General features: G+C 45.7%; 1 protein-coding gene across 3 annotated transcripts; it reads left to right on the forward strand.

Annotated features, from left to right (window-relative positions):
* Nucleotides 1-88697: 88697 nt before the first annotated feature.
* TBX4 (T-box transcription factor 4) lies at nt 88698-847344 on the forward strand. Of its 3 annotated transcripts, none has more exons than XM_078679815.1 (9): nt 88698-89006; nt 377886-378041; nt 506006-506100; nt 712565-712684; nt 756873-757020; nt 821384-821536; nt 837537-837625; nt 842264-842508; nt 845729-847344. In XM_078679815.1, the coding sequence occupies exons 2-9, from the start codon at nt 377889-377891 to the stop codon at nt 846352-846354; spliced, it is 1629 nt and encodes a 542-aa protein (XP_078535941.1). In that variant the 5' UTR covers nt 88698-89006; nt 377886-377888; the 3' UTR covers nt 846355-847344. The 3 variants fall into 3 exon arrangements, with proteins under 3 accessions (XP_078535941.1, XP_078535942.1, XP_078535940.1); XM_078679816.1 differs by lacking the exon at nt 88698-89006 and adding an exon at nt 262735-263886; XM_078679814.1 differs by lacking the exon at nt 88698-89006 and adding an exon at nt 343539-343787.
* Nucleotides 847345-1153433: the final 306089 nt, after the last annotated feature.

Below are 1153433 nucleotides of genomic sequence, written 5' to 3' on the forward strand. Positions count from 1 at the left end.
AGGTTGGCATTAGCCGTTCAGGAAAGGTTGTTTTTTTAAAACATTGTAGGACCGATGTTGTTAAAATTCAAATTAAAAAAAGAGTGGAACCTCTGTTTCTTCACTAGTCCTGTTTGGCTGGATGTTTAACGGAGTTGGTCACCCTGATGCTGACCAGACTGATACTGCCTGGGTTACTTTCCCCGGCCTAAAACCAACATACACACGTTGCTTGGGGGTAGCTGGAGTTTGCGCCTCCCCCTGATAGAAACCTGCCCTGCCACCTTCTGCCTGCCTCCTCTGTGGTGCAACAGGCTAACAAGTTCCTAGCAAAGAAACCATGCAAGAAAAGCAGAACCCCAAGAAAGTTACACGCTACTGCATGAATTTTCACCTGCTCCTTGAGCACCACTGGGCAGAGACTGCCGCTGCCAAGCGTGCCAGGACCCTGTCTCCCCCTAACTTTCCTGCTTCTCCATCAGTGTCTTGTCTCTATGCAGTTAGGGAATAGACAGATGAGCTTGGTGGCTGTGAGCCTGCCCTGATCTGGTCTGGGCTGGTAAGTTGCCACAACTGTCCAACCCTACCCTGTGCCCGAACAGTGAGTGCAGCAAAGATGTCATAAGAAATCCAAAGCTTAAAATTAACTGAATAATTTGCCTAATACTGGTGAGTTCTATGAGCATGCACAAAAGTGTAGAACAACCTCCATCAAAATTTCAATTTGATGACTTTTCAGAAAGAAATTAATCTAAAGACAACTGAGGAGTATGGTTGTTCTGAGTCCATTTTCGGACAACATCTCTGTGCCCCCCCCCCACTTTGTGTGCAGCAATGAACTACTTCCTCTGGTACCACTGAACCCACAATAACAAAACTGTTGTCGGAAGATTGACCTCTCATTAAAACATTCAGCCTCAATTTTTGATTACCTCAGGGAGGTGGATGGAAAAGTGCACTCTTCATCTGTGAATGAGAGGAGCAACTGTTTTAGTGATGCCTACAAATGGAGTGGCCGCTGAATGTACCTGACAGTCGACCCCAGGTGATAGGCCCCGAGGAGTGACGTAGCAATGAGCTCCTTGTCACAAGACAATCCCCAGCAGCAGCACTGCACAGTCGGAGTGACTGCTGGAGCACTGTTATTCACACTCCTGGGAGCTGACTGAAGCAGGCCTCTACTGTCAGATAGTGCCCCTTGTGAGCCAGCACACTGGCCCGTGCGACCTGTGCGCCTTCTATTATTTATTTATTTATTTATTTATTTGATGCTATTTATAAAGCGCATACAATTACCCTTAGGCGTCTCGGCGCTGAAATTGCATTTAGGTTTCACCCTGGAGCGGTAATACGGAATAAAATCACTGATTGAACAACCAAGTCTTCAGTTTTTTTCTGAACTGAAGAAGAGTGGGACTTCTTCTTATGTGAATGGGCAGAGTGTTCCAGAGTCTAGGGGCCGCAGTTGAGAAGCGGCGATCTCCCCAGGAAGCTGTACGACTGCGTTGTATCACCAGTTGACCTAGAGAGGTAGATCTAAGCATTCTTGGGGGATTATACGGGATCAATTGCTCTCTAAGAAATCTGGGTCCTAGTTTCTGGAGCGATTTAAAGACAATACACAGCGCTTTAAATTTGACCCGATTGTGAATGGACAACCAATGGTATTGTTTAAGCGTGTCTGAGATGGGAGCAAATCTAGGTTTTTTTGATAGCACCCGGGCGGCGGCATTCTGCACTGTCTGTAGTTTTTTAATGACTCTGTTCTGGGCATTGAGCAGCAAACCATTACAGTAGTCCAAAGAGGACAACACTAGTGAAGAAACCAGTGTTTTTGCTGCTGATTCTGGCAAGTAAGGAGTAATTTTTCTTACCATTCGCAACTTAAAATGAGCATTGGCAGCCACCTTATTCGCGTGGGCCATGAAGTTGAGCTGGTTGTCGAAAGTGACACCCAAGTTTCTAACTTTGGCCGTGGGGCATGGAGGAGTGCCCATGGCCGTTGGCCACCAGGTTGCCGACCAGGCTGGGGAGAGATTGCCGAAAATAACCACCTCTGTTTTATCAGAATTGAGTTTCAGGCAATTTCTTGCCATCCACTCACCAATGGCAATCATCCCGTCTTGAAATCTCTCTGCCATTTCCTGACCGTCTCCCTTTATGGCCAGAACCAACTGAGTGTCGTCTGCGTATGAGGTCAGGCCCATCCCGTATGCTTTGATGACACTAGCAAGGTCCGACACATATATATTAAATAGTGTCGGACTCAGGGATGAGCCTTGTGGGACCCCACACGGTAACGACAGCTTGGCCGACTGGAAGGAACCCATAGTGACCGCCTGAGTTCTGTTGGTCAGGAACGAAGCCAGCAGGTCTCTAGCAGTGGACTGAATGCCCATCCTCTCGACACGGTCGACCAAGATCTTGTGGTCGACCGTGTCGAAAGCAGCCGACAAATCAAGGAGGACTAATACAGCAGTACCTCCTTGGTCACGAATGATTCTTATGTCGTCAGCTGCTTTGATGAGGGCGGTTTCCGTGCCGTGGTATTTGCGGAAGCCGAACTGGGTATCATCCAGCAGATAGTTGTTCTCTATGTAAGCTGATAGCTGCTGGTTCATAGCCTTTTCTATGACCTTTGCTAGAAAAGGGAGACTAGCAATGGGACGGTAGTTCTTCAGTTCACTTTTGTCTAGCCCAGGTTTTTTAAGCAGAGGTTTAATAAGTGTATTTTTCAGTGAGTCAGGGTAGGTACCGGATGCTAGAATAATGTTACAGAGGGTGGTTATGATAGGGACGACTGTGTCTGGTACTGTGGCTAGTACAGAAGAGGGGCAAGGATCCAAGGCTGATCCTGCTTTTATCGTGTTAAAAATGCTCGTGACTTGATCAGTGGTGAGGGCATTGAAAGAGGTCATAGTAGTACTAGTTAAATTGGTCAAAGAAATAATCAAAGGGGTGGAAGCACTACTATGAACCTGATCCAGATTAAATGCTTGATAGATGTCATTGACTTTAGTGAAGAAAAAGTCTGACAAGGCATCACATAATGTTTGTGATGGGGGTGGGTTGAGGTCTGGAGCATTTCCCGCAAGGGTTTTTGCAACATTATAAAGCTGTTTGCTGGAGTTTTTAGCAGCTTCTATATGGTGAGTATAGTAATCCTTTTTCGCAGTTATAATCATTAATTTGTAGGTGGCCAGGGCTTTCTTATAAATGTCCTTGCTTTCAGTATCGTAAGTTCTTCGCCATTGTCGTTCCTTGTTCCTGGTGAGTTGTTTTTGGTCTTTTAGTTCTTTCGTGTACCACTGAGCTTTGGGCGTATTTCGGTTTTTGGAAATTGATTTAATGGGTGCCAGCTGAGTAGAGGCTTCACCCAGCCATTTTTGAAATTGAGTGGTAGCAATCGCTGGATCAGTGGATAGTTCGGGGGTTGAGGTATTAAGAAGCGACATTAGATTGTTACGGTCAATGTCCTTCCAAACTCTAAAAGTGCCTTTTGTTGCAGGGTTTACTGTTTTCTGCTGCGGGCCTTTGATAGTGAGTTTGCTAAGAATGACAGAATGATCTGTCCAGGTCATGGGGAGAACGGAGGTAATGGACAGTCCTTCCACATTTGTGAAGATGCCATCCAGCGTGTGGCCTGCCTGGTGGGTGGGGGTAGTGACCAGCTGTTTAAGTCCCATCAAGTCAAGGTCGGATATGAGGGTTGTAGTGTCCTTGTCACTATTAAGCTCTAGGTGAAAATTAAAATCACCTAGTATTGTGGTGGGTCCTTCTGTTGCTATCGATTCGGTAATATTGGTAAGATTTGCGAGAAACGCGGATCTGGTGCCTGGGGGTCTATATATCAAAGTTCCCTTAAAGTTATACGTTGGGGCCATTTTGATGTCAAAATGCATGGCTTCGCATGCTTTAATGGGAATAGGTGCGCAACGGGTTTGGTATTGGTCTCTGGCAATGATGGCTATTCCACCACCTTTTCCCTTGGGCCTGTCCTGCCGATAGGCACTATAGCCTGGAGGTACTGCCGTCACGTAGTCAGGCGCAGATGCTTCGTCAGACCAGGTTTCTGTTATATAAAGTATATCTAAGTCGAAGTCACTAATCAGATCGGCTATGTCCTGGCAGTGCTTGCTCAATGAACGCGCATTAACAAGAGCCATGGAAATGTGTGTATCTACCTCCATAGCTTGAGTTTTGCTATACAACGGAGAGGTAGCAAGCAAAGGCAGGGAGTTGCAGTGAGGACACCGTATGTGAGGTGCCGAGTGTGTGAGCAGGACATCAAATTTGGTACATAGTGGAGCGTAAGAAGGGCACAGCTCCCTAAGCTCGCTGCAAGAGTAGGAAATGCGAGACACAGGGGTCGTGGCCCTTGGCCCGGTCCCGGCGCGGACGGGCGCAGACGGGCCCGCCTTTGGCGCGCCTTCGGCGCGCCGCCGGCGCGCCCGCTGCGCCCGCCCGCTGCGCGGACGGGCGATAGTGTTGTTTTTGTACATGAGTTGGGCGGGGCGTGAGGAGGGTGGGAGGTGCGCCAAGCTCTCGGCCAGCCTTCCCAAGGCAAGATGGCGGCCAAGTTCGATTCTAAGCTTCCCTGCGCCTGACTACAGCGGCGCTAAGGGATGGCAGTTCGATACTGGGCGAGGTGAACTAGTCTCAGAGAGACAATCTCCTAAAAACGAGGCTATTTAAAATATTTACAAGCGTTAAAAACAATAAATTGTCTCTATCGTTTTTCCCATTCAGATATATATGTAAGGTGCAAGGGAGCACAGTGAGACCTCCGGCTTCCGCCTCAGAGGGAAACTAGTGACAATTACCTGCGTTAGTGCAAAAACGATGTTTAAATACACTGGGAGGGCGGGAGGGGCGCCGAGCTCTCGGCCAGCCTTCCCAAGGCAAGATGGCGGCCAAGTTCGATTCTAAGCTTCCCTGCGCCTGACTACAGCGGCGCTAAGGGATGGCAGTTCGATACTGGGCGAGGTGAACTAGTCTCAGAGAGACAATCTCCTAAAAACGAGGCTATTTAAAATATTTACAAGCGTTAAAAACAATAAATTGTCTCTATCGTTTTTCCCATTCAGATATATATGTAAGGTGCAAGGGAGCACAGTGAGACCTCCGGCTTCCGCCTCAGAGGGAAACTAGTGACAATTACCTGCGTTAGTGCAAAAACGATGTTTAAATACACTGGGAGGGCGGGAGGGGCGCCGAGCTCTCGGCCAGCCTTCCCAAGGCAAGATGGCGGCCAAGTTCGATTCTAAGCTTCCCTGCGCCTGACTACAGCGGCGCTAAGGGATGGCAGTTCGATACTGGGCGAGGTGAACTAGTCTCAGAGAGACAATCTCCTAAAAACGAGGCTATTTAAAATATTTACAAGCGTTAAAAACAATAAATTGTCTCTATCGTTTTTCCCATTCAGATATATATGTAAGGTGCAAGGGAGCACAGTGAGACCTCCGGCTTCCGCCTCAGAGGGAAACTAGTGACAATTGCGACTGCTGACTGACTGCACTCTGCTTCCTGGGCTTGTCCGGCGTCCAGCCACATGCCACAGTATGACCACCTCGCCCCCACCCCCAAGCTTCTAATGCTGCCCCTGAAGGCAGTGTGTTGTTTGAAGGTCTGGGTAGGTCAAGAGAGCCATAAGCGGTTGCAAGCGTAATGACAAGGAAACACGCGAGTCACATTTCTTTTCCTGTGCTAACTAGAACAGCACACAACCCTTCTTCTGTGATCTGCAATGTGAGCAGCCAGCAACAATACACGTGAGTCACATTTCTTTCCCTGTGCTAACTACAACAGCACATAACCCTTCTCCTGTGATCCGTAATGTGAGCAGCCAACAACAATATACTTGTGCCAGGTCACTTACACCAGCCGAGGTATCTGCAACCTGAGCTGGGCTGCTGCGACGTCTCCAGATCACATTGCCCGGCCGGCATGTTCAAAGGAGGCAGCACTCCGCGTGACTCCTGGCGGACACGGCGGGCTATCTGATCTCGCGTCCCGATGGCCTTCCTGCAGCGAAGCCGGGAGCAGCGCTACGCCAAGGAAAGGTGTGACCCAGTTAAACTGGGGGTACATGGATAGAGGGAGGTCTTGCATGACAGCGCCCGGGCCAGGAGCTGGAGCATAGGAAGACGGCACTTTTCGAAAGCTAAAGCACGGTGAAGCTGCATTTTAGTTGCTAGGACAACAAAATGGCGTGGGACTGTCCACAGTCCCACGGACACGCGCATGCTGTTTGCTATGGACAAATTGCGAGAGCAGCCGTGTTTGTCCATGCAAACGCGTGCATGGAGCAGAATCAATTCCAAAAGGTACTCACAATGGCGAGAGTAGAGCATGCACTGCTTTCACCAGGCGAGACCTGAAAATGTAATGGTATGTATGTAACTTTGTAAACACCAATTGCAGATACTACAAAGAAGGGGATTTGGATTTTTGTCATGGTTTTGGTATCTATGATAGGGAAACACTTCATGCCACACTTACCTGATGGACAGGTGCGAGAGAGTTTCACTGCTGCAGCCAGTATGTATTGCATTCCCCAGGATGGTGTTATATGCTGCACTGGTGTCATCCTGTCAGCAGCTGTGATGAGACATACATATCCATATTTCAGTACACCAGATAGTAGCTATGAGATAACATGTATGTGTCATTCTCAATGACCAATTACATGGCTAATGTGCAGCATGTTTACCTCATGGACTTCACATGTGGACCCCTGCTCACATGCAGCAGTGCCATCTGTTACCTCCTCATTGCACTGACATCAATGAGATGACACATCAACAGACAAACGTGTATGAGAAGGTTGCAGATATTTGAAGGAAGGGGCTGAATAATCAGGACACCTCTGCATTACATTGATTACACCTTTACCATTAAGACCATCATGCCTCATGAGTATTGTGTTGTCTGTTGACAAGTCGAATGGAATGTACATCACCAGGCTGACCAGTTTCACATTTGCACATCAGATCAAACATTGCATTGCAGGGTTCATATGTGAGATGTAAAATATTCAGGTACATTTTGGGGATCATTTGTGCTTACCTACTCATAAAGTCACAAAGCTCGTTTTGGACTGAGAAATCACAAATTTGTTATGTCCATCCTTTGAGTGTCCTCTGTGCCCATAATCCAGTTATAATATCATGGTAGTGCTTAGCTGACAACGGATGATGTCTTGTACAGCAGACATCCTAACCTCATATGTCAACCACTCACAAGAATAGGTGACTACAGTAGAAGAGGAGGCAAGCAAAATTGAACATTTGACTAGGATCCCACATTGTGGGTACATTGAGAAGCTTTGATGGTTGCCGCCTACACTGGATTTGTGATGTACTTTTCAGCCAAGAGATTTTAACATTTCACTTCCTCAAGATTCACCTTAGCAGCCCATACAGCCATCACAAAAGTACACAACTGGCATCAGTGCGACCCTCATCCACACCAATTTCAATAGGATTTGTCCATTATTATTTTGCAAGTGAGATTTCATATAATTGAATTACAACCCAATGGTGTCTAGTACACTTCATATGACACTATATACTATTTTATGTCCATTCTGCACTCACTTGGCAAACATTTTGTGTCATCCTTTCACTAGTCACCATGTGTGATCTGGTATATGGTCACATGCCATATGTAGGCATGTTGTGATACAGGACAACAGTGATGTAGAACACATACAACATACAGCGGAGAGTAATGGCACATTTCATGAGCATGAGAATTCAGGTACTTTATTCTTGGGTTTACTTACCATGGCCTCGCACCTGCCCAGTGTGTGGTCCCTGACCAGATGTCACAGCCAACCTTGTAGCAGAAGTCACTGGGGGTACTGGAATCTGGGACAACATCATTGGACCTACAATGATAAGTGTGTTTGCAACTTTACATTTCAGCTGCCATATGTGATGCACTTGATTTCAGGTACAAAGGATGAGCAAAAGAGGTGGGCACTACAGTTGCAGAAGTGTGTGGTAATAAATATCATGAGTGATTCCACATTCTACTTATAATGGCCCCATTGCTTAGAAACAACGTCTATCAAATTTACACCAGAACGATTCCTAAAATAAGCTCCATTATTGTGTTTTGTTTATGGCCAAAAAACATGCCATCCGATGTTAAAAAATATAACCAGCTGGGTTGACTGGACAATTTCATGTATTGAAAAAACATTATAATTTGGACACTGGAAACATTCTCAATACTCCTAACACTTGAACCTCATTTCTTGTTCATCATTACTATATTTACAATCTAGTGGCGACTCCTTTTTAACTTGCTCTGGCACTCAATTCCAGGATTGAGTTCACCATTCTGCAACTGTTGATAAAATACTTGTATGGTTCCCAAATCACAAAGGTATGATGAGCCTAGATATATTACTTTTTGTTAGCAGAGTTAGATATATACGGCAGCAGTACTGGGCCCATGTTTTCAATAGTGGGAATGAGAGTTGCTATTTCTAATACAAAGGATTCTGGGACTTGTGTTGCAACATACAGAGGGAAACACATGAACATCTGACTAACTATATATGTATATAAACATTGGACAACTTCCTTAATCATAATGGGGGTGCAACACAGTAATTTTATATACTTGTTCTTGTCATCACATTTACTTAGTACCACGTTGCGGATATCACTCACAGGAAGCCTATGGAGCATGTGGGGATGGATTGTAGGGAGGAAACCCTCTTCAAGTGTGGTGAGACAGATGCGGGTTCCGGATTGTGGGCCAGGGAGAATTCTGGCCAACTCAATCCTGGCGTACTTCTCCTTCACCCGCCTCTTTTCGACCTGCCACTTCTTCTTGATGTCACGGACTGTGAGCACATCCTCCCCAATGCTGTAACAGCAGTGGCAAAAAGCTGCCATAGAGCTAACTTCTCCGTGACATTGGTGCAGTAAGGGGCGGACCATGTAGTCATTTGTGGTGCCTCACAATGAACTTAATAATCATTGTGGTCTCCTCATCTGTGAAATTTTATTTCTTCCTCAGTTAGTACATTTTCCGTTAGTGATGCGCTGAGAAGGAAAACAGGAACTTTTTGTGGCCAAACCAGTTCCTTGAATGTGTGCTGCTTTTATGTGCTTTGTAGTGCAGGTCTTGCTGTTGGTGTTAATTGATTTCCTCTTATGCAGGTGAGGGAGGGTAAGCACTTGGGCAGGTGTTTAGCATTGAAGTAAATGATCATCTGGCCCAGAGGTGGAAATTCCGCCGCGGGTGAGGAAATTCTTGCCCAAGTACAGGATTTCCGCCCCGGGTGCGAAAATTCCACCTCGAATGTGGACGAAAGGATAGGAGTCGTAAGTGATTTCTGTGAATACCAAAAATTCTATGTGCCTTCTGTGAATACCAAAAGTCATAAATTTAGACTTTTGTCTCAGATTACTTTTGTGAATCGGACCCAATGTTATTTGTACTGTGCTGTGTGAGTTTTGTATTACAAAGGTGCGTGTATGCCTTTTTAAATATCTGTAGTCTAAGACTAAGCGATAAGAATGATTTGGATTGTTCATTGCAGAGATAAAAGGGTCAATTATACCTTGATATTCAAATTGTGTTCGAATTTCTCTAACTGGGCATTTAATTGGGTATTGCGGTTGCACTTGTGGGCTGAACCGTATAGGTATAACGTGATAAGGCACGTTTTTAGCCCAGCCTACATGACTGCAGTATAATTGCCGAGCCTTGTGCAAGAGCCCATTCTGCAGCATTCACTTGTTTGACTACCTCAGGAACAAGAAAAAAGAATGCTATTATATCTTCCCCTTGTGGGACTTTTCTAACAAACTCAGGCAGCCAATCCACTTCAGCCAAGAAAATGTCATAAGGATAAGTTACTTACCTGTAATCCTAATTCTCTTCCAGGGGTATACTCATCAAAGTCATAAGCAGTGAATGATCCCCGCCCACGTGCGGGATCCCGGAGCATATAGCAATATATATATATATTACCTACTGGCGGTAGCTCACGGAGTCAGCGCCTTTTCTTTTTATCTCGACGTTAAAGGTTTGGATGTTATACATAGGGGCGTGCCGGAACCCCTTACGCTGACCCTCCTCGCTTTGGTGCTCTCCGTTACCTGGCAAACCCAAATGGATGTTCTTCAAGATTGAGGAAAACGAAGAGCCCCCCGAGCCTGCAAACAAAACGACCGATGCTGATAGACTGCCACGGCGTGTGCGGCTTCGTCTTTTGTGTATGCCGGAGGGTATCCGAGGTACGAGGTAAGCCCGCGTGCGCGGTGATCGGTGCTGGGAGTGTGAACAAGGTGGCAGACGGGAGAGGTAGTCCGTAGTGCTGTTCAGCAAAAAGCGGCAGTGGGTTTCAAAAAAGGAAAAAATTATTCCCTAACTAAAACAAGCGATGGCTGAGGAGTGGGTGCGTGAACGCATGGAGGCGGCATTGGACATTTTTAGTGAAACAAATAGTGTTGATAGTGTGGAAAAGTAAATTTTGCCATGTTCTGTGTCCCTACGTGTCCCCCATCTTATGTTGTATGTGCATGATTAATATGCATATGTATTCCCCATGTTCGATTAAAGACGCAATTACAGTTGTGTCCATCCCTAGTATGCCAGTTTCCAGTTCTCGTGAAAACTACGAATATCAGGCCTATGTAAAGTTACGTTGCCACGTTTCTCAGTGTGCACGTTATTTCATTGAAAAGTCCCCGTTTCTAGGCCTCAAAAGGGCCCGGACACCAGATTCAGCTCCTGTCTCCTGAACCCTCGCTGAGGAGCGATACAGCCCCCACCTGTATCCTCGACCCTTCACTTACTTCCTGCCTCACAGTGCCCGGCTCAGCCTGGCTCTGCCTACGAGTCTGCCAAGAGTATGTTATGATTCTAGTTATCAGTCCAGCCCTCCTTCTCTGCATTCCTAAGCTACTGAATCGCATCAATAGTTTCCGTCATAGTCTAGCCTTTACGTCTCCATGCAAGAGAAATACTGTATTTATGGTCATTTAATATTCTTCATCACGCACTACATGTAGAATAATGCATGCACCAGTCTTAGAGTCTGTTAGCCTTTACCCTGATAACTTTTAGTTTCTATCAACATGTCCTCTAAACATCAGATACTAGATAGTGGTAGGTACATGTTGCCCTGACTCTCCAGACGTCAGTCTCTGCTCCTAGCACAGAGTTCATAGTCCCCAGCTTCTCCTAGTGATACGTCATTGTCAGTTTGCGCGCACCATTAGGTCAGAGGTCCCGGCTCCTTAGGTAGCCCCCTCCATGTTTCCGCCCCATTTATGACATATTCTGTTACGTTTACATCACATGTCTATGTATACGCCTCTTGTTACACCCACTTTCACCCTTATCTTTCGCGACTGCTATTGACCACACCCACTGCTCCGCCTACTGTATTCACTGTAATGCAACTGTTTTAGTATATATGCTTGTGTATTGTTATTAAAGTTAGCGCGCTCATCCCAGATCCTGCCCGGCAGCTGTCGGGGCCCCCCTGCCGGGCCCTGTCATCCTATTCCTGTGCAGGTTGTCCTGTTCCTGTCCTTTATGCTATATTAAACCTGCAAACTCCTACTACCTCGAATCTTGACTCTTATTTATTGAGCTATCTGTTATTGCTATGTCCAGTAAAACCTAGATCCGGTATTATTTATTTATATACCACATAATGGCGCCCGAACAGGGACTTGCCCTTTCCCCACGCGCCGGTGAAGCCACGCCGGCCCCCTGACCCTCTGCAGCCGTGACGGAACCATACCGGCCACGTGCAGATATTTCTGCTTCAAGTATCCCTCAGGCCCACGGAGGAGACGGAGGTGGCGGTCCAGCATCCAGACGAGGCGGTGGAGGAACGCGGCGAGTCCCGACCAGAGCCCAAGCCGAGAGTCCAAGGTCCGAGGTATCCGGAGGCCCACCCGTAACTGAAGTCCGAAGTTCGTCCGTCCGGCGTCGAAGCAGTCCAGTCCAGTCCGAGGCCTTCCGTTCTTGCTGCCCGGTGAGTACCGTTGCTGGGGTAGTATCTAGACAGGGTCAATCTAATTGTCTCTGGTCCGAGGGGTTTGGTGGTACACAGATCCCAAAACGAAGTGTCCACTTCGGTGGATGCGGGTCCTGACGTGTCTCTTTATGAGACCGGTAAGTTTCGTACTGTTTCAGCAGTGCATCTAGTTTCTGTTCTAGTCAGTTCTGTTCTCGAGAAAATCCATGTATTCTGTTTTCAGTATTCCAGGTAGTATTCTGTCCGAACTGTTATTTTAAATGTTCTTCATGTATTTTAATGTCGTGGTATGAATGTGGAGTAATTATCGTGTTCATTGTGTGTTGTATTGTGTCTAGATTACAGTTCAGTCATGCCGTTATTTTCCAGACTACGTCAGTTAAGAACTAGAAAAGGTCTGTTAGAAGAAGCAGTTCCTGTCCCACCTAGGGACAGTCCAGGTCATTTTATGTATCAGAAGCATGGCATAAGTGCCATATTGTATCTAGATTTATGGGTAGAATATACCAAACAGTTAGAAGAAAAGTATAGATGGCCCGTATCGGGTACATGGGATGCCGAGTGCATCATGCGAGTAGAAGAAGCATTATGGAAAAAGAAAGCCAGACAGTCACAGAAAGATGCCATCGAGTTATGGCGCAAAGAATCTCATAAAAGAACCGAAAAAGAAATCAGAAAGTCAGAATTAAGTAGAGAATCCTTAGAACGAGCCCACGAAAGGGAATTAATCGAGATAGGTGAACGAGTCAAAACCGAACAGTCAGACAGACAGAGGCATGCCCTCACTAAGGGTATGTATCCTCTTCTTGCCGAGGGCTTGCCAAAAGCGACCCCGGAGGCATCCAGTAATTTTCCGCCACCATTAGTTCCGACCAAGCTACGTCACAAACCGACTGCAGCTGATATTTTTATCTCGTCCTACTTGGACGACACGGTTCCAGAATATGCAAATCCTGTTCCGCCAGTCCCTGTAAATCAAGCAATTCCTGCTCCTCCAGACACCGGAGTACCTGCTACGGTACCCCCGGTCCAGCCTGCATTTCAATTTCCCACTCTGCCAGCACGAAGAGTATCAGTCGATGATTCCAGTCTAGGGGCCGCAGGAGGAGGTCCTCCTGGTACCCCGCCACCACACCAACGTTTAACGTTAGTCGAGTTACATGAATGTGAGTTACAGCGTACGCCCAAATATAAGTCCGTTGCAGATATCCGACGAGCTCTCACTGAATGCCGCTATGATCCAGTTGCAGGTGATGATAGTACAGTTATATATTCCATCCGTGTAAGACGGGTGACCGGGTATTTGGATACCCTACCGAATATGAAAGAAGATCTAGACAGAATATATCGTTTCATCCGTACAGGGGATGATCCACAGAGTATTAGCGAAGCCATGTCTCAAAGGAAAGCTGAAATCCAGCTCATGTTATTAAAGTTTCTGATTAATTGTTTAATAAGAGAACAAGATTATCCGACCAAAGATCCGGCCGAAATGAGAATCCTGACAAGGTGGAGTGATAATATAGCCGAGGGTAAGCACAGAACTATCAGTAGTATAGAGAGTATGTACAAGAGAATTCGTAAGGAAATAATAAAGTTACACGAACAACGTAAAGCAGCACAAGTAAGCGAGAAAGAGAATGACTCTTCTACTGAAGAGGTAGACGACGAGAATCCCGCCAGAATAGCGTATGTAGGAAAATCTAGATTTCCAGACCGCCACTTACGGCTAGAACACAAGTCAGTTTTTCATCACCCAGCACCAGAACAAGGTTCTCTGGAACAAGTATTTCAAGCTACCGATCACATTCTGAAATCACGAATCGGTTATAGTGAGTTAAGTACTATGCATGAACAAGAACTAGTCCGATCAGCAGTCCGATGGATTACTGATTCTACCACTTTTCCAGACGAAATAGTGGCACAAATGTTTCTGAAACTGCCCCCAGCCGAGCAGCGACTGGTGGGTATGTATATGATCCAGCACCTCATTACTCTGTATGAGGGTCAACATTCTGATCCAGGTCCGTTACATGATGTCCTGAACGAGTTACTCCAGTATAGATGGAAAGGTTTAGGTACCGATTTAATTAGTGTTATTCTAGAACAGCGCCACAAATATAGAACGTTTTTGAACCCGCATTTTGTCCATGTCTCACCCCCAGAAAGTAAACCGTTTTACATAGACAGACAGAATCCGTTACGAGAAGTACACCCAGTCAGGACAACAGATGGTGAAATGCAAAGAGTATTTGTTTACACTCCGATTACAAAGATGGAACTCTTAGAAATGAAGAAATTAATTCCCTGTCACGACAAAGATCCAGCAGGGTTCCACCGAGAATTAAAAGACATGCTCCGTATGGGAGAATACACGTATCCAGATATTATTAAAATGCTAAAAGTCCTGTTGCCCGCAGGCATATATGAAAAACTCAAGGAAAAAGAATGGGAGGTGGGAGAGAAAAAGATCGATTGGGCAGTTCTAGAAGCTGAAGATAAGATACGAGTACCAGGTACCGGTCTTGGAGAGAAATGTAAAGAATTACCAGAACTGTTAATACAAGTTTTGCCCAGATTATTAGCCACTAAAAAGGAAGACTGGGATGCAATCTCAGCCTGTAAACAGAAACAAGACGAAGACACTAGTGATTTTTATTCTAGATTTGAAAAATGTTTTATTATAAACAGTGGCTTGAAGACGAGTAGCGAGTCATACCCTCATCTTTTTGTTACTAAATTAGTCGAGAATTCAAGTCCACAAGTTAAGAATCGAGTTTTGAAAGTCGAAAGTACATGGCAAGCTAGTACCCCGTCCCAGATGTTACAGATGCTCCAGTACCACCAGAATAGAATCAGAGAAGAGCAAGAACACGAAAGAAAACGTATGAAAGACACGAAAATGAAAGTACTAGTTGCACAATCTGTTCCTCAAGACAGTCAGAAGAGGGGTCCGAATCAAGCCAGTCATCCTACAGTTCCCGTTAAAGGGACCTGCAATTACTGTAAACAGCCAGGTCATTTTATAAACGAGTGTGCAGTTCTGAAACATAATATAGCCACTGGTAAAACTAAAGAAAGACCACGTCCGCCTAGACAAGAACAAGTTTCACAGACTTCTCAGCCACAGAATGCACAACAGACAGTTCCAGCACCGCAGCCTATTGCTGCAACACAGCATGTTACACAACAGATGTACCAGTATGCACAGTCCGAGTATCCAGAGTATCAACAGTACTCATGAAACAGCCTAGAGAGGGAGGTAGGCTTGCCTCTCATCGAGATTCCTGTAGATCAAGAAGGTCCCTATGTTCATAGTCAAGTACTAGGGAAAGACAGAAAGTTTCTAATTGATACAGGGGCAAGTAGGACGACCATCAGTCACGCCGAAGTTCCAGGGGCTCCGCTCTCAGGCTCTAGAAATGTTTCCCTTGGATTTTCAGGAAAGCCTATTGTAAACGAGATATCAAAGCCAGTTACTCTAGAAGTAGGTCCATTGTCCCGCACTACTGATCTGTTACTTACAAAGTCATGTCCAGAAAATTTGTTAGGCATTAAGACACTGAAAGAATTAGGTGCAGTTATTTGCTGCTCCCCAGAGGGAATACGACTGTTTCTACGTGACTTCAAGGGTCACTATGTATTACGAGATTTTGATCCGAGATTGTCCAATGTTCCACAGCATTTATGGGCGCAAGGTCCAACTGATGTAGGTTATATGCAAATCACACCCCATCGTGTGACTCTCAAGCCAGGTGTAGTGTTACCACGAATCAGACAGTACAGATTGCCACCTGAGGCTGTAACAGCCTTATCCAAAATTATTGACGAGCTCATCGCTCAAGGAGTAGTTGTAGAAACTGACTCCAATGTATGTAATTCTCCGATCATTCCAGTCATGAAACGTACTGATCCAAATGCACCCCCAGTATATCGATTAGTGATTGACCTTCGAGAACTCAATAAATGTATTATTCCCCAGTATCCAGTTGTCCCAGATATCTCTTCCCTATTGACAGCCATTGATTCCGAAGCCTCATTTTTTACAGTCATAGACCTCAAGAACGCGTTTTTCAGTGTCCCCATTCATCCAGACAGCCAGTTTCTTTTCGGATTTTGTTTAAATGGAAGGAGCTATATGTTCACACGAGCTCCTCAAGGTTTCACAGAAAGTCCTAGTATTTACAGTCAAGCACTTAAGAAACAACTAGACAACATTCACATGCCAACTGACACTGCCCTGCTCCAATATGTTGATGATCTACTGATCACAGCCCGTTCTGAACGTGCTTGCGAGCGAGCATCACTTACAGTCTTGTATTTCCTTGCCGAGATGGGGCACAAGGTGTCCCCTTCGAAGCTTCAATTCTGTGTACAGCAAGTGATCTACTTAGGCCACTTACTGTCCAAGAGGGGTAGGCAGTTGACACCCGACCGTATCCAGTTAATAGCGAGTCTTCCTCAGCCCAAGACACAGAAGGAGGTACGTGCTTTTATCGGCCTTACTTCTTATTGCAGACAATGGATTCCTCAGTATGCATTTCTAGCTAAACCACTGATACAGTTAACGGCACAGGAGGCAGCCCTATCGACTGTCCTCCCTTGGACATCTGAACATACACTTAGTTTCAATGAGTTAAAGAAAGCTTTATGCCAAGCTCCAGTTCTAGCTACACCGAACTACAGTAAGCCTTTTACACTTTTCGTCACAGAACGGGAAGGTACAGCATTATCTGTTCTCACACAAGATCAAGCAGGACAATACAAGCCCTGTGCTTATTTTTCGAGCACATTAGATCCTGTAGCCCAGGCTCTGCCTGCGTGCCTCACGTCAGTTGCAGCCACAGCTCTAGCTATCAGACAAAGTGATTCCGTAGTATTAGGACATTCCTTGACAGTACAAGTTCCACACTCCGTGGAAGTTCTTTTAAACCGTACACACACTCAGCACTTGACAATTGCACGTTTAACAGGTTATGAACTGACACTGTTCCAGCCACACATAGAAATCAGACGCTGCAACGTTCTAAATCCTGCTACACTGTTACCGTCAGTTAATTCAAATCCTGCCACACACGACTGTGTGGAAGTAGTTAATATTATGACTAAGCCAAGACAAGATCTGACAGATATTCCATTACCAGATCCCGACCTGACACTTTATGTGGATGGTTCATGTATGAGAACAAGTACAGGAGAACTAGTAGCCGCGTATGCAGTGACTACTGACACTGAAGTTATAGAAACACACCGTATTGACACCCTGTCTGCTCAAGCAGCAGAGCTAGTTGCTCTGACACAAGCCTGCATACACGCTAAGAACCTGAAAGTTAATGTTTATACAGATTCACGCTACGCATTCGGAGTTGTACACGACTTCGGAGTGCTCTGGCAGGAGAGAGGTTTCATGACTTCTCACGGAACCAAGATTCAGCATGGTCTCCTTATTCAAGCTCTATTAGATGCCATACATTTACCGACATCTATTGCTATCAATGAAGTGCAAAGCACATACGAAAGTTACTGACATCATTTCTCAAGGTAATGATCTAGCAGATCGCACAGCCAAGCTTACAGCACAGACTCCAGACATTCCAGTTAATCCGACACAGACACATACTCCAGATCCGACTGCCTGTATGACAGTTAAGGACCCTACTCAAGATGTCATAGATATCCAGTTACATGCTACTCCCGATGAAATCAAGAAATGGTCCGAACAAGGAGGGGTCCAGACAGATCAGGGATGGGTAACAAAGGGTAGAGCCACATGGTTTCTCCCCGACTCTATGGTTCAAGTCATTATCAATACCGCACATAGTCCAGCACATTTAGGAGAAAAAGCTATGTTAGACAGTATCCAGAACATTTGGTTCAACAAGCATTTACGAGCTGCAGCCAAGCAGAAAGTCCGTACCTGTATGATATGTTGCCAGTTCAATCCAGGTAAAAGTGTCCCGGTGGAACAAGGTGGATTCCAGCCCCCTGACCACCCTTTTGAAGTCCTCCAAATGGATTATATTCAGATGGAGCGATGTCGAGGTTTCAAGTATGTCCTTGTAGTTGTATGCGCTTTGTCCAGGTGGACAGAGGCATATCCAGTTCCAGATTACACAGCCGCGACCACTGCCAAGCAGTTGGTTCGTGAATTCTTCCCCCGTTATGGACTCCCTAGAGTCGTATATTCTGATAACGGCCAGCCATTCTCTTCCGAGTTGATGAAACACGTTTCCCTGTTGTTAGGGTACCAGTGGAAGTTCCATTGTGTACGCCATCCTGAAGCAGCCGGTCTCGTAGAGAGACATAATCAGACCCTGAAAATCCGTATTGCCAAGATTTGTAAAGAGAAAGGTGTGGACTGGCTAGTAGCTCTGCCAGTCGCTTTATTTTATATGCGCATGGTCGCACATTCCAGATCAGGTCTGTCCCCGTATGAGGTCGTATTCGGCCGCCCCCCTAACATGTGGGGTACACCTAGACCCCGAAGTATTACCGATGTTTCAAGTAATATGCTGACAGATTACCTAGCTTCCTTGATGTCTGCCCTACACTCTTGTCGTTCACAGGTTGCCGCCGCATTTCCAGACAATACCGAGGTGGCACCGCATGAAATCGTTCCCGGATGCATGGTTCTTGTCCGGAATTTTGATCGTTCAAGTCCGCTGGAGCCTCGCTGGAAAGAACCCAAACAGGTCCTCCTGGCCACCCGTACTGCCGTCAAGCTGGAAGGCAGGAAGGGCTGGGTCCACCTGTCACATGTGAAGAAGTTTTATGGATTGAAGCCTGTTTCTAAGAACATTTCCGAGGATTTGAAAGACTGCCAAAGTACTATTCTTAAGGACTGTCCCGCAAAAGACAATGATACTAAACCCTCCCTGTTAGAGAAAACTCCGCAACAGGAGTATAAGCAAAAACTAAGGTCTAGTAAAATAAGTCAGCCAGTTTGATTGTCTAAGTCCTCCCCTAGGTGAAACGGTTAGACCGGTTTCTGACATGTATAAAATAGACCCCCATAGTGAGAGAGTTAGTCAAAACTCAATCCGATGTATCGTTTTTCTAAGTTTCATATTGTTTTTCAGCCTTATGACTACCTGCACAGGTTATGCATTTTATTTGTATTTTCCAGTTTCTCATGTAAATAAGTCTGCTAATGCTACGGTAGAGCACACGTTTAGTGATCTGCCTCCTCATGAACTCTCATATCGTCTTGCTATGCGTAATAATTCCTTTATCCATATGTTACATTATTCACACCAGACCAGCAATGCCACTAATTGTTGGGTGTGTGGTCGACTCCCCCCTTTCCAGACACCGAAGGGAGTTCTGCCACTCTTTCCTTATCCATTTTCACATAATGGTTCATGTGGAGCATGGTCCACGTTAACGTCATCCTCAACAGATATGTCTTTTCTTAACAGTACATGTTTTCCAGACAAGCAAGGTCTTCCCCACAGAACAGGGTTAGATCTAGAAAATGAAGTTTATAATTTGGGTAATTATTCTTCGAATTTCATGGTCCTGAATGTTCAGTCTGATACTACTCCAGACTTACCTGCTATGTCAGTACTACCAGTCAAAGGTGAATTATGTGTCCGAAAGAATGGTTCCGTACATGTAGGCCATAGTGATTGTACTACTATTGTCAAGTATAGTGACAGTAGGAAATCTATTTTCAAAGCTTCACGTCATTCTTATTTTGTTTGTGGTCAGACCGCATATGTTCGTCTGCCCCTCGATTGGGAGGGAACCTGTTACATTGCATTCCTACTGCCACCAGTTTTCCTAGCCCCACCTGACTACCATAGGAATTCCCACCTAGTACATACCAGACACAAGAGAGACCTCCCGATTGTCGATTATACTGAAACTGCTCTAGAACAATACATAGATATCAATAAAGGTGTCTTCCCTTATTTAGGTACTGTTGTAAATAGTAAACTGATACGTAGATTAACGAGAACCCTTGAAGCAGTAGTGATTGAGACTACTTCTGCTCTAGGTAACTTGACCGAAGAGCAATCCTTTATGAGAATTGTCGTGCTCCAGAATCGTCTCGTCCTTGACGTCATACTGGCCGATAGGGGCGGGGCATGTAGAGTCATCGGATCTAGTTGCTGCATTTTCATTCCTAATAACGCGCCGTCTGTTTATTCAGCTATAACCAGACTCCATAAAATTGCCCATATGTTACACCAAGATCCAGGCACCTGGACATGGTCCGGTTGGTTCTGGAATATGATTTCCGCCTGGGGATGGAAAGTATTGTCCTTTCTAGGTATTGCAGTAGCGATCATATTCAGTTGCTGCCTCTGTATACAATGTGGCCCTGCGATTTGTGGCATTTGTGCTACCTCTTGTATTCCTAGTCCCAAGTCCCGTTCTAAATCCCGTTCCAAGAAAATTCGAGACGAGCAAATGATACTGTATGAAATGATAGATGGTATCATGAATATTGATGTTTCCTGATGGAAACGTAGTGACAAGGAGGGAATGTGGAAAAGTAAATTTTGCCATGTTCTGTGTCCCTACGTGTCCCCCATCTTATGTTGTATGTGCATGATTAATATGCATATGTATTCCCCATGTTCGATTAAAGACGCAATTACAGTTGTGTCCATCCCTAGTATGCCAGTTTCCAGTTCTCGTGAAAACTACGAATATCAGGCCTATGTAAAGTTACGTTGCCACGTTTCTCAGTGTGCACGTTATTTCATTGAAAAGTCCCCGTTTCTAGGCCTCAAAAGGGCCCGGACACCAGATTCAGCTCCTGTCTCCTGAACCCTCGCTGAGGAGCGATACAGCCCCCACCTGTATCCTCGACCCTTCACTTACTTCCTGCCTCACAGTGCCCGGCTCAGCCTGGCTCTGCCTACGAGTCTGCCAAGAGTATGTTATGATTCTAGTTATCAGTCCAGCCCTCCTTCTCTGCATTCCTAAGCTACTGAATCGCATCAATAGTTTCCGTCATAGTCTAGCCTTTACGTCTCCATGCAAGAGAAATACTGTATTTATGGTCATTTAATATTCTTCATCACGCACTACATGTAGAATAATGCATGCACCAGTCTTAGAGTCTGTTAGCCTTTACCCTGATAACTTTTAGTTTCTATCAACATGTCCTCTAAACATCAGATACTAGATAGTGGTAGGTACATGTTGCCCTGACTCTCCAGACGTCAGTCTCTGCTCCTAGCACAGAGTTCATAGCCCCCAGCTTCTCCTAGTGATACGTCATTGTCAGTTTGCGCGCACCATTAGGCCAGAGGTCCCGGCTCCTTAGGTAGCCCCCTCCATGTTTCCGCCCCATTTATGACATATTCTGTTACGTTTACATCACATGTCTATGTATACGCCTCTTGTTACACCCACTTTCACCCTTATCTTTCGCGACTGCTATTGACCACACCCACTGCTCCGCCTACTGTATTCACTGTAATGCAACTGTTTTAGTATATATGCTTGTGTATTGTTATTAAAGTTAGCGCGCTCATCCCAGATCCTGCCCGGCAGCTGTCGGGGCCCCCCTGCCGGGCCCTGTCATCCTATTCCTGTGCAGGTTGTCCTGTTCCTGTCCTTTATGCTATATTAAACCTGCAAACTCCTACTACCTCGAATCTTGACTCTTATTTATTGAGCTATCTGTTATTGCTATGTCCAGTAAAACCTAGATCCGGTATTATTTATTTATATACCACCACGGGAGAGGTAGTCCGTAGTGCTGTTCAGCAAAAAGCGGCAGTGGGTTTCAAAAAAGGAAAAAATTATTCCCTAACTAAAACAAGAGATGGCTGAGGAGTGGGTGCGTGAACGCATGGAGGCGGCATTGGACATTTTTAGTGAAACAAATAGTGTTGATAGTCCCACCACATCGGGACATGGTGCAGATCAACCATCTGAGGGAACCACCATCAAAACTCTATTAAGAGACTTTGAACGATTCAGAAAACGGGAAATTTCAAAATGGTGGGAATGTACATCATTGGGTAAATACTTGGAGGTGGGTCGGGTACCTCGAGGACTGAGAGTATTGGTAGTACCGACCTATGAAAACCCAGATCCAGCGATGCTGCAGGAATGGGCAGATAACAACGCCCGGTATTCCAGGAATTCGCTACAAATATTGGTAAAATATGCTGCCACTGATCGAGAGAAAATTCTGGCGCAACTGGAAGTTGTCAGCAAAGAACTGGAGAGTCATGTGAACCAAGTAGAAATTAACAAAGCTATGGTGGATATTAAATCAAGAGTGGAAAAATACGAGCAAACCATCAAAGAACGTAAGGCAGTCAAATTTCAAAGAGACCGCAATGATTATCTAAAAGGAAGGATCTATACTTTCGCCCGAAAGTTCGATAATATCAGAAGGCAAAAATTACCCACCATCATGGGCGATTCACAAGAAGGATCTGTCCCCAGCGAATCAGAGGCGAGCTCTGGAGCAGAATCCGACCCAGGCACTGAAGGCACTCGTGGTCCGTTACAAAACGTGCCAACTCCCGTGGATGAATTTGCTTTTTTACGGGAAGATGGCCTGAGAAGTCTCAGGTCATGGCAACCACGCCCAGAGTACAACAAGAAAAACAGAAATCAAGGTGCAGACGGCGCAAGAACAGAAGATCGGGTAAACAGAAAACAACAAACAACAAAAAAACAGACATACAGGGCGAACAGGAGACAATAAATATATACAATGAATATAACAACACAGTGATAAACTTATCAGATATGGCGCTCTCAAATAAGGATGAAATAATTTTGACAAGAGGTTTGTCGTATTGTAAAAGAACTAATTTCGACTACATACAAACCCGCATAGACTTGCATCAGTTTATAAGGAAACTGAAACTGCGCAAACACTACATCAACACCAAAGACAAAAATATGAATCGGGATAAGGAGTTAACATCTGTTAATGAACAAACTAGTTGGACAGTGGCGGACATGGATTTTATCCAGGAGATGGCTGAATTGGATAAAGATGGAGGAAGCCAAGAGTATTTGTGGAACACAGAAATGGCAGCACAATATGCCGGTATCAACATCTCTGAATCCGCTAAAACATCCTCAGACCAAAATCAACCTTTTATCCATTAATGCCTAAAGACAATTTAGACATATTTTCAGATAAGGTGATCAAAGATTTGAAACAGTTGTCCCTAGAAAGCAGCAATGACTTTTTGAAATCAAGGAGAAATGAAAGAACCGAATACGAGAGTGTAATGAATAAAATCAAGGCGAGAAAGGACATTATGGTACGAATGTCAGATAAAGGTGGGAAAGAAGCCTCTCTGCATCTATCTGACAGGGAGTGTTATGTCAGAATCAGCGCCACCAACGTAACAAATATACAGGAAAGATACCATCAATGTTTGTACACTTGGAAATCTGCAGGACTAATCTCAAAGCAAGAATTTGATTTTTTAAGAAACAACTATCCGGTGACACCGCACCTGTACCTCATTCCCAAAATTCATAAAGATGAACTGTGCCCCCCGGGGAGGCCCATAATATCGGCAATCGGGGGGCTCTTTGAGAATACCAGCAAGTTCATCGACTTTTTCTTACAACCTTTCGTACGTAACTTGCCCTCGTACATAAAAGACAGTGGTGATTTTTTAACAAAAATCTACGATACTGACTGGCATTCGGACCATGTCCTGGTAACTTTTGATGTGCAAAGTTTGTACACAAGTATTCGACACCATGATGGGCTGCACGCAATAAAACATTATCTAGACACTAGGGACATAACACTACACCAGCACACAGCCATGTTATTACAGATGGTGGAATGGTGTCTCGAAAACAATACATTTATGTTCAATCAATCAATCAATCAAGCATTTATATAGCGCACTACTCACCCGGAGGGTCTCAAGGCGCTGGGGGGAGGGGGTCCGCTACTGCTCGAACAGCCAGGTCTTGAGCTGCTTCCTGAAGGCGAGGTGGTCTTGAATTTCTCTAACTGGGCATTTAATTGGGTATTGCGGTTGCACTTGTGGGCTGAACCTTATAGGTATAACGTGATAAGGCACGTTTTTAGCCCAGCCTACATGACTGCAGTATAATTGCCGAGCCTTGTGCAAGAGCCCATTCTGCAGCATTCACTTGTTTGACTACCTCAGGAACAAGAAAAAAGAATGCTATTATATCTTCCCCTTGTGGGACTTTTCTAACAAACTCAGGCAGCCAATCCACTTCAGCCAAGAAAATGTCATAAGGATAAGTTACTTACCTGTAATCCTAATTCTCTTCCAGGGGTATACTCATCAAAGTCATAAGCAGTGAATGATCCCCGCCCACGTGCGGGATCCCGGAGCATATAGCAATATATATATATTACCTACTGGCGGTAGCTCACGGAGTCAGTGCCTTTTCTTTTTATCTCAATGTTAAAGGTTTGGATGTTATACATAGGGGCGTGCCGGAACCCCTTACGCTGACCCTCCTCGCTTTGGTGCTCTCCGTTACCTGGCAAACCCAAATGGATGTTCTTCAAGATTGAGGAAAACGAAGAGCCCCCCGAGCCTACAAACAAAACGACCGACGCTGATAGACTGCCACGGCGTGTGCGGCTTCGTCTCTTGTGTATGCCGGAGGGTATCCGAGGTACGAGGTAAGCCCGCGTGTGCGGTGATCGGTGCTGGGAGTGTGAACAAGGTGGCAGACGGGAGAGGTAGTCCGTAGTGCTGTTCAGCAAAAAGCGGCAGTGGGTTTCAAAAAAGGAAAAAATTATTCCCTAACTAAAACAAGCGATGGCTGAGGAGTGGGTGCGTGAACGCATGGAGGCGGCATTGGACATTTTTAGTGAAACAAATAGTGTTGATAGTCCCACCACATCGGGACATGGTGCAGATCAACCATCTGAGGGAACCACCATCAAAACTCTATTAAGAGACTTTGAACGATTCAGAAAACGGGAAATTTCAAAATGGTGGGAATGTACATCATTGGGTAAATACTTGGAGGTGGGTCGGGTACCTCGAGGACTGAGAGTATTGGTAGTACCGACCTATGAAAACCCAGATCCAGCGATGCTGCAGGAACGGGCAGATAACAACGCCCGGTATTCCAGGAATTCGCTACAAATATTGGTAAAATATGCTGCCACTGATCGAGAGAAAATTCTGGCGCAAATTCTGGGTCGGAAGGGAGTTCCAAGTCTTGGCGGCCAGGTAGGAGAAGAACCTTCCTCCTGTGGTGGCTCTTCGGATGCGGGGGACGGCGGCGAGGGCGTGGCTGGTCGATCGAAGCTGGCATTTGGGAGCGTAGAAGTTGAGGCGGCTGTTGAGGTATCCTGGGCCTTGGTTGTGTAGGGCTTTGTGTGCGTGGGTGAGGAGCCGGAAGGTGATTCTCTTGTTGACCGGGAGCCAGTGCAGGTCTCTCAGGTGTCCGGAGATGTGGCTGCGGCGGGGGATGTCCAGGATGAGTCGTGCTGAGGTGTTCTGGATCCGCTGGAGTCTCTTCTGGAGTTTGGCGGTTGTTCCGGCGTAGAGGGAGTTGCCGTAGTCCAGACGGCTGGTGACGAGGGCCTGGGTGATCGTCTTCCTGGTCTCGGTGGGGATCCATCGGAAGATCTTACGTAGCATGCGCAGGATGTTGAAGCATGACGAGGAGACGGCGTTGACTTGTCTGGTCATGGAGAGGGAGGAGTCCAGGATGAAGCCTAGGTTGCGTGCGTGGTCTGTGGGTTTGGGTGCGCTGCCCAGGGCGGGGGGCCACCAGGAGTCGTCCCAGGCGGAGGGTGAAGATCCCAGGATGAGGACTTCCGTCTTGTCCGAGTTCAGTTTCAGGCGACTGTTCGTCATCCACTTGGCAACGTCTGTCATCCCTTCGTGTAGGTTGGCTCTGGCGGTGGCGGGGTCGTTGGTGAGGGAGAGGATCAGCTGGGTGTCGTCGGCGTAGGAGATGATGTTGAGGTTGTGCTGGCTTCTCTATCGTCAGATTCAGGGGACTGCCATGGGTACTTGCTTCGCCCCCAGCTATGCTAATTTGCATATGGGCTGGTGGGAGGAGCAAGTACTCATGGCAGAACACAGCACAGAAATGTCCAACAATGTGTTGAAATACAGTCGTTATATTGACGACATTTTTTTGCTGTGGAAGGGCAGTGAAGAAAGTGCAAGATTATTTGCTGAGAAACTAAATGAGAATTCTTTGAACTTAAAGTTCACATGCAACACCAGCAAATCTTCTATTGTTTTCTTGGACTTAAAACTATTTGTTTCTGAGAACAAGATTCAAACAAGAACTTACAGAAAACCCACTTCCGGCAATACCATCTTATATGCCGGAAGTTTCCACCCACACAGCCTGATTTCCAGTATCCCCTATGCTGAGTGTCTCAGAATGAAACGAAATTGTAGTACGCAAGAAGGTTTTGAATCATCCAAAGATCAGTTATTCAAGAGACTACGTACAAGAGGCTACTCGGATAAAGTGTTAAAAACAGCAGAAGATAAATGCTTAACGAAGAGTAGAGAGAGCCTGTTGTTTCAGAACAAATCAATCGTAACATCTATAGAAAAAAATGAGACACCTAGAATTATCACAGGATACAATGCCTACCATACCCGAGTACGTAAAATCTTGTACAGGCACTGGCCCATAGTGCGTAGTGATCCTGCATTAGGAACAATATGTACCAAGTTGCCGCAGATTACCTACAGAAGGGCAAAATCCATGAAACAGGAACTGGTATCTAACATTCCGAGCCAACCAAAAAACACTAATTGGCTCTCCAATAAGAAAGGATTTTTCAAGTGCACTAAGTGTAAAGCTTGTCAGTACGGTGTCAATGTTAACAAAGTACACCTTCCATTAAGGAAAATACCATTAGAGTTGAAAGGGGCCTACAATTGCAAGACAGATTACGCAATCTATGTCCTTCAGTGTACTTCTAAAAAGCGTTATGTTGGAAGCACTCTACATCCGGTCCATGTAAGAATTTTACAGCATTTAAGAGCAGTGACCAATGACGATCAAAGCTATCCGGTGGCTCGCCACATTAACGCTTTTCATAAAGGGAGAACAGAAGACCTGCAATACTTTGTGATCGATAGTATTAGCAAAAACATCAGAGGTGGCAATAGACTCCTAGCACTTAGGAGGCTGGAGTCGAGATATATTATTCTTCTCGACACCAAAACACCAAACGGGTTAAATTCTGACGAAGCTTTAAGTGTACACCTGTAACATCACATTTTATTGGAAAGTAGCCCGTTACCTGTAATCTCATGAGTAGATTAATATAGATTGGCTCCATGCTAACTCACGTATCCCACTCCTCTGAACCTTCACAGTGTGGATACTAGTGTAATACCAGAGTATCAGCACACTTCAATTAAAAAACATTAGGCACTCTTAATTTCAATAGTCGTTAGGAGCACATAGGGTAAGTAGAATAAGAAAATCACGTATAATGAATCCACACAATTTTGTACTGAATGGTCTTAAATTATCATGAATTATGGTGTATACATGAAAGCACATAATGAGCCAACAATGATTTTGCCCACTGGGGCTTAATTCTATTTCAATAATCTTATTGTCACTTTGAATTAATTGTCAGAATTATAGATGATTTACATGGTGGTAATTTGCAAGGCATATAACGTTTAAGTACTGAGACAAACTCAAAGTGTGGTTTGATTATTCTGTAACAATGCAATTAGTCACAGTTGGTGTTTATTTTTAGCACTTTTAAAATTATTATTTTGGCTGTTGGTCGCGTACATATATGCATCTATATTGGCACGTGCATCTGTTAATGAGTTCATCATCATTGTTTTGGGCATAGAGTATTTAGAAATATGAGATTTTGCGATGTATTGTATCTGAGAAAGTTGTATTAATTTACAATCATGTATAATAATCGCAAACTGCACTTGCAGTAGATTTCATTCATAAAGTAATGCCCAAGCACGACAAAATCTTACATTAGAATCATGTGTAAAAAGATTTCTTCCATGTTTATTAAACAGCCGATGTAAACAATGAACGTCATCAAACTGCTCCGACGATCGAGTTGTGCATATGTATATAAACTGTCGTTTTTATATGGGAAGTTGTTGTGACCAAGGCGGTTTGTCCGCCGAAACGCGTTAAGCCATCTGCACAGGGTAAATAAAATTCCCTTTTCGTGAAGCTCACGGAGTCAGCGCCTTTTCTTTTTATCTCGACGTTAAAGGTTTGGATGTTTTTTATATATATATATATATATATATATATATATATATATATATATATATATATATTACCTACTGGCGGTCGCCAGTAGGAAGTTATAGTTAGGATCGTTTTCCATAGGAAATCCACAACATTCTATTGGGAATAGCTTTGGCGCCGAATGAGGGATCTGCCTGTAATTTTCCTTAACTTTGCCTCGCTGCGCTCCGCTCCTTCCCTGAAAGTTTCGGGGGGGATCCGTCAAGCGGGGGCCGAGATAAAAGGGGGGTCCCAAAACGTGTTTTCCCCATGTTAATTTCCATAGGGCGGTTGGACTCACTTTTAGCCCGAACGGCTGAATGGATTTCCACCAAACTTGGCAAAATTGTAGGGACTGGTACCCCGATGTGCCTTTGCTATGTCTCAAGATATATGCTCCAGTGGTTTTTACAAAAATTAACTTTGAAAAAATATATATTGGGCTACATTGGGCTATATATATGTTAGAGCCCAAATGTAGCCCAATGTAGCCCAAAGATGGCCACCAGAGACACAAAAAAAACAAATGTAGCCCAAATATCAGCCAGATGTAGCCCAACTATAGCCCAATGACAGAATGTCCCAGAGTGTTCTAAAGAACAACTAGAGCGCGAACAGTCTTACTTATGACAAAAGTATGGCACACCTGAAGTCATCTTGATTGGAATAAAGTGTTAACACTTAAAACATTTAATTTGCAAAGGAACAAAATGAGGGGTTTCATTTTGCCATAGAAATTATGATTAGTGATGAAGAAAGAACAATTAGGGCACATTTTGAGTGACTTCTCAAATCCTCTTATATTTCATTAAAAAAAATTCTGATATGCAGTCTCCCAAGATGGCCACCAGAGACAAAAGAGCCCAAATGTAGCCCAAATATCAGCCAGATGTAGCCCAACTATAGCCCAATGACAGAATGTCCCAGATTGTTCTAAAGAACAACTAGAACGCTAGCAGTCTTACTTATGACAAAAGTATGGCACACCTGAAGTCATCTTGATTGGAATAAAGTGGTAACACTTAATACATTTAATTTGAAAAGGAACAAAATGAGGGGTTTCATTTTGCCATAGAAATGTTATATATATATATATATATATATATATATATATATATATATATATATATATATATATATATATATATATATTCACTGAAAACACCATAGGTTTCACACCAGTTATAGTTAGGAATTAGCATTTAAAAAACCTATTAAATTCACTGAAAAAAACATAGGTTTCACACCAGTTATAGTTAGGTGGAAATTTTACTCGCATAAAACCATTGAAATTCCCACGTTATAGTTAGTTGGACTCACTATAACTTGCGCGTGCAATGCACTGCTGATGACGTCACATATTACATCACTCATGACATGGTCAGTGACATCACTCATGACATCACTGATGACCTCTCAAATGACATCTCAGACCGCCATGTAGCTGCTTTGCAAATTTCTGCTATGGGAATGTTCCTGAGGATGGCCGTATTAGAGGCCTTTCCTCTGGTTAAATGTGCTTTAGGCCTTCCCTGAAGAGATTTATTAGCCAACTGATAGGCCAAAGAAATGCAGGGAACTATCCACCCTGAAATGGACCTCTTAGACGCTGCTAAACCAGTATTAATAAGACCGTAATTGACAAATAGTCGGTCCGTTTTTCTTATATCTTTAGTCTTGTCCAGATGAAACTTCAACACTCTCTCTAAGATCTACGGAGTGTAAGGCCCTTTCAGGGGGAGTAGACGGATTAGGGAAAAAGGTAGGTAAAGTGATTCCCTGATTGATGTGGAAACCTGGGACCACCTTTGGCAGAAAACTAGGATGAGTCCTAAGAACCACCCAATTTCAATGAAACACAGTGTAGGGTTCCTTACAGCACAATGCTTGCAACTCGCTGACTCTACGAGCAGACGTAATAGCCACCAAGAAAAACGCTTTCCAAGACAAGTGCTGCAGGGAGGACTTGTGTATTGGTTCAAAAGGTGCTCCCATCAGTTTGGTAAGTACCACATTGAGCTCCCACGAAAGAGAAGGGGCTCTTACTGGTGGGTACACCTTCAAGAAAATCTTTCACCACTGGCATCTTGAAAAAAGAACCCTGTGTAGGTGACTTCCTATATGCCGTAATTGCTGCTAAGTGTACCTTAACCACTTGGCTGCTAAGGGTGTTCATGGACCTCCATTGACTTTCCATTGAAATCAATGGAAACTCCATGACGAGTTACCCTTGTCATTAGCACTGAAGGGGTTAATAGATGAGTACTGCAGGCCCGACTTAGCCAGGTATAAAAGATACGGCAGAATAACCTGTTCTTGTCCTCTAACAGGTTAATGCCCATTATTCAAGCACCATATGTAGAAACGCTTCCACTTGAAAGCATAGGAAGCCCTAGTAGAAGGTCTCTTAGCTTCCTTAAGGATGTTCATACAGTCCGCTGGCAAGCTTAAGTGTCCATACTGCAAGACTTCAGGAGCCATGCTGTCAGCCTGAGCGAAGAAAGGTTGGGATGAAACACTCTCCCCTGGCTCTTGGACAGCAGGTCCAGACAGCAAGGCAACCCCGGTGTGGGACCTCGGAGAGTTGTAGAAGGTCCGGGTACCACCAGTGGCGCGGCCACTCCGGAGCAATCAGATTCATCCTGGAGTTGCTCCTGTAGAATTTGGTGATCACTGCCAGGATGAGAGGCAGCGGAGGAAAAGCATAGAGCAAGCTCTGAGGCCATCTTATCAATAGAGCATTCCCGCTTGAACATGGTTGGTGAAACCTGGATGCGTAGACGGGGCATTTGGCGTTTGTTGCGTCTGCGAACAAGTCTATGTCCAGAAACCCCCATCTTCGAAAGATGTCTTGAGCAACCTCGTTGTTTAGCACCCAGTTGTGCGCTTCTACGAACTCTCTGCTTAGGAAGTCTGCCTGGACGTTTAGAGTGCCCGGCACGTGGACTGCCGTGATGGTGAGGTGTCTTGCCAGTAACCACTTCCAAATTGCCTGTGCCTCCTGGGACAGAATTCTGGACCTGGTGCCTCCCTGCTTGTTCAGATAAAACATTGTTCTGTTGTTGTCTGTCAGAATCAAGAGGGAGTTGAATTGAAGAGACGGGAAGAATGACTTTAGGGCTAGCTGGACAGCCCTCAACTCCAGTTAGTTGATGTGATCCCCTCGCTGTGTCCAACCATAACCCTTGCACTTGAAGGTGATCCATATGAGCACCCCAACCCTGCAGGGAGGCGTCCGTAACAATGGTCTGAGTCGGAGTCTCTTGATGGAAGGGAACACCTTTCATTAGATGTGACATCTTTGTCCACCACCTGATGGAGTCCCTGGCAGACTGGGGAAGAGTAATCAGATCCTCCCAACTGCCTGACGCCTGCACCCACTGGTCTTCCAGAGCTTGTTGCAGGGGATGCATGTGCAATCAGGCATTGGGGACGATAAAGATGCATGAGGCCATGGACCCCAGGAGAGAGGACACTTGCCTGACCGTAGGGTGGAGAGACTGTAGGAGTTCTTGGAATTTCATCCTGATCGATGAAAAACTCTCCACCGAAGGACACACGCTTGCCTGCGATGATCCTAGGTAGTGAATGTTCTGAGTCGGGTTGAGAATTGATTTTTTCAGATTGACCCAGCTTGCTCAGAATTTGGAGACTGTAGGAGAGGTGCAACTGAAGTAGGGATGGAGTGGAACTCTTCAGAAGCCAGTCGTCCAGGTAGGGATAAATGAAAATTCTTTGCCTGCGAAGAAGGGCCGCCACTACTGCCATGCACGTTGAAAAAGTCTGTGGGGCTGACTTGAGTTCAAATGGCAGAACTCAAAACTGATAATGACGCCGAGCAACCTGAAAAAGGAGAAATTTCCGATGTTTCCTGGACACTGGAATGTGAAAACAGGTATCCTGCAGATCTATGGAGCACATCCAGTCTCCTTGATGTAAATGAGGGAAGATCTGGTACAGAGCAAGCATCCAAAACTTTTCTTTTCGGATATATTTGTTCAAGATGCTAAGGTCCAGAATTGGTCTGTACTCCACTGAAGGACTACTTTTTCGACCAAGAAATATCGAGAGTATATCCCCTGGCGCCTCTGATGAACCGGAACATACTCTAAGGCTTTCTTCCACAGAAGATCGTTTACTTCCTCATGTAAAAAGGGATGACACAAGCAGAGACCTCTACTTGGAGGAATTGAAGGTGGTGGGGTCTTGAATCGTAGCAGATATCCATTCTTGACAATATTTAACAACCATTTGTCGTCTCTCGTCTGTTATATGCTTCCACTCCTCCAGATAACCAGCGATACTTCCTCTTACCGGAGTGTACAACGTGTTTAGAGGAAGAACTCCCTCAATGCTTTGATTGCTGCTTTGAGGTAGAGGTCTGCTGTTTATTGTTCCCTCTTCCTCTACCTGGTCTCCGTTGTTGAAAATGAGACCTCTGCTGCTGTTGGTGACCCTGCGACGACCACTGAGATGTTTGACCCCTCTGCTGGAATGGGCGTTTATCATATGAGCGAAAAGGCCTACGAAATTCTTTCTTTTTCTCTAGCCCCACAGCTTTCACGGTGTCCAATTCAGCTTTCATCTTTGCCATTTCATCATCTGCACGCGGACCGAAGAGGGAAGACCCATTGAATGGTAGATTGGTGATCTTCGTTTGTACTTCAGGCTTAAGGCCAGTCAACTGTAGCTACGCAGAACGCCTTGAACAGATACCATGAGAGTATCCGTGGGCAGCCAGGTCAGCCGAATCAGTGGACGCGCTAATAATCTGATTCACCACAAGACCTCCCTCTTGCAGAATTTCCCGAAAATCTTGCTGATCTTCCTTGGGGAGTTTGTCCGCAAAACAGCCCAGAGAATCCCACATGGATCTGCCATATCTCCCTAGCAGAGAGGAGGCACTGGCGACCTTCATGAAAGATGCTGATGTGTTGCACATCTTTCTACCCATAGAGTCCATCAATTTGCAGTCTCTATCTGGAGGTGCCGAGGAGAAAGACATAGATGACTGAGTCTTCCTAGCCGCTGCCACAGTCTGGAATCTGGAGGAGGGTCAGAGCGAAGAAATAATGGATCTTGATCAGGAGCCTTGTATTTCTTCGCTATCCGAGAGGGCACAGAGCCCACTGTTTCTGGCGTCAAAAATGTCTGTGTAACATGTTCGATACTGCCAGAGACAAGAGGAAACAATGGCCTGACTGACAAACGGTCATGGAGGGTCTCGAAGATCGCCCAGGAGGAAACAGTAGGGACTGACATAAAGATGTTTGACTTATTCGCTCCCCTACAGAGCACCTCATTGAAGGTAGTAAGATCATCAATAGGTGAAACCCGTGATGGAGGTGTAGACGTGAATGTTGGAGAATAATCTCTCAGTGAGGATCTGGTAGAAGAAGAAGACCAGGTGGGAGACCTCCGTCGCCTTCTCTTCGGTGAAGAATGATAGGAGTGAGACCTGTCCCTTGAACGCATATGATCGGCAAAGGGAGAGCGTGATCTGTGCGGACTTCTTTTTTCTGGAAGACACCACCATTGGTGATCTTGATCTTAGTGGTGTTCTCTGTGGAGCCTCAGTATGTGATGGCGATCTTGACAGGCGTGAAGGAGAGTAGGTACGGGAATAGTTCGAACCCGGGCTACTGAGGGCTTTAGTCTTCCTATGCCCTGGGGCCCTTCGCCAACCACCGGAGAGCCCTCCGGGGAAACCTGGACAATATGTGGTCCTGGAGACGATGAAGATCTTGAGGGTGAACGAGATGCAGTGCCAGTCTCCTCCGAGGCAACAGGAGGCGGTTTGTCCCTCGACGCCGATGGCCTCGACGTCGGCGTATGCATCTTCTTTGACGTCGAACCGTGCTTCTCCCCTGACGTGGGGCGATGCCTGAAAGCAGTTAAGGACCTCGCTGTCCTCAACGGCGACCCCACCTTCTTCAAAGGGGACCTCGACCATCTATAACGTCGTGGTGATCTCGACGGCGAGTGTTCTTGCCTTCTCGACATCCACTGATCTCGAGATCTCTTCGTCGTCCGCAAACTTCTCGACGTCGACCTATGGTGAGGCGACAGAGAATGCCTCAACGTCGATGGGTGTCTAGACGTCGATGGATGCTTAGACGTCGATAGACCCACAGCCCGAGGTAGCACGCTTCAACGTCGAAGCCTTTCTCGACGACGGAGACTCACGCCGTCTCGACGTCTAAGACTTTGTAGGCCTTTTCTTCGATGGTGGTAACGAAGTCGATAGCGAACAGCCTGGAATCTGCCGTTTTCTAGATGTTGAAGAGGAGAATGATACTGGCGTCGATGTTCCTAATGAGAGGAGGGCTCTTGACTCACAGGGCCACTTTCCAACCGGGCTGTTCCTCTCTCGAGCACAGCTTGAAGGCGAATCCTCTATCACGTAGAGTCCTTGCAGAAAACTTCTTACAGTGATAACACAAGTCTATCTTGTGACTAGAAGGAAGACAGTCAATACACACAGAATGTGGATCTGAAATGGCCATCTTCTTTCCACAGGCTATACATTTGCAAAAAAGAGCCAGTATTTTGACAGAAAAAAATAAAGAATTTCTGTCAGAAAATGATGATAACCTTATGCCAGAAACAGGAGAACTGCAAAAAATCAAGAATAATAACAAATCCTGACAGAAAAGTCAGAAAACTGTTGAGCTCAAGCTCCAGGATCCTCACAGAAGGAGCCGGAAAAAAGAACTGACCTAACTGTCACCTGTGGGGCATGCTGGGAGCAGAGTGCTCCCTGAGGTTCTTAAAGGCTAAGTGCTTAGATTCTTGTAAGTCTTAAAGGCAAGGTGCCAGTTGTCTTTTCTGTACTAAGACAGTTATTCTTATGCAGCCTATGGGCAATACTGCCTGCAATTACCTGTTCTTCCTTGTTCTGGAAAATAAAGGATTCTTGTATGAAGTAAAACTGATCTTGTCTGTTTGCCCTATTTGTTTTGGTCTGTTTGATGGGGCTGCATAGTTACATATATGTAGGTATGCATACACATGTAGGTGTATGGGGTTTAAAGTTTTATATACTTTATGCTCTGAGCATACACCTGTATATGTATGTACATATATTTGTATACGGTCTAGGGCACTACTGCTGCACTTTATGCAAAACAAATAAAGAAAAAAAGATATCAATCTGCTACCTGAGACTGTTGTCCGTTCTTTCTCCGTAAGGGTGCGGCATCTGCGGTGTCCTTTGGAGCGGTGGATTATATATTTATGTATATATATGTATATGTATATTGCTATATGCTTCGGGATCCCGCACGTGGGCGGGGATAATTCACTCCCTATGACTATTGATGAGTATCCCCTGAAGCAAAGTGTTGGGAACATTTTTCCAAAATATTACTTTAATAGTACGCGGTATGTTACACTCAATTTGGATGTCCAAATCATACAGTCTGCTGGAAAGGCTAACCTGCTTCTCTGGTGTTTCAACTTGAATAAATTCATTAGTTGCTCTCGCAACCACAAACTCTTGAAGATTCTGGTGAAGTATTGTGACCTCTGCTGCACTGTCTAGTAGTGTCAATGCCTATGTCTTGTTCAGCAGTAGCGTTCTCAATATGTGTGCCATATTTAGTGTAAATACCTGCCACTTTCTTCTTTTTGAATTGGGGCTCCTATTGGGGAAGTTTCTCTTCCTTTTTTATGATGTTGTTAGCTATGAATTTTGAGTCTTTTCTCGATTTCACATTCTTGTCTGCACCCTGATCCATCTCTCTCCGAGCGTTTGTCGGATGAGTCCTGAAAGGAATAAGAAGGATGTGAATCAGCATACTGATTCACATAATTAAGTGAATCACTGTTATGCAGGTCATAAAGTTTTTCAGTGGACTTCGGCTGTTAAGATCTACCCTGTGTTTTTTTTGTCTTTATTTTTCTGTGTATCCTAGCATTTTTTTAGAAGACTCAGGTGCCTGTTTGGTGTTTTCTTTAGCAGAATTACCCTTAAACTGTGGCTTGTTTGGTCTGGCTCCCGAATTATCTCGACCTATGGATGTATAGGGTTCAGCTATATTTCTGGGTAATTTGCGCACTTAATCGACAATGGGAATTTGTGCGAGGCATTGGCGTACTTCCCAAACTGCTGCCTCCCCTTTTGTATTATTTGAAATAATTGAGGCGACTGTGGTATAATCGCCAATTAATTTCATTCTCACTCCAGGGCAGGAGCAGCCCTGTATACATTTTGAATGTGTTTTAATACTTCAAGCCAAACATCAATTGATGGCGCATAATGTGTTATGGTATATACGGCAGCAAAGACCATGCCCAAGGTGGCACAATCATCTATTAGGTGAACCATACCAAGTGGTAGGCACATAGTGAGAATTCTATGTTTGATTTGGGGTCCCATGTAGGGAAACACAGGGGCATAGTATCAAGAGGGGCGATAGGCACTTTTCGCCGGTTTAGCAGCCGTTTTCTGCCACCAAGCGGCTATAATTCTATCGCCCTATTATCAAGCTGTCGCTAACACCAGTTAGCGACAGCTTGAAGGCGATAGCGAGCGGTTTGGGGCCCGCTTTGCATGTCAGCGATATTTATCGCTAATGACATGCAAAGTGGGCATACCCAACCCGTTAGCGACTGAAAGCAGTTGATAACGTCGCTATCGCCTATTCACAAGGCTGGCCGTAGCAATGGAAATATTCCCGCTATCGCCAGAAACTAATGGCTGCTCTGACCAGTTCTTAGCCATGTTATCCAATGGGAGGTGGATAACATGGCTAAGAGCATTTCGACGCTAATGAGAGAATATCGCTATATTTTCAGCGATATTCTCGCATTACGCCGCTATCGCTGGATATTTTAGCGCTATGGAGAAAAACGTTGCGAATAGCATGTTTTCTCCGCTAAAATATCCAGCGATAGGCAGCGATAAAAAAAAAAGTCGCTAAGCGCATTTAGCGATAAATATCGCTAGTTGTTGGTAATATGCCCCACAGTGCCTTAAGCTGGTTTGTTTTTGAGCAATTAAGAATGGAATTTAGTCAAATCTGGCGGGAACTTTACTTTTAATTGCACTGATAGTTACTAGACTAATTGCAGGCATATATAACTGTGGCTGTGCAGCTTTAACAGCCCTCACTGGTGTTGCTGCTATTGTTTGCATAACAAACTGTGTTAAACATCTGTAAAATCTAACTAGACCTGTGTACAGAGCACATAGTTCTACAACATTTAATGTTGGATATGGAGTATAGCTGGATAGGACTGGACATGTTGCTCCCTCTTGCTAAAGGGACCCATTCTTTCATTGTTTAATGCATGTGGGAGGGTGCCTTGGAACCAATTCTGATGTTCCTGATATGTTAATGGTATTTGTAAATATTCATTAGCCCTATAGTGGGCTGCTAATTCAGTTGGAGTTTATGTGCGAAATGTTAGTGTATTGGCATCGGCTGCAGGAAAAGAGATCTATGAATAGAATACCTCTGATTTATACGCCTCGTGGGCCTCAACAACAAAGGTAACATCTCCCCCTGTAAGAAGAAGCCCTGGTTGTAATAATGCTATTACAGCATGTCTGCATTTAACAGGAATAATTGCTGCTTGCATCATATTTAATTAATGGAATTCAAAGAAAGGAAAATACTAAGGTGGGGTGATCCTTTTAAAGATTCAAGTTTGAACAACCTACAGACAAAAATTTGGGTTACTATTAAGCTGAGGAGAATTATTTCTTAACACCACGGAAGTCTCCGGATAAGGTGAAAAAGGAGCCTTGGGCACACTCAAGAAGTACCTGACTTAGAACATTGGTGGGGCCATATCATATGGTTCCTACAAATAAAGTAGGACTGTGTATCTGGACCAACCCTGGGCGGGTAACTCTGCTTCGCCTGCGGAGTTTGCAGAGATTTGCCCACTCCACGCTCCTTGACGAATGCGGATTAGGCAAAAACTCTGCCTCCATGGCGAAGCGGAGTTAGCTGCTCCCTCCCCCCTCCCAAATGCTGTAAAAGGATTTTAAAAAGGCACTTACCTGTGTTTTTGCCGCCTCCCCTACCTGGCCGCTCTCCTTCCTGTTCCTCCTCTTGCGTCCTTCATTGGAAAAAACACTACATTGGACGTGATGTGAGTGTGAGTTTCAATGGAGAAGGGGTCAGGAGCGCGAGGCGGCGAGGAGCAGGGAGGAGAATGCGGCCAGGCAGGTGAGGCGGCAGAAACACAGGCAAATGCCTTCTTTCTATAATTTTAAAGCATTTGGGAGGGAGGAGGGAGCTGAGCAACGCCTAGCTCCACTGAGTTTTTTCAAACTCCGTGGTGCAATGTGTAGAGGCACTACACCAGCTCCACCCACCCTTAATCTGGACAACATAACGGTCAGAATATAGGGACAGAGTCCACACATATCATCAGAGTATGCTGGTCTAATTCCTAGCCAGCTCACAGTGCCCTATCTGAACCCCTACCCTTCCAGCGTACCAAATGGTTTCAGCAACCTCAGAACATGACCACCCTAATTCCCCAAGAAAATTGTGGAAACAGATCTACCCTTTCTTTGTTTACTTTCACATGGCCAAGGTAAACTCAAGAAAGATATGAATTGGCTTTTCAAACATTTAGTAAAACAATTGTATTCTTGTATAGAAAGCGTGAGCTGTAATTATTAGGAGAATGGAACAAAGCATTGTAACCAGCATTACAAGAATGGTGAAAATATAAGCAGTTCAACCATTATAATATTACTGTGTGATTATGATTAGGTGTATACTCCTATTGAATACTACCTACACTATCAAGAGTTTAGTGGGAGTACCGTCTGCCACATCTCTTGGAACACCCCAAACCCCCATAGCCGTGTATGACGTGTCAGGAAGCTGATCTGGTGTAGAGCAGGCTATCATCCTTTGCAGAATGAAGGTTAGAGTCAGCAGGGCTGCATCTCCGTCACAGTGCACAACGTTCCACATAATCCCAGCAGAATGTTCCTCTGTCGAATTTGGCTCAGAGGCATTTTATGTAATAAAATCACTGTTCTAATTGCACTGTGTCAAAGGTGCAGAGCTAATGCGATGATTAGTTTGGAGTGTTATAGCTGTCTTCAACTGGACAACCAAATGCAAGGGCATCACATTCAATGTTCCTAGCCTTGGACAGAGTGTACCGGCAACAAGATAAAATGCTTACTAGGGTATGTCTGCATGCAGAATAAATTCTAAGTACAATGTTGAATAAATGCAAAGCATGTAAAAAGTCAACATTAGAAAAAGATAATAAGTTAAAACATATAGATAAAATTGAAACTATGCGCGGGCCCAGTTGAACCGTACACCACTCTTGGCATAGTCAAAAGTAGATATTTGACTCAGACGGATGTTGCATCAGGTGTTATATCTATGTCATTAGTCGAATGACTTGACATTTTCATAGTTCTTAGAAAGATAAGATCAGACGACAGACATTTTGATGACTCTGCATAAATTGGGAAAGATGCTAACTTCCATTGTTTAAAATTAAAACAATGGCAACTTCTATTATTAAAATGAAGTTGGGGCCTACATCGCCCAGGTAATCCTTCATAACATTAGTGATAGGTTGCCTTCAAGGACCAGGTGATGTGGTAGTCCCTCTGGATTCATCAGAATGTGAGTGTGGTGGGGTACAGATTGGAGATTCCCAAGAAAGTTCCAGAAGTGGAAACTAGACTTGTAATCTCCAAACTGGTTTGATGAGCACCAAGGGCCCGATTCACAGAATTAACTTAAGACAAAATCCTAAACTTACTACCATTTTGGTATTCACAGAAGGCACTTATTCATTTTGGTACTCACAGAAGGCACAGAGGGGCATATTACCAACGATTAGCGATATTTATCGCTAACGAGGCTTAGCAACTAATTTTTTAACGCTAAGCATCGACGGAAATTATCGCAGAGATAACTTGCTTTTAGCAAGGTTTATCTCAGAAGTGATAAAAATCCTCGCGCTAACTGCCAAATGAGAGATTATCGCTGGAAAACCAACGATAATCTCTCGAAGTTTGGCGTTAGCTTGATAATAGGGGCTCACAAACTTAGCCATGATATCCACCTTCCATAGGATATCATGGCTAAGTCAGGAAAATACCAGGTGTAAAAAAAGCAGCGCTAACCGCGGTTAGCGCTGCTTTTTTTATCACTAACCGGGTTAGCGAAATCCTTGACAATAGGAGAAATGTCGCTTAGCGACATTTTTCCTATTATTTTACTCTGGAACGCCCCCTTTGCATCTCAGGTGTTAGCACCCTGTTGCTGATAGGGAGATAATTTTATCTCCACTTTCTTGACTTTTAAAGCCAAAAAAGCGGAGATAAATCCCTTGATAATATGCCCCAGAGTCATTTCGGAATTCACAGAGGTTAGGACTCCTAACTTTAGGACTCCTAAATGCCTTCTGTGAATACCGAAAGTCTTAAAGTTAGGATTTTTCTCAGTTTAGGAGTAGTAAAGTTCGGACTCCTAACTTAAGGACTCCTAAACTGAGAAAAATCTAACTATAAGAATTTCGGTATTCACAGAAGGCATTTAGGAGTCCTAAAGTTAGGAGTCCTAACTTTAGGACTCCTAAACAGAGAAAAATCCTAACTTTAAGACTTTCGGTACTCACAGAAGGCATTTAGGAGTCTTAACTTTACTACTTCTAAAATTAGAAAAATCCTAACTTTAAGACTTTCGGTATTCACAGAAGGCATTTAGGAGTTCTAAAGTTAGGACTTCTAACTTCTGTGAATACCGAAATGAGTAAGTGCCTTCTGTGAATACCAAAATGAGTAAGTGCCTTTTGTGAATACCAAAATGGTAGTATGTTTAGGATTTTGTCTTAAGTTAGTTCTGTGAATCGGGCCCCATGTTTGCCTATTGACATCTAATGTGTGCTGAAACCCTTGTAATCATCGCGAAAGGGAGAAAGGCATTCCCTGTCTCTAGTCGCTAATTCTGAAGGAAGACATCCGTCGCCTCATCATCCAGTCTCCAACTGAATTATATGGGGGTCTGATTATCTAATCTGGATGAAAAGAGGTCCACTGAGAAGGGGGTTAGACATGTGAAAGTGTGTTGAAAACTTGCAGATCTAGTTTCCACATGCTGATGTTCCAGAGGTATCTCGAGTGATAGTCCACTGCTTCGCCAGCAAGTCTGGGGAGATAATCTGCCATTACCGAAACCTGATTGAAGAGGCAAAATTGCCAGGACTTTGCTATATCTGTTAATATCTTCAATTGTGTGCCACCCAGAAGGTTTATCTATGTCGCAGCTGGCACACTGTCCACCTTCAATAGCACACAACAGTGAGCCCTTTGCTAGGCCCAGTATTTGATGGCAAAGGAACTAGACAGAAGTTCCAGCCAAATGATTTCAAACTTTTTTGTTGTTGATGTTGTGGAGAATAAAGACTTTTTTGAGATATCCTATCATGGCTTCAGCATTATATTGGATCTATAAGAAGAACTTATGTGTTTGAACAATCTGGATTAATTTTGGATTAAGTGAACTTCCAGCAAAATCATTGGACTTCTTATGCACTCCCTTTTATATACTGTTTTTCACAGAAGTTCCATACAATTGATGTGCAGTTATTATTCTTCCTCCGACCAGTTTTCTCCGCTAGATAATCCAGGCCCCATCCTGAATGGCTGGCATCTCTCTCAATGACAATTAAACAGGTATGCCCAGATGTGGGTCAGTGCTCGCCATGCAACTGGATTCAGGCTATCCTGGCTAATGAGGATGATACCCTGAACCCAGTCCTAGGATGTTTGTTTCCGGTCCACGGAAGATATAGTCCGGCTTTTCGGGCTGGACTGTTCCCATGGGGAGAAGAGTCAGGACTGATTTCCATATGGCTGGGTCTAAACTGGAATGGAGTGGTGAGGACAAAAAGGATGGATTTAGGCCCAGAGCTCTGTCTGGGGGTGAGTGTTTGACATTGTTCAGCATTCCGTCCATCAATTGTTCTTCGTGCATTTGTCATCCCCAGTGGGACGGGAATTCCCAGACGTGGGACTCATGCTCGCCATGCCGCTGAATTCAGGCTATCCTTGCTGATGAGACGTGAGACCCCAAAATCGTCTAAGATGCATGTATACTGTCTAGGGAGGACCTGGCCTGGCAGTTCGGGCTGGACTGTTCCCATAGGGAGCAGGGTCAAGAATGATTTGCATATGGCTAGGTCCAAACTGAAATGGTGTGGTGTGATAAACAAATGATGGATTTAGGCCCAGATCTCTGACGGGGGTGAGTGTTTGACTTTGTTCAGCATTCCGTCCATCAATTGTTCTTTTTGCATTTGTCACCCCGAGTGGGATAGGTATGCCCAGATGTGTTTCCAGGCTGGCCATGCCACTAGATTCAGGCTATCCTGGCTGATGAGGGGTGATAACTCGAAACTGGTATTAGGATATTTGTTTCTGGTCCAAGGAGTACCTGACCTTCCAGATAGGCCTGGACTGTTCCAGTGCTTAATGTGTAAAATATTAAGAGCATGTGCTCACATTTTCTTAGGAGGCCACACCCATTTCCCTGGCTCCCCCCACTTCATGTATTGGCTTCTCACACACCCACAAGCCTAAACATATCAGAGCTCCCTCCTCAGTTCTGCAAGAAGCTGAAGACCTGACTCTTTACATAAGCACCTCAGGGACGAAGTAAAGAAATACAAAGCATGACAAAAAGGTTATATCAGGATCGGGTGCAACAGGTAACAGTACTGAGTATGCAAGTACATCCTGTTGCAGGTACACCAGATATCCTTGCACTCAATCCACTCCCTTAACCCCTTCGACGCTTATGACGGAACGGTTCCGTCATCAGCGTCGGTTGGGCTGTGCTGATGACGGAACCGTTCCGTCACGACCACGCCCGTTTTTCGAACCTTCAGCACAGCGCGAAAATTCGCGCCGCACTGAAGGTGTTAAAGGAGCAACAGAAAAACAGGTTTCCTTCAACCACATATCTTTAGCAGTGGCATGGAACATAGCCATCTATTACCAGTTTAATTGTAACACAATCCTGAGCAATCCTCTGTCCAGTGGTTGTGAACCTGTGGTCAGGGGACCCCTGAGGGTCTTGAAAGCCTATTTTAGGGGGTCCATGACTGCTTAGAAAAATAATTCATATTTTCAAATTTGTAAAGAGAATATTAATAAAGAAGCAAAATGTAAAATTGAAATGTGTAAAAGGTTCTGTAAATGTGAAGGAATTTGAAATTGGAAGGTAAAAATTAAGTTGGTATCCTCACATTCATTCATGGGAGCGGTCTGTACAAGTACATCAAACAGCAGATAATGTGGATGATGGGTGGCTTCAGTTGAATTTAGAAAGCTCCAACATTTCGATTAAATTAAAATTATTTTTATATATTTGTTTGTGAATTAAATAACATATTAAACCTTGTGTGCTTGTTTGATGAATGCCTGTGTCTGTACTTTTGTGTATTGTTTTGCAGTTCATCGAAATTGCTTACAACGGGGTGCCCAGTTTCCAGTAATGCCTGGATTCCAACCATGATTCAGTTGCAGTCCCCAGACTCTGATTAGGTGGAAGTCCACAGAAGTCGAAAGATTAAGTACCACTGCTTTAGTCTCTGAGCAACATTCAAGCAAATTGCAGGCAGAGTGTGAGAACCAGGGACTTCAGTTCATTTAATTCTGCACCCATAAATGAAAACTGTACTCTTTCTTCTGTTTGGAATTCTTTTAGTACAGGTACCCTAGCTGCTTTCTTCCCAAATGTAAGATGGCACACTTGGCAATTGGTTCAGATTGGCTAAATTACACAGTGGGAGACTGCAAACCATAGCAGCCCAGATTTCATTCACCCCCATTTCATTCCATGTGGTTTGTATTTTCTCTTAAGACTAACAAGTTTAAAACTTGGCTTGAACATTATACCTCACACAGTTGCAATAGGTGAATATATGACAGTGACCTTAGTTGAAACCGTTGCAGGAAATTGATTGGTTTATCTCACTGGGCAATGGCTCCTGGTGTATCCAAAATACAACTCTTTAAATTGTAAAAAAAAGGTCATCAAGGGCCTGTCATCAGCAATATGTCACAATTCAGAAACTGTATTAAAACGTCCACTGCATAACCATTAACCCTCTGTTTACAGCAACTTGCATTCTTACTTACATTGATTTTCTGATTTCAAGACAAACATAGTTTAACTTCTTTCCAACTCTCATTTAAAGACTATGGGGCATATTTACAATAACTGGCGCATCCCTGCAAATCAGCAGGGATGCGCCAGTTATTGTGCGCCACAGCTCCGCCGCCATGGATGCTCCGCATTTACAATGCGGCGCACCATGGTGCAAAAACAGCACAGATGCGTGACGCATCTGTGCCGTAAAAGTGACGCAATGCTGGAGTTGCGTCGCAAGCGCGACGCAGCTCCAGCAATGCTCTGGGGGCCCTATCTAGTTAATGCTGCATCAATCCTTACGCCTGCTTCAGGCAGGCGCAGGGTTTTCACGCCGCATGGGCCTGAAAGTGGCTGAGTGAAATCTTGTAGATTTCACTCAGCCACTTTTAGGAGGCGTTCCTGCGCCGGAACGCCCCCCACCTGCACAGGAACGCCTACATGTGGCGCAGGGCATTACAACGTGACGCATCTCCCAGATGTGTCACGTTGTAAGTACCCCCGCACCATGGAGCAGGAGTTGCGCCGACGCTGCGTCACAAAAGTGACGCAAAGGCAGTGTAAATGAGGCGCAAGGGGCTTGTAAATCTGCCCCTAAGGGCTTGTTTAGAGCTTTGCAAGCGGCCACCTAGTCTACGGAGGCAGGTCCTTCGCGTCCCTGGAGGAGGTCCACCACCATATTTATAGGTTTTGCTGACAGGCAGTAAGGGATCTCAGTGGAGCTATCACAGTGGCGACTGCGCAGAAAGGACTAGCACTTTACTTAGTAGGCCCCATGCCGAATGCACCAGCTCAGAATTTAGTTTTTCAAAAACAAACTGCAAAAGCTCAAGTTAGTTATTGAAAAAATGGAAATAATGGCCCTGTCATGCAGGGAGTTTTCTACCAGTGTAAGCGGGTCATTTATTTGGTTTCCCGTTCGGAACGAATAGGCTTGCCCTGGTTTTCTCAAACAGGAAAAATCTACAGCAGGACCTCCATCCCAAATAGGATGTACAGATTGATATAGATTGAGTGATGGCCCAGCTGCAGATGGGCTACCCGTCAAAGAATTCTTACATCAGAGCCAGAACAGACTCTGCCATTAGAAATATGGTGCTCCTCCAGGCTCTAAATAGAGGAGGGAAAGTGAAAGTTTAGTGGACAGGACAATAAAAACTCAAAATGAGACTAAAAGTTTTGTACATAGAGATCCTGCAACACCAGAGCTGAAATCACTAAGAAAAATCAGAAATGAATACAACAAAAAGATCCTAAAGTCTAAAAAAGAATATATTAGATCAGAATTGGATAACGCCAAAAACAGGCCACGGAAACTATTTGAGATATTAAAGCAACAATCGAACAAATCGGCAAAATCGGCCCAAGAAACCAATAAAACCCAGCTGAGCTGTGAAGAATTCTCTAATTTTTTCACCGACAAGGCCATCACTTTGGATACAGAGCTCAAGTTGGAAGCGGACAACCTGCACAACCAACCACACAGACTGTACAATACCACTCTGACAACTGATTTGAGGAAGCTAAAAACAAAGCGCATTGGGATACCTTCAAGATATATGATCAGAATACCATCGCCAAAACACTAGCGGACATCAAACCAAATAACCACTACAATGATCCACTCCCCACCAAATGTCTACAAAACATCAACCACATCATCATCCCAATATGGACAAAAATAATAAATGCCTCGCTATCACAAGGGGTCCTTCCAGATTGCTTAAAGGCAGGCCAAGTGGTACCGATCATCAACAAACCAACAGCGGACCCAGCAGATCCTAATAACTTTCGCCCAGTTACCAATATTCCATTACTGGCCAAACTAATCGAGAAATTTGTACAAAACCAACTAAGCCAACAAATCACAAACTTCAGGCTATTGGACAACTGCCAATCGGGATTCAGAACAGGACACAGCACGGAAACTGCGATTCTACATATCGTCGATGACGCATTACAGGCCCTAGATCTCAATAGAACATGTCTACTAGTCCTTCTCGACCTATCATCTGCATTCGACACGGTAAATCATGAAAAACTACTAGACAGACTACACAAGGGGAATGTCGGGAATTGTACTGAAATGGTTTGAATCCTTCCTTCAGAACAGATCTCAAAGATTCTTGGTCAACCAGTCATTATCCCAATCTTGTCCAAACTCGATCGGAGTCCCTCTAGGATCTACACTATCTCCTTCACTTTTTAACCTATACGTTGAACCTTTGACAGAAATCCTCCGAGACGCAAACATATCCTATCACATGTACGCGGACGACACGCAGATTTACATCAAAGTAGCATCTCTGGAGGACATCAAGTTAATCAATGAGGCTTTAAAAAAGACAATATACTGGTTAACCAGTAATCACCTGAAGCTGAATGCACAAAAAACTGAATTCCTATTAATCTCACCACCAAAGAACAACACAGAGGCGATAGAATGGACCAAATTGATCACAGCACTAAACTGCACCCCTACGCTAGTGGACTCAGCCAAATCATTAGGAGTCACATTGGATAAGAATCTAGACATGAAAGCACACATCAAATTAATGGTAAAAAATGCCCTCTTTCATCTGAACTACTTAAGGAAAGTGAAACCATTCATCTCGTTGGCAGATCTCAAACTGGCAATACAATCATTAGTTATCTCAAGGATTGAATACGGATGTACAACCTTAGCAGGTCTACCAAAAATTACCACGGCACCACTAAAAGCATACCTCAAAGGCTCATTACCGGATCGAGGAAATTCGACCATATTTCCCCACACCTAAAAGCGTTAAACTGGCTACCATATGAAGCCAGAATCCAATTTAAAATGGCATGTATCACCCACAAAGCACTCCACTACAAAACACCGAGATACCTGGCCCAGAAGATTGAGCTTTCGGGAGGATGCAGACCAGCCAGGAGTGCCAAGGAGCTGCTGCTGAGGCCACCCATCTTCAGGAAGAAGAAAACATACGACAGAGCGTTCTCTGGGGCAGCCCCAGAGTTTGGAACTCACTCCCTCCTAATATCAGGAAAATTACTAACATATCATCATTTAAAAAGGAAGGTAAGATCTTCCTAATGAGTAAGTTCCTTACATAGACAAGAACGGACTTCACCACCACCGCATCTGAAAGGTGCCAAAACGTATAATCGAATGGAAGCAAGAGAAAATCTCCAGTAAACGGGGAACAACTTAGAGGCGCTCACCCGCTTAGAACTAGAGGAAGATTGCACAGACAAAGCCAAGTCAGAACTGTTTGTACAGGAATACAGCATGCAATATATAGTAGGATATAGAATAACGTTTATGATAACTTGGGGAATAGACGCAGATAGAAAAAAATATAGAACTGTGTAGTACCGGAGTTAATACTAGCCTAATTTTAACAAACTATTGTACATAGTCAGAATATATCTCCTGTTTGACATATACCTAATCTACCTCATATCAGTGTGATACGCTTACTATATAGAGCTATAATTACCTACCTCATTCCCTATATGGTAACGCTATGTGAATTGTATCTCAAATCTACCTCATGTATATGTATCTGTGAAGCGCTCTGATATCCAAGGGTCACGTTCGCGCTATATAAAACTTTCTAAATAAAAATAAAAAAAAGGGAAGATAGTATTGCTACAGTTAAATACAAAATAATTCCAGCAAACCTATTCTTTGGTGGCATTCTGTAGCTTTCCCTGACTTACACATTTTTATCCTGGCAACCATTTTGCAGGGGTCTATACAGTTTGCTGAGCACCAGACCAATGGAGCGCAGTGAAACAAATGACACTGAGATGGGTCAGTGATCCTCATCGTATGTGGTTAGTGGAGCCACTAGAATTTTGCGTTTCTGCAGCTGTAGTGATTTCCACAAAATGATGGTTTTACTGCATCTGTCACATGATCCACCATCTACTCCATCATCTACCTATCAACAATATTGTGCTTCTAAATTTGACAGCTCAAGTGTTACTTAAAAAAAGCATCAAACTTGAAGCCATCTGGTGGCAGACCCTCGAACAATTTACATAGCGAACTGGTCCGCCCTTCAGTTTCCAACTATTATCCAAGTATTAAACTTGTACTAAAGAAGTGAATCCTTTTCCGAGATAATTGTTATGTGCTCAGCTGTCAAAATAGCAAAGTAATAGTACTGCAGAATGAGCCTTATTTTTTTTTTATTTCAAATAGATTTTATTGAAAGATTTTATACAAACAAACATACAGTACAGTATCTGTACAAAAAAACGAGGGTGGCAATGCTGTTCGGTCGACGCCGTTGGGTTACATTAGGCGTATTGTGAGAGCATGGCATGGTCTATGGCTGCTTGCCAGCGTGTATGTTTGACAATGCTGGCTCAGGCGAGCTTGAGAGTAACCCTCGGGTGGAGAGAAATAGCTGAAGTGGTAAGGAAGAGAGAAGAGTAGAGGAGGTGAGAGGACTGGTGCTGTGGTTGTGCCTGCTCAGTGCTTAGGCCTTTAACTTGTGTCTATGTGCGTGGATCACGGGGGCTTGGAAGGTATTTGCTCTTTCCTACTGCATAATTTAGCCAGCTCTGCCCCATAATTTGGGGCTCCGTTGTTGCATAATTCTTGTGGCCCCGAGTTTAGGCCACTACAATCAATGGTGCTAGGTCATTGAGCGAGCACGTTTTATTACATCTTCGTGATCTGTCAAGCGCAGCATGCAAAAACTGACTCTTTATGGAAAATACACCTTTTTAATCTCCCTTTTCACTGGTTAAAGAATTATTTGCAGATCGAAGTGGAAAATGTAGTAGTCGGTAAACACCGACTTAAATAGTTATATTTTAAACTAACTGGTTTGTTGTAATTTTATGTCATAATATTATACTACGTGAATATAAAATAATGCCAAATGTGAAGAAGTTTGGTATTCAGACTAGAAGAAAACAGCACGCCTGTGCACACCTTTGGTCTGCAAAGATTTGTGCCAACGAGAAAGACATTTGTTTAAGTTAAGTGTTCATGGCACCAGCCTGCCTCCTGCGTTTTGTCCCACTCCGAAAACAAATGAACGACCTCTGAGCACCCGACGTCATCCCTTTCCAATGCTCTCAAAATGAGTGTACAAACACCCAGAGCTGTACAAATGTCTGAGAAATGTTTTGGGAACATTTCGGGTAAAGGCGACCTCGCAGGTTTCTAGTTTGCTAGAAGGCTTACGAACTTCTAGCAAGAGATGCTTTACAAATAACCACTGTAGTAAGAAGTGAAATGTTTGCTGTTAAAAGTCGTTTGTCCTGTGTAGTTTAGTGTCACAAATGGTATGATCCATGGGAACGACAAAAGAACACATACAAGGATTTACTGACCTGTTCAAATACAGCATCCGGTGTGCTTTTAATGCTGCTCACACCATGATGCACACCAACCTGCAAATGGGCATTTCGTGCCCTGAAAAGCAAAGGGTGTGCTCGCAGGCAAGGATTTACCGTGCGATATCAGCTCTTCACCGGGGAGACAGTGTGAACTTAGCCGATATTGAGTGTAGTCCTGGACCTAAGCAATAAGTGCCAGTGCTAAGCACCGGAAACCATTGGCACAAATTAAGCACTGGACTGTTCTCATGGAGAGCAGGGTCAAGGCTGATTTGCATATGGCTGGGTCCAAACTGAAATGGTGTGGTGAGCAAAAAATGATGGCTTTAGGCCCAGATCTCTGACGGGGGGTGAGTGTTTGACACTGTTCAGCATTCCGTCCATCAGTTGTTCTTTTTGCATTTATCACCTTGAGTTGGACGGGTTTGCCCAGATGTGGGTCCCGTGCTCGCCATGCCACTGGATTAAGGATATCCTGGCTGATGAGGGGTGATACCCCAAACTGGTCCTTGGAAGCTTGTTTCCGGTCCAGGGAGGATCTGACCTGGAAGTTTGGGCTGGACTGTTCCAATGGGGAGCAGGGGCAAGACTGATTTGAATATGGCTGGGTCCAATTGTATGGCGAGCAAAAAAACAATGGATTTAGGCCCAGAACTCTGACCGACGGTGAGTGTTTGACATTGTTTAGCATTCTGTCTATCAATTGTTCTTTCTGCATTTATCTAGAAGTTTGACTTATCAGGAGCACCAATGCCTTTCTAGGGGTCCTTTATAAACATCGCTAAGAAGGTGGCCTATTAAGCATAGATCTCTAGGGTGAGTGAAACTTTATCCTCCAGGGGAGGGCGTGGGAATTCTGCTCGTTGTCTGTTGAGTACCTCCTGGCCAAGTTGTTTGCGGGGCTAAGCTGTCATGTAAGCAGTAATCTTATCAGTTGGAATCTACTCAATAGAGCGGGAATGATAAATATCATCTGGGTCCAGCATATCTGAGAGCATCTAGTGGATTCATTTTTTTTTTTTTTTTTATTGTTCAAACTGTTGTAGTGCAAGTCTCATTCGATACACCGCTTCTTCGCCTACAACCCAGAGGCCGGCAGCACATCAGTAACAGCGCATGATTGGTATTAAACAATGTAACACAGCCTCTATACCGACAACCCGGAGGTCCTGTGGCGGTCTGCACATCGCAATGCAACGTTTTGTGTACCTAGGGTTTGTTAATATTGAACATATCAGCACAGTATGACATTTTTTATTGACTTATATAAAACCATTTTAACCTTCTTTTAACCTTATAACTATCACTGCTTCACAACATTCTCACTCCTTTCGTGTGCTTTGTTCTTTGTCAGAGTATTCGGTCATGGTATCTCCCCGCTCCCTCTAGTTCACTCAGCACTCCCCAACATTTTCTGCATCTGTCTGCTGTCCACCCTGTACATAGGCAACCAGGTACATCCAGTAGTCACGGGGTCTAGAGCCTGCAGGTAGTTCCTCCTCATATGTATTCAGTGTGTCTTTGCAGTATGTGAGATCTGACAGCCAATCTTTTAGCTTGGGGCATCTCCTGCCTCCCCAATGTAGCGAGACCCTACGTTTAGCCATCAGTAATGCGATCACACAGTATTTACGCTTGGTCGCGGGTAATGTCGGAACCAGACCCAGTAAACACGTTTTCACTGAGCACTCTACAGTTGTGCCCAACATAACACTTAGTGCTTCCGTGACTTCCTTCCAGTAGTTCTCTACCCTAGGGCAGCTCCATGCGAGATGTATAAAATCAGCATTGTCTAAACTGCATCTTCTACATCTAGAGTCGTCCCGCAAACCATAGCGATGTAACCTGCTCGGTGTATAATAGACTTGATGTAGATATTTATAATGGATTAGTCTCAAGTTGCCATTTGGGGTCAGCATATCTGTAAGCATACATGCCCTAGACCACTCTTCAACTGAAAGTGGATCATGCATTACCTCATTCCATTTAAGTCTCATGGTGTCTGTGTCGTTTGCTATGTCGTCCTGCAACCTGGAATATAGCCGAGAGACCATATGAGATGCTGTGGGTGCCGTTATAAGATATTGCAATGTGGTCATTTGTTCAGGTTCCTCGGGATACATGTTGAACAGTGAACGCATTGCCCTCTGCAACCTGTAATATGTGAATGTGAATAGTGCTGTCTGATTACTAATATAGGTCAACGTCTCAAGTTTTTTGAATTGCCAGTCCTCATAGAGATCCCCCATTTTACCTATGCCCGCCTGTTGTAGCAGTGTCATGCCTACTGTGTCTTGTGTAACTGAAAGATCTGGGTGATGTGCTAGGGGCAGGTCCGGTGCATACAATGGGAGTTTGTTCGCTTTTCTACCCATCAGGTGCCATGCTGTGTTAGTAGTATCAATCGTGTTTATGTCCCTTGCATGTAGCGGTGGGCGTTTGTGTGGGAGTATTGCAGCTAACGGAATGGGGAGTGCGTCTCCTGTTTCTATCGCCACGTGTGGCATGAATGGTATCTCGTGGTACCAGAAGAACGCAAATTGCGCTTGTGCGCACAGGTAATAGAGATAAAAGTCTGGTACCTTGAAGCCGCCTTTAGCGTATGGTAATGTGAGTGTGCGAAGACGCAGTCTGGCCGTCTTCCCCGCCCAAATAAGATTCAGAACCAATCGATTGATATTACGGAATACTTCCGCTGGCGGTTTAATGGGGATGTTATTAAATAAGTAAAGGAACTTGGGCAGCAGTACCATTTTCACTATGGCAGCCCTGTCTGCAAGGGAAAGAGGTAGTTTGTTCCATCTGTTTATTTTCTCCTCCAATTCCAATATCACCCTCCCATAATTTGTACGAATGACCAATTCAGGATCGCGGTGGAACCAGATACCTAGGTATCTTGTGGGTTCCTCTCGCCATTCTAATGGGTAATCTAATTGGAATGGTACTGTGCTATCTGACAGCGCCAATATTTGGGATTTATTCCAATTGATTTGCAAGCCAGAGTGCTGGCCAAATTTAATATACTCTCTCATCAGAGGGTTGAGGTTTTGAGCGGGGTCTCTCACATACAGCACCATATCGTCCGCGTAGAGCGATATGTGCAGGGGCCTCGTGGGAAATTGAAGGGCCGAATAATGGTGGTGTTGTCTGATTTTACATGCCAGAGGCTCCAGCACTAGTGCGAATAGTAGAGGGGACAAGGGGCACCCCTGTCTAGTCCCTCTGCGTATCTCTATGGGGTTCGATATGTAACCATTGACTCTTATTCTCGCCGACAGCCCAACATAGAGCATCGTCATCCACTGGGTAAACATCACAGGGAAGCCCATGCACCTCAACACAGCGTGTAAGTAATCCCATTCGATTGTGTCAAAAGCTTTCGCGGCGTCCAGTAGGATCGCCGCGGCCTTAGTTTCCGGCGTCAAGTAATGTGAGAGGGCAAACAGCGTTCTTGTATTGTGCATTGTCGACCGCTCAGGTATGAAGCCCGCCTGGTCTGGTCGTATCAATAACGGCATCAGAGGTTTAAGACGAGTGGCCAGTAAGCTGGTAAGTATCTTAGCGTCTACATTAATGAGCGACAAAGGTCTATAGGAGTCGCATATATCTAGGTCCTTTCCTGGTTTGAGCAGTGCTATCAGCATTGCCTCCCGAAGGGTAGCCGGGAGGATTTGCTTCTCATGCGCCTCACCATACATTCTCACTAAATGCGGGGCCAATTGGTCCACAAATGCCTTGTAGAATTCCCCCGTGAAGCCATCCGGCCCTGGCGCCTTACCGTTGGGTAGAGCTTTAATTACCTCGGTTACTTCCTCAATTGTGACCGGTCTGGACAAATATGCTCTATGTCCATCCGAAAGCCATGGGAGTTCCACATCAGCCATGTATGTTAATACATCTTCAGGTGGCACGCAGAGGTTCGAGTCGTATAGACGGCCATACGTCTTGCGGAATTCCTCCAATATTCCCTGCATGTCGTATCTATTCGTACCCGTGTCGTCTCGGATCGTGTTAATGTGCTGTGGAGCTTGACCCATACATATTTTTTGCGCTAGTGCTCTACCGGGCCTTCCCCCCTCACCATATGCTCTAGCCACTCCTCGTTGTGATATGTATCTAAGTTCTGAGTTGGCGTACTCCTGGTGTTCAGTCAGCACCTGTTTGATAGTCCCTAGTATGGTGATGTCTTGAGTACGTTCATATTGGAGCTCAAGGTCTTTCAATTTAGACTCTCTAGTTTGTATCTGTTGTCTAATGTCTTTCAGTATCCCTGCTGTCGTGCTGATGCATCTCCCCCTAATCGTGGCTTTAAACGCTTCCCACAGTACCCCTTTATCATCGGTCGTTGGTGCATTTATGTCAAAATATTCTGCAATAGCTTCGTGTATGGTTGCAGTGAACACCGTATCCAGGAGTGCCTTTGCATTAAAGCGCCATGCGAAGGGCGGAGGGGTGTAATAAGGCAGTGTTAGAGATAGTAATACTGGGTTGTGGTCTGACAGTGTGCGTGGGAGGTGCAGGATATCAGACGTCCACAAGGACACATCCCCGGAGCCCAACCAATAATCAAGTCTCGACCAACTATTGTGCATCGTCGATACATGAGTAGCTGCTGTGCGTCCTGGGTTACGAGTTCTCCAATCTAGTGGATTCATTAACATCATCAGAGTATGGTGGTGAGGAAGACAGGTCATAACATGGAGACAGAGACTCTCATGCTGCAGGAGGGTAGAATCCCCTATGGGGAAGCTCCCCTGGTAAGCCCAATGCATTTCAAAGGGCACAAAGCTCTCTGATCTCTTACTGAGGCATCTTTTCATAGGTGGGTGGTTTAACATTGTTGGATGTTGTAATAAAGTGAATTATTAATTAGGGTGGGTGGAAGTTCACACACAAGTAATGACGTCAGACCTATAAGATCCAAGCAAATGTTTCAGTAATTTAAATCTGAGCTCAACCACTGGTAACTATGGCAAAGACCAGGCGGGCTTAACTTAGAGAAAAGGTGAAAAGCATTTAGAAGTACCATAACAGTTAAAAAGTCAAAAACACAATAAAAATCTTACTCCAATTTATAAAGATAGAGAAAATGTATATTAACAAATAACAATAACAAATTTTATTTTGTAAAAGATTTAAGAGAAAAAGTTCTAAGAAAAATTAAAGTGCAAATCAACTGACCATACCCTAGGCATGCTTTCAGCTGACCACACTAGCACATGGGTCAGATACACCAAGCTGTGTCAAAGATTTTGCCCTCTGACGTAGTCTCTGAAATTGAAGTCAAATTGCTTGCCCCCTAGTCCTCTAGGGGGCAAGCAACTACCCTGTTTGTGGCAAAGTTTCTTCAAAGTTAGAGAGACGTTAAGAGAGGTCTTGCTGAAACGGTTGGTTTGGGCAGGAAGACCTCTGAAAGGGAATATCTAAATTCTGTGCATAGGGAAATCTTCTTGTCGGCCGGATACTCTAGGCACCTTCGTCCTGTCAAGATGTCTACCTTCAGATTCAAGTCTACTTTTTGAGCTAGAATGCCTCCAGAGGGGCAATGCAGAAAACTATCGGCAGGAAGATTGCACCAAAGTCAGATAGTCTAGACACAAGTGTCTGCTGAAATGGATTTTCAGGCAAAAAGCTCAGAGCGGGACCATCCTGATTTTCTTCTCCAGGAAGCTCGTGTTGGGTGAATTGACTTGGGTAGTTGGTACTGGTCCTCCAGAGGTCTGGCAATTCACATTTTTTGCAAGCCCAAATTTTTCTGAGATATCAGATTAAGTCCTTCTGGACACCACCAGGCCTTCCATGACCTCAGGACAGCACTTGGGGGTCAGGACTCACTCCAGCAGAGGCCACCAGCAGGGTCCAGTCCTCTTCCAGTTGCAACTGGTCACTCCAGGGAAAAAAAGCCTCTGACGTCTTGTTCCAGCTGAATACCCACAAAGGAGGTCAGCCAAATCACCCCTGTAGTGCACTTACTTGTCCTTAGTAGAAGTGGTAACTGGCCCAGCCCTTCAGGTCTTCTCACAGGTCTTAAACTGCAGGAGCAGTCCTTTTTCCGTTCTTACACTGGTCAACAAAATGTTGTGATTGGATGGTAGTGAGTCCCATTTCTGATAGTTCAGTAGCCACTGTTTGGGGGTTGCTCCTGGACACTGCCTAACCAATGGGGAAAAAGTTGATGGGCACAACCTTACACAGTTCTGTAACACATCATGTGTTGTACTGAAAAATGGAGAAAAAATGCACTATTCTAGGGGGAACCCAAGATGGCCCAGGCTGTCTACCTTTGGAGCGAGCCTGAGTGCCAGTCAGAGGTGTGTTTAGGGAAATGAGCAGTCCCCTCCTAAGCTACACAAATCTTATGCTGGAACCTGCTCCCCCTATCCTACTGGGCTAAGGCCCAATTGTGTACCTTGGACCTAAAGAACAAAGGTTTCCTTTTCTTTAGGTCTTCACTAACTCTAAACTATCAAGGACAAGCTTTGCCTCTGTCCCGTTCAAATTAATGAAGTTTCCGGAACCTCCAAAGCTGTCCTTCCTCAGCTGATATGGATATGGGGAGACGCTGCGCTGGTGGAGTTTTTGGCAGAGAGCTGAGAGGCTGCAGGGCACAAGAACTACAACCCCCAGGAGGCCGCCGGGCGACGCGCACACCACCTGCCCCTCCCACCTGCAAGCGGGAACCTTTCAATACATCTTGCGTCTCCCGCTGGTGGAGTTTTTGGCAGAGAGCTGAGAGGCTGCGAGGTACAAGGACTACAACACCCAGGAGGCCGCCGGGGCGATGCGCACACCACCCGCCCCTCCCACCTACAAGCGGGAGTACTTCACTGAGTATCTCCTCATGCCTCTGATAGAGGGAGATTTATTACAGGGCAGAAGGGGTCAAGGGGCTGGGCGCAGCGGCTCAGAAGCCTGCGCTGGGAAGATCGTGAGAGAGAACTAGGGACAAAGGAGCACCTTTATTTGTACCCGGTTGTGCAGGAACCCTTGCTCTAAAAATAGAGAAAAAAAGATATGTGAGCCGTGGAAACTGAAGCTGAAAGGTTAACAGTTTTATTAAGAAGGTGCAACTTCTAGAAGCAGTAATATAAAGGCATATAAATCACATTAGTTCTGTGTCCAGTGCTCTGCATTCTCAGATAGCCTCATGGACATCAAAATAACAGTTTTCAAATAGTCAGAGTGAAGATTTAAACCTTAAGACACATTTATCAATTGTGGCAATAATGCATTCAAAAAGCAAGACACATTTCACCTGGGAATACTCACATCTGCCTATAAGTGAGAAATCCTGCAATTACAAGTTGTACATTTCAAATATTATAAGGAAAAAGCAATTTTAAAAGTGGACATGGCAAATATAACAGTTCACTTGGCAAAATATAAGAAAAACAATATAGCTAAAATATATATACTTTAAGACATGAACAAGAGCTCTTGGAGACAACCCCAACCTGATGACTACAACAGACCAGGAGTTGCCCAATGATGTTTCTGCGAACCTCCTTTTTATACTTTTTAAGATGGCGAGGGGTCTATGCTAAGTCATCTTGCGCCACTTTGTGCTTATTTATGGTGCCTACGTCATTTATGGTTTGTTCCGTACCCTTCCATCCATATGTTCAAAAAGCAGCCTCTTCTCGTAAACGTGGCACTTATTCTAGGCTAAAGGTCATTCCTTGTTGACTTGAGGCTTACCGTAAATTAGCTTTTAGCTTTAGTTTAACAGAAAAAGCGCCTTACAGTACATATTATGTGAGGATGTACCATCTGTGTATCCGGTTACCACGCCTCTCACAGCTGCATGGCACAGATGAGGGGCCCCAGTTCCTCTTTTCTCAAATACAGTTAGAGGATATGGCCTTCTGTCATGTCGAAAGAATTGGTTGGAAGTTGACCTTTAGCACACAAGCTGGGTGGAGGCTAAAGACAGGAGCGAGCAGCCTCGCAGACGAGTGGGGCTGGGTGAATTTATTGATCAGGCCTGCTTTCTGCTTTCTTAACAGAAAATGGCAGTACTATGGCGAATTTAACCAAGGCCTATAATGCTGAACAGTAGGGCCTACACAGGGGTTCATGCTAGCTAAGTGATAAGAACGTCCCAGGATATTTATATAGTAAAATCTTCCCCTCTCTCACCTCGCGGGACGCGCGCCGGGCGAAGCCCGGGCCAAGGGCGGGCCCGTCTGAGCCCGTCCGAGAACGATTGAGGACGGGACGGGGCCCTCCCCCTTTTATCTTCCTGCAGATCTACACAGCAAGGTTAGTGAACACAAATTTGAAATCTCTGTACAGCCTAGTAGTCCCCTAATTCCATCCACGTTTAACAATAACTGGAGACCCTGTGGCAACTACTTAAGGAAATGGCTGCAACCGGCATGGGGAAGGGGAGAAAGTCACTCACTGGAGGAAGGATTGCAGGGACTCTAGATCAATTTCTAATACGGGCAACATCTGTGTTACAACGAGAAATCGAACTGACTGAAAAAAGGTTACCCTTGGAGACGATTTTCGACAAGCGGTCATCGTTGGGTAGACTGGCCAAAGCAAAATCACCAGTACCCCAAACTACAGCCCAGGTACAACCACCTATAGTACAAACGACGATTGACATTACTACCGTTAGTCCCTCAGGGGAGGGTAACTCTTCACCAGATACAGCTAGTAGCTTGCATAGATCTATAGTAACCTTGGCCACAATAGCAACAGATCCAACTACACCCGCGCAAAGCACAGGAACCACCAGATCCGGATTGTCAATGCGGTCAGAATCTCGTATTATTTCAGGGGCTACCAAACAGGCCCCTGGCGTAGTAGTTAAAAGAAAGCGTGGAGGAACTGTACTAACGAATAGGAAAACAAAAATGCAGAAACGCGGCAACCCAGCGAGCGATTTAATTGTAGTTGATCCGGATGGACCACAGACAGTAGTAAATCCGCCTCTGACCACTCAAGTCATTGATGACATGGTTCCTTTTGAGTGCAGGGGAGACTTCTGGGCCAAACTGGAACATGTATTTACAGAGACCTGCCTCCCCATTTATGAAAGACTGAACTCTATTGAGCAAAGACTTTCTCACCTAGAATCGTTGAGTCCAGTAGTACAGGGAGGGGAGGGCATGCGGGTCGTGGACCGTACTAGCAAAGACCAGGGTTCTGCTGGCCCAAAACAGTTTACAAATGCGGTGGTAATAAATGTTCCGATTGACTTGCCAGCACAATCGGCTCCAATGGGTGTCCAACCTACTATGTTATCTGTTCCTGCTGAACCTAATGCACCAGTTATAGATAGAATCAGGGAGGGAGGGGGGAGTCTGGGGGCACGAAGTGTTGAACCACCAGCAGACAAAGTAATTATAACAAAGACCTTGGATGTATGTAGAACTCTGTTACCTCGTTTGGATCTCCCCCCAGAGTCTATACCCTACATGGTGGTCCTAGCTGGGATCCCCGCCCTGTGCCAGGGAAAAATAGAGGGCTATAGTGAATTTAAAAATAAATGTATTCACTGGTTAAATTATAATAAGCCCCTCCCCAACCAGGGATCAGGTGAAATTCTTTTTGCTAGACGCGTTGACTGGGTGGGGTTTCGGGCGAAAAATATACAGGGTGATTGCGTTGTGATTAATTTTAGGAATACTTGGACTGTCAAGCATATATGCAATATGGGGATAGGCAGCCCAGATATGCAAATAAAATCCCTCCCGTTACCTTATTTTTGCCCGGGAGCATCTAGTAACATACGTTTTGTACCTAATAGGGGAGGGCCGGCTGGGCGGACAAGGAAACCCAGGGTGGTATTCCTTCCCTGGGAAACATCAACTGGAATGGGTCCCAAAACTGTTTCTCGTCACTTGATATGTTTCACCATAACAACAGATTCAGTGTCCTGGATGCAGTAGACTTACTGCCGAAGCCCGGGAAGCCCCCATCGACTGCAGTGGACGATGCGAGCCTACTGGAGGCTAACGCTGGTTTTGCAGAGCTGAAGCGCAATATTCTCCAGTATGGATCATTGGGGAGTGAGGTCTTACCCATGGTTTCAATACTACCAAACGGGATGGGAGGGATGGGAGGGCCTGGAGAAAGAGTACGCAAGAGTCCGCTGCCGAGCGCCCCACGCTGAGTGTTCTCCCCCCCTCTGACGGGCAGGTCACTGGGGCGGGGACGGGCGTGGCTTCCATCTTGGGCTTCTCAGGGGTTGGCGGTGCAGCTCCTCTGTCCCTCCACCCCCTGCCACGCCCCTACTGCTTCCTGTGGCCTACTTTATGGCACTTCCATCCCGGCCACGCAGCGGACGAGCGCAGCGGGCGCGACGAAGGCGCGCCGAAGTTGCGCCTAAGTTAAGCCCGTCTGCGCCCGTCCGTGACAGGCCGGGACCTGGGGCCTTACACTCTGCCCCCCTGTTTGCATATTCATCTGTGCAACTCCTCTCCTGCTCGGTTGATGTGCCTCTTCCCCTGTCCCTCACGCAGCATCTTACTTCCTTGGGTATTTACGCCCCTCATCCTGGCCGCACCGCTTCTCTGCAGGCTATTCCTTCCTTGCACTCCCAGGATTCCATGCCTTCCATCACTACTCCTTCTTCCTCCCATATTGCCTCTGCCTGCCTCCTTAACACCCGTTCGGCAGGCAAGCATCAATTGCAATTATTCAACCTTCTCACCTCAGATTCTCCTGACATTCTGTTTTTAACAGAAACCTGGTTTTCAGAGGCTTCACTTCCTGATATCCTGGCCATCCTCCCCGATTCCTATTACGCCCTCCGGGCTGATCGCCCTGACGGCAGGATCGGAGGGGGTGTAGCCATGGTTGTTCGGAGTAGTCTTCAATTCCAGCTTCTCTCCCAACCTTCTATAGCTGGCGTGGACTTTTTGGTTGCCCGTTCCACTAATCTTCCCGTCCCTCTGACAGTCGTCCTTGTGTACCGCCCCCCCTGAGTATGCCCTTATTTGTGGCCTCCCTGCAGGAACTCCTTGCTACGCTTGTAGTTAATAACTCCTCGGTTCTCCTGCTGGGAGACTTCAACTACTGGCCTGGTGATCCCAGGGAGGATCTGGCGTCCAAGGACTTCACGGCCACTCTCTCGTGCCTTAATCTCCAGTCCCATGTCTCTGCTCCCACCCATAATCTTGGCCATATACTGGACCAAGTTTGGTCATCTCAGGACATAGTTTCTCTCCCTAGCATTCTCCCCTGCACATGGTCTGACCATTCTCTTATTTTTTTTACTATTAATCTTGGCTCCCCACACAAACCCCTTCGCCCTAAGAATATCTTTGCCCGCAGCTGGAACCGCGCGGATCTGCATTCCCTTTCTCTTTCCCTAGCATCCTCTCCCCCTGACCTTAATGACCTTCCTCTCGATATCCAGGCCGCTGCAGTCAGCAACTGGCTATCCTCTTCCTGCGACCAAGTTGCCCCTCTCAAGATAGTTAAGTCCATCCGCCCACATGAAGCCCACAAATGGTTTAATTCTGAACTCAAGGTTCTTAAATTGGAATTCAGACGCTCTGAGCGTCTTTGGCGCCGTAATTACTGCCCCGACCTCAGGGCTAAATACAAACGCCTGTTGAATGACTATAAGAAAGCCATCCTTGCGTCCAAGACCAAGTACTTCTCTGAGCAGGTCGCCTTGTCTGCGAACAAATCTAAAGAGATTTTTTCTCTGGTCAACAACCTGGCCACCTCTGATCGTGTATGCCCTAAGCTCACTCCTTCCCAGGCCCTCTGCTCCTCCTTAAACGACTTCTTTATTGAGAAGATCGTTAAAATAAAATCTAACATTCCTACCACACCCTTTCCCTCCCATTATCATGTTCCCCCTGTTCCCAATTCCTCCCTCGATTCCTTCCCGTCTATTTCCTTGGACTCTTTCCTTGCCTTGCTTATTAAAATCAAGTCTGGCTCTCCAGCCGATTGTTCTCCTGCTCGCGTGCTGAGAACTCTCTTTACCTCTTGCCCTACTACTCCTCTCTCCCTTCTTAACGCTTCTCTTTCAACTGGCTTGGTCCCCTCCTCATTTAAATCTGCGATCGTTTTTCCTATTCTCAAAAAACCTGGTCTGGATTCTTCTCTCCTTTCTAATTTCAGACCCATCTCTCTCTTACCCTATCTTGCCAAAATTCTTGAAAGTTATGTTACCTCTTGCCTTTCTTCTTACGTTGAGCAGAACCATTTCCTCGCTTCCCATCAAGCGGGCTTCCGCTCGGGCCACTCTACGGAGTCAGTGGTGCTTGCGGTTCTTGATGAGCTGAAAGCCAAGGCCGATACCAACTCCCCCCAAGCTCTGGTTCTCCTCGACCTGTCCGCTGCGTTCGACACGGTTGATCATACCATCTTACTTGACCGTGTCGGTGCAGCGGGCATTCGGGGCTCTGCTCTCTCCTGGATTACGTCCTTTCTTACAGGTCGTTCACAAGCTGTTCACCTCTCTGGTTTTTCCGCTTCTCCCCTCCCGGTGTCTTGTGGGGTTCCTCAAGGCTCCTCCCTCTCTCCTCTTCTTTTCAATCTTTATATTTGTCCCCTTATTGTTTCTCTTCTTGATCTGGGGGTCTCTGTGTATAATTACGCAGATGACCTCCAGCTCGTCTTTGATCTTTCCTCTTCTTCTCACTCCTTATCATTTTTTCGCTCCACTCTGGTTTTTATTTCTGGATGGATGAGCGCCAATCATCTCAAGCTCAATCCAGACAAGACTGAGCTTGTCTTGACTGGTGGCTCATCCAGTCCTTGGTCCTCTGCTTTCTGGCCCCCTATCTTTGGTCCCCCTCCTACCCCGGTTTCCTCTGTTAAAACGCTGGGCATCAAGGTCAGCCAGGATCTGTCAATGCACGGCCAGGTCAGCTCTGTAGTGTCCTCTTGCTTTCTCTCCCTCCGTCTGATTCGAAAAATTTCCCGTTTTTTTACCCTGGATTCCCTTAAAATCATCATTTCGGCCCTTATCACCTCCCGCCTTGATTATGGAAACAGCTTGTTCGTGGGCATCCCTGCCTACGAAACTCGCCGTCTCCAAGCAATCCAAAATCAGGCTGCCCGTCTTATTTTTCATCTTCCCAAAACTCACCACATCACTCCTGTCCTTAAATCACTTCACTGGCTACCTGTTTTGCAGAGATCCCTATTTAAACTAGGGTGCCTAGTCTTCCGGGCTGTTGATCGCTCTGCTCCGGCGTTCATCAATACCCTGATCTCCACTCACACCCCTGCCCGTACCCTCCGTTCTTCTACTTCTGCCCTCCTCACCGTTCCCCGCTTCCGCAAAACCCGCACTGGTGGTACCAGATTCTCTGTTCTTGCCCCCCGGTTCTGGAACTCCCTCCCTCTATCTATGCTCTCAATTCCTATTTTCTCACACTTCCGTAAAGCGCTCAAGACCTTCTTGTTTGCCCAGGCATACTCCTGTTAACCTCCTTGGCCCTGTTCTGTTCTGTCCAGTAGAGCTCTCAGCGCCAGGAAGCCGCTTGGCCACCGTGCGCTCAATAAATACCTTATTCATTCATTCATTCATCAGTGGGGCTAGTTGCGAGAATGGGGGGGGGGAACATGTACAAATGGTCGACCCATTACTAGGGTCCACTAATTGTGGCATTAACGAGAGGATCACGGTAGGGGAGGCAAACGGAAATATCAACGTACTCTCTTGGAATGTGGCAGGGATAAAAAACAAACTAATAAGCCCAGACTGGGGTTGAGACCCCTCCGGGTGAGTAGCGCGCTATACAAATGCTATGATTGATTGATTGATTGATTGGGGTTTGTTCATGGATAAACACGATATATGCCTTATGCAGGAGACATGGGCCCTGGACAATTACCAGCGAAGTGGCTTTGCTACTTTTAATATTGCAGCCACTACGAGGGGCAGGGGCAGACCATCGGGTGGGCTAAGCATCTGGGTGGCTACGCACCTGGGAGTAAAAGTAAAATAGATGACAACTAACTCACCCGATATACAATGTTTTATTGACCCTGCCAGGAAAAAAACATATATGCCCTAACCAATATCTATTCCAGGCCAACTCAGAGTGGGCAAGAGTCAAAGGTTATCGAACAACTGAGCGATTACGTATTGTCTCTTGACCCAGAGTACGTTGTAATACTAGGGGGCGACTTCAATTGTCAGTTTGAACCCCTTAGCAATATGGGATCAGATGATCCAGATGCTGGGAATCAGCACTGGAACATTCCGGAACCCTTGATTACCCCGGTGAAAGCATGGACCCCGCTGGTTTTACAAATAACCTCTCTTACCCTCTCCCTATCTCTGAGGTCCTGCAATGGGAGATTAAAATCGGACAGACCTGGTCTTGTGACATTTAATAGAGAAGGGCAAACATCGATCATAGATTATATTATGATCGAATCCAGATCCTGGAATAAGGTCCTGGATTTTCGGATTCAACAACGGAAAGACAGTGACCATAATGCCCTGGTAATGACACTAAAGCCAGGGAGCTGGGGATTGCTAAACTGTAAAATAGAGCCCAATCCTGTTGAACAACCTCTCCTCCTATATAACAATAGACGGAGAGTAAAATGGCCACCCATATTGGGTTCCCCAAATAAGCTTGCAATCTTATATAGCCAGGTTGTGTCCCACCTTAGCGAAATGGCTGGGGCGGGGTCACTCGGTTCTCTAGTTGGGCAGGATTCAAAGCCCGTCGAAATCCACAACCAGCTAGCACTTAAAATGCTTGAGGTGTTTTATCCGTAAGGGAGTATCATGGAAAAACCGGTACAGACCCACCCATGGTATAATGGTATTTGCCGTAAAAAGAAAAGTGATCTAATTGAAGCCATCAAGGCCAAGGATAAACTATGAATTAAGGTACTTCGGGTGGAATACAAGCAGGTGATTGAAAGGGAAAGAAAGTCTTGGGAGGCTGACAAGTGGGAAGATCTGAGAACAGCCCTACAGTATAAGGATTTGAAATCCTTTTGGGCGATTGTTAGTAATGGTGGGAGGGAAGATAAAACTGCAGTAACCCCCAACATAGCTTCGGCAGTATGGGAAGACCATTTCGGAAGTCTTTATGCATGCCCGAGCAATGACGATTCAGCCTCCATGTCCCTGTGCCTCCTCCACGAGTATCGACTGGAGGGGGTACAGGAGATTTCGACCACCGAAGTGGAATCTGTAATCGCCAAGCTACTACCTAACAAAGCGCCCAGGCTTGATAAACTCCCCAGAGACCTATTTCGATCAGAATCGAAAATATGGGCTCCCTATCTCTGTGTCCTGTTCAATTCAATCCTAATGGGGATGGACCCGCCAGAGTCCTCGCGTGGTGCAGAGATTGTCCCCATTTACAAAAAAGGCTGTCCCCTGCATCCTTCAAACTACAGGCCTATTAGCCTGATAGATATAGTTAAGAAGTTGCTGGGACGTATAATTCTGGAAAGAATCCAGACTTGGGAAGAAGAAAATCGGATCTTGAGCATCCTCCAAGCTGGTTTTAGAACGAGCATGTCAACCATTGACCAGATATTCCGACTTCAGGTCCTTTATTGGAAATCAGTGAGTGTGGAGGGTGGCAGCCTCTACCTCATATTTGTGGACCGGAGGTCGACATTTGATATGGTCCCTAGGGACAAATTGTGGAGAGTTCTGGAGGACCTTGATATCCCACCTTACCTCCTGGATGTGTTAAGAAGGCTCCACACAGGAAATTTAACCCAAGTGAGATGTGGGAAACATGGCGAATTGTCAGCTCGATTCCCGGTACAAAGGGGGATGCACCAGGGATGCGTGCTGGCTCCCACCCTTTTCTGTCTATATATCAATGGGCTCATTAACCATCTACTAGGAATAAAGGACATTGATGCCCCGAGAATAGCCTCAGGGAGGGTACCCGCATTAATGTTCGCGAACAACACTTTATTGTTGTCCCGAACATCAACGGGTTTTCAACGTACTTTTGATGGCTTTGCAGACTTCTGTGCGCTAAGTGGCCTGGAGATAAATTTAGCCAAAACAAAATTTATGATTTTCAATCCTCCAAGGCAGACGCGCCCAAACCCAGTTTTGAATGGCACACCCTTAGAGAGAGTAAAGACCTTTGAATATCTAGGTATAATTCTCGAGGAACATCTGGGGTGGGATGCCCAAGTAGCTAAGTCTGCTTTAAAACTGACGCAAACTGCGGGCGGATTATCAAAAATGCACAGAGTATTGGTCTACAAGCCTGCTGCTCCAGTCATGGAAATCTACAATGTACAAGCGAAAGCAGCTTCTTTGTATGGGGCAGAACTATGGGGGCACTACAGGCCCACAGGTCTAATTAGGGTTGAACACTTATTCATGAGGAATTTGCTGGGTTTGCCAGTTAGTACCCTGTTGGTACCTCTTAGGCTAGACTTAAGGTTACGCCCTGTGGAGGAGGAGGTGGCATTAAGGCCACTCAATTATTGGAAAAGACTAAGGTCTGTCCCAGAGTTGGCCTCCTATCGTAATGAGTTTAAGGAAGTGTGGGCTGTACTAAAATCTAAGAAAATCCCATGGCTAACACTGAGGTTCCGTGATTTCGAACCAGACTCCATTTTGTTTGAGTTGTTCGTGATGCCATTTTTGTGTTGCCCTCACGTAGGCCGTGGAGGTAACCGAACGAACAAAGTTGCATGGGCCTCATTGTTCATGTATGCAATAACAGGCCCTTTTCTGACTTGTGAGTGAATTGCAAAGACGCTGACCCCGTCACCTGAAACTGACCCTTTCACGAAGCCAATTTCTCTGGCTGATCGTTGTCTAAAATTGCCAATCAAGGTTCAGGATATCATTAACTTTTAGTTTCTTGCACATATCTTATCCTACTCAACATCTCAATTGTTTCTTTCCTTACGACTTTTTCATTACATGGGTAGTGCTTTTCAATTATGGGTTTGTCCGGCTTGTGGAAATTGAATTTGGGACAGTCCTAATATTTAACTTTTGGGTTGGGTTACTGTAAATTGGGTTTTTGTTAATGTGATACTCAGTTAGAAAATTTGTCCTATTGGTCAGAATTTTGCGCAGTGGGTGTACATTTGTAATGAGAATATGGTGTATAAAAAGAGATGTCTTGCTCTACGAAAATTGAGCAGTCTCCTAAGTTGTACACCGTGTTGTATTGCTTGGTTTACTGTTACTAGCTGCAGCTAATAAATTTGATTTTTGACGCCATCCAGAAGTATTCCGTGTCTCTGTATTCCAAGACAGGAGAATCCGAAGACTTCGGGTGTGTCCCTGGCACTGCTAGGTTCTAAGAAAACACGGTTATTCAGTTGGCGCCCAACGGTGGGGCGACTTCAGCGGTACGGGTCCAAGCCTGAGGAACGTGAGGAGCCCCGTGAGGAAATTCTGGAGGAAGGCCGCCACTTCATTGACCCCTGCATGTCGACGTGGACCGAAGGTCTTTTCTGCGAGGCTTTCCGCTTTCCAACGGCTACGAAGGACTGCTGCCCTGACTGTCGCCCTGTCTTGGACCCTTGATTGATCCTTTGAAAAGCGAGACGATAGACGGTCTTCTGGTGGCGTGACAGACATTTTGGTTAAGTATAAGTGGGTCGCTCCCACGACTTTGTTTTGGTTCTTGGTTTTGATTCGGTTGTTGCAATAGCCGAAGCCGAGGGGCTCGTATATATAGATATATAGTGTATCAATAGTTGATAACCCCTTGAAGTTTGAAGCTAGATTAGTGAGCTATAAGATGCCTGGTCTTAGCAAAATTAGGAAATGGTTTAGTTGTGGTTGCAACAGGGATTCCCGATTGGAGGATTCATGTCCAATACCTCCGGTTGGAACTCCAACTTATGAGCTCTATTCAAAACACAGAGTGGGTCCTATTACTTATAATGAAGTATGGGTTCGCTACACAAAGAAAGATGGTGTTTTACGATGGCCCCAACTTGGTAGTTTCGAATTAAATATTTTAGATAATCTGGAAGTTGCGCTATTTAAGAAGAAAGCCCGGCCGGCAATGTTTGACTCTTTCCGCCTTTGGCGTAAGGAAGCCAAACAGTGAGAAATTAAGCAAGCAAAAAGAGATAGGAAAGATAAGAATATGTCAGTACTACAAGCTGCTAGGCAGTTTAAGGAAGATGGAGAAGAGCGTGCAAGTGAAGTTTCAGATAGACAACGTTGTATGGCCATAGATAAATGTTATCCGGCCTTGCCGTCTTCGCCTCCAAAAGTAATTGAAGATCTTGAAAAAGATCCTTTGATCTCTCATCTACTGAGATTGCAACCACCTTATGTGCAGGGTGCTACTGCGCCTTCATTACCCCCGGTTGTTCCACCCTTTGTTGTTCAACCTCCTGCTGTTGTTCAGCCACCCGGTGCTCCACAGATGGTTTTGCCTCCTACTGCGCAACCCACTCTAGGGTCGCAAGCTTTGCTACCAGCTTTGCCTCAAACTCCTTTGCCTTCTACTTCTGCATCTTCGAGTCCTACTGTTCTTGCTTCTAACACCTCTTTTGCCTCAATATACTCATTCTCCTGTTCTTATGTCTGCTTCTTCTCCTTCTGCTCAAAAACGAATGACTGAGACTGTTGTTAATCTGTTGTCTCCATTGTTTGGGTCACTGAATATGACCCCTGTTTCGGAACGTAAGCAGAGTCGTAGTCAGCTTCCTAGTTCCGAGGAACAGACAGTGTTGGATTTGTTGGCTCGTAGATGGATTTTAAATGCTTCCAGGTATAATTTACCAGCAGTTATGGATGTTTTCTTTCAGTGGGATCCGCCAAAGCAAAGGTACGTTTTTGATGTAATGTGTACTTTTCTCCGTCAGGAATGGGAAGATAATGAGTTGGGTCCGATTCCGCAGGAAGTGCTTGATGTTCAGTCCGAATTTGCTAAAGGGACGATAGTGGAGTCTGATGTTGAGGAAGCCGTAGAGACGATACTTGCTTTCAGGTCTAGATTACCGCCTCAGACATTGTATGAACCTGATTCCTCTGTTAGGAGGAAAGTGAAGCAGTATCCTATGAGAGAGGTTCCTCCTGTATGGAGAGACGCAGTTCAGGCTGATGCCGCTCATAACATTAATGCTGTCCCGGCTCATTTTCAGCGAGTATGGGTACATGTTCCTTGGAAGAGAGCAGAGGTCTTGGCTCTTAAGCAGACCTTGCCTGATCCCCGTAAGAATCCTGCTGGTTATTACAAGGAGTTGTCCCAGACAGTTGATGCGTGTATTATGAATTTAGCTGACATAGATATGTTGATGGGTAATGTAGTTCCTCAACCTTTGTGGGCGAAGATTCGTCATGAGAATCATGCGCAAGAATTAGGAGATACCTGGGCTAATATTGTTGCTGCAGATGGTCGGCAAGTAGGAGGTGCCAAACCTGAGCCCTTAGTTGCAGAATTACCTGGTAGGATTATTTATTTGATGAAAACTATGATGCCTCCTTTGCGAGTGAATTGGGACAAGTTAGCATCATGCAAACAAAAGAAAGACGAGAGTGTGTCTGATTTCTTCACTAGGTTTGAAGAGACGTTTATCGATCATAGTGGTCAGGACATGAGCACTGAAGGTGGTCAAAGGTTGTTTGTGGACAAATTTGTCTTTAATTTACTTCCCGAACTTTCTAATAAGTTAAAGGACTCTGAGAGTTCATGGGCTGTTTCTTCGTCGGCCCAGATATTGGCTACTGCACGATATTATGAGAATAGGGATAAAGATGAGAAGGATAAAGTAGAGAAGAAAACTAAAGATCTAAAGACGAAAGTTCTTTTGCAGCAAGCTTATCCGCCTCGTCAGAATCAGCCTCGGTTTCAGCAACCTCCACAGTTTCAGAGAATGTTACAGAAGCCTGAGCCTTATGCTCCGCGATTCTTTCCTGATCCTAATCAGTGTGCTTATTGCAGAGAGGAAGGTCATTTCAAGAATAGTTGCCCGGTGTGGTTACAGCGTGCGAATGGCGTATCTGGTCAGAGAGGTCATGGTGGTTTTCCAGCAAGCTCCTAGGGGTAGGGGACGTGGTGTGTTACCCCAGAATGAGCGTTCCTCTTCCCTACAGAATTCTGCGAATTATTTTGACAGACAGAATGTTCCGAGTGGTCAGTCTGCACAGTACTATGTTGATGATTATTATGTCGAGAGTGAGAGTTCTGGTTATAATGATAGTTAGGACAGCCATGGGCAAAGAGAGGGAGTAGTGTCAGTTCCAGTAGACCAGAGTGGACCTTATGTTGAAGTGATTACATTAGGTGTGGCAGAACCTTTTCTTTTGGATACTGGTGCGACTAAGAGTTCTATTAAGCACTCTAAACTTCCTGGCGCACCTTTGTCTGGCTTGACCAACGTTTCAGTAGGATTTTCTGGCACCCCAGTTTGTAACCCGGCTTCTAATCCTTTGCCCCTTTCTATTGGTCCTTGTGAATTGGAAGCTCCTCTTATTTTGACGACTGGTTGTGGTGAGAATCTGTTGGGTTTGGGCTTGCTGAAAAGACTGCATGCGACATTACATTGTTCTCCTTCGAGAGTACATCTTACCTTGGGTAAGAAAGTGATTTCCCCGATGTATTTGTCTAAAGATTGTCTTCCACTGGAATTGCGTTCTCTTCCTGATACACTTTGGGCTACAGGTCCCAATGATGTTGGTCTTTTGCAGATTCCATCCTATGTTGTTACCCTTAAGTCAAATGCTAGGCTACCACGTATTCCGCAATATAAAATATCTAGTGATGGCGAGAGAGCTCTTTTGGCGATCATTTATGATTTGGTTGAGAAGGGTGTAATTGAAGAAACGAGAGGTAACGTGTGTAACAGTCCTGTTCTGCCTGTCCTTAAGCGTACTGATGCTTCTCAGCCACCTGTGTATCGGTTTGTGATCGACCTTCGAGAGGTCAACAAGATTGTGGTGACACAGTTTCCTGTTGTTCCTGATATCACTGCTTTGTTGACTCTGATTCCTGCTTCGGCAGCTTGGTTTTCTGTTATCGACTTGAAGAATGCTTTCTTTAGCATTCCGATTGCCGAGGAGAATAGAGATATTTTCGGCTTCTCTTTAGGAGGCTGCAGCTTCCGGTTTAAGCGAGCTCCCCAAGGGTATTGTGAAAGTCCCTCCATCTATAGTCAGGCATTGAAAACTCAGCTTGATGGTTTTGTATTGCCTTCTGGTGCTACTCTTTTTCAGTATGTTGATGATTTGCAGATTACTGCTGATGACGAAGAGATTTGTAAAGAAGCTACTCTTTCTTTGTTACGACATGTGTCTGACCTTCATCATAAAGTGTCACCTTCAAAGTTACAGTATTGCCGACAAGAAGTAACCTACTTAGGTCATTTCTTGTCGAAGGAGGGAAGAAGGTTGACCCCAGAACGAATTCAAGCGATTGCGCAAATGAGTGTGCCATCCACACAGAGAGAAGTGCGTGCTTTTTTAGGTATCACCTCGAATTGTAGGCAATGGATCCCCAATTTTTCTCTGCTAGCGAAACCTTTGTTGGCATTGACTCTTAAAGATACTCCGTACCCTCTCCCTTGGTTTTTCTGAATTACGTGATGCATTGTGTTCGGCTCCGGTATTGGGTACTCCGGAATACAGTAAGCCTTTCACGTTGTATGTTCACGAGAGAGAAGGTTGTGCATTGTCAGTATTGACGCAACAGTTTGGAGACAAGCAACGGCCATGTGCGTATTTTTCAGCGACGTTAGATCCGGTAGCTAAAGCGTTGCCGAGTTGTCTGAGAGCTACAGCGGCAGCGGCTGTTTCTATCCGACAGTCTGCTGGTTTGGTATTGGATAATACATTGATTGTGATGGTCCCACATGCAGTGGATACCTTATTGAATAGGACCAAGACACAGCACCTTACTAGTGCGCGTTTGTCAGGTTATGAGTTGACACTTTTGGCTAGCCATGTGCACATCAAAAGGTGCAATGTGTTGAATCAAGCTACGTTGTTACCGATTTCTGTAGAGACAGATGTTCAGGAACAGCATGATTGTGTTCTTCGGACAGTGGAAGAAACGAAGGCTAGAGTTGAGTTAAAAGATACTCCTCTTACGAATGTTGATGGTACCCTATGGGTAGATGGTTCGTGTTTCAAGCTTCCGAATGGTGAAACGACTGCGGCATATGCCGTCACAACTTTACATACAGTTGTTGAGACAGCACGCATAGCACAGAATTCTGCGCAAGCAGCAAAATTGATTGCATTGACTAGAGCGTGTGTGTTGTCAGAGGGAAAGCGAGTGAATGTGTATACTGCTAGCCAGTATGCATTTGGTGTTGCCCATAGTTTCGGACGTTTGTGGAGAGAGAGAGGATTTCTTACTTCCCATGGCACGAAAATTCGGCATGGGCAGTTAGTGAATGAACTTCTTGAATCACTTACTCTCCCAAAGCAAATTGCAATTGTGAAGTGTAGTGCGCATAAGAAAGTTGTGGATGATGTAGGTCGAGGAAATGCGTTTGCGTATGAAGTTGCGAAGGAAACGGCGAAAGACATGATGAGCCGTATGTATGTTGCAGGCCCTGCTAATTGGGTTATGGATGGTGGAATGTGTGAAGACACAATAGAAAGTGTGAAGATGATTCAGGCTGAAGCTACGGAGAAGAAAGTGAGTGTGTGGAGAGAAACTACGGGTATGTTGGATTCAACAGGTTGTTGGGAGTTGTCGGAGCACCAGCGATGGTTGCTGCCTGATGCGTATGTGCTCCCAGTGGTTACTATGGCTCATGGAATGGCTCACATTAGTTCGAAAGGGATATGCAAGTTGTTGGCTCCAGTATGGCAGAATGCTGGAATTCCTAAATGTGCTGAGAATTTGGTGAAGCATTGCATGATTTGCTTGATGCATAATCCTGGCAAGGGAACCCCAACTCCAGCTGGTCATTTTGCTCCCCCAACGTATCCGTTTGAAGTGATACAGCTAGATTACATTCACATGGAGAGATGCAACAATCTAAAGTATGTCCTTGTGGTTGTTTGTGCCTTTTCTAGATGGATAGAGGCTTACCCCCCTAAAGGATAATACTGCCTTGTCTACAGCCAAGGTTTTGCTCAAAGAGTATTTTCCTAGTTATGGTTTGCCGAGAATTGTATAGAGCGACAATGGGAGTGAATTTGTGGGCCAGATCATGAAGAAAGTGTGTGCTGGTGTGGTTATCAATCAGAAATTCCCTGCTGTGAATCACCCCCAGTCTGCTGGTCTTGTCGAGTGCTATAATGGCACCTTGAAGCTGAAGCTAGCTAAGATACAAGCGAGCACTGGTCTTACATGGCCAGATGCCTTGCCGTTGGCTCTTTTGTCAACAAGGACGACAGTGCATTCTCGTGTGGGACTTAGCCCATACGAAATAGTTTTTGGTCGTCCAGCGAAAGTTTGGGGTGTGCCTCGTCCTAAGAAATATAGTGAGATCGAGTACCCTATGTTGGTGGATTACTTACATGACTTGACTGCTAAATTGCGTGTTCTCCACCAACAGGTCTATGACAGTTTGCCGACAGTTACTGCAGATCCAGGCCATACGATTCAACCTGGAGAGTACATCTTGATCAAGAATTTTCAACGAACCAAAAACTTGGAGCCGAGATGGACTGGACCACATTTGGTCCTCTTGGCCACTAGAACTGCTGTTAGAGAAGCTGGTAAAAAAAACTGGGTGCATGCCACCCATTGCAAAAAAAGTTCCGTTGCCCCAACCGTATGATAAGTGGGTGAGGGATGGAATAGCCGATTCCGAATGTGAAAGGATTCCTAGATTTGTACCTTTTAGTGATGCACATTTGACATGGACTCAGTCAGAACGCGAGGATGATGACATTCTGCAAGCTGCTGTGCCTTTGCCCTTGAGACTTGGCACAAATCCGGAAACATTTTTTAAGGATCAAACTGTGCCTGGCAAAGAGCGCTACAATCTGAGATCTAAAAAAGATACATAAATGGACAAATAAAGATTGAATTTTTTTTATGTATTGAATTACACCTTGTCAGATCAAGAGACTTTTTTACTTTTTTCTTTTTCGAGTCACCATCCGAACTCAGCTTCAGGGTCGCGGTACAGCCTTAAGGGGTGAGCCGCGTATTGACATAAGGTCTGTGGTTCATGGTCGTTAGTACGATCTTGACGCACACTTAAGTGAAGAAGGTAATAGCCGTGAGCAGCATGTTAGAGGATGGAGTCTTTTGAGTCTGATGAGGGTATTAAGAGAATAGATTTTAAAGTGAAAATATGTACATTGGTTCGTAGCAAATGTTTTTTAATACTTTTGAATATTACGTTAGCTTGTGTGGGTTGGATTGTCTATGTTATACAACAGACGCTTGCATCTACCTCCCAACCTACTCTTTCTTTTTCTACTGTTTCCCCACATGAGTTTCATACGTTGCCTGAACATGAACAGACACGAAGATCAGAATTTGCGAACAATTCGTTTATACAGATGTTGCATCAGCATCAGTTAGTCGTAAATACCACGAACTGCTGGGTTTGTGGTCTTATGCCACATACGACAGATAAGGGAATGCCATATTTGGTTTTGCCTTTTTCGCCTAATGGGTCAGTATGGGCACTCCAAGCAATGTTTATTTATGCAAATGAAGCATCTCCTGTACGTTCCGTCAAAGATAATGCGAGTAATAATGCCTTGATACAGGGAATAGTAGATATGATCAGAGATATTGATGCGTATAATGCTATCCCTAAAGATGAGGTACGAGCATATGTTGGTTGGAACAAGACGAGATATAGTATTAGTCTGACAGAAAGGGAGAGACAGAAAAGGTCTCCTCCTATTTGGATTGTACCCCACCGAGGTCATTTTTGTCTGCAAGGTAATGGTCAGAATCCGAGAGCTCAGCTTGGCAAGAGTGTGTGTGCTCACACCTATGTCTATACATCCCAGAAATCTCAACCGTTCGTGCCAGCTAAAGGCACGTATTTTGTTTGTTACGACAGAGCATATACATGGTTGCCTCCTGATTTTTCAGGCACATGTTATTTGGCATTTTTGCTTCCCCCTACATACACAGCTGCTTTCAATTACCATAAGACAAGATATGGTAGAGGTGCTATCGATGCGAAAGATACTGTCGCACAAGAAGTTGGGGACTTCTTTAAGGGTTTTCTGCCCCTTTTGGGTCCTATGGCTAACAGTAGAAATATTCGTCAGCTTACGAGAGTGGTCGAGGCCACTATAAATGAGACTGCAGGTGCCCTTAGCAATATTACAGCTGAGCTTCAAGCGGATCGCCTTATGACATTACAGAACCGCTTTGTTTTAGATATTATACTTGCAGATAGAGGTGGGGTATGTAAATTGATCGGGTCTAGTTGCTGTGTTTTCATTCCAGATAACGCCCCGACAGTGTACCAAGCCATCTTGAGGTTACATAAGTCCGCTGAGTCTATACATGTAGACGAAGGGAATTGGTCATTGATAGAATGGTTTTCGGAACTGCTGTCCAAATGGGGATGGAAGATTCTGATGTTTCTTGGTATGGCTTTAGCAATCCTTTTCTCGTGTTGCTTATGCATCCAGTGTGGTCCCGTCATTTGTGGCCTTTGTGCTACGATCTGTGTGAGAAGACCAGTCCAGAGAGAAGTGAAGGATAATAAGATGATGTTACAGCAACACCTTGATGACCTGATGAGAATAGATATAGACCTGGATTCAGATTGACGTGAGTTTAGGTCATTGCCTACGTAATGGCAAAAGGAGGGTCTGAGGTTCTGTGATTTCGAACCAGACTCCATTTTGTTTGAGTTATTCGTGACGCCATTTTTGTGTTGCCCTCACGTAGGCCGTGGAGGTAACCGAACGAACAAAGTTGCATGGGCCTCATTGTTCATGTATGCATTAACAGGCCCTTTTCTGACTTGTGAGTGAATTGCAAAGACGCTGACCCCGTCACCTGAAACTGACCCTTTCACAAAACCAATTTCTCTGGCTGATCGTTGTCTAAAATTGCCAATCAATGTTCAGGATATCGTTAACTTTTAGTTTCTTGCACATATCTTATCCTACTCAACATCTGAATTGTTTCTTTCCTTACGACTTTGTCATTACATGGGTAGTGCTTTTCAATTATGGGTTTGTCCGGCTTGTGGAAATTGAATTTGGGACAATCCTAATAATTAACTTTTGGGTTGGGTTACTGTAAATTGGGTTTTTGTTAATGTGATACTCAGTTAGAAAATATGTCTTATTGGTCAGAATTTTGCTCAGTGGGTGTACATTTGTAATGAGAATATGGTGTACAAAAAGAGATGTCTTGCTCTACGGAAATTGAGCAGTCTCCTGAGTTGTACACCGTGTTGTATTGCTTGGTTTACTGTTACTAGCTGCAGCTAATAAATTTGATCTCTGACGCCATCCAGAAGTATTCCGTGTCTCTGTATTCCAAGGCAGGAGAATCCGAAGACTTCGGGTGTGTCCCTGGCACCGCTGGGTTCTAAGAAAACCCGGTTCTTCAACACACATTAAGGATCTTTGTGATATGATTGGATTACCAGAACTTTGGGAATCGCCTGATGTATCTTGTCTGGCCCTTTCTAGGAAAGACTTGGCACATCGGTATAGGTACCATAACCTAATGATCCTCCATGCCAGTTCATCTGTGGGAAGACTAACATCCCAGTTCCTCCAAATAAAAATGGAGTACAAGAAGGAGGAATTTCTTGACCTGATCTATCCAGCATCGGCAAGGAAGTTGTATATGCAACTTAGAACAGGAAGTCTGCCGCTCAGGTCATTTACTAGCAAATGGGATTTGAATAAAAATACTGAATGCCCTGCATGTAGACACCTCGTGGAAAGTGAAACTCATGTCTTTTTCTTCTGTCCCGCATACCGGTTGGTGCGTAATCACTGGGTAAAACCAACTTGCAGAAATTTGGGCAGTAGAGACTGTGCAAATGCCCTTAGAGTATTAAAGTTTGACACCCATCCTCCCATTGTTTTTGCCGTCTCCCGATTCTTAGATGGAATGTGGTTAAAACGTAGAACCTTCCTAATGAAATAAATTGTGATTCATAGATTTTATGTATTTAAAATGAACTCTTCCGATAACTATCACATTGGTTTTTTACAAGTGTTGGTTTTATATGTGTAAATAGGAGTTTATATATATATATATATATGTTTGTGAGTGATATTTTTGGTGTTATTTAACATTGTTTTGTAATGTATTGTCGAATGTATTTTAACATGTACTTTTATGGCCCATGGTGGTCGAAATAAAGTTATCGAAGAAGATATGGATCAACTGGCCTTCAACTGGCCTTCACCCAGCCCATCATACCACCAGCCCTCAGCCATTGTCTACACTGGCAGAGCAGCTGCTATAAGGATAATGCAAATTAGCCTCCTGGAGCTTCTGCCAGGAAAAATATGACTTTCTAAAAGTGACTTTTCCTAAATACCTTTTAAAAAAATCGAAATGTCCTATTAAATTGGATATTCAATAATGATTTCATTATTTTTCTAGCTTATCCCAAACCCAAGATGGCAGATTTGATATTTTAATCAGTACTTTCTCATAGGACAGCAAGGACCTTCAAAGTGAAAAAAAAGATTTTGGCAGCTTGTCACTGCAGGCACATGGTAATATTACATTTCTACATGTCACACTTTTAAGCTCCATGCACTTTACCTTGTAGGGTACAAGGCCTACATAGGGTGACTTATTAATATTTCAAGGGAATGTTTTCACTGTCAAAAGGCTTATTTTGACATGTCGGGTTACAGGTTTGAAATGCAGTAGTCAGGCTGCAATGATAGGCTTGAAGTCCTGTTTTCCTGTACCACACTGGTGATGGGGCAATAAATGCTGCTGTCCACGGGTGGCATTTAACTTTTCATGCCATGGGTATAGTTTCTACACTATATACTCTGGCCTTACAGGAGAGTTAAATATGCCTGTAAGGTGTTAGCCAATTTTTACATATTTTAAGGGTTAGAGCACATACAATGAGCACTGGTTGGCAGCAGCCCAGTATGCAGAATCTAAGAACCAGCAGTACAATTCAGCAACAAATGGTGGTGCCCACGCAAAAAGGAGCATTTTCAGTGTTTTCTATGTGACAAATGTTGGTTGAGATGATTGGGGTACAAGGACAAGCTCCAAACATGGTTCAGTGTACCTGCAGTGCTAGTGGAAACGCGTGGAGTTTTGGGAGACAGTGTGAGCAAAGTTGCATACCAACTTACCTCTTTCGAAGGATTAAAGATAGTAGTTTGTTTTTATAATGATAGAAGGGAATAAAAATGTAATGCTTAATGGAACTGAAGGTGATTATGATGATGCTCTGTAGTACTCGTTTCATTGATAAAAGTAATCGGACTAGATCTCTGCAGCGGGAGCTCAAACTACTTATCCATCTAGGTAGGTGATCAGTTTTCCCTTTTCAACACAATAGCTATCTCAGGCAGTGTGTGCGAGCAGGTTTCATAGCAGCCTCTCCCAACCTGCTATAAACAACAATATACATTTCACCAACTTGGCAATCAATCAATGTATGTATTTATATGCAAAATGTGTGTTTTTTTTCAATATTGACACATGTGTAATATTTAGAGTCCTACGTTTTGTCCGCCTTGTTGCTTTGGCCGTTTCAGATTGTGGCAGTTCCTTCTTCCTTCCTGCAGGGCAAGCAGATAACAGGCAGCTTGTTACACTTTTGGTGTCTGACCTCTTTGCATCTGTGTATGGACGCCATGTGCACAGCTGGTTAGTGTAACCGCCATGGGCAACACTTCCAGTGTGGAGGGCATGTTCAAATGAACATATTAAGACATCTCACTCCTTGCCGCTGCCCTAAACTCCATCCAATAATGGATGACGTCTCATCATCTAAAAATGAAATGCCTCTATAACCGAATTCCTTCTTATCGCACCTCAAACTCTCCACCTCCTAATTGATCATGGATGGATACTCAGAACATTCTTAACAGCAAACCTACCATAGTTGACAGTGTCAAACCCCCTAGGTGTCATCATAGACTAAAGACTTAACCTCCAAACCCAAATCAACAACATGACCAAGAATGCACACTTCCAACTGCACCTTCTCTGAGGGATCCGACGTTTAATTCCTGAACAAGACCTGAACACTCTTGTTCAATCTTTGGTACTCTACAGGCTGGACTACTGTAATTCTCTCCTTGCAGTCCTCCCCAAGACCCACCTATCTCCTTTAAACACTTCCAACTGCACCTTCTCTGAGGGATCCGACGTTTAATTCCTGAACAAGACCTGAACACTCTTGTTCAATCTTTGGTACTCTACAGGCTGGACTACTGTAATTCTCTCCTTGCAGTCCTCCCCAAGACCCACTTATCTCCTTTAAAATCCATCCTCCGTTCGGCTGCGTGTTTCATCTGTAGAGCCAAAAGAAAGAACCATATTACACCTATGCGGATAACTTTTCGCTGACTTCCTATTTACGCTAGGTCAATGTAGAAGACTGCTTGTATCACCCATAAAGCCATTCATACTTCCACCCGATCCTACCTAGCTACTAAACTGAAAATATCAGGTGGACCCAGACCATCACGGAATACTGAAAATCTACTGCTCGAACCTCCAACTTTTAAAAGGGAAAGACTTATGACACAATCTCTCTCAGGTAATGTGACTAGAATTTGGAACTTGCTATCTCCAAACCTTCACATCACCACCTCTTTCTTTATCTACGAAACGGACCTTCAAACATTTCTCTTCTAAAGTCATTTTGATCAATAACTGTTCCCGCCAAGCTACCCACCAGGCATACGCCCTCACATTCTATGGCGTGACCCTGACTGTTACTTGACACTCACAAGAGCTATTACGATTTTCCGTTTCATCTCTGTAAATATCATATATATTTGTGTAAACCCTAATCACTATAACTTTTCTTAATATGTAATCTTTTGCAAATATGTAATCCGTAAATATGTAACTCTCACCATGAGTAACCGTAGTGGATATACAGATTGTCACCTACTATCGTGCTACTCTGAATTTCTTGGGTACCGTTCTTCTTCGTCCAATTGTAAAGCGCCCTGACACCTATGGGTAAATTATGCTCTATATATAAACGCATAAATAAATAAATACGTCGCCAGCGCGTCAGCCCTGCACCTTGGCAGTAAATTATGTCCGCAGGATGTATGCATGCTGCTCCGATCAGAGTGTGGGCTACAGGTTTGAATCGAGGTGTGCAAATGTATAGTTCCTCAGGAGAAATTGAGGGCTGACAAAGTTTACCGAAAAGGAATTTATTTGCTGTCAGATCATAGGTTTTACAAGATTTCTTTCCTACAAAACGTTTTGGAGGATGTTTCGGTTTTTGTTTTTTTAATGCCAGATTTTCGAAATTGGCAAAGGTTTAAAAACGTTCCTAAATTGGCAGAAGCCAATTTCATGACCTTGCAAAAAGCGTCTTTGAATCCTGTCAGGGTCGAGATAGTACATTATTTGAAATCAAGGAAAGTATTTTCAATATCCAAGCCCTTAAAACTTACAAATTCTTAAGCAAAAGGGTTTTGGATTAAGTCCCATGGGGGCTACTACTTGATTATCATTTTTGTTATTTATTACCAGAAACATAAAGGTTTGGAACGGCGAGCTGGAGTGCTTCCTGATTATTGGTCTAAACGCATCGCCAGTTATTTCAGTTCGGAATAGTTGCAAGCTGACGGCCGTGCGGTGCTCCAACCCCAAGTGAGCGCGCAGGACGGTTCGGGATCCTCGGAAGAGTTGGCTGGCGTCCGCACGACTCGACTGAGCAGTCCCCGGATAAGAGAAATATCGCGTGGTCTCCCGTTTAGGAGAAACCCACTGGCGGGCTCTCACCCACCCAGTTCTCTGAGTGCTTCCCCTGTTCTCTCCCCTCCCTGCCCAGCTCCATCCCAAGATTGGAAGGGCCCTTTCGGGCCTATTTTAAATACCACGCGCTGTTGAGTACCGCGTACAAACCTAAATAACCTGACCAATGGTTCAGAAGAAAGGGTCGTCCAAACTTGAAACGAAACTGCATTTCCGCGGCACCCTCGTTCCATCTGAAAGAGGGACGTCACGTTTGGGGGTCTTCCCGGAGCCCCTATTCGCGCTCCTCGGTACTCACTTTGGCAGTGAAGCCGCTGCCCGCCCCTTTCTTGAGCCGACACCCCGATAAAACACATTTAGAATGAGCCAAGCGGGTAAGAATCAAAGCGCCGCTAAAATAAGCGCATTTCGATTTTGGAAGAATGTTCTGATCTCTTGTTTATATTCCGTGACTGCGCCCCTGATATCAGACGTGCGGCGTGAGCCCGGCCGGCGGGCTCGGAAGACGTATGAGCTTCGATGTGACCGACACACGGAGGATAAAACTCGTATTTTCGTATTGCTTGAGAACCTCTTGTATCGGAATGTGAAGGCAGCAGTTCAAAGCGGGCCCTGACAGTCGTTGCAGGCACTCCGCTCGCTGTTTACATCTCCTGCGCCGGGTCGGGCTTTAACTGCCGGACGCCCCCGTGTCCTAATGAGTCCAGGCTGCTAATATCCCTGGGAAAATCCCCGTGCCGGGCTCGCTTCCCCTCCCCAAACATGCTCACTCAAAAGTTTTTTACGTAATTAAAAAACGTGGCTTTGAAATATTTCGACGTATGGGTTCTTGGCAGACATCTGTGATAATATTTGGCGCGCGCCTCTTGCGCAAATCTTGTAAGATAACTCGGTGGGTTAGCGGCTCTATGGCAGAGGTCATAACATAACTTGTATCGCAAGAGCGTCTTCGTGAACATCTCCGGCTTTCATCAGTTGTCTCCGCCTTTCATCCTTCGGTGACCATTGTAAAATGAGTGCCACGCAGCAGTGCAAGTGTCACCTCCGCTGTCTCTAGAGTGCCGTGAAGCGCAAAACCGTGGCAGTGTGCATTGTATAAAAACTGCTTTTGTTAGGTAAATGTTTTGGAAACAACGGTGAAATCGGGCGAGGGTGCCTTGAACTGCCCTTATTCCTAGACGTTTATTGGAAATCAAAAAGTTATATTTGGATCCGTGTTGTTTGCTAGTGTGTCGTCTGTGCTGCTTTTGTTTTTATAACAGTGGCTTTGTTTTCATGTGTTATGTATATCTGTTCTTGCACTTGAGTGCATTTTTATCAACCTATATGTAACAGTTTCTGTGCGATTCACATTCATATGGGATTTGGAGGTATTTATTTTGTGTTCTAATTTTTGCGGTGTAGGTATAGTTCCTTTCGCATTTCTGCATGCCTGCCTGCATTTTTCTATTTCATTTTAACATTTTTACGTTTATTTTTAATTTGTGGACGTGTGTATAGTTTTGTCTGCCTCTTACGTGAATTTGCTTTGGTTTGTTTTTGCATTTCATTTGTATGAATGCGCTGTGTTTTGCGGACTGCTTTTATTTGCATTCACCTACATTTGTAAAAATGTGTCTCTGCTCTTGTGTATGGATACGTGAGTTTCTACGCTTATATTCTCTTTCTGCAATATGTGTCCGTATTTCTGTATTTTGCACTTTATTGGTGTTGAGATCTTTGGTTGTGCAGTGTGTTGGTGTGTGTGACTGTATTTAAATGCCTTTGTCTTTTCATTTACGTGTGAATGTGTTTATATTTGCTTTTGTGTTTGTATATGTCTGACTGCGCATATATTGTTGTGTTTGTGACTGTATGTGTGCGTGCCAGTATTAGTGTGTCTGAGTATTAACGTCCCTCCTTGTATTTGAGTCCGAGTATTTGCTTGAAGCGTTTCATTTTTGAGGGATGTGTGTGTGTTTCTGTATCTTTGGATTTGCTATTTTTGTCACTATATGTAGTTAGGCTTATTATATTGACATAGGCCTGATTTATGTGTCTCTTGTGTGTCCGTGTCTCCGTCTTTACTTTTGTTTATGGTTCCAACTCTATGTACGAGGATTATCATTTGTTTATTGAGTGTCTATGAAAGCTGCCACTGTTTATATTTGGTTACATGTGGTGTGTCGTGTCTATCTTTGCATGCGTCTATATGCGTCTTTGTTCATTTGTGTATTAACATGCGTTTAAGGGAGGGGTCTGCATGTAACTACTACATGTGTTTCTATGTGCTTTATACCCGTCTTCCCTTTGTATTTATGAAGAGTCTGTCAGTATTCAGTTTGTACGTGTCTTGATTTTTGTTTGGGGTATGTTTGCCTTATATTATTTGGGCTGGTCGGTGTTTTCGCCCTTGCCTAGCTATAGTACGTGGCCAGTCAGCGTGATTTATTTCGGTGCGTGCTCACGCTTCTATTCAAGGGTTGAGACTTGTTCAGCTCTTAAATTGAAACTGTAGAGAAGAAATCTGTAAATTAGGCTCTGGAAGGAGCTCTCATAATCAACCCTCCGGTTTTATCGTGTCTGCATAGACAGCAGTTTATTGTGCTCAGGTAGCGTTGCTGATTTATGGCCCCGTCACGATTTATTCCTCGAATAACTCACTTAGGACATGAAAGTTCAGAGTCCAGACAGGGCTGTCTAGCAGTGAGCTCAGGTAATCGCTACAACAGCCCCTAGTCTCTGAGACTGGAGACTACAGGCTCTGGCCACGGGTTCAGTGCACACCGCAGGGCTCGGCCCTGAGACTACAGGCTCTGGCCACGGGTTCAATGCACATCGCAGGACTCGGCCCTGAGACTACAGGCTCTGGCCCACGGGTTCGGCCCCTAAAGCCTGAGACTGCAGACTTTAAACATGGGTTCAATGCACATCGCAAGCTCGGCCCTGAGACTACATGCTCTGGCCACGGGTTCGGCCCCTAAAGCCTGAGACTGCAGACTTTAAACATGGGTTCAATGCACATCGCAAGCTCGGCCCTGAGGCCTGAGACTGCCGGCGTTGAACACAGGTCCAAGGCACATCTCAGAGCTCGGGCCAGGCTTTGGACACGGGTACAATGCGCGTGTCAGGACTCAGACCTTGAACCTGGAGGACACAAGCTTCGGACACGGGTTCAATGCACATCTCAGGGTTTGTTCCCTGACAGCATAGACTCCAAGCTTGAGCCCGTCAGGGTTCCTTCCCTAAGACTGAGACTTACAGGCACTGGACACAGGTTCATTCAATGCACATCTCAGGAGTAGACACACTGCCAAAGACTCTCAAGCTTTGGACACGGGTTCAATGCACATCTCAGGGTCCGTTCCCTGAGGCAGGAGACTCCAAGCTTTGGACACGGGTTCAATGCACATCCCATTGCTCGGTTCCTGAGGCCAGAGACTTCAACCTTTAGACACAGGTTTAATGCACATCTCAGGGTTCCTTCACCAAGGTGGAGGCTCCATGGGTTCAACTCACATCACACTACAAATAACCGAATAACATATCATCTACCACTCAAATTACTTTAATATTAATTCACCACTAATCCTTTATGGGTTCCGAAGTAGCGTTTTTTACTCGTAAAAAACAGCGCTTCAACGCCCTATTAGGGGTAACAAGCGCGATACAAATGCACACCTTTTTCCCTCTTCCATCCCTCCACTACCTTTCTGAATCCAAATAACTAACTAACCTATCCACCATTCAAATTACTTTCATATTTCACTATACTAATTCAACACTAATCCTTCTTGGGTTCCGGAGTAGTGTGCGACTGGCCGAAAAAGCACTTCGACGCCTCCCTCGTCAGGGGTAGTAAGCGCTATATAAATGCAATTCCAATACAATACCATCTCGGGACAGTTCTCAGGGCCCTTGCCTCGTTCGCCAAGGCCGGAGGTTCCACGGGTTCAGTTCACACCTCTGGACAGTTCTTAGGGCCCTTACCTCTGATCTTCGATATGGCCTTCAGAGGGGGCATCCAGCCTGCTGCTGCCGTCTTTCGGTTTCTTCACAGTGCGCATTTCGGGATGCAAGGGTGCTGGGAAGGAAGCTCGCGTTTTTAAATATTGTACATGCCAGATGACACACACTGCTAACGCCCCACGTCCGCCAGCCAAAGAGGTAGCGACCATTTGAAAGGAAATATCAACTCTAAAAGCTAAATGGGCCCGCTCTTATTTGCGGCGGTAACTGGGTTGCCCGCTAAAGGAGGGGTTGTCCAGGATTGCTGTGAAGCATTCGATTTCCTTATTTCGCAAGATTGAGAATAAAAAGGAATTATCAGCAACATGTTGGCGCAGGAGCAATAAGGCAAATTCGAATTTCATAGTGTACGGCAAATTCGAATTTTTATACAGGAGAGAGAACAGGAGTTGGACCCAGGAGGTCTGCAGCCCCTCCAGCCCCCCACCCCCACCATGCTCTCGGAAATTAAAAGGTATAATAATATCTTCCTCGCCGTTTAGCATTTAAAGCAATAGTGTGACCAATCTCACTAGACAAAAATGCCCCTGCGCCACTGTGTGCGAGCACGCAACATAGAAATATAGATGTCTAAACTGTGAACTATTCATTGTCTAAGTCTGTCTAATATCCGCCCGTCCAATATCAGAGCATCCGCCCAAGATATAAACCCATCCAATCCAATATCCCTCCCGCCCCGGACATATCCAAAGCAGCCATCCGTCCAGGAAGCATCACTCTGGCACACATCCATCCACGTTGGTCTTCACGTGCACCTGAGCGTGCAGTGGGGCAGCTGTTCCCCGCTGCGCCTCTCCCGACGTGCCAGCGCACCATCCGATGCAGCGTGTGATCGACCTTAGTATTTATGGAAGATATTGTGTGCGCGCGCTCACCCCGAGGTATGATTTCATGACGTCATGCGCGTCAACAATGCTTTTTCCCTCAGGTTCTGCTACTGCGAACCCGGAGTTTAGGTAAGGGAGTCTTACGCCACAATGAAAAGCGCCCCGATCATTTCTAGTGATCTGATTTCCTTTCTGTAGAAAGTAGAGATTTTTTCATTTTCATGAACCACTTTGTTAACCTTAAAGGCACCCTCAGATGATAGCACGTTTACAAGCAAAAAGAGCACGAATTATTTTTTGTTCCTTACAACTGCCGAACTATTTTTTTGTGTTACGGTACCTTCGACAACGATGAAGGAGGAGGCACAGCATGGCTGCTACCCCCGAGGGCTAGATCTAAAGCGCCCTGAAGAGAGGGGTTCAGCCGCTCCAAAGATTACACCCCCCCCTCACCCGCGGAAAGGTGTGCAACGAACGAGATAATGAGGATGACGTGGATGATGTATATCATGATTCGCATTATTAACCACATTATTAGTATTACAACTACTTTAATTTACTATTGATTTACCATTATAATTCTTAATCTCACTATACTGCTCCTATTAAGAGTTATAATCATAAAAACGCGATTAGATTTGTTTTCACTCGTGCAACAGGTGGGTCTACATACCCAGTGCCAGGTAATTGGGGTATATTTGATTAGGTGCGTCTTCCGAATCTATGTGGTTTAAATTAACTTACACACTAAAATAAAAAAATAAAAAACTTTAAATAGTTATAAAGACTATTTTATTTGAAGATTTTTCAGTCGCGACATCGTAAATTTAGCATAAAGCATCAAACAGTAAAATCCCTTCTTCCCCAGTAAGACGCCCTCACCGGTGACACACCCAGCGTTTTGAACTTTCTACCTTCGGACGGGCAGCCGAACACAATCCACCCTAACAACAACAAAAAAATGCCATCTCTCGAATGAATGACTTGATTTTTCCAGTCCGAAAGACTTCGGTCGTCTGTCTGAATTTGTGGAAGTGACAACACCTACGCGATTTCTCAGCGAAGCAGCCAATGTTTTCTGTTGTGCAGCTTTCTGATTCTGGGTTGATCCTGGACTGCAGGGGTGCTCTGTGAGGCGCCCTGATGAGCGCGTTGTGAAGAAGCGCTATACAAAATAGCCACATCAAATACATGCAGTTTACCAACTCTACAAAGTCACCTTTTCTAACTCTGCTAATGCGTTATATCCTTACCATGTTCTCCTTCGAGTGCATTGCTGGTGAATTCAAAATGCCCCAAAATGAAATCTGCTCCTGCACTCACATACATACACAGGCAAACACACGAACATTAACACACACACATATATACAAACATGTAGTCTTAACATGCACACACCCATACGTCAACGTGCACAAAAGGCGCACCCAATCCACACATCCACACACACTGAATTGCTCAGTACTGATCGCGTTTGCACAGTGCTGGTGCAGCGACGCCTCTGGTGGGGGCTGGAGACAACACAGTAAGCCACGTGGGTGAAGCAGTGGACCATTTGTAAAAAAAAAATATTTCGACTGCTCCTACTACTAACCAGACGGATACAAATACCGCTGCTACTCATATTAATAAAAGAAGGGCCCCAGCCAAAAAAAAAATTCTTTAGAAGTTGTCCACAGCTCCGCACAAAGCCGGACTGATGAATACCAATGCTTCTTGATGTTGATTCCACCTCGTGTCTCTTTGTTCCCCCCAAAACTTTCGGCCTCTTTATTTGACTCCTATCGGTTCTTCTTTGTCACTGTTTTCTCCCCTTGCCACTATTCCCCAGCCTGTCTCTTCCTTGTTCCTTCTCTTCCTGTCTCTCACTGGCTCTCGGTCAAAGTCTGTTGATAAAAATAAGTAATGTCCTATAAGGATGAGCGCGGTGCCCTCCACCCCCAACCACCAGTACAAATTAAGCAGTGTGCTGCAGTCCGACCTGATTTGAATATATGACCAGAACCCCGAAAATGCTCTCCTGGACCATAATCCACGTTATCGACTGCATATTGTTTAAAGAGGCAAGGACTTTCCAACATTAAAACATAAACTCTAGTAAACAATGCTGTCATTTGCTAAGCGATATCTGGGCTTTCGGTGGTTTCAACCCCGTAATTTACAGAGATGTAGCTGTTTCTGCGAATCATTAAGAATCATTTAGGGTTACCACATTTTAACCGTGCAATATGGGGTTGGAAGTTTGAAAATACTACTGCTTGTAAGTGCAAAGCACAAGTCGGCACATAAACTCACCGACAGATTCCACAAACGTCTGCCTACACGTTGCCTCCTCCTGGACTTCCAAGAGGGACTCAATCTTGAGAGATGAAGGCAGCAACGGCTGATATTGCCCCCCCTTGCTAGACCAAGAGACCCCGCAAACGACACACACACCCTCAAATTATCCCCCACCTCAACTTCATGAGTCTGGCGTAGCTCGCAGGCACATGCCCTCATCCCTAGACTCTTTAGTAGGGTCAGGTCCGAAGCCATGGCTGAGGAGGAGTCAATGCTCTCCACACAACGGGTTGAATCTGTATGAGCTACACAGTCTCTGATGCCCAGTCTGCACATCAACACTTCTGAGGAACAAAACAGCGTACCCCAAAATATATCTCACTTCCATCTCTCCCTTCGCAGGCACTTCAAACCGGAGGGGGGGGGGATCTCACGTAGCTAGGAACCAACATCTTTAGAATCGATGCACAACTCTGCAAAAAAGCACTCTTTGTTGGGACTACTCTATTGTTTTTTTTATGTTTATGGGGGGGGGGGGGGGGGCTTGAGATCCGACAAAAGGAAATATGCAAAACTGAAAACAATCTCAGCCGCCAACCTAAGTGCCACCTCGTGTAATATTTAAAATACTTTAGAAAGTTAAATTCTATTTTTCTTACCCTAAAGGTTAACACACATCCGTTTTGGGACACAAACAACTTAAATAACAAAGAAAATATTCAGCTCAAGTTTATTCCAAATACATGAAAAAAAAAATATATATATGTATATATATATATATTTATACACACACACACACACACACACTTACACACAATAGAAATAGTAAAAACACTCACTATATTGTAGATATATTTAAATAACAAAGAATATTTACTTAAATATATATATGGACTATATATGTATAATGAGAGTGTATGTATTTTTTCTATTTCTATTGCTCTGTGATGGAGATAAATATTGGACATAGCTTTAATAGCGCCCTTCGCCTATCAGATCTTCCCCTCTGATGTCTAGTGTGTTTTATGCGGGTTCCTCCCCTCCCATCGCCCCATTAATGCATGTCATCAGAAAGCTCATATCTATTTCTCGTGCAGTCTGAGGCCGGTTCTTGCCAGAGCTGGGACAGGTTTCTCCTCGGAGCTGCGGCTGCAGTCCCATTCATTCTACTTCGTGGTAGATATTTGTATCTATTCTTTATTTTGCTGGTGTAATATTGCATTCCAAGCTGTTCCTGCTCCCAGTGTGCGCATCACAGGGCCTGGAAGTCATGGTGCATTAAAGTCCCCTTCCAAGTTAAAGCTAATGACATTCTCGGCCCCTCACCAGGGATCAGGGGCCCTCCAGCATTGTCACGCTCTACTCGGGGCATGCCAGGGGAGCCAGGCCACTCTGCAAGCCTGAAGCGGGGAGCACCGGAGGAGGCCACTCTCTGCTCCAACCGGTAAGATGCGGAGCGAAGCTTTTTTCTGAAAGGCTGTCCTATTGCTGCACGTAGATCAAGTCTTTCCTTTCCATTCACTTCTGAAATGCGCGGATTTGCCTGCACGTTAACTGTGGTAAGAGTATGTGTCCTACAACCGGCTCGCGCGCCATCTCTACTGCTGTCAGAACGCAGTGTGTCTTTGTGAATGTTTAGGTGGGCATCATTTCACCCATTTACCCAAATCCACCCACCCATCCATCCACCCAAACCCATCCATCCGGCCATTCATCCATCCATTAGGCCACTCATCGCGGTTACCCACAATGTGCTGTGTCAGATTTAGTCAAAGAGTGCCGTAAACACGGTGCATTAGCATGTGTTTATGTATACATATAAAAACATGAACACTGCAAAGAGTATTTTCTAACAGCGGGATCTTTCTAAAGAACAATGTAAAACTAAAAAGGTAATGTCGAGATAGATTCGATTTGTGGCATAGATGCATGTGTGTGAGTGTGTGTGTGTATACATATATATGTATATATATATAGATAATACATCTATATAGATATACATCAACCCAATGAAACACACATTTTAATTCCGTGTCATTGATGAACAATACAAAATAAAATATCGTAACGTGTGATATGTAAATGTACTTTGCCTACTTCGGACTATTGTGTAATTATAGTTTTGATACACTTTTCACTGAAAGACCGTCTTCGTTTCGCTAATATATGTGTTTATTTGTGCAAACATACACACAGTTAAACTTATTTCTATAAGCAACCACAAAGGTAGGTGGATAAACATGCCGAGGTATGGTGTATCTGCACACTAAACATCCACAATTAATTGCCTTTCTAATGTCAGATAAACCTGCTCTGTAGAGGACAGTAACGCAGAATAAAAAATCCCAAATGCTGTGTTTGGAAATCAAACAGTTTCCAATTGGATAATTAGAACCGCTCTCCGAAAGTCGGGAGCGACCATATTATTGAGATTTTGCCGGTGAGTACATATTAAATACATGATGTTTGTCGGTTAGTTCATGGTTTGCAAAGAAATATTTTAAATGACTCCCATATAGCTGTATAATTGATCCGCAGCTAGGGATAGGGTGCAGAATCCTCGCTTCAGAACAAACTGTTACAGGGGATGTTCAGTGACATGTTTTACCAGAAGAACAACAACAACAATAAAAAAAACAATGCTACGGATACTAGTTCATGCTATTACAATAACTAAAATATTCCAGCAACTTCCAATGTCAACAACCTAATTATTAATATTATTATTGCCTTCTGGATGGATTTTTTTTGTCGTGTGGAACTCGCGGGTTTCTGCCCGCCAAAGGATTAAGAAATCTATCACAACTGAACAAATGGACACGAAACAGTTATTGGAAGTAGCTGACAAATGGTACTTGAAGATGTCACTTCGGGATGCATTTTTCCAAATATAAATGTGTGCATGTGTGTGTGAGTAAACATACAGACATCCAGTTTTATTATTACCTGTTTATGCATGTATGCTCCTATGATGCCGAGCGGTTCTGGTGGCACAGTAAATAAACCCAAGCTCACCACGAATTACTGGACCATAATACACTTATGGGAACTCATTCTAATAATTACACCTACCTCCTGATAACCTTACCCACCACCAGAAACTGGAGGTAATGCTCCAGTTAACACAAGGCTAACACAACAGCCAAAAATCGAATAACATTAATTAATAACCACTGGGTTAACCACTATCTTTGGGCTACGAAGTAGCGCAAAGCACTTCAGTGCCTCCTCAGGGGTGGTAAGCTCTGTATAAATCCAATTACAATACATACTCCACATTATTTAAGAGAAATAATACTCAGGCTAACCATTGGTCGAAGTCCATAACTCACTGGAATGATGTAATATCTGTAAATCACGGCACAATAATTCATTTAAATTTTGAACACCATTAAGTGTGTAGGTTATGAAACTACAGCATGTTTCATGGTGTTGCCCGAACATCCGTGCTTAGGATACGAGTCTTCCTTGAGTGTATATATGAACAACATACCCTACAATACGTTAGCGGTGGAAATCTGTTGCTGCAGTGTTCAACAGACCATCTGCACTCTTGTGAGCTGACTATCCTCAGTCTAAAAAGCACCAAAGCTTCGTCTTGAGTTTAGGCGGACCACTTTCAATGATGCTGAAACAGAATTGCACTTTCCATATATTCATGTTTTTGTCTAAGGCTCCTAATGTTTGACTAATATTTCACTCCGGCCTGACATGGACATCAGGAGTAGCTTTAATTGCACTATAAATGAAGGTTTAATCACCCCGAAGGACTGGAAATAAGGCAGGAAATGACCTATGAACCAACTTTTCTAAAATAATGGAGGGGATGTCGTCTAGTGGCGAAGTGGTCGCCCTTGCAACTTGGAAACCTGGATTCTTGGCAAAGAAATGTGTGATTCCAGACAACCACTTTATCACCCAGCGTTATGTACACATATAAGAAACAGTGTGGAGGGATTTGTAATATTGTCCACTTTTCATGCTCCCACCTGCTCTTCATCACATGCTGGTGCCTGAATTATTGTATGCCACTATATCGAAGTCAACAATATCGACCTACAATAATATTGTATAAAATTATCATTCTTAACTCTGCCTATACTTGCCTTTAGAACCAAATACAGGTGGAATATAGAATAGTAATTACGTATTTAGTTTGCAACGTAGTGATAAGGCGATGTGTTGGATAAGATATTGTTGCCATGCAATATACCGCTTGCCATATAAAGGCCCACAACCTCATGGATTTGTCACAACTGTGCCCCAAAAGTCCTACTGTTATATATACAAGATCCTATTGAATTCCTCCCCGTGAAATATGTAGCTTAAAACAACTGCATTTTGTTCCTTATATAAAAATATAGAGAAGTGAGACTTCAGCTTCTGTGTATCCTGTAAGTTTGTCATACAAATTATAAATATCATTAACAGAAGATATAAAGCATGCCTCTGTACCAATCTTTAGGCACTTGTGCTCACACACACTTTCAATTTATTTAAAGCTCCTATGTATGGGGAAGTACAAATGGAATACATTATTTGAAACCTCTATAAAGCCCTTTTCCTTAGAAAAGAAGTCCGGGAAATATGTTATCTGGGGTTTCTGTGCAGAGTCCAAGAATGACTCCGTTCCTATTTGTTTTAAAACGTTTCGCCTGTTACATTCTAAACAGGTTTTGTTAAAAAAATTACAAATAAGTAAAAACAATGCGTGTTTAAAATGTGTTGATTTTCTACAACAGCCTCTGTACCTTTCTAGTGGACTGCATTTGTATTGATTTTATTTCAGGAGTTATCTACTACTCTGGGCCACTTACAGTTTTTTTCCAAGCTAGTTTGTTGAAAGCAGCCTGGATGCAATATAATGCAATTACATATTTAAACTAATTGAAAACACACACACACATTGACATAACCGCAGTTTAATTGAGAAAAACCAATTCCGCTGCCCACAATGTACTGCTATGTAGACATGGTTGAGAGTCTCACGTCCATGTTTAAATTGAAAGGGTTTGATTACTCTGTGCCCAGTGTAAAGTAAATAACATTTCTGAAACACCACTGTCAGATTCACATTTAGTGAAGTTATTTAGGGCTTACTTTTATATCAGTGGTACTAACAAAAAAGTTTAAGAAAACATATAACAATATCCACTTGTGCGACATTTGACAGGCGTTCCCAAATTTATTACCTTATGCATGCCTTAACAGTTCTTGGCACTGACTGAATAAGTGGCTTTGTTTGATAATATAGAGACCACTCACACATAAAATATTTTCACATTGTTCAGACAACAATACAAAGTAACATTTTATGCCTTAACATTTCTTTGCACTGACTGAATAAGTGGCTTTGTTTGATAATATAGAGACCACTCACACATAAAATATTTTCACATTGTTCAGACAACAATACAAAGTAACATTATCAATTTGTAGCATTAACCTTTGGGCCTTCACCTAAAAATAAATTGTCGTTCATATCACATGATGAAAAGGAGCCTCTCGCCCATTTTTGCCAATGTATTTTACTATTCTACGGACTGTTGCTAATTCAAATATCACCACAGCATGATGTTGCCCGCATCCCTCCAGGGCCTGGGGTTGCCTTAAGACAGCACCCCAAAGAGCAGAGGTTTCATCCCAGACACCCAGATCCGGCAGGCTAAATATCGTGCAATCTACACGGATAAGTCCAAGGAACGGCTGGCTACCAGTCTCAGATCCTGCACCAATTCACCTTGTTAGTTTGTAACACAAGGATTCCCAATTTGAAGTAGGAAAACCACAGCAACAGAAGACGGCTTTGACTAGGACACATATACCAAAGGAGAAACATGCCAAGCTGAGGTTTTCTATGCTGTTAGCATTAATGCTGGATTAGTTAAGGGGATGTTATTTTGTTTCTGGCATAGTTTCCTAGGGTGACCACCTCATCCCATGGCATTCCAGGTCCTGTTTATGGTCCTGAAAGTTGCACCCACTAATCATTGTGATCAGGTGTGCCCCTCTAAAGGGTACAATGAAAGAAACCAAGACTGCAGCACCCAGAATGCAACAGGTTGACCCATAAAAGCCCAGGGCAGGAAACTATGGCCCTCACTTAGAGATTAACAGGTGGGCCGCCGTGCGCTGGGGAGCAAAGGTAATGCCTTTGCTGCCCTGGCTGGACTTGCGCCCACCATATTTAGAGATCTCAATGCTTTCAAAGAAACCAGTATTGCCGTGTTTAATGTGGCCACTCAACAAACTTTTTTTGGTTTACAAAAAACAAACTCTCAAAGCAGGAGTTTGCTTAAAAAAAATAAAATTAAAAAAAAACAACCCTGACACCTATGGGAGTTTCCTCCTAGGGAATGGGTGTATTTTTTCCTCTGGTGGTCCCAAATAGAAAAAAAGTACATCAGAAAGTTTAGCAGATGGATTGAGGCACTTACACCAACAGACTCTCGGCGCAAGGTTTCCACCGAGGGAGCCATGATGTTATGATGTTCAACCCGACTCTAAACAGAGCGGCAGAACATCACTTTGGTAGACAGGGTACTCTGCTACGTTTGTGCCAGAGTACCTGGTCTGCCAACCTCTAAATGAGAACCTATGTCCATGATGACATGGAGTGAAGTGGACATGGAATCTTATATCAATTATGGGAACCTTGACTGTGGAGGAAACCAATGCTCTTGTATCTAGTTGCTAACGAACACAATGCTTATAGATTCATGCAGAAAAACATGTGCCCTCCCACGAGAATATGATTTACATATTAGACTGACACCATCCCTAGCTCATTCCATCCTTTGTTTGTCTCGAATGAGACATACTGTGGGAGCCGAAGAGGTGGGAAAAACATACACCAAATTAAATCATTTCCTAGTTCTTAAGCAATGCGTAGTTTAGGTGATATTGATAAAAGATACCAGTTTACAGTACCTGACAAATCGAGGTGTTCAACAATAATTCTTGATCCCATCATCAACCTAGCCTGGCAGAATCGGATGCCCTAGGCTACTATGTCAGCATGGCATTATCATATCAATTAACATAGCATATGTGCTATACTATGCCAATGGGTTTTAAACGACTTTGAATAGTTTATGGTGACGGTGAAAGGTTTTAAAGAAGTGTTGACACAATTTATCTACTTTAAATGTTTTTATCTTTTTGTTGCAGTGGAAGAATGGTTTATTTTGTGCTTTTATGGTTTACGATTATTGGCCAAATATAGATATTTTGATTGACTGATTGATTGACTATGCCATGAAATGACAGGGCATATCGTAACATAACACAACACATAACTGAACACATATGCTGAAAGCGGTGGCTGGGTAGATGGACAAGTGCTTACTTTTTTAAAAGACTTTGGACCCAGTTGGCAACTGGCTAGAGAAATGAATGGATAGCTAGATTTTCGTCACTTTGAAGTATGTTAAATTATTATATGCTATTTAATGGAGGTCTTTGTTTGAGGAAGGGTGTCATGGAGGTAGGAAGCAACATACAACGTCTTGCTTACATTGGCAACACACCTGCGGGTCTAGAGTAACCTCAGATGGAACCGTGTGAAGAGCCATGCTTTCAGAGCCCGTGCAAAGAATAGTGGCCTTCTAGTAGATACATTTCCAACTGGAGGGCATTCCAGCTTTGCACCGCCTGTGCAGCTGACGTCCTTCTACCTAAGTGGGACAGTCAGAAAGTGACGGCCTTAGCTGTCTTTGTGTAACAGACTTTTCCCTATGCAAGATGTAGACGACGCAGTGCTCAAAAGTGAAACAATATTTACAAATACATATACATGAAGTCATCCTCGGAGCCTTGTCTACGAGTACAGCATGCAGGGCGGCTAATACTGCAGGGGATGCGCGTACGGCTCATGGATTGTTCGGGTGCCTCTTGCTAACGAAATACTGACATTCGTTTTATACAGAGTATTGAATATTAATAATATTACTACGGAATTGTTGTCAGAGGCACAATCAAAATCACATAGTGGCTGAAGGGTCAGATGACTTGGTCCGAATGAGAACCCTTTACGTGCACGGGGTCGAAACGTTGACAAACACACCCTTCCCGGTTCATCAATTAACTATAATGTCATTTACATGAGTTATATTAATGAAACATTCATTGTCGACCTTTTTACCACGAGATCAGCAAAAGAGGAAGCACCCCATGCACAGCAACATCATTACCAATCATCTACATTGAACACATGAAGGTTAATAGCCAAGTTTGTCACAACAATAGATAATGAACACGTTACCAATCATAGTCAACCACTCTCACTAGCTGCTCCTCAATTAATCAACATTATATATGCTGTCAATAGGAAAATTATGCTTATGAAAGGAATAACAGTTGGCATATTACAATCTTTCACTCCTTTCATACTTGAATGAATTATGATACAATTGTTAGACAGTAGGCTTTCATCACACAATTCTTTATGAATTTTATGTTGTTTTTGTGTTCTAAGTGTGATGACTTCTTGTCCCCTTGTGTCTTTCGCTGTTAAATACTACATATGCATTTAAATAAAGAAACATATAGTGACTATTAACCCCTTCGCTGCTAGGCCTTTTCCCCCTCCTGTGCTAAGGCTTTTTTGGTGTTTTGGGGTAGTGCGCGCTTAGGTCCTTGTAACTTTTTGACCACATAAGGGATCCGCGCCAAATGTGCGTCCTTTTCTTCCAACATCATGGGGATTCTAAAGGCGCCCAGGGTTTGTGGATTCCCTTGGAGGGGTCCCAGAAATTAACCAAAATATAGTGTTTTTTTTGTTTTTTTCAGAAAAATGGGAAAAACGGGCTGCAAATGAAAGCCTCTGGCTTTTTCCCTGAAAATGGTATCAAAAAAGGGTTTGTGGGGCTGAATTCTCCATTTTCTCAGCTTTTAGGGAATGACAGTGTTTTGTCAGAGAACCGAAATTTTTCACTCAGTTTTGGCATTTTTCTGGGACATAGCCTATTTCTGCTATTTTTAGAGCTTTCCACCTCCTTCCAGTTAATGGTAGAAATGAGTTTGAAAGCAATAATGGATCCTGGAAAGCTTTACATTTTCGAAAAATAGACACAATTCTGAATTCAGAAAGGGGTCATTTGTCTAAATCCATGAAGGTTTCGTTATAGAAACTAACAGTTAGATATTGGAATATTTGAAAATTTGTTGAAAACAACAGCCTTTTGTCTCAACGTTTTCACCTATAACTTTCTCTAATTTTGACAGCTCTTGGAAAGCAATATACCGTTACATCCGTTAGACCTTCCTGGTTATGGGGATATATGGGACTTGTAGTTTCACCAAGAACCCGACGAACCCAGATCCAAAAACTGAGCAGCAACTTGCAATGTTTTTTTTTCATTTACTGGGTATAGTGCACTTTGTCTTGGAAAATGTACACATGGAATAATCTGTATGAAAGACACCTATGTATGTATGAATTGGGTACAAATTATAGAGTTCAGAAACAGTATATAATTGCACATTTTCAAAGTTGGGAATACTCATACTAGCATGAGAATTATTGGTCATTTTTCATAAAGTTTTTTTTTCTACACAATATCTTTCATTCAAAGGGAGAAATGCAAGAAAGCTCAATTGGTAATAACAGTTGATTTACAAATCTGAATTACCCCAAGTGTCCCGATAAAAACGGTACCTCACTTGTGTGGGTCGGCCTTGTGCCTGCGACAGGAAACGGCGCAAAATGCAACGTGGTCACACCTAAATTTTGCAGTTACAAATTGACCCTTTTTTGGCAAAGTGCCTACCTGTAGTTTTTGCACCCTAGTTCTTCCGGCACCTAGGGAAACCTAGCAAACCTATACATTTTTGAAAAGTAGACACCCAGGGGAATTCAGGATGGGATGACTCGACTGCCTACCACCAGGTTTTGTTACCCAGAATCCCTTGCAAAGCTCAGATTTTGACAAAAAAAACACATTTTCCTCACATTTCTGTGGTGGAAAGTTCTGGAATCTGCGTGGATCAACAAATTTCCACCCACCCAGCGTGCCCCCAGGTCTCCCGAAAAAAATGGTACCTCACTTGTGTGGGTCGGCCTTGTGCCTACGACGGGAAACGGCACAAAATGCAACGTGGTCGCTCCTCAATTTCCCAGTGAAATCTTAAGCTCTTTGGACAAAGAGACTACCTTTTGTTTTTGAGCCGTAGCTCAACCAGCACCTAGGAAAACCTAGCAAACCTATACATTTATGAAAACTAGACACCCAGGGCAATTCAGGATGGGGTGACTCGTCTGCCTACCCCCAGGTTTTGTTACCCAGAATCCCTTGCAAACATAAATATTTGACCAAAAAAACACATTTTCCTCACATTTCTGTGGTGGAAAGTTCTGGAATCTGCGTGGATCAACAAATTTCCATCCACCCAGTGTGCCCCCAGGTCTCCCGAAAAGAATGGTACCCCACTTGCGTGGGTAGGCATAGTGGCTGCGACATGAAACAGCGCAAAACGCAGCATGGTCGCATCTCAATTTCCCAGTGAAATTTTGCACGATTTGGACAAAAAGACTACCTTTTGTTTTTGCGCCGTAGCTCTGCCAGCACCTAGGGAAACCTAGCAAACCTATACATTTCTGAAAACTAGACACCCAGGGCAATTCAGGATGGGGTGACTCGTCTGCCTACCCCCAGGTTTTGTTACCCAGAATCCCTTTCAAACATAAAAAATTGACAAAAAAAACACATTTTCCTCACATTTCTGTGGTGGAAAGTTCTGGAATCTGCGTGGATCAACAAATTTCCACCCACCCAGCGTGCCCCCAGGTCTCCCCAAAAAAATGGTACCTCACTTGCGTGGGTAGGCATAGTGGCTGCGACATGAAACAGCGCAAAACGCAGCATGGTCGCACCTCAATTTCCCAGTGAAATTTAGCACGATTCGGACAAAAAGACTACCTTTTCTTTTTGCGCCGTAGCTCTGCCAGCACCTAGGGAAACCTAGCAACCCTATACATTTTAGAAAACTAGACACCCAGGGCAATTCAGGATGGGGTGACTCGTCTGCCTACCCCCAGGTTTTGTTACCCAGAATCCCTTTCAAACATAAAAATTTGACCAAAAAAACACATTTTCCTCACATTTCTGTGGTGGAAAGTTCTGGAATCTGCGTGGATCAACAAATTTCCACCCACCCAGCGTGCCCCCAGGTCTCCCGAAAAAAATTGTACCTCACTTGCGTGGGTAGGCATAGTGGCTGCGACATGAAACAGCGCAAAACGCAGCATGGTCGCACCTCAATTTCCCAGTGAAATTTTGCACGATTCGGACAAAAAGACTACCTTTTGTTTTTGCGCCGTAGCTCTGCCAGCACCTAGGGAAACCTAGCAAACCTATACATTTCTGAAAACTAGACACCCAGGGCAATTCAGGATGGGGTGACTCGTCTGCCTACCCCCAGGTTTTGTTACCCAGAATCCCTTTCAAACAAAACAATTTGACCAAAAAAACACATTTTCCTCACATTTCTGTGGTGGAAAGTTCTGGAATCTGCGTGGATCAACAAATTTCCATCCACCCAGTGTGCCCCCAGGTCTCCCGAAAAAAATGGTACCCCACTTGCGTGGGTAGGCATAGTGGCTGCGACATGAAACAGCGCAAAACGCAGCATGGTCGCATCTCAATTTCCCAGTGAAATTTTGCACGATTTGGACAAAAAGACTACCTTTTGTTTTTGCGCCGTAGCTCTGCCAGCACCTAGGGAAACCTAGCAAACCTATACATTTCTGAAAACTAGACACCCAGGGCAATTCAGGATGGGGTGACTCGTCTGCCTACCCCCAGGTTTTGTTACCCAGAATCCCTTTCAAACAGAAAAATTTGACCAACAAAACACATTTTCCTCACATTTCTGTGGTGGAAAGTTCTGGAATCTGCGTGGATCAACAAATTTCCATCCATCCAGTGTGCCCCCAGGTCTCCCGAAAAAAATGGTACCTCACTTGCGTGGGTAGGCATAGTGGCTGCGACATGAAACAGCGCAAAACGCAGCATGGTCGCACCTCAATTTCCCAGTGAAATTTAGCACGATTCAGACAAAAAGACTACCTTTTGTTTTTGCGCCGTAGCTCTGCCAGCACCTAGGGAAACCTAGCAAACCTATACATTTCTGAAAACTAGACACCCAGGGCAATTCAGGATGGGGTGACTCGTCTGCCTACCCCCAGGTTTTGTTACCCAGAATCCCTTTCAAACAAAAAAATTTGACCAAAAAAACACATTTTCCTCACATTTCTGTGGTTGAAAGTTCTGGAATCTGCGTGGATCAACAAATTTCCATCCACCCAGCGTGCCCCCAGGTCTCCCGAAATAAATGGTACCTCACTTGCGTGGGTAGGCATAGTGGCTGCGACATGAAACAGCGCAAAACGCAGCATGGTCGCACCTCAATTTCCCAGTGAAATTTTGCACGATTCGGACAAAAAGACTACCTTTTGTTTTTGCGCCGTAGCTCTGCCAGCACCTAGGGAAACCTAGCAAACCTATACATTTCTGAAAACTAGACACCCAGGGCAATTCAGGATGGGGTGACTCGTCTGCCTACCCCCAGGTTTTGTTACCCAGAATCCCTTACAAACATAAACATTTGACCAAAAAAACACATTTTCCTCACATTTCTGTGGTGGAAAGTTCTGGAATCTGCGTGGATCAACAAATTTCCACCCACCCAGCGTGCCCCCAGGTTTCCCGAAAAAAATGGTACCTCACTTGCGTGGGTAGGCATAGTGGCTGCGACATGAAACCGCGCAAAACGCAGCATGGTCGCACCTCAATTTCCCAGTGAAATTTAGCACGATTCGGACAAAAAGACTACCTTTTGTTTTTACGCCGTAGCTCTGCCAGCACCTAGGGAAACCTAGCAAACCTATACATTTCTGAAAACTAGACACCCAGGGCAATTCAGGATGGGGTGACTCGTCTGCCTACCCCCAGGTTTTGTTACCCAGAATCCCTTACAAACATAAAAATTTGACCAAAAAAACACATTTTCCTCACATTTCTGTGGTGGAAAGTTCTGGAATCTGCGTGGATCAACAAATTTCCACCCACCCAGCGTGCCCCCAGGTCTCCTGAAAAAAATGGTACCTCACTTGCGTGGGTAGGCATAGTGGCTGCGACATGAAACCGCGCAAAACGCAGCATGGTCGCACCTCAATTTCCCAGTGAAATTTAGCACGATTCGGACAAAAAGACTACCTTTTGTTTTTACGCCGTAGCTCTGCCAGCACCTAGGGAAAACTAGCAAACCTATACATTTCTGAAAACTAGACACCCAGGGCAATTCAGGATGGGGTGACTCGTCTGCCTACCCCCAGGTTTTGTTACCCAGAATCCCTTACAAACATAAAAATTTGACCAAAAAAACACATTTTCCTCACATTTCTGTGGTGGAAAGTTCTGGAATCTGCGTGGATCAACACATTTCCACCCACCCAGCGTGCCCCCAGGTCTCCCGAAAAAAATGGTACCTCACTTGCGTGGGTAGGCATAGTGGCTGCGACATAAAACAGCGCAAAACGCAGCATGGTCGCACCTCAATTTCCCAGTGAAATTTAGCACGATTCGGACAAAAAGACTACCTTTTGTTTTTGCGCCGTAGCTCTGCCAGCACCTAGGGAAACCTAGCAAACCTATACATTTTTGAAAACTAGACACCCAGGGGAATTCAGGATGGGGTGACTCGTCTGCCTACCCCCAGGTTTTGTTACCCAGAATCCCTTGAAAACATAAAAATGTGACCAAAAAAACACATTTTCCTCACATTTCTGTGGTGGAAAGTTCTGGAATCTGCGTGGATCAACAAATTTCCACTCACCCAGCGTGCCCCCAGGTCTCCCGAAAAAAACGGTACCTCACTTGCGTGGGTAGACATAGTGGCTGCAACAGGAAACGGTTCAAATCGTACGGTGGTGAATTTACATTACCTTATTGCAAAACTACCTTGATTTTGGGGGTGGGGGGATCTGAATTTGTGGCCCGGGGCTCGGTGGTATTCTTTGCAAAGTAGCAAACCCAAACAGTTCTGAAAACTAGACACCCGGGGGAGTCCAGGGAGGTATGGCATGCATGGGTCCCCCAATGTTTTCCTACCCAGAACTCTCTGCAAGCCTTAAAATTAGGTAAAAATTGCACTTTTCCAAACTTTTTGGCGTGGGATCGCCGTGCCGGCAAAAAAGTCGTACCACCCTGCGTTCCCCTTGTTCTCCCGAATAAAAGGATACCTCACTTGTGTGGGTGCCCCAAAGCAGAACACCCCAAAAATGAATTTTGAAAAAGGTAGTTTTTACTCATATTTACGTTTTACAAATTAAGCACCCCAGCCTAAGTCACTTGCCTTTGGCCCACCCACACAAGTGAGGTATCATTTTACTCGGGAGAACAAGGGAAACGCTGGGTGGTAGGACATTTGTTCCGGCAGCGAGATCCCACCCAAAAAAGTATGGAAAAGTTGGTTTTTGGACCAAAATTTCAGGTTTGCAGGGGTTTCTGGGTAGGAAAACATTGGGGGACCCACGCATGCCATACCACCCTGGACTCCCCCGGGTGTCTAGTTCTCAGAACTGTTTGGGTTTGGTAGTTTCCAAAGATGCCTGCCAAGCCCCGGGCCAAAAACTCAGGTGACCCCCTCAAAAAATAAGATTATTTGGCTAAAGGTAATGTTTTCGTCTCCACAGTATGAATTGGGCCTTTTCCTAAAGCAGCCGCTATGCCTAACCACGCAAGTGAGGTACCATTTTTATCGGGAGACCTTGGGGAACGCTGGGTGGGAGGTAATTTGTGTGAGCCCAGTGATGCCACGCTTTCCCACACTAAAACGTGTGAAAAAAAATGATTTTTTCCAAGCAAAAAATGAGGTTTGCAAGGGATTCTGGGTAAAGGAACGTTGGAGGATCCACGCAAGCCATACCTCCTTGGAAGCCCCCGGGTGTCTACTTTTCAGAAATGTGTGGGTTTGGTAGGTTTCCCTAGATGGCTGTCTCGCACGGGGCCAAAAACCCGGGTAACCCCTCTTGCAAAAGCTGGTGGACATGAATTCTCCAGCTTTTGCAAGAGGGGTTACCTGGGTTTCTGGCCCCGTGCGAGACAGCCATCTAGGGAAACCTACCAAACCCACACATTTCTGAAAAGTAGACACCCGGGGGAGTCCAGGGAGGTATGGCATGCGTGGGTCCACCAATGTTTTCCTACCCAGAACTCCTTGCAAACCTTAATTAGGTAAAAATAGCACTTTTCCAAAAATGTTGCCGTGGGATCGCCGTGCCGGCAAAAATGTCCTACCACCCAGCGTTCCCCTTGTTCTCCCGAGTAAAAGGGTACCTCACCTTAACAGAGTTACTCAAAAGTCAAACATTCAAGCACGGCTATCTATTCCTCAAAGACACACACATACAGGTTGGATTTGGCACGAGGGCGAGTGATGGTTCAGTATATAAAATTTTATTAACAAGATATTTCAAAAAAATGAAATGCTCTGTCAATAAATAAATGCATAAAAACCGAACCAGTGACTCGCAACTCGTGAGCTGTAAAGCCACGACAAGGCACCAACCGTTTTACAGGCCATTCACGCACCTTTCATACCTGATACAAACAAGACCACTGACACCATCTGGAATAAAAGCAACACATTACAACAATCACAATAAGGGACAAGGTACACCCTAATGCAGAAAGAGAAAAAAAACAATTATTACTGCACACCCATCTAATCCGCAAGCACACACACATACTGGTTGGATTTGGCACGAGGGTGAGTGATGATTCAGTACATACAATTGTATACGCAAGTAATTTCACAAAAATGAAATACACTGTGTATAATTGCAAGTATGATAAACTGAACCACTGACTCACAGCTCGTGAGCTGTAAAGCCACGTCAAGGCACCAACCTCTTTACAGGCCATTCATACACCTTTCGTACGTGTGACACATTCAAAACATTCACACCGCCAGCCGCGGACCCATCACATTTCAACACTCACACCAGCAAACAGCGCCATTCAAGGGCCCATCACTTTCACACGCCCACATTTCTGACACTGGAACTACACAAATTGATGGACTGCGTGGAGTGTCACTCAACAAGCAGTGTGTGCAGTGACCAACAGAAAGTAACTACTCACACACCGCCAGCCGAGCGCCAGTCCACCCACACCACCAGCCAAGCACCAGACCATGCACACCGCCAGCCAAACACTCAGCGCACACCACCAGCCAAGCGCCTCTCCACGCACACCGCCAGCCAAGCACCACTCCGTGCACAGACAGCTAAACACCGCTCCACGCACACCCTCCAGCCATGTACCACTCCACAAACACCACCAGCCAAGCGCCACTCCACACACACTGCCAGCCAAGCACCATTCCACACACACCGCCAGCCAAGCACCACTCCACACACACCGCCAGCCAAGCACCACTCCACACACACCGCCAGCCAAGCACCACTCCACACACACCGCCAGCCAAGCACCACTCCGTGCACAGACAGCAAAGTAGCACTCCACGCACACCACCTGCCAAGCGCCACTCCACAAGCACCACCAGCCAAGCACCACTCACCGCCAGCCAAGCACCATCCAGCCAAGCGCCACTCCACACACACCGCCAGCCAAGCGCCACTCCACACACACCGCCAGCCAAGCAGCACTCCGTGCACAGACAGCAAAGTAGCACTCCACGCAGACCACCAGCCAAGCGCCACTCCACACACACCGCCAGCCAAGCAGCTCTCCGTGCACACAGCAAAGTAGCACTCCACGCACACCACCAGCCAAGCGCCACTCCACACACACCGCCAGCCAAGCAGCACTCCGTGCACAGACAGCAAAGTAGCACTCCACGCACACCACCAGCCAAGCGCCACTCCACACACACCACCAGCCAAGCAGCACTCTGTGCACAGACAGCAAAGTAGCACTCCACGCACACCACCAGCCAAGCGCCACTCCACACACACCGCCAGCCAAGCACCACTCCGTGCACAGACAGCCAAGTACCACTCTACACACACCACCAGCCAAGCGCCACTCCACACACACCGCCAGCCAAGCACCACTCCGTGCATAGATAGCCAAGTACCCCTCCACGCACACCGCCAGCCAAACACCACTCAGCGCACACCGACAGCCAAGCACCACTCCACACACACCGCCAGCCAAGCACCGCTCCACGCACACCATCCAGCCAAGTACCACTCCCCACACACACCACCAGCAAACATGCCCAAGGGGTCGCTTCCTAAAAACTTTGTGTTAGTGGCCATTTTCCGCCCCCCCTGGGGGCAAAACGGCAAAAAAAACAGGCCAATTTGCCCCCAGGGTGGACAGAAAAACAACAACACAATCATGTCCACCTGGAAGCGACCCTTACCCAAGGGGTCGCTTCCCAAAACAAACACATTGCCCCAACAAAAATCCCTGGTTCTAGTGGGTAATTTCTGCCCCCCCTGGGGGCAAAACGGCCGAAAAACGGGCCGATTTCCCCCCAGGGGGGGCAGAAAAACGAAAACATACTCAGACCCCGCCTGGAAGCGACCCTTGCCCAAGGGGTCGCTTCCTAAAAACTAAAATTACATCCCTGGTGTCTAGTGGGCATTTTCTGTCCCCCCCTGGTGGCAAAACGGCAAAAAAAAAACGGGCCGATTTGCCCCCAGGGGGGACAGAAAAACGTAAACAAAATCAATGGCCGCCATCTTGGCTATAATCAATATCCCTGGTGCTAGTGGGGAATTTCTGCCCCCCCTGGGGGCAAAACGGCCGAAAAAACGGGCCGATTTCCCCCCAGGGGGGGGCAGAAAAACGAAAACATATTGCCAGCCAGCCTGGAAGCGACCCTTGCCCAAGGGGTCACTTCCTAAAAACTAAAATGATATCCCTGGTGTCTAGTGGGGGCATTTCCGCCGCACAATCGCGACGCTGTGCGCGATCGTGAGGCAGAAATGCCCTGCAAAGAGACATCAGGGGAAAGGAAAATCTCTTTCCTCTCCCTTGATGCCTCTTCGCTGCCCCAAACCCCCGCCGAAGTCCAGAACACCTACCTTCTTCTCCGGCGCTCAGGAAGCAAATGGCTTCCTGAGCGCTGGGAATCCCTGATGATGTCAGCGCGCGCTGTGCGCGCTGACGTCATCAGGGATTACCATGGGGGGGGGGGGGCGGGGGCGGCAGCGGAAGCTCTTCCGCTGCCGCCCCCATTGCAAACACGAAGATCAGAGAGCCTCGGAGGGAGCGCCAGCGCTTCCCCCGAGGGTGGGGCTGATGACGAGCTGGCCTTGTCATCCGCGCAGGACAGGTAAGCGCGATGACGAGCCCAGCTCGTCATTAGCCCCGAAGGGGTTAACGCCACTTGCCATATCCTGGACGACCAGGTTATACTTTACTGCGATAGAACCTTGTTCAAAATGCTGTAATTGTTTTATTTTTATAGGTTCACAAATGTCACAATACATATCCCGCTATGGATCCTCTTAATCATTACCAGTGAAATTAAGTATGTCGTTTTTAGGTATCCAGCACGGCTAATCATGCTTTTTAGACATACACTGCAACACTACATGCCTTCTATTTCCTTAGGTAAAGTGTATTGCTTGTTTATGCAGATGGGTGGTCGGCATTTATCTGTTCTTGTTCAAATGCTGCTGAACAAACCATGGGGGCACTGAGATTTGCTTTTCAATCTTCACAGTCTGATCTCATTCTCTTATTTCTCCCCATTATACCCTACTACCTCGTTGCCACCTTGAGCCCAGCAGAGCTAGTACCCACTCAACCTTCTACATAAACTGAAACACATATATACGCTCAACTACGTAACTACCCAAATGAACTGACAAAAGGATAGTTCATATATCATAGCAAGAATATTCATGGACTGGCTTGATAGATAACTAAAGTGATGAAGCAGATGAGGTAGTCGAAGATATCCTTAAAATCCCACTCAGGAAGTACACGTTTTATTAACTGTGAGGCTTGTCTGAGATTTAGCAGTTTCTTGTCCAGAGAAACTAAACATAAGCTCTGTGACCAACGAGGTCTATTTGATCCTCTTTTTAAGACAAACATTGAAATAGCAAAATCCATAAATCAATACAAATGTGATTGCCTGTATGTATAAGTAAACCTACAGTGGATTTAATGTGTTGTGCACACATAATACATTTATTTTTTCTATGTTCTACAATAAAACAAACATGCATTTCTGCATTAGAGAAAACACTCAGTAAATCAATTTTCTGTGCGTAGTCCTCCTAGTTAAAATTACAAGCTTTTGCTATCTGACTATACACACTTGCAGTTACTATCACTGTGTGCGCGCACACACCCCATAGAGAATTTTTTTTTTTTATCGAGGCAAAATTGAAAGTTGATGTAGTTTCAAATACTTATTTATTGTCTGAACCTGGAGCATACTGCTCTATTGCCCCGCTTGGGTCAGTTAATCAGTTTCATCCCTTTTAAGGACTTCTTCAGAGGTGCGGACATTTGATATTCAGTTTGCATCTCTGTGCAGGCTCACGTTTTTGCAAATGCAATGACAGGAATGGAAATCGCTTTTGAAGAGGGCGAACTAGGTTAACGTTCTACACTGCAAATGAAAGACCATCTTCTCCCAGCCTTCATTGATCCAGTACACAATTTAGATTCCTGAAGATTTTCTTGTTGCTGTGGGGATCTCTTACTAGGACCTCAAATGGTGTTAACTCCACAGTGGGGATGTTATTGAGTCTGAAGTCTTAGGCACTTACAATCACCTCATGTCACTATCAGTACCAGAGGCAAGACTTGCTGGTTGAGCATCTTTTGATACCGGATGTGGTGCTTGGGTGGCTTTCGCTTGTACAGATTTGTTGAAAAACGTGGATATTAAGTTCCCTTATGTGAATATAATATAATCAGCTCAGGCTTAAGACTGGATGCTACCTGACTCCACCTCTTTGTTTGTGCGCTTGAGCTGGTGTACATGTCTGGAACAGCTGAACAGTGTTTCTGGTTGAACTTCAGAATATTGTAGTCAGAAATATTGTCTGACATAAATAAGGTGTCCTAAATATTGTTTTACAAAAATGCCATACAATTTGGTGTAGATTTACTATTACTAAGTCCAATGGGACAATAACTTTGTAAACAATATTTAGGAGAGGCTTTTTATGCAGACAATAGTCTGACCACGACATCCTGATATAACTGTGTTTGTCCTATACAGTAGAGTCTAGTGTATAGAAACCAGACCGAGTATGAGTGCTTGTGACAGAATGAAAACTATGAAGTAAAGTGACCAAAGAGGTTTGCGAGGCAACATATTCTGACTCTAATGCTCAAGGGATGGATTATTAGCATAAAAAATGGAAGTCCCACTAGGCAAAAGACACTTTTGCCAATCTGCGAGCCAATCTGCGTTATTCAGTTATCCCAATAAATAAGTAAAATAATGCATCACCCCATCTATGTAAGAGGGAGAAGTCGGGCAGGCGATATACGTGTACAATCATTAGGCTCCATTGTCAATTTCAAGAAAGAGTTCCAAGTAAAGCATCTGTTGTGGGGTTTTTGAAGTAAACACCTACTCATAGTAAAGTGAGCCAAGAATACCTTTTATGTAGCCCCTTGGGGCGACAAACCAAATAGTGATGTGCTTTGATCACAATGTGCTTTCAATCAAAATCCCTTAGATGTACACCCGCTGCCTCTTGGCTAGGTCTGTCCTGTACAAAAATCACAAAAATACATCTCAGGAACCATCTTCATGGATTACCTTGGCCACACATTTTCTGACCAAAATCCCCTCTTTATGGCCCTCAAGTGGGGTAGGAGACTTGCACTGATCTCCACGTGGAGACTCCACATTCCACACCTAAATGGCCTTGCCTTCCGAGACCCTCCAGCAGATATGATTAGGGAATACTATACTCTGAATCACCACACAACACCTGGAGTAGAAAGTGCATGGGAGGCCTCTAAAATGGTGGTGTGGGGACACTGCTTAGGTCAAGTGGAGGGAGTTACGAAAACACTTGAGAGGGAATTAACGACACTAGAAACGTCTGTGTCCACATTGGAAAATGAACTATCACGTAGTCCACAGGTGAAATTCCTGTCTGTTGATTGAAAGGAAGAAATGCTGACCTATCAGAAAGACGGCATTTTCTAACATATAGGGAGCTTCTTGGTTTGAACCATAGGGAGGGAGGTAGAGCAGGCAGGTTGTTGGCTCAGCCTGAGAAGGGCGAAAACAGATTGAAGCCTATTGCACATATTAGAGATATTAATAGAACTGTCATGTATACTCAACAAATACTTCAAAAGATTCACAATAGGTGGTACGATGTCCGATGACCGTTCCTGCACAAAGGTGTGAATTCTTTGAGACAGGAGGCGGACCCTCTACTGCACCCCCATCCACGACACTGGAGGCAATGGTGGGGACCACCCTGGGGCCAGAGCCTGGAGTTGGATTTACCACCCTGGACACATCTGCACCTGTACCCTCGCAAAGTAAGTGCTACACTTTAATTATGACAACATTTCTGGACATGAATTTGGTGTCCACATGCATGTAAAATAAATTTAGACAGATCTGGATGGGATCCTTCAATGTCCAAAATATTCAACATGATGCACTATGGGAATTGTATTCATAGACAGAAACAGTGTAGTCGCTGTCAGAGAATTGTAGATAATTTTATACAACTAATAAGAATGCGTTTCACATGTAACGTTTTTAATGGTATCTCCATTATGCAATTAGATGCACCTGGGGAAGACATTGAAGGCCCAACAGAGGAGGGTGAAGAACATGCACGGTTGAAGGAAGAACAGACAGTAGTAATTGATAGCCTGCCCGCTACATCTCATGGCCACTCCAGCAGTGTGTCCTTTTCCCCACCGCCAGTATCACCAGAAGGGGAGGATGCCATACAGCCACCGAATCCAACCATGCAGCCAACTATCAGGTCCCAATAGTAGCGCTTCACTCTGCATAACATTAGGCGTCGCCACATATGGCAGGCTTCTGGGTCTCAGACTACTGCCAAACAACAGGCAGTATATGGTGGGCTTAAGGCATCGATGCTACAGGTTCAGCGCCTGCAGCACAAATAGATGAGAATGGTTGTTAGAATCGGGGGTCTCTAGTTGGCACAGGTAGGTACTTGTGACAAATAGGGACCCTCTCCTCTACTCAGAGCAAGGGGGATTGCACTCCCAAAATAATCCCTGCTCACCCTCTAGGTGGCGTGGCGCCAGCAGTCAAGGCTTATTTCAGAGGCGGTGTAAGTTAAGCATTTATGACCACATACAGTAACCCAGTGACAACACTACAAATGGACATCACACAGGTTTTATATAAACAATAAGTTATACTTTATAGAGAGTTAGCACAAGACCAATAAACGACAAAAGGAATCCACAGTACTATTAGCTTTCAAGAGTTCTGGTTAAAAAGGCTTAAATCAAAGTTCTGTGCGAGTCGGTAGTCCGAGCGGACTACAGCGTCGTTGAAACTAACAGAGTCTAGCAAATCCAGCGGACCGCGTCGGTACGGGCCCACTTAATGGTCGACAGACTCAGTCACAGTACCTTTTACTTGGGGCAACCGGCACGGACGTGCGAGCCGGTTCGGGTTATCGTTGCGGTGCAGAAAGGAAGCGTTGCAGGACGCGTTGTCCCTCGATGTGGTGCAGGCAGCGGCCCGTTGACAGAGTAGGTGGATCCAAGGCTTGCGTTGCAGGGCGAGACGGTGCTTCGATGCGGTGCTTGCAGTTTGCGGTGCGGCGAACGAGCCGCAGTTCGGGAGCTGGCGTGGATCAGTCCGGACAGCGGTAGGAGTCGGGTGGTGCGTCGCAAAGCATGCGAGGCGGTGCCCGACTCCGGTGCGGGCACAGGACTCGAAATTAGCAGCAGTAACCGCGCCGGTCAGACCAGTTTGATTCGGTGTAGCGAGGCGTTGCACGTCACAGTGTCCTTCCAGTCGCGGGGCAGGCTACGGCTCGTTGACGGCGTCAGGACGGAGTCGGTGTGCGCAGAGCTTGCGTTGTTCGAGGTGGACGTAGCTTGATGAGGTGCCTACAGGACACCGGGCCGGTCGTGAGAGTCGGTCACAGCTCCCTGCCTCTGTAGCCACTTGTTTCCAGCAGCAATTCACAAAGGCTGGTGAAGTCCACTGGTCCTGGGACTTCAGTCAGGGGGCAAGCTCTCTTCCAAGCCCTTGGAGATCTTTGCACAAGTTGAAAAAAAGTCCACAAAGTTCTTTCTCCTCTCTTTGGCAGTCAGGCAACCACTGCAGGCCAATCCCCCAAGGAGCACTTCAGCTTGGGAATAGTCTCTCCTCAGTTTCTTCAGGTTCCTTCTTCTCAGCAGAGGTTTTGTCTTGTAAGTCCAGTAGTGATCTAATTTCATGGGATCAGGGTCCCAATACTTATACCCCAAAATCCTTTGTTCTCTGAGGGGAGAGGGGCCTGTGCCTAGTTCGAGCCAGTTCTGAAGCACTCTGTTTACCAGACTTCTCCTTCCCTTTCACAGCGCAGGGCAGGCACATCAGACGCCCCACAGGAGGTGGAGCCAGCATTGTGGAAGGCAAGTACCGTCCTGGAGCACTTTGTTGACAGTCTTCCTTCTCTTCTTTCAGTGTGCAGGGCAGAGACATCAGATGCACCACAGGGGGTGGAGCCAGCACTGTGGGGGGCGGGCACAGTCCTATTCAGGTCCTAGGTGCAACTCCTCCCTCCCATCTAGATGCAGATCTCCTTATTCACCACCGGGCTCCCTCAGCCTGTCTCTTGGAATCCCCCAGCCCTGTCACTCACAAAACCAGACGAAGGAATACACAACCTCGCAGAGGCAGGCTTAAATTGTTTGGCAAGCAAATACCTACTTTCTAAAAGTGGTATTTGCAAACCCAGAATATTTAAATAAACGTCACTAAAAGATGTATTTTATTACTCTGAGTCCAGGCATACTAAACTCGAATTTCTACCATGTTCTCTGTGTCTGCTAGGATTATAAACATGTAATAATCTAGCAGCCCATTCTGGCCTATTGAGAACAGGTAGCCTTGCAATAGTGAAAAACGAAAATGGCTGTTATTCACTATTAGGACATGCCACACACATCAGGGCTTGTCCTTCCTTATACTTACAACGCACCCTGCCCGTAGGCCTACCATAGGGGTGACTAATATGAAGTCAAGGGAAGGTTTAGGGACTGGCAAGTGGGTGCACTTGCCCAGTCAGCATGACAGTACCAGACTGCACGCAGGCTCTGCAATGGCAGACCTTAGACATGTTTTACAAGGCCGCTTCTGTGGGTGGCACAACCAGTGCTGCAAGCCCACTAGCAACATTTGGATTTACATGCCCTGGGTACACTCAGTGCACTGTACTAGGGTCTGACAAGTAAACCAAACATCCAATCATGGAACCACTAATCAATACATCAATTTACAGTAGGGAGCATTCGCACTGTGGCACTGGCACTGTGCACAAAGCATCTAACACCAGCAAAAACACACGAGGCAACAGACAAAATGGAAGGAAGACCCACGCCAATGGTACCAGGTCTAACACGTGTCCCCTCCAGCTGAAATGTGGGGAGAACTACCCTAACTCCTGGGAGCTCTCATCACTAAGGCGGAAAAATCTGGACAGACCATCAGCGTTGGCGTCTTCTGTACCAGGGCGGTGTTCCACTGTAAAGTCCATACCCTGTAGGGAAATGGACCACCTTAACAGCTTTGGATTCTCACCCCTCATCTGCATCAGCCATCTGAGGGGCCTGTGGTCTGTCTGAACCCGGAAGTGAGTGCCAAACAGGTATGGTCTCAGCTTCTTCAGTGCCCGGACCACAGCAAATGCCCCATGCTCAATAGCACTCCACCTCTGTTTCCGTGGAAGTAACCTCCTACTGATGAAGGCTACAGGTTGATCTAGGCCCTCTTCATTCATCTGTGACAAACGGTCCCAACACCATGCTCTGAAGCGTCTGTTTGAACTATGAACTCTTTGGAGAAGTTGGGTGCCAGGAGCACGGGCGCCGTGCACATGGCAGCTTTCAGGGCCTCAAAAGCTTCCTGACAGGTGTCAGTCCAAATCACTTTCTTGGCCTCCTTCTTGGAAGTCAGCTCTGTCAAGGGTGCAACCATGTTGCCATACCCCTTGACAAACCTCCTGTAGTACCCTGTGAGTCCTAAGAAGGCCCTCACCTCCGTCTGGGTTTTGGGAGGTTCCCAAGCCAGGATGGTTTCAATCTTAGGTTGTAGGGGCGCAACCTGGCCGCTCCCAACTTGGTGTCCCAAGTACACCACAGAACCCTGCCCGATCTGGCACTTACTCGCTTTGATCGTGAGGCCTGCCTTCCATAGTGCCAATAACACTTCCCAGACGTGGCGCAGATGTTCTTACCAAGTGACACTGAACACTGCGATGTCATCCAGGTAGGCGGCACTGAACTCATCCCGTCCAACCAACACCTGGTTGACCAACCTCTGAAAGGTGGCAGGGGCATTCTTCATCCCAAAGGGCATAACACGGAACTGGAAATGCCCATCTGGTATGGAGAATGCTGACCTCTCCTTTGCCCCATCAGTCAAGGTGATCTGCCAATACCCAGACGTCAAGTCAAACTTGCTGAGGTACCGTGCAGCCCCTAATCGATCAATGAGCTCATCAGCTCTGGGGATGGGGTGCGTGTCGGTCTTCATGACCGAATTGAGCCCTCGGTAGTCCACACAGAACTGGAGTTCGGGTGTGGCACCCGGCGCCGCAGCCTTCGGGAACAAGACCACTGGGCTGGCCCAAGGACCGCTGGAGGACTCAATCACCCCTAGTGCAAGCATCTATGAGGCCTCCTCTTTGATGCAAGCCATCACCCTGTCAGTTACCCTGTAAGACTTGTGCTTCACTGGTAAGCTGTCTCCTGTATCCACATCATGGACGCACTAATCTGTGATACTAGGAACTAGGGGAACAGATCAGAAAACTGTCCCAGCAACTGGCGGCAGTCATTCTGTTGCTCAGGGGTCAGGGTGAAGCGAGGTTAACAACATCCACTGACCCATCTTGCTCTGTGGCCCCCAGGAGGTCAAGAAGAGGCTCAGTCTCCTCTTCCATTCAGCATCTGTCGCCAAGAGCAGATCCACTTCAGACCTCTCTAAGTGGGGCTTAAGGCAGTTGACATGCAGGACCCTCAAGGGGTTCCTGGGAGACCGCAAGTCCACCAAGTAGGTAACTGGACTCTTGCGCTCCACAACCTCAAATGGTCTGGTCCACTTACCTTGGAACGCACAGGGCTCCACTGGGGCCATGACCCACACTTTCTGACCAGGTTGAAGCTCTACCAGAGTGGCATTCTGGTTGTACCACCACTTTATCTCCTTGTGGCTGGCTTCCAGATTCGCCTCAGCGAGTTGCCTGAAACGCCTAGTCTGGTTCCTGTAGGCATGCATGTAGCTATATACATCCTGGGGAGGTTTCCTGGGAAATGGCTCCCAGCCTTCCTTGACCAGACTCAGAGGTCCTCTGACCGGGTGCCCATAGAGAAGCTCAAAGGGACTGAACCCTAAAGATTTCTGTGGCACCTCCCGGTATGCAAACAACAGGCATGGTAAGAGGACGTCTCACTTACGCCTCATGGGTTCCTCAAGACCCATAATCATACCCTTCAGGGTTCGGTTGAACCTTTCAACCAACCCATTTCCTTGGGTGTGGTAAGGAGTGGTAAACTTGTAAGTTACCCCACACTCCTGCCACAGGGACTTTAGGGTCAGACACAACCTCGCAAGAGAATCCTACTCGTGAGAAAATTTCCATCAGTGCTCGTCCCACCACGGGGGCCGTCACTGTCCTCAGAGGTATGGCTTCCGGGTACAGGGTGGCATGGTCCACCAAGACCAGGATGTACCTGTTGCCCATGGCAGTCTTGGGGTCCAGTGGCCACACAATGTCAATCCCAAACCGCTCAAAGGAGGTACTGATCACAGGGAATGGCTGGAGAGGAGCCTTCTGCTTCCTCCCACTCTTTCCACTTGCCTGGCAAGTCTGACACGTCCTGCAATGAGTGTCTGAACTCTTGCGCATTTGGGGCCAATGAAAGGGGGTGACAAGCCTCTCAAAGGTCTTGTCCTTCCCCAAATGTCCTGCCAATGGCACATCATCAGCCAGCACCAGTAGGAAGGATCTGAAGCTCTGGGGTACCACCAGCACACAGGCTGACCCAGGCTCAGCAACCTTAGGCTCACTATACAGGAAACCATTCTCTCAGTAGATCCAATGTGACCCAGACTGATCACCTGCTGCCTGGCTGGTAGCCTGCTGCCACACGCCCTCAAGAGAAGGGCATTCTCTCTGCTCCCCACAGAATTCTTCCCTGGAGGGGCCTCCTTCTTGCTGTCAATGGGACAGCTCTGGCAGATCTCCCAGTTCAGCTACCTGTTCCCCGGTAGGCTCCAGGGCATCCCCCTCAGGGTCTACCTCCTCCTGGGCCGTGGGAACTTCGGGGGCCGGTTTCCTGCACCCCTGTCTCTTCTCTCTAAGGCAGGTTCCTGGGCCTCCCTCTCAGGCTCCAGGTCCTCTTGAGCAACCCTGGCTGCCATTGACTGGGTGGTCACGCACGCTCAGTCAGGCAGACCCACCATCCTCAGGTGAGTACTCTTCTCCACCTCCTCCCAAGGTGAGCTCTCCAAATCGTTCCCCATCTGTAGGAGAGTAGGGTCTGCAATCCTATGATCACCCAGATTTTTGCTTTTTGCTGCACTGGTTTACGACTTTCCCTGGCTGTGGGCCTGCTAATCAGACCCACAGCCTAGCTGTTCTCTCTATCCAAATTGTACTCAGGTACTGAATTGGCACTGGGCCCTCTCCAAGTCCCTGTACCCAGGGCTGAGGTGTACTCAGAAGTCTCCCAGGGGCTGAAGCATGTATTATGCCACCCCTGGGCTGACTAACTAAACTGACACAACTGGCTGCACGACAGCTGGGGCAAGGTGGTGTACTCACCCTTTGCTTTAGATATAGTATACCTATATCTAACCCTAAATGGACACACAGATCTCCTATCAGTCACTCCTATGGCAGGCCTTAACAATCCTGAAGGCAGAGTGCTTGGAATCGTGTGAGATGGTGCTCTGGCATGAGCTGAGCCTGTCTGCGGCTTTCGGGATCCATCCCTTAGCCGTTTCCATGATATCGCATACCATATACTCTTAAGTGCATTATAATCCTCGCGGTTATATGCCAACTCTGGTATCGCTTTATCAAAACATGTCGAGTAAGGTGTCATACGAATTGGAATACTAACCCCTCGCCAATTCTGGCGACGGGGTTAGCATTCCACCCTTCTAGAGGGACACGACATGTATGTAACCCCTAACCCCGGTTAAAGTCAGACAGAGCCTTACCATCCACAAAATGGATGCTGCCTCCGAGACACAAGTCTGCCCTCCTGCTGCTGGGAGTCCTCCCAGAGCAGGAGATAAGGACAAAGGGTTTCCTGCCAGGGGCGGTGCCAGCACCGTCCCAGACAGGATTTTGTGTATTGTAGGTAGGCAGGGCTTCAGAGGAAGGTGACTGCACGTGGCACCCCGGTGCTCACTGTGCATAGGCTGGCTTGAACCAGTTCCAGGGACACTCCAGACCCTGTGCTGGGGAAAAGCCCGCCAAGGAAGTGGGTGTAACCACCCCCCTCCTGGTCCCACCCCTAGGGCAGGACTTAGTCGCGTGCCAGCCCCCTTTTCCCAGATAAAGGTAGGAGCAGGCCCCCTTCCCAATTAGATCATCTTTGGAATCAAGACACGACTTTCTACGAAAGGACTTCAAGATTTCCTTCTTCAAGATTCTCCCTTGTGGCTAAGGAGTAGTCACCCTGCATCCGCAGGCACCATCAAGAACACTGCGGTCTGCTGCAAGTCCTTCCTCCGGAATCCGACTGCCCAGCTCGACGAGAACCGGCTTCCCTGGCACCTCTGACCTCTACCCACCTCTACAGCCCAGCTGAGAACCGTGGGTGTGACAAGACCTCGAGGGACCGGCCATCTGCAAGACTGCACGACTTCTGCACAGCAAGCCCGCCGAGTAATTTCCTGGTGAGTGCTTTGGGGTCCGAGAAGCCCCGACCCTGAGCAGCTCCAGCACCGAAGATCAGCCCCCCAGCATCTCCACGGTCGGCGTGGGGCCCTTCTGCTTTTTGCTGCTCACCGCGTTGTTTGGCTACTAGCCCGCTGGCTTGTGGCCTTCTGAACGACGCCCGACGACATCACTGCTGCTGGTCTGGTTGCTCCAGACTGGCCCTTGCTCCCTTCCCGAAGAGGAGCACCCAGGACCCTCCTGGTCCACCCAAGACGCCATTTTGAGTCCACCGCGTGGGCTTGAATTAGCCAAGGCTTGTTGCCCAATCCTGGGTAACTTCGACGCCGACAGCTTCATCCATCGTGGGACAGCTCGCCTCTCCATCCTGGTCGCCGACCACGCCTCCTGGTCCGTGAGATCTGCAGAGCCAGCGTCGCCCACTCACCTAGTCGAGGTGACTACCATCCGGTGCCCTCCTGGTGCCCACTGACTACTGGCTAGTAGTCACGAACTTGGTCCCCTCTGCTTTCAGGTGTCATCCATCTTCCAGATCCAGGCTTGGATCAACTCGAACTATCTTCACTGGTCGCCTGCCAGCATCTTTCTTCCAGGCTCCTGGTCCGGCAACGAGGATTCCCGACGTCTTTTGAGACCTATGCAGCTGCAGCCCCTGGGCTAGGTAACTTCGGCATTTCGGTGCCCCAGCATAGCCTCACTATCCAAGGGTCAGGATCCACTGTCGTTTTCTCCCTACCAGGTCGGGTTCGCCCGTGAACACTAACTTTATCGTTACTAGCTTCCATAGACTTTGTCCCGCATCCCGCGTGAGAGTGCACACTCTGCACCCGAGTCCCCTAGGTCTCCTAGAAGTAATCTAACGATTCTATAGTCAAGTCCTAGCGATTCCAAAGCCTATTAGTACTGTACTTACCTGCTAGTAATTTCGCATTCCACTTTTAAAGTATATGGTTTTTCGTGCCCCTCGGGCATTTGTGTATACCGTGCTAACTTAAGTATTTTCGTAAGAGTTTTGTTGTGTGCCTAGCACCCTGTCCTCATAAAGAGTACAGGGTTGTTGTGATTCTAATAAATACATTGTTTATTTTCATAACACTTGTGTGGTGTCCTTTCACTGGGTGTTCAAGGGGTAATGTGATGGTAAAACAGCTGGCTTAACACGCCCTCTAGAGTCTTAGCCTTAGACTGCTCGTATCTATGCTACTAGGATAGCTGGTCTATAAGGTTGACTTACAACCAATCATCAATAAGGGTTGTGTGGACTGATATATAGTGATCACTATAATAGTGAACACTGCACATCAGGCCAACTTCTCACATTGGTGGCAGCGGTGGGATTTGAGCTTGCTGTTGTTTTACCACACATATCCTAAGAATATCTTGTTAAAGATCACATAAGTACTAAAGGTACATATAACTTAGCTTAGAATACTCTGAGTTCTACTGAACCAGCTGTTGTAGCTCCTAGGGCCTAGCACACCCTAAACTACAACTCTAGCAAGGGATCAGTAGGCAAACACATAGTGTAGGTAAGTGCACCACTTACACCTCACTAGAAAAGCATGTCTACCCAGGGAGAATCTACTGAGACTCCCCTGGTCAGTGTTGACCCTCCACAGGTCACTTCAAGATATGCAGCTCTCAGTTTTCAGGAGATGAGACAAGTCTGTACCTCCAGGAAACTGAAGCAGGGGTCTAACCCCACCATTCCCTTTCTGATAGGTCTCTTAGAGACATATGATGCCAGAAAGATTTCTCAGTTACATGAGAATATGCCAGCCTTAGAGGGAACCTCTGGGGATCCAGACCTCCCCAACACTGCTACTGCAGTTGAGGAGGAGGATCAAGAGGAACTCTCTGGGGATGAGGTAGACAAAGGTCTTGAGGTAGTCAGAAGGCTAACCAGGGCCAACTTAGACTTACTTGGGCTAGGATCTGGGGGCCCCCCAGTACTAACCCGAAGTGGGCCTAACCTTGGAGTTAGGAGAGATAGATCTCTTTCTAGGGACTCCAATAGATCTCTGCACTCTAATGCCTCTTCCCAGAGGAGGAGAAACTCTCCACAGAGGAGAGTGACTTCCCCTCAGAGAATAGAGCATGAAGCTAGAATGAAACAGGCTGCTCGGAGGATTGAAAGGGAAGAACTTGCCCTGGCCAAAGAAAAGCTTGCTTTCGCTAGAGAGCAGCAGATGAGTGGGCTAGCTCCCACTGGTGGCAGCAATCTCCCAAGAGATAGAGAGAAGGGTTTAGATACTAAACACCTGACTAAGATAGTGCCCCCCTTTAAGCAAGGGGATGATATCCAGAAATGGATGGCTGCTTTGGAGAGGGCCTGCACTGTGCAGTGCATTCCCCGAAGTCAGTGGGCAGCTATACTGTGGCTCTCCTTTGATGGTAAAGATAGAGATAAGCTCCTCACTACAAGAGTGGAGGATGCTAATGATTACCAGGTCCTGAAAAATGCACTGATTGATGGGTTTGGTTTAACCACTGAGCAGTACAGGTTGCTGTTCAGAGACACCCAGAAAACTCAGTCTCAGGACTGGTCTGACTTTGTGGATAGTGCCACTAAGGCTTTAGAGGGCTGGTTGCTGGGTAGCAAGGTTACAGATTACACAGGATTGTATAATCTTATGATGAGAGAACAAATTGTAAACAATTGTCAGAACCAGTTGTTGCACCAGCACCTTGTTGATTCAGATCTGACCTCTCCCCAAGAATTGGGAAAGAAGGCAGACAAATGGGTCAGGACAAGGATCAAGCAGAACCAGAACCAGAACCAGGGTGGTCAGAAGAAAGCAGACCAGAAGGGTAATGCAAAGAGTGAACAAAATGACCAGAAGTCTTCACCAGGTCCCCAACAAACCAAAGAGGGTGGGGGTCAGGCATCCCAGAAGAAGAAGACTCAAGAAGGCCAGTCAAAAAGGTGGTGCCAGTACTGCAAAAGTAAATCTCACTGGTTTAGTGAGTGCACCAAAAGAGGAGGACAAACTCCTGCCACTACAGCCCCTAAGGCAACTGCACCCCCTAGTACAGTCAGTAGTGGTAGTGTACCTCCCAAGGCATTAGTTGGGTTAACCTTGGGTACTGAGGGGTCTGACAACTTAGTTGGCACACTCACTCAGGCTGTCCTTGTCTGTACAGGGGATATGGATATATCCCCTGAGATAAGTCCCAATACTTTGGGCAAATACAGGCAGACACCTTTGATTAATGGCAAAATGGCTCAGGCCTATAGGGACACTTGTGCCAGTGTCACCATGGTGACACCTAACTTTGTGGACCCTGGACAGATCATGCCAGGTACTGATTTCCTGGTGACCAATGCCAGCAATGTCACTACTAGTCATAGTGTGGCAATTGTGGCTTTCTCCTGGGGTGGAGTGAAGGGACAAAAGAAAGTTGTAGTCAGTTCAGACCTCCCAGTTGATTGTTTGTTGGGCAATGATTTGGAGTCATCACAATGGTCAGAAGTGGAGCAGAGGACTCACATGGAAATGTTAGGCTTGCCAGCACATGTGCTTGCTGTGACTAGGTCACAGGCCAGAAAATGCCCCACTGAACAGGTGCTGGATCCTGAAATTATGGACCAGACACCTTCCAAGAAGAAGAGCAGTAGGGTTAAGGCTTTGCCTTCCCCCTTGCCCCAGGTTGAGGATCAAGTCTCTGAGGAGGCTGATCTGAGAGAACTGAGGGAAACTGAGCCTAAAGAGCTTGAACTTGATCAAGTTGAGTTTCTGGGCTCAGGGGGACCCTCCAGAGCAGACCTGGGGAAGGCACAGTTAGACTGCCCTTCCCTTGAACCCCTCAGACAGCAGGCTGCTGCTGAGGCTGCAGGGAATGCCACAGGTGCCCACAGGGTATACTGGGAAGATGGACTCCTGTACTCTGAGTCAAGAGACCCCAAGCCTGGTGCAACCAGGAGGCTGGTCATCCCCTTGTCTCTGAGAGGTTTCCTTCTCACCTTGGCCCATGAGACTCTCCTTGCAGGTCATTTAGGTCAGACAAAGACTTGGGACAGGCTTGTCTCACACTTTCACTGGCCCCATATGAATGAGAATACCAAGGAGTTTTGTCGCTCCTGTGTCACTTGCCAAGCCAGTGGTAAGTCAGGTGGCACAACAAAGGCCCCCCTCATACCACTACCTGTGGTGGGGGTTCCCTTTGAAAGAGTGGGGATTGACATTGTTGGTCCAATGGAACCCCAGACAGCATCAGGGCACAAGTTTATACTGGTAGTATTGGATCATGCCACCAGGTATCCTGAAGCTATTCCACTTAGGACCACTACAGCACCTGTAGTGGCAAGGGCCCTAGTTGGAGTGTTCTCCAGAGTGGGCTTCCCTAAGGAGGTTGTTTCTGACAGAGGTACAAACTTCATGTCAGGATATCTGACTGCAATGTGGAAGGAGTGTGGTGTGAACTACAAGTTCACCACACCCTACCACCCACAATGCAATGGGCTTGTTGAGAGATTCAACAGGACCCTCAAAGGGATGATTCATGGGCTACCTGAAACTCTTAGGAGAAGATGGGATGTCCTGATCCCCTGCCTCTTGTTTGCTTACAGAGAGGTCCCACAGAAGGGGGTTGGCTACAGCCCTTTTGAGCTTCTGTATGGGCATCCTGTAAGAGGACCCCTGTGTTTGGTGAAGGAAGGATGGGAGAGACTTCTCAAAAAGCCTGCCACCAACATAGTGGACTATGTACTTGGTCTCCGCTCCAGGATGGCTGAGTATATGGAAAAGGCATCTAAAAACCTTGAGGCCAGCCAAGAACTTCAAAAAGCTTGGCATGACCAAAAGGCTGTTCTGACTGTGTACCAGCCAGGACAGAAGGTGTGGGTGCTGGAGCCAGTGGCCCCAGCAGCTCTGAAAGACAAATGGTCTGGGCCCCACACCATCATTGAGCAAAAGGGAGAGGTTACCTACTTGGTGGACCTTGGAACTCCCAGGAGCCCTCTCAGAGTGCTCCATGTTAACAGGCTCAAGGCATATGTTGACAGGAAGGACATGAGCTTGCTCATGGCCACAGATGAGGGACAGGAGGAAGAGAGTGACCCTCTCCCAGACCTGCTCACTCAGAATCCTGATGATGGATCAGTTGATGGTGTTGTCTTTTGTGGCAGCCTCACTGAACATCAGCAACAGGATTGCAGGCAAGTCCTGCAATCCTTCAGACATATGTTCTCTCTGACACCCAGCCAAACTGATTGGTGTACCCATGATGTTGACACTGGAGACAGTCTGCCTGTCAAGAGTAAAATCTACAGACAGCCTGATCATGTTAGAGACTGCATCAAAACTGAAGTGCAGAAAATGTTGGAGCTGGGAGTCATTGAGCCCTCAGATAGCCCTTGGGCTAGCCCAGTAGTTCTAGTGCCAAAGCCTCACACCCAGGGTGGTAAGAAAGAGATGAGGTTTTGCGTAGACTACAGAGGCCTCAATGCAGTCACTAAGACTGATGCCCACCCAATACCAAGAGCAGATGAACTTATAGATAAATTGGCTTCTGCCAACTTCTTAAGTACATTTGATTTGACAGCTGGGTATTGGCAAATCAGGTTAGCTGAGGAGGCCAAACCCAAGACAGCATTTTCTACCCCTGGAGGGCATTATCAGTTTGTGGGAATGCCCTTTGGACTGAAAAATGCACCTGCCACCTTCCAAAGGTTGGTGAATCAAGTCCTCACTGGGCTGGATGACTTCTGTGCAGCATATCTAGACGATATTGCTGTCTTTAGCTCCACCTGGGAGGATCACCTGGTCCACCTGAGGAAAGTGTTAGAGGCTCTGCAAAAGGCAGGCCTCACTATCAAGGCCACAAAGTGCCAGATAGGGCAGACACAGGTTGTATACCTGGGCCACCTTGTAGGTGGAGGCTAGGTTCAGCCACTGGAGAGTAAGATACAGGCCATCAAGGACTGGACTCCTCCAATCACCCAGACTCAGGTTCGAGCTTTCTTGGGCCTGACTGGGTACTATAGGAAGTTTGTCAGAAATTATGGGTCCATAGTGACCCCTCTTAATGACCTGACAAGCAAAAAGATGCCAAAGAAAGTTCAGTGGACAGCAAGCTGTCAGAAAGCATTCAATGACCTAAAGCAGGCCATGTGCACAGCGCCTATCCTAAAGAGTCCAGATTACTCCAAGCCATTCATTGTCCAAACAGATGCTTCTGAGTTGGGTGTGGGGGCTGTTCTGTCTCAACTGAATTTTGATGTTAATGATCAGCCTATTGCTTTCATTAGTAGGAGGTTGACACCCAGAGAGAAAAATTGGTCAGCTATTGAGAGGGAGGCCTTTGCTGTGGTCTGGGCCCTGAAGAAGCTGAGGGCCTACTTGTTTGGCACTCACTTCACCATTCAGACAGACCATAAGCCCCTCTTGTGGCTAAATCAGATGAAGGGTGAAAACCCCAAACTGCTTAGGTGGTCCATTTCCCTACAGGGGATGGATTTTACAGTGGAGCATAGACCTGGTACTGATCACAGCAATGCTGATGGGCTCTCCAGGTATTTCCACTTAGAGCAAGAAGACTCACCTGGTCAAGGTTAGTTTATTGTCCCAAAGTTTGGGGGGGGGTCATGTAGGAGAGTAGGTCTGCAATCCTATGATCACCCAGATTTTTGCTTTTTGCTGCACTGGTTTACGACTTTCCCTGGCTGTGGGCCTGCTAATCAGACCCACAGCCTAGCTGTTCTCTCTATCCAAATTGTACTCAGGTACTGAATTGGCACTGGGCCCTCTCCAAGTCCCTGTACCCAGGGCTGAGGTGTACTCAGAAGTCTCCCAGGGGCTGAAGCATGTATTATGCCACCCCTGGGCTGACTAACTAAACTGACACAACTGGCTGCACGACAGCTGGGGCAAGGTGGTGTACTCACCCTTTGCTTTAGATATAGTATACCTATATCTAACCCTAAATGGACACACAGATCTCCTATCAGTAACTCCTATGGCAGGCCTTAACAATCCTGAAGGCAGAGTGCTTGGAATCGTGTGAGATGGTGCTCTGGCATGAGCTGAGCCTGTCTGCGGCTTTCGGGATCCATCCCTTAGCCGTTTCCATGATATCGCATACCATATACTCTTAAGTGCATTATAATCCTCGCGGTTATATGCCAACTCTGGTATCGCTTTATCAAAACATGTCGAGTAAGATGTCATACGAATTGGAATACTAACCCCTCGCCAATTCTGGCGACGGGGTTAGCATTCCACCCTTCTAGAGGGACACGACATGTATGTAACCCCTAACCCCGGTTAAAGTCAGACAGAGCCTTAGCATCCACAAAATGGATGCTGCCACCGAGACACAAGTCTGCCCTCCTGCTGCTGGGAGTCCTCCCAGAGCAGGAGATAAGGACAAAGGGTTTCCTGCCAGGGGCGGTGCCAGCACCGTCCCAGGCAGGATTTTGTGTATTGTAGGTAGGCAGGGCTTCAGAGGAAGGTGACTGCACGTGGCACCCCGGTGCTCACTGTGCATAGGCTGGCTTGAACCAGTTCCAGGGACACTCCAGACCCTGTGCTGGGGAAAAGCCCACCAAGGAAGTGGGTGTAACCACCCCCCTCCTGGTCCCACCCCTAGGGCAGGACTTAGTCGCGTGCCAGCCCCCTTTTCCCAGATAAAGGTAGGAGCAGGCCCCCTTCCCAATTAGATCATCTTTGGAATCAAGACACGACTTTCTACGAAAGGACTTCAAGATTTCCTTCTTCAAGATTCTCCCTTGTGGCTAAGGAGTAGTCACCCTGCATCCGCAGGCACCATCAAGAACACTGCGGTCTGCTGCAAGTCCTTCCTCCGGAATCCGACTGCCCAGCTCGACGAGAACCGGCTTCCCTGGCACCTCTGACCTCTACCCACCTCTACAGCCCAGCTGAGAACCGTGGGTGTGACGAGACCTCGAAGGACCGGCCATCTGCAAGACTGCACGACTTCTGCACAGCAAGCCCGCCGACTAATTTCCTGGTGAGTGCTTTGGGGTCCGAGAAGCCCCGACCCTGAGCAGCTCCAGCACCAAAGATCAGCCCCCCAGCATCTCCACGATCGGCGTGGGGCACTTCTGCTTTTTGCTACTCACCGCGTTGTTTGGCTACTAGCCCGCTGGCTTGTGGCCTTCTGAACGACGCCCGACGACATCACTGCTGCTGGTCTGGTTGCTCCAGACTGGCCCTTGCTCCCTTCCCGAAGAGGAGCACCCAGGACCCTCCTGGTCCACCCAAGACGCCATTTTGAGTCCACCGCGTGGGCTTGAATTAGCCAAGGCTTGTTGCCCAATCCTGGGTAACTTCGACGCCGACAGCTTCATCCATCGTGGGACAGCTCGCCTCTCCATCCTGGTCGCCGACAACGCCTCCTGGTCCGTGAGATCTGCAGAGCCAGCGTCGCCCACTCACCTAGTCGAGGTGACTACCATCCGGTGCCCTCCTGGTGCCCACTGACTACTGGCTAGTAGTCACGAACTTGGTCCCCTCTGCTTTCAGGTGTCATCCATCTTCCAGATCCAGGCTTGGATCAACTCGAACTATCTTCACTGGTCGCCTGCCAGCATCTTTCTTCCAGGCTCCTGGTCCGGCAACGAGGATTCCCGACGTCTTTTGAGACCTATGCAGCTGCAGCCCCTGGGCTAGGTAACTTCGGCATTTCGGTGCCCCAGCATAGCCTCACTATCCAAGGGTCAGGATCCACTGTCGTTTTCTCCCTACCAGGTCGGGTTCGCCCGTGAACACTAACTTTAGCGTTACTAGCTTCCATAGACTTTGTCCCGCATCCCGCGTGAGAGTGCACACTCTGCACCCGAGTCCCCTAGGTCTCCTAGAAGTAATCTAACGATTCTATAGTCAAGTCCTAGCGATTCCAAAGCCTATTAGTACTGTACTTACCTGCTAGTAATTTTGCATTCCACTTTTAAAGTATATGGTTTTTCGTGCCCCTCGGGCATTTGTGTATACCGTGCTAACTTAAGTATTTTCGTAAGAGTTTTGTTGTGTGCCTAGCACCCTGTCCTCATAAAGAGTACAGGGTTGTTGTGATTCTAATAAATACATTGTTTATTTTCATAACACTTGTGTGGTGTCCTTTCACTGGGTGTTCAAGGGGTAATGTGATGGTAAAACAGCTGGCTTAACACGCCCTCTAGAGTCTTAGCCTTAGACTGCTCGTATCCATGCTACTAGGATAGCTGGTCTATAAGGTTGACTTACAACCAATCATCAATAAGGGTTGTGTGGACTGATATATAGTGATCACTATAATAGTGAACACTGCACATCAGGCCAACTTCTCACACCATCCAAACAGTCAACAGGCATGGCGGGCCTCACAGCTACCTGAAGAGTACCAGAGACCCCCCCCCTCCCCACTCAAAGGGAACCTGAGCCATTGGACAATGACTCTCGGTGTTGTTGGCGTTAACAACTCGGCAGAATGCATGTGGGACAACCTGTTCTTGAGACACCAGGTGACACCTGACAGCTGTCACACTGGCTCCTTTGTCCCTAAGAGCCTCCACCTTTTGGCCATTGATGGTCACCCACTGCCCATATTTCTTATTGTTGTTGGGCAGTTGGTTCTCTGGGACCACCTCACAGTCTCCTAAAGAGACAAGGGACATCTCTGCAGTACCCCACCCACCTTGGACTTCCACCTCCGCCCCAAAGGCTACACTAGCCATCTGCCGGGGCAGAGCACAAGTGGGTGCTGGTTTACCAAACAGGCAGCACCTGGTATCAGTCGCCTTATGACCCAGGTTCCCACATCTGTAACATTTCAGGGGTCCCTCTGAAACAGGATTACCTGTTGGGACCACTGGCTTTTTCTCAGGGGGAGGCTGGGAGCCTTTCCCTTGGTTCCCTTGGGAATTACTTTGGGGCCCTCTGCGGAACTCCCTCTGTTTACCCCTGTCCCCCCCACTCTTCTGCTGGGGACCCTGCCCAACTTTGGCTGAGTCTCACACGTGATCCTTGTGGACCCTGGTACTGACCCAGCGGTCCGCCTCCAAAGCAAGCTTCCTAGGGTTAGTCAGCTTGCTATCAATCAGGTGCTGGCGCAGCTCTGGAAAAAAATTATCAGACAAGTGCTCCCATGCAATCAAATCCAAGAGACCTTGAAAATCATTAACTTTGATGCCCTTTACCCAACCATCCAATGCTCTGCAACAGAAAGTGACATACTCTACCCAGGTACTATTTTCTATCTTTTTGCGTTTCCTGAACCTCTGCCTATAGAGTTCAGGGGTCAAACCATACCTAGTCATGAGTGCCTCTTTCATGTGGCTATAGGAATTATGGACTTCAGAAGGCAAGTCCAACAGTGTGTCCCGCCCTTCACTAAGGAACCTTCCCAACAACCCCTCTCCCCAATCTGTCTCAGGGACCCGGTGGGAAGACATGGCTACCCCATAGGCTCTAAACCACTGCCCAATATCATCATTCTTAAAAAACTCCTTTACCACATCTTTGGGGATGTACACTCTACCTTCCCCAGGTGCTGACGGCGTGCTTCTTCCAGAGGGAGAAATCTCTAGGCTTCTGGCTTTCAGATCCAACTCCCTCAAAACTTTGTCATGCTCCAATTGCAATCTCTTTTCCTCTAGAGCCATCTTCTTGCTTTCTAGCTCCAGTTGCCCATTCAATTTGAGCTTGGCCATTTCCATTTCATGCATCCTGTTTTCTTTTCTGTCTGCCAACTCTTCTGGGGACAGACCTCGGGCAGAAACACTGCTAGACACTGGGGAGGGCGCACACCTCCTCTCAGGACCCAGTGGCCCACCAAGCTGCTCCTCTGCATCCTCATAATTCACTAAATCACCAGGGGCATTCCTTGTTTCCACACAGGCCCTCAGCGCCTTGTGGTATTGCTCTTTTTTGGTGATTCCGGCCGTGGAAATGTAAAACTTCCTGCAGAAGCTCTTGAGCTGCTTGTTGGTGTAGCTTTCTATTTTCTCTTCTTCCCAATCACAGTAAACAGATGTGACTAAGGCGGTCTCCTCCATGATCACTGAATCAGGCATGATTTAAAAAAATGGAAATCTCTGGCAAAAACAAGTATTAGAGGTATGTGGCTGCGTTATGGTCTGCACTCACTAAGTAGTGTTCACCAATCACTGTACATGAGTCACAAATGCAAATTCGGAATCCTTTCCGCTTGACTTCCAGTGTTAGAATTGGGGGTCTCTAGTTGACACAGGTAGGTACTTGTGACAAATAGGGACCCTCTCCTCTAGTCAGAGTAAGGGGATTACACTCCCAAAATAACCCCTGCTCAACCTCTAGGTGGCGTGGTGTAAGCAGTCAAGGCTTATTTCAGAGGCGGTGTAAGTTAAGCATTTATGACCACATACAGTAACCCAGTGAGAACACTACCAATGGACACCACACAGGTTTATATAAAAAATAAGTTATACTTTATAGAGAGTTACTGCAAGACCAATAAACGACAAAAGGAATCCACAGTACTATTAGCTTTCAAGAATTCTTGTTAAAAAGGCTTAAATCAAGGTTCTGTGCGAGTCGGTAGCCCGGGCGGACTACAGCGTCGTTGAAACTAACAGAGTCTAGCAAATCCAGCGGACCGCGTCGGTACGGGCCCACTTAATGGTCGACAGACTCAGTCACAGTACCTTTTACTTGGGGCGGCCGACACGGACGTGCGAGCCGGTTCCAGTGATCGTCGCGGTGCAGAAAAGAAGCGTTACAGGACGCGTTGTCCCTAGATGCGGTGCAGGCAGCGGCCCGTTGAAAGAGCCGGTGGATCCAAGGCTTGCGTTGCAGGGCGAGACGGTGATTCGATGCGGTGCTTGCAGTTTGCGGTGCGGCCAACGAGCCGGAGTTCGGGGGCTGGAGTCGATCAGCCCGGACAGCGGTGTGAGTCGGGCGGTGCGTCGCAAAGCATGCGAGGTGGTGTCCAACTCCGGTGAGGTCACAGGACTCTAAATCAGCAGCAGTGACCGCGTCGGTCAGACCGGTTCGATTCGGTGTAGAGAGGAGTTACACGTCGCGGTGTCCTTCCAGTCGCGGTGCAGGCTACGGCTCGTTGACGGCGTCAGGATGGAGTCGTTGAGCGCAGAGCTTGCGTTGTTCGAGGCGGATGTTGCTTGATGCTGTGCCTACAGGACGCCGGGCCAGTCGCGAGAGTCGGTCACAGCTCCCTGCCTCTGTAGCCACTTTTTTCCAACAGCAATTCACAAAGGCTGGTGAAGTCCACTGGTCCTGGGACTTCGGTCAGGGGGCAAGCTCTCTTCCAAGCCCTTGGAGATCTTTGCATATGTTGAAAGAAAAGTCCACAAAGTTCTTTCTCCTCTCTTTGGCAGTCAGGCAACCACTGCAGGCCAATCCCCCAAGCAGCACTTCAGCTTGGGAGTAGTCTCTACTCAGTTTCTTGAGGTTCCTTCTCCTCAGCAGAGGTTTCGTCTTGTAAGTCCAGAAGTGATCTAATTTCATGGGACCAGGGTCCCAATACTTATACCCCAAAATCTTTTGTTCTCTGAGGGGAGAGGGGCCTGTGCCCAGTTCCAGCCAGTTCTGAAGCACTCTGTTTACCAGACTTCCCCTTCCCTTTCACAGTGAAGGGCAGGCACATCAGACGCCCCATAGGAGGTGGAGCCAGCAATGTGGAAGGCAAGTACAGTCCTGGAGCACTTTGTTGATAGTCTTCCTTCTCTTCCTTCAGTGAGCAGGGCAGAGACATCAGACGCACCACAGGGGGTGGAGCCAGCACTGTGGGGGGGGGCGGGCACAGTCCTATTCAGATCCCAGGTGCAACTCCTCCCTCCCATCTAGATGCAGATCTCCTTATTCACCACCGGGCTGCCTCAGCCTGCCTCTTGGAATCCCCCAGCTCTGTCACTCACAAAACCAGACGAAGGAATACACAACCTCGCAGAGGCAGGCTTAAATGGTTTGGCAAGCAAATACCTACTTTCTAAAAGTGGTATTTGCAAACCCAGAATATTTAAATAAACTTCACTAAAAGATGTATTTTATTACTCTGAGTCCAGGCATACTAAACTCGAATTTCTACCATGTTCTCTGTGTCTGCTAGGATTATAAACATGTAATAATCTTTCAGCCCATTCCGGCCTATTGAGAACAGGTAGCCTTGCAATAGTGAAAAACGAAAATGGCTGTAATTCACTATTAGGACATGCCACACACATCAGGGCTTGTCCTGCCTTATAATTACAATGCACCCTGCCCATGGGCCTACCATAGGGGTGACTAATATGAAGTCAAGGGAAGGTGTAGGGACTGACAAGTGGGTTCACTTGCCCAGTCAGCATGACAGTACCAGACTGCACGCAGGCTCTGCAATGGCAGACCTTAGACATGTTTTACAAGGCCGCTTCTGTGGTTGGCACAACCAGTGCTGCAAGCCCACTAGCAGCATTTGGATTTACACTCCCTGGGCACACTGTACTAGGGTCTGACAAGTAAACCAAATATCCAATCCTGGAACCACTAATCAATACATCAATTTACAGTAGGGAGCACTCGCACTGTGGCACTGGACAGCAGTGGCACAGTGCCCAAAGCATCTAACACCAGCAAAAACACATGAGGCAACAGAAAAAATGGAAGGCAGACCCACGCCAATGGTGTCAGGTCTAACAATGGTAAACCACAAATTGCGGGAAATGCAGAGGGCCATAAGAAAACGAGTTACTTACCTGTAACTACGGTTATCCAGTATTGGTATCTTTCATAGATTCACATGCCTGAATCATTCCCCGTCGTCGAGGCGGGAGTCCCACGGTAAATAATATATATAATAGCAGTGCCTAAAATTTCTTGTAGTAGGCTGGAAAAGCCCAAAGGCCTAACTAGGCCTTAAAACTTAGCAGCCTATCTACATCATTATGTAAAAAGACCTGAAATAGTAGCCTCAGCCAATCAGCTGTCCTCACCCTCTAGAACCTTCCCAGCCCAGGCAGTTCTCCTCAGATTTTCCCAGCACAAGTGAGAATTAGTATCCATAGAAAGAACTGCCCTACCGGGGAGGAGGGTGGGTGCATGTGAATCTATGAAAGATACCAATACTGGATAACCGTAGTTACAGGTAAGTAACTCGTTTTCTTATCCAGTATTAGGGTATCTTTCATAGATTCACATGCCTGAATCAGAATAGCAAGCAGTAACAACATGTCTGTCGATAGAGGAAGGTGGGAGACAAAGAAAAAACATATATCTATCCCCACTCAACCAGGAAGGTAATAGAGTACAAAACCTGTTTAACATAACATATGCAAAGACTATAAGCTATCCAACCTTAGTGAAGAAGATGCTGCAACACTGCATCACCAACAGCTGTGTCATCCTGAACCGCCGACTGCAGACAGTAATGTTCGGTAAAAGTGTGGACACTTTTCCAAGTAGCAGCTCGGCAAATGTTCTCCAGCGTCACTCCAGCGAAAAGGGCCGTAGATGTCGACACTGTTCTTGTGGAATGAGCTTTGACCTTCCTTGATAAAGGTCTGTTGGCCTTGTCATGACAGAAGGTAATTGTAGAAGACAACCACCTGGCAATAGTTGCTTTTGTGACAGCTTGACCGAAGGTGGTTCTTCCATAGGCAACAAAAAGTTGTGTAGATTTGCGGATGTCTTTTGTTTTCTGCAGATAAAATTTCAAACACCTTTTCACATCCAGAGAATGTAAAACCCTCTCTGCAGGAGTTTTTGGATCCGGGAAAAAGGTTCTGAGTTTGACCGGTTGATTAATGTGGAATTGAGTTGGCACTTTCGGAATGAATTTCGGATTGGTCCTAAGCGTAACATAGTCCTTAGAGAATTGCAGAAAAGGGTGAGTAATAGTGAATGCCTGTATTTCACTAACTCTGCGAGCAGAAGTAAGAGCCAACAGGATTGCAACTTTCCAAGTCAAAAACTTCAGTTCCGCTTTATGGATCGGTTCAAAAGGTCTTTTCAGAAGTTGGGAAAGAACAACATTAAGATCCCACTCCGGAGGAGGAGGACGAACTGGAGGGAAAGCCCGGAATAGTCCTTTAAGGAATTGTTTGATCAAAGAGGATGAACATAAGGATGGTTTGTTGGAATTCTTCCTGAATCTGGATATTGCTGCCAGATGCACTTTAATAGAAGAAAAGGCTAGACCTGACTTAGCCAATGACAGTAGGTATGGAAGAATGGCTTCAGGAGGAGCCTGAAGTGGATGAACCTCATTATCTCCACACCATGAACAGAACCTCTTCCACTTGAAACGATATGTTTTGATGGTACTTTGCGCACGTGCTTGCGACAATATCTCCCTGCAGTCCGAGGAGATGTTTAGGTCTTTGAACTCTAGGAAGTCAGGAGCCAAGCGTGCAAGTGCAGCGATTGAGGATCTGGATGATGGATTTGACCTCCCTCTCTTGTCAGCATCGACACTGTCGGTCTGAGCCGAAACGGAGGTTGTTGAGATAGTAGGAGAAGCTCCTGAAACCAAAATTGCCTTGGCCAACGTGGAGCAATGAGGATGAGAGTGCAGTGTTCCCTCTTCATCTTTTGCAGCACCCTGGGAATGAGCGGAATCGGAGGATAAGCGTACGCAAACATTCCGGTCCATCTCATCAGGAGGGCGTTTCCTCTTGACCCCCGTCCCGGGAATCTGCTGGCATAAAACAGGCACTTGCTGTTCTGCTGTGTGGCAAACAAATCCAGCGTCGGCTTCCCCCAAAGCCAAAACATTTTCTCTACTTGATGTTGTTCGAGTTCCCACTCGTGACAGCCCACAAACGTTCTGCTGAGACTGTCTGCTAGAGAGTTGCGAATCCCTTGTACATGCTCTGCCCTGAGGGATATGCCGTGACTTAGGGCCCATTCCTACATCTCCTGAGCTTGCAGCGACAGGGTAAGAGATTTCGTCCCTCCCTGTTTGTTTATGTAGAACATGCTGGTGGTATTGTCCGTACGCACCAGCACGGACGAATTCACAATCCTTGGTAGAAAAGCTTGTAGGGAAAGAAAAATGGCCCTTAGTTCCAAGATGTTGATGTGCATCTGTTGGTACTGATGAGACCATCTTCCCTGGATCCGAAGGTCCTGAAGGTGACCTCCCCAACCTTCCATGGACGCATCCGTAGTCAGGGTAAACTCCGGAATCTCTTGGAGAAAGGTGAGGCCCGGCGACAAGTTGTGTGCCTTTGACCACCAGAGAAGAGCCTGTTTCATTTTGACAGTGACTTTGATGCGGTCGTCGAATGATCCCTCGACCTGCTTCCACTGACGAAGTAACTCTTCCTGCAACGGTCTCATTCTGAGTCTTGCCATAGGAATGAGGTTGATCGCAGATGAACACATCCCCAGAAGGGAAGCATATATCCGAACTGAAAGTGACTTTTTTGCGGATATCTGTTTTGCTAGTTTTACGAGCTTGTTTTGTCGCTCCTGTGTCAGGTATGCCTTGCACTGGCATGTGTCCAAGACTGCACCCAGAAAAGTCAATTGTTGACGAGGTTGGAGCTGAGATTTCTTTGAATTGAGGGTCAGTCCTAAATTCGAGAAAAGTGAAAGCGTTCTGCTGACCGCTTCCATTGTCGATTTTCTGGTTGGACCTTTTAACAGCCAGTCGTCCAGGTATGGGAACACCTGCATTCCCAGGGACCTCAACATTGCAGCCACTGGAGCCAGGCATTTGGTGAATATTCTGGGGGCCGATTTTAGGCCGAACGGGAGCACTTTGAACTGGAAATGGACGCCGGCCACTTGAAACCTTAGGAATTTGCGGTGGTTCGGGTGAATAGGGATGTGGAAATATGCGTCTTGCATATCCAGAGAAGCCAGAAAGTCCCCTTCGTTGAGACAATTCAGAATGTCCTTCAACGTCACCATGCGGAAACTCTGTTTCTTTAGATATTTGTTGAGTTTGCGCAGATCCAATATCGGACGCCACTCTACCGAATTTTTCTCCACGAGGAAGAAGCGAGAATAAAACCCCATCCCTTTTTGAGAAGGAGGGACTCGTTCTATCGCATTCTTGCGTTGCATCTTTAAGGCTTCTTTGAAGAGTAAGCGCAGACGAGGGGGAGGGGGACCCCTGGGCAGCGTTGTTGGAGGCTTCTGCAAAAACTCCAAAGTGTGTCCCTTGCTGACCAAATCCAGGACCCACTGATCTGAAGTTATCTTCCGCCATTGGTGGTAAAAGGCGGAAATCTTGGCGCCCACGGGAAGGGAAAGGTGAGTGGCTGACATCCGGCAAAGCTCATTGGCGCTTGTTAGAATCTCGCCCTTGATTGCCTGAGCGTCGTTTCCCTCCTTGCCGAGAGAAAGAACCAGAGGCAGGCTGCCTGTAAGAAGATTGGTAATAGGGCTTGTTGTAGTTAGATTGATACTGTCGATTTTGTTGGTTGGAATAATTGCCTCTTGATGAGTAACCACAGCCCCTTGCTCCTCTAAAGGACCCCCTCTTGTATTGCAGGGTTCCAAGAGATTTAGCTGTATCGGTATCAGTTTTAATAGCCAATAAAGCGTCATCAATGTGCTTCCCAAACAATGACTCACCATCGAATGACATGTCCAAGATTTTGGTTTGGACCTCAGGTCTGAAAGTGGTTGCCTTGAGCCAACCTTGACATCTAAGCACAATTGCTCCAGCCAATTGTCTAAAGTTGGTATTAGAAATGTCCAGGGCGCAATCAATAATTTCTGATGCCGCCCTTTCGCCTTCTTGCACAATTCTGCGCACCTCCATCTGTTGATCCTCCGGGATCAATTCAAGATATTCTGTGAGCTCAGACCACATTTGTCTATCATAACGAGCCAGGATAGCTAATGAATTAGCAGCCTTAATGGATGCTGCTGCATTTGCCGAAAACTTCTTTCCAATTGCATCAAGCCTTCTTCCCTCTTTGTCAGGTGGCGTTGAAATGGGAGCAGAAGGATTTTTGGACTTCTGCTGCGCAGCCTGAGAAATGACCGAATCCGGTCGAGGATGACCGATTAAACAAGTAGGATTATCAGATGGTGCTCGATACTTTTTGCCTATCCTTGGCAAGACTGCCGGAATGGAAGCTGGAGTTTTCATTATGTTGAGACCTTCCTTCCATATATAATCAATAATAGGTATGGCCCTGACCACTCTCCGATATCCCTCTTTAAAGTCATGTAAAAAGCAGTCCGACTGCTCAACTGTGACTACTAACTCAAATCGATTAGCAGCTCTCTGCATAATATTGTGGAAACCCCCAATATCTTCAGGTGGAGAGTCTGAAGGACGGGGAGGAGGTGGAGAAGGCGTAGGGATGATATAATCCTCCCAAGGATCCACCGGAGTGTGATCCGGTAACTCTCCCTCTTCCCTGCTGTCTTCACCATCATTGGAAGAACTGTCTACAACTTGAGGAAGTGGAGCAGTATGTTGTTGTGGCGACAATGGAGCTCTTGGCGACGGAGGTCTTGGCACAGCAACTGGAACAGGTGACCCAGCGGGCGCACCTTCATTGGATGGAAATCTCTGGCGATAATCTGCCAACATAGCCTGCAAATCCTGTATTAAGGAAGTTGGTAAATGTGTCGTGTCCTCCGACCGAGGAGGTCTAGTATGAGGTGACTGATATGGTGTTGAATAAACGTCATGCATATATTGTTCTTGAACTTCCTCTTCATCATCCTCCTGATATTTAATATTTAATTGAGAAGGGTGACGGGCAATCCCAAAGGGACCATCATCCTCTTCCCCTTCATCCGACTCTTCTTGCATGTATGTCTCCAAAATGTGCGATGGCAAAAGTGGAGAAATATGGGAATAATCCTGCCTTTTATACGTTTTCATTTGAAAATGAGTGAATTGTATCTTTGCTGGAGGGGAACCATGCATTCGATGAGCAGAAGTCCCGGTAAACAGATTCTCCGTCGATGGTCCTGTCAATGTAAAAGATCTTGCCGTCGACGAGGCTGTCACTGGTATCGTCGTCGACGAGTCCTTCGTAGTTGGGACCGTCGATAATGTCTTCGTCGACGAGTCCTTCGTCGTCGGGACCGTCGATGGTGTCTTCGCCGACGAGGCCTTCGTCGTCGGGACCGTCGATGGTGTCTTCGTCGACGAGGCCTTCGTCGACGGGTCCGACGATGATGTCTTCGTGGACGACGAGGCCGTCGATGGTGGCTTCGACGACGAGTCCTTTGACGTCAATGGTTTCGTCGACGACGGCCTTGTGGTCGTCGACGGAGCAGTAGATTTAGTCGACGGGGCCTTCGTTGAGAAGGATTTCGACGACGGTAACTTGGATTTAGACAGCAATGGTGGTACAGACATCAAAGGTGACGTAATAGCTGAAGTGGTAACCATAGAAGTAGAAGAGGAGGTAGAAGTCCAAGTAGTAGTAGGTACAGACACCAGAGAGATAGTCTTAGCCTGGGTTGTACTCACAGTTGAAGAAGCCGGTGCACTCTTAGAGGGTTCTGAAGCTTTCTGAGAGGTTTTTAACTTTTTCTGTCTCTCAGGAGAAGCATTCTCTGTGGATCTAGCTCTCTTGCTAGAAGTAGAGGCTTTGTCCTCATCATCTGTGGATGAAGACTTCAACCACAAAAGAACCCTTGCCTCCCTATCCCTGATGGTTTTCTGAGGGAAGGTACGGCAAATTCGACAGTCCTTCACCACATGTGAAGGGTGCAGGCAATAAATACAGTCCGAGTACTTGTCATCCACATGGACTCTCTTCTTGAAGCAGGTCCCACAAGGTTTGAAAAGAGCCTTCTTTTCCGACATTTTAAGGTTTGAAGATCAAAAAACTAAGTAGGCACTCAGGGAGACTCCCTTACACACGAAGTGCGGTGAAAATCTGAGGAGAACTGCCTGGGCTGGGAAGGTTTTAGAGGGTGAGGACAGCTGATTGGCTGAGGCTAATATTTCAGGTCTTTTTACATAATGATGTAGATAGGCTGCTAAGTTTTGAGGCCTAGTTAGGCCTTTGGGCTTTTCCAGCCTACTACAAGAAATTTTAGGCACTGCTATTATATATATTATTTACCGTGGGACTCCCGCCTCGACGACGGGGAATGATTCAGGCATGTGAATCTATGAAAGATACCCTAATACTGGATAACATTGGGGTTCAGCAAAGTGGCCAATCATTTGGAAGACAGGCCCGCATGGGCACAGAAATGAGCCAACTTTCAGGTGACCTAGAGAAACTTTGCACTGAGATGTCAGGGGACAGGAGCACTCAAAGGCACAGCTAACGGAGCAGTGCAGTGTGCATGGATGCCATCGCCATGGACATTGGGAGACACGCACAGGCCACTACTACACTATCGAAGTGTACAGTGACGTTATAGGTGGATATGGGCCACTTCAGTGGGGATGTCTCAGGAGCCTTGGCCAGATAACTGCTGCTGTGTAGACAATTCAAACAGCACATATTACAAGTGGCGTGGGTGAAGAGGCTCCTGACAGTAAGTTGTTTAGTACCAGCAGCATCTCTGCCACATATGCACATGTGCTGTGACGCAGTACCAGTTGCACTGCTGCACCTCAACATGGTGGCACTTTATATATCACACATACTCCCCTGAAAATAAATGAGGTGTGCCAATGAGGGAGTGGATATATTTATTTTTCCATTTGTTATCCTCTTCCTTTTGTTGTCGGTGCTGTAACCAACCTACATGTTGACTACATGGTATCAGAATGATTGAGAATGACAGTTTGCCTGTCAACTGTTTGGTAACACCTGCCATTAAAGGTAGCTTTTCTTTGAGCACAGTGCCATTTTTTACAGTATTGTGGATTTGAGAATGTCTTACCTTGTGAAGTAATGTGTAGCAATGTGCTCCCAGCACCAGCATATTCTCCCCTCCCCTCCACTGATCTGTTCTCTTCTGTTGGAAGCTGAACAGGTGGACCAGGAACCTCCTCCTCTGATTCAGATTTGGACACTACAATGTGTAGGCTTCTCCTGCAGGCAATATTGTGTAGGCACACGTTGCTACAGTCTAAAAAAGGGTATCTGGTCTGTATTACAAGGCCCCCCACCCCCTCTTATGGAGGCAGCAAAAACAAGATTTGAGAAGGCCTAACTTTTGATCGATCACAGTACTGGTGCATCGAGATGCAGTGTTGTATCACCTTTCATTTTGGGTGGTGGGAGAAAGGTAGGGTGTGAGGATCCAGGCGTGTAGGGCATACGCACTGTCACCTTAAACACATATATAAATGTGAGTCACAATACATTTTGTGCAGGTTGGGCACTTACATATCATCATCTATATATTTGTCAGTACCTAATAAGTATCCGTCATCAAACTCACCACTTTCCTGTCAACTGTAGATACAGCTGTGCCTGAACATGTAGGAGTCATTGGTACTCCCTGGATATTGTGATACGATGTCAGTGATTATGTTGTGGGCAATGCAAACCACTTGTATAAAAAGGGAATGCATGTTTTTCCGGTTCCTAAAAAGGTATTCAAGATGGGTTGGGGAACATATCGGCCCGTGTGCCAGCTATATACACCCTATGAACTAGGGACATTTTGTTATCCGGTAAAATTGCAAGTTGGTAATGCAAATTTCCTCACCATTCGAAGCATGGCTTCGGGGAAAGAGCAGAACAAATGCGGAAGTGCTAGACACTCGAGGTGAGACAGAGTGTGCGCGAATGTCCGTATGATTTTGTTCTATCCTAAACTGATTTTAAAACCTGTTGCGAATGTTTTTTAAACTGCACTAGCTCGTGAGTAGGAGCTTTCTGGTGCACAACGTTAAGCAGGGAAGTAGCTGACTCACCTGTATTTGCATGCCCTCCCCGGTCCACCCCGGCTGTGTGCCGCTTGTGTGAAGGGCAGAGCAGAGCCTGGCACATCCGGTCGAGCAGGCAGAGACGCTTCCGCCTCAATTCCCCCCATATTAAGCAATGTGCCCGCAACCGCGCAGCAGACGCGCGCAGCGGGCGCGCCAAAGGCAAGCCCGTCTGCGCCCGGCTGGGACCAGGGGATTGGAACCCTGGTTCCGAGAGGATTTTAGGGAGGATTAAGTATTCAAAAGAAGCAATACTAGAACTAAATAAACCCATTGGTATTGCATGCAGACATATCCATGTAGAGAACATGCCACTAACATGCAGACACTGCAATATTACATTCACCTACAGAACACTCACTACTAGGGAATTAAAATTACAGTTAGCACTACTAAACTGCAGGTCTATGGCCAAACATAAACACGAGATACGGGACCTACTCTGTGAAAAATCCCTGGACGTCTTGTTTCTAACCGAAACATGGCTCAATGAGAACTCAACACCCGATGTGATAGACGCCATTCCTAATGGTTACTGCCTTGTTAGGCAAGACATGATAGGCCAAAGGGGGGGGGGGGTTGCTATAATCCTTAAAGAGGAGATAAAATGTGAGGTACAACAAACTGGCCTAGATAACTGTGAGTCATTTTTCTTCGCGCTGTCAATAGTAGATAACAAGACCTTAGCGGGATTCCTTATATATCACCCACCCGGCCAAATAACAAAGTTTATGACAAGTTTGGAGGACAGGATAGTATACCAGCATTGAGACATAACAATTTTCTGATACTGGGGGACCTAAGGATACACTTTGACGATAAAGAAAATCCAGAAATAAGTGCTATCTGTAAGGACCTCCTTTCACTGCATCTGGCGCAAAAAGTGGAATCTCAAACCCATCAGGGGGGCGACATCTTAGACCCGATCTTTAATAACTGCAAGGAGACAGAAGTAGGAGTACCATGGCCAGATCACTATTCGGTCCCATTCACTGTGCCAGTGCAGAGACTGAAGGAACAATGTCACAGAGAGGAAATAAGTAACCACCAGAAAGTGGAATAAATGTAACGCCACCTCATTTGCACGAGCTTTAAAGGAGCAGAAGCCTAGGTTGGACAATGATATTAACAGGGCCAACGAACAGATTGAGACATGGATTACAGATGCGCTAGATAAGGTAGCACCATGGAGCACGAGACTCCCTAAAAGACCAAGGGAAACAGCACCTTGGTATAATGACGAGCTAAGGAAGGCTAGGAAATCTTGTAAGAAATCAGTATGCATCTGGAGAAAGAACTAATGCAATAGACTTAAAGAAGACTATAAAAAAGAACTGAAAGTCTATCATCACTGATCAAAAAAATCAGATGTGAATTCTATACAGATAAAATAGAAAGAGCCAATAACTCACATAAGGAAATGTTTATTATTTTAAAATCTCTCAGAAATCAAGAAGAGAAGAAAGAGGATACCCCTGCCACAAAAGAGTCCTGCAATGAGATAGCAGAATTCTTTGCTAATAAAGTAACAAATATATATGATACATTTCCTACAGAGGCACGACTTGGCACCATTGCATCGGTAACCAAAACGGTGAGCAATGTAAGAACTACGCTGGATGGTTTTAGAATGCAGGAAAGGGAGGTTCTAAAAGCTACAGTAAAAGGAATAAAGTCCGGCTCTACTCGAGACCCGTCGCGACCGGATAAAATGATGGAGGGGATGGACATAATCCTACCTTATATCATTGATCTTATCTCCCACTCCTTCCAGACGGGTATAGTTCCAAAAAAATGGAAACAGGCCATTGTCAGACCCCTCAAGAAAAACCCATCACTAGAATATACCAAGCTAGACAATTTGCGCCCAATTTCACTGCTCCCATTTGTGGCTAAAGTCGCAGAAAAAAATCACTGACAAACAGCTTGTAGACCACATTAACACAAATGACCTTCTGCACCCCTCACAGTCAGGCTTTAGAATGGCACATTCAACAGAATCAGCGTTACTCATGGCGACAGAAACACTCAGGAAACATGTTGACGAGGGACAAACAGGCGCGCTGATCTTGTTGGATCTAAGCGCGGCATTTGACACTGTGTTGCACCCCTTGTTACTTCAAAGACTGGAGGCCTGTGGTATCAGGAACAACGCTCTGAAGTGGCTGACCTCGTTCCTGGATGAAGGTAGCTTCCAAGTCGCCCAAGGAACGCTCCGATCTGATAGCTACCCTCTGCCCCAAGGGGTCCCACAGGGATCAATTCTGAGTCCCACCCGCTCAATCTGTATGTGGGAGCACTAGCAGAATGTGTAGAGAAACATGAGGTGTCGATAGTGACCTACAAAGACACGCAGCTAATTGTAATGTTATCCCAGAACAAAGCTCAGGCAGCGACCCGCTTTGCCAAATGCTTAGAGGAGGTAGCCGACTGGATGTCGAACCACTGCCTCAAATTAAAGGGGAGTAAGACGGAGGTACTGGTGGTGGGTAAAGCACCCTCCATCTGGTCATCAGCTTGGTGGCCAGAAGTACTTGGCCAAGTCCCGCACCGAAAATCAAAGGTGAAAAATCTTGGAATCTGGTTCGACTCCAAACTGTCTTTCGACAATCAGATACAGAAGGTAGCCGGGAAGTGTTATGGCGCCATGAGAACCCTGAGAAAAATCATAGATCTACTACCATCTAAAGACAGGAAAACCATAGTGCACGCAGTAATTACCTCACAATTAGACTATGGTAATGTGCTGTATTTAGGCGCGTCCAAAAAAGGCCTTGCCAAACTGCAGAGCGTGCAAAATGCTGCGGCACGTCTGGTTCTCGGCCTTCCAAGGAGAGCTGACTCTAAGAAAGCCCTGTCCACCTTACACTGGTTGCCAGTGGAGAAGAGAACCATGTTCAAGGCACTGTGCTGCTGCCACCACATCCTCTCACATAAAAGCCAGAGATACCTGCAACCATTGCTGACTAAATATACCCCAGGACGATACCTGAGATCCAGGGACATGGCATTAGTAAGCATCTCAAGAATATTCAAGGCCCGTATGGGGGCTCGTTCTTTTAGGTACTTAGCAGCAAAAAGCTGGAACGCCCTGCCGATTACCTTAAGAAAAGAGCCTAATGAAGGCCAATTCCGCAAGCAGCTGAAGACTTGGCTGTTCGTAAAAGCCGAGGAAGGCACGAACTAAGGATCGGGATAAACCACACTTTCGCTCACCGAGATATGTCTCAGCGCGGGAACACACCGTTGGTGTAACCAGGCGCTCTACAAATTAAATAAATAAATAAATGAATTTGTGACATCCTTTCTGCAACAGCGACCACATCCTGGTAACTACCAGTGGCTAATACCTTAAACGAGCACAACAGCAAATCATGGGTGGGGTTGGAATTGCTGCACACAGTACTGCTTTCTAGGTGTGACTTTAAGAAGGCAAATAACTCCAAAATGACAGTGCTACATAGCCTGTATTTGTCATATATCGCTTTCTCTGTTTGGTAAAAATGGTTAGACTGAGTCGAAATATCCCCTCTTGTTTCCGACTCCGACTCCTCTGTTGAGCAGCCAGTCTGCGCATCCTCCTTGCTATCACGTACAGGGCAGCCAATTGTGGACAGCCGTGATGCATTCTGGGCAAGCTTTTATAGTTTGCAAGCAGTTGCGGCCCGGTTTAAATTGGTGGTAGATTGTATGTCCAAACCAGCCAAATAGCGAGTATTCACTATTTGCGACTCACTCACACATTCCTTTTGCAAGTCGCTATTGCAGTGTAGTATCCTGCATTTGTAATGTAACTTATTTTACACCTCCTGCTCAACCAGTGCCTGTGCTCTGTGCTCAATAGAATGTGGGAGTCATGATGTGCTTCGGAATGTTGGGACACAGAGAGGTGAAGTGACAGTTGGACATGGGCTTAGCAGCAGGCAGGCTGCTCCTGTTGGGGCGCTCCTTCACAACTTAACTACCTGTTGTCTAGAACTATACTACTTGTTACCTGCTTGAATAAATCATCTTTTAATTACAACCTTCCTGCGTGGACCTCCTCACTACATTTATTTGGCGACGAGTTGGTGACGTACCTACGTGTTACATGCGGATTTCAGGAACCTGGAGAAAAAAGGACCTGGAGATGGCACAATCTACAGAGACTTCTGTGGCTACAACCACAATGCAGGGAGAGGAGTTGGCTAAACGGCTAGGGCGCTCGACCTCGGACCTGGAGGAACTGGGTTTGAGTCTCTGTAACGACGCCAAAACATCCTGTGATTCTGGGCAAATCACTTAATCTCCCCGTGCCTAACAAAAAAATGAATGTGTGTCCTCATGTAACGTAACTGGTGCTATGTAAAGCGCTCTGATACCCGATTCGGTTCGGGTCTAGTTCGCGCTATATAAAACTCCGGAAAAAAAAAATGCACACAAGAGGAGCTATTCACAGGAAAGGAAAATCTATGTACAACAACGAATCACCAAGGAAGAAGTAAGTTCCTCACAGAAAACCAAAGAAGACCACAAGAAACCTAAGAAAATGATGCGCCTCTCAGCGCCACCGGTGTCCTCACCATCGGACAGCCCTAGTCGAGGCGTGCTGTGCTTGTACAAAATTACTCATTTGGAACTTTGATATACCCTTGCTTGTGTCACCAAGCCTACCAACATTCAGCTTTAAATTTCATCATGGGTCACATATGTGCTGTTCCAGCCTCAGTCTGTAAGAACAGGACAAACCGGAAAAAAAAACATGTGAATTTTCTTCACCTTCCTGTCAACATGAGCTGTGGTGCCTTTGAAATAATAGATATTTAAACTGAACAAACGCCAATACTGTTTCTTATGTTTTATGATCCAATCTATACTGCCATATTGCAAAACAAGACAATATGCGTACCAGCCTGCTAGTTCTGTCTGAATTAATCACATTTTAATTTCTTATTTCTCAAAAAAAGTGTTTTTCTTTTTTACAAATTATTTACATTTTTAAGATCACAACACATTAAGACATACATTTATATCAGTAACAATATACCCCATCAAAAATCACAATCACTCTCATTCTTCTTTCATCCTCTCTATCAATTTAGACAAAACTCTCACACATTCACACATTCAAAACCCAAAATATTTTTTCTATTTACAATACTATTCCACTTAGAACCTTTGAAAACAGAGCCATAGAACTGAATACTAACCACATTTCATTATTTTAAACATAATGCAAAAATCGATGTGAACATTCTTATGGCATTAAACGGTTCCAGCCTCAGTCTGTAAGAACAGGAGGACAAACCGGAAATAAAACCATGTCAATTTTCTTCACCTTCCTGTCAACATGAGCTGTGGTGCCTTTGAAATAATAGATTCAGAAAAGGGGGTGGTGATGAACAGAGTGTCTGAATTAAGCAGACCACTCTTACCCAGTCCAAAGATCAGGGCTTGATCCATCACCGTTATTTAGCTCACTGCCCCATCCCAGCTCAGAACCTGGCTATATGCAAATTAGTCTGTCCCTGGCCCAGTGCATCATGGGAACAGGGCAGACCAAACTACCAAGCCAATTCTTCACCAGAAAGGAGACAAGCTTCCGGGGACCGGTTTCTGCCATTCCAGGCGTCATCGGCCCGGCTTGCTTGAATCCTGATGGAGCAGTGAGCAAGGGACTCATGTCTGAGTATACCCTTCCACGCTTATGGTGGACAAAATGATTCAGAAAAGGGGGTGGTGATGAACAGAGTGTCTGAATTAAGGAGACCACTCTTACCCAGTCCAAAGATCAGGGCTTGATCCATCACCGTTATTTAGCTCACTGCCCCATCCCAGCTCAGAACCTGGCTATATGCAAAAAAACGGTAATGGATCAAGCCCTGATCTTTGGACTGGGTAAGAGTGGTCTGCTTAATTCAGGCACTCTGTTCATCACCACCCCCTTTTCTGAATCTTTGAAATAATAGAAGCAGTCATCAGCCTACAACTTACATCTTTAAAATTCGTTTTCCGTGGAAAAATGCAAATTTTTCATCGAGCCTGGCATTGTTTTCCATTCAATATGACACAGCTTGTGTCTAAGCTGTTTATACCACCTGTTTGCCTGACGGCGTGTGTATTACGTTTCTGTGAGGATCTGGCTTAATTTTACATTGCACATGTAATTGGATTTCGTGACCCTTTGTGCGCAATGAAATTCCAATCAGTCTCATCTTGAAAAATATAAGGGATTATTGGTACCCGGTCCTTTTCGTACCGCACTGACAAGCTGCACTGTTATATATGGTTCGTACGTTTGGACTGTAACTTTTATCTGCTGTGCTTTGTTCAGTCCGATTGCCAGTGGAGTCAGTTTACTCTCATTAGGCATTCTACTTTCTCCACTTTCATCGCGTCAGTGAGCCATTGGTGGAGGGTGGGGACAATTTTTCTGTGTGTTTTTACATAAACTGTGGTGAGTTTTACTTCTCCTCAATATTTGCTGCGCACTGCCGGTACATCGGCAGTTTCAACTGTCATTTTTAGGTTAAAAATTACCGCGCGCAGCTCACCTCATTTTCTTTGCCGCGCGGATCTCCTCAGGAATGCTGTGTGACATCACGCGCTGAAATCACAGCAGATCTGGCTGTGTGATACATACTGTTGGGCGCCCGAGTGCGCCGGGACCTACCCAGCACAACAGAACGTGCGTGACGCGAAATTCTGCTAAGCTTCAAACACAGAAGCGGTGGAATAATTTTCCCCAGTATTTTCATTCCACTTTTGAAAAACATTCTATATTAGCTTACACTCTCACGTGAAAAAAATGTACGTACATTTTTTTCGGCTGCAATGTCAGGACCAACTGCTGGCTCAATGATTACTCCTTTTGCACATTTTTCTATCTCGGTGCCTACAACAGGATCATACATCCATGCTGGACTTCTCCTATGTGCTTACGGTGCACGAGGATCACAACCGCTTTCCCAATGCACGTTGTATTCTAGCTGACAGTGCATTAAGTTTTTTCAAGTCACGGTCAGCTCTTGTCTATCACTTAACAGCTTGTCCCATCTCGAACTCTGGTGTGTAACAGGACTACAGTGACATGAACACCCATTACTATTACAGTTAGCAAATTAAATGTTATAGTGATTTGTATTTTAAGCCTATTTGTATGCTTTGCTGTGTTTTCACCTTATGCATTTTAATTCCTGCGTTTGGTACATTTCTGTCTTATTCACACTTACTGTATTTTACATTCTTGGACTCTGGGTACATTCTCTCAGTGGTTCATTGGTCATTTTACAAGTGTACGATCTACACTTTACGTTTCCCTTCATAGGGATGGCAAAGGGCACCTGTCCCTTCTGCTCACGTTACACTTGCCCACATGGGCTACATACGGTCGTATCCTTACACAGGGTACCGTTGCATGGGTCACAGTCCCATTTATATTTACACAGGTACCCTTACACAGGGCACCGCTTCATGGGTCATTGTCCCATTTACTTTTACACCTTTACCATCACACAGGGCGTCTTACGGGTTATAGACCTATCTCTACATGGCACTAGTGTTTTCCTCTACATGGGGGTTGACTTTACACGGGTTGCTATGTCATGGGCCTTGGTCCCATTCACAGTGCTCCTCACCCTTTTGCATTGGGGTAGAGGAAGGTCATGGGTATTAGTCCCATTGGCAGTTATTTACTTTCTATGTAATTTGCTATGATGTTACATTGCTGTTTTAAATACGCAAAGTTACACTCATACCTTATTTGAATTGTCTATCTGGAAAAGGGGAGGAGTATAATGATACTGTTTGTATCTCTTCGCTTTCTCTCTGTTTTCTCCGGTTCAGATTTCCTATTGATATTCACAACCTCTTCATCTTTGGAACGTGTACCATACACTTTCGCTGTTATTTTTCCTGAGTCTTTTGTCTTTCCTTTTCTGAATTGTTATTCTTGTTCTCTTATGCTCAGGAGGAGTTCCTTCTTTTTCTTCTTTTTGTGTTTGGGTATGTCTTTTGTTCTGTTTGCGTCATGCCTTTTACTTCCTTCCATGCTTGCCTCTCTGGCCAGTGGGTATGTTTGGGGGTAGTCTTTGGTGCGTTATGTCTTTCTGTTCATTGGTTGTTTACTTTGCATTATCTCTGCTTCCTTCTCCATTCTAACTCTTTGTTGGAGGGTATGTGTCTTTTCCTTTCATGTATATTCACCCTTCGCTTCTTTCACCTATCTCTTCGCTCTCTTCTGTTCGGTCATTTCTTTGCTTCCACATTGTATTCGTTGTTGGAGAGTTTGGGTCTTTCCCATTTGTGTATACTTGCTCTTTGCTTCCTTCTCGACATCTTCATCTGTCTCTTCACTCTGCCTTGCTTATTCTTTTCCTTGACGTTTGTTCTGTTCCTCTGTTGTTCTTCCTAGTTATTTCTTCTTTGGTTTTCTCTCGCTAAATTTTATTCCTATATTGGATTTGTGCTTCTGTTGGTAAGAAATGGGATATGTAGACTCCTTCATTTGTAATGTAATGTATTTTACACCTCCTGCTCAGCCAGTGCGTTTGCTCTGGGCTCAATAGAATGTGGAAGTCATGATGTGCTTCGGAATGTTGGGACACAGAGAGGTGAAGTGACAGTTGGACATGGGCTGAGCAGCAAACAGGCTGCTCCTGGTGAAGCTCTCCTTCACAACGTAACTACCTGTTGTCTAGAACTATAATACTTGTTACCTGCTTGAATAATAAATCATCTTTTAATAACAACCTTCCTGCGCAGACTTCCTCAATACATACAGATTATCTAAAACCGACATGCTATCTCTGTTCGCAAGAAATAGCTACGCTCAAATCGATTGGATCGCAATTTTTGGTTTTCAAATGGCTTTCGTACATGTTACAGCTGTTTTTCCATTCACAAACCAGTTTACAACCATTCTGTGAGTCGCTATTCTTTTGTTCATTTGTTCCTTTTTTGTTTAAGCACTTCATGAGAGTGCTTGTGTTTTCCAGCTAGCTTCCTCATGCGCTTTTCTTTTCCCCACTCCAAGTTTCTCTCTCATCCATGTGCTTCTCTCCCCTACCTGTATTTAATTTTTCTCTCTCGCTCATGTGCTTGGCCGCTAACACCTGCACTTCAAGTTGCTCCTTCACCAATATTCTCACCCTCACCCTAGCGCCATGAAACCGTTGGGTATGCGAGCGCTGTATAAATGTTTTTAAATTCAAAATAAAAAATTAAATTCATTTTGCTTCTCTCCTGGCCTCTGCATTGCTTCACCCCCATTTGCCATGTATCTTCACACCTTATACACCCTCAACCCACACATGCAACCTGCACATTAATTTATTTTTAAAAAAACGCTTTCATCCTTCATTTTACGAGTGCTTTCACAGCACTACTTCATGGGAAATACTCCTTGTCCAAGTTGCTCAGTTGGTCGAGTGCACACCTGTGCACAGTAGAGAAGTTCTGTTACGGGCAATTGCGTAGCTTATATGTTCTGCCTAAAAAGGCTACACTGTCCAGTACTTCAACTAGAAATTCCACCATAAAATCCACAAAACAGCAAAAGCCTGTACAGATTTCCATTGCTTTAACAGCAAACTCCCTCAGGAATGATAGAGAGAAGAACCTGGACAGACAAGCCCCATAGGCTGCCATTATGTGGCTCAAAACAGGATACTGTGCCTTTAAGAGAATCTTCCAGAACCTTCTCCCAGTATCCCAGAATGCATAGCAGGTCCACCTTACTTTCAGTTCTTTTTGAAGGCGTAACACGCCAGACCTGTAGCATTCCGTAAAGGAATATGTCTCTCTCCACCGGGGAGGAGGGAGGGCGCTTATGACTATAACAGAGATACCCCTACTACAGAACTGGAGTTACAGGACAGAAACTACTCCTTCTGTAGTAGGGGATCTCTGTGTATAGTCATAATCTAGTGAATAGAATGGCAAGCCCATTCCCACACCAAAGCGGCGGTGGAGAAAAGAGAATCAACACCACTATTGCGCGAACAGATTTCGCAGTGAAGCCTGTCCAACCTGAGCATCTGCCCTAGCATCAGTGTCCAGGCAGTAATGCTTAGCAAAGGTATGAACCGACTTCCAAGTGGCCGCCTTGCAGATTTCTGCAATCGGAACATTACGGAGCAATGCTGTCGTGGCAGCCTTGCCCCTGGTGGAATGAGCCTTAGGCTTACCTCCTAAGGTCTTATTAGCTTTTTGGTAACACAGCTGTATGCAGGACACAATCCACCTAGAGATAGACTGCTTAGAGGTCGCAAGACCCGTCCTGACAGATCCATAATTGATGAACAATTGGTCCGACCTACGAATATCACTGGTTTTATCCAGATAAAATTTCAGCACCCTCCTAACATCCAGGGAATGCAAAGACCTTTCCGCTGGAGATGAAGGATGCTGAAAGAACGTAGGTAAAGATATAGTCTGGTTGATATAAAAATCAGAAACAACCTTGGGAAGAAACTTAGGGTGAGTACGCATAACAACCTTAGTAGCATGAAATACAGTATAAGGTTCTTGGCAACACAACGCCTGAATTTCACTCACCCTGCGGGCCGATTTAATGGCCACGAGGAACGCCGCCTTCCAGGACAGGTGCTGCAACGAAGCCTTATGAATAGGTTCAAAAGGCTCCTTCATCAATCTGGACAGCACCACATTCAAGTCCCATGAAGGCGAAGGAAGCCTGACAGGAGGGAACACTTTCTTCAAGCCTTCCAAAAAATCTTTGATCACAGGGATCTGAAAGAAGGAAGTCTGTGAAGGACATTTCCTGTAGGCAGTCAAAGCAGCCAGATGAACCTTAATGGAATGGACATTAAGGCCAGACTGCGCCAGATGTAGCAGATATGGAAGGATGACATCTTCCTTGCATGTCGTAGGGACATAGTTCTTAGACTTGCACCAGATGCAAAACCTCTTCCACTTGTAAGCATAAGAAGTCCTAGTGGAAGGTCGCTTAGCCTCCTTCAGTATGTCCATACAATCCTCTGGGAGATTCAAATGGCCATATTGCACTATTTCAGGAGCCATGCCGCCAAACTCAAAGACGAGAGGTTGGGGTGCACCATCCGCCCCCGAACTTCGTGAGAAGGTCCGGCCTGCACGGCAGCTTCATGTGAGGAAGGATAGACCGGTGAAGCAGGTCCGTGAACCACCACTGTCTGGGCCATTCCGGGGCAATCAGAATCATCTTCGCCCTGGAGTGGGAGAGCTTGATGAGAACCGCTGGAATCAGGGGAATGGGTGAAAAAGCGTACAGAAAGCTGTTCGACCAGTTGATCCATAACGCGTTCCCCAGCGTCCCCGGCTGGTAGTACCTGGAGGCGAAGTCTCGGCATTTGCTGTTTTCGGCGGTGGCGAACAGATCTACGTCTGGAGTTCCCCACCTTGCGAAGACTTCTCCTAGTACTTCGTCGTTTATGACCCATTCGTGGTTTTCCTGAAGCAGTCTGCTCAGCTCGTCTGCCTGAACATTCTGCACACCTGGCAGATGAGTGGCCGTTATCAAGAGTCCTCGAGCCAGAAGCCAATGCCAGATCGCCTGCGCCTCCAGAGACAGAGTGCGTGATCTCGAGCCCCCCTGCTTGTTGAGGTAATACATCGTGGTCGTATTGTCCGTCTGTACAAGCAGAGAGTTGGTCCGGAAGGACGGTTGAAAGGCCTTCAGTGCCAAGTGAACAGCCCTGAGTTCCAGGAAATTGATGTGGTACGTGGACTCCGACGGGGACCACGTCCCTTGAATCTGCAGATCTCCGGAGTGCGCTCCCCATCCCAGGAGAGAAGCATCCGTCACGATAGTCTGAGTGGGAATGTCCTTGTGGAAGGGAACCCCTCTGAGGAGATTCTCCGCTGAACACCACCACTTCAGAGACTGAAGAGCATGCAGAGACAGTCGTATCTTGTCGTCCCAAGAGCCTCTCCTCTGGTCCCACTGATCTTCCAAGCACTCCTGCAGCGGTCTCATATGCAGCCGTGCATGTGGCGTCAGGAAGATGCAAGAGGCCATTGATCCCAGCAGAGAAGACACCGTCCTCACTGTCGTGGATGGAGCGGACAGGAGAGCCTGAGCCTTCCGAAGGAGTGATAAACGTCGCTCTTCCGAAGGAGACACGCTTGCCGACAGCGTATCGATGGAGGCTCCCAAGTACTGGATGCACTGGACCGGAGTCGGGACAGACTTGGACATGTTGATGTGCAACCCCAGCTTGTTCAAGAGAACGCACGTCTTCTGAAAGTGTGCTTGAGCTTCCGAGAAGGAGGAGGCCTTGAGCAACCAATCGTCCAGGTATGGGTAGACAAACACCTTGTTCTTCCGCAGGTGTGCCGCTACCACTGCCATGCACTTCGAGAACGTCCGGGGCGCAGACTTCAGCCCGAACGGAAGTACCGTGTACTGATAGTGATTGGTGCCGACTTGAAATCGCAGGAACTTCCTGTGTTTGTGTGCAATGGGCACATGGAAGTACGCATCCTGTAGGTCTATGGCGCAAAGCCAGTCTCCCCGTTGCAGCTGAGGATAAATCTGATGCAACGACAGCATGCAAAACTTTTCTCTGCGAATCCATTTGTTTGCCTGTCGCAAGTCCAGAATGGGCCTGAACTCGTTCTTGTCCTTCTTGCGGACCAGAAAAAAACGAGAGTACAGACCTCTTCCTCTTTGAGACAGAGGTACGTCTTCTATCGCCCTTTTCCTTAACAGGATATCGGCCTCCGCCTGGAGCTCGCGCAGTTGATACTGCGAGCTGACCGGAGGAATCGATGGAGGCGGGCTGGTGAACCGAAGACTGTATCCATTGCAAACAATATTCAGCACCCACTTGTCCTGAGTAATTTTTCTCCACTCTGCCAGAAAAAATTGAACGCTTCCCCCCACCGGAGCGGGTAACGGACGAAGGGGAAGTAACCGCTCAGGGTCGAGACCCAGCCGGGCCCTTGTTCGCGGTAGAGGACTGCAGTCCACCTCTACCCCTCTGATGTTTCTGGAAGGGTCTTCTGTATTGCTGCTGTTGTTGCTGCTGCTGTTGTTGCCCAGAAGACTGTCCCCTTCCTCTACCCTGCGACCCGAACCGTCGTTGGAACTGGCGGTAGGGTTTCTTTTCTTTGGGCTTCTCCAAGCCCACAGCCGTCAGGGTTTCAGCCTCGGCCTTCATCCTGGCAATTTCGTCATCTGCGTGTTTCCCGAAGAGGGTGTCGCCGGAAAACGGCAGATTTGCCACTCGTTGTTGCGCTTCAGGCTTGAGCGACGTCAGCCGGAGCCAAGCATGGCGTCTCTGATTGATACCGTGGCAGTATCCATGCGCAGCCAGCAGGGAGATATCCGCCGCGGCGCTGATGGCCTGGTTCGAAACCAGCATCCCTTCCTGGACGATCTCCATGAAGTCCTCTTTCCTGTCGCGCGGGACAAGGTCCGCAAACTGTTCCATGGAATCCCACAGTGCACGGTCGTATCGCCCCAACAACGCCGAGTCGCTGGAGGCCTTCATCGTCGTGGAAGACGTCCCACACGCCTTCCGTCCAGCTGAGTCAATCCAGCGACTCTCCTTATCCGGAGGCACAGTGGAGGACGGGGAGGTAGCATGTAGTTTCCGAGCCGCCGTCACAATCACCGAATCAGGCACTGGGTCCTTCCGTAAGAAGGCCGGGTCCGACTCTGGAGCCCTGTACTTCTTGACAAGCCTGGAGGGAGCAGCTTTCACCACCGCCGGCGTATGGAAGAGCTGTTCAGCAGGCTCGACCAGTCCTGGCACCAAAGGCAGTAGGGGGCGAGACAGGTGCTTCGTGTGCAAAGTCTCGAAGATCACAGAAGTTGTGGGCGTAGGGGCCGTCACCTTGATCCCCAACTTCGCAGCCCCTCTCAGGAGAACCTCCTGGAACGTGCCAATGTCATCTATCGGAGACACCCTCGTCTCTGGTGAATCCGGAAATGTAGGTGAATATGAACGGGTCCCAGAGGCCGAACGGGACCTGGACCTATGCCTCCTATGACGACGTCTGGATCTCGAGGAGGAACCGTGTCCACTCCTAGATCTGTCTCTCCTCCCAGAGCGTGACCTCAATCTCCTGGGCCTGGGACGCTCCGCCGGCTTCCCCGTGTCGGACGTCTTGGGCTTAGGAGGAACCTTCGACTTAGGAGTCTTCTTCGGAGGTGTCGGAAGTCTGGGCATCGACACCGATCTCGGTGGAACCGGAGGAGGAGCACCCGGCACCGGGGCCTGCGGTCCTGACGGAAGAGCAGGTAGAGGAGGCAATGGAGGAGGGGTCGAAGCCCTCGGAGGAGGACCTCTAGGCAAAGGAGGAGGAGGAGGAGGTGTAACAGTCTTCTTCGGGGTATACACCTCTGAGTACGCCGTTCCCGGCGAGCCACCATCCTGTCCTGACTGAGGGGAGCCCCCCACAGTCCTCGGCCTGTCCTTACGACCCCCTGACGTCGAAGACCGGTGTTCAGACGGCGACCGTGGTCCCTTCGACGTCGAGCGGCCCTTCGGCGTCGACCGTTTCACACGCCTCGGCGTCGACCGGCTTCTATGCCTCGACGTCGACCCCGACCAGATGGACGATCCTCTAAACCTAGACGACGGGCGCTGACGCCTCGACGGCGACCTCGACCGCTTCGACGACGACCTCTTCGATCGCCTCGACGTCGACCTCGATCGCCTCGACGTCGACTTCTTCAGCGCCGGAGACCTCTTCCGCCTCGACGGCGACCTCGCCTTCCTCGACGGCGGCCTCGACGACGAGGATCCCCTCGACGACGACGATGTCCTCGCCCTTGACGGCGAACGGCGGTGTCGCCTCGACGGCGAGCGCCGACGCCGGGCCCTCCGATGCCGTCCCCTCGACGCCGACGACGAAGAAATCGACACCGGGTTCGACGGCGGCCTGTGTAAGTCCCTCGACGTTTTCTCAGCCCAGAGCCCTGGGGAGACCGGGAACTGGCCGTGGACCTTCCTCTCGACGTCGTGGTCAGAGCAACCGACCCAGACGGAGACCTTGGACGTTTGCTGGACTTCCTGCCCCTGGGGAGCCCCCCAGAGGCCTCAGCATGGGCAGTAGAAGCCCCTCCAGACCCACCTTGAGCCTTCAGTCTTCTTTCTTCAAGTCCCTGAAGTCTGATCTTCCTCCTGTCCTTCAGGGTCCTGCGAGAGGAGCCTATACAGATCACACACTCCTCTGGGATGTGGGAAGAGGGAAGGCAGAGGATACACACCTCATGGGGGTCTGACTTGGCCTTCTTCCTGGAGCACTCCGGGCATTTGTCAAATAATGCAGGCATTATGGACAACAAAAGAGTGCAGAAAACTAAGAAGAAAGTCACCAAAGTACTTTAAAAGTACACAAAATCGAATTTAGTGAAAAAACACCAACCAAACCCTTGAAAAGGGAGAGCTCAATGCTCCAGGGTCCTGCTTGCAGGAGCCGGAAAAAAGAACTGAAAGTAAGTTGGACCTGCTATGCATTCTGGGATACTGGGAGAAGGTTCTGGAAGATTCTTTTAAAGGCACAGTATCCTGTTTTGAGCCATATAATGGCAGCCTATGGGGCTTGTCTGTCCAGGTTCTTCTCTCTATCATTCCTGAGGGAGTTTGCTGTTAAAGCAATGGAAATCTGTACAGGCTTTTGCTGTTTTGTGGATTTTATGGTGGAATTTATAGTTGAAGTACTGGACAGTGTAGCCTTTTTAGGCTGCATTATCTGTCTTTAAATTCTCTCTTAAGTGTCTATGCATTTCTGCATTTTTTGACACTGTAAGAGATTATTTTTGATTGCTCCGGGGTCCACGCACATGGGCGGGACTATTCACTAGATTATGACTATACACAGAGATCCCCTACTACAGAAGGCTCGCTACAAGAAGTAAGTGCCTGGAGTAATGTTTGTACTGACTCGTGCTTAGTAGTAAAAAAAATGTTAGTGCGTGATCACGCTCATTCATGCTGCCACCTTATATGTCTGCTCAACCATACAGTTTATAGAGCGTTCTTCACAGAGTAATTTTTTTAGAGTTGACAACTCGTTTTTTAAATAATTACACTACATCGCCCTGGCTGCCAGCTGTGACCTAGGTCACTGTGTGCCTCGGCCAGCCTGAGGCTTGCCCAATGCCCAGCTTGTCTGTGGAGCTGTAGTCCGCGAGTCAGCTGACTGTTGATGCCTAATTTAGTTTAATTAGGCACCTGCTGAGACAAGATCTGTGTTGCTGTGGCCGCACATCAGGCCGGGTCCAACGTGGGTCAGAGGGCCTGGAGTCCACACTGATGCTCTTCATCTGATTGATTGATTGGTGGCAGCAGGGTGGCCCAGGAGACAAACTCTGGGTTAAGTTAATCTTTGTTTAAATTGTTTTTCTGCCGGCCCGCCTGGCTTCACTTAGTAGTTGAGAAAAGAAGATCTGTGTTGTTCGGGCCTACAGTGGAGAAGTGTGGCTCAATGGTTAGAGCGGCAGACCCTGATGCAGAGGTCTAGCCCGGGACCAGGGTTCAATTCCCAGCCTCGGCGGGTCTTGGGCTCAAAATTCCACGGACCTGATAATTCTCGCCTCGGTGCCTATTCCAATCATGGAGTCCCACTCTGCAACTCTGGGCAATAGCTTGCTTAATCTCCACAACGGCCCCCACAACGCTAAGGATGCCTGGCCTTCACCTTGGGGGTGCTCAGGAGTGGACACCTCACAGGGAAAGCCAGGATGGGTTCCACAGCGGTATTCGTACAAGCACCTTGAGACCCTTGCGGGTGAGTAGTGCATCAATTTACATTTACATTTACATGACGAGTGGTGTGCACACTGTGCTAGGTCTCGGCATGTGATTTAATGTTAGTTGGAAACTTGCTATATTTTAAGCAGCCTACATGCAGCTGTTATCAGTCACGTGCTGTGGACTGGACACAGCTGACCACATTAATTATCTGAGACCACACCACGGCTGCCAGTGACGCCGTACCTACTACCACGAAGGTTGTTTTAAATTGAGCAGTCTGTCTTTGGTTTCAGTAATGCTGAAGTGTGACAGGGACTTAAGCAGACCCTAACGTAGTCAAACTGGTTAGGGATGACTGTTAAGTGGAAACTCATTATCAGACATGTTTTGTTTGCGTGCCTATAGTGCCACGTGTGCCCTTAACACCTGCAAGGTCTTCCTCATATTTCTTGGCAGTGGTGCTGAAGCAGCCAGTACATTTGTAGTGTTCTCATACCATCTTACTGATTGTTCAACTTTCACACACATTAAAAAATACTGTGTCTAATTCTTTCATTTATTTTCTGCTTAAGAAATTGTGAAATATCAGGTCCGCAAAGAAGTAAGTGCCTGAGACAAGTGACCGTATAATCTCCTAGAGTTGCACTTGCTATGCTATAAATTTAGCTTTTTAGGTTAGGGTGCAGTCATGAATGATCAGATCAATGCGATCATCTTCTGAGCAGCGACAGTGCTTGCCTTCAGTTACTGAGAACTGCATTCACGCAGTCTGTCTCCAGTTAGTGCCCTTCCATTTCTGGTGCTTTGCAGCAGTTTTAATATCTTCTTCGTGTGTCATGTTGCTCAAACGGGTGTAATTTCTGATATTTATATGTTTCCCTTGCCTTCATTGCTTGATTTTGTTCGCAAGAAAGTGTCACTCATAGTTGTTGAAATGTCACTCATAATTACACTGAAATAATTAAAATGTCACACATAGCAATCTGAAACCTTGGCAGCTATGTGATTCACCAGCCTGACTAGTAGCACTGGTGTTAATTTTCCCTGTGTATCCAGATATTTTCAGGAGACAGTTAAAATGTCAAGATAACACAAGTAAATAATGTTCCTGCTGGAGGGAGATCACCATTTTGTCTAGTGGCAGATCTTACTGGTCAAGTCAAATAACTTTATTCGGTTATTAGTAATAACAACCATAAAAGCATATTCCATTAGACATATATTAGTTCATACAATCAGAAAAGATTTTAAAAACAACATAGAACAGGAAAGTCACAAGCAGAATGTATTATAAAAATATAAAAAATACTATAAAAATGTAAAAAGTTATTAATAGCTAAGAATATATCTGTCGGTGGCACTATTACCCCTCCATGCTTTTCCTGAATTTAAGTGCTGATTTTAAAAAGCTGCATACAAATAAAGTGCAATCACAACTTAACAGCTGAAGGTAGTAAAGTGCGGGTCTGATTTGTGTAAAATTCCATTTTTTGAGGCAAGGTTTTAGGTATAGCCTCCGTGGTACAGTATAGTAGGGGCAGATAAAGAGAAGTGTGCCTGGTCTTGCGGAGACTTTTCGTCACAGCCGCAAGCCGGCAACACTTGGCCACGGTGGGTCCCCTTAGGCGCGGCCAGTAATAGGTGAAATAAGTCCAGGCGAAACCTTGTCAGCAGGAAACGGTCGTAACCTGACATGGGCCATGACAAGTACGGTTCCATGAGCAGAGATGTTTTTAATAGCAGATGTTTCCGTACACTTCCTTTCTTTAATTCGCTATCCTCACGGGCTAAATACCTAGATGTAATAAAGACCTTCTTCACATTAGTAACATCCAATTTCGTAATGGATTCTGGGGTTGAAAAGAGTTCGGGACGACCTAATTCAGTGAAACATTTACTTAAGTACTTTATCCAGGGAACTTTAAACCTATTTTCCCATGTTAATGCTTCCCTCAAAATTTGCTGGGTAAGAGGTAAATCACTGTTTAGCCAGCAATTTAGCCAGCAAAGTAAGGGGTTAACAGCTATCTTGTCACAAAGGTAAGGCATACCCAACTCTTCATGTACAGAAAAGTTTGCTGTTCCCCTTGGAAGCCTCAGTATCTGTTTTAGAAAGTTGTTTTCTACTACCTCCAGGGCTCCTAGTGAGGCATATCCCCATAACTCGCTGCCGTAGCATGCAATAGCAGCACTCTTGGCCTGGTAAAGTTGGAGCAGTGCAGCCACCGGGCTATTGCCCATTTTTCTTGCAAAGTCAAGTATCGCTGCGTTTGCCCGGGTTACCTCCCCCTTTTTCTTCTGTACCGCGGGTCCCCAGTTTAGTTGGTGATCGAACAGGACTCCGAGATAAGAGAATGTTTTTGTTACTGGGATTTTTTCCCCGTTAACATTTAGGTAATTTGGATTTTTATTACTACCTTGGCCAACCTTCATTACAAAAGATTTGGAGTTATTAATGCTCAGGTCTCGAGACTTCATAAAGGCAAGGAAAGATTTTAACAGTGTTTGAAGACCAATTGCAGTCCTGGATAACAGGACTGCGTCATCCGCATAAAGCAGAACTGGCAGTCCCTTCCGTCCGACATAAGGGTAATCTGCTCCTGTGTTTAAAAGGTGCTCTTCCAAGTCATTTATATATAAGTTGAAGAGGAACGGGGCTAAAATGCACCCTTGCCGGACACCCCGATGCACCCCAAAGTCTCTTGTCACTTTTAGATCTTGTGTGTACCGGACATTTGCTCTCGTATCAGAATGCATATCTGCTAGCAAGTTAATTAGGTTCTGCTCTACTCCCATTTTAGCCATGGCGTCCCAGAGCCTTCCACGGCTTACACAGTCGAAAGCCGACGATAGGTCCATGAACGCCATGTGAATTGTACCTTGGCGGGCCGTAGTATATTTCCCTATAATCAGGTACAGGTTCAAACACTGAGTGACCGTAGAGTGACCGGGCCTAAAACCATATTGGGTTGGAGATATTACTTTATTTTCATCTGCCCATGCAACTAGCCTGTTTAAGATTACTCCTCCCACTACTTTGACCACAGAGTTAATTAAAGATATTGGTCTATAGCAGAGCAGGCTATTTCGGTCTCCTTTCTTAAACACGGGTACGATGGTAGAGACCCCCCACAACTTTGGGCAGCCAGAGACCACTGCCGCATTGAGTACAGCAGTGAGGACAGGCGCCCATAGCGATATGCAAGATTTAAAAAGGTCCGGAGGGAGGCCATCCGGTCCCGGGGCCTTGTTGCCTGTTAGCCCTTGAATTCCTTTTTCAACATCATTAATTGAAAAGAACAGAACGTTCTCCTTAGGAGCAACAAAGCTATATTCTGCTTGAAACTCATTACTTTTAAAAATCGAACTAAAATGGTTAACCCACTCCTCCTCTGGGATATTTGTACCAAGAACAGAATTACTTGGGTGGTCAAAAAGGGGTTTATTTATAATTTCCCAGAACTTGGCACTATTTCCTAAGGTTTTGGGATCTAAGAGGGTCTCCCAAACACTTTTCTTTACCTCTTTCTTTCGTGTAGCAAGGGACATTTTGTAGCTGGCGCGCATGGCCTTAATGTGAACCGAGTCTCTGGGTTTTATTTTCAGGGCCATCTTGAGATCTCGGCTGGCCTTAGAGCAGGAGTTGTCAAACCATTTTGGATTACTGCCAGCATTCCCTTTAACTGGCACCATTAACAACGACCCTACTGTTAATGCAACACCCTCAAATGCAGCCAAGATTTGTTGCGATGAAGATAATAGTGACACACAAAGAGAGAGTTCAAAACTGCACAAGTTATTAATAGAGGTGTACAAATTTTCACAGTTCACCATTGTCCATTTTAGGCGACGCTTTCCATTTATACACTTTAAAGTCCCCCGAGCTTCACGTGGCTTTCGCTGTTCAAAAACTCCCCCACCCAATTTGATGCAGATAGGGTTGTGGTCACTATGAATGTTCATTTGGATGGAGAAGTCCAAGACAATATTGGCAAGATCAGCGGATAATAAAATGTGATCTATGTATGACCCATTTGTGTGGCCTTATACGTCGGGAAGGGGTGAAGGGTTTGTTCCGCCACCATGGTCATGGCTGTAATTAGATTATTTTCATTCATCAGGGTATTTAGTTGTGTTCCACGCCGCGAGTGTTCGAAGTGAAAGCCTTTCAGGCTATTACATCCCAGTTGGTCGATATCAGTCACTCCTGGGTTTCCACAAGGATGGGTATTAAAATCACCTGCGATCAGCATTTGACGTGGCAGATTTCCCGCATTGTCTCTCAGAAAGTCACACAAAGGCAATATATTACACTCTCCATTCTGATTTACTGCATTATAAAAGTTGATCAGAGTAAGGGTGTTTTTGCCCCTCTTTAGCTCTAGAACTTGGATATTTCTGTTTCCAGAATGACGCTTGACTTTGTGACAGGTAAGTGCCAGTGGCAGATCTTACTGATTATGAAGTAACGCAGAGGGTTCATGTTCCTGCAACTGCATTTTTATGTGGCTATCTCAGTGAGTTGCTGCATTTTGTTCACAGAGCTCCTTTGGTTACTTGCAGTTCATAAGTTAATATCCTAATAGTACAATTACATACGAACTCCAATCAAGGAGCTGCATTCGAACTACATTTTATATGTTACAACATTCAAATCAAATCAAATTGACTTTATTTCGGATATATTGCAATCCATAAAAGTACACAATAGATAAAACATAATAAAAACATCACAGTAGTCACAAAGTCAATCTTAAATTACATACACTCAAATATATCATAAAAACGAGTGCATTGACAGAATCAGAATAAAAAGTGCAAGTAATGTCCAATACAGAATATACAAAATAAAGTGCGATAGTGCCATATACTGCAGTTAATGCACATTTACTCATCCAGACACTTTCTTAGTCTCATAGTCATTTTTAAAAATTCTAACACCTGAAGAACACTATCAGGATGCAACAACTGTAAGTACACAAGGGCGGGTCTAATTTGGTTAAAATTTAATTTCTTTAAAAGGGTAACCAAAAACCGCTTACGGGGATATTCATAAAACGTACATAAAAATATAAAATGCAGCATATCCTGTGGAGACTTCCCGTCGCAGCCACAGGGAGCTGCTGGTTTCTTAAAAATGTCCGACTTAGGTCTAATTAAAAGCTGATGAAAGATGTTAAACCTGAAACGGGTCAGCAAAAATTTTTCATGGGTGGTGAAGGAGCATGTTAGATACAGTTCCATTGAATTACCGGTACTCAGCATAATATACGTTCTAACATTAGGTTTCAAGAGCTCAACTTCATCTCTTACAGCATTACGGTTCAGGTAAAAAGCACTCTTAATTGCAGCAACATCACCCTTAACTATGTCCCCCGGGTTATCAAACAAGTTTACTCGGCCAAGCTTCAAGAATTGAGACTTCAAATATTTGAGCCAGGGCACTCGCATTACGTGGTCAAGCGATAAAAGATCCTCCACTATCAAGTGGGTCAAAGGGATTGCATCACTTAACCATAATTTTACCCAGCACAGCAACGGTTTTAGTCCAACTATGTCGGATAAATGCAAACAGCCAAGTTCTTCATGAGCAGCTAAATTCGGTGTGCTCCCAGGGACACACAGCAGACGCTTTAAAAATTTATTTTCAACTATTTGAAGTTGTTCACAGTTTGTGTAGCCCCATATCTCACTTCCGTATACTGCAGTGGCTATGGATTTAGCGTTATATAATTTCATCATGGCCACATTCGGCTTTTTGCCCAGTTTAGAAGCAAGATTGAAGATAGAAGCATTTACCCTAGACATTTCCCCCTTTTTCTTGGCCAAGTGTGGGGCCCAACACATCTTCGTATCAAATAAGACCCCCAGGTAGGAAAACGACTGGGTGATGGGTATCGGGACATCATTCAATTTAAAATTGAACTTCTTCTTTGGTTGACGGCCAACATGCATTATGAAAGATTTTGTATTGTTGACTGTAAGGTCCCTATCAGACATAAATTTGTTAAAACCATTCAAAAGTGCCTGAAGACCTAGTTCTGTTCGTGAGATTAAGACCGCATCGTCGGCATATAAAAGCAAAGGAATACCCCTCGCACCCGCCCTTGGACAATCAGATTTTATCTCCTGTAATTCGGCCTCCAGGTCATTTATATAAAAATTAAAAAGATAAGGGGCCATAATGCACCCCTGGCGTACGCCTTTATTGATTGGAAAACAACCCGTGGTTTCCCCAGTCGAAGAATACCTCACGTTGGCTCTTGTTTCATTGTGCAGATCCGCAAGGAACTCCACAATACCCCCATCTATTCCCTTCTCCTTCATGGTCCTCCACAGCCTCCCCCTGTTGACACAGTCAAAGGCTGAGGAGAGATCCATGAAGGCAAGATGAATTACGCCCTTCTGAACGACCGTATATTTATTCAGAATAAGGAACAGATTGAGACACTGCGTTATGGTAGAACGCCCCTCACAAAAGCCATATTGAGAAATTGTCAGAATGTGGTTCTCATTCGACCAATTTATTAGGCGTTGAAGTATAACTCTCCCCATGATCTTCACCATTGAATCAATTAGGGATATGGGTCGATAGCAAAGTGGACTTCCCCTATCTCCCTTCTTGAATACAGGAACTATAGTTGATAGTCCCCAAGATTCTGGACAACCCACAGTGGCCGCAGCATTAAATACTGCGACCAGAATGGGCGCCCAGAAAGCTGGATCCGACCTATAAAGGTCAGGGGGTATTCCGTCAGGCCCTGGTGCTTTATTAACAGTGAGGCCCATAATGGCTGCCCGAACCTCACTTTCATAAAAAATAATAGTGCTAACCCTGTCGCAGGGGGCATCAGTCATAGAGCTAGCGTTTTCAGAGTAGTATAGACTTTTAAAATGGCCTTCCCATTCCTCTTTGGATATACAGCAAACAATTCCGTCCCCGGGTTCCTCGGACAAGAAAGGTTTCTTAACCAAAGCCCAGAATTTAGTGCTGTTATTCAAGGTAGAGGGGTCAAGCAATTCCTCCCACGCCTCTTTCTTCAATAGCTCCTTACGGGAGATAGTAATAGCCTTATATTCCTTTCTACAAAGTTTTACAACCTCCCGATCCCTCGGGGAAGCTGACAAAGCAAGCCTCAGCTTGCGAGCAGCTACAGTACAATCATGACTAAACCATCTCGGCCCTACTTTTGTATGGGTTTTATTAGGAACGGATAGGAGCGCTGACACCTTCTCCGCTATATTTTGATAAGCCTCTAGAACCGTTTTAGGTTCACCTCCCCCGTTAATACAAACGTCAATGTCCTCTGCACACCCTTCAGAGATGTTTTTATAGAGTGTATCCGCTGAGTCAATTGACCATTTTAACCGCCTCCTCCCATCTGTTGTGCCCAAACTTCCTTGAACAGTATTTTTGGGACCACTTTTCCCCCACGGACAGTTCAAACAGATTGTGACAGGATTATGGTCACTAAATTCACTGGGGAGGATGCAAAAAGAATCTACAAAGGTTTGCATAGTCCTCGAGACGAGAATATGGTCAATGAAGGTGCCCCTACCATGTCCCTTAAAAGTAGGGATATCAAAACAGTATGAAGGATCCTTTAAAGACATAGCCAAAGAGAGGTCAAGGTCATTCATTAAGTCATTACACATTTCCCCCTCTACAGTGTGTTCCATATGCAGACAATCTGCGCGCGCACAGATCATTTCTGGTAAGCATTTGTGCAATGGATCAACACATAGATGCAGATTAAAATCCCCCAGAATCATGAGATTATGGCCCACTTTCCCCATAAAATTAGAGACAAAGGAATTAAGAACATGGATGTGTTTCGGACCTGCACTATCAAGAGCAGCATTGTAAAAATTCACTAGTCCCACAAGAACATTACCACCAGATAGAATTAGTCCCATGACCCCTGCATGCTGAGCTTCCAATCTCCGTACTACACATGGTATCAGTATGGAGACAAAGACCACAAGACCCCCCTTGGGCCTTCCCCGCACAGAAGGCAGGGCCGGCACAAAGAAGGCCCTATACCCTTCTAAAAACAGATCACAGCCCAACTCCCAGGTCTCTTGGAGACAAATAATAGAAAACTGCTTGATGTAAATAACCCAGTTTACATCAGACATTTTGGCCGCAAGACCAGCAATATTCCAGGAGACAGCAAGGATTCCTGAGGATCTGCCCACCGGGTTCAAAGAATTTATAGTTTCACCTGAAGCCCTAATAATCTGAGCCGCAGGTGCCCCCAGTCAGTCACACTGCTCAAGACCGGATAACATTTCGAATCTATTCTGTATATTTACATTCGACCCATGATGATAATGGCCGTTACTTGAACTCCTATTATGAGTTCTAATGGGCCCACCAGACCCACAGGGATCAGTAACATTGTAAAAGAACTGAGACTCCTGCACAGGAGTATAAGGTTCTAGCCCCCGCCTGGTTAAGTTCTGTTGTGATGTAGGTTTACAGAGATGCGCATAAAAATAACCCAAGGGACGTACACAGATACTATTCGTGTTATATACCAAAGCAGAAGCTCTCAAAAGGATAGTTGCCACATGCTGGGGGTGTTTAAAATTTACGACTATACAGTCCCCTACCCCAGTCTTTTTAGATGGCCCTACCCAGTTTACACGTCTTACTGTCATAATTTGTTCCGAGTATGACACAGGGAACCCACAATTTTTGTTAAGCCAAGATACAGTCTTATTTTTCAAAGAGGATTGGGATTCATCAAAAGGAGATGCTGGATGTGTCCCACAAGGGGGCACATTAGTTAATACAGCCACAAACGGAGCACAATCTGGAGGTAAATTAAGATATCGATTATACCTCGGGGGTCTGGGCACTCTACTATTTGTCTGCTTTGTAGATGGTATCAAAGGGGCCACTGCCACAGGGATGTCTGGGCGAATAGGGGTTTCAGAGCCAGAAACCACTGCAACAGCAGCATTCCCCGTTGCCTTATTACGTATATCATTAATAACGGCAGGATCTCTGCCATTACTCCCAGATTGTACATTTCCACTAGATGTACCACCATTCTTTACTGATAAAAGACCACCCAGCCTTGTTACTTCCTTTGCTAGGTTATCTATTTTACTCGTTAATGGTTTGATAAGCTCCTCCATTTTAGTTGTTAAAGAAGCTTCCAGTTTTTTAATAAGTGAAGCAAAAAAATCAGAGGTTATGCTTACACCATTATCATTACCATCATTGTTAGTACCCGTAAAGACAAAAGGGGTAGGTATTACAGGGCTAAAAGTAGCCTTACCATCCTTTTTCTTTTTGGACTTATCTTGCTTCCCCGTTACCTTTTGAGACAGTGTTCTACAAGTTCTTATGGCCCTAGTTTCTGGTTGGGGCTCATGTAACACAATAGTATCAGGGCTAGTATCAGGACATGACAGCACCTGAGGGTCAGATCCAGCCTCCACGTTAACTAGGATGGATACTGGGGGGTCAATGGAAATGACATCAGTCGAGTTAATCACACATCCTTGTAATAGACTGATAGGGGAATTTTCCAATGGCATTTCCCCTTCCACAGTGCTTTTCCCCAATGATGCACGTCTATTGTTATTTATCTGACTTACTTTCCTAACCAGAAAATTATCAAGAGTAGCAGGGCCCGCCGGCACCTTACCTTCTTTGGGTTTTGACATTGTGAATATGAATGGAACTAATACTTGCAGACAGATACCCGTCAATCTAAGCACTCAATACTAAAACAAACTATAAAACACAAAATAAAAGTTAATCAAATATCTTACACGCTCCAGGCGCGAAAGTAATCCAGAGGAGAAATATAAGGGGCCAGGCCCAGTCCAGTCTCCTTCAGTCCCCTGAGGGCCACAGAGGGCCCGCCCTTTGCCCGGGCTTAGCCCGGCGCCCGCCCGCGCGCGTCCCGCGGGACGAGGAGGCGTGTTCTCCTTTATGCGCCGTCCGGCGCTTCCTGGATGTGAGGGCGGCGGCGAAGCCGCGATGGGGCTGCTGGGGGTTGTAGTTGTCGTTCAGGAACCCCCCGGCGGAGCCAAGCCCGGCCGGGAGCACCCACCTCGAGAAAGAAGAATGGCGGAGCCAAGCCCGGCCAACAGCGCTCAGCGGAGCCAAGCCCGGCCACACGCAGCTGCAGGTAATAGTTTACAGCACCCCCCGTTAGACTCCGAGGCGTGCTCTCCTTTATGCGCCGTCCGGCGCTTCCTGGATGTGAGGGCGGCGGCGAAGCCGCGATGGGGCTGCTGGGGGTTGTAGTTGTCGTTCAGGAACCCCCCGGCGGAGCCAAGCCCGGCCGGGAGCACCCACCTCGAGAAAGAAGAATGGCGGAGCCAAGCCCGGCCAACAGCGCTCAGCGGAGCCAAGCCCGGCCACACGCAGCTGCAGGTAATAGTTTACAGCACCCCCCGTTAGACTCCGAGGCGTGCTCTCCTTTATGCGCCGTCCGGCGCTTCCTGGATGTGAGGGCGGCGGCGAAGCCGCGATGGGGCTGCTGGGGGTTGTAGTTGTCGTTCAGGAACCCCCCGGCGGAGCCAAGCCCGGCCGGGAGCACCCACCTCGAGAAAGAAGAATGGCGGAGCCAAGCCCGGCCAACAGCGCTCAGCGGAGCCAAGCCCGGCCACACGCAGCTGCAGGTAATAGTTTACAGCACCCCCCGTTAGACTCCGAGGCGTGCTCTCCTTTATGCGCCGTCCGGCGCTTCCTGGATGTGAGGGCGGCGGCGAAGCCGCGATGGGGCTGCTGGGGGTTGTAGTTGTCGTTCAGGAACCCCCCGGCGGAGCCAAGCCCGGCCGGGAGCACCCACCTCGAGAAAGAAGAATGGCGGAGCCAAGCCCGGCCAACAGCGCTCAGCGGAGCCAAGCCCGGCCACACGCAGCTGCAGGTAATAGTTTACAGCACCCCCCGTTAGACTCCGAGGCGTGCTCTCCTTTATGCGCCGTCCGGCGCTTCCTGGATGTGAGGGCGGCGGCGAAGCCGCGATGGGGCTGCTGGGGGTTGTAGTTGTCGTTCAGGAACCCCCCGGCGGAGCCAAGCCCGGCCGGGAGCACCCACCTCGAGAAAGAAGAATGGCGGAGCCAAGCCCGGCCAACAGCGCTCAGCGGAGCCAAGCCCGGCCACACGCAGCTGCAGGTAATAGTTTACAGCACCCCCCGTTAGACTCCGAGGCGTGCTCTCCTTTATGCGCCGTCCGGCGCTTCCTGGATGTGAGGGCGGCGGCGAAGCCGCGATGGGGCTGCTGGGGGTTGTAGTTGTCGTTCAGGAACCCCCCGGCGGAGCCAAGCCCGGCCGGGAGCACCCACCTCGAGAAAGAAGAATGGCGGAGCCAAGCCCGGCCAACAGCGCTCAGCGGAGCCAAGCCCGGCCACACGCAGCTGCAGGTAATAGTTTACAGCACCCCCCGTTAGACTCCGAGGCGTGCTCTCCTTTATGCGCCGTCCGGCGCTTCCTGGATGTGAGGGCGGCGGCGAAGCCGCGATGGGGCTGCTGGGGGTTGTAGTTGTCGTTCAGGAACCCCCCGGCGGAGCCAAGCCCGGCCGGGAGCACCCACCTCGAGAAAGAAGAATGGCGGAGCCAAGCCCGGCCAACAGCGCTCAGCGGAGCCAAGCCCGGCCACACGCAGCTGCAGGTAATAGTTTACAGCACCCCCCGTTAGACTCCGAGGCGTGCTCTCCTTTATGCGCCGTCCGGCGCTTCCTGGATGTGAGGGCGGCGGCGAAGCCGCGATGGGGCTGCTGGGGGTTGTAGTTGTCGTTCAGGAACCCCCCGGCGGAGCCAAGCCCGGCCGGGAGCACCCACCTCGAGAAAGAAGAATGGCGGAGCCAAGCCCGGCCAACAGCGCTCAGCGGAGCCAAGCCCGGCCACACGCAGCTGCAGGTAATAGTTTACAGCACCCCCCCTCCAGTCTTTAATTATACTAATGTTTATTAAAGGGTTTTGTTTGGATAGAAATACATTCTTGGATGGGCACACACATAGCTAGGCGTCACAACCCAGGCTGGAAGGTACTGAATGTGGTGATGAGGAATAAGGGTAATATGGTTAAAAATACATGGTAATGGGATGGAATAATGGAGTATGTCTAACGTTATGACATAAAGCATGCTAAGAATATCTGAACACAAACGCAGTGTGCGATTTCTGTAAGTCACTAGGCCTTGTGTGAAATGAACTTCTATATATCAATAACAAGCTGGAGGTTTTTGACGCGATAGAGCCAAGCTACACGGTTGACTTCATCGGTGGCTCAGGAGCAAATACGTCCTTTTTCCGCAGCCCCTCCTCCCCCTCCCGCTATCTGCCATAGGCGGTAATCTGTGGGATAGCCCCGGGCGCCAGAAGCTCTAGCTACGCCCCTGTTTGTTGCCAAATGCCAGGAATCATTCATTTCTGTTTTGTGACATGAGGTTAAGTTTCTCGCTAAAGCGCAAACTTCGAGGGGCAGATGATCACATACAAACCATTAATCCTATTAGTGACAAGAGCAGAAGTCGGATGTATGTCATTACAACGCATGCTTTTACAACGCATGCCATTACGACGCAACTTTTACAACGCAAGTCGTTACAACGACTTGCGTTGGGGGTGCTGGATAGTGAATAGTTTAATTTGCTATTTCAACTCCAGTCCCCGTGGATAGTAGGGAAGGTGTTGGATAGTAATTAAACTATTCCCTATCCTAGAGCGCCCTCCAGCGCAATTCGTTGTAATGACTTGCATTGTAAAAGTTGCGTCGTAATGGTAGTGCGTTGTAAAAGTTGCGTTATAAAGGATGTTTCCCGCAGAAGTCAGGTGACTTTTTAAAGGAACGGACCTTTTCTATAAATGTCAACAAATGAACACAGAAAAGGCGGTAAATTGGAGAAGGTCAATGGTACCATAATTCATGGATCACAGGTGGGTTGGAATACATAGCTCATCAGGGCTCTTCTGAAATTCTTTCTGTCAAGCCTATGAGAAGATGGGATCCGTCTGACCCAGGAAATATGCAGAATTTTTCTTGGTATAACTTTCTGCCACCGGGACACAATTCAGTAGTGCATGGACATTGTCTGTATTCAGTTCAGTGCACCAACCTGCAGGGAGCGAGGGGGCCTCCTTATTTTCATTTTCAGCAGGACCCAAAAAAGGCCAGATTTAAAGGGTCATCAGCCCTTCTTTTGTTTAAGTATCACCCTGGCTGGAGGCCATCTGGAGCCTAACACCTATATGTCAATGCAACACAGGCACATAGCTTATCACTTAACGAGTACTTTGGAGAAACTATGACATTGAAGCAGGTTTTTGACATTGTTCGATCACCAATGTAAGAGATTCACAAGTTAGTTCTGCAAAGGTTATCATTCTAGTGGCCAAAATTCCTTTTGTACATTTATTCACAGTCTCACAGTTTGCGCAGGCACAGCCCTGCCTTACATGCTCAGTGACCTTGCCTTTTTGAGCCTTAGTTCTAGAGTCAGAAGACTGTGAATGGAGGTTACGTGCTTATCGGAACCACAAGAGCTGCACAGAGCATGCAGCTGGTTAATCAAATGTCATGGCCTCCTAAGCATGCAGATGTATTTCTTTGGTTAGTGAGGTCTATAAGGGCAATGAAAGCAGGCAGTCAGCTTTAACAATTGTAGCCCGTGGGTGGGTGCTCGACTTTGGCAGTTCGGCCTCCATTTGGGCACCATTTGGCCTTCCAGGCCATCGTAGGAAATGGCGAGCAACACAATGATTTGGCAAACAACTTCTTGTACAGCTCACAGCAGGAACTGCAGCATGGGATCAAGGGACCCTTCATGTCGGGTCAGTACTGGCTTCACTCTGTGTTCGTAGTCAGGTATGTCTGGGTGTTTAACATACCGTGAACACGCTGGACTTCTCCTCCTGGACAGTCTCTCTTCTTGCAGGGACAGACTCTCTCCTCCATCTCTGGGCAGGCAGGTAAGCAGATTTGTAGGTGCTAAGGCAGACCCTAAACTTCTCCAGAAAGCTGCAGACTTCAGGTAATGCCCCCTTACCTCTGAAAGACTGGCTGTCATGCACACATCAGCCCTAGTCACATAGCAGTTCTCGAGTACTCTGTGGAGTACTTCCTCCCTTGGCCAAGAAGAACCTCTGACTTGAACAAAGTAGGATGGTTTGGATCCAACCTTTACACACATTTTCCAGTCAATGAATGTGGATCCACTGTCTACAGTCTACAAACCAGTTTGCTTTGGTCCTCTTTCAAATGAAATGTAATTTTTAGGTCATTCCTTATACACTGCCTTTAGGCAAGGTGTTGGCTCTCATAGGAGGTAGCAATGATACTGGTCCCATGCAGGAGAATCCAAATCAAGGGTCCAATGGAGTGTCAGATCTCTGCTCTTGGTTGTCATCAGCCTTCCTTAAGCAGTAATCCAAGACAGACAAAATGGCAAGGCCTAACTAGAAACTTTAACTCTTTCAACAACAGAAACTGTAGTCCTACATAAATATCTTCCAAATTGTATTACTCAGGAAAAAAGAAATAGGCAGCCCTTTGCTAACAAATTCCTCATTGAATTTCAACTGCAGCCCTGTCTCCATCCTTCCTCGTTTCAGAGTATGGATCTCCATTTTCCAGACGCAGGACTACAAGTTCCACTGTTTGGGGAAGCTTATTCCATCCCACATCTCATGTCAAGCTGAACCAGGATCCATCTTAAAATCGATTAGCTGGTCCTAATACTCAGACTTTCACCACACACTGATTCTTACTACTATACTTGTACCATATACTTACTTCACAAACAAAAATGCAATTTGCACACAGAATATCAGCACAAGGATATGTGGCTCACATAACAGTGGAACTGCACATGAAAGGTGTCAGTAGAAAGTGCTCTATCCTGACACATAGAAAAAGGGCTGGTCATATTTTATATTCACAAATCTCAGTACATTGACAACGCAACTCTTCTGTGATTCACCCAGTGCATGGGCAGTAGTCTAATGAACACAATGAGGGCACACTTGACTTGGTGCTCTCCTTCTGGTCACAGAACAGGTTATGGACCTCGCAGTGCCTGGGACAGGCATAGGCCTCTCCATACACACTAGCTTAGCAGGACACCAGGTCAAACAAAAAGTCAGTATACCAGTTTCACACTTAATCAGGCACCAAGGGCAGAGATGCACATCCATTCACCACATTGGGACATACGTGTCCCAACACAGCACTTCTTGTATTAAAATTGGTACAATCTGTTTTAAATTGCTTTAAATAAAATATGACCTGTGTTCGCTACAGGGCTTTATGAATTAGCAAGGGATGTTGCTCTTATTGGGCATTTCAGATTAAAAAGAGGTGTCATCTTTATTATAGGCCCTTTACAATAAAAAGGGGTGATTTCTGTCTCATCTCTCTCAGGGTGTGAGATTATTTCCCAGTGCTATAGACCATGCACATTATGTTTTCCTTCATGAGAAGGAACTCACACACTAAACACACATCCAATAAACAGTGAGACAGCTTGGCAATTTTATGGGAATCCTAGAATTTTTATTCTTGCAATATTGGAATGTGCTTTACAGGTAAATGTTCCTCTGTGTAACTGAAGATTTTTCTTCACTTTAGTGACTGTAGGGCTGATTTTTAATTTGGTGAACCGAGGTTTGGCAGTCAGTGCAGCACAGTCATTTACTGTGTCACCTTCACTGCAACCCCACCCTCCAAATTTTGAAATGACCGTCAAGAGGTGGTCATTTTTTTTAAAAACATTGCCAGGAACCGCCGTCATGGTGGTTCTGGTCAAAGCATTTTGCAGTTTGACACACAGCTTTGTCAAACATGATGGACCCATATGGCAGAGTTCTTTTTCATTTAATTTTTTTTTTATCCAAAAGTGGATTTTCATATTGAAAATAAGAAAATGCTCTCAGCAACATGGAAATCCTTTTGCATGGCGAGGGCAGGTGTAGTTTTTACTGCTGCTTACCACCAAGGTTTTCCTGGCGCTGACAGGCATTGAAAACTGGCCTCTAATTCCCCTCATCTAAATTAGGTGGATGGAATTAGAGGTCAATCGCAGGTGCCCATTACTCCTTGGGACCTTCGCTGGGGTATAATCATAGAGGACACGTCGTAGTCTCTGCAGTGGTTAAACCAAAGATCCACCACCTTCTTTTAAAGAGGGCAGGCAGACCACAATCTTTGGCGGTATGGATACTCCGTTGTAACAGTGTATCATACTGCCTAGATATAAATCAGTCTATGTGTTACTGTGTGAATTGATAAACCATCTCCTAGTCTCTGGGGTCTGTGGCAGAAGAAGTTATTAGATGTAATATATAATTGTATGGTCCCCTGCATATGTTCATAACTCCCACAAAATATAGGGTAGCAATGTAAAAAGAAGGAAAACAGGGGGAAGGGCACAAAAGTGTTGTGGACGAAAACGCTCACTCACCCAAGGGTGACATGCTTCATCATTGGGTTCCTCCAACACTCGGGGACCGCAAGGTACTACAACTTCCCCGAGAGGGAAGGAGCGGGAGTGCAAAGCATGTTTATTTTCAATACCTCAAGAGGGCAATGAGGAGCAGAGTGCAGACAAAAAAATGTGAAAGAGCATTAAAACTATCTCCGTAGGCGTAACAACTTTATTCTTCCGTCCTAAGGGATAGTGTATAAAAGCATAGTGATGTAGGGTTATGGATATGTACCCTATCGCATGGTCAACATGTTTCTGCCTAGATGACAATTAAGTTCAGGGCATTTGTCAGGACCAGTATCTATCAGTCACTCTGTTGGCACATAGTGCAAAAATAATAAATACAAAACTACAATAAATGAATACCTAGGCCTCAACTCTTGACCATCATTCGAAGTATCAATCAGTATGATTTGTCAAAAGGCTCTGTAAGAAAATAATAATATGACATCATATCAGCTGCATTAATATGTCACCAATGTGCACAGTCACCCTTTACTCTATTAAAAAGCCTTGTCAGGCAGAAAGATCTTACCTAAGATCACTGTGTCTAATCCAACTCAACCGTCTACAGAGTCTCTCACCATATTGGTTCCTCTAATAGGGGTTACAAATTAAAATTCCGGAACTTGATATAGCAATATGGACAAGCAAACATGAAAACAAAGAGAAACAGACACACAGAGGTATTCTAAATAGCCATAAGTATCCTTTATCCAAAATGGGACACAATGTAATGGTAGTATGTGTACAGGAACTATGGGGCATGTCTCAATAAAGTGTTGTATATATCCTAAGAGATCATAACCATAGTAATTAATTATATGTGCATACAACAGGCATAGCGAGTGAGAAAGATACGTCCAGATAGACCCATAGTTTGTAGTAAACATAGTACTCGTTTAAAGGGGACTCGTTAGTCAGACAGAGTCATGTCATGCATGTTGGCCAAAATGTGGCTATATGGTAGTAAATAGCAAAGAGCATCGTCAGGCGGTATGCTCTACCGGCTATAAGTAATATTATATTTAAAATCATCACGAGTACACGCTCACCTTGGATACCACATCGGCGTTCAGTCTGGACTCTGGAGGGAGTGCCGAGCGGTGTATCATTTGTCATTAACATGCGGAAATTAATGAGAAAAGGCCGTGATGTCTTAGGTCTACGTCTAACACAATGACGATCACGTGTCTAGAAACCATGTTAACGGGGTAAGCACAATGGTGGAAACTACCATAATGCCGGTCATGTTCGGGAACCCAAGCTATCAGCATAATTTGGTACAGATAGTTCCACGTTGTTCAAATTTACTTAAAAACGAGGGCAGCGTTACTATCAAATACACATCCAGATATCAGTATTGTGTTTGGAAAAATGTGCGATGTACTAAAAATCCACCGAATTACAAAATATAACGAAGATAAGCTCAATGTGCTATGGTCTGTGCTAAAAACCGTAGTAAAATGCGTCTTACATTTTGTTTTTGAGAAAATGGTTTGAATAAACTGTATGCCAATACAATAGTAAATTCAGACTGCCTGGCACAAAGATATATAGTTGGATGATACAAAATTATGCGCAATGATCAAGTATATATGCAAGCTGGCTTCGATATAAGCATTGGTGTGTGCTCAAATTATTTGTTGAATGCATAACACCAGACTATGAATCTGGCTCTGGTATGTGGTGGTAGTGGGCATATAGACAGATGGTAAGAATGTGCTACATGAACACAAAATCTGGCATGCCAACATACACATCCATTAAATGGTGCACCAGGGTATATCATCAGTGAGACCTATGTGATGGCTGCCGTATCTGAGCACCCGCCGTTGTTCTCTGTGCAACAGAATAGTCTCTAAGGGACCCATATTCCTATGATAGTGAGGTTTGTCTAGAACCACCCACCTAAAGTCTTCCTCTGTATGTCCTGCATCAAGAAAATGGCAGGTGAGCATAGTATAAGATTTCTTGGGTTTGATCGAACTCTTATGTTCTAACATCCTAGTTTCAACTTTAAGGGTAGTCATGCCCACATATTTCAACTTACAGGGACATTGGATCATGTAAATGACTGCCTCTGAAGTGCAATTAGTATGGCTCGTCAAAATCCATGGTGTTTTAAGTCCCAAGTCAAGTTGTGATGTGCCTGTGGTAAGATGGCAAACCACTCATGTGCCACAAGGGAAATGCCTTTTGACAGGTAAACCCGTCCAGCTAGTTCGTGAGTGGTCTGTGGTGTGGGTCAGACTAGATCTAGAAAGCCCTAGGATGTTACCTAGATTTCTGCTGTGTTTCAAGGCATACCTTTTTTCCCTTATTCAAAATGTGCCAGTTGGAATTGATCGCTTTCTTTATCGTGGCACTTGGGTGACTATATGTGCTCACACACACAAAAAGATTGGAGGAAGCCTTGTCGTGGGTTTCTAGCAGTACCTCCCGGTTGTTGTTCCGGGCCCTCTTATTTGCACTCCGTACCAGATGGGAATGATACTGACGTGTCAAGAGGTTCTCACTAAGATTGTTAGCATGTTTGTTGTATGTGCTGAGTTCAGTACAGTTCTTCCTCAAAAGTAGAAATTTCCCCACCGGGAGATTATCCGGGAGGGCACGAGGATGAAATCTTCTATAGTTCAAAAGAGTGTTTCTGGACATGGGATTATGATACATCTCGGTATATATCTGTCTCTCTTTAGGATACAATCTGAGATCAAGAAAAGGTAGAGATTCATTACTAGAGTTACAAGTGAATTTCATACAACAGAATACATTACTCAGAAACAACCCCCAAATTACCCGCAGCATGGTGCAGATAAGCAGATACACCATAAGCTGGCTGTCACTCGTCCATTAATTTGGTGTCTAACTACCTAGAAGATGTGTAAGCAGGTTGGTAGAGTTATCTGGTTCCATTCTATCAGGACTTATCGCGCTTCCGAAGGACAATGAGCATGATGCATTCATTTTACCGAGGTGCAATCGCGTCCATAATACTAGCATCACCATTACTAGCGGACCTTTTTTCTGGAAGGAATACTGGTGCCACATCCTGATAGCAGTACAAAGCCACAGCAGTAGCAGAAAGTGCCCTATACAAACGTTTCTAACCTAAAGTAAAGTTAAGTAGAAGAAGCTATGTATGTTGACTTGGTGGATTTATACAGCCACGGAGAAGGTCACGTGTTCGAGTCATAGCAGTCCACTAAGCCTTTCATTCACCTGATCAATCGCATAAGTAGCGCTGAGTTAGTAATAATTTAGGTATTTTTGGTAACAATTTAGTGCTAAAAAACGTTCTTGGGCTCGACATATTTTATGTTACAACATAGATTCTATCTTTTAGAGGATGGAAGTGCTTTCTGTGCAAAAAAACAAAAATGAGAAAAATATTACTGTAGCTGTATACGAACGGCCTCTGATCAAACATATGCTGGTGTAGGTTTCGCTCAATTCTCTAGAACCTTATATGGGAATTTGTGACACACTACATACATATCACGAACCTGGGGTAGGGTGAGAGCATGAGTAGTCAGAGGACTGGGAAGAAGACCAGGGAAGCTGAGGGATGTGGCGGGAGAGAAGATTAGAATAAGGAGCGAGAGTACTACGGGCAACGACGACGGTAGGAGCCACTGACTAAACTAAAGTACTGAGTTTCCTGCAGAATTCTATACTTCTTGTGGTTCCGTTATCCTCCCAAAACCAGCGGGAGTGAGTTCTCTAATGGGGCTCATGCATTACTTCATTTAATAAATAAATAAATAAATACTAAGGACCAAAGATTTTCTCAGAGCCTTCTGCCGGCAGTTGCCTCTTTCTTCCACTACTCAACACTCCCTCTCTTTATCTCACTCCTGTAGGTACTTTTTGTATTTATATGTCCGACCCTCTTTTTCAATTGGTTCCATTTCTCTTGCACTGGGTCAAAATTTGATGAGGAAAAATATGTCCAATAACCAAAACTGAGTGACACAACCCACTGATACAAATTATACAGTGGGCTTTAAGGGGGCAATGCTTCGCCCACCAACCCGTTTCTCTTTACTGTAATTTTGTCTGAAGATTGAGGTTCTTTTTGACTTTGAAGTCAAACAGCACAGAGTGCTTTGAACTTTACTCCAAGATCATCAGGAAGCGAGTATAGATGTTTAGGAGTGGACTTGTAATCAGCCTTGCCTCAATTATGAAGGCTTGTAGCAAGCCTGCGTTGCCTCTATCTAATGTGGCATGGACAATGAAGTGGGCAGTGATGGCCAGCCTTAGCTCCTATTTATATACTGTGATGATTTATCAGATTTGCAGGTTAAGATACAGTTTGTGTTCAAAGAGTATACTGCGATTGTGTGCATTTGGAATACGATGACACCCAGGGTTGATTTCCATTTATAAGGGATGCAGATGACTGCACCGGTACCCAATACTATAATTTCAGTTTTACCTCTGCACACAGCGAGCCACTCATCTTGCATACAAACCTTTATACAGAGCCCAATGGAATTGGACAAGAAGTACAGGATGATGTGTGCCACCTCCGCTTTGCAACCCGTATACCATTACTTGGGGGCAACAATATATATGTAAAACTATACTTTAAAGTGTCTGATGACTTGGACCAGCTGTTGCATATAGATGTTGAAGAGGGGGGCAGGTCGGTATCCTGTAAGAATCCGAAACCCATCCGCAACAATCAGAGATGAATTAGCTGACTCTCACTTACTGTATTCTGTCCTGGACAAAGTATCCTATTGACACTAAAGAATGGCCAAATGCTCTGTTCCAGACTGTCAGACCTTCCGGCTGCCACCCCTTATTGATTTTGTCAAAGGCTGCTGACATGTCCAAAAGCATAAGGATCACTGAGACTCCACTCCATGTCTTCAGGAAGGTATTTTTAGATTCACATTAGGGTTGCTACAGTTCCTTGCTTTAGCTTGAATCGCGAGTGAGTACTATATAGGTTGATTGACCACAGTTAGTTCTGTATCTGTTTTGCATGGAATCCCTCAAAGATCTTCACCCAGATGTAGAGGTGGGAGATGAGTCTGACATCAGCTAAGAGAACTGGGGTCAATTTGAGTTTTTATTGTAGTTTAGCAACCACTATGTGTGACAATTGAAAACAAACAACAAGGGGACCCTACTCACTAAGGAACCAGGGTAATCGATTAATATCTGAAACAACGATTCCTGTGGAATGGTACAGTCACGTATAGATGCTATACTGCGCAATCGCAATGAAAGGGTTAGAGGGATGTCAGAAAGAAGGAACCACATACACCAATGGTTTCGTATAACACATTTGCATATTATATTATTCGAATAATACAATAAGATAAACAGATATCTTGTATATTTTGGAGTGTGGTTACAAAAACTCTTCCCTCCACAGTTCAAAGTACAGGAAACCACCCAGGTTGTTTTATCAAAAACACAAAATCCACTCATTTGTCATTTCGTCAAATGAAGGCCTAAAAGCCTCATACAGCTATTTTTGAAATCAGAAAGACTATAAATCAATAATAGCTCTAAATGGTGGGTAGCAAAATCTTTAAAACAATGCGGAAAGAAGAAAATGATCCTCAAGTGTCTTCCACATCAACATATTTCCTTCAGCAGCAGTTATATATCTGTAGAAATGGGCTAGCAATTGTTCAAGGCACATCATTAGAATTAACAAGAATGTTGATATACCAGGCTTGAACTATTATCAAGAAATTACACAAAGAGATTACTAACTTTAAACAAGAGATTGGAGATCTTTATAGTGAAGATCTTACAATGACGAACTTTGAGTTTTTAAACAAAATTTTAGACCACTTTCAGGAAGAGATGCAAATCAAAGAAAGATCTAAATTGGATATGCATGTAAGGGATTACCAATCTGTCAGGATTTACTCCTATGCCAAGAAATATGAGAAGTCCATCCTTGATAAAGATGACCTCTTATGGATAATTAAAAAGAATGCACATCAAGCACTTTCGTGAGTAGCATAGCTAGTGACAAGGAAACGTATACAAGCTCCATTACCTCTACCCACAAACATCCAATGTTAGAGGAAATCAGAAGCATAAGAACAATGGACAGAAGCGTAAAGCAATCCAAAGATATACAAAGAAATATAAAAAAGAACAGAAAGAAGTCAAGGATGAAAACACAAAGAAAAAAGATAAAGAATGAGATCCCAGAACAGAGAGGAACAGAAGAATAATGAAAGATTGAATACGATTAGTCCAAACAATATCTAATTTAAACAGAATTAGAATTGTTAAATAAGGGAATAAGCGTTGTCCCCTCTGAACACGTCAATAAAATTGATCTGCTATGTTTTATTTAAAATTCCAAAAATTCTTTGAAGTTGGTCAGCCATAATCTCTTGAGCCATGCATTGGTTTAATCAAGTTCAAACTGACAATAAAAGATCTACTAGACACACAAACTATCAAGTATAAAGAAGATAGTATAATTCTTTACAAAAATTAGACACTAATCTAGACAAAAATGTTGACCATACATTATAGTGGCTAGAAACTTAAATCCATGTTTTTTTAAATCAAAAATACATCAAGATATTATATTTCCAGGATTGCATCATCAAAGACCTTGAAAACGAAACCTTTGACACAAATGTTCTTAATTTGATTCAAGAACAAACTTTAGTTTTGCAATCTTTGACGAAGATCTAAACACAGTTAGAAGCTCAGGCAATAATGGAGAAGGTACTGTAATTCAAGACAGTAACAGAGAAGCTGTGAATCAACTTAGAGAGCCTTCCTATTACAAATTGCCCCCCCTATTTTGAACAGAATCACAGTAAGAATGCATTTAATAATCTCCTCCATAAATGGGAAGATATTGGCATCACTGATGATAACGAATACACATATCTCAACATTAGAAATGCTAAAATACTAGTGATTACTTTTCTTCTCAAAGGTCATAAAAATCTAGAATAACCACAAGGGAGGCCTCTAGTGTCGGGTAATGAACCACTGACAGAAAACATTTTCAATTTATTGGCAACCACATTATACCTCTGGTCAAAAGTATCCCACCACATATAAAATATCTGACTGATCTACTTAAATCAATTTGTGACATCACTTGGGAAAAAGAGATATTATTATGAGTTACCATGGACATCAAGTCTGTATACACTTGCATTATTCATGACATGGTTTTTAAATGCTTACCACATTTTTTGTACACAAGACCGTCCACTTTATTACTGCACGGTACCACGTTATTAAAAATGACTGCATTTATGCTTATGAACAATGTTGTTGAAGGGACACTTTACACCAACAAATGAGTTGAACTGCGGTGGGTTCTTGTTTTGCCCTATCATATGCCTCTCCATGGGCTTTTTGTGAGAGAGACTGATGTCTCAATCTACAAAGAATTGAACATCAGCTACTACTGTGGCTAAGATTCATAGATTAAGTTTCCTATCATATGTAAGGGTGAAACTAGCTGCCTGTAAGAAACTAGGTTATTAGATTTTTTTGTTTATTATTTTTTTATTGGCATTTCGCAAACTTCAAGCATTTGAATACAATCAGGAGAAAAATCTGACGCATAAAACAAAAAAAGAAAAGAAAAGGGAGACAAAGCATAACATGTCTGCTATTATCGTCCACAATCAAAGGCATTAGCTCCACCCATACAAGATTACCTCACCAATGGTGTATTTAGGGAGTTGTTCGATACCAGTTCACCATGTGCCTGTCTGTTCATAAGGTGAGTCATAATATGTCAATGTTGTTGTAGAAATGCAACCAATAACAAGAGAAAAAGAAAAAAGAAAAAATGTAAACAAGCAACGAATAACCAGTGCAGAGGAGTGGTGTAAGCTCTTGGGTATGCTAGTATCTAGTGGGGTCAGGAGCAATCCCAACCACAAAGAAAAGGCTGGGTTAGAGAGGGGGACCCCCTCAGCATCTAATCTCTACACCTTGGTGGTCTTGTCCCTGGCAGGATGTGGGCCAAACCCATCCAATCTCTTCCTCAAATCAGGCATTAGGCATTAGAGGCCCTTGATAAACTCGGCTCAATCGCCTGGGGCTTGCCATTCGTTCGCGACCAACGATCCGACTCTCCCTCATCACTGACCGACCCCGCCGGCCCCTCCCATTCTGCTAATACTTCCTGCCATTGTTGAGCCATCGGAAGTTTCCTCATCCCTTTGACCTCATCCCACCCCAAACTCTGACGTCCGCTCCCACCCACGAAATGACATCCCGATTCCAAACCAAGATCAGTGGGGCCCTCACAGATTTTCACTCCATCGCAATCCTACGTTTAGCCAATCCCAGGACAAGATCAATCAGGCGGTTCCCAACTTTGCATTTAGGCGGTCTGGGGAATAGGCCCAGCAGGCACGTCTGAAGTGTTAAGGCCAGTTATCTCCCGAGCACTTCCTTGATCTTAACCAACACCGCCTCCCAATAGGCAATTCCAAGTCATATGTACGAAGTCAGCATCTGGATGTGCACACCTGGGGCACAGTCTCACTTCCCCTCCATATGTCACATTGAGCCGATGCGGTGTCATAGAGGTCATGTGCATATAATTAAATTGGATATATTTCAGTCGGGTGTTTCAGGAGACTTTCCCAGAATATCTCAAAACTTTACGCCACTCTGGATCCGTAAGGACCCTACCTCCCATTGTGTTCCAACGTGTCCGTAATCTGTCCAGCGGGCCAGTTGAGGCCTCCACCAGGGCGACGTAAAGCCATTTCACTAGGTGTCCCGTCGTGCCAAGGGTGAGTATCGCATGTAGGTATCGCATGTCGTGTATGCAGCTCTTCCCTTTCAGGGGCCCAAAGCTGCGTAAAGGTGCGCGTCAATGCTTCATAGCGCAGGAACTGGCCCGGAGGGAGTCCACTATCTTCCATTAGGTCTGCAAAAGTAATCAGAGATTTGTTGAAATAACAATACCCTACCGTTTCCAGTCCAACATCCGACCATCTTGCCAGTTGGGAGTCCGTAAATACAGATTGAGGGTCCCCGTGTGGAAGTCCCACTAGGGGAATCAAGAGGGAGTACCGTACCAGGTGCTGCTGCCCACTACAGCATTGTTTCCATGCCTTGAAGGCCGTATGCTGCAAAAGAGAGCAGGAGGGGACAGATGTGGCCGGCAGTAAAAGCTTTGAAGTCACTAGTCCATAACTAGATGCAGGATCTGCTAAGCACGTTCCCTCCTCGTTCACCCCCTCCACCCACTGCGCCAACCATTGTAGCTGGGTGGTCAGGATATAAAATTCGAAATTAGGCACCCCGAAAACTCCCTCCGTGACAGGGCACTTTTTGGTCTGCAGGGACACTCACGGGTGTCCATCACCTCAGACCAAGAGACGCAGGAGAGCGTGCAGAGGTTTAAACCAGCTTCTCGGCATCAGAACCGGGAGGTTCACACAAAAAATAGAGCAGCCTAGGCAACATTACCATCTTGGACAGTGTAATCCAGGCCATAATGGGCAATTGCAAAGAATTCTAAAAATGAACGCAAGAGCGGAGGGAGCGCAACATCTTACCCAGATTCCCATCTTTTAGATCTTCCAGGTCATGGAAAATTTGTATGCCCAAGTATTTAAATGTATGCTGTGCCCAGAGGATATCAGGCGGTAGCTCCTCCGGCCTGGGTAAGGGCCCAGCTATGGGAAAAAGATAGGTCTTAGTTTTATTAACCCTAAGGCCGACAGCAAAATCACCCAGGATCCACAGGGCCACGGCGGCCCCCCTAAATGCCACCGCAAGATACATCAACAGGTCGTCCGCGTACAGAGCAGAGAGACGTGATGGCAGCGGCCGCCCAAAGTCAATCCCATCCCTCCCCCCATCGGAACCACTCTGCCAAGGGTTCCACGTCGAAGGCAAACAGGAGTGGCAAAAGAGGACAGCCCTGTCGAGAGCCACAAGAGATCCTGTAGGGTAAAGATATGGCTCGCCTCGTCTTGACCCTTGCAGTGGGTGAGGCATAGAGAAGCTGTACCCACCACACCCAGTCATCACCCAGGTTCACACAACACATCACCTCGATCAAGTACTCCCTGCTCACCATGTCAAACGCTTTCTCTAGATCTACGGATAAAACCGCCGCTTGCTGTAGGGCCTGGATGTCCACTTGACAGAGCACGAAGTAAAGCCTACAGAGATTGTAGGAGGTTCTATGAGTGGGGATAAACCCCTTTTGGTCAGGGTGAATCAGGGATTTAAGATGCGGGAGCAGCCTGCCCCCTAATACTTAACTCAGAATCTTGAAGCCTAAGTTCAACATGGAGAGTGGCTGACAGTCTTTTACTCCCGCATCGGGTTCTTTGGACATGGGGAGCGGGATCACTAACGCTGTCTGGGTGGATTCAGGCAACCCCCCCGCCCTCATAAGCTTCTGTATACAGCATAACCAAATGCGGCGCTAAGACATCAACAAACCACTGGTAAAATTCAGCCGGGAGGCCGTCACTACCGTGCGCCAATGCAGCTATAGCGGCCCTAACTTCTTGCACCATGACAGGCCCTCTCTGTTCCTCCTGATCGTGCTGCTCAAGCATGCGGAGTTGCAGAGGGGCCAGGAAGTCGCAAATATCGGGCAATGGGGCCGCAGCCGGAGCTTTATACAGACACTCATAGTATCGCAAAAAAGGGTCATTAATAACATCAGGGTCATGCACTATATCTCCCGTATCTAAGCGAAGCCACGTGACCAGAGCGCCCTCCATCTCAGGGCTGATTAAACGTGCTAACAGTCAGCCCGCCCTTCCTTCCTCCCATTGCACCTTGTCTAAGTAGTCCTGATAATTATAACACCGCAGCCTCCCCAGCGCTTCGTTATATTGTGCTCACACTCTGTGCAAAGATGGTAAGGCTGTGTCATCTATACCCTGCAAGTTATCCAGGCTAAGGAGAGTCCCCTAAAATTCCAACAATTCGCACTTAATCTCCCTTTGTGCCCCACAGGCCTGAGCCATACAATGACCTCGTACCACAACCTTAAACGCCTCCCACTCCACCTGCCGAGAGGAGGCCATGTTTGCATTAGTAGAGAAGTATTTGTCGATCAATGTTTCCAGTGAGGACCCGGAGGGGGCATCATCAAGTAGGAGCGGGTTCAGTTTCCAAGTTGGGATCGGGGGTGCTGACCCAACGATTAGTATAGCATAAGTAATGGGCTATGGTCTGACAGCGTACGCCCCAAATACTCTGTATGAAACACCGAACCACTGAATGAAGGGGAGCAGAGGAACATATCAAGCCTTGTGTGAACTTGGTGTACTGGGGAAAAGAAAGAGTACTCCCTATTGTTTGTGTGTTGTAATCTCCAGGTGTCCTCCAAACCGCAATGGGACATCCAAGCCCGGAAGCCCGATGCCGTATGATGTGGTTGGGTCCCCAGCAGGGGACGATGCGAACGATCTATGGAAATATCCGCCACACAATTAAAATTTCCCCCCAATATGAGGGAACCCGTCAGGTATTGGGCCAGCAAGGCGTAGAAGGACTCCAGGAATTCGATATAAACTAGGTTATTAGATGAGGGGATAAGTACCCACCTCAAGTAAAAGTCACAATATTTGTCAGTCTGAACTTCTAAAGCCACTACATAAACCTGAGCTTAAAGATCCTCTCCAGAAAGTCAGGTAAGGAAGTAGCCACTCCGGTTTAGAATGCTTTAAAGATTATTTAAACGGCAGAGAAACAAGACACGTATCGACCTCACACGGGGTATATATACATTCCCTATAGATGGCATTCAGGTTAAGCCCCACTAGTATTTATCAGAAAAATTATGTAAATAAAAAAGACAATGGGGCCGATTAGGATGGCGGACGGACTTGCGTCCGTCCGCCACCCCTGAGTAGGAGGGACCGTCCGCATGGGCAGCGGCGGTCCCTCCATGGCAATTAGGATGTGACCGCCAGGGTGGCGGTCACATCCTCTATTATTAACATTGCGGCGGGTGCAGCTTCAAGCTGCACCCGCCGCAATGTTAAAAATGCATGTGTTGCATTTACATGCACAAAGCGGCAGGCACCGCACGGTGCCTGCTGCTTTGTGTACGCAAATGCTGGGGGGTACCATAGGTACCCCCCATGTGCACCCCCCATTCACCCAGGGGGCCCGCAACGGGGCCCCAAAGTGAATGTCCGTATGCTTTTCCATGGTGGAAAAGCCGCCGTGGAAAAGCATATTTACACAAACATCATAATATGGCGGACGGTGTCTCATAGACACCGCCTGCCATGTTATAGCTTTTCCGCCGCGGTCGGAAGCCGACCGCGGCGGAAAAGCGGCGGACGGAATTCCAGACCCACCAGCCATCCTAATTTGGCGGTGGGTCTTTGGAGTCTCCGCCGCGGTTTTTCCGCATCCTCCAGGCCGGCGGACACTTCCGCCGGCCCGGAGGATGCGGAAAAACCGCCATCCTAATCGGCCCCAATGTTTTTTCAATAATTTCTGTTTGTGGGACAATGTCATTATTTGAATTGATGTAGGATATATTACCTAAATTTAATTAGATTGCAGTGAGAGGTTCTTGTTCTTGTACTAAGCCCTACTAGTACTCTGAGTCTCAGGGGACCCACTCCGTCTCTTTATTAACCCCTTGGATGCGTCGGACGGCCGGGGGCCGTCCGACGTTACGGTGGGCGTGTGCGGAGGACGGCCGGGGGCCGTCCGAACCACGCCCACCTTTTATTTCACCCGCACCGCGGCGGAATTTCCGCCGCGGTTAAAGGGTTAAGGGCAAAAATGTTCCACCGCGAAAGCGCTATATGGCAGTAAAGTTCCCCTGGGGACATCTGGCCCATAAATCAGTCTTACTTGCACCAGCAGGATAGGAGCAACTGGAGTCTTCGAGTGTGACCCATTCGCGGGTGCTGAAGCAGCCGTCTCCGGTATGCTCTTGAATGATAGTGACGTCAAATTTAAGATAGTTGAAGTAATTATTCGATGGCAGTCCAATTAGCATGCATTACTTCAAAAGACACTAATTGATATTATGGCTATTGATTGAGAAAAGTTGACAATGCAGCCGAAAAGCATTCCAAAAATGGGTGCTGCATGGAATAAAAGTACTGATGTATAATTATCAAGGACCCCCTGAATACATAGATAGTTTGATTCCTAGGTCAGGGATTAATAAACAAATGACATAAAACAACCTAGGCAATCATAATTAGAATAGTTTACAATAAAATGTTGAACGAAAGAGAAGCTACCAATCAAATGAATTTCTAATATTTATTCACATATATATATAAAAAACAACACATCAATTATAGACATATAAACATTATATGTGAATGAATCAATTAATCACAATACTTATAAATCAGAAGAATACAACACAACAATTTTTGAATTACAGCAGGTAAATTATTTTAAAAAAAACATATTAAAAGTGGCACAAGAAATTCTCGACGCGCGTTTCGGCGACCAGCGCCTTCTTCTGGAGGAGCCACGTGTTTTAGATAGAGATGAAATGTATCATGATATATTCAAGATCAGAGCGTAGATGGCTCAGTTTCTTTCTTCACCAAGATGTTCAAGATGGCAGATATAGCCAAAATATGAACAACATATCAGGTCTCAAAACTGATGTAAAAAAGAGGGGAGGAGAAGATGGCTTAGCGTTCTTGCAGTCTAAAATATTCAATACACACGATTCACTGATATGACTGAGAGGAAAGCCTAGTTTTCTCGCCGTCCGGATTTATAATTGCAAAATGATTAGCGGGCTCAATGGCCGTGTATACATCCACTATATCGGAGAATTCTCCTAATGTTGGGGAGATAGTTCTTTTTCGAGTTTCTGGTAATGATATTATAAAGAACTCCTACGGTCCGGCGGCGAGAAGTGGGGTCCCGGAAATTACATCAAGCGACCGATATCGCTTGATGTAATCGGCCATTGAGCCCGCTAATCATTTTGCAATTATAAATCCGGACGGCGAGAAAACTAGGCTTTCCTCTCAGTCATATCAGTGAATCGGTGTGTATTGAATCTTTTTTACATCAGTTTTGAGACCTGATATGTTGTTCATATTTTGGATATATCTGCCATCTTGAACATCTTGGTGAAGAAAGAAACTGAGCCATCTACGCTCTGATCTTGAATACATCATGATACATTTCATCTCTACCTAAAACACGTGGCTCCTCCAGAAGAAGGCGCTGGTCGCCGAAACGCGCGTCGAGAATTTCTTGTGCCACTTTTAATATTTTTTTTAAAAATAATTTACCTGCTGTAATTCAAAAATTGTTGTGTTGTATTCTTCTGATTTATAAGTATTGTGATTAATTGATTCATTCACATATAATTGTTATATGTCTATAATTGATGTGTTGTTTTTTATATATATATATATATATATGTGAATAAATATTAGAAATTCATTTGATTGGTAGCTTCTCTTTCGTTCAACATTTTATTGTAAACTATTCTAATTATGATTGCCTAGGTTGTTTTATGTCATTTGGAATAAAAGTAGTATCAACTTACCAGCCCGAGTGCAGACTTTTTTTTGATGGAGGAAAAGGCTGTTTTCATGTTAGAAAGATTGCCTGCGGTGCAATCTAGTCTTATAACCACCAGCGATTAGGCAGCACATTAGCAAACCTCAAAACCCAGGAAGAAATATACATATATATTATATATATACACAAAGTCCCCCTGATGTGTTTTATAGGTGGGTCCCCAAGACCTACTCCCTTTTCTATAGCGGTAATGGTGATTACCCATTCCCTATAGGCGCCATTCAGGTTAAGCCAAACTAGTACTCTGAGTCTCAGGGGACCCACTCTGACTCTTAAAGTCAAAAGTGTTCCAGCGCAGAAGCGCTATATGGTAGGAAAGTTCCACTGGGGACATCTGGCCCATGAATCAGTCTTACTTGCACCAGCAGTATAGGAGCAACTTGAGTCTTCGAGTGTGACCTCTTCGCGGGTGCTGGAGCTGCAGCAGCCGTCTCCGGTAAGTTCTTCACACGCAGCCTAGAAGGGGCAGCACTCAGTTATCCAGGAGTTCCTCGCATGCGGTATTGTGTAGGTGCAGCAGTCAGATATTCGTGAGTTCCTGACACGTGGTCCTGTGGAGGCAGCGTCCAGGGGTTTCTTGATGCTCTCCCGAAACTTGGTAAATCTCTTGGGATCCGGTGGGGGGAGGTGCTACCATGCTCCTGGTGCTGGCCCTCAGTTAGGGTGTGGGTCCACTCATGTCACTTCAGCGACCTCCTCCTCTTAAAGACGGTCTTAACCAGACTACGCTCCTTGCCTAGTCCCAGTGGCCACCTCTGGCATACAGGGTCACTACCTCCACTATGTCCACGGGCGATGCCCTAATCGCCAGAGCAGTAATCTTCATGGTGGCCCCACCTGCCATACAGGGTCACTGACTTAGATCAGCACATGGGCTATGGGCAGATTGGCATGGTAGCACAATTCACAGGGACCCTACTTGGCACTGGCAGTGGCCGACTTAACTTAGACACCAGCGATGACCCGTTGGTGCATTAACAGTCCCGCCTCACTTCATGGCGGCCCTCCTCTGGCATATTAGGGTCGCCGACTTCCCTGCATACGTTCAAAGACCAAATCGGTGCAACAGCCACCTCCTCACACCTCGCTACCAGAATCCAATTGAAAGGATACCCACTGGACATCACTGCTGCAATGCTCTTCTCTTCTTCACAGGTCACAATTAGTCTTAGCAAGCAGGCGGCACTGGTGTTTCAGGGACAGGTAGTCTTGAAGTCCCTTGAAATAGCAGATCAAAAACTGGAGACAAGCAATATTTCTTAAATCGACTGATTTTGATATCAATCTTTTTTATTAGCAATTTTGGTAGAGGGTAGAAGGAGCGTTACAATAACCGAGGTCAATCGGTTGGTCCCATTATGGGTAACCTTACATTATGTGTTCATTACCCAGCAGCAAATATCAGAGCAGAATTAGATTTTCCTCACTTACCGTATGTTGTCCTCGATAAAATATCTTAGCGACACTAGGGTCTGGCCGAACGCTTTGTTCCACACCGTCAGACATTTGTGGTGCCCCCTATAATTGATGAGGTCAAAGGCTGCTGATATGTCCAAAAGCATTAGTATCTCTGAGTGACCACTGTCCATTTCTTCTGAGAGGTATTTTCTGATTCCCAATTGGGCTGCTCCAGTTCCTTGCTTTATCTTAAATCCTGACTGATTACTCAATAAGAAAACAAGTTACTTACCTGTAACTTTAGTTCCCCAGTATTGTTAACTTTCATAGATTCCCATGCTTTGTATCATTCCCCGTCGTCGGAATGGGAGTCTCGGTAACAAAAATACCATAGCTGTAGGTACAAAAGACCAAGGAAAAGGCCTAGGCCTCATTCCCTTTTGTAGCATATCACCCTCTTTGTGTAAAAGAGACCAAACTCAATCAGAAGTGCCTCACCCCTTAGAACCTTCCTGAAGGAACCTCAGAGCCTCAGATTTTTGTAGCCGTTGTGTACTTAGACACCATTTCTGTAGTAGGCTGAGCTTTCCTCGGGAAGGTGGGCGGGCGCATGGGAATCTATGAAAGTTACCAATACTGGGGAACTAAAGTTACAGGTAAATAACTTGTTTTCTTACCCCAGTATTGGAACTTTCATAGATTCCCATGCTTTGTATCAGAGTAGCAAGCAGTTAGTAACAAAACCACATTTTGCATCATCACAATATAGCAATAGGCAACATGACATAAAGATAGAAAATGTGAAAGACGGAAGGTGGGAAAGAAAGGAAAGCTCACCAATCATTGGAAGAGGTTCCTCAGGACAGCCTGTCCTACTGCCAAATCATCTTGTTGTAGGGACTCCAAGCAGTAATGCCTGGTAAAGGTGTGGACGCTGCTCCAGCTAGCAGCTCTGCAAATGTCTTTGATCTGTACCCCTGCGAAGAGGGCTGTAGAAGAAGCCACAGATCTTGTGGAATGTGCTCGAACCCTCCCAGTCAGAGGTTTTCCTGCAGCAGTGTGACAATGCAGAATGGCACTCGTGATCCATCTTGAAATGCCCTGCTTGGAAAGAGGAAGGCCCTTGCTTGGACCTCCGTAGGCAACAAATAACAGAGGTTTTCCGAAAACTCTTAGTACGCTCCAAGTAGAATTTCAAACACCGTTGCACATCGAGCGAATGCAATGCCCTCTCTGCTGGTGTAGCCGGTTGAGGAAAGAACGCCTTCAGAATGATCGGCTCATTCAAGTGGAAGTCCGAGGGGACTTTAGGCATAAACTTCGGATTAGTCCTCATGATGACAGTGTTTCTCTTGAACTGAAGGAAAGGTTCTTGGATAGTCAAGGCCTGCAATTCTCCAACACGCCTAGCCGACGTGAGAGCGAGGAGGAGAGCCGATTTCCATGAAAGGTATTTCATGTCAGAACATTGGATTGGTTCAAACGGGCCCTTCATGAGTTGAGAAAGGACTAGATTCAGATGCCATGTCGGAGGCGGTGGTCTCACTGGTGGATAAACTCTGAACAATCCCTTCAGAAATTGCTTGACAATTCTGGAGGACCACAAGGAGGGTCCAGAGCCAGTCCTCCTGAACCTCGATATTGCCGCCAAATGGACCTTAATCGATGAATGGGCTAGTCCCGACTTGGCCAAGGACAGCAGATAAGGAAGGATCTGATGAGGCTTGGAAGCGAAAGGATCAATGCCTTCTTTTCTGCACCAGCAACAAAATCTTAAGACGGTAAGTCCTGTTCGTAGAAGGAGCTCTTGCCTGAGAAAGGACCTCCTTAATCTCACTTGAAATGGGGAGATTCATAAATTCTCGCTGCTCAGGAGCCATGCAGTCAGGTGTAGTGATTGCGGATCTGGGTGCCAAACTTGTCCCTCGGACATCGTGAGGAGATCTGGAAGAACCTCCAAAGGAAGAGGAGGGGCTATCGACAGCAGATGGAGTTCCGTGAACCAGAACTGCCTCGGCCAAGCAGGGGCTATAAGGATCATCCTGCATGGCTCCACCTTGATCTTCCTGATGAGCCGTGGAATCAGAGGTATGGGAGGAAAAGCGTAGACAAATGTCCTCGACCATGCTATCGAAAGCGCACTCCCCAGAGAACCTCGATGGAAAGCCTGCTTGCATAAGACTGGCATTTCTTGTTGGTCGGAGTGGCAAAAAGATCGATCTCTGGTCTGCCCCAATGGCTGAAGACCTCCTCCAAGACTCTCTGATTCAATTCCCATTCGTGGCTGACTGAGGATGACCTGCTCAGTGTGTCGGCGTTTTCGTTGAGGACGCCTGGCAAGTGTTCTGCCCTCAGCGAAATCCTCTGACGGATCGCCCATTCCCAGATCTGCTGGGCTTCTTGCGACAATGGAAGAGATCTGGTTCCCCCTTCCTTGTTCACATAGTGCATGGCCGTGGTGTTGTCCGTCCTGATAAGCACCTGTGAACCTTTCAGGCGAGGAAGAAAAGCTTGCAGAGCCAGTCATATCGCCCTGAGCTCTAACAGGTTGATGAGGAGGCGTTTCTCCTGGGGCGACCAATGACCGCTGACGTGCAGGTCTTACATCACTGCCCCCCAACCCTCCAATGACGCATCTGTTGTTATCACTTGCGGAGACGGGTCGCTTACGATGGATAGACCTTGGGACAAGTTGTCTTGATTCGTCCACCATAAGGCTGCTTCCTTCATGCTTGGAGTGACCGTCACTCTGTCCTCGAATGAACCGTGGACCTGCTGCCACTGGTTGTCTAGTTGCTCCTGCAGAGGATGCATTCTTAGTCTGCAATGGGGAATTAGTGGGATACACAATGAAATCACCCCCAGTAGAGACTTGTAGCGGCGAACTGAAAGACACTTTTTTGTTCGCAAGTCCTGAGCCAAGGTTTGTAATTTGTCTCTCCTTTCCTGAGTAGGGAAGGCTCTTGAGAGCTTAGAATCCAAGATGGCTCCCAGGAAGCAAGCCTTCCTGGACGGAACCAGGGAAGACTTCTCGTTGTTCACAGTGAGGCCCAGATTCTGAAACAAATTGGTACAAGCTTGAACAGCCTCCAGCGCTGCCTCCCTGGACGGAGCTTTCAGTAACCAGTCGTCCAGGTAGGGGAAGACCTGGAAATGGTTTATTCGCAGGAAAGCTGCAACTGGCGCCAGCACCTTTGTGAAAATTCTTGGGGCTGAACGGAGTCCAAAGGGTAAGACCCTGAACTGAAAATGGCTCTTGGCTACTGTGAATCGTAGAAACCTTCTGTGTGCTGGGTGAATCGGAACGTGGAAATACGCATCCTTGGGATCGAGCCTGGCCATGAAATCCCCCGGGCTGATGAGCTTCAAGATGTCCTGGAGAGAGACCATCTGGAAGGACAGGGAGATGAGATGGGTGTTTAGCTCCCTGAGGTCTAAAATGGGGCGCCACTTTTCTTGCGTCTTCTTCACCAGGAAGAACCTGGAATAAAATCCTTGTCCCCTTTGGTTTGCGGGGACCGGCTCTATCGCTCCCTTCCGGAGCATCTGTTGGACCTCAAGCCTCAGGAGACGCTGGTGTTTCGATGGAATGGCTGCCGGGGGCTTGGGTGGAGGGACTTGCGTGAATTCCAAGGTATGCCCTTTCCGAATTATGTTGAGCACCCAACGGTCCGATGTTATCCTGGACCAGTTGTGAAGGTATTTGGTGACCCTGCCTCCAATTGATTATCTCTTGAAGGAGGGTCCAGTAGGAAGAGCCAGGAGGCCGCTATTGGCGCTTGGACGAATTTCGTCCTCGTCCAGCCTGTTTCCCCTTATTGTAAGGCCTGGAGTAGTTGGTAGACTGGCCTTGCCGCCGCTAAGGCTGACGGTATTGCTGGGAACCTGAGCCCGTGGTGGAATAGCGTTGTTGTGGTTGATAGGACCCTCTGTAGTTACCACCTCTACCTCTGGATCCTTTAAAAGGAGACTTTCTGTATTGAAGGGTCCCCAAGGACCTGGCAGTCTCTGTGTCCTTTTTTATTTCTTGAAGAGTGTCGTCAATGAGTATGCCAAATAATGCTTCACCATCAAAGGGAAGATCCAGGACCTTGTTTTGAATTTCAGGCCTAAACCAAGTAGCTTTGAGCCATCCTTGGCGGCGGAGGACTGCCGCCCCAGCCAAAGAACGGAACGCCGTCGTCGCAATATCCATTGCACAGTCAATGATTTCTATCGACGTTGCTTCTCCCTCCTGCAAGATCTTCTTTGCCTCAGTCGTAGACTCCGGAGGCAGCTGGTCAAGGTATGGAGCGACATCACACCAAAGCTGGCAGTCGTATCTACCCATGATCGCTAGAGCATTTGCCGCTCGCACCAGCAAACTTGCCATTGACGAGAATCTCTTCCCCACATTATCCAACCTCCGCCCTTCCTTGTCCGGAGGAGTTGTTAAGGGAGCAGAGGGGTTACGGGATTTCCTCTGCGCAGCCTGCGAGATCACAGAGTCTGGTCTGGGATGACCCGTTAAGGCTGCCGGTCCATCATCTGGTGCCTTGTATTTTTTATCCAGACGCGGTAGCACCGGGACCACCGTCGCCGGGTATTTCATGGCTTTTAGGCCATCCTTCCACACATGATCCACAATAGGAATGGACCTAGTTGATTTCCTAAAAGGTTCCTTGAAATCATATAAAAAACAATCCGTGGTAACCTTAGGCATGGCTAATTTGAATCTCGCAGCGGCTCTTTCCATCAGCTGATGGAAGCCCCCAATGTCTGCAGGCGGGGAATCCACCGGATCTGGGACTGGCGATGCTGGATCCGGAATGATATACTAGTCATATTCAGTATTGGGAATAGAGTCATGATCCGACTGCTGATCCTCATCCTAGGAATCATCGTGGACCTCTTGTAACCCGGAGGAATCATGATGGATGGATATTTGAGGTCGAGGGGAAACTTGAGCTGGAATGGTAGGCGTCACCAATGAGGCTGACATCCCTGCAGGAGTTGCTGGCGTTGACGGCACCGGAATAGGCATACTCGCCTTAGATTTATAGTCCTGGAGCATCTTATGCAGATCTTAGAGAAAAGAAGATGGCACCGTAACCATTTCTTGCTCAGCATGATGTTGCGACTGGGCCGAATGATGATGGCCCCCATCCTCGCGTCCGTATTCGCCCTCAGAGTCAGTGTCCTTGCATTTGACTAGAAGTTGGGAGGGACTATCGGCATAGCTGTATGAGTCCTGATCCTCCTCCTCTGATTCCCCTTCTTGCAGAAGCATGGTTGGCAGTAGAGGAGACATACTCCTCGGAGAAGTCATCTCCGGCGTGATCCGTGTCACAGAAATGGTAATTCTCTTTTCAGAGGATAATATCGTCGACAGTTCCGTCGTCGACGGTTGTATACGCGTCGACGAGATCGGGGTCGTCGAAGTCGTCGACGAGGAAACGGTCAACACGCCAGCCGTTGTCATTGTCAAAGTCGTCGTCGACGCCCTCGTCGACGAGACAGTCGTCGACGACATCGTCGTCACCGCCATTGTCGACGCCGGCACCATCGTCGACGGTGTGACTGAAACTGTCGTCGTCGGCACCTTTGTCGTCGACACCTTCGTCGTCGACGACTTCGTCGTCGGCACCTTCGTCGTCGGCACCTTCGTCGTCGGCATCGTCTCCGTCGACGGTGAAGAAACCGCCGTCGACGGTACCTTCGTCGACGGCTCCCCTGTCGACGGGATCGTCGACGACATCAATGCAGATTTCGATTTTTTCGTCGACGGGACCTCCGTCGTCGACGCCTTCATCGTCGAGGACTTGGAACTCCTCTCAGAAGACTGGGATGAAGGTTTTTTGAAGGCTGTGACAGTCTTCTCACCTTTAGAAGGCGAATCCGGTCCTACCCTCTCCATTACACCTCGGTGAGGAGATTTGCTGGGACCTGGGCTCTCAGACTCACTGGGGGTCTTTTTTTTGGCCTTGGAAGATCTTTCCATAGAAGGTGAAGGAGAACCCCTGCCCCTCTTCACTGACCTTCTTGAAGAAGACATCGATGCTGCATCCTCACTGTCACTGGAGACAGTATCCTTCCTGGTTTTCAGCTTATGGAGCCATGTCAAGAGTCTTCCCTCACGGTCCCGAAGGGTCTTGGCCGAAAAGGTGCGACAGATTTTACAGTCCACAGCCTGGTGGCCAGGATAGGGGCAGTAAATGCAGTCTTTGTGCCTATCCTCCACAAAAAGCCTTTTCTTACCACAGGTGGAACAAGGTTTGAAAAGGGATTTTTTCTTCTCCATTTCTGACATCCTGGAAGGCAGCCAACAATCCTGAAGTGAAGTTGAAGATTTTGAAGTAGAAATCCTGAAGAAAGAGCTCAAAGGAGACTCCCTAAGCACAACGTGCGGTAGAAAATCTGAGGCTCTGAGGTTCCTTCAGGAAGGTTCTAAGGGGTGAGGCACTTCTGATTGGCTGAGGCCTGAGTTTGGTCTCTTTTACACAAAGAGGGTGATATGCTACACAAGGGAATGAGGCCTAGGCCTTTTCCTTGGTCTTTTGTACCTACAGCTATAATATTTTTGTTACTGAGACTCCCATTCCGACGACGGGGAATAATACAAAGCATGGGAATCTATGAAAGTTCCAATACTGGGGTAAGTTGATTGACCACAGTTAGGTCTGTACCTGCTTTGCATGTAATCTCTCAAAGATCTTCACCCAGGCGGTGGGAGATTGGTCTGACACTGACTAAGATAACTAGGGTTAATCTAAGTTTCTGTAGTAGTTTGGTAACCACTACGTGTGCCAAAGCTTCTGTACTTCGACACATGAAAAACATTTGTTCACGATTATTATTCTAAAAGCAACTGCCAAAATCTTTTGTCGATTGAATATGTGCAAAATACACAGAGCAGTCACTGTGGCCATGTCAAACGAGTACTCTTAATGCATCTAGGATGGTGGACATGCCCTGTGCGCAGTACATCCATGCATCATACACAGAGTGAATGGCCTGTTGCCATGCCATATATGTAATGCACACTTTTGCATACAGGCAGGGCACAATCCCTCTGCAAAGTACCGATGAACAAGTTACTTACCTTCGGTAACGATATATCTGTAAGAAACAGTAGTTAGTATTAGATTCCTTACCTTAGAATATCCCCAGGCGTCAGTCTGGATCCGGAAACTTTTGCGTAGCAGTACCCCTGCGCGTCGGTAGGCGTCGTCTGCAGGCGTCCCCTGCGGCTCTGCGTCCGTCGTTGGCGTCGTGCGCCGTGATGACGTCGCTGGAGTATATAGACGCCGCCTCCGCGCGCTGACGTCAGTTCTTTGCACACAGCTTTTCCGCGCCAGAACACGCAGAGCCATGTAAGAACCAACACTGGTGCCATGCGAAACTAGGGCCCTGAAGGGGATGACCTTAACCCTATGTATCAGTTCGCAGAACGGGGAGGATGGGTGGGGCGGTAAGGAATCTAATACTAACTACTGTTTCTTACAGATATATCGTTACCGAAGGTAAGTAACTTGTTCATCTGAAAGAAACAGGTTAGTATTAGATTCCTTACCTTAGAATAGATACCCCAGCAATACCAACCCCGGTGGTGGGTCTGCGAACCAATACAGCTTACACCAGAAAGTCCTGGAGGACAGAACGGCCAAAGAAGCCATCCCTCCGGACTTGACTGTCCAGGCAGTAGTGCCTTGCAAACGTGTGCAGCGAGGCCCACGTAGCCGCCTGACAAATGTCCTGCAAGGGGACTCCCCGGCCCAGGGCAGTAGTAGCCGCCGTGGCCCGAGTGGAATGGGCCCTCAGCCCAACAGGAGGCTCCTTCCGAGCCAAAGAGTAGCACGCTTTGATGCACAGGACGACCCACCGAGAGATGGTCCGTTTATGGACCGCCCGTCCCTTCTTCGCACCCACGTAGCCAACAAACAGTTGGTCATCCACCCGGAACTGGCGAGTGCGATCCATATAAAATGAAAGCGCACGTTTTGGGTCCAGACGATGGAGCCGCTCTTCATCCTTTGAAGGATGCGGAGGCGGGAAGAGGGAGGGTAAGGTGATGGACTGCACAATGTGAAAAGCAGAGACTACTTTGGGCAGGAAAGAAGGTCTAGTTCTCAGAACCACCTTGTCTGGATGAATGGACATGAAAGGAGGTTCGACAGAAAGAGCCTGGAGCTCACTCACTTTCCTGGCAGAGGTGATGGCAACCAGGAAGGCCGTCTTTAAAGTCAGGAGACGGAGAGGACAGGAATGAAGTGGCTCAAAGGGAGCACACATCAAGAAGGTCAGAACCAGGTTCAAGTCCCACTGAGGCATCACAAACGGAACAGGTGGATACATGTGCGTGATGCCTTTCAAGAATCTCGTTACAATAGGGGACTTGAACAAAGAAGGTTGATCAGGCAGCCTTAGAAAGGCCGTAAGGGCAGAAAGGTAGCCCTTGATAGTGCCCAGAGCAGAGCCCTGCTGGGCAAGAGAGAGAAGAAAGAGGAGAACCTCGGAGAGAGGGGCAGAAAGAGGGTCCACAGCCTTTGCTGTGCACCATGCCACAAATCTGTTCCACCGGCAGGCGTATACCGACTTTGTGGAGGGACGCCTGGCTGCCAGAATCACATCACAAACTTCAGGAGGCAAGTCAAATGGCCTCAACTGTCGCCGCTCAATCTCCACGCATGGAGGTGGAGACTGGACAGGTTCGGGTGGAGGACCGTCTTCCAGAAGGGGCAGGCGGATCGAGGGACCGACTGACATGCTGAGCAGCTCGGGATACCAGTACCTTCGAGCCCAGTCCGAAGCCACAAGGATAACTTGGGCCCGGTCGCGCCTGATCTTCTTCAGCACTCTGGGCAGAAGTGGTATAGGCGGAAAGGCGTACAATAGACCGCAACTCCACGCGCGCCGAAAGGCGTCGCCGTGCGAGTGCCGTCTTGGAAACTCCAACGCGCAGAACTGATGACATTGCGCGTTCTCTTGTGTGGCGAATAGATCTAACCAAGGCTCTCCCCATTGCAGAAAGAGGCCTTTCGCCACGTCCGAGTTCAGACGCCATTCGTGATGTCTCGCAGTGCCCTCCGAGATCAAGACATGGTCGGACAAGTTGCCCTGATGCTGGGCCCACTGAAACTTCAGGTCCCACTGCAGAACCCGCATCCGCCACCGGGCGTGATGCACCAGAAGGATGCAGGAAGCCATCAGCCCCAGCAGCCGCAGCGTCAACCTGACCGAAACCCGGGATAACGGCTGAAAGATGGGAATCAAAGCCTGTATATCCCGGACTCGCCGTTCCGGACGATAAACCCGAAACTGCGCCGAGTCGAGAACCGCTCCGATGAAAAGGAGCTTTTGAGAGGGACACAGGTGGGATTTCGGCACATTGATGGAAAACCCCAGCTCGTGCAGGAGGTCTGCCGTCATCTGAAGGTGGTGGACGACTGTCTGGGGCGAGCCCGCCTTCAACAACCAGTCGTCCAGGTAGGGGAAGACTGAAACCCCCAACCGGGGCAGATGGGCTGCGACCACCGCCATCACATTTGGGAACACCCGTGGGGCGCTGGTAAGGCCGAATGGGAGCACGATAAACTGAAAGTGCTCGTGGCCTACCGTGAACCGCAGGTAACGCCGGTGGGCCGGCAGGACGGGGATGTGAAAATACGCATCCTGCAAGTCCAACGCTACCATCCAGTCTAGCGGGTCTAGAGCAGCCAAGACCTGAGCCAAAGTCAACATCTTGAACTTCTCCTTCCGGAGGAAGCCGTTGACGTTCCGTAGATCCAAGATAGGACGTAGGCCCCCTTTGTCCTTCTTGGGTACCAGAAAGTAGAGGGAATAGCAACCACGCCCTACTTCTGGCCCAGGAACGCGCTCGACGGCCCCCTTGGCCAAGAGGGCCGTAACTTCCTCCTGCAGAAGTGTCAAGTGGTCCCCCGACACACGGTGGTTCTGCGGTGGCATGGCTGGAGGAGTGGTCTCGAAGGGGAGGGAGTAGCCCCTTCGGACGAGCTGCAGCACCCACCTGTCCGATGTGATTGCGCGCCAGCGGGAGTGGTGATGGCGAAGCCTGCCACCCACTGGCGTCACATGGGCCTGAAAGCACGGACTAGGAGGATTTGGAGGCCGATGCTGCGGGGGGAGGTGTGGTCTGACCTCGCCGTTGTCCCCGACCGCCTCCACGGCGGACTCCACGGCCGCCACCGCGTTGAGAAATGTGTTGCGGCGCGTGGCTGGCAGCACGTGTGGGACCGCCCCTTCCTTGGCCACGAAAGGAGCGAAACGAACCCGTTGGCTGGCGCTGGGTCGAGAGACCCAAGGACTTGGCCGTGACCCTGGAGTCCTTGAAGCGCTCCAGCGCGTGGTCCGCTTTGTCGCCAAACAGGCGACTGCCATCGAACGGCATGTCCATCAAGGCATTCTGGACATCTGCCGAAAAGTTGGCGGACCTCAGCCAGGCGTGGCAACAAATCGCCACCGTCGTGGACATCGCTCTGCCCAGCGAGTCGGTCGTATCAAGACCACACCTGATGGAGTATTTTGCTGCGTCTCGGCCTTCAATCATAGCCTTGCCGAGCTTTGCCCGTACCTCCTGCGGGCATTCTGGCAGCAGGTCCGCGACCGTATCCCACAGAGAGTGGGAGTAGCGGCCCAAGAGGCATGCGGTGTTGCAAGACCGCAGTCCCAAACTCAGGGACGAGAAGACCTTTTTTCCATACTGGTCGTACCTCTTGGATTCCCGGTCGGGCGGGGCCGACGGGAATGCGGTCTGGGAAGTCGAGGCCTGGATCACCAGACTCTCATGGGTGGGATGGGTGGACAGGAACTTGGGGTCATCCTTACACGGACGGTGGCGTCTGGCCACGTTCCTATCAACAGGCGAACCTGAAGCGGGCCTGGACCACGTGCCCAAAAGAACGTCAGACAAGGCTTCGTTGAACGGCAGCAGTGGCTTCTGTGGGCATGACTGCGGTTTGAAGACCTCAGTGAGGATGTTAGGCCTCACGGCCGCGACGGGGAGCTCAAGGTGTAAGGCCTTGGCAGCCCTCATCAGCACCACTGAATAAGCAGCCCCCTCCTCCGAAGCCACGGTAGGAGGCGAGACAAAGCCAGGGTTAGGAGAGTCGTCCAGACCACTGGCGTCACCCAAATCACCTGTCCAGTCCACATTGTACTGACACTCGCGTGACAGAGGGTCCTCAGACCCCTCCCAACCCTCTCCGTAATCTACATATTCAGAATCAACAATGTAGACCGGCTCCCCGGGGTCCACAGGCCCCATCGGCGTCGGACTCGGCGTCGGGCGACGCCGGTCCGACTCCGCGTCCAGAGTCGGAGAGGGTATGGGGGCGGCGCCGCCCGGAGCCGGCGCCGGAGCACCGGCGCCGTGCGGGGGCGGCGTCGGGGGCAACCCCGATGGAATCGGCGCCGGAGAGGCCGGTAGACCAGCCGGCGTCGACCCTGAGGGTCCCTGCGGCGTCGGGGTCGGAGCCATCGGCGGCACCGGGGCCGGAGCACCCAACGGCGTCGAGGCAGGAGCACCCGAACCGCTAGGGCCCCCGGACGGAAGCACAGGGCCCGAAGGCGCCGTAGGCCCCGTCGGAGGAGACAGTGCCCTCATGGCCATGAGGAACTCCTCTATCTCCCCGGGCGTCGCGCCTTGCCCAGGGACCGTAGGGTATGGAGCAGGCCGCGCCGGCGACTCACGCGGAGCCGCGGGGGTGGGGCCACCCGAACCCCCGGCCGCATCGCGCGAGCGTCGGGGGGAGTCGGGGGTACGATGACGACGCCCGACTTCTTGTGTTTCCTACCTGAGGAACCAGAGGAATGGTGACGACTTCCGGAGCGCTCGTGGCGGCTCCGCGACCGTTCCCTCGACCGCTCCCTCGACCTCCGGCCGGACCGGGACCGCTCTCGACGCGGGGCCGACACCCGCAGCTCGAGTAGCTTGCGGGACCGCTCCCGCATAGCTTTACTCATCAGGGCCCGGCAGTCGACACAGTCGTCCACGGCGTGGTCGGGGTCCAGGCACCGGAGGCAGAGTCTGTGATGATCCGTGACCGACATCGTGCGGTCACAGTCGTCACAGTTCTTAAAACCGGGCATCCTACCGGCACCGTAAGAAGAATCAAGGATTCACAAAAAACTTTGGTCAAAAGACCGGAGTACTGCACTTCTCGGATCTGCGCTAACTGGCGCGGAAAAAAGAAGAACTGACGTCAGCGCGTGGAGGCGGCGTCTATATACTCCAGCGACGTCATCACGGCGCACGACCCCAACAACGGACGCGGAGCCGCAGGGGACGCCTGCAGACGACGCCTACCGACGCGCAGGGGTACTGCTACGCAAAAGTTTCCGGATCCAGACTGACGCCTGGGGATATTCTAAGGTAAGGAATCTAATACTAACCTGTTTCTTTCAGATGTGCTTGTTACAGTGATACCCTTACTGTATAGTGCACATGCCCCTTCATTTTCAAAGAGGCATGTCTTGTTCCCATACACTGAGTAGCTAGAGCACACCATTGGTTTATGGGAATACCTACTGTGCAGTACACCTCTTCATAATTAATAGAGGCACAGCAGCATGTATAAAGCATAGGGCAATTATTATCAAAAATTCATGCAACAGCTTGCTGCGTTGCGTGAAAGGGAAGGAATGCGCCATATTTATCATTATACAGTGCATTCCTTTCTAAGCGTTGTCACACTTTTGGCTGCCCAGTGCCAACAGAGGTACCCTTGTGTCATGTTGCAAGGGTGCCTGAGTTGCAGGTAGAACTGTTTTTGTGCAGGAAGGGGCACCTGTGAGAAGTTGGCCTGATATGCAGTGCTCACTATTTTAGTGATCACTATGTATCAGTCCAAACAACCCTTATTGATGATTGGTTGTAAGTCAACCTTATAGACCAGCTATCCTAGTAGCATGGATACGAGCAGTCTAAGGCTAAGACTCTAGAGGGCGTGTTAAGCCAGCTGTTTTACCATCACATTACCCCTTGAACACCCAGTGAAAGGACACCACACAAGTTGTTATGAAAATAAACAGTGTATTTATTTATAACAAGACTACCCTGGCTCTTTATGAGACAGGGAGCTAAGCACACAACAAAACTCTTATAAAAATACTTAAGTTAGCACAGTATACACAAATGCCCGAGGGGCACGAAAAACCATATACTCTGAAAGTGGAATGCGAAATTACTAGCAGGTAAGTACAGTACTAATAGGCTTTGGAATCGCTAGGACTTGACTATAGAGTCGTTAGATTACTTCTAGGAGGCCCAGGGGACTCGGGTGCAGAGTGTGCACTCTCACGCGGGATGCGGGACAAAGTCTATGATAGCTAGTAAAGTTAAAGTTAGTGTTCACGGGCGAACCCGACCTGGTAGGGAGAAAACGACAGTGGATCCTGACCCTTGGATAGTGAGGCTATGCTGGGGCACCGAAATGACGAAGTTACCTAGCCCAGGGGCTGCAGCTGCATAGGTCTCAAAAGACGTCGGGAATCCTCGTAGACGAACCAGGAGCCTGGAAGAAAGATGCTGGCAGGCGACCAGTGAAGAGAGTTCGAAGTGATCCAAGCCTGGATCTCGAAGATGGATGATACCTGAAAGCAGAGGGGACCAAGTTCGTGACTACTAGCCAGTAGTCAGGTGGCACCAGGAGGGCACCGGATGGTAGTCACCTCGGCTAGGTGAGTGGGCGACGCTGTGCTCTGCAGATCTCACGGACCAGGAGGCGTTGTCGGCGACCAGGATGGAGGGGCGAGCTGTCCCACGATGGATGAAGCTGTCGGCGTCGAAGAACCCAGGATTGGGCAACAAAGCCTTGGCTAGTTCAAGCCCACGCGGTGGACTCAAAATGGCGTCTTGAATGGACCAGGAGGGTCCGGGGTGCTCCTCTTCTGGAAGGGAGCAAGAGCCAGTCTGGAGCAACCAGACCAGCAGCAGTGATGTCGTCGGGCGTCGTTCAGAAGGCCACAAGCCAGCGGGCTAGTAGCCAAACAACGTGGTGAGCAGCAAAAAGCAGAAGGGCCCCACGCCGATCGTGGAGATGCTGGGGGGCTGCTCTTCGGTGCTGGAGCTGCTCAGGGTTGGGGCTTCTCGGACCCCAAAGCACTCGCCAGGAGATTACTCGGCGGGCTTGCTGTGAAGAAGTCGTGCAGTCTTGGCAATAGTCGGTCCCTTGAGGTCTCGTCGCACTCACGGTTCTCAGCTTGGCTGTAGAGGTGAGTAGAGGTCGGAGGGGCCAGGGAAGCCGGGTCTTGTCGAGCTGGGCAGTCGGATTCCGGAGGAAGGACTTACAGCAGACCGCAGTGTTCTTAAGGTGGTGCCTGCGGATGCAGGGTGACTACTCCTTAGCCACAAGGGAGAATCTTGAAGAAGAAATCTTGATGTCCTTTCGTAGAAAGTCGTGTCTTGATTCCAAAGATGATCTAATTTGGAAGGGGGCCTGCTCCTACCTTTATCTGGGAAAAGGGGGCTGGCACGCGACTAAGTCCTGCCCTATGGGTGGGACCAGGAGGGGGGTGGTTACACCCCTCTACTTTGGCGGGCTTTCCCCAGGCCAGGGGCTGGAGTGCCCCTGGAACTGGTTTCAGCCGGCCTATGCACAGTTGTAGGAGAGTAGGGTCTGCAATCCTATGATCACCCAGATTTTTGCTTTTTGCTGCACTGGTTTACGACTTTCCCTGGCTGTGGGCCTGCTAATCAGACCCACAGCCTAGCTGTTCTCTCTATCCAAATTGTACTCAGGTACTGAATTGGCACTGGGCCCTCTCCAAGTCCCTGTACCCAGGGCTGAGGTGTACTCAGAAGTCTCCCAGGGGCTGAAGCATGTATTATTCCACCCCTGGGCTGACTAACTAAACTGACACAACTGGCTGCACGACAGCTGGGGCAAGGTGGTGTACTCACCCTTTGCTTTAGATATAGTATACCTATATCTAACCCTAAAATGGACACACAGATCTCCTATCAGTCACTCCTATGGCAGGCCTTAACAATCCTGAAGGCAGAGTGCTTGGAATCGTGTGAGATGGTGCTCTGGCATGAGCTGAGGCTGTCTGCGGCTTTCGGGATCCATCCCTTAGCCGTTTCCATGATATCGCATACCATATACTCTTAAGTGCATTATAATCCTCGCGGTTATATGCCAACTCTGGTATCGCTTTATCAAAACATGTCGAGTAAGGTGTCATACGAATTGGAATACTAACCCCTCGCCAATTCTGGCGACGGGGTTAGCATTCCACCCTTCTAGAGGGACACGACATGTATGTAACCTGTAACCCCGGTTAAAGTCAGACAGAGCCTTAGCATCCACAAAATGGATGCTGCCACCGAGACACAAGTCTGCCCTCCTGCTGCTGGGAGTCCTCCCAGAGCAGGAGGCAAGGACAAAGGGTTTCCTGCCAGGGGCGGTGCCAGCACCGTCCCAGACAGGGTTTTGTGTATTCCAGGTAGGCAGGGCTACAGAGGAAGGTGACTGCAAGTGGCACCCCGGTGCTCACTGTGCATAGGCTGGCTTGAACCAGTTCCAGGGACACTCCAGACCCTGTACTGGGGAAAAGCCCGCCAAGGAAGTGGGTGTAACCACCCCCCTCCTGGTCCCACCCCTAGGGCAGGACTTAGTCGCGTGCCAGCCCCCTTTTCCCAGATAAAGGTAGGGACTGGCCCCCTTCCAAATTAGATCATCTTTGAATCCTGAAACTACTTTCTACGAAAGGAACTCAAGACTTCTTCCTAAGATTTCTCCCTTGTGGCTAAGGAGTAGTCACCCTGCATCCGCAGGCACCATCAAGAACACTGCGGTCTGCTGCACGTCCTTCCTCCGGAATCCGACTGCCCAGCTCGACGAGAACCGGCTTCCCTGGCACCTCTGACCTCTACCCACCTCTACAGCCAAGCTGAGAACCGTGGGTGCGACGAGACCTCGAGGGACCGGCCATCTTCAAGACTGCACGACTTCTGCACAGCAAGCCCGCCGAGTAATTTCCTGGTGAGTGCTTTGGGGTCCGAGAAGCGCCGACCCTGAGCAGCTCCAGCACCGAAGTGCAGCCTCCCAGCATCTCCACGATCTGCGTGGGGCCCTTCTGCTTTTTGCTGCTCACCGCGTTGTTTGGCTACTAGCCCGCTGGCTTGTGGCCTTCTGAACGACGCCCGACGACATCACTGCTGCTGGTCTGGTTGCTCCAGACTGGCCCTTGCTCCCTTCCCGAAGAGGAGCACCCCGGACCCTCCTGGTCCACTCAAGACGCCATTTTGAGTCCACCGCGTGGGCTTGAATTAGCCAAGGCTTGTTGCCCAATCCTGGGTAACTTCGACGCCGACAGCTTCATCCATCGTGGGACAGCTCGCCTCTCCATCCTGGTCGCCGACAACGCCTCCTGGTCCGTGAGATCTGCAGAGCCAGCGTCGCCCACTCACCTAGTCGAGGTGACTGCCATCCGGTGCCCTCCTGGTGCCCACTGACTACTGGCTAGTAGTCACGAACTTGGTCCCCTCTGCTTTCAGGTGTCATCCATCTTCCAGATCCAGGCTTGGATCAACTCGAACTATCTTCACTGGTCGCCTGCCAGCATCTTTTCTTCCAGGCTCCTGGTCCGGCAACGAGGATTCCCGACGTCTTTTGAGACCTATGCAGCTGCAGCCCCTGGGCTAGGTAACTTCGGCATTTCGGTGCCCCAGCATAGCCTCACTATCCAAGGGTCAGGATCCACTGTCGTTTTCTCCCTACCAGGTCGGGTTCGCCCGTGAACACTAACTTTATCGTTACTAGCTTCCATAGACTTTGTCCCGCATCCCGCGTGAGAGTGCACACTCTGCACCCGAGTCCCCTAGGTCTCCTAGAAGTAATCTAACGATTCTATAGTCAAGTCCTAGCGATTCCAAAGCCTATTAGTACTGTACTTACCTGCTAGTAATTTCGCATTCCACTTTTAAAGTATATGGTTTTTCGTGCCCCTCGGGCATTTGTGTATACCGTGCTAACTTAAGTATTTTCGTAAGAGTTTTGTTGTGTGCCTAGCACCCTGTCCTCATAAAGAGTACAGGGTTGTTGTGATTCTAATAAATACATTGTTTATTTTCATAACACTTGTGTGGTGTCCTTTCACTGGGTGTTCAAGGGGTAATGTGATGGTAAAACAGCTGGCTTAACACGCCCTCTAGAGTCTTAGCCTTAGACTGCTCGTATCTATGCTACTAGGATAGCTGGTCTATAAGGTTGACTTACAACCAATCATCAATAAGGGTTGTGTGGACTGATATATAGTGATCACTATAATAGTGAACACTGCACATCAGGCCAACTTCTCACATTGGTGGCAGCGGTGGGATTTGAGCTTGCTGTTGTTTTACCACACATATCCTAAGAATATCTTGTGAAAGATCACATAAGTACTAAAGGTACATATAACTTAGCTTAGAATACTCTGAGTTCTACTGAACCAGCTGTTGTAGCTCCTAGGGCCTAGCACACCCTAAACTACAACTCTAGCAAGGGATCAGTAGGCAAACACATAGTGTAGGTAAGTGCACCACTTACACCTCACTAGAAAAGCATGTCTACCCAGGGAGAATCTACTGAGACTCCCCTGGTCAGTGTTGACCCTCCACAGGTCACTTCAAGATATGCAGCTCTCAGTTTTCAGGAGATGAGACAAGTCTGTACCTCCAGGAAACTGAAGCAGGGGTCTAACCCCACCATTCCCTTTCTGATAGGTCTCTTAGAGACATATGATGCCAGAAAGATTTCTCAGTTACATGAGAATATGCCAGCCTTAGAGGGAACCTCTGGGGATCCAGACCTCCCCAACACTGCTACTGCAGTTGAGGAGGAGGATCAAGAGGAACTCTCTGGGGATGAGGTAGACAAAGGTCTTGAGGTAGTCAGAAGGCTAACCAGGGCCAACTTAGACTTACTTGGGCTAGGATCTGGGGGCCCCCCAGTACTAACCCGAAGTGGGCCTAACCTTGGAGTTAGGAGAGATAGATCTCTTTCTAGGGACTCCAATAGATCTCTGCACTCTAATGCCTCTTCCCAGAGGAGGAGAAACTCTCCACAGAGGAGAGTGACTTCCCCTCAGAGAATAGAGCATGAAGCTAGAATGAAACAGGCTGCTCGGAGGATTGAAAGGGAAGAACTTGCCCTGGCCAAAGAAAAGCTTGCTTTCGCTAGAGAGCAGCAGATGAGTGGGCTAGCTCCCACTGGTGGCAGCAATCTCCCAAGAGATAGAGAGAAGGGTTTAGATACTAAACACCTGACTAAGATAGTGCCCCCCTTTAAGCAAGGGGATGATATCCAGAAATGGATGGCTGCTTTGGAGAGGGCCTGCACTGTGCAGTGCATTCCCCGAAGTCAGTGGGCAGCTATACTGTGGCTCTCCTTTGATGGTAAAGGTAGAGATAAGCTCCTCACTACAAGAGTGGAGGATGCTAATGATTACCAGGTCCTGAAAAATGCACTGATTGATGGGTTTGGTTTAACCACTGAGCAGTACAGGTTGCTGTTCAGAGACACCCAGAAAACTCAGTCTCAGGACTGGTCTGACTTTGTGGATAGTGCCACTAAGGCTTTAGAGGGCTGGTTGCTGGGTAGCAAGGTTACAGATTACACAGGATTGTATAATCTTATGATGAGAGAACAAATTGTAAACAATTGTCAGAACCAGTTGTTGCACCAGCACCTTGTTGATTCAGATCTGACCTCTCCCCAAGAATTGGGAAAGGCAGACAAATGGGTCAGGACAAGGATCAAGCAGAACCAGAACCAGAACCAGGGTGGTCAGAAGAAAGCAGACCAGAAGGGTAATGCAAAGAGTGAACAAAATGACCAGAAGTCTTCACCAGGTCCCCAACAAACCAAAGAGGGTGGGGGTCAGGCTTCCCAGAAGAAGAAGACTCAAGAAGGCCAGTCAAAAAGGTGGTGCCAGTACTGCAAAAGTAAATCTCACTGGTTTAGTGAGTGCACCAAAAGAGGAGGACAAACTCCTGCCACTACAGCCCCTAAGGCAACTGTACCCCCTAGTACAGTCAGTAGTGGTAGTGTACCTCCCAAGGCATTAGTTGGGTTAACCTTGGGAACTGAGGGGTCTGACAACTTAGTTGGCACACTCACTCAGGCTGTCCTTGTCTGTACAGGGGATATGGATATAACCCCTGAGATAAGTCCCAATACTTTGGGCAAATACAGGCAGACGCCTTTAATTAATGGCAAAATGGCTCAGGCCTATAGGGACACTTGTGCCAGTGTCACCATGGTGACACCTAACTTTGTGGACCCTGGACAGATCATGCCAGGTACTGATTTCCTGGTGACCAATGCCAGCAATGTCACTACTAGTCATAGTGTGGCAATTGTGGCTTTCTCCTGGGGTGGAGTGAAGGGACAAAAGAAAGTTGTAGTCAGTTCAGACCTCCCAGTTGATTGTTTGTTGGGCAATGATTTGGAGTCATCACAATGGTCAGAAGTGGAGCAGAGGACTCACATGGAAATGTTAGGCTTGCCAGCACATGTGCTTGCTGTGACTAGGTCACAGGCCAGAAAATGCCCCACTGAACAGGTGCTGGATCCTGAAATTATGGACCAGACACCTTCCAAGAAGAAGAGCAGTAAGGGTAAGGCTTTGCCTTCCCCCTTGCCCCAGGTTGAGGATCAAGTCTCTGAGGAGGCTGATCTGAGAGAACTGAGGAAACTGAGCCTAAAGAGCTTGAACTTGATCAAGTTGAGTTTCTGGGCTCAGGGGGACCCTTCGGAGCAGACCTGGGGAAGGCACAGTTAGACTGCCCTTCCCTTGAACCCCTCAGACAGCAGGCTGCTGCTGAGGCTGCAGGGAATGCCACAGGTGCCCACAGGGTATACTGGGAAGATGGACTCCTGTACTCTGAGTCAAGAGACCCCAAGCCTGGTGCAACCAGGAGGCTGGTCATCCCCTTGTCTCTGAGAGGTTTCCTTCTCACCTTGGCCCATGAGATTCCCCTTGCAGGTCATTTAGGTCAGACAAAGACGTGGGACAGGCTTGTCTCACACTTTCACTGGCCCCATATGAATGAGAATACCAAGGAGTTTTGTCGCTCCTGTGTCACTTGCCAAGCCAGTGGTAAGTCAGGTGGCACAACAAAGGCCCCCCTCATACCACTACCTGTGGTGGGGGTTCCCTTTGAAAGGGTGGGGATTGACATTGTTGGTCCAATGGAACGCCAGACAGCATCAGGGCACAAGTTTATACTGGTGGTAGTGGATCATGCCACCAGGTATCCTGAAGCTATTCCACTTAGGACCACTACAGCACCTGTAGTGGCAAGGGCCCTAGTTGGAGTGTTCTCCAGAGTGGGCTTCCCTAAGGAGGTTGTTTCTGACAGAGGTACAAACTTCATGTCAGGATATCTGACTGCAATGTGGAAGGAGTGTGGTGTGAACTACAAGTTCACCACACCCTACCACCCACAATGCAATGGGCTTGTTGAGAGATTCAACAGGACCCTCAAAGGGATGATTCATGGGCTACCTGAAACTCTTAGGAGAAGATGGGATGTCCTGATCCCCTGCCTCTTGTTTGCTTACAGAGAGGTCCCACAGAAGGGGATTGGCTACAGCCCTTTTGAGCTTCTGTATGGGCATCCTGTAAGAGGACCCCTGTGTTTGGCGAAGGAAGGATGGGAGAGACCTCTCAAAAAGCCTGCAACCAACATAGTGGACTATGTACTTGGTCTCCGCTCCAGGATGGCTGAGTATATGGAAAAGGCATCTAAAAACCTTGAGGCCAGCCAAGAACTTCAAAAAGCTTGGCATGACCAAAAGGCTGTTCTGACTGTGTACCAGCCAGGGCAGAAGGTGTGGGTGCTGGAACCAGTGGCCCCAGCAGCTCTGAAAGACAAATGGTCTGGGCCCCACACCATCATTGAGCAAAAGGGAGAGGTTACCTACCTGGTGGACCTTGGAACTCCCAGGAGCCCTCTCAGAGTGCTCCATGTTAACAGGCTCAAAGCATATGTTGACAGGAAGGACATGAGCTTGCTCATGGCCACAGATGAGGGACAGGAGGAAGAGAGTGACCCTCTCCCAGACTTGCTCACTCAGAATCCTGATGATGGATCAGTTGATGGTGTTGTCTTTTGTGGCAGCCTCACTGAACATCAGCAACAGGATTGCAGGCAAGTCCTGCAATCCTTCAGACATATGTTCTCTCTGACACCCAGCCAAACTGATTGGTGTACCCATGATGTTGACACTGGAGACAGTCTGCCTGTCAAGAGTAAAATCTACAGACAGCCTGATCATGTTAGAGACTGCATCAAAACTGAAGTGCAGAAAATGTTGGAGCTGGGAGTCATTGAGCCCTCAGATAGCCCTTGGGCTAGCCCAGTAGTTCTAGTGCCAAAGCCTCACACCCAGGGTGGTAAGAAAGAGATGAGGTTTTGCGTAGACTACAGAGGCCTCAATGCAGTCACTAAGACTGATGCCCACCCAATACCAAGAGCAGATGAACTTATAGATAAATTGGCTTCTGCCAACTTCTTAAGTACATTTGATTTGACAGCTGGGTATTGGCAAATCAGGTTAGCTAAGGAGGCCAAACCCAAGACAGCATTTTCTACCCCTGGAGGGCATTATCAGTTTGTGGTAATGCCCTTTGGACTGAAAAATGCACCTGCCACCTTCCAAAGGTTGGTGAATCAAGTCCTCACTGGGCTGGATGACTTCTGTGCAGCATATCTAGACGATATTGCTGTCTTTAGCTCCACCTGGGAGGATCACCTGGTCCACCTGAGGAAAGTGTTAGAGGCTCTGCAAAAGGCAGGCCTCACTATCAAGGCCACAAAGTGCCAGATAGGGCAGACACAGGTTGTATACCTGGGCCACCTGGTAGGTGGAGGCCAGGTTCAGCCACTGGAGAGTAAGATACAGGCCATCAAGGACTGGACTCCTCCAATCACCCAGACTCAGGTTCGAGCTTTCTTGGGCCTGACTGGGTACTATAGGAAGTTTGTCAGAAATTATGGGTCCATAGTGACCCCTCTTAATGACCTGACAAGCAAAAAGATGCCAAAGAAAGTTCAGTGGACAGCAAGCTGTCAGAAAGCATTCAATGACCTAAAGCAGGCCATGTGCACAGCACCTATCCTAAAGAGTCCAGATTACTCCAAGCCATTCATTGTCCAAACAGATGCTTCTGAGTTGGGTGTGGGGGCTGTTCTGTCTCAACTGAATTTTGATGGTAATGATCAGCCTATTGCTTTCATTAGTAGGAGGTTGACACCCAGAGAGAAGAATTGGTCAGCTATTGAGAGGGAGGCCTTTGCTGTGGTCTGGGCCCTGAAGAAGCTGAGGGCCTACTTGTTTGGCACTCACTTCACCATTCAGACAGACCATAAGCCCTTCTTGTGGCTAAATCAGATGAAGGGTGAAAACCCCAAACTGCTTAGGTGGTCCATTTCCCTACAGGGGATGGATTTTACAGTGGAGCATAGACCTGGTACTGATCACAGCAATGCTGATGGGCTCTCCAGGTATTTCCACTTAGAGCAAGAAGACTCACCTGGTCAAGGTTAGTTTATTGTCCCAAAGTTTTGGGGGGGGTCATGTAGGAGAGTAGGGTCTGCAATCCTATGATCACCCAGATTTTTGCTTTTTGCTGCACTGGTTTACGACTTTCCCTGGCTGTGGGCCTGCTAATCAGACCCACAGCCTAGCTGTTCTCTCTATCCAAATTGTACTCAGGTACTGAATTGGCACTGGGCCCTCTCCAAGTCCCTGTACCCAGGGCTGAGGTGTACTCAGAAGTCTCCCAGGGGCTGAAGCATGTATTATGCCACCCCTGGGCTGACTAACTAAACTGACACAACTGGCTGCACGACAGCTGGGGCAAGGTGGTGTACTCACCCTTTGCTTTAGATATAGTATACCTATATCTAACCCTAAAATGGACACACAGATCTCCTATCAGTCACTCCTATGGCAGGCCTTAACAATCCTGAAGGCAGAGTGCTTGGAATCGTGTGAGATGGTGCTCTGGCATGAGCTGAGCCTGTCTGCGGCTTTCGGGATCCATCCCTTAGCCGTTTCCATGATATCGCATACCATATACTCTTAATTGCATTATAATCCTCGCGGTTATATGCCAACTCTGGTATCGCTTTATCAAAACATGTCGAGTAAGGTGTCATACGAATTGGAATACTAACCCCTCGCCAATTCTGGCGACGGGGTTAGCATTCCACCCTTCTAGAGGGACACGACATGTATGTAACCTGTAACCCCGGTTAAAGTCAGACAGAGCCTTAGCATCCACAAAATGGATGCTGCCACCGAGACACAAGTCTGCCCTCCTGCTGCTGGGAGTCCTCCCAGAGCAGGAGGCAAGGACAAAGGGTTTCCTGCCAGGGGCGGTGCCAGCACCGTCCCAGACAGGGTTTTGTGTATTCCAGGTAGGCAGGGCTACAGAGGAAGGTGACTGCAAGTGGCACCCCGGTGCTCACTGTGCATAGGCTGGCTTGAACCAGTTCCAGGGACACTCCAGACCCTGTACTGGGGAAAAGCCCGCCAAGGAAGTGGGTGTAACCACCCCCCTCCTGGTCCCACCCCTAGGGCAGGACTTAGTCGCGTGCCAGCCCCCTTTTCCCAGATAAAGGTAGGGACTGGCCCCCTTCCAAATTAGATCATCTTTGAATCCTGAAACTACTTTCTAGGAAAGGAACTCAAGACTTCTTCCTAAGATTTCTCCCTTGTGGCTAAGGAGTAGTCACCCTGCATCCGCAGGCACCATCAAGAACACTGCGGTCTGCTGCACGTCCTTCCTCCGGAATCCGACTGCCCAGCTCGACGAGAACCGGCTTCCCTGGCACCTCTGACCTCTACCCACCTCTACAGCCAAGCTGAGAACCGTGGGTGCGACGAGACCTCGAGGGACCGGCCATCTTCAAGACTGCACGACTTCTGCACAGCAAGCCCGCCGAGTAATTTCCTGGTGAGTGCTTTGGGGTCCGAGAAGCCCCGACCCTGAGCAGCTCCAGCACCGAAGTGCAGCCTCCCAGCATCTCCACGATCTGCGTGGGGCCCTTCTGCTTTTTGCTGCTCACCGCGTTGTTTGGCTACTAGCCCGCTGGCTTGTGGCCTTCTGAACGACGCCCGACGACATCACTGCTGCTGGTCTGGTTGCTCCAGACTGGCCCTTGCTCCCTTCCCGAAGAGGAGCACCCCGGACCCTCCTGGTCCACTCAAGACGCCATTTTGAGTCCACCGCGTGGGCTTGAATTAGCCAAGGCTTGTTGCCCAATCCTGGGTAACTTCGACGCCGACAGCTTCATCCATCGTGGGACAGCTCGCCTCTCCATCCTGGTCGCCGACAACGCCTCCTGGTCCGTGAGATCTGCAGAGCCAGCGTCGCCCACTCACCTAGTCGAGGTGACTGCCATCCGGTGCCCTCCTGGTGCCCACTGACTACTGGCTAGTAGTCACGAACTTGGTCCCCTCTGCTTTCAGGTGTCATCCATCTTCCAGATCCAGGCTTGGATCAACTCGAACTATCTTCACTGGTCGCCTGCCAGCATCTTTTCTTCCAGGCTCCTGGTCCGGCAACGAGGATTCCCGACGTCTTTTGAGACCTATGCAGCTGCAGCCCCTGGGCTAGGTAACTTCGGCATTTCGGTGCCCCAGCATAGCCTCACTATCCAAGGGTCAGGATCCACTGTCGTTTTCTTCCTACCAGGTCGGGTTCGCCCGTAAACACTAACTTTAACTTTACTAGCTTCCATAGACTTTGTCCCGCATCCCGCGTGAGAGTGCACACTCTGCACCCGAGTCCCCTAGGTCTCCTAGAAGTAATCTAACGATTCTATAGTCAAGTCCTAGCGATTCCAAAGCCTATTAGTACTGTACTTACCTGCTAGTAATTTCGCATTCCACTTTTAAAGTATATGGTTTTTCGTGCCCCTAGGGCATTTGTGTAAATTGTGCGACTTAAAGTATTTTCGTAAGAGTTTTGTTGTGTGCTTAGCTCCCTGACTCATAAAGAGTTCAGGGTAGACTTGTTATAAATAAATATACGTTTATTTTCATAACAACTTGTGTGGTGTCCTTTCACTTGGTGTTCAAGGGGTAATGTGATGGTAAAACAGCTGGCTTAACACGCCCTCTAGAGTCTTAGCCTTAGACTGCTCGTATCCATGCTACTAGGATAGCTGGCCTATAAGGTTGACTTACAACCAATCATCAATAAGGGTTGTTTAGACTGATACATAGTGATCACTAGAATAGTGAGCACTGCATATCAGGCCAACTTCTCACAACAGTGAGCACCGGGGTGCCACTTGCAGTCACCTTCCTCTGTAGCCCTGCCTACCTGGAATACACAAAACCCTGTCTGGGACGGTGCTGGCACCGCCCCTGGCAGGAAACCCTTTGTCCTTGCCTCCTGCTCTGGGAGGACTCCCAGCAGCAGGAGGGCAGACTTGTGTCTCGGTGGCAGCATCCATTTTGTGGATGCTAAGGCTCTGTCTGACTTTAACCGGGGTTACAGGTTACATACATGTCGTGTCCCTCTAGAAGGGTGGAATGCTAACCCCGTCGCCAGAATTGGCGAGGGGTTAGTATTCCAATTCGTATGACACCTTACTCGACATGTTTTGATAAAGCGATACCAGAGTTGGCATATAACCGCGAGGATTATAATGCACTTAAGTGTATATGGTATGCGATATCATGGAAACGGCTAAGGGATAGATCCCGAAAGCCGCAGACAGGCTCAGCTCATGCCAGAGCACCATCTCACACGACTCCAAGCACTCTGCCTTCAGGATTGTTAAGGCCTGCCATAGGAGTGACTGATAGGAGATCTGTGTGTCCATTTTAGGGTTAGACATAGGCATACTATATCTAAAGCAAAGGGTGAGTACACCACCTTGCCCCAGCTGTCGTGCAGCCAGTTGTGTCAGTTTAGTTAGTCAGTCCAGGGGTGGCATAATACATGCTTCAGCCCCTGGGAGACTTCTGGGTGCACCTCAGCCCTGGGTACAGTGACTTGGAGAGGGCCCAGTGCCAATTCAGTACCTGAGTACAATGTGGATAGAGAGAACAGCTAGGCTGTGGGTCTGATTAGCAGGCCCACAGCCAGGGAAAGTCGTAAACCAGTGCAGCAAAAAGCAAAAATCTGGGTGATCATAGGATTGCAGACCCTACTCTCCTACATGACCCCCCCCCCAAACTTTGGGACAATAAACTAACCTTGACCAGGTGAGTCTTCTTGCTCTAAGTGGAAATACCTGGAGAGCCCATCAGCATTGCTGTGATCAGTACCAGGTCTATGCTCCACTGTAAAATCCATCCCCTGTAGGGAAATGGACCACCTAAGCAGTTTGGGGTTTTCGCCCTTCATCTGATTTAGCCACAAGAGGGGCTTATGGTCGGTCTGAATGGTGAAGTGAGTGCCAAACAAGTAGGCCCTCAGCTTCTTCAGGGCCCAAACCACAGCAAAGGCCTCCCTCTCAATAGCTGACCAATTTTTCTCTCTGGGGGTCAGCCTCCTACTAATGAAAGCAATAGGCTGATCATTACCATCAAAATTCAGCTGAGACAGAACAGCTCCCACACCCAACTCAGAAGCATCTGTTTGGACAATGAATGGCTTGGAGTAATCTGGACTCTTAAGGATAGGCAGGCCATGTGCACATGGCCTGCTTTAGGTCATTGAATGCTTTCTGACAGCTTGCTGTCCACTGAACTTTCTTTGGCATCTTTTTGCTTGTCAGGTCATTAAGAGGGGTCACTATGGACCCATCATTTCTGACAAACTTCCTATAGTACCCAGTCAGGCCCAAGAAAGCTCGAACCTGAGTCTGGGTGATTGGAGGAGCCCAGTCCTGGATGGCCTGTATTTTACTCTCCAATGGCTGAACCTGGCCTCCACCTACAAGGTGGCCCAGGTATACAACCTGTGTCTGCCCTATCTGGCACTTAGTGGCCTTGATAGTGAGGCCTGCCTTTTGCAGGGCCTCTAACACTTTCCTCAGGTGGACCAGGTGATCCTCCCAGGTGGAGCTAAAGACAGCAATATCGTCAAGATATGCTGCACAGAAGTCATCCAGCCCAGTGAGGACTGGATTCACCAACCTTTGGAAGGTGGCAGGTGCATTTTTCAACCCAAAGGGCATTACCACAAATTGATAATGCCCACCAGGGGTAGAAAATGCTGTCTTGGGTTTGGCCTCCTCAGCTAACCTGATTTGCCAATACCCAGCTGTCAAATCAAATGTACTTAAGAATTTGGCAGAAGCCAATTTATCTATAAGTTCATCTGCTCTTGGTATTGGGTGGGCATCAGTCTTAGTGACTGCATTGAGGCCTCTGTAGTCTACGCAAAACCTCATCTCTTTCTTACCACCCTGGGTGTGAGGCTTTGGCACTAGAACTACTGGGCTAGCCCAAGGGCTATCTGAGGGCTCAATGACTCCCAGCTCCAACATTTTCTGCACTTCAGTTTTGATGCAGTCTCTAACATGATCAGGCTGTCTGTAGATTTTACTCTTGACAGGCAGACTGTCCCCAGTGTCAACATCATGGGTACACCAATCAGTTTGGCTGGGTGTTAGAGAGAACATATGTCTGAAGGATTGCAGAACTTGCCTGCAATCCTGTTGCTGATGCTCAGTGAGGCTGCCACAAAAGACAACACCATCTACTGACCCATCATCAGGATTCTGAGTGAGCAGGTCTGGGAGAGGGTCACTCTCTTCCTCCTGTCCCTCATATGTGGCCATGAGCAAGCTCATGTCCTTCCTGTCAACATATGCCTTGAGCCTGTTTACATGGAGCACTCTGAGAGGGCTCCTGGGAGTTCCAAGGTCCACCAAGTAGGTAACCTCTCCCTTTTGCTCAATGATGGTGTGTGGCCCAGACCATTTGTCTTTCAGAGCTGCTGGGCCACTGGCTCCAGCACCCACACCTTCTGTCCTGGCTGGTACACAGTCAGAACAGCCTTTTGGTCATGCCAAGCTTTTTGGAGTTCTTGGCTGGCCTCAAGGTTTTTAGATGCCTTTTCCATATACTCAGCCATCCTGGAGCGGAGACCAAGTACATAGTCCACTATGTTGGTTGCAGGCTTTTTGAGAGGTCTCTCCCATCCTTCCTTCACCAAACACAGGGGTCCTCTTACAGGATGCCCATACAGAAGCTCAAAAGGGCTGTAGCCAACCCCCTTCTGTGGGACCTCTCTGTAAGCAAACAAGAGGCAGGGGATCAGGACATCCCATCTTCTCCTAAGAGTTTCAGGTAGCCCATGAATCATCCCTTTGAGGGTCCTGTTGAATCTCTCAACAAGCCCATTGCATTGTGGGTGGTAGGGTGTGGTGAACTTGTAGTTCACACCACACTCCTTCCACATTGCAGTCAGATATCCTGACATGAAGTTTGTACCTCTGTCAGAAACAACCTCCTTAGGGAAGCCCACTCTGGAGAACACTCCAACTAGGGCCCTTGCCACTACAGGTGCTGTAGTGGTCCTAAGTGGAATAGCTTCAGGATACCTGGTGGCATGATCCACCACCACCAGTATAAACTTGTGCCCTGATGCTGTCTGGGGTTCCATTGGACCAACAATGTCAATCCCCACTCTTTCAAAGGGGACCCCCACCACAGGTAGTGGTATGAGGGGGGCCTTTGTGGTGCCACCTGACTTACCACTGGCTTGGCAAGTGACACAGGAGCGACAAAACTCCTTGGTATTCTCATTCATGTGGGGCCAGTGAAAGTGTGAGACAAGTCTGTCCCACGTCTTTGTCTGACCTAAATGACCTGCAAGGGGAATCTCATGGGCCAAGGTGAGAAGGAAACCTCTCAGAGACAAGGGGATGACCAGCCTCCTGGTTGCACCAGGCTTTGGGTCTCTTGACTCAGAGTACAGGAGTCCATCTTCCCAGTATACCCTGTGGGCACCTGTGGCATTCCCTGCAGCCTCAGCAGCAGCCTGCTGTCTGAGGGGTTCAAGGGAAGGGCAGTCTAACTGTGCCTTCCCCAGGTCTGCTCTGGAGGGTCCCCCTGAGCCCAGAAACTCAACTTGATCAAGTTCAAGCTCTTTAGGCTCAGTTTCCCTCAGCTCTCTCAGATCAGCCTCCTCAGAGACTTGATCCTCAACCTGGGGCAAGGGGGAAGGCAAAGCCTTAACCCTACTGCTCTTCTTCTTGGAAGGTGTCTGGTCCATACTTTCAGGATCCAGCACCTGTTCAGTGGGGCATCTTCTGGCCTGTGACCTAGTCACAGCAAGCACATGTGCTGGCAAGCCTAACATCTCCATGTGAGTCCTCTGCTCCACTTCTGACCATAAGGATGACTCCAAATCATTGCCCAACAAACAATCAACTGAGAGGTCTGAACTGACTACAACTTTCTTTTGACCCTTCACTCCACCCCAGGAGAAAGCCACAATCGCCATACTATGACTGGTAGTGACGTTGCTGGCATTGGTCACCAGGAAATCTGTACCTGGCATGATCTGTCCAGGGTCCACAAAGTTAGGTGTCACCATGGTGACACTGGCACAAGTGTCCCTATAGGCCTGAGCCATCTTGCCATTAATCAAAGGTGTCTGCCTGTATTTGCCCAAAGTATTGGGACTTATATCAGGGGACATATCCATATCCCCTGTACAGACAAGGACAGCCTGAGTGAGTGTGCCAACTAAGTTGTCAGACCCCTCATTTCCCAAGGTTAGCCCAACTAATGCCTTGGGAGGTACACTACCACTACTGACTGTACTAGGGGGTGCAGTTGCCTTAGGGGCTGTAGTGGCAGGAGTTTGTCCTCCTCTTTTGGTGCACTCACTAAACCAGTGAGACTTACTTTTGCAGTACTGGCACCACCTCTTTGACTGGCCTTCTTGAGTCTTCTTCTTCTGGGAAGCCTGACCCCCACCCTCTTTGGTTTGTTGGGGACCTGGTGAAGACTTCTGGTCATTTTGTTCATTCTTAGTATTACCCTTCTGTCTGCTTTCTTCTGACCACCCTGGTTCTGGTTCTGGTTCTGGTTCTGCTTGATCCTTGTTCTGACCCATTTGTCTGCCTTCTTTCCCAATTCTTGGGGAGAGGTCAGATCTGAATCAACAAGGTGCTGGTGCAACAACTGGTTCTGACAATTATTTAAAATTTGTTCTCTCATCATCAGATTATACAATCCTGTGTAATCAGTAACCTTGCTACCCAGCAACCAGCCCTCCAAAGCCTTAGTGGCACAATCCACAAAGTCAGACCAGTCCTGAGACTGAGTTTTCTGGGTGTCTCTGAACAGCAACCTGTACTGCTCAGTGGTTAAACCAAACCCATCAACCAGTGCATTTTTCAGGACCTGGTAATCATTAGCATCCTCCACTCTTGTAGTGAGGAGCTTATCTCTACCTTTACCATCAAAGGAGAGCCACAGTATAGCTGCCCACTGACTTCGGGGAATGCACTGCACAGTGCAGGCTCTCTCCAAAGCAGCCATCCATTTCTGGATGTCATCCCCTTGCTTAAAGGGGGGCACTATCTTAGTCAGGTGTTTAGTATCTAAACCCTTCTCTCTATCTCTTGGGAGATTGCTGCCACCAGTGGGAGCTAACCCACTCATCTGCTGCTCTCTAGCCAAGGCAAGCTTCTCTTTGGCCAGGGCAATTTCTTCCCTTTCAATCCTCAGAGTAGCCTGTCTCATCCTAGCTTCATGCTCCATTCTCTGAGGGGAAGTCAATCTCCTCGGGGGAGAGTTCCTTCTCCTCTGAGAAGAGGCATTAGAGTGCAGAGATCTATTGGAGTCCCTAGAAAGAGATCTATCTCTCCTAACTCCAAGGTTAGGCCTACTTAGGGTCAGTACTGGGGGTCCCCCAGATCCTAGCCCAAGCAAGTCTAAGTTGGCCCTAGTTAGCCTTCTGACTACCTCAAGACCTTTGTCTACCTCGTCCCCAGAGAGTTCCTCTTGATCCTCCTCTTCAACTGCATTGGCAATGTTGGGGAGGTCTGGATCCCTCTAAGGCTGGCATATTCCCATCTAGCTGAGAAAGCTTTCTCGCATCATAAGTCTCTAAGAGACCTATTACAAAGGGAATGGTGGGGTTAGACCCCTGTTTCAGTTTCCTGGAGGTACACACTTGTCTCATCTCCTGAAAACTGAGAGCTGCATATCTTGATTTGACCTGTGGAGGGTCAACATCCACAAGGGGAGTCTCAGTAGATTCTCCTTGGGTAGACATGCTTTTTCTAGTGAGGTGTAAGTGGTGCACTTACCTACACTATATGTTTGCCTACTGATCCCTTGCTAGAGTTGTAGTTTAGGGTGTGCTAGGCCCTAGGAGCTACAACAGCTGGTTCAGTAGAACTCAGAGTATTCTAAGCTAAGTTATATGTACCTTTAGTACTTATGTGATCTTTCACAAGATATTCTTAGGATATGTGTGGTAAAACAACAGCAAGCTCAAATCCCAACCGCTGCTCACCAATGTGAGAAGTTGGCCTGATATGCAGTGCTCACTATTCTAGTGATCACTATGTATCAGTCCAAACAACCCTTATTGATGATTGGTTGTAAGTCAACCTTATAGACCAGCTATCCTAGTAGCATGGATACGAGCAGTCGAAGGCTAAGACTCTAGAGGGCGTGTTAAGCCAGCTGTTTTACCATCACATTACCCCTTGAACACCCAGTGAAAGGACACCACACAAGTTGTTATGAAAATAAACAGTGTATTTATTTATAACAAGACTACCCTGGCTCTTTATGAGACAGGGAGCTAAGCACACAACAAAACTCTTATAAAAATACTTAAGTTAGCACAGTATACACAAATGCCCGAGGGGCACGAAAAACCATATACTCTGAAAGTGGAATGCGAAATTACTAGCAGGTAAGTACAGTACTAATAGGCTTTGGAATCGCTAGGACTTGACTATAGAGTCGTTAGATTACTTCTAGGAGGCCCAGGGGACTCGGGTGCAGAGTGTGCACTCTCACGCGGGATGCGGGACAAAGTCTATGATAGCTAGTAAAGTTAAAGTTAGTGTTCACGGGCGAACCCGACCTGGTAGGGAGAAAACGACAGTGGATCCTGACCCTTGGATAGTGAGGCTATGCTGGGGCACCGAAATGCCGAAGTTACCTAGCCCAGGGGCTGCAGCTGCATAGGTCTCAAAAGACGTCGGGAATCCTCGTAGACGAACCAGGAGCCTGGAAGAAAGATGCTGGCAGGCGACCAGTGAAGAGAGTTCGAAGTGATCCAAGCCTGGATCTCGAAGATGGATGATACCTGAAAGCAGAGGGGACCAAGTTCGTGACTACTAGCCAGTAGTCAGGTGGCTAGGTGAGTGGGCGACGCTGTGCTCTGCAGATCTCACGGACCAGGAGGCGTGGTCGGCGACCAGGATGGAGGGCCGAGCTGTCCCACGATGGATGAAGCTGTCGGCGGCGAAGAACCCAGGATTGGGCAACAAAGCCTTGGCTAGTTCAAGCCCACGCGGTGGACTCAAAATGGCGTCTTGAGTGGACCAGGAGGATCCGGGGTGCTCCTCTTCTGGAAGGGAGCAAGAGCCAGTCTGGAGCAACCAGACCAGCAGCAGTGATGTCGTCGGGCGTCGTTCAGAAGGCCACAAGCCAGCGGGCTAGTAGCCAAACAACGCGGTGAGCAGCAAAAAGCAGAAGGGCCCCACGCCGATCGTGGAGATGCTGGGGGGCTGCTCTTCGGTGCTGGAGCTGCTCAGGGTTGGGGCTTCTCGGACCCCAAAGCACTCGCCAGGAGATTACTCGGCGGGCTTGCTGTGAAGAAGTCGTGCAGTCTTGGCAATAGTCGGTCCCTTGAGGTCTCGTCGCACTCACGGTTCTCAGCTTGGCTGTAGAGGTGAGTAGAGGTCGGAGGGGCCAGGGAAGCCGGGTCTTGTCGAGCTGGGCAGTCGGATTCCGGAGGAAGGACTTACAGCAGACCGCAGTGTTCTTAAGGTGGTGCCTGCGGATGCAGGGTGACTACTCCTTAGCCACAAGGGAGAATCTTGAAGAAGAAATCTTGATGTCCTTTCGTAGAAAGTCGTGTCTTGATTCCAAAGATGATCTAATTTGGAAGGGGGCCTGCTCCTACCTTTATCTGGGAAAAGGGGGCTGGCACGCGACTAAGTCCTGCCCTATGGGTGGGACCAGGAGGGGGGTGGTTACACCCCTCTCCTTTGGCGGGCTTTCCCCAAGCCAGGGGGTGGAGTGCCCCTGGAACTGGTTTCAGCCGGCCTATGCACAGTGAGCACCGGGGTGCCACTTGCAGTCACCTTCCTCTGTAGCCCTGCCTACCTGGAATACACAAAACCCTGTCTGGGACGGTGCTGGCACCGCCCCTGGCAGGAAACCCTTTGTCCTTGCCTCCTGCCCTGGGAGGACTCCCAGCAGCAGGAGGGCAGACTTGTGTCTCGGTGGCAGCATCCATTTTGTGGATGCTAAGGCTCTGTCTGACTTTAACCGGGGTTACAGGTTACATACATGTCGTGTCCCTCTAGAAGGGTGGAATGCTAACCCCGTCGCCAGAATTGGCGAGGGGTTAGTATTCCAATTCGTATGACACCTTACTCGACATGTTTTGATAAAGCGATACCAGAGTTGGCATATAACCGCGAGGATTATAATGCACTTAAGTGTATATGGTATGCGATATCATGGAAACGGCTAAGGGATAGATCCCGAAAGCCGCAGACAGGCTCAGCTCATGCCAGAGCACCATCTCACACGACTCCAAGCACTCTGCCTTCAGGATTGTTAAGGCCTGCCATAGGAGTGACTGATAGGAGATCTGTGTGTCCATTTTAGGGTTAGATGAACAAGTTACTTACCTTCGGTAACGATATATCTGTAAGAAACAGTAGTTAGTATTAGATTCCTTACCTTAGAATATCCCCAGGCGTCAGTCTGGATCCGGAAACTTTTGCGTAGCAGTACCCCTGCGCGTCGGTAGGCGTCGTCTGCAGGCGTCCCCTGCGGCTCCGCGTCGTCGGCGTCGTGCGCCGTGATGACGTCGCTGGAGTATATAGACGCCGCCTCCGCGCGCTGACGTCAGTTCTTTGCACACAGCTTTTCCGCGCCAGAACACGCAGAGCCATGTGAGAACCAACACTGGTGCCATTTGAAACTAGGGCCCTGAAAGGGATGTCCCTAACCCTAGGTATCAGTTCGCAGAACGGGGAGGATGGGCGGGGCGGTAAGGAATCTAATACTAACTACTGTTTCTTACAGATATATCGTTACCGAAGGTAAGTAACTTGTTCATCTGAAAGAAACAGGTTAGTATTAGATTCCTTACCTTAGAATAGATACCCCAGCAATACCAACCCCGGTGGTGGGTCTGCGAACCAATACAACCTACACCAGAAAGTCCTGGAGGACCGAACGGCCAAAGAAGCCATCCCTCCGGACTTGACTGTCCAGGCAGTAGTGCCTCGCAAAGGTGGGCAGCGAGGCCCACGTGGCCGCCTGGCAAATGTCCTGCAAAGGGACTCCCCGGCCCAGGGCAGTAGTAGCCGCCGTGGCCCGAGTGGAATGGGCCCTCAGCCCAACAGGAGGCTCCTTCCGAGCCAAAGAGTAGCATGCTTTGATGCACAGGACGACCCACCGAGAGATGGTCCGTTTCTGTACCGCCCTTCCCTTCTTCTCACCCACGTAGCCAACAAACAGTTGGTCATCCACCCGGAACTGGCGTGTGCGATCCATATAGAATGAAAGCGCACGTTTTGGGTCCAGACGATGGAGCCGCTCTTCATCCTTTGAAGGATGCGGAGGCGGGAAGAAGGAGGGCAAGGTGATGGACTGCCCAATGTGAAAAGCAGAGACTACCTTGGGCAGGAAAGAAGGTCTGGTCCGAAGAACCACCTTATCAGGATGAACAGACAAGAAAGGAGGTTGAACAGAAAGAGCCTGGAGCTCACTCACTCTCCTGGCAGAGGTGATGGCTACCAGGAAGGCCGTCTTTAAGGTGAGAAGACGGAGAGGACAGGAATGAAGGGGCTCAAAGGGAGCGCACATCAGGAAAGTCAAAACCAGGTTCAAGTCCCACTGAGGCATCACGAACGGAGCTGGAGGATACATGTGCGTGATGCCCTTTAAGAATCTTAACACAATAGGGGACTTGAACAAAGATGGCTGATCAGGTAGCCTCAAGAAGGCGGAAAGGGCAGAAAGATAGCCCTTGATAGTGCCCAGAGCAGAGCCCTGCTGGGCAAGGGAAAGGAGGAAGAGGAGAACCTCAGATAGAGGGGCAGAAAGGGGATCCACAGCCTTCGCTGTGCACCATGCCACAAATCTGTTCCACCGGCAGGCGTATACCGACTTTGTGGAGGGACGCCTGGCTGCCAGAATGACATCACAGACTTCAGGAGGCAAGTCAAATGGCCTCAACTGTCGCCGCTCAATCTCCACGCATGGAGGTGGAGACTGGACAGGTTCGGGTGGAGGACCGTCCCCCGCTGCTGCGACAGAAGGTCCTCCTGAAGGGGCAGGCGGATCGAGGGACCGACTGTCATGCTGAGTAGCTCGGGATACCAGTACCTTCGAGCCCAGTCCGGAGCCACAAGGATAACTTGGGCCCGGTCGCGCCTGATCTTCTTCAGCACTCTGGGCAGAAGTGGTATAGGCGGAAAGGCGTACAACAGACCGCAACTCCACTCGCGCCGAAAGGCGTCGCCGAGCGAGTGCCGTCTTGGAAACTCCAACGCGCAGAACTGATGACATTGCGCGTTCTCTTCTGTGGCGAATAGATCTAACCAAGGCTCTCCCCATTGCTGAAAGAGGCCTCTCGCCACATCCGAGTTCAGACGCCATTCGTGATCCACCGAGCACCGACGGCTGAGTTCGTCCGCCCTGGCGTTCAGAGAACCTGCCAGGTGTTGAACCGTCAGAGTCACGCCCTGACGTTCCAGCCATTGCCAGAGGCGCAGAGCCTCTTGGCAAAGGGTCCACGACCCCACACCGCCCTGTTTGTTGCAGTACCACATGGCGGTGGTGTTGTCCGTGAACACCTGCACTACACTCCCGTTGACAAAGGGGAGGAATGCCTTCAGTGCCAGGCGAATCGCCCGCAGCTCCAACATGTTGATATGGAGCCGGGACTCCGCCGGAGACCAGAGGCCTCTGATCTCCGCCTCTCCCAAGTGGCCACCCCAGCCTTGGAGGGACGCGTCCGTCACAACCACGTGCTCCGGCTGGGGAAGGGAGAGGGATCTGCCCCTGACCCAATCGCGGTCTGTAAGCCACCACTGCAACTGTCTCGCAGTGCCCTCCGAGATCAGGACATGGTCGGATAGGTTGCCCTGATGCTGGGCCCACTGAAACTTCAGGTCCCACTGCAGAGCCCGCATCCGCCATCTGGCGTGATGCACCAGAAGGATGCAGGAGGCCATCAGCCCCAGAAGCCGCAGCGTCAACCTGACCGAAACCCGGGATAACGGCTGAAAGATGGGAATCAGAGCCTGAATATCCCGGACCCGCCGTTCCGGGGGATAAACCCGAAACTGCGCCGAGTCGAGAACCGCTCCGATGAAAAGGAGCTTTTGAGAGGGACACAGGTGTGATTTCGGCACATTGATGGAAAACCCCAACTCGTGCAGGAGGTCTGCCGTCATCTGAAGGTGGTGGACGACTGTCTGGGGCGAGCCCGCCTTCAACAGCCAGTCGTCGAGGTAGGGGAAGACTGAAACCCCTAACCGGCGCAGATGAGCTGCGACCACCGCCATCACTTTCGTGAACACCCGTGGGGCGCTGGTAAGGCCGAATGGGAGCACGATAAACTGAAAATGCTCGTGGCCTACCGTGAACCGCAGGTAACGCCGGTGGGCCGGCAGGACGGGGATGTGAAAGTACGCATCCTGCAAGTCCAACGCTACCATCCAGTCTTGTGGGTCTAGAGCAGCCAAGACCTGAGCCAAAGTCAACATCTTGAACTTCTCCTTCCGGAGGAAGCCGTTGACGTTCCGTAGATCCAAGATAGGACGCAGGCCTCCCTTGTCCTTCTTGGGTACCAGAAAGTAGTGGGAGTAGCAACCACACCCTACTTCTGGCCCAGGAACGCGCTCGATGGCCCCCTTGGCCAAGAGGGCCGTAACTTCCTCCTGCAGAAGTGTCAAGTGGACCCCCGACACACGGTGGTTCTGCGGTGGCATGGCTGGAGGAGTGGACTCGAAGGGGAGGGCATAGCCCCTTCGGACAAGCTGCAGCACCCACCTGTCCGATGTTATCGCGCGCCAGCGGGAGTGGTGATGGCGAACCCTGCCACCCACTGGCGTCACGTGAGCCCGAAAGCTCGGACTAGGAAGGCTTGGATGCCGCAGCGGAGGGAGGCGTGGACTGACCACGACGCTGGCCTCTACCGCCACCACGGCGGAAACCACGGGCGCCACCGCGCTGGGGAGCGCTCTGCGCCGCGTGGCTGGCAGCACGTGTGGGACCTCCTCTCCCTTGGCCACGAAAGGGCCGAAACGAACCCGTCTGCTGGCGCTGGGTCTGGGTCGAGAGACCCAAGGACTTGGCCGTGACCCTGGAGTCCTTGAAGCGCTCCAGCGCGTGGTCCGCTTTGTCACCAAATAGGCGACTGCCATCAAATGGCACGTCCATAAGCGTATTTTGGACGTCTGGTGAGAAGTTGGCAGATCTCAGCCAGGCATGGCGACGAATCGCCACCGTAGTGGACATGGCCCGTCCCAGGGAGTCCGTGGTGTCCAGACCACAACGGATCGAGTACCGCGCCGCATCCCGGCCTTCAACAAAGGCCCGGGTGAGCTTGTCCCGCACTTCCTGGGGGCATTGCGGCAAACACTCCTCGACCGTATCCCACAGGGAGTGGGTGTAGCGGCCCAAGAGGCACGCGGTGTTACAAGACCGCAGTCCAGCACTCAAAGAGGAAAACACTTTCTTTCCGAATTGGTCGTACCTCTTTGATTCCCGGTCGGGCGGAGCCGACGGAAATGCGGACTGCGAAGTGGAGGCCTGGATCACCAGACTCTCCGGGGAGGGATGGGTGGACAGGAAGGCAGGGTCGTCCGCGCAGGGACGGTGACGCCTGGCAACGTTCCGGTCAACCGGCGCACCAGAGGCGGGCCTGGACCAGGTGCCCAGAAGGACATCCGTCAGGGCCTCATTAAACGGCAGCAGAGGCTCCTGGGGGCATGACTGCGGTTTAAAAACTTCCGTCAGGATATTCGGTTTGACCTTCGCGACGGGGAGCTCAAGGTGTAAGGCCTTGGCAGCCCTCATCAGGACCACCGAATAGGCAGCACCCGCCTCGGACGCCACAGGGGACGGAGAGACAAACCCAGGGTTGGGCGACTCGTCCAGGCCACTGGCATCACCCAGATCACCTACCCAGTCCACATCGTACTGGCAGGCACGGGATAGAGGGTCCTCAGACCCCTCCCAACCCTCACCATACTCCTCCTCGTCATACCCATATTCTGGGTCGACGATATAGACATCGGGGTCAACAGGCCCCATCGGCGTCGGGTCCGGCGTCGGCCGACGCCGGTCCGGCTCCGAGTCCGGAGTCGGGGAGGAAAGGGGGGTGGCGCCGCGCGGCGTCGGTGCCGGGGACCCGACGCCGGCCGGAGCCGACGGCGGAGTCGCTGCACCACGCGGGGGCGGTACCCTGGGCTGGCCCACAGGAACCGACGCCGGAGAGGCCGGGAGACCAGCCGGCGACGAACCAGAGGGAACCAGCGGCGCCGGGGCCGGAGCCACCGGCGGCGCCGGGGCAGGAGCACCCGAACCGCTCGGGCCCCCAGACGGGACCGACGGGCCCGCAGGCGCCGAAGGCCCCGCCGGAGAAGACCTCGCCCTCATAGCAATGAGGAAGGCCTCGATCTCCTCACGCGACGCGCCTTCCCCAGGGACCGACAGGTGTGGGGCAGACGGCGTCGGCGACCCATGCGGGACCGCGGGGGTGGGGTCACCCGAGCCCCCGGCCGCAGCACGCGGGCGTCGGGGGGAGTCGGGGGTGCGATGGCGACGCCCCGACTTCTTGTGCTTACCTGACGAGCCGGAGGAATGGTGGCGACTCCCGGAGCGCCCATGGCGGCTCCGCGACCGTTCCCTCGACCGCTCCCTCGACCTCCGACCGGACCGGGACCGCTCTCGACGCGGGGCCGACAACCGGAGCTCGAGAAGCTTGCGGGACCGCTCCCGCCTAGCTTTTCCAGTCAAGGCCCGACAGTCGACGCAGGACTCCACGTCGTGGTCCGCGCCCAGACACCGGAGGCAGAGTCGATGGTGGTCGGTGACCGACATCAGGCGGTCGCACTCGTCACAACTCTTGAAACCGGGCATCCTACCGGCACCGTAAAGATCAATCAGTAACAAAAAACTTGGTCAAAAGACCGGAGTACTGCTCTTCGGATCTGCGCTAACTGGCGCGGAAAAAAGAAGAACTGACGTCAGCGCGCGGAGGCGGCGTCTATATACTCCAGCGACGTCATCACGGCGCACGACGCCGACGACGCGGAGCCGCAGGGGACGCCTGCAGACGACGCCTACCGACGCGCAGGGGTACTGCTACGCAAAAGTTTCCGGATCCAGACTGACGCCTGGGGATATTCTAAGGTAAGGAATCTAATACTAACCTGTTTCTTTCAGATATAGGCATACTATATCTAAAGCAAAGGGTGAGTACACCACCTTGCCCCAGCTGTCGTGCAGCCAGTTGTGTCAGTTTAGTTAGTCAGTCCAGGGGTGGCATAATACATGCTTCAGCCCCTGGGAGACTTCTGGGTGCACCTCAGCCCTGGGTACAGGGACTTGGAGAGGGCCCAGTGCCAATTCAGTACCTGAGTACAATTTGGATAGAGAGAACAGCTAGGCTGTGGGTCTGATTAGCAGGCCCACAGCCAGGGAAAGTCGTAAACCAGTGCAGCAAAAAGCAGAAATCTGGGTGATCATAGGATTGCAGACCCTACTCTCCTACAGCACCTTCCAGCAAAAACAATCCTAAGAGGCATTCCCCACTTTCTAGGTGTGCTCCAAAAGGCAGCACACTTAGAAAGAGGAAACAACGACGAGAAAATAAGATATTTCTCCTCATTGTGCCTCAGGTGGGGCGGCGTACAATTCTGACACATTCTCAGTTCTACCAATTTTGGTAATTCCAGTGCATTATTAGTAAAAAAAAAAATTAAGTGCTAGGGCCCTTCTCGGAAGGCCACTGCATCATACACAGAGTGAATGGCCTGTTGCCATGCCATAAATGTAATGCACACTTTTGCATACAGGCAGGGCACAATCCCTCTGCAAAGTACTGATGTGCTTGTTACAGTGATACCCTTACTGTATAGTGCACATGCCCCTTCATTTTCATAGAGGCATGTCTTGTTCCCATACACGGAGTAGCTAGCGCACACCATTGGTTTATGGGAATACCTACTGTGCAGTACACCTCTTCATAATTAATAGAGGCACAGCAGCATGTATAAAGCATAGGGCAATTTTTTTCAAAAATTCATGCAACAGCTTGCTGCGTTGCGTGAAAGGGAAGGAATGCGCCATATTTATCGTTATACAGTGCATTCCTTTCTAAGCGTTGTCACACTTTTGGCTGCCCAGTGCCAACAGAGGTACCCTTGTGTCATGTTGCAAGGGTGCCTGAGTTGCAGGTAGAACTGTTTTTGTGCAGGAAGGGGCACCTTCCAGCAAAAACAATCCTCAGAGGCATTCCCCACTTTCTAGGTGTGCTCCAAAAGGCAGCACACTTAGAAAGAGGAAACAACGACGAGAAATTAAGATATTTCTCCTCATTGTGCCTCAGGTGGGGCGGCGTACAATTCTGACACATTCTCAGTTCTACCAATTTTGGTAAATCCAGTGCATTATTAGTAAAAAAAAAATTAAGGGCTAGGGCCCTTCTCGGAAGGCCACTGCATCATACACAGAGTGAATGGCCTGTTGCCATGCCATAAATGTAATGCACACTTTTGCATACAGGCAGGGCACAATCCCTCTGCAAAGTACTGATGTGCTTGTTACAGTGATACCCTTACTGTATAGTGCACATGCCCCTTCATTTTCATAGAGGCATGTCTTGTTCCCATACACGGAGTAGCTAGCGCACACCATTGGTTTATGGGAATACCTACTGTGCAGTACACCTCTTCATAATTAATAGAGGCACAGCAGCATGTATAAAGCATAGGGCAATTATTATCAAAATATCATGCAACAGCTTGCTGCGTTGCGTGAAAGGGAAGGAATGCGCCATATTTATCGTTATACAGTGCATTCCTTTCTAAGCGTTGTCACACTTTTGGCTGCCTAGTGCCAACCGAGGCACCCTTGTGTCATGTTGCAAGGGTACCTGAGTTGCAGGTAGAACTGTTTTTGTGCAGGAAGGGGAACCTTCCAGCAAAAACAATCCTCAGAGGCATTCCCCACTTTCTAGGTGTGCTCCAAAAGGCAGCACACTTAGAAAGAGGAAACAACGACGAGAAATTAAGATATTTCTCCTCATTGTGCCTCAGGTGGGGCGGCGTACAATTCTGACACATTCTCAGTTCTACCAATTTTGGTAAATCCAGTGCATTATTAGTAAAAAAAAATTAAGTGCTACGGCCCTTCTCAGAAGGCCACTGCAGCCTTCCCCACCCATTGCCCCTGCCAGTGCTGCCAATGACAGTACCAACATAACCCCTAACCGTCACACTCATACAAGTGTGACAATTCAGACTAAATCAAGCCACACAAAGCTATAATAACGGCTGATATTATTCATTTTTAATGCATAATTACTTAAACACAGCTGTAGTGCTCATTTCAAAATTAAAAAGCCAGCGCCAACATGTGGTGGACTGTCACTAGAACTGGTACTGACATTTAAGTGGCAGGGTCGAACACCTGAACTACTGGCTCAATTTAAGCACTGGATAAAACTGGTGATTTGTCAGAATCCATGGGTGGAAAGCGAGGGATCACCCACGTTCTACCCATGGAATACCTCCCTGCCACAGTGTAACGCAAGCCAACCATGTGTGCTGCCTTGCGTTACTGTGGGTTTATCATGGCACTCAGGGCCAATCAAGGTGGCCTAGCATGGCTTGATAAATCTGATTTAAAGTTTGTTTCGCCCTTACGTCCCCTTGCGTGGCACAAGGACAGCATAGAACCTTGATAAATATGCCTAATACTTTATACCAGCTTGCACACCACTTAAATAATGAGCAAATAAAGTCCTTACGAATCTTCCATATCATAAGTTGGGGCTTATACTCTGTGTCTTTTCTATGTATTCTTCAGGTGAACTTCCACTAAGTAAAACTTCAAATCAAAACGTACAGCTAACTTCCAGTCAAAAAGTCCAGCCGACAGGTGTTTCATCATATGGGTAAGCTGCCCCAATGACCACTTCAGGGATAGAAAATGTACACATAAATCACGTATTACTAAAAGTACCACAAAACTTAAATAGAAAACAAAATAATATTCAGCACCTGTCACGGGTGTTTTTAAGTAAGAGCTGCAACAGCTCGAAAGACAACCAAAAAAGTCTAAGCATTATGGTCCTATCCAAAATTACCAAATATCATTCAAATTACATGTATAGATGAATGTTTTGAATGTAAGTTAGCTGAAAGTTTTGCCTTGAAGTTTTACTGATTGGAATTCCGTGCATTTAAAGAAGATAAATAAAAGGCAAAATTTGAGGCACTGATTTATCACATGGGTGATTCTTGAGGATATAATTTATATGTCATTTAGAATGGTGTCAAAGCTCTTATTTACTTAGCTCTAGAACTTATATGTTCCAACTATGTTGGCTGATCCCCTCTCTAGCTTATTACCACTTTGCTATACTATGGCATTTCGGATCTTTTCATTTCTGTGAAACATGTGCACCAACACACCTGCTACCCAACTGGATTTCTAAGATATAGTTTGTTGACCTGCACAAAGCTATTTTAAAGTGCTTTTGTATATTTTGGAGTGTGGTCATAAGACCCTGTCTTCTCGGGTTCAATCAAAGTACAGTAATCGATTTCCTCAGTGGTTGCACACACTTCACCAAAAAGGAAATCAATTCCATTTAAACTTTCCTGAAATTCTACAGGGCTTACAGACTCCCGTTTTTCCAAAGGGGCGTTGCTGAAATTCTACAGGGCTTACAGACTCCCGTTTTTCCAAAGGATTTTCTCTGCCCCCTAAGATCCCACTCCTCGCGGCCCCCGCTCCGCGGGAGCCGCTCGACAAAGGACTCGAGGGGGCGCACCTGGACAGTGTAACTGCGGGACCAACTGACCCTGAGACCTTTGGCGGGACTGCGAGGACCAGCGTGCTGAGCGGCTGGTCATCTGCCGCAGCTGGTCCTCTTCCCGCCCCCGCCTCCTGCTATTTAGACCCTCCCTTGTTCACGCACGCGGGACGCGCGCGGGCGTCCGCCGGGCTAAGCCCGGGCAAAGGGCGGGCCGTCTAAGGCCGTCCGAGGTCGGTTGAGGTTGGGCTGGGCCATCCCCCTTAGTTTTTATTTTGTCTCTGTATTGTAATATAGATTTGTAAGGTTCTTATTTTGGTTCGTGCTCTGTTTCCCAAAGCATACTTTTTATCAGGTATCATGGCGGTACAGTTGGTTAAGGGGGGAAAGCTTGGATTGAAATCCATTACCGGAAGTCTTATGGGAACACTGGATAATTATATTACGCGGGTCTCAGTGGCTTTGGATCACCAGATAACTGACGTTGAGAAAAGATTATCAACTGAAATATTTTCCAAACGGTACTCTCTGGGGCCGATCCAGCATTGCACCACGCCTGAGAACCGTATTAGTCAACGGTTAAGCGATTTGGGTCTGCCTGAGTCAAGTATCGAACTAGACTCTCTTGCGAATATCCTTGAGGAAAAAAATTCACCAGACACACAGATAGCTAGTGCCGACCTGGTGGAAATTCCTACAAGTATGTCATCGCCCCAACACACCCCTGTCTGTTTTACAGACGAATCACTGCTCTCATTCAATAGAGTGACAGGGAAAAGGAAAAGAAGAGGGGCGGGTTAAAATATAAAAGAGCTAAGATCCCAAAGTTAATGAAAAAGGGTGCCAAGTCTGTGGGTGTGGGGATCCATATTGAGACTGACAATTCAGTGCAGTCCAATTCTATGGTAAAACCTCCATCTGCTACACAGGGTGATGGGCTTCTGGTAGGGCAGGTCGAACAGTTGGTTAGATCCCTAATACTCCCTATAATTGAGAGATTGAGATTGGTCACTGTTAGTCTGGATAAATTGGAAATAGTCGCTACGGACAACTCTAAAATGCTACACTCTTTAATTGGTGAAAATAGGAAGGGCCCGGATTACATTACTACTCCCACAAAGGTAGCCACTATGGGTGCTCAACTACCCACTACTTGTAAACCTCCACCGCAGAATGAAAAAAAAACTAGTGTCACAAAATGACGTAAGACTGACTGATCTAGGGGGCAAAAATACATGCTGTGAGATTAGAGAGGGCTATAAAGGGGCTTCGCAATTACTTCAGGAGGTCCGTGCTGAACCATTGAGATTAGCATCTGGGCACCTACTCCCTGCAAAATTGGACTTAGTCTCAGGTAACCAATCTATATTAGACTTACCCCCCCAAAGTGCTCCTTTAGTGGTGGTTATGGCTAATGTTCCTCCTCTTCGTGCTGGTCTAACAGAGGACTACTACCAACTAAAGTGCAAGGTTACACATTGGCTTTCAAAGAATCTGGAAGATGGCCACGAGGCAGGGTGCAATATATATTCATGGCCCGCAGAGTAGCATGGGTGGGTCCCTCAAGGAAGACTAGAGAGGGTGACTGTATAGTCATAAATTTTAATAACTCAAATTCAGTTGCTAGGATCCTTTGGGAGACAGAACAAAATTCACTAGTGAGGGGGCAGGGCATTGAAATGTTGCCCCTCGGGTTCTTCTATAGACCAGGTACCCAGGGAGCATCTACACTTAGGATCCCCTCATTGAGGAATCCCAACAATCAAATTCGACCTATGGGAGGACAGGGGAGGTGGCATACAAACTATGCGACATCACTGGACCCTGGTTTAGAGGAGACTTAAGGGACAGAGGTGAAGTTGAAGTTACAAATAGATTCAATGTTCTGTCAGGGCTCAACGATTGCGACTGACTTGGCCCTAACCAAGTTGGCTGTAATTTGGAGTATGATTCTAATTCTCCCCCTGACCACCCTCATAATCGGGTGTCTACGATAAAGGGTAATATTAGCCCACTAGTTGTCGTTGGCAATGCTACCGATCTAGATGCACCCCTGGTTGGCTCCCCTAGGGAAACAGCAAATAATGGCAGGGATAGTGTGGGAAGTCTGGTGTCTTGGAATGTAGCTGGCATGCGTCATGAACAGGAGTCACAAGATGGGGTAGATTTTGTTAATAGTTTTGATGTATGTATATTCCAAGAGACATGGATGTGTGAACCTTCCTTTCTCCAGGGGTATTTGAACTACTCTGTTCTAGCAACTAAAGGTCGAAAGGGTCGCCCCATGGGAGGCTTGACTATCTGGGTGCGGCAAAGTTTGCCTCTTTCTGTCAAGGGGGTAGAATAAGATAGCAAGGACATCCAACTTATAAAACTGGATATGGGCCTATTAGGGCGTCTTGATAAATATAATGTATATGCTAGGGGTAATAAGGGAGGTAAGTCAGAAGTTTTAGCGGCTTTGATTACCCTACTTGAAACCCATTCCCGGGATAATAATATCATAATTGCTGGTGATTTAAATCGCACGTTCGAGCCCCTGGATATTTGTGATGATCTTGCTGGGGCGAAAGAGGATAGGCATTGGGGAGTTCCCAAAATTGATTTAGACCCTGTCAAACGTTGGTCTGAGGACATTATTTGCCTTAATGCCATTTGTCTTGAAAGGGGCCTCAGGGCTCTAAATGGGAGAACAAAGAGTGACAGGGGGGGCTTGTACCTTTGACAATGGACGTAATAGGAGCAGGATAGATTACGTTCTGTGTAGCCTGAAACTATGGAAGCTAGTCTGTGACATTGAAGTCAAGCGGAGGCCCGAAAGTGACCACGATCCTCTGTGCGTAGTGCATAAATGGTGGACATCTTCAAAAGGGAACCCAACTGTAGAGTGGGATGGTGTCCCCTTGCCTGTCCCTACTCACGACATGCGTCGGCTAAAATAGTCATGTGTTTTAGCTAACCAACAGTCTATGGCTAGTATAAATATAGAGGTGGACAGGGCGATAAATGCCCTGGAGCAGGCTAATATAGTTACGCCAGGGTCAAATTACAGCTATTCATGATAATCTTTTTTCCGTTATTAAGTCCCACTTTCGGAAACCAGTCAGGAAAACCAACAGGGTACATACAAAGCCTATGAAGTGGTACAATGTGCAGTGTAGGAACGCCAGGCTAGCTCTGGGTACTGCCATTAAAAGCAGGGAACAGGTGGCCATCCGTAGTGCCAGAAAGAACTACAAAGATAGTATAGCCACAGCAAAGAAAATGTGGGATGAGCTGCATTGGTGTGAGCTAAGGGAAGCATGTAAGACCAAAGATTCCAGGCTTTTCTGGAGCATTGTTAAATGGGGTTGAGGTGGTGTACCTGACTGCCCTGATAATAATGTCCCGGAAGAGGATTGGGTCAATTATTTTAAGCCACAGTATGCCGAAACTTTGCCTGGCAGTGAGATGGTTGGGTTTACGGCTGTGTATCCCAAAGATAACTATTTTAGCTACAAAGAGGTATCGTTGGCTCTAAGTGCAGTGTCTAGGGGCAGAGCACCTGGCTTGGATGGGGTCCCGGCGGACCTTTTTATCCATGATAGGGAGCGCTGGGGTAAATATATTTTCCTTTTTGTTAATGCTGTTGCCCAGGGAGCACTGGTACCGTCATCTTGGAAGGGTGCAATTATTATTCCCGTATACAAGAAAGGAGATCGGGGGTTGCCGGGTAACTACAGACCCATAAGCTTGATTGCTACCATTCAAAAGGTGGTGGGGAGGATGGTGGTGAACAAGCTTATGGACTGGGTTGATGAGCATAATGCTCTATCCCCCTATCAAGCCGGGTTTCGGAAGTCCACTAACACGGTGGATCAGGTGTTCCGATTAACTTTACTACGGTGGCGAACTGTGGTGCTAGGTGAGGGCAGCCTGTATGCAGCTTTTGTTGATCTGCGGGCTGCCTTCCACCTGGTTCCCAGGACTAAGCTGTGGTCGGTACTGTGGAGCCTGGGACTTCCGGAGGAACTACTGACTATGGTTATGAGGTTGCACGAGGCGAATTTCGCCAAGATCCAGTGGGGTAGGCAGGGTGAGGTCACCGCCGATTTCCCGGTGGAGCGGGGTGTTCGACAAGGGTGTGCGATGGCCCCCTTGCTTTTTTTATTATTCATTAACGGCGTAGTAGCAAGAATGTTGTCCGTTAATGTAGATGCACCCTCGTTGGCGGGCATTAAGGTACCGATTTTAATGTTCGCAGATGATACCCTGTGTAGGAGAGTGGGGTCTGCAATCCTATGGTCACCCCAGATTTTTGCTTTTGCTTCACTGGTTTACGACTTTCCCTGGCTGTGGGCCTGCTAATCAGACCCACAGCCTCGCTGTTCTCTCTCTAAATTTACAACCATGTACTTTAGGTGCATTTACCAATTGGTACTGGGCCACCTTATCAGTCCCTGTACAGTGTACCTTAGGTATCCAGGGCATAGGTGTACCCAGGGCCTACCAGGGGCTGAAGCATGTATTATGCCACCCCTGGCTGGCCATCTAAAACTGACACAACTGGCTGCATGACAGCTGGGGCAAGGTGGTGTAATCACCCTTTGCTATAGATATAGTATACCTATATCTAACCCTAAAATGGACACATATATTCCTATCAGTCACTCCTATGGAAGGCCTTATCAATCCTGAAGGCAGAGTGCTTGGCATTATGTGAGATGATGCTCTGGCATGAGCTGAGACCGTCTGCAGCTTGCGGAACCAAGTCCTAATAGCTGTTCCATGATAACGCTATACCATATACTCCTAAGTGCATTATCATTCTTGCGGTTAAATGCTAACTCTGGTATAACATTATCAAAACATGTCGAGTAAGGTGTCATACGATTTGGAATACTACCCCCTCGCCAATTCTGGCGATGGGGGTAGCATTCCACCCTTCTAGAGGGACACAACATGTATGTAACTGTGAACCCCGGTTAAAGTTAACTCGAGCCTCAGCATCACAAAATGGATGCTGCCACCACAGACACAAGTCTGACCTCCTGCTGCTGGGAGTCCTTCCAGCGAGGGAGGCTTGGACAAAGGGTTTCCAGCCTTGGGAGGTGCTAGCACCACCCCAGACAGGATTTTGTGTATTGGGTAGGACAGGCCTGAAAGGAATGAGACATGCCTGGGGCACACAAGGTGTCCTGTGCATACACCGGTTCAAACCAGTTGCTGGGGCATCCCTGCCCCAGCTCTGGCGGGAAACCGGACAAAGAATAGGGGGTGTAGCCACCCCCCTTCCTGGTCCCACCCAGGGGAGGGACCTAGTCAGTAGTGCAGCCCCCTTTAGGAGAATAAAGGTAGGAGCTGGTCCCATTCCAAATTAGATTATCCTGAACAATTCTACAAGAAGAAACTCTGGACTTCGACGTTCTGCTCCACAGAAAACTGAAGAATCTCCCTTGTGGACAAGGAGTGTCCACCCTGCAACTGCAGGCACCATCAAGCGTCCAGCGGCTTCCCTTTGTCGTCTTCCCTCGAGGATCCAGACTTCAGAGCCCAACGAAACCCGATTCCCAGACCTCTCCGACCTCAACTCACATCTACAGCAAAGCTGAGACCCGTGGGTGCGACGAGACACGTGAGACCGGCCATCTTGAAAGAACCTGCACTTCGCTTCCAGCACGACTCCCGAGGTAAACTCGACCAAGTGCTTTGGGGATTGAGAAGCCCCAGCCCCGAGCAGCCCCTGCACCGAAGATCAGCCCTCCAGTTTCCACGAGATCTGCGTGGGGCCCTTCTGCTTGTTTGCTGCTCGACGCGTTGTCTGGTCACTTGCCGGCTGGCTAGTGGCCTCCTAGACGACGAACCTTTGAAACTTCACTGCTGGTCTGGTTGCTCCAGACTGGCCCTTGCTCCCTTCCAAAAGAGGGGCACCCCGGACTCTCCTAGTCCGCACCAGACGTCTTTTCCACTCACCGCGTGGGTTGCCTTTGCCAAGGACTGTTGACTCCAATTCCGGATCCGACACCGCCGACAGCGAGAGCCTGCGTGGGACAGCTCGTGCCTCCATCCTGGTCGTCGAAGACACCTCCTGGTCCACGTGGCTGCAGAGTCAAGCGTCTACTCTTCACCTGATCGCGACGACAGCACCTGGTTCCCTCCTGGTTCCACACCGGTCACTGGCTAGTGACTTTGAACACTGTCCCCTCTGCTTTCAGGTCCTCTTCTTCACCGATCCACCCTTGGATCGCGCCGGACATCTTCCTCCTGGTCGCCTGCAGCATCTTTTCTTCCAGGCTCCATAGACTTCAACGCGAGAACCCGACACACTTTGACACCTATGCACCCGCAGCCCGTGGGTGAGGTAACGAGAGCATTTTGGTGCTCAAGGGTAGTTTAACTGTCCTAGTGTCCAGTTCCACAGTCGTTTTAGTCCTAATTAGTCAGTATTGTCCGTACTCACCTTTAACTTGAACTGTACTGTCCATAGACGTTGTTACGCATCTCGCGTGTGAGTTCACATTCCGTGGGCCTCCAATTACTTACCTAGGGTTAGTGTAGCGTGGTCCCAACGATCCTACAGCCTCTGGACAGCTCCATTCCTTTTATCGACTTTCACATTCCACTTACTTAGTATATGGTTTGTCGTGCCCCTAGGGCACCATTGTAATTTCGTGCAACTTGTCGTATTTTTCTTAAGAGATTGTCATGTGCTTAGCCCTCTGACCTCATAAAGAGTTCAGAGGTGTTGTTATTAATAAATAGACTGTTTATTTTCATAACAACCTGTGTGGTGTCCTTTCATCTGATATTCAAGGGGTTATATTGTGGTAAAACAGCTGGCTTCACATGCCAAAAGAGTTTAGACTAAGACTGCTTTGTCCAGGCTACCATTAGGATAGCTGGTCTATAAGGTTGACTTACAACCAATCACCATAAGGGTTGTTTGGACTGATACAAGGTGATCACTAGAACTAGTGAGCATCATATATCAGGCCAACTTCTCACACCCTGATTTTATCAAAGACCCCGAGTGGCCTGCAACCTGCTCTTTGTATTTTTGATGAATTTTGTGGGGAGCATGGTTTGGAAGTCAATGTGGCTAAAACCAAGCTAATGATTTTTAACCCCCATCGTAGTTTTCGTTCTAAGGTGCTCATGAATCATCGGCCTTTAGAGGTAGTTCAAGCTTTTACCTATCTTGGTATCTATGTTACTAATGATTTAAGATGGTCGCAGCATATCGATCTTGCGGTATTAAGGCACAGACAAATAGCTGGAGCCCTTGGGGTAGAGCACAGAAAATCAAAGTCTAAACCAATTAAGCCAGCACTTCAGGTATACGAAGCAAAAGCCCTCCGCTCTGCATTATATGGGGCTGAGCTGTGGGGTTTTGGGAAGCTTCATTCAATGCAGAAGTCCGAAAATAAGTTTTTCAGGGCAATCACTGGTCTTCCCAAAAGTACCCCATTGCTTCCCCTTAGATATGATCTGGGTAGGAAGGCTGTAGGTGACTTGGCGAGGCTTCGCCCGATTTTATATTGGAGGCGGCTCTGGAATACTCCGGAGCTTAAACACTATGTCGAGGGGTTTCTAGCAACGATTAAAGCTGATGTGTTCCACAGGATAAAATGGCTAAAAGATCTTAGAACCATGTTATGTGTGCTTGGTCTCCAATCCCTTTGGGAAAACCCGCCAGGTGTCCTCTTTCCTAGTAAAAAAAAACAATAAAGGAGCTATATTGGGATTATGTGGCCAAGCGGGACTGGAGAAAAACTGATGCAGAGTCTATGACTGGTCGTTTTTTGGAAGCTAAAATCTCCCCTAGCCTAGAACTTTATTGGGACTCCATAATCAAGCCAGGGGGCAGGAAGCTTCTTTTTCAAATCAGGGCAGGTGCTCTCCCTATTAGGCCCCTAACAGGCAGGTGGAGAGGTTCATCTAACACTAACTGCCCCGTTTGTGGGCACTTCTTATTTTCTTGTAGGGCCTATGTCTTTCCAAGGTGAATCTGGCTAACACCGGTCTGTAAAAATTTAGGCACCTCTAGTAGCTCAGTAGCTCTGAGAATTATCTGCACTAGGACTTGTTTGCCATTAGCTATAGCAACAGCTAAATATCTGGGATGGGCATGGTCTATTAGGCAGAGAGCTATAGCCGTGAGACAACCTATATAGGGATTGTTTTATTGTATCCATTTGAGTAATTGTGTAAATTTTAACTATTTGAACATTTTTTTAATCATGTTTTTCTTAAAGCCTTGTAATTGATTGTTATTTGAATGAGGTACCTATTTAATGCTGTTTAAAATGTATGTATGTAATGTGCTTTTATGAGAATTACTCGAATAAAGCCTCTTTGACTTGAACTTTAAACTTTACTAAAAGTTATGTTTCCTGTGGCGTAATGTATCCACAATTCATATCTGAATCCTAATGGCAGCATTTTATTATGAATTCACATAAGTTAAATGTATAACTTGGACTTCTATGCAGCAGGTTGCCAGCTACTGCAGGTGCAACAGGGCATGGCCTGTGTGAAAACTATGTATGCAGTACACCTGTGCATTGTGAACACCGTCATGAGCCAAAAGGGAGTAGGCTTCTCACTTCCAGTTAGATTTCCCATTAAGCCTTGGCCAGCCTGTACGTCCAAAGACCTGGGAAAATAGACAATCCGTGGAGTAAATCACTGGGCAGATTAGTACTGAGACAGCTACAAAGGAACTTAAAATGTTGTAGTTGATATATATCTAAGCAAAGCCCTGACTTCTGTTCTGAGAAGCCGAGAAGCATGATGATAATATAGTTTAGAGCATAGTGCATGTAAAGCAATTTTGGTGATGACAAGTAAAACATTACTATCAGTATTAAAAAAGTAAATAAGAAGAAAATCTATGACATTTTACAGAAACCTGCATTATATTTTTGACGATCGCTAGAAGAGTAATTCAAACCCATATAGAATATTTATCCTCTAGCTGGCTAAAATGAGAGCACCCTTGGTGGAGCAGATAGTCCAAGTTCATGGGTAGGGCGTATCTCAGTCCATCATATTTTTCCCAAGAGTTGAATGACCTCCCTACCTAACAGCTAAAATCTGGGGTGTTTATATACTGCTGCACTAGATAAAGCATCTTTACATTTCCAAAATTTCCCACAAGACATCCATGAAGTAATTAAAAAAAGAGTGCGTGAAACTGATCATAAGATGTGCCTGTAGTAATGACAAAGTAGTGTGTGAATTTTAAACATTTTAACGCTGAATGAAACAAACGTTAACAAGATTAAGTGAATTGTATGAGGATATGACAAGTGCGAGGATACGATGTGACCTACTTCCTCGCGTTTCTAGTATTATTGGAAGAATGTGGAGTTAATACCTCTAGTATTCGTGAAAGAGTTGACGGCGCTTTACTACACACTTAAGAGAATCTTTGTCCTTCCAGAATGTTTAATACTTTTTGCCCTGACAAATCCTTTTTCAGTCCACTGGCCATTCCACCACGATGTTCTGGACAGACTGAGCCTCAGCCTGTGCTTCAAAAAATGGATACAGAGTAGCTACACCCAGCCGAACGCCTGAGTCAGAGTCAACAGACCATATCCAAAGCCTATACAATTAACAGAGGGACATGGCAGGGTTGTCCCCTGTCCCTGCTCCTTTTTGCCCTTTATATGGAGCCTCTAGTCGAGCAGAATCGAGCACATCCACAAATTGCCTGCCATCCGAACGGAACATCAGGAACATAAACTGGTCCTCTATGCGGACAATGTCATGGTGACAATATCACCGCTGTGCACCTCCATTCCTGCCCTCCTCGACTAACTGGAGGCTTTCAGACAGGTCTCTGGCTTGAAAGTCAATACACAAAAATCGCACATCACTACCTCCTCTAAAGATAGAGCTCAACTGGAACAGGCATATTCATTCTCTTGGGCCAACCAATGGGTGCAATACCTCGACCTTAAAATCTGTCCCTCTCTAACCAAGACAGCCGAGGGCAATTACACCGACCTACTCTGACTGTGGCCCGCTCTGAAATACATGCCTGGAAATCTCGAGGCCTTTTGTTAACAGAGAAAACGGAAGCTGTCAAGATGTCTCATGCAGACCCTGCCACTCCAACCACCACTAAATGAAAGCTTCATACGGAAGGGCAAAACATTGGGAATGGCGAGGAAGACAGCTTACCTCTCAATAGAAAATAAAGGAATAGGCATACCACACGTCTACAGCAACGAACTTGCTGCACAGCTATGATACATAGTAAAATGGACCAGACCCTTCACAGGAAAGCACTGTTGCTTTCTCGACCAGGCCATAGCTGAGATCCATATATGGAAATTACCCTGGCTCCCCAAAAAACAAATACGACTGGGAGCCTACAACTCCTCTGTAGTGACCACAACTGTGGAAGCTTAGGACAAGGAGATCACCAAAAAGGGCTCTCTTCACACCCTTCCCGACTCACGTCAATTTTGAACAACACTGACTTTCCACCGGTTCAGTTCGTCACAGGCTACCATGCATATCAGGATGTTACCTGCACACGCTTAGGTGACCTATTTGATCATACTGGCCTCCAGATCTTCGTGCAATTGGGGAGAGGATGTAGCCTAAAGGCTAGGGCGGTCGATCTTCGACCTGGAGAACTGGGTTTGAGTCTCGGCATTGACGCTCAACATCCTGTGATTATGGGCAAATCACGTAATCTCCCCGTCCTACAAAAAATGAATGTGTCCTTCTGTAACACAACTGCTGCTCATGTAAAGCGCTCCAATACCCGATACCTTTGGGTCACGTTTGCGCTATATAAAACTAAGGGGAAAAAAATCTATGGCCTCCCAGATCATGAACAATGGAGATCTGCAGCCACTAAACATTGGGTCACCAAGCTGCACACTTGTTCGCATGCCAATAGGCCAAAAACACCTTTCAAGAAATGGATATTCACCCACTCAGGGGACAAGCGCCTATTGTCCAACATCTACAGTTTTTTAACACAGCCCTCCTGCCAGCCAAACCCCCTGCACAACAGAGATGGAAAACGGAATTGAAATGCTTATATGAACTCAAAGAATGGCCTGACCTCCTCCGCAGAACACATACTGCCACCCATAGCGCTTCTGGAAAAGAAACCCTGCTAAACATATCCCACTATTGGTACTACATCCGTACTAGGGTGGCAACATGGAAACCAGACTCGTCCAACAAATGCTGGAGCAACTGTGGAGAGACTGGCAACCTAACACACCTCCTCTGGTGCTACCCAAAACCGAAATGATTTTGGGACGATATTTTGAATGATATATACGATATCTTTGACACCGACATCCCACTCTTCACCAGCTACATCCTATTGGGGCTGCCCAATGCACAGACCTGTCCATTGTGCACCCATAAAGGGAAAGCAATGACACAACCCCAGGGCTTTAAGTGGGGGGGGGGGGGGTCTGAGCCCCCCCAGTTTTTTGGGGGGGGGCCTCGAAAGGGGGCTCTAGGGGGCTCTATTTTCGGGCCTCAAAGGTCAAAGGTAGGGTGACCAGACGTCCTGGTTTTTGTTTGGTGTTACTAGTGTGGGTAACATGTCTTGATAGTGAAATACTGCCAATTTCGTTTTTCACTACTGAAAGGCTATCTTGCCCATAAGATAACATGGGGAATGCTGTGTGTGGGCCATGGCCATCAGACGCACCGCAGGAGGTGGAGCCAGCATTGTGGCAGGCAGACACAGCCCTATTGAGACCCAGGTGCTACTCCTCCCACAACTCTGTTAAAGTGTTTGGTATTTTATGGCTTATACCTGCATATCTTCCCATAACGGCAAGATAGACATATGGAATCTGGTATCCCTGAACTCAGAATTTAATAACACATCCTTTAGTGAAGATGGTTTTTAAATTCTAAGTTTGGAAATAGCACTTTTGGAAAGTGGCTTATTTTCCTGCTCAACCTTTCTGTGTGTCTCTGCCTGGTTGTGTATTGACAGTCTGGTTTGTGAGCGACAGGGGCTGGGGGCAGCTCCAGGAGGCTGGCTGAGTCAGCACAAGGCTAAAAAGACCCATCTGCATGTACTCTACATGCAGATGGGTGCACTCTGCCAGTGCACCTCTTCTTCCTTTGTGAGTGTTGGCCATGGCCATCAGACGCACCGCAGGAAGTGGAGCCAGCATTGTGGCAGGCACAGTCCCATAGAGACCTAGGTTCTACTCCTCCCACCACACTGTTAAAGTGTTTGGTATTTTATGGCTTATACTTAATAAATATAACTTTTTGCCTATTTTATTATCCTTTGCGGGGTGCGACTTCATGATTTTCTTAAGCACCCTATGCTAGTTATCTTGATTTAGACCACGCCCCTACTCGGATAGGTCACACCCCTTTAAGAAATTTGCCACGCCCCTTTTAGAGCACCACCAGTTTTTTTCCCACTTAAAGCCCTGCACAAGCCCTATGCACAGCTAAACAAGTGACTACGTCTAATTAGGGAATTGACAAAGCACCAATCTACTTAGACTAGCTACATAAGTTATGGGGTGTGGTGGGGGTGGAGAAACTAACAACATCCATAGAGAACAAGCTCCCACAGTTCAACAAAATGTGGGCACCCTGCATCCATCTCTTGGCAGAAGAGTTAAGAGAATTTAAATGCCCTATGTACCTACGAGTACTGAGGCTCACTAACGGAATGAGCACACAAGTAACACTAAAAGAGTGACTGATTCATTATCACCATTAGTTTGACTCCATAATTCATATTGAGCACTTACTCCACTGCCATATTCCTACAGTGGACTTTACCTCCCCCCGAACCCCCACTCCCAGTTCTAGCCCTTTCTCCCCGTATGTCCCCCTTCCCTCCTCCCTGCAACATCTCTAACCCACTGTTACTCTCCTCACTGGCCTCTAAGAAGTCCACAAGAGTACTTATTAAACGATAAACTCAATAAAATTATTTGAACTATAATGCACTTTGTTGGACCATTGTTTTGTGGGATCAAGGCTTGGAAGGGTCAACATAAGTCCGTTTTTCAACAGCAAATAATTCTGCTGTAGCAACTCAAAGCCTCGGTGTGGCTAGCTTCTGTCCTGTACCAAAGTACAAAAGCGGATTGCCAAGCACTGCAAATTACCCCGCACATTACATCACTCATGACATCATCAATAACATGACTGCAACATCTGAAATGGCAGCATCAATGACAAAACTGTGCATGCACACAAACTTCATGCATGAATGTTGGTTATAGGTAGCCCCCGTTTTATCTGTGGCCTTTTTTATGTCCCCTAAAATATCTTCTAGTGAAGCCACTGTATATACAAGCATTTGCGCACACACATATAACCAATTACATAAGGGTATCATACACACACATTTCTATATTTTGTAGCTCAAATTGCTGATTGTAACAAAAATGTACTATAAAACTTGCATTATTTATTCTTCAACCCCACATGTTGTGACATTGTCCTTTTGTAAAGTACTCTTGCATGCGTTTAGGACTTGTTCAGCTATACAAAACCAGTAATACATAAAAACGTTTTCGTACTACTACCATTTCCGCTTCGTTCCACCGCGGAAACAGAATTATCTTCATGTGAGAACCAATGGCCATACCGCGTAGTACAGATAAAAAATACTTTGCGTCGTTTACGTCGAAACAAAGATTAAATAGAGAATACCAATTCGGAAAAAGCAATCGAAGTACCTTTTCATTTGGGAAATATTCCAGACCCTACATTATTTTGACTTTTTTGTTTCAAGCGCCCCCGATATTGACTAGTTGTGAGTGTTACTTCCTCCTGGACAAACCCCCTTCGGCTTGTTTCACGTTTCTGCTCAGTGGTCCTGTACCTGGGCGTGCTAGTACTCTGGGGGTAATTTTCTTTACTTGCACAATAACCGTGTGTTTTTCCAAAAATGTTGCTGGTAAAAAGGGAACCTTAAAGGTATACTTTAAGAACTGAGTGTAAAGAGCGCGTCCTATTCTGGGGAGTTTTACATATTAAACGTGTTATTTTCACAATATTTAATCGTGTTATCTTTGTTTAAATTATCATTTCAAGCATCCCGGCAAATCACAAAGATCGAACACGCCATAGGACACGGTAGCCCATGAGCAACATACCTAGAAAACACGTCATAGTTGCTTATAAAGAGAGAAGTGAACCTGTATTTAAAAGTTAGGATGAAAAAATCTCCACTCCCAGACTCTAACCCTTACAGAGACAGAGAATGTAGCTCCGAGCCTATCGAACTTAGTCCAACATTACCGAAGCCACACAGTAAATATAGCTGGGAATTCTGCGAACCGTAGTAAACTAAACTCGTGTGCGGCCAAACCTGTACGTACTTGTATGTCTGAACCTCCCGAACTCTGTCGAACCTGGCGTCTGTAAATGTGAACCTCCCGAACTTTGTCGAACCCGTAGTCTGTTGTCTTACCTGCGGGAGAGAATGAAGCTCTCAGAGGTAGAATTATATCGAACCGGAAACATTCTCCATAAACAAATACATGGTTCGCGATTCAAAGGTGTGATTCTGTGTTGAATTCTTAGGAAACCACACCAACGAACTCGAAACGCAAACACTGGAAAAGATCCTTAATAATGGATTCTATTCCGGGAAACAGAGCCCGCCCAACAGAAGTCTAGGAGCCTTTCAAAGTTGTTGGAGGGTCGAATCTTCAAGATTTTAAATTAAACAATATCACCGTGAAAAAATACCCGGAATTATTTTTTAAAAGACGTTAGAATATCTCTTAAGTAAATGTTATTTTAGAATGCATCAGCAAAACACGGCGTCCAGTTATTTATTGGTTTTATTTATAAATATCTTAATTTTTTTAACATTACCTCTTTGTTACGTTTTTCCCCACTAATTAATTAATTAGGGTGAAAACGTACTCAGAGTAATGCAATTAATTACCAATACTTCCGCACCAAAATAGCCACGCCTGATTTTCAAATGATCCCAAAAAATGGAAATAGTGAAGGGTGTGGTAGCTGAGAAAGACCAAACTATTGAGAAGAGACGAAGAGAGATAAACTACAGGTGAAACAAGGAAGAAAAAGAGAGCGAAACATGGGAGGAACTGACGAAGGGCGGGGGCTAGTGGCGAGCCAAAGAAGCGAGAGACTGAAAGGTACAGGAAAGTGAACGAGAACGAAAGAGAGGAATGGGGTAGTGAGATAAATAAACAAGGAGAAGAAAACAGCGAAAGAAAGAGCGAACGAAAATGAGTGAGTTATAAACTAAAGAGCTGCCAGATTGTGTATCGTTTGGGCAAATATTGGTGTGTCAGTTTCAGTTCCAAACTTCTATGAATATAAAGTTCTACAAACGACACGTAGCAAGGAGAATTTTGGGATTCCCGCACCTTAGTACCTACCTCCTAGCGGTCCCCACACTTCCAATCCTCGCATTGACGAAATCATCCCAGAATCCTTGGGAAACATCAGTGGGAGAGTTATGCATTTGAGCTAAATGTTACACACACTGATTGAAATATATGTATAAACATGTTATTAACATACATAAGCACACAAACATATTTAAATATACGTGGGCGCGCACATACTTCATCCCATCCCATCCGGGTACCTGCTGCCCGTGGACTCCACTGCCCCGGACACAGACACATCGCTGGTATCTGCACACACATCTTACTATAGGCAGGCCTACTTGCCTCTAGACTACTTTTCCATGCTGGCAATCGTTGTCGGAGTTGTGGGAAAATAGAGTTTAATGTAATAATGTTGGCTTTAAAATTAAATAATCCGGCTTATTTGTATTCCGTTTATAACGATCAGAGCTCATTGGCTGCTTCTGCACTGTAAATCCCTGCTCTCCTGCTGCTGAAATGTTTGGGTGGGGTCCGGATATTTGGTTTGGTGTGCCCCTTTTTTATGTTGTGCAAAACACACCATTTCTCAAGCTTTGCTGCGAGTGTTCAGCCCCCGGTGCTTGGACGGCGCAGGGAGCGGGTGTCTGCAGCTACTTTTCATGGAGCACCGAGTGTTTTGTGTATGTTGTTTTTATTATGGGTGTTATGCACACAAAAACATATACCCACACGCGCGCACGCACTCAATAATTAGCTCACACAAACACAACTCCACTTTCCTCAACACACAACTTCTCACACACAAACATGAGCATAAAGTTAATATACCTACAAAGTCATACACACCTACAGATGCACAAACACGCACACCATCAAATCACACAAAGACAACATGACAGCCAAAGTCTCAACACACGCAGACTCTCTCTCTCTCTCTTATAACTGCACAAGGCACACACAATCTTGCACAGAGGTACGCACACATATACAAATAAATGCAAAAGCACAAAAACGTGCACACAATTACTTTCATATCGAACCTCTCAGCAAGCAAGCATTCAAACCACAAACAAATTGGCACATATACCGTCGCTGGCACACAGACATATTTTGAGCCCGGATATGGCAGTGCACATCACTCCCCAGGGCTGCTTGGTTCTGCAGCGAAACAATAAAATAAAAAAAGCGAAGAAGGATCTTGAATCGAACTCTGTAAACTGCGGGACAAGCCATAATCTGCTTTGAAATTAGAAGAAATGACGTTCATCAAATATGAAACGGCATCGCGTGTGTGTGTATTTAATCCTTATTTTCACTTTCATTTCGCGGGGGATTAACTCACGATTTTACTGTTCAGTGTAATAGTAAAAAAGCAGTTTTCATATTAATTACAAGAGTGTCAAGCCGTTATGTGTGCGGTACCTTTAGTCTAAGGAGTATGGCATGGTCATATAGATATGCTCTTAAATGGTCCTTCTCTTCTGCAAGCTCTAACTGTCCTCTATTACAAGATGTCAGCCCTGTTCCCTGGATAACTGGTCTTTCTCTTGTACATGCTCTAACTGTCCTCTTGCGAAAGGTCTCTGCATGTCCTAGCTGTTTTCTTGACAAGGTGGTTATTTATTTTCTCTGGATAACCGGGGACTTCAGTCATTCATGCTTAAACTGTTCTCTTGCACATGTTTCTTGTCTTTTTTCTCTGAATACCCAGGGCCTTCACGGATTCTAACTGTTGTCTTGCACAAGGTTTGGATATCTGTGCCTTCGTTGATCCATGCTCTAAGTCTTCTCTTGCACAAGGCGAATATCTGTTTTTTTCTCTAGGTAACAGGGCCCTTGCGAATATTTGCTCTAAACTGTTCTCTTGCACAAGGTGTTTGTCATTTTACCGAGGATAAACAGGCAGGTCGCCCCCACACCGCCACTCGTCGCCTGCAGACCCGCTGATTGCCGCTTCCTGATGCCCCTTCTGCCGCCGTCTTCCCACACCGCCCCCTACCTGGCCTTCCCGCCGCTGCCTCCCTGCGCCCCGCCCCCCAGCACTCCCATTGGCCTCCCTGCTCCCTGCTCCCGCCTCCCAGCTGCTCCTACCTCCCAGACATCCTGTAAATACAGGCCGAGCGACGGTGATCGGGAGCAATCTTTGACCCTGCTTGCAGGCAGGTAGCCCCCACACCGCCACTCATCGCCTGCAGACCCGCTGATTGCCGCTTCCTGGTGCCCCTTCTGCCGCCGTCTTCCCCCACCGCCCCCTACTTGGCCTTCCCACCGCTGCCTCCCTGCGTCCCCGACCCCCAGCACTCCCATTGGCCTCCCAGCTGCTCCTCCCTCCCAAGCCTCCTCTTATGCAGGCCGAGAAGCGGGCGCGCAGCGGGCGCGCCTAAGGCAAGCCCGTCTGCGCCTGGACCGCGCCCTGCGCAAGAACCCCTAGACCCTACGAACGCCACGACACCAGACTCCACTACAACGCTAGCAGCCTCCACGCACTCAACCCCGGCAGAAATCACGCCTGCTTCCAGGCCGCCCCGAAACAGACCCTTCTCCTGCCACACCTGCAGCTTCACCTGCGACAGAACCACCAAACCTCTAAGGACCAAACCCAACCACCTCCGCTGCATACTCCTCAACACCCGCTCCGCATGCAAACACGCCATCGAGCTCTGGGATCTGCTCGACACCTCCGCCCCAGACGTGGCCTTCCTGACCGAGACCTGGTGGAATGACTCCTCGGCGCCCGACATTGCCATAGCCAACCCGGACAGCTACAAGATCACCCGCAGGGATCGCGCCAAAGGAACCGGAGGAGCAATAGCGATCATCCACAAGTCCACCCTCAAGGTCGAAATCCACGCAGACGACACCCTCAACACCGCCGAACACCTGCACTTCCGGATGAACACCGACCCCACCACCACCCTCAGAGGAACACTCATCTACAGACCCCCCCAGACCCTGGGCTCAGTTCAGCGACTCCATCGCCGACCTCGCCAGCACCGACGCACTTGCCTCCACGGACTACATCCTCCTCGGGGACCTGAACTTCCACCTCGAGAACAACAACGATGCCAACTCCGCCACCCTGACCGACAACCTCGCCAACTTCGGCCTCAGACAACTTGTCACCACACCCACCCACACCGCCATCCACACGCTTGACCCTATCTTCTCCACAGGCTCCCACGTCGCCTTCGACCACACCACCGAACTCCACTGGACCGACCACCGCTGCATCCACTTCACCTTCAAGAAACCAACCACGCACCATTGCACCCAACAACTGCCGCACCGCTGCTGGAGCAAAGTCACCGAAGACCAGCTACTCACCTCCCTCGCCAAGAACCCACCCACCGACCCCACCAACTCTGACGCCGCAGCCCTCAACCTCAGACAGTGGATCGACAACTGCGCCAACACCCTCGCCCCACTCAAGAAACCCCCTAACAGCCACACCAGCAAGAGAGCTTGGATACAACAGCACCAGACGTCGCCTTCCTCACGGAAACCTGGATGAACGCCTCCTCGGCCCCCGACATCGCCATAGCCATCCCGGATGGCTACAAAATCACTCGGAAGGACCGCACCAACCAAACTGGAGGAGGCATCACCATCATCTACAAGAACACCATCAGCGTCACGACCAACACCAAAGACACACTCACCGCCGCCGAAAACCTACACTTCCAAATCCACACCGACTCCCAGACCACCCTCAGAGGAACGCTCATCTACAGACCCCCGGGCACACGGACACAATTCTGCGAAACCATCTCCGACTTCATCAGCCCGCGCGCCCTAACCTCACCAGAGTACATCCTCCTAGGGGACCTGAACTTCCACCTGGAGAAAAACAACGACAACAACACCACCACCCTGCTTGACAACCTCGACAACCTCGGACTCAAGCAACTGGTGGACACCCCCACCCACTACGCCGGCCACACGCTCGACCCCATTTTCTCGGCCAGCAGCCACGTTGCCTTCAGCCACTCCACCGGACTACACTGGACCGACCACAGCTGCATCCATTTCACCTTCAAGAAGACCACATCCCACCACCACACGATACAGATCCCCCGCAGATGCTGGAGCAAAATCACCACAGACCAGCTGACCACATCGCTGAGCCAGAACCCACCGGTCGACACCCCTGACACCAACAACGCAGCAGACAATCTCGCACAATGGATCACCAACTGCGCCGACGACCTCGCTCCACTGAAGAAACCCCCAGGCAAGACTAGCAACAGAAAATCCTCATGGTTCACAGACACCCTCAAAATCGCAAAGAAATCATGCCGAACCCTCGAAAAAGCCTGGCGCCACAAGCGGACATCAGAAAACATGACAGCCCTCAAGAGCACCACCCGCGAATACCACCAGATGATCCGCACCACCAAAAGGACATCGTTCAAAGAGCGGCTGGACAACAGCTCCCACAACAGCAAGGAACTCTTCAGCATCGTCAAAGAGCTCTCCAACCCCAGCGCCAGCAACAATGACATCACACCGTTGCAAGACCTCTGCAACTCTCTCGCCACATTCTTCCACCGCAAGATCACAGATATACAAGACAGCTACGGACACCAGACCCCGCCCCCAACCACCAAACCAACGACCCCCACCACCACCCTCAGCGCATGGACCCACATCAGCACTGAAGACACCACCCGCGTCATAACCACCATCCACTCCGGCTCCCCCTCCGACCCATGCCCTCATCACATCTTCAACAAAGCCAACACCACCATCGCACCCCACCTCCAGAACGTCATTAACAGCTCCTTCACGTCAGCCACCTTCCCTGGAAGCTGGAAACACGCAGAAATCAACGCTCTTCTGAAAAAACCAACAGCGGACCCCAAAGACCTCAAGAACTTCCGCCCCATCTCTCTGCTCCCCTTCCCGGCCAAAGTCATCGAGAAGACCGTCAACAAACAGCTGACTGCATTCCTCGAAGAAAACAGCTCGCTCGACCCATCCCAGTCCGGATTTCGAGCCAACCACAGCACCGAGACCGCCCTCATCGCAGCCACCGATGACATCAGGACCCTGATGGACAACGGAGAGACAGCCGCTCTCATCCTCCTGGACCTCTCGGCAGCCTTCGACACCATCTGCCACAGCACCCTAATAACCCGCCTCTACAACACTGGGATCCAAGGAAAGGCCCTGGACTGGATCACATCGTTCCTCTCCGACAGAACCCAGAGAGTCGGCCTCCATCCCTTCCGCTCCGAGGCCACCAAGATCATCTGCGGCGTACCCCAAGCTCCTCACTCAGCCCAACTCTCTTCAATATCTACATGAGCCCCCTCGCCACCATCGCCCGCAAACTCAACATCATCTCCTACGCCGACGACACCCAACTTATACTCTCACTCACCAAAGACCCTCTCACCGCCAAAGTCAACTTCCAGAACGGAATGAAAGAGGTCACAGAATGGATGAGGCACAGCCGTCTGAAGCTCAACTCGGACAAGATGGAGGTCCTCATCCTCGGACAATCCCCTTTCGCCTGGGACGACTCCTGGTGGCCCACGTCGCTGGGCACCGCACCGACACCCACTGACCACGCACGCAACCTGGGATTCATCCTTGACTCCTCTCTCACGATGACCAAGCAAGTCAACGAGTCTCGTCCTCGTGTTTCAACAACCTGCGCATGCTCCAAAAGATCTGACGGTGGATCCCCACCGAAACCAGAAAGACGGTCACCCAGGCCCTCGTCACCAGCCGACTGGACTACGGGAACGCGCTATACGCAGGAACCACAGCCAAACTTCAGAAACGCCTTCAGCGCATACAGAACGCCTCCGCACGACCCATCCTCGACATCCCCCGCCACAGCCACATATCCGACCACCTGAGAAACCTGCACTGGCTCCCCGTCAGCAAGAGGATCACATTCAGGCTGCTCACCCACGCACACAAAGTGCTCCACAACATGGGCCCTGAATACCTCAACAACCACATCTCGTTCCACACACCCTCCCGCCAGCTCCGTTCCTCCAGCCTCGCCCTCGCCACCGTCCCACGGATTCGCAGAACTACCACGGGAGGAAGATCGTTCTCCTACCTAGCAGCGAAGACATGGAACTCCCTCCCCGCACACCTACGACTGACCCAGGACCATCTCACCTTCAGGAAACACCTCAAGACCTGGTTATTCGAGCAGTAGCAGCACCCCCCCCTTTTTTTTCCTCCAGCGCCTTGAGACCCTCACGGGTGAGTAGTGCGCTCTACAAATGTACTGATTGATTGACTGATGATTCACCAACGAGTTCCAGGCCTCCAAACCCGAAGCCGAAAACTGGAGAAGACATGGCTCGACGAACGCACACCAGACAACCACGCAGCCCACAAGGACGCTACCCGCAGACATCACCACCTCATCAGATTAGCCAAGAGATCCTCCTTCAAAGACTGCTTGGATAACAACGCACGCGACAGCAAATAGCTCTTCAGCATCGTAAAAGAACTCTCCAACCCCTGCGCCAACGCCAACGACATCCCGCCCTCACAAGAACTGTGCAACTCACTGGCCATCTTCTTCCACCGCAAGATCGCTGATATCCACGACAGCTTCAACACCACGACCGCACGACCACGCCAGATTCCACCTCCCCTGTGAACACCACCAGCGCCAACCGCCTGACCTCCTGGTCCAACGTCAACATCGGAAGGTCATCAACATCTCCCTCGAAACAGCGACATTCCCAGAAAGCTGGAAGCACGCCGAAATCAACGCCCTCCTCAAGAAGCCCAAAGCAGACCCCAAGGAACTCAAGAACTTCCGGCTCATCTTCCTGCTCCCATTCCCGGCTAAAGTCTTCGAGAAAATCGTCAACATGCAACTGACCCGCCACCTGGAAGACAGCAACATCCTGGACCCGTCCCAGTCCGGATTCAGAAAAAACCACAGCACCGAGACAGCCCTCATCGCCGCCACAGACGACATCAGGCGCCAACTAGACAACGGCGAAACATCAGCCCTCATCCTCCTTGGATCTTTCGGCCGCCTTCGACACGGTCTGCCATCGCACTCTAAAGACACGCCTCCTAGAAGCCGGAATCCAAGAGAAGGCCCTTGACTGGACCACGTCCTTCCTCACGGCAGAACCCAGAGCGTCCGCCTCCCACCCTTCTGATCCGAAGCCACCAACATCATCGGCGGTGTCCCCCAGGGCTCATCCCTCAGCCCGACACTATTCAACGTCTACATGGCCCCCCTCGCACTAGTGGCCCGCCATCACAACCTCAACATCATCTCCTACGCCGACGACACCCAGCTCATCCTCTCCCTCACCAAGGACCCACACACCGCCAAAACCAACCTCCACGAGGGAATGAAGGCCGTCGCCGACTGGATGAGGAGCAGCCGTCTGAAGCTGAACTCAGACAAGACGGAGGTCCTCATCCTCGGATCCACCCCACAGCATGGGAAGACTCCTGGTGGCCGACCACACTGGGAACAGCACCAACACCCACCGACCATGCACGCAATCTAGGATTCATCCTCGACTCCTCCCTCTCATGTCTAAGCAGGTCAACGCCGTCTCCTCCTCCTGCTACAACACCCTCCGCATGCTGCGCAAGATCTACAAGTGGATACCAACCGAAAAAAGAAGAACGGTGACACAGGCCCTCGTCAGCAGCAGACTGGACTACGGAAACGCACTCTACGCAGGAATCCCAGCCAAACACCTACGATGACTGCAACATATCCAAAACGCCTCCGCCCGACTGATCGTCAACATCCCCCGCCGCAGCCACATCACCCCCGCCTGAGAAACCTACACTGGCTCCCCGTCGACAAGAGGATCACCTACAAGCTCCTCACCCACGCAAACAAAGCACTCCACAACACCGGACCAGCCTACCTGAACAGCAGACTCAGCTTCCACACCCCCAACCGCCAGCTCCGCTCTGCCAGCCTTGCCCATGCCGCTGTCCCCCGCATCCAACGAACGACCTCCGGTGGTAGATCCTTCTCCTACCTCGCTGCCAAGACCTGGAACACCCTCCCTACCCACATATGGCAGACCCAAGACCTACTCACCGTCAGAAGGCTCCTAAAGACCTGGCTCTTCGAGCTGTAGCAGCACTCCCCCCCCCCCTTCAGCGCCTTGGGACCCTCACGGGTAAGTAGCGCGCTCTACAAGTACTTGATTGATTGATTGATTGATTGATGCTCAGTCATGCATCTTCTGACTGTTCTACTGCATAGGGTCTCTGTCTGTTTTCTCTGGATCCTTGGGTCATTGCTGGTGCAAATGAAACACTCAGTAATCTCTCTGATGAAACAATAGTACTCCACTACGAATAGGAGAGGCAGTCACTGCTTTTTAGGACCAAGAATCAAAGTGAACGGTGTGGGTACTGTGGGTATTCGGTTCACATTATCAAAAGATCTACACGAGTCCCTGACTCGCAACTCTATATTAGACTTTTTTTTATCCTTTAGTGCTCATATTAAGTATAGGACAACATATTTTTCTATGCTATGCAAAGGCCAAATGCAGAAATAAAAACATAAAACCCAACAGCATGATTTATGTCTACTGTGTATTACAAGAATATAATTCCCTCTTGGGAGTGAGTCTGCTCTCAGGGGCCACAGAGCTGCGTGTGGGAGCTGGCCCCAGGAGAAGACTCCAGCCTTATTACCTGCCAAGTTTCTCAGGGCCACGCGTGACTAGTTATGCCAGTCTCACTTTTTCTTAGAATTTTGGGACAGGATTAACTAGTCACGCGTGGAACTGGAAAACGTGGTAGTTAAGAACTTTGTGTCACACAATAAGACAATACTTGCTCCATGTATTTGGAATCTATGAGTTTTGACAGGAGCCCTGCCGTCCCCAACACCTTCCGTCATGCGCAGCTAATTCCCAGCGCCCCTCCTTCACTCTGTGCACAAGTGTAAGTCTGAGAAAAGTTAATGTGACAGGACAGACTGAAAATGCATTTAGAACCACAAGCGTTTGTATCAGCGCATAACTCCTCACTAATTTAGCACCTAATAAAGCAATGAATATATGTTATTCACTGAACAAAACATAGGTTAATGGGGCGTTATAGTTAGTTGGACATTTTAGTCGTACAAAACCATAGAAATTCTCCCGTTATAGTTACTTCAGCTAACTATAACTTGCGCGCCCGCAATGCACTGCTGATGACGTCACATATTACATCACTGATGACATGGTCAGTGACATCACTCATGACATCACTGATGACATCTCAAATAACATCACTGATGACATCATCCAGTGAATGTGTGTTTTTCTGAAAATTAAATATGTTTTATATATGTATATCTTAAGTTCGATGGAAGAATAAATGGGTATATAAGTGTCTAAATTTATCTTTTTTTTGTAAAAGTGATTGCATAGCTGACTGATTAAGTGTATCTTAGTGAATACATGGGTTAGCGAGTAATGTTTAAATATGTAAATATCTGTATCAGTCTCTCACTTTGTGTATAAATTACTGCATGGGTTGGTGAGTAGCTACATGAGTGTCTATATGGGTTATTCGTTGTTTTTTTGAGTATCAGTATGAGTGTGTGAGTGTCTGTGTGGTTTGCTGGGGGGTATTACTAAGTGCATAGATGCATGAATGAGTAAGTTACTGTTTGTATGTGTTGAAGACAGTATGTGTGCAGGACTGTATGGGTGGATGAGTGTGGGAATGGGTGTGTTAGTGAGTGAATGACTGTCTCAATAGTATCTTTATGAGTAACTACATATGTTATAAACTAGTATTTGTAGTAGTAGTAGTCAGTATTTGTGTATATAAGTGAGTATATGTGAGAGTGAGAGATTGGAAGAGTTCCTGTATAAATAAGTATGTGTTTTTATAAGTGATGGTTTAAGAGAGTAAGTATGTGTAAGTTTCTGTAGAAGTAAGTGTGGTGATGTGTGTATAACTGTAAATACAAGTAAATGGATGTTTGAGACTTTGTATGTGTGAGTATGTGTGTGAGTAACTCTATGGATGAGTGGCGATGTGTAACAGGATGTATAGGTATATGAGTAGATATGACAAGTGTGTACATGTATGAGTGACTGTATAGGACTGTTAGTGAATGAGTGGATGTGTGTATAGATCCTGGAATTACTGAATAGGCGTGTTGTAACTGGTATTGGTATATCCATTGTTTTGAAAATGTTAGTTTGTATTTTTGAGTGTGTGTGTCAAAGGTTATATTAGGGTGAGAGGATGTTTGCCACTCTATCACAAAGATGATGTAATCAGTGATGTCATCAGTAATGTCATATGAGATGTCATCAGTGATGTCATGAGTGATGTCACTGACCATGTCATGAGTAATGTAATATGTGACATCATCAGCAGTGCATTGCGGGCGCACGAGTTATAGTTAGCTGAACTAACTATAACGGGGGAATTTCTATGGTTGTGTACGAGTGAAATGTCCAACTAACTATAACGCCCCTGAAACCTATGGTTTTTCCAGTGAATTTCCAAGGTTTTTTAAATGCTAATTTCTAACTATAACGTGCCTGAAACCTATGTTTTTTTAAGTGAATTTCAAAGGTTTTTTAAATGCTAATTTCTAACTATAACGTGACCGAAACCTATGGTTTTTTTCAGTGAATTTCAAATGTTTTTTAAATGCTAATTGCGAACTATAATGTGCCAGAAACCCATGGTTTTTTAAAGTAAATTTCTAAGGTTTTTTAAATGATAGTTTCTAACTATGCCTACAGAGGTAGGACATGTGAAGAATGAAGAAAAATTGCACAGAAAGAAGCAAAAGAAATGCAGAAAGAAGCAACAGAAGTCCACAAAGACGAAGAAAAGTGCAGGAAGAAGCAAGACGTGCAGAAAGAACTAACAGAGGAGCAGAAAAAGTCCTTGTTGCAAAATCATCCTGTGCCCAAAACTTTTTCAGAAGGGTACTGGTGGTAACTGACTGACTAACCAGGCCTAGAGCCAGTACTATGCTAAAAGACACTTAGAATACAGTCAAAACCTCTACATACACTAGGGAACACTATGCGTTGGGGTACCCCTGTGATTAGCATGACCTCCTCTGGAAGGCCCTGGTACATAATAGGGCGGGGGGATTAAAACAAACTCTTAAAACGCGCTACGGGTGCAGTTGCACAGTGGTGAAGGGAGGGGGGGCCTGAGGTGACATGTGTGCAAACACGCCCTGTGGAGTGTTGTAAGTTGGGGAATTAATTCCCCTTCAATCCTGAGGGTCCCTAGGGTCCAACTAGCCCACTAGGTACCTCCAGTAAGCGCCACAGAGCTGCGTTGCACAGAGGTCTAAAAAGAGGCATGGCTGGACCACCTCTCTGGCCTGTGGCGCTTACTGGAGGTACCTGGTGGCCTAGTTGGCCATATGCTTGTTTCCAGTCCAGGGAGGACCTGGCCTGGCAGTTCGGTCTGGACTGTTCCCATGAGGCACAGGGCCAAGACTGATTTGCAAATGTCTGGATCCAAACTGGGGTGGCATAGTGGGCAAAAGAATGATGGATTTAACCCAGATCTTTTGACTGGGGGAGATTGTTTGCATTATCAGCATTCTGTCCATCATTTGTTTGCTCTAGCACTGTGGCTTCAGAGGCAGGTAATGCTACTGGATACCTGGACATTGAGGCTTCAGACACAAGTGTTGCTATTAGACACCTAGACAATACAAGCTATTCGACAACTAGACAATGTAAGTTTAGAGTGAAGTGACAACGCCCAGCTAGGCTCTGTGATGTCAGAGTTAGGTGAAAATATTATAACCCAGAACCAATTGAAGAGTTTGGAAACCGTGATATTTTCACATCAGAGACAGGTGGGGGTATTAGAAAATTAGATGTTGCAACATGTGAGCTAAACCTCTCCTTTCTGAAAATAAGAGAATCTCCATAGCAAGAGCTTGATTAATGTTGTTCACTGCCTGTCGGTGCATTCCAGAAGGTCTTGATAAGACTGCAAAAGGGACATTTAATTCTGATACATAGGAGGTTGTTGGATTAAGCCTACCCTTAGTATGTTAGGTCAACGGTATGCAGACTAAATTGTCATTGCCATGGTCAGCCGAGCGAGATTCCGGACTCTCACAAACATTTGTTGACTTATTTACCAGCTAGGTTTGTTTCCCTGGAGACTCAGGTTGAGAACAAATGTACTGGACGTTTCTTTAGGATGCGAAGACAAATTTATCAAAAAGCTCTGGGAAAAAAACAGGTGCAAGCCTTGATCTTCAACTTGAGCTCAGGAGAGTCACTTATGCAAATGTTCAGTCCACCATTGAGGAAAGATGGTATTTAGGGAAAGGTTGCTGGTGCCTTAATAGATACGTCAGTGTTTAAGGCACTATATGAATGTTATTGCCTTGATTTTGTGTGGTATTGTCATAGCCGAAACAGAGGAAAATGTTGAAAAATCAACATTATGGCATCAGAATCTGGTGAGGAGACTGGGTCCCAGGACACTGTGCAATCAAGACAGGTGATGATCCTTGGCATCTAAACATGTGAAACATGTGCCATCAGTTAGGAAATGATACTGGATGCCCAGACATTGTGCAATCAGAAGGAGGTAATGATATTGGGCATCTACAAATATGGTATTTCTAAACCTAAAAAAGGCAGAGGAGTGCTGCACAGGATCAAAGATAAGCATAAAGTCAATGAGTGATAGGAGAATAGATAGGCGGCTGATTAATGCATTGTAATGTAGTACTGTAACGTCAGTCAGGTGATTATATTGGATATATCCGAAGTGAAAATATTATGAACAAAAGCATTCTAACATGAAAGCCAAGTGAAGGAATTAGAAACCTAGACCTACGCTTAGCTCTCGCGCTAAAGGACGACAGTGGATAGCAAGGCAAGGTCAACCTTTAAGAAACACAGACTTTGTGACATCAGATTTATGTGAAGATATTAGAAATCTGAACATATTGATCCCAGTGCCACGTGAACATATTAGAAACTTAAATACTGTAACGTCAGAGCCTGCTTTCTATGTTGCAAAGTTAGACACTGTGACCACAGAACAAGTTGAAGAAATTGAAATCCTCGGCATTGCAAACACCAAGACAGGCCGAGAGACTGTAATCCTAGATTGCAATGTCGAGAGTTGAATCCTAGAAATATTAGACCTACATACTGGAAAGCTAGGCACACCAATTTCAATGCCATATCAAGATGCTGGAAACGGAGACATTGAAATGTAAATATGGAACAATACAGCAGTAGCAGGGCTAATTACTAGATAACAGAGCCTAGCAAAATCTAAACTCATACAATTAACATAAATGTATTTGTCTATTTGTTTATTAGCTTTTAAGTTTCAAGTTTTATGATTCAAATATGTGCATTTACTTATAAATACATGTATCAGACAACTCTCTCTCTCCCATGCAATAAGGGTGTTGAAGATTCCTGGCCTGTGAGTCAGCAAATTTGTTGAAATTTCATAAAACAAACTGCGATTTTTCCGAAATCTGTGAAGCTTAAAAGAGCTTTAGAAAAGTGGGTGAAAATATTCTCTTAGAGCAGATTGTGCAGGAATTTAAACCCCCGAAGAACCTTCTTCTAGTGGTGTAATATTACTGTAGACAGCGGTTTGAACGAAAATTGTAGTATGGAAACTTTATTTTGCAGGATCTTCTTTCGCAGGTGAAGATGTGCACATCCAACAGCATAATAAACTTGCAATACCTTCACTGGTGAAATTTTCCGTCTGCACTTCAAAGCACCTGAACTGTAACTCCCAATTTATAATCTCTTTAAAGAATGTCCTTCTTTTTATTTTAACGTGAGTAAGATTAGCTGAGTGTGTAATGCACTATATTGGATTGCCCAGGTGGCATTTGTTATGTGTTGTGCATGTGCAATGCTTTCTCTTACGGAAAATATATGGCCTCTTTTGTACCGCTTTGTTCACCATAAATTGGCAGGGTATGCTCAGACATGAGTCTGGATTAAACCCAGATCTGTTGACTGGGTGTGAGTGTTTGATTGGTTCAGATGCTCCATCCATCACCACCCCCTTTTGTACCTCTTTTATTATAAGCTCTCTTTGTAGATATACATACTCATTGATTGGACCAAATGTCCGTTTGTTTGTCAGAATGCAGTTCTTTTTCTCCCACAGTACAGCAGATGGAGTAAATATCCTTTTGAATATACGTTTATTAGAACAAGTGTGCATCTGAGTGTCCGAATGTTCAGGTCTTACTGAATATACATACATCTGAGAGAAAGTATATTGGTTTAGCGCGTTTCCAAATGGAACGTACAGCTAATCAAGGCATGCTTCATGCCCACTTTCACGTTATGAGTAACGTACGTCACGATTAAAAGATGTTTAATGAACACAACTTCCATCGTTCTGCACGTGCCCAAATTATAAATAAATGTACAGCTGTTAAAGGGTTGTCCTAGAAAACATCAGGATCACTTTTCGGTTTCGTGCTATATCATATCTCGTGTATTCTATGGAAGACCCCATGTTAGGAAAGAGGTCACTTCATGGCCTCGACAAATGTACTACAAAGTGCTGTGTAACCAGGCACAGTCAGGTTTGTGTATAGAATAAATAACAGGTAACTGTGTAATATGTTGAAATATTGTCATTGAAGGGTTCTTTCTGGTGATATCTTAAACCACGAGGCCGAAGACCGAGTGGTTTGTAAATGTCACCAGAACCCCGATATTGAAATATATTACCATATTATACATGACACCCATTATGTATTTTATATAGTATGTATTTATTTTGGGACAGTTTGCACTTGCCATGTAATTAGCAAAAATGTGCAGGGTTCACCCAAAAGAGTTGCTTCTATCTCAAATGGGAAAAATACTGACAGAGAATGTGCCTTATATTTAGCCGTTTTTACCGCAAAATTTAGATATTCATACTGCACAAACTGATCCTCTATGCCCCATATCCCTAGCAGTCCTGAGTGTGTCAAAGCTCTGACGAGTGGCTTGGGGTCTGCCGTTATGATGACGATGATGAAATCTGTATTTCACAGACAATTGTGAACTATTTCACATATTTCACAGGTCAAGTACTATATGTTTTTTATACCAACGCGTTATATATGTGTGTGTGTGTGTGTGTGTATATATATATAACTATATTGCTGTTGAGACTATAAATATTGATGTGTATATATATATATATATATATATATATATATACACACACACACAATTGTATATTGCTGTTTACATATTATACATTTTATTGTAAACATTTCAAGAAAAAAGCACTGGTATTTCTCATATTTCACAACGGCATTTAATAGAGAAAATGTTTCACGGGTCGCTGTGAAATATGGTTCCATCATCACGACAACCCACAGACCACTTTGCAGACTTACTGCTAGGGACACTATGACTATGCGTCAGTAAAGGATTAAATAATGTGACAGGGTTATCTAAACTATATTGTCAAAAACAGCAAAACTATGCGACACACACTCTGAAAGTATTATTTAATCCACTTGTGCTAGACACAAAACTTTGTTGTTGAAATATGCAAATTATGTTAGGCGCAGGAATTCAACAATTACGTAGTAAACGTAAAAAAACCCCTCACAATTGCAGAACTCCACTGGCGTAGATCGTGGTCCATTACTTTATACAGACTCTAGTAATAAATAAAGGGTATGCAAATGAACATTCCCCCTTCTCCCTCGAAAATGTGTTTTCAACAAAGCCACATATATTTTCTTCCTAAAATTCCACATGCTAAACTAATTAATAGTTTCTCTTCTTCTTCCTACAGAAAACAAACGACTTTAATTCGGTAGTTCACTTTCTGCCTTCAATAAACATGTTTCCTACTTTAAAAAAACATATTTTTCAAACTGACTTCCCAAAATAAACATGCTTGTTAGAAAACACTTGTAAGATGCAATCTTCCTAAATTACCGTTTCAAGCAGTGCTTTAAATGGCCCGGTACTGTCCGGTACGGAGTGCGGCACTTTTTTATTTTGAGAGGGACAGTATCGGCACTTCTCAAGAAAAATTTCACACATTTATTTGGACAGTACCGGCACTTCTCAGAAACAAGCAGGTACACTGGCACAAAGTACATGCACTTATATTTTTTCATTTCAAGCACTGATTTCAGGGTTCTGGAGACATTTAAATGCCAGATGACTTTTGTCATTGTAGTTTAGGATGTCACTAAACTTTCCAATGGCAATAAGAAAAATAATTAGGTATATGTCATATTGCACAAAATAACTATCCATCCATCTATCTGTTCATCTAGGTTTCTAGGCAGATGTCTTTATGTGATCATTCTAAGTGTGTGTGTTATTAAGCATGCAAACATATGTGTGCGTGCTTTGTGTGTAACTGATGAGACATGCCATGCTCGTCACCCGGGTGCTTGATGAGCGTTGTGATGTAACACCAATAGGCGGACGGTATCGGTAGGCAGCGGCCGGGCTGTATTCATGGATTCAGCTCCTCTCTCCATGGGTGTCTGCACACTGTGGTTGGTGGGGGTTGCCTCTGGCCGCTAGGGGGATTTTTTTTTGGGGGGGGGGTGGAGGGGAGGGGGCAGTCTGGTGTCTGCTGCCCTGGTTCCTACAACTCTGCAGTCCTGGGCTCCCGGGACAGACTCTGGCTGGAACTGAACATTTCTGGGGCTGATTGACAGCAGCAACGTCAGCAGCGGAGGGGGAGCAAAGGGAGGGGGGCTGGCGGAGAAAGGCCAAAACCTCTATCTGGAGGCAACATTTTTTCTTGAAGATCAAGGAAAAAGTTTCGGTGGGTTCTCGCGGATGCCTGTCCGTCTGTCTCTATGACGAGCAAGCAGCCCCCGGGAGGGGATAGAGGCTCTTGGGACGGAAGCTGCCAGTGAACCCAGGACAGAGCCGCGGTCCTGAGACCGTAGCGGGAGCGGCGAGACTACAACCGGAGTCCTGAGAGACCTACGTCCCGTCTTCCCCGCGCGAGACAGCCCAGAGCCCTCGGGACATTGTGTGACTTTCTAGACGAATGTGGGGGCGCTCTGGATATCTGAGAGCTCCCTGGTCAACCGAGAGACTCATTGGTGTCCTTAAGAGAGCGTCTGGACATCTGAGACCTTCTGGGCGAATGAGGAACGTCCGGTGTATCTGAGAGAAGCTTTGGAAAACAGACTCCAGAAAACTTGACAGACCCCATGCTCCTGATCTCGGACCCCCAGAGCACAGCGTGGGCTCCCTATGGAATATTTCCAGTCCTGACTCTACACGTAGAATTAAGAGGCTAAAATGACTACCCCTGCGAGGTATCCGGGGCCTTAGGGCACCACTGAGAGACTCATGATTCCACGAGAGACTCTCTCTGACCCCAAAGTGATTCCCCTTGCTCTCTAAGAGTCCCCTTCTTCTTCCCGGTCAACTCAGGCATCCGTAGAGTTCAGCCACACCCTTGTTAGGGGCAGCCTTAAATCAAGGAAAGACATCCAGCTCTCAAGGTGAGGCACTCAAAATTCTAAGCGCGCCATTGAGAACATCAAGATGAGGCAGCCGAACTATTCCCCTTAACATCTCACAGGCACGCTAAACTGAAATACCAACAGACCAGACTCAAAGACGGACACATTGTCCCTGCCTCGTCAGAAAGAGACGCCCCGAAAGCAAACAGCAACACCTTGATCACAAGAGTCATCACAATATTGACATCCCAACCAACGCACGCAGAACTGACAGCTGGGAGTGCAAGAGGGACGCCGAAGTCACAAGAAGGAGCCTAACCCAGCAAGGAAAGCCAACGAACCAGCAGGAATATTTGCAGACAGCCGAGCGAGGAGAGACCCCCACCCAGCCAGGACGGGCACCACGCCCAGGCCTTGGGCGCAGAGCTGGGAGATGCTGCCCTGGATGTATCGGCTCTCCGCGCTGCCTTAGAGACCTCACTGCAGTCACTGTAAGTGTCCTGGTCACTTTGTGACAGTCTCAGGTATGCAGCCTGACGTGCTTCCGGGTCACTGCCTTGGGTCACGTTCAGAGTCGCAAACAAACCATAGGACGGATGGGGGAGGGGGCTTGTTTTAACAGTGTAAATATGTGGCCTGTTCCATCCAGGTGCTCCCACTGAGGGAACGTTATGCAGCATTTCTCCCTTACTCCACCCCGCCGTAGCCTGACAACCACTTGCATGTCTCTTCACATGCGTCTATTGACGCCAAGGGTCAAAGGAAACTCGGGGTGGTGACGTGACCCGGAAAGGTAAACCTCAGTGAATGCACATTCTTGCTATTATTGTATTGCAACTAATATTAGGCTAATTATCGTTTGATTATTTTTTATTAAGGCTTTAACAATGACTAAAGAAAGTTATACCATTATATAATTATTGGTGTTAGTAATTTTACTTTTATTTTATTACAGTATTTATTTGGGAGTTCATTGTATCGTTACGTGTTACTCCTATTATTATTATATTCACCATCGTATATTACCATTGATAGTTACACTATATAATTATTATTGCTCAAATATTTGTATGCTGTTATATTGATAGTACTCAGATTATTACTCCAGGTTTTCTTCTTACCGGTAATTACGACTTTCATTTGGAAGACATTTTGTGCACGCAGCTTACCTCTGGAAAACAGAATGAGTTTTACCCAGGGGGTTTAGTGTATGTGTGGGCTGGCTCGGTTGACTCCCCCCTGCACTACTGCAGCGGGCTGGGCTGCTGCTAGAATTATCGCTTGCTTTGACATGCTGCTATAATTTCCATTAGGAACTGGATGAATGTTGGGTTTTATGTTTCACCTTGAGACACAGCAGTCCAGACACCCCATTCAAGAAACCTACATACACATTTCAATTCAAATAATCTCGCATCCCTTCAACAGCGTAAAACAGTGTCCATGGACGTGTTAGCTTTTCATCCATCAGAGGTGGTTATAGGCGTTATATATAGATCAACCCTGTTTACTGCGCCACAAAGCATGCGGGTATGTGATGTGGGCTTTATAGCTGTACAATGTTACAAAAGTATATAGGGCTCTGTCTGTAGGCGCAATGCGCATTGTCCCTGAACATACCCCCTCCCACCTCCCCACACACACTTCGAGGTGCAATAATGTGCACACCTCCCCGACGCCTTTAGATCGGGTCCCCCTTCCAGTGGTGGTTCTCACTGCCAACATCCCAGGTGAGAGAGTCCCCAGGACAAGGTATGGGTGAAAGCACTAAGGGTCACGTGAGATTTCCCCATAGAAGGCAAGCACTGTATGTCTCCTCCGCCCCCAGGGTGAGTGCGGCCAGACTCAGCATCTCCAACCTGCTTTGAGAACGGCCAATCGCCTGACATCCACAGAGCTGGTCTTCTATTGGTGGGCGTGTTGGTGCAATTAGGTGTGTGCAGATGGATTGACTCGTAGAAAGGCGCAGGGGGCGGGCCCTGGTTATGTTGCGGGACAAGATACTGTACTCATTTGCATCACGTTTTCCCAGAACAGCTTACTACCCTTTCCATATTGCCGGGGTGCAAAAACTTGGCACTGCTTTCGTATATTCACGAACTGAATCACTTACCCATCCCCAAAACAGGACTCCAACTCCCTACTGTACTCCCACCCTGACGGAGGCGCTGGCATGTTTTGCTTTCTCATTCCATGAGGTGCAGGCTGATTCTCGTGACGTAATCCGGACCCTCCTCCCGGAGGGAAGCGCCAGATTCGGAAACCCCAGGAGGGAGCGATGCTGACAGTCACAACGAGGAGCTAGGGCGTGAGGGAGATTGCCACTCCTGGGGGCCACAGGCCTCTGCTAGAACTGCTTCTGTTCAGGACTCTACTCAGCATGTTCCCACCCACCCACGTGCCCGGCCACCAGAGCAAGAAGGCACTCAACCTACTGAGCTTCTCAGAGATTTAAGTCGTTTACTGCATTGCATCTTTGCCTATATGTCCGTCCGTATGTTATTTTACACGTGCGACGCCATTAATGGCTCGGGAAACCTGCTGTTCATATATAAAACATCTCGCGGTTCTAGAGACGTTTGCAAAAAGTTCTCTTAGGGTTTCATGCAAGTATGACGTAGTACTACTGGTTATATATACCGTATATGCCACCTATAGGATGCACGTGAAGAGGAGTCGCTAATTCCGACTCTGTACCGTTTATTATTTATCAAGGTTTATAAAGCGCGGCAAATCACACGCGAGGGTCTCAAGGCGCTAGAGATTTTTCACACCCGACTCTGGAATTCAATACTTTGTGGAATTAGCAACACTCACCCCCCTCACTCACCAAATAACGTGTTTAACGTTTTTTCACGTGCAAAAAGACGGTGAACATACTTTACTACTCTACGAGCAAAAGAGATAACGTTTCAGTGCGTCATACACCAGAACATTCATGGTGAATATTTGTAATACCTGCACTATTATCATCATTAGAATCAATAATAGTTGGTATCACAATTTGTCAGAAACAACGATTGTACTGTTATACGCAATTAAAAAAAGATACTCAGCGGGTGCATACTCAGAACATTTATATATGAAGGACAGACACAGGTTAGTTTCTAGATGGCAATTTTACTCCCCAAAATAGAATTGTTAGATACCCGAGTCTTTGATGTCACTGCTAAGGGGAAATTCGATGGCCATTAACGATTCGTTAATTTTGGAAAGACGGGAAGATTGGACAGTGGTTGGAGTTTTTCGGAATCGGTTGAATTTCATTTTTCTCATTATGATTTTACAGTAATATTTACAAAGGGTGCAGTGGGCATAGACGCAACATTACCACGTTTATTAAAATATATGTTTGAGGACAAAAAAGTAAAATACTTATAAAAACATAAATAATGTATTAATTTAGACCCGAATTCATGCTAGAGAGTGAGCAGTGTTTTTGTTCGCTTCTATCTTGGCTGCCATAAACAAACCTTAACAAAAAAATAAATGAGACCAGAGGAAATCCGATATTTCACTTAAGTATACTTTAAAGTAGTCAGAATGTTCTGTGAGGAATATTAATAGTAATTAATGCATACAATTCTACAAATTACATGTATCTATCTAGAAAGATACAAACACGTGAAGAAACCCACACGTGAAGAAACCCACACTATAAGAATGAAGGGGTAATGTTCTTCCCGTAGATGTAGAGTGCTGCTCCACTGGTCAAAATAAATCAGAGTAGGAAAATGCAGTATTTTTTTTTCTTTCCATATTAGCTTGCAAAAACGTGAAAATGCATGTATTCCACCGAGTGGACTAATATTATATGCTTTACAGAAAACCATGCGTGGTAAAAAATAAAAAAAACATGCTAGCACGAATATGGCGATGTAATAATAAAAAAATCTATGGTGTACAAACGTATTTTTTTATGCCATCTAGTTTTGCAAAGTTCCAGATTTTTTCGGTTGGCAAATTTTCTCTGAGATTGCCGTCGCCTGTACACAGTGTTTTATGCACATTTCAAAATAACTGTTAACCCCTAGCAAGATCATCCCGCAATAATCACACCCATCCAAAATTGAAAACGTATGCGGATTTTTTCCTTTGCAAGCTTAACTTTTGCAGTGCTTTTCTATGCACAGTGGCAGAGTATGCCGATTTTTCCTTGGAAGCTTTCTTTTGTGACCTAAATTGGTGCAAAAGTTACATTTGTTTACTCATAACACTTTGCAACTTCACAATACGGCAAAGATTTAAATAGAACTTCATAAAGGCCGCAAGAAAAAAAATAAGTTCAGCTTTGTGCATCCTTTTCCGATCGCCTACAACAAAATATACATTTTCTCATGATAATATACGGACCTCACTTTCGAGCGGGGTGGGCGTGACTTCTATATTGTCAGAGGAACTACTCACTTCTGCTGTGAGAAACAGATCTATTTCATTTGTTTCTTTTGTAATAGACTACTGTGTGATTTTGCAGCCTCTCTGTATCCCAATAATGGGCAGTATGTGAGACCATATACATGTCCTACTGTCGGGGGAGCATTGTCTGGGATTCAGAGTTTGTATCATGGTCGTCTGTGTTGGCTATGGGACAGTATATATGGCCCAGACTAAGGTGATGCGTCCCGTCACGCCACACATGGGAGGGCGGGGGTTTATTTTGCTGCTGGTTTTAGGGATGGGGCGGCACGTGACTCCTTGGGAACCATTTAAGGCCCTTAAATGTGGGAGGTTGGCCCGAAGGCGATCTCTAGAATGTTCTAGACTAGAGGAAGGGACCCTGCACGTCCACAGCGTGTCTCGGTGGTTCTTTTGTTTGAATTTGATTTGACTGACTGGCCTTTCATGGCTTCATATGAGATTGTGCCCAGTGTGTACTGAGACATCCGTTTCTTCAAGTAATAGGGCCCTGGGATGGACAGGATTTTAAAGCGGGCCCTTTCGTTTACGAGGAGGCAGTGGTGCTTTTAGGGGCATATAGCACAGGGGTAGTATGGCACGTCTTTCACATTCACACACAACCTGGCTGCCCAATTTCGTTTAATCTGGAGCGTTTTTTATTTTCTTTCTGCGGCGCCAATATGGACTAGCTTCACAGCAGTAATAAATTACGGGGCAGAAGATCTGGATTAGTGGTAATACCTTTCAGAGCATCATGAGGTGGTTGATGGTAGTTTCATGATGGTCAAAATTTGCTTCTTGAAGGACTACTCTGAGTGTAACTACATTTTATTTACTTAAGGGTGTGTGCTTTTTCCACCATTCCTGTATGAACCCATCTGCACGTCTCCATCACAACATACGCAACTCTCTAAAGTTCTTTTTGTCAAACCTCTTTCACCAGAAGGTCCTCCCCAGCCCTGCACCCCAGGCCAATGATAAGAGGAAGAAGGCCTTAAAATGATGTAGGACTCCGGTGTAAGGTATATTTTTGAGAAAAATATTGCCTTCAAAAGTATCATAACAAAAGCAAGCACCTTCCCTTACTCATTCACATAGCAGTAGTTCAAAGACCTCGTGCAGATAAAAGTGTGTTTTGCTAATGACACGACTTCCATATAAACTGTCAATGAGATGGGACGTATGAGTATAACAATATGTTAGTGAAATGTAAATTAAGAATAAAGAAAAAAGCTGCTATATATCTGAGTGAGAAGAGACCTGTGTTCTGATCCCAGATTCAGAACTGATTAAAACGGTGTGATTCTAGGCAAACCCCTTCTTGTGCCTTAGATCATACCTATGTGTTCTGCATTGTGAATACTGCTACATGTTTTCACTCCATATCACATTCTGTCTCCTTTAAGCCAGCATCATCTGTAGCCTTCACTCCACACATTTCTCTTGTGTTGAGGCCTCTCCCTTCATTACAATTATTGACTAAACTGCACTTCACTGTTCAATAGCCATATAAAAAAACCTGAAATAGACATCCATATGATACAATTGAAGTCTCCTAATATTTAAATCTAGATTTGAACACCTAAACTAGTTTTCCAGTTCTATGGGTCATTTTTAAGCTTCGTTTTTTTGACGCCTTTCTCGATTGGACCCCTTTAATGAATGCTGATGTCAGCAGGAAGCCCCAGCCTCGGATTCTGTGTGTCACTGTACATGCAGACAGCGCTCACTGTAAACTCAGGGCTGATGGGCAGCAGTCCTGGTGCGCTGTCAGTTCTTATCTTTATTGGCTCTGCCCTGTCTCTACCCAAGTTTAAAAGGCGCGCTCCTTTTATCTAAGTCAGCCAGTCTGCTGCCTGTTTACTTCAGGCAAAATTTTCAGGCACTGGCCGCATTAGAGAAATGGCCCGACAGGGGAACTGGACATCTGGATGTGCAACCGACTAGGAGTGGGAAGCATAACATTAATGTTCAAATACTGGGTCTTGTTATTTTTTTTTTATTTCCATTGGAGATCGGAGATTCTTTACCTCATTATGTTATTGAAATAATTCCACTCAGAAAAAAATATTTGGGATACATTTTCATATGATTTTTATTTGATTTATTATTTATCATTTAAATTTTGTCCCACTTCTTGCACATAGTATTACTTATGTTCCAAATAAATAGTTAAGTAACCCTCAGAAGATGGCTTTTCCAATTCTTCGCCGGGGTATTTCTGCACCAACGTGTGTTTGGCTCTAGGTCACGTTATCCATATGGTTTAGTAAGTCAAATCTTATCAGTGTATCATTTGTCACTACATGCCAGAATATTCACAACCGTCTGGTCGCAGTGGGTCTTATGTCACAAGTATACATTCATAACTTTCAGTCTGTCATATTTAAATGAAGGTCTGTCCAATTGAGTTAGTTGTTTTTCTACCCAAACAACACAGTCTGCAGTAGTACTATCCAAAAGTATGCCCAATATGCAGTGGACTTTAAAGGCAAACAGATATTATATTGCCCTTACATTTTTTTACAATACCGCCACTAATGAATGAAATAATGAATGAAATAAAATTTATAATGCGCAACTAAAACCCGAAGGCATCAAGGCGCCTAACAAAAACAAATCAAAGCAAAAAAGGCAGAACACAACTACAAATATGACTTCGCGAAAAGCCGGGTTTTCAGGGCCTTTCTAAATGACTGCATGGTGGGAAGGGACTTAAGTTCCACCGGAAGAATATTCCACCACTTAGGTGCCAGAGTGGAGAAGGCTCTGCCACCCCATTTGGCTCTACGGGTGCGGGGGCACTACATCATGGAAAGAGACTATATCTGCTCTTTCTTCTCAACTCCCTCGCTACATCACATGTATGCATTACTAAGCTCAGTCATCGTAAACTGTGATGACACTTCATAAGAAGGTTATTCAGACTACACCACTAGCCACCGGAGCCCATTCTACATGGTATTGGCTGTTTGTGTAATCCTCGAAATTATGGCTGTTAATTTTGAACCCACCGAAAACTAAAATCCAGCCAGGATTTAAGGATAGCTACAATAAATATGAATGAGGCTAATTGGTAGGTCTGGGGGAAATTTAATTAAGACGGGAAGGGAAATTCCTGAATCTTTACGTTATGTGCAATTCACAACATTTCTCGAAATTTAAGGTTACCCAGTTTTATGTAACTTTTCTAACCGAGCAAGCGCCTTGCAAAAAAAGTCTCACAAGATACCAGCAAGAGAGTGGTATATAAACAAAATGTTTTGTCAAAATACATTTTCTGCTCTAACTATTTTCCTGCCGGTATCTCATAAGATTTGCATGCTTGGGTAAAAAAAAACGAAGTGACGCGAGGTACCGGCAAACCACATTTACACATGTTTTCGCAACATGTTCGTGAATTTCAACAGAAAAAAAGTTAACCTATTTTGCACACCACCACCAATTTACACACTGATAATCTAATTTGAGATTATGTGAATATTGAGAAGCTATTCAGAAATTTTGAATTTCATTTTTAGTGGTTTGGCAAGCCCGCCACTGCACAGATGCAGTCAACAATTAATACCATAACATCATCCCAATGTAATTGCCACGTGGTGCTGGAAGTGACGAACAGTCCCACAGGCTTCCAGGCATGCTGCCACAAGGGGAGGGCACTACAAAAACACAACCCTTCACTACTTGTAGGACACCCCCGTGCCGCACGGCCACCAGCTGCTGCGTGTGCCCCCGCCTGCCGAATCAGCCTGCCTCACAGAGCCTTCCCGCCCTCGGATCCGCCCTCAGGCCACGCCCCCCGCCTGCTGCTCTCTCCGCGTTGTGCTCCTCTGCCTCTCCTCTGCCTGCCTGTTCCTGCTGTAGTGTTTTGTTTTACTGTGCCCTGATACTTTTTCCCCGTGCTGCCCCTTGTTTCCCCCCCAGCACCAGCCGACCCCTGCACCCGCTCCCCGCTGCCGTTTCCCGCCGCCGGGGAGTGTAGTCACGCCCCCTTCCTCCCCGCTCCCGCCTCCCAGCTGCCCCTCCCTCCCTGCACTTCGCCATAAATGGCGACCGTGTGCACGCGCAGCGGGCGCGCCGATTGTGCGCCGAAGGCGCGCCAAAGGTAAGCCCGTCTGCGCCCGTCCGCGCCTGGACCGCGCCCAGTGCCAGAACCCCTGGCCCCCGAAGATGCAAGCCCACTCGCCGGATGTACGACGCCGCCACCCTCAACGCACTCAACACCGGCCGAATCCCGGGATGCCACCAAGCCACCCCGAGACGAACCCACGGACCCTTCAGCTGCCACGCCTGCAAGTTCTCCTGCAACCGGACCTGCCCCGCACCAGCGCCCGCCAAGCTGAACACCAGCAGCAACCACCTCAAGTGCATCCTACTCAACACCCGCTCCGTCCACAGACACACCATCGAACTCTGGAACCTCCTCGACACCACGGCTCCTGACGTCGCCTTCCTCACGGAAACCTGGATGAACGACTCCTCAGCGCCCGACATCGCCATCGCCATCCCAGAGGGCTACAAGATCACCCGAAGAGACCGCGGCAACCAGACTGGAGGAGGCATCGCCATCATCCACAGGGACACCATCCGCATCACGACCAACACCGACGACACCCTGAAAACCGCCAAACACCTGCACTTCCAGATCCACACGGACCCCAAAACCACCCTCAGAGGCACCCTCATCTACCGACCCCCGGGACCACGCACACAATTCAGCGAAGACATCGCCGACTTCATCTGCCCGCACGCCCTCCCCTCCGCTGACTACATCCTCCTGGGGGACATCAACTTCCACCTGGAGAACAACAACGACCGCAACACCACCACCCTGCTTGACAACCTCGCCAACCTCGGACTCAAGCAACTGGTGACCACCCCCACCAACCTCGCCGGACACACACTCGACGCTGTCTTCTCATCCAGCAAGGACATCGTCTTCAGCCACGCCACCGGACTCCACTGGACGGACCACAGCTGCGTCCACTTCACCTTCAGAAGATCCACGACCCACCACCACCAGCAACAGGTTGCTCGAAGAAACTGGAACAAGATCACAGCAGACCGGCTCGCCGCCTCCCTGAGCCAGCACCCTCCCGCCAGCTCAGCGAACCCCAGCCAGGCCGCCGACAACCTCACGAAGTGGATCAGCAACTGCGCAGACGACCTCGCCCCACTGAGGACCCCGCCGAGCAGACCCGGCAGCAAGAAGGCCCCATGGTTCACCGACGAACTCAAGAGCTCCAAGAAAAACTGCCGAGCCCTCGAGAAAGCCTGGAGAAGGGAGCCTACACCGGACAACATGACCACCCTCAAGCTCGCCACCCGGAAGCACCATCAACTGATCCACGCCACCAAGAAAACAACATTCAAGGACCGGCTGGACAACAACGCACACAACTGCAAGGAACTCTTCAACATCGTGAAAGAGCTCTCCAACCCCAACGCCGGAAGCAACGACATCACCCCGTCGCAAGACCTCTGCAACTCCCTCGCCACCTTCTTCCACAACAAGATCGTTGACATACACAACAGCTTCAGCCCACAAACAACGCTCCCCACGACCGCTCCAACGCCCCCCACCACCACCCTCAGCGCCTGGACCCAGATCAACACAGAAGACACCATCTGCACGATGAACTCGATCCACTCCGGATCTCCGACCGACCCCTGCCCCCACCACGTCTTCAACAAGGCCGACGCTGTCATCGCACCCCACCTGCGGGACATCATCAACACCTCCTTCGACACCGCCACCTTCCCGGAGAGCTGGAAGCACGCCGAACTCAGCGCTCTACTAAAGAAACCAACAGCGGACCCCAACGAACTCAAGAATTACCGCCCCATCTCGCTCCTCCCGTTCCCAGCCAAAGTCATCGAGAAGACCGTCAACAAGCAGCTAGCCGCCTTCCTCGAGACGAATGGATCCCTCGACCCCTCACAGTCTGGCTCCGAGCCAACCACAGCACCGAGACCGCCCTCATCGCTGCCACCGACGACATCCGAGCCCTGCTGGACAACGGTGAAACAGCGGCCCTCATCCTCCTAGACCTCTCCGCGGTGTTCGACACTGTCTGCCACCGCACTCTAATACAGCGCCTCAACAACATCGGAATCCAGGAGAAGGCACTGGAGTGGATCATCTCCTTCCTCGCTGGAAGGACACAGAGAGTCCGCCTACCACCGTTCAGATCTGCAGCCACGGAAGTCATCTGCGGCGTTCCTCAGGGCTCCTCGCTCAGCCCCACCCTCTTCAACGTCTACATGAGCCCCCTTGCGGCCATCGCACGCCAGCACAACCTCAACATCGTCTCCTACGCCGACGACACCCAGCTGATCCTCTCCCTGACCAACGACCCCGCCGCCGCCAGAACCAACCTCCACGAAGGGATGAAAGACGTAGCCGAGTGGATGACGACCAGCCGCCTGAAACTGAACTCAGACAAGACGGAAGTCCTCATCCTGGGCTCCTCGCCCTCCGCCTGGGACGACTCCTGGTGGCCCCCCCGCCCTGGGCACCGCACCCAAACCGACAGACCACGCACGCAACCTGGGCTTCATCCTGGACTCCTCCCTCTCCATGACCAGACAAGTCAACGCCGTCTCCGCGTCCTGTTTCAACATTCAGAGACAAAGAAATGTTTTAAACTCAGAAAAACACAAATTCACCAGTTATAGTTATCTCAAGTAACCAGTCACGGCCCGTATAGGGCGTGCCACCTTTTGCCGATTTTACAACCCCCCACACACGTCACCGCCCGGTGGCACGCCCTATACGGGCTGTGGCTGCAAGTAACTGTAACTTGTGCCCAAAGGCAACTAAAATTTGCGCCATCGCTATGCATAGTGTTGTCATTAATGATGTAATTTCAGATATAGCATAATATATTCAATGGTGCGATAGAACATGTCACAAATGATGTAATATGTGGAGTAATTAGCAGCGCATGGCGAGGGTGGGAGTTATAGTTATTTTAGGGCACAAGCTATAGTTATTTGAGAAGACTATAAGTAGGTGAATTTTAGAGCCTGTGCCCAACACACCACAGGCAGCCAAAACCCTGCAGACAGGTAAACACCTGCAGGCAGCCCCAACCCTCCCTGATGCACTGCCCAGCCCCGTTTAAAAAAAAAACTTTTCACAATACCGTAGTGTTCCATGGGAGTCAGCGAAGCTCACTGCTCCTGTGGGAGTCCACGGAGCTCGCTGACTTCCACGGGATTGCTGACTCCTTCCCCCCACAAATATTCTGATTTGGGCCCACATGGGTGGGGGTCCCTCTGAGACCCTATCCTCTTAAACTTTATTTTTTCTCTTCATGTTGCGGCCAGCCAATCAGAGACTAACGTGAGTACCCTACTGCTCCCTGCCTGGCCACGAGTGAGGAGATGCTGAAGATGATGGGGCACTACCCCCCGCGTACTGAGGCACTGAGGGGCTAACATCAACACAGCGAGAGTGCCTTTTTGGCAGGGGTGGACAGAAGAAGGGATGCTTCCACCCCGAGGTCTAGTGCACTGAGGCACTTATATTATGCCTTCCAGCATTCGGCCAGTAAGACTGGACGCTCAGTGCTCCTGCCTGGGACATCAATACCCACACATCAAGCGAACACCCAAAAGATTTGCCCCGCTCTACTTTGGCTTGGGGACCCCGCCACCAGGGAAAGTTGTAGGGAGCCGCATCTACTGGAGTTCTCCCATTTCCACTAAGTAGAGGTTGATGCCTTAGTGAGTATTGCGACCACCAAATAATCCGACTGGCTCTTCTGGGACGGAGTGGAACTACGCCATGGGGACCCCATCGCACCAGAGGGACCCCTTAGAAAAGCCCTCCCTTCACGGCAAAAGTAGGGACTGCCTCAATGTTGGAACCCCCGTGCCTACAGAGCAGGAGTGGCTCTCAAAGTTTACCGGCCTGCCCAGAACTGAGGGCGTTGGTTTCTCTTGTTTGCCTGCTTGTACCAATCCACTGTGCTTCCTCCCTGGTTGCGGAACCCAGATTGCTGTTACCCCCCCTCCCTCTTATGGTTTGCTCAGTGTAAGACTGAGGGGTGAGGAAGGTCCAGGCGACACTGAGGTGGGTTATCATCATAGGTTGAAGGTTTCGCCCCACTCTCGGGCATGACAGCGAAACTATGGCGCACTAAGTGGAGCTTTATCGAGACAGTTGGAGAAGAGTGATTCATAAGACTGGCTTGGACTCCTCACGCATAGCGGAGACTCTGAAGAGACTACACATGCCGCCCCAGTGTCTGCCCCCCTCGGGGGAGCCTTAGGGTCAGGAAGGTCTTGTGGAATGGTGAAGGTTTCTGTGTAGGGTCTCACTAGCTGGAGCCTCTTGTCCATCAAGGTGAAATCTGCCACTTCGCTTTTGCTGGGAGTGTGAATCCACCTGCCTCATAAGTCGACAAGGCGGTATGGCTCCCCAGCCCGTGGAGCACCAAGGTGCGCCAGGCCGGAACAACTCAGATGCGGCATCCAGCGAGGAGCCCATGCTGCAGACCATCACAGATGCAAAGTTGCAGAAGTTAATTGCTGATTCAAAAAGGGAGTTCTGGGGCAGGGTGAGCTCGGGGTCAGGAAGGTCTTGTGGAATGGTGAAGGTTCCTGTGTAGGGTCTCACTAGCTGGAGCCTCTTGTCCCTCAATGTGAAGTCTGCCACTTCGCTTTTGATGGGAGTGTGAATCCAGCTTCCTGATAGGTCGACACAGCGGTATGGGTCCCCAGCCCGCGGAGCACCAAGGTGCGACAGGCCTAAACCGCTCAGATGCGGCATCCAGCGAGGAGCCCATGCCGCAGACCATAACAAATGCAAGTTGCAGAAGTTAATTGCTGATGCACGATGGGAGCTCTGGGGCAGGATTGATGTAGTTGCACTGGAGATGGGAGTGCTCAGACACGACGGAAACTCAGAACTCAGGTGGAAGATTTGGAGAACGCCATAGCGAGCTGGCACCCTAGCCTGAAAGACTTAGAAACTAAAGTGCACTCTCTCACTACTAAAGTCCAGGAACTTGAAGGCTAGGCAGAGGACACAGAAGGGCGGTCCTGCCGCAATAACCTTCACATTGTGGGCTTTCCAAAAAGGCGCAGGGGTCCGATCCCGTACAATTCTTCGAAGAATGGCTGTGGAAGACAATAGCACCAGGAAAATTGTCTACACATTTCCTGATAGAGCCAGCCCATCGAGTTCTGGCTCCAGCCCCCAATAGTTAAAGATTGATGAATTATTGAGACAAGGAAGCCATCCTTCAGGCGATCCGCTCTAGTGATCCAATTCTTTACGCGAATGCCCGAATAGCTCTTCCCTAATTAGAAAGCAGCTGTACAGCGTCAAAGGGCAACTTTCCTAGGAGCAAAAAGGAAGCTCAGGCAGTTTGGCTTTCTGTACTGTTTACTATTCCCCGCCAAGCTAAAAGATATGGCTAACAACACTAGCTACTTTTACACTGAGTACACGGATGCGTAGGACTGGATGGAACAATGCCGATATGAGGTGGCAAACTCGGCCTCGTAACAAGAGAGGACGCAGGAGGACGGACCCAGGAAGTGAAACCGGCACCAGAATAGAGGGCGCCTTTATAGTTGAGTGGAACTCCCACACCGGCACAGGCGAAGCAAGAACAGTCCCTGGCCCTAACCATGGCATCATCATTACAGTTAGGGGGACTTCATTCTGGGCAGGTCTTAAAAAACTTCCCTCAGACCCTTCTTCTCATCGTAGGTTATTTAATCATCCTGGTGAGCCAAGCAATGCTCCCTGACTCACAGCTTGGCAGAGGACAATCTCTCAGAGACGCACTCCCGAGACTCAGTGACCAGCATCGACTCCGTGGTTCTCCCAGACATCGCGCCACAGAAAGCTAACACAGATTTTAAAATACGGTCACTTAATGACGAGTATCACCCCCAGTGGCAAAATGTTCTACTCACCTGAAAGATGGAACTGACGGAGCTGCTCTTTACGGGACTTCCCTGCATCCAGAGACCGCATAAATATTCCTGACACACACATTTTGAACCGCAACAGAGAAGGGAAGTAGAACCCCGCCTGCCACATACTGGAGACTCTGAGCTTGATTCACTTATCCGTCCCATAAACGTTTATGATGTAGAAATTGATCTAGCACGTTCCCTCACCTTTTCTCTCTTTCTTCACTTTGGGTGGTTCTAACTACGTTTAGCAAGAGAGATTAATTGAGGCAGCCTCCCTGCATAATTCCCCCATGCACTGGAAACAAGGTTGGCGTATGCAAGAGAGTTTTTAGACTACCCTTGATGTGGGTTTTTTGGTTAGCTGTTTGGGCGATCTAACGGTTGGAGACTGCATAGGGTTGGGGACTATCGGGTTGGTTTATTTTGGATATCTACCACACAGATCACACAATGGCAGTGGACCTCTTACATTTCGGTGCCTTACCCACAACAAGCGACATGCAGGCGGGATACGTACAAGGATACGTACAAGGTCCCACTCTCCCACTGGTGTACCTATCCCTTTACGGCCCCCCCTCACTTCTGGCTATGGCTAAAATTGGAATATTGACTTGGAATGTGAGAGGGATGGGGACAACTTGGAAGCGACATGCAGTGAGGCAGTACATACGAAGGAGGGGTGCACAGATAGTGCTCCTCCAAGAACGAACTGCCACTTGAAAAGGCGGTTCGTCTACACCCCACAGAGCAAAGGCTCCTGACCGAGGTGCTGGAACACCACTCTCGCCTGATCAACAACTGTGTTGCCTGGACTTCAGGGCCAATCAGGCTAAGATGTACACTGGCGGTGACAAATAGGGCCGATTGCTGGCGTGGCTTTTTCTTGGCGCGACACCTGTGGTTCCTATCCCTATGATCAAGGAAACCCTGACTGGCACACGTCTCACTCAAACTGACATATGCTTGGCTTTCATAATGCATTACAGAGCATGTACGACCCCCCAAGCTGACCACCAGACACACATTGATGAGTTCCTACAAGGCCTGGAGCTACCCACGCTGGACCTTCTGGACTAGCTGGCCCTAAACACCCCCTCCTGCTACAGGAGATCCGCGGAGCTATTACTAGTGCTGCCACGCTGTAGACCCCAGGACTTGATGGATTTCCTGTTGAATTTTACAAGACCTTTGTGTTGCTCCTGGCCCCCAAACTGCTGGAATTATACCAGGCTGCACTCACAGAAGGTAGCCTTCCGTAGTCTCTCCGTGAATCCCTATTGGCGCCCTACCAAAGTCTGACCGAGACCCACTGGTGGTCACTTCTTATCGTCCTCTATATATGTTGGGAGCAGACTATAAAATCCTCAATAAGAACACAGCGACCAGATTAAAGTACCTGCCACGTCTGGTACACCCAGACCAGAACGGCTTCATTTCTGGGCAATCCACTACCCTATATGTTGGACAACTGCACAGAGTGATGGAGCTGGAAAAATATTTCGATAAAAAGGACTGGGGCTACCTATTCTCTGTCCTGGGCATGATGGGTATCACTGGCAGACTCCAACGACATACCTTGCTCCTTCATACAGCACCCACAGCCCATCTGAAACTTGGCCAGCTCATCTCACCATTCAGTGTGAGCAGGGGGATCCGCCAGGGATGCCCACTGACCCCACTTTTGTTCACTTTCGAAATGGAGCCATTGGCCCAGTGGCTCATCAACAAGAAGGAAGGTGGGAAGTCTCACTGTATGCCGATGATTTACTTATCTATTTTCGTGACATCCGGGAGGGGATCCACAAGATTGTGGAGACTCTTGAGGAATTTCGCAGGGCCTCAGGACTAGGGGTGAACAGGACCAAGTCAAGTGCCTTCCCACTCCACGTTGTCTGCCCCTGCAACAGTTAATGGTGGACACCCACCTGCTGGCATGGGAGCCTCGTAATGTTCGCTATATGGGGATCCGCATGTACCACACCACCCAGGATCTTATTAACGGGAACCTCACTAGAGCAATATCCTCCCTACGCTATCAGATGACATTCTAGAGCACCTTACCCCTTACAGTCAAAGGGCAGGTTTCACTATCTAAAATGGTAATGCTTCTCCGCCTCCTGTACTTCTTCCATAACCTACCAGTGCACATTCCACGTGCCACCTTGCGGACCCTACATATCATGCTGGGAACCTTTATATGGAACAAGGGAAGGAGACAAGTGGTGCTGAAGAAGCTGCAGTTGCCTGTGGACAGAGGGGGATTGGGGCACTCAACTTTAAGCATTATTATTTGTCAGCACTGCTGCAGTAGCCTGCGAGATGGCTGGCGGGGAGATTGATGGAGGAGCTGGACCTGCAATCGGCGGCTCGGACACAGGCAGTGGTAGGTAGCATGCTGCTTCCACGAGCTAGACTCCCCAGAGAGTCCAATGCCTATTGTGTATGGTCGATGCAATGCCATCGACCCCCCATACTCTCCAGGGGTTAGTATGCACAATATAGGACCATTCAGTGTATCAATCGGACTAGAGGATGTGGCGATCTGGGCAGCGGGAGGGGTGGGTAGACTGGGCGATCTACCCACCCCCTTTTTCATGAGGGTGCCTTCAACCCCATGACCAGTTACAAGAGGAATATGAGTTACTGGCGGGACACTTCCCTGTGTATGGTAGGCTGGTGGCCGAACTAGGAAGGCTTTGGGACATTGCAGATTTGGAACCAGACGAGAACCCGCTTGTGCACACTATTCATATTACGGGCAATGGGCGAAGGCTCATCACGTGGTTTGCATGGGCCCTAGCGTACACAACATCTAACCCACTGCGGAGAAGTGTGGCTCACTGGTTAGAGGAGGCAGACCTGGAAGCAGAGGTCAGCCCGGGACCAGGGTTCAAGACCCGGCTCGGCGGGGTCTTGAGTCCTAAAATGTCCATGGACTCGACAATTCTCGCTCCGGTGCCTACTCGATTCACGGGTTCACACTCTGCGACTCTGGGCAATAGCTTGCTTAATCTCCACAACGGCCCCTCGCGGCGGGATGCCTGGCTTTCACCTTGCGGATACCCTGCCGGGGTTATCTCACAGGGGAATACCAGGACGGGTTCCCTAAGCAAGCGCTTAGAAACCGCTTGGTGATTTGCGCTATATAAATTCCTGTACATTTACATTTACATTTACATTTGCAGGCGACGCGACGCTGCTTGGAATGAAACACTGGCTGAGATTTTACGTTCACAGAATGGGATAAAGTCCTGTGCTACCTGAGGAACGTGTCCCGAGATGCCAAGTTCTAATACATACAACACAACATCCTCCACCGAGCATACTTCACCCCCAAAAGCTTACATAGTATGGGTTTTCACCACGTTGCCCCCGGTGCCGTGCACCGAATGCCAACTTAGTGCACATGTTTTGGAACTGCCTTGTGGCTATGGCCCTCTGGCAAGGGGTTGCGGAGGCACTGTCTGAAGTGATGGGCTGCGAGGAACTCCTCTGTATGCAGGGGGCACTCCTTGGAACATTTGCACAGAAGAAAACACAAATGGTAAATAATAGATTCATAGACCTGGCCCTCCTCATAGCCCGGCTGTCATAGCGATGCGTTGGAAAGCGCACACTCTCCAGGACATACAGCATTGGTGAGCAGCCACCATTAAATGGCGCAAGGTTGAGGCGGTGGCACTGAGACGGGAGGAGGTCCGGGGATTGCTGGGGGTCCCTATAGCAGCCCTGTTGGAGGGGCAACTGCATGAGCTCTAGACGTACAAAGATTCCCTTACAAACGAACTGAGTAGCCTTCTAATCCTAAACAGATGACTCCCCTGAAAACGGGCCGTCCCATGCACAAGAAACGTGCATTCTCCCCCGATTGTGTTACTGTTTTTTATTGTTATGCCACAATGTACCAACTACTGCTTGCCAAAGATCTAGCTTCTGAATTTTGCCATATTTCCATTCAGCCGTTTCGGCTGTAGTCCCTTTAAAAAAAAGTCTATTGAAAATGCATGTTGTTTTTGTGATTTGGGATCCTCCCTTCTTCTTGGCCCTTGTTTGACGGCTCACCCCAAAACTTTCCCGCAAGGAGCAAGCGAAGGTGTGTTTTTTTTTTTTTTTTTTTAAAGTTTCTTGAATATTCGCCAAACGGTGCTAGGTATAACTAGTGGCAACAGCCACTAGGAAATATATTTAAAAAAATACACACACACACACACGTGTCTCTCTGTGAATGCATACACATTCTAAACAATGTGCAAAACCACTAAACATAGCCAACACACAATACACATCATAACTCACTCTACCCACGATGTTTGCTCTTGGTAGTCAGTCTCCCTTTTTCCTTTGCTATTATAAAATGGGTGTTTTGCTTTGTGTTTTCTGCATGGTGGGCACACTATAAAAATAAACAAGTTACCTTATACTGACTAGAGTGCTACCCCTTCTGTTTGTGAAGGATGTCTGCTTGGAAATAAACACCCACCCACGAAAATATCTAAATCTATCTCTGTCGAAAAATGCATTCTGACATGGTTAGTCATGTTTACACTTCGTGAGCTATTGTTTTTGTGTTATGTGTGTGTGAATGTATATTGCAAGCAACAATACTATATTTTACAATGTAAATATTTTTTAAATTACCAATAGTGTGCTAACGTATTCTATTTTCTGTGTGATCAGTTTGGTTTACTAAACTATTCTCGCCCTAACATGTCATGATAACTGTGTTTGTGGATAATGCATGGGTAGCGAAAGACATCCAAAATATCGTGTAATTTGTGAGAGTTTGCGTGGGAAATGAAGTCAAAGCTATTTAGATGTACAAGGCACAAAACAAGCAATGCAGCAGAGCAGGGTTTTATTTCTGGTGCCTGGTAATTATATTTTACACAGGAATGATGGCACTAAAAAGATTGTATGTATTACGAAAAGACAAGCATGCATACAACGACGCTGGTTATTGCACTGAGTTGAAGGAGGAGGGAAACTACGTATGGAACATACACAGTCGCCGACCTCGACGTCCCCCCTCCGCCAACCCACGTAGATGATGATTTACCACAATTTGCCAATGAATCTTGGGGCTGTTGGTCAACATACAGAGACTGGTTTCAAAAGAGATTTCTCTTACATGTCAATCAAGGGAATGTGTGGAATAGACACACACTACTAGGTGTGTTTAAAAGACACATTAAATTGGAATTTACAGATAAATGAGATTTTGTCACCACAGGGCGCTGGAAAAACAAATTAAACACCACATTTTAACGAGATTTTCAATAGGGTGTAAGCGAGGCATATATTTCAGAACAATGAACAGTGCGCTTTCATTTTAAAGTAAACAAGAATTCTAGATGATGAACCCTGCGTTGATCATTGAAAAGGTTGTGCTGCTACAGAGTTTGAAAATATTTCATCAAATTTGGTATGAATGTATCACGTCGCTGAATAGGTCGTTATTTTTGTTGGTTGTAAATCTGCTCAGTGAAAATCGTAGAAAAAAGATGTCACGCAGCCATCAATTAGTTTGTTTTAAAGTTCATGAACTGTGGTCTGTGAAAGGAGCATTTAAATAAAAAAACAACCTGACAAGCTAATAAGCTGTTTCTTCCTTTGGGCAGTTCACGGTTGGCAAAACACAGATATTTATTTATTTTATTTATTTATGTATAAAGTTTTATATAGCGCGAACTTGATCCCGAAGGATATCAGAGCGCTTTACAATTTGAGGCAAAGGTAATAAATCAGAACATTAGTCTAACATGGGGAATCTAATGGGCATTGAATAAACTAGTACAAACATACTGCGCCGAAATGCGTAGACTGTCCATATCTCTGCAGGAATGGTGAAATAAAATATTGAAAAAGGAATAATTGTCCAGACCTGACTTTTGATGGTCCCGTGGTTGCCTTGGTGCGAACAGCAAAAGCGTTGGCGATTTGAAGATACGTACACATAAACACACACACACATATATATATACGGTTTGTGAGGAGCCAAATTCTAATTGGCTAACAAAAATTGAAAGGATTTTCTCTGGTAACCATTACAGGATGCAGTGGTGGGTTATGACACAAGGCTAATGGAAAAAAATACTGACGACCAATCCCAGGTGATACCGCAGAGGGATGAGAAATATTCACTATAAGAAACAAATATTAAACGTCGACGGAGGATTTGTGAACCTCTATAATTTGTTAATAGACTGCAGGCTGATTCCACAACGATCGCAAACCAGTTTGAGACCACCACTACAAACTCAAATGCATAGCAACCTCAATTACCAGTAGATAGCAAGCTCCTCACAAAAACACTACCTGCTCGCAACTAATTGCAGATCAAAAACTAAACACAAAGAAACATCTTCATTACCCAAATGCACACTATGGTCAACGAGACTGGGTACAGTGAGAGCCTGAAGATGATGCCCTGTTCACAGAACGTGAGGTGCACCCAAAGGCAAGCACTCTTGGTACAGGGACATGAAGTGAAAGCAAGCACGAAGTCGGCAACCTACACCCCTAGCTCACTTTGGAGAAGTGTGGCTCAATGGTTAGAGCGGCAGACCCTGATGCAGAGGTCTGGCCCGGGACCAGGGTTCATTTCCTGCTTTGGCTGGTCTCGGCGGATCTTGGGCTCATAATTCCTCGGACCTGATTTCTCGCCTCGGTGCCTACTCTAAACATGGGTCCCACGCTGCAACTCTGGGCAATAGCTTGCTTAGTCTCCACAACGGCCCCCTACAGCGCTAGGGATGCCTGGTTGTACCCTGGGGATGCCCAGGAGTGGACATTTCACGGGGAAAAACCAGGAAGGGTTCCCTAGCGGTATGAGTACAGCGCCAGGACACTCAGGAGTATCAGTGCGCTTTACAAGTACGGCTACATTTACATTTATATTTGCATGGCTAAAGGCTGTGCACAGCAGGGTCTGGGGCAGAGGAGCTAGGTGCTGGGTGTAGCCAGTGGGCCTGCTATTAGGTGTTCAGAGGCCACACACTTTGATATCTGGGCTCAGTGATACTGAGCACAGGGCATGGCTGCAGGCCACGCCCTGTGCTCCGAGTCTTCTGCACATCTCTAAAGACCATGTGTAGCAGACTTTAGTGGCAGGTATATAGGGCACGACCACAGGCCATACTCTGAGCTAAAACCTTGTTGGTTATGGCGGAAGGCGTACACAAAAGGCTTTGGATACATTAGTACTCGATGCAGGGCATGAACGAAGGCCACACCCTCTGCTCAGTCAAAACTTTGTCAGAGACGCACTCCCGAGACTCAGTGACCAGCATCGACTCCGTGGTTCTCCCAGACATCACGCCATAGAAAGCTAACACAGATTTTAAAATACGGTCACTTAATGACGAGTATCACCCCCAGTGGCAAAATGTTCTACTCACCTGAAAGATGGAACTGACGGAGTTGTGGACCCTCTTTACGGGACTTCCCTGCATCCAGAGACCGCATAAATATTCCTGACACACACATTTTGAACCGCAACAGAGAAGGGAAGTAGAACCCCACCTGCCGCATACTGGAGACTCTGAGCTTGATTCACTTATCCGTCCCATAAACGTTTATGATGTAGAAATTGGTCTAGCACGTTCCCTCACATTTTCTCTCTTTCTTCGCTTTGGGTGGTTCTAACTACGTTTAGCAAGAGAGATTAATTGAGGCAGCCTCCCTGCATGATTCCCCCATGCACTGGAAACAAGGTTGGCGTATGCAAGAGAGTTTTTAGATTACCCTTGATGTGGGTTTTTTGGTTAGCTGTTTGGGCGATCTAACGGTTGGAGACTGCATAGGGTTGGGGGCTATCGGGTTGGTTTATTTTGGATATCTACCACACAGATCACACAATGGCAGTGGACCTCCTACATTTCGGTGCCTTACCCACAACAAGCGACATGCAGGCGGGATACGTACAAGGATACCTACAAGGTCCCACTCTCCCACTGGTGTACTTATCCATTTAAGGCCCCCCCTCACATCTGGCTATGGCTAAAATTGGAATATTGACTTGGAATGTGAGAGGGATGGGGACAACTTGGAAGCGACATGCAGTGAGGCAGTACATACGAAGGAGGGGTGCACAGATAGTGCTCCTCCAAGAAAGAACTGCCACTTGAAAAGGCGGTTCGTCTACACCCCACAGAGCAAAGCCTCCTGACCGAGGTGCTGGAACACCACTCTCGCCTGATCAACAACTGTGTTGCCTGGACTTCAGGGCCAATCAGGCTAAGATGTACACTGGCGGTGACAAATAGGGCCGATTGCTGGCGTGGCTTTTGCGAGGCGCGACACCTGTGGTTCCTATCCCTATGATCAAGGAAACCCTGACTGGCACACGTCTCACTCAAACTGACATATGCTTGGCTTTCATAATGCATTACAGAGCATGTACGACCCCCCAAGCTGACCACCAGACACACATTGATGAGTTCCTACAAGGCCTGGAGCTACCCACGCTGGACCTTCTGGACTAGCTGGCCCTAAACACCCCCTCCTGCTACAGGAGATCCGCTGAGCTATTACTAGTGCTGCCACGCTGTAGACCCCAGGACTTGACGGATTTCCTGTTGAATTTTACAAGACCTTTGTGTTGCTCCTGGCCCCCAAAGTACTGGAATTATACCAGGCTGCACTCACAGAAGGTAGCCTTCCGTAGTCTCTCCGTGAATCCCTATTGGCGCCCTACCAAAGTCTGACCGAGACCCACTGGTGGTCACTTCTTATCGTTCTCCATATATGTTGGGAGCAGACTATAAAATCCTCAATAAGAACACAGCGACCAGATTAAAGTACCTGCCATATCTGGTACACCCAGACCAGAACGGCTTCATTTCTGGACAATCCACTACCCTAAATGTTGGACAACTGCACAGAGTGATGGAGCTGGAAAAATATTTCGATAAAAAGGACTGGGGCTACCTATTCTCTGTCCTGGGCATGATGGGTATCACTGGCAGACTCCAACGACATACCTGGCTCCTTCATACAGCACCCACAGCCCATCTGAAACTTGGCCAGCTCATCTCACCATTTCAGTGTGAGCAGGGGGATCCGCCAGGGATGCCCACTGACCCCACTTTTGTTCACTTTCGAAATGGAGCCATTGGCCCAGTGGCTCATCAACAAGAAGGAAGGTGGGGAGTCTCACTGTATGCCGATGATTTACTTATCTATTTTCATGACATCCGGGAGGGGATCCACAAGATTGTGGAGACTCTTGAGGAATTTCGCAGGGCCTCAGGACTAGGGGTGAACAGGACCAAGTCAAGTGCCTTCCCACTCCACGTTGTCTGCCCCTGCAACAGTTAATGGTGGACACCCACCTGCTGGCATGGGAGCCTCGTATTGTTCGCTATATGGGGATCCGCATGTACCACACCACCCAGGATCTTATTAACGGGAACCTCACTAGAGCAATATCCTCCCTACGCTATCAGATGACATTCTAGAGCACCTTACCCCTTACAGTCAAAGGGCAGGTTTCACTATCTAAAATGGTAATGCTTCTCCGCCTCCTGTACTTCTTCCATAACCTACCAGTGCACATTCCACGGGCCACCTTGCGAACCCTACATATCATGCTGGGAACCTTTATATGGAACAAGGGAAGGAGACAAGTGGTGCTGAAGAAGCTGCAGTTGCCTGTGGACAGAGGGGGATTGGGGCACTCAACTTTAAGCATTATTATTTGTCAGCACTGCTGCAATAGCCTGCGAGATGGCTGGCGGGGAGATTGATGGAGAAGCTGGACCTGCAATCGGCGGCTCGGACACAGGCAGTGGTAGGTAGCATGCTGCTTCCACGAGCTAGACTCCCCAGAGAGTCCAATACCTATTGTGTATGGTCGATGCAATGCCATCGACCCCCCATACTCTCCAGGGGTTAGTATGCACAATATAGTACCATTCAGTGTATCAATCGGACTAGAGGATGTGGCGACCTGGGCAGTGGGTGGGGTGGGTAGACTGGGCGATCTACCCACCCCCTTTTTCATGAGGGTGCCATCAACCCCATGACCAGTTACAAGAGGAATATGAGTTACTGGCGGGACACTTCCCTGTGTATGGTAGGCTGGTGGCCGAACTAGGAAGGCTTTGGGACATTGCAGATTTGGAACCAGACGAGAACCCGCTTGTGCACACTATTCATATTACGGGCAATGGGCGAAGGCTCATCACGTGGTTTGCATGGGCCCTAGCGTACACCACATCTAACCCACTGCAGGCGACGCGACGCTGCTTGGAATGAAACACTGGCTGAGATTTTACGTTCACAGAATGGGATAAAGTCCTGTGCTACCTGAGGAACGTGTCCCGAGATGCCAAGTTCTAATACATACAACACAACATCCTCCACCGAGCATACTTCACCCCCAAAAGCTTACATAGTATGGGTTTTCACCACGTTGCCCCCGGTGCCGTGCACCGAATGCCAACTTAGTGCACATGTTTTGGAACTGCCTTGTGGCTCTGGCAAGGGGTTGCGGAGGCACTGTCTGAAGTGATGGGCTGCGAGGAACTCCTCTGTATGCAAGGGCACTCCTTGGAACATTTGCACAGAAGAAAACACAAATGGTAACTAATAGATTCATAGACCTGGCCCTCCTCATAGCCCGGCTGTCATAGCGATGCGTTGGAAAGCGCACACTCTCCAGGACATACAGCATTGGTGAGCAGCCACCATTAAATGGGGCAAGGTTGAGGCGGTGGCACTGAGACGGGAGGAGGTCCGGGGATTGCTGGGGGTCCCTATAGCAGCCCTGTTGGAGGGGCAATTGCATGAGCTCTAGACGTACAAAGATTCCCTTACAAACTAACTGAGTAGCCTTCTAATCCTAAACAGATGACTCCCCTGAAAACGGGCCGTCCCATGCACAAGAAACGTGCATTCTCCCCCGATTGTGTTACTGTTTTTTATTGTTATGCCACAATGTACCAACTACTGCTTGCCAAAGATCTAGCTTCTGAATTTTGCCATATTTCCATTCAGCCGTTTCGGCTGTAGTCCCTTTAAAAAAAAGTCTATTGAAAATGCATGTTGTTTTTGTGATTTGGGATCCTCCCTTGTTCTTGGCCCTTGTTTGACGGATCACCCCAAAACTTTCCGGCAAGGAGCAAGCGAAGGTGTGGGTTTTTTTTGGCTTTTTTTAAAGTTTCTTGAATATTCGCCAAACGGTTCTAGGTATAACTAGTGGCAACAGCCACTAGGAAATATATTTAAAAAAATACACACACACACACACACACGTGTCTCTCTGTGAATGCATACACATTCTAAACAATGTGCAAAACCACTAAACATAGGCAACACACAATACACATCATAACTCACTCTACCCACGATGTTTGCTCTTGGTAGTCAGTCTCCCTTTTTCCTTTGCTATTATAAAATGGGTGTATTGCTTTGTGTTTTCTGCATGGTGGGCACACTATAAAAATAAACAAGTTACCTTATACTGACCAGAGTGCTACGCTACCCCTTCTGTTTGTGAAGGATGTCTGCTTGGAAATAAACACCCACCCACGAAAATATCTAAATCTATCTCTGTCGAAAAATGCATTCTGACATGGTTAGTCATGTTTACACTTCGTGAGCTATTGTTTTTGTTTTATGTGTGTGTGAATGTATATTGCAAGCAACAATACTATATTTTACAATGTAAATATTTTTTAAATTACCAATAGTGTACTAACGTATTCTATTTTCTGTGTGATCAGTTTGGTTTACTAAACTATTCTCGCCCTAACATGTCATGATAACTGTGTTTGTGGATAATGCATGGGTAGCGAAAGACATCCAAAATATCGTGTAATTTGTGAGAGTTTGCGTGGGAAATGAAGTCAAAGCTATTTAGATGTACAAGGCACAAAACAAGCAATGCAGCAGAGCAGGGTTTTATTTCTGGTGCCTGGTAATTATATTTTACACAGGAATGATGGCACTAAAAAGATTGTATGTATTACGAAAAGACAAGCATGCATACAACGACGCTGGTTATTGCACTGAGTTGAAGGAGGAGGGAAACTACGTATGGAACATACACAGTCGCCGACCTCGACGTCCCCCCTCCGCCAACCCACGTAGATGATGATTTACCACAATTTGCCAATGAATCTTGGGGCTGTTGGTCAATATACAGAGACTGGTTTCAAAAGAGATTTCTCTTACATGTCAATCAAGGGAATGTGTGGAATAGACACACACTACTAGGTGTGTTTAAAAGACACATTAAATTGGAATTTACAGATAAATGAGATTTTGTCACCACAGGGCGCTGGAAAAACACATTAAACACCACATTTTAACGAGATTTTCAATAGGGTGTAAGCGAGGCATATATTTCAGAACAATGAACAGTGCGCTTTCATTTTAAAGTAAACAAGAATTCTAGATGATGAACCCTGCGTTGATCATTGAAAAGGTTGTGCTGCTACAGAGTTTGAAAATATTTCATCAAATTTGGTATGAATGTATCACGTCGCTGAATAGGTCGTTATTTTTGTTGGTTGTAAATCTGCTCAGTGTAAATCGTAGAAAAAAGATGTCACGCAGCCATCAATTAGCTTGTTTTAAAGTTCATGAACTGTGGTCTGTGAAAGGAGCATTTAAATAAAAAAACAACCTGACAAGCTAATAAGCTGTTTCTTCCTTTGGGCAGTTCACTGTTAGCAAAACACAGATATTTATTTATTTTATTTATTTATGTATAAAGTTTTATATAGCGCGAACTTGATCCCGAAGGATATCAGAGCGCTTTACAATTTGAGGCAAAGGTAATAAATCAGAACATTAGTCTAACATGGGGAATCTAATGGGCATTGAATAAACTAGTACAAACATACTGCGCCGAAATGCGTAGACTGTCCATATCTCTGCAGGAATGGTGAAATAAAATATTGAAAAAGGAATAATTGTCCAGACCTGACTTTTGATGGTCCCGTGGTTGCCTTGGTGCGAACAGCAAAAGCGTTGGCGATTTGAAGATACGTACACATAAACACACACACACATATATATATACGATTTGTGAGGAGCCAAATTCTAATTGGCTAACAAAAATTGAAAGGATTTTCTCTGGTAACCATTACAGGATGCAGTGGTGGGTTATGACACAAGGCTAATGGAAAAAAATACTGACGACCAATCCCAGGTGATACCGCAGAGGGATGAGAAATATTCACTATAAGAAACAAATATTAAACGTCGACAGAGGATTTGTGAACCTCTATAATTTGTTAATAGACTGCAGGCTGATTCCACAACGATCGCAAACCAGTTTGAGACCACCACTACAAACTCAAATGCATGGCAACCTCAATTACCAGTAGATAGCAAGCTCCTCACAAAAACACTACCTGCTCGCAACTAATTGCAGATCAAAAACTAAACACAGAGAAACATCTTCATTACCCAAATGCACACTATGGTCAACGAGACTGGGTACAGTGAGAGCCTGAAGATGATGCCCTGTTCACAGAACGTGAGGTGCACCCAAAGGCAAGCACTCTTGGTACAGGGACATGAAGTGAAAGCAAGCACGAAGTCGGCAACCTACACCCCTAGCTCACTTTGGAGAAGTGTGGCTCAATGGTTAGAGCGGCAGACCCTGATGCAGAGGTCTGGCCCGGGACCAGGGTTCATTTCCTGCTTTGGCTGGTCTCGGCGGATCTTGGGCTCATAATTCCTCGGACCTGATTTCTCGCCTCGGTGCCTACTCTAAACATGGGTCCCACGCTGCAACTCTGGGCAATAGCTTGCTTAGTCTCCACAACGGCCCCCTACAGCGCTAGGGATGCCTGGTTGTACCCTGGGGATGCCCAGGAGTGGACATTTCACGGGGAAAAACCAGGAAGGGTTCCCTAGCGGTATGAGTACAGCGCCAGGACACTCAGGAGTATCAGTGCGCTTTACAAGTACGGCTACATTTACATTTACATTTATATTTGCATGGCTAAAGGCTGTGCACAGCAGGGTCTGGGGCAGAGGAGCTAGGTGCTGGGTGTAGCCAGTGGGCCTGCTATTAGGTGTTCAGAGGCCACACACTTTGATATCTGGGCTCAGTGATACTGAGCACAGGGCATGGCTGCAGGCCACGCCCTGTGCTCCGAGTCTTCTGCACATCTCTAAAGACCATGTGTAGCAGACTTTAGTGGCAGGTATATAGGGCACGACCACAGGCCATACTCTGAGCTAAAACCTTGTTGGTTATGGCGGAAGGCGTACACAAAAGGCTTTGGATACATTAGTACTCGATGCAGGGCATGAACGAAGGCCACACCCTCTGCTCAGTCAAAACTTTGTCCATGAGAGAAAGTGTAGAAGAATAAAAGGAATCACTGAGAAACATTTTGCTGAAAGGATGTCATACTTATTTACTCATATCGAAAAAAATAACGTGTAAAAACATTATGCTTAAAGCATTCAGTTATAAGAGTGCAACAGTTCTCCCCAATTTCAAAGATTTTTTTAGGTTTTCATAACAGAACAAATTACAACATATTTAAAAAAGTATACAATACTGCACTCTTGGCTTAACGTAACATCTGGACAAAGCATAAAACTTAGCAAACTCACCACAAAAAATATTATGTCAAACAATATATAAACAAAAGGTGCAACTACAAAGCACAATGAAAATATAGTATTGTACACTTATAGGTGAATAACCAAAAAACATTAACCATAATAAACAAGAAAGAAAGAAAGATGGAAAGAAAGAGAAAACACAAGATGAATAAAGAAAGTACTAAAACAATAAGAAAGAACCCCAATAATAATAAAAGATCTATATTAAACAAATTAGAAACCGACAGCTTCATCTGGATATTGTATCAAAATACTTATCTGATACAACAACATGTAGTAAGAATAATAGATAATTTGTTCCAACCTGTATATTATGCATCTTTAAGAGAAAATTGTTAGCTAAATGACAGGATAACATGAAAGAACCATTTAAAAAATATTCCACTTAGATCTGGACGAGGGTTTGTTAACCGCACCCCGGAGGTGAATAATCCAGACCATCCCCCTTTTTATGAGGCTTTATGTGTATTTTTCCAATTATTTAATACCATTTTTATTGCTGATGTAAACACGAGGTCTAATAGGGCTTTATCCGCATCATTACATGTATCCATTATTAAAAAAACAATTGTTAAAGTGGCAAATTCTCTTTTTAACTTACAAATCAATAACTGAGAGAAAATCAAAAACTTTGTCCCAGAAGGACAATACCGCCTTACAATGTAATATAAGATGGGCTAGATCGCCATGTTCTTCTTTGTAATTCGAACAAATTCGGTCATCCCGCAGATGTTGCGAGTGTAGCCGTGCGGGCTTCCACAATGCTTTGTATAAAAGCCAGAGTTTAGTTTGAGACAAAACTGGGGATATTTTATTACGGGCTGTAGAGCTCCAAATATGGGGCCAAATAGATTCGGGTAGTGGGTTAGAAGAGTGTGTCTCCCAGAAAGCTACCAGGTTTTTATTGAGATTCAAGGTTTTGGGGCAAAGGATTTTGTAAACGTGTGATACTTGGTGGTCTAGTTTATTCGTCTGTGACACAAAAAGAGGTAGGCATGGGGTTGAGTGATGGAATTTGGCTTTCGATAGTGCGGCTCTAACTTTGAAAAAGTTGTAAAATTCGATGTTGTATAAGTTGTGTCTGGATTGAATCTCCGCAAACATAATCAGATATGAAGAGTGTTCTACCTGATAGGGGAAGAATATACCTTCATTAATCCAAGTATCAAAGTTTCAACTTTTCCCTTTATAAAGTGAGAGAAGTGTGGCTCACCGATTAGAGTGGCAGACCCTGAGGCAGAGATCTGGTCCGAGACCAGGGTTCAATTCCCGACGCGGCAGGGTCTTGGGCTCAATGCCCACGGACTCGATAATTCTCACCTAGGTGCCTACTCTAATCATGAGTCCCACTCTGCAACTCTGGGCAATAGCTTGCTTAATCTCCACAACAGCCCCGAAAGCGCTAGGATGCCTGGCCTCACCTTGGAGGTGCCCAGTAAGGGGGCATCTCACAGGGAAAGCCAGGAAGGGTTCCACAGCGGTATACAGCGCCAAGATACCTTTCAGGTGATAGTGCGCTTTACAAGTATACACACATTTACATTATACATTTACATAAAGAATATTATGATTATACCACAAAGACTCCAACTTGGATTCCTTTATGCTAGAATTGAGATTCTTGTCTAGCTTTAGTAGCGCCATTTTCGTATTTTTGAAAATAGATTTGGATCTAATAAGATACGTTTTATTAGAGGTGAGTAGGGCAATGGGAGTAAGATTATCAAGAATAGCTTTTTCAACTTCTAACCACACCGGAGTCTAATTGAGAAGGTGCAATATCCAATAAGAACCTTGCTTGGCCAAAAATGCTATTTGATATAATTTAAAATCAGCTAAGTTAACTCCACCTAATGTTTTTTATTCCTATTTGGGCCTTCTTGCCTTGCCGAAGGCGCTAGATATAAGGCCATGACCATATCAAAATATATGATTCCCCCAAATTAAACGGATACATACATTGTTCGAAAAATGACCATGAAAATGACCATGAGCTGATCTAAAATCCCAAATCTACTGGCTTTACCCAGTTAACATGGGTTAAGCAACCATAAATCCACCTCACAAATTGGCATCATCGATTGCATCACCAATGACATCAAATATCACAGAGACATTGGCATGATCTTTCAATAATGTTTTGACTGGTAGTGTACATATTCTTTCTATCTGTAACCTAGCATGGACATATAAATGTACAAAGGCTGAAACCAAGGGATGTGTCCAGTGGGCTATGGGGGATGGTGTGGATTTGGGGAAAATGGTAAGCAACATAGAGCAAGGCTTTGCCTAGAGCAGCGGTTCTTAACCACTTGAATGTTAATGACAAGGGTAACTCGTCATGGAGTTTCCATTGATTTCAATGGAAATTACATGAAGAAGAACAAATACCCTTAGCATCCAAGTGGTCTTTTGACTGCTGTGGACCCCCACTGAATCATTACTGGAATTCAGAGTCCCCAGTGAGTCATTATTAGAACCGGCAGCCTAAACAATTTCATTGATTTGAACCTCAAGACAAAGCATGAAAATAGAAATACATGTATACATCAAATGCCCAAATATTGGAATAATTAGTTTAGTTCACAATCAGTTTTGGAAAAGTTTTAACATTTTCAATTATGTTGCTTCTTTATTATTATTGACTATCATTTTTGTAATTTTAAAATATTAATTTGCATATTATTTAATTGTGTAAAACTGTTGCGGACTCCATGAAGAGGCCTCGCAGACCCCCAGGTCCCCGGATCACAGGTTAAGAGGCCTAGAACATGCTGATCATATCCAAATTCTCAGCACTGTCGGTTCCTGGTGTGTGGTCAATGAGCACAAGTCCTTGCTGAAGGCTCTATCTTGCTCCCAGGATGTAGGGGGTAAGGCCAAAGTCAACAGCAGATAGAGTCTTGCGATAGGGGTGCACGATGTTGCCAAAGATCAGGCCTTGCACCATCTGTCTCCTGGGAAGGACAGGTTCTGAGGAAAGTGAAGTTTAATGCTGGGGTTGGCCTTGCTGTCTGAACTTACTAGACTCAGTCAAGTATTGAACTCAATTAGCTCTAGGGTGCAATACTACTTAGTTACTTCAGTAATTAATGCTAACAATGAAAAAATGTGTGATAGTGCCACATATGTAACTGATTATGTTGTTTGTGCTCATCTGTAACTTCATGTGTGAGGTCATGAACATTAACTAGTACATGTATGTGGATTTTAGGTTTTTAATCGAGACCATGACATTCATCTAAAGGAAGTTTTTATGAGAAAATATATGTTTTTATTGCACACATTATTTTGTGATGTGAGGAAAGAAAGTAAAGAAACATACCTTTGATTCAACAGAGAATTGTTCCAATGAGAAAAATATCAAGATATTGTTGATAATGACTGTCGTTATGGCTGAGTTGACACTCCTAGGAAATATATTTTTGAATTTGCTGACAGTGGCGTCATTTGGCACAAATGAACAACATATAAATATGGTATCCATAACAGGTAACAATGTCATTTGGTCAATACTTTCATCCAGAGGTTACAACATATTGAATCATGAGTAGGGCTCCCGGTTTTCTGTTTAAACACATTTTTACATATAAATACAGACGGAAAATAATTTTTCCTTTGTCTGTATTTATATCTAAAAACGATAAAATACTAGAAAATTGCGGCGCTGCCATGCTCGAATCCAGAGCTATCTCGCCCCCCATCGTGTGTGGCAGCCCGGGATGAGACAGCTTCCCGGGCACACACACAGCCGCACCCGAGCACTTCACACGTCTTTAAAATACCACTTGCATGTTAATGAGGCTTTGCTGTTGTTTCACCCCTTCTAAGAGCCCCTGCAGCTCCACTCTGACTATTGCCTAAAGATTCAGCCCCCCCACCCCCTGAAATTTGACTCTAGTTGCGCCTCTGGGCTTAATATTTTATAACAAGGATTTGTGACCTGTTCTTCATACGAACTCCTTATCTACAGAAGGTCCCAGATAAAATCATTTTATTTAATAAAAAAAGGAAACTTGTCACTCTGACCGGGTTTTTACTCAGCTTTCTAGTCTTGGATTTAGAGTGTGACAGGCAACAGAAATCCCCAGCTTTTCAGGACAAGCGCAGACTGGTGACGACACACACAGACGCACACATACCCACACACACCTCTGCTACACACCTCTGCTGAAGATCTGATTAAGGGCAACAATGGTGCAAATAATAAATAATTACATAGCGCATGGATTCCACCCATATGCCCTATAGTGCTTCTCGAGAACCAACCGGATTTTCAGCTAACTCCTTCGACCTGGACATTGGAAGAATTAAAGGAAGTTAAAACCGCAAATGACAGTTTTTTGTGTGGTGCATGCTGCCAGATTCTTACGGATTCATAGCACTGCAAATGAGATAATGTGCCGAGCTTTGGAAGGGTTAAAAACCGAGACTGCACAGAGATTGAACGTGGGACCTGTATCTTGCACAATGGTTAATACAATGCACGCAAAACCCATTGGGTTCAAAGTGTTTCAGCTGCTCAGAAGCCAGTACTGTCTTGTTCTATTCTCTATATGAAGAGAACAATATTTGGGCTCTGGAACGCATAGAAAAAAATACAGCGATTCTTCACAACATTTAAATGTACACTCCCATATTTCAATGCACACTCCAGAATCTTTACATACACACCGCATGGCTAATTCCAGTCTTTAAAAAAAAAAAAGGGTTACTGTGCACACCATTGTACTCCTTATGCTTGTTGAACGTAGTTGCTATATCCTCTGCTTCGCGTGCTGCCCGAGTGCGTGTTCCGCCCTGATTCACGCATATGTAGAAACATTGGAACAATCGGAACGTGTTTACGAACCTTGCTCGGGCTCACAGCTTCGAATTAGTTGTTATTGCTGATTTCCATATTTTCAAATACTTAATAAATCAAAGTACTCCAACATCCTCTTGCCATTTCATTTATTTTTCAATTATTACATCGCACGTGAGAGATTGAATCTTGAATTGCTTCTTGTGCCTCAGATATGCTAATCCAAGCCTTTTTCTGGGCATGACATTTCAAAAGACAAAAGCCTTCTTCAATAGTGAATAATATGTTACCCAATGCATTGCGAGCTTATAGAAGCTCTTCTTCAGGGGTTTCACTATAAGTAAAAGAACATATATCGATAAATAACATCTCTCAAACCATAGATGCATACACGATATGCTATTCGTTAAAATATGATAACATCACATCATTTTAAACCATGTCATTAATTACACCTAGTTAAAAACAACGTTGCCCTCTGTAACCATAACTAAAAAGTTACCTAAACAATATCCTAAAGGCCCTTGTTTAAGTCAATCATTCTGCTGTATCAGCTCGGCAATGTTAATGTTAACGCAAGCGTAAAAATGAACCCGCCGGATGTTCCTGTAATACAAAGCCCCAAACTCCTGAGGTTATCCTTTTCTTAACATACCTTGGTCCACTTTAGTGTTAAGCTCTTGCTTTGTTCTAAACTGCAGCAACCTCACTTGCTGATTCTACTACGCTTTTAAACTACGATAAGTAACCCCTCCTCTCTCCTGGGACCAATCATACATCGCCAACCATTGGTATCCCTCTTCCTAACTATCAATTCCATGATGCATTGTTCTCTACTTAGTTCGGCCGTACGTACCAGCCCGAGCCCTCATTTTGTAACCGCACCCTCCGATTTTCTGCAACTAGCGACCCCGGACATTTAATTGATTACCCTGCCCTTCCTTAAGGTGTTATTCTACACGCTGTAGACGAGTTGTTCTAGATCTAAACAACCAAGGTGTCATACCACATAGTACATTCCATTTGCTTGGAACACATATACATTAAGTCATAGCACATCTTAACACCTTGGGAGCTTCGTAAATATACCTCCCCAGTGCTGCGCTGTCCATTATCCAGTGCTGAATGGACGTCCAACGGTCGCACGCAGCACTGGGGAGGTAGTGCCCGTGACGACCGTTGGCCGACGGCAGCACTTAAAGGGTTAAGTGAGTTCATGAATTTTGAAGTGAAGCCATTCATCAAAAATAAAGTTCCTTTATAAACGAAGAGAAGCATCTCACGTGCGTGCCGATCTTAATGCTTGACCGTGTTTTGCATTGCTCTTAAGGGTGCAACAAGTAATTTAGGGCAGAATCCAATTATGGTCATAAAAAAAAGGGGTTACTGTGCACATCATTGTACTCCTGCTTGTTGAACGTAGTTGCTATATCCTCTGCTTTGATTTATTTGATTTATTAAGTATTTGAAAATATGGAAATCAGCAATAACAACTAATTCGAAGCTGTGCGCCCGAGCAAGGTTCGTAAACATGTTCCAATAATTCCAGTCTTTGCCAACTGATAGCACAAGGCTGGTTGCAGAGGAGAATGCTAAAATGAGGAATAAAATAAATGAGAAGAAACATTGTTACCGTAAATAACTCCCCATGTTAACTGCCGCAAAGTCATGTTCATACCTTTGGCATCCCTGCATGAAGTACCTGTATCTTACTGTACATATGTACACATAGGGCCATCTCATACAATCTTGGCTAACGCTCCTGTTTTTTAAACCTGAAGAATTGCCTAACGTGTACACATTGATTGGAAAATAAAGGCATCCCATTACATTTAGGAGAACCATATTTCCAGTAAGTACGACGTTATTGCACAAAGACAGCTTCAGTTCGCCACATATTCTGAAACACATTTGGAATCTGTGTAGAGGTAGGAGTATTTGTTGCTGCCCCGGCCCTTCGGAGAATTCACCATCTCCAAGGCTCTGCCTCTCAAGTGACCTTTGCTCCAGCCCTCCGCCCTTTAGACTCGAAAGGTACGTGTATTTCCCCTGTGTAAAAAGTAAATATCTGAGACTCCAAAAGAACCAGGGCACACCACCACCCACTCATCGGGGCCCGACAGTTCGGTACTTACTCTCCAGTACTACCCTATTACAGTAACTAGTCCTCAAAATTTGCACTCCCACATCGGTGCAGTCCAGGCTCTCACCTGCCCCTTCTCCACTTAGGGGCGGCAACATCATGCTTTAGCCTCCCCCAACGCCCCTGACTCCTCCTGTCCCAGGCCCCATACAGTTGCCCAGCTCTGCCCACTTCTGCCTTTAGCCCACCCACCCCCAGACAGATGTGTTGTCTCTGCCTCGAGTGTCCATCACTACCACCCACTCCCACCTGGCGCCCTTGGTTGCTCACCCCCTTTCTGTGTTACCACTCCGCATGTTCATGACATAATGACTTGTAATTCCACAGCCTGCAGATCCCAGCAGCTCGAGCTCACGGCATGCGCCCTAGGTTCCACGCATCTCAACCAACCTCCACCCCAGGGCTTTAGATGGAAATACAGAAGCGCTGGCAATTGTTTGCTCCTGATAAGTGCTTGTATCTTAATGTGTCTTATAACAGAAATGAGAAGCACAGGTACTCTCCTTTTCAAAATACTCAGTACCGGACCATTTAAAAAGCACTGCTAAAACCACAACAAATCACTAGTTTAAGTGAGCGCATGTGTGCATTGTCAATTTAAATAAATGTGGAAAAATACTAGCTGTAGCTTCGTCTTTTGCTTGTGGCAAAAATAAATGTGGCTAAATACAGAAAAAATGCCCAAAAAATAAATATGTATAAATACAGACGGAAAAGGCAAAAAAATAAATACCATAAAACCGGGAGCCCTATAGACAGAGTGATTTGAAATGTCACCAGACCCAAGAAGGCAATATCAGACCATGTTAGACATATTACTCATTCCATAATTTTGATACTACATGCTTATTTTGGAGTAGTTAGCTTGAAAAGTCTGTTTCTTCAAAGAGTAGCTAACAATGAGCCCTAATGAAAAATTTCCTAGTAATCATGAAGGAAAGTTTCAATTCTATTAAGGACACAGAGGCGAGGATTATGCTATACCTTTCTTTATTACTTTTCCAGCAGCTTCAACTTTAAACAATAAAAAACTAACATTCCCATGATGCATGCTGTACAGGTCATCCACCAATAGGCAGTCCACATGGTCTAAAAGGGTGTATGCGTCCTGCATGACTTCCTCTTTCTTGACTGCGACCAAGTTATCCTTGAGGCTTGTCAGTCTGCTTTGGAACCGCCAGGCCCTGGAAGAAGATGGAAGGAAACTGAACTAATGACTCAATGTCAAGGAAAAACTAGGTAAGCATCTTTAAACCAACTACCATCAAGATACAATATGAACAATCATGGAAACAAATACATCTCGTCTATCGCCTTATAGCGTACAGAATTAGAAGAAAAGATATTAGCCAAACAAACCCCAGGAAGGTCACCTGCTTGGAAGGCTTCAGAAGTGACATTTTGGCGTTGAGCACGAACCCCAGGCTTTGGAGAAGATCTACTGTCTCCTGCAACAGCTGTAAAAGGCGGAGAGGGCATTGCTCTAATAGCAGAATATCGTCCAAGTAAACAATGAGACGAGAGCCCTTCGCTCTTAGTGTCCCCACCAGCGGCTTGAGAACCTTGGTGAAACACCATGGGGCCAAAGAAAGACCAACCTGCCACCCACCTTTAGATGGGGAAGAGTGGAAAGCCTCACCTGATGTGGCCAGGGATTGGCCACTGGATGCTCCTCTGCCACCGCGGCCTCTGTAGTCCCTTCTTGACTAGAAGAATTCCTGTCTGCCTGGCTCTTGGGCCTTCTTGCCGCCTCTATTACTGCCTTGGGTATTAAACCCGCTGGCCAAGCACTAGGGGTGGGCGGAATTTGCGTAGTCGCGATACGCAAAATTCCGTGAAACTGTAAAAAATCTCCGCGAGCTACACAGAATTCCGCGAGAATGCGAAATTGTTTGTTCCACCCATTAGCAATGCGTTTTTCCTGTTAGGGGACGCTGTTTGCGTGCTCGGGGGGAAATATCTCGCGAACTTGCCCATGCAGTCGCCAATTGGTGCGGTCATCTTGTTTCACTTGTCCCGGCCGCTCGCAATGCGTGTTTCCAGTTCGCAACCGCGGATGTCCAATGGCGCGTCTGCATGACGTGCTCGCGATCGTACACTCTCGCGGGATCGCGCAGCCAGCTATCAAAATCTCGTAGCGCATGTGAACGGATAGGAAAACTCGTCGGTGAATGCAGGGATCCCGGTTTAAGTCGCTACCGCGAGCGAGAACACGCATTTTGAAAGCGCGAACAAGGAAACAATTCAGCCACGCCTTGGATCACGGAATTTTAGGCAATTCCGCGAGCGGAGCGGATTTTACCGCCCAGACCTACCAAGCATCCTCTGCCACAGCCGGCTCGACAACATTTTTTGGGTGGAAAACTTTTTAATGGAGGCCTTGGCCTTATCCAAGGACGTGAATGTGGCAACAAACTTTTAGTCAATTCTTTGATAAATGGGTCCCCAAAGTGCCCGCCTTGCACTACTTTGCCCGCCTCCGAGGAAGCCAAATCTCCCAGCTTGGGATCGACTTTCAAGAGAAAAGAGCGCCTCCTCTTGGTAGACAGGGTGCAACTGGTGTTACAGAGGAAGACTCTTGCGTTTTGTGCCCAGTTAGAAACCCTTTCCAGGGAAAGAGGGGTACCAGCCAGTTTGGCCTCTTCTGCCAACTCTAGATTCTTAGTAATGGGCCGAGCTATATCCAATAGTTTATCCTGACAGGATTTCCATGACCTATCCCCTTTTTAGGGTCCCTTATATATTTCTGCAGGAAAGTGGCCATTTTTGTGTCAACCTCAGGAGTTAACGCCACCTTGCCTGGTAGGGCAGGGCGGGGGCATTCCGCTCAGAGGCAGGCTCACACCTCCTTCTCAAGGGGTTTGCAGAGTCGTCCTGCCACGAATGCTTTGAGTTGACTTTGGGAGAAGCTGCCCACTCTGCAGACCTGGGATGTACTAGATCTTCCAGGACTAACATGTCCGAGAGTTCTTCTACCTTTGGGTGTATTTAAGGAGGGCAACCCTATGGGGTGCCAGGGTCTGGAGGGACCTGCCTCGTCTGCGGATTCTCCCAAGGATTTCTCCCCATCGTCGTGTAGACTGGGGACCTCTGGGGTCTCCAGGATAGCCTCCTGTAACCCTTTATCTGTTCTAGCCAAGAAAGCCCTCTTCAAACACTCATAAGCCCCCACGCCCATGCCTGAGGCGACTGTTACGCTTCTAGGCGCACTGTGGCTGATTTGACTGGCAAGCGAAAGCAAACTGCACTATGTGGCACTGAAAAGGGCCCATGGCTGCTGCTACAGCTTGGTGGATGGACGCGTCGACCGCATCGTAAAATTCCATTGTCAAGGGGAAGAACCTGCAGTGACTCCTCCTCTGTATAATCCTCCTCCATGACAGTGAATGCGAGTAGTTAGCAGTTGGTGCCCCTGACAGGGAGACTGTTAAGTCTTGCACTCTGTGCGCTAGGAAGTCTTAAAGCAGCTTAAGGCCCGCAGATGGTGACTCACTCCTCCGTTAACCTAGGCACTATGCACTATCAAGGGGTTAAAGCAGCTCAAGGCTGGATTCTGGGTGACTGGAGTCACTAACTTTTGTGCTCCCACCTGAGCGAGTCGGAATAATGATCCGCTCAAGGGGCGACTCACCAGGTGTCTAAAATGCCTGGGCCCGTCCCCATACCGCCTCCTTCTCTCCAGGGCACTCGCGTCTGCAGGCGCGCCGAAATACAGACCCGCCAAGAGGGTGTCAATTGAGGCAGGAGCTGTTTAATACTGACCCGCGAGTCGCATGCGTAATGTGGCGTCGCGGGCACCGTGTCGAGCTCTCGCTGATCCTGCCTGACAGTGCGGCTTGGATCAACGAGACACGTATACGCACCGTCTAGGATTCCGACTAGGACACCACACTGCCTGTCAAGTGAGGGGCTGCGAGTGGAGCGAGCGAAAGCACTCCCACGGCCCGAATAGGCTGAAACAAAGTAGCAAAGCAATACCACAAAGCTCAAGAGTGCAGCGCAACACAAAAGAACGCATTCCAAGTTAAGTAAACCCTTAATTTCCCTGCATTAGACAAGTGCAAGAGAAAAGGTACCTATCTGCAGGAAAAGAAAGAGGAAGCCATGCAGGAAGCATACACCATTGTAACCCATGTGGACTGCCTACTGGTGGATTGTGGATGCCCTGTAAAGCATGCATCATGGGGATGTTAGTTTTTTATTGTTCAAAGTTGAAGCTACTGGAAAAGGAATAAAGAAAGTATAGCATAATCCTCGCCTCCAGTCCTGACATAGAATTGGAATTCACATGTTTAAGTTTACTTCTTATGAAGAAAGTGTTGATACAATGGATAATGGTCAGATTTCATGGATTTACGTGATTCTTTGGGTACAAAGTTCATCACATAATTATGGATTTAGCAAATTTGCCACATAATTGCCACATAACATGTGCAATTTGCAGAGATCACAAAAATGTTTTGTCTTAAACAAAAGGATGAAAATTATATTGCAAGTAAAAGTGTTGCGTAATTTGCCTTTTTTGCCTTATAATTTAGATAATCTTAAAGCATACTCCTAGTGCCCATTACATTGTTAAAACTCTGCAGAGTGTTTTGAGAGATGTCATTATAATAATAGAATGCTTTAAAGAGGGCAGCTTGCGTGCCCCCAACTGCTGCACAACTGAAATGAGGAAACTTCCTTCAAAGGGACTCATATTTATCCAAGTAATCCGTAGTGTACCATGGTAATCCCATACAGTGATCAATGTACTCCCAATCTTTTAAAGACACTCCAGAGACAGCCAGATGATGATTGAATGTTTATTACGCATTTTCATATATTATATTTCGCCTTAAGCTTGACCATAGATATGTGCTTTTAACATTCCTTCGAGCCAACACAGTAATAACCCAATGCATTTCGAACTCTTATAAATTCTTCCTCCGGGGTACTGTAATAAATTGAAAAAAGACTGTATAAACAATAGATCAAAAACACAAACCTATATTAACTGTGCATAATTCCATGAGCAAAAAATGGTAGCAAGGTAAATAGAATACAGCAGCATTTTTTATAAATGCAAGAACAGCTTGGGGAAAGGGGAGAGTTTTTGCACGATATTGTGTCTCTGTGTAGTTTTGATTATTTGAGAAAATAAGTGGGATGATTTAAATGTGTAGCACGGTGAGGGTTCAGGAAGTTTATAGGCATTAGTGGTTCGGATAAGTTTGCAGATGATTTCAATTATTTTAAGGATGGGTGGGGCATGGTCAATGCTTGATAAGAAAACAAGTTACTTACCTGTAACTTTAGTTCTCCAGTATTGGAAGCTTTCATAGATTCACATGCCTGAATCATTCCCCGTCGTAGAGACGGGAGTCTCCGGTATATAAAAAAGCAGTGCTTAGTAGTATAGCAAACTGAAAAGAGGCCTAGGCCCATTTCCCTTTTGCAACCCATAGCCTTTGTTATGTAAAAAAGGCCCCAACTTTTGCCTGAACCAATCAGAGCTCCTCACCCTCTAGAACACTCCTGAGAGAACCTTCTGCCCCTCAGATTTTTCACGCACTTGTGTATATAACACACTTTTTGTGCTAAATCCGAGGTGTGCCTCTCAGGGGAGGAGGGTTGGTGCATGTGAATCTATGAAAGCTTCCAATACTGGAGAACTAAAGTTACAGGTAAGTAACTTGTTGTCTTACTCCAGTATTGGAACTTTCATAGATTCACATGCCTGAATCAGAATAGCGAGCAGTGAAAAACAAAGCACATTTCTCTGATACATTTCATAATCATGCAATACGATTTGAAAGTGAAGCATAATCTCATATATGTATACACGTATATAAAATGTGACTTAGTAAACAAGAGAAATTACGGATGGAGGGATGTAAAAAAGGCTCACCGTTACTGGATGATATTCCTCAGTACCGCCTCTCCCACCGCCGCATCCGATTCTGCGGCTGCCTCCAAGCAGTAGTGCCTGGTGAAGGTGTGCGTAGATGCCCAGGTCGCTGCTCTGCAGACATCCTGGATTGGCACTCCTCTAAACAGTGTAGTGGATGTGGCCACCGCCCTCGTGGAATGGGCACAAACTTGTGCATTCAGAGGCTTTCCAGTAGATTGATGACAGTAGATAATCGCACTGGAAATCCATTTTGCAATTCCCCTCTTTGACAGCGGGAATCCTTTCCTGGGTGCGCTGAAAGCGACGAATAACTGAGAAGACTTGCGAAAAGCCTTAGTTTCTTTCAAGTAAAACTTCATACATCTTTGAACGTCCAGTGAGTGCAATACTCTTTCCGCTGCTGTTGACGGATGAGGAAAGAAACGTTTCAACACCAACGGTTCATTCAGATGCAAATCAGTTGGCACCTTTGGAATGAACTTCGGGTTCGTCCTGAGAATCATTCTATCCTCTTGAAACTGTAGGAAAGGCTCCTGAATAGTGAGCGCTTGTAGTTCACCTACTCTTCTCGCTGAAGTCAATGCAATGAGAAGAGCCACTTTCCAGGACAAGAACTTAAGGTCCGCCCTGTGTATCGGTTCAAACGGTGGTTTCCTCAATTGAGAGAGTACTATATTCAGATTCCATAGTGGTGGAGGAGGCTTTACTGGAGGAAAGACCCTGAATAACCCCTTCATAAATTGCTTGACGATCCTTGATGACCATAAGGACGAGCCTGACGATGACCTCCTGTAGCGGGATAACGCAGCCAAATGCACCTTGATGGAAGCGTGTGCTAATCCTGACTTTGCTAATAGCAGAATGTAAGGTATAATTTGATGAGGTGCAGCAGTAAGAGGGTGAACGTTATGCCTCTTACACCACAGACAAAACCTCTTCCATTTCATCCTGTAGGTTTTGTTGGTACTCTCCGCTCTGGCTTTGGACAGGATCTCCCTACATTCGTGTGAGATGTTCAGATGACTAAACTCACAGTGTTCAGGAGAAAGGCTGCTAATCGCAAGGATTTCGGGTCCGGATGGAGCACCTGACCCTTGGACATTGTCAGAAGCAATGGAATTGGATGCAACCGAATTGGACGGTCCTCCGAGAGCAGCAGTAGTTCCGTGAACCAGTATTGTCTGGGCCACCACGGGGCTACCAGGATCAGCCTGCACGGTTCTTTCTTGATCTTCACCAGTACGCGGGGAAGAAGAGGAATTGGAGGAAAAACGTAGGCAAAGACGCCGGAGCATGCCATGGAAAATTCATTCCCCCAAGATCCCTTCTGGGGAAGCCAGCTTGCGAAGTACTGGCATTTCCTGTTTTCCCTTGTAGCGAAGAGGTCCACTATCGGTGTTCCCCATCTTCGAAAGACGCTGTCTAGGATCCCCTGGTCCAGCTCCCATTCGTGGCAGGACGATTTGAGTCTGCTGAGAGTACCGCTTTGACGTTTTGATCCCCCGGGAGGTGTTCTGCTGCCAATGATATTCCTTGCTGAAGAGCCCATTTCCATATCTCCTGGGCTTCCTGAGATAGGGAGAGAGATCTTGTTCCCCCTTGCTTGTTCACACAGTGCATCGCCGTAGTGTTGTCTGTTCTTACCAACACCGGCGAACCTCTTATCCTTGGTAGAAAAGCTAGTAATGCCAAGCGGATCGCTCTGAGCTCCAGCAGATTTATGTGCAATTGCTGCTCGTGCACCTTCCAACAACCGCTGACTTGAAGGTCCTGAAGGAAAGCTCCCCATCCTTCTAAAGACGCATCCGTCGTCACCACTAGAGGAGCCGCCCTTGCCAGAAACGTCAGACCTTGAGACACATTTCTTTTTGTGTCCACCACTCTGCTGCCTGTACCATCACTGGTGTCACCCATATTGTACCGTCGAAGAATCCCTCCGCTTAACGCCATTAGAGATCGATCTGCTCCTGCCTTGGGCGCATCCTTAACCTGCAGCAAGGCACCAGGGGAATACAAGATGACATCATGCCCAGCAAGGATTTGTACCTGCGGACTGAAAGAGACTTTCTTTTTACAAAGTCTTGGAAGAGGGACACAATCCTCAGTTGCCTTTCTTCGGAGGGGAACGCCTTGTTGCATTCCGTGTCCAATATTGCCCCCAGAAATGTGATCACTTTTGCTGGGTGGAGGTTTGATTTTCCCTCGTGGAGAGTCAATCCTAGTTTGGCGAACAAGTCTATGCAGGCCTGTGTTGATGCTCTGGCCTGTACCTTTGATGGTGCTTTGACTAACCAGTCGTCGAGGTAAGGAAATATTTGATGTTTTTGCTTTCTCAACACAGCCGCTACTGGAGCCAGGCATTTCGTGAATACTCTTGGCGCTGACCTCAAGCTGAACGGCAGTACCCTGAATTGGTAATGTCTTCCGGCTACTAAGAACCGAAGGAACTGTCTGTGTGCAGGATGGATCGGCACGTGGAAATACGCGTCTTGTAGGTCCAATGTAGTCATATGATCTCCTGGGTTCAATAACGGAAGGATGTCCTGCAGAGACACCATCCTGAAAGATTGTTTCTTGAGATATGTGTTTAAGGATCTGAGATCCAGAATGGGGCGCCATTGGAGCTTGTTTTTCCTGACAAGAAAAAACCGGGAGTAAAACCCCTTGTTTTCCTGGGCTTTCGGTACCGGTTCTATTGCTCCCTTTCGGAGCATTGTCCGAATCTCCTGCCGGAGTTGATGCAGATGGTTGGCTCTCTGGTGCATCGGTGGCGTACATGGGGGCGTCTGAAGAAATTCTAGGGTATGACCGAATTGAACTATTTTGAGGACCCATTGGTCCGTTGTTATTTTCCGCCAATTGTGAAGATAGTGAGCAATCTTTCCACCCAGGGGAGCATCTGACATAGCCGGAAGATGGAGGTTGTCATTGCCGACGGGTGTTGTCCTTTCCCCGGCCACCCCGTCCTCTGGGAGTTGATTTTGTATATCCTCCTGATTGACGCTGACTGTACTGTTGACGGTAAGGCTGCGATGAGGCCGAATAAGAAGAATATCTCCCCTGTTGATATCCTCCTCTATACGAGGACTGCCCTCTACCCCTGGAGCCACGAAAAGGGGTTTTTCTGTATTGCAGTGTTCCCAGAGCCTTTGCCGTATCAGTATCCTTCTTGATACTCTGCAGAGTATCATCAATATGCTTCCCAAATAGATCTTCTCCATTGAAAGGGAGGTCTAAAATCTTGTTTTGCACCTCCGGCCTAAACACCGTTGCTCGCAGCCATCCTTGCCTGCGCAGGACCGCTGCTCCTCCCAAGGATCTAAAAGCTGTGGTCGCTATATCCATAGCGCAGTTTATGACTTCGGCCGAAGTCCTCTCCCCTTCCAGGAGAATCTTCTTCGCCTCCTGCTTCTCTGGTTCCGGCACCTGGTTAATGTATGGAGACAGGTCACACCACATCTGCCTGTCGTACCTTCCAAAGATAGCGAGGGCATTAGCTGCTTTCACTAGCAGAGCCGACATTAAGGAAAAACGTTTTCCTGCATTATCCAACCTTCTGCCCTCTCTGTCCGGAGGTGTTGTGATCGGAGCAGATGGGTTCCTGGATTTCTGTTGTGCCGCCTGAGTAATCACAGAATCCGGTTTGGGATGACCCAAAAGGCAAGCTGGAGCATCCATAGGTGCCTTATACTTTTTATCTAGTCTGGCCAGAACCGGCGTTACTGTAGCTGGCGTCTCCATGACCTTTAATCCTTCCTCCCAAATATGAGACACTATAGGCAGGGATCGCACAGATTTCCGATACGAGTCCTTGAAGTTGTATAAAAAACATTCCGCTTTCTCCTCTGTCATGGACAGTGCAAATCTCTTAGTGGCTCTTTCCATCAAATTATGAAAACCACCGATGTCCTCCGGTGGAGAATCTACTGGTCTTGGCGTAGGAGTTGAAGGTGAGGGGATGAGATAGTCATTCCATTCTGCCTTTGGTTCCGCAATCTCCCCATCCTCATGATTGTTATCCGAGGTATCGTGATGTGACGTCGGTGGTGGAGACCTAGCAGTAGACTCCGGCAAATTCTCTCTCCTACGAACCGGTGTCCCTGGTACCGACCGTGGACGCGGAATAACCTCTGGGACTTGTTGAGTGACTGGAGTCGCTGGGTATCTCCTCCTATAATCCTCCAACATGCCCTGGAGGTCCCTCAACAAAGAGGATGGCACATTTGTCATCTCCTCGCGTTGCTGGTGGCGATATCGTTGCTGTTCTTGGGGATGTTCCTGAAAACCCCCATATTCTACCTCAGAATCCACCTCCTGGTACTTGACCTGCAATTGCGAAGGGCTACTCGCAATTCCATACTCGTCATCTTCCTCCTCCGAATCTTCCTCTTCCAGCAGGTGAGATGGCAGCAATGGAGAGACCTTGCTCGGAGATGTAACCTCTGGTGTTATAGGCTTTTTCCAAGGTACCAATCTTTTCTCTGGGGTTTTTTCCCTCGTCGACGAGCCCGTCAACGAGATTCCCATCACCGTCGTCGACCAAGTCATCGTCGTCGACGCCACCGTCGATGTTGTAGTCACCGTCGATGCTCTCCTCATCGACGTCGTCGTCCTCGTCGACGCTGCCGTCGTCGACGCTGCCGTCGTCGATGCGCTCGTCAACGCACTATCGCCGTCGACGGTGAAATCGTCGACACTGTTTTCTCACCAGCTTTAACACCATCTTTCTTCGTCGACGACGGAGGTGTTTTTGTCGTCGTCGATGACACCTTTTTCGTCGACGGTCCCGTCGACGGTGCTGAAACACTACCTTTCTCCTCAGAAGGCGTAGAAGAAGTCCGTTTGATGGTAATCTTTATTTTCTGAGGTGATTTTGGTGGATCTGAGGCGGATTTCACTTGTTTCACCTCACAAGCAGAACCCTTCTTCCCCTTAGCTTTAACAGAAGGGGATTTTGAGGGATTGCGCCCTGAAGACCCTGGAGTGGTCTTTTTTGGGGCCTTCTCAGATCTTTCTCCTGAGGAATGTATCTGAGGAGATCTACTTCTCTTCTGAGATCTCTTAGACGCCACAGATTCCTCTTCACTCTCACTTGAGAGGATTTCTTTCCTGGCTTTAACCTTCTGGAGCCAGATCAGCAGCCTTCCCTGACGATCCCTCCAGGTTTTATTCGAAAAGGTACGACATACCTTACAATCTGCTGCCTTATGGTCTGGATAGAGGCAGTAGATGCAATCTTTGTGAGGGTCATATGTATAAAGCCTCTTCTTAGAGCAGGTGGAACACGCTTGGTAGATGAAATTAGATGAAAAACCTCAAATCTTCGTCAATATACTGTAAAAGTAAAGAGTTTGAGCAGAGCTCAAAGGAGACTCCCTAGCACGACGTGCGGTAGAAAAATCTGAGGGGCAGAAGGTTCTCTCAGGAGTGTTCTAGAGGGTGAGGAGCTCTGATTGGTTCAGGGAAAAGTTTGGGCCTTTTTTACATAACAAAGGCTATGGGTTGCAACAGGGAAATGGGCCTAGGCCTCTTTTCAGTTTGCTATACTACTAAGCACTGCTTTTTTATATACCGGAGACTCCAGTCTCGACGACGGGGAATGATTCAGGCATGTGAATCTATGAAAGTTCCAATACTGGAGTAAAAGACATTTTTTTGCTCATGGAATTATACACAGTTAATATAGGTTTGTGTTTTTGATCTATTGTTTATACAGTCTTTTTTCAATTTATTACAGTACCCCCTGAGGAAGAACTTATAAGAGTTCGAAATGCATTGGGTTATTACTGTGTTGGCTCGAAGGAATGTTAAAAGCACTTATCTATGGTCAAGCTTAAGGCGACATATGATATATGAAAATGCGTAATAAACATTCAATCATCATCTGGCTGTCTCTGGAGTGTCTTTAAAAGATTGGGAGTACATTGATCACTGTATGGGATTACCATGGAACACTATGGAGTACTTAGATAAATATGAGTCACTTTGGAGGAAAGTTTCCTCATTTCAGTTGTGCAGCAGTTGGGGGCACGCAAGTTGCCCACTTTAAAGCATCTTTGTGAAGCTGTGAAGGGACGGTCACGGCGCTGTTTTGCATGCATTCAAGGCAGTTAAAGCTAAAAATTAATCGATCTGAAAGAGAAGGTGTGCATTCACTATCATGCATTTTGACATTATAATAATAGAAGCCATATTTCACAGAAAACTGAAATATGTCCCAAATGTAATGGTTTCCTGTGAAATATGGGTTTTAATATCACTGCTTTTGTGAAATAAAAGAACTGAAATGCATTGTGTATGTGCGTGTGTGTTACGTATTACAGAGGTTGTTGTGGTGCCTAGGTTTCATAGATATTTAATATTAAAAAGTTTTTTTTTTTTAACTAACTGTGGTGCCATTCAAACGAATTTTGTCCACCCTAAGCGTGGAAGGGTATACTCAGACATGAGTCCCTTGCTCATTGCACCATCAGGATTCAAGCAAGCCGGGCCGAAGACGGCTGTAATGCCAGAAACCGGTCCCCGGAAGCTTGTTTCCTTCCCAGTGTAAGAATTGGCTTTTGTAGTTTGGTTTTCCCTGTTCCCATCATGCACTGGGACAGGAACAGACTAATTTGCATACAGCCAGGTTCTGAAACTGGGATGGTGCAATGAGCTAAAAAACGGTGTTGGATCTAGCCCTGATCTCTTGACTGGGTGAGAGTATTCTGCTTAATTCAGAGACTCTGTCCCTCACCACCCCTTGTTGTAAATAATTTTGTCCACCCTAAGCGTGGAAGGGTATACTCAGACATGAGTCCCTTGCTCATTGCACCATCAGGATTCAAGCAAGCCGGGCCGAAGACGGCTGTAATGCCAGAAACCGGTCCCCGGAAGCTTGTTTCCTTCCCAGTGTAAGAATTGGCTTTTGTAGTTTGGTTTTCCCTGTTCCCATCATGCACTGGGACAGGAACAGACTAATTTGCATACAGCCAGGTTCTGAAACTGGGATGGTGCAATGAGCTAAAAAACCGTGTTGGATCTAGCCCTGATCTCTTGACTGGGTGAGAGTATTCTGCTTAATTCAGAGACTCTGTCCCTCACCACCCCTTGTTGTAAATAATTTTGTCCACCCTAAGCGTGGAAGGGTATACTCAGACATGAGTCCCTTGCTCATTGCACCATCAGGATTCAAGCAAGCCGGGCCGAAGACGGCTGTAATGCCAGAAACCGGTCCCCGGAAGCTTGTTTCCTTCCCAATGTAAGAATTGGCTTTTGTAGTTTGGTTTTCCCTGTTCCCATCATGCACTGGGACAGGAACAGACTAATTTGCATACAGCCAGGTTCTGAAACTGGGATGGTGCAATGAGCTAAAAAACGGTGTTGGATCTAGCCCTGATCTCTTGACTGGGTGAGAGTATTCTGCTTAATTCAGAGACTCTGTCCCTCACCACCCCTTGTTGTAAATAATTTTGTCCACCCTAAGCGTGGAAGGGTATACTCAGACATGAGTCCCTTGCTCATTGCACCATCAGGATTCAAGCAAGCCGGGCCGAAGACGGCTGTAATGCCAGAAACCGGTCCCCGGAAGCTTGTTTCCTTCCCAGTGTAAGAATTGGCTTTTGTAGTTTGGTTTTCCCTGTTCCCATCATGCACTGGGACAGGAACAGACTAATTTGCATACAGCCAGGTTCTGAAACTGGGATGGTGCAATGAGCTAAAAAACGGTGTTGGATCTAGCCCTGATCTCTTGACTGGGTGAGAGTATTCTGCTTAATTCAGAGACTCTGTCCCTCACCACCCCTTGTTGTAAATAATTTTGTCCACCCTAAGCGTGGAAGGGTATACTCAGACATGAGTCCCTTGCTCATTGCACCATCAGGATTCAAGCAAGCCGGGCCGAAGACGGCTGTAATGCCAGAAACCGGTCCCCGGAAGCTTGTTTCCTTCCCAGTGTAAGAATTGGCTTTTGTAGTTTGGTTTTCCCTGTTCCCATCATGCACTGGGACAGGAACAGACTAATTTGCATACAGCCAGGTTCTGAAACTGGGATGGTGCAATGAGCTAAAAAACGGTGTTGGATCTAGCCCTGATCTCTTGACTGGGTGAGAGTATTCTGCTTAATTCAGAGACTCATTCCCTCACCACCCCTTGTTGTAAATAATTTTGTCCACCCTAAGCGTGGAAGGGTATACTCAGACATGAGTCCCTTGCTCATTGCACCATCAGGATTCAAGCAAGCCGGGCCAAAGACGGCTGTAATGCCAGAAACCGGTCCCCGGAAGCTTGTTTCCTTCCCAGTGTAAGAATTGGCTTTTGTAGTTTGGTTTTCCCTGTTCCCATCATGCACTGGGACAGGAACAGACTAATTTGCATACAGCCAGGTTCTGAAACTGGGATGGTGCAATGAGCTAAAAAACGGTGTTGGATCTAGCCCTGATCTCTTGACTGGGTGAGAGTATTCTGCTTAATTCAGAGACTCTGTCCCTCACCACCCCTTGTTGTAAATAATTTTGTCCACCCTAAGCGTGGAAGGGTATACTCAGACATGAGTCCCTTGCTCATTGCACCATCAGGATTCAAGCAAGCCGGGCCGAAGACGGCTGTAATGCCAGAAACCGGTCCCCGGAAGCTTGTTTCCTTCCCAGTGTAAGAATTGGCTTTTGTAGTTTGGTTTTCCCTGTTCCCATCATGCACTGGGACAGGAACAGACTAATTTGCATACAGCCAGGTTCTGAAACTGGGATGGTGCAATGAGCTAAAAAACGGTGTTGGATCTAGCCCTGATCTCTTGACTGGGTGAGAGTATTCTGCTTAATTCAGAGACTCTTTCCCTCACCACCCCTTGTTGTAAATAATTTTGTCCACCCTAAGCGTGGAAGGGTATACTCAGACATGAGTCCCTTGCTCATTGCACCATCAGGATTCAAGCAAGCCGGGCCGAAGACGGCTGTAATGCCAGAAACCGGTCCCCGGAAGCTTGTTTCCTTCCCAGTGTAAGAATTGGCTTTTGTAGTTTGGTTTTCCCTGTTCCCATCATGCACTGGGACAGGAACAGACTAATTTGCATACAGCCAGGTTCTGAAACTGGGATGGTGCAATGAGCTAAAAAACGGTGTTGGATCTAGCCCTGATCTCTTGACTGGGTGAGAGTATTCTGCTTAATTCAGAGACTCTGTCCCTCACCACCCCTTGTTGTAAATAATTTTGTCCACCCTAAGCGTGGAAGGGTATACTCAGACATGAGTCCCTTGCTCATTGCACCATCAGGATTCAAGCAAGCCGGGCCGAAGACGGCTGTAATGCCAGAAACCGGTCCCCGGAAGCTTGTTTCCTTCCCAGTGTAAGAATTGGCTTTTGTAGTTTGGTTTTCCCTGTTCCCATCATGCACTGGGACAGGAACAGACTAATTTGCATACAGCCAGGTTCTGAAACTGGGATGGTGCAATGAGCTAAAAAACGGTGTTGGATCTAGCCCTGATCTCTTGACTGGGTGAGAGTATTCTGCTTAATTCAGAGACTCTGTCCCTCACCACCCCTTGTTGTAAATAATTCAACAAAGCTGCACACACGTTGCTAAAAAAAGTATATCTACTTTGGATTCTTAATGGCAAGTTTTCTGCAGATCAAAAATAGTATGTGTCATTCTTGAAAGTTTTGCTAAGACTGCGGCCCAAGCCAGATACGAATATCAGGGATGCCGAATACCAAAGCTGCGTAGCCTTGAATCCATCTCACACCTCTTTAATGGAAAACCAGGCACTTCCTGCCTCTATATTTCACTCCTTCAGTTTCATTTTCATCCCTGCTTGATCCCTTATCGCTGTTTTACCGTATGTCTTGTCCTATTTATTTCCTCCCAGTGTGTTTTTCTCTCTCTTGATCTAAGCGGGAGTCTGATAAGGAAAAGTAAGTGCTGGTCCCCAAAAAATAAGTGCTGCTGGGTCCCACCAGCAACTACTGGTTCAAAGGAAGTACTGGTGGTCCCAAAAGTGATTTTTCCTATTTTAACTCCTACAGGATTCTTTCTGCCACTGTACAAAAAAGCAGCTGAATTTATTTACACAACACTTACCATGTACATCTAACTTTACTGAACAAAGTGCCTTTGCCCGAGTTGGTGCAAATCTGTTAAGTAGTTCTCAGCAAATTCTCAGGTAACTATTGTTTAAACGTGTTTTGACTGAGCATGAAAAGGTTACATTTTAGATTTATCTGGGTTAGTAATTTGCAGATCCTCACAAATTCATTTACAAAAAGGCACACCATTGGACTAAGGAGCTTTTTATCTGGCAGTCTATTGAGGATTCATGACTAAAGCAAACTGATTGGCTGTCACAGAAAACTTTCTGGTAATACCCAACACTGGGAAAAACAAAAACAAAAGAGGCCTGATTCAGAAAGGTAATCGGAGACAAAAGTCTAACTTTACAACTTTTGGTATTCACAGAGGTCATTTACGAGTTGTACCTTAGGTCCTCAGTAGGGCCAGAATCTCCGACTTCGGCCGTACTCTCCGCACCCAGGCCGTACTCTCCGGCTCAGACCGTACTCTACAGCTCGGGCCAGATGAAGTATAATCAATGGGCCAGAATGCAATTGTTACATAAAGGAACCTTAGGTACGTGTGATAAATGGTAGAGGAGGTAATCAAAATCTGTTTGGGAAGGAAAAGGATGTGGACTGACACTACATCATATCCCAGATAAGTTTGCTCCTTTGCATCATTGTACATGCAGTCCACGTTTTGCGCTCCCCTCGGTGTTGACTATAGTAACAACACTACAGTCAGTACTAAGGGGACCCTTTTACTTTTATTATTGTATGTGGGAGAATACTTTCTTTAGGACAAGAACCCTCACCCACCATGCTTCATCACATGTGCACTTAATGGTGCCTGGTGTGGGCTACAACTCTATACTCGGAAGATAAATATCCCTCCTGTGGCCAGATAGGGTGTTTTCTTGAATCAGTCAAAGATGATGTCTTGGATCCAGGGCAGGGCGCTGCGGTAGATGCAGATATAACCCTGAAGGAAGGAAGTAGTCACTGACTTTAAATAATTGGCTTCGGGTAAAGCGGATGTCCCCAGGCAAGCTACCCTTGGATTTTTATAAAATGTTTTTTCCAGAACTAGATAATGATTTATTAGAATTGTTTTTGGGAGTCCAGTCGGACCGAATTCCGCCAGATTCCTGGAGGGGTACCAATATTTCCGTTTTTTTTTTTTTTAAAGGGAAAGCATCCTGAGAACCTAGGGCCAGACATGCCGATATCTTTGATCAATACAAATACAAAATTGTATTCAAAGATCTTAGCCACTCGCATGGGGAGGATAGTGGCCAAAGCACTATCACCATGGCAACATGGGTTTATCTCTGGGAGTGGGACTACTGAACATGTAAGACGGGCTATTACAGTATTCGACATGGCAGCAACTGTAGGTGATGCTTTGGCCATGATACTCCTTGATGTCGAGAAGGCATCCAATAGAGTCTTGGTGGTATTTCTGGGGTGTACTTAAATGTAAGGGGTTCCCAATTTTAAGTTGTGCTACTGGGCAGCATTGCTGCAACATATGGCATATCTGTTTTCACCAAGGAATACCCTCAGGCACCTAGTTCTTCGACTCTGGGTCCCCTAAGTATTTATGAACTAGCCCTGGGTAGTAGAGCTAAGGGCTGCTTCTTAAGACATATTGAATCCAGCTCCAATAAAAAAAATTACATTCAAAATTATAGAAGCAGCATTTAAGATCTGGAACCGTGTTTAAAAAACAAATCGGAATTGGCAAGTACAATTGCTATACCCCACTTTGGCGATCCCCCATTTTTTCTATCAGTATTTGACGATGAGGCTTGGAAGCAGTGTAAAAAAGCAGGGATTACTCTTCTGGGGGACTTATTTAGTCATGACCAATTATGTTTGTTTTCTGACCTGCAGCAGAATTTTGGCTTAACTAGTAAATCCCTTTTCAAACCTTTGCAGATTAGAGACAGTCTAACTAATTTGAGAATCAACCATCTCTCAGTTAAAAGAGTCCCTCTGGTGGATCTAGTTTTTTACCAGGGCAGTTGGATCAGGCAGATCTATACATTGCTGAGTGATTTGGCGCCGGATGTTCTTGAATCCCAAGGTGCTAGATGGCGGAGGGGGGTGATTGGGGGAGGCGGAATCTAGGGGGTCAGGAATGTAGACATTGAGAAGGGGATGAAAATGCAATTAACAGCACTCCTTGAGACTCAGCATTTTAAATTATATTCAATTGCTAAACTGTTTAGCTGGGGCGCAGCTGGGGCTGTTGATAAATTCCTCTGGTGTGGGAAAGCATCTGCTGATATGATATATATGTTTTATGACTGCTCAAAGCTGCAGGTGTTAAAAAGGCTTTGAGGATCTGTGGATTAAGATCTTTATAAATACTGAGGTGTACATTAGCTCATCCTTGGACTATTTGGGATTGACTTCTTTTTCAGGGGAGTCGGGGCAACTGTATTTAATGTTTGTTTCCACTGCAGTAGCACAGCTTCTGATAGCTACGGCTGGAAAGAGAGGGACCTGCCTACGATACAGCAGTGGTTTTCTCGGCTGCTCAGTACACACAATTTACAGAGAACCTTGTATAACTGCAAGAGAAGGGGTGCTAGAAAGCAAAGGGCGTAGATCTGGTCCCCAATGACAGCATGGGTTGAAGACAGTTTTGGCTTGAGGGACGGGCTTGCCCCACTAAAGGTTAGTCCCACCGCTACTCGGTCAAACCGGGTCATAAAAGCAGTCAAGTGGAAGTTGTCTTTTTTCACAGATCTAGCAGCACAGGCCAATGGGAACTCCATTCTTTATCAGGGGGAAGATGTACTTCATGTTTAAGGTTACTTAAGTTATTATTTCAGGCTAACAAATTGTTTACAGCTCTCCCTAATTTGTCTAATGGGAGGACATGCGACTATGTTTAACGTGGATACTTACTTGATGTATACAACTTAAGTGCAATAGTAATTCATTTGTGATCTCATCTTATGATATATGAGTTAAGCTGGTTTGCAAAGACTACGAGGGCGGTGATTTAAATGCCGGTTATTCATCTGGAGTGTAGACCATTTTGTTAGAATGAATTGATCCACACTGCAGTCTATAGAGGCTAATTAGATAAGTGCATAACACTTTATTTTCATGTGATCTGAATGAATTCTTTGTTTTCTTTGATCTGTGTAATCATGATGTGCTCCTTTTTGACAATAAAAAAATGACAGAAAATGAATACTAATTAGGATATGGATGATGGCACAAAAGGGAAAATATATCCATGGGCCACAGGTATTGGTGCTCATGGCGAATATAAAAGATGTATTAAAATTGCAGGAAAAGCCCCAGCTAGAGAAAGAGTGTTTTTTGCACAATACACTACCCCTTGAGCAGATGCTCTACCTTTTCATGATGTGCTAGAAAACAATGTGCTTAAAAAAATGGAAAGATTGGATGCCACCAGCACTGAGTTATTTACTCCCGCTGACCCGGAGTCCGACTGTGCTGAGGAGGGGGCTGATGTGGGGAGCTTGGATCCAGTGTAAGGACCCTCTGTAGCCACACAGATATTCCTTGATATGTATGCTTGTACATAGCTGTGAACCCCATAGGTCCATACTACGTTATAATGACTGTGCCTTAGCTGGTCCCCGCATATATGACCTACTTCGTTCGACTCTGTACAAAATAAGAATACAAAATAAGAAAATTAGCGAATGTACTAATAGTTTCTTATCCTTAGAGCACAAATGCAATTTTCCTTTCCTCCTTCCATGCTTTGCTCCTACGCCGCCCAGCCTCCGGGATGTGGGCCGTATTTGGCTGTGTATTATCCTTGCAGCAGCGTGTTATCATCTTTTACATGTAAGCGGTCTCGATGACCATGTATTTTGTGCCTACTTTATACTGTCGCAATAAAAATATATAAAAAAAAAAAAATGGAAAGATTTAGATAAAGCATAATTTCCAAAGAGATATAATTTGGAAGAGTTTGATGAGTATTTTCCCCAAGTCCAATAAGTGAATACTGTACTCGCAAGAACAGCACTAATATCCCTCTTGTCATCAGACGAATAATCTTTGCAGTGCTTTAAAAAGAGAATACTCTGCACCATATTTTGCTTTGAGGTTTAACACTTATGCCGCTTATGCCTCTCATGGTACGAATACAAACTTCTATGCATTATTTGACTATTTAAAAGACAATAAGCATCCTAGGTAAATTCTGGGTATGATTGAACTTCTAGCCCAATGTCTTTCTAATTCCACCTTAGACTTGTAATGGGCTGCCTTAATGTCAGCTGGGACATCAATGAGCTGAGTCACAAAAACAAGGCAATCCCCAATAAATAGACTCGCATAGCGATGACCAGCAGACACATTTAAATGAAACACTGCGGTTGCGCTATGACAAAGAAAAATACCACCTAACAATAAATAAACCAACACTGCCACAACCATAGAGGAGCAATGGAAGGTACTTATCTGCTGGTGAGCAGGAAAAGAAAAAGGAGATATCCCAGCATTCCCCGGACCTTGAGGACATACGTGGATGCTGATTGGTTGACCTCTCGGACTGCCCTTTCCTTTTCTGAATCACGTCTGTCATGTTATGCGTAAAAGGATTATCAAACCTTTCACGGCCAGGGTAAGAAGAGTGGGAGATTTTGGAACACTGGCAGTCTATGTCCTAGGAGGAAAAGTTGAAGGCTAGGGTCATTGAAACTGATGGGCACTACGATCAAAAGAATGATATCTCCTACATCACCAGGCATGTGTGTGCAACTATAGCAGAAAGAAGAGTTAATAGCCTGCCTGTATTTTTCCAGCAAGCACACATAGTAGTTCCCTGTGGAAGTCAATCAATGGCTTCAGGCAATGGAAGGTTCAGCAGGGTTCGATGTGGGAATACTTCCAGATTCCATAACGAAGATACATCCCACCACCAGCCAGATCCTCAAAGCAGCAAGGAAGATAGCGGGCCAGACCCATAGCAGAATCCTGTATCTAGATGGAGGAAGCTGCATAACTGCAGACAGATGCCGTAATGATAAGAGGCTCTTGGGGCATTATCATGTGGTGATGGAGCATGCAAAGGAGGTAGTAATGGAGACTTCAACCCACCAGCAGGTTATGGCAGAAATAGTTTCAGCAGATACTCCAGGGATAGGCTCAGTCCTTGGAACAGCAGTAGAAGCACCATTGTTTCTAGAAAGTCTGGCTCGTTTGCTGAGAGAAGAGTAGGTCTAAGTCACCAGCCCTCTTGCATTCAACAGTTGTGCTCATGATAAGCAGTCTTGATAAGGTCCACGTCAGTGAGGCTGTAGAGAAGTCTTCCTGCAGTATATGAGGACATATACCCTGTCACCATGCTGGAGGAATTGGCAGGCCTCAGTAGGACACTCAGGTAAGATATAGTTCACCTGAGAATGGAAACTGTATAGACATTCTATAAACTTTCTGCAACATTGTAAAACAATATAATAATTTTAGTGCAGATCCAGTTCAGCAGAGCAGACGGGCAATTAAGGGGAGCATCATGGGTTGGCCCATGACTATTTCCTACAGGCTCCGATTTGTCTTCACTACTGCGGACTCAAAGAGTATGGCCCGATCACTGCTGAATCGGGTTGGTACCCTGATCCTAGGAATTAAGTTTCTGAGCAATCGCTTAGCTACAGTAATTCCATAGGTTCTGGCACAGGGGTTTGTTTCCACCCATTCTGAAAACATTCATACCACGACGAGGCGCAATTCACACATTTAGGTAGCTGAATAAAGACAATCTAGATATGAACAAAGGAGCCCCAAAGGGGAGCAGCAAGGGCTAAACGACTGCCATGTGGCACAGGAGTGGCAACAACTTTGGGCAACAGAAGAAAGGAAGGGCACATACTAATGGGTTGCAGCAGCAAGCATCATATTATTCCTACCAAGGTAAGCTGTTCAATGATACAAACCAGAAGACTGGAAGTAGAAATTTTAGTGCGACCATGCGACCACACACCCAATGCTGTGCCTCCACACCCGCTCTGGGTCTCTTTTACACTGCTGCCTAATCTAAGATTACTTTTCACTATCAGAGGCTTTCTTTTGCAATTGAGACACATCTTTTATCATTGGCACAGGAAATAGATCTGTTTTCACGACATATAGGGAAACATCGGCAGTTTTGGACAAAGCAGCATTCTTTTTTTGGTTATACTCAATTTTATTGGGTTTTAATAAGGTGTACACTTGGCCAACACATGAAGCTATAACATAATTTCCATGCAACTCATCTCTTACAGTATATATTACAACACAGACCACATCTCAAACCAAAGTCAATCCCATTTGCCCTTTAGCTGAACAGGCCCAATCACTTTCCACATATCTTCTTGTGCTTATTCGGGCAACCCCGGGCTTTGTACACCGGTTGCTCTTATGCTGCACACCAGTCCAGTCCTTTGCGCCATTGGGAGATCGTGGGCGGAAGGGAGTTTTTCCATTTAGCGGCAATGTCCCTCTTAGACACCATAATGGCAGTACCTAAGAAGGCCTTGTCTGCTCTTGTTCCTTCTGCGCACTCCATCACTCCCAAATGTAAGATTCGGGGCGTAAGGGGAATCTCCCACCCCAGTACATTAGTCAGCTCCTCATCCACTTGCTTCCAGTACCTCATTATGAACCTGCATGACCATGTCATATGGTAAAAGTATGTGGGCGTGTCTGTACATTGTGGGCAGTTGGAACTCTGAAGGTGCCCTGCTCCGTGAAGTCTGCTAAGAGTAAGATACGCACAGTGAGGATAATAAAACTGGATTAATCGCAGTCTCCCTGAGATGGTAATTGCTCGAGCAAAGCAGCATTCTTAGCAGCTGAACATGATAGGACACTGCACCTTGAAACATCATGAGGGTGCTGGTGAGCAGCGCACTCCACTGCCACCCTTCCCAGCAATTAGTTTTTTTTTAAATGAATTTTTTATTGACAAACAACAAAAACGTCTTGGATACACGAGATATACAGGGTACAAAGCATTACCAAATTGCATAGACCATAGAGTGAAGCGACAGTGTCTCTAACTGATAAGAAAGTTGAATCGTTCTTGAAATTACAGTCTTTGAGGGTAGCATTTAAACAGTGTGTATTCATCTGTGAAAGTGGGGGCTAGAGTTTATCTTGGCTCCTTCGAGGACTCTTCCCCCATCGAATCCAGTTTGTCTTCCATCCCTCCGATTTCCAACCCATAGTAATCTATTCAAGGAGTCCAGATCTTTTTGAACTTGCGTGGGTACCCCCTTGCTTTATACGTAACTCTCTCAGCTACCATGTATAGATCTATACATGCTTTCCAGTCCTTCAGCGTGGGGGTACGGGGAGGAGATTTGGGCTCCTTCAGTTGCAGGCTATGTCTCTCTTGGCCACCACTAATCCCAAGTTGGCTAATAAGAGTTTGCTACGTGGTAGTTCGATTTCCGTATGGATACCCAGGAGAACAAGCTTAGCTTCCAGCTCAAGTTGTGCTCCCAATATGTTGTTCAGTTCCCCAAATAGCTGGGCCCAGTATGTTTTTATTTTACTACTCTCACAAAGTGTATGTATAAATGTGCCTCACTCGGTCTGTCATGTTAGGCAGTCTGGAGTTTCTGCTCTTCCCATTATATGCAGTCCTGCTCTATCAAAATAGATCCTATGTAGGATTTTGTATTGTCTGAGGCGTAGCCTCTGCTTAATCGCTACCTCTTCTGGGTGCATTAGGGCTGCCTCCCAGTCAATGTCTTCCATCAGCCCTGTGGTGATCTCTCATTTGGTTCTAAGTGGTCCCGGTTTGTCAGGCATATTATTTAGTAGTGTTTTGTATGTCCATGAAATTGCCTTGTTCGGGATTTCTTCCTGCCATAGTCTGCCCTCTAGGTGGGAAAATTCACATATTTCCGTTATGTTTAACCCCTCTGCCTTCCAAGCGTGTTTCAATCTAAGATAGGCATAATTTTGAGTGTCCTTTATTTGGTATGTGGCTTGGAGTGTGTCAAAGGGTGCAAGGGTATCTCTCTCTAATATATTCCCCATCTCGATCATGTTTAAAGCCCCGGAGTTTCCTAATCTCGGGTAATCTCACTCCCTCCCACAAAGGCATTTCTCTAATGAGTCTAGTGTCCCATTTCATTTCTTTCTCTGCTCGCTTCCAGGCTTCTATCACCATTTGGGTGGCTGGTAAAACCCGGCTAACACCCTTGCCTCCAGATAGATAGTGTTAGTGTGTATGGTGTTGAAATTGGAGTTTCTCGAATGCATATGTAGGATGATCTCTTGCAATATGGCCCCATTCATTAATTACGACTAGGTGGGCTGCCCTATCATAAGCTCTTATATCTGGTAGAGCAAGACCCCCGTGGTACGGGTAGCGTTAAAGTGTTTGTAACGCCACTCTTGGGTGGGCCCCGTCCCATAGGAGTACTTCTAATTAGTTATATAAAGTTGTAAATATAGCCTCTAGTACCCTACTATAGGTGTTTCGTAGTATGTAAAGTAACTTAGGGAGCGTAATCAACTTGTACATGGCGGCCCTACCCATTATTGTCAGTGGGAGTCGTATCCATCTTGTGACATCCTCTTGAAATTCTGCTAGAACTTGCTTAATGTTGTGGGTCAGACTAGCAGCCTTGTCGGGGGTGATGTAAAGGCCTAGATAACTAAATGCTTCTTGGCCACCTGCAGACATCCCGGAATTTCTTGAGCATCGATGGAGCTTCCCACTGAGTATAAACTAGACTTGCCCCAGTTAATTCTGTAGCCTACATGGTGGCCATATTCCTCAAAAATGTTAAGGATCTTCGGGAGTGTCCTGGCTGGATCAGTGTCGTATAGCAGAATATCATCCACATAGAGCGAGATTCGCTCTTCATCTAATATTTGCCCATTATCCGTAAAGCCACTTATTTCGGGGTGGGATCTAATTAAGCACGGCAGAGGCTCTAGAACTAAGGCAAACAGTAGTGGGGATAAGGGACATCCCTGTCTGGTGTCTCTTTGGACGGGCCAGGTTGCCGAAGTCACCCCGTTCACTCGGACTCTAGCCGCCGCTTAGTGTAGAGGAGTTCCAGCCACTCCATAAAAGCTGGCCCAAATCCAAACCACACCAGGGTTTTTTTCATAAACGGCCAATGAACTGTATCGAATGCCTTTTCGGCGTCAAGGGAGAGGAGCACATGTTAATTATCTCTGTGTCTTACCATGTCTATCCAATTGGCCAGCTGGCAAAGACCAAGGTGTGTGGCTCATTTGGGCATAAAGCCAGAGTGGTCCCTGTTTGTGAGGGGGTGATAACTGCTAAAAGGCGCGTTGCCAGGATAGTTGCTAGGATCTTCGTCTCTATGTTAAGCAATGATATTGGCCGGTATGACCCAAAGTCCTCCGGAGGCTTCCCTGTTTTGTGGATTACCCCCACTGTGGCAGTTTGGAGGTCAGGTGGGAGTATTCCCTGTTCTTTCGTAGCTAAAAACATGTTTAACAGATGTGGGCCTAGTAGACTAGTGTTCTGTTTAAACAATTTAGCGGGTAGCCCATTTGGACCCGGGGTTTTCCCAGATTTCTGTCTTCCAATTGCCTCCGTCACTTCCTCAAGAGTCAGCTCTTTTTCTAGCATGTCCCGAGCCTCCTGTAAAGTGTGGGGACTTCTATTGCATTTGTGCGTCACTCGCTAGTGGCCTAGCTCTATATAATTCGGCAAAAGTGCCTGCTATGTCTTGGTGTGTCGTATGAGTCTTTCCTTGTTCCTGAATGGCTGCCACCCATCTCGCCTCTGTCTCTTTCCTGCTCAACCAGGCCAGGAGTTTCCCTGCTCTGTCCCCTGTCTTGTATAAACAATGTTGAGTGGCCAGAAGGTGGGTTTTAACTTCTTGGTTCACCAATGTCCTATATTCCCTTCTTGTTATCTCTATCTGGTGAAGGGTATGATAATCAGTCTTGGCCCACGCAACTTTCTAAATCTATCACTTTGTTTTCCAGAATCTCGATCTCTTGAGCCTCTTTTCTTTTTTTGCATGCAATAATGTTTTGCACACTATCCTGTATCACTGTCTTAAACGCCTCCCATAATGTGGTCGCTGATGTCACTGAACCCTCGTTCTCGTTAAAATATAGTTCTGAGTCTGTGCAGATTTCCATGGCCACGTCCCAGTCCTGTAGAGCCCAGGCACTCAGTCTCCAGTCTTTGCTGTGTCACCTGGTTTTCCCTCCCACTGTCAGCCACAATGATGAGTGGTCAGATATGCGCCTTGCCAGGTATTCCACCCTCTCTACCTTCTCTATCTCTCCAGCTGGGGCAAAAAGATAATCTAGCCTGGAAAATACATTGTGGGTTCCCAAGAAGTAGGAATATACGTGCAGTGCTAAAATACAAGTAATCACGGGCCACCGGAAAGATCCACCCACTCTCAAACGACAGCGATTACTAGTCCTCACCGCTATACCTAGAGAGGCTAAAGACAAAACCACCAGCAATCAAGGGGAAAATCACCAATTGCCTCCTAATCAACTGCAGATCGGCCTCACTTCATGCAACGGACTTAGCCGAAGCTATCCTCACACATGACATTGACGTTGCGTTCCTCACTGAGACCTGGCTAAACAAGACATCTCCTCCCTGCCTAGACATGCTGGTACCACCTGGTTTCTCCCTCATCTCCAAAGACAGGATAGAACAACGAGGAGGTGGGGTCGCTATCATCCACAAGGACAGCTGGAGCATCACAGAAACCTCCTCCTTCGAGTACGACTCATTTGAATGTCTATCCGCTGTCATCAAGACCAAAGACAACGACTCTCTACTGTGCCATCTACTCTATCACCCCCCTGGCAGAAACAACGAGTTTGGAGAACAACTATCCAACCTGATTGCACAAGACGCTCTCGGCGATTCCAAAAACCTAATTCTGGGTGACCTGAATCTCCGATGGAACGAAACTCATAACCCTCTAATCAGATCTCTAACCAGCCTCCTCGCTGACAACAACCTTACTCAACACTGCACTGAGGAGACACATTACAAAGGAGCCATACTGGACGCCATCATTGCACAAAAGAATTCAATCACGGTCAACCACATACTTCCCGTTGACTGGTCAGATCATCATATGATCTTATTTCACATCAATCACCCCATCATCCCGCTTAAACCTCCCCAAGACCCCACCAAATGGTCGAGAAACCTCTCCCAAGTACCCCAAGACATCCTAGAAGGTCAGCTAAGTTCACTTCTTCCAGACAACTCTCTGCACTTTTCGACCAATGATCTCATCGACCACTATAACTCCGAGCTAGTCTGCATTCTCGATAATCTAGCTCCTCTAAAGCTCAAAAGAAGCCGTGCTACCCCATCTAGAACCTGGTTCAATGCGGACCTCAACGCAGAAAGAAGATCGCTGAGAGCCAAAGAAAGAATGTGGAGAAACAACCCAACAGCCATCCTCCGCTTACAACTAAAAACAGCCCGCAGGAAGTATAACAACCATATCAAAAACAAGAAATCCAGCTTCTTCCGAGAGGCACTAGCCAATTCCAAAAACAGACCTAAGGAGCTCTACAACATAATCAGACATCAAACATCCAAGCCTCTGCCCACACCCCTGCAGGCGTCCAAAGAACTATGCGATAACTTCGCCAGCTTCTTCAATGATAAGGTCTTAAAAATCGAATTATCTCTAGACATCAACAACTTACACCGCCAGAAGAGCAACGCGGCTATCCCACAGGCCCTCCCATCCGGCCCATCTCCCCTCCATTGGCTAAGATTTCGCCCCGTGCAGGAAACTGAGATAATCTCGTTGATCTCGACCTCCAAACCATCAGCACACATCTCAGACCCCATTTCTCCCTCACTAATCAAAAAAATGAAGCTCACCTTAGCACCTATCTGGGGCAAAATCATAAACAGCTCCCTACAAAGCGGAGTGGTCCCCGACTGTCTAAAAATGTGACAAGTCACCCCTTTGCTGAAAAAACCCGGTCTTGACACTACTGACTTGAACAATTTCAGACCGATATCTAACCTCCCTCTGCTCGCTAAAACACTGGAACGCTGCGTACTCCTGCAATTGACGCACCATCTGGACAACATCAATCTCCTGGACCCCCTCCAATCCGGCTTCAGACAAGGCCGCAGCACAGAAACCGCGATGCTGAACATCATAGACGACATTCACGGTTCTCTTGACGCAGACAAGTGCTGTCTCCTCATACTCCTTGATCTATCCGCAGCTTTCGACACGGTGGACCATAAGCTCCTCATAAAGACTCTGCAAGTAAGAGCTGGCCTCGGTGAGGTAGTTCTCGAGTGGTTTTCCTCCTTTCTACATAACCACTCGCAAATAATAAAAATTAAGAACTTCACCTCCGAAACCCAGCAAGTCAACAAGGGTGTCCCCCAAGGATCAGTACTTTCTCCTCAGCTCTTCAACATCTATATGGAACCGCTCGCCAAACTACTCAGAAATGCCAACATCCACTTCCACCTCTACGCGGATGACACGCAGATCTACCTGGAAACCTCTTCTCTTAATGACATCCACAGACTAAATACTGTCCTAAATGATGTTCAAGATTGGCTGACAAAGAATCACCTGAAACTCAATCCCGACAAGACCGAAACTCTTCTCATCTCAAACAAAGAAGACAACCCTCAAATCATCGAGTGGCTGAAGTTGATCGATGCTCTTAAAGGTACCCTCACGCTAGCTGATTCCGTAAAATCTCTTGGTTTCACCCTAGACCCTAAACTAACCTTGACAAACCACATTAAGAACTCGGCAAAAAGTGCATTCTTTAACCTCAGACTTCTGAACAAAATCAAACCTTTCATTCCCAACAAGGACCTTAAAGTAGCCACGCAATCTCTAGTTCTATCTAGACTGGACTATGGGAACTCAATCCTAACAGGCATCCCCAAATCGCACCTGGCCCCACTAAAATCAACATTGCATGCGGCAGCGAGAATGATCACAGGATGCAAAAAAATCTGACCACATCTCCCTAGCACTCAAAGAACTCGAATGGCTCCCGGTGGAAATGCGTAGTTCCTTCAGAACGGCCTGCCTAACCCACAAGGCCCTCCATACCGGAAAACCAGAATACTTGGCAAACAAGCACAAAAAAGCTGGCCAAGCTAGAAATTTGAGAAGCTCTAACTCCCTGCTGGTCATCCTACCAAAAACCAGAAAGAAGAGAACTGCGGACTGCTCCTTCACTGGAAATGCCCCCAAAATATGGAACTCTATCCCCCCGCACATCAGAACCATACCGTCCTATGCGGAATTCAAGAGCCAACTCAAATCCTTGTTCCTTATCCGTTCCCTAGGTCGTGGGTAACTAGGATCGACAATCATCCCCAGAACTATGTGTTATCTCTGTATCCTATTACCAAGAAGTCCTACTGTACGAACGTTTCCTCCCCCCAAATTGTCTTTCGTTGATCGCATTTATTTGTTACGTGTTTTGTTGTTCACCTTTTCATTCCTTTTACTGTAAAGCGCTCTGCTACCTTCGGGTCTTGTTAGCGCTATAGAAAACTTCTAAATAAATAATAAATAAAATAAATATAGTCACTAGATGCAACAAATAACAAAAGTGTATGGTTCATTGATGGAAAATATATTTTCCATCAATGAACCAAAAACTTTTTGTTATTTGTTGCATCTAGTGACTATATGGTTTTTTTCTCTTTATACCTTTTGCTTGATTGTGATCAACAAGGGAGTCGGTGTTAGGATATCCAAATGATGACACTGGCCTATCTTGGCAATTGATGGAAATCCAACTGCCTGTTGATCGTTTATATTTGACTAAATGTGCAAATATTGCTGTCCTTTCTCGTTCTGACGCTTCTTTTTGACCAACAGATTTTTTCACGATAACTCTCTTTCTGATAGCTATGAGGTTGCGCGCTCACAAGATCTTTGTTGGTTCTGATTATTGTTTCCTTTCGAGGTTTCATCGTTTGAATCCAAGTTTTGTGTTCGTATAGGTAGCAAGGGTTTTCCCACATTGGCTCTTCATGCTGTCGCTGCGCGTCGCAGTATTTTTCCTCTAGGTCTCTCATGGCCCGATATCTCCCACTTGTCCGTTTACGAGGTGTCTGTTTGGGCCGGTCGACGTCGCAGCGAGGGCCGTTCTTTGATCCAGATCCATGCCTCCTCCGGGGTTTGGAAGAGCTGTGAGGAGCCCTGGAAAATTACTTTAAGCTTGGCCGGGAAGAGCAACATGAATTAGATCTCGAGCGTTCTTAGCTTTGCTATGACTGCATCAAAGCTTCGGCGCTGCTTTTGCACTTCTTGAGAATAGTCAGGGAATACCATTATCCACGTATTAGCGTTTCTGACTTCTCCTCTTTGCTTCAGTTCTCTGAGTATAAAATCGCGATCCTGAAAGTTTAAAAAGCGATTAATTAAGGGTATCGGAGGGGCCCCAGGCGGCAGATGGATGCTTGGCATTCAGTGTGCTTGCACTATGATAAAACAGGGTGAGAACTGTGCTTTTGGGCGGGAGCCTTTTAGCCATGACATTAGGAATTGTCCCAGGTCTGCTCCCTCTGTGCTTTCTGGAAGTCCAATGAAATAAACATTGTTTCTATGGGCCCTATTTTCTCCATCATCTACCCTCCAGGATACCTCTTTCATCAAGGCCAATAGCCCAACACTTCTCTGTGCATGGTGTGGGGAACGTCTTCCACCTCAGAGATAAGATTTTCGGCTTCTGTGACTCTCTGTGGCGCCGCGGCCAGGGCGACTGACGCTGGAATCTGGGGATCAGGGTTCGATACCCGGCTCCAGCGGCAGGTTAGCCCAGCACCATGCGACTCTGGGCAATAGCTTGCTTAATCTCCCCGACGGCCCCCAGCGCCTAGAGACCCTAACGGGTGATTGTGCGCTATACAAATGTGGATTATTATTATTATTATTATCTCCCTGAGACCTTTCGCAAGTCCTGAGGTAGTAGCGTTACCTCTGAGCGGATATTCCCCTCAAGGACCTCTCTAGCCGTATGTATTACTTGCAGTATGGCTGCATTGTCTGGCAGAGGTGTAGTTTCTCCTTCCGCCCCTGTTGTTGTAGCTTTTGCATAACGGTCCATTTTCCCCTGTTCCGTTGGTTTGGGGTCTTTATCTTTCGCCATCGTACTCAGTTTAGTGTGAGGTCTCTCTTGCTTGTCAATACTTCCAGCTGCTTATAAGCTTGTTTCTTACGAGTGGGATAATCAAGGTGTTTTCGGATCACTCTATAGTCTTCTTCTTTGCTCTTGGACTCAGGAAGTTTCATCGAGGCAGTACAGCAGTGGCTTGACTGAAGTTGTTTAGGTATCTCCGCCCTCTCCCTGCATGTAGTTGATTCTCTTGACAGTGCCCTGCAAGGATCTTGGATTCAGGGTCCCTAAGGCCACCTCTCTATCTCGTGCTGCACCCTCTAAGTTCTGTATCAGGTCACCTGGAGTATGAATAATGGGGGAATCTGCGACTCTCAACTGTCTGTTCCCCAGTTGCCGCCTCCCTCTCTCACCCGCTACCCTCCACCGGGATGGTACCGCTCTTCTGAGCACAGTGATGGCAGGGGGTGTTCGAGGTTAATGGCCACCTGCTTGTTCTTGGCAGCTAAATGTCTCGGGGTCACATGAGGTTCTCTGCTGCCGCATTATCAAGGATTTCCCCTCTATATCGTTTCTGCTTCTGCTGGCCTCGCCTCTTTCACCCCGCTGAAGGCCCGGGGATAGGTGCGATCAGGCCTGTCAGTGCATCTTGTATTCTGGCTTTCGATTTAATGCTGGTGGGGGGGGTCACTATACTACACCAGGAGTCCAACTCCGAGAGGGGCCCTGGGCTTGTGTTACCATGAGTCGTGTCTCTCCTCTGTGTCGGTGCGGTTTGGGTCTCTGTGTAGCGTTCAATTATTGCTCCCAATGGCGCACCCCTAGTGTGTTGCTGCAATCTAATTCCTGTTCGCTGATCGATTTTTGCATGACAGCAACCGATCTCCCTGGGCCCTCACCTCGAGGTATTCCTCACTGGGCCGGCTGTCCTCTTTCACTTCTCTGGTCTCTATTCCGGATTATGGCTGGGCTTCCGCCGCATTCCCGGGCAGGCCCGGTCCCCCCAGCAGAGCTCTCAATCCGCTGCACGTAGACGCGCCAGCCCAGGGTCCAGGTACTGGTCCCGCTTCACCGGGGTTCTCTCAGGGTCCTTTGCGATGTCACCAGGGAGGTCTCCTATCTCAGACAGGCACCTCTAATAGTGCCGGCGACGGGCTGAACCAGTGCCGGCACCGCAGGGCGCCAAACTCATGGTAGGCCAGAAGACGGCCGCCGACCGGGGCACTGGGCGTACCCCTGCAATCCTTTGTTGCACTGCAAAGCGCAGTCCGCGGTCACCTCTTCTGCCCACGGCACTGTCTACGGCTCCTCCGGCCCTCCAGTACCTTCAGTACTCACCGGGCTACAGAGGCGAGCGCAGGCCAAGTGGGCACTGCGCACTCCAGCAGGCAAGCGCTCGGGGGATGACTCTAGTTCAGGTACGTGTCCAGATTCCCACATCTCACACATTCCCATGTCTCAGATTTGGGGCCTCCAACACTCTAACAATCCAGATCTCTGCTGGGCAGCAAACGCAGGCCAGCACGTTGTATTTTCTACGCGGCACTCTGGTCTCTCTAGCCGCCGCCATCTTGGGCCATCCACTCCGATTTCACTTGGTCGAGTCCGGGAGCTTTCTTTCGTTCAGAATTCTCATTTAGCCTCTATTTTTTAGCGCTTGCACTTCGGGGGATAATCAACACCATTTATCGGCATTCCGTGGCTTAAAAGGACAGGATGATTACCAGGATTAAATCGGGCCGGCGGAGCTGTCACACAACACAGCTATCCGGCCATGCTGCGGCCACGCAACCCCTTTTCCAGCAATACAAACAATTCAGAACATACTGCCTATTTTTTATACGGGTAACTGCTGAAGTCAAGAAACCTCTTTGCATCCATATGAGCCCAAAGGCATGCGTTACTCCAAACGCAATCTGTGTACACATAAACAGTCTTTTCTTTGGCAAGAGTGTAAGCCCAAGTGAGAGCTATGAGCTCTGCAACTTGGACTTTTTTTCACTTTTGGTAAGTTACAGCGTTTCACAACTTGATATACAATGCAACTAGAGTACCTTCCTCATTTTTGAGACAAGAGCCACCCCCAAAATAAATTAAATTACATTCATTGATGGGCCCGTCAGTTAAATCAATATGTGGATTAGTAACGGCGGTAGTGATCATAACAGTGATGTGGGTCTCCATGTTCACTGGTAGGCATCAGAGAAGCAGGATTCAAAGCTGGACAGTGGAGCAAATTAATATTAGAGGAAGACAAAAACAATATTTAATATCAGGACAACCATGCCATAGAGTGATACTGGGTTTTTATGGTAAGGAGAACCACAACCATTGAATGAGCGACTGCAACAGTTAGAGCTGAGTGCTAGCACAATATTTTAGATGCTTCAACAAGAATTGCGCCCACAGATTATAAGCAAGGTGGAAATCCAGCCGCGACTGGATACAAAATTGAGGAGTAATAAGTTATGGGCGTTTTCTGATCTCCATGGCATTTTACCAGCACCACAGGTGCAAATCCGTTTTGTTCATTACAATACAGGGTTAGCATAATCAGAGAGCCCCAAGGCAGGCATGGACATCACTGCTTGCTTTTTAAAAATATTTTTTTTACAAATTCATTTTCAAATTCAGTAGACCACTGCAAGGGTTCAGAGGTGTTCTTTTCTGAGAAATTCTTGTAAAGCCTAGGCCATTTCAGCATAACCCAACATGCATTGTCTACAATACTCTGCCATCCTAACGAGGTATGTGGCTGAGAAATAGTTACAGGATAGGGCAGGGCAACTTACCCATGGCTTCAACTCTTTCAAAGAACAGGTGGCGCTTGCCAGAGTATAACTTGTGGCCAAGGTATCGAACTTGGGGAACTCAAAACTACAATTTTTACTTTGAAGCCTTAAATCCCTTCTTGAACTATTTGGTGAGGAGACAGACTGAGTCCTTATTGCACGGATCTGGAGTGATGGATTTGAACAGTAAATCATCATCATATTAGAGTAGACCCGCCCCTTCCTCCGGGGGAAACCAACATGTCCAAATCCTTCTTTAGCGCTTGGAAAAAGGCAGGGATGCAGGAGACAATGGTAGCAGGGGTAGAGACCACAGAGAAGTTTGGGATCACCACATTATTCATAGCCCTAAAGTCTTGGACGTACCTGTACATGTTAGATTTCTCCACATTGCATATCAGAAGAATTGGTCTGTTACACCTATTAACAATAGGGACTAGAACCTTTTCCTTGATCACATCAGCTTTTACAGGGCAGATGTTTTCCTATGCCTCTGAAGGTACGCATGTTATTAACTCTGTGGATCCCATAAATCTATCTAGTTCTATTTGGAGTACGTGTACCCCTGAATAAAAGGAGAATGCATGGCTCTCTGGGTGTACCACTCTCCACTGATCCTCTAGTTCCCATCTAATAGTCCTTATGCTCAAACCATGCACCAGCTGTCTACCTGGATCTATGGGGAGGGATGGTAACAAACGATACAGACCACACATTAAATTATAGTTTACCCCCATAGTTGAATATTCCCAATGGTCCAGATGAGGTGCATAAATAGGGTGTAGAGGAACTGTACCTGTCTGGTATTGGGTACATACACACAATCAACTAGTAATGGCACCCTGTCCAATTCCCCTTTGATTATTGTGAATCTACCCTCCAGGTTGACTGCCATCAGTGTGATTGTGATAGAGACCCCAGGTGTTAGCTAGATTAGAGTACCACTTGAGAAAGCTGTAAACACAGTGCCTTGTGATGCTCCTATCCAACTCTGCTCTAACCTCTGTAATTCGGGGCCTGTCATATGTGTTTCCTGTAGGCAGGCTATGTATGTTTTTCTCTGCCTGACGAACAAATACACCCTATTGTGCACCTCCAAGGAAATAGTAATAGAAAAAACAATTTCCGACACCCCTACAAGAGACTTTTCTAACTTCACAAATAAATTGGGTGCCCAAAGAGCAGGACTAACCAGTGTTGTCATCTGGCTCAGAAAGACCGAGGGTGTTTAAGGGCAAAGAAATGTAATATCTCACGAGGTGCGCCTGGTTGTCTCACATAAAACGCCCACCATCGGCCAATGGAACACAATCCAACTAACCCCTGCTTCTCATCATGAAAGGAGCAGAGGATGGCACTCAAAAGTCATGTAAGACAGATCATAAAAAACAAACAACAAAGTAGCCCTCGGTTGGTGTCTTCATCAACCACCCCAGGGCAAGTGAAAGAACATCTGCAGTATGCCTTCACCCAACACTCTGCTAGTGGTGTTTGGGAAAAAGGCCCTCTGAAAAAATATATAGTGCACATGTTCACTCAACAGAAAAATTGGTAAACAATGTCTACAAGAAGCCATTCTTACAATTAATTGTCCCTCGTCAAGGAAAAATATGATTCAATCAACCGATCATAAATAAACCAAAAATAAACACATCAACTTAACTGTGGTGCATATATATATATGTACGTCTTTGCAAAGTTTCAAGGGGGGTGATCTTGTGGTCCAGTGCAGTGATGCTAACACTCCACTGTGTCTAGGATAACAGCTGTGACTCAGGCTGTCAGTCAGTAAAATCCAATTGAACGGCCTCAAATATGTCTCTTTGGGTGCGAGAGACAAGCAGGGATTTCCCTTGATGTTGATCATCAGTTGGTCCATCGGAAACAAAATAGGTCATCTGTAAATCTGGGGGGGACCTACATCGGTGTCCCCGGTCCTCCAAATGTTATCGCCTCTGCATCGCTTGATTTCGATTGGGCTTCTGGTTCTCTTCAAGTGTGGATATCGGAGGCCAGCATCGGTCTATTCGCCACCTCCTGCTACCTCGTGGGGATCCCCAGGGCAGCTGCCCCCATGTTGTCTACATCGTCTCTTCCATGTGGTGTCGGTCTTGGCTTTCCGGATAAGGGCTACATCATGGCTTTGCGCTCTTCCGCTATGTCCAGGCTTCATATAGGGTGGAGAAGAAAAATTATTTATTGTGTGCTGTTACTCGAAGGTTCGTTGGGTAGATAGGCCATATTGTATCACTAAACTTTTCAGCAGCAGTTTGGCCTCGAGAAAACCCTGCCTCCTCCAATGTATCAGGGTCATGTTATTGTGGAAGTTGCGGATTTCATGTTTCTCTAAGTCCCAGCTGCCGTGAGACCGGGCCCTTTGTAGGCTATCATCACTGTCCAGATAGCCACCGTAAGCCATGGCAAAGGGCACCCTAAGGGAGCAGGGCCGGACTAGGAACCAAAACCGGCCCTGGCAAACAGCTCGACCAGCACCTGGTGGGGCAAGGAGCTCTTTGCCAGGGCAGGTTTCGGCCACTTTTGTTACAGGGGGCTATTATTGCAAAAACGGCCCTCAGTAACAAAAATGGCCCCCCAGGGGTCCAAAACTGACCCCCCCACCCTGGCGGCACACCGGGGAAACGCCTGGTGCCCTCTAGGAACAGTCCGGCCCTAGAAGGGGGCAGCCGCCTTGATAGAACTGCGTGCAGTCCTGCCAAGCGTCACGCAAAAGGTGTGACGCTCACGCATTTCAGTGCGGTGATCCGCATCACCACACTGAAATGCATTGTCACGTATTTTGTCACCTGCCAGTGGCAACTGCTCTTTTCAGCTCCAGAGAGAGCCTGCATTGCTTGGCTGAGCTCCTAAATACTTAAACCATCTGCTCCTCTCAGCTCTGCTGGCTGAGTCAGAGCGGCGCTACAATGTATCAACAATGCGGCGATATTCGCAGTGGCGCAGCGTGGCGCTCAGCGCCGCGAACACAGTCCACACTACTGGCAAATAGAGGGGAAGGGGGGGAGCTTCACCTTGTTTAACATTTTGGTGGCTGTAGCAGCACACGGGAGCTGTCCAGTAATATATTGAAAAGGTCAAGGCTGAGCCTGTTTATAACGATGTTATATACAATATATCCCGAGCATAACTGAATTGTGTACAAAACAGCTAATGAATGAAATAACGTATTCCAAAATAGGTGTCTCCTTCTTCTTTAATGTTCTTTTGCAGCATCTCTTTGGATTGCTAGCCAACACGTGTTTCGTCTATTTACAGCAGTTTATGCAATTAGACTTAATCAGGGAAGTCTGTTTATTTACGTAACTGGTGTCACCACTAGCTTGCTGTTCAAAACGACGTTGTCTATAAGCTTAAAAACGTAGAAAAACGGTCGAGTCAACGAAGAAATAGGACCCTTATTAGTATTAATGAACAGGACACTCATCACGCCTAGTCCAATTTCCACATCCGTATTATTTCTGGTGTTGGGAGTCACGATGGCAGCACGAGTACGGCGTCTACGTTTTTAAGCTTATAGACAACGTCGTTTTGAACAGCAAGCTAGTGGTGACACCAGTTACGTAAATAAACAAACTGCCCTGATGAAGTCTAATTGCATAAACTGCTGTAAATAGACGAAACACGTGTTGGCTAGCAATCCAAAGAGATGCTGGAAAAGAACATTAAAGAAGAAGACTGACACCTATTTTGGAATACGTTATTTCATTCATTAGCTGTTTTGTACACAATTCAGTTATGCTCGGGATATATTGTATATAACATTGTGAATGTGGTTTACTACATTATTTATGACGTTAGATAGACGTCATTGTCATCCCTTGTAGCAGCTCCAACAACTCATTCCAGTACTTTTGACAATTGAGCGCAAATTAAAAACCTTCTATCTATTGCTTTTTGTTGTGTTTATAACGATGTAGCCCCCCCACCAGTCTTTTATTATCCTAATTTTGCTAAAAGGGGTTAGTTTAGGTAGAAATGCAGTTTATTAGCAAAGCTAACCGCAAACACTGTGTTACGTTTTAAATACTAAGGGGTCGATTAGGATTGCGGTGAATCCGCATCCTCGTGGCCGGTGGAAGCCACCGTGCGGATTCACCGCTGCGGTGATTGAAAATACCCCCCGCCAGATTAGGATGGCAGGGGGGTCATCTGCGGACGGGAAGACCGTCCATCGCCTTTCCGCCGCGGTCGCCTTCCGACCGTGGCGGAAAAGCTCTAATATGGTGGCGGTGTCTATCAGACACCGCCAGCCATATTAGGATGCATGCGGAAACATGCTTTTCCACGGCGGGTTTTTCGCCGTGGAAAAGCATGTGGTCTTTTGTGTTTGGGGGCCCGTTGCGGGCCCCCAGGGGTGATGGGGGTGGGGGGTGCGCATTGGGGGTACCTATGGTACCCCCCTGCCTTTGCATGCAAAAAGCGGCAGGCACCGCGCGGTGCCTGCCGGTTTGTGCATGCAAAGGGAAAACATGCATATTTAACATTGCGGAGGGTGCTGCTTGAAGCAGCACCCGCAGCAATGTTAACTATACGGGATGTGACCGCCAGGGTGGCGGTGACATCCTAATTCCGAGGGAGGGAACGCCGCTGGCCCTGTGTTCCGTCCCTCCACCTCGGGGGTGGCGGACGGACGCAGGTCCGTCCGCCATCCTAATAGGCCCCTAAGTTTGTCCTTCTGCAGACCAGACACAGTTGAAATATACTGCTAGTATGGATGACGTGTCATACTCATTCCTACACCTTGTAATCCTGATTGTTAAATATACCATTTCTTAGAATGAATTACCCACGAATTAGTCATTGTCTCTGTATAATGTGTAAATGATGTAAAGTACTCTGACACTGTCCGCTAGTATAGCAGCCCTATAAAACAAATGAAATGCTCATGAGAGAGGGGCTATGTAGGCGAATTAATGGAGGGTGTTAGTAAGGGAATCTGTAAAAAAGGAGGTCCTGGGGATGTTGCATCGAGCATCACCTGCGCTAATGTCCGCTTTGAAGAGTGAGTCAGTGATGTATGTCACTGTGCTGTTTGACATTGATAGTTTTGTCCAGTTGTGAAGGTGTTCTATTAGGTCTTGACAGCATGTACAAATGAACTTCAATAGTTCATTGCTTACCTTACAATGGAAGTGACAATTTCTTACATCCAATAACTATTTTTTTTGTATTTAACTGTGTGTGTCTTTGCAGATGTACAAAGAGCGTTGATAAGTGTTTATTGTTTGTCGTTGCTCAAATGGGTGTAATTTCTGATATTTAATTGTTCCCATTGACTTCATTGCTTGATTTTGCTTGCAACAAAGTGTCACTCATAGTCCTAGAATGTCACTCATAATTACACTGAACAAATTTTAATGTCACACATAAGATCTTCGGCTAAGCCGGCGCTGAGATCTCTTCACTGGCTGCCGATCCGCGAAAGAATTACATTTAAATCCCTGTGTATAACCCACAAGTTGCTTCAGGGGAGGGGACACCCTAACCTTAGGAATCTTATTCGCCCCGACAAGTCCTCTCGATCTCTCCGTTCGGATCTTGGAAACCTGGCCATTGTCCCCAGAGTGAGGAAAGCGCGCTCTGGGGAACGTCGTTTCTCGGTCAGTGCGGCTACACTTTGGAATACCATTCCCGCAATGATTCGAACGGAGTCTAGTCATCTGAAGTTTCGAAAACTCCTTAAAACTTTTCTTTTTCCTAATGAGTCCTAATCAACGGTACCCTCTTCAGTTGTTTCTTCTTGGTTCTGCAGCGCTGGGACGCTCTCGGGCAGCCATGCGCTTTATAAATCAAATTTCAATTCATTTCATTTCATAAGCAATCTGAAACATTGGCAGCTATGTGCGTAGGCTCTTTCACCCTTGAGGAATTTAGACTGAGTGTTTGGAAGTACCGTCTTGAGCAGCCAGCCCACTAGGAACAACTCCATGGAAGGCGATTCTATTTGCTCAAGAACGCCCACCACTATTATATTGTTGCGGCGAGACCACCCTTCCGTCCTTTCTGCCCTTTCTTCTAAGATCTGCATCTCCTGGTGCATGCCATGTACTTGTAGTTGTAGAGCTATGACGATCGGCCTCATTGTGCCGGTACACTCCCAGGAGCCTCTATGCACTCTATAAATTTGTCTTCTTCATTGTGGCAAAAGTACATTTGGTTCCACCATCTGTCTAAGAGCTTCCTATGATCTGCTCGGAGTAGACTGACATCTATTTCAATAGCCTAGATTTTCTGTTCGAGTGCTGTGCGAGTTCCTTATCGCCTGAAATGAACTGGATAATTCTTTATTTGTTTCAGTTAATTAAAACCGTTACAAAAAGATAAAAAGGGTACTAAAAACAGAAGACAATAATTAAAAGAAATTAGATTTCCACTTGTAAAATCTAGTACACCATCTTAGCCAGTGCAACCGATTGCCTAAGGATCAATTTTCAGCTGCCAGTATCTCTAAAGAACGAAGTGCATACACAAATAATACAATTCCATCAAATGATAAGCTAATAAGTGTTCTTTTAGACTTGGCTTGTTATTAAGAATCTGACCCTCGTTTCAAAGCATTAACTGGCAGCCACAGCTGTTCAGTGAAATGACCGTTAAGAGCTTAAATGTCAAGTGCTGCACCTTAAACAAAATAGCTGTGATTATATCTAAGAATACGGGTCATTCTAACACAAAAAGTGCAACCGTTAAATAGTTGGTAATTTCTTTGTCAATTAATTTGTTGGTGCTGTCGCAGTCCATTCTCTTCCGAGTCTTAAGCTGGGGGCTTCTACTTACAAAGTTTTATCATTCAAGTGTTTAGCTGCCTGACACATAAATTTCAGATAGCGGAATGACAAGCAGCAACTGCATCTTTACAAATTCTCAGTTTAGTCTCCAATCTGCCTATAATGTCGGGTCCAGTCTGTGCACTTGATCTGGATGACGCTGAGAGTGCAACCATACTATGGTCGTCCAGGGGGACCACCTTCTAACCCCCGATGCATGCAGTCTTTAGGGTGCATTTGTTCAAGGTGTGAGTCTTTGTAGAGCCACTCGGTGCCCTTTTAGTGTGTGTGGTCTGAATATTGCAGCCGCTTCTGCCTATCCATCCCCCCTCCACAAGTTAGGTCCGTATCTGACATCATTGGCCCTTGCAAAGGGGCTCCTGTGGCAGCAAATCTCAGCCCGGGTGGGATTGCTGCCAGTGCAGGCAGCCCTTATGTTCAAGTATGATATTGACTGTCAGTAATGGGCTCTGGGATGAAACAGGATATTACCGGTGAATCAGGAGAGCATCTCTCAGACATCCGCCATCTTACCCAGCTAGGCCATAACCTCCAAGGGTAGGCATCTTAATCGGGTTATCTCTCTCCACATTGTCGGCCCCATGGATGACAATTTGAAGTTTTGTAGAAGCTTGTGGAGATGTTTCCAAAGTTATTTCCCTAGTTTTTAAGTAATTGAAGACCCAAACACCAGCACCAGAGACGCCTTCAAAAACGCCACCCGCATACACCACCAACTGATCCGAACTGCCAAGAAAGTTGCATTCAAAGACCGACTAGACAACAACGCCCACAACAGCAAGGAACTATTCAACATCGTCAAAGAATTTTCCAACCCCACTGCCAACTCCAACGACATCACTCCCTCTCAAACCCTTTGCGACTCCCTAGCTTCGTTCATCCACGACAAAATCGCAGACATCCACAACAGCTTCGACAACCAACCCGGACACCAACCCACCCAACCTTCCACCGTACCTTCACCCCCCTTGAACATCCTTAATGACTGGAACCCAATCTCCACTGAGGACACCATCCGCCTGATGAACTCCATCCACTCAGGATCCCCCACAGACCCATGTCCTCACCACATCTTCAACAAAGCAGACTCCATCATAGCACCCTATCTCCAAGACGTCATCAATTGCTCCTTCAAATCCGCCACCTTCCCGGAAAGCAGGAAACACGCCGAACTCAGCGCCCTCCTGAAAAAACCCACAGCTGATCCCACCGAACTCAAAAACTACCGCCCCATTTCGCTCCTACCATTCCCGGCCAAAGTCATCGAGAAAGCAGTCAACAACCAGCTTGCCGCCTTCCTCGAAATCAACAAATCCCTCGACTCATCACAGTCCGGCTTCCGAGCCAAACACAGCACTGAGACCGCCCTCATCGCAGCAACAGATGACATTCGAACACTACTAGACAATGGAGACACAGTCGCCCTCATCCTCCTTGACCTCTCCGCAGCCTTCGACACAGTCTGCCACAGCACCCTTTTACAACGCCTCAACAACATCGGAATCCAAGGAAAAGCACTGGACTGGATCACCTCGTTCCTCGCCGGAAGAACTCAGAAAGTCCGCCTCCCACCGTTCAAGTCGGAGGCCACCGAAGTCACCTGCGGCGTGCCACAAGGCTCTTCACTCAGCCCCACCCTCTTCAACGTATACATGAGCCCCCTCGCGGCCATCGCACGCCAGCACAACCTCAACATCATCTCCTACGCTGATGACACTCAGCTGATCCTCTCCCTCACCAAAGACCCAAACACCGCTAAAACCAACCTACATGAAGGAATGAAAGAAGTAGCCGAGTGGATGAAGCACAGCCGTCTTAAACTGAACTCAGACAAAACAGAAGTCCTCATCCTAGGTACTTCCCGTTCTGCATGGGACGATTCTTGGTGGCCAGCTGCCCTAGGAAAAGCACCCATTCCAACGGACCACGCACGGAACCTGGGCGTCATCATGGACTCCTCTCTCTCGATGACCAGACAAGTCAACGCAGTTTCTTCATCTTGCTTCAACATCCTCCGCATGCTCAAAAAAACATTTCGCTGGATCCCCACCGAAACTAGAAAAACGGTCACCCACGCACTAGTTACAAGCCGCCTGGACTACGGAAACACCCTATACGCCGGTACCACCGCTAAACTTCAGAGAAAACTCCAACGCATCCAAAACGCATCAGCCTGACTCATACTAGACATCCCGCGTAAAGACCACATTTCCGGTCACCTAAAAGACCTCTACTGGCTCCCTATCAATAAGAGGATAACGTTCCGCCTCCTCACTCATGCACACAAAGCACTCTACAAACTTGGACCAGAATGCCTCAACACGCGATTATCCTTCTACTCCCCCCCCCCCGCCAGCTACGTTCCTCCAACCAAGCCCTCGCTGCGGTTCCACGCATCAACAAATCCACCATGGGGGGAAGATCATTCTCCTACCGAGCGGCTAAAACATGGAACTCACCTCCGCCTCACTCAAAACCACCCAGCCTTCAGAAAGCAGCTCAAAACCTGGATTTTCGACAAATAATTCCCCACCCTTCCTCAAGCGCCTTGAGACCCTCTGGGTATGTAGTGCGCTATATAAATTATTTGACTTGACTTGACTTGACTTCATATTTCATATTAAAAAGACCGGTAGTTCATACACCAATCTATCATACTAATGGGTTTACATAAGAAACTATTTGAAAATTTGGATGCAGCAGACCGGTCACGGTTATGGGCAAAAGAGACTTTTTTGTAGCCATAACATCGGCTAAAAGATTAGAAATAATTGAACATAATTCAGAAAGTTATATTCTGGGATCTTTGGACATTAAAAAGCATTACTGATTTACTCACAAAGGACTAAAGTGTTTTGTTCTTCTAATGCTTTGTTTCTGGCACACAGTGCTGAGAATAAGCGTAAAAAGGTTACAGTACCTACCCTCAGTAGATGGATCAAACAGGCTATCCCACAGAAATACATTTTAGCAGGGAGTGTAGTCCCATTGAATTTCCAATGTTGATTGACTATGTCGGTCTCCACCTCCTGGGCCGAATCATCTGGAGTCTCCCTACAAAAGATATGTAGAGCAGCAACTTGGTCCTTACTTACAATGTGACACTTCAGTGTCACATTGTAGGTTAGAAATAGAATTAAATAAGGATAACTAAATTACATTTTCCTACAGTTGCGTTGAAATGTGCAATGAAGTAATTGTATGCAGGTAAAGAAAAGAAACAAATGGATAGATATAGCTGTGGAAAATGTCATAAGTGCTTTGAAAGCTATTGTTGGTCCTCAATCATTATGACAGGTACGAGGAGCACTGAGGAGGTAATGTACTCATTACTCTGAGTCAAGCAATCCTCCCTTGCCTCCCGTGTAAGGCCCAGCTAAATATTTACTAGTTAAAGTAGGATGTGTTAGCTAGAACAGGGGACTTGGTAGTATGTACTCAGATAGTATGTATGTGTAAAGTATGAACTTTGGTTGATTTTACTAATTCTTATATCATCAGGGACATTTAAATACTGGCCAGGCCGGTAGGTTACTGGCCAGGCCGGTAGGTTACCGGCCAGGTGGCAACTTTACCTCAGGCATGCATGCGTTCTCTTCAAAAGAAATGTGCGGGCCACCGTCGGCTCAGACACGCGCACTTACCTTTCGCGTCAGGCGTTAGGCTGCCTCGAGGCCGCAGCTGCCCCACAGAGAAGGCGAGCACACCGGCGCCCCGAAAGGTTAAGACTCGTTCAGTATGCTTGCTTGGAAGCTTCTCGCCTGCGGCCCGTGCGTCACGGAAGTTGCTGGATATAGATATTTCAGTACGTCGCAGCCGTTACCCAGCCGAAAACTACGTGAGGCAAAAACGAACAGAATAGATAGGCCTATGAGACCGGGAATGTGCTCGAGCTGCAAGGTGGGGCTTGACGTCAACGCATTTTCTATTGTGGATTGGGCTTGTCAAAATGTGTTCTACTGTGAGGCATGTTTTTATATCAATTATGAACAGAAGAGGACGAAGAGATAGCGGACAATACTTTTTGTGCAAGGTTTTGGCATTCCTACGCATGAACGTAGGGAAAATTGTGAATACGTAGTCTTGAATTAAGCTTAATATTAATGGGGTCAAAACAGCTTAAAATTGAAAAAAGAGGGATGAAAAGGCTCAGGAGAAGCCTCGTAAAAAGAGTGAAAAAGCATACGATTGATAACTTTTTAAGATGTTTGTTTGAATGCCAGTTTGGACACAGGGAAAACGTGTTTTCAGTTGGATTCTAATACCCCCAGGAAAACTCCAAATACGATTCTGGCTGTGGACCTTTCGAACGTTTTCCGAGCGGCAGTTATTTTATTCTCTCGTTTCCGGCAGGCCTGCCAAGCGTCACGCAACAGGTGTGACACTCACGCATTTCAGTGCGGTGATCCGCATCACCGCACTGAAATGCATTGTCACACATTTTGCCACCTGCTGCCAGGCGAGCCACCAGCGGCGCCTGTCACTGTGCCCGGGATCTCTCCTCTGCTCCAAGAGAGGTGCGCCTGCTTCCGTCGTGTTCCTAAACAGTTAACCAGAGGCAGACTTGCCCAGCTCTCAGTGCGCTACAAAAGTATCGACTGCACTCTGCCAGGGAGCTGCCTGTTGCCCTGGAAACAGAATGCGACAAATTATGGCACCGCTGTGGCGCCAGCGCGGCTCATGACGAAGCAGGGGGCGGGCTGGATAGTTTCCTTGCAGCGCGGCAATTTAAATGATGGCGCTGCCACCCGCAGCTTTCCTCTGCAGGCACTTTGCACCTGACCGGGTCCGTCCCCGCCATACCAGCTCACAGCTTGTTCACTTTGACTTTAAAAACAGGTGACCCAGACCCGGCGGGATTGCAGCGCTGAGCGGCCGCCAGGACAATTACTAGCCGCCCGACCCCCGTTTAACTCACGAGGAGTCAGGAGAGCCGTAGCCCCGATCACTGTGAGGAGGCCGCAGGCAGGGCAGAAAATGTTCTAAATAGCGGCCGCCTCGCCTGGACCCAGCCGGTCTGCAGTGCCCCAGCCAGCCCTTGCAGGCCAGAGAGAGTCCCCGCTGTGCCTAGGGGCACCACCCGCCTGCAACACCACAGTCCTATTCCTCCAGGGCAGGCACACTCACTCGAATCATCTGCGGAAGGGCCCAAGGTACGTACCAGCCTGTGCAGGCCAAGGGCAATTAAAGCACACTTTTAATTAGAAAAAGATTAGTGCTTTGCTAACTAAGGGCGAGTGAGCGGGAGTGGAGAAACGAAAGGGAGTGTAACAAGCGGTTCTTAGACTTACAGAAATAGGCGCACCGAGGGCCGACATTAGAGCCTTTTATAATAATAATCGTTAATTGGCGGGCTGTGAAGCCCTTCTCATTTGACATTTGCACGGTGCCAGGGAGTCAGTGTGTGTCTTTTTTTTTTAAGAAACTACAGCCAGCGGCTGGGCTGTGACCCCTAGGCTGCGAGTAAGCCTCTCGTGCCCTTCCATTTCTGGTGCTTTGCTGTAGTTCTAAGATCTTCTTAGTGTTTGTGGTTGCTCAAATGGGTGTAATGTTTAATATTTATGTATTTCCTTGGTCTTCGTTGCTTAATTTTGCTTGTGACAAAGTGTCACTCATAGTGGTTGAAATGTCACTCATAATGACACTGAAATTTTGAAAATGTCACACACATCGATTTGAAACCTTGGCAGCTATGTTTCCGTTTGAACATTTTTTAGCATATTCTTGAGAGGCGATTAGGACATTTAAAAGGGCTGAACAAAACTTCTATGCTCTCCTAAACTACCAGCCAATATATGCAGCTATTATAGTGAACTTGCAGAGAAAGAGGCGTTCAGGAGTCATGGGCAGCTTGCAGAACGTCCCACGAGGATGAGCGTAAATGCATACATGCCAACATTTTAGAGGAGGGAAGTGGGAGATTAAAAAATAAAATCGTCCGGAGAATGAATTTTCCCCACTAATAAAAATTGAAGCAGAGGCAATGTCCCTGAATCAGGTCTATTGGCATGTACAGGCCTGCCAAGTATCACGCATCAGTCGTGACACTAACGCATTTCAGTGTGGTGCTCCGCATCACCGAACTGAAATGCATTGTCACGCAATATAGGCATAGCGCTTCAGCTGTCAAGCCATTAGCGCTGCCTACTGCTAAAGCAAAGGTGGAGTGGTGGCAGCGTGCTCCCTTGCGTGCGCTCTCCATTCACAAGCTTGGGGACTCAGCTGACTGCTACAGTGTATCAATACAGAAGGAGATTTCCGGCGGTGGCGCCACTCTGACTATCACATCGAGGTAGCAGTTGCAGCAAATCATGGTAGCACTCCCCTACTCATACCACCGCGTGGCTCCCGGCTGCAGTAAAGTTAAAATGACAATGATGGCCCCACTGCGAATAGCTGAGGGAGTTACATTGCAGCTGGCAGGCCGGTCCGCCCACACGGTCGGTAAACTCAAATTGCCGTGGCTTGTGGTTCGCAGCCTGAGGGCGGCTTCACAAGTAAGTGAGACCGTGCTTGCTGCAGCCAACCGAGTGAGTTAATATGAATTCTAGGAAATGATTTGTTTTTTAGCAGCAGCGCGATCTGCTGCCTCACTGGCGATCGTGTTGCAGTAAGCTGTAACTCAGAGTTCTGCCCAGGAATAGCCGCAGGCTCCAGGCAGCTGGCGGGCTGTGTGTGACCAAGTGTTTGCCTGAGCTGCGGCCCGTGCCCTAAGTGCCCGGGGGTAGGTGCTGCTGTCTGCGCCTGTTACAAGTGAAGCTGTACTTGGATTTCAGAAGAGTCCACATGAGGTCCAGCTCATAGGCGAGGCCAAAAGCGTAAAGGAAACTTAATCAAACTCTGTGAAAAAAGGAGTTTAGGAGGCGGACCAATAAAGCCTTCGCCGGTCGCCACATCACATGAGATTCCAAAGAGGGGATGTTTTCTAGCAGAATAAGTAATGGAGTTGTGAATAGCGTGCACTGTTTCAGTAAAATTGTATGGTTGTTGCTGCTTTTTTGTCTTGCCGTCATGTCAGGGAACCAAGCCCCGCTGCTCCCTATCATCTCAAGTTTCATCATTAATTATCCCAGGACCACAACCTGTTGCTAACGCCAGAGACTGAAGACGAAGCAATGTAATTAAACTCACCTGGCTGTATTTTCGGTTTCCTCCTCTGATTGTTCTGTAAAATGAAGAGAGGCCAATCCATGTATCCAGAGGATGAAGAGGGAAGGCACTGTTTTGTTTGGCCTCCTTTCATTTTACAGAACAATAAGAGCAGGAAACCGAAAATCCAGCCAGGTCAGTTACAGACCCCGATCCAGCCCTACTGGCTGTGTTGATACATTACTGAGACCCGCAAAGGTAGAACTCGACTGAAGCACTGGGTAGGTCTGCTGGTAACACTCCTCTGTTAACTGTTGGGTATCGAGGGTCAATTCAGCTCTGTTGATATTACGTTTCGGACTGCTACCATGTGATGTTGGTGCCCTGAACGGATGTCTTATTGGTATCTGTATCTTAAGTTTACATTTCAGGGATCTAGAGCAGTTCGAAGATGTTTTAGTTCTTTTATTTTGCTCACAAGAAAGTGTCACTCATAGTTGTTGAATGTCACTCATAATTATACTGAAATTATGGAAATGTCACACATAAGCAACTTGAAACCTTGGCAGCTACGGAGACAGACATTCAGCATTTCATATTTGGCATTGCGCAAATAGAAACAGAGATGTAAACTCTGTTTTTGTTTGTGGTATGTAAAACTGCCAAAAAATAAACATGGAGGCCTGTTACATGCTCTAATTTTCCTCTCCAAGAATTAAGAGCAAAGCCAGAGCGATAAGAGAGCGTGCGTGACAGGCATCAACATTTTTCTTTTTTTGTCAGATTTACAAAACTCCGAATCGGGTATCTACATGCCGAAATCAGCATGCAGGAGATTAGCCTTGAAATTAAGAGTGGGCGGAGCTCGCCGAGTTGAGCTATGCGTAATTACGCATAGTTGTTGAAAAGCTCTGCAGCATTAGGCGGAGTTCCGTGAGAGAGCATAGTATTATGTTAGATGGAGTCTCAACATCAGTTCAATAAATCAATATCTTCTCTGATTACAGAGGAGCAAAGGGCACATATGCGCTGGAATGAGGAGGAGGTCTTATGGTTTTAAGCAAGAGCTGCAGTACTCACTATTACTGGAAGTCATGACGGTGGTCGGGTCTCCTCTCTTGTTGCTTGAGCACAGAGGGACGAAGCAAGGTTGCACTTTCAAACTGAGACGGGCAAATGGCCGGGGAGCGTGGAGCACCTAAATGATGACTTCTTCTGACCAGTGACAACGCCACCTTCCCACCAACCAACAGCAGCGGAAAGCCGGACACCAGACAAGGGCCAGGGGAGAAACTGAGAAAGGACACGTTTGGTTGGCAGAACATACCCAGAGCCTACCCCGATCTGCACAAGTCAACCAATGAAGTGCAGTGCCTTCTCTGCTGCCATATTAGGATCAGGCACTACTATATCAGGATTATTTTTTTTAATTGATAAGGGCGCCGTAAAACTCTGCTAGGCGACAGATATTGACAGAGTTTTTGTCAAACTTCGCACTCGAAGCCGAGCACAGAGTTGCAAAAACTTCACCCGCGAAGCAGAGTTTACCACACACCCTTACTTGAAATCAGTAGTCTACCTCCTGAATTGGCATGCGTGTATATGAAGGTGTGGCACATTTTGTTTGATTTGTTTATTGGCGATGCACCTGGAAACCATTTGCTGACAACAGGGAGAGCCAGCGGTAATGTCACAGTAATTTCTCAACGCAAAACATCATTTACTTGTAGTTTACCGCTTTAAAGGTGATGGACCTTTGCCACAGTGTATTACTTCCAGGAGACTTTACATAAACATGAAAAATCAAAATGTAATTAATATTTAAGGCAATAAAGAGAATTGTGAGTATTTTAAAGGGTTTTATTTTCTAGTCAAAAGTTAAGTTTCTCTGACCCTTTATTCATTAGTCAAATATCAATCAGGTTACAGAATTGGAAAACAGAAAAAATAGAATTAATTCAGAACATATTATTGGTTGCATACAAAGCACTTCTTAAAGGAGGGAATGAGGCATCAAATGTCAGTTAAAATTCTTTAAAGAGTTCAGGAAAATATAATTCAAGAGTGAGTTTTGCAAGGCTAATCAATAATTAATAATTGGCAAAAATGTCCCATAAAGAGAAATAAATGCATAAGACAAATGCATCCTTTCAAAACTAGTTAATTAGTCAAAGCATAAAATTAGAGTTTTAGCATCTAAATCTAAACCTGTTCCATCAGCTGCTTTCTCTGCCCTGGTCTGTTCAATCTGTCTCTCTGTGTCTTCACAAAGAGAGGCTGCTCTTTGATAAGGCCCCTCCTTCACAAGGCCACAGAGGAATGTGATCTGCCATGCCAAAAGTATGACGTGCAAGGCTAGCCTATGCCTCTCTGCCCCCGTTCTCCCTCTGAGTCTCATCGGACGCAATGTCCTCCCAGGCTGCACTCATGACGTTCACGTCCATAACCCATATGATGTCTGGTCAGATCTGCTCCTCTCCCCTTCTCTCCTTTAAGACCAATGTATTTAGGCTGACACGCCCACTATGGGGGTCATTTTTTATACTCTAAATCTTGGCTGACTTCTAATAATGTTGCAGTTTCAGTAGAAACTCACACTGTGATTGGTTAACATAGATGACATGAGGGTCTCACCATCCTGTTCTCATTGCAAATCCAACCCATACCAGTTCTGACAATAGGGGCTTAATGCTAAGAACAATATACATAACATGTATCAGTAAGAACATTTCTTGCAACAAAATGTAACACTCACTTTCCTGTCTCTCTTTCACATAGCACACAGGGATGACACCTTCCCACAAATACTGGTACATTGGCACGATGACAGGAGCATACAGTTGATTGTTGCCTTGACCCATGTGTTTTCACTTGAGGCACTTGGCAATTCATGCAGCTGGAAGAATCTTCTGCGCACACGTCTCTCATTCAGCACACTGCTAAACATTCTCTGCCATTCTCTGACATGGCTTGGTAGTTCGGACTGGACTGTTCCCATGAGGCACAGTGTCAGAGCTGATTTGCATATAGCCAGTGTCTAACCCAGGGTGGTGTGGAGTACAAAAAAACGATGGATTTAGGCCCAGATCCTTGTACTGGGGTGAATGTATGACATTGTTCTACATTCTGTCCATCAACTGTGTTTTTTGCAATTTTCACCCCGAGTGGGCTGGGTATGCTCAGACGTGAGTCCCAGGCTCTCCACACCACTGGAGTCAAGCTATCCAGGCTGAATGAAGGCTGATAGCCAGAAACCGGTCCTTGGATGCTTGATTCCGGTCTGGGAAAGACATGGCTTGGTAGTTCGGACTGGACTGTTCCCATGAGGCACAGGGTCAGAGCTGATTTGCATATAGCCAGTGTCTAACCCAGGGTGGTGTGGAGTGCAAAAAAACGATGGATTTAGGCCCAGATCCTTGTACTGGGGTGAATGTATGACATTGTTCTACATTCTGTCCATCAACTGTGTTATTTGCAATGCTGTATTCCTAGGCAGCCATTTTATTGTGGGACCAAAAACAAAACAAAAACAAAAGAATATGAATTTATTAAATGAAACCTATTATGTTTACCTCCCCCATACTAGTCCCCTGTATTAGTTATTACCTAGCAAAAGCTATTAGTTTAAAGCAGCTTTTCTATAAATTGTGCACAACGTGCAAAAATGTGCAATGTACAACATAGCCTAAACATGCACCAGTGCAAATTTTCAAAGCGCCAATAGTTAATACATACTCATAGCAACATGCTCTAATGTTTTGGATAGCTCTTCATGCAAAATGCGTTTGCCCCACATGTAGTGTTGGTGCATGGTTGAATAATTAATACACATTATAAGAAGATGTGCTATGAAATGAATATGCATTGTCTAAATATGCAACATAGCCAAAGTCTCTTGAGACGGGAACAGGGAGTGTAGATTACAAGGAAAAGGAGCTGGGAGGAGAGAACACATTCCATGCTTATCTTCAAAGCTAAACAGGAAACTGCAATCACGGGTTTCTCTACACTGCAAAAATACATGTTAATTCAGCACAAGCATTTCAGACTGGAGGTGGTGCCACCGTCTCAGGGACGAACCAACATGAATCTTCCTCATAGGAAGGGCCGTCACGTAGTCCTGGCAGTGGTTCGTAATGAGAGTTAAAATCACCTCCCACCAGGCAGGCGAGTTCACATGGAATGCCATCCAAGAGCCGAGCTAATTCGTCTATGGTGCCAGACTCTTTGTGCATTGGTACCGGCCTTGAATAAATGTTAATGACTAACAACTTCATGGAGTCTGGCCACTCAAGTAGAACAGCCAATATGTCATCTGAGGCGGTCTCTATACAGGTAGCTTGGCACCCTAGGTCCGTTGCTACCCAGGTCGTGAGTCCCCCTGACGGCCTACCCCTTCCCCCCCATTTAGCGGCTTTGGAAAAAGAGGCGAAGCCCGGAAATAATATTTCCTCGCGCGCCCAAGTCTCTTGAAAAAGGAGTATATTTTTGGAGCTGATGTAGGAACCCCACTCTATACAGTCTATTTTATTAGCTAGGCCTGCCACATTCCAAGAGATCATTGTTATGTGTGACCGTTCGCTGGTGGCTAGGCCTATAGAAACAGGGTTATTGGGGATGAGCTCTATGGGCGCCGATTGGCTTGTGGGCGAGTAATTCATATCCGAGGGCATAATGCCAAGAGGATCCCGTGGTTGATTTATGTCAAGAGAATGTTAGAGGAGATGGGCTACCCGGAACTTTGGACGGATCCTTCAAACACCTGTCTAAAGACTCCAAAAAAGGCACTTGTGAGAGCATACCGAGAACTGATGCTCACAAAAGCTATCGACGCCACTCGTGAGGGATCCCTGACACATTTGTTCCTAAAAGTGAAAGACTCCTACTGTCTCGAAAGTACTCTAGACGCTATGTCTCCAGTATTAACGAGGAAATTATTTTTACAATGGAGATACGGAAGCCTCCCTTTAGCTTCATTTACAGCGTCCTGGTCATGCCGCTCCACCATAGAAACATGCCCAGTGTGTGCTCATCCGAAGGAGGATGACGTTCACGTTGTCTTCTTCTGCAAGGGCTATGAGAGGAGCAGGAAATACTGGCTAGTCCCACTACTTAGGAACTTGGGTTTTAGATCTTTTCAACCTGCTTACAGAGTTTTAAAGACAGACCTCTCCCCCACTGTAGTCTTTGCCCTCTCGAAATTCTTAACATCCATGTGGTTCACTCGAAGCCGTTGGGTCAAAAGACTTGTATAAAAAGACTCCTTGATAGTTATATACCGTTTTCGCAGCACCCCTTGTTTTAAAATGTTTTATATTGGATCACATTCTGTTTAATTGGTTTTTAATTGTGTATAAATGTTATGTATCTTTTATGATCTGTGATCGAAATAAAGATTTTTGGAAATGGAAAGCATTTTGACCAGGCCTCATTTCATGTCCTTCACTTTGCATGCACCAAAAGTGCCGATTTTAAAAAGCATTTGACTAGGTCTCATTTCATGTTTCATGTGCTATGTGTTTTCACCTGAACCAAAATCTGCATGCCATTTTAAATGCAGTCTGCCTGAAACATAAAACAGAGCAATGCTTAATCTTGATGAAATATAGCTCTATCAAGGGGAAGGGGTGATGTGAGAGGGTCTAGAAAAAGGGATGAACACAACATTTGGAGGCAACAGGATTAATCAAATAACTATTTAATTCTTGTCAACTAGTGCATTTTCAGGGTTAATTCTTGGAACTCTGAGAATTGATGGAAAAAGTAGTGTTTTAAGCCATTTAAAAAAAATTTAGGTGATCCACAACAATGCATTTTGTAGGCTGTTTTGGCAAATATCAGCAAATCATATTTAGATGTACATTGGGTCATCAAAATTATGTACAATAAAAGAGTTTTAAACTTAGCTTTGACATTTCACCAGACACTGATGATACCATAAAAACTACTAATAATGGTGAAAAACATCTGCATCAAAGATGTGATGAGTTACAGTAGCCATTCCGATGTCGGTCCTGGGCAGCCTGCCTTCCCACTCCCAAATGGTCACTTCCAGTCCCATTGAAATTAACAGTCACCAAGAGAGAGTTACAGACAGGTGCCTCAATATCCCCCAGAAAGAGAGCATATCACCCCCTGCATCATACCTGGAAAACACAAAGGAAGTTATTCATAGTCTAAAAAATAATTCGCAGGTGAATCTTACTCAGACCCTTCCCTTGCTAGGGAGGTCAATGCTAATTGGTTTGCGCCACAGAGCACAGCCTATGTACCGCCTGACTCTAAAGTATACACATTGAATTTCCAGGATCTCCGGTCCCAGTGTAATTTGCAGAACTGGGCCAATCAATTTTGGATTTTAGGTTGAGCAGTACCATGGGGCTTGTGTAGAGGACACAAAATATTTTAGGTTACCTTATTTTCCATTGGTATTCACATCTGGGTTTTCATTTTAGACACTGGGTCAGTCTTAGTACACAGGATTTCAAAATTTGAAGTTACCTCTTTGTGCGACATCTAGACAAAAAGTTGCATCAGTCTAAGTGGGGACAACCTAAATGCTCGTATTAGCTATTTTGTATGTGTCTCACAATGAATAAATAGTAATCCTCCTGATGAAATCGTCATTGAGGTGGCCTATGTGGAGCCAACAACAAATAAAAAAAGAAAAGTTTTTCTTTCTGCTGTTTTTTCTCCCTCATTCTCTTGTGGTCAATACCCAACTTTTTTCTGGAATACACGGATGATGAGAAGTTTAGAAAATATTCAGAAGGTGACAAGGGAACCTGCATGTTGATGGTAACATGAGGTGCATCCATAATCTTTTAATTCTATGAAAGAGTAATGTAGTTGTTCTTTTGACACCTTTGGGGTGTAGCACATCGAAAAAAATGTTTTTACTTTGTCTTTAGTTCAAATAGTGGATACTGACGATTTTTTTCCATACCTTCTTTGTACTTTGTATTTTTAGTTTGTATGACCCTTACATTTCCCACTTGTATACCCAGATAGGGGCTCCCACCTCCAAGTAACATTTTTGCACACATTTTCATGATCAAACCATTCAACTAATGGGGCTTGCCAGAATAATGTTCTACTATGTTATTAGCAGAGCATCTACTCCATGTAAACGTCCGCCATTATTTTTATTGCTTTTTTTAATAAATAAAAACAAAAACAGATTTACTTCCCATTTGACAGCAGTATGTCAAATTAGCGTATTTGGTCCGAACACAACATAGCAACATGTCGCGGTCAACACATGAGTAGGTGTGAGGATCGTAGCACTGCATTCCTCCGGGAACTCCCAGGACTGCCCCCCATCATGATAAGCTCTCAGAAGGTATAGAGATGCTGTTCAATGGACACCAGATGTGGTGAAGGCCCCTGCTTCGAACATGCTTTCAGTATTTTTATTGACAATTATATATGCATCAATGAGCCTTTCAGTTACGGCTCATGGTCTACAGCATCACCAGCCTGGTGTCTCCTATAGTCCGGTGGTTCTAGGAGAGAGAGGTAGGTAACAAGTGGGCCCCATATATCTTTGGGTCGCAACATTGTGGGCATCATTTTCCAATAGTTATTTAGCTGTTCTTGGCAATACACAGCGTCTCCTAACCAGAATTTGGTCAAAAGAGCAGGTCATCTTCCCCAATGCATAGCGATTTGTCTCAGCTAGAATGACGAGTAGGGCCGTTAGCCATCGGATACCTTTCGGGACATCTTTGATGTAACCTAGTATTGTCACTAGCCCGGTTCTACTTAGCCGGAAGTCTGTGATCGTTTCTTTAGTGTCTAAACCTGAGGATTAGAACGGCTCCAGGTGCAGAAAGTCCATATCCAGTTTCCCACTGCATGCACAGCAAGCATCATCTATTAGACCCATTTTACATAGCATAGTGGGGGTGCGATACGTTCTATGTAGATATTTAAGCTGTATCAGCCGTAAGCGATAGTTCGGTGATAGCATTCTGGTCATAGTAAAGCAATATTGTTCCCCCGTAAACTCCATGTTTAGGCCTTACTGCCAGGAATCTTGAGTTGTGCTTTATCTTGCATTGTGCTGTATAACCAGGTAATAAGTTGCAGTGGGGAGGACATCCTCAACAGGTTTTCAATGGTGTGTAACTCCGGCGGGGTCATTAGAGAAGGTTTGAAATGTCTCTCAGCACGGAGACTGTGGATCAGAAATGCATGTAGTGGACTGTTATTTGGGTCTGCTTTAATGTCTTGGATAGTTATAAGGTGCCCCCAGGGAATAGCTGCCCTATCATCGTCAGTTGCAGCCTTTGTAATTGGGTGCATATCCCACACTGCAGCATCATTGGCAAGGCTGGGTTCTATATGGTAGAAATCGAACTACCATAGATAACCTCTAGGGTCTCTCCCTGTCTTAGGTGGTGCCATGCCCAGATTGTACAGTTCACCATGTCCATCTCAGACTGAGGTCGCCTTATAGGTAAGCACACCATGGTCATCAGCGGGCAGGGCGCAATTTTGTACGACCCAACAGCGATGCGTGGCTGAAGTGGTGAGGGGTGGTGCCAGAAATATGCAAACAGTGCTCCCATGTGACTCTGGGTTGTTTGCCTGCCCATGACAGGTTGCGTAAAGAAATATATGGTAATCGGAAGGGGTACATTTAAGATCTAAGAATTGGGAAAGGAATATATAATTTTGGCAATTGCAATCCTACCTGCCATAGACAAAGGCAGTTTATTCCAAAGCGGTACTCTCGCTTCTAGCCATGTTAGTGTTTCCCCATAGTTTTCTCACCATATGTCGACCAAAGTCTCTACTAATCCTTATACCCATTTGACAGCTGAAAGTGTCCGGCCTATTGGATGCTCTGTGTGTAACCTGTGTTCGGGGGAATATAATTGACTTGGACCAGTTTATAGTAATCCCAGAGAGGCCCCAGAGCGAATGAATTCCTGAAGTATAAGGGAGAGATTTGTTTCGGGCCTTGTATATAAAGTGTTATGTCATCTGTGTACATAGAGAATATTAAGCATCCAGAAGTGAAGCTGAGTTCGCAGTTTGAGTAATGTTGGCACAATTGGGCCGCTAGGGGCTCCATGGCTAACTTAAATAATAGAGTGGACAGTAGACAGCTCTGCCTGGTACCTTTCGAAATTGGTAATTGGGGCGATTACCTCATTATTTATAAGGGGGCGCGCCGAAGGATCTGTAGGGAGGGCAAGAGTCTGCCAAGTCTGAAGGCCTCCTCATATACTGTAATTTAGGTGGGGGGGCTAGCAAATTCGCAAATTCTTTGTAACAGGCCATCTATCTGGGACGCTTTATAAACCGGCATGGTACGGATCACCTGTTCACTATCCTGAAATGTGAGAAAGACATCAATATATTGCCTATGCGCATTGTCTAGCCATAGGACCTGTATGGAGTCTAAATAGGCATTGCTATGTTCCACAGTCAGGTTAGCTGTGGATTGGTATAGGATACTATAAAAGCGAATAACTGTCTGTGCAATATCATCTGTGTTATGATGCGTCTCTCCCTATTCGCTTCAATCTTAGTTATGTGTACACTATTTTTAGACTTCTGGATGAGCCTAGCCAAGGTTTTACTGGCACTGTCTCCCTTCCCATAGCGTCTGGCTCTAGATTCCTTACTCAGATAGTGAATTTGCCTGCCTACCATCTTGTTGTATTCAATGAGGTTCTTTTTTATGTCTGCTAACATTGCTCCGATGCCAGTAGTACAATGGTGTAGTTCTAGCGCACAGATATCTGACTCCAAGTTAGTGAATTGTATGCACAGGAACTATAAGACTCCTAGCTGCGTGGATATGTAGGCACCCTGAATAACAACTTTTAAGGCCTCCCACAGGGTACTACTGGAGGTCACTGTTTGGGAGATCCAAGTAAAATATTCTGCAATTGAAGTGCAGATATCTTCTTTAAATTGTAGGTCTTAGAGTGTCCCTGGTGGGAGCCCGTTCAAGAACGGCCTTGTCTGCCCCCATCTGCAGTCAGTTCTATCTGCACCAGGGCATGATCAGGGATCGTTCTCAGCAAGTGTTCCACCCACCTGACACTCAGACAGGGATCCCTAGAAATTAATCAGTAGTCTGTTCTGAACTACATATTGTGTGTGTAGCTAGTCCATATGTCTTTAGCGGCATAATTATAGCTGAGTCTCCACACATCAACCAAATCATTTTCTATGATGATGTTGTGTAGCTGGAACGCTGTGGTCATCTAGTGGTGCCGGAACTTTCTAGTAGCATGTCCAATATCACATTGAAGTCTCCTCCCTACACTTTGGCACAATGGCCTGACCCAGTGCCTCAGTTCCATAAAGAATTAAGTGTCATCCATATTGATCCTATACACAGAGAGAATAATCATATATTTACCAAGGCAAAGTTCCACATAAATTGCCATATTTAACTTGTCTGTCGCATATTACCTTGCTAGTGCACCATAGGGTACATTTACGTATCACTATTGCTACCCCCGAGCTTATGCTGAATGAAATGCAACATGCGCTTACGCAATCTACCCTGACCTTATCCTATGCTGTGTATTAGACGTCAGGTGGAGGTCATGTAGGAGATCCACCTCTACACGATGTTGGTTTATGTAAGCAAAGACTTGCCTGGCTATGCAAGCTTCATTTATCCTCTTTATATTCCAGGATGGAAATTTCACTGTGTGCTTTTAGGTGTTGGGTAGTCACACCTCCTGAGCTCTATTTGAAAGGACTCCTGAAGGCCCAAGTTGGCATTGCGTATCTTGTTTGTCACCAATCTCTCTTGACCATGGCAGAAAGTGTAGCTGCAGTGTGCTATTGCATAAAATGGCTCTCATTCCCATCCCCCACCTACGCTAAAAAACTAAATGTTGTTGAAAACATAAACTCCCTCCCTCCCATGTCAACAACCCATTGAAGCAAACTGACAAACAAGATCCAACAAGGTATAAGTGTACTGGGATGCATCCCTCGGTAGTCAGATGGGTGGGGAAACTCCGCTCCCCTGTAGGGGAGGGTGGCTGGACCCATCCTTGTGTAGTTATGATGAGCATGTCACAGTTCAGTGTGTTGGGCCCTGAGGGCCTCTCTCCTTAATTCCACAGTCTCAGAGCAGGTCTAGGCCGCAGCACCCATCAAATGAGAGCTTTGCACTCAGCAGAAGAGTGCAGCATTCCATGGCAATCTCAGTTCATTGAGTGATAGTATGCAGCTTGGCAGTTAGTCATTGTTGCTGAGGGAGCCTCCCATCTCGCCATCAGGGGCAGGCTCCCCCCTCCGTGAAAGTGCTAGCAAATTTACAGCAGAACTTGTGAGCAAGCTTCGGATCAGTGAAAATCGTGGGTAGCCATTCACATCCACACACAGCTTAGTAGGGTAGACCAGGGAATATGACACTCTCACTTTTATAAGGAGACGTTTGATTGACAGGAAGTCCCACCTGCCTGCCTGCACCGACAGAGTGAATTTGGGTTATATAGATAGGCGATTCCCCTCGTAGTGAAGTTCTTGTTTTTCCCTATCAAAGCGCATGGTTATGTCTCGATCTCCATCCCAGAGAGCGATGTGCACGCTCACAGAGAACAGCGGTGTGAGGGAAACCTAACGGAGCGAAACATGATCTCATGAAAGGTTACCATTTTATGCATAGCTGTAGACTAGGGAGATCCAGTACCTGGATATTCTTTCTCCTGGAGCACACTTCCAGGTCTTTGTTGTTAGCCTTTATCATCGCAAGAACTTTTTCTACTCTTGAGTAATTGCTCATTATGGGTTGCAACTGTATCCTCTATATCGGACACTCAGCACTCCACCTGGACGAGGCAGTCCTCGTGTTTGTCTGTTCGCCCTTTCATATTTTCTAGGCTAGCCATGAGGGTGTTAAATTTCGTGCCAATCTTATCGAGGCTCTGTTGCATTACGGCGAGTAGTTGTCTAATGTCATGTTCAGGCTGTGGATCCAGGGTCAACACACAGCACGCGAAGGGCAGCTTCATTTATTTCTATTCATACTTGCCCATTGTATCAAAGAAGGCGGGCAGGCAGAACTCGCAGTTTCATCAGTCCAGATCATCCAAGCAAAGGCAGTGTCAGCACTGCCTCAACAGGGCCCGGGTCCTGCCTTCCCTAGGAAACCAGGCCCCCTCGTCTACCACCTCAACAGTGGTACTACAGCAACAGGCAATCCGTTCAGGCAGTGCTGAAGCTGAACAATAATTCTCCTTCAGGGCAGGTCAGCGCTATATCTCAAGGGACAAAAGGTTCTAATGTGCTGCCACTCAGTGGCTCTCGGGGTCCTGCTAGGGCTGAGAACCACCACCCTCAATCCCAAGCATGTCCATATCAGACCTCTAATCATCTTGCCTGTCTCTAACGAGCATTGGGCCGTGCAGACTGCAGTGTGGGCTTCTTTCCTTTCTTCTCCCCTGTAGTGCACTACACCCAGCCGCCTGTGCCCTCAGCTGGCTACTCTAGCTGTTGGCTCTTATCGTTCATCTCAGGCACTCTGTAGTACTCTGGATATTTTACACTCTGAATGTATTCCATGTTTTACTGTGATGTCATGCTGTGATGGGCTGTAGAATGACATTGAAGCAGGATTCCACTAAAACCAGTAACCCTGCCTCGATGGCGGCTACAGCGCTTCCCGCTAGTACGTAACTTCTGGGGATGCTCCTTTCCCCCTCTGTAAAGGCGACTCTGCGGGTCAGGCGTGGAGGGCGCTGCAGCTGAATCTCCTCTACGCTCCTCAGATCGCGGCCAGCTGGTCGTGGAGCGGCTTTAGTTTCTCACTGCTCTGCTTCGCGGCATTTTCCGAGCGCTGTGCTCCACCCGCTTCTAGAGTTGGACCTGGTGGCATTAGGGAAAACGGAGGCAACAGTCGTGTCTGGCAGCTCTCTTTAGCCCGGTAAACACCGCCAAAAAGCAGCATATCCCGGCTGTGTGTGCAGGATGGCATCTTGGCAGGTTCTATGCTGCTGATCTGGAGCTGCTGCAGAAGCATAAGTGTGGAGGAAATAGAAGAGAATGGTGCGACTTCCAAGAGCAGTGGACATTTAAAAAGCTGGGAAACGCCGGGAGAACGTTGGTGAGCGGGAAGTCTGCTAAAGGTGGCTAATAAAGCAGAGTCAGGAGGAGAGCGTCAGGAGTCTTGATTATATTGGTTGGCAAAAGACTTTGCTAGAGACTTGCACTGATTGTATTTAGCCTTCCTAAAGTTGGGGATGCAAAATAAACGTAGACTAAAGTGTGCTAAAGTGAGCTAAAGTTTTCGTTTAAAAACGCTGGAAAGGAAAAAAACAAAACCCACGGAATACCCTGGAAGAGCTGGGAGGTTGTTGAAGGAGATAAATCAAACAGAGGCAGGAGGAGAGTGGCAGGAGTGGGGTGGAGTGTCGATTGAAGTCAACAGTGAGGGTCTTGGCTAGAGACTTGCATAGATTTGCATTTGGTGATTAAAAGTTGGCGTAGAAAGCTCAAGATATACCATGAAGAAACAGTTGAAACTTGCTGCTGCAGCTGCTAAAGCGGATGCTACAATTGCCGCAAAAAATAAAACATGTTTAGCTAAAGCCAAGTTAAACCAGACTTTAATCAAAGCAGGAAGAAAAATGCATCATGGCGAGCCCTCCTTCAGCTCTCAAAGCTCTGAAACCGATGATCCCTCATTAAAAGAGATAAGTTTGGTGGAGGCTCCAGAATCAACTTTAAGGGATAAAAATGTGGCTACTTCGCCAGGGGGTCTTGAGGCTTGGAAAAATCAAGAGCAGAAAATGCTAGAGATTTCCCTCTCTTTGCTAAAATGACATTACTTTCCATTACGTTGACAGGTAAACCCAGCCGAGATCCTCTTGAGACAAATACTTGCGTGACAACAGGAGACACAACAACGCATGCAGTATCGTTAGAGCCAGTACCATCTCCTGGGCCACTGTCCTCTTCGTCTCCAGGGGCGTCTTCCCCAGGCACACTGGGCGCACAGGTACAAGTAGAAGAATTGTTGACAGCTTCGTATGACTCGGCCCCACTTTAATCTACTGCTTTGACCGTGGCATTGGCTATCACGACCCCACTTCCTCAGTCTCCGCCCTCTCTCCCCCTTACCAGCGTAAACGAATCTCTAATTCAACCTAATGGTACCATCCTGGCCCAGGATCAGCTAGATAAGCAAGACCAGCAATCTCCACAAAGTCAACAAATGCTTTCAGCTCTATCAAAGACTAAATCTTCTCTGGAAAGCGTTACTATTTTATCAGATCCCGTGACTACTGCAGAAAATAATGAGCTACAGCAAGTAACTAAATAATGTGATGTTGTATTCTAGGATGAGAAGGCTGTTTCATACCAGTTGGATATAAGTCTATGTTAAATATGATTCTTGAAGAAATCCGGGACATGAAGAAAGTACAACAGATTGAAATAGTAGCTATACAGCAGCGATTGGGGAAGGTAGAGGAAGCAGTTGCTAGTCTCCCTATTCATGTCCAGGAGGCTGAATCCAGGATTTCCTCCCTTGAGGATCAAATGAATGGTATTCTTCAGCAAGTCGATTCAGTCTCCTGGGAAAAATCATTATGGAAAACAAGATTGAAGATCTGGAGAGTTTTTCACGTCGCTCTAATCTTTGGATAGTTGGCATCCCGGAGCGGCTTGAAGGGGCTGATACACTCCAGTGGGTTGAATCTTTTATGAAGAAGGCAGTGATTCCTGAGTTTTCCGGTGACTTAACATTAACCAGGGCTCATTGGGTTCCTGCTCATCTTCCTCCCAGCGTGAAGTTCCCTTGCACGATACTTGTTAACTTTGCAGATTATCGGATAAAGGAAAAAGTTTTGTCTAAAGCAATCCAGATGAGATAGTTTGAACCTGAAAATGGAGCTAAATGTAGAATTTTTTCCGACATGTCTGCGGCGGCGGCAAGAAGGCGCAAAGAGTTTGTTAAGTTATTGTATCTGTTCAAAGCCCAAGGGGCACAAGCCTCTATTGCGCAACAATCCAAACTTAAATTCCTTGTGCAGGGGAAGTTTCACTTGTTCATTCGTATTGAAGAAGCGCAGGAGTTGCTCAAGGCAATTTCAGTTGGAAAATAATTGGTTCTTTTTAGTCTTTTGTCTTGTTTTTCTATAATGCTATTTTATGTCTAACTTAGAAGATACGCATGTAGAGTTAGCTGTCTCTTCTAAATTCCTTTTGAATATTTGTTTCTAGGACTTTGTAGAGTTTTGATCTTTAGGATTTAGTTTTGTTTCGGTGGGGGGTTAGGTCACTTTTGGTGCAATATCAGGGCACCAGCATTCGTTTTTTGATACAAGCTCTAGATTATTTTACCATCAATAAGACACCTGCCTGCATCGTGATGGTAGATGAGGAAAAAGCTTTTGATTTAGTTAATTGGGACACATTATTTTATGTACTTTTTAGGTTTGGAATTCCGTCTCCAGTAATAGAAATGCTGAAAAATATTTACCTTGGGGCGCAGGCCCAGATAATAATTAAAGGGGCCCAAACAGGGTTAATAGACATAAATCGTGGGACTAGGCAAGGTTGCCCCTCGTCACCCCTTTTATTTGCTTTTTGTATTGAGCCTCTCGCAATTAGAATAAGAGCTAATAGGAATATTAGAGCTCCGATTGATGGAATAGGGAAATTGAAACTTTTTGCTGACGACGCTATTCTGTATCTATTTCTAGAAAAATTGAATCTGCAGTCAACAATGGTAGAATTTAGTTAATTCAAACAAACAGGGGGCTGTAAAATTCATTCTTGCAAAACTGAAATTTTAAGTTTATATACCGGGCCTGAATTCCTGCCAGAAGATTTAAAACAACAGGCATTAAAAACCGATCCCATACAGAATTGGTGAATTTACGTTCCAGGTCATTATGGGGATTTAGTCAAGAATAACTACGAAGCCACCAGCATAAAGATTCAGAAACTGCTGGATAAATGGACCAATCTTCCTCTAACTTTAATAGGACGTGTGGCACTGATTAAGATGTCTATTTTACCTCTTTTGATATTCCTTTTTACTAATATTCCGATTAAGGTTAATGCTAGTTTTTTCAACGGGATCGATTCAATGATTAGGTCATTTGTTTGGAATAAAAGGACTGCTATAGTTTTGTTGCCAATTCTGCAATTAGACACTCAGGCGGCGTAGCACTTCTTAATATTCATTTATATTATGATTCATCGTTTTTTGATTATGTAGCATGTTTACTGTCTAAACTGCAGCAGGTCGATAGTTTTTTTGTTAACAAAATGATTCAAGAAGCCAATTTTTTAAAGACATCCAAACTCCCAAAGAGAACAAGATATAAAACATTTGTGGATTTTTCATATAGACTTCATACTATTTTTAAACAAAAAGATTTCCCATTTTTTTTTCATTAAAATTAATCGAGTGTAGAGATTTAGGCTTACATATTCATTCCACTCAGTTGAAAAAAAGGAATGATTCTGGCTTGGGGACAGTTAGTCAATTTGGTAATTAGGGCAGGATGATTATTTGGGAAGAAGTGCAGGCCAGAAGCCTTGGTCACAAAAAACCTTCCTTTTTTGAATGTATTCAAATTATTAATTTTTTGAACAAAATACAATCTCATATTTAACATTTCCCCTGGAAAAATAGCTTCTGCATTGTATATATCGAAATTGTCTGAAGTGGGCAATTGGTACTGTTTAATGAGTTCTCAAGACAAAGCCCCATTGGTTCTAAAAATGCTGGAGAAAGTTGCAACTCAAACTCAATGTGTTTTTTCTTATCAAGAATGGCAAAAGATATAAATTACAGGAAACAAGGTTTTGAGAGCTGCTTATTATAAAAGAATGGCATTTCTTGCCCACTGGATGGCATATTACACCCCAGAAGCATTAAATAAAATGTGTTCAGCGGTGGCAAATAGTTGTTTTCGCTGTGGTACTTTAGCGGAAGGGGGATGGCGGCATACTTTTTTTTCTTGCCCCAAGCTGATAATGTTTTGGGAAAAAATATTTGCATATTTTAGTAGGGCGATTAAAAGAACGTACAAACCCACAGAGGAAGCGGTTTTGTTTGGGATAGCTACTACGGAGGTTATACTTTCGAAAACTGAGGGTCTTTTTCTTGCTATTGTTATGATGGTTGCTCGTTCATTAATTTTACAAAACTGGAGATCATCGAAAATACCTTTATTTGAGAAATGGTTTATGAAGATGAAACGTACGAAGCAGTTCGAAGAAGCCTATGCCAAACGGGTGGGGGCAATTAAGAATTTTTTGCGGGTTTGGAAGTATTTTGTTGATTGTTAATTTGCTGATGGTTTTTTGCTGATGTTTTCGGTAATTAATTTTTAATGAACAAAAAGTTTGTATTTTGGACCAAGTTTTCAATATTTGTTAAGTGCAAATATTGGATGCATCTTGTGGCTTTGCTCAATTAAATTTTTGTGAAAAAAAATCAGTTACCCTGTGGCTAGCGAAGGGAGAATCACGCTCCATCTTGTGTGCTCATAAATAAAGGTGTGCTTTGCCTTTCCAACCATGTGGAGGTGTCACTTCAACATTTTGGCGATGATCGCCAGCCATTCTATGTGACACTGAGACAAGACTGAGGCATGAGTTGTTTTGGTGTTTTTCTGCCTACCGCAGCCGTTCCATGCACGTTCATTGCCTTACCATTTGCGGGAGGTTTACTGTGGTGTTTGGGGCGTACCTATCCTGAAGCCAAGCACCGACAGTAGGGGAGTGAGCTGCTCACACGGCTCCGCATTGCAGTGGAGGAGAGTCACACCCATGTGACTCGTTGGAGGAAAGGCCCTCGTTGTTCAAGCGACCCTCGCTTACTGAAGAGGAGGAGTGCTAGGCCTCTTATGGCACGTCAGAGAACAGGTTCGCTTTCTCAAGCGGCCTCTTGTATTTTGAAAGACAAGGGCCTTGTGGAGTTCAGAGGAAAGCACTTTGTTTTTCACATCTGTCTTTGGTGTGGCGATTTCATTTTCAGGAAAAGTTTTTGAATTCAATTTTGTGCCAGCCCCTCTTGGTGTGAATTATGGCAGCTTCTTCAATTGTAATTTCACCCCCATTTCTGGCACAACCTGGTCAACCATCCATTCAGTGGGAGGAGTGGATTGAGATTTTTGACAATTACATTGGAGAACTAGATGGGCTGGAATTTACTCAGGAGAGGAAGAAAGCATTGTTGTTGAAAAGGAGGCTTATCATATTTTTAGATACTTACCCCAGATGCCGGGTAGTGACAATCTGCCAGTTGAGGATGTTTTCAAGGAGGCCAAGTTGTGGTTGGAGAAAAGGTTTGCCAAGGAGGAGAACATTGTAATGTCTCTGTGTAAGTTTTATACCAGACCTCAAAAAGCTGGTGAATCATTGGATGAATTTGTCTCACACCTAACGTGAATTGACAATAAAGTGTAAGTTTGGCTAAATGACAGATGAGTTGATCAGGGAACAACTGATTGTCCAGTGCCATAGCATAAAAAACACACAAGAGCGGCAGTGGGCTGCAAAACAAACATTTTGTAGGATGCCATCTCCTTTGCCAAGGTAGTGATAGAATCCAAGCTTATGAAGGAGATGGGTAAAAAAGAAGTTGCAGAAGGGGATTAGCAATTGTGTAAAAGGAAGAGACAACTAAAGGTAATATCAGCAAGTACAATTTCAGAGCATAGAAGGGGGCTAGAGCTAAGGCATGTTACAGGTGTGGGAGTGCTTACCATACTAGTGATTCCAAGTGGTGTTTTGCTTCAAATAAAGAGTGCAGAGATGTGGGCATAAGGGTCACTATGCCCGTGTGTGCAAAGACTCAACCAAATCCTGTATGGTGGTTGCAGATGAGTTCAGCTGGGCAGACGATAATGAAGATCACATGTTGATGGTCCTTCCTGGAAGTGGAGAAAGTGACAGAATGGTTCGACCAACAGCTTTTCTTTGGAATTCTTAGCACACAAGTGGAACTGATGGGAGACTCCGATACATTATACACGATCATGCCGTAATTTATGTGGAAGAAACAGTGGCCACTAGTTCCCCTCTGGCCTATAGACATTAATCCTAGGGTTTACCATGGAGAAGGAATAGACATGTTAGGTTATTTTTCCTCTCCTATTGAGCTAAAATAGAGACTGGTTGTGGGAAAAATCTACGTGGCTGACGATTGACCACCAATATTGGGATGGAGATGTCAATTTGATCTACACATTGTTATTGATGCCCATGCACCTGGTCAGGTGTTGTGTGTGTCTGATGTTACCAATGAAGTGGTTTTGGGTGAGATGGAAGACATGTTTAGTGAGAAGCTGGGGTAAATGAAAGGGTACACCCATAAAATTGTGTTGGAGAAGGGTACTATCCCTGTTAAGCTCAAATTGAGGAGTGTGCCAGTAGGTGTGAATGATGAGGTAAAGAGAATGTTAGAGGACATGTTCAGAGAAGGGGTTATGGAGCTAGTTGAGGCTTCTGAATGGTTCTCTCTAGTCGTAATTGCCAAGAAGAGTGATGGCAAGCTTAGGTTCTGTGTAGACCTTCGCATCCTAAACCAGCATGTAGTTACAGACACATTTGCACTCCCCAATATTAACAAACTTTTTCTATTGCTAAAGGGTAGTAAGTACTTTTCTAAACTTGATTTGACAAGTGCTTACTACCAAATCAAGTTACATTTGGATTCTAGGAACCTTACAGCTTTTATCACCATGGAAGGTACTTTTTGTTTTACGAGGATGCCCTTTGGATTGTCCTCAGCTGCAAGTGTTTTTCAGTGGTTCATGTCCGAGTTTTTCAGGTGATTGGATAACATACAATTTTTTCAGGATGATATTCTAGTTTTTGGTGAGTGGGTTTATCCAAGAACATAACAACACCTTGAGAGATGTCTTGGGTAGGCTGAGGGAGGCGGGCCTTACCTAGAGGAAGGATAAATGTAGGTTGCTAGTGCAGAAAATAGAATACCTTGGATATACTATTTCGGGGCAGGGTGTCAGTCCCAAGATTTACTTGTTGGGGGATATCAGGGCTGAACCTATTTCCCATTTCAACGATCAGTTACGATCATTCATGGGCTTGATCGAGTATTATGCCAAATTGGTAAATAATTTTGTCGGCAAAACTGAAGATCTCAGAATGTTGTTGTGGAATGGGTGCACATTTGTTTAGAGCAATGATAATCAGAAACCATTTGATTTGATAATGAAGGACATTTGTGGGGCAGATATTCTTGCACCATTTGACACTCAACTTAAAACATTTTTGACAGAAGATGCCAATGTGCGTTGGTTGGGGCAATTTTGTCCCAGGTACATGAGGGCTCTGAAAAAACCATAGCTTTAGCCTTGCGCTCGTTGACCGGATGTGAGAGCAACTATTCTGTCATAGAGCGTAAAGCTTTGGCAGCAGCCCGATCCATCGAGCATTGTAGACCTTTTTGTGGGGTCTGAATTTTTGTATTCGTACAAACCGTAAACCCTTGGTCAAAGTTATGAGTCCTGGTAGAGTTGATAAGGGCTCGGCTAGGCTGGCTAGACTGGCGTATCGTTACCGGGTTGCACACATTCCAGGGTGGAAGAATGCGCAGTCTGCCTGCCTGTCACGTTTGACTTTGAAAGGTTCAGGGGAAAATAGTCATGGTGTTTCTGCTTGGGATCAGGACAGAGCTGTAGCTTCATTGGGCAATGTGAAAGAGTGCATTGGTAGTTCATTCTCGGCAAATGAGTGGTGCAAGTTCATGGATCAGGATTTCGTCCTTAGGAGTGTTGAGCATATGGTGGTGCAGGGTGAGCGGAGGGAGAGCACAGTGGCTCCTTCAGTGAGGCCTTTTGTGAAGATTCTTGATGAGTTGAGTGTGAGTGACACAAAAGGTCTTATGAGGAATGACATATTTGTGCCACCAGAAGGTTTGAGGCGCAAGATCATTAAGTTGGCACATGAGGGTCACCTTGGCCAAACTATGACAAAGAAACAGGTGAGAGAGAATTTGTGATGGCCATGTATGGCTTAGCAGATCATGTCGTGGGTAGTGGATTGTGAAGTGTGTAGGGAGAGCGAAAATAGGCCTAAGACTGGTGTTCATGCAGCTCAAGGGCACATTGAGGACCCTGGTGCACCTTGGAGTATGGTATGCTTGGGTTTTTATTGGGCCTATTCAGATGCTGCAGGAGGGATTGCGGAATGCCATGGTTTTGATGGATGTACATTCCAAATGTCTGATTGTCAGATTTATGCATGATGTGACCACTAGAAGGACGGTGAATATGTTGAAGGGTATTTTCCAAGAGGAAGGGTTGCCTTGTGTCTTTGTTACTGACAATTGTACGCAACTTGTTTAGCACAAAATGAAATCTTTTCTGAATAAGTGTGCATTACCCACCATCGCACAGCACTTTATAACCCACAAGGGAGTGGATCACCCGCGCGGTCCACCACTCGCTGGAAAAGTTGACTTTTCCAGCGAGTGGTGGACCACGCGGGTGATCTACTCCTTAGCAATTCCACAAAGGCATATTAACCGTGCCGGAAGATATTGAATTCGATTTTGGACAATTTATTTGGATGTGAAAAAGAAGCAGCAGGACCAGTTGGGTCAAAATTGGTATTAGAATTTTTCATGGTGCAACGTTAGTCCTGATGATGGTCTCGATGAATTACGGGGTGTGAGACCGAAACGTCGACGAGTTGGCACTTTTTTGTGAACTACATCATCAAGCATTGTATTATAAGGATGTATATAGCGGTTAAATGTATATATGGTGAAAATTGTATATACTGTCCATATAATCAGAAAAAGCGTCAGTTATTACTGCTCATATGAAAGAAACTGAGGTAGCAGCTTATTTTTGAGTTGCCGCACATGAATTGTCATACGGATGTTTACCTATGCTGAACAAATAGAATGTGTTTTGTATATATCTTATGCCATTATATAAAATACACTGGTCGAGTTATTGATAATCTCTTTTCCCTTTTGAATCATGTTCATTGTTATGACATGTATATAAACTGTTAAATATTGTGAAACAAGTCCTGCAGGAACATTAATTTTGTTGTTATTGATCATACCCAGTTCCGTGGGAATACTGGGTTGCCCTATTTTTGTTATTGGAAGGAAGCTAGGCACTTAATTGATCCCTGCGTGGCTTACGAGTTCTTGTCACGAGGAAAATGGTGGAGAAGGTGTCAGGTTCGGTGGTAAAAGTGTGTGTGTTGGGGACTGGGTCAAAATAAGGCATGGTAGGCTATGCAAAGGGTTATCTAAGTTCTGAGGACTATTCAAAGTAAAAAAAAAGTGTTTGACAGTTATGTGCTTCTGGCCAATGTTAACAAATGGAACAATCGCAAAGTAGCGTTGTATCAGAAAGGGGGTGTTGTGGACAATAATGTGACCAGGCATGATTTGTTGGGCCGCGTATCTGTTTGAATGGGTTCATGTTGATGAGTGATGAGGAGTTGGCCAGCAATTAGGATGGTGCTAGGGATGAGCGGTGAAGTGTGGCGCTGGTGACGCTCATGTTCCCTGTTCTGATGACCTTTCATCTCACGAAGGGGCCAGAGGAGTTCGCTCTTCTAGGCTTTGCAGACCTCACCTCTAATTGGAGGATTATATGCAACTTGGTGAAGGCGCCTCACTCACTGGGGGCTCACTAATTGTATTGTTTTTGAGCATTGTACTTTTCTCTTGCTTTTCCCTTAATTAGAGTGCCAATATGCTATTTATTGTTATAAGGGGCATGTCCTTAATATTCTTTGCTTTATGCTTCCCTGTTTTTTCCTTTCTCCCTTTCTTTTTCTTCTTTTAGTTTTGTTTTTGTTCTCTGCTGTTGGGTAGAAGGGAGGGGGGGTGCAGTACTTGGAATGTTTTACACTCTGAATGTATTCAACACACCCCTTGAAGTCTGATTGTTCAGGCGCCTGCAACTGTCCACCACAAGCCACTTTCTAGAGGCTCTACTGGTCATATTTTCACGCCGGCATGGCAGAGGGGGGCAATATTTGTGCTGCAAGGCCCCAGACACCTCTAACCACAAGGCGATCCGCAGGCCGCGCTTTGTAATATTGATTCCCGGGCCACCGCGCGCAGCAGGCAGGGCGGGCAGTCGTTAAGCGGCTCCCGACCACAGAGCGTGATCCTCCCTCAGTGCATGAGGCTAACCCTCCTGCAGGCGAGGTTGCCGCACGGTAGCTGAGTAGGCCTCACACTCGTGACAGGGGCGTAACATAGGCCCCCGCAGCCCCTGCGTTGCGGGGGGCCCCTGGGCTGCAGGGGGCCCCTCAGCACAGTACTCAGGACTGAGAGCTCTGAATTAAATCCAGAGAGGGGGCCCCTCCGTGTACCTTGCAGGGGCCCCCCTCAACTTTCGTTATGCCCCTGACTTGTGATTCCCGAACCACTCGTTGTCGGATCAAGTTACAGGCCTATGGCCTCAGCATTTCTCTTCCGGAGTCTCCGACTGTACTTCTAAAAGAAGAATTGATGTTGTATGTGGGGATAAATGACAGATAGGGGCCTCAGCTGATACAGCCTCATATATGTGCAGAAATCATGTGGCTCGGCTCGCTCGCACCCCTCAAACATCTGTCATAAGCGTTATACTTTCAGCCTGCTTGATGTTTCTATACTTTTTCACCTGTTGTCTGAATCCTAGTTTGGGAGCATCAGCAATTCATAATGAACTAACACCAAAGGAATGCCAATTTTAGACTACTAAGATTTCACAATTACAACCGCCAAATTTAAAGGTGTGCTGTGCCGGTGTCATGACTTTGCTGAGATCTGATCTTTGTTTAAGAGTGGAGTAGAGAAGTCATTTATTTTCTCAGTCTCTATTATTTTCCCATTTTTGAATGATATATAATCAAAGAGCTTGTTGGCAACTTTTTGCCAGTTTCATGCAATCTGTTGGTTACTCTGCCTATTCTTAACTCTGCAGCCACTCACTTCCTGCAGAACCTGAACATGTATTCTTAGCACTATTACCCACCTTTTTTTGTACCAGAAAATCTTCAGTAAATTTACTTATATTCAGTACTTAATTTGTAAAACAATAAGGGCCAGAGCACTCGGCATGAGTCCACTGCCCATTGCCACTGTCAGCGCTGCCAACTGCAGTAACAACACAACTACTAACCATCACACTCCTATGGTTGTACCAATTCTGCCTATTCCAGGCCCCCAAAGCTATAAGAATGGCTTTGGCAGCATACTGAATTAATAAACAACTGCTGTTTTGCTCTCTCTAAATTAGACAAACATTGCCACCATGTTTCGTAAGTGCCAGTGTTGACAATTTAGTGCTGGTGCGGAATACCTGGAAACCACTGGCTCAAATTAAGCACTGACTATGTCTTTTCAACCATTTCTGGACAGAAGTTCATAAATGCATTCTGCCATTCTACATCCTTTGCATTTCAAGTTTTGTATTGTGAAGTATAGTTGTAGGGATCAACTTTAGCAGAGGAATGTCTAAACATGTTCTAAGGGTTGCTGATGTGTGTTCTCTGTAGTTTGCAGAGGTTTGTGGTTTATGCAAATCATCCAAGATCAACGGAGCACAGTATGGGGACAAATAAAGGATTGACAAGCTAGGACACGAATAAGGAGGCAAATTCAGTGGAATTTATTTTCCTCATTGACTTCCATTGAAATGGATTCAATTTTAGGGAAGTAACCTAAAATAAAGCTATCTCTTTCTTTAAAAAACACGGAAGTCTCCCAACTAAATCGGTGTGCTGTTGGCGGCTGTGTTTTTAGATCTCGTGGCGATTACAGCGCGAAAACGATGTCTCGCCAGAGACCTATAGTCACCGGCTCTGCTTCCCAGGAGACAGGAGATGGGCACGCGCAGGCTCAGGAATCGGATCAGCGCAGGCTGCGCGCAGACAGCATGCCTGAAACACACGCGCGCACACCCATCTCCTGTCTCCACTGCAAGCCTGCTGCTTACTTTCACTTTCCCTCCCCCCTCCGCCGCCGGCTCCACTGCCCATCACCGCGCACAGGAGTGCTCCTTTCACACACACAGACACTCTCGCACACATCCCCTCTCCCCCCATACCAGTCATCGGGCTCTTTTTACACACGCACGCATACATACACACGCATACACACACACGCGCACACACACAGACACACACACAGAGACACAGACACACTCGCACACACACGCGCGCACACATCCCCCCCTCACACCCCACTCACCAGGTTCTTTTCGCGTGTCCCTCTCTCCCTCGGCAGCCAGCGGGTCATTCTCGGCAGCAGGCGGGGCTCTCCACGAGCACGGGAGCCCTGCTAGTTGACACGCAAATCTTCCGGCTGGCATCACTGGCACAGGAGCGCGGGGTAGGCTCCAGTCAGCTTCCTGTATTTTTGCGGCCCCGCCCCCGTCTCAACACAGGTTGCCTGGCTTCCTGTACAAGCCGGGTGCCTATTGGTTACATTTCCGTGACCTGTCTAGAAAAAAAAGCCGGGGGACCGTTCAAATGAAAAGCAGAGCGTTCGTGTACATGAATACATACTGTTAAATAAACTGTCAAGTTATTGCCATATTATTCATATTCTCCGGAATTATTGCTGCCTTGGAGTTTTCATGCATGCTTTTAGTTTAGCATTGGCACTGCTCACGCATCCGTGTTTGCAATTTGCTTCGGGTGCACGTGCTACGTTAATAGACTACCAACTACAGCGCAGAAAAATACATTTTCGGGTTAATGCACGCTGACCAGACATCTTTGAACGCAGAAATAATAGTCACACTCATGGAAATAAACTTAGCCAGTGTCCCTTAGGTCGATCACTGGAATGAGGCCAATGTGTGGAATCGAGCACCGTGAGACCTGGTTAATATGTAATCTGAGGTAAAGTGCCTTTTGTGGTAGCATAAAAGGCTTGCAGTAAACCGAGTTTTACGTATGGTTATCAGCTGATGATACATGCCCCAAAGTATGTTGCACATGGTTTAGGCTTGAAGGACGGCGTCTGACAGTATTGATGTATGCTATTAGAAATAGCTTGTGCGAGGAAATTAAGAGTATTGGCTTGTTTACTCTTTCAGATTACAGCTACAGAGCTCTGATCTACTAAATAAACTGAGAATGTGCCTTGTCATGTGCCGAATAATACGAACGTGTACATTTTCACATTTTCTGACTGTCGGTCCTTTATTTACTATTCTTTCTGTTTGACAGGTGTACATAATATATCCGCACAGTTTGCCTTTTTGCTAGCGCTATTGATTTTAGTGATCTGTTGATCTTATGTGGGAGATGTTTGTCTTCTTGATATTTGTTCCATCGGATTTTATTCATAAAGATGCTGTTTGCCTCTGCTACTCAGTGAACCACTGGCCCCGTTTCTTTTGTAAGCAACATTTATGTTTTAATTGAAATAAATAGGAATATGTGAGCGTTGATGTGTTGGCAAAACGATTGAAACATGAAAACATGAGCCCGTCTCTAATGCATAATAAACAAAATCAACCCGTACTAATAAACAATCAGTATTGTGGGGGAAATTTAAAGGAGAGACTAACTGTGCTTTCTGGAGCTGAATATAGCCAGTGCCTACGACCAAAATATGCACAATTTTAAACATCAAGGTACAGTCGGTATCGGCTGAACAGAAAGCAATTGTAATAATGTAAATTGTGATTTTATTGTGTGAGGGCAGGAGGAAGGATTGTACCTGAAGTGTGCACCCATTTGGCTTTCCTGGCTACCCATGGATATTTTGTATGTAGGAACGGACGGCATGCTTATAAGGACTTAAGTTACTGATTGTTGATTCAGTACTTGACATAACCTTTAGCTGGACACTCTGAATGAAGAATGCGAACGTATGGCAGAACCCCTCTTTCGGGACCTTAATTCAGTGTAACACTTGATAAAGTTGTGACTATTATGATGAGGCTAAACTGGAACATCCGAAAGGCTAAAGTGAATCAACTCTAATAAAGAAGAATTGTTTTACAAGTTACTGGGCATAGAACAAGTAGCCAAATTGGAAAGATTTATAATTGTATCTTGACAAAGATATTTCAAAAATAGAAGTTGCTAGTATCACTCTACATGAAAATAGCTTTTTAAATCATCAATAGAACTTTAGAGTAATCTGCATAATTGGTGGGAATCGGACTGAGACAGGAGGGAATGAAAGATGTGTTTATTTGTTTTTACCAATGTGACTTGATGAAGTGTTTTTTCTGCATAAAGATTTGAGCAATATTAGAAGGATTACAAGGTTATTTTGCAAGGAAGTTATTGGCCCTTCTCGAAGAGCACTGGGAAATTAGCGACAAATGGTGCAATTTAAAGAATTGCAGGGCAATGGCGTAGGTATACACTTGTTTATTCATAACTTCCATTTTACATGGAGGCTTGGGGCATTTAGTAGCAAATTGCATATCTCAAACACATTATGTACTAAATCTCTGTGAAGAAACTGAGATCCCCCCGATGGGCCTACACCTTTTGGACAGGCCTTAGAATATGTTTTGACATAGAACCAATGCCCTCACTCTATCTATCGCCCTCACTCTATCTATCGCCTTCACTCTATCTATCGCCCTCACTCTATCGCCCTCACTCTATCGCCCTCACTCTACCTATCGCCCTCACTCTACCTATCTATCGCCCTCACTCTATCTATCTATCGCCCTCACTCTATCTATCTATCGCCCTCACTCTATCGCCCTCACTCTCTATCTATCTATCTATCTGCCTCACTCTATCTGTCTATCGCCCTCACCCTATCTATCCATCGCCCTCACTCTATCCATCGCCCTCACCCTATCTATCCATCGCCCTCACTCTATCCATCGCCCTCACCCTATCTATCCATCGCCCTCACCCTATCTATCCATCGCCCTCACTCCATCGCCCTCACTCCATCGCCCTCACTCTATCGCCCTCACTCTATCGCCCTCACTCTATCGCCCTCACTCTATCTATCGCCCTCACTCTATCTATCGCCCTCACTCTATCTATCGCCCTCACTCTATCTATCGCCCTCACTCTATCTATCGCCCTCACTCTAACTATCTATCTATCTATCTATCGCCCTCACTCTATCTATCGCCCTCACTCTATCTATCGCCCTCACTCTATCGCCCTCACTCTATCTATCGCCCTCACTCTATCTATCGCCCTCACTCTATCTATCGCCCTCACTCTATCCATCGCCCTCACTCTATCCATCGCCCTCACTCTATCCATCGCCCTCACTCTATCCATCGCCCTCACTCTATCCATCGCCCTCACTCTATCCATCGCCCTCACTCTATCCATCTATCTATCTATCTATCTATCGCCCTCACTCTATCTATCGCCCTCACTCTATCTATCGCCCTCACTCTATCGCCCTCACTCTATCGCCCTCACTCTATCTATCGCCCTCACCCTATCTATCCATCGCCCTCACTCTATCCATCGCCCTCACCCTATCTATCCATCGCCCTCACTCTATCCATCGCCCTCACTCTATCCATCGCCCTCACTCTATCCATCGCCCTCACTCTATCCATCGCCCTCACTCTATCCATCGCCCTCACTCTATCCATCTATCTATCTATCTATCTATCGCCCTCACTCTATCTATCGCCCTCACTCTATCTATCGCCCTCACTCTATCGCCCTCACTCTATCTATCGCCCTCACCCTATCTATCCATCGCCCTCACTCTATCCATCGCCCTCACCCTATCTATCCATCGCCCTCACTCTATCCATCGCCCTCACCCTATCTATCCATCGCCCTCACTCTATCCATCGCCCTCACCCTATCTATCCATCGCCCTCACCCTATCTATCCATCGCCCTCACTCCATCGCCCTCACTCCATCGCCCTCACTCTATCGCCCTCACTCTATCGCCCTCACTCTATCGCCCTCACTCTATCTATCGCCCTCACTCTATCTATCGCCCTCACTCTATCTATCGCCCTCACTCTATCTATCGCCCTCACTCTATCTATCGCCCTCACTCTATCTATCGCCCTCACTCTAACTATCTATCTATCTATCTATCGCCCTCACTCTATCTATCGCCCTCACTCTATCTATCGCCCTCACTCTATCTATCGCCCTCACTCTATCTATCGCCCTCACTCTATCTATCGCCCTCACTCTATCCATCGCCCTCACTCTATCTATCGCCCTCACTCTATCCATCGCCCTCACTCTATCCATCGCCCTCACTCTATCCATCGCCCTCACTCTATCCATCGCCCTCACTCTATCCATCGCCCTCACTCTATCCATCTATCTATCTATCTATCGCCCTCACTCTATCTATCGCCCTCACTCTATCTATCGCCCTCACTCTATCCATCGCCCTCACTCTATCCATCGCCCTCACTCTATCCATCGCCCTCACTCTATCCATCGCCCTCACTCTATCCATCGCCCTCACTCTATCCATCGCCCTCACTCTATCCATCGCCCTCACTCTATCCATCTATCTATCTATCTATCTATCGCCCTCACTCTATCTATCGCCCTCACTCTATCTATCGCCCTCACTCTATCTATCGCCCTCACTCTATCTATCGCCCTCACTCTATCTATCGCCCTCACTCTATCTATCGCCCTCACTCTATCCATCGCCCTCACTCTATCCATCGCCCTCACTCTATCCATCTATCTATCTATCTATCTATCGCCCTCACTCTATCTATCGCCCTCACTCTATCTATCGCCCTCACTCTATCTATCGCCCTCACTCTATCTATCGCCCTCACTCTATCCATCGCCCTCACTCTATCCATCGCCCTCACTCTATCCATCGCCCTCACTCTATCCATCGCCCTCACTCTATCCATCGCCCTCACTCTATCCATCGCCCTCACTCTATCGCCCTCACTCTATCTATCGCCCTCACTCTATCTATCTATCGCCCTCACTCTATCTATCGCCCTCACTCTATCTATCGCCCTCACTCTATCTATCGCCCTCACTCTATCTATCGCCCTCACTCTATCTATCTATCTATCTCCCTCACTTTATCTATCTATCGCCCTCACTCTGTCTATCTATCTATCGCCCTCACTCTGTCTAACTATCACCCTCACTCTATCTATCGCCGTCACTCTATCTATCTATCGCCGTCACTCTATTTATCTATCTATCGCCCTCACTCTATCTTTCGCCCTCTATCTATCTATCGCACCACCACAGCATCACTCAGGGGCACTACAGCATCACTCAGGGGCACCACAACATCACTATGTGCTACCACAGCATCACTGAACGCCACAGCATCACTCGTTGCCACCACAACATCTCTCCGCGCCACCACAGCATCAATCAGGCAACCATTCAACAACAACTGGTTCAAATATGTTCTCTCAATGTTTCAAGCTTTAATACAAATGTTACAAAAAGTCGTTAATATTTCACTTCTGTTCTTGGATTTTCGTCACAATAAAATACACTGAACATAATCTTCACAAAAGGTATTTACAAAAGTTTAAGCTATTGCCATTATAAATTACAATAACTTTTATTTAAGTATTAATTAATTAAAAAAATTAAAAGCCATTGTTATTTGTAATATCAACACATCTAAGTCACGTAAATACAAAACATGTGCATTACAAATGCTATAAGTGTCACATTTGCAAAAGTTAAAAGTATTGGCATTGTAAATGACAAAGCTATTAATTTCGCTAGTTTCAAAACCAACACAAATATAAAATGTGTCATTTACAAGACCAATAGCTCAAACTTTTCTAATGCGAGACCTATTGCATTGCAAATGCTTGTTTGTTATTACTGTAGAAGTCAGCATGAAGTTTCAGTTGTTATTTTAGTTTCCATGCATCAGGTTGACAGAATATAGATATCCAATGACAACACTAAACTTTAAAACCATGAAACGTTTTGTACACGTACACACGGACTGGGGCCTAACAAGGTGCGCTTCTTTGTTGCAGGAAATGCTACAGGACAAAGGCCTGTCTGAGAGCGACGAAGGGTTTCCAGCAGCCCAGGCGGCCGGCCATGTGGAGACGGCAGGAGGCTCTCCGGCCCTGGCAGTCGCTGCCCTGAACACCTCCCTGAGCAGCCCCCAGGGCCCGGACCCCGAGCAGGTAACACCAGGCCTCTTTCAAGACATTTCTCTGCTCGAGGCCTTGTAGTGCCCGCTGCTGTTCGTCATCTCCCGTCTCCCATACACCGGATATGACATCTGCAAAGTGCCCATCAATCAGAGTTGATGCTCGCAGTGACACACTTACTCACAGTGCTTTTTGGCCTGTCTGTATTTACAGCCACGATGTTTGTTTTTTTGTGAGCATGTAGTGGTGAGAAACATCTTAGTGAAACTTATAGTTGTCCAATTATAGATGTTTTCTTATGTATCGAGTCGTATGCGGTGTTCTGGAATGTAATGAAGTGCTAGCCTTGGTCGCAGTTTCCCTAGAAGCTGTCATTATGTCCGACCTTGCACACTGGTTTTAGTTCGCATTAAAAAAAATGTAAGCAGTAGCAATGCTTCTGCTTAATTTTTGTGTGTAATTCATATATTGTCAGTTGTCCCAAAAACTATGTGCCACAACTAGATTCAGGAAAAATCAATTCGAATGTCCACCAGATATGACAGTCTTTCACTGTCAAATGTTAAAACACCTACAGGTTAAAACACCTACAAGCGTATGTCCTGTCTGTGTCTCTCTCTGTCTGTGTCTCTCTCTGTCTGTGTCTCTCTCTCTCTCTCTCTCTCTCCCCCCCCCCCCCCGACTGGCAGCTCCTTTTAATATTAGCAATGCCTATAGGACTGGTTTTGACCAGTTGGTGCCCTTTTTTTCCCGGAAGCCTACATCACAGAAAAACTCAGTAGATAGGTCTACAGATATAGAATATTTTTTTTCCATGTTTATCTTAGCAAAATCTGATTATTAATGTCACAATGAAAGTTTATTATCGCCTTTGAATTGGTCGCACTTTCGAAAATCAATGACGACAATCAAACCTTGTTCTAGATAGTCGTTAAAACTAATATTTACAAAACGTCGACACGCCTAAAGAATATATTCATCATAACATTTTTTGGAACGCTAGCTATAATTTCGAAAAGTATAACATAAAACCTGTTTTGGAAGCAAAGGCATGGAAGCAAGTCTGCAATTGAATGTTTAAACAATTTGTGTTGCAGTTTATAAAAGCAAGATAATGGAAACATTGCTGCGTAAAGCAAAAATAAGCTAGTAGGTTTATCATATTATATATTGTATCATAATATTTCTAAAACATGAAGTGCTGCAGTTGCCTGTATGTGTCCCTTTATCACAAATTTAAAGGAGTATAATGCCACGTTACAAACGGTAACTCACAATCCCATGTTTTCTGTAGTTGAGCCCTAGAATTAAGTGGTAGCGATTTAGCTTTGTAAGGACAAAAGACCTTTCAATGCTTCATATATATATGTGGTATTAATATAGTGTGGACCTAACTGAAAACCAGTGAAGTGCTGTACATAGTCAAATGAAAAGACACTGTCAATGTGTGACTGGAGGGCTATCTTCTTTTTAAGAGTAAAAGTGCACTGTTATTGCAGTAGATGTAGTGTTCTTTAAAAAGTCCTGTTTCTAGCTCTTTCCTAAATTAGATAGAGGTTGGGAATGCCCAAAAGGATACTGGGATGTTCCAGATCTTGGTTGCAGAGATTGAGAATACCTATTGACTTATTTTTACTCTTTTGTACTTAATTGTCCCCAGTCTAATAATGTCATGGCTGCGGGTATGCCATGTGCCACCAGAAATGGTGAACATGTCAGCCAGCTAGGCTGGGATACCAGTCATGGAGGCTGGAGGTGGTTTTGAAGATAGTGCAGGGCAGCAAGAGAAGCCAATGGAATTCCTTCAGGATGTTGGCTGTGGTTCTCCAGGCCCATTATAAGATGTTCTACGACATAGAGGATTCTCTTATGTGGGTTAGTGTGGATCCAAGAAAGCAGTGGAGCAGGGCATTGTGACTATCTATGTTTAAGGCAAGGACTTGAACATCAGTTCTCAAGTCGCTCTCTAGGAGAAATGGCTTCACTTTCATAAGGAGAGAGAACTGGGGGCGTGGCTTAGACTCATGGCGGACTAGTACTGTCTGCCTGAGCTCCCGCCGGAGTTTCAGTATCCAACAGTATCCTGTATCCCCAGACTCTGTAATCCCCTGGACAGGTAGCGGAGCAGCATTGCACACCGAAGAGCCTGGTAGCGGTCCCGGAGTTGCGATCCTGAGCTTGGCGTGGGCCGTGAAAGTTGCGGAGCTGCTGAAGTGCGCTGGGCGGCATCTTGGGGCAGCAACAGGGTGAATTGGCTGCCCAAAGGTAAATTCTACGGGCGCGGCAGACCCCAGTCGTGGGGGCAGACAGGGGCCGGCCTGGGATATGAACATCATTGAGAGCTTAGTTGCGAAACCCGGAGCCCAGTGAGCGCGTCAACGAGAGCGGCTCCCAGGTACAACAGGACAGTGGAGCTTAGGGCAGCCGAGATGCAGAGGCCCGATCCCCTCCTTGTCTCGGAAGAAAGAAAAAATGCGAGACCAATTGCATTTGCACCTATACACACACACAGAGCCACACACACCCATACACACACAGAGCCACACGAACCCACACACACACACAGAGCCACACACACACACAGAGCCACACACACACACAGAGCCACACACAGAGCTACACACACACAGAGCTACACACACACAGAGCTACACACACACAGAGCTACACACACACAGAGCTACACACACACACAGCAGCGGCAGGGATGAGTAAATTATGCGGCAGGCAAAGCCAAATTATGTGGCGTAATGCAGCACACTTTATGCTAGTATTATGCCATTATTGTGTCATTTTTACACTTGCTAACACTACCTGGGCATTGGTTGCACCTCATTTTTTCAAGTTTAACCATGGAATATAGCAATAAGCAACGCAAGGTGACCAGTCAAGCTCTGTGTTTTGAATAAAAATCCACGTCAGAAGCAGTTATCATAATACAATTTAAAAAAATTACTCAACGTGCTGGCACTCAAATATTTTTAAAGCAGCAGTGACCTCCGATTGTAACTCCTGCACTTTTTCCCCATAAATGAAAATGATTCAATACTTTCGCTGGTCCTCTCAACAAAGAAGGTATTGTCTCGTTTATACTTTCCTACAGAGCTCTTACAGTTGCTATATTTACCAAAGTTTCAGAAATAAACTGAGATTATACTGTAGGGCGAATTACAATGTCAAACATGTCACAAAAAAGGCATTGCTTCAATCACAGCATGACAAACAGTGATAAGGCATGCTATGATTTTTGTATCAAAGTAAGGTGCGCAATGTCACCTCGAAAAACTAGAAACAAATACACTGTTAGAAAACAGATCAAGTAGGACGTGCCTGCTCGTCGTTCCGTCTTCCGGCCAGGGCCTTTGGCTTAAGCTTTGTGAATCGGTGCCGCATCAACTGCCTGAAGTGCTGGAGCAGCTGTGGAAATCGAGAGGAACAACCCGGTGACCTCGCAGCACGAATCAGTGGTCCGAACGATGAGCTGAGCTGAGCCAGGAGCTGCGGCAGGGGTACGTGGCCTCACAACATCGAGTGCCGGAGCGAGACTGGAGCCGACCCGCAAAGTGAGCTCAAGAGCCTCAGAAGAGCAGAGAGAGGCGTGGCAGTGGAGAGGGCAGCCCAGGGACGCCGGCGAAAAAGAGCAGCCGCTCCCAGCGGTAAGGGCTAAAGTGCGCGTGCTAGGAGAAGAGTTGTTCCCATCGGATCAGCGGCCGGGCTGAGTCCATTAGGGTGAAGACAGCAGAGAAGCACTTCGAAACTCGTGCAGCCTTTGCACCCTAGAGTTCTCCATGAACAGTGCAAATCGGGCGTGCCTCAACGTGAGGAGCGCCCTATCTGACTGTGAGGCATGGAAAGCATTGTGGCCAGTTTGCAATTGGTGTGCTCGGCCCTCGGAAATCGAGCGGGCGGCGATCCCTGTTGGCACTGTGTGGTGCCGGTACCGGAGCAAGCCGGGCCCTGAGGGACAGACACTCAGCGAGCCCCAAGAACAGCACAAGGGGGAAAGGGCCACCATGTTTCTCCGAGGTCAAGCAGAAATGCCTCGGAGAAACGCCCCGTCATTTTCCAACCGGGGGGCGTGTTTTTCTTTCTCTCATCTTCCCATTGGCTGGAATGTAAAATTCCAGCCAATGGGAAGAGGAGAGAAAGGACATGAAAAAACACGCCCCTCAATCCGAAACGGACGGGGCTTAAAGCAACGGACAAAGCTCTTCTCCAATGGCTGGCCGCCGTTTAGGAAGCCAGCCAATGGAGAAGAGCTGGCTTGTTTAAGCCCCTTCTGGAAGACATAAAATCTCGCCAGCGAGACTGCGCAAGCGCAGCCTACGCATGCCGAGACCTAAAAAGCAGTGCAAGGCTGGGGTGACACAAGACACCGCACCCCCTTCCGTTGTAATGAAACCAGGCCCGACTAGTGTGAGGCACGGCTGCTGTGGCTGAAAGGGGGGCCGATACTGAGTCAAGGCAAACGGGGGCGGATGAAAATCATCACGGTACCCCCGAATTCGCCTCTTATATATAGACAGGGTTTTGATGGGCCTTATGGTGCAAAGCTGAAGGGCAGAAAGAGCCTGCGGCTTCATCAGTGAGAAGAGGCTGGAGACATAGTGCGAAAGCACTCGAGTGTGCACAGTAGAGCATAAACTCAGGCCACGACGAAAGGAGGGCCTACAGCATTTTTCCCGTTACAAGGACACAAGGACAAAAGGACATGATATGGTGTTGATGGGCCCGGGTCCCACAAACTGGACGTGCCCCCCCCCCCTGGTAGGCCTTATAAGTTAAAGTTGAAAGCACACGCAAGCACATTAAAAAAGCCGGGGCCCAGGTAAAAAGTCGCAGAGTGGGGCACAATGGCCAACAAGAAACTTTGCCTAAATGCCCACAGACATATAAAGAAAGAAGAGAGCAGCAACGGAAAAAAGGGGGTTTGACGCGCTTTATGGAGCCTGGAACATTACTATTGATGGCAGTTGGCTCTGGGGGGGTCGGCGGTGAAGGCCAACAGCTGCTCATTGTCTGACAGAGCAGGCACTTGTAAAACATGTGTGGGGACTCAAGGGGTCGAGATCATCGGCAGGACATACTGCTCACACTGCACACTTCACAGGAGCATACTGGTCCTGAAACCTCACAGAGATGGTGAAGGAAAAGTCAAGTAAGATGCAGACCAATAAGATATCCAACTACGCACAGCCATGCCTGTCGTACGTGGCTGGGGCGGCCCCGTACCCAGTAGAGCAAGTAGATGCAACGGGTCACCCTTCAGATAAATCCCCATCTCCGACAGATATTATGGCGGCGATTCAATCATCCAGAGAAGACGTAGTACCCAGAATCAATGCCGTGGCCATAGAGGTGAACCTGTTGCGGTGCGATCTACAAAATGTTTCGGCCAGTGTGTCCGCTACGGAACAAAATGTTGAGACTATGCAGCAAGAAGTACGATCGCTCAATGACTTGGTGGAGCACTTACAGCGACGAGTGGCACAGCTAGATGACGCAGAAAGAAGATCATGCAGGAATAATCTGCACTTTATCGGATTTCCTGAAAAGGCAGAGGGACCAGCCTCCCCTTGGAGGAATGGATCATTAAAGAAGTCGTCCCTAAAAGGCTATCAAAGCTTTTTTAACGTTGAGCCAGCTCAAAGGGCATTGGGGCTGGCCCCCCGTCCAGGTGACCCCCCACCCCGCCAGGCGACTATAAAGACCTGGACATGATACTTCAGGCCACAAGAGCGAAAGGAGATCTGTCCTTCCAAGGCCATCAAATTGCCATTTTCCCAGACTATACTCAATGGGGGCAAGAACAAAAACGAACATTCTTAGTGGTGAAACGCAGACTGAGGGAGGCTGGCCTGCGATACAGCCTGTTATATCTAACCAAATTGTGGGTGGAGCACAAAGGGAAATCAAACTTTTTTTATGTCAGCAGAGGCGGTGATGACATGGATAGATGAGACAGGCCTGGCGGACACGGGGTTGGGACCCCAAAGAAGTGCTGATGAATCATGGCGCAGAGAAGGCCGAGCAAATGATACAGGCCGAAGGGTCCGAAGTCACAAGGCGAACATGCGGTCAGCCCTGGAAGAATCCGAGTGCAAACTGATAGAACTCTGCTGCAAGAGGGATCCCAAGACTCGGTGTTGGGGGTCACAAGATATGGTTCCAGACACCCTCCTGTCAGGCATGGATGCATCCTGAACAGAGACACTGAACTCTAATGTCGATGTTGCAGATAAGTGATTGCAGTGTGGATAATGTAATAGTTTTGTATTATGGGGAGTATGAGGATAGCAGTTGTGGGGCACCAGTGGGGGGGAGGGTCCGATTCACGTTCCTATAGTGACCAGATTGTGGTCAGGGAGCTAAAGGCAGTGTCTCGCACCCGACCAGCTGTCTAGTTGCTGGTAGGTTAGCAGGAAAGGACTCTAAGTTGTAATGTAAATGCAAAAGTTATTTGGAGTGGTATAGGGTGGCCACGGTGAGCTTGGACTTGTCGTGTTAGGGCAGAATGGAGTGTAGCTGGGTTGCCCGTGGGAAGGGGAATGTTTGTTCAGTTTTCACAGTTGGGGTATATTGGATGTCCTTGGGAACGCTGAGTCTCCTGGGTGAGTGGGAGGAATGGTAATTTAAACACACAAGTGGTCTGGGAGGGAGAAGGTTGCGTTGCTGGGTGGTGGGGATGAGATAGAACGCTAGTCAAAATGGCAGGTTTAACATTAAAAGCGCTCATATGGAATGTCTGGGGGATGGCAGCTTACGAGAAGCGTAGAAGAGTTTATGCATATTTGAAGAGATATAAAGAGTTGATCGCATTTCTACAAGAAACTCGTGTGGGGTAACACAATTCCGTGTATTTATTTATTTAAAACATTTATAGAGCGTGGCTGTCGCCTTGCAGGCATCCTGGCGCTGAACAGAGAGTAGCTCCACAGGGGGAAATATAGAGAGGTAAGAACGAGGACGAAACAGTGGTTTAGACGAGGGGGCGATCAAGAGAACAAGTTACGGGAAAAGCCATGTCTTGATGCGTTTTCTGAAGGGAAGGAGTTGCGGTGTTTGACGGATGTCCAGGGGCAAACTGTTCCATAGTTTTGCCGCTGCAACTCCAAAGGATCTACCCCCAGTCCTAACCTTGTTAAATTTAGGGACTGGCACAAGGTAGGCTGAGGCAGAACGTAGGTCTCTTGTAGGAATGTACCAGGTGAACATGGCTTGCAAGGATATGGGTCCGACTCCGTGCAGAGCCTTGAACACAAGGCAAAGTGCCTTAAAAGCCACTCGTTGCTTCAGGGGGAGCCAGTGCAGTTCGGCTAGGGCTGCAGTGGCCGATCTCCTTGTCCAGCCAAGAGCTAGTTTGGCGGCAGCCGTCTGAACCCTTTGGAGTCGATCTAGCAAAACAGCTGGGGACTCAAGTAACAAAGCGTTATAGTAGTCCAGGCGACTGAGAATAGTGCACCTGACTACCAACGCTCGGGCTTGAACCGGAAGGAGTGGCATAATCTTGCGAAGTGAACGGAGTAGGCCCGAGCAGGTGGACACTGTTCTCGCAACCTGAGTCTCCATACTGAGCTTGTTGTTTATCATAACCCCCAGGTTGCGGACAGTAGTCACCGGCTGTGGTTTTTCTGAAGCCTCTGAGGGCCAGAAATCAGTTGGGGGCGGACGGGGAATCTTACTTTCAGCACAAAACAGCACCTCAGTTTTGGCGGAATTAAATTGCAGGGAGTTGTTGTGAAGCCACCTAACGGTATCTCTCAAACAATCATGAAATGATTCTAGAGGGATTGATTCTGCCCCATCCGAAGAAAAGATGAGCTGTGTGTCATCAGCATAGTTTATAGTTTTTAGCCCATGGGTTTTTATTAATGTGACCAGAGGTTTTAGGTAAACATTAAAGAGTATGGGGCTGATGGACGAGCCTTGGGGCACCCCATGAAGCACAGAGGAGAAGGCAGATTGAAAAGGGGGGAGAGACACAGCCTGCTTCCTATCTCTAAGATAGGACTGGAACCAAAGTAGGGCAGTACCATCAACTCCGGATTCCATCAGTCTTTTTAACAGAATCACATGGTTGACCGTGTCGAATGCGGCAGACAGGTCCAGCAAGATCAGAACTGCTGCTTGGCCCCTGTCTGCACGCATACGAAGATCTTCCATGGCCGTAAGGACAGCTGTTTCAGTCCCATGCGCTGGGCGAAACCCAAATTGAATGTCGTCCAGCATGTGATTCTGCTCCAGATGAGTGGAGAGACAGGAGCTCACCCAGCGTTCGGCAATCTTTGCCGGGAATGGCAGAAGGGAGATAGGCCGGTAGTTTGATAAGCATTCGGGATTCAGGGAGGGTTTCTTCAGCAGCGGAGTGATGAGAGCCTGCTTCCAAGGCGATGGAACAAATCCACAACGCAAGGATTGATTACAGATCTTCCGAAGAATACCAAAGAGTTCTGATCCAAACAATTTCCATATTTTGGGAGGCAGGGGGTCGAGAGGTGAGCCTGAAGTGATCCCATGCGCCAGTCTCACAAAGTCCATTTCTGGAATAGGGGGGAAGTCCTGCAAATGTACTAGGTTTCCTAGGTTTGTTGACTCGGCCTCAGGGAGGAGAGTCTTGGGGGCATTGAGACTGTCCATTGAGGGGGAGGTGTTGAGGTTATGGATAATGGTCTCAATTTTATCACGGAAGAACCGTGCAAGGTTATTACAGAGTGCTTGTGTTGGGGGAGTAGTTTTTTTAGCGCAGTCAGGGTGGATGAGATTATTAAGGATCTGAAAAATACTCTTGGAACTGTTAGCAGCATTAGTTATAGTAGAGCAGAAGTAACTAGATTTACTTTTAACAATTTGGGATTTGTATTCCTGAAGTTTCGTTTTCCAGAGTGATTTCTTTATATCAGAATAGCCTTGCCTCCATTTCCTCTCAGCCTTTTTACAGGCGACTTTGAGAGTTTTCAGGGAATCGTCGAACCAGGGGGCAGAAGGTCTGCCCTTGGGCTTGCATCTTTTTAAAGGAGCAATGGAGTCCGTCATAGAGGAAATGATTGTGCAGAAGGCCCCATAGTTGCCCTCTACTGAGTTGGCAGAGGAAAAACTGTCTTGCACCTGGAATACTTCATCAGTGGTGCTCAGCTTTTCCAACGCTTTCCAATCTCTGTACAGAAATTCAGAGAAGGTACTGTGTGCCGGCAGTCTAGTCCCTTTAGCGGTAATAAAAAATTTAAGGAGGGCGTGGTCTGTCCAGGTCATGGGCAGGATTTCATTCAGATGTACTAATGAGGGGGTGGAAAAAATAAGGTCGAGTATATGACCTGCTTTGTGAGTGGGATCTTTGACCAGTTGATAGAGTCCCACGCTTTCGCAAGAGAGCAGGAGGTTGTGCAGTCCAGTATCAAGACTACCGTTTGGCCAGAGATTGAAGTCCCCTAAGATGATTAACTTACTATGGGAGATCGCCATGTTTGTGAAGGTGGTGAGTAGCAGTTGCTGTTGTTGAGAGCTGAAAAACCCCGGAGGGCGATAGCAAACGATGGTTGTGAATGTGGCTCCATTGAGACAGTCAATGGAGAGGCCAAAGAGCTCGGTCTCGGCGACCGGATCTAAGTCTAGGATGTTGATCAGCCATGATGCTCTATGAATAATGCCAACTCCGCCGCCTCGGCCTTTGGGTCTAGGAAGATGCAGGATTTTATAGTCCTGCGGACAGGCCCAATCTAATTCAACATCACAATCAGCATGAGTCCATGTCTCCGTAAGAAAGAGGACATCTAAATGATGATTGTCAACAAGTAGCTGTATTTCATTCGCATGTTTAGGCAGGGATCTGACATTAAGGAGACCGCCAAGGAACAAGCCCCCAATGGTGAAATCCTGCAACGGAAAGGCATTGTCAGAGAAGGAAAGGTGGCCTACGTGTGCAGACTCTCTCAGACTGAGCAATGTCTCACGGGTATACCGCGGGGAGTGGGCCCTAGGAGTTATGAGTGGTTGATGAAAGTGGGTCGCGTTTATCGCGTCCGGATCGCGGACGAGCGCAGACGAGCTTGCCTTAAGCGCGCCTTCGGCGCGCCATCGTCGCGCCCGCTGCGCTCGTCCGCTGCGCTTCCGGGAAGGACTCATAATTTATAGAGGAGGTCCTGGGCGAAAGGGAAGGGCGTGGCCGACCGAGGGGGGCGTGTCTCGTGGCTTCCCACACCAGGTTATGGCGCCAAGAAAACGAGCGTTTTTGGCTGTAGCAGCGCTCAGACAGCTGCTTGTCAGCGGTTTTGATAAATGCCAAGAGGTCAGTGCAAGTAAAAACACAGTAATTACAAGTTTAAAAGTCTTTAAAAACACGAAGCAAAGCTCCCGGCTTTCCGCCTCAGGAGTATTCTCAGTTTCAGATAGTTCGCGCTAGTAATCAGCACGTCCTATTTGTACCTGTGGGGGGCGTGGCCGACCGAGGGGGGCGTGGCCGACCGAGGGGGGCGTGTCTCGTGGCTTCCCACACCAGGTTATGGCGCCAAGAAAACGAGCGTTTTTGGCTGTAGCAGCGCTCAGACAGCTGCTTGTTAGCGGTTTTGATAAATGCCAAGAGGTCAGCATGACGCAGAGGGAGGTATGAGACGCAGAGGGAGGGGTCAGATATTTGCCACTTCATTTTGCGGATTTGCAAGAGGGGCCTTAATATGGGTCGCACCTGGGGCCCTATTCAAGTCTCTCAACCAGGTAGTAGACCTCGAGGGTCGATATGTTATAGTGCAGGGCACAATGGAGGGGAAAGAATTGTGTATCATTAAAGTATATGCTCCGAATTCGGACTGTGCACATTTCTTCCCGTCTGTTATGAGAGCAGCTGCGTTGTATGTTGGGGAGGCAACAATAAAGATGGAAGATTTAAACGGTGTTATTGATAGGAATTTAGACCGAGAACCCCCTCGACTACATACTGAACCACATATGACGGTACCACTGACAGACATGTTAAATGAAATGCATCTTCTAGATATATGGCGGGATCGTAACCCTACACAAAAAACATTTTCCTGCCATACACCAGCCACCAACACATTCAGCAGACTGGGCTATTGTTTCGCCTCACCAACATTAGCAAGAGAAGTGAAGGGGATACGTATCGAGCAAGGTATATTTCAGATCACTCACCAATTTTGATCAGCTTTGAGGGCCAGAAACCCAGAGCGGCCATACCTATGTGGTGCCTACGGATGGAGGCATTACAGGACCCTTCATTTGAGAAAGCAGTTTCAGTGGCTTTAACGAAATACTTTGAGGAAATTTGGGAGACAGCCACGAATAGAGTATACGAATGGGAAGTCATGAACCTGGTACTCCGGGGGGTATGCATATACACGAAATATGGGGTAAGACAACAAATACTGACTGACATGAAAAAATATGAGGGCATCTTGACGAGCTTGAAAAGAGACTACATGCTGACCCACAAACACTTGCAAATGGCACGGGGTGAAGGCTGAACTATAGGAGACATGGAAACGCTTAGAGAAGTATGACCATACAGTATAACGACAGAGGTTGCACCGTGTGGGGGATAGATCAATGTTAAATGTCGTATACTTGTAAAGCGCACAGCTGCCCCAGCAAAGGGGCGTCCTGGCGCGGTATACCGCTGGGGAACCCGTCCTGGCTTTCCCTGTGGGATGGTCCCTACTGGGAATCCCCAAGGTGGAGCCAGGCATCCCCGCCGTTGATGGGGCCGTTGTGGAGATTAGGCAAGCTAATGCCCAGAGTTGCCGAGTGGGACCCCAGGTTAGAGTAGGCACCGAAGCGAGAATTGTCGAGTCCGCTGACCCTGGTCCACGACCCTGCCGCGTCGGGAATTGAACCCTGGTCCCGGGCCGACTTCTGCTCCCAGGTCTGCCGCCTCTAACCAGTGAGCCACACCACTCCAGATCAGGTGCCCTATTAGCTAGATTACTGAGACGTGAACGGGCCACGGAATCAATATTGCAACTGCAGGATGCTGAGGGGAAAATGAATTACACGCAAATAAAAATCACTGAACTTTTGGCCAGTAACCTGGCTAAAGTTTATGCGCAGGGAACAGAACTGATGGACACCGCAATTGCGGAGTTCCTGGCCTTGGTGGAATTGTCCCACTTAGAGCAGAATGCGGAGGAGATACTAGAGGGTCCGAACATGCGAGCAGAAGTGCTGGGGGCCATAAAACGCTTAAAGGCTGGAAAATCACCCAGGAATGACGGGTTCCCGGCAGAATTTTACCAACAATACGCACCGATAGAAAAACTGGTGGAAGTATATAACGAAGCGTTACACATGCAAACATTTCCAGAATCTATCCGTGAAGCCCTGGTAATAATGATCCCAAAGCAAGACGGGGACCCTACACAACCGAATTCATACAGGCTGATTTCCCTTTTAAACATAGACGTGAAGGTGCTCAGCGGAATACTGGCGGGTAGACTGCTCCGTACATGGCACATCTGATTCCCCGGACCAGTCGGGATTCATCCCACGCCGCAATGCTATGTTTAATTTAAGATGTTTGGATCATGTATGGCATGATTTGAGTTTGAGACGGGAAGAACATGTCCTGGTTCTCCTGGTTATCGAACAAGTGTTCGACTCTGTGGCCTGGCCATTTCTATGGGCCACACTGGAAAAAATTACTGTGGGACCAGAGTTTATCTAATGGGTGCAGCTACTCTATGCTTCGCCCAGGGCCAGGGTTAAAGTGGGCGGATGAATTTTGGAGGCATTCCAGCTGGAAAGGGGTGCTAGGCTGGGTTGCCCCCTGTTGCCTCCGATTTTCGCCTTGGCAATGGAGCCATTGGCTTCTGTGCTGCGAACCCGTCTGAAAGCATGGGGAATACAAGTGGGTAGCACCAACCATATAGTCTCAATGTACGCCGATGACACCCTCATGTACTGTAGACAACCACAGGAGGCAATACCAACCCTGTTAGGGGCGTTAGAGGAGTTTGGGGCAGTGTTGGGTCTCCGAGTGAACCTCAAAAAATCAAAGGTGCTCCCTATGGGATGTCTAGCAGACTGCCCAGTGGAAACACTACTGGAAGTGGGGCTGCCATGGACGAAGGACCCTCCTTAGTATTTGGGTATGCTCCTGGCCCAACCGGAGGAAAGATTCTTAGAGCTGAACGTAGACAGGATGATGGAGGGAGTACAAAATTCGGTGAGTTTCTGGAAGGATCTGCCTTTATCTTTGATGGGCAAGGTTGCAATTACAAAAATGGTTATAGTGTCGCACTGGTTGTACGTTTTACAAAATTAATTTCATAAAATTCCGCAATACATTTTTAAACAAATCAAGACCCTGCTGACACAACTACGGTGGGGCAATAAACGCAAGCGTATTAGCCATACAACACTACAGAGACCATGGCAGATGGGGGGGGGGGGTGTGAAGGTTCAGTGTATTGAATATTACTTTATGGCCTCACAATTACAGCATGCAATACACTGGTTGGATGACCAAGACAACTCAGAAAAGAGGCTCCTGGAAGGATCCTATAAGGGAGGGTCGCTGCCCCAGCTATTAATGCGCGGGAGAGGTAACCCCGGCTCATCTCCGTACTTTATCAGGCATGTGGTGGAGACATGGGAAATCACGGTGAGAAGAGTGGTGAAGCGCGCACCATGTGCACCTGATGCACCTTTGTGGGCGGTTCCGAGATTTGCTAAGATCATAGAGTCAATGTCGGTGCACAAGTGGAAGTCAGGTGGATGCATGCTGATGGGCGACCTATACCACAATAGCCAGTTCCTCAGGCAGGCGGGAAAACGCGGAAGCTACCTACGAGTTGGGAATGGGGCAATTCCTAAAATATGCTAAAATTTCGATTTGATTCGTAATCTTTATTTCGAAACAAGGTTTCATAAAAGATGCATTTAAAAGGGTATCAGTTAATTCCACATTGTTACAACTTCCATGGATAGATAACCACAAATCTTCATAAGCACGGATAGGGGCTTCGATCATTACTAAAACCATATAAATATATCAATAATTTAAAAAGGCATATAAATGAACATTTAAAATGAACAATAGGGTTTCCTATACATCAAATTTCACAGGGTACAACCCATTTACTCTAGATATTTTTCCATTTCATAACCTTACTTTTTCAATTAGTGCCGTTTGTACCCCTATAAGTAATACATTACATGCTAAAATTTCACTAGTGGCCAGAGAGATTTGGCCATCGTTCCCGGAGGAACCCTCGGTAACTAGATCCTTACAGGTAATGTTGAGCATGACACAAGGGCCCCACATGCTAATACACATTTACGGGGCAATCAGTGAGGATTTGACATGAAATCCACTTGCGGTCCAACAGAAATGGGAGTAAGCGTTGGGAGGACAAATCAAGGAGAAAGAATGAGAGAAGATACACGAAGGGGTAAAACTGGGCTGCTCCAATGCACATTTCAAACTTATACAATATAATCACATTCACCAAGCCTACCTCACACTGAAGGTCCTATGCAAAATATACCAAGAGCGATCAGGCGAATGCCATAGATGTAGACAAACAGAGGTGGATTTTGTACATGCAGTTTGGGCGTGCCCACAAGTGACTAAATTCTAGGAAGAAGTGCTGCAAAGAATAAAAATGGCATCAGGGTGGGAAATCCATAGAGAGATACGGACAGTGGTACTGGGTCTGCTTCCTAAACCTAAAAATAAGAAGCTAAGCAGGAAATTTGTTCTGCTGGGTTTAATTATTGCGAAAAGACACATTGCGATTGAATAGCAAAGACCAACGCCCTCAGAGGTAGACAGATGGTCAAAAGATATGTATGAATGGGCCACTGCTGAGCGTGTAAGAATGAAACCTCCACAAAGGAATGAAGGCCGTCGCCGACTGGATGAAGAACAGCCGACTGAAGCTGAACTCGGACCAGACGGAGGTCCTCATCCTCGGTTCCACCTTCTCGGCCTGGGACGATTCCTGGTGGCCGACTGCTCTAGGAACAGATCCGACACCCACCGAACACCCACGCAACCTAGGGATCATCCTCGACTCAACCCTCTCCATAACGAAGCAAGTCAACGCCGTCTCCTCCTCCTGCTTCAACACCCTCCGCATGCTCCGCAGAATCACCAAGTTGAACCCCACCGAAATGAGAAGGACGGTCACTCAGACCCTCGTCAGCAGCAGACTGGACTACAGAAACGCCCTCTACGCAGGAGCCTCGGCCTAACTCCTGGAGCAACTCCAACGTATTCAGAACGCCTCCTCACGCCTGATCCTCGACATCCTTCACCGCAACCACATCACACCCCACCTGAGAGACCTGCACTGACTCCCTGTCGACAAGAGGATAACTTTCAAGCTCCTCACCCACGCACACAAGGCACTCCACAACACCGGACCAGCGTACCTCAACAGCCGACTCAGCTTCTACACCCCCACCCGCCAGTTCCGCCGACCACGCCCTCGCCGCTGTCCCCCGCATCCGAAGAGTGACCCCGGGCGGCAGATCATTCTCCCACCTTGCCGCCAATACATGGAACACCCTCCCCATCCTCCTACGGCAGACCCAAGACCTACTGACCTTCAGAAGACTCCTCAAGACCTGGCTCTTCGAACAGTAGCGACCCCCCCCCCCCTCCTTAGCGCCTTGAGACCCTCACAGGTATGTAGCCCGCTTTACAAATGCTATGATTGAAACTGGTTTGAAAAGATGAAAGACTGGCGGACGACCTTCTAGCATGGTCATTGATGATAAACAACCTTCAGACCAAGCCAAACAGGAACTCACAGACCAAGACAATTAACTTACAGCCTTCATTTAACACACAAAAATAGGAATTATATCTATGACAACATTTTATGCAACAAGAATCCAAGGGACGTCCGCATGTGGGGGGGCGGGGTGTTGAGGGAGTTACGTTGAACTAAAAGGCATGTTCGAGAGGGTCTCATGGTCAACCTCTTCCCCAGGATTTTCCTTGAGGACAACCAGTTCAAAGGGGACTGGTGCCAGGTTTCCTGGGAGTGCACAAAAGATCTGCTATTCTTGATTGTAAAAACAGCTAAAAGACTGGCTGATGCTCTGCTGGATAAGATCACAGCGATAGAGACGACAATGAAGGCAGCTGTCAATAAAAATTCTAAAACGGCCTTCTCCTCTAAACTCGCAGAAATTAACCAGGAGATTGCCGAATCAAGAGTATCTCCTCAAACAGAAACTGACTAAACTTGAAAAAGACGTAGCAAGGTTTGACAAGGAGAAAGTCTATCCTTACCTTAAGGAAGGATACACTAATAAGAAAACCGGGTACTCCTCCGATGAGAACTCTGGCGCTGACAGTCGCAGGGGGTCATCAAGCAGTGACTCCAGTGCAAGCACTACTTCCAACAACAACCGTTACCAACGTCGCCCAAATTGGAACCAAGGTTACCATCAAGGACCCATGTTCCAGGGACCCCCCCCAAATGCTGCCCCCTTGGCAATACCCCTTCTACCCGCAGGGACCCCCTCAATTCTATCCCCAGAACCCCCCTTTTCACGACAGAGGTTGGGGCAGAGGAAAAGGGCGCAAGCGAAGCGGCACAAGAGGGGTATATTGGCAAGATCAGCCATCGACATCCGCCCCGATGGAAACCAGGAGTGCCGCGAGGGGGAGAAGAGCCTAATAGTCAACCTCTCTAATAGAGTACTGACCTCCATTGAAATGGCTATCCTTGAAAAGGGTTTAGGCTTTGTTCCTACTCCCACCCCGGACAACTTCACAGAAATGTGCGAAATTAAACAGCTTTTTCGTAAAGTACGCCTCAGGGCTTACTTCCAAGATCAGCCAGCTACGGAAAAGACTGATACAGGGCTACGCAATCCCTCCACTTTCACCCCTACGGATGGGATGGTCCCTCCAGAGGTATTGACATTTGAGAGGGCTGTACTAAAGTCCTTGGAGACTAAACCAAATACTAGTAGTTTCAACAACCTGAGCAGAGCTGAAAGACAGGCAGTCTTATCCCTGGGTAATGACACCTCCATCGTCATTAAACAAGCCGATAAAGGGGGAGCAACTGTCATACAAGACGCCACCGATTATGATATAGAGTGTAAGCGCCAACTAGCCAACACCACCCACTATAGACCCCTCCCAGCAGATCCAACCAACAGGCTTATCGCAGACATTTCCAGCCTTATCATTGAAGGCGAGGTCAACAGCTGGATTTCGAAACATGAGGCAGAGTTCCTTTTAACGACGGACCCAGTGGTCCCCTATTTCTATACTCTGCCCAAAATCCATAAAGGTACCAGCCCAGTCCCAGGGAGACCCATCGTCTCAGGAATCGGCTCATTATTGGAGCCATTGTCCAAGTTCTGCGACGTATTCCTCCAACCCATTGTAAAGAAAATACTTTCCTTCCTGCAGGACACGAGAGATGTCCTACGCCTCATAGAGTCCATCGAAGGTAGAGAAGAAGTGGACCTCCTCCTCACGCTTGATGTGGAAGCCTTATACACTAACATTCCCCAAGCAGCCACACTCGAAGCCGTAGAGTCTGCTCTTATGCAGGAGGAATGGTCCTCACCAACCCCAATATCATTTGTCATGGCCTGTGCGAGTATTGCCCTAACGGAAAACTTTTTCCAATACGGATCACAGATGTACCATCAAATCAGGGGTACCTCTATGGGTTCTACTTTTGCTCCTAGCATTGCCTGTATTTACATGGCGGCCTTTGAGAACCAGTTTATCTATCCCGACTCCAACCCCTTCAGACAACATCTAACACTATGGCGTCGTTACATCGACGATATTCTGATATTATGGAAGGGTGACCGCGATAGCTGCACCCAGTTCTGCACCTGGATCAATCAACAGAACCCCTATTTGAAATTTACAGGCTCCATGTCAGAGACAGCCCTGCCCTTTCTTGACCTCACGATACGGCTGGGACCAGCCGGCCTGAGTACCACTCTGTTCCGTAAGGAGACGGACAGAAACAGCCTTCTTCTGTTCAACAGTCACCACCCCAGAGCACTACGTGAAAATCTTCCCTTTGGCCAATTCTTGAGGGTCCGTAGAAATTGCTCCTTTAGGGATGACTACAGGCAAGAAGCCAACACCCTACAACACAAACTACATGACAGAGGGTACCCTACCAAACTGATACGTGACTCTAGCAAGAGAGCCCTTAACAACCATAGGGAGGCCCTCCTTGAAGTACATCAAAAGGAACGTGATGACCTAATAACGTGCGTCACAAGTTTCACCAGAAACTCTAACTTCATTAAGAAAACTGTGAACAAGCACTGGAACATCCTCAATTCAGGGGGCACTGAGTTACCCAAGCCTAGGTTCGCTTTTAAACGCACGGCTAACCTAAAAGACTCCCTGATACATACACGCCCTAAAAAACAACCCGGTGCTGGACAACGGACACTGTGGGACCTCCCTCCTGTAGTTGGACACTACCCGTGTGTGGGCTGTGCGGTCTGTCCCCAGTCTAAACAATGCAAAGAAATCAAGCTTACTGATTCCTTTACGTGGAAACTTAACAGACACAAATTGCCACAGCTCTAAATGTATTTACCTCCTTATTTGTCCTTGTGACAAATTTTATGTAGGGATGACCATGAGACAGGTGAAGCTCAGAATAACGGAGCACAAAAGCAACATACGATGCTCCAAGACCCACACGAGAATGTATGCACACTACCAACTACACAAGCACTCTGCTGACAGCATTCAATGGTTAGTGCTTGAGTCCCAACCAGCCATGACCAAACAAGCACTGTTCAGGCTTGAACAGAGATGGGTTCACCGTCTCCAGCTTGATATAATAGGGCTTAATGATGCTATTCCCTGGGCTAACGTCTCAAGATAATATCCCCAAGCCAGCCCCCCTACCTAGATAATATGACATACACAGGCATAAGCCTTCCCAATAAAGAGGGCTCTTGGCTTGTCATAGGGCTTCACGATGACATTCCCTGGGCATCACATAAGTCATAGGGTTCCACGATGATATTCCCGGGGCTAACACCTCAAGCTAACACTCTCTGGCCAGCGCTTTAGGTTACCTAACCACCCATTCCAGCCCCATCTCCTTAGGTTGATATAAGCTTTTCCAGCGACAGAGGATCATTGACATTTCAATTCCATTGACCCATCAGGAATATGATGTCCTTAACTCGGGGCCCCACGAACAACTGATCGACTCTTGCGATCTCCCAGAAGAGCCATACAATTCGGCTAAACAGAGGGGCCTCCCATGACACTGACGAGGGCTCCCAATCGCACGATGGCACTCCGCCCTTCTCAATCTTAAATTGTAAATTTTTCTGCCTCACATGATTTCCCCCGTTACTTGGTTAGCTGCCATCTCAAACAGACCTCGCTCATAACAGTAGCGCTTCCTCCAAGATGGCCGCCACACCATGCCATCGGAATTCAGATGCAGGTCCAAGTAACCGCATTGGCTCTACGCATGCGCATGACGCGCGACAGGCGCGCCACTACCGAAGCTGCCCCGTCGTATCTGGAAAACTTCCTACATATAGGCGGTCACCGGAGGGATCCCTCACCAGCTTCTCCGCACCCTGACCAGGTGCCGTGAGCGTGAGGGGTAGGTGTCCCGCCAATCCAGCGCCTGAACAAAGGTAAGCTCTTCCTCTAATCCCCGAGGCCCGTGCTTTTGCCTAAAGCCCAGTTCCGCTGATGGCGCCGGGAACTGCTCCAAGCTACCTAACTAGATTCGCTGTGAGTCTTCATAGTTCCAACACCACCTCACTCTGTCCCTTGAGCTAGTGGGCACTGGTAGTAATGTATATGACGCCCTACCCTACCATTGCGACATTCATGCTTTCCCGCAGCACGGCTAAGAATCCAACGGAGTACGGGCTATGTCCCGGGGTGTTTCCTCCGTGTTCGTTGGTTCTTCTTCCTCCCCCCTGCCTCCGGGTTAACTCTATCCTTCCACATTCACAATTTGAGGACTGAGTTTGGCGCTGGGTACCTCAATATCACAGCGCTATTGTCAGCGAAGCGCTAGACATGAGTCAAACTTATACTTACTCATCTCCACGTTAACTCGGTACGCTGGGATCGGCGCGATGAATATCAACATCATGGCGCCGGTTTCAGCAATACGCTGGACTCTGTAGTATGCAGTGTTATCTTGGATGCCAACTTTAGACAATACTCCCCACCCTGGGGCCGATAAAGTGGTCATCCTTATTCCATGTTTTTGACTTTACCTCCGAATTTGAATTTAACGAAATCAAGTGGTTTCACCATTGAGGTCATATATCCAACCAGCCTCCACCACCATACACTTCCTCAACCCTTCCCTGATGGATTATACACCAATTTATACCTCCCTTACATACCCCACAGGTTCATCTAACCTAACAGCGCTGGCCTCACGGGAGTATGCTGCGAGGCCCTTATCACTTCCCTTAGGGTAAGAACCTGCTTATTATTTTCCTAGGAATGGGTGTCCTCTTGAAAGTTTTGGCATCACACCTCAGCTTAGTGTTTGAATAGCACTCTGAGAACCTCCAATGTGAGATACTAATCGCGCCATTATTAGACCGATTATGAAGGGAATTTCCACCCATTGTGCGGTACGATTGATTTCCCTTCACTCACCCCTCACAGTGTGGAGTGTATTCACTGAAGTCACGTTATATCTTCTGAGCAATAAGTCACTTAAGTGAGATTTGACTTGACTTGTTCTTTTTTAACCTATTTTTTCCCTTACCTCTAGGTCACCTAAATAGAGCAGGACCCCCTGGCCCTCTATACCCCCGACCCAGAGAGATTGTATCTGCCTTTTTCAAAGTGAATGAGCATCTAATTCTTATGTTTTTTTGTGTGTAGTACTCTGTTGAGGTCCTGACGAATCGCCGGTTGGCGAGAAACATGTTGACCACACCAGGGGGTTGAGCTAGTTTTCTGTATACCCACGGTCTCTAGCTCCCCTCTCACCCCTTTTAATCTGGGAATCAGCCACGATAATAAAAGTCAGTGTGGACTGATTACCCTTTTTAACTCTCACTCACTTTCGCACCGAATACACTTTCTTCCATCCTCACTCACACCCACCATCGGCAAGGAACAAAAGAACCCCGCCAAAAGAGTGCCTTTGGGTACTCCGTCAGACATTGCAGCGCCGGTCTGTCGAGGGGCAGTGAGTCGATGATGACACTGGACACCCTTCAGTCAGGGTGTGTTTCACACCTAATACTCTGGGTGTGTGAGGCTCTCTAAGTTCCGACAAGGGAACCCCCCTCAGTCCCTTTACCTGTGACATCAACTCCTTTCTCCACTCTGTAACACTTTCCCCGGGGAACTTTGTATTCTGCTGTATGCTCATGTTCAAGAATCTGGCCACAAAATGTGGTATTCATTTGTGCAACAATACAGGAAGCTTTGTATGCGATAATGTTGATGAGCATGGTTAAGCAGTTACATAATGGTTGAAACAAACATAATGCCTCTAGGTATAATACTGCTGATATACTCTTGTACTGCAGTCTTTTGTGAAATGGCAATAAAAAATAAAAATAAAAGAAAAAGTAGAGAGAACTGGAAGTAGGGCATCTTGGTTTCTTGGCACTTTGGCCCATATGTTCGAAATTTTCATTTTACAATTCCTAAATAGCAAATTACTATTTGGAATTCGCAAAACGCAAGGTATGTAATTTGCGATTTCCTAATAGCGATTTCTACGAATTCGCAATCACTATTAGGAAATGGCAAATTAGGAAATCGCTAAATTGCGATTTCTTAATGGGAAATTGCACAAAATACACATTTGGTCCTAAAATGGCCACAGACTACTCTGAATGGCCAACAACATGTCACATGTATATATGTATGTATATATTATTTATAAAGTGCGTCTATCACAAGGTAGCATCATGGCGCTATGCGGGACAATCCATAAAGCTCAGAAAGGTGCTGTAGCGATCAGATAAGTGAGACACAGGGAGTCTGAGGCTGCAAAAATCCTGGATTTCCTGAAGTTTAGTTCTGAATGAATGAGACAGATATGGCTGGCAAGTAGATTCCAGGCTTTGGCCCAGAGAACAGCTACTGATCCCCCCCCCTTTTGATTTGCATCTAAAAGGTGGAGTTTGAAGAAGATGAGCTGATGAGAATCTGAGGAGGCGTGTTATCACATAAGGTGTGAACCTAGCCATTAAGTATTTATGTCTTGATGCTCTATAGGCTCTAAAAGTTATTACCAAGATCTTAAATACCACTCTTTTATGAATGGGTAACCAGTGTAGCGATTTTAAGACTGCTGAGGAGCGGAGTGTTAGTTTCAGCACTAAGCGTGCTGAAACAAACAGCACTAAGCGTGTTGTGCATGTTGAACTTTCTGAAGTTTTTTTAAAGATTGACTTGTTTGCATCTGCATACAGGCTATTACAGTAATCCAGTCTAGAAGTAATTAGAGTCACTGCCACTGTCCTTCTAGCCGTACACCGGAGCAAGTCAAAGAACCTTTTTAGGGATTGTATCAGCAGGAAGTACATCCTGGTCAGTGCTAAAGCTTGTGGATGAAAGGAAAATGAAGTATCAAATTTCATTCCTAGATTCTTTACTACATATACCGTGTTATGAGGGTAAGGAGTATCCTTAGGCCACCATAGGCTAGGCGTGAAAATGTTAGACTTTCCTAGTAGCATGATCTCAGTTTTTTGAGTATTACATCTTTGGTGATTACATTGCCTCCAGCGAAAGACTTCTGTGAGACATAGTTGGAAATTCTCTTCTGCATTGGTAGAGTTTTGTTCTAACTCTAGAATTAACTGAGTATCATCAGCATAAGAGATGGTTTCAATATTAAAATAAGATACCAGTTTTATAAGGGGAGCCATGTATACATTAAACAGCACTGGGCTTAAGGCGGAGCCCTGCGGGACACCAGAATGCAATGGTTTCTCAACTGACTGGTAGTGACGAAGAGCGACTGCTTGCCTCAGGTTGGTAAGAAATTACTTCTGCCAGGCCAGAGCCAGGTGGGAAATGCTGTAGGTCTTAAGACTGTGCACCAGCATGTCATGGGAGACAGTATCAAATGCGACTGATAGATCTATTAGGATCGGCACTGCATTTATTCCCTCGTCCAAGGCAAATTTGAGGGTCTCCATAGTATGTAATAGTGCTCATTCCGTAGAATGTTTGGGCCTGAAACCCAACTGGCTCGGATGCAGAATATTAGCCTCTTCTAAAAAAGAAGTCAGTTGATTATTTACTAATTTCTCAGTAATTTTGCTGAGGTAGGATAGTAGGGAAATGGGTCTGAGGTTAGAAAGGATAGTCGGATGGGCTAGTTGTTTTTTCTGAGGGGGGTTGACTGCTGCGTTTTCTAGTCCAAGGATACTTTCGCTGATGAAAGTGAAGAATCAATTATCTTGTTAATGACAGGGTTGACGATGTCTATAATAGTGTGTAATACCTCCGGGGGGCAGGGGTCGAAAGGGGATCCTGACTTGCATGAGAGAATGGCTTGCCGTGATTGTTCCTTGCTAATGGTATAAAACTATTGAAGAATCTGTGGGGGAAAGGGGTTTTGACTTAAAATCATTTTGTAGATATTGCATTTTCTGTTAAAAAAGGTTACTTTAATTTGTTGATGGTAGGCTTTGAGAGCAATTCTGAATTGAATGAGCTGCTCTAGTTTGTAACCTCTTCGCCATATATGCTCTAGCTGTCTACAATACAGATGTAATTCTGTCAGCTTTTGTGTAAACCTAGGGTCTGAGACTTTGGTAGTAAATTTCTTTTTCGAAGGGACTGGAGGAGCAAAGGTATTACTGAGAGTAGACATCCAGGAATTGGAGTACTGGGTGTCTAATGTTGGATTCCCTTATAGGATGTGCCTGCAAGCTAACGCATCAGTGCCGAGGTCCGGATTGACTAGCATTTTATTCCATTGATGCACAGTTTTAGGGGTGTCCGAGGTGGGACCCAAAGGGTATTAGTGCACTCATGTCTAATCCCAAAGGGAATACACTTGTGGTCTGGCCATGATAAGGAAACTGGAGAGTTAAACTTTAGAGTGATAAGATTCAAGAAAATCCCACCAAGGGTATGTCCAGCACAATGTGTGGAGGAAGATACCAGCTAAGCCAGGCCCAGGGTTTCTAAGGTGTCTAAGAAACATATAACTCCAGGTTCATTGTTACAGTCTAAATGAAGGTTAAAATCCCAGACTAGGGTGAAATTTGAATATCTAAGAATTAAAGTGCTTAGAGTATCTCCCAAGGTATCTAAAAGGTGAAGATTTGGGCCCAACGGTCGATGAATTAAAGCTCCAGAGAAGCAGGCAGAGCATTCAACTTGAAAGCAGAAGCCAAGCCTTTTTGCACCTTTAAGAACTAGAAGTTCGAATGAAGAGCATTTGAGAGTGTTGCGATATATTATAGCAAGTCCTCCTCCCCGTGATTCAAGTCTATCTTGTCTATGTGTTAGATATCTAGGGGGAGGGGCGTGGACAATGCCCGAAGTGCACCACTCCTTGAGCCATGTTTCTGTGACAAAAAGGCAATCAAGGTTACGATTTGAGAACATATCGTAGATGTTCTGGGCATGCTTACACAAAGACCGAGTGTTCATCAAACTACCTATCAGCAAATTTGGCGTGCACTCGATCCCTTTGAATTTTTTGGCGTGAGGGCTAAGTTCAAGTTTACTTCTCTTACAGGAAATGGGGCCTTTCCATTTGTCAACATTTAGGTCAGTATTGCAGTTCGGCTGAGTATTATTAAAAGCAAATAAAGCCTCTCTCGATAGGTCGTACCTGGGTAAAATTGGGCAGCATTCCTGGCCACAATCTGGAAGTGGGCGGGCACAGACAGGCTTGCCTTTGGCGCACCATCAAGGTAAGACTAGGACAAAGAACTGGCTTGTGCACCACCGTTTAAAATGGCCCCCTCTAGAGAACCACATAGCTAAATTGATGGCTTCAAACTTGGATAACCAGGACTATTTGGGCGTTTGGAGAGAAAGGGAAGTAAGGCGGTCTGTTACCTCTTCCAAGCAGTCTCAGTGCCTCGCTGTTTAGCAAAAATCTACGACGTGGCAGCAATGAGCACTATGCTTTAAAATGAACTTTCCTGAAATGCACGGCGGAAAACAAGCAAAACATTGGACTTCGACTTCATTTGCAAGCCATTAATGCTACATTAAAACGATGTCGAGCCAGGCTGTGGTATTTGCATAATGATGTATTATGGGAACTGTGGTTGGAAATTCAGGCCACATGGCCACTGGGATGGAATTTTTAACTAACTCTACTCACCTGTGAACAAGGCGCTAGGAATTTAAGAGTTGTGTGCTGCCACGTACGTTTGACACAATAAATAAGTCAGTATATATATATATATATATATATATATATATATATATATATATATATATATATATATATATATATATATATATATATATATATATATATATATATATATATATATCCCACTGGCAGTCGTCAAGAGATAGTTAGAGTTAGGTCCAAAGTTTCCTTACAAAAAGCTTTTTTTGTCTTTTCAATAACTTTGGTGCAGCTTGACGAATCGCCATGAAATTTTCAAAAACCTTGCCCATTATGGTTCAGCCGCTGTGTTGAAAGTTTCGGGGTGATCCAACAAGCAGGGCCAAGAAAAAGGGGGGTTTCAAAACGTATTTTCCTTTATTATGTCTATGGGGATTTTCAATTTTCAACTGCTGAACATAATTATACCAAATTTGGCAGAAAGCTAGATGTTGGTCCAGAAAGTGTGCTTTTTGTGATTTGGTGTAAATACGTTCAGTAGTTTTTGAGATATCTAACTGAAAAAAATATAGTTATCTAGGGATGCGAGTCCTTGCAGTGGACTAGCGGATCCTACTGAAATTTGATTGGCTGCCAACACTTCAACCAGGAAGGACAGCCACCTCCTCAAATCAATGAACACTCCCAATGAACACTCCAAATGCGAGGGGGCCCTCTTGCCTCCCCGTTGGCCCAGGGCACAGTTTTATTAAAGAAATGTTGGGGAGGTCTTATCGCTTCCCCGCTGCCCGGGAGACTGCCACTTCCCTGGACACATACATTATAAAAAACAAACAATACGTTGGAGGCCCTACAGCCTCCCCTGCTGCCCCTGGGACTGCCACGTCCCTGGGGCACTTTATAGGAATGTGGGGGGGGGGGGCTCACCTGGCCCCACCGCACTCCGGGGACCACCACCTCCCTGGGGCACTTAAGAATAGGAAATCGGGGGCCATCTCTGCCCCGGGGACCGCCATCTTCCCCGGGTACAAACACAATAATGAAGGGGGTCCTTTGCTGGGCCAGGAACCACCACCTCCCGGGCCTAAAGTTAACATTGGATTGGGGCCTTGCAGCCCCCTCGTGAAGCCCTAGATGACCCTGAGGACCCCCCCAGAGCCGGCTCCAGCAGTGTCCTGGGGTGCACATCCATGGGGCATTGCAGTTTGATATGGTTTGGTGGGAGCACTGCTCCAGTTAAGCCATAGCAAACAGAGCTCTGCTTTCAGCATGTTTGTTTTCCTGCCCACTGTCAAGCAAGCAGAGAAACCGACAAAGTGCTTTGAGATCCAGGGAGCTGCATATTAGTAGCTCCCTGGGTCTCAAAGCAATGCCAGCTCCTGCATTGGCCTTGAGGTTCCCCCGCGCTCCCCAACTTTTAAAAAGTGGGTACCCTAGGTGGGAGCAGGCCACCCACAATACATGCTAGGTCCTGCAGGATGCCCCTCCCTTTTAAATGTAGTTTATGTTTTTAAAAAGGGCAGACTCCGGGGGATAGGGTCCCTGGGGCCAAAAGGAGTGGTGCCCCTCAGCCCCCTTCCCTTTTATAATACAAAAAAAGAAAAGGCCGGGCCCTGGGGGATGGGGTCCCGGGGATCAAATTCAGCACTGGAGGGGGACTGCACGGCCTCTTACTTTTTATTTTATAGAATTATTTTCTTACAAAAAGTGGCTGGCCCCGGGGGACGGGGTCCCCAGGCCGGGAGGGCGGGCGCGTGGATGCCCTTGCTAAAAAATTGGAGAAAAAAAACTGGCAACTCGCCAGAGGCCCGCCACCTTCCTGGCACGCTGCTGGTTGGGGGATGAAGTTCCCTTTTCTGATGAGAGTGCATAGGGGCCAATAAGACCAAGTGTTACCTCCAGTAATCCCTACACCGCGGGAATGCTGAGAAGTGGTCAGACACCACGCTCCATTTCTCCACTGCTCCGCAAACACGCCTCTCGCTGCACTGCTGGTGGGGGGATGACACCCCCTTGCCACTTGAGGGCCTCAGGACTAAAGTGGACTTCTTCCCCGAAGCAGCAGTGCGTTTGCAGAGTTGTTGAGAAAGGGTGCCTCCAACAACCTCTTAGCTATACAGCTGTGTGGGACTTACTGGAGGTAACAGGAGGGGTAGTTGGCCCCCAAGGACCCACAAGAGCCAAGGGAACTTCATCCCCCAACTAGTCACTCACCCATACAATCAATCACATAGCCACTTACTCACACATACAGATACACACATACCCACTCACTTACTCATACAGGGCCCGATTCACAGAACTAACTTAAGACAAAATCCTAAACTTACTACCATTTTGGTATTCACAGAAGACACTTACTCATTTTGGTATTCACAGAAGGCACTTACTCATTTTGGTATTCACAGAAGGAACTTACTCATTGATGAGGAAGTGCCTTCTGTGAATACCAAAATGAGTAACTTACTAATTTTGAGTAACTTACTCATTTTGGGTAACTTACTCATTTTGGTATTCACAGAAGGCACTTACTCATTGATGAGTAAGTGCCTTCTGTTAATACCAAAAAGAGTAAGTGCCTTCTGTGAATATCAGAATGAGTAAGTGCCTTCTGTGAATACCAAAATGGTAGTAAGTTTAGGATTTTGTCTTAAGTTAATTCTGTGAATCAGGCCCACAGATACTAACACATACTCACTCACAAGCACACACTCACCCATGCAGCCACAATCTCAGTCACTCAGTCACCCATACAGTCACTCATATATCCCATCCCTCACCTATACTGCCTTTCACATACCACTATTTACAACAAGGGGTGGTGAGGGACAGAGTCTCTGAATTAAGCAGAATACTCTCACCCAGTCAAGAGATCAGGGCTAGATCCAACACCGTTTTTTAGCTCACTGCACCATCCCAGTTTCAGAACCTGGCTGTATGCAAATTAGTCTGTTCCTGTCCCAGTGCATGATGGGAACAGGGCAAACCAAACTACAAAAGCCAATTCTTACACTGGGAAGGAAACAAGCTTCCGGGGACCGGTTTCTGGCATTACAGCCGTCTTCGGCCCGGCTTGCTTGAATCCTGATGGTGCAATGAGCAAGGGACTCATGTCTGAGTATACCCTGGAAGCTTGTTTCCTTCCCAGTGTAAGAATTGGCTTTTGTAGTCTGGTCTGCCCTGTTCCCATCATGCATACAGCCAGGTTCTGAAACTGGGATGGTGCAATGAGCTAAAAAACGGTGTTGGATCTAGCCCTGATCTCTTGACTGGGTGAGAGTACTCTGCTTAATTCAGAGACTCTGTCCATCACCACCCCTTGTTGTAAATAATTTTGTCCACCCTAAGCGTGGAAGGGCATACTCAGATGTGAGTCCCTTGCTCATTGCACCATCAGGATTCAAGCAAGCCGGGCCGAAGACGCCTGAAATGGCAGAAACCGGTCCCCGGAAGCTTGTTTCCTTCCCAGTGTAAGAATTGGCTTTTGTAGTCTGGTCTGCCCTGTTCCCATGATGCACTGGGCCAGGGACAGACTAATTTGCATACAGCAAGGTTCTGAAACTGGGATGGTGCAATGAGCTAAAAAACGGTGTTGGATCTAGCCCTGATCTCTTGACTGGGTGAGAGTACTCTGCTTAATTTAGAGACTCTGTCCATCACCACCCCTTGTTGTAAATAATTTCACATACCACTGCCACATCCACTTACTCTCCCACACAGCCATATTCACATATACTCACACAGCCACACACACATGCACTCACTAACCCATACAGCCACTGAGTCACCCATTGGTTGTCTGAGTACCTGTGTGGATGTATGAGTGTCTGTGTGGGTGGGTGAGGGTGTGTACGACTGCCTGTATGGATGAGTGAGTGGGTGAGTCATTGGCTGTATGGGTTAGTGAGTGTGTCTGTGAGGGGCTGAATGGATGAGTGTGTGTATGGCTGTGTTGGTGAGTCCGTGCATGTGCTAGTGGTATATGGGTGAGTCACTGGGTATGTGAAAGGCAGTATATGAATGCATGGGTGAGTGAATGCAAGACTGGCTGTATGAGTAAGTGTCTGCTTCTGTCAGTGACAGTATAGGTGAGTATGTGTTAGTATCTATACGAGTAGTCGAGTTAGTGTGTGTAACTGTACGTTGAGTAAATGTCTGTGTGATTGACTGTATGAGTGGGTGAGTGAGTAGGTGTTTGAGTAGCTCTATGGCTGACTGACTCAGTGACTAAGTAGCTGTATGGGTGTTTGAGTGGATATACCAGTGGCAGTATTAGTGAGTGAGTGGGTGTTTGAGAGGCTGTATGGGTAAGTGAGTGGGTGTGTGTAGATCGACGAATCAGTGAGTGGGTGTTTAAGTACTGGTATGGGTCAGAAATGGGTTTGTGAATGGATGGGTGGGATTAGGAGTGGCTGTATGAAAGACCCAAGAGGACTAGGGGGTAAGGGTATTTCTACACTGCCCTCTTCTCTTTTTAAAAAAAATAAAAAATTCTTGTGACTCAGTTTAACCAAGTCACAAGATGGCTGCCAGCACTTCCTGATTTAAAGTGTTGGCAGCCAATCAGATCTCAGGCACGAGATCGGGAGGGTGGGGGTCGCAGATACACCGTGGCCACAGTTGTATATCCAAGTATTGAACGGATGTACACTTTTTAACAAAAAGAGTGCTTTTTGGACCAAGAGCTACAGTTTTGCCAAATTTGGTGTAATTCTGTTCAGCAGTTCGGGTTGGAGCCATGTCTAAAGGTTCCTAAGGAAATTAACATGGGGAAAAAGTGTTTTGGTACCCCCATTTTTCTTGGCCCAGGCTTGGCAGATCACCCTGAAATCTTCAAGACAGCAGCTGAAGTGACTGCCCTGATAGTTTTGAAAATTTCGTGAGGATTCGTCAAATTACGGCAAAGTTATTCGCAAATGAAAAAACGCTCTTCCTATGGAAACTGCATCCTAACTATAACGACCTACTGGCGACCGGAGGGCGAACATGTCAAGCATGTGTAGAGGGTCTTTTTGAGGCCATAATGGAAGATACTGATAGGACTACACTGGTAGCACTACATTTCATCTAAATAGGGTACATAGTGCTACTATGACTAACAGGACTGGTAAATGCCACCATATGACATCATTGCGAAGTTCCATTCATTTGCATACTATGATTTTCTGATAACCAAACTGATGTCAAATGATAATATCTCCTTTAGCAGCGTACAGATTCAAGAATAGTACCATTGTGAGCACCCATTTAAACTCTCATTCACTTGCAAAGGCGCTCAACCATGACCAAATCAATTAAGTAGGCTTACCAGATCCTAGACATGCTTCTGTGACAGAACATCGACTACAGAAATCGCAAGATACAAAAATATTGCATAAAAAAATATAAAGAAACTTAATATTGAACAGAAAATACTACAATTTTGATTACAAATATATTGTTGGAAAAACTATAGGAAAACATTGAAACACAAGAATATATAACCCTACAAGAAACATAGACTATTACACACATTAACAACAATGAAACACCAAGTAAACAATGAAAACAAAAATATTGTCAATGAAAATATTTGTAAAAAGTAAACACAAAATCATATATAACAGTTGTTCTAATATTCTGTAGTCCACTAAGTCTCCTGATAAAAATGGCACCACACTTGTGTGGGTAGGCTTAGTGCTTCTTAACCAGAAACCCTTGCAAACCTCAAACTTTGACTAAAAAACACACAATTCTCACATTTCTGTGATGGAAAGTTCTGGAATCTGCAGGGAGGAACTAATTTCCTTCCACTTACCATTCTCCCAAGCCTCCTGATAAACATGGCACCTCACGTGGGTGGATAGGCCTAGAGCCCGCAACAGGAAAGGCCCCAAAATATAATGTAGAGACATCAATATTTCCTGTCACAAAAATGATCTGATTTAGCAATAGGGATAGCAGTGGTTTTTTGCCTAAGGATCGATGGTCACCTAGGGAAAACTACCAAACCCAGACTGAAAACTAGACACCCAGGGGAGTCCAGAGTGGTGTGTCTCGCTTGGGTCCCATAAAGGTTTTTACCCACAATACCCAACTAGCCGCAAACCATGGCTAATATGGCACATTTTCCTCTCATTTCTGTGACATCTGGAGTCAACAGGAATCCACACAGTTTCTTCCATCCTGCATTTTCCCACTTATCCCAATAAACAAAATCATGAGATGTGTGGTAACCCTCACTGGCATGAAATTTGAGGCTCCCAACAGATGTAAGTACGTTGAGGGATCCTCCCGAGCCACCCTGGAGTCCCCCTAGTGTCTAGTTTACGAAAATATCTAGTGTTGGTAGATTTTACCTGGAGACAATATATACCCTGGCAGAGAAAGACAGAAAAGATAAATATTACTGTACAACCATCAACTACGCAAGCGCACATACATACTGGTTGTTTTTGGCATGAAGGCGAGGGAAAAGTTTGAAATGTAAATTTTATGAACAAAAGAATTCACGAAAATGAAAATCACTGTTAATGAGATAATTCAGAATACTGAACTAACGACTCACAGCCGGTGAGCTGTAAAGCCACAATAAGGCACTAATCGCTTTTCTGGCCATTCACACACTTTTCATCCATCTCATTCACAAAACCATTCACATCGCCAGCCACTAATCCAACACATTACAATACTCACACACACTGCCAGCTCATTCACACCACCAACCGGAGGCCAACGACTCACACCGCCGTCTACACACACACAACCAGTCAGATGCCAGTCTAGACACAACCATCACGGTAGCGGTGTGTGTGTGTGTGTGTGTGTGTGTGTGTGTGTAATGACTTGCTGGCCACTCAAACATCACCATGAAGCTCCACACCACTTTCATTTTTAAAACACTCCCACAGTGCACAGATTACACACACACACACACACCCACACACACACACACACACACACACACACGCACACACACACACACACACACACACACACACACACACACACACACACACACACAAAGTGATAGGCAAAAAGTTTTCTGTATTGACTGTACACCCTGCTATACCACTAAAGGCAGGCAAAACAGGCTACAGCATGTTAGGGGCAACCCGGGGTTCCGGACTTCCATTGGGAAGCCTTCCAGCTCTTGTCTGCAATCCAGCTTGCTCTTGGAACACCCTGTTATACCACTAAAGGCAAAACAGGCTACAGCATGTTAGGGGCAACCCGGGGTTCAGTACTTCCATTGGGAAGCCTTCCAGCTCTTGTCTGCAATCCAGCTTGCTCTTGTTACACTACAGACATATCAGTGTCATCTTGTAAAAGTGACACTCCATCAGCTCTAATAGTAGATTCATCATCAGATGATTCGTCTCAGACAGAGAATTCACTACCAGAATCTTCAGCTTGAACCTGTGCCTAAGATGCAGAGCCTGTCTCAGAGCTAGATTAAAAAATCAAGCCAACAACCTGCTGGGCGGTCATATTATTGGTTTAAAGTCCGACTGCATACTTTGATGATGGTGGTCAGAGTTTAAACCGGCCAGGGAATCCAATGCTGCTCTGACGGTCTCATGGAGCCAGTCGGCCAGTCGGAAAGGCCTCATAATCCCTTAAGGACGGCCTTTCCTCCGTCAGGATCATGATGTTGGTTTCCGACAGCCAATCTATGTCGACCTTTATGACGTAGATTAGCTGTAGGAATCTGACTTTGGGGGCCCCTAGCAGCCCCCCCCGGCCCTCTGCATTTGACCTGGTGCCCCCCAAACATCCCTGCACCTGAGGTGCCTGCCACACAGTGCAGGAATGTTTTGAAACATCCGTTTTTTTATGGGAGCTTATGCTGCGGGCTTTTTCAACCTGCACAAGCTCCCATAGAAAAATGGATGTTTCAGACCGTACTGTGTGCGGTCACATCCAAATGATGCGGTTAGAACCGGCCACCTGAGTTAGGATAGGTTCCCATTCCGCAATGGTTTTGGGCGGACGTGAGTCCACCGGACATCGTAATCAGGGCACTGTGTCAAATTTGAACTCAACAAACTGTGGCAGTAGCAAACAGTAAAAATGATTATTGCCCTATAATGAATGAACTAGAATAAACTATAATTACAAATCACAAAATGAGCTTTATACTCCAAAAATACCTCTTACTTGCCACAGACAGCTAGACTGTAGGTCACCTACACCTGCTGTGCTGTGCACAGACACAGCAAGCACCAGCAATATCCCACTAGAAAGGAAAGGAAAAAGAAAATACAATTACACACAATACAACACAATGCACATCTTGCACAAATCCAAAGAGAATTTAACATACAATAAAACAGAAGCTAAATATGCTGCAATGATTACACCGTTTAAAAAAAACACAGTGATACTTTGAAATAAACAGTATAAAAATGATTTCTTACCAAACACATGCAACTGCACAAACTGCAGATCTATCAATGCTGAAATTGCAAGTAGGAGTCACCAGCAAGGAAATCAAAAGCTTTGAACTACAATAAAAAGAAATAAAACATTAAGTTGGCAAATGATGACATGAAATAAAACATTTAACATTATAAAATGCAAGTCTGTCCCTGGGGGCAGATCAGCGTCACACCCGCCCGATCTGCCCCCAAGAGGGGCACAAAACAAAGGTAAAAACGGTTATCCCAGTGCGCCAGCCAAATGAAAGCTAAACACCAGTTCACACACACCACCAGCCAAACGCTAGCCAAACAGCCAGGCACACGCCAGTCCACACATACCACCAGCCAAACACCAATTCTTCACACAACATAGTGTTCCTTGATGTCTAGTGGTTTTTCGCCACAGTAGACAGATACACATACAAAGAAATCTGATATGCTGAAAGCTGGGAACTAAAATCAAAGGACATGTGCGGGACATACTGGGAAGTGCCCGTGGCAAAGGGGCCACTTCTCCAACATTTATCGATAGAAAATCCCTGGTGTCCTTTACGGTCAGAGCAACCTAAAAAATGTTCACTCTGCCCGGGGGGGGGCATTGGGAGGGGAGGGTGGACATGGCGAAAAGATGGTCTCTCATAAATAGGGAGAGACCTTTGCCCAAGGGGTTGCTCCCCATATACATAAATAAACAAATCACTGTTTCTAGTGGTTTTCCACCCCACCTGAGGGTCAGATCTTACCCGGTGGGGGCGGAAAATGACCAAAATAGGGAGCTACCATTGCCCAAGGGGTCTCTCCCAATGCACACACAAACTGTTCCCTTGTGTATAGTGACTTTATACACCCTAGGGGTCAGATCGGCTAAAAACAATTGGGCAATCTGCCCTGAGGGGGGAGGGGTGTAAAATGGCAAAAGATGGTATTTTATAAATCGGGTGTGACCCTTGCCAAGGAGTCGCTCCCCATATACATAAATGAACAAATCCCTGTTAGTAGTGGTTTTCAACCCAGGGCAGATCAGCCTAAAAGATCGGCCTAAAAACCAACCGATCTGGCCCCACTGGGGGGGGGGGAAGCGGAAAATGGCCCAAAGATGCGATAATATAAAAAAGGAACCCCCATACATTCATAAACAAATTCCCTGGTGTTTAGTGGCTTCCCTCCCAGGGACAGATCAGCCTAAAAGATGGCCGATCTTCCCCCAAGGAGGGTGGGAAACATCTAAAAGATGCGGTAATAGCTAAAGGGAGTGACCCCTGCCCAGGAGCCACCCACACAATAAAAAACCTCACTTCTCTTGTGTCTGGTGATGCATGCCTACTGCACGGTCGCGGTCTCACCCCTGATCCCGCAGCAGGAATGCACTTTAGAGACACAGGGACTCTTTCCTTTACCCCGGTGTTTCTCTTACCTCCCAACTTCTGCCGGGAACGAGGACTTACCTTAAACAGGACCTCCTCCCTCGACACCTCGACAGGCTAGAAGCAAATGGCTACAAGCGTGCCCCGGCACCTCTTCATGATGGTGCCCTGTGAGTGCGCTGATGTTCATCAGATCGCAAGGATTGGGGATGGCAGTGGGAACAGTGGTAGGGGCAGTTGATGGGGGGGTACCCACTGGGGGAGCACCAACGCTTTACCCGTGGGTGGGTGCTAGGAAGTGCTTTACACGTCCTCAGCACCCAATGTTTACAGCACGTCCTCAGCACCCAAGGGGTTAACCAATGTAAAATAAACAAAAATAGTAAATAGAAACCCTTTCTTAAAAAGCAATATAAATAGAGAACGAAGACGTAAAACCAACTGACTGATCAAAGGAGAGAGTGAGGACTAGGTAAGCTAGTCCGGATCCCCAGTTTATATATGGTATATCAATAAGGACTAGCTAGAAGTGCGAGACTCTGTTATGTACGCTTTTAACTACAAAACCATTGGGTTTGTTATAAAAGCCCTCACCCACCAACCTAGTTGGTGGCATGCTTCATCATCGGGCCCACCACAGTGACACCTAGCGTGTCCCAGGTGTGCTTCAATGCCAGAATTACTGCGGAGCCGGTATGATTGCTGAGTGTGCAGTGTAGTGAGTGAGAAAGTGAAGATTAAAAGCTATACAGTGGGTCCCAGTACCCGAGGGTAAGATAGTTACATTTTATTAACTGGGCCCCTGTTAGCAGATAAAAAGGCAGTCGGACGTGTTGGAGAGTTTATGACCCCCTACGTCCAGTGTGGTCGACATGTTTCAGCCAGGCCTTTAAAAACTGGCTTTCCTCAGGACCAATGAGTGATATAGTGCAATTAAATAATACTAAATTATAGTGGATGTGTTTGTTTTATTAATGTGTCGCACTCCCTAAAGTGCGTCTATATGTAGAGGGGGATTCCCTCTTGCTTTTACTACATTTAACACATAGGACATAGACAGACGTACAGGTAGAGTCAAATTAGCATGATGAGCTGTTAGCACAGAAATTGCCGTCTGGTAAGGTGTGTGCTCGACCTATTTCGGACTAGGGTGTAATCATGTACACGACATGACCAGGTAGTTATATCATGAAACCGATTTTGGTGGTGGTGGGCTAAGACAGCGTAATTTTAGACATGCTGAGGAACAGGTAAGTAAGTATCTTATATCCTCACACAGGCTAGTGTCTGTAAAAGCCTCCTTGGGTCACTCGGCAGAGAAAAAGACCCTGGAAGAGGTTTAAAAAGAAGAAGCGCGTAGTTAACGGACAACCTGTGGGGAGAGAGATGCAATGGCTTACCCCAATCCTGGTGATCGTCTTGTTTTACTCACGGAAATGCCGGTCTGGTTCCTCCTTGGACCTGTCGTCCTTCTGCGGTGCCCGGATTTGAAGTGAGGGGGCCATCGTTCGAACTTTAAATAGCCCGGATTATTGGCTGCACCTGTATGATGGTGGAAATAGAAGGAGGTGCTTCGCCCTGAATGCCTAGTCATTGTGGTGCTGCGCGCATGTGCAGGGGAGCAGTGTGTACAGTGCATGCGCGTTGCTGGAGGGGCGTGTTGCACGTCCTTTGTTCTCTTGAGCGTGCGCACTGTAATGAAATTCCGACTTTACATTTGTGTTCATGGGAATTACCCTGTTAAGAAGTACAACGTATTGAATATATAACGTTAATGTGCACGTTGTGTGGTGTGCTGGCGAGGGTACATTGGGTTATGTATCGCCTATGTTCACATATATGATATGCTGGGGGTACTGAGCTGCGAAGAAACGGGGATAAGGAAGGACCACTCTGCATGGTGGCTGAAAGGTATTTTTTCTCAGAAGGTGTCATTTTAGGTGGGGTGAATGCGGCAGGAGTCTGCCTATCATAGAGCGGGATTGGATTTTCATGCAGGCTCTGTGTCTGTTATAGTGGGGGAGTCAGGTCACTCAAGGGGTCAGGGAATTCCATGGTATTGAATCATTCAGCCCCTCAAGATGAGTGGAGAGTCGGTATATCCAACGTTGTTCTTTGGCAAGGAGAAATTTTTCATTCATTGCCCTTGTTTCAAACTGTTCTATCACTGTCCATGTGAAGTCGTTTGGGGTGTGGTTGTGAGTCAGGAAGTGGTCTGTCAACTTGCTAATGTTTTTGCCACATCTGATGGTGCTCCTATGTTCCGTCATTCTGGTCCTGACTTTGCGGGTGGTCATCCCAACGTATCGTAGGCCGCATCTACAGGTTATTAGATACACTAGGTTGGAGGAATTGCAGTTAGTGAACTGCCGTTGTATCCAGGTTTTGCCAGTTTCCAAATAGAGGGTTTTTGATGGGGAAGTGAGGTGACAGACACTGCAATTGTTGCATGGTTGGTGACCTGTCAATTTTGGAAGGCCCCAGGCATTAATAATGGTGTTCTGTGGTGGGCGGTTCTGTGGCTTGGGTCTGGTTGATACAAGCTGGTCTTTTAGGTTTTTAGCCCTTTTGTAGGCAAACCGCGGTTTCTCCCAATTCCTGGTGCCTGAGTTGATGATTCTCCAGTTCTTGTTTATAATGTTGGACACCTGATTTGACACAGTGTTATATGTAGTTACACATGTGATTAATGGTGCCTCTGGGGGTTTGAAGATGGTGTCCAGGATGGCTTCTCTGTTCTGGTTGCGTGCCCTTTTGCAGGTTTTTTGTATGATTTTGGTTGGATACCCTCTGTCTTCTAGTTTGTGGACTAAGGCAGATGACTGTAGTTTGTAGTCTTGGGTATTGCTGCAGTTGCGCCTGGCTGTGGGTTTGTAGAAGGTTGTGGTGGTGAGGCCACCTCCCTCCGCCTTACTGTTAAGGTCCAAAAAGGGCAGTTCATTTTGGCTGCTGGAGCACGTGAAGCGTAAGTAGGCGTCACGGTTGTTGATCCAATGGATGAAGTTATCAAGTGTGGTTTTGTCCCCGTCCCAGATAATGAGGATATCATCAATATAGCGGCGCCATATTTTGATGTTGGTAGCGTACGGGTTGGTGGGACCATGGATATGGGTCTGCTCAAAGTGGTGGACATATAGTCCAGCCACACTGGGGGCAAAAACACTGCCCATGGAAGTCCCGTTGGTCTGCAGGTAGAACGTACCTTCATATTCGAAGTAGTTCTTTTTGAGCGCAAGGGTGGCACAGTCCATGATGAAGCTTATTGGAGTTTGGTGTTCCCAGTTAGTTCCCATTAGGACATCATGTAAAGCCTGTAGTTGGCTGGGAGCAGAGGAGAGCCCTTCTTGAAGATTGGGACAATCTCTGCTCCCAGCCAAGTACTAGGGACCGCCATTCCTGCAAGAATTGCATTAAAAATGATTAGCAAATAAGGGGCCCAAATCATGGGTTGATGTTTGAATAAGTCACCAGGAATTTTATCTAGTCCCGGTGCTTTCCCTGGTGGCTGTTTTGCTATTACAGCAATTACCTCACCCAAAGAGAACTGCAAAGGGACAACTGCTACCACATTTAGGGGGCAAACGTTTGTGGTATCCAGCAGGGAATGTTCCGGTAGTGCACACACGTGCTGCTTCGGTGGACCCAACACAGCCTCTGCATAGAGGCAGCGAAAATGGTCCTCCCAGACCACGGCGGCAATATTCGCCTCAACTGCCTGAGTCGGCTCAGATGAGCCTGTTTTCACCGTTTGCCAGAATTTCCGGGTATCTTTTACCTTAAGAGTAGAAAGCATATTCTCCCAATTTGTATGATCCCAAGTCACCTTCGCATTGTGGATGGCTTGCTTTAAATCAGCCCTCCTTGACCTAATTATCCCAGGATCCCTCAAATTCTTCAATGCCTCAATCAGTTTACTCTTTGCCTCCCTGCAGGCTGGACTGTACCATGAGTGTCTTGGTGCCCTTTGGGGCCCTTTCCCCACCACTGGGTTTAGCAGATCCGCAAGGGTTCCCACCAGATCTTTGTGGAGATTGCCCAGCTTCCTGAAGATGTCTTCGGGGTGTGAATAGTTTATAATGGTCTCCATGGACTCTAGTGTGGGGAGTATCCTCTCGTAGAGCTCCGAGATATGGGCGGGATTATCTAGGAGTTTAGTCCATCGGACTCTTCGCCTATCATTTGTTAAAATTAGGTTCTCCTTTGGAGTCATTTGCTCTGACTGTTCCGTCCTAAGTTCAAGCGGGAGAGCCAGAGAGAGAATCAAGGCATTATGGTCACTCTCACCTCTAGATACCACGTCAAAGGTCAGGACCCTGTTCCAATCAAAGGTCCGGACCAAGACGTAATCCAGGTGTGACTCGTGACCAACCCTATTGAATGTGGGTTTAGAAGGAATGTCCTTGCCACATCTACCATTACAAGCCCTGAAGGAATTACTAAGGGTAAATGCCAAAATTTGTGTCGCTAAGGGCGACCATGATTTGGCTGGGGGACCCACCAATTGCGGAATTCCCCACTGATCGTCCTCTTCCCCAAGAGCTCCCTCCATTGTAAGAATAAGTGGCTCAAACTGACAGTTGAAGTCACCCCCTACCACAATCATAGCACACTTTGGGATATGTGGGAGGAATGCTGAAAGTTCCTCAAATGTGGGAGATGGTTTTGTGGGTCCTACCGGTCTAGAATAGACATTAATCAATGCAAGTTTTGTATGATTAGGCCATTCCAGTAGTACACACTGGACATCCACTGAGTTAGTGTTAAGAACTCTAGCCTTGCAGCCCAGATGCGATGCCACCCAAATGCAGAGCCCCCCGGAGGGTCGTCCTCTCCCTTCCCATTTAGCTGGAATGGTAAAGCTTGCATACCCCAAACGCCATTTATCCTCCCGAGCCCATGTCTCCTGGAACATGCAGACCTCTTGGGTGTCAATAAATGACACCCAATCAGGGGAATCTAGTTTATTTTGCAGTCCCCCTACGCTGGCATCTTGTGGGAGGCAACGCGCATGCACTGTACTCACTGGTCCCCTGCACATTCGCGCAGCACCACAATGACTAGGCATTCAGGGCGAAGCACCTCCTTCTATTTCCACCATCATACAGGTGCAGCCAATAATCCGGGCTATTTAAAGTTCAAACGATGGCCCCCTCACTTCAAATCCGGGCACCGCATAAGGACGACAGGTCCAAGGAGGAACCAGACCGGCATTTCCGTGAGTAAAACAAGACGATCACCAGGATTGGGGTAAGCCATTGCATCTCTCTCCCCACAGGTTGTCCGTTAACTACACGCTTCTTCTTTTTAAACCTCTTCCAGGGTCTTTTTCTCTGCCGAGTGACCCAAGGAGGCTTTTACAGACACTAGCCTGTGTGAGGATATAATATACTTACTTACCTGTTCCTCACCATGTCTAAAATTACGCTGTCTTAGCCCACCACCACCAAAATCGGTTTCATGATATAACCACCTGGTCATGTCGTGTACATGACCACACCCTAGTCCGAAATAGGTCGAGCACACACCTTACCAGACGGCAATTTCTGTGCTAACAGCTCATCATGCTAATTTGACTCTACGTGTATGTCTGTCTATGTCCTATGTGTTACATGTAGTAAAAGCAAGAGGGAACCCCCCTCTACATATAGACGCACTTTAGGGAGTGCGACACATTAATAAAACAAACACATCCACTATAATTTAGTATTATTTAATTGCACTATATCACTCATTGGTCCTGAGGAAAGCCAGTTTTTAAAGGCCTGGCTGAAACATGTAGACCACACTGGACGTAGGGGGTCATAAACTCTCCAACACGTCCGACTGCCTTTTTATCTGCTAACAGGGGCCCAGTTAATAAAATTTAACTATCTTACCCTCGGGTACTGGGACCCACTGTATAGCTTTTAATCTTCACTTTCTCACTCACTACACTGCACACTCAGCAATCATACCAGCTCCGCAGTAATTCTGACGTTGAAGCACACCCGGGACACGCTAGGTGTCACTGTGGTGGGCCCGATGATGAAGCATGCCACCAACTAGGTTGGTGGGTGAGGGCTTTTATAACAAACCCAATGGTTTTGCAGTTAAAAGCGTACATAACAGAGTCTTGCACCTCTAGCTAGTCCTTATTGATATACCGTAAAACCAACTGCTACATATGAATCCAGTACTGCAGGAGAGTGCCATTATGCCCTACCAATGCACCACACAGAAGGACCAAACTGAAGAAAAAAGGTTCCCACAAATAAATAAATAACATATAACGAAACTAACAAAGTATATAAAATTAATTTTAAAAAAAAGGAATACCACTTATAATTACTTATTTAATTAGATCTCTAAAATACAGATAGCAAGACTGAAAAAGACCAAAGATAATTCCCAAAAAAGATGAAAACACCAAAATAACAAAACAAAATTCACAGTACAGCTTCGAATCACAAGAAAGGCAGATAAAGGGATCGGAACATTTCGCCCACCAGATGAGCCCATAGGAGAGCTCAGGTAGCCCGGAGAGCGGAGTTTTGGCGCGATTATACTAAGGGGAAAGAAGGACGTGAAGCGGATCCAAAATGGCGCTCCCCTGAAAAGCGAAATCGAAATCAGGTCCGACGCAGAAAAGGGGTACCCAGAGCTACAGACAGACCCAGAATAGAGACAGAGCGGGAATAAGCGGATCAACAAGAAGAGAGGGCGTTTGCGGGAGTCAGAGCGAGAGACACCCGGCAAACCGAGGCACGGCGCGAGTGAGGACGCGAAGCCTGGAAAATAGCAAGCCCCCCTAAGAGCAAGGTACCGAGCGCCCCAACTACGGAAGAGAAGAGGGTGCTTTCGCGTGAGAACAAGGGCAGAGCGAGGGACACCCGGTAAGAAGACGGCAGCGAGGAAGAGAGGCGGGGCGGGGCATGGAGACGATGCACAGCAGATCCAAAATGGCGCCCACCTGAGAGAAACATAGCAAGTCTGCTGAAGCAAGGTACCAAACACTTCAACTAGCGAAGAGAGGGCATCCCGGCAGAGAAACAAAGACAGAGACCCCCGGCAAAAAACCAGGGCAGCGAGGAAGAGAAGCGAGGCGCAGATAGGGCGTGAAGTGGGTCCAAAACGGATCTAAATGGCGCTCCCCTGACTAAGAAGGTAGTGAAACCCCCCGCAGAACAAGGTACCGAGCGCTACTTTTTTTCTTAGACACCAACCAGCAAACAGAAAGAGAGAGGCAGCTGGGGAAAAGGAAAAAAGAGAGACAGAGCTGGGACAGAGCGGGGTGCAGCAGAGGGAAGCCGGCAAAAAACGGAGACAGCGGAGAAGGCAGCGGAGAAAGCAGGCGTGACACAGAATAAATCAAAACTCGGAGGGAGGTCTCACACCTATGCACCTGCTGATCCACCGTCCCGGTCCAGCTGCTTGCACAGAGCGGTACAATCAACAGAGCCCTCTCCAGCAGAATCAGCGTCCAAAGAGGCAGCACAGAGACAGAAAGAGGTCGATACGCATCTGAGAAACAAAAGTGAAACTGATAACAAACTCCAAAATGGCGCAAGCCCGGAATAGCAATCAGCTTTAAACACCAACCCTCCTTGAGTGAAACGAAGAGACCAAGGAACACGAGGGAGAGAGTGAGGAAGAACGGGAGAACAGAACAGAAAATCAAAAAAGAACCTCCGAAGTCCAGCAAGCAGGTATAGTGCGCAGCAATCAGCAGTATTCTTAAGGGTGGTCTACCAGCAATAAGAAAGCGAACAAGGCAGGCAAAGAGATAGGAGTGAGACGCTAATAAATTGGAATGCTACGCAGACTGCCTTGACTATACAGCCTGCCGCACATCGCCAGCGCCACCGGCAACCGCCCGGCGATCATTCCCCAGTGACATCACGGGGATTCTATCAAAAGCCAGAAATAGCTCGGGCATCTGGAACAATAGGGAAGGACAAATAGAAAGCGACGAAGGAGCAAACTACTGCGGGATGCAGCGGGAAACATGGCAGAAAGGGAATCAAGACTGCAGGTGCAGCTACAGAAGAAAAGCAAGGGCGAACCTTTAACATCTGATTCACCTATAAAGCATAAGCCGGACATAAATGCCACGCTAGACCCCATCCTAAAGAAACTGGCAGAGGTTCACGACCTGGCGAAATCCACTAAACTCACCACCAAGTCCATCCAACTGGAGCTAGCCGCCGTTAGGGCTGACCTGAACTCAGTAAATACCAGGCTCGCAGCGGTAGAGCAACGCATCAGCGGCACAGAAGAAGACACCCAACGCACCAAGAAAGAAATGACTGGCCTAAGCTCAATAACAGAGTCTTTGCAAAGGCAAACAGCAGAACTGGAAGACAAGAGCCGCAGAGGGAACATATGGATACTAGGTATCCCAGAAGGCGCAGAAGATGAGGCGGGGTCTTGTGCGAAATTCCTAGAAGATCTCATTCCGAAGATCACAAACCTAAGATTTGAACGCCAATTTGAGCTAGATAAGGCCTTCAGAGTCCCAGCCTCAAAACAACTGGCGACAAAATTCACCAGACCAATCATCTGCAAGTGGCTGAGAGCTCAACATGCGGAAGAGATTTTTTACTATGCCAGAAAGAACAACCAGATCATCTGGAAAGGGCAAAAAATCATACTGACGCAAGACTATTCCAAGTCGACAGTAGACATCAGGAAAGGCTTCCTCGCTCAACGCCGGACACTCAAAAGCAGACAAATCCTATTCACCTTCGTTGCACCAACAAAGTTCAAAATTACAGACAGGGTTAAAAACCCTTTTATGAACTGATCCACAAGACCTACACCAGTACCTGAAGGGCCCGCCAACCACACAGATGGCATTGTCAACGCATGGCACGGCCACAAGAGGGCCCTCTCTGGACCCCACAAGTGAATAAATGGCAAGAAAACTGACTTTCGTCGCCAAAGATAACTCTTGAAAAATGCTACCTCGAGAAGATGATTCCAAAAGACCTCACAGAACGGAGAAAAACATTTCGTACCTTACCTACACTATCTACCTTAAGTGAAAATCGACTTCGTCAAATACGCTACCCCAAACATCCAATATCCTTTATATCTTTTTTGACCGTTCTTTAAGCGTCTTAATGTATCCAAGACTACTGTTTTATATTTTCGTGGCTACATGCCGCAACGCACACTGACTAATACTGCTATGCTCCACAAGCCCATACAAAGCTAGTATCTGGGGAAAATGTACTGTTTACAGTGTTTACGAATGAAACTTGGCTCCGGAAGGTGCAATGGCGATCCTTCCGTCGCACTTTCCAGATCCTGGATCCGGAGGGGTAGGGAGGGAGGGGTGGGGAGGGCAGAGGGGGCAGGAGGGGGTAAAGGGAGGGATGGGAGGGAGAGGCACCAAAAACAGGAGGGGGGGGAATGGGGGGATAGTACTTTTTTCTAATCTTACTTTCGCACTATCTACACTTTACTTATTCAATCTACACCACCGCAATGTACAGCTACTGTTTCAGTCGCGAATTGTAAAGAAATTGCCAATGAGAGTCGGGCATAGAGAGCAACACCCGCACCACATAGATAATGGCTAACAACACCCCCGTCGCGCTAGCGACTGATCTCAAAATAACCTCTCTAAACGTCAAAGGCCTGAACCACCCCATTAAGCTCAGGAAAATACTTGATTACCTGGCCAAATCTAAGAGCGATATAGTCCTGCTACAGGAAACTAAATTAGACGAGGAGAGCTACAAACTAGTTAAAGCGAAATGGATTACCCACGCAGTCTGCTCCGCAGCAATTCGTAAAAAAGGGGCTGTCATGACGCTCATCTCCAAGAACTCAAAACTCATGATTAACTCACGCACACACGACAGCACAGGCAGGATATTGATAACTAACATCTCAAGAGGGAGTGATCAAATCCATGTAGCTAATCTCTATGGCCCTAACTCAGACGACCTCCAATTCTGGGAGGAAGCGGCTACCACCCTTGACAAAATCGCGCATAATGAACTACTGATAGTCGCAGTAAATATCAACATGCCCCTAGACCCACTGTTAGACAGACAATCCCACTGCCACTACCACCCCAACAGCTCCCACAAGGCACTCCTCAACATATGCACCAGATTCAACCTCAGAGATACATGGCGACTCACACACCCAACCACGAGAGACTATACTTTTTACTCAAACCCACACGCAAAGTCACACACAAGAATAGACTACATCCTAATATCAGGGACACACACGCACATGATAGAAGAAGCACTAATAGAGCCAAGGCTAGTATCAGACCACTCAGCCATTAGCCTTAAACTAACTGGCCAACACAATGAGGCAAGAGCATGTAGATGGACATACAGAAGCAACATTACTAAAGACCCCGCCCATAAAAAAGAAATAACTAACGCCCTCACCGAATACATTGCCACAAATGACAATGAGGTTAGCACTATCAGAGGAAAATTAAATCGACATTTCGGCCAGGATCAGAAAGAAGGCAAATTTAAGACTGACAGAGCTAGAGGCTGAAATCAAAAGACTGGAAATGGAATTCATTAGGGACAATCGGGCAGACCACACCCTCCACCTTTTAACATCTGCCAGATATGAAAACAACAAAATCATTAGCAAAAGAGCCGGCCTCTGGTTCAACAGAGGCAAGGCCCTGAATCTATACGAAGCTAACAAAGCAGGAAAGCTACTCGCCTCATACCTTAAATACAAAAGCAATCAGAGGGCAGTCACGTCAATCACCGACACTGATAACAAGACTCACACCAAACACAAAGTCATTCTCAGAATATTCAGGCAATTCTATTCAGACCTGTACAGAAACGAGAAAAAACTAGACAAAGACACTTGCAAGAAATACCTAGATAAATTAGAGCTACCAAAGCTAGACGACGCAGACAGCTCAACAATAGGAGCTGAATTCTCCATAGCAGAGATAGAAAAGTCAGTCAAGTCCCTAAAAAAGAACAAAGTCCCCGGCCCAGACAGGTTAACAGGAGACTTTTTCAAGTCCTTCCTTCCGCAACTCGCACCGCTCATGAAAAAAGTGTTCGACCGCACAGCGCACACAGGGAAATTACCAGCAACCATGACGGGGGCGACTATAACAGTTATCCCAAAAGAGGACAAAGACCATCAACTACCCAAAAACTACAGACCAATCTCTCTGATCAACGTAGACTGCAAGATCTACGCAATAATCCTAGCCGCAAGATTAAACAAGATACTACCCAAACTAATAAGTAACACCCAAGTGGGGTATATGAAAGGCAGAATGGCAAGCCACAACACACGCCTTCTATGCCATATACTCCAACACGCCTAAAAGAGCCCCGCCCAAGCCGTCGCCATAGCGCTTGATGCTGAAAAAGCCTTTGACAAAGTTTCCTGGGCCTTCCTAGAAAAATGCCTCGTAAACTTCAACCTAGGGAAAGATTGCATAAGAAAGATAATGGCCCTGTACCAAACACCCATGGCACGCGTCACAATAAACGGGGGGCTATCAGAACCACTGACCCTCGAACAAGGGACGAGACAAGGCTGCCCGCTCTAACCCACCCTTCTCCTACTAGCCTTAGAGCCCATAATCCAAAGTATTTAAAAAAAATGAACAAATTCGAGGTATATGCATAGGCGACACCTCCATTAAAATAGCAGCCTACGCCGATGATATACTAATAATGACAGAACAACCAAAAACCTCAATAGAAGCCCTCATGTCCTCTATTAATGAATACGCGTCCCTTTCGGGATACAAACTGAACAATGACAAGTCCGAATGCTTACCGTTAAACATCCACTGCAACAGAGAGGTGATAGGCTCATCGGGAATCAAGTGGCAGACCGGTTATGTCAGATACCTGGGTATCCACTGCGATAACGACCTGCTGGCCACCCTTAGACACAATGAGAAACTAGTGCAAGACAAGATGAAGAAGCAACTGGATGCATGGTCCCCCAAATTCATGTCCTGGTGGGGACGAATACAAATTTTAAAAATGATGATCACCCCATTAGTAAATCACCTCGCAAACATGCTCCCAATATTCCTCTCAGAAGACTTCCACCTAAAACTAGATAAAATGTGCTCCAGTTTCCTGTGGTGTGGAAAAAAGGCCAGAATAAGTATGAAGAAACTGAGAAGACCAAAAAACCAAGGGGGCGTCAACCTGGCAGATTGTAAGACCTTTCAAATTGCTTTCCTAGCCAGGCAAGGCACACACTGGATAGAGCAAGTGAAGGAATACACACCAACCTGGGTACAGCTGGAGAGAGCAATACTAAATAACCTCAATCCACTTGCCCTTCACACAGCCCCCACACACCCACTCGCAAGCAACCCGATATTGAAAAACACGAGGATAGCACTGCTGAAATTAGACAGCAAACTGGAGGTGAGCATCAAGGGCTCAATCTGAATCTCTATGGTCGAATAGCGCCATCAAATACAAGGGCAAAAAGCTCTATTTCAAAAACTGGATAATGAAAGGAATCTCACACCCATATCAACTCGAGGCCAACTCCACATCACTAACGTTTAACAACCTTAAGTCGTCCCATCAACTAGAAGACCCAGACCTATACAAGTTCTTAAAGATCAAAACAGCCCTCACGAAGTCCAAAATATCAGACTCGAAGCCCTCCATATTCCAATACGTCACAAACATAAACAGAATAGGACACCAGGTCTCCCACATATACAAAACTCTCGTAAGGAAAAAAAATAACACCAATGAAAAGATTGAGAAATACTGGAACTCAAACATAAACCCTCCACTAGAAGACAAGGAGTGGGACATGCTATGGGCATCAGCCACGAAGACTAAGATCACCCCTGTACTTGCGCAGACCAAGCTGTGGCTCCTACATAAAACGTTCTGGACTCCAGAGCGTCTGCACAAGCTAGGGCTAAGAGAAACCAGTGCGTGCTGGAACTGCGATGAGGATAGGGGGGATCTAGAACACCTGATCTTTCTATGCCCGACTCTCAAGACTTTCTGGGGGACGGTCTTTGATTTCATAGACAAAACTTTCAAATGCAAAATATCAAGAGGATTCCACTCAATCATCACGACCTCCATCCGAACTAACCTCACCACAAAAGAAGACAGAGAACTCCTAGACCTTCTCCTAACTGCAGCAGCCAAGCTAATACTCACAAACTGGAAAGACACAGCTAAAGTGTCTTATGGCGGATGGCTCTCCTGGATAACATATCTAAGGGGAGCCGACACATTAGCGAAAAGATACGCGCCCTGGAAATCAACCTCCAGAGATTTTTGGAACTCATTAGACGCCGTCCAGCCAACCTTCGAACCACCATAGGACACGAACAATTCAAGCATGATAACAAATGAAAGGACAGATATATATATATGCCAATACAAGACTGTAGTAACCTTCCTCTCTTCTCCCTTTTTTTTAAAAAAAAAAGAATTTTTATTGATTTTCAAACCAGCATGCCATCAAATCAAAAATGCGAGCACGACCATCTTGCGGATGACCCATCACTTATACAAAACAGGATAAATCGGTTCACAGCATGCATCCCCTATCTCCCCCACCCACCACCCTCTCTACCCCCACCCCCCCTGTCAGTGTGCCCTTGTCGACCTCCAAACAACTAGGCATATAGATCTCCGCACCTTGAGAGGACTAACATACATTCATGGACAATAACATTATCACTGGTCCCAAAGAGCAGAAGGCTCCGTTAGATTACACATACGTACACCGAGCCTCTGTCGTAGCCATGCAACATTTCCCAATGTGTCGTGCAGGAATTGATTCCTCCTAGAATGCGCTCAAGTATCCCCATCTAGAGCATTCCCCTCAGTGTTCCCGGGGGTCCCCACCCTGGCTTCCGCACTCCGGTCTACGTCTGCCTGATCCCCCTCCCCCTCACCTAGCTCTATCAGGGACTGGAGCTCCGTCACTAACGCTCCACATGCCCTCACTGTCTCCAGTGCCTTGTCATTGGAGGAACGCCTGGCCAGCTGTAGGCGAAGCGTCCCTTCACTTCCCGCCCAGTTCAAGAAGCTCGCCTTCTATCTGCGGAAGCTAGGACCTGCTCTTGCCTTCCAGTGCATGGTAAGCTCCCTCTTCGCCATTATCAGGCCCAAATCATAAAATTTGCTGGAAACTTTGGTACCGGGGGTATGCGGGAACCAAGGCAGAAGGCAAGTTCCCATCTTCACCTCCAGCTCACGCCCTGTCACTTGGTTCAAGCACTCCACCACGTCTGCCCAATAGGAGCCCAATCCCATACAGCTCCAAAACATATGACCAAAATCAGCACTTTCTACATTGCACCTAGGGCACAGCGATTGGGTCTCTCCAGAATACTGCAGAATTTTGACCGGGGTTAAATAGGCCCTGTGCAGAGTATAAAATTGGACCAATTGAAACCTAGCGTTGCGCGTGCCCTTCCAAGCCCGCCTCAACAGCTGTGGCCATGTCGTTTCAGGGATAACCCTACCAAGATCTTCCTCCCATTTACCTTTCAACTTATCCCAGGTGGAAAGCCTCTCTGTGGACAGCCGCCTATACAGGCAAGTGATGGCCTTGAATGTGCCCGCCGCCATAGCGACGTATTGGCACCCCAACGAAGTTGGGGGTTCCGACAGTCCCATCTTCCACTGTTTCTGAATTCCCGTCACAAGGGCAGCGTGCAATAAATAATCCCCCCTCGGCAGATCAAAAGCGCTCTGCAATTCCTGGAAGGGCAACAAAACGCCATCCCTATACAGGTCTCCAATCATGTGGATCCCACACTCCTCCCAGCCAGCCAACGCTGACCAGTCTCCACCATGAGGGAGGGCCGTGCACATTCCCAGAGGAATTTCAGGGGCATATGGGGCTACAAAACCCGCCTGTTTCTGACCGCGAGTCCAGCACATCCGAAGCGTGCGCTCCTCGAGGGTGAGCTGGTCTAACCTGATTTTCTGCCGGAGCACAATGAATGACAACACGTGGCGAGGGATAACCCTACCCTGCAATCCGTCTGGGCCTCTAAATTCGCGGTCCACAGCCTGTGTGAGCCACTGCAGCTGTGCCGCCAAGTAGTACCTCTCAAAGTCTAGGTCTGCCAACCCCCCCTCCTCTCTCGGCCTCATTAGGGTGGCTAGTGCCACCCGCCGTCTGCCGGATCCCCAAATGAACCCTGTCATCAGCGCCCGGAGTGTCTTAAAAAAGGAGACGGGTATCCAGATCGGCAAGGTACGGAAGAAGTAAAGCAGCCGTGGGAGCACCACCATCTTCAAGAGGGCTATGCGCCCTGCCACCGAAAGGGGGAGGGTTCACCAGAACACCATACAACTTCTGAGCCCCCTCAGCGCGCCACCTACATTCCCCTCAAAGAGGTCAGTGGGAGCATGAAATACGCGGACCCCCAGATACGGTAGGCAGTCAGGTTCCCACCTCAGGTCTTCAAGCGCCAGAGGTGTCTGACCCTCCGGGGACAAGGGAAACAGGCAGGTCTTTGTCCAATTCACCTGCAAGCCTGACAAGTGACCAAAATCCCGAAGCAGGGTTCTGGCGCCCCGCAGGGAATCCCCTGCATCAGCCAGATACAAGAGGAGGTCATCCGCGTACAGAGATATGCGATGAAGCTCCCCACGCATCAGAACACCCTCATACAATCGCCCCTGCCGGGCATGCGCCGCTAACGGTTCAATTGCTAGCGCAAATAGTAGTGGGGACAAGGAACAACCCTGGCGGGTGCCTCTCCACCTGACAAGCCGCTGAGATAGTGCGTCCCGTACGAACCCTGGCTGTGGCGGAGTTATACAACAGTCTGGTCCAACGTACAAAATGAACACCTATACCAAAGCCCTTCAACACCCGGAACAAATACGGCCACTCCACTCTATCGAATGCCTTTTCGATATCCACTGACAGCACTACAGCCCCGGACGTTCACTCTCCTCTTTCCCCCATGATCCGTATCAACTGTCGTATACACCTCGCGGTGTTCCTAGCGGGGATAAAAACCGATTGGTCCGGGTGTACCAGGGTGCTCATGCGGCCCAGAAGTCGCGTGGCCAAGATCTTACTGAGAATCTTATAATCAACCGTGAGCATTGAAAGTGGTCGGTACGCCGTCCTAGGGGTGGGGACCCCTCCTTTCTTCAACAGCGGCACTATAATCGCTTCTCTCGTGGTGAGCGGCAGCCTGCCCAGTTCCCATGCCTCTCTGTAGACCGACTGTAAGTGCGGCGCCAGGATGTCATACGCCGCATAGAACTCCACCGGAAGGCCATCCGCCCCTGGTGTTTTCCTCCTGGCCATATGCTTAACCGCAGCCCTAATTTCTCCCAACGAGATTGCTTCGCCCAGTTTCATGCTCTGTTCCGGGGCGGCAACCCTGCAGCTGCTAGATAGTCATCCAGATCGTCGGGCAGGTCCCTCATCCTGCTCTGATACAGGAGTGTGTAATAATCCAGAAATTGGTCATTGACCTCTTTCTGCGAATTAACCAGACCCCCTGCAGGTGTAGTCAGCAACACAATTGGGGAACCCCGGACAGCCGGGTTAGCCAGCCAAGCCAATAATGACCCTACTTTGTCCCATTCAGCATGCGCACGGACCATGTACTCCTTGTAATCATAGCAGCGGAGCCGCTCTACCTGGGTGGCCACCTCCTCACGTGCCACCAACACCCTCTCTTGGCCGCTCCGTGTCGTGTGATGATCTATTTCCTCCTGACGCAGACGAGCCTCCACCCGGTCTAAATCCTGTAGCAACGACCTACGGGTCCCAGCAATGGATGAGATGCATATCCCCCGCACCACCACTTTGAATGCGTCCCACTCGTGGGCTCTACTCGTCGCCGTCCCTGAGTTTTCTGAAAAGTAGTGTTCTACGCCCTCCCCGAGCTCTGTTTGGAACGTGGGGTCTTCCAGTGTTGCCGGATTCAGACGCCACGTCGGGATCACTGCCCGCTGTCGCGACCAGAGGACAGTTATCACACAGGGGTTGTGATATGAGAGCGTCCTGGCCAGATACTCGCTATGGCGCGTGATTTCCAGGGCTCCCGGAGTACACAAAATGCCATCGAGTCGCACATGTAGGTTGTGTGGTACCGAATAAAATGAATAGTCCCCGTCTGTAGGGTGTTGTGCCTGCCAAGCGTCCACAAGACCCCATGCTTCCTGCCAATCCCTTCTCACTCTAGCTATTCTGCGCACCACCGACTGAGCCAGCGGGGGGTGGGAGCGATCCAACTCTACATCAGTGACGGAGTTGAAGTCCCCTCCCAAAAACACCGTACCGGCTAGAAACGACGCCAGCCTCCCAGATAGGCGCGCGAAGAAATCGGCGTACTCAGAGTTTGGGGCATATACACTGCAAAGTGTCTCATCCCTGCCATCTAAGCGACCGAACACCAGCATGAACCTCCCCTCCGGGTCTACTATCGTATTCGTGGGTTGAAAGGGAACCCCCGATTGCACCCAAATTAGGGCCCTCTGGCAAATGCAGAATAAGTGGTATAGAATACCTGTCCTCTCCATCGCCTCTGCAACGCCCGCCCCTCAGCCTGGTCAATGTGTGTCTCCTGCAAAAAGGCCACCTGGATCACCCTGCGGGCTAAGTAGGCATGTACTTTGTAACGTTTCCTCATGTAGTTCAGCCCCCGCACATTCCAAGTGACACATTTTAATTCAAGTCGGGTCGCCATAAAAGCTAGGGAGGGGTGCCTCAATGCAGGGTCCCCACGGTGCCAGCACAGGCAAAGTATCTTCACTGCCGCCCTTCCTAGCTGCCTCATTCCGCGGCCGACCCGTGGGGGCGAGCCCGCCCGGCCCACCACCGGTCCCAAGAGGGCCACCACCGGCACCGCCGTACATGCCCCTCCCCAGGGCACTGATGACAAGCCCGGCGTCGATGTCGGATGTCACCACCACCACGGCGACTCCAGGGCCGCTCCAGAGGTCGCGGCTCCCTCGGGCACAGCCAGCTATCTGCGGCCTCCTGTACACCTTCCGGGCCGACACAGCGTTCTTTGCCCCTCAGCTACTAGGTCGTCCGTAGCGCGGTCGGCACCCGCACTCCACCGCAGCACCGAGTCCCGTCTCCGCCGGGTCACCGTTGGCGGACTCCGACCCACGCAGGCCGGGGATGTCAGGCCCTCTGTAGACCAGAAGCAAGATGGCTGGACCCCTCCAAGGGGATCAGCAGCGATTGCCGAGCGGGCAGCCCCCGGGGCCCGGGCAGAGGCTCAAATCTCGTTCAGGCACCTCACAGTCCTGGGGGGCTCACCCCGAGTCCGCCTACACCACCAGGGAAGTCACTTGCTCAGGTTAAAACGTGAGGTCGACGCGGAGCTCTTAGCTCATGCGGCCATGCCCGATGGTGTCTCTAAGCCACGCCCCCTCCCCTCTCTTCTCCCTTTACTTATTCTTTTTCTTTTTCTCTTTCGTTTCTCCCTATACCACTGCTACGAGCAAGGGACCCATCAGAAACCAAATATGTATGATGTTAAATTGCTAACTGGCGTTCTTCCCGCAATCAAGCCACCACCCTCACTGTATGAATATATGCAAATACCCTAAATAAAATTTAAAAAAAATATATATTTAAAAAAAGAAGTAAAATAATCAACTGTAAAAGCTACAACACAATTTAAAAATACTTTTAAACAAAAATGATTAATCATGTTTACTTTTGAACAGTAAAACTAAAAAAGAAGAAAATCTAAAAGACAGAAAATATGAAATATTCAACAAACAGAACCTACAACCCCACCAAAGAAGAAAAGACAAAAATATGATATGATGATGTAAAATATGTATTTAAAGTGAAATAACATCTATAGAATTAATTCATATTTTATAGAAAATAAACAGACTTCCATACTCCCGTATCCACATATATAATGTCTGGAACAGCAACATATACAACTTCACAGAAAGGAAAGCCGCTGTTAAGCTATAGCCGGAACACTTTCAGAACAGAAAGTAGTAATAATGAAAGGACGAATGATGTACAGGAAATACATTAACTATTATTCCCGTGCTTGCTACAGCAAAGGCACAACAAACAACAAAGAATGTATAAGGAATCTCAAACGTCAGGGAAATGCAAGTAAGATAACATATAATAAGGAAGCAAACACTTATACTCACACACCTACAGGACACTATACCCCGAGTTCCTGAGGAAACTGCAGTAAAAGTGCCATTTATAGGAAACTTAAACCACTTTAACAAGAACCAAGAATATAGCAAGTCAAACCCCAACTGCACCAAAAACATTTGAAAAAATAGAAATCCCTGAAATATGAAACTAATAGATTATAACCTAGATGTTCTAATGTATGACAATGAAAAAAATTAGAAGAGAATTATTGTCTTTTCTACAAATAACAACTTACTAACTCTAACACAATGCCACAACTGTATGATTGATGGAATATTTGAATGTTGTCCCCCACTAGTCTCAGAGATACATGGTAAGTATCATAATACAAATGTTCAATTAAAATATGAACTACTTTGAGATAAAGTTCAACATATAATGAACTCCTGACAATAAACAATAAACAGTTACAACCAAAAAAACATTGTTGACTGTGAACAAGCCATGATAATAATAATAAAGGAATGTTTACCACTTTTTTCAAAGTGCACACACAGACAGCCATACAAGGGTACTACCATCATTTAAATCAGTCAATATTGAGGCACCTAAAAAAATCAACACTGAGCATAGATTATGCCCCTAACTCTGAATTTGCTTATGGAATTAAAAGTGTAATTGCTTTAGCCAGAATGCCTATCGCTAAGGTAGCAAAGCACAATAACATGTTGCTAATGATATGTTAATTAAATTTAATAAATCTGCACCCAGAAGCAGGCAAGCATCTACAAGAAGAGGTCTCATTGGAAAAGAGAGGATTGCAATGATTTCCTACATTAGCAATAGTTTGGACAGGTACGAATATGCACAGGGAGTCTGTTCTAATAAACAGGGGTCAGGTAAGAAAAGGTTCTCCCACCACATCTAGTCAGGCAGATGCAGGGGACACACAACAGACTTTGTCCTTGGATCTTAGACCTCTGGTGGGAACATACAATTTAACTTTCTGTTGAAGGTATCTGTGGCCATTGCCTCTTACGGCCTTATATGTGTGGCAGCAGATCTTAAAAATGCTCCTTTTTCTTACTGGCAGCCGGTGCAGACTTCAATGAAAGGCCGACGAGGTACCTGGCAGAAGATTGAGAATAAGTCTGACTGCCGTATTTTGCACTACCTTTAGTTTAGCCACGAGCATCTCATTAGCTGCAGCCAGTAGAGTGTTCCCGTAGTCTAGTCAACTCACTACCAGGGCTTGAACTAATGTTCTTTTCGTAGAGAGCAGGAGAAAGGGGAATATTCTGAACAGGACACATATATTATGGTAGCAACTGCACGTGGTATCCAAGATATGATCTTTCAAAGAGAGGGCTTGATCAATTTTTATGCCAAGGTTCTTCACAGATTGTTTGGAAGATGGGACTACTCCTAGTTGAGAGTGCCCCCGCTCATTAGACCACAGGGTGATGGCTTTGCCGAACAGCATCATCTCGTTCTTGTCTAAGTTCAATTGTAGATACTTGTCAGTCATTCAACAGGAGATTGCTAACATTTCTTTCGCAAAGCGATCTTTGGTTAATTCTGAATCAGAATCAAAAGTGAAGGTTAGCAGCGTGTCGTCAGCATAGGATATAATTCAGAAGCTGACAGTCTCAACGATCTTAGCAAGGGGTGCCATATATATATTGAACAAGGTGGGGCTCAAGCATGAGCCTTGTGGTACACCTTATCCAGACGCATCTTACAAGAGGTATAGGGAGCAAGAGTGATCGTTTGGTATCTATCATCCAAGAATGTAACCATTTAAGCGCAGTCCCTCGAATACCAATCTCACTCAGCCTCTTTAACAGTCTTGAGTGAGAGACCGAACCAAAAGCTGCAGAGAGATCCAGCAGCACTAGCATGGAAGAAGTTTCTACATCCAGAGAGAGTCTCAAAGAATCTGTGACTGCTAGTAAGGCCGGTTCAGTGCTATGGCCCAGTCTGAATCCGGCCAGCGAAGAGTCCAGAATTTGATTCTTTTCGAGAAAGGCTATTAATTGGTTGTTGATTAGGCCTTCTAACAATTAGAAGGGGTAACAGAGATATGGGACGATAGTTAGATAGGATGTTTGGGTCCAGGTTAGCTTTCTTTAGGGTTGGTAGGACTTGCGTGTCCTTCCATTCAAAGGGAATTGTGCCTGTTTGCACCATAAAATTGAATATAGATTGAATCGCCATAGCAAGATGGCTCGATAGTGGCACCATACCTCTAGGAAGGCAAATATCCAGGGCGGAGCTTGATTTCACAGAACCCAGAGACATCTTGACGTCCTCTAGAGAGAATGGTTCGAACTGGATTAATGTGGGAGTCCCAATTCCTCCCATATCAGACTGGTAACGCTAGGGTCTATAATGGCAGGGTGTTGAAATTTAAATACCTCTGTGAAATGTTGCTAATAGATTCATCATTCTGCTAAATAACTAGTGAAAATTGTTCCCCCTATAGGGCTATTTTTAAAATACCAGGGTTGGGCACCTGCACTGACTTGCATATTTCAAAAAATTACTTCACAATAATAACAATAAATTAAAATTATTAAAATTCATACACAGTGAAAATAATACTCTATTATGAAATGGAGTTTGCTACAGTCCTACAAAACATAATAAACAAACACAATCAAATGTACAGCACACATCAACAAAACACAATATCAATAAAGCACATAAATAACACATAATAATGCAAACACATAAAATGAATACACATTAAAAAAAAGTAAAACTAATTATCCTCCCAAAAATACATTAAAATAGGTGTCCCAGATTTGGGTTTAAGATGGCGGCCAGCTAGGACGTGCCTTGCTGTCTCTCCGACTCCGCCATATCTATCGCTTTGTTTCGCCTGCACTGCGAGCCCATCGCTGACAGGGAGGGAGGGAGACGGGGCTCCAGAGCATGCCTGGAGCCCCTGGAGGCGCAGAGAACTCTGATCTTTCGAGCTTGATGCCCCCAAAAGAACCGAGAGGCTTACAGGAAAACGGGATGCATTAAAAAAAAAAAAAAGAATTAAACGTTTTCATTTCCTTTTTTAAGGGCAGGCACAAGTCCCTGGGACCACTGAATGCCCTTAAAAAATATTTTCCTATGCTTTCCCAAAGGCGAAGGGGTCCCATGGGGACCCCTTCCCGTTTGCAAATGCTTTACGACCTACTTGAAGTAGGTGGTCAATTGCAACTGTTTTGTGACCGCAATTGCGGTTGTAAACAGTCAGACATAGGGCTCAGACTCAGTATTAGGAAGGGACGTCCTTGAAACGCCCCTTCCTAATAGCGAGTCGCAAATAAATTGCGACTCGCTATTTAGGGTTTAACATGGCCCTTGGGTATTTTTACATGTGCAAACGGGTCGCAAACCCGTTTGCGCATGCAAAAATACGTTGTACATTTGGCCCTATATGCTTTACAGAGAAAAAAGTTCAAATTAACTATTATGCACAATATCGCGTCATTATTATTTTATTTTATTTTAATTATTTATATAGCGCATCTGATACCTTGCAGGCTTCCTGGCGCTGGAGAATACTTTACTGAGGAAGAGACCGAAAGTATGTAGAGCGGGGAGGTCTAAGGGAACAGCCAGGTCTTGATACACTTCCTAAATGGAAGAAGTTGAGGGATCTGGCGTATGTCAATGGGCAGGCTGTTCCATATTTTAGCAGCTGCGACCCTAAAGGATCTACCCCCAGTTCTGGCTTTATTGTATCTGGGCACCCTTACCAGATACGCCGAGGATGATCGCAGATCTCTGGCGGGAATATACCACTGAAACAGGGCCTGCAAGGGCCTTGGCCCGAGTCCATGCAGAGCCCTGAATACAATGCAAAGGGACTTGAAAGCCACCCGCTGCTTTAGGGGTAGCCAGTGCAGTTCGGCCAGGGCTGCTGTGGCCGAAGACCTTCTCGACCAGCCAAGAGCCAGCTGATTGAATTCGCTGCAGCCGGTCCAGTAACGTGACAGGAGACTCAAGGAGCAGGGCGTTGCAGTAGTCCAGGCGACTCAGAATCGTACACCTGACTACCAACGCCCGGGCTTGTGCAGGGAGAAGTGGCATAATTTTTCGCAAAGAGCGTAGCAGAGCCGTACAGATCCCCACTTCTTTTTGCCACCTGGGTTTCCATACTCAGCTTGTTGTTGAGCATGACCCCAAGGTTGCGGACCGAGGAGACAGGTTTAGGTTTCTCCCTTGTCTCAGGCGGCCAGAAGTCATTCGGGAACTGGCAAGATAGAGTGGTGCCAGCACAGAACAGAACCTCTGTTTTGGAGGCGTTAAATTGAAGAGAGTTCCTATGGAGCCATCCAGCCGTTTCTCTAAGACACTCATGGAAGGAGGACAGAGAGATAGAGTCTTCTCCTTCCCAGGAGAGAATGAGCTGGGTGTCGTCTGCGTAATTAATTGTTTTTAACCCGAATGACTTAATTAATGTAATCAGTGGTTTAAGGTACACATTAAAAAGGATGGGACTGATGGAAGATCCCTGGGGGACTCCCTGTGGCACAGGTGAGAAGGCGGATTGGAATGGAGGGAGGGAGACAGCCTGTCTCCTGTCCTGCAGGTAAGAGTGAAACCAAAGCAAAGCTGTGCCTTCCACGCCAGCTTCCCTGAGTCTCAGCAGCAGCGTCCTATGGTTGACCGTATCAAATGGGCCGACAGGTCCAGCAGTATTAGTGCTACTGGCTGGCCCCTGTCTGCACGCATGCGAAGATCCTCCATAGCTGTTAAAACCGCAGTTTCGGTGCCGTGGGCAGGACGGAAGCCGAACTGGAGATCGTCTAAAAGGTTGTTCTGCTCAAGATGAATGGAAAGGCAGGAACTGACCCATCGTTCCACTACCTTCACAGGGAAAGGCAGTAGGGAGATGGGTCGATAGTTAGAAAGACAATCTGGGCTCAGGGAGGGTTTCTTCAAGAGCGGAGTTACAAGCGCCTGTTTCCACGGAGTTGGGACATAGCCACGTTGCAGAGACTGATTGCATATTTGGAGCAGGATGCCAAAAAGTTCTGTTCCAGAGCTTTTCCATATTTTTGGAGGCAGAGGGTCGAGCGGGGAACCCGAGGTGATTCCGAGCGCCAGGTTTTCAAACTCTGGTTCAGAGATCATAGAAAATTCTCGCAGTCTAGCCGGCGAGCTGGAGGATCGAGGCGGCAAGTCATGAGGGCTAGTACTAGCTCCCTGAGTGTAAGCATCTCCCAGTAAGGGGGGAGTCTTCAAGTTTTGGATAATGATATTGATTTTATTAATGAAAAAAGTTGCCAGATTATCACAAAGGGCTTGGGTGGGAGGCTGGGTCGACGTAGAACACTCTGGGTGAGTTAGATTTCTAAGTATCTGAAAAATACTTTTTGAACTGTTGGTGGCGTTGGTAATAGTAGAACAGTAGTAGTTAGCCTTTTCTTGGACAATGGCAGTTTTGTATGCCCGAAGGTTGTCTTTCCAGAGAGTTTTGTTGGAGTCGAGATAGCCTTGCCTCCACTTTCTCTCAGATTGTCTGCAGGCCAGCTTAAGGGCTCTCAATGAGTCGTTAAACCAAGGGGCGACTGCTCTTCTCCTTGGTTTGCATTTTTTCAGAGGGACGAGACGCTCTGAAGTATTGGTGATCTTGGTGCAGAAGGACATATAGTTGTCCTCCACTGACCTGGTGGTGGAGAAGCTATCTTCCACCTCGAATACGGGGCCGGCCAGTCTCCGTTTATCTAAGGCTTTCCAATCTCTATACAGAGAGTCAGGTGCGGCACTAAGTGACGGTTTGTTGGCTCTGCTGCTGGCTATGTGAAATTTAATGAGCGCATGGTCGGTCCAGCACATAGGCAGGATGTCGCTCAGGAAAACTAACTGGGGGGAGGAAAAAATTAGGTTGAGCTGATTTCCAGCCGAGTGTGTGGGTTTACTGACCAGTTGAGAGAGTCCCATGCCTTCGCAGGAGAGTAAGAGATTGTTTAGAGCGGAGTCCAGACTGCCATTAGGCCAGAGATTAAAATCACCCAGAACAATCAACTTGTTGTGGGAAGTGGCCATATTGGTGATAGTCGTAAGGAGCGACTGCTGCTGTGTAGAATTAAAAGCTCCCGGCGGGCGGTAACATATTACAGCCGTGAAGGTTATTCCGGAGAGGCAATTAATTGAAAGACCAAGTAGTTCCGTACCAGCCACTGGGTCCATGTCAAGTGTTTTTATGGACCAGGAGGCTCTATAAATTATGCCAACTCCACCACCCCGACCCTTGGGTCTGGGGAGATGCAAGATTTTAAAGTCTTGTGGGCATGCCCAGTCCAGATCTATATTACAGTCGGAGTGGGTCCAGGTCTCGGTCATGAACAATACGTCGAGGTGGTGATTCTCAATAAGCTGAGAGATTTCATTGGCGTGTTTAGGCAGTGACCTGACATTCAACAGGCCGGCCATCAATAGACCTTTACAGGCGAAGTCATGTAGGGGGAAGGCGGTGTCCGCGAAGGAGAGTTGGCCTTCATGAGAAAAGTCTCTGAGGGAGAGTAGAGACTCACGTGTCAGATACGGAGGGCTGGTAATGGGTAAGGGGGCAGGAGCAGCGGAGAGCACTGCGGTCGCTGCGGTCGCTGCCGAGGCGCGGACGAGCGCAGACGAGCTTGCCTTATGCGCGCCTTCGGCGCGCAATCGTCGCGCCCGCTGCGCTCGTCCGCTGCGCTTCCGACCGGGGCTCATATTTTATGGACGGTGTCGTTGCGTAGGGGGGGTGTGGCCAGGCGCGGTGGGCGTGTCTGGCGGCGACCTGGGATGGCGTCAGGACGCGATGTGCTCTACGAGCGAAGCGACCAGCTGTCTGCCGCTAAGCTGTAGCACAGGTAGGGCCAAAGGTATTTGCACAGTGCAACCGATGTTAAAAGCACAGAATATCACAACAAATTACAATTTTAAAAACAGGTTTAAAAACAGGCGACTACCGGCTTCCGCCTCAGTAGTATTTCAGTTTGTCAATGGGCGCTGGCGCTTTGGCGCGTAATTTATATCAATTGGGCGGTGGGGGCGTGGCCAGGCGCGGTGGGCGTGTATGATTGCGACCTGGGATGGCGTCAGGACGCGATGTGCTCTACGAGCGAAGCGACCAGCTGTCTGCCGCTAAGCTGTAGCACAGGTAGGGCCAAAGGTATTTGCACAGTGCAACCGATGTTAAAAGCACAGAATATCACAACAAATTACAATTTTAAAAACAGGTTTAAAAACAGGCGACTACCGGCTTCCGCCTCAGTAGTATTTCAGTTTGTCAATGGGCGCTGGCGCTTTGGCGCGTAATTTATATCAATTGGGCGGGGGGGGCGTGGCCAGGCGCGGTGGGCGTGTCTGGCGGCGACCTGGGATGGCGTCAGGACGCGATGTGCTCTACGAGCGAAGCGACCAGCTGTCTGCCGCTAAGCTGTAGCACAGGTAGGGCCAAAGGTATTTGCACAGTGCAACCGATGTTAAAAGCACAGAATATCACAACAAATTACAATTTTAAAAACAGGTTTAAAAACAGGCGACTACCGGCTTCCGCCTCAGTAGTATTTCAGTTTGTCAATGGGCGCTGGCGCTTTGGCGCGTAATTTATATCAATTGGGCGGGGGGGGGCGTGGCCAGGCGCGGTGGGCGTGTCTGGCGGCGACCTGGGATGGCGTCAGGACGCGATGTGCTCTACGAGCGAAGCGACCAGCTGTCTGCCGCTAAGCTGTAGCACAGGTAGGGCCAAAGGTATTTGCACAGTGCAACCGATGTTAAAAGCACAGAATATCACAACAAATTACAATTTTAAAAACAGGTTTAAAAACAGGCGACTACCGGCTTCCGCCTCAGTAGTATTTCAGTTTGTCAATGGGCGCTGGCGCTTTGGCGCGTAATTTATATCAATTGGGCGGAGGGGGGCGTGGCCAGGCGCGGTGGGCGTGTCTGGCGACGACCTGGGATGGCGTCAGGACGCGATGTGCTCTACGAGCGAAGCGACCAGCTGTCTGCCGCTAAGCTGTAGCACAGGTAGGGCCAAAGGTATTTGCACAGTGCAACCGATGTTAAAAGCACAGAATATCACAACAAATTACAATTTTAAAAACAGGTTTAAAACAGGCGACTACCGGCTTCCGCCTCAGTAGTATTTCAGTTTGTCATTCGAGTTCCATCCTGAAGTCTATAAAGAAATTCATTAGATTTGTTTTTGCATGATTAAAACTACATGAGTTTAAAGCAATTGTTGTAGCCGACAGGACTATTTGTAGTTTGTTGTATACATACCCAGGTTCTGAGGGACACAGGGTTACCCCATTGACTCTTTCAATCTTTCTGAGGTTGCTGTTCCGAAGTTTCGGTGTAGATTATTCCAGGTCTTTGCAGTGATGTAGGAGAATGAGCGGCGCTGTGGCTGCGGTGAATGCTGGGGGGTGTGCGAGTAAGGTGGAGCTCAGGTACATGAGGATCTTGAACTGGCATCTCTTCTGGATGGGGAGTCAGTAGAGGTTTCTGAGGCGGAGTGATGTGGGTCCATTTGGGGACGTTCAGGAGGATTCTGGCTGTGGTGTTCTGTATGGTCTGGAGTCTTTTGAGGAGTTTAGTGGAGATTCTGGCATAGTGGGCGTTGCCGTAGCCAAGGCGTTTGGTGAAAAGGGCCTGCGTGATGGTCTTTCTGGTGTTGATTGGGATCCATCTGAAGATTCTGCGGGGCATGCAGAGGGTGTGGAAGCACAAGGGGGAGACTGCATTGACTTGTTGTTTCATTGTGTGTTGGCTGTCAAGGATAATGCTGAGGTTGCATGTGTGGTCTGTTGGTGAGGGGGTTCGTCCGAGTTCTGCTGGCCACCAGCTGTGGTGTATCACTTTGTTAACATCTCAGTGGAATTACTAAAACAAATATTTAAGTAGGTGTCCACCGTGTTTCTTTATATAATATGGGTCGCGAAAAGAAATAGAGTAGCATTGATAAAACTCCAATTACGGATCACAGTTGAGGCACTAAGTGCCCCATACAACAGGCTGTACTACCCAGCATTGCAGGTCCAGTTGGTGGGCACAGAAGACCAGAACTTCTATGAAGCACAAGGCCTAAGCATTTGATCAAATAACCATTAATAGGAAAAATGTGAAATAGTGATGGCAAACCAAATACCAGCCATAGACTCATAACCACAGCCATATATTTCTGTTGATGATGCCTCACGAAAACCAACATTAAGGAGGAATATACCTCAAAGCAATCAATATGGTGTTTACCTAAATTAAAGGGCAGTTCAAGCAAGATAGATAGGACAAAATGGAGAGAAGTGACGAAATTGCACATACTTTAATTCTTTGAAGACTTCACACTTCTAACGTTCCAAAAAATTACAGAATTTTAACCTTTACACAAGGGTCTATTCCTAGCACATATAAAAGTTCATGCCATCAAACACACACAAGCATTTGGAAACAATTGAACCTCAGACTCGTATGATAAAATCCTCACCATAATCAGTACATCCAAATCAATGACATACTACAAATGGCTAATACAAAACTGGGAGCTCTAAAGAGAACCTGGAACTGATATTATGGTAGTAAGGAAGAATTGATTGAGACACCATAACACTCAAATAAAGTGTCACATAATTTAAGGTTCCAACAGATACAATATAATGTCTTACATCAGACATACCTGACTCTGACGAGATTGTACAAGTAGTATCCCACAATAACAGAAATATGTCCAAGATGTAACTCATCTGTAGTAGGCATCATGCTTAAGCTTCGTTCATGTCCAGAGATCCATACATTTTTAGTCCGACTAGGGGGCTCATTATGATGGTATAAGGATCGCCACCGCCGAGCCGGCTGTCGCATCATGATTCACGATGCAGGACTGCCGCATGTCTGGCGGCTGGTCCCAAAACCACGGGGATGCCGGACTGACTCAGGTCCAGAAACCGGCCGCAGCACAAGCTCCCATATAGAAAAGGCTGTTTGTGTTTAACCCTGCAACGCAAGGCAGGCACCTTGTGCAGGGATCAACAGAGGGCACCATAGGTGGCCCCTAACCGGAGGCTGCAGGATGAAGGGGGCCCTGCTAGGAGCTGCAAAACTCACTTTCCAACAGGCTTTCCATGTCAGAAAGCCTGGCATGGAAAGCCTGTCGGAAACCAAGCATCCTAATCTGGATGACGTAAAACACAGTCCATTGGGATTATGTGCCGGATCCGACTGGCAAATGGGCTCCTTGAGCCTGTCAGACGGCAACTGGAATGTCTGGCCGGTTTCAAAACCAACAGCCTCCATTGTAATGATGCTGTCGCTTTTGAAACCGCGATGAGGCTTGGAAAGCCTGCAAACTGCATTCGGTGGATTTCCGAGCCTCATCGTAATTGGCTTCTATGTGTGTCATTCACCTTGTGGACATGTACCACTGTTGATGCAAGTCCTTTCCTCACAAGCCAAATGTGTCTGCACATCAGACATAAACATGGCCTACAGACAAATAAGTTAGACACAATATAATTGAGTTTTAGCTGGTTTTCAAGGCGTGTTTACACATCTCGATGTTTTACTTATGTATTAAAGATGTTGAATTGTTTTAGGTACTTGTTAGCATCAGGGACCTCCCTGCAGTCAAGCCACCTACTCATTCCTCCAGGCTGCTAGAATTGATGATAATTTTGATCCATTCCTCTAAAGTCTCCAGTTTCCAGTCGTTTCCACCTGTGACATGGCGATCATAGGCCGCTTTACCATTAAATCCCAGACCCAGCAATTCAGGTCACTAAACCATTTTTACAATCCTTTGCTGTCCTGCTGGCAAAGGGCGCCACATTAGAAGAATATGTAATTTTTTGCCACATTTTGGCTCATACCTTCCCTCTGGTCTTAAACATAAAACTCCTGTGTTTTGTGGCTCCTCAGTAAGCGCTTCCTTAATAAGTACCTGCAACGGTGGGGCGAGCATTATTACGATTTTATTGTCCCTTACCACACGATTTTGCCTGACAATGAGAAACATTTAAATATGACTAAATATCCACCCATATAAAATGTCTGTCTCTAGGTCACATAACTAGGTGTAGTTGACAGTTGGGCTTTGTGTATTCCTCCTAGACAGTCACATACAAGAGTGAGCTTAGGTGTGCTTGGATGAGCCATCACTGGTATGATGGAAGGGAGGAACTGGGCACTGCCCCACTTGCACTTGAATAGGCTGTGTCCTGCCTCCCCACAAAGGGCTGCAAAGGGCCCCCTGTAGTTAGTCTGGAGCCAGGGAGGTAGGGCACAATTGTACTTCAAAGGCATGCCTCTAAAAGCTTCTACCCACTTCAAAGGTGCAACTGGGTATAAGAACTGGACCTCAAACACCAACTCTTGAGTATACTTCTGGACAAGTGGATACTCTGCCAGGATGAAGAACTGCTGTGCTGCTGAAAGTTCTGCCATTCTGCTGGTCTGCTGATCTGAAGGACTGCTGCCCTCTGTGCTGACCTGCTGCCCTCTTGCCTAGGTGAGAAGGACTGGACCTGCATCTCTTGAATACCAGATCACCAGAGTGCCTCCAAGGGCTAGTTGGCTAGCCTCCTGATCTGAAACCCTGCAACTGCACCTAGACTCTGCCATCTGTGAGTCTACCCTGCCAAGTGATGCCGCCACAGTGCTGGACCCTTGGAAGTGAGTCCATGGTGCTTTACCAGCCTCTTTGGATCCAGCGGAATGGCTGCATCTCCTCTGCGGCACAACCTGGGCAGAACTGATGCATCTCCACGGCTATGTGGATTAGAACCATCGTAAAGACCTGCATTGCAGCACGCAACCTGTTCGAAACTGCCACTGCACAACGCATCCTCAGGGCAGGCCCTCCTATCTTTCGTTGACAGCAGCCTCAGTGGCAGACCCTGCATCACAGCCCCTCAGCTCCTTTGAACTAGCATTTCATCCTGACTGTGTGACACATCCTCGACACCGTTCTGTGCATCACAAGCCTTCATCGATGGGGTCCTTGACGATAACACAGTACCTCATATTGCAGTCTCGCGGCACCTCAGAAGTAATGCAACTTTTCGGCTGCCTGGCGGATCTTAAATCAGGATCCTTGCAACACTCCATAAACCAGGATTTAAGGTACTTTGTTCAGCTGGCCTAACTGGGTCCATGTAGCCAGGCCACGCTCCATTGCTGTCCTCCTGAACTTATGACTTTGTCCCGGTCTGGCACAACCAGATATCCCAGTTGGGGCTTTGTGCTTTTTGACACTATTTGCACTGAAATCTTTACACTTGAATTCTACTGATTGGACTGCTGGGTGACGGATGAGGAATGAGATGAGATATGAGAGTTGAGGAATGGGAGATAACGGATGATGAATTAGGGATGATGAGTGAATGATAAGGAGAGAGGGATGAGAATTGGGGGATGAGGGTTGAAGATTAAACATGACAATAGAGAAGAGCGTAATGGTGAAAAAGAAGCTCCCTAAGTAAAGGGATAATTCTAACTCTTTTTCATTTGCCCAATGGCCCAGACTGTTTCTAGAATGTTTTCCTGTAATAGCTTTCCCACACTAGTAAATGGCACCCTTGGATTTCACAATAGTTCCGCCTCACCTTGAAAATCGCTGTGCAGAACCATATATATGTTCCAGCCCTGAGAGCAGATATTAGTTTCTGTTTTTTCCTTTTTTGACACAGATCCAGAGCTTATGCCTGAAGTTTTCATCAATGTTCACCGACTCCCAAAAATCTAGACTGTGTGCTAGGAAGTGTGTCCCCTGCAAAGACTATAGACTTTGAACCATGCTGCACCACATGCCCTCTGGGATATCGCAAGCTAGAGTTTGCTTGTTCTACCCGAGGAGATTCAGAACTTATTCACCCAGATGATGCACGATCCAGGACGTGGCCAATCACATATTACGGGCCCAATTAAGCACCACAGGCAGTGTTGTCTGTGCTGCGGGCATCAATGTAGTGTTCCGGTGCTCTACCAGGATGCGAGCGACAGGTTTCTCTTGCAACATACAAGTATTCCTGATGGATATACCATTTGATGGTGCCATGCTGTTCTGAGAAAAAGCAAACTCAGCCTTGGAGCGTTTCAAAGATAGCCGGACTATCGCTCACTCCTTGTGCCAGAAATTCTGAGGCTTCTCTTTGGACCTGGCCCATTACCAGAAGCAACCCTTACAACAACCCACACAGCCTTTTCCTGGCTCTAGAAAATGAGGCTGTGGCAGAGGTTTTACATATATCAGATATCCTCTTCAGTGTCTGTCGCTGCCAAGCCACTCTGATTCCTCTTTGATTCGTCATATGAGACCAGGAGGGGTGAGGTGTTTGTTTTTGTCTACCCGGCTCATGTGACAGTTTCCTCTGACCAATGGGTCTTGAAAGTTATTTGAAATGATTACTCTCTCCATTTTTTGGGTTTTACCCATCATCATCTCCTATTTTTGCTTTGACGTCAACATTCTACTGCAAAAACAGCAAGGTTATGGAAGGAATGCTTGAATTGATCTCAGCCAAATTCCAAGCCATAATTTTTCTCTCACTGTGCCATATGCAAATCCATCTTGGTTCTAATCCAATAACAACACTCCTGCCTGAACTGCAAGACCAGGTCCCCTCTAGATGGGAACACAAGCAACCCCAGACCAGTTTTGCACTACCTAGGTCTCATTAGTGAGATACAGCTTGTGTCCTATGGCACGTCAAAATATTTTCAATGGGGATTCTATTGTCTTTAATGCATGCCTTAGTCATTTCACTACGGGTCATATTTATATCAGCATAGGCCATATTTCATTTAATGCATGCCATATTTCTTTGTTGACGTGTCATATTTATTTCAATACATATTACAATCATTTCAGTGTATGTCGTATTTATTTCAATGTGGACCATATTCAATGAAACAAGCCTTATTTGTTTAAGCAGAGGGCGTATTTATTTTATCTATTTATTTCAGTGTTTAATATAATTTCAGTACATCTCAATTCTTTACAACTCAATCCACATTAATTTCAATATATTTCATTTTCCTTTGTGTGTTACCTTGATTTTTCTACATTTTTCTACATTCTATGCATTTCAGAAGGTCTCTGTAGAGCTACCATTGTGTCAGCTTTCGTAGGTTAGACCACATTAAGGGCCAGATGTAGGTAATCCCAGATTACCGATTCTTAAATACCGATTCATACCGATTCGGTATTTAAGAACAGGCAAATGGGATGTAGGTAATTTGTCTTAAAAAATTACAGAATCAGTAAGTTTCGGTAATTACCGAATCGGTATTTACCGATTCGGTAATTGACATTCATTCAAGGCCCATAGGAATGAATGTCAATTACCGAATCGGTAAATACTGTTACGGTAATTGGGGGAAACATTGAAGGGTGGCAGGGTGTCACTTTGACACCCTGTTGTACCCCTCAATTGTGTAAGGGTGCACATGTTGCAGACATACATGCCCTAATGGCATGTATGTCTGCAACATGGCACTGTTGGAAAAGCAAAAAAAATGCTTTTTCAAAGGTTTTCATTATTTACCACCAACTTGTAGTTGGTGGTAAATAACGAATCCTAAAATGGGAAAATCACTCATTTGAGTGCTCCCTACATATCAGGATTCAGTAATTTACCGAATCGGTATTTAAGAATTCGGTAATTTACCGATTCCTTAAGTTACCGATTCGGTAAATTACCGAATCCTTCTTTTTTATCCTCCTACATCTGTAAAGCCTATTACCGGTCGGTAACGGCTGATTTCGGCCGTTACGGACCGTTAATAGCCTACCTACATCTGGCCCTTAGTTATCAGAACAAGGTTGAGAAAGTAGATATTTAAGAAGGAAAAAGGCCCATTATTTGAGGAAGGCACACGCAAAAGAGGGATGTAGAGGGCAGAGGAGTTGGATGAATCGCAGAGCTCTAAGTGAGCAGGAACTGAATTCAATTACTTTAACTTTTACTGTTAAACTGATACTATACACAAATTTCACATACTATGTTTAGTCTTACTATGAAACAGATCCTTTACTTTTTGCACACATTCTACACTTCTTGTATTTTTTCTGTTCAGACTTATATCATATCTCGACCTGCAATGCTCCTCTTCATATTGGTAGAAATGCCATTCTGGATTATACACTTATCAATTTATTTATTTATTTATAAAGTTTTATATAGCGCAAACTTGACTCAAAAGGGTATCAGAGCGCTTTACATTTAGAATCGTTGTGTTACAGGTTACATCAGTTAAAAGAGCATAGTAAAGTACAGTACACATAGACAATGTTTCAGTAATTCGAAGGAGGGGAGGAGGAACCTTCTAATGCAACGTTTCCCCTGGTTTTGCGCTCAGTTACCTCCGGATCTAGATAGCGCTATATAACCTTCGCAAATCAAATAATCTAAACTGTTTTTTCCTGAACGTTGAGACCTGAGCAACAAGGCTGATGACCGATGGAGCTGCTTTACAGCTAATGAGGAGATGAGACAATTAAAACAGGGACGGGGTTGGCAAACACAGCATGGAAGATGGAGCCCGGTAACTGACTGCAAGGGAGGAGGGGGGTAGTGCGAGCAGAGAGAGTGGGGTGGGTGGAGGAGCAGGGAAAGGGACACAACAACGAAAGCATAACCAGCGCGGAGCGTGCTGATAGAGCCCATAACTCGAGTTATTCATGGAGATCAGAGCTAATCCATGGCTGGGGCAGCTGCGAGGAGCAGAGCAGACCCAAACAGCAGTGCCCCCTGCTCTGAGGCAAGCAGCACAGCCCTCTGTCTCGTCCGCCTGCCGGCTCTGCTCTGGAGTTGGGAAAACAACCCAACAGTGAAAGCGAAACTAATGCGGCGCTCGTGAAACGGGCGCCGTGCTGATAAATCATAATAGTAACCCAAAGGTGAAAGGAAAACAAATGCGGCGCTCGTGAAACGGGCGCCGCGCTGATAAATCATACTAGTAACCGAACAATGAAAGCAAAACCAATGCGGCGCTCGTGAAATGGGTGCCGCGTTGATAAATCATAATAGTAACCCAACAGGGAAAGCAAAACCAATGCGGCACTCGTGAAACGGGCGCCCCACTGATATATCATATTAGTCCATAAATAATGTATGCTCACAATTGTTAAATAAAGACAAAGCCATCCATCGCTAAACGTTTAGATTTAGAGAAGTTCACAATTGATACCCATCAACACTAAACAAACAAGCTGTCGCCATTGTGAAAACAAGCTGTTGCCATTATGGGAAGCCTTTCTTTTTTATGAAAAAAAGTGCCTACACTGACTAATGAAGTAGAGAGTGTCAGTAATTGATCCAATCCCACTGGGCGTGGCTGTAAAAGGACAGTGTGGCAACCAGGAGAGGCTACAAACCATCCGGGACAATCAGCAAAGGAATAATAAATGATGACAAACTATGCATGCCAATCGAATTTGCAGAAGGAGCTGAGACACAGCTTCGGAATCCGTATCGATTTCAAGAAGCTCTCGGATGCCGAGAGCAGCGCATGGGCGCTGCTTTTGCCAGCCAAGACCTAAAAACGGCCAGACTTCAAAAAGGCCCATTAGTGTTTTGTGATCTGCAACTCATCAGTGTTACTTATGAAGATATAAGTTAAGGGAACATTGAAGAAGGCTGTCCTTATTCTAGCTGGGAAATCATTGCCTTTCTCGAGGGCTAGCATGTGCCTGTGTTAGCTACAAAGGGCCCAATTTCAAATGTTTTGCACACCTAAATTCAACTTGACTGCACAGAAAAAAACTTTTCCGTGGTTGCCATCATAAGTTCCCATTCTTATTTAAAGACTGTGAAGTGGTAGAATTTTACACTCGCAAGTGGCATCTGCAAATGCAGAAATTCTGCTAGTATGAAGAGATTTCGTCAGTTGCAAATTTAGATTTAGGAATGGGGTTGTGGGTGTTCCTTGGCAGGCCTACTGGAAAAAGTGTTTCAACCCACTCGAGCTCGTAAAAAGGTGGATGTGCTCATCTCCTAAAAACATATGCATATTTACTCCATTCAAGGCCATGAATAAATGCGTTTTCAGGGTCTGACTGAAGAGGATGTGTTTAGAAAGCACGAAAATGTGTTGTTTCTTCAAAGTTTTGAGCCTGGCACTCCAAGTCTAGCAAGGTTGCCAAACATTTCACTTTGCAGATTTTGCTGTTTATCAGCATTGATCAATTTCTTGTGATTAAAGTTGCCCAGCAAAAACTTTTTGTAAGAAAATGTTCTTGGAAGAACATTTTTGCAATCGAATTTGCTTTACAACTGGAGCTTTTTATGCACAGTTTTCCCTTTCGTAAACCAGCTGTTACCTGAAAGTTTCACTTTGCAAATATTGTTACGTCAGCAAAAAAACTCATGAATAAGAGAGTGAAAAATTAAACCTCATGTTATCGGGTTCATCTAAAGATTTAATAAGGAGTTGCTGTGCTTTTAATTTACAATGAAGTATTTTTTATATATGAATGTTATAAAAAGAATCAGTGTTAAGATTAGATTGATGAAGATGCATCATATGCTGAATTGACATTTTTTGTGATCATTATGCATGACATATATAATACAGTTTTATTGAAACAAAACAAAAATAGTTTTAAGAATGTTTCAGAAGATACTCCTTACACCTTCACTCAGCTCTAATTGCAATATATTCATATTTTACTAAAAAGCTGACTACGCAAAAATGCAACAACCCAGGAAGATTTAGCCTTCATATCCCTCCTTCCTCCACCATGCCTGTCGATTATAGTTCCGCCGTCTGGATCTCTGGGTGAAGATGCGTATGGCAGTAACCCAACAAACAAGAAGGAACGATAGTCATTTGGTGAGAAATTAGGTCTTTAGTTAGTAACTCAAAGTGACGAAGGGACAAATGTTACAAGCAGTAAAGCAATTGAAGCAGAATATGTACGTAGATGAGAGAACGGTGGCAGCGAGTGTGCAAGGAGATGGAAGTCCAAAGCCAGAAGGAACGATGGGGGGTGGCAAATTGCAAGATTTCAGTTTAGGACGAATTGGGGCCTGAGAAAAGTTTGAGGAGAAATCCAAAGCTGAGATGAGGACAGTCGGAAACAGTCAGAGTTATGCAAAGAAAATGTAAAAGAACTAAGATGTTGAAAGTAGAGTACAAGGCAGATTGAAGCCTGCAAAAAAATAGGAGTGAACGGGGGCAGGAGAGAAACCAGAAGGAGTCCTTTTACTAATATCAGCAACTCTGAGGCATACTTGAGAGGGAAGTGGTTGAGCCAGTAGGTGAACTGAGGATCGTCTGGAAGGGTCCATTGGTGTTGATTCACCAAAATGTCAGTGGTAGACGTAGTGACTTCATGTACCATCTAAACCCCTAATTCTACAGCACAGTAGACGCCTGTCCCGCATCACCAACGTACTGCTGTAAAGTTAGGGGGAAAGCTGAAACAACAGGCAGTAAAAAGAGATCTTTGAGTTCATGACACTGAGACCAATTGCACCAAGGTCAGCAGTAGAGGTAACAAAGGGCAAGGCATAGGAAGTCCCTGCTACCCTTGGCTACCCACAAATAACATCCAAGCAAGGGGTGTGTAAGAGTTAAATGGGGGGGCCACATCAAGGCAGAAGGCCCAGTCTGAGTGAGCCTGGGTTCAGTATAGACTGTACAAAAGACATATTGAGAGAGTGTCAAGCATGGATATGCAAGCCACCATATACATAACGTATATAAAATATATGTACCCGCGGACCAAGTCATTTGCCTTACGTTATCTCATGAGGGAGGAGAGTGAGGTCTATTTCCTGGGAAATTTGAGGTCCACTCTCCTCATCTATCTGGAAAAATATCATCCCCATCCGGCCAAGTGATGCTTGTGCTGGTAAGGACTAATGCCAGAGCCTCGATTTATATGTTAATTCTACACAGATATTCAAGATTTTGTTTTTTTTAGTAGTATTTAATAAGCCTGCATACTTCCTTCGCTCTTTCCCATCGTCTCATGCCTCGTCAAAGAATAAATTACTGAATGAACGAGGTTCCAGCATACTGAACTTCCAATAGCTGCAATGTTTGACTTACTTATTTGAACTTTTTATACAGCACAGAACGCGGCCCGCAAAGCACTAGAGTGCTTTACTAGCAAAGTTAAAAATGTTCATTCTGTAATAGTCATTACTCCAGGGAGAACAGTTTGTTATTAGAGATCAGAATTCGCAATCAAATGCCAGAAGACTAGCCTAATGTAGGACTTGACCCTGCATGATTTACAAGACTGCAAAAAGAAATATATATTTATGTATTTATTTTAAATTAGCCATATCATCTTTTAGTAGTCTGAAAATGTGGCTACTTGGCTCCCACGACTCAGCTTTTAGAGTCTGTATTTTCAGTGATTTATATATGTGTTTATTTATCTACAAAAAAGGCACCAATCCCAGCCCCGCAATCCAGTCCTTTAAAAAAGTGTTCCAAAGTTCTGGTGACTAAGGCATAGATGCATCAAGCTAAACACCGCTCGCAAAGGGGCAGATTCTCAGAATCTGCCCCTTTGCGACCGTTATTTTTAGGTCTCGCCTATTCCATTCCGCAGGAATGAATATGCGAGTCTAATGCCGCTAAACCACCGCTAAAACTAGGCTCTCAAAAGGCTCCCCAAAAGCGGATTTTCAACAGTTCACGTGAATCACGTGACCACAAGCACGCGCATTTCCCCACATGAAAGGCATCAGCCTCCCTCCCACAGGCTCCCCTAGCGTGCGCTCGGCCAGCCTCTGGCATTTCTCCTCCCCTAATTATTCACTTCACTCGCTATTTTTTAAGCGAGTTCTTCATGCATAGCATTTTGCTATTCCTTATTAGCGAATCCTTATTTTTCGCAAATAAACAATCGCAAAATGGATGCTTGATGAATCTATGGGTTAGACCTTTATTAAGGGGTCCATGGCACAGACGTGTATTGTGCACACAAACTCACATTTGCTGCGAGTAACTGGTGCTGCGGCAGTGTCAGCTGGTCTTTGGTGGTGTCGTCGCTGTAGGGCCAGTACGAAGGAGTGGGGTTTTCAGTATTATTTACCCCATCCATTTGTCAGTAACAATATGGTTTGTGCAGCATTTACCTTTCATTTTATTTTGTTTCATTTTGGGAGCAGAGATTCCAAAAATTCCAAAATGTTGCTTATCACCTTTAAGATGTCTCTGGGTACTTTGTGGTGTAGGTGCGGCCAGGAGGATAGCTAGTGGAACTGTACATGTCTGCAAGTTCGTAAGTGGAGCATCAGGATTGCCAGGCTTTGGCATCTTCTTTCGCTGGCTCCTATCTCCCTTCTTAACAACACTTGTTATTTACAGCGCTTAGAAACGGTGAAGCGGCAGACGTATGGCAGAAAGCTCTATAAAACAAGATCTCATAACTGTGGTGGGCTACTGTGATCGTTCCATGGTATCCGTCCACTTGCCATAATGCAGGCAATAGCAATGGCTGCCCTCAGACACCTCACTGCTAGGGTCTTGCTAGCATTTGAGCTGTCATGCCATGATATTATTTTTACAACATATTAAACCATGATGCATAAACTTAGAGGGGCTTTTGGTCACCATGCCTTGTCCAGTGGTCGTTTAAACTGTCATTAACGTTTTGCTTCTGCACCTTAGCATACAGCATGGAGCAGTGGGTCAGCCTACTTTGCCTATTTTCTCCCTTCAAGTTGAGTTTCTGCACAATGCCTAAGCAGATTCTTCACATCTACCTAAAAATAGTTCTTCTCACTTCAATGATGTTCAAAGTGTGCTTTCACTTTGCCTTCAGCTGCCCAGTTACATGGGAATATATTTTCTACGCAAATGATTTACAGTAGTAACTAGTACTCATATGTGATCCAGGACTCAAGGTTAGTACTCCAATATTTTGGACTGCTGTACACATTATGGAGCCAGCTTCCGTAAGACCCAATACTGTCATTATAACATACTACATTCAATGTTCATCAGATTACTGAGCACAGAGTAATCCTTCAAACAATTCAATAAGTTCAGTGTAGAAGTAGTCCATAAAGAAGAAAACTCTCCCAACGTGTTGGTGTGTTTTGTTCCAAAAATTAATTTTTCTATTTTGATAATTAATAATTGAACATCCACAGCAGACACGCTTCATACCCACAGGGATTTACTCAAAGCTACGAATCATGTAAATGTATACAAAATCATTATTCTCGAAAAAACAATTAAAACATATATATTAAAACCTACTTTAAAATCCCACCAACAGTCATAAAGAAAATTGGTTTGACTGTTCAGGAAATTTCAATAAACAAGGACGGTTCATGTTTCTGCATCTGCAGTGGTCTATGGAAACATGAATGAACCCGTTTACCCCATGTTATTCTGTGGTATTCTGACCTAAACAATCCAATACAAGTTATAGGGTAGACATGCAGGATTTAAACCTTCCTATGCTAAGCCAGAGCTCCCATTCCCCTGCACTAGGCACCTGTCTTGAAAAAGTTGCCAGCTGGATGAATAGCTCATGCCTTAGGTTAAACTGAGGTAAATCATAGCTTATGACTATCCCCTTACCAAATTAGAGGTGGTCTAGTTGTCTAGGCATCCTCCTACCTCAAAAACAACCATAAAGAATCTAGGTATGTGGCTGAATAAGTCCTTGACTATTAACACCCAAACAGTTAAGGTTGCTTCCATATGTTATGGTCTATTGAAAATACTACGAAAAATCCTCCCCCTCCTCCCGCACACTTCGAAGAGATTGGTGATCCAGGCTATTATCATCTCTTGCCCAGACTATGGCAACTCTCTTTACTTTGGAGTCCCAAAGGCCACAATACGAAAATGACAGGTGGTACAGAATTCCGCTGCTTGGATCCTACTCAACCTACATAGACATCGATGCGCCCGACAAGCCCTCACCTCCCTTCACTGGCTCCCGGTGGCGAAAGGATAACATTTAAATCTCTCTGTATTGCTCATAGGACACTCCTCGATACCGGGCCTCCAATCTCCAGCACTTTGCTATCTCCTTATCTCCCCGGGTAAATTTTGCGATCCTCCTTGGCCCATCTGGCCACAGTACCCAGGGTCAGAAAGGCAAGATGTGGCAGTCACTCCTTCACCTACAACGCAGTCAAGCTTTGAAATAGCCTCCCATTTTCCCTGAGATGAGCCAAAAAATAACTTCCGTTTTGGAAGCTCTTAAAGACCTGGCTCTTCCAGAATAGATCCTCTTAAACTCCTCTTATTGGTCTGAGCCACACCATCAGCACTGGGATGCCTAAGGGTAGCTATGTGCTATACAAGTGAGGCACAGATTTGAAATAGAATAGAGTGACCTTTGTTGGCTTCCCCTTGAAACCAGAATACATTTCAGATCGGCTTGCACTACCCATAAATACCTGCATCTGAGTCTACACAGCTACCTGTATGCCAAACATAAGTAAGTCATTAAACCCAAAAATAAAAACATCTAAAATCCTGAATCAAGATTTCGCTTGTCAAGTGCGAAGACTATTAATCGCCTACAGAGGTTCTCAGACTTACCACCAAACTACTCTTTTTCCCAAAAAACCTAGAAATCCACTTGTTCAAAGTTGTTTAAAAGACTTAGGCTTCATTACAAGATCAAGGCTACATTCTGTTCCTCATGTAAAAATGGTTTTGCATATGGATAAATATTAGGCGCTGTATGCTCAGAATCAGAAAGTAGCTTTATTCGGTTTCAGTTTCAGAAATCCATAAAACATACAAAGTACAGATACATAATTTCATCACTATCATAAAAAAATTCATATGTACATGTTACAATTCATTTGTTAAGAACCGAAATAACGCCATTTTTAATACTAGGATAAAAACTTTACTTCATTGATAATCTGAATCTTAACAAACATTTTAAAAACACTGAAACACTGAAGAGGGTAAACTCATCCTCCAACATTTGCAGTCTTAGCAAGGATGGTCTACACTGTCTTATACCCCACTTTCTGAGTAAGTTGAGTATGTACCTTCTCCTAATTGTGGAATTAAATTTACAAAACATAATACAGTGTATGGTTGTTTGTTGGGACATATCATCACACGGACAAAGGGACAAGGGTTCTGTCCATGTGTTCACCTCAGGAAAGGTCACAAGTCTGAAAAAGCTACCCCCCCTGAAGCGAGTAAGTAACATCCGGTTAAAACAACTCAGGGTGAGTGATAGATATTTCTGCAGACCCGGACCACCTAACAGCAGGTGATTGTGCATAACTGATGGCTTCTTACCCTCCAGCTGCCACCTGGAGTCCTCCAGGTGTATGAGGCATAAATCCTTCAGTTTCTTTCTGTTCACAAGTGCCATGGTAAGCGGATTATCAAAGTATTCCTGGTGACCTATAGCTGTTAAGAAGCGCCTCACATATCTTACCCACTCAATTTTCATACATCCTTGAAGGGCAAGACAGTCCCTTAAAATATCCCTATTCAACCCTGTCTTTTGGGAAACCCCGACCCTATGCCACAAAAGGATTGGGCTCATTTTAATGAGGTCCGACACATAGACAATGCCCAGCTCTTTATGACACACGTGTGTGGAGGTTGACTTTGGTACTGCCAATAGATATCGTAAGAAGACAGTTTCACACGCCTGAATCTTACTGGTATCCGTTATACCCCATATACCTGCCCCGTAAATTGCTGTGGACACACACTTTGCCTTATAAATATCTATAAGAATTTTAACTGGTCTGCCCCCTAGCTTAATGTCAAAATTTCGCAAGGCACCAATTGCACGAGAAAATGCTAATTTCCTGGCGCTTGCGGCCGCAACCCATTTCCCATTATTATCAAAAATTATGCCTAGATAGGAAAAGGTTTTAGTTGCAGCAATCTTTTTCCCTGACATAAAAATATTACAATTGACCTTGCTTCTTTTTGGACCGGACATGCTAAAAGTTTTGCTGGTGTTGATTTTTAGACCCCGTGCACTCATAAATTCAGAGAAGGAGTTTAGTGATCTCTGAAGTCCCAATTGCGTGCGCGCCATGATGACCGCGTCGTCCGCGTATAACAGAATTGGGGCCGGTCTCCCTTTAACCTGTGGATAGTCTTGTCGATTTTCTATCAGGTGGGATGCTACACTATTGATGTATAGGTTAAATAAAAACGGGGCCAGTATGCATCCCTGGCGGACGCCCTTTTCAATTGGGAATTTCGAGGTACATTCACCCTTTAAGCCGAAACGTACCTTCACGCCAGCCCCCCGATAGAGTTCCTTAATAAAATTTATAATGGTGGGATCTATTTCTAACTGTAAAAGAGTTTCCCATAGTATTTCATGACTAACGCAGTTGAAAGCAGAACTTAAGTCAACGAAAGTCAGGAAAAGCTTGTCCCCTTTTGCAACCACATATTTACTAATCACAATTTCTAAATTCAAACCTTGCTCGACTGTACCTAACCCTTCTTTGAAGCCATATTGGAATATAGAAGGCTTCCCCCCAGAGCACTCAGCTATTGCCACTTCGATCTCTGAAAGCTCGAAATTCAAATTCAGAGGAAACAGTCCTGGGGTGGTATTGTCAGCCACTCCCAGGCTCTCGTCATCATTACCCCCCGTTAACAGATCTCTTTCATAAAGGCCAGTGAAATGATTAACCCAGGTTGCCTCCTCTATTGCTAGGTCGATGCAATCAACTTTCCTCTCCTGAAAAAAGGGAGCATTTACTGCCTTCCAGAAACTGGTGTTATCTTTCCGGAGGCTTGCTATATGTAATGCGTCCGAGGCCTCTTGCTTTATAGCCTTTTTTCTTTCCTTTACCGCGGCATAATAAAATCAAATAAATAAATAAATAAAATCAATATGATCTATGATAAGATTATGATAGCCTCCAGTAAGACGAACAGCTCTCCTAGTCCACCTAAATCATCCACACTTGGGAACCATTCACTTACCACCTTTCCACCTATTAATGATACTGATTTTTTCAATCTTATCAGTCACATAAAATCTGGGTCCCCGGATGATTTTCTACCTGCCAAATTGATTGCCCCCTTGAGTACTTTGATTGGACCTGTGGTCACATCTCTATTAAATCTTTCACTCAAGGAAGGGCAGGTACCTATGGAATGGAAGAGAGCAGTGGTGAACCCTATTCGTAAGAACACGGCACACCCATGGACGGATCTTTCCAACCTCCGACCCATCTCCCTTTTACCATACTTTAGCAAGATGGCCGAGAAGCATGTGAACACCTGTCTGTCAAATTTCATCGAGACAGCGGGCGGTCTGGACCCCTCGCAATCGGGATTCAGACCCAATCACAGCACCGAATCTGCCCTCCTCTCAGTGACCGATAAGATCAGGATGACACTAGATGGAGGGGGCTCAATGATTCTGGTGCTGTTAGATCTGTCCGCGGCTTTCGACACGGTGTCACATGAGATTCTTCTCGGCCGCTTGTGGGAGGTGGGCATAGGGGGTGTAGCACTGTCCTGGGTAGAGAGTTTTCTCACAGGCCGCTCACAAGGTGTTAGACTGGGCTCCCATCAATCCATCTCTAGGGAGCTCACCAAGGGAGTGCCACAAGGCTCATGCCTCAGCCCTACACTATTCAATGTGTATGGCACCCCTGGCTAACATTGTGAGAGAATATTGGTTCACCCCGGTGTCCTACGCTGATGACACCCAGCTCCTGTTTCCTTTCCATTCCCTCACTCCAGCAATAAGGAAATCTTTTGCGGATGGTATGAAGGCTGTTTCTAACTGGATGGCTGCTAATTGCCTTCAATGAAATGTAGGCAAAACAGAGGTGATGTTATTCGGAGAGGCCCCGCTTCTGTGGTCCCCAGAATGGTGGCCTTTAGATCTCGGGCCAGTGCCAAGTCCAAAACTCACCGTTAAAAACCTTGGAGTGCGTTTGGACCAGGCACTGGTGCTCAAAGAGCATGTCAATCAAGTTGCCGGCCTATGTTTCCACACCATCGGACTACTGCGTCGTGTTTTTCCACTCTTGCCTGACCACCATCGTAAGACCTTGGTCCAGACGTTGGTAATCAGTAGATTGGACTACTGCAATGGCCTGCTCATCTCGGCCAACGAGGAACAACTTAGTCGTTTGCAAGTGGTCCAGAACACCGCAGCAAGACTGGTACTCAATGCCCAGCCCAGAACCTCTTCCCGCCCGCTTCTGGATAGCCTTCATTGGCTGCCGGTTCGGCAGCGGGTTAAACATAAAATCTGCTGCACCATCCACAAATGCCTTTTTGGTGTAGGCCCCAAGTACCTAACAGATAAGCTTATCCCATATAGCCCCGGACGTTCTCTCCGCTCCAGCAATCAGCAGCTGCTTCAGGTCCCCAGGATTAAGAGAGTGAGACAGGGAGGACGGGCCCTCTTCTACAAGAGCCCCATTCTCTGGAATTCACTTCCACTTGTTTTAAAAACTAAACTAAATTTTCAATCCTTTAGGAAGGGACTTAAAACCTACCTTTATTCGACCTCATAGTTCACTGGTAGCCCTACATCTTACTAACAGTCCAGCATTTGCACCCAGGCGCAAGCGCGGAGATATCCCTCTGGGGATCGAATCCTGCGCTATATAAGAAAATAAATAAATAAATAAATAAATAATATAAGTTTCTAGCAGTTCGTATATTTTCCGCGTTTTTAGGTACTCTTTTTAAAGCTGTTTTTAGAACTGCGTGGGTTTTAGAACATTCAGAATTAGACCAGCCCTTCAATTTATCGTTTGATTTTTTCCTTTCTTCCCCCTCCAGACAACGGCTAATGTCCTCACAGATTTTTGAGAAAGCCAACAACACGGCTTCCGGCTTACTAGTTTCTGTAAGACATGTTGTAAAGTCATCTGCTCTATTTCTTATTAGTTTCTGGAGAAAAACGGCGGGTTCAATTTTGCTCCATTTCAAGGCATATCCATTTCTTTTAGCAAGATTTGGCTTGTGAGAATAAAGATTGTTTGTTAATCCCGTACAATCGTTCTTATGTTTCATTGATAGTAATGAGAAACTAAGTGGATAGTGATCGCTGATTGCAATTTCGCCAGTTTTAAAATCTAGCAGATTCTGTGTAAGACTGCTAGAAGCCATGGCGAAATCTATTAGAGAATTGCAACCTTTACCATTGTAAGTAGGTTTAAAAATGACCTGTGGGTCGCACATTTCATTACAAAAGCCCAGATCCATTTCAAACATCAAGTTGTTTAAAAGGTTGCCCATTGATGTATGAATGAAATGAGTACAGGGTTCACCTTTATTATTTAATAATCCACATATATCAGTTTGACTATAGGGACACAACATATAATTAAAATCTCCAATCCATATAACCCTGTTTCCTGAGGGGCCATCCCTATTTGAATTCAGCATGGTCTGAGTAAGACCTTCAAACACAGTGGGTAGATCACACATTGGGATATTATTGTGAAAGTTTACAATGTTAATTGTCTCATAACCCTCTATTGTGACCTCCAACATCTGGTAGTACTTGGAAATAGAGATACATTTCCTACCTTTACGCAAGAAGTGTTTGAGATTAGGCAACACAGCCCCCCTTTGGCTCTGCCCCTAACTGATTGCTCGGCTGGGGTATGAAAAGTGCGGTACCCGTTTATATATACGGCCTTCATCTCCCACGTCTCCTGAAGACAAATTATACAAAATTCCCTTACATAATTCAGAAAAGGGGGATCTTTTAACTTATGTGACAGACCCGCAATGTTCCATGATAGAAAGGTTATGGGGTTTGCCTTATCTCCTCTCTCTTGCCCCACTTCTGGATGTGGTGGGTTACAAGTCCCATCTCGTTCTAAGGGCTGAATAGTAGGGGATACAAGAAAATTTAACTGACGGGTATCATCTACAGTACCCTCCCCCCCCAGCGCTATACCTGATGGATTAGTGCAAAGATGGTCCCCAATATCAGGTGCACAAGCAAGGGTTCCATTTAGATGTCAAAATCTGTGGATTGGAGTTACTTGCTTCAACGGGGTGGGGTATTGCTCCATTTCCCCAGCCCCCTGTGAATGGTTGGTGCGGGATGTGGCCTTTTTCAGTCAGTCTACCATTTCTAATGGGCTAAACCTATTCTGTAAAGGTAGATGATTCTCCGGATATTGAGGACCCTGCCTATAGCCACCCACTCTTCCCTGTCCATAACCCACATATGACCATGATTCTTCATTATCCCGGTGGATGGGTGGAGGAAAAAAGAACGATAGTGGTCTAGTTTGTATCGTTGTCCCTTGGTTTAGATTAAAATTGTTTTGATGCCAAGAGCAAATGTATTCCACCGTGTGGGGGTCTCTGAAGTTTACCAAGATGCAATCTCCATTGACTGTCTTTGGTGTGTATCCCACCCATGGTACCCTGCGCACCATCATGATGTTACTACGCATGTGCGGAGGAAGTGGTCTATTTGCATTGAGCCAATATGCTACTTTATTTTTTAAACAGATATATGGCTCATGGGTAGATTTATTCAATTCAGGTACTCCCGTAAGAACTATAACATACAGGCTTGATTGTGGGGGAAGAAGTACCGGTTTCACCCGCCTTAACATTTCTTCAGTGACATCATTACCAGTGGTTATCGGTTGTGATATAGATGGTACGGCGTCCTTGCCACCAGTACTGAGGTTGTGATGCGGGGTTGTAGCACCATTTGCAATCTGAGAATTAAGGGGTTTTAATCCAGCTTGAGCCGCTGGTCTCTTATGTTGCACGGTCAACTGTGCAGTGGGGACCACAGAGGCTTTATCAGTACTCGTTAACTGGTTCTTAAGCTTCCCACCACCCTTATTATTCTTCACCTCAGTCTCTAGCTTATGTAACTGTTTTTCTATCCCCGTGAGTCTTAGTTCTAATGGAGCAAGTAGTGACTTTAAGAGAGATGCCAAATTATTTAGGAGGGAAGCCTCTTCTATACCAACGGGAAGTGTTCTGCCAAGTGTGTTGGTGTTTGAGTTATTATCACCGCTATTTCCTGGGATCACATCCCGGTTTAGGGCATCAGGACAAGCACTGTCCGTGCTGGGATGGTAAACATTACGTTTTGGCGACAGCTGTAAGTTAGGTATTGAACAGTTTTTCCCCAGACCTTTAGTGGATTTGGATTTGTTGCTGTTAGCAACAGGCGCCGGCTGTTTCTTTTTTGGGATAGCACCTTCCTTTCTCCCTCGTAGCTGTCTGGTGTTATATGTCTTTTGAGGGCTATCCTCTCCTACCTCTACAACCTCCTTCAACACCTCTAAATCTCCTGCCGCGTCTGAAAATGTGTGAACATTTGGCGCAGGAAGGGAGCAGAAGGAACCATGCGAACTGGGAGGACTATGTATAAGCACCTGTATGTCGGGGGTGTTAGATCTATAGGTAGGTTCGGGTGTACGTGCATTTGCTAGGTTCCCCAGAGAGGACCTCTTTGCCAGTGCCAAGTCCTGGGACACCCGCCTTTCCATTAAAATGATCCCCTGACTTAACCAAGCCCCAACCCGCGGTGCTGGGGTTGGGGCTTGGTTAAGTAGATAATCAATGGAAGGAGGGGGCGGGAAGAGGACCCAGGTGCGGGCGATGTCCTGGCGCGCAGACTCCTGGTCCTCGCAGTGCCGCTCCCGCAGCAAAGCAGCAGCTTCTCCGGTGATGATAGCCCAAGTCGGCAGAAAACCGGGCAAAGTTAATAAAAGAAAAATGTCCCAAATAAAATTCAAGGGAAGCACATGGTCAAGGTTCAAGCACCTCCACGGCTGCGAGCGGCGCTGTATGCTAATTATCAAACCCTCACAGTGTTCCCCTGATAAATTCAGGTAGTTTAAACCTGGCGCAACTATCTGAGGAAAAGACAAATATGCAAAATTATAAAGCAGCGGCTCCTTGTTGAGCGGGTTTGCGGCTTTGTAATTTATGCAGACGGTAATTGTTTAGAGCAAAATGGTAATTACTAAAAGCAATTCCCAACCACAAAACATTCTCTATTCTTTTTAAAACAAAGCCTATGCCGGGTGCTGCCCTCAATGTCTGACTGCCTTTCCTTTCTCTCGTCCTCTCTGACACAAGAGTCAGGACAAGCAGCCAGGCGCTGGTGCGCATGTCGTGTTTATTGTTTTAATTTGAGCAGGTCGGGCTGCCCTAGTAAGAGTCATTGCCTGCTATTCTCGGGGCTCTAAAGGGACTACCATCTAATGACGTGCAACAGCATCAAGTTTTAAAGCTGCCCCGGGTTTCCATGGCATCAGCCCTGTATTTCCCGGGACTGCTTGTCAATCACAGGCTTCAAGCAAACACCCACCCTTTAAGCAATTTGTCACTGGGTGGGGTGGAGTAAGAAAGCTTCACTGACCCAACCATGTAACAAGTTGGGAAAGGGTGGGTTTACCTAGATTTGTAAAAACACAGGCAGTATCAGTGCCCAAAACGCGCAGTATTATTTTTCCAATTTATAACCTCGCTATGCATGCCATTTTAGCGATGATGTTTCATTTGCATTTTTCAAGTGACGCTCTAAATGAAATTTGCACTGATGGCACAGATTATTCAGCCTTTTTTGTTTATTATTATGCCAAATTGAATTTCAAAAGCTCTTCATTGCGCGTATTTCCTTTTATTATGTTGCAGTTAAATCACAAACAGCATCCTATTTACAACCCGTTTCCCTTTCTGAGTCAAATATAAAATGGTTTACGCGCTTTTTCTTTATCCTTCCATGCTGCTTTACTCAGTGTGCAGCTGATATTAGTTCCCTTTCTAAGGCAGTAATGTCCAGATTAAATAGCATTTAATTCAGCATTTCAGCCAGGTCTAAAAGTAAGTTTCGCAGAGCACTCAGTTCTCTAGTGGGCTTGTTTCCTTTATGTGGTACACAGTGTTATTTGCGGGTCACTATTTACAACATCTTAGAGGAACATTCCAGCTAATTCTATATTTTAATGTCATATGTGGTCAGATTGCCATGTTGTTTGTGTTACAGGTCGACTAATACAGTAATAATATAGTGAGCAAAGGATACAGCTTGGTGACATTGAGGAATATATTCACGTTCTATTTTGTACAGCGCATATCCTGAGCTCAATTATTTCAAAATGCTCTTGTATGTGCTAATGACTTAATTACGAGAGTGCCTTGAAATACGATACCTCAGGATGTGCACTGTTCCAAAAAGGAAACCTTTTTTCATTTCATTTCAATCTTTATTCGGTTTAAAAAACCTTGTAAGATACAAGCATACAATCATAATACATCATGTTACAATATAATACATAATGAAGCAATAGAAACCTTTTTAGGTCTGGGCTAGAAGCGCGCGAAGCTCGTTCTCGCCGAGAACTATAGTCGTCGGCTCAGCCGACAACGAGTGGAGACAAGAGCTGGCCACGCGCACAGCATTGTGAATGGGAGAGGTCGCGCACGTGAGCTTCTACCGTAGTGGCAGAATCAGATCACGACGCGCGCCTCGTGAACAGTTCACGTGACTTGCTCCGTCAGCGTAAGAATGATATCGGCATTGGTAAACGCAAAAGGGGGCGTGGCTTGCGCACGCCGGCTGCTGGATTGGGCCGAGGAGCCAACGTGATTCTGGGGGTACCGTGTCAGTTGGTGCGCGAGCCGGGAGGGATCTGTGTCAGCGGCTGGGGCAGGTGCTGCATCGGGTCCGGCCCTCGAAGGGACAGGAGGCAGACCCATCGGCTCAGTCTAGACATAAGCCGTGAAGCTGCATAGGCCGGTATCCCTCCGTCGCAAGAACACTCTCAGCCCACCCTGACACTACTGCCCTGGTTTCTTCAGCGGGACACGGGGGAGGGGAGGCAACCTGAACATGTAACGTTCCCCCTGCTAAGAAGGCATCCCATGAAACCAGGCGTGGGACCCCCGCTCTGCCCCTCCCCTTCTATAGCATGAGCCCTGCAAAAACCGGGCGTTTCCAACTTTAACGCTCATGTCTCCCCAGCGTGGCTCGACACAACACGAGGATTAGTGCGCTCAGCGGGACTTACTGCAAATGCCAGCGTGAGAAAAAGGAGCATCGCTGCTGCCATTGCTGTCCTAGCCATGGTGAGGAGTCCCGGGTCCGCGGCGCCCCCCTCTGCTGTCTGGAGCGGCTCCTCGCGGGGCTCGGTGTCTGCTGGGAGTTATGAAAGGGCACTGGCTTCTAATACATTTTATCCAACCTTTAGCTCCCTGGTGAGCGGATCCTCCCCGGCCCCGCCCTCCACCCAGTCCCAGGAGCGCCACTACGGGCACTCCCTCCCTCCCCTCGCCTTCATTAAAGCAGACCCCTGTCTGCAGCATGCCCGGGCCGCGCGTGCCCCCGCCGTGGGAAGCAGAGGCGGCAGCGCTCCTGGGTGGCAGACGTAGTGTGTAAAACACAGAGCGCATGTTATGGAAACCAATTACTCAGAGCTGCGCGCTTCGTAGACATCTGAGATTTACTGAACTTTACTCCCATTGAGAGGAGTTTACGGGGACTTCATAACCCGAGCCCTATTTGTATACGAAGAAATTACCCTACCTCTGTACTTCTTCTCCTGAGCTCTCTTTTGTTAAAGTATTAGGATTGGGGATTCATTACCATATTCTGTGACGACACAAAGTGACGTCACACATCCTCTGAGAAAAACTAAAAAAAGAGAAGGGCAGGATGCTTGAGTTACCTCTACCTCCTTGGTCCCGGTCATTGTTTTTGAGGTGACTCCGCATCCAAGATAGGACAAGCATTTTCAATGCAATAGGTCTCGCATTTACGAGAGTTTTAGCTATTGGCATTGTAAAAGCCAATACAGTTTATTTATGTGTTGTTTTTACACAGATAAATAAAATGCATTGTCATTTAAAATGCCAAAAGCTTAAACTCTTGCAAATGCAAGACCTATTGCATTGCAAATGCTTGTTCAACCTTAATTCCTGCCTGAACGGTTTAATCCGGGAGAAGAAATCTTTTCTTGGAAAAAAAAAGAATTAAAACGTGTAAGGAGAGAAAGGCAATATTGGTGTAATCCTTTTAGCCGCAGTCATTTGAAGAAGGGCAGTTTTGGTGCCTGGGGTGGTGTGTTGTCTCCCGCACCCCACCAACCCGTCCCAAATCCTCTCGAGCTGCAAGCAACTCAAAAGGCAGCACCTAGGCTTCTGTGCTCGGCTCTTCGCACTCCTCTTTCTGTGCAGCGCTGTGAAGCCGCTGCTTGACTGGGCCGGAGCTGCCAGCACCGCAGCCCAGCTGGCTCACAATGGCAGGACGTGGCATGCTCGAAGTGAGAGGGGTAGTGCTGCTGCTGTCAGGGGTGCAGCAGGTGCAGTGGCACCTGGGCACAGGTCAGCAAAGGGCCCTCGGCTTCCCGATGGTGGCTCTGTTTTACTATCAAGCTGGGTTCCGTTTCCCATGCGTGCTTCGGTGTCCACGGGGCCCTAACTCTGCCATTGCTTCCGTGCCGCCGGGCTGGGGTCTCACGCAGCCTGGAGTTGTTTTAGCCCAATGCACTGTAACAGTGGTGCTGCTCATCTGGTGTGCTAAAAACTAAAGGGGCAGCCCTGGGTGTCAGGGAGGGCAAAGCAGCAGCTGGGCTGCTTGTCTAAGGTGCCATAGTTTGAAATGGCAGTGATGGCCGTCAGGGAGGATGGTGCTGCTGCGGTGCACACTCACTGGTGCCTGCTGGGAAGTCCAGCTGACCGGGTACAATTTGTTTATAGAAGTGCAGTAGCTTGGTGGTTCAAGCACCCACCGAGAGATGGCATGTGATTCATTCTCAACGAGGCTGACTGCAGCTAAAAGAAAGTGCATTTAACTGAGCATGTGTAGTTGTAAAAAAGAAGAAAAAAAACATGTTCACCCCAAAGGAGCCTCTTGGCACAATATACTAGCTGCTCGTTGTTATCCAATTCAATGGTACCCATTTTACTGAACGGTGACAGGACACACCAGGATTCAAACCTGTGCTCTCGGAGTTAAAAAACCGATGACGGGTGCAGCCATGTCCAGTAAAAGTACAATCTCAAGTACATAATATCGCATGGATCATACTTGACTTCAAAGCTGACGCGAGTAGGTGGCAGTCCCTTCCCTGGACAATACTTGGTAGGGCAGCGATGTTCAAAATGATATCTCTCCCGAAATTCCTTTATGCCTTCCAAAATGAATATTTCCTAATACCACCCAAGACTTTCCGAGACATACATGCGGACCTCCGATCATTCCTCTGGTTGGGGAAACACCCCAGAGTTGCACTGGCTACACTACAGAGACACCAGTATGACGGGGGGATCTCACTTCCCGACCTAGAGGCCTACTATTGGGCAGAACACCTGCCTCCCATCAATGACTGGCTCCACGCACCTGCCACTCACCCCACATACGCCCTAGAAAGATACCAAATGGGTACGCACTCATGCCTACACTACATATATGGCGGGAAGGGGCGGACGGGACTACTGCCGGCCACAAAGATCACGCTGGGGGCGTGGAACAGAGTCACGAATGTCACGGGATGGGCGCACAGGGCCACGAGGCAAACACCAATATGGGAGTGCTCATGGCTCAAAGAGCTCAGCAAACTGAGAGGGTTCCAGGGATGGGACGACATCGGCATCACTACACTAGGGGACGTCATCAAAAATGGAGCACTAAAACCCTTTGCTTCGTTGCAGACCGAATTTGGGCTACAGCGTTCTCAATTCTTTAAATACATACAATTGCGACACGCTTACTTGGCGGAAGGGGCACCACATGAGCCGCTACCCGACTACGCACCACTGGAGGGCCGTCTGTTACAGGAACAGATCCCAGGCAAAGCGGTCTCCCTGACCTACAAAACAATCATGAATAATAGACCAAACACACTGGCGGGCCTCCGAGACAAATGGGAGCAGGAAGTGGGTGAGATGGATGAGGTAGACTGGGGGGGGGGTACTGATGCACCCTAGAGAAGTAGCAATCAAGTCACGATTACGGCTAATCCAGTTTAAGATCTTACATAGAGTATACTATGATAGAGTAAGGCTATGCAAAATGGGGAGGGTATCAGACCCCAACTGCCTACGCTGCAGACACGAGAATGGGACCTTCCTACACATAATATGGTCATGCCCACATATACAAGCCTACTGGAGCGCGATCATCGCGGAACTGAGTAACGTACTGGAGATAGACATACCATTGGAACCGAAATTGGTCCTCTTGGCCATGACTAATGATATAGATCTAGCCCGCCCCCTACTAATCTTTCTGGTGTTAGCCCTGGTGGTGGCCAAGAGAGACGTAGCTAGGAAGTGGGAAGCGCCTGACACGCCTCAGCTAGGGGAATGGAGGAGGGGACTAGACATCTACATGGCTGCCGAAAGGGTCACGTATAAAGCAAGAGGCTGTCCGAGGAAATTCCGTAAAGTGTGGGGTAAATGGAGGCGTTATCATGGCCTGGACGGGGGCCTCTGATGGGACATAAAACAGTTATGTGTGGGCCAGCAGAAGTGGGGAAGCCACGAGCCTCAAGATGGTGGGTGGGAACTACAGGGGGAACTGTGATGGATGGACATTTGGTCTGCGATGATGGAAATTGCACTTTGATGGAGGAGGGCGGGATGTGGGATTTGGGGTACGGGATTCCTACCTGATGATGACATGCATGTTCTATGTACTGCCTTGTTTAAAAAAACAATAAAAATGTTTTAAAAAAAAAAAAAGTACAATCTCAAGAAAAAAAGCATTTGCAATGCAATAGGTCGAACATTTACGCGAGTTTAAGCTATTGGCATTGTAAATGACAATGCATTTTATTTATATTTAAAAAACCAAAACATAAATAAAAGGCATTGTCATTTACAATGCCAATAGCTCAAACTCGTGTAATTGCGAGACCTATTGCATTGCAAATGCTTGTTTACAGTTGCAGCCGGTGCAGGTAAGAGTGGTTGAGCGGGGTGGAGTTGGCAGACGACGAAGGAAAATAAAAAAAGGGAAAAAAAAACCTTAAGTTTCGTTCACCGCTTTGCAGAGTAGGCGATGCGACGAGTGCAAGTAAGTGGTTTTTTAGGTCTCGCTGAGCCAGCGTGCATGGGCTGCAAGACATTTAGTAAGGGCTTTAAACTTTGGAACACACGCTCGTGCGTGTGCTTTTGTTTTCTTCACCAGCTATTGGCCTTTGCATGCGTCTTTTTAAGAAAGACAGCGCGCAATTTGCCACCTGTCCCGCCTTCTCTCTGCCCTGGCCTAGGGTCCGCAGGAGCAAGCTCGGCTTTCCTCCCTCGTCATGGCCTATTAAGCACAGCGTGCACTTTCAGCTCCAAACGCGGTTGCTTTCACTTTCGCGTACAGCTTTGGTTTTATTTATTTATTTACTAGAGCGCCGTAATGCCTTTCTGCACAGAACAACCCTCCCACCTCCCAAACATCAACCAGAGCGATGCCGTCCACCACCACCACGTCCTCCACCACCACGTCCACCACCACCACGTCCTCCACCACCACCTCCACCACCACCACGTTCACCACCACCACTACCACATCCGCCACCACCTCCACCACGTTCACCACCACCATGTCCACCATGTTTACCACCACATCCACCACCACGTCCACCACGTCCACCACCACGTCTACCACCACTTCCACCACCACCATGTCCACTGCCACCACCATGTCCACCACTACCACCACAACCACGTCCTTCACCACCACGTCCACCACCACAACCACGTCCTTCACCACCACGTCCTTCACCACCACGTCCACCACCACCACCACGTCCTCTACCACCACCACATCCACCACCACCACGCCCACCACCACACATCCACCACCACCACCATGTCCACGACCACCATGTCCACCACCACGTCCACCACCACCACTACATCCACCACCACACATCCACCACCACCACCATGTCCACGACCACCATGTCCACCACTACCACCACCACCACCACCACATCCATCACCACCCCCATGTCCACCACCACGTCCACCGACACCCCCACCACCACCACCACACCCATGACGGGTAAAGTGTCACTGGAAGGCAGGGGTAATAGGTGTGTCAACCTGGCTGTACATGGGACATTTAAGGATGTATTGGGTGCGAGAGGATGGGTATAGGGGCTAGAAGTATTACACCAGACCGAAGATACATTTTGAAGAGGCGCAATGTCACAGGGGCTCCTGTAAAAGCACTCCCAGCATCTCTACCTCACAGTGGCATACCTGCACGAGCCACTCACTCAAAACAAGCATTGACATAGACAATAGGTCCCGCCTTTGGGACCTTATAAGTGTTTAGCCATGCAACACTTGATGTTGTTGCACCAAGGATATTGTGCTGGATACACTTATAAGGTCCCAAAGGCGAGAACTATTGGCTATGCCAATGCTTGTTTTTCCCCCTATCATTATCCTCCGTCGACTCCCCCCACCACGCCCCACCGCTCTTACCTACACCGACCGTAGCTGCTTTTTTTATACAGTGCACATCTTGACCTCCTTTGTTTTAAAGGCGTAAGTCATTAGCACTGTGCACCTTGCTTGGAAAACCAGTAATTGGACCTTCAGTTTTGGTCCATTTATCAGAAATAGTACTGGAAATTGCACCAATATACATAGATTTTTACAAATGTTCTTGTGGGGAGAACCTTCAAACCCTCCTCAGAAACATTGAGCTCGCTTGCTCGCTCACTCTCATGGCTACATTTATTATTTGATCTTATGCCCCACCACTTTCGAATTTGATCAGCTACCATCACTGTTGTAAATACCCACTTTATGCCTCATTCCCAAGTAAAAAACTTGGAATATGAGGTATTTACCACACCCTGAAAATACCTCATCTCAGGGTAATGGTGGGGCAACCGCAATGTTTCCACTGGGGGAGATTCAGCTAGCTCAGCTGGCCCCACCAATTGAAATCTTTAACCTGGTGCGAGACATGACGATTACGGGCTTTGTTTTTTTTCCTCTTTGTACTTTTGTTTTTGAAAAACAAGTTTTTCTGCCTATTACTCTGAAGGAAGTACAATACCCACCAGGTAGATTGGAAGCTCACAATTAGGTTGGGCTTTCCTCCACCAAGAGAATGGAGACCATTGGCTTTACTGAACTGACGGGAAGCACTTACTGCTCTGAATGAGCCTCTGAATTATTCTCTAAATTATCAGTTGTTTCTAAATTATCTTAGCTGCACTTTGCTTATGTGTACTTTTGTTTCATTCTGTCTGTATTATTATTCTTGTTTCTGTGAAGCACTCTCTGCCCCTGTGGGGAGGTCGGCACTATATGAATTAGTGCATAAATATATTAATGAAGGTAAATTGATGCAAGTCTGTCAGTCATTAGCTACTGAACCAGTTAGTATAAAACACGAAAAGACTCGTCTAGAAGATCGAAATTAAGTGCTTCTGTTTGGTGAGAAAGAAGAACAATCATTGCATCAAATGTTTTAGGATTAGAAGTGTTTAAACGTTTGAATTGTGAACATAGATATTCATTTAGGCATTTTAATATGATATGCCCATGATCAAAAGGGTTCAATTTACAAATGTTTTTATACAACTAAGTCACACTTTAAAAAAAACTTTTTTTAATTGGCATTCCGTAGAAAAAACATGTCATAACATTCCACATCATAATACACAAATTCCCGGCCTTGTCTGCAACGTGTGTCGCCTCAACCTACGACCATTCCCATGGTCCCTGTTTTGGTGTGGCCCATAGGTTGGTGTGTTATAGACTGATTTGAACGGCCACTGTGGCCCAGAGGTGTGTGGGGTGCATGTAAGTTTTATCCCTGCCTCCATTCATTGCCCGTGCATGAGTCTCCCCTGTGACTCTTTGTCATGATGTTGCCAAGCAGCTCTCAAGTGTGAGTGTATATATACTATGTAGAAAACTACCAAACCATCCTGTAGGAATGCCTATAATCAAACCATAAACTTCTAACTACGTCTCAGAAGGGGTACCAGCCAGTGCTGTGCAGGGCCGGACTGGCCATAGCGGGCACCGGGCAATCCCCCGGTGCGCCGCACGGGTGGTGGCCGGTTTTGGCAGTATCAGCTCCAGACCCAAGAATCTGTTCCCTACTTTTGTAGGCTTGGTTGTAGGCTTGGTTCTGGGGAAGGCACCCAAAAGACAGACCTTCATCTTAATCTCTAGGGAGGGCTCAGGGTCACTGTAAGTTTTTTGAGGACTGCCCCCCCAGAACTCCCGTTGGTGTGCACATCCCCAGGTTACGTGTCAAAAATCCACGTCTAGTCTTGCACATCTGGGGCACGGCCTAGGCTCACTTCCATATATCCTATGTGGCATCAAGTATGTTCTGTGAGTGTAGTTGTACTGAATACATCTGAGTTGGGTGTTACGAGACACTTTCCGGTGGTACCCCTGTAACTGCCCCCACTCATTTTCCTGGATTTCTTGACCCAGTTCAGTAGTCCAACATCCCCCAAGGGCTTGCAGAGGTTTCCTAGACATTCCGTTCAGAGCTCGGTAGAACCATGTAATCAGATGCCTCCGGTCTCCATCATCAGCAGTAGTTGTAGGAGTGGGTGGGTCGATGATTCTGTGTCCCTCTGCCCCCAGAGATCGCGTACCGTCCTTATGATCTCCTGATATGTAAGAAATATGTTTCTTCCCCTCCACCGTGATGCCCCCAACCTGGCACTCAGTTTAGATTCACTCCACCAATGGCGCTATAGCAAAAAGGATTGGGGACAACGTGCATCCCTGCTTTGTTTCCCGTAAGATGTCATAGGGGTCCAAAATCGTACTACTCATTTTTACCTATGCACTGGGGTTGGTGTACAGCAGTCTCACCTATCTCGCCCATCCCCGCATGAAGCATGACTGCCTCAAGAAAGTCCGGCCGCACGGTGTCAAAGACTTTTCTAGGTCTACTGACATGATCATGCCTGGGGGTGGTTTGTCCTAACTTGGTTGTGGACAATGTTATAGAGTCTTTGGAGGCTGAGGGAGGTGTTGCGTGCAGGGATAAACTCATTGCGATCAGAACATTTCAGAGTCGTCCTGTACAGCCTCCACCAGGTGGATAATGCCTCACTCAAGACCTTGAAATCGGAACTGAGCATGGAGAGAGGTCTGAAGTTCACTGTACCGGCATCAGGAGTTTTAGTTATGGGCAACAGCACCACCAGGGCCTCTCTTGTTGAGTCCCAAAGTCTCCCCAGCTCAAGGGCGTCTTTATACAGAGTTTCTAATCTTGATGCCAGCAACACAGTATATGTAGCATAGAATTCTAAAGGGAGCCCTTCTGGGCCAGGTGACTGCCAGTAGCGATGTTCTTGAGAGCAGATTTTATTTCCTGGACTCGGTTCCACCAGGTCCCCTGCCGCTGTTGACGGGAGGCGTCTGAGCACCACATGGTCCAGAAGGGCATCAGTGGTCTCAGTTTGGTCTATCAAGCATGCTCATAATAGTCCCGTAATGCCGAGTTGATCTCCGTGCGGTAGTAGAGTGTGTCATCCGCGGATCTTATAGACCCCGTCTTGGATGTCCTGAATACATTTAAAATAAATTAAATCTATACGATTATTAAGGTAGGTGGTTTGTTGTACTCAACAATTAGACAGTTTTTGTGCAGGTATGTAAATGTAAATGTAGATTGTGCTTATATAGCGCACGGCTACCCGCAGTGGGTGTCCCGGCGCTTGCTTAGGGAACCCTTCCTGATATTCCCCTGTGAGATAGCAGGGTATCCACAAGGTGAAAGTCAGGCATCCCGCCGCGAGGGGCCGTTGTGGAGATTAAGCAAGCTATTGCCCAGAGTTGCAGAGTGTGAACCCGTGAGTCGAGGAGGCACCGGGACGAGAATTATCGAGTCCGTAGAATTTTTTGGCCCAAGACCCGCCAGGGCGGGGAATTGAACCCTGGTCCAGGACCGATCTCAGATTCCGGGTCTGCCGCCTCTAACCCCTGAGCCACACTTCTCCACTGTATTCAATGATTACATACTTTAAACACTTGTCGATTATCTCACCTTTGGATCATGTAATGGAAAGAGAGCAAACAGAACTCTTTCTGCCTGTAACACGGAGCACAATATAAGTGGCTGTGGAGAAATAAACAGTACTCGGTATCTCTCTGTTCATTCTCTGTTTCCGTAGATGTGCTAGTTTTGCAGGATTTTGTCAGGCCGGTGCAGAGCTTCGGATTTAGGCGTCCGCCATCTTTGCCCTCACAGCCATGCATCCACAATTGAGTAGCACTTAAGTTTATATAGCAGTACTTTGTCAATATAAATTATTACACATTCTGAATCTGAGTCAAAGGACTGGTGGAATTTTATATTCGTGAGGTGCACATACGAATGTGTAACCTCAGCCAGAAAGGTGAAATTGATACAATTAAAAGTTGAAGGACAAGATTGCGAATGTTTTTGGATGGGGTAAAACGACACATTATTTTGCTCCCACGAACGTGAGGAGTATATGCCTTTCCATAGTGAAACAGCGGATGGATGATAATACACCCGCATTTTTAGGAGTGCAATGGAAGATGTTTTTCCGAAGGAAAAATATTTTCTTTGTAGAGAAATAAAGAGAAAAGTGTGTATGGACATTTGCTTCATTTATGCAAGTAAACGTTTTCATCTGGTGGAAATTCTTGAATGCATACATTTTTCGCATTTGAGTGTTCTAGGAAATACACTTCTGTTGTGTTTTTTTCTGACCTACTTCCTGTGAGCCTTTGAGAATCCATGAAAGTCCCGGTTTTACTCTAAATATAAGAGAAATCCCCACGAGAGCTTATTTACTCATTTAGTTTCAATACACTTTGCCTTTCGGTCACTTGAGAGCGGATGTATGAGATTACAACGCATGCTTTTACATCGCATGCCTTTACAACGCAAGTATTACAACGCAGTCCATTACAACGCATAGTGCTTTGGGGTGCTGGATAGTGAATAATTTAATTTACTATTCCAACTCCAGTCCCCGTGGACACTAGGGAAGGTTATTGGATAGTAAATTAACCTATTCCCTATCCTAGAACGCCCCCCAGAGCAATGCGTTGTAATAGTTTGCGTTGTAATGGTTGCGTTGTAAAGGCTCTGCGATGTAAAAGTTGCGTTGTAAAGGTTGTTTACCCGTGAGAGCGCATAGAGAAACCCATACAATTTAACGAAGCAGTTTGAGTCCAGCTGGGTAGGATGAGCAGCTGTGTCTCAAATTCTTCAACCGCGACCGTTGTTCTGCGCTGATTTCAGCTGAATGCAAGTTAAAATAGTTTCCTGAACGGCAATTGATTAGGTTCATAAGACAGGCAGCCAGGTAACGAAGGCAAGGCTGCTGATCCCCAATGTATGTCCACAGGGAGTTTGTATCGCGGACTATTCTGTCAAATGCGTTCTTGTAGACTCTTCAAAGGGTTTAAGGAAGACGGGTTAGAATCAAAATGTTATTGGAGAATGAGAAAAACATGGGGTTTTCTTCAACGCTGCACGAAGGATATAGTTTATGAACTTCTTGAAAAGCGATTTTGGATTTAATTTCCCGGAGACAGAATGGTAAATTATTCCACAGAGTTACTTCTTTTGCCAAAATCTATATATATATATGTGTCTGCTCCTGGGGCCTCTGGGAAATCATGGGACTAGAGTTTAGCAGTAGCTGGTCCCATCTTTATGCCAATGACGTATCTGTGAGGTGTCTGTAAGAATCATCTCTGAAAATAAATCTGCCACATACCTTTTTAAAGCGTCACAAATATAAAATATTCATTCTGAGATGATGAGTGCCAAGTTGGGTCAAGTGGCCTTAGTGAAACGTGATTGTAATTCTTAGCTCCAGGAAGAAAGAGGACTTCAGAATTGTTACTATAGATGAGGAGGTGTTCATGGGTGACATTTTCAAACCATACTAACAGTGAACGGCCGCTTTTTGTGTTCTTATTTTATAGCAAAATGATGACACTCTTCATGGAGGCATTATTTTTTTTCGAAAATTATTAAAACGTCTAGTGAAAATATAAAAAACAAAAACAATAAAAACATGAAAAATAAACATGAAAACCTCGAAAAATGTAACAGAGGCAGACCTGATATGAGAACTAATTAATTAAATATTCTCTGAATATGATCTTTAGTAGCTCTCCGCCACGTATAGCACATTAGATTGACGATCAAGCCGAGGATTCCACTGGCTGTAGGTGGAGTAGGTACTAGGGTATAATAGGGATAATTGTAGAGGTTCTAGACTGTACATTGAGAGAGTGGTATTGGGTTGTAGGTAAAAGGAGAGGTAAAAGTGTATATAGGCGGAGATCAGGACTGTGGAAAAAATAAACATGAAGAAAGGGTATGGCATGGCCTCTCCAACACACAAGGCCAATGAAGGGTAGACAGCAAGAAAGAAGAAGGTGTAACAGATGGTTTCACCCCAATTAATGGAAACGGGGAATCTCTCAGAAAAAAGATTCTGGAAAAGGGCTGCAGGGAATATTTTCAACATGAAAGGCATTGACCAGGAAGGATTCGACAATTTGGGAACGCCATTCCGTTTTCTCCAGAACTGCATGCAACCTGCTATAGCGTATTCCTCCTAGAAATGTTTCCCAGGTGCTTCTAGATCTGAGTGAAAACAATATAAATCTGGGGTTCAGCTTGGTTTAATTTTCATTTAAAATTTTTGAAAAGCGCAGACTGGCCTATTTCAGTCGTAGGAGAGCATGACAAGTAGAGTGTGCCTCGGTTACATAAACTACTTGCTCGTACAACACAGATGTTGTCTGAGACACTGAAATAGCCAGAAGTGATCTTTGAGTCTGCCATTAAATGAATGGTAAAAGTAGCCATTTTCATCAGTATGACTTATAGAGAAATGTTCACAGTCTGAGAGACAGGAAGCAGCTTAATACTAATTTAAGTCGCTGGTCCGTATGACTGTTTATCTGTCCACAAGGAGAAAAACAATATTGTGATGGATGGATGGCTTGACTTAATCTCGGCCACCGTTAATTACTTGGGGCCACGTTCCAGTCCATCATTTGTTTGCCCTCTATGACACCTCAGACAGGAACATACCATATGCAAATCAGGCATGGTCCTGCTCTAATAGGAACAGTGCTGCCTGAACTTCCAGGCCAGGTCAGTCAGGTCCCCTCTGACCAGGAACACAAGCAAACCTAAACTAGTCCTGACCTATTTAGACGTCCTCAGTAGGGTGTAGAATTGACTGCAACAAAATGTAACTGATACAAACATTGAGAGCAGTTCTGAATAAGGAGCACACACCATCTTTGCTATAGAAAAGATAAGCAATCTTGCTGCTACTTGAAAGTACCTGTGGTGGTTACAAACTGAGCCACAGACTTCCTCTCAGTGATGTGAAGAAACGTTTAGACATGAACTGGCTCTGCCTTTCTGAGGTACTAGAACTGTGTAAGGCTGCATTTCAGGACTGACTTTCCTAAGGAACTGCAGGATCTTGCACCGCTCAATCACTGAAATGCGAATGAGCAGTCGGCCCAGGATGAAGTTACAGGCCAGGTGGTCCTCAACATCCTTCTTACATTTACTGTTTAATTCTGAGTGCTGTGCAACATCAGGCTCAATTGGAGTTTTCACTAGGTTTTGGTCACTTACCAGCTCTGGAGGACAGAGTACAAGCCCTACCAGATTTTTCTCATCATGTTTGTCAGTCTTATTCCCAGACTCAGCAAGCCACGCACGTCAAAAGCCCTCTCCGTGTATGAAAACTTTGATTTCAACCCTAGTTTATCTGGCCAGCTACTGCCTTCCTCTGTACCCCATGTGGTACTCCATGCGGTTTTACATCCAAATCATTCGAAATCCACCTACGAGCACAGTACTATCCAAAATCATCAGCATTCTAGCATTAAGGGTAACACAGTTGCTAACAGAGGGTACGAAGCCAAGCTGCAATTAAGTCTTGATCGCTTTAGAAGGTGTTTCCCATGTGGTGTTTCCCATGTGGGCACGGGCATGCACAAAGACTGGCAGGGATTGAAAAATAAAGTTGTCCACTGGTATAAGATTATTATTATTATTATTATTATATTTAATTTTATACAGCGCACAGCTACCCGGAGGTTTCCTGGCGCTAAACCAAAGAGAGAGAACGGGGTAGTTACAAAGAACGAACTTTTACCAACTAAAGGGTCTATAAGTTAAATAACCAGGTTTTAAGGTCTCTGCGGAACCTTAAATAGCAGGATTCAGTGCGTAAGGGAAGAGGTAGAGTATTCCACAGGGAAGGAGCCAAATAAGCGAATGAGCGGCCACCCATTCTGGCTCTCCTAATACGAGGCACCTGATATCTATGTTGGGTAGACGAACGAAGAGTGCGGGGGGGACAATAGTGGTGAACCAGAGTGCTTAAATAAAGAGGGGCAGTACCTGACTTGATACGGTGCATAATGCAGAGGGCTTTAAATTTAGAACGGCTTTCGATTCGAAGCCAGTGTAAACTGCGCAAAGAAGCCGAGGTGGAAGAGGTTCTCGGGAGATTGCAGAGTAATCGAACAGCCATGTTTTGGACCGTCTGAAGTTTACGAGTCACCTCCTTACATGCACCCAGGAGAAGGACATTCCCATAGTCCAACCGAGATGTAATTAACGCTTGGACTACGGTTCTCTGGGTGTCATGGGGAATCATCCATATGATCTTTCTCAGCCACTTGAGGATGGTAATACAGGTGGCCGAGACCTTGATCACATGTTGCCTCATTGACAGCTGATCATCAAATATGATCCCTAGGTTGCGAGCTGTTTTGGAGGGAACAGGTAGGGGACCCATTTGCTGTGGCCAATGGTGGGGGGCCCAGAGTGTGGTGTTGTGGCCAAACAGGAGAAGCTCTGTCTTATCCCCATTTAGTTTTAATTTGTTGTTATGCATCCAACTAGCTATATTATTGAGACCAGAGAGGAGAGATGATGTGGTGGAGTGTTGGCCTGTGGAAAGTGAGTAGATGATCTGAGTATCATCAGCGTAAGAATAAATAATAAGTCCGGCTTGTTCCGCAATGGTAGCAAGGGGTCTAACATATAAGTTGAAGAATAGTGGACTCAGAATAGAGCCCTGCGGAACGCCATGAGTGGAATGATGGATTTTTGAAGCTGAGGAGGGGGGAAAAACTTGAACCGTGCGGTCAGAGAGATAGCTGGCCAGCCAACCGAGAGCTGAGCCACTGATGCCGATGGACTTAATGGCAGTAAGAAGGATGGAGTGGGAAACAGTGTCAAAAGCGGCACTCAAATCCAATAGGATGAGTACCACAGTTTCCCCTCTGTCTACCTGGCATCGAATGGCCTCAGATACCCCAAGAAGAGTAGACTCGGTTGAGAAGCCAGCCCTAAAACCTGACTGAGACTGATGGAAAAAGTTGCCTGATTCAATGTGAGTGGTAAGCTGTTTGTTAACATGCTTTTCCAGGATTTTGGAACAGACGGGAAGGAGTGAGATGGGGAGGAAATTAGCTGGATTGTTGGGATCGGCGTTGGCCTTCTTCAGTAGGGGCACAATCATTGCGTGCTTCCACGTATTCGGGACCTTGGCTTCTTTGAGTGAGGCATTGAGGAGTTCCAAAATTAAAGTGAGTGCATGCGAGTCAAGAGATAAAAGGATTTGTGGGGGCATGGGGTCCAAGGGGGAACCAGATTTAATACAACCCAAAATATTCTACAGAGAAGTGATAGTGAGGGGGTCCCATGTAGTCAGCTGAAACGGGGAGGGCGAATCCCTTAGCGTATTTGTTTCTAATTCATGCATGGGTAAGGATATGACCTGCTCAGGAGGGGAAGTAGTGTGAGTAGGAGCTCCAAAATTAGTATAGATGGTCTCGATTTTAGCAGTGAAGAATTCTGCCAGAGAGTTACATTGCATTTCATTCAGGCAGGGAGCCTTGGGCAGGCAGGACGTGCCCGAAGGTTCTTGCACTGCTTTAAATAAGGCTTTGGGTCGGTTCTGAGCATTAAGAATGGTTCGATTTACATGTTCCGCCCTGGCTGTATTACAAAGAGAGTGGTATTTAGTAAGAGCATCTTTGTAAATTCGTTTCGCCCCCGGGTCATAATCCACGCGCCATTTCCGTTCCAACTTTTTACATATAGATTTCTCCTTTTTTAATTGCTCAGTGAACCATGGGGCGGGGGAATGACGCCCCATGAGATCAGTTCAGGATGGACAACTGATGAACTTATGGACTTAGACGATGAAATTCTCATGGTTCGGAGGGTTGGGTGGCCTGGTTACTCACCCAAAACCTTAACGGGTGACTGTGTAGTGGTGAACTTTAGAAATACACGTCTGGTAAGCTTATTGCTACATAGACTTGACTATCTAGCGACCAATTTGGGTAAGGTCCATACTCTCCCTTTGGGCTTTTTCTACCGGCTGTCTAGTTCACCACCTTCTGCTACAAAAAGGCCTAGACTGGGTTCTAAGCGATACAAAAGGGGATGATGGACGGAGCGTTTGAGCAAATCAAACACTCACCCCCAGTCAACTGATCTGGGTTTAATCCATCACCATTCTTTAGCCCACTCAGCCACCCCAGTTCAGACATGGCTATACAAATCAGTCTGACCCTGTGCCTCATGGGAACAGTCCAGCCCGAACTGCCAAGCCATGTCTTCCCTGGACCGGAAACAAGCATCCTGGGACCGGTTTCAGATTCATAATCCTCATCAGCCAGGCTATCTTGAATCCAGTGGCCAAGTGAGCAAGGGACTCATGTCTGAGCCATAAGTGTGGCAGGGTATGCTCAGACGTGAGTCCCTTGCTCACTTTGCCACTGGATTCAAGCAAGCCGGGCTGAAGACGGCTGGAATGCCAGAAACCGGTCCTCGGAAGCTTGTTTCCGGTCCAGGGAAGGCATGGCTTGGCAGTTCGGGCTGGACTGTTCCCATGAGGCACAGGGTCAGACTGATTTGCATATAGCCATGTCTGAACTGGGGTGGCAGAGTGGGCTAAAGAACGGTGATGGATCAAACCCAGATCTTTTGACTGGGTGAGAGTGTTTGATTGGTTCAGATGCTCCGTCCATCACCACCCCCTTTTGTAGACTGGGTTCTAACCTGGCTGCTCAATCTACTATCCCTTTTGTGCATGAAAACCGTTTTGCACTACTTTCAAGCTTGTTGTATATTAAATGACTGGATGTTGCTTTAGTTTATCGCACACCCTCTTTATTATCCCCCTTGTTGCTGGTTTCAACATTTGTTGGGGAGAGATGCTGAATATAATCATTGCTCAATATGCAGCCGTCAGGGCAGACTGCTTTTGCCTCTTGTCATGGAACATTGCGGGGTTAGAAAGAAAATGGACAATGAAGATTGGCTGAAAATAGTCAATAATCATGACGTGGTATGTTGCCAAGAGTCTTGGGGTCTCAAAACATTTCACGTAAACGGTTTTCAAACTTTTTGTGTAACAGCCACGCCATCTACATCCGTCAGACCGAAGGGGGACCTTAAGAATTAGACATTTAAAAGTCAAAGAATTGTTGTGCAGTCCTTGTCAATTTTACGTCTGTTATTCCCTGTATTTTAGATGTGTTAATTAATTATTATTTTTACTAATCTCCCTTTTCAGTTAATGGATGGCTTGGATCGTTTTATTATAAATTATTATGAGAGACATCCGGAGGGCGGCTACCATTTGAATGGGTGATTACAACATTCCGAGTTGGCCTCTCATGGGATATTGTGTTTCTGGGGTCACTGACTGGCAAGGGAAAACTGTAACACATTTCATAAATACACCATATGGGGCCACATTGAATCAAATTATTCTTAAACAAAACCTACTTACCACCCCCCTCCCCAACCCCCAACCTATACAGATAAAGGTAAAGGTTCCACAATCGATTTCATTTCGTCATCAGATTTAGTGACATATTTACAGGATTCTTATATATATTTTTCCAATATTAATAATCACAACCCTATTTCCGTGGGTTCAAAATGCCCCCTGGTTAAATCACAAATGCATAGCTGCTTCCTCGATCTACAGCTTTGTTCAAATAAAGGCATTCATATAAAGTAGGAAAACCTAGACCATTTCACATTTTTTGGGAATCTTATTCCCACAAAGCAAGTTGAAGTCGTGTTGTTTATCAGAAGATGCTATGATTTGTGGTGTTCTAGAAAGTTTTGATGGTCTCTGTAAAAAAGTATCCAGCATGTTTGCCACAAAGAAAACTCAAAAGGATTACACCCTCTATAAATGGTTTAACATTCCTAGAATCGCTGCTATGAAACATTTGAAAGTGGTTACTAAAGCGTCACCTCTCACTATTGAGGACATTAGGCAGGCTATGGTTATCCATAATCTATACTACTATTATAAAGAGAGAACTCTCACCTTTGAGCCAGGTAAACTCGGGAACCACAGCGCCAATCTACACACCCGATACATCCTTGAAAATGTCAGGGTGTGTAGATGGACATAGGCTACATAAAATTTTTAAAAAACGTAATTTTAAAAAATTAACTTTCAAAACAAAGTAGTCCCCTGAAAGAAGCGCCAGCCGCGACGTAGCACTGGCCGCGACGCGCTGCCCGCGACGTGCGTGATGACGGGACATGGAGCGACGGTGATTTGAGGAGCAGCGGATCAGGTAAGGCATTTACAAACACGGAAAATGTCGGGGCGGGAGCGGGGGCGGGGGCGGGAGGTGGTCCGTGTCCGTGAACGTGTCCGTGTTCTGACGGCAAGAAGGAGAAGGAGGAGTCCCGTCAGCTGCAGCACTTCGAGCGTAGGGGAGCGGAGCAGAGCTGACCGGCTGAGGGCTGAGGGCGGCCGAGAACGGAGCAGAGCAGGGTGGAGTAGCAATCTGCCAGCGCAGGGGGTCGGGGCTGCGGAAGTCGTGAGGTACATCACACCTACCTCTGCTCGCTCCACCACATGCTGCCCCCAGCCCCCTTCTGCCCCGGCCAAAAAATGCAGCCCCCAGCCCCCTTCTGCCCCAGGCAACGGTGGGGCGGGCTGCTAGTAATATTATAAAGAGAGAGCCCAAACCTTTGAGGCGGGTAATCTCAGTAACCACAGCACCTATCACAACACCCAATACAGCGTTGGAAAGGGCAGTTGCAGCAGAAGGACATAGGCTATGCAGATGGCCACCATATTTTTAATTTTTTTTTCCCAGAGTTTTATATAGCGCAAACTTGACCCAAACTGAATCAGGTATCAGAGCGCTTTACATAGCACCAGTTATGTTACATGAGGACACACATTCATTTTTATAAGGCACGGGGAGATTAAGTGATTTGCCCAGAATCACAGGATGTTTGGCGTCGTTACCAAGACTCGAACCCAGATCCCCAGATCCGAGGTCGAGCGCCTTAGACGTTAGGCCAACTCCTCTATACATTTAAAAGGTAAAAGAACCGTGCCAGAAAAGCAGTCCCTTGTGGACGTGTCTGCTTTGTGCTGTGGGCATGGGCTGGGGGCGTGACTTGGGGGCGTGTGGTACGGCCATCACATCGTGGGCTGTGGGTGTGTGCTGGGGGCATGACAAACTCTGGGGGCGTGACAAACACTGGGGGCGTGTCCACCCTTCATGCCATGTGAGTCGTACATACAAGCGCCAACTACGTTGCTGCGCAGCATCAAGGGGCACGCTGGGGGCGCGAGAAACGCTGGGGGCGTGTGTCCGGCCTTCATGCCATGTGAACGCAATTGCGCCGCATCAAGGGGCACGCTGGGGGCGTGAGAAACGCTGGGGGCGTGTGCTACGTTCCGCCCTTTATGCCATGTGGGTCGTACATTAATCAAAAGATCGTCTGCTGTGGCCGTGTGCTGGGGGTGTGACAAACGCGTTCACCTGGAGGCCTGGTAAGTAACGTTACTGCAGCATCTCCTGCGCGCTGTTACTGAACTCTCTCATTCAACGAAATTACACGCGCCTGTTACCATCAACCAGGGCTCTAGCCGGGCTCAGGCGGCGGATCAGTACACTAATTACACGCGCCTGATAACATCAACCAGGGCTGCAGCTGGGCCTCAAGCGGGGGAACACGCGCCTGCTAACATCAAACAGGCCTGCATCTGGGCCTCAAGCGGGGGAACACGCAAATGAGCGTGTTTGCAGGGACAATTACTGCAGCCTCTCCTACTCGCTGTCACTCAACTCACTCATTAAACGGATTTACCCGCGGCTGATAACTCTCTCATTCAACGGCATTACACGCGCCTGCTATCATCAACCAGGGCTGTAGCCGAGCTCAGGCGGCGGATCACTACACCAATTACACGCGCCTGCTAACATCAACCAGGGCTGCAGCTGGGCCTTCTCCGTCCCGATTCTAATGAAACAAAAAATTTTGTCTACCGCAAAATTTTAAAATAAATGGCCCTTGCCAAATACACACGTTACACATATTCTATTTCATACCCGGACAAAGTCGGGACGGGCTGCTAGTTTTGATATAAAGTGATAAGGTTTTATGCGTTATTTATTTGTATCTTGATACATGTCTGATTTTGTATCCTTTAAGATTTTGCCTCATTGTTAGATTGTTGCATTGAATGCTTGATTGATTGTACCTTTTCCTGCACTTATGCTGATGTTTTTATCTTTTTATGGTTTCAGCCGAATAAAATCTATTGACTGACTGAGCGACTTACAAATTGTGTGTTGACCTGGGGTTTTGTTCATGCAATTTACGGGACTGCAAGTGAGTGTTAGGAATACCATACCATTACAAAAACATGACCGTACATCCCCTTTACCAACTCAAACATGGTGGTAATAATAGCACGATCACAGAATTTCTTCAAGTGGATCAATTAGGCTTGCTGCATACCCTTCAGGGGCAGTGAGACAGTCAGGGTGAATCAGGATCTGTTGTGCCAAACAGCTGAGGAGGAGAGCAAATTCGATATTCCACCTGTAATAATTTTTATCCTATATTGTCCATGATTTGTTGTCCATACTGCTACTTTGTCTTGTACAGCCTATTTAAAGTTGTTTTTATGAAAGCATTGGTGCTATATTAGGATATATGGAAAACATGCTGGAACTTGGCTATGCCATATACAGTGTCCAAGTCGATACATTGATTAATACATGAATTTGTGTGAACACACAAATATACATGACAAGTGCTTTCAATGCTGACTAGTCCCTCCATGCAATGCTTCAGAAACATTGGCAAAGCCAGCAGGCGTGGCCACTGGAATTATGTGATTTGTGCGGCCATGGCGTTTTTTGCATAATTGTAGAGTTGCCGCAGTTGGCACATAATCCATCATCCGCTGCATAATCTGCAGATTTTATCAAAAAATTAAATTTTGTTTCTAGCTAAACGGTTCAAAGGTTAGTAAAATCACAGCGACACGTGTTGCAGCGCAGTAGAAGGTGCTATGCAAAGGTTGACTGGGCAACTTTTTGTAGCTTTTTTGCTATATTTGGATGTTAAATTGGTACTAATTAGGTGCAACTAATGCCCATACAGTGTTAACAAGTTTAAAAATGACAAAATAATTATGTAATACTATCACAAAATGTGCCACATAATGCCACATAATTTGTCATTTCTAGCCAAATAATTTACTCACCCCTACCACGTAATTTGACCCTCACCTGCCGTATAATTCCAGTGACCCTGCTAGTAGATTTACATTTAAGGTGCTAACTCATAAAGCACAGGAATGCAGAAATACACAAGATTTGTACCTCGTCATTGTGCAACCTGTCCATTTCTCTGCCTCCTGTCTCTGTGCCCAGGTTTTATTCCTCAAACTTGCAGCGCCATGCTTCAGATTACACATTGTGTGCATTTGAGTCTGCCTGTGCTTGCAGGTGTTAGCACCTTTTACAAATTCGACCTACCACAAATCAATGTGTTCTGTGAATAACCTTATAGTCTATGTTGGGACAATACAGGCACTTGAAAGACTCACCAGAGTTAGCAAGGATTGAATGGTCAGAGTCAAATCCCTGTTACCCTCCTGCACAGTAATAAAGCACACATAGTGAAGTGAGAGACGCGTCAGAAACTCTAGGCAGGGCCACTAACCTTTTAATGGGACAGCGCAGTCTCCCGAGCACTGTGAGAGATGCCCTCTCGACCAGACGAGGTAAAACAGTAAGCTTCCTTCTCACAGAGGACACACACAGCACCTGGAGTCCCAGACAGGTTTTCTCAAACTAGGAATAGGTGCAGCATGGACAGCAACAGTGCTCGTTCACCAATTATTCAATGAAGAGGTGCAGAACTATCAAGGACAGAGTAGGCTTACCCAACACTACAAACATTGCAAGGCTGAGGAAAGGACGGTGTAGGCTTCATTCAGACAGCATGAAAGCAGCGTGGGCAGCTGCAGTGAAAGCTGAGTGTTGGACAAGTGTGCCCAGGCCAGAGTCCAGGCTTTTACACATCAGGTGACACGTTGGGTGACGTCACGCTGTGGAAGGGGGAAGATAGGTTGCTCCTTACGACGGCTGTCATGGCTTGCCTGAGAGTCTGAGAAGAAACAGCACTAACTGTTGGTGTGAGAGTATATGTTAACACTAAGGGTAAAAGAGGTTAACACTCGAGTTAAGGGAAAGAGTAAATCAGCCCGAGAGTCCAATGCTTCACCCGTTTACATATTCAAGAGTCTCTGGAAAAAAAGGTTTTACATTTGAAAGAGACATTTTAAAAATAAGGCCAAACACAAATTATCCATATTTCAGTTGTCAAGACTTAAAGAGGTCCCTACCTAATTTGTGGAACACGAAGCCAGGGTAGAAGCCTGCAAGGGTGGTGTAGTGACGCGCAAGAGTATTGCAACCTTGAGGGAACTAAGTTGGGAACCACTTGGCAAACTTGTGATTAATTATTCAGATACAAGTTTATAATTTAAACAGAGAGTTCACAATAATCTTGACAGACTGGATAAATATGCTCACAAATATGCTTTCAAAATGTTTAAAACACAAAGGGCAGTGAACACCACGAAACACCCAGATAAATCATTTAAGCCCCAAGGCCACGGGCTCGTTCATTAGCTGTCACGGAGCTGCAAAGACTGTACTAGAGCTTGTACTACCGCACAAAACATCACTATTGCCCCTTAACAGTGGGATCCCTTTGGCCTTAATATATACTGTGCTCGGCCATCTGCCAAGCACTATTGTCAGGGTAAACTGCCCCAATCCTGGGTAGCTGTGAATTCGATCAAGTCTAAACAAGGGAACAAGTGTAACGCATTTAGAAGTATTGTATTATAATTCCATTTATATAGCGCTTACTGCCCCTGATGAGGCGTCGAAGTGCTTTGTCAGCGAGTTGCACGCTACTCTTGAATCCAACACGATTAGTGGTGAATTAGTATAGTGGAATATAAAATTAATTTGAGCAGCGGATATGTTAGTATGTTATTTGGATTGAGAAGGATAGTGGAGGATAGAAGAGGGAAATGTTTGCATTTATGTAGCGCTTGCTATCCCTGATGAGGCGTCAAAGCGCATTTTCAGCGAGTAGCACACTACTCCGGAACCCAAACAAGATTAGTGGTGAATTAGTCTAGGGAAATATGAAATTAATTTGAGCGGTAGACATGTTAGTCTATTATTTGGATTGAAAGGATAGTGGAGGAATGGAAGAGGGAAGGGGTTGGATTTGAATAGCGCTTGTTCTCCCTGATGACGTGTTGAAGAGTTTTTTGACAGGTAACACGCTACTCCGGAACCCAGGCAGTGTTTGTGGGTAATTAGTATAGAGAAATAAGAAATTCATTTGAGCAGTGGACATGTTAGTCTGTTATTTGGAATGAAAAGGAATAGTGGGGGATACAAGAGGGAAGGGTCTAGGAAGTTTTTTTATTTTGTATTCCCCCTCCCTGTTTTGTGGGGGTGGAAGGGAGTTCATTGCAGTAGGAGGGGGTTTGGAATGAGTAAAAGGGAGGTGGAGTGGAAAGCGTCAGGGGAAAGGGTTTAGAAAGACTTATTTGGGAGATCTAAATAGTGAAAGAGGTATGATGCAAGGAGGGGTAGAGGAGGGAAGAGTGAAGAAGGGTTATTTTTGGGGTCATAGTAGTGGTACGGGGTTTGGGATCAAAATATTTACATTACAATACAAATAGCTTTACTTTAAAAATTAACAAAAAGAAATTGCAGACAAGATTTGTCCATTATCACTGTGATGTTTACTTTTTTTTTACAAATAATAAATACGTACATAAATAGGCCATGTTAATTTTGATACAAAATGGAAAATGAAAAAATTTAAGCTAGACGTCGTTAAGCAGACTGCAGGAAAGCATTTTAAAAATATGTAATGCGCTCTGTTGCTTCTTAGTGTGGTGTGTATTACGTAAATGTGATCAAATGCATTCACACCTACAAAAGCTGTGAAAAGACATCAAAGCAGCGCATAAGACATAATGAAAGGGCGTAAAGCACTGAATTTTCAGAGAAAGTACAAAACAAAAAACTAAGAAAGGCTAATCGTGGTAAACATGTAGAGAAAGATCCCATTGCAAAGGCAAAAACAAATTGAGATGGACTCTAGGGGCAGCATTACACAAGACCCCTGAGGGCGCAATGGGCGTTTGCGGCTGCTTTGTACTCCCCCCTGACACTTTTGTATTACAGAAGGGGCTGCGGACTGTAATACTGAAAGTGCTGGCGCACATACAGAGCTTCCTCAAAAGGTCATTCCCTCATTTGCATGGGGGACGTGGTCTCATGCAAATGAGGTAATCCCTTTGCCTTTGCGCCCGCTCCATATTACTGACGCTGGAGCAGAGGCAAAGAAGCTCTCAGGAGACGCACCAACACAGTCAATGCACCCCCGACAGCAGCCCTCTGTATATACATATAAAATTTCCATTAAACCCCACTACCCCTCAACCCATACCCACCCTAAAATTAATCTTGCCACCCAAAAGCCCATACCCACCCTAAACCCTAAAATTAATCTGGCCACTCAATACCCATACCCATCCTAAACCCTAAAAATATCCTTGCCACCCAAAAACTCATACCCACCCTAAAAATAAATTTTCCACCCAAAAACTCATGCCAACCCTATTTATTTTATTTTTTATTATTTGGGATTATAGAGCGCGACAGCTACCCGTAAGGGTCTCCCGGCGCTGAGATAATGCAGCTAACAAAGAATAATAGGCCAAATAGTTATTGATCGAAAAGCCAGGTCTTAACGAAAGCAAATAAGGCTGTCCTCAGACCGAATGGCCAAAGGAAGAGAGTTCCATAACTTAGGCCCCAAATAGGCAAAGGAACGACCTCCCATTCTGGAGAGCTTGACCCTGGGCACAGAGAAGAGCAATTGGGAGGAAGAGCGGAGGAAACGGGAGGGGGAATAGGATTTTACCAGGGTCTGTAAATAACTAGGTGCCGTCTTGTGCCTGATTTTGTGCATATAGGTGAGAGCCTTAAACTTCACCCGGTTTTCCACCTTGAACCAGTGAAGATTGCGGAGGCGGTGGGATATGTGGTCAGTTTTACGGCAACCGCTAAGAAGACGCGCTGCAGCATCTTGTACCAGCTGCAGGCGTCGGGTGACAGCCTTGGCCACCCCCAGGTAGAGTATGTTGCCATAGTCCAACCGAGAGGTGACCAAGGCACCCACCACCGTCCTCCTTGTGTCATCAGGCAGCATCCACAGGATCTTTCTAAGCCAACGTATAATGGTGAAACATGTGGCTGATACTTTACTGACTTGACATTGCATTGTCAGGTCCCTGTCAATGGCTACGCCCAAATTTCGTACCTGCTCCACTGGTACGGGAAGAGGACCCAGATTTGCCGGCCAGTGTCTCGAAGTCCACAGGTTAGGCTTATGTTCTAGGACAAGGACCTCCGTCTTCTCGCCATTCAGCTTGAGAAGATTGTGATTCATCCATTTTGCTATTTCTCGAAGTCCAAGCTGAAGGAGGGAGGAGGAGGCCTTGTCAGAGTTGGTAAGTGAAAAGATGACCTGGGAGTCGTCGGCATATGTGAATAGCGTAAGACCGACGCTATCAGCTATGTGAGCCAGAGGGGTGACATAAAGATTAAAAAGTAGGGGACTGAGAATAGAACCCTGAGGGACACCATGGGACTGTGAATAGGTATTGGAGGTGGCGGAATGGGAGAAAATTTGAAAGGTGCGCTTAGAAAGAAAAGAGGCCAGCCAGTCCAAAGCCGATCCTTCTACGCCCATGGTGGCTAAGGCGTCTAGAAAGATTTTGTGTGAGATAGTGTCGAATGCCGCGCTGAGATCAAGTAATATCAGCGCGGCCGTTTCACCTTTGTCAAGCAGGGATCGCAGATTCTCTGTGACGCCCAGGAGTGTGGTCTTCGTCGAGAAACCAGGCCGGAAACCAGACTGCGAGGGATGAAGTAAGTTGTTGGAGCTCACAAACTGAGTGAGATGAAGGTGGATATGACGCTCGAGGACCTTGGTAAAAGCAGGTAACAGTGAAATGGGGCGGTAGTTGGCAAGAAGCTCCGGGTCAGCAGTTGGCTTTTTCAAAAGTGGCGTAACCATTGCATGGTTCCAGATGGCCGGAACCGTGGCAGTCTTTAGTGATAGATTCAAAGTGGAACAGATTGTAGACAATTGCGGGGGATCGAGCGCCCTAAGTACAGAGATAGGGAGGGGATCCAAAGGGGAGCCAGATTTTATATTGCAGAGCATTTCGTGAAGTACAGGCCAAGTTAGAAGCGGATGGAGAATAGAGGTCGCGGGCCGGGGTGCATCCTCTACTGGAGTGGGTTGAGCTATAGACTTGTTGTTGGGATTACAGGTGGAGATGTCCTGATGGATCTTCTCCACCTTACTTATGAAGAACTGGGCAATTTCATCGCATTTCCTATTTGTCAAAGGAGGAGTTTTTGCTGATGTGGAAGAGCCTGCGAGATTTTTCACTAGGCCGAACAGGACTTTGGATTTGTCAATGGCATCTGTATTGGACTTCGTCACAAAGCTAGCCCTAGTAGAGGCACACGCTTTGTGGTAAGATTTTAAGGCATGTCTGAAGGCCAGAGCTGCCTGCTTAGAATAATCTTTGCGCCAAATGCGCTCAAGCTTCTTGCACCGGGACTTCTCAACGTTTAATACCTCGGTGTACCAAGGGGCTGGCATCTTGCGAGGTGCGTCCTGCTTTAGAAAAGCGGGGAGGACGGAATCAATAGCGTTTTTTTAGCCAGGAGTCCATCAGCATCGCAGAAGTTTCCGCATCAGCTGATGTGGACAAATCCATAGGGAGATGGGAGGCAAGAGCTTTATTCAAGGAGCCGATGTCCAATTTCCTCCATGCCCTTCTCCTTTCCACGTTGTTGCCTCTGTGCGGGGCTGAGGTAGTCAAGGGCGAGATCCTGAAGTTGACTAAATAGTGATCTGACCAAAGGACGGGCAAAGCCGGAAGGCATTGTAGGTCTGGCAGATTGGAGAAAATGGGGTCTAAGAGATGTCCACCTTTGTGTGTGGAACCATGATTATGTAAAATGACGTTCATCGCATGGAGGTCAGTAATCAGGATTCTAGCTACACTATTGCTAAGGTCGTCCAAATGAATATTAAAATCACCCACAACTAGAGTACTAGAATTCGGCAGCACGGAGGCAATAAGCTCAGACAGGTGAGAGACCCAGTCGTTGGCTGGCCCCGGTGGCCGGTAGATTAGGATGCCATTTAGGGAAATTTTGGGATGAAGGACACGTCTAAAAGACTCGGCTTCACAATTTTGTAAATTAATACGGTCTAAAAGGCATTGATATACGTTTTAAAAAATAATAGCGATGCCCCCACCAACTTTGGCCACCCTATCACACCTGACCATAGCGTAGTTAGCCGGGAGTGCTTCAGCGATGTCCGGGCCAGAGCCGTCATGAAGCCACGACTCCGTGACAAAGAGGGCGTCCGGTTGTTCATCGTTTAGGAGGTCAAAGATCTCACGTCTGTGCTTTGGTACGGAACAACAGTTCATGCTGAAAAAGTTATATACTGTTTTTGGGATGATCGGCGGTTGAGGAGTACAGCCATGACAAAGTTGAGGAACCTCGAGTGACAGAGAGCAGTTAGAGCAAGACTGCGAGGACTTACTAGTTAAGCTGAACGTGGAACAGTCTGCATGGCGGTGGGGCCTGTAAGCTCGCAATGAGCTGGCGCTGTAGGTAAGTCTAGGGGATGGCTTGGCCATTAGGCCAGGGGGTATGGCCCCTGGCCCGTTTGGGCGCGGACTTTGGCGCGCCGCTGGTGCGCCCGCTGCGCCCGCCCGCCCGCTACGCGGACGGGAAATCATTGCCATAAATACTGAGAAAGGGTGGACGGGAGGAGGAGGGGTCAGGTGGAAAGAGGGCCGGATGGAAGAACCAACTGGTCCGCAACCCATCGCCTCACCCAAAATGGCGTCTTTCCTATCAGCGTCCCACGTCAGCCCCAAATCGGCTGCGGGGACAGCTGAGAGGGTCCAGGTGGGTTAAGAAGTGCCCCAAAAAGTGCAGCAGCTTTTAAAATCAATTAAAAAAACCAACAGTGCAAATAATGCAAATAACAACGGGTCGAGCAGCAAATTCATAAAACAATGGCCTAATGCCCCGGCTTTCCGCCTCAGGGCTCAGTTAGCAGCAACCCTAAAATTGCCCTTGCCACCCAAAAACCCATACCCACCCTAAAAACCCATAGACACCCGTATATACAAAGACTTAACACTTACATTTAAAATGCATATGCCTCTACTATTTATGCCTTTCCAACGAAATTCGTTGTAAAGGCATGCATTAAGCAGGCATATGCATGGTACAATTTTACGTTATAATGGCATATGCGTTGTAAGGACCGCTTTGTAATGGCATGCGATGTATGACCGCGTTGTAATGGTTGTTTACCGTCCTGGGTAGAGTTCAAGTCAAACCTGCCTGCTAACTGTGCAGCATAAGGACAAAGGAAACCCCATAGTCAAACGCACAGCAAATTAAATCATTCTGTGCATTTTACAGTATAGGTTTTACGTCAATCCCACCTGAAGAGTGTTCAGCATAAAGCAAAAGCCAATCACTCGCATGTGCTGCTAAGGATTGAGTCCTAATCCTTTGAGCTGCACACAAGTCAAAGCCACCTGTGAATTGTATACCATAAACTGCTATTCAACACACATCTCTTACGTTCAGCATGCAAGCCAAACCTCCCTGCGGTAAACAACCATTACGACGCAGTCATAACACCGCAGTACCATTACAACGCGGATTTTATTGCGCTGGAGGGCGCTCTAGACTAAGGAATAGTGTGATTTACTATTCCAACACCTTCCCTACTGTACGTAGGCTGGAGTTCGAATAGTAAATCATACTATTCCTAAGTCCAGCACCCTACAGCGCAAGTCGTGGTAACGACTTGCGTTGTAAAAGCTGCGTTGTGATGGTACTGCGGTGTTATGTACCACGTTGTACCATCATACATCCCTCCCTGCAAACGGGCATCTTAAATATTTTTGAGGGCCAAGGCCACACATAATTTGGGGCCCGCTTCTGAGAACAGCTCTGAATTTTGTATCCATTTTCATCTCATTCACTTTAACGGGCTCCTTAACAACCGTCTTCTTTGGTTAGGCTATATCTGGGTCCAACCCTGGAGCAAACAGTTTCTCTCTGGCTAGCAAACACCAGAAAGATGATCAGCCTGAACAAGCCAGCTGCATGTGGTTCTGTGGACTGGTGCCTCACCTTTTGGGCCTGTCCATAAGGAGAGGGCCTTTTTTGTTTTTGTTTATTGCACTCCGGTCCCTGCTCTGTGAGAAGCAGAGACTCTGTGCCAGGTGATGGTAGGCTGTGATCCCACCAAACTGGCAGTGCCCTGACGAGGATGGTGCAATCAAAGAGAGAGAGCATAGAACATTGCACTGCACATTAACACATGACCTACCTGCCAGGAAAGCAGAAAGACTAGCGGTCCGACCAAGCCTTCCACCCACAATCTATGTTGTTACTCTGTAGCTAGTCTGTCAGAGCCATTTGGGTTTGTGGTGATGGTTGCTTTTGTTTACTGCGCTGCCCGTGCTATGAGCTACACATATTCAGAGTCAGTAGCAAGGAGAACACACTACCTAGCAGCAGGTCCAAAAGGAAGATGCACTCACGGAGAGACCACACCGTGCCAATTTTTACTGCATAGTAAGTGTCACATGCTGACTAAAGTTAAAGGCCAATGCAGCAAGCCTGAGCCTAGGCGCTTTGAAAAGTGAGAGTACTTGCTGAATCAAACCAGAATAAAATAGGTATTTCTTTTACACTGTTGCTCAGGCAGGGGCTTGACTAGCTGAACAGCCTGCCCCACCCCCCCAAGAAATAATTTTTATTTTTTAACTCTAGACAGAGTGGGGGTGTCCTGAAAGGTTAACGAGATGACCCTATTAAAGAGGGGGGAGAGTGGTGTGTGGAAATGGGCCAGAGACAACTTTGTGCATGCCTTAAAGCTTCTCTGCCTGCAAATTATACGCATATGTGCAAATGAAACCCACTTCTGTGCTACCGGACACAGAGAACCAGTCAAGGAAGCATGCATATTATACAATACTAGCCACCCCTCCAAAGTGCAAGGTTAACCTACCCGCACATAGCATAGTATTGATGTGAACTTCTTTCGCGAGTGCATTGCAAACAGTACAAGGCACATTCTACTGCACAAAGAAACATCGTGAGGAATAGGTCACAGCCCACTTTGCACTGCAGAACACCAAGTCGTATGTAGAGTCACCTGTTTGTTGTATGACAAAATGTACGACTCAACGTAAACTTTTCTCGATACTGCACAAAACACTTAATCTTCAAGTACAATGCACGTCAGAGAGCCAGACATAAAAACTTTTTTCCACATTTATAGCAGTTTGGGCTGGACTGTTCTCACAAGGGACAGGGTCAAAACTGATTTGCATATGGCTGGGTCCAAACTGGGGTGGTGTGGTGAGCAAAAGAATGATGGATTTGACCCAGATTCTTGTGACTAGGGGTGAATGTTTTCATTGTCCAGCATTCCGTCAATCAATTGTTTCTTTTACATATTTCACCCTAAGTGGGAAGGGTATGCCCAGAAGTTGGTCCCGTGCTCACCACACCACTTGATTCAAGCTTGACTGGCTGATGAAGGGTGATGCTCTGAAACCGGCCCCAGGATGCTTGTTTCCGGTCCAGGGAGGACCGGGCTTGGCAGTTCGGGCTGGACTGTTCCCACAAGGGACAGAGTCAAGACTGATTTGCATATGGCTGGGTCCAAACCGGGGTGGTGTGGTGATCAAAATAATGATGGATTTAACCCATATCCTTGTGACTGGGGGTGAATGTTTACATGTCCAGCATTCTGTCCATCAATTGTTTCTTTTGCAAATTCCGCCCTAAGTTGGAAGGTTATGCCTGGACGTGGGTCTCGGCTCACTTCACCACTGGATTCAAGCTAACCTGGCTGAGAAGGGTAATGCCCTGAAACCGGTCCCAGGATTCTTGTTTCCGGTTCAGGGAGGACCTGGCTTGGCATTTCGGGCTGAACTGTTCCCACAAGGGACAGGGTCAAGACTGATCCTTGTGACTGAGGGTGAATGTTTGCATTCTCCAGCACTCCGTCCATCAATTGTTTCTTTATCATATATTGAAGGCCACATGTTAAATCTATATTATGTTCATAAGATAGCTGTCTTAGCTTTGGCATATGCATCTAGAAGAATCCACTGTCCAGATCCTTGATGACCACCACAGAGCTGTAGAGTTGGAGAAAGCAATGCACCGATTACTGTATGATGTGGCAAGCTGATGACCATTTACCAATGCATTAATTAGTCCTGGCCCTTTGATATACCTTCGCAAAAAATTGTTTCCAGAGATTTCATTTTTGATTTGTATTTTTGTATCATTAGAGAAGTAATTTAGCATTGGGTAGACATTTTTCTGGACGAGATTTTAAAAAATGGCGGATGTGTTGCAGTGATGATGTAATATTTCAGGAAGCATGAGACCTATATACTTGATTTTAGTGTCAAAATAAAGGTTTTTTGGGGTCAAGTAGTCTTATAGAGACAGAAAATAACTCCTCCGAGCAACCCTTCCGCCATTTTCCAACATGTTGACAAAAATGAAAATCTCTGCACAACAATCTTTTTACAGAGGTTTATCAGGGGGCCGGGATTAAATGAAGTGGGTGGGGCTACTGTTCATGAAGTGAAGGGTCTAAGTACACATGGAATGATACAGCCAAAAGTTGAAAGAACTTAAGTACATAGTACACGTCATGAAACTATGAGGAGCAATGGCCCATTATAATCTATGCAGCTACAGGTAGCAAGCTTGTGCTGTAAATAAGAACCTATCGGTCATTAAGGTAATTGATTAGGGGAACGCTGAAGAGTTAGACAATATGGTCAATGATTTATAGGCACACCAAAGATCTGGCCAATAGAATCATGAGGAATTATAAAAACTGGCTAGTAACATGAATGTTTTATGTGTGAAATGAAAACCTAATCCGTAGCTTAAATGGCATAGATGTGTACTAAAGATTTGGGCCAACAGAAGTAAGTTTAATTGTTCGCACCGAAGATTTAACAACTAAAGTCAAGCTTTAGATGGGCGTACCTAGAAAGCCTTAGCTTATTGAGGCGAGGCATTAGGGGAGTACTCAGGACATCAAGAGATTATCCGTACTATAATCTTCTCTATAGATAGCACTGGTTCTTGCAAAAAGTGAAGTGAAGTGAACATCCTTGGTTCGCGTTCGGTTTCCGGTTCAGAACGCGAACCCGGGACGTTCACTTCGATCGAGCGTACTATCTAAGGGAAGGACCAGATTGTGGTGTAAGTGGGACTTGAACTTTTGGGATAGCCTCCGCACTCGCAAGGGGATGCTGAACTGTACTTAAGGTGGGGTCATTAGCGTACCCTAGGAACAATTGTGTGGATTTCAATCGTGTTGTGATTGATTGAACACCCTGGTTGGATATACCGAACCTTATTTAAGGTGGGACCATTACCGTACTCTATGAACATTATTGTGGATTTGGATCGTGTTGTGATTATTTGACGAGCCGGGTCGGAAGTATGACCAGCAGAGAGGACCCTGAACTTAGAACTTGAAGAGTCATACATCCCTGAAAAAGTCATGGGGTCTCCCCCTTTTGTTGGCTGGGCGCTGTTTGGATTAAAGAGAAACAAGAAAATCACAAGAACTCTTCTACTCTTTTATTGATGCATTGTCATATCTACTAATTGTAACTTCACATGTAATATTGAGCATGTGCATAGAATAAGAACTGTTAAAAATATTGGCCCTAGGGACCAATTGTTTGAGGGTACAGGGTGTTTTCCCTCACCTTTTGCACCGCAGAAATCATATGATCATAAACCAATGCAAACTCTAAAGGCGCTATTTCTCCTAATCAAATGACACTCCTTAAAAACTGTTGGGGACTAGTTTGTCTACTTGGCGTGCACGGGAAAGCACCGGAGCCCTTCTTGATTTCCCCTGTAGATATTTTGATATTTTAGAAGAGGTGTGGCCAGTGTGGCTCTTGAAAGGTATGATCTTTTCCATGAGGGATGTTGGAATTATTGTGAGTAAGTTCACAGAAAGAGTGGGAATTGAATTGAACCTCCTTCCTACACGAGGGGTAAGGACAAACTGGCCACAAAACTCAAAAAGGCATAAGAGGGGTACTCCCAGCTTCAATGCAAAGACTGCACCGGTGCCAGTATATTCTACAGAGTTGCAACAGAAAGTGATACTGGAAGACTAGATGGACCTGGGGACCTAGGCATAAGGTTTTTTAGGTTTCGACCTGGCGGTCTGCGCAAGCAGTTCGCGCAGGTGAAATCTTTTGTTTACCATATTGGCTATCGGAACGTCCCCCACCTCCCATTAGCTAGCTCCATAAATGGAGGCTAGCCATTGGGAGCCGGATCTGTCCGTCAAGGCCGGACCAGATTCGGGGGCGTTCCCGCGATTTTTTCCCTCTCCGCCTCTGCGATGTCGTCATCGCGGCGGTGGGCGGAGTTTCGTTTTTTTCCTTCTGTGTTTGTTTTGGTCATTCCATGCGAGGAAGCCCAGGTGAGTGCTTGTTTTTTAGTGGTGGAGCACGTGAATTCAGTGTACGTTGGTTAAAAATACATGATGAAGACACAGGCCACGATCTGGCTGTTCATCAAGTGCATGGGCGCTAAAAGTAGTTTTTGCCCCTTTATTGGTAGTGAGGACTCCGCAGTGGTTTGTCTGATGTGAAATTGCTCGGCTGATCCCCTTTGTTGCAGCATGCATAACTTTTCATTCTTTCAGTTCGACTTTACAGTACGTTTTAATAATGTCCTTAAAACTGCGGGTGTCCAGTACCCAAACGGCCTAAATAGACTCGTATGGGCTAAGCATCTCGTGCCCCTCGTGAGACACTTGTAAAACTGCTCATAAGATTTGCAACAGGGAGTTTTTTCATGGTTTGGCATTTTTCGTAATGCATTACAGTTGAATTTATATAGCGCTTCATATCCTAACCGCACTGCAAAGCGCTGAAGAGCATCAGAGGCCATAAAGTACGTGCTGCAAAGGTGATTAACAGCAAATGGGTAGGGAGTGCAGAGTGGATAGGGAGTGCAGAGTGGATAGGGAGTGCAGAGTGGATAGGGAGTGCAGAGTGGATAGGGAGTGCAGAGTGGATAGGGAGTGGAGAGTGCATAGGGAGTGGAGAGTGCATAGGGAGTGGAGAGTGCATAGGGAGTGGAGAGTGCCTAGGGAGTGGAGAGTGGAGAGTGGAGAGTGCATAGGGAGTGCAGAGTGCATGGAGAGTGCAGAGTGGAGAGTGCATAGAGAGTGTATAGGGAGTGCAGAGTGCATGGAGAGTGGAGAGTGCATAGGGAGTGGAGAGTGCATAGGGAGTGGAGAGTGCATAGGGAGTGCAGAGTGCATAGGGAGTGCAGAGTGCATAGGGAGTGCAGAGTGCATAGGGAGTGGAGAGTGCAGAGTGCATAGGGAGTGCAGAGTGGGGAGTGCAGAGTGCATAGGGAGTGCAGAGTGGAGAGTGGAGAGTGCATAGGGAGTGCATAGGGAGTGCAGAGTGGAGAGTGCATAGGGAGTGCATAGGGAGTGCAGAGTGGAGAGTGCATAGGGAGTGGAGAGTGGAGAGTGCATAGGGGGTGGAGAGTGGAGAGTGCATAGGGGTGGAGAGTGGAGAGTGCATAGGGGGTGGAGAGTGCAGAGTGCATAGGGAGTGAAGAGTGCATAGGGAGTGAAGAGTGCATAGGGAGTGAAGAGTGCATAGGGAGTGAAGAGTGCATAGAGAGTGAAGAGTGCATAGGGAGTGGAGAGTGAAGAGTGCATAGGGAGTGGAGAGTGAAGAGTGCATAGGGAGTGAAGAGTGCATAGGGAGTGAAGAGTGCATAGGGAGTGAAGAGTGCATAGAGAGTGAAGAGTGCATAGGGAGTGCAGAGTGCATAGGGAGTGGAGTGGAGAGTGCATAGGGAGTGGAGAGTGCATAGGGAGTGGAGAGTGCATAGGGAGTGGAGAGTGCATAGGGAGGGGAGAGTGCATAGGGAGTGCAGCTCGAGGGAGTGGAGAGTGCATAGGGAGTGGAGAGTGGAGAGTGCATAGGGAGTGGAGAGTGCATAGGGAGTGCAGAGTGGGGAGTGGAGAGTGCATAGGGAGTGGAGAGTGCAGAGTGGAGAGTGCATAGGGAGTGCAGAGTGGAGAGTGCATAGGGAGTGGAGAGTGCATAGGGAGTGGAGAGTGCATAGGGAGTGGAGAGTGCATAGGGAGTGGAGAGTGCATAGGGAGTGGAGAGTGCAGAGTGCATAGGGAGTGGAGAGTGCATAGGGAGTGGAGAGTGCAGAGTGCATAGGGAGTGGAGAGTGCATAGGGAGTGGAGAGTGGAGAGTGCAGAGTGCATAGGGAGTGCAGAGTGCATAGGGAGTGGAGAGTGCAGAGTGCATAGGGAGTGCAGAGTGCATAGGGAGTGGAGAGTGCAGAGTGCATAGGGAGTGGAGAGTGAAGAGTGCATAGGGAGTGAAGAGTGCATAGGGAGTGAAGAGTGCATAGAGAGTGAAGAGTGCATAGGGAGTGCAGAGTGCATAGGGAGTGGAGTGGAGAGTGCATAGGGAGTGGAGAGTGCATAGGGAGTGGAGAGTGCATAGGGAGTGGAGAGTGCATAGGGAGTGGAGAGTGCATAGGGAAGGGAGAGTGCATAGGGAGTGCAGCTCGAGGGAGTGGAGAGTGCATAGGGAGTGGAGAGTGGAGAGTGCATAGGGAGTGGAGAGTGCATAGGGAGTGCAGAGTGGGGAGTGGAGAGTGCATAGGGAGTGGAGAGTGCAGAGTGGAGAGTGCATAGGGAGTGCAGAGTGGAGAGTGCATAGGGAGTGGAGAGTGCATAGGGAGTGGAGAGTGCATAGGGAGTGGAGAGTGCATAGGGAGTGGAGAGTGCATAGGGAGTGGAGAGTGCATAGGGAGTGGAGAGTGGAGAGTGCATAGGGAGTGGAGAGTGCATAGGGAGTGGAGAGTGGAGAGTGCATAGGGAGTGGAGAGTGCATAGGGAGTGGAGAGTGGAGAGTGCAGAGTGCATAGGGAGTGGAGAGTGCATAGGGAGTGGAGAGTGCAGAGTGCAGAGTGCATAGGGAGTGGAGAGTGCATAGGGAGTGGAGAGTGGAGAGTGCAGAGTGCATAGGGAGTGGAGAGTGCATAGGGAGTGGAGAGTGCAGAGTGCATAGGGAGTGGAGAGTGCAGAGTGCATAGGGAGTGGAGAGTGCATAGGGAGTGGAGAGTGCATAGGGAGTGCAGAGTGCATAGGGAGTGCAGAGTGCATAGGGAGTGGAGAGTGCATAGGGAGTGGAGAGTGCAGAGTGCATAGGGAGTGCAGAGTGCATAGGGAGTGCAGAGTGGAGAGTGCATAGGGAGTGGAGAGTGCAGAGTGCATAGGGAGTGGAGAGTGCATAGGGAGTGGAGAGTGCAGAGTGCATAGGGAGTGCAGAGTGCATAGGGAGTGCAGAGTGCATAGGGAGTGCATAGGGAGTGCAGAGTGCATAGGGAGTGCAGAGTGCATAGGGAGTGCAGAGTGCATAGGGAGTGGAGAGTGCAGAGTGCATAGTGCAGAGTGCATAGGGAGTGGAGAGTGCAGAGTGCATAGGGAGTGGAGAGTGCAGAGTGCATAGGGAGTGGAGAGTGCATAGGGAGTGCAGAGTGCATAGGGAGTAGGGAGTGCAGAGTGCAGAGTGCATAGGGAGTGCAGAGTGCATAGGGAGTGGAGAGTGCAGAGTGCATAGGGAGTGGAGAGTGCAGAGTGCATAGGGAGTGGAGAGTGCATAGGGAGTGCAGAGTGGAGAGTGCATAGGGAGTGGAGAGTGCATAGGGAGTGGAGAGTGCATAGGGAGTGGAGAGTGCATAGGGAGTGGAGAGTGCATAGGGAGTGGAGAGTGCATAGGGAGTGGAGAGTGCATAGGGAGTGGAGAGTGGAGAGTGCATAGGGAGTGCAGAGTGCATAGGGAGTGGAGAGTGCATAGGGAGTGGGGAGTGCAGCTCGAGGGAGTGGAGAGTGCATAGGGAGTGGAGAGTGGAGAGTGCATAGGGAGTGGAGAGTGCATAGGGAGTGGAGAGTGCAGAGTGCATAGGGAGTGCAGAGTGCATAGGGAGTGCAGAGTGCATAGGGAGTGCAGAGTGGAGAGTGCATAGGGAGTGGAGCGTGGAGAGTGCATAGGGAGTGCAGAGTGCATAGGGAGTGGAGAGTGCAGAGTGCATAGGGAGTGCAGAGTGCATAGGGAGTGCAGAGTGCATAGGGAGTGGAGAGTGCATAGGGAGTGGAGAGTGCATAGGGAGGGGAGAGTGCATAGGGAGGGGAGAGTGCATAGGGAGTGGAGAGTGCATAGGGAGTGGAGAGTGCATAGGGAGTGGAGAGTGCATAGGGAGTGGAGAGTGGAGAGTGCATAGGGAGTGCAGAGTGCATAGGGAGTGGAGAGTGCATAGGGAGTGGGGAGTGCAGCTCGAGGGAGTGGAGAGTGCATAGGGAGTGGAGAGTGGAGAGTGCATAGGGAGTGGAGAGTGCATAGGGAGTGGAGAGTGCAGAGTGCATAGGGAGTGCAGAGTGCATAGGGAGTGCAGAGTGCATAGGGAGTGCAGAGTGGAGAGTGCATAGGGAGTGGAGCGTGGAGAGTGCATAGGGAGTGCAGAGTGCATAGGGAGTGGAGAGTGCAGAGTGCATAGGGAGTGCAGAGTGCATAGGGAGTGCAGAGTGCATAGGGAGTGGAGAGTGCATAGGGAGTGGAGAGTGCATAGGGAGGGGAGAGTGCATAGGGAGGGGAGAGTGCATAGGGAGTGGAGAGTGCATAGGGAGTGCAGCTCGAGGGAGTGGAGAGTGCATAGGGAGTGGAGAGTGGAGAGTGCATAGGGAGTGCAGAGTGGGGAGTGGAGAGTGCATAGGTAGTGGAGAGTGCATAGGGAGTGCAGAGTGGAGAGTGCATAGGGAGTGCAGAGTGGAGAGTGCATAGGGAGTGCAGAGTGGAGAGTGCATAGGGAGTGCAGAGTGCATAGGGAGTGGAGAGTGCATAGGGAGTGGAGAGTGCATAGGGAGTGGAGAGTGCATAGGGAGTGGAGAGTGCATAGGGAGTGGAGAGTGCATAGGGAGTGGAGAGTGCATAGGGAGTGCAGCTCGAGGGAGTGGAGAGTGCATAGGGAGTGGAGAGTGGAGAGTGCATAGGGAGTGGAGAGTGCATAGGGAGTGCAGAGTGGGGAGTGGAGAGTGCATAGGGAGTGCAGAGTGGGGAGTGGGGAGTGCAGAGTGGAGAGTGCATAGTGCATAGGGAGTGGAGAGTGCATAGGGAGTGGAGAGTGCATAGGGAGTGGAGAGTGCATAGGGAGTGGAGAGTGCATAGGGAGTGGAGAGTGCATAGGGAGTGGAGAGTGCATAGGGAGTGCAGCTCGAGGGAGTGGAGAGTGCATAGGGAGTGGAGAGTGGAGAGTGCATAGGGAGTGGAGAGTGCATAGGGAGTGCAGAGTGGGGAGTGGAGAGTGCATAGGGAGTGGAGAGTGCATAGGGAGTGCAGAGTGGAGAGTGCATAGTGCATAGGGAGTGGAGAGTGCATAGGGAGTGGAGAGTGCAGAGTGCATAGAGAGTGCATAGGGAGTGCAGAGTGGAGAGTGCATAGGGAGTGGAGAGTGGAGAGTGCATAGGGAGTGGAGAGTGCATAGGGAGTGGAGAGTGCAGAGTGCATAGGGAGTGCAGAGTGCATAGGGAGTGCAGAGTGCATAGGGAGTGGAGAGTGCAGAGTGCATAGGGAGTGGAGAGTGCATAGGGAGTGGAGAGTGCATAGGGAGTGGAGAGTGCATAGGGAGTGCAGAGTGCATAGGGAGGGGAGAGTGCATAGGGAGTGGAGAGTGCATAGGGAGGGGAGAGTGCATAGGGAGTGCAGCTCGAGGGAGTGGAGAGTGCATAGGGAGTGGAGAGTGGAGAGTGCATAGGGAGTGGAGAGTGCATAGAGAGTGGGGAGTGGAGAGTGCATAGGTAGTGGAGAGTGCATAGAGAGTGGAGAGTGCATAGGGAGTGCAGAGTGGAGAGTGCATAGGGAGTGCAGAGTGGAGAGTGTATAGGGAGTGGAGAGTGTATAGGGAGTGGAGAGTGTATAGGGAGTGGAGAGTGCATAGGGAGTGGAGAGTGCATAGGGAGTGGAGAGTGCATAGGGAGTGGAGAGTGCATAGGGAGTGGAGAGTGCATAGGGAGTGGAGAGTGCATAGGGAGTGCAGCTCGAGGAAGTGGAGAGTGCATAGGGAGTGGAGAGTGGAGAGTGCATAGGGAGTGGAGAGTGCATAGGGAGTGCAGAGTGGGGAGTGGAGAGTGCATAGGGAGTGCAGAGTGGGGAGTGGAGAGTGGGGAGTGGAGAGTGCATAGGGAGTGGAGAGTGCATAGGGAGTGCAGCTCGAGGGAGTGGAGAGTGCATAGGGAGTGGAGAGTGGGGAGTGGAGAGTGGGGAGTGGAGAGTGCATAGGGAGGGGAGAGTGCATAGGGAGTGCAGCTCGAGGGAGTGGAGAGTGCATAGGGAGTGGAGAGTGGAGAGTGCATAGTGCATAGGGAGTGGAGAGTGCATAGGGAGTGGAGAGTGCATAGGGAGTGGAGAGTGCATAGGGAGTGGAGAGTGCATAGGGAGTGGAGAGTGCATAGGGAGTGGAGAGTGCATAGGGAGTGGAGAGTGCATAGGGAGTGCAGCTCGAGGGAGTGGAGAGTGCATAGGGAGTGGAGAGTGGAGAGTGCATAGGGAGTGGAGAGTGCATAGGGAGTGCAGAGTGGGGAGTGGAGAGTGCATAGGGAGTGGAGAGTGCATAGGGAGTGCAGAGTGGAGAGTGCATAGTGCATAGGGAGTGGAGAGTGCATAGGGAGTGCAGAGTGCATAGGGAGTGCAGAGTGCATAGAGAGTGGAGAGTGCATAGGGAGTGGAGAGTGGAGAGTGCATAGGGAGTGGAGAGTGGAGAGTGCATAGGGAGTGCAGAGTGCATAGAGAGTGAAGAGTTGAGAGTACATAGGGAGTGCAGAGTGCATAGAGAGTGCAGAGTGGAGAGTGCATAGGGAGTGCAGAGTGCATAGAGAGTGCAGAGTGGAGAGTGCATAGGGAGTGCAGAGTGCATGGAGAGTGCATAGGGAGTGGAGAGTGCAGAGTGCATAGGGAGTGGAGAGTGCATAGGGAGTGGAGAGTGCATAGAGAGTGGAGAGTGCATAGAGAGTGGAGAGTGCATAGGGAGTGGAGAGTGCATAGGGAGTGGAGAGTGGAGAGTGCATAGGGAGTGCAGAGTGCATAGAGAGTGAAGAGTGGAGAGTACATAGGGAGTGCAGAGTGCATAGAGAGTGGAGAGTGCAGAGTGGAGAGTGCATAGGGAGTGGAGAGTGCAGAGTGCATAGGGAGTGCAGAGTGCATAGGGAGTGCAGAGTGCATAGGGAGTGGAGAGTGCAGAGTGCATAGGGAGTGGAGAGTACATAGGGAGTGGAGAGTGCATAGGGAGTGGAGAGTGCATAGGGAGTGGAGAGTGCAGAGTGCATAGGGAGTGGAGAGTGCAGAGTGCATAGGGAGTGGAGAGTGCAGAGTGCATTGGGAGTGGAGAGTGCATAGGGAGTGGAGAGTGCATAGGGAGTGGAGAGTGCATAGGGAGTGGAGAGTGCATAGGGAGTGGAAAGTGCATAGGGAGTGGAGAGTGCATAGGGAGTGGAGAGTGCATAGGGAGTGGAGAGTGCATAGGGAGTGGAGAGTGCATAGGGAGTGGAGAGTGCATAGGGAGTGGAGAGTGGAGAGTGCATAGGGAGTGGAGAGTGCATAGGGAGTGGAGAGTGCAGAGTGCATAGGGAGTGGAGAGTGCAGAGTGCATAGGGAGTGGAGAGTGCAGAGTGCATAGGGAGTGGAGAGTGGAGAGTGCATAGGGAGTGGAGAGTGGAGAGTGCATAGGGAGTGGAGAGTGGAGAGTGCATAGGGAGTGGAGAGTGGAGAGTGCATAGGGAGTGGAGAGTGGAGAGTGCACAGGGAGTGGAGAGTGCATAGGGAGTGGAGAGTGCATAGGGAGTGGAGAGTGCATAGGGAGTGGAGAGTGCATAGGGAGTGGAGAGTGCATAGGGAGTGAAGAGTGGAGAGTGCATAGGGAGTGGAGAGTGGAGAGTGCGTAGGGAGTGGAGAGTGGAGAGTGCGTAGGGAGTGAAGAGTGGAGAGTGCGTAGGGAGTGGAGAGTGGAGAGTGCGTAGGGAGTGGAGAGTGGAGAGTGCGTAGGGAGTGGAGAGTGCATAGGGAGTGGATAGTGCATACGGAGTGGAGAGTGGAGAGTGCATAGGGAGTGGAGAGTGCATAGGGAATGGAGAGTGCATCCCCTCTACTTCTCTTCTATGGACACTTGTACTTCTTCTACTTCTCCACCAGCACAGTGTGTGTTTCCACTCGCCCGTGGCACTGGAGACTGAAGCACATCCTTCTTAGGGTCTTGCTGGTCATTATGGACACTCTTTCCAGTTCTGTACTTTTATGTGATCACACTATGCATTATGGGGGGTGTAGTGTTGCTTTGATTCCATTAGAACACAGCTGAAAACAATGATTTGTAGATAAAAACTCTAGTCCCACTAAATCTTGGAAGTGCTTATTCACACACACACATGCATGCACGCACATATGCAAACACACTCTCTCTCCCTCAACAGGTGCACTACCTCCTCACAAGCACGGACACATGTTTGTAAAACAGGTTCTTTAACCCACCATGCCATCCCATAATGCAGTTCGGTTGGCTAGCACACCGTGGCTGACTGAAGATGCGCACTAGGATGGCGCCGGCACTTGACAGCCAGGCACAGAGAGGCGCGTGATTGACAATGGGCGACAAGACGAGCGTGACTGAGAGCAGACGCCAACTGAAATGTCCAACCCTTAAAAAGGAAAGATTTAATGACGGTATTTTTTGTGGAACTGGTGGCGAGCTTCCTGTTTCAAGATGAGTGAGTGGATCATGTCCAAAAAGACTGACACTCCAGTAGGGTAGTGTAGTGCTTTCAGCAAGCGTTGCCTTAATGTGCCACCCCAGCACGATTTAACCCCCTCAGCTGTCAATTGGGCATCTGTCACGTGACACCTGCAGACCAGACTCTGAATTTCTTCAGTGAAATCCAGTAGGGTACAATAGGTCTTACATTTGCAAGAGATTAAGCTGTTGGCAATGTAAATGACAATGCCATTTATTTATCTGTTTTCAAAACCAACACATAAATAAAAATATTGTCATTTACAAGGCCAATAGCTCTAACTTTGGCAAAGGCGAAACCGTTGCATTGTAAATGCTTGTTGTTGTTGTTTCAATTATCATGTATAAATGGATTAGTGTACTTACTGGACTAGCCCCAGTTTCTACAAAACCGTGGCTAGTGCATTTTTCCATAGTCTGCGTCAATCGGTATTACCTGCCAGCGTGCTAGTGTATTGTATCGGTATTTATATAGCACTTTCTATGTTTGTCCTGTTCATAGTGCATGGTCAAGATTAAAACGCACATTATGAACTTCATGCCCCCTTTCTCTCTCTTTCCGTAGACCATAGAAAACATCAAAGTGTACCTTCACGAGAAAGAACTATGGAAGAAGTTTCATGAAGCAGGCACAGAAATGATCATCACCAAAGCGGGCAGGTTGGTGGAAATATCTTGTGTTATCTTTTTTGCTGACTCCTTCTTTCTTTCTTTCTGCTGTTGTTCTGTTCTCTAAACTATGTTGGTTTTGAATAGGCCTCAGCAAAGTTTTCAATACGCCCCGAAATTCTAAGAAATTTAGCAAGGCAAGAGTATTATGTGAAATTTTATGTAATTCTGATTAATTGTTATGAAATTTAACCAAAAATAGTTTTACAATGTAATCTTGTACATTGCTTACGTTTCAAGTTTGAATAATTTTGGTGTTGCATTCTGGTGAAAGGTAATTTTATTTCAGTTAATCAAAACCATAATATATTGCAAATATATTATTCAAATATTGTACAAATAAAACAATATACATTATATTATGGTTTTTATTAACTGAAATGACATTACGTTTGACCGTTGTTGCATTCTGGCTTCTGCAACTGGTGAGATTAATTAAGAGCTGTGGTTTCTCACACTGCCTGTCACTGGCTCATAACTATGTTCAGGCTACCTCTCTGCTAGTCCGTAGTCTCGAGCACAGGGTGGTGGTCAAATATGTGCCAATTGTAATTGTGGTTCTATGGGAAAGAGTGTGAAGGAGGGACACAGAAAATTCAGTACCGGCGGGAAGAGTGTGTGTGTGTTTGCTAGAGAAGGGATGGCAACATGGAGAAGACGAAAATAAGTACATACAGAGTAAGAGTGTAAAAATACATCAAAGAAGTAGAAGGATATATTTAATTCACAATCCCATATTTTCACAATTGTTCAGCATCTCATTTTGTCAGAATTGAAACATATTAAATTCCAGATATTCAAAACAATATCATTTTTATTGCTCGTGCATTTGATATTGAAAATTACACATTGTTAACAAGCATTGGCTAATCAAAGAGGTCTGGCTGGTTTTAAGTTTATGTGTTCATTGTTGTGTGATAAGTGTAGATGCAATAACAGAAGACATATATAGGCTCACTAATGCTGGCCAGGTGGCAGGTGGTATCAAACACATAATTCGAGTTCATGTGTTTAGGCCATGCCTTTAATTAAATAAACCACGCCACCTGTAAAGGATACATAGTTATGCTTCTTTGGACGTGCCCATTTTAAAGACCTCCCCTTTTTAGGTCGAGCCTGTAACAGCGCTCATGCGCTGTTCTGGCGAAGTATCATGTACTAGCTTTCAGAAGTCGCTTCAGATGCTTGCACACGCTGCGTGTGTGCTTTTACTTTGCCCCAGGCTATTGGCCTTTGCGTGCGTCTTTTTAACAAAGACAGCACGCAATTGGCCAAAGGCAGGCGCATTGTTCCCCCCATGGCCTATTGGTGTCGGTTACCCGCACAGCCGCCATGTGGTTTCAATTATCGTGCCCAGACACGGGCGCCATAATTGAAACCAGATGTCTCGCTGTGGCGTGCGCGCATGCACCACTTGCAGGCTTGTTCTTTTTTGGGTCCGTTTCACAGGGAAGCAAATAAATGAAAGAAGGAAAGAGATGTGAACCGTTTCTTGAAGTCACGGTTTTCAGTAATTCATTTCATAGGCACTCTTTGTTCCCCTCAGCACTTGTGCAGGTAGTGGGAACAGTTATTTTCTGTAAACATGGACATGACCTATTTCAGGTAATGCTTTTGTTTTCCTTTTCTTGTTTGTTTGTTACATTCTGTTACAGTGGCGCCTGTCCAAACATGGCGGTGGTTCAGTTTGCCTCCGTGCGAGACATGGTTGCCTTAAAAGCAAGGAAGCGCTCCCTCTTCATTGTGCAACTACCATCAGCGTGATATGAGTTGCTTTGTTTCCCACGAGCGGGCACATCTCTGCTTCTTGCTGCCTGGATGTGACAATGGAGCCTATGTAGCGATTCAATGAGAGAAGGCATGTGGAAATTAACTCCTCTGGGTTCGAAGCTCTCCTTGCCTTGAGAGATTGATTAGCAGCCTGTTCAGCCCCCGTAGGACTATGATTAATAAAGCGCCGGAGGTTTCCTTTTTAGCAAGCCCTGTAAAAAACAAGCATTTGCACTCGTTTCCATTCCGTGCTTTTTTTTTTATCTCAGCCCACTGCGTTCTATGCCATTTCCTGTTACAAGAGGAAGGCTTACACAAGAATCAGCCGTCTTTTGTTAATTTGCATTCCCTTTATGGTTGAAGCTATGTGTCTGGAAATGCAGCATGGCCGCTGCGCTCCTGTCACCAGACACCAGCCTGAAACCAGAGTTCTCCTGGTCGCCCACATTCGAGAGGATTGTGTGATCCTGGGCAATTCGCAGTGCCTCCCCAGCTCTCAGATGCGGCATCTGTCCCAAACTGGAGTGTAACTACACACGCACTTGATGAAAGCCTAGTTGGGGTTGGCGGTCGGAGAGTCTTCGCGGTGCTGTGCATCCTGCACTCCCGTCCGCGGGAGAGCTGCTGAGGCCGTGGGCAATGAGATGACAACATCCCCCAGCTGTGTCTACTCTCCCTCTCCAGGGAAGCCCTGAACGACACAGGCAGCTGTGAGCCCTCACACAACCTCACTGCACCATCACCATGTGCGCAGAATCACATTAGCGCCTATTGCTCGTTGCAGAAAAGCCCAAGGAGCTGCTGCGCCAAAACGACCCCGAGATTATCTTGTGACATCTCTTGGCACATAGTCTGGCAGCAACATCACGGGCTGCTTCAAAAAAACACCACTCAAAGTTGTTTAGATATAATCGGATTGTAGTGTATCTTCTGTTTCGTCGTTTCTTACCCAACGCTGTGTTTCTCTCCCAGGTGCTTCTCTTCGGTGACCTTTCGGATGTCCATAAGCTGCCCCGTGAGAATGGTCCCGCGTTGGTGTGCATTTGTAGCTCCTTACAATATGTGAGTTGCGCAAAATGTGCCTTTGCATGCAGTTGGGCGATGTTTGGGTTGGAGCCTTCGTGCTGTGGATGATCAGAACCCTGGGTCCGGCCGCTGCGACTGTTAGCCTGGAAGTTTATTGAAGGCACAGGTTGGAACCCGCTCCCTCCCCTGCTCCATTTTAGGGGTTTTGGGCAGTTGCAACACAAAAGAAGGCTGGGCGTAAACTTTCACCGCCCCTCCTCGCAGGGCAAGCTGCAGCCAAGAAGGCCTGGGTGGAAAAGCTCTGTTTCTTTCTCGCCTCCTGGTCCAGTTGGCACCATGGAAGGTTGGATGAAAAGAAGCCCCTAGAACACCATGTTTCCGTTGCTCCTACTCCTCTCAGTGCCAACCAAGGCTTTCTTGCCTGCTGCAGATGAGCGTGCTGCCCCCACAGCTTGCTCCCGCAGGAAGCTCCAGTCACTCCAGCAGGTAAATGTAAAGTTAAATAAAGGCTTGCATGTCGCAGCACCTCCATTATTCAGCACCTGCAGGGAGAAAGCTGTCCACTTGCTGACCCACTGTGGTCATCTGAGCTGCACCCTCACACTTCGTGGATCTGTCTTGCATTCCCATCTAACTCTCGCCCTCACTCTCCATAACTCTAGACTCTTGTGGTGCCTCCCTCTTTCTCCTCTCTAACTTAGGTACCCACCGCACCGACGCACGGAACTACTCCTTAACTCTGTTACTGCTACATCTCCTCTCTTCCTCTTTCCTCCTTTTCTCCCTCTGTGGTTGCCCTCAACTCCCTCCACCTGTTCTTTATCTCCCCACTCCTCTGTAGTTTCTCCTTCCCCCTCCTCCTCCCGTTCTACCCTCTCTGTCCCTATACCCCCTCCCTCACCCCCTCCAGTCTTACATGTTCCCTTCGCCCTCCAGCCCACCCCCACACTTCTCGTTGTTTCTATCTCCATCTCTCTTTCCTCCTCCATTCCCTCCCCCCTCCCGTGTCCCCCCCACTCCCCTGCTTTCTCTGCTTCATTATTTAATGCCTCAGAACGAATGTGTGCTTTTAGCTGGACTTGTATCAAGAGGCTGCGTTCTCTCTACCTTGCACTGAAATAAAACACACGTCTCCTTCTTTCCTGACCCCTCCCCCACCCACAGGGAGAGCTCAGGCGCAACCACCCCTACCCTCTCTCTTTGTGGCTGTACATTTGTTCTTAATTAGTAGACGCCATATCACCCTCATCTGTGGCATGTTGCAATTACTGCCCGCCTTTATCCCTACAGCTATATATATATATATATATATATATATATATATATATATATATATATATATATATATATATATATATATATATATATATATATAATTTTGAGCTTTCATCCCCAAACCCTATTTTTTTCACTCTTGCCTGTCTTTCTCTTAAACCTAAACCACTGCACTTAGGGGTGTCATGATCAGATGAGAGATATCTTGTAATTATGCCTAGTAGTAGGCGAACATTTTATGTCAGGTGCGAAATGGATCGTGGAAGTGAATTTAACCCTCTACACCACAGCACAAACAACAACCCAAGCTAATACACAGTCCCTTGTTAGCATACAGGAATGTAAGCTGTGCGGCCAAACTACAGTCCAGTGCTGTTCTAATTCCCGGATAGCCTGCTCTGTATTATTGCGTATAGGTTGATTATTAATGGGTACCTTTGCGTTTGAGGAGTCTATTTATTGTTGCAAATAAAAATGCAAAAGTAAAAAGCATAGTCATTTTCAATGCCAACAGCTCTAACTTTAACAAATGCGATCCTATGTCATTGCAAATGATTGTTATCCTACCTAATGCCCGGGCTAAAGTCAAACTCTCTAATTTGTGTACGAGCCCCTTACCGGCTCCGTAAGGCTGGATGTTTCATGAGGGCTCAAGAGTATCCCGCATGTTTCTAATTCATGTTTTTTACCTGGAAATTGACAAAGATTTCTATTCTGTTCTGCGTTCCATATTTAGAAAGCTTTTAGACCCAAAAGGGCATACAAATGAATTCAAATATAGAAAGAGACAGTGAGAGAGAGGAGAGAGGAAAAAGTGTGAGGGAGGCACACACACACACACACAAAGAGCAATGTAAACTGGAGGAGATAGAAAAAGAAAGACCGGGAGAGATATAATGACGGAAAATGCTGTAATGAGGAGAAAGAAACAGAGAGGGATGGAGAGAGGAAAAGAGAAATAGAAATATTGAAGGAAGAGAGAAAATGCTAGGGAGAAAGACTGATCCGAGTGGTGGGTATTTAACTACATACAGTAGCTGTTCCAGTCTGTACAATAAATTGAACATTTAGAGCAACTCCCAGGGTTGAGTGGTTGTGATGTGTTCCGGTGTTGGTCATTGGTCCAAAGTCCAAACTGATTCACTGCTGAGATTGCTTGGCAGAGTACAGGAGGGGCGCCTGCTTGTACTGCAGCAATGATTCAGTTCTCATAGTTGCTTTTGAGATGGAAAAGGTCATGCACGGCATTCAGGAGTGTGCACCCCTGTCATAAGCTCCCCATAGCGAGTTGTCCATGGGTTTTTGAATGTGTAGGCTGAAGCACCCCTGAGAATCACGAGTGTGTACTGAAGGTCAGTTGCCACATGGAGTAAAACCCAGACCTGGGCTCTGTGGTACAGAGGGGCATGCCATGTGAAACCTTCTTTCCTGAGGACTCCTAACTTTACTACTCCTAAACTGAGAAAAATCCTAATTTTAAACTTTTGGTATTCACAGAAGGCATTTAGGAGTCCTAAAGTTAGGAGTCCTAATTTTACTACTCCCAAACTGAGAAAAATCCTAATTTTAAGACTTTCGGTATTCACAGAAGGCATTTAGGAGTCCTAAAGTTAGGAGTCCTAACTTTATTACTCCTAAACTGAGAAAAATCCTTATTTTAAGACTTTCGGTATTCACAGAAGGCATTTAGGAGTCCTAAAGTTAGGACTCCTAACTTCTGTGAATACCGAAATGAGTAAGTGCCTTCTGTGAATACCAAAATGAGTAAGTGCCTTCTGTGAATACCAAAATGAGTAAGTGCCTTCTGTGAATACCAAAATGGTAGTAAGTTTAGGATTTAGTATTACGTTAGTTCTGTGAATCTGGCCCATAGAGTGTATGTGCTGTGTGTAACTGTGGCAACCAGGATTCCATTTTGAATAGCATCACAAGAGTAGTACACAAGATGGAGGTTAAAGAGAGGCTGCCAGAGAGCAATCTACATTGAGGGGTTTCTCTAAGGCTTTCCTGAGGCCTTTGGAGTGTACCCGAGTCTAATGTGTGAAGTGGCGGACACACTGAAGTGTAGGGAAAGTTTCCGTCCTTTCCTGCTCCATCGGTCCATAGAAATGCTATGCCTGCCAGTTAACAGGTAGTCAAGTGGGGAAGGCTCTCCCTCCTTTCTGCCCAGGTTTGCATCTCTTTTGTGAGGAGACTACTCTGGTCCATCCACCTTCTTGCTAACATCTGAAGAACTCTGGCTGGACCAGCCTGGGAGGAATAAGCAAAAGCCAAGAACTGCTTACAACATGTCCCAGAGATTGATATCTGGAAAGCACAAACTTTGCCTGTAAACTTGATATAAGTATGGGACCATCAGCCATGGTTCCATGTTTTCTTTATCAGAACTCTGGGTCCTTCAGCAGTGGAGACTGACAAAAACTATTTTTTTGTGCCAGGGTTGGGAGTCACTGACTACCAACTAACTTTTACCAGGTTCATGAAAAGAAACCCGGAAGATCTGCTTCCTGCCTGGATAAGTACTGCCTGAGGTTTGCATCAAAGGAAGGAGCTGACTGGCTACTGAGGATGGGTGATGGAGGTGCCTAAAAGAGATCGAATGCGACAAGCTAAGTCAGGGGTAACTGAAGCTGATCCTGTTACCCAGGAAAGGACCTGCATTCCCAGGTGTATGGCAAACACTTCAGAACCTGGTGTTTCTGCAGTGTCCCTAGAAGTGGAAACTCCTGTAATCGTGTGGCACCCACAGAAATCACAAGCGCACCTTGCGAGTTTTTTGCCAAGAAGATATAGAGCCTATGGCTACTCAGTGTTGACGGAGCACAACTGCATTTAGAGAATTTATCTGATAAACTAATGTGCCTTAGGAGGCTTGGCGCTAGGCTCAGATCTCTTACTGAAATCCCATGGGGAACTGTTGATTGTGGCTCTCCCCACTGTGCCTAACCATGAATTCTTTGGCCACGGTAGACGAGACCCAGTGTAGTAATTAACGAGCATTACCTTCTAGTTATCCAATGAGTGCCAAAGTCCTACCTTGTACTACACAACCAATGAGAGAGAGGATCAGCTCTAGCTGCCTCCTCATTAACAGTAAGTATTTCGTTGATAGTTTTGATACCATTTGATAGGATGAAGCCTTAGGATACCAGTGGGAAAAGACTTTCATTGTTACAATTTGAGCCATTTACCCCTGTCTGTCCCACGACTCCTGAAGAAGTTTCCACATCTGTAACTGGTGGTGTTCGCATGCACTGTTTCTGATACATGTATGGGTGGTTGGTATTTGCAGGTACTTCAGACACAGATGGTGGTGCAACCATTTTACAAACCCTGTCCCTAAATAATTGATGTAGGAGGATGGATATCTGGCTATGGTTACCCCCAACCTTTTTCCTAGTGTTTAGCTGGTTTTCGACTTAGTTGGCCTGGGATCCTGCTAATCAGGGCCCCAGGCTATCTGCTCTCACTGTAAAATGGACTCCGTGTACTTTAGGTACATCTCCAATTGGATATTGGATCACCTTGTGAGCCCCTGTATAGTGTACCATAGGTACGCAGGGCATAGGTGCATCCAAGGCCTACCAGGGGCTGCAGCATGAATTATGCCACCACTGGCTGGCCATCCAAACTGACACAACTGGCTGATCACTCAGCTGGGGCAAGGTTGTGTAATCACCCCTTGCTTAGGTATAGTATTCCTATACCTACCATCATATATAGAAACATATTTACCTATAAGTCACTCCTATGGCAGGCCTTAACAATTCTGAAGGCAGAGTGCTTGGTTTTATGTGAGATGAGGCTCTAGCATGAGCTGAGCCTGTCTGCTGCTTTCGGAACCATGTCCTTATAGCTGTTCTATGATATAGCCATACCATATATTCTTAAGTGCATTATAATCCTCGCAGTTATTGCTATCTTTGGTTTGACTTTATCAAAACATGTCGTGTAAGGTGTCATACGCTTTGGAATACTACCCCCTCGTCATTTCTGGCAACGGGGGTAGCATTCCACCCTTCTAGAGGTAGAAGACATGTTGTTCCTGTTAATCCAGGTTAAAGTTAACCAGAGCCTCAGCATCACAAAATGGATGCTGCTGCCACAGACACAAGTCTGACCTCCTGCTGCTGGGACTCCTTCCAGCGAGGGAGGCTTGGACAATAGATTTCCTGCCTTGGGAGGTGCTAGCACCACCCCAGACAGGCCTTAGTGTATTGTGGCAGGGAGGGCTGAATGAAATGAGACACTGCCTGGGGCACACAAGGTGCTCCATGCATAGTCCGGTTCAAACCAGTTGCTGGGGCACTCCAGCCCCAGCTCTGGTGCGAAACTGGACAAAGGGAAAGGGGTGTACCCACCCCCTTCCCTGGTCCCACCCATAGGAGGGACCTAGCAGGTAATCCAGCCCCTTTTATTGGTATAAAGGTAGGAGCTGAGCCAAGAGACTTTAGATTTATCCTGAACTGAAACTTGAAACGAAACTCTGGACCTTCGACATTCTACTGCACTTAGAAGACTGAAGAATCTACCTTGTGGTCAAGGAGTGACCACCTTGTGCAAACAGGCACCATCCAGCGATCTGCGGTTTGCTTTGTCGACGCTCCCGCCGGAGCCCAAGCACAGAGCCTGACAAGAACTAGACTTCCAGACTTCCTTGAGCCCGATCCACAGCCACAGCAAAGCTGAGACCCGTGGAGGCGACGAGAGACGTGGGACCGGACATCTTGAAAAACCTGCTCATTGCTACTTGTGCAGCTTCTGAGGCACCCTCAAAGTTGTGCATTGGGGATTGAGAAGCCCCAGCCCCGAGCATCTTTTGCACTGACGCACAGCCCCCCACACTCACCGAGTGCCGCGTGGGGCTTGCTAGTACTTTTGTGCTTGACGCGTCTGTCCGGTCACTTGCCCTTTGGCTAGTGGCCTCTGTGACGATGAACCTTTGAACTTAAACTGCCTGCCTGGTTGCTCCAGGTTGGCCCCTACTTCCCTGAAAAGGAGAAGCCCCCCAGACCTTGCTGGTCTGCCTCGAAGCGAATATTCGATTCCTGCGTGGGTTGCATTTGCCAAGGCCTGTTGACTCCAATCTGGAAGCCGACACCGCCGACAGCGAGATCCTTTGTGGGACAGTCTGTATCCAGCGCCTGGTTGTCGTCGACCCCTCCTGGTCCACGTGGCTGCAGAAACAAGCTTCATGACATCACCTGATTGTTTCGCGACATCGCCTGGTTCCTTCTTGGTTCCATCCTGGTCACTGGCTAGTGACCCAGACTCTGTCCCCTTTGCTTTCAGGTACTCTTCATCCTCGATCCACCCTTGGATCCAACCGGACACTTCTCTCCTGGTCGCCTGCAGCATCTTTTTACAGGTCTCCATAGGATTCAGCGATGAAACCCGACACAACTTGACACCTATGCACCCGGATCCTGTGGGTGAGGTAACACGAGTACTCCGGTGCTCCTGTGGGTATTGACTATCAAAGTGTCCTAGTTTTAAGTAGCTTTCTCCCAGTCCATCCGGAAGTGTCCTAAATCAACTAGTTTCTGACTCTTACGTTCCCATTGTATCCCTATGGTAACTCGCGTGTGTGTTTAGACACTGCACACGCATCCTGTGGGCCTCCTGCTTCCTAACTCTTGTTAGCTCAGCGTAGCCTCAGCGATTCCCTAGGCCCTAGGCCTATTCACTGTTCGTGACGTGGTTCTTATACCACTATTTTAGTATATGGTTTGCAACGCCCCTAGGTCTCGACTGTATTTTGTGCAACTTATTGTATGATAATTGAGTAACTTGTTATGTGCTTTAGCCTCTGACCTCATAAAGAGTTCAGAGGGGTTGTGTTTATAATAAATACATATCTATTTGATATATAACCTGTGTGGTGTCCTTTCGTTTGGTATTCAAGGGGTTACATATGGTAAACCAGCTGGCTTCACATGCTCTCTGAAGTTTTAGCCTAAGACTGCTTTGTCCATGCTACCACTAGGATAGCTGGTCTATAAGGTTGACTTTACAACCATCACCATAAGGGTTGTTTGGACTGATACAGGGTGCCCACTAGAATAGTGGACATCACATATCAGGCCAACTTCTCACATTGGTGTGCAGCGGTTGGGATAAGAGCTTGCTGTTGTTTTACCAATTGTAATCTTAAGATATCATTTGAAAGATCACCTTAGGTACCTATAGGTACATATAACAAGTCTTATAATACTTAAGTTCTACTGAACTTAGTTGTTGTAGAGCAAAGGGCTTAGCACACCCTGACTACAACTCCTAGAGAGGTTCTAGTAGGAAACACTTAGTGTAGGTAGGTGCACACACCACACCGCACTAGATCATGTCTACCACAGGAGAGCCTAGTGTGACTCTCCCTGTGGGAAGTGACCCTGCCAGGGCACCTTCAAGATATGATACCCTAACCTTCCAAGACTTAAGGCACTTGTGCACATCTAGAAGGTTCAAACAGGGTTCCAACCCTACCCTCAAGCACCTGATAGAGCTTATGGAAGAATATGATGCTCAGAAAGCCTCTAGCTCAGGCCCCTCAGGTAATGCAGATGAGGTCCTACCCTCAGCAGAAGATGCCACTGACCCTACAATCATAGATGATGAGGAAGAGGTGGAGGCAGAAGATTCTGGGAGAAAGTAGACAGCCAGGTCCAAGTTGGAAGACTTAGCCGGGCTAACCTAAGCCTATATGGGGCTGCGGATGGGCTAGCCCCATACAGGCCTCTAAGTGGACTTAGCCAGAGGTATAGGAGGGGAAGATCCCACTCTAGGGAGTCTCTCCACTCTAATGCTTCAAGAGGCTCTAATGCTGCTGCTCAGAGGGGAATGACTTCTCCTCAGAGAAGAGAGCATCAGGCAAGGATGAAGGAAGTCAATCTGAGGATTGAGAGGGAAGAACTTGCCCTCGCCAAGGCACTTGCCCTTGCCAGAGAGCAAAAGTTAAGTGGATTAGATTCCACTGATGGCAGCAATATCCCTAAGGATAAAGATAGGTCCTATGATACTAGAAACCTAAGCAAGATTGTCCCACCCTACAAAGTTGGGGATGACATCCACAAGTGGATTACTGCTTTGGAGAGGGCTTGCAAAGTACAGCAGGTGCCCCAAAGTCAGTGGGCAGCAATCTTATGGCTCTCCTTTTCAGAAAAAGGCAGAGATAAGCTCCTCACAGTTAGTGATGAGGATGCTAACAACTACACAGCCCTGAAGAGTGCTCTGATTGATGGGGTTTGGCTTAACCACTGAACAATATAGGTTGTTGTTCAGGGATACCCAGAAGAGACAGACTCAGGACTGGACTGATTTTGTAGATTGTGCTACTAAGGCTCTGGGGGGCTGGTTATTGGGCAGCAAGGTACATGACTATAAAGGATTGTATAATTTGATTATGAGGGAGAAGATCCTTAATAATTGTCAGAACCAGCTTCTACATCAACACCTGGTGGACTCTGATCTGACCTCTCCTCAAGAATTGGGTAAGAAGGCAGACAAATGGGTCAGAACCAGGGTTAGGCCTAAAAATCAGGGTGGTGACCAAAAGAAAGATAATACCAAGCCTCAAGAGAAAGGTGGGGATAAATCCAAGGACAAATCCACTACAGGGCCCCAAAATTCCTCTGAGGGGGGTGGGTCCCAAATTCCTTCCTCTGCCATTAAGAAACCTTATTGCCATGTCTGTAAACAGCCTGGCCATTGGAAAACTGATAGCAGTTGCCCAAAAGCCAGCAATAAGGACAATATTCCTCCAAGTACTACTCCAAAACCTTCTGTTACTACTAGTAGTAATCCCCCAGGTGGTGGGAGTGCCCCCAAGAATTTGGCTGGGTTTACTTGGGGAGCTCAGGTGGACTCTGGCCTAACCAGGTCCCCTGCCTTAGCTACTCTTGCCTGTGAGAATGGCATGGGGTTTGCCAACTTCACTGCTTGTCCCAACACTTTGGGCAAGTACAAACAGGAGCCCCTCATCAATGATCAGAAAGTTGAAGCCTATAGAGACATAAGGGGCTAGCATCACTATGGTGACTGAGAGCCTAGTCCCCTCAGGACAACGTTTACCTGGGTACACATACCAGGTGGTCAATATTGATGGAGTGCAGAAAGTTCATCCCATGGCAGTAGTAAATCTCAGCTGGGGAGGTGTCACTGGCCCAAAGAAAGTGGCAGTGTCTATAAACTTGCCTGTAGATTGTCTACTGGGAAATGATCTAGAGATCTCAGCCTGGGCTGAGGTAGAACAAGAAACCCATTCCAAAATGGTAGGTCTCCCTGGAAAGGTTAGTGGGGCTGTGATGGCCACAGCCCCAGCTCAAGATTTCCTCCCTGAAAAGGTTGGTAGGGCTGTGATGGTCTCAGCCAATCTCAAGCAGACTCCTTCCCTGAACAGGTTTACAGGGCTGTGATGGTCACAGCCCACACACAAACAGAGTTCCCTCCTGAAAAGGTTGGTAGGGCTGTGATGGTCACAGCCAAACTCAAACAAATGTTTTTGTTGGGAAGCCTGAAACTATGGATCACTCCACACAGACAGAGAGTAATGGGGAGGAAGAAAAGTCTCCCTCCCACCAGACATTAGGTGAGAGTCAGCCTCCTCTGGGAACTGACCCTACCCCTTTGGGATGGAACTGCCCAGAGGTAGTCAGGCCTCGCCTGGCAGAGCCCCTGATGTCAGTGGACACTTCCAAGGTGGGACCCAGTCTGGAGCAGGTAACCTGCCCCTCTCTACCCTGCCTCAGTCAGCCCAGGGCTGTAGAGGTCAGGGAGTCCAGTGGACCCGAAAGGGCTCCCTGTCCAAAAGAACACCCCCATCGGCAGATTAGGGGCACCAAGGCTAGCAGCCCTAGCAAGGTGAAAAATCCACAAACTCCTGAGGGATCTGCTTTACTCTTAGTTAGGAACCTCCCCCAGATGGACTCTGTGGGGCACAGTGGGGACCTGGGACCTAGTGGCCCCAAACCTGACCGGTCCCTCCAGTAAGCCAACAAAAGGGACCCAGCCTCCAGCTGTAGGTAGCCTGAGGTTGACCCTGAGAGCACAGTGCAACTCAGTCATGGAAAGAAAGGTATACATGGTGGAGAGTGATTGGAGGAAGTTGAGCCCTACATTAGTGGAGCCTCACTTCAGTACTTCATCCCCACACCAGCCTCTTACTTTGCCAATACACACCACAGGAGATTCCCTATGCTGGAGACCCTCTGATACCCCTAAGTTGAGGGATTGCTTAGTGGACCATGAGACAGGGGATAACCATGCCAGTGCAGGTACCTCCTATCGTTGATGATGTTTTTATACACGTCGACTTGAACATTGTAAAGCGCTCTGATACCCACAAGGGTCATGTTCGTACTATACAAAACATTATAAATGAACAAATAAATAAATAAAACAGCACATAATCTGAATGACAACCCGAGTGTTTGAAATTCTGAGATTGGTAAAATGAGTTGTGTAGGACAGAACTTACATTTATTACTAAGTAACAATAGGTTTATTAATTGGCACAATACCCCAGTGATTAGAATGCTCACTAAAGAATGTAACACAGTTACAATTTTGAATCCCCCCCTCCATCCGGTAGCAAATGTAAATATTACCTAACCTAAAGGGATAATGAGTCCTGTTACTCAATTCAATTTAACAAATGTAACTATTACATAACCTAAAGGGATAATGAGTCCTGTTACTCAATTCAATTTATGAATTGCAACACCTGTTATTTACAGTGCTTAGTAAAAGCATAAGTGTAAAGTAAAGTGGTATATTAAAAAGTGAAGTCAATAGTGTATTAGTGTGTAGTATATAAATAGATATTTTAAATGTAGTTACACACAGAGAAAGACATTAGTACAGAACATGCATATAGCTACAGATCTTTAAAAGACAGAGCTTTAGAAAGTCACAATCTATATGTAACTTATGAAGTGGAAAGTTAAGCCTTCATTCCCCTGATGGGTAGATCTGCCTGGAGCCCTGGTGTGCTGTTCCATCTGTGCTCTGTTAGTCTTCTAACACCTGTTGCCAGCAAAGGAAAACGTGGACAAAAGAAATTATTGGTTAGGCATGAAGTCGGAATCCACTGAAGAGTGAAGAAAGGGCCCGACATACCTCATGCAGGCCGCTCTTTGAAATGCCATGTACACTGAACGTTATGAGACTGTACGTGTCTCTGTGCACTGAGACACAGGAAAACTAGTCACTGGAGCACAGTTCCGGCTTGAGATCAGCTGCCACTACCCAGCTGGTTAACAATGCCTGGCTAAAGGAGAGTGACGGAGTTGTGTTAGCTTTCTGTGTTAGAGATTATTAGCAGTGACGGGAACAGTGACAGAATGGCGTGTTCCAGCTGTAGTGAGCAGCTACTCTACATTTCCGTCCTCTATAGTTTGTTAAATTAGGTATCAGTTTTGCCTGCAAGATGCACAGCAGTTTTTTTAAGGCCTTTGATATGACGATATTTGAAACCTGCCCAAGAGTTGATGGAAGCCAATGGAGTTGTAAAATATGAGGGCACGTGGTCCCCGCACTTGAGCTATGGGTGTGGTCACTGTTTTGAGACGTAGAGATCAGTCTTGGTGCCCAACATTGAAAGCAACCCTTTGTTTTTTATCTGGGATGGTTGCGGAAATTTGCATGAAACTAGTCTAACTAAAGGGACTTGACCATAAATAACTAGTAAGTGATGAAGATTACAGTGTGGGATTTGAGCTACCGCCTTGTGCCTTGTGCAGCAGGAGATGTCAGGAAGCCAGGAACTCATACATGTAATGCGAGTCAGATCACTGCCAAAGCAGACAGTTATTTATGAGGTGAAATCATTTTTAAATAACACTCACTATCTCTTCACTGTCTCCTACTTTGTCTTCATGTAAAACGTGACGTGTGTTTATAGCACACACGTCACACAAGTAGATGTTCCTTTAAATGAAGGAAGGGCAGTTTTCAAACCTAACCCGTGAGCAAGGAGTGCAAACCTCTGAAACGCGTTGGGATTTGTGTTCGGAGTCAATAAACAAGGCTTCACATTTGAGCTGTGGCACTGTTGTTTATTCGGCGTCGATTTAAGAAGATTGGGCCATATCTACAGGATTTGGTGGATATTTGGGGTCTCACCATGCCGCCGCGAGCTCTTCGTAAAAGTGGCTTGGGCGATATATATATAAGTTCACTTTTTACCCACACAAAAACTATAGAACTTCAGCAGTTATAGGTATACTTGTAGTTTATACCTATGTTAAGAAACTCTAACTCATGGCCTAAAGTAACTAACGGCACAAGTTATAGTCTCTTCAGATATATATGACTATAAATATAACTGCTGAATTTGTATTGTTTTGTGTGGGTAAAATGTGAATCTAACTATAATGTCACTGTAACCTTTGTTTTTTTCAGTGAATTTGTATGGGTTTTATGTATGTTTTTTTAACAAAAAATAATAAATAAGTAACGTATGTTAATATAACCACTACCGCGCAAGCCCTGCAGCCACCCCTCCGCCCAAATGCACCCAACCGTATGCTGCGCACAGGCTTTAGAAAAGGTTTGTGAAGATGTGTCAAATGGGGCCACAGTTATTAGCAAACGCTCTTTCTATGGAAAAGCAGACCTTACTATAACTACCTAGTGGTGACCGCCACTAGATAATAAGATATATATATATATAAGGCCCAGTTGAAGGCAAATGGCGAAACTCATCAGCCACTCAGTTTTCTGGTTTTCATGATGAAAAATAAACACGTGGTGAAATTTGTCTGAATTCTGTGCAATGCACTGCTTGAACTCTGGTGCATGGCGAGGGCCCGAGTTATACTGAAGAAGGGCATGAGTTAAATTTACTTGAGATAACTATAACTGGTGAATTTATGTGGTTTTGTGAATTGAAATCATTATGTTTTAACTGAAATTTTCACCTTTGTTTTTTTCCGTGATATTATATATATCTATGTCTCTCTCTCTCTCGCTATATATATATATATATATATATATATATATATATATATATATATCCTCCAACACGTCCTGAATCACAGCTTTGCCACCGCAATACACTCAGGTACAGACCACTCAGGCGCGATAAACTCCAATATTAAAGCTTTATTTCTCCTTTTCACTCCAGCATGACGCGTTTCGGCTGCATCACTGCTGCCTTGTTCACATACTATATATATATATATATGTAAATACACACACACACATATAAAGACAATCACACACTAATTTATATATGCAAAAAAATGGTAGTAGGGAACCCTGGTTATTTCCCAAGTTTTAGGTGGAAAGCAGCTCCTTAGGATTGAACACTCTACAACACCAATGACACTCAAATTTTGCCCACCTCAAATGTTTTTCTAGCATAGCTTTTAAGCATAGGATTAGCACATTACCATCCAGGCCTGGTTAGAAAAGTGACAAAATCTTTTCCCATTTTTGTGTTTATTCTGGGGTCCATCTAGTAAGATTAAAAACTGGGGAAGACGAGTTAAATGGAGTTACTATCACTCCTTAGCCATAAATATGATAAATTAGTTTCTGCCACGTGCCCCAAATACAGTGGCTGACATGAGGATCTGTGAGTCCCTATTAGTACCCTTCGGAAAGGGGTAGCTGGTTATCGAGTGTTTATTCATATATCATGTCACACACACATCTTACAATGCCGTAGTAGAGTTCATAGAAGTCGGTCCACTTAATTTGTGGACGCCTTATGCCCCATAGGACTATCCGGAGGGTAGTGTACCCAATAGTCGCATAGTCGTCATGTGTCCCTACTTCGCCCACAACTTAGTTTACGACCCCTGAGCCTGCATGAACTCACCACCGAGGCAATTTTAACCATCACTTCATATAAATCTGACACTTTGCAAGGAAAAAAGGTTGAAGCACTCCACGATTCAGGGGGGATTGGGAAGAACTTGTTGATGGACTGTGTCACTGAAAGAAATTCAGTGAGTGAGAGTTCCTTTAAAAAAAATAAAGGTTTTCTCCTAGAATGAGTGGGCTCCCTTCACATGATGCAGGGTTGACTCTCTTTTGATTGCTACGTTATATAGAGGAGGGTGAGTCTCAACCTCCTGTTTCCCTCTTCCCTCCCTCTCTTGATCTTTATTATGTAGTTCCCTAATGGCCAGTCATCTAACTCTTTAGATATATTTATTTGTTCGTGTATATAAGTGGTTGTGCAAGATGGTTAGGGTTTGGTTTTTTGGCCACAGTTTCAGTTTTTAGGCCAGACAGCATGGAGAGAAAGTAGGTGTTGATGAAGTTGAACTAATAAAGGATTGGTAAAAGAGGTTTGAAATGGAATCAGCTACTCCCTCTGTTAGCAAATGTGATCATCCTCACTTTATGGTTACCACTGTGGTGGCAATGCTATAGGACGCTTAACTGGAGCCAGATTGGGAAGTGGGATGAAGGGGACACTTTCCATTGTAATGTATATGTTTACGAATACACATTTTGTGTTCTCAAATATTTGTTAGAGACAAAAGTGGAAATGGTATACTGTAAATACTTCTAAGTTTGAAAAGACTCAGAGATATGTGAACAAGGCAGTGTCAGTATTCCTTTGCAATCATAAAATGTCTTGCATTTTTCATTTAAATATAGAATATTGAATATTGCAATGTAGCACTGTATCATCCTGATGGTAAACATTTTTCAACCTACGGAAACCATATTTTGATTTTCAATTGAAATAAAAAGTCTTTCTTTAATGAGTCAGCCTATATTATGTCTAATGGTATTTTATCCATTTTTTTAAATTTCACTAAGACCCACAAGCTTTCTAGATAATTTCATGAAAGTACTATGGTACACTCTAAACGTCTTAAACAATAAATAAATCAATAAAATACTTTACCCTAACTATTCAGACTTTGCTAAACTGTCTCATTTCCTTCTATACATTACAAAAAGAGTAATAAGCTATTGTTCACGTTAATGCACAGAACAAAGATAAAGTGTGGCCTAAACAATATGGTTGCCTTTTTATTTTGAGAGGGCTTTCATTTAACAATAACATTGTGTTTCGTTATCACCATGTACCGCAGTACAACGCGAAGGTACCGCAGTATAACACAGCCCAATATATCACTAAGTTTTTGTCCCTCATTTCTTAAAAACAACTGAACAAATTTAGATCAAAGAACAAAAAGGATTCGTTCCACGCCATTATCTATATTCCTGCCAAATTTCATGTTCATCCGTTCAGCCATTTTGTTGCTATGTCTGTTTAAAAATGTTATGGAAAATGCATTGGTTGAAAAACTTGTTTTTTGGGGATCCACTTTTTTTGATTTGCACTCCCTTAACTAATCACCATTAAACTTTGCATCATCAGCCAATGTAAAAAAAAGAATATGTCTCCACCGTTTCATGCAGATTCAGCACACTATTCAGCAAGTTATTAGCTAGCAAATATCAAAGAAATTCCTATCTCTTGAAATCCTAATTCTAACTACAGAGTGGCCCCCTCCCCCATTGTATTATTGAGGGCCCGGGGAATGCCTCACCCATTACAAAGGATGTAATTTAAGGCCAGGCCAGAGGGATAGGCTACTAGGGCCCAAAATCGGCCCTGGGAGGGGGGGGCATGGCCCCCCTTCCCCATTAAGATTATGGAGGGCCCCCTCACCCATTATAGACAGGGGCGTAACTTAAAATTCCTATCTCTTGGAATCCTAATTCTAAGTACAGAGTGGCCCTTTTCCCCATTGTATTATTGTGGGATCGGGGAATGCCTCCCCCATTACAAAGGATATATTTTAAGGCCAGGCCAGAGGGATAGGCTACCAGGGCCCAAAATCGTCCCCCATTGAAATTATGGAGGCCCCCCTCACCCATTATAGACAGGGGCGTAACTTAGTAAGATTGAGGGGATATGAGCTTCAGGACCCCGTGTGGCTTTCAGTGGCCTCATAAATCATCAGTAAGGCGACTCATTGAAAATCCCTGCATCGCCTTACTCTGTGCCTGGGAAGCATTCTAAATGCATTGCGGTGGGTTCCACACAACACCGATGGAATTTGGCGCTGCCCCAGATTTACAAAACGATGATATAACCCTGGGGAAGCGCCATATCCGTACGCCTCCCGAGGTGAGATGTAACAAGCAGAAATATTTAAATTTCTCTTCGTTGTTTCCTCTTTCCATGTATGCTGCAGAATGCAGCACACATAGAAAGAGTAAAACACGTTGTAGGATTGTTTTTGTGCAGGAAGGTACCCCTTCCAACACAAAAACAATCCTGCCAGCAGAGGCACTCTTGCACCATGGTGCAAGGGTGCCTATGTTGACCCTAGGCTGCCAAAACGGCACCAGCGCAAGCAGAAAGGACAGGAAAACACTGTATTGTATAAATACAGTGCATTCCTGCCCTTTCCATTTGTCGTAGGGGAGCGCAGCAAGGTGCATTGCTCCGCTGCCCTACATCAAAATGCCATAAATTATGCCCTAAGTATGTAGTATGTGTAGAATCTTTCCCCTATTGGAAATTTCTTCTCCAGAGCCCAAAAAACATGTGTGGAACATGCTGAACACAGGTCATCAATTGCCACCTGCACACAGGGCTACTCTTGAATACAAAGATTTATCATCTGTTCAGTACGTCTACACACCTACGATGCATTAGGAGCACATAGATTTTGTGAACACTTACACCCATTAGTTGGACAGATGCTGTACTATATTAGGTAGAAAAGTAATTTGGTACTTACCCATTAGTATGTAAACTATTAAAAAAAAAAAACACTCTTTAGATGATGTCGTCCACATATCATTTGAGATGTCATCAGAAATGTGATAAATGGTGTAATAGAACATGTCATGAGTGATGTAAAATGAGAATAAGTAGTACACAGCGGGGGCACAAGTTTAGTTAGCTTTGCTAATTAAAACTGGTGAATTTCTGTATGTGTTTCTTTTTATTTCAAATCATTAATGTTGTCACTACATAATCACCTAACTATAACATTACTTTAATCTTTATTTTTTGTGTGAATATATATGTATATGACAGAGGATAGGCTGATGCCTGATGATAGACAACCTAGGCCCTTATTTAGATCTTGGTGGATCAGGTCCTGCCGTCACTTTTTCAACGGTCTTCCTGCCCGCCGTATTTACATGTTGGCTGGTCCATAAATGATAGACCGCCACCAGAGTCACGCCGACTCCGCCAGAAATTCTCAACCGCGCAGACGATGGTATAGGCAAAAGCGGCTGTTGGCGGTATCCCAGCTCAGATTCCCGCCATCCCGATTACAGTGTACCTTTCCGCCGTGGCAACTGCGGTGCAACTCCCTCCTACTTCAAGTTGGTGGAATCGAAGGAAATAATGTAAAAGTGTACCTTTTTTCCTGTGTCCCACTTCTGTTTCCCTTTTCTAACTCATCGTCGAGGTCCCTCCTTTGCTGCTCTAACTCCAATATGATGCCAAACGACTCTGTTGCGGCCGAGATCTACGGTAAGCTAGATGTACAACTGTGCTATGTATTGTGCCTCATGTACTTCTGTGTTACTCTTACATGCAAGATTTTTCTTAGGTATAATGCATTTGTGTTAATTTTCCTACTCATCAAGGTAAAATTAGCATGTCTGTATTGACACCTAATAAAATACATTATTGTTGTGATGCTTGTGGGTGTCGTGCTTAAGGTCCCTGTGGACCAATAGTGTGTGTATGCTTTTGTGGCATGCAATATGTGCCCAAAAATGTCCATAACACATTACTGACATATATATTATGACAAATTCACAACATATATGTGTAGTACAGTTCACAGGTTCAGTTCACAGTGTACTGACGTATATATTATGACAAATTCACAACATATATGTGTAGTACAGTTCACAGGTTCACACTCTGCAGCTCTGGGGGTGGAGAAGTGTGGCTCACTGGTTAGAGGCGGCAGACCCTGAAGCAGAGGTCAGGCCAGGGTTCAATTCCCGACGCGGCAGGGTCTTGAGACCAAATATCCACGGACTCGATAATTCTCGTTTCGGTGCCTACTCGAGTCACAGGTTCACACTCTGCAGCTCTGGGCATCAGCTTGCTTAATCTCCACTACGGCCCCCCCGCGGCGGGATGCCTGGCTTTCACCTTGGGGATGCCCAGTACGGGTATCTCACAGGGAAAAACCAGGACGGGTTCCCAAGGCAAGCACCGAGATGCCTACGGGTAATCGAGCGCTATATAAGAACGCATAATAATAATAATAATAATAATAATAATAGTAAGATAAGGATGAGTATCACTTACCTGTCTCCACACCACCATAGTCTCACTCCGCTAGGACACCCCCGCCAGGACACCTCCAGCACAACGGGAACATTTAAATGTGCTCGACGCAAACCAGCCGGCATGATAGTGATGGAGTACTGTTAGGCAGCAGGGAAGACCTCCGTAGCATCGCTGTCCTGTCTATTGCAGCAAGAACTAAATACTGAGGGCTTACTACCATCATCTTGCCGGAGTACTTGGGACTGTCGCGGGACAGCAGTAGTCCCGCCAAGATTTAAATCAGGCCCCTAGGGAGATATATATATATATATATATATATAAAACAGACCTTTGAGGTGAGCAGATCTAGAGTGTCACTGTTGTTGAAAGTGCTCTAACTGGAGCTGCTTTCCACCTAAACTTGAGAACTACCGAGAGTTCTCTCTTTTTTTTTGCATAATTTATGCGTCACTCTATGCCTGTAAAGGTTTTGTTTTGACTTATACTGGGTGCTCCCTTGTGTCTGGACAAAGCTATACCTCTCCGAAGAGCTCTAATTAGAGCGAAACACTGTGTCAGGGGTTGCTTTTATTCATTTCAGGTTGGCTTGAGTTGGTATTTTACTATTTCAAAGCTGTAATACTGTGCCTGGAGTGATAAATGGCTTTTGTCATTTTACAGCTCGACAAGGACAGCACTGTGCTAGTCCCAGGCTTAAAGACTTTGCTGTCAAAATGGCAAAAGACTTTGTCCTTTTCTATCTCGGCGTGGATGGCACTGGGCTAATCCTATGCTTAAAGACTTTGATAGAAAAACAGACATTTGAGGTGAGCAGATCTAGAGTGTCGCTGGTGTTGAGAGTGCTCTAACTGGAGCTGCTTTCCACCTAAACTTGAGAACTACCCAGAGTCCTCTCTTTCTTTTTTGCATATATATATATATATATATATATATATATATATATATATATATATATATATATATATATATATATATATCATGTGATCAAGGCTGAAACGTGTAATGGCGGAGGTGCGGACGATTCTGAAATAAACCAAATTTGCACTGATTTTGGGTCTGCATTTTCGTCCTTTCGACTGTTGTGTGGTGAAAACCTTTTGGATATATGTATTCACAATAATAGCTTCTTACCTACTTAAAACATAAGTACAGCAGATCAAACGTCAATAGTGCAGAGTTAACTGTGCCTACTGCTCTAAGCTCCAAATGACCACACTCCTGTGCTGTCTCATTTATAGTGGCCATGGTGTAAAATAGCAATCTCTGAAGTACATTGAAAACTTGTACTTGAGCATATGAAGATTCTTCTTACTAACAGGTATTGTGATCAGGCGCCGGAGATGCCAGGTGGAATCTAAGTATAATTAAAGAAGTTATCCTTTGGAGGTAGTTACAAATATAAAAATAAGAAATCTGAAGCAGCATCCATTAACCTCCATATGCCTACAAAAGTTTAAGTATCTGAAACCCAGTAGTGGATTCGGTGATTAAAATCCCATTTGTAATAAATTATATAAACTAGAGGCCAATACGCATACAGAAAAAGTGAAAACAGAGTATTTACATTTTCAGTAGTTCAAAGTTCACACATTTCTCATGGAACATGGGTGCTATAAAAAGGTGCAAAGTGAAACAGCTCAAGGGTCAGGTGATACAAAATATGTAAAAAAAAGTTACTAAACAGGTCAAGTCAAGTCAAGTCAAATAACTTTATTCGGTTATTTAAAATAACAACCATAAAAGCATTACACACAAAACATATATTGACTCATGTTTACATAAAGAAGTTAAAAAACGGCTAGATTAAATTGATTATAAGTAATTACAAAAAGTTACAGGCAAAATGTACACTCGAAATGTTAAAAAAGGGATATTCGGCAGACATAAAAAAGTTAATATTTATCTAAAGATATGTCTGTTACCAGTACAGTTAGCCTTCCATACTTTTCCTAAATTTGAGTGCTAATTTAAAAAAGCTACATACAAATAAGGTACAATCCCAGCCTAGCATCTGAAGATAACATAGTGCTGGTCTGAGTTGAGAGAAATTCAATTTTTTAAGACAGGGTTTTAGATATAACCTCCGTGGTATAATGTAAAATGGACAGAAGAATAAAAAGTGTGCCAGGTCTTGCGGAGACTTTTCGTCGCAGCCGCAAGCCGGCAACACTTGTCCACGGTAGGATCACTTTGGCATGGCCAGCAATACATGAAATAAATCCAACCTAAACCTTGTCAACAGGAAACGATCATAGCTTGACATTGGCCATGACAGGTACGGTTCCATGAGCAGGGTTGTTTTTAATAGCACATGTTTACGTACACTCCCTTTCCTTATTTCACCGGCCTCCCTGTCTAAGTACCTGGAAGAAATAAAAGCCTTCTTCACAAGAATAACATCCAGTTTCGTAATGGATTTTGGAGTTAAGAAGAGTTCGGGGCGCCCAATTTCCCTGAAGCAGTTGCTTAGATACTTTATCCATGGAACCTTAAGCCTGATTTCCCATGTTAGCGCTTCCCTCAATATAAGCTGGGTAAGAGGTACATCGTTATTTAACCAGCAATTTAGCCAACATACTAAGGGGTTTACTGCTATTTTGTCACATAGAAATGGTATACCTAGCTCTTCATGTACGGAGAAGTTTGCTGTTCCCCTAGGGACCCTTAGTATCTGTTTGAGAAAGTTATTTTCTACTATCTCCAGGGCTCCTAGTGGGGCATATCCCCATATCTCACTGCCATAGCATGCAGTAGCAACACTCTTGGCCTGGTAAAGTTGGAGTAATGCAGCCACTGGGCTATTGCCCATTTTTCTTGCGAAATTAAGTATTGCCGCATTTGCCCTGATTACCTCTCCCTTTTTTTTCTGTACTACAGGTCCCCAGTTCAGTTGGTAATCGAACAGGACTCCGAGATAGGAGAATGTTTTTGTTATAGGGATTGTGACCCCATTAACATTTAAGCAATTTGGCTTTTTGTTACCTTGGCCAACCTTCATTACGAAAGATTTGGAGTTATTTATACTCAAATCTCGAGATTTCATGAATGTAAAAAAGGAGTTTAATAATGTTTGAAGACCGTTAGCAGTTCTGGACAAAAGGACTGCGTCATCCGCATAAAGCAGAACTGGCAGTCCTTTGCGTCCAATGTAAGGGTAATCTGCTCCTGTACTTAAAAGATGCTCTTCCAAATCGTTTATATATAAATTAAAAAGGAACGGGGCTAAAATGCACCCTTTGTCGAACGCCCCGGTACACGCCAAAGTCTTTTGTCACATTTAAATCGTGTGTGTACCGGACGTTTGCCCTCGTGTCAGAATGCATATCTGCTAGTAAGTTAATTAAATTCTGCTCTACACCCATTTTCATCATGGCGTTCCAGAGCTTTCTACGGCTTACACAGTCGAAGGCCGACGATAGATCCATGAACGCCATGTGAATTGTACCTTGTCGGGCCTTGGTGTACTTCCCTATAATTAGGTACAAGTTCAAACACTGGGTAATTGTAGAGTGACCGGGCCTGAATCCGTATTGAATTGGGGATATTACTTTATTTTCATCTGCCCATGCGACCAGTCTATTTAAAATTACACCCCCCACTACTTTGACAACAGAGTTAATTAAAGGTATTGGTCTATAGCAGAGGGGGCTATTACGGTCTCCTTTCTTGAACACGGGTACGATGGTGGATACCCCCCAAGACTTTGGGCAACCAGAAACCACGGCCGCATTAAGTACGGCGGTGAGGACTGGTGCCCATAGCAATCTACAAGATTTAAAAAGGTCCGGTGGAAGACCGTCCGGTCCTGGGGCCTTATTACTTGTCAGCCCTTCAATTCCCTTTTCAACCTCATTTATTGAGAAGAGCAATGATTTCTCCTTAGATTCAACCGGAATACATTCCGCCTGTAACTCATTGCTTTTAAAAATAGAACTAAAATGGTTAACCCACTCTTCCTCTGGGATATTGGTACCCATGGTGGAGTTGTTTGAGTGATCAAATAGAGGTTTATTTATAATATCCCAAAACTTGGCACTGTTTCTCAATATTTCGGGATCTAAAAGAGACTCCCATTCACTTTTCTTTACTTCTCTCTTACGGGTAGCCAGGGACTTTTTATACCTAGCACGCATAACCTTAATATGCACCGGATCTCTAGGTTTGGTTACTAAACGGATAATTGCACAAAAATATATAAGCATTGGCTGTCAATATTTTGGGTTAAGCCTATGTTATTTTTTATTAGAAAATTAAATGCACGAAGTTGTTCCGTAGATCAGCCTCATATAGACAGTCCAAGATTTAGAGTATTTTAACATTTCAGCCCAGGAGTAAAGGATTTGTCAGAGTCAACATCAGGACTGAGACACAAAAAATGAGAACCGGGTTGAGTAGAGGGTACAAGATATATGTACTTTGGTCCTAGGGGACAATAAAGGAGATGGTTTATCATAAGTGGGAATCAAACGCATCTGCAAAATATATAGTAAAAAAAAATTGATTACAGTGTCTGCATCTTTCACTAAATAGGACCCAGCAATAAGATACGTATAAAGTAGGAAGAACTAAAGCATACGGGATCATATAGTATAATGAATTGCCTCGCAACCATTGAAATGAAGTGTCCCTTGACTGAGAGCCTTCTGCTTGAGATGAAATATTTGAATTTAGCAAAACTGCAATGAACTATCGCATGCTCACCAATTGGGCGGTAGTTATAATGAAGCAGCAGAATGTACCTTAAGATATGGAGGAAGGGCCCCTCACTGGGAGACAAGCATGGTTTGGCAAGATGGGCAATCGGGCATGGGCCGATGGGGCTGTTGCCAAGGTCAGTTGGTGGGCCATTTCTTTTGGGTGGACTAAGCAGGCCAATCAGCCAGGGCCATCCCTGTCTCCACTGCAAGTGCACAGCTTAAAAGGCTGTTATTACAGCCTTTGTATCCATATACTGAGCTTGACACACCTCAGGTCGGCTCATTGTCAAAGGCATAATGACGATGGGCTGCTCCTTCTGTCACAGCATGAGGTATCCCTGCCCCCCGGCTCCCCCCAGGTGTGACAGAGGCCTCCAGGATGTGCTGATGGAAAGCCATTAGTACTTGCTTTGCAGAGGACGGGGTAGGTAGGAGGACTGGAAAGTTAGCATGGTGGGGTGGGGGGGGACTGGTTAAGGTCTGTGAAGGATCTCCTCAGGTTGTGTCCCCCTCCCGTCAAGGGGTGAAGGAGATAATTAGATGAAGGTTCATCGATGAACTCTTCAATGATATTTGGTTAAAATTAGCAAAAAGAAAAGAAAAATTAATAGTGCAAGCAGCTAGCTGTAATGTACCTGATTTACCCCTTTGTACTTTCTCTGCAATAATCGTTTATGTGTGTTTTGGGTGTTCTAGACATTATATGCCATCTAATTTCTACATTGCAGAGGCTTGGCAGGCACCCGACAGCGTTATAGACAAGACAATTGTGATCTGATGGGTGCTATCCCTGCTTCCCCCACTGCCTTGTAGCTGGTGCCAGGTGTTGGTATTTTGGTGTAGGAAGGCTCGCTACCACCTCCCTTCTCGAAGGTTAACATCAGAGCAAAGTTTGCTTGGCATATTAGATTCCTCAAGCAATCTATCCAAGCTGAATGTATTGATAGATTTTTGTTGTTAAACTCCTATCTAGGTACTAGAACACTTTATAAGACTACCACATCTGTTAGAAGACCCACGCATTGGAGCTGATTATGAATCAGTCAGAGAAGAAATACCTCATGGAATTCCACTCTGACTGGTTGCTAGAGGGTTAATTCTAACACACCCAGTTTTACCAGGCGTGGGGGAACCATAACCAAGCTTTCCTTCTAGGCCAAATTATCAAAACCACAAAAAGCGTGCAAGGAGAAAAGGGCTGATTGGAGAAAAAGAAAAAAGCATCATCAAAACTCAAACTATCTCACAAGAGGAAATTGCATGTGTGTAGCCACAGATTTTGATTACGGAACAAACCCTCAAATGAGGTAATGAGATCAGTAGGGTTGGTGTTGGAGCTCATATTCCTGTGACAGAGAATTTGTTGCCAGTAGTTAGATCAATAATAAGCTTTGTGTGAAAAAATGTGAAAGTCAAAATAAATGAAACATCAAGTACAAATGCAATCAATAAACTGATGGACATAAGCACTAAGCTTGATGGGAATGTAACTTTCTCCATACAAGTGTGGACTTTATAGAGTTTAGGATAGAGTTTCCCAAAAGCCTCAACTCAAGATTATCATCATCCCTGTGGCTTATAGAAGACCCATTTAGATTCAGAGATCATATTCCTGCAAAGGGAACATTAAGCAGTATTAATATGAATGGAGATGGATTAGTTTCAGAACAGATGAAAAGCAGGTTATGAATTTTGAGGAAAATAATCCCCATGCTTATGGGGTGACATTTAATAAAGGTGACCCCCCACTCACTTTTAAACTAGAAAACGTCAGCATCACTATTGTAATCAGTGTTGGATGTTGTGATGCTAATGCAGAATACCTTACAGGGAACTTTTGAAGCAACAGTGTTGAACAATGGTATCTCAAAACACACACATATCCTCTAACAACAAAAGCAACAGAGCTAAAAAATAAACACATGTATGCTTTCCTTGGTGAGACAGATTGGAACAGGTCAAGAACATGATCACATAGAGGATGTGCCAAGACAATGACCCCGACTCCACTACTCTCCTCGACAACCTCGACAACCTAGGGTTGAAGCAGCTCATCAACACACCCACCCAGATCGAGTAACACCCTCGACCCCATCTTCACGGGAGGAACAAACATCCACTTCTGTCACACCACCCAGCCCCTCTGGACTGGCCACCACTGCGTCCATTTCACCTTCAACACCACCACCGCACCCAAACCCGCTCCACTTAAGGCCATGACGGAACTTAAAAAGGTCACATAGGAGCACCTCAACATCACCCTCCGTCAATATCCCCCCATCGCTGCGACTGACACCAACTCTGCTGCCAGGGAATTTCACCGCTGGATCTCATGCTGCGCTGACAAGCTCACACCCCTCCGCCACCCCGCCAAACAATGCCCGCTGAAAGCCGCATGGTTCACCACAGAACTTCAAGACGCCAGACGCACCTGCAGACGCCTAGAGAAAACGTGGAGAAACCTGAAAACCACGGAAGCACAGAACAACCACAAGAGCGCCCTGAAGGAATACCACCAGTGCATAGGAGACACCAAATGGACCTTCATAAGAGACAAATGTCCAGACCAACGTGACCAACTCCAAGGAACTGAAGAACGTGGCAGCCTGGACGAAGGACAGCTGCCTGAAGCTAAACTCAGAGAAGACCGAGGTCCTCATCCTCGGTCCTTGCACCTCCGCCTGGGACAATACCTGGTGACCCTCCATCCTAGGGAGCCCATCCACCCCTGCAGACCACGCCCTGAACCTCGGCATCATCCTCGACTCGTCCCTCTCCATGAACCGCCAGATCAACGCAGTTGCCTCCACTAGTTTCAACTGCCTCTGCATCCTCCGTAAGACCTTCAAGTGAATCCCCCAGACTGCAGAAGAACCGTCACCCACGCACTCATCACTAGCCGACCATACTATGGCAAAGCCCTCTACATCGGAATCAATACGACTCTCTTGCACAGGCTCCAGACCATCCAGAACGCAACAGCCAGACTTATCCTCGGGACACCGCGCCATGAGCACATGACCCAACACCTACGAGGCCTCCACTGGCTCCCTGTCGAGAAGAGGGTCACCTTCATACTCCTCACCCACGCCTACAAATCCCTCCACAACATCGGACCCAATTACCTCAACCAGAGAGTATCCTTCCACGTACTCAAGAGGAACCTCCGCCCTGCCGACCTCGCCCTGGCAGAGGTCCCCCGCATCCGCATAAACAGAACTGGCGTGAGAGCTTTCTCCTACATCGCTGCCAAAACCCAGAACGAGCTTCCTGTGAACATCAGACGCTCTCCGACCCTGCACAGGTTCAGGAAGGACCTCAAGACCTGGTTCTTCGACTAATCCAGAGCCCCGCCCCCCCCACCCCCCACCAGTACCTTGAGACCCTTGCGGGTGAGTAGCACGCTTTACAAGATATATATATATATATATATATATATATATATATATATATATATATATATATATATATATATATCTGTAGATTTATATAGTGCGACTTATCACCCATATGGGTATCCAGGCACTGTCCATGGGCACGGGGAGATTAAGTGATTTCCCCAGAATCCTAGGATGTTGAACCGACTCTGAGACTCGAACCCAGATCCCCAGCTCCGAGTCTGCAGCTCTGGTCGCTGCGCCACACCCTGTCCCCTTTATAAATAAAGATATTCTAAGGGTGACAATATCAAGATAAAGGGGGAATGCGGGAATAATATTTATAGAGATGAAAAACGATTAACCTGTTTCAGAGGGTAAACTGATTCGGATATGGAAAACTGTGTACTGAGCGAAGTGTATTAGAATTTAAGATCTTGGCACAGTCATACATGGATTTAAGAAATTAAAGGAATTAGAGTGTTTTAAATCAACCCTTTTACATCATATAATAATTTGTTTCCAGGAGACTTGGCTGTGTGAAGTTACTTCAGAAATAGAAGGGTTTCACAAATGCACAAAGGTGCTCTATCTAGCAATTTAGGTCGACCTTCAGGAGGACTTGTGACTCTTATACACTCCATAGTTGGTAGTAATATATCATTGATAAATGTCAAATGCAGTTGGGCCATAGCAACTCTTATCACTTTGTATAAAATCAATTCCAATGTCAACCATCTAATATTGATAAATGTATGCATAAATCCAACCAAACCACAGATGTACAGAAAACAACAGTCTACATTTTGTTGGCTTGTCTAAGATTTTTAATATATACCCTTGATGTATCAGTCACTACTATAAGGGTATATATTATCTGTTAATACCATAAAGCCAGCCATGTCTTAGATTTTTTCAAGGGCACCGATATGTTAATTTTTTTTTTTCCGCAAGGAATGTTTTCTAATATGGTCGATTTCCCTCTGATAGTCCTTCAAGACAAACATTTAGTAATGTCAGTCAAAGTTGTCCAGTAGTCTATATGTGCTTACATGCTTGGCTCTTTGATTTAATTGTAGGCTTCAAAATGCTGTCCAAGAATGGGAGCGATCATCTCGCACTACATTTTTTATTAAAGCTCTCTACTCCTGTGGAACAACAAAGGGTTCCCCCTATAAAGAAGGACTTCCCAAAAGACTCACTACTTGGATAAATGAAGAACATTTATTGCTTTTGTATGATTTACAAGAACAAATTATGGGGCCCGAAATATTGCCCAAGTTTCTAAATTGGTATGAAAACTCAATTAGGCAAGTGGTTAAATACTTATAAGTACAACTAAAAAGTATTAATCACAAAGAGAAAATAAAGAGCACAGTATAATACAAGGAGACATGCTGGTTTGATAAACAGTGCAGGGGCTTAAAATCACACATAGGAAAGCAAGGAAAAATATGTAATAATAGAAGCTGTGAAAAGGTAGATACCCACCTTAGCTTGCTAAATTTAGAATATAAAGAAAAAATAAACAGGAGTAAGAGAACATATTATGAAAATAAAATTGTTGGGACACTATGATTAGTGCAAACTCATCTAAAGATTCCAAGACCTTTTGGCAACAAGTAAAGCAAGGCAAAGGAGGAAAACTGAATAGAGTACTTTGTATGTTGGCCGAGGGGGTCTGTGTTCAGTATCTATAAAATATATACCTAAAGGGTTATGAAACTTCACTTCATGAAGATCTAATTGTAGAGGGAAAAGTCGTTAACCTATTCTTTATTAAAACTATAAGAGATATAATATCCTCTTTAAACTTTACTGGAACAGCAGGACTGGATTATGTACCTGTAATTATAATTAAATCAAACTTGGACTGATGGTCAAGATGGTGCCACCAGCTTTTTCTGAACATATTAACAGGTGAGTTTCCAGAAAGCTGCAAGGGAGTAATCAAAAAACCCATCTTTAAAAAAAATGATGCTACTGCCCCACAATATTAATTAGACTTATAAATATTTTGGACATAGGTGTAAAACTGTTTTCAAAAATAATATTGGGATCTATGAAGGAGTGGACGGATGCTAACTACGTACTCCCAGTAGAACAAGGAGGAGTCAAAGGGAAGCCATACTACTCCAGATCACTTTTTAGCTTATGGTCCATAGTGCAAATGTTAATAGAGCAAAGGGATAATCTATACTGTTGCTTTGTAGACCTCAGACCTGCCTTTGACTTAGTGATAGGAAGCAGCGATGGGTGATGTTACCGCAATTTTAGTTTCCACATTTAAGCTCTTGGATTTTGGCTTATGTACTAGATAAGACTGTGATAATGAACAGATGCTGACAGCCTAGCAACAGCTTTGAACAGCTGGAAAAGATGGCACATAGGAGAAACCACTGGGTTTCACCAGAAGACTCAGATAGCTACCACTTTCCTCTCCTGAGAGGTGTTTAATGGTTTTCCACTCCTGAGAGGCAGTTAATGGTTATGTGGGAACCTGGAGAAAGAACTGAATTCCATGAAGTGTGTTGCTCTTTCTATCCCTGGGGAAGTCCCTTAATCTCGAGGCCCATAGTTGCTTGATCTATAAAAACTGGGCACGTTTAAAAACAAGTTAGTCACATTGTATGAAAAAAGAACAATCACATCGTCTGTCTTCTAGAATTAGCTTACCAAAACCACATCAAATACTTTACGAACATCCCTCATAAAGGAAACAATCTCAAATCCCTGAAGTTAGGGTATTCAGTTCCTCTTAATGTGAGATAGCCAATGGAGCAAAGTCGATAATGGCCTGCCAACAATGCTGAATGTAAACCCCACAGAGAGAAAATTGCTTCTCTCCGTCTGACCTTCCCATCAAGAGGCCGCGCTGCTGCCCTCAGCGCTGTCTCCCTATCTCCCCACGAGGCTGTGAGTTCAATGTTGCTTGTGCTTGTGACAGTGAAATTGAGTTTGAAAAACGAGGCAGCGATGAGAACTCCTGCTGAACCTGTTCTGTTTGCTGTTCCGAGGCCTGGCGCTGGCATGGACCGGGCCTTCACTTCAAAGCTCCCTGCCCTGTCTCCCTCTGTATACAGAGCATCACTGCCGGCCAGTGCGGCTGATAAGAGCTGGAGGGGACCCGGGCCCGGGGAAGGCTGGGGATGTGTAGGACCCTCATGTGAAGAAGCAGCGGAGAGGCGCGTTTCCCTTTCATCTCTGTAATGCGTTTTCTGCACGAGGGAATCGATCAAAAGCAAAGACCATTAAAAAAGAAAAAGCGAAGAGAAACAGCTGGACGGTGTTCCAAAATGACATTCATAAATGTCCAACATGTGGGAGAACATTTTGAAGATCTTCGTGTATGGAAAAAGAAAATAAATCCGTTCTCCGTGGTACTTTATCTGGTCAGATAACGTATTTCAAATGTTTGTATAAGGTGCAGGTCACAAGTTCGAGCCCAGGTTAGGCCAGCTCGGGCTTTTATCCGTCCTGGTCAATAACATAAGTTCGGGTTAGGACGTAATATCACAAGATATTCAGGCGCCGAGAGAGGTTTTAGTTGTGGTTCTGCGGTATGAGTACAAGAAATGGTATGTTGATAGGTTTAGTCCAGTTTAAATATGTACATTCGTCAAATCCTCTTGTCTTTCATCGGACTAACCCAACTATATATTACAATATAAAAGGTATTATTGTTATTACCATTATTACTACTACTATGATCATCATTCTTGTTATCGTTGTTGTTTTATCATTGCTAATACTTGCAGCTTTGAGAAAAAATACCAATAATGACATTATAAATGTTATACACTTATTATTTTTAGTAATAGCAGCAGTAGTGTTATTAGTGATAAAAACAGTACAAACATAATAGCAAAAACAGAAAGAGAAAGAATAACAAAAAAAGTAATAGTGATATCAATTGTAATAACCGTAATTATAATTAGTAGCATGAGTAGTAGTATTGGTATTATGTTGATTAATATTGTATGGTAAGAGACGTTGTGCGATGCATTGTGATCGTGTGTGGTGGAAGTCCCCTAGCCCTAGCCTACCTCTACAGAGGATCACAAGATGGGAAAAGGTGACCTTGGGTCACTCGTGGATCCCTCTTGATTGTAATTGTATCTGCATTGTGAAGAAATAATGCTGTGGCTGGAAGAAAAACAGGAGATTTAGCAAGGCCTTGTTCTGTCTTTCCCTTCTTCGCGCCTTGGTGGGCTTTCGATTTCAGTGGGTTTCCCTACTGAAACCGCCAGCCGGAGCATATAGAAAAAGAGTATCTTCCAGTGGCGTGTAATCCACCAACCCCTCCCACTTGCTTCAGGGTACATCAAGGACTTCTGTGGCTCTTGGGCAGACTCTATTTGCACCACCAATGGGTGGGGAATCCAAAATAGATCCAAAGAGGAGAAGCCAACCGTATATATTTCCGGCTGCCCCATGATTATAAAGAGATATGGTGAAAGGAGGCGTTTTTTGATGAGGAGGAAAGGGAAAAAGGTCCCACATGTGAAACAGGTAGCAAAACAACAGGGGAATAGGAAGGAGGTATTCCAAGACTTAAGGCCTAGGGAAAAGGCAGCGAGGGTAGAAACAAATAAGCTAACCCTTGTGGATACAGGAGCGAGCACCCTTAGACCTAAGGAACAATCAAGGTGGGACTCAGGTAAATGCTTGGTTAAGAACGCAAAGGCCCCCTTGAGGAAGTACATGGGGGAAAGGAGGAGGTAGCATCAGAATGGGAGATGGAGATGTCCACTGATGCAGGGCCCAGTAACCCATCCCCGGTGAAAAATCGTAGGAATAGAGGTAGAGTAGAAGTTAACATGAAGAGAATGGATGAAAGATTAGATGAAAGCCTAAAAATCCTACAGAAAACGAGGACTGTGGATACTTGGCTATATCTAGAACCTATGGGACAGGGAAAGGGGGGGAAAGGGGTATGAAATTAAAACCTCTGAATCACTCGCAGTTACTCTCTTCATTTGTAAAAATCCCTAGCTTAAAATATGTCAGTACAGATGATTTAAAAGAAGTGGTTTTTTTTGTTAATTCCAAAGGTGAAGAAATCACAGAGGTCCTTCTCCACTCAGCGTTAATAAAAGTTGCAATGGAAAAAGCAGAAGCTTGGATGTTAATGGAAGGAATTAGAATAGTAAAGAGAGGAGGTGATAATGGATAATCAAGGGCACAAATTCCTTAGAAACCATGCAGGGTTGGGAGAACGGCAAATAAAAATGATTACATCTAGATGGGGTAACAAGGAAGCCCTGGAAATCACTATAATTCCCAAAAAGGTAGGGTGGGGAGAGGAAGATGTCTTGGTTGGAAACAGGTATAGAGAATTGGCTTATATGGACCGTGAGAAGAGGGGAATTTGAGTAACATCGATTAGAAAACTGGGTCGCCACACAGCCTGTGTATCCTGTCTTGGAACGTTAATGGATATAAAAGAATAGGGTCTCAGGAAGGTTTAGAAAACATCCTTGGGAAGACCAATATTGTGTGCCTACAAGAGACTTGGCTGTGCGACGAAACCCCGGTTACTGAAGGTTTTGCACATCATGTAAAGCCTGCAAGGAAGAACCAAATAGGTAGGGCATCAGTTGGCCAGATGACGTTGGTCTCCACAAGGATAGTGAGAGATATATTTCTCCTCGATCTAACGTGTAATTGGGCACTGGGTAGCAGAGTGCTGATTTTAAATAACAACGTAGGAGGTGGAGGCTTATGTATTATCAATGTGTACAAACAGAAAGGGGAAAAAATGAGTATAAAGCGGAACTGGAGCGTCTAAAAAAGGACTTAGAGAACCTATGTGAAATCTACCCAAGAGATGTGCTCCTAATTTTAGGGGATTTTAATCATAGACTAAATCCCCTAAAAACTGATGCCTGGAATAGCGACTTGCTAAAAGCATATAATATAGAGTCTGCAATGTTCACCAGCAATGAGCTCTCAAACCAAGATGTGGAGCTTGGACGGCTGCTGGGGGCTATGGGCTTGGTTTGTGTTAATGGCAGGAAAGAAACGGACCGGCTCGCATAGCGCACCTTTAAAATAGGACAGCAAATGTGCCCCATAGACTATGCCTTTATTCAGGCATGGTGTTTCCACTTAATTCAACACTTTGAAATACTCCAGGTAGAGGGCAGTGACCATTTCCCATTATTGATGGAAATGTATATAAACAAGGTTACGCCGGGACAGAAAGTGTTACATGTAGATGTTGAATATCCAAAGAGACTCACAACCCGGATTAGTGAAGAACATCTAAAGAAACTGGGGGAACTCCAGGTAGTAGTTGTCCTAGAAAATCCATCACCAGGGGAGGCTATATCCTGGTATGAGGATATAATAAGAAAACTGGTAGAATGCCTCAGGATAAAAATCAAACGGGGAAAGCACAGTTCAGTAAGTAAAGCAACACTACATTTAAGTAACAAACCATGGTTTGACGAAGACTGCCGGAAAGCAAAGGCCGCCATTAGGCAATATGAAAGAAGCCTTAGGTGTAGCTACAATGAAGCAGCAGTATTAGCACTTAAGAAACTAAGGATAAAATATAAGGCAACTATTAGAGAAAAAACAAGATCCTTTAAAGAAAAATGCTGGGCGAACGTACTAGAGGCAATTGAAGAAAAAAATATCAAAGGCTTCTGGAAAATGATACAGGAATGTACGGGGAAAGTGGCAGGGACCATGCAATGTTCTGTCCCAGAGGATAAGTGGGTAACCTATTTAGAGGAAATTTACGGCAAATGGCCAGGGGGGGGGGGGGAATATTACCATCTAGTTGGCCAGGAGTTAGGGAAGTAGTAATGGGGCAGTTCTCCCAAGGCCATATTAAAACCATAATAGCTAACCTAAAGTGACACGTGCTGTTGGCGCAGGCAATCTATCCGCCATTATAATAAAAACTAATATATATTGGTGAGCGGACCTGTTCTCAAAGATGTTTTCGAGAATACTAAACACTGGAATCTTACCAGACAGCTGGAAAGGGGCTATCATTAGACCGATACATAAAAAAGGCAGTGTAAATTCCCCTAAAAATGATCGCCTAATAAACCTCTTGGATATTGCGGAAAAAGTATTCTCTAAAGTAATCCTAGGTCTGCTAAAAGACTGGGCTGAAGATACCTGTATAGAACCCCCAGAACAGGGGGGATTTAAAGAATGGCATTCAACGGTTGACCATTGTTTTGCCCTCTGGGCGGTGACGCGGAAGTCGATAGAGCAGAGGGGTAACTTGTTCTGCTGCTTTGTAGACTTCCATGTTATGTTATGTTATGTTAAATTTAATTTATACAGCGCACGTACGCCCGTGGGCTTCATGGCGCTATCCATGCGGCATTTGACCTTGTAGGCAGGGGTCAGCTATGTTCAACCTTGATAGGCTATAAAATACACGATGACCTGTTAGCCCTTATTCAGGCCTTACATACAATTAATTGGGCCCAGGTAATCCTGGACGAGGAGGGTGGATTGTCTGGGAGGATCCAGATTGGAAATGGCCGGAGGCAGGGGTGTGTACTAGCCCCGTTGCTTTTTTTCCTGTTCATAGCGGACCTACCCTGGAATTTAAGAGAGGTCCGAGGGGCTAGCCCAAAGCTAGGAGGTAATCACATATCTTGTCTGCTATATGCAGACGATTTGGTGATTATGGACCAGACAGAGATAGGTCTGCAGAGGAAATTAAACATGTTCCATAAATACTGCTTAAATAAAAAATTAGTAGTGAACATGGAGAAGACCAAAATATTATGCTTCGGTAGAAGTAAGACCCGGTTTCCTTGGTGTCTTGGTACGGAATTACTCGAGAAGGTAACAGAATATAGATACTTGGAAATATGGTTCACGAGTAATCTGAATTGGACCTCCCATCTGGAAGCATTAAAAGTGAGGGCAACGGCTTCTATGAAGGGTTTAAAAAGATTTAATAGCTTCTATGGAGAAATGTCAGAGGGACCGGTTATAAAGGCCTACCTAGCTATGGTCCCCGCGCAATTTCTATACAGGGCAGAGTTTCTCTTTTTAAGTGGGAAAAATGTTGGGATAAAGAGAAGGGTATGATCCTGAAAAGCTAGTTCTCGCTGCCAAAATCATCAATGGTACAAGCAGCAAGACTAGAGTTGGTATTTACCTCTTGGGCAATAACCACAAGGATGGCCCTAATACGTTTTTGGCAGCGCTTAGGGACTAGAGAAGAGATTGCCTCCAGTGAGTTATCCTGGGTGAAAGAAATAAGAGTCTCATTAAGAGAAGCATATGGAGTGCTGGGATTAGAACTAGGCACGCAGTTAGGACACACCATAATAGGCAAAAAAGAACTACGGTCTTTGGGAGCCGACGTGTCCCGTACATGTGATCGACAGTACCTCCTGCAGAAAACTTCGGTGTCCCATATGACCCAAACATGGGCTTCAGAAGATCAACCGTATCCTTATTTAGACAGGTTACTGAATTACGGTCTAAGACGAGAGGTACTAAAAGTGAGAATGGGAATAAATCCATGTTATGTAAATAATAGGATTAAAAATCTCATGACAAATAATGATGGTAACTGCCCTTGTATGTTAGGTACCCCCTGTGACATTATACATATTTCATTAGACTGTAGGATGGTTCTTGATATACGAAAAGTGATTTTATGCCCGATATTTAAAAAATACAGGATTATGAATAGGAAGCAAGCTGCCAACCTCTTAGTGGAAATGACAAGTTTGGATATAGCCTGTGCCTTGGGAAATACATGAGTAGAGTTAGGGTGTTTCTCCAGTGTACAAAGTTATAGGTACAAGTAACCCCCCTAATATAAAATGAGATCGTATTTTAATAGTAATGTATGTATTGTGTTTGGAAGGTTTTGGTTACATATGTCTAATTTATTGTGATTTTAATAATTCAGGAGGATATTGATTATCAACAAAAGGAGCTGTGTTATCCTCCAGTTAATGAGCATGTGTTGCATTTGTATAATTGTTTTATACTATGTGTTTTTATAAAGTTTTATAAAATGTAAAGTGTACACTTTTATGGTTGTAACAAACCAAATAAAGTTTTAATGACTGACTGACTGACTCCATCGCTCCTGAAGGGTCTCTAAGTAGCTGTTCCTTTGTGACACAACAGTGCCTCTAATGTGTTGGGTCTTTTGATGCTACAGACTGGACTCCTTAAACCATAGTGGAGTCACAGACAAAAGAGGCAAATCAATGGCAGGTACTGTGTTTGATTTTGTCCACCCTAAAGTTTATAACACCTCTCCCTCCCCCAAACCCCACCCCACCCCTCTACACCCCCTAAAGGTGCTTTAGGCCTTGTAAGGGTTAGAGAAAATAAATAGCCTATAAATATCAATATGATTAAATAATAGTAATGCTCGTTGGTGGTTGTGATGTTGTTATTACTTCTACTAAATCAATCGTTTTGTTCTCCTTGATGTTGCAGAGTTGGGGATGCTTTTGTGCAGTTAGAGGAAAGCCATGGGTCTGTTCTTGGTCTTGTTAGAAGAACACAAGTCTCTTATAGTTTAAGTTCCAGTGGTACCCCCACACTACTTTCCACAACCTCAGCTGCACTGATTAGCAAATTGTATAGTGGGGTCTTATTGCAAGGCAATTTTGCAGATAAATATTGGCAGAAACAATGTACTGGTTTGGGGCCAGACATTGCTTCAAAAGGCTGCCGAACAGGCTTGTGGTTATGGGTCAATGGAGATGGATGTACTTTATTGTACACAGTCTAGCAGTTGTGAAGGAAGGGAAAATATGACAGAGATATTTAAACAACTTTGGAGTATTAATACTGTGACGACGATACATTTGAGATATGACAGAGACATTTACATTCCTCTGGAGTGCGAATACGTTGTAGGAGATAGAAATGAGATATGAAAGAGGCATTTAAATATATTTGGGATACGAAAACTATGGAGGTGATAAAGAAGAAATATGAACAAAATATTTACATACCCCAAGAGTATGAATACTATGGAGGCGGTAAAGAGGCGCTATGAAGGAGAAATGTAAACACCAGAGACTTGTGAATACCTTTGGAGATGGTAAACAGGGCATGTGAAAGAGACATTTAAATACCCCAGACGTATGAATAATGTGAAGGTTGTAAAAAGGAGATCTGAAAGAGCCATTGAAAGGAATATGAATACTGAGGGGGGATGGTAAATAGGAGCTATGAAAGAGACACTGTAATACCCCAGGAGCATGAATACTGTAGACGTGGTAAAAAGAAGATACGAAAGAGGCATTACAAAATCTGAGGAGTAAGAATACTGTGACGATGGTAGAGATACGAAAAAGACATTTAAGTACCCCAGGAGTAAGAATAGTGTGCAGGGGAAAAGATGAGATACGAAAGAGACATTTAGATATCCCAGAAGTATAAATACTTGTAGAGGTGGCAAAGAGGAGACATTAAAGTACCCCAGGAATAGGACTATTGAAATATCCTAGCTGTATGAAGGAAGGGGCGAAAGGATGTGTGGGGGCATCAGGACCAACAATGGCAAGCATTTCTTTGTAGAAAGGCTGATATACACACAGATCCACCTTACAGCAGGATGAGAAGGCCTTACTGAGTAACAGAAACTGAAAAGGCCTAGGCCAGTACCGCCTCTCACTCGGCTTCACTATTCTCTGGGAAGTCAACCAAATCGCTCATATATGTCTCCAACACTGATTAACCTTGTCTGTGATTGATGAAGGTATTGTAAGACTCATGCATCACTTTGGTGGGAAAACCGTGCATAAAGCAGGGGTTGGTCCAGTGCCTAAAATTATCCCTTGAGAATGTTGCAGTTACAACAACGTATTGCATTGAGTGAGGTAATTTAGCAAGCTTGGTCCCAACGCTTTATGCCGCGGTTTTGTGGCAGTTCAGCCACAAGAAATGTTTATTTTCAGACGGAGCCAAACAAGTTATTTTACAATACTATTTCTAAAAGTCATTGGCTAAAAAAAGCTATAGCTTTAACAGATAGTAGTGAAGAGAAAGTCAAGTAATATTGCAATCCTGGACCTGGCAGAATTCACAGACGCGTTTTGTCTTTGCAGCAGCAAAGGACTCAGATGCCTGTTTGAAATGTGTGTGCTGCTCCCGAAGGGCTCCTTGTGCAGGAACCCATCTCATGATTTCCAGCCGTGGAAGCAGCCACCTGTCCTATCCGAGGTTCCCCCTTTGTACCACAGCATCAGTCTAGCACTGCATAAAACTGCACTCCTTCGGCACTCAATGCCATATTTCTGCTGCCACAAAAACAACTTATTTTGACATGTCTGAGAAGTGCTGAGTGGTGTAAACCGAGAGGGTGTAGATAGGGTGGGCGTCAGACATTGTTGTGGGCGTGGGGTCAACCCAGACCTGGATATTTGCTCTTACACATGACACATGAATCACTGCATGTTTTGCCTCCACCAGGGATCATCTTTCACTTAAAGCTTCGACCCCTTATAGTGGGCTAGCACCTGTACATCCTCTTGGCTACCAAGATGCTAAGAGTTTCATTGCACAAATTGAATGTGGATTCCTCATGAGAATGGACAGTTGAGGCTCACCCACTGCTTACAAAACTTCACCCGAAGCTGCTCCTGGTCCGACTTCGAAATTAGGTGGCCTGGGCCTTTCCTCCTGAAAAAGAGCCAAGTTAGATTAAACTCATCACTTTTGAATTTTTGTGGCAGGCACAGCAGCGGCCCGTGCAGGTAAGAACAGTGGGGCCGGGTTGGAGGGGATTCGACAGACGTCCACGAGGGAAAATTAAATAAATAATACATTTTCCCTCGTCATCGTCTGTCGAAATCCCCCCCACCTGGCCCCACTCCCCCACCCCTCTTACCTGCACAAACCGCGGCTGGGCAGGCAGGATACTGCCAGGCTTTACAGAATGAAGATATTGACTTGCTACAGTCAGGTGGTTGGGGCATGCAACATAGAATATGAAGTATGCTATCCAGGATACCATCGAAGTTCCAGAAATGATCCTTAGCAGCCTTGTCAGAAGGCTGTTTATGTGGCACGAAGCAAAAGTCCCCTCTCTGATTTGTAACCAAAGGTGCACTGTGTGCTTAAAAAAAGGTTTCTGTAGTAAAGGGAAAACACAGTGTTTGTTACCACTTAGGTGCAGATTCCGACCTCGGTCGGAAGGGCACCGAATTGGGTTCAGCATTAGCGGATCCATTTCGGAGGCTGAATTTCCATCCGAGACGTACAAGGGTCCGGACGTCGAAGTACGATGCGAACAAGCGAGAAATCTCCGTCCGAATCGTTTCCGGGTCCAAACCGCTCCGTACGACACGGTCACAAGCAAACCGTGCACGCAATGGAGACGTTTCACGACCGAGCTAGTACGATGCTCAATTTGGACAGCCGGATCGAGTCAGAGCATCCAGCTCGCAATAGCTCCCAGAGTCGGACTTCGGGGGGTCCGCGTCGGACCCCCTGTTACCCGCAGCCTTATGACTCGGACACAGGGGGAGACCCATGGGTCTCCCCAACACAGACATGTACGGTGCGGATGTCACCATCGCGTCTCCACTGTAGGGGGCGCACTTGTCCGTGACGTACCCATTCAGTCAATGGGAGCCCATGTACGCGTCGTACGACAGGCTCCCATTGACTTCTATGGGAGTCCGACCAAACCGAGTCCGACAGCATACGGCCGCATCGTACTCACTCGGTCGGACTTGCAGGAGTCCGGATCGGTCAGAAAACACCCCGGATCCGACTCAGTCGGAGTGCTTTCCAACCCAGATCGGAATCGGCCCCTTAGTGGTGTGGCTGTACCGTTGCATTGTGTTTTTGTAACAAATTCATTGTGCCCCAATAAGCGATGGCCTGGGGCACAGAGCCCCAGCTGCCATCACACTTGTGATGGTCCTGTTCCTTGATCTCATCACCCCTGTAGGAAATTGGGTTTTTGATTCAAGGGGGTGAAGACCCTTCTCAAGCAACAGCTACCATCCCTGTTAGGGTGAACCACAAAATTCACTAAATTAACCTGTGCTTAACTCTCTGGTAGCTGGACACAAAAGCAGTCAGGCTTAACTTTGAGACAATGTGTTAAGAATTTTTGCAGTACTTAAACAGTAATAAAGTTAAAACACAACACAACACAATAAAACTCCCACACCAATTTAGAAAACTAGAGAACATTTTAATTAATAAAAAGAGCTTAAAATGACAAAAAAACAATCAGCAGAAAAATAAATATTCAGTTTTTAAGGTTTAAATAAAAATAGTACCAAGACACTTGAAGCGCTAACTGCTAGTATCTGGTCATGCTAGACAAGGACAAAGTCACAAGTTTAGGCTGACCGTGATGGAGTGCGGGCTGGATAGAGGGACCAGGTTAGTCCTACTGAAACAGTTAACTTCTTATAGGCAGAGTTAAAAACTTTGGGATTTCACAGGTGAAGCTCAACTGGTGCTAGCCAAGAGTTCAGGACCTGGGAGGCACCTTTAAGGACCTGGAACTCACTCCAGCAGAGGCCAGCAGGGCTCAGTTGCAGGTCCAGGCAGGACCAGTTGCAGCAGGTCAGCGGGTGGTTTCAGGGAGGCCTCTGGAGTTAGATGTGTTCCTGTAGCTCAGAACAGGAGGTCAGCCAATTGACCTTTGGAATCACTCAGTTTAGCCTGGGAAGTGAGCTGGTCCAGTCTTCCTTCACAGAGAGCAGGGGAGGCCTTGTATGGCAGGGCAGTTCTCTAAAGAACAAGGCAAGCTTCAAGTAGCATGTAAATTCTCTTGGGAACAAGGCAGGCCTCAAGTATCAGGGCAGTCCTCTGATAGTAGCAGGGCAGTCCTCTGAAGAATAAGGCAGGCCTCAAGCAGCAGGGCAGTCCTCTAGGGAACAAGGCAAACATCAAGCAGGAGGGCAGTCCTCGGGGGAGAAAGGCAGTCCTTCTGCATTGACCACAGGTTCAGGAACGTGCTGATGAGTGCCTCAGGAAGTTCAATATTTATACCTAGCGCACCCTTTGAAGTGAGAACATTTCTAGCCCACCCCCACATCTGGTTCTAGAAATTGATTTCTTCCCCTTTCTTCCCCTGCCCAGGATTCAAGAGGTTCTAGTGTGACAAAAGGCTGGTGTCAAGTTCCTCTGTGAGGATACTGGAGGCAGCCTGTTGAAATGTAAGTGGGGCAAGGAATAGCTCTGCCCCGCCTATTCTGTCAGGAATGTCCATCCTGCCTATCTCACTGTCTGGGAGGAATACACAAAGGCCAATTGCCAAATATTCACAGTCATGTGAACCAGGACACAGGCTGCAGTCACCAAATGGTTAGGACAAGAAAATGCCAACTTTCTAAAAGTGTTACGCAACCAAATGATGGACGGAATGCTGAATGAATCATACATTCACCCCAGTCAAGAAATCTGGATTAAATCCATCATTCTTTTGCTCACCATGCCACTCCAGTTTAGGCCTAGCCTTATGCAAATCAGTCTTGACCCTGGTCCTCATGGGAACGGTCCAGCCCGAACTGCCAAGCCAGGTCCTCCCTGGACTGGAAAGAAGCATCCTGGGCATGGTTTTGGGGTATTACCCCTCATCAGCCAGGCTAGCTTGAATCCACTGGCACAGTGAGCTTGAGACCCACGTCTGGGCATACCCATTCCACTTAGGGCGAAAAGTGTTACGCAAGCAAATGTTGGACATAATGCTGAATGAATCATACAATCACCCCCAGTCAAGAGATCTGGGTTAAATTCATGATTTATTTGCTCACCATGCCACTCCAGGTTAGACCGGGCCATATGCAAATCAGTCTTGACCCTGTTCCTCATTGGAACAGTCCAACCCAAACTGCCAAGCTAGGTCCTCCTGTAGTGTAGTTCCTATCTTCCCAATAGGCTCTGCGCATTGGAATAGTACCTACAGCAGTAAAGGCCTAGGCCAGACGTTAACTAGGTCTACTACTGTCGATACTAGACTTAATTTTTGGGTTTGCCAGCTAAGCTCAGAGTTCGCTAGAAACTTTCTCGAATGTTCAAGGAAGGATTAACTTCCCTGATTAGACAAGAAGGGATTTAGTTTCTGACAACCATAGAACATGACAACTTTGCTCTCCCCTAATCAAGAGTCAATCTCGAGAGTCGTGTGAGCACAAGGCAATTATTTTACTCAGTCAGTACGTGCATTCTTAGTCTCATCAGAATGTAGAGAAAAGGAAGAGACGGGCGTGTTCAATAAAAAGGTGTTATTTATTGATCAGTCTCTTTTCTCATACATGAGAAATGGATCGATATTATTGCAATACTTATAGTTAAGTAAAGTGCATACATTAAAAGCAATAGTATAAAATAATACTGTAAAAACATTGATATGGTTTCTGAGCCATATGATGTTTAAAATGATTAAAATATATTTACATACACATATACATTTGACTAAACGTACTCAACTGGTGTTTCTAAATACGCCTACCCCGTGTACCTGACCTAAGTCTAATGCGTGGGCGGGAATAGAAAGTTACAGTTTAAGTTAAGTTTGTTTTTGCCAAGTGAATAACTAAAGAATTCTCTGTGAGGGGTTATTCAGTTCTGTACCTGGAATTTAGGATGAATGAGGAATGGTATCTCTTTCTCTGCTCTCGATATTCCAGGCTGCCTGCGAGGGCTGCCCAGAAACGCCGGTGCTGGGTCTCTCGGCTTGAGATAGCAGCGCGTCTCTCAGCGCGTCAGGAAGGCGGGGCTGCGCCAGTGGGGTCTGCTTCTGCTCTCGGCTTCGGCAAGTATGGCTGCTCCGTCTTGTCACCACGCGTGTGTTTGCATAGGGCAAGGTCGGCAATATTTATACCTTAAAGGTGCCGAGATTGACGTAAGGATGGACATAGGTACGTCAATAAAGATGTCATACGACTTGCTCGTTAGCACATTCTTTTGCAAAAGTTCTCTGTGAAATCAAAACAATGGCCGCACGGATTATCCAGGTTGTCATAGGTTTGATTTGTTATGAGAACGTCGTATGCCTTATCAGGGGCTGGAGGAATGTCGCTTGTCTAATTAGATCTCAAGCGTTATGACCTAATCAGATAACACGTTCCTGTGCCGTAGTGTGACTGCGTCAGATAACGGTATCTGCATCATGGGGGTTTTCTTGCCTCATGGGCTGACTGTTAGTTAACTTGATAGTTAGTTTAACCAGAATAGGGTCAGGAATAGGGGGACTGATTCAGAACCTATAGAAATACACGACACCCACTCCACGCTAACTATGGTCATATCTACTAATCTATGCATAGTATAACATAGTACAACATACTATAGAGTATAGTGTATACCTTACCACCCCAAAATACATAAATGCATTTCGAAATTTTCAAATATACTGAAAAATTGCAGTCATATATATTGTATGCACTTAAGCTATGAATTAAATGCAAAAGTAAACACGCATTTTTATGCATTATTGCTTATTGGTATATGAGAAATACACATGAAATGGCTCTTAATATGGCTATACAGAAAGGAAGTTCGAGACCATTTCATCACATAATAAAATATTTGTGAACATCCCAGCGGGCAGCTAAAGTCTATATAATATCTAAAAATAGAAATTTTAGTTCTCTAGGAATAGTTTCTTACTTTAAGCAGAAGATCAGTGTCCCGGGAAAAAATATGTAGAAAAATATTTTAAGGGGCTTGCTGAAAAAAATTGCTGTCCGTGAACTGGAGTGAAATTGTTCATGTGACTTTATTTTTAAAGTTGAAGGCCGAATTCAGGGAACGCCGTGTGCGAGTTTACTCAAAAGTCTCTATTTCTGTTCTGGAGAGAACATCATATCATTCAGGCTTTCGAAAAAACTGTCAACAGCTTCATGGGAAAGTTCCACTAAGTCGGAAATAGGGGTAACCATGCATTCGTGCGCATGATTGTCTCCATTGACATTCTGATTCGCATTGCTGACAGAAGGTCGTACCTGTTCGATGTTGCTTTCATCTTGAACTTCACTACTCTTCAATCGTAGTGGTGAAGATTCCAGGAATGCCGTCATCAGGATTGGCAGCCTTAGAGGGCAGCACAAAGCGTGAACCTTGGTAGGAACCAACAGTGTATCTGCATCCACTGGCGCATCCGATTGTAGCGTCAGACAGGTGTCTAACACGCATTCTTCTCCGCATAGCAGACACCTTAGTACAGGTAAAACACACCTTTGCCACATTGGTCGAAATGATAGAAACCAAGTCATGTTCAGGTCTCTAAGCCGGGAGAGTCCCAGGATTTTTGATATCCGGTCCCGGTATCCAATGGCTAGGATCGTATCTTCCATTGTCGCGAGAGTTTGATCTGTGACATGGGTTGCCATAACGAAAAATAAGGACTAGGAATAGGATTCCTGCAATTAGTCCCAGGATCAGGGGAAGTCCGCCAAAAATCGAATGGACGAAATCTGGAAAAATACCCAGTATGGCTTTGAATGGTGTTAATGCCATCGAAAATACTGTCTTAAATACCTTTGAGACCCCAGTGGTATCAGAAATATTTAAGATTTCGCTCAGGATTTCCGCGAAATGTACGGGGGAATTAGTCGATAATAATGTATGTATCTCTGCAGTCGTCCTTGCGACTTGTAGATCATATGTTTCTTTTGATGACGTGAGCCTTGTAGGCGTCTGAAGAAGCACTGTTTTCATTCTGCTTAAAGTGTCTATTCGAATAGAAGTAATTTTCAAACTGGGCCATGCCCTTGCCTCCCTGTCTGGAAAGGAGCTGGGGAATAAAGAACGTCCACAGCACTTGACCTTCGCCGTTGTAGTTACTAGATAAGGAGTCCCGGGCATAAGACTGCAACATCTGCGGTCTACAATAAGAATGTAACTCCCATTATAGAGTCTTTGAAAGAATGGTTCTATTTCAGTTGCAGGTGCGCCTTGCTGGTGACATGAAAGGTTGTATAAATTCCCTTCACAGGCTCCATGCAAACTAATTCCGTTACACAGAAGCGTGTCGCTTAGTGACATAGCACAATTGTTGCCACTAAGAAACACTTTCTGTCCTTTATTACTGACACATGCATGTGAATAGGGCAGGTTCCAAGTTGTTTTAAGGTACCCCTTTCCCAATTTCTCGTACATGCCAGCCTGTATATATTTTTGGCAGTATTGAAACCTGAAGGTTGAGATTGGAATATTTATGATTCCGTGGATTATCCATTCACTGACAGGTCGTTCTGACATTGTCATTGGTAATCTTTCTAGTTTTTCAATGCTCAAGATTGTATAATCAGCACCCTTTTGCGCCATACCGATTTGTCTATCAGTAAGGTTAAAGATTTGGAATAGTGACGTTGTGTTGATTAAACGCCAAGGCACATAGCCTGAACGCAGATTTTGTAACGTCCAGCCAAGCTGTACAATAGAACGCAATTGTGACTGACCATGTTGTAATAACAGTAAGTCTTGCGATAATATATCGATTGCTGAAGACACAATGCTGTCCAATGAAAAAATTCTGGAGGACAGAGTCATTAACCCATTGTCCACTACAGAAAGTGATTTTTCCAAATTGATACGGTCAATTTCCCGTATTCTTTCTGCTGTCTCAATTTGAGTAACCTTCCAGGCCTCATTGTATGCTGCATATACAGAGGCTGCTATGAAACGCTTTTGACGCTGTTTGCGTGGTCCCAGTATGAAATCACGCAAGTCAGCACCATCAGTAAGTAAAGTTAGGTGTTGCTTAATTTCAGGCAGTGTGGAAGTCTGTAGCCATTGAAGGCATAATTTGCCCACACTGTAGGTTGTTATTATCCCTGGGTGATGTCTTTGGGGATATCTAGGGTCTGGCCTGGTCATTTTGAAACCCTGTGTTTTATTCAGGAATCTATCTTGACAGTTATTTGTATCTGTGGGCCAGATCAACCATTGTTTCCAATCAGGATGTGTTCTGTTTTGGTTAAGTATATGGTTTACGTCTATCTCTTCATCTGTATCAGAGCTATTGCTAAACATTGTTGGCTTTGGAATAGACGGTTTAATTAAATCTTTGATTTTGGCTAAGCCAAGACAGGTGGTTTGTTGAACAGTGTCATTTAAAAATATCATTTGTTCTGGGATCATGCAGGCTCTAAACAAAGCTTCTAAACCCTGTACTTGCCATTCTTTTGTACCCCAAACACTTTTCAAATCAACATTTTTGTCCCAATAATCAAATCCAAAAGTATTCATTTTTTCAAAGAACGAATCTGAATATATCAATTTTGTGTTGGTTATCATGGTTTTCATCCCTGTCTTGTTTGACAATTTAAAATAAAATGTTTCAGCATTACTTGTGTTAAAACCTGAGAAATATGAATATTTGTCATATACGGTTCTAGAGCTTCCTTTTGGAGGTGTAGCACAATGTTCCCATTGATTATAATTTAAAACATTTCTAGGTTGTGCCGATTTATGCAAAAAATGGTTATCATAATGGTTATAGCAATACATACTATCATAATTTGTAGAACCTTGCAAATAATCATGTTTTGTAAATTTAGCAGACATTACTAAATCAGACATAATATTGTTAATGCTTTCGAAGTCCCAATCATCAGCAAATGAGTTTGGTTTTGCAAAATCACTCAAAGAGATCTTGATTTGGTGTGGATATTTCAGGATTTCGACCGGACCATAAATTTCATAGTCAGTGTTGTCCCAGGCTACCCCACCAGGTATCGGATTGGCTGTGAAGTTGGCTGAAGAAAGTTCTGGGGAAAGTTCTCTTTTCTCGACGTGTGAAGATGTGTGTGGTTTGAGGACCAAGTTGATGTTCTGACTTGCTGTGTCCATTTTAGCATATTTTCCCTCAATGAAGCGTCCCAAAGTAAATACCATGATGAGCCAAAGTATGAGGATAAATGCACCAAAACCCACCCAAAATTCAATCCATGGAGAAATCAGATATGTTTCTTTCAGTTGTTTCAAAAGTTCCTTCGCTTTGTCTTTAAAGGATTTTGATGATGGCTGTGTCTTTGATTCACTGAAGCCGTCAGAGGAATCATCGAAGTTGATGAAGTAACCAGATGCAGTTCTGTCAATTGTTCCAATTGGTTCAGGATTTTTGTTTTTTGCATTTTCACTTGGTACTTCAGTATAGATTGGTGTGTCTCTGCTAAATGTCTTTATTTGGGTTTTCAGAGGTCTGAGTTCTATTGCATTGTTGCATAGTCCTTGTTGTTCTTCTGTAGGCGTTTCGAATGTGATGAGCCTCTTTGTTAGGACCTCTGTACTGGTAGCAAACCTTGGTGTTCTGCTACTTATTGGGAGTCCACTTGGCCTACTGTTTGTTATCGGCCACATGTTGTGGTTTTACCAGGTCGATGGATACAACTCGGTTCTCCTTTTTTCCAGCAAGTGGCGGTAGTACAACTGATCTTGTCCCGTTGACAGACAAGACAGGAACTGCTTTTCTGTAAGAAGGCCCAAATTCCTTCTTTACCGCGATCTTCTCCCTGACTAGATCCCCAACTTTTGGAATCCAGACAGGTCTTGCTGGGACAGGTGGTGATTCTTCAGTGGTCGTTGGCTGTTGTTTCAACTGTATGTTGCTCAGGTCTTTTCTTGTTTTGTTTAAGTCCTGTAAAATAGCCAAACGGTCTTTGACATCAAAGGTTTTTTCTATTACCACTGAAGTCTGACTATCAAGGTCAGAGATCAACATCCTAGTTCCGAATAATAATTCGTACGGACTGAATCCCTTCAGAGAATTTCTTGGCAAGTTATTTAGACTACGTTGGACACTTATTAGATGTTTGACCCACCCAGCTCCCGAACCTAATACCTTTGCCGTTATAGATTGCTTTATGTCACGGTTTTTTCTTTCAACAATTCCGTTCCCCTCAGGGTGAAATGGACAAGAGTACCGCAATTGCACGCCCATGCTGACCATGGCCTCCTTATAAGCCCGAGAGCTAAAAGCAGGACCATTGTCCGAATGCAGCATGCCAATTGCGTATGTGCCGATAAAGACTCGCAAATCTTTTATAACAGTTCTGGCGTCAGCCGTTCGCTGGGGCCACATCCATATGAATCTCGTGCATGAGTCCACTGCGACCAAGATATATTTATAGTTACCATCCCTTTGTAAGGGACCGCAGTGGTCTAGATAAACACAGGCTAATGGTTTATCCGAGATTAGAAGGGGCGTCTGCGCTGGACGTCTCACCGTTGATACTTTCATTTTTTGACATATTTCACATGCTAGAACATAGTTCCTTGTTTGTCTTCTCATTTGTGGCCACCAGTATCTCTGTTTTAATAATGATACTGTGGCTGAGACGCCAGCATGAATAGAAGCAAGCCCTTCGTGTGCCGCTATTATTAGTCCTAACCTATGTTCCATGTTTGGAATTGCCCTATCCCCCACTCCAGGGATTCGAGCAAAAGGAACATTGTTTGCATCAGTTATGTATGAGTATTTTACTGGAAAGCCTTTAGGGAGTGGTTCTATCGAATCCTTTTCTGAAGCGCTGACAGCTTGTAATATTTCGCTGTCTATTTTTGTTTTTGACCGGGTGACGGCAGCTACGGAAGCCGTTTGCACAGCTGCTTTCGCGGCCTCATCAGCCAATGAATTCCCTACAACGTGAACGCCATCACGTTGATGACTCAGTGTATGTATCACGTGAGTCTTTGGTAGTTCTTTTTGTAAAAGAGCTACTTGTTCCCAGAGCATTTTATGCTTGATTGTGCCACCCTTTGCATCCCTGAAACCGTTCTGAAGCCAGATCTGCAAGTATTCATTATAAGACTGAACGCAATAATACGAATCGCACACTATAAGTGTGGGGAATTCTCGATCAGTATTTTCAAGCGCCATCTTGAATGCTAGTAGTTCAGCTCGCTGAGCTGTGCAATCTCCTAGAGATTGTGTTTTAGTGAGGGTTGGTTTAAATTTCCCTTCGTGCCAACGACCTTTAACAATCGCGCACGCAGCACTGTAAGCTTGTTTACCCCCTACTGCGGGTTGTGCTGATCCGTCTGTATATATTATACAGCCGTATTGGTCTAGAGGCAGAATTTCGGTCGGCGGAGGACATTCAAATTCATATTGGAGAAATTCTTGTGTTTTTAAGTAAGGATCAAATTCGTACACCACGTCTGTTGCAGCAAGAGAGTTAGCCCATTGTATCCATCTCGGATGGAGTGCTTTAGCATTTGGAATGCTTGCCTTTGTTACCGCCTCTAGGGCTGGTATCGGTGTCACGATTATTATTCGTTTACCTTGTGCCAGGGCTCGTTCTTTTGCTATAGCTGTCTGTGTCGCTGTAAGAATTTTTTCCGTTGGGCTAAATTTCATTTCAGCCTTAGTGTACAAGTGTGATTTGAATGCAATTGGTACCTTTTCTCCCTCATTAGAGGTCAGGTATGTGAATCCGCATCTCCCTGGGATGATTCGGATCACAAGGTTGCGTGTATTATCACGGGTTTCTAATTTTGTTTTAATTAGCATGTCTGTTTGTAAGGATCTCAAAATTTCTGTGTGTGTTTGAGTCCAACTGGATCTTTTAAAGTCTGGTTTAATTAGATTATAAAGGGGTTTGACCCTTTCTGCGTAATTTGCAATGTATGTTCTTCCGAAATTTAGGAAGCCTAGAATTGACTGTAGGTTTTTTTGTGTTTTAGGGGCTTGGATTACGGCACATTTCTCTAGGAAATTGTCTGCCAGGCTTTTGCCTTCACTTGATAACTCATATCCTAAGAATAGGACCGTCAGATGGGCAATTCTGGACTTTTTGAAGTTAAATTTGTAACCCTCTGCAGCGAACCCAAGTATTATGGTGTTCACTCTTTTCAAGTGAGTATCCAAGTCATCATCTGTTAAGTAAATGTCATCGACATAAGATAATGCTTCATCATCATATAGTTGTAGTAATTCTGTTACTCTCGCTGAGAATACCCCCGGGCTGTTCTTGTACCCCTGGGCTAACCGACAGAATTGTTTTTGAGTGCCATTTACTGAGAATGCAGTTAAAGATCTGCTCTCTGGTGCTATGTTTTGACAAAAGAATCCATTGGAGATGTCCAAGGTTGTTTTGTATTTTTTGCGCACTATGTTATTCATTAGTGCAGCACTGTGTGAGTTTTGCACTGCAAAGGTTTTGCAACATGTGTTAAGGTGTCGGTAATCCAAAACTAGACGATATGAATTGTCTGGTTTGGAGACCGGAAACAAAGGATTGTTCATTTGTGAGGTGCAAGTTTCAATCACCCCCTGGTATTCTAGCTGATCTAGTATTTCATTTACCTGTTTTTTAGCTTCTTGCTTAATTGGGTACTGCCTTTGTGCAGTAGGTTGTGATTTTAACTGGATTTTGTGAGGAGGAGAATCCTCATCCCATCCTACATGATTTTTATATAAAGCAGGTGCTAAGGCCACTGCCCACTTTCTAGCAAGTGTATATTGTTTATGAATCGGGATTTGATTCGAGAAGGCAGGCATAATTACTTCTTCAAAAATAGAGAGGAGCTCGCACAGCAATGTTAATTTGAAAAAGTAAAGAATTTTGAAGGTTTGTGGTGTGCTGCTGAAGAAACACTGTCTGGCCAGGCAGTGGGACGTGATAAAACAGATAAAGCTCCCCCGCCTAGGGGGAGAACAACTCCGAGCACAACCAAGGGGGACCAAAGGTCTTATTCCATAGTCAAATAATAATCATCCAATGTTGATCCAAAATGAGTTATCCAATTTTTTAGATTTTTATTCAAACAAGAGAATGTCTTGATTTCACGACATGTGAAAAGGGATGTTATTCCATATCAAGTTCAAAAATCATAATTCATGTTATAACACACATCCAATCCCAATGCATTTCGGGCTGAGCCCATCGTCAGGGGATTACTCTACAAAAGAAACAACAGATACTCAGCTATAATGTGATATGACATCCTACTGTATACATATCATACATACAAAAACGAAGAAAAAATAAAATAAACATGCCGAATTGCAAGAATCAGTAATAATCAACTCATGTGTTCAAAATAAGTGTTTAAATCAAAATAGAACGGGAGTCATGTGAAGTTAAAACGCCGGTCACCAAAAGTAATACACCGAGTTTGTGGATGTGACCGGCGTTTTAACTTCACATGACTCCCTTCTATTTTGATTTAAACACTTATTTTGAACACATGAGTTGATTATTACTGATTTACATGGGATTATAGCGAACAATGCGTCCATTATCTGGACGTTAAAATCATGAGAGAACTAGGAGAATGGTCTACTACTGTTTTCCGTAAGCCCACAGATAGGAATTCGACCTTACATTATCAAAGCTTCCACCGTGTTGGATTGAAGAACAACTTACCTTATGCACAAATGCTCAGGATCAAAAGAATTGTGTCAAAGAATGAAGAATGCAAAAAACAGATTCAGACTGTGCTGGAAAGACTTAAAGCACGTGGATATCCCACTCCTATTCTTGATCTGGCTATCGAAAGAAGCGAGAAATGCACGCGGTTATCTCTTCTGCAACCCAAGGTCAAAACTCCCACTGACCGGATGGTCGTGGTATCTAAATACTCTAAGTTGTCGCACATTTTCCAGCAAATAATTCGGAAACATTGGAGTATATTGTCCCTTGAACCTGACTTTAAGGGTCTATTTGACCAACCGCCGATGTTTGCATTTTCCAGAGGCAAGAACCTTAAGGAAATTCTCAGTCAACCTAGTGGGAACAAAAAGAATACTGTCTACACGGGCCTCAGACCCTGCTTCAATTGCAGCAACTGCAATAATTGCATCCTTGGTAATACTATCAACCACCCGATGAAAGGTAACCCTATTAAACTCAAGGTCAATGCCACCTGTAACAGCATGAATGTTATATACGTTCTTAAATGCCCCTGCGGCAAGTGTTATGTGGGCCATACCGAGAGGAAGATCCGCGTTAGGATCTTAGAACACAAGAGCAATATTCGGACACAGAACCTTAAATCTACTGTTGCCACGCATTTCCTGGAGAACAGACACACTGTTGCACAACTTAAATTTCAGATATTGGAACAAGTTGAAACCACGTTGAACAATAAGAATACCTTGTTAAAACGAGAACATTTTTGGATCCGCTTTTTGTCCACGATGGTCCCTCATGGGCTCAATGATCGAATTGAATTTCTTTGCTATCTATAATGTATCTTGTTATTTTGACTGTATATCCTTGTTCTGTGATCTTCCCACTTTGTTACTTCTGCTATTTTTGTGTGTTATATTTTTTATCCTATTTTATGTTTTCTCTGTTTTCTTTTTCATTTTTCCCTTATCCATACTTTTACTCTGTTTATTCACACAATTCCTAACACTTTGACTCTTTTCAACATGGCGTCCGTTTATATGTGTATTTGTTGCACGTTTTGTGACGCAGTCCGTTTTCCGTTTTGATTATGTTGGCTTCGGCTTCTTAGTGGCTTGTCTCTGCTACCGCGGTTGATCCCTGTTTGTGGAACACCGCGGTGACCACACAGCTAATGCACTCAAGTAAGTACCCTCCCGGGGACTTGTTTATGCTTTTTACCGCCCCGCAATGTTATGCTCTAACCGGGTCTCTGGTCACGCTTGGTTATTATTGTTCACCGCGTTTCTCGTTTTCCTGCACACACGCATGAGGCTGTTCGCATGGCTTTTACTTTTGGCTCGTTCCGGGCTTTTTACTGTGGGTCACATTCACAAACTCGGTGTATTACTTTTGGTGACCGGCGTTTTAACTTCACATGACTCCCGTTCTATTTTGATTTAAACACTTATTTTGAACACATGAGTTGATTATTACTGATTCTTGCAATTCGGCATGTTTATTTTATTTTTTCTTCGTTTTTGTATGTATGATATGTATACAGTAGGATGTCATATCACATTATAGCTGAGTATCTGTTGTTTCTTTTGTAGAGTAATCCCCTGACGATGGGCTCAGCCCGAAATGCATTGGGATTGGATGTGTGTTATAACATGAATTATGATTTTTGAACTTGATATGGAATAACATCCCTTTTCACATGTCGTGAAATCAAGACATTCTCTTGTTTGAATAAAAATCTAAAAAATTGGATAACTCATTTTGGATCAACATTGGATGATTATTATTTGACTATGGAATAAGACCTTTGGTCCCCCTTGGTTGTGCTCGGAGTTGTTCTCCCCCTAGGCGGGGGAGCTTTATCTATAATTACTTCTTCGCCATGAGGGCACTCCCTGACAAACTCTGGTGGCCAGTCTTTTTCAGCTAGAAGGATGTCATAGCCTTTGGAGAGGTTATCCCAAAATAGTCCCCTTATTTTCCTAGTCTTATCTCCCTCTATACGTAATGTTATCTCGTATATCTTGTGGGGCTTGCTAACTCTGGTGTCTGCAGTTTCCACTTGAAGGTATTCATTCGTGTCCACTGTCTCCAGATGATTCATAAGGACTTTGCGAGCTATGCTCACCTCTGCTGCGCTGTCTAGCATTGTCTGAGCCCACTCTCCGTTTTTCAGTTGTGTCCTCAGTATTCTCGGCATTGTTAACTACCTTGATACTGGCTACCTTCTTTTTTGGAAATTGTAATTTCTTTTTTAGCTGAGCAGGTTCCTTGTCTTTGGACTTGGCGTGCTCTTCTGATCGTCCTCTTCTTTCCGATTTCTGCGAGGAAGTCTGAAAAGATTGAGAGGGACGTGTATCAATGTCTTGATATCTATCAGGTTTTTTAATATTATCCCTATTTCTAAGGTTATATCTATTCCCAGAGGGGTCACTCTGCGGTGACCTCTGTCTTTGGTTTGGAGATTTCTCTCTTCGCCTCGGAGACCTTCCTCTGGACTGGAATTTCTTTTCTTTAGGATTGGATTGTTTGTTTCCATCCCAGTTCTTTTTTGGTGAATTATTATTATTAAAAAATATTTTTTCTGGACTTGTAGTCAGTTGCGGTTTTACTGGTATTCCACCTAGAGTATCTCTGCCTAGTTCTTCATAGGATTTTTCTATGATTCTGGCAATTTCAGCTGGTTGGTCTGCTATATCTGTCTCTTTTAACCTCTGGCGGATCGCCACGTTTGCTGCTTCACCTTTTATGTTGGCTAATAATATAGCCGAGACCTGCTTGAAGTCTTTTAGTAATTTCATACCAAGAGTTAAAGCAGGTTCTGGACCGTATTCATCTTGAATTTGTTTAAGCACATCTGGTATTACCGAAATGGATGGAACACCGTGCGTTTTTGTGTAGATGGAAGCAAAGACTGTACCCCAAGTGTCACAGTCCTCAATGTGTGGTGCGATTCCCATTGGGAGACATATAGTCAGAATCCTGTGTTTTTCCAGCGAGGTGGTGTCAGGAAACACCGCCTCTATTTGGGTGATTTTCTGTGCCAACCAGAATGGTATTTGTTCCCGTTTAGCTGGAACTTTACCTAGGCAGGATTGGATGTTCTGTGGTGTGATTTTATTTGTGTTCCCCTGGTGAGGGGTCAGCTGTGGAAGTTTAATCGCTGGCTGAATTGTTGAAGTCCGCATTACATACTGAACTAATTGTCTATGAATTTTTAGTAGTTGTTTTAGCTGTATTAACAGCTCTGCTGCAGGCATTCTTTCGATGTCTGGATGTGGTGTGTATCCGGCTAAGACCGGCCACGTTGCTCCTGGTCTTCCTAAAGGACCGAGCCTTGTAATGTGATTGTTATGTTTTAGGGCGCCATCAAATAAGAGCAAATGCTCTTGGAATTTGAGTGGTACTTCCACCTCCTCGAAAGGAGTGTACGTTTCAGGAGGTTCCTCTACTTTGTAATAGTGGAAGTACTTTGTTACAGCATTTGCTGCTGGAAAATGTATCCATGAATAGTATACCTCTGTCTGCCGATATTCGTGTGCCTCAATTACGAATATGACTGTGCCACCTCTAGGTGTCAGTCCATTTTCTATAAGTTTTAAGGTTATAGATCTCCTTTTAATGACCGGAATGAGTATTATATCCGCGTCTGCTGCTTGCATGGTAGCATCAGCATCTGCGAGTTCAGTAGCTAATCTAACTGCCTCTCTTTCTTCATCACTGTCTCCCATTTTACAGACAGGATGGTATTATGTTTATTTGCAGATCAGGTTTCTTTATGGAACAAAGATTAGATGTACAATATTTTGGAACTGTTTATCCTTCAACGTTGACTTGACCAAGAACCATACATAGGAGTTCCCTCCTGCGAGGTTTTGGAGGATATAACCTTTCACCCACTCCAGACGTCTTTGGAGTATTTGGGAAAAGGGGTCTGAGTGAGAAAGCACGACTGAGTTACTCTAAATGTCTTACGTTAGTTTTATCGCCCTTTCCAAACGCGTTGGGCGCCATGTAGTGTAGTTCCTATCTTCCCAATAGGCTCTGCGCATTGGAATAGTACCTACAGCAGTAAAGGCCTAGGCCAGACGTTAACTAGGTCTACTACTGTCGATACTAGACTTAATTTTTGGGTTTGCCAGCTAAGCTCAGAGTTCGCTAGAAACTTTCTCGAATGTTCAAGGAAGGATTAACTTCCCTGATTAGACAAGAAGGGATTTAGTTTCTGACAACCATAGAACATGACAACTTTGCTCTCCCCTAATCAAGAGTCAATCTCGAGAGTCGTGTGAGCACAAGGCAATTATTTTACTCAGTCAGTACGTGCATTCTTAGTCTCATCAGAATGTAGAGAAAAGGAAGAGACGGGCGTGTTCAATAAAAAGGTGTTATTTATTGATCAGTCTCTTTTCTCATACATGAGAAATGGATCGATATTATTGCAATACTTATAGTTAAGTAAAGTGCATACATTAAAAGCAATAGTATAAAATAATACTGTAAAAACATTGATATGGTTTCTGAGCCATATGATGTTTAAAATGATTAAAATATATTTACATACACATATACATTTGACTAAACGTACTCAACTGGTGTTTCTAAATACGCCTACCCCGTGTACCTGACCTAAGTCTAATGCGTGGGCGGGAATAGAAAGTTACAGTTTAAGTTAAGTTTGTTTTTGCCAAGTGAATAACTAAAGAATTCTCTGTGAGGGGTTATTCAGTTCTGTACCTGGAATTTAGGATGAATGAGGAATGGTATCTCTTTCTCTGCTCTCGATATTCCAGGCTGCCTGCGAGGGCTGCCCAGAAACGCCGGTGCTGGGTCTCTCGGCTTGAGATAGCAGCGCGTCTCTCAGCGCGTCAGGAAGGCGGGGCTGCGCCAGTGGGGTCTGCTTCTGCTCTCGGCTTCGGCAAGTATGGCTGCTCCGTCTTGTCACCACGCGTGTGTTTGCATAGGGCAAGGTCGGCAATATTTATACCTTAAAGGTGCCGAGATTGACGTAAGGATGGACATAGGTACGTCAATAAAGATGTCATACGACTTGCTCGTTAGCACATTCTTTTGCAAAAGTTCTCTGTGAAATCAAAACAATGGCCGCACGGATTATCCAGGTTGTCATAGGTTTGATTTGTTATGAGAACGTCGTATGCCTTATCAGGGGCTGGAGGAATGTCGCTTGTCTAATTAGATCTCAAGCGTTATGACCTAATCAGATAACACGTTCCTGTGCCGTAGTGTGACTGCGTCAGATAACGGTATCTGCATCATGGGGGTTTTCTTGCCTCATGGGCTGACTGTTAGTTAACTTGATAGTTAGTTTAACCAGAATAGGGTCAGGAATAGGGGGACTGATTCAGAACCTATAGAAATACACGACACTCCCTGGACCGGAAACAAGCATCCTGGGACCGGTTTCAGGCTATTACTTCTCATCAGACAAGCTGGCTTGAATCCAGTGGCACAATGAGCAAGAGACCCACGTTTGGGCACATAGGCTGTATTGACAGTCCTTAGACATGCTTTAAAGGAATGTCTGACAGAATATTGACGGACAGAAAATCGACCTTCAAAAATATCGACACAAAAATATCGAAGTCACAATCTACACAAAGGTAAGTACAAAAATATCGAAAGAAAAAAATATCATCAAAAATATCGATGTTAAAAATATCCTTTTTTAAAATGTTTTAATACTAATCTAAAACTAAGTAAATAATACATATAATTAAAAGAAATATAGTTACAATTATTAAAATATACTTAAAAATAGTAACTAATACATAAAGGGGTCGATTCCGATTTGGGAAAAACCACTGCGAATAGTCGTACTGAGCGTTTTTCCCGTACGAATCGTACCCTGCAACATCCCCCGTACCGTCCGTACAGTTCGCGGCTGGTTTTTCCGACCCAGCAAGTACGAATCGTGTCGGGTACGCACCGTATGACGCTTTTTTTACGGGAGCCAAAAAACGTCAGGAGAAGCAGAGTTCGCCTCGAAACAGATACAGAAAGGCCCCCTCCCGGGTACGGTGCGTACACCCCATGATCGCAGGGGTACAGTGCGTACCCCTGCGATAATGGGGTGTATGCACCGTACCCCGCAATCGCAGGATGTACGCACCGTACCCCATGTTCGCTGATTGTACGGTGCGTACACCCTGCGATCGCGGGGTACTGTGCGTACACCCCATTATCGCCGGGGTACGCACTGTACCCCTGCGATCATGGGGTGTACGCTCCGTACGGTGTGTATGTGAATGTGTGCTTTTCCGTACGAATCGCCCTTACCTGACGTGGACCGTACGAATCGCGTCCTCATCCCCCGTTCCGGATCGTACTCGTCGGTTCGTATGGCATGTTCACGATTCGTACAGAGAGGGCTCCGGAAAAGAATCGTACGGACGATTTTTTTCCTGAATCGGAATCGACCCCATAATGTTAAAATAGATTATACTTATACATATAAATTAATATATATACTTACTCCACATAGTGCAACAGTAGTGAAAGCGTTGGATAGCTTAGGGGTAAAAATTACTATTCCCACTCCAGAGAGTACAACAGTAGGGAAAACGCTGGATAGCGTAGGGGTAAAAATTACTATTCCTACTCCAGTGAGTGCAACAGTAGGAAACGCTTTGAATCGCGTAGGGGTAAAAATTACTATTCCCACTACACAGAGTGCAACAGTAGGGAAAGCGCTGGATAGCGTAGGTGTAAAAATGACTATTCCCACTCCAGTGAGTGCAACAGTAGGGAAAGCGCTGGATAGCGTAGGGGTAAAAATTACTATTCCCACTCCAGAGAGTGCAACAGTAGGGAAAGCGATGGATAGCGTAGGTGTAAAAATTACTATTCCCACTCCAGTGAGTGCAACACTAGGGAAAGCGCTGGATAGCGTAGGGGTAAAAATTACTATTCCCACTCCAGAGAGTGCAACAGTAGAGAAAGCGCTGGATAGCGTTGGGGTAAAAATTACTTTTCCCACTCCAGAGAGGGCTACAGTAGGGAAACCGTTGGACAACGCAGATGTTAAAAATAACATACTTATAAATCAAATAAATATTGTAATTAAAAAATGATTTATTAATACATAAAAAAATGCAAATATATCAAAAATAATAATGACTTTAATTATAATAAATACTTCCCACCCTATTCCCCAATAAACACACAACACACTCCATATAATATTTGACACAATTAATTTAATTTTCAATTAATTAATTATAAAAAATTTATTTGCAATTATTAATTAAAATAAATGAATAATCAATAACAATAAATAATATGCAATACAAATTAAGAATCAATTATTAGTTAATTACCCCAAACAATAATTACCAATACCAATAAATATTATCTAATAAAACAATAATAACCAAATAATAATTAATTAACAAACAAATAATTATCAATACCCAATTTTTCTTAATTAATTACTTAATTACAAATAAAGTACTTCCCACTCAATTCCCCTATAAACCCACAACCCACTCCAATAATAAATTAATACAAATAATATGATCAATTAATAATAATTAATTAACAATTAATTAACAATAAATGAATTATTAATACCAATAATTTAATAATAATAATTAGTTAATTACAATTAAATTACTTACCACCCTATTCCCCTTTAAACCCACAATCCACTACAGAAATAAAACACAAAATATAATTACAATTATTAATAATTCCTAAAAATTATTATTTAATTTACTATAATTAAATTACTTCCCACCCTATTCCCCTATAAACCTACAACCCACTACGGTACTAAAATGCAAAATTTACTTTTAAAAAAATTACTAATTTCTAAAAAATGTATTCATATATTTTAAAAAACAGTATAATACTTAACAAAGAATTTTGAACACATACATATAAAATACATACTAAAATACATAACACTAATATAAATATCGATATTATTAACATCGATAATCTAACTATCGATATTACTAACATCGAAATTTACAACATCGATATTTCTTACCTTAAGTTCGATATTCTGGTTGTCGATATTCTTGGTGTCGATATTCTGTCCTTACAATATTTAAAAGTTGATATAAATGTACTTCGATATTTAAAAATTTATATTTTGATGGTCCACCTTTTTAAAGGGCTACCTAGGTGGGTTGCAAATAAATTGTAAGCGCACTACTCACCTGCAAGGGTCTCAAGGGGCTTGTACGAATACCGCTGTGGAACCCATCCTGGCTTTCCCTGTGAGGTGTCCACTCCTGGGCACCCCCAAGGTGGAGGCCAGGCATCCTTAGCGTTGTGGGGGCCGTTGTGGAGATTAAGCAAGCTATTGCCCAGAGTGGCAGAGTGGGACTCCATGATTGGAATAGGAACCGAGGCGAGAATTATCAGGTCCGTGGAAAAAATTTTTTTAGCCCAAGACCCGCCGAAGTGCTGCAGACCCACTAGTATAATTTGATTCACAGTCCCTGGGTACATGTAGTACTACTTTACTAGGTACTGATCAGTAAATTTAATGTGCTGATTTGTTGCAAGCCAATTTTACCATGTTTAAAGGAGTGTACACAAACACTTCAGCAATGGTTAGAAGTGGTAAAGTGCACAGACTCTTGAAGCAAACTAAATCGAAATTCAGCAAACAGGAGATGATAAAGCAAAAGGTTTGGGGGATTACCACACCAGAGGCTGTCAGGTCCATACAGCCCCTTTACACCAATGTCTAGCAGCACTGAGTTCATAACATTGGTATTTAAATCTGTGTTATGGTAGTGTACTTTTTCAGATCCTGCTTTCACACAGTTTGTTTATGCCCTCTCCCACCTCTCTCCAACCCCGTTTTCCTGACTACTACTACTACTGTTGATGTAATGTAATGTAATGAAATGTAAAAGGTTCTTATATAGCGCAGACTGCCACCCTACGGGAATCCTGGCGCTCAGACTGAAAAGATAACCAGCATGTGGACGGGCCAAAAGGAAACTAGAAAAAAAGGGATCAATCCCTAGGGAAGAGCCAGGTTTTCAGACTCTTTCTAAACTCGATTAGGGAGTTGATTTGTCTGATACTATGGGGTAACTCATTCCAGAGATGGGCAGCGGCCACACTAAAGCCCCCCCCCCCCATCCTAGAGCGCTTTTATCTAGGAATTGCCAGCAAACTTGCACTCGAGGAACGGAGCTGCCTCTTGGGATGGCATCAGGAACATTTTTCCTGCAATGGGACTGTGCCCAGATCATGTACCGCTCGGTGCACCAAGCAGAGTGATTTAAAGTGGACCCTTTCCTTAATAGGCATGCAATGGAGGTCTCTCAGAGCCAGGGTAGTGGAAGATCTACATTGCCTGTTTAGCACCAATTTTGCTGCTTCAGACTGGACTCTCTACAAACCACGAAAGATGTACTGTGGTGCTCCCAGATTCAGGGAGTTGCAATAGTCCAGTCTGGCTATCACTGTGCTTCTCGCTACAAGGGAGCGCGAGTCCTTAGGTAGTATTGGCAGTATGTGACGCAGCATGCGCATCAACAAGAAGCACACGCTGACGGTCTTGTTTGCCTGCGACTCCATTTGGAGATTATCAACCATCAGAACCCCCAAATTGCGCACCGTACTGAGAGGCACCAGAGGTTCCTCCTCAGGGGTAAGCCTAAAATCCAGTGGTATGTGTTTAGACATCTTAGCAGAAGAGCAGTACACCCCCTCAGTTTTCCCACAATTAAACTGCAAGGAGTTTCTCTGAAACCAGGCAGCTATCTGACGCATACACTCCTAAAACGTGTCCATGGAGACTGCGTGTTTTCCTTCCAGGGAGAATGCCAGTTGTGTATCGTTAGCGTAGTTGACCAGCTCGACTCCGAACGATTTATTGAAGGGGAACAGGGGCTGCAGATAGATATTGAAAAGAATAGGGCTGATCGCAGAGCCCTGCGGTACCCCGTAAACTACAGGGGATTTACTGGAGGAGAATGGTGCTAAGGTCACCACCTGCTGTCTCCCTGCTAGGTAGGACTGCAGCCACTGCAAAGCCCGTCCCTTCACCCCTATCTTCTTCAATCTTTCACTAAAATTGAATGGCTCACTGTGTCGAATGTGGCCGACATATCGAGAAGTACTAAAACAGTAACATTCCCGTTGTTGGCCCGCTTGCGTAGGTTATCCAACATGGTTGCCAAAGCCATCTCGGTCACCTGACCTGGCCGGAACCCAAATTGGTCCGTATCCAGCAGTTGATTATCCTCCAGAAAGCATGATAGTCTTACTTACAGCCATTTCCAAGATTTTAATTGAAAATGGCAGGAGAGAGATAGGTCTAAAACTTGCTGGAGTTGTCGGGTCCAGTGAGGGCTTCTTAACCAGGGGTGTCACCACAGCTTGCTTCCATCCCTCCGGAACTATACCTTCTTCTAAGGACTGGTTACAAACCTGCTGCAGCCAGGGGAAGCTAGCTTGGCCAAAAGTCTTCCAAACTTTGTGAGGGAGGGGATCAAGATGAGAGCCCAAAGACACACTGAGCGGCAAGTTATTAAAAGAGAAATCAGTGAAAATTTGGAAATTGTCCAGGGTGGTTATCTGCCGCAGGTCCTCATCCGCCATCTGTACAGAATTGTCCTGATCACCATTTTTGTTGGTATGGAAAGCACCAACAATTTTGGCAATTTTGTCTGTAAATTAAAAAGCAATCTCATCACACAGTTTCTGCGATGCCGCTTCTTTATTACTCAAGCAAATCGGGGCAGAGAGATCCTTAACGATCTTAAAAAGGGCTTTTGTTCCATTAGGCGCTTGTGAAATAGAGTTAGCATAAAAGTTGGACTTGGACTTTAAGATGAGCTCCTTGTATTTAGCCTGCGCTAGTCTCAATTCTTGCATATCTGGCTCTAGGTACTTATTTCTCCACTTCCTCTCTGCCTTCTTGCATATCAGACGTAGTTGTTTCAGTTCATCATTGTACCAGGGTGCTGTAATTTTGTTTCTATTTTTAATCTTCTTTACCGGGATTAGCTGAACCAAGGTATCAGTTATGTAATTATAGTAAGTTTTATCATTCTCCTCTACTGTAGCAGTAGGGTCAAAAAAGTTTACATTTGGGAAGGTCAAATGAGTACTATTTTTTCCTAATTTCGCCCACTTCCTTCCTCTCCGGTAAGTCGCTCAGCGTTTAGAATTATTCTCTGGACAAGGTAGCATAATATTAAAATGAATTAAATAGTGATCCGTCCAACTTTGTGGTATAATATTTAACACAACAGTTTCAGATTGATTGATCCCATGTACAACATTTCATGTCGAGATCCATAAGGAGATACATTCTCACAAATGCACTGCCTATGTTGCAGTAGGTATGGATTTACTTCTGGTCCCAAGGCACTCCTAGGGGGAATTTTTTTTTAAGTGGGCGTTTTAGTATTCCAAGGAGTAAGTAAGGACAGGCTGGGTGGGAAGTTGTGGTCTGAGGTGCTGCTGAGTGTCACAGTAAAAGGCATACTGTCACAAGCCCCGGTCACTGGAGTTTAGGAGTTGGCAAATAATGACCAATCTGATCTAAGGAGTCTTCATTAAGTCTCAGAAGACTTCAAGGGCAGAAGTGCTGGTTAGTCTACCTCAAACTTACCTGAATCAAAAAATACAATAGCCTTAAGTGCCACATGCTTTAACACCGGATCTTCCTTATTAGGAATGAATAGTTCAGAGTTTATGACAAAGGTGTTCTTGTTTGGATACTTCCCCCCAGGACCTAATTAATGGAGGCCACAGCACAGCTGCGCAGCGGGCATGCCAAAGGCATTCCTGTCTGCGCTCGTCTGTGCCTGGGTTCTTCCATGTGCCAGAAACACTGGCTCTTCCACCCCTCGCAGCTACATCACCACCGACTTCCAAACCCTGGACCCCGGGCACATCGGCAACAACAACTGCTCCGCACATCTCCACGCACCACCAGAGGACCATTCTCATGCTAGCACTGCCTCTTCACCTGCAACACCAAAGCAACCAACAACATCATAGACACAACAAAGATGACAGTATTCACCACGCTGACCTAGACCGCCATGGCACAACTTCAGTTGCACAATCGCTCAGCAAACACCCCACAGAGATCTGGGAAAAGATCTCATCCCTCACCCAGGACGTCATCTTCTTCAGAGAGACCTGCCTGAATCCCACCTCCGTACCGATTATCGCCATCACACAAGATAATGCACAGGGATTGAACCAACAAACACTGAGGTGGAAAAGCCATCATCTACCAGGACACCATCCGCTGCACGACCTCTTCAGATGACTCGACCCTGATAATGGAGCATCTCAACTTCCAACTTCACACAGATGGAAAAAGCATCATCATAAGCACCCTCACTTACAGACCAGCAAGACCGCGCCTTAGCTTCTTCAACACCATCTCTGACCTCATCGTCCCAATCGCCATTGACTCCGAGCGCTATATCTTCCTATGGAATCTTAACTTCCACCTCGGCGACCCCAGCAACACAAACCAAACTGACCTCCTGAAAAGCATGAGCAACATTAGTTTCAATTAACTTGTCACCGACCCTACCCACATCGCAGGACACATGCTCAACCCCATTTTCACGTCCAGTGACAGAGTCAAGTAAACCCATGTCTTACCACTCACCTGGGCTGACCATTACAGCATCCACTTCAGCCTTTCAGGATCTACCAACGCTGGCACCATGCCCTTGGGCTTCACACACAGAAACTGGAATAAGATATCAGAAGACTCATGGAACAACACTCTCAACTCCCACCTCCCAGGCACAACCTCCAACCCAGAACAGGTTGCGAAGATCTTCTCCCAGCGGATTAAAGAATACGCCCACACAAACCCCCCTGCCAACCCAGCCAAATCCAAAGGATCTTCCAGAAGGAGCTGAAATCCACCAAATGCAACTGCCTGCAACTGTAAAGGAAGTGGCGCACTAGCAAAGAGACAGGAGCCCACACCACCTGCAAGACATCACTAAACCAGTACCACCGCCTCTTAAAGAAACCAAAGACAAATGCCCTAGCAAACCTCATAGATGCTAGCACAAACTGCAGCACAGATCTCTTCGCTATTGTGAAGGAGTTTACCAACCCTGCATTCGCTGGAAACGAAATCACCCACTCCCAAGAACTGTGTGACATCCGATGAGCGGACTGTTTCCACAACAAGATCTCAGTCATCGGCAAAAACTTTGAACCTCAACCCTCTGCTGCCAATAGCATCAGCCTGCTCACACCCAGGAACACAAACTCTGAACATCTGCTCACCCATTTGGCCCCACTCATGACTCAACCACAATCTCCATCATGAACTCTGTGCACTCAGGAGCACCCACGGACCCCTGGCCCCACCACATCCTCAACCTCGGCAGCATGAAAATTGGCAACAATCTCAAGAAAGTCCAGAACACCTCCATCACCTCGGCCTTCTTCCCTGAGGACTGGAACCATGCTGAAGTGAGGTCCCTCCTAAAGAAACCATCTGTCGCCCCAGAGAACCGTAAAAGTATCGGCCCATCTCCCCACTCCCCTTTCCAGCGAAGGTACTCGAGAATCAACCAGACACTGCTTACTCTGCACACCTGGATCTCCGGCTGAACCGGAACTGCACCCAAACCCCCAACCCTCTCCAGCGCCTTGAGATCCTCACGGGTGAGTAGCTCGCTTTAAACCCCCTGATTGATTGACAGATTGAACCAGCAACTCCCCGAACACCTGAAACACAACAATCTTCTGGACCCCCTTTCTATATGGATTCGGAGCCTACTACAGCACAGAGACAGCCCTGATTGCAGCCACCAATTACATCAGAGCACTTCTGGACCATGGCGAAATGGCAGCCCTCATCCTTCTGGACCTGTCAGCTGTCTTCAACACCATCTCCTTTCCCATCCTGATCAACAGACTACACCACATCGGAATCCAGGGAGACACCCTCAAATCAATTGCCTTATACCTCACCGGAAGAACCCAAAGAATCAATCTCCCAATGTTCACCTCAGACCCTAAAAAGATCATGTGCGGCGTCCCCCAAGGATCGCCCCTCAGCCCCACCCTCTTCAACACGAACATGACCCCCATGGCCAACACTGTCAGATCATACGGACTCAACATCATCTCCTATGCAGACAATACACATCTCATCCTCTCGCTATCAGAAGACTCCTCCACCACCAGAACTAACTTCCATAGATAAATGATGAACGTCGACGACTGGATTAAGGACAACTGCCTCAAGCTCAACAGGGACAAGATGGAAGTCCTCATCTTTGAGAACAACACCTCGCCATAGAACAACACCTGGTGGCCTGCTGAACTCGGCTCATCTCTCGCCCGACAGACCAAGCCTGCAACCTCAGCACCATCCTGGACAGCAAGCTATCTATGAAAAAATAGGTTGTCTCATCCACCTGCTTCCACACTCTACGCTTGCTGTGCAAGATCTTTAGGTGGCTCCCAGCTAACACCAAAAGGACCACCACGCAGGCCCTCGTCACCAGCAGCATGGACTACACACACTACGTAGGAATCACCTCACACTTCCTGAAGAGACTACAGACAATACAAAACTCAGCAGCCAGACTCATCCTCAACCTCTACAGAGGAACCCACATCACACCCCACTTCAAGAAACTACACTGTCACCAGATCCAGAAGTGATGCCAGTTCAAGATGCTGGCCCATGCATGCAAAGAAAGCCCTGCACAATGAGGGACCAGCATACATCAACAAACGCATTACCTTCCACCAATTGACGAGACACCTATGATCCACCTCCCTCTTCATCACTAGTAAGTGAATAAAATTAACACAGTAAAATAAAGAACTATTAAAAGAAAAAGAATGATGAAAGAGAAAAGAGAAACAAAGAAAGAATGAAAAATAAAGATAGAGGTTGTAAGAGCAAGAGAAAGTGAGAGAAAAAAAGACAAAATAGACAGTTAAATGACGAAATAAAAATGAACGATGAAATAAAGAATAAACAACCAACAAAAGTGAAATCTTTTGACAAACAAGTAGTAAAAGTATAAACAATCAGAAAAACAAGTAAAAGAATAACAGAAGGGATCCGGAGTAGCGTGCTTCTCACCATAAACCACGTCAGCGCCTCGTCATGGGCAGTAAGGGCTATGTAAATGCAATTACAGTTACAAGAAAAACAAAAAAACGGAACGAGAAAGAGAAATTGAAAAAGGGGAATAAAGATTGAAACACGGGGATAGGAAAGTTGGTTGGAAAAAAAGAGTGAAAAAGAATCATGGAAAAGGCAATCAAAATACAGAGAAGTACAATTAGAGCCACAATGCATTTAAACGGCAAGGGAGAAGGAAGATGGAAAGGGGTAGAAAAATGTGAGAAGCAGGAGAGGGAAAAGTTGGATTTGTTCCACGAATGTCTGTGTGGTCAGTAAGGGAGTTAACATTCTGAGGACGGAGGCCAGTCCCCACCAGGCGATTATCCTGCACAGCTCATTTCGCAAACATTGTGCTAATATAAAATAGATAAGGGCCACTGAATGAAATTAAATAAACAGTATAGAGAGCGGCTTTGGTTGTTTTGCTCTCATTGTCTGTTCCAGGGCTCCTGGGAGGTCACCGGATTACATTTCTGACTCATGTGATTGCCGAAGGTTGACAGATGGCATACAAAGTGCACTCTCCCCCCGCCCCAAAGCATGCAACAACCGGAGGACCCTTGTAACAATTAAACTCGGGAGTCTTGCTTGATTTTCGCAGTGTGTATGTTTATTAAAATAATTTCACAGGTCAATTACTTCATTGACCCCATTTCTTTATTTATAGTCCAAGTTACTTTTCACATCACAGGATTAAAAAATCACACTTATATACATATATACCCTTTTACCGCCCATCCTCCGATGGGCATTTTGGTTTAACCTCAGGGCTGCGCCAGCAGGCCACAACCCAGATAGCCTGCTCTCTTTCCGTTAACCCCCTTCCGGTCAACAGAGCCGCAGGTGAATAATATGCCCCCACTTGGGCAACCAGCGGCTTCCGGGGTAGGGCTGGAGAAGCCAAGGCCACCAGCAGGTCAGCCTCAACTCTCCCGCCAGCCCGGAGTCCATGATGATTTCGAAAAGACCTGCTCTTAGGTAAAAACTGTCACTGGACAAGAAGTTCCCGTGTTATTCTTGTCCGGAACCCCGCTACTGACCTACCAGAAAGCCTAATTTTTAGGGATGGGTGGGTGGGTGTCTTCCTCGCGCAACGTCCGACTCCTGGGGCGGCCAGCGGACAAAGAGGGCTCCCTAATATGGACGCAGGCTTTTAAGCCTCGCGCCCCAGTATTCCTTCCGGTGGCGTCAATAAGCCCCGATATTATTGGCTTACCCTACTTGAACTTCCGGGTCGGCTGACCCGGAAGTGAACCTTTCCTGTGGTCGGCCCTTTGGCTGCCACTAACGGCGCCACTCCCCGAAGGGGGGTGGCGTCTTGCATAGATGGCATACAAAGTGCACTCTCCCCCCGCCCCAAAGCATGCAACAACCGGAGGACCCTTGTAACAATTAAACTCGGGAGTCTTGCTTGATTTTCGCAGTGTGTATGTTTATTAAAATAATTTCACAGGTCAATTACTTCATTGACCCCATTTCTTTATTTATAGTCCAAGTTACTTTTCACATCACAGGATTAAAAAATCACACTTATATACATATATACCCTTTTACCGCCCATCCTCCGATGGGCATTTTGGTTTAACCTCAGGGCTGCGCCAGCAGGCCACAACCCAGATAGCCTGCTCTCTTTCCGTTAACCCCCTTCCGGTCAACAGAGCCGCAGGTGAATAATATGCCCCCACTTGGGCAACCAGCGGCTTCCGGGGTAGGGCTGGAGAAGCCAAGGCCACCAGCAGGTCAGCCTCAACTCTCCCGCCAGCCCGGAGTCCATGATGATTTCGAAAAGACCTGCTCTTAGGTAAAAACTGTCACTGGACAAGAAGTTCCCGTGTTATTCTTGTCCGGAACCCCGCCACAGGGCGAGGCGCTTACTGGCGGACTCGACCTCCCCCCCCGCGCACGAGAGCTTCGGAAATGGCTCCTAAGATTGTTTCTATAAATATCTCATTGCCCGCCTCAGAAAGGTGCACTCCATCCTCCGCGTATAATTCCGGCCTGGACGTTTGTATCAACTTGTGGCGAATAGTTCTCATGCTGGATTTCTGGAGGATTTCTGCCACCGACTGATTTAACCTCTTTACCGATCTATTCACTGCTTTCATCGGTGCGCCCCGCGACCATACCAGCCTCGGGATGACTTCCGACCATAATAGTATAGCCCCGGGCAAAATATTTTTGACCGCCGCTAGAGTGGAAAACAAGGACTCCTTCACTCCCCTCCTCCCCGCCGGAATCATATCATTGCCTCCGCAATGCAAAACGAATACATCTGGGTAAGGCATGCCCCTGGCCAGAGCCGCCTTTAAGTCCTTCGGGACGTCAGCTAGGAGCTGTCCGCCAATCCCCACCCAATGATGATCACATCCTCGCACCATGTGCACCCTTTTTTCGAGCGTTTCCTTGAAGGTCACTCCCGCCCTGCGAATGAAGGAGTGGCCGCACCAACATATTTGGATTCTCTTAGGGGAGGTACCTAAAGCAAACATGAAGAACATGGTGACAAAAAACGGTCTGAAGCAGAAGGAGCGGAAAGGTAATGACAAAACTGTTAAACTAATTGCGGTCGAACGTAACGTTCGTAACAATCGGATTTCCAACGACCCAACCTCTTGATCGCCTGCTCGGGCAGCCCTAGGCCAGCAGCTGTTGTTGCAGCACCGATCCGAAACGAATGGGACGTAAAATCGGACGGGTCAACCCCGATCTTCGCTAAGGTCATCTTAACTACCCTAGTAAACTGGAACCTGGTAAGGGGCAGACCATTCACGTGAACCAGAACTCTATCATCGGCCCCTTGAGGCCTGACTTGCATGAACTCCCTCATCAGCCTAACAGGACAGAAAGACTCACCTTCCACTCTACCCAATTGTACCCAGGCCCCTCTACCCAAAGGGTCCGTTTTTGACCTTCTAACTCTGAGTCTCAGGACATTTACTGACTCGAATATGTCCGAACACCTTAGGCCACCTACACTATCTGTTTTTGATGCCGGGAGTAGTTCTGAGATTCGTAGAGCTCCACAAAAGGCTAACACATAGGCCAACCTAAATAAATGGGTCTCATATGATGAAAAACAAACGAGCGGCAAAGTGTCCAAGATTTTTACCAACTTCTCTACATCTATAGGCCTTCTAGAGTCCTTTGCCCCAGGCGCTAAGCGCTCCCAACCTTTTATCGCTCTTCTCACTCTTTGGTCCTTCGTTGGGTCTGTGACTCCCTGTAACCCTGCATAGAAAGCCAGTGCTGATAATTGCCTCCTCATAAATGCCACCGATTTCCCTTTCTCTTTCTGTTGTACTATAAATCCTAACACACTCTGAGGCACAAAAGCATCCCCTAGGCCCGCTCCCTTTAAGTATGATAAATAACATTCCCAAGACTTTTGATACATACTCTTTGTCTTGGGGGCCAAGGATGCTGATATCAACTCTGAGGCAGTGGGGCACCAAGCTTCCATAGCTCCGCTGGGAAAGCTGTCATTGTCGTCTCCGCTTGCGGGCAAAGTGCACGGAATTCTGTCAACTTAAAACGAGATAATGCATCAGCCGCTTTGTTCTCAACCCCAGGAACATGCCTAGCAGTGAAATGGACATTGTGTCTCAGACATTTTAGTATTAAATCTTTTAAGAGACGGAGCACCCATGTGCAGGTTGCTCTCTGGTTATTGATCACCATCACTACTGACATGCTGTCTGACCAAAATACAATGTGCCTGTTTGAGAGCATATCCCCCCACAAGTGCAACGCCACCACTATGGGGAACAACTCTAGGAAAGCAATGTTACGGGTCAGACCTCGCTCCACCCAATCATCAGGCCAGTGCTGCATGCACCACTTAGGGCCCAAAACCGCTCCAAAACCAATACTTCCTGCCGCATCAGTGAACAGTTCCAGATCGGAATTTGCAGTGCTGGCGGACCGCCACAACACCGTGCCATTAAATTCCTGCAAGAAACACTTCCAAACCAACAAGTCCTCCCTCACATCAGCAGATAATCTAACTCTGTGGTGCTTAGCACGGAGCCCAGACATTGCCCTTGCTATACCCCTGGAGAAAGCCCTGCCCATTGGTATGACCCGCAAGGCAAAGTTCAGTTGACCCAAGAGGACTTGTAACTGGTGTAACGTTACTTTCCTTGCTCCCAGGCAGCTATCGATTGCTGCCTTGAAGGCATCTACTTTTGTCTTTGGCAACCTGCACACACCAGCTCTGGTGTCAATTTCAATACCCAAAAATGTCAGGCATGTAGTTGGTCCTTCTGTTTTGTCAGCCGCCAATGGCACCCCCAAAGCTCCTGCCAGTTGCTGGAAGCCCAGCAGGGCCTTCCTGCATGACTGGGAATTCTTTGGCCCCATGAATAAAAAATCATCCAAGTAGTGTACAACCGCATGGGATTTGTCTGAGGTCAGGAATTGCTCCACCGCCCATTCTAGGAACTTGGCAAAGGTCTCGAAAACTGCACAAGCAATAGAACATCCCATGGGCATGCAAAGGTCTATGAAGTACTCATCATCGAAAGTGAAGCCCAACAGCCTAGTATCATCTGGGTGAACAGGAACTAACCTAAATGCTGACTCGATATCTGTTTTGGCCATTAGGGCACACTCACCCAGAGCTTGCAATTTATCAATGGCTGTGTCAAACGTTGTATAGCGCACTGTGCACAACTCAGGGTCTAACTTATCATTGACAGAAAACCCTGCAGGGCTTGATAGATTATGAATCAGGCGGAATTTACCCACTTCTTTTTTCGGGACTAAACCTAACGGTGAGCAGACCAAATCAGAGTTTGGGAGATTTTTGAAAGGCCCTGCAACCCGCCCCAAGGAAACCTCTTTCATTATCTTGCTTCGCGCTGCCTCCATGTTCTGACACACAGAGCTTTGATTGCGCGGAGGAACTTTGGTAGGGGATGCTGAGGACGGGATGCGGAAACCAAATGTAAAGCCATGAAGTAGGAATTGAGCCTCCTCGAGTTTGTCATACTTACTTAGGAGGTGCGTCAGCACGTGACGTTTAATGGGAGTTGGGAGCCTTGTCGGCTGTTTTGGGTGGCTTTCCTTTTGGAGCGTTATGGGAGGGCTGCTCTTTGGGGTTTCCATTTTTTTTTAAACATCTGATTTCTGGATGGGATGTTCCCCCACAGTATGAACAACAGTGCTTGAACCTGCACGAGGTCCCTCTAGTACACTCATTTCTGTTAAACTGCCAGCAGGCCTGTTTCTTATCAATGATTCCCTTGTCACTCCGAAAGGACTGACTCGGAACCGGGGAACTAGTCTTAGGCGTTGAGGGTGAGGAATAAAAAACTGTGTGCCATAGATTGATCTCCCGTTGGTCCCATGATATACCCGGGTGGACTGCTTTCATTTGCCTGAACATTTTATCATATTTTAACCACCCTAGTCCTGGAAACTCAGCTGCAGCCCCATGTATCCGAGATATATAACTCATCATTTGAGGACCTAGCACGGGATATTTTTCAAGTATAACTGCGGCATAAATGGCGAATCCTGTGATCCAGTTTTTCATGGACCACTCTGTCCATGGCTTCTTTTGACTATATTCGCCCTCTTTCCCCCCTTTGGACTTCCCTGCTGCCACCCCTGCATTAATGAGGTCAAACACGTCCACATATTCCCCTCTGAGTATTTTTTCTTTTATCTCTGCCGGCACGTGCCAGGTGATCCCCGTAGATGGTGACAGGGTCATTGAAGATGACCCAAACATCAATGGGCTAAATGCTAACAGAGGGTGACCCGTCGGTTGCCCCCCTGGCCCCCCTTGCATCTGACTATTAGGGGACACAGACAAATTCGCAGCCGCGTTAGCAATTGGTGCATGTGGTGGACACCCTATATTTGAGTAAGGATTCGACATTACAGGCCCCGCACTTGTTGGGTATGTCATGGAGGGAAACATCGAGCTTATGGGGCCATTACCGATTGCTTGCCCGTGAGAACCATATAATTGCATCCCCGGTAACTGTGCGACCCCTCCGGGTTGCACCCACACTTGTGACACTCCGCTACCTGGCTGCGCCACTACTGGCGGTAACGAACCCTGCGAACAAGGCACCCCCACATGAGTGACAGGGCCCCCTCCTATTTGTGTAATCTTAGCAGTACCATTCTGACCCTCCAAGTCGTCCTTGTCATTATCTGCGACTGGGTTCAAAACAATAGTCTCTAGCACCTCCTCCTCACCTGGTGATGCTGGTTGGGGCTCCGTCACCCTGGGCCGCTTGCCTTTTGCTTTGTCCTTAAACCTCTCTGGCGTACGCCTCACTCTTTTGCCCCTCCCTCTTTCCTCCTGAGGGTTCGCGTCTGCTCTAGCCCCCTCTCGCATGTTCTTTAGCACCCAGTCCATGCCCTTTTCTCTTGTGAACTCCAGCAGCTCCGTGAAACCAAGGTACTCAGCATCTTTTGCTGAGGGCTCTGTGCCCTTCCGTGACTTTTTTGGCGGCATCCTGCACTTAAAGAAAAGCAGCATTAATATCTTTAAACAAACAATACAGGCATCTGTCCAAACCGTGCCCACTTTGCCAGAACCCCATACCCTTATGCATATGCCACCGAGCTTGTGCACGTTGCCCACTATGCATGCTGCCCAAAGACCTAAGGGAACATTCGTTGCCCTTCTCTACACACCACCATCTGCTACAAGCTTCCAGCCCCAGCGTCCATAGAATGAGCCAGGAATGCGTCAACACCACCCTAAGCCATATCATGCTAATGCCCATAAAGCATTGAGTGCTAGATTCAACAGGGTTTAAGCATCTATGTTGTCAGAGCTAGTATCGTATTTCCCAAACATTAATATATTTCTGCATTTTTGTACTCTATGGTTTTTTGTGCAGTCCTACAATAGTGTACTGTGCACATCTTAGGGTTCAAGTACAGATTCCGTGCTGGCATCTTTCGTGCAATGGAGAACTACTGCTATGCTTTTACCTCAATTTTAATAACAAGTGTTGGAGGTTGAATTCCTTTTCTATAATTAACCCTCATTTTCAGTGATTTTGTCAGCGGCACATTGTATGTGCCCTTTATTGTTTGGAGCTATAAATATGATATTTCATTCCTCTTATTTCTCAAATGAGTCGGAATTATTTACACCAACGAAACGTCTTTTAGTCGGTTTCTCAGCCTGCGCAAGTGAAATGGTTTAGTCCACCCCGTCTCCTTGACGTTGTCTACGCCCGAATAACACTGCTCCGGTATTACATATGCCACTAAGAATGTGCAAAGGCGGGATCAAACGGAGACCACAACACTCCCCTCCCATTCCCTCGCCGCGCCGAGAGTCTAAGCGCACAATCAAAGAAAGCCCACACGCTGCTCCAGCCGCACACCCGTCTCGCGTGCGCCGCCGCACAAACAACTCGAAAATTCACTCGCACGCTCCACAAACCTGCATGCAAGCCACAACAAACACGCACACACTGCACGGCCCGCTAACCTTCCGCAAGTCGGATTGACCCTCGCTTGTCTCCTCGATGCGACGGTCCCGCGATGTCTTCCTCGCGCAACGTCCGACTCCTGGGGCGGCCAGCGGACAAAGAGGGCTCCCTAATATGGACGCAGGCTTTTAAGCCTCGCGCCCCAGTATTCCTTCCGGTGGCGTCAATAAGCCCCGATATTATTGGCTTACCCTACTTGAACATCCGGGTCGGCTGACCCGGAAGTGAACCTTTCCTGTGGTCGGCCCTTTGGCTGCCACTAACGGCGCCACTCCCCGAAGGGGGGTGGCGTCTTGCAACTCTGCTGTACCGCGCGTGAGAGTAGATATGGCTGTCTCGATACCTCTGCTGCCTTGCACTTTCACTTCAGAGCGTCGTAATGGCTACGGGATAGCTTAGAGCTGTGAGGCGTCCTGTCCTGTGAGACAGAAGAACTACGCTCGAGCGGGAGCTCTTTCGTAAGTCCCACTGAACAGAAATCCAATGGCACCTTACATAGAAACTTTTATAAATCACTAACATTACTTATAACTTGTAAGTATAAAGCACTTCATAGGGACTTTTCCTGTGTCTACGCGCTGTACCTAACAGATGTTACTGTTTCGCAATGTCTCATATTCATAGTAGCCACCTCAGAAGGATGGATGGCTGAATATTCTTTGCAAGGATCCAAAATCTTGCTAGTTTAAGCACGCACATACACGACACCTCTTAAACTGTGCAGGTATTTACTTCTCCACCAGACGTAGTTCTAAAGGTTTTTCTGTTCACAGACATTCCCGGAAGAGTGCCTGCAAACCAGTGCCAGCCGCAGGTTCCCAGGCATAATTCTGGGATTGTCACGCGGCATACCATTTTCTTCTTGAGTGGAATTCTATGTAGTGTAGAATTCCGCAGAGGGGAATTGAGCTCCCGGTGTTAACCCACACATTTTGGGGCCCATTAGGATGGCGGGCGGATCGCCCCCGCCAGGCAGGTGGTAGCCACCGCCGGCATGGCGGGGGCGATCCACCTGCCATCCCTTCCGGAATGACCCCCCGCCATATTAGTATGGCGGGGGGGACCGCGGCGGACGGAAAGACCGTCTGCCGCATTACCGCCCCGATCGCCTTGCGGCCGGGGCGGAAAAGGTTTAATATGGTGGCGGTGTCTATCAGACACCGCCAGCCATATTAGCATGGGCATTTTTCAATGCCTTTCCGTGGCGGCAATGCCGCCACGGAAAGGCATGCGGAGACACCATGCGGAGGCCCGTTTCGGGCCCCCAGGGACTCCGGGGTGTGATGGGTGCACATGGGGGGTACCTATGGTACCCCCCAGCATTGCAAAGTACAACGTGGCAGGCACCGCACGGTGCCTGTCATGTTGTGCTTTGTAATGCACAACATGTATCTTTAGCATTGCGGCGGGCGGTGCTTTCATCACTGCCCGCCGCAATGCTAAAGATACAGGATGCGCCCGCCACTGTGGTGCGCACATCCTAATACCCCCAACGGGACCCCCGCCCTTATGGCAGGCGGTCCCTACACACGACAGGATGACGGGCGGACAATGAGCCCCTTTGTTTCTTTTCTCATGGGGAAAATATTTTTCCCCGTGCAGAAAACCTTTCTTCTACGGCCCACTAAATGTGGGGATGATCTGTTCCCCCTCCCTGTCCTGGAAGTGAAGGTACTTCTTCCTTTGGCTACAGTAAATCTCTGACCCTTTCCATGTTTGGCAGATAGTTGGAGGGAAGCATGATATGGCCCACACACATACGTGTTTGTGGGCATGTCCAAACGTTAAAGGCAAACCATGCCTTGTAAAACTCACGTCCCATCCCTTAAGTGAGTTTTAATGCTGCACATTTGATTTCACTTGTGGCAGACGAATAAGCAGTAGTAATTGCATTTACACCTGCCTGGAATCATTTTGTACTCTCCTGGCCGGAGTAAACCGAGGTAATTTCGGCTGTACACTTGTTGCAGTCAGAAGAATGCTCTTCAAGGTAGTCAAGCGGGGATCTTGGGTGCCACCGTGCCAGCAAGCATGGCCTTGTCTTCGGTGAGATGCCAGAGGATCAAAGCTGGGACAGCCGTCCTGAAGTTCGGTTCAGATAGAAATGTCTTGACAGCAGGTCAGGAATTGCTGATGCCACACAATCTGTGTCTTCTTTGCAATGCGTGCTCTGAAGAGGACTTTAATCTCAGTTTGGAAGCCTAGAGGTTTAGTGGCATGAGATACTTGTGCAGTCAAACTGTTGAGATAATCAGTTCTGGTTAGATTTACTCGAAATTGATTTAATGCTCGCAGGAATGTAAATCCCTCTTGAGATTAGAATTAGTGTAAGTGATGCAAAACTGTGCACTTCTCTCCCAGAGACATTGCTGTATGAAACAGATCATGCCAATTCCAGAAATCTCCAAGAACTCTGCTTTTTAGGGAAAAATTAGATCTGAAACAGGCATAGGACAAGAAAAGGATTCTGCCCTGGACCTGTGCGAATAAGAGATAAGGTACCAGGTTTTGTCATCTGTGACTGTGACCCGAATGCCACACGACAGCCCATGGGGATGTACTTGGCATGGTGCTCAAACATTGATATAACATAACAGGCAGAAAGACAATAGAACTGAGTCACAAACCTTTTTTAAAGTGTTTCCTACTGCTATAAATTTAGATATAGGTCACACCCATATCAGGAGTAAGACGCAATTAAACAAAGAAAAAGATTTATGAATTGAAACCAGTTTATTAGAACTAGTTTTTTTTGTTTCTTATCAGTGCCCTAGACATCTGAATTGCACACTCCTTCCCTCTTGCAGCTACCTGTCTAAATATCCCACAGTGTAAACCTCATCCTGAAACAGAATATGAATGCTCACGCTCAGTGTGATAGGAGCTTGGGACAGGGAGGCAACAAACCCCGGAGGTCTGGTGGATTCAAATAGAGAAAAAAGTGTCCATAATTCAAAAGATGGTTTTGAGGGGATTATCGGGCAATATGATTCCATGTGCTACCCTTATCTATGAAGATGTATCGTCTGTCTCCATAGATGTCTACAGCAGCAAACTGGCAGGTCTGTTCAAATGGATCTAGGAGCCTTTCAATTTGCTAAGATGTCTCCTAAAGGTGGTATAACCATTATACAAGTAACCAAAATCAACTGATGGAGCTCCTCCAAGAGCCGTATAAGTCAAAAAGTCGTGAAAATCCTCCATAACAAAGCCTGGGATGCTATCCTTGAGTAGGCACCAGTCTTGGAACCCCGACTGAAGGGCAACCACAGAATATTCATACTCCTGGACTCTTCTTTGGCAGTCCAGAGACAATGGACATCATTCCTCAGAGTCAAGCAACAACACATGCATAAGCTAGGGGTTAAGTACGCCCTCTTATTTCTAGCTCAGTTTAAAACCATGTCTGTCAACAAGACCCACTTTTTTACCGACCCCATGGATGCTTGGGACTGTGTGGAGGCCTCCCCTTTCTTCTGGACGACACTGTAGAGCATCGGGAGACGGCATCCAGGCATTGCCATCATTGCCCCTGTGGGGCCAGAGAGGTACATTCCTTTACTCCAGCGACCCCTTCGCTGGACCAGTTCCGTAAGAGCAGTCAGTAACCACTGGATGCAGGTCCAGCCTTCCCTACTCCTCCTGTGATCTCCTCCAGCTCGTCATCAGAGGATTCGGCTGCCGGGGCATCTGCATTGAATCTACACCAGTATCCGGATTTTCCCCCCAGGGTGACCTCCCATACGGCCGATGACCTGATGTGATGTGCCTTGCCCATTTTGCTACGCCATATGGAAAGCCCATCTTCTGGTAGCCATTTGCTTTATAAAACCTATTAAGGTGCCTGACTTTGTAATGGGGAAACAGGTCTATTTGAGGACACCTGATTATTTGGGGGCCACCGCTGTTGCTTGAAGAGATCTGCCTCTGTATTTCTTGGACTCTTACCATTGCCCCCCTGCTGTCCCTCTTTTTTCCATCACCCCGCTCCTATTCCACTGCACAGTGAACTGCCTGGAGAATCCATCTGGCTGCTTATATATGAACCACCACCCCCAGTAATCCTCTGTCTTGGGGGCCGATTACGATGACGGGAAGTCCGCCACCGCCGGGCCGGCAGTGAGGAACACCGCCGCCAAATTAGGATGGCGGTGGGATTGGGAAAGGTACCGTGGCGGACGGAAAGACCGTCCGCCGTGTTCCCGCAAGGAGGTCCTTTTCCTCCCCCCTTGCGGGACAAGGTACTATAGGGCAATGGCGGCGGTGCGGTGCAGGCACCGCCGTGTGTATTTGCATGCCTGCGTTGCAGAGAGGTGTAAAGAGAGGCGTGGTCTCGGACCACCTCTCTGCAACCCAGCTCTGTGGCGCTTACTGGAGGTACCTGGTGGTCTAGTTGGTTCCCAGAGACCCTCAGAATTCAAAGGGAATTAATCCCCCAAATTAAAATCCACCAGGGGTCGCGTTTGCACAGTGGTGAAGAGAGTGGGCGGGGCCTGATATGACATGTGTGTACTTATGCAATCACTCTGCCAAAACCCAAACACTTATCAATTCTCCATGCACTCTCCTTGCAGCACTCTAATCATCCATTCACTACCCATGCACTCATGCAATGACCCAGGCACTAACACATGCACTGCTACAATCCTCTGTGCGCAACCCATGCAGTCCAGCCATCGCCCTGTCAGTACCCATGCACTCTTTCAATCACCCACCCAGCACCATGTACTTATCCAATCACTCCACTAAAAACCAAGCACTTATAAATTCACCATGCACTCTTCTTGCAGTACTCTAATCTTCCTGTCAGTACCCATGTAATCATGGAATGACCCAGGCACTAACATATGCACTGCTACAATCCCCTGTGCACTGCCCATGCAGACCTCTAACCACCTACACAGTAGTGATTCACTCCTCCAATTATCCAGGTTGTACCCATGCACTCCAGAAATTCCTCTGTCACTACCCATGTACTCCTCAAATCAGCCATCCAGCATCATGTACTTATCCAATCACTCCGCCAAAACCCAAGCAGTTATAAAATCACCATGCACTGTCCTTGGAGCACTCTAATCATCCAGTCACTACCCATTTACTCATGCAATGACCCAGGCACTAACTCATGGCAAATACAGAGGAGGTCATGCTAATCACAGGGGTACCCCAATGCATAGTGTTCTCTAGTGTATGTTGGTGTTTTCACTGTATTCTAAGTGTCTTTTTGCACAGCACTGGCTCCGGTCCTGGTTAGTCAGAGTCAGTTACCACCAGTACCCGTCAGTAAAAAGTTGGGGGCACAGGTAGACTTTTTGCTCCACTTTTGGTTCTTTCTGCAGATCTCTTGCAACATCCTGCACTTTTGTTTGTCTTGCTGCACTTCTGTTGACTCTTTCAGCATTTGTCCTGCTTCTTTCTGTGCTTGTCTTCTTCTTTCTTCACACGTCCTACCTTTGTAGGGATAGTTAGAAATTAGCATTAAAAAAACCATTGAAATTCACTGAAAAAAAGATAGGTTTCAGGCACGTTATAGTTAGAAATTAGCATTTAAAAAACCTTTGAAATTATCTGAACAAACCAAAGGTTTCAGGGACGTTATAGTTACAAATTAGCATTTAAAAAACCTTTGAAATTATCTGAACAAACCAAAGGTTTCAGGGACGTTATAGTTACAAATTAGCATTTAAAAAACCTTTAAAATTCACTGAAAAAAACATAGGTTTCAGGGACGTTATAGTTAGTTTGACATTTCACTTGTACAACACCATAGAAATTCCGGCGTTATAGTTAGTTGAGCTAAGTATAACTCGCACCCTCGCAATGCACTGCTGAAGACATCACATATTACATCATTCATGACATGGTCAGTGACATCACTGATGACATCTCAAATTACACCACTGATGAAATCACCGATGACATCATCCAGTGACTGTGTGTTTCTATAAAGTTTAAATATGTATTATATAAATGCCAAGATATATTGAAGAATGAGTGGATATATAAGTGTATATATATTGCAGTTATTCATCCATTAACTTCCTCTCATATCGAAAAGATGAATGCAGACCCAAAGTTCTTCGTGCCAGGTATTTTCTTTATTAATCACCCTGCATCGCCGCCATGACGCGTTTCAACCCTGGGCCTTGATCACATGACGCGTTGCGTATGTTTAACCCATCATTTAAAGTACTAGTGCAAGTTCCAAATTACAGGCAGCTGTTTCCACAATAGACAGCGAAAAAATACTCTCTGAAACCATGAGCATGTTTATACCACAAGTTGATATCGGTACAACTGTATCTGTATCAACAATATAATGTGAGATCCCGACAAATATCTTACTGCTTAAATGCAAGTAGGGGACACATATATATAAAAATACTCTACAAAAGTGTATATATATATATATATATATATATATATATCTCAAACTCCACAATCCTGGGATGCGTGAAACGGAAGGCAAACACGAAATCAGGTACAGACCACAACGAGGCATGATGAGAAATTAAAGTGCCTTTATTCCACAGATGGGTAGCAGCATGACGCGTTTCGTCCGGGGAACCCGGACTTGATCACAACAATATATATATATATGTGCAGAATGCTTGGTTTGGATAATTGAAACACCTGACTTGTGCTCCATACATGCCAAATTTAGTGACGTTGAGGCAAAGATAAGCTGTTTCCAGTAATGTCCTGGATAAGTAAAATTGTCCCTTTGGTGAATTTGAAGAAAACTTTTCTTTTTGCCAACATTGTGCTTTACAGGACTCTTAATATTAAAATACAATGTGCAAGTAGCCAGGAAAGAAAAGTGTTTTGAAATAGCAAATGGTCGGATAACTAGGAACCAGAAAGCGTTTAATTTCAGTCTTTTGGAAATCTGTGCCTTCCTTGTTCAAAAATTTTCCATCTGTGCTTTTGCTTGTACGTTACATATGTCCTGGAACTCTGGATAGAGGATTATGTTGACCGCTGATGATCACAATGATTGTCTCACTGCACAATAATATTGATACTTTTTTTTTAAAGTCCTCATTGCGCAATAACTGAATGGAGTATATTGAATAGCAAGCTTACCACGTTAGGGGAGCCTTTGCACCATGCTGTACCGACTTTGAGATTTCCCCATCACACACAGCCTTGTTTAGCTTCACATGTGAGAGTGTTCTATTGGCTTCCGGACATCCCCTACACGATTTGCCTACTCCTTTCTTTCGGAGAGTCAAGTGCTACGCCAACCTCTCCCATCTCTTTATGGCAACAGCGCTTAATCATAGGACTTCCCTTGATCTTAATTAAAGCCAATGTCTATCCAATACTGTTCCACATATCCCAAATATTTAATCTCTTGGTATGTGTGCCGGCCCTATTTAGAGCATTTGTCCTGAGCACTGAATTCAACCATTCTTCCTGAGTAGGCACTGCTGAACTGACCCATTTAATGCAGATCTCATGCCTGGCCAATAGTACTAATAAAAAAAGCAGATTTCTTTGCTTTTTAATTAAACTACGTCCTGTCCCATCTTCCGTAACCGCATTCACTCCAAACATAACTAACTGGACGCTTACCTGTATTTCTTGACGGAGTACTTCTGAAAGACTCCTACCCACCGCTTCCCAGAAGCTCTGTAGTCAAGGGCAGTGCCACAACATATGGATGTCATTCTCTCGTTCCTCATCACATTTAGGACACCGCCTCACACCTCCGCTTCTCAATTTAGACATCTTCTTTGGCGTCCAGTATACTCTATGTAGGGTGAATAGATAATTTGTTCTGAGTGGAGCAGATTTAATGACGTAGCCACAAGTAGCTGCAGATACTTGCCATAATAATGATACATCCATAGATGGCGGCGTCTTCCCCCAGATTTCGATAGGTAAGGTGAAATCATCTCGTCCTTCGGAAATAAGCATCCAATACTAATGTGCTATCTCTTTCTTAAAACCTTCCCCCTGGATCTTAGACTCCAACACCCTCCTTTCCCAGGGATCTTGCCCAGCTTGTCAGTTGATAGAATTTAAACTTAGACAGAGCCCCTTTGGTCAATACGGTTAAGAAACCCGAGTCAGCAATTGTGGACGCTGTTATGATCTGTCCCCATTCCACTATTCCTTTGTTTCTTAACGGGACAGATAATGCGTCCTTTACACATTCCGGCGTTCCTGGCGAATCTCATATTGGAGCGTGTTGACTATAATAGGGGATCTTCCACAGACGCCTTAACTGAGTCCACAGTCTGACTGCTGAGTCCAGGACCTTTAGTTTTACTTTCTTAAAAAAATGTGTATGGCCAAATTTATACAGAACGTGGCTTCCTTCTGGGCCTGTCATAGCTTGCATATATCGTGGGAACAAATTATATTCCTTAAATAACACTCTAAAATTTTTGAAGTGAAAAGCCCTGTAATAATAATGGTCTACTGTAATATTGGGGCAGGTCTGGGCTAGCTATACCTGCCTGTTCTTTCTTCCTCCTTATTTATTTAGAAGTTTTCTATAGCGCTAACAAGACCCGAAGGTAGCAGAGCGCTTTACAGTAAAAGGAATGAAAAGGTGAACAAAAAGACACGTAACAAATAAAGGCGATCATCGAAAGACAATAATGGAGGAGGAGAAGTTCTTAACAGTAGGACTTATTGGTAGTAGGATACAGAGATAACACATAGTTCTGCGGGTGATCCTAGTTACCCAGGACCTAGGGAACGGATGAGGAACAAGGATTTGAGTTGGTTCTTGAATTCCGCATAGGACGATATCGTTCTGATATGTGGGGGGATCGAGTTCCATATTTTGGGGGCATTTCCAGTGAAGGAGCAGTCCGCAGTTTTTTTCTTTCTGGTTTTTGCTAGGATGAGCAACAGGGAGTTGGAGCTTCTCAAATTTCTACTTTGGCCTGCTTTTGTGAGCCTGTTTGCCAAGTAATTCTGGTTTTCCGGTGTGGAGGGCTTTGTGCATTAGGCAGGCCGTTCTGAAGGTGCTACGCATTTCCACCAGGAGCCACTCAAGTTCTTTGAGTGCTGGGGAGATGTGGTCAGATTTTTTGCATCCTGTGATCATTCTTGCTGCCGCGTGTAGTGTTGTTTTTAATGGAGCCAAGTGCGATTTCGGGATACCTGTAAGGATTGAGTTCCCATAGTCCAGTCTAGATAGAACTAGAGATTGCGTGGCTAGTTTAAGGTCCTTGTTTGGAATGAAAGGTTTGATTTTGTTCAGCAGTCTGAGGTTAAAGAAAGCGCTTTTTGCCGAGTTCTTAATGTGGTTTGTCAAGGTTAGTTTGGGGTCTAGGGTAAAACCCAGAGATTTAACGGAATCAGCTAGCGAGAGAGGTCCTTTAAGAGCATCGATCGTCTTCAGCCACTCAACGATTTGAGGATTGTCTTCTTTGTTTGAGATGAGAAGAGTTTCGTTCTTGTCGGGATTGAGTTTCAGGTGGTTTTTTGTCAGCCATTCTTGAACATCGTTTAAGACAGCATTTAGTCTATGGATGTCGTTAAGTGAAGAGGTTTCCAGGTAGATCTGCGTGTCATCCGCGTAGAGGTGAAAGAGGATATTGGCATTCCTGAGTAGTTTGGCGAGCGGTTCCATATAGATGTTGAAGAGCTGAGGAGAAAGTACTGATCCTTGGGGGACACCCTTGTTGACTTGCTGGGTTTCGGAGGTGAAGTTTTTCATTTTTATTATTTGCGAGCGCTTGTGTAGAATGGAGGAAAACCAGTCAAGAACTACCTCGCCGAGGCCAGCTCTTGCTTGCAGAGTCTTGATGAGGAGCTTATGGTCCACCGTGTCGAAAGCTGCGGATAGATTAAGGAGTATGAGGAGGCAGCACTTGTCAGCGTCAAGAGAACCGTGAATGTCGTCTATGATGTTCAGCATCGCGGTTTCTGTGCTGCGGCCTTGTCTGAAGCCGAATTGGAGGGGGTCCAGGAGATTGATGTTATCCAGATGATGAGTCAATTGCAGGAGAACGCAGCGTTCCAGTGTTTTGGCGAGTAGCGGGAGGTTAGATATCGGTCTGAAATTGTTCAAGTCAGTAGGGTCAAGACCGGGTTTTTTCAGCAAAGGGGTGACTTGTCCCATTTTTAGACAGTCGGGGACCACTCCGCTTTGTAGGGAGCTGTTTATGATTTTGCCCCAGATAGGTGCTAAGGTGAGCTTAATTTTTTGATTAGTGAGGGAGGAATGGGGTCTGAGATGTGAGCTGATGGTTTGGAGGTCGAGATCAGCGAGATTATCTCAGTTTCCTGCACGTGACGAAAGCTTAGCCAAAGGAGGGGAGAAGGGCCGGAAGGGAGGGCCTGAGGGATGGCTGTGTTGCTGATGTCTAGAGATAGTTCGATTTTTAAGACCTTGTCGTTGAATAAGCTGGCGAAGTTGTCGCATAGATCTTTGGACGCCTGCAGGGGTGAGGGCAGAGGCTTGGATGTTTGATGTCTGATTATGTTGTAGAGCTCCTTAGGTCTGTTTTTGGAATTGGCTAGTGCCTCTCGGAAGAAGTTGGATTTCTTGTTTTTGATATGGTTGTTATATTTCTTGCGGGCTGTTTTTAGTTGTAGGCGAAGGATGGCTGTTGGGTTGTTTCTCCACTTTCTTTCTTTGGCTCTCAAGGTTCTTCTTTCTGCGTTGAGGACCGCATTGAACCAGGTTTTAGAAGGAGTGGCACGGCTTCTTTTGAGCTTTAGAGGAGCTAGATTATCGAGAATGGAGACCAGCTCAGAGTTGTAGTGGTCAATGAGATCATTGGTCGAAAGGTGTGGAGAGTTTTCTGGAAGAAGTGAACTTAGCTGATCTTCTAGAATGTCTAGGGGTACTTGGGAGAGGTTTCTCGACCATTTGGGGGGTCTTGGGGAGGTTTAAGCGGGATGATGGGGTGGTTGATGTGAAATAGGATCATATGATGATCTGACCAGTCAACGGGAAGTATGTGGTTGACCGTGATTGAATCCTTTTGTGCAATGATGGCGTCCAGTGTGGCTCCTTTGTAGTGTGTCTCCTCAGTGCAGTGTTGAGTGAGGTTGTTGTCGGCGAGGAGGCTGAATAGCGATCTGATTAGAGGGTTATGGATTTCGTTCCATCGGAGATTCAGGTCACCAAGAATTAGGTTTTTGGAATCGCCGAGAGCGTTTTGAGCAATCAGATTGGATAGTTGATCTCCAAACTCATTGTTTCTGCCCGGGGGGTGATAGAGTAGATGGCATAGTAGAGAGTCATTGTCTTTGGTTTTGATGGCAGCGGAAAGACATTCAAATGAGTCGTATTCAAAGGAGGAGGTTTCTGTGATGTTCCAGCTGTCCTTGTGGATGATAGCAACCCCACCTCCTCGTTGTTCTATCCTGTCTTTGGAGATGAGGGAGAAGCCAGGTGGAACCAGCATGTCTAGGCAGGGAGGAGATGTCTTGTTTAGCCAGGTCTCAGTGAGGAACGCAACGTCAATGTCGTGTGTGAGGATGGCTTCGGCTATGTCCGTTGCATGTAGTGAGGCCGATCTACAGTTGATTAGGAGGCAGTTGGTGATTTTCTCCTGAGTGCTGGTGGTTTTGTCTTTAGCCTCTCTAGGTATAGCAGTGAGGACTGGTAATCTTTGTCGTTTGAGAGTGGGTTGGTCTTTCCGGTAGCCAGTGATTACTTGGATTTTAGATTTAGGTGAGATTGAGAAGGGAGAGTCGTAGGTGGTGGCTAGTAATGCTGCTTCTTTGTCAGACATAGGAGCTTCTGATCTGAGCGGTCTGGAGGTCAGGTGTTTTGAGCCTGCTAGGGTGTGAAATGAGATTGTGGTCAGGGGCCTGGTGCATGGGGCTCTGGAGAATTCGGATTTTTTGGGACTGGAAACCAGGCCCTTTGGATAGGGATCGATCGGGTGGGCATTGAGGGCTGCTGTGGGCCCCTGGGTGATGTTGGCGTTGGCGAGGAGGGGCGTTCGGGGAGGGGGTTTGGAGGGATTGCAAGCTATACCGAGGTTGAGGAGGGTTTCTATTAGGCCTTGGGTGATGGTGTCGACCTGGATTTCCAGGGCTGTGAGCCGCTTTGTTATGGAGTCAATGGGGGGGTTGTGGGCAGCTGCAGTGGGGCCGAGAGTGTTGCAGGTCGGGAGTGTGGATTGGGAGATAGGGATCGGGGTAGAGGGAGGGGGAGGTGTGGGAAGAGGGCTGGGTGGGAGATTGGACATGGGAGAGAAGGGGAGAGGGTCAGGAGGAGGATAGGACAGGGAAGGTTTGAGAGTGGGGGGGATATTAGAGGGGAGGCTCGTTGGCTGAGGACTGCCTGTTGGTAGGGAGGTGATTGTCCTAGGAGATGGGCGATAGCTGTGGGGTGTGAGGTGGTAAGGGGGGGGCGGTAGGGTGTGAGAGTTGAGTTTCCTGTTGGAGGTGGATGGGTGGGCGTGGGGGGTGAGATATGGCGGGGGGAGGGGGAGCCTGGCGGGCTGTGTGTGGATCGAGAAGGGGCATGTCGCGGTCTTCTCTGTCTGTAGAGGGAGTGGACGGTGAGGGGTTGAGACGAGGTGCGGAGGGGTAGGAGGGGCTGACTTGAGAGAGGGAAATAAGGAGTCAAAAGCTTCCAAGTTATCATTGTTGGCTTGTATGAGGACTGTGCCATTGGTGAAGATAGTCACGGTTGTATAGCCCCTGCCAACTGATCTGAAGGGAAGAATCGTAGTTAATTTGCAGCTATGAGGAGTGGAGGTCGTTTTGGCGATGAACATCCGCGTTCTGATTGTGGAGACCCAATATTCCGGTCTATCGGTGTGGAATATTAGGTCCATCTTCATCGGTCCTATGGAGGTCGAGTGGTAGATGTCAATGATTAGGGTTTCTTTATGTTTGCGAATGAGTTTCTGCTTGAAAGTGCGTCGAAGCTTTGTAGAGAGGAGGGGGGGGGGAGATGATGGTGAAGGAGTTCCGACCGGTGGTACTGCTTAGGAGTTTGCAGGTAATCGATCTCTAATTGGCAGTTGGACCTTTGTAAACTAGCGCCATGGGAATGGTGTGTGATGGAGACTCTGGTCAGGAGAGGACATGCAGAATGCCTCCCAGCCATACACACCAATAGCCAGCTCGGTGCGGGATCTGACCTGGCGCAGTTCTATGGTTGCTGTTAGTAAGCTCTAACAGCCATGATCTTTCTGATAGAGCTGCACCCTGTCTGATGTAAAGGTAGGCTTTAAGTCTCAGGTCCTCTTTGGTCTATTAGGGGGCAAGTGGTTGTAGATAATGGGAGAGGATGTTCCGTTGTCCCCCTGTTTGGCGCCCCTCACGAGCTTAGCAGCCAATAACTCACTGCAAGGTCAGGCGATGTCCTCTTTGGCCGCCATTTTAAGGTCAGGCACAGGGTCGGTGGCGGTGGGCAGCAAAGGGAGCCGGTGAGGAGCCTTTTTTTTTTTACAATAAAAGGTAGAAAGGGCTGTCGCTTGGCGCCCACGTAGTGGTCGTTACCTTGTTAGGTGGAAGAGGTGATTCTGGTGGAGGTTTGAGTCAGGTGGCGTCTTCTTTGTCCGGCATTTTAGAGACAGGCGGTGGTGGGCAGCAAAGGGAGCCGGTGAGGAGACTTTTTACTACAATAAAAGGTGGATAGGGCTGTAGCTTGGCGCCCACGCAGTGGTCGTTACCTTATTAGTTGTAAGAGGCGACTCCAGTGTAGATTCGAGTCAGGCGGCGTCTTCTTTGTCCGCCATTTTGGAGACAGGCGAGAGGTCTGAGGCGGAAAAGAGCAAGCAGCTTCATTGAAGGGATTGTTAGCTTTTAGAGACGGTCAGGACTGTAACTTGGCGCCCACATAGCCGTCCATGAACTTGCAGGGTGAAAGAAAGCGGCTCCGGTGGAGGCTCGGGTCAGGCGACGTCCTTTTTGGCCGCCATTTTGGAGACCGGCACGGGGATTAGCGGTGGCGAGAGTCACGGAGCTCCGGTGAGGGATTGAAGTGTTGAACGATTGGACGGGCCTGAGGTATTCGTCGTTCCTGGTAAGGGCACTGATGCTGGGATGCCGGATCCGGCGTAGATCTACATCAAGCGGGTGAGTGTCCTGGGGTCGCAAGGAGGGCAGAGGGGCGCCGATCAATGTAAAGCGACATCGGGCGGCGGGGCTCTGCTTTCCTAAGGCGGGACAGGCTGCACTTATCCGTCTTATGCTTCGGTCGCGATTCCTGGTGTTAGGCAACGCTAGGGGGGCTCTATTTAGGATATTTTCAGTGATGCCAGGAGCTCGGTTTCAGAGCTCACTACCCCTGCGGCCATCTTGTTGTTGTCCTCCTTAGTTTCTTCCAGGAAATTCTAACTCCTCTCGAAGACCAGATGAAACTGCTAATATCTCCCTGCATTCTATTAATCTACTATTTTTTAAATTCCAGGGATATTGTGTTAAAAATATATGTAAATTTAGGTAGTAGCATCATCTAAAGTAAATTGGAGCGACCCAAAAATTACAAAGGGAGGCTATTCCATGCATTAAGGAGTTTTTTTGACTCTGCTTGAATTTTATTAAAATCTGCTTGTGCGATCTTCTTCACCTCTCCAACAATCTGAATGCCCCAAATACCTGATTTGTTGTTGTACCAGGGGGTCATTATATTGAGTATTCCAGACCATAATCTCGGTCTTCTGTTGGTTTATTTGATAGCCGGAAATGTTGCCAAATTGTTCCATTATCAATATTATTCTTGGGAGTGAAACGGTCAAGTTATTTGTAAATATCATTAGATCGTCCGCTTAAAGTGCGACCTTCTTCACCCAATTCCCAAAGCTAAAAGGTGATATGTATAGGTTTAACCTTAAAGCATTGGCTAAGGGCTCTATATATAAATCAAACAGCAGAGGCGAGAGTGGACACCCCTGTCTGGTGCTTCTGCCAATGCTTATCTTGTCTGTGGGAGACTCATTAACTAACACATTCGACAATGGGGATTTGTAGAGTAATCTTACTGCTCTTACAAAATTACTTCCCATGTTAAGGGCTTCAAATGCTTTCTGTAAAAAAAAAAACTAACCCTGTCAAATGCCTGGCGGCATCAAAGTATTTATCGACAGGGATAGCTTTTTCTTCACCGCCAAATCTATTGCCCCTATTAACTGGTGTGTAAGCTCATGGATCTGCCTACTTTTAAAAATCCTTTTTGATCCTTGTGGATTAAGCTCCCTGCCCTCTTTCCGAGTCTTGTTGCCAGCAGTTGAGTGAAGATCTTATAGTCACTGTTTAGCATTGATATGAGTCTGTATGACTCACATCGCTTAGTATCCTACCCCGGTTTTAATATAATACATATGGTTGCCTCATCCCAAGATTTTGGAGGTTCCTGGCCTCTTAAAAGTATGTCATTAAATAAAATAGTAAGCTCAGGCACAAGTTCCTCTTTCAATGCCTTATATATCTCATTTGGCAAGGCATCAGGGCCCCGTCACCTTTGCTTTTTTTAGACCTTATATCGCCTCACTTACTTCTGCTTCCGTTAACTCAACATTTAGCTCTTTTCTGTACTCTTCTGACAGGGTCTATTTAGTCCATAATTTAAGGTAGTCTTCTATAAGATCTTCGCTAATTCGAGTGTTCTCAGAGTATACATTTTTAAAAACCTATGAACCTATGAAAGGTGTTCCTAATGTCTGTCTCTTCTATGGTAGGGTGTGCCCTATCTTCCTCATAGATATATATGATCTTATTTCGGCTTTGTTCCATCTTATCTCTCTATGCTAATAGCTTCCCAGACCCTTCCCCATATCGATAATGAGCAAGCTTATTTGCCTCCCGTTGGAGAACATGGCATCCAGAGAAGAACATGGCGGACGGATGGAGAATGTGGCGGCCGGATGGAGAACATGATGGCCGGATAGGAACTTCGGTCGGGAGCTCCCAACCTTTATAGGTAGTCTATTACTTAAAATATAGGTTTGATTTGCTAACTCACGCACTAACTTACGGGTCTCTCTCTTCTTTTGTCTCCCGATGCCTATGCCCGTGAGGTCCGTGACAAATCTGATGAGGTGATAGAGGTCCCGTCTCTCTCCCGTATCTCTTGATGACTCGAGGCAGTTTTTTTGGACCTGTTTTCGGGACTTGTGTGTTTGGCGTTGATGTCCGACTTTCTTGTCGGCCCAGCGTGTTCCGGTGTCGAACCTTGGCGTTTGGGGGGGCTCAGTGTGGGCCCAAGCGGGCTTGGTCCTGAAAGTAAACAGGAAGGCGGCTGCTAGAGTTCCCTTCTGGGGAACAGTAACACTCAGCCCCAGCAATAGGAGCCCCGGCTGCACAGAGAGCAACCCAATAGCACCAGAAGTCCTCATCACGGCACCCACAGCAACAGCCGTGAGTAGGAGGGGGCGAACCCAGCAAACCGGTCAAAGAGTTTTTACACAAGCAAACAGGGTAAGTGAGGCGGCTAAGGAGGGAGGCCCAGAAAAAAATCAAACCCCAGCGTGTAAAGGTAAAAAGAAGTGTAAAATTACTGATACCTCCATTGAGCAGTTATGGGATTCTCCTGTGAGTAGAGGACTAAGATACAGCCTGAGAAGTAGAAATCTCCCAGATAACCTCACAGCAGTTGCAGAATACCCACAGAGCTTAATTATTGCAGTAAACCAGAGTGAAAATAAGGTGGTCTCTCTCCCACAAATCCTGGAGCCAGCCCGGGTGAGGGCAGTAGCTACAAAAGTAAAAATCACTCCCTCATTTTGATCTTACTTTAAAGTTAAACAATCTATCCCAAAAGAGGACACCCTGCATAAGGCTGAACACACTGGACATATCGAAACTAGTCAAAAAGTCATAATGGCAGAAGACGACCCCATAACAGACTTACCACTCAGTGCTAACAGATTTGATGGGCTTGAACTTAATGAAGCTGAAGCTATGGGGGAGATGTTCATACTAGCCCTGTGAGTCAGGTGGAGCCTGAGGTGGGTGAAGAACCTCATGTATTAAGATCTAAAGATGTAGCAGGAGCTAAAAACACAGACAGTTTAATTGAGATACTGATCTCAGAGATGAGAGTAAATTTTGCTATTTCTGAAAAAACCCCAGCACCGAATACAGGGAGTTTGCGAGGTCCTAGAAACCAAGAATAATACGATAGTGGAGAGAATCAGCGCGGTGGAGGCCTCGGTGGAAGAGATGGGGAAGAACTTGGAGGCTGGCAAACAGGAAATTAGGGTCCTGCGGGCAAATGAAAAAGAGTTAAGAGAGAAAATTGAGACTTTGGAAAATCATTCAAGATGTAACAACCTGAGACTCTTAAATGTCCCAGAGGGTCTCGAGGGGGAAGACATAAAAGCTTTTGTGGTTGACCTATTGAAAGAATTCTTCCCCTGGAGCGAAATTAAGGCTCTATATGAGGACATCCAAAGGGTACATAGAGACCCATTTGGGAAAAGCAGGATTAGAAAGAACCTGAGGAAGATCCTAATAAACTTTCAAACTTACACACTTAAGGAAAAAATATTGGGTGAGGCGATAAGAGCAGGATCCTATAAAAAGAGTGGCCCAGGATCGACAATGGGAACTTGGTCAATACATGGAGGAGTTGAAATCCCTGAATGCGATATCCGGCATCGCTGAGAATAATGTGAACAATCAGATGCTTAACTTGAGGGAGACAAAAGAGGTAGAGTCCCTAATAAGTAGGATCAAAGCACAAAAGATATAAAAATGCCTACATAGTAGGGACTTCAAACCGGCAAGACTGACTTGCCAAATGGAAGAAGGGAGGTTTCTCCTAGGGTGGGCAAGGCAGGGAAGAGGGGGGTAAACAAATCACGTAAAATAGAGTGCACTAAGGGTGTGGGAGCATTTGGGGAAAAAAAAGGTTGGTCCGACTTGCGCAAGACATAGATACAAAGAAAAAACATACCATAAAACATGGGAGTTAATATTCTCACTTGGAATGTGAATGCTCTGCGGGTCAGAGCCAGAAGACAAAGAATTCTAGAATATTTGAGAGGTGTAAAGTGCGATATAATAATTCTTCAGGAGACCCATCTCTCAAAGGCAGAATGGGGTGACATTTTGAAAAAACATGGCTGGGTGGAGTCTTACATTTGTACTGACCAGGCGTGTTGTGTTAAGGGGTGATTATTCTTTTTAAAAGATCAGCAAAAGTGACAATAGAGTCATCTAAGACAGACATAAAGGGGAGGTGGGCCATAGCAAACATACGAATGAACGACAGGGTATTGGCAATAGCATGATACTACGGTCCGAACGTAGACGACCCTACGGCAATGCAGGCTCTATATTCGCATCTTTTGGACGTCCCATGTCAAATAATTTTGGTGGGTGATTTTAATCTACTAATTGATCCTAAGAAAGATAGGTATCCACCAAGTAAAACCTCTATGTTACATAAAATGAGGAGTTGGCTGAAGTTATTTCAAGAGGATCTAGGCCTAGTTGACATATGGCGAGAAAAGAGCCAGAAATCCCAAATGTTCACCTTTAAAAACAAAAGACTAGGTCATTCTTCAAGGATCCATTACTTTCTAATTGATAAATCACTAGTTGTAAATGTAAAAAAGGTGGAACATCTCCCAGCTCATTTTTCGGATCACTCAGCGGTGATGTTGGGAATGGAGATACAGGGTTACAGACTCATTCAAGGTGGACAGTATTTAGGACCTTACATATGGACCCTCAGATAATAGAGGACTTGAGAGGGGAAACTAAATCTTTCTTCTGCTCAAATTCAAATGAGACCTCCCATCAGGTGAGGTGGGATACATATAAAGCGGTACTCAGGGAAAAACTTATTAGTTCAGCCGCCCATAAAAATAAGTTATGTAAAAAGGAGATTGGTAGTCTAGAGGAAGCAATACAGTTAGTAGAAAGGAGAATATGGAAAGAAAACTCGACAGATAAAAAGGAAGCACTTGTAGGGGAACTGAATGATAAGAAAAGAGAGCTCACCAATATTTTAGATATTAGAATTAATATTGATACTGTTTTATAAAAACTGATATGATTAATGAAGTATGGAGGAAGAGTACTCAGTGTACTGGGACCTATATTATGGGACATGTTAAACTCGGAATCAGAATCCTAGCCCATCCATCAAAACCGGAACATTCTAATTTCAGTCAGTTTGATAACATTTCACACTCCATCCTTCTACAACGTATGATAGAGTTGGATACTGGAGACCCTTACTGGTGCTGGCTAACATCCTTCCTTGAACAGAGAGAGCAAGACATATGCCTTTCTCCATATGCCTCGTCGACCAAGCGGGTAGCATTTGGGCTGCCACAGGGCTCCTCCCTAAGCCCAATACTATTCAACATATATATGACTCATCAAATCATACAGCTTGGTAACCATTTCATATGCCAATGATACCCAGCTGCTCCTCAGCTTTGTTCCTTCCTCCATAGACACATTTACCATCTTCAGATCTTGTCTGATGAATGTCCTGCACCAGGTGTGTGAGAGCCATTCTCCTTTTTAGTTCGAGCCTAGCGGCTGCGCACATGCCCTGCTCGCTCTACGACACTGCTGTAGTAGAGTATGGGAGAGAAGCCACGCCCACTCTCCTCCCATATTTTTCATTGGCTTGTGTCATTGTCTTTCGTAAATGATGCCTTCAGAATTGTTAATAGGCTTGTTAGTCCCTCCTTAGTTAAAGTCTTGTCTTCATTTGTTCCCTCCCATGGCGACTGGCCCCTTTACTTCGGTTGTTTCATGTGACCTGTTATTTAGTCTGTAAGCACTATTCACTTTATTGGGTTTCTCTTACTGCAGGCTGGACATGCGCTGCTTCAGCTGAAACCCCTTGTGTTTTTTTAATCTGCACAGCCGCCCTGTAATAAGGGTGCCTGCATTCAATCACTTTAACCCAGCATTATCTTGTGTCTGTTTTAACCCCCCTCCCCCAAGTAAAATGGCTTTAGAAATGATTAGCGCATTAAGTCATGTGAATTCCAGGTAGCACATAATCCTGTGGTAATGGGCTGAAGCTGACAACAAAACATCTGTGTTAGCGCTTCGACGCCTCATCAGGGGTAGTAAGCGCTATATAAATTCAATTACAATACATGTCATCTGTACTAAAGCCACCTGAAAGGTTGTTTTCAAAAGCCTGTTTTATTAACAACAACACCACCACCACACCCACCAATACTAACCACCACCAATACCACCACCTCCACCGATACCACCAACACCAATACCACTGCCAATACCACCACCACCGCCAATACCACCACCACCACCAATACCACCACCACCAATACAACCAACACCACCAATACCACCACTACCACCACCACCACCGATACCACCACCACCAATACCACCTCCAATACCACCAGCACACCACCAATACCACTACTACCAACACTACCACTACCACCAATACCACCATCACCACCAATACCACCACCAATATCACTACCACCAATAGCACAACCACCACCAAAACCAATACCACAACAATGCCACTACCACCACCACCACTAATACCACCACCACCAATGCCACTACCAATACCACCACCAATACCACCAATACCACCACCACCACTGATACCACCAACACCAATACCACCACTACCGATACCACCATCACCCCCAATACCACCACCACTAATACCACTACCAATACCAATACAATACCACCGCCAGTGCAAATACCACCACCACCAATACTACCACTACCGCCACCACCACCAATACCACCACCACTAATACCACTGCCACCAATACCACCACCAATACCACCACCACCAATACCACCACCACCAATACCACCAATATCACCACCACCACAACCAATTCCACCAATACCATCACTATTACTAACACCACCAATACCACCACCATCAGTACCACCAGAACCACCAATACCACCACCAATAATACCACTAATACCACCACCACCAATACCACCACTACCACCACCACTACCACCACCAATACCACCAATACCACTGAAAGTGCCAATACCACCACCACCAATACCAACACCACCACTAATACCACTACCACCAATACCACAAACACCAATACCACCACCACCACCACCAATAACACCAACACCAATACCACAGCCACCAATACCACCATCACCACCAATACCACCACCACCAATGCCAATACCACCACCAGTGCCAATGCCACCACCAATACCACCACCAACACAAACACCACCACCACCAATACTGCCACCACCAATACTACCACCACCACAAATACCACCACTAATATCACCACCACCAATATCACCCCAACCAATACCACCACCACCACTACCACCACTTCAGGAGGCTCCTTAAGACCTGGCTATTTAGACAAGCTTATGAGTAAACTCCCGAGGGTCAGGCATCTCTCAGAGTAGCGCCATGAAACCAGCACGGTCTACGTGCGCTTTACAAAACCTTTTAACATAACATAACACCACCAATACCACCACCACTACTACCACTACCAATACCACCACCAATACTACCACCAATGCTACTACCACCACCATCACCACCAATACCACCACCACTAATATCACTACCAATACCACCACCTATACCACCACCGCCACCAATACCACCACCAATTCCACCACCAATTCCACCTATACCACCACCTATACTAAACCACCAATACCACCACAACCACCAATACCACCTCCACCAATAATGCCACCACCACCAATCAAATACCACCAACAATACCACCATCACCAATTCCACCACCACTACCATCACCACCAATACCACCACCAATAACACCACTAATACCACCACCACCAATACCACCACCACCACAATATCATCACCACTAATACCACCAATACCACCACCAATACAACTACCAATACCACCACCACCAATACCAGTACCACCACCACCAATATCAATACCACCACCTTCACCAAAACCACCACCACCAATGCCACCAATACCACCACCACCACCATTACCACCACCACCAATACCACCACTAATACCCGCACCACTAATACCACCAATACCAATACCACCACCACCAATACCACCATCTCAGCCCCTCTCGCTCACTAGTAATACCAGGAGCACTGTACGAGGCCGGAGTTGCAGCGGAGACCATCCCTCCGTCCCTCCATGCCTGCCATAATGCACAGCCCGCCTGCACCAGGAGGTGAAGCCAGGGCCCTACTACAGCTGGAGTGTTTTTTATTAGGCCAAAGATAGGAATGACATTATGCAATGCCACACGCACACTCAAAACAACGAGAAGGCAGGAAATAGCCCCCCCCTCTCGCTCCTCCTCCTGAGCCGCGACAGTGTAATCACAGAGCGAAAGGTGTTGGAGCACTTTGTTAGTGTTCATAGCTTGGATCATATGTAACTCTCACTTCACACTTTGTGTCTGTGTAATTTACAACATTTACACATCTTCTTCACTGAACTATTTATCACTACTTTGAAGACGTCGCAGGCCGGTCTCTTCCTCTGATATTTACAGTCTAACAAGCAGTCGAGAAGGCCCTTTATTGCAGTGCAATAGGTCTTGCATTTGCGAGAGATTAAGCTATTAGTATTGTAAATGACAATGCCTTTTATTTATGTTTTAAAACCCAAAACATAAATAAAAGGCATTGTCATTTACAATGCCAATAGCTCAAACTTGCGTGAATGCGAGACCTACTGCATTGCAAATGCTTGTTTGGATAAGTGAGGCATCGCTGCCTAAACACCTGCTTGCCTAAGGACCTCAATCTCCCTCCAGCACCCACATCAATCGCTAAGAACCTTGCAGATAAGCTAGATGATAAACTCTCTTTTTGACCCCTGAGTCTGTCTGTGGTGCTGAACCTACTTTGCCTCCTCCAGTACCCACATCAATCATCAAAAATCTTGGAACTAGGCTAGATGATAACTCTCTTTTTAACCCAGCTTCTATCCGTGGTGGGAACTGCTTTTCCTTGCTCCACTCGATCAGAGAGCTCTTGAGTTTTCTCCAACAAGCAGCTCATAGTAAATTTGTTTATTCATTGATAACTTCCAGTATAGACTATGTGAATATTGTGAATATCTTCTACTTTGGCGTATCAGAAAGATGGATTCAAAAGCTTTAAGTATTTAAAAATGCGGTTGCATACCTTATTTTGGACGTGCTCAAGCGGGAGTCTATTTCTCATCAGCTTTGTCATTTGTACTGGCTTTCCATCAAGAAAATGATTATCTTTAAGGCTTTTACTCTCATTCATTGGGCCTTTTCAAGCGCGGCCCTCAGTATCTGGTCGGTAGAATTGTGCATTGTCATCCACCCAGAATTCTTCGATCCGCCTCGGCCTTGTTAGTCATGGTACTGAAATCTAATTGGGCTAAGAAAGAAGGACGCTTCTTAATGGTCCTTTCTAGTAAAGATTGAAATCAACTTTCACTCTGACTCTGTACCATTTCCCATAAAATGTCCTTTGGGAAAGTACTTAAGGCCCACCTATTTGCATCACTCTAGTGGATTGCTGCAATACCTTTCTTCTGGTTATAGCGCTGGGACACTCCCTGGAGTAAATGTGTTCCCTGTAAATCATTAATTAATTAATTAATTATTTCATTCATCAGTGTTGATTGTTAGCTGCACATTGCAAAGAACAGAGTCACCTGTCTCTCACACCTACAGGAAGAATGTGTTTTAGCCAAGCATAGTTTGTTTTTTCCTCAGATTCTACATTCTTAACTAAGAATTAAGTATTTGTCCTGTCCTTTTCTACAAACAATCAAATATTGATCTAAAATATGTTTTCATTAAACATTTCCCCGTTTGAAAAAACATCCTTTTCATCCTAACTGCCACAAAACAAACATGTACTATTTTTTTATTTTATACATTTTCAAAAACCTTTATTGAAAAATTGCAAAGACAGGTTACATAATTGCACTAAATTGAAGCACCATATACTTGTATACAATATAAGATGCCAAGGTTGGCCAAGTATATAAAACATCAAATGGCGGCAGCAAGGCACGTGTACTGTCAGGCACAGCAGGATAGAAAAACATTAAGTGATGGGAGGCGCCAGAGCAGTGGGGATAAATAAACATGTACTATTAAAATACAATGCACAAAGTATTATGGTTCTCTATTGCCATCTTAAAGTTTTGGTGAGATTCACAAAACACTCATCCTTCGGTCTCAAAACCTATAATGTTACTAGAACAACTAATTGGCAATGTAGGACAATATTATGAACAATATAAACTAGCTTGGCGTGCACACTCTGTAAACCGATATGTTACCCTATTATCAACCAAGAGCAGATATTTTACTGTGCAGAAAGCTATGAATCCCAGCTGTGCTTGGAAAACCTATAATTTATTGGTCTGGGTGAAAAACTGGCCCCTCCCATACTTGCTTCAGAATGCAGTGCCTGTCTAAAAAACAGCTATTTGTATTGTGGATGGCTGACTCACTTCGACCTTCGTTTCACTGGTTCCTCTAGAGGCCGGGTGCTTGATGTCTTCCACCTGCCCACTAGAATGGCCCACAATAGATTTACCCACACTAATAGCTGCCAGTTACTGATGCTCAATTGTATGGCACAAGGTGAATGGGGCCAATCAGCCGCACAACATACTATATCTGCAGCATCTGAAGATGTCCATTCGGAAAATTAAACTAAATTACTGCTCCAGCAGTATCCTGGGAATATCTTGCATTTTGATGAAGAATTTCAAAGTCATCTCTACTTTGAAATTAAGAATCCAACAGCATCACACAACATATGTCATTCGGTTCTAAAGTTTCCTGGCTTACTAGCACCTCACTTCCTAGACAAAGACAAGGCGCTGTATGAATTACGTAAGTCGCAGGCCCCAGCTCAACTACTCAGAATGTGGAGAAATGAAGGGTGTTTCCAGCAGACCAGCTTTCATGGAGCCCCCACGTCCTGGAGCTAGCTGCTGCCAGCAGCAATTCAGAATCCTACTTGTCCCCTTGCTGCTGTTATGAGGACTTTACTTGATAAATCACTAAAAAATGAATATTCCCATAGGACCACAAGCCTCTTACATGATGAACATCCTTCACACAAATCATGGTCTGGACACCTGTTCCTCCGTAAAGTACTGACTGGTTGCTAAATGCAAGTTAAGGATAGGAATGTGGCAGTAGTTTTCATACTCCTGTAACTTTCTGCTTCTTTCTATAGAATGTACACAATGCATTCAGGGGAAAGCCAGAACATGGATGATATTCTTTCTTTCTGGATGATACAGATAGTCTCCTGCTCATCTTTATATTCCTCACTGATGAATATCCTTTCAGGTGCACCATGGGCCGTATGATAGCTCCACTACTCTTCAATGCCCATCTCAGCCTATCACATGGTATAATGACCTCAATGCTACAAATACAAGGATGACATCCAAATCATCCTACAGTTGTAAAAACAAATTTACACTAATGGTCACTCTCTAGGGCTTTGCATCGTGTAAATTAAGATTTAAGCTAAAACCACATTAAATTTAACCCCACTAAGATTGAAATCCATTATGCGGTAACTGTACCATGCCCAAGTGTTTTCAGTGCAAGAATTGAGAGACACTCCTACACCAGTCAGCAGTGCCAAAAACCTAATATTTAATCTAGCGTCTAAACTCACCAGGGCCCCACAGATGAGGATTCGTGCAATATGTGCAGAGGATCATCAACCTCCTTTTGGACTAAACCTACCAACTTTATCTTGGGCATATGCATTTCTCCCGTACATATTTCAGTGGCTACAAAACTCAACTAAAAGACTATCCAGCTTTTGCCTCTTATGAAACCACAGCTTTATCAGACCATCCAGAGGCTCCAGTTTGTTATCAAATTGATATCTTTTAAAACTGCCTCAGTCACTCATAGATTTGTATATGGCACAGGTCCTCACTTTATAGACATTGGCATAAAGAAAAATTAAAGGAAGTTTAACCAGCAAAGGGTATTTGCAAAATATGCAATGTAAGGATGTGATCCTCATTTGAAGGGTTCAGCCCTCATATTACTCTCATTATAGCGCTGGGACGCTCCCGGGCAGCCATGCACTTTATAAATCTAATTTCATTTCATTCATTCATTTCATTTTGATTCGAACAGTGCCCAGTTTCCCTCAAATATCAAATATCTATCCGGTGACTTACATTGAATGGAAAGTTCAAACTGGATCAGCATTTGAGGTGCGAGAACCTTCATGACATCCCTTTATCATAAAGAACTCTGAAACCTGTAATGCTTGTTAACACGATTTCTGTAGGTATATGTGCAATGTGTGGGCCATAAGTTAGAATTTAACAACACTTTCATCCTTCCAATGTAAATCTAGTGTGTTGTTTTAGTTCAGGGATAGCAACTGTCTTTTCCAGCATTTTGAAACTGCTTGACTGGCAATTCAAAAAGATCTATTCATTGGTGAAAATAATGATTAATGATGTATGGAATGATGTGAAGAGATCTGGGGAGCGTGGATGGCCTACAGGAGTGATTTTTTGACTGATTGAAGGGAACCTGTTGTAATGCAGACAACATAAACCAAGTGGATAATGAATTAAAGGAGTTTATTATTATTTAAATAACATTAAAGGCAAATAACCCACAGAAAGAAAGAGGATCCAGATGCGATGCTGTCAGGTCAAAGAACATAGACCAACTGCAACGCATTTGGAACAGAACCTAGTATGTGGATGACATAACAGAATACTGTACACGAGCTACTTAAAGATACCTAAGCACAGATACAACCTCTCCCTTCCATAAACAAAACAAATCTAATACAAATAATAATCCTTGTATTTGACTGGCATCACAATGTTTCTTTTATCACAAGAATGAGAAGTATTAGAATTAAAATTATCAATTAAAATTCCATCAGAACTATTTACAGAACAATCAGAAACATCCTGTTGTGCATGACTATTTACATCATTCCCCTCATTTTCATTTAAAACATTTTGATTAGAAAAATCTGAAATATTTTCCCTTGAAACCAAACCTTCTCTTGAATCTTCTTTAAAATTACCTTCGAAACATAAAAATGATGATGCATCTAATTTATTTTTTTCATGTACTTTCTTCAAAATAATGTCTTTTTGATAAGGTTCAATTTTAATGACAGCACTTTTATTCCACCATCCTCTGTTTTTAATCTGAACAGATGAATTAGTGACCCAAACAACTTGTTGTGGAAGACTACATTTCGATACTCCTTTCATAACTTTCTTAGGTTTTCTAATAATAACCCAATCACCAGACTTAAATATTTTCATCTTCCTGTCAGGTATATTTGTTTTCAATTTGTATCTCTTCTCAAAGTTGTCACGGACACAGTCATCAATAGATTTTTCATTTTTTAAACCTTCAACCTTCTTCAAAGAGAACATAGTATTACTAAATACAGGTTTTAAAATGTGTTTTGCATCTCTACCTTTCAATTAAAAGAATTGTGTAAATCCAGTAATTGAGTGCGGAGTATTTAGATAACTCCACACTTTTTCCTGAATATGTTTTCTAACATCTAAACCAGAAGATAAAGCCATTTGTATTCCTTCTTTAAAAAATGTATTTGCCCTTTCTACTAAACCATTAGCTGAAGGGAAATACAAAGGAGTTCTTTCATGCTTAATGTCATGTTTTTTTAAAAACTCTACCATTTTTCGCGAAACAAAATGTGTACTATTATCTGACACTAGTTTTTTGGGATAACCTTCTGAACAAAATGTGTTCTTCAAAAATGTTATTACAACTTCCGTTGTAGGATAATTCACAAAATCATACACAATCCATTTTGAATAATAATCTGTAAGTACAATTAAATATTTCATATCACTACTTAAAATGTTATATGGCCCTGAAAAATCTATAGCCAAATTTTCCCAGGGTTGGTCTGGAAGTGTGTTTGTAGAAGTCAAATTCTTTGTATTTTTCCAATGCTTATCCGCAACAAACACTCCGGACATTTGTTTACAAATTTTTCGACATAAGCATTCATACTTGGCCACCAATAATACTTTCTTAACAATTTCTTTGTACCTGACATTCCCGGATGACCCAAATGTGCTCTCTCAAGTAAATCATAAATAAGTATCTTTGGAGGTACAAAAAATCCACCTCTTGTCACGATATCATTCTCAATTGTCAATTCAGAAGTCACTTGTTGAAAAGGTACTACATTTTTTCTAAATTTCTTAAAGGTGGCCACCCATTAATGATGTATCTTTTAACTTTATTCAAAACATCATCATTCTTATACCCATTAATCCAGTCTTTTTCCTCAAAAACACCTATTGAATTTTCTGAAGCATCTATAGCTGAAACAACAACACACTCATCTTCCTGACCTTCACTTATACTAACCGAATCATCTACAGGTAGTCTTGATAAACAATAAGCTCTAAAATTGGCACCACCTGAAATGTGCTTCACTTCAAAATCATACTCTTGCAACTTTGAGATAATTCTTACCAATGTAGAAGATGCTAACCCAGTACCATTTCCATTCATTAAAAATATTAATCGTTTGTGATCAGTTAAAAGATCAAAATGACTTCCCCATAAATAACTCCTGAACTTTTCAATAGCCCATGAACAGGCTAATGCCTCTCTTTCTATAGTCCTATAGTTAATCTCAGCCTTGCTTAAACTCCTTGAAATAAAAGCAATGGTTTTCTCCTTCCCATTCATATTTTGAGTAAGTACACCTCCAAGTCCTACCGAGCTTGCATCAACAGTAACAGTACATTTAACACTGCAAGTGTAAGGCTGTAAAGCTGGAGCATTTTTGATCATATCCTTAATATTTTTAAAAGAAACTTCATGTTCCTGATTCCATACAAATTTTTAATTCTTCCTTGTCAAAATTCTAAGTGGCTCCACAGCAATAGCATAACCATGCACAAAACAAGCATAGTATTCACTGAGTCCTAGAAAAGACCTCAGTGAATCTTTATCATTTGGTGCCGGGGCATTAATTATTGAGTTAATGAGACTCAGTTTTGGTTTAATTCCATCTTTTGTAATAGAATGCCCCAAGTAATCCAATTCATTTACTAAAAACTTACATTTATCTCTTGACACTGTCATGCCTCTCATTTTTAAAACACCAAATACTTTTTCAAGAATCTTATTATGTTCCCCAATACCATTACCAAAGATAAGGATATCATCTTGAAAAGCCTGTACCCCTTTGATGTCTCCAAATAATGAGTCCATTAGGTTCTGAAAAACACTAGCTGCAGAAGCTAAACCAAATGGAAGCCTTGTGTATTTGAAGGCACCAAAGGGCGTCACAAATGTGGTATGATCTTGAGATTTTTCAGAAAGAGAAACCTGATGATAAGCTGATTTTAAATCAATGAGCGAAAAATGTGTGGATTCCCCAATGGCCATCAACATATCCTGGATTAATGGTAATGGATGGCAATCCACAAGTATGTTTTTATTTAAAGACCGTAAATCTGCACACATGCGCAACCTACCATTTTTACGCTTGGCTAAAACTACTGCTGAAACCCATTCTGCAGAATCAGTAGATTTGATCACTCCTTCTTTCCATAATTCATCCAGATGTTCTTTCAATTCCTTCCTTATACTAAGCGGAACACTCCTAACCTTGTGTTTCACTGGAGACACATCATCCTTTAATTTTATCTCATGTTCAACACCCTTCACACAACCAATTCTGTTTTCAAAAACTTCTTTGTGCTTATCAAGGATCTCACTTATGTCACTTGAAACATTCTTGCTTGAGCAAAGTTCAACAGATGAAACTGGAATATCTCCTAGAATTATTGGAGTATCACTACCAGGTTTGAGCATTATTCCCATTCTTCCTAAATCGCGCCAACCTATAATATCTCTCCCTCTTTTTGCCACGTAAACTTTAGTTGTAATCGATCTTCCTAAGAGTTCTACCTTGCCATTAAAGTAACCAACCATGTCAATTTCTTGTCCACCAAACGCTTTTGGATTTACATCTGTGTTGAAAAGATTAATATCATTGAACATTTTATAATAACTAACATCATCCAAAATGGCTATTGGCGATCCAGAATCTGCCATTTCTTCCAATTGCACATTTTCTATAGATGCTAAACCAAGCGGTCCTTTGAAAGAAATTTCATAGTAATCACATTCACATTAACTATTAATTTACTAATGTCATCTTGCAAATCTTCTATTACATTAACACTTGTACGTGAAACATTTCTTGTCTTAAAATTAGTTTTACATGAGGTTTCAAAATGACCTATTTTCCTACATTTCGTACATCTTTTTCCATGCGCTGGACAAATGGGATTGTTACCAATATGGTTCTTTGAACCACAGCGATAACATATTAAATCTTTATTTGCATTGAAATTAATATTCCCTTTTGTTTTGTTATTTTCCTGTGTTTTTGACTTGTTAGTGATGCTACATATTGCTTCTGACATATTCTCCGTTCCAGTTATGACTTTACTTGACATTGATGATCTCTCAATTCCAATGGCAATGTCAATAACCTCAGTTAATGTGGGATTTCTACATGCTAAAAGACGTTCTTGTACCTTTTTTGAGAAGCAGTGAAAAACTAACTGATCTCGCAAATATATGTCGAGCTTGTCCCCAAATTCACATTTAGATGCCAAGATACGTAAGTTAGAGACATAGTCTTCAATGCTTTCATCTTCTAATTGCTTCCTCTTGTTAAAACTATGTCTCTCAACCATAATGTAAGGTTGTTCTATAAATCTTTTTTCCTACTTTTTACTGCCTCTGTATAGTCATCCCACGGTATAAACTGTCCTGGAGGAGGTTCAGATTCTGGTATATTATCAAAAGTTTCTCTACCAGCATCACCCAATAAACTATAAAGTACTGCTTTTTTTCTTTCTTTTGAGTAATCCTTTCCATCTCTAGCAATGATATAGCTTTCAAACGATTTAAACCATTGCTGCCATTTTACAGGTGGTTTTCCTGCATTTTGTAGGAAAGGATTTATCTGGTATGGTTGAATCTGATATGCCATGTTTCTTTTAAAATAAAATAAATTATTACAAGTACTTTTGTTTGTCTCACCTTAATATTTCAAAGATCTTCTAAATTGTATTGTTGCTTGAATTTAAAGCGTATTTCCAAAATATGTTAAATCGCTATATAAATAACCTTTTATTTAATCTCTTAAGGTTAAATCCTTTTGCTCGATGTGGTAACTATGCTGTTGCAATGTTGCTAGGCAGAACACTTCTCTCAAAATGGCCACCACGTTGCATCACGTAGAAGAGACCTCACGTGATGATGTATTACGTTCCAATGCGTGCACGCGCAATCCTTCTGCCTGACGATTATCTTTCCAAACGCTGCTTTACTCACGCTGCTTCACACGCGCTGCTCCACACGCGATGCTCCAAACGCGATGCTTTACATGCGCCGCATCCAAATGTAATCAACTTCCAACTGCTCAACGCTATTCTTCCAGAAACTACAAAAAAGGTAAAGCGATCTTACCCTAAGTTTCTTTTCCTCTGCGTTACTGCAATATATGAAGTTTCTTCTTATATTTTATTTTCAATCGCTCGTTTTACCTGCTCAGTGGGTTTCCTTTAATATTCAAATCTTTCGATGTCAAAATGTATCCCAGTCCATCGTCGCCATATTTATGTTGTAATGCAGACAACATAAGCCAAGTGGATAATGCATTAAAATAGTTTATTATTATTTAAATAAGATTAAAGGCAAATAACCCACAGAAAGAAAGAGGATCCAGATGTGATGCTGTCAGGTCAAAGAACATAGACCAACTGCAACGCATCTGGAACAGAACCTAGAATGTGGATGACATAACAGAATACTGTACACAAGCTACTTAAAGATACATAAGCACAGATACAACAGAACCTTTAATCAGAGTGCAAGTGGTTTTAGGTCATCCGCGATCGCCTTCGGGACATTAGAGACCTAGGGGAACTGTACATTGTGAATGTTGCTATGTCATTGTATGCGCTGCTCCACTGTGAGTATATTGTACCAGCTTTATGGAAGCATGTTGTTCATGGTTATTAAAACAAATTTTTAAAAAATGATGTATGGAATGTAAGTCACATGTTGGCATCTTTTAATTGATGAGTGTGAGCACCCTGTGCCAGCGTGTACACTAGCCTTGTGTTTTCTGATGGAGTGCTCACTACTGTCCACAATCTGTTTTTAAAAACAATGCTAAGGGCTTTGGAAGACTTTATTGACCTCATCACCAGTTGGCCGTTTGTTTTCTGATCTCTGAATAAACCTGTTTGCTCAATGATCGAATTCACGAGTTTCACAGTACGTTTTGCATCTCTCAATTTTCCTGAGGTGAATTTTGACAGATCAAACTTGCCAAAATGTACTACAAATGGCTGGTAAATATAAGGACATGTGGATTTTTGTGCATAAATCACCAAAATGTGAATGTCATGCCCCTTTTTAAAGGGCACAACTTGTAACAGGTGATAGTTAACCCACAGATGAAAGTTATCGCACCCTTTTAATTCCAATCCCTTTGATTTCAAAAGGTGGAATAACAATCGCAACCACTATGATCAGACGGTTTGAACAAAGAGGCTATCCGCAAACCATTCTTAAAAATACCAAAGAACGTTGCGATAAATTGAGTCGCCAGGAGGCATTAACCTTTAAAAACAGAGACATCAGTAAAATACCTGTGGTCGTATCGAAATATTCAGTCAACTCGAGATCATACAAAACATCTATACTCAAACATTGGTCAATCATAGGTACTGAACCTGATTTCAAGCAGATTTTTCAAGGTCCACCATTATTTGCCTACAAAAGAGGTCATAACCTTAAAGAAATCATCACCAAACCGAAACAAGTAACCTCCTCCACCTACAAAGGCAATCAACCTTGTTTTAATTGTCAAAATTGTAACAACCTTATCAGAGGGTCAATCTTGAAACATCCCATGAAAGGTACCGACATCAAACTGAAACTCAATGCCACTTGTGATACCGAAAATCTGGTGTACATCATAAAATTTCCTTGTGGATGGATCTACACAGGAAAAACCTCTCGCAAATTAAAGATACGTATCAATGAACACAAAAGCAACATCAGGACTCAAAAACTTAAATATTCTCTAGCAGCTCATTTTAAAGAACTCAGACACAACATCAGCCAATTAAGAATTGCTGCTGTTGAAGTGGTGCCTAAGCGCGATTACAGAGACAATAATAACTTTCTCTTGCAAAGGGAAAATTACTGGATAAAATTTCTGCAATCGTCTAAACCTTTGGGTTTAAATGATAGGATGGAATTCTTGTGCTACCTATGAAGTCATTAATGATCTGTATTTCTTTATATCTGCTTCTTACTTACTGTTTGCATTTCATTTACTTTTTTACCTTTTTACATTCGCTGGTACATTACTGGGCAGTATCAATTCACTCTATCTCACTATTTTCCATTCATTTTTCGGATACACCGTTACAAGATGGCCACCACCATATGTGTCCTCTTTCTATGTTTACTCTTCAAACACTTTTCACCCTTCACTATTTCTTTTACACAAACACACGCTTTGGTGCAAAGATAGCCGAACCGCGCTGACACGCTGTTCGTTTCTGAGCTTTCAAGTAAGTTTGATTCACTCGCCGCTAGCATATTCATTTAACCGACCGCACTTTTTCACACGTTATATCCGTCTTGATTTATCTGGACTCACGCTCTTTCTTGGGTTTTGAACTTGGTACTATTTTTGGTATATTTTACCTTGACACAGTATCCCACTTGGCAATTATGATTACTGCACACAGTTTATCTTGTTTTTAATTTTCGTTTCAACCTTGAGTCACTTGCACTTTCTGATATTCGCTTTTTATAATTCGCATAAACGTGATATATTTATGGTTTATTCCTGACTAGGATTTCCAGGCACTATCAACTTATCCTCTTTTTCATAGTGTTCGATATCTTCGTTTTGTATAATCTGACTTATGTTTTTTGATACAATCTTAGTTGAATTAGTAAGGATTTCACAGTAATGATTTTACAGCACGTGATTTATTTTCTGTAATATGTCAGTGCAATATGACACTTGAAAAGATCCTACATATATTTTCTCTATATTATTTTCAGACTACCCCTGACGAAGGACTTAAATAGTCCGAAATGCATTGGGTGATTTCTCAATGGTCTTTCTGAAAATCTTGGGAAGTTTAAGGATGTTTAACTAACAATCAGCTACATGATATTTATCATTTCCTGTGAAGAAACATGGAATAAAATATGATGGAATTCATGACTTTTTGAAGTTTGATTATATTTTTCAAGACGCTCACACGTCTATTTGGTTGTGCTCGGAGAGACGACACTCACTACTAGTGTCGCAACCTGTTACTAGATTACCACACCTTGTCGGGGAGTGATATCTCTGGTGCACACCACAACCCAATTCACATCAACAACTGCGGAGTGCGTAACCTCCACTTCACTTGCATTTACTTACCCTGACTGGGTTACTGCACCCCTTCCTTTTTTCAACATGGCTTACGATGACATCACAGCATTAACTGATTTAAAAGCTGATACCTTTGCCTTTACTACTGATGACATCGATAAAATATATGCTTTGATCCCGGTAGTGTCTGCACATCCTACTTTAACCAGAAGCAAAGAGAGTTGCATAAAGCAACTTTTGTATCTAACAAAAAAAGAAACCAGCCAAAGGCTCCATGCCAGTACTTTAATACGCTACCATCGAGCGCAACGAATCCCTAGGGGTCTCCGAATCCCGCTGAAACCACTACTATGCAAGAACAGCTGCAAATTTGTGGATAGATGGTACGCCATCTTAAATAAGTGCTCATTAGACCTTATTCTTTTAATCGTGGATGAACTCTCTAGAGCTCTAGAAGACTTAAACAGAGATATTGAACAATGTAAAAAGGATTTATCCGACATGCTAACCAAGGAGGAACTGACCAAGATGCTGGAGGATATAGCCGTACAATTGGACAAACACACACGGGAAATTAATGAGCGTAAGATACGCAAATATAGAAGAGATACTATTGACTACAAGTTAGGGGAGGTCTACTCCTGGGCTGAAGTCTACGCCAAACGTCGTCAAAACAAACCGTACAAAACAAATACAGAAACAGAGACATCTTCTTCTGAGGATGATGTACGCACTAGCACAAACCGATCTGGCTCTCAACAACCCTCCACGAGTAGGGAATCAACACTTAGTACATCCACCTCTACTGCGGTTCCTTTTTTAGAGGAAGGTTTTGGAGAAAAAGAGGACCCCGGAGGAGCCAAAGGAAAAGACAAAGAAACAGAAGGGGACTCCAGGAGTACTACAACGGCCAAGAAACAGAAGGAGTTGAAGAAGAAATGAACCTAGTTGTCAATATTTCATCACATAGACTTACCGAACAAGAAAAATCTGTTTTACAAAAAGGCACTTCATTTGTCCCCACCAGCCATACTAATGAGTTTGAGCTGGAGATTAGTCTATTTAAATTCATGCGGAACTTACGACTCAGACATTATTTTGAAAATATTCTTCCAGTGACAACCAGTGATCAAGTTGATCAACTCAAAGGCTTACGCAATAAGAGCACCTTTATTGCCCCTATCAGTCACAAATCATTTGACATTTTTGAAAATCTTGTGAGGAACGACATTAGTGGTTTTAATTATCGACGCAATTCAAGCCATAACAACATGACGAATAAAGAGTTTGCCATTTTGAACAACCTAGCTAGAAATGCTGGGATTACCTATCAATCCGCAGACAAAGGAGGGGCTTTGGTCCTTATGGACACTGACTTTTATCACAATCAAGTGAAAGCACATCTTTCTGATGACAATACGTATCAGGCCATTCAACACAACCCTACCAAACAATTTACTGAAGTGTTGGTCAACATTCTGTCTACAGCATATGAGAATGGGATTATCAATCAAAAGACTGTGAAGTTCTTGACTCCTAAGAACCCTAGAACTCCCAGCATGTATATGCTGCCTAAGATTCATAAGAGCTTGACACACCCTCCATTTAGGCCAATTGTTTCAACTCGCGGAAGTATTCATGAATCCACAGGTAAACTCATAGACAAGTACCTACAACCTTTTGTGCAACAGTCACGCACGTATGTCAAAGACACCACAGATTTTTTACATCACATAAACAACATATTGTTTAAAGAAGAGGATCTCATTTGGCTCTTGTCTATTGATGTAAAATCACTTTATACTAGCATACCGCATGATTTGGGCATGGCAGCCATTGAGAACATGTTACTGCATTCTGATTTGAACACTGATCTCCAAATTTTCCTAATGCAACTAATGCATTTTACACTGTACCAAAGCTATTTCCAATGGAAGGGCCAGCACTTTGTACAGTTGTCCGGTACCTCTATGGGCAACTGTGCTGCGCCGGTCTACGCTAATGCCTTAATGAAATATTTTGAAGAAAACAATATACTGAACCTCAATCCTTGGAAGACACATGCCAGGATTTTCCTAAGGTACATTGATGACATTTTTGTCTTGTGGCAAGGAGACCATGAATCTTTGAACAATGCATTATTACAACTGAATCATATCAATGATCGCATTCAATTCACCCATGAGGTTAACCAGGAAACCATCACCTTCCTTGATGTCAAAATCACCCGTGTCAAAGATCATCTGGAAACTGACCTACACCGAAAATCCACTGATAAAAATAACACTTTGCATTACAAATCTTTTCACCAGACGGCTTTGAAAAATCACCTACCGTTTTCCCAATTGCTTCGGGTTAAACAAATAGTATCTGAGACTACCAAGTTTGAAGAACAGGCAACTACTATGATCAGACGGTTTGAAAAAAGAGGCTATCCGCAAACCATTCTGAAAAATGCCAAAGAACGTTGCGATAAATTGAGTCGCCAGGAGGCATTGACCTTTAAAAACAGAGACATCAGTAAAAGACCTGTGGTCGTATCGAAATATTCAGTCAACTCAAGATCATACAAAACATCTATACTCAAACATTGGTCAACCATAGGTACTGAACCTGATTTCAAGCAGATTTTTCAAGGTCCACCATTATTTGCCTACAAAAGAGGTCATAACCTTAAAGAAATAATCACCAAACCGAAACAAGTAACCTCCTCCACCTACAAAGGCAATCAACGTTGTTTTAATTGTCAAAATTGTAACAACCTTATCAGAGGGTCAATCTTGAAACATCCCATGAAAGGTACCGACATCAAACTGAAACTCAATGCCACTTGTGATACCGAAAATCTGGTGTACATCATAAAATGTCCTTGTGGATTGATCTACACAGGAAAACCTCTAGCAAATTAAAGATACGTATCAATGAACACAAAAGCAACATCAGGACTCAAAATCTTAAATCTCCTGTAGCAGCTCATTTTAGTTTCAAATGTATTTTTATTGAATACGGCAACAAGCAAATAATGAGACATTTCTATCTTAGGTGCAGGCATGTGGCATACAGAGCGGGCGGGACAGACAGGCATGTCTTCCCTATCATGAAAGAATAAGCAGTATGAGTATGTCAGGAAGGCATTGTGACATCGTAAGTGCGGCAAGGCTGTTAAGCAGTCAAATGGCATAAAAAGAACAACAACAACCAAAAACTCCCCGCCCCACCCCCCAGACCCTCTCCCCCCACCCCGACCAGTGTGCCCTGAAATGACAGTGGAATCAGCAATGCGCCAGGAAAGATCAGTGTGGCCATCTGGCGTTTCACCGAGAGGCGTCAGTGGTATTGGTGAGACGTAGGATTCGGAGGTATTTAGGGCATGTAATTTCATTGAACTCTTTGGATAGGAGATTCAATAAAGGAAGCCACGTCTTCCGAAAGGCTTCTGCAGAGTTAGTGAGTGTAGCATGGATGCGCTCCATCCCAAGAGTGAACCAAAGCTTATGCAGCCAACCCGTGTGCGTAGGTGTGGTTGTGGATCCCCACAGTGATAAAATGTGTTGCGTGGCCGCCTGCATGGCAATGCCCATTTGCCGGCCTCGCAACGACCTTAATGGGAAAGTCAGTGCATTCGGCAGACCCAACAGAGCGTATGCAGGAAATCTCGGGACCTCAGTGTCGAATGTAGAGTCAATCTCATCTAAGACTACTTTCCAGAAGTCTCCAAGACCCGCGCAGTCCCAAAGTATGTGGGTCAGGGTGCCCCTCTCCCCGCATCCCCTCCAGCAAAGCTCGCTACGCGCTGGGTTTCCCCTGTGCAACCGAACTGGGGTGAGGTGCCAGTACATAGCCAATTTCACTGCTGATTCCCTTGCTGCGGTGTTACGAGTGGTGTGTGAGGCTCTATGATAGATGTGTCTCCACTCCGTGGGCGTCAAGGCTCTACCCAATTCAGCCTCCCAACGTCTCTGGCTTGGAGTTTTGGCTGGGGTGTGTGGTGGTGTGAGCATGTGGTAGAGTTCAGAGATGAGGTGCTTATCTGTATCTTTGGTTAGCAGCCATTTTTCGAAAGTCGACATGGGGCGGCTCACCAGTGCAGCGATTTCGGGGTTGGTGAGCCAGTGACGAAGTTGGAAGTATTGGAAGAGATGAGGCTTCTTTATGTCATATCCCTGTCTGATATCCGCGAAGGGAAGAAATCCCTGCAGATCAAAGAGGTGGCCTGCAGCCCGGCACGCCGTGCCACGCCACTGGGGGGACGTGCTCGCGCCGACGCCCGGAGGGAAATCGGGGTTATCGAATATGGGAGTGAATGGGGAGGGAAAAGAGGTCAACTCGTGTTTGCGCGCTACCATATCCCATACCCGCAGAGTCGTGCGTGTGATAGGTGACCGTAGCATGTATCTCGGTCTATGCCGCCTAGCGAGGAACGGAACCCTCCAGAGCGGCATCTGTGCCATGGCCCTGTCTTGGAAGAGCCATCTCTTCTCTGACTCAGGTCTGTACCACTCTACCAGGTACCGAAGTTGAGATGCATAAAAGTATCTTGTGAGGTTTGGGACACCGAGACCGCCGTCATCCATGCTCCTATACGCCTGTAACTTGTGGATACGTGCACGCTTCCCCTCCCAGACAAAGGCAAGCAGGACGGCTTGTAGGGTCGCCAGGATGCCCACCGGAGGCATTACTGGAATTGTTTGGAACAAGTATAAGATCCGTGGCAAGACCGACATCTTCACTGCCGCCACCCTCCCGAGCAGGGAGAGGGGCTGCTTGGACCATCTCGCCAAGTCCGTTGGGATCCGGGCGACGAGGGAATTATAATTAGTGGAGAGCGTAAGGTCTGTGGAGTGAGTAAGGGTAATCCCCAAGTACGGCACTTGAGTGGCTATCTGAAGACCAGTTCCCAGGCCCATGGTGGGGGTCTGTAAGCCCACATTTCTGCCTAAGGGCAAAATTAAGGATTTATCAATGTTAATACGGAATCCAGAAACAGTCCCGAATGAGGCAATTTCCTCCATAAAGGCGGGTATAGAGGAGGTGGGCTGGTCTAGTGCAGCAATTACGTCGTCTGCATAGAGACTAATAGTATGGGGCTCGCGCCCAAACTCAATGCCTTTAATCCGAGGATTATCCCGGACTTTCTGTGCCAGCAGCTCTATATACATTGCAAAAAGGAGGGGGGAGAGAGAGGGCACCCCTGACGGGTACCTCGCTGGATTTCAAACGGGTGTGAATGCAATCCTCCCAGGCGGATCTTGGCCTGGGGGTGATGGTAACAGCCCGCTATGCGGGAGCAGAAGCGGTCGCCGAGGCCAAAGCGACGGAGGACATGCTGTAGGAAAGTCCAGTTGACACGATCAAACGCTTTTTCAGCGTCAAGAGCGAGCAGCGCCGAGTCTGAGGCCTGAAAATGCGATTTATCAATGAGGTGTAGCACCCGTTTGGTATTGTCCCCGCACTGTCTGGTGGGGACAAAGCCTGACTGATCTGGTTCCAAAAGTCCCGGCAGGCACGGGCCAAGACGCGCAGCAAGAACGCCCGTGAAAAGTTTTAGGTCAAGGTTTAATAGTGAGATAGGACGAAAAGCCGAACAATGTGTGGGTTTCTTGCCGGGTTTAGGTAGTACCACCACCTCCGCGGCCAGCATATCCGGGGGTATGGCACCCACCCCTTCAAAAGAATTAAACAGGCGCGTGAGTACTGGGGCCAGCTGCAGGCTAAAGAGTCTGTAAAAGCCTGCCGAGAATCCATCTGGTCCCGGGGATTTGAGCGGGCGTAGTCGTGATATGGCCGCGAGGACCTCATCTAGGCGAATAGGGGCGTCTAGAGCCTCCACATCGGCCTCGGAGATCTTGGTGAGAGTCGTCGTGGCCAAATAGGCCTCAATATCCTCAGAGGAGGCCGCTTCCTCCCCATACAGTGAGGCATAGTAGGAGCGAAATGCCTCGGCTACTTGGGTATCAGTGGCTAGCGCCGCACCGTCGTCTCCCACAAGGATATTGATTTTAGCTCTCTGAGTTTTAACTTTGAGAGCGCTGGCCAGTAAGCGGCCCGTCTTATTACCCCCGACATAGTACGTGTGCCGTAGGCGAAGAGCCGCAAATTCCGCCCTATCCGTGTCCAGGCTGGCCAATTGGGCCCGGGCCGCTTTCAACTGTCTCCAGACGCGTGGGGCGCAAGTGCGGCTGTGAACCCGCTCCAGTTCCGCGACTTTCGCCGTGAGGTCATCCCGCTTGCTTTTCCGGTCTTTGGCCTCCGCCGCCGCGATGGCTATGAGCTCCCCGCGGACGACCGATTTCAGGGCCCCCCAAAGGGCCGTAACGGAGATTCCAGGCGTGTCGTTGATGGATAGGTAGTTAGAGATGCACTCACTGATTCTTTTAGTGACAGCAGGTCTCTGCAACAGGGTTTCGCGGAGACGCCACGGGCCACGGGGACGGCGGTCCGCGCGGAGTGTGAGGGAGAGTTCTACTGCGTCATGGTCTGAGATGGCTGCCGGCACTATTTCGACCTCTTTTAGGGTTTCGAGAAAAACCGACGAGCCTATGAAGTGGTCGATCCGGGCATAGGTGTGGTGTGCATGGGAGTAAAATGTAAATTGCGAGGCGTGCGGGTGGTGGGCCCTCCAAAGGTATATTAAGTCCCTATCTTTAAGCCATTCGTGGCCATCGGCTGAAAGGGCACCAGTCTCCCCATAGCGGTGTCCCGATCGATCCGTGTTCGTGTCCATGACAATGTTGAAGTCCCCGCCCATGAGTAGGGGCGTCCGCGGGGTTTGAAGTGCCTCCGAAAGAGCACCCTTCAGGAAGGGCTCCTGTCCGGTGTTCGGTGCATAGAGGGAGCCGATTGTGAGGGTTGTGCCGCCCAATTGGAATGTATGTGCCAAGAGTCGACCCTTGATCTCCCCCACCTTGGTCCCCACAGTCCCCCGGAAGCTCCTAGATACTAAAATGGCAACCCCAGCCGTCTTCGTAGGGAGGGAAGAGAAGAATTGTTGTGGGAAAACTCGGGAGCGCATTCTATGCCAGTCTTTCTGCAGGAGGTGAGTTTCCTGCAATAGGCAGACATCTGCCCCAGAGTTTTCAAGATAAGAGATCACAGCCCTCCTTTTGATCGGGTTGTTCAGCCCTTTCACGTTAAGCGTCACTATTTTAAGAGTTGTGTCAGTCATGGTGTAGGAAGTATGTGACGCAGCGCGGGGTGAGTGTGCGCTGTGGCGCAGGGTCGTGGTACTTTCCCCGCTCAATGGAGATTCCAGGTAGGTGTGTCTTCTGCAGCAGGGAAACATCCGCCCCTAGATGCGCTAAGCGGGAAGGAGTGGGCCGCCGCTGAAGGGGAGCAATCAGCCCCAACACAGTGAGGGTCAGCATCCAGGGGACAACATTAGGCATAGTGCATCTGTATACAGCATCACTCTGGGTGGAGGAACAGCAAGACATTGCGCAAACAAGCAGTGATAGCAAGGTTGGGTCGTCTCGGTAACCACAGTGGCCCATCATCAGACTCGCCACCCCAGCTGGTGAGAGATCCCCAATTCGGCGCAGCATTGACAAGATCGGTGAACCAACAACAGAATCGGATTGGCACACTGGTCCCCACCCCGAAGTCCCCCCCAGCCCAACAAACCCCCCAAAAACATCCCAAAACCCCCAGTGACCACAATCCTGTGTGTAAAAGCTAAGAGCAAGGCAGTCAAAAGCTCCCCCCCCCTCACCACCTCCCCAACTCCCCCCCCCCTTCCCAACATCCCTCAAAACACATAGTCCCAGTCCTGTTTGTCCACACAGGGCTGTGGCAAGAAATAATGAAGGGGTCATCTCCGACGGCGGCTCTTCCGGTCTCCCCGCCCGACCCACCCACCGCCCGGGCAGAGTAAGTGCAATAAGGAATCTCTCTCGATATATTAGCTATCATTCTGGGGAAGAAGTCTCCTTGGCCACTTCCGCTAATGCATTTTCTCTTTCTCGGGAGATGGCCGAGGCGTCCGGCTTAAGGCCGTGCGTTGGTGAACGCCTGCGACGTACAGTTTGCCAGTCCCCCCTGGGTGTTCCTTGATAGCTTCCCACCACCGGTTCGGTGTCAAGCAGGTCTAGGCCCAAAAGCGCACAAGTTTCCTTGAGAGAACGCAGCTGATGTAGCTTGCCCTCCCACTTGAATATGATCCGAAAGGGGTGACCCCAGGAATAAGGGATCTCCTTCTGCCTCAGGAAGTCCGTCACCTGCTTGAATTCCTTCCTCTTTTGGAGAGTGGTAGCAGCAAGATCCTGGTACAAGGCGATGGGATGATCACGATACCGAAGGGGCTGGGATCTCCGGGCTTCCCGGAGGATCCTCTCTTTAAGGGGGAAATCTGGGAGATACGCCAAAATGTCCGGCGGTGGGGCCTGGGTTCTCCGTGGCAGTCCAACCCTATGGGCCCTGTCTATTCGAATGGCAAAGTCGTCTGATTCCCCCAATATGCTCCTGAAGAGGGACTGCAGGTAGCCCACGACGTCAGTCCCCTCCTCCTTCGAAGGAACCCCCCGGACCCGTATGTTATTTCGGCGGGAGCGGTTTTCCAAGTCTTCTGTGTGGGCCTGTAGGTCCACCTGCTGGTCAGTGAGGCGCAGGATCTCCTGTTGGAGCTGCTCGATTTCCCTGCTCCTAGCCTGATCCGCCTCCTCGATGGAGACCACCCTCTCCCCAAAGCCCTCCACATCGCGGCGAAGCTCCCGGACCTCTCCGGCCACCTCCTGCTTCAGGGACCGGAAGTCGTCCCTAAGTGAGTTAAAGAGACCCTCCAGAAAGGACCTGGTGATGGGTACTTGGTCATCTGCGGCGGTCGGTGATTGTTTAGCTGGTATCGGGGAGGGGGGATCCCTGCTCCCCTTGGGTTGCGATTTGGCTAGCAGTTCCGGCAGTGTTTGGGATCCCTTCTTCCCCCTTTGCGCCATCTCGTGGCCTGCCCCCACAGGGTCGTGCTGTATGCGGCCAGGCAGCTCAGGGCGTCCCCAGCAGCACGGGTCTAAGCAAGCGTTGCGGCGAGGTCCCAATACAGAACACCTCGCCCCTTCCTGTGCTGTTGATCGTTATATGGCCCCACCACTGTCCTCCGTGTGTTACTAGTCTGCAATGGGCGCGGCTTGACCAGCGCCCTCGGGGCGTGACCAGGCGAGGTGTAGGCCGCAGACCGCAGCACCCCACTAAGTGCTCCGGTGCCTCTCACATGGGAGCCTCCAGGCCTAACGCGCGGTCCCCCGCAGTCCCTCGCAGCTCCCCCCGCCGGGGGCTCGATTATGCCCCCCGAGCCTAGCAGAGCCTCTACCTCCGCCCAGGTCCCTCTAACCTCCGTTCAGCAGCTGGGAGCTCGAGCCAGCCCCTTGAAGCAGGCCCGAGCAGGCCCGGGCCGTCAGCACTGTAGAATCCGCCGCGTCAGATGGGATGCAGTGGGATCAGGCCGCTGCGCCGCGTCCGGACTCGGCAGCCCCGGCTGTGTCCCTCCAAGCGCTCCTCTGTTATGGCAGACTCCGCCGTTTTCGGGGGCACACTCCGAGCCCCAGCTCTGAGCCCTTCTCCACTGTAGCGGTGTCGCGCTGATCTCTAGGCGCGCCCGGCCCCTCTGTACTTTGCGAGCGGCCTATCCGTTGGTTGCTGGGGCCCGGGCTCCAGGCCCCAAGCCGGGGGCTCGATTTTGGACGCCCCGGCCGAGCTCCGTAGTTCCCGGCCGAAGTGACCATGCGGCGCTGCACCGCCGCACTCCGCCGGCCACAGGATCGCCGCCCGGGCCGTTTCTTCACACCACACGTCCGGGGCAGACTGCAGCCGGGCACCCACCGCTCTGTCTTCAGGCAGGCTCTAGCGCGGCAACCCGGGCGCCATTACCGGCAGTGGCACATCAGAGTGCAGCAGCTCCCGCCGTGCCAGCCGAGCAGGCTTTCCGGCGGTTTCCTCGGCCCTTCAGTAGCGTTGGGTACTCCCCCAAGTTTGGGCTCGCTGGGAAGAGATATAGGCTGTAAATTCGGCAGAACGCCGAGATCGGGCAGGGAGACTCGGAACCTGCGTCCGATCACGCCGCCATCTCGGACACGCCCCTAGCAGCTCATTTTAAAGAACTCAGACACAACATCAGCCAATTAAGATTTGCTGCTGTTGAAGTGGTGCCTAAGCGCGATGACAGAGACAATAATAACTTTCTCTTGCAAAGGGAAAATTACTGGATAAAATTTCTGCAATCGTCTAAACCTTTGGGTTTAAATGATAGGATGGAATTCTTGTGCTACCTATGAAGTCATTAATGATCTGTATTTCTTTATATCTGCTTCTTACTGCATTTCATTTACTTTTTTACCTTTTTACATTCGCTGGTACATTACTGGGCAGTATCAATCCACTCTATCTCACTATTTTCCATTCATTTTTCGGATACACCGTTACAAGATGGCCACCACCATATGTGTCCTCTTTCTATGTTTACTCTTCAAACACTTTTCACCCTTCACTATTTCTTTTACACGAACACACGCTTTGGTGCAAAGATAGCCGAACCGCGCTGACACGCTGTTCGTTTCTGAGCTTTCAAGTAAGTTTGATTCACTCGCCGCTAGCATATTCATTTAACCGACCGCACTTTTTCACACGTTATATCCGTCTTGATTTATCTGGACTCACGCTCTTTCTTGGGTTTTGAACTTGGTACTATTTTTGGTATATTTTACCTTGACACAGTATCCCACTTGGCAATTATGATTACTGCACACAGTTTATCTTGTTTTTAATTTTCGTTTCAACCTTGAGTCACTTGCACTTTCTGATATTCGCTTTTTATAATTCGCATAAACGTGATATATTTATGGTTTATTCCTGACTAGCATTTCCAGGGACTATCAACTTATCCTCTTTTTCATAGTGTTTGATATCTTCATTTTGTATAATCTCACTTATGGTTTTTGATACAATCTTGGTTGAATTAGTAATGATTTCACAGTAATGATTTTACAGCACGTGATTTATTTTCTGTAATATGTCAGTGCAATATGACACTTGAAAAGATCCTACATATATTTTCTCTATATTATTTTCAGACTACCCCTGACGAAGGACTTAAACAGTCCGAAATGCATTGGGTGATTTCTCAATGGTCTTTCTGAAAATCTTGGGAAGTTTAAGGATGTTTAACTAACAATCAGCTACATGATATTTATCATTTCCTGTGAAGAAACATGGAATAAAATATGATGGAAATCATGACTTTTTGAAGTTTGATTATATTCTTCAAGACGCTCACACGTCTATTTGGTTGTGCTCGGAGAGACGACACTCACTTCTAGTGTCGCAACCTGTTACTTGATTACCACACCTTGTCGGGGAGTGATATCTCTGGTGCACACCACAACCCAATTCACATCAACAACTGCAGAGTGCGTAACCTCCACTTCACTTACACTCTCTGGGTTGTCAGGTTTCTCTGGGGTTCCCTTCCTTAGGAGCACATGGGCATCTCTTCCTGGACAGTGTCTCCTTCTGCAGAGACAGAAACACTCCTCCCCTCTCTCAGCAGGCAGTCTTCTGGGCTCTTTTGAGCAAATATTCAGCTTCTCCAGCAGAAATTTTGACTTCAGGTGATGTCCCCTCACCAGTAGCATAATAAAGGGTAGCCCACTGGTGACTGAAGATCAGTGCAACAATGAATACACATACACTTTCCTGCTGTATCTTTTATTATAAGCACAAGCAGCGGGCCTTTGTGTGCTTGCATGGATGATGGCCTTGGTATCGGCCTGAGACCCTCAACTTGAAAAGACTTAGTGTAAATAGATAATATGTCCCAAAAGGGAGAGTTTCTGTACAGATGTGATAATCACATCTTAACCATACGCCCCACAGTGCTCTACCGCATCCCTGAATGGAAGGCATGGCAGGCAGCAGATGCAGAGATTCCTTTCTAAAAACAATGTTAGCTCCCCATAGAAAGATCCAAAATTACATAATAGCTACTCATACGTGTAGTGTCTTGTGAGTGGAACCCTTTTGGCTCCTGATGGACTCCGTAGAACTGTTACGTAAGTGTTAGAGTGGAATGCTGGTTTAGAATTTTGAGTTCGCAGTCACACATAGAGGAATAAAGACACACATAGAGGAATAAAGACATGTAAAACTATGCTCTGTGTGTGGCGAAGTCATTGGTGGGTAGCCTGGCAGGGGAAGATGCTACAACTGACGATGAATTTGAGGACAAGTAACCCGAAGATCGACAGTGCTCTCCTAGAGAGTTTGCCGTGGCCCAAGCAAACTCCTCATACGTGCCACATGTGTTGAAGTCGAAGTATGGAATTGACGCATAACGCATGTGGAGTTAAAGCGCAACTCCAGTCGCTGTAAAGAAGTTGAAAACAAGGAAAGCATTGCAGAGAAATCTATATATTGGTGACCAAGAACCTGCTAGTCAGACCGTACATAAAGGTTACCGAGCTGCTACGCAATATACAGTCATTTGTAATCAGGAACGTTAATGGCAAAGGCAGATACAACCAGGTTTTCTAAGAGCAGCTATTAATAATCACAAGTTGCAAGATAACGTTACAATTTTAAAGTAGTGCAGACAAAGTGCACGCAGAGAGACATCAAAGAATAAGACAGTTATTTACTCATCCGAACCTAAGTAAAGTGAGTCGGTATGATCTCAGTGCCAGGCGCCGTGACCCAGACCAAGCACAGGGGTTGTGTTGGACAGGTGTGCGACAATAACCAAAGACTCTGAAATCTTTGGTATAGTGAAATGCTGCTTTTCCAATGGAGGCAGAGACCGAGGTCATCTTTTCAAAAGTCATCAAGGATGATCCAGAGGCCATCACATCTCAAGGCCCTAGAGATGGCTCACATGAACCTATTCAAGATAAGCCACCGAGGTAAATGGAGAGAGCTCCACTCTGAATATCAACCACTCCCAGGAATGGTTACAATGCTGCCGATTTCCTGAAATCACAATACTGTTTGAGACTGCAAAAAAGAAAAATATTGGTGATAGATGGACTGGTCGGATAGATAAATTTGATTATTTCATTGAAGGAGACTAATAACTAAAAGATCATCAAGTATCTCAAAAATCTTTCTGGTGATGGTGTAAAAGAAGTCATAAAGAAAATGTGAAGAATTGATGAAGACATCACATATCGTCATATTAAAGAAGTGTTGAATCTCAAGTTCAATCCATTGCCAAATGTTGATTACAAATTATACATCTTCAACCAAGAATGTCAGAAAGTCGGTGAAACCATTGATGTATTTGTGGAGAGACTTGACATACTCATCAGACATTGTAAATTCAATTAATTTAGTGATGTAAAAACTATGCATCTGAGAGTTATTGACAGATGCTTGTGAGATTCATTCAGACGGATGCTGAGAGAATCATTTAGTCTGGAGCAAGTATATTGGCTGCCAGAGCTGAAGAGCGTGTGGATAGACAAGCTGCTGACATGGACGCAGGAGGTGCCCAGAATGAATCTGTCATAAGTGTGAAAAGTAAGCCAAAACAAAAGGCTAAAGGGCACAAATTGATATGGATTTTTGTTTCCTCACGAAGGCAAATGTCCCACTCTTGGACAGATATTTAAAGGCTGTGGGAAGGTGAACCATTTTGTGACAGTTTGTAAAGCAAAGGAAAAGGCAAGTGCTTCACGGCGTGAAGACAAAATGGCCACCAGACCCATCCCAGAATCAAAGCCCGACACAACCCCCCAAAGTCAAGCAGCGACGTCAGTTAACACGATTCATGTGCGCCAAGGCACTGTGTCACGTGCCTGTCTACTCAGTTTCAGCACAGTCACTGATATGGGACTGATTTCCGTGAATTACAACATGAATGCTCACCACGAAATAGTAAGCCGGTTCCCTTCATTATTCATGGTTTGGGAAAACTGAAAACTATGAAAGTAAAATTGCATAATAATGAGGACATCTGTCCTGTTCCTCACCGATATAGACAAATTGCTTGAAATTTGCAAGAAGCTGTTGAAAAAGAACTTGAAGCGTTACTTAAGCATGACATTATTGAGCGTTCCACTGGTCCAACAGCATGGGTTTCTCCTATAGTGTTGGTGCCTAAAAAGGACAGTAAAGAAGCTGTACGTATATGCGTTGACATCAGGCAAATAAGTCCAGATATTGCTGACATGATAATGTACTTAAATGGTGCAGTGGTCTTCTCTCGCCTTGATTTAAATAAAGGTTATCATGAGTAGGAACTTGAAGAAAATTGCAGGTACATTACAACCTTTTCTACAATTGCTGGTCTGTTTTGCCAAAAAAGACTGTGTCATCCACTGCCAAACTGTTTCAAGACGTCATTCGACGTATAATACAGCCTGTCATAAATGCGTTCAATTACAGCGATGACATATTGTTTTTCAGAGTTACACTAAAAGAACATGATAAAGCTATTGCACAAGTATGTCAGTTACTTGCTGAAGCAGGTTTGACTTTGAATACAGACACGTGTGAGTTCCAGAAGACAAAGCTATAATTCTTTGGCCATATATTTTCTGTCAAGGGTGTTACACCAAAAATCCTGCTAAAGTACAAGCACTGTCAAATGCTGATATCTCGTAGGATGATTCAATGGTGCGTTCATTTCTCGGCATAGCCAGTTATTGTTCCAGATACATACAAGACTTTGCCACTGTAAGTGCTCTGTTGAGAGACTTGACGAAAAAGAATGCTTCATTTCATTGGTCACAGGAATGTGAGAAAAGCTTTAAAAGATTTAAATAAGCCATTGATAATGCTATGGAAATGGCATACTTCAGTCGAAGCTTCATACAGAGGTTGGTGTTGATACAAGCCCAATCGGGTGAGGGGCTATCCTTGCACAGTGGACACTCGAATGTTCGGAGGCTTATTGTGGCATATGGAAGTAGAAGTTTGTCCCAAACAGAATTTGCTTACTCACAACTTGAAAAAGAAAGCTTTGCTATGATATGGGCTTGTGAACATTTCTATGTATTCCTGTATCGAAAGCCTTTTACGCTAGTAACTGATCATCAAGCTTTGCTGACTGTATTTGGCAATCCAAAGGCTCAGATGCCTCTTCGCATTGAATGATGGGGACTACGGTTACAAGAGAATAATTATATCATTGTGCATTGTGCAGGGAAGGATCAGAACCCTGCTGACTACTTTTCCAGAGCACCTATACAAGGTCACGGTACTCCCCTCCAAGACAGCTGAGGTCTATATCAATGTCGCTGTAACTTCAAACACACCAGCTGCCATTTCGTTAGCTCAGACTACCATTGTTACGAGTCATGATAAGTACATGTTAAAGGATATAATTGCACACCAGTTTTGGAACCAACACTCTTGACCGCTCCCCAGTTGTGGTTAATATCAAAAATACAAAAATGTCAAGGCTGAACTGTATATAACTCAGGAAGGAGTTATCCTATGAGGGTCTAGAATTCTGATTATGGAGTGTCTCTGACAGAAAATAATTGAAATGACCCATTAAGGACTCATTACCACAAAACGAGGTCTCCGAGACCGAGTCTGATTTCCTTAGCTTGATGACAGGGTTTAAAAAAAATTAAAGGCCTGTCATCTATGCAACTGCCTTTCTACAAAAGCCACTCACCACACCTTAAGCATTTCAGAACTCCCAAAGCATGAATGGGAGAGATTAGCCATTGACTTTTTCTCTCTACTCGACAATGGATATCACCTGCTGGTGATTATGGACGAGTAGTCACTATTTCCATTAATTGAAGATCTTTTGTCTACTTTCAACTGCCATCAACCGGCAGCTCACCAAATTCCTGGCACAAAACCACCTACTGGACGCCTCACAATCAGATTCTGTGGCAACCACAGTACTGAGACCGTGCGGATTGCCACCACAGACAACATCAGAACACACCTTGACCATAAGAAACTGTGGCCCTGATCCTCATCGCTCTCCGTAGTGCTTGACACCTTCGCCCACAACACCCTCATGAACAGACTCTACAAAATGGACATAAAGCAAGACGCCCTCAAATGGATCGCCGCCTTCTTTACAGGACTCACTCAGATTATCCGAATGTCTCCCTTCACCTCTGCACCCAAAGACATCATATGCGGAGTACCACAAGGATCATCCCTCAGCCCCACCTTGTTCAACATCTACATGACACCCTCCGCAGACGTCGTCAGATCCCACGGACTCAACATATGCAACACATGCAGATGACACTCAACTGATCCTCTTGCTCACCGAGGACCAGTCCAACACCAAAACCAACTTCCGCAACACCATGACAAACTGCCTCCGACTCAACTCTGATAAAACTGAAGTACTGATCTACAGGAAGGAAGCCTCTGCTTGGGACCAAAGCCTATGACTTGCAGAACTCTGACCTACACCCACACCTACTGACCATGTCCACAACCTCGGCATCATCCTCGACAGCCAACTGACCATAAAACGATATGTCAACTCAGTCACCTCCTCCAGCTTCCACAAACTCCACATGCTCTGCAGAATCTTCAGGTAGATGCCAACCAACACCAGAAAGACCGTCTCTAGGCTCTCATCACCAGCCGCCTCAACTACGGCAACACACTCGCTGGCATCTCCACCCAACTCCTCAGAAGACTCCTGACCATACAGAATACTGCAGCCAGACTCTTCCTAGGCCTCCCTAAATGAACCTACATCGCCCCCACCTGAGAGACCTCCACGGGCTCACCATCCAGAATATATGGCAGTTCAAGATCCTCGTGCACGCCTACAAAGCCCCCCACGACCTAGGACCTGCCTTTTCCGACCATCGAGTGAACTTCCACCAAACCTTTAGAAACCTGCGCTCCTGTTCACTCGCCCTCGCACACACCCCGCACCTGTAGCAGTGGCCACTCCTACTTTGCTGCCAAGACCTGGAGCGACCTTCTCTTCCAGCTCCGTACAACCCCCTCGCTGGCAAACTTCAGAAAGAGACACAAGACCTTTCTGTTCGACAGAGACAAAGCACCAATATAGCCCTATGGGTAACAGTGTTGCGCTATACAAATGCTGTTTGATTAATTGACAGATTGATGCAAGAACGAGTCATTGATAGAACAGATGGCATCTTTGCAACATGGGGTGTTCCAGCCATAGTGAAGTCTGACAATGGCCCGCCTTTCAATACTCAAGAGTTTTAAAATGTCCTGGAGCATTTGATTATAAAGCATCAGAAGAGCACAACTTTGTGGCCTCAAGCCAACAGACTTGTTGAGCTTTTTATGAGTAGACTAAAGAAAGTAGTGTAGTGTGATATTCTTGAGAAGCTCAATTTGAAAACTGTGTTGAATTATAGCTTGAGAGGTTATCATTCAACACCCCACTTGACCACAGGTGAATGTCTTGCGACATTGATGTTCGGGAGAGCAATGTACACCAAGTTCAAGACCAATTAGCGAAAGAGAGACGAGAGAGCAACTCATGACAAAGACTGAAAGATTTGCTGACCAAAGACAACATGCAAAGAGCATTATCTTAAGAAAAGGAGATTGAGCGCTCACACGACAGATGCGGAGAAGAAAATCTGATGCTCCATTCGATGCAGAACCTTTTTAATGCCTATGACATATGCCATGATTTTCCACAGAGTAAATGTGCATTATACTTAACGCTGAAAACATGCCCACTACATAACACTACAGCAGAGTACATACAATACATTACAAGAAGAAAACCTCCATGCCCATCATGCAGTGCCGGATTTTTTAAAAATAAACTAGCAGCCCGTCGCGACGTTGTCCGGGGATGAATGCGTGTGTGATTCAAGCTGGTAGTTTGAGTGCTTTGAGGCCTCGCCTGAGCCCCGGACTAAATTTCAACCGTGAAGTGGCTTTTATCGTGTGGTATGCTGCCTACCTTGAGTGTCCACCGGAGCCGTTGTAGCGTGAATGGCGCGCTAAGTGAATGTCGCGCTTGTGCGCCCCTTTATTGGTTTTTTGTGTGCAGCCCCCTCTGACAAAGCTGACGGTCAGAAAGGAGTAAATTTTTGTATTTGTTTCCAATTTGCGACGCAGTATGGCAAGGTCCGTGAATGCGGCGCACGTTGGTGTTTGGAGACGGCTGTGTCAGAAGTCAGCAGAACGCGAAGGTGGAGCGTGAATGTGCGTGCACATTGCTTGTGAAAGTCGCGCCCCTTTTTTAAAACATTTTGTCCAGCCCCCTCTGACAACGCTGACGCCCACAAAGTTTGCACCGCACTATGGGGCTCATTAGGATGGCGGACGGACTTGCGTCCGTCCGCCACCCTAGAGGAGGAGGGACCGTCCGCAGGGGCCGCGGCGGTCCCTCCAGTGCAATTAGGATGTGACCGCCAAGGTGGCGGTCACATTCTCTATATTTAACATTGCGGCGGGTGCAGCTTCAAGCTGCACCCGCTGCAATGTTAAAAATGCATGCACCGCATTTGCGTGCACAAAGCGGCAGGCACCGAGCGGTGCCTGCTGCTTTGTTCACGCAAATGCAGGGGGGTACCATAGGTACCCCCCATGTGCACCCCCCACCCCCCCCTTCACCCAGGGGGCCCGCAACGGGCCCCCGAAGTGAAGGTCTGTATGCTTTTCCACGGCGGAAAAGCCGCCGCGGAAAAGCATACATTTTACACCATCCTAATATGGCTGGCGGTGTCTGATAGACACCGCCAGCCATGTTAGAGCTTTTCCGCCGCGGTTGTAAGCCAACCGCGGCGGAAAAGCGGCGGACTGAAACCAGGACCCACCAGCCATCCTAATGTGGCGGTGGGTCTTTGGTGGGTCCGCAGAGGATTTTCCGCATCCTCCGGGCCGGCGGTGGCTTCCGCCGGCCCGGAGGATGCGGAAAATCCTCCATCCTAATGAGCCCCCAAATATGAGTAATGCCGCCTGAATGTCAATGGGCGTGAATGCGGCGCACCTTGGTGTTTGGAGACGGTCGTGTGATAACTGAGCACAACGCCAAGGTGGAGCGTGAATGGTCGCGCACATTGCTTGTGAAAGCCGCGCTACTGAACTCCGCGGCCATTTTTTTTTATTTGGTCCACGCCCCTCTGACAACGCTGCACGCCCACAAAGAACTAATGTGAAGTGTGCTTTGACACGCCCACGCAAACTTTTTATTTGTGTCACGCCCCTCTGACAACGCTGCACGCCCACAGAGGAATAATGTGAAGTGTACTTTGACACGCCAACGCCAACGCCCACAAGGGACTACTTACCCCTAGGGTTCTTTGACCTTTGTAATGTATATGGTGGGCAGCTGTATAGCCTATGTCCATCTGCTGCAACTCCCCTTTACAATGCTGTATTGGGTGTTGTGATTGGTGCTGGAGTTCTTGAGCTTACCCGCCTCAAAGATTTCAGCTCTCTCTTTATAATACTAGTATAGATAAAATAAATGCCAATATGTTTCACAAGAGCATGTTCATTTACTTATTTTTGTCTCTCTTTTCTTACATTTTTCCTTACAGCTGAAAACTATTTCACAGCACTTTGAAGGCTAAAGTCTAACAAGTGTTTAATGCAAAGATAGCGAGCAGCCAAGCAAAACAGCAAATGGGTATTGTCGATTCAATGGGCCAGAGCATCCTCTCAGAATCCAGCTGTAGCACATAATGCTACATTCTCAAATTACACCTATTTTTACACGCTTTATTCTCAATACAAGTCAATTGGAACTTGATCATGTGATTGAAACTATTACTTCATTGAAACTAACTAATGAACAGGAGGCAGGATCGTCTGATGAGAAGAAAGCGAAAAGTCCTTCACAATCAGATAGTGATACATAAACATACTTCTGAACACACTACTTTCTGAAATCAAGCTTTAATTGAGAAAAGTGGAAGCAAATATACACTTTACTATGGAACGCAGAAAATGTGCAAATGTGCAGCACTAAATAAAATGGCTACAGAACCTAGAAGTATCATGGAACTTAGCGTGCATATTAAGGCTTATAAGCATTCCACAGTAGCACAAGAATGACATTAAAACTTGGCTATGTAATATACCAGTGAACAATAATACTTACATGCATGTCAAAGCACCGGTTTTAAAGGCTCGGGCAAATGGATTATACTTTCTAACCCCTGTCATTCTTCCTTTCCAAATCTCTCTCCCTTAATCTCGCTGTTGTTCTATTGCCAGCTTTCTCTTTGTCTCTCTCTTTCTCTCTTGCTTTTTACGTCATCTTCCCTTGTCCTGCCTCACGTCTGTCCTTGACTTGCACTCTCTTAATGTGCCATGCCCTGTTTTCTCTTACCTGTCTCTACTCTCTGAACATCTTTCCTCTACTTTCTTTATCACCCTCATCATCATCTTTCCTTCATTTTCTTTACCATGTTCTTTTCTGTCACCCTATCTATGTCACCTCTTAGCTGTCTCTTTCTCATCTATCTATCTTAGCTCTCTTGTTCTCTGTTTGTCTCTCTTCCCCTCAGTCCTCTCTTCTTTTTCTCTCTCACTCATCTTCTCTCTCACACCTCTATGTCACCCCTCTCTCTGCTGTCTTTCACATATGTTATTCTCTTTTTCTCTCCCTCTTTCTCACCTCTTTTTCTTCCCCTCGCTTTCCACCCATCGCTCTCCCTCTTTCCCTCACTTTTTCACTTTCTCCCCACCACCTCAATTTCCCCTCATTTCTTTTTCTCCTGATGTTTTCCTCTCGTCTTTATAGCCATCTTGCTAGTCTCTCTCTCTCTCTCTCTCCTTTCTTTTCCTCTTTCTTTGTAACCTTTCCTCTTTCGTACTCTTGGACACCCCTGTCTTCTCATCACTAATTAGCTGTCTTTCTCACCTATCACGTTCTCCCCTTTTCACTTTCGCTCTCTCCTTCCCCCTCTCTCTTCGCTGTCTCTACCCCCACCCGCTCTTAGGTCTCACATTGAGCAGCGCATGCGCTGCCTCTACGAGGCATCATGTAATCTGTATGTTGTGGTTGAAACTCCGCCTATTGCCAGTAGTTTCTCCTGCCACTTGCCATTTGTTAACTGGCATTTTTTTGTAAGCAGGCTTATCGTAAGCTTGGATTCCAATGAGTGACTTCCGTCTTGCTTCCCTTATTCAGGAAGCAGCACCGACTAACTACAGTTTTCTTCCGCTGCTCGGTGTTATGTAGTCATGTAGGGACTACTTTCTTGTTTCCCATTAATGAGGGGAACTTTGTTTCACATCAGCGCGCGATTCGTTATAAGCACCGCGCTGCAAGTAGTTAATTTTGTTTTGTATCCTATGTGCTCACTCTGCATGCACCATGCCTGTGGTTGTCCCGTTCTTTGCGCATGTTTGCGCGACTCCAAGTGCTCACAGCCGGCCCTGGCAGCAGTTTCCCAGCACTGACATGCTTCACGCCTTCCTCCACCTGCCGGTGTGCGGAGGTCCCCCGCGACCTCCTCACCTTGCCTGCAGAATTCCCAGATGTTGCAGCTCCACGTCTTGGCCGCCACACTCGACCAGCAATACCGCCACAGCATCGATCGATGCAGCTAGCCACAAGCTCCACCACGGCAGCCCAGAACATCGCTATTTGGGTACCACCTTGTTTTCATATGTTGGCAACTATAATTTGGCATTTATTACATGTACAAGCAATAACCAGGACTTTATTTTGTGTGCATTTATACCCTATGCTATGGTTCATTTTCATTCCCTCACGCTTGTTTTCCCTTCAAGTTAATGTTCTTGCAGAGGCAGGACAACGTGCGCAGCCAGGACAGGGGCTTAGGCAATGGCGGCGTGTGTTTTCTTTTTGCATTGCATCGTGCCGCCATTGACAAAGCCCCTGTCCTGGCTGCGCACGTTATCCTGCTTCTACAAGCAGATTAACTTTTTGTTCCAACTTGTTTTTAACCCTGCTGCAGAAACGTATTTCTGATAGATACATCTGCCGGGTGGATTCCTCACCTTGTGAATATACCCCTTGCGTCAGCAACGTTCGGAATTTTTCTTCGTAGCACGCCGGCGTGGAGGACGTCACAGGAGCACGGCATCGCGCGCGACTCCGACTGACGTCACCGACTCCTTATTAGACCCACGTCGGCGTGATGACGTCAGTTCCCTTTTTTCCACGTCGTCGACGCTAACAGTTTCTGGGATCTTCTGCGATACTTAGTATCTTCTACTATTATAGTGTTACTATTTCATCTTTAATTATTCCTTCTTCGTCGAGAATGTCGTCGAGGAAGACAGGATTCAAACAATGTGGGTCATGCGCTCGCATGATGTCGATCACCGATCCACATGGTGATTGTTTATGGTGTCTAGGATCAGACCATGACGTTAAAAACTGTCGATCCTGCTTCAAAATGAATCCTAAGGCTTTGCGTGAACGTGAAGCTAAACTTCTTCTAGCGAAAGTAAAGGGAAGAGAAGCTGAAAGATCATCGAGGTCGACGTCGAGACGCTCGAAGTCGAGACAGAAGTCGCGTTCGAAGTCGAGGTCGAAGTCGAAGTCGGCTTCGAGGTCGAGATCCAGAGCAAGGTTGAGGTCTAGAGAAAGATCGAGGTCCGGATCCAAGTCGGCTTCGGGTCATGCTTCAGGTTCCTTGAGGAAGAAGCACAAGAGGAGGAAACATAGCTCTAGACATCATTCTGGTAAAGATTCTTCGGATTCAAAGAAAAAATCCTGAAGACATCATAAGGACTTCGTTTCTCCTTCTCCTTTATAATCTCTTCAAGGTTCCCCGACTCCGGAACAAGAACCTGATCCGGAATCACATCACTCTTCGGATCATGAGGTTGAAGTAGAAGTTCCTCGGGCTCAGACTCCCGTGGAAGTCCCTGAAAATCTCGAAGGACAGAATGAACCGATGCCGGAACGACCTCCTCCGGAACAGCCGATTGGTTCATATCCTCCTTTTCCTGGTCCGGGACAAGACCCCTCACATTTTCTTAATGCGATGTTTGGGGTCTATAATAGAGCTATGTACCCCACCGGCGCACCAGTTGGTCCCGTGGGTCCATTGTCTTTCAATTTGGGCATTCCTCAATCTTACGCCCCGGCTCCCTTTATGCCGTTTATGCCGGCGCCTTATACACCTTGGCTCGGTACGGCTCCACCGAGGCCGTCGACTCCGCATACGGCTTCGCCGACTCCGGATCGACCTCGTGAATCCAATCGAAATACCACGCCGATTCGTGAATCTCATCCTCCTGCTGCTCCAGCTCCTCGCTCGACGTCAGATCCGGCTCCATCGACTTCGATTCGTATAGAATGGTCGAGACGTAGAGCTCAGCGTCTTTTAGAAGAAAAGGAATACGATGATCCTGAAGTGGAGGAAGGTGAGCTTCTGGATCAGGGAGATTGTTTTGAAGACCTTCATAGTGCCAGTGGCCTAGAACTTTCTCCTGGGTGGGGTTTACCATCAGTTTCTGATGCTCCATCAAAGAACGTGGCACCTTACCACATTGTAATTAGGAAAGCTGCAGATCTACTTAATCTAACCTTACCTACTGTGGAATACAAACCTAATATCCTTACAGAGGTTTTGCATTCACCCTCATCCATTATTGAGCCTACACTTCCATTTACTGAGGCTTTGACTGAACCAATAATGGAAGTTTGGAAAAGACCTTTAACTGCTCTTGCAGTTTCTAGATCTGTAGCGAGACGTTACAGAGTGGCTCCTGGTGACCCCGAATTCCTCTCTTCACATCCTTCTCCTGAGAGCTTGGTAGTACAGGCCGCTTGTTCCAACAGGTCGGCAGGTTCGTTTCCTCAAGTGCCAGCAGACAAAGACTCAAAAAAATTGGACCAATCTGCTAAAAAGATTTTCTCATCAAGTAGCATGGCTTTGAAATCTACTAATGCTACTTGTTTGCTAGGGAGGTATGTACATGCTTTGATGGACTCTGTGAAGCAACTGTCATCTAAGCTTCCTGAGGATCATAGAAAGAACTTTAATGAGGTAGTCTCCGACACTCAAGCTGCTGCCCGCTTAGTCATTCAGAGTGGCATGGATACGGCGGACTCTGTTGCCAGAATTATGGGTTCTACTGTTGCCACCAGAAGAGCTGCGTGGTTAAAATCTTCTGATTTTTCGGCAGACGTTCAATCCACTTTGATGGACTTACCTTTTGATGGGACAGGCCTCTTTGGGAAGAAGGCGGATGTGGCTTTGGAAAGATTCAAAGATAGCCGGGCTACTGCAAGATCTTTGGGTCTCCAGGCAAGAGGTTCTACCACTAAGAAGTTTAGAGGGTTTGGTAGATCCTCCTTTCGTCCCTTCAGACAAGGCCAGCAACAACAGCAGCCGCAATAAAACCCTCTGTACAAATCTTATAGAGGTAGACAGAAGGGTCCTGAACGTGGACGTCAAGTCTCCTCTTCCTCTACTTCCTCCAATAATACCCAACCCCCACCTACATCAGCAAAGCAGCCCTTAGATCCACCATTCTGGATCATGCGGGTCCGGTAGGGGGTCGGCTTACTCATTTTCTACGGGATTGGGAATCGGTTACATCAGATCTTTGGGTTCTCAATCTCGTAGAGAATGGGTATGCACTTCCTTCTCAGGAGTTCCCTCCCAATTACCCTCCTTGCCAAGGTTATTGTTCGGAGGACCACCTTCTTCTCCTGCAGGAAGAAGTCCTGGCACTGTTCCGAAAAGGTGCGATACGGGTGGTTCCAGAGCAGGAAAGGGGTCAGGGGTGCTACTCCCGGTATTTCCTGATACCCAAGAAGGATGGCAGGCTTCGGCCAATCCTGGACCTCAGGATTTTGAACCTCTATCTCAAACAGGAGAAGTTCAAAATGCTCACACTTGCACAGGTTCTTCAAGCGCTGATGGAAGAAGACTGGATGGTGTCGATCGACTTGCAGGATGCGTATTTTCACATCCCCATTCTGAAGTCGCACAGAAAGTATCTCCGTTTTACGGTGGGATCGCAGCACTGCCAGTTTGCGGTCCTTCCTTTTGGGCTTACTACTGCGCCTCGAGTTTTCACCAAGGTGATGGCAGTGGTGGCTGCGCATCTCAGAAGATCGGGGATTCCTGTGTTCCCCTATCTAGACGACTGGCTGATCAAGGCGGAGTCGCCGGAGAATGTGCTTCATCATCTGCAAGAGACAACTCAGTTGTTGCACAGGTTGGGTTTTTCGATAAATGTACCCAAGTCTCACCTGGTGCCCTCCCAGCGCAACCTGTTCATAGGTGCGGTACTGGACACTACTGTATGTCGTGCATTCCCTCCACCTCAAAGGATTCATGACATACAGGAAATGATTCCTTTATTCTACAATGGAGCAGTTGTTCCAGTCCTGAAGGCCTTCGTCTGCTCGGTCTGATGGCTTCTTGCATTCTGTTGGTCAATCATGCACGCTGGCACATGAGGGCACTCCAGTGGTGCCTCCGCAGGCAGTGGTATCAGCACAACAGAGATCTCAGGGAGTCAGTGAGGATCTCCAGAGAAACTGCGGCGGATCTGTCTTGGTGGAGTGTGGAAGGCAATCTGTCACAAGGAAAGCCTTTTCAACTTCCTCCATCAGTGGCCACAGTGATAACGGATGCATCCACTCTCGATTGGGGTGCTCATCTGGGGGACCTGGAGGTCAAAGGGCTTTGGTCTCCAGAGGAAAGGTTGCTTCACATCAACCTTTTGGAATTGCGGGCGATACGTCTGGCGCTCAAGGCCTTCCTCCCTTCCCTTTGCGGTCGTTCGGTCCAGGTCCTGACGGACAACACGACCGCGATGTGGTACATCAACAAACAGGGAGGAGTGGGGTCGCAGTGTCTCTGCAGAGAGGCTCTGCGTCTCTGGTCCTGGGTTCAGGATCACCAGATTTGTCTGATGGCAAATCATCTGGCCGGAGTTCTGAACGTTCGTGCAGACAGTCTCAGTCGGCAGTTCTCTGCCGACCACGAGTGGAGGCTTCACCCGGAGGTGGTTCACGACATCTTTCAGATGTGGGGGACTTCTCGGGTGAACCTGTTCGCCACTCGCGAGAATGCTCACTGCCTGTCATTCTGCAGTCTCCAGTTTCCGATGCAAGGAGCTTTTGGGGATGCGTTTCAGTTGAGTTGGGAAAATCAACTCCATTACGCGTTTCCTCCCATACCCTTGATTCCTCGGGTTCTGAGGAAGATTCGCCAAGACCGGGCCCAAGTCATATTGGTCGCCCCGGATTGGCCAAGAAGGGTGTGGTACACAGACCTTCTCCACCTCTCCTCTCACCCACCGCTCCGTCTCCCTCACAGGGCAGACCTCCTCTCTCAGATGGAGGGGCAGGTTCTACACCCCCACCTCCAGACATTACACCTTCTTGCTTGGAGATTGAACGGGGCAACTTGAATTCTTTTTCTCCCTCACGATGTGGTGGATGTCATTCTTTCTGCCAGGCGTGACTCCACTAAGTCCATTTATTCGTATAGGTGGTCTAAATTTGTCTCTTGGTGTAGGGAGAGGGATGTTGACCCTTTGAAGGCTCATTTGTCTGACATTTTGCAGTTTGCTCTTTCTCTGGCGCAGCAAGGATTTGCTGTGGCTACGGTTAAGGGGTATCTTTCGGCTTTGTCTGCATTTCTCTGTTTGCCGGATCAGCCTTCTCTTTTTAAGTCTCCTGTGGTTTTAAGATTTTTGAAGGGACTCACTAATAGATTCCCTCCTACTCCTTTTGTTGTTCCTCATTGGGATTTGAATCTTGCGCTGACCTTTTTGATGGGTTCTCCCTTCGAACCCTTGCACAAGTGTCCCATGAGACTTCTTTCTTTTAAATCAGTCTTCTTGGTTGCAATCACCTCGGCAAGGAGGGTGAGTGAGCTTCAGGCTCTTAGTTCTAAGCCCCCATTCCTGACCATTCATGCTGAAAGACTGGTTCTTAGGACCAGGGCTGCTTTTCTGCCTAAGGTGGTAACTCCCTTCCATCTAGGACAGTCCATTACCCTTCCTACCTTCTATCCTCCCCCTCACCCATCTAAGGAGGAAGAGAGACTGCACCGCCTGGACCCTAAGAGGGCGGTGTCTTTTTATCTGGACAGAACTAAAGGGCTTCTGGGTGGACGACCAGCTGTTTGTTGGTTTTGCTGGCTGTAAGAAGGGCAGAGCGGTGCACAAGCGCACACTTTCCAGGTGGATAATCCTGTGCATCAAGATTTGCTACTCCTTGGCGGGTAAGGACCCTCCTGAGGGTATTAGAGAACATTCAACTAGAGCAAAGTCTGCAACATCTGCTTTGTCTAGAGGTGTACCTGTTGAGGACATTTGTAGAGCCGCGACTTGGGCCTCCCTCCACACTTTCGCGAAGCACTACTGCTTGGATACCGAGGTGAGGAGGGATGGCCACTTCGCGCGCTCTGTTCTCCAAGATTTCCTGGTATAGCAGAGTGGACACCCTCCTCCGGGAGTGGGGACTGCTGTGGGACTCTATTCACAAGGTGAGGAATCCACACGGCAGATGTATCTATCAGAAGAACAAGTTACTTACCTTCGGTAACGCTTTTTCTGGTAGATACAATATCTGCCTGTGGATTCCTCACATGCCCACCCGCCTGCCCGTTGGCCACTCTGCTATACCTGTTTTTTATGTGTGTATATTTTCTGCTATTTTGCTAATTTTGCTGTGCACTTTGTGTGCGATTTTGATTTACATGTACTGTGTACATTGTATATTTGCATATTTGCTGTCGTTGGTCCGTCCGGGTGCCTCGAAGGCACGGAAAAAAGGGCGGAACTGACGTCCTCACGCCGACGTGGGTCTAATAAGGAGTCGGTGACGTCAGTCGGAGTCGCGCGCGATGCCATGCTCCTGTGACGTCGTCCACGCCGGCGTGCTACAAAGAAAAATTCCGAACGTTGCTGACGCAAGGGGGATATTCACAAGGTGAGGAATCCACAGGCAGATATTGTATCTACCAGAAAAAGCGTTACCGAAGTTAAGTAACTTGTTCTTTAGGTTTGGTCTATATCTTTAAAGAGAAAACAAGCAGCTTGACATAGCTCATGCAGCATTGCTTGCCAGCTCGCGTTTTGATCTTTCTTGGCTTCCGTTGTGCCCAGGACAAGGGAGTGGGCATGCTTAAATGTCTGCGGTCCCTTTTACGCAACAAGAGGCCACAGAGTCATGGAGAAATGTGCCCCAGATCGTTGGTGTGATGGATATGATCTCAGGGGCACCTTCTTGGAGTTTAGATCAGAGATAATGTTTTTTAAAGTTGTAGGAGCTCATTTCACAGAAAACACAATGTGAATGTACAATGCACAGTGAATGGTGACAATAAAGGCAAAATGTTGCACCGAGTTTCGCTTCGCTTAAACAAACGAGTATTAGTAAGCGTAACACAGGTTTTTATTATTAGGGTGCTCCTGAGACCTATGTGCTCGACAAGGGCAGCCTGCTTTTGCCACCTTGAGTGCTCATTCCCATCTCGAGCTCTCTATTCGCCCACTCTTTCCTGTTATTGGCTACCTCTGTCACTCTGTGTCAGCTTTCATCCACTTCCGATCCACCTGTCTGGTTACCTCTGTTATATCAAGCGCCTGTCTTGGTCTGCCCCCAGTCCTCCCCGTTTGTCATCACTGCTTGCCACCTGTGTCGCTGTCCTTCTGCACTGGCCATTCCATTTACGATTGATAATCTTCCTTAGTTTTTCACTGACTCACCCCACAACCCACACATTCTAACCCTCAGCCTGTGTATATTGCTCTTTTCCCATCTCTCTCATCCGGTTTCTGTGCATTTCGTCTACGTGCCTATGCTTTGCTATGCGTGTCTCTGAATCACGTTCACAGCGGTCAGTGCATCTCATCGCACTCCTGACTTTGACTTTCTCCTCTGATCCTGTAGTGCTCGTTTCAAGTGCTGTGTTTGCGTGCCTTTCTTGCCCTCTGTATATGGGTCCGTCTCTCTGCCTCTGTTCTCTGGCCTGTCATTTCCATATTCCTTCGACCTATCTGCTCGTGCTGTCTCTGCCTCCCCCTTGTTAAATCATACTGCTTATGTTTTGTATGGATACAAGCAATGGACACTGAAACAAGTCTCTTCCAGCCCTGTAGTCCCATTCTTAACTTTTCAGTCAAACCTGCTTTACCTAATCTTCCATTTCCTATGAGTGTTTGCTATTTTCAGGATGTTACTTTTTCCAGCCAGCAAGTTACTCTTGTCTCCCCTCCCTCATAACCTATTTCCAAATTTGAGGTTCTCCTGCTCCTCAAGGTCGTACGAATTGCAATAGCGCTATGCAAATATCATCACTCCACGGCATACAAAAGTAAAAAACATTGTCATTTTCAACACCAAAAGCTCTAGCTTTCAACACCAAAAGCTCTAGCTTTCAACACCAAAAGCTCTAGCTTTCACAAATGCGAGACCTATTGCATTGCAAATGCTTGTTCCCTCTCTAACCTGTCTTGTTCTCTTCCTCGTGCTGCCTTCTCTGCTGCTCCCCTTGTTATCTCCCCCGGTCCTGTGTCATCCAATTCCTGCTCTGTTTTCCAAGTCCCCTTACAATATTTATTATCAGCAAGAGGCACAAGGGGGAGAGGGAATCACTTCATGGGGTCATGTCAACCTGCAACATTAAATGAGAAAATGTTACGGGTTAATTATTTTCTGATCGGAGAAACAGGTCGGCTTTCCCAGGCTTTAAATTGTTTTGCCTGCCATGCGAGCCAGTGCCTATTTTACAGCTTTACAATCGAGCCCTGCCCCCGGTACCGCGGGAGCATGTGTGTTACTCCTCAACCCCTATGAGAAAAGATCTATAACGTATTGTTCCCACTCTCATAGACTTCTGCAGCAGGATTATGGGATACATGATAGAAGGCTGGGCAAGTCTGTCATTCTGTCCACTTCTGAACTAAGTGGCCTAGTGAAAACTGAAAGCGCAGACTTAATATGTATTTCTCTCCCGCGGAACCAAGAAGCCATCTCCTATCGAGGTACAAAAATAGAAAAAACATAATAATCTCAATGTTTCCACTAATGGCTGGCCCACAAGCTTTAACTGCGATTAATAGGCTCTTGTTACTACAATTAAACCGAAGGGGTCCTAGGCAGCCCCACGCCGTCCGCGTTCCCTTGCAGGGGGGTGGGGGGTGGGGTGGGGGCGCACTCGGGAGGACTCATGGAGCAGTGACCATGGGTTCTTCGGCTGGTTCGGCCAATGGTCCGCGATGAGCGCGCGCATTCGAGCCGCCGTCCGGCTGCGCGAGGCAGGCAGCCTGTTGTCTCACTAAGGACCGCGCTCGCTGCTCCGCGAGATATGAAAACCTCCCTGCAAGCTGAGCACCGCGCCCCGCCTTTCAGATGGCTCTTGTCTCTGTTATCATTTCAGAATTCAAACTGTGTATATTACATGGTGGTTCTTCGGCTCTCTGTATTTATTTAAGAGGTTGATCCTTAGAAACATTATAAAAGAGGCCAGGCCGGCGCTCTATGAGCTCCATATGCCGCAGCTTAATTTTAAATGCCATTAAAAAAGCACTTAACAATTATACGAGTCCTGCCACTTTAGCAGCTTGGACTTTTTCTCTATGCAAAAACAAGCAAAAATATGGGCCAAGATCATGAGACCATAACTACGGTAACGGCTGATTTGCCGCTGATACGTCTTCATTCATAACTGTCAGTGCGTGGACCTATCCGCTACGGAATTCTGTCCTATTTTAAATACGGCACACATATTTTTGGACTACATTACATTTGATGAAATGTCAAATGCGTGTTGTGTTTACAGGTTATTATCATGGCCCCTACGATTAATTTAAGAAAGATACGCTTTGTATTAGGTTACTTTTTAGAGCTTTGTGAAGATTACTCTGGTGCCCTTCGGATCTTTTTAAACGAAATAAAAATATGAAAATCGATGTCTGGGGCCAGGCCGAATATCGCTGACACGCAATGACTGCGATTACATAGGTCTGGGAATTTATTTCACTTCATACAGCCTTCTCTGCTTTACTATATTCTAACCCTTTCGCTCTTTTCTACAAAATAGTGATACAGGACTAAATGAGACAGAAAAATCGAGTGTAATAGTGAATTCCACCGGTACAGGTGGAGTGATCACAGTCGAATGAAAAACTGGGAGTTATTTGTTCATGAAGGCATCTTTTAGAGTCTGTTTATTATGGCAGTGAAAGGTGTACGGCTGGTTTGATTGTCTGTAGGTGGTGTAGCGACCTGCCCAGACCAGCTACTCGCGGCTCGCCAATGACTACACCGCACACGTAGAGTAGGTATACACGTCTTAAGTCTTCAGCGTGTAACCAAAAACTCAACTTTCTAAACCTGCATTCTCTTCATTACTCTCCAACACTTAAGTCACAGGTCTACGGCATTCATCAGGAACCAAGAGTTTTGCCATTCTTTATTTACACAACACTACGTCTCTCCCTTTGTTAAATAAAAAGCTATAACTTTTTACACTAAATAAATAAACAAATAAATTAATTCACAAATAATTGCAAATACATTTGCACTTACAACTCTTCAATAAACCTTTAAGGCGCTTCGATCAGAAGTCCTGATCTGTTCATCCAAAACCAGGATCTGGCAGTCAAAGTGTCAGTGATCTGCATTGGTGAGGTGGAAACAACAGCAGTTGCAGAATCATTAACTGTTTGTCTGGACCCAGTCTCTACGGTGACATTGATGTTTGGCGAGTAATGAGCCACTTGTCTGTAGTGAGAAGAATCAGTCTTAAGGGACTTCCCAGGATGTTGGGCAGTCATCATGTGTCCTTTGGTGGTTGTGGCAGTAATGTGCTCAGCCTTGAAAGGATACAATGAACATATAGTATAATAATGTCTTTCAGATTCAGCATGCCACTATGTTGGCTCGTAGCAGTGACAGTTTGTTTGTATGACATGGCAGCTGGTGTGCTTGATTTTACAATGACATTTATGTAGGCTTCAGCTGTCTTAGTTGGGTTCCAGGGCATTGTAATGGTCCTCTTGTAAAATAATCAGCAAGATTTCTATCTTTTCCTGGATGGTGAACAATTGTGTAGTTGTATTCTTGTAATCTCAGACTCCCAACGCTCAATAAGAGGAGGCATCTTGGCTTTAGGATTGGCAAATGTTGTCAATAGAGCTTGATGATCAGATTCAGTGCAAGGAACTGTACACGGTTCGTAGGAAGGGGGCCAACATAAGGAGCTGCGCATGTTGTTTAAAAAATGTAAAAATGTGTAAATAATGTAAAACATGTTTTCAAAATATGAAACAATGATTTAAATTATGAAATTAATAGTACTGTAAATACAATATCAGATAGATAAGCTAAATGTCCAGGTAGGAGTCATTCACAAAAACCACTTTATATTTATCAGTGTCACATGCGTGATCACACAAATCAATAGAGTGACCCGAGGGTTTATATCAAAAATATATTCACTTTATTTTTGATTATGCAATTTAGATTTATTCTATGCACGGAAAAAGTATCAAAAACTGGCAACAGACAGACTAACATAACATGTAAACTAAATGCTAGTCTACATACACCTACAGCAAAAAGTGTGGCTACGTACTCTAAACCACAACAAAGTAAATAATTACACATAGAAATTCACAAATCAATTTGCACAGTGAATTATACAGTGTATTGCATGTCAGGTGTTAAGCGTCGACGTTTCGGTCCATGCTGGTCAAGTAGATCCGTCGGACCATCTTCAGGACAAAGACGTTGCACAGCAATGTCTAGTATAAACACAACAATAACAATAATAAACCCTGAGGCACATGGAGACCAATATCCAGCTTAGCACAGACCAACACAAAAAACCAACAAAGTGAAACCCAATAGCATGTTAACTACTAAAAAACTACTAAAAACCACACCAACTAGAACATTCAACCCATGCAGCCAGTGAGCATGCGGGTTCAGTACTACAAGAGGTGGTATAATTGTGTGACTAATATTCCACATCTCACCAAATGCGTGTAATCTTCAGTGAAAAACACACCAGGTGAAAGAATAAAAGACAGTAGGGACGTGATTGTCAAACTCGAAGGTGTCCATTATAGCCCAGAACTTAACATCCTGGCTACAATGGACATCGAGAGTCTATACACCAACATACAACAGGCAGAGGCAGTAGAAATGATCCGTAACATCTTAGAGACCCGTACACGTCCCCACCAAGTACCTACCTGGTTCATTACCGAGTGTGCTAGGATTGCACTATACGAAAATTATCTTCTTTTTAACAATGATTTTTTTGTACAACTGAAGGGCGTGGCCATGGGGGCGGTTTTTGCCCCCACAATAGCGAATTTGTTTGTTGCAAACTTTGAGGAACGAGTGGTTTTTGAGAATAACCCCTTCCTAATACATCTGACAAACTATTTAAGGTACATCGACGATGTTTGTATAGTTTGGGAAGGCACACAATCTGAATTAAAAGATTTTCATCGTTGGCTGAATACTAAAGACAAAAACTTACAGTTCACCTTAGAAAGTGATGCTAACAGCATCAGTTTTCTGGATTTAACTATCATGCATGTGGATGGGACTCTTGCCGTCAGCTTATACACCAAACCGACGGCTCGAAATACCCTCTTAAAATACAGCAGCCACCATCCCCGCAGTCTGCGAGATAACCTCCCTTTTGGCCAGTTTCTCCGGATCCGGAGGAACTGTACCAGAAGGGAGGATTATTTTCGGGAGGCCAAAGTATTACAAGAGAAACTGGTGATGCGTGCATATCCCTATCGGCTGGTAAAACACGCAATGAAGCGTGCCTGGTTTTATGACCGACAGGCCCTACTGCAGAAAAAGCAGTCAAGAACTCCAGATTCCAACACTGAACAAACTACTTGTGTCTTGACTTTTGGTACAGAATCGACAGCAATAACCAAAATTATCAGAAGCAATTGGCATCTGATTAAAAAAGTTGAACCCCAATTGGCTATGCCAAGATTTGCGTTCAAAAGGGGAAGAAACCTAAGGGATCACTTGGTTAGAGCCTACACTGAGGCTAAACCAAATACCCTCCCAAACATTTGGGGATTGGCCCCCATTGTGGGACACTTCCCTTGTGGTAGCTGCACTGCTTGTGCCACCACTCAGGCCAAAAAAAGTTGCTGTATTAACGAAAAAACATTTGTATTCAAACATCATTCTAATTGCCTGACCAAAAATGTGGTTTACTGCATTCAATGCCCGTGTGACCTCTATTACATAGGCAAAACATCGCAGGAAATAAGAAAACGGATTACCCAGCATCAATCTCGTATCAGATGTAAAGTTATGACAGCACCACTAGTTGAGCACTTTACTAAACTGTCGCATGCTCCTACTGATATGAAATGGTATGTAATAGAATGTGTAAGAGGCACAAGGAGAAGACCCAATGTCGAAAAACTACTGACACAAAGGGAAAACAAACTGATTTGGTTGTGTGACACAGTCGAAAATGGGCTTAACAGTTTTATTGAATGGCACAATTTGGCCACTTTGACCTGACTGCTTGTGCGCCTGTTTATATTGTTTATATGGATGTAAATGCTATCTGATTATTGATACCTTACTGCTCACTCATGGATATTTCTGCCCTCCTCTCCATCCATCTATGTAGGAATTACTAGCCCGTGTTGGCTGATCTTTCTAAATTTTCCGATATGTACACGTTTTTTTATGTAATTTTTTATGTAATGTTACACGATGATGGCTATAGCCGGTTGCTCTGCACTTTACTGTTGTTATATGTTTAAGAACTACACTTTATCCCATGGCCTGTGATTAGGCTAAGATGGCCGCCGCCTTAACGGGCCGCGTTGGCGTCACTAGTTTACTTAACCACGTGATGGTTCTGATGTCTGGGCGTCCCGAGTAGTTACCGGTGAACGAGCACGGACTTCGAAGAGCCGGCGCATAGCTGCTGATTAAGTAAGTTTTACACGTCTGCTCCGTTTTTGGAGCCCGTTCCGTGTTTCGTATCTTGATATGCCTGATTATGCAGGCGCACACGCTAACGCTTCCCCATGTCATTTGTTTATAGATTACGTGGCGACATTTTGACATGTAAGTTGACTTCTGTTACTTGGCGTACTGGTACATGATTACAGTGGCAGTTGATTACGCTATTACAGGCACTATTTGGGATTAATGTTTTATGTTATATTTTGTTTTTAATTCATATATAGAACGACCTGAGTGGCGTTTTATTTCTCGTGAGTATTACTCAGACCTCGGGATACTAAGATGCCCGTGATTTAGTTTACAGTTATAGACACCCCCTTTTATTCTTTCACCTGGTGTGTTTTTCACTGAAGATTACACGCATTTGGTGAGATGTGGAATATTAGTCACACAATTATACCACCTCTTGTAGTACTGAACCCGCATGCTCACTGGCTGCATGGGTTGAATGTTCTAGTTGGTGTGGTTTTTAGTAGTTTTTTAGTAGTTAACATGCTATTGGGTTTCACTTTGTTGGTTTTTTGTGTTGGTCTGTGCTAAGCTGGATATTGGTCTCCATGTGCCTCAGGGTTTATTATTGTTATTGTTGTGTTTATACTAGACATTGCTGTGCAACGTCTTTGTCCTGAAGATGGTCCGACGGATCTACTTGACCAGCATGGACCGAAACGTCGACGCTTAACACCTGACATGCAATACACTGTATAATTCACTGTGCAAATTGATTTGTGAATTTCTATGTGTAATTATTTACTTTGTTGTGGTTTAGAGTACGTAGCCACACTTTTTGCTGTAGGTGTATGTAGACTAGCATTTAGTTTACATGTTATGTTAGTCTGTCTGTTGCCAGTTTTTGATACTTTTTCCGTGCATAGAATAAATCTAAATTGCATAATCAAAAATAAAGTGAATATATTTTTGATATAAACCCTCGGGTCACTCTATTGATTTGTGTGATCACTCATGTGACACTGATAAATATAAAGTGGTTTTTGTGAATGACTCCTACCTGGACATTTAGCTTATCTATCTGATATTACCCAGTCCCGGTGGGATTACTGGGTGGCTCTATTCTATATATTGTAAATACAATATAGCATTATTTAGGATATCTTTTAAAAAAGCATATAAAGATAGTATAAAAAATGTATGCATAACAACTGTATTAATGTTAAAAAAAGAATTCAGTATTTCATATTAAACTGTACTCAAATATTGTTTAACTATGAACATATTTTTCTTATGTGTATACATATATATAATAAAACATGTATACATATATATTAAATACCGCCTGGACCCTCTCCAGAACGGTCGCTCCCCCACGCTCCTGAACACTACTAGCCGCAACGCATTGTGCTGTAACGCCTTACTGGATCTGGCTATCATTCATAATTGGTATCGTTATTACTGTAATTGTGATCGTCTTGTTTTGCCGGTGTTCGAAGCAATTAAAGCGTTTTTCACGCGTAGTGCCGCACTTTCTGCTCTGCATCATAGCGCGACCTTGCTGAGGCTTTTCTGCATGTTAATAAAATAGACTGCACACTCGGTGCATTAGAACATTTGCTGCCCCTGTCTCGCTTTCCCTTTGACCCTCCATTTTGTTGTTGGTTTCCCCTGGCCCGCCCCTCATCCCCGCTACCGCCTCCCTGCTGCCCCTCCCACCCACGAATACAGAGCCTACCACCTCCCCGGCCAAACTGTGACCGCCCGGACCCTCTCCAGAACGGTCGCTCCCCCACGCTCCTGAACACTACTAGCCGCAACGCATTGTGCTGTAACGCCTTACTGGATCTGGCTATCATTCATAATTGGTATCGTTATTACTGTAATTGTGATCGTCTTGTTTTGCCGGTCTTCGAAGCAATTAAAGCGTTTTTCACGCGTAGTGCCGCACTTTCTGCTCTGCATCATAGCGCGACCTTGCTGAGGCTTTTCTGCATGTTAATAAAATAGACTGCACACTCGGTGCATTAGAACATTTGCTGCCCCTGTCTCGCTTTCCCTTTGACCCTCCATTTTGTTGTTGGTTTCCCCTGGCCCGCCCCTCATCACCGCTACCGCCTCCCTGCTGCCCCTCCCACCCACGAATACAGAGCCTACCACCTCCCCGGCCAAACTGTGACCGCCCGGACCCTCTCCAGAACGGTCGCTCCCCCACGCTCCTGAACACTACTAGCCGCAACGCATTGTGCTGTAACGCCTTACTGGATCTGGCTATCATTCATAATTGGTATCGTTATTACTGTAATTGTGATCGTCTTGTTTTGCCGGTATTCGAAGCAATTAAAGCGTTTTTCACGCGTAGTGCCGCACTTTCTGCTCTGCATCATAGCGCGACCTTGCTGAGGCTTTTCTGCATGTTAATAAAATAGACTGCACACTCGGTGCATTAGAACATTTGCTGCCCCTGTCTCGCTTTCCCTTTGACCCTCCATTTTGTTGTTGGTTTCCCCTGGCCCGCCCCTCATCCCGCTACCGCCTCCCTGCTGCCCCTCCCACGCTCCGCCCCCTCCACTCTCCATTTATGACAGATGTCCCAACGCGCAGCGGCCGCGCCGAAGGTGCGCCAAAGGTAAGCCCGTCTACGCCCGTCCGCGCCTGGACCGCGCCCAGCGCCAGACCCCCTGGCCCCCGTACCACCCACCCCCCCGCATTACATACAACGCCTCCACCCTCATAGCCCTTAACCCCGGTCGACTCCCCAACTGCGCCCAAGCCGCTCCTGGACACACTCATGGACCCTTCACATGCAACTCCTGCAAGTATGACGGCACCAAGACCAACTCCTCATCCACAAACACCAAACAGAGATCCGACACTAACCACCTAAAATGCATCCTGCTCAACACCCGCTCGGTCCACAGACACGCCATCGACCTATGGAATCTACTAGACACCATTTCTCCGGACGTCGCCTTCCTAACAGAAACCTGGATGAACGCCTCTTCAGCTCCGGACATCACCATAGCCATCCCGGAAGGCTACAAGATCATCCGAAAGGACCGCACTAACCATACAGGAGGAGGCATCGCCATCGTCCATAGGAACTCCATCCGCATCTCAACCAGCTCTGACGACAACCTCGCTAGCGCCGAACACCTTCACTTCCAGATCCACACCGACCCCAAGACCACACTCAGAGGCACACTCTTCTACAGGCCACCAGGACCCCGTGCACAATTCAGTGAAGACATCACTGACTTCATCACCCCACATGCCCTCCCCTCCGAGGACTACATTATACTGGGAGACCTCAATTTTCACCTGGAAAAGAGCAACGACAGCAACACCATCACCCTTCTGGACAACCTCGCCAACCTGGACTCAAACAACTAGTTAACATCCCCACCCACAACGCAGGACACACACTCGACCCTATCTTCACCTCCAGCAAACACATCTCCTTCAGTCACACTTCTGTTCTCCACTGGACGGACCACAGCTGCGTTCACTTTGTCTACAAAAAGACCACAACCCACAACCATCCTCAACCCACTCTGCAAAGAAACTGGAACAAAATCACCATCGACCAGATCTCCTCATCGCTTCTTCAAAACCCCCCTGCCCACTCATCAAACGCCAACCAAGCAGCCATTAACCTCACTCAATGGCTAACCAACAGCGCCGACAAGCTAGCACCTTTGAAAAAACGTCAAGTCAAACTAGGCAGCAAAAACGCCCCCTGGTTCAACGATGATCTTAAGAAATCCAAGAAACTCTGTCGCTCCCTTGAGAAAGCCTGGAAAAAAGACCCAAACACCAGCACCAGAGACGCCTTCAAAAACGCCACCCGCATACACCACCAACTGATCCGAACTGCCTAGAAAGCAGCATTCAAAGACCGACTAGACAACAACGCCCACAACAGCAAGGAACTATTCAACATCGTCAAAGAGTTTACCAACCCCACTGCCAACTCCAACGACATCACTCCCTCTCAAACCCTTTGCGACTCCCTAGCTTCGTTCTTCCATGACAAAATCGCAGACATCCACAACAGCTTCGACAACCAACCCGGAGACCAACCCACCCTACCTTCTACCGTACCTTCACCCCCCTTGAACATCCTTAATGACTGGAACCCAATCTCCACTGAGGACACCATCCGCCTGATGAACTCCATCCACTCAGGATCCCCCACAGACCCATGCCCTCACCACATCTTCAACAAAGCAGACTCCATCATAGCACCCTATCTCCAAGACGTCATCAATTGCTCCTTCAAATCCGCCACCTTCCCGGAAAGCTGGAAACACGCCGAACTCAGCGCCCTCCTGAAAAAACCCACAGCTGATCCCACCGAACTCAAAAACTACCGCCCCATTTCGCTCCTACCATTCCCGGCCAAAGTCATCGAGAAAGCAGTCAACAACCAGCTCGCCGCCTTCCTCGAAGCCAACAAATCCCTCGACTCATCACAGTCCGGCTTCCGAGCCAAACACAGCACTGAGACCGCCCTCATCGCAGCAACAGATGACATTCGAACACTACTGGACAATGGAGACACAGTCGCCCTCATCCTCCTTGACCTCTCCGCAGCCTTCGACACAGTCTGCCACAGCACCCTTTTACAACGCCTCAACAACATCGGAATCCAAGGAAAAGCACTGGACTGGATCACCTCGTTCCTCGCCGGAAGAACTCAGAGAGTCCGCCTCCCACCGTTCAAGTCGGAGGCCACCGAAGTCATCTGCGGCGTGCCACAAGGCTCTTCACTCAGCCCCACCCTCTTCAACGTATACATGAGCCCCCTCGCGGCCATCGCACGCCAACACAACCTCAACATCATCTCCTACACTGATGACACTCAGCTGATCCTCTCCCTCACCAAAGACCCAAACACCGCTAAAACCAACCTACATGAAGGAATGAAAGAAGTAGCCGAGTGGATGAAGCACAGCCGTCTGAAACTGAACTCAGACAAAACAGAAGTCCTCATCTTAGGTACTTCCCCTTCCGCCTGGGACGATTCTTGGTGGCCAGCTGCCCTAGGAAAAGCACCCATCCCAACGGACCACGCACGGAACCTGGGCATCATCCTGGACTCCTCTCTCTCGATGACCAGACAAGTCAACGCAGTTTCATCATCTTGCTTCAACATCCTCCGCATGCTCAAAAAACATTTCGCTGGATCCCCACCGAAACTAGAAAAACGGTCACCCACGCACTAGTTACAAGCCGCCTGGACTACGGAAACACCCTATACGCCGGTACCACCGCTAAACTTCAGAGAAAACTCCAACGCATCCAAAACGCATCAGCCAGACTCATACTAGACATCCCGCGTAAAGACCACATTTCCGGTCACCTAAAAGACCTCCACTGGCTCCCTGTCAATAAGAGGATAACGTTCCGCCTCCTAACTCATGCACACAAAGCACTCTACGAACTTGGACCAGAATGCCTCAACACGCGATTATCCTTCTACTCCCCCTCCCGCCAACTACGTTCCTCCAACCAAGCCCTCGCTGCGGTTCCACGCATCAACAAATCCACCATGGGAGAAGATCCTTCTCCTACCTAGCGGCTAAAACATGGAACTCCCTTCCCATTCACCTCCGCCTCACTCAAAACCACCCAGCCTTCAGAAAGCAGCTTAAAACCTGGATTTTCGACAAATAATTCCCCACCCTCCTAAAGCGCCTTGAGACCCTCTGGGTATGTAGTGCGCTATATAAAATATTTGACTTGACTTGACTTGACAATACATATAAAAAATAAGTAAACATTACAAACTGTGTTATGTAACTTTATTATTATAACAAATATAAATATGAATTAAAAATGTGAAAATTGCAAAACCAACTCCTATATAAACCATTTTGGGAAAAATCTTGGACACTAAATTGGTCACATGTACTATTCCCACTCCAATCTAAACCATTTTAGGGAAGATGTTAAACACTAAAGAGTTTAAATTTACAATTCTCACTACAATCTCAACAATTTTATGTAAACTCCTAATCTAATTTATAGTATTTCAGGGAAAGCGTTGGGCAATACATTGCCTACATTTACTATTCCCACTCCAATCTAAACCATTTTGGAGAAAGTGTTGGACACTAAATGGGTTGCATTTACTATTCCCACTTCAATCTAAACCATTTTGGGAAAGCTGTTGGACACTAAAGTTTTTACATTTACTATTCCCACTCCAATCTAAACCATTTTGGGGAAGCTGTTGGACACTAAATGGGTTACATTTACTATCCATACGTAAAATAACTTAAAACATAAAAACATTAATTATATCACCCTCTTACCTAATAAATATTTCCTACCTAATTAACATTACAAATTATCATATTAACTAATTATTTCAAATTCATAACATTCAATTATTATACATTACATTTATTATTATAACTAACTTATTTTAAAAATTGTACATACAATCAAAAGAAAATTGGCTAGCATCCAAAGACATTAAACCAGGGAAAGACATTCAACAGACCACTGAAGGCACCATGCAGAGCTTTGCACAATTGTGTATACAGGGAAAAGCATCACGCAGTCATTAAGAGAATAAGACATTTCACTTGTAAAAAGTCGAACAACACAGTGTGCAGTTACCTAATACCTACAAAGGTTCAATGTTTCTGTAAAGATTAGAGTTAGGTTTGTGACCATTAGTCAGTGCCTGGTGTGAAAGTCAAGTTGTCAGACGTTGAGTGTTAAAGGTTATGTCCTGTGTATTGCCCATGCTAGGTAGGGTTATCTGATAGATGTGGGAAGCAGTGCGGAGAAGATCATAAAGGTAAGTAAGACATGAAACTGCTGCTTATTTTTTCTGGCCGCCAGTGCTTCAAACATCAGCGTACATTGAAATTCATAACTTTTGAAGGCACCCTTAGCACAGCAGTAGCAGACAACTATTAATTTATTTAACCCTCGATGTGCCTGCATATGTATGCATTTCTCTCAGTGGCACAGTGTGCACACTACAGTCCATGGCACTTTGTAGACCACCTCACAGGACACCAGATATATCCAGCATGGAAAGCACTTCATCCAAACACCTGTGCAGGGACTCACTTACTTGACTGCAGCTTGCATGCTCTCTGCATCAACCATCTTACTCTGGTACATGTGCATGTAGTAGCTAAGGCTTCATAGTATGTGACAATATCCAAGACGCATTGCATGCTATCACACCCAACCTCTAATATCTGCTGACATTGGTCAACTTCATCCACACACCATGGTAATTGTGGATCTAGTCTAGGTCAGAGTGCTTGTCGTCTACATCTGGAACAAACCATATCATCGAATACACTTGTACACAGATACCACATGATGCATGACGCATAGCAGGCCATCAGCGCCAACACCAGTCCATACCTTAAATAGGTCACACTTATCCGAACAACCTGGTAACTAAGCATCCTCTACATAGTTAATTGGTAGCCTTGGCGCCCACATAAAGGAACTCCCTAGCTAAGGAAATGCAACAGGACCATAATATTGACAATAATTTGCTACACAGATATCTGCAATTATATATAATATATAGAAATCAACAGACTGATGGTGTAGCACATGGCTCAGCAGTAAAATATGGTTTAAGGGTGTGACAAATTGCAAAGTAAAAGACTGTTTAACCTTTGTCACCTTCGTAAAGTGCAGGTAGGCAGGCAAAGAATGGGCAGTGCCACTCCGAGCTAAGGGCAGCTATGAGTGGCAGTGGGGAATGTTATGTAGCCTGTTCCCTGAAGCCTAACTTCCCACCCTTCATGGGGAGAACCAAAAAATCTTTGTCAGTGTCATATCTCACTGCCACCCACTGGGCAATGTGGGTCTATATTTTTCCAAGTTTGAAGTGCCTCTCACCGCTTGGACACTGTCATTAGGGAACCGGCTCCTGAGCCCGAAAGGACATCAATTTCTACCCACTGTGGGTTCCGTCCTCAAGCTAATACCACATCTTTCTCTTCCAGGCCACCTGTATTCCTGGTTGCTTCATCCTTCTGTTACTTTCTCGTTCAGAGGCCCGTTTCAACTCCATCACTGCCTTTATACTGGCCAGTTCACAGTTGGTGAATGGTGCTGATGTTTACACGGGTGGTGCGTGGGGGAAGTTGAGACTCTGGGAATTATGTACCTTGTTGGTTTCCACTTACCTCTAACTGTTCTGCGGATGACCTCTGTGCTTTTATCTCAGAGTTTTCAAGACCTCTCCACGCTCCTCTTGAGGGTCTGTCAAGCTCTGACTTTGTTTACGCAGGAGTGAAGTGGGATGGTACTAAAACATCATTATCACACTACCGTCCATTGGAGTTAAATATAGAAAATCTACAATCAATGGGACAACATTTTTCTAAACGATATTTAGAGCATGATATTTCTGAGTGACAGTATTTTTTTAAAACAATAAATGATATACAAACAGCTAAAATATGTTTTTCCTCGTTGAGTGTGCTCATGATCAAAGCTGCTGCCTATGTTTTATTTTTGAAAGAGAAAACTTTTAATAAAGTACTGTGTTGGCCATGGGTCAGATTTTAACTTCATGGGTTTACAATAATGGTGCTAATGCTCTTTTACCGCCACAGAAACCCCCCGCCGGGAGCCCGACCATGCCCGTTTCTCTTTAAACTCCTAAACTATAGAGACAGGGATGCAGTGCTACGTGAAACCCAAAAATGAGCAAGCTTCAAAGTGAGCGGAAGCCAGGTTATGCTGTTCCCAGACTACACAGCGCTAGTGCAAAGACGCAGAAGCAATTACACGGCAGTCAAGTGCACACTTCGAGAACTGGACTTTGCCATACTCCTGACTATTCCCTGCCAGACGGAGAGTGGTAACGAAAGGAGGGGTCCACTTCTTTGACTCCCCTGTGGACTCATGGGACTGGCTGGAAGAATCAGGACTGTGGACGGGAATGCGTCCCCCAGGCCCAGATGCCGACAAGACGGCTGGAAGAAGAGTCCGAAGACAGGGGGGGCGCGAGGCACAGAGAAACGCAAAATAGGGGACAACTGCGCCGAGCCCAGAGAAGATAAGGATGCTGCAAGACGTCCTGGAAGCGGTAGCGACTCTTGGAACCACACAATATAGGGAGCGTCTGGAAACATGCTCCACTGTCTCGGCGGCAGCCAGTGGATCGTCGTCCCCGGTACCAGAAGATTCTGAAGACATGAGCCTCCCAGCGGTAACTCTGCAGACTGCTGATGACATCATATGATGGGACATTGTCGCTCTGACCTGTACCAGAGACAACTCACGCAAGTAGAGACTTGTTTATGAAATTTGTTTATGTATATTAACTGGTGATACAGGCGTGGAACGACACTGATGGGTCAGTAACCACATAAGGTGCATCACACGATAGCCACGCACCCACGTGTGATAGGGACTGGACACACTGCGCGAATTGCTATGGAGAATAGACGCATGCATGGCACCACTCTGTCATGCTCCACAATGGCATGTCCCTCCTAAAACCTAAAGTGATTATCGCCACACAGGGCATGCGATGTCTCTGACCCAGCAGTCCGACGACGCCATAGCACACCCTAGTTAGTTGGTGGAGCAGGAAGGTGATGCCCCCTAAATGTCTCGGGGGTCAGAGACATTTTCTTACTCCGATGGGGATGTTGTCATGTCTGTCAGAGAACACGGACTACACTGCTGGAGTACCACCTAGACACATACACCGAGATCGAGGGCACTTCACACGCATACTGCTGCAACACATGACACATAAACTCTGCATTCGCCTGAGCATACACACTGACCTAGACAATTAACCAGATTGCACATCTACTGAACATGAAGGGAATGGAAATGTCACAGTAGAGCGCTGATTGTGCACACGACCCCACCAGGCACTATACTGGGATAGTTTATTACCACAATTTGCAAACAAGTTTGGACAGACATCTTCGCAGAGTTCGCCCCAGTTGTTATGACTTTCAAAGTTAACTTGATGTTTTTGTTACAACAGACCGGTACACAGCTGTTTACCCATGATGGGCACTCAATGTCTACTCCTGCTACCCTTGATGACTCACATACTAGCAATGGCACAAGCTAATGTATTGACATGGAATATATGCGGCATGCAAAGACCCACGCGACGATACTCAATATTCACCTACCTCCAGAGACATTCGGTAGGCATTGCCCTGTTACAGGAAACACATATGACACAAGTAGAACTGGACAGACTGCGCAGGCGTTGGAGAGGGCAGGTATACGGTACTGTTTACTCAGCGCAGGCAAGAGGCACGTTAATCTGGGTGAGGGGAGGGAGGAGCCTAGCTCGCAGCCGTAATGGTCGCCCTTTAGCTCGGCTCCTGCAGCCCTCTGTCCTGATTGCCTATCCTGTCTTCTATCCTGTCCGGGGACGACACATTTTTGGGGCATTGGAAACATAACGGCTTGTTTGTACTTACCATCCGACCCCGGGGTCTCGGTGTGCAGTGGCTCCGGAGTTGTGGCCTCTGAGAGATCGGGGCCTCTGCGAGACTTGGACCGGGACCTGGCCGGTGGGATCCGACGGCTCTCGGCCCCGGCCGAGAGCGAGAACCAGTGTTGGGAGCCGATGTGCGAAGATCCCGACGATCCTGACCCGGGCCTGCCCTGGTGGCCGCGCGGCCGACGTGGGTGAGAGGCCCGGGGACCTGAGTCTGTGAAGGGGTCTCTACCCGCCGCTGCTTTGTCCGGCGGCCCTGGTCCTCGGGGCCCGGACTCCGCTTGATCGGGGCACCGGTGCTGGTGCTGGCGGAGACCCTGCTTGGGCGGACATCCTTTTGGCATCGAGGCCGCCCTTGCTGGGACCCCCGGAGCTTGTAAAGTCCTACATTTGAGAACTGTTCTTTCTGGGGGTCTTGGTGAGCGGCGATTGGGCTGATTCACGAAATGGCGGCCGACCCTCTGAAACGAGAATCACCCTGTGGCGGCGGGCCCGTGTTGCCTCTTGGTGTGGGGAGCGGATCTGGTGGACGTGAGCCGACGGTCAGAGATATCCTGGAAGCCCTGAGATCCCTACACGCTTCCCTGGCCCTGGGCGTCTCGGTGGGTACGCCACGATCTGCCGCCATTTTGGGTGGCCATTTCTTCTTGTCGCCCTCTTGTTCCGAAGACTTCATTGCCTCGCCCCCCTCGATTGACTTGAGTGTCTCCGCCACTGATCGAAGATCGTGTAGTGTGTCGGTGACTTTGGGGCGCCCTGCTTTTAAAGGTTCGGAACCCGGGGACTTGGATGCTGTACTGCGACCCTGTTCGACATTGTTGCCTGAAACTATTGGTGGACTGCCTCCTGTGCCTGCTTCGATGACTTTGCCTGTGTCTATAATTGGGGCCACCTCGCCCGCTCCAGTGGCGCAACTGAACTCCTGTTTTTCATTGCTCGTGCTGCGATATTTGATGCATCGATACTTTCTGTTTGGACTATTGCTCCCTTGTGGATTTATCTACCCCCCACGTAACTATGCTAGTCACCATTCCACTCGATTATATGCTGATTTAGTATTTAGTATATGGTTTTACATTGCCATGTGGTGGGTGGGGTTTGTCGCTCGAAAGGGTTGGGGGTGAAATGTACGACTTCCGTTTGATTCCCGGCATACGATTTAGTAGCATAATTGTTTTTAATCGTAGAAAGATGGGAGGTCCCCTTCTCCTAATGTTTTGTGGCACGTGATGGGGTGTCGTCCTGGTCTGTTTTTGACTGTGCTTGTCGGGTTGGGCGGAGGGCTGCGGCCGCCCGTTCGGATTATGTTTATTCTGCTCCTCCCTCCTGTCTTCTTTTCTCCGCCTTTGTTGCCTTTTTGTCTCTTTTTTCTTCCTTACTTCTCGCTATATTTCGGGTTCTGGTTTAGGGCGACAGGCACGCTGTTTGAAGGGTGGGCCATAGCCTTCTACAGGGGTGCAGGGTGGGACGGGTGGGTTGGGTTCTATTTTTTGTTTGTCTTCTGGTTCTATGGCCCTTTTGTATCTCTTTTTCGTGAGGCCGCGTCTGTCCCGACCTCCTATGGTGTGTTTCGGGTGGGGGGTGTGGCGTCGTTAATCCTCCTGCTATGTTTCGGCTGTCTTTCTCCCCGATCGCCATACCCCCACTTGGGCCGCTACTCCTTTTGTCTCCTGTCTTCCCGCCACGGGGGGCCTGTGTCGGCGTGTCCTCTTCCTTTCGTTCTTCATATTTTCTTATTTTCTTTTTATTGTTTTATTTGGTCTTCCCTCCATTTTCCTTTCCCTTCCTCTTCCCCTTCCCCACTTCGTCCCCCCCCCTTTTTTTCCTTCCTGTGTCCCAGAGGTTACTATGACGGGCTGGTTTTGATGCATTGTTTTTCCGATCCCTCTGTTCTGGTTTGGTAGTGTCTTGGGGTGCGGGCATGTTACGAGGATAATGCTCAGGGGCTGATTGTGTTTCACGTATCCTGATTTTCTTGAATGCATTGTATTGTCCCCCCGATATTTTGCCCCCATGCCCCCTTATTAATGTTGAGGTTGGTTTGGGATATCGGATGCCTCCGTATTGAAAGTGAGCCTGTCATATGTCTTCTCCCCATAGTATAAAATTAAGCCTTATTTACTCCTGTGTTTTAGCCCTTTGGTTTCTGTATTTCTTCTCCCCTTCTGCGATTGTACGGCCTCTGCTTTGTATTGATTGATTATGTACTATTTGCCTGGTGACTCCTGATTATCTTGCACATTGCGGCCGGCCGGCTTGGTTGTAGGCCTCGACTTGTCTTTCCTTTGATGTCAATAAAGGTTTTCAAAAAGAAAAAAGAAAAAAAAAAAAAATCTGGGTGAGGGCGGGCACTCCGTTTGTTTGTGAGGACGTGGTAATAGATAATGAGGGCAGATACACCTTCGTACGTGGGCGGCTCAATGGTCAAACGATACTGCTGGGATCGATATACGCCCCAAATGTGGACCAACCCTCCTTTTTGGGTACGTTTATCACAAGCACTAACCCCTTACGCTGGGCTTCCCTGGATGCTGGGAGGGGACTTCAATTCGGTGCTCAATGTTGACATAGATAGATCGTTTCCCCCTCTCAGCAGAACCTCTGCTGTGTCTAATGCTCAGGCACAAGCGGACTGGCTCACACATTGGGCGTTGCTAGATGTATGGCGTGTTCTAAACCCTACTGAACGCATTTACTCCTATTACTCAGCGGTACATGATCTACATGTATGCCTTGACAGGTTAGTGGGTTCTCAATCGCTGCTCCTGCTAGTCACGAAAATAGAATATCTTGTTCGGACACATTCCGATCATAATCTCCTATGGGTGCAACTTAGCTGGGAGGCGGACCATCGCCTCATACCCACATGGGGTCTCCAAACAACTCTGTTAGAGGATCCAGAGTTCCTTTTATTGCTGGAGACGGCCATTCTCACATATTTTGGACTCAACGCGGGTACAGCGAGCAGTGCACTTGTGTAATGGGACGCCTTCAAAATAGCGATCAGGGGAAACTGTTTGGGGGCCACGTGGAATATACGTAGGCAGCTGTTAGCCTCACTTGCGAAGTTAGAAACCCAGCTGCTGGGGTGCGAGCGTGAAGGGGAAGGGCGGGGCAAAGATTCAAGCCGCCTGGATCGGCTCCGAGCAAAACACACAGACCTACTGGAGCGATTGCGATGCCACAATTACACAGCACATACAGCACACACACATGCCTCGGCCGATAGAGCAGTCTGATGGCTTGCCTCGCTGCTCTGCCAAGAGAGCAAGGACGCTCCGATAAGGGCCATACGCACATTGGAGGGGACCCTAGTGTACACGCAGCACGAGATACACAGGGCCATAACAGAACATAATGCCCAGTTGTACCAGTCTAGAGGGCGCTGCCCAGGTCATGAGATGGAGGGATTCCTGGGCTCCATCCAACTGCCCACAGCCTCAAGAGATACTTAATGGTCCACTCACATTAGAAGAGTTTTGTAAAAGTGCAAAAATGGTCAGTTATATGAACTGGAGCAAAATCCTATTTCTACATTCCTTATCATGCGAGAGCAAAATGGTGCACGGATGATATGGTAATGTAGCTAGCATTTGCACACCTAAAAGAATATCACATAACAGAAATATCTTTGAAAAATTCTTCTTACCCTTAATATATAGCACCTACATGATCAAACTGGCAAGTCTGTCACAGATATCCCACAGAAATCACATGCGTATTTCCCCAATCACAAATGCAAGAGGTGTCCATTTACATGTGAGAAATGTAATGCACAGGAACATTTGTACTGGCTGGCCGTTTTCTATTTCTTCAAGGGGAAAATAATTCATGACGGATAAGTCCTTTGTCCTATACTCTCCAAATTCGGAGGTGTGCCCCCCACCTCCAAATGGTTTTTACTTCTGCTTTTGCCAGGAGCAAATCTTCAATAGTAACCAGATTCAGAAAGTCTGTGTCACACGTGTAGGTTTGTTGGTGTTACTTATGTAGCCGTCACCACCATGCACTATCCGCAAACTGGCCTGGTGAGAATATTTACTCATGCATACATTTACACAATGCTGGAAATAAATCTTTTTAGCTTGTGAAAAATATTTACACACTAAGAGAGCTTATACTCTTAAATGAAGGTATTTGCACACATCATTTCAATTATGTGCAGAAACATTTTGAGGATATACTTACTTTTATTACCATTATTAGTAGTGATAGTAGGGCAATTATTAATTGATTACTAGGAAATGCTCAGTCCTCTGAAACATGGCTTTGGCCTCCAACTATAAGTATCTCTCATAATATTCACAGACAAGTAAAAACGTTTTTAGAATGCAGCCCATCTCTTTCAAGAGGAGAAGAAAATACTTTATTGAAAAGTGGTCACAGGCATGGTGCTCTACTGACTCTAGCAGGCCACTATTCCTGTGATGAGTCACAATTTGCAACCTACCTCATGAATATTTATAAGGTAGGTCGTATTGTGATCCACTCCGATTTCTTATTTTGTGAACCTGCATATTTGTACATAGGGTAGTTCGCTAAATAATTAAGCGACCACAAAAATTTGGTATGCAAATTGGGACTGTTTTTTGGGGACCACTTTTTTAGGTCATCTGGTCCTTAGTTCTCCAATAATATGGAAAGTAATTAAAAAGCAGGCACTTTCAAAACCAGTAGATTTGGAAATGTGCTAACATATGTAAACAAAGGTATTCAGAATATTTGTGCCTTGTCTCTCTCCATGCAATCTTCATCTTTTTGTACTTCTTAAGCCTGTGCCCTGTTTTTTATTCCTCAAGCCTGTAGTGTCGTGCAGGAAATTATACAGTGACACGACGCATATCGTCTGTGTACATTTGTGCATGACTGCATTAGTACATTAAAACCAGATCTATTGACTTTGCCAATGCTTGTATATTAAAGACAAAGTTGCAAGCATTCAGTCTGTATTTCTTACATGTATATTGTCTTTCTGAAAGTTTATATATCCCCTAATCAATCTGAGCTGTGATTGTGATATTTGATTTTGAGTTTTAGAATGGGTCTCTGTTCTACTGACAGTATTTATACTAGCAATGTTTATAACAATGTTTCACCTGCAATGACTGTTCTCAAATACGAAAAGTCACCCTGTTACTGGCTGTTGGCACGCATGAAGGTTTCCATACTTTATTGGTATGGTATTGTTTCCTGCCTGTTAGCTATATAGATTTGGGTTGATGAGATATGTCCACTTTCAAGACTTGGATGCTAAAAAACATATGGCCAGATCACAAACATAATATTTACCACTATTTTTAGTAAAATCATGGCTATCTTGGCACTACCGAGAGTTAGGTACATCCGTATTGTATCAAAAGATGAGAGAATTTGTTTGGGATGGATGGATCGATGGAAGGAAGGATAGACAGACAGATGGATAAATTAATATGTTGATGGGGGTAGATGGAAGCATTTTTTGTTAATATTACGGAGACATTCATGGATGGATATATGGCACTTGATTCATAAAGGTAAACTTACATTTTTGCATAAGTTTATGTTTTTTCTTGTATTCACAAACTATGAGTTAACTAATAGTAAGTTTATGACTGCGGAAACTTCAAGGTTGTGTGGGGAACATGGCACAGAAAAAGATAAGCCTGCCCCATCTTTTTATGAACGAAGTTTTTCGCCCCCACTGCGGAGACTCCGCAGTCATAACCTTACAATTTACTCGTAGTTCGTGAATAAAAAAACCATAAACGTACACAAAAGTGTAAGTTTACCTTTGCGACTCGGGCCTGTGGATGGAAGAATGACTGATGGATCCTGTGACATTTGTTCCCATTATTTTGCTACTTTTGATTCACACCCTGAAAAAGAATGACATGGAATCAATCTGCATGTTCATGTGTAAAGACCAATATTACTTAGTAAATACTGCTGCTGGACTCAGTTAGTATACTCTAAGCATTTGGAGCTGAGGACAAGTGGAGAAAATGTGAATACTGTCAGCCTCCAAAGCTTTGCATCTTGGGCATGTTATCCCGGAGGTCCCCCCCCACTGTGCTATTTTTGCCGGGGTAAAGTATAAGGAAAACAATGTCTTATAATGCTGCGATTGGAGTGAGGCCGAACAGAGCACTGTACGCCCTAGGTCAAGTGAATCCTGGAAGAGCCCTGGGCCGATCTCCAGCTTATAGGCTCATTTGTCTCCATGTTTCCCCATATCGTCTGTTTTATAAGCTGCCAGAGCAGCATACAACCCACGGATTGAGCATTCACCACCCCTTTCGATAGCCTCCATTATATTATTACTAGCAAACTCGCATCTCCCCCCTCTCTTATTACTTAGAAGACTGCGCACCTGGAGATACTTAAAAAAGCTCCTCCTATCTAGGTGATATCTAGCCTCCAGCATTGAGAATTGCTGCATCCCCCCCCTCTGATCCCAACAAGTCCCCTATTTTCCGAATCCCTGAACTAGCCCATTCAGCCATGATAGCATCGGCGAAAATCATTGGGGGCATAGTTCCATTTTTATAGAGCCGGGTATATCTATTGAATCTTCCTAAGCCAAATTTCCTTGCGAATGCGGACCAGATCCTGTATGCCGCTCGAATGGTCTTAAATCTTGTCCTTTTAAAATAAGCATAGTCTGTACAGCTTAAGAAGCAATTTTCCGCCTCTGAACCAAAGATTGTTGCATAGACTTCAGTGGATGCTGCTGTTATTCTAGGATCCAATCCCCCCCTCCCACCAAGCCCTGCATAAACTGTAGAGCCGCTGCCCAATAATAAAGTCTAAAATCCGGTGTCCCCCAACCACCCCTCTCCCTTGGTAGTGTCATGAACCTATACGCCCTCCTGGTTTTCCCGTGCGCCCATATAAACCTATTCAAAAGTGCCTCCAATTAATTGAACCAAATACCCTCTAACACTAGTGGGATTGCCCTGAAGAAATATAGAAACTTTGGAAGAATCAGCATTTTGATTACGTTCGTGCGCCCTACCAGGGAGAGATGCAGATTGTTTATCCTCCCCAGATCCGAGCTCACCTTGGCCATGAGGGGTACTATATTTTTCTCCACAACCGATTTGAGATCTGCAGAGATCTCGACCCCTAAGTAAGTCGCAGAGCTAACAACCCTAAGATCGCTACACCCCACAAAAGAGTTCTTAACAATTTGGGTCTTACTGCTATTTAGTTTGTACCCTGAGACTTCGCCAAACAGTTGTGCCTCTGCCTCTATATGCTGAATTGCTAGAGCAGGGTTGGGAGTAACTATTGCCACATCGTCGGCATATGCCAAAACTTTAAACTGCCTGTCATTTAGCTCTACCGGCGGTATATTGGGATTCCCTTCCAACTTACGCAGCAAGGGGTCCTTATATAACGCAAAAAGCAGAGGTGAGGATGGGCATTCCTGTCTAGTCCCCCTCTTAATGTGTACTGGTGCCGAGAGACCTTTGTTAACCCTAATTCGAGCAGTCAGATCCCTATATAGAGCTTGGATTGCTTGTGTATAACCCTCTCCTAGCCCATACCACCTCATCACTTCCCACAGATAGTCCCAGGAGACCCTATCAAAAGCCTTCCCTGCATCTAAAAATAGGGCGGCCTTAGGGTTCCTGGGACTTCGGTGGCATCAAACAGGGTAATGACTTGCCTGATATGTTGGGTGGTACCCTTCCCTGGTATAAGCCCATGTTGAGCTGTGCTGACCATGCCCTCAATTACTCTGGCCAGCCTCTTTGCTAACACCTTAGAATAAACCTTTGCGTCCGAATTAATCGGGGTAATAGGTCTGGAGGACCCGGTATTATCGAAGATTTACCTTTTTTTTTTAAATAACTACAACTTCCGCTCCCCCCCATGATTTGGGTATCGACTGTCCATTTTGTGCTTGCTTGGCCGTATTTAATAAATCTACTACCAACTCCTTCTGAAATGTTTTGTAAAATTCAACGGGTATCTGATCTGGTCCTGCCACTTTAGCTGCCGGGAGGTCCACCAGTGCGGAGATCACTTCCTCCAACGTAATCGGGGCCTCCAGGGCCAATTTATCAGCCTCTTGGAATTCTGGTGCTAAATTGTGCTGAAGGTACTCCTTAATCTCCCTCTCTCCACCTCCCTCAACTTTGCCATAGAGATCAGCGTAAAACTCTCTGAACACCTCCCTAACACCCTCTGCCTCCTCTACCAATGTGCCCCGACCATCAAGAATACCCTTAACCTCTCCTGCTGCAGCTTGCTGCCTGGTTCGAACTGCCAGTATGTGCCCGACCCTCTCGCTAAATTCAAAGGATTGTTCCTTTTTAGCTAAGTATTGTGCCGCCACTTTACCTGCAATACCCTCTGCTACATCAGATTTAAGTGCCGCAATGTTTAACAAATGTTGATCTAAAGGCATCCCTTGCTGGATTAATGTCCCCAAAGTCTCCTCCTCCCTTACTAGCTTCCTTACCAGCTCCTCCACTTTCCTCCTCTCAGATTTCTGTTTGTATACTGAGTAACTAAGTGTTTCTCCTCTAACTCCCACCTTGAATACATCCCTGGCGTTTCCTACCAATGTGCTCCCCCTATTAATAATCCAAATGTTTTTAATCCACTTCTTCATAAAATTAATGTACCCTTCATCTTTAAGCAATGCTCTTTCAAACGTACAGGTAGATTGCTTAACAGCAACCCCCACTAAGTTTACTGCTAAAATCAGGGGATTATGATCAGACATAAGGCGAGGCAGTTTTTCAATTTGGGACTTAACCACCAGAGAATTAGAGATTAGAAAATAGTCCAGTCTGACCAGGATCCTATGTGGTGCTGAGAAAAAAAGTACTCCCATCTTTTTGTGGGTTCAATTTGGGCCATAAATCTACCAGCGCATTGTGCTGTGCCATAGCTGATACCGCTCGAAAGACTCTTTTCCTTCTACCCGTATATGCTCCTCCCTTTTAAATCTCAGAGTCTGAGGGGTTATTAATATTCAAATCACCGCCGCAAATGATTGGCTCCGCCCAAGTTGCTAATTCCGTGTCCAAGTAAACAAATATATCCGGGTCATCTTCTGTGGATCCATACACTGAGACCAGAGTAAATTTCTCACCCCTGAATACCAATTCTACAATAACCCACCTCCCCCAAACATCTCCGGCCTTTCTATAACTACGCAATCCTTTTCTTTAGCCAAAATTGCTATCCCCCTTGTTTTGGACCCTTGTTTAGTGTTAGCTAATAAGGTGAACCCCAGCTGTCCAGGAGAAAACCCTTCCCTCCCTCGACATGCGTCTCTTGCAAGCATACAAAATCCAGCTTCATTGTTCTAAGTAGTGCGGAGATCCTGAGTCTTTTCTGCGCGTCATTTAGTCCGCAAACATTAATTGTGGCAATACGACAAGTCATTTAGAAGACATCAAATGGTTGTTCTCCTATTTCCGCCGATAAGCATTTAAAAAGAAGCCCTTTGAACTGTGCTGCATGTGCTTGCGTGCCCTGCTCGCACCCCCAACCCCTCCCCGCCTTTCCCACCTTCCCCTCTCCCCTGGCCCCCCCCCTACAGGCAACTAGGTCAGGCATGACCTAAGTATGGTCGCTTAGAGTGTAGCTGCCACGTCCCCCTCCCTCCTTAACCTGTGTATACCATCCTAAGAAAGTGAACCCCTTCCTACCATCCCCAGTGTCCCTGAGGATACCCATAATGCCAAAGAGCCCCTTCAGCGAGATCCTTTCATGTAGCCAAGTGCTTCAATCATGTACTCCTTTGCTTTTATCTCTGAGTAGAACATTTTCATCTGCCCTTTAGTGATCACTTTTAATTTAGCTGGATACAGCAAGTAGGCCTCTGACCCTAAGGCCTGTATCGGGTCTATAAGCTGCCTCAACCTCCATCTACGCTCCACAGTAACGTGGCAGAAGTCAGGCCTTGCAAAAAATGAAACATTGTTAAAGGAGCGCTTCGCCTCTGGCTTTGCCTTCTCTAAGATCAGTTGTCTTAACAAGAAATTGCCAATGTATATGAGGATCGCTCTAGGCTTCTCATTTTTAGAACCAGCCTGCCCCCTCTTGATTGTAAAGGGGAAACGATGCGCCCTCTGAACTTCCATGTCCCACTGCCATGAGACTAACTCTGGAAAAGCGCCCTTCAACAGATTCACCACAAAAAGTCTAACATCCTCCCCTTCAAGTCCTTCCGCAACCCCCAAGAGTCTATCGTTGTTACGCCGCTGGCGATTTTCGTAGTCCTCCAGCTTCCACTGCACGTCCTCTGTAACTTTCTGCTGTTCTTGTTTAAATGTGTGGAAACTACTAAAGTCATCCTCCAGTTTGCCTGTCCTTTCTTCCACCTGCGTAACCCTCTCAGCAACCTCCTCGTACAGTTTGTTCATCTTCCTGAGTGTGTTCTGAATTTTCCTCGCGCCTTGCCTTGCCCTCTGACTTTCCACCCTAACTTCATTTTGCATAGTTTTGAGGGTATTAAATAACAAATCTAGAGAGACTGGTTGCGGTGACCCCTGAGCTGCCATCTGAGCCCCTGGAGGGAGTGAGGCCTCCCCCGCATCCTGGTAGGTCTGTGAGGGGGCTGAATAGTCCCAGAGTAATTTTTTCGAGGGGTCTGCGGGGCAGCCCAGTGGGTTTGACTTCCTCCTGGATCTCCTTTTCTTCTGGGTGCTTTTCAGGGCTGTGGAACTGCTCCCAGTATCAGTGTCAGTGCCAGTGGACTTCCCTGTGCCTTCATCGTCAGACTCCCATGATTCTGAGCCCTCATCTACAGAGAAAAAGCGGTCCGGAGAGGTGCCTCCCCCGGCCCACCTCCCATGCTTCCCTGGCAGCTCCTGTTGTAAGGCATCCAATGTCTGGTTGCTCCCCCAAGTGCCCAGGTTTTTTTCCCCGTCTATAAGCTGCTCCCCAGGTGGGCCGCCTTCACCTGTGCCACAGCTCTGATGTTTTCCATTCACGATGCTGCTTTTCATGTCAATCCTAGCATTACTATCTTCCGCTGCAGCCTGGCCAGGGGCAAGGGTACTCACAGTTTCATGGATGTGCCTCTGTGCCTTCGAAATGCATTCCTCTGCCAAGGTCTCTGCTACGGCCACAGCTGCTGCCTCTGCTCCGCTTGCTGGAATGAGCTCTTTCGTCAGCTCTCGATCTGGTTGCGTAGCAACCAGCGTGCTGGCGTCCTCGTGGACGTTCTCCTCTGCCGACACCTTCCCGCTGCGCGGATCATCAGCACCCGCCTCCGCTGCACTCTCTGCGGTAAGCTCACCAGATCTGATACCGAAGCTTTCTTCCACTGTGGGCTGTCTGAGGGTGCCTTCCTTAGGTTTGAGTTTATTCTGCGTGTGACGGGAGGGAGCGCTATCTCGTGGGGCCCCCGGGGTCGGGGTTGCAGCGCCTCCAGCGCGATCTTCCGCAATTTTTCTCCCATGAGCCCTTTTGGAGGCACTGATTGTACTATTCTTCAGGGCGCCGATCCCAATTTTTCCATCGGCCTTCGCCTTGTCCTTTCCGATGGAGTCCTTCAAGGCGGGTAAATCCTTCTGCTCCGCAGCTTTAATTATGCGAGGTGGCATCTTTACTACGGACCTGCGGACCAGCACCAGCGCGAAGATGTCAGATACCTTCTTATGCACCCGCGCAAGTATCTCCTCAATATACCAGCCTGTATATCGTCTCTAAAGCCCACTGGGTGCACCGCTCGGGCCACTGCTTGCGGACCCGCGGTATGTATCCCAGGGCCTCGTACTGAGAACCATTGGCAGGGGTCACTTTCTATCTATATCAGCATCGGACGGGAGGTGGAGTGGGATGCGACTACACACTACCACCCGTCAGTGGCCATCTTGCCTCCAAAAGCATAGGAAATCCAAGTTCTAATATACTCTTTTGTTTTTTTTAAAAGTGCAATGAATGCATTTAAGAAATGCATTCATTGCGCTTTTAAAAAAAACAAAAGAGGATATTAGAACTTGGATTTCAAGTTTGTATTGAGAAGATGAATTCATTAGCAAAGCAGTCACATTATATTAAGTTCTGAAAATGGGTAAACTAGAGCTAATTATATTCTATTGTTCGAACCAGAAATCGTAAGAATGTAAAAGATGTATAAGTGTAAGTTGGTAATATTTAGGGTGTTTAATTGCCATCCGAGAAATTCAGACAACTGTTATGTATTTTTAATGGGTATAAAGTTACTTGTGTGTAGGAGAACTCTAGATTGCCATTGAGAAACTAAAGTGCTCATCAATCAGTGTGGGTAATACACTGCACAAGGAAACAAGTGTGGTCCTATCATGCGAAACTGTGCAACTACCTAAGCTCATGGCAATTTTTGGTACCATAGTTTACTGTTGGTAAAGCAGAAAATGCGAGTTTGGCATTGTTTGATCCATAAGGCAGACAGGGATGTTACGAGTTCACTACATGTACAAAAACAAAATGTTCCATTGGAAGAGAAAAGGAAACCAGAGCTGTTAGAACAGAGGATGGGAAGAAAGAAGCATTTCGAATTACAGCCCACCAGGCAAGAACATTACACATACAAGTTGTGCATCAATGGTATGATTGCTTGACTTCCAAGACATGATGCTTATGTACTGCAAAACAAGAAGTATACTTTAATTCTAAGGACAAATGTAATAGGTGCTCAGAGGATGGAGGCCAATGTGTGGTGCATGCTGCTAATGCACCGTCTGTTCCAACGAGGAATGTATTGGGAGGTGCATAGTGATATTGTGAGAAGAATATAAATAACTCGCACAATGTCTGCGCAGATAGTTATGTTAGCCCCTGATTGATAATGTGAGGGGATAATACTCTGCTAGGAAAGTGTGAGCTCCACATGCAGCAGGTGGAGCTTTTAGGTTATGTTTCCTAGCCTGGAAACATAGCTATGCATTACTCCAAACTACAAACTATGCTAGAATTTGCAAAATGGAGGAGTGTGAAAGTTATCAAGGGCTTTTCCGAAATACACTGCAGGTTGTTGTAGATTGGTGTTGCACAATGCACTAACCTGTAATGAGTCCTTCCATCATTGCTGACATTTCATAGATAGTTCTACAAAGTCATCAACAGATTCACCCTGTCTCGGTAGCTATGTAAAAAATATGTGCCTAGTTATGGCTATGCTGATATCTCTTTCGCCTGCTTATTTATGCAATGCTATGCTCTTTATATATATATATATATATATATATATATATATATATATATATATATATCCTTGCTCCCAGAACACCAGCCTGCTGCACTCCCAAAGCGGGTGCTACTTCAGCGGGGGTGTACCCGCTCGAAAATCTCTGCTCCCAAGTTCCACCAGATCTCGCTCATCCGGTAAAGAAACAGCAGTCACAAGGGGGGGTTTAAATCCAATCGATTTATTGGAACCCAACGCACACAAGACGCGTTTCGGCAATCAGCCTTTGTCAATTGTAAAACAGAGCCCCTGGCGTTCGCGCAATTTTTTAAACCATTCGGCACAAAACGTGTCATAGTGTCATCATCATAGAAAGAGGACTATTCGTTTTCATATTCCTCGCCATTTTGTAACGTGCAAATGGTCAGTACAATGTAAATACATAATAGTACACTCATTGCTGTACATCCGGCGATAGATTCTTATTCATACATTTACAGATCAAAATAGTTCATGTCTATTCAGCCATGCCATCAAGCCCTGAATTGGGCACTTCAACACTGTGATCAATGCATTTATCTCTTTTCTCTCGCCCTGTATAGTAAATCATTAAACACATTGGCTATCATAAGGTTAAATGAGAGAAGGCCAGAAACAACTAGCGCCACCCCTCTCTATACATGCTCTATAAGTACCCTCATCACTTTCAAGCAATGTATCATGTGATCAAGCCTCTGGCTAGAGGCAAAACGCGTCATTCGGGCTTGCTGGGTGTTATTCTGCTCTATGGAATAAATCTCTGAATTTGCACGAAATCTGGGTCTGACTTATCCGTTTTTGCAGTACAGGAGGTGTGACTGGGATGCGGCAGCGTCAAACGGAGTACAAGCAATATATATATATATATATGTATATTCCTTAACTCGCCTTCAACTCCCACCGCTTCCAGGAAAAAACAAGCTTGGACCCAGGAATCTTGTACAATTATTTTATTTTACCAAATCTGCTATTACGCGTTTCGGGCGATCCCGCCCTTGATCACATGACACATATATTTATATATATAGGCCAACAAAGGCCGAAGCTTCTCAAGATGCACTCGACAGTGCGTCTGCCATCTGGCATCACAGACTCTCTGAAATCTGTACGCATTGGAACCTACTATAGGTGTTCAATGAAAGCTCGATGTGACTACACATCTCAGCATGCTGTATGGAGAAATCAAATATATAGTTGAACCCATGAGGGGGTTTTCAACCAATCAGCATGCAGTATAAAGAGCGCTCCAATGCATACAGGAGAAATGCCTCTGATGAAGTGGTACGTTGGCCACAGAATCGCGTCAGGCAGTACAACGAACTTGGATGGCTGGGGCCGGCTGAACCGAGATGCCGAATGGCAGACGCACTGTTGAGTGTATCATGAGAAGCTTCAGCATTTGTTGGATAAAAAAAATAAAAATAATATATAGGCATTTTCTGGCCTCGAGACCGGCATTCGCTGAAAGAGCGCACCAGCTACAGACGAATTGTTTTTGTATATATATATATATATTTGCACAAAAACTCCTTCCAGGGTTACAGAAGTAGTACGAAGCCTTGTGCGGTTTTTTGCTTCTTTTATTCAGCCACCAGTCATATGCATTTTGAGTGCCACGCACTCTTGTTCACTGACAATTGCGCTATGGCGAGTGGCCTTTTTTTAACTCATTACACACGTGGTATGCAGTAAAACTACCGATGCAGTGTATACAAAGAAAGACTTGTAGTTTTTGATGGAAATTACATTGTTACTGTTGAAACGCGTTTTATACAAAGCTGCTCCGCTTAACATTAAAATATCAAAAAACAGCGATAAAATGGCTTTGCGCTATAAACAAAATTAGACTTTAAACAATACGCCCAAATAGACACTATTGCATTATATATATAGTCTGACAGTCCTCTATCAAAATTTCATTATGCAGGAATGTCATTTTTTCACCTTGAATTAGATGAAACTTTAACAATACAGCACCGGTGGGCATTCACTCTTTTACGCGCTTTGATTTTTCAATTCTGCCTAAGTGGGCAGACAGTCATTGTAAACACAATCCATTTTGTTCCACAAGTCTATTTACATATCACCTCACTTCAAATCTTAAACTGCATTATATTAACCTAGATGAGTATACAAATCCTCTTCCATATTTAAACCATCAGGTTGTTTTGAATTAAGTTCAGCTATATAGCTTGACTCCAATTTTCTAAGCATTTTCTCACGATTCCCACCTCTTACATTTTTCTCTACGGCACCTATTACATAATATGTTAAACCTCTCACACTTTTCTCATGGAACTTCTCAAAGTGCCTGGCCACTGGATAAGTACGGTCGCCATTCTTAATTGCCCTCCGATTCTGGAGGATTCGCTGATGTACTTCTAGGATTGTGCTGCCTATGTACCTCAGACCACAAGGGCACTGGAGCACGTAGACAGCAAAATCTGTTTTACAGGAGTATTTCCCTCGTATTGTTCTCATACCTTTATTTAAGCCTAGCTTGTATTGCTCTGTGTTTGTTCCATGTTGACATGCTTTGCACTTAGTGCACTTAATAAACCCCATCCGCTTGTTTAGCCAGATGGTTTTCAACCGGGGTTTTTTCAGAACATTGCTAACCAGCATTTGCTTAAATTATTTTGTTTCACAAAACATTATCTGTGGGCGTCTTGACACTGATTTTCCTAAAATCGGATCATTTTTTATCAAGTGCAAGTGCCTGTTACAAATATTTCGCTGTTTGTCATGAAGTACACTGTATGTGGTCACAAATCTACAATCGTTCTTGTTTTCTGTGCTTTTGTTGCTCTTTGTTGCTTCTGTCTTATTAAACAAAATATTTCTCTTTTCTTCTCATTAGCTCTGTACACTGCATTCTCCACCCAATCCTCGGGGTAACCCCTATCTTTTAATCTTTGTTTTAGGGTCTTCATTTCTTTTTTGGTCTCCTTCTCGTTACTACAATTACGTTTAGTACGTATGCACTCCCCATAAGGGATGCTACCTTTTAGATTTACCGGGTGGAAGCTCTTGGCATGCAAAAGAGTATTGCTGGAGGTGGGTTTTCTGTAAAGTTTAGTCTCGACCTTACCATTTTCAATGTAAACAGTAAAATCAAGGAAGTTCATTCTTGTCTTACTTATCTCACTTTTAAAACTGAGATTAAGTTGATTGTCTTGCAATCCATCAATAAAAGACAGCTTCATTTTCGGTGCCCTTCCAAACTAAAAAAAGGTTGTCTATGTACCTACTCCAGTGTATTACATGATTGTCCCATTCCTCTTGATGTTACGATTGGACCAACTGCTCCTCCCACCAGCCCATATGCAAATTAGCAGAGCAATACAAACCAGGCTTAAATAAAGGCATGAGGACAATACGAGGGAAATACTCCTGTAAAATAGATTTTGCTGTGTACATGCTCCAGTGACCTTGTGGTCTGAGGTACGTAGGAAGCACAATCTCAGAAGTACATAAGTGAATCCTCCAGCATCGGAGGGCCATTAAGAATGGCGACCGTACTTATCCAGTGGGCAGGCACAAAATTGGAAGGAACGCTCTCTAAGATCGCTTTGGTGCTGCTATGCGTTTGCAAAATGTTTCCACACTGGAAAAAGCAATATTGTGTCAAATCTTTTTGACTAATGACTTTGTGACCCTCTGGGGCTAAATCCAATCCTAGTTGGACAATTAACAGTTAAGAATATTGTAATGTATCTAGTTATCTTGTTTATTGTTACCTTTGTTGCTTTTTTCTCTTTTGATTTTTCCCTCTGTGATTCTTCCTTGTGCCTATGTTTACTCTTTGTCAAATAAGTGGTATGTTTTTTCCATGGCAGTTGTAGAGATGGCTAAGGTACTGGAATTAATCTCACATAAGGACATGAGGGTATCACTTTGTAGCTATCATACGATCACATTTTCCGGACAGGAGTCAGTTTATGAATTCGTTTATTTCCAATCTTTGAACCTCAAGAGTAAAATGAAGTACAATGCTTCTGGTTAAGGATGGCATACCGAATTAAAATCACCATTGTGCAAAATCAGACGTGGATAGTATGCACTCCCGCATATCAGAATATGCTCACAGTGCGCTTGGAATATTCCCAGAGTAGCTAAATGGTGAGTTTGCCAGACAAGCTTGATAAGTGAAGAGTCTGTGTTTGATCTCTTGTTCACAAGAGGAATGTGGTTCATTGTGTAGATTGATCTTCTTGCGATAGCTCTGAACTGAATGTCCCATTGTCCAGGGCCAGTAAAAATATGATCCTGGTGATAAAGATATCAAATGGTTTACATAATAAGTGACGAAGTTAAGTGTATGTGTCATACTCCATTTAGCGAAACATTGTCTTATTTTCTAAGAATGTGTCACTATATAATAGAAAAGGGAAAATAAAAATGTTGAGAGTCTGGCTCGAGAAAGAAATGATGCTCTATCGATTACACATATCTTCATGCACGCCTACAAAAAAAAGTGGCCCCCATTCAGAGACTGCAAGCACTAGGGTGGCGTGTCTGCTGTCCCCCTCAAGCATCCTTTGCTAAGTTTGCAGAAATTCACAAGGAATCAAAAATGTTGCATGCATCAGTAATATTGATGAGAGAGGAGGCTTTGCAACCTCTGCAAATGCACACTTTGCAATGCAACTGATAACTGTCTGCATCAGAGTCATTGCTGCAATATGAATTCCTGTTTGCAAATCGGTTGGTGTTCAATTAGCACTTAACAGGTCTTAGTACATCAACCTTTTATGAAGATCAGTCAGCATTGGTGACTTCTGAAAATATGAAGTTTAAATGGCACAACATATTGAAACCAGTTCAGACGAGTTAACTTGATGTTGAATAGCAATAGTGACTGGAGTAGTCAGAAACTATTTAGATAGGCGGAAAGTGAGGTAAGATTCTACAAGGGGAGACTAAGGCATGGTATACTGTAACCTGCCGAACAGGTGACAATGCTACATTTTAAATAACTTGTACGATATAAGATATAGGGCCAGATGCATCAAAGGGTTTTGCCCATTCTGTGTCTATGGGAAAATGTGTTAATGCAAATGGCCCATAGTCTTAAGGGAAACACCCATCTTAAAAATGTTTTCTACCCAAAATAAATGACTTCTTCTCAGCCTGCACCTTTACACTGCTCTCACTTTTTTGTTTATTTTGAAATCAGGAAATCTTTTCAAGGCAGACGAAGTGGGCTTGTTCATATTCATTTTACCCGGTGATTGCCACGTATTTGAGTTAATAATGTGCCGATAATGCAGAAATGTAGTACTCTATGGACCTTACTAATCAGACTTCACCATTGCAACTCCTAATCAATGACAGTAGGGGTGAGTGCAGAGACATATATGGTAGGGGATGTGTACTTCATACTGCAAGGTCCTGAGGGGAGAATTTTGCCTGGGTTTGTCTCTTCTTCTTTTTCACAGTAAGTCCACAATGAAGTGCATCTTTGAATGTTGGTCCTGACAGCACTAACCAAAAGGCCATTTTTCACTGGCACTAAACAGGGGTCAAAACTTCACCAAACTTTCCACCAAACCTACTTTTCAATTGACTTGTGGCCCCTTGTGTAATACCACTGCTGCAGAGGTCACTTACGTTCCACGTGATGCATCCTTAAAAGTGCATAGCATATGCAAATGAGCTTCACCATCCCTCCCTATTAAAAGGAATGGGATAAAAAGTTAAGATGCAGAAATCGTTGAAGTAGTACTGATCTGATTATAGTATTCCTAATTTCTTAGGTAACTATAGGGAATCGAACTATGATCCCCTAGCAATACAGAACCGTGAATTACCAATAGCCTCAGTATGTCACACCAGGCGCAGTATTACCGGCCCTACAATCCAGAGCTCTTGTAATGGGTCTTCAGTAGGGGATCAGAAAGTCGTCTACAAATTGTTCAAATGACCCTGGTGATTCCTCGTAGTAGGGGTTGTAGTAAGAGATTGTGCTGCCACCACACCAGTACCTGCTAGGGTATTTACAAAAGCCTGATGTTGATTGGCAGTGTACACTTGTTCTGACACTTTGCCGCCATGTTCACTGCCTACAAAGGGCTAGGGCAGCCAGTCGCACATGCTATGTAATTCTGCATGCAGAAATATTTAGCACATAGTGCAACCATTTTTCAGCTACACCAGTGGGAGGAGCGCACCTCATATTTTCTATAGAACCCCAAGCCCATCCTTTGACTGCACTATCAAGAACATGTCTATGGACAACATTGGCTCAGGATAGTTGTCGATTCCATCTCACTGGTAGTTTCTGAGGCCAGTGTTTATTCCCTCCTGTGCAAACCTGAAGACTAGCTTCATATGTAAGTAGAGTATCTTGGTACGAGAAGTTGCAGTGATAAAGAAGTGGTCCAGGGTTTTCAGTGGACAGCCTTGTCCCAACTCTTGAAAAAAAGGCGGCCTAATCCTTTTGGATGATTTTCAGCTTCCATTGATTAGAAGCTATGGCATTTGGGAAAAGCCTGGACCATTCAAAGTATGAAACAACCATTAAGACCGAACTAATGATCGCAGAGTTACAATGTTGAATAGAGGTTCTATGCAGAGTAAAAGGTACACTGTTTTTATTTTCACAAATGGCCTAAATGTAAAGGCAAACGTCAACACAATGGGGTTAAAGCAAGATAAATATAAAAAGGAAAGAAAAGCCTAATAAATAAGTACATTGATATGTGATTGTCCTATCTAAAACTCCTGTTTTAAATATTATTCAGTCTGCTCTATATATTTAATGACTTCTGTAGGAAATTGGGTTAATGGTTGGTGGGTTGAAACGCCACTCATGCAGCAACCACAATCATTGTCAACTTAGAAAAAATTGTAAACTAGTTATGCAGCATTTCAAACAGTAATCAGGTGAAACACAACACAAGAAAAACCCACACCACAATAGTAAAATGTAATAAATAATTTAAGACCAAAAGAGACAAAAATCCATTCAACAGAACCGGAGATATGCAATTTTAAAGATTTAAATGAAACTAGTGCCAACAAGTGTAAGTAGCCAACTGTGGATATCTGGATGCACCGGACCAGGGCAAAGTCAAAGGTTCAGACTGACCGCGATGGAGCACGGGCTGACTACAGGTATCCAGCTGAACAAGAGTATCTTAAATCCAGGTTCTGGAGCAATGCATAGTCCCTCGTCGAGAATGCGATACGCAGTGCGATTCCAAAGAGCTGAAAAGCTTTGTGGTCATCGAGGATGCTGCCGATGAGGAGCTTGTGATGTAAAGTCCTGCGTTTAGTTGCATCGTGCACTGGCCAGTTCAGAAGAAGTGGCAGGGTTTGCGATGTGGAGTCCTGTGTCGTCTTCAAGGATGCCAACAATGAGTGGCTTGCGATGCAAAGGCCTGCGCCAAGGATGCATTTAACAGTGGCGGTTTGTGGAAGGCTGCAGGCCGCAATGCAAAGTCCTGTGCCGGAGACAAACCATGCAGTAGTCCCGATGCGGAGTTCCCTAGAGGTACTTGTAATTCTCTGTCTTCCTGCCCTGCCCCCAGATTGTCTAGGGTCACAATAGACCATTGTCAAGCCCGTTGTGCAAGTGTGATAGGTGACAGCTCCTCCCCCTCGTTAACTCAGAGTGGCTCATCCTGCCAACACTTAGCTTCTCTATGTCTCACCGTCTGGGAGCGATACACAAAGACCAACCGTCAACTACATCTAGTCGCATGACCTAGGATACAGGCAGCAGACATCAAATAGTTGTAAACTTTCTAAAAGTGGTGTTTTCACAATTGTGACTAAGAATCCAACTTTACCATTAAAGAGTGCTTTTAATTACTATTCTTTAGACAACAAACTCGACCTATGTACATACTCCAAATTGAAAGTTATCACTTATGAAATGTAATAAGGCCTTGCAGAACTGGAAAACGAATTTAGGAGTTTTTCACTATCAGGACATGTTAAACTTAAAAGTGCAAGTGCCACTTTTTAATGACACTGCACCCTGCTCCCTGGGCTGTGTAGGGCCTATCCTAGGGGGTACTTATATGTATTAAAAAGGGAGGTTTGGTCCTAGCAAGAGGTTAGTCTTGCCAGGTCGAAATTACAGTTTTAAAACTGCACACACAGGCTGCAATGGCAGGCCTGAGACATGTTTAGAAGGGCTACTTAAGTGGCTAGCACAATCAATGCTTTTTTTTATTTTTATTTTTTTATTGAGAGTTCATAAACACAGAATAAACATTACATGGCAGATCCAGAGCAGAATTAATAAAGTGCAAGGTAGAGTATGTATACAAAACAGAAAGGAAAACAAAAACCAATAACAACTTACACTGACTTCATTTAATTATAAAAACATATTTAAATTTCGACAGTTTAAAAGCTACTCATAAAGTGCAGAGTGCATAGTGCATTTGTTTTATCAATCCAGCAGACTAACAAACAAAAGAGGAAGTGGTTAAAATCAATATCCAACAAAGGTAGACTAGTTTTCAAACACAGTCCAATATTTAACATATTTCCTGAGAGCCCCTGATCTCAATGCATATTTTCTTTCCCTTCCTTGAATCCTTAGTAATTTTGCCTTCCACACTTGTAGAGTTGGTACTGTCTCTGATTTCCAGCACTGCAAGATGAGTGATTTAGCTATCAATGATGCCATAAAAAGGGACTCATCATGGGGGGTGGGGCTCGGAGAGCAGCCTAGGACAGAGGTTAATTCATCAAATGAAATATTGGATTTGGTCGTGGTACTGAAATATTTTTCTATTTCCTTCCAAAATTCCTGTATTTTAGGGCATTCCCATACAATGTGTTTCCTAGTGCCCTTCTCTTCACAACGAAAACACTTATCGTCAACTTGGGTATATATACTGTGGAGAAACGAGGGAGTTCTATAAATTAGCCATTTGCTATAAAATTGCATACGTTTAAAATTTGCATACGTTTGAAATTAGCACCACGGAAGATAGAATTGTTGAATTTATTAATTTTATCCCATGTTGCTTTATTCATTTCAATATCTTCCCTCTTTTTCCACCTTTCTCTGACCTTATTATAAAATTCAATTGAATTGTCTTTTTTTAGTGTTTTAATCCAAATGCTGATCTTCTTTTGCGTTGGATTATTTAATGCTATCGATATACCACTTTTATGGAATAAATTGCATTTATCCAGCTCTCTAAACTCCGCCTGGAGCATAAAAAAAGACCATTTTAATATTGTGTTCGAGTGGTGGATCTGACTAGTAATTTACTCCCAGGATTTCCATCTATTGCCTAAAAGGAAGTCCTCGATCTTCTCAAAGCCATTTTCCTTCCATAATCTTGCTATATTTTTATCCAGGCAACCCCCCTCTCCAAAACTAAAATTCATTAAATCAGTTGAACTGCTTATTCCAAAAATGCCATAGTATTTCAGGAGCTGGATTTTCTGCTTAGATAGCCACTGTAGGAACTTATAGCAGACCTTCTTTGGATATTTCGTAATTCTTACGGGATCGGTAATTTTGGATTCCAACAACATCTTCCTCATAAAAAAATTGTCTGCCTCATGATCATCTAGAAAAAGAAACCTAAAACTGTGGTGTGCAAAAGTAGCAAAATAATATTCTCTAATGTTTGGGAGGGACAACCCTCCTTGTACGGCTGGTAGATACAAAGTGCTCAGTGCAAGTCTTGTAATTTTTTTTGCCCATAAAAAGGAGGAAATCATGGCATCCAATTTTTTGAAAAATGAGACCTGAATTGCGCAAGGGGCTGCACTAAAAAGGAAATTAAAAAGAGGTAAAATAGACATACGAATTGGGGCAGCCCGTCCCATTATAGATAGCGGCAGTAGATTCCAGCGATCTAGTTGAGAGCCAACTTTTTTTAACAGAGGTATATAATTTAGCAAATATAGATCTTCTAAGTTTTCCGAGATAAATATTCCCAGGTATCTCTTTGGTCACGTGTTGTAAATCTGCCTGAATTCCGGCAATAAAGTGTCTATAGTGCAGTTAGCTAAGATTATTTCCGTTTTATTAACATTTATCTTATAGCCCCCTAACTTTTGAAAGTCAGAGAAGATTTTAAAAATTTTCACTTGACTTGTGGGCTTGGAATTTAAAAATAGGGCAATGTCATCGGCATACAATTTTATATTTTGTCATTCCGGCTACTGGTACTGTGTCGGTCATTGTCCCCCTGATTGCAATCGCCAGAGGTTCAATAAATTAAGCAAATAAAATTGGCGATAGAGGACAGCCTTGACACGTGCCTCTATTAACCTGACAGGTCCCAATATTAATATTGTTAATAATAATCTGTGCCCTGGAGTTCGCATAAAGTTGCTTCAGGAGGGAAATAAAGACAATCGGAAAATCAAAACTGTGTAAAATCGCAAAAAGGCAATCCCATGACACCAAGTCAAAAGCTTTTTCTGCATCTAAAAGCCAAATTTGTGCTTTCACCTTATTGATCTTAAAATAATCCAGTGCCTCCAATAAAAATTTTGTATTCGTATGGAGATGCCTTCCTGCTATAAAACCGCACTGGTCGGGGCCTATAAGACACCCTACTATTTTATTCAGCCGGTTCGTTAAAAGTTTCGTAAACATTTTATAATCTGTATTTAAAAGACTTATGGGCCTATACGAATTCGTGTTTTCTTTGTCCTTTCCTTTTTTTAGAATGCTATTGATCACTGCCGAATGAAAGGAGTCCGGTGGTGAAGCTCCCTGTAATAAAAAATGTGCTAATAGTAAAAATTCTTTGCGCAGAGTGCCTTCAAATTTTTTTTTTAATTCCACAGGGAGCCCATCCTCGCCATTAGCCTTACCACTGGGAAGAGAACGAATTACCTTATCGAGTTCTATCTTTGTGAAGTCCTCGATCAGCAATTTCTTCTCCTCATAGTCTAATTTGGGTATTTGGAGTGTCCCTAAGAATTCCCCAATAGTTTCTGATGCAACCCCTTCAGTGGATTGGTAAACTCCTTCATAATGTTTTAAAAACATCTCACCAATGGAAGCTGTAGTCTTTACCTGGGCTTTGGTAAGAGGATCAGTAAGTTGCTCTATCCTGTTGCGGACTTGATTTTCTTTGGCTTGCCAAGCTAAAAGTTTTCCTGTGTATTCGCTTTCTTCTGGGCATAAAGATTACTGTTTGTATCGCCTAAATCATAATAGAAATCCTTCATTTTTCTCTTTGCTTCAGATACCCTTTGTCCAGAGACTGAGGATCTCACCATATAGTGTTCTTGGGTTGCCTGCGTAAGATTTATCTGTAATTTAATTCTCACCTCCCTTCTTGCCTTCTGCTTCGGTGTTTCTTTGGAGGTAATTATTCCCCTCAAAGTGGCCTTAAATGCGTCCCAAATCATATTAGGTGGAGCTGACCCTCTATTCCGTGCAAAGAACTCCTCAATCTCTTCCTCAATATCTGTACACCATTGTATATCGAGAAAGGTTCAATTTATTAAAGTACCACCTCCTAGATGTCTCTATTTCTTGCCTCCCTATTGTTGACTCCATATAAAGTACTGCATGGTCAGAAAATGCATTCGGGAGATGGACGTATTTATGTACCTCTAACCCATGTGATATTAAAAAAAGTCTGACCAGGATGCTGAATTATACTTTGCAGAGTGGCAAGAATATTCACGTTTGAGGGTATTGCAGGATCACCAGTAATCAGTAACATCGAGATCTGATTTGCAGCTTTGTATGGCGATAGCGACTTGGGGTTTATTCTGGCGCTGATCTTTTTTGGATGAATCAATTAAAGGATTTTGTAAAAAATTAACATCCCCCCCATATTGTATGACCGGGGATACCCGTTAAAGCTTGTTTCAATTGTAAGATTGGGAGCAGGTCATCTATAACTGGTGCATAAATTGTGGCTAAATTTATATTTACGTGGTTTAATTTACCATGTGCAAGTGCCCATCTACCACTGGGGTCTGTAAGTGACCCTTCCAGGGAGAAGCCTACGTGTCTTCCTACTAAAATGCATACTCCCCTCTGTGCCAGCCCCTCTACTGATCAAATTTTATGACCCACCCACCCCTTTAAAATTTTATCAGATTCAGCCTGGGCTCTGTGATGGGTTTCTTGTAAATAAATAAGATCCGTACTGAGGCTTTTTAACCAACACTCAATAGCATTTTTTTTGCGGACATTATTCAAGCCATTTGCGTTAAAGGAGACAAACTTCAACATATTTCTCATTAGTTAAGTTACGTAAAAAGAAGAATATATATAAAATATGTTCAAGAAGAATTTAAAACATCCCCTAGTGCAAAATACGCAAACCAATACTCCAGATAGCAGCAAGTAATTGAGAAGGAACTGCATTTAAAGTGCAAATACATGGCTATAGTTAAACACCCTTTTGTGCAAAATACGCAATTCTCATGTTCCAAATGCAAAGAACAAATACAATTATCAGACTTCATTATCAGAGTGCAAAAACGTGCAGATTATGCGAATCCTGAAATATAGGGTCAGTAGCAAACAAGAGTGTAAAAACAATGCTAGTAGAAGGAAATGATCTATAACCTCCTGTATCTGCCCATTGTGCAAAGAAAGCAATTAAAGTGCAAATGACATAGGACTTAGAGCTTACAGCTTTTTCCACTCTAAAATGCATGACTTATAGTTAAGCGCCCTTTTGTGCAAAAATACGCAATTCTCATGTTACAGATGCAAAAAACGAATACAATTATCAGACTGCATCACTTAAAGTGCAAAAACTTGCAAATTATGCGAACCCTGAGATATAAAGTCAGTAGCAAACAAGAGTATAGAAACAATGCTTGTGGAAGGAAAGAATCTATAGCCTCCTGTATCTGCCCATTGTGCAAAGAAAGCAAATAAAGTGCAAATGACATGGGACTCAGAGCTTCGTTACTTATTATTATAGGGCACCCCAACTTTGATCTTGAATACCTTCCCGTACTAAGAAAAGGCACATGAATTAACGTAGAACAAACTGCTACTACTGATATACTACTAGGTTTTTACATGCCGTAGCGGTGCCAATGATTGACCATATGATTTCTTGGTGTATGAACTCTCTTTTTTGACCTCCTGCAACGCCCCCTTCACCTACCCCCCCTAACCCCCTCTAGAGTGGACAGTGACCCCCCATGACCCACTACCGTCCCTCTCTGTGTCCTTTTCTTCTTTGTGAATGCCAATTTATTGCATCCTTGTGTGCTTCCGGTCCCCCTTGCGGCCGCCCCTTTCTTAGTCAAACAGAAAAAATCTTTAGATATCCAACATATAGCTATGTACCGAGACCTTCAAGAAATGACTGGGCTTCTTGTAAATCTGTAAAAATAAAAAATCTCCCTTTGGCTAACACCTTCAGTTTAGACTGTTGTACAATCATGGCTTGAGCACCCTTAGTTTTAAAGGAGTCGATCATCTTGACAAAGTCTCTGCTTCTGTGGGCAGATGCTGCTGACATATCCGAGAAAATCCGAAAGTTATTCACTCCATCAACGTTGAATGATCTCTTCGAAAAGGCAGTGTTTAGGATTCTGTCTTTTACCCTATAGTCCGAGAAGTTAAGCAATATTGTACGAGGGTATTTCAAGTTATTGGGTTTGTGCGCAGGGACTCTGTGTGCCCTTGTAATTGTTAAATGGCCTTGCAGCTCAGGTATGGCTTTTTTTAACAGGGACTCTGACCATTTTACCACATCCTTATCTTCCAGGCCCTCGGAAATGCCCACTAATCGTAGATTGGACCGCATATTATAATTTTCCAAGTCCTGCAGTTTTTCCGCTAGTTGAGATTTCTCTCTATTTACTGCATGGAGATCTTTCTGCATCGTCATTAGGGTATCTTCTAGGGTCGAAATCCGAGCTTCGGCCTCCGAAACCCTCATGGGGAGATTTCCAAGGCACTCCTCCATTTTCATGAGCCTGTTATGCAGCTGTGATATTTCGTGGGCTTGGGAGATTTTAAGATCCCTTAATTCGCGGAGTATAGTAACAAGCATATCCTCCACAGAGTTTACTTTTAAAGCGTTAGGGAGTATGCAAAGTTCGTCCTCTTGAGTCACATGTGGACATATGCCTTGACCCGGGTCTGCCATGACTGTAAGAGATGGTGGGGAGTCGATATTTACAGGCAGTACTTTTACTGCAGAATGAGCCATCTTTTGAGTTTTGGCAGGACTGTGATGGGGTTGGGATTGTGATTTGGAGTGTGAGAGAGGCTGAGGTGAGGCCTGGGGCAAGGCGGTGCAGGGGACTGAAGAGGCCCGATTTTGAATAGGTTGAGATATATTAGTAGGGGGAAGCAAGCTGTCATTTCTAACTGCCGCTGGCATTTCTTCTAAGCCTGCCTCGGTCTCTGCCGCTGCCACCGGCATCGCAGGCATTGCTGGATTTATTATATTCCCTCTTGCGTTAGAAGCCTCTTGCTCCACTGTGCCACTTGCTCCCCTTTGATTGATCTCTTCACGGGTAGGTGTACATGTGAATTGTCCCTGTTGGAGCAGCGGTTTAGAGAAGAGAGGATACTGCTTGGGGGTTGATTGACTCTCGACCCTCCTAGATAAATCTTTGACAATGTTAACAGCATTGGCCGTGCTGACCATCTTATCCACCTTATCCACCTTGTCTTCCCCATCTCCCTCACCTTTTTCTCCAACAGCCAGAAGGCTCAATTCTGCTGAAAGTTCAGATAGTGTCTCTGCATCTTCATCCTCCTCCCCTTCCTCCAGGTCCTCTTCCTCAGCTAGCTTGTTTAAAGCATTGTATTTATTTTGTCTATATTTCTCTGCTGCTTCCATCGCTTTGAGCTTTAAAGCACTCCTTTGTTGCGTCTTTCTCCTGCCTTTTTTCTCCCCTCCTTTGGCCACAGGTATGGGTATGGACACTGGTGGCGATTTTAAAAGCTCCCTTGCTAGATCCGTTTTTACCTGCTTACCCCTAGCTCTAGCCGCCATTGGTGCAGCCAGAGTTTAAAGGCTGCGGGTGGGCTGCTCGATTTGGCAACTCAATTTAAACCGATTTAGCCCGGCAAAGGGGAGCCCTTATTGCGGGGAGAGTAAGGCCCCTTTTTCAGGAATGGGAGCAAGAACAAAAATATATACAGGATGTGTGCTCCGAGAGCCACTTCAGTGGAATAGGAAAAAAAGAGAAAAACTGCCAACAGTCTCAGACTTGAGTGGCACAACTATCGCTCACCTCAGCTCCAGGACTCCACTCCGCCTGCCCAGACCTTGGCCTCAGCGACCCCGGATCTGCCACAACCTCAGCAGGCTCAGCAGGGTCAGCAGGCTCAGTGCCTTACCGTCGACCTGCACGAATCATTCGGTTTTCTGTGGTCAATGTGGTCAATGCGGAGCAAGGCCTCAGCAGTCCCGGGGCTTTATACGCCGCAAATCAGCAACTGGGCGCGGCTCTCGGTTAGTCGCTCAATGCAATGCGGTGCGATGTCTTGCTTTCAGACATCCGTCCTCCGCGACAACCCTCCACGGCAGGAAAATATAAGGAGTGTCGTAGACTTTACCCTTGGTGCTTCACATGGAGGGGTAGACCGGAGCGGTGAAGAGATTCAGATTCAGCATCGGCGTCGGATATCGCGGCTGTGGGCGGGGCTTAGCAGGACAGGAAGCACAACGGCGGCGTGCGTGGGTTCACGTCAGCCGCATCTAGCACAATCAATGCTGAAGGGCCACTAGCAGCATTTAATAAACAAGCCCTGGGCACATGTGGTACCTCTTACCAGGGGCTTACAAGTAAATTAAATATGCCAGTTGGTTATAAGCCAATTCTACCATGTTTAGGCGAGAGAGCACAAGCACTTAGTAGTGGTAACGTGTGCAGAGTCCTAAGGCCAGCCAAAGCAAGATTAGCAAAAATAAGAGGGGAGTTTGGGGGAAGACAACCCAAAGTTTGAAAGGTCTAACAACCTCTTAAAATAAAAATAGGACTGGGCAAACAATGGTACAGGTTTTGACGCGCCCGTCCAGTTGAAAATGTAATAGGAGGGATTTTCACTATGGGTTGCTATCTGTTTCCCAATTACTATTCTGTTCTAAAAAGTAATACTAGCTGGTACCATTGACTGTGGTCTTGGGGGCTAAGTTAAGGCTTAATGGAAATAATTTTATTTTGTGTTTTTTGTAATATGATTGAATAGCCTTAGGACATCTTCAGAACACAGTTACTGTGAAGAAATGGGTAGGGAAGCAGAATGTTTAGCAAAGTTCAACATACAAGGATCCATGGGCGAGTGAAACAGGTGGGCCTCCAGACTTTTTCTGCCTTTTTCAAGTTGGGTTTGAGGCAGAGGTGTTTTGCGTTAGAGAATTCCAGAGGGAGTAGCCTTGGAAATGGAGCGATTTGGGCACCGGTGATTTCAACTATTTTGGAGCATGGACATCAATTTTTGAAAGGCTGGTCACATTCATACCTTTGGCTAATATTTGAATCAGTCTCTATCCGACTAGCTAGAATGGACCCGCCACCGAGCACCATTGAGGGAACACTGGTCAGAATGCATATGCTTGTGCTCCTGTGGTTCCTCTTCAGCTGGTATGTGAAGGACTGTAAATATTAGCCTCTATTGTTCATGTTGCCTTGAATACAGGGCTAATCTCTGTTTGTTTCTAAGCACTTCCAGCTTTTCCATACAGGAAAACTGGAGTACATGGGCTAAAGGGAGTTTTCTGGGCTCTCATAATTTGGGTAAGAGGGGGAGTGGATTTTAGATCTACTTGTTTCTCATTTGATAACTTGACCAAAAGACAACACCTCCCCATAGTTGCAATAGTTTTAGTGTTCCATATTCAGCACAACCCAGCAGCACCAAAATCATCCAAAAGATTTCCCAAAAAGAAGGCAATCTGCCAAAGTCTCAGGTTATATGGAACCCGAGTTAACAGAAGTAAGTGTTGAGGCAATTCCACTAAAGAGAAAAGATACACAAGGAGTCTTTGTGATGGGTATAATCTCAAAGATTACACATGAACATCTCAACATTTTCAAACATTATGGGCTGCCACTTTCCTATAAATCAAAATGTGTACCTAACGTGGGGTGACTAAAGTGTTAACTGTGGAGCTAAGAGACCTGAATTCTGATTCCACTTAATTGTATTCTGGGATCGAGGGCAAATCATACAATCTCGTGCCTCTGTGTTTTCATCTGCAAACATCCGGAGCACTTCTAGACAGGTCGACGTACAGAGCATAGGTATAAGGGACAATTTAACATCCTTGTAATGGTGTATATGTAGATAATGTCCATCTTGACTGCATCTGAATGTTTTTTCACAAAATTGAAAATGGCTTGTGGTGTAAAATGCGGATCGAATGTTGAAATATAAATACATTTGAGTTACAGTCAAAGCAGATACAAACAGAAAATGGGTCAAATGCATTTGTAGATTCTTGGCAGGATGTGAAGGGAAACAATTCGGCATAAATGTCTGCACATGATAATACAGGTGCTATTAGATTCTGCCAACAGTTCTATTCACTTGAGCGTGAAAGGGAAAACTCAACTTTTATTGTGGAATTGTGTCAAGAATTTTCATAGTTTTGTCATACTTTGTAAGTAGCTCCACCTGGAGGCTTCAAACAAACGAGCTGTGTAGACTGTTCTCCATCATTAAGATAATGACAGGTTTCTCCTGAGAACTCCCATGTCCTAGGTGGATTTCTTTGGCTGCTCTCTGCAGCTCGGGTGGGCTTGGACCTGTGCCACCCTCACAGCGAGTTCTATAAGAAATTGGTCAATTGATCCAGGAGGCTCCTTAGCTTTTTAAAGTGAAATCCATATTTGTGGATTGCAATGTGTGTGGGTATATCTGGACGTCATGGCCATATGTGATCCCTTCATATATAGTTCGAGCCACGCTCATACCTTTCTTGAAAATTGAAGATAAATCTGACCATAAATGTCTAAAGTCCTGGTGATTCCTGGACATGAGTATAGCCTTGCCAGCCAAAAGTGTCAGCCATTAGCACACACCCCGTCTACACGTGGCAGCATACCAAATCAAATGTCCAATTACAGTGTGTGATACAGTAGCGGGCCCCAGGCTGGTGCCACAACTACAAAAAGGTTAAGAATTAATCAGTCACGTGCGGATACATTAATAAGTATTAACAAGACACAACCATTTGATGATTCAGGTCCAACAGTTACGCTATACTGGTCTCTTCATTCACTCTTTCAATGATTTTATGTATTTGTTTATAGTTTTTGTAGACTTTGACCACGGCATTAGCCTGGGGAACTGAGCAGAGATGTGAGTCGAATATGATTTCCAGGTTCATGGCTTTCAACGGAATATTTTCACAGCGCTTGAAAAATATAGTTCCCTATTTACAGTGGCGAATTGCAATACAATAGGCAGAGTAGGTTTTTTTTTTTTTTTTTACAAGTTCTTTGATTGAAGAATCAAGATATTTTTTGTTTACCATCCCCTGGTACCTCACCTCTCTGTCCCTCTCTCATCTTTCTGACACAGTGCATCATCTGTCTGACAACATGGCATGATGCAAAGTCCATAAAGGTTTGCTCAGATCCTGCCTGCTCTGAATTTCTTTGCTGAGCTTTTCAATATGTGTTTTCCAGGTGAAATACTGGAGCACTAGTGAAAGCTGCCACTCTCATTGCCTGTCACCACATCCCCTGGCACCCTGCTCCCACCTTGCTTCACTTTGGACCATGCTCGTCCTGCAACACCAATCCCCGAATTCTGTCATGAGTTTCTGAATGCCCCAGAAAAAAGGGAGTTGTACTGACAACTAAAGTCCACCTTTCCACCATCGAGTGCCAGCTCACTGTTGGCCACATCTCCATGCCCACCAAACCTGAGTCTCACACCTTGGAGTTTTATATTATATTTATTTGTTTTAAAGAGTTTCCGCATACCATTTGGCTTGAAGTCACATTCTGAATACTGACTTACTGATGACTGCCATTTTGTTGAGAGTTACCCGCAATTGCTGACACAGGCGCAGAGGGAAGGATTTCCGCAACCTACTGCCTGCACCCCTAAGGAGTGTCTGCCTGTACATATACATTTTTAACAGAATTAACTGACCTGACCGCACAGTGGTTAGCTCATCAAAGCTCCCTGCCAGGGATATAATGCTATAACCTGTTCACCAGGCTGACTAGTCTGTCCCCTTTACAGGCCCTGTGCCCCACGAAGAAACTTTAAATTTAACACACTGGTGTATGGCTGACCAAAGAAGACAGGCAAGAACAGGGGAAATGTGTCAATAGCTGCCACTATTTACAGTTGTGCTCGAGTGCCTTGAAAGCACTGTAGTCGGTAGGACCTACACTGGGAAAACCATGGTCTTACTCTGCTAAACTAATAATCCAGCCTGGATGAAATTGGGACTCAGACCTTTTCTGTTCAGACATTTCAACTTGGTACAAATCCCGCCAAGTTCACTCCTGTGAACTGGTGAACCTTAGATCTCTGCTCAGTATTTCTGTGTCTATACATTGGGTCCGGGTTTATGAGATGTTTAATGCAGGCATAGTTCAGATGGGCAGGATATTCAAGTACCTAATTGGCTGCCGCCTGCCTGTCTGTAGGCTGACCTGGAGAGCCAGGCTTCCTTACAGGGGATCAGCAGCATCCGTGATCTTTCATCCCTAAGCCCCTCTAAAAGGAGGGCTCTTTAGTGCCTTTGAAGGTGTTTTGATAAAGTGGGTTTTGTCAATTAAGGCAAACTCTGGATCATAAATCACTGCTTTCTTTATAGACTGAGGGTTTAATGTATAGTGCACAGTATATAGAAGTGTGTGGGGCCTAATGGTTCAGTGGAAGGCAAGCAGGAAGCAATTGACCTCCGTTTACCATGCTGCCTGAACTAGATGTGACATCAGTATGATTTTTTTAAACATTAAGGCACATGTGAGGCTCGATCAAAGCCTTCATGTGGTTTCAGAAATAGATATACCAGTGCATTCAGTGTGATGCTATTCACTGTTACGAAGCTGATGGGGGAAGGGGAAGTCTGATATTGCGGGAAGACTATTCAGGCAGGCGGACGGAGGCTTGTTCTCTGAATCGGCTAATCACTTTGGGCGAGTCATGCAGTACACATCATTACTTCCACAAAAGTAGCTGGTCTCTACCATTTTATTTCAAATATCGCAATTCCATGAGGATTGTGTATGCAAAATAGGAACTAACAATAAAAGACTTTGTTACATCCATTAAGGAACTGCGGATGCACAAGCATGATAAATGCCTCTTGCGATTTGTGAAAATGTGTAAAAACCTCAGTAACTTAGTCACAACATTTACATACACATCTAAGGATTGGGAAGTAAAAAAAATACAAGAATATGCACATCAATGCAAAAAGATTATGGAGCGTGAGTATAGTTTTGGCTCAGCCGTTCCTCATTTCTTATTCACTTAGGTGAAATGGAGCTACATTGAATGCTCCCAAGATGACCGGTGAGTGGATCACTGGGATCTCTTGGCCACTGTAGGAACTCCCTACAATGAAAACAGCAGGTGCTGGTAAGAGTTCCTCCTGGCAAGGGATTAACAGAAGCAACACTCTTCTGCATGTCCTCTACTTCCTGGAGAGGGCAGATGGGCACAGTTGAGATTGGGAGTACACCCGCAGCTCATTTTGGGTGCTATCTAGGGCAGATCATGTTTGGTGGTGCCCCTTTGCAGAGCCACAGCAATGACTGGGGTAGGGCAGCATGATGGGAGGTCACAACGAGCAGTCTCCTATTAATCATACACTGCACAGAGGTTTGAATACTCCTGAATCATGGCTCCAGTGAACATGAGAATTCACAGCAATGAATTAGCCTGCAGTGAATTCACCAAGATCTCACTCCTACATGCTGCAATGCACTAGCGGAAACTTTAGAGTTTAGCAGAGGAGAGGTCAGGTAACCATTGATTCCTGTGTAGTGCACCAGCCCAGCATGAACGCAGTATCACACACAAATTAAAGAGACCATTAGTTATAGATTCCTTACCTTCCGAATACCCCCTGGAGTATGACCATAACCCGAAGTCGTGCTCCGACTGCAGGGTCCTGAACCCGAAGTCTTTGCAGAAGCGGTCCCAGAAGTTTTTAGAGGCCCGGCAGTCTGCTCCGCGTCGCTCGAGGTCCCGGTCGAGGGGAAGGCAACGTGATGCAGGACCCAGAGCGTCACCGCTCTCGTTCTCCTTTGTCAGAGCCCACTGGGACGGCTCTGCGCTTCCCTCACTTTCCCAAAGCCCAACATTGTCAATTTTACAAAGCGCTGCATAGCATCTTTGGGCAGCCCTACTCCGCAGGCGTACCTTTGGGCCCCACAGACTGAGCTGGAGCAATGGGTCTTCGATTCCAGCGGCTCCGACCCCTGCGCCGCAGGGCCGCCATGGATCCAGGCCTGGATGCAAATCAGGCGGGTCCACCACACGGTACCTTCCCCAGCGCAGATTCTGGTGAGGACGCGCCTGAAGCCAGTTGGGCCCCCAACCGGTGTTGACCCCAGCCTCACCGTCGATGTGGACACGGCACCGGACCGATGTCGGTACCAGTACCGGAGGGTACTTTTGTCCCACTGTTCATTCCTGGTGTTCCCTACCGCCCTGAGGGGCAGCCAGAGGAGGATGAGGAGGACTGGGAGGGGTCAATAGACCCTCTAGCAGATCAACTCGAGGAACCTGACTGGAGAGAGGAGTTGGGTGATACCACCCAGACCTTGATATGCTTTCTCCCCCTAACAGGGCTACGGAGGAGGGAGCTTCTTACGCTGTGGTGATGTGTAGGGCGGCTGAGGCCTTGGGCCTCGAGCTTCCTACTGTGGCTGTTAGGATTAGCCTCCTGACTGAGGTGCTTCAGCCGGCAGCAGCCTCTTCGGAACCCCTGCTGCCTTTTAATGAAGCACTCATTGACATCCTTCTGGGCATTTGGTCTAATCCCAGCACAGGGTCTCCTGTGGACAATATGATTACCCGACGCCACCGCCCAGCCCCGGGCAACCCACTTTTCCTCTCCCAACACCCTACCCCTGAGAGCTTGGTGGTCCAAGCCTCATCCTCAAAAGGTGCATTCCCTACTGCTCCCACAGATAGGGAATCCAAGAAGCTGGACCATCTTCGGAAGAAGACTTGTTCTTCTACCAGCTTAGGACTGTGGTCGGTGACCACTGCATGCCTCTTGGGCCATTATACACGCATGGTGTTGGATACTGTTGCGCAAGTGCTGCCACAGTGCCCGGAGGAGGCCGCGCTGTTGCTGTTGCATCGAGATGCAGCAAAGTTCACCATCCGGTGTGGACTGGATACCGCTGACTCGCTGGGTAGAATAGTTTCCACATCGGTAGCCCTGAGGCGCTACACCTGGCTGAGAACATCTGGTTTCTCTGGGGATGTCCAATCTTTTGGACACGCCTTTTGATGGCCGTCGCCGTTTGGTTACAAGGTGGACAACACGCTCAAGCGTTTCAAGGACTCCAGGGCTACGGCCAGATCTTTGGGCCTCGCAGTCACTTCGCTACCCATGCAGTCTGCCTTTCGCCCCTTTTGAGGCTACGGAAGGGATGCCTCACCACGTTCCACCCAGAGCCACAGGGCAGCGCAAGCTACCCAGACCCTGCGTGGCCACAGACGTGGGACCCAGCTTTGTGGGTCTGGGGGCCAGAAGGTTGCCCAGTCCACCAGAGCCCCCTCCGCAGCAGCCTCCAAACCTTCCTAGTCCGACCTTTCGGGACCACCAGTTGCCCGTGGGCAGCAGGATCTGCCATCACCTCCCCCACTGGCACAACATCACATTGGACTGGTGGGTTTTGCAGATAGTCCAAAGGGGCTACTCCCTCCCCTTTCAGACTATCCCTCTCTGCATGCCCCCTACAGTCCATTGTAAGTCAGAGGATCATTTGGCCCTTTTCGACTAGGAAGTTACGGCTCTATTGGCCAAGGGAGCTATCGAACGCGTCCCTGTATGTCACGAAGCGGAATCCAGAAGACTGTGTAATTGGTCTAACTGCAGAAGTCACCACAATTGCCAGAAAAACAAGGAGTTTTATTCCTGTTTCCTACCTAAACAAGAGGAAAAACCAATATTGGACCACAATAGTGCACACAAGGTTTTCCAAGATGGCAGATAACTCGGAGTCAGCGTTCTAGTTGTTTTATGAAGAGCGCGAGGAGCTGGGCAAAGCTCGAGCGCAACTTCACTCTACGCACTTCACTTAAGTAATCTCCGTGCATGGTTGCTTAAGCCTGCTCGTCGAGTGTTTTCTAGTCAGTGTAGTTTAGGTACGTTTTTCGTGTATCTCCGACCATAGTTAGGGTTTTCTATCTATGTGCCGGTTCCTGCCGATATCTTGTGGAGTTCTTGTCAGAATTCCTTCGTGAGACCTCCAAGGAGAACGAATATATGGAAAGCTTCACTGAAGCAGTTCACGCAAGTACCACGAGAGACAAACAGACTTTCAGTTAATTTCTCATGCTTGTAGGAAACATTTGGAAGAGTCTGAAGCAACAGTTCATTGTATGCATAAATATGTATAATAATATTGTTAATTGGATACAAGAGAATACTTACTGGCTAAAGAAGTTCATAGAATTCAATGATCCATTAATACCTGAAAAAGAAGAGAAGTAGTGAGTACAGTTGCCATAGAATAAATACAGTAAAAAAGAATATAATTGAGTAGTAGGTTAAGATTTCGTACTAAATGTCTTCCAGGTTTTAAATAAGACTTCTCTTGAAAAACCCCACCAAATAGAATTGAGAGACCAGTAAACACAGGAAAAAGAAGAGAGGCAAAGGTTTAGTTAGAAGAGGGTACGTAAGAAATAAAGAGGGGAGTGAAGATATAATTAGCAGTAGTAATAGGGGCTAGGGTTTAAGTAATTGTTGTTTTATTTTTGCAGTGCACACTACAATCAACTGTGAAGGTAGTTGTGGGAACAGCAGTACCTAAGCAGGCACCCAGAAGACGAGACTGTCTCTTCTCTGTCCCATTACCCTTCTCCCCAGGGGTTCCTTCATACCCTCATAGAATTACCTCAGTGGCTTGGAGGGGCCATTGGAGTGGCATTGGCAAAAGGCTTCCTTCTGCTCCTGTGAAGAATCTGGAACACTTCAAGTAAGACTCTGACAGATCTGACACTGGGCTAGAAGTAGGTTGTGGTTTCCACTTACACTAGTTCTTGGTACCCAAGAAAGACAAAGGCCTGCATCCTATTTTAGACCTCAGGGACATCAAACGCTTCCTCCATTCAAGATGACAACCATTGGCCCAGGTCTTGTCTGCCCTCGACCCTGGAGACCGGATGGTTGTGTTGGGCTTGCAGGACGCTTATTTTCACATCCCCCTCTTGCCTGCCCACCGGCATTACCTACGGTTTGTGGTAGGCCACAAACATTTTCAGTTTACTGTGCTCCCCTTTGGCCTTACCAGCGCCCCTCGGATGTTCACGAAAGTGATGGCAGTGGTCGCAGCTCATCTGTGCAGATCAGGGGTTCCAGTTTTCCCCTATCTCGATGACTGCCTGTTCAAGGCGGGCTCGCCCCATCTGTCGTCTCCCACCTCCAGACTATGGCAGACCTCCTGCATTTGCTGGGGTTCACTATCAACGTGCCGAAGTCGCAAATAATTCCCTCTCCGAAGCTCCTTTTTATCAGAGCGGTTATGGACACAGCACAGTTTCGGGTCTATCCTCCTGGGCAGCGAGTCTGGGATATTCAGGCTATGATACCGATGTTTCAGCCTCTATCCCTGATTTTGGTGAGAATGACCCTGAGGCTGCTGGGCCTCATGGCCTACTGCATCCTGCTGGTAGATCATGCCAGATGGTATATGCCGGCTCTGCAGTGGGACCTGAAGTTCCAGTGGGCTCAGCATCAGGGGAATCTTTCAGATGCTGTCCATATCTCGGAGGGGACTGCAGGTCAGTTGCAGTGGTGGCTCACAAACCAGAATTGGGTCAGCGGCAGATCCCTCTTGCTTCCTCAACCAGAGTTCACAGTAATGACGGATGCATCACTTCTGGGATGGGGCGGCCACATGGGGGAGGTGGTGATCAGAGGCCTCTGGTCTCCAGCAGAGTCCAGGCTCCACATCAACCTTCTGGAGCTCTGGTCGATTCGTCTTGCAATGAAGGCATTCCTTCCCCCTGTCAAAGAAAGAGTAGTGCAGGTGTTCGTGGACAACATTACCACTATGTGGTACTGCAACATTTAGGGCGGGGTGGGGTTGTGGGCCCTATGTCAAGAGGTTCTTTGCCTTTGGACATGGCTGGAACATCAGGGCATACCCCTGGGTGTTCAACACCTGGCAGGTTCCCTGAATGCAAGGGCAGACAAACACAGCAGTCAGTGCATGATGGGTCAGGAATAGCGTCTTCACTCGGAGGTGGTGCTAGGTCTATTTCAGCAGTGGGGAGAGCCTTGGTTAGATCTATTCGCCACGGATGAGAACAGACAATGTCAGCAGTTCTGCACAATGGAGTTTCCAAACCGGCACTCACTCAGCGACACCTTTCTTTGCGAGTGGAATTGCGGCCTCCTGTATGTCTTTCTGCCTGTACCACTTCTACCCAGAGTGCTGAAGAAGATCAAGCACGACCAGGCCCAAGTAATTTTTGTGGCTCAGGACTGGGCATAAAGAGTCTATTACCCCCAGGTCTTCAGCATGCCCATCGACCCTCCTATCTGACTTCCTCTTTGGGTTGATCTTCTGTCGCAGTAGCAGAGGATGGTCCTCCACCTGAAATTGTCCAGTCTCCTTGCGTGGAGATTAAGTGGCGACAGATGACAGCTTTCGACCTTCCTCCCGAAGTCTGTAATGTCATCTTGGCAGCCAGGCGTCCCTCCACTGAAACAGTACACGCCTGTAGATAGACTACATTTGTGGCATGTTGCACAGCAAAGGCAGTGGACCCCTTTTCTGCCCCTCTTTCAGAGGTTCTTCTCTTCATTCTTTCTTAGGCCCGGCAGGGCTCTGCTCTGCGCACTCTTAAAGGCTATCTTTCGGCCTTTTCGGCCTTTCTTCGCCTTCCATATCAGCCTTCTTTTTTCAAGTCCCCAATTGTTAACAGATTTCTGAAGGGCATTACTTATCTCTTTCCTTCTTCTCCTTTCGTAATGCCCAGTGGGACTTGAATCTTGTCCTCACTTATCTTATGTGTGCTCCCTTTGAGCCAGTACATTATTGTCCTCTTCATATTCTTACTTTCAAGACTGCTTTCTTGCTTGCCATCACCTCTGCTTGCAAGGTGAGTGAGCTTCCAGCCTTATCTTCCAGATCTCCCTTTCTTGCTGTCCATCCGGACAAAGTAACCCTCCGTATTAGGCCCTCTTTTCTGCCCAAAGTGGTTACCTCTTTCCAGATAGGTCAGACCATCACATTGCCCACCTTCTTCCAGCCGCCACACCATGCCAAAGAGGAGGAGAGACTCCACCATCTGGACCCAAAATGTGCGCTGTCTTTCTACCTTGACCACACAAAAGACTTCCGAGTGGACGATCAACTCTTTGTGGGTTAAGTGGGCGCCAAGAAAGGTCGGGCAGTGCACAAACGTACTATCTTTCGATGGGTCATCCTATGCATTAAGATCTGTTATTATTTGGCTAAAAAGGAACCTCCAGTAGGACGATGCACCCATTCTACAAGGGCAACGGCAGCTACCACTGCTTTGGGACTTGGAGTTTTGCTGGTAGACATTTGCCAGGCAGCTATGTGGGCATCCCTGCACATGTTTACTAAGCAGTACTACCTGACAGCCAAGTCTGGAGAGATGGCTTTTTTGGCCTTTCTGTTCTCCAGGACTTCCTGGTGTGAACTTAGTTCGCAGACTCGCCTCTGGGGTTGGTATTGCTGGGGTATCTATTCTAAAGTAAGGAATCTATAACTAATGGTCTCTTTCAGATGAACAAGTTACTTACCTTCGGTAACAATGTATCTGTAAGATATTAGTTATAGATTCCTTACCTCCCCACCCATCTTCTCTGTTCTGTGAACTGGCTTCTAAGGATCCCTAGTTTTGTGCACCAGTGGTCATTGTCTTGCATGGCTCTGCACTTCTGGCATGGAAAGCGTGTCATAACTGACTTCTTTACAAAGGGGAGGGTTAACCCAATAGAGTCACTGGGACCTGGGTATCTGGCATTAAGAAAAAGGGGGTCCCAGTAAGGTAGACGTTTAAGTAAAAACAATTTGAATAAAGCAAGTGAAAAGTAAATGCATCTATAACGTTTAATTCACATTATAGGAAAAAGGTAATCAATTACATAAATTACAGTTGTATTGGTGCCCCTGGGGGTAAGGGGGACGTGCAAACGTGAGGGCAGTGTAGGAAGGGATAGTGATAATAAAAACAAGTATTATTCAAACATTCGTATGAATTCAATGTCGAACAGACAATAGAAGGACCACAAATCAACATAAAAATTCAAAATACACATGCCCCAATGTCCATACTATGCATGAATTATGGGTTGGAGGAGGCTGTGTTTCAGGGTGAGGAAGTCGACGTTTCGACCCAAGGGGCGCAGGAATCAGTAAAGTCCTTGCAAGTGGGTCTTCATCAGGACGAAAAAGGGGTGGGGCAAACGACCTAAATTTAAATAAATATATTAGGTCAGTGTATCATTATTAAGACTGACCAAATCACAGTTTGTATGAGGGTATTCACATGGTTAAATTACACATACCTGAATATATATCAGTGATCGTCGATAAACATTAGGTTAGATTGATAGTGGATATTCAATCCTATGAGAAAAATCAATATAATGCCTATCAGGACAGTGGTTAGATTTAACGCGTGTTCATCTGAAGGGCTGAGCGAGAGAGTTCATGACTTACTTAGGAAATGAAGTCCGATATCCCAAAGGGGTATAGCGAAACGATCCGGTTGCTCAACACGGGGGGGACCACTCTGCGTATCTGGTTAAAGGGAACATTAATCAGATGGATATGGCCAAGGTGAGGGTACTCACGGTGGAGCTGCGCAATATCAGTGATCGGTAGGCTTACCGATTAGTGTAAAGTATGTCCTGTGTCGCCAGCGCAAAAAGGAAAGGAAAACGTCCGTTTGAATCGGGATCCGTATCCTAGTGAGAGGGACAGGAGGAGGGTGTCAGTCATAGATAATGGTAGGATTAAAAGTAATTGTGGATATCGGGAGCCGATGCGGGGAGCGGAGAGGCTTACCGGTCTAATGCGGCTCATTGAAGGTGAAGCGTCTCCCTCGGCTGCCTCGAGGAGAACGCCGAACTTCCTGTTGTTACGGTAGACATAGCAACAGGAGGTCACGGGGTGATAGTAAGTGAAAAAAGACTCTAAGAGTCACTTGTTGTCAGGGTAACACCTATGACAGGTGGGGTCGGACGGTTTGGTTGATCCGAGGTCTGTAATATTTTAGTATTAGTATGTGGGTTCGATACATAGACGACATCCTAATAATCTGGAACGGCGACTTGACCACATTCACTGAGTTTCACGGCTGGCTCAACCAACAATCGCCTCATCTACAATTTACTGTTAAATCGGATAACCAAAATATTGACTTCCTTGATATTACCATCTATCACCACCAGGGTCAACTCCTAACCACTCTTTACAGAAAACCATCTGAGAGGAACTCCCTACTCCAATACAGCAGTCATCATCCCCGTGCACTGAGGGACAATTTACCATTTGGACAGTTCCTGCGTATACGTAGGAACTGTTCCACTAAGAAGCACTACTTCCAACAATCAGAAGATCTATCTGACCGCCTTAAGACACGTGGCTATCCCAAAAGATTGGTCACCAAGGCCCGCAAGAGAGCTTGGTTCTACCCCAGAGAGGAACTTCTGAAAGGAAAAGACTCTACTACCAACCCAATGGATCGCATTGTATGCGTCACCACGTTCACCACTAAAAGCAATCAAATTAAGAAAATTGTGAATCACCACTGGCAACTGATTGCAGATGACATTGAACAACCCGACAACCCTCTCCATGCTTTCAAAAAATCGAAGAGTGTCAGAGACTATGTTGTACGTTCTCTCCTACCTACCAAGGCGGAACCCACTGTGAGGACACTCTGGAATCTCCAACCAGTGATAGGCCACTTTAAATGCGGCCAATGCAAAGCCTGCAGTAGCACGATGCAGACCAAGGAGTTCCAACACAAACAGAAGAAGATCCAGCTAAAAACTCTAACGAACTGTAACACCTCAACGGTGATATATGCCATTGTTTGCCCATGCGACCTGATCTATATTGGCCAAACCCAACAGAAGATCAAACAACGTATCTTACAACATATGAGCAGAATAAGATGCGAAGTGGCAGGGGCCCCCCTTGTAGACCACTTCAGATCAGCTGCGCATCCACCTGAGAGCCTGAAATGGATTGTGATTGAAAAAGCCACCCTAGGCCCCAGGGGCGGGAATGTTTCAACTATATTAAACATCAGAGAACTAAAATGGATGTTCTTTTTTAACTCCATCCAATCAGGTTTAAACGAACATGATAGCTCTTTCTCTCAGCTTGCTACCCTACCCTGAATACCGTTGATCAGTCTCTGAATCACTCCATTCATGACACATTTGCTAATTATACAGTCCTCCTTAAACTGGTACTGCCTTTACCATCGTGTGATAGGTACGCAGTTCTATCTTGTAATTATCTTGTGTATGTATGAATGTTTTGATCTTCGATATATGTGGTTACAAGTCACCAGCGTTACACACTGCAGTGAAAATAAGTGTGATTTTATATATGTTTGTTTGCCGATATTCTTTTGTGATTAACACCGAGTATTATTTTTCCCCTTGATGTGTACCCGTTGATATGTTCCAAACAGATACTGCCTTAACCATCATGTGATAGGTTCGCAGTGCAATTGCCCATGTCTACGCTGAGCGTATCAATGCCTTATATCTATAGGTCACTGAGCATGCTTCATTCCTGGAATACGCCTCACTGTCCAGATCTTTTGATTGCCTCAAACTCACTTCCGCCTGTCAGATCAATCACCCGGGCCGTCCCTCACCACGAACCATGTATTCCAATATGTGCGTGGGGCCCCGCTTTCTATTCTATTCTATTTTTACTCCTTCCCCCCCCCTTATTTGATAATGTAGGGTTCAATATTGTTGATGTCTAATACTAAAATATTACAGACCTCGGATCAACCAAACCGTCCGACCCCACCTGTCATAGGTGTTACCCTGACAACAAGTGACTCTTAGAGTCTTTTTTCACTTACTATCACCCCTTGACCTCCTGTTGCTATGTCTACCGTAACAACAGGAAGTTCGGCGTTCTCCTCGAGGCAGCCGAGAGAGACGCTTCACCTTCAATGAGCCGCATTAGACCGGTAAGCCTCTCCGCTCCCCGCATCGGCTCCCGATATCCACAATTACTTTTAATCCTACCATTATCTATGACTGACACCCTCCTCCTGTCCCTCTCACTAGGATACGGATCCCGATTCAAACGGACGTTTTCCTTTCCTTTTTGCGCTGGGGACACAGGACATACTTTACACTAATCGGTAAGCCCTACCGATCACTGATATTGCGCAGCTCCACCGTGAGTACCCTCACCTTGGCCATATCCATCTGATTAATGTTCCCTTTAACCAGATACGCAGAGTGGTCCCCCCCGTGTTGAGCAACCGGATCGTTTCGCTATACCCCTTTGGGATATCGGACTTCATTTCCTAAGTAAGTCATGAACTCTCTCGCTCAGCCCTTCAGATGAACACGCGTTAAATCTAACCACTGTCCTGATATGCATTATATTGATTTTTCTCATAGGATTGAATATCCACTATCAATCTAACCTAATGTTTATCGACGATCACTGATATATATTCAGGTATGTGTAATTTAACCATGTGAATACCCTCATACAAACTGTGATTTGGTCAGTCTTAATAATGATACACTGACCTAATATATTTATTTAAATTTAGGTTGTTTGCCCCACCCCTTTTTCGTCCTGATGAAGACCCACTTGCAAGGACTTTACTGATTCCTGCGCCCCTTGGGTCGAAACGTCGACTTCCTCACCCTGAAACACAGCCTCCTCCAACCCATAATTCATGCATAGTATGGACATTGGGGCATGTGTATTTTGAATTTTTATGTTGATTTGTGGTCCTTCTATTGTCTGTTCGACATTGAATTCATACGAATGTTTGAATAATACTTGTTTTTATTATCACTATCCCTTCCTACACTACCCTCACGTTTGCACGTCCCCCTTACCCCCAGGGGCACCAATACAACTGTAATTTATGTAATTGATTACCTTTTTCCTATAATGTGAATTAAACGTTATAGATGCATTTAATTTTCACTTGCTTTATTCAAATTGTTTTTACTTAAACGTCTACCTTACTGGGACCCCCTTTTTCTTAATGTCATAACTGACTTCAGCGCGCAGGGGCGGCGTCTAAATAGACACCGTGACGTCATTCTGGCAACGCCGATGACAAACGCAGAGACGACTGACGCCACCTACTGACTAACAGAAGTCTGCTGATTCTAGCAGGCTACCTCCCTGATCCATGTGGTCACAGGAGACCCATAGATATGCATGCAGAAGTCATACACCAAGGGGCTTGCACAGACTATACAGTAAAGGCAACACTCCTTGCGAAGTGTGGCTGTCCTTTCTCAGTTGAGCCAGTTTTTTTGGGAATCCTGGTGCATGCTTAATTTTGTTAGTTAGTAGAAGATGCACTAGCAAAATATTACATAGCTGCATTCTGATGAAAACTTTAGTAAACTAGCCGTCATGAAGATTAACGTTGCATTTTTCTTTGAATGCCTTTCTTTAGACACAGATGTACTAGAGCACTGAGCAATCTTGTTAAGTCTAAACAAAAAATAATTAAATCTGAGCTGTCTTGTTGGCACATGGACAGTTACTCCCAAAGTATAGCTACATGATGAAGTCAAAGAAAACAGACTTGCGTTGGAGTCATTTTTAGGGAGACTGTAAGGATCTGATTTAGAAGAAGGGACATTTGCCATAAATAAAACGCATAGTCTCCTCTTTCAAGAAGAACCATTTAGCGAATGTGGCATCAGTGGAAATAGAGTCGGATAGGCAGCTTATTTTAAGGTAGCTCCTCCGATTGGATTTCCAGTTGCGACCCTACTATGCCGGACCCTCATGGAAGGCATGGTAGTCTTGCACTGAAATGTGTGAAAATGTCCCTGATTAAGTCAGACAAAACTTACCAGGCACATATTGTATGCAGTGTTTAATCTGAGCAAGTGGTTGCAGGTGGGCCTCCTGGCACTCATTTTTGTGGACAGGAAGTTATTTTTCCTGAACATATTTTGATCCAAAGCAAGAGAGAAAAACATAAAAGGGTGAAAGAATGGAGAAAAGAAAGAGGGAAAAACAGTGGCAATGTTAGAAAGTAAGGATGAAAAAGAAACCAGCAAGGGTTAAATAAAGAGGCATAGAGTGTAAGGTGGTAGATTAAAGAGGCATGAGGTGGAACCAGGATTATGCAGCCTTAGCATTTGGCACCCCGACCTTCAATAACACTGACCACAGGCTTCTGAGCAAACCTATGAGACCCGGCACGTATTCTTTTACAAATTAAGCATTGTTTCCATGTTGATCCTGAACATGGATCTAAATTCTGATTGTCCATTGCAGAGTTGTACTGGTGATGCCTTTGGAGTGCCATGGTCGAGGTAGAAAGATGCTCTCTTCAGCCGTAAGGATGGCTGTGTATAAGTCAAGCATGATTAGGATATGTGCACCTCCCTCTTCTCTGTCCGTGGGTGGGCTATTCCATGATGACTTGAGAGTGGTTTCAGCAAAGTGGTGAATGCTAAATTGATAGCAGCAGTACTGCCCACTGACAAAGGTTTCAGAGGTTTAACCGCACAGAGGTTTAGATCGGAAGGTTACAGCACACTAAATGCATTGGTAAGCTTTTCAAGAACGAGGTATCACTGCATGCGTAAGGTTGAGGGAGTTTTTCAGAGACCGTAAGTAGATAAATCGGACCAGGAAGGATAATAATAAAAAGAGGCTGATCTCAGTCACTTTGGAGCTACAACTGTCACATTGAGGTGATAAAGAAATTCAGCCTTTTACATCATTGGATTCCAGAATAGGGTAGATATCAGAAAGGAAGGTCTGAGATAAGCTGGATGTCTAGTGAGAGTGGGAGAAGTGATTCTTGGCCAGTGACTTTCAAACGCCAGTTGAAAATAATGCCTAGTTGCTCCTATTAGGTCAGAAACATCGGGATTGGTTTAGAGTGACAGATCTATAAATATGAAGATTTAATTGTGAGGAATAATTTGTTTAAGTACTTTTCAGCATTTGCAATCTGTCCTGAAGATATGCTTTGCTGGATATAGGAACGTCAAGCTTACAGCTTTCTATCATGGATGTTGCAGAATATGCACCCATCTGGGAACTGATTTTTCATCCTCACCTTTCCAGAGCCCTACCATGATCTTTCAGAGTGCCAAGAATCTCCGAATGATTTGTTGGTCTAGGCTTTGCTGGACTTAGACTGGCCGCATTTGATTCATGGCATGATATTTAAAGCATTGAATGTCCTGGCCAGAGCACATCTTGGAAGGATGGTAATAGAGAGAAGTATATGTGTGATAGTGTTTAAATTAAGCTTGTTGTTGCCATTGTATGTGGTTTACTAGCAAAACATGTAAGGACAAAGCAGCCGAAATCTGTAAAAACACTTCTGTAGGGCTTGGTAGGGCCATCAGCAGAGATGCTCAGAACCCCTAGAATGCAGAAGCAGCTAGATATTGATTATATGTGCAATTGTTCCTTAAGCTCGCCTGAAAACTCTGCTCTGTGCTTATAAAATTGTACTTGACCGTGGTCATGAAAGAAGTGCTGATCGCCCCATTATGTGTTTCAATGGTCAACGCTTGGTCCTAACGTCTCCTTACATGTTATCACACCTGAAACAACCACTGCTGCTCTGCCGCCACTTGCTACAGCTCTGTTTTTGCACAGCATATTATAGTTCAACAGTAAAAGTCTGTACAGGCGATGACCTTAACACCATTGAAATAGGTCTCAGTGATGATTGGAAGGTGAAGTGAATGATTTTAATTATGTTATTAATGTTACTGACATTATTGCGTGGACGTTGAGCTGTGCGTTGAGCTGTGCCCCTGAGTGATATCTTTGAGCAGTGGAGGTTGCTTAAGGTTGAATGTGGAGGCAATGTGGTAAATTCAGTAGAGCCAGATTGGTGGCATTGGTGCATGGATGCTAGATAATGAACACCAATGAGGTAGTACATTTCCCTGAACCTTGGAGGCAACGTCTGATCTTGGTCTCCTCTTCGTGAAGCGACTGGAGAAAGGCTGTATTCACAGTATCGTAATTAATAGGACTTCGGAGGTGGAAGAGGATGAGAGACTGGTTTCATTGGTGCAGTGAAGGAGGTGACATTGTGGTGGTGCCCATGGAAATAGGAGTTTTGTAAAGAAAAACAGGAGTGTGACCCATAAACCAATCGGGATTAGGGTTTAAAGCTATAAGGGTAAAACAATATCCCAAAAGGTATGAATAAAAAGGCAATTTATATTGCATGCACAATGCATTACATAGGTCAGAGAAAGGAGACACTTGTTCACAAAAATTTGAAGTCAAAAAATTAATTTTTAGTATCTTGTTATTCAAGTCATGAAGGGACAAATTCATATAACAAAAGTTATGTACAGCACACAATTCAGAAATTCAATTGACAACCAATAAAACTTGGTGCTCAATATATACATGTGATGAGTGGCAACGCAAGTGAAAGAGTGAGCAGCGATAAACGGCGCAGGGTGAGCAAAGTGAAATATATACAGTGACTAGCTCAACATGTGACAAGGAATCAGTGACTTTATGTTGCACAATTCGCAATTTAATTGGAGTCACAACGGGATGCGCCTATAGTTTACGCTGTGGAGTCGACGGCGTTTCGGTCCTTAAACAGTGTGGACCATCTTCAGGGCTGGGTTGTCTCGTTTGGGGTGCTGTAGGCGGGTGAATTATCAGCCTTGATCCGAAGGATCCGGCGGGAGTCGTCTGATCATCTAGGAACTAGGGGGCAGATTTATGTTAACTGGCGCATCCCCAGGGATGCGCCAGTTAACATGCGCCACAGTGCGCCACAGCTCCGCCACCCATGGTGCGCCGCATTTATGATGCGGCGCACCATGGGGCAAAAACGGCACAGATGCGTGACGCATCTGTGCCGTAAAGGTGACGCATTGCTGGAGTTGCGTCGCAAGCGCGACGCAGCTCCAGCAAGGCTCGGGGGTGCCCCATCTCCACAATGCTGCGTCAAGACCTACGCCTGCTTCAAGCAGGCGCAGGCTTTTGACGCAGCATTGGCCTGAAAGTGACTGAGTGAAATCTTATAGATTTCACTCAGCCACTTTTGCGAGGCGCACCTGCCCCGGAACGCCCACCCTGCGCCGGAACGCCCACAAGCGGCGCAGGGCTTTACAACGTGACGCATCTGCCTAGATGCGTCACGTTGTAAATCGTTCGTAGGGATGCGCCACGTTTACGCTGCCTTGCGTGACGCAACAGCGGCGTAAACGTGGCGCAAGTGCCTCATAAATCTGCCCCTGAGTCTTCTAGACGGATGGGTGAAGCGTCACTGAGTGATCGCAGCAATTTTTAATATTCTGAAGGCCAGGGACCTGGAACAATACAGGAGCTGGTCGCGTAGTAAATACGGGTCGGCGTATCAGCCGGGGGTCAGGAAGCCTGCGGTTGGCGTGTGAATCACACGCCATCCGCTGGCTTCCTGACCCCCGGTACGCCGACCCGTATTTACTACGCGACCAGCTCCTGTATTGTTCCAGGTCCCTGGCCTTCAGAATATTAAAAATTGCCGCGATCACTCAGTGACGCTTCACCCATCCGTCTAGAAGACTCAGTTCCTAGATGATCAGACGACTCCCGCCGGATCCTACTGATCAGGGCTGATAATTCACCCGCCTACAGCACCCCAAACGAGACAACCCAGTCCTGAAGATGGTCCACACTGTTTAAGGACCGAAACGCCGTCGACTCCACGGCGTAAACTATAGGCGCATCCCGTTGTGACTCCAATTAAATTGCGAATTGTGCAACATAAAGTCACTGATTCCTTGTCACATGTTGAGCTAGTCACTGTATATATTTCACTTTGCTCACCCTGCGCCGTTTATCGCTGCTCACTCTTTCACTTGCGTTGCCACTCATCACTTGTATATATTGAGCACCAAGTTTTATTGGTTGTCAATTGAATTTCTGAATTGTGTGCTGTACATAACTTTTATTATATGAATTTGTCCCTTCATGACTTGAATACCAAGATACTAAAAATTAATTTTTTTACTTCAAATTTTTGTGAATAAGTGTCTCCTTTTTCTGACCTATGTAATGCATTGTGCATGCAATATAAATTGCCTTTTCATTCATACCTTTTGGGATATTGTTTTACCATGGAAAGAGGAGGACAGGTTTTGTGTGTTGCAGGACCGGAAGAGCTGGAGTTCTTTAAAGATATGTGCTTGGGCCACTGAGCATGTCACACCACAAGCTTGTGCTGGACCTTCTGGACAATGCGAGCTGTTTGAATAGATAGGGCAGTCTGTGCTGAACAACAGCTTGGCATGGAGGTGCCTATCCAATCTGTGATGTAAGATAACCAGGTTCCAGTTGTTATACTAAATCATTGCCTTTACATGTAGTAGATTGCTTTGCGTGGCTCTTCGGAGATGGTACGGCTAACACAGGGCCCTGGAATCCCGGGGACCAGCTATATTACGTTGGAGTAATCCTCTTTGAAATGCTCTCAGCCCTTCTATGAGAGATCTACCTGAACCCTACTCTCTAGGAATTATTTTAAAATTATGTGTTTTCAATGAGCCTTTCAACGACATTAAGAGACTAGTGGGGGAATCCATGGAGACAATACTGTGGGGCACTATTTCACAGTATTGTAATGCTAACCATACCTTGACTGCTGTTTATATGCACAAGCAAATGACAATAATCCTAGTTGTGAGAGTTTGTCAATGTGGGAGCCCAACACCACCTCACGCTGGACTGAAATTACCCCAATCATGCATACAGCCATATATTACCTGGTATATACATATTACCTTAACTATATGGACTCATGATCTTTAAATGTTGTATTAGTAACAGAGCTCTTGGAAGCAGAAGCGAGGGCTATGTTTGGTTGTAAAAATCAAACAAGTCATTAAATACTTGAATAAAATAATTTCTAGATAATACAGCATCCCTTCAGTGACATGAAAGCTGGCAGATGAACCAGTGCAGATTAGCATTTTATGTGAGCCTATGCTATATGGTGGTGACACCACTGATCGAGCTAAGTTTGCCCTTACGTCAGAATGACATCTCGTACTTACTTTAGAACTCTTTTCTTTCTTTAAGGAGGATGTTCCCCAGCTATAAGGTGAAAGTCACAGGGATGAATCCGAAGACTAAGTACATTCTATTGATCGACATTGTTCCAGCGGATGATCATCGGTATAAATTCTGTGACAACAAATGGTAAGGAGCTCCCAAATAACAAAATATTCTTTTTTCTATGGTATTTTTATTTTTTAGTTAGTGTTGAGTTCAAACTTTGTCTAACTTGTTATGCGCAGTGATAAATGCAAGATTATGCTAGCCGTTTTTTTTTTGCCTCCTTTATACTTTTACCCAGAGGAAACATGAATCCCTGATTGTATAGTTTCAATTAGCCCATGTTGTCCCCTCTTCCCTAAAATTCATATTTTAAGCTGAGCATGACACCAGGGCATTTAAACACATTATGCCTCAATGGTGTCTTCAATGTATTTAAAGTTTGGTCCAGAGGTTTTCTCCTTGCCAGTTGTGCCTGAAGAAAATACCGGATGACCTCTCAATGCACAGCACTGAAGAGCTCTATTTATCATTCTCCTGATCTCATTTGGAAAGGTTGCCATCGAATGGGATGCTTTAGGGTCATGTCGTCCCAGTGCAAACAGTGGACTAAAAGAATAATACTTTCCCAGATGTCTGTGCTTTTTGTGTCAATTATCCCAGTTTTCCTGTTTATGAACAAGGAAAAACAGTAAGTTTGAGATTTGGAAGAGTTGTACAGAACTAAAGTAAAGCCATGAGGGCAAACAAGAGGTTAAACAACATACTTGAAGCTGAACATTTAATCGAAGAACGAGAATGCCCACTGCCCCTGGCAGTAAGCAATGGCAAACTACTTAAGCTATGGCAAAGTCTGATTTGGTGTCCAGTCAAAACAATTTAGACTTAATGAAGGAAAATCACTTCTGGCAAAGGAGATGGGCTAAATTATTCTGGCAGCAAATAGTCCATTCGAATTAGCCTCTCATTATGGCTCCCTCTACACATAAAACACCCGAGAATATGCCTCAAAGCAGTGAACGCCTGGGTTGGTGCTAGAAAGACGAATGTCTTCCATGATGAGTAAGCCATACAATTAGCAGAGGCAGCTGCAATTTGGACAGAGCATGGCATAAAAATCCAGACACACAGTTTTGAATTTGGGAAACAGTAACGGAAGGTTGACACAGACACAGGATATGATCTTGAAAGGATAGAGCAGATGGCAGTTGTTAGACCTGGGTAAAAGGTAAGAATTACTCATGTGGTTGGTGGTCTTGCACCTGGGCCAGTGGCCCCATTAGTATTGACTCAAGGGAAGACAATAAAACCAGTGAACTGACGTAGACTTTAAATGACCAGGAACATGCAAAATTGATGTGTGTTGTGCATCAGAACCAAAGGGTTCACTCTCGTTGTTAGGAATTAAGATTAGCACACAATGTGGATAATCCAACCGAAATTTAATTCTGATCATGTATCTAAAAATAAAGTTCCTAGTTTGCTAAATATAAATCATCACTTCTAAATTAAATTAATTAAAAGTGTGTAATTATAATATATATGTAAATGGCAAAACGGTGACAAGGGGTAGGCATTTTTTTTAGGTTATTTCGTGTCTTCAATAATTAATTTTATATTTCAGACGATTGCTAGCTTTCTCAAAGCTTTCTAAAATGATTTATCATCAGGCGAAATTAATCTGGTCAATACATTTTATTTCAAATTCCGCATGTACTTGCAGCACCACCATTAATATGTTGTACATTTTGACCTCTATTTTGAGGTTACCCTGCTAGTCACAACAGGCCTGGTGCTGAAACCTGTGTAGTCGCTGCTCTCCCTGCTATTGGAAATATTCTTTCCGCAGCGCTATTGCAGGTTGGAATTAAGTTGGAGCCGCTACCCACATAATGCAGCCATCTCACAGCATTTCAGCCTTTGTTGTTTCTGTCTATGACCACCATCATAATCATCTCCTAAGAAAACCGTCAAATTTCCCCCAATGTGGTGTGAGAAATCTCCTGATGCATTGGGGCATTCATTTTGTACTTTCTGAAAATGGTCCCCGTGCTCTGGGAATCCTTCTTCTGGAATGACAGAAGCGGGAGGTCCATCATGCCAGCAAAGCATCCCATCATGCAGGTGCGAGATTGAGCAGTGACCAGAATGGGCAATTTTAAATGAGGCGGGCTGCCCTGGCTGGTGGGTATTTGCTGCCACTACCACACCAGCTGCTCTGTTGCTTGACTGTGTAACTATAAATACCATTCTGTGTCTTTTCTAAGCAATCCTTGATGTCAGAGGTAGTAGCACAAAGACAAGATATTTTTCCAATTTCTCTTGAATTACATATGGTTTACCTTGGTTTGGGGGTGCAGAGTTACAAAGATGGTTATTGTAAATAAAAAATACCAGTCGACTTTACCATATACCGTGGAAGTGAAATAGATTTTGGTTGGCTGAGCAGATGGAGAATCTTAGCTCATAGTCTCTTACTTTAGAGTTTTTTGTGTATGTGTTTAATTGGGAGTATTTATATCATGCATAGCAGAGCACTTTTTATAGTAACAGGGAGCAAGCTGCAACGTGCTTGTCTGGGCGTCTAGTTACACACTAGTCATATAATCTTATTACATACTTTTGCAACTTGCAATACAGAATTTGCTGTGTGTTTGTTGAATTCCTAAGAAATACTTTATTTGGAGGAAAGTGGCAGGGTGTTAACGTCACTGTCACAGTGGTGAAGATAATAACAGTACCCACATAAGTAGCATGCCATTTACTGTGTCACCTAATAATTTAGCCTTAAGCTCATTGGAAACTTCAATAGAGGGCCAGCAAGGGATTTTGCTTGAAAATATTTATCGCAGATAACAGATTTGCAATTAAATGCCTATGTTTGTCTGTTCCAACCCAATTGGTATCTGAAAAATTGTTTATAAGTCTAACTATTAGACAGAGAAAAACATGAGAAGAAAGCAACACGGGAAAACCATCATATCAAAAATATTTCTTTTATGTATATTTCGAGCAGAAATTTATAGGGTACATATTAACAATGAAAACTGATCATAATGCTTTCAAATGAACAAGAATCTGAGAACTTATTCCTACAATTCATTTGAATAAAAAGTCCAAACCAATGCAAATAAAAGACAAATGACTCTTATTTTTGTGAAATAAAGGTCACTTGTGTAATGAAGAGCAGATGTAGTAATGGACTCAGTAGTCGACGTTTCGGTCTTGTATGGTATAACTCCTTCAGACCTTCCTAAGGACAGAAAAATATTCGCATGTAGCTGTGACCCCTTTTTTTATTTATCCTGTTGTAACTTCAGGCCTTTATAGGCTTTTGGCAATGGTCTTGATGATGTGAATGATCCGTATTTCATAAGTTGATTGACGCTCAAAATTATTCTTTTTGTCACGAGGAGTCATGTATCTTAATTCTTTAAGTTTGTTCACCTTCGTTATTTTGGCCAATTTGTGAAAATATGGTGCCTGCACCAAAGTGGAGACGCTAAGATCTTCCCAGCAGGACGTACTAGTATGGCAGAGTCACGTGAAATCCGGCATCAAATTTCACTTCATGGTGCCTTTAGGCCTTAGTGCACCATTTGAACTGTGGTATTTTTTAGTATTTATGTTACTTCTGAGAAGGATCTTTAGCTGCAGTCTGCTAATGATATGGCTTCAACAGCGTTGGAGCTCTATGTCTTCACGAATGAAGGCTGTTGAACAGAGTAAAGCACCACAATACAAATGGATGAATCATGAAAAGTAAGCAGGAACACAAGGGTTTCCACTGCAGATTCACCTTTACACATGAATGTATATGTCCTGCTATCGGAAAAATATGCAAAGGCTGTTGAAAGGAAAACCATTCCATGGCAGTTTGCAAAGCGAAAGAGAAACTAAGTGGGTCACAAAGACACGAGTAGATGTACACCAGAAAGTTCCAGAAGCATTCTAGCCACTCCCAGAAGGCCAAACGGCAACATAAACTAAGGCAAGTGGAAACAAAACGAAGTTGATCGTTATCATATTCATCGTCCAGCAGTTTATTGATGTCATCGAGTGATAATGAGGAAAATGGATGTGCGATGATGATATCGGTCACAGATCGACGTGTGCATGTAGGATTGGTCGCTTGCAAGAAAAAATACAAGTCTGAAAAGAATTACCATTTACAGCTACAATGTACCTTTGGACATTGTCCTAAATTCACGCTCAAGGTGAATGGGTGCCCTACAACTTTCTTTATAGACAATGGTGCATCGACAAACATCATGCCAGCAGGAAAGTACAAAGACCTGTCTCTGATACCATGTCTCACACCATCAAGAACCAAGGTGTATAACTGGTTATCTTCTACATCCTTGCAGAGTAAGGGATCCTTTGTGGAGACCATGCAGCACTAGAAAACGATAGTGCAAGTGCTCATTCATGTACTCACAGGTACTTTGTTGAGTGTGTGCTTATTAAGTTTTCAATGTTGCTGCTGACATGGGACTGATTCCTATTAACTACAACTTGAGTGCCCATTGCTGTAGACTCATCTTCCATGTATATAGGGTGCTTTGCGATGATCTGCCACTCCATCCACTCAACCTACAGACCAAATGGGAGGAAATACTGGGAGATCCTCTTGTCTAAGTAATGGGGAAAAATATACAAGGGAGTGCGGACGGTTAGTTCCAACGCACGATTCAAGCTCCTGCAATATAACTTTATAAATCAAACATATCTTACCCTGCAGACCTTGCATGCTACATTCCCAACTAATCTGACTGCTGTGCATGCTCTGGGGCCTTGCAGCACACTTCATATGCATGATATGGTCATGCCACTTCCTATCACCGTTCTGGCAGGACATTATACCTAATCTGAATAGGGCCCCAGGTAGGGCAGTGCCACCGGAGATCCATCAGGTGTTAATGGGCCTGCTTCCTTCTCCTGCCCAAAAATATTTAGTAGAAAGTTTGTTGCCTCAGCTTGGTCCTTGTGTAGAGCCATATAGCGAAAAGATGGCTTAGCCCAAATACCCCCTAAATATCTGGCATGGTTGAACATGTGTCTGAGGGGGCGATTGCAGGAGAGGTACGCATGTGACACGTGAAAAAATGACAGGCTTGAGGATGGCCTGAGAGCTTGGTTGGTCATGCTGTCCAATTTGAGGAAGCCACAGGGTCTGGACACCCCAAGAGGCGGGCCCACATGAAGTACTACATACAATCTAACATGGTTAAAATGAGTAATAGAAACACCCTAGATTATAGAGGGTTAAAACACGGGCACCCCACAACACTTATCATGGCATTATTTTGTATCAGCAACGGGGACTATACACAAGAGCGAGGGTAAGTTGGGGCGGTTAGTTTTATTTTTATTTTTTTGTTTTAGCGTTGTTATATGGACAGCTGCCTGACTCATATTACCAATGATGCTCACTTGTAACTATTATTAATGTTATCCTGGGATCTTACTTACTTGTTCGTGTCAGACCAGATCCTGTAAAACATGTTTCTTGTTTGATTATTTCCAATTTGCCGAATACGGTTGTGAAAAACAGGTGACTCACCTGTACTGCATTTGAAATTCCTGTCTATATCTTTGTTTATAGAAACTGAGCACTTGACACTATGTACTAAAGTGAGACTCCTACATCACACTGGGTATGTAACATTGCCCAAAAACCAATAAAGATTATTGGGAAAAAAACCTTGAATGCCCATTCTGAAATAGTGAGTCAATTCCCAACATTGTTTCATGGACTTGAGAAACTTAAGACAATAAAGGAGCAGCTTCACATTAATGAAGATATTCGCTCCATTTCATGCCGACACCGTCAAATAGCTTTTTACTTACAGGAAGCCATTGAGAAAGAACTAGAAAAACTGTTAAAGCATGACATAATCGATCGCTCTATTGGTACGACACCAGGGGTTTCACAGATTGTGGTAATGCCAAAAAAGGACAGTGGAGGTTCAGTGCACATTTGGTTTGATATGCAACAGGTCAACAAAGCAATCACAAGAGAAAGACATCCAAGTACACACATTGCATACATGATCACACAGCTGAATGGCACCAAAGTCTTCTCCAGCCTTGATCTGAACAAAGGTTACCATCAACTTGAACTGGAAGAAAACTGTAGGTACATTACTACTTTTTCAATCCATATTTGTTTGTTCAGATATAAATGACTTAATTTCGGTGTGTCGTCAGTTGCAGAAATCTTTCAAGATGTCATTAGTCGAGTAATTCAGCCTGTCAAACATGTTTAGCTACAGTGATAATATATTGTTGTTTGGGGCTACATGAAAGGAACATGTGTACTGGGTACAAGTGTACTGTCTGCATGCTGATGAAGGACTCACACTAAATGATGAGAAGTGTGAATTTCACAAAAACATACTTAAATTCTTTGGGCATATTTTCTCTGAAGAGGGGGTGACTTCTGACACCTAAAAGGTACAGGCATTGCCATATACTTGCCATCCAGAAGGTGTGACAATGCTGCAATCCTTTTTGGAGATGGCTCCTGGTAAGTTTTTCACTGTGAGTGAAACATTCATATTTTATCCACTCAGTGAAGGAGGTGGTAACCAGTTTGCATACGGGAAGGTGTCCCCAAGGGATTCCATCCCTTTTGTGAATGTGGGCACCAGCATTTATTTAGAGCAGGCAGGGGTCCCACAGACCACTGCCTGCTCTTAAAAAATGAAAAGGTAGCTGTTCATTTTTATTTTTTAAACACATTCTGCTTTCCTTTAAAGAAAACCAGCTTCATTACAAAAAAAAAAGCTTTACTTAAAAAGTAATCTCAGTCATTGTGTTATGCTGACCCCTGTAGGCCACCATCCCTGGGAGTGTAGCCCATTCCCAATGGGTTCAGATTACAACATGCCTCAAGAATATTGACGAGGCAGGTCTCTTGCAACCTATTTGGGAATTGCAAACAGTGTTAAACACACTGTAGTACATTGCAGTTTGCGATTTCCTAATAGCGAATCGCAAAAATATGCTATTAGGAAATCACCCTAAGAGAACTAACAAACAGAAATGTTCCGTTTGAATGGTCATCTGAGTGTGACTGAAGTTTCAAGAAAATAAAACACTCAATTGAAAATGCAACTGAAATGGCTCACTTTGATCCAAAATTGCAAATAGAAATTGTAGTGGATGCAAGCTCCATGAGGTTGGGAGCGATCCTTGACCAACATAATGGACAACCTGATGCTCAGAGACACATTGTGGCCTATGTTAGCTGGAGTCTATCTCAGACGGAACATGCTTATCCTCAACCAGAGAAAGAAAGCTTAGCTGTAGTATGGGTGTGTGATCACTTCCATGTGTTTCTGTACAGAAAGCATTCCACCCTTGTCACAGATTATAAAGCATTGATCACCATTTTCAGAATCCAAAAGCCAAAATGCCCACTCACATCATGAGGTGAGGGTTGCTTCTGCAGGATTATGATTACACTATTGTGCACAAACTGGGGAAAGATCTAAACGCCGCAGACAATTTTTCACAAGTGCCGCTACAGCGTCATAGTGCACTGTCCAAAGCGGCTGAGGCCTACATCAATTTTATAGTAAAGTCAAGTTGATCTGAAGATCTTTCTATTGATCACATTCTGACATCTACTAATATTGACAAAGACATGCTTAAGCTCAAGGAATTTATTACAACACAATTCTGGAAGAAGCATAGTTGACCTCTTACATATGATGTTGAATACCAGAAATTCAAAAATGTTCGTAAAGAATTTTCTGTTACACATGATGGTGTCATACTACAAGGGGCAAGAATAGTTATCCAAGAAAGCAGCAAGTTATTAAACTGAACATGAAGGACATCATGGCATTGCTGCAACTAAAAGAGCACCTCAGGTATCAAATGTGGTTACAGCGTGTTGACGATTGAACATGTCTGATCTACCTAAGCAAGCTTGGGAGAGGATTGCTGTTGATTTCTTCGAACCTCTCACCAGCAGACATCATCTCATGGTATTTGACAATGAGTACTCATGTCTTCCTCTAGTGGAAGACCTATCATCAACCACACATGACAGAGTCATCAAAAGGCTGGGTGACATTTTCACAACATGGGGTGACAACGGTCCACCCTTCAATAGCAGAGTTCAAAGAATGTCTTAATTGTTTCAACATCAAACATCAGAAAAGTACACCTCTATGGCCACGGGCAAATTACATTGTTGAACGATTTATGAGTACTTTGAAAAGGATGGTTCAAAGTCCTTCAATGGAAGGCATCAACCTCAAGTCTGCACTGCTCCCAGCCCTTCATGAATACCGTTCCACCCCACATTCTATGACAGTCCTGCCACCTTGCTGTTTGGGAGAGCTCTTGGAACGAAGATACCTCAATGGTCCACTAGCAGGTCAATAGACCCGGATGAGATTCGTGTGAATTACATCTTTTGCAAGTGAAAAATTAAGGCCTACGCTGACAAGCGCAGACATAATCAAGACACGGTTTTCGAGAAAGGAGACAGAGTTTTTGTTCAGCAAAAGTGGACAAGCAAGACGGACACTCGGTTTGATGCTGAACCGCTAAGAGTAGTGGCAAGCAAAGGACATATGGTAACTGCCCAACAACCTGGAAAATCCATAACCAGGGACTCGTCACACTTTAAGCCTTTGCCTTGATGTTCATCAGCTCCAGACCTTGCGAATGAGGCAAGTTCAGCTGAGTGCCCAAGACAAGCATTCAACTGTTCTCCAGAGATGCCAGATGAAGGCGCTCCTCCTCTATCTTGTATTGAATTGAATTGAATTGAAAAGGCTCTTATATAGCGCATGGCTACTCGAAAGCATCCCAGCGCTTGATGTTGAACAGAAGAAATAGACAAGATCTGGGCAGTGTAGGCTAACTCATCTATGCCTTGGGAAACAGTGCTGTTTTAAGTACAAGTACAAGTAGACCTGGAAGGTTTGAAGAATTGTAATGTGTACATATTTGTTCACACTTTTTATTTAACAAAGAGGGAGATAATGTATCCTGAGTTTATGTGCATGAACACTCTAGTGGCCCTTGGGAGACTCCTTACATAATATAATGGGTGTGGCTGGATTTGGTTAATAAAGTTTGTGACGCAGTGCGTTCAATAAATGGTTGCATGCTGACGAATAAAGACGTGCAAACCAGAGCTCTGTATGTGGCGCGGTCTGGTACATACTCCCAGGCTGGTGAGGACTCTACAGGGTTGACTGTATTCAAAAGCACATTTCAGTACCTGATTTAGTTTTCTGTTGCAGTTTATAAGAATTCTTTCGTGCCATTTGTTTGGCGCGTGCTGCACGGCACTGGTAGGGTAGGACATGTAGTTGCAGAGTTTGTTGACTATCAGCTGTGGGAAGATGCATCATTCTCCAGTATTGAATCTTTCATAGATTCACATGCTTGTATCTTCCCCGTCATCATGGTGGGAGTCTCACGGTAACAGAATGACCATAGCAGTACCATAGAGAAAAACTGCATAGAAAATCCCATAGGGAATGACATAATTTGGTAACCAGACCTCCTTATTGTTTGGTCCAAAACTCAGCCAATCAGCAGAAAGCCCTGACATTGCACTCCCCTTCAGAGCTCTCCTACCTCAGATTCCCAACCGCATTCTTGTGAGAAGGAGTCTCCCTGAGCTTTGCTCAGTTCTGTTCCTGAGTGAACTTTTGACCTTTAAAACTGACAGGTTTCCTTCTGGATTTAAAGTATTGTGCTTCATCTAGTATCCTAATATGGCTGAAAACTCTAAAATTAGGCTTTTCAGGCCCTGCAGATCTTGTGGAAAAGCTAGACTTTATTCTGAAGGTCCACATAAAGACTGCTTATATTGCCTTCATCCCAAGCATGTGGCTAAGGACTGCAAACACTGCAGAACCTTTTCAACTAAAACTTTGAGGGATAGAGAGGCACGTCTTCTGTTGTGGCTTCAGAAGAAGAAGGCCACCTCAGATTCAGAATCAGAGGAAGAATCCACAAGCCAGTCTTCTAAAAAGAGGAAATCTTCCACTTCAGAAGAATTAGTGGATCCTAAAAAACAAAAAACTAAGGGAAACAAGACATCTTCATCTTCTCTCCCTCAGACTCCTCTGAAGAAATCCTCAGTTTCAAGGGGAGTGTCCTCTGCTCTGTCAACGAAGACTGTGGTGTCTCCAAGGCTAGTATCTGTGAAGACGTCGTCGACGACAACATCGTCGATGGCGACGATCTCGACGATGACTGAGGCATCGAGGGCAGTCTCCAATACTACACCGTCGATGACGACTCCGTCGACGGGAAGAGCAGCATCCTCGTCGACGATCCCTGCAACGACGACCTCGTTGATGACTACTCCATCGACTGCAGTTCCGTCGATGACTTCGTCGACGACCATTTGATTCTCGACGACGGGAGCTTCGTCGCCGGGGGCTCCGTCGAAGACGACTTTTAAATCACCGAAGTCGAAGGCTATGATCTCTATCAGATCCTTCCAATCGTCGACGGACTTGTCGACGTTTAAGAAATCCTCTGAGTTCACAGCGTGGACAAAAATGTCTCCGCTTACAGTCCCTCTCAACTGCAGAATAAAAATCAGGAGACTGATGAGGAGGAATGCCAGGAGGTTCAAGAGGTTTATTCTTTTAAGGATTGTCCTGAGGCAAAATCCTCAGAGATATGAGTCATTTCAAGAATCATATGACTATGAGGAGGAAGAAGAACCGCACACTGAGGAGAGGGAAGAATCCATCTCAATGCCTGTCTCTCTGGTGACTGATTTGCGTCACATGATTAATGACTACTATCGTTGTTTTCCCACAGCTAATGTTCCCCCTGCAAATGCTCCAGTCACACCTGCCAGTAGTTCAGCCTACGCCTACGGTGCAAAAATTGCGATCTCCTCCAGTTGTCTAAATACAGGATGACCTTACGGGGAGTGATGGAGAAGACCAGCCAGAAGAAGGAGAACTTCTTCAAGATACTCGAGTGGGTGTTGAATGGGATGAATACATTTTGCTCACAACTCCTTCGCCATCACCTTCAAAATGAGTAAACCTTTCTAGAAAACTTTCCACTTCCCTGCTTTTCTGCCAGAAGATTGCCTCAGGCCAATCTATTGTTCTTTTAACGAAAGGTAAATCACAGCGCATCTAAAAGTTATTTAGTGCCACTAGAAAAGGAAGAGCCTGGCAGAACTGAATTAAATCATAGTCCCTGTCCTCAAGCTGAGCAAAAGCAAATTTTTATAAAATAAGCTTTGGAGTATTTTAAAGAAGAACTGTGCTCACCATTCAAATATATTTTTATAAATATCACAAATGCATCTGGCCGATTAATATAGCTGTTTCCTAAGAGGATTTATCACACCAAGGTCACTCCTGCCCTGCTCGGCATCTATTTTCCCTTTTCTAATTAACCCTTCCAGAACGGAATAAAAATTCACACACTGAAACACATCCACTCAACAAGTCATGTTTAAAACTAACTAAACAACTCCTGCTCTCCACCCCCTTTTGAGGCCCGCTTTTGCCATTCAGAAATGCATCTCTCACAGTCTTCCAAGAGCTAAGAATTCTGGGCTGCTAGCCAGCCTTCCAGCCTTTCTGGCCCTCCACCACCTTACAGACCTCAAGGCCAAAATCTGCCTCGCACTCTGCCCTCCTCGTTCTGGCGCTGACAAAGCCAATAAGCCTTCCTAACTCTTTCTAACATGCAATAATTAACCCTATTTTAAAAAATACATTTCTCTTTTTTTTCACTTCTTTCTAACTTTACACTCTTTCTACATTCTATTATTATACATTCTAATTACTGGTAATCAAATCCTTATTCTTTTCTTCATCTTCTACTGTTCACAAATTAAGGGGATGAAAGAAACCAAATTAAATAAGTTCCAAACACATTTTATTTTTTAAAAGGCCACAGTGTTATTTTTTTCTTCTCATTCTTTTCTTTTCCATAGAGCACAGCCCTGCATGCACTTTTAAACTACATGAAAAACACACTGATAGCCAGGCACAACCATCTCAGGTAGCTCACAAGGACCAGACAATCTAACTCATGCAACAAGACGCACTCACTTCATTCAAACAAACATTTACACAAACAAAAGGCAGCCACAGACATATTACATGAAATGCATACCCCATCCTCTTAATCACTGCTCACATTGGCTCACTGAGCCATTAAAAGCAACTTTAAATGTACACATTTTGTCTTCTTTTAAAACTAAACTTTTGATCTGTCCATATTCTGGGCTATCCTCTCATCTGTCTTTGCTGAACCTCTTTCTGCCACAACCTTAGGGATTCAAACATGCTCTGACATCTGTGCCTAGCAAACAATCTCTCCTGGAAGTTATCTATCTTAGCTGCATCAAAAATATTAAACAAAATTGGGATAAATCCATATTCACATACATCTCAAAATTCAAAGAGTCTTCTACAGGAGCGGGTTGGCTCTCGGCCAATCTGACATCAGTTGAACTGCAGCAACACCCAAAACATCGCAACTTACTGAAACGCAGCATCTTGCACACTCAATCAAACACCACCAAACTCACTCAATCAGACACCGCCAAAGAACCCACACATACCCAGACACAAAAGAACCAAGCAACTATCTCCACACACAACCACATACAACCGCACACGAACACGCACACGCACGTCCTACGCATTGAGTCCCTGCCAAACACGTGTTACCATAATGGGACAAGGCCCGTCAACCAAGTCCTGGGGAACCTGGACCCTACCGCAGACCGAACAGTACACTAACTGTTCTGAGGTTGGAGGACACATCCGCCACCCGGGCGGCACTACAGACCGTTGCGCACTTTACCCCCAGAAGATCTGGGACTCTTCCATCAAACCACTCACACTAGGGGTTTGGGTCCTTTCCCAGTATTTAACCGTATGAGCCACACTCCAGTCTCAGTACCACCCGGTCGGATGCTCTAAAACAGACATCCACCCGAAACCCTCATCACCAATAGTCTGTCAGAGCGCCACTTGCACTAGCCCCAGGAGCACACTAGCTCCTTTAACCACTGGGGACACACTTGTCCCGGAGCACACTAGCTCCCTTAACCACTGGGGACACACTAGTCCCAGGAGCACCCTAGCTCCTTCAATCACCAGTCGGACCACTCACCTTCCGCTCGCAGAACCGACATCCACCGTTCTCCACCGCCGGCTGCTGGGACCAAAACGGTCAGCTCCAAAGTCCCGCCTTCCGGACCCCGGCGCAGGATCATGAACCGGGACCTCTCTCGATCAGCAGGGTGGGGCAGTGCTACGAGAACCAAGCTCGGCATCAAAGTGGGTACCCAGGCCCACCGTGCCGACCAGAGGGTCCCCAGCCTTCTGCTACCCACTTACGGGTGAGAAAGATCCTTATCGCGGAGGCCCTGTTCGGGCGCCATCTGATAAGCGTGGCTCAAATCCACCTGAGCGACTTACCTCACTCATCTATCATTCTCATATAATAAACCAGCCGGACAGTGGAGAAGAATTAGAAATATATTTATTAGGCCATAAGATTCATCTGCAGATGGGCCCCGTCAGGTCTACACCCCAGGGAGTGCACCGAGAGGACTGACTCATCTCATCAGGACAATACATTATAACATAGCATGGCAGGGTAAAGACACGCCCAGACTGGAAAAGTACTGGACTCAGCAGAGGGCGAACAATAGCCTCACACAAGAAGCTTCTGCACCTGCAAAAGAAACATTCTCTCTCAAGGCCACGGAGCCGAGACTCGGCTTCTCCAGAGCATGGAAACATTTCTGCAAGAAAAATACCCAAGGCGAGAGATGCTGAAACCAGGGATTTTCTGCTCATAAGGGAGGGGGGGAAACTGTACCATGAGACATTGGAGCTGCAGAGCAAATGTCAGCTTCAGAAGTCTCTCTCTGCCATAGACAAGCCTCTCTCTCTTATGAGAGAAGTTGAAGCTTGCATATTACAAAAATAGCTCAGTGGGTTGCAGCACATGAATAATACGCTGTAACTGCATATTGGTTAGACACATTAGGCTAACATATTCATAACATCATTAGAACATTCTGCAACAGGAAAATTACTATCTATCAGGATGCACTGAAACTATACAGGGAGGGTCTTGATTACATCCTTGAAAGGCCTGGAGTCCTAAGGAAGATCTCCTTTTTAAGATCCATCAAGACGAACTTGATGGAGCTTGGCTTGGAAGACCTCTGGAATTGACCTGAACTCATTAGCCAAGGCATCCTGAAATTGGTAAAAGTTAGATTTTGGGAAAGACAGTATGCTAAACATACAGCCCCTGGAACCGTAGGTGTATTAAATCAGTCTTTTTTATTAATTCATTTTATTGATGACATTTATCAACATTACACACATCAGGATAGTTTTACCGGGAATACATTGTTATTTACAATTGCATTGTATGGTTTTCCATAGTTTTACATATGGTAAGCAAATTACTCGTTACAGTTTACAATTTGCCCCGGTTCATCTGGGGAGGGAAGGGGGGTAATAAGTGGCAGGGCACAGATATCTCCTGTGTATGCATTCCACTTTTCCCAGATTTGCGTCCACTTTTTCGGGCATCTCCTAGAAATATACACAGTTTTCTATCTAAACATACACCAGCCAATGTCCTTTTTCCATGCACTTTGAGTAGGAATCTCCTGCTACCCCCAAAGCCTGGCTATGTTTTGTTTAGCGACCATGTGCCCCAATGTTGCCCATTTTCTCTCTTTGCTATTTAAAGCTGATGGCTCCCAAATATTTAACAGACATCTTTTGGCTTCTAGGGACATGCTCAGTCCCAAGGTTTTTTTACATACAGTGTAGTACTTCTTTCCAATACTTGTTAATGTGGGTGCATTCCCAAAGTATGTGTAGGAATGTGACTTTGTGTCTGCATTGTCGACTACAGTGGGGGTCCACCCCGGATGCCATTCTTACCAGTGCTTGTCCCGATAAATATATTCTGTGAAATATTTTTAACTGTACTAATTTTAATCTAGACAAGATTTTGTCTTCTTTGGGTGAAGCCAATGCCTCTAACCAGTCCTTGTCTTCGAATTCTGTCAAATTGTTTTCCTATTTCCCACAAAGTTGCGTGAGAGGGTCAGGGGTTTGGTTAATCAACTTCCGGTAGGTCAGCAATATTGCTTTTTTAGGCATGTATTCGTCATGGAGTCTATCCTCCAATAGCGATGCCTCGGGGAGTGTTTCTCCCGTGCGGATATTTGCTTGGAGGGCATGTTTCACCTGCAGATATCTAAATATTTCTGTATTTGCCAGTTCATATTCTCGCTGTAGTTGCAAAAAAGCCATCACCTCTCCTCCCTTCCATAGGTCCCCCACCCGAGACAAACCTATGATGTCCCATTTGTTGAATCCCTTAGTTTTACTTAGGGTACCCAATTGTTCTGAATCCCACAAAGGGGTGACTTGTGTGATTTTATTGGTCCATCCCAAGCTCTTGTGGACAGTGTGCCATATCTGGACAGAGTGTGCTGTGGATCCAGTTAATTGCAGTTTGGCAGGTTTAGAATAGAGTGCCCTGACATAGAATCCTCCCGGCAGCAGCCACCTATCCATTTGATACCCGGGGTCATCTTGGGGCCGCTACATACAGTGATTGATGGCTACCAGCTGAGCTGCCCAGTAATATTTCTTGTTATCTGGGAGTCCTATTCCTCCGTCGTACCACCCCCTCACCAACTTAGCGAATGATATTTGGGGCTGTCCCGTTACCCATAGTAGTGATCTGCTATGGGTAATGGGACAAGGATGTAATCAACCCTGGATGTCCTGGGTGTCCAACATCCCCTGGACACCCAGTTCACGTTCCACTCTGGGGCCCACAATAGTCTCTCCCGGATCGATTATATCCTTACACCGGCAGATCAGGTGGGATGCATAAAGGAAGTTAGATACTTGGCACAAGCATATCGAATCACTCTCCTATTTGGGTACAGGTGGGGTCGGGAGAGGGTCAAGCAGGAAGACTAGCTCCGATAAATCCCTGGCATCTTCGTAACCCAACCATAAAAGAGAAAATCGCACAAGAAATTGCGCATTACTTCCATGATAATGAGGGATCGGTGGGATCGGCACAGACACTCTGGTAGGCATTTAAACCCGTTAGACGTGGACAAGCAATTTCACAAATAGTTGGGGCAAAGAAAGAGAGAAATGCCGAATTGGGCGAACTAGAAGCAGAAATCCTACAAATAGAAGGAGAACTAACAAGTAATGTGGACACGCCATGCATCCACCAGCCCGATTCCTTCCATGAAAGTGGGGAGGACTGTCTGCGTGGATCCCAAATCTCGTGGTGGACACCGGTCCATATGTCCGGATACAACTGAGTTAAAGTCGCCACCCATAACCAGTCTTCCCTCGGGGAATGTCAGCATGACCGTTCCCAGGTCTTTAAGGGTAAGTGTCTGCATTCCTGGGGGTACATAGATAGATGCCAGCATGAGCGACATGCCCTTCCACCTCCCCACTACAGCCTCGTTTCTCCCAGATGTATAATTCCAGGTATGGTCAATTGTCTTAGGAAAGAATGGTCTTATCATGATTCCCACCCCTCTGGAGCCCGAGGTTAATCCTGAGTGTGCCACGAGCTGATATCCCCATCTCGCCAGTGCCCTACATGTGTTGCCAATTAAGAGTGTTTCTTGGAGTAGGACCACTTCAGGAGAAAACTGCTGAATAAATTGTAGGACTATTCCTCTTTTAAGTTTGTCCCCTAATCAATTCATGTTCCAGGACAGGAGCCTGAATATTTTATCCCCCGATGAACCCATAACTACATCCCTTTACACTGCTTACCTCACTGTCTCCTGTATCTACGTTCGATCAAGTGGATGTGTCTGGGGATCTGGTTAGTTACTGGCAGTGGCCGCCAGACATCTTTCCCCTCTGTGTGAGTCCCTCCCAGTTCCGTGAATGTGCGATGTTGTGTTGTCATCAAACTTATAAAATTCTACTATGAAAACCCAACTTCCCCCCACCCTGCTTCCCTGCACTCTGGGCTCAGAACTGTCCATGACCTCAACTGTGCAGAGTGCCTGTCATCCTAACTCTGAACTAAATGAAAGTTGGGGGGGTTCATCCTCCACCCCGTGACTGCCAGTTCTGTTTATGTATTCTTTGCCCCTCCATGCATTGAAATCAAATAATGGTAATAAAGTCACTTAGCATTCCTCGCTTGTCTTGGTCTGATGGTCATGCGGCACTGGTGCAGCTTCCGTTTTTCTTCTTTACTCCCCAGATCCCTCTTCACTGGCTAATCTCATTGCTCCTCCATTCAGGGACGGTGTTCTTTTGCTGGCCTCCATCCATCCAGCCATTCCAGTGTTGACTCCGGAGTAGCGAAGAACCACGCCCTATCCTCCGCTTCGACACGGAGCTTCGCAGGGAACAACATAGTATAACGGATACCTCTTTTTTTTAGTTGCTTCTTGGCACCTAGGAAGGTTTGCCTCTGTCTCTGTACAGCCATTGTTAAGTCTGTAAAGAAGGACAGCTTGCTGTTTTCATATTTGACCGGGGGAGACGAATGAGCGGCCTGCAATACAACGTCTCGGTCTCTGCAATTTAAAAATCTTGCCAAGATTGGGCGTGGGGGTGCTCCCGGTTTTGCCTGCCCCCTGGAACCTTATGTGCTCTCTCCAACATGAAGAACTTGGATAGGTTAGATCCTCCACAAAGAGATCTGCAGCTGGGCCCTCTGATCTTTTGGGTACTCCAATTATTCTGACGTTATTACGCCTCAAGCGACTCTCATAGTCCTCAAGCTTGCTTTCTGTCAATTTGCTGGCAATTTGGAGTTATTTAATTTCCTGTCGCATTTGTTTGGTCTCCTCACCAAGCTCCTGGGTGGTCGCTTCTATGGCCTTAACTTTCTCGTTTGTCTCCTGCAGGTCTGCTCTCATCAGCATCATCTCGATAGTGATTGAATCCATTCTGTGTTCCAACGATGTTCGCACAACTGCACTGGCGTCCATGACATCTTTTAATGTCTGGTCCCTTTTGTCGGAATCTGCTATTTTAGCTGCGTTTCCCCTCTGCGCTGAATCTGAATCTGCCGACTTTGGGACGTGAACTTATACAATTTGATTTGGAGTGTGTTTTTCAGCTCTTTTGCACCTGACATGACTGCCTGTGGGTTGGTCCCCAGTGAGAGTCCCTCTGAACACATCCCGCTGCCCACGCCAGGGACGATGTCTCTATTCGGCCTGCTGGGATTCTCCCAGAGGGCTGTCGTCATGTCCCATTCGCAAGTGTCTGGGTATTGTGTATTCCACTCTTTTCACTAGGCAGTTTGGTCACTGAGGTCCGCCACTCTTCGGCACAGGCGGAATGTCCTCCATATCTCAGTGTTCAAATTTAGGAGTAGGCCCTTTTCCGCCTGCTGCCATGTAGTCTCATATGGTCCACACGTACCTTTGTCATGCGCCTAGTCCAATTGCCAGGCGACTGCTCCGTACTTGAAACCCAGGCCGAAGGGAGGTGAATGGGTATCCTGCCCTGCGGGGTTACTATTGAGCCTTACTTCGCTTTCCTCCACTGAGGAAGTAAGTGGCCTCTTTTAACGCAGGGCACTTGGGATCATTCGCCCGTTGCCGCGATGAGCCTTCCGTCGTCTCTCCCCACCAGGGGCTGCAAATCGCACAGCTTATGGCCCTTCCGTTTTATTTGTTTTTTGCTCCCAGTTTCGTGTGCCATTACTCTATTGTCCCGGTGTGGCCGCCAATCTACAGAAGCTGTCCGTCGTCCTTCTTCTTATTGTTACAGGCCTACTGACACCCCAATCCCATCTCCGCCCTCACACATTTATAGGTTAGTGCAAACCCTCTTGTCCTCGGTTCCCTTGTCGATTGTACCTTTCAGGGTGGTCTGCCGGGGGGATATAGGCACAGGTCCTCTTCTGGGCACCACAAAGCCACCGTGCAACTTCTTGAGTGCTGCTTCCGCCACAAGGCCTATCGCTGCCAGAAGTGTAGAGCGGCATGAGTTTCTACCTGAGGCCGAGGCGTTCTGGTGCTGTTAGGTCGCAAAGCGTTTCTTCTTTTTAACACGCCCTCGTTTTCCGCAGCGGCTTGGAATGGCTGCCGCTGGTATTCTTTGGCCCACTAAAGTATTTGTGGGGTGTTGGATTTTAAGCTGGTGGGGCCTGTGGATTCATGGAGCCTCACCGATGTGCGGCCATTACGCTTGGTGCCTAAGCCACGCCCCCTTTTTACTTTTACAGTGTCTCGTTCTTATGAAAAGTTTTTAGATACCATTTGCCTTGCTTCCGCGATATCCCTTTATTTAAAATGTTGCTTCTCATTCCTCCCTTTGTAGCATTTTCAAGCACTTGGTTAGCCAACACCGGGGCTCGGCTGTTTGTCATGTCTGCTCTTATTATAACGAGACAAGCATACTCAGCAAGCCGCTCCAAATGGATTATCATAGCATGTCATAAGTTGGGCCTATTAGATCAGCCATCTGTGCTGTTCCCTTTTAAAAAGGACGAGACCCACTTGCTGTACATGCTGTAGTGAAGTATCTTCAGAGTGCATGGTATAAATGGACAAGTCTTGTAACGTAAACTCTTTTAAACTGTATTACTGTTGCACTTTCCTGTATTTTCGCACATGCATTTGCACTTTAGTTCTTATATGCTGCTGTATAGCCAGCTATCCTATCTGATAACAACACATTGTGCTCTTCACCTTTGGTTTTATGACGTTTTAGCTTTGCACTGGTTTTTTATGACGCCTCATCCTGATGAATTGTGCTAGTTTTATTGTATTATTTTGTATGTTGTGTACACTCTATTGGTTTTTAATAACCAAATACAGTTACAATGATGATAATTGCCCCATAATCATCAAACAAAGGCTCTTAAATCTGAGGTTCTCTTATGTGCTGGGAGGGGCTTGTCTGTGCCTGACTTTTATTATTTTGATTATGGAGGTAACCAAAATTCAAAGCCATACCCCTACTCTGCAGATCCCAGGTGGCTCTTAGAATAACGTGAGTGCTTACATGAGACAGGGGATGAGAAAAGCTCTAGGAAAGCTTGGCCTGTTTTTGGCCCAAGATCTCTAGAGGACCTAGGGCCAAGTCAGAGCCAAACATCTGATTCAAGCTAGAGTTGAGTATTTAGTGGGTTTTCCACCCTATAGCGGACTGATGACAATAAGAAGGTTATTTAGACTTTAAGGCTTCTTCCAGTCCAGTTGAATGTCTCCGCCCTACTAAGCTATTTGGTTGACTCCCTATCATGTGTAGTGTGTAGTGATGCTGTTACTATGAATTCAAGAAGACACCTTGAAAGGGAATTTTCTTAACTGCAGGCCATCTTGGCAGTCACCCTTGAGAAATTTTAGGTTGTGGTCTTTCTTAAATGTTCTCTGCCCAGAATGATACGTCAATGCAGCAACAGCATTTAGAAAGTTGTTTGATGGTCCAGAGTGCTTAATGTGTAAATACTGACTCTGATTCTTTGGGTCTTTGTAGATACCTGCTAAATCTGAAACCTGACTGCATTTATGGATCTGTGTCTGTCCTGAGTTGCCCTCCTTTGTGTATATGTGTTTGCAAACTTACCAACCATATTGATTTACCGGGCAAGCTACTGCTTTATCTTCACTCCTACCGCCTACGAATAGCAGCCTCTGAACCTACAGCCCCTACAATTCAATGCCCCTACTGCAGGGAAATAAATAAAAATAATTGTTAGCGAAGGCAACGGTAGTTAAATGTAGAAGCATTGCTAGACAATGAAACTAAAAGCGCCTTGAAGTCTGACTGGAAATCAGGGTATTGATGTGAGGGAAAGAGGAGGGCGGACTGTGTTTTTACGTCACTTTAAATATCACCTTGGATAGTTTAAGTGAAGACAACAAGACCGTGAGGATAATATAGAGTTTGGCAGACAGTGTACTTCATCAATTGAGCCCCTGTTGGCTCCACCGATGGAAATCTACCTCCAACGTTCCAGTGAAGTAGGGGCCATTAGAAGAAAGGCATTACACCGCCCCCCTATTTAGAGTGGGCGGTGAGGGACTGAAAATAAACTTCCCTGTGTGTGTGGACCATAAGTTTTTTGTTTTTCACAAACAAACTCCCGCTTTCTGACTTTTTTTTTTGAAAAACAAAAAGTTGGTAAACGTTTGGTGAATAACTTTCAAAATTGACGCTGGCCATTCACCAAACCTTTTGTACTTGACAGAATCTGCCATGACCACTGGGCCAGCGGCGGACAGTAGTGTGTCAGGGTTAATGTCCTCCTCCATCCTGACGGATAGAGTACTGTCCACCAAGCTCTAGACCATACCCTGTGTCTGTAAAGCATTTTGGATTTAATCTTTGCGAAAGGCAATGTCTATTTCAGGAACTGTGTTTTTGAGTAACAGTCTGTGCTGATTCCTGACCTCGAGAAAGCACAGTAAAGCAAGGAGCTGCTACCTGCCCACCCCTACCGAAAGAGGCCTCTGCCTTTCATCACAACATCGATAGTGTGGTTCAACAGCCCTGTGACATCAGTGCTGCTAGTAGGTCTGGAATTCAAAGCCAATAGCACATTTTCTTTGTATCAATAAAAATCATATGTTTTTGTGCTGTAATTCAAAAGTTCAAAGGATTTCAGTATCTCTTCTAAGTAAACCTGCATGCCAGGGAGCATCCATACTGTTCTATTAAAAAGATATGTGATTGCAACATTATTTTTAAATTAGATTTTATTATTGCAAGCTTATGGTTGCCATGGTTAAGCACATGCTTGTTTTCCTTTATTTTCTTGTGATTTTTGTGGCATTTGCTTGCAATAAAAAATAAATAAATAAGTAGCCTTTGCACTAGCTTGTCATGGTCAGAGTTATTAGCTTTGTGAAAGATTGTTGAAACTGGTAGGTAGCCAGAATAGCTACTGCCAGTCACTGTCTCTAGAACATGCATGGAAGGCTACTTCCTGACTGTCATGATGCATTGTACACAGATTGATAAACAATTTTTATTGGGTTTTATCAACTATAGACATTAACAGTTACAACAGGAACAAAAATAGGTAGTATTCCTAAGGTACATTTCAATTTTGATACATAATGAAACCAGAGTTGTTTCAGTATCAGCGCAAATAGCATGTAAAACAAATAGCAAGTAACAATAGAATATGATTTTCAGCTTGCGCAACACAATGAAGGCTAGGAATGAAATGCACCGGCTCATAATACTAAGAAATATCGGAATCCTTCAGCTACGTGCTGTCATGTCTCCCTATGTGTCCTAGAAGGATAAGGGGAGCCCAATGAATAATGGGGGGCGACTTACAGACCTTGGAAGAAGGAACCAGGGGGAGCACAAGCGACAACAGTATAATAATGTGAAACAGAAATTAGGGGGTATGTAGAGCGGGGAGGAACTCTGACATATTTTGATGGGGGAAGGTATCTGGGTACCAAAGGCATTTAAATCAGTGATAGTGAGGGAAGTGGGTCCTCTCCAGCCAGTTTCTTGTACTGTGTGAGCATGATATCCCAGGCTTTAGCTACAGGGTGTTGGCGTACACAACAGGCCTCCTCCCAATGCAGAGCCTCACCCCAATGCAGATTCTCACCCCGATGCAGAGCCTCACCCCATCTGAGTAACCTCTTATGTCATTGGGAAAGAGCCGGGGGACACTTGCCAACAGGAGGGCAAGGTTGGCAAAGCATACCCTCACCCTGCGATTTTTTTGCCTGGTGAAAATACCTAAAGAGATAGCCCCCCATGAATTTAATGTGGTGAGTTTGGTGACCATTATTAATGAAGTATGTACTACGTGGCAAAAGCTTGCTCTGTTTGGGCAGGACCCGGGTATATGCTGAAGGTCAGCAACCTGGATGAGACATCTGGGGCAAGTAAAATTTGCTGTGGGGAAAATACGATTTAATTGAGAGGGTGTCAGATATGCCCTATGAAGGATCATATACTGGATGTTTTTAAAATGAGCGTTCTTCAAAACAGTCTTAGAGGACTCCACGGCTCTGGACCATTCTTTGTTGTGACGATGTCTTGTTAAGTGCTCCTCTCAAAGCTGTAGAAGGTGAACTAGAGGAATGCCTGTGTGTTTCCTAAAAGCTTTGTATAGCTATGTGATGAGATGTCGACCTCCCTTCATAAGGTAAAGAGTATGTATCACTGGGTAGGCCCTGGAGAGGGAGTTTAGAGAATTATGGGGTAATTTTACTCATGAGCTGCAAAACCCTATTTAGACATTTTCGTGTGATCCACCCATGTAGGGACCAGGAGTGATGTATCTTACTGGTGAGGTGTAGGAGCTGGTGTATTATATAGGATGGAAGAGGACAGTCAGCCGGGCTTGTCTCATACGGGTTATTTTCTTCCAGCCATTAGGATACCCACTAGAGCTGTGCCGTTAGGTGGTAAGTTTCAAAGGATGGCACCACAAGCCCATCTTGACCCATCAGAAGTTGAAGTTTCTGAAGAGCAACACAACGCTTCCCATCATGCCGCAATAGGTCCCCCCAACAATTGATCCAAATTGCTGAAAAAGCAACGTTGTGGGAACTAAGGAACATTTACAAAATAATAAAGGAGGTGGGGGAGGGCGATGATTTTAAAAAGTGCTATCCTGCCTGTGAATGCAAGGGAAAGCCGCTGCCTGAAGCGGGTTTGAGATCTAAGAGCTAAGTGGGCTCTTTTCAGGTTGCCTTTAAACAAGTCTTTGTTGTGATTGATATAGATGGACTTCTAAATAACGGACCGTAGTTGTCATTCAGGCTAGCAGAGTATCTCCTATTTGGATTACCTGTGAGGGTGCATCACTGCAAAATGGAAAAGCACATGATTTTTCCCAGTTCATCTGGAGACCAGCAACTTCTGCAAAATCCCGAAAAATAATTGATATTGAAGACATGTCCGCTGAAGCATTTAGAATATATAGTAACAAGTCACCCGCATAGAGTGACACCGCATGTGTGGTTCCATCTAGGAGAATCCCCCACTGCTGACCCTTCGAAGGTGATGAGCCAGCATCTCCATGGCAATTGTGAATAGGATAGGTGAAAGAGGGCAGCCCTGACGTGTACCTTGGCCTATTAGAAAGGAGAATGCAATTAAGAGACCAATGAGCGCCATAAATGTCGGATTTATATACAAAAGCTTTGTATAACTCAACAAACGATGATCCAGGCCTGCTTCCTCTAGGATCTGGATTAGGTACTCCTAGACAAAGAATCAAAGGCCTTCTCGAGGTTCAGTATGAGAAATGCTGCCTGTTGGTATCGCAGTTAGGCCTGATCCATCACATGGAAGAGTCATCTAATATTATTAGATGGGTTGCATCCTGGTACAGATCCATTTTGATTGAGGTAGATGAGGATAGGAAGCACTCTAAAGTACCAATCCACAGGGACGTTGCAGAGTATTTTATAATCGACACCCAAATGGCCACAAGGTGATAGGAAGCGAGGCTAGTAGACTCCCTCTCAAGCTTCAATAGGGACACTAAAAGAGACTCCTGGAGAGAAGCTGGGAGCACACCAGTGGTGAGGGCTTCATAGTATACCGCGACTAGATGTAGGGCCAGGCTTATAGAAACCCAATTGTACTATTCAGTTGGAAGCATGTCTTATCTCTGGAACTTATTACGTGCAAGGTCATGTATTGCTTACTTAACCTCAGCCATAGTGATGAGTTTGTCTAGCTCCTCTCATAGCAAAGCTTTGATGGTGGGCAGGTGGAGGGTGTTAGGAAATGTCTAATTGTGGCAGTGGGGGTAGAATAGGAGGTACCTTATATAGCTCGGCATAGTATGAGCTAAATGCTTGTAGTATAGCTGATTGGGATCTCAAAATTAGGCCCATGGCTGGGGCAATTTACGACATTCAGGCAAGTTTTCCCGTTGGGCCGCCATTCCAATAGACAACCGGGCTTATCTCCTGTAGCATGTATGTGAGCTGTGTATTCTATGTAATTATTGCAGCAGCGGCGTTCTAAGGCAGCTTGTTGTTTCTTGGCATCTATCAGGGCTTGGCGCATCATGTCATCAAGAAGAGGGCAGGTATCCAATACAGTCACTGCCTTATCCATGTCTCAGTGGGCCCTAATCAACTCCCTGCGAACCCCAGCTATGTTCTGAATGCAGAAGCCCCTAGTGACCACTTTAAAGGAATCCCATTCAACAGCATGATTGGGGGCTGTGCCTTGATTATCCTCAAAGTACTAAGCTCTGTGGCTAACATGGCTATCACAAAATTTTGGGTTATCCAGCATATCTTTGGATAACCTCCAAATAGGAACCGGTGGGTGAGGAGTACCCCACTCGATGTCTACTGTATGTGCGGCATGGTCTGACAATGCACAACCTAAATAATCTGAGTGGAGGGGTTGTTTAACTATGTCCTGGGAGCTCATAAAACTGTCTAAGCGGACATAAAGATTGTGTGGTGTCAGATAATGAGAGTAAAGACGTAGGTGTGGGTTATGGGTTCCTCATATATCGCGAAGGGGCCACTGTTGTGCCCAATCAGAGAACTGCTTGGAATATTGGTGAGCTGGGACATGAGGGAGTGGGGGGTGGGAACGGTCAAGAGAGACATCCAGTATGTTGTTATAATTGCCACCAAATATCCATGGGATACCTACCTATTGGGTTGGACTCTTGATAGAGTTGTCCAGAATGCCTTTTGGTATGAGTTTGGTTCGTAAATGCAACCTAGAAGGACAGGTTCCCTTACTAACTAGCCCACAACAAGAACAAACCCACCCTCTTTATTGATGACTATATTTTGGGTTTGATAGTAGGTACCAGGGTGTATCCTTAGCAGTGCACCCCGGGTGAATGCAGAATATGATCACCTACTATGGTGGTGTTGTTCATCGCTGGTGAGATGTGTTTCCTTTGGGAAACTAACGTATGCCTGCTGTCTTTTAATGTAAGGATATACTGAGTAACAGCGGTGTGCTGAATGTATCTCCAGTACATTTAGTGTGAGAAATCATATGGTGCATTTAGTGGCCATAGGGAAATTCCAAATCTGTGTGGCGAAGGAAGGGGGAGTTGTGGTCAAGTACCCTTACCATTCATCCTTTCCAGTTTACAAGAAGAGTAAATAACTGTCGTTCTAGCATTGGAAATGAAAACAACAAAACCTTAACCAAAACCAGAGCCTGCAGCCAAAGGCCGCACGCCTAAACCATTGCTCTTTGAGCCAGTACATGAAACAGGGGTGATGGCAGACTACCGCTGAAGGTGAAAGAGTAGCGAAAAAAGAGGCAAACCAGGTCATGGTGTATGAGGGATGCTAGGGGACCCCCTGGCGGCCATAGGCAGTGTTTGATTTTTATAGTAGAGCACCCACCAATAGCTGTGTGATTGCCGGGCCTGACAGCAGCCTCTCATGCCGGACCAAGTCATCCGTACTCCTGTTGTTGTGCACACTGATACTATCACTGTGAAAAAGGTCATGTGATATCATTTCTGGTCCTCTTTATGCCAAATAGCATTATTAAAACCTGATCTTAACTCTTTTTGATCAAGATTGTTGGCAAGTATGTCTGTTTTGTCTCACGGCCAGTTCCATACTTAAAAGACTTTCTTTTCCATTATGGTAGTTCTTACAACTCCCTATCATGATCAACTAGGTTTAATAGCCTATCAAACAATTACCAGAAAGCCTCCCTCTAGACACATCCCACACCACACTTTGTACTTTTTCACTGCTGGTGGCTTGTTTCCAGTGTTTACAATAAATGGCATTATGTTAGACTTTGGGCTACAGAAATAGCGTTCGACATAAATATAGTGTTCTAAATATAGTTTACTCAAATATCTTCACATTGCGTTTATATGTTCTATTATTAACCCCAACCAGGCAATATTTTTGTATACAATAATAATATTTATGTCAGATGATATTCTGGTACCTCCAAGATATCTTTAATTCGTTAACCTTACCTGTTGTTGGTGCCACCACCGCCGCCAGAGTCATTGCAGCCATTCCGGTGTTGGGGGGCTATGGGAAACCACTGGACTACTTATCGCAGCAGCTCTTGCGGCGGGCATGCCACCAATGCCGCCACAGAGCGCCAGGAGGCATTTAAAAGACCTACAGGGCTCCCGCAGCAAGGGAGCTCGTTAACCTTACCTGTTGTTGGTGCCGCCGCCAGAGTCTTTGCAGCCATTCCGGTGTTGGAGGACTATGGGGAACCACTGGACTACTTCTCCCAGCAGCCCATGTGGCACGCACGCCGCCAACGCCACCACAGAGCACCAGGAGGCGTTTAAAAGGCCTAGAGGGCTCCCACAGCACGGGACGTGCACAGGCGTGCCCGGGCCAAGGCGGGCCCGTCTGCGCCCGTCTAAGACTGGAGGAGCCTGGGCTGGGCTACCCCTCTATCATCGGAGCCCTGTCGAACTTATCAAGTTAATTGAGGTGAAAACGATTTTGCTCCATTTGTTCTATTAGCCCAATGCAACTATGGGAAAGCGAGTGGGCCAGTTACCCCCAAGGCCGACAACTACAAGCATTGACAGTATGTTGGAAAGGGCTGTTAGCATTGTATCTAATGAGATCGAATTGACTGAGAGGCACCTCTCCCTCGGTATGTGGGCACGCCCTCTTCCTCTTAACTCGTGGGTACTTGCTAGCTTACCCTATGGTATCAGCATCAATTGTGCGGTTCCTTTTGATGGCACTATATCTGACGGTTCTCCATCAGCTGTAACTGCCCTGGATATCCCAACGGTCAGTGAGGCAATCATTGGGGCGAAACGAAAAAGAAAGCCCGCCAAAGTCACTAGTGCCAAGAGGAAGCATCCCACCCGCCCTACTGTATCTCGCTCTGGCTTGAGCTCATGTATACGTGCTCCTCCAAACCTCCAGACTGTCGTAGCCCACGTTCACACTCCAACTGCTGAACTCTGTCGCTCCATCAGTACTCAGACTGAAACCGACCTGTTTTCCTTAGAGAGCTACAGTCATGGTGAAGATGCTACCAACCGAATTGTGGACACTGTCCTTGAACGTGTAAAAGATGTACTTAATAGTCAGCTTGCATCCTTGAGGAAACTATTGCTCCTGTCTCATCACAAGACATCTGACACGAATTCAACCATCCAGGACAGCTCCACGGTGCCTATTACGTTTGTGAGGACAGATTTACTTGCACCTTCTAATAACGTGTTAAATTCTGATTCTAATAACCTGCCCCGTGTGTCCAACTCTACCCCATGTGATGTTGGTAAGAAAATCAAACAGTGTTTTGCGCTAGAGGGCAACGGTGTAGTAAATAGTATTTCTAACAATAGTAACGCAGATAGTACATCTGTCAATACCACATCTCGGATTATTACCTCTACCCGAATACCCACTGCAGCGCAGATTAACACTTATGCAGTAGGTAGTACATCACGTGAGGGTGATACTGACATTATATTCAGTTTATTATAGTCAGGTTCTACTGAAAGCAGGGAGGTGTTAAATCTGCCCCCGGCAGCTTGTCCCTATGTAGTGGTCTTGACAGGCGTGCCAACTCTAAAGCCAAATCAAATTGAATCATGGGACCAACTACGCATTAAGAGTGTAGATTGGTTATCTAAACATAAAGGGTTTAGGACTGAAGTACCGAAAATTATATTATCACCACCCAACAATAATCATTACATTACAAAATCCCCTTACCATTACCAATAAGCAGTCGGTCGGCAGTGTAGAAGGTTCAAGCGTTTATTGCACAAACACAAACTCTGCCAGAGGAGCTCCTTGCGACCTAACCCACGAGGTCCGCCAAGAAGACTGCTGGCACATTGTCAGCACATCACATATATACAGTTGCGTTGGCATCATCATTGCCTAACATGGAAAAATACAAATTGGTACAAGCTAGTACAGTAATAGGAAAACCCATATACGGCACACAAAGGGCTCCTGGTTTCGCTCAGGCAGCAAGGTCAGACGGGTGACTCCCTTCTGTCTTCTCAGAGACGGTCCACCCTGCACCCCTCCCGGAATGTGCTTATCGGCCCTTCTTCAGCTAACTACGACCTTGCCGATTCTAACGAGCTGAAACAGCAGTTTCTGCAACAGTTGATTTCTTTCCCAGGAGCAAGGTTTTAGAGCTAAGTGAGAATAGGGCCTGTGCATGCACGATATTAAAGAGGGCCATAATATGGTATTCATATAGCGTAACGTGGTGTGAAGCTAAATTAAAGTAAATACCGCAATACTACTTTTTGCATGTCTACAGTGTGGGTTTAGGGACACCATGCTAATCCTAACATATCGATTATCAATACTACGTGATCAGGAATCGATTCTGGTACCTCAAACCCTCCTTTTAGCGTGGTGGAGCTAAACAAAACGACAAACAGCTAATCCTCGAATATTTCTTCATCGATAGCCATCATGTCATGTACCTCCTTCTGCAGCATTTGAGCTTTAATAGAGACAGGGGTTGGAACGCACAGCGTGGTGATACGGGAAGCACAGTAAGAACAGCAGGCTGGACCACACTGCATCAAGACACAACACGTAAAGATGATGCCAGCTGCACCTCCTAAGATCAACATCAGCTTCCATCCCCACGTGGACAAGAGTCCCCAAAACCAACCTGACAATGACCAGGACCCATTTTCAGTATGCATCTCAGAGGCAATGCGGTGCAGCTTTTGGATGGCTAGATGGACCGAGGGGGCGGAGTCAGGAATATAGACGCAGCAAGAACTGCCGATGACACGGCATGCCCCACCCCGATCAGCTAAGATAACATCTAAAACCATACGATTTTGAAGCGCTACAAGTCTAGTAGCCTGAAGTTCCACGGTGAGGTTTGTTAAAATATCAGTGGTGATATTAATAACATTCTCCACTATTCTAGACAATCTCCTAATTTCCCTACTATTGAAGATAGGCCCCCAGAAGGGTACTAAACCCGTACTAAAATCCGTAAATTGCTGCAAGGAGGTATCTGTTTGATCAACTTCCGTCATATCAAACTGTCTACGTGATCTGTGTAAGAACGCAATATTGGAATGGCTAGAGATCACAGCGGTCGAGCTTGCTACTGCTGTACTTGTTACAGGGGCGGCTGTATTCTCAGGATGGGATCGCATCGGGTATAACTGATGCGTTTTGTGATAATTGGAGGGGGCCACATAAACAGGAGGAAACAGAAAGGATAGATAGCAACGTCCCGCCCAATTCCGTGGTAACCAAGTGTATGCGTGCTCCCCACACACAAAATACACATTGTGTGGGGTAATCAAAGGGGGGCTAATACGTTTCTGCAGTCGATAGGTATAATTGCAAATGCTATTCCCCATTTGTATCCTACCCATCCCTTGCACACAAAATCCTGCAGAAACATTCAAAATCGGGATAGGTACAGTACGATCTTTGGTAACATTTCGTTCAATGAAAAGCTGAAAGTATTGTGTGGCATTAAAATCCTTAAAGTCATACAGTTCATCTTGCAACCAAGTTTTGTTCATTACTGATAAATACAGCTGTATGCAGCCCTGTGGGTCAATTTTCACCTGATCCCCATTACCCGTTCGATTATAAGCATAGTGTGCTCGAACATAGTCAATAATGATATTATGTTCATTGACATCGAAGTCCCTGTGATGCTCACCCCAATGCCGGTATATTGCCAGAAACAGTTTGTACCAAGCTTCACAACTACCTAAATAAGACAGAGGGCGGGAGAGAAACAGATCATGATTGCGCACTACAGATGGCAGGAGCCCACAAACCCAACAATCCGTAGTGTTAGTAACATTGTGTGTTTGGTGCAGCATTTCTATGAATACATTTTTAGCATATTTCTGGCGATGTCTTTCTTTGTGTGGTGCTAGGGTGAACAGGAAATGTTCGGGGGGGTGCAACAGTGGTTGGCAAAAACTTCTGTAACGGGTATTTATATTCTAAATATACGAACAGACTCATGAACACAGCTACTATAATAGTTATAGTCACAACAAATGCTATTTTGACCTTCGTGGTCCATGTGGAAAACATAGGTTCATAAAAAGGTACGTGTCGAGGTGCAATAGGAAACTCTTCTTCTATGATAACGCGACCAAAAGGGTACATTGCTAGCTAAAAGTCCAAAAGTAGGCCTAGCAGTCCGACCTGCCAGAGGGTTCTTCTTTCCTGCGTCCGTCAGAGTCTCACAGGCAGACTCGTATCCCTATCCCAAAGTAGAAGCCGTCTTGCTTAACAGAATCTTCTTTCTGAACAGAGCACAATGATCAAAAGTTCCAGCTCTCAACGGGTTCAGTCCAGTGTCTTGCTCAGCGCCCCAGACCTGTAGTCTAGCAAGCCCTATCTTATGCAATGAAGTCTTTCCCTATCTCCTAGCAAGGGGTTCTGAGGCGCCGCGTGCCGGCTTCCTGAGCCGGAAATTGTATCGCTCGTGACCCGGCACTTCAGGGTCAGAAAAGAGCACACCCGGGGCTTTCTGTACTTGTGAGGTTTCGTCTTCTGGGGTACTTGAAACAGAATTCAAAGCTATTGCACGTTCACTTGCAACTTCAGTGGAGACCAAGTCATCTGATCTCGCCGATCCCTCCTGTAGCCTTCGCTCAATTTCGCAGGCGTCAGAAAAGGGCACAAATGCATCAGCTCTTTCAGTTTCCTGTGTCAGAATTCCCCCTGGACGTGACCGCTCACCAGGGAGTGGAAGTGGTAGTCGTTTGAGATGCGAAACATGTATCCAATGCTTGCTTCCATCCACTTTAACCGCCGTCCGGGTGGCCAACAAAATCTGCCGTGGCTCAGACCATCTAGGAGCCAAGCTGGTGTCCCGCTCGAACTTTTCTGACCAGGACCCACTGGCCGGGCTGTAAACGATGACCGGGGCCCTCTGGCAGCGGCTGCAGTACAGAAGCTACCTGCTGATTAACAGAACGAAGGTCTTTAGTCAAAGCATAAAGATAATCAATCAACATAGGATATTCAATATCTGCAAAAGAACGAGGTCTAGGTACCCCCCACACGTTAGCAGGCCTCCCAAACAGTATCTCATAGGGAGAGAGGCCAGATCGGGAGTGCGGGGTGACACGCAAAGACATAAGGGCTAGGGGTAAAGTGTCAGGCCATTTCAACCCCGTGCTCTCCTGTATTTTTGCCATTTTCAATTTTAAAATGCCATTGTACTTCTCCACAAGCCCTGCTGATTGGGGGTGTCGGGCAGCGTGGAACTTCTGTTTAATGTGTAGACCCTCACAGATATGCTGAACAAGGGCCCCATGGAAATGTCCCCCGTTGTCCGACCAGATCAAGCGAGGCAATCCAAAGCGAGGCACAAACTCCTTCAGGAGGGCCTTTGCAGTTGCCAAAGCTGTGTTTTCCTTGGTAGGGTATGCCTCAACCCATTTACTAAATGCACAGACCACGACCAGTACGTACTTCAAATTGTTGACGCGTTCCATATGAATATAATCCATCTGGAGCACTTCAAAGGGCAATGTAGGTGGTGCAAAATTCCCGCTCAAGACATTCTCTCCCTTTCCTGGATTATGCTGCAAGCAAACCATGCAATATTGGACCAAGCGGACAGCCGTCCGTTGAATATTTGGGTTATTCCAAACTGGATCCAAAAGCCCACAAATACCTTTTGCTCCTATATGTGCGGGTCCGTGTGCCATGGTTACCACGGCCTGTACCAGTGCATTAGGCAGTAGCCACCTTTGTTTGTCGGTCAAATCAATCCAACAATCATTTTCATCCAATCTCCCTACCTCGCGTTCCCATCTCTCTAATTCTGCGGAGGTGGCTTCCTTCTGCAGTATTCTCACACTTTCCATAGTATTATCAAATAGGCCAGAGTCCCCCCCCACCCATCTGGCAGAGGAGTTGACATACATAGGTGACATCAGCGACTGTGCTGTCTGCTTGGCCACCTGATCTGCAAAAGCATTGCCTTCCCCCACCTCATCCACAATTGCTTTGTGAGCACTACATTTTATGATAGCCACTTTCTTGGGTAGGGTGAGAGCATCTAACAACCTCAAAACTAGCTGTCCGTTCTGTATCTTCTGACCATGTGAAGTAAGGAAGCCCCTCTCCCTCCACAGTCGCCCAAAACTATGGGCTACACCAAAGGCGTATTGGCTGTCTGTGTAGATATTGACCTCGAGTCCCTCACTCAGCTCACAGGCTCGCAACAAGGCCATAAGTTCAGCAGCTTGAGCTGATCGGTGGGGTACTCGGAGTGTTTCAACAACTGTTTTTAGGGTCGTGATCGCATATGCAGCTGTCGTTGTGCCATCTGTTAGTTTGAAACAGGAACCATCCACATATAGCTCTCCCTGGGGGTGATCTAAGGGTGTGTCCGTGAGGTCAATTCTACCCTTGGTCTCTTCTTCTGTGCGATATATGCAATCATGTAAATCAGTGTCCTGTCCACTCGTAGGGAGCGGTAATAATGTGGCTGGGTTCAGGGTTGCGCATCGAGTAATCGTAATATGTGGTGCAAATAAGGTCAGCTCATACCCAATAAGACGTGCACTCGTAAGATGCTGCGTTTTTGTTTTATTTAGTAAGGTGTCCACTGCATGCGGCACCATTACAGTCAAATTGGAATTTAAAACGAGTCCTTCTGACTGCCGGATTGCCACTGCCACTGCAGCCGTAGCCCTCAGACAGCTAGGAAGTGCTCTTGCAACATTATCCAATGTCGCTGACAAATAGGCGCACGGTCTTTGCTTACCTCCAAAGGCCTGCGTTAAAACAGACAATGAACAACCGTCGACCTCGTGTACATATAGTCCAAAAGGTTTACGATAGTCTGGAGTACCCAGACCAGGAGCAGAGCATAAAGCAGTTTTTAAAGAGTCAAAAGAGAGCTGACATTCATCCGTCCAGGGTAGGGGTTCATGCACATCTTTAGTAGTCAAATGCAACAAGGGTTTAGCCAGAAGTGAAAAATTAGGTATCCATTGGCGACAGTAAGATGTGATGCCAAGAAAAGCGCGGACTTCACGTTGCGTGCAAGGTACAGACATGCTAGAAATGGTGGTAATTCGTTCAGGTGTTAGTCGTCTACCCTCCTTCGATAAGAGATGACCTAAGTAGGTCACCTCCTGTCGACAGTATTGAAATTTAGATAATGATACCTTGTTCCCCTTAACAGCCAAATGGTGCAACAACTTAATCGTAGCTTCTTTACATCCTTCTTCCGTATCAGACGCAACGAGTAAGTCATCCACATATTGCAAGAGGACGTTGCCTTCCGGCAAGTCCAGGTCATCCAACAGAGCCTTGAGGGCCTGGCTATATATGCTCGGACTTTCAGTATAGCCTTGAGGAGCGCGACAGAAGCGGAAACTTCGACCAGATATTGAAAATCCGAAGATCTGCCTACTATCAGGATGGATAGGAATGCTAAAGAAAGCATTCTTCAGATCGATGACCGAAAAATACTTTGCAGTCGGCGGGATCATGGTGAGAATTGTAGTGATATCTGTCACCACCGGATACTGTGGTACCACTATCTTGTTAACAGCTCGTAAATCAATGACAAAACGATAGGCAGCACCTGTCTCCCCACCATCATGGTTCCTCTTCAAAATCGGGAGAATCGGGCTATTGCAAACATTGGCGTTCGTTTCTTCTACTACTCCTTTGTCAATCAGGTCCTGAATGATGCGCAATAAAGCCTGTTCCCCCGCCGGCGCTATTTTGTACTGCAGGATGCGTGGTAATTTCGCACCTTGTTTCAAAGTGATGTGAACTGGGGGGATGTCCAGCTTACCCACATCTGCATCTCCTATAGCCCAAAGGGAAATCGGAATGTCATCGAACTCCGGTGGGAGTCGTTCATTTTTCGTGAAACATTGTTTAACGGGGGCCACAGAGGGACGTATAGTTAAATAGACCCCATCCGCAGAACAATGTATAGTTGCATTCAATCTCTTCAGCATATCTAATCCTAACAAATTTTCCCCACAATTTGAAGTCAATAATAGAGGAGTGTCAATGGTGGCTGGACCGATCGTGAAAGGGAGGGGTTTGGAGATGGGGCTTACGACTGGGACTCCGGAGAAACCCACCGAAACATTATTTTGCCCGGACAGAGCCGCCCCTGGAACCAATGATCGAGCAACGGAACTGTTCATTGCTCCTGTGTCAATTAGAAAATCCTCAGAGGTCCCCAATACTTCCCCTTTCACATAAGGTCCCCTTTGATTGACCGGAATTGACACTTGGCCCCCGCTCTGTCCCTGGCTGTCCTATGCTGGGGCGTATACATCGCTATTCCCTTCTGCATAGTCGCCATGGTAGTACTGTCTATGCTGGGGATCATCATAATGATTTTTTTCCAACTTGCCTGTCCGGTCGTCTCTGTGCATATCACTTCGGTCGGGGCCCCCTCGTCCTCTACCTCGTCCCCGAATCGTTCCGTTCTGGGCGGCCAAGTACGGACACTGTGCTTTCCAGTGTCCCTCCTCTCTACAATAGGAACACTGGTTGATGCCTATTGACGGGGCTCCTCCCGAACCCCTTCCTGTCCCCGCCCCTCTCGTCATTGGGCCCCGACTACCTCTACCCCCTCCTTGCCCTCGAACCACTTGCTGTAACAGTACTCGGGTCTTCAGATCCTTAGCTTTCTTATCCACTTTATCTTTATTTTCATTTTCTCTATGTTCATAGTACTGGGCCATGCTTAGGATTACAGACGGGAAGAGGTAGTCCAGGTACTCTCTGCCGCCTCCAATCGTGCTGAAATTTCCGGGGCCAGGTTCGTAACGAACCTGTTAACGAACAACCTCGTGCCCCCTTCTGTTGCCAAATCTTGCCCGCTAAAATCAATGAAAACTTCTTCGAACCTGGTAAAGAAGTCGGACACACTTTCGTCCTTCTTCTGTCTACAGGCGGACAGTTTGTCCCAGTCGACTTTCCGGGGTGGGATTAAGGTATGCATAAAAGTTATTATTTTTGCTGGAAGAGAAGTTATTTCCGCTCTTGGTTTGCCCCCTGGTTTGCGATCCTGGTCCCAGCCCCTTAGCTCCTCCCATGTGCCACCTAGCTCAACATGACTAGAATCGTGCACCTGTCGCCATATATCCACCGGTACTAGTAGTCCAAAGAACAATTCAACATCGGCTAAAGTCATTACAGCGGAAGCGGCTGCCTCAGTCAGTTCTTTGTAATATGCAGTAGGATTCTTTTGGGGATCTGGCAGTTGGGATTTCAGCGCTAATACCTCACTTCTCTTCCATGGAGTATAAACCCACTGTTCTTGAAACCTAGCCGCTACCCCTTGCCGTATGACTGCCTGATTATCATCTCGTTGCTCGGGGATCTCGGGATGAAAGATGGGATGCACCTCTCGCATAGGGTGCTGCGTAGTCCACTGCGGACTCTTCAAGAATAATCGTTTTCGATATTGAACCAAAGTGTCTACATTCTTAAATACTTCCTCCGGTGCTAGACTAAATTTATGAGCCCAATCCCTGATAGTATACAGGATCTGAGGGGCCGTCCCATCCCTGAAGCTTGTTTCCCAAGACCAAATAAGTGAATTAGACATCTGGTATAGCACATGTTGTTGCATGACCGGTTCTAAATCCTTCACCGTACTCCATATGTCAGCCGTAGTGTACACGTCATTCCGTATCCACTTAACTGCCTGATCTTCTAATGCTTCCTTTTCGCCATATCCCACAGATGATCTAGTGAACAACCGCTTGCTGTCTAGTCCCCCAACAGCCCCCCTCGGGGTCTGTCCAGACCCGTCAGGTGCGATGCAAAACTGGGGGGAAGGTTTCTCCGGCGTTGGGAAACTCAATTGCAACTGAGGGGATGTGAGTGTTGGTGCAGAATCGGGGATAAGCGTAACCAAAGCCCCTCCATGAGGAGAGGAAACACCGTTATTCCACCCTAGAGTGACGGAGCCCTGTTCCTCTGGTGCAGATGCCCGTGACCTAGCTTCGGGCTGGACAGGTATTGCGGGATATACACGCTCCGGGGCAAATGGCGGGGGAGGCCTCGCGTCTAATAATTCCTCTATGTCATCCTCCGTTTCCCCTCTAGCTACATAACATTGGTCCACTTGAAGCCTAAATTGTCTATCTGCAATTTCGATATTTCGTTCTGTCTTGTTTTTGTCATACGCGATGGCCTTCTGAGTGATAGTCTGTCCCTGCTCTATCTTCATTAATTTTTCAGATCGAATGCGTCTTCTTTTTGCTTCTTTCTGCCATTTGTTAAGGGTGTCGAACATCGATTGTCGACTGCGCTTAACAAAAAGGCGTTCTTGTAAATACTGAATCTTCTTTTCGTCGAAAGACCCAGTTTTCGGCCATTGTAATTCTACATTGTCCTTAGTGTATTTGTTCCACAAGGAGTTAAAAATAAGGGGGCCTATACCATGCTTACAATACATATCGTGACTAGGCGTCCCCTCCGGGGGGGTCGGCTGACTCTCGTCTAACCTCCCTTCATCACTACGGACACTACCAAAGCACAACTTGCTAAGGCACGGCATATTGGATTATCTCGTTTTGGCTGAAAAGGAATTTTTCCGTTAGTACAAATTCAACAAAATTAAATATCACGTCCTCATTGTGCTTTCATTCTCATGGCCATGTCATCAATCATTCTCCCATCCGTCTTTCATTATAAATCTGACAAAGAATATGAACGTAAAACGTAACACATAAATTCCAACAGTTGCAATCAAAAAGTGGAGCCCGTCGGCTCCCACTTGTGGAGAACTCTTCTGCTACTATTCAAAAGGCTGCAAAGAACACTTCCAACAACAGTCTCGTCCTCAGACTGCCTAAAGATAGTCACACAGGTTTTAAACCACAGACCGGTCTACAGGCCATCCGACAGCATTCATGGTTCACTTCCCGAACTATTCTGGCTGAGCCCGCATTTAAGCGCCGCTCCAGATTTGTCCGGGTGCTACCCAATCTCAACCATCGGCTTTCCCGAGAACAGTCCGGCCGAGCAGGAACCACAGTTCCCCTAGGCGTGTAATCCGTATCTTTAGTATACCCAGAGCGTCCGCACGTGCAGTTCCACACTGCCCCCGTCGGACCCCTGCCCAAATTCTCTCTGTGACAACTAATGACCCAAATGCAAATTCAGAGTTCCTCCGTGACCATAGGCCACCAAATGCTTAAATTCCGCTATCCAGATCTGTATATGCAATTCAACATACAACGAGACACAACACTCACCTGGTGCATGCAGGTCTGCCAGAACGTTCTCCACTGCCGACGTTTGTTAGTTCCAACGCTGCAGGTTCTCGGGTCGCACCCGAAGGACTCCGGCGTGGGGCTACTAGCAGCTGAGGCCCTCCGGACCGGGAGGGCAGAGCAAAACCCCGAATTCTTATGTATCAGGTCTGCAACCCCCCCAATCGAGAGCACCCCTTTCAACGTCACCTGTGTTTACACAGGGACGACCCCAACGCGGAGTCCCGGCGGAGTCGCCAACTGAAGTACCGAAAATTATATTATCACCACCCAACAATAATCATTACATTACAAAATCCCCTTACCATTACCAATAAGCAGTCGGTCGGCAGTGTAGAAGGTTCAAGCGTTTATTACACAAACACAAACTCTGCCAGAGGAGCTCCTTGCGACCTAACCCACGAGGTCCGCCAAGAAGACTGCTGGCACATTGTCAGCACATCACATATATACAGTTGCGTTGGCATCATCATTGCCTAACATGGAAAAATACAAATTGGTACAAGCTAGTACAGTAATAGGAAAACCCATATAAGGCACACAAAGGGCTCCTGGTTTCGCTCAGGCAGCAAGGTCAGACGGGTGACTCCCTTCTGTCTTCTCAGAGACGGTCCACCCTGCACCCCTCCCGGAATGTGCTTATCGGCCCTTCTTCAGCTAACTACGACCTTGCCGATTCTAACGAGCTGAAACAGCAGTTTCTGCAACAGTTGGTTTCTTTCCCAGGAGCAAGGTTTTAGAGCTAAGTGAGAATAGGGCCTGTGCATGCACGATATTAAAGAGGGCCATAATATGGTATTCATATAGCGTAACGTGGTGTGAAGCTAAATTAAAGTAAATACCGCAATACTACTTTTTGCATGTCTACAGTGTGGGTTTAGGGACACCATGCTAATCCTAACATATCGATTATCAATACTACGTGATCAGGAATCGATTCTGGTACCTCAGGATATCATTTTTGATAACATCATTATGGTACGCAGAGTTGGGTGGGTGGGGCGGTCCACAAAGAGTATCAAAGGGGATTGCATAGTTATCAATTTTCGTAATCCGCCAGTGGTCAAACCATTACTAATGGCACAGGAGGACCATTCTAACACATTCACCAACATATGGGCCTTACCTCTGGGATATTTCTACAAACCTTCCTTGGGGGTAACATTTTCTGAAGCGCCTGCTAATGCCCCTCCCCCTCCCTATACAACAGATTCTTTCCTCTATCGGGTTTGGACAGTCAGGATTGACTGTCTCCCCCATTTACCACACTAGTATTATCTGAGCCAGTGCTTCTTCCAATTGTGCCCCCAATCTGTGAATCAGATACTCCAACTGTTCTCAAGGTAGAACCCACTCTTAAAATATTGAGTTGGAATGTTGCTGGCTTGGCGTCTAAGATGAATTTACCTGATTGGCTGGAGTTAGTCCAAAAACAAAACATATTAATGTTTCAGGTGACTTGGGCTACAAGGAAGTTATTTTTGGAGGGGTTTGAATGTTTTAATATTCTAGCTTCTACCCAAAACTTTCGGCCGGCAGGAGGTCTTTCAATCTGGATTAACATTACTGCTGGTGGTAGTGCAAGGGCCCTCGCTACTGACAATGACATATTTCAGGCTATAATTTACAAACAGGGTCCTTGTTTTGTTTAATTAATTGTTATAATAATGATTTTAAGAATGTTCCTAATATGAATTTTATCAACTTTCATTTCTAACCTACAGACGTCTAAACGTTTCACTAACTCTGTCTGAATTTGTCTAGGGGTGATTTTAATGTTAAGTTGCCAAGTAGTATTTACTCAGCTATTCACCCCACTAATAAGGCACCAATAGGCAATAGGGGTGCTCAATTATTAAACCTTATAAGCACCAATAATTTTCTAGATGTGATGGAACTTGTTGCAGTACATACAAGAGCCAAATACACAGAACCTACTTATAGAGGTAGGGGCCTTGCGTCTACCATTGACATTATTTTTATTACGTCACCATTAGAGAATCATGTGTTAAAAGCCGAGGTAGTGCCTACAGTTTTTGGGGACCATAACCCCATCAACCTAACCTTGAGTTTCGCTCCCAAGCTGATCCATGATAAAGAGTGTGGTGCAAGGAATTTGTCCCCCTCCACCGATGACCTTAGAAAGGTCTGGCGTGGTACAGACAATAAAGCTTTATTTGGCAGGATGGTAAGAACATACCCTGAATTAATTGATATTTGCCTAACTTTCAAGGAACAAAACTTTAAGGCAGTTGACGCCTTCATGCAGCTATGCATGGGCGTCAAAACTTTGTTGTCTAGGCCCATTAAGGAAACACACCCGGGTCCTGGCTGGTTTGTCACTTTTTGTTCTGCAGCTAAAAGAGCTCTTCGTAGGCCGCTTGTTAGGAAACCTAGAGGTAGCTCCCTTATCAAATCCCTCAGACAATGCTATAAACTAGCTTTCTCTGCCAGAAAAGAGGAAATTATAAGAGAGCGCTGGGATACTCTTGCTCGGGCAGTCACGCTAAAAAAGGATTTCTGGTCAGCGTTTAAAGACATGAGTTCCTTGGGATATCTCTAGTGAGGCATGAGACGCACATTTTACGAAGATTTATTTACCTCCAGTCCCATCTATTCAAATTAATGAGTGTGGAATTTCCACTAGGGTTTTGATTAGCCTATCAGAAGTGGAGGAGGCTATCGAGCCTGAGCTGTAAAGCCCCTGGCCCTGATGGTCTACCTATTGATCTTATCAAAAGTCAGTCAGACTTCTGGGCACCTTTACTGTTTAATGTTTTAAATAATCTACCAAATTAAATTTTATCCAAAACATGGTCCTCCAGCATTATTATGCTTCCTAGCCCCTCTCCTATTTATTCTCTATATCAATGACTTGAACAAATCATTGGTAACACTCACTCACGATGTTCCCTGTATTAATGGCAACAAAATCCCCGCCCTGTTATATGCTGACGATGCGGTCCTAATGGGCCGCATTTCAAAAGCTCTCCGCATCCAGGTGCAGGGTTTTGTTGACTTTATGGCCAGTTTGGACAAATCTTTTTTAATGGCATGTGGATCGAAGAAGTATTTTAATTCATCAATTGTTTTAGAGTCAAATAGTTTACAAAGTCCTCGCACTTTCCCTTACTTAAGATTGTTTTTTTGCCTCTAACGGACTATGGGCTGAACCTTCTCCTGCTCCTATTGCAGGAGAAGGTTTCCCAATTCTACTAATATAATACTCGGTTTGCCCCAGCCTAGGAATACAGAGGTTGTATCTGCTACCGTCAAGATTTTTAAAGTTCAATGTATTCCAATCGCTACCTATGGCGCTGAAGTATGGGGATTTACTAATTGCGGTAGCATCCAGGAAGAAGAGAATAGATTCTGCCGCACAATCCTGGGTGCTCCCATTTCCTCTTCACAGTATGCTTGCCATTGCGAACTTAATTTGCCATACATTGAAGACTATATTAAGGCTCGCCCCGCATTATTTTGGCTTTGAGTTTGGAAATATCCTGCGGCCCAACTTACTAGGGAGATTATATCGGATTGTCTAAAATGTGATAGGGGGATGGAAATACCCTGGCTGGCCGCTGTCTACAAAAGTTTAATCAGTGTGAACCATGAGCAGTTATTTCTAAACCCCTTAGACCCTGGAATTGTTAGTAAAAAATCCCTTCAAACAGCTTTATACTCATTCTACAGAAACGTCAGACATGATAAGGAGACTAAGAAATCGTCTGTTGCTAGATACATGTGTATCGAGAACATTTCCCACGCCCCGTCTGGCTACCTTTTAAAACCCATTGGCCGTTGGGAAAGGGGTTTATTTTTCCGCTTAAGGATCGACACTATGACATTTATGCTTTGTTTTTCAGCAGGATATAATTCTAATCTTGTTCATTTACCTTGCCCCTGCAATAGTTAACATAAACAATCTATGCCACATTTTTTATTCTTCTGTAGCTATTATTTAATACTTACTAAAAAGTTTTTGATACCTTATTTTAAGACAAAACTTGTGATTGTTTATAAGGCTGCTTATGGGAAGGTCATTGCTCTGGAAGATGATGAGCTAATTTTCCGGGTGGGCTCTTTTCTGAAAGCGGCAGTGCGTACTCGTAAGTCTATGTGCCCCCCGTGAATTTTGCTCACTTCACTTTGTTTTTTTATCACTAATTCTAACTCATGATGAATTGCTCTTTTTTTAATCAAGTTTTCTTTTATGCACACTGTATCGCTGGAAGACCAGTTTTTAATTGGAATTGTTTTAAAGACCCCTTTGTTGCTGGTTAATTCCTATTGTATATGTTGTTGCCTGTCTGTACTTTTATGGATGTATATTTGTATCCTAATAAAGATATTGAAATAAAATAAAAGATATCTTTTCCAAAATGCCTCTGGGGTTAGCCACCCTGTTCCCCTTGCATCAACCTTAAAACAAAGCACTGCAAAATGTGTATTATTAGACCTGCTAGGAAGCAAAGATTTGACAATCACCTATCAAACACACCATTAGACTTCTCTTCCAGATATGTTGTGCAAATGCCCTGGAAATCAAAGAATAATTTAGCCTCTCACTGAGGAGTACCAGAAACACAATTGTCAAAGGTTATAAAAGCTAAGTCCCCCCTCACACTCACTATCACATCATTTTATTCAAGTATATTATCAAACATATCAGTTTCAACACACATTAGTCCAGGTCCTCCAACATTTTAGAGCCAGTGCACTCCAACTTAAGCAGCTAGCAGAGGAATTTTATCTCCTGGCTTCTTAAACAGCCATGCTGTTTGTCACAATTAGTGAGTTAGCCTCTATATTCTATGCAGTAAGCTATCCTTTTGCTTCTTTTTCCAGCATTGGAAAATCCAACCGGGTAAGCTTTTATTTAATAATCTCCATTTGTATGTGCCATACATGTAAATGGCATTTCTGAATGCCCATGGTTACGTCTTCACATTGACAGATCTGCCAACTTAATAAAACATTTCACAGGATGAGGAGAGGGGTGGCTGTGAAAGAGGCTGGGCCTTGTGCCGAGAACTGTTTCTGTAAGAGGCACTCTGTACCGTCGACTGCCCCTACACCAAACAAAAAGGAACATATCCTTGCGAAGGCTGCTGCCACCGATATCCTGGGATGTCTTCACACTTCTTAATTGACATCAGCTAATCAGAGCCTCCAAAAGCAACTGAAAGATTACTGTTGTGCAGTGGTTTCCAGGAGCTTTCCCTCCCACCATGTGATATCAGCGCCTCACTGGGTGACTATGTGAGGGGAGCTGACATCATGTAACACACGGTGGCATTGTGTGAGGTGGCAGGTCTGTATTAAAGCCAGACCTATTTGCTTTGCTAATGCTTATAATAAGAGTAGCTACATGTGATGAGCATCAAAGACAATTATAAATCCCCTTTCCCCTACCTATGACCTTTTCTTCGAAAGGCTACAAAACCACATTTTTAGGTATTTTTTAGCCAAACCTTTTGATTTCACTACAATTAGGTATATGATATGTCGGCTTTCAGCTAACCCTCTTCATCCATCAGTCTGCTGAGGTGACATTCACATTTTCCACTGACCACTACAACACATGGCATAGGGTGATGGGGTTAGCCCACTTCACCCAGTGGCTAACTTCCCCGTGAGTGACAGCATTCTGCTCTTTCATAAGACGCACATCACAATACAAAGTAGTACCCTTCTGTGCAAGACACTGATAAGGCAGTGTGTCTTCTTTTGGTATTCTGTGTTGCCACACAATGTTGCATTTCCCAGGATTTGGCATTAGAAAGATGTTTTGTGATTTAGACATAAATGTGTGGAATCGTGGAAAATAATTTACCACAGTTTAAGCTACCACAGGTCGTACTATCAGATCGCCCTGTGACAGGCACATTTAAATTACGAACTGGCCAGTACCATAGTTTAGCAGGATGAGTGCCTGTTACAGAAATTAGTTTGTATGGTGCAAATTGCTGGTCCAGCTCAGCTTTCATCTTGAAGAGGTTAATAAAAGATGAATACTTGAACTGATTAATAACAAGACCTGATACTTAAAGATCAAGAGACGATTCAGTTACTTGTGTGCACTTTTTTAAATATAAAGGTACCAAATTCATTTGTTTTGCAGGATGGTTGCCGGGAAGGCCGAGCCAGCCATGCCCGGAAGACTCTACGTCCATCCAGACTCACCTGCAACGGGGGCTCACTGGATGCGGCAGCTCGTCTCCTTTCAGAAGCTGAAACTGACCAACAACCACCTGGATCCATTCGGACATGTAAGGCACTGGGCATGGGGGGGGCAAAGAAGAGCACTAGAGTTTAGTTGTAGGAAATGGGTTAATGCTCTTGTTCCGACAGTTGGGCAACCCAGTGAACTACGAACTAACATAATAAACTAGTGTGTTAAAATAAAAGAACAGGTGTGTGTGTGTTTGTGTCTGCATGCGTGTGCGTGTGTGTGTGTGTTAGTTAATCAAATGCTATGATTGATTGAATCTTCTAAAGGTGATTCCTACCATACTGGGCAAGGTTCAAAACCTACTCCTCAGGTCAGTGTCATGCTGGGCAAGGCATATTTTAAGGGGCCTTCTTCGGGACAACTTTGCAATTTATTACCTATTTTCTGCTGATTCAAGCCCTATGATTATAAAAAGTATTGGATAATAACGTTAAATGCTGAGCTGGAGAAATAGACACATGTGAAACATAGAGAAGTTCATTTTCCCTGGGGTCCCTTGGAAGGTGGGGACCCCAGGAAACTGCCCACTTTGCCCATTCCTTTAAACGTCTCTGTCCGTAGTGTTTAGGGTAGTCTCTCAGTTCACCAAAATAACAAACCCACCAAAAAGATTAAGTGAGTGGGGTCAAACAGAGAAGGGAGTAAATGTGTCAGGCAGAAATCCCCACTGTTGTGGCCTTGTAATGGATGGGAATGGAAAGGAATTTGAGTACAGTTTTCTCCTTGTTCCAAATTCAGTGTAATGCATTTTCGAATGAAAAAATGAAGTGCAACTTTATAAAACTGGAATGAAAAAAGGGATGGGCTGGCCAAATCATTGTGAAAACTATTGTCTGATGAAAGCACCCTTCAGACATAAGCATTTCCTAAACAGAGTAGAGAGGTACGCGTCCATCTGTTTCTTAAATACCTACAAGCACTAAGTTCTCAGGATTTTTCTATTTTTGTAAGTGCACTAATTTGTTGAAAGGGTCAAGTACTTCTTGAAAACCTCCAGCCCTGGGTCTTTAAAAGAACCTGTGTGGTGGTGTCAGGAGGTAACATTTGGAGCCGCTCCTTGGTTGGTTTGATCAGTGAGTGGGGCTCCGCTATGTATATACAGATCCATTCAGTTTATTTTTTTAACTATGGTGCAGCTTTGATGAAAGGGTGACGAATCGCTCTTCGGCATCTACAATCTCACTGCAATCTGCGTCTCTCATTGCCTCTGGTCAGCCCCTGAAGGGAAACACCTGGCGCTGCGCTGAGCCAAATCCCTAAATTATAAATCTCAACAACTGCTCATAGCAAACTTTAAAAAAGCATACACACCTTTTTTCCTGTCACTGTGTAGATATATACCCAGTGAGCAGGGTTATATGGGAGTGGGCTGGATTTCCAGCAGCGTGTTCCTGTTAGCTGACCATGGATGTCAAGCCACTCGTATGTCGTTTGCAGATATATTTTTCTCTCAAAAGCCTACAGACTGTCTAACTCCAATGACTACAACTAGATTACAATGTAACTGCTAGATTCTTGATCCAAATTGTGTGCATACAACATGTTGTGCAAACTAACTGCTCTTTACTGGCTACATTTCATCAGTAATTCTCATTGAATACATCGTTTATCCGGTTAAGCCGCGTTGGACCATTCACAAAGGCCCACGTGTAAAGTATCCCAAAAGACTTAGGAGGTCACTTTCAGTTTGGAGGATTGTGGGAACTGCAATGTTTTTAACGGCATAGCCTCAACTGATTCCACCTGTGGTGATTCACCCTGGCCGTCCATCCGTCACTGTGATGGTCATCGTGTTTGCAAGGCATGCCAGTACCCTGCAGGGAAATCAATCAATGGCCATGACATGCAGGGAGAAAACTCATTGCACATCAGGGCCATTGCTTTAATGTTGTTCCTAAAAAAAAAACTTACCCAGGAGCTTGTTTCAGAAGCACAACCAAAGGTTGCAGAAAAAGACAACACCCACTCGGAAAACTGCTCTGCCAAAAATGCATCTGATGAGGGGCTGTCAAATACGCTAGATGGTCCTCTTCCACCAGGGGCAGCAGAGGACTGGGCTATGGCTGACTGGGTGTCCATATATATCTGTAAATAATCTCTACAAATTACAAAACTGTACAGTCCAAACAGAATATTCCCTCTGATGAGAAGAACTACTCATAGCAGGGTATGTCACCAATGAGTCTCCTCTCTGCTGGGGTCAAATCTATGGATCTCACAGCCTGTTGCACAGTTAGGCCACCCCAAACCACCTCAGATCCAGAAAAACTATTGAAGAAGTGAGGGCCTGAATATGACTACAGTGGTCTGATGACCCTATTGCAAATTGGGTGATCAGACCGCCATGGGATACCTGGCAATGATCAAACCTATGCCTAATGACTCTACTCCTAATAAATATAGACTGGACAATACCCAGAAACCATTTTAAACTGAAGAAGGAAAGAATGTGTGAGTTAGTAACGTGATAAGTGGCATATAACATATCATATACGTCTCAGTAATATGGAATAGATCCATTTGAACTCTCAGTTTTAACATTATATTTCAGTTTGTGCCAATAAGCTATTCACATGAGCCATGTTTCAATTATATGTTTAAAGGGAGATTTCTATTTTCACAAGATTATGTTCTTAGCCATTCTCACCCACTATTTCACAAAAGCGTTGAAAAAAAGTCATTTGTTGATAGGATCATGCCAGGTTCATAATGGTGGAGGAGGAGCACCCAGTTGCAGCTGGAGCTGCAAATATGGTTCTTTTGGGGGAAAGATTCAACATCGGTAACCTTTTATTTTACCAGCAGTGTCTCAAAAACCGTGCACCACTTCTTTCTTGGGTATGGACCATTGTTTCCTGAATTTGATAAAAGAAGTACCCTTAAATAATTACAAAAGCACATCTCCATATGCTATATATTGTAACGTTTATATATTATAATTATAGTGGCCAATAGCAAAATGCTGTGTACCTCTATCTTACATCCAACGTGCATCTATTTTACTGGAAAATTATTTAAAAGCCTTTTATAACCTTTTTATTTCCTTTTCGCCGATGGAGATGCCCTGAAAAGTTGCCTATTTCCTGGTTCACTAATGTTTTTTGGTGATCAAGAAAGAGATATTTATTTATTGATAACTATATATTATATATATTTATGGCATGGCAGTGAAAATAAATCTGGCCCAATAACACATAGTATTAAGAGCAGCTGCACTAATAAACACACATTCACACATTTATCACCACAGTGCAAATATCACAGTTTAGTTTATTTTAAGCTCAAAAAAGCATTCACATTGGTGCTTCATTCTGCATGAATGACAATGAGAGAATGACAATGGTACCCCATGTCCCTGCCAGTAGAACCGGCACTTGCAATATTGAATTTATGGTATGGGTTCACCAGCGGGAGAAAAGTGAATGAAATTGAGAAAAAAGCATAAGGAGAATGGGATTGAGAAAAAAGCACAACACTGCTAACTTCCAGCTTCTTGAACGTCTGAACTTTGTACTCCCTTGTTTGGACTTCCTCCTGGTCCAGGTAGTCTTTGTGTAGGCACATAGCATGTTTCTGTTAGTTACCTTATGCAATATTCTCCCACTTATGATTCTATTATGAGTACACACAATGGTTACCGAAATGATCACAGAAACCACTTTTTCAGAACCCTATTTCATTATTTCAGATTCAACTTAGTTAAACTAACCCTATACTAAGCGTTATCCTTCATTCATACCTTATATCCAACTCATAACACAAAAAACAAAGGGTTTAGAAACATACAATTATATAGTCTATTCACACACGTGATCCGTCCTACGTTGGCGTATTCATCAAAACAATCACCTGCCCAAATGGCTGCAAGTCTGGTTGAACCTAAAGATCATTTCCTTTAAACAATAGTTTTAAATAACATTCAGTCTCAGAGCCCAAAATACTTGCTGTTGCCAGAACAATGTCAATATGTATACATGAGTCATATGAAGAAAACAGCTGATCCAAACTAGGAACTTGAAGTGATGCTAACTCAAAGATTCAAAATCCATGCAGGCATGACTTGGATCACCAATGCTTGCTCGCACAGCATCTTGTCCTGGATGCTGCCTGATTCCATTGTGGCGACTGTTCTCGTGGACTTGGCGCGTTACTTGCATCTTACCCATGCTCGCCAGGAGAAGCGCTGGATGATTCAGAATGCGACTAGGACATATTGTGCAGTTCTGATCGTGGCAGTATATTAGTGCCTCTCTTGCCGTGGTGAAGTTTATTACCACAGTATCAAAATTGACATGAGAAAAACACTTTTTAATGCCTCACACATTGCATGTAAAAGTTTCTTTGCACAGAGAAACAATTCTCCTAGTAGTTAGGAGGTCTCTTCAAAGTAAGTGATTTGTCAATATGGCACAAATGTAACACCTTTCATCATGGTTTCTGTTAAAAACCTTTTGTTAACACTGGTATACAGGACAGGACAACATACAATGTCAAGTAACTATAACGTGCGCCCCCGCGGCGCACAGTGTTGTCGTCAATGATATCAGTTCATTTGTTATCAGTAAAGTCACCAATGATTTGACAGGGCATGTCGTGAGTGTTGTATTATGTGAGGCCATAAGCAGTGCACGGCAAGGGACGTGAGTTATAGTTACTTGAAATAACTATTATGTTTAAGCTGGAATTTTCACCTAACTGTAATGTCACTTTAGCCTTTGTTTTTTTTCAGTGAATTCTGAGTTTTTTGTAATGCAAAGTAAGATATTATTACCATACATACCTATATTTTCACTTTAACCTTTGTTTTTTTCTGTGATCTTCTAGTTTTTTTAACATTAAGGAACCCCCCCCTGGCCTTTGGCCCTTCTGCGACATGAGGTTGGCCACAGGTCCTACCTCCAAACCCATTCCTGCGACCAGCCAGCACACCTTCGGCCGTGCGCGGTGTGACCTGCGTCAATGTCCCACCACCCCATCTCCCCACTGGCAACCAAACGCATGCTGCGCATGGCCTTTGATCATCCACGGCGGCATGTTGTCCTGTTTCCATTACCTGTTTCCAACCCCCCGCGAGCAGCCAACCTCCCACTACATGGGTCTGTGCCTGTTCGTGGCAATTCACTGCATACACCCAGGCCCACTCTTTTCTTTTTTTCCCTCATGTTTTCAATCCGCAAGACACTTGTGGAAAGCAGCATGACCTCTGCTCTCCCATGGGACTCCTACAGGAGTCCAAGGGTCTATATTGGCTCTTGTGAGGCACCCACTGGATTGCAGAAACCCCCCCAAAAAATGTTTTTAGATTTGGCCCGGGGGGGGAGGGGGATCCATCTAGGAACCCCCACAAGATCTAGGGGGTGAGGGTACCCCTACCGTGTCCCATTATAGATTATTGTTTTTCATTTTCAGGACACTGGGACAGAGTACATGTGTCCTGAAAAGGCACCTGCAACATTTCTCTTTATGTTGCAGCCAGCAAAGCCTTCTGCTCCCGCTGGAGCGAGGCGGCCGACAGAAAAAAAGCCCCCTTGGCTAACCATTGCTGTTCGCTCTGTTATTTGAAGTTGAGTGATTGCAGGAGAACCCAACCGTCCAGATATACAACGTTTTTTAATCTTATTTTCTCAAAAAGTACTGACCGGATTTACACCAAATCACAAAATGCATGCTTTATGTATCAAACTCTATCTTTCTGCCAGATTAGGTGTCATTCCGTTCAGCCGTTTATGCAGTATTGCTGTTCAATTTTCCTTTGAAAAATTGCATGTGTTTTGGGAATCCCCTTATTTTTTTGCTGCCACTTGACAGATCACCCCAAAACTTTCCAGGAAAGAGCTGAGGAGGATGAACATTTCAGTTCCCTGTGAAATGCGGGTTTCATTACCATAATGACAGTCCACAAACCACTCTGCAGAGCTTTATCATTATCAGGAGCACTAGGACTATGTAGCAAGTGAATTTTTGGGTTTTACTAATCTATACCACTCCCAACCGTTCCTTGCAGTAAATCTGCTGTTTACTTCCATTTCTATCTGCACATGGCTTTCAATCGTTCACAGTGTGGGTTGACCTCGGGCGAGGTGTTCAGCCAGACTCAGTGCCCAATACTCCTTGGGGGACCATATCCCACTGTGCAGAGCATTCAGAAATGCTCTATGGAGGTTGGCCTTTGAGCAGACCCACACCCAACAATCCATGCGCAGCCAATCCCGTTACAGACAGACTTTGGCATTGCTCCATGGACATGCCTGGTACTGTGCTCAACTCTTCAGTGGTGACCAACTCTGCTACGCAGGCCCTTTGGCAGTGCATTGCAGGGATTGCCTGCATCATTCAACCCTCCGTGGGTGGCCAAACCCTGTGCACAGTCTGGCCTGGGGCCTAAGGTGGTATTTTTTTAAATATTATTAATGGTTTGCAGATACTACTTTGTTACCACAGACCTGTAATGGATGGCAGGAGCAAAAGGCTTCCTGGACCAAGGATGGGATTTTATTATTTTAATTTAGGTTCACAGGGAGTCTATGAACCCAGGTTTGAGGTCTATCCACAGAGCCCACGTACACATTCTTGTAATGCTAAGTTCCCAAGAAAACTTGTTAGTAGCAGACTTACTGCTGAGCAGGACCAATGTAAACCAAAGAAACCAAATGAATCCCAACGTCGAAACAGGAGGCTGCTTGAAAACAGAATGCTAGACATAGGTGGATGAAATGAGCAAAGAGGACTGACAACGATAAAAGAGAATAAGGAAGATCAAAGGGGGGGTGAGCGAGCCAAGTGTACTGCTAGTGTGGCTGATCATCAGGAAAGGCTGAAAACCAGTAGGTGTAGGCACTGGCTGAGATCTTCAGGAACGTTTCTGGAAAGAACCTTTGCAAAGCGCTGAATAAAGGCTGGAAGGTGCTTTTATACTATCCTGAGAATTAGACATGCTCATCTCCATCCTGAAGAGACACTAATCTCTGGCATGGGCGCTCTTTGTAGCGGGCAGTATGGGCTTTCTCGACACCATCTTGAGACGCTGATGCCTTGGTCATGTGCAGTCTCCAGATTGAATCTAGATGAAGAAAATGACGTTCTGGGCTAAACACTATTACACATGATTATCACCTTGAAATTTCCAAGCCTGAACTCCTCAAACTTCTTACTGCACACGGGTCAACACATCAAGATAAGCGGCTCTCCCTGTAGATTCTGCACTTGGATGCAGTTCCTCGCTGTGGGATGTCCAGCTGATGTCTGACACAAGTACGCTGGTGCTTACTGCAGAAAGGGCTCTTCATATTCGCGCGGTCACACAAGCTATCACAGAGTGACCCCAGACACTGGCTTCCCATCAGTTGAGCTGCTAAGACATTATAATGTGATATGGGCTGTAGTTTCTTTAGGAATATGCTTCTTCGTTATCATTGTTGGTCTTTTTGCAAAATGGCGCTGCTTCAGTGGATGACAACACCGACTTTTTGATCCAATTTTTTGGATATGCATTGTGTGAATTGTTTACGTTGTAGACAAGAGAACAGCAGTTAGGCTGAACAGCTGTTACATATTTGCACTCGTAATTTTATTTGTATGATCAGAACGTTGTTTAATTGAGTCGATCATTATCTATAGTAAAATTTAAAAAAACACCTTTTTTAAAAGATTATTTATATTGACAATTTGTATACTTTTTTACCTCAAAAGGAAAAAAATCAATACACAATCACCGTTACTCGGTATATATGCACGCTTTATTTCAATTATCAATTGATTGCTTGAATCCAACCCTTCCCATCTCCCGTCTTCTCTTTATGGGGTATATAGCATTGAGGTGTAACCCACCTGGTTTCGGTTCCAACCTCTTGATTCTATGTGTTCTGCCAAGTTTCCTTCCTATCCTCTTCCTGGTATTCTTTCCATTAAAAAATACTTTTTATCCACCTTCAAATTCAAACTTAAAAACAAAATAATATATGGCAATCGGTTATACATTCATATGCGTTTGATGTGGTGAACTTTACAAAACAATAAGAACAAATATTACTTCTTAAATACACATTTGCAAGCCAACAACAATAATAACAATGATAAAGTTTGGATTTAGGCTTCAGACACGAAATAAAACCTAGAAATTGAGAAAAAGAAAAATTGCTTCCACTGTCCAACTGCAGTATGGTTCTCTAATTGGACTGACTTCATTTGCAATTGTCCCTGGAGCTTTGTGATGAGTGTTTTATGGTCTACTGGGCTATCACACGGTGATATTTGTGATGGTGTAAAGCCTTCATATTTCAAATTCGTACCACTCTATGGTTTAGATTTACATGACTCAAGAGGGAAACCCTCATGTTTTCCGCATTCATTTTCATTTATGGCGTTTAACATTGCAAATAACTATGATGGGACATGATAAGGTATAGAGCCTTTTTGTTTTTAACAAGATAGCTCTCGAGGTTGTGTACTTTTTAAAATTGCTACAAAACTACTTTGGCAGCGTGTTGCGCCTGTTGAGATTGTTTTTTGTTTGCCACAATTAAGGGTTACCTTGGGATTTGCGAAGGAGAGTTATTAAATGTAATTTAACTTGAATTATGTAATTATTAGGGCTACAATTCCAGTTAGGATAAAGCTAATTGCATCACAGTAATCTTAAATGAATTAAATAATTGTACCTTAATTAGGAAAGTTCGAGGTGGTTGAAGGATGGAGTATCAGAATACATTTAGAACTTACATTAAGGATGCAATGGCTGTCGATGTGTTGATCTTTTAAAAAAAAATGTATTGGCATTTTCTCAACATAAACCATACAGTACATAGGAGCACTGCATTGTCTTCAAATTATCCGTGGACATTTGATCGTCTCCAACGCCTAACAGTAACTCTCCCTATAAAAACGTGACAAACGGCAGCAGTAGATGTGGTGATCTTTTGGTGTAGTAAAATACCAACTAGACATACATATCTATTCACATGACGACAATGGATGAGTTCATCGAACATAGGAGTGCCAATAAAAGTTACAAAAGCTGGACAGACATTCAGTAAAACACTTCTTATACTGAAAACGTGTGAGCACAAACACAAAGCTTACTATTGTCTGTCTTATGATGGGAAGACTGCTGCGAACATTAAAAGTGTAGATTCTGAACATTCCAACATTAGACAGAAACTAGTCAACACGCAACTGCAAAAATGAAAATGGAAGTGTTTGCTGTGTCATTCTCCAGGTTTCGCTGCTGCGTAGAGCGACGAATAATCTGTGTTATTCTCTAGGATACCTAATTAGACCTGTGCTCTCAGGTCAGCACTGAGTGTTGGGAACACTCGGAGTGCAAATTACTATTTCAACTCCAGTCCTAATATATATGAGGGGAGTGTAACTTTCCCCAAAATAGTCCATGAGGCCTATTTGTTATTCTAACTCCAATCCTAGAATATTTTGGGGAAAGTTAAACATTCCCCAGATCGTTTAGGAAAGGGTTAAAAAGTGGAAATTTTGCTCTGACCGAAGTGCTGCCCTAACGGGTCTGCTCCATGCAACAAAACAGGAATACTGAAACGAACAGATGATGGAAGTGCTTTGGCAACCTGAAGAGGCATGTTACACAACTAGACGTGACCTCCCTCCAAGATTGTTATTATGCTTAAACCTGTGGTAGTCCCGCACAACAAAAGTGTGAAGGGCGAAGGGATGGGGGAATTGAGGGGGAAACATTATATTTAAAAAAAACTTTCCTTTCTGCTGCCCCGAAGGCCACCTAGTTGCCTGACTCCCAGCAGTCTCTGGGAAGGCACAGGCTCCCCAGCCAATCCAGACGCTGCTCTCATGCTATGCGCGTAGTGCCAGGATTGGTCTGAGCAGGCTGCTTTGCCGCTCAAACACTGCCTGTGAGCCTACAGCTTCTCTCCAACCTGACTGTGAACACAGCTAGTAGTTTGGTGAAATAGTTGTGTGCAACCATAGTAAGAAGAACTGCTTAGCGCTAGAGACTACATCGGTGCAATATATGGCGAGAAGGCTTTATTTGCGCAATACTTTTTAAAAACTCATGTTGTTTGGTTCTTTGTTCACTTAGCTCTTTTTAAAAATCACTTTGCCGCTTCCCCGGTCCACCGCTGACTTCTGTCAGATTGTTGTGGAGGGAGGTCGGGTTGCAGAGGTCGCCGGAAGTGAGTAGACTTCCCCGTATACATCCGGGTCAGTCAGAAAGCATTCAGGTATATATGGAGATGGCTACCAGGGAGCGCAGCGGCCGTGCCGACGACGCGCCAAAGGTTCGCCAAAGGTAAGCCCGTCTGCGCCCGTCCGCGCTCTGGCCGGGCGCAGGGCCAGAAATGCTGCTCCACTATAAAATGCAGTAGGGAGGAGCTTCTATCATTAGACACTCGCATCACCTATGCCTGTCAGCACTTACTTGACTTATCCCTATGGAAGGGCCCTGTTAGCTGTCGGGAATGTAAGAGAACCTTTCCTTTCTCACAAATCTCTGCACTCATAGTTGGCTGTAGAGATATGAAAGGGGGTTTAATTAATGTAAGATCCATGTCTAAACATGCATTGCACATCTATGATCTAATAACTGAAGACGACATAGACTGTCTTTTTATTACGGAAACATGGGTTAAATCATGGTGTAATCCCGACATAGTTCATGCCCTACCGCCAGGATATCATATACAAAGGGTGGATAGAGGGGAAAAACGGGGTGGAGGAGTGGCTATTATCCATAAGGACTCCCTGAACTGCGCCGTGGTTGAATTGCAGGATCTTAAAGGGGCCGAAGGGATGGGCTTTCACATTAAGGTCAATGACACCTTCACGTTTGCAGGTGCTCTGATCTATCGCCCCCCTGGTCCACACAAGGAATTTCTGGAGAGTATTGGGGATGCACTCAGCAACCTGGCACTCCGTTTCTCTAATTTTACAGTACTTGGGGACATAAACATCCATCTGGACTCCCCCACAGACCCTGCAGCTATCTCATTTAGAGATACTATGGAGGTACTAGGTTTAGTAACACTCACTATGAATACCACTCATAGGGCAGGACACATTCTTGATTGTATTTGCTCCAATCTTGCCACACTTAAAGTCACGCACCCCAAATCCAGACATGGTCAGATCATGCTTTGGTGCCTTTTAACCTCTCACTGGATGGGAATGGGAAGGGCAAGCAGTCTGGAAAGAGCACTCAGGCTAGAAAGGAGGGATGGAAAGCAATCATTTGCCACCCGGAATTGAACTCGATGGCTAGCGATTGCAGGCCCCCCCATGATAGGAAATCCGGAAATAGACAATAACACCTTCAGGGAGTGCCTGTCTCGGCTCAAAGAAAAAGCGGGCCCCGCTAAGGCCAGGATTAGGCCTGTCCATAGGAGATTATCTGCCCCCTGGTTTGACCAGTCATTAAAAACAAAACAAGGAGAGGTACGCAGAACCGAACGCAGATGGCAGAAAGATTATCATGAGTAGGATCGCTGTAATTATAAAACTGCTAGGAGCGCTTACCACGCTCTTATCAAACGAGCAAAAATCAAATTTTACACTACAGCAATAGAAACGGCCAACAATAAACAAAAGGCTATCTTTTAGATAGTAAATGGCTTCAACAACCCCAAAATATTAGTGCAGGACATTCCACCCTCTGAAAATCTCTGTAACATAATCACAGACTTCTTTGAGCAAAAAGTACAGGGCCTTACAAAGGATTTTGCAGCTCCTGTTAAAGAGTTAGGGGAAGTTAGCAAAACGGGGAATTGTCTGGCGGACCATTTGGAGATTTTTCAGCCGATTAGTCACACCGGGCAATACTGGCAACCAAATCAGGGTCACCGTTTGATCCATGCCCCCCTCGCTCTTACATACGCTTGTTGACATTGTCAACCCTGAAATTAATATTATTATAAATGCATCACTGGCCACGGCCAGTATCCCTTCAGAATGGAAACTGGCAGCGGTCAAACCACTGCAAAAAAAAACAGCTACCTGACCCCACCACACTGTCCAACCTTCGACCAATTTCACTGCTTCCTGTGTTATGTCTTTTGTAAACAAACAAATTACTAAGTTCCTGGAAGATAATGAGGCCTGGCACCCAAATCAATCAGGTTTTAGAGCACAGCATTCCACCGAGTCAGCCCTCCTGTCTACCACCGACACCATCCGAATGGCCTTGGACCGGGGTAAGAAAGCTGTCCTGATCCTGTTGGATCTTTCGGCAGCTTTTGCCACGGTCTCACATACCATCTTGATTGACAGGCTAGAAACATCTGGCATAACTGGAAAGGTCCTGGAATGGATTAAGAACTTTTTAAGTGGCAGGCGGCAGGTGATCACCTTGGGGGACTTTTGCTCGAAGGAAAAACCACTCACGACTGGAGTACCGCAAGGGTCCAGTCTAAGTTTGACACTTTTTAATGTGTCCTCCACCCCTCTGATCAGGTTGATATTGTCTTTTGGCATTGATGTGGTTGCATATGCCGACGATACCCAACTGATCCTAGTCCTTGACAAAGATACTCAGGACTGGGAAAAAAAATCTTAAATGTTGCCTGACGGCAACATTTGACTGGATGGGGAAGAACCATTTGAAATGTAACATGGGCAAAACGGAGATCATGCCAATAGGTCCACAAAATGACTTTGTCCCTGGATTATGGTGGCTGGAAAATGTAGAGCTACCGCCTCACACCACCAATGCGGCTCGTAATCTAGGTATTAAGCTTGACACCGCTCTGTCTTTCAAGCAACAGGCATTGACAGTGGCAGGGACCTGTTTCAATGTCATCAAGGGACTAAGAAAATTCTTCGACCTAATTCCTTTGGCAGCTAGGAAAATGGTAACGGTCGCCCTCGTGACATCGAGGCTACATTACTGTAACAGCCTATATGCAGGGACTAATAAAGTGGTTACGCACAAACTCCAGATGGTGCAACACGCAACAGCCAGGCTGGTTTTGAAATGGCCAAAGAAATCCTCAGCATCAGCCGCATTAAATACCTTGCTCTGGCTACCAATAATCATACGGGTCCTTTTTAAGATCCTGGTTATTACCTTTAGAGCTTTCCACTATCAAGGGCCAAAGTACCTACGGGGGAGGTTTTTTAGGTATCACCCCGTGCGTACCTTACGGTCCTCCAATGCCAATCTGTTGTTGGTCCCCCCTTTTAGACTCAGTACAAGGGGTGGTAAATCGCTACCAGTACTAGGGTCAAAAGCCTGGAACATACTCCCCCCTCACCTTCGGGCTTTTGAGCGAGAAGCGGATTTCCGAAAGGCACTGAAAACGTGGATTTTTAATTTGCCTGACACATGTGCTAGAGCACTTGTATGATAGTCTGGAAGAATCATTGTAAGCAGCCTGACCAGTGTTTAGATCTTGCTGGTAAGTAGTGGCGACTAGATGCTCCTTGGAGCGACAGCTGCGCGGTATAAATACGACATTACATTACATTACATTACAGCTAGTAGTTTGGAGAAATAGATGTGTGCATGTCTGTTTAAACTTACATGAGCACTTCTTAGTGCCCACCACTCCTGCCTGTTATGGCCCGTCCCTGCACACACGCACCATCAGCCAGAGCCCCTCACAGAAAAATACAATTATATTATTGTTTTAATATCATTTTATTTTTCTACAACTTACTCTGACCAGTGTGGCGACGCCCCTCTGTCATTACGGGGGAGCACCGCCTGGGGTTAAACATACTTTTAAGCCAAGTGTTTATGACTGTTGATTGTTGGAGGGCAATAGAAAACTTGATAAGTTTTTGCCATGATGAATTATTCTGAAACAAGATTATATAGATGCTACAAATTAAACTATAGTACTTCTGACAGGTCTAGGGGACTTTGTCCCCTTTTGTATATGAATATGGCCTGGAAGCTTTGTCACTAAAGAATAGAGATGTTCTATAAAAACATGGCGTAATTAGATTTAGCAATAATGCGCCAGTGTTGATGATTTAGTGCCGGTGCTGAGCACCGGAAACCACCGACTCAAATTGAGCACTGCTGTTGCCTTCTGCAAGCAAACACTTTTCTGTTACATAGATATGCCTCACTTTGGGTTTAACATGGGTGGGTTGACGCTTCTCTTGAGAAACACAACATCTTGGTCACCTTTTGTTAATATCAATACTAGTTCCATAAATTTGCTGGGGTATGACCTCTGAACTCTTGCATGTTTAAGGACACTCCCATTTCAAGATGGCCTGGCAGTGTTCTTAGCTTAAAGTGGTGTTCGTTGCCTATTTTCACAATCCAGAATGAAAGTTTACAATTGAATGGGTGCATATGAAATCTTCATAAGTCCCACAAATATCTCTTATCATAAAGGATAAGGCCTGCAGCAGAGGGCGGATAGCGGGGAGAAATGCCATTTCCTCTGGCACCTGCACATCCAGAGTGCTTGAAATGTACTCAACAAGAGCAATTGCTGCTGTGCAAATGTGCGGATCTGCTCCTGATGCCAGAGTACACGATTCTTGAATACTGTATGTGTACATGCCAAAGAATTATGGCTCTAAGGGGCTGTTGATTAGTGAAGTGCTGGTTGCACTTTGAAGCAAGTGCGTGGTGACTTAGTGGGTGGGTAACCTGATGGTGGCTGAGTTGACTTCATGACTGTCACGTTTTCTGAAAGCATATGGGACTAAAATCACACTACATCATTTCACAATCCTGCGATAAAACCAGACTAATAATCACACCTTTGAGTAAAATCTACAGTTTGTAGCCCACAGATATGAAACAGTCAGACTAGCACAGTAATTTCTATATCCAGGTAAGTTATGAAGGGGAGCCTATGGCTAGTATGGGTATTACATAGTAATGGCAATTCATATATAACCCTTGTAGCCCACACTAATACTAATACCATAACACCCAGTGGTCGGTACCTGATTGATATTCCTAGAGGCTACATAACTCTCTTATGCTGCTTAATCCTCTTACACTCACATGAGACATATCTGCTATGGATCCTGCCCATTACACAGCACTGTACCAGCCATCACAAACTGAACACGTATGGAATACCTAAAGAAGATCTGCCTCATACTGCTGGCCAAACTGAGGACTCTAATCTAGTCCACCTCTGCAGGTCCCAACTAGCTACATACTGTGGGCCTGATTTACAAAGGCAACTTACACTTTTGAGTAATTTACACCTTTGAGTAAGTTTACTAATTTTTGCTTATTCACAAAATAAGGGTGTAAATTACTACTAAAAACAGTTTTAAACCAGCACTACACATGTCCCATCACTGACACTGCAACACCCTCCCATAGAAAATAATGGAGGTAGGAAATTAAAATAAATCCCATGCAAGCAAGCTCTTCAGTGCCCCATGTAGGTATAGTAAGCTCTACATAAATGTCACAGTACAATGCAATACGATACATTGCTATACAGTTTGTATTGAGCAGAGCTAACAAAAGTGTGAGAATATTTGTAAACGCTTCTCTTAGTAGTAACCTTCGTTCTATATGCTCACCTTGGCATCCACTGCATTCTCTTTTTTGTTTTCTAAAAAAATACCAGAAATATTGCATACTTAGCCAGCTCTTCTGGAGGACAAAAATGATAAGTGAATGTCTGTCAGGTAGCAGCAGGCATGGCTACAAACTAGCTTCTAGGAATCACAACCATTTCTTTTAATGTAATGTTTGTATTTCTTTTTTTCTTCATTAGTATGTCCTCCTACTTTGGCAGCGTCCGAGTTTGCTAGTTTGCCTCCTAGTCATGTATGGGCCATACTTGATTGGGGACATTGTGCTTTCGCTATCTGGAAAGAGTAGAAGACTTACGGAAAGCAACTCTTGGGAGATGGGAGCAGGAAGGGCAGTGGGTATTCAGGGGCCTGCGGCATTCGCACCTGACACAATTCCAAACCACCAAGATATCTCAATGAGATGTAGGGAAGGGACCCCAACCGAACCATGAATTGCTCGTGTGCTAGTAGATCATGTGCCAATGGGCAACATTTTCATTAAATGTGCGCAATGTCATATGATTTTGCAAATGTAATGTTATGCTTGTTACGTTAAATTTACATAATTTCAAAACATGGCGTAATTACACCACATTCGCTACAAAATGTTATTGCAGAAGCATGGCGACAAGGCGAGCATTATTTGTTCATTGCACTTATGTTATTTGGGCTTCTTTAGCTCAAAATGTTCCTCATTTCACGTTAAAATATAGCACTAGATGAAGATTTTTTTTGCATAATTTTAAAGAGTTTTGTGTATTTACGAGAGTTTTGCACACCCCTATCTTGAAGTAATTTCTGTAAAGCTCAGAGCAACATTTATTTCTACATGTTAACATACATATAAAAAATAAAAGAACAAATAGTGAACATAAATAGCAATTATTGCTTACTATATATATTTCAACTGAAGCTAAACAAAGCTTCTTAACAAAGCTTCTTCTTTTTAAAACCATTAATGCTGACTGTGCGATTCAGAATTAGACATAGAAGGCAGACAAACGATGTCTTCGAGTTGGATGATGTAGTCTCAGCGCGCAGGAGATGTTTGCTTATCCTCGTGCACGGATCTCGCGAGGGTGGATGGACTTGGAAAACAAGCACTGCCTCCAGAAAGTGATTTCATCATGCCTGGGAGGCGCTGACAGGACAGGAGCTGTCACTGGGGTCTTTCAGCCGCCGCTCACACACCCTCCATTATGTACACAGGGGAAGAGATGTGGCGCTGCACCCAGGGCGACTGACTCCGGAATCTGGGGATCACGGTTCGATCACCGGTGTCGGTGGCAGGTTAGCCCAGCACCATGTGACTCTGGGCAATAGCTTTCTGAGTCTTCCCGGCAGCACCTAGCGCCTGGAGACCCTTACGGGTGATTGTTCGCGCTTTACAAATGTGGATTATTTTCCACAGGCAGCCACAGCTGAAGGGTGACATGCTGGATTTAAATTGAATGGATCGCGCGGGTCCTTCACCCTGGTATGTTTTACTGCAACCCCTCGGCGGCTAGAAGGGCCACTTGTGTTCCTCTTAAAAGCTGCTGTGAAGCAAGTTGAAGACTAATTATAAAGATAGAGTTCAGTGAGAAGCATCAGTCATCTCATTACATATGTCGTGAGATTACATAATCTTGGCGATGCAGATTTATTGCTCTTTTGTCTGACAAAGAACATATTGCAAAATGTAAACAAAGCAGTGCGCAGAAGTATACGTTTTACAAACCAGAAGGAATCGGAGTCCTCTTCGGAGCCAGGGACCTGAGGTCTAATCTTGGCTGCAGGCAGATCACTTAAAGTCCCATTCTGAGTTGGCTGTTAACACAGCCGCTTGAAGACGGGGCCTTCCATTACAAGTTACTGCGGCTGGGGCTAGGAATTACGGCCCCATTACCGCACGCGGTTCCTGATTCTGGGACCTTTTCCTTGCATATTTTCCTCCTCCATTCAGCAGGAAGAAAAGGTGTGTGGAATTTATTAGGTTCATGCACCTGGAAAATTCTTCAATGGTGTAAGCAATATCTTCCAATATCTTCCACAGAAATACCACACTGCATGACTCAGAATGATGGCCCTAATCTCCTTTTATGTCAAGTCCCTTAGTTGCCAACCATGGGAGTGCTTGGAGGAAATACAAGTATTATTAAGTACTCTAAAGTGAAGTTTCAGGGCTAATTAGGTAGTACAGCATGTTTATATTCCCGTTGCAAAAGTCTTTGTTGAAACTGTTAAGGCCGCCAAATGAGAAATATTGAGAGTTATATACAAAAAAGTACAGGACTGTCTTAGCAAGTGGTATATGATAGTATTATTACACTCAGGCCCCTCATTTACCCATCACAGACATAGGTGAGGAGCAAGAATGATGGACATGCCCATGCTCAGCCTTTCACTACCATAGCATCTCCTGTGCTACACACCGATAGGGATCAGCACCGAATGTTCAAGTCACGGTACTTCTGCAACAAAGGAAAGAAGGCCTAACAGTAAGATGTGAAAACAAGCATTGGCATCTCGCCTTTTGGACCTTATAAGTATTTAGCCATGCAGCACATTATTCTGGGTGCTTCAACATCTACTGTTACTTCACGTTCCACTCGTAACAGCCACACACACTGAAGGATGGGCTTCCGTGCTATTTAATGAAAATATGATAAAGTCATTTTAAAATTCAAACAAGATAGATCTGTAAATATACAAAAGTAGCTAACGCTGACCAGCAGCTGACAAACACTAGGAAGTCCAATGCAGTGCTACTAATACAACCGATTTTTATGACTAACTTTAAGCACAAGGCACAGTTCACCTTCTCTATGGTAAATTGTCATATCCTACTGTGGAGCATGTAATGCACTACAAATTTGAATGCACTCTTTAAAGTGATATGCATCTTCGAATAAGTCAACAAAACACATTGTTTCAGTTCCTCTTTACCAGCCATAATAAAGAGAGCAATATAAAACTGTAAATAAAGGGCAAGCAGTGCCCAGAAATCAGAGGTCAAGAACAGTCCCTCCATGTTTCTAGCTCACCGAGTATGTTTCAGCACTTCCTGCACCTGCCAGTACCGGTTCGGGCCTCTGCTCTGTATGCAAAGTGACGAACTAAGGAACCATGCTTCGGTCAGGGCAGTGACCACCTGTCAACAATTTCCCTTGACTGAATGGGTACAGATATCTGCTGTCCTTAATTACTATTTTAACTAACGGAGTTTCTCCCAATAGATAAAGCGGAAAGAACCGTAGATTGGAACGCGCCCAGCCAATCGAACAAAAAGAACCATCACCTCGAGTTGGAGGAGTGTTGCAATCTTGCATTGATTAGAAGAGCTATGTATTGTGGGAAGGGCTAACTTAGCTCTGTTGGCTTTTTATTGACTGAGAGTCCACGGAGTTTTTCCTTGGCTGGTGATTGGCTAAAAAAACAATTGAACATTTCTTATTGGCTCTGATGCCCCATAGAAGTGTATGCGACTCCGCGTGAGGTACATGTTTCTTTGCTGGTGTTTCTTTTCGTCGTCTCTGTAAGTGGGTGGGTTTCCTAAATAATAAAATATGTCTGTTTTTGTGAGATGGTCATGGGTATTGAAGTATCTGAGAAGGTTTAATGTCCCGAGTAAGTAGGATTGAGTCTGGTATGCAGCCTTTTCGCCAAGCTGATGTTAAACAGACTAGACTAAGGTTCCAATCTGCAAATGCTTGTCGCTGTTCGTTGCAAAGAAGCACCCGATACAGGCTGCTTCATTCATTGATCATAGCCATGCCACTCTTTTTTTGACACTACCTTGACTGGTTCCAATTTCAACAGCTGAGAAAGGCAGCCGTTTAAACCGCTTTTTGTTAAGACTGGACTGGTTGATTCTTATCATTAGAACAGCCAAGAGACTCTCTGATGCTTTACTGATCCAGATACAAGTATGCGGGAGCAATTTAAAATCTGGATTGAGTTTAACTGTTTTCAAAAGGAAACTTGAGGAAACTAACAAAACCCTGGGGGAGTTTAGAGAATATTTTACGCAACATAAGATCTCCAAATTCCAAAAAGATTTTAAAAAAGTCTCCCATGAGTCTGGGTATCCATACTCAAGGGCAGACTTTGTCCCCAAAGTGCAGACAGATTCTGAGGGGGTCATCATATTGGAGTACCTCTTCTGATTCAGACTGGGAATATCGTGAAAAGACCCGTCAAAGTAGAGGGAAGAGATGGAATCAGAGAGGGCTCAATTGACAGAGGTTTCTCAAATTCTAATTTTCAGACAGGACCTTTCCATCCACGGAGTGAGACCCCCTGGGGATGGGGCACAAACTAGGGAGCCCCTCCTTATTTTGGACCAGCGCCTTGCTACCCATCACAAACTATCTAGTGGCTTTACCCCACCAACGCCCGACCCCTTTTTTAGAGAGAGGACGGGCAAGAGGAAGTGGGAAACGGAAAGTAGTGCCCTGGCAATACAGAGACACTCCACAGGAGGTGACAACACTCCTCGAAGAGGTACCAGGCATAAACAGGTCCTAAACATTAGTGATGATGTCATCATCAATCTGAGCTAATACACATTGAGCAGTGATGAGACTTGAACAAAGGTCTTGGGTTTGTCCCTACACCCTCAGTCAACATTCCGACTCCAACAGGAGCTGTTTGAGTTCCTGCCTAAGATTAGATTGAAGGTCTTTTTTCAAAACATACCACAACCGGTTGAAGAGAAGAATACAGGTTTACGGTGTAAGCCTACCTTTACTCCACCAAACTTGGCCATGCCACCTGTAGTGCTGCCATTTGAAAAGGCGGTACATCAGGCCTGGAGGACATTGAGAAGACACCCCAAAATGACTTTCAAAACATCAAGAGGGGAGAACTAGAGGCCCTCAGAATGCTGTCAGAGGATGAGTCAATTGTTATCAAACGAGCAGACAAGGGAGGAGCGATTGTGATCCTCCCTAAGAAAATCTATAGACAGGAGAGCAACAGGCTATTAAGAGATACCCACCACTATAAACCTCTGGCGAGGGATCCCACCAAGGATGTCCAGGAAGAAATTGCATCTCTGGTAAACAATGGTGTGGACAATGGGTGGATTACTAAACATGAGCACAACCTCTTGATTCAAAGTGAACCAAAAATTCCATACTTTAACATCCCACCGAAAGTACACCAAAACAAGGACCCTCCACCAGGATCCCCAATAGTGTCTGGAATAGGGTCATGTTTGGAACCCCTGCCTAAGTTCTGTGATTGTTTTCTAAGGCTGTTAGTCAAGAAGATGCCTTCTTTTCTGCAGGACACCAAAGATGTGGTAAATCTGATTGAGAATCTACCATTTGATGGGACCAGGGACATTCTTGTCTCATTAGACGTGAATCCGAATACATTAACATCCTGCAGGAGGCAATACTGAAGGTAGTGGATAAAACCCTAGATGAGACTGAATGGGATTCGATTACCCCTTAGGATTTCATACTAGAATTACCCATCTTGCACTAACCAGGAACTTCTTTGAGTTCAAAGGTGATTTCTACCTGCAAGTACATGAGACATATGTGGAGCATGTTCGCTCCCAGTCTAGCCTGCCAGTATGTACACTAATTTGAGTCTGACTTGATCCAAAATGTGAACAACAGGGGCGTGGCCAAGATGGTGGCAGTGTAGGACGTGCTTCTCAGTCCCTCCGGCGCCGCCTGGCATCTAGCATTGTATATCACCCTACCTGGTGCCCATCCACGCCGCCAAAGGGGTGCTCGGAGGTCCTCTCGCTGTCCTGGTCCCGGCGGTGCCTTTATTTTTGTCCTGGCTGAGGGAGATCCGCCTTTATGAAACTGCGCGGCCCCGGTGACCCCTGAGATCAGCCGGCCTTGTGGTGAGCGGAGCTGAGGCCTGTATGCCGCGGTGTGGTGCATCCTGGGCTGTGGGCGGCCGCCCATGGTGCTGAGGACTGCTGACGATCTGTGTTGGCGGCGGCTGCTGGGCCCGGGGAAGTACCGGCCCCCATAGCAAGCTGAGGCCTGCCCCCAGAGAGGTTGGCGCTGCCTGTGAGCTCCCGCTGTGGTTACGGCTATCGAGGTGAGGAGCGGAGGGGCGGCTGACCGGCGGCTGGTGGGTCGGTCCGCGGTTCGGCGGACGAGGTGAAGCCTCGCGCGAGAGCTTTCAGCGGCGAGCCGCGGGGTAGTGACAGGCGAGGCCCCCCCCCCTTGAAGTGACTGCCGGCTGGCTGGACTTTGCGGCATTGGGGACTGGCTCTTTGTCCCGGCCCGCGGATCGGCGGGCGGCGGAACGGCGGGCGGTGCATCGGTGGGACCCTGCACCCACCCCTTACTAGCTGGGGCGCCTAGAGCAGCGGCTGCGGCCTGGGACCGGGCCCGTGAACCAGCGGATGGCGTGAGGTCCCCTGCAGGCGCCTACAGAAGCGGGCCTCGATCCTGCGGTGAGTGCGGCTCCCCCCACTAGGCCGGACTGCGGCAGACTGTGCCCATAATTGAAGCCCGCGGGTCTGGAGCCCAGTAGCACTCTGTTTCGGCCCGCGGTTCGGCGGGCAGAGCACCAGAGCGCCGGTGCACTGGTGGGGCCCTCCTCCCCTGTTGTTGAGAGCGCCCGGGGTGTGCCGCTGCGGGGCTGGTGGGAGGCCCAACATCGACCCGCATTTTGGCGGGCAGAGACTCCACGACTTTGTGCCCCCCATTTGACTTCCCGCTGCATGTAGTGGCTGGGAGTGCAGGGCTGGTTGATCACTCGCTTTGGACACAGGTCGAGGGAGAGAATCCAGACAGGCCCCCCAGAGTAGCCCTTGAGGGGGTGTGCGGGCAGAGAAGAGGTGTGGTGTGAGACCTGGCGACTGTCTGCTTGGGCCGCAGCTCCAGTGGAGTTCGAGGGGCCTAGATCCAGGCTGCCTCCCTGACTGAAGTACCCCCCAGTTAGCCTGCAACCGCTGTGGGACCCGTGGATAGCCTGGCTGGGCAATCTGCACAAGCACCTGGGTGACGGGGAAGTGCGCGGGCAGTAGCCCGTGGAGGCCTCGCACTGAGGCGGACTTTGTGGTTGGCGGACCTGGGGCCTGCTCCCACATGGCGCTGACTGAGTGAGGGGCTTGTTGGGTGGCGGGGGGCATGCCATCGGCCTACATATCGATTCAGAAAAGGGGGTGGTGATGAAAAGAGTGTCTGAATTAAGCAGACCACTCTTACCCAGTCCAAAGATCAGGGCTTGATCCATCACCGTTATTTAGCTCACTGCCCCATCCCAGCTCAGAACCTGGCTATATGCAAATTAGTCTGTCCCTGGCCCAGTGCATCATGGGAACAGGGCAGACCAAACTACCAAGCCAATTCTTCACCAGAAAGGAGACAAGCTACCGGGGACCGGTTTCTGGCATTTCAGCCTCGTCGGCCCGGCTTGCTTGAATCCTGATGGAGCAGTGAGCAAGGGACTCATGTCTGAGTATACCCTGCCACACCTATAGTGGCCAAAAACGATTCAGAAAAGGGGGTGGTGATGAACAGAGTGTCTGAATTAAGCAGACCACTCTTACCCAGTCCAACATCGGCCTACATATCGGCAGGCGGCGTTTTCCAGTAGCGGCCCGGGTCAGGACAGAGGGCCCAAAGCGTCGCCACTATGTCGACTAACAGAGGCAAGAAGGACAAGCCCCCGAAGGACTCGCTACAGAAGTTTGGGAGCCGGACTCCCTCGCAACCGGATACCCAGTCCACACAGCTGGAGGACGTGGATGCGCCGGCAACTAAGGCCTTCATGCTGGAGCTTTTTGCCGCCATCAAGGAAGACATCCTGGAACTCCGTTCCCAACTCTCCTCTGATGTCCGTGAAATGCGGCGGGACGTCGAAGCCATTGGTGAGAGGGTGGCGACCCTGGAGGAACACGATTTGGGCACTGCCGAAGAGCTTCATCAGCCCCAGGAGGATGTTCTTCGCCTGACGGAACAAAACCTGAACTTGCAGGCGCATACGAAGATCTGGAAAATCGCTTGCGGAGGAACAACATCAGGATCCTAGCGGTCCCCTGGAAGGGAGAGGGGGATAGCCTACGGGAGTATGTGACAGCGTTGTTCCGACAGATCCTGGATGAGGGGGACGACCTCGACCTTCAGCTGGACAGGGTGTATCGTGTTGGCTTGCCGAGGAGCGCTAAGGCCCCACCACCGGACATCTTAGTCTGTGTCCACGATTTCCAGATCAAGAAGCGGATTCTACGCAAAGCACGAGCCCTCCCCTCAGTACAGTTTCGCGGGCATCAACCTACCCTTTTACAGGATCTAGCGGCCTCTACCCTCATCAAACGTCGCAGTTTCAAGCCAATCACCACGCACTTGCGGGAGCAAGGCATGCCCTACTAGTGGGGGCACCCGTTCCGCATCATTTTTAAGTTCAAGGGAAAACTCTTGCAGCTTCGCTCCCTGGATGCAGCATTTGAGGCGCTGGGCTTGGAGAGGTCGGACACTCCTGCTGGTCCGGCCAGGTCTCCAGCTCGGCGATTCAGGCGCTCCACTGAACGGCAGACCGTGGGGAGATCGCCCCCACGCTGGGGAAAGCAGACCCTTCTGCAAGTCTCATGGAGAGAGAGGCGGCCGTCTCCTAGGTGGCACTGGTGACCGACAGCGAGGGTGCTTCTTGCACGCTGTTTACTTGGCCCGGGATGAGTTGCATGGCAGTGTCGGGAGGAGGCCCTGGGAGTTAAGAATGTGATATCCACTCCTCTTTTGTCCTTAGTGGGAGGTGGTGGCCTGTATCAGGGTTGGGTACGGTTCTGAATGGCGCCATGTTCCCCTTCTAGAATGATTTCTTTGACGAACATTGGTAATTTCACAGACTTCTTCGTTTGCTTTTCACCTTTTTTAGGTTTTGTTATGTTGTAGGGTGGTTGAGGAGGGGTTTTGGAAAACGGGTTGTTTTTGGGGCTCCGCATCAGTTCTCTGGGGGGTTAGGTGTAGGTTGGGGTGGCCGTGTGCTTCCGATGTGTCCCACAGTGGCCCTGTCTCAGATGCTCCGGCTGATGCCTTCGTCCCTCTTCGGCAAATATGGGTAGGGATCTGAAAATTGTTAGCTTGAATGTTCGGGGCCTAAATAATCCTGTTAAGCGCGCAGCCATACTATCGCTGTTAGAGAATGCGGATAGGGATGTATGTCTGTTGCAGGAGACCCACCTCCTCTCTAAAGATACTAAGAGGATGAAGGGCAGGCGCTTCCTGGCGGTCCGGGCTCAGTGGGGGAACACACACTTCACAGTGGGCTCACTGTATGCACCAAACGAACGCCAAGAGCCCTTTTTGAAGGCGGCACTCTCCGAGCATGTGCTGGTGGGGGGGGGGACCTGAATGTAGTGATGGATCCAGAGCTGAATAGATCTGCTGCGCGCTCACACCGAATGGGAGCCCTCTCGCAGGGAGGGAAGCAGTGGTTGCAAGACGGAGGGCTGCATGATGTTTGCGCACTCAGCACCCCCTAGAGCGTGATTTCACTTATTATTCCTCAGCTCATAAAACTTATGCGCTTAGATCACTACTTGGCTAAAACATTCTTCGTGCCCTATTTGTCTGAAGCAGCTATTTCCCCGCGCTCTTTGTCAGACCATGCCCTTATTTCTGTTCAGCCTTCCTGTAGTGGACAGCGGCCACCGTCGTCTGGTTGGTGTCTCTCTCCTCACTCGGAGTCTGCAGTCACTCGCATTAGGGCTGCTATTACTCAGTACTTCGCCGACAACGATCGGGATGGTATGTCGCTGGGGTCCATTTGGAAGGCCCTCAAGCTGGTGGCCCGGGGAGAGTTTATTGCGTTGTCTGCGACATATGCTCAGATACGTTGGGAGAAGCGCGCGGAGCTGGAGAGGGAAGTGGGTGGCCTAGAGGTGATACATAAGAGGACAGGGGCTCCACGCATATGGAGGGAGTTGGAAACGAAAAGACGCATGCTAAAACACCTCGATCTGGACCGGGCGGAATACGCCCTTTTACGCTTGCGCCACAAGTTTTATCTCAGCGGGGACAGAGGGGGCCGGATGTAGGCGCACAGGTTGAGGGCTCGAGCACAGCAGTCAGCCGTGCAGTCCATTAGGGACTCTCAAGCAGTGGAACAGACAACCGATTCCCTTATGCAGATTCCTTCCGGCGGTTTTACCAAACCTTGTACCGCGGGGAACCCTCGGACCCTGAGCGAGGTGGCGTATTTGGCTTCCTGCGGCATAACGCCCCTCTTTCAGGCCTCGGCGGAGGCTCTGGATGCTGAAATACGTATCGAGGAGGTCATCTCTGCGATTGCGCGGCTGAAACTGGCCAAATCCCTGGGGCTGGACGGCATCTCGGCCATCTTTTATAAGACGTTTTGCGTGGAATTGGCGCCCTTTTTAACCTGCCTTTTTAATTCCTTCCTGGAGGTGGGGGAGGTGACTCCCTCCATGTCGGAAGCCGCTATCACAGTCATCCCCAAACCCGGGAAGGACCCCATGGAGTGTGGATCATACCGCCCAATCTCACTCCTCAACATTGACGCCAAGCTTTTCGCCAGCGTTCTAGCCGCACGCCTCAGCCCGTTAATGGACGGCTACATAGATCCGGACCAGGCGGGTTTTATTCCAACGCGACGGGGGGGGGGACAACACTAAGAGACTTCTGCACCTCATGGACTTAGTTCACCGCTCTGGTGCACAGGCCCTCTTCTTATCCATAGACGCGGAGAAGGCCTTCGACCGTGTAGATTGGACGTATTTGTTTGCTGTTTTGAAAGCCTTCGGTCTGGGGGCTAACTTCCTGCGATGGGTTCGCTGCCTGTATGCGGCCCCAAAGGCAGTGGTCCGGGTGAATGGTTGCAGGTCTACTCTCTTTCCTATCACTCGAGGGACAAGACAGGGGTGCCACCTGTCCCTGTTGCTCTTTGCGCTCTATATGGAGCCCTTTGCTCAGCGGGTGCGGTCCAACGAGGGCATCGCGGGGATTCGATTTGGCGCAGACACGCACAAAATCAGCTTGTATGCGGAAGACGTGATTCTTTCGCTCACACACCCTCACGCCTCCTTGCGGCACCTGTCGACAGAACTGCATGAATTTGGTGGAGTTGCGGGATTTGAAGTCAACTTTTCCAAATCACAGATACTTAACGTGTCGGTCCCTGCAACTGAAGTGCATGATCTACAACAGGATTTTGCCTTCCAGTGGGTTCACTCCAATATTCCGTACCTGGGAATTCGCCTTGCCCCCTCTATAGCACAGACAGCTTTCATTAACTACAAGCTCTTAGTGGATCAAACAGCCAAATCACTGTCCGACCGGTCCCGTCTCCAGCTAGCCTGGTTCGGTAGACTAGCTGCAGTCAAAATGACGGTACTCCCACGCATCTTGTACCTCTTTTAGCTGCTCCCTCTGAGCCCTCCTCCGGGTTCCATACAGAAGCTGCAGGGGCTGATTACTAAGTTCTAATGGAATTACAAACGTCCACGGCTTGCATTCTCGTTGCTTACGGCTCCTAAGGCCAGTGGCGGGCTGGGATTTCCCTCATTGAAAGCGTACTACCAGGCGGCCTGTCTGCGATTCATCCTCGAATGGAACAGGCCATGTTCCAGTAAGCACTGGAACTTTATGGACCAGGCGGTGGCGGGGCGCAATATTTGGCGCGAGTTGTGGCTCCCTCGAAAGCACAGAGCATGGGGTCCTTATTCTTCACCTGTGACGTCGCCAACTATGAAGGCGTGGGACCAATTGGCGCAGCGTAAAGGTTGGACTACTTTCCCATCGCCTATGACGCCTATTGTAGACAACCCAGACTTCCCACTTGGCTGCTCGTCCCCGATCTTTCAGCGCTGGAGGGAGGAAGGTTGCAAGAGAGTGGGCTGCCTCTTTGATCTTGATGGCCTAATCCCGTTCCCTTCGCTCCGTCGGGACCACTTCTCTCTCTTAGAGTCTGATGCATTTCCTTATTCGCAGGTAGCGCATTGGGTCACTCAGCCCCCTAACGTTGCTGCTATGTCCCGCCTGCTGACAGCCTTTGAACGTTGGGTGGTCTGCAAGAAAGATGATCGCAAACTTATATCTGACTTGTACGCCATGATCATGGCGCGCCCCAAAGCTTTGCGTACTAAAGCGCAGGTTCGCTGGGAGACGGAGTTGGGATGCCCGTTGTCACATAAGGAGTGGTAACGGGTGTTCTACAGCGCGCACCACAACAGTGCCAACGTTACAGGTGCAGAGTAAACCTATAAGGCGGTTACATATTGGTACTATACCCCAGCTTGTATTAAGACCTGGGACCAGAAACATTCAGGCCTGTGTTGGAGGGGATGTGGTGCCCCGGGCACCTTGACGTACCTACTATGGCACTGCCCGAAGCTAGAGCGATACTGGAAGGTGGTCCTCGACGATCTAGATGATGTGTTTCACATCACGTTCCCTCGGGCTCCTGAACGTGTGCTGCTAGGCTTCCACATGCAAAAGCATTTCCCTTGCGCTCAATGAGGGGTAAGCAGATTGCTTTGGCCTTGTTAGCGGCACGCTTAGTCATCCTTGCACAATGGGGGTCCACTGATTCTCCCAACCCGTGGGACTGGATCCGACGGTTGTGGCACCTATTGGCTATGGAGCGACTCTCGCTGTGCATGGACGGCAAGGGGGCGGACTATGCGGAGTTGTGGGAACCATTCATACATCTTCTATCCCGAGATCTGCGTGAGGTAACGTGTCCAAAATATCTGCAGATCCTGCAACGTATCCCCTTGGAGCCTCGGGGTCCCGCCAAAAAGGCTTGAGTGGTCTGGGTGGTGCTAGGGGGAGGGTGCGGCTTAGAGTGTAAAGGGGGTAGATAAGGCTGATGCGGAGGAGCGTGGTGGGATGAGGGGCGGAGTGGGGGGGCTCCTTTTCGTTTGTTGTTCCTGTTTCTATTATTGATTGCAGTAGATTGATGATTGTACTGACTGCTTCTCATGGCATTGCGTTCGCCCTCGCGGGGTTGCCCTCCGGGGTGTAGATCCAAATGCTGTGTTTAATACTAATGGACCTTGCTCTACCGGCCAGTGGATGTAGGCAGCCGAGCTGTGTTATGAGATGTTATGCTGCTCAATAAAAAAAAAATGGAAAAAAAATGTGAACAACCCCTTTCTTAACAGGATTAGGATATGGAAGCGAAATATTGATGACATCCTTTTGATCTCCTGGTAAGCGCTATTTTCTTCCCTAACAGGTCTCCCTAATCAGCATGGTAAATGTTTGTCCCCCTAGGGTCAAGCCTTTGCCACCTCCCAACCTTGAGGTCAGACTGAGCAAAAACTAGCGTAAGAGCCCCTCCTTTCGCCGCAATTCACTAATGCACCTTGTTTTTCTCCGTCTCTTAAATCACCTCACTCTCGAGTTACCAGTGCGATTCCCACTGTGATGGTACCACCAATACCATCACACCATAGCCGCCTATAGCCCACCAGCACTCGCTATAGTGACGGCATCAGATGTGCGCCAAACTGTACATCCTAATGACTCTATTTTCTCCTTGTATGTTTTGTCTTTTGTCCATCCATGTTATATGTACAGGTGGTCTTGAGAAGGGAATCCCCCTCTCACACATAGATACACTTTAGGGCGTGTAGACACATAGTCTCTCCTACACCCCCACTAGTCTACTTGCACTCACCTTTTTATTTAGGTCCTGAAGAAAGCCAGCTTAGTCATAAGGCACTGGCTGAAACATGTTGACCCATTGGATGTGAGAGGTCGTAACTCGCCCCTTACATCCCCTTGCCTTATTTTTAACCGCTGACGGAGGCCCAGGTATTAAAGTCTAATTTTACCCTCGGGTACTGGGACCACCGTTCAGCCGTTTTAACATCACTTCCTTAACTATCTTCACCGCACACTCAGTAATATACCAGCTCCGCTGTAGTCAGGCGTTGAAGCACACCCGGGGCACGCTAGGTGCCACTGGGTGGGCCCGATGATGAAGCATGCCACCAACTAGGTTGGTGGGTGAGGGCTTTATGAACACACCTGCCGGGTGTTCACACTCCGTGACAAAGCATACCAGAGTCTTCCCCCTCCCCTAAAAGTAATTTGAGCTAGTCTCTTTTTGATTAAACCATCCTTTTGATCTGGACAGGAACCACGAACAAGGATATGAGTTTGGGAGATTGCTAAACGCACAGAACCCTTGCCTTATGTTCACTCTAACAATAGGTGACAAGGTATTGGCCTTTTTGGACCTAACCATACGAGTTAGGGATGGCGTACAAACCCACAAGTTATTCTCCAATCCCTCGGACCGCAATAGCCTAAAGAGGTTTGAAAGTTACGTGGTCTACGAGAAAACCTGCCAGTAGGTCAATTCCTACTTTTGAGATGAAATTGCAAAGAAAAAAAGTGATTATCGGATCCATGCTGAAAAACTTTCACAGAAATTATTTGCCAAAAACTACCCCACAAGACGGATCAAAAGAGCCAGCAAGCGGGTACTAAATAACAACAGAGAACTACTCATGCCACAAACGAAGAAGACGTGTGATAAATTAATTTGTATTTCTACCTTTAGCTCCATGTCAAACAGGTTCAAAACTATGATCAATAAAAACTGGAACATTCTTCGATCTGGAGGTTTGGACCTAGAATGATCAATGCATTCCTTCAGGAGAGCAAGGTACTTAAGAGACATGGTGGTGCACAAGAGGCCTAAAGCAAAGGGTCCGTGCTCTCACCAAACAACGCTGTGGAACCTCCCTCCTCCGTCAGGTCACTCACCATGTGGATCCTGTAGTGTGTGCCCGTTCACAAAAAAGATGAAAAAACTGGATCTGGGTATGCAAACACCATGGAGGCAGAAAAGTTTAACCAACTTCCATTCTACAAATGTTATTTACATGATTAAATGCCCATGTGGGTTACTACACATTGGGATGACGACACGAAAAGTGCGTGTCCACATTTCAGGTCATCGCAGCACGATTAGGTGCAAAAGAGATGCCATCAAGCTGACTGCCCACTATATCAAGAAAGGCCACAATGCCGAGCAACTAGAGAGGTCTGTTGTGGAAAAAAAGTCACAAAATCTCACAGACATGACAAACACCCTTCTCATTTTTGAGCGGAGATGGGAGAACAGGCTCCGCACAGACTAGGAACGTTTACTGGTGGGATAATACGTTAATTCTATCACTGAAATATAATAAGTGTCTAAAAATGTGTAAATTAATGCTTACATACCTCCCAATGAGGACTATGGAAAAATCATAAGTTCTTCCTTACTACATTGTACCAGTATAACCAACCATAGAGTCCCAATGCTGCCTATTACAAGAGGAATGTATGGCTTGTGATGACAAAACCCTTTTCACAGGTCCTCTGCTTTGTCACTCGACCCATCCTTACATGCCCTTATGATCTGAGGCTTAGAAGTAAAATGATGGTTTCCATCGAACTACATTACCCGGACATCTGGGGTATTAGCACGTCCTACATTGCCAGCGTTGTCAATGATCAGGCTACGCCTTCACGTTCATGCCAGCACCCCGCATCCAGGAAGTACATTAGCCGTTCCGTGCCACGGTAACAGTGTACCAAGAGGCATAGAGCAGATCAGTGTAGGTGGTACAGTGTGGCGTGCCTTTTGATGAAGTAAGGAGTGGGGGGCGGGCGGTGTACCTGACTTTGGGGTTTTTGCATACCGACCACAAGCCTCTTGGTTGCCTCGCAGTGAAGTTTGGCTCTCTTGGCTGATAGGTGCTTTGCTTTAAATGTCGGCTGTATGTACCTGCCTCATACAATCACTTAAGGATTATTTTTGTTATTCTTAAGTATATTTGGCATTGATTAGACAGCATGCTAGTGTTCCTTTTGATCAAACGCTGGCTTGAATCTAACTACGGCTTGTGGGCCCATAGTGCAGGTGCCCCTAGACAATCATTCTGCATGCTGAACCATTGTAAAATGTACTAGCTGAGCCTTAACTTATAGATGTGTGGGGGCGTGGCCTGAGGCGTCGAGATGGCAGACGCACCCTAAGAGTGCTCCGGACCCCCTCCGTCATCCGCCTGGCTTCTGCCCGTCCTCAGCTGCACCTTACCTTCAGGGACAAGACACTGGACCCCTACATTGTTCGCTTTTGCTCGGATCCCTCTTGCGAGGGGATCAGGCCCATCTGTGCAGCCGGCCGCATTCTCCCTGGTGCCAGGCCCGGCCCTTCTTCAAAATGGCGGCCCATCACGCCTAGGACGGGTGCTCTCCTGTCCGGTAGCTGCGCCGCCCAATTCTGGTGTCAGGCCCGCAGCAAGGACTCCTCTTTTAGAGGGAACCCCTCCGGTGCTGGGAGTGGTGTGCGGTGGCTGCGAGGGGCGGTGCGGCAGTCAGCGGTAATCCGCTGGAGTGTCTCGGCTGTCGTTATTGGACAGCGGAACCTTCATCTGACGTCCCCATCTAAGGTCGCTGCCATCTGATGGGGCGGCGGGGGTAGGGCTCACCCAGGCCGCTGTCTGCCATCGTGGGGGAGGAGAAGAGCTCACGGCCCCCCACACCCCTGGGGCCTGCTGAGATTGCCTGCCGCCGTGTGGTCTCCCTATCATGGGGCACGCTCACTGCCCCCTGCTGCCCGCTGAGACCGCAGCTTGACTTCTGGGGGCCCGCTGCACCTTCTCCTGCCTGCCTGAACTGCTGCAGTGGATCCTGGCCGTGGGTCCACCAGGACCTCATCAGAGGTCATCAGGCCCTTGACAGACGGTGAGTGGGGGGGGGGATCGGCCACTGAGTCGAGTGGCGGCTGGGGTGGAGAGAGCGGTTCTTCTCCCCCCTTGCCTTTCCTTTGGTGGCGCTGCAGTGCGGGTCCGGCTGGGCGATTCCTCTTTGGCTGCCCCGCATCACCTCCCCAGCCACGTCGGACCGGTGCAGGGCGGTGGCCCCCCTCGGTTCTGAAGGCGTCTTGCCCACGGCGGGGGGCCCTGGCCGTGACTTGCTGGGGGGATGGGCATCGACCACCAGGTCGGGGGCGGGAGGAGCTGAGACGTTGGCGCTCCCCTCCCTCCCGCTTCATATCTGGGGGCACCACCGCGACTCCACCGGCCTGGGGTTGTACTGGTCTGGACTCATCACCCACACCCTTAACTGCTCTCTCCCACCTCCTGCTGATACACTGGGTCGTGGGCCTCCTCCTTGCTGTTGGACTCACCGGCCCTGGGTTGCTGGGCCTCTTGTGGTCACATTGGGGGCCCCGTTCCGGCCTGTGACCTGCCTCCTGAACGCCGCTGCTCGCGTCGAGGGAGCCCGGGTCCGGTTGGGACTGGTGTATGGGGGTGTCCCCCTTTTCTGTGTTGATCTCGCTCTGCTCCTCACCCGCTGTGGATGGTTCGTAGGGGCCATGGATTCCATTGCGGCGGTAGCTCCTTCTGGTGCCCCCCTCTGCTCCGGGCTGCTCCCTCAGGGGTGGGGCCGTCCGTGTCGGACCCTGAGGCTGGGCTGGAGGATTGTCGTGGTGGTGGGAGACTGGCCTGGCCGCCCTTAGCTGAGGGGCCCCACCTGGTCCGGGGGGTCACGCTGAGGCACAGCTGACTCTCGCCCCTCCAGGGACCAGGGGGTTGGACTTTGGGCACCTGGGCCCGAGCATTGACGGCCTGGGTGTCTGGGGGTCCCCCCACCCATCCCTCTGCAGACCCGCCACTGGTCCCGCAATGGACAGAAACCGCCTCATGCAGAATCCGGCCCCTCCGACCCAAACGAAAATGGATCAGTTTACCATGTCGGACCGGGACCCGGGAGGCGGAACACCTGGCACACCGGGTGCCGCCGGGGGAGATCTCTCCACCATTGTTCAGGCAATCAGCACATCGCAGGCCTCAGTGGAAAGTAAGATAGGCGAGGTGAGGGTAGATGTGGCCCTCATCCGCCAGGACCTACGTAACGCCATGACGCGCATCACAGAGGTGGAGTCCCGTATTTCCACGGCAGAGGATGACATCAATCAACTTAAGAACCAGGTGGCCAGTCTCCAGACCCAGACCTCAGAGCTCCATCGCATGGCTAAGGATGCTGAAAACAGATCGAGGAGAAATAACTTGTGTCTCCTGGGATTCCCGAGGGAGTGGAGCAGGGTCACGCCAATACGTTTGTGGAGACCTGGGTGCGCTCCTGGATGCCCAAGGAGGCCCTGTCACCTTGGTTTGCCGTGGAGCGAGCCCACCGCTCCTTGGCGCCCAGGCCTTCACCTGGGGCCCCTGCCCGACCCATAATCCTGAGAGTCCTTAACTTTCGAGATAGAGATGCCATCCTTGGAGCGGCCAGGGCACAGGGGCCACTGCACTATCAGAACAGAAGGATTATGGTCTTCCCAGACTACACCAGGGAGGTGCAGACCCCACGCCAGACCTACGACGAGGTCAAACTGAAGCTCCGTAACATGGGCCTCCGCTATGGTCTCCTCTTCCCGGCCCGGCTCAAGGTCATCTTTCAAAACAAGACGTATTTCTTCGACAACCCTCAGGCGGCGTGGACCTGGCTTATGGAGGAGCAGCCCCTCCTGCCCCGGCCAGTTCCCTCTCCCACCCAGCGGGCCCCTCAGCAGTCGCATCCGACCCTCCCTAAAACCCTGAGGCGTCAGACGAGGTCCCGCAAGAAGACCGACCGCCGTGGGGAGGCGTCTCGCTCCTTGGACGCAGCATTCCAGCTTCCCCCTTCCCGAGCTTCGGTCCGTGGTTCCAGCACTCCCAGCCCGACCACCTCACTGATTGACTTGAGCGATCTCCCAGGCCCCTCGAACAACCTGTGTCAGAACATTTCCGACTGATCTGTCCAGGAGCCCGGCGATCCGAGGATCCGGAGAAACCGAGGTTACTTGAATGGTGGCACTCGGCGGGAGAGCACTCTCCTAACCCCTGGGGGCACCTATAGTATGACTGGCTTCGTAATCCCCATGATGGGGACGATCTGCTAGCCCCGAAACCTTCGGGTCCAAGACCTATTTCCTGCTTCACTCCCTGGACTTAATTGTATTCCTTGTTGATTACTAGTCCCATGTGTGCAGCTGTTCACGATTTTCTTATCCGAGCACATGGAGGGGGGTCCATCCCTGCCATATTCATGTTCCGCTAACTGTTTTAGCTTAGCGACCAGTCTCATCGTTGTTTGAATTGTTTCCTTTTCAGTGCGACAGATGCTTTGTATTTGGAAGTGTAGGGTGGGGAGAGTTATGGGCAAGGGGGGGGAGATCGTTATCTCCAGTTAGTTTGTTACTTTTAGCCACCCACAGGCCGCTGTTCTATGTTCTTCTTGGTAGCTACGTATGCATTCACACCATTGACGACGACACACGGCTCACCGCAACGCACACCTTCTGCCCAGAAGTCCCGGTTATGGGACTATGTTCCCATCAGGACCCGACTCTGCCTGCGCCTGCGTCCCCCTTTCCTTACACCACTCATCATGATGGCGTCCACCTTACCTAGGCCCCTTCACATTCTTTCCTGGAGTGTTAACGGCCTACTGGACCGCATAAAATACACTGCTTTCCTTCGTAGTGCCCACCGACAAGCGCCAGACATCCTGTTCCTGCAGGAAACACATCTTCTGGGTTCGCAATGTACCTTCCTTCACCAGTATGGGTTTGACAGGGTCTGGCCCCCTGGGTTTACATGGGGCTCCCGGGGGGTGGCCATTCTCTTTTGGAAAGGGTTGCCCTTCACCCTGACACAGGCTGAAATAGACGCACAAGGTCGCTATGTGGCCTTAACGGGTAGGATTGAGGGGTGCCCTCCTATGTACATACATTCCTCATGCCATTATGGCCCCTGCCCTCCGCTGCCTCACACTAGTGCCCTCCTCCTTCCCACAAGGCCTGGCGGTGGTAGGAGGCGACTTCAACGCCATCCTACAACCCTCACGTGATACGACAGGTACCCCATCGGCTGCCCGCCTTGCCTCTGCAAAACGCCTATCTGACTGGTCCTCGGCCCTGGGTCTCTGCGATGCCAGGAGGGTGTGGAACCCCCAAAAGGCCCAATACACCCACACTTTGGCGGCTCACGACACCCACTCTCGTATCGACCTGTCTGCCGCGGATTGTTCATTGATGTCAATTGATATCCGGGTCCACAATCTTGCCAGAGGTATCTCTGACCACTCCCCAGTCTCCCTTCGTCTCGGACACCCCCTGGGCGGCATCCGTATGGTGTGGCGAATGAATGCCTGGTGCCTGCAAGACGCGTACTTCACGGAATCCCTCGGACAGGAGCTTCAGCAATACTTCTCGGCGAATGCGGGCTTGGTCCCCTCGCCGGGCACACTGTGGGAAGCTAGCAAGGCCGTGATGCGCGGGGTGGCTAGGGGCTTGGTCCACGCGAAGCGCCTGGTGCAATCTGCCCGACTCATGCAGCTGGAGGCCCAGGCGGCGCAGCTGGAGGAGGCTACCGATGATAGCGACGACTCCACCTGACAACTTAAATTGATCCAAGAAGAAATGTATCAGATCTCGCTGGAGTCCGCTAAAATGCTCTGGCGCTCATCCGTGGTGCGCGTGTACGGATGGGGTGACAACAATGGCAAACCTCTCCACAACTTGGTGACCTACCCTAAAGCCAATCACATCATTCCCGAGATTCGGGATGGAACCGGGGCCCACCACACTACCTCCCAGGACATTACCCGGACGTTCGCGGGCTACTTCGCAGCCCTCTACGCGGCTCAACCTCCCGCGACTTCACTGGCAACTTTGCTGACCCAGACCAGGACTCAGCTGCCCTGCCTTTCCCAGACGAACTCGGAGTCCCTAGATCGGCCTTTCACCCCGGAGGAGATACATGGGGCTATCTCACTGTTGAGCTCTGGCAAAACACCTGGGCCCGACGGTTACCCTCAAGAATACTATGCGGCCTACCGGGACACATTGGTCCCACACATATTGGACCTGTTTAAGCACGCAGTCAAAGAGGGGTCCTTCCCACCAGAGACGGATGTAGCCACTATCGTAGTCCTTCCGAAGACGCAACCTCCCTTCCTTGAGTGTGCAGACTACCGTCGGATCTCCCTCATTAATATGGACATGAAACTCTTCGCCACTGTGGCGGCCCAACGGCTATGCCCCCCACTTGCAAGAACTGGTACACCCCGATCCATGTGGCTTCATGCCTGCACGAGGGACCCGACACTGCATAAGACGTCTCCATCTCGCCCTAGCACATCTCCACCTCCTCACCTCGTATCTGGCACTGCTCTTCATAGACTTTCAAAAAGCCTTTGATATGGTGAATTGGGGCTACCTTGGGGACGTGTTGGAGAGGATGGACTTCAGCCTCCCTTTCGGACACCTAATCCGGGTCCTTTACTCTTCTCCCACAGCGAGGGTCCTTGTCAATGGCGTGATGTCAGAGGCGTTTCCTATCCGGAGGGGCACCCGCCAGGGCTGCCTGCTCTCACCGCTTCTATTTGCGCTAGCGATGGAACCCCTGGCTTCCCTCATCCGTCAAGACCCCCTCATCCGCGGCTGGGCCTGGGACCTGCACCAAGTTGACAAGATCGCCCTAAATGCCGACAACGTCCTCCTTTTCTTGGCGGATCCGGAGGGCTCAGGCCAATGCTGTCTGGATACCTATTTGGCGTTTGAACGGGTCTCTGGCCTCAGGCTTAACCCAGCAAAGTCCACCCTCGTTCCCTTGCACTCTTCCCGGGCGTGTTTCGACTGGCAAATGACCCTCCCCTTGCGGAGGCAATCCTTCAAATACCTGGGGGTGTGGGTGGCCCTCCTCCCGGAACTGGAGTGGGCCTTGAACATCACGCCTCTGGTCACCAAGACCAAGGCGGACCTCAGAAGGTGGCAGACCCTTCCGCTCAATCCCCTCGGTAGGAGTGCCCTCTTCAAAATGATGGTCCTCCCCCGTTTCTTGAATATCTGACAAAATGTGACCACTCATCTCCCAGGCAGTTGGTTTCGGCAGTTGGACGGCGTCTTCACCCGATTTTTATGGGGAGGGTGGAGACCACGCATATCCCTCGCATACTGCCGCATACCCCCCTATGACGGGGGAATGGGGGTGACCAATCTCCATTTCTATTACCTGGCCACAAGGCTTATTGTGATACACGACTGGTTCACAGGTGGCTGGTCCGACCCGGCGTACAGAGTGGAACTCCGGTCGATGGACTTTGCGCAAATCCAAGCTTACCTGTACGGGAGCCCTGTTCCTCGGGCTCTTCCCTCAGTCACCAGGACGGTGCTCGTGGCCTGGCGAACCGCCCTACGCTACATGAACTGGGACCGGAAACTTACCAGGCAGACGCCTCAGTGGAGTGGGGCCTGGCTGCAGGAGGTCTCGTCCCTCCAGAACTTTCATAGATGGGACAGCATCTGGATCTCCCTGCTGGGAGACGTTTGGGTGGGGGACCTTGTCAGATCGCTCGCAGACCTACAACACCGCCATTCCCTACACTCCTCCCAATTCTACAAGTACTTACAGGTGCAGCACGCCCTCCTAGCCCACATTCCATCCCCCACCTCCTTCCCCGAATTTAGTCCCCTGGAGGCCCAAGTGATGAAGAGGGAACCTGGGTAGTAGGGGGGGGTCGCGGATCTATCGCTCCTTGGTAAACAACGGCCCGCATCCTTAGACCTGTTGCGTGCCCAGTGGGAGGGGTGGATGGGCCCCCTGGAGGAAGCGGATTGGAGGGACGCCCTTATGGCACCCAAGACCCTGATGACCTCCTCCAAGTTGCGTCTAGTCCAACTCTATTACCTCCACATGGCGTACCTCACCCCTGCACGCCTGTTCCGCGCCCATCTGCGGCCTCCCCATCCTGCCCGCGCTGCGACCACGCCCCAGACGATTTTTACCATATTGTGTGGCAATGTCCCACACTATCATCGTTCTGGGCGGGGTGGAGCTTGAACTCACACAAACTCTAGGGTGGGAGGTCCCCAATGAACTGCTATGCCTCATCCTGGGAGTGTTTGATGGCCTCGATGGATCCTGGGCTGATAGGCGCTTCCTGGGAACGGCAGTGGCAGTGGCAAAGCAAGACAAGACATTTTGGTGCTCTGGTCCCAGGCCAAGGCCACCGTGCGGGGCTGGAGGCGGGGGCGGACTGGTGCGGCACCCAAGAAGAACCCCTATTCGAGGCGCAGGACTGCCCCGAACTCTTTGGTAAAATATGGGGCAAATGGTTTAACTTACTGCCGGTATGATGGGTCCCAATGGTAATGTATACGATGAGTGACGGGCAGGTGCAGTGGTCCGTCCACATGGGCCGAGTGTGTCGCAGCCGTCTTCCTTTGATGTATTGTACCCGAATATTGTGTATGATTGCTACCAATGTATTTGTGTTGATGTTTGGAAAATTGAATAAACTTGATTATCAAAAAAAAACATATAGATGTGTGGAGTCACGGTAATAAGTGGCCAACGGGGCAGGTTTTCAGTCTGCCTGAGGAACCGGTGGCATACCTGCCTACTTACCTCTAAAGCTAGTACTGATCTACGCAATGCCCAAGGTACCGTATGCCACATTTATAATTATGAGCCATTGCATTGCGAAACCTAGTAATGGCATGATAACAAAATCATGAATATTCAATTAACCCAATTTATTCGCAAAAATAACTTGCTTGATCACTCCCAGTTTGGTTTCCACTAAGAACACAGTACGGAAACGGCACTCATCAAAGCCACAGAGGAGATCAGAGCGATGATGGATGGAGGAGGGACAGCTGCCCTTGTGCTCCTCGATCTGTCAGCCGCTTTTGATACTGTTAATCATTCCCTCTTGCAACAGCGGCTGGAGAGTCTGGGGGTCAGGGGTACGGCACTAGTCCTACTATCCTCTTTTCTCACGGATAGGAGATTAACAGTTTCGGTTGATGGTATCATTCTGAGCCTCATACCCTTCCGTGCAGAGTACCACAGGGCTCTTCCTTGAGCCCTTCTCTTTTTAACGTCTATGGCTCCTTTGATCCTGGATTTTGGGTTCAGTCTGACATCTTACGCCGATGACACAGATTGTGGTGGCCGCATATAAAAATCAGGCTCCTCCTATTCAGCAATATCAGAACTGTATGTGTACTATAAACTGATGGATGAGTACACACTGTCTTAAACTCAGTTCTGAAATAACAGAGGTCCTGATCTTTGGCAATATGCAGCCAAACTGGGGCAATCTATGGTGGCCGACAGAGATGGGAGAACCACCAAAACCAGCGGCTAAGGCTAAGAACGTGGGAGTGTGGTTCGAGAACAAACTTTCGCTCTCGCAGCATACAAATGCAACTGTCTCCGCCTTCCACTTCCTTATTAAGAAAGTAAGGCAGATTCTTCCTTACATTCCCGTGGACACCGGAAAAACTGTAGTAACATCGCTGATTCAGTGTAAACTGGATTACTATAACGGGCTTTACCTGAACATACAGATGCAGTGCTCAAAAAAGCTGCAGATTGTTCAAAATACAGCAGCACGGTTACTATCCAACACCCCTAGGTGCAAATCTGTATCTAAAGAGATTTGCAGCTTGCGCTAGCTTCCTGTAGCATAATGCATCAAATTCAAGGCTCTGTGTCTGGCATACAAAGCACTAAACCACACAGGTCCTGTCTTTCTGCAAAACCTTTTTGCCTGGTATGAACCAACCAGACATCTCCGTTCTACAGGGACAAACTCTTGACAGTGTCCAGAATTCGAACATCGCTCTGCAGTGGCCGCAGCTTTCTCTTTGACACTTATAAACTCTGGAACACTCTTCCGAGTGAGCTCAGAAGTGCGAGTTCACTCTCCAAGTTCAAGAAAGGACTAAAGGCCTGGTTGTTCCAGAACTAGACGCCTGAGCTGGCCTACTGTGTCCTCGGCGCCAAGACACCTCAGAGTATTCGTGCGGTTTATAAATCCCAATAATATTAACATGTGCAGGGGGTCCTTTACGAGCTCCTTGCTCAGGGCTCTTATGCCCATACAGTATTGGCAGATGGAGCCCTTGCCACTATTTGGGTGAACACTCGAAGCTACCATATGTAATTCTGCCATGTATGCATTCCTTTACAGCCCCCATAATAGTTCATCGAAAAGGAAAAACAAGGATAATAAAAAAAACTCCTGTTGTTCTTGTACCTTATAAGATATTTTATTAATTTTGTTCTACTTATGTTATCCTTCCTTATTTGTACCAATTCTACATTAGTGTTTGACCGAGTCTCTGGTATCCCCAAAAGCTTAGGGTAAGAAGTAGGTGTTCTACCATTATTGTCACTAATAATTATAGTTGACACCGTTTCAAAATGCTGGACATCGAATCCCGAGATCTTTTTTTGGAAGGTTCAATGACCATTATGTACTGCATGGACATGTGGAGCCTTCTCTTAATAATTATGTAGCGATACCCCATGTTACTAGAGAGGGAGGATCCTTATTGCATTGTCCACCCACTTTCACGAAATGTTCTTAATTAATTGCATGTTTTGGGTGGGGTTAAAAGCATGAAAGGATTTTCGCATTCAGAGTCATGTAGTTCACTAAAGTATGCTCTCTGGCGTGTGTGTTCAGCACATCGATATTATCTCACTTACTTTTGTATTGTGATTTTCCATATGCAGGTGTAAGACGAATTGTGCATTAGTGTCCCAGGTAGGACTCATCTGGGTAATATCTTAGGTGTACTGCCTCACACTAGCATGTAGGGAAACGAGGGACACCCGGTATTATTGTAATAGAGATCCAACAGCACCGATGAATGCCCCAGACCTAGTAGACTATTCGAATTGACAGAAACATGTTGGCCGACTGTAAGATGGACTAGAGTTATCATTCTTTTAAGGTTTCCATCACTTGATTTGTTTTTACTGTACCTCAGGTTCTCAATAATAAAGGTGATAACCGAGGCACCTGAAAATATTTTTAATTAAACAGGATCCCAACCTTATACTGTAAGTTTTATCTAATAACTCCCTCCTACCGCCAAGTCTTCACGGAGGTTGAATCCTTTCTGGTAGTACCATTTTACCAGAGTGTGGCGAGGAGGCCTATGATGAAGCATGACACAATATTGTGTATGAGGCATCCTCTTCCATTAAGGATGGCCTCCTTGTGCTTAAAGGCCCCACGTGACCTGCAATAGACAGCATCCGCATCCAACCTTTGGGATTGTTCTCACTGTGTTGGTTAAAGCAATCTACTTATTTTGTGGTTGGATTATCTTGCTTGGGGGGTAGTAGGATTGCCGTTTATATATTCCCCCCGACTCTCTCTTTAGTGGTTTATCTCATTCTGCACTACACCTTTCTGTACACGCATTTTTTCTCTCTTCTTGAGTTCGAAAGCAGAGGGGTGAGAGAGGGCAGCGAACAACAGCGGGCAAGAGACAGCAATACGGATGTGGGTTGCCCGGAAATATAAAACATCATGGAGCACAGGGGTTACAAAGAAGCTCACGGTGCGAGAGAACAACAAGGGGGGAGCATGTTCAGAGAAGTGTGTCAGCATAATATTACTTATCTGTAACCTGTTGTGTCAAAGGATCGGGACCTCGATGAGCAGCTCAAATGGAATTGCTGCCGTGAGATTAGACAAAGTGCATTAGAGTTGAAACGAAGGCTAAATAAAATCTTAAAGAAGGAGTGCCCCGAAACTGAACATATGGCCGATAGTGAAAGGATCCAATTAGCATGGGAAGTCCTCAGTGCGGGAGCAAAACAGTCAAAAGGCAGGGAAAATTTTAACTATTCACCAACCACACTAAAGGAGTTTCAAAATACAGATAAAACAACCAATGAAAAGCTCTGGGCATGTTCAAAGCCCACAGAGGAATACAGCATGTCTTCAAACCTGGGCATGCGCGCTGCCTAGGCTCGACCTAAAAAAGGGGTGGACAGAAAAAGTTTGGGAACAGACTGGTGACTTTATTGGGAAATGGTGGTCAGTTTAAGACTACTCAAAGGCCTATTGATCATAGGGTACTAGATGATGCGATGTCGGCAAGACAACATGTTTAGTTTAATCCTGAACTTTCCCATTATATATTTCTGTTTATTGGGTGCTTTAGTCCACCTAGTTCAATCGAATCAAATAAAGACGACATCTCCCAAAATACCCTCTTTGCTTAAATAAGCATCCACAACTGGAAACTCAAAGTTGTGCTGTCAAGGAAAAAGTGATATAACGATTGTAGCTATGGTAAACAAATCTTGTCAATAAACTGTGAATCTTCTGGACAACTATGCATAATATGGGGCAAAAAAGTTACATCATGAAGGAAATGTCTGAGCAGAAACAGTAGATCTTGCAGAGGAACCAGACAGTTTGATACTTAGTATGCATCTTCACACTGAAACAAATTTGATCCCTGTTCATATATTCTCCTACACCAGAGTAGAGAAGTAATACATCTCATAAATACCCTCTCTTGGGACGTCCAGACACCATCTAATTCTTCACCTTATCCAAAGCACATCAGTCAATATTGCTATTGCTATGTCTGTAGATTGGGGGTTTACTGGAGACCTCTCTTTTTAGGCACAGGCATTTTCGTAGATATGACAAATTAGTTTAATTCTGGTATTAATTGACTTACCCGTAGGATTTATCAGTTTTAGCAGCTTACAAACACTCCGATTTGGACGATCCAGACACCTTCTAATTAGATATGTGACCCCAGTGCACCAGTCGATATTGCAGACATTGATAGCTTGATTTATAGCTTCATTTATACTTTGCCATTGCTCTGCCAATCCACTAGGGTAGCTGAGATTCTACCTCTACCAAATACCAGCAGGCCACCTACCACAGTAAGAGTTCTCCACTGTTGTGAGGTATTTTTGTTGAAAGTGGTATGGTGTAAAAATGCAATGCCCGCTTGCGCGCCTTGCCATGGTGGCCCTATCAGTATATTTTTATTTTTAAGAAACAAGTCTTCAAAGCGAGGTTTTGTTTCTGGGAAAAAAATAATTTTTCTAAACCTCATGGCCGTTTGTCCTTGTACGTTAGGGGCAATTCTGCTGTTTTATTATTTGTAACCATCATGTCTTGGAAGCTGATCATGGTTAGAAATCAGCAGAGAAAAGCCTACCTTAGGGAGAGTGGGGCTTCTAATGTTGGAACACTGGTGGCCCTGAAGTTGATGGGCAACGGAACTGGGGTTTCTGACAGCAGAACCCCTTCTCTAAACGAAGTGGGCTGACAAAGTGGGACAGGGGCGTCACCTGCCTATGTATTGCAGATTCCAAATTACCAAACAAATTTTGATATCCCAGTGCACTCAGGATTTCCTAAAATTTCAATAATGTATTCTTTATCTTAAAACAATCTGTGCTGCAATGTCTGTCGCACTGTGCCTGTCGGTGCCTTTGAATAACAAAAATTGTGTATGTTAGGGGGCTCCTAATCACTGAAATCTTGCGCACAAGTTCCAATGAAACTAAATTGTTTCTTCACTTTCTTAGAGTACTTAAATAACTTGATTCAAATTATCAATTGACAGTTCCTCAATGAATCTTTATTTTATAATTATTTGTTCATGATTTGACTTCAATCCGTTATTTCAATCCATAACGTGATGAGACATCGATGTGATACATTTATTTTAACACCCAATGCATTTAGGGTCATTAAAGCGACCCTTCCTCAGGGGTCTATAAAGGAAAAACACAGGGTTCCAGATCAGTCACTATCTGTACAAATTCTCACATATAAACAAAATGACATCATAGCTTTTCATTATCAATAAGTACTAGTTTAGTGAGGTGCCTGTCAGCGCAATAACACTATTGTCGTTGCTAACAAAAATGCATAAAGTGAATGCCAAAGGAAGTTCTCTCTTAGCGTGTGTGATATGGAGTGTGCAATTTAGGGCGATTAGACCACTGGTGAACGGTTTGCGAGTGAAAGATCCGTGCATGAACGTAAAGGGTAAGAAGAAAAAGAAAAACGCGTGCAGGCTAATGGTGAACAAGGATGCAGTCTCCTGTGGATCTCGGTGAAGGGAATAGTGATACTTACGATCGAGTTACTCGAAAAGAGAGTCGTGGTCAGTGATCGTTAGTCTCTTCCGTGTTAGTTCGGAAAAATGAGTTTGAATATTGAATGGCAAATGGGCATTGTTTTAACTTCAAAAGCGCGTCATGTGACTAGGCCCTGTGGACTCAGGGCGCTTGCGTGATCATGTGATCTGGGTGTATTGGCTTCAGTACCAGGTTACGTGTGTGGGGACGACCAATTGAACATGTCCAAAAAGCTCACTGAGCGCATAGAACGTGGAAGCTGCCGAATAAAGAAAGAAGACAGACGGAGGTCGAATATTGTGTGGTGACGGATTCGCAAAAGAGACTCGCTGAGGTGCTTATGAAAAAACAGCGTGTGAAGTAAAGGAATGATGGGAAATGTGAAAAATTGGAAATAATGTAAACCAATGAACTAGAGAAGAATGTACAATACATAATCGTTAGATGAGGTCAATATAAAGGTTATGTGCAATAAAGTTATCATGATCAAGAATAGGGCAATGTCCAATGTTAAGTAGAAAATACAATTAGAGGAAACATACATATTCTATCCTATCATTCATCCCGCTTGGATGAAGAGAGTTTAATTTTTTTATCCAGTAGAACTCAGCCATTAAATGAGATTTGTGAGGATCCATGTCGCAGCGTTGTGGCACTACTTCCAGTATTGTGAATTTTATTTGCGAAATTTGGTGATTGGCTTCCATCCAATGGGTGGCGATGGTGGATTTCATATTTTTTAACCTAATGTTACTTTTATGTTCGGTCATTCTGACCTTGATCTTCCTCTCGGTTTGTCCTACATAAATCTTGCCGCAAGGGCATTTTATTGCGTAGATTACATTTTTCGTGGCGCATGTGCTTGAATGGTGAAGCATAATCTTGTTTCCTTTCATTGGGTGCAAAAGCGTATCACCGGTGATTACATTATTGCAATGAATGCAATTTTCGCATCTGAACATGCCTTTGTGTATTTTATTGGTAGTTTTCTTGCGGTTCAGAATCTCTTTGAGATTTTTGGATCTCTGATAAGCGAATATTATATGATCACTGTAGAGTCCTTGTAGGTCCGGCTCTGTTGTTATCAATGACCAATACTGATTGATTGTTTTCTTAATTTGTTGTGCCGCTGTGGAGAACTTGAGTACACACACTGTTTTCTTCTCTGTACTTGATGTTTTAGGTGTGAGTAGTGTTTCTCTTGGCATTTGATTAACTCTCTTGATTGATTCATCAAGGATGTCTTGTGGATACCCTCGTGCTCGGTATTTCTTCATGCGATTGTTAATGGCGGTAGGCAAATTATTGGGATCTGATACGATTCTCTTGAGTCTAATAAATTGCGAAACTGGTAGGTGTTTTTTGAGAGCTTCTGGATGAAAACTTTGGAAAAGTAAAATGGTGTTTCTATCTGGTTTTTTTTTAGAACTCCTTGGTGTTCAGTCTTTTGTTTTCCAAAGTAATCTGTACATCAAGGAAAGAAATGTGATGTTTATCAATGTTGGATGTAAATTTGATTTTTTCATGATGCGTGTTCATGATTTCTATATTCCGTTCTAGTTGTGTTTTTGTGCCTTTCCAAGTTAGGAATATGTTGTTGATGTATCTTTTGAAAATTATCAGATCATTTTTCCATTCTGGGGTTCCTAGAATATGTTCAGTTTCAAACTTAGACATAAAAATATTGGCATACGAAGGTGCCCCCCCCCCCCCTCCGAAGCCCATTGATGTTCCATTGCATTGGCGATAGAAGTTGCCTTGCCATCGGAAGTAACTGTGAAAAAGAGCAAAATGCATCAGCTCGAGTAAGAATACTTTGTTGGTTTCTTCTTTATCATCTTTGAGAAAACACCATTTCAGTGCTTCCAGTCCTTCATTATGCGGAATGGATGTATGCAAAGCTGTAACATCCACCGTACATAACCACCAATCGCACGTCACATCGGTTTTGATATTCTTGAGAATGTTCAGGAAATCTGTTGTGTCTTTAATATATGTGACACAATTTTGCACTAAAGGTTGTAGGAACCAATCAATGTACTTGCCGATAGGTTCAGAGATAGAGCCGCAGGCTGAGACAATGGGTCTGAAAGAAGGTTTGTGTGTGTCCTTATGTACCTTAGGTAGCTTAGGTCTACGTGGAAATTTAGTTGTGAGAAATTAATTGTTTTTTCACTGATCCATTTCATTTCTAGTGCGTGATCTAAAATCTGTTTAAGTATCTTTTGATATTCCGATGTGGGATCTTGTTCCAATGGTAGATAGATATCTTTATTGTTAACATGTGAACATGAACGTTCACGCTGTTAATATAAAAATCAGTGTCCATGACGATGAGCGCTCCTCCCTTGTCAGCTCTCTGGAAAGTTAAGCTTGTCTCGTTTATGAGACTTTGCAGGGTGCTCCATTCATATTTGGTGAAGTTTGTTTTAGTAAACTTGGCGAAATTGATTTTTTGAATGTCAGTTGAAACAGCTCTCTCAAATGCATCAATAGTTTTGTGCGAAGTAGGAGCACAGAAATTACTCTTAGGTTTGAATTCTTTGGTTGTTTCAATATCTTCAGATTTTTGCATGTCTTTGAAGAAATATTTTAATTTCAATGATCTAAAAAATTTGAATAGAGCCACTTCTGTTTCAGGTAAGTTTGATTTGTAAGTCGGGACAAAAGATGGTGTAAAAATGTAATGCAAGCTTGTGCACCTTGCCATGGTGGCCCTATCAGTATATTTTTATTTTTAAGAAACAAGTCTTCAAAGCGTGGTTTTGTTTCTGGGAAAAAAATTATTTTGCTAAACCGCATGGCCGTTTGTCGTAGTACGTTAGGGGCAATTCTGCTGTTTTCTTATTTGTAACCATCATGTGTTGGAAGCTGATCACGGTTAGAAATCAGCAGAGAAAAGCCTGCCTTAGGGAGAGTGGGGCTTCTAATGTTGAAACACCGGTGGCCCTGAAGCTGATGGGCAATGGAACTAGGGTTTCTGACAGCAGAACCCCATCTCTAAATGAGGTGGGCTGACAAACTGGGACAGGGGCGTCACCTGCCTATGTATGGCAGATTCCAAATTACCCTCACATTAAACTAAGCCAGTAGAGGTTTGATTGGCAGACATTCCATCTGTAAATGTGACAGAACATCTATCCCACTGTCCTATCTAAAGTGTTTTGACTGTGTTTCTGGTATCATAAAATGTACTAAAAAAAAAGAAAAGAGTGAAAAATAAAGTGTTTTGCCTTGGCTGCAGAGATAGCTCTACCAACAATATATACCAGCTGTAATGGAACCAATCTGGGAAGAAAACATCTGGTGGAAAATCCACTGGTGACTATAACTGCTACCGGAATTTCCAAACCAAATCTAAGCTCTGGAATGTGCCACCAAAATTAGGGTACTGTATCAGTACCACTCAACTCGTCTGCCTAACATACTTGAGGGGATTTGATTTGGGTTTAGAATTTCTACAACCAAATCTGCGCACGGAAATGTGCCCCCAAAGTTGGGGGTACTCTATCAGTGCCCACACAATTAGCCAACCTAACATACTTGGTGGTGGGGTTAAGTGTTTCACCAAGTTATGAACAGAATCTTTTCTCTCCGTTAAAGTCTGCCGTCATTTCCATGTATTTTTTCACAGAGTTAACACTGCCAACATATGGTGGCAGACCTGTCAGCCTAGATTGGACAGTGTTCTTACACCATGTCCATGCTGTAGTAGCTTCTAACTCTGGTGGAGGAAAAGAGCGGAAACACAGGAATCGCTGCAGGCGTCATGTTCTCTGCCGGGTTGCAGGGAATACGGAGGTGACACAGCCAGGGATGCAGGCAGTGAAACTGTTATTTTTTGACAGGTTCTCTCTTACTGCTTTCTCTAAATTAGACCTTGAGCCTTTGAAAATCTCATTGCACTGTGCTGTAAAAGGCGGGGCCGGCATCTGCCCCGCCGCAAGTATGGTGGGTGCACCGGCCCCCACCCGCTCTCTGTGGTGGGGCGCACCTCGTCGCGTCACCATGACGCGGCAGGTGCGCCCCAACGTTGATTTGACCCCGGGTCTCCTACTGACCCGGAAGTGATTTAATCACTTTCAGGTCACTGTGGAGCAAAAGGCCAGGCAGGTTAGAACCGGCCTGGCATGGGAGGGGTTAAAAGACCAGCGAGCGCGGGAGTCTGCCTCTCTTTTTCCCCACCCACCATCCCCTGAAGCATATGATTGGTATTGTGTTTTTATGAAGGTTTTTTCACAGGTTTGCTCCAAATGTATATAGATGACAGGTGTGTCGTACTAATATGTTTTGTTCCTTAGAACTTTATCTCGTCTACAATCGTCGTATTTATTGCTATTCCTTGGTCAGGCGGTAAGGTCATGATTGGTGAGCAGTAAATTTAAGGTCCTCAGGGGGCGGCGCCATTCAAGAATGGAGTCGCCCAAGGGGAGGGACAAGTGGTCTCTCATAGAACTCCAGGGGCAGTTACAGTCTGTTGGCTAGATGGGTGCGGGGGAGGGGAGAGTCATGCTTTCTCTAGGCTGGTTGGCCACCCCGCACGTGCACAATGACGCCAGTAAACGGCGCAGAGGTGCAAGGGCCCCCTTTAATGGAGTTAATGGAGCGTACGGGGGTAACCACGCGGGGGGGGGGGAAATACCCTCACCGTAAACGGGCCCTCTGCGCATGCGCATTCCGACGGGAGGGCGTGGTTACGTAATTTACCGTATGATTATGGTTGATACTTTAGATTTAGATAGGAAATACCTTGTACCAAAATTATGTTAAGGTTAGCCATCTGATATCTGTATATATCAATTGTAATCAAATGTCATGGAACATTTTCTGCGTAACTGTGTAAATATTGTTTATTTCAATTTTGATTTATTTTTATGTTTTAATAAATACGTCCGGGGGTTGTACGACCCCCGCCTTCAAAGAAATCCCTCTCATGTCCTTTTAATAATGTTTGTTAACGGAAGGGGGAGGGTTGTGCGGCAGTCCCTGGCCATATTGCTTTTTCCTAGTTTTCTAGTATGCTTGTCGAGCAGTGACTGTCCATTAGTTTCGGGGAATGAGTCTTAATGTACCTAGCTTTGGAGTATCTGCTTTTAGCACCATATCATGAACAACCTGACTCAAGCTATTCAGACACCATCGGATTTTTCTTTATTTTTCATGTCTGGGCATTGCTATCAATGCTCTCTTTTTAATGCATTTAAAATAAATTCAAGTATTGTTGCCTGGAAATAGCAGATGAACTCTGTAGTGTTTACAAAACTTAAATTAAAAAGCAAACAGTAACTTGGACCAGCAAGTATGTACGAGATACTACTTGCTACACGGCTTCATAAGGATATCAAAAATGTGAAAAGTAATTTTACAAGCACACTGTAATGTCGTCTCCAGCACACAGACAGTACATGCACACACACACCCCAAACATATCAGACCACACATTCCCACCATACCTTCCCACCAGTACTCCTAAACGTTCAGACATCACAACATACACAGCTACATTCATTGCCATACAACACCACAAATATTCTGCAAACATGTACCCTAAAAATATTAATAACTTATTTTTACACAGTTACATTCATTGCCTCACAACACCACAAATATTCTGCAAACATGTACCCTAATAATATTATATGTTGTTTTGTACCATTCTCTAGAGGTTTTTAAGCACTCATACAAATGCCACATTCATTCGCACACATCATTGCAAAACACAGGCACAAATAGGTGATACAAAATACACTCACCCAAGGCCTGATTCACAAATTCATTTTCTGCGGTAAACATAAACCCACGAGGCACCCAAAACATTGTTTTACTCCTGTAGAAATGTTTACAAATACAGTGTACAATTCCTCAGCATAAATCATTTGCATGGGTTTGGGAGTGTATTGATCAAGCAAGGTTTTCCTTGAGAGTTTGTGAATGCCCGAAAACCTGTGAGTTTGTGGGCATTCTTTAACTACTCTCTGATCCCACCATGGAACTGGTCGTTGAGTTGCTGCAGAAGAAGGGTGGATTACATGCTCTTTGTGGGAGGCACAAGGAATGGAGGATCTAAACGGGAAAAATGTTTTACCAATGGAGAAAAAAAGGAAAAAACTATATTCGTGCATCAGGGGTGGGCTTTCACCTATGTTGAGTTCTACTGCACTTGCAATTCCATATTGGGAAAGGGCAGCTCAGAAAAATGTCATACAACATTCCCAGTAGTCCACGGTAGAGTCTGACTCTTCTATGGGAGTCAAAGAAGGGCTTTTATGGCCAGCTTCTGAAACCCTACCAGCTGGTTATTGACAACCAAAGGGGCTTACTGAGGCAACAGAGAACAATTGGGCACACAGCTCACCCTGCTCAACGTGAAAAAGGAAAATGCAGACAAAAAAGAGCTGCTATATTCGTTTAAATGACACAGCTTTACCGTTGACTCCACTGGCTGGCCACAAGTTACCTTATTGTTCCACTTTAAAGATTCTAACCCCTGACTCCCTGACTCTTCACTGCTGCTGAAAATACATGTTATGTTATGTTTATTTCAACAGTGTGGTGGGGAAGCATCAAAGGTGATTTCTGCCTGAAACATGGCAACCCAATGGTTAACAGAAACCGATGCACGCTCATAAAAACGTTGGAAATTCCAGAATCTTTCTTCTGGGGTGTCTGGAAAATGTCAACAGTAAAACCAAAAAAAAACCCTCTACTTTAGTGATATAAAAAGCAGTTACAGTAGCGGAGTTTGGTTCTGTCAGGTATGAATCCTCAAAGCCCACATGCTTTCTCTCTGATTTCAGCTGCAGATGCTGCTTCTGTTTCCTCTGCCTGTGCCTGGCCCCAACATAAGCATGTTAGCTTCACTAATACACTATGCAGTTACAATATGGCAAGCAGTAGGGCAAGCGACCTTAGTAAAACCACATTATAGGACAGGTATTGTCCAGCAGCAGTGGCACAGACAGTAGCAGTGCAAGCTTCTTTCTGTGTGTTAGTGTGACATCGTGAGTGTGATATCTCATGGTCCGAGTGTGTGTGTAGAAGTTATGGAATGTGGTGTGTGATGGTATTGGTTGTGTGTGACAGTATATGTGTGTGGTGGGAAGTGTTAATGGGCCACATGTAGGAAACAATTCTGCATTTGCAAATGGTGCAAATCGCAAAATTCGGCCGTTTGCGAATGCAAAATAGCCTTTAAGTGATGTATGAAAGGCTTTGTAGTCGCAAATTTAGATAATCGCAATTTACGATTTTGTAAGCACATGTATGAAGGATTTTCCAAATGCAAACTGTGCATTTAGGCAAATGCAATTATCATCAACCTCAAGTCGATGGTAACCATGTGAAAACTTTGAAAAAGTGCCATGTAGCGCACACATGTTCCTAGGGTATGTGTGCGCTTTACATGTGCACATACATTTTTGGGGGGATGCTTCGAGGGGAGGAGCTAAGGCCCCTGGGCACCCTTGGCTTTGCATTCGCTAATTTGTGATTACTAGTTAGGTAATCGCAAATTAGCGAATGCAATACTAATCGCACCTTTGGGCCTTTCGGCCCATAGGAACGAATAGAGTAATATTACCTAATAGCGATTTTCTATTTACAGAATCACTATTAGGTAATATTAAGGAATCGCCCAAATCGTTGGCGAATCTATAATACTTAGCATTTGCGATTACCAAATAGCGATTTAGTAGAAATCGCTATTTGGTAATCGCAAAATGCTATTTTGACACATGTGGCCCAATGTGAGATGAGGTGTGGTTGTGTATGTTAATTTGAATTGTTATGGGGTGTGTTTGTGTGCAGCAGAGACTGTGCTGGTGTGATGTGTGTATTGATATTTGAACGGGTGTGTGTGTGTTTGTGTAATACTAGGCAATGGGGTGTACTGATATAATGACATGTGTGTGGGCGTATGAGTGGCTTGGCAGTCGGCTGCTCCACTGTAAATACATATTGAATGTAACCACTAAGTATGAGGCAGACTAGACAGGCTTGCTTCTCCATCCCCAAGTTTGCTGAGGGGGAGGGGGTACATTTAAAGGTATAGTGATGGTTTTATGGCACTGTAGCAGATAGATACATTGCAGAGGGAGATGTTGCTGGTGCTTCACCATGTACTTAGTACAGAAAGACCTGCCCTGAGAGGCAGTCTCCTCTGGAGACGGCTGTAGTGACCAAGAAGATGTAGAACTGGTAGAGGTATAGACTTTATTGCAAGAGCTCACACACTAACGTCCAGCCTTTAGCAGGAGATTCACGCAACTTCAACTGCTAAATATAAAACATGTAACTTAATTAAACATAGTAAGAATGATATGCAAATGCAAAACTGATGCGGCCAACCAGGCACACGAGAATACCAACAATACTGAAGAATTTCGAAGCATTACTGCTCGTGCCCATGTTGGTGCCAGTCTAGTGATTTGTTATGTTATGTTATGTTATAAACATTTATTCGGCGCACAGCTGCCCCAGCAAAGGGGCGTCCTGGCGCCTGACAACATTTGTAAACTGAACTAAATAGCTGAGGGCAGCCTGTTTATAAATGTCCCATTTTTGACAGATAAGCGAAATGATGCACAGGATTCTGGTTACTTGGCATGGGTCCCCAAGTTTCATTAAGTGTGGAAGCGGATGTATGACATTACAACGCATGCTTTTACATCGCATGCCTTTACAACGTAAGTATTACAACGCAGTCCATTACAACGCATAGTGCTTTGGGGTGCTGGATAGTGAATAGTTTAATTTACTATTCCAACTCCAGTCCCCGTGGACACTAGGGAAGGTTATTGGATAGTAAATTAACCTATTCCCTATCCTAGAGCGCCCCCCAGAGCAATGCGTTGTAATAGTTTGCGTTGTAATGGTTGCGTTGTAAAGGCTCTGCGATGTAAAAGTTGCGTTGTAAGTGTTGTTCACCGTGGAAGCTGGGATTACAAGTCAGGTATCGAGGCAGAGCACAAACAAATGCAGAAAGCTCCATTAAAATGTTTTAACATCTGATTTTCATTTTATTTTCAAAACGTCATCAAGTCCATGCAGCTGGTAGGAACTACCTATTATGAGGCAATAGGCGAGACACTTCAAGGCCACCCTTCGCCTCAGTGTCTGTCGTGATGTGTTTCAAAGGTTCACCTTCAGTCATAGTGTCTGGACCAAAGCATGTTGAGCAATCATGGGAAATGTTATTGCCAAACAAATTCATCCATATCACTAAAAGAAATACACACAATGCCATGCCTACAGTATTCCTACCTCGCTCTCATGCTAATAATCATACTATCAGTCCACGGACAGCAAACCAACATTGCTGATCGCATCCCCAACACAAACCCAGATGTTTCCTTTGACAGAGAGACCGGGCTCACACCATCATCACCCATTTTTGATGACTTAATCCTTGATGGCCACACAATTACACAATACCAGTGGTGACCTCTCCACCAAACACACATCCACCCTTTAACTTGCAGACTTTACCATCCTTCATATTCAGGAGTGCTTCCCACTACTTTACCTTTCAATCCCTCACAAGACATCTCATGTCACATGGGCTGTCCACCACCTGTCAACAATACTTTTTCTCTTTCATGCTCACTTTCACTGTCACCACCCCCACAACAGAGGCCCTCAGCGTTCTGAACAGGAGAAGCACCGAGGCTGGGAATGCACAGAGCCTGATGCGCACATGTTCAAAATCTTTTCGTAGCGGTTGGCACCTTTGTGCCTGTCTAGAGCATAGTTATTTAAACTGTGGAGAGGGATATTTTGAATACATGTACATTACCTGCCCAGTTCAGTCACTAGCTTTTTTTGACCCAGTGCAAAACTGGTAGAGGGGCACTGACTCAGATATCATGGTTTCAATCGCAGCTTCCCAGCTTGACCAAAGTTTGTGACCCTGGACAATTACTTTTCTTCCCTCTGCTTCCTTTTCAGTGATCATCACAATTGAGAACGCCTTGAAATAATTCAGTTCAAGATGCGCACTGTACACAAACCTCTCATGTATATAGTTTAATATACCATAATATTGCTCTATTTATAACAACAATAAAGGCACAAGACACCCGACTTGCTCTAGTGCCACAATTAAATTGTCATCAGGGATGAAGGGGGAAACGATTTGATATCCATGCAGGATCTGAACGGCACAATAATTCTTTATGTTGAGAGCACCTTGAAATAATTCAGGATGTACTCTCTACAACAACCCTTTTTGTGTAGGGTTTAATAGATCATAATATTGCTCTATTTATAAAAAAACGAAAGACTGAGATGCAACAAGACAACTTAAGTCATTAATAAATTCGTCGCAGGAGAAAGGGCGTAGTTCAGTCATTTTAATAAAGGTCATTTAGACCAGTGATATATTGCAAGGTACTAAAGTGAAACAATCCAAAATACACCTTTTTTATGTAAAATGTATAAATAGAGCAGCAGTCAGTGATACTCGCTGCGGGGCGAAGGTTCAGGCTGAGCTAAGAGCTATTCTCCTCAACCTTCATGGAGCTGCTTTTCCAGATCAATCAATCAATCAATCAATCAATCAGGGTATTTGTAAAGCGCGTTACATACCCGTGAGGGTCTCAAGGTGCTGGGGGGGAGAGCTGCTAATGGTCGAAGAGCCAAGTCTTGAGAAGTCTTCTGAAGGCCAGTAGGTCTTGGGTCTGTCGTAGGTTGGTGGGGAGGGTGTTCCAGGTCTTGGCGGCGAGGTGGGAGAAGGATCTGCTGCCGGCGGTCGTTCTTCGGATGCGGGGGACTGTGGCGAGGGTGAGGCCGGCTGAGCAGAGGTTGCGGGTGGGGGTGTGGAAGCTGAGTCATCTGTTGAGGTATGCTGGGCCGGCGTTGTGGAGGGTTTTGTGTGCGTGGGTGAGGAGTTTGAAGGTTATCCTCTTGTTGACGGGGAGCCAGTGTAGGTCTCTTAGGTGGGGTGTGATGTGGCTGTGGCGGGGGATGTCAAGGATCAGCCGTGCCAAGGCGTTCTGGATGCGTTGAAGCTGTCTCAGGAGCTTGGTTGTCGTTCCTGTGTAGAGGGCATTTCCGTAGTCCAGTCTGCTGGTGATGAGGGCTTGGGTAACAGTTTTTCTCGTTTCGGTGGGGATCCACTTGAAGATCCTGCGGAGCATTCGGAGGGTGTTGAAACAGGATAAGGAGACAGCATTGACCTGCTTGGTCATGGTCCGGGTGGTGTCGAAGATGACCCCGAGGTTGCGTGCGTGGTCAGTAGGTGTCGGGGTTGTTCCCAGCGATGTTGGCTACCAGGAGTCGTTCCAGGCTGAGGGGGTGGAGCCGAGGATGAGGTAATTCTATAAGAGGTTTGTCTGTTACATGCAGAAGTCTTGTACTTCTTGTATGTTTGTTCATTATAATCAAATTTTAACACTTCTCGCTCCCTTGTTAGTATGTTAGCTTGCTGTGTTGTATCTGTTCTCTATGTGTGAGAGAATCGTGTGAAGTTCCTTTTGCTACATCCACCCATTTTTAGGTTGACCCTAGGCAGTTCATGCGCTGCCTCTTCCACTCTGCGGGCTTGTTATTCCTCCCTTCGATTGTTTTCAAAAATACTTGCTTGCTAGTGGTTAATCCTTCCTCTTTGTCCCTCTTTTTTGTGTTTGGTTTCCTCCCACAGAGCACCACCCAGTTACTGTTAACATTATGCTTCTGAGTTTTGTATTCATTTGGGGGACTATTTTTTTTTCTTTGATTGTTGCTCGTGTCACTTTTTGGCCGTCTTCGGTGGTTCAGTTTCGGCACCCATCACTTAATGTCCCCATCCCGTTCAAATACAGAGTTGAAATGTCAGACGCTTCAGATGCTATTTTTGAGGGCGGCTCTTTAATTTTCTCTGACCTCACAGTGCGAGGATTTCCCCAAACCCCTCCAGCTTTGCTGCTTTTTGCTTTAGCAAGCCTTGGTAGCCTGACCTTCAGCAGCGCAACTTTGCAGCACACTTAAGGGCAAGGCTTGGGCAATTCCAGTTGCATTTTTATCTGAAGCTTGCTTATATGATGTGATCACGAACAACCCAAAGGTGTTGAATCGCATTACATGAGAGCTAGTTATATTACACAATGTCCGATTCATTTTTGGGGACATTTTTTATAGAGCGCGAACTCGACTGACCCACAGTTATTGAAGTGCTTTACAAAAGCAGCAGTTACATTACACAAGTTCCGGTAATTTTTTTGTTTTATGTGCACAGAGATTAAGTGATTCCGACGCTGTCCCTGTTTATTCATTATTTCTTCTCTACCAGACATTTGTTGTTGCTGCTATGTCCAGTGCTCCTATACCTATGGGTCTGGGACAGAGGGCGGAGCTGGTGGCTTGCTGGTAGACCGATGATGCGAGCAGTGCTTTGAATAGAAAACTCTGGATAAGGACGCCTGGTGTCTCGAGGCCTGCGGGAGGAGGGTTGTGACGTCTCCGCCATTGGAAAGGACTTCACTGCTTTTTTTATAGGCTGTTCAATCCTCTAGTGACGCAGTTATACACAGAATGTTATAGTGCTGTTTACTTGCATCGAGGCACTTGGCTTTCTGTCTGTGCGTTAAAAAGCCTTAGAATGTGTGCATAAATGTTTCCTGAGGCAAGCATGTATTCCTGAATCAGACTGCATGACCACTGTGAAGTAATTGTAAAGCTCTTCAATCCCTGGCGGCACAGGACCCAGTATAATGTATTGCATGGCTGAACACTTATACGGACCCAGAGGTGAAACCTATTGGTTATGTTAGGGAAGGTTGAGCTGAGGCTGTCCATGTTGTACCGTTACTGTGTTGTGAAGCTTGCTGTAAAACTTTCCACTACGCATAAAGAAAAACCGATCCATATTGCCAATGCTTATTTTAATGTATGATGTGAGTAAATGAGTGAACCCTCACAAAATATGTGAGAAGGGTTTACTTTTTGTTTTACACGTCTAACAAGCAGTTATTGAAATGGAGAAGGTGTCTGTGCAAAATTTAAAACCCAGATGACAAGTGCTCCACGTCTTGCACAACACATCTAACCAATTTTGCATACTGAGGTTTTGAGCCCATAATGAAAGTGTTTAAAGCAAACGTACAAGCCCCAAAATGCATAATGCTGTGGGCTGAAAAAAGATAATGGTGTTCTATGTCATAGTGCCAAAGCACAGGAGTTGTGAAATGTAAAATTAAATTTAGTTCTAGACTTTCTGCCTCTTTTAGGTCGAAGCTTTCCAGACAGTGCAACTTTTGAAAAAGCTTCCCTGGGAATGCATCCCACCCATTGGTTACCCTTGGCTTTGTTGTTTGTAACACACATTTGCTTGCTTTCTATTTGCTGACTCTATTTGTTTTAGGCTGTCCAGCTTGGTTTGTCCTTTCTGTTGCCCTGACTCTGTTTACTGTATTCTTCCACCAGTGTTCAATTTCCATAAGTAGGCCTTTAAATCTAGTTCCTATCTTGTCACATTTGCTGTGCATTTAAAGACAGATGTCAACTGTCAGGCTATGTCTTCTAGGGAGCTTGGTATTGATTTTTCTTTCTCTGATTTCAAAGTGAGAGAATTTATGTGACAACCATGCTGTCTTCTGGAGGTGTGCTTGAGGAACGCTGTAGGATGTTATGTTTATTTTAGCACACAACAAAATTTAAATGTCTGAATGAAATGTGCAGTTCTTTCAGAATATATCAGAATTACAAAAAGACAAAATGAAGCACATTTTTGGGGTAATTCTGAAGTGTGGTGGAAACAAATAAATATAAATAAATATTTTAAAATGATCAAAACAAATGAATACACTAGGTGATTACATTTCGACACATTATTGTTTGTGTGCTGTATATTTTTATCAGTAAAAGTGTATGTCTGTGCAAATGTAATGACCGTTTCAATTGAAAATGTGTTGTCTGCATTATATGCCACTCTGCGCCACTGCACTCTACGCTCCCCTACTCTACAACACTCTACTCTGTACCACTCCACCCTACGCTACTCCACTCCACACTGCATCACTCCACTCTACACTGCACCACTGCACTCTACACCACTCCACTCTACGCCACTTCACTCTATGCCTCCCTACTCTACACCACTCTACTCTACCATGCACCACTGCACTCTTTGCCACTCCCCTCTATGCCACTCTACTGTGCAACACTTAACTGTATGCTACTGCATTCTACGCTAATGCACTCTACTCTGTACCACCCCACTCTATACCACTGCATTCAATGCCAATCCAGTCTGTACCATTCTAATCTACTCTGCACTGTACACCACTCTACTCTACGCCACTCTACTCTACCATGCACCACTCCACTTTACTCTGAAATAATGTGCTTTACGCCACTGCACTCATCACCACTGCACTCAGCGCCATACCACTCTGTGCCACTTCACTCTACGCCACTCCACACCTCTCTACTCTACACCACTCTGATTTATGCTAATGCACATTACTCTACTATGCACCACTGCACTCTTTGCCACTGCAGGCTACACTACTCGACTGCATCACTCTAATCTGTACCACTCCACTCTATGCCAGTGCACTCTATGCCACTCTAATCTACTCTGCACTTTACGCCACTCTACCACTTCACTCTTCTCTGAAACAATCTACTCTACGCCACTACTCTGTATAGCACTGCCCTCTACGCCAATTCACTCTACACCACTTAGCTCAAAACTAATGCACTCTATGCCAATCTACTCTGCACCACTGCACTCTACTCCACTATACTCTACAACACTTGACACCACTGCAGTATATGCCATTGTACTCTACTTCACTGTACTGTACGCCACTCTATTCTACTCTGCATTGCTGTACTCTACAACACTTTACGCCACTGCACTTTGTGATTGTACTTTATGTAATTGTATTGTCCACCACTCTATTCTACTCTGCATCGCTATACTCTACGCCACTGCTCTCTATGCCCATCTATTCTGCACTACTCTATACCCCTGCACTCCACACCAATGCACTCTACGCCACTCTACTAGACCCCACTGCACTCTATGACAGTCTACTCTGCAACACTGCACTCTGTGCCACCCTACTCTGAAATCATCTACTCTACACCACGCTACTCCACTCTATGCCTCTCTGCTCTGCATCACTCTACTGTATGCCACTACTCTATGGCTCTGCAATTTACCCTGCACTTCGTCCCTCTACGCCACTTCAATCTACTCTGAAACAATCTACTCTATGCCACTGCACCCTATGCCATTATATGCCACTGCACTCCGCTACTCTACGACACTCTACTCTGTCCCACTCTACTCAATGCTACTGCGCTCTATGCCAACTACTCTATGCCTATTTCTCCTCTAAAATCCTCACAGCTGAGAATCGGCCGATGGAAATCTTCTCGATAGTCCATAGTTTGGCCTTCTCTGACAGGACATCTCTCAAGCCCTCCCCCTCCCAGGACCTTTGTCATTCCCTAAATAATTTTTTTATTGAGAAGATTGCAACTATTAAAGCCAACATTCCTTTACCTTCCCCGACTTTTGTTGACCCTCAAAGTCCACCACCTAAGGGACAACTCGATGCCCTTCCCCTCCTTACTAAAGAATCTTTGACCTCGATTATTCCCTTGGTCAAATCTGGGTCCCCATTGGATGTTTGCCCCGCGCACATTCTTCGTCATATTTACACAACCTGTCCAGACCCCCCCCCCCTTCACTTCCTTAACAGTTCTCTTTCCCAGGGAGTCGTACCCAACTCACTGAAGACACCTGTCATTATCCCCATTTTAAAGAAGCCTGGCTCAGACCCCTCGGTCCCTGCCAATTATCGCCCCATCTCTCTCCTACCATTCCTGGCTAAGGTGCTCGAACGCCATGTCACCAAGTTTTTGAGCACCTTTGTTGAGGAACATGGGGCTTTGGCTTCCCGCTAGGCCGGCTTCCGCCCCGCACACTCTACGGAGTCCGTAGTTCTCTCGGTCCTCGACAACCTCAGGGAGGGAATGGATACCAACCAGGCCCAGGCCTTGGTTCTCCTCGATCTCTCAGCCGCCTTTGACACGGTTGACCATACCATCTTACTCTCCCGTGTCGGGGCGGCGGGGATCGGGGGCACCGCTCTGCTATGGTTGTCCTCCTTCCTGAGGGACCGCACCCAGGCTGTTCGCCTGGGTGATTTTTCCGCGGACTTCCGGAAAGTCCAGTGCGGGGTCCCCCAAGGCTCTTCCCTCTCACCTCTTTTGTTTAACATCTATATCGCCCCCCTTATTTTTTCGTTACAGCAAATGGAGGTCAACGTGTACAATTATGCGGATGACCTCCAACTTGTTTTCAATCTGTCTTCTTCCTCTGTTTCCATTTCAAACTTTCAGTCTATTATGATTTTTATCCGGGACTGGATGAGTTGCAACCACCTGAAGCTCAACCCGGATAAAACTGAGTTGGTGTTGACGGGTGGTTGCTCCAGTCCCTGGTCTTCTCTTTTCTGGCCCCCTTCCCTAGGCTCTCCCCCGGCCCCTTCTACCTCGGTTAAAGCTCTAGGTATTAAACTTAACACCCAGCTTACTCTCCACTCCCAGGTTAGTTCTGTGGTTTCCTCTTCCTTTTTGTCACTACGCACCATCCGCAAGGTATCTCGTTTTTTTTCTTTCGATGCCTTGAAACTGATCATCTTGGCGATGGTCATTTCCCGCCTGGATTACGGTAACGCCCTGTATGCAGGTATTCCTGCATACTGTCTAAAGCGCTTACAGCTGATCCAGAACCAGGCGGCACGGCTGGTGTTCAATCTCCCAAAATCTCACCACGTTACACCCCTTCTCAAATCCCTGCACTGGCTCCCTATCCGTGAACGCGTCCAGTTTAAGCTCGCTTCCATCACCTTTCAAGCTCGACTGGGCGCGGCTCCGGCCTTTATTACATCGGAGATCGTTCCCTATGTTCCTACTAGGGATCTACGGTCATCCACACAATCCTTGTTATCAGTCTCCCGTTTTCGGAGGAAGAAATGGGGAGGATCAAAGTTTGCGACCCTTGCCCCAGTCATGTGGAATTCCCTGCCTCTAGAGCTTAGATCTCTGACTCATTACCCTCAATTCCGTAAGAAACTTAAAGCCCATCTATTCGCTCAATCTTTTAACTAGGTTGGCCTTTGTTCTGTTCCTTTTCTTTTTTAGTTATTTTCTGTCTTCCCCCTCAGGGATTTGTTTGTTGCAGCGCCATGAAACCGCTGGTGAAAGTGCGCTTTTATAAATATTTTAAACTTAAACTCAAACTCTGCACCACTGCACTCTCTCTACACCTCTATACTGTACTCTGCAACACCCTATGCCACTGCACACTATGCCACTCTACACCATTGTGCTTTACATCAGTGAACTCTACGCTGCTCTATTCTACTCTGTACCACTGTAATCTATGCCCCTGCTCTCTGTACCACTATACTCTACACCACTCTATTCTGCACCACCCTACTCCATGCCACTGCACTCTATGCCACTACACTCCATGCCACTGCACTCTATACCACTATACTCTGCATCACTACACACCACTCTAATGTATTCTGCACCACTGCACTCTACACCACTCTACTCTATGCCACTGTACTCCATGCCAACGTATGCTACACCTCTGCACTACTCCACTCTGAGCCACTTCACAACTCTGAAACAATCTACTTTACGCCACTGCAGTCTACTCTGCCCCACTCCACTCTACGCCACTGCACTGAATGCCACTCTACTTTATGTCAATGCACTCCACCCCAATGCACTCTATGCTACTTTACTCAAAACCAGTGCATTCTATGCCAGTCTACTTTAAAACCACTGTACTTTATGCCACTTCACTCCAGGCCACTCTACGACAGTGCACTACTGTACGCCACTCCACTCTATGATACTCCACTTTGACACTCTACTCCACCACATGCCACTCCACTCTACAACACTCTACAACACTACTCCACTTTATGACGCTCTATACAGCTCCCTCTTTGCCACTCCATGCTACTTTACTCCATTCTATTCTATGACACAGTACTCCACTCTACTGCACTCCATTACTCCACTCTACCTGACTGGACTCCACTTTATGCCACTCATCTCTATGACACTCTATGCCACTCCACTCTACTCTGTGCCATTCCACTCTACAACACTCGACTCCACTCCATGCCATTTCACTCTCCTGCACTACGACAATCCATGCCACTTCACTTTACGACAACCTACTCTATGCCACCCTACTCCACTGTGAACACCCTCAACACCACTCCATGACACTATGTCACTCCACTTTTTGACACTCTACTCCACTCTACACCCTTCCACTCTACCCCCTCCACAACACTCCATAACACTCTCTCTACTTCACTCTAGGACACTCCACTCCACACCACTCTCCTTTACGCCATTAACCTTTAGCCATGCTGAACAGCAGCCACGCTGGTGTACAACATGGCTAAAGCATATCGGCAAAGTATAGGCCAGACCTTTAGTTCTTGTAGGCATTCAAAGCTTGCCCTGAATAAGTGCTGACCCGCGAGTGCCGCCAGTGATTGCCAACAATCACACTTAACTCTGGACGTTACTCTTTTTGGGGACCCCAGTACAGTTGTTTATGTACCTTTCTCAACCGCATCTTTTTAGAAAAACAAAACTGAAACAAGCCCAAAATGTTTTTCAAGGCATGCAACAAAATATACAGAGAATCACTGGACGAAACATCTCATACACTGTATTATGAGGGGAAACAATACATTTTGTACTGGAATGTATTACTCCTAGTAGATTGTGTTTTTAATCAAAATTGCTCTCACTAGAAACCTTCACTCCAGAAAAAAACTAGCATTTGGCAAAGTCAATTGGTCTTGCCCATGCAAGCTATTGCCTTTGCCAATGTTTTTAGCCATGTTGCAAAGCAGCACAGCTGAAAGGTTTTTAAAAAGTGCTGGCCGCGTCAGAGCATTTTTAATTTGTATTGTATGTCAGGTGGAGGGACTCACACCCGCTCTATCGCCAGCAACAGAAAAAAAATCTTTTAAATCTGCAATACGCAGAAAATGCAGTAGCTGCAAAATCGGATTATTCACGTAGTCCTGTTCTTATTATACACTCACTCGCTCTTTCCACATTTTCTCACCTCACTGTCCTCTCTTCGTGTCTTTCCTCTCACTCTCTCATTGACAAGGAATAGAGGGTAGACTTTTTTGCTATGTGGTCCCACATCACACATGTAACACCTAAAGCTAATCCGGACTGTGTGCCAGCAGCGTACTGAGACGTTCGGGTCCCTGAGTTGGTGGACTGATCCATTCTTCCCTAGCCGAAGAAACATAGATACCTTAACGCAATTTAAAGGAAAGGTGTGCAGTACAAATAATATAAATTAAAAGACATCTTCCAGTTCCACCTGAAAAGATGAAACTACAAGCCCCAGAATGCAAAGTCCCTTTGCCTAAAGTACCAGTACTGGTTGATGGGATCACAGGGCAATGAGCACTTAGCAGCTTGGACTATTTCACTTCTGAAGAGGGGATAATGGAGACACGGGCGCTCGTGAGCCATGAAACCAGAATGCAAAGTAAAAAAAAAAAAGACTATATGAAATGCTCTTAGACGAGACAACCAAGCTACATATCTATCACCATAGCGGTCCCACTAAAGTACCTCAACAATGACACTGCCGGCTCCACGATGAGTGACAGATTAACCTGAATCAATCTGCGCTTGGCCCCTGCTCCACAGTAATGATAGTAATTGTGTTTGTTTCTCTTGCACTGGCCCATTAAGGAGGCTGTAAGAAGAGTGGCCTATATCCAACACATGGTAAAACAGTGGGCGGGCTCTAAGCCCTTTTTGGATACAACAGTATCTCGCAAGCGAGGTATATGATCTAGCCCATGCACTCGCAGGCTAGGCCCTAACAATCCACATCTGGTTTCAGATACAGATGAAGGAGCTGCTGTTTCTATTTTGCTCTATCACTGAATTGCAAATGTGATGCAAATAATATTTTTTAAAGCTACATTTTTTTCCTTTTTCACAGATCATTCTAAATTCGATGCACAAATACCAGCCCCGACTCCACATCGTCAAAGCAGATGAAAACAATGCTTTTGGCTCTAAAAACACTGCCTTCTGTACACATGTGTTTCCAGAAACTTCCTTCATCTCTGTGACGTCCTATCAGAACCATAAGGTAAAGCTACTTTCATAGCAGTCAACCTAGTTGGATGAATGTAGATATTTTTATAGTTACTTGGCAGTACATGAGCACTACAATCTATTTTTAATAAGACATAAATGCAAATACAGCTAGGTTGTACAGAATCTATACTAGTGACTTAACCTACTGCCACCTGTCCACGCGGGAATGGGATTGCAACACAGCAGGGCTTGACAGAGGGACGTGTCTGTGCAGAAGACCAGAGGGATGGATATTCAAAGGGCTGTGAAGAGTAAGCATTTTTTGCATTTGTGCGGAGGAAATGTTGGAAATATTGCCATTCTTACCATGATGAAGAAATAATACGTTATGCATTTTTTGTGACATATTGTTTATGTAGAGCAATTTTCAAAAGAATACTAATATTCTGTATAATATATATATACTTATCTGTTTTAATGATATTCGTGGAAAAATGATAAATGGAAGGGCTCTGTTTTTTAAAGATTTTTGTGAGGCTATAATACTGACCTATTTAAAGTTATTGTTGAATGACATAAAGAATATGTTTTAATTGTGATGATTCTTAGAGGAGCTCGACAAAGATAACAAAAGGCACTTTACATAGAACCATAGCTGTCCTCCAAACGCTTCCAGAAGCTAGTACATCTTGAGGACCCAGAGCTTGGACCTACCTCATTTGTGGTTTTGAACAGTCATTGTGGACTAAGTTGCTGAAAAGGACCTGGGCTACAATTACTATAAGGGCCCACTATCCCTCTTTATTCCACGGCACGCCTTAAAACAGGTGCTCATTGTGCAGACAGGGAAAGTGCGCCCTATTATGGTGAATGCGCTGCCATCAGAGTAGCCGTAAACTAGCTCTGCCCTGAGCGCATTGCATTCAGGTGAAATACAAAGCAGCAGTTTTACTCGCCTGCACTTTCAAGAGGGATTATAGATCCTCTCTCCCAGCACTGTTGGTTAAATCTCTTGTGGAGGCCTTGAGGTCTACAGTGGCCAGAGTGTTTAACCTGTCCTCACTCTACTTGTGTTATTCCGGCTTCCTCTCCAGAGGGCCATAATAGCTCCAGTATTAAACAAAACACTCCCCTGACCCACCATTTGTAACAACTTAGTGCCCATCAGGACCGTTGTCAAGAATTCTTTAATGGAGTTCTGGGATGAATATATCTTTATTATTGATTGGGAAAAGCAGCCACTCTTGATCATGCGTCTGTTGGTCACAACCTTTAACACCCTGGTCCATATGCTCTTTTTGGTGCATTTTTTTGTTGGTGTCAGAAGCTTCAGATATGAAACCTAAATGGTATTAATCTTTTCTTGAGAGACAAATCCAATGTATCAGTTAAAGTCTTTCCTTTCATCTCTACTAGATATCGACTGTAGGGATCCTCATGGATAACTATAATACGCTTTTTTGTTTCATAACTTCAGTAAGCAACCATTGCAAGGATTCTGTTTGGAAACAGAACAGTGTCTGGGATCACAGGATATCAGGATGTAGGGACTATGACAACATACTACATCAGTACCTATGGGCCCAAATCCGACTAGTTCACAGTGCCCCGCCTGCCCTCCTAACCTTCCCAGAGTAACAGGTGAATTGGCAACCTACAACACAGCACTCTAGTCCCCAAGGGAACCGTGGAAACAGATCATCACCTTTTGCTTCTCACTCATGCATGTCCATAATAAGCAAACAAAACACACAAGGAAAGTTTACAATATTTATTGAAACTATTAAGCTACTATGCTGCAATTAGAAAACATAAACAACTGAGCAAAGTAATGAACATTACAAGCAAACTGTATACAATAAAAAGCCCTGTTACGGCGAATTATATATTTGTCTAAGCCTACCCTCACTACGTGAGCACAGGAATATATCAGTGTTCTCTGGGATTCGAACCGGCCCCCATACCTATTGTTTTGTAGTTAGGTGGTCCGCTCCGTCAGTGTAAACTCTGTTTACGCAAGGCTGGGGCACCCGTTCGATGACCTGTCCTTTGCAAAAATCCTCTTCTCTGTTTTCCAAAAGACAAGTCTCGGTTTATATGATAAAAAGTGCTGTGTTGAAAAACATTGGCTGTGCCAAAACGTTTGGAGATGCTGCTGACCGATCACTGCAAAAACAGGGAACCATAATGTTCAATCTTGTACTAAATGTTCATACTGAATCCCAAGTAAAAGAAGTGAATAATAATAATATGTACAGCACATTTCTAAAATAATATTATAGCACAAAATAAAACGTGTTACGTGTAACTATTCAAAGCAAAAGCGGCCTAAAACATGTAATCTGAAAGAGACTATTAGTTAAGGATTCCTCAACTTAGAATTACCCCCAGGCGTCAGACTGGATCCGATGAATTTTTCTTCAGCAGTACCCCTGCGCGTTGGTAGGTGGCGTTGGTCGACTCCGAGTTCGTCGTTAGCGTCGCGGTCGCCGGAATAACGTTGCAGTATCTACTTAGAAGCCACCCCTGCGCGCTGACATCAGTTCTTTACACGGCATTCCATGCCAGAAGCGTAGAGCTATGCAAGACACTGACCACTGGTGCACAGAACTAGGGCCCTTAAAGGGAGTCCCTTACCCTAGAAGTCAGTTGTGTGCTTTTTACATACAAATCATTGTTTTCTGGTGTCAAAAGTAGGTTGGGTTTATTCCCTAAGAGCCAGGACACTTTGTACTCGGCCTGTAACAGAAAGATTACCTCCAAAATCTTGATTCTCCAGGATAGTTAGACATAGCAGTCGAGGCCTAGCACATAGTAGGTGGTGTGATGATTGAGACTAGAAACAGTATGTGGTATAGTTATATACAGTACAGGCACAATAAGGACAGAAGAGCTATTTTGTACAAAAAGAAAATCAATATTAGGACAATATATATATATATATATATATATATATATATATATATATAATATGTACACACACACAGGGACACATATATATTATGTACACACACAACTTGTATATATATATATCATGTGACCAAAGCCTCTGTGTAGGCCGAAACGTTATGCTGAGGTGGGCCTTCCACGTTATTGAATAAAACCACTGCTCACCTGCACCCTGGGTCTTCCTCTCTTCTTCTGCGCTGTTGGTATCCAGTATAAGGGCTCCTGGTGAGAGAATGTTGAGATCGTGTCTATATATATATATATATATATATATATATATATATATATATATATATATATATATATTTTCCAAACTTGCTTCAGATATGAGGCCGCACACCACTCGCAGGTCGGTTAACGCACCTTTTATTGAGAAACATGCAGCTTTCAAATCCTGTACTTCATCCTTTGGCCTTACGCGTTTCGAAGCATTTTCGCTTCTCATCAGAGGCCACATAACAGGAAACTAATGAATTGGTTTCCTGTTATGTGGCCTCTGATGTTTCTCAATAAAAGGTGCGTTAACCGACCTGCGAGTGTTGTGCGGCCTCATATCTGAAGCAAGTTTGGAAAATGTTACTCACGGCGGCTTCGGCCGTGGAGGGATCGCACTGCCTGGATCGAACAAAGTACCGCAGGAGAGGTAGTGACCCTCTTTTGCAATGGCACGGCAGGCAGAGAATTGAACATGTAGTTTTGAACCCTGGAGCACACTGGAGGGCTATAAATATATCCTGAATGGGCATACAGGAAACAAACCCACCGGAGGGTATCAAATGCTTAATTGGACTACATTTCCCAGTAGACAATGTTATTTGGAGTATGGAGGCACAGCTGGGGCCAATCGCAATTGTAATAAATCACGAGGGAAATGTGGCCGCAATGAATTGGTTTCCTGTTATGTGGCCTCTGATGAGAAGCGAAAATGCTTCGAAACGCGTAAGGCCAAAGGATGAAGTACAGGATTTGAAAGCTGCATGTTTCTCAATAAAAGGTGCGTTAACCGACCTGCGAGTGGTGTGCGGCCTCATATCTGAAGCAAGTTTGGAAAATGTTACTCACGGCGGCTTCGGCCGTGGAGGGATCGCACTGCCTGGATCGAACAAAGGACCGCAGGAGAGGTAGTGACCCTCTTTTGCAATGGCACGGCAGGCAGAGAATTGAACATGTAGTTTTGAACCCTGGAGCACACTGGAGGGCTATAAATATATCCTGAATGGGCATACAGGAAACAAACCCACCGGAGGGTATCAAATGCTTAATTGGACTACATTTCCCAGTAGACAATGTTATTTGGAGTATGGAGGCACATAGGATCATATGCAGTGCATTGTGGGGGCATAAGCTATAGTTATAGCTCAAGTAACTATAACTGCTTAATTTCACTGGTTTTGAGCACCCCAGTACATAGCAAGTGGCAGGCCTGGCGGGACGGGTCCCAGGCCCATGTATTGCTCCACGAGGGGGGCAGCGTGGCCTCCCTCCAGCATACAACTTAGCCCCAGGGATGTAGTGGTCCACGGGGCATGATGGACCCCCTAAATTAATGTGTTTCAGCATCGGGGCTGCGGGGACGGCACGCAGCCTGCCCAGATTCATTTTATAATTATCCCCAGGGAGGTGGGAGTCCCCGCGGCTGTGTGGAGAGGGCCTACGCTCCCCTGCATTAATTTTAAGTTTAGCGCTGGGGAAGTGGAGGTCCCCGGGACTGAGGGGAGGCCATGTGACCCCCCCACACTTCTAAATAAACATTTATCCCAGGAAGGTAACGGTCCCCGGGGCTGCAGGGGGCTGCAGGGGGCTGCATGGGCCCCACACATTAGTTATAAACATTTGCCCAGAGGAGGTGGCGGTCCCTGGGTTGCGGGGGTGTCATGTGGTCACCCCCTACATACCTAATAACCTCTCGGGAGGTGGCAGTCCCTGGGGCTTTGATAAGCCAGAGGATGGGGGCCCTGTGATCTAAATATATAATCATATTACCTACTGGCCGTTGCCAGTAGGTAGTTATAGTTAGGACTATGTTTCCATTGAAAAAGCATTTTTTCACTTGCCTATATCTGAAAAAACAAAGCTTAAAGAGACATTATAGTTTGATGAAAATGTCAATTAAAAAATTCCATTTCAAAGAAACAAAACAACCTAAATTCACCAGTTATAGTTATCTCAAGTAACTGTAACTCGTGCCCTAAAGTAACTATAACTCGTGCCCCGCCATGCAAAGTGTTGTCATCAATAATGTCATTTCAGATGTTGCATTGATGGTATCAAAGTTGTCAGAGAATATGTAATGAGTAAAGTAATATGAGAGGTAATTAGCAGATTGTTGAGTTAATCCATCAAACAAAGCTGTGCATATCCCACATTAACCATGTTGGATAGAAATCTAAATCCATCTGCCACAGCAGTGGACATTGATGAGATAAAGAAAGATGTGGACAGCTTCCTCTTCGCTTCATCTACCATGCTTACTGGGATGAAGGCCTAGAAAATGGTTTCACATTCAATATTAAAAAAGAAGTGTTTTGTATACAACTCAGTATTGTAGTAGAAAGGTGATGAATGACTATGGAAGCAAGGCAGTCACAGTTTGATTGATTCCTATAAGTAGCACGTCCTCGATCCCTACCCTCCAAAAGTTGACAAAAATCTTGGAGCAATTCAAGCAGCTGCAGAATAAGTAAGCTGAGGCAGATACCAATCTTTCTGCCTTGATTTAATGACTATGAAAGCAATATAGGTGTGATACCATGTTGCTGAAAGAACACTTGATGCTTAGCTCCAACCAACATTCCTTGGAGGGCAAGTGCACACAATAGGCAGAAGGACAAATATTCTAGTGATCCCGCCATGGAGAAGGAGGACAGTCCCCAAGTTTACTCAGTCATTACAAGAGGGTTATTCAAGTGGGAAACATCCTTTACAACGAAACTTTTACAACGCAGGTTTCACAACGAAAACCATTACAACGCATTGCGCTGGGAAGCGCTCTAGGATAGGGAATAGATTTAATTTACTATCCAACACCTTCCCTAGTGTCCACAGGGACTGGAGTTGGAATAGTAAATTAAACTATTCACTATCCAGCACCCCAAAGCGCTATGCGTTGTAAAGGTTTGCGTTGTAAAAACCGCGTTGTAAAAGCATGCGTGGTAAAAGCATGCGTTGTAACGTCATACATCCGATTCAAGTGCTTCAGGTGTCCATTATTGCGATTGTAGATCTGGGTGAACTCTCAGTGCAGTGTCAAAATATAGAAATACTTTCTTTCAAGTTAGCTGAATTCAATCAGTTTGAACAGAAAGGCAACAGGCACTGGTTGGCAATTATTGGCTGGTTCAAGACTTTTCTATAGCACTTGTGTAGCTCTTACTGAGGTCCAAAGGGCTTTCAAGATGGCCAGGTTGGTAGAGACTACTGTACTAAGGCATTGATGGAAGAAAGGTTAGTGAGACTAATTTTAAAAAATGAAAATGAAAATGTATATAAAGAGCGTTACACCTGAGGGTATCTAAGCGCTATGCCCGAAAAACAGAGCTCCTAAGCACAGAAATCCAGAGAGCCTATGATCAGAAAAGCCATGTTTTTAACGATTTCTTGAAAGAGGCAAAGGAGTCAAGTCTAGCGATGTGGGCAGGCAAGGAATTCCATAACTTGGCAGCAGCCCCAGAGATGGACCGACCGCTCCATCTGACTTTCCGGAACCTGAGCATAGAGGCTTTCCTAGCTGAAGAGGATCTGAGTGACCTGCCTGGAATGTACCAGCTGAAGAGGGAGGAGAGATGTTTGGACCCTTTGTGATGGAGAGTGAGGAAGACCAATGTTGTGTGCGTTATAGAGAGTGTGCTTCAGACTTGGAACAGCGGCATGTACGTGCGTCCTTCACATGTTGTACTAAAGACAGGAATGTGAGGATAGGAAAACAAGGAACATATTCAGACCTGTCACGCACTATGTTCTGACAATCAATCAGGTCCTTTGTTTGAGAAAAGCTAGCTCTTTATTTCTTTTTTGAATTCTCGATGCTAATTGATGATTCTTAGCCCCTTGAGGAGTTTATTCCAACGTTACCATGTCTGCACTGAGATAGAGCTTCCACCTACGTTTTTTTTTTATTTTTTATAAGGGGGATAATTAGAGGAAGGGATGTCCTTGACCTAGTTTTCTCCTTTTTTATAAACTGAGTTTTGAACTTTAAAAAATGTGGTCTTATCCCATGGATAGCCTTCTGTTCAATGTAAACAGTTTTGAAGTATATTCTTTTTGCCACAGGTAGCCAGTAAAAAGCTGTGAGTGCTGAGACAGTGTGGTCGTCGGGGCAGTGTGGTCTGATCTATTTAAGTTAAGAATTTGCCTCAACCTGGATTCTTTCTTTCGCACTGCTTAATTTTCTAGAGGGTCCTACGTACAGCCCATTGGCATAGTCTAGGTGGGGTATCACGAAGGCCAGTGATGCCTGTATCCTGTGTGACAGGCCTAGGTAAGAGAACGCATGTCACAGTATTCTCATTGTATAGAACAAGTCTCTTTTCACTTTGTTAATTTGGGATGGAAGTGAGAGGCTTAAGTGTATGATCACACCAAGTTGTTCTTTTACTTCATTCAATGTTGTTGGTGGCTGTGCCAATTATAGAGGTAATAAGGATAGAGTGCTGTGATTTTGCCAGGGTGAGAATTTCAGCTTTTGATGAGTTAAGTTTGAGATGATTCTCTAGTGTTTCATGGGCATTTGGCATTTTACCAAATCCAGAGGTCGGGCCTCCGTAAGGTTAGTAGGAGCAATGTAAGCGGTTACTCTGGGGCATATGCATAGGTATAAGAGTGGCTGTACTGCTGGCTTGACGATTACATCAGGAAATGTACTAATCAAATATTAATGCCCCTGGGGAGATCATGAAGAGGGCTGGACACCATATGTCTAAAGTGGAAAGAGATGCAGGAGTTCCCAGGTTTTGAACTCTATTCTGATCACGCCAGAGGTAGTCAAATACATGATAGAGCGAGGTAGAGGTCCATGGCTTCAGATGTTCACTTAACAGAGAAATCTCTGCAATATTTCTTCAATATGATGCTATAAACATTTCACTGCTTCTTTTAAACTTGAAAAACTACAGATCTCAAGAGAGTTGAAGAAAAAGATATGAGGCAATGTAGAGGGAGAATGAGATGGTGTAAAGTTTCCAACTTAAACAAAAGCATAAGTGCAGTGGAAAGCAATAATGGCCTGATGATGTCTGGCTTGGTTTCCAATGAGTTGCAACCACTGACTTGCAATGTCTTCCTTGAGCCAGCTACAAATTCGAAGACCACCCTAAGCAAGAAGGTTCACCTTTGCATCAGTGCTCGTCATCCAAAAGCTTGAGGTATTGCTTCTCTCATAAAGGGAGGTACCAAGCCGCGTGGAAGCAGGGCATAGGGCCCTTGACGATAGATCGGGTCAGGACCACGAGGCAGCAGGCCACGGGCAGAAGAACTCGCCTACAGTGGATCAGGAGGCCAGAATCCTAGACTGGCTGGCAAGATTAAAAAACAGGAAATGCATATCAGGCAAACAAGTCTATATCAAACCTGAAAGGGCAGAGTGGTGAGAAGCAGTTAGAAGCTTGAGAGCACATTGTTTGAAAGTTATCCTCGCAACTTTGACCAGGAGAGTAACTAATGATTCAGAGAACTCATAAACTCTTAAGATGTCATTCAGAGCAGCCAGCAAATCTAATAAGGCCGAGAAAAGCTCACTCATAAATCTGAAGTGAAAAGTAATTACAGCATATGTATTCTGCGAGACACACAAGGAATGTGACCATAAAATTGCAGCTAAGAGCCTTCCTTGTGGTTGGAATCTGAAAGACAGGCATTTTATTCTCTTACCCTTGGCCCCGCATATGAAATAAACATAGACTAAAGCTTCAAGCTAAGTCATAAAGACACCGCAAGACATATGCCAGGTCTGTATGATCCCATTAGTGACTAATAGAATGGGGAGGGGGAAAGCAGCCAGCCCTGCCCCTCCTCAAGAGGCGTGGCTTCCCGTAATCTAAGGGGGCTAAACTCGGGTCCAGAGGCTTCCGGAGCAGGCAGACATGCACGTGGTTGCCTCATTGTGCCCTGAGAATTCGATGCTTTAAACTAGTCGAGAATGAAAACACCACACGATGCCAGTATCCAAAGCTTCCTGCTAGCCATGTGAGCTTGAGCACAAGCAGAGCACGCGAGTCTGCGCCACGTATCCTACAGATATCACACCAGCCTGGGTATACGGAGCAAACACACGGGTCATGGTCGAAGCTCACTGCAGGGACACATGGAGGGACACAGGGCAGAAACCACTTCTGCCATTCAGAACTTCACCAGTTTCCGCTGTCCTGGAATAGTTTAGAAATGTCTGAAGCGGTGCTAGTGAGAGGGACCTTATGCACAAAGAGTTCTCTGTGAGAAGGGTTGTCTTACTCTAGGTAAAGGAGTAAGTAGTAAGAGCAACATATTCATTGGGGAGGGGGGCAGTGACCTGGTCAGTGGTGCCGGTTTACAAAAGCATTTAGCGGAGTGGAGCGGAGTCCTCTATTCCATACTCACGCATGCCTGTGTGAAGGGGCTTCGGAATGTCTGACTCCCAATGACTAACGGATCAAAGAGGCCGCAGTCCTTTCTGTGTATCCTAATAGTATATGATGATTATTTGCTGAATATTCCCTTCTTATATGGTTTGGGCCTATTCACAAAGGCAGGTAAGGAGGGTACTTATAACAGTACTTCAGGAGCACTACTCCATGCACTCCTTAATCCCTTTGGGACTAGGACTAGGGGCCTTATTTATGAAGGCCTTGCGCCGCCGGTGCGCCACTTTTAAAATGGGAAAAAGTGACGCACCGGCGGCGCAAGGCCTTCATAAATAAAGGCCCTAGGGGCAGATTTACAAGCCTCTTGCGCCACTTTTGCGTCATTTTTAACATGGGAAAAGTGACGCAAAAGTGGCGCAAGGGGCTTGTAAATCAGCCCCCTAGTCTTTAGGATTTCTTACCATTAACCAATTAACAACTGTTAATTGCATGGCAAATAATAGTTCCGTTTCAAGAAGGACGTGCCCCTTATCACAGCCTCTAGGTGCCTTCTACTGTGGCTTTGGATGAAATATATTACTAGCTGAACTCAGGAATTTACTGAAATGTCCTAACTTATAATCAGCTACGTGCATGTGCGGCATTGGATGCCTAACGTGCTTGTTTGCTTTATCACGGTTGCTAAAAGGCTACATACCGATCGCGAAAGCTCAATGAAAAGGTCACCAGGTGTTCGGCAAGAGAGACCATTCATTTATTTATAATGAATGGTTTCTGTAAAATAGAACTTAAAAATGTTTTCATGGCTTAAATATCCGCTTGGATGTCCGAGTAAGTTTATCGCTTGCCACAGACATTCAGAGATCTGGAGGTCACAGGTTTAAATCCCAGCAAAGCACATTAAACATTCTATCCTCCCCTGCCTGCCAAAATCTGTGTAATAGCAAAATCTGTTATTTACAGTGCTTAGAGATGGCACAATCGTGGTATGAACCATTAAAAAATACGAGATTGCTATTTGATATAGGGCTTGAAAGTCTGGGTGATGTATTAGTTCAACTATATTCTGCTCTAGCTAATAGAAGACCATTTATTTCTCTCCGACACATGGAAAACGTTTTTAAAACAAGCATTGGCAAAGCCACAGGGTCTTGTTTTGAAATGTCCGAGCTATTCGCTTTGCTATGCTCGTTGGCAGTGGCATGGCAACTCATGTGCAAATACGCATGCACATGCCTGGCCAGTAATCTTGAAATGTGTTTCATATTAAAGTGCGGAAAAGGACAGGGAGATTGAGTGGGGAGGGGTGAAAATAGAGCATTCAGGGAGAAGTGAGGAGTTAGAGAAAAATGGGAGAGAATTTCAGGAAAGGCATGCAGTCCCAGGGAGAGCTCAAAAGAAAAGAAACATATATTCTCTTTAAGCATGCAGTAGAAAGATAAAAATCATCCAGTCATAATCAATCAATCAATCAATCATGCCATTTGTATAGCACACTACTCACCCGGGAGGGTCTCAAGGCGCTTGGGGGGAGGGGTATGCTACTGCTCGAACAGCCAGGTCTTGAGTTGTTTCCTGAAGGCGAGATGGTCCTGGGTCAGCCGAAGGTGGATGGGGAGGGAGTTCCAAGTCTTGGCAGCCAGGTAAGAGAAGGATCTTCCTCCGGCGGTGGCTCTTCGGATGCGTGGTACGGCTGCGAGGGCGAGGCTGGTGGACCGTAGCTGGCGGGTGGGCGTGTAGAAGGTCAGGCGGTCGTTGAGGTATTTGGGGCCCAGGTCGTGGAGAGACTTGTGTGCATGGGTGAGGAGCCGGAACGTGATCCTCTTGTCGACGGGGAGCCAGTGCAGGTTCCTCAGGTGGCTGGAGATGTGGCTGCGTCGGGGGACATCCAGGATGAGTCGGGCGGAGGCGTTCTGGATGCGCTGGAGTCTTTTCTGTAGCTTGGCTGTGGTTCCGGCGTAGTGGGCGTTTCCGTAGTCCAGTCGGCTGGTGACGAGTGCCTGGGTGACAGTCTTCCTGGTCTCAGTCGGGATCCAGCGGAAGATCTTGCGAAGCATACGCAGGGTGTTGAAGCACGATGAGGAGACGGCGTTGACTTGTCTGGTCATCGAGAGGGAGGGGTCCAGGATGAAGCCCAGGTTGCGTGCGTGGTCGGTTGGCTTGGGTGCGGTGCCCAGGGCTGGGGGCCACCAGGAGTCGTCCCAGGCGGAGGGCGAAGATCCCAGGATGAGGACTTCCGTCTTGTCCGAGTTCAGTTTCAGGCGGCTGTCCTTCATCCACTCGGCGACGTCTTTCATCCCTTCGTGTAGGCAGGCTCTGGCGGTGTCGGGGTCTCTGGTGAGGGAGAGGATCAGCTGGGTGTCGTCGGCGTAAGAGATGATGTTGAGGTTGTGCTGGTGTGCGATGGCTGCGAGAGGTTTCATGTAGATGTTGAAGAGGGTGGGGCTGAGTGAAGATCCTTGCGGGACGCCGCAGATGACTTCGGTGGCCTCGGAGCGAAACGGGGGGAGGCGGACTCTTTGTGTTCTTCCGGCGAGGAACGAGATGATCCACTCCAGTGCCTTCTCTTGGATACCGATGTTGCTGAGGCGCTGGACTAGGGTGCGGTGGCAGACCGTGTCGAACGCAGCGGAGAGGTCCAGGAGGATGAGGGCCACTGTTTCCCCCTTGTCGAGCAGGGTCCGGATGTCGTCGGTGGCTGCGATGAGGGCGGTCTCGGTGCTGTGGTTGGCTCTGAAGCCGGACTGCGAGGGGTCGAGGGATCCGTTAGTCTCGAGGAAGGCGGTCAGCTGGCTGTTGACGATCTTCTCGATGACTTTAGCAGGAAAAGGGAGGAGCGAGATGGGGCGGACGTTTTTGAGATCGGTGGGGTCCGCTGTAGGTTTTTTCAGGAGGGCGCTGATCTCGGCGTGCTTCCAGCTCTCCGGGAAGGTGGCGGTGTTGAAGGAGGCGTTGATGATGTTCCGGAGTTGGGGTGCGATGGTGGAGTCGGCCTTGTTGAAGACGTGGTGTGGGCAGGGGTCGGTCGGTGATCCGGAGTGGATGGTGTTCATCGTGCGGGCTGTGTCTTCGGTGGTCACAGTGGTCCAGGTGCGAAGGGTGGCGGTGGGGGCCGTTGGTTCGACGGTTGGGTGCGTGGGTGGGGCGCCGAAGCTGTTGTGGATGTCGGCGATCTTGCGGTGGAAGAACGAGGCGAGGGAGTCGCAGAGGTCTTGTGACGGAGTGATGTCGTTGGTGCCGGTGCTGGGGTTGGAGAACTCCTTGACGATAGTGAAGAGCTCTTTGCTGTCGTGGGCGTTGTTGTCCAGTCGTTCCTTCAGGGATTTCTTCTTGGTGGTGCGGATGAGCTGGTAGTGCTTGCGGGTAGCGTGTTTGAGGGCGGTCATGTTGTCGGAGGCTTTCTCGAGGGTGCGGCAGGTCTTCTTGGAGTCCTTGAGGTCGTCGGTGAACCAGGATGCCTTCTTGCTTCTGGGTCTGCTGGAAGGGTTCTTTAGTGGCGCGAGGTCGTCGGCGCAGGCGGTCAGCCACTGTGTGAAGTTGCGGGCTGCTTCGTTGGGGTCCGTTGTGTTGGCGGGTGGGCTCTGGCTGAGGGAGGTGGTGAGCTGGTCTGCGGTGATCTTGCTCCAATTCCTGTGAGGTACCTGTTGCGGGTGGTGGTGGGTCGTGGATCTTTTGAAGCTGAAGTGGACGCAGCTGTGGTCGGTCCAGTGGAGTCCGGTGGCGTGGCTGAAGATGATGTACTTGCTGGAAGAGAAGACGGGATCAAGCGTGTGGCTGGCGTAGTGGGTGGGGGTGTTGACCAGTTGCTTGAGTCCGAGGTTGGCGAGATTTTCCAGCAGGGCGGTGGTGTTGCGGTCCTTGTTGTTCTCCAGGTGGAAGTTGAGGTCCCCGAGGAGGATGTAGTCGGTGGAGGGGAGGGCGTGCGGGCTGATGAAGTCTGTGATGTCTTCGCTGAATTGTGTGCGTGGTCCCGGGGGTCTGTAGACGAGGGTGCCTCTGAGGGTCGTCTTAGGGTCGGTGTGAATCTGGAAGTGGAGATGTTCGGCTGCGGCGAAGGAGTCCTTGGCGTTGGTTGTGATGCGGATGGTGTTCCTGTGGACGATGGCGATGCCACCTCCGGTCTGGTTGATGCGGTCCCTCCTGATGATCTTGTACCCGTCCGGGATGGCGATGGCGATGTCGGGTGCAGAGGAGGCGTTCATCCAGGTTTCCGTGAGGATGGCGACGTCCGGTGATGTAGCGTCGAGGAGGTTCCAGAGTTCCATGGCGTGTCTGTGGACGGAGCGGGTGTTGATCAGGATGCACTTGAGGTGGTTGCTGCTGGTGTTTGTCTTGGCGGGTGCGGGGCAGGTTCGGAGGCAGGTGAACTTGCAGGTGCAGCAGGTGAAGGGTCCGTGGGTGCGTCTCGGGGTGGCTCGGCAGCAGGCGTGGGTCCGGCCGGCATTGAGTGCGTTGAGAGTCGCGGCGTTGTAGGTCAGTCGGGTGGTCTTGCCTCGGCGGGGAGGGCCAGGGGTCCTGGCGCTGGGCGCGGGCCAGGCGCAGACGGGCTTACCTTTGGCGCACCTTCGGCGCTCAATCGGCGCTCCCGCTGCGCGCGTCCGCTGCGCGGTCGCTCTGGGGACGTCATAAGTAAGGAGCCGGGAGGGAGGAGCAGCTGGGTGGCGGGAGCGGGGCGGCGAATGGAATCACAGGGGGGCGGGGCCGCAGGGAGGCAGCGGCGGGAAATTCCAAGAAGCAGCGGGCAGCGGGAAATTCCCAGGAGCAGCGGGAAATTCCCAGGAGCAGCGGGAAATTCCCAGGAGCAGCGGGCAGCGAGCGAAGGAATCTGCAGGCAGTAGGCGGCAAAGGCAGGCAGGAGCGGCATAACACTAAGGGCCATATTTATCAAATGTTAGTGTTGCCCATGCGCCACGCAAGGTAACACAAGGGCGACGCAAAACCTAGATGAAATATACCAAGCCACGCAAGGCCACCTTATGTATCCCTGCGGTGCTGGGTAAATCTGGAGTAACGCAAGACAGCGCAAGTTGCTGCTTTGAGTTACTCTGCCTCAGGAAGGAGTTCCAAGGCACACCCATGGATTTTGTTGCATTCCCAGATTTACCAAGAGTGGTACACCTGGGAATGCGTCAAAATGGTACGCCTACTCAGGGGAGGCATAGCGATGCAGCACACATAGAAAGAGGAAAAAGCCTCAAGGTGCCCCTTTCTGTACAAAAACAATCCATGCCCTTTCACTATGGGGCAAGGGTGTCTGTGTTTGTGCTTGGCGGCATACAGTGCTCCAATGCAAGGAGAGGACAGGAATGCGACATATAATGGTAGGTATGGCGCATTGCTGCCCTCTTCATGTCACGCAACACAGCGAAGCAAGATGCCTTGCTGCACTGCGTGATATTTTGATAAATATACCCGAGACCAAATTGTTCCTGTGCGGTAAAAACAACGAATAGGAAGAAAGCCATTGAATCAGGAGCAGGAAAGTGAGGTAGACAATATAATGATTCAATCGTGAGCCAGACGCAGAGCCAAAACCCCTGTAAATATATGTAAAGTATTGGAAGCTGCAGCTGTATGTAGCTGATACCTAAAAAAGATAGAAAAACGATTCTTAGGCCTAATTTGGAAGAGGTCCATCCGCCCAAAAAAGGGCACCCTTAGGAGCAATCCTTCTATCTTGAAAAATGCCTTTAGTAGACAGGTGGGAATGTATTGTGGTTTGATTTTCGTTAGGCCGGTAGAAAAGACAGCATACATCCTGAAACGATTCAAGAACTTCTATTGACTTAGGCTGATTACTTGTTTTGATTAAAGGAAATGCTCACTTTTTTAACCTAGCTCTTTCTATAAAACTTCCACTAATCAGTGGAGTGATGGAATATTGCCGTGGCCTTGCCAGGATTAGAAATCATCCACAGATCACAGCAGTTGTCAGAGGCGAGAGTTCAGTGAACCACAATGCTGGCTTTTGGTACCACTGTTTTAGTATGACTGGTGTTCTGCACACACTTGCAATAATAAATCATTTGCAAATTGGGACAAGTCAATTAATATCTGTCACAGATCAGTTTGCTTTTGTAATAAACCAATGTTTATAATGAGCTCATATTTATTCTTCTTTTTTGTCCAATTTTTTAGGCAAAACCCCTTTGCACAACAGGGTTCTATCGGGAACAGCGGAGCACTATTGTTTGATTAAATTTGTTGTTTCTCATTGACCAAATATTTTTTGAATCATAACTTTGAACAGCATTTGTTTAGCATCTTTTGGTAGCCTATAATAAAAGGATAGCCCCTAAAAGCAGCTTCCTACCGTTTTATGGTTAGTACCAAAATGATTGAAGGAACTGGAGGAGGTATGTCATCCTAATCCATCCTCCACAAAGAGGAATCCAACCCACACCGCCCCAAAAGTCATATCGACTCCAAATACCCCATTCTACAGTTTTACTTGGTGTCTTAGACCTCTTGAAAGAGAGTTCTTCAAGGTCATGAGAACATTATCCCTCCATTGGCTCTCTCTTATGCATATGTCTTCTTTTGCAGATTACACAACTGAAAATTGAAAACAACCCATTTGCCAAAGGCTTCAGGGGGAGCGATGACAGTGACCTGCGTGTGGCACGTCTGCAAAGGTGAGTATAATCCTGATCAAAGAAGTCCCATCGAACACACATAATGTATGTTAAACAGACACAGAGAGTGTTAGAAGGTGTCAGCAGCTTATTTATACCAGTCTTAGTTTTAATAACATTTAATTATACGTTTGGGAAAGTGAACTTCAGACTAACTCTGGGCGTTATACTCCGCTCCACCAGCTGAGTGTGTGGAGATTTGCCCGCTCCGCTGGAAACGCGGAGTATAGGGCAAAACTCCAACTCCGCAGTGGAGTTAGCCAGCCCGCCCCCCTGAAAAATACAGTTACAAACTATTTTAAAATTAAATAAAACCACACTTACCTGTACTGCAGCGTCCCCGGGCTGCCCTCCTCCTCCTCGCCGTCTCTCTCCTACGTGGGGTACATCTTGAGAGAACTGCGAATGCACGTGCATTTCTCGCAAGATGTCTTGCAAGAAATGTGCGTGCTCATGCGCGTGATGTGACCATCATCTTGGACCATATTTCCCATGATTCATACCAGACATTCACCCAAAATTACAACCTATCCTCCCAATCTGGTCCTAATTTCCACTGTACCTCTCAGACAACCAGTGCATAAACACTCCAGTTCTTCCCTCATTTATATGATGTACAACTGCTGCTTGGTAGTCAAGCACTGCCTCGAGATCTCAGATACGATCAATAACTACTACATCAGAATCATGGTCCTCACTGAAACTTGGCTCAACAATACTGCAAACAGTGTGCTCCCCCTCCTCATATCTCCCATTCCTTCCATTTTGATATGCGACTGGGAAGGCAGGCACGGTGGGGCTAGCGGTCATTCACAGAAACTCATTAAGCTGCAAGCAACACACCAATACACGCTTCCCATCCTTCAAATGTTTCTTTCGCTTGAATCTCCTCACATGCTATCACTAATAACTTTATGAAAAACGTTATCTACAACCAACTCAGACAAACCAACTCCTTCATTGAAGAGCACATTGAATACTTTACTGCCTAATTAATCAGCTCAGACAGCATTATTGTTCTAGTGATGCCAAACTTCACTGCAGCTCGGAAAGAAATAATCCTTTAGACAACTTTGCTGCATTTCTCAATGACCTCAACCAACACCGCCAGAAGCCATCATACTGCAAGGGCTCCACTCTGGACCTTATGATTTCTAGAACGCCACACCTAGTGACCAGTGACCCCACCTCTGTAGATTGGTCTGAACACCTGCAGATCCATTTCAGCGTCTTATAATATACGGGAACCCTTGGACAGACAAAGAAAAAACAAAGAAAATATTTGGTTTAGTGACATCTGTAACAAAATGGGAAGAAAATAAAAATATGGATTTCAGAACATAAAAGTAACATCCGAAGACAAGTGAATAAATCAACGGTGGCAGCACACTGTTCTGATCAAAGACGCAGCGTATCGCAGTTACATTTTCAAATCCTGGAGATAGTGGCTAAAAGACAAGACATGGACATCACCAGACAATTATTACAAATAGAAATATTTTGGATGAAAAACTGGACACCATTTAACCAAAGGTCCTGAATGACTGATTAGAAATGCCTTGTTTTTTTTTACAAATTCGTTGTTTGCAAAAAAATTGAATATGTGCTTGTGTAATAGCATTTTTTTTATATGAGTTCAGAATGCAATATTAATGTTCTGAATATATGAAAAAGAAGAGTTTGTCTGTATATTCATTTAAATGTAGGAAATCTACTGAGATGACTGACATACAAGTCTGGATGTCGAACTCACCACTTTTATAATGTTGTGCCATTTGTCAGTTTATGAAGATGACATATACATAACCATGTAGTCACTACTTATATCCACATTCAATTCTGTATATTGCCCGCTTAGAGGGTGTATTAACCATTTTAAAATGGCAACCACGGAAACACCAGATTGAAGTACGTTTCAAGTCACTGACCACTTCAAAATGGTATTTAGTGGGAGCACTTAATCATGTGGTGCGAGCTGGGTATTATGGCTAAGATGAGCATCTTAACGCTAGAGCAGATGATGTCTGCACTCCGCAAGTTGCACGCTGCTGATTTCCGCATTATAAACGAGCAGATTGGGATTCTTTAGTTTTGAGCCGTAAATATTGTACCTACCATTTGTAATATCGAAAAATGAACAGGTGTATTTTGAGTACACATTCACTCTTTCGTTTAACTAAACATTCACATTTGGTGAGGCTCATAGCAATGAGAGATGCAAAGGGGAATTTATTTTTTAAATGAGGCACACGGACAAACAACTAATAAAAAACATGGTGATTTGGTTATTTTATTTTTATACGGATGTAGTTTTAAAACCACCACTGAAGTTTAACAGCATTTATTCACGGGTATTACCAAAGTTACGTTGATTAATCTAGTCATTAAAAAAATTAGAACAGTATTTAAAGCATATATATTTTTTTGTTTGATTTGTAAAATGACTGGGGATTATGTAAAAAAAAATCCTGAAGAAGGATATGCTTGATCCGAAATGCATTGGGGTTTAGAAATTGAATTTAGATAGAAAAGTAACGAGTGTGGTATTGTTGAGGGTATCCCTGTAGAAAAATATTGAAAAATACAATTTATTAGCATTGAACAAAGTGTTTTGGCAATACATTAGGATTAAATTAAAACACTTTGCAGCTCTGGCTGATAAAAGCAGTGGCCCAAAGTAGTCCCCTTGACTAAAAGACAAGAGGCTATTGGTGCCCAATTGGTGACCCACCCATATGAGTTGCCATAAGGCTACCACAGTATGCAAATGACCTGGGAGCCAACGGTTCAATAACCTGCTACAAAGATCTATGTATATCTAGTGGCTCCCAGGGTATAAAATAGCTCAGGTATGTAATGCACTTGCTACAGAGTCCTATGTGTAATCAGTTGGGAGTGACAGCTGCCATCGTCACAATGAGCCACTAGTTAGCTAAAAGATATTACTGACTACCCTTATACACATAGTGGGCTGTAGACTATTTTTATTTTCTTTCACTAATCATGGGTGTTTTGTGGAGATAAAGATGCCCAAGGTCCACAGGAACAATGGGAAACCCGAACAAAATAGCTGAAATCTGCGCCTCTGAATTCGGAACTATAAATAAGGTCACTCAAAATCTGGGCTCGTGGCAACCCTAACTTGGCAGAGACGAAGGAGAGGCATACTCATTCCTTCTTTCCACAACTCATGCCTCAAGTCTTCCGCAAGTCAGTTTCAGTTGGGGCCGTCCTCAAAGGTGTAAGCAGGATATCAAAAACGGACTTGAATGACATCAGCTGCTATGAAAGAAGGGAAGGAAAATCTTCCAAGAGCCACAGAACTTTGAAATCCCCTGTGTCTCCCGAGAGACTGCTTTTAACAAGGACATTAAGCCTCATATAACAAAATATTCTAATATCATTATAGCGCACTGCAGAAGATTGCACTAGCCATTAAAGTACAGCAGAGACTCTGGCCAATAATACAGAAGCTGGCTTTTAAAAGCCAATATAGCCCAGTGCATTCGGCTAAAAGGCTACTTTGTATTAATCTGCGACCCCCCGTCTACCTACACGGCAGACTCCCAAGGTAGCAGTCAGTCATATATGATATATAACACTTTACATACATTTGTCTTTATTTTATGTTTCATCCCTTGCAGTGCATGTGTAAGGTCCCAACATTAACCTGTGACACTATGTAGAAAATGTACTTTTATCTAAGTAAATTAGTAAGTAAGTAAATGTATTGCGCATGATTAATTAAAATCGTTGGTTGCATACACATAACAATAACAATTATATGTACATAATTCAATGGATAAAACAGTGCTAAACGCCGTAATTCAATGGATAAAACAGTGCTAAAAGCCATCATTATGCATTGTGTTAAAGTTCACATTGGGCATTATGCTCTTCAATGGGTCTAAAGTGTGTGTGCGTCAAGGAAGGCTGAGCTACCAGGAGCTTTGCCAAGTTAAGCTGCCATCATTATCCATTCTAATAAAATTCACATTTTAGCGCTTACAACCTTTTATCTAGGTAATCCCATTGTAAAATCATAGATGTCCAAGAGGTTTTTATTATTTTCATGTTCAATCAACAGAAATAAAGTAGAATATCCACCAAAATATTGACCACTCATACACCGGTTACAAAACAGGCACTCAACAGCACTTCCCTAATGAACACTATGTCCTTCATAGGCAGCTGCCGGCCACCAGCACATTCAGTAGATCATATTCTCGAGGCTGTGTACCTCCCTCGGACTATTATGTGTGTTTATGGTGTACACAGTCAGTATTACTGAAACAGATTGTATGATCTGTTTAAACATTTAGATAAAGTTCAAATTGAGTCATTTGCCCCATCGAGAGGGACAGGGACAGGTCTAAAACAAGATAGAATTAGCCAACCCTCTCTTGAAAAGCCTCCACCGACTCCCAGACTGAAACAGTATCAAATTAAAATTGCTTTGCCTGATTGACAAGGAACCCCTTCATTAATTCAAGCTCTTATGACATCGTTTTAGAAACTCTTTAACCAAGTGCTCAACCCTATGTTATCAGGTCTCTTCGTTCCTCAGAACATGCTCTTTGTCCTCAACTGAATAATGAGTTCACAATTTCTAACCAGACTCTGTTTCCTGCATTTCAGCAAGGAGTATCCAGTGATTTCTAAAAGCATCATGAGGCAGCGGCTGGTGTCCAGCCATCATGCTCAGCTATCAGGCAAAGCCGACCTGAACTCACTGCATGGAAACCACCAGGGCCTGCAGCACTACCAGTACGAGAATGGAGCCCACATGCAGTTTGCCGCCTCAGATGCCCAGGACCTGCCACTCAACAGCTTTGCTGCCCAGCGAGATTCAGGACTATTTTACCATTGCCTGAAAAGAAGGGGTAAGCAGTCTAGGCACTTACTACATTGGTACCTAGGTATATACTGTACTACATGTTTTTTTCTGAAACCCACATTTAAAAGATCAAAACATAATTTAATGTTAAACCACCCTTCTTTCAAAAATTTAACTCAGCCTTTATCTCAAGTTCCAAAATGGCCCACAACTGTAACTCCCTGTGGCTAGTTCACATTTTTGGGGAAGTAAAGATAAGAACTTACAGCACAGAAAGATCTTTAAACACATGAACATCTGCCTATGCTTTCCCAATTACTTGTTGGGGCTACCAAACCCATTGCCTTATTTAGAAGTTGGCAGAGGTAGACATCTGCTAAAAAAAATGATGGTTTAATTGCTGACCAACTGTCACTTAGGGATTTGTTTCATTTAACCAAAAGATTTGCTGAGTGGCACCGTAGGTCTTCAGTGCATCTGCCGAGCCAGCGGAAGCACTGAAGGCATAGAGATTACCGTCCAGCAGGTGCGAGTTACAAATAGAGCACAAGGAAAAGATGAGTAGGAAGGGTTGCATAAGAATCTATAGTGGAAGACAAACAAACAGCTTACCTTTTCTGCCCCTGTAGTGGATTATACTAAGATTAACATAATTCAGTTGTAGTTACCAATCAGAATGTGAAGCACGAAGCGGATGGGAGGAATGATCATCATCTTAATGAAAGACGTTGTGCAGCACCGCCTGTGCTACTGTGGTCTCTCATTTGTGAGGCATGTCCAGGCAGTAGTGTCAGCTAGAGGTATTGAAAGATTTCAATGGCATCGTCTTGGAATCATCAGTTAGTGGAACACTGAAGATTTGTGTGACTCTGTTTCACAAGTGACAAGAGTGGAAGCTTTGTAACAAATTCCAAAAAATGCTCAAAGAGAATAGTTTCTAGCATCCTTTCATAGAAGGTAGTGTCCTACTAAAAGGCCAAATGATTCACAACCCTGCTTCACTACAGCATGGCAAAGAGAGGGGAACGTCCCAAGGACTCACGTGATTCTGCCATGTGATTTGCCATGGTTTGGTCAGAGACACACCTCATTGGCTTGTGGTACCATTAGGTGCCTTTGATCTTGACTAACCTCTTTGGTACCATTGTTTTAGGAGAGTTACCAATACTGCCTCAAGCCCCGGTTTATATGCAACTGCCTTTTCCTTGAGGTCTGGAATTAGTATCTTCCTTTGTAGTGAAGGGAAAGCTTATGACATGCTTATATTGTCATGGTGACTTTAAATGAATGTTCATACTGCCACAGTGGCTTGCAATGCCTCATTGATATGCTTGCCAAACAAAGATTGCCATCATGTTGACTATTTTAGATTAGACCGCTGGATGAACAGAGGCACTGTGCCGCTAGCTGCTCTTGCCAATGGCTCCATTAGCCAACTGTTAAAAATTTGTATTGGAAATTTGTGCCCATAATGGCTGAGGAAACTTGTTTCCTTTCTGAAAGTGTAGCTTATGTCAATGAAGAAGACAATTTTGTGCTAGATCTTGTGTTTCTCGATATTGCAGTAGGTGAGACACATATGGCAGCAGCATTAGTAGCCTGCATTTATAGAGCCACTAAGGGATTGACTCCCGTTCCCAATGTATCTATTACTCTCACCTCCCACCCCCCTTTTCAGGCAGACCTTGGAAAGCATCACCAGTGCCTTGGATCTACATTGAAAAGTGAATAAAATACCAGTCCCCTTTAGCTTAGTTCAGAATACATGCCAGGGCTCTCCATCTATTCCCTGAATATGCTATTGACTGTGTAAGTGGCAGAATTTTTCATTTGCAAGAGCTGTCTTACCAATCACAATCCAAAACGGAAATGGCCTTGATTGCCCTTTGCACATTTATTTTCAAGTTGAATTAAATTTACCAAAGAGTCTCTCCAAGAGGCTGTTAAATTTACCTATGTCATCTGGTGGAAAACCACCCAGCTCTTCCCCTTTGGATTGAGCTGTGACTGGAATGAAAGGAAAGGGCTTTTCCCTCATTTGTTGCTTTTGTTCTTCCTTACTTTCTTTCTCCTGTCACCCCTTCCCCTTTTCCTCATGTTGGTTTACACGTGGTACATCTGTAAGGGAGGAGCCCTAGGTTTTTGCTGGACTGTATAACAAATCCCCAGAGATACTGAGGTTTAAATGTAATACGTGATCTCTATCTGCCGCAGAGAGCTTTGCACAGCCTGCATCATTCTTCTTAACAAATCAAGGGCATCTAGAGGCATCTACACCAAAGATGGAGTTTGCATATTTTCTGGGGTATTGCCATAATATGGTCTATTGTAAGAATGATTTAGGTAATAAAATGCCTCCTCTTCTCTTGGCACTGTAGACACTCCCTGTCTTCCAGTACAAAGTGGGAGTTGGGTTCCTCCTCTTCAGCATCATTCAAGTTGTATTCCTATTCCTCTTCTTCAATCTGTTGTTCTCAGAAGAAGCCTCTTACAAAATGTGGGCCTGGATTTGTGATGTATCCTTAATTGGTGAAATACATGGTCCAGCTGGAAGCAATTGTAGCTCATATGGAGTGATGGAGGGGGTTGGTTGGGTCTGGGGGGCCTGGAACGACATGGTTGGTGAATACCTCTGTATTGGTGGTGTATCAGTCATCAACATGTTTGCAGCTGACAAGTGCAGGGTCATTTACCAAGGGTTTTATCATTCATTAGGTGGTGCCAACTTGGATGTCCATTAGAATGTAGTTGACAAGCTCATTGTCGTTGTTAAGTATTTTGTGGTAGAGGATGCTGTTGTCTATAGGGCATCCCTGATTGAGAAATTTGCTAATACATTTCTTCCAGTTAAAATTACATTCTGCATCAGCAGGGCCATTATGAACTTATCAACAAAAGTAACACGACTGAAGTTGACAGACGAATGTGCCCCTTTGAGAGACAAAGCCAGTCTTACTTCCCTGACCGTCAAGATTAACCCAATATTTATTATACTTGGCTTGGATTTTTCTACTGAATACGTATATAGAATAATTTGATTATTTGTTCATGTTGGTGTTTGAAAAGTTAGTTAATGATGCAAACAAAAATATAGAATATATAGAATTATATTGACGAATTAGTATTGCTTATGAATTTAGATTCCTCAAGTGACACCAGCACCAGTTAGCAACTGACAATAGATCAATATTCTTTCAAGTATGTAATACAAGTATACGAAAAAAGATTGCATTTACAAAACCTGAAGATGTGCTATTTGATTACAGAGAGTGCTCGACACCTGGACCTCTCTTGCAAGCGGTCCTATCTGGAGGCTGCATCCTCGGTGGGCGATGATCACTACTTCCGATCCCCACCTCCGTATGAGCAGCAGATGCTGAGTCCATCCTACCGCAGCGAGGTGGCTCAAAGGGAAGCCTGCATGTTCTCCAGCTCAGGACCAGACATCGCTGGTGTCTCCACCGTGGAAGACTTGCCGCCTCCTCCACCACCTCCTTTGAGCTGTAACATGTGGACCTCTGTGGCGCCTTACACCAGCTATAGCGTTCAGACAATGGAAGCCGTGCCCTACCAGCACTTCCCCACCCACTTCACTGCTGCCACCATGATGCCGCGTCTCCCCACCATCACAGGCCAGAGCTCGCAGCCCCCAGGTGATTCCCCCTACAGTGTCTACAACCAGCTCCCCCACTCTCAAGGTCGAGAAAGGGTTCCTCCATCCTCCTTTGCTAGGGAAAGAGTTCACCCTTCCCTGTGCGAGAGGAAAGCACCTTCCCCCCACTTAAACACCACCAATGAATTCCTTTATGCACAGAGCTTTTCCCTGTCCAGAGAATCTTCTTTGCAGTATCATTCCGGAATGGGAACTGTGGAAAACTGGCCGGACGGATGACTGTCACCTCCATGAACATATTGCCATTTATCATCTTTAAGTTCGCTACTTTTACTGTGCCTTTTGCCCGTGGGTAGCCTGTGAGCCAGTAACATTTGCATAAAGTGCCTTGGAGAACCTATTGTTTATTAACAAAATATTTCACCCCACAGTTTTTGGGGGAGGTCGACAATCACATTCTAACTGTAAATCCCCAGATCATATTTATACAACGATCTGTGTCTAGTTTCGGTCCGAGTTTTGGAAATTTTATTATGTGATATTCAGAACCATGTCCCCATGTTCAGGTGTGTTTTTTCAGATAAATTGTTGCCTTCATGCTTATGGCAGTCAACTGTACAACACATGATAGAAACAGACCGAGTTCTGCAACTGCAGCTTTCCCATGTCTTGGTTTGATGAAAGGGACATGGCATCCAGATTCAAACAAAGACAACATCAATATTCCTAAAGCGTAGTATGGAGTACGTGTCAACACCTACACAGGTGATAGAATATTTGCTATTCTCTTCAAGATGAGCAAGACTTTTGCTTCTCAACTGCAAGACCATCAGCATGTCCCAGTTGCATTCCCGGATGACAATTAATGGACGCATAGATATGAACCTCCTAAAGCAGTATGTAACAAGAACAATGAGATCATTGAAGCTAATTCTGCAAATAATTCAGTCTTGCCAAAATGAACATATTGAAAACGTTTTCTTTTAAGTCCACTGAAGAATGGGCTCGTCCAGCCTGATACAGTTAACATAAAATCAGCATTCCATATGGGTGTCCAGTGTGAATTTCTTTGTTTGCCAAACATGGGGAATCACTACAATTTTTGCATGCTGAATAACTATTTATATATAAATCTATATATAAATATATATATATATAAATATATATCACAAATGCAGGCCACGTGTCAAACTCAGCTTTGCTTTTACAAATGAATTACTTATTAACAATAAATGTTACATGGGTTTTCAAAGTTTTCTATTGGTTTTGTCGCACACCTCTTGATATAAAAATTAAAACTTGTTTAGTAGAAAACAATATACATGCTGTATATGTGGGTGAATGTGTCTACATGTATGCTTCCTCTCGAAGAAGCAAGCTAAAACAGTATGGGCATCTGTGAAAAGCAAAAAGGCTTCAAATTCTAATGTGGAAAGTAAGACGGCTTGAGATACTAATGCATAAGTGCAACATGCCCCTAATTTGGCATGTTTTAGAATGGCAACATCTATGAACAGGGCTGCCCATCATGATCACAGTTTCCTTAAGTGGCAACATGTTACTGAAATCTATTTGTCTTGTAAAGTAATCAGATTACTATTTTTTTTATTCAAAGTGTTTAGCAAAATGAATACTCTTAAACAGTGCTAAATTGAAACATATTTCATTTTCACTAGAAATACATGTCTGCAGTATGGTATTTTGACAGTAATTGTTTCCGTTTTTTAAATGTATTCCCAGTACTCTGCTGGAATGCAGATCACACTGTCAGTGCCCTATTGGCATGGAGTTATTTCATTAAAATAGGAACCTGTGATATACAAGTCACATACAGAGCTGGTGCAGTCTCGAACGGCCGGAACCGCCGCAATATCTCCCCTTCATGTTTGCCCCAAAGCACGATATTCATTTATTTTAGCAGGAGGTCTGGCATTTCACTTTGAAGATAAATGTCCCAGCCTAATGCGTTTCGGACCCTCCCATCCCTGATCACAGGCTTAGTTTGGCTACGGCACTCAACTTTCCGGTCCTTTCATTTGCATACCAATTATCATTGTTGCCTTCTGGTAGGCCGCTTCGGTAAGTTTTCATTATACTGCATGTTGGGACTCGTAGTTTCGGAGAGTCAATTATTTCCCCTCAGTGGGCGTGTGTTACCGAACTTGCAATTCTTGTACAATTTAATCCTCCAGTGGGCATTTCAAGGTTAGTGACAGATTTAATTAATGCTGACCAGCAGTTCCACTGATTGATTGTATATTATTTGAAAATCAATGCGAGGACTGCTAAACATTTATATTTACCAAGCAAGTAAGCAAGTGAGCATTTTTTTATTTGATAGTGTGGGGGCTGTGTTTCTGCTGGCCATTTGTGGGTACTGCACAAGGCACTTAGGGGCCAGATGTAGGTAAAACTTATTTACCGATTCTTAATTACCGAATTTTACCGATTCGGTAATTAAGAATCGGTAAATAAGAAGTGGGGGTATGTAGGAACATCCAGATGTTCCATTTACCGAATCGTTAAGAATCGGTATTTACCGATTCGGTAAATACCGACCGGTAATGCTCCATTCATTCCTATGGGCTTTGAAGCCCATAGGAATGAATGGGGCATTACTGGTCGGTATTTACCGATCGGTAAATACCGATTTTTGGCAAGGGTGCAGGGGGTGTCACTTTGACACCCTCTAGCACCCCCAAAAAAGGTTCGGGGGCCATATGGCAGGCATACCTGCCCTAAGGGCAGGTCTGCCTGTCATATGGCACAGGTGTGCATGCACACATGTGCATGCACACCTGAATCGGTATTTCACCATCAAATTGAATTTGATGGTAAAATACCGATTTCTTAGGCCTTGTGGGACTCAGAAGAGTCCCACCTACATATCAATTTTACCGATTCTGTAAAAATACCGGTCGGTAAATTTACCGACCGGTATATTTACAGATTCGGTAAAATTACCGATTTGCCCAGTTTACCTGCCCCTACATCTCGGTAGCCAAATACCGGTCGGTAACGGCCGAATTCGGCCGTTACCGACCGGTATTTGGCTACCTACATCTGGCCCTTAGGGCCTCATTTATGAGGCCTTGCGTGAGTTTTGCGCTTCCGATGCGTCCCTTTTTGTGACGCATCGGCGGCGTAAAACTTGCCTCCTGATGCGCACTATTTACAAAGTGACGCATCTAAGCAGATGCGTCACTTTGTAAACCCCTGCGCTACATTATACCTGCGTCAGGTATAATGTATGCCGAGGGGGCGTTCACCCGCAAAAAGCCTCGTAATAGTGACGCAGTGAAATCTATGAGATTTCACTGCGTCACTTTTAGGACGCTGTTGCGTCAAAATCTTGCGCCTGCCTCACAGCAGGCGTAAGACTGACGCAAGCCCTTTCACATGGGGCTTTCCCCATGTGAAAGGAAGCATTGCTGGAGTTGCGTCACTTTTGTGACACACTCCAGCAATGCGTCACTTTTGCGCCTACAGATACGTCAGAAATACTGACGTATCTGTAACTCCTTGCGACATGATGCGTCATATTATAAATATGACGCATCAGTCATGTCGCAGGGAGAGCGCAGTGAAAAGTGACGCATCACTGTTTTCACGCAGCGATGCGTCACTTTTCATAAATGAGGCCCCAAATATTTGTGTTATGAGTAAGGTGTTAGTGGCGGCTGGTGGATTTTGAAAGTGGTGGGCGAAAAATGATATTGTAGTATAACGAGCGAGCGAGCGAGCGAAGCAAGCGAGCCGGAACTGCAAAAGGAGGGTGCAGGTGTGTTCCCCCACCCGCAAGAAAAATTTGGAAAAATATTGATTAAAATGGTGGCTTTTTTTACACCACATATTTACTGCAAATTGTTGCAAAAAGGGGATCTAAATATAGCGTTTTAAAGCACAAGTGTGAAGAAAACATTAAAATTAATCAAAAATGTACCCCAGCCTCGAACTGGTCTGCTTGCAAAATGACCCCCAAGCCAAGCACACACAACCAATGGAAACAGGGCCTCTAAGTGTTTTCTACTTGTAACACATCTCTGCCTCTTTACTGTATTGGTTGATGAAGTCATCAAGGCTCACACCATTGGTAACACTGTACATTGCAAATACTTTAAACATTAGATGGCGAAAGAGATTGATCCCAGGAACGAAGTTCATCCTTTATTCTTTTAGTATTAGCCAGGCAAAGAGAAAATATATTTCAGCAAACTGTGGGATTTTTAGATTATAACTCTCTCCACATGTACTTCAGCACAATAGCACAGGCACAGCGAGCACATGTTCTCACATGGGTCAGAGCAAAGAAATGACGATCCCGCCAGGGCCTCTTGACTCGAGGCAGTTCAGTTAAGACCTGGTTACGTCTGCGTCGCTGTCTGTACAAGTCCCCAGCACAGTCAGAGACTAGTATTCCTGTCTGTGTGGTTACACGGATTAATTTCTATGCACTTATTGATTAGCATTCCTTTTCTTAAATGTTCTATTTACCTACAAGTATTTTTTAATTTAAGGTTTTGTAGAGCGCGTAGTAACCCGTGAGCATCCCAGCGCTGGAACCTAGAAAATCCGGAGGGAGTGGCAGCCAAGGAAGACGGAGAGATCAGGGAAAGAGAAGCGTTTTCAGTGATTTTCTGAAAAGGAGAAGATTCGATTCCATTCTCAGTTTCCTGGGAAGAGTATTCCAGTGTGTAGCCGTGTTTACAGAAAATTGTCGTCCCCCAGACCGGGCTTTCTTTACTCTATGGACAGTAATGAAATTCTCGTGGTCCGAACGGAGCGATCTGGTGGCTTTGTAAGGAGTGATGAGGTTTCTGAGGATGGGGGGGCCTTTGTTGTGGAGGAGTTTATGTGCCAGGCAGAGAGCTTTGAACACAACTCTTTCTCTGACTGGTAGCCAGTGAAGTTGCCTCAAGGCTGGCTTTGCTGATGTTCTGGCCGGGGTATTAGTAAGGAGTCGGGCCGCGGCGTTCTGAATTCTCTGTAGGATGTTAAAGGTGGCTTCGGGGGCTCCCAGAAAGATGGCGTTGCTGTAGTCCAGCCTGGACAGAATAAGGCCTTGGATCAGCAGTTTCCGGGAATTGAGAGGGAGCAGGGGAAGAACTTTCCTACATGACCTAAGAACACCAAAGCAGATACCCGCAGTTTTTTTTGCCTGGGTTCTGAAGGACAGGTCTTTCTCGAGCCATATTCCCAGGCTCTTGACCTCAGTTTTGGGGGAAGGGGGTTCACCTAAACAGGCGGGCCAGATGTTAGGGGGGAGGGAGAGCCCTTTTTGTCCTAGGAGCAGAATTTCCGTCTTGGACCCGTTGAGTTTCAACGCTGAGTTGTTCATCCACCCCTGGATTTCAGCGAGGCAGCTCTGAAGGTTGGAAGGTTCTTGGTTGGGGTGGGAGAGGGTTACCACCAGCTGGGTATCATCAGCATAATTGATGATTGTCACTCCAAACGGGGTGACCACCTCCTCCAGCGGGGACATGTAAACGTTGAATAACGTTGGGCTTAGTGACGAGCCCTGCGGCACTCCGCACCGAAGGGGAACTGGTGGGGAGTGGTTGTCGCTCTCCCAAACTTGGAAGGAACGATGATTAAGAAATGACGCTAGCTACTTCAGGGCAGTGCCCTTCACTCCGATATCTCTAAGACGCTGGATTAAAATCCGGTGGTTGACAGTGTCGAAGGCCGCACTGAGGTCCAGGAGGATCACTGCCACTGAACCTCCTGTATCCAAAATGCATCTGGCCTCCTCCACTGCCGCCAGGAGGGCGGTGTCAGTGCCCTGACCTGGGCGGAATCCCGTCTGAGAGCGTTTGAGTAGGTTGTTGCGAAAGCTTTTTATTCACTAATTTCTCAGTGACTTTGCTATTCCCTGGGAGGAGGGCAATTGGCCTGTAATTGGTTAAGTCCTGAGGGTCCAGTGCGGGTTTTTTGAGGAGACCTTTAACAACAGCCGCTTTCCAGCTGGGAGGGACCTTTCCTTGAAGTAAAGAAGCGTTAATGAGGGCAGTAAGTGGGGAGACAATGGTGTGGGCTACTTTCTTCAGGAAGCGCATGGGGACCGGGTCGCTGGGGGAGCCACTCTTGATTGTGGCAAGTATCGCGGAGACCTCTTCCGTGGTTACCGGGCCGAATGCGTCAAGGTGGGGGACAGGGGGCTCGGGGTGCGGGCAAATGGATGGGGAAGGATTAGAATTGTCACCGCCTGAGACACTAGTGTCGATTGATGGAAGGGAGGCGAGGATTTTTTGAATTTTGTCGTCGAAAAATGTTGCCAGTTTGTTACATTTGTCCTCCGCGGTGTAAGCGTCAAGGGATTTTGCTGCGGGACCCGGGACATTGAGAAGTTATTTTAAAATAGTGAAAGTTTCCCTCGCGGAGCAAGAGGAATTTTTTATTCTTTCCTCATAGAATGACCTTTTGGTGTTGCGGAGCGCAAGTTTGTACGTTCTTATCGATACCCGGAAGGCTTCTTTTTTCTCTGCGAGTTTCTCCTTCCTCCATGCACGTTCAGTCTTTTTACATTCCTTCCGGAGGGCATTTAATTCAGGGGTGTACCAGGGGGATGGGTTTACCCTCTTGGCTCGTTTAAGGGTATTAGAAAGGGGTAAAAGACTGCCTAATGATTGGGTGAGCCAGTGCTGAATGAATATACTGCTTTGAAGCAATCTTCTGGGAGCAGATTCAGGACATGAGAGTGTGGGACCAGAACTGCACTATTGTCATTTCCAACATCCCTGCTTCTCAGACACTCAAACATATACCAATAGAAGCTTTGTTAATCAAAACTGTTTCAGTCTGTGCCTTAGAGTTAACAGACCGAGAGTGAACTCTAGTGCCTCTCTGATATTCGAAAACACTGTGAAAGTGTAGATAGGACAGCAATTAAAGAGATTTCATATGATAATGACATTGATAGCTGTTCATTCAATATAACCAGAGAACTTCACAACCCCCAAACACACAACGCACCAACTGACCTGTAGGGATTGTATTTTTATTTACTTTTGCCTTCTCAATATTTTTGAAAGCGTGTACCTCCTTCACACACAGTTGCACAGAATCACAATTGCATCTGGAAAAAGTGACCTGTGCTCAGTATGTTCAGCAGAGGGGCCACGGATTGGATGACCAAGTATTCTGAGGACCTTTTTGACCCACTGACAGGCACTGGGAGAAATTTGCACTGCCTTCATCCTCTAAAGCTCTCAATGGTCCCCCATTAAATGCCTGAAGGTGACTCCGTTCAAAGTATGAACTGTACAAGAGAAATATGCTACCCAAAACAATGCACAACTACAACATCCTGGAATTAGATGCTCATTTTATAACTATTCAGCAGTCAGTTCCTGTGTTATGTAGACTCTTTCAGATCAGGACTGCGTTTCCTTTGAAAGAGCCTTCGATCCTGTAAAGTGGATTGCTCTGGAGGATACGGCATTTAAAACACAGCTTTATGGTGCATACATCATGACACACTGAACCCTACTTATTGCAACTCACAGTAGCATAAAATGATTGGTGCCTTTGGGCAGTTAAAGAGAAAGCTTTTGACTCTAAGCCCCTCTCCTCTAGCCTCTGCCCCCTGTGCTTACTTTGGAGGTCACTGCAGCCTACACCACCCATTGCCTCTGCTAACGCTACCAGTGACAGTACCAAACCTGCTGCTACCCATCACACTCCTACAAGTGAGACAGTTTAGACTATTCCAGGTCCCCAAAGCTTTGAGATTAGCAAGGGTGGCAGGTTTTAGTCATGTTTAACTATATAATGAATGAGTAAACAACTGTTGTTTTGCTCACTCTAAATCAGGCAAACAGCCCACTAGGTGGCAGATTGTCATAAGTGCCCGTGCTGCCAATTAAATGCCTGTGCTGAGCACCAGAAACCACTGGCTCAAATTAAGCACTGTCTTCTTCTAAGCAGCAGCACACACATTCAACCAGTGCAAAGATCACATGTCACTTGTTTCTAGAAACAGTCATTACTGTATCCAGCTGTGCAGTGCAGCCCTCATTTGTCAGTACTGCAGCGGCTTCTGTGATCTTGTACAATTGTATCACCATTATTAGGCAGTTTCACTTAAGTAAACTCTTCTTGTTCCACCAACCAAACCTTCTTTTCAGAAACACATGAAGAACATCAAGGTCAGCCTCAGACTGTCGAACACAAAATATGCTCCAGCACGGGCACCAAAATAAAAGCAGACCCTAGATAGTTACAAGCCGGCCCACGTGATGACATTTGCAAATCAGATTCAGAAAAGGGGGTGGTGATGAACAGAGTGTCTGAATTAAGCAGACCACTCTTACCCAGTCCAAAGATCAGGGCTTGATCCATCACCGTTATTTAGCTCACTGCCCCATCCCAGCTCAGAACCTGGCTATATGCAAATTAGTCTGTCCCTGGCCCAGTGCATCATGGGAACAGGGCAGACCAAACTACCAAGCCAATTCTTTACCAGAAAGGATACAAGCTACCGGGGACCGGTTTCTGGCATTTCAGCCTCGTCGGCCCGGCTTGCTTGAATCCTGATGGAGCAGTGAGCAAGGGACTCATGTCTGAGTATACCCTGCCACACCTATAGTGGCCAAAAACGATTCAGAAAAGGGGGTGGTGATGAACAGAGTGTCTGAATTAAGCAGACCACTCTTACCCAGTCCAAAGATCAGGGCTTGATCCATCACCGTTATTTAGCTCACTGACCCATCCCAGCTCAGAACCTGGCTATATGAAAAATTAGTCTGTCCCTGGCCCAGTGCATCATGGGAACAGGGCAGACCAAACTACCTAGCCAATTCTTTACCAGAAAGGATACAAGCTACCGGGGACCGGTTTCTGGCATTTCAGCCTCGTCGGCCCGGCTTGTTTGAATCCTGATGGAGCAGTGAGCAAGGGACTCATGTCTGAGTATACCCTGCCACACCTATATTGGCCAAAAACGATTCAGAAAAGGGGGTGGTGATGAACAGAGTGTCTGAATTAAACAGTCCACTCTTACCCAGTCCAAAGATCAGGGCTTGATCCATCACCGTTATTTAGCTCACTGCCCCATCCCAGCTCAGAACCTGGCTATATGCAAATTAGTCTGTCCCTGGCCCAGTGCATCATGGGAACAGGGCAGACCAAACTACCAAGCCAATTCTTTATCAGAAAGGATACAAGCTACCGGGGACCGGTTTCTGGCATTTCAGCCTCGTCGGCCCGGCTTGCTTGAATCCTGATGGAGCAGTGAGCAAGGGACTCATGTCTGAGTATACCCTGCCACACCTATAGTGGCCAAAAACGATTCAGAAAAGGGGGTGGTGATGAACAGAGTGTCTGAATTAAGCAGACCACTTGTGGAAAATGACAATGTATATGTACATAAGCGGCGTTCATTTGTGTTCACCCTCGCCACTGTTGAAGGTAAAGCGAAAGTCACGGCACAGTGGCCCCGCCATCTTGTCCCCTTTTAGGCCCCATCACGAACATAGATAATAGCCATTTTGTGTGTCATGACCTCTCTGCCCACTGCCAATAGCCTGCATCTCTCTCTCTCTCTCTCTCTCCCCCCAGCCTCGCAAGTATCCCCCCCCGCGCCCGACAGCCCCCGGTCTCTCCTGTTCGGGCCATAAACGCACCACTAAACACGACCCTGTCTCCGTGCTGAACCCCTGCCCCCACGCTCTTTCATCCTACCCATAGAACAGGCCCTTTTGGTAACCTCTTCCTCTCTGCCCGATTGCCCGGCCTGATCCCAGGCCATCACCTAGTCCAACAGATGCAGTTTATTGCTCCCTACAGTAGGACCTCGCCTCACATCAGAGGAGCGGTGATTAATCAAGGCCTTCACACCCCTAGATCTGACCGACACCCCTGCATCCCTCCCAGGAACACCCTTCCTCTCTTCTGATGACCCCCCCCCCCGGCTACACCTGGCCTCTCGACCCAGTCCCATGTCATAAAACTAGGTCTCGTGGATGTACCCCCTCCGGCCCCGCATAGCGAAACGTGATCTTATCGCCTGCCCAACCTTAGATCTGACCACCCCCTCTTGCCCTCGTGTCCGGTTGGAATGTCCGGCCGCAGATTACGATCACATGTTACATTTGGGAGGGGGAAACAACATCAGAGCGACCGGTATGGGAATAGGCCTGAAGCTGGGATTCCAAACATGCCTTTTTAGCACTTCAAAGAGCCTTTATTGCAAATAGGAATGTTTGTGCATCATAAACCTGTGTATAAGAGACAGAGCCATAGAGAAACTTGTGAGAGCACCTCAAGAAGATACCCTGTTGTCTGATTTGACGTGTTCTGTTCCGTCGGAAATAAACTCCTGTTTCCTGCCTTCCAGTCTCCAGCGCCTGCCTCTTTATTTGGTAATCGTGAGTTGGGTGAGAAGCGGCTAACGCCGGGCAAACCTAGAAAAGGGGTAAAACGACCTGATCTGCCTGAACCCTTTTTCATCAATTGGCGTCCCAAACGTGGGGCCCATCAGCGACACGTGGATCCAGTGAGAGAGGTCCCAACGACAGAGTGAACGACTGCAACGATCGGGAAGAGCTCCTGCCCGATAGACCCTTGTCTGGCAGCCGATCATCCGAACTTCACTGGTTCCGAACAGACCTCTCTCGAGTGATCTACGGTCCTGACTGGGAACCATCAGGAGTGCCACAGCAATTACGGAGAATAGAGGACGATCGGGCGCTGGAAACGGAGGACGAGAAACTGTCCATACGGTCCGGGTAAGGTCGTGTAAACACGACAAATTGCAAATTGATTGTTTGATTGTCATTGGAAAATACTAGTATTATGCATTTGATTGTTTTGTCCTGAGAGATTCTCTGTCTACAAACGGGGAAGAATAGGAGTATTCTCCCTTTGCAGATAGTGAAGGGTGGGTAGCGCAGGCTTTTGCCCCCGTTGTAACCCGTCGCGCCTACTTCCCTCTCCATTTGATTGATTGTTATCCAAGCATTTATTGTTTTGGAATTGGTTCTCTTTGGATCATTCTCTATTTGCAAACAAGCACAGAGTCGCCATACTCTGTTTAGTCTTTGCAGATAGTGAAGGATAGGTAACGCAGGCCTTTGCCCCGTTGTAATCCGTCGTGCCTATTTTTATCCCCCACTGATTGATTGTTTGACCGAACATTGATCGTTCGGAATTGGTTCTCGGAAAGGATCTTCTCTGCCTACAAACTGAGAGGAACAGGAATATCTCTCTCTTTGCAGATAGTGAAGGGTAGGTAGCGCAGGCTTTTGCCCCCGTTGTAACCCGTCGCGCCTATTTTTATTCCTCATTTGATTGATTGATTGTTTGTCCGAACTTGACTGTTTGGAATTAGTTCTCTCTTTGGGTATTCCCTATTTGCGAATACTGTAGAATAGAAATATTCTACCTAGTCTCCGCAAAGTAGTGAAGGATAGGTAGTGCTGACTTTTGTCCCCGTTGTAACCCGTCATGCCTATCTCCTCCCCATTGCTCAGTAGTTGGTTCAGCCCGGACCATTTATTAGAGGTAGACCATATGGCTCCACCGGAGGACACCCCTAATAAAAAGGACATATATAAAGAAAATGCGGATTAGCCGCTGTATCGTGCTAGCAAATAAAAGAACATAAAAATCGTTAGGAAAAACAAAAGGAATCGAGTAAAATCAGTAGGCCACTGATGAGATCTCTTTTCAACCTCACTGAAATGGAAGCATTAGGAACAACCCTTCAGGAAATATGAAAATAGTGAGGAAAGCCGAACTCAACGCCATGATGACTGCGAGACAGCTCGGCTCCACCGACCACCCCGCCCAATTAACGACAAACCCTAGGCAAATATTAGAAATATACAACACTATAGCAAAGTAACAGGTTAAAACGTTTTTATTTGAACAAAAATATATTAAACAACTATTTACATGGCAAACGGCTGCAACAACAAACCCACAATGCATTTCGCCGTCTGCTTGACGCCGTTCCTGTCCCTCCTTCCCCAAAGTAGCTATGTCGGCCTACTTTGGGCTACTTTCTAGTAGGTTTTTGGGCGTCAGAAAGTCTACAAAAGCCGTCGGCGGCGGCCTGGGGTGGAGGATCATTACGCGAATAGTCCGGAGGCGACACCACGCGCCAAGGCCTGTCCCCAGGATGAACCAAGGGACCCGTTCCTGGGGCCGTGGCAAAGAGCGGCCGGCCGCCAACGGCCGGAGAAGGCATGGGCCCGACCCGAGATGTACTGGTCTTCCCGTTCCCTTCCTCTTTCGGCGCCTTGCAGGCCACGGGGGGGGGATGTCTTGCATATGCCTCCGACCCCCCCCTCTTCTTCAGCGCCTGGTCCGGCCATAACAAATGTCAGCGAGACGCCGTGGGGTGCACTGGGAGGGATAGGCGGCGCGGACGAGCCTCTCCCGCCTCCCCAGGTGGAGGCCCCTCAGCTGCACCCCCAACGCTCCACGCACCCGGCAAAGGGTTCGTCCACTCTTGCGGTGCAGGGACGCTCCACGCACCCGGCAAAGGGTTCGTCCACTCTTGCGGTGCAGGGACGCTCCACGCACCCGGCAAAGGGTTCGTCCACTCTTGCGGTATAGCGATGTTCCACTCACCCAGCAGGGTCTCGTCCACTGTGGCGGTGCACGACACCTCGCCCAGCATGCTGGAGTCCGTCTGCTCATTTGACCCAGTGACTGCCGGTAGCTGCAGAACTCCTAAAAATGGCGGTCGACTTTGCAGGAATGGGCCTGGCGTGAAAAGTTGGCCTGGTCGCCTGCCAACCAGAAAATGGGCCCCTGTCCAGATGCGTTCTCCACAGCTTTGAAGATTCTACGAGAACTGCGGAGGGCCCTCGACCTCCGCGGGCCCCCGACCGCCCCCCGATGGGAAATGACTGCCATGATTGCCCGCAGAACGACCAAGACGTAGCCACGAGACGTTGGCGCTCTCATGCTGACGCCAGCCTCAGTTTGAATGACCAAAAATCCTGCAGACTACTGATTTGATCAGTTCCGGTGGAACACCAGTATGACCCGGTAGGAAAGATTGTTGCCCCCTCCCTTTTCTTTGATTAATGGTTCATGTCACCGGTCCCTTCTGTTGCCCCTTAGCGGAACTTCTGGACTGCCGAAAGAGATTCTGGTCCAACCCTGAGTTGGTGAAGACATTTTGACTATACTTGGACCCGCCTGACCCCACCCAAAATGGCGCCGGTACAAACGAAACTCGCAATTCCCCGTTGTGTTCCGGATGCTCAGACTTGATATCATGAGATATGTATGCAGTTTTTGAAGCACATGGCGGGAGGGGATGAGTATTGCTTGAACATTCGGACAATGAATTGATATTAAGTTCTGACGCATCATTGATTACAGTATTATTGAAAGTTCGAATTTTTTTGACACTGATGGTACTTGCCCACAATGAATTTTCAATATGATTTTATTGCACTTATCGTACCTTGATGAAATAAAACGACCACCGACTCAGTTATGTTTTCCTCAGATAAATATGCCCTCATGTACAGTTCCAGTCTGCTCCGTGGCTGGCCCACGTGGTTGTAGGCCTGCATTTGTACGTCAACATTTTTTTAAATAAAGATTTTGTGAAAAACAAATATAGTCGTAGCTCTTGGATTGGTACGTTCGAATACATAGCCATTGTTTCCGATCTACGTAAAATACAGGCGAAATAAAGCAAGTCGATTACTAAAAGGTTAAAAAAAAGCAAAGTACCCAGAAATATTGAAAATGTGAATGGTCCAAGTTTGTTGTGTGTGTTTTTTTTACTTTTGTGCAACATAAGGCAATCGATAAAGGTCCCGGTGTTCTGTTTTACTTTGTATGCCACATATCTCAGGGAAATTGTTTCAGATGCCCCTAAACCAGACCCGGTACCACTGTAGACCGCCCCGCCTCCTCGAAGGAGAACACGAGTTCACCCCCACTTTACACTGACTGCCCTTTTGTCTCGACCCCCCCTACACAAGATCCGCAATACCACACGTGGGCGATCTATGCAATGTGCAGTCCATCAATGATTATGCCTCCCGCACTACCAGTCCCTCTGGGCTTAAAACGCCGAGATGGAAGGGACTGCACCCCGCGGAGATAGGTCAAATACGTGGTAAGTAAAAGCCTTTTGGGTTTATGCGTGCGGATGTGTCTTAAAACGCTGCCCCCACCCCTTCTTTTTTCCCTTCTTTCTGCAGGTCACATCGGAACATCGACTAAAGTATGGAGAAGACCTAAGCAACGCGCCATGGTTCCGCGGGGACAAATGATACATTATCCATGGGGACTGCCCCTGAGGACATGACGACTTTGGGTGATATGAATGCACGCGTGTATGACCGGAGGTGTATAACTCGACTGGATATACGTTGCACGCGTTGACTTGATAAGAGAGATGTTTTTGTACGACTTGAGTGATGATCGAACGACCGATGGAATGGGGAAAAAGGGGGGTCTGAACATGGTGCCTATACACGACGAGCAAACATAGATATAACACACCCTTACTTAGAAACGACCATCTCACTCTCTCTGAACCCAACGACTGGAAGCGGGGGGGGGGGGCCGAAACAGAAACTTGACGGGTTATTGCAGTATGACAAAAATATGACTCCAACCGGCCCCCGAATAATGCAACCAAGAATGACGTGCACCTACGAGTAGGTTCATACGATAACTAAATAGGCGAAGGTTCAGGGCTATTCCAGGGTGAGGTTTACCCAAGTACCCTCCTCCTGGAAGACTAAGAATATTGTCAATGTTTAAGATTTACCACCTCCTTCTTGCACCCTCATAGACATGAAACTCGAAGCTGCCCATTGTTCCCCCGACTGACACCCTCCGTTGCCTCAGCCTGGATACCCATTCGCTAATAACGATTCAAAGATTCCACCGTAAGTACTAGCCCAACCAGGTTAGTTCCCGAACAACTGACGAAAGTGTAAGTATTTGCAACAGAAGCCAACAGCAAAAGACAGCCAAACGAATTAAATAGGATACTAAGGATGCGCAGCATGCAGGAGGAAATATCTTTGGCCAAGTACTGTTCTATGTGTTGTCTTGAGTTCTGTATATAATACCTGTACCCCCCCTGCCTGAATTCATGTGTACGTAGTATATGGATTTACGTTGTCCCTCAGTCTGTGTTTCTATATAACATGACCCCTACTGTTTTGTGTTGTGTGCGCATTAAATGGCCTATTATTGTACACGTTTCTCTCTCACTCTCTCTCTTTTTCTCTCTCTTCATGTTGTACGTGTACCGAATAGTTCATTTAAAATGCGGACGACTCTCCCTCCGAGGGTCCCCCCTGCTCCCTCTTCCTTTGTGTGGTAACCTTGTGCCCCGCCGGCACGAGCCTAATTGGTTTTCGAACACAAAGGTGTTCAGCAAATTGACAAAAACTAAAACAATTGTAATTTGCCATATTACTACCTCTCCTTTCTGTAAAATGATGGAACTTGAATTGGCTATGAAGGAAAGGACAGGTTAGACGACTGAAGTCCCCTAATCTGGCCTTCTTACAGGAGGACTATATGTTAGTGGCTTTCTGTTCTCAGCTCGTTAGAAACAATGCCCAGATTGCCCCACCCCTCTGCACCCAAGTACGGATGTCCAAAACGTCCCCGTTTTCTCCCGATTGGCCCCAGCTCCATAACACGAAGTATAACTGATGACCCCGATTAACTGTTGCCCTCCCGAGAAAAGAATGTTTAGCCACTATCCCTCTCTCTCACGTTGATAGAAGACTGCCAGGGCTAGGGTCAGAAAGCCACATACGTCATGAATGAACGCCAAATAGACTTAGTACAAACTCAGTAGACATGCCTGTATACATGCTCCACCGTGATAACTCCTGACCGTGACCGATGAAACGTACCCCCAACTACCTAGATCTGGGACGGAATTGAAATGTATAAATGCCTTCTCTTGCCAGTTCGCTAAAACCTGTTTTGTACCCATTCAAGGATACACAGTCACCGGAGGAGAGGGGCTGGACGTGACGCACAGCCTGGCCACAGATCATGAGGCGCGTGTGACCTCGACCTAAGATGGAGCCGCAGAGCAACGGGACGCGGGACGATGCACCACTCTCAAACGCAGAAAACGAAGGAATGGAGGGCTGCCTTGAAGCCCTCTACTTGTTGACCCACGCGTGCCAGAAGTCCCCGCCCCTTTGAGCCCGATTGATGGACCTGCCTGCGCATCACCCTTTTGCTCCCTTGGTCCGTCTCAAAGATCCGGTCCCACTCCGCCCTCTCCTCCCTCGATTATCCGACAAAACCCCCTTCTATCCTTTCCACGTGGATTTTGACTCCGAGAAAAGAAATGCAGGTGCCCAGCATGAGGCACCCTTAAGAGAGATTAGTTAGGAAACAGGACTGTGGCCCAACGGCAAAGGACAGATCACACCCTGCGACGTGTAAAGAAGGACCCGAGCTGGACCTATAGCTCCACCGCCGGTGCTCAACAGCGCCAACGGAAGAAACGAACTACCAGAGCCTACCAGTGATGGCTCGCTACAAAAAAAAAGGACACCGTAAGGAAGACCTCCCCCCTTTTTTGTTTCGGAACTTTCTACACCCCCTTGACTAATTGCTTGTATTGGACTAAATTCCTCCCTCAACCACTTTTTGCCTGTAAAATGTTTCATCGGTCACTTTTTTAAATAAGACAAATGTAAATGTATATATATTCCACCTCGTATGTCGCATCAACTGCACACGATTATATGCAAATCCACCAGTATTGACAAACGCTATTCCATTGACAACACACGACTATATGTACACCCCGTCAGCTATGATAAACACGCAAATGACCTAACTTATGTTAAAAAGCGGCGACTGTGGAAAATGACAATGTATATGTACATAAGCGGCGTTCATTTGTGTTCACCCTCGCCACTGTTGAAGGTAAAGCGAAAGTCACGGCACAGTGGCCCCGCCATCTTGTCCCCTTTTAGGCCCCATCACGAACATAGATAGTAGCCATTTTGTGTGTCATGACCTCTCTGCCCACTGCCAATAGCCTGCATCTCTCTCTCTCTCTCTCTCTCTCTCTCTCTCTCTCCCCCCAGCCTCGCAAGTATCCCCCCCCGTGCCCCGACAGCCCCCGGTCTCTCCTGTTCGGGCCATAAACGCACCACTAAACACGACCCTGTCTCCGTGCTGAACCCCTGCCCCCACGCTCTTGCATCCTACCCATAGAACAGGCCCTTTTGGTAACCTCTTCCTCCCTGCCCGATTGCCCGGCCTGATCCCAGGCCATCACCTAGTCCAACAGATGCAGTTTATTGCTCCCTACAGTAGGACCTCGCCTCACATCAGAGGAGCGGTGATTAATCAAGGCCTTCACACCCCTAGATCTGACCGACACCCCTGCATCCCTCCCAGGAACACCCTTTCTCTCTTCTGATGACCCCCCCCCCGGCTACACCTGGCCTCTCGACCCAGTCCCATGTCATAAAACTAGGTCTCGTGGATGTACCCCCTCCGGCCCCGTATAGCGAAACGTGATCTTATCGCCTGCCCAACCTTAGATCTGACCACCCCCTCTTGCCCTCGTGTCCGGTTGGAATGTCCGGCTGCAGATTACGATCACATGTTATATTTGGGAGGGGGAAACAACATCAGAGCGACCGGTATGGGAATAGGCCTGAAGCTGGGATTCCAAACATGCCTTTTTCGCACTTCAAAGAGCCTTTATTGCAAATAGGAATGTTTGTGCATCATAAACCTGTGTATAAGAGACAGAGCCGTAGAGAAACTTGTGAGAGCACCTCGAGAAGATACCCTGTTATCTGATTTGACGTGTTCTGTTCCGTCGGAAATAAACTCCTGTTTCCTGCCTTCCAGTCTCCAGCGCCTGCCTCTTTATTTGGTAATCGTGAGTTGGGTGAGAAGCGGCTAACGCCGGGCAAACCTAGAAAAGGGGTAAAACGACCTGATCTGCCTGAACCCTTTTTCATCACACTCTTACCCAGTCCAAAGATCAGGGCTTGATCCATCACCGTTATTTAGCTCACTGCCCCATCCCAGCTCAGAACCTGGCTATATGCAAATTAGTCTGTCCCTGGCCCAGTGCATCATGGGAACAGGGCAGACCAAACTACCAAGCCAATTCTTTACCAGAAAGGATACAAGCTACCGGGGACCGGTTTCTGGCATTTCAGCCTCGTCGGCCCGGCTTGCTTGAATCCTGATGGAGCAGTGAGCAAGGGACTCATGTCTGAGTATACCCTGCCACACCTATAGTGGCCAAAAATGATTCAGAAAAGGGGGTGGTGATGAACAGAGTGTCTGAATTAAGCAGACCACTCTTACCCAGTCCAAAGATCAGGGCTTGATCCATCACCGTAATTTAGCTCACTGCCCCATCCCAGCTCAGAACCTGGCTATATGCAAATTAGTCTGTCCCTGGCCCAGTGCATCATGGGAACAGGGCAGACCAAACTACCAAGCCAATTCTTTACCAGAAAGGATACAAGCTACCGGGGACCGGTTTCTGGCATTTCAGCCTCGTCGCCCCGGCGTGCTTGATTCCTGATGGAGCAGTGAGCAACGGACTCATGTCTGAGTATACCCTGCCACACCTATAGTGGCCAAAAACGATTCAGAAAAGGGGGTGGTGATGAACAGAGTGTCTGAATTAAGCAGACCACTCTTACCCAGTCCAAAGATCAGGGCTTGATCCATCACCGTTATTTAGCTCACTGCCCCATCCCAGCTCAGAACCTGGCTATATGCAAATTAGTCTGTCCCTGACCATCATGGGAACAGGGCAGACCAAACTACCAAGCCAATTATTTACCAGAAAGGATACAAGCTACCGGGGACCGGTTTCTGGCATTTCAGCCTCGTCGGCCCGGCTTGCTTGAATCCTGATGGAGCAGTGAGCAAGGGACTCATGTCTGAGTATAGCCTGCCACACCTATAGTGGCCAAAAACGATTCAGAAAAGGGGGTGGTGATGAACAGAGTGTCTGAATTAAGCAGACCACTCTTACCCAGTCCAAAGATCAGGGCTTGATCCATCACCGTAATTTAGCTCACTGCCCCATCCCAGCTCAGAACCTGGCTATATGCAAATTAGTCTGTCCCTGGCCCAGTGCATCATGGGAACAGGGCAGACCAAACTACCAAGCCAATTCTTTACCAGAAAGGATACAAGCTACCGGGGACCGGTTTCTGGCATTTCAGCCTCGTCGCCCCGGCGTGCTTGATTCCTGATGGAGCAGTGAGCAACGGACTCATGTCTGAGTATACCCTGCCACACCTATAGTGGCCAAAAACGATTCAGAAAAGGGGGTGGTGATGAACAGAGTGTCTGAATTAAGCAGACCACTCTTACCCAGTCCAAAGATCAGGGCTTGATCCATCACCGTTATTTAGCTCACTGCCCCATCCCAGCTCAGAACCTGGCTATATGCAAATTAGTCTGTCCCTGACCATCATGGGAACAGGGCAGACCAAACTACCAAGCCAATTATTTACCAGAAAGGATACAAGCTACCGGGGACCGGTTTCTGGCATTTCAGCCTCGTCGGCCCGGCTTGCTTGAATCCTGATGGAGCAGTGAGCAAGGGACTCATGTCTGAGTATAGCCTGCCACACCTATAGTGGCCAAAAACGATTCAGAAAAGGGGGTGGTGATGAACAGAGTGTCTGAATTAAGCAGACCACTCTTACCCAGTCCAAAGATCAGGGCTTGATCCATCACCGTTATTTAGCTCACTGCCCCATCCCAGCTCAGAACCTGGCTATATGCAAATTAGTCTGTCCCTGGCCCAGTGCATCATGGGAACAGGGCAGACCAAACTACCAAGCCAATTCTTTACCAGAAAGGATACAAGCTACCGGGGACCGGTTTCTGGCATTTCAGCCTCGTCGGCCCGGCTTGCTTGAATCCTGATGGAGCAGTGAGCAAGGGACTCATGTCTGAGTATACCCTGCCACACCTATAGTGGCCAAAAACGATTCAGAAAAGGGGGTGGTGATGAACAGAGTGTCTGAATTAAGCAGACCACTCTTACCCAGTCCAAAGATCAGGGCTTGATCCATCACGTTATTTAGCTCACTGCCCCATCCCAGCTCAGAACCTGGCTATATGCAAATTAGTCTGTCCCTGGCCCAGTGCATCATGGGAACAGGGCAGACCAAACTACCAAGCCAATTCTTTACCAGAAAGGATACAAGCTACCGGGGACCGGTTTCTGGCATTTCAGCCTCGTCGGCCCGGCTTGCTTGAATCCTGATGGAGCAGTGAGCAAGGGACTCATGTCTGAGTATACCCTGCCACACCTATAGTGGCCAAAAACGATTCAGAAAAGGGGGTGGTGATGAACAGAGTGTCTGAATTAAGCAGACCACTCTTACCCAGTCCAAAGATCAGGGCTTGATCCATCACCGTTATTTACCTCACTGGCCCATCCCAGCTCAGAACCTGGCTATATGCAAATTAGTCTGTCCCTGGCCCAGTGCATCATGGGAACAGGGCAGACCAAACTACCAAGCCAATTCTTTATGTGAGTCCCTTGCTCATTGCACCATCAGGATTCAAGCAAGCCGGGCCGACGACGCCTGAAATGGCAGAAACCGGTCCCCGGAAGCTTGTTTCCTTCCCAGTACAAGAATTGGCTTGGTAGTTTGGTTTGATCTGTTCCCATCATGCACTGGGACAGGAACAGACTAATTTGCATATAGCCAAGTTCTGAGCTGGAATGGTGCAGTGAGCTAAAAAACGGTGATGGATCAAGCCCTGATCTTTGGACTGGGTAAGAGTGGTCTGCTTAATTCAGGCACTCTGTTCATCACCACCCCCTTTTCTGAATCATTTTGTCCACCATAAGCGTGGAAGGGTATACTCAGATGTGAGTCCCTTGCTCATCGCACCATCAGGATTCAAGCAAGCCGGGCCGACGACGCCTGAAATGGCAGAAACCGGTCCCCGGAAGCTTGTTTCCTTCCCAGTACAAGAATTGGCTTGGTAGTTTGGTTTGCCCTGTTTCCATCATGCACTGGGACAGGAACAGACTAATTTGCATATAGCCAAGTTCTGAGCTGGGATGGTGCAGTGAGCTAAAAAACGGTGATGGATCAAGCCCTGATGTTTGGACTGGGTAAGAGTGGTCTGCTTAATTCAGGCACTCTGTTCATCACCACCCCCTTTTCTGAATCATTTTGTCCACCATAAGCGTGGAAGGGTATACTCAGATGTGAGTCCCTTGCTCATTGCACCATCAGGATTCAAGCAAGCCGGGCCGACGACGCCTGAAATGGCAGAAACCGGTCCCCAGAAGCTTGTTTCCTTCCCAGTACAAGAATTGGCTTGGTAGTTTGGTTTGCCCTGTTCCCATCATGCACTGGGACTGGAACAGACTAATTTGCATATAGCCAAGTTCTGAGCTGGGATGGTGCAGTGAGCTAAAAAACGGTGATGGATCAAGCCCTGATGTTTGGACTGGGTAAGAGTGGTCTGCTTAATTCAGGCACTCTGTTCATCACCACCCCCTTTTCTGAATCATTTTGTCCACCATAAGCGTGGAAGGGTATACTCAGATGTGAGTCCCTTGCTCATTGCACCATCAGGATTCAAGCAAGCCGGGCCGACGACGCCTGAAATGGCAGAAACCGGTCCCCGGAAGCTTGTTTCCTTCCCAGTACAAGAATTGGCTTGGTAGTTTGGTTTGCCCTGTTCCCATCATGCACTGGGACAGGAACAGACTAATTTGCATATAGCCAAGTTCTGAGCCTGGATGGTGCAGTGAGCTAAAAAACGGTGATGGATCAAGCCCTGATCTTTGGACTGGGTAAGAGTGGTCTGCTTAATTCAGGCACTCTGTTCATCACCACCCCCTTTTCTGAATCATTTGCAAATCAGGGCAAATTTGAACTTGTGAAGACATGGTGATGGTGTATAGTTATCTTACAGTACCATAGACCGCATGCATTTGTGTTTTTGCTGTAGTGAATGTCTGCGGTAATATGATCTGAGAAAGCAACAGTAAACATGAACCCAGGCAGCAGCAGAACACAAAACAGGCCAACATACAGCCTCAAAAAAACAGGCCCACACACTGAGCTGTTGGACCAGCCCAACGAGCACTGGCAGATTGCTGCTAGTCCGACTCTGCAGAAAGAACACCGTGCTGGCCCAGTCTCACCCAGAAATCAACCCCAGACACGCACACACCCTCTAAGACATCTGAGCACTTTGACGTCTGGAGAGGCCCAGTCTCACCCAGAAATCAAATTCACACACACACACATTTTAAGACATCTAAGCACTTTGACGCCTCATCAGGGGTAATACGTGCTATATAAATAAAACTACAATTACAATCTAAAATGTTGCTGTGCCTCGACTCCACTCCTTTAAAAGAGTTTGGCGAGAAGCTTCTAACATGCCTGGCTATCGAAAACATATATGTAACCTGGAAACATATCCTGCGGCAGCAAAGCACTTTAACTTTCACAGAGCCTAACTGGACGAAAGACACCTGTTTTCTTAACAGAGCAAAGGTTAATTTTAAAGCAATCTCTTATTATAACAGCGGAATTGGTCTGCAAGATTTGTTCTGGACCGCGCTCTGGCCTCGTTTATTTGTGAATAACTTGCTAGCCTCACTAAAGCAAAGGACTCGTGACTACTTTGAAGCACAACTTAAAAAGCATTTCACAAAATGATCTTTCAAAACCCTCCCTTTCTGCATGAGCTCCTTCTACCAGTGTCTGTTCCTCCTGTCGTAAAAACGAATCCACACTTGGGTACTCAGGCCTTCATCAATCATCGCTACTGACTGAGAGGCAAGGGTCACTGGTCTGTGTAGCTTTACATAAACAAATGTATAGATGTGCACAGCACCTTGTCTAGACCTAAGAGAAGCCTTCAAACTGTTGCTAGCGTGCTGCACTCAACAACAGAGGTGAATGAATGTGCGCCCAACAGCACAGTGCTGCACCGTGACGCCCCTAGCGAGTGAGCAGAGTGCCTTTCCACTGTATGGTTCACTGAGAATGACCAACCGGGGCATTCGTGTATAAATGAGTGAATGTCTGAATGAATCTATGACTGACAGAAACCTGTGAGTGACCAAGTGTGGTAAAACTGCTATAGTGCACTAAACAGCTGCCTTTGGGCATGCACTTCTAAACCTACTACCTAGCAGGCCTAAGTTTTTAAGTTCATTAAAGATGTTGACGTGACGCTTTCTGTAATTAAAGTTCATGGTGTGGGGGTGCTGCATTGGAAAAGAAACACGTCTCCTCTAAAACAAGCTTTGAATTGCGATTTTCAAAATGATTTGGTTCCGAGGAGCATGGCTTCTACCAGGTGTGCATCAAGGTACTTTCTCTAGAGCAGAGCTTTCCAAAGTGTGTGCCGCGACACCGTACTGTGTTTCCTCCACTCTGTGAGTGTGTCGCATGACAATGACCCCCCCCTTGTGTGAGGCAGCCCGGTCTCAGACAGCTCCCGGGCACACACACAGCCGCATCCGAGCACTTCACAGGTCATTAAAAGACCGTGTGCATCGTAAAGAGGCTTTGTTGATGTTTCACCCCTTCTAAGAGCCCCTGCAGCGCCACCCTACCTACTGCTTAATGTTTCAGCCCCCCCCCCCGAAATGTAGCTCTAGTTGCGCCTCTGCGCTAGGGGGTGTCTGCTGCTGTTAATATGCTCTGTAGCACCTCCCTCCACCCTGGGCCCAGCAGGCACCAGTCTCGCCTGCCAAGCACCAGCCTTAGCCAGGGGCACCGGCTGCTGCGAACATGATTCCTGCTCCTTGACCTTGTCGGACACCTGGCAGTGACAGCTTCCGAGCAGTTTCGGAAGGAGTCTCTGCTTGGCGCACTGGTTCAAGGCGCTGCATCTTATTACTTAGAAAACTCAGGCGTTAGCAGAGAGGTAAAGTAAAGTAAAGTCCACATTTGTAAAGCGCACAATCACCCGTTAGGGTCTCTAGGCGCTGGGGGCCGTCGGGAAGATTAAGCGAGCTATTGCCCAGAGTCACATGGTGCTGGGCTGACCTGCCGCCGGAGCCAGGGATCGAACCGTGGTCCCCAGATTCCAGCGTCAGTCGCCCTGGCCGCGGCGCCACACCTCTCCCACTGGACTCTGTCCAGCCTCAGGTCCATGGGCTTTTTATCTTATGACCTCCGCATTTATTTATAAACTTTACATCATTGTATTTGTCTATTTTGTTGAATTTATTTCTCAGTAGTTGCATTTAATAATTATATCACAACCAACGGCTCCCTGTAATGCACAAACAGCACAGGCAATGCTTTTCCAGGGGCGGCTCACGTGAGAAGTTCCTGAGAGAAGGGGAACGGCGAAAGGGTGCCACAGAGATATGGGGGGGGGCAGAGATAGAGGGAGTGATAGAGAGGGAGAGAGCGAGAGAGTGGGGAGAGACAGAGAGAGAGAGAGAGAGAGTGAGATACTGAAGGATGGAGAGAGGGGGCGAGAGACATACCGATGGAGAGAAACACAGAGAGAGAGAGAGAGAGAGGGAGAGAGACTGAAGGATGGAGAGAGAGGGCGAGAGAGATACTGAGGGAGAGAGCCAGAGAGAGAGAGAGAGAGAGAGAGAAAGTGAGGGGAAGAGAGAGAGACTGCAGGGAGAGGGAGAGGAGGGAGAGAGGGAGAGGAAGAGGAGTGAGAGTGAGACGGAGAGGAGGGAGAGGGAGGGAGAGGGAGAAGAAGAGGAGGGAGAGGAAGGGAGAGGAGGGAGAGGGAGAGGAGTGAGAGAAAGAGGAGTGAGAGGGAGACGGAGGGAGAGAGAGGGAGAGGAAGGGAGAGAGAGGGAGAGGAGGGAGAGGGAGAGGAGGGAGAGGAAGAGGAGTGAGAGGAAGAGGAGTGAGAGGGAGACGGAGAGGGAGGGAGAGGAGAGAGAGGGAGAGGAGGGAGAGGAAGAGGAGTGAGAGTGAGACGGAGAGGAGGGAAAGATGGGAGAGGGAGAGGTGAGAGAGAGATGGATAGCAAGGCACGGTGAAGTTAGGATGAGCCTCCACTGTAGGCGGTTCGGCTCGCTCGCTGCGCTCGCTCGCATTACCGTGTCACAAGATGAAGATTGTCGAAAAGGTGTGTCACCGACATGGAAAGTTTGGAAAGCTGTGCTCTAGAGGATAAATTGTGCCTGACATTTATGACGCATAAAGTAATGCAAGCTACGTAATATCAAGCAGGGAGACCTGACGCGCCATCTGCTTTCAGGCATGCTCATCCTGAACTCGTGTTGTGCATCACGTACAGGCATGCTTATATAAATGTTGCAACTGCTCCGCTGTTTGTTCCAGTGAGTACAGGGCAATGAATAGAGACGCAATGAAGTGTGTGTGGTTTAAGAAAGCTGCTGTAAGTAAAATAATGAATGGAGCGGTGCTTGTATGGTGCACAGCTGCACTGAGTTAATACACGCATGGTTCACATATGTGCAAATCAGTGCATGGAGTAGTGCGTGAATACTGTATATAAGAATGTATGTAGCAATGCACACGTGGTACTCAGAACTGTACTTACCACAAATAGAGCAGAGCACATATGTGGCTTGGGTGTGGTTCTTTACATTGTAGTGCATGTGGAGTGCAAAAATTGTGCATGTTAAAATGTATGGCATATCGATCGTAGGAGTGCGTACATGTCAATCCGTAGTACACACATGCTGTACATAACTTATAGCATATCTGCTGTATATAATGTAGAGCACAGTAGTGTGTAGGTCAATGGTAGAAGTGGGCGGGGACAAAAGGGCACGGCGTGCCCCAACTTAAAAAAAATATTTCAATCCGTTCCCCTACTTCTTTCTTTCAAAGAAGCATCCCGGGACGGCAAGAATAGTTGTACTTTATTAAAACAATACCTTTTTCATTCAGCTTGTGTGGTGTGGGCTCGCACTTCTCTGTTGAGCTCCAGAGGCTGCAGCAGCCCCTCCCTGAGCTCTCAAAGACTGTGAGCAGGCCCATTGTCATTCCGATTGAGGTTGATTATCCCCTTTGGAATGACAATGTGCCCGCCCGCTGCCTGCCTTTTTGCATATCATGTGCCAGACAAAGCCGTTAGGTCTCGCCTGTGTGAGCCATTATAAATGGCAATGGTTTTCAGCAACGCTTCACAACATCAGTGATTCAATGCAGGGTGGCTAAAGTAAAAAATTAATAATACGAAAGCCTTCGACATTGCCACCTGTGTATATTTATAGGCGCACGCACCATACATGTGAACCCCAACAAAATTATGTGTTGCTTTAAAAAACCTTTGTATTACTGATCCAAGTTGTACCATGTAACTATAAAAATGAATGTGCAAAGGTGTGTTTTTTTTGTAAGTGAACGGGAGGGTGGGGGGCACCGCAGCAAGACAGTAGGGATGCAGGAGCAACAGATGGAGAGAGCTGAAGGGGACACAAAAGCAAGAGTGGAAAGGAAGGAGAAAAAGCAATTCAAGGATTGGTGGAAAGCAACACGGAGGCCCCTTGTGGGGAAGTAATGGGGAGAAGCACATTGGCCAGCTCAAGAAAGAGGAGGGCATAACAGAGGAGCTTTCCCCAAACAGAGTACTGTGGGGAACTTGCCCCCTTTTGTAATTTTTCAATGTTCTACACAGAGTGAACTGGGCAGGAGCAGTGACGGGACAGAAGAGGCGACAGGAAAGGAGAGGTGATGGGGCAAGAGAGGTGACCGGGCAGGAGAAGTAATGGGCAGGAGAAGTGACAGGGCAGGAGAAGTGACAGGGCAGGAGAAGTAACTGGCAGGAGAAGTGACGGGGCAGGAGCAGTGACGGGGCAGGAGAAGTGACAGGGCAGGAGAAGTGACGGGGCAGGAGAAGTAAAGGGGCAGGAGCGGTGATCGGGCAGGAGTGCTGAACGGGCAGGAACGGTGAACGGACAGGAGTGGTGATGGGGCAGGGGCAGTGATGGGGCAGGGGCAGTGATGGGGCAGGAGCAGTGACAGGCCAGGAGCAGTGACGGGCCAGGAGAGGCAACAGGAAAGGAGAGGTAACCGGGCAGGAGAGGTGACTAGGCAGGAGAGGTGACCAGGCAGGAGAGGCGACGGGGCAGGAGTGGTGACGGGGCAGGAGTGGTGACGGGGCAGGAGTGGTGACGGGGCAGAGGAAGTGACGGGGCAGGAGAGGTGACGGGACAGGAGAAGGGACGGGGCAGGAGAAGGGACGGGGCAGGAGAGGTGACGGGACAGGAGAAGGGACAGGGCAGGAGAAGGGACGGGGCAGGAGAAGGGACGGGGCAGGAGAAGTGACGGGGCAGGAGCGGTGATTAGTCATGAGCAGGAGCGGTAACCGGGCAGGAGCAGTGAACGGATAGGAGAAGTGAACGGATAGGAGCAGTGAACGGGGCAGGAGAAGTGATGAGACAGGAGAAGTGATGGGGCAGGAGCGGTGATCGGGCAGGAGTGCTGAACGGGCAGGAGCGGTGAACGGGCAGGATCGGTGATGGGGCAGGAAAAGTGATGGGGCAGGGGGCAGTGACAGGGCAGGAGCAGTGACGGGCCATAGAGACGCAACAGGAAAGGAGAGGTGACCGGACAGGAGAGGTGACTAGGCAGGAGAGGTGACCAGGCAGGAGAGGTGACCAGGCAGGAGAGGTGACGGGGCAGGAGTGGTGACGGGGCAGGAGTGGTGACGGGGCAGGAGAAGTGACGGGGCAGGAGAGGTGATGGGGCAGGGGAAGGGACGGGGCAGGAGAAGGGACGGGGCAGGAGAAGTGATGGTGCAGAAGAGGAAACTGGAATGGCATGGTGAGCAAAAAAACAATGGATTTAGGCCCAGATCTTTGTATTGGGGTGAATGTATGACATTGTTCTACATTTTGCCCATCAGTTGTTCTTTTTGCTTTTGTCACCCCGAGTGGGACGGGTATGCCCAGACGCGGGTCCTGTGCTCTCCATGCCACTGGAATCAAGCTATCCTGGCTGATGAGGGCTGAAAGCCATAAACGGGTCCTAGGATGCTTGTTTCCAGTCCAGGGAGGACCTGGCCTGGCAGTTCGGCCTGGACTGTTCCCATTGGGCGCAGCATCAAGACTGATTTGCATATGGCTGGGTCCAAACTGGAATGGCATGGTGAGAAAAAACAATGGATTTAGGCCAAGATCTCTGTACTGGGGTGAATGTATGACATTATTCTGCATTCTATTCACCAGTTGTTCTTTTTGCTATATTATGATTGAGCAGCTAGCTGGCTGATATGAATATAAAGGAGCCTTTGTGGGTTTCCGTGAGTCTAGATTCTCCTGAAGAGTCCCTTTCTTTTCTGAGCCCTGATTAACACATGTGTACAGGAGGAGCCCTGTATTCATGTCCTCAATGTTTGAAACAAAAAATACTCATGGATTTCTGAACAATGAGAGTAAAGGCATTAAGGTAACATGTTGTTCCTGCTTATATTTTGCACGCTTTACATAAACATGTATTCCCTATGAGTGTTTGCTTTTTCCTTAATTAAACCTCAAATACACATGTTTATCCATTGTTTGAATTAAATAACGTTATAAGCTGTAACTGGTCAGTGAAATGCTAAACGTACAAAAAATTGGTATGTTTTGCTACTTCTAGCCACACCCCTGACTCCGCCCACTGATCCAATCTTCGGTTATTCCCGCCCCCTGATTCTCCACCCACAGTTCCCCTACTTTTTTTTCCCCACTTCGACCACTGGTGTAGGTGCACATAACAGCATGAAGCGTTGCATGTATTGCACCACAACATGGAGCAGTGCCTATGTCGTGCCCTGATCCTGTACATAACACTCACCGCCAGAAGTCTATAATGCACACTCGACCCTCAGGTAACAGAGCGCTTTTCACTAGCAGCAGTTACATTAAACTAGCCGCATTCATATTTTTGTTTGGCAGAATAAGTGATTTGCCCAGAATCACAGCCTTTTGAGCAGACACTCGAACTTGCTTCCCCAGATCCGAGTTCAAAGTCTTCACCTCTGTCCGTTACATGTCCTTCAATTGCTCAGACAAATGCAGCCTTGTGCCCGATGTTCTTCAGTGGGCTCAGACCCTCCCTCCTGCCCGATGCTCTTTCAGTGGGCTCAGACCCCCACTCTCCTCTTGTGCCTGATGCTCTACAGTGGGCATATTCCCCTCCCTGTGAACCTTCCACCCCCACACCATCCGTCCGAAGCTCTTCAGTGAGCTCAGCCCCCTACCAGCACTTTGCCTCAGTCAGGTCAGTTCGGTTGTACTTGCAAAGCTTAGTACCTGCACTGCCCCTCAGAGCTGGTGTTCTTGTAACAAGTGGTAACAACACTTCACGGGGCGACAGCACTTGTGATAGTGAGGCTGTCTAGATTACCCAATGCCTGCTCACTGGAGTCTCACAGAGTGTCGGGTCCCCAAAACCGAGCGTCCTACTGGTGATATTACTGAAAGTTAAAAATGCCCGCCTGGGCCTTACCTGGGTTTCTGAACTGACCCGAGTTAGTTCAGACGACGTCATGTCAGCAGGCTCATGCGCGGGACGCCTGAGGTGGTCGAGTCTGCTCAGACTCGATTCCTGCTTCCCACCTGCAACACCCTTTCCCAACTCATCAAAGGGAGGTGTTGGGATTTCTCGTGCTTGTCACTGCATTCTGTATAGAGTGTACCCTGCGTGGAACACATGTGTTGATTCTATTCTCGGCAGTTGATGTGGAATAAAGCCCGTCTCCTACCTGTCGTGTGGGCCTCACTTCCTTTCAGTGGCGACGATCGGTTCCAGTTCCCAGCCTCCCCAGTATTGAAGACGATCCCTTCTGTGGCAATCCAGTTTTCCTGGCATTTTCCTGCTCTTCGTTATTCGACGTTTTGTCGAGAATGGTTTCCTGTTGCTCGAGGCTTCTTCCTAAAGTCTCCTGTTGTGTCCTCTATGCCTGCTGACTGCCGGATATTCTCTTCATCGTGGCTAAGGTACTGTTTATTCAATTTTCCTTACGCGATCGAGCTGTTGCTCTGCTCTCGCGTTATCACGTCGATTCTGCCTGACCTGCCTGACGACGTCAACGCGACATTCCACGTTGCGTGCGACCATTTTTTTTGTTTTCTGGTAACCTGGCAACGTCGGATTCAATGCACACAGCTGTTTAGCGTTTCTTCACTTTCACCTGTGATGCACACAGCACGTCATGGCTAAATTGTGCGTTTTGCCTATTATCTCCATCGCTGATGCGCACAGCAGTACCTTCCTGGTTTAGTGCGTGTAATTTTTGTTTATGCACGCAGTTACTTCAATGTGCTCAACTTTGTCTTCAACTCTTTGCACATAGTTTCGCATTTCTAGTGCTGAATTTCTTCATCATCACTGATGTGCACCGTCTTTGAATTCACCACTTTGTTGTAATTCACAATGTTTGATATATTTTTTTTTTTAAAAACAATGTGTACATCTTCATAGTTTTACTGAATATATATATATCACAGGCAATTCACAAGAAGGATCTGTCCCCAGTGAATCAGAGGCGAGCTCTGGAGCAGAATCTGACCCAGGCACCGAAGGTACTCGTGGTCCATTACAAAACGTGCCAACTCCCGTGGATGAATTTGTTTTTTTACGGGAAGATCGCCTGAGAAGTCTCAGGTCATGGCAACCACGCCCAGATTACAACAAGAAAAACAGAAATCAAGGTGCAGACGGCGCAAGAACAGAAGATGGGGGAAACAGAAATCAACAAATAACAAAAAAACAGACATACAGGGCGAACAGGAGATAACAAATACAGACAATGAACATAACAACACAGTGATAAACCTATCAGATATGGCGCTCTCAAATAAGGATGAAATAATTTTGACAAGGGGTTTGTCGTATTGTAAAAGAACTAATTTCGATTATATACAAACCCGCATAGACTTGCATCAGTTTATAAGGAAACTGAAACTGCGCAAACACTACTTTAACACCAAAGACAAAAATATGAATCGGGATAAGGAGTCAACACCTGATAATGAACAAACTAGTTGGACAGTGGCGGACATGGATTTTATCCAGGAGAAGGCTGAATTGGATAAAGATGGAGGAAGCCAAGAGTATTTGTGGAACACAGAAATGGCAGCACAACATGCCGGTATCAACATCTCGGAATCCGCTAAAAAATCCTTCAGACCTAAATCAACCTTTTGTCCACTAATGCCTAAAGACAATCTAGACATCTTTTCAGATAAGGTGATCAAAGATTTGAAACAATTGTCCCTAGAAAGCAGCAATGACTTTTTGAAAACTAGGAGAAATGAAAGAACCGAATACGAAAGTGTAATGAATAAAATCAAGGCGAGAAAGGACATTATGGTACGAATGTCAGATAAAGGTGGGAATGTGGTCCTATGGCCCCAAGAAATGTACAATAAAGAAGCCTCTCTGCATCTATCTGACAGGGAGTGTTATGTCAGAATCAGCGCCACCAACGTAACAAATATACAGGAAAGATACCATCAATGTTTGTACACTTGGAAATCTGCAGGACTAATCTCAAAGCAAGAATTTGAGTTTCTAAGAAACAACTATCCGGTGACACCGCACCTGTACCTCATTCCCAAAATTCATAAAGATGAACTGTGCCCCCCGGGGAGGCCCATAATATCGGCAATCGGGGGCTCTTTGAAAATACCAGCAAGTTCATCGACTTTTTCTTACAACCCTTCGTACGTAGCTAGCCCTCGTACGTAAAAGACAGTGGGGATTTTCTAACAAAAATCTACGATACTGACTGGCATTCAGACCTTGTCCTGGTAACTTTAGATGTGCAAAGTTTGTACACAAGTATTCGACACCATGATGGGCTGCACGCAATAAAACATTATCTTGACACTAGGGACATAACACTACATCAGCACACAGCCATGTTATTACAAATGGTGGTATGGTGTCTCGAAAACAATACATTTATGTTCAGCAGGCTTCTCTATCGTCAGATTCAGGGGACTGCCATGGGTACTTGCTTCGCCCCCAGCTATGCAAATTTACATATGGGCTGGTGGGAGGAGCAAGTACTCATGGCAGAACACAGCACAGAAATGTCCAACAATGTGTTGAAATACAGTCGTTATATTGACGACATTTTTTTGCTGTGGAAGGGCAGTGAAGAAAGTGCAAGATTATTTGCTGAGAAACTAAATGAGAATTCTTTGAACTTAAAGTTCACATGCAACACCAGCAAATCTTCTATTGTTTTCTTGGACTTAGAACTTTTTGTTTCTGAGAACAAGATTCAAACAAGAACTTACAGAAAACCCACTTCCGGCAATACCATCTTACATGCCGGAAGTTTCCACCCACACAGCCTGATTTCCAGTATCCCCTATGCTGAGTGTCTCAGAATGAAACGTAATTGTAGTACCCAGGAAGGTTTTGAATCATCTAAAAATCAGTTATTCAAGAGACTACGTACAAGAGGCTACTCAGATAAAGTGTTAAAAACAGCAGAAGACAAATGCCTGACGAAGAGTAGAGAGAGCCTGTTGTTTCAGAACAAATCAATCGTAACATCCACAGAAAAAAATGAGACACCTAGAATCATCACAGGGTACAATGCCTACCATACCCGAGTACGTAAAATCTTGTACAGGCACTGGCCCATAGTGCATAGTGATCCTACATTAGGAACAATATGTACCAAGTTGCCGCAGATTACCTACAGAAGGGCCAAATCCATGAAACAGGAACTGGTATTTAACATTCCGAGCCAACCAAAAAACACTAATTGGCTCTCTAATAAGAAAGGATTTGTTAAGTGCACTAAGTGCAAAGCTTGTCAGCACGGTGTCAATGTTAACAAAGTACACCTTCCATTAAGGAAAACACCATTAGAGTTGAAAGGGGCCTACAATTGCAAGACAGATTACGCAATTTATGTCCTTCAGTGTACTTGTAAAAAGCGTTATGTTGGAAGCACACTACATCCGGTCCATGTAAGAATTTTACAGCATTTGAGAGCGGTGACCAATGACGATCAAAGCTATCCGGTAGCTCGCCACATTAACGCTTTTCACAAAGGGAGAACAGAAGACCTGCAATACTTTGTGATTGATAGTATTAGCAAAAACATCAGAGGTGGCAATAGACTCCTAGCACTTAGGAGGCTGGAGTCGAGATATATTATTCTTCTCGACACCAAAACACCAAATGGGTTAAATTCTGACGAAGCTTTAAGTGTACACCTGTAATATCACATCTCATTGGAAAGTAGCCCGTTACCTGTAATCCTATGAGTAGACTAATATAGATTGGCTCCATGCTAATCCACGTATCCCACTCCTCTGAACTTTCACAGTGTGGATACTAGCGTAATACCAGAGTATCAGCACACTTCAATTAAAAAATATCAAGCACTTTTATTTTCAATAGATGTTAGGAGCACACAGGGTAGGTAGAATAGGAAAATCACGTATAATGAATCCACACAATTTTGTACTGAATTGTCTCAAATTATCATGAATTATGGTGTATACATGAAAGCACATAATGAGCCAACAATGATTTTGCCCACTGGGGCTTAATTCTATTTCAACAATTCCATTGTTATTTGAATTAATTGTCAGAATTATTGATGAATTAGATGGTGGTAATTTGTAAGGCATATAACGTTGAATAACTGAGACATACTCAAAGTGTGGTTTGACTATTCTGTTTTAATGTAATTAGTCACAGTTGGTGTTTATTTTTCAGCACTTTTTTTAAAAGTATTATTTTGGCTGTCGGTCGCACATATATATGCACCTACATTGGCACATGCATTTGTCAATTAGTTCATCATCATTGGTTTGGGCATAGAGTATTTAGAAACATGAGATTTGCGATACATTGTTTTTGAGAAAGTTGGATTAATTTACAATTATGTATAACAATCGCAAACTTTAAAAGAAAAGGAGGACCCCTCACAGATTTATAAGGGACTGGGGGGAAAATGAAGTCTCAAAAACTAAAGATCCCAATTAGATGGACAATAAAGATTATGTCCACTTCTAATGATAATCATTGGTAGTATATTCCTTAAGGCAGCATGCCACCAAATGGGCGGGAGAGGTAAAGGTACAATGAGGTGTAAAAAAATATATATATAACAACCTATCAAAAATAGGGACAATGATGGAATTGCACAAATTACACACAAAATTTTTCAATTATAAAGACAGACAAAATAACAATGTATGTTTGGTAAAATTCTGATATACAATTTATTCATAAAATCACTTCATAGTTCATTAAACAAATCACAGTGTTAAAAACATTATCACAATAAACAATCAATCTAAAAATTACAAGATAAAAAAGAATCAAAGAGTCGACGCGGCGTTTCGGTTTTCTTTTTGTACACCTTCCTCAGGACTGATTCTTATTCCAGATGGAGAAGATATCTCTACTGGAGAGTGCTGATTCGAGTTTGTTTCTATGGGTTTTTGTGTGCTGTGCCCATCACGAGAAACTTTGCTGAATGTGCAAATTTATGTTGTCTCTCTCGAATAAGGAGTTTTCTCAATGTTCCTTATTCTTATGCTCTAAATTTATTGGTAATTACAAAAAGAGGGTGGTGATGGACAGAGTATCTGAGTTAATCAGAACACTCCTACCCAGTCAACAGATCAGGGCTTGATCCATCACCGTTTTTTAGCTCACTGCACCATCCCAGTTCAGAACCTGGCTATATGCAAATTAGTCTATCCCTGGCCCAGTGCATCATGGGAACAGGGCAGACCAAACTACCAAGCCAATTCTTCACTGGAAAGGAAACAAGCTTCCGGGGACCGGTTCCTGGCATTACAGCCGTCTTCGGCCCGGCTTGCTTGAATCCTGATGGTGCAATGAGCAAGGGACTCACGTCTGAGCATACCCTTCCACACTCATGGTGGCCAAAATAATTACAAAAAGAGGGTGGTGATGGACAGAGTATCTGAGTTAATCAGAACACTCCTACCCAGTCAACAGATCAGGGCTTGATCCATCACCGTTTTTTAGCTCACTGCACCATCCCAGTTCAGAACCTGGCTATATGCAAATTAGTCTATCCCTGGCCCAGTGCATCATGGGAACAGGGCAGACCAAACTACCAAGCCAATTCTTCACTGGAAAGGAAACAAGCTTCCGGGGACCGGTTTCTGGCATTACAGCCGTCTTCGGCCCGGCTTGCTTGAATCCTGATGGTGCAATGAGCAAGGGACTCACGTCTGAGCATACCCTTCCACACTCATGGTGGCCAAAATAATTACAAAAAGAGGGTGGTGATGGACAGAGTATCTGAGTTAATCAGAACACTCCTACCCAGTCAACAGATCAGGGCTTGATCCATCACAGTTTTTTAGCTCACTGCACCATCCCAGTTCAGAACCTGGCTATATGCAAATTAGTCTATCCCTGGCCCAGTGCATCATGGGAACAGGGCAGACCAAACTACCAAGCCAATTCTTCACTGGAAAGGAAACAAGCTTCCGGGGACCGGTTTCTGGCATTACAGCCGTCTTCGGCCCGGCTTGCTTGAATCCTGATGGTGCAATGAGCAAGGGACTCACGTCTGAGCATACCCTTCCACACTCATGGTGGCCAAAATAATTACAAAAAGAGGGTGGTGATGGACAGAGTATCTGAGTTAATCAGAACACTCCTACCCAGTCAACAGATCAGGGCTTGATCCATCACCGTTTTTTAGCTCACTGCACCATCCCAGTTCAGAACCTGGCTAATTGCAAATTAGTCTATCCCTGGCCCAGTGCATCATGGGAACAGGGCAGACCAAACTACCAAGCCAATTCTTCACTGGAAAGGAAACAAGCTTCCGGGGACCGGTTTCTGGCATTACAGCCGTCTTCGGCCCGGCTTGCTTGAATCCTGATGGTGCAATGAGCAAGGGACTCACGTCTGAGCATACCCTTCCACACTCATGGTGGCCAAAATAATTACAAAAAGAGGGTGGTGATGGACAGAGTATCTGAGTTAATCAGAACACTCCTACCCAGTCAACAGATCAGGGCTTGATCCATCACCGTTTTTTAGCTCACTGCACCATCCCAGTTCAGAACCTGGCTATATGCAAATTAGTCTATCCCTGGCCCAGTGCATCATGGGAACAGGGCAGACCAAACTACCAAGCCAATTCTTCACTGGAAAGGAAACAAGCTTCCGGGGACCGGTTTCTGGCATTACAGCCGTCTTCGGCCCGGCTTGCTTGAATCCTGATGGTGCAATGAGCAAGGGACTCACGTCTGAGCATACCCTTCCACACTCATGGTGGCCAAAATAATTACAAAAAGAGGGTGGTGATGGACAGAGTATCTGAGTTAATCAGAACACTCCTACCCAGTCAACAGATCAGGGCTTGATCCATCACCGTTTTTTAGCTCACTGCACCATCCCAGTTCAGAACCTGGCTATATGCTAATTAGTCTATCCCTGGCCCAGTGCATCATGGGAACAGGGCAGACCAAACTACCAAGCCAATTCTTCACTGGAAAGGAAACAAGCTTCCGGGGACCGGTTTCTGGCATTACAGCCGTCTTCGGCCCGGCTTGCTTGAATCCTGATGGTGCAATGAGCAAGGGACTCACGTCTGAGCATACCCTTCCACACTCATGGTGGCCAAAATAATTACAAAAAGAGGGTGGTGATGGACAGAGTATCTGAGTTAATCAGAACACTCCTACCCAGTCAACAGATCAGGGCTTGATCCATCACCGTTTTTTAGCTCACTGCACCATCCCAGTTCAGAACCTGGCTATATGCAAATTAGTCTATCCCTGGCCCAGTGCATCATGGGAACAGGGCAGACCAAACTACCAAGCCAAAATAATTACAAATTGACTGGGGGTGAGTGTTTGATTTGTTCAAACGCTCCGTCCATCATCCCCTTTTGTATCGCTTTGTTCGCCCTAAGTGTGGCAGGGTATACTCAGACGTGAGTCCCTTGTTCACTTGGCCACTGGATTCAAGATAGCCTGGCTGATGAGGATTATGAATCCGAAACCGGTCCCAGGATGCTTGTTTCCGGTCCAGGGAAGACATGGCTTGGCAGTTCGGGCTGGACTGTTCCCATAAGGCACAGGGTCAGACTGATTTGCATATAGCCATGTCTGAACTGGGGTGGCTGAGTGAACTAAAGAATGGTGATGGATTAAACCCAGATCAGTTGACTGGGGGTGAGTGTTTGATTTGTTCAAACGCTCCGTCCATCATCCCCTTTTGTATCGCTTTGTTCGCCCTAAGTGTGGCAGGGTATACTCAGACGTGAGTCCCTTGTTCACTTGGCCACTGGATTCAAGATAGCCTGGCTGATGAGGATTATGAATCCGAAACCGGTCCCAGGATGCTTGTTTCCGGTCCAGGGAAGACATGGCTTGGCAGTTCGGGCTGGACTGTTCCCATAAGGCACAGGGTCAGACTGATTTGCATATGGCCATGTCTGAACTGGGGTGGCTGAGTGAACTAAAGAATGGTGATGGATTCAACCCAGATCAGTTGACTGGGGGTGAGTGTTTGATTTGTTCAAACGCTCCGTCCATCATCCCCTTTTGTATCGCTTTGTTCGCCCTAAGTGTGGCAGGGTATACTCAGACGTGAGTCCCTTGTTCACTTGGCCACTGGATTCAAGATAGCCTGGCTGATGAGGATTATGAATCCGAAACCGGTCCCAGGATGCTTGTTTCCGGTCCAGGGAAGACATGGCTTGGCAGTTCGGGCTGGACTGTTCCCATAAGGCACAGGGTCAGACTGATTTGCATATAGCCATGTCTGAACTGGGGTGGCTGAGTGAACTAAAGAATGGTGATGGATTAAACCCAGATCAGTTGACTGGGGGTGAGTGTTTGATTTGTTCAAACGCTCCGTCCATCATCCCCTTTTGTATCGCTTTGTTCGCCCTAAGTGTGGCAGGGTATACTCAGACGTGAGTCCCTTGTTCACTTGGCCACTGGATTCAAGATAGCCTGGCTGATGAGGATTATGAATCCGAAACCGGTCCCAGGATGCTTGTTTCCGGTCCAGGGAAGACATGGCTTGGCAGTTCGGGCTGGACTGTTCCCATAAGGCACAGGGTCAGACTGATTTGCATATAGCCATGTCTGAACTGGGGTGGCTGAGTGAACTAAAGAATGGTGATGGATTATACCCAGATCAGTTGACTGGGGGTGAGTGTTTGATTTGTTCAAACGCTCCGTCCATCATCCCCTTTTGTATCGCTTTGTTCGCCCTAAGTGTGGCAGGGTATACTCAGACGTGAGTCCCTTGTTCACTTGGCCACTGGATTCAAGATAGCCTGGCTGATGAGGATTATGAATCCGAAACCGGTCCCAGGATGCTTGTTTCCAGTCCAGGGAAGACATGGCTTGGCAGTTCGGGCTGGACTGTTCCCATAAGGCACAGGGTCAGACTGATTTGCATATAGCCATGTCTGAACTGGGGTGGCTGAGTGAACTAAAGAATGGTGATGGATTAAACCCAGATCAGTTGACTGGGGGTGAGTGTTTGATTTGTTCAAACGCTCCGTCCATCATCCCCTTTTGTATTGCTTTGTTCGCCCTAAGTGTGGCAGGGTATACTCAGACGTGAGTCCCTTGTTCACTTGGCCACTGGATTCAAGATAGCCTGGCTGATGAGGATTATGAATCCGAAACCGGTCCCAGGATGCTTGTTTCCGGTCCAGGGAAGACATGGCTTGGCAGTTCGGGCTGGACTGTTCCCATAAGGCACAGGGTCAGACTGATTTGCATATAGCCATGTCTGAACTGGGGTGGCTGAGTGAACTAAAGAATGGTGATGGATTATACCCAGATCAGTTGACTGGGGGTGAGTGTTTGATTTGTTCAAACGCTCCGTCCATCATCCCCTTTTGTATCGCTTTGTTCGCCCTAAGTGTGGCAGGGTATACTCAGACGTGAGTCCCTTGTTCACTTGGCCACTGGATTCAAGATAGCCTGGCTGATGAGGATTATGAATCCGAAACCGGTCCCAGGATGCTTGTTTCCGGTCCAGGGAAGACATGGCTTGGCAGTTCGGGCTGGACTGTTCCCATAAGGCACAGGGTCAGACTGATTTGCATATAGCCATGTCTGAACTGGGGTGGCTGAGTGAACTAAAGAATGGTGATGGATTAAACCCAGATCAGTTGACTGGGGGTGAGTGTTTGATTTGTTCAAACGCTCCGTCCATCATCCCCTTTTGTATCGCTTTGTTCGCCCTAAGTGTGGCAGGGTATACTCAGACGTGAGTCCCTTGTTCACTTGGCCACTGGATTCAAGATAGCCTGGCTGATGAGGATTATGAATCCGAAACCGGTCCCAGGATGCTTGTTTCCGGTCCAGGGAAGACATGGCTTGGCAGTTCGGGCTGGACTGTTCCCATAAGGCACAGGGTCAGACTGATTTGCATATAGCCATGTCTGAACTGGGGTGGCTGAGTGAACTAAAGAATGGTGATGGATTCAACCCAGATCAGTTGACTGGGGGTGAGTGTTTGATTTGTTCAAACGCTCCGTCCATCATCCCCTTTTGTATCGCTTTGTTCGCCCTGTGTGGCAGGGTATACTCAGACGTGAGTCCCTTGTTCACTTGGCCACTGGATTCAAGATAGCCTGGCTGATGAGGATTATGAATCTGAAACCGGTCCCAGGATGCTTGTTTCCGGTCCAGGGAAGACATGGCTTGGCAGTTCGGGCTGGACTGTTCCCATAAGGCACAGGGTCAGACTGATTTGCATATAGCCATGTCTGAACTGGGGTGGCTGAGTGAACTAAAGAATGGTGATGGATTAAACCCAGATCAGTTGACTGGGGGTGAGTGTTTGATTTGTTCAAACGCTCCGTCCATCATCCCCTTTTGTATCGCTTTGTTCGCCCTAAGTGTGGCAGGGTATACTCAGACGTGAGTCCCTTGTTCACTTGGCCACTGGATTCAAGATAGCCTGGCTGATGAGGATTATGAATCCGAAACCGGTCCCAGGATGCTTGTTTCCAGTCCAGGGAAGACATGGCTTGGCAGTTCGGGCTGGACTGTTCCCATAAGGCACAGGGTCAGACTGATTTGCATATAGCCATGTCTGAACTGGGGTGGCTGAGTGAACTAAAGAATGGTGATGGATTATACCCAGATCAGTTGACTGGGGGTGAGTGTTTGATTTGTTCAAACGCTCCGTCCATCATCCCCTTTTGTATCGCTTTGTTCGCCCTAAGTGTGGCAGGGTATACTCAGACGTGAGTCCCTTGTTCACTTGGCCACTGGATTCAAGATAGCCTGGCTGATGAGGATTATGAATCCGAAACCGGTCCCAGGATGCTTGTTTCCGGTCCAGGGAAGACATGGCTTGGCAGTTCGGGCTGGACTGTTCCCATAAGGCACAGGGTCAGACTGATTTGCATATAGCCATGTCTGAACTGGGGTGGCTGAGTGAACTAAAGAATGGTGATGGATTAAACCCAGATCAGTTGACTGGGGGTGAGTGTTTGATTTGTTCAAACGCTCCGTCCATCATCCCCTTTTGTATTGCTTTGTTCGCCCTAAGTGTGGCAGGGTATACTCAGACGTGAGTCCCTTGTTCACTTGGCCACTGGATTCAAGATAGCCTGGCTGATGAGGATTATGAATCCGAAACCGGTCCCAGGATGCTTGTTTCCGGTCCAGGGAAGACATGGCTTGGCAGTTCGGGCTGGACTGTTCCCATAAGGCACAGGGTCAGACTGATTTGCATATAGCCATGTCTGAACTGGGGTGGCTGAGTGAACTAAAGAATGGTGATGGATTAAACCCAGATCAGTTGACTGGGGGTGAGTGTTTGATTTGTTCAAACGCTCCGTCCATCATCCCCTTTTGTATCGCTTTGTTCGCCCTAAGTGTGGCAGGGTATACTCAGACGTGAGTCCCTTGTTCACTTGGCCACTGGATTCAAGATAGCCTGGCTGATGAGGATTATGAATCCGAAACCGGTCCCAGGATGCTTGTTTCCGGTCCAGGGAAGACATGGCTTGGCAGTTCGGGCTGGACTGTTCCCATAAGGCACAGGGTCAGACTGATTTGCATATAGCCATGTCTGAACTGGGGTGGCTGAGTGAACTAAAGAATGGTGATGGATTATACCCAGATCAGTTGACTGGGGGTGAGTGTTTGATTTGTTCAAACGCTCCGTCCATCATCCCCTTTTGTATCGCTTTGTTCGCCCTAAGTGTGGCAGGGTATACTCAGACGTGAGTCCCTTGTTCACTTGGCCACTGGATTCAAGATAGCCTGGCTGATGAGGATTATGAATCCGAAACCGGTCCCAGGATGCTTGTTTCCGGTCCAGGGAAGACATGGCTTGGCAGTTCGGGCTGGACTGTTCCCATAAGGCACAGGGTCAGACTGATTTGCATATAGCCATGTCTGAACTGGGGTGGCTGAGTGAACTAAAGAATGGTGATGGATTAAACCCAGATCAGTTGACTGGGGGTGAGTGTTTGATTTGTTCAAACGCTCCGTCCATCATCCCCTTTTGTATCGCTTTGTTCGCCCTAAGTGTGGCAGGGTATACTCAGACGTGAGTCCCTTGTTCACTTGGCCACTGGATTCAAGATAGCCTGGCTGATGAGGATTATGAATCCGAAACCGGTCCCAGGATGCTTGTTTCCGGTCCAGGGAAGACATGGCTTGGCAGTTCGGGCTGGACTGTTCCCATAAGGCACAGGGTCAGACTGATTTGCATATAGCCATGTCTGAACTGGGGTGGCTGAGTGAACTAAAGAATGGTGATGGATTAAACCCAGATCAGTTGACTGGGGGTGAGTGTTTGATTTGTTCAAACGCTCCGTCCATCATCCCCTTTTGTATTGCTAAATTTATTGGTAGTCATCAGGATATTTCTGTGACTAGATGTATGAGTTCCGTTTTTTCTGCCAGGAGGAGCCACCGTTTTTATAACCAATGTTGCTGGTGAGGTTCCATACGAGTTAGTAAAGAGGTTCCCCATTAACCGTTGAACCGTTCACCATTAATCAAGTGAAGGACAGGAGGGTCGACTGCCAGGATACAGGAGCAAGGAGGCCGACTCAAAGGAAGAGGGGAACGATTAACCCACGAGGCCAGCCCGAGTTTGGTTAAGGATTCCTTAGATACAAAAAATCGAACCTAATTGAAAGCGGTTTCGAGACGAAAGGGAACCTCTTTACTAACTCGTATGGAACCTCACCAGCAACATTGGTTATAAAAACGGTGGCTCCTCCTGGCAGAAAAAACGGAACTCATACATCTAGTCATAGAAATATCCTGATGACTACCAATAAATTTAGAGCATAAGAATAAGGAACATTGAGAAAACTCCTTATTCGAGAGAGACAACATAAATTTGCACATTCAGCAAAGTTTCTCGTGATGGGCACAGCACACAAAAACCCATAGAAACGAACTCGAATCAGCACTCTCCAGTAGAGATATCTTCTCCATCTGGAATAAGAATCAGTCCTGAGGAAGGTGTACAAAAAGAAAACCGAAACGCCGCGTCGACTTTTTGATTCTTTTTTATCTTGTAATTTTTAGATTGATTGTTTATTGTGATAATGTTTTTAACACTGTGATTTGTTTAATGAACTATGAAGTGATTTTATGAATAAATTGTATATCAGAATTTTACCAAACATACATTGTTATTTTGTCTGTCTTTATAATTGAAAAATTTTGTGTGTAATTTGTGCAATTCCATCATTGTCCCTATTTTTGATAGGTTGTTATATATATATTTTTTTTACACCTCATTGTACCTTTACCTCTCCCGCCCATTTGGTGGCATGCTGCCTTAAGGAATATACTACCAATGATTATCATTAGAAGTGGACATAATCTTTATTGTCCATTTAATTGGGATCTTTGTAACAATCGCAAACTGCACTTGCAGTAGATTTCATTCATCAAGTAATGCCCTAACATGACACAATCTAGCATTAGAATCATGTGTATAAAGATTTCTTCCATGTCTATTTAACAGCCGATGTAAACAATGAACGTCATCAAACTGCTCCGACGATCGAGTTGTGCATATGTATATAAACTGTCGTTTACAAATGGGAAGTTGTTGTGACCAAGGCGGTTTGTCCGCCGAAACGCGTTAAGCCATCTGCATAGGGTAAATAAAATTCCCTTTTCGTGAAGCTCACGGAGTCAGCGCCTTTTCTTTTTATCTCGACGTTAAAGGTCTGGATGTTATATATATATATTTCTTTTTGTGTATGTTGTGGGCAGCAACTCACCCACGCAATGGATCATATTTTAACTCCTCCTCCTTTCTTGCAAAATGCTGGCACACCGCCTGTACCATGGGAACAATGGAAGGACACTTTTGAAGCGTATTTAGAGGCTATTGACGGTGATACTTTTACCGGCAAAAAGAAAAAAGCTCTACTCATTTATAATCTTGGCACTGAAGGCAGAAACATTTTGAAAACCTTGACTCTAGAGGTGGTCAGCATTACAGTTAGTGGTGGTGATGCTGGTGAATCACTTTTAATTGATGAATATGCCTCGTTGATTAAAACTCTCGATAAAAGATTCTCTCCCAAGAGGAATGTTGTGCTCGAACGTCATAAGTTTCTTCAACGTGCTCAAACCCCTGGTGAATCTATTGACGACTTTGTAGCAGCGCTTCGCATACTGGCCATTAACTGTAACTATAGATAATTCAGGGATGAGATCATACGAGATCAACTTATTGAAAGGACTTCCAATAAGAAAATTCAAGAGAAACTACTTGCTTCCGGCGATCCTGACTTGGAGACTGCTCTCACCTTGGCCAAAAGTATTGAGCATTCTCAGTTTTGTGTTAGAGAGATGAGTTCTTCCTCTCCATCCACATCCTCCTCTTCGGTGGAGGTTAAACTGTTGAATTCCAAACCTCTTTCTAAACCTAAAGCCAGTGCTTTGCCTAATGTTACCCGTTCTGTTCCATCTAATATGTCTTCCAGAACCAAGTTTGTGCAAAATGATTTAATATGTTTTCGTTGTGGTAGTAGGTCACATCTAGGTTCTGCTAAATTTTGCTTTGCTCTCAATCAAACCTGCTATAAGTGTGGGAACAAAGGTCACTATTCCCGTATGTGCAAAGCTGCTTCTGCGAATAAGCCCATTCTCTCTGTAAAAAATATCTCAGGGGAATCCGATGAGGAATGCTATGAATTGTTGATGCTGTCTTCTGTTTCTCATGAGGCCGGAGTAGTTGAACTGTCTGCTTTGTCTGGTCTTCGGAAAAGGAAGTCTCCTTCTTGTTTAATAGCTGTGAATGGAGTTGTCTGCAAGTTTCTAGCAGATTCTGGTTCTCCTTTCACTTTGTTGAATTTTGCTGATTTCAGTAAACTGACTAGTGTACTTTTGGAACCTTCCAGTATTAAGATTTTTGCGTATAATGGCAAAAGAGTAGAAGTTTTGGGAAAGTGTTCTGCCAAACTGGAATTTCATGCCGATCATACGACCAGTGTGGTATTCATAGTCAAGGATGGTACCAATTTGTTGATTTGAACATTGTTTTGGATCCCAACCATCTGGATATGGTGATATCCCGCAGTGAATTATGTGAGTTTTACTCTTCAGTTTCTGCACCACCTAGGGCACTTACTGTGTCTCATGTGTCTAACACCAAGTGGGCGCTTATGTTGCCTGAAGTATTTAGCGGGGAGTTAGGCAAACTCAAAGGTTTTCAACACCGAATAATTTTAAAAGAAAATGCCATGCCTGTTGCCCATAAGGTGCGCAAAGTGCCTCTAAGTTTACGCGCAGAATTGAGGAAGGAATTAGAGCGCTTATGTGCTGCTGGAGTGATCGAGCCAATTGAGGGTTCCGAGTGGCTCGCTCCCATAGTTTTGGCGAGGAAATCCGATAAGTGTTTGAGGATGTGTGTTGACCAGCGTGATCTCAATGCAAACATTTGGATCGACCGGCAACCACTTCCCAATATCAACAAGATGTTAGCTACTCTCGAGAGTGCTAAATTTTTCACTTCCCTCGATATTTCATCCGCATATCACCAAATTGAGCTGTGTCCAAATTCTAAGCATCTTACCTCTTTTGTAACCCCGGAGGGAGCTTATCGTTACATCCGCATGCCGTTTGATTTAGCTTCGGCCTCGGCTGTTTTTCAGAGGCTGATGAACAACCTGTTCAAAAACATTCCTGGTGTTGTCTTTTTCCAGGACAACATATTGGTTCACGGCAAAACCGAACTTGAGCATGATGAGCGTGTTAAACTTGTTCTGAGCATCTTAAAGTCTAGTGGGTTAACTTTGAGGGAAGACAAATGCAAATTCCTTCAAGATGGTGTGGACTATCTTGGTCACCATATTTCCCAAAATGGTGTTGAACCAAAGGTCAAGATTATTGATGCCATTCAAAATGCTCCGGTTCCTGTGAACAAGGATCAATTACGTTCATATCTTGTTCTGGTGGAGTATTACTCCAAATTTGTAAAAAATTTCTCTTCCAAAACTGCTGCTATGCGTAGCCTACTCAAAAAGAATGCCAAGTTTGTTTGGGATGATGATTGTAGTAGCAACTTCAATGTCATTAAGCAAGAAATTATTGGTGCTCGCCCTCTGAAATTATTTAACATCAATGACTTATGCATCCTTTCTACCGATGCCAGTAATGTGGGGTTGAGGGCTGTCCTCATGCAGAGAAGGAGTGATGGTCATGAGGAAACCATTGCTTTTGCCTCCAGAACTTTGAGGGGTGCTGAGGGAACGTATTCTACCATCGAAAAGGAGGCTTTAGCTATGTGGTGGGGGGTATTGCATTTCAAGAATTTTCTGTGGGGCAACAGATTTATCTTGAGGACTGACCACAAGCCTTTAGTCGATTTGTTCACGACTAAGGGGGGGTGACAGGGCAACTCCACGGATCTCCAAATGGCAGTTCAATTTGCAAGTATTCCAATATCAGCTTGAATATGTTGCTGGGGCGAAGAATTTGGTTGCCGATTGCTAATCCAGGCTACCCCTTTCCAATTGTGATGACAGTGTTGTGTATGACGATTTGGAAGTGGTTTGTGCGGTAGGTTCTTTATGTGACTCTGTTGGGTGTGCTCTTTCTGAGTGTGAGTGGTTAGAAGGGATTGCTTCTGATGTTGATATGCAGATGGTTATTTATCTTCTCTGCAAACCTTGGCCGTGTGATAAAGCTTGTCCTCCTGCTATTGTTCCTTATATGAGAGTTAAGGATGAACTGTCCCTTGTGGATGGAATATTGAGAAGAGGGGGTTTATTGGTTGTTCCTGTTTCGATCCGTGGTAAAATTCTTGGTCTCGCTCATAAAGGGCATCCTGGCATTCGTTCCATGAAATGTAGGGTGAGGCAGGATTTTTGGTGGCCGTCTGTGAACAAGGATGTTGAACATTTTGTTCGAGAATGTTGTGAATGTATTGTTAGCGATAAGTCACAGGTCACCCATCCTTTGCCTGTTGTACCTATCTTTGTGAAGAATGTACCTTGGTCCAAGTTAGCTTTGGACATTGCTGGACCCTATGGTCTCGTTGGTTCAACTCCCAAGTTTATTTTAGTATTGATTGACTACATGACCAAGTGGCCTGAGGTTAGGTTTGTTGATTCTATCAGTTCTTCTGTTGTGATTTCATTTTTACGTGACGTTTTCTCCAGGGAGGGTTTTCCTGAAGAAATAGTTTCGGATAATGGTACGCAGCTGGTTTCTGCTGAGATTACTTCATTTTTCAAGGAGATTGGTATTAAACATATTTGCACGTCACTCTGTCATCCTCGTAGCAACGGTTTGGTTGAGCGTTTCAACCGTGTAGTCAAGGAGCACCTTCAACTGGCTTTGGTGAATGGTTTGCATTGGCGTCAAGCGGTTAGCGACATGTTATGGGCTGTAAGAACCACTCCGCATGTTTCGACTGGTGTTGCTCCTTTTACATTGTTGCGTGGTAGGGTTGCTGGTACCAAGTTAAATAAAGAATGGATGTCTAGGAAGGTTGTGGATGCTGCATGTTTAGCTGGTGTTGCTGATGTCAGGGTTTCGGTTCAGAGTAAGTATGATACCAGATCGGATGTTTTGTCTTCTTGCAAGGTGAAGGTTGGTGACTGGGTGAGGATAAAGAAACCTGGGTTTCTCCATAAGGGGGGGTCGCGGTTTTCTTCTCCCAAGAAGGTGTCGGCTGTGAGGGATTGTGTGGTGGTGTTGGAGGATGGTAGGGTTTGGAGCAAGAGTATGGTTTCCATTGTGCCTGGCCTTATGGTTGAGAGTGTCAGCAAGCGGTTAGGGGTTAGCGTTTCCCCTGCTTCTCCTAAGGTGGGTGGTGTTGTGCGTTCTCCTGTTTCTGTCTCTTACCCACAGAGGGAAACTTCCTCCAGAGTCAGATCTGTTCCTGCGAAATTTCAGGACTATATGATGGGGTAAAGCAATGTTGTTTTTTTTGCTTGTGTCTATTTCTCTCCTTTGGTTGCCTTTTGTTTTTCATCTCTTTTTGCTTCTGTCTTTATCCTTCCTTTGGTTCTTTCTTTTCTCTTTTCTCTCTTTTCCTCTTTTGTTTTCTTTATGAAGAAAGGGAGGTGTGTTGGGATTTCTCGTGCTTGTCACTGCATTCTGTATAGAGTGTTCCCTGCGTGGAACACATGTGTTGATTCTATTCTCGGCAGTTGCTGCCGGGGAGACGCTGTGGCTGGATGTGGAATAAAGCCCTTCTCCTACCTGTCGTGTGGGCCTCACTTCCTTTCAGGAGGGATCCCACGCACGCCCTGTAACGAGTTGGGAAAGGGTGTGGTGACAAGCTCCACTCTCTCTGATTGACTGGAGGGTTAGCGATCCCGGGCTTGTATTCAAAACGCCCGAGGCTAACTTTACCTCCACACTATCAGGGGGTGGAGACTACCCCTTGCAGCTAGGTCTTTGCCGAACTGATAACATCACAGCCTTCAGGGCTGTGAAGGTCTCAGCCGGCAAATACGTAGCCTTAGGCTAGGCTGCTTGCGCAAACAGGGCAGGCAGGGTGAGTCACGTGACATGGTCAATTAACAGTGAATTAACACTACACTGGTGATATCGGTGAGTGAGTGTGGGGCATACAGTGCCCAGCATTCAAGGCATTTGGGAGCTCGTAAATGGGTATTTTAGTTCCTAAATGACTGGTAAGCATATCCAGCAATGTGACGGGGCAGAGCCCCGGCACCCTCAATGGGAAACCGCCACTGCAAGGTGTACTGTTAATGTGCATTTTTCATCTAGCGGGAAAGACAGAGCTTGGCTGAATATGTTTCCATTAAATGCAGACACTGTGGTTTGCATAGGTAACGATGCCAAGTGTCAAGCCTTGGTTCACCACCACAACCCTAAGCTTTAATTTGGCATGATGGCAGCAGGTATGAATGTTGAATTTAGGTATCCTAAGACTGTATTATGAACATGTTTATCAGTGCCCAGGTTACAAAACTGCTCTGTCTGAAGCATGTACTTGTAAAAACAGACCAGTGGTTGCTTCTTCATGTTTCAGAGTTTAACTCATAGATTTTTCTGAGTTAAGTTATATGATATAGATAGTACAGTTGTGGAAAAACCGGTGATGAAACCCTTTTGGACCTGTGCATGGGCGCTAAGTATGTTCAGAAATGGGCTCTGATCTCGCTGTAAGAGGATTTTGTGGCTTCTAGAGGCATGGTGTTTTACCATCATAATGTAAAACTAAGAACATGATGGAAGCAGCGGACTGATGTACGTAGGCCCAGCGGCTAGGGTACGCACGGGCTGCACAATCTTGGAACAGTACCAGGTGGAGCGGGGCATTCGCCAGGGATGCCCCCTCAACCCCCTGCTGCTCTCCATGGCCGTGGAACCGTTGGCCTTTGTGGCAAGGGTGGGTGACAGATACAGGAGGTTACGACTGGGAGTACAAGTGCACCATATAGCGTTATATGCTTACAACCTCCTGCTGTTCCTAAAAGACTCGGGGAAGGACCTGCCAGGGGCCAGGCATATGATGGAGGAGTTTGGGACTCTCTCGGGCCTAAGAGTAAACTGGCAGAAATCCAGGTTGATCTGAATGGTAACGGACCAACAGCCACCTGAGTGGCTATGGGACCTGAGGTGGGAGCCCCGATGCCTTCAATACTTGGGGGTGAGGATCTTCCACTCGCCCCACGACGTACAGGAAGGAAACCTAGGGGGCACTGAGGGCCTTAAAAGACAGCATGGGATTCTGGGGAAACTCCCTATCTCAGTAGCGGGAAGGATTTCCTTGCTAAAAATGGTGGCCCTCCCCCTACTGCTGTAGTTTTTTGTTACACTGCCTGTGTGGATCCCCAGGGCATGGTTCAGGGAGCTAGACTTGTGCCTCTCGGCCTTCTTATGGGGGACTGGACAATGATGAGTGGCCCTGGCCACGTTAAAGCGGCGATCAGCAGAACTAGGGTTGGCAAACCTGGAATTCGAGGCTTACTACCTGGCAGAGCAACTGCAGAGATTCACCCAATGGATAGCAGGGAGGATTACTCTGGAGAGGGATGAATTAGTCGATACTCTAATGAGGACCGGCACACCACAGCACATACATACCAATGAGCATAGAATGATACAGCCGTGTTGGAGCAGATGCCTCCAGAAGACCCAAACGAGATACCCATATTCACCGGAACTGCTACTAATAACGATTAGGGTGTTTCCTCACGGGGGACAATGGGGAGGATTAGATGAATGGATACAGGTAGGGGTGACAAAAGTAGGATATTTGTATATAGACGGAGAACTGATTCCATTCGAGGAATTCAGTGCTGACTAGGACATCCCACAGGGCCAGTTTCTGCTCCACAGGGCAGTCACGGGGGAGATGTGACAACACTGCCAGATGGGTAATCTTGAACCACCACGGCACGCCATATGCGAGTACATAGGGATAACTGGGGGCATCATTAAGGCAGTCACGTGTCTGTATAGGGCAATTGGGAGAGACTCCGCTAAGCCATTGGATGATTTGAGAAATTGCTGGGCGGAGGATCTAGGACACCCCTGGAGGACAAAGACTGGGAAACATACTACAATGGGCCCCAAAGGAGTCCAGAAAGGCACGATTTGGGCTGATTAGCTTTTACACACTGCATCATGCCTACATTACCCCCGAACAAATAAATCGATACTTTCATAGGGAAGATGCAGAATGCCCGAGGAGCAGGGAAGCGGGAGTGAATTCCATCCATATGATGTGGAGTTGCCGGGCCTTTGCGCAGTACTGGCAGGAGGTGACGACGGAAACGGCCCGAAAAACAGACAGCGTAGTACCATACAAACAGCCAAGACCAAAGCCACTGCCAAATTCCAGGACCTGGCTTTTATTTGAGCCAAGCGAGAAATCAGCAGTAGGAGGAAAGCACGAAATGGCCCTAGCATCACCAGGTGGAAGCATGAGCTAGAGAAGTGGGCGGGCTGCAAGAGCAGAGTTTTAATGAGGAACGCAAAACGGGGCCTAGGCAGAATAGAGAGGGCCCTGGTGTGGGAAGCATTAGTGGAAGAGATGAAACGCAACAACCAGGAATCTGGTAACACCACTTCAATGGCGAACTCTAGACAAGGGAGCCCCAGGAGACAGAGCCCAAAGGGAGACCCAGTGCTGGAACCCGGGGAGATTAACCCAAAAACATATCAAGGCAGACAGAGTAAGGGGGGATATGGGGACGAAAACACAAAGGTTACACAGGTATCCCATGAGTAGCAAGGACAGCGACAACTAGCGGAAGTGAAGTCTCTAAATGGCCTGCAGTGAGGGGGAGCGAGGGGGGAGTTGGGGAGAGTTGGGGGAGTTTCAAACATAAATAGCCAACCAGAAAATACCTTGAAATACAGATGCACACTCAGGGATGACGAATGTATAAGAAACAGGTAGCATAAGGCGAAGGGACAGCACTGTATTGTACTAAAATTGGAATTTTTGCATAAGTAATATACAAAAGGAAATAAAATATGTTTAAAAATAATAGGAGTGTTGGAAGCAGCACTTTTTGAGGCAGCATTAATTCTCGAGGCATCTGTGTAGGAAAGTAGGATCTGCTTCTATGGTTACCCCCACATTTTCCCTGGAGATAAGCTGTATTTGGTGCAGAGCAGGAATATCGACGGAGAAATATCGTGAGACATTAATATCGCCTCAGAAATATCGTTTGGAAGAAATATCGACAACAAAAATATAGTTGACAAGAATATCGACTGACAGGTAAGTAAAATCGTTTACAAAAATATAGTTGACAAAAATATCGATTTATTAATAATGTTATGTATTTTAGTGTTTTTAATAAGAATTGTTTGTCATTTTATTATATGTTTTAGAATTTTTCTAGTTCTTAATTTATTTTAAGTTTAATTTTGCGTTCCGTAGCGGGTGTGGGTTTATAGGGAAATAGGGTGGGAAGTAATTTAATTAAATAAAATTAATTTATTAATTAATGTGTTAATGTATTAATTAATAATAGTTTAATAATTAGTTGTTAATTAATTTCAATAAGTCAATTAATAATTAATTATGTAAATTGTTTAATTAATTTTAGGTGTGTGTTGTGGTGTTTATATGTGTAAATAGTGTGAAGGGTGGTAAGTAATTAATTTGTTATGGATTAATTATTAAATATTTTAAAATTAATTACTAATATTTATTTAGTAATTATTAATTGTAATTGTGTAAGGATTTTAGGTGTGTGTTGTGGTATTTATATTTGTGTAAATGGTGTGAATGCTGGTAAGTAATTCATTGTTTATTGATTAATTAATACAAAATAATACATTCATTTAAATTAATTAATTAGTAACTAGTAATTAGTAATTTTTACCCCTCCGCTATCCAGCGCTTTCCCTACTGTTGCATTCACGGGTGTGGGAATAGTAATTTTTACCCCTACGCTATCCAGCGCTTTCCCTACTGTTGCACTCACTGGAGTGGGAATAGTAATGTTTACCCCTTCGCTATCCAGCGCTTTCCCTACTGTTGCAATCACGGGAGTGGGAATACTAATTTTTACCCCTACGCTAATAATAATAATCCACATTTGTAAAGCGCACAATCACCCGTAAGGGTCTCTAGGCGCTGGGGGCCGTCGGGAAGATTAAGCGAGCTATTGCCCAGAGTCACATGGTGCTGGGCTAACCTGCCGCCGGAGCCGGGGATCGAACCCTGATCCCCAGATTCCAGCGTCAGTCGCCCTGGCCGCGGCGCCACACCTCTCCCTCTACGCTAACCAGCGCTTTCCCTACTGTTGCACTCACTGGAGTGGGAATAGTAATTTTTACCCCTACGCTATCCAACGCTTTCCCTACTGCTGCACTCACGGGAGTGGGAATAGTAATTTTTACCCCTACTCTATCCAGCTCTTTCCCCTACTGTTGCACTCACTAGAATGGGAATAGTAATTTTTACCCCTACGCTATCCAGCGCTTTCCTTACTGTTGCACTCACTGGAGTGGGAATAGTAAATTTTACCCCTCCGCTATCCAGCGCTTTCCCTACTGTTGCACTCACAGGAGTGGGAATAGTAATTTGTACCCCTACTCTATCCAGCTCTTTCCCTACTGTTGCACTCACTGGAGTGGGAATAGTAATTTTTACCCCTACGCTACCCAACGCTTTCCCTACTGCTGCACTCACTGGAGTGGGAATAGTAATTTTTACCCCTACGCTATCCAGCGCTTTCCCTACTGTTGCACCCACTGAAGTGGGAATAGTAAATGTTACCCCTCCGCTATCCAGCGCTTTCCCTACTGTTGCACTCACTAGAATGGGAATAGTAATTTTTACCCCTCCGCTATCCAGCGCTTTCCCTACTGTTGCACTCACGGGAGTGGGAATAGTAATTTTTACCCCTACGCTATCCAGCGCTTTCCCTACTGTTGCACTCACTGGAGTGGGAATAGTAATTTTTACCCCTACGCTAACCAGCGCTTTCCCTACTGCTGGACTCACTGGAGTGGGAATAGTATATTTTACCCTCCCGCTATCCAATGTTTTAACTATTAATGTTTTTATTTTGTTATTAAATGTATGTATTATTTCTTTTAATAATAGTTTAATGTGTTAATTAAATATAGAATATTTTATTTTATTTTTAATTATTTATATATGTGTTTATTTTATTTGTATATAATTAATAAAGTTTATAAATTAAATAAAGGTAATAGTTAATAAAATGTATTTAAGTAAATATATTTATATGTACACTCTTTTTGTGTTTATATTTATTAAATTAAGTTTATTTGTTATAATTAGTTAAAATATATATCACATTTAATTTAATTTGTTTATAATAATAATATTATTTACTTAATTTAATTTAAGTTATGTTATTTTTTAAAGTCGATATTTTTTACAACTATATTTTTTACATCGATATTTTTGAGTCGATATTATTGTATTTACCTGTTTAAGTATAGGGAGTCGATATTTTTGTAATCGATATTTTTACATCGATATGTTTGTTGACTATATTTTTGTTTTCGATATTTAAACATGGAATCCTGTATTTGACTAGTCTGACTGGGATCCTGCTAATCAGGACCTCAGTCTATCTGCTTTCTCCCTAAATTGTTATGTTCAGTACTTAGGTACCCCCCAGATTGGATACTGGGGTACCCTAGTATATGGTTCCCATGTACCCAGGGCATAGGTACTCCAGAGGTATCCCATGGGCTGAAGCATGTATTATGCTACCCATGAGAGACCGTTCAAAATGGAACTGCAGGCCTGCCATTGCAGCCTGTGTAAGTTGGTGCTTGCACCACTTAATAAGGATATAGGTTTCCTATATCTAGAGTCACTGCACTTAAAACCTATAAGTCACCCCTCTTGCAGGCCTTTACAAGCTTGAAGGCAGGGTGCTTGGTTCTAAGTGAGAGGGTGCCCCTGCATGAGCAGGACACCCCTGCAGCCTACGGAGTCCATTCTACCGGGTTGTCAGTGACGCAGCCATATACTATATAGAGGGGCACCGCATAGTTACGCGATGACCATCTCGAAACTGGCTGCAAGGAATCCTATCCATGTTTGATATCAAACATGTTGGAATCATACCCCCACACCGTGAACGGTGTGTGATGTATGATTCCAAGCAATGGAAGAGCCCTCTGTTAGGCTCTCATTGTTCCCAGTACCAGACCCAGACATCCCAAAATGGTTGCTGCCGACCAGAGACACAATTCTGCCCTCCTGCTGTTGAGCCAAGCTCGAGCAGGGGAAGGCAGAACAATAGGCATCCTGTCACAGGGAGGTGTGACCACCTCCCGGACCTGATTTAATGTATTGGGGTGGGTGCGCTTAGCAACGCCACTCAGTCTGCACGAGGGGCACATTAGGTGTCCCTGTGCATAGTCCAGTTCAAACCAGTCCTGGACGCCGTTGGCTCCCGCTCTGGCTTGAAACTGGGCAAAGGACATGGGAGTAACCTCTCCCCTGTCCAGACCCTCCCCTGTGAGGGTCCCCTGAATCTTCCCAACCCTTTCCCTAGGGTACTTAAAGGCTTACCAGGGTGTAGGTCCCTTGATTCGTTGTGGGATAAGATTCAGATCAGAAACCACTTCTTCTTCTACCGTCTGGGCACTCTGGACTTCGCTGGACTGTGTTTGGGCCTGACTTTGTCTCCCTTCCAGTCTGCTGCATCGTCTGTGCCTGTGCATCATACAGGAACCTTCCAAAGCCTGTGAAGGATCAAAGACACTTGAAGGAATCTCCCTTGGAGTGAAGGAGTCACTCCGCTGCATTGACAGGCATCGCAACTAAGTCGACCGGTCTGCTGATCCTGAGCTCTTCCGGACTCCGTAAGGTTCTGTAACACAGGTGGTGGTGTCCCACAGCTCCTGAGGCTTGCCCTGCCCGCCCACCGAGTTTAAGACCAGTATCCCTGGTGGGGGTTGCAATAACCGAACCGCTGTGCACTGTCTCAACTTGCAGTTGCAAAAACTTGTTGGCTTCCTTCCAAGAAGATCTTCGGGCTCAAAGTAGCCCCAACCTCGAGCACCTCCAGTGACCAGAATCTTCAGCCACACGGCATTGTGTGCATCGTGGCCTGCATCTTTTGGTGAGCTGCTTGAGGTCCTCTTGTGACTCCAGTGCCTCCGACCTGTGGGTTCACTTGAGGGTCATACTTGTTTCTTTTGGGCACCCCTGAATGCTCGGGTCCTGCCCTGACTCCCCTGCTTGTGGTGAGTCCCCTGGACCTTGCTGGTCCCAATGTTGCTACTTGTTGACTTCCTGCTTGGGTTGCACTTGCCAAGGCTTGTTGGTGCTCCAGAAAGGCACCGACCCCTCAGCTCGCAATATCCTTCATGGGACAGCTTGTGCACGTCTCCTGGTCCTCCTCAGTGTCGACTGGTCCTCACAGCTGCAGAGCCAATGTCATTGTCACCCATCCTGCAACACCCGACATCAGAGGGCATTCGTCTTCCAAGTCACTCTTGAGTGACATAGACTCCGTCACCTCTGCTTGCAGGTACCTCTCATCTAGAATCCACTTTCTGATTCCATCGGACACTTTCTTTTTCTGCAACAGCGGCACTTTCCTGAAGTCCTCCATTGGGTTTGATGGCAGTTTTTGACACAACTTCACACGTATACCCCCAGCTTCCCTGGTATAGGTAACATGAGTACTAGGGTATCCGTGGGTGGGGTGGCTCTACAACCTTCTGTCTTCCACGGTGTTTCTTCAGGGTCCAAAGGGAAGGGTCCTTAATCTTTAAAAATCCAACTGCGACATACACGTAGAGTTGTACAGAATAAGCAGTTTTGTTCCCGCACTACACACGCTGTCCGTGGGGTCCCTATCTAATTACCTTGGGTGGTTCCTTGGGTCCCCAGCACTTCTACGTCCTCTCAAGATTGTCTTGACCCGAGTTGTTGTTCTTATATCACTTTCGTAGTATATGGTTTGGTTCCCCCCTTGGTCCGCTGTGTATTACTTGCTATTTAATATCCAATCTGGGGGGTACCTAAGTACTGAACATAACAATTTAGGGAGAAAGCAGATAGACTGGGGTCCTGATTAGCAGGTTCCCAGTCAAACTAGTGAAATACAGCATATCACCAGAAAAAAAAGTGGGGGTAACCATAGAAGCAGATCCTACTTTCCCACCCAAACCTCCCCCACCGTTGCAAACGTAAGGAGATGAGACTAACCTTGCCCAGTTGAGTCTTCATTTTCTAAGTGACAATATCTGGAGAGTCCATCTGCATTGGTATGGTTACTCCCAGGTCTATGTTCAACTGTATAGTCCATGCCCTTTAGGGAAATGGACCATCTCAAAGGTTTGGGGCTTTCACCCTTCATCTGTATAAACCATAAGGGGGACTTATGGTCTGTTGAATAATGAAGGGAGTGGCCTCAACTTCTCCAGGGTCCAGACAACAGCAAAGGCCTTCCCCTCTATTGCTGACCAACGTTTCTCTCTGGGGGTCAACCTTCTGCTGATAAAAGCTACTGGTTGATCCTGGCCCTCTGCATTCATAGGGTGACAACACAGCCCCTACCCCCAAATCAGATGCATCTGTTTGGACAATGAATGTTTTAGAGCAGTCAGGACTTTGCAGAATGTGAGCACTGGACATGGCCTACTAAAGGTCTTCAATGCCTTCTGACAGCTAACTGTCCACTGATCTTTCTTGGGCATTTTCTTTGATGTAAGATCATTCAAGGGAGTCACTGTGGACCCTCATCCTTTGACAAATCTTCTGTAGTACCTGGTCAGGCCAAGGAAGCTCTGACCTGAATCTGGTTAGTTGGGGCAACCCAATCCAATATGGTCTGGATTTTGCTCTGTAGTGATTGAACTTGGCCTCCACCTAACAGGTGGCCCAAGTACACAACCTTACTATGCCCTATCTGTCACTTAGTAGCCTTGATAGTGAGACCTGCTTTCTGCAGAGCTTTCAAAACATTCTTTAGATGGACCAGGTAATCCTCCCAGGTGGAGCTAAAGACAGCTATATCATCGAGATAAGCTGCACTATAGGCTTCCTGGCCTGTGATAACTATATATTCACCAACCTTTAGAATGTGGCAGGTGCATTCTTCAAGCCAAAGGACATTACAATAAATTGATAATGCCAACTAGGGGTTGAAAAGCTGTTTTTGGATTGGCATCCTCCGCTAGTCTGATTTGCCAATAGCCAGCAGTAAGGTCAAATGTACTTAAGAACTTGGCTGAGGCCAAAGTGTCAATAAGCCAATCTGCCCTAGGAATTGGGTCCTAGTGATGCATTGAGTCCCCTGTAGTCTACACAAAACCTAGTCTCTCTTTTTCCACCCTCGGTGTGAGGTTTAGGTACAAGAACTACTGGGCTAGCCCAGGGGCTATATGAGGGCTCAATCACTCCCAAATCCTGCATCTTTTGTACCTCTGTCCTGATGCAATCTCTGACATGGTCAAGGTGGCTGTAGATTTCTTTCTTGACAGGTAGACTTGTGTCCACTTCAAGGGTACACCAGGAGAACATATACCTGTATTGATTGAGGACCTTCCTGCAATCAATCTGCTGCTGATCAACTGATTCATCATCAGGGTTTTGTGAGAGAAGATCAAGGAAAGGGTCACTCTCTTCCTCCTGTCCCTCATCAGTTGCCAAGAGCAAGCCCATGTCAGTCTTGTCAACAAAAGGTTTTAGCCTGTTCACATGAAGTACTGCATGAGGGGCACATTTGGTGTCCCTGTGCATAGTCCAGGTCAAACCAGTCCTGGGAGCCGTTGGCTCCTACTCTGGCACGAAACTGGATAGAGGACATGGGAGTAACCTCCCTCATGTCCAGACCCTCCCCTGGGAGGGTCCCCCGAATCTTTCCAACCCTTTCCCTAGGGTACTTCAGAGCTTACCTGGGTGTAGGTCCCTAGATTAGTTATGGGATAAAACTCTGGACTTCATTTGGGCCTGACTTCGTCTCCCTTCCAGTCTGCTGCATTGTCTGTACCTGTGCATCATACATGAACCTTCATAAGCTTGTGAAGCATCAAAGACACTGGACGGAAGCTCCGCTGGAGTGAAGGAGTCACTCCCCTGCACTTGCAGGCACTACCACTAAGTCAACCGGTCTGCTGATCCTGAGCTCCTCCAGACTCCGTAAAGTTCTGTAACACAGGTGGTGTTTTACCACAGCTCCCAAGGCCTACCCTGCCCTCTCAGCAAGTTTGAGGCCAGTATCCCTCGTGGGGGTTTCAATTACCAAACTCCTGTTCACTGCGTCAACTTGCAGTTGCAAAGGCTTGTTGGCTTCCTTCCAAGAAGATCTTCGGGCTCCAAGTAGCCCTAAACGTATGCATCTCCAGTGACCAGAATGTTCAGCTACACCGCATCGTGGCCTGCATCTTCTGGTGAGCTGCTTGAGGTCTCTCGTGACTCCAGTGCCTCTGGCCTGTGGGTCCACTTGAGGGTCACATTTGTTTCTTTTGGGCTCCCCTGATTGCTCGGGCCTGTCCTGCTCCCCTGCTTGTGGTGAGTCCCATGGACCTTGTTGGTCCCAATGTTGCTCCTTCTTCACTTCCTGTGTGGGTTGCATTTGTGTTCAACGACGGTTCCCGCCACCACTCCACCATATACACCGGGTTTGCTGGTGTAGGTAATGTGGGTACTAGGGTTTCCAAGAGTGGCTCTCCAACCTTCTGTCTTCCACGGGGTTTCTTCAGGGTCCACTGGGAAGGGTCCTTAATCTTTAAAAATCCAACCGTGACTTACACGTAGAGTTGTACAAAGCATGCAGTCGTGTTCCCACACTGCACACGTTCTCCGTGGGGTCCCTATCTACTTAACTTGGGTGGTTCCTAGGGTCCCCAGCTCTTCTATGTCCTCTCAACATTGTCTTGACCCGCGTCGTTGTTCTTATACCACTTTCTTAGTATATGGTTTAGTCGCCCCCAGGGTCCACTGTATATTATGTGCTATTTACTGTGTTTATTTGCTAAAGTATTGTGTCCATTGTGTTTATCTCTGTGTAGGAGATATTCGAACATACTAGAGAGTATTATATAATAAATGCATATTTTTATAAATACTTGGGGGGTCATTAGGATGGCGGGCGGACTTTACCCGCCCTCCATCCTCCCGGGGATTGGGACCGCCCGCCATAAGGGCGGAGGTCCCGTGGGGGGAATTAGGATGCTGAAAGCACCGCACGCCGCAATGTTAAAAATGCATGGCATGCATATACACAAGCGGCAGGCACCGCGCGGTGCCTGCCGCATTGTGTATGCAAATGCAGGGGGGTACCACAGGTACCCCCCATGTGCACACCCCACCTCGCCTTCACCATGGGGGCCCGCAGTGGGCCCCCAAAGTAAAGATCACCAGGCATCTCCCAAAGCCCATCCTAATATGGCTGGTAATATGGCTGGCAGTGTCTGATAGACACTGCCACCATATAGACACCCTTCCGCCGCGGCCGCAAGGTGACTGGGGCGGAAAAGCGGCGGATGGTGTTTCTGTCCGCAGCGGACCCCCGCCATAGTAATATGGCGGTGGGGAAACGAGTTGCAGGCGGGCAAGGATGTCAGGCGAATCGCCACCGCCTGCATGGCGGTGGCGATCCGCCCGACATCCTAATGGGCCCCTTGGTGTGGTTCTTTCCACTTAATCTATACTATAAGATTGCATTCTGCTAAAAACAAGCTGCTTTACACTCCTTCTGGACTAAGCCTGAAGGCTGCTCTCCACAGCTACCACTTAGAGAGCTTCTAAGATTGTCTAAAACCACTTGTGGGAGGCTTGACACGACCAAGGACCATGGCCTGAAGACAGTGAGCAACAATCACCGCGGTGAGTGCACCGGGTGCGGGTCCCTAGCTTCGCACCCCCCACTCCACGCACTCTCGGATCCGGCCAGGGCGCGGCCTCATTCAGCTGTGCCTGGACTGATTCGCCTGCACCTGACTTCTCCCTGAGGCCCCGCGGAGAAAGGACCCGCCTGGGAGGCAACTACTTGGTCGCTTGTAGATGTGGTTGTGGGGGAGGAGTGGAGGTGGAACCATCATTCCCGACACCCGATTGCCCCTGCGCGACGCTCCACTGTATCTGCCCACTCGGTGCACAGCCTCCAGTCGGTGAGCCTGATTCCCTGGCATCCCCCCCACATCGGAGGGCCTGTGATTGGTGGCATTGCTTGGTGGCGTTCCGCGGCGGGTCGGGCGCCTGGGCTTCTCACCGCAGCCTTTATACATCTGCTGGAGCCCCATGCTTCATCTGCTCCTGACCCCAGGCATTCCTGCCGGCACACCTCATAACTGCAGTTTGGCGCAGTCAATGACCAGGCATACCTCGACATCTGAGGGGGCTCAGCGGAGTGCTTGCTGCCTATGCACTCACCAAACCTCTTGACGGGCACGCTGTGGTGTGAGTCCTGATCTCGGGGTGTACCCTGCACCCGGCCTCCATTTCCTCCTCTCATCTTGCTGGCAGAGAGTCTTGGACTCATCTCGCACCCTCCATTTGTCCGGCGATCATCTTGCTGCCTCCCCTCCCTCAACGCTACACAGCGGCATGGGGCGCAAAGATCCTAAGCAAAAAACCCTCCCCTTTGAAAAGATCGCTGAGAGGGTTACATGGCGGAGGGAGAGTCGTGCGGACCAAGATGGTGACACCAGTGCTCAGTCCTCCTCACAGCTCTGGGAGTTAAGAGCGGGTTTCAGGTCGCTGGATGGGCGTTTCGACACCTTAGACAAGCATTTTGAGAGTTTGGGGGCCAAAATTCAAGTGCATGACAGGTGCTTAGATATGGTGGACGCACGCATATTGGACATAGAAGATGGCACTGCGCAGTCGCTCAAGAGGCAGGAGCGCGTCGAACGCATACTCATAGACGTGGCGATTAAGAAGGAAGACCACAAGGCGTGCAGCAGGCGCAATAAAATGTGCCTTTTGGGGGTTTCGGAGACCACAGCTATGGGTCATCTAGACCTCTTTGTTGAGACTTTGCTATCTGACATGTTTAGGAGGGAGTCCTTTACACCTTGTTTTTTTGTAGAACGCGCCCACCGCACTCTGAACCCCGACCAAACCCGGGGTTTCCCCAAGGCCCATACTTAAACTTTCGGGGCCGTGACACCGAACTGCACCTCGCCAGGGAACACGGAGACACCACAAGGCAAGGCTCCAAGCTCTCTTTCCACCCAGACTTTACCATCATGGTACAAGAGGCCCGTCGCAAGTACAATGGAGTCAAGGCCACCCTCCGGAACTTGGGTTTGAAGTATGGCATGTTATACCCTGCCAGATTCAGAGTTGATGTCAATGGCCGGGCCTGTATTTTCGATACCCCAACTGGGGTGCAGGAATTTTGCCACACATACAAGCAAAACAACAATCAGACGGTTACGGATGAGGGTGGGATCCTTCCCTCCACACAGCCGCTCCAACGCAAGTATGGAACTTTTTTCAGGTGCCTGAACTGGCTGGCTCTATCGCATTACTCCTTCCCCATTGTTACATGGCTGTATTGGGATAATGCTACTCATCATTACGAAATGGTTCCTATAGCTGGTCAGCTGACGTGGCGTTGCCACCCCTCATGGTGTACACCTTGGGTTTGTTTCTAGTTGCACGGGTGTACCGTTCCAGGGTCTTCTCATTCCATTTCAAAGCCACTTGGTATATCACATATTGTTCTCTGTTATGGTTCTGCCTAGCTTTTTTCTTAGTGAGGTTGGGCAGGGGGCTGGGGGGACACTTTCTATCGTACAGACAATTTTGGTTATTTATTGTTTTGTTCACTGACACATTTAGCATCTAACTGCAATTACTTGTTTCTGTCATTCATGCCACGAACACTAAATGGCCCAACTAGGTAATGTTTCATTGCCCCTCTGGCTTGTCCTTGATGTCCTGGAACGTCAGGGGTCTTAAGGATAATCCCAAAAGAAGACATGTTGTCCACTATTTATTTCGGCACAATGTTGACATTGCTTTTTTACAGGAAACGCGTCTGCCCACAACTTACTCTGCACGATTTGCTTCCAGCTGGGGCGCACACAAATATTTAGCCAACTACAGCAATTATGCTAGGGGCACGGCAATTCTTATCCACAAAAGGGTCCCCTTCAGTCTCCGCTCAGTCGTAGGGGACAGTGAGGGTAGATAAACCATTGTTAATGGGTCGCTAATGGGTCAAAGCACGGCTCTGGTATGCCTATACACCCCGACCACTGATTCCCCGGAATTTTTTCATTCCTTGCATGCCCAACCCATATGACAAGATCCCGTTCTACTGCTGTTTGGGGGGGATTTCAATCTGCTCCTTAACCCCGACCTGGACGGCACCGCCAAATCCCCTGGCGGTGCCATTGTCCATCGCCAGGAGGGTTGCGGTTATCAAGATGGTTGTGCTCCCCAAATTTTTATATATTTTTAATAATATCCCCATACCCCTTCCAAACTGTTTCTTTTTGATATTATGTTTGCACCTATTCAGTCTGGCCTGGGGGGGCAAAGAGGCGCATGTACGTAGGCCGTGCTCTTCTTGACCTTTGCGAGCAACTATCTCTCCTAGATATTTGGCGCATGTGCAACCCCTCACTGAATACACGCAATATGCTGGCCAATGCCACAACAGGACTAAGATTGATTATTTGCCTGGCATCTCCAGGTGCTACCACTCAATCACGACACTCCAGAGAACATATTCTGACCACTCCCCTGTTAATCTCCTCCTTAGAGTTCTCCGACCAGATGGGTACGAACTGCAATGGCACCCTCAACGATGACCTTTTCCACATTGAAGTACACAACGCCATTGAATACTATTTCAACAATAATACTGGCTCGATTGACACTTGGGCAGTCCTATGGGAGGGTTTTAAAACATACATTAGGGGCATCTGCATTGCCAAGCATGCTGGGGTGCTAAAAGCTCTCCGAAATACACTCTTTCTTCTAGAACGTGCCCTGACAGAACTGGATAGCGCATCACTGCACACTTTTAGTCCAGAGGAGGTGAGGCGACGGTTGGTCCTCCTCACTGAATACAGGGAATCCGCTAATCGTGAGATACTCTTTTTAGGAAAAGATCAAACTGCTCGTCAATATGGCGAAGGCGTGTGGCCAGGCCGGGTGCAAGCTCAGATGCTTCGGCCCCCATACAGTAAAGCCTACGTCACCGAACTGCATTCTTCCACAAACCGAGTACTCGCTGACACCTCTGAGATTCGTAATGAGTCAAGTCGAGTCAAGTAACACTTTATTCGATTAATTAAAATCATAAAAGCGAAGACAATAATGCATACATGTGTTAAAAATACATTAAAACCAATTTCATCATTAATGTACATAAATTTCATTAAAAAGTTAAAATACAAAAGAGAAAAATTCGGTAACAGGAGTTGTAAAATCACACCACAGTCTCTATTGCCGCTAGTCTTTTTTTTTTTTTTCGAACAGCAGCCACCAGGAAACAGGCAACCCCATAAATCATCCGTGAACTGCCTAAAAATTGTAAGTACATTAGTGCAGGCCTTACTTGAACGAACCCCGCCTCTCTAAGAAGTGGTACTAAGAACTGTTTCCTGATGGCGGCATAGTGGTCACAGAACATAATGAAATGCATGAGGATTTGGCTAGAAAAATTATCGCAGCTGCAAGGAATTGATGACTCGGGTCTACCCCATACTGGAAAGTGACCGAGGGAAAAATGAACAATGTTGAATCTAAATCGGATTAAAAGATGACATTGAAAAGGGATTGTCACAATCTTTAGATATGGTTCAAGAAGGGGCAAGGTCTTCAGAACAAAATTTGCTCTGACAAATGGTTTTATCAAATCCATCTTCTCCCGTTCTTGCTCTGCTAGACTCAAAAAAGTGTTCTTAATACACTCTAGGTCACCCTTTTGCAGCAAATTTGGGGACGAGTACAGTTCAGGTCGACCCAATTTACAAAATGTATTTCTAATGTAAACTAGCCAAGGTATTTTGTTAGCCTTGTCTAACGCCATACAATCTTTTAAAATAGAGTGATTCAATGTGATCTCACTATTAAGCCAGATTTAAATCCAACCGGTCAATGGGGCCAGCTGTAAAAGATCCGTAAAGTATCCCAGACCTAACTCCGAGTGCAGGGAAAATACAGGAGTAGATTGAGGGACTGCTAATAATGACCTTTGAAACTTATTCTCCGTTTTCTGCATTTTACCTAGCGGTAAATAGCCCCAAAGTGAGGCACCATACAGTGCTATGAACAAGCATTTGGATTTGTAAACTGTTAGTAGGGCTTCTATGGGCCTCGATCCCAGACGTTTTGCGAAGCCCAATAGTGCAGAGGTTGATCTTGCGACAGCTATGCTTTTAGCATTTAATTGGGGAGCCCAGTTGCCCTTTTCGTAAAAATTGACGCCTAAATATGGGAAAACCGGCACCCTGGATATCTCCACCCCTTTGCAGGTAAAACGTTTTATTTTTTGGGCCTTCAGGCGTTTGCCTGCCACCATGACATGGGACTTTTTGCTGTTTACCTGTAGGTCTAAGGACCTCATAAAGCCACCAAAGGCGTCCAAGAGTCTCTGCAGCCCCAGTCCAGTGTGGGCTAATAGGACCGCATCATCCGCATAAAGAAGGACCGGGACGGCAGAGTCTCCCCCGCGCGGAATATCCAGTGTAGCCCCCTCTAGGTGTTTGTCCAAGGAATTTATATATAAGGTAAACAAGAGGGGGGCCAGGATACACCCCTGCCTGACACCTCGCTTGGAGTTAAAATAGCTAGTACATCCCCCCTCCTTATTAACTCTGATAGTCGCTAGGAGTCCTTGGTGAAGGGTCGCTAGGAAGTTAACCAAGGAGGGATCCATACCTCAACTATATAAAATCAGCCATAGTTTTGCCCGGTTAACCAGGTCGAAGGCCGATGAGAGGTCCATAAAGCCCATATAGAGCATACCTTCCTTCGCCTGGGTGTATTTGCTTATAAGCATCTGTAGGTTTAGACACTGATCTAAAGTTCCTCTTTTTGCCCTAAACCCGTATTGAAGGTTGGGGAGGACCCCCCTTTGCTCCAGGAAATCTTCCAAATTATGCAGAATGACTCTTCCCAAGATTTTAACGGCAGAGTCAATCATGGAGATGGGCCTGTAGCAAGAGGGGTCACTCCTCAAACCTTTTTTAAACACAGGTATTATAATCGATGTTGCCCAGGATAGGGGGAATCCACTGATACTTGATGAGTTAAAGACGTTGTGAGTATCTTTGCCCAAAATTTTGGAAGGGTCCTATAGAGATCTGCTGGGACTTCATCTGGGCCTTGAGTCTTATTTTTTGACGTCTCCTCTATCGCCCTTTGAACCTGCCATCTCGAAGTGCAACGGAGGGGCTGAATTCAATGGAGTATGATCCGTAATTACGAGTGAACACTCCTCGATATCATAAATCTTACTGAAATGTGATACCCATAAATCATCAGGGATCACACAGTCCAAACCCGTGTTATCATCCCCGGAAAAAAAAGGTGATTAATTGTGGCCCAAAATTTACTGCTATCCTTTAGGATATCTGTAGAAATAAGATTATTCCAGGCCTCGTTTTTAATGGCCTTTTTCCTACAGGACATAGCCCATTTATAGGTCTTTCTCATCCTGGCAATGAGCTCATTATTCCGTGGTTTCAGTTTTAGGGCTTGTAAGAGATCCTTATGTGCCTTAGAACATTTGGCATCAAACCACCTAGGATGATTGGACTCTTTATGCCTAGATTTGTTTTTTAAATCCTGATTGATTCAAGTGCAGATGGCGACATAGGCGCCAATGATATCGTTGCCGGTGGCTGTATTATCTAGGCAGACTGCGAAATCCACCTCTGCCTTAGTGAGGAGATCCGACATAAAAGTGTCTGGAACTACCTTAGTCCAGTTAAGTTTTCTGGCCTGATCCTTAGGAATCAAAGTGTTGGTGTTGATCGTGTACAACTCCCATCTAATTATTACATCCCCCAAATCCAAAGCCAGAACAATAGGATTGTGATCACTAAAAACAGAGACTACTACTTCATATGAGGTGGCCTCAGTTACCAAACCTACCGACACAAAAATAAAGTCTATTACAGTGTCTGAGTCTCTTCCTTTGAATGTCGGGGCCCTATCCTCCCCCCTAAAACCGTCTACCTCAAACAAGTTCATACTGGCTAATAATTCCTCAAGGGCTTCCCCCTGTGGGCTATGTTCGAAGTGAGTGGTAATGGATCCAGCGGGGCCCAATTGCTGTTCTACCAGGCAATCCCAGCTACACGGATGAATGTTAAAATCTCCCATCAGTATGGTTTCGAATAAAGTGTTATGTAAGGATTTATAATCCTCTAAAAAACTCGCCAGGGAATTACGGTGAAGGTTGCGCAGGTCCTTCTCCATGGCATTATAAAAATTAATCAGAAGAGTAGTTGAGTGATTGGGACCTACCCATTCCAGGATTAATATATTATCTGAAGACAGCTCAAGCTGTTTGAAAGAGCCTCCTAGCTCTAGTGAAGTAAGCATAAGCAATCCTCCTTTGGGTCTACCCCCTAGCCCAGGAACTACCTTCACAACAAAACTGAAATACCCATCTAGACAAAAGCTATTTTCTGTGTCCAAGGTTTCCTGTAAAGCAATGATGTCATGTTGTTTTACAAAGTTTTTCCATCTCTCATCAGCACATTTATTCTTTATTCCCGCTATATTCCAACTAAGGAATTTACGGGAAGTGGAACGGACTACCGCCTTATTACAACCTAAAGGTGCTGATTCAGTCTTGTGTAGTCAATCATTGACTTCCATGTAAGAGAGAGGTGTGAACCTATTTGACAAAATTAAATCTGTGGGCCTTTGAGTAAGATGAGTACCCGTCGGACATTGGGAGAGTGAGCTCCGTCTATCCTTCCTCAATGAAGCCTGCTGAGCTTGGTATGTGTTGTTGTTGATGACAGCCATTTCGGAGTGGGGGTATCTAGTTGTTTGAGTGTCTAACCTAGGAGAACCTTTATATGTATGGAATGCCGGGGGATAAAAATAACCCAAAGGAAGCGGCCTAATACCAAAGCCCATAATTTCTGATTCATCCCAAAACAATCTGTCAGCCACATTTGGTCTGTTAAAATGTATTACCACACAGTCACCGGGTATACATTTACTTCTTCTCCCTACCCACGCAACCCGTCTAGCAGAAATATTATGCGAGGTGATGTCAACTCCTCCACTGCTAAGTTGGGAACACCACAATTGAGCCTTCCTCAAAAGATCAATCTCGGTTTCCACTGCCCCAATGTTTATAAGAGAAACCCCAGTTAGGACTGCTACTAGAGGCGCAGCATCAGGTGGAAGATTTAAAGTAGGGCTCCTGTTGAAGGTAGGCTTTGTAAGGCCTGAAACAGGTTTAGATTGTGCTAACCCAGCACCTTTCGTTGATGTAAATTCTACAGCGCTGGTCTGCCGCCCACTGAAGTTAACCTCACCCCTGGGCCCCAGCTTCTCTTGACTTGGAGTCTTACCGCCGGAATTGTCACAGGGTGGAGTTTCAGATATTACACATTGAACGATCTGTGGGTTGGGGCCCTCCCGTACCTCCCTTGACACTATTGGCCTAGGATGTTGTACCCTATATTCCTTTATGAAACGATCAATGTGGTCGCATTTATTTAATAGACTAGCCACACAAGAGTTTAAGGTGTCCACAATGTCTTTGGCAATGTTCACAAGGGCCGGCTCCAACTGTGATTCAAACAGCCCTTCCACCAAATCTGCCAAGTGGGCCGAGAGCCGTGAATGACTTGAAACATTTTCGGAGGCCGGACTTGACTTATTTTGCTTGCGGGTTTTTTTAGTGTGCCTTCGTTTCCCCTTTGATCCTTTAAATCCTATAGAGTCTTGACCCTGAGTGTGCTCCTCTGTATCCTGGGTGGGAGCCTCAGTCTCATCTTGGTTGGTTTGAAGGGCCTGGGGTGGGTTCACAATCACTAAAGTGGGCTCAAGTGGAATGGGGGGAACAAAATCCAATTTTGGTGCAGTACCAGAGATATCATGAGTCGTAGGGGCAACGTCGAGACCCAGTTCTCAGCGTTGGCAATTTCTGCACTGAGAACCCCTACTGCAGATGTTAGGTAAGAATTTATAGATTCAGATTTCCGAGGGACTTTCGCTTTCTTACCTTCGCCTTCAACATTATTGAGCTTGCGTGTCCCCATTTCCACAGCCCAGGGGGGTGGCCCGGCCCGGCCACTGCTGGCCCCTGATGGCCACAGAAGGTCCCGCCCTTGTCCCGGGCTTCTCCCGGTGCCACCCACGCGCGTCCCGCGATGCGGGGGGTAGGTCCGAGTTTTAAACGCCACCAGGCGCGCTGAGGGGGCGAGTCCCAGAATGTAGGTGCAGGGGCTCCTGGGTGATATAGTCTCCCCGCACAGCGGCTGCACCTGGGATGGAAATAGGCGGCGGCGGCGGAGGAGACAGCTGGCAACGAACACCGGGCCCCGGCGGGAAGGAGAGCAGCGGCAATGAACCCACCACAACGCGGTGAGTGACCTCCCCTACAGCAACAAAAGTCCGCAGGCAGGGCTAATGAATTCATGGATCATTTCACTGCTCTATACACTTCCAAAGTAGGGCGCGCCCCCACTGTGCAGGAAGCCTATTTATCCGAGATTGCATTGGTCTATCTGGAGAAAAATATACAGGATTTCTTGGCTGAGCCAATCTCCGAAGACGATGTCTTTGGAGCCATCGAAACCCTCCGATGCTCCTCAGCCCCGGGGCCTAATGGCTTTACGGGGGAGTTTTACAAGGTGTACAAGGATCTATTGGCATCGCAACTGATCGAGGTATATGCGGAGACCCTAGAGAAACAAGTTTTGCCCCCCACACATTTTGCGAGGCGGTCGTTATACTCATGCCCAAACCCAGAAACCCCCCATTATTATGTGGAACATTCAGACCATAGTCCCTACTCAATTTGGATTTACAATTCTGGCCAAGATCTTTGCCATGTGCTTGTCCCTATTGATGGAATTTATTATTTCTCCTGCCCAATCTGGCTTTGTTCCCCACCAATCTACATCATTGAATCTCAGGAAGCTCTTCTCGATTCTCCATAGAATTAACTCCAAGGTCCCTGCTGCCGCACTCCTGTTGGACACTAAAAAGGCCTTCGACTTCTTAGAGTGGCCTTTGTTCGTGTCTGTCATGCACCGCATGGGCATGCTTGTGGGATTCCTAGCCACCACTGCCTTACTATATAGCCGCCCCACGGCGAGGTTTCGCCTGAATGGCACGCTTTCCCAACCCTTTTCTCTATCCCGTGGCACACAACAGAGCTGCCCCCTGTTGCCCTTATTGTTTATACTTGCTATGGGCCCCTTAATCTGCCATTTCCAAGAAAAGCAACTACAGAGAGGCCTGCAACTCAACACTGGCCCCCTTTTGGCCTCGCTCTACGCGGACGACACTATCCTCTATGTCAGGGAGCCTTAGGTCAACTTAGAGCCTCTCATTAGAGAGATACTCAGATTTGATCAACATTCCGCCATGGGCATTAACTGGCACAAGTCGGTTATTTTCCCCTTACCCTCCAGCACGACTCCATGGGAATGGGAATTCCCTCTTGAATGGTGCACTGATTCTGTTACGTACCTGGGCATTCATATACATCTGGACACAGCCCAGAACCTTTCCCTCAATTATGGGCAAGCAATCAGTGCCCTCAAGGCTCATGTGGAGAGTTGCCATTATCCATCACCGGCAGGGTTGCCGTTATCAAGATGGTTGTTCTCCCCAAATTTTTATATCTTTTTAATAATATCCCCATACCCCTTCCAAACAGTTTCTTATTGACATTACGTTCGCACCTTATCAGTCTAGTCTGGGGGGCAAAGAGTCGCACGTAGGTTGGCAATGTGCTTACACTACCGTATGAGAGGGGAGGGTATAGGGTGCCGGACCTACAATTGTACTATCTTGTGGCCAACTCTTTTAATTGGTTCCACCCTGATGCCAGGATCCCATTTCTCTGCCCAGAGGCAGAGTTCGTTCTTCCACAATATTACCCACAGGCGTACCCAGAGACCCTAAGGATATCCAGACAGTCTTCACTACCAGCTGGGCCTGGGAGAAGCTGAGACGGGTCAGCCAGGCTCTACCTATCCCCAACGCCCGCTGGTTGCCAATTACTGGTGAAAGACTAGTGCAGAGCATGTTGGCCAAATTTGATATCACTAAATTGGGAGATTTGTATCCTGATGGGCATGTCTTCTCGGTGACAGACGACGTCCGCTTTCACAACGCCACCTTCATGGATAGCTTCATGTTTATGTTTTTGAGATTTTTATTGCGCACAACTACCCAAGGGTGTCTCGGCGCATATCAGACTGCTGAGGCGGAGGGCTACCCAAAGTATCATTGGTTAAATAACCAGGTTTTCAGGAGTTTACGAAAAATGATAAGGGTAGGGCTAGTTTTGATGTACAAAGGAAGAGTATTCCACAACCTGGGGGTTGCCACTAAGAAGCGTCTGTCACCCCAGCCGGTGGTTCTGGTACGTGGGACGGGAAGGAGGTGGGTGCAAGCTGAACGAAGGGGTCTTTGAGGAGAATAGATCCGCAAGGCGTCCTTGAGGAACTTAAGTCCTGAGTCATGGATGGCCTTATAGGCGATGCATAATGCCTTAAATTTTATCCGGCTTTTGACTCTTAGCCAATGCAGGTGACGAATGGCCAGCGAGGTAGGGCGGCGACTAGGAATGTCTAGCAAAACTCTGGCCGCTGCATTTTGCACTGATTGTAGTTTAGTTAGGATCTGTTCTTGCGTGCCGAGGAAGAGGGCGTTGCCGTAATCCAATTTAGAGAAAACGAGAGTGGTGATCAAGGTTTTCCTTGCCCCTGAAGGGAGATATGGCAACAACTTTTTGATTTTCCTCAGGGTAAAGAAGGACGATGAGACCACCGTGTTGACGTGGTGTTTAAATAGCAACTTCTCATCGAACATGATACTGAGGTTTCTGACCTTGGCAACCGGAGTGGGGGGTGGGCCCATTTCAGTGGGCCACCAGATGGAAGACCATTCCGGAGAAAGGTTGCCAAAGGTCATAAACTCGGTCTTGTCCGAGTTTAACTTCAAGAAGTTGCTTGACATCCATGAGTCAATAGCCAGCATCCCCTCCTGAAATCTTGCGGCCACGGCTGGTCCATCCTTGTGAACCGCCAACACCAATTGGGTGTCATCCGCATAGGTGGTTAAGCGGAGCCCATGTGCTTTAATAACTCTCGCCAGATCCGCCACATATATGTTGAATAATGTGGGGCTTAGCGAGGAACCCTGGGGCACCCCGCACGGAAGGGTGAAGATGGGCGAATAGAAAGCGTCCAGTTTTACCGCCTGGGTGCGGTTGGCCAGAAACGAAGCAATGAGATCCCTGGCAAGATGGGTCACCCCCAGGGCTGTGACACGGTCGATCAGGATGGAAGGATCGACCGTGTCAAAGGCAGCGGACAGATCCAGGAGTATGAGGACCGCTGTCCCACCCTGGTCCATTATACTCCTGATCTCGTCCGAGGCCTTTATCAAAGCCGTCTCTGTCCCGTGGCCCTTCCTGAAGCCGAACTGGGTATCATCTAGCAGTTGATGGCCATCGATGAAACCCGAAAGCTGAGTGTTCATGATAGCTTCAAATATTTTGGACGGGAATGGAAGACAGGCGATAGGTCTGTAATTAGCAGAATCCGCAGGGTCCAGGTAAGGCTTTTTTAGCAAGGTCTTGATGACTGCCCTTTTCCAGATGTCAGGGTATATACCTGTCTGGAAGATGGTATTGCATAAGTCCGTGAGTCGAGAGGTGATGGCCACCGTTAGGGGACAGGGATCTAGTGGGGATCCGGATTTAATGGAGGTGATTAGCTTGCTAATCTGGTCCGTCGTAACCATGTGAAAGTTGGAGAAGGTAGGAGTGAGTTGGGAGGGACGGTGGAATAGCTCCAAACAAGTAGGGGGGAGAAAGATGAATAAATGTTCATGACCTTGGTGAAGAAAAATGTAGCCACAGCATTGCACAGATCTTGGGTGGGTTCGATAGGGGGCCCTGTCGGGGGATTGGAGAGGGACTCAACTACTTGAAAAAGTTTTCTGGCTGAGTTCTGGGCACGCTCGATCTGGGCAAGAAAGAAAGCACTTTTGTGCTTAGTTATAGTTTTCTTGTATAAAGCAAGTGCATCTTTTTTTTTTTTTTTTTTTTTTTGAAAACCTTTATTGAAATCAAAAAGGAGAGACAAGTCAAGGCCTACAACCCAGCCGGCCGGCCGCAATGTCCAAAACAATCAGGAGTCATCAGGCAAATATCACATAATCAATCAACACCAAGCAGAGGCCGTACAATCATAAAAGGGGGGAGAAAAAATTCAGGAACCAAAGGGCTAAAACACAGGAGTAAATAAGGCTTAATTTTATAATATGGGGAGAAGACATATGACAGGCGCACTTTCAATACGGAGGCATCCGATATCTCGTAATCAACTGCAACATTAATAAGGGGGCATGGGGCCAGAAAATCGGGGGGGATAATACAATGCATTCAAGAAATCAGGATATGTGAGACACAATCAGCCCCTGAGCATTCTTCTCGTAACATGCCCGCCACCCAAGACACCACCAAGCCAGAACAGAGGGATCGGAAAGACAATAAACCAAAACCAGCTCGTCATAATAACTTCTAGGACACCGAGAGGAAAAAGGGGGGGGGGGACGAGGTAGGGAAGGGGAGGGGGAAGGGAAGGGAAAACGGAGGGAAGACAAAATAAGACAATAAAAAGGGAAATAAAGAAATAAGAAAAACGAAAGGAAGAAGACACGCCGACCCAGGCCCCCCGTGGCAGGAAGACAGGAGACAAAAGGAGTAGCGGCCCAAGTGGGGGTATGGCGATCGGGGAGAAAGACAGCCGAAACCTATCAGGAGGATTAACGACGCCACACCCCCCACCCGAAACACACCAGAGGAGGTCAGGACAGACGCGGCCTCACGAAAAAGAGATAGAAAAGGGCCATAGAACCAGAGGACAAACAAAAAATAGTACCCAACCCACCCGTCCCACCCTGCACCCCTGTAGAAGGCTATGGCCTACCCTTCAGACAGCGTGCCTGTCGCCCTAAACCAGAACCCGAAATATAGCAAGAAGTAAGAAAGAAGAACGAGACAAAAAAACCAAAAAACAACAAAAGCGAAGAAAAAAGGACAGGAGGGAGGAGCAGAATAACTATAATCCGAACGGGCGGCCGCAGCCCTCCGCCCAACCAGAAAAGCACAGTCAAAAACAGACCAGGACGACACCCCATCACGCGCTATAAAACATTGAGAGTAGGGGACCGCCCACCATTCTACGATTAAAAACAATGATGCTACTAAATCGTATACCGGGAATCAAACAGAAGTCGTACATTTCACCCCCAACCCTTTCGAGCGACAAACCCCACCCACCACATGGCAATGTAAAACCACATACTAAATACGAAATCAGCACATAGTCGAGTGGAATGGTGACTAACATAGCTACGTGGGGGGTAGATAGATCCACAAGGGAGCAATAGTCCGAACCGAAAGTGTAGATGCATCAACAATCGCAGCACGATCAGTGTAAAACAGGAGTTCAGTTGCGCCACTGGATCGGGCGAGGTGGCCCCAATTATAGACACAGGCAAAGTCGTCAAAGCAAGCACAGGAGGCAGTCCACCAATAGTTTCAGGCAACAATGTCGAACATGGTCGCAGTACAGCATCCAAGTCCCCGGGGTCCGAACCATGAAAAGCAGGGTGCCCCAAAGTCACCGGCGCACTACACGATCTTCGATCAGTGGCGGAGACACTCAAGTCAATCGAGGGGGGCGAGGCAATGAAGTCATCGAAACAAGAGGGCGACAAGAAGAAATGGCCGCCCAAAATGGCGGCAGATCGTGGCGGACCCACCGAGACTCCCAGGGCCAGGGAAGCGTGTAGGGATCTCAGGGCTTCCAGGATATCTCTGACCGTCGGCTCACGTCCACCAGATCCGCTCCCCACACGATTAGGCAACACGGGTCCGCCGCCACAGGGTGATTCTCGTTCCAGAGGGTCGGCCGCCATTTCGTGAATCAGCCCAATCGCCGCCCACCAAGACCCCCGGAAATAACAGTTCGCAAATGTAGGACTTTACAAGCTCCGGGGGTCCCAGCAAGGGCGGCCTCGATGCCAAAAGGATATCCGCCCAAAACGGGTCTCCGCCAGCACCAGCCCCGGTGCCCCAAACAAGCGGAGTCCGGGCCCCGAGGACCAGGGCCGCCGGACCAAGCAGCGGCGGAGGGAGACCCCTTCACAGAATCAGGTCCCGGGGCCTCTCACCCACGTCGGCCGTGCGGCCACCAGGGCAGGCCCGGGTCAGGATCGCCGGGATCTTCGCACATCGGCTCCCAACACTGGTTCTCGCTCTCGGCCGGGGCCGAGAGCCGTCGGATCCCGCCGGCCAGGTCCCGGTCCAAGTCTCGCAGAGGCCCCGATCCCTCAGAGGCCACAACTCCGGAGCCACTGCACACCGAGACCCCGGGGTCGGATGGTAAGTACGAACAAGCCGTTATGTTTCAATGTCCCAAAAAATGTGTCGTCCTCGGACAGGATAGAAGACAGGATAGTCAATCAGGACGGAGGGCTGCGGGAGCCGAGCTAAAGGGCGACCATCACGGCCGCGAGCTAGGCTCCTCCCAGCAAGTGCATCTTTATACGTTTGCTTATCCTGGGGGCTGTAGTGCTTACGCCAGCGCCTTTCCAAGTTTCTGCAATACTGTCTTTGTAGCCGAAGGTCCTCTGTGAACCATTGAGCGGAGGGTGTAACCCGGTTGGAAATAATGGTTTTAGCTGGGGCTACTTGATTAATGGCATCCAGAATCCAGAATCCATTCTTTGATCTAGGTCGGATTTGTTTGGCTCTACGTGCCACTCTGCCTGGATCATCGAGAGCAAGAGAGGGGTTCACCTCATATCTAAACTGTACAAGGCATGCTCTGGGATTATACTAGTCAGCGATGACAGGGTTTGCAAAGATTGCATCACAGACGACCAGTGGGATAAATGCTGCGCAGTAACTAAAGAAGTCTCCCTAAACAGCAGACATAAATTACTCCATTTTAAATTCCTGCATATAATATACATCACCCTGGCCAGAGCCCACAGGCTTGATCCGTCCAGACCTCTTACTTGTCGTCAATGTGCCGCCCCACACGCCGATTGTGCACACCTTACGTGGTCCTGTCCAATACTACAGCCATATTGGGAGATGGTGAACAAAACACTCATGACATGACCAAACTGTCTCTCGTCCCCACACCCGAAGGGGCACTTTTGGGTTATATGGTAAACTTCCCCAAAAGCGTTAGGAAATTTGTCTTCCGAATCCTCAGTTTGCTGCTGGCCAAAAGAAAATAGCTATTCACTGGAGCCGCAAGACAGTTCCCACATTGCAAAGTTGGCTGAATTGTCTGGCAATCTGTATCACTAACAGCGAAGTATACTCCAGCACACTGCCTTTCTCCTCCTATCCCAAGGATAATTGGGGGCCATTCAGGTCTTATGTGGAATCTGTGAGACGAGCCTCTGACTCACAACTAGAGCAGGGCATAGTTCCTGAAGGTGTGGGGTAACTAGTTTGTTACTTTCAATTGTTTGTTTACCAATGCTCCACTGAGCTCTACAGTGATTGTGACTCTTTGATTATGTTGCTGCACCTGCGACTGTTTGGTTACGGTTGGGCCAGATGACCGGTTGCTGGACGGCGGATGTCTGCACTCTGGGGAAAGGATCGGGCCTTCGAGACTGAATTTTCAAGTTTTGATAGTTTTTTTTTCTTTTACTAGATACATGGCATGTTGATTTCTGCATCTGCACTTCTTCAATTGTAATGATGATGACAGTACACACCTATGCTTGTATTGTTATAACGTGCTAAAATGGTAAATAAAGTTATTAAAAAAAACTACTGATACAGTTCTCAGCTGAAACTCTATCAAAAAGATGAATGCCTGTTAATGGGCTTGGGTGAGAGAGTGGGCGAATTTGTAAACTCTAGGTTAATAGCATTATTAAACGCAGAACTGGTCAATACAATACTTTCAGCTATTATCCTTTACAACGTTAATGCCTCTTCTGCTGTAGTTCAGACTCATAAATCAAATGAAGTCCAATAATTTGCGTAAGTGACCAGTTCCATGTTGCTTTTTTAAGCAATAATTATTTAAATTATAGAAGAAGGCTGACAAAATTACATGTAACAAAGCACCCCTTTGGGTCTATCATTGATCACACCTATATTCCTAGACCTAACCACTAAACATTAACAGCCAGATTCATCAATGTCCAAATCTGCGAATTTTAAATTGTGAGAAAATGCGAATCGCAATTTAGAAATCGCAGTACGGCATTCATGAAGTTTTGCGATTTAAAAATGCGATTCGCAAGCTGCCGCAATCGCCGATTGCGAGAAGCCAGAAATCTGTAAAAAATCGCAAATTCCGCCGATAGCCCTGTTGAAATTGCGATTTCGCAATTACCGATATCGTAAATAGCGATCTCGCTAACTGCGAGATCGCAAAAACGGGAAGTCGCATCCTGAGCACAGTGATGACATCACAACCAGGAAGTAGGCAGCTCCCACCCTCATTCAGCAGTGAGAGGCTGAAGTACAGGCAGCAGTTGCAGAGCTCCCCTCCAGCATTCCCACAGGACTACAGCAGGAGACACCACAGTGGCAAGCATGGCACAGGATGCAGCAGGAGCTTCCACCAGTGGGAGAAAGCGCAAAATAAAGTTTCTGAGCAGGAGCTCGAACACCTAATTGAAGGAGTTTCCAGGGATCACAACAGCCTATTTGGCAGTAACTCCCGAAGGGTACCAGAGGCGGACAAAAGGCGCATATGGCTGCGCATCCGCGCCAAAGTGAACGCCGTGGGGGTGACCCAGCGCTCGGTGGACGAGCTGAAAAAGCGCTGGTATGACTTAAGAGGGCGGGCAAAAGAAAAGATTGCTGAGAGGCTGGGGGAGCAAATTGCGACCCAGCTTGACTCCTCCCGACTCACCCAAGACACACCAGGTAAGTGCCATGCGACTGCAACCCCCTGTCCCCTAACATCGTCCATGACTTCAGTGCCTCCCATAACAAACCCCAATCATGCAGCCAAAGTACAGCTCCATAGCGCAATTGCATTGTGGGACATGTAGTCTGCCCACAATTACCATCCTGTACCATAGAGCCTGACATGTCCAGTGAGAGTCAATCCTGCAGCGATACAGGGAATGGTAGACTGCATGCATGTAGCAAGCCTAACTGTGTACGGAACATGTCACTAATCAACGTCCACTTCACATCACAGGTGGCGCTGATGTCCCCAGCACAGACAGCGAGGCCCTGGTGATTGAGGAGAACCCGAAGGACACGGAGGGGGATACACATCATACCCCACAGCCCGGACCATCAGGGCAAGCTGCCACAACAGCGGTCATCCCACCACCCGCCCCTGTGGCCCGCGCCACCCCCGTGACAACAGGCGCTGCTGTAGCACCACGTAGCACACAGCCACCAGTGGGGCCTGCAACACCAGCAGCAGGTCGCCAACAAACCCGCCGCCCTGCGGCTGTGAGGAGCCAGACGAGCGGTCTGGTCAGGGAGCCGCGCACCAACACATCCCGCGCTGGCAGGGGCAGAATTGTGCGAGCAGGTGGGCTCTCTATTGAGCGCAGGATGCTGAGTGTGCACCAGACCCAGGCCCGACACCTAGCCGCCATCCACCTCCAACTGGACAAGACGGCACGTAATGTGGCACATATGACAGCAGCTGTGGAGGCCAACACTCAGGCAATGTCCAGGCAGCGGAATGTCAATCGCCGCAGACACCGCCAACTATTGACCCGCCTGTCGGCGTACAAGCGGTCAAATCACATTATTGGGAACGCCACCTCCCAGCTCTCGCAACGCTCCCTGGCCATGCAGGTCCAAATGGTGCAGTGCTGCCAGGACGTCGCAACAGCCCTGGAGAACATAGCAACAGCCATGCAGGGCATGCAGGCCACTGGCCATGGCCAGGCGGGGGGGGGGGGGGGGGCAGACGACAACAGTGAGGCAACATCAAGCCACAGCAGCCAGTCCATACCACCGGTCGTAGCACCCCGCCGCAGCAGCAGGCCCTCTGCTGCCGCACGGCAGAATCTGGAGGAGGACGTTGAGAGGAGGTCAGGGGCAACTACCCGGAGACACCACTGAACTGTTGTGCATTACAATGAGGCCACATGCTGACGCAACAAGCATGCCATACAGACTAACCTGGACATATGACGCAATATGTCAATCTTTTCACACTTTTCAGAATGCCATGTTTATTGTGCAGTAACAGTAACGTAAAGTGCCTCATGTCATTATTAATGTTGTCATGCATGAGTTGAGTAATGGGTGTGGGGAGTGGGTGCCCTAGAAATAGTTCATGCAGATCTGGTTGCGGCGCCTGTGTCCTTCTGCTGGATTCTCCCCGCGTGCGTGACGCACATGTGCAGGTGGCCGATTGTCCCCTTCTGACTCACTGCCAGAGATGTCAACAGGGATCCTGCGCTTGGTAGCAATGTTGTGAAGGATGGCACACACGGCCACAATGCGGCAGCAGACCTCAGGATTGTATTTCATGGCCCCACCTGTCTTGTGCAGTATGCGGAACCTGCTTTTCAACAGGCCAAATGTCCTCTCAATACAGTTCCTTGTGCGAATGTGTGATGCATTAAATCGCCATTGTTGTGGAGTTGCAGGGTTGAGGTATGGGGTGAGGAGGTACTCACAGAGAGCATAGCCGCTGTCACCTGTATGTAAGGAGCAGAGAGTGAGTGCCTGTTCTGCGCAGCTACATGATCACAACGTACACATTTGGGGCATGTGTACTTACCCAGTAGGTGTCCTTCCCCAAAGTCTCCCCTGGCCAGTCGTGTGTGGATGCCGCTGTGCCTGAAGATGAAGGAGTCATGTGTGCTCCCTGGGTACTGTGCCACAATGTCCGTGATTATTGTTTTGGCATTGCACACCATCTGGATGTTGAGGGAGTGGTAGCATTTCCGGTTGCGGTACATGTACTCCGTCTCAACAGGTGGGCAAATATGGACGTGCGTACAGTCAATACATCCAATGACGTGTGGGAATTGAGCTACATTGTAAAATTGCAGCTTTGTATCATTGAGGTCCTGTTGGCTGGTGGGGAATGATATATAGTGGTGTAGCCGGGTCAGCATTGCCTCCAGGAAACTCCTGAGGCAGCGGGACATGGTGGGCTGGGAAACCCCCCCTGCAACTGCGACCATCCCCTGGAAGCTCCCGGAGGCCAGGAGGTGCAGGCAGCACAATACCTGCACATGTGTGGGCAAGGCATTGGTCCTTCTTGTAGGGTGCTGCATCAGGGGGTCTAGGTCCCGGATGAGCTTGATTATCATGGCCCCACTCAGGCGGTACTTGGCATAGATTTGCTCCCTGGTTTGGCCCAGAAGGGTGACCCGCTGGCGGAATATCCGCTCCTGTATCCGCCGTCTGTTGCGTGCAGCTCGCTGCAGCCTACGCTGCCTCACCAGCATGTAAAGTCCAGGCATTGTGGGAATCACCAGGCTCCAGCTGCATGTCCTTAAATGTGTTTGATCAGCCCTGCACCTGTTGGGAGTGACCTAACTGTTTTTTGAATATTTTTTTTTTCAGTACTGGTTACCACCTGATTTGAGTTCTTCATAAATTGCGCGTCGCAAATAGCAATTTTCACGTTTTTCGCTTTTAGCGATTTTTCATGAATGCCTTTTTTGCGGATTCGCTATTAAATTCGCAGAATCCATGATTCCTCGCAATTTCCGATTCGCAAATGCCCATCCTCCAGGATTCTGCGAATTTAATAGCGATTTTGCTATTTTTAAATTGCGAATTCGCTATTTTGGTTGTTTGTGTTTCTTGAATTCCTTCCCTTCAAATTGCGAGCGGAATTGCGAATTCGCAGCTATTGCGAGCGCAATTTCCTTTCATGAATCTAGCTGTTAGCCACAATGTGTAAATGGTTTGGATAGGTCATAAAAGGCAAACATAGTTCACATACATTAGGCAAAAAAGAAGATAAAGAAATATATATAAATAATAATTTTGCTTAGGGGATAGTGTGTGTATGTTACCAATCCAAGAAATGCATTTATTTACAAATTTCGTCATACCAACATTCATGATTGTTATAGACTCCCAAGGGCTCCTCTTCAATATAGCCAGCTCAACAATCCAATCTTCTATTGAAGCAGATTGAACCAAATTCCACTTTCTGCAAATTAACATGTTTGCCTAATTATATGTTTTATAGTATGTAGTTAATAAAAGTATTACAATATGTGGGACAGTTCATCTTAATACATAGAGTAAAAGATAAGGAAACAATCTAAATTGAGAACAATTAAATAATTAGGAGAAAAATGCATATATAGCAATGGGAAACTAAGGGCCTGATTACGATGTTGGTTGGAAAGGCTCCGAACAGCATTCGGATTTTCCTAAACCATGTCAGAAGCTATATTTCCAGCCGAGTCAGAAACCTATCCGACCGACCGATTATGATGGAAATGTAACCGTTCGGTCATTCCAAATCGGTTCCGACAGGCATTCAGAAACTCCGGTCGAAGCCGAATCCTACAACTCTACGGACCGTGTTTCCGACTGACGTCATACAATGTCAGATTTGGACATCCTTTCCTAGTCGGACCACCCGACACGAAAAGGCTGTCAGAAACTGACTTTGGGTGCCCTTAACAGGTCCCTCTTCATCCTGAGGCCTGCGGTTTTGGCTGTGGGTGTACCAAAGGGACCTCCCTGTAGAACCCTGCACAGTGTGACAGCCACCATGGAGTGCCCGCCAAAGGGTGCAAGGTTTTCAAAAACCACCCCTTTTTTTAATGCGAGCTGTGTTGTCGGTTGGAACACAGGCTCCCATTGAAGTCAATGGGAGACTTTCAAAACAGTGTTCGGAAGCATCATAATTGGTCAGTCGGAACCTTTGTCTGTGATAAAGTTGGAACCGAATCCGACAAGGAGTTGAGAGATGTAGTTTCCGACCGACATCATAATCAGGCCCTAAATGTTTAAGAATTAGGTAATATAACTTGTTTGTTAAAATAGTATGCCTTTAGCTGGCGGTGTGTAGCATGTTTTGCTCGTTCATCTTAAACTCTATTCATATGTTTGTAGTCTAATTTATTATTGCGCAAACAGAGGATTACAAATTTACTAATAAAGCGGTGAGTGTTAAATAGCACTTTGTTGTGAGTCTACAAGTTCATCTTCAATCCTATTCATAAATGACCACAGACATTGCATAATAATCTTTGTTAAAACAATTTAGCATTGCCCCATTACATGTTTTTCTTAACCTAATTGTTATAACAAAAATTGCAGGTTATCCAATAAAGTGCAAAGTGTGGGGTACCACCTTATTGGTAATTTTCAAGTTTGTCTTGGATCCTGATCATAAAAACCCAGCTAATATTTAATAACAAGAAATTACAAATTGTCCAATAGAGTGCAAAGTGTGTTAAATAGCCGCTTGTTGCGAATTTTCAAGTTCACCCTGTTCATATATGTAACAAAGTCTAACAAAGTTATTGATTGATAGTCCTTCAGAACCTGTTCATATATCTAACAAAGTTATTGATACTCATTCTGCATTGTTGAAACAATAACACTGCCTCATTGCATGTTTGTATTGATTTTTCTTGTCCTATATGTTGCAATTAATGGGGTTTTGGGCAGCAGCAAACTAGGCGCATTAGGCTTTCCCTATAATAGTTACAAAATCTACAGGATGGATGAGGATGTGGGAACTTCCATATTTATTTAATTTCCCCCACATCAAAATGGCCAAAGCGTAGATGCCCAAATGTAATTCTTAAGACCCATTAAATTGAGGCTATGTGATAGGCGAAAAATAATTATTGGCATAAGAGTCTTTCAGCCAAAAAAAAAAAATGACTGAGAGAGCTAAATCTTCGTAGCTCTTTCGTTCAAAAAAGATTAAAAATATGTTTCAAGATAAAAAATATGTTTCTTTAGGGCAATCTTGAAAAAAGATGTTGAAATAGGCTGGATACAAGACCTCCTTCATTCTATAACCAAGGTACGGAGCTGATTAGATCCTTAGAGAATTTTTGATTCAGATTCTTGGCAAAAACTAACTTAACTTCAACTGCAGCTCACTTACTCCTTCCCACGAACTAGGCTTAGGTTAGGTACACAGGGGTAGGCGTATCTTAGAAACACCAGTTGAGTACGTATAGTCATGGTTTTATCTATGTATATATTTTATCTATTTTAGATACCGTATGGCTTAGAAACCATACCATGCTTTTACAGTATTATTTTATAACACTCCTTTTACTGTACGCACTTTACTTTATGACAAGTATTGCAATTGTGGCAACTCACTTCTCTTGCATGAGAAAGAAGACTGTTCAATAAATAACCACTTTTATTGAAAACGCCCGTCTCTCTATTTCTCTGCGCTTCTGGTGAAACTAAGCATGCACGATTGACTGAGTGAAATAGTTATCTATTGTTTCCGCCACTCTGGAGATATACTCCTTATTCTGAAGGGAGCAAAGTTGTCATGTTTATGCGGTTATCAGAAACGAATCCCTTCTTGTCTATTCAGGAAAGTCAAACACCTTCCTGTTTACTGGAGAAAGTTTCTAGTGACCTCTGAGCTAGCTGGCATTCATAATTAAGTCTAACATATTCAATAGAGACCTAGTAGACCTAAGTCCTACGTCTAAACTATCGTTTATGTTATTCCAATGCGCAGAGCCTATTGGGAATATAGCAACTACACTACAGGGACTTGTAAATAAGCCCCCTTGTTTCTAAGAGACCGGTCGTTCCAGGTGTTCTCAGTAACAGCCTCCTCCGAGCGATAACCACTGACCTCAGGAGGTCAAGGATCATCCTTAAGTCCAGTACTATTTCTTATCTATGTACACCAATTAGTGGACTTAGTGGAAAGATTTGGTCTCACTTTATTTTCATATGCAGATGATACCCAAATTATCTTTTCACTGTCATCTGCACAGAGACACAATGCAGAGACCCTGAACTCCGGACTGAGGCTGGTCGCGAAGTGGATTTACAATCAGTCGCTCAAACTTAATGGAGAGAAGACAGACGTTCTGGTATTAGGAAATAATCTGTCCTTGTGGGGCCCAAAACACTGGCCGGGGAGTCTGGTTCCCTACCGGTTGCAAAGGCAAAGAATCTGGGCATCATGTTGGACAATAAGTTGCCCATGAAACCACGTGACCACAGGTGACACAACTAGCTGCCCCGTGCTTTGCCGTCTTAAAATGGCTGCGAAAAATCATTTCGCTACTACCAATTTCTGCTGAAAGAATGGTAATTCAGGCACTTGTGATATTGAGGCTGGACCAGAGCAACATTCTACATCTAGGAATAGACCAAGCTGCTCTCAAACAATTGCAAGTGGTCCAGAACTCAGCAGCAAAGATTCTTTTTAAGATGTCGAAGAATTCCTCTGTGTCAGGTCTCCTACGGAATTTACACTGGCTAGCAATAAAAAAACAGATTCAATTCAAGACCCTGTGCTATGTACACAAGGCTAAAGCAGGGAGGGGTTACTTACAACAACTGGTGAAAGCCTAACAACCTTTGCGGACATTACGCTCTAGTGACCGCTCCATGTGCTTCGTTCCTCCATTTAAACCATTGTGTTTGGGAGGCTGGTCCTTCACCTTCCAGGGTGCAAACCTTTGAGATGGTATCCCGGAGGCTTTGAGAAACTGTTCATCATTAACGACATTTCAGAACATGGTTGTTTTAATGTAATAAATCTATAATAAACCCATCCTGATGTAGCTCCGAGAAACCCCGTTAAGGTAACTGTACGCATTATAATCTTTCTATAATAATAAACTTAAGCTGTTTTTTCTTTACAAATTAGGGCTTTCTATTCACCAATTTTTCGTTTGTAATGTTCTCTTTCTGTTCTATCATAATTATGGCTCCCGGTTTTATGGTATTTATTGTTTTAACATTTCCGTCTGTATTTATTTATATTTACTTTTTGCTAATGTTATCTGTAATGATCCATATTTATTTTGGGTTTTGTGGAAAAGCGAAGATGAAATTAGTATATTTCCACATATATTTAACCACTAAATATGCACTCATGCTTGAGTGCCTGTCAGGTTTCAATGCTGTGAACACCTGCAGAAGATAAATCAATGCACCTATATGAAATATGAAAATTTCAGTATCAACCTTGTGCATATCTACTGCTGTTAAAGCCTCTTTACTAAAATTACTTTCTTTTTTAACCCTCTTTCCTATCAATCCAAACTGCTATTGGCCAGGCAGTCACGACAGACAGTATTTAGAATTACTCAAAAAACAACCCAATTTCCCTTTTTATTCACATTTAAGAATAAATACAGACAAGAAAGTAAATGTTTTCTGTCTGTATTTATCTGTAAAAATCAGTAAAAACGGAAAACAGGGAACTTAATCATAATTGAGCCTCCATTTCCATTCCTGTTTCCTGCAGCCCTGTTTAGATTCTCCCAGTTTGTCCGAGAACCAGGGCTGCGACAGAGAAGCTCTCCTGTTCATTGTGATTTTTTCTGGAGCTAGCTGATTAATAACCAGACCTAGCCAAGAGTGATAATTTGTAGTGGTGTGAGAAAGGTTTGTTGAGGGGGTCGATGTAGAGGCCGTAAGAATCTCTGCAAAGTTAGTGGAGCCTATTTTATGCAATGGGGCGGGGGGGAGAGTTTTTGTGGGTTAGGAGGCACTACGTACTTCGTGGGAAAGGGCTGCAATTTTTATTTTGAACACTGCGTGATCCTCCGACCATGTGAGTGGCAATGAGTCAGCAAAGGATAACGAGCTATTGTCGGAAAAGACCCCATCCAATCTATGCCTGGCCGAGTGTGTGGGTGTACTGACCGGCTGGCCCACCCGAGGCTGCTCATAGGTCAAATTTACTGAAGAATGATTTAATGTCCCCCATCCACCCCTTCTCTGGTTTGGTTTCCTTAATCTTTGTGCCTAGCAAACCTTCTACCTACTCGATGAATACGTTTATTTCGTCAAGGGTGCAATTTTCTGCAGAAAGCTTTGGTTGCTTTTTTGCTTTGCCCAAATCAGATGATTTATCATTAGCTTTGCGTTTTACCATATTGACCAAAAAAAGTTACGTTACCACAGCACCCAAGTTGTTATTAGCTTAGTATAGCAGTTACGCAGAGAAGGGCAGTGATTTCAATGGTACTGTCCTAAATTTAGTCATAATCTGAAAAACCAGCTAAATAACCAACTGGAGATATTATGCAAAGTACTCCAGCAGCCACAGATATGGTTACAAGCAAATTCTTTGTATCACATATTACACACACTGTAGAATACATTCAATGGCCCTTTCGTCTAGGAGTTCCATGCCTGGTGCAGTCAGAGCGATGGAACACTCCTGCAATATATCGCACTGAGTTTCGGCGCCGCAATTGTAGAGGGAAAACGAGAGTCAAGCACCTGTCCGTTACACAAGAGCCGTATCTACAAGTTACTCTTATGCTGATGCATATGGGGGTGTGATGCACATCTTAGGCCAACAGAATCAAGGCCAACCTTAGGTGGAGGCAGGGCACAAGTCCTAAAAAAAGAAGTGGGAGGACGCTCCAAGTTAGGTGGTGTCACAGGAAGTGACGTCACAGGAAGTGACATCACGAAAGGTAATCCCCTCTTATTACAGGGAGACCCGCTTCACTTGGGGGGCCACGTTAACCTGGAATGTAGCGTCATTCTCTGACTGTCTCGGCGTGCAGATCAGCAGTTTAGAGAACATCCCTTCCTTTGATACATGCCATCTAGGTCAGATTTCTCACAGGCTACCAGGGGCCTGACATCACTTACTAAATGCGCGTTGCCAACTTGTTACTTACGCACCAAGCATCCTCGTATGCGGAAGCTCTGGTAAAAAATTTCACGGAATCACACGCCAGCGAGCTCCAATATAAACAGAACGGTTCTCCAACCGCCAGTCACCACCACCACAGCGCACAAGATTGACAGCCAGCCCTGTACTTGGGAGATCAACGGGGCAGCCGAGCGGGCAAGTAACGCCATCATTGAAAGTCCAGCTTTTGGGCAGGGGGGACGGCGTCCACCCGGTAAAATGAGTGGGGGGATGCCGTCCACCCGCGTGGAACCCCGACTCGAGCCCTGGGTGGAGGAAAATGCAATTCTCAGTAACTTCTTTTAGTAGTCGTCGCAGATGATGGAAATTGGCCTTCCAGTGGGTCGTATGCAGGACACCAGTTCCAGAGTCAGGGAATGAGACAGTAGCCTGGGCACCACGGGCAAACACTGTCATTTATCTGCCTTCCCTTCTCCCCCACATACCATGTGCCGTCATTACTCCCATTGGTCTTGTTTCGTATGAAGTCTGTGCTCTCTAGGGCTCATGTCACTCCCACCCTGGTCGTTCAGTGGCCTCTCCCACCTCCCTGGTTTTACCGCTGCATCTGAAGAAGGCATCACCCTCGTCAACCCACCACCAAATTGGGGTCTGGGCCCCGCTCCTCATCTGTTTGTTGCCTGATACCTCTCCACTGGGCACCAACCCTCAAGCCACTCTCAGGCTTCCTCCGGTGTCGCATACATCCATGGCTTGTCTTAAACAATGCATCTTAGTATTATAGGATATATCATAATGTATTCTGTTCCATGTTCCCGCAGCATGTGTTTAACTTTTCAGAAGCTGAGTCTCTGCATTTAAAGGGTAAAGTCATGAAAAATGCTTATTTTTATATTTTCACATTTCAGGTGCTCCCGCATTCTTTCCGCATGGAGGATTGTTTCTGGAGCAGTGTTCAATGTCTTCAAGGCGTGCTTGGATCACCGCATTCTCTTTCTGTAGTTGCTATAATGTGGCATTGAGTGTTTTGGTTTCATCTTTTAGGTGTGTTACTGTTTTCTCAGTGTTTGCAACCTTTTTGATTATTTTCCTCACATTAGCACGCAAGAGGTTCGCCTCATTTGTGACTGGGTCTATCTTTGGCGTTAGTGACTTCTTGACCTCATCGATCATCGCCATTATTTCCCTCAACAAAGGGTCTAGCTCTTAACCCCTCTAATGTGATGTATTTCCCAGGGCTTCCACCTTCATTGGGACCATTTCAGTTTTGCTGCTACATTGTACTGCATATTAGTTTATATTGTTGTTGTGGGTCAATTTACCTCCCTTTCCTCAGCTCATGGTGCTACACCATTCAACGCAGTAGCAAAAAAAAGGATGGGGGGCAGTGGGGCGTACAGCCCCACTGCCTACCATTTGGGAGATTGAAGAGCACTCAATGGCCTCATTCCTGCTCCTCTCCACTGTGGCCTCTTATTTGTACTGCCCATTCAGCTCTCCGGGCTTCTCCCGCCGCCTAGCAGAAAATACCTGCACCTCTGCACTGCAAGATGGATGTATGACGGAACAACGCTAGCTATTACAACGCGTGCCATTGCATCGCAGTCATTACAACGACTGCGATGTTACGACACTATGCCATTACAACGCAAGTCTTCACATCGACTTGTGCTAGATGGCGTGCTAACATTAAAAAAGTGTAATTTACTATTCCAACTCCTGTCCACTTAACAGTAGGGAAGGTGTTGGGATAGTAAACTACACTATTTGTAATGTTAGCACGCCATCTAGCGCAAGTCGATGTAAAGACTTGCGTTGTAATGGCATAGCGTGGTTACATCACGGTCATTGTACCGACTGCGTTATAACAGCATTGCAGGGTAGTGACCGCGTTGTTAACGATGTTTCCCCTGCAGGATATAGCCTGCTGCCTCTTTATGCAGTGTCCCCCTACTGCATCCTCCCCCAGTGGAGAAGCAGCGTAGTTCCTATTGGAGTTGAAGTATTTCATACCTCTGGCTCATTTTAACACATTTTTGCCCATTCAGCCAGTGACTCTCTTCTTAGGGGCTATGACTCCTCTCATGGGGGACCGTGCACCGCGCTCGGCTGCTGATCCTGGTGCACCATGCCGCTTAAGCCTGTTTCCACAGACCAGCCACAGGATCAGAGTGCCATACACCCGGGTCAGACGATCCACAGGGCGAGGCTTGACTGCCATCTCTGCTGGCTCTTCCAGCCCCAGACTTACCTCGGCTGCTTCGTGAGCTACTCCGGACCGTGGCCTGCCTCACGACTCCAGGCCCAGCCACTGTGCACCAGTCTGCCCTCACCAGTCTAGCTCTCTTAGCACCATGGGAGTCCTACCAAAAAGGGGTAAACCTTAAAACACTATCTTACTTTTGTGGTCTAGTGCAAGCAACAGGAGCAGCTAAACCAGGGTCAGTGGGATTACCCCCGTGGTTTGATCTGTTCTGCTGCAGGCACTCAGACCAGGCACACAAGTGGGGTAGCATTTGTATCTGGACAAGTGGGGGAACGCCAGATGGTAGGACTTTTGTCAATTCCTGAGGAATCCTGAAGTTTACATCACAGAAATACAAGGAAAGTTTGTGATTTTAGAAAGTTTGCATGGCATGGTGGAAAAGAAAGCATTGTGGGAGCCACATGAGCCACACCACCCTGGATTCCCAGAGATGTCTACTTTTGAAAAATGGTTTAGTAGGTTTCCCTAGGTGTTAGCTGAGCTAGCCGAAAAACCACAGTTACTCAAATTGCTAAATAAGGTTTGATTTTGAATGCAAAGTTTTGATGTGTCCATGTTGCATTTTGGGCCCTTTCCTATACTTGGAAGGTAAGCCCACCCACACAAGTGGAGTGCCAATTATATTGAAATCTTGTTGATCAACACAGATTCTAGAACTTTCCTTCACAGAAATGTGAGTAAAATGTGTTTTTTGGCTGGTTGTGAAACCCTTATGAGATCTACACAAGAAACACCACCCTGGACTTCCCCAGGTGTCTAGTTTCCAGATATATCTGATATTGATAGTTTCCTTGGATGATAGCTGCGACTACCCAAATTGCAAGAAAGGATTGGAATTTGGTTTTGAGTGCAAAAGCTTTCTGTCCATATTTTGTTTTGGACTCATTTCAGTCGCAGCCGATAGGCCCCCCCACACCAGTGGGGTATTGTTTTAATCAGGAGGCGTGGGGAAATGGTGGGTAGTCGGAAATGTGTGACTCCTCACCGTTTCTGGAATCTTCCCTCACAGAAATGTGGGAAAAGTGTGTGTTTTAGCCACATTTTGAGGTTGGCAAGGGCTTCCGGGTAAGAAAACCATGTGAGAACCATACAAGTGCACTACTCTGGACTCCCATGCGTGACTAATTTTCATAAATGTCTGGGTATGCTAGGTTTTCCTGGGTGGCGGCTGAGCTAGGACCCAAAATCCACAGCTATCGATAGTGTAAAATGGTGTTTATTTTGCTGGGTGAAATGTGATTTCTTCAGGTTGCGTTATGGGGAGTATTGTATCACAGGAATTAGGCCTAGCCGCGCAAGTGGTGTACCATTTTTATCAAGAGACATGTGGGAATACAGAATAGTGGAACATTTGTTATTACCAAAGGGATTTCTCTGCATTTGTGGCTCCAAATGTAAGCCAGACTGCAAGAAAGATGGCATTTTGCAAAATGCCATGTTAATCACATGATTGTATTGGCAACCACAAATTCAAAGTTGTACAAATAACCACTATTAATAAACTTAGTATCTATTGTACATTTTAGAAATACATAGGTTTCCTTCATACCCATTTTTTACTCTTTATATTTTTCTATATGAATTGCTGTATAGTCAGATCACAATGAAAAATCATTGTAAGGTCCGGTTCAGTTGTTGGCTCTGGTTAAAGCGTGCTTTTTGAGATCTTATAAACCCTATATATATCCCAGTGACCTGAAGGGTCTGCTGAAGGTTGTGGTATATTGTTTTTGTAAATCAGCCATAGTGACAAGAAGTTACAGATGAAAATGTTTTCAGAAATTATAGTTTTTTCTTACTTATTTTTATAATTGCTTTATTTTAACTGTTATTTTCTTTGAGAAAACCTTGGGGTATCTACACAAATCACCCTTGTTGAATTTAGACTTTTGTCCACTTTTCAGAAATGTATAGCTTTCCATTATCCTCCATGCAGTTCACACCTATTTCCGCTACAAACTGTAAGTTGGCTGGAACCACAAAGATTTGGAAAAATGTAAAAGGGGTAATAAAAATTATTTTTTTGATACAAGTCTGCATGTTCATGAAATGTGGAAAGATGGTGATCCTAGCACAGCAAATCCTCTGTTGAATCGATTCTTAGGGGAAAAGAAATACCCTTTCTTACAGAGCACTTTTTCCAATTTTTCCCACACAAAAACGACCAAAATATTGCTATATTTAGTATTTTTCTTAGTTCCCCCAGTAGAATTTACAAAGCCTGCTGGGTACCATTAGAATCCCCAGGGTGATGCCAAAACAGATGCAAATTTGATGTGGATAATCTGGAGTTGGTACCTTTTGTGGAACAAAAGTTATGAAAGTTTAGATAGTTTAAATGTAAGCTACCCTACCACTAACATCCAAAAACAGCTTAGCACAGGGAGGTGAGTGTAGCTCTAGCAGTGAAGAAGTTTCAGACCTGTCAGCCTTATGGTGGTCTTCCCTCAACCTTTTGGCCTTCCTCCTCCAATTTTGCTGATCTCGTTTGTGCTGGCCTTAGGCGCACTAAACCATTGCTAAAGCACATGTGCTCACTCCTTAAAAACATGGTAAAATTGACTTAAACACAATTGGCATATTTAATGTACTTATAAGTCCCTAGTAAAGTGGAATTACATGATACCCAAGGCCTCTAAATTAAATGCTACAAGTAGGCCTGCAGCACTTATTGTACCTCCATCTTAAGTAGCCCTTTAAACATGTCTCAGGCCTGCCTTTTCGCCCTAGCAAAATAACCCTTATGCCAGGCCCAAACCTTCCTTTTTAGGCCGAGCCTAGTGTAGCAGAATGCGCTGTCTAGGAGATGACCTTTTGGAATCGGTCTGCACTTTCCTAACATTCGTGTTGCGGGAGCGAGCAGCGGCTCACAGGGGCCATCTGTTTCTAATTAGCGTGGCCGCGCTTGTTCTCTCGGTAACAGAAGGAAGTCGTTGCTTAACACATCACACATTTCCCATTGTAATCCTCTCTCCTGTTGTGTTCTGCTGCCACCTGGTGGAGGAAAGCACCCGCGTACACAGTAGGCTACGACCTCTCATATAATGTTTAAAACAATCAGCTAAAAACAGACAGAGTGCTTTTAATGCAGGATTTTAAATAATAGGTTCACCTTAATAGGATTCCCCCTCAAATTGAAATCATTACTAAGGGCTGTTCTCTATGGCACCTTGAAATATGGGGGGCTCCTGGAAAGCTTAGGTGTCTATCTTATTCCTTTCAGTTATTCACATGGGTATAGGCATCATTTAGTTTCTTCACTATCACTAATAATAATTTGACTGTTGCACAGTGTGCGACCTGTGTTAGCACCCCCCTGAAGTTTGGCTCTAATTGCCCCCCTGCCCCAGCCATACTGCCCATTCAGAAGGATAGGCATGCCATGTGACTGAAACTGCCCCAGCCCTGCCTGCCACCAGTCTTCTCACTTTTCTGATAATACGAAGCTTGGCATGTGTCACTTCCTGCCCCAACACTATCAAGAGCCACCTGCCTATATCTGAGGATTACAAAAACGGCCCAAAGAGAGGGTCCCAATATTATACATCACTAACTAGGGCTGACAAGTGCATATTTGCAAACAATTCAACCATAAAGTTGATAGCAAAATTATTTTTCTTTTATTGTCATCATGTCAAAACATAGATATCAAGCTTCAGCAATAGATAAATAAATACATGAGAATCATCAGTAATAATATACAATGTCCCATACATCGCATTCAAAATCATCATTCATACTAGCATTCACTCATAATAGCATTCATTCATTCTACAAAGCAGAACAACTTCCTGCAACATCACACATCAATCAAGATGGTAGGAATGCCAACTGATGTTGAGATGGAAAAGTCCAGAAACACGGGAAGAGTTAAACGCCTACTCGCATTTTGGTGTATGGCCCAGGACAGGGTAACACCTTCATCAGGGCAGAGATGGTTAAGCAGTGTGGGACACACAAACACACCTAAAATCACAGGAAAATATATCATCAGCATGTACAGTCATAGTTATGTCTGACTTTCTATAGCAAAGGCTTTTTTGTTTTCCTAATAACGTTGACACGGAGTCTCCACAAAACGTTCTCGAACTAAAGTTCATCTACTTTGGCTCCTTGTATTGCACTGATATGTCAAGCCGTGGCCAAGAAAAAGGGGGGTCTTGAAGAGAAGATTGATCGCTTATACAGAAAAAAGAGTTGAATGAAATGACACTAAATTTGGCAAAACGGTAGAACTTTACTCAGAAAGCTGTATTTTTGTGATTTGGTGTAAATCCGTTCAACCGTTTAAAAAAAAAATTTGCATTTAAAGTGGGGCTCATGTTGGACATGAAGGGATTAACCCTAAGAAAAAGTTGAGATATATGTAATGTTAATTTGTGGAAGATTTTAATCCCCTCAGCTAATTTGGTGCTGAAATTCCCAAGAAGGAACAGTGGTACCAGAGCATTCTGACTGGCTGGCTGCATCACCGGGATGAAATATGGCTTGTTTCAGAGTTCTGTAAAATACTAATAAAAAAACAAGCATTGGCATAGCCAATACGTCTCTCCTTTGGGACCTTATAAGTATTTAGCCATGCAACAGTTGATGTTGTTGCACCAAGGATATTGTGCTCCGTAACTAAATACTTATAAGGTCCCAAAAAGCGAGACCTATTGGCTGTGTGAATGCTTGTTAATACATGTAAGTCACCCATAGGGCAGGCCTTGGACAGCCCAGATGGCAGAGTGCAGCATATTTAAAAATTAGGGCATGTGATATAAGTTTTACATGTCCTGGTAGTGAAAAATTCTTACATTCTTTATTCACTACTGCAAGGCCTACCTCTTCCTGCCTCAGCCATTTAGTGCTTGTAGCCTGCCTCTGGGTCACGTGACCGGCTGGGCTTTATGTATTCTTCCTACACAGCCACACACAATATAAAGCTTAGGTGTGCCTGGATGGGCCATCACTGGCAGGATGGGACAGCAGAGCAGGGTACAGCCTTACTTACACATGAATAGACTGTTCACTGCTGCCACACAAAGGGTTGCATACCCCTTGCAGTTAGTCTGGCACTAAGGCAAGAAAGGCAGGAAGCCTGTGGACTTCAAAGAAAAACCTCTAAAAGCTTCTCCGACTTCAAGGGAAGAACCAGGCATAAATATTGGACCGCAGACACCAACGTTTCAGCGGACCTGTGGATACTATACCAAGAAGAAGGACTACTGTGCTGCCTGAAAGGACTGCCACTCTGTTGAACTGCTTCTCAGAAAGACTGCTGACCTGCTACACTCTTGACTAGGTGAGAAGGATTGACCTGCATCTGCTGAACCCAGGACCCCAATGTGACTCCAACGACTAGTTGGCTGGCCTCCTGACTAGAGCCTCAGGCTCCAACAACCTTGAACCCAGCACCTGCACGCTGCCATCTGAGTCCTGCCCTGCCAAGTGGTAACACCTCAGTCCTGGACCCTTGGATGTTGGCCTGAAGGTGCCCATCTGTGTATACAGCAGAACCAAATCATCATCTCTGCTAGACTCACGTGGACCCTCTCACACCCACTCACATACACACTGGGACACTCTTATACCCACTCATACACTTGTACACCTACTCACAGATCAAATCAGACACTCTTCTATCCATCGTCCCTCTCAGACACTGCCACACCCACTGACAGAGCCACTCAGGCACTGTCACACTACTGGTAGGTTCTATTAGACTGTCTTTATACCCACTCACAGACCCACTCACACTTATACACCCATAGACACTCAAACACCCACTCACATACCCACTCAGACACTCACACAATCACTCACATACCAAATAAGACACTGTCACGCTCACGTATCCACTCATAGACCCACTCAGACACCCACGCACCCACTCACAGATCTACTCAAACATGGTCACACCCACTCACAGACCTACTTAGACACTCTTACACTTATTCTCATATTTATTTATTTATTTTGTTTCTTGTATAGCGCAGGAATTCGACCCCCGAAGGGGTATCTCCGCGCTTGCGTTCTTACCACAAGCTGGTTAACTTAAAGACAATCAGGCCGGAATGGTGGGAAATTACCAGGTCAGAAACAGATGGGTCTTGAGGCATTTCCTAAATGCAGTCAGATTGGGGTTTAGCCTGAGAGTGAGGGGCAGGGAGTTCCAGAGGGTGGGGCCTTTATACGATAAAGCTCGGCCTCCCTGTCTCTCTTACCCAGGAAGACACTCATATACCCACTCACCAACCTACTCAGACACTTATATATATATATACATGGTCACACCCACTCACAGACCCACTGAGATACTCTGATATCTACTCATACAGGTATACACCCACTCACAGAGCCGCTCAGACACTGTCACACTACTGGTAGGTTCATTTAGATCACCTTATATCCACTCACAGACCCATTCACACATGTATACACCCAATCACATATCTACTCAGACACTCAAATACCCACTCATATTCTATTCAGACACTCTTATACCCATTCACAGACCCAGTAAGATACTCTCTCACCCACCCACTGGCCTACTCAGACACTTATGCAAACACTCATATACCCACACAGACACTAACACACCAACTCACAGATACACTCAGACACTCTCACACCCATTCATATCCCCAATCAGATACTCTTACACCTACTCACTGAACAAGGAAGGCACTCACACCCATTCACTGATCCACTCAGACATTCACATACCTACTGGTAGACCCACTGAAACACTGTAATACCCAATCCCAGAGCCACTCAGACACCATTGCACCTGCTGATAAATTCACTTAGACTGTCTTACACCCAGTCACAGACCCAGTCACACAGTTATATAACCAGCCGTACACCTACCCAGACACCCTTACACACACACTGACCCACTCAGACAGTCACACAACTATTGGTAGATTTACTTGGATCCTCTCACACCCACTCAAAGACCCACTAGGATATTCTTATACCCACTAGCACACTTATACATCAATTAACACACCAATTCAGGCATTTTTTCATCCATTTACTGACCCTCTCAGATATTATATATCTACTCAGAGACCCACCCAGACACTCACACAGTCACTCCCACACCAAGGTACTCACACATCAAGATACACACACCCATTCACAAACCCATGCAGACACTCTCACACTTACTCACAGACCCCTAGGGGATCCTCTTATATCCACTCGCACACTTATACACCCACTCACAGACCCACTCAGACATTCACATACCCACTTACTGACCCACTCAGACATACACACAAACTCAGACATTCAGAAACCCACTCACATACCTTTTCAGACTATCTTCTACCCATTCACAGACTCAGTCAGATACTCTCACACCCACTCAGACACTCAAGGACACACTCATAGAGCCACACTGCCGCTCACACACCTACTCACTGACCCATTCCGATACTGTCACACCCACTCACAGAACCACCCACTCACTGACCCATTCAGATGCTTACACATCTACTGGTAGACTCACCTGAACCTCTCATATCCACTCACAGATCCACTGGGATACTCTTATACCTACTCACCCACTTATACACCCATTCACAGACCCACTCAGATGCTCTTACACCCATCCATAGACCCTCTTAGACAATGTCACACCCACTCACAGTCACTCAGAGACTCACACTACATGTAGGTTCAGTTAGATCATCTAAAACCATTTATAGACCCACTCACATATTTATACACCCAGTCACACACCCAGACACTCAAGCACCCACTCACATACAACTCAGACACTCTTATACCCATTCACATTCCCAATCAGACATTGTCATACCCACTCACTGACCCACTCAAACACTCATGCACACACTCATAGACCCACCCAGATACTCATGCACCCACTCACATATCCACTCAGACACTCACACCACTCAACCCCCCCTCAGACACTCTTATACTCACTCACTGACCCAGAAAGTCATTCACACCCACTCACTGACCCACTCAGATACTCACACACCCACTGGTAGACTCACTGAGACACTGTCACACACATTCACAGAGCCACTCTGATACCATTGTACTCACTGGTAGATTGGCGTAGAATGTCTAACACTTATCCACAGACCCAATCACACAGTTATACACCTAGTCACACACTGACTCAGACACTCAAACACCCACTCACTGGACCACTCAGACACTCACAAACCTACTGGAAAACTCACTTGGACCCTCTCATACCACTCACAGATCCACTGGAAAACTCTTATACCAACTCGCACACTTATATACCCATTCACATATTCTCAGATATTCTCACTCCCACTTATTGACCTTCTCAGACATTTACATGCCCACTCAGCAACCCACTCAGATACTCACATAGCCATTCACAAACCCACTCACACATCCACCTACAGACCCACTCAGACACTGTCATGCCCACTCACAGATGCACTCAGACATTGTTAAACCCCCTCACAGATCCACTCAGACATTCTCACATGGAGTCACTGCACTGACCCACTAAGACACACACACCAACTGACAGACCCACTCAGTCACTGCACACCCACTCACAGAGCCACTCAGATACTGTCACACTACTGGTAGATTTACTTAGATCGTCTTAAACGCATTCACAAACCCACTCATACACCTATACACTCACTCACACATCAACGCAGATACTCAAGTACCCACTCACATACCCACTCATGACACTTTTACATCCATTCATATACCAAGTCAGACACTATCACAGAGACACTCAGACATTATCACATTCATCTGTTGGATTCACTTTGATTGTCTTACATCCACTCACAGACCCAGTCACACACTTATATACCCAGTCACACACTCACTCAGACTCTCAAACGCCCACTCACATACCCACTCAGGTTATCTTACACCCACTCACAGCCCTAGTCAGACATTCTAACACCCACTCACCAACCTATTTAGACACTCATGCACACATTCACAAAGCCACACTGCCACTCACAGATTTACTCAGACACTATCACACCCACTCATAACACTACTCAGATACTTTTATACCTCTACTCTGATCCACTCAGACACTCTCACGCCCAGTCACTGACCCACTTAGACACTCACAAACCTACTGACAGATTCACTCAGACATTGTCACATCCACTCAGACCCACTCAGACACTCATACACCCACTCACACACCCACTTACACACTATTATACTCATTTACAAAGCCACTCAGACACCATCATACCCATTGATAGATTCAGTTAGACTGTCTCATACCCACTAATGGACCCAGTCATATATTTATATGCCCACTCAGACACTCAAACACCCACTCACATACCCACTCAGTGTCTTACACCCACTCACAGACCTAGTCAGACACTCATGCACATAATCACAGAGCCACACTGCCACTTATGATCCCACTCACTAACCCATTGGGATACTGTCTCACCCATTCACAGAACCACTCAGACACTTTTATACCCATTCACTGACCCTCTAAGACACTCACACACCCACTGGTAGACTCACTTGGACCCTCTCACTCACCCACAGACTCACTGGGACATTCTTATACCCATTCAAACACGAATATACCCATTCATAAACCCACTCAGATGTTCTTACACCCATCCATAGACTTTCTCAGATACTGTCACACCCACTCACAGAACCCCTCACACACTATTACACTATTGGTAGGTTCACTTAGATCGTCTTACACTAATTCACAGACCCACTCACACACTCATATACCCAGTCACCTACCAATTCAGACACTCAAGTACCTACTCACATATCCCCTAAGACACTCATACCTATTCACATGCCAATTAGACACTTTACCACCCACTCACTGACCCACTCAGACATTCATGTACCCACTCATAGACCCACACACCCATTCATAGATCTATGCAGACACACCCACTCACACCCCCACTCAGACACTCTTACACCCACTCACTGACCCAAGAAGGCACTCACACACCCACTGGTAGACCCACTGAGATACTGTCACACCAAGTCACAGATCCACTCAGATACCATTTCACCTGTTGGTAGATTAATTTATACTGTCTTACACCCACTCACATACCCAGTTATATAGTTATAGACCTAGTCACACATGCACTCACATACATTTCACCTACTCACTGACCCACTCAGACACTCACACACTTACTGATAGACTTACTTGGACCCTCTCATACCGACTCACAGATCCACTGGGACACTCCTACACTCACTCATATACTTATACATCTACTCACAGACCCACTCAGACATTCTCACACCCACTTACCAACCCACTGAGATGCTTACATACCCACCTAGACACGTAAACACCCACTCACAGAGCCACTCAGACTGTCATATCCATTCATAGACTCGTGAGAAACTCTTACACCCACTCACTGACCCACTCAGACACTCATACACACTCAAAGAGGCACAGTGCCACTCAAGAACCCACTCACTGACCCACTCAGACACTGGTATACTTACTCATAGAACCATTCAGACACTCCTACACCCACTCGCTGACCTTCTCAGTCACTCAGACTCCTACTGGTAGACTCACTTGGACCCTCTCACACCACTCACAGACCCACTGTGATACTCTTATACCCACTTACACACTTATAAACTCATTAACAGACCCACTCAGATGCTCTTACACCCATCCATAGACCCTTTCAGATACTGCACACCCACTCACAGAGCTACTTAGACACTGTCACACTACATATAGGTTTACTTAGATCATCTTATACCCACTCACACACTTATACACCCAGCCACACATCAACTCAGATATTCAAGCACCCACTCACATACCACACTTAAACACTTTTACATCCATTCACATACCCAGTCAGACACTCTCACACCCAATCCTTGACCCACTCAGACACTCATGCTTCACTCACAGACCCACTCAGACACTCACACACCTACTCACAGATCTATATAGATACTGTCATGCCCATTCATACCCCAGACACTCTTATACCCACTCACTGACCACTAATACCCACTCACTGATGCACTCAGACACTCACACACCCACTGGTAGACCCACTGAGACACTGTCACAGCCACTCACAGAGCCACTTCAATACTATTGCACCCACTGGATTCACTTAGACTGTTTTATATCTACTCACAGACCCAGTCACACAGTTATATACCCGGTCACACACCCACTCAGACACTCTTACACCTACTCGTTGACCCACTCAGATCTCCCACACCTATCGGTAGCCTCTCTTGGACCCTCTCACAAACCCACTGGGACACTCTTATACCCACTCATATACTTATGCACCCACTCAGACATTCTCATACCCATTTACCAACCCACTCAAACACTTACACACCCAGAGACCTACTCAGACACTCATGCACCAATTAAGAAACTTTCACACCCACTCACAGACCTATTCAGACATTCACCCATTAACAACCCATTCAGACACTCACACCCAGTCACTGACCCACTTAGACATTCGCACACCCACTCACAGACTCTTAACAGCATGCGCGCTAGCGGTTTTCCCGCTGCGCGCTGCGTTTTTCGAAAAGCTTGTCATGAGCGCGGAAGGGGTTAAACCCACTCACAGACCCACTCAGACACTCTCATACCCAATCTCTGACCTAGTCAGACATTCACACACCAACTGAAAGACTCACTCAGACACTCTCATACTGAGTCACAGACCCACTCAGAAATTGTCATACCTACTCACAGACCTACTCAGATACTCATACACCCACTCACAGAGCACTCAAACACTGTCACACCCAAAAACAGAGCACCTCTGACACTATCACACCCATTGGTAGATTCATGTTGACTGTCTTAGACCCACTCACAGACCCAGTCACATACTTATACACCTAGTCCCACCCACTCAGAAACATATGCACACACTCACAGAGCCGCACTGCCACTAACTGACCCACTCAGACACGGTCACAGAACTACTCAGACACTCATACACCCACTTATTGGCCCACTCAGAACTCACACACCAAGTGGTAAACTCACTTGGACTTTTTCACATCCACTCACAGACCCACTGTGATACTCTTATACCCACTGATATACTTATATACCTAACAGACTCACTCAGACATGATTACACCCATGTATACGCACATTCAGACACTGTCTCACCCATGCACAGAGCCACTATCACACCACTAGTAGGTTCACAGACCATCTTATACCCACACACACACACTTATATACCCAGTCACACACCCACTCACTCAAACGCCCACTCATATAGTCACTGAAACAATTTTACACCCATTCACAGACCCAGTCAGACATTCTCACACCCACTAATTGACCCACTCAGAAACTGATGTACCCACTCATACACTCACGCACTCATTCACAGATCTACTAAGACACTATCATATCCATTCACAGACCAATTCAGATGCTCAAACTCCTACTCACACATCCATGCAGACACTCTTATACCCACTCACAGACCCAAGAAGGCACTCTTACACCGACTCACTGACCAACTCAAACACTCACACACCTATCAATAAACTCACTTAGTTCCTCTCACACCCACTCACAGATCCACTGGGACACTCATACCCAGTCACTGACACACTCAGATACTTACATGTCTACTCACTGACCCACTCAGACACTGTCACACCCACTCACAGACCCACTCAGATATTTATAAATTCAGTTCCAGACCCATTCAGACACTCTCCCACCCATTTACTGATCCATTCAGACATTTAAACATCCATTCAGAGAACCACTTAGACACTCACACAACCACTCACACACCAACCAAGATACTGTCGCACCCACTCACAGACCCACTCAGACATACATCCACACACCTACTCATAGACTTACTCAGATACTTAAAACCAGTTGCAGACCCGCTCATACATTATCATACCCACTCACAGACCCACTCAGACACTCATACCCACTCACAGACCCACTCATTCTCACACCCATTTATTGACCCACTGAGATATTCATACACCCACTCAGAGACCCATTCAGACACTCGTAAAGCCAGTCACATACCAACTAAGACACTGTTATACCCATTCACAGGCCCACTCAGACACTCTTACATTCACTCACAAACCTACTCAAACTCTCACACCCAGTCACTGACCCACTCAGACACTCACACACCCTCTAACAGACCCAATCATACATTATCATACCCACTCACTTAGACTGTCTTACACCTACTCACATACCCAGTCACACACTTATAAACCGAGTCACACACCCACTCAAACATTCAAACACCTATTCATATATCCATTCAGACTGTCTTACATCCACTCACAGACCCAGTCAGATATTCACACCCACCCACAGACCTACTCTGATATTCCTGCACATATTCATAGAGCCACACTACCACTCACTCACGGACCCACTCACTGACCCACTCACACACTGTTACACTCACTCATAAAAGTATTCAGACACTCTTACACCCACTCATAGACCCACTCAGACACTCACATCCCCACTCCCACTGGTAGACTCACTCAGACACTCACACCCATTCACAGACCCACTGGGATACCCTTATACCCTCTCACACACGTATACACCCTCACAGACCCACTCAGACACCTATTCAAATACACACACAACCACTCACATACCAACCAAGACACAGTCACTCCCACTCAAGGCTCACTTAGACACTCTTACACCCACTCACAAACTCACTTAGATACTCTCACACCTAGTCACTGACCCACTCAGACATTTATACACCCACTAACAGACCCACTCAGATTCTGTCACACCCACTCATAGACCCACTCAGACACTTAACCCAGTCACAGACACACTCAGACATTGTCACACCCATTCACAGACACACACATATATCCACATACAAACCTACTCAGACACTATCACAGGCACTCACAGAACCACTCAGACGCCATCATACCCACTGATAGATTCACTGACTGTGTTACACCCACTCAGAGACCTAATCACATATTTGTACACAGAGTCGTCACACACCCACTCAGATACTCTCACACCCACTCACTGACCCATTGGAAGACTCACTTGGACTCTTTCACACCTATTCATAGACTCGCTGGGACACTTTTATACCATTCACAAATCCACTCAGACACTCTCACACCCTGTCACTGATCTACTCACTCACTCACCTATTCACAGACCCACTTGGACATTGTCACACCTACTCACAGACCCACTCAGACACTCACACCCACTCACTGACCCATTGGTAGACTCACTTGGACCCCCTTACACCTACTCATAGACCTACTGGGACACTCTTATATCATTCATATCCACTCAGACACTCTCACGCCCAGTCACTGACCTACTCAGACACTCACACAACCACTGACTGTCTCATCTAGACACTCACACCCAGTCACAGACCCACTCAGACATTGTCACACCCACTCACAGACACACTCAGTCATACACCCACTCACAGACCTACCCAGTCTCTGTTACACCTACTCACAGAGCCACTCAGACACCATCACACCCATTGGTAGATTCACTTAGTCTGTCTTATACCCATTTACAGGCTTTGTCACACAATTATACACCGAGTCATATACCCACTGAGATATTCAAACACTCTTTACACTCAGACTGTCTTACACCCAATCACAGACCCAGTAAAGCACTCATGCACAATTTCAGAGCCACACTGCTACTCATGCACCCACTCAATCACCCACTTAGACACTGTCACACCCACTCACAGAACCTCTCAGACACTCTTACGCCTGCTCACTGTTCTACTCACACACCTACTGATAGACTCACTTGGACCCTCTCATATCTATTCCCAGACCCATTGGGACACTTTATAACCATTCACATACTTACATACCCAGTCACACAATCACTAACCTAAATGCCCACTCATACCCACTCAGACTATCTTACTTCCGCTCACAGACCCAGACACTCTCACATCTACTCATTGACCCACTCAGATACTCACACACACACTTTCACAAGCACACTGCCACTCATGCACCCACTGACTAGCCCACTCAGACACTGACACATCTATTCACAGAACCACTCACTCTTATACCCACTCACTGACACACTCAATTCACTCACACACACATTGGTAGACTCACTTGAACCCTCTTACACCCACTCACAGACCCACTGGGATATTTTTATACCCACTCACACACTTATACACCCACTTACAGACCCACTCAGATGCTCCTACACCCATCCATAGACCCTCTCAGGCACTGCCAAACCCATTCACAGAGCCACTCAGACACTGTCACACTACTGATAGATTTATTTAGATTGTGTTACACCCACTCACAGACCCATTCACACTTATACATCCAATAACACACCAACACAGCACCCATTCACATTCCCCCTCAAACACTCTTACACCCATTCACATACCTAGTCAGAAACTCTCATGTCTACTCACTAACCCATTCAAACACTCAGGCACCCAATCACAGATCCATGCAGACACTGTCACACCCATTCACACCCCTACTCACACACTCTTACACCCACTCACTGACCCCAATAAGGCATTCACTCCCACTCACCAACCCACCCAGACACTTACACACCCACTGGTAGGCCCACTGAAACACTGTCACACCCACTCACAGAGCCATTCAGATACCTTTGCACTCACTGGGAGATTCACTTTAACTGTCTTACACCTATTCACAGACCAAGCCATACAGCTATACACCCATTCACATACCCATTCAGATATTCTTATACCCACTTACTGACCCACTCAGACCCCGCACACCTACTGATAGACTCACTTAGACCCTCTCACACCCATTCACAGACCCACTGGGACCCTCTTATATCCACTCGTACACTCATACACCCTCTCACACAGCCATTCAGACATTCTTACACCCACTTACCAACCCACTCAAACACTTACACATCTACTCAGAGACCTACTCAAGCACTCACATACCAATTAAGACACTTTCACATCCACTCACAGATCCACTCACAAACCCACTCAGACACTCTTACACCCAGTCTCTGACCCATTCACACACCTACTCACACTCACTCAGACACTGTCACACCTACTCACAGACCCAGTGAAACATTCTTCAGGCCACTCACAGACCCACTCAGACACTCACACACCCAATCTCTGACCCAGACACTCACACCAACTGATAGACTCACTCAAACACACTAATACCCAGTAACAGACTCACTCAGACATTGTCATACCGGCTCACAGACCCACTCAGAAAACTTATACACCCACTCACAGAGCAACTCAGACACTATCACACCCATTGGTAGATTCACTTTGACTGTCTTACACCCATTCAGAGTCCCAGTCAGACACTCTTATACCTACTCACCGACCTACTCAGATACTCATGCATACACTCATAGTGCCACACTGTCACTCACTGAGTAAATTAGAGCATTGGCTTCCTCTTGATATTTCTTTTAGTCAGATTTTAGGTAGCCTGAAATCTTATCCTCCTTTAGACCCACTTCCTGTAGCCCTGTTACAGAAAATTGAGTCACCTGCCATGAGGTTGATCATGGAGCTACTGAATGCGTCTTTGCAGGAAGCAGTCATTCCACTTGATTGGAAACATGCTTTGATTCTTCTGCTTTTAAAGAAAGCAAATGCTGATCCGACACAGCCATCTAACTTCTGCCCCATTTCCTTGCTTCCAATTTTTTCAAAAATTTTGGAAAAACATGTGAACCTGCAATTAACTCAGTACGTTGAGTCCCATGGACTCTTACATTCTGGGAGTCACTGAAATAGTGCTCAGTCGTTTAGATGCAGGTGACACTGTGGCACTCATACTATTAGACTTGAGTGCCGCCTTTGGCACGGTATCTCACACTATGCTATTGCAAGCTTTACGATCCATTGGCGTGGTTGGGCCTGCATGAAATGGCTGGCAGATTTTTGGGAGGATCGTACGTATCAGGTGCTTTGATAACTAGATGGTGAAAGTGGAGCCCCGAACACTGGCCTAGCAAGATCTACTATAGAGGATGACTCCCTTCCATTTATTTATTTATTTTATTTATTTTGCAATTTATAACGCGCAGACTAAACCCGAAGGTATCAAGGCGCCTATCAAAATCAATCAGCAAAATTTGCAGAGCACCACTACGGGTATGCACGTGTGAAAAGGTGAGTTTTTAGCGCGGATCTAAAAGTTTGCAGAGAGGGACGGGATCTCACTTCCAAGGGAAGGGCATTCCACCATTTAGGTGCCAGGGAGGAAAAGGCCTTACCTCCCCATCTTGCTTTTCTGACACGAGGTACAGAAAGAAGAAGTTTATGGCTGGAACGAAGATTCCTACTGGGGTTATGCTGAGAAAGAATGGATCCCATGCTTGTAAGGCAGGATTTAGCTAAAGCTTTATACACCAGGCACATGGATTTAAAAAGGATCCGGTACTCAACGGGAAGCCAATGGAGTTGTTTTCGGGCTTCGGTGGCAGAGGCACGTTTCGGTAGGTCAAGAGCAAATCTCGCTGCCGCGTTCTGGACCACCTGCAAGCGCTGTAGATCGCTCTTGTTCAGTCCTGCATACAGCGCGTTGCAGTAATCCAGTCGCGAGCCCAAGAGAGCGACAGCAAGTTGCTTTCTTGCCTGGGGTGACAAAAAGTGCCTAATTTTCCTTAGAATGTGGATAATCCCCCAGCAGGTCGAAACAGTCCTGTTGACCTGTTGGCACATACTAAGGTTGGGGTCGATCATAACTCCCAGGTTTTTTGCTGACGAGGTGGGCTCGGGACATAAGCCTAGCGAGTTCGGCCACCACTCCGCCGACCAGATCGTTTCCTTTCCACCAAAGACCATCACCTCTGTCTTCTCCCCATTCAGTTTTAGTGAATTGTGGATCATCCACTGGCCAACTGCCTCCATGCAAGATCTAAAATTGGCAGCAGTTGACGTAACTTGCTGGGAGAGAGAGACTAGGATCTGGGTGTCGTCCGCATAAGAAACTACCTCCAATCCCAAAAGATCTAATGAGTCTGGCAAGGGGGGTCACATAGATATTAAAAAGGGTAGGACTAAGCGCTGACCCTTGAGGGACCCCACATTGCACAGACAGGGATGGAGATAGAAACGATCCCAGCATTATCCTTTGTTCTCTATGGTCGAGAAAAGAGGACAGAAGTCCCAGAGCAGGCCCGCGGACCCCAATCTCCCTCAGGCGAGATGTTAACACCACGGGAGACAGGGTATCGAAGGCCGCTGTGAGATCTAAAAGGATCAGGAGGGAGGTCTGACCCTTGTCAACTCTAGTGCGGATGGTATCCAGCACCATGGTGAGGGCAGACTCGGTGCTATGTTCCCTCCTGAAACCATGCTGGGAGAGATCCAAACAGCCCGAGCTCTCCACAAATGCAGCCAGATGTTTATTCAGGTGGGCTTCGAGCATCTTTGCGGGAGCCGGGAGCAGTGAGATGGGGCGAAAATTTTTTAACACCCCAGGGTCCAGAGAAGGCTTTTTAAGCAACGGTTTTACCACAGCATTCTTCCACTGCTGGGGAAAAATGCCTTCCTTCATCACTCTGTTCATGATGTCAACCAGAGGAGGAAGGAGAGATTCTCTGCACTGCTTGAGGATCTTTAGCGGGCAGACATCCAGCGGAGAGCCAGATTTGGTATTATCAAGCAGGATATCAAGATCCTGACAAGAAAGAGGAGGAAAAGAAATCAGATCCTGATGTTGAGAAGATTCAACAACACCAGGCTCAGGAAGAGCCGGTAGCAAAGGAACGGCGGTCAGAGATTTTTGGACCTCCAGGGCAGCATAGATATCGGCGATCTTTGACTGAAAGAAAGCAGCTATCTTGTTACACAGGTCCTGGGAGGCAACCACAGGATCCGGTGTCTGAAGGGCCGTAAGGGAATCGACAATCCTAAGGAGTTCTCTAGGAGAGGACAGTGAGGAAGTGAGTGCCGTGAAATATTCCTGCTTGGTTTTAATGACTTCCAGTTTGTAATTTTTAAGCAGGACCCTATGGGCTTCTCTGTCCCTAGGGGCCCAGCTAGAATGCCACGAGCGTTCCTGCCTTCTTACTTCCTGTCTCCGAAGCCGGAGCTGTTCAGAGAACCAGGGAGCTGAAGGTCGTTTCCTAGCAGAATAACAAGACCTTGCAGGAGCCAACTCCTCTAAGGCCTCCGCAATGGTGTTTTCAAATATAGAGACCGCTGTGGGGGTATCTGCCTCCCGAGGAATGGACAGACTAGATGTCCATGGATGGAAGGAGTCTTCCCTGATCTTTTTGAGGTTCCTTCGCACTTCCATAGTGCTCGAGACCCTTCTAATAGAGCCCTGTGTGGGATACATCATATTGAAGGGAACGGCCAGATGGTCCGACCAAGAAAGATGGAAGGGGTTGGCAACAGTCAGCCTAGGGTCGTTAGAAAAGATGCCATCGAGCGTGTGCCCCGCTCGATGGGTAGGGCCGTTCACCAGTTGGGTGAGTCCGCAGGCTGACATTGTTTCTACCAGGGAGATAGTATCGTGAGCCTCCAATAGCTCAAGGTGGAAATTGAAATCACCTAAAATGGTCAGATTTTGTCGGCCAAAATAGGGTTCCAAAACCTGCATCAATTTCAGCCCAAATCCTGCTCTTGGGCCTGGGGGGCGATAAACCAAGATGCCATTAAATGCAAGATTAACAGAATCAGAGAGGGAAAAATATAAGACCTGGAATGTATCCTTGGGGTCAGAAAGGGGTATAGTATGGCAGTGGAATTTGTCCTGATACAAAATAGCCAAACCACCGCCAACACGGCCTAATCTGTCATATCGAGTTAGGCAGTAGCCCTCAGGAACCGCTTCGACCAAATCAGGGCCTGAAGAATCTTTAGCCCAGGTCTCCGTAATAAAAACCCAAGAAGGTGTTTTATCTAAAACCAGTTCCTTAAATACAATATTATTCTTTACGAGCGAGCGAGCATTGAGAAGAAGAGAAGACTCGCTGGGATTTTTGGGTGTTACTGAAGGGCGGGGCTCCGGGGGAGCAGAAAAGAGAGAGCGCTGAGGCTCATCCGCATCCCTCAGAAAGCACGCACAGCCAGGACGTGTCAAAAAATCCTCAGGTCTGTACCGGTGTGAGCATGGGGCAGGAGCGGGCTTAAGCCGCAGTACCTCCTTTGAAGTATATTTCAGGACAGGGGCGCCTACCTTGTATTGGCCAGTAGTCCAGCCGTCCAGCCCGGCCTCAGCGCGGACGGGCGCAGACGGGCGCAGACGGGCGCAGACGGGCGCAGACGGGCGCAGACGGGCTGGACTCTGGCGTGACTCCGGCGTGGCTGCGGCAAACACGCTGCGCTAACACACTGCGCGTCATCGCCCTCAATTAAGAGGAGCTCTAGCCAGTCCTCCTGACTGCTAGAGCGCGGGAGTGTCCAGCGTTTCCTGCAACCTACCCAAGATGGCGCTCCGAAAATCTAAAGCGCGAGGGACCGGCCCGCCAAAGTAGCGGAGAGGGACACAAATTATTGTGCAAGTATGCGTGCAGGGGAATTTTAAAAACAGGGAAAAACGCTGCTCAAATTAAAATAAAAATAAAGACAAAAACGGGAGATTTAAAATACTCAGCACACGAGCACAAGAGAGTGAGCGCTCGCCAAACCATGGGGTTATTGTCACCTGTTCTATATTGTCAAGATGTCTCACCTCACTCCATTCAAAGTCAGATTTTTACAAGGTGCTTGAAACAATCCTAACGAAAGCAATAAATACGAAGAATCTGTGCACACGTTCTTTGGTTGATAGTATAAATACTGTACGTAATAGAAAATCACAAGACAAAAGCATAATGAGAAATGTTGATTGAAGTAATCTTCCAGTTAAGGTTTATTCTTGGTGCCCAGCCAACACGTGTTTCATCAGGCAGTTTCCCTAGACTTCATCAGGGCTCTAACGGGCAGCTTAACGAAACGTAAACAGAAGCTCTCCGCCGGTTTTACTTCCATCCCGGCTGTAGTAAAATCCAGATAATGTAGTAGACGAAAAACTGTATTGGAGACTGGTGAGTACCAGAAAGCGGAGCGCAGAGAATTACCGCTCCCGATTCAAATGGCCAGATTCGCTGCCGCCATTGCTCCTCCCATGTGTATCGCGGAAGTGAATCCTAATGAAAGCCTTCCCTCCTTAGGGGATTATGGATCATCATGTAGTAATGCCAGTTTGTATGATTTAGATCACTCAGACAGTGTGACACTCACTCATATACCCATAGACACTCTTAAACCCAGTTGCATACCAACTCAGACATTATCACAGCCACTCACAGACCCACTCAAACATCCTCACACCCACTTATCGACCCACTGAGATATTTACATACCCACTCAGAGACCTACTCAGACACTGGCACAGCCACTCACACAGCAATCAAAACACTGTCACGCTCCCTCACAGACCTACTCAGACACTCTTATATCTACTCACAAACCCACTCAGACACTCTCACACCTAGTCACTGACCCACTCAGACACTCACACACCCACTAACAAACCCAATCAGACACTGTCACACCCAGTCACAGATCCACTCAGATATTTCCACACCCACTCAGACACACATGTACCCATTCACGGACCCAGTCAGCCACTTATATACTGAGTCATACACCCACTCAGACACTCAAACACCCACTCACATATCCACTCAGACTGTCTTACACCCATTCACAGACCCACTCAGACACTCTCACACCTACTCACTGACCCACTCTGACACTCATGCATACATTCACAGAGCCAGACTGCTACTCACTCATGTACCCACTCACTGACCCACTCAGACACTGTCATACTCACTCACAGAAGCACTGAGAGTCTTATACCCTCTCAGACACTCATACCCTCACTGGTAGACTCACTTACACCCTCTCACTGCCACTCACAGACCCACTGGGACACTCTTATACCCACTCACAGACTTATATATACACTCACAGACCCACTCAGATATTCTCATACCCACTTACTGACCCACTCAGAAATATACACACCCACTCACAGACCAACTCAGACATTCTTACACCCACTCACAAAGCCACTTAGACACTCACACCCAGTTACTGACCCACTCAGACATTTACATGCCTACTAACAGATCCACTTGGACTCTGTCAAACCCACTCACAAACCCTTGCAGACACTCTTAAACCCAGTCACATACCCACTCAGACATTGTCACACCCACACTCAGACATTTACATGCCTACTAACAGATCCACTTGGACTCTATCAAACCCACTCACAACCCCTTGCAGACACTCTTAAACCCAGTCACATACCCACTCAGACATTGTCACACCCACACTCAGACATTTACATGCCTACTAACAGATCCACTTGGACTCTGTCAAACCCACTCACAAACCCTTGCAGACACTCTTAAACCCTGTCACATACCCACTCAGACATTGTCACACCCACTCACAGACCCATTCAGGCACTCATACACCCCCTCAGACACTGTCACACTCACTCACAGAGCCACTCAGATACCATCGCACCCACTGGTAGATTCACTTAGACTGTCTTTCACCCACTTACATACCTAGTCACGTATAAACCCAGTCACACACCCACTCTGACAGACCCACTGGGACACTATTACACCCACTGAACAATCTACTCAGACACTCTCACACCCAGTCACAGACCCACTCAGACACTCACACACCCACTCAGAGACCTACTAAGACACTGTCACACCCACTCAGACACTTGCATGCCCAGTGACTAACCTACTCAGACACTCACATATCCACTGACAGATTCACTCAGACACTGTCACACCCACTCAGACATTGTCACACCCACTCACAGACCCACTCAGTCATACATCCACTCACAGACCTACTCAGTCACTGTCACACCCACTCACAGAGCCACCCGGTAACCGTTACACCCACTGTTAGATTCACTTAGACTGTCTTACACCCAATAACAGACCCAGTCATACAATTATACACCGTCACACACCCACTCAGACACTCAAACACTCCTCACATACCCAATCAGACTGTCTTATGCCCAATGACAGACCCAGTCAGATATGCACACATTCACAGAGCCACACTGCCACTCACACACCCGCTTAGATACTGTTACACCCACTCACCGAACCACTAAGACACTCTTACGCCCACTCACTGACATACTCAGACACACACACCCACTGGTAGACTCACTTGGACCCTCACACCTATTCATAGACCCATTGGGACACTCTATATCTACTCACACACTTATACACTCACTCACATACCCACTCAGACACATATGCATTCACAGACTTAGTCAGACACTCTCACACTGACTCACTCACCCACTCAGACACTCACGCACCACTCACAGATCCACTCAGACACTGTCAAACCAACTGACTGATCCACTCAGACACTCAATCACACACTCAAGCACTCTTATGCCCACTCACTGAGCCCCTGAGACAATTTCACACGCACTCAAACACACACTCAGGTACACACACCCCCACTGGTAGACTCACTTAGACCTTCTTACACCTACTCACAGACCCACTGGGACACTTTTATCCCCACTCACACACTTATACACCCACTCACAGACGCATTCAGACATTCAAACACATCCTTACTGACCCACTCAGACACTTTCACAGCCACTCAGAGACCTACACAAACACTTACACCCACTCAGACACTGTCATACCGACTCATAAACCTAGTCACATACATACACCCAGGCACACACCCACTAGGACACTCAAACACACACTCACATACCCACTCACTCTTACATCCATTCATAGACCCAGTCAGACACTCTCAGATCCAGTCAAATACTGTCATACCCACTGGTAGACTCACTTAGAGCCTTTCACACCCACTGGCAGGCCCACTTAGACTCTTATTCACTCACTCACAGATTCTTTAAGACACTCTCACACTTACTCACAGATCCACTGAATCACTCTTACAGTGATTTACAGACCCACTCAGACACCAAGAACTCAGTCACAGTCTTATTTATTTATTTATTTAGTTATAAGGTTTTATATAGCGCGAACGTGACCCACGAGGGTATCAGAGTGCTTTACAGTATACAGTTATTAAACAAAAGAGATGAGGTAGTATGCAAGCATATGATAGTCATCATTTCGTACAAAAGAGTTATATAGTGTATGGATAACATATGTGACCAGTAGTCAAAACATAATACAAGGTTATTAAACATTAGGTGGTTGAGGTCATAAACATACATATAATATTCTCCTTCAATACATAAGAGGTAGGCAGTGAAATGTACATCATGTAGGAGACTCCTAGAATTCAGTCTTAGGACGTGAATTTGTTCATAAGGAGTATTTTTGCTTCTTTTTTGAAGGCGGTAAAGGAGGAGATTCCACGTATCCCAGGAGGTAAGGAGTTCCAGATCATTGGAGCAATCCCTGAGAAAGCTCTGCAGCCAGTTCTCTTTTTATGAAAGGATTGTGGTTTCAGAAGTAAAGAACTCGCGCTAAGTAGTTGTCTGCATCCTCCCGAACGCTCCAGCTTGAGAGATAAGTAACTGGGTGTATTGATATGCAGTGCTTTGTGGGTCATGCAAGCGACCTTTAGGTGTATTCTTGCCTCATAGGGCAGCCAGTTCAGAGCTTTCAGGGTCAGAGAAATGTGGCTATTTCTTTTTGTTCCTGATACCAGTCTTGCAGCAGCATTAAGCAATGCCCTTAGCGGAGCCAGCTTGTATTTGGTGAGCCCGCAAAGAGTGGTGCTTCCATAGTCTAATCTTGGGAGCACTAGGGCTTGCACTGCTATTTTTAGGTCAGCCTGTGGGAGGAAGGGTTTGAGTTTCCTTAGTATACTCAACTTGTGATTAGCTCCCTTGGTGGCATTAGTAATGTGCACCTGCATATTCACGTGTTTGTCTATGGTGACTCCCAGGGATTTCGTGGAGTCAATCATGAGGGGAGCACAGTCAAATGAGGTTGGGTGTTTCAACCAAGATCTATCTTAAGAGTGTGATTGGGTGGGGTATGAGAAGTAATTCAGTTTTTTTTTTGTATTAAGCATGAGATGGTTGCCAGTGAGCCAGCTTTGCATGTTCTGTAGGATAGCGTTGAGGGAAATGAAGTCTTCTGGAGTGGCGATTTTCAAATACAGTTGGGTGTCGTCCGCATACAGGTGATATAGAATGTTCGCTGAGCTCAAGACATTCGCCAGGGATTCCATTAGTTGGTTGAAGAGAATGGGTGATAGTGCTGAGCCCTGTGGAACGCCTAGTGTGACCGCGGAGGGTTTAGAGAAGGAATGCTTCATCTTGATTCTTTGTGTTCTGTTATTTAGGAAGAAGAAGAACCATTGTAACACTGTTCCAATAGGGACAATAGGTTGTCATGTTTAACCGCGTCAAAGGCGGAAGATAGGTCCAGAAATATCAGTAGGCATGATTCGTTGTGGTCTAGCATTTTTAGTATGTCATCCATTATGTGGGTGAGTGCAGATTCTGTGCTGTGACCTTGCCGGAAGCCAGATCGGTGTTTGTCGAGGAGGTTGTAGTTTCCAATATGGTTACACAATTGTATTTGTACATATTTTTCCAGCAATTTCGCCAGAGTGGGGATGTTGGATATAGGGCAGTAGTTGTTGAGAACTGATGGGATGGCGTCAGATTTCTTTAATATAGTTGTGACCTGCCCCATTTTAAGACAGTCCGGTATGGAGCCTTGTCTCAGAGAGGTGTTTACAATTTTTGTCCATAGGGGTAGAATAGATGTTTTTAACATTTTGAATCGGTCAGGAGGAAGGGGATCTGAGAAGTGATCGGGGGGTTGCTTGCTAGCAGAGTGTTATAGATTATTTGTTCATTGGAGAGAAGGTGTGCCAGGAGGCATTGTTTTTTGTGATTTGCCATGGAGTACTAAAATGGACCTTGAGCTGAGAGTAACATTTAGTATCCTGGGCCACAGGTTGTGGAAGGGTCATCTTAGATTGGATGTCCAGTCCAATGGTCTTTGTCTTTTCTCTGAAGAAATCGGCAAGCTCACCACAATTAGGTGTATCCGGGTCGTTTAGTTCCCTAGAGTTAGTTGTGTTGCGCGCTTGTTGCTTGACGATTACGAAAAGTTTCTTGAGGCGGTTTATGGCTTGGTTCAGCTGGGTTTTGAAAAAGTCAGCCTTTGCCTTTAGAATCTTCCTGTTGTATGAGTTCCTTAATAGGTTTAAGGTCGTAGTTCTTGACCTGTTCCTTCGTAGAGGAGCGCAAACAGATGGTTGTTTTAAGAAACCCCTCACCCATCTACCTAGTAGGTGGCATGCTTCGTCATCGGGGTCCAGGTGGATGTCCGAATTAAATCCAGCTGTTCTACAACGCCTGATTTACAGCGGAGCAGGTTGTTATGTGAAAAGTGAAAGTGCTATTTGAAGGGGAAGTAAGTGATAAAAATGTCTCTAGGAAATGCCCTTGTAAAAGTTTTAATAGAAGGGTCCTAGGACATAGGTAAAAACATAGTCGGGATATGCATGAGGTTAAAATGAGCCTCTATTTCCCTTAGAAAGTGTAGGTCTACTAGTTTCAGCTTCAGGTGTGTTCAAGAGGCTTTCTTCAGGACCAAATCTATGTGTGTGGCCAAAAAAGGGTTTAGAAGGCCACTGCGGTGTAGGTTATCAGCACACACCCTAAAGTGCGCTGTGAGTGTAGTGGGATCTTGTTACTAACAGATCCTGTATGACGAGTACCTGTAAAGGAAAAGTACAATACGACATATCTATTTGTATTCAAACATTTCATGCATGTCTTACGTAATAGTCCTCCTGCATGCGAAGAGTAGTGGAGACATGGCTACGAATACTGGATAGATGGCATCATGCATGTGACATCGTGATAGCATGCATGATGGCTATCTGAAAAATAACCATGCGTGGCTACAATGCGCCGTGGTAATGCATAATTAGATGCGAGTCAAAGATAATGGCACAGAATACTTGTTATAAAATTATGCCTGCTGATCAATGATGGTAGATTTGTACGCGTCAAATGTTTTGCATTATGACACATTTGGTGAAATTAAAACTAAGTGTCTAGTGATTGCGCGTGGTTTTGTTCAAGAGAAAGGAAAAACATTAAACACAGAAGGACAGACGGGACACACTGACTGACGACATGAAAGCAGGCTTACTTTAACTCTGTGTGAATATCGACACAAGGATCCAGTCACATAATGCTACTTCCAATTACGACCCTACGGAAGTGTAAAAAGCAGAGACAAAAGTTGCGATAATAAATTTACTCACATCGTGGCTCCAGCGTTTTAGTAACAGGCTCATGTACTCACGTTTGTCTTGGGGTAGTTAACATTGTGACCTACGTTGTGGATCGGATACCGCCATTGTGCGGTGTATCGAGGGTCTCACTGCTAGTAGTAGGAAGAGGGAGGGTGTGGTCACGTCCTCACGTGATATGAAGTGCGGTGCTCATACGTCCGCCAGAAACTAGAGCGCTGATCAGGGAAGAACTGTGGCACATTGTGAGGATGCGGCTGTGCATTAGAAGGGGCGATATTCTAAAGGCAGACTTTCAGGAAGGTGAAATAGAGGCATGTGCCATTGGGCATCGCACTCTATTGATGGCTCAACATTACTGGTGCACTAATATTGAATTCAGTAAGACCAAAGGTAATCAGGCATACTGACAGTTATTCCCTTTATCAGTAATCCATTTTTAGAAGAATTGCAAAAGGCATTTTGAATAAGCCGCAATATACCCAGTATGGTGATTACAGTATTGTTGTTAATGGATCCCTAGTATAGGTATGCGGTCTCTACACTGGACAAGACATTGGAAGACATTACCTCGATATTGATGTAGAAGATGATGTTATGATGGTCGGTTCAAACACATGGAGTGATGGAATCTAATGATGTTCGTTTTTGCTATGATGAGGTCCAGTGTCTCACCCCTTGTTGTGAGTTGGACTATCACAGAATTGGGATAGATCCTGTTCTGCCAGAAACGCTTTAAGACAGCTTACGCCATGATCGTTTGAGTTGTTCCAGTGGAGATTAAAGTCCCCCAGGAAAATCTGTGGTACTTGTGAGTTGTCATTGGATGAAATGACTTCCATTAACTTGTTGATGAAAGCCAGGTTATCACCCGGGGGTGGTAGAATATGTGAAGCTTGCTGGCGAGGCGCTTAACCTCAGAGATATTGATGCAAAGATATTCGCAGGAGGATAGAGCAATGAAATCTGCTTGCTTGACTGAGATTGTGTTTCGATAAATGCAAGCGAACGCACCGCCGGGTTGAACGTTTCTGTCAAGGCGGATTAAGTCATAAAGGTAAGGTAGGTAAGTATACTTGTAAAGCGCACTGTTACTCCATCTCGGAGTGTCCTGGCGCTGTATACCGCTGGGGAACCCGTCCTGGCTTTCCCTGTGAGATGGTCCCTCCTGGGCACCTCCAAGGTGAAGCCAGCCATCCCCGGCCTTGATGGGGCCGTTGTGGAGATTAAGCAAGCTATTGCCCAGAGTTGCAGAGTGGGACCCATGGTTAGCGTAGGCATCTCGGCGAGAATTATCGAGTCCGCGGACATTGACCCAAGACCCTGCAGCATCGGGAATTGAACCCTGCTTCAGGGTCTGCCGCTTCTAACCAGTGAGCCACACTTCCCCACTAAACATGACTTGGAGGAACCAGTAGATCAAGGATGGGAGAGGAGGAACTATTTAGCCATATTTCAGTAAGGACGATGATGTCTAAATCGTTCGCTAGGATGAGGTTGAAAATGTCAGGAGCATGTTTGCAAGCGCATCTGCAATTAATGAGTGCACACTTCATCTTGCTATTCGAATGGGTAAGGATAGTCTGCCCTACATTGATATTTGTAAGGTTTTCTCTATTTATGGATCTGTTGTTGTGTGTCCGTTTTCTGAAGGGGTTGGTTTGAATGGAATGGATAGTGCCATATTTCGAGTTACTGTTATCAGTCTCCTTGTCATAGGATATGAGGAGGTCGTCTATGTCGCTGTTGGATAGTTCATCAATTGCTCTTCTAGGCCAAGATGGGGAAGGCAACTTACTCTGACTAGTGTCCTCAGGGTGTGAATTCTTAAGGATGTAACTACTAGTTTGGAGACTAATTTGATTCACGGTGGTGTTGGTGGCTCTGTGTGTGTTTAAAAGTTCTTTGGTGATTGTTGCATCTCGGCCTTGAGATGGGATAGGCCTGTGGCTAACTCATTAAATTGTGCGATCCAGACGGAGTTGGGAAAGTTAGTAGTATGTGTGGGTGTGTGTTCTGTAATGGTGGGCGATCCGCAGGTAGGGTCTGTTTGCATGATCACGTTCTCAGGTTGCCTGGCGATATCCTTATTGGTGATTGATGTGGTTAGTTGAACAAGGAGGTTTGTTGAGGGGTCCAAGTTAGTGTGTGGGATGGCATTAGGGCGTGACAGTAGGAAAGTGGATGTCACAAGAGATTGGTGAGTGGTCGTTGTGTGCTGTAATTGGATGGGTGTAGTAAGTATCGAAGGTTTTATGGTCAGATCATATATCGTGATAGACAGTAGGCCATGGGGATTTTTGTAATCTATCTTAGATGAAAGTGAGGAGAGAGGGATAGCGTGGGTGGAGTCCTGGTTGGTGGCTTCCCTCAAGGACGTCAGGGGTATCAGAGGTGAGTCTGCCATGAAGTGATCGGTATCTAAGAATAACCCTGTCCCACCTGGGCCAGGGGATCCAGGTGTGGTAGCAACCAATGTGACTGGGGGGTAGGCATCATTGGGGGTGTCTGCCCTGAGGTGGTCAGTAGCTAAGTGTAACCCTGTCCCTCCTAGGCCAGGGAACCCATGTGTGGTTGAGACCGATGAGGCTGGGAAGTAGGGCTCATTGGGAGTATGGGGAGATATCGGTTCAGATGAATTTGTTTTGGGATTGTGTAGTGGAGTTGGGGTGGCATCTAGATACTCGGAATGAGTGGTTGCGGGAAGTGTGATATACTTGCTGTTCACTGCTTGCTTGAGAGTAGGGAAGATCCTGTCTATGGTATGAAAATTAGCATTGATGGCTTGTATGAGGATATTACCGTTGTTGTAGATGGAAATGGTGGCATTCGCAGGGCATAAGTCTGAGGCTGTTACCGACAATTTAAGGGCATGCTGGTTTTCTTTAACATTGGAGATTTAGAGCAAGGAGTAAAAGATATTTCTCCACTGGGCACGTTTTTTTGTGTAGAAGATATGGTCGTTGGATAGTATGCCTTTGCTAATGTAAAAGTAAGGGTCTGAAATAAGAGTCTCAGGGTGGGTTATTATACGCCTGTGCTTGAACTTCATTACAGCATTTTTGGAGAGGTTGGGCGGATTGATAATGGTGAGGGCATGATGACCTGAGGGTTCTAGGTTTTTGTTCATATTATTGTTTCCTCCCTCCTTCTTAACCTGTTAAATTTCCTACCTTATATGATTTGTTTTTCTCCTTTTGCCTCCTTCTTTGTTTCCTACATTCACCCGTACACTTTTGGTAGTCTTTACTTTCAGGTCAGTTTAGCGATGTCCGAACCTATTTATTTGATATCCCCTCTTGACTTAACATACCTTTGTGATTGATAAATGAGGAGATATGAGTGTTAGCCCATTTATAATGCATCTGCTCAAGATGGCCGCTCTGTACTCTACCTCGATCTGTCCCTGCATTGTGGTACTTTTTTACTTTCCATTATGAGTTTGCTCCCTAGACCTGTCTCTGTTATGTAGTCCAATTTCGCTTTCCGTTAAGTGGTCCTGTTTCTATGTTTATCAGCTGCTTTAATCAGAGCTCCTTTCATTGTTATCTGTGCAATGATTAACTTGAACTGACTCTACTCAGCCCTGCGTGTTGAAAAGCTCCAAATCATTGTCTTGATGAGGCATCCTCACAGTCATCTACAAAGCATGATCAGTGGCCTAGCCTCTCACTGTGAGGGTGATGATCTGCTCCTTCAACAGCGTTGGTTTCAGATAATGAGCAATTTACAAAATGGCTGTCAACACTGCCGAATGAGGAGCCCTTCCAGCCCACCAAGACGCTACAATCATTGTCAAGCATTCGTGTCCGCCGTGAAACCTTTAAACAGCGACCTCTATGCAGAGCTGAATACTCTGCTTACATCTATTTTCCGCGAGTGTATCCGTGGTGATGCAGATTACTCCGTTGTTCGGCTCATCAGCCTGCTTACGTCACCACGGGCATCAACAGCAGCTTCTGTGTGGCACCTGAGGAGAGGCTCGGTCTCGGGGGTCCAGCCACAATCATGATCTGGAAGCACGCTAGAATACAATCGGAGCCCAGGCGCTCCTAATTACAGCTCGCCAAGTGCCAGCAGAGGGTGACGGCTTCAACTCCCCTTGTAGACGCTTGCGGTGGGAGGGGCCCAATCACCGTCGGAGCACTGATGCTCTTGTCCACCAGCAGCCGCAGAGTTTGTCGGGATTCCGTCGTCCGACTATTCAGGCATGCCGGTTGGACTTCAAGGATTGAGGTGGATGGCAGCCCCCAGCCCGACCCTTCAGGCACGCCGAGGGACCGGAGTGATGGTGACGGAGGGTAACACCCCGCCCCGGTTCCCCAGATGACCACAACTTTGTGAGCTGCCAGGGGGCAGTGAGGTTCAGTGTCACTCACCCCCGGGGTATGAGCAATGAGTCCTGTTGAGCTGCCACTCAGGAGTCGAAATCCCTAGGCAGAAGGCGATGGACACGCCGATAAACTCGCCTGGGTCCCGCAACTTGTCTCTGCAGACACAGCAACCATCAGAGGTGGAGGGGCTATAGCAAGTAGACTCGAGACCCTGAGGTAAGTCAAAATTGGACCGTGTGATCAAGGGACACAGACCAAACGATGTAGAGTAGCGATAAGGGCAGATGACTTGGTTAACCGGGGATATACACCGAGCGGTGATCCCCAACCCAGGAGCTCCTACAGGCAGCCATTTTGCCCTACAGTCCCACTCAGACATTCACACACCCACTCACAGAGTCACTCAGACACCTATGCAGCCACTCACAAACTCAGTCCGACACTTACACATCCAGTCACAAGCCCACTCAGACACTTATTCTCACACTCTCATGGCCATTGGCAGATGCACAGAATCAATCACATAGTCACAAATCCTAAATATCTTGTAGTGTACTAAATGTGTGCTTTTGCTTTGTGGATTCACGATGTTTTTGTATAGTCAAAAATGAAATTTAAATAGGGGTTTAATAAGAAAATAAACCAGTGTTTGGGAAAATGGGTGGCTCTTAGAAGAGCCTTTGTTGTAAATGTGTGTAGATGATAACTACACATAAAACAGAATGCAGTCTTTCAAGATGTTAATGAACACCCTGCTGCCTTTCTCTGTGAAATGACATTGCTCATGTCAAGGTGTAAATTGTTATGCTATATAGAGCCCATGTTATGGTCTCCGAGGATTGCAGAAACAGTTTTATTGACATGTTTCCTGGCTTTAACCACTTCCATTTCTGCCTTTGGCAAATAGAGAACACCAAGGCAGTGTCAGGGAAAAGTGCCATTAATTAAGAAAAGGTATCCTTCATTAGGATTTCTAGTCTTACCCCAGTACGTGTGCCTAGGTCATTGCCACCACAGTGCACAGTCCAGGGGTCTGGATGTTGGCAATCCATAATGCTTTCAACTAACAGCAGCAATTAATGCCACTTTAACATTCTTTGGCCAACCCAAGTAATGTCCACATTAGGCAACCCCAAGTCTCTCTCAATGCAATTTGTTCTGCCACACTCTCTGGCCCAAATCACAAAGCTATGACCCACAATCTACACTCTAACCATTTTGAAGGCAAGGAGGAGTACCACACAGGAGAAGGCTGGCACTGAATGATACCGTTTTCAAAGTGCAAGGCAGTTGAAATGGAGTGTAGCATCTAATTTAAACAATAACATATTACATTGGATGGTGTAAATATGCAGGTAGCTAAAATTAGGTAATGATTTTCAGCAGAAAGTAAGTAGATCTGTGATTGACTCAAGCAAAATGTAAAAAATGTAATGCTGTTTTAGATATGCTTATATTGTAATATATACTTAGTACTAAAAATAAACAGGGACATAATACTTTGAAAATAGAATTTGAAAATAATTTGAAATACACTGAAATAAGCAAAGGTTACAGGGGCGTTATAGTTGGGCTCAGATTTCACTCATTCAAAACCATAGAAATTCAACAGTTATAGTTACCTTAGCTAACTATAACTTAGGCCTCTGTAATACACTCATGACATGGTCAGTGATATCACTGATGAGATCTCAAATGGTATCACTGAGGTTATCATCCACGGAAACACTCATACACCCACTCACACCCCCACACAACTTCTCATACACCCACTGACAAACCCATACAACCACTCACACATCCACTCACTCATACACACAACCACTCACTTACCCTTACACCTACTCACACACCCACTCACTCACCTATAGTCACTCACACACACTCACCCATATAGCCACTTACACACCCACTCATTCATAAATATAGCAATCCACACACCAAGTCACTCATCCATATAGCCTCCCAACAGAGCCACTCACACCCCCACACAACCACTTACATATCCATTCACAAATCCAGACAAGCACTCACACGTCTACTCATTTACCCATATAGCCACTCATACACTCACTCTCCAATACAACCACTCCCATACCCACTCAGTTAATCAAACAGCCACTCACTCACCCATACACCCACTTACACATCCAGTCACTGACCCATACAGTTATTCATACAACCACTGAGATTCACACATTTACTCATACACCCACCCATACAGCCACTCACACTCCCACTCCCACTCATTCACCAATACAGCTACTCACACAGCCACTCTCTCACCTATACAGCTACTCACACAGCCATGTATTCACCCATACAGCTACTCATACACTCACTTATTCACCCAAACAGCCACTCACATATCCAGTCACTCACACACCCAGTCACACAAGGATACACAGTTCCACAGCCACTTACATAATATATGATAGAAATAGTATCACTCATTAGTAGTACATAAAGTATACTAATTTAATTTTTGAAGTACCTTAGTATATATGTTTAACACTCATAAACATTTAGAAAACACTCACAACTTAACCGGGGTGATTATCCGGCCGCGCAGCAGTAGGTAGCAGCGCATTGCCAGCCGGTGTTACATCGCATCTTGTGCTGAGTTTTTAAAAATACTGTGTGTGTATTTGCGCAGCGTGTGTATCCTGTGTTGATACTTTTAAAACACTGTGTGGGTATCTGTGCATTTCTTTGAACCTGCCTACTTCTTTCTTGGCGTGCTGCTCCCCGCACTAATTTCGTCAGTCCCCGGTCGACTGCAGCGTGTGCTGTTTGTGTGGAGGGACGTGGCTCGGCCCTCCTCATTTCCACTACCGGGGCATACTTAAACAGCATGCTTGTCTGGCAGCGCAGCGGATGCGCCATCGGCGTGCCAAAGGCAAGCCTTTCTGAGCTCGTCCGTGCCAGGCCAGCGCCAGACATGCTGCTAATTTTGGGAAACTCCATCTTATTTATTCCCAGAAGGAGCTGTTAGCAGCTAGAACACTGTCTAGGAGATGTTTAGTCCATGGGTTAGAGGAATTAGAGGGTCCCTTCAGTTGCAAACCGTGTGGGTTTACATCTATGGCCCCAGCAGGTGTGCAGGATTGCCCGCCTCCCCCAGGCAAAAGTCTGATAATTTTTCATCTGAACTGCCGTTCATTGGTCAAACATTGCGCTGATGTTTATTACCTTTTGGAAACCGAAGCGCCGAACGCCCTGTTCTTAACTGAGACTTGGCTCTTGGAAGACTCAGTAGCGATCCCAGGGCTGGCACTTCTGGAGGGCTATGTAATTCACACCCTTAATAGAGACACAAGAGGCGGAGGTATTGCGGCTATTGTAAAAACCGGCTACTCCCGCTCCTTCATTAAACAGCGTATTTTAGGCTGTGAATGTGCCTGTTTTACAATTACCTTTAATCCCAACTACACTACGACTGTATTACTGATATATCGCCCACCAAGTCCATCTAAAGCCTTTAGGGAAGCACTCATTGATACTGTCTGCACCTTGGCGGACAATTCTTCCAATTTTACGATCCTATGAGATTTTAATCTTCCTTTTGATAGCCACTCAATGTGGATGTGGAGAACCTGATGGCGGACCTAGCAGCCTGTCAGTTGGACCAACGGGTTTCTGGTCCTACTCATTCAGCCGGCCACCTGCTGGATCCGGTCTTTACCAACATCCCTTCCCTTACGACTCAACCGCCGGCACCTATAGCCTGGCCGGACCCTTTTTTGGTCCCCTTGGTCATTCAGGGCATAAACGCAAATTAGACAACACACACTCTCTGAAACGCCATTGGCATAAGCTAAATTGGGATCAATTTAAAACTCTTCTCTCGAGCTCCGTTCCGGTGTTGCTGACGGATTCTGACAAGGCTTCTTTAGCCTTTTCAGATTGGATAAATCAGCTGCTGGATAAGCTAATTCCAGCTAAGGGGTCCCCCAATCATATGCCCAAATCAAATCCATGGTATAACGAAAAGTTAGCGTTGTTGCGAAAAATTTGCAAAAAATATGAAAGATCCTGGAGGAAGGACTTTGACCCTCTATCCAGAGCGCACTACCGGGATGCAGTAAAGACCTATCACAAAGCAATCCATACTGAACGCGCAGCTTTCTATGCCTTAAAAATTAGCAATAGTACTAATCCCGCGAAGAACATTTTCTCCATTGTGTCAGATCTGAAAAATCAGAAGGGGACGGTGGGCCCACTGATCTCCTCGAGCCAGCAATGTGAGGAACTTGCCTTATTCTTCTTAAAAAAGATAGAAGACATCTATAAAGGCTTTTCCATGACTGTTCTGGACTGCCCTGAAGTACCTAGCAATGGTACGTTGAATACCTTAGAGGTTTTCCCTCAGATTGAACAGGACCGGTTACTCGCTCTCGGTGCAAAAATTAAATCAGGTTCACCAGCTGATCCTTTGAAACCTGACCAATTTAGGAACATTTTACCTACCATCTCTCCCCTTCTTGGTCAAGTGATAAACATATCGCTTAGTTTGGTGGTTGTACATACAGCATGGAAACAAGCCAGAGTACTGCAACTGCTTAAAAAACCTTCTCTGGTTGCCAAAAAAACAGAGAATTTTAGGCCAATCTCACTGCTCTCTTGGACGGCAAAAATCGTGGAAGCATACATTAATTCCATTCTTTCAGAGCACTTGATTAGTAACAATACAATCGACCCCTCGCAAAACGGTTTTCGTGCCGGCCATGGCACAGAGTCAGCGCTGACGGAGGTACAGGAACATCTCTGGGCAGCGTTGGACGCAGGACAGACATCGGCACTGATCCTTTTGGATCTCAGTACCGCGTTTGATACTGTGTCCCATGCCATCTTATTGCGCCGGTTGAAAGAGGCGGGTATCGGTGGCCTTCCTCTGAAGTGGCTAGCGTAATTTCTCTCTGACATAACCTATCAGGTGTTTGCCCCCCCGTTTCCTTCGTCTACATTTCCCATCAAGCATGGAGTACCACAGGGTTCATCTCTGAGCCCTCGTCTCTTTAATTTGCATATACAACCTTTAGCTGTCTTTGCCGAAAGCAGAGGACTGACGGTGGTTTCCTACGCCGACGACACGCAGCTGGTGGTGGCACTATCGAGCAACTCCAAGGACGACGACGCTTAGTTTCAAGGTGATCTTGCGGCAGTTGCCCATTCGATGACAGCTAATTGCCTCCTGCTGAACGCCAGTAAGTCGGAGGTGTTGCTGGTGGTAAGGGACCACGGATTGTGGAATTAACATTGGTGGCCCAGGAACTTAGGTTCCCCTCCTCCTCCCAAACAGGTGGTAAAGAACTTGGGGATATGGATGGACTCCTCGCTCAGTTTCCAGACTCGAACGAAGAAGGTAGCGGGCACCTGTTTAAGGTTACTACACGGGCTTAAACTCACTCTAGGCTTCTTTGACGCCCCGACCAGACAGCTCATTATTCAAGCATTAATTATATCCAGACTCGATTATGTGAACTCCCTGTACCAAACAAGGCAGAAATACAAAGGTTACAGAGAGTACAGAATGTTGTAGTTAGAGCCCTTCTGGGTTTGCGTAGAGTCTGTTCGGTGTCTAGTACTATTCACCGCCTTCATTGGCTGCCTGTGGCAGAACGGATCGAGTTTAAGGCCCTCTGTATAGCCTTTACAATTCTGAAGCTAGGATCCCCCAGCGCCTTGACAGATCTGCTTTCTTTTTATGTTCCTTCCCGTCAGCTCCGCTCCATGGGCCAACATTTGTTGTTGGTCCCTCGAGTTTGGAAAACTCGGGCCGGAGGTCGTTCTTTCCGATACAGAGCGGCGATTCTTTGGAACTCTCGGCCCTCCCATATTCGTGGCCTCGATAATCTCACTGATTTTAGGAAAGCTATTAAAATGTTTCTTTTTCCTACAATGTAGGCCGCTGTTGTGGCAACGCTGTCGTTTCTGCTGTTAGCGCCGGGACGCCCCTTGGCTGGGGCAGCTGTCGCGCTCTATAAATGTTTTAAATAGAAATAAAAATAGAAATCACTGGATGATGTCTTCAGTGATGTCAATTGAGATGTCATCAGTGGTGTCACTGGCCATGTCATGAGTGATGTAATATGTGAGGTCATAAGCAGTGCATTGTGGAGGTGTAAGTTATAGTAAGCTTAGGTATCTATAGCTGCTGAATTTCTATGGCTTTGTGCAAGTGAACTCTGAATTACACACAAAGGAGTAGGGAAAGGAAGAAGTGTATATAATTGTGTTTTCAAATACATAGAAAATAGACATAGAAAACAATGGCACGTGTTCACTGTGGAAAAACTGCCTTCTCTCACAAAATTGTGCCATGTTTTATCATAGGGCATGCTACAGACACTCCACGCAGGCCAATGACTGGGGTGGAGCAACAGGGAGGGGAAGACAATACAAACAATGAAATGTCTTGGGATCACCGAAGAAAAAGTGCAGCCAGTGAAAGTTAAAACTAGCTCAGGTGTGTACCCACTGCCAAATTTATTCTGGGGCCATCTGGCTAGATTAAAAACATGAAGGACGGAGGTGAAAGGAGAAAATTAAGATTCCTTCACCCCTCCTTTACTGCCAATGCTTCAACATGTTTCTGCCATGAAAGGTGTGCTCATAAAGAAGGGGCCAATTTACAAAATTCGGAGCCCACGCTCCTCAAGTCAGTTTGTAGTATAATACACTGTTACAAAAAATATATCACAACACAGCAGGTTTCTCTATCTTCTCCTATGCTTTATTCCATCCACTTCTTATAGCCAACGCGTTTCGTCGCCATAGGGTATTACCCCTACGACTTCCTCAGGGCTAAAAGTAATACAAATACCAATGTTGTAATGCACATACGGTATACATTATGATTACTTGAAATTTGCAACCCCTGTTCAATATTAAGAATATCAAGTGTTGACAGTAACCAGTGAAGTGATAGATACCTTTGGCAAACACTTGAAAAGATGACTGGCAGTCAAGAGCATAGTATTAATGTATTCATGCATTTATCCAGACAAACAAAATTCACTTGATCATATTATCAGAACAATTGGTGACAGGCCTCGTGACACACCTAGAGATTCTAGGTAAACCAAATATAACAGATCTCTATGTGTCCATAATGTGTCGCCTCTATTCAGAAGGGGTTCTTTAAATTCAAACGAATCATGTGGTAGATGTCAAATTCTACCTATGTAGCATTAAGTATCCACCTCCTTATAAAGCGTAAAATTAGGAGGCATGCTGTACCTTAAATTTCAATAAAATCCAGCACTTTGTACATGTGAGAGCCAGAAAGAACATGTGAAAAATAATGAGGACCACATTTTTGGTCAGAAATTGCAATAATCAGATGTGTGCATATATATAAAAATAAATAGAACCATGTGTAGGGCTTACCTCCTAAAATCACGTTCAATTTTGGAGGTCAATTCCAAGGTCTTTGCTATGCAAAAATATATTCCAATTTCCTTGTTATATCCATCTGCTTTAAAACGTATTACCTATGTGTAAAGTTTAGAGTTGAGACCACTATTAATGAAAATACATGGTGTGTAGGGAAACGGCCATATAAGAAAACAGAATAAGACACTTACCCAAGGAATAGGGTTGTAAGTCTTGTTAGGTATGTTTAATGTATTCAAGCCACTTCGTTCTATATTTAGGTCCCAGAGTTGGGTTGCCTGTGGATATGAAGCAAGGACTATCATTAGTAAAAACGAATGCCTATGCCCGAACTAGTTTTAAAGAACCCAAAGGGACTTTGCAGCAGCCTTACCTGATTCGAAGTGGCCGCTGTCGGACACGTTGCTCCACTGCCTGGCTACAGGTAATGCAAACGCCGGGTCTCGGCTCGCTTTAACGATATAAATCACAAGCAAGAAAGGACTACACAATCGTTTTGTTTGGATGAGCGCCATCATGGTAAACTACTTACAAAAATAAACAACGCGATCATAGAATGTAGTATATCATGATTATAATATGCCAAAATAGAAGCTCATATATATGCATCATACCGTAACCCGGTTAAAAGTAAGCAAATACCAGCTCACAGTACACTAAAAAAGAGTGTTGAAGAATGCTAGAAGAAACTCGCCAAATAAAATTACACTGAGCACATCTTAAGGATGAGGGTCAACTTCTAAAGCTTTTGAAAGGTTTAAGATGTCCCGGGTATCCTGCAAGTAAGCTTTCATCCTTTGTACCAAGGGTTTTAGGTAGAAATCGCAGAATTGTGATAGGGGCTCCAAAATCGACCCTATCCCTGACACAATCGGTCTATCTGGGGGCATGTGTAGGTTTGAGTATCTTAGGGAGTATGTAGAAGTAAGGTATTATAGGTTGGTCTTTTTTAGGTATTCTGCCTAATGTTTTGAGATCCAATCATGTGTCAGACCTTCCTCCACCACAGAACATATCTCATTGCTGATATCTGAAGAGGGGTCCCGCCTTAAGATTTTGTAATTTCTTTGATCAGATAGAAGGCGTATGCATTCATCAGTAAATGCCTTCTTCTCCAAGATGACAATGGCGCCCCCTATTATCTGCCGGTTTTAATATCAAAGTCGGGTTAGTTTTCAGTTGTTGAAGGGCACCCTTTTCTACGTTATTCGAATTTGGCCAACTGCTGCATTTAGTGATTCCGTACCGTGAATCACCGCCTGCTCAAATGTTGCCACCTCCGAGGGTAATAATGCTTTTGGAGGAGTGAAATAAGATTTGGGGTGTAGGGGAGTGTCCCCACCATGTGTGTGCTTTTCCTCTTTTCCTTCAAAGAAAATCCTCCATCTTGAGTTTCTGAAGAAACCTGCCAATTCCTGCCATATTCAAAAGATGTCCAGTATGTTAGTAGGGACAAAACCCAAACCTTTATTTAAAACTCTCTCTTGAGCTGTGGACAAGGGTGTTGCAGATAGCTTAACCACTAGTGTCCCTCCCTGCTCGTGCCCGGTTGGAGGTTCTGTGCCATGCTCCTGGTCACCCGCTGGTCCAGGTCGTCCCATGTGACCCTCTGTTGCCTTTCTGTCTCCCTCTGCCCTAGCCCCTTCCTCTGCCTAAAAAAGGGGGTAGTAGTTGAGGGAATTGGGGATTTTTGTAATCCTGAAGCGGAGGAAAAATTATACCAGGCTATCCAAACCCCTGGTTAATGTAATCTTGAAAAGGGGGGGTACAAAGGGAAGAGGTCCCTGCTGGGGACCCGTGTCGGGAAATGATCATGCCGCACCTACCATATTGGCTTCATTCGCACGGGAGGAGCAAAAACTACATTCCCCTCGATGCTTGGCGAAGGAGGGGCTATTTACGGGAAGAACGCACACCGGCCGGCGTGCGTAATACTGTTTCCTGGTTGTTCCCTTCTGTGTACGTTTCCTGTTTGGTTCGTGCTGCACCCCTTTGGTGGCTGAGGATTTCCAGCGGTCTTCGTGGGAAGGAACTTGGAGCGGACTCTAGGGCTCATCATGCACCCGCGCTTTTAGTCTTTGGTTATCCGTGAGTAGTAGCGGATGTTACTTATCTAGAAGAATTATGACGCTAGGAATTGCTGTGTATAAAAGCGGAATACAGTGGTGTATTCAACCACGTATTACCGTTTCTTGGAGTGATCCTTGTCAGGAAGTTTGTGGTGATAAACAGTTTACCTTAAGAGCGGAATACAGTGGTTCCTACCACGTATTACCGTGTCTGAGTATCACTGGGAGTGAAGTTACTTGGACATTGTTTCGAATTGGAAAGCGACCCCTAAGAGCGGAATGTGGTGGTGAAAGTAACTATGCATTACCGTGTCTTACTATGGAATATATTTATTTTGCCTTTTGCACTTAAGCTATTCTTTTCAACAGTGGGATAGGAAACTTCTGGGGCAGTGGTAGTGGCCACGCATTACCGTATCTGTAGAACTATACCGGTGTTTCTTGCAATATACTGAAGGATTCTCCTTGGTTAAGGGATGTGTGGAAGAAGTGATTCTAACCTCCTTTTACCTTGGAGTCAAGTGTATTTACTGAACAATTGCTTAGTTCTTCTTTGGATCCTTGCCTTCGTTAGGCTTGCAGACTTTATATGCTGGTATGTATGAGGAATGATTGGCGGTGGTGTTTCTGTTAGAACACATAGAAATGTATTAGATAATCATGTACGTTATTTTGTGTTCTAGAGTACTTTTGGAGTAAAAAAACATCAGCATTGATTATAGAGAAGGCGGAGAACTTAACAAGGTATACACATGGGACTAGTGAGAATACATGAGAGTAGAATTGCTTTGTTTGTTTTCTTATGCGTTGTTCTTTTGTTGTTACAGGTCCTTTTTTCCCTGCTGTCCCCTTCCCCATCCTTCCCTCGCCGGATCGCCCTAATTCTCTGTGTATATATATTCAGAGGTTGGAGATGTCGGGAGGTGGACCATTTATTGCTACTCCTGGATTCTGAGGAGTCATCTCTTCCATCCGAAGAGAACCTGACAGAATTACGCACCCACGAAATAGGGCTCTTCCCGGTCCAGGTTTAGCAATATTATGGCGTCCATGGAAGATGTCCTACATGCTCTAGTACTAGTTCAACAGGAACTTGCTTCTTCTAAAGCGGAAACCGCTGCATTAAGGGAGAAAGTAGAGAAATTAACCCGTAACCCTTTTGATGCTACAGTGGCCGCCTCACAGATTCAGGTCACCGTTCCTCCACCCATCCCCTTAGCTAGTCCAGAGAGGTATGCTGGGGATCCTTTGAAAATTCAGGTATTCTTAACCCAGATACTGTTGCATTTTTCGTGCAAGCCTGCTTCTTTTACCAACAATCACTCTAGGGTGGCATTTGCCATATCATATCTGGTTGGGGATGCGGCCAGTTGTGCGGTTCCCTTGGTTAGGAACAATGATGCGGTACTATCAGATTGGTCCACTGTTAGAGCGGAATTCAAAAGAGTGTTTGATAGGAGGGCGACGACTTTCAGTGCAGATAGGGAGTTACTGGAGTTAAAACAGGGCAGAAACGACTTGATAACTTACCTCACCAGGTTTCATCGATTGGTGGCCATAACAGCCTGGCCGGAAGAAAAGAGAATGTCCCTTTTTTATCAAGGTTTAAGAGATGAGCTGAAAGATGTCATAGCCCAGATAGACCCTCAACCCATAAACTGCACTGATATGATTAATTTGACCCTATGTATTGTGGGAGGAAAGGGCATTACGTGAGAAGTTGTCCTGCTAAACCTAAAACCTCTGGTTCTTGGTCACAAAACAAGAAGGTGGCAGTGTCTCATACTAGAACCGAGATAGGGGACCAGGGAGATGTAGGTAAAGAAGAGGAGACAGGTCAGAAATGGAAACTTCCGTCTTTGACTACAGTGGCCTTACCATACACTGAGTTCCACATAGTAATACCAATGTGTTTGGAAAGCACACAAAGATTTCATCAAGTATTAGTGATGTTAGATTCTGGGGCCACGGGAAATTTCATAGACAGTAGTGTAGTGACACGCCTAGCCCTGCAGAGAGTGCCAAGGGAAAACCTGGAAGAAGTGTTGGCTGTGGAGGGCAAGCCTCTGATCTCGGGTTTCCTTACTGAGTGTACTGAGACAGTTGAGGAACTAGCATTAAACATCATAGAGGATTCCTCAGTATAAGGTGATTTTAGGTATGCCAGGGTTGAGTCATCACAACCCCTCCATTGATTGGAAGACTAAGACAGTTAATTTTACCTCAGAGGTTTGTCGGGGTTTTTGTCTACAGACTACTATGTCGAAAGCAGCAGCGTTGTCCTACCCGTTAGTAGTAGCTACTGCAGCAGAGAAAATGGTGTCCGTACCTTTGGAATATGAATCTTTTTCGGACATCTTTAGTGAGACACTGGCTGAACAACTTCCGCCACATAGGGAGTATGATTGTTGCATTGATTTGGTGGAAGGAGCCAATGTCCCGGCTTGTAGAGTGTATGCCCTGTCCTTGCCTGAGACAAAACATTTAAGAGAATATCTAGATCATTATCTTGGGATAGGGTTTATTCGGCCCTCCCGTTCGCCAGCAGCATCTCCACTCTTTTTTATAGCTAAGGGAAGCGGTGATTTGCGGGCCTGCATTGACTACAGGATGTTGAACAAACAGACTGTGTGCAACAGATATCCTTTACCGCTTATCTCAGTTCTGCTAGATCAAGTGAGGGAAGCAACTATCTACACCAGACTTGATCTTAGAGGGGCATATCATTTGGTGCGTATCGGGGCTGGGGATGAGTGGAAGACGGCTTTTAAGACACAATACGGACTTTAAGAGTATACTGTTATGCCGTTTGGTTTGTGCAACGCGCCAGCGGCGTTTCAGTATTTCCTGAATGATGTCCTTAAAGAGTATGTGGACCACTTTGTTGTGGTCTACATAGACGACATCTTGATCTACTCTAATTCCACACAGGAACATAGGGAACAAGTTGCTTTGGTACTAGAGCAGTTGAGGAAACACCACCTGTACTGTAAACTTAGCAAGTTCGGGGTTTGTGAGGTTGAGTTCTTGGGAGTCATGCTCAGTCCGAATGGATTACACATGTCAGAAAGAAAGGTGCAAGCAGTACTGGATTGGCCCACTCCAAAAGAAATGCAGGATGTACAATGTTTTTTAGGATTCTCGAACTATTATCGAAGGTTTATTAACCAGTTCTCACAGGTGGTAGTCCCGATCTCTCATCTGCTTCGTAAAGTGGTCCCTTTTCAATGGTCTCAGGTGGCAGAGGAAGCCTTCGCATATCTAACAAGCATTTGCAATGCAATAGGTCTTGCATTTGTGAGAGTTTGAGCTGTTGGCATTGTAAATGGCAATTCCTTTCATTTACAATGCCAATAGCTCAAACTCATTCTGTTCTGGGATTGAACGTGCAAATAAAAATGAAGGGAATGGTGGGGAAACAGATCAATGGATGGAGACTGTTGATCCAAAATCGTTCTATGTATGTATCTATATATGTATGCATTTTTGGTGTTTTTGTTTTACACAAGGCTGGCGAGTCATTTAAAGCTGTCTCCATGCCACGCCTAGGGCCGAGTTGATCTTCTGTACCGAAATTAAATAGATTGCCAAAAACGAAGTGTGCTCGTTTTCTATTCACAATAAAACAATGTAACGAAATGCACTTTATACTCCAAAATGCAATCCCAATTTCCTTTAGCATTTGCTCAAAAAACACGCAAAGGAATGAGTGCATTTGTATTCCCTCCTGTTAACAAAGTTGCAGATTTTCATCACTTCAAAATCTATATATTTTTAATTAAATGCAACTGCACAAATTAATTTGACAACTTCACGGTTAAAATAAAAATATATCCTTTCCAAGGTGAGTTCAGTAAATCTGTATTTTTCCCCTACTACCTCCGGATGGAGAGTGGGTTTTGGGGTCCAGCTGGCTCCATTACATTATAATACTAACCTTTACTTTTACTTTTAATGAGCGCGTGTTTTGCTCCAAGGTGATCATTTCCCAAGCAGCAGTGGAGGTGGCTCTGAACATTAGCCATACCATTGATCAAGGGGAAGGCTAATCAGTTCAGCTTTCTTACTGGCAGCATACCTTTGTGGTCTTGCACATAAAAGTGAAACCTGAGAGGCTCTAGAGTTCCAGGTTCAAAGCCGCTAGTTTTACTACAGGGCTGCATGCACGCTGTGCTGCCTCCCCTGTACTTGATCTCCCGTGACCCGGGCAGCGGCGTGGTGACGTAGATGCCGAGCTCCACTCCGTGAGTGGCTAGAGGTCACACGAATGACCTTTTAATGGTCAATAAAATGAAGATGCCTTGTCTAGATTAGTTTTCCTAGGCTTTATTCTCCATTGCGATAATTTACCTCTGCTTATTGGCCTTGTCAGTTCATAGCAGGAGGCTTATTCCGCAGTAGCAAAGCAAAGGGAATACACGGATTGAAAGTCGACAAAATACATTTAGAGATTGTTTCAGCGTGTGCCTTTCACCTCTGATTCAAAAAGTAGCTGGGGGAATGGTAACCAAGACACTGGTAAGAAATTGATATTTAATGGCAGGAGAGTGGCGAGTATGTAGCCTAACGGCCAGAGCTGCCGATTTAGGAGCAGAGTAAACAGGTTCGACCCTCGGCGTCAGCTCAACATCCTGTGATTCTGGGCAAATCACTTAATCTCTCCCTGTTTAAGAAAAAAGTAAATGTGCCTTGGGTAACGTAACTTGCGCTCATGTAAAGCGCTCCAATACCTTCGGATCGAGTTCCTGTTATGTAAACCTGAAAAAAAGCGTTAGTCTGAAGTTATCAATGAGACGTAAAACACAAGCTTCTCTGGGAAAAGTCAGCTGCTCGTTGTGAGAGGGCGGGGGCTGCCTGCGCATGCGCGCACCAAGCCCCTGCGCCAAAGCGGAGTGCGGCATCTGAAGTCCCGGGTCCCGGGAGGGGGCCCGGGTGAAGACCAGCGCTGCGGAGGAGACAAGGAACTGGGGCCCGGGTGAAGACCAGCGCTGTGGAGGAGACACGGAACTGGGGCCCGGGTGAACACCAGTGCTGCGGAGGAGACACGGAACACGCCGAAAGAGCCCGGTGAGTAAGAGGGGGGGTGTACGCGCGTGTGTCTGTGTGTGTTCGAATGTGTCTGTGCGTGTGTCTGTCTGTGTGCGCGTGGGTCTGCGTGTGTGTATGCAGTGTGTGTGTGCCTGTGTATGCGTATGGCTGTGTATGTGCGCATGCGTGAGTGTGGCTGTGTGAGTGTGTTTGCGCATGGGAATGAGGCACGAGAGGGGCACGGCGCCGTGCGCGCCCATGAGGTGAAATCTGCGCTCTGCGCTCGTGCACCTCTCGTGTCTACATTCCCAAATACGGCTGACAATAGGTCTTTTGCTGACGCTCGACCTAAAAAAGGCATTCACTACTGCTCCCATTCTGGCACACCCGAGGCTGGAACATCCTTTTGTGGTAGAAGCGGATGCCTCGGATGAGGCCGTGGGGGCCATTCTTTCACAAAGAGACCCGTGTCAGGAAAACTGCATCCAGTTGCCTATCTATCAAAGAAACTGAACCCGGCTGAGAAAAATTATAAAATTGCAGAGAAAGAACTTTTGGCAATTAAAAAAGCCTTTCAGGAATGGAGAAAGTATCTTTGGGGGGCACACCATCCCATTACGGTCTATTCGGACCATCGAAATCTACAGTACATGAGAACTGTCAGACACCTGTCTCAAAGGCAAATGAGGAGGATGTAATTCTTTGCCGAATTTGATTTTCTGGTTACCTTTCATCCAGGGTCCGACAACCGCAAGGCGGATTCGTTGTCCAGGATGGATTCAATAGCCATTCATCAAGAAAAGGAATCTAAGGCAATAATAAAACCCTCAAGGGTGTTGTGTGTGGTGAAAGCTGAGGATTTCATGGCAGAGATCAGGAGACACAGAAAGACCTCGGCATGGGAAAAATCGGCAGGTCAAGACATCAGTCGTACAGTTAAAGAAGGGCTGCCGTTCTATCAAGGCAAGTTGTATCTGCCCACCGGTGAACTACAAAAGAAGGCTTTTACTTGGTGTCATGTATCCCCTCTGGCTGGGCATCCTGGAACGATCAAAAGGACCCGCTTGCTAGAAAGACATTTCTGGTGGGCCTCTCTCCGCAATGATGTTGTCAAGTGGGTGGCCCAACGTGAGACATGTGCTAGGGCAAAGACCGACAACCTCAAAAGACAAGGTTTGCTTATTCCTCTTCCTACACCGCAAAGACCATGGCAAACATTGAGCTTGGATTTTATCACTGGGTTACCCATGGAACAGGGTTTTTAAGCAGTACTGGTGGTCATCGACAGCCTCACGAAATTAGGACATTTCATTCCTTGTAAAAATCTACCCACTGCTGGGCAAACTATTCAGCTTCTTCTGGATAACGTCATAAGAATCCATGGGTTGCCAGAGGCCATCATTTCTGATAGGGGACCTCAATTCATAGCTAGGTTCTGGAAAATGTGGTGCAGGGCCTTACAAATTGATTCCTCCCTCTCTACCAGCTTCCATCCACAAACCGATGGTCAGACTGAGAGACTGAATCAGACTCTGAAGAAGTATCTACGATGCTATGCGATGGAGGCACAACACTCATGGGTGTCTCTACTATGGATGGCTGAACTGGCGTATAATAACGCGTGGCATTGTTCTGTGGGAGTGTCCCCTTTCCATGCCACCTATGGTTTTGATGCCAAAATACTCCCCATAAGTTTTCCCGAGGACTTAGCAAACCAGCCTTCGGTACAGACTCATGTAAAAATGTTAAGGGGAGTACATCGGAAGGTTCGGCAACATTTGATTCAGGCAAAGAAGGTGTACAATAAGTGGGAAGACCGACACCGACGAGTGGGTCCAGTTTACAATGTGGGCGATCGAGTATGGCTGTCTACAAAAAACATCCAGTTCAAGGTACGGACTGTGTTCCATCCAAGGTATATAGGTCCTTATTCTGTGCTCAAGAAAATCAATCCAGTGGCCTACAAGTTGAAGTTGCTTGGAAGTCTTCGCATCCACCCAGTCTTCCACTGCAGTCCCCTTAAGCCTGCTATGGCAGCACGACGTCGTGCACCTCCCCTGTGTCCTGTGATGGTGGGCTTGAATATGTGTTTCGTGGCATACGTGATTCCAGATGGAAGAGGGGCGTTTTGTGGTATCTCGTCTCTTGGAAGGGGCACTCGGCTGAAGATGACTCCTGGGAGCCTTGCCATAATGTCCATGCGCCTGTTGCTGTTCGCTCTTTCCATCGCAGGTTCCCTGATCGGCCTGGTCCTAGGAGGCCTGGTCCTTTCTTTCACAAAGAGACCCGGTGTCAGGACAACTGCATCCAGTTGCCTATCTATCAAAGAAACTGAACCCGGCTGAGAAAAATTATAAAATTGCAGAGAAAGAACTTTTGGCAATTAAAAAAGCCTTTCAGGAATGGAGAAAGTATCTTTGGGGGGCACACCATCCCATTACGGTCTATTTGGACCATCGAAATCTACAGTACATGAGAACTGTCAGACACCTGTCTCAAAGGCAAATGAGGTGGATGTAATTCTTTGCCGAATTTGATTTTCTGGTTACCAGTCGTCCTGGGTCCGACAACCGCAAGGCGGATTCGTTGTCCAGGATGGATTCAATAGCCATTCATCAAGAAAAGCAATCTAAGGCAATTATAGAACCCTCAAGGGTGTTGTGTGTGCTGAAGGCTGAGGATTTCATAGCAGAGATCAGGAGTCACAAAAAGACCTCGGCATGGGAAAAATGGGCAGTAGTGTAGTTCCTATATTCCCAATAGGCTCTGCGCATTGGAATAACATAAACGATAGTTTAGACATAGGACTGAGGACATCTAGGTCTCTACTGAATATATTAGACTTAATTATGAGTTCCAGCTAGCTCAGAGGTCACTAGAAACGTTCTCGAATGAACAGGAAGGAGTTAACTTTCCTTAATAGACAAGAAGGGATTAGTTTCTGACAACCGCATAAACATGACAACTTTGCTCCCTCCAGAACAAGGAGTATATCTCCAGAGTCGTGTGAAAACAATAGACAGCTATTTCACTCAGTCAATCGTGCATGCTTAGTTTCACCAGAGTGCAGAGAAATAGAGAGACGGGCGTTTTCAATAAAAGGTGTTATTTATTGAGCAGTCCTCTTTCTCGTGCAAGAGAAGTGAATTGCCACAATTGCAATACTTGTCATAAAGTAAAGTGCGTACAGTAAAAGAAGTATTATGAAATAATACTGTAAAAGCATTGATATGGTTTCTAAATCATATGATACTTAAAACGGATAAAATATATACATACATAAAATCATTGACTAAACGTACTCAACTGGTGCTTCTAAGATATGCCTACCCTGGTGTACCTAACCTAAGCCTAGTACGTGGGAAGGAGTAAGTGAGCTGCAGTTTAAGTTAAGTTAGTTTTTGCCAAGAATCTGAATGAAGAATTCTCTAAGGATCTAATCAGCTCCGTACCTTGGTTATAGAATGAAGGAGGTCTTGTATCTCTTTCTTAGGACTCGATCTCCCAGCAACCCGCAAGGGTGACTGGAAGCACTGGAGCTGGATTTCTCAGCAGGAGAAAAGACAGCGTCTTTCTCAGTGCGTCAATGGGAGGGTCGGCTTCCTTCGGCTCTCGTTATAGCTGGGCTTCGGGCAAGTAGATAGCCGCTCTGCTTCAAACCACCGTGTGTTTGCTGAAGGCAAACGTTGGTATATTTATACCTGGAAGGTGCCGGGTTTGACATAAGGTTGGACATAAGACGTCACTAAGAACTCACAGTTCTTTCTGGACTCCAGGAGTTCTTGTTCAAATCAAAACAAAAGCAGGGGGATTTCCCGGGCTGCTGGAGGCCTGGTTTGTTTAAAGAACGCGTTGGACTTTCTAGGAGTCTATGGGAGTAGCCTTGCCGTATTTGGACTGCATTGGCTATGACTAAATATGGGTATGATTCTTATGCCTTTATAAGGATATGTTTTGTTATAACCACATAAGGGCATGAATTGGGAATATTTAAATAGGGTCCTAGATATGTTTACAACACCCACGTATTATGTCAATCATTACTAAAATACTAAGCAATACTAAACATATAACGATGCATGTGTTTTCCAGCCCACCCCAAAATAAATAAATTGCATTTGAAATGGTATATGGTATAGACACGAAAATGAGTATTTGTACTGTATGGTTTTCAAGCAGTGGTATCATTCAGATAATGCATACATAAATATTGGCTGAATGAATTGCTAAAATTACATTTATGAAATGGCTCTTAATACAGAAAAGAAGGTCGAGACCATTTCATCACATATTTATACAATAAGGTACATGTGCTAGAGGCTGAATCAAAATATTGTCTCTAGAGTTTCAAAATAGAAGTTCTGTTCTCTAAGAATAGTTCTACTTTAAGCAGAGTAACGTGTGCCAGAGAAAAGGTAAATATTTTGGGAATGGAAAAATTATTTCGCTTTCAGGGGAAAAATTAGTTCCAATTGTTTTCAGTAGTGTTATTTATCAAAAACTGAAGGCCGAATTCAGAGTTCAGGGAACGCTGTGTGCTCGTTGTTTCAAAAGTTATTCTCGTTGTTAGGAGAGAACATCAAATCAGATAGGCTTGCGAAAAATTGGTTTACAACAGTAGGTGAAAGTTCGACCAAGTTAGAAAAAGCTGCAATAGTGCATATGTGAGAATCATTGCCATCATCGATGTCTTGATCAGCAATGCTCACAGAAGGTTGTACCTGTGTGGTGCTGCTTTCATCTTGTACTTCACAGCCACCTAATCGTAATGGTGAAGTCTCAACGAATACCGTCATCAGAATAGGTAGCCGCTGGGGACAACATGTTGCATGAGCTGTTACCGAACCAAGCAAAGTATCGATATCCATAGGTACTGCTGATGGTAGTGTAAGACAGACGTCCAACACGCATTCTTCTCCGCATAGCAGACATCGAAGCACAGGTAAGATGCAATCTTGCCAGATTGGTCTGAACGAAAGAAATCAGGTAGTACTTAGATCTCTTAGCCGGGCAAAGCCGAGGACTTTAGTGATCCGTTCTCGGTATCGTGTAGCCACAATCGTTTCTTCCATTGTAGCCTGAGTTTTGTCTGTGGCTTGACTTGCCATACCGGAGCAGAAGGAACAAAAATAAAATTCCTGCTACGAGTCCCAAAATAAGAGGCAGTCCGCCGAATTCAGAATGCACAAAATTCGGGAAGATGCCCAGAACTGTTCCAAAGGGTGCTAACAGTCCCGAAAAAATGGTCTTAAATACATGTGCGATGCCACTGGTATCTGACATGTTTAAGATTTGGCTTAACATTTCTATGAAATGCACGGGGCGATTTGTCGATAATAGGGTATGTATCTCTGCCGCTGTCCTTGCAACTTGCAGATCATACGTCTCTTTGGACGAGGTTAAAGGCACAGTTGTTTGTAAAAGAATGGATTTCATTCTGCTTAAAGTATCAATTCGAATAGAAGAGATATTCAGAGAAGGCCATATTGCTGCCTCCATGTCTGGTTTGCTGTTTGGATACAATACTTGCATACAGCAAATGACCCTGGAAGTAATGCTCACGAGATAGGCTAATCCTGGCACCATGCCACAACACCTGCGGTCATTTATTACAACGTAGCTGCCGTTGGAAAGCTGTCTGAAAAAAGGCTCTATCTGTGTTGCAGGAGTGCCATGCAGGTGACATGAAAGGTTATTTGATGAACCTTCGCAGGCTCCATGCAAGTTAATACCTTGACACAGAAGTGTACCGCTTAGTGATTTTTTACAGTTGTTGCCACTAAGAAATACTTCTCTTTTCCCTTCACTATAACATTTATGTGTATAAGGTAAATTCCCAGGGTGACTTGATGTATCCTTTACCCAACCTTTCATACAGGCCTTCTGGTATATACTTTTGGCAATACTGAAACTGAAAAGTTGTTATCGGAATTGTAATTGTATTATCCATTCAATGACAGGTCTCTCTGACATTGTTAATGGTAATCTCTCAAGTTTTTCAATGCTCAGAATCGTATAATCTGCTCCTTTTTGTGCCAAACTGATTTGTTTATCAGTAAGGTTAAAGATAGAAAATAATGACATTATGTTAATTAGACGCCATGGCACGTAGCCGCAATGCAGATTTTGTAACGTCCAGCCTAGCTGTACAATAGAACGTAATTGGGACTGGCCATGTTGTAACATTAGCAAGTCCTGCTCTATTATATCAATAGCAGATGATACTATGCTGTCCAGTGAATAAATTCTGGAGGACAGAGTCGTTAACCCATTGTCCACTACAGACAGTGATTTTTCCAAATTTATACGATCAATTTCTCGTATTTTTTCTGCAGTTTCAATTTGCATTACTTTCCAAGCCTCGTTGTAAGCTGCGTATATACTGGCGAATATGAAACGTTTTTGATGCTGTTTGCAAGGTCCCAATATGAAATCTCGCAAGTCAGCACCTTCTTTAAGTAAAGTTAAGTGTTGCTTAATTTCCTGCAGTGTGGATCTCTGTAGCCATTCGAGGCATAGCTTTCCTACACTGTATATTGTAACTATCCCTGGATGTTGTCTCTGGGAATATCTTGGGTCTGGCCTGGTCTGTTTGAACCCCTGTGTTTTGTTCAGGAATCTATCTTGACAGTTATTAGTGTCTATGGGCCAGATCAACCATTTTTTCCAATCAGGATTTGTACTGTTTTGGTGTAAAATATGGGATACGTTTGTCTCCACATCTGTAGTGCTATTACTATCAGGTATGGGCTTTGGAATAGATGGTTTGTTTAAGTCTTTTATCTTGGCTAGGCCAAGGCAGGTTGTTTGTTGAATGGTATCATTCAGGAATATTATCTGTTCTGGGATCATGCAGGCTCTAAATAATGATTCTAGACCTTGTACCTGCCAGTCTTTTGTACCCCAGATGGTTTTTGTCTCAATATTATTTTGTCAAAATTCAAAACCAAATGTAGACATTTTTTCATAACATTTTTCAGAATAAATCAATTTAGTATTTGTCAACATGTTTTTCATTCCTGTCTTATTTAACATTCTAAAATAAAATGTTTCTGGATCAGTGTTGTTAAAACCTTGAGAAGTATGGGAGTTTCTCATAAAATGTTTTTGAACTGCCTTTTGGCGGTGTGGGACAATGTTCCCATTGGTTATAAGTAAAAACATTTCTAGGATTAGCAGATTTATGCAAATAGTGTTGACCATAGTGGTTAAAACAGAACACTTCTTCATAGTTCGATGAACCCTGCAAATAATCATGTTCTGTGAATTTTGCTGACATTTCTAAATCTGACATCATATTATTAATATTTTCAAAGTCCCAATAATCAGAAAAAGTGCTTGGTGTCACAAAGTCACTTAAGGAAACCTTGAACTGGTGTGGATATTTCAAGAGTTCAACCGGGCCATAGATTTCGTAATCCGTTTTCTCCCATGCTACACCCCAGGTATAGGATTGGCTGTGATGTTCACTGATGACAGTTCTCTTTTTTCAATGTGGGAAGATCTTTGAGGCGTTAGGGCCAAGTTGATGTTATGACTTGCTGTGTCCATTGTGCTATGTTTTCCATCAATAAATCTACCCAAGCTTAAAATCATGATGAGCCAAAGTAGGATGAAAAGTACACCTAACACAATCCATAATTCAATCCATGGTGAAATCAGATGTGTTTCTTTGAGTTGATGAAATAGTTCAGTCATTTTTTCTTTGAAAGTTTTTGTTGCTGGCATTTCTTCATGTTCACTTGGATCATCAGAAAAGTCATCGAAATTGATGAAGTAGCCAGATGCAGTTCTGTCAATTGTTGGAATTGCTTCCGGATTCTTTTTAGTCTTTGAATCTTCTTTTGTCACATTAGTATAGTCTGAAGCTACATCATTGTAGACAGGTGTTTCTTGATGAACTGTTGCAATTTGGGTTTCAAGAGGCACAAGTTCCATGGTTTTGTTGCATAGTCCTTTTTTGTTCACTGCAGGTTGATCAAAAGTGATTAATATCTCAGTTTGAACCTCTTGGATTGTAGCAAGGTTTGGTCTTCTGCTACTTCTTGGGAGTCCACTGGGCCTACTACTTATTATTGGCCACATGATTGTGGTTTTACCAGGTCGATTGATACAACTCTGTTCTCCTTTTTACCAGCAAGTGGCGGTAGTACTACTGATCTTGTTCCGCTGACAGCTAAGACAGGTACTGCTTTTCTGTAAGAAGGCCCAAATTCCTTCTTCACCGCGATCTTTTCTCTGACTAGATCCCCAATCTTTGGAATCCAGACAGGTCTTGCTGGGACAGGTGGTTTTTCTTCAGTGGCCGTTGGCTTTAGCTTTGTGTTACTTAGACTTCTTCGTGTTTCATTTAAGTCCTGTAAAACAGCCAAACGTTCTTTGATATCAAATGTTTTTTGTTCCACCACTGAAGTGTGACGATCAAGGTCATGAATGATCATTCTGGTACCAAACAAAAGTTCGTATGGAGTGATACCTCCTAGAGAATTTCTTGGCAGATTATTAAGACTACGTTGGACACTTGTTAGATGTTTGACCCACCCATCACCCGAACCTAATACCCTGGCTGTTTTAGATTTCTTTATGTCACGTTTTTTTCTCTCCACTACCGCATTTCCCTCGGGATGGAATGGACTAGAGTGCCGCAATGCAATGCCCATGCTGGCCATGGCCTCCTTGTACGCTCGAGAGCTAAACGCAGGACCCTGGTCAGAATGTAGCATGCCAATTGCATATGGGCCGATAAAGACTCGCAAATCTTTTATAACAGTTCTGGCGTCAGCTGAGCGCTGGGGTCTCATCTAAATGAATCTTGTCTTAATAATTATGGGATCGCCTTTTTCCATCTGGATTTTTGCGTATAGATAGCCTAATGCTTTCTAATAAAGGTATCTGGGCTGGTGTATCGTCCGGTTCACCACTGCAATCTCTATTGCAGTCCTGACAACTCGTTGTAAATTTGCACGTTCATCCCCGGCCACCAGTATTGAGATTGTAAGTCTATTAGAGATTTCAATATCTCTTGGTGCCTCAGACCCATTCCCATGTGTGCTTCTTGAATCAAGTAAGCCCTCCGGTTCGTGTTTGGAATGACTCTATCCCCCACTCCAGGGATTTGAGCAAAAGGAACGGAGTTCGCATCAATTATGTATTTATTTCCGAGTGGATAATTTAGAGGTAACGCCGCATAGTTGCCTATCATTGAGGCTTTTACTGCTAGTAGCGTTTCACCGTCTATTTGTTTTTTAGTACGCTTTTTTGTAGCTACGGTTTGACAGCTGCCGCTGTGGCTCTGTTAGCCAATGAATTCCCTGCAACGTGAACGCCATCACGTTGATAACTCAGTGTCAGTGTATGTATCACGTGAGTCTTTTGTAGTTCTTTCTGCAAAATAACAAACTGTTCCCAAAGTTTTGTATGTTTTATTGTGGCACCAGTCTCATCTTTGTAACCATTTTTGATCCATGTCTGCATGTCATTATTGTAAGACTGGACGCAGTAATGCGAATCGCACACTATTAGTGTGGGGAATTCGCGATCAGCATTTTCAAGCGCCATCTTTAAAGATCTTATTTCAGCTCGCTGAGCTGTACAGTTTCTGATTAATTCAGTTTTTGTGACATCGGTCTGAATTTACCTAAGCGCCAGCGACCTTTAACGATCGCGCATGCTGCATTGTAAACTTGTTTTTTCACAACGTAGTGTTGTGCAAATCTGTCCGTGTAGATTACACAGGTGTACTGTTCGAGAGGCAGAATTTCGATTGACAGAGGACATTCACTTTCGTATTCTAGATCTTCTAGTCTTTTCATTTTTGGATCAAAAGCGTGTTTCACGTCTTCGGCAGCAAGAGAATTTTCCCATTGTATCCATTTTGGATCTAATGCCACAGCATTTTGAATGCGTGGTCTTGTCACTGCCTCAAGGGCTGATACTGCTGTTAAAACAGATATGCTCTTGCCTTGGGCTAGGGCTCTTTCTTTTGCTACAGCAGTTTGAACCGCAGTCAGAATTTTTTCAGTAGAACTGAATTTCATTTCAGCTTGTGTGTACAAGTGTGATTTATAAACTATTGGTACCGTTTCTCCCTCATTAGAGGTCAGGTACGTGAATCCGCATCTTCCTGGGATGACTCAGATTACAAGGTTGCGTTCATTTGCGAGTGTTTGAAGTTTTGTTTTAGTTAACATGTCTGTTTGTAATGTTCGTAAAATTTCTGTGTGTTTCTGAGTCCAATTAATTGGTTTGAAATCAGGTTTTATTAATTCATGGAGAGGTTTAACCCTCTCTGCATAATTTAGAATGTATGTTCTTCCGAAATTCAAGAAACCTAGAATTGATTGTAAGTTCTTCAGCGTTTTTGGTGCTTGGAGTACTGCACACTTCTCTAAGAAGTTGTCTGCTAGGCTTTTGCCTTCACTTGATAACTCATATCCTAAAAACAGGACAGTTAGATGGGAAATTCGTGACTTTTTAAAGTTGAATTTGTACCCTTCAGCTGCGAACCCAAGTATTATGGTGTTCACTTTTTCAAGTGTGTCTCCAGGTCGTCATCTGTAAGATAGATGTCATCGACATAGGATACTGCCTCATCATCATACATTTGTAGTAACTCTGTTACCCTTGCTGAGAATAATCCTGGGCTATTCTTGAATCCCTGTGGGAGTCGACAGAATTGGTTTTGTGCCCCCATTGTTGAGAAAGCGGTCAAATACCTGCTTTCAGGTGCAATGTTTTGACAAAAGAGACCATTTGAGATATCTAATGTTGTTTTATATTTTTTGCGCACAATGTTATTCATTAGTGCTGCACTGTGTGAGTTTTGTACTGCAAATGTTTTGCAGCAGGAGTTTAGGTGTCTGTAGTCCAAAACTAGATGATATGAATCGTCTGGCTTGGAGACAGGAAACAAAGGATTGTTCATTTGTGAGGTGCATGTTTCAATTACCCCCTGATATTCAACTTGATCTAGGATTTCCCTGACTTGCTTTTTAGCTTCTTGTTTAACAGGATACTGTCTTTGTGCAGTTGGTTGATTTTTTAACTGTATTTTATGTTAAGGAGAATCCTCATCCCACCCTACATGATTTTTATATAATGCAGGGGCTTTGGCTACTGCCCATTTTCTTGCAAATGTTTATTTTTTATGAATTGGAATTTGATTTGAGAAGGCAAGCAGAATCATTTCTTCGCCATGTGGGTACTCCCTGACAAACTCTGGTGGCCAGTCTTTCTCTGCTAGAAGGATATCATAGCCTTTTGAAAGGTTATCCCAAAAGAGACCTTTTATTTTCCTAGTTTTGTCCCCCTCTATACGTAATGTTATTTCATATAATTTATGAGGTATGCTAACTCTGGTGTCTGCAGTTTCCACTTGAATGTATTGATTTTTGTCCACTGTCTCCAGAAGATTCATCAGGATCTTGCGAGCTATGGTCACTTCTGCTGCGCTGTCTAGCATTGTCTGGGCCCATTCTCCATTTTTCAGTTGTGTCCTCAAAATCCTCGGCATGTTTTATTTTAATACTAGCTACCTTCTTTTTTGGAAATTGTAATTTTTTACTTTGATGAGCAGGTTTCTTGTCTTTGGACTTGACGCGCTCTTCTTTATGTTCTGACCGTCCTCTTCTTTCTGATTTCTGTGAGGAAGTCTGAAAAGATTGAGAGGGACGAGTATCATTATCTTGATATCTGTCAGGTTTTCTGAATTTATCCCTATCTCTAAGGTTGTATCTTTTTTCAGAGTGCTCCCTGTGGGGAGACTTGCCTCCTCATTCTGGAGATCTATCTCTCCGTTGAGGAGACCTCCCTCTGGACTGAAATTGTTTTTCTCTGGTAGTGGTTTGTTTATTACCCTCCCACCTCTTTTTTGGAGTGTTGAGATTATTCTTGATAAATGTTTTTTCAGGATTTTCAGTTAGTTGGGGTTTTAGTGGTTTCCCACCCAAACTATCTCTACCTAGTTCTTCATAGGATTTTTCTATGATTCTGGCAAGTTCAAAAGTTTGTTCTGCTATATCTGTTTCTTTCAATTTCTGGCGGATCGCCATAGATGCTGCTTCTCCTTTTATGTTGGCTAGTAATATAGCCGAGACCTGCTTAAAGTCTTTCAGTAATTTCATACCTAGAGTTAAAGCAGGTTCTGGACCGTATTCATTTTGAATCTGTCTTAATACGTCTGGTATAACCGCCATGGACGGAACACCATGTGTTTTTGTGTATATCGTAGCAAAGACTGTGCCCCAAGTGTCACAGTCCTCCACATGTGGTGCGATCCCCATTGGAAGACAGATAGTCAGAATTCTGTGTTTGTCATGAGGTGTAGTATCAGGAAATACTGCCTCTATTTGAGTGATTTTTTGAGCTAACCAGAATGGAATTTGTTCCTGTTTTGCGGGTATTTTGCCAATCGCTGATTGTATATTCTGTGGTGTTATTTTATTTGTGTTCCCCTGTTGAGGGGTGTGTTCTGGAATTCTTATGGTTGGTTGGACCGTTGAAGTCTGCATGACATATTGGACCAATTGTCTATGTATTTTAATGAGTTGTTTTAGCTGAGCTAAAAGTTCTCGGTCTGACATTTTTTCAATGTCAGGGTGTGGTGTATAGCTGGCTAGAACCGGCCATGTGGCTCCTGGTCTACCTAGTGGACCGAGCCTGGTGATGTGATTTTGATGTTTTAGGGCGCCATTAAACCAGAGCAGGTGCTCTTGGTATGTTAGTGGAATTTCAACGTCCTCAAAGGGAGCGTATTCCTCTGGAGATTCCTCTATTTTGTAATAGTGGAAATCTTGTGTCACAGCGTGTGCTGCTGGAAAATGTATCCATGAATAGAATACCTCTGTATGCCGATATTCATGAGCCTCTACCACAAATATGACTGTACCACCTCTTGATGATAGTCCCTTTTCTACAAGTTTAAGAGTTATAGTTCTTCTTACGTTTACCGGAATGATTATAACATTCGGGTCTTCATTTTGGAGACTTGTGTCATCCTCTAAAAGTTGAGCTGCTATTCTACCTCTCTCTCTTTCATCCTCACTTTCCCCCATTTTTCTGACAGAAAGTTTTTTTTGTTGCAGAGCAAGTTTCAAGGAAACAAAGATTAGGTGCACAATATTTTGGAACAATGTATCCTTCAACGTTGACTAAACCAGAAACTAATACATAGGATTCTCATCCTACTAAGTTTCGGCGGATATTAACCTTTCACCCACTCCAGACGTCTATTGGAGATTTTACGGGAAAAAGGGGTCTGTGTGAAAAGCACGACTGAGTTACTCTAGTATCTTGCGTTAGATTATCGCCTTACCAAATGTTGGGTGCCATGTAGTGTAGTTCCTATATTCCCAATAGGCTCTGCGCATTGGAATAACATAAACGATAGTTTAGATGTAGGACTGAGGTCATCTAGGTCTCTAATGAATATGTTAGACTTAATTATGAATGCCAGCTAGCTCAGAGGTCACTAGAAACTTTCTCGAATGAACAGGAAGGAGTTAACTTTCCTGAATAGACAAGAAGGGATTAGTTTCTGACAACCGCATAAACATGACAACTTTGCTCCCTCCAGAACAAGGTGTATATCTCCAGAGTCGTGTGAAAACATTAGACAGCTATTTCACTCAGTCAAACGTGCATGCTTAGTTTCACCAGAGTGCAGAGAAATAGAGAGACGGGCGTTTTCAATAAAAGGTGTTATTTATTGAGCAGTCCTCTTTCTCGTGCAAGTGAAGTGAATTGCCACAATTGCAATAATTGTCATAAAGTAAAGTGCGTACAGTGTAAGGAGTATTATTAAATAATACTGTAAAAGCATTGATATGGTTTCTGAGCCATATGATACTTAAAACGGATAAAATATATACATACATACAATCATTGACTAAACGTACTCAACTGGTGCTTCTAAGATACACCTACCCCGGTGTACCTAACCTAAGCCTAGTACGTGGGAAGGAGTAAGTGAGCTGCCATTTAAGTTAAGTTAGTTTTTGCCAAGAATCTGAATCAAGAATTCTCTAAGGATCTAATCAGCTCCGTACCTTGGTTATAGAATGAAGGAGGTCTTGTATCTCTTTCTCAGGACTCGATCTCCCAGCAACCCGCAAGGGTGACTGGAAACACTGGAACTAGATTTCTCGGCAGGAGAAAAGACAGAGTCTCTCTCAGTGCGTCAATGGGAGGGTCGGCTTCCTTCGGCTCTCATTACAGCTGGGCTTTGGGCAAGTAGATAGCCACTTTGCTCCAAACCACTGTGTGTTTGCTTAAGGCAAACGTTGGTACATTTATACCTGGAAGGTGCCGGGTTTGACGTAAGGTTGGACATAAGACGTCACTAAGAACTTACAGTTCTTTCTGGACTCCAGGAGTTCTTGTTCAAATCAAAACAAAAGCAGGGGGATTTCCCGGGCTGCTGGAGGCTTGGTTTGTTTAAAGAACGCGTTGTACTTTCTAGGAGTCTATGGGAGTAGCCTTGCCGTATTTGGACTGCATTGGCTATGATTAAATATGGGTATGATTCTTATGCCTTTATAAGGATATGTTTTGTTATAACCACATAAGGGCATGAATCGGGAATATTTAAATAGGGTCCTAGATACGTTTACAACAGGGGCCATTCTTTCACAAAGAGACCCGGTGTCAGGACAACTGCATCCAGTTGCCTATCTATCAAAGAAACTGAACCCGGCAGAGACAAATTATAAAATTGCAGAGAAAGAACTTTTGGCAATTAAAAAGCCTTTCAGGAAAGGAGAAAGTATCTTTGTGGGGCACACCATCCCATTACGGTCTATTCGGACCATCGATATCTACAGTACATGAGAACTGTCAGACACCTGTCTCAAAGGCATATGAGGTGGATGTAATTCTTTGCCGAATTTGATTTTCTGGTTACCTTTCGTCCTGGGTCCGACAACCGCAAGGCGGATTTGTTGTCCAGGATGGATTCAATAGCCATTCATCAAGAAAAGGAATCTAAGGCAATAATAGAACCCCCAAGGGTGTTGTGTGTGGTGAAGGCTGAGGATTTCATGGCAGAGATCAGGAGACACAAAAAGACTTCGGCATGGGAAAAATGGGCAGGTCAAGACATCAGTCGTACAGTTAAACAAGGGCTGCCGTTCTATCAAGGCAAGTTGTATCTGCCCACCGGTGAACTACAAAAGAAGGCTTTTACTTGGTGTCATGTATCCCCTCTGGCTGGGCATCCTGGAATGATCAAAACGACCCGTTTGGTGCAAAGACATTTCTGGTGGGCCTCTCTCCGCAATGATGTTGTCAAGTGGGTGGCCCAATGTGAGACATGTGCTAGGGCAAAGACGGACAACCTCAAAAGACAAGGGTTGCTTATTCCTCTTCCTACACCGCAAAGACCATGGCAAACATTGAGCTTGGATTTTATCACTGGGTTACCCATGGAACAGGGTTTTTCAGCAGTACTGGTGGCCATCGACAGCCTCACGAAATTAGGACATTTCATTCCATGTAAAAATCTACCCACTGCTGGGCAAACTATTCAGCTTCTTTTGGATAACGTCATAAGAATCCATGGGTTGCCAGAGGCCATCATTTCTGATAGGGGACCTCAATTCATAGCTAGGTTCTGGAAAATGTGGTGCAGGGCCTTACAAATTGATTCCTTCCTCTCTACCAGCTTCCATCCACAATCCGATGGTCAGACTGAGAGACTGAATCAGACTCTGAAGAAGTATCTACGATGCTACGCGATGGAGGCACAACACTCATGGGTGTCTCTACTATGGGTGGCTGAACTGGCGTATAAAAACGCGTGGCATTGTTCTGTGGGACCACCTATGGTTTTGATGCCAAAATACTCCCCATAAGTTTTCCCGAGGACTTAGCAAACCAGCCTTCGGTACAGACTCATGTAAAAATGTTAAGGGGAGTACATCTGAAGGTTCGGCAACATTTGATTCAGGCAAAGAAGGTGTACAAGAAGTGGAAAGACCGACACCGACGAGTGGGTCCGGTGTACAATGTGGGCGATCGAGTATGGCTGTCTACAAAAAACATCCAGTTCAAGCTACAGAGTGTGTTCCATCCAAGGTATATAGGTCCTTATTCTGTGCTCAAGAAAATCAATCCAGTGGCCTACAAGTTGAAGTTGCCTGGAAGTCTTCGCATCCACCCAGTCTTCCACTGCAGTCCCCTTAAGCCTGCTATGGCAGCACGACGTCGTGCACCTCCCCTGTGTCCTGTGATGGTGGGCTTGAATATGTGGTTCGTGGCATACGTGATTCCAAATGGAAGAGGGGCGTTTTGTGGTATCTCGTCTCTTGGAAGGGGTACTCGGCTGAGGATGACTCCTGGGAGCCTTGCCATAATGTCCATGCGCCTTTCCATCGCAGGTTCCCTGATCGGCCTGGTCCTAGGAGGCGCTTGGCGGGAGGACCTACTGTCAGGAAATGATCATGCCGCGCCTACCATATTCGCCATGATCGCACAGGAGGACCAAAAACTGCATTCTCCATGACGCTTGGCGAAAGAGGGGCTATTTACGGGAAGAACGCACACCGGCCGGCGTGCGTAATACAGTTTCCTGATTGTTCCCTTCTGTGGACGTTTCTTGTTTGGTTCGTGCTGCACCCCTTCGGTGGCTGAGGATTTCCAGCGGTCTTCGTGGGAAGGAACTTGGAGCGGACTCTGCGGCTCGTTATGCACCCGCGCTTTTAGTCCTTGGTTATTCGTGAGTAGTAGCGAATGTTACTTATCTAGAAGAATTCCGACGCTAGGAATTCCTGTGTATAAAAGCGGAATACAGTGGTGTATTCAACCACGTATTACCGTTTTTTGGATCCCTGGAGTGATCCCTTGTCAGGAAGTTTGTGGTGAATAACAGTTTACCATAAGAGCGGAATACAGTGGTTTCTACCACGTATTACCGTGTCTGAGTATCACTGGGAGTGAAGTTACTTGGACATTGTTTCGAATTGGAAAGCGACCCCTAAGAGCGGAATGCGGTGGTGAAAGTAACTACGCATTACCGTGTCTTACTATGGAATATATTTGTTTGCCTTTTGCCCTTAAGCTATTCTTTTCAACAATGGGATAGGAAACTTCTGGGGCAGAGCGGAATACAGTGGTAGTGGCCACGAATAACCGTATCTGTATAACTATACCGGTGTTTCTTGCAATATACTGAAGGATTCTCCTTGGTTAAGGGCTGTGTGGAAGAACTGATTCTAAACTCCTTTTACCTTGGAGTCAAGTGTATTTACTGAACAATTGCTTAGTTCTTCTTTGGATCCTTACCTTCATTAGGCTTGCAGACTTTATATGCTGGTATGTATGAGGAATGATTGGTGGTGGTGTTTCTGTTAGAACACATAGAAATGTATTAGATAATCATGTACGTTATTTAGTGTTCTAGAGTACTTTTGGATTAAGAAAAGATCAGCATTGATTATAGAGAAGGCGGAGAACTTAACAAGGTATACACATAGGACTAGTGAGAATACATGAGAGTAGAATCTCTTTGTTTGTTTTCTTATGCGTTGTTCTTTTGTTGTTACAGGTCCTTTTTCCCCTGCTGTCCCCTTCCCTATCCTTCCCTCGCCTGATCGCCCTAATTCTCAATGTATATATATTCAGAGGTTGGGGATGTCGGGAGGTGGACCATTTATTGCTACGCCTGGATTCTAAGGAGTCATCTCTTCCATCCGAAGAGAACCTGACAACCCGGCCCTCTTCTTCTTCTCCTTGGATAAGACTCAAAATCGCTCCCATCACTACTACTGCTCTGAGTGTCCAGATCCCTAAGCCCTGACTGGCGGACCTGTTTCATATCAGCCAGTTTGAGTTGAATATATTCTACATTTGTGTAAGAGTAAGCTTTCTCCTTCGAAAACCCTTTCAAATCTTTTTGCAGTTTAGTGATTTTTGACTGCATACGACACTCCTTGTATTTTCCCAACTCAGTATTGATCTTCTCCAACGTACGTGTAAAAGTGGCTAGGATGACAAGTGAAATCTGAGCCTAACAATAATGTCCCTGTAACCTTTGTTTTTTTCATGGAATATATATATATATATATATATATATATATATATATATATATATATATATATATATATATATATATATATATATACATTTATATATATATATATATATATATATATATTCACTGAAAAAAACATAGGTTTCAGAGGTGTTATAGTTAGTTGTACATTTCACTCGTACAAAACTTTCAGTGATGTCATTTGAGATGTCCTGAGTGATGTCACTGACCATGTCATGAGTGATGTAATATGTGACGTCATCAGTAGTGCATTGCGGGCGCGCGAGTTATAGTTAGCTGAACTATAACGGGGAATTTCTATGGTTTTGTACGAGTGAAATGCCCAACTAACTATAACGCCCCTGAAACCTATGGTTTTTTCAGTGAATTTCTAAGGTTTTTTAAATGCTAATTTCTAAATATAACGTGCCTGAAACCTATGGTTTTTGCAGTGAATTTCAAAGGTTTTTTATTTGCTAATTTCGAACTATAGCGTGCCAGAAACCTATGGTTTTTTAACTGAATTTCTAAGGTTTTTTAAATGCTAGTTTCTAACTATGCCTACAGAGGTAGGACATGTGAAGAAAGAAGAGAAAACGCACAGAAAGAAGCAAAAGAAATGCTAAAAGAAGCAACAGAAGTCCACAAACACGAAGAAAAGTGCAGGAAGAAGCAAGACGTGCAGAAAGAACAAACAGAGGAGCAGAAAGAGGCCTTGTTGCAAAATCATTCTGTGCCCACAACTTTTTCAGAAGGGTACTGGTGGTAACTGACTCTGGCTAACCAGGCCTAGAGCCAGTGCATGCTAAAAGACACTTAGAATACAGTCAAAACACTTACATACACTAGGGAACACTATGCATTGGAGTACCTGTGTGATTAGCATGACCTCCTCTGTAAGGCCCTAGTACATAATAGGGCAGGGGGATTAAAACTACCTCTTAAAACGCACAACGAGGAGCGTTTGCACAGTGGTGAAGGGAGGGGGGGCCGAGGTGACGTGTGCAAACACGCCCTGTGGAGTGTTTTAAGTTGGAGAATTATTTCCCCTTCAATTCTGAGGGTCCCTGGGGTCCAACTAGCCCACTAGGTACCTCCAGTAAGCGCCACAGAGCTGCCTTGCGCAGAGGTGTAACAAGGGGCGTGGCTGGACCACCTCTTTGCAACCCAGGCCTGTGGTGCTTATTGGAGGTACCTGGTAGTCTAGTTGGCCCCCAGAGGCCCTCAGGATTGAAGGGGACTCAATTCCCTAACTTCAAACACGCCACATGGCGCGTTTGTACAAGTCACGTCTGCCCCGCCCCCTTCCTTTACCTCTGTGCAACAGCGCCCCGTGGAACGTTTCAAAGTCCCTTAGAATCCTGAGAGTCAATGGGTCCTACTAGCCCCCCTCCAGTAAGCGCCACAGAACTGTGTTACAGAGTGGAGTAAAAAGGGGCATGGCCTGGGCCACCTCTCTGCAACGTAGCGCAGTAGCGCTTACTGGAGGTAAGTGGTGGGCTAGTTGGCCCCCAGGGACCCTCAGGATTGAAAAGAAATTAATTCCCCAACTTAAAACGTGCCACAGCGTGTTTTTGCACACATGTCACCTCAGGCCCTGTCCCCTCCCTTCACCACTGTGCAAACGTACCCCGTGGTGCATTTTGAGTTGGGGGATAAAGTCCCCTTGAATCCTGAGAGTCCCTGGGGTCCAACTAGCTCACCAGGTACCTCCAGTTAGCGCCACAGAGCTGCGTTGCAGAGAGGTGTAAAAAGGGGCATGGCCTCTGAACACCTCTCTGCAAGGCAGCTCCCGGGCGCATTCTAGAGGTACCTGGTGGGCTGGTTAGTCCCCAGGGACCCTCAGTATTGAAGGGGAGTTAATTACCCAACTTACAACTTCCCAGGGTGCACGTTTGCACAGTGGTGAAGGAATGGGGCGGGGCCTAAGGTGACATGTGTGCAAACGTGCCCTGTGGCGCATTTTAAGTTGGGGAATTAATTCCTCTTCAATCCTGAGGGTCCCTGGGGGCCGACTAGCCTACCAGGTACCTCCAGTATGCACCAGGGAGCTGCCTTGCAGAGAGGTGTTCAGAGGCCCGCCCTTTTTACACCTCTCTGCAACGCAGCTCTGTGGCGGTTACTGGAGGTGCCTGGTGTGCTAGTTGGCCCCCAGGGACCCTCAGGTTTGAAGAGGAATGAATTCCCCATCTTAAAACGCTCCACAGGGCGTGTTTGCACACATGTCACCTCAGGCCCCGCCCCCTCCCTTCACCACTGTGCAAATGTGCCCCGTGACACATTTTAAGTTGGGGGATTAAGTCCCCTTAAATCCTGAGGGGGCCTGGGGCCCAACTAACCCACCAGGCACCTCCAGTAAGCGCCACAGAGCTGTGTTGCAGAGAGGTGTAAAAAGGGGCATGGCCTGGACCACCTCTCTGCAAGGCAGCCCTGTGGCGCTTTCTGGAGGTACCTGGTGGGCTAGTTTGCCCCCAGGGAATCCCAGTATTTAAGGGGAACTAATTCCTCAATTTAAAACATGCAACAGGGTGCGTTTGCAGAGTGTTTCTGTGAGTGGGTGGGGCCAAGACTTAAAAAAAAAAATTGGAAAGGGGGGCTGTGTTGCCCCCCTTCTTTTTACTTTTTTGGGGGGGTCCCCATTCCCCAGGGCTTGACCTGACAAAAAATGTATTACTGGGTAGGGCCCGCGTGGGCCCCCCTCCCGTGGCCAATTCCCGGGGCCCTGGGGACCCCATACCGGGGCATGGCCACATTTTTTCATATAAATATGGAGGGGGGGGCTGCGTGGCCCCCCTCCTCAGGCCATTTATGGCACCAGGGACCCAATCCCCCGGGGCCGGCCTTTGCACGTTTTTTTTTTTAAGCTATTATTGGGGAGGGGGCCGCGTGGCACCCCTCCCTGGCCACTTCTGGTCCCGGGGACCCTATTCCCGGGGCCTGGCCACCTCGTTGGGGACATAGTGGGGAGCCCCAATGCCCGCACGGTCTCTGCCGGCTCCCCGCATCCTGCGGGAGCCGGCATTGCTTTTCCACACGGGGAGCTGCTGACATGCAGCTCTCCGTGTGGAAAAGCAATGTGGTTTGGATTTTGGAAGAGAGAGCATGGTTTCCTGCTCTCTCTTCCAAAACCCAAACCCCAGTTTGCTATGACAGGGCGGGAGTGCGATGCTCCCGCCTGTCATAGCAAACAGCAGTGTCCTGGGGGTGGCCACCCCGGGACACTGCAGGAGCCGGGGGTCCTGGAAGGGTGGCGGTCCCCAGGGCCATCACAGGCTCCAGGAAGGGTGCCCCCTCCCATTACATGCAGAGTACGGGAGAGGTGATGGTCCTCGGGGGTCCTTAACGGACCCCCAAATTTACATATTAGTGCCCCGGGGAGGTGGCGGTCCCTGGGTCGTGTGGGGGGCTTGAGCCCCCAACACAGGTATTTTTTTTTAAAAAGAGGCCTCAGGGGGTGGCGGTCCCCGGGGCAGCGGGGTGGGCTGTGTGCCCCCCGCACAATAATTACTGAAATCCCAAGGGGTGTCACTCCCTGAGGCTTGGGAGGGCCTTTGAGCCCCTTTATACATTTAAAAAAAGAAGTCCCGGGGGTGGCTGTCCCCGGGGCTGCGGGGTGGCGGGGCAGTGTGCCCCTGTAAATATTTATAGAAAGCCCCGGGGTGGTGGTCCCCAGGGCTGTGGGGATCCCCCTGGGCCCCCGCTAATTATTTTTGAGATGCCCCCAGGACTTGGCCCACCCGGGGGCTAATTAATAACGAAGCACGGGATTCCGCGCTTCCTTTGTTTTATTTTCATGGCCGGATCCGCAGATCCTCCGCGCATCCCACGATTTAAAAGAAAATAATGCTTTTTTTGGCACTGGGGTTCCTTGTGGGACCCCCTAAGCAGACCTAGGGGGTCAGGGTGTTTCTACCCTGCCCCCTATTCTTGTTTTACGCCTTAGTTTTTCTTTTTTCCTGTGCCTTGGTTCCACTGAGGCACAAGAAGGCTGCCAACACTTTCTGGTTTGGAATGTTGACAGACAATTAGAATGCAGCTCGTGATCGGCAGGGTGCACGGATTCACCGCTCCTCTATATATCAATATGTTTTTTATTTTGATTTACTCAGCAACTACTGAACGGATTTCCACCATTTAACAAAAAGAGTTCTTTCTAAACTAAGGGCTACCTTTTTGCCAAATTTGATGTAATTCTGTTGAGCAGTTCGGGCTGTAGCCGTGTCTAAAATTTCCTATGGGAATTAACACGGAGAAAACACGTTTTGGGACCCCCTTTTTTCTCGCCCCCGCTTGCTGAATCACCCCGAAACTTACAAGATAGGAGTGGACCGGAGCGGGCCATAAGTTTTCAAAATTACGCGAATATTCGTCTACCAGCGCCAAAGTTATTGGGAAAAGAATGTTACAATTTTCCTATGGATAATAGATGCTAACTATAACTACCTACTGGCGACACATGGTAATGCAAGCTGAGAGACTACAACATTGTGAAATCTCAATACGGTCACAAATTACTGGTTGACAAATCAGTACAGCTGAAAAGACAGCCAATCCACCAACTCCCTTCCCCTAGCAGCATGCCACGCTGGAGTTGTTTTCTCCCCTAATAAAATAGGTAATAGTTCCATCTATTACTAGAGATTCAGAGCACTGCGTTTGATGCAGGCCAAAAGCAACAATCCACTTCATGTCTCTCCCTGTCATCTTTAGATGAGTGTCAAAAGTATCCTCAATTAAACCCCATTCTTTGATACTGATGTCCCACAATTATCTATGCCAGTCTCTGAAACAATTTCACCTTCATATAGGTGTAGGTTTGACCTCGAAATCATCCTTAGAACTAGCCACCTCAGAGTCTGAGGGAACAGAAGTTAATTATCGAGCATCAGTTACACTCCTATGGGCCTATTTATGACCCAGTTTGCGTTGTTCTTGCACCACACAACGTGGTGCAAGAGCGACGCAAACCGTAAATCAGATTTATGAAGTCACACAGGCCACTTTGCTTGGCCCAGAGCGGCTCCATGAATCTGGAGTAAGGCAACGCTGCGCAGATCGCTGTGTTGCCTTACTCTGCCCAGGGAAGCCGTTCAATGGGCGTTGTGTGGGTGTTCCCACGCAACTCCCAGGGTTTGTGACTCATTCCCCGATTTAGCTGAACTGGTAAACCTGGGATTGTGCCAAAGAGATATGCCTTCTCTGGAGAGGCGTACTGAGGAGAAATATCTTTATTTCTCCAACCTATTTCCTCTTTCTATGTGTGCTGCATTTTGCAGCACACAGAGATAGATGAATATGCCTCTCGGGATCAGTGGCGGTCGCCACATAGAAAAGGTAGTGGGTGGAGGGAGGACGCGCAGGAGGGGGAATTAAAAATAAAATAAAACTTACTTTAAGTTAATGGTTGCGTCCCGCGTCACGTCGGGTGCTTCCTCTTCGTGTCCCAGCAGGCACTGGGGCTGCATCAGACTCCCTGTCCAATCCGGATTGGTCTGAGCAGGCTAGAAAGACACCCTGCTCGGACCAGTGAGTCTGTGGGGTTTCTCTAGCCTGGCTGCTCAATGCAACCAGGCTGGAGAAACCTATGTTGCGTATGTGTGTTTTGGTAGGCCTGAGATGGCCGACCAAACACATGTGCACTAAGGGAGTGCATATAGCACTCCTCCTACTACCCCCTCCCATTCCCTGGCCCCGCCCCTCCCTATACAAGCTGGCTGAGCCAGCTGCTTAAAAATAAAACGATAATCAAATATTGTTTTATTTTTTAGCTGCTTGCTCTGCCAGTGAGGCGACGCTCCTCCGCCATTGCGGAGGAGCTGCCCCTGCTCAGTATTGTTTTTGTGTAGGAAGGTGTTCCTTCCTGCTCAAAAACAATCCTACATGCAATGCAGGAACTCTTGCACGATGGTGCAAGGGTGCCTGCGTTGGAGCTAGGCTGCCAAAAGAGCACCAGCACAGAGAAAAAGGCACTCAAATATGATGCATTCTTGCCCTTTCACTGTCATGCAGTGCAGAGCAACAAGGTGGCTTGCTATGCTGCACTGCGAGACAAGGTCTTAAATAGGCCCCCTTGTTCTTACACAAGCACTCAGTAACTACATTGACGTTCTTACTTCTTAACATGTCTGCACTTGCTAAAACTACAACCTTTATAGTGATGTAGTAAAGATTATTATTTTTGTTTCTATCCATTCACTTAAAGGAGTCTGTACATATTATATCAACACGGTAACGTCTGATTTTATGTCATGTAGACAAATTAATACATGGAATTATCACTAAGAATTCAGGCAGAAGGCCACACTCTAAATTCTAGAATCCTTATGAGATCCTTCCCGGCCAAGATTAGGGATGCTGCCTTCTGCATGTGTACACACAGAATAAGCATTACTCATAAAAACTATACTTGTGCATGTTTACAGATACAACTAAAGTAACCCTGAGAAGTAGGTTGGTCCTGCATGTTGAGGTCTCTTACCAAACACACATCCAATGTCCCATAATCTGTGTTCCATCTAAGAGCAATTTCTGCTGAACAGTATCATCACACACTGTTGTGTCAGATAGCACACGCTAGACTGAACCCTTGCACCATTGCGTGCACAACATGGCACCAAAGCCATATAGTTGGTAAAGCGCTCTTTGACCAGCAGCACTGTTGTACACCACACCAGTATATACCGCATAAGCGCTCTGATTAAAACAGCACAACTATACCACACCCTCTTGTGAACAGCAACACTTTATATTTCCAGTGAGATTGTAGTCCATACACAGAAAGCACTCTGCTCCAGAGGAGCAATGGACTATTGACCACGGAATCGAAAGATAATATTTTTCTGCACACCCATCCATATACACAACCCAATAAAAATCAACTTCAGATATCTAATTCATTGTATCTTCCCACTAACCTACACAAACAACTTCTAATCTCAACACTGAACGTTCTCTCTACCAACTGAACCTAGCCACACCCATCACCAACAAACAGACACACTCGCTTGGAAGGTATTTCCCGGCCTCCATCAAAGGTTCTCAGCCTGGCAATGTGCTATCACACCCTTATAATGGTGGCAAACATTATGCAACTGCTAATAACAAAACACAAACATTCACTGTAATACAGAAAAAAGCTGCCCCAAGTGGTACTGCTCCACAAGTCATTGGATGAGGCATGTTTTGACCACTTAACACAGTGATGAATCAATTTCCTTGTGGCAATCCAAACGCATGACGTCCACATCCATGCAGCAAAGTGATTCGAAGGTTGTGCACTGGGGGGTAAAATGGCCTCCACAACGCTTCAGTTTGTGTGCAGACCACAGGCAGGTCACAAGTTCAACACAAGGGCTCCTGCAGGCTTGTTTAGCCAGCACTCTTCTGACACTGTGCAATACTGACATCCCCCGCAATAACACTGAAGGGTCACTGGATATAAAACACCTCCAACACCAGTGCTTTAAATAGGCCGGTACTCACCGGTACTGAGTACCGGCACTTCCGAATTTTCTGACCGTCAGTACCGGCACTTTTCTTAGGTGAGGGAGAGTACCAGTAGCCTCATTGAGACCACAGCAGGCTCGGGTTCGGTATCTCATCCAGCTCAGAATAGATGCCACTCTGCTTCCAAGGAGCTTGCAAAGTCACTGAGCCCCTCAGTGGCTTTTTGTGGAGTTGCAGCGCCCACTTGAATGTCTCCATACTCCAGGGGGTTGACAGGGCTTGCCTTGCGTCATGCTGTGATCAACAGGACAGGGTCTAGACAGACCCTGCACTGTTGATCAGGCGCGCAATGACTATTAGGCTTAAAGTGCTTATGGCCCCCTCGTCCTCTTTCTCCATCAAGCATGGGAAATGGGCTGGGGCTGCCAGTCAGTAATCCTGTCCCATTTAAGGAAATGTACTGGCCGTACTAAAGTGAGCAGCAGTGACAGACAATCCTTTTTCTTCCCTAAAGCCATTTTTTTCTCCATCTTTTTGTTCAGCACAGAGGCTGCTTTCCTTTGTGTGCCCCTCTGTTGAAGCAGGAAGCGAAGATGTAAAGTGGATAAATTATGTTTATTCAAGTAGTAACATCATAAGGGCCCACACGCAGGTGGAAACAGTAACGTGTGAAGAACAGCTCTCAAAAGATCAAATCTGCCGAACATTCTAAAAGGTTATTTATCTAAGATAAATGAATGTTCCAACAGATGACATAATAAACACTAGTCTACCATGAAATAAAGATATGGATAAATATTAGATGAAGAGTATATACAAAACAAGCATAGAAGGAAGGGGGAGGGATGAAAGTATAGAAATGAGGTGACAGGTGAAGTTAGGATTGCCGCTTTCTTCACATAAAAATACCAGATATTTGTTGAGTTCTGAAATCATGAATGGGCTTTGAAATGGTATTTTAACACAAATTTGGGTACAGTCAAAAATCCAGTGCATTTCTTGTTAACTGTATTAATCGTTTATACATACATATGTATATGTCTGTGTGCTTGCCGACCTGTGTGTGTCTATTTTTGTGTGAGAGAAAGAGGGAGAGAATCAGGACACTCTCAGGAGATATGTTAAAGGGAATGGGTGGAATGCTTTTGTGTTTATCTCAGCTTGTTTCACTCTGTGTGTGTGTGCATGCTTGAGAATATATAGTATTGTGCCAAACAACAACAAATAACATATGGCATTAAGAAGAAGCAAATATTACAAAACAAGGAAATGTTAACCCCTTGCGCGCAGTGCCGATTTCCCCCCTGTGCGGGCGATTTAGCGAGTGGGCAGGATTCGGATGGCCCCTAGACGTCCTCCGCACACGCCCACCATGACATATGACGTCCGGGGGCCGTCCGAAGCACTGAAGGGGTTATTATATCATCCTTTTTTGCTTTCTTTTTGTGTAATGAGTTAACCTTTTTCGTTTACATAAACACATTTCTCATGCATTTTGATATGTGCTTTAACTGGTACAGAGGTCAATATGTATCATCATATCTTGCCCTTAGCCCTGCCCCTAGCCCCGCCCATTTGCCACATCTCTTATTTTAATGAGTACCTGCACTTAATTTTTCCCATTTAAAGCACTGTCCAACACCAACTTTGAATGACCCTTGGGATCTAAATGAGGCACATGGGACAGCAGAAACCACTTCTTATTGCCGGAGTGCCGTAAAGTCACTCATCAGCGTTCCAGGTTGTGCGGGTTCTGTGGTGTACATGAATTGAATATTTATGCCCAGTTTATGTTGTTGTTACCTCATGCCACTTCCAACACGGCAACTTAAAGAATAGTTCCCCATATTTTATGACCCAGACATAATTCTTATACATTTCACTACATAAAACCCATCTCGCTGTTTTCCAGTGAGCACCCCAGACCTGCAAGGCTATTATTAACGCTCCTTGTTAAATGTCACTGGAGATGTGACCTCCGCCCCTTCTCTTATTTATTATATAAATCATACACTTTCCCATGATGCAAACTTGAACTTCGGACCTTTTCCCAGCTTCAAGAAGCTACGCCATTTTACTTAAATGCCATTTTTCAGGGTTCCCTCGGATCCTCTCGGAGAGCCATTGGTGGAACTTTCCAGCAGGAAGAGCTCTGCAGCGACTTTAAGACCCCTACAAATGTAGACGATACGTCATGTGCGCGCGGGCCCGCGCGGGGACGCGGCGCCATGTTTACAGAGCGAGAGCGCACCCCTGCGCGGCCTGCTCCGAAATGACGATGATGAAGATGTATCAGTGCGGGCTAATATTCTCTATTCTGGACGCTCATTGTGTACATTTTAATTTGTCATCGTGACACTGAATCAACATCAGGCCAGGCGGGCGCTGCCAGCGTTTTGGAGGATCGGATTGTGTCTGCAGGACCAGCGATTCGTCTTTCTTTCGCTTTGAGTCAGCACGGTAATGTGATACAGGATGGGATTTTCAAGCACCCTGCGACTACTGGCTCCAGTTTTAGCTGACGAAAATGTATTTTTCTATTTTAAGGTTTGATGATATGATGAAGCTACACACTTGGTTCAAATCCCCCATGGGAGCTGTGTTTGATTAAGTTACGAATGTGTGTAGTAAGGGACAAATATGCATATAGCATGTACAGTACTTCCAGGTCATATCATTTAGCTCTCCAAAACAATACAGCTTCTACGTATACAAATGTAAAAAAAAATTGTGCACGTGGCGGTCCAGTCCTGGCTGTACTACCGATTGCATAGCCACATTTTGCTCCTGTGTTACAGTTTTCTCATTTTCAGTGTGTATGCATGGACCCTACAATTGAAGAAATGGCTTTACCAGTGCACCTGCATGAGCATGGGCAAAGAGGCTTTCGGGAGGTGCACTAACACTACAATAGGCTCGGGTACATACCTATTTAAACACTTCTCTGCCCATACAGTCAGATCTTGAGGTAAAAGTTGCAACTGTTTTTATCATATGTGGCACCGAGAGGTTGTATAGATATTAATCTGTATATTACTTGTGTTGGTCCAATAAAAATGGAGCATCGCTACCACAGAATCTATTTTCTTCTAATCCGATGTTGAAACTTTAAATAAAAATAAAATCAGTAATGAAAACCATATTAGCATCCTCTGTCCAAAAGTTGAGGATACTAGAAATGGATAACTAGGTATGAGAGCACAGGGGTAAACAAAACAATAAAAAAAAATATGTATATATTTTTATTGAAATCAGGTATGACATTTGACAAGTAAAATTAAAACCACGTACATTTGCAATGATACTGAAGTTACATATCCTAGGAGGTACAGTTACAAGAGAAAAACTACATCAATAATATTCTCACAGTTCTAGCGTGCTCAAGCGTTGTGTAACAGTTTCAAGCCTTGTCAATGGGGGTGATGAAGCAAGGTTTTACACGTAAAGTGACTTGCTTGTACTCAACCCTCTCGTAATAACATTAATGTACTAATTAACATGTTTCTGTCTTATTAATATTGCATTACACAACATAATAAGTATCTAGAGGAAGCTTGTCAATGTGCTTTTACTAAGAATAATCCGCTTTCACTAAATTGGCTGCTGCTACGCTGGATTTTCTATTGCGCATGCGTCTGTCATGCCCACGTGATATGCTTGGAGGGAAAACTTCTGCTTCTGCGCAATAGAACTAAGATGGTCTTTATGTGTTCTAACGTGGAAGAAGCTTGCACCGCTGCCTTGCTAAGCTGTCTGTTTCCCATAATCTCTAACGCAATAGTATAAAATAAAATAATGGAAGTAGAGTAGAAAGAAGTGGTGTACAGTGTATTCATTTATTCTGTGTCTCTAAAACTGTTCTTTTCTATTTTTAAATCATAAACTGAATGGGCCTAAATGCTTTGCTGAACTCCATCTTTGGAGAAACTGCGACTGCGCGACAAGTCCTGAAGTTACAGAAGCTGTAGCCTTGAATCATGGCCAAGACGGACATAGAAGGTGGAGAAGAATTAACTTCTTGCCTTGACAGAGGAAGCTGAATTGATAAAATTGTTTATTAAAATAAAACATTTGATACATTTCATTACCGGGAGGAATAAAAAGAACATGGGTTGATAAAGTTATGGGAAGGGATCTCATGAATACATGATTGACAAGTTGCCTCTAGAAAAAATATGGTGGGATGGCTAGTCCTCGTTCTTGTTCATAAAATTTATGGGATTTACACATTTGCAACATTTGGGGGTGGTACACTGACCTGAAAAATAGTATAACTAGGGTAGGCTTAGCTAGTTAGATTGTCCGACTTGTCCGAATAGCTGTCACTGACCCAACGCACTCAATAGGTGATCGGGAGCAGAGTTGCTGGCGGAGCACTCTGTCAGAAGATTTGATAATCCAATCGGGGTTATTGGGAAGGAGATCGATGACTCAATCGGGGTTCGACTGTTAGCTGCAGAGAGTGTTTTTAACGCTGGCATTTTGAACTTTAACTCTGGTGCGAGTCTTAACCTGTGGTGGTCCTGTCCTGATCCAAATTGGTCCGTATCCTGTCCTGGTTCTGATTCTGGCTTGCACCAGTTCTTTTCTGCTGGCACCTGTACTTTGGGATCTAATTTCTTTGTCACAGCCTATGACCAGGATTGGTCATCACACCGGAATAGGTTACTATTAAGTGTGGGTTTGTCATTGTACTGTTTTCCTTTTTCTTTTACCCACCCTCTGTTCAAGTATTTAATGACAATTTCTCTCCAAGTTATTGCAAATGTTTGTTTTTAAATCTGCATTAGTCTAACACATAATAAGAAATTAATTTGAGTTTCACGTTTTATAAGTCTTTCTAAGATTTACTTAGATAAAGATTTTAAAACTTTTCTGAGTTTGTGGTTATTTATGAAATACTAAATGTTATTATTGCTATCTATTTCTCTCTAACTCCCTTGATCCTTTAGGACTTTAGGTATCGGTGACTTGTATTGGTAAGATAAATGGTGTAAAATCCAAATGGTAAAAAAACAAAACAATTGAATAGAGTGTATAGGTTCACCTCTTTAATATATACATAGATATATGGGCCCAGGTGAGTATGTTGAGCAGGTGAGCCCACGCTCTATCAGGGGTTCACATATCCCTCCCCTGTAAGGTGTTCCATTTTCCTCAAACCTGCGACCATTTGTTCAGGCACGCCCCCAATCAGGTTTTTAGATTCGCGAGATTAAAGCATTCGGTAGAGGGCAGCGAGTGAAACCCTCACTCTTTTAGACGTCTTCATGCTCCACTGCACTCAATGTTAAATTTCCCCCACTATTGTGACAGGAGGTTTGTATTCTAATAAAGACGGAGGTGAAGATTCTGACGAACACATCTTTACTCTAAACTCTAGCAACAAAGTAATTTAACACAATCAAATGAAAGTTTGATAAAACATGGAAGCTTGAAAATCTCAAAAGTTCAATAAGGTCAACATACTAGAAATCCAGAAGCACATGACATCACAGTGGCACCTATGACACCCCCCTCCTTTGTATAAATAATCCTGATAGAGATAAAATACTTATTTCTCTGTACTGTTACTAAACCTTAAAAAACACAATCTCAATGTGGAAAAAAGATGACCCATCATGCAGAAATCATTGTTCATTCTACTTTGTCCAATTTCACAAAAGGGTACACAGCTTGTCAGGAAAAACAGAGCTTCTTCCGGTAACTTGGACAGTACCGCATCTCCACTCTTCCCGAACTCTTTGTTCCATTTCTCCCAGAATTTCCACGCCATGGCTCATATTGAACACAACTGTGTTCCGCCAACTAAATCCCCATAACACATTCTCACCTCAATAATAACAAGGGAATTACAAACGCAATAAACACAGTTGAGTATGTGTGTATAACAAAAAATAAACATACAGGGTGATAAAAAAATGACCAAAAAAATATTCAGATAAAAATAATGATGAAGGACTATTGAAGATTAGGATTGATGAAAAAAAACATGCTTCCTACTTTCGACATACATAATCTTGGCACCACTTTGGTGGCCTTCTGCTTCATCTGTTAACTGTAGTGCCACTCTCCTGCTCAAAGTGTTCTGACTCACACGTCATGCTGGTTTATGATTGTACTGCCTCCCCTTCCTACTCATCTTCAATCAAAGGCAGCGAATCATATATCACTGCTTATTGCCTTCCAGATTCCTTAGGGAACATTATGTACAAAGATCATGCAAACCATTTACCACATCGCCCACACCATTAAGGATCCCAAAATCAAGTAAACCACTGTCCACCTCCTGACTCACCCTTTTTGCATTCGTCATCATACCCACTGGTAATAAGGCGAAGGTGCCAGACTTAGCCATCTCTTAGCCGCACTGAATCTTGCAAAACTTCCACCTCGTTCTTGGGTTACAAAAACTGACTCTCCCCCTTAAGACTCCTACCAGGCTTCTTAACTGACTCCATGCACAACCTGAATGTTCTCTCGTCGAGCACCAGATTTAAAATCAAAATCTGATTTACTTTTGTCTTTTTTGTTTTATTTCTAACTTTTTCTGCAGACTAATTCTCAACCACCGATTTGATAACCACCCTGGCAAAGCAATGCTTAATTTGAACCAGTGGGGGCAGGTGGGGCCACAAGCACTCATTTTTGTGTCAGCAGACTTTGTCCCAGAGAGAGAGGGAGAAAAATACAAAAGGGGGAAAGGAGGAGGAAGAGAAATATGAAAATCAATGACAAAGGAAGACAGCAGGCTGAAAAATAGACTGCAAGGGTAAAATAAAAAGTTGCGGATTAAAGAAGAACGCGGTTGAATCAAGACTATGCAGCCTTCGTATTTGACCTACAATAGGGCAGACCATTGGAATGGCTTCGAAGCACAACTTTGGACCTCTGCACTTATTCTTTAATAAATTAAGCATTTTACCCAGGATTGCGTTTAGTACGTGGATTCCATCCTCTTATTGAAATGAAATGAAATAAGCCTGTTTCCTCATTATTGGTAACCCTATACACCTATGTAGCTGTGGTGAGTTGAGTTTCCCAATCCATATTCCCCACATAGCTAACTAAATTTCCCATTTGGTCGCACAGATGAATCTGTATATCATTTCATTTCCAGTGGGGATGTGCAAGAAGTAGTCTTCTACCTCCCTTCCAGTCTCTCACAATGACACATAGCCTTTTTGGGCAAACGTGGTATGCCATTATCACTCAAAATGGTCAATGGAAGGCCTTCTTAAGAAAACATATGGTTTTAAAAGTTCAACAAAGAGACAGTGTCTGCCCTGTCCACTTCTTTTACAACAGCCAGCGTGAGAAGATGTCAATAAATGCAATTATCTACTTTTGCTGAGCTCTAACTGGACCCAAAATTGCTATTTTAGCATGTTTTACACATCAGAGGCTTCAAAGTTTCAAATGACTTGTCCTCCATAAGATGAAGTTACAAACCTGCAGTAACAATCTTCCTAGTGGATACTCTATCTACCTGCGGACTCCTGACCTGAGGAAAAATTGCAAGATGAGATCTTATTAACTTTCCCTATAACGCATCCATCAAACTGGGAGGCGGGCTAGTCAGTGAGGACTCTGTATGTAGATAGAATATTCTCCAGAAAGATTGTTACAGAACGTAAGTAACTTTTTCTTCTGATGGATACATCTTCATGCAGACTCCTCACATGTAGAACACATTTTACAGCAATACCCTGCCCAGGAGGAGGGTTGATGGATTGTTAGAAAAGGAAATCCTGCAAGACGGACATGGCAAAGTGTCAGTCCCTGTGCACCTCTGAATCCATACAAAAGTGTTTTGCAAAGGTGTGCAGGGAAGCCTATGTTAACGCCTTACAGATGTCTACAATTGGGACTCCCCAATCAAGAGCAGAAGTGGTTGATTTAGCCCTGGTGAAATGGGCACTAATTCTTGCAGGAGGCTCTTTCTTGACTAAGAAGCAGATCATGATGCATAGGACAATCCACCGAGACATAGTCGTCTTCTGTACTGTCTTACCTTTTTTGGCACCATAGTAGCCAACAAATAGCGCTTAATCTTATCAAAGTTCTTTGGTGCATTTAAGAGAGGTGATTAACCACCCGCCGAGGATCCAACTTATGCAACCGCTCCTCCTCTTTCCTAGGATGAGGTGGAGGGTAGAAGGTCGGAAGAGTAATGAATTGGTGAAGATGGAAACGGGTGGTCAACCTAAAGAGGAAGGCCATCCTGGTTTACAACACTGACTTATCTAAAAAGAAGGTAGGGCGACAGCTAAGAGCCTGTAATTCACTGACCCTTCTAGTAGAAGTGATGGCAACCAAAACACGGTTTTGAGGGACAACAAATGAAGGGTACAACTCTGGTAACAAAAAGGTAAGGACCAGATTTAATTCCCATTGACAGACCACAGTGGAAGTTGGAGGAAAAAAGTTGGTCAGGCCTTTAAGAAAACAACAGGCGATTTGAATAGAGATGACAGATCTGGCAAACAGAGGAAAGCTGACAAGGCGGCTAAATAACCCTTTATAGTGCCAACGGCTCACCCCCTCTGAGCAAGGGAAAGCGCAAATTGCAGCACTTAAGTTAGTTTGATCTGCGAGGGATCCACACCATCATCCGCACACCATGCAACAAAGTTTACCCTTCTGCAGGAATAAGCAGAGTAAGTAGAGAGTTGACGTGCAGACAGGATGACGTCCATCACCTCCGGTCACAGCTAAAAAGGAGCTCGGTTGTCGCTGCTCAATCTCCAAGCATGTAGGTGGTAGTCTTGAAGATTGGGGTGCAGAACCATTCCCCTCAACTGGGAGGAAAGGTCCGGCCAGAGTGGAAGCGGGGAAATGTGGAGAAGTGCTGAAGGACCGCATAGCACACCCTTCTTGGTCAATCTAGGTGAAAGAGAATGACTTGGGCACTGTCTTGGTGAATTTTCCTGAGACCTCAAGGAATCATGGGCATGGGGGAAACACGTAATGCAGCTGAAAGTTCCACTTCGACTGAAAAACGGCCCATAGGTTCTGCTGAACGGATACTGGAGGGCACAGAACTGCTAGAACTGCTAGCAGTGAATATTTTCAGGGGAGGCAAATACGTCCACCTGAATGCTGCCCCACTGGGCGAAGATGTCCTGGACTAAATCTTTTAGAAGACGCTACTTCTAATCTGCAGTTAGCCCAAGACCACAATATCATTGCTTCCAGGCAAAGGAGGTGAGATCCTACTTTCCCTTGCTGATTGACGTACCACATTGCAGTCTGGTTGTCTGTCAAGAACTGGACAGATGACCTACGATGGAAGGAAGGCCGTGAGCACCAGCTGAATCGCCTGCCATTCCAGCAGGTTGATGTGAAGAACCTGCTCTTCCGGAGACCAGAGCCCACTGATCTCCAGATCATTCTGGCCATTGGCAATGATTTTCTGGAAATGGTCTTTCATGTCGACAGAAATATGAGGGAGAATCATTTGGGCCATATCCTACAAAGCATATTTGTAACGAGTGAAAAGGCAGTTGGCGTTCAGAGTCTTAAAACTCATACTCCCTGCAGAAACAGCCTTCTTGCCCCAGGTCTCCAACTGTTTTGACTATTTGTCGGAACTGGCTGTAAGGAAGGCATCTCTCACTTGGGACTCTGAACAGGACGCTTGGATGATCAAACTCTCTGGCGAAGGGTGCATGAAAAGGAAATTAGGATTGCCAGGGCGAGCGATAATGGTGGACAACAAGCTGATTGACCACTATCTCCTGTGCCACAAGGACAGGATCCAGTAACACATCATTGAAGGGTAGTAGGGGTTCTGAAGAAGCTGACGAGGGCAAGAACACCTCAATGAGGACATTCGTCAAAAGCCAACCCTTGTGAGGTATCTAAACCACTGGCCGAGGACAGGCCTTGAAATTCAGGAAGGTACTGATTCACGTGACTACAAGAGAAATAATTGACAAGGTCAGAGTCCATGCCTCCTCTTCAAGTAAACTCTGGGCCTCTGCAATGCACTGGCTGCCTTGTGTCTGGAGCCAAAGGAGGTGATGGTGGTAAATGAGGTGGAGAGGGGGCGGTGCCGTCCATGGCATTGGGTGTGGCGCTGAGAACGGAGTGCTGGGTTAAAATAGTGAGACATTGAAGCAGGTGGTGTGGAGCCAGAGGACATTGGTTAGAAAGGCATGAAAAGTGGCTGAAACGATGGTGTTGCCTTGCCTGAAGGTGACGTGGATGGTGTTGAGGCTTTAGTGATGATTGAGTGCATCACATTGAAGAACGCTGCCCGGTCCGATCCCGGGGTCAGGAACTCTGGATTGGCAGGGAATGCATTGGAGTCAAGTCGGCAGACTTAGGCTCTGAAGATGAAGGTCCTGTGGGAGAGAGAGAACAACAAGGAGTTGTGCTTTCTGTTCTTCTTGGCTGAAGATGGGGAGCGCGAACGAATCCGGGAACGCCTCCAGCATTGATGGTCTTTGTTTGAGCCATGGTGAGCTTGGCCTCCCACTGTTTGATTGCCTTGGGATGCATGCTGTGGCATGAGGAGCAGGTCTTTGAGTCATGGTCGGATCTCAAGCACCACAGACAGACAGCATGGTGATCCATAATAGACATCTGTCTCTCACAATCCCTACAGGGTTAAAGCCCAGACTTCTTGGGAGGAGACATGGCACTGCACGTTAATTTAAATGTATGAGGAAAATTCCCTCAAGGAGTGAACCTCCGGATCTGTGTCGCAGGCACAGAAAAAGGGAATTGATGTCTATATGCTGGTGTGTGCGCTTCATGATCTCTGTGATATCGCCTGATGTCACTTTTTTTTTTTTTTTTTTTTTTGCAGAGCCCCACTTCTGGCGGCTACTGAGTCCAGCGCCCTCTACCTGTAACATTGTTGCTATTACATTTTTATAGATCCAGTCTGATGCATAAAGACAGTTTTGCAGGTAGAAGTATTCATCAGAAAACTATTAGCCCACACCCAGTGTTGTTTCTTCTCTTATTCCTATGGAGAGCATCATATTTCAAACACAGGGGTCTTAGAAACTTGATTCTATGTGCAAAATAAAAGGCGCAGTTCATAAGAATATGAATAAGGGTGATGGAGCAAGGATTCGCATATTACGCGACTTGCTTGAATTCATGAACCTCGAGTAATATGTAACAAAGTAATCCAACCTGTTTGTCTTACTAATTTCCCTTTTATTCTGACATTTGGGGTATCCGAGTGATGCTTGCATATGTGTGTATTAACCTTAATAACGTTTGTCACTAAAAATGGCCGCTGCTTGGCGGGTTTTCTTCTGCGCATGCGTTAGTCACACTCACGTGACGTATTTGCAGTTCTGGTGGGAACCTTTGCGCTTGCGCAATTGCATTAATATGGCCGCTTGGTGTCCTCACATGGTGAAGCTTGCACTGATGTTTTTGTGTTATAGTTTATTTGCACTAAACCTTAATGCAAATAGTTTATATAAAGTAAGGGGTATAGAGTAGCTATTCATGGTATACAGTGTAATCATTTATTTCTGTGTTTTAATTTGTTTTCGCTTACTTTTCATCTGTTGCAACTCATGGGCCTGGGAGGGAAGAAAACCCCATCTTGAAAATCCCTACTGCGCATGTCACCCTGGCAGAGGGAAGACAACCTTGAACAGTGGAACTCAGCCAGCTGGCAGCCACAGTCAAGATGCTCCTGAGAAAGTGACCTGCGACCCAGCAGGATGGAACTGAACTGTACTGCAAAAGTTACATTTGTATAAGTTTCATTGTATTCTGTAGAGTATCTCATGGGAATCCCAAATTCAAATAGGCGGTTCCAGAGTATGTAAATGTGAGCTTGTAGAAATGAAATATGATTGGTGTGTTGACCTATCCTACTTGGGGACCAATCGAAATTGGGGATTCTGACACTTGCAACATTTGGGGGGTGGTACACTGACCCGAAAACAGTATAACTAGCCTAGGTTTAGCTAGAGAAGTTGTCCGACTTGTCTGAATAGCTGACCTGTCACTGACCCAACGCACTCAATAGGTGACTTGATACAGAGGGCTGCGGAGCACTCTGTCCGAACGTTCCATAGACTCTAGGGGCCTTATTTATGAAGGCCTTGCGCCGCTGGTGCGTCACTTTTAACATGGGAAAAAGTGACGCACCGGTGGCGCAAGGCCTTCATAAATAAGGCCCTAGAGGTTTTAAACCTTAAGTGCTGGCGGAGCACTTTGCTGGGGAAATCGATAACCCAATCGGGGTTCTGGCCGATAGCTGCAGAGAGGGTGGAGCGCAGGCGTTTCTTCCAAACTGCGGGTGCTGGTCTTACCTTGGTGGTCCTGTCCTGATCCTAATCTGGGTTTCCTGTCCTGTCCTGGGGTGTCCATTCTGCACCTGCTGTCCTACTGATGACGGGTTTCCTTTGGGGTCCCTCCTGTTCTTAACTGACCTGTGGCCAGGGTTGGTGTTCACACCATTCTAGGTAAATATAGTGCTGAAACTCTATACTGCACCTTTCTATTTTTCTGTCTTTTGCTTTAATAAAGACATACCTTGCATATATTGATTTTCCATGCTTTTTTTTGCAAACTACTGAGTGAAAAGTTCATACATTATTGTTGTTATCTAGCATATTCCTATCTTCCCCTCCCTTAAGTACATTTTTCTCAATACCTTTCATGAAATATAGATGTGTCTGATCTTTACCTCAAAGCTGACTCAATGATGGTTCTGAAATTCTAGTTTGTTCCACTTCTTCCCCCCCCATAGGTATATGTAATTTAGAGCTCTAGTAATTCAAAATTCAAAGTTCTTTCCCATTTCCATTTATCCCAGGTATAGGTTTTCATTTGTAATATTATTCCCGGTTAAGGACTAACACTGAGATTTCTGATTAAGCAGTTTCCCTGTTCTTAATTTTCCTTAGACTCATAAATGATCAGCTTGATCTATTTCCTTTATGGATATGTACTCTTCATTATCTTGGTTATTGATTGTTTACTTGTTATAAATCTCATGCTGTCCGAATCTGAAATCTAGATAAAATTCTTAAAACTTCCCCGGAGTCTGTGGTCTTTATGAAATACAGAAGGATATAAAGTTGGTATTGTGTTTGTTTGCCTTTTCTTCACAGCTAGCTCCCTGATTCATCGTGGTCATTAGGTACCCGTGACGGTGGATTGGTAAGTCAGGTACAATAGAAATATATAGGAAGGAACTGGGTTACTGGTAGTAGAGTGTATGGTCGCCTGATTAATAAATAATGGTGTATTGAAATATATTGGCCCGATACGTGTATGGTAAATTTGTTGGTTGGGTGACCTGCGCGCTCTATCAGTAATTTTCTGGTAGCCAGAGGATGGTTAGGGACTAGTTAAAGAAATGGTTTTAGGGACTAGTTAAAAGTTAGGCAGGATTAGTTAAGATAGCTAGGTAGGTCGGATGCTGCTAAAAAGTTATTGCTGCTAATTGTGAAAATTTTGCTGCTAAAACGCATTTGCAAATGTTTTATTGCTTTGAAAATTATGAAATGTTTTAAACTGTTTTTCTTGCTGTTATATTGATAAATGTACTAACCCACTCGTTAAGTGAATGTTATATGTTGTCTGGAATCCCCGGGGAATTTGAATAACGGGTGGTGAGGAGAATCCACGCCGTACTGAGGTCACTGGCTAGAGGAAAATTGGTGCAGGTTAGGCAGAACTGGAAGCACTAATTAGGGTTTTCTGAATGTATGTTTGAATAAATGATAGCAAAGAGTTCGCTGGCAAAACTTCTATTGTGATATAACCTAGCAAGGGTCACACGGAAGGAGTAGCAGGTTCGTCGGAGCTTGGGTGATAGCAAAAGGGTTCGCTGGTGAAACTTTAGACTTAGTATATATCCCGAAAAGAAGTGGATGAGTCAAAGAAGTAACAGGTTCTCTGTAACCCTGGGCGTAGTGGGGTGTAGTGGGGCTCCGCGGAGCTACGCGGAGAGGGCGAGAAGCTACGCCCACTCCCGCACTCCGCGTAGCCCCACTACGCACCTCCCTCCCGCTCTCCCCTACATACTTTATTTAAGCATTTACACGGATTAAAACAACTTAAAAGCACTTACCTTGTCCGGGGCTCGTCCGGGTCTTCATCTTTGAATAGCGTCCTTTGCCTGGATACCAATGCGCATGCGCGGGCGGCCGCGCATGCGCATTTCTCCCGAGAAATGCGCATGCGCGGCCGCCCGCGCATGCGCATTGGTATCCAGGCAAAGGACGCTATTCAAAGATGAAGACCCGGACGAGCCCCGGACAAGGTAAGTGCTTTTAAGTTGTTTTTATCCGTGCAAATGCTTAAATAAAGTATCTAGTGGAGGGCGGGAGGGAGGCGGGTGGCGGCCGACTCGGCTACGCTCACGGAGTGGGCGTAGTGTTGCCGGCTACGCTGTCTACGCAAAATGCGTAGAAGGCAACACTACGCCTACTCCGTGGGCGTAGCCGATTCGGACGCCCACCCTTAGTTCTCTGATGCTTGAGTGAAGGGTAGGAAGAAGAGATCTACTCGTAGTATTTGAAAAGTAGACAGAAGAAGTTTACTTGCAGTAAAACAAATCTTTCTTTTTAGACACTCTAGTACAGTGGCGAATGTTTCTACGTTGTAAAATAAATAACGCACTTGCACTTTAAGAAAGAAAGAAAAGTTTCCGTTACCTTGTGAAGGAGGGAGTCAGTTGCGGAGCTGCTCTGACGTCACTCTGTGCCGCGCTGGTATTAATCGAAACCGCGGGTGTGTAGCGGAGCTGGAATTGTAAAGGAGGGGTGAGCACAGAAGCGTGAGAACCTGTCTCGCGAAAAAGCCGCGCACCCATTGGTCGAAATTATTTGAAATCGTGCATTTGATTGGTTGCACGAAAATAAAAGCCGCATTTGGATTGGGAGTGATTTTGTAAACAGAGTCGCTAGTAGGAAGTTATATGTGGCATACGTATAGGCCAGTGACTAGACCCGATCCAAGACATTTAGGGTTTGAAAACGATCAGTGGAAGGGTCATAATACCAGCATTATGTACGGAAATAATAGAAAACTGTCCCTTGTAAATAAAGTGAAGAATTATTTCAAAAAGGACAAACCTATCAAAACCAGAGAAGGTGTTGTCATTCCGCCACCTAATACTCCTGCATCGTTCATGATGTTTGATAAAGGGTATCATTCATGTGTATGGTTGGAAAATTGGGCGGAGTACACAAAGGATGACGGAATTTTGGCTTTTCCGTTAGAAGGTACATTTAATGGAAGAATCCTTTTTAATTTGAGAACGCGAATGAATGATTTACATCCCAGACCTAGATTGACACAGTACGAAGCATTAGAGGAGTGGGAGATAGAGGCTTTTGAAAGAGATAAGCCACGAATGGATAAAGGGTTAACCAAATGGTATCCGAAATTGAAGCAAGAGACCCGAGATAAAAAGATGAAACAGTGGAGACAGAATATGATTGTAGAAGGACTGTATCCAATGATGGCAATGGGTGGTCCTGCGGGAGAGAAAAAGACAGAAAAGACCAAGCATTGGGTGTCCAGTGGGGATTCAGATGACAATTTATTGGAGGACATGTTTATGAAAAATCCGCCTCCTTATAATGAAGGACCCAGATCCTCTAGTGTAGAGGATACTTCCCAACGACCCCCGTGTCAGGAAGGGAATAGATCTGTAAACGCAAGAGACAGCTGTCAAATACCTTCCTATAACGAGGGCCTAGGACCCATCGGTGCCAGAGACACCTGTCTAAGACCACCATTTAGTGGCGAATCAAGATATTCAGGTGAAAGAGACTTTTGTATGAGGAAGAACCGAGATCCTTAAACACAGGAAGCCTGTTCCCGAAACCTAATTATGGTGAAGGACCCAGTATGACGCATCCAACTGCCCCAACATTGACTCCGCAAATAGTACCTGAAATAAGCCTGGAAAGAATACTGCAGGAAAGAGAGCGAGAGGCTCTAGCCAAACAAAGAACCAAAATAATTCAGAAAATCTCCCAGTTACATACAAGACCCGAAGCCTTGACAATCCCAGTAACTATTGGACCAGTTGTTCCTTTGTATGGGGATAGACAAGGGAGTCCAAAGGCTCCGATCATTACCCCAACTGTAGTGCAGCCAAGAAAAGAGCCCTTAATTGTAGATGATCAGACGAGTGAATGTGAATATGAAGTTTCTTTAATGGATTTACCGATTAGGGACCCAGGAAGGAGTTTGCAGAAGAGACATAATCCTTTCAATACGAGAGAGATTCAAATGGAATCGACTTCAGGTACCAAGAGTGTCACATTGGTGACTCCTGAAGAGATTGAGAGATGGAGTCGAGAATTAGAGAGACAAACTCTTCAGACAAAACCATTAGATATTTACAAATTGAGAATTGAAATGGAAGAACTGACGGCCGGAAATGTGGGGTTAGACAGATTAAATACCTATTCTGAGGAAGAGCTGCTGTTTATCTGCAAGAGTCTTACCCGTAATACCAGAGTGCTCCATGAGAAATTAACAGACACTGCAGCTAGTATGGGAATAGATATTTCGAAATCAAAGCCATTACAAAAACCCTATAGAGCTGAGTTCTCAGACAAAGATCTGGAAAAAATGAATGTGTCAGGGAAAAAGGTGCAGATCAAAGAATTGTTGACCGTGTTGCAAAAATGGGGAGACTTAGAAAAGTGGAAGACCAGGTGGGTAAAGAAAAAGGAAGAGGTTAGATCCAAACAGACGACATCTGAGTTTCTTTTAAAGGAAGCTGACAAGCCAGAACAGTTATACCCCATGCGAGAAGTGCCTGGTGGGAAGTATGTGCACGTTCCATGGTCCAGACAGGATATTGTGTCCTTTACTAATGACTTTCCAAAGCTACGAGAGAAACCAGTGGATTGGTACAGGCAGGTAGAAAGGTTTGTGAAAGTACAAAAATGCCTGTGGAAAGATCTGGATGGGTTTTTCGATATAGTTGTTCCCGTAGATTTGTGGACAGAATGTAAAATTGCCGTTGGTTGGCCTAGTGAGGAATACGCGAGGGATCCTATTTCAGGAGCTCCTTCTGATGAGGTAATGAAAAAATACCAGCAAGTAATGTTACATCTGAAAGGGAAGGTGCCTGCAAAAGAAACTGATTGGACCAAAATAGATAGAACTACACAGGAAAGAGATGAGACTGTGCATTCCTTTTATGAAAGATTGCTACAGGTGTTTAAAACATATAGTGGCATAGATAACATTGAGATGAAGGATATGACCCACTTCATTTACAGGTTTGTAAACGGTTTAAGACCTGAAATTTGTCAATGGATCAAAGACAATAAAATCTGTTGGCAGTCTAAGAAAATGGATGAAGTCTTGCGATACGCAAAGTATTGCGAAGACGAAATGGCTGAAAAGCGAAAGGCTTTGAAGGAAAAAGTTATGTGGGCACAAGTCAAACTAGCTGAACAACAAGAAAAACAATTGGGTAAAATGAATAGTAATTCCCAAAATCAAGGTTTTGGGGGTGGAGGGAAGCCCAGAGTAAAAATGAGTCGAGAAGAAGCCAAAAAGAAGTTCCCCTGTCACGGGAGCGGACAGATAGGGCACTGGAGAAACGAGTGTCCATACGCACAAGATAATAACCCCCAAAAGCCTGATTTAAATCCACAGACGCAGAATGAAAAACCAAGAAAGAACCCGCAACAGGTAAAAGCGAGTCAGTTGCCTCGTGCACCGAGACCGAATTTTAAGGGAAAGACACCGCAAGGTGAAGACATAGAAATTTGGGGAGGAAAGGAGGATAGAAATGCAGCAACTTCGCAATTTCTGTTGAATGACACTTTCCTCTGTGATGAACCTTACTGACGGGGCCTGAGGGGGGAGGACGAGGAGTGCGTACTTGGCGCCTCCTTGCCGATAGACCAGTCAGGGCCATACATTGAAGGAAAGGTTGAAGGCAATGATGCCACCTTTCTGTTGGACACTGGAGCTACCCGGTCTACTGTAAGAACAGCAGACGTTCCAAACCTACCCCTCTCGGGAGAAGCAATCCTGGTAGTAGGTGTATCTAATCAATTGATTAGTACCCCAGTTACTGAACCCATGGAGATTACAATAGGGAATTTCAAAGAAATGCATAGATTTGTTGTTTGTGATACCAGTCCTGTAAACTTATTAGGACTTGATTTGCTGTGTAAAATGAACTGTACCATCTTTTGCACACCAAAAGGCGTCGAAATTCAAACCCCAGACGAAGATGGAATATGCAAATTAATGTTAATCAGACCTGACTCAGAAATTAAACGACTGACTATACAAGACTTACCTGAAGAACTCCAACAGACGGTGAAACCAGAAGTATGGGATTTTACTGGAAAAGATGTAGGACTAATGGCAAATGTAGACCCAATTAAAATAGCCATAAAAGAAGATGCAGTTTACCCCAATGCTAAGCCATACAAAATGAGTGCAGAAGTGAGAGCAGGAGTGGCCATTGAAATAAAAAGATTGCTAGAAGCCAACATCATACAAGAAGTGATGAGTAGCCCATGTAACTCACCCATAATTGGAATCAAGAAACCTAGTGGCAAATACAGGGTAGTACAGGACCTGAGAAAGGTAAACAAAATTGTTGTTCCTTGCTGTCCTATTGTTCCAAACCCTACAGTGATCCTGTATCAAATTCCCTGGGATGCTGAGTGGTTCACCGTGATTGACCTATGTCGCGCATTCTTTTCGATCCCATTGCATCCAGACAGCAAATTTCTTTTCTCATTTGCATTCGACAGTCACGTGTTCGTTTGGAATTGCGTCCCCCAGGGGTACACAGAAAGCCCCTCAATCTTTAATCAGATTCTGAAAAAGTGCCTTGAATCCCTAGTCTTACCTGGAAATTCAGTGTTGGTGCAATATATAGACGACCTCTTGGTGGCGTCTAAAAGTCAGAAAGATTGTGTTGTTGACACTATTGCCTTACTGAACCACTTGGGTGAAGGAGGACACAAAGTATCACCTGACAAACTACAGTTCTGTACCAATTCAGTAAAATATCTGGGCACCAGATAGAGAAGGGTATCAGGAAAGTTACTTCAGAAAGAATTAGGATAATTCGAAACATGCAGTTACCTAATACTCAGAAAGAAATCAAAATGTTCCTTGGAGTTGTAGGATACTGCAGGCAATGGATTGTGGGATTTGCAGTCCTAGCAAAACCATTGATAAAAATGACAAAGAAAGGAGCAAAAGACCCAGTAGAATGGGACGAGGAAAGCCTGACAGCATTCACTAAATTATGAGAATGTCTATGTACAGCTCCAGTATTGGAAATGCCTGATTATTCAAAGGAATTTCCACTGTTTTGTGACACACAAGATAATTGTGCATTGTCAGTCTTAACTCAGGAGCATGGTTTAACTAGACGTCCAGTAGCATACTTTTCTGCTACTCTGGATCCAGTGGCTGCTGTATTACCTGGATGTCTGAAAGCAGTAGCTGCAACTTGCATGAGTCTTGAACAGAGCGAATCCATCGTTATGGGACATCATGTAACTGTGTATGTTCCACATGCAGTTGTAATCCTACTGACTAGAACTAAAACTCAGTATCTCACACCTAGTCGGCTGACTAGGTATGAGAGGATCCTTGTAGGTGCTGCAAATGTAACCCTTACTCGATGTAACATATTGAATCCAGCAACATTGTTACCTGAGTCACTGATTGCAGAAGCAAAGGGAGAGGTCGAGCATGACTGCATTGACCTGACTGAATTTAGTAGCAAACCACGTCCAGATATCAAAGAGATGCCCCTGCCTTTAGAAGATTACGAGTTGTTTGTAGATGGCTCATGTCTGAGACATGAAACTGTAGGCCTAAGTGCTGCTTATGCTGTAGTCACGGTATCAGGCACTATAGAGGCATCCTGTCTATTTGGAGTAAAGTCTGCACAAGTAGCCGAATTGGTTGCATTAACAAGAGCATGTAAAATTGGAAAAATAAAAGAGTAACCGTATATACTGACAGTCAGTATGGGTACGGGGTTGTTCATGACTTCGGCCAATTGTGGCTACAAAGAGAGTTTCTGACTTCTTCAGGTACTCCTATCAGAAATGGAAAAGTGGTACAGGAATTACTGGGCGCCATCCAGTTACCAAAAGAATTGGCAGTGGTCAAGTGTACTGCTCACAAATCAGGTGACGACCACGTGACAGTAGGTAATCGATATGCTGACCAAGTAGCCCAACATTGTGCCAGACATCGAATGTCTGTCAATATCAAATTGGGGGGATATGGAAACAGCTGCCAACTTATGGTGTTTGAGGATGTGCCTACATGGGAAGAATTAAAAGATTTACAGAATGCAGTGACACCAAAGGAAAAGGAACGATGGAGAAAATTTGGTTGTCGCCAGAGAGGCGCGGATGGTGTCATTGTTGGCCCTGATGGTATGCCTGTGTTGCCTGACAACCTGCTTGCTTCTGTGGCCAGATTGATACATGGAGATACACACATTGGTAGGGATGCCATGGTTTGTGTTTTTCAACAGACATGGTACAGCTCGAAGTTCAGGAAAGTAGAAGAGTCGCTCTGCCAGAGGTGCTTGACATGTCAACAGTTGAACGCTGGGAAGAAAACAGTAGTTGAGATGGGAAAAATTGGAAAGGCAGGAGGTCCTTTTGTAAGATTACAAATCGACTTTATCCAGTTACCCATTTGCAAAGGAATGCGATATGTTCTTGTCATTGTCTGCCTATTTTCAAAATGGGTAGAAGCTTACCCAGCCAAAAAGAATGATGCTATCACTGTAGCCAAGTAGTTACTACGAGAGCTAATACCTAGGTACGGGGTTCCGGTCACAATTGAATCAGATAGAGGTGGGCATTTCCAAAATGAAATAATTGACCAGCTCTGTAAAGCCTTCAAGATTACACAAAAGCTACACTGTGCATATCGTCCAGAGGCTTCTGGAGTGGTGGAACAAGTAAATGGCACTATCAAGTCGAGATTAGGGAAAATGTGTGAATCTACAGGCATGAACTGGATAGAGGCTTTACCTTTTGTTCTGATGGGAATCCGAAGTATTCCAGACCGAAATACAGGCCTGAGTCCCCATGACATCCTAATGGGAAGAGTGATGAGACAAGCATGGGTACCAGGACACAAACTGATAAGCATTTCTGATGATTTGGTACTTGAGTACTGCAAGCAACTGGGTGACCAAGTGCGTTCTATCTCTCGCCAGATTGGGGAAGACGCCGTCGCCAGTCCAGCAACTCCAGTCCATAATTTGATTCCAGGCGATTAGGTGGTACTCAAGAAGCACACCCATTTGAACTGCCTTGCACCGAAGTGGGGAAAGCCAAGACAGGTGATCCTGGTGACCACGACAGCGGTGAAGTGTGCAGGAGTACCCAAGTGGATCCATGCCAGCCATACCAAGAGGGTAACAGAGGACAAAAAGAAGACTGACGCTGAAGGTTGTCCAGCTGAGGGGTCTCCAGATGTTGGTCCTGAAGTAGCTGATGGCGAACAACCGAGCACCAGTCGAGATGAGTGGATACCCATAATCGACCTGACAGATGAGAACAAGAAGTCAAACCTACTCAGACAGAGAGTGGAATAGTGAGGAAGAGACAGGAATAGGAGAAGACAATCAGATTATCGAAATCCATGTAAAATCTGAAGAAGATCATATAGGGACAGAACAAGTAATCGACACACCTCAAGAACTCCCGAAATTGAAAAGGAACAGACAGAAACAAGGGCGAAAGTTCAAGCGGAAAAAAATCAAAGGTTCAAAGTACTTGAACAGGATCAGATAGAAATAGACGAATGTGTTCAGGATACAGAAATTGAAACGCCCAAAAGTCAAAACCAGTCTACACCTGAACAAGGCCAGCTTAGTGACCAGGCAGAAGAAACAGAGATAAGACCTGGGACTAGTCAGACAGGAAGGGAAGAAGCGGAAGCAGAAGTGCCACAACTGAACGAAAATAAAAGAGCCTTAGACGAAAGCCCAACCACAGTGCCAGTTAAAAGACTCAAGAAGAAAAATACAGAACCAAGGTACATTAAGAGACTGAGACTGAGACTGAAAACAGTAGAAGAAAAACTTGAGCAAAGGAAACAAGCTTTAAGTAAAACAGAGCCAACTGGAGAAAACACTAAGCGAAGAAGTGCCCGAGTAAAAAGACAGAACGAAAAGTACCAGGATCCTGAATGGACTTTCCTGGTGTTGGAGGAATTTGAGGATCTTGAGATAAGTGACGAAAGTGACGAAGAACAGACTACTGACCAGTCTGCCGAAGAAGACGAACCAACCTGAAGTTGCTCAGTGTAAGCTACCTGTGCAAAGTTACAAAGAAGGGTTGAGAAAAGCTTCTTTTGAGCAGAAATGTCTGATTCAAATGTGAATGGAAGACCTAGACGTAATTGCTGTAAAACATGCTGTAAAGTATGTATATGTAGTGTAGCCTTAGTGTTAATATTATGGATAGGACTAACAATTACTATTCCTTATATGATGAGTAAAAGTAATAATACTGACACCACAGAGACTGTGACGAAAAATGCAGGAGAAACGACATCACAAAGTGTAGAAGGACATGAGAAAGCACTTAGCATTAGACAAACTAAACCGGACTTAGAAGCATCAGATGAGGAAGGACTGCATTATCACGGAATCAAGAACCAGACTCATTTAAACGTATTCGCTAACCTTTTAGTGCATTATGTAGAAACCATGGAAATAGAGGACTGTTATGTTTGCATGAAGCTACCTACTTCTGTAGCTTAGGGAGTGACCTACCATCACTTGCCACTAACATATGGAATTTCTTGTAGTACTTTAGCTAGTTTATTTTACAAAAGAGGACCGTTACAGTACTATTACTCTAACTCAGACGTGATATTTTCTGAACTTCCTATACGTGGAAATCTGAACCCTGTACATACAAAAAGTGACGTGACACGTTATATGGGAGAATATTTTCTGACTATAGGTACCATAGATTTAGGTGAAGCACATAGAGATAACTTGACCTGTTCATTACATGAACAAGAGAAAATGTTTCTAAACATGGCAGAGAAAAGAAGAGAAAGTTTCAAAAGAAAGGCGAACGATAAAAAGCAGAGAATTCCTAAGTGGGCTGAAAACATGGGAAGCACCTCAAATGGTGGGGCTAGTCCTGCTTTGTTGCTGGATTTCGAGAGAAAAGGGAAGCTTTGTCTTCACCGAGAAAAGACGAGTTATTATAATAACATTTTCATTGGTTCCAGTCAATGTGAACACAATTACAAGGTAATTGGAGGTTGGGGTTTCAAAAATGGGTCAGAACCTGTGTTTCCCGGGATCTATTACATATGTGGAAACAAGGCTTATTTCAAATTGCCGGATCACTGGTATGGAAGCTGCTATTTTGACATTGTCTTTCCGAAAATATACCATGTGAATGAAATTGCTGGAAGCAATGAAAACACTAACAGTTTAGTGCGTAGTAAAAGAGAAAGTATAGGTGAAATAATGGGTAGTATTTTTCGTGCATTGATACCTGCAGTGGGAGTGGTTCTGAACACACAGAATTTGCAAATTGTCAACTATAGTGGATCGGTTGTCTACTGACACTGCTAGTGGATTTCTGATGGTCAATACCGAAATGGTTGCGATCAGATCTATAGTTTTACAGAACAGACTTGCTCTTGACACCTTATTAGCAAAAGAGGGCGGAGTCTGCCGAATGCTGAAAGCGCAACATTGTTGCACTTACATACCGGATAAAAGTGTGCAAATCAAAAGGTATGTAAGGAACATTACAAATTTGGAAAAGGAACTCAAACCACTGGAGGTTGATAGTGCCTGGAAGAGACTCACTGATGGTCTCTCCTCTGTAGGTCATTGGTTTTCTAATTTAGGTAAAGGTTTGTTGTACAAGGTACTGATGCCAATTGCAGTAGTAGGTTTTATCATATTCCTTATATTTGTCTGTTGCAAATGTCGCAAACACCAAAGGAAGTACACTGTGAACAAAAGAGGCGTGAAACGGAGTGTGGATGAACTTGAATTGGAAGAACTGAATAATCAGATTTATAAAAGGGTGAAGAATTCACACCCTAACAAAGAGACGAAGGAGAAATTGAATCGAATGTTAGAAGAAATTGAAATGAACAAAGTGTGAGAAAAAGTTGGCATCTGATTCCATTGGTTTTGTGATGATAGTAAATATCATCAAAGAGGGGATTGATGGAGCAAGGATTCGCATATTACGCGACTTGCTTGAATTCATGAACCTCGAGTAATATGTAACAAAGTAATCCAACCTGTTTGTCTTACTAATGTCCCTTTTATTCTGACATTTGGGGTATCCGAGTGATGCTTGCATATGTGTGTATTAACCTTAATAACGTTTGTCACTAAAAATGGCCGCTGCTTGGCGGGTTTTCTTCTGCGCATGCGTTAGTCACACTCACGTGACGTGACGTATTTGCAGTTCTGGTGGGAACCTTTGCGCTTGCGCAATTGCATTAATATGGCCGCTTGGTGTCCTCACATGGTCAAGCTTGCACTGATGTTTTCGTGTTATAGTTTATTTGCACTAAACCTTAATGCAAATAGTTTATATAAAGTAAGGGGTATAGAGTAGCTATTCATGGTATACAGTGTAATCATTTATTTCTGTGTTTTAATTTGTTTTCGCTTACTTTTCATGTGTCGCAACTCATTCAATTCAATTCAATTCAATTCAGCGCGCTACATACCCAGAGGGTCTCAAGGCGCTTAGGGAGGGGTGGGGAATTATTTATCGAATATCCAGGTTTTAAGTTGTTTTCTGAAAGCTAGGTGGTTTTGAGTGAGGCGAAGGTGAATGGGAAGTGAGTTCCAGGTTTTCGCCGCCAGGTAGGAGAAGGATCTTCCTCCCATGGTGGTTTTGTTGATGCGAGGTACAGCAGCCAGGGCTTGGTTGGAGGAGCGTAGTTGGCGGGAGGGGGTGTAGAAGGAAAGTCGTGTGTTGAGGCATTCGGGTCCAAGTTCGTAGAGGGCTTTGTGTGCGTGGGTTAGGAGGCGGAATGTTATCCTCTTAATGACGGGGAGCCAGTGGAGGCTTTTCAGGTGACCAGAGATGTGGTCATTGCGCGGGATGTCTAGTATGAGTCTGGCTGAAGCGTTCTGGATGTGTTGGAGTTTTTTCTGAAGTTTTGCGGTGGTACCGGCGTATAGGGTGTTTCCGTAGTCCAGTCGGCTTGTAACCAGTGCGTGGGTGACCGTTTTTCTGGTTTCGGTGGGGATCCAGCGAAATGTTTTTTTGAGCATGCGAAGAATGTTGAAGCAGGAAGATGAAACGGCATTGACTTGTCTGGTCATCGAGAGTGAGGAGTCCAGAATGACGCCCAGGTTCCGTGCGTGGTCTGTCGGGATGGGTGCTTTTCCGAGGGACTCTGGCCACCAAGAGTCGTCCCAGGCAGAGGGGGAGGTGCCTAAGATAAGGACTTCTGTTTTGTCAGAATTCAGTTTCAGACGGCTGTGCTTCATCCACTCGGCTACTTCTTTCATTCGTTCATGCAGGTTGGTTTTGGCGGTGTTAAGGTCTTTGGTGAGAGAGAGGATCAGTTGAGTGTCATCAGCGTAGGAGATGATGTTGAGGTTGTGTTGACGTGCGATGGTCGCGATGGGGCTCATGGATACGTTGAAGAGGGTGGGACTGAGTGAGGATCCTTGTGGCACGCCACAAATGACTTCAGTGGCCTCTGACTTGAATGGTGGGAGGCGGACTCTCTGGGTTCTTCCGGCCAGGAACGAGGTAATCCATTCCAGTGCTTTTCCTTGGATTCCGATGTTTCTGAGGCGGTGTAACAGGGTGTTATGACAGACTGTGTCAAAGGCTGCGGAGAGGTCGAGGAGGATGAGGGCGACTGTGTCTCCATTGTCCAGTAGAGTTCGAATGTCGTCTGTTGCTGCGATGAGTGCGGTCTCAGTGCTGTGTTTGGCTCGGAAGCCGGACTGTGATGAGTCGAGGGATTTGTTGGTTTCGAGGAAGGCGGCGAGCTGGTTGTTGACAGCTTTCTCGATGACTTTGGCCGGGAATGGAAGGAGCGAGATGGGGCGGTAGTTTTTGAGTTCGGTGGGGTCCGCTGTGGGTTTTTTCAGAAGGGCGCTGAGTTCGGCGTGTTTCCAGCTTTCCGGGAAGGTGGCGGAGTTAAGGGAGCAGTTGATGACATTTCGAAGGTGGGGTGCGATGACGGAGTCAGCTTTGTTGAAGATGTGGTGAGGGCAAGGGTCTGTGGGGGATCCTGAGTGGATGGAGTTCATCAGGCGGATGGTGTCCTCAGTGGAGATAGGGTTCCAGTTATTAAGGATGTTCAAGGGGGGTGAAGGTACGGCAGAGGGTTGGGTGGGTTGGTCTCCGGGTTGGTAGTCGAAGCTGTTGTGGATATCTGCGATTTTGTCGTGGAAGAACAAAGCTAGGGAGTCGCAAAGGGCTTGAGAGGGAGTGATGTCGTTGGAGTTGGCAGTGGGGTTGGTAAACTCTTTGACGATGTTGAATAGTTCCTTGCTGTTGTGTGCGTTTTTGTCAAGTCGGTCTTTGAAGGCGGCTTTCTTGGCAGTCCGGATCAGTTGGTGGTGTGTGCGGGTGGCGTTTTTGAAGGCATCCCTAGAGCTGGTGTTTGGGTCTTTTTTCCAGGTCTTCTCAAGGGAGCGACAGAGTTTCTTGGATTTCTTAAGATCATCGTTGAACCAAGGGGCGTTTTTGTTGCCAAGTTTGCTTTGATGTTTTTTCAGGGGTGCTAGGATGTCGGCGCTGTTGGTTAGCCATTGAGTGAGGTTAATAGCTGCTTGGTTGGCGTTCGAAGAGTGGGCAGGGGGGTTTTGAAGAAGCGATTAGGAGATCTGGTCGATGGTGATTTTGTTCCAGTTTCTTTGCAGAGTAGGTTGGGGGTGGTTGTGGGTAGTGGTCTTTTTGTAGACAAAGTGGACGCAGCTGTGGTCCGTCCAATGGAGAGCAGTGGTGTGACTGAAGGAGATATGTTTGCTGGAGGTGAAGATGGGGTCGAGTGTGTGCCCTGCAATGTGGGTGGGGGTATTAACAAGTTGTTTGAGTCCGATGTTGGCGAGATTGTCCAGAAGGGTGATGGTGTTGCAGTCGATGCTCTTTTCCAGGTGAAAATTGAGGTCTCCCAATAGAATGTAGTCCTCGGAGGGGAGGGCGTGAGGGGTGATAAAGTCAGTGATGTCTTCACAGAATTGTGCACGGGGTCCTGGTGGTCTGTAGAGAAGGGTGCCTCTGAGTGTGGTCTTGGGGTCGGTGTGGATCTGGAAGTGAAGGTGTTCGGTGCTAGCGAGGTTGACGTCAGAGCTGGTTGAGATGCGGATGGAATTCTTGTGGACGATAGCGATGCCTCCTCCTGTTTGCTTGTAGCGGTCTTTCCGGATGATCTTGTAGCCTTCCGGGATGGCAATGGTGATGTCTGGGGCTGAGGAGGCGTTCATCCATGTTTCAGTTAGGAAGGCGACGTCCGGAGAGATGGTGTCTAGTAGATTCCAGAGGTCGATGGCGTGTCTGTGGACCGAGCGGGTGTTGAGCAGGATGCATTTTAGGTGGTTGGTGTCAGGTCTCTGTTTGGTGTTAGTGGATGAGGAGTTGGTCTTGGTGCCGTCAAACTTGCAGGAGTTGCATTTGAAGGGTCCATGGGTGTGTCCAGGAGCGGCTTGGGCGCAGTTGGGGAGTCGACCGGGGTTTAGGGCTAAGAGGGTGGAGGGGCCGTATGTAATGCGGGTGGGGTGGGTTGGACGGGGGCCAGGGGGTCTGGCGCTGGTCGCGGTCCAGGCGCGGACGGGCGTAGACGGGCTTACCTTTGGCGCACCTTAGGCGCGCGGTCGCTGCGCGTGAACGCTGCGCGTAGGTCCTATTGACATAAGTTGGGAAGAGGAGGGGGGCGGGGCATGGGAGGGGGAGCTGGGAGGCGGTAGCGAAGGGGGAGGGACGGGCTGCAGGCACAACAAAATGGTGGGCTCAATAACAACAACAGGACGCTATGCGAGGGCAATGCGAAGTAACAATCAGCAGCGCTGTGCACACAGGTCGGGTGCAAATCCAAACAAACAAATGCGAGGTCTCAAACAGCAGCGCTATGAACACAGGTCAACAATTAATATTGTAAAGCCCTGAAAGCAATGGTAAACGAGAGTAAGCAGCGCAATGCACACAGGACCAAATATCAGCAATGAACTACGCAATGCGGAGCGCTACGCTGGAAACTGGGCGCTGAATCAAAAAATGAAAATGGCAGTGGATAGGCAGCGCTACGATACCACAGTAGCGCTTGTAGGTCGGGAGGTGGGCAGGAGCAACCGCTTCACGTGGAGTTCATGGGCCTGGGAGGGAAGAAAACCCCATCTTGAAAATCCCTACTGCGCATGTCACCCTGGCAGAGGGAAGACAACCTTGAACAGTGGAACTCAGCCAGCTGGCAGCCACAGTCAAGATGCTCCTGAGAAAGTGACCTGCGACCCAGCAGGATGGAGCTGAACTGTACTGCAAAAGTTACATTTTTATAAGTTTCATTGTATTCTGTAGAGTATCTCATGGGAACCCCAAATTCAAATAGGTGGTTCCAGAGTATGTAAATGTGAGCTTGTAGAAATGAAATATGATTGGGGTGTTGACCTATCCTACTTGGGGACCAATCGAAATTGGGGATTCTGACACTTGCAACATTTGGGGGGTGGTACACTGACCCGAAAACAGTATAACTAGCCTAGGTTTAGCTAGAGAAGTTGTCCGACTTGTCTGAATAGCTGACCTGTCACTGACCCAACGCACTCAATAGGTGACTTGATACAGAGGGCTGCGGAGCACTCTGTCCGAACTTTCCATAGACTCTAGAGGTTTTAAACCTTAAGTGCTGGCGGAGCACTTTGCTGGGGAAATCGATAACCCAATCGGGGTTCTGGCCGATAGCTGCAGAGAGGGTGGAGCGCAGGCGTTTCTTCCAAACTGCGGGTCCTGGTCTTACCTTGGTGGTCCTGTCCTGATCCTAATCTGGGTTTCCTGTCCTGTCCTGGGGTGTCCATTCTGCACCTGCTGTCCTACTGATGACAAGTAGCAGAAAGGGTTTTGGCTAAAGCACAGTAAGGCTGCGCCAATCTAGTATTAAACAAACGAGTTGCCAGTACTGTGCACTCACTAGAACATTCTTTTCAAGGCTTATGGGCTACAAATCGCCTATACCAACAGACCACTCTTTCAGTCAAATTTTTTGTTTACCAAAGTTAAATGATTTTTATTTTCATTTTGATTCCTCTTTTTTGATGTTTAAAATTTTTTGATGAAAACAACACTATAGAAAATCATAATGTCAATCAAATGCATTCATTGTGAATAGAAAAGGAGGAGGTGATAAGCCTATATTCTGAATGGTTCTCACGAGCACAGAATATGGTGGAAAATCCCAGACAGTGAAAAAAGGAGATTTTAAACATTTAACACATAACACTCATGGACATGATATGACAACAGACAACAAAAATAAATTGTGAGGGAAAAAGGTAGAGAAAGGGTGATTTTTAAGATTATAGGCCCTGTAACGATTCTCTTTTGATTGACAGGTGAACCTATTACATTCAATGAAGGACCAAACTAGTTACTTTATATTCATAAATCAGACCATCGATAATTTATAATTCTAACAAAGCATATATTGTATTCGATTGGTCTAGACGGACAGAAAAAGGGGGGGTCGACGCGTTTCAAATCCCTATAAGTGGAGGGATTCTCTTCAGGACCATACAACTGAATCTGGAAGACATAAAATCAATGACATCCTGTCAGTCGTCTTTGTGGGCAACTCTCAACTTGCATTCAGCTCAGCATATACTCAGCTCCTACCTGTACTTCTTTTTTGTGAGTCTTAACTTCCGAGGGGCTGGAAGAGAAGAATACACCTCTGTCTAACAGTATTTCCCAAAAGAATGTAAGTACTCTTTAAGAATGGTTCGTGGGTACAGGGTACTTACTTTTGGGTTGGTGAAGCGTTCCCTAATTAATCCACTGTTGATTTAGGGCTCCATTTTCGTCTGATTAATGTTGTGCTGGTTTTTGAATTTATCTGAAACCAAAAGTGTCGGGTCAAATGGAGAGAATTTCGAATAGGCTTTAGTATGTGACATATCTTCTTGAGAAGGTTTTTTGCATTAGTTTCTCACTCGAAGTTAGCTTGTGCCATTACGGGTGGGGCATGTCGGTATTGTCGGGCTGTGGGGTGTGTTTGCGGGACCAATATAAGTAGCCGGAATTGTTTTCGTGCATGTTGACATGTATGTTGGCGGGCTACAGTCTAGACGCTAGGACTGAAAGGGTTACTTATTAGCGAGCCGCATTCGCCAATTTTAAACGCTACGATTGAAAAGGTTTAAAGCGCATGTGAAAATACAAGTGACTTGTTAGCAGGCACCAGTCGCCAGTTTAGATTCTACGACTGAGAAGGTTTTTAAAAAAACAGCGCGGCTGACACTTGTGTAGGTGGAAAAATACCTTTAAAGCTTTCGATGTCCTCCTCAGTGCGTTACTTCCAAGCAAGTGAACGCCGTCGGCTGGTTCCGGGTTAGCGTGTTATCAAATACTTCCGGGTCCTGATGCATTTTGTTAGTGTCTATGGGATTTGTAGTTCTGCTTCTATCATGTCTCTAGTTTGTCCGGGATGTCAGGTCCGGACGTGTGCTGATGTCCTGGTGCTTGTAAAACAATTAACTGCATCTCGGATGGATTTTGTTATCGAATGCTGTTCGGTTATAAAGTCTCATTCCCTCGTGCTTGCGTGCTAGTTTAGCGCCCGGCCGTCGGGTGTCATGTATGATGACACATTTAGTGGTACCCCAGTTGGGTTATAAATTGCATCTCAATGTTTCATATGAGTTTTTACAGGGTTTTTGAAGCCTTGTTTTAATATTTCCAGGTCTGGTGAATCTTATATTTTAGATGGGATGAGAATCCAGCATGTCTAGTGGTTCTTGTGATTAGAGGAATTGAATCAAGTGGATCGATCTAATGGGAACTTGACGGTTCGCTCACAGTCTGGCCCCCTACATGAGAATGTGGTGTTTAAGAGTTTAAAGGTTGTACAGTTCAGACATTTCATTAAGGCCACGAATGGTCGTATTGAATTTTAGAATTAGCAGTGCTTCTCGTTGTCTCAATTTAGCCTCCACATCTCCACCTCTTGGGTCTGGTTCAATCTTCGATATTATTGTCCATTTAAAGTCATCTTCTCCATGAGATTCATCTATCCAATGCTGTACCAGGGGGGCCGTTAGTATTTTCTTTTTAATCCTGGATTTGTGTTGTGACATCCTTTGCCTCGCTTCCTGGTTTGTTTTCCCAATGTAAAGTTTATTACATGGGCAGATTATTCCATATACGAGATTTCGCGTCTTACAGTTCGTGAATTTTTCATGTTTCCATGATATACCTTCATGTTGGAACAGATCGCCTTCAATAGTTGAGGTGCAGCATGTACACGTTCCACATTTCCGATGTCCAGTAATTGGGGGTAGATTGACATAGTCCCGTAGAGTGGGGATTTTTACTTTAGGGACAGCTGCACGAACGATCTGGTTCGCAATACTCTTGTCCTTTTTAAAGGCAAACAGTGGAACTTCTTTAAATTGGTCGTCAAGATCTTTCAATAGATGCCAGTTTTGGTGAATGTTTTTTTTCAAAAAATTCGAGGATGGACAAAAAGTTGAAACACAAACCGTGCGTTTAAGTTGTTTCTTTTCTTTCTTTTTGAGCAGTTCTTCCCTTGGGGTCCACCACGCTCGTTTCATGGCTTGCTTCAATAGTTTTGCCGGGTAGCCTCGGTCCTACTGATGACGGCAAACTCAATAGTTTACTTTATTGTACAGTTAATTAAAACTCACAATGTAAAACGTACATCATTAAAATCGTTATAAGCTTGAATGCGTGTGTATTGTTAAAGGAAAAAAAGGTATATAAAACCGTATTGAGTTATCATTCTTGATTACAGTGTCTCTAACCCACTTGTGAAAGTTAAAAGTGTGAGTCAATGTTCTCAGCTTGCTTGGTTTGGCAGGACCGTGGCAGACTGTTTCTTGATTGGCGAGTTATTAGATGCCTTTGGTCACTGTGCCGTGTAGTGGAGTAAGTCTTGTGGATACAATGTCAAAAAACTTCGTCAGTCTGCAATTTAACTGGACCTCTTCTGGGTTGAAGCATATCATCACGGCTTGCCTGCAGCTTTTTACACCTTTTTGATTCCAAAGTGGTCGAAGTAAGGCGCGCCTTATGTCTATCAGGTTAGGGCAGATACAGATTATGTGGATTAAATCCTCATTCCCTGATTTGCAAAGACGGCAAAGATGTTCGTCTGGCCTCCTTTTCCATGGTGCCAAGTGAGGTAGAATTGGTAGAATTCCAAAGCGCAGGTTTAGAAATATATCTTTTGTCTTCCGCGTGAGGCCCATTTTCAGATATTTATGCGGTTTCAGGGCATTGTAATCTTTCAACACGACCCATCCGTGTGCCCTCTTGGCCAGGGTGTCTTTGTCTTCGATAGATGATATTAATTTAGTAACTTTTGTTACCACCTTTTTGAAACTGTTGTTGTCAGCTGATGACTCCCAAAGGCTGGTTAGATCCAGATATTCCAAAGAGTTTAAAAGGTATTTCTTAGTGGGTGAGTTTGATCGTATTGACAGTTCTGTCCATAGGTGAGCGTTTAGGGTTCCTCGTTCCGAGCCTTTGATTTTACGCCAGCATTTTCTATAGGCGCCTCTTCTCTCTACCGTTTGTTTTTGGATGCCAAATTCGAGACGGATTTGGGCAGGAGAGACATAATTTGGCAGACGGAAGATTGCCCTGTATGCTCTGCTGATTATTTTGTCTAGGGCACTAGCGTCCTTCCCTTGCATGGGTTTGCTACCGTATGTGAGCATAGGCTGGAGACGTGCATTAATCACCTGTAGGAGGGGGCCAAATGATCGATCAGGGAGAACTTTTTGTAGCGGCTTCATTGAGAAATGAAAGGTAGTTCCCTTCCGTGCTATGGCCTCTAGCTGAAGTTTGAACGAGCCTCTACTGTCTAGTAATACGCCAAGGTATTTATAGTTGGTAACTTGATCCAGCCTTTGACCATCCAAGGACCATGCCAATTTCTTTAATTTGTTGTAATTCACTGACATGACTTTAGTCTTGTTTAAGTTAATCTTCAAAGCATTTTTTATTGAAAATTGATTGGTAGTGTCCAAGAGATGTTTCAGTCCAATTGGGGAGCGGCTTACCAAGACTAGGCCATCGGCGTAAAGAAGGTTTGATAGCGAGATGTCTCCCAGCCTTGGCGCGTGTGAATTGGTTTTGTCCAGGCAAGTCTGCGAGAAAAAGATTAAACAACATGGGAGCAAGGACGCATCCTTGTTTTAGACCTTTAGTGGTGTTGATTTGCCTGGAAAGGTGCGTCCCGCTACCAAGTTTGATCTTAACCCAGGTGTTAGTGTGGAGTAGTATCAGCTGCTGCAGTAATGGCCCCGGTATCCCCCACTTGTCTAGTTTCAACCAGAGTTTGGTTCGGTCAACGTGGTCAAACGCTGCACTATAATCTATAAAACATAGAAATAGTGAGCTGTTGGTTGTCTTGGCAGCGTCTGTCAGTAGGGTTAACGCCATGATATTTGTAATTGTGCCCTGTCCTCTGCAGAATCCAGTTTGGTTAATGGGAATGATGTGTTTTAGGGTTGCCCACGATGTTAGTTCCTCCAGGAGGAGGCCCGCGTAGTACTTTGCCTCTATATCAATTAGGGCGATGAGGCGATAATTACTTGGAGTGCTACTGATGACGGGTTTCCTTTGGGGTCCCTCCTGTTCTTAACTGACCTGTGGCCAGGGTTGGTCTTCACACCATTCTAGGTAAATATAGTGCTGAAACTCTATACTGCACCTTTCTATTTTTCTGTCTTTTGCTTTAATAAAGACATACCTTGCATATATTGATTTTCCATGCTTTTTTATGCAAACTACTGAGTGAAAAGTTCATACATTATTGTTGTTATCTAGTATGTTCCTATCTTCCCCTTCCTTAAGTACATTTTTCTCAATACCTTTCATGAAATATAGATGTGTCTGATCTTTACCTCAAAGTTGACTCAATGATGGTTCTGAAATTCTAGTATGTTCCACTTCTTCCCCTCCCATAGGTACATGTAATTTAGAGCTCTAGTAATTCAAAATTCAAAGTTCTTTCCCATTTCCATTTATCCCAGGTATAGGTTTTCATTTGTAATATTATTCCCGGTTAAGGACTAACACTGAGATTTCTGATTAAGCAGTTTCCCTGTTCTTAATTTTCCTTAGACTCATAAATGATCAGCTTGATCTATTTCCTTTATGGATATGTACTCTTCATTATCTTGGTTATTGATTGTTTACTTGTTATAAATCTCATGCTGTCCGAATCTTAAATCTAGATAAAATCCTTAAAACTTCCCCGGAGACTGTGGTCTTTATGAAATACAGAAGGATATAAAGTTGGTATTGTGTTTGTTTGCCTTTTCTTCACAGCTAGCTCCCTGATTCATCGTGGTCATTAGGTACCCGTGACGGTGGATTGGTAAGTCGGGTACAATAGAAATATATAGGAAGGAACTGGGTTACTGGTAGTAGAGTGTATGGTCGCCCGATTAATAAATAATGGTGTATTGAAATATACGGGCCCGATACGTGTATGGTAAATTTGTTGGTTGGGTGACCTGCGCGCTCTATCAAGGGTACATCTAACATTCAAAGGGCAGGGGCAGACACCACTATTATTGTGTACCCTGATCCTGTGTGGGCGGGATGAGTAGATTGGATTGCATCCCACCCTAGCCCTAACTGCAGATTCCTGACCAATACAATTTTTCCCAGGAGCCAGACTCTTTCCAGAAAACTCAAAAGCAACACTCCTGTGTGCTAGTACGTGGAGCAGTGTGACTCTGCTACAACGTCATTCTGCTGCAGTAGTGGCGAACTGACCCGCACATCAGTTTCTTTCAGTAACGTTTCCATACCGCCAGACGCAGCACCCATTGGCAAACTGACCGAGCCAGTTGCTGATTCTTAGTTTGTGAACTGTTTTAGATGGCAGAGATTGTACCACAGAATGGAGAGGTGGGAGGACGGTGATGAATCTGTGGCAATACAGAGTTTCCTCCAAAAAACGGGCAATATAGAGTTTCCACCAAAAAACGTATTACCGAAGGTAAGAAACATGTTCTTCTGATGAATTATTGTAACCACAGATTCCTCATTTTTCGAATAGATATCAAAGCAGTACCTCCCAAGGTGGTGAGTTTGTGGAATGGCTCAAACAAAAAAAAAGTCCTGCTGGAGCAAGTGGGCAAAATGCCCAATTCAACATACCTAACTGTTGAGGCAGTAATGCTTTGTGAAAGTGTCCTCTGAAGATCACATAATTGTCTGACAAATATCCACAACAGGCATTCCATGTGCCAATGCAGTGATAGCAACCTTGCCTCTTGTGGAGTGGATCTTTAGACATTCGGGAGGCTGCTTCTCAGCCAATGCGTTGCAGATCCTGATGCAGAAGTCTATCTATCAAGAGACGGTCCATTTCTGGACCGGTATGCCCTTCTTCGTCCTAGAGAATCCCACAAAGAGCTGTTCATACATCTGATATTCTCTGGGATGACTGATGTAAAAACCGAGTGTCCCCCTTCCACTTTCGAGGGATGAGGCAGAGCAAAGAAGGTCGGAAGCATGATGACTTGCCCAACAAAAAAAGGCGTCATCACCTTTGATAGGAATGCAGTTCGAGTTCATAACACTAGTTTATTCTGAAAAAAGGGGGAATAGGGAGAGTGAATCCAAAGGGTCTGGAAGTTCACTCACCTGTTATCTCAGCCAGGAAGATCGTTTTATGGGTCAGTAGATGAAATGGACAACTGCATTGCTCAAAAGGGGTACACATTAGAAATAGGAGAATGAGATTTAAGCCTCACTATGGGCTTGTGTGGAAATGTGTTGGAAACTGTTTAGTAAACGCATGACAGCGAGTTAGAAATAGCGAACACTTGGCGGGGGCTGGTGATGACCCATGCTGTGTGCCGCTCGATCTACCTACGGCAACCCCCAAAATCCTGATCACCCCAGGGACCCCCTGAGAGTCATGGGTTATCTCCCCCTCCACCGAGAAGAGGTAATACGTAATACATTTGGGCCGCATGTGGGCAGACGAAGCAATGGGGAGGCCCTGTGGCGTGGTGCCCATGAGGAAGGCATGACACCAGGGGCATATGCAGCGACAACCAGTGGACGTACAACATAGGCGACCCTCAAAAGAGAAGCGGGACAAGCTCTCTGTAACGTAAGGCCTGGCAAGGCTTGCATACGCTGAGCCCACCACAAGAACTGCAGTACTACTGGCAGCTCAGGACGACAATAGTACTCAATCAAACCCCCCCACCAGATTACTCAGCCCAGTGACGGCAAACCAGCACTGTGACAGGTCAGGGTGAAAAACCCGAAAGGCCGCGTAAGCCTACACGACACACAGGCAGGCAGTGGTGAGTACTGCGCCAGCCCCAATCTACTCCAAGTTGTGCTTACTGTGGCTGTTCAAGATGGGGGGTAGAGGCCAGCGTGTCATGCACCAAACAAAACTTGACAAATACACCAGTGCCAAGACTCAATCAGAACTCACTGATCACAATCAAGTTCAAGCAGTGAGCCCTACAACAGTGGAAAGACCAGAAATCATGTTGCAGGACATCATGACCACCTTACACAATGTGCATTCCTCCCTAGACTCACAAATTGGTACAATTTCGATGGAACTATCACTGATCAGGGCGGATTTCCATAAAATGTCTACAAGGGTAGCAGAAGGCGAAACAACTACGGCTGCCCTCACTCGCGATACGACTGCTCTCAAAAAACAAATGCGCCAACTTGAAACAGACAACAAGATAATGGCCGCCAAACTCGACGGCCAAGAAGGACACTCGAGACATAACAACATCAGAATTATTGGTGTGCCGGAGCAAACAGGGGGAGCAGCACTTGACATGCTGGTGGAGAACATTATAAAGAATCAACTACAGCCGCGAGGGCTCTCCAACTATTTTTCGGTAGAAAGAGCTCACCGGGTCCCAGGGGGAAGACACAGGCCTTCTGCACCAACAAGACCCATACTAGCTCGCATTTTTAATTTCCGTGATCAAGACATAATTCTGCAGACGGCACGCATCGCCTCTTCGATACGTCTCGAGCATAGTACTAGTACTATAACAATTTTTCCGGACTATACGGCGGCAGTGACAAAGCAACGGTGCAGTTTTATAGAGATAAAAAAGGAGCTTCGAAACCAGGAACTCAAGGACTCAATGTTATTCCCGGCGTAGTTGAGAGTGGAGGCCTAAGGAAAGACATGTTTTTTTACTGCACCAGACGAGGCTCGAGAATGGCTGTAGGGATGGAGCTGGGCCCCGGGTACTCTGATAGAAACCATGGGCAACGCTCGCAGGATGGGGCCTCAGAAGAGTCGACAGTAACAAGAGCGCTGGGACGATCATCGCAAAAAAGAGGAGAAGAGTGAGGAGTTCCACGTTAACAGTCGGTCCCGAAGAGGATATGAAGATTCAGGAAATAGTGCGAAATGTAATGGACAAGATGCGCACAGTTTGGCCATGAAGCAATGACCCATCGCTTTGCAGTTGGGGAGAAACTTAGGCAAATGCCTCTATGAAGATGATAGTGCAAAAACAGACTATCTATTGGACAATGGACAGCGCGTACCTGTTGTTTTGCCCAATTAGTAATTTTAAAAGTGTGAATCAGCGAAGGTGTATATGCCAATAAGGTACACCACAAACAATAGTGGGGCTGGGAGGATACCGGAGGACTCCTTCTCTCCCCACCCCTCCATCAAGGTACCAGGGACGGGAACAAAGTGCTCTGCGAAGTTGGGGAGGTGTGTAGTTCTGGGCCCGCCATGCAGGGAGGCAGCGAGGAGAATGGGCAGGGGGTAAAGTTATTTAGTTCATATTTATTTTTTGTAACATGTTTGAAACAGTTCACGGTTCAATCTCAATACAGAGACAGCAATATTGCTTGACAGCGAGACCACCACACCAACAGCTCCCCACAGGACTAGCTCTCCCTTTTCACTGCTCACTTGGAATGTTAACGGATTGTGTGACAGAATAAAGAGAGGGTTGGTCCTGCAATACCTCAATCGTCACACGACAGCAGTAGCCCTAATTCAGGAAATGCACTTGGTGTGCTCCTCATGTAAGGCCCTAGATAGATGGGTTTTCCGAATAGTGGAGCACTCCGAGTTTCCTTCGGGTTCACGGGGTGGGCATTCTCGTACGGAAACAGTTCCCACTTATAATTAAACGGACATGGACAGACGACCAGGTCCGATTTGCAGCCATCTCATGCCAGTGGAAGGGGCGAGCATACAATATAGTTTCAGTGTACATTCCTCCAGCACTTCACTCACTGGCGCTTCCGGTGCTTAGCGTACTCCTACTCACACTCCCAGAAGGAGAACTCCTAATAGGCGGAGATTTCATTGCCACCATATATGACGCAATCGACCGTAAACCCTCTAGAACCCAAAGCAACACAAACTCCCGATTAGCGGAGTATCTCAGGGCTCTCAGCCTCATAGATACCTGGGGTTACCGCTTACCTTCCATTCCAGAGCTCATAACAGCCTCTCTAGAATAGACTACATATTCACGCTGGCAGATAGTCTGGGGAAGAAAACAGAAGCAACTCACCTACCTAGAGGCATCTCTGACCATTTCCCGGTTCTGATTAAATATACACAGCCTGTCCGCATTGGACTGACGTGATTCTACGCTGTTCATCCTCATTGACGGATCCCGCCAATGAGCACACAGGGACCTCAAATATAGAAATAGTGCACTTACCGAAGTGGAAGTGCCAGGACCGAATAATAGACAACGAGTGTATTCCTTTGCCCCATTTTAGGAGAGATACATATACAGGAGCCACTCCTAAATAAGGAGCAAACTGCTAGAAAGGATTATTCGTAGAAGGCCCTCTGGATTTTTCCTATATATTCCTAGCTTCTTGGAGAAAAAGATTCTTTTAACTTCACATTGTCGCCAATGAGGGAGGTTCCTTCCCCCTTCTTTCCTTCCTATATTACGAAGGTTTTTGCATGAAAAGGAAATTATCAGACTGAGTGCATATCCATATAGTGTTGAAAAAGATGGACTTATAAAGATATCTCCATCGAAACGCGTCAACGCCAATTTTATGTACACAATCTGCTTGGGGAACATTGGTGTCTGATAAGCAAAAGTAGAGAATGCTCAAGCCCTTGTTCTTGAGTGAAATTCCAAAACGGATGTGTAGCTTGTTAAGACTAATCTGTCAGGTCTAACTTTTGCTTTTTCACTCTTTGTTTACTTTCATGCGTATTGTAGAATGTATTTTTATGAATTGTTAACTAAATCTTTTTAACATTGTGTACCAACGTTAGTTTTTCATTGTGTTTTTAACTTGAGAAGATTCTGTATTAGGCTAAATAAATTTATGTCTTATACTTTTTAATTTAGTAGTGATATATTTTTCCTGTGCATTGGGTGGCTTAATCTTGGAATGAACTTTTAAAGTGATTGAGTGGTGTGAATCAAGTGAATGATGAGTATGTTCAAGTAAAGTCAATATGAGTATACTGGTTCCCAAGGAATTCCCTGTTTTGTCACTGTACTAGTGCCCTAATCCTTTTTGATTCAGAAGGGCCCCTCTTTCTATCTTATGTCCTACACGGCCCACCACCACAACTCCCAAAGGGATGTAGTCTGCAAATCGCAGAAGGGTGCTTCAAGTATTTGGGGATATATATCACACCACTAACTGGGGAGTTCATGGAACAAAATGTCATTCCACCACTGAAATGACTCCGCCAAGATGCGAAACATTGGCAATCCTTTCTCCCATTGACACTGCTTGGAAGAGCCGCACTATTTAAGATGATGGCGCTTCCCAGGTTTCTCTACACCCTGCAAAATACCCCATTTCCAGTTCCCCGTCCTTTTTAGGGCAATTGAGGCAGAAGTCAACAATCTGCTTTGGTACAGAAACCCGGCCTGCATAGCCGTGCAAAAACTGATAAAAGGTTGGTACGATGGAGTTATAGCCCTTCTGAAAATACAAGTTTGTTACTGGGCTTCTCAACTGATCGTACTCAATCACTGGATACACACCCCTCAAACGGACCCAGCGTTTCGCCCAGACAGACACAGCTTGGAGAGGGAGGAGAAATAAAAGCACTTTATACTAAAGCATGCAAACCTCCACTAATGGGACCCACAGTACACACAGTCCAAATTTGACACATAGCACCTAAAAAGGTAGGATGGGCCGGTGTCATAACACAGATGACCCCACTTTGGGAAACACAACAGTTAAGCATACTCAGTACTAGTAAGGGCTTCAAACTGTGAGATTCCATTGGAATCTTAGGTGTAGGCGATTTATGGACTAAGGGAGAGGCTGCCACCTTTCCCTACCTCCAAGATCAATATGAACTGGCACCCTATGAAATATTTAGGTATACCCAGATCAGACTTGCACTGACGACAGCTATTCCAGCAGGTACTATACTTCCTGAAGCCTCCCCGTTGGAGGATAGTCTCCTGACAGAATATATGGACAAGAAGGCCATTTCCCTCACTTATCGAAAAATTATCAATAATCAAGCAGGTCCCACAAAATCTTTACTTGAAAAATGGCAGACTGAAGTGGGCGACCTAGACGAAACAGATTGGCAAGAGGCGCTTGCTTACCCTCGCAAAGTGGCGATGTCCTCCAAATTGATATTAGTGCAACTAAAGATACTGCATCGCATTTATTATACAAGAGTAACCCTACATAAGATAGGGAGGACTGATAGTACATTCTGCTTGAGACAGTGCGGGCAATTGGTACCTTCTACCATATAATATGGGAGTGCCCAGAAATAGCGACCTACTGGGAAACAATTACGCGAGTCCTTACGCAAGTTAATGGGGGGGACTGTTGAGCCGTAGCCTATATGGGAGCCAAGCGACCTCAATCACGCGGCACAGGACTGGGTCATGCTGGGTATGATGTACGCAAAACTAAACATAGCCAAACACTGGGGATCACAAACTTCTCAGTCGGATCAAGAGTGTAGTGGAGATAAGGATGGCGCTATGGTGGTATAAAGGGCTGCATACATATATCGAGGATGCCCCCAAAAGTGGGAAAGAGTGTGGGGAAAGAGGAACGCATACAGAGGGAACATTTGTGCTCTGCTTCCGATTGAATCAGACACAGACTCAAGCTAATATAAGTGGGTGTAGAAATATGGTGGATACTGTCTAAAATGTCAAATATAATAACTGTATAATTTTAAGAGAAGAACCACTGTAAGATGAAGTGTGCTTTGTATATTGAGACTTTAATTTGTAACCGTACTCTCAAAAGTTTAACCTGCAAATTATTAAACAGAATAAAAACATTTTTTTTAAAGAAGGCGAAGGTCGGGGTTGTGGCCAAGATAGCGCCAGCATCAGACGTATAACACGGAGCTCCATGGCAGCCTGACTTTCATCCTGTGATCATCCTCCTCATGCTGCCGAATTCCTGCCTGAATATTGCCCAGGCGCCTCGCACAACTCAGAGGCACCATATGATGCCCTTTCGATGTGTGGAAACATCGATTTGGCAGGCAGCCAGAAGTGAGCTGCGGCCCGGGTAGGCCCTCGTGCTCACAGTCTATCGTTAGCCTGCTGTGGGCTGCTGAGTGTCCTTTTTCCAGCCGTCACCACACGGTGCAGGGCCCGGGGACCTGCGAAGTGTCCTGCTCCTAACTGGTGCCCAAGTGTAACAAAGACTGCCTAGAGCAGAGGTCTTCAATCTGTGGGGTGCGACCCCCAGGGGATCCTAGAGTCCTGGGAATGGGGTCGCAGATTCTGTCAGAGTGTGCAGTTCCTTGAAACGCGTGGTTTGCCTTAGTGGCGTCGGGCTGATTGAGGGTGCTCAAGGCGAAGGCCTAATTCACACCGAGGGGTGAAAAACATCAAAGCCTCATTAACAAGTAAAAGGTCTTTTAAAGACCTGTAAAGTGCTTGGGTGTGGCTTTGTGTGTGTCCGTGAAGCTGTTTCAGCTGGGCTCACTTACACAAGGGGGGAGGGGTGGCTGGGGGTGGAGGGTGTAGCCCTTTGAGTTCAATGGATGTTGCGCACCTGGAGCTGTGGGTCCCGCCAGTAAAGCACGTGAAAGGTCCTCCCCCCCCCGACACGTCCCATAAATCATTGGTTCAAGTCCCACGAGCCCTCATGCCTTGCACCTGTGCGGGAGAAATGTGCCTGAGAGTCTGTTCTTCACGGTGAGATGTTGTTATAGCCTGTCTGCCCCCACCCCCCCAGCAGGGAGGCACATAGATGCCCTCCCATGAGAGAGGAAGAAGAAGGAAGAAGACGCAGAGAGATACTGACCCCCCCATGAGAGAGGCACAGAAAAGGTGGGTGGATGAATGATGGGTGGATGGATGGATGAAAGGGTGGATGGATGAAGGATGAATGTATGGATGGAAGGATGAAAGGGTGGATGGATGGATGGATTGAAGGATGAAAGGGTGGACGGATGAACTTTAGTTTATTTCTATTAAGCTTCTCTATTGGGCACCTTTTCCACTTTTCTATGAAATCAGCAATGTGAAGGAAAGAGATACATGTACCTGGCCCAGCATGAATAATATTGCTGAATCGAAGAAAGGCTGCCCTAACAAATCTAAAATTTCCCCTTTAAAATCTCCTGCTGGGACTACATTTTCCAGAGGAAGAAGAACCAATTAGAATCCCCTTCAGATGCATTTCCATGATTTGAAGGATCTGTGACCCCTTCTGTCTGGGCTCCTAAGTAAGCAGACTTGATCATCTGTCTGCTTAAAAAGGTATCCCCAAGAAAACTAACGACTCTTCCCTTCTTTGGAATTCTGGGTGATGCCTTTATGAAAGGGCATCAGATCATCCTGCCGAGATGGCTCAGAGCTATACTTACACTTAACTAATCACTTTCTTTATTCCCTGCACAACTCTAGAATCCAAGCACTATGGGTTATGAAAATATTAACAAGTCACTTCAAAATGCAGTCTCCTCTACGTATAACATAATCTTAAACATAAGCAGGATGACGAATAATCTCATTTTTTGCACAAAGGTCCATTGTTCAAGGAATGTTCCACCTTTGCAGTGTCTAATGTGTCTTTTTCATGATCGTATTCTGACTGCCGTTCAATTTTTACTAGCACTATGTAAAAAGTCTGAACCAGCCATATAATTCTGAGCGAAAGTAACAGACATGTTATGTACCCACCTCAACATAACTGGCGATACTGCGTTCTGAGTATTAGATAATGCCAAAGATTGTCAGGCATATTTGCTTTTGGTTGTTGTAAGTTTTGCCAGCCTTCCACCGCCAGTGCGCACACACAAGAAATCCATGGTGTTATTTTTAAGAGGATAAATGCAATTAAATCATTTAAAAATATCAGTAAAAGTCTTAAAATTAGGATTTTTCTCAGTTACTAAATTTACTACTACTAAACTGAGAAAAATCCTAATTTTAAGACTTTCGGTATTCACAGAAGGCATTTAGGAGTCATAAAGTTAGGAGTCCTAACTTTACTACTACTAAATTGAGAAAAATCCAAATTTTAAGACTTTCGGTATTCACAGAAGGCATTTAGGAGTCCTAAAGTTAGGAGTCCTAACTTTACTACTACTAAATTGAGAACAATCCTAACTTTAAGACTTTCGGTATTCACAGAAGGCATTTAGGAGTCCTAAAGTTAGGACTCCTAACTTCTGTGAATACCAAAATGAGTAAGTGCCTTCTGTGAATACCAAAATGAGTAAGTGCCTTCTGTGAATACCAAAATAGTAGTAAGTTTAGGATTTTGTCTTAAGTTAGTTCTGTGAATCGGGCCCCTAGTATTTACAGTCAAGCATTGAAGAGACAGCTTGATTCTTTCGTTTTACCTAAAGGAGTGGCTCTCATACAATATATTGATGACATCTTGTTGGCAGCCGATACGCTTGAACTGTGTGAAGAGTGTACTTTGTCTTTGCTGCCTTTTCTTGCTACACACCGTCACGAAAGAAATTGCAATATTGTAGACCGAAGGTAACCTACTTAGGTCACCTTCTGTCTAAGGAGGGCCGTGTACTGACACCAGATCGCATTCAAGCAATTTTAGACACACCAGTGCCTTCCACTCAGAAAGATGTCCGTGCATTCATTGGTCTTACTTCGTTTTGCAGGCAATGGATATTAGGATTTTCACACATTGTTAAACCCCTGTTAGCGCTTTTGACTAAAGACACTCCAATTCCCCTTCCATGGACAGGTGAATGTCAGAATGCTTTTCATCAGTTACGTCAAGCTCTTTGTTCTGCACCAGTGTTAGGCACTCCAGATTACACGAAGGCTTTTACACTCTATGTACACGAGAAAGATGGGTGTGCATTGTCGGTTTTAGCACAGACACATGGTGATAAGCAGCGTCCCGGTGCATATTTTTCAGCAGTACTTGATCCTGTTGCTTGTGCGTTGCCTGGATGCTTCCGTTCAGTTGCAGCAACTGCTGTGTCCATAAGTCAGAGTGAAGGGATAGTTTTGTCACATAAATTGTTGGTGCTAGTACCCCATGCAGTAGATGCCCTTCTAAGCCAGACCAAAACGCAGCACTTGACTAGTGCTCGTCTGACAGGCTACGAATTGACACTGTTGGTACATCATATTACCCTAAAGAGATGTGCGACTTTAAACCCAGCCACTTTGCTGCCATATCCTGTGACTCAGTCTCAGTCACAGGAGCCTCATAATTGTATATTCCTTACTGAGGAACAGACAAAGGGTCACGTCGATTTGCAAGATACGGCCCTTTCAGATGTAGATGGGGAACTGTGGGTTTATGGGTCCTGTTTGAAGTTACCAGATGGCACGACTTCAGCTGCATATGCAATTACGACACTTCAGACAGTAGTGGAGACAGCTCGTATACCTCAGAAGTCAGCTCAAGCAGCTGAGCTAATAGCTTTAACAAGAGCGTGTGAACTTAGTACTGACTTGCCTGTGAACATCTATGCAGACAGCCGCTATGCTTTTGGAGTGGCCCATGATTTTGGCCTGCTTTGGAAGGAAAGAGCAGGGGCGTAACACAGGCCCCTGCAGCCCATGCGGTGCGGGGGCCCCCTAGCTCCAAGGGGCCCCCTCGGCACTGAACACTGGCCTGGAGAGCTCCTGATTGAGCCCGGAGGGGGCCCCCCTAAGTACCTGCAGGGAGGCCCCCTCACTTTTCGTTACGCCAGTGGGAAAGAGGCTTTCTTACGTCCCCCAGGATGCAGATAATGCACAGAGAATTAGTGCATAATCTCTTAACTGCACTAACATATCCAAAGAAGATAGCTATTGTGAAGTGTAGTGCACACAAGAAAGTAACTGATAAGACAGGACAAGGCAATGCCTTTGCAGATCGCGTAGCTTGTGAGACTGCAATGCAACGAAGCACTATTTCTATGTACGTAGTGAAATCTCAAGCTGAGCGATGGCATGATGTTAGAGAGGAAGTACTAGATGTGCAGAGATCAGCTTCTGTAGTAGAACTTGAGCAATGGGCCAAAGAAGGAATATTGGACGATGAGGGTTGTTGGCTCAACAAAGACATGGATAGATGGAAACTGCCTGCAGCCTATTTACAACCTATGGTTCAAATGGCACATGGGCTGGAACATGTTGGAGCTCTAGCAATAACGAAATTGCTTACACTAGTTTGGGAGCATCCTGATATTGCCAGCACAGCTAAGAGAGTAGTACAGTCCTGTTTGATCTGTTGGCAGTATAATCCTGGTAAAGGGACACAGACTCCCACAGGAGGGTTTGCTACACCGACTGAACCTTTTGAAGTTTTGCAGATGGATTACATCCAACTTGAACGCTGCAATACCTTGAAATATGTCCTAGTGGTGGTATGTGCCTTCAGTAAATGGATAGAGGCATACCCTACAAAGGATAATACAGCTCTCACTACAGCTAAGGTGCTTCTAAAGGAGTTTGCCCAAGATATGGTGTTTGTAAACTTTTGTGGAGTGACAACAGACCTCATTTTATTGGGCAAGTTGTTGAGCATGTCCTGAAAGGATTAGGGATCAAGCAGAAATTCCATGTAGTCTTCCACCCACAATCAGCAGGATTAGTGGAGAGGTACAACGCTACTTTGAAATTGAAGTTAGCGAAAATACTGGCTTTCACTTCTCTGAAATGGTCTGATGCACTACCTTTGGCATTGTTGTCCATAAGATCGGTGCCACACTCACGATCTGGGCTTACACCATATGAGGTGGTGTTTGGGAGACCGATGTACATTTGGGGAGTTACTAAGCCACTCCCCATACATGATGTTTCATGTGTTCTGATGAATGATTGTTTGGCACAGTTAACTTGTAGTCTAGTTCCTATATTCCCAATAGGCTCTGCGCATTGGAATAGTATATCCTGTAATTTAGACGTAGGACTGAAGTCGACTAGGTCTCTACCGAATATACTAGACCTAATTGTGTGTGTGTGCCAGTTAGCTCAGAGGTCACTAGAAACTTTCTCAAATGAACAAGAAGGGATTCGATTCCTGACAACCGCTTAAAACATGACAACTTTGTTTCCCAAGAATAAGAAATATATCTCTAGAGTCGCGGAAATAATAGATAGTTATTTCACTCAGTCACTCGTGTATGCTTCGTTTCACTTGAGGTGCAGAGAAATAGAGAGGCGTTTTCAATAAAAGGTTTTTATTGAACTTGTCTACTATTGGCTGTCCTTCTAAACTGTGAAAAATGAAATAAAACTTAGCACGTTAAAACTTTTCAAAGAACGCCTGGATTTTCTTATGAACCCTTGTTGATAATTGTGAGGGCACATCCTCCACCTTCCTGTATATTTACCTCAACAATGGCTTTTGGGTGAAGCCTTTCGAGAGGAATATGCCACAGTATATTTGGGCAATGACAATTGTAGCACCGAAATCCAGAAATCTCCACCCTGACAACGATTTACAAGCATAAGAAATGAACTGCTGTAATCGTAATACTAGCGGTAAAGTACAAAGTGTACAGTATGAAGAGTATTATAAAATAATATTGTAAAAGCATGATATGGTTTCTAAGCCATAAAATACCTAAAATGCATAAAATACATACAGTGATAAATAATTACTAAAAGTACTCAACTGGTGTTTCTAAAATACAACAAAAACACACAGGTAGAATGAGGGTCCCCGGGGAGTTTAAAGACCGAGCACAGTTACATACCCCTTCTGAAAACACAAAGTAACTATGGGTCTAAATGAGATAGAAATTGTGAAAGTCTGACCACCAACCCAATCTTAACTAAAGCATAATCCTACGTAGTGAGTGATGCTTCACGTGTGTGAAAGTACCCATCAGATATCGTTCGGTGCCGCCCTTGTCATCATATGGGACTCCTTACACCAAGGAAGATATTGCAGCATCCCACAGTGAAAGAAGTGGATGCCCCAGTGTAACTAAGGGTCTATAAGGGTAACCTAACAACGATACCTGGAAAGCAGTGTGTGTGGAAAGAGAGGAAGTGATGGTGAAAAATGTAAAATTGGAGAGTATAGAGGGAAAACAATTTATTAGATAGATCTTATACTTCCAAGACTAAAAACCAGTGCGGGAACATAGTAGTTTTCAACAAATAGCTACTATCTAGTTGGAAAGGTCGACATGTTTCAGCAGTATGGGGACCTGGTGTCCACTGCTTTCTTCAGGACCAAAACTTCGCTACTGCGTGGGTGTGAATAAACTAAAAATCACCAGTGTGAGTGAAAGAAATCCATAAGTGTCACCTGGACGACTAGGATCTGTAACTGTTTCTAAAATACGCCTACCCAGTTGTACCTAATCTAGGTCTAGTACAAGGGAAGAAGTAAGTGAGGTGTAGCCTAGTTTTAGTATTCTTTGCCAAGAATCTAATGCAAGAATTCTCTTAGGGTCTAATCAGCTCCGTGCCTTGGTTTAGAATGAAGGAGGTCTTGTATCTCTCTCTCAGGACTCGATTTCCCAGCAACCCGCAAGGGTAGCCTGGAAACACTGGAGCTGGATTTCTTGACCGGAGAAAGTACAGCGTCTCTCAGTGCGTCAGCTGGAGGGTCGGCTACCTTCGGCACTTGCTGCAGCAGGGCGCGTCGGGCAAGTAGATAGTCGAACTGCTCGAAACCAACGTGTCTTTGTTTGGACAAGTGTGGGCATATTTATACCTTGAAGGTGCCGAGTTTGACGTAAGATTGGACATAATAATGTCATTAGAGACTTAATTCTCTGAAAACTCCATGAGTTCTTGGATAAATTAATATTCATGCAGCGGGAAGTCCCTGACTGCTGAAGGCGGGTTTTTCCAAGAAATCGTTGTAGATTTTCGGAACTAGTGGAAGTAGCCAAGCCGTATTAGGACCTACTTGAGCTGTCTTAATATGGTTATGATTTCTATGCCTATATAAGGATACAATATTTTATACCTATATAAGGGCATGAATCGGGAAAATTACATTAGGGTCCTAAAACGCTATACATCACCCACTCCACGTATTATGTCTAATATTACTAAATCTATAAGCATAAAAAACATAACTAAAGCATGTGTTCATAATCCGACCCAAAATACATTAAATGTGTCTAATATGGTACATACACATACATGAGTATTTGTCTTGCACGTATCTTATAAGCAAATTTTTTTATCTAAATGAAACATGAAATGACATTCATGAAATGACTCTAAATTTACAGAAGAAAAAAGGTCGAGACCATTCCATAGCATAATATATAAACTGTTAACGTTTTCATGAGATAATGCCAAATATTTGTCTATAGGAAGTGTCAAATGAATTTCTTTTTCTCTAAGAATAGTTCTACTTTATGCAGATTACTTTGTGCCAAGTGAAAAGGGGTCTATTCTGGGATGAAGAAAACATTTTCAAATGTAAATTGTAAAAACATAGAGTTCCCAAGTTAGACGGTTTGTTTTGAAAAACCGAAGGCCGAATTTCAGAGTTCATGGAACGCTGTGTGCACTTTCAAAGGTTATTCTTGGTGTCGGGAGAAAACATCAAATCATCTAAGCTGGCAAAGAAGCCGTCTACCACAGTTGGTGAAAGTGGAACTACTTCATCAAGTAGATCAAATTTGCATAGATGTGAAGCATCGCCGTCAGCGTCATTCGCATTAGCAATGTTCGATGTAGATGGTACCTGTGTGCCTGTTGTTCCACGTACCTCACCAATAGCTGGATTCGCTGGAGAGATCTCAATGAATGCCGTCATCAGGATTGGCAGCTGTTGGGGGCAACACAACATGTGAGCTGTTACCGGACCCAGTAATGCGTCAACATTCGATGGCAGTACTGATGGAAGTGTAAGACAAATGTCCAACACGCATTCTTCTCCGCAAAGCAGGCATCGTAGAACAGGTAAGATGCAATCTTGCCAGATTGGTCTGAACGAAAGGAACCAAGTGGTATTCAGATCTCTTAAACGAGCCAAGCCAAGAATCTGTGTAATCCTGTCACGATACCGCATAGCTAGCAGGGCTTGTTCCATGGTAGTCTGGGTATCGTTGGTGACTGGACTTGCCATATCGGAGCAGAAGAACCAAAAAAAGAATTGCTGCTACGAGTCCCAAAATGAGAGGCGGGCCGCCGAATACAGGGTGCACGAAATTTGGAAAAATGCAGAGGACTGCTTCAAAGGGTGCTAACAATCCCGAAAAAATTGTCTTAAATACATGTGCGATGCTGCTGGTACCAGACATGTTTAAGATTTGACCTAACATTTCTGCGAAATGTACTGGGCAGTTTGTTGATAATAATGCATGTATCTCTGCAGAAGTCCTTGCAACTTGCAGATCATACGTTTCTCTAGACGAGGTCAGTGGCACAGTTTATTGTAAAAGAATGGCTTTCATTCTGCTTAAAGTATCAATTTGTATAGAAGAGATATTCAGTGAAGGCCATAACGCCGTCTCCCTGTCTGTATTACTTTTTGGATACAATACTTGCATACAACAAGTGACCCTGGCCGACACACTAACCAGATAGGCTTTTCCTGGCAACATGCCACCACAGCTGTGATCATTGAGCATAACATAGCTCCCATTGGAAAGCTGCCTGAAAATCGGGTCCATCACGGCCGCTGGAGTACCGTGCATGTGGCAAGAAAGTTTATTTAAAGAACCTTCGCAGGCTCCATATAAATTAATACCTTCACATAAAAGTGTACCGCTTACTGAATTTTTACATTTTTTTGTATTAGGAAATACTTCCTTTCCCCCACTCTAACATTTGTGTGTGTATGGTAAATTCCAGGTTGACTTAATGTATCCTTTACCCAACCTTTCATACAGGCCTGCTGGTACATGCTGTAGACAATACTGAAATTGGAAAATCGTCATTGGTATCGTTATGGTGCCCTGTATTATCCATTCAACGACAGGTTTCTCAGAAACAGTTAATGGTAATCTTTCCAGATTTTCAATGCTCAGCACCGTATAGTCTGCTCCTCTTTGTGCCAGAGAGATTTGTTTATCTGTAAGGTAAAAGACAGTAAACAATGACGTGGTATTGATTAGACGCCATGGCACATAGCCTGAACGGAGATTTTGCAACGTCCAACCTAGTAGCATTATAGAACGCAATTGAGACTGGCCATGTTGTAACATTAGCAAATCATGTTCTATTATGTCAACGGCAGATGGTACAATGCTGTCCAAAGAATACATTCTGGAGGACAGAGTCGTTAACCCATTGTCCACTACAGAGAGGGCTTTCTCTAAATGAATACGTTCAATTTCTCGTATTTTTCTGCAGTTTCTATTTGCGTTATTTTCCAAGCTTCGTTGTACGCAGCGTATATACCGGCGTATATAAAACGTTTTTGACGTTGTTTATGAGGCCCAAGTAAGAAGTCTTGTAAGTTAATGCCTTCTTTAAGTAAAGTCAAGTGTTGTTTAATTTCTGGAAGTGGGGGTTTCTGTAGCTAATTAAGGCTTAGTTTTGCTACACTGTATGTGGAGATTATCCCTGGATGTTGTTTCTGGGAGTATCTTGGATCTGGCCTATTAATTTTGAACCCTTCTGTTTTGTTCATGAATCTATCTTGACAGTTATTTGTGTCTATGGGCCAGATTAACCATTGTTTCCAATCAGGATTGGTTCTGTTGTGTTTTAAAATCTGTTTCACGTCTACCTCCTCATCTGCAGTGCCATTACTGTCAGGTGTGGCCTTAGGTATGGACGGTTTGTTTAAATCTTTTATCTTAGCTAAGCCAAAACATGATGTTTGTTGAACGGTGTCGTTCAAAAATATAATTTGTTCTGGTATAATGCAGGTTCTGAACAAGGCTTCTAAACCCTGCACACGCCATTCTTTTGTGCCCCAGACAGTTTTTGTCTCAATGTTGTCTTTCCAAAAGTTAAAACCTAATGTAGACAGCTGAGCATAAAAGTTTGCAGAATAAATTTGTTTAGTGTTGGTCAACATGTTTTTCATTCCTGTCTTATTTATATTTTTGAAATAAAACGTTTCTGGGTTTGTGACATTAAAACCTGTAAAGTATGGAAATTTGTCATAAAATATTTTAGAGCTGCCTTTTGGCGGCGTTGGACAATGTTCCCATTTATTGTAAGTAAAAACATTTCTAGGATTTAGAGATTTGTGCAAATAATGGTGACCAAAATGATTATAACAATACAGTTCTTCATAACTTGTTGAATGTTCTAGTTGTTCATGTTTTTGAAATTTTGCAGACATTTCTAAGTCTGACATCATATTATTAACAGTTTCAAAGTCGCAATCATCTGAAAAGGTGCTTGATGAAACAAAATCACTTAAAGAAACCTTTAACTGGTGTGGAATTTTTTGCAGTTCCACCGGGCCATACATATCATAATCAGTTGTGTCCCATGCTATACCCCCAGGTATGGGAACGGCTGTGATGTTTACTGATGACAGGCTTCTTCGCTCATGATGAGATGACTTGTAAGGTTGCAGGAGAAAGTTGATGTTCTTACTTGCTGTGTCCATTGTACTGTATTTTCCATCTATAATTTGTCCCAAACTCAATACAAGAATGAGCCATAGTAGTAGAAAAAGTACACCTAATCCTATCCAAAATTCAACCCATGGCAAAACCAGATATGTTTTCTCAAGTTGTTGAAAGAGTTCTGTTATTTTTTCTTTAAAATCTTTATTTGCTGGCATTATTTCTGGTTCACTGGGATCCTCAGAAAAGTTATCAAAGTTGATAAAATAGCCAAAGGCAGTTCTGTCAATAGTTGGTATTGCATCCGGATTTTTTGAGATCACTGGAGTAGCTTCCTCCTTTGACATGTTTGTATAGTTAGATTCTACATCATTGTAGACAGGAGTTTCTTGACAAACTGATATTTGGGTATCAAGAGGGACGAGTTCCATGGCTGTGTTGCAAAGTCCTTCTTTTCTCACTGCAGGTTTATCAAAGGTGATAAGTCTTTCAGTTTGAACCTCTTGAATAGTAGCCAGATTTGGTCGTCTGCTACTTCTTGGGAGTCCACTGGGCCTACTACTTACTATCGGCCACATGATGTGGTTTTACCAGGTCAATTGATCATGTTCTGTTCCCCCTTTTTCCAGCAAGCGGGGATAGTAACACTGATCTTGTTCCAAGAATTGCTAAGACAGGTACAGCTTTTCTATAAGAAGGCCCAAATTCCTTCTTTACCGCGATCTTTTCCCTGACTAGATCCCCCAATCTTTGGAATCCAGACAGGTCTTGCTGGGACAGGTGGTTTTTCTTCAGTGGTCGTTGGGCTTTGTGTTGTGTTACTCAGACTTCTTCTTGTTTCATTTAAGTCCTGTAAAACAGCCAAACGTTCTTTGATATCAAAGGGTTTCTGTTCCACCACTGAAGTTTGACAATCAAGGTCCTGGATAAGCATTCTAGTTCCAAATAATAGTTCATATGGAGTGATTCCCCCCAGAGAATTTCTTGGCAGATTTTTAAGACTACGTTGGACACTATTTAGATGTCTGACCCACCCGTCACCCGAACCTAATACCCTAGCTGTTATAGATTGCTTTATGTCATGGTTTTTTCTTTCCACTATCGCATTTCCCTCAGGATGGAAGGGACTCGAAAACCGCAATGCAACGCCCAAGCTGGCCATGGCCTCCTTGTAAGCTTTGGAGCTAAACACAGGTCCCTGGTCAGAATGTAGCATGCCGATTGCATACGTGCCGATAAAGACACGCAAATCTTTTATAACAGTTCTGGCGTCAGCCGAGCGCTGGGGCCACATCCAAATGAATCTTGTCTTAATATTTGTGGGACCACGTACGTCTATGGTGACGTCTGCGTGTAGATAGTCTAATGCTGTCTAACAATGGTGTCTGTATTGGACTGACTATACTGTAGTCAGGTACCTGGTGGCTTTCGCTGCTGCGATCTATGTTGCAGTTATGGCAATGAATTGCGAAATTGTAAACTTCAACGCTCGTTCCCGGCCACCAGTACATTTTTTCTAATTCTATTAGAGATTTTAAGATCCCTTGATGTATCAGACCCTCTCCCATATGTGCTTTGTGTACCAAAGCTCCTCTCCGGTTCCTGTTTGAAATTACTCTATCCCCAACTCCAGGGATTCGAGCAAAAGGAACAGAGTTTGCATCAATTATGTATGTATTACCGAGTGGATAGTTTAGTGGTAATGCTGCATGGTTGCCTTTCATTGAGGCACTCACTGATAGCATTGTTGCACCGTCTATTTTCGTTTTTGAACGAGTGATTGCAGCTACGGAAGCCGTTTGCACAGCTGCCTCCGCGGCCTCATCAGCCAATGAATTCCCTTCAACGTGAACGCCATCACGCTGATGACTCAGTGTATGAATCACGTGAGTCTTTTGTAGTTCTTTTCTGCAAAAGAACTACTTGTTCTTATAGCAGTTTATGTTTAATTGTGCCACCATTTGTGTTCTTAAATCCATTTTGAACCCATGTCTGCAGATATTCATTGTAATTCCTGACGCAGTTATACGAATCGCACACTATAAGTGTGGGGAATTCGCGATCTGTATTTTCAAGCGCCATCTCAAAAGCCTGTAGTTCAGCTCGCTGAGCTGTACAGTCCCCGAGTGTTTTAGTTTTAGTGACCATAGGTCTAAACTTGCCTTCGCGCCATCGACCTTTAACAATCGCGTACACAGCACTGTAAGCTTGTTTACCCCCAATTGCGGGTTGTGCTGATCCGTCTGTATATATTTATACAGCCGTAATATTCAAGTGGCAGAATTTTAGTCGGCAGAGGACATTCTAATTCGTACTGTAAGAATTCTTGCATTTTTAAATACTGGTCAAAAACGTATTCAACGTCTGTTGCAGCAAGAGAATTAACCCATTGTATCCATCTCGGATGTAGAGCTTTTGCATTTGGAATGCTTTATTTTGTCACTGCCTCTATGGCAGGTACTGGTGTAACGATTTTAATGTGTTTACCCTGTGCGAGGGCTCTTTCTTTTGCTACAGCAGTCTGAACTGCTGTTAGTATTTTTTCTGTTGAAGTGAATTTCATTTCAGCTTGTGTGTACAAGTGTGACTTGTATGCTATTGGTACCGTCTCACCTTCACTAAAGGTTAGGTATGTGAATCCGCATCTCCCTGGGATGATTCGGATTACGAGATTGCGCACATTGTCGCTTGTCTGTAACTGTGTTTTTGCTAACAAGTCTGTTTGTACTGAACGTAAAATTTCTGTGTGTATTTGTGTACAATTTGTAGGTTTGAAATCAGGTTTGATTACTTCATAGAGAGGTTTAACCCTTTCTGAGTATTTTAGAACATAAGTTCTTCCAAAATTCAGGAAACCTAGAATTGACTGTACGTTTTTCAGCATTTTTGGAGGTTGGAGCAGCGCACATTTCTCTAAAAAGTTTGCTGCCAGGCTTTTGCCTTCACTTAATAACTCATATCCCAAAAATAGGACGTTGAGGTGGGTAATTCGCGATTTCTTAAAATTGAATTTATACCCTTCAGAAGCGAACCCCAGTATGATGGTGTTCACTCTTTTCAAGTATACGTCCAAACCATCATCTGTAAGATAGATGTCATCGACATAGGACAATGCCTCATCATCGTATATTTGTAGTAACTCCGTTACTCTTGCTGAAAATAACCCTGGACTTTTCTTGAATCCCTGGGGGAGACGGCAAAATTGTCCCTGTGTCCCCATTATTGAGAAAGCGGTCAAATATCTGCTTTCAGGTGCAATGTTTTGACAAAAGAAACCATTTGAGATATCTAATGTAGTTTTATATTTCTTGCACACAATGTTATTCATCAGTGCTGCACTATGTGCATTTTGTACTGCAAATGTTTTGCAACAAGAGTTTAGATGTCTGTAATCCAAAACTAGACAATATGAATTGTCTGGATTGGAGACAGGAAACAAAGGATTGTTCATTGACGAGGTGCATGTTTTAATCACCCCTTGGTATTCAAGTTGATTTAAAATCTCCCTGACCTGTTTTTTAGCTTCCTGTTTTACAGGATATTGCCTTTGCATTGTTGGTTGAGTTTTCAACTGGATTTTATGGTGAGGGGAATCCTCATCATATCCTACATGATTTTTGTATAATGCTGGGGCCTGGGCCACAGCCCATTTCCTGGCATAGGTGTATTTTTTATGAACTGGAATGTGATTTGAGAAGGGTGGCATAATTATATCTTCTCTGAGCACTACGTTAAAGACCAACAGGTCTAATTGATTAAATCCCAAAGTTAATCTTGAAGTACACAGCAAAATCATCCAAATGTTCAAGTCATTTATTTTTCAAAGTATGACGATGGTTAAATCACCAATCAACAAATTGAATATTCAGTGTCATTTCTTCATATTTGAAAAGGTTTAGAGTGATGTTCACACATCCCGATGCATTTCGGGCTCCGCCCTTCCTCAGGGGATTACTCTACAAAAACAATCCAAAATAAATGCTGTTCAAATACACAGCTCACAAAAATACAATACATACATACTATCTAACATTGATGATTCACTCGGATATGTTAGAACCACATGGTGAATACTCCTTCACCAGAGAAAACCGTGTTTCAAAACAAAAATTGAATTGTGATGCGTGCACCAGAAAAACACAAAAAATCACAGAGGAAATCATAATTCCCTCCACCTACCGAATGAACAAAGAGATGCAGGTGACTGATAAAAATGAAGATGCCCAGAGAAAGAACAGAAATGTGAACTAGCCTCAAAGTCACGAAAAAGTGAAATCGTTACTCAAGTGCTGCATGCAAAATCCATATTAGCCTGACGTTCTGACAAGGTAATCCACAGAAAGGTGAAATCATTACTCTAGTGTTGCATGCAAAATCAGTGCGTGTTGCCCCATGCCACGTCCTCGGTATGGCGGATTCCCCAAGGGGGTTACTTACTTCAAAGAGTGTAGAACAAGCTCCGCGAGTGAACGCAGAGACCAGGTAATGCCGGAAATTGAAACGGGTAGCCGGTAAAGTAAGACGCGAGTACGCGTAGAGATAGAAAAAGGACAGCGTGACTAAAAATAGAAAGCGGACCATCCCGTGTAAACAGAAAGTGTATAAACAGACTGAAACCGAGTGAAGATGGGAAAAAGGATTCAACATCCATCAAAGTGTGGAAAAACAAGATCATAAGCAATTGCCAACCAAAATGTAGACATAAAAATACATAAAAAAATGATATAAAAAAATATATGAACGAAAACACTGTAAAATTACAAAATCATATGCAAGCATTACAGATAGCATAAAAATTCCATTCGATCATTTAACCCATCGGGCACCATGGTGGACATAAATCGGATCCAAAAGTTCTCTCGTTTGAGTAATGTGTTTTTGTTGTTATGTGTCACCTTGACTTGTTCCAAGATCAAAAATTTCAATTGTGCCACACTGTGTCTGTTTTCATAAAAATGGTTTGCCACACTGGATTTTTGATTGTGAGTGCGAATGTTACTTTTGTGTTCCAAAATGCGAACACGGATCTTACGTTCAGTATGTCCAATGTAACATTTACCACAAGGGCATTTCAACATATAGATGACATTACTGCTGTTACAGGTGGCATTAACTCGCAGTTTTATCATGTGTCCTTTCATTGGGTGGCGTGTGGTATTACCAGGAATGCAGTTATTGCAGTTACTGCAATTGTAACAGGGTTTGAGTCCTGTATATGTGGATATATTAGTGGTAGACTTCGGTTGACTGAGGATTTCCTTGATATTTTTGCCTCGAGTAAACACAAACATAGGTGGTTGACTAAAAAGTCCATTAAAATCAGGTTCCATTGCCAAAATGGGCCAGTGTTTGCGAATGATATACTGAAACTTGTTGGATATCATGGAGTGTTTCGAAACTACGACCATCCGGTCGGAATGTTTCTTAGGTTTAAGTTGCAGAAGTTCATTCCTGCAAGTTTTTTCAGTTCTTTCTATAGCTAGATCCAGTATGGGGGTGGGATACCCCCGCGCTTTTAGTCTTTCCAAAGTCAGTTTCATTTGTTTCTTGCTTTCACTTTCATTGGAAACAATCTGTTTGATTCGAAGCAATTGAGCATAAGGAAGATTGTTTTTCAACCCTGAACGGTGAAAACTAGTATAATGCAGGGTAGAATTCCTATCAGTGGGTTTCCGAAAGATAGTCGTGTACCACTCGTCGTGTTCTCTGTGAATTTCTACATCCAAATAATGGACACATTTCTCGCTGAATTCCCAAGTAAAACGAATTCTTTCATTGAAGGTATTCCATGTCTCAAGGAAATTCGCTAGGTTTTCCGCTGTTCCACTCCATAACAAAAATATGTCGTCTATGTACCGGAGAAACAGTTTACCATGTTGAAGCCAGCTGTTATGGCACAATATGTGGGTCTCTTCAAATGTTCTCATGTATATATTGGTGTAGCAAGGAGCTGCCGAATTTCCCATGGCGGTGCCATTTAGTTGGAGAATCCATTTGTCCAGAACAGTGAAGTAACTGTGATAGAGAGTGAACATTGTCAATTGCATGAGGAAGACTTTCAAGTCCGAATCTAGATCTGAAGCGGCCAGTACTTGTTCAATTGCTTCAATACCTCCATCATGGGGGATGGAGGTGTATAGTGAACATACATCCACAGTGCACATTATAAGTTCTGTGTTTTTTAGTTGATTCATGATCGGTTCTATTTTCAAAAGAAAATCTGTGGTGTCACGAACATGTGACCCTGTTCCCAATACAAAAGGTTGCAAATATCTGTCAAGAAATTTCCCTGTATTCTGATGTATGCTACCTCTGGTGGATACGATAGGACGAAAGGGAGGTTTCGTAGGATGCTTATGCATCTTAGGAAGCATGTAGAGCACTGGAGGTTTAGGATTCATGGGTGTCAACAAATCTTCTGGTCTTGTCGTTGATGGTACCATTCTCAAACGTTACATTGATTAGTAGAGTCAATTTTTTGGCAAACTCCTGGGTGGGATCCCCCTGTAGAAAGTCATACGTGTTGATATCACTTATATATGCTACAATCTGTTGTTCATAGAATGTAGTATCCATGATCACTAATGCGCCACCTTTGTCCGCATTCTGACAAGTAATGGCTGAATTATCAGCCAATTTTTTGAGAATGTTTTTTTCTTTCTTGGATAAATTGCCATGTTTCATAGGTTGTTGAAATGGTAATTTAAAGATCTCTTGCTTGATAAGATTCTCAAAGGAGTCAATGATCTTATGGCTTTGTGGTGCCAAAAAAGTACTGTGTGGTCGTAATCCTCGGAGCATATCTTCTTCACGAGTGTTGGTGGAACATATGTTCTCAAAGTAGTGTCGAAGACGGATATTCCGTATAAGTTTGAAGGCGCTGACTTCTAGCTCCAAGGTATTGGAGTTAGTGGTTGGCACGAACGATTGTCCCTTTTGTAAAGTGTTAATCTCTTCGGTAGATAATACCAAAGAGGAAATGTTAATTATCAAATTTTCTTCAGGAATCACCGTTTTCTGTTTGTCCTCTTTCCTTTGACTGCTTGAGGAGTTCTTTCGGATTCCTCGGCGGATTTTTCTCCCCCGGGGTCTTTTTGTTGTTCCCGGCCTACTTCTAAAAAATGAACCGCAGATTCTGTAGAAGTGCTCGGAGTCTGGGTATCTGTATTGGCTGGCGTCTTGGAAGGTCTTGATCTATTCTCCTCTTCCGAAGAAGATGTCTCATTACCAGAAAAAGGATTGTAGGGTTTGTTGGTCCTTCGGCGAGCGTACACTTCTGCCCAAGTGTACACCTCGCCGAGCTTATAATCGATGGTGTCTCTTTTGAATTTCCGGAGCTTCCTTTCCTGTATTTCCCTAGTATGTTTATCAATTTGAGTTTTTACATCTTCCAACATGGTGGTCAGTTCTTCAGCAGACATGGCTTCGTCCAGCTCCTTTTTAACATTATTGATTTCCAATGTTAGTTCTTCCAATGTCTTAGAAAGCTCCTCCACGATCAGGAGGATCAGGTCAAGGGAGCACTTGTTAAGTATTGAATACCATCGTTCAACAAATTGTAAGTTATTCTTGCACAGTAGAGGTTTTAACGGGACCCTTAGGCCTCTTGGGATCCTTTGAACACGGTGGTACCGGATGAGGGTACTGGCATGTAGTTTTTGATTGGATTGTTTTTTAAGGAGGTAGAGTAATTGTCTGATGTTACTCTCCACACTGCGAGGGTTGCTGGTGGAGGTAATGTCGTCCTGAATGAGGCCATAAATTTTGTCAGCATCATCTTTGGTGAAGGCGAACGTACTCGCCTTTAGGTCGGTCATGCCGGAGACTGAATCAAAATTCATCCTCACTGCGTGCTGAGCTCCAAGGACAGGAATTAGTAACTACTACGATAGGAAGGAACTCGCACAGCTAGATAAATCTCTGGTAGAACAGCGCTGATAAGGTGTAGTGTGCTGCTATAGTTGAACACTGTCTGGCCTGGCAGTGTTGAATCCAAAGGAACTAATACAAGGCTCTCTCAACAGGGAGAAAGCAACTCTGAGCACTACGTTAAAGACCAACAGGTCTAATTGATTAAATCCCAAAGTTAATCTTGAAGTACACAGCAAAATCATCCAAATGTTCAAGTCATTTATTTTTCAAAGTATGAAGATGGTTAAATCACCAATCAACAAATTGAATATTCAGTGTCATTTCTTCATATTTGAAAAGGTTTAGAGTGATGTTCACACATCCCGATGCATTTCGGGCTCCGCCCTTCCTCAGGGGATTACTCTACAAAAACAATCCAAAATAAATGCTGTTCAAATACACAGCTCACAAAAATACAATACATACATACTATCTAACATTGATGATTCACTCGGATATGTTAGAACCACATGGTGAATACTCCTTCACCAGAGAAAACCGTGTTTCAAAACAAAAATTGAACTGTGATGCGTGCACCAGAAAAACACAAAAAATCACAGAGGAAATCATAATTCCCTCCACCTACCGAATGAACAAAGAGATGCAGGTGACTGATAAAAATGACGATGCCCAGAGAAAGAACAGAAATGTGAACTAGCCTCAAAGTCGCGAAAAAGTGAAATCGTTACTCAAGTGCTGCATGCAAAATCCATATTAGCCTGACGTTCTGACAAGGTAATCCACAGAAAGGTGAAATCATTACTCTAGTGTTGCATGCAAAATCAGTGCGTGTTGCCCCATGCCACGTCCTCGGTATGGCAGATTCCCCAAGGGGGTTACTTACTTCAAAGAGTGTAGAACAAGCTTCGCGAGTGAACGCAGAGACCAGGTAATGCCGGACATTGAAACGGGTAGCCGGTAAAGTAAGACGCGAGTATGCGTAGAGATAGAAAAAGGACAGCGTGACTAAAAATAGAAAGCGGACCATCCCGTGTAAACAGAAAGTGTATAAACAGACTGAAACCGAGTGAAGATGGGAAAAAGGATTCAACATCCATCAAAGTGTGGAAAAACAAGATCATAAGCAATTGCCAACCAAAATGTAGACATAAAAATACATAAAAAAATGATATAAAAAAATATATGAACGAAAACACTGTAAAATTACAAAATCATATGCAAGCATTACAGATAGCATAAAAATTCCATTCGATCATTTAACCCATCGGGCACCATGGTGGACATAAATCGGATCCAAAAGTTCTCTCGTTTGAGTAATGTGTTTTTGTTGTTATGTGTCACCTTGACTTGTTCCAAGATCAAAAATTTCAATTGTGCCACACTGTGTCTGTTTTCATAAAAATGGTTTGCCACACTGGATTTTTGATTGTGAGTGCGAATGTTACTTTTGTGTTCCAAAATGCGAACACGGATCTTACGTTCAGTATGTCCAATGTAACATTTACCACAAGGGCATTTCAACATATAGATGACATTACTGCTGTTACAGGTGGCATTAACTCGCAGTTTTATCATGTGTCCTTTCATTGGGTGGCGTGTGGTATTACCAGGAATGCAGTTATTGCAGTTACTGCAATTGTAACAGGGTTTGAGTCCTGTATATGTGGATATATTAGTGGTAGACTTCGGTTGACTGAGGATTTCCTTGATATTTTTGCCTCGAGTAAACACAAACATAGGTGGTTGACTAAAAAGTCCATTAAAATCAGGTTCCATTGCCAAAATGGGCCAGTGTTTGCGAATGATATACTGAAACTTGTTGGATATCATGGAGTGTTTCGAAACTACGACCATCCGGTCGGAATGTTTCTTAGGTTTAAGTTGCAGAAGTTCATTCCTGCAAGTTTTTTCAGTTCTTTCTATAGCTAGATCCAGTATGGGGGTGGGATACCCCCGCGCTTTTAGTCTTTCCAAAGTCAGTTTCATTTGTTTCTTGCTTTCACTTTCATTGGAAACAATCTGTTTGATTCGAAGCAATTGAGCATAAGGAAGATTGTTTTTCAACCCTGAACGGTGAAAACTAGTATAATGCAGGGTAGAATTCCTATCAGTGGGTTTCCGAAAGATAGTCGTGTACCACTCGTCGTGTTCTCTGTGAATTTCTACATCCAAATAATGGACACATTTCTCGCTGAATTCCCAAGTAAAACGAATTCTTTCATTGAAGGTATTCCATGTCTCAAGGAAATTCGCTAGGTTTTCCGCTGTTCCACTCCATAACAAAAATATGTCGTCTATGTACCGGAGAAACAGTTTACCATGTTGAAGCCAGCTGTTATGGCACAATATGTGGGTCTCTTCAAATGTTCTCATGTATATATTGGTGTAGCAAGGAGCTGCCGAATTTCCCATGGCGGTGCCATTTAGTTGGAGAATCCATTTGTCCAGAACAGTGAAGTAACTGTGATAGAGAGTGAACATTGTCAATTGCATGAGGAAGACTTTCAAGTCCGAATCTAGATCTGAAGCGGCCAGTACTTGTTCAATTGCTTCAATACCTCCATCATGGGGGATGGAGGTGTATAGTGAACATACATCCACAGTGCACATTATAAGTTCTGTGTTTTTTAGTTGATTCATGATCGGTTCTATTTTCAAAAGAAAATCTGTGGTGTCACGAACATGTGACCCTGTTTCCAATACAAAAGGTTGCAAATATCTGTCAAGAAATTTCCCTGTATTCTGATGTATGCTACCTCTGGTGGATACGATAGGACGAAAGGGAGGTTTCGTAGGATGCTTATGCATCTTAGGAAGCATGTAGAGCACTGGAGGTTTAGGATTCATGGGTGTCAACAAATCTTCTGGTCTTGTCGTTGATGGTACCATTCTCAAACGTTACATTGATTAGTAGAGTCAATTTTTTGGCAAACTCCTGGGTGGGATCCCCCTGTAGAAAGTCATACGTGTTGATATCACTTATATATGCTACAATCTGTTGTTCATAGAATGTAGTATCCATGATCACTAATGCGCCACCTTTGTCCGCATTCTGACAAGTAATGGCTGAATTATCAGCCAATTTTTTGAGAATGTTTTTTTCTTTCTTGGATAAATTGCCATGTTTCATAGGTTGTTGAAATGGTAATTTAAAGATCTCTTGCTTGATAAGATTCTCAAAGGAGTCAATGATCTTATGGCTTTGTGGTGCCAAAAAAGTACTGTGTGGTCGTAATCCTCGGAGCATATCTTCTTCACGAGTGTTGGTGGAACATATGTTCTCAAAGTAGTGTCGAAGACGGATATTCCGTATAAGTTTGAAGGTGCTGACTTCTAGCTCCAAGGTATTGGAGTTAGTGGTTGGCACGAACGATTGTCCCTTTTGTAAAGTGTTAATCTCTTCGGTAGATAATACCAAAGAGGAAATGTTAATTATCAAATTTTCTTCAGGAATCACCGTTTTCTGTTTGTCCTCTTTCCTTTGACTGCTTGAGGAGTTCTTTCGGATTCCTCGGCGGATTTTTCTCCCCCGGGGTCTTTTTGTTGTTCCCGGCCTACTTCTAAAAAATGAACCGCAGATTCTGTAGAAGTGCTCGGAGTCTGGGTATCTGTATTGGCTGGCGTCTTGGAAGGTCTTGATCTATTCTCCTCTTCCGAAGAAGATGTCTCATTACCAGAAAAAGGATTGTAGGGTTTGTTGGTCCTTCGGCGAGCGTACACTTCTGCCCAAGTGTACACCTCGCCGAGCTTATAATCGATGGTGTCTCTTTTGAATTTCCGGAGCTTCCTTTCCTGTATTTCCCTAGTATGTTTATCAATTTGAGTTTTTACATCTTCCAACATGGTGGTCAGTTCTTCAGCAGACATGGCTTCGTCCAGCTCCTTTTTAACATTATTGATTTCCAATGTTAGTTCTTCCAATGTCTTAGAAAGCTCCTCCACGATCAGGAGGATCAGGTCAAGGGAGCACTTGTTAAGTATTGAATACCATTGTTCAACAAATTGTAAGTTATTCTTGCACAGTAGAGGTTTTAACGGGACCCTTAGGCCTCTTGGGATCCTTTGAACACGGTGGTACCGGATGAGGGTACTGGCATATAGTTTTTGATTGGATTGTTTTTTAAGGAGGTAGAGTAATTGTCTGATGTTACTCTCCACACTGCGAGGGTTGCTGGTGGAGGTAATGTCGTCCTGAATGAGGCCATACATTTTGTCAGCATCATCTTTGGTGAAGGCGAACGTACTCGCCTTTAGGTCGGTCATGCCGGAGACTGAATCAAAATTCATCCTCACTGCGTGCTGAGCTCCAAGGACAGGAATTAGTAACTACTACGATAGGAAGGAACTCGCACAGCTAGATAAATCTCTGGTAGAACAGCACTGATAAGGTGTAGTGTGCTGCTAGAGTTGAACACTGTCTGGCCTGGCAGTGTTGAATCCAAAGGAACTAATACAAGGCTCTCTCAACAGGTAGAAAGCAACTCTGAGCACTACGTTAAAGACCAACAGGTCTAATTGATTAAATCCCAAAGTTAATCTTGAAGTACACAGCAAAATCATCCAAATGTTCAAGTCATTTATTTTTCAAAGTATGACGATGGTTAAATCACCAATCAACAAATTGAATATTCAGTGTCATTTCTTCATATTTGAAAAGGTTTAGAGTGATGTTCACACATCCCGATGCATTTCGGGCTCCGCCCTTCCTCAGGGGATTACTCTACAAAAACAATCCAAAATAAATGCTGTTCAAATACACAGCTCACAAAAATACAATACATACATACTATCTAACATTGATGATTCACTCGGATATGTTAGAACCACATGGTGAATACTCCTTCACCAGAGAAAACCTTGTTTCAAAACAAAAATTGAATTGTGATGCGTGCACCAGAAAAACACAAAAAATCACAGAGGAAATCATAATTCCCTCCACCTACCGAATGAACAAAGAGATGCAGGTGACTGATAAAAATGACGATGCCCAGAGAAAGAACAGAAATGTGAACTAGCCTCAAAGTCGCGAAAAAGTGAAATCGTTACTCACGTGCTGCATGCAAAATCCATATTAGCCTGACGTTCTGACAAGGTAATCCACAGAAAGGTGAAATCATTACTCTAGTGTTGCATGTAAAATCAGTGCGTGTTGCCCCATGCCACGTCCTCGGTATGGCGGATTCCCCAAGGGGGTTACTTACTTCAAAGAGTGTAGAACAAGCTCCGCGAGTGAACGCAGAGACCAGGTAATGCCGGAAATTGAAACGGGTAGCCGGTAAAGTAAGACGCGAGTACGCGTAGAGATAGAAAAAGGACAGCGTGACTAAAAATAGAAAGCGGACCATCCCGTGTAAACAGAAAGTGTATAAACAGACTGAAACCGAGTGAAGATGGGAAAAAGGATTCAACATCCATCAAAGTGTGGAAAAACAAGATCATAAGCAATTGCCAACCAAAATGTAGACATAAAAATACATAAAAAAAGATATAAAAAAATATATGAACGAAAACACTGTAAAATTACAAAATCATATGCAAGCATTACAGATAGCATAAAAATTCCATTCGATCATTTAACCCATCGGGCACCATGGTGGACATAAATCGGATCCAAAAGTTCTCTCGTTTGAGTAATGTGTTTTTGTTGTTATGTGTCACCTTGACTTGTTCCAAGATCAAAAATTTCAATTGTGCCACACTGTGTCTGTTTTCATAAAAATGGTTTGCCACACTGGATTTTTGATTGTGAGTGCGAATGTTACTTTTGTGTTCCAAAATGCGAACACGGATCTTACGTTCAGTATGTCCAATGTAACATTTACCACAAGGGCATTTCAACATATAGATGACATTACTGCTGTTACAGGTGGCATTAACTCGCAGTTTTATCATGTGTCCTTTCATTGGGTGGCGTGTGGTATTACCAGGAATGCAGTTACTGCAATTGTAACAGGGGTTGAGTCCTGTATATGTGGATATATTAGTGGTAGACTTCGGTTGACTGAGGATTTCCTTGATATTTTTGCCTCGAGTAAACGCAAACATAGGTGGTTGACTAAAAAGTCCATTAAAATCAGGTTCCATTGCCAAAATGGGCCAGTGTTTGCGAATGATATACTGAAACTTGTTGGATATCATGGAGTGTTTCGAAACTACGACCATCCGGTCGGAATGTTTCTTAGGTTTAAGTTGCAGAAGTTCATTCCTGCAAGTTTTTTCAGTTCTTTCTATAGCTAGATCCAGTATGGGGGTGGGATACCCCCGCGCTTTTAGTCTTTCCAAAGTCAGTTTCATTTGTTTCTTGCTTTCACTTTCATTGGAAACAATCTGTTTGATTCGAAGCAATTGAGCATAAGGAAGATTGTTTTTCAACCCTGAACGGTGAAAACTAGTATAATGCAGGGTAGAATTCCTATCAGTGGGTTTCCGAAAGATAGTCGTGTACCACTCGTCGTGTTCTCTGTGAATTTCTACATCCAAATAATGGACACATTTCTCGCTGAATTCCCAAGTAAAACGAATTCTTTCATTGAAGGTATTCCATGTCTCAAGGAAATTCGCTAGGTTTTCCGCTGTTCCACTCCATAACAAAAATATGTCGTCTATGTACCGGAGAAACAGTTTACCATGTTGAAGCCAGCTGTTATGGCACAATATGTGGGTCTCTTCAAATGTTCTCATGTATATATTGGCGTAGCAAGGAGCTGCCGAATTTCCCATGGCGGTGCCATTTAGTTGGAGAATCCATTTGTCCAGAACAGTGAAGTAACTGTGATAGAGAGTGAACATTGTCAATTGCATGAGGAAGACTTTCAAGTCCGAATCTAGATCTGAAGCGGCCAGTACTTGTTCAATTGCTTCAATACCTCCATCATGGGGGATGGAGGTGTATAGTGAACATACATCCACAGTGCACATTATAAGTTCTGTGTTTTTTAGTTGATTCATGATCGGTTCTATTTTCAAAAGAAAATCTGTGGTGTCACGAACATGTGACCCTGTTTCCAATACAAAAGGTTGCAAATATCTGTCAAGAAATTTCCCTGTATTCTGATGTATGCTACCTCTGGTGGATACGATAGGACGAAAGGGAGGTTTCGTAGGATGCTTATGCATCTTAGGAAGCATGTAGAGCACTGGAGGTTTAGGATTCATGGGTGTCAAGAATCTTCTGGTCTTGTCGTTGATGGTACCATTCTCAAACGTTACATTGATTAGTAGAGTCAATTTTTTGGCAAACTCCAGGGTGGGATCCCCCTGTAGAAAGTCATACGTGTTGGTATCACTTATATATGCTACAATCTGTTGTTCATAGAATGTAGTATCCATGATCACTAATGCGCCACCTTTGTCCGCATTCTGACAAGTAATGGCTGAATTATCAGCCAATTTTTTGAGAATGTTTTTTTCTTTCTTGGATAAATTGCCATGTTTCATAGGTTGTTGAAATGGTAATTTAAAGATCTCTTGCTTGATAAGATTCTCAAAGGAGTCAATGATCTTATGGCTTTGTGGTGCCGAAAAAGTACTGTGTGGTCGTAATCCTCGGAGCATATCTTCTTCACGAGTGTTGGTGGAACATATGTTCTCAAAGTAGTGTCGAAGACGGATATTCCGTATAAGTTTGAAGGCGCTGACTTCTAGCTCCAAGGTATTGGAGTTAGTGGTTGGCACGAACGATTGTCCCTTTTGTAAAGTGTTAATCTCTTCGGTAGATAATACCAAAGAGGAAATGTTAATTATCAAATTTTCTTCAGGAATCACCGTTTTCTGTTTGTCCTCTTTCCTTTGACTGCTTGAGGAGTTCTTTCGGATTCCTCGGCGGATTTTTCTCCCCCGGGGTCTTTTTGTTGTTAACGGCCTACTTCTAAAAAATGAACCGCAGATTCTGTAGAAGTGCTCGGAGTCTGGGTATCTGTATTGGCTGGCGTCTTGGAAGGTCTTGATCTATTCTCCTCTTCCGAAGAAGATGTCTCATTACCAGAAAAAGGATTGTAGGGTTTGTTGGTCCTTCGGCGAGCGTACACTTCTGCCCAAGTGTACACCTCGCCGAGCTTATAATCGATGGTGTCTCTTTTGAATTTCCGGAGCTTCCTTTCCTGTATTTCCCTAGTATGTTTATCAATTTGAGTTTTTACATCTTCCAACATGGTGGTCAGTTCTTCAGCAGACATGGCTTCGTCCAGCTCCTTTTTAACATTATTGATTTCCAATGTTAGTTCTTCCAATGTCTTAGAAAGCTCCTCCACGATCAGGAGGATCAGGTCAAGGGAGCACTTGTTAAGTATTGAATACCATCGTTCAACAAATTGTAAGTTATTCTTGCACAGTAGAGGTTTTAACGGGACCCTAAGGCCTCTTGGGATCCTTTGAACACGGTGGTACCGGATGAGGGTACTGGCATGTAGTTTTTGATTGGATTGTTTTTAAAGGAGGTAGAGTAATTGTCTGATGTTACTCTCCACACTGCGAGGGTTGCTGGTGGAGGTAATGTCGTCCTGAATGAGGCCATAAATTTTGTCAGCATCATCTTTGGTGAAGGCGAACGTACTCGCCTTTAGGTCGGTCATGCCGGAGACTGAATCAAAATTCATCCTCACTGCGTGCTGAGCTCCAAGGACAGGAATTAGTAACTACTACGATAGGAAGGAACTCGCACAGCTAGATAAATCTCTGGTAGAACAGCGCTGATAAGGTGTAGTGTGCTGCTATAGTTGAACACTGTCTGGCCTGGCAGTGTTGAATCCAAAGGAACTAATACAAGGCTCTCTCAACAGGGAGAAAGCAACTCTGAGCACTACGTTAAAGGCCAACAGGTCTAATTGATTAAATCCCAAAGTTAATCTTGAAGTACACAGCAAAATCATCCAAATGTTCAAGTCATTTATTTTTCAAAGTATGACGATGGTTAAATCACCAATCAACAAATTGAATATTCAGTGTCATTTCTTCATATTTGAAAAGGTTTAGAGTGATGTTCACACATCCCGATGCATTTCGGGCTCCGCCCTTCCTCAGGGGATTACTCTACAAAAACAATCCAAAATAAATGCTGTTCAAATACACAGCTCACAAAAATACAATACATACATACTATCTAACATTGATGATTCACTCGGATATGTTAGAACCACATGGTGAATACTCCTTCACCAGAGAAAACCGTGTTTCAAAACAAAAATTGAACTGTGATGCGTGCACCAGAAAAACACAAAAAATCACAGAGGAAATCATAATTCCCTCCACCTACCGAATGAACAAAGAGATGCAGGTGACTGATAAAAATGACGATGCCCAGAGAAAGAACAGAAATGTGAACTAGCCTCAAAGTCGCGAAAAAGTGAAATCGTTACTCAAGTGCTGCATGCAAAATCCATATTAGCCTGACGTTCTGACAAGGTAATCCACAGAAAGGTGAAATCATTACTCTAGTGTTGCATGCAAAATCAGTGCGTGTTGCCCCATGCCACGTCCTCGGTATGGCAGATTCCCCAAGGGGGTTACTTACTTCAAAGAGTGTAGAACAAGCTTCGCGAGTGAACGCAGAGACCAGGTAATGCCGGACATTGAAACGGGTAGCCGGTAAAGTAAGACGCGAGTACGCGTAGAGATAGAAAAAGGACAGCGTGACTAAAAATAGAAAGCGGACCATCCCGTGTAAACAGAAAGTGTATAAACAGACTGAAACCGAGTGAAGATGGGAAAAAGGATTCAACATCCATCAAAGTGTGGAAAAACAAGATCATAAGCAATTGCCAACCAAAATGTAGACATAAAAATACATAAAAAAAGATATAAAAAAAATATATGAACGAAAACACTGTAAAATTACAAAATCATATGCAAACATTACAGATAGCATAAAAATTCCATTCGATCATTTAACCCATCGGGCACCATGGTGGACATAAATCGGATCCAAAAGTTCTCTCGTTTGAGTAATGTGTTTTTGTTGTTATGTGTCACCTTGACTTGTTCCAAGATCAAAAATTTCAATTGTGCCACACTGTGTCTGTTTTCATAAAAATGGTTTGCCACACTGGATTTTTGATTGTGAGTGCGAATGTTACTTTTGTGTTCCAAAATGCGAACACGGATCTTACGTTCAGTATGTCCGATGTAACATTTACCACAAGGGCATTTCAACATATAGATGACATTACTGCTGTTACAGATGGCATTAACTCGCAGTTTTATCATGTGTCCTTTCATTGGGTGGCGTGTGGTATTACCAGGAATGCAGTTATTGCAGTTACTGCAATTGTAACAGGGTTTGAGTCCTGTATATGTGGATATATTAGTGGTAGACTTCGGTTGACTGAGGATTTCCTTGATATTTTTGCCTCGAGTAAACGCAAACATAGGTGGTTGACTAAAAAGTCAATTAAAATCAGGTTCCATTGCCAAAATGGGCCAGTGTTTGCGAATGATATACTGAAACTTGTTGGATATCATGGAGTGTTTCGAAACTACGACCATCCGGTCGGAATGTTTCTTAGGTTTAAGTTGCAGAAGTTCATTCCTGCAAGTTTTTTCAGTTCTTTCTATAGCTAGATCCAGTATGGGGGTGGGATACCCCCGCGCTTTTAGTCTTTCCAAAGTCAATTTCATTTGTTTCTTGCTTTCACTTTCATTGGAAACAATCTGTTTGATTTGAAGCAATTGAGCATAAGGAAGATTGTTTTTCAACCCTGAACGGGGAAAACTAGTATAATGCAGGGTAGAATTCCTATCAGTGGGTTTCCGAAAGATAGTCGTGTACCACTCGTCGTGTTCTCTGTGAATTTCTACATCCAAATAATGGACACATTTCTCGCTGAATTCCCAAGTAAAACGAATTCTTTCATTGAAGGTATTCCATGTCTCAAGGAAATTCGCTAGGTTGTCCGCTGTTCCACTCCATAACAAAAATATGTCGTCTATGTACCGGAGAAACAGTTTACCATGTTGAAGCCAGCTGTTATGGCACAATATGTGGGTCTCTTCAAATGTTCTCATGTATATATTGGCGTAGCAAGGAGCTGCCGAATTTCCCATGGCGGTGCCATTTAGTTGGAGAATCTATTTGTCCAGAACAGTGAAGTAACTGTGATAGAGAGTGAACATTGTCAATTGCATGAGGAAGACTTTCAAGTCCGAATCTAGATCTGAAGCGGCCAGTACTTGTTCAATTGCTTCAATACCTCCATCATGGGGGATGGAGGTGTATAGTGAACATACATCCACAGTACACATTATAAGTTCTGTGTTTTTTAGTTGATTCATGATCGGTTCTATTTTCAAAAGAAAATCTGTGGTGTCACGAACATGTGACCCTGTTTCCAATACAAAAGGTTGCAAATATCTGTCAAGAAATTTCCCTGTATTCTGATGTATGCTACCTCTGGTGGATACGATAGGACAAAAGGGAGGTTTCGTAGGATGCTTATGCATCTTAGGAAGCATGTAGAGCACTGGAGGTTTAGGATTCATGGGTGTCAAGAATCTTCTGGTCTTGTCGTTGATGGTACCATTCTCAAACGTTACATTGATTAGTAGAGTCAATTTTTTGGCAAACTCCAGGGTGGGATCCCCCTGTAGAAATTCATACGTGTTGGTATCACTTATATATGCTACAATCTGTTGTTCATAGAATGTAGTATCCATGATCACTAATGCGCCACCTTTGTCCGCATTCTGACAAGTAATGGCTGAATTATCAGCCAATTTTTTGAGAATGTTTTTTTCTTTCTTGGATAAATTGCCATGTTTCATAGGTTGTTGAAATGGTAATTTAAAGATCTCTTGCTTGATAAGATTCTCAAAGGAGTCAATGATCTTATGGCTTTGTGGTGCCAAAAAAGTACTGTGTGGTCGTAATCCTCGGAGCATATCTTCTTCACGAGTGTTGGTGGAACATATGTTCTCAAAGTAGTGTCGAAGACGGATATTCCGTATAAGTTTGAAGGCGCTGACTTCTAGCTCCAAGATATTGGAGTTAGTGGTTGGCACGAACGATTGTCCCTTTTGTAAAGTGTTAATCTCTTCGGTAGATAATACCAAAGAGGAAATGTTAATTATCAAATTTTCTTCAGGAATCACCGTTTTCTGTTTGTCCTCTTTCCTTTGACTGCTTGAGGAGTTCTTTCGGATTCCTCGGCGGATTTTTCTCCCCCGGGGTCTTTTTGTTGTTCCCGGCCTACTTCTAAAAAATGAACCGCAGATTCTGTAGAAGTGCTCGGAGTCTGGGTATCTGTATTGGCTGGCGTCTTGGAAGGTCTTGATCTATTCTCCTCTTCCGAAGAAGATGTCTCATTACCAGAAAAAGGATTGTAGGGTTTGTTGGTCCTTCGGCGAGCGTACACTTCTGCCCAAGTGTACACCTCGCCGAGCTTATAATCGATGGTGTCTCTTTTGAATTTCTGGAGCTTCCTTTCCTGTATTTCCCTAGTATGTTTATCAATTTGAGTTTTTACATCTTCCAACATGGTGGTCAGTTCTTCAGCAGACATGGCTTCGTCCAGCTCCTTTTTAACATTATTGATTTCCAATGTTAGTTCTTCCAATGTCTTAGAAAGCTCCTCCACGATCAGGAGGATCAGGTCAAGGGAGCACTTGTTAAGTATTGAATACCATCGTTCAACAAATTGTAAGTTATTCTTGCACAGTAGAGGTTTTAACGGGACCCTTAGGCCTCTTGGGATCCTTTGAACACGTTGGTACCGGATGAGGGTACTGGCATGTAGTTTTTGATTGGATTGTTTTTTAAGGAGGTAGAGTAATTGTCTGATGTTACTCTCCACACTGTGAGGGTTGCTGGTGGAGGTAATGTCGTCCTGAATGAGGCCATAAATTTTGTCAGCATCATCTTTGGTGAAGGCGAACGTACTCGCCTTTAGGTCGGTCATGCCGGAGACTGAAACAAAATTCATCCTCACTGCGTGCTGAGCTCCAAGGACAGGAATTAGTAACTACTACGATAGGAAGGAACTCGCACAGCTAGATACATCTCTGGTAGAACAGCGCTGATAAGGTGTAGTGTGCTGCTAGAGTTGAACACTGTCTGGCCTGGCAGTGTTGAATCCAAAGGAACTAATACAAGGCTCTCTCAACAGGGAGAAAGCAACTCTGAGCACTACGTTAAAGACCAACAGGTCTAATTGATTAAATCCCAAAGTTAATCTTGAAGTACACAGCAAAATCATCCAAATGTTCAAGTCATTTATTTTTCAAAGTATGACGATGGTTAAATCACCAATCAACAAATTGAATATTCAGTGTCATTTCTTCATATTTGAAAAGGTTTAGAGTGATGTTCACACATCCCGATGCATTTCGGGCTCCGCCCTTCCTCAGGGGATTACTCTACAAAAACAATCCAAAATAAATGCTGTTCAAATACAGAGCTCACAAAAATACAATACATACATACTATCTAACATTGATGATTCACTCGGATATGTTAGAACCACATGGTGAATACTCCTTCACCAGAGAAAACCGTGTTTCAAAACAAAAATTGAATTGTGATGCGTGCACCAGAAAAACACAAAAAATCACAGAGGAAATCATAATTCCCTCCACCTACCGAATGAACAAAGAGATGCAGGTGACTGATAAAAATGACGATGCCCAGAGAAAGAACAGAAATGTGAACTAGCCTCAAAGTCGCGAAAAAGTGAAATCGTTACTCAAGTGCTACATGCAAAATCCATATTAGCCTGACGTTCTGACAAGGTAATCCACAGAAAGGTGAAATCATTACTCTAGTGTTGCATGCAAAATCAGTGCGTGTTGCCCCATGCCACGTCCTCGGTATGGCGGATTCCCCAAGGGGGTTACTTACTTCAAAGAGTGTAGAACAAGCTCCGCGAGTGAACGCAGAGACCAGGTAATGCCGGAAATTGAAACGGGTAGCCGGTAAAGTAAGACGCGAGTACGCGTAGAGATAGAAAAAGGACAGCGTGACTAAAAATAGAAAGCGGACCATCCCGTGTAAACAGAAAGTGTATAAACAGACTGAAACCGAGTGAAGATGGGAAAAAGGATTCAACATCCATCAAAGTGTGGAAAAACAAGATCATAAGCAATTGCCAACCAAAATGTAGACATAAAAATACATAAAAAAATGATATAAAAAAATATATGAACGAAAACACTGTAAAATTACAAAAACATATGCAAGCATTACAGATAGCATAAAAATTCCATTCGATCATTTAACCCATCGGGCACCATGGTGGACATAAATCGGATCCGAAAGTTCTCTCGTTTGAGTAATGTGTTTTTGTTGTTATGTGTCACCTTGACTTGTTCCAAGATCAAAAATTTCAATTGTGCCACACTGTCTCTGTTTTCATAAAATGGTTTGCCACGCTGGATTTTTGATTGTGAGTGCGAATGTTACTTTTGTGTTCCAAAATGCGAACACGGATCTTACGTTCAGTATGTCCAATGTAACATTTACCACAAGGGCATTTCAACATATAGATGACATTACTGCTGTTACAGGTGGCATTAACTCGCAGTTTTATCATGTGTCCTTTCATTGGGTGGCGTGTGGTATTACCAGGAATGCAGTTATTGCAGTTACTGCAATTGTAACAGGGTTTGAGTCCTGTATAAGTTGGATATATTAGTGGTAGACTTCGGTTGACTGAGGATTTCCTTGATATTTTTGCCTCGAGTAAACGCAAACATAGGTGGTTAACTAAAAAGTCCATTAAAATCAGGTTCCATTGCCAAAATGGGCCAGTGTTTGCGAATGATATACTGAAACTTGTTGGATATCATGGAGTGTTTCGAAACTACGACCATCCGGTCGGAATGTTTCTTAGGTTTAAGTTGCAGAAGTTCATTCCTGCAAGTTTTTTCAGTTCTTTCTATAGCTAGATCCAGTATGGGGGTGGGATACCCCCGCGCTTTTAGTCTTTCCAAAGTCAGTTTCATTTGTTTCTTGCTTTCACTTTCATTGGAAACAATCCGTTTGATTCGAAGCAATTGAGCATAAGGAAGATTGTTTTTCAACCCTGAACGGTGAAAACTAGTATAATGCAGGGTAGAATTCCTATCAGTGGGTTTCCGAAAGATAGTCGTGTACCACTCGTCGTGTTCTCTGTGAATTTCTACATCCAAATAATGGACACATTTCTCGCTGAATTCCCAAGTAAAACAAATTCTTTCATTGAAGGTATTCCATGTCTCAAGGAAATTCACTAGGTTGTCCGCTGTTCCACTCCATAACAAAAATATGTTGTCTATGTACCGGAGAAACAGTTTACCATGTTGAAGCCAGCTGTTATGGCACAATATGTGGGTCTCTTCAAATGTTCTCATGTATATATTGGCGTAGCAAGGAGCTGCCGAATTTCCCATGGCGGTGCCATTTAGTTGGAGAATCCATTTGTCCAGAACAGTGAAGTAACTGTGATAGAGAGTGAACATTGTCAATTGCATGAGGAAGACTTTCAAGTCCGAATCTAGATCTGAAGCGGCCAGTACTTGTTCAATTGCTTCAATACCTCCATCATGGGGGATGGAGGTGTATAGTGAACATACATCCACAGTGCACATTATAAGTTCTGTGTTTTTTAGTTGATTCATGATCGGTTCTATTTTCAAAAGAAAATCTGTGGTGTCACGAACATGTGACCCTGTTTCCAATACAAAAGGTTGCAAATATCTGTCAAGAAATTTCCCTGTATTCTGATGTATGCTACCTCTGGTGGATACGATAGGACGAAAGGGAGGTTTCGTAGGATGCTTATGCATCTTAGGAAGCATGTAGAGCACTGGAGGTTTAGGATTCATGGGTGTCAAGAATCTTCTGGTCTTGTCGTTGATGGTACCATTCTCAAACGTTACATTGATTAGTAGAGTCAATTTTTTGGCAAACTCCAGGGTGGGATCCCCCTGTAGAAAGTCATACGTGTTGGTATCACTTATATGTGCTACAATCTTGTTCATAGAATGTAGTATCCATGATCACTAATGCGCCACCTTTGTCCGCATTCTGACAAGTAATGGCTGAATTATCAGCCAATTTTTTTAGAATGTTTTTTTCTTTCTTGGATAAATTGCCATGTTTCATAGGTTGTTGAAATGGTAATTTAAAGACCACAGATTTTCTTTTGAAAATAGAACCGATCATGAATCAACTAAAAAACACAGAACTTATAATGTGCACTGTGGATGTATGTTCACTATACACCTCCATCCCCCATGATGGAGGTATTGAAGCAATTGAACAAGTACTGGCCGCTTCAGATCTAGATTCGGACTTGAAAGTCTTCCTCATGCAATTGACAATGTTCACTCTCTATCACAGTTACTTCACTGTTCTGGACAAATGGATTCTCCAACTAAATGGCACCGCCATGGGAAATTCGGCAGCTCCTTGCTACGCCAATATATACATGAGAACATTTGAAGAGACCCACATATTGTGCCATAACAGCTGGCTTCAACATGGTAAACTGTTTCTCCGGTACATAGACGACATATTTTTGTTATGGAGTGGAACAGCGGACAACCTAGTGAATTTCCTTGAGACATGGAATACCTTCAATGAAAGAATTTGTTTTACTTGGGAATTCAGCGAGAAATGTGTCCATTATTTGGATGTAGAAATTCACAGAGAACACGACGAGTGGTACACGACTATCTTTCGGAAACCCACTGATAGGAATTCTACCCTGCATTATACTAGTTTTCACCGTTCAGGGTTGAAAAACAATCTTCCTTACGCTCAATTGCTTCGAATCAAACGGATTGTTTCCAATGAAAGTGAAAGCAAGAAACAAATGAAACTGACTTTGGAAAGACTAAAAGCGCGGGGGTATCCCACCCCCATACTGGATCTAGCTATAGAAAGAACTGAAAAAACTTGCAGGAATGAACTTCTGCAACTTAAACCTAAGAAACATTCCGACCGGATGGTCGTAGTTTCGAAACACTCCATGATATCCAACAAGTTTCAGTATATCATTCGCAAACACTGGCCCATTTTGGCAATGGAACCTGATTTTAATGGACTTTTTACTCAACCACCTATGTTTGCGTTTACTCGAGGCAAAAATATCAAGGAAATCCTCAGTCAACCAAAGTCTACCACTAATATATCCACATATACAGGACTCAAACCCTGTTACAATTGCAGTAACTGCAATAACTGCATTCCTGGTAATACCACACGCCACCCAATGAAAGGACACATGATAAAACTGCGAGTTAATGCCACCTGTAACAGCAGTAATGTCATCTATATGTTGAAATGCCCTTGTGGTAAATGTTACATTGGACATACTGAACGTAAGATCCGTGTTCGCATTTTGGAACACAAAAGTAACAATAGCACTCACAATCAAAAATCCAGTGTGGCAAACCATTTTTATGAAAACGGACACAGTGTGGCACAATTGAAATTTTTGATCTTGGAACAAGTCAAGGTGACACATAACAACAAAAACACATTACTCAAACGAGAGAACTTTTGGATCCGATTTATGTCCACCATGGTGCCCGATGGGTTAAATGATCGAATGGAATTTTTATGCTATCTGTAATGCTTGCATATGATTTTGTAATTTTACAGTGTTTTCGTTCATATATTTTTTTATATCATTTTTTTATGTATTTTTATGTCTACATTTTGGTTGGCAATTGCTTATGATCTTGTTTTTCCACACTTTGATGGATGTTGAATCCTTTTTCCCATCTTCACTCGGTTTCAGTCTGTTTATACACTTTCTGTTTACACGGGATGGTCCGCTTTCTATTTTTAGTCACGCTGTCCTTTTTCTATCTCTACGCGTACTCGCGTCTTACTTTACCGGCTACCCGTTTCAATTTCCGGCATTACCTGGTCTCTGCGTTCACTCGCGGAGCTTGTTCTACACTCTTTGAAGTAAGTAACCCCCTTGGGGAATCCGCCATACCGAGGACGTGGCATGGGGCAACACGCACTGATTTTACATACACTAGAGTAATGATTTCACCTTTCTGTGGATTACCTTGTCAGAACGTCAGGCTAATATGGATTTTGCATGCAGCACTTGAGTAACGATTTCACTTTTTCGCGACTTTGAGGCTAGTTCACATTTCTGCTCTTTCTCTGGGCATCGTCATTTTTATCAGTCACCTGCATCTCTTTGTTCATTCGGTAGGTGGAGGGAATTATGATTTCCTCTGTGATTTTTTGTGTTTTTCTGGTGCACGCATCACAATTTAATTTTTGTTTTGAAACACGGTTTTCTCTGGTGAAGGAGTATTCACCATGTGGTTCTAACATATCCGAGTGAATCATCAATGTTAGATAGTATGTATGTATTGTATTTTTGTGAGCTGTGTATTTGAACAGCATTTATTTTGGATTGTTTTTGTAGAGTAATCCCCTGAGGAAGGGCGGAGCCCGAAATGCATCGGGATGTGTGAACATCACTCTAAACCTTTTCAAATATGAAGAAATGACACTGAATATTCAATTTGTTGATTGGTGATTTAACCATCGTCATACTTTGAAAAATAAATGACTTGAACATTTGGATGATTTTGCTGTGTACTTCAAGATTAACTTTGGGATTTAATCAATTAGACCTGTTGGTCTTTAACGTAGTGCTCAGAGTTGCTTTATCCTGTTGAGAGAGCCTTGTATTAGTTCCTTTGGATTCAACACTGCCAGGCCAGACAGTGTTCAACTATAGCAGCACACTACACCTTATCAGCGCTGTTCTACCAGAGATTTATCTAGCTGTGCGAGTTCCTTCCTATCGTAGTAGTTACTAATTCCTGTCCTTGGAGCTCAGCACGCAGTGAGGATGAATTTTGATTCAGTCTCCGGCATGACCGACCTAAAGGCGAGTACGTTCGCCTTCACCAAAGATGATGCTGACAAAATTTATGGCCTCATTCAGGACGACATTACCTCCACCAGCAACCCTCGCAGTGTGGAGAGTAACATCAGACAATTACTCTACCTCCTTAAAAAACAATCCAATCAAAAACTACATGCCAGTACCCTCATCCGGTACCACCGTGTTCAAAGGATCCCAAGAGGCCTAAGGGTCCCGTTAAAACCTCTACTGTGCAAGAATAACTTACAATTTGTTGAACGATGGTATTCAATACTTAACAAGTGCTCCCTTGACCTGATCCTCCTGATCGTGGAGGAGCTTTCTAAGACATTGGAAGAACTAACATTGGAAATCAATAATGTTAAAAAGGAGCTGGACGAAGCCATGTCTGCTGAAGAACTGACCACCATGTTGGAAGATGTAAAAACTCGAATTGATAAACATACTAGGGAAATACAGGAAAGGAAGCTCCGGAAATTCAAAAGAGACACCATCGATTATAAGCTCGGCGAGGTGTACACTTGGGCAGAAGTGTACGCTCGCCGAAGGACCAACAAACCCTACAATCCTTTTTCTGGTAATGAGACATCTTCTTCGGAAGAGAAGAATAGATCAAGACCTTCCAAGACGCCAGCCAATACAGATACCCAGACTCCGAGCACTTCTACAGAATCTGCGGTTCATTTTTTAGAAGTAGGCCGGGAACAACAAAAAGACCCCGGGGGAGAAAAATCCGCCGAGGAATCCGAAAGAACTCCTCAAGCAGTCAAAGGAAAGAGGACAAACAGAAAACGGTGATTCCTGAAGAAAATTTGATAATTAACATTTCCTCTTTGGTATTATCTACCGAAGAGATTAACACTTTACAAAAGGGACAATCGTTCGTGCCAACCACTAACTCCAATACCTTGGAGCTAGAAGTCAGCGCCTTCAAACTTATACGGAATATCCGTCTTCGACACTACTTTGAGAACATATGTTCCACCAACACTCGTGAAGAAGATATGCTCCGAGGATTACGACCACACAGTACTTTTTTGGCACCACAAAGCCATAAGATCATTGACTCCTTTGAGAATCTTATCAAGCAAGAGATCTTTAAATTACCATTTCAACAACCTATGAAACATGGCAATTTATCCAAGAAAGAAAAAAACATTCTCAAAAAATTGGCTGATAATTCAGCCATTACTTGTCAGAATGCGGACAAAGGTGGCGCATTAGTGATCATGGATACTACATTCTATGAACAACAGATTGTAGCACATATAAGTGATACCAACACGTATGACTTTCTACAGGGGGATCCCACCCTGGAGTTTGCCAAAAAATTGACTCTACTAATCAATGTAACGTTTGAGAATGGTACCATCAACGACAAGACCAGAAGATTCTTGACACCCATGAATCCTAAACCTCCAGTGCTCTACATGCTTCCTAGGATGCATAAGCATCCTACGAAACCTCCCTTTCGTCCTATCGTATCCACCAGAGGTAGCATACATCAGAATACAGGGAAATTTCTTGACAGATATTTGCAACCTTTTGTATTGGAAACAGAGTCACATGTTCGTGACACCACAGATTTTCTTTTGAAAATAGAACCGATCATGAATCAACTAAAAAACACAGAACTTATAATGTGCACTGTGGATGTATGTTCACTATACACCTCCATCCCCCATGATGGAGGTATTGAAGCAATTGAACAAGTACTGGCCGCTTCAGATCTAGATTCGGACTTGAAAGTCTTCCTCATGCAATTGACAATGTTCACTCTCTATCACAGTTACTTCACTGTTCTGGACAAATGGATTCTCCAACTAAATGGCACCGCCATGGGAAATTCGGCAGCTCCTTGCTACGCCAATATATACATGAGAACATTTGAAGAGACCCACATATTGTGCCATAACAGCTGGCTTCAACATGGTAAACTGTTTCTCCGGTACATAGACGACATATTTTTGTTATGGAGTGGAACAGCGGACAACCTAGTGAATTTCCTTGAGACATGGAATACCTTCAATGAAAGAATTCGTTTTACTTGGGAATTCAGCGAGAAATGTGTCCATTATTTGGATGTAGAAATTCACAGAGAACACGACGAGTGGTACACGACTATCTTTCGGAAACCCACTGATAGGAATTCTACCCTGCATTATACTAGTTTTCACCGTTCAGGGTTGAAAAACAATCTTCCTTATGCTCAATTGCTTCGAATCAAACAGATTGTTTCCAATGAAAGTGAAAGCAAGAAACAAATGAAACTGACTTTGGAAAGACTAAAAGCGCGGGGGTATCCCACCCCCATACTGGATCTAGCTATAGAAAGAACTGAAAAAACTTGCAGGAATGAACTTCTGCAACTTAAACCTAAGAAACATTCCGACCGGATGGTCGTAGTTTCGAAACACTCCATGATATCCAACAAGTTTCAGTATATCATTCGCAAACACTGGCCCATTTTGGCAATGGGGCCTGATTTTAATGGACTTTTTAGTCAACCACCTATGTTTGCCTTTACTCGAGGCAAAAATATCAAGGAAATCCTCAGTCAACCGAAGTCTACCACTAATATATCCACATATACAGGACTCAAACCCTGTTACAATTGCAGTAACTGCAATAACTGCATTCCTGGTAATACCACACGCCACCCAATGAAAGGACACATGATAAAACTGCGAGTTAATGCCACCTGTAACAGCAGTAATGTCATCTATATGTTGAAATGCCCTTGTGGTAAATGTTACATTGGACATACTGAACGTAAGATCCGTGTTCGCATTTTGGAACACAAAAGTAACAATAGCACTCACAATCAAAAATCCAGTGTGGCAAACCATTTTTATGAAAACAGACACAGTGTGGCACAATTGAAATTTTTGATCTTGGAACAAGTCAAGGTGACACATAACAACAAAAACACATTACTCAAACGAGAGAACTTTCGGATCCGATTTATGTCCACCATGGTGCCCGATGGGTTAAATGATCGAATGGAATTTTTATGCTATCTGTAATGCTTGCATATGATTTTGTAATTTTACAGTGTTTTCGTTCATATATTTTTTTATATCATTTTTTTATGTATTTTTATGTCTACATTTTGGTTGGCAATTGCTTATGATCTTGTTTTTCCACACTTTGATGGATGTTGAATCCTTTTTCCCATCTTCACTCGGTTTCAGTCTGTTTATACACTTTCTGTTTACACGGGATGGTCCGCTTTCTATTTTTAGTCACGCTGTCCTTTTTCTATCTCTACGCGTACTCGCGTCTTACTTTACCGGCTACCCGTTTCAATTTCCGGCATTACCTGGTCTCTGCGTTCACTCGCGGAGCTTGTTCTACACTCTTTGAAGTAAGTAACCCCCTTTGGGAATCCGCCATACCGAGGACGTGGCATGGGGCAACACGCACTGATTTTGCATGCAACACTAGAGTAATGATTTCACCTTTCTGTGGATTACCTTGTCAGAACGTCAGGCTAATATGGATTTTGCATGCAGCACTTGAGTAACGATTTCACTTTTTCGCGACTTTGAGGCTAGTTCACATTTCTGTTCTTTCTCTGGGCATCGTCATTTTTATCATTCACCTGCATCTCTTTGTTCATTCGGTAGGTGGAGGGAATTATGATTTCCTCTGTGATTTTTTGTGTTTTTCTGGTGCACGCATCACAATTCAATTTTTGTTTTGAAACACGGTTTTCTCTGGTGAAGGAGTATTCACCATGTGGTTCTAACATATCCGAGTGAATCATCAATGTTAGATAGTATGTATGTATTGTATTTTTGTGAGCTGTGTATTTGAACAGCATTTATTTTGGATTGTTTTTGTAGAGTAATCCCCTGAGGAAGGGCGGGGCCCGAAATGCATCGGGATGTGTGAACATCACTCTAAACCTTTTCAAATATGAAGAAATGACACTGAATATTCAATTTGTTGATTGGTGATTTAACCATCGTCATACTTTGAAAAATAAATGACTTGAACATTTGGATGATTTTGCTGTGTACTTCAAGATTAACTTTGGGATTTAATCAATTAGACCTGTTGGTCTTTAACGTAGTGCTCAGAGTTGCTTTCTCCCTGTTGAGAGAGCCTTGTATTAGTTCCTTTGGATTCAACACTGCCAGGCCAGACAGTGTTCAACTCTAGCAGCACACTACACCTTATCAGCGCTGTTCTACCAGAGATTTATCTAGCTGTGCGAGTTCCTTCCTATCGTAATAATTATATCTTCGCCATGTGGGCACTCCCTGACAAATTCAGGGGGCCAGTCTTGTTCAGCTAGAAGTATGTCATAACCCTTAGAGAGCTTCTCCTAAAAGAGTGATCTAATTTTTCTTGGTTTGTCCCCCTCCATACGGAGTGTTACTTCATATAACTTATGTGGTACACTAACCCTGGTATCTGCAGTTTCAAGTTGGATGCTTTCATTCAAGTCCACTGTCTCCAGATGATCCTTCAGGATCTTGCGAGCTATGGTTACCTCTGCTGCGCTGTCTAGCATTGTTTGGGCCCACTCCCTGTTCTTGAGTTGTGTCCTCAAGATCCTCGGCATGTCTGATCTTTAGACTTGCTACCTTCTTTTTGGTGAATTGAGTTTTCTTATTTTTTGGAACGTGTTGTTCGTCTTTAGACTTCACTCGTTCTTGTTTTTGTTCCGATTGTCCTCTTCTTTCGGATTTCTGCGAGGAAGTCTGAAAGGTACGAGATGAAAGTGTATCATCATCTTGATATCTATCAGGTTTCCTCAAATTATCCCTATTTCTAAGGTTGTATCTTTTTTCAGAGGGCTCCTGTTGAGGAGGCCTTCCTCTGGACTGTGAATGCTTCTCTCTAGGAAGTGTCTGTTTGGTGTTTTCCCACTTCTTCTTTGGAGTAGTGAGATTATTTTTAATAAAAACTTTTTCAGGATTTTCAGTTAGTTGGGGTTTTACTGGTTTCCCACCCAAACTATCTTTACCTATGATTTTTCAATAGTTCTGGCAAGTTCAAAAGGTTGCTCTGTTATATCTGTTTCATTTAGTTTTTGGTGGATCGCCACTGATGCTGCTTCACCTTTTATGTTGGCTAGTAGTATAGCCGAGACCTGTTTGAAATCTTTCAGTAATTTCATACCTAGATTTAAGGCTGGTTCTGGACCGTATTCATTTTAAATCTGTCTTAGAACATCTGGTATTACCGCCATAGACGGGACACCATGTGTTTTGTGTAGATTGAAGCAAAGACTGTACCCCAAGTGTCACAGTCCTCTATGTGTGGTGCAATCCCCATTGGTAAACAGATTGTTAGAATCCTGTGTTTCTTATGAGTTGTACTATTAGGGAATACTGCCTCTATTTGAGTTATTTTTTGAGCTAACCAAAACGGAATTTGTTCCCGTTTTGCAGGCAATTTACCAATGACTGACTGCATAGTCTGTGGTGTAATTTTGTTTGTGTTCCCTTGATGGGGGATGTGCTGTGGAAGTCTTACAGCTGGTTGGACTGTTATAGTCCTCATGACATATTGAACCAACTGCATGTGTATTTTAATCAGCTGTTTTAGCTGAGCTAACAGCTCAGGACAGTTCAGGACCTCTCATTGTTTCAATGTCAGGATGTGGTGTATAGCTGGCTAGTACCGGCCATGTTGCTCCTGGTCTACGTAGTGGACCGAGCCTGGTAATGTGATTTCGATGTTGTAGGGCGCCATTAAACCAGAGCTGATGCTCCTGGTAAGTTAGTGGAATGTCCTCGAAAGGAACTTATTCCGCTGGGGGTTCCTCTACTTTGTAGTAGTGGAACATATGTGTTGTTGGATTTACTTGTGGAAAGATAATCCATGAATAGAATACCTCTGTCTGCCGATATTCATGTGCCTCTATGACAAATATAACTCTACCACCTCTGGGTGATAGACCATTTTCTATAAGTTTTATAGCTATAGTTTTCCTTAAGTTTCAGGGTAGATTATAGCATCATCGTCTTCTTCATTAAACCCTGTAACGTCTACACCCGGCTGGGTTGCATTTACTGCAGCTCCACCAGTTGCGTTATTGTCGCCGTTATCCGGCATTGTTTAATGAAAGTTTGCAGAGCAAGTTTCAAGGAAACAAAGATTAGGTGCACAATATTTTGGAACACTGTATCCTTCAACGTTGAACAAACTAAAAACTAATACATAGGATTTTTTCATCCTACTCAGTTTAAATCAGATATTTTATCCTTTAACCCACTCCAGACGTCTATTGGAGTATTTTTACGGGAAAAAGGGGTCTGTGTGAAAAGCATGACTGAGTTACTCTAGTATCTAGCATTAAATTATCGCCTTACCAAATGTTGGGCGCCATGTAGTGTAGTTCCTATAGACGTAGGACTGAAGTGGACTAGGTCTCTACCGAATATACTAGACTTAATTGTGTGTATACCAGCTAGATCAGAGGTCACTAGAAACTTTCTCGAATGAACAAGAAGGGATTAGTTTTTGACAACCGCTTAAAACATGACAACTTTGTTTCCCAAGAATAAGATATACATCTCTAGAGTCGCGGAAACAATAGATAGTTATTTCACTCAGTCACTCGTGCATGCTTCCTTTCACCAGAGGTGCAGAGAAATAGAGAGTCGGGTGTTTTCAATAAAAGGTTTTTATTGAACAGTCTTCTTTCTCAAGCATAAGAAATGAACTGCTGCAATCGTAATACTTCCAGTAAAGTACAAAGCGTACAGTACGAAGAGTATTATAAAATAATATTGTAAAAGCATGAAGTGTTTCTTAAATATGCCTACCCCGGTGTACCTAACCTAGGTCTAGTACACAGGAAGAAGTAAGTGAGGTGTAGCCTAGTATTCTTTGCCAAGAATCTAATCCAAGAATTCTCTTAGGGTCTAATCAGCTCCGTACCTTGGTTTAGAATGAAGGAGGTCTTGTATCTCTCTCTCAGGACTCGATTTCCCAGCAACCCGCAAAGGTAGCCTGGAAACACTGGAGCTGGATTTCTCGGCTGGAGAAAGTACAGCGTCTCTCAGTGCGTCAGCTGGAGAGTCGGCTTCCTTCGGCACGTGCTGCAGCAGGGCGCGTCGGGCAAGTAGATAGTCGAACTGCTCCAAAGCACCGTGCCTTTGTTTGGACAAGTGTGGGCATATTTATACCTTGAAGGTGCCGAGTTTGACGTAAGATTGGACATAATAACGTCATTAGAGACTTAATTCTCTGAAAACTCCATGAGTTCTTGGATAAATTAATATTTATGCAGGGGGATGTCCCTGACTGCTGAAGGCGGGTTTTTCCAAGAAATCGTTGTAGATTTTCTGATCTAGTGGAAGTAGCCAAGCCGTATAGGACTACTTGAGCTATGTCTTAATATGGTTATGATTTCTATGCCTAAATAAGGATACGATATTTTATACCTATATAAGGGCATGAATTGGGAAAATTACACTAGGGTCCTAAAACGCTATACAACAAACTGACAGTTGATCTCTATTCATCAACAGGTTCGAGAAGCTCTTCCTGACAGATCTATAGGTGAGGCCCACAAACTCCATCCTGGCGACCACGTGATGGTCAAGGTCTTCGACAGATTGAACAGCTTGGAGCCGAGGTGGCGAGGACCAGAGCAAGTGCTCCTTGCGACAAGGACTGCAGTTCGAGTGACAAATCAAAAGACTTGGGTCCATAGTACTCACTGAAAGAGAGTACTACCTACATTGGTGTAACATGCTGTGTTGCCCGACCATCGAGAGATTCTGGAGACGGAGAAAGGTCAAGCTATCTCACCTGACGAATCTGCGGAAGTCTTCCCGGACCACACGATTTCTGGAGCATCGCGATACCAACTGAGACCAAGGAAAGAGCCTGCATTGTCAAAAAGGACTGGTTGAGCTACCGCCTTGGGTTGATGAAACAGAATGCCGATGTGGCAAGGGGGGGAGGGATCAGTCCTGCATAGTGTAGTGATACCCGTCTTGACCCTCGGTGAAGAAACCAACGGCTGCCCAGGGATGAGAGCTCCAACGTTTTTTGGGTTTTTTTTGTTTCTGAGAACGCAGTGATCATGTCTGCAAAAGGATCAAAAGTTGCTAACATCTGCACTAAGAAAATAATTTGTGCTGTAGGGTTTGTTGGTGCCATGGTGATTAGGGCAGAAATTACATGGTACATTGAAAAGGTGGCTCCTGTTCGACAGCTTTTTGTTGCCACTACTCCAGTGCCAGTGGAACACCACTACTTTACGCTTCCGTACCATGAGCAGAAGCATCGACAATCGTACTTAAATAATACCTTCATTCAGATGCTCCATCATACACATAATGCTACAAATACTACCAACTGTTGGGTGTGTGGGATGATACCTGCTCACCAGAAAAAGGGAGGAACACCTTTCATTCCTCTTCCATTCTCGCACAATGGTGCTTGTCAAGCTTGGTTTGCGCTTTTGTTTGCGCTTTTGTTTGACTTTGGAAAACCTTCAGTAGATGGGATCAACTTCCGCCTCAATAAAGTATGCTATCAAGATAAAGATGGCTATCCTCAAGCTAATGGAACTAAATGGGAATGGGAAGAGTATCAACCTGACAATATTTCGACACCATATGTCTTCACGAATATGAGAACTATTGAGAACAATAGACCTTTTTTATAATTTTTGTAACTAGAGCTAAAGCAGACCTATGTATTAGCAGTGTTGGGAAAATTGCAGTAGGGAGAAGTGAATGTACTGTGATTCTGATGATTGAAGGTCCCAATAACAGCAATTTTATCGCATTGCATAATACCTACTTTGTGTGTGGTAATAAAGGATACTATCAATTACCTGTTGGGTGGTCAGGGGTTTGCTATGTATCTTTCCTATTGCCCCCTGTGTTCTTAGCACCCGCATCGTATCATCGTGATTTCCGACTGTACAACGATTTTTCCAAAAACAGAAATAAGAGAACAATAAGGGGCCTATTACGATTGCGGATTTCCCGCATCCACCGGGCTGGCGGAAGCCACCGCCGGCCCGGAGGATGCGGGAAATCCGCCGCGGAGCCTTGAAAGACCCACCGCCATATTAGGATGGCTGGTGGGTCTTACTATCTGTCCACAGCCATATTAGGATGTCTGCAGAAAGATGCCTTTACACGGCGGCATTTCCGCCGTGTAAAGGCATACAGATTTGTGTTTGGGGGCCCGTTGCGGGCCCCCAGGGGTGAAGGGGGGGTGGGGGGTGCACATGGGGGGTACCTATGGTACCCCCCTGCATTTGCCTGCACCCTGCCGCTTTGTGCATGCAAATGCACAACTTACATTTTTATCATTGCGGCGGGTGCTGCTTCAAGCAGCACCCGCCGCAATGATAAAAATACAGGATGTGACCGCCAGGGTGGCGGTCACATCCTAATTTGCACGGAGGGACCCCCTGCGGACGGTCCCTCCTACTCTATGGTGGCGGACAGACTCAGGTCCGTCCGCCATCATAATCGGCACCTAAGTATGGACGAAGTTGACCAAACTGACACTGCTCTACAACAATATGTCGACTTTAACTTAGGATGATTCTTTTTTGTGGGTGCTGCATTGAACAGCAGAAAGATAAGGCAATTGACTTGTGTTGTGGAAGCTGTTACCAATCAGACAGCTATGGCACTTGGGAACATTACAGAGGAGCTGCAAGTTGCGAGGATTGTAGCACTCCAAAAAAGAATGGTGCTTGATGTGATTCTAGTTGATTGAGGTGGTGCATGTCGCATCATTGGCAGGAGCTGTTGTGTTTTCATTCCAGATCACTCGCCTTCAGTATATGATGCAATCTCTAAACTGCATAAGATCGCTGCAGAGATTCATCCAGAGACTGGTACATGGACATTTTCTAACTGGATATGGACACTCTTTATTACTTGGGGCTGGAAGCTACTGACTCTCTTATGTATACTACTGGTGATACTGTTTACATCCTGTATATGTATACATTGTGGTCCTATGCTTTGCTCTATTTGCATCACTGCTTGTACACCTGCCAAGAAGAATGTTGCAGATATGAAAGCCCAACAAATGCTAAATAAAGAGGTCATTGAGCTGATGGGCATTGATGTGCAGGATGCATATCTAGACTACCCCAGATAAACTAATGTCTTCAGCTAACGCTAAAAGGGTGGTCTGTTGTAATATTGCAGCGATTGGGTTAGCATTAGCAGAAGCCATCCTGTGTTTAGAGACTATCTTGTCCGTTTTGTGGAATTAATTTTATATTTCTGTCAGCCATTTTGTATGCCATGTGCTACCACGTGTGTGCCATGTGCTCTGTCCTACCTTGCTGTTGTTCGCCTCCGAAATCTGCCTGGAGATAAGATATATTTAGCTTCTTCTGCTTCGCACATGCTCAGTTGAGCTTGCAGCTGTCCTTGCAGCTGCCCCTAGTCTATAACTGTCAGGATGTGTTCACCGGAATTAGCAACTGTTAACTCCTCCCACTTGTTGACTGTGCATTTTCTGTATGACCTAATATGTACCTAAAACCTTCTTCGTGTACTTGTACCGCCTTCTTTTGAGCCCCTGTGTGGGTATAAAAGGACCAAGCTCCTTCCATTCAGGGTGCTTCTTCATACATTGCCGAAGGATGTTGTGTGAATGTAGTTCCACCTCATGAGGTTAATAAACTTTGTATTTTCAATTCCAGTTTCTGTGCCAACTTCTATCCTATTGGTCTAAGGACTTGTGCAGAGAAGGGCGAACCCCTTACACTGGTAAGCCTTGCTGAGGCTCACCTCCACAAGTTCATGGTAATTAGCGTTTCCTAAATGCACACTCTGATTAAGGAAATGCTACATGCATCTCAAATAGGAAATCACAAATTGTGATTCCCTAAATACCTTTGCAATTTAGGTAATCACAAAAAAAGCGATTACCTATTTTGCGAATGCAAAAAGGTACATGCATCGGAAAAGGCACTTTTAAAGTTGGCAAACAGGCCGATTCTGCGAATCAGCCTGTTTGCAACCGGTAAAATTCTTGGTGCATGTGCCCCTAAATCGCTAACACAATTTGCAATTCGGTACTGTTACAGAATTGCAATTTGTGCGTTTGTACATTTGAAAAAGCATTTTTGCGGTTGCAAACAGCCTGTTGGGAAATTGTCCTCTATGAAGGATCATTCCAAACTTTTTGCCGATCTCCTGCTCTTTCCTCTTTTTCCGACCTTATTTGTTTCGGCTTTAGGACTCTGAGCACTTTACCACTGCTAAAGTGCATGTGCTTCTCTCCTAAACATGGTGACATTGGTGTATATCATTTACATTTGAAAAGCTTTATTTCGGTACATTGACCATAAAAGCGTATGAATGTCCACAGTACATAAAAACTTGGATAAAAACTTAGTAAAAACATTAATATAGTTCTTCCATTCAGTCACCGTACACATGAGCAATCGCCATAAAGTGCTAGTGCAAATAATTTGTGCAATTGTTAGAAAAAAAACATACTAGAAACCCACAAGCATATAATAAAATAACTTATTAAAACAGAAGCTGGGGCTTCATTGTTAATAAAATTACAATTAAATTTGTTCAATCATAGGACATAAATAATAAATCTTATTTTATTTCTAGAAAAGGGGAAGGACCATATACTGGGTTCAACCGTTAGGGATCGGGCTCCAAAAACTTCCTTCTCATGCACCACATGGAAAATAAATAATGGGAGACTGAATAGACAATTGAGGGGTGCAACTCGGTTTTGAGTATTCTAAAAGCCTCATTAAAGTGTCTTGTGCCCATATTCTTACATACTTGTACTAACCAGCGTCGCCTAGGTGTCCTGTAAGAGTGGCAGTGAAAGAAAACGTGCACCTCCGTTTCCTCTACTTCACCACAGGCAGGGCATTCAATCACATCATGGTCCCCCCAGTTTTTAACAAACGAACGAAGCGGGAGGCACCCATATCTAAATTGTAAAAACATTTTTTTGGCCAACGCTGGTTGAATACTATCCAAAATGGTCTCTGCCCAATAGGTACTTTTAACTGTAAGAAAAGCATTAGTCAGCCAAACAGTTGAACCGTTACTCATCAGATTGGACAGCCGATATTGCCTGTAAGCCTCAACCAGGGCTCTACTAGTAATGGATTGTGTCACAATTCGAGGCCCCCCCCACAAATCCACCCGTCCCAGTTCCGCACATAGCAACTTTAGATGTCTCAACCAGGGTATCTTACCCGCCCCGTTCAGCCCCGGTTAATTCCTCTCTATACGGGGCTAACTCGGGAGTGCTCCATAAGCGTCTCCAAAAGGTTAACGGTCTTAGTGCAGCTTCCTCACAAATGGACCTAATTCCCAGATCCATTCTCAATGGAATTAGGGGTGTACTTATTGGAAGGCTAAAGAGCTGTCTAATGAATGCATTCTCAGTGCGTTCTAGAGTTAATGGCGCAATATGCCCCCAAATTTCTGCACCATATAGTGCGGCACTTCTTGCCTGTGCCTTATAGGCTTCCATAGGCGGAAGAAGAACCTGCTTTTGTGTTGCTTTGTTAAAGAATTTTTGGATGCCTCCCGAAACCTAGGTTAATTTCAAGTTAACCTTGCTGGTCTGCGCTCCCCAATCCATTTTCTCTGTCAGAGTAATACCAAGGTAATCAAACACTACAACTCTTTCTAGAGATTGACTCGTCAGGGTCTGGTTATTACGTGAACTTTTGCCCCCATTAAATACCATAAACTTTGTCTTTTGGAGATTAATCTCCAGGCCCCGATGTTTGCAGAAGGCATCGAAATTGTTAAGAGTCCTCTGGATGCCCATAGGGGACTTTGCGAGCAATAACGTGTCGTCTGCAAACATCAGGGCAGGTACGCTGCAAGCAAGAACGTTGATGGATTAAACCCAGATCTTTTGACTTGGTGTGAGTGTTTGATTGATTCAGATGCTCCGTCCATCACCATCCCCTTTTGTACCGCTGCAAGCTTGGGGGCATCAATATTGGAGCCCTTGTTCATATAATCTATGAGCCCGTTAACAAACAGGGAAAAAAGGGATGGGGCGAGAACACATCCCTGCCGAACACCTCGTTCTACTGGGATGGGGGAAGTTAAATTGCCATATTTGCCTATCTAATTTGTGCATAATTACCCTCATGCAAACAAGTAAACATATGGCAGAGATATTCCGGTACCCCATCTCAAAGAGAATCAACCACAGCTTCTCCCTGGGGACCAAGTCGAATGCAGATTTCAGATCTACAAAGATCAGGTACAGAGTACCACCCTCGATACTCACGATCTTCCAGTGGATCATTTGTAGTCCATGAAATCTGATCGACTGTCGAGACCCGTGCTCTGAAGCCTGCTTGGAGGGGTGTTAGGATGTTAAATTCCTCCATCCAGCTATGTAGTCGCTCCAGTAAAACATGGGCAAATAATTTTTGGGTCACATCCAGGAGGCTAATGGGACGATAGTTCAGGGGCAAAAGAGGGGATTCCTTTTTGAAAATAGGTATAATTTCAGCACCAGCCCATGTGGGAGGCATAGTCATACCCTCCATTATAGCATTAAAAAGCTGGGTCAGATAAGGGGTCCAGATAGTTACTTCACTATGAAAGAGGTCTCCGGGTATTCTGTCGAGCCCTGGTGCTTTATTGGGAGCTATTTTCTCCAGTGCAAGGGTTACTTCACCGAGTTGTATTCGGGGCCCTGATATCCCCGTTGGTTCCGGTTGGCGTCCCCCGCCAATACCAGAGGACCCATTGACAGAAGTGGAATACAGGGGTTTGAAGTGGGCTATCCAGGCGTCCTCACTAATGTTGGGCTCTATAGCCAATTTATCTTGCCTGGAGCCCTTATTAACCAGATTCCAGAAGGATCTTAAATCCCGTGCTAAAAGGGCAGTTCAAATATCTTCCCATTTCTGGTTTTCCCAACAGGCTTTAGCCTGTTTCAATTCCCTAGCATAAATGGCCCATGCCTCTGGTACCTCTGTCCTTATATTGCTCTTGATCGCATTAACTAAATTTTGTTTAGCCGCTCGGCAATTACTAATAAACCATTGGTGTCTAGGTTTAACCTTTTCCCTTCCCTTGAATATGTTAATAAAAAAGGAAGCCAATGTATCCGTTAGGTTTTTGTGATTTATACAAATGGTTTGGTTAGAGTCGACAGCACTGGTTTTAATGGCTACTCGCTCTGCATTGACAAGAAAGGGGATTATTGACTGGTATAAACTAGCTAACTTTTCTTGTGATAATGCAAAGTCACCCCAGCGAACCCTCCTCCCTCTATTTACCTGTACTAGGGCAGAGTCTATATTCCTAGATAACTCAACTTGGTTATTGCCCGATGTTACACGAAAGTTTATATGCAGAGCGTTGTGCTCGCTATCACTATGGGGACAGATTTTAAATTCAGAGACTCTATCCCAGCTACTAGTGTCTACTAGGATAAAGTCAATAATAGAGGTACATCCTAATCTATTAAATGTGTGATTAATGGAGGTGCCTACCGCAAAGCGACCATTACAGGCCCGAAGTGAAAATTTTAAACAAAGGGCTTTAATTTGTAAAGCTAATGGAGTCCAGGCATTGACGGGGGGAAGGTTGGATTCAGGAATAGACCAATGGCGATCCTTATCAAGCATATTATCAAGAGTTAAGCCTTTGAGGGGTTCAAATTGAGTATTAAGGTCCGCGCCAATAATGATCCGAGTCTTTGGGGGGATTGTTTCAAGAAATGCGAGCAGTGCATCCAGAGTTGTTGAAGTAGAACCTCTGGTCACTGGTCGGGAATAAACATTAATCAGGGCAACGGGTTGCTCTTCAGCAAAAGTGAGAACCACACACAAAATATCCTGGGAGTGAGTTTCTAATTCTTTTGCTCCACAGCCTAGGTGCGTACCTACCCAGGTAGACAAACCCCCAGACGGTCGTCCCTTTCCCGTATGTATTGCCAATTTACCGAAGGTTGCATAGCCCAAATTTGCTATTTTGGATCTAGCCCACGTCTCTTGGAACATACAGGCGTCATATTGTTCTATGTATTGACACCACTCAGGGTTATCCAATTTAGAGGGAAGGCCCGCTACATTCCACGATACCACCTTGAAAACAGACATTTCTGTTGTTTCCCCCTCATCTTTGTCCTTGGGGCTCTGGCGGACATTACCATCAAATTTATGGGGACCCATCATTGTATTAGTCTTAGGGCTTGAAGTTGTGCCCTTGATAGAAACGGAGTTGGACTTGAGTCAATCTACTGCATCCAGAGGATCAAACCTATTTGCTACTGGGATGTTATAGATTGAAGGACCAGGGCAAGGGTGAAGAGGAACATTGTGTTTAAACGCAGACCAATCCCCAAATGACTGTACATTATCCCTCCCGATATTTCGTGGGATATTCATCGGATAAAAGTATCCAAGGGAGAGCGGTGTTATGGTTTCTCCATCCCAACGGACATTGTTCAGCAAGGCATCCGTCAATCATGCATTTCAAAAGTTGACCACCACACAGTTCCCCTTGATATCTTTAGGCCTCTTGCCCACCCAACCCACCGTACATAACATTAGGATATCATTTGGGTTCCTCATTAGATGGGGGATGATTTGGAGTTGATCCAGTGTAAGAATTTGTTTTTGAGGTCGACAAAAGATTCCCTTGCCTCCCTCCTAAGCTCCGGTACTCCTGCCAACACAATCACATAGGGGGTAGAGGCTGGGGGTAGGTTAATACAGGGAAGAACAGGGGCGTTAACCAGGGCAGTCGCCTTAGAAACATTCTTTCCTTTTTTTTTAAACATGTTTATTAGACATAAGACATGATATTTAGTTCATTCATAAATTCAAATTAATATAAATTTTTACCATGTTGAACATCCCATTTTTATCATTTTCATCCCATCCCGCCCCCCAGAAGAGAGAATGCCACATAGAAGGAAGGAAAGAAAGCCAGAAATTAAATATAACAACAATAAGGAAAGAAAAAACCCCTATAAGAACATAAAAGCGCATCAAAATACTAACACTTCCCAAAATGAAAAGAGGAAAAAAACATTAATCCTCAATTCTCAGCCAACATCCAATTATTCAGAGGTTCCCAAATGCATTCTCCGTCCCTCCGAGCCCTAGGGCCCCTTTTCCTATAAACCAGCATTTCCCACTTGCTCACGTTAACCAATTTGGCCAGCCATTCATGTACATTCGGGGGGGGGTAGAGTCCAACCAAATAGTAGCAATTGAGAGTTGCAAAATTGCCATAGTTATAAAGAAAAATTTACGTTCAGATTCAGTCAAATTCTGATCTACTACACCCAGCATTATGGCCTGAGGGGTCAAGGGAACCCTTTGCTCTAACATTTGCGCCAGATATTGTTCGATCTTATTTAAACAGGGCAACAAACAAGAACAAGATCTGAACATATGGATACTATCAACAGCATATTCCCCACACCTGGGACAATCAACCCCAATGGTACCCCCCCATTGTTGAATACGATGTGGAGTAATGTAGAGGTTAAACCAGGTATTGTAACACTGGACCTGGAGGTTTGCTGAAATAGATGCTGCTTGACTATAGCCTAAAGATTCCTCGCAGGCCCCCTGTCCAGCATTTAATCCAGTCTGCCACCGACCAAAATGTTTAGCAAGATCATCAGTCCGAGTCTCATTTAATAACTTATAAATCTTGGAGATAGTTGGTTGCCCCCTTTTTACAACATCAATAAGCGGAATTTGAGACCAATTAGTCGTTTTTCTAGAAAAAAAAATCTCTAATCTGTAGAAACTTAAAGAAATGTCTATTATTGACCGCCCTGCACAGCGCCACAGTGCAGTTATATATTTAGACTGCCTGGCGTGATTTTAACCTTGACACTTAGACATACGTTAATAAATTAATTTTTTCTGTCTGAGTCGTTAATTTTAAGTTACACCACAGCACTGCACCACACATCCTGAGCACTACCCTTGAGTAACAGTTTGGCTAGAGTTTCAACTGTATATCCATACCCGCACCATCTTTTGATGGGTTGGGCGGTTGAATGGATGAAATACGAATACCCCATATGATGAGACTCCGCCAAAGGGTGGTCTGATGGGAATATCTCAGCCTATCTGGAACTCTCTTTGCATGTTTACCTTTTCTCTCACATACTAGTACAGCAACATATATGAGACCTGTCATTTTTCTTTTTTGTGTATAAATATTACTAACTCCAAACTTTTGTTTTATACTATCAAATGTCAGCAGGCCAGCTACCGAAACTATATCTCCAATTACCGTTACCCCCTGTGAAACCCATTCTCTAAAATATGCCTCATGAAAAATATCAGGCAGGAGGGTGTTCCGAACCAAAGGAGAATAAATATGAAGCCGCCCAATGCTACACATTTACCGAATCCGAGACCAAACTTTAAAAGCCCCCCAAAACACCTTGAACCTAATCCTTTTGAAATAAGCAAAATCAATGTCTAAATAATAACCCTTGCGCCTCTTCTCCCAGAATTAAATGATAAATTGAAATATCCGTACATTCTAGATCTTGAAAATCTAAAAGTTCCGCAATGTGCCTAGTCGTGATTGCCCAATAATAAATCTGAAAATTGGGTACAGACCATCCCCCCCTCTCTCTAGGTAATGTCATATATTTCATGGCCCGTCTGGGCCGTTTCCCTGTCCATAAAAACCAGAAGATGATCCGCTCCAATTTCATAAACCAAATTTGTTCAAATAATAAAGGAATAGCTCTTAAATAATATAATATTTTAGGCAAAAATATCATTTTGACCACATTACATCGGCCCATTAGTGTTACTTGGAGGTTATTCATTCGACGGCCATCAACTTCAATTTTATCTAATAATGGATTTAAATTAATCGGTATTATCTCGTCTGGATTGGCACAAATCTCTACCCCCAGATATTTCGCATGATGCAGCACCCGAGAATCCGCTAAAACAATTTTATCGTTGTGTAAGATTTGAGTCTTGGCCTCATTTATTAAATATGTGGAGATTGCCCCGAACTGTGACGTAAGAGTCTGGATCTCTTGTAAAGCCACCTGAGGAGAATTAGTTAGTATAGCTAAACCGTCCGCATATCCGAGAACTTTAGTGTCACCCCCCTTTGCACAAATTGGACGTATCAAATTATTAAAGAAAAGTTTTTTAATTAAAGGATCTATATAAATAGCAAATAATAAAGGGGAGCAGCAACCCTGCCTCGTGCCCCTCAAGATGTTAATTATGCCAGACTGTATTACCATAACAGAGATCTGGGCTTTGGGTTGATTATACATACTCTTTATTGCACCTATGAATTTATCCCCCAGCCCGTAGTGTTTCATAGTTGCCCATAAAAAAAGGCCAGGAAACCCTATCAAAGGCTTTTTCTGCATCCAATAGAATTAAAGCCATAGGGTCTCCTGAAACCTTAGTAAAATCAAACAAAGCTATTGTACGCCAAATGTGATCTATTGTTTCCCGTCCGGGAACAAACCCATGCTGTTGAGGGGCAACCAACTTTTTGATCACACCAGAAAGCCTGTTTGCTAATATCTTGGCGTATATCTTTATATCGCTATTTATAAGTGTAATAGGTCGATAGGACCCTATATCTGAAGGTTCCTTCCCCTTCTTTAAAAATGTCACAATTCGAGCACTTCTCCATAATTCAGGAGACAGATCTCCTTTCTGGATCTTCTGAAACATTTCGATCATTATTGGTGACAACTGAGAGCGAAAACGTTCATAAAATTCCCCTGGTAGGAAATCAGGGCCTACGGCTTTGCCAGACGGGAGGGAGTCAATAGCTAGCAAAATTTCCTCCATTCCTATGTCAATATCTAACATATTCCTCCCCTCAGCGGACAGAGCCTCAACCTCTATTTATCTCAAGTACTCCAGAATTTCCTCCTGTATTACCTCGTTTTCCAGGATATCAACTTTATACAGTTTTTGGTAAAATTTCTGAAATGCGACAGCAATAGCATCTTCCTCACACACAAGACCAACATCGGAATCATGGATATTTTTTATCCGCATTACAGATTCTCTGTCCCTAGTTCTAGAGGCAAGTAGATGTCCAGCTCTTTCACTATTTTCAAACATCTTTGTCCTCCAAGCCATATATTTACTAGCCGCCTTACTTTGGGATGTTTCTATTATTGCTGCTTTAGCTAGAGTAATCTGAGTTTGAGCAGAATTGCTGTCCTCTTCCTTCCTAAGCATATGCCCGGGCCAGATTGGCCTCGGCGTTCTCTAATTTAGAATATAGCTTGACTAATGCTGCTTTTTCCTTTTTTCGACTCTCCCGGCCAAAATGAGTAGTCTCGCCCCTTATCCCGGCCTTTAATGTATCCCACACATTTTGTATCCCTGTACTGACCAGATTTTCCTCCAGAAATCTACTTATCCAAATAGCCATAACCTCTACATAAATGCTATCCCTTAGCAAACCCCGATTAAACGTCCATACTACTGGTTTTTCCCTACTACATTGGAGACTGATCTCGAGTACAAGCGGATTATGGTCCGACATCACTCTAGGATATCGGACGATATTAGATTTGGCAGCAAGTGAGGGAGAGATAAGAAAATAATCTAATCTAGAACACATTTTATGTGGGGCAGAATAATAAGTAAATCCAGGGTCCTTAGATCTAAAAAATGCCCTGGCATCAATTAGCCCATGCAGGTCCATCATATAGCATAGGGCCCTATATACCCTGGGTTTACGTCCTGCATAGGTTACTCTAGTTTGATTCATCAGGTCACATTCAATATTAATATTGAGGTCACCACAAATTATCAGTGGCGATGGCCAGCCAAGCAGCTCCAAACTCAGCTTTTGATATATTTCAGGATCATCCAGCACAGGCCCATATATTGGCATAAAGTTATTTCTTTATTTACAAATTTGCCATGCACAATGACCCAGCGCCCGTATAAATCTACAGCTGTCCGAAAGATATTTACCTTCCCAGATCTTGCCAAAATGGCGACCCCTTTAGTCTTAGCTTCTAATTTGGTCCATGAAACTAGCTGAAATCCAACAAACTCAATACATTTGTGTCGTCTTGCATCAATATGGGTTTCTTGAAAATAAATTATATCCGCCCGCAAAAACTTAAGATCTAATTCGCCTACGCTTATTGGGATCATTTAAGCCACATATATTAATAGATGCTATCCGTAAAGCCATAATGTAGAGAACTTCCTTCTAACTTTAACCCTGCGAATCTTGAGTAAAGCACTAATCCAGCTTCCTCAAAACATACATTCCAGTCTTCCTTCCCTCTGTGTCCCCCCCTCACCCCCTTCTCTAACCCTTCCTCCAGAAGCACCCACCCCCCAAGCCCCCCCACCCACAAAATAGGCAGTAGGGGTCCATGGACCCGTGTGATGCCTCCCGCTCCCCCAATGCCCGTGGTCATCCCCTGTCTGTAACAAATCAAACCATGAGATTAAAAAAAAAACATATAACACCTACTGAATAGAGAAAAGAGATTGAAGAAGGTGAAGAAGAAAACAATTTAATAAAGGAGATGATTATGCAGCTCCTATAGAGCCTATAGAGCATATAGAGCATTCACCATGGTACGAGTAACCTCAATGTCCACTATGCTTAAATCCAAAGTTAACCATCAGGCAGTTCATTCAAGTATATCTCGACTTGTATTTCAGAGAGAAACACCTGTGTTTTGCCTCTATGAATAACCTTTAACCTTGCGGGGTTCATTAAATAAACCTCGCATCCCTTCTTTTGAAAAGGGCTAATCAGTGTACGGAGTCGCCACCTCCGTTCCACTGTTACATGGCAAAAATCGGGGCGTACAAAAAACAAATGCCCCCCTGCACTTCTCTTAGCGTCCGGGCGGGCTTTTTCAAAAATTGCTTGCCTTAACAGAAAATTACCCAAAAAAATTAATATAGCCCTTGGTTTGGATTCAGTGCCCGGGTTCTTTTTTAGCATGAAAGGGAACCGATGTACTCTTTGGATTTCTGTTTCCCAACACCAATGCGACAGCTTCGGGAATGCGGACTTAAATAATTTCAGCACAAAGCCTCTAATATCCTGCCCTTCCGCATTCTCTTCAATACCTAGCAGTCTTAAATTATTCCTGCGTAAGCGATTCTCGGAGTCTTCCAACTTCCACATTATGTCTGTTAGCTTATCATCGTTGGCAGTAGTCTTCTGTTCCGCACACTGTAATCCAGCTTCGAGCCCGACAATCCGCTCTTCTAGGGCAGTCGCTCTGGCAATAACCTCCGCACAAGCCTTTGTATTCTTGCGAATAGCCCCTTGTATCTTTATAGTGGCAAACTGGGATCTTTTATGTTCTTGCCGAACCTCACTTTGGATAGACTTCAACATAGCATAAATCACTGAGTTAGGGGGGGATGCATCCGCTGCCCCTCCCTGTTCTTCCTGAGCCTGCAAACCATGAGCACCGGCCAAAGAGGTGGTAGCATGTAAATAATCCCATTGAAGATTGTTATTACCAGCCTCGGACCCATCACTGTCTGATGCCCTACATCCTTGTTTGAAGGTCTTTCTTCCTTTGATGCGCCGGGGGGGTAACCTTCCTTAATGTATCCCTAGTGTTAGGAGGACTCCCACTTTCATCTCCTGACATTACGTCCCCTTCAGCAGAGTCAGCAGAATCCACAGTGGTCTCAGAATCTTCAGGGACTGAGAAAGAACTATCTCCCTCCTGAGCCTCATGAGGGTTGCCCCCTACTGGTCCTGAGTGTAATTTTCCTCCAGAGGGTGTTGAAAACTTAGAGTTTTCATTCTGGTGAGTCTCGAGGTTATGTGCTAAGCTTTCCGTGATGTTAATAACTCCTTGATTTTCTCCAGGCTCAGCAATATCAAACATCAATGGTTGCAAACACAAATTATCACCAGTGTTCTGCTGTGTTTCTCTATCCAATTCTAAAGTCACCGTATCACTCGTATCTTGTAAACCTTTTAGCCCCTCTGTAAGAGCTTGTGTTCCCTTCGTTTTTTCCATCACAGGCTTCTCAGCATTTTTGAAGATTTCCACCTCTCCTACACCCCCAGCCGGTACTTTTACATTTTGGTTCTGATTTTTGCTCGCAGGCCCCTTCCCAGAAAACATCCCGGGGATTATTGCCATTTTCCCGCGTCCGACGCCGGCCACAATTAATGTCTGAATCCCCACACTTTTATTTTTACAGTCCTCGCTCCCGTTTTCTGGGAGCTGTGTCTTCTCCATGCTTTTCCACTTAACTATGCCCTTCTTAAGACTCACCGGTAGTGCTTTGGGGCCGGTTCTCTCAACTCTGCCATTTTTTTCTTTTTCTGAACTCGGCACCGGCGCCGGCACTCCTTTCCGAGAAGCGGCCGGTAATTCCTCCATAGCGCCGGCAGGGACCTTCCCGTTCTTACGTGGCGGCATTTAAACACCAAATGTGCCGACCGCGACTGCTTCCTGCTTCAGGGCCTTCGGAGACCACACCTTCCACAGGTGCGCCCGACTCCAGAGAATAGTCGCTGCCAGCCGAGACGCCCTCACAAAAATGCTGAGATTCCGATGTGATATTGTTATATGTTATGTTACAAAATTTTATATAGCGCGCAGCTGCCCCAGCAAATGGGCGTCCCGGCGCTGAACTCCAGAACAGAAAAAAAACATGAGCGAAGTAGCGGATAGTCATCTACAAAGAAAATTTTTACGGGAATAAATGAGTCTTTATAGTTTTCCTAAAAACGGACAAACTTTGAATTTCTCTAATGTAAGAGGGTAGAGTGTTCCAAGCTTTAGCTGCAAGAACGCGAAAAGAGCGTCCTCCCGCTCTACTACGTTTGAACCGAGGCACTTCGACCAAATTTAGGCCCGCAGAACGTAGTGTTCGCGAAGGAGCATCCAGGTTCAGAAGCGGGCAAAGCATCCTGGGAGTTGTTAGTCTTAAAATTTTAAACGAAATACAGAGAGTCTTAAACTGTATTCGTTGGGCTACATGTAGCCATTGGAGCCTTCGGATGGTCGCAGAAATCGAGCTAAATTTAGGCAAACCTACTGGAGCTCTAGCAGCCGCATTTTGAATGCGTTGCATTTGGACAATTTCTGCCTGATTTGCGCCCAGCAACAATGAGCAGACATAATCAAGTCTAGACATCACTGTGGCCTGGACTATTATCTGTCTGGTGTCAGAGTCAAAAAAATTTAAGACAGGTTTCAGGCTATGCAGGATGCCGAAACAGGTAGCGGCAACTTTCTTTGTATGGGTGGAAAAGCTAAGGGTCGAGTCTAGCCAGACTCCAAGATTTTTCACCTCTTTCTTCGGTTCCGGAGCTTTTCCCAAAGTAGATGGCCAGCAGTGATCTCCCCATAAATAGGTGTTCCTGCCAACCAATAATATCTCAGTCTTAGCCGCGTTAAGCTGTAAACAGTTAGCTGTCAACCAGTCAGCCACTGCCGACAGCCCGGCTCTGAATTTGACATGATCCCCGGTTGCACCCTCCGATAGGGCAACCACCAGCTGCGTGTCGTCCGCGTATGATAACAACATATATCTCTCCAGGTGACAACACAGCCAGACAGAACTTCACTTCTCCAGCCTAGTCTCACTCCTTCCTCTCTCCGTTTCTACACCGTATACTCCTGAAAACACCTTCATTCCGCCGAGACCAGACAGGGGAGACGCTCACTCGGGATCAAGCAGCCGCCATCTTGCCCGCCAGAAACATTCTTTCCATTTGATCCACCTAGAACTTGCCCCTCGATCATACCACGCCTGTATATCAAATTAGCATATTTATTTCACTTTTAAGTCCCTTTAAAGGTGGGATGCCATATTCCCAGGGCCTGTAACCTAAATGCTTCTGGTGGGCCTGCAGCACTGATTGTGCCATCCACATAAGTAACCTTTAAAACCTGTCTCAGGCTTGCCATTGCTGTGCCTCTGTGTGCAGTTTATTACCACTTTGATTTGGCATTTACAACTACTTGCCAAGCCTGAAACTCCCATTCCATAACATATAAGTCACCCCTACCATAGGCCCTAAGTAACTCTAAAGACAGGGTGCTATGTAAGTAAAAGGTAGGACATGTGTGTTTAATCTTTAGATGCCCTGGTAGTGACAAACTCTCAAATCCGTTTTTTCACCACTGTGAGACCTACCCCTCTTATAGGCTAGCCATGGGAGTCCCTTAATATATTTTTTAACTGTAATTCCTGGTCAGAGAGGAATAGCTTTGTCAAGTTTCATTTCATTGGAATGGTAACAATAGATCCTCCTCACTGGTGAAGTTGGATTAAACATTACTGTGTTAGAAATGCCACTTTTAGAAAGTGGACATTTCTCCTCACGTACTGCTCTGTGTACCTGACAGGAGGTCTCCAATACATGTCTGTGGTGGGTGACAGCTACACTTTGTGTTTTCCCTCTAGGCAGCCACCACACAGGAAGGATAGGTGTGCCTGAGTACCCATCTATCAGCAGTCAATAAAAGGAGGTTTTGGGTCCTATCCCTGACCAGCCTGGACCTCAACATTCGCTAAACAGAACAAAATGGCTGGTCCGGTTCACTTTATAACAGATTTACACCCCACCCAGCCACTCTGTGCTACGTGGGACACTATTCATTTAGAAATTATTTATTTATCTTTTTTGTTTTTGGTTTCTTTGATTTCACAAATGACATACAAGAGACAATTGTCAAGCAGTTGAGTCAGCAAACAGATATAAGTGTGCATAATATATACAAGTGACAAATTAATGACAGTGACAAAATGAATCACAGATGATACTCAAAATCTTGAAACACCAAGTACCAAATTGTTATATACAATACATGTTCAAACAATAAAACATTTCATAAAACAACAAAGTCCTTCGAAATATGTACCAATGGATAGGCGGTGACCGGCAACTAGTTATGACTGCCTGCCTTTCCACAGAGACCTGTGAAAAGGTATTTTTTAGGATTGAACAGCAGGGGCGGGACTAGTGATATTGTTTATTCCCCAGCTGCACCCATCTTCCTTATCACAGGCTGGGTGTCAACGCGTTTCGAACCCTTGGTGGTTTTAAGGTTCTCCTCAGGACGTGGACTGTATGGGTCCTGTTCTGTAAAAAATAGGACTTGGTATAAGTATTGTGTAGCACTACTGGGATGATTACCTCTCTGACTGATCCCAAGAAAACACACTAGTTACCTGTAGTCAGCGCACAGGGGCTGCAAAGGGGGTGGTCACACGTGGACAGTGGCTTCACCAATTAGGTACTTTCTGCAAATGCAAGGGTGATTTGATGATTAATTGGGGTGCAGTGTTCAAATGAGCTCGTATGTGGGCAGACGGCACGGCGGTAGCCCCGGCCGGGAAAGGGTCAGGGGGTCACCAGGGTTGTAAATATCCTTCGACACAGAGCTGTGCAACAAATGAGGGTTGTTGTTGTTGTTACCGTATGTCTACCTAAAAATTAGGTACTGTGTTTTATAGTGCAAAGCGGAATGCGCCGGTCACAGGGAAATACTCACTCGGGTCCGGAAAAAAGAGACTAAATCACTCGGAGGCTGCCGGCATCTGACATTAAGTGCCGCGGGCCGGATCCATAGTTGTTTTGTAACAGAGGGAACGCTGGGACCTCCAAATCGTGGCCATAGAAAGAGGACTGTGCACTTAGGAGGACCGGTACCACAAGGGATACTAATCCCAAATTCGTAATGACATTTGCGCCGCCACACTTGTGCAAGCGTATGAATTGTGGATGGAGTTGCATACAGTAACAGTAGACCGCTCTCCCTACATACGACATTGCGCGTGCAGTTTCGAGCGCTCGGCAGGGAACAAAGAGCCACTGGAGGGCAGTGTTTGGACAATTTTGTGAAAACTATGTTGTGAGCAATGCAATCACTGAGAGCCTTTGAGAACCACTGTACCACGTGTGAAAATTAACACATTTCTAGACCAGGGCATTGGTTTATTCTGAAAGAGAAGAAACATCTAAAGCAGCAGCACGGCTCAGCGAGGGTCACTAGTGGTGCAGACTCATCGTAGTAGGAATCAAGAGCACAGTGTTAGATAGTGAGTAAGTTGCCCAGTTCAGAAAGTTCATTCAGGCCGGAGTTGGCTGTGTCAAATTTAAGGATGAGGTACGCCTCTTTCTGCAAGAGGCGTGCATCCAAGTCGCCACTGCCGCCCCTAATTACAGCCAAGACTGTTCATCTGATGTCATTCACAGAGTGCTTCAGCCGTAAAAAATGGGACACCAACGGAGCTGTTAGGTTCTTGTTGTTGATCCTTGATCTATGTTGGATGATTCTTTGGCGAACCTCCTGGGTGGTCTTCCCTATGTACACCTTATTGCAGGGACACAGGATGGCGTATACTGTATTCTTCGTTTTACAATTGGTGTGTTCATTGTGGCGCCAAAATTTGTTACCGTCAGTAAAGAGAGTGCCCTCCATTGTGAGATCACAGACGGTGCACGTCCCACATTTCCGGTGGCCCAGAACTGGGCTGGCACCGAAGATGGTGTTTTGAGTCTCTTTTTTATGCGGAGGACGGGTGGATGTTATCAACTGTCCAATGCTCCGATTCTTCTTCAGGGCGAAGAGTGGTAAACCAACATCCGGTAAAATTTCTTCCACCAGGTGCCAGCTTTTCCTGATAATCTTCTGTAAGGGATGGGTGTGTGGGCCGAACGTGGACACACACACTATCCTTTGGGTCGGTGATCTAAGTCGTTTTTCTAGGAGGTACTCCCTGGGGGTCCATCTTGCTCTTTTCATAGAGTGCTTCAACAATTTCCGAGGGTAACCTCTTTCCTGTAATTTCGACATCAGGGCTTGGCCGTGTGCATCATAGTGCTGGACTGACGAACAGTTGCACCTCACCCGGAGAAACTGCCCATAGGGGAGGTTGTTTTTAAGGCTTCTCGGGTGATAACTCCTGTAGTGCAGGGCGTTGTTTTTATCAGTCTTTTTTTGGTATAGCGAGCATGACAAACCCTCTATCGTCGCGGATACTTCAACATCCAAAAATGGCAAGGATTTGGAGTCATAACAAAGGCTGAACTTGATGTCAGGGCTTCTGTTGTTAAGCCACATGTGGAATTCCTCCAACAAGGCTGGAGTGCCAGTCCAGACGCACCAAACGTCGTCTATGTATCTGAGCCATTGCCCTATATGGCCTCGATACGGATTGTTGTTAAGTACAAATTTTTCTTCATACTGACCCATGTAAAGAATCGCCATCTCAGGTGCAAAGGGACAGCCCATTGCTGAGCCTTTTACTTGTAGGAACATCTCGTCCTCAAATGTAAAAAAGTTTTTCTTCAGCGCCAGAGATGCGAATGAAACAATGAGGTCAGTGGGCACCCTATGAGGGCGAGGTCTGGTGTCCAGGTACATATCAATGACATCCAGGCCATCTTGCTGGGGTATTTGTGTGTACAATGAGGACTAGCAATTGGGAGGTGGGATCGAATTTGAGGCCCTCGACTTTATTGATGAAGTCCGTGGTGTCTCTCAAATATGATGGAACCTGGACAATGAGAGGTTTTAAAAAAATGTCCACGAATTGTGAGATTGGCTCCAGGACCGAATCGCACCCGGACACAATGGGGCGTCCGGGAGGTCTTGTGGCATCCTTATGTACTTTCGGAAGAAAGTACAGATGGGGAGTCCGGGGATGTTTCTTGACGAGGTATTCCGATTCCTTTGGTCCTAAAACCCCCATGTCTCCGGCACTCTTGACCAATGCAGTAATTTCAGCCAGAATCTGTGGTGTAGGATCATGTGTAATCAGACGGTACCATTCTTGATTGTAAACATGGCTTCTACCTTCTGTCCTGTACAACTCTTTAGACCATAGGACGACTACCCCGCCCTTATCTGCTGGCCTTATAATTGCTTCCTGCTGGTTCTTCAGATGTTGGATGGCTTCTTTTTGTATTCTTGTTAGATTCCCAGGTACGAATGGACGTTTCTTCTCCAGAGCATTGAGGGATGACATCACGGAATGTTCAAATGCAATGATGTTTTTGGAGGTGTTGTGATTAGGTGGGCAGAAGGTGGACTTGTTCCTCAGGCCTGAGGCGTCAGTTTGAACTTGGTTGGGTGACTCCCTGAAGAACCATCGTAAGCGTACCTTTCTAAAAAATTCCATAACCTCAAGTTTTATCCTAGTAAAGTCCATCGCTGTTCCAGGAACAAAGGAAAGACCCAGTTCCAACACTTCCTTTTCCGCTTTGGATAGTGTTTTGTTGGAGATGTTGATGATTGATGATGAGTTTACGACTTGTAGTGTTGCTTCCGCGTTGTCATCTCCCACTGAGGTTTGAATCTCGTCCTCTTCTGTTGTTGGCCCTGGCCTAAAAAAGGCCGCTTCGGGGTGTTCCTGTTCTGTTGATTTCTGTTGGATGTACCTTCCCCAGCATCCGAGTCTTCCGTAGATTCAGAAGACGAGGTTTCCGAAAAGGTGGTGAATTTTCTCCTAGATCTCCCTTGGTTTGTATTGAGGTACCTGATGGAGTCAGCCCTGGTGTAGAATTCATCTTTTAGATACGGGTACACAGTCTCGATGTTAAAGTTCTTTTGGTCCTTTTCGAATTTGGAGGTCTTGAAATTTATGGTGTTATCTCTGAATGTGGCAAGCTCCTTTTCGATTTTATCTAGGAGGATCCTGGCTTCAGTCTCAGTGTGGTTATCCTTGATGGCTTGAAGCTGTTCCTCAATTTCCTCCTCCTCCTTTTTGCAAATTCTCTGGGCCGTTTCCACCGTGTGCACCATCAGATCTCTACTGCATTTCGTGCTAATAAAGCTGAATCCTTTTCTGTAAACAGGATCGTCCGTAAATATGACGGGAACGTTCTTAATCTGTAAGCCCCAAGGTATGGTGCCTGCTTTGAGATTGGCAAGTAGAAAATGGCCATGAAGGTCCGTTCTCACATGTTTTTTTTGGAGTCTGATTAGTTTGTCTGCAACGTTTAGCTGCTTTGCCGTGCTGCTGAGCTTGACTGAAGAGAAAAGTGTGGGGTCAGAGAGGAGTTTCTGAATGTGATCCTCACTGAATGACAAAGTGTCCTTTTCTGCCATACTGAATAGTCAGGTCGACCAAGACCTGAAGGTACTTAATACACAAAATCGACCACTGTTTATTGTGTCGAACAAGTGGGAAAAACCTTGCGAGCAGCCGCTCGCTCTACACAGCAGTCAACAAAAGGAGGTTTTGGGTCCTATCCCTGACCAGCCTGGACCTCAACAGTCGCTAAACAGAACAAAATGGCTGGTCCGGTTCACTTTATAACAGATTTACACCCCACCCAGCCACTCTGTGCTACGTGGGACACTATTCATTTAGAAATTATTAATTTATCTTTTTTGTTTTTGGTTTCTTTGATTTCACAAATGACATACAAGAGACAATTGTCAAGCAGTTGAGTCAGCAAACAGATATAGGTGTGCATAATATATACAAGTGACAAATTAATGACAGTGACAAAATGAATCACAGATGATACTCAAAATCTTGAAACACCAAGTACCAAATTGTTATATACAATACATGTTCAAACAATAAAACATTTCATAAAACAACACAGTCCTTCGAAATATGTACCAATGGATAGGCGGTGACCGGCAACTAGTTATGACTGCCTGCCTATCCACAGAGACCTGTGAAAAGGTATTTTTTAGGATTGAACAGCAGGGGCGGGACTAGTGATATTGTTTATTCCCCAGCTGCACCCATCTTCCTTATCACAGGCTGGGTGTCAACGCGTTTCGAACCCTTGGTGGTTTTAAGGTTCTCCTCAGGACGTGGACTGTATGGGTCCTGTTCTGTAAAAAATAGGACTTGGTATAAGTATTGTGTAGCACTACTGGGATGATTACCTCTCTGACTGATCCCAAGAAAACACACTAGTTACCTGTAGTCAGCGCACAGGGGCTGCAAAAGGGGTGGTCACACGTGGACAGTGGCTTCACCAATTAGGTACTTTCTGCAAATGCAAGGGTGATTTGATGATTAATTGGGGTGCAGTGTTCAAACGAGCCGGAAAAATCTGCTCTGATAAATTTGTGAAGCAATTAGAAGCACAAATCCTACCTTTGCTGGAGCTCGTATGTGGGCAGACGGCACGGCGGTAGCCCCGGCCGGGAAAGGGTCAGGGGGTCACCAGGGTTGTAAATATCCTTCGACACAGAGCTGTGCAACAAATGAGGGTTGTTACTGTATGTCTACCTAAAAATTAGGTACTGTGTTTTATAGTGCAAAGCGGAATGCGCCGGTAACAGGGAAATACTCACTCGGGTCCGGAAAAAAGAGACTAAATCACTCGGAGGCTGCCGGCATCTGACATTAAGTGCCGCGGGCCGGATCCATAGTTGTTTTGTAACAGAGGGAACGCTGGGACCTCCAAATCGTGGCCATAGAAAGAGGACTGTGCACTTAGGAGGACCGGTACCACAAGGGATACTAATCCCAAATTCGTAATGACATTTGCGCCGCCACACTTGTGCAAGGGTATGAATTGTGGATGGAGTTGCATACAGTAACAGTAGACCACTCTCCCTACATACGACATTGCGCGTGCAGTTTCGAGCGCTCGGCAGGGAACAAAGAGCCACTGGAGGGCAGTGTTTGGACAATTTTGTGAAAACTATGGTGTGAGCAATGCAATCACTGAGAGCCTTTGAGAACCACTGTACCACGTGTGAAAATTAACACATTTCTAGACCAGGGCATTGGTTTATTCTGAAAGAGAAGAAACATCTAAAGCAGCAGCACGGCTCAGCGAGGCTCACTAGTGGTGCAGACTCATCGTAGTAGGAATCAAGAGCACAGTGTTAGATAGTGAGTAAGTTGCCCAGTTCAGAAAGTTCATTCAGGCCGGAGTTGGCTGTGTCAAATTTAAGGATGAGGTACGCCTCTTTCTGCAAGAGGCGTGCATCCAAGTCGCCACTGCCGCCCCTAATTACAGCCAAGACTGTCCATCTGATGTCATTCACAGAGTCCTTCAGCCGTAAACAATGGGACACCAACGGAGCTGTTAGGTTCTTGTTGTTGATCCTTGATCTATGTTGGATGATTCTTTGGCGAACCTCCTGGAAGGTCTTCCCTATGTACACCTTATTGCAGGGACACATGATGGCGTATACTGTATTCTTCGTTTTACAATTGTTTTATGAAATGTTTTATTGTTTGAACATGTATTGTATATAACAATTTGGTACTTGGTGTTTCAAGATTTTGAGTATCATCTGTGATTCATTTTGTCACTGTCATTAATTTGTCACTTGTATATATTATGCACACTTATATCTGTTTGCTGACTCAACTGCTTGACAATTGTCTCTTGTATGTCATTTGTGAAATCAAAGAAACCAAAAACAAAAAAGATAAATAAATAATTTCTAAATGAATAGTGTCCCACGTAGCACAGAGTGGCTGGGTGGGGTGTAAATCTGTTATAAATTGAACCGGACCAGCCATTTTGTTCTGTTTAGCGACTGCTGAGATCCAGGCTGGTCAGGGATAGGACCCAAAACCTCCTTTTGTTGACTGCTGTGTAGAGCGAGCGGCTGCTCGCAAGGTTTTTCCCACTTGTTCGACACAATAAACAGTGGTCGATTTTGTGTATTAAGTACCTTCAGGTCTTGGTCGACCTGACTATTCAGTATGGCAGAAAAGGACACTTTGTCATTCAGTGAGGATCACATTCAGAAACTCCTCTCTGACCCCACACTTTTCTCTTCAGTCAAGCTCAGCAGCACGGCAAAGCAGCTAAACGTTGCAGACAAACTAATCAGACTCCAAAAAAAACATGTGAGAACGGAACTTCATGGCCATTTTCTACTTGCCAATCTCAAAGCAGGCACCATACCTTGGGGCTTACAGATTAAGAACGTTCCCGTCATATTTACGGACGATCCTGTTTACAGAAAAGGATTCAGCTTTATTAGCACGAAATGCAGTAGAGATCTGATGGTGCACACGGTGGAAACGGCCCAGAGAATTTGCAAAAAGGAGGAGGAGGAAATTGAGGAACAGCTTCAAGCCATCAAGGATAACCACACTGAGACTGAAGCCAGGATCCTCCTAGATAAAATCGAAAAGGAGCTTGCCACATTCAGAGATAACACCATAAATTTCAAGACCTCCAAATTCGAAAAGGACCAAAAGAACTTTAACATCGAGACTGTGTACCCGTATCTAAAAGATGAATTCTACACCAGGGCTGACTCCACCAGGTACCTCAATACAAACCAAGGGAGATCTAGGAGAAAATTCACCACCTTTTCGGAAACCTCGTCTTCTGAATCTACGGAAGACTCGGATGCTGGGGAAGGTACATCCAACAGAAATCAACAGAACAGGAACACCCCGAAGCGGCCTTTTTTAGGCCAGGGCCAACAACAGAAGAGGACGAGATTCAAACCTCAGTGGGAGATGACAACGCGGAAGCAACACTACAAGTCGTAAACTCATCATCAATCATCAACATCTCCAACAAAACACTATCCAAAGCAGAAAAGGAAGTGTTGGAACTGGGTCTTTCCTTTGTTCCTGGAACAGCGATGGACTTTACTAGGATAAAACTTGAGGTTATGGAATTTTTTAGAAAGGTACGCTTACGATGGTTCTTCAGGGAGTCACCCAACCAAGTTCAAACTGAAGCCTCAGGCCTGAGGAACAAGTCCACCTTCTGCCCACCTAATCACAACACCTCCTAAAACATCATTGCATTTGAACATTCCGTGATGTCATCCCTCAATGCTCTCGAGAAGAAACGTCCATTCGTACCTGGGAATCTAACAAGAATACAAAAAGAAGCCATCCAACATCTGAAGAACCAGCAGGAAGCAATTATAAGGCCAGCAGATAAGGGCGGGGCAGTCGTCCTATGGTCTAAAGAGTTGTACAGGACAGAAGGTAGAAGCCATGTTTACAATCAAGAATGGTACCGTCTGATTACACATGATCCTACACCACAGATTCTGGCTGAAATTACTGCATTGGTGAAGAGTGCCGGAGACATGGGGGTTTTAGGACCAAAGGAATCGGAATACCTCGTCAAGAAACATCCCCGGACTCCCCATCTGTACTTTCTTCCGAAAGTACATAAGGATGCCACAAGACCTCCCGGACGCCCCATTGTGTCCGGGTGCGATTCGGTCCTGGAGCCAATCTCACAATTCGTGGACATTTTTTTAAAACCTCTCATTGTCCAGGTTCCATCATATTTGAGAGACACCACGGACTTCATCAATAAAGTTGAGGGCCTCAAATTCGATCCCACCTCCCAATTGCTAGCCACAATGGATGTGTCCTCATTGTACACACAAATACCCCAGCAAGATGGCCTGGATGTCATTGAAATGTACCTGGACACCAGACCTCGCCCTCATAGGGTGCCCACTGACCTCATTGTTTCATTCGCATCTCTGGCGCTGAAGAAAAACTTTTTTACATTCGAGGACGAGATGTTCCTACAAGTAAAAGGCTCAGCAATGGGCTGTCCCTTTGCACCTGAGATGGCGATTCTTTACATGGGTCAGTATGAAGAAAAATTTGTACTTAACAACAATCCGTATCGAGGCTATATAGGGCAATGGCTCAGATACATAGACGACGTTTGGTGCGTCTGGACTGGCACTCCAGCCTTGTTGGAGGAATTACACATGTGGCTTAACAACAGAAGCCCTGACATCAAGTTCAGCCTTTGTTATGACTCCAAATCCTTGCCATTTTTGGATGTTGAAGTATCCGCGACGATAGAGGGTTTGTCATGCTCGCTATACCAAAAAAAGACTGATAAAAACAACGCCCTGCACTACAGGAGTTATCACCCGAGAAGCCTTAAAAACAACCTCCCCTATGGGCAGTTTCTCCGGGTGAGGCGCAACTGTTCGTCAGTCCAGCACTATGATGCACACGGCCAAGCCCTGATGTCGAAATTACAGGAAAGAGGTTACCCTCGGAAATTGTTGAAGCACTCTATGAAAAGAGCAAGATGGACCCCCAGGGAGTACCTCCTAGAAAAACGACTTAGATCATCGACCCAAAGGATAGTGTGTGTGTCCACGTTCGGCCCACACACCCATCCCTTACAGAAGATTATCAGGAAAAGCTGGCACCTGGTGGAAGAAATTTTACCGGATGTTGGTTTACCACTCTTCGCCCTGAAGAAGAATCGGAGCATTGGACAGTTGATAACATCCACCCGTCCTCCGCATAAAAAAGAGACTCAAAACACCATCTTCAGTGCCAGCCCAGTTCTGGGCCACCGGAAATGCGGGACGTGCACCGTCTGTGATCTCACAATGGAGGGCACTCTCTTTACTGACGGTAACAAATTTTGGCGCCACAATGAACACACCAATTGTAAAACAAAGAATACAGTATACGCCATCCTGTGTCCCTGCAATAAGGTGTACATAGGGAAGACCACCCAGGAGGTTCGCCAAAGAATCATCCAACATAGATCAAGGATCAACAACAAGAACCTAACAGCTCCGTTGGTGTCCCATTTTTTACGGCTGAAGCACTCTGTGAATGACATCAGATGGACAGTCTTGGCTTTAATTAGGGGCGGCAGTGGCGACTTGGATGCACGCCTCTTGCAGAAAGAGGCGTACCTCATCCTTAAATTTGACACAGCCAACTCCGGCCTGAATGAACTTTCTGAACTGGGCAACTTACTCACTATCTAACACTGTGCTCTTTATTCCTACTACGATGAGTCTGCACCACTAGTGAGCCTAGCTGAGCCGTGCTGCTGCTTTAGATGTTTCTTCTCTTTCAGAATAAACCAATGCCCTGGTCTAGAAATGTGTTAATTTTCACACGTGGTACAGTGGTTCTCAAAGGCTCTCAGTGATTGCATTGCTCACACCATAGTTTTCACAAAATTGTCCAAACACTGCCTTCCAGTGGCTCTTTGTTCCCTGCCGAGCGCTCGAAACTGCACGCGCAATGTCGTATGTAGGGAGAGCGGTCTACTGTTACTGTATGCAACTCCATCCACAATTCATACCCTTGCACAAGTGTGGCGGCGCAAATGTCATTACGAATTTGGGATTAGTATCCCTTGTGGTACCGGTCCTCCTAAGTGCACAGTCCTCTTTCTATGGCCACGATTTGGAGGTCCCAGCGTTCCCTCTGTTACAAAACAACTATGGATCCGGCCCGCGGCACTTAATGTCAGATGCCGGCAGCCTCCGAGTGATTTAGTCTCTTTTTTCCGGACCCGAGTGAGTATTTCCCTGTGACCGGCGCATTCCGCTTTGCACTATAAAACACAGTACCTAATTTTTAGGTAGACATACGGTAACAACCCTCATTTGTTGCACAGCTCTGTGTCGAAGGATATTTACAACCCTGGTGACCCCCTGACCCTTTCCCGGCCGGGGCTACCGCCGTGCCGTCTGCCCACATACGAGCTCCAGCAAAGGTAGGATTTGTGCTTCTAATTGCTTCACAAATTTATCAGAGCAGATTTTTCCGGCTCGTTTGAACACTGCACCCCAATTAATCATCAAATCACCCTTGCATTTGCAGAAAGTACCTAATTGGTGAAGCCACTGTCCACGTGTGACCACCCCCTTTGCAGCCCCTGTGCGCTGACTACAGGTAACTAGTGTGTTTTCTTGGGATCAGTCAGAGAGGTAATCATCCCAGTAGTGCTACACAATACTTATACCAAGTCCTATTTTTTACAGAACAGGACCCATACAGTCCATGTCCTGAGGAGAACCTTAAAACCACCAAGGGTTCGAAACGCGTTGACACCCAGCCTGTGATAAGGAAGATGGGTGCAGCTGGGGAATAAACAATATCACTAGTCCCGCCCCTGCTGTTCAAGCCTAAAAAATACCTTATCACAGGTCTCTGTGGATAGGCAGGCAGTCATAACTAGTTGCCGGTCACCGCCTATCCATTGGTACATATTTCGAAGGACTGTGTTGTTTTATGAAATGTTTTATTGTTTGAACATGTATTGTATATAACAATTTGGTACTTGGTGTTTCAAGATTTTGAGTATCATCTGTGATTCATTTTGTCACTGTCATTAATTTGTCACTTGTATATATTATGCACACTTATATCTGTTTGCTGACTCAACTGCTTGACAATTGTCTCTTGTATGTCATTTGTGAAATCAAAGAAACCAAAAACAAAAAAGATAAATAAATAATTTCTAAATGAATAGTGTCCCACGTAGCACAGAGTGGCTGGGTGGGGTGTAAATCTGTTATAAAGTGAACCGGACCAGCCATTTTGTTCTGAGTACCCATCTACACACATATGCATTCTTATTGCCTTGCCTGGGCAGAATGAAAGTGAGCGGCTAACACCTCCCTTGAATAGGCAGTGTCCTGTCCTCACACAAAGGACTGATTACCTCCCACAGATACCCTGGCAGACAGGCCAGGGTTGAAAAGGATACAGGTGCAATTCGGAGAGTGGCTTTGAAGTCACCCTCCACATCAAAGGCACTTTTGGGTATAAGTACTGGGTCTCTGACCCCTTAAAATTAGACACTTCTGGACTTGTAACTGAAGTTCTGCCAGAAGAGAAGAATCGCTGCTGCTTTTCTGTTTGATGCCCTGCTGCTCTCTGACTCTGCTGAAGGAGAGCTGAACGTTGCCGTCGCTCCAAGTAATCTCCAAGGGCTTGTTGGCTTGCCTTCTGTTGATTGTGGCTCAGGGATATCAAATTCTCTACCTCTGCTCCTGTGTCTGGATTGCTGGAATTGTCCAGATAATTGTAACATGGATTTCAACACACCTCCTGTCTCTGTGTGTTGCAGAATGGGTACATCAACTCTGTTGCGGGAGTAAAATCACTGCATCGCCTTGAAACAAGGATCTTTGCCTCCAGTCATCGACACATTTAACAGCGTATCAACCCATCCCCTGGACTGCGTGACAAAATCTGGCATTACTGGCCACCTCTCCACTCCGGCTACTGTCTTTAGAACTGACGAATTGCCTTCACTCCGTGGAGAGGATCTACGCATCCTGTGGGACTCAACATCGACGCATCTCGCTGTTTGCCACCAGAAAAGGTACTTTGTTCACCAGGGCCTGCGCAGGCCTGTATTGTGGTCGACCCGAACATTGGACTTTTGTCATTTTGGTCTTGTTTTGTTTACAATATAAAAATGTATTATTATAAACCTGTGTAGAGTATTTTTGTAGTGTATCCATTGTGTTGCTGTCTGTGTGTACTGCACGAATACTTTACACATTGCCTCTTTATATAAGCCTGACTGCTACGTGCCGAGCTACCGGACGGTGAGCATAGGTTATCTTTTAGTGTGTATCTACCTTCTACTGACTAGAGTGGTGGTTCCTGCCTGGCCTGGGTGCAAACCTCAGCCAGCCAAGAATGCCATTTCTAACAAAGCCCGATTCTGTAAATCAAGCAAATTCAAACGATGGTAAAGGAGGAATGAATATCTAATTAATTAAAACATATGAGATTACTAATTCTCCACTGACTTACCAATTACTCAACAAGCACACCATCACTGATAATGGAGAAAGTGATTTTACATTTTAATTATCATAATCACAAAGAAAAACATTCTTCAATATATTTAAGTCAATATCACATTTGCAATATACACAAATCTACATACATATATACACAGCTATATACAACAACAAGGGACAAAATACACAAAGTTAATATAGATAATACTTGATTATAAATGAATCCATCTTCATCCAGAAAAAAATTATTGTAGCAGAAGCTAGGTGTCCTCCTATTATTTCTAGGAAGTACACACCGTGGTAGTCAGACACAATTGGTTAAAAAAACAAACAATAAGGAACCTAACTATAAAGAAAATTGTGTCAAAGAAATATAATTCCACTTTAATTAAAGTTTGAATCAGACTCCTACTAATGGAAAGTGTCGACGCGGTCGCGTTTCGGCCTTCCAACCAATCCGGCCTCCTCAGGACAAGGTGAACAAAATGACAACAAAATCCGATCTGGTAGCATCCTTCACAATATTGTAGAGCAAGCGAACAAATCTTGACAAATAGATTGGCACATCCGTGCAGATCACTCACACACGTCAGTTTCCGGGGGAGTAACTCCCAGGTCTAAACCACTGTTCTTATACACTAATCTTCGCCCACAAACACCGGGAGATCAGCATCCAACACCACGGGAAATCTGTGAATCAGGCTGTTTCTGAATACAAAAATGCTTTGTATGTATATAGTGTGTACAGAAAATATATTCTAGGCACCCAGGAAATGCAGAGGTGGTCAACTTCACCTAAGGGTGAATGGATGAGAATACAGGGTGTGTTTGAAGGGCGGTACCTTTGTATAATGAGCACCATGGATAAATATATTGGGGTCTATTCACAAACTGCATTTTATATTTTGTGAATAGTACTACATTGTTACTACCCACATACTATAATGTGCTATTCACCAACCTGTGGGCAGAAACCAATGCCTCTGCCTCTCCTATCTTTTCTTTGTGGAAATGTCTGCCAAAGTGAAGGAGTTCTCCACACACGCAGGGGGAGGGATTAGGGGGAGTGACTGGAAAATGGGAAATACTTACAAAACAAAATGGATTTAGGGAGGGATTTATAGAGGGACATGTTAACCCACTCTGAAAAAGAGAAGCCCAATGCTATTCCCAGACTACACTTCTGAAGTAATGCAGCACAAAAGGCCACTAAACAGTCAGAAATGTAGTTTAGCCAGACTTTGGAGTAAGTCTATCATCACTCAGGAGCACTCAGAGGTACTGCAACACATTCCCACAGATAATAATTATACAGGGACATAAAATAACATCCCATCGAAAATAATATTAACATAATTAGGTTATTTTGACTTTTATAATGAATATATATAATTGTTTTAAGTGGTGAAAAGTAATATGGCATTACATTTATGTTTTTATTTTTTTTTAATTACAATAGTTTTTATACCATCAAGTTTTGAACTTTTAATACAAACTTAAATCCATTTTAACTGAATTAGAAAAATATATGTCAGTCAGTCAGTCAAAAGGGATGTTTATTTAGATCTTGGTCTTTAAGCAATATCTACAATGCCGGAGCTAAACATGACAAAGAATATATGTACAGATTAAACCTTCTCATATAATTGATATAAAAACAGTAATAAAAATAATCATCATAATACATGTAAGTAGAAATAATATCTCATCATACAATGTCCATGACAGATCAAGCTTTCCCTAAAATAGATAAAACCCAATTACATGAGACAATAATCTAATAAAACCCCTTAAACGACAACCACAAATCTCCCTACAGTATAAGTCGCACCGAGTATTGCATGTTCTTTAAAAGTGCCACTGCTTGCACATGGTCTCGTATGCCGTAATGTAAAAATATGGGCCTTAAAATGGTTTACCAAAGGGTCTTTAATTTTAAACAATCCATGAGAATATGTAGGCTGTCACATTCTATGCTTAATCCACAGCTACGTTTGGCAAATGCATCCATCATTACCATGTTTACCTTATTATTACTATGGCATGGATTATACCAGTTCTTACCCATATTAATTCTGATCTAAACCTACAGTTTGGTAGGGAATCCAAATTAAGAAACCACTCCTCATCTTGCCATGAGTTAGGCATACATTGGACATAAGGTTTCCCCTTTAAATACCTCATATCATGCTGCGTGGCTTTATTCTTTATTAAAGTACAAAATTCACTCTTTAAAGTATGTCTTTGCAGATTCTGTTTACCTATACTTAGATCCAGCACCCCACATATTTTATCCAGTGTTTTTCTGATGCCCTCTTCAGTTCACTATTCATAATCTCATTTTTACATCATAGTGATATCTTTAGCCCATCTCCTGAATTCAGACGTAGCCAGAATCTAACCACTTCGGCATATGCCAGATGGCTAAATGATGATATTCATATTTATGTTTTTATTGCCTGAAGTACTGAAGACCTTGGCAAAGATAACAGGTTTTTAAGACATGTCCCCATCTCATATTCCCGGTTCCCTTTGTTGCTTAGATTTAACAATTCTGCTCCGTAGTGGAATTGTGGGCCGTTCATGTCTGAATAGGCTATTAGTGGTCTTTGGACATATTTCCATAATCTCTGTTGTAATTTTTCAGACCACTAATTGAAGCTAAGGTTCAAACTGTGATTGATTCTTTATGATCATTGCACATTAATATCGTCTCGATCCAAACCCCTAAATGCTTATATTTATTAACAGTTTTAAATTTTATGGGTCCTAAGTACCATTCATAGTTTACAGTTGTATGCCACAGCCCATCATCATTATCTTTTCCATGTTTACCACATTGTATTATTGCAGTATTCCATTAATGTATTCAGTTTCCTCTGTAGGCCTATTTCTGTCAGATCCATTATAACAAGATTGTCTGCATACAGGAGGCATGCTATATGTTTGCCATCCATTTTTGGCCTGACACCCTTTGCTACAGCTACTACTTAAGGTAGGCCAGCAATAAACAAGGAAAATAGCAAAGGGACCAAGATGCACCCTTGACGCAGCCCATTATTAATTGGGATTTTCTGGCTCTTACATACTTCTATATTGATAATTACATGCACCCTGTTGTTTGAACGCAGCCGCTTTACTATTGTTAGGATGCTCTTAGGAATGTCTTGTTTCTTCAAGTTTTCCAACAAACAATTCCGACCAACTAAATTGAAGGTCGCATGGAAGTCTACGAAGCAGCAGAATAAACTGCCCCCTTGCTCCACAGCCTTCGGCACAAGTGATCACTGGCTGAAGCAATGGTCTAACTTAGAGTTGCCTTCCTTAAAGCCCTCTTATTCCGGCAGTACAATATGATATAGTTCAGCCCGTTCCTCGAGTTTACCTAAGATTATTATTGAGATCAGTTTTTCACCGACATTGAGTAAATTGATTAACCTGTAGTTTTTGGGGGGTTTTATGTCCTCCCTCTTATTTATCAGTCAGATGATTTCCCCCTTCCAGTTTACTGGGAACTGGCCCATAGTTAAGAAAACCAGGCCTGCATAAAGATATAATCGATTGGACAGAGTTGCAACCCATTTTAAACATCTCATGTGCAGGCCAGTCAGAATTTGTGCGCTCATTTACACAAAAAAATCCCCTTGACCCCAAAAACTTTTCCAGTGCCATGTCACATGTAGCTAACTTACTTACAGGGAAACTAGAAGTGTTAATGTTATATGATGACAATATCTCCCTGAATAAGGGATCATTCTTTCTCGTATCCAATCTATGGTTAATCAAATCTATGGTTAAAAATATATGATAAAAGCTAGAGTTTGGTATTTGTTAAATGTTAAAATTAATATATGTTAATTATTAAATTATTTAAACAACATTTAATTTGATTAGTTAACATGGTTTAACATTGTATTTTATTAGTTCTAAGTAAATAATTTGTTTAATTTAATTTACATTTTTATTTATTATTGAATGTTTTTAATATTTTTTTCAACAATAACGTTTGTAGGAAGGTGCCAATATTATGTGGTATGGCTGGTAGGCCTTACCATGTAATATTAACATGATACCCAGAAGTGGATCTTGGAGTCATACCAGTAATTCTTCTCTCTGTCCTGGTACAGTGGTAAAGAGCAGACAGCCTTACTTAGAGGAACATATGTAAAGCATTTTACAGTACCAACATTGACGATAAGTAATTCAATTCATAATCTTTATTCGATTTTATAGATACAATCATAAATGGCAGGCCATTTAAAAACAACATACAAAATTGCAGTGCCATCACTGTTTTCTCCACGTTACACTATTTTGACTCAGATTTCCAAGCAGTCGCTGTGCAGCTGCATGCAGCAAAAGCTTTTGACTCTCTCCAATGGAACTACATGTTCACTGTTTTAACTAGAATGGGCCTTCCCCTGTTTTTCATGCAATGGATTAGAGCGCTCTATAAGGATCCAGTTGCTTGGGTGCGTGTTAATGGATAGGTGTCTTTGAAGTTTCCTATAGAAAGAGGCACATGGCAGGGGTGCCCCCTGTTGCCAATATTCTTGTTAATGTTATGGGGAATTTATAAAGCGCACGGCTACTCCGGGGAGTGTCCCGGCACTAAGAGGTCCCCCTTGAAAAGAGAGACAGTATGCACTCAAAATCTACACGTCCCCATTACTGATGGAACAGCCAGGTTTTAAGTTGGTGCCTGAAACTAGGAAGCTCTTGTTCTTGTCTGAGGGAGAGAGGCAAAGTGTTCCATAGTCTTCCCACTACCAACCTGGAATGAACGTCCCCCCTTCCTGGTCCGGATGAATTTAGGCACCGATAGCAAATGTTGGGCCGATGATCTCAAAGTCCTGGGTGGGGTGTAAGGTATAATTCTCTTTCTGATGTACTGAGCCCCACTGTTATGGAGAGCCTTAAAGGCCAGCACAAGAGACTTAAAATCAATCGTGTTATTCACTGAAAGCCAGTGTAGAGTTTTTAAATGAGTTGTCATGTGAGTCCTAGGCCCTACCAAAGAAATCGCTCTGGCGGCCGCATTTGGAACAACCTGTAGGCAGCCAAATAAATAATTTGGGATTCCCAGGTATAACGCATTCGCATAATCCAGCCTTGTCATAATCAAGGCTTGGACCACAGTTTTCCTATGGGACAAGGGCAGCAGTGGTAGGTTCAGGACTTGATTCACAGATGGATTCAGAACCTCGGCGACAGATGCTACTATTTTCGCAGGACATGGATCCGAAGGCGACCCAGACCTAAGCGCCTTCATGATGGTAAGTGAAGTATCCAAAGGAGCCTCTGGCCTGTAAGATCTGTCAGAAACATGCAGCAGCTGCACTGTGTTTTTGGCAGACCACTCGCGGTCTCTCTATATGCCGATGATATGTTGCTCTATATCCGAGAGCCCGCCATGTTTCTGCCTGAACTGCTCTGAGATCCTGGTCTCGGGATTCATTAGGCAAAGTCAGTGGTGTTCCCGCTGGACTTTCCACAAACCTGGACGTCACCTACCGTGAAATATCTGGGGGTGTGGCTGCATAGGGATCCAGATAAGGTGATATCTGAGAACTATAGACGTACCGTTATGCGTATCACGGAATTGGCTGAACTGTGGGCGCACATGCCCCTATTGTTTGCAGATAGGATACCTGTTATAAAAAGGCTTTTCTCCCCAAACTGCTCTGCTTCTTTATCATTATTCCTATAAAGCTGAATGTTGCGCTGTTTAAAACGCTTCAATCGTCATTGCTTACATTTGTATAGGGTGCAAAGAAGCCCAGACGCAGTTGGGTTCTTTTGATTCTGCCGTTTGACCGCGGCGGGTTTGAGGCCCCCGACCTTAGACTGTACCATATGTGCGCGCAGGCTCAATTTGCGCATTATTGGCATTTCCCGCAGCGGTTTCAACCTCACACAGCTATTGAATCAGATGCTGTTCTTCCACTGCAGGCAGAGACTCTGTCTGAAGGCTCTGGTGGCCCTCGGACTGAAATGAACCCCGTACAATGCATGGCGTGGGCTTGGCGAATGCTAGCTAAAAGGTCTCAGCTCCTGTATTTATATGGTCCGTTGCTGCCCTCGGCTTCGCACCCCGACATTTCTGCGGCACGGGAGAAATCTGCTCTCTGGGAGTTGGCTAAAGTTGGTATCTCCCAGATGGGGGACCTGTATATGCAAGGTCGTTTCTGGACACTACAAGAGGTACGGGGGCGGATCATGGTTTTATGTTAGGTTTCACTTATGTCCGAGTCCAGCAAGCTATTAGAACTATCTACCCGGAATATCCGGATGAACCCACGACTCTACGGGCATTGCATGCGATGTTGGCGGGAGAGGGGCATAAGGACTTAATTACTAAACTTTATGATGCTTCTTTGCGAGAGCCAGAACTGAGTGACCACCCATCGTGCCTCAGATGGCAGGTGGCTTTGTGGTCCACCCTCACACCAGACCTTTGGAAGGCGTGCTGCGAGCTTACTGGTCGCTTCACAGCAAACTGCAACCTCCGAATAATTCGCTTAAACATTTTCCACCAATTATATTATACCCCTTTGCAACTCTGTAGATATGGTCAGCGTGAGTCCGCCTACTGTGTGCAATGCAGGCAGGCTGATTCGGACTTCCTGCAAGTGGCATGGTTGTGTGCAGTTTTGTTTGCCTTCTGGTCCTGGTGAAAATGCTCACTGATATCGTGCTGGAACCAGTGCATTTCGCTCCTGAGATTTGTCTCCTTGGGTATGTTAAACGCCTTAAGCCTTGCAACAGACACATAGTTGCAGTATCCACTTTGTTTGCTAAAAGGGCTATTGCGCAATGTTGGGGGGCCAAGGCCACTCGAACGGTAAAAAAGTGGCTCCGGGATCTGCTTTACTGTAGGGATCAGTTGGGGATCTATGAAGAAGAGTTACCCGAGGTTTCACGCCCCAAGGAATTCTGAGCCCCGCTCACTGCATACTTGTGGTCCCACTCAGATTTGATGTAACTTCTGAAATGTATGTCTCTTAATCTTTATGCAACAGCGGCTTTATTACGAGAACTCCACCACTGATTTTGTCTTTGTTGTTCCATACATGTAGCTTGAGGAAATGTACGCCCCTTAAGCTTTATGTAGCAGTGGCTTTAATGCGAGAACTCAACCACTGCCTTCGTCTTTGCTGTTCCATGCATGTCTGTCTAACAGTGCATCGGGGGGGGGATACATTTTTATCTAAAATAGGTCAACATGTTGAAAAAGGGTTCGGGCAGATCAGGTCGTTTACCCCTTTTCTAGGTTTGCCCGGCGTTAGCCGCTTCTCACCCAACTCACGATTACCAAAATAAAGAGGCAGACGCTGGAGACTGGAAGGCAGGAAACAGGAGTTTATTTCCGACGGAACAGAACACGTCAAATCAGACAACAGGGTATCTTCTCGAGGTGCTCTAACAAGTTTCTCTAGGGCTCCGTCTTTTATACACAGGTTTATGATGCACAAACATTCCTTATCGCAATAAAGACACTTTGAAGTACAAAAAGGGCATGTTTGGGACCCCAGCTCCAGGCCCATTCCCATACTGACCGCTCTGATGTTGTTTTCCCCTCCCAAATGTGACATGTGATTGTAATCTGCAGCCGGACATTCCAACAGGGCACGAGGGCAGGAGGGGGTGGTCAGATCTAAGGTTGGGCAGGCGATGAGATCATGTTTCGCTATGCGGGGCCGGAGGGGTACATCTACGAGACCTAGTTTTATGATGTGGGACTGGGTCGAGAGGCCAGGTGTAGCCGGGGGGGGGGATCAGAAGAGAGGAAGGGTGTTCCTGGGAGGGATGCGGGGGTGTCGGTCAGGACTAGGGGTGTGAAGGCCTTGATTAATCACCGCTCCTCTGATGTGAGGCGAGGTCCTACTGTAGGAAGCAATAAACTGCATCTGTTGGGCTAGGTGACGGCCTGGGATCAGGCCGGGCAATCGGGCAGGGAGGAAGAGGTTACCAAAAGGGCCCGTTCTATGAGTAGAATGAAAGAGCGAGGGGCGGGGGGGGGTCCAGAGTGGTGACAAGGTCGTGTTTAGCGGTGCGTTTATGGCCCGAACAGGAGAGACCGGGGGCTGTCGGGGCGCGGGGTGCTTGCGGGGCTAGAGAGAGAGAGAGAGAGAGATGATGGCTATCGGCAATGGGCAGGGAGGTCATGACACAAAGATGGCTACTATCTATGTTCATGATGGGGCCTAAAAGGGAACAAGATGGCGGGGCCACCGTTTCGTGACTTTCTTTACCTTCAACAGTGGCGAGGGTGAACACAAATGAACGCCGCTTATGTACATATACATTTGTCATTTTCCACAGTCGCCGCTTTTTACATAAGATAGATCATTTCCGTGTTTATCATACATATAGTCGTGTGCAGTCAATGAAATAGCGTTTGTCAATATTGGTAGACTTACATATAACCGTGTGTAGTTGATGCGACATACGAGGTGGAATACATATAAATTTACATTTGTCGTACTTAAAAGTGACCGATGAAACATTTTACAGGCAAAAAGTGATTGAGGGAGGAATTTAGTCCAATACAAGCAAGTAGTCAAGGGGTGTAGAAAGTTCCGAAAAAGGGTGGGGGGTCTTCGCCACAGTGTCTTTATTAGTAGCGAGTCATCACTGGTAGGTTCTGGTAGTTCGTTTTCTTCCGTTGGCGCTGTTGAGCACCGGCGGTGGAGCTATAGGTCCAGCTCGGGTCCTTCTTTACACGTCGCAGGGTGTGATCTGTCCTTTGCCGTTAGGCCACAGTCCTGTTTCCTAGCTAATCTCTCTTAAGGGTGCCTTATGTTGGGCGCCTGCATTTCTGTCTCGGAGTCAAAATCCACGTGGAAAGGATAGAAGGGGTTTTGTCGGATAATCGGGGGAGGAGAGGGCGGAGTGGGACCGGATCTTTGAGACGGACCAGGGTAGCAAAAGGGTGATGCGTAGGCAGGTCCATCAATCGGGCTCAAAGGGGCGGGGACTTCTGGCACGCGTGGGTCAACAAGTAGAGGCCTTCAAGGCAGCCCTCCATTCCTTCGTTTTCTGGGTTTGAGAGTGGTGCATCGTCCCGCGTCCCGTTGCTCTGCGGCTCCATCTTAGGTCGAGGTCACACGCGCCTCACGATCTGTGGCCAGGCTGTGCGTCACGTCCAGCCCCTCTCCTCCGGTGGCTGTGTATCCTTGAATGGGTACAAAACAGGTTTTAGCGAACTGGTAAGAGAAGGCATTTATACATTTCAATTCCGTCCCAGATCTAGGTAGCTGGGGGTACGTTTCATCGGTCACGGTCAGAAGTTATCACTGTGGAGTATGTATACAGGCGTGTCTACTGAGTTTGAACTAGGTCTATTTGGCGTTCATTCATGTCGCATGTGGCTTTCTGACCCTAGCCCTGGCAGTCTTTTATCATCATGAGAGAGGGATAGAGGCTAACACTCTTTTCTCGGGGAGCAACAGTTAAGCAGGGTCATCAGTTATACCTCGAGTTTACGGAGCTGGGGTCAAGCGGGAGGAACGGGGACGTTTTGGACATCCGTACTTGGGTGCGGAGGGGTGGGGCAATCTGGGCCTAGGAGATTGTGTTTCTAACGAGCTGAGAGCAGAAGGCCACTGACGTATAGTCCTCCTATAAAAAGGGCCAGATTAGGGGGACATCAGTCGTCTTACCTGTCCTTTCCTTATAGCCAATTCGAGTTCTATCATTTTTGCAGAAAAGGAGAGGTAGTAACATGGCAAATTACAATTGTTTAGTTTCTGGCAATTTTGTCGATCACCTTTGTGTTCGAAAAACCAATTAGGCTCGTGCCGGCGGGGCACAACATTACCACACAGAGGAAGAGGGAGCAGGGGTCGTTCGCATTTTAAATGAACTATTCGGTACACGTACAACATGAAAGGAAAGGACGAGAGAGAGAAACGTGTACAATAATAGGCCATTTTGATGCGCACAAAACACAAAACAGTAGGGGTCATATTATACAGAAACACAGACTGAGGGACAACGTAAATCCATATACCACGTACACATGAATTCAGGCGAGGGGGGGTACATGCATTTACATACAGAATTCAAGACAAAACATAGAACAGTACTTGGCCAAAGACATTTCCTCCTGCATGCTGCGCATCCTTAGTTTCCTATTTAATTCGCCTGGCTGTCCTTTGCTGTTCGTTTCTGTTGCAAATACTTATACTTTCGTCAATTGTTCGGGAACTATCCTGGTCGGGCTAGTACTTACGGTGGGATCTATGAATCATTTTTAGCGGACGGGTATCCAGGCCAAGGCAACGGAGGGTGTTAGTTGGGGGAACAATGGGCAACTTCGAGTTTCACGGCGTAAGAATCTACTCGTAGGTGCACGTCATTCCTGGTTGCATTATTAGAGAGATGGTCGTTTCTAAGTAAGGGTGCGTTATATCTATGTCTGTTCATCGTGTATAGGTGCTATGTTCAGACCCCCTTTTTCCCCATTCCTTCGGCCGTCCAATCATCACTCAAGTCGTACAAAGACATCTCTCTTATCAGGTCAACGCGTGCAACGTATATCCAGTCGAGTTACACGCATTCGGTCATACACACATGCATTCATATCACCCAAATCCGCGTTGCTTAGGTCTTCTCCACACTTTAGTCGATGTTCTGATGCGACCTGCAGAAAGAAGGGGAAGAAGAAGGGGTGGGGGCAGCGTTTAAAGACACATTCGCGCGCATAAACCCAAAAGGCCTTTTACTTACTACGTATTTTGACCTATCTCCGCGGGGAGCAGTCCCTTCCATCTCGGCGTTTTAAGCCCTGTGGGACTGGTGGTGCGGGAGGCATAATCATTTATGGACTGCACATTGCATAGATCGCCCACGTGTGGTATTGCGGATCTTGTGTGGGGGGGGTCGAAACAAAAGGGCAATCAGGGTAAAGTGGGTGAACTCGTGTTCTTCTTCGAGGAGTCGGGGTGGTCTACAGTGGTACCGGGTCTGGTTTAGGGGCATCTGAAACAATTTTCCCTGTGATATGTGGCATAAAAAGTAAAACAGAACATCGGGACCTTTATCGATTGCTTTAGGTTGCACAAAAGTAAAAAACACACGCAACAACTTGGATCGTTCACATTTTCAATATTTCTAGGTACTTTGCTTTTTAACCTTTCAGTAATCGACTTGCTTTATTTTGCCTATATTTTACGTAGATCGGAAACAAGGGCTATGTATTCGAACTTACCAATCCAAAAACTACGACTATTTGTTTGTCACAAAATCTTTATTTTAAAAAATGTTGACGTACAAATGCAGGCCTACAACCACGTAGGACAGCCACGGAGCAGACTGGAACTGTACATGAGGGCATATTTATCTGCGGAAAACATAACTGAGTCGGTGGTTGTTTTATTTCATCAAGGTACGATAAGTGCAATAAAATCATATAGAAAATTCATTGTGGGTAAGTACCATCAGTGTTAAAAAGATTAGAACTTTCAATAATACTGTAATCAATGATGCGTCAGAACTTAATATCAAATTCACTGTTCGAATGTTCGAGCAATACTCATCCCCTCCCGCCATGTGCTTCAAAACTGCATACATATCTCACGATATCAAGTCTGAGCATCCGGAACACAACGGGGAATTGTGAGTTTCGTTTGTGCCGGCTCCATTTTGGGTGGGGTCAGGCGGGTCCAAGTATAGTCAAAATGTCTCTACCAACTCGTGGTTGGGCCAGAACTTCTTTTTGGCAGTCCAGAAGTTTCGTTAAGGGGGCAACAAAAGGGACCGGTGACATGAACCATCAATCAAAGAAAAGGGAGGGGCAACAATCTTTCCTACCGGGTCGTACTGATGTTCCACCTTAACTGATCAAATCGGTAGTCTTTAGTATCTTGGGTCATTCAAAACTGAGGCTGGCGCCAGCATGAGGGCGCCGACGTCTCGTGGCTACGTCTTGGTCGTTCTGCGGGTGATCATGGCAGTCATTTCCCATCGGTGGTGGTTGGGGGCCCGCGAGGTCGAGGGCCCTCCGCAACTCTCGTAGAATCTTCAAAACTGAGGAGAACGTTTCTGAACGGAGGACTCGTTTTTCTAGTTGGCCAGCGACCAGGCCATCCTTGCACGCCAGGTTCGTTCCTGCAAGGTCGACCGCCATTTTTGGGAGTTCTGCAGCTACCGGCAGTCACTGGGTCAAATGAGCAGACGGACTCCAGCCTGTTGGGTGAGGCGTCGTAGCACCGCCACAGTGGACGAGACCCTGCTGGGTGTGTGGAGCGTCCCTATACTGCAAGAGTGGAGGAACCCTTTGCCGGGTGCGTGGAGCGTCCCTGCACCGCAAGAGTGGAGGAACCCTTTGCCGGGTGCGTGGAGTGTTGGGGGCGCAGCAGAGGGGCCTCCACCTGGGGAGGCGGGAGAGGCTCGTCCGCGCCGCCTCTCCCTCCCAGTGCACCCCACGGCGTCTCGCTGACATTTGTTATGGCCGGGCCAGGCGATGAAGAAGAGGGGGGGGGTCGGAGGCATATGCAAGACATTCCCCCCCCCCGTGGCCTGCAAGGCGCCGGGAGAAGAAGGGAATGGGAGGACCAGTTCATTCCGGGTCGGGCCCATGCCTTCGGCGGCCGGCCGTTCTTTTCCACGGCCCCAGGAACGGGTCCCTTGGTTCATCCCGGGGACAGGCCTTGGCGCGTGGTGTCGCCTCCGGACTATTCGCGTAATGGTTCTCCACCCCAGGCCGCCGCCGACGGCTTTTGTAGACTTTCTGACGCCCAAAAACCTACTAGAAAGTAGCCCAAAGTAGCCCGACATTGCTACTTTGGGGAAGGAGGGACAGGAACGGCGTCAAGCAGACGGCGAAATGCATTGTGGGTTTGTTGTTGCAGCCGTTTGCCGTGTAAACAGTTGTTTAATATATTTTTGTTCAAAATAAAAACGTTTTAACCTGTTACTTTGCTATAGTGTTGTATATTTCTAATATTTGCCTAGGGTTTGTCGTTAATTGGGCGGGGTGGTCGGTGGAGCCGAGCTGTCTCGCAGTCATCATGGCGTTGAGTTCGGCTTTCCTCACTAGTTTCATACTTCCTGAGGGGTTGTTCCTAATGTTTCCATTTCAGTGAAAAGAGATCTCATCAGTGGCCTACTGACTTTACTCGATTTCTTTTGTTTTTCCTAATGATTCTTATGTTCTTTTATTTGCTAGCACGATACCGCGGCTAATCAGCATTTTCTTTATATATGTCCTTTTTATTAGGGGTGTCCTCCGGTGGAGCCAGATGGTCTACCTTTAATAAATGGTCCGGGCTGAACCAACTACTGAGCAATGGGGGGGAGATAGGCATGACGGGTTACAACGGGGACAAAAGTCAGCACTACCTATCCTTCACTACTTTGCGGAGACTAGGTAGAATATTTCTATTCTACAGTATTCGCAAATAGGGAATACCCAAAGAAAGAACCAATTCCAAACAGTCAAATTCGGACAAACAATCAATCAATCAAATGAGGAATAAAATAGGCGCGACGGGTTACAACGGGGGCAAAAGCCTGCGCTACCTACCCTTCACTATCTGCAAAGAGAGAGATCTTCCTGTTCCTCTCTGCTTGTAGGCAGAGAAGATCCTTTCCAAGAACCAATTCCGAACTAACAAGGTCCGGTCAAACAATCAATCAGTGGGGGATAAAAATAGGCACGACGGATTACAACGGGGGCAAAAGCCTGCGTTACCTATCCTTCACTATCTGCAAAGACTAAACAGAGTATGGCGGCCCTGTGCTTGTTTGCAAATAGAGAATGATCCAAAAAGAACCAATTCCAAAACAATAAATGCTTGGATAACAATCAATCAAATGGAGAGGGAAGTAGGCGCGACGGATTACAACGGGGGCAAAAGCCTGCGCTACCCACCCTTCACTATCTGCAAAGGGAGAATACTCCTATCCTTCCCCGTTTGTAGACAGAGAATCTCTCAGGACAAAACAATCAAAATGCGTAATACTAGTATTTTCCAATGACAATCAAACAATTAATTCGCAATTTGTCGTGTTTCCACGACCTTACCCGGACCGTATGGACGGTTTCTCGTCTTCCGTTTCCAGCGCCCGATCGTCCTCTATTCTCCGTAATTGCTGTGGCACTCCTGATGGTTCCCAGTCAGGACCGTAGATCACTCGAGAGAGAGGTCTGTTCGGAACCGGTGAAGTTCGGATGATCGGCTGCCAGACAAGGGTCTACCGGGCAGGAGCTCTTCCCGATCGTTGCAGTCGTTCACTCTGTCGTTGGGACCTCTCTCACTGGATCCACGTGTCGCTGATGGGCCCCACGTTGGGCGCCAATTGTTGAAAAAGGGTTCGGGCAGATCAGGTCGTTTACCCCTTTTCTAGGTTTGCCCGGCGTTTGCCGCTTCTCACCCAACTCACGATTACCAAAATAAAGAGGCAGGCGCTGGAGACTGGAAGGCAGGAAACAGGAGTTTATTTCCGACGGAACAGAACACGTCAAATCAGACAACAGGGTATCTTCTCGAGGTGCTCTAACAAGTTTCTCTACGGCTCCGTCTTTTATACACAGGTTTATGATGCACAAACATTCCTTATCGCAATAAAGACACTTTGAAGTACAAAAAGGGCATGTTTGGGACCCCAGCTCCAGGCCCATTCCCATACCGACCGCTCTGATGTTGTTTTCCCCTCCCAAATGTGACATGTGATTGTAATCTGCAGCCGGACATTCCAACAGGGCACGAGGGCAGGAGGGGGTGGTCAGATCTAAGGTTGGGCAGGCGATGAGATCATGTTTCGCTATGCGGGGCCGGAGGGGTACATCCACGAGACCTAGTTTTATGATGTGGGACTGGGTCGAGAGGCCAGGTGTAGCCGGGGGGGGGGGGATCAGAAGAGAGGAAGGGCGTTCCTGGGAGGGATGCGGGGGTGTCGGTCAGGTCTAGGGGTGTGAAGGCCTTGATTAATCACCGCTCCTCTGATGTGAGGCGAGGTCCTACTGTAGGAAGCAATAAACTGCATCTGTTGGGCTAGGTGATGGCCTGGGATCAGGCCGGGCAATCGGGCAGGGAGGAAGAGGTTACCAAAAGGGCCCGTTCTATGAGTAGAATGAAAGAGCGAGGGGCGGGGGGTGGTCCAGAGTGGTGACAAGGTCGTGTTTAGCAGTGCGTTTATGGCCCGAACAGGAGAGACCGGGGGCTGTCGGGGCGCGGGGTGCTTGCGGGGCTAGAGAGAGAGAAAGAGAGAGAGATGATGGCTATCGGCAATGGGCAGGGAGGTCATGACACAAAGATGGCTACTATCTATGTTCGTGATGGGGCCTAAAAGGGAACAAGATGGCGGCGCCACCGTTTCGTGACTTTCTTTACCTTCAACAGTGGCGAGGGTGAACACAAATGAACGCCGCTTATGTACATATACATTTGTCATTTTCCACAAACAGTCGTGTTGGTGGCGAGATATATTCCAAGTCAAATACGGCTCTATATTGCGAACTGTTTTTACAGTTGCAGAGGCAGATCTGAGTGCTTAAAACAACCACGAGTAAAAGGGACCTATTGGGGAAATACATTTAATCTAAAATAGGTCAACAGTCGGCGTTGGTGGCAAGATATATTCCAAGTCAAATATGGCTCACTATTGCTGTTTTCATCAATATCATGTGTCGCATAGAGTGTTTTGTTAAAGCAACAACCTCGTGCTCTGATATCAGCTTGTTCATAACAGCGGTTTCAACCCATTTACCGTCAGCACGCGTTACGTTTGAGTTGTTCACAAACATATCCGGCCTCCCTATAGCCCGCAAGCTTGTAAAGCGAGCTGTTACCCAAGGGTGTCCTGGCGCTAAGAACTGTATACCTGAAAAATATCGGTCCCTGAACCAAACTAAGGCTGAGCTGGAAACAACCATGTTTTCAAACCTTTCCTAAATGCAAGGAATTCTGTGGCGGACCTCAGATAAAATGGAAGGTCGTTGCAGGCCTTGGTGGCTCCGAGAACAAAGCTCTTACCGCCCCAGTTAGCCTTTTTGGCCCTCAGAACGACCGCCCGCTTTGCATCCATTGAGCGCAATGTTCTTCCGGGGACATACCTTTGGATGCGTTTTCTTAGGTCTTCCAGGCCAGTCCCCCTCAAGGCCTTGAAAACCGTGCAGAGTGCTTTGAATTGGGCTCGCTGTTTAATTGGGAGCCAGTGAAGGTGACATAGGCCTTTTCTGACTGACACAAATCTCGGGGTGCCCGTAAGCAGTCTGGCTTACGCATTCTGTACCAACTGTAATCTGTTAAGATGTTTATTATTGATAGTCAGTTACAAGCTGTTACAATAATCCAGGCGGGACAGAATGAGGGCTGAGACAGCTGTTCTGATGTTTCATCAGTGAGGAGGAGTTTTATTTTCTTCAGTGTTCTCAAAATAAAGAAGCAGGTAGACCACACCGCTAATCTGGTCCACAAATGTAAAGGTGTTATCAACAATCATCCCCAAATCTTTAACCTTACGTGCAGGTAGTGGCGGGAGGCCCATTTCACTAGGCCACCATGCTGGAGACCAGTGGTTGGGACAGTTCCCAAAAATATTCACCTCTGTCTTGCCTGCATTCAACTTCAAACAGTTGGCAGACATCCAGCAAGTTATTGCTACCATGCAATCATGACAGCTTTGGGCCTTTTCCGCTTCTTTGCCTCGCTGCAGAGATAACACGATTTGAGTGTCATCCGTGTAAGAGGTTAAAAAAAGCCCAAAGGATCTTATAAGGGCAGCCAGTGGTCTCACATAAATATTATAGAGCGTCGGGCTAAGTGAGGACCCCTGTGGGACCCCACAAGGAAGGGAGAATGGTTTAGATCTAACCTCACTAAAATCTACTGTTTGTACTCTGTCAGCCAAAAAGGATTTCAATAGGTTCCAGGCAGCACCCTGGACCCCAGCCTTTGATAGACGATCCATCAAAACATTGTGATGGACTGTATCAAAGGCGGCCGACAGATCCAGCATGATTAGAATGGCTGAACCTCCCTGATCCACCGCCTTGCGCATCTCATCTGTTGCTTTAATCAAAGCTGACTCCGTGCTATGACCCACACGGAACCCATATTGAGAGGGGTCCAAAATGTTCTCCAAGAACACGCTTAATTGTATGTTAATTTTTTATTTTTTATTTATTTAGAGGTTTTCTATACGCTACCAAGACCCGGGGGTTTCGGAGCGCTTTACAACATGATGAAGAAGAGACAAAATACAGGACAAAGGCATGGTAGGAAAATACAGAAGAAGTTAAAAAAGAAACTTTACAGTTCTGCTGAGCGTCAGAGGTGTGCCGTTGAGGTAGAGAGGTCGAGGGGACCGAGGAGTGGCATTGAGGAAGAGGGGTCACAAGGTAGTCTCAAAGCCAAGGGATGGCAAGACTAATGCTGGAAATGTTCTCTTCGCGGTGCCAACCCAGGGGCTGAGAGTTTGGAGAGAGGGTATGAGGTAGGTAGTGGTTGTGCGATGACTGAAGGCTGACCGTGGGGGTGCGCTGTCAGGTGACTGCCTGGTGGAAGTGAGAGCATCACGTAATTGCGTACGGGAAAGCGCGGTTGAGGTAGAGGGTTTTTAGGAGGCTTTTGAATTTTGGAAAAGAGGGGGTGGTTCTGATGTCGACTGGGATGGTGTCCAGATTTTCAGAACGTTTCCTGCAAAGGAGCCGGCAGCAGTCTTTTGTTTACGTGATTATAGGGGAATGAGTAGGAAGGAGTTGGGACTCCTGAGGCTTCTAGCTTGCCCGGCTTTCTTGAGTTTGGAAGCTAAATATTCTGGTTTCCCTGTGTGCAGGGCTTTGTGTGTGAGGCAGGCAGTTGTGAAGCTGGCCCGCATTTCGACTGGGAGCCATTTTAGATCTCTGAGTGCGGGAGAAATATGGTAACATTTCTTGATTCCGGTGACCATTCTGGCTGCTGCATTGAGGGTAGTTTTGAGAGGGGCTAGGTGAGAGCGAGCTGTACCGGAGAGGACTGCGTTCCCATAGTCCAGTCTGGACAACACTAGGGATTGGGTGGCTTGCTTGAGGTCGGTAGGAGGGATGTGGGGTTTGATTTTGTTGAGGAGCTTCAGATTTAGGAAGGCGCTCTTGATGGAGTTCTTGATGTGATTGGTCATGGATAGTTTGTGGTCAAGGGTGATTCCCAGAGATTTGACCGAGGTTGCCAGGGTGAGATTTCCGTTGAGGGCATCAATAGATTTCAACCATTCAACGATTTGCGGGTTTTATTCCTTGTTGGGGCTGACGAGGGATGTCGCTGGCTTGAACGTTTGTTTTTTGTTGATGTCAAAGAGTTCTCTTGGTCTGTTTTTGGCCTTGTCCAGCGCGGTGCAGAAAAAGTTGGATTTTTCGTTATTGATATGTTGTTTGTACTTTCTTCTTGCTGCTCTGAGTTCCTCGTAACAGCTGGAGGAGGGGTTCTTTCTCCAGAGATGTTCAGAGGCTCTGAGTTACCTTCTTTCCTCATTAATGTCCTTGTTGAACCAGGATCTGGAGGGAATGTTCCTGGGTGTTTTCAGTTTCAAGGGGGCTAGTTCGTCAAGGATGAAGGACATGGTAACGTTGTAGTGGGATGTGAGTTCTTCAGTAGAAAGGCCTTCCGGAGAGATGGGCAGGAGGGAGGATATTTTCTCTTCTAACTCAGCTGTTTTGATCTGCGATAAGTTTCTCGACCATGAGGGGGGGACTGAGATGGAGGGCAGAGGCAAGGTCTGATGAGGGAGGTGGAATAGGATAAGGTGATGGTCTGACCAGTCGACCAGCAGGATGTGATCTATAGTGATTGCGTTATGATTGGCGATGATGGCATCCAGGATCGCTCCTTTGTTGTGGGTTTCTCATGAACAGTGCTGGGTGAGGTTGTTGGTAAGGAGTAGGTCATTCAGGGTTTGTACAGGAGCACTGTTCTTATCACTCCAGTGGAGGTTAATGTCGCCTAGAATTACGTTGTTGGTATCTCGGAGAGAGCACTGTGCGATTAGGTTTGATAGGTGTTCTGTGAACGTGACAGAGTTGCCTGGGGGATGGTATAGAAGGTGGCAGTGCACTGAATTATTGTTGGTGGTTTTGATGTTGGCGGTTAGGCATTCGAAGGAGTTGTACATGATGTTATCGGTTTCGGACACCGATAGGTTATTGTTGTGGATGATTGCCACGCCTCCGCCTTTTTGGTCTTTTTTATCTTTCTTGATGATAGAGAAACCCGGGGAACGAGCATATCCAGGATCGGAGGGGAGGAGTAATTGAGCCAAGTCTCGGTGATGAAGGCAATGTCAATGTCATGGCTGAGAATGGATTCGGCTAGCTCTGTAGCGTGGTTCGTGGCCGACCTACAATTTATGAGCATACAGTTAGTGCGGTGGGCCTCTTTAATTGGTTCCGTGGGGATGGTGATGAGGGAGGAAGGGGTCTGAGGGGTTTCTGGACAGAGAGCTCGGTTCTGGGCCCAGTGATTACCTGGATTGCGGATTGCAGGTCGTGGGTTGGAGGGCAGAAGTAAGAGGAGGCCAGTTCGATTGCTTCCTCCGGGGACATGTCTTCCATAGCCCTCCTTTGCCTCGGGGCCTGGGGATAGGGAGGGTGGACTGACTGCTTGGGGGCAGGGGGCTTGGAGGCCAAAGAGGATTGAGGGGGGGAGGTGGGGCTGGCGGCGGTGTTGAGGGGGAGTGACGAGAGGTTGGTTAGGAGAAGACTCATGCCCTGTATTAGGGTGGAGAGTTGGCATTCAATGCGGGCGAGGCAGCAATCTGTCTCTTCTTGACGGGGGTGGGTTACAGCTGGGAATGATCTCTTCGGCGAGGGGGAGCGCTGGCAGAGTTTGGTTGACTTATTGTTAGTGGATGTGACAGTTTGAGTTATGGGGAGTGACGAGGGATGCAAGGGATTGGGAAGAGGTGGGCTGTTTTTCTTGCTAGGGGGAGGATGGCGGAGAGGAGGAGGCTTGCCGAGTGGGTTGCGGACGCCCAGCACAGCATGTTGGGGGTTCCGCGTCGGGGGTTGCTCAGGAGGAAGAGGTATAGCGGGGGGCCGTGTCATTGGAGAGAGGGGGATTTCCGATGGTCATAGGATGCGCTACGGTGGATGGGGTGACAGGAGGTGGAGTGGGGTGAGAGTTCCTTAAGAGGGATTGACTTTCCAGGCGGCGGATGAGCGGTGGGTGGGGGGAAGTGTGGGGTGCTGATTGTTAGAAGAGAGGGGAAGAGGAGGTCAAAAGCTTCCAGGTTGGCATTGTTGGCTTGGATCAGGACTGTGTCATTAGAGTAGATGGGCACCGAGGTGATCCTGCAGAGAGGCGGGGGAGGGGCGTAAAAGGAGAGTTTGCAGCTATGGGTCGTCTTTGTTGTTTTGGTGATTTGGCATCTGTCTCTCAGGGTGGATGTCCAATAGGCGGGCCTGGTTGTGTGGAATATGAGGTCCATTTTTATTTGGCCTAGGGCGGAGGAGTGGTATAAGTCGGCAAAGAGGGATTCTGGGAATTGTCTGATTAGTTTGTGTTTAAGGGTTTTTTTATTTCGGGGAGAGGATGGGTGGAAGGGTGATCGAGAAGGAGTTATGGCCCTGCTGTTTTGTGTAGGGTGAGGAGAGAGGGTTTAGGGCGGGAGTCGAGGTGGGAGGCATTCTAACTGGGCAGATTGTGAGGATTAGTGAGGGTAGTATCTGTTGTGGAGGGCTATTCTGTAGCTAGGGGGGTGATAGGGCTAGCCGCTGCGGAGCGGAGCTGTTAGCGGTGGCCCGGGACAGGTCGGTTGGCGGAGGGAGCTCTGTCCAAAAGTAAGAGAGGGGGTAATTGAGGAGAGTTCGTGAGGATCAGGGGGGGATAGGGGATAGTCGGTAGGGGAAGGATTTAGTCTAATTAGTTTTAGTAGAGGGAAGGGCGGAGGACCCCTAGAGGGGCGGGTGGGGATTTAGGAGGCCGTGACCAAGTCTTGTGATGCGGCGCGGTTTACCTGCGCCGGCTTTCGGGTGCCCCTAAGGGGGAGGCGGAGTACCGAGAGGTGCAGGGCTGGATGTGTTGCCCTATTAGAGTCATGGGGCAAGGAGGCGAAAAGACTTGGGGCTCCGGATTCAGGAGCAGGCATCTAGGAGAGAGGGCATGGCCTTCTCCATAATTTTTGCAGGTAAGGGGAGGTGGGAGATGGGTCTTTAGTTATTGGGATCCCTTCGATCTAAGTTGTTTTTTTATGAGTGGCAGGATTGAAGCTGTTTTCCAGGCAATAGGGTAGTGACCTGCCCCATTATCTGGTTAAGTAAGTAAGTTATGGTTGTAGAAATAACGGTTGATGAGATTTTCATTACAGCAGCTGGACAAGGGTCTTTGGGGGAGCCGGATCTGCAGCCCATCAATAGATTATTGACCTCCTTATTCCTCAATGGGGTGAAATTATTGAACGTGGAGGGATGGTTAGTTTCAATAGACCTAAGTGTCCAATCACTAGCCTCAACCTGTTGGTTGCAAAAAGAGGAAAAAATTACTTCAACTTTGTTTAGAAAAAAAGAAGCTAGGGTGTCGCAGAATTCTGGGCTGCTGTGAGTGGTGGGTTTAGGGGGGGTTGTGAGATTAGTCACTGTTCTAAAAAGTTCCTTCACCAAGGATTTAGCTCCTGCAATCTGTTGGGATAAATAGGCTTTTTTTGCTTCCTGAAGTATTTTTTTATAGGCTATAAGACTATTTTTATAAGCTATTTTTTAAGTCTGGCTGTACCCCTTTCTCCAAAGACGCTCCAGCCTCTTGCACTCTGATTTAAGCTCCTGTAAATTCTGAGAGAACTAAGGGGCGGAGGGAAGACCAAGTCTTTGGGGAGCACCACTTGACAGGTGCCAGTCTATGACAGGCAGTGTCAATCCAACCCTCAAAAGCCGTTGTGGCTTCCTCTATGTTAGTGGGAAGATTAGGGACCGAGTCAATCAAAGTTTTATCAAAGTTGGCACCATTTACATTTTTCCAGGTATGGCTATCTACTTGCCACATATGCCAGCCAGCCAAGGAATCTTTAGGGACTCATCTAATTGCAGGCAAGCTTGCAAGCCCAATCTACTGAAACTCTGCTCCTCCTTTGTCCAAATTGAGTTTGTAATTAGGGATACATTTAGCCCTGTAAATCTCCAAAACCCATTGGATACAAGTGCGCCCCTGTCGGCGGGGAAAAATCCCTAATACCAAATGTCGCCCTAGTAAAAGAGAAAATTTTCCGACTTATAAGCGAATGTCAGTTAAGCTCAGAATCCAGTTGTATTCCCAGATACTTGAAATTATCCACCATTCTAATATGTTTGCCATCTATTACATATTTCATAGTTTTCTTTTTTGATGATCCAAACTTCATAGCATATGATTTAAAAAAAATTGTAGATAAGTGAAGACTTTTATTAAACTAATAAATAGAGTAAGAAGCTTGTTCAGGCTTTTAGCAGTCCGGGCCATTAAGCATTTAGCAAGGCAGGAATAGAACAACCTCCTACTCTGGGGACGTCAACACTCACAACTGTCAAGGCCTGCTCTATGTTGTTAATTCAAAAGATAAATAAAAAAGGAGCTAAAATACGGCCCTGCTGCACCTATCGCTGAAGTTCAAAGTGCTTAATGCATGCCCCATTGGGATCAAACCTAACACTGGCGGAAAGACGGTTGTGCAGATCACGCAGAAAATTAATTAAGACTACATCAACATTCATCTGTCCATCATGGACCAAAGCTTAGAGCGATTAACTCTATCAAAGGCCGAGCTAAGTTCCTTGAAGGCCAGATGGATGACCCTCCTTCTTAGCCTTGGTAAACTTGCAGGTTAAAAGATAGGGGTTCAAGGCCTGCTCTTTTGATCCTCGGCCTGGGCGAAACCTGTACTGAAGGTCAGACAAGAACCCTTGCTCCTCGTCCCACTCCGTGAGGCGGTTTATTAGAATCCTACCAATAATTTTCACCTCCGAGTCTATAAGGGGAATGGGTCTAAAACAGCTGGATCTGATCTGTTAAAGACGGGGACTATTATAGACTGAGACCAGGTTAGAGGAAAATGACCGGATAAAACAGAATTTAAGTGCAGTGTCAATATCGGGGCCCGCAGGTCTTTACAATCCATCTATAGGTCCCCCGGTACCCCATCAGGCCCTGGTCCCTTGTTTAAAGGCAACTGGGAAATAGCGGCTCTAACCTCAGACAGGTTAAAAGTTCGATAACTCTCTGTCCGAAGTCCTTCTGCAGACTCCTGCTCCGCTTCAAGACTGTAAATGGCCCTAAAATGATCCACCCAGGCCTGAGACGGGATGGTACATGCCTGCTTGGTTAGATGATCTTCATGAAAAAGAGACGAGTTGATAACACCCCAGAAAGCTGACTAGCCATTACCAGCTTGTCTTAGATCTCTTCTTTGATTTGGGCTTTACCTTTCCTGCAGGTTTTTTTATAAGCCACCCTGGCCTTCTTAACTTTTTCCTGACAGCGGGGTTTAGCATGCAAGAGATTCTTGAGGTCTTTATGGGCTCTTGAGCATTGCCTATCAAACCATCTTTCCACATAGGTGACCGGCAAAGCACTGGTTTTGAGGAGTGCAGACTTAATAAACCTACAGATATGAGTAAATCACGCCAAGATTCTCTGTGGTGACTCTATTTCTGACAAATGAAAATCAGCTTGACATGAGGCAATCAGATTTTGGGCAAAAGCAGATGAAACAATACTGGCACACTTTACCCTGCGGCCCCGATCAGCCAATGTAGTTGGCTCCTTTTAAAGGGGTGTTGAACTCGGTGCTTTATTATCCCAATAAAATGATGCGGTTAACGGGTTATGGTTGCACAGATAGTGTTTTAAAACCTCAAAATCTAAAAGGTTAGCTAGTAGGCAGCCAGAAACAAAAATATAATCAATCACACTACAATGCCCCTCACCCCCTTTAAAAGTGGGTGTGCGCACCTCCAGGTGATCCTGGTTGCTCGCCAAGAAGTCCACCAAATTTATCTCAGAAATAAGGCTGTTTGCAACATCCCCCTCCCACGTATGTTTGAAGTGTCCCTGATTTTCAAATGGCCCCTCCTAATCTGATTCCTTATTTTTAGAACAGGAGCGACATGGTGCAAGTTAAAATCTCCCACCAACATAATTAAAGTAAAAGGGAGACCCAACAGAAAGAAACGATCCATAAAAGTTTTAAGACTGGTAATAACCTCTGTTTAATTTTTTGATGAAACTGCATTATAAAAATTCATGAGGAGCAGTCTACATTTGCTAGGGAATATATTAAACGGAGCCCAAGACTGTTTTGCAGTTGGAGTTTATAACCTCAACTTTACAGTTATACTCTAAGTTAATTAATGTTGTAAGGCCACCACTAGCCCGCCCACTAGAGGAGCGTGTAGCTAAAACTGAGTGGGAGGAATAACCGTCAAGGTACAGGCAACCCTTAGTGTCCCATGTTTCCTGTAAACAAATAAGTTCTTCAACATGCCCAACCAATCGTCATCTGAGAGTTTGCTCAGGACCCCAGCAATATTCTAACAAATGACCTTAATAAAGGCTTGGGTCATAATCACAGGATCCTCATTTGGAATAACATGAGTCTGGGTATCTGAGATGAAAATGGGGTCCAGTCAATCTGGATCGTCAAGCTCACTCAGTGGAAGAAAACGATTACCCAAAGGTAGGGGAGTGGTGTTAAATGAAACATGACAGTTTAATGGGCCACATCGCAGCTTTCCCTGTGGCAAATTCCAGTGTCTCGTGTCCCCAAGTCTGAATTTTTGGGTGGGTAGAAAAAGCCCAATGGGAGAGCTGTTATACGATCCACTGATGCGCCCTTTAGTCCTAAAGCATGAACAATTGAAACAGCCTGCACAGGATTGTAAAATTCACTATTATGCAATAACTTGTTGCCGTTTTCTGAGTTTGGCATATCCAGCCCACCCTACGGGCAATTATAATTTCTTCAGCCAGCATCCATTTGAGGGGATAAGAAGCATTTGACCTGGTTGCTCGCCAATGAACTATCTTGTTTTTGAGTTGGTCGAAGTTTTCCTCTGTGTCCTTCCTCAAATGGGACACATCCACGAACACAACGACGTAAGGTGTGGCCGCTGGGGGTAGCTGGATAGCGATGTTAGAAGGGCAATATGTCAATGTCAATGTCAATGGTACTTGTAAAGCGCAAACAATCATCCTGGATAGGATATCACGGCGCTGTCATGACAGAAGTGAGTGGTTGACTAATAAAAGGGTCATAATTATAGTTAATCAGTTTTTAGGGAAAATAAATGTTTTTAATTGCTTCCTAAAGGACAAGTAACAATCAGTTAATCTAAGTTCCATAGGCAACTCATTCCACCTATTTGCCGCCAGGTGGGAGAACGCCCGTCCACCCATCCTAGCTGTTTTCACACGAGTATTTCTTGCTCTAGCTGCCGTGCGGGAGCGCAAGTTTCTGGAAAGAGCATACAATCTGATTTTGTTTTTTAAAATGCGAGGACCAGTTTCGTGTAGAGCTCTGTGTGTTATGCACATCAGCTTAAACGTGGCTCTCTGCCTCATAGGTAGCCAATGAAGCTCACGCAGGCAGCTTTTGGCCGGGTCATACTTTTTTTTGTTACGGATTGCCTTCGCCGCAGCGTTCTGTACAATTTGCAGTTTAGAAAAAAGATAGTCAGCCATTCCCACCAATGGGGTTTTTGAGATGTAGTAGGGACGGCCAAGTCTGGGTTACTAGGGCTTCCCTGATTGGTTTGATGAACCGTACCAGACACTTGCTGCCCAAAGTTAGCCTCCATTATCCTAGTTGTGCCGGTTTGGTTGCGAATACAGGTGCGCAAAGGCGATTGAGATGGGGCTGCCGATAGGACCTATGCCTGTGCTAGAGCCTAGAGGATTGCTCCAGCCCTTGAACTGTCAATAACATCATGGGGGATAGTGCTCAGACCTGTATTTGAAAAATTATTCTGAAAATTGGAGTGCCAACTGCTTATGCTTGAGTGTAGAATGTCCACTGACCCCTTCAGTGATCCCACTGTTTGCCCAAATACGGAAATTAGGTATCAAACACATTTGGGGCTGTGGTGATCTTTATTTCCACGTTTTTAAAGGACGCCCAAAAACTGTCTTCTGGGGTGACTCTCCCGGTAGCTACGCGATTATCCATTACAGAGGTAGGTGGGGCTTTCCCACTCTCAGGTATAGCCTTCTTGGTTGGCTTGGTAGATACGAGCAACCCAGAGGTGGAGATTTTACATCTGGCCCCTAGTTACGTGTTTTAGCAGGACATTTCACCACATGGTCCCTAGATGTGGGCAGTGAATCCTGCACATTCGAAGAGCTCGCTAAAGTGTCGGGGGTATGGGGGAGACGGGAGGTGGGCGAGTTATGAGGTTACTAGGATCAGCCATTACCCCAATCAGGGTGTCTGTCTCTTGAGTCTTTTGAGATATAAGTTGATGGTTCCCAGCCAGCTCTATTTCAGCACTGGTAATCTCCTCAGAAAATACTCCCACAGCCAGGTTCAAAAGGACAGGATCTATGTGCTAGCTCTTGATCTTATATCACCCCTATTAGGTGTTTCTGCCTTTCTCTTCCCCATTTTCAGAATGAATAAACAACAGAATATAAACAAACTAGCCAAAGGGATATCAAGTAGTGCTGGGAGACAGCTATATGCGTAACCACTCACCACATACAGAAATGTCGAGGTCTCCAATGTCCAAGCACCAGAAGACAGGGGGGAAGGCCCAAGCTGGCTTCTTCCGGTCTATGATGGGCTAAGACAAGCTTGTGCCGTGCAGTGGGAGCCAAAGAGTCCTTTTCAGTGCCTCTGGGTGTGAAAACTGAATACTGGCAGCAGTGAAAGCTGCAGAATACTCTGGGGTTTGTGGTCTGCCCCTTTCCACCTCTGAGAGTGGACTCCCGCACAGTGGGAGCCAGAGAGTCCTTTTCAGCACCTCCAGGCTCGAAAACTGATGACGGGCAGTTGCGGCAGCCAGAGAATACTCTGGGGCTTGTAGTCCGCCCCTTCTGACCTCCAAGATTGAGCTTCCGCTTAGAGAGTCCTTTTCAGTGCCTCCTTGAACGAAAACTGATGACAGGCAGATGCGGCGGTGGTGGAATACTCTGGGGCTTGTGGTTCGCCCCTTTCCCTATTCGAGATTGGGCTCCCGCACAGCGGGAGCCAGAGAGTCCTTTTCAGAGCCTCAGGGCTTAAAAACTGATGACAGGCGGCGGTCGCAGAATACGCTGGAGCTTGTGGTCCACCCCTTTTCTCCTCTGAGATTGGTAACTGACGTGACTCGAAAGATATCCAACACCAATTTATAGAGCTTATTTTATATAATTTTAGACACAAGAATGAAGTATGTACAGTTCGTATAACCAGAGTTACAGAATTTACAGTGATAATTAAATCATTACTTTGCAAAGCTGTGACACTCGGTCCACAGAACCCACTTGGAGTAAAAGTCTTGCGGGTCGACAGACAAGCTTTGACAGTCAAAACACATTTACCTTGCCCAGGGAGTCCGGGTGCAGAGGTGACTTGGCTGTCCTTGGTACTGAACGGGAGCCGTGGGTGCTGAAAAGCAGCACTTAGCAAAATGATACTTGCATCTCGAGTTCACGAGAGCCCCTTGGGGGTGAAGCTTGGAGGGGCCCCTGGACCAGGAATCACCAGACAGAACAGCTCTACATAGCTTAGGTGTCTTGGGTGCTGAGGTGTTCCTGGCCATCCATGGTGCTGAACGGGACTACAAGAGCTGACTTTACCAGGCGTGCCAACGTAGACAGGTTTGGAATGAAAGTACTAGACAACTGCTCCACAGAAGGAGAAGGTTGACGAGCAAGGGATTCCCTCATCTTGGAGCGTTGAGTAAAGTAATCAGCAAGGATGTCGTATAACGAACAAACATACTTTTTTGACTCCCCTGAAGAGGTCTTTGCGTAGAACGATGTACATGTCAAGCTTCGGCCTCACACTCCGCCCAGACTCGACTCTGTCTCTTCTTCTAGCGGGCCAAACCAGGAGCAGTCTCAGGTTCCAGGCGCACACCGTCGGCGGTTCTTTATCGAAGAAACGCTCCACAACACGCACTAAATCACATGTGTGACCCACATTGTTTGACATGAGAAGCTTCTGTATTCCTTCGCCCACCATATGTGCAAACTGGACTTGTTGATCGATGGCATTTACATGTGGGCTACACCTCCAATTGCTCTTCCTGGACTCAGAAATATTGTCGTGTCTAGGGGTTGCAATTTAGGGATCCATTGTCCGGGAGTTTCTCTTGACCCCCATTGGGGCGTGGAGTCCTCTCATGCCGCCATAGGTGCTTCTACTGTTTTGAGGTATCGGAGTGGGGGGGCGTGGATGGGAGTTGTTTGGGCTTATTTTCGTTGTTTGTTTCTAAGTGCCATACATATGTCCATTCTGTAGTCGTAGTAAAATCCATGCTTGTTATAGTTTGCGCCCCACATGCGTTCAATGATGTCTGCCCCGATCATTGCAATGTCTGGAATGGTTGAGAGAAGGCTCTGAATTCTCAGTTGGAATGTACGGGGACTACTGGATAAGGTCAAGAGAGGGGCAGTCTTGCGCCAAGCTAAAGGATATGGTGCAGACATTGTATTTCCGAAGGAGACCCTCCTGCTTGGCAATAAGCTTCTTTGCTTAACACACTTGGGTTTGTTCAAATCTTCCACGCTGGCTTCACTCGAGGTTTGCGTGGAGTAGCTATATTAATCCACAATAGGATCCCCTTTATCCATGAGAAAACGTGGACCGACTCACATGGTCGATATGTGGTCGCCACAGTCTCAATTCATGACAAGTTGTTTGTCCTGGGGAGTGTCTATGCCCCCTCGCCCCTTACATGGAGTCTGACTAAACGCTTGCTGCAGCTTTGGGTGGAGTTTCCTCAGGGACCGACCCTGGTTGGGGGAAATGGAACGACACACTATTTCCCTCCATTGATAGGTGATGGGCTAAGGGGAACCTGGCCGAGACCCGGGAGTCTAAACTCGGGACCCTGTTTCAGGGGTTAGATTGGGTGGACTCTTGGGAACGGCTGCACCCCACGCACTGGGCTACACTTTTCCAGCATCCATGGCTCCTTTTCCCGCATAGACCACATCTTATCCGCCGCACATGCACCCAGTCTGGCGACAGACAAAATATTGCTCCGGGGCCTGTCTGACCACTCCCCGTTACAGGTAGAATTAAGACTGGACACTATGCTCCCTCCATTCTGGTGGCGCCTTTCACCGTTGCTTGTGCTGGATGATAAATATCGGCCACAAATACACACATCTCCCACAGAATACTTTCCTTGCAATATCGGATCTGTGGACTCGCCTGTGACTGTGTGGGAGGCAATGAAACCCAAACTGCGAGGGATAGACATCGCTTACTGCACGGCGCAGTATGGGTTGCGTAAGGAGCGGCTGACTCTTTTAGAAGCCCAGCTAGTGGTTGCGGAGCACAGATGTCGGGAAGTGAATGGACAGGATTTGTGTTGAAAATTCCTGTATACCCAGCAGTTGTACGGGAATTAATGGATGAGGCCCGAGTGGCCTGGTTGGCTACCCGGAGTAGAATTTATCAGTGGGGCGACAAATCGAGCACCTTGCTTCACCGCCTTTGTCAGAGAGAGCTCCGCCCTGTTTATATCCCATGTGTGCATGATTCCCACAACAATGGGCTCACAGACCAGTCCCAGGTAGCCACCAGCTTCGGGACTTACTTTGCGGAGCTGTATGCCTTGGATGCTGTCACTGCGTGAATCACGTTGGAGGAGAAGCAACGAGCGAGAGCAGGAGTGGAGGGTACAGCAGTTCGGAGGAGCGGAGCCGAAGTTCAGAGGAGCGGAGAAGCCGAAAAAAAATCCCGTAGAAAACTCCATAGCTGCCGCCGCCGCCGCCGAGTTGAAGAGACGGCAGCGGGCTGCAGGAGCGGCAAGTACTGGCAGGCAGGCATCGGATTCGGCGTAGAGGACCCCTCACGCACTCCCTCACTGCATCATCGAGAAGCGAGTAGCCGATAAACTCGCAGCTGTTGCCGCCGCCGCCGCCGTGGTGAAGAGAAGCCGGCGTGCAGCGGCATTTTTGAGAGGCGAGGAGTGAGAAGTTGAAAAACCCGCAGCTGTTGCCGCCGCCGCAGAAGTGAAGAGAAGGCGGCGGGCGGCAGCAGCGGCCAGCATTGTCTAAAGCCAGGAGGACCCCTCCCGCACCCCCTGCATTTCTGGCAGCCGACCTTACTGCACCAGCACCGGTATAGGAGGTGTGTGAGCTGGGTGCCCTGGCGTTATGGTGTTCGTAGCCTGCAATACGGAGGACCACACTGAATAGACCGGCATTCCAGTACTGTTCTGGGTGAGGAGGCAAGAGCTGCGGTGTCACTGCACCGAGTGGGTTACTTCAGTCGAGTACAGCAAGGGAATTAAGGTGAGCCAGCCTGTCGTACTGCCTCTTCGCCTGGCCACACTTTATATATAGTAATAACTCACCAGAAAGTATTTCACAAAAGCATTCCCAGATGACCCAGGAGCATAGCAGCAACTCCCCCCGGCAGCGTAACCCACCCTTCCTTGATCGAAGGGGAATGTGGATGAAGCCCACCATTTAATTCAAACTAACATTTTGCATTCTATATCTACTTACTACCACTGCTAAGTCGGCGCCCGTTTAGACTGAGACTGGTGGTGATTGTAGCGGTGGGACTGCTGAGAGTCGGGGTCTTTACGTCCCCACAGCTAGGAGTCACTACAGAGCCCAGGTCTTCACGCCGCCACGGCCAGGAGCCACAAGACGCAAAGCATTCCTTTAAGTGAGTCCCCCTGCTCTAAGTGGGAGTGAGAGTCCAGAGTAGGACCCTAAAAACTGCATAATCCTACAGGAACGAACTTGGGGAATTGGATCTGGGTGTTGGTGCTGGCGTTGCATGAGCGGCGCGCCGGGCATTGGCCCCGAAGTCTAACTACCCGACTCTGTTTATTGGAAGCAGGCACTTCTATCGTGGGTCAAAAGCAGGGAATAGAAGGGGAAAATATATTAAGTTTCCGCCCTGCCTGGACCTCTGGACAACAACGTGTCACCTCCAACTGACCTAATATAGTGCAATGGCTTCTAAGAAGCTCAGATCCAGAACCATCTTTATGAAAAGAATGGGAACTGACGACGCAATTAGGAAGAGCACTAACAAGGCAGTAAGAAACGGAAAGACAATAGCAACCCCTGGAATCAGAAAATATTTCGCAAAAGCAAACCCAGATGACCAGGATCATATAGTAAAAGATCAGGCAAACTTGGAAACAGTAGGTGTCACGGAGGCTGGAAATGGCACCCAAATAATTCCAGAAGCAGTGGAAAAAAATACCTTTATGGAACAAGTGGACTTAACTTCAGAGTTAATGGCAACCGGATCAATAACACCGGATCTTTCCAAAATACAACAGTCTTTCGACTGCAACATCATCT

Source organism: Lissotriton helveticus, chromosome 3_1, assembly GCF_964261635.1.
Source record: "Lissotriton helveticus chromosome 3_1, aLisHel1.1, whole genome shotgun sequence".
NCBI lineage: Eukaryota > Metazoa > Chordata > Amphibia > Caudata > Salamandridae > Lissotriton > Lissotriton helveticus.

Coding starts and splice junctions, on each gene's coding strand:
- TBX4 (XM_078679814.1), top strand. CDS start 343,626: ATGCTTGCTTGGAAGCTTCTCGCCTGCGGCCCGTGCGTCACGGAAGTT. Junction 343,788..377,885: donor GAATGTGCTCGAGCTGCAAG/GTGGGGCTTGAC, acceptor TCTTTGTTGCAG/GAAATGCTACAGGACAAAGG. Junction 821,537..837,536: donor CGTCCTATCAGAACCATAAG/GTAAAGCTACTT, acceptor CTTCTTTTGCAG/ATTACACAACTGAAAATTGA.